Source organism: Nycticebus coucang, chromosome 10, assembly GCF_027406575.1.
Source record: "Nycticebus coucang isolate mNycCou1 chromosome 10, mNycCou1.pri, whole genome shotgun sequence".
NCBI classification, from domain to species: Eukaryota; Metazoa; Chordata; class Mammalia; order Primates; family Lorisidae; genus Nycticebus; species Nycticebus coucang.
In genome coordinates this window covers 6712501-7865933 of record NC_069789.1, presented here as the reverse complement: position 1 = coordinate 7865933, position 1153433 = coordinate 6712501, and the positions used below count along the sequence as shown (strand labels likewise).

General features: G+C 44.1%; 15 protein-coding genes, 1 long non-coding RNA gene, 2 other non-coding genes and 4 pseudogenes across 40 annotated transcripts; 8 read left to right on the top strand and 14 right to left on the bottom strand.

The window, feature by feature from the left end:
* Nucleotides 1-17702: 17702 nt before the first annotated feature.
* LOC128597557 (uncharacterized) lies at nucleotides 17703-25714 on the bottom strand. 2 transcript variants are annotated; one of them, XR_008383281.1, is made up of 4 exons: nucleotides 25348-25714; nucleotides 24426-24530; nucleotides 23354-23457; nucleotides 17703-22601 (listed from the first exon to the last, which is right to left on the bottom strand). It is a non-coding gene; the product is annotated as an uncharacterized LOC128597557 (long non-coding RNA). The 2 variants fall into 2 exon arrangements; XR_008383280.1 differs by having other exon boundaries at nucleotides 24426-25714.
* A 760-nt stretch (nucleotides 25715-26474) lies between these two features.
* Nucleotides 26475-54861, bottom strand: PSEN2 (presenilin 2). Of its 3 annotated transcripts, none has more exons than XM_053608018.1 (12): nucleotides 54767-54861; nucleotides 54087-54229; nucleotides 43507-43667; nucleotides 41656-41870; nucleotides 39109-39250; nucleotides 36483-36550; nucleotides 35502-35722; nucleotides 34785-34883; nucleotides 32183-32266; nucleotides 31724-31825; nucleotides 28503-28621; nucleotides 26475-27228 (listed from the first exon to the last, which is right to left on the bottom strand). In XM_053608018.1, exons 3-12 carry the CDS (start codon nucleotides 43645-43647, stop codon nucleotides 27073-27075), a joined length of 1347 nt encoding a protein of 448 aa, XP_053463993.1. In that variant the 5' UTR covers nucleotides 43648-43667; nucleotides 54087-54229; nucleotides 54767-54861; the 3' UTR covers nucleotides 26475-27072. The 3 variants fall into 3 exon arrangements, with proteins under 3 accessions (XP_053463993.1, XP_053463994.1, XP_053463995.1); XM_053608019.1 differs by having other exon boundaries at nucleotides 31724-31822; XM_053608020.1 differs by lacking the exon at nucleotides 43507-43667.
* A 4390-nt stretch (nucleotides 54862-59251) lies between these two features.
* LOC128595755 (60S ribosomal protein L17-like) lies at nucleotides 59252-59800 on the bottom strand (annotated as a pseudogene).
* A 47455-nt stretch (nucleotides 59801-107255) lies between these two features.
* On the bottom strand, nucleotides 107256-107943 carry LOC128595754 (phosphatidylethanolamine-binding protein 1-like; annotated as a pseudogene).
* Nucleotides 107944-185726: 77783 nt separating this feature from the next.
* Nucleotides 185727-291508, top strand: ITPKB (inositol-trisphosphate 3-kinase B). 2 transcript variants are annotated; one of them, XM_053608016.1, is made up of 8 exons: nucleotides 185727-186029; nucleotides 187331-189463; nucleotides 277060-277159; nucleotides 278473-278686; nucleotides 283179-283383; nucleotides 285388-285489; nucleotides 287257-287328; nucleotides 288261-291508. In XM_053608016.1, exons 2-8 carry the CDS (start codon nucleotides 187538-187540, stop codon nucleotides 288474-288476), a joined length of 2835 nt encoding a protein of 944 aa, XP_053463991.1. In that variant the 5' UTR covers nucleotides 185727-186029; nucleotides 187331-187537; the 3' UTR covers nucleotides 288477-291508. The 2 variants fall into 2 exon arrangements, with proteins under 2 accessions (XP_053463991.1, XP_053463992.1); XM_053608017.1 differs by lacking the exon at nucleotides 185727-186029 and adding an exon at nucleotides 186084-187204.
* LOC128597556 (60S ribosomal protein L7a-like) lies at nucleotides 214129-214985 on the bottom strand. The gene has a single exon (XM_053608021.1). The coding sequence runs from the start codon at nucleotides 214963-214965 to the stop codon at nucleotides 214165-214167; it is 801 nt and encodes a 266-aa protein (XP_053463996.1). The 5' UTR covers nucleotides 214966-214985; the 3' UTR covers nucleotides 214129-214164.
* A 25002-nt stretch (nucleotides 291509-316510) lies between the features above and the next one.
* CEP135 (centrosomal protein 135) lies at nucleotides 316511-399309 on the top strand. Of its 3 annotated transcripts, none has more exons than XM_053607155.1 (26): nucleotides 316511-316627; nucleotides 320254-320411; nucleotides 323378-323568; nucleotides 324980-325147; nucleotides 331502-331643; nucleotides 334466-334550; nucleotides 337970-338098; nucleotides 338905-339120; nucleotides 342665-342730; nucleotides 344936-345074; nucleotides 348040-348260; nucleotides 352998-353150; nucleotides 354051-354203; nucleotides 359975-360052; nucleotides 365774-365925; nucleotides 373401-373516; nucleotides 373590-373744; nucleotides 374156-374211; nucleotides 375236-375404; nucleotides 376772-376882; nucleotides 377173-377358; nucleotides 383704-383913; nucleotides 384736-384938; nucleotides 386338-386442; nucleotides 390733-390846; nucleotides 397632-399309. In XM_053607155.1, the coding sequence occupies exons 2-25, from the start codon at nucleotides 320299-320301 to the stop codon at nucleotides 390833-390835; spliced, it is 3420 nt and encodes a 1139-aa protein (XP_053463130.1). In that variant the 5' UTR covers nucleotides 316511-316627; nucleotides 320254-320298; the 3' UTR covers nucleotides 390836-390846; nucleotides 397632-399309. The 3 variants fall into 3 exon arrangements, with proteins under 3 accessions (XP_053463130.1, XP_053463131.1, XP_053463129.1); XM_053607156.1 differs by lacking the exon at nucleotides 316511-316627 and adding an exon at nucleotides 316792-316858; XM_053607154.1 differs by lacking the exon at nucleotides 316511-316627 and adding an exon at nucleotides 316959-316989.
* Nucleotides 399310-402105: 2796 nt separating this feature from the next.
* Nucleotides 402106-640343, top strand: CRACD (capping protein inhibiting regulator of actin dynamics). Of its 5 annotated transcripts, none has more exons than XM_053606051.1 (12): nucleotides 402106-402221; nucleotides 508025-508143; nucleotides 527106-527254; nucleotides 587726-587897; nucleotides 609789-609924; nucleotides 617438-617602; nucleotides 620392-620460; nucleotides 623274-623456; nucleotides 624222-626769; nucleotides 633643-633833; nucleotides 634643-634805; nucleotides 637493-640343. In XM_053606051.1, the coding sequence occupies exons 4-12, from the start codon at nucleotides 587878-587880 to the stop codon at nucleotides 637651-637653; spliced, it is 3636 nt and encodes a 1211-aa protein (XP_053462026.1). In that variant the 5' UTR covers nucleotides 402106-402221; nucleotides 508025-508143; nucleotides 527106-527254; nucleotides 587726-587877; the 3' UTR covers nucleotides 637654-640343. The 5 variants fall into 5 exon arrangements, with proteins under 5 accessions (XP_053462026.1, XP_053462028.1, XP_053462027.1 ...); XM_053606053.1 differs by having other exon boundaries at nucleotides 508025-508187; XM_053606052.1 differs by lacking the exon at nucleotides 508025-508143.
* Nucleotides 639950-683481, bottom strand: AASDH (aminoadipate-semialdehyde dehydrogenase). Of its 7 annotated transcripts, none has more exons than XM_053606057.1 (16): nucleotides 683370-683481; nucleotides 682654-682834; nucleotides 678754-679007; nucleotides 676861-676981; nucleotides 673590-673909; nucleotides 668620-668812; nucleotides 662814-663055; nucleotides 662343-662449; nucleotides 661372-661544; nucleotides 660741-660933; nucleotides 657916-658031; nucleotides 655760-656552; nucleotides 650984-651147; nucleotides 649642-649764; nucleotides 648481-648612; nucleotides 639950-643418 (listed from the first exon to the last, which is right to left on the bottom strand). In XM_053606057.1, exons 3-16 carry the CDS (start codon nucleotides 678981-678983, stop codon nucleotides 643029-643031), a joined length of 3297 nt encoding a protein of 1098 aa, XP_053462032.1. In that variant the 5' UTR covers nucleotides 678984-679007; nucleotides 682654-682834; nucleotides 683370-683481; the 3' UTR covers nucleotides 639950-643028. The 7 variants fall into 7 exon arrangements, with proteins under 7 accessions (XP_053462032.1, XP_053462033.1, XP_053462034.1 ...); XM_053606058.1 differs by having other exon boundaries at nucleotides 683277-683379; XM_053606059.1 differs by lacking the exon at nucleotides 683370-683481 and adding an exon at nucleotides 683052-683262 and having other exon boundaries at nucleotides 678754-679022.
* LOC128597989 (small nucleolar RNA SNORA2/SNORA34 family) lies at nucleotides 659609-659745 on the bottom strand. Its single transcript, XR_008383518.1, has one exon. It is a non-coding gene; the product is annotated as a small nucleolar RNA SNORA2/SNORA34 family (small nucleolar RNA).
* Nucleotides 683482-690229: 6748 nt separating the features above from the next.
* PPAT (phosphoribosyl pyrophosphate amidotransferase) lies at nucleotides 690230-721599 on the bottom strand. Its single transcript, XM_053608113.1, has 11 exons — nucleotides 721328-721599; nucleotides 702650-702716; nucleotides 700894-701100; nucleotides 698604-698716; nucleotides 698354-698499; nucleotides 697730-697802; nucleotides 696605-696756; nucleotides 695802-695929; nucleotides 694121-694342; nucleotides 692547-692667; nucleotides 690230-691136 (listed from the first exon to the last, which is right to left on the bottom strand). The coding sequence occupies exons 1-11, from the start codon at nucleotides 721453-721455 to the stop codon at nucleotides 690940-690942; spliced, it is 1554 nt and encodes a 517-aa protein (XP_053464088.1). The 5' UTR covers nucleotides 721456-721599; the 3' UTR covers nucleotides 690230-690939.
* Nucleotides 721600-721979: 380 nt separating this feature from the next.
* On the top strand, nucleotides 721980-744436 carry LOC128597616 (bifunctional phosphoribosylaminoimidazole carboxylase/phosphoribosylaminoimidazole succinocarboxamide synthetase-like). Its single transcript, XM_053608115.1, has 8 exons — nucleotides 721980-722346; nucleotides 725390-725587; nucleotides 728555-728733; nucleotides 731456-731635; nucleotides 731725-731838; nucleotides 732776-732859; nucleotides 736393-736551; nucleotides 740542-744436. Exons 1-8 carry the CDS (start codon nucleotides 722331-722333, stop codon nucleotides 740608-740610), a joined length of 999 nt encoding a protein of 332 aa, XP_053464090.1. The 5' UTR covers nucleotides 721980-722330; the 3' UTR covers nucleotides 740611-744436.
* LOC128597740 (uncharacterized) lies at nucleotides 738038-738215 on the bottom strand (annotated as a pseudogene).
* Nucleotides 744437-744698: 262 nt separating the features above from the next.
* Nucleotides 744699-786689, top strand: SRP72 (signal recognition particle 72). Its single transcript, XM_053608112.1, has 19 exons — nucleotides 744699-746154; nucleotides 748352-748472; nucleotides 750592-750715; nucleotides 753323-753466; nucleotides 753547-753658; nucleotides 756873-756904; nucleotides 758380-758504; nucleotides 758594-758651; nucleotides 764064-764195; nucleotides 765554-765682; nucleotides 768193-768265; nucleotides 769692-769756; nucleotides 772751-772846; nucleotides 773958-774061; nucleotides 774198-774275; nucleotides 775847-775984; nucleotides 780492-780529; nucleotides 784386-784545; nucleotides 785373-786689. The coding sequence occupies exons 1-19, from the start codon at nucleotides 745902-745904 to the stop codon at nucleotides 785548-785550; spliced, it is 2160 nt and encodes a 719-aa protein (XP_053464087.1). The 5' UTR covers nucleotides 744699-745901; the 3' UTR covers nucleotides 785551-786689.
* A 1409-nt stretch (nucleotides 786690-788098) lies between these two features.
* ARL9 (ADP ribosylation factor like GTPase 9) lies at nucleotides 788099-801224 on the top strand. Of its 2 annotated transcripts, XM_053608116.1 has the most exons (4): nucleotides 788099-789344; nucleotides 793141-793303; nucleotides 799394-799569; nucleotides 800933-801224. In XM_053608116.1, exons 1-4 carry the CDS (start codon nucleotides 789069-789071, stop codon nucleotides 801110-801112), a joined length of 795 nt encoding a protein of 264 aa, XP_053464091.1. In that variant the 5' UTR covers nucleotides 788099-789068; the 3' UTR covers nucleotides 801113-801224. The 2 variants fall into 2 exon arrangements, with proteins under 2 accessions (XP_053464091.1, XP_053464092.1); XM_053608117.1 differs by lacking the exon at nucleotides 793141-793303 and having other exon boundaries at nucleotides 789222-789344.
* A 4717-nt stretch (nucleotides 801225-805941) lies between these two features.
* Nucleotides 805942-807574, bottom strand: LOC128595743 (mannose-P-dolichol utilization defect 1 protein-like). The gene is made up of 4 exons (XM_053604624.1): nucleotides 807428-807574; nucleotides 806661-806790; nucleotides 806379-806511; nucleotides 805942-806101 (listed from the first exon to the last, which is right to left on the bottom strand). Exons 1-4 carry the CDS (start codon nucleotides 807572-807574, stop codon nucleotides 805942-805944), a joined length of 570 nt encoding a protein of 189 aa, XP_053460599.1.
* A 144-nt stretch (nucleotides 807575-807718) lies between these two features.
* THEGL (theg spermatid protein like) lies at nucleotides 807719-863092 on the top strand. The gene is made up of 9 exons (XM_053604623.1): nucleotides 807719-808196; nucleotides 824129-824165; nucleotides 829640-829705; nucleotides 837011-837139; nucleotides 844317-844454; nucleotides 852130-852244; nucleotides 858879-859010; nucleotides 861093-861268; nucleotides 862978-863092. The coding sequence occupies exons 1-9, from the start codon at nucleotides 807719-807721 to the stop codon at nucleotides 863090-863092; spliced, it is 1386 nt and encodes a 461-aa protein (XP_053460598.1).
* LOC128597615 (histone-lysine N-methyltransferase KMT5B-like) lies at nucleotides 810369-814973 on the bottom strand (annotated as a pseudogene).
* A 74709-nt stretch (nucleotides 863093-937801) lies between the features above and the next one.
* Nucleotides 937802-972681, bottom strand: HOPX (HOP homeobox). Of its 2 annotated transcripts, XM_053606211.1 has the most exons (4): nucleotides 972352-972681; nucleotides 953249-953363; nucleotides 952992-953148; nucleotides 937802-938604 (listed from the first exon to the last, which is right to left on the bottom strand). In XM_053606211.1, the coding sequence occupies exons 3-4, from the start codon at nucleotides 953133-953135 to the stop codon at nucleotides 938527-938529; spliced, it is 222 nt and encodes a 73-aa protein (XP_053462186.1). In that variant the 5' UTR covers nucleotides 953136-953148; nucleotides 953249-953363; nucleotides 972352-972681; the 3' UTR covers nucleotides 937802-938526. The 2 variants fall into 2 exon arrangements, with proteins under 2 accessions (XP_053462186.1, XP_053462187.1); XM_053606212.1 differs by lacking the exon at nucleotides 953249-953363.
* A 76627-nt stretch (nucleotides 972682-1049308) lies between these two features.
* SPINK2 (serine peptidase inhibitor Kazal type 2) lies at nucleotides 1049309-1053634 on the bottom strand. The gene is made up of 4 exons (XM_053607707.1): nucleotides 1053517-1053634; nucleotides 1052609-1052652; nucleotides 1050176-1050285; nucleotides 1049309-1049503 (listed from the first exon to the last, which is right to left on the bottom strand). Exons 1-4 carry the CDS (start codon nucleotides 1053569-1053571, stop codon nucleotides 1049458-1049460), a joined length of 255 nt encoding a protein of 84 aa, XP_053463682.1. The 5' UTR covers nucleotides 1053572-1053634; the 3' UTR covers nucleotides 1049309-1049457.
* A 51851-nt stretch (nucleotides 1053635-1105485) lies between these two features.
* Nucleotides 1105486-1105592, bottom strand: LOC128597792 (U6 spliceosomal RNA). Its single transcript, XR_008383351.1, has one exon. It is a non-coding gene; the product is annotated as a U6 spliceosomal RNA (small nuclear RNA).
* A 5391-nt stretch (nucleotides 1105593-1110983) lies between these two features.
* Nucleotides 1110984-1140976, top strand: REST (RE1 silencing transcription factor). Of its 5 annotated transcripts, none has more exons than XM_053607342.1 (4): nucleotides 1110984-1111288; nucleotides 1113598-1114499; nucleotides 1124695-1124778; nucleotides 1133858-1140976. In XM_053607342.1, exons 2-4 carry the CDS (start codon nucleotides 1113605-1113607, stop codon nucleotides 1136950-1136952), a joined length of 4074 nt encoding a protein of 1357 aa, XP_053463317.1. In that variant the 5' UTR covers nucleotides 1110984-1111288; nucleotides 1113598-1113604; the 3' UTR covers nucleotides 1136953-1140976. The 5 variants fall into 5 exon arrangements, with proteins under 5 accessions (XP_053463317.1, XP_053463320.1, XP_053463321.1 ...); XM_053607346.1 differs by lacking the exon at nucleotides 1110984-1111288 and adding an exon at nucleotides 1111977-1112077; XM_053607343.1 differs by lacking the exon at nucleotides 1110984-1111288 and adding an exon at nucleotides 1112221-1112272.
* Nucleotides 1140977-1153433: the final 12457 nt, after the last annotated feature.

Genomic DNA, 1153433 nt, shown 5'->3' with positions numbered 1-1153433 from the left:
TGGCGAGGTTTATTATGTTACTCAGATGGCAGTGAGAGCCTCCCTGGAGAAGATTGGTTCAAATTTCTGTTCTCTACCTTGTGGAAATCTAAAGTCGTCCTCAGGAGTTTGGTCAGTTCCCGGGAGCGGGGCCTGGGCCAAGGCAGGAAGAGGTTCACGTTCAGTCACTCTGGTCCTGAGCCTTTGAATCTGCTGATGCAACCGTCCTGTGGACCATTCACCGTCTGTGGGCTGGTCCAGCGCTGCACCCGCCCCTCCTGCGTGGAGGGGTCTACACAACATTTTCAGATCAAATATTAGACACCTCTGTTCTCAAAAGTCTTTGGCGCCCCCACCCCCTGAGGATCTTCGTAGGCTGGTTCCCCTCACAGAGGTTCAGCCTGCTTGCTTCATCCTCCCACCTCTCCTCCTCAGCCCCTCGCCTTTGAACTGCCCCCAGAACTCCAAACTCTTCCTCCTTCATTCTGTAGAGTTATTTCTATTCCTTCCACCAACCTCAGCCACCCAGACTCACCAAGCAACACAGTAGGGTGTTCTGTTCAGCAAGAACTACCTTTATTATGCACCAACTGTGGCTATAAATGGGGGTGGGGGTGCACTCTGTTAAAGTTTAGGTACAATTTCTGTCAAATTCTTGCCAAAATGACAGTTCCATTTCTCACAGAGAAAATGGTGAAAAGCAGCACCATTGTGGGTCTTATTCTGCCCAGCTAAAGGAACCTCTTTGTAAGGTAAAAGTGAGAGAAAGCTCACTATCATCTGGCAGTCTGGGACAGCTTGACTTTGTACCAAAAATTAGGAAGGAGAACCCCAAGATATCTGGGGAAGAGTTAGGTGTGCTTAAAGGAAAGACAGCACAAGCAGAATCCAATGAAGTTATAACTGCAAATGATCCCAGAGACGGAAGAGAAAAACAGACTTACCATCACATACAGCTGCAGGTGGGTGAGTGGGTCAGCAGGGCATTCCTCTTCCACACCAGCCAAGAAAAGCTCCAGCATCTTCATCTTGTGACGTTCAAGGTTGCCCTGGGTGTCATTTCCACTCCATGGCAGGGAGTGATGGATAGCCAGGCTGGAAGCAGCACACACCACTTCTGCCCACGCTCCACTGACTGAACCTCAGTTACTCGGCCACAGCCAGCTGCAGGGGAGCTGGAGAGAAGTCCCCCAGCTTGTGCCCAGGAGAGAAGGACAGCATGGACTCTGTCCATCTGATAGCAGTGTCTGCCACACACTCCCCTGGTTTCTCTTATTAAGAAGAACACTAATCAGGGTGGAAAGCTGAGGAAAAACACTCGTAAGAGCGTTGGAAGCTCCAAGTGCAGAAGGTAGTAGAAAGGTGCCTTGCCACCCCTGGACGGCTCACGCCTGCCTTGTGTACATCACGTCTATGGGGGCTGAGGGAGCTCCCACATGAGAACTTCATCCTTGAGGAAACTTCAAGAACAGAAATGCTGCTGGAAGACTCAAGAGACAGGTAATGTCTGCCTGATTTTTTTTTTTTTTTTTGAGACAGAGCCTCAAGCTGTCACCCTGGGTAGAGTGCCATGGCATCCCAGCTCACAGCGACCTCCAACTCCTGGGCTCAAGCCATTCTCCTGCCTCCGCCTCCCAAGTAGCTGGGACTACAGGCGCCTGCTACAATGCCCGGCCATTTTTTTTTTTTGGTTGCAGCCATCATTGTTGTTTGGTGGGCCCGGGCTGGATTCAAACCCGCCAGGTCAGGTGTATGTGGCTGGTGCCTTAGCTACTTGAGCCACAGGCGCCGAGTCGTCTGCCTGATTTTTAAAAGGGCTCAGAAATTGGAATCTAAAAAGTATGCACTGGTAAATTTGACATTAACATGGGATGAGCAGCTAATAAAGAAAGGATGACATGGGTGCCCTCGAATATTCAGAAGAGAAAGAATTGAGAGCCACTAAGAGCCAGCCCATGGTCCAGGCTAACTCTTTTGAAAGAGTGAGCCTTAACCGAATTCACATTCTTAGACCTAATCACCCTCCTGCAGGGTGTTTATCCTAAGGAAACAACGCAAATTACAGACAAAGTTACTTTGCACAAAAAAGATGTTCATCACAGCCTTATTTGTAAAAGCAAAAAATTAAGATACAATGTAAAGGTACAGCAGAAGGGGAATGGCTGTGTAAATTATTAACGATTGATACAATTAATTATACAGCCTGTATGATCGTTTTCAAAGTGTTTAATGAAGCAAAAAAACCAGGAAATACTGGGGGGGGGGAGCAAAACAAACATAGAACTACCGTATGATCCGGCAATCCTACTATTGGGTATATGTGTCCAAAGGAAATAAAAGCAGTATGTGTCAAAAAAGAGGTATCTGGTGTGGCGCCTGTGGCTCGAGGAGTAGGGCACCAGCCCATATACCGGGGGTGGCAGGTTCAAGCCAGGCCCTGACCAAAACTGCAAAAAAATAAAAAAAAGAGATATCTGCATGCTGACATTCACTGCTTTTCACAACAGCCAAGATACAGACTCCAGGGTCTATCGATGGATGAATGGATAAAGAAAACATGCTATGTATATACAATGGAACCCTGTTCAGCTTTCAAATAATTCTGTCACTCAAGACAACATGGCTGAGCCTGGAAGATGTTATTTAAGTGAAATGTCAGGCACAGAAAGACAAACGCTATAGATATTCCTTCCATGTGCAACCTAAAAGATCAAACTAATAAAAGCAGAGAAAAGAACGGTGGTTGCCAGGGGCTTGTGGGGTGGGCGGTAATTGGAGAGCTCTTGGTGAAAGGATACACAATTTTGGTTAGATAAGAGGAATAAGTTCAATTGCTCAGACTATATTTTAAGTCTTCTCATCACAAGAAAATGATACCTATGTGAGGTAATCCATGTTAATTAACTTGATTTAGCTATTCCTACAATGTATACGGATTTTTTGTTTGTTTTTGGTTTTTTTTTTTGAGACAGAGCCTCACTACGTTGCCCTCAGTAGAGTGCTGTGGCGTCACAGCTCACAGCAACCTCAAATTCTTGGGCTTAAGCGATTCTCTTGCCTCAGCCTCCCAAGTACCTGAGACTATAGGCACCCACCACAATACCTGGCCATTTTTTGGTTGTAGTTGTCATTGTTGTTTGGCAGCCCTGGACTGGATTCGAACCCACCAGCTCCAGTCTTTGTGGCTGGCACCCTAGCCGCTGAGCTACAAGCGCCAAGCCTGTATACATATTTTATAACATGTTGCAAATGATAAAGATATACATCTTTTGTCATTTAAAAAATTTTTAAAGAATTAAAACAAGAAAACAGGATGTAAGCAACAGAGAACATGTATGCTTTGGGATGTGAAAAATATCAGCACAGAAAAAAGATGAAGTTAACATGCTAAAATGTGAATAGTAGTTATTTCAGAATTATTGGTCATCGGTAATTTCCTTTAGGTACTTCCCTGCATTTTGCCATGGCAAGAGGGTATTGCTTTTGCAAATGGAAAAGAAACAAATAAATCTATTTTCTGGGAAAAAAAAATCACTAGGCTGATATAGCAGGACAACCCTGCACATATCTAGGCCATCTTGAAACCTAAAGGCATTCGAGAAAGTCCTTCAGCGATATGCATATATTCTGATGGATAAAATTACGCACCAACTTATAAAACCAACTTGCAGGTGGTTGATAATCCTTGAATGACCAACTCCAATCCAGAGTTTGGACTCCAGTGGCAGGATTGGATCCCTGTTGTACTTAGTATTTTTACTTGTGTTTCAGGTAAATATCTAGAGCTGGTTTTAGCTCATAGCAACCTCAGACTCCTGGGCTCAAGTGATCCTCCTGCTTTAGCATCCTAAGTAGCAGGGATTACAGGCGTGTGCCAACATACTCAGCTAATTTTACAATTTTTTTTTTATGTTGCCCAGGCTGGTCTTGAACTTCCTGCCTCATCCTCCCAAAGAGCAGGGATAATCAGCGTGAGCCACTGCAGTTGGCTGATGTTTAGTTTCCATAGCAATACACTAGGGCTATGAAAAACAGCTTTGTTACCAAAATTTCTATTGGATGTGCTGTCACAAAATAGTTTTGTTATTATACAACTGAAAATTTCTCCTCTAACCCTGCCTTTTTTCTCCTCTGAAAATTTTAGTTTTTATATCATCATTTTGAGAACGCATGACTTCCTACAAATGTAGCTATCATATTATAGGGGAGTAGACAGAACTGTGTTCAGGTTTTGAGTCTTTTAGTCCAAATGCAATGCCAGAAGGACTTGAGCAAGTCAAGAGAAAAAGGAACAGTTCCAGAAACCATGACAAATGGAAGATATTTAGAACTGAAACTGAGGTCTGTGAATGTGGGAGAAAGGGAGTGACTGAGACTGGATTGGATTTCAGTACAAGGAAGTACTTTCCTACAATGAGAGGTGACACAGTGGGCTGCAGAGCTGTGCAGGTGCTGGGGAAGGCTGGGCTCCAGAACTGGACCAACCTGAGCCTGCATCCTGATACTTTCTTGCCACGTGCCTGTGGGCAAGTTACTTAGCTCTTTTAAGCCCCAGTTTCTTCACCTGTAAAAGGAGATGTTAATGGTTTACTTCTTAGTGTTGTTACAAAAATTAAGTGAGAGGCCAGACACAGTGGCTCATGCCTCTGGGAGGCCAAGGCAGGTGAACTGCTTGAACTCAGGAGTTTGAGACCAGCCTGAGCAAGAGTGAGACCTCAGGTCTACTAAAAATAGGAAAAACAAAAACCTGGCGGGGAATAGTGGCAGGTGCCTATAGTCCCAGCTACTTGGAAGCCTGAGGCAAGAGGATCTATTGAGCCTAAGAGTTTGATGTTGCTGTGAGCTATGACGCCACGGCACTCAACCCAGGACAACAGAGTGAGACTGCCTCAAAAAATAATAATGGTAAAAATTAAATGAGATAATGTTTGCCACTTGCTTATCATAGTGCCTGGCACACAGCAAACCCTCCACAAATGTTATGTATTAGTTGCTAAGATGGTCATGGGACTGGCCTGTTTCTGGGTGTTCAAGCAGAGTGTGCATGATCACTTATGGGAGGCCCCACCTGACAGACGTCTGCACTGGGTGGATGGTGAGGATGTGCTGCAACCTGGAGTTCAAAGGCGATGCAGGCAAATCAGTCTGACAAAGGTTGGAGTAATCACAACAGGTTTCTTTATTCTGTGGCCTCACAGACCCTTAGCATATTACACAACCCCAATTTTTAAACCTCCCATCATTCTTGGCCACAGAACCCCTTCTCTTGGAACATCTTGAGGGGAGAAAATGTTTTGAACACACTTTGGAAAACACTGAATTAAATCTAAGATGCTTTCTGACTCTGACATTGAAAAAATTGTGGATTTCAAATGCAGTGATATTTATATCTTCTGTTTATTAAGCACTTACTATTAAGTCAGGCACTGAATTAAGCTCTTTAGACACTTAATATTATTGTATCATATAATTCTCACAGCAACCCTGTGACATCATATCCCTCTTTTACAGCTGAGAAAACTAAAACCTCAGAGAGGTTAAGCAAGTTGCCTAAGGACACACAGCTAACACAAGGCAGAACCAGGAATGTAAATTTACCTATTCCTCTAAGCCCTGCTCGTCTTAGCTGGCAGCCATACTTCAGCAGAGACTGCTGACTTTCTATGTATCACTGAGTTGACTCAACATAATAATAAACATCTAGGGAAAAAAAAAATGTGGGGTTAGCATTATTAAGAGGGGAATACACAGCCCAGGAGCCAGGAGACTTAGGACTTGAACCCCTGCCCTGCAACCTCAGAGCTCAAGTCCTTTCTGCTGTCCAACATTTGAGACACCTCATTCAGGCCAGGTGGATTGGAAGTTGTTGGGAGAGGTTGCGGGAACCACTGGTAACAGGAAATGAGAGATTATCTCTGAATAAATGACTGCAAGCCTTTGTTTTTCTGTTGCTAGAGATTTTCCTGACTTGTTCCAAAAATAAAATTTTTTTTAAAGGAGGCCCTAGTTTTACATCCACTTTCACCCAAGACTAGATAAAGAGGCTCCCTCTGTCCTCACCACTCTGCTGCCTGATATCCACGTGCTCCTCCAAGGTCCATGGTATGGGGGCTCCACTGGGCAACAAGGCCTACCTACACCTCCAGGTTAAACAAAGCATCTGGTCAGCAGAATTCTATGCTCATCTGCACGACACGGAGTTTGTAAAGTGCATTCGCCAGACAAGTCACCCCTTGTCGTGTGATGGGGCTCTGCCTGGGCCTCCCTTCGGACTCTGGGAAGGGAGAAGCGGGACCTGGGCTTCCACAGAGCGAGGACCTGGTTATCATCTTTGCTTCTGCCCGCAGAGCAGACGAGCACCCCGGCTGGAGGGCCCCGCGGGGGCTCGAGGCTGCCCTCGTGTGGCCACGCTGGCGCAGAGCTACCATCAGGGGAAATTCAAGCAGCAGAGGAGCGAGGGCACAACAGTGAAAGCACCAGAAAAACGCAGCAGTCCTCCAGGGAGGCAGCAGTCCTAGAAAGTTTTAGTCTCAGGACCCATTTACAATTGTAAAAATTACTGAGGACCCTAAAGACCTTTTGTTATAGGCATTGATTCTATCCTATTTAGAAATCACAGTTAAGAAATTTTTTTAAATGTTTCCTTTAAAATAACAAAACATTTCATGCCATAGCATGAACAGCATCGTCTTATGAAAACAGCTGTATTTCTGCAAAACAATAACAATTCATGAAGATATATATATATATATTTTTTTTTCTTTTTTTTTTTACATTTTGGCCATCCTCTTTAATAAACAGAATAGCTTACTAAAGAAGACTGCTGGATTCTCATGTCTGCTTCTGTATTCAATGCCTTGCAAGATCGTATGCCATGCAGCTTCTGGGCAACTCCAGTGTACACTTGTGATGGAGAATGCAAAGACAGCACAGTAGTATTTTTAGGAAATAGTTTTGACCTGACAGCCCCCAGGACCACACTTTGAGAAACACTGCTATAGAGTTGAGGCTAAGAACTAACCCTGGCTCAGGATCCTCCTCCCTCAGCTCATCCGCTCCCTAGGCAGTGCCAAGCCCAAGAGAGAAAGACCCAGGCAGGGAGGCCAATGCCCACCTGTGACCAGGTGAGGGAAAGACTAAGTTCCCACCTCCTTTCCACCCTGACTCACCCATGTCCTGGCCTAGCGGCATCCAGGTGGCCTTTGCTCCCAGGGGAGAGTTCAGTAATAATAAAGCCTTTCTAATTTTTAGAAACAGCTGGACTTTAGATGTGAGACAGAAAAACTGAGTTAAGAATATAAGCTGAGTCAGCGCTTACCCGTCAGGGATAAGATTTTCAAAACTCTCTCCAGGTTATGGGCCAGAAGAGACTGAAAAAGGAGATGAACGGAATGAGGTGCTGGCACTGGGTCTCCAGGAAGGGTCCATGGCCCCACAGTCGCCCTGTTCTGCCTTACCAGCTTCCCTTTACAGGGATGGTAGAATCCCTGATAACAGAGGGACATGCCTGCTCCTGCCTGGGACCCTGCGGGCCAGAGGCTGGCAGAGGCTCTTGTCCTACCATGATATAGGTGCTGAGGAACAGACAAGACTGCACAGAGGTCCAGGTAGAGGACTCAAGATTTCTCAAGTTGCCTGTGGTCCCAGAAAGCTACAGCCCCTAGAATGCCTCTGAAATGGGCACAGAAGCCAGAAGGGAGAGAGGAGAAACTGGGAGGGTCCTGTAGTGGGACAAGGGGCTGTGGTGTGGGTTCACTAAGGCTAGTGACCCTTGCAGTCATAACTACAGCAGACTAACAATAAACATTCCAGAAAGGAAATTAAGAAAAAAATTATTAACAATAGCTTCAGAAATAAAATTTTTAGGAATAAACTTAACCAAGGACATAAAAGACTTGTACACTGATAACTATAAAACTGCTCAAAGAAATTAAAGAAGGCACAAATTGGAAAGATGTCCTGTGTTCACAAATTGAATGACTTAAACTGTCCCTACTCAAAGTAATCCATAAATTCAATACAATCCCTATCAAAATCCCGATAACATTTTTTTGAGAAACAGAAAAAACAACTGTCCTAAAATTCGTATGGAATCTCAAAGGACTCCAAATAGTCAAAATAATTGTGAAAAAATACCAAAGTTGGAGGTCTCACACTTCCTGATTTCAAAATGTTTTATAAAGATGGGTGGCGCCTGAGGCTCAGTGGGTAGGGTGCCGGCCCCATATACTGAGGGTGGTGGGTTCAAACTCGGCCCCGGCCAAACTGCAACAAAAAAATAGCCGGGCGTTGTGGTGGGTGCCTGTAGTCCCAGCCACTCGGGAGGCTGAGGCAGGAGAATTGCATAAGCCCAGGAGCTGGAGGTTGCTGTGAGCTGTGAGCTGTGACACCAGGGCACTCTACCGAGGGCAACAAAATGAGACACTGTCTCTAAAAAAAAAAACATGTTTTACAAGGCTATAATAATCAAAATAGTGTGTTATTGCCATAAAGGCAGACATTATAGGTAAATGAAAGACCATAGAGACCCCAGAAATAAATCTTGCATATATGATCAAATGATCTTCAACAAGGGTGCCAAGACCACTCAGTGAGGGAAAGAACAGTCTTTTCAACAAATGGTGCTGGGAAAATGAAATATCCACCTGCTAAAGAATGAAGTAGGGCCCTAGATTTATGCCATATACAAAAATAACTCAAAATGGATCAAAGATCTAAACCAGCAGTTCTCAACTTATGGGTCACGACCCCTTTGTAACAATGAAAATACATCCTGCATATCAGATATTTACATTACAATTCATAAGAGTAGCAAAATTAGTTATGAAGTAGCAATGAAAACAATCTTATGGTTGGGGGGGTCACCACAATAAGAGGAAATGTATTAAAGGGTCATGGCATTAAGAGGCATTAGGAAGGTTGATCTAAACAAAAGACCCAAAACTGTAAGAGTCCAAAAAACATGGGAGAAAAGCTTCATGACGCTGGATTTGGCAATGATTTCTTGAGTATAACATCAAAAATACAGGCAACAAAGACAAAAGTAGACAAGAGTTCATCAAATTTAAAAACCATGCATCAAAGGAAATAATCTTAGTGAAAAAGCAACTTATAGAATGGGAGAAAATATTTGCAAATCATATATCTGATAAGGGGTTAACATCCAGAATATATAAAGAACTTCTATAACTCGACAATAACAACAAAATAACCCAGTTAAAAAATAAACAAATAGCGCTGGGTGAGTTGGCTCATGCCTATAATCCTAGCACTCTGGGAGGCCAAGCGGGTAGGTTGCCTGAGCTCAGGAGTTCGAGACTAGCCTGAACCAGAGGGAGACCCTGTCTCTTGAAACAGCTGAGCATTGTGGTGGGCACCTATAGTCCCAGCTACGTGGGAGGCTGAGGCAACTGAATCACTTGAGCCCAGGAGTTTGAGGTTGCTGTGAGCTATGACACCGGCACTCTACCAAGGGCGACGAAGTAAGACTCAGTCTCAAAAAGAAAAAAGGGCTTAAAGAGACATTTTGCCCCCAGGAGATATGGCCTAAAAGCACATGAACAGTTTGGCCGGGGCTGGGTTTGAACCCACCACCCTCGGTATGTGGGGCCGGCGCCCTACTCACTGAGCCACATAGTGGGCACCTGTAGTCCCAGCTGCTCGGGAGGCTGAGGCAAGAGAATCACATAAGCCCAAGAGCTGGAAGTTGCTGTGAGCCATGTGACGCCACAGCACTCTACCGAAGGCAGTAAAGTGAGACTCTGTCTCTATCAAAAAAAAAAAAAAAGCACATGAACAGATGCTTAAAATCAAATGCAAATCAAAACCACACCCATTGTAATGGTCGCTATAGAAAACAAAAACAAAAAAATCTCTCAGAAAATAGGCCAGGTGTGGTGGCTTAAGCTATAATCCTAACACTCTGGGAGGCCGAAGTGGAAGGATCACTTGAGCTCAGGAGTTTGAGATAAGCTTGAGCAAGAGCAAGACCCCTTTTCTACTCAAAATAGAAAAAATGAGCCAGACATTATGGTGGGTGTCTATAGTCCCAGTTACTCAGGAGGCCTGGGCAACAGGGTAAGACTGGTTAAAACACAACAAAACAAAACAAAAACGAAAAACAGACAATAACAAATGTTGGTGAGGATGTAGAGAAACTGGAACCCTTGTGCACTGTTGGTGGGAATGTAAAGTAGTACAGTCACTATGGAAAACAGGAATTTCTTCAAAAAATTAAAAATAAAACTACTGTATGACCTAGGAATCCCCACCTCTAGGTGTACGTCCAAATTGAAAGCAGGAATTCAAAATAATATTTGTACAACCATGTTCATGACAACATAATCCACAATAGCCGAGGAGTGGAAGCAACACAAATGCCATCGACAGATGAAAGAATAAAGAAAATGTGGTATGCATGTGTACATACAATGGAATGTTATTCAGCCTTAAAAAAGAAGGAAGTCCCAACACATGCTACCACATGGATGAACCTAACTAAAATAAGCCAGCCACAAAAAGACAAATACTGTATGATTCCACTTATATGAAGTATCTAGAGTCAAAATCATTGAATGATGGTTGTCAGGAGCTCAAGGAAAGAGAAAATGGATTTCTTTTATTTATTTTTTTTTTGAGACAGAGTCTCACTATGTCGTGCTTGGTAGAGTGCCGTAGCATCACAGCTCACAGCAACCTCAAACTCTTGGGCTTAAGCAATTCTCTTGCCTCAGCCTCCCAAGTAGCTGGGACTACAGGCGAATTTTTTTGTATTTTTTACCACAATTGGAACATTTTTTTTAAAGGAAACAAAGTAGAAATGTGACTGGTTTTATAACCAACATTTTATAATTCTCAAGTGTTTTAGCTCCATCATAATTCCAAAGGAGTTTTTAGTGTTCACATCAGAACCAAAGCAGGCAGCTAAGTGGACTTGACTTGACAGGGATGAAGCAGTGAGCATTATCTCAGCTCCAGGGGCCTTAGAAAAAGTGGAGAAGAGACAGAGGTCTCAGTAAGAACTGCTGAGCAGAACTTTGTAACTTTCTGTCCAAAGATGCAATTCTTTTCAGTTTTTCCCAGAAACAGCAGGACCTCCTTACAGCCATGAGGTAACTATAGTGCTTTATGCTACCTGTTTGGAGAAAAAGATAAGCTATATGCCAACACAGATTGTGTTCAAGAGCCACTGAGCCTGTCCACAAGGCTAAAAGAATGAACAGTATTAACCCCTAACTCATAATGCTAAAATTCCCACCATGGGGAGGGATTTGTCCACCATTTTTTGTTCACGGGATGTCTGGACCAGCATGATTCCTCTGCACTCCACCCCAAGCATGCAATGGGGTTCACTCCCCTTAGATGCGTTATTCATTTTCACCTCCATAAAAACCCCTTGACCCTGCTAATAAGAGAGGTGGATTGAGGTAGTCTGTGCCTCTCCCTCCCAGTTGACTCATCTTCTGAAATCAATCCTTTCTCCCTTGATAATTCTCATTGTCTCAGTACTTGCCTCTCTGTGTGGCAAGCAACATGAATCACCACTTGTAGCTTTGTTAACAGAAGTGCCAGTCCAGGACCACACGTGCCTCCTCCACCCTATCCCCTAGGTCCTGATATTACAAAGGCCAGGTGCTCAGGGAGAAGGAAGAAGGGGACGATTCACAAAACTGAGTTTACCAGGAATTAATTAAGATTATGTTTTCTATCAATAGGCGAAATGGAGCTTAAGTTACAGAAAAATTAAGAGCATTATTGCAGCAAACACTCTTAGTTATCTAGAGCCTTCCCTGTTCCTATTACTTCCACACCAACTGGAACTCTGACTTCAAGACGGCATCCACTCCTACCCCTTGAGACTCAGAGTTAAGTTCTGATTGGCCTAGGCCTGCCATCCCACTTCTGTATCCATTGCCAGTGATTGATTTAGGCATGGGAGTGTGACACAATTAGGCCCAATGAGATTCAGAGGAAAATCTGCCCAGGGGCTTCTAGGAATAGTTTGCATTGGTGTTCAAAAATGACACAATGTCCCTTGAGCAGGGCAGTGCCTGTGGCTCAGTGGACAGGTTCGAACCCTATACCAAGGGTGGCAGGTTCAAACCCCACCCTGGCCAAACTGCAACCAAAAAATGACACAATGGCTTACGCCTGTAATCCCAGCACTGTGGGAGGCTGAAGCGGGTGGATTGCTTGAGCTCACAATCAGTCTGAGCAAGAGTGAGATGCCATCTCTAGAAAAATAGCCAGGCATTGTGGCAGGTGCCTGTAGTCCCAGCCATTGTGTCATTTTTTAAAAAAAATAAAGGTCTTTGCTGTCTCTCACACAAAGGGTGTTGACCTCCCAGGGCCCACTCCATAAACTCTACTCTATTTCTGTTGTGTTCATTTTCTTCATTCCCTCATCACTGTGGAGCAGTGAGAACACTCCCGGGTTGTGTGGGGGCTGGCTCCCCACATGTGGCGCCCAACACAGGGCTCGCTACATCTGGCATCCAATGTGGTCTCCCTTCTGCTTTGGTGAAGGAATGCCTGAGAGGTTTTGGAAGACAAGGAACTCCCAGAAACACGTTTTTCAGCAGAGTGCAAGATATCCTGAATTTTACCATAAGCCAAAAATGACACTGGAATTTGAAAAAGAAGTCAAAGGAGAAGAGACAACCCAAGACAAGAATTGCTTGGAGAAAAATGCTCATGAAATTGAAATGAATTTCAGCTGGAGGATGGCAAGGACCATGGTTAATGTTGTTGTGACCATAATGACGATAATTACCACAGTGATTATGTTAACTGAAGATGCAGTTCATTCATGTAAAAGATTTATAGAACTCAAAAATAATCACTGTAAAAAAAATGGAAAATCATATTTCTGTACTACTATGGGAGATATCTGAACTAAAAGAAATAAAAAGAGTTAGAACTTCAAGAAGTTGAATGGGAACAAAAATTCTGCAATTTGAGATTTACCTTAAAATGAGAAGAGAAAAAATGCTTTATGAAAGAATTAAAGAAGAGTTAAGAAGGAAAAAAGAATATAGGAAAGAATTTGGAATAAAAGTAGAATTTGAACTGACCCTGAAAACACAAGACATGGAATTGAAGAGTCTCAAAAATAACGTGGATGAGATTCTTCATAGTCAAGAAAAAGACAAAGATCTGGTTCATAAATATTGCATGCTGCAAGAAGAAATTGCCATGCTAAGACTGCAAAGAGACATCATGAAAAACCAGAATGAGGAAAATAAAAGGAAATATTTTGAGGACATTGCAGTCGAAAAATAAAAGAATTAAGATCTCCAAAAGGCTGTTCAACTGAATGCAGAAACCTAACAGAAATGGTATCCCAGCTTAATGTTCTCACAGCTGAGAAAAGCTGAAGTTTACTCTGGAGAATGAAAAGCAGACCAAAGAAACATGGGAAACAGGAGTCCAAACATACTGTTCTAGACTGGCAGCTCTTTGAAATATGACATTGGAAAAGAACCTGGAGAGTCGTCGTTTCAGGTCTTGTGCTCAGTCTGAGAATGAAAAGGAAGTAAAGAAACCTATTGAGTCAAATAAAGCACTGGAAGATAATTGGAATCAAGAAAAGAAGAAAAAGAGTAAATTAGAAAAATGAGTAATTCGACTGAAGTGCCTCTTGAAAATTGCAACAAAGCTAAATGAACATGAAAATGAAGGGTCTAATGTGCATGAAGATGTAAAAACCAGACGATCTGAAAAGGATATTGAGATCAGTAAGCTAAAACATGAAACGCAGCAGAACCCAACAGAAAACGCAAGTCAATAGAAGGTGCTGGCAACTGTAATCAGGATCCTCTCCGCTAATGTTAAATGTGTTGAGTTGCATATTATTTGCTCCTACAAAACAGCCTTACGTTTGTAATATAAACTGAAAAAAAATTTTTTAAATATAAAAATGACACTGGACTAGTCTCTCTCTTTCTCTCTCTCTCCCCTCTGCCCCCTCCTTTTTCCCTTTGCACCTGGCTCGTTGTTTGGCAGGCCTGGGCTGGATTCGAACCTACCAGCTCCAGTGTATGTGGCTGGCACCCTCACCACTGAGCTATAGGTGCCGAGCCAAAATGGATTTCATTTTACAAGATGAAAAATTTAGAAATCTATGAGCATGTCAGAAAGGAAAAATGGAGAAAGGAAAAAATCAAAAATTATGTTACTGAACTGCTGGATAAACCAATCCCAGAACATCCCCCTCCCCATTCCACTTCTTTTTTTTTTGTAGAGACAGAGTCTCACTGTACGGCCCTCGGGTAGAGTGCCATGACGTCACACGGCTCACAGCAACCTCTAACTCTTGGGCTTACGCGATTCTCTTGCCTCAGCCTCCAGAGCAGCTGGGACTACAGGCGCCCACTACCCACTCCACTTCTTATGAGATACATGATGATAAACTGTTTAAACCAGATGGAGTGTACAAATTACGACTTAATCTCAATCTAACCAATGTCACCCTCCTATTAAGGCCTTCAGGTACTTGCAGCCAAAAACATCCTGCTTGTTCTGTATATTTTTCAGACCTGGATAGCTGGTGGGAAACTACGTCCCTTCTCCATTTTGCAGCATAGCCACCTGGAACCGGGAGGTCCTCAGTCCCATCAGGAACTCTCTCCGTCCCCACACACAGATGCCTCTGACCAGCTCTGCTTTTGCCATTTGTTTCGGCGCCACATTCCTCTTGGGTCTGTCATGTGCTTCTGGAAACTAAAGATTCTTTCACTGAATCAGATTCCAAGTCCTTTGAAACCTGATTCATTTCTATAACTCCACAGTGCTTGGAATACACCAAGTGTGTCGTAAGTTCCCTGGTATGAATAAATGAATTTCCTCCTGAGTTCAGAGAACATTCCCTCTGAGTCCCAAAAATTTGTCTGTGGTGACTACTGAGTCCCTCTCAGCCCCTCCACACGGCCTTCAGTGCACACACCATGGAACCTGGGACAGTCAACCAACCGCCAGGGTGGAAGGCAGGCAGAGTACGTCAGGTGCCCTGAGCCCCACTTTCCTAACAAGGGTCCTGTACTCTTTATCTGCTCCATGTTTTGTCCTGGGCCACTAAATTCACTATAGTTGTTAGCTAATAGTTTGGCCTTGTCGTAGCTTTTAAACATTGTTAAAATACCACTTGGATCACCTTTACTACTGTTCAAACCACTAGTTTAGAAATTGTTAATGTGTTTTAAACCATTCACTTTCTAACTGTGAGAAAAGGGAACTACACAAGTGAATCGACCAGATGGTCCTGGCTATTGGTAGTAGATTATATAAACCAGCTTTCTAGGCACTGAAGTCCCATACATTTTATTATATTATTCTCTTATTTTCTTTTGCTAGGAAACTGTGACCATAAGGGAATATCATATAGATATGTGTTAGGAAGATATATTTTCTTAGCCTAATGAGGTAGTAGATTAGCCTAATGAGATTAGTAGAGGGTGACATTGGCCAAACTGGGGAAGGTCCTGCTTCAATTTGGTCCCCCCAGCAGCAGAGCCGAACAAGGACTAAGTGAAGACAGCTGCTGTGTACTGGCAAGGACACCCCCAAGGGAAGCGGGTACACAAGAGAGAATCAGGCTTCCCTTATAGAGGCCAGTGGGCAAGGGAATGAACATTTATTGAATGATATTCTATCCTGCCACCAGACTTACATCTGCAAAAAAATATCACTCTAGATACTCCAGTTCATTACTGACGAATGTGAGCAGCCCAGCAGGGATCACCAACCATTTTAGAAAAAGTAGTTTTAAAAAAGGATTCAAGATAAACAGATTGTAAACAGACTCTGGAGTTCACTGGAGAAAACTGAGCTCCTACATCAAATAGAACCCTTTTTAAGAACATTAGTTTCTTAGTGAGATGTGATTGTTGATCTCCAGCAACAGTACCAGCTATGAGAAAGGAACACGTGGAGATTATGACTTCTGGGAAATTTTTTTCGAAAAAAGGGTAAGTCAAAAACTAAAATCTTGAAAGGTTAGAAGATAAATTCTAGGATACATAGTAAAAAAAACAAAGGGAGGATTGGTTAAGAGAGAACAAAGAACAATTTGAGAGACCTAACATTGGTCTTAAAAGGAATCCCCGAAATAAAAAAATAGAGCAAATAATAAGAGGAGAAAATTCCCAAGATCTGAATAAAGACACAAATATTGAGATAAGCAGGACATGAGGAATGCTGACCAGGAAGGGTGAGAGACAATCAAATCCACTCCCCTGATTTCTGTAGGCCATCTGTGAACATTCACTACTTCAGGATTGGGCTGACTTGACCGCAGGATTTAGGGGTGAGGTTACATCACACAGCACGGACATGGGCCTGCCGCTGGCTCCATCAAGTGCATGCCAAATTCCTCTCCAAGTATTATTACACAGAGCCATTCAGCTCCCCTTGCATAACCAGACACCACCACCCCCCAGCCCCACCCCGCTCAATAGAAGAAAAACCACCAAAAGGGACCTGCAGAAAAAGAAAAAAGTAGCAGGTGCATGATAATCTTATTTCCCTGAGGCAGGCTAAATGGCTCTCTACCTCTTCAATGAAGCGAAACAAGTATTTGGTACCAAGAGCAAACCCTCAGAGGGAATATGTCACTGTACACCAGGCCCTGTTGAGGGAGGAGAATGAAAGAGCAGCTCCCCACGCCCGGGTGAAAGTTCAGTTTGTGATGAGGTCGTGTTGGGGTAAACCATGGTTTGTGATGAGGCTGTTGGGGTAAACCATGGTTTGTGATGAGGCCGTGTTGGGGTAAACCATGGTTTGTGATGAGGCTGTTGGGGTAAACCATGGTTTGTGATGAGGCCGTTGGGGTAAACCATGGTTTGTGATGAGGCTGTTGGGGTAAACCATGGTTTGTGATGAGGCCGTGTTGGGGTAAACCATGGTTTGTGATGAGGCTGTTGGGGTAAACCATGGTTTGTGATGAGGCTGTTGGGGTAAACCATGGTTTGTGATGAGGCTGTTGGGGTAAACCATGGTTTGTGATGAGGCCGTTGGGGTAAACCATGGTTTGTGATGAGGCTGTTGGGGTAAACCATGGTTTGTGATGAGGCCGTGTTGGGGTAAACCATGGTTTGTGATGAGGCTGTTGGGGTAAACCATGGTTTGTGATGAGGCTGTTGGGGTAAACCATGGTTTGTGATGAGGCTGTTGGGGTAAACCATGGTTTGTGATGAGGCCATGTTGGGGTAAACCATGGTTTGTGATGAGGCCGTGTTGGGGTAAACCACCACATGGGACTCTGTGGGACTCAGGGGCTGTTCCCCCCAAGGATAAAGCTTTGGAAGACTCTTTTGCCGTTGCTTAAGAACCACCCCCTGGGAATAAGAAATGCAAGCAGGAATAAAGTGCCGATTTGCTGCAAGAGGAGAAAAAAGAATTCTGCTTTCAGTTTATCCACCTGGAAACACATGTGAAAATATATCATCTGGGTACAAGCAGCACCCCCTCCCCTTCCCCATCCTTCCTCCCCTACAGTCAAAATCCCGTTCCATCATCAAGACTGCATCTAGTCCTTTAATTTCCTGTTATGTGCCCTCCAGGGTTCACCTCTAACTTGATGCCAAGATATTTTCTTAAATAAATACAGCTCCCTTACTAAGAATAATTCTGGGGAAACTACTTAGCATTTTGGGGGTGGTAACCCGTGGAAGAGATGTGGGGTACTGGTGGGAGAGAAGAATATGTTGTAAGATACCCAAGTGGTAAAGGTAACAAGTGAGCAGAGATGGCCAGAATAGAAATACGTATTTGGAAGTCAGGTCAGGCTTGTATTTGGCTCCAGGCACTATAGCCCCAGCTACAGTGGTTTCTTTTCCCAACATAAGCAGTAGTCTAGGCAGCCGCTCTAGGAAGTCATCAAGTCCCCAGCCTCCTTGCAGATTCCTCCTTGGATATACATGCTTTGCCTGTGGCTTTCACCCTCAGGGTCACAAACTAGCTGTGACACTTCCAAGTATCACATCTGTGTCCCACTAAAGGGAAAAAAAGGCAGACCAGGACTCAGTGTGCCCCCCTGCCCTTAGAATCAGGAAAACAACTGCTCTTCCGGAAGATCCTCCCATGGACTTCTGCTTGTCTCTGACTGGGCAGAACTGAGTGTTATGGTCACTCCCCTTCAACATACCCAAGGACAGCCTGAGCACATCAGGGCTCTGTGGGTACAGAGGGACGGGTGCTGGGAAAGGGATCGTATATGTGAAGGCCACCAGAACGGACCCTGTCACACAGAGGAGCAAGCAGAGAACAGAATGGAGCCCTGAAAATCTCCTACCTTTAAGGGAAAGGTAGAAAAGAAGCTGGACGATGACTCAGGAAGGAGCAGGAGGAGGGAAGAAAAGTGGGAACCAGTTGTGAAATGAAAATAAAAGCGGGTTTAATAAGGAGACTTCACAAAGGATGGCGGCAAGGGCAGAGCAGGGAAGGGCCCCTGCAGCAGAGGGAAGCTGTGACCTTAAGATCTGCCCGCTTCCTAAGTACCAGGCAAACGGAGTTTGAATAGGGGAGTAAACACACAGGACCAAGTGAGAGGGAGGAGGGGCCAAAGAGGAGGGGCCGACCCAAATCAGGGGAGGTTTTTACCCTGGGGGACCCTTTACAGGGAGGGAATGTCTGCTGGTTCAGGCTGAGAACAGGCCAAAGTGCAGGGACCTGGGGCAAGAAAAGAAGCTTAGCCTGTTGTGTTCTGTTTGATCAGCCGTGAGAAGGATCAAGGATCAAGCTCAGCCAACCATTTAGGAGACTAAGGTGGGCATGTGGAGGCTCTGTTTCCGCCCTTTATCATTAGCAAACAAGGGGGCATCTAGGAGCCTTAACTAAGTCCTCTGGGAAAGTGATTCTTTCCAGTAAGTTTTCTTACTGGAAAGCATGGGGGAAGGGGCTTTGTTGGTTTCTGGGATCACAGGCTTAGACAAAATCCAGCATTCTCAGAATTAGGAGAGCCTGGGGTCAGGAAAGCCTACAGAACATGGCCTTTCGAAAACAAGACTGTCAATTCAATTGTCGGAATAAGTTACGGAGGAGTAGAAAATAAGAACAATTAAAAACCCTCAATGTTTTAACATGAGAACATCATTAAAAATTATTTAAAACTACTTTGGTAATTTCAAACTCACAGAAAGTTGCAGGACCAGCAAAAAGATTCCCCTCAACATTAAGTCAATCATTTACGACGTTTGTTCCGTGTGTGTGTGTGTGTGTGTGTGTGTGTTTTGTTAGTCTTTCAGATTTCAGCCCCTGCCCTCAAGTAGGCTCTGGTGTCCTTGGAGGGTGCGTATGGCTTGCTTCGTGGCCGAGGGTGAAGTGAGACGAGGTTAGGTCTGGGTGGTGAGGGTCTCCTGTGGGGGCTGCAGGCCCTGCTGGCAGAACGCACAGCCTGGTGTCTCTTGACTTGGTAGGACAGGTGCTCTTAAGGTAGCCTAGCCTCCCCTGCTCTCACTGACAGACCCTTGGTTCAGGGGACACCTTTCCCGTCTCCATAGCAGCCCCCACAGAAGGGCTGCTGGCTCTCCACTCTGGAGCTAGCCTCACCCACCCTCAGGAATGATGAGAAGCTTCATTCTGTCCTCAGGTCTCAGACAATAATCCCTGCCCACCATCCCACACCACCACTTCCCTTCAAAGGGTGATACAGGACCAGGTACTGTTGTTGAATCCGAGAAACACTGACCCCCCACCCCCAGGAAGGATCAAGTGCATGTCCCACCCAGGAAATACTGAATGCACCAATCCCTGCTGCCCTGACCCTTTAAATCTCCATCCGCTGTAGCCCATGTGTTAATTCTCTCCCAGACAGAGATTTCACCCCGCCTGCACCCAGGTGGAGAAAAGACCCCATTGACCACACAGACCCATGGCTCCGTTTTCCTTCCGTTTCATGCCTCGGAATAATCTTTCATCTTTAGGTTCTTAACCTCTCAACAACCTCCTCCTGTCCCTTTCTCTAGGGTGGCGGTGCCTTTCTCTACTCCCAGGAGAGACTCTGAGAGCAGAGTTCTCCAGGTTTGAGCAGTCAAGCCTGATACTTTCATTTAGTCAGAAAAAACTCTTCCTTGGCCTCCCTTAAGAGAAAATTAAAATGCAAAACAGGTTATTTGCAAAACAGAATCTGGGGGCTGGGTGAGGTGGCTCACAGCTGTACTCACACCTGTGAAACTGAGGCAGGTGGATTGGCTGAGCTCAGGAGTTCGAGATCAGCCTGAGCAAGAGTGAGACCCGGCCTCTAAAAACAGCTGGAGGTGGTCGTGGGTGCCTGTAGTCCCAGCTGCTTGGGAGGCTGAGGCAAGAAGATCATTTGAGCCAAGAGTGTGAGGTTGCCGTGAGCTGTGACGCCACAGCATTCTAGCCAGAGCAACCAAGCATGATTCTGTCTCAAAAGTAAATAAATAAAATAGCTAGTTCCCTTAATTCCCTGATTGGGTTTCTCTTTTTTGGTCTTTTCTGTTTTCTCCACTGTCCCTACCATTGGCAGGCGGCATTAGAAAGAGCAGAATCTTTCCATTTTTCTCGTGTTCTCCTGCAGACTCATCGGGGACTCACAGCACTTGGCGGGGATGAGTTTAGTGACGTTTTCAGGGCCGGCGGGGCTGCTCCGTCAGGTCTGCTCTGGTCTTCTGCGCCGAGGCTCCCTGCTGGTCTCCCTGCTCACACAGCCTCTCTCAGCACTGATGCACCTTCACTGGATGCAGGGTGTGGAAAGCTTCTTAATTTTGTAGTTACTAATACCAGTTTACTCATTTCAATTAATGTTGCCACTTCCTCCCTGCTATTCCCTTCAATGCTGAAATATATGTATTTTTAAAATTTGCTCTTAATATTCGAAACACCGCCTATTAATTGAGAGAAGTTATTATTATTATTATTTTTTTTTTGCAGTTTCTGGCAGGGGCTGGGTTTGAACCCACCACCTCCAGCATATGGGGCCAGCCCCCTACGCCTTTGAGCCACAGGCGCCGCTCAGTAGAGAGAAATTCTTTGTTCCACTCATTTCAGTGGGTGGCTCTGAGTGGACCTGACCGGAAGGTAGCAGCCTCCACCTGCTGTCAGGTACACCGCAGGGAGGATCTATTTATATGCATTAAGAGACAGATTTTATAAACCAGATGTCAAGGGTTTCTATACTAACTACTCTGCTTACTCCCTGCTTGAACGTGGGTGAGTCATTTAGCTCCTGTGTGCCTTAGGTTCCTGTTCTGTAAAATGGAAATATGAATAGTACCCACCTCCCAGTGTTCGAGAATTAAATGCACTAACCACATGAACTCAGCACAGACTGACACAAGGTTGGCCCTGGGTAAGAGTCTGTCAGCTTAATCTCCAGAAAGTCCACAGCCACTGCCTGGAGGCCTTCCTAAAATGCCCCATGTCCCCTCCTTACCTGATAAGGATCTTTTGCCCACCTCTAGACACATCCTGGCCAATTTCCTAAAAGCTTCCCCACAGCCCGCTGGCCATTCACTCAGAATGGACCCTTCCTTCCTTCCCACCATCATTCGAAGCTGTCTAGAAATCCAATGTCTTTCCTGAGTAGCTAAAAAGGAAGATGGCGATATACAGGCCCTTCCTTCTCAGTAGGTGACCCCAGGACCCTAGTTCCCCACTGACGCATACGAACATAAAACACATCACCAAATCACAAACTAACCTCAGGAGAGTTTCTACACTGGGTGAGTATGATGATCATCCACGCTATGCAAACTGCGTGTCATGCAGTCCACGGCAGGCCCTCTGCACACAGCTGACAGCAGGAGGGCTCAGCGTGCCCTAACTCCCTGGCCACTCTGCTGCTGATCCTCCTCCATCACCCGGCACCCTTGTTTCAACTCCAGGCTGGCAGTCTACCTGAATCCCCACTGCTGTCATCTGTCAACTCCGGGAACACATCTCTACCTTCTTTGAAGACACTGGCTTGTGCTTCATGCTATCCCTCATGACTCCGTTTTCTCATTGTTTTGGTAACTTTAACTATGTTGGTAAACCAAAAAAACACACTACAACTGCATACTCCCCCATCTCTTGAGGTGGACATGTGGCCATCTGAAAATAAAGATACTGCCCAGTCTCCCAGTCTTAGCTAGGTATGACTGTGTGACTAATGACCAATTGGATATAAGCAGAAACACTGTGTGCAACTTTGGGAGGTTTTTTTTTATTGTTCGGGATGGAGGTATTTTTAAGAGGAGAAAGTACATCCTTTTCTATCCTCCTTTCATGTTCGAATGAGTATGACTTGATGGCTGTAACCTAGCAGCCAGCTTGGGCCGTGAGGTTAAAGCCACATACTGAGGACGTTAAAGCGAGAAGACAGGCACTTGGCCCTGATACCATGAACTATCATGCCCTTTCCAAGCTGCCCATGCTTGGCAAAGTACAATAACCCATCTTGTTTAAACCACTGCTATTTGTGTTACCTACAGTTGAAACTATCCTTCCTCTCAAAGAATATAATACTTACCCCCAGGTCACACAGTAAGCAGCTGGCAGAACCAGGATCTGCATGCTGGTGGATTTAGTCCGGAGCCCATGAGGCTGCTCAGAGCAGTGGGTCTGTCCTACCTTGAGGGCCTTGTAAAGGGGACACAGCACAGACAGGAGTCAAGAGCTCCAGGCTGCAATGAGAAGCCAAGGAAACATGTGATGGAGGCATGGGAGGGGACCAAGAGGAATGCACAATTGAGGGGCATAGACGGCTTCCCTGCACAATCTGCACTCTCTCTCCAAATGTGGTGCAAGGGGCTGTTGAGGCAGGGTGGTGAGGGGGAAGCCAGCACTTGGGTTAAACTAGTTATGCGGGCTTTGCTCTAGGACTTTTTACCCAGTAGATACGCATGTTGATACCTATAACAATTCTACACTATTATAATTTTGTAGCTTTATACTATTTTAGGAGCTGGGGCATAATTTTATTTTACCCTGTTTCCCCGAAAATAAGACAGTGTCTTATTTTAAGGTGTGCTCCCAAAGATGCACTAGGTCTTATTTTCAGGGGACATCTTATCTTTCCTGTAAGTAGGTCTTATTTTCGGAGGATGTCTTATTTTCGGGAAAACGGGGTATTTATTTATTTATTTTTGAGACAGAGTCTCAAGCTATCGCCCTGGGTAGAACACTGTGGTGTCACAGCTCACAGCAACCTCCAACCCCTAGGCTTAAGCGATTCTCTTGCCTCAGCCTCTCAAACAGCTGGGACTACAGGTGCCCACCACAACACCCGGCTATTTTTTTGATTGTAGTTGTCTTGTTCCGCAGGCCTGGGCAAATTTGAGGGCCCGACCCCCCCAGCTCTGGTGTATGTGGCTGGCGCCTTAGCTGCTTGAGCTACAGGTGCCGAGCCATGGGGCATAATTTTAGATGTACATACCCTCTGCCTCTAGAATCTCAGGATCAGAAGTTCTCAGGAGAGGGCCCATCTTCTCTTTTCAACACCCAAGTTTCTCTGCTTCGATCACCTGGCAAGGCATTGGCCTGGGAAAACAAGCACCAGCCGTGAGCTCAGGAACCCATCTACCCAAGCACGGAAACTTGTCATGTCTGGAGACTGCTACAGACCAAGGGGAATAAACAGTGCTGGGACAACCGGTTACAGTTACAGATAAACAAAATGAGGTCCCTACTAAATACCATTCTAAAAAAAATTTCAGGGCAGTACCCATGACTCAACAGAGTAGGGCATCGGCCCCATATTCTGGAGGTGGCGGGTTCAAACTCAGCCCCAGCCAAAAACTGAAAAAAAAAAAAAAAAAAAAATTTTTTTTCAAATGATTTAAAGATTTAACTATGAAAATGCAAATTTAAGCTTTAAAAAAACCTCAAGAGTAGGGAAAGAAGATTCAAAGGCATAAGCCAAAAAGGCAAAAGACTGATGAATTAAAAACATCAACATTTTAAAATCACCTTGGCACAGCAAAAAGACTCTTTAAGGAGGGGAGGGAGGGAAGCCAAAATCCACCAGATATTTGCAATGCCTATAATCAATCAAAGAGTCTCATTTCTCCAAAATATATTTTTCTTCTTCTAAAATTTATTGTTTTTTAAGAAAGAGTCTCACTCTGTTACCCTGGGTAAGCGCCATGGCATCATAGCTCACAGCAACTTCAAACTCTTGGGCTCGAGCAATCCTCTTGCCTCAGCCTCCCAAGTTGCTGGGTCTACAGGTGCCAGCCACAACACCTGGGTATTTTTGGAGACAGGGTCTCGCTCTGGCTTAGGCTGGTCTCGAACCTGTGAGCTCAAGCAATCCACCCACCTCAACCTCCCAGAGTGCTAGGATTATAGGAAAGAGCCACTGCCCCCCCCACCCCAACAGCTTTCCTAACATACATACACATGAAAGTCTCCAGAATGTAATGTTTTTTAAAATTATTAAACATGTACAATATGGTACCATTTCTATAAAGTTAAAAGAATATGCCAACACAAAAAACGAAACTAACCACGGATGAGAAGGACACAAATTGACTTCAGAACCTGGGATGAGGCAACAGGATTGGGGCATCACAGACAAGACTTCAGACTTGGTTTTATTCCTGAAGAGAAATCTAGAGCAAGTATGGAAAAACAGTAACATTAGCTGATGGGTTACGTGGGGGAGACAGAGGCGTTTGCACACCGGTTCTCTGTTCTATCTCAGCATTTCTAAAGATTTGATGTTGTCTTTAAAAAATTCTCTCAGTCGGGCGGCGCCTGTGGCTCAGTGAGTAGGGCACCAGCCCCATATGCGGAGGGTGGCGGGTTCAAACCCAGCCCCGGCCAAACTGCAACAACAAAAAAAATAGCCGGGCGTTGTGGCGGGCGCCTGTAGTCCCAGCTGCTCGGGAGGCTGAGGCAAGAGAATCGCGTAAGCCCAAGAGTTAGAGGTTGCTGTGAGCCGTGTGACGCCACGGCACTCTACCGAGGGCGGTACAGTGAGACTCTGTCTCTACCAAAAAAAAAAAAAAAAAAAATTCTCTCAGTTTTCTTCTGAGTCTCCCAGCTCCTTGGGAACCTCAAGGTCTGTTTTCTCCCCACTGGCTGTTCCCTGCCTCCTCCCACATCCCTGGTTTCCCAGTCCTAGTTTCTTAGTTTAGCACTTACTCCTGGGGCCGTGCAAGTCCCTCATTTCTCCTCTCCTAAGCGTCTATGACCCACATATGGGGGCCCCCACTTCTCTTTGCACCTGAATGCAGTCCTGGCCCAGCCCTCCCTGGCCAGACTTCGACAAAGGCCTTTCAGGTTAATGAATCAAAACATTTATGGATCTCATCCTTGAAACTCCGCCCTAACACCACTCCTCTAAAGATAAACATCGCCAGAATTGCCAAATTTTATGAGCTTTTACCAGATGTTTTCCCCCTTAACCTCTTGAGAGCTTTTTACCATCAGGGACCATCTCTCGGTCTTCAATTGCTCCCTGCTTGTGGCTTTCAAGACCGAGAGGCCACCCCTCCTGCAACTCTGACTTGCATTAGTCATCAACCGGATTCCAACTGCCAGCTCTCACGCCAAACAGCCCTGGGGAAAGCAAGCTCCTGTCAGACATCAAGATACATAATTCTCATTCCTCTCCTAACAAACAACCAGGGTCTGAGCATTCATTATTCCTGGACAAGGAAACAGGGTACCACTCTCCACTCGAGATACACACCTGCGTTTCCTCAGCTGTCTGACGGCCACTCTGCACAGCCTCAGCAGGCTCAAGGCCTCAGCCTAGGGGCATCGCTGAGACTGTGACCTGGGAGTGACCACAGGGCCCAGGGTGATGGCCAGAGGGAAAGGAGAGCTTCTGAGCACAGGTTCCCAGGCACATGGGTTTCTGCTGAGTGTGGACACTTGCTGAAGGAATCTGCACTGGGAGTGTTTCTGACACTGCACGACTGAGGCCAGGGATCTGCCTGGCACCTGAAGCCTTACACCCCCAAGTACACAAACTTCGGGCACCCCTGCTCTCTGAATACCTTTGTTTAGGGAACTTTCTAGTAAAGAAATGAGTATAAGCTGGACACAGTGGCTCACGCCTGTAATCCTAGCACTCTGGGAGGCCAAGGCGTGTGGGTTGCTTGAGTTCAGTTGTTTGAGACCAACCTGAGCAAGAGAGAGAGACCTGGGTGTCATGGTGGTACCTGGAGTCCTAGTTACTCAGGAGGCTAAGGCAAGAGGATCGTTTGAGCCCAGTAGTTTGCAGTTGCTGTGAGCTATGATGATGCCATAACACTCTACCCAGGGCAATAGAGACTCAGTCCCAAAAGAAAAAAACAATGAGTGTAGAGAAGTGAGACTATTAAAAGCCTCTCTAGGGCGGCTCCTGTGGCTCAAAGGGGTAGGGCGCCGGCCCCATATGCCAGAGGTGGTGGGTTCAAACCCAGCCCTGGCCAAAAACTGCAAAACAAAAAAAGCCTCTCTCCTTCAAATAGGCAAATTCCCCCTCTTCAGGGTTCACAGCACAGTTGTCCTGAGAGTGTGGGTGAGACTCAGGGACAGGAGCCAACATTTACAAACAGACTAGATGCCAGCATTCCAACAGGACTCATCTATTTATTGATATGAACATTAAGCCACTTCCCAGCAGTGTGACTGCCTTAATGAGAACAGGACTCAGTTTCTACAGGTAATAAAATAACAATCACATCATAGACAAAGCGTTGGGAACCTTCCTTAGAGGAAATCGGCTTTCCTGCTCCAGCCAGAGCCACCGGGTGCTGAGCACGTCCCTGAGCACACACTTCTGGTCCCAGACAGACCCGCGGCTCCACGCATGGCACGCTGCCTCGGCCCAGGGGTCCAGGCCTCACGAGAGCTCGCCCACTTCTCCCTGCCCCTCCCCGCACTGCCTGACCTTCGAAGTTCATCTGGATAAACCTGCTGTGTCCCACGGGTTCCGCGAGGAGGTTTTCGCGAAGGGCCGGGCCAGAGTCTCCTGACAAAACAGCTAGCACCAAAAAGCTGGTTCTGCTTCCTCTTCACAAAGTAAACACGATACTTTTGTCTTTTCTCTTTTTTTAAGGAAAACAAAGTTTTAAAAATATATGGCACTAGAGTGTAAAATCATACAACTGCGTCCAGTTAAAATTCCCTGCAGCTTCCAGCGTCTGGCGGCCGCGGCCCTCAGATGTAGAGCTGATGGGAGGCCAAGGTGTCCATGAAAGGGCGCACCAGGTTGTCCGTGGAGAAGTAGAAGATGAGCCCGAACGTGATGGAGATGGGGAGGGCGGGCAGCGCCTTCTTGAACACAGCCAGCAGCAGGAGGGTCAGACACAAGCCCTGTAGGAAGGGGGTGAGAGGGATGAGCAAGGTGACCCCTGGGAGTGGCTGAGGGAGCAGTGAGTCACGGTCCATTCCTGGGCTCAGGAGCTTGCCTGGGGACCAGCTGGATAACAGTGCTGGCCACGCCCTTATCTTCCCAGGTCCCTCAGCAGCTCTGAAAGGTGCCCAGGGCAGATATTCTCACCCAGGGAACCCTGCTTGCTAATGCCAGGGCCAGAAAGTGACCTCCTAATCTCGGGCAGCACTGCTCTGCCAGACCTCGCTGCCTCCTAAGCTGGTTCAGTGGACCCACGGGATGGCCCCAGGGAATGTGTGTGTATACGGGAGCTAGATAGGCTCAATTGAAATGTCAGTGGGGTGGGTTCTCAGTGGCTGACACCAAGGAAAGCAAAGGTGGCAGGTGACCTGCCCCTGGGAAGCAGGCACAGGGTTGTCCATCCTGCCCTGACCCAACTGACAGGGGCAGTGGTCCAGGGTGGGGACCAGGAACCAGGGCTGCCCTATCCATGAGGATGACAGGACTCGGGTTGGACAGTGTGGGATCTACTATCCCATCCTGGACACACACATGTGGGCAGAAACAAAGTCTTCAAAACACTGGCGCGTCAACCTTAACCCTGTGCCCTGCCAGGTGACGCCAGGGTTTTCATCAAGGCGGGAGACACGGAATATGTACAGCTCAGCGACGTCCCGTCCTCTGACAGAGAAAACGCTCGAGATGAAATCATTATAAGGTGCATCTGGTCACCTTCCGTGAGTATAGGACCTCTAAAATCCACTGCTGGGGTTCCCAACACCCCACCGACCCCTGGATTCAGAACCCTGTGGAGTGTGGATGGCACAGAGGACAGGAAAACGCACAGCTCCAGGGCTAGAGACCAAGTTCTGATCACAACTCTTCTAATCACAGCTCGGCCCTCACTAGCTCAGCACCCATGGGCAAGACCCAGAAGCTATTTCCTCTGCCCTAAATCTGAGGGGACCACGGAATCTCCCAGGTATCCTGAGAATAGCCCACAGAGCTGGCAGCCGGGCCCAATGCACAGAGGCCTGTGTGCTCAGTGAGGTCAGAGCCAGGGCCCTTGGTCACCCTCCTCTGTGCTGTCCTTAGAGGCTGCCACCTGTCCAGATGGCCACCACACCTTCCAGTCAGGCCTCACGTTGCCTGTGCTACTGGGGGAAGAGAGAAGAAAAATGCAAACTCCCCAGGGATCCAGGTAGACCCTGAGGAACCACCATGGGAGCAAGCAGGAGCATCCCCAGCCACTCACGATGAGGATGGCCACAAAGCAGGCCAGTGTGGTGTTCCAGTCCCCGCTGCCCGTAGCTGCGGCCTTGCCCACCAGCACGCTGTAGAAGATGAAGTCCCCGAGGCCGAGCTTCACACCCCCTGTGTAGGGGAGAGAAGTGGACTCTGAGACACCGTAGAGGGCAGGAAGAGAAGGACAGCACCTGCCCAGCCCAGCCTACCAGGACAGACACACGGACAGGGGACAGGGACAGGCTGTCTCTGAAAAGCAGCCACCAGCAGGAAAGGGGGTGGGTGCCTTATGACCGGGGTGGAGAAAAGCTGGCTGCTCTGATACTCAGGTACAACCAAAGCTGGGCACTCAGCTGAGCAAAGAAAAGGACAAACACACGCCTACTGCCCGGGGCTGAGGGGCTGCTGTACAGCTTAGTGCCAAGTCTGAGTGATGGATATTTTTTAGGAAATTTAATTTCACTACTTTGAGGAACACATATAAATGTCAAATAGAGACCCTTTCCTGCGTAGGTAAATATGAGTGGTAAATAGAGACCCTTTCCTGCGTAGGTAAATATGAGTGGTAAATAGAGACCCTTTCCTGCATAGGTAAATAGAGACCCTTTCCTGCGTAGGTAAGTATGAGTGGTAAATAGAGACCCTTTCCTGCGTAGGTAAATATGAGTGGTAAACAGCACACCTGCTACAGACAAGTAAGCTAGAGCTTCTAAAATGCTTTCAGTTTGTTTTTAGCACAAGGCCCCTGATGCTTGTTTGTAGGATAACTATGGTTACTTGATAAACACAAACCAAAGAGTACTCCCCGCCCCCCGCTGGTGCCCCTCAAGCCCCAAGTAGTACTCTGCCCATGCTTCCCCCACCAGGACCCTCTCCATCAACACTGTCTCTCCCCTGATCCCAATTGTCCGCCTGCAGCAGGTGCCTTCCTTGGCACCCAACGAACACTCTTCAGTCCTGCCCAAAGATGGCTTTCCCACCTGGGTCCCTTTCGCTGCCACCCTGCTCCCACTGTACTGCTCTCGTCTGCCCTCTTCCCTCCCCAACTGCTCTTCCTTTTTAATCAGGACTCTCAAATAAACTCTGAAATCACCTCCAGGTCACTTTGGAAACCTAGAGGTACCAGGTCCCTGTCCCCTAACTAGAGCTCTCTGGCTGAGCCACCACACTGCCCTGAGGGGCTGCTGCAGCCCTCCTGCCACCAGCTGTCTGGACACCTGTACCCCTCTGGCTACTCCCCAGCATCCTCCACCTGCACCCTTCCCTTCCTCTGCAAGTGCCTTGGACCCCGGGCTTCTCACTGCACCCTCCCTGGCTACCACACTTCTTGGGGCCAAAGACTTTGACAACATTTATGTGCTCCTCCCCACACGGGTCTACTGGACATTTACCGAGATGTCCTGCAGCCCCTCCCAAGTGTCTGGGACCCACCCCAGGCCCAGTCCTGCCAGCCTGCCCAAGACTGCATCCCACCTCCTTTCCCAGGCCACTGCTGCCCCCTTGCTCCTCTCCCGTGGACTTCAGCAGTGACCCCTCCTGGCATCCCAGCAGAATACACTGGGAATAAAGCTGTGATTTCCTATTTACAAACTACTAATGGTTCCCCACCACCACAGGCTAAAACACGGGTTCTTTCTTCCATGAGTACAACTACCCTGCAGTCTAATGGCCCTCCTCCACTACCTACCTGAAGCCTTCAGCTCTAAGTTAAGCCTTTGCAAAGCAAATGCTGAATTTGACTTGCCTTTGTTTCCTGGCAGACTAAATCCTTGGAATTACCAAAGTAACAGGAGTGTTTTGTCATTCATGAGCCCCTTAGATCACACCTGAGTTTATGCTAAAAGATGAGATGACTCAGGGTGGGGGCTGCACCAGAAAGACCAACCACATGATTAGGGGGTGGACGCTTCAGGCCAGACCTCTGGGGGGCGGGGAGATGAAGTTCAACCAGGTGGCAAAGTCTAAGCCATCATGCCAAGGACACTGGACGCTGAGGTGGACAGGATGCTGAACGCATCATGTGTCGGGAGGGTGACGCACCCTGTTCCACCAGAGAACGCACAGAAAAGACATGGTGGGGACCCTTCCAGACCCTGCCCTGTGTGTCTCTTCATTTGGCTGGTCATGAGTTGCATTCCCCATAATAAAACTGTAATTACAGTACTGTGATCCTCCTTTCTAGCAAATGACTGAACCTGAAGGGAGCCCCAAATTTATGGCCAGTTGGTCAAAGAGTGGGTGGCCCATAGACCCTTAGAACTCGTGGCTGGTGTCTGAAAGGAGGCCAGTCTCAGGACCTGTGCCTTTACTCTGTGGGGTCTGCACTGGCTGTTGGGAGTCAACAGCAGCCCTGAGCAGCCACGCACCAGTTAGCGCTGGAACAAATGCCTTCCTTGGCCTGTCTGCAGGATGACGGCCTAGTCACCCTTCAAGACCCACCTTGGGTCCCTCTTTCCCAAACATACCTGTACCCCTCCCGCATCTCTGGAGCTCTTTATACCACCTGGCTGCTCCCACAGGGCCCTTCTGGAGGCCAGAGGCTGTTATATACCAGCACCTCTGGCACACAGTAAGCATCTGTGATCGTGTAGTGACACAACAGCTGTTTTAATTATTTAGGAAATAATATCTCAAAATGTCTCCAGTGTTGTCTCAGCTCCTTCAGTCTGCTGGTGTGGAAAGCAGCCCCCATGCTCCCCTCTCTGGTGCCTGCTGTGATTCAACCTCCAATGCCCAGCACAGAAGTTACCTCCACAGGTAACTTTCTCTGCCCCCAGGAAGCCCTGTCCCATGCTCTCCCAGAGCCCCCTTTCCTCTTCTTCCTCCAGCTTTTTTGGGGTGTGTGATTAGCATCCATTAGACTGTGAACCCCACCAGAGCCGGGCCTCAACCTGCACCACACAGGCACACACTAGCATTCAATACGTGTCTCCTAACTATGCAGGGGAGTTGGATGCAGAAGCCTTCAGAGTCGGGCAACAAGACTCCAGCTCTGGGCAGCACCTGTGGCTCAAAGGAGTAGGGTGCCGGCCCCATATACCGCAGGTGGTGGGTTCAAACCCAGCCCCGGCCAAAAACTGCAAAAAAATAAAAAGATTCCAGCTCTGCCAGCTTCTCCTTGACTTTCACAAAGACCCCTCTGATATGAAAAGGGGCCTCTCCCCTCATGTCTCCTCCACCCTCTGCCCCCACCCCTGGGCGAAGCAGACCACGTGAACATGGGCACCTTACTTTCCTCCGCTTCCTCCAGCTCCTCCCCTGGGTAGCCAGAAACAGGAGGCTCAAAGACTTCGGGATAGGAGGGCTCCCCAAAACTGTCATAGGAGTCTTCTTCTGGGTGTCCAGGAAGAGAAGATGACCGTCAGTGTCATGAGCAGAGGACAAGGGAGAGACAAAACCAGTCAGAGGGCTGCCTGGTCTCTGGGGAGGAAAGATGCAGGAAGGGCCCCCCTGAGCACTGTGCCTGACCTCAGGCTTCCCCACCTTTACCCGCCCCCTCCCCCTGCCACACCCAGTGGCAATGAGGCACAGCACTGGAGGGGTGGCGGATCCACAGTCCCACCCTCACACACTCTCCAAGATGCCCAAAGCCAGGAGAGCTGCTTTATGGATGACACTCCCCACTTCCCCTCCTGAACCTGTGTGCCCCAGAGAGCCAGGCTGATATGCTGTCAGCCCCCCGGTACTCACCCATCTCGGGGTCATAGGGGAGCTGCAGGGCTCCCTGAGAGGAGGGGTCCAGCTTGGCCATGCCCACCGTCCATACCATGGCAGCTGGGTAAAGAGAAAAGGGTCACGACTCAGATGGTGCTGATAGCGGCTGCCTGCAGGACCCGAGAGGAGGTGTTAGCTTGTGTCCCCAGAGAGCCTGCCTGGGACCCTCCATCCTGCCGGGTGTTTGTCCACAGTCCATGGTTAGGAGGCTGCGAAGGGAGGGGTCCAGGTCGGGCACAGTGCCTGCACAGTGCCCCAGCCAGCCCCTCTCACAAATAACAAAGCAAGGATAATAGTATCAGTGGATAGTTTGGTGAACTAATTATTTTTGAAACTGTTGCAGCAAGTATCACATAAAATGTAGCATCTTAACCATTTTAAAGCATACAGTAGATGTTGTGGAACAGATCTGAACTTTTCACCTTGCAAAACCGAAACTCTATAACCACTGAACAACAACTCCCCAGCTGCTGGTAACCACCATTTCACTGTTTGTCCCTATGAATTTCATGACCCTAACAGTCTCACAGGTAGAATCACACAGTATTTTATCTTCACTTACATAATGTCCTTAAGGTTCACCCATGTTACAGCATGTGTCCGAATCTCCTTTCTTTTGAAGGCTGAGTAACATTCCATTGTATGTATACCCACATTTTATCCTTTCAGCCATTGGGAGACACTTGGTGGCTATTGTGAATCGTGCTGTGACGCACACAGGTGCAAATACTGTTGGAGTCCCTCCTCTCAATTATCTCTGGCATATACCCGGGAGAGGGACTGTTGGATCACACAGTACCAAGTGAACCGTGTGTTGTTTGTCACTACTCTGTACCTCTGAGTCTCCTTCTGAATGGCCAGCAGGGACTCAGATTCAATATGTCCCCTCCAACCTGCTCCACCATGTCTTCTTGCTCTCAGAAAATGGCAACTCCATCCTTGACTGTCATTAGCTTTGACTGTCTCACAACCCATATCCCAACCATCAACAAATTGTGCCAATTCTGCTTCCAGAATGTCTCCAGAATCCGACTATATCTCACACCAGCTATTGCTTTCCCACGGCCAAACTCCCAGCCTCTCTCCCCTGGATTGGTATTCAGCCTCCAACCCCGGCTCCTTCTCCTGCTCTTGACCTCATACATTTTGTTGTCCATTCAGCAACCTGGGTGACCCTGTTAAAATGTCAAGCCAGGCTGGCCCACAATCTTCCACTGGCTTCCATCTCACTCAGAAGCCAAAGTCCTTTGCCACGGCCTGCAGGGCCTAACATGATCTGGACCTCCTTTTCCTCCCTCATTCTGCCCCAGTGACAATGGCCTCTGAGGACTCGACGAGCACGCCAGGCCCACCCCTTCCCAGGGCCCATGCACTGCTGCTGTTTCTTCTGTCTGCAATGCCACCCGCATATTTTTGGGTGGTACTCTCTTACCTAAGCCAGGTCAGTCTCTGGTCAAATATCACCTTATGATGGAGGGCACCCCTGATTACCTTTCACAAATCAGCACACCCCACTGTTCTGAAGTCCTTGCCCCTGAACTCTGCTTTATTTTTCTACAGAGCACTCACTAGCTCCCGACACTCACTTGTCTATTTCAATTCTACTTCCCCTCCAAGAGTGGAAGTTCCATCAGAGCCAGCACCTCACCTGCTCACAGGTGAACCCCCAGAGTCTCAGGCACTCATAACAGGCCTCCCAGCACGGCTTGTCTTTCTGCACGTGGTCTCTGCTCTTCCCAGGAATGCGCCTGGAGTGTGCTTTCACACTGCGGGGCCATGCTGGTGGTGACTCTCTACAAGCCGATTCTTTTTCCGCATAGAGGTTATCTAGCATGCTACTGCTGTTTCATAAACTGTCTCCCAGGATACCCTTCAGACTACAACAGGCCCAGAAATTTGGGCTCTCTACTTAAATAAGCCCTGCCATCCGCAGCTGGGAGGGCATCACAACCACAGGGCTGGGAGCTCCAGGAGGCCAGGGAGCACGTGGTCTTGTTTCCTGCAAGACCCTCCATGCCTAGCACAGTGCCTGCCACAGGGTGGGGACCTGATGCATATGTGTTGAGTTCAGATAAATCCAAATCCCTATACACTGACCTGAGGCCAAGGCAATCCCGTGTGCCTTCTTCTTAGACATGAACTTCAATCAGCCATGCTGCCGTCAAGGAAGCCCAGGAGCTCCCTGTGGCCCAGTCCTCCTCTACATAATCCCTCTCCAAAGCCCCTTCTCAGAAGCCTAGAGAGCTGAGGGGTGGCTGCAAGGCTCCATTCATGGGAATGTGGCCTGTACCCACCATGTGTCACTAGGGGACAGAGTCGGGGGGCTGCACCACATGCCCTCAGACGTCCCCTTCCTGTTCTCACTTTCACAGTTTTTCCTACGTAACAGCAAGGTGATGCCATCCTTGGTCTCTGAAGGTGGAGCCCTTCCTGGGATGACAAGGGCTGGTTCCTCCCTTTGCTTAGGAAAAGGTAGGTGCTCCCTAGTCAACTCCAAAAGCCACAGCTTAGAAGTCCCCTTGTCCCCACTACAAACTTGGTGACGCCATGGTCAGGCAGAGGCGCAGCGGCCACTCACACGAGTATATCAGGGCAGGGAATATGGGCTCGTTTCGCTCCTGGGCAGTTTCCACCAGCATTCTCAGTGGCCCTTTGGGACACAGTACAGCCACAAGATCTAGGAAAACAGAGACATCCTTGTCACGTTAAAGAAAGACATTTATCCCCAAGCAGCCCTGAAGAAGCAGCCAGTCCTCTAGCCCCAGGAGCCCCAGGGTGCAGTTCTCAGCACATGCCTTGGTGCTGGGCTAGCACCCCAAACCCCATCACAAGCCAGAGTCCACCCTGGCCAGAGCCCAGAGCAGGGCCTGAAATGGTGACTGCAAGCAAGGGAGACCGGGAGGTCGAACTAGAGAGTCCTACTTCTCAAGTTCCTTATCCTTAAAATAGAAATAGTAATACTGACAAAGGTAATCATGCCAATATCAATTAAATAGCTGCTAACATTAGGAATTATGTATAGATACTGTGCCCAAGTTTTAGAATTGTTCTCAGGAAAAAATAAGTGAACGTGTCAACTGTTTAACGGCACACACGCTCCATCGACATGTCAATAATAATGGAGAACAAAGTCTCCACTACTGGGTTTTATTTCTGTGAGGCCTCCTGTGTTTTAAAAAAGCAAACCTCTCAGGAGACCACGGGGCGTCCTCAGGAAGGAGGATGAGCACTCCAGCATGGTCCCCTTTGTGGAGTAGTGAGAAGGTGCACCCTGGACGTCACCTCCACTGCCTACCGTACACAGAGATGGCACCCAGGATGACCCAGGCGGACCACTCCGGGAGGTACTTGATGAACACCAGGGCCATGAGTGCACTGATCACGATGAGGTAGGCCTGCTGCAGCATGAGGGGCCCCTTCCAGTGGATGCACACCATGCCCACGGCCCCGAAGTTCCAGACGGTCAGCACGAGCGTGGGGTAGTCCATGGCCACGTTGTAGGTCTTGAGCACTTCCCTGCAGGACCAAGGTTGCGCCCATGGGTGGGAGACTCAGTGGAGACATGACGCCCTGACACAGTTTAACACCATTCAGTCCCAGCCCGGCCTCATTCATGAATGTGCCTTTCCCCCACTTCACTGGCCCTACAGCTAATCATTCAAAATATTTTCTAGAAGGGAAGTTTTGGTATACCTACAAGTAAAAAGACATTTTACACTTTCATTCTTTTTTTTCCTTAAATAAAAAAAAATAAAAAATATTTTCTAGAACAAGCAGGGGAATGAAGCAAAGACTCATGCCTAGCACGGCTAAGGTCAATGTGTCCTGGTATAACCTGGAAGACCCTTTGCACTTGGAAAAGGCCCTTGGGAAAGTGTCTTCTCCTCATCCCTCCAGTCTCTGTGGACCCTGGGTCAGGCTGATATTCCCAGTCAAGGGAACAAATAATCATTCCCATAAACTAGGAAGTACCCAAAAATGGGACTGTAAATTTGGAAAGGTTTCCCCCTTCATGGAGTTCAGAGAGCCTCTTCCAGGACCGCTTTGTTTTAAATCAGGAACTAGGAAGAGGCACGTGGTCCACCATAAAGCCCCATTTCTCCGTGTCAAGGCCCACGGGAGAGGAGCCCATAGGCCTGGGCCTCAGTAGAGCTGACATGAGACAGGGCTGCAGCTGGACGGCCACCCTTCCCTGCCAGTTTAGGCCCTTCACATTCACTCGTGCTGCAAGGACAGGGACCCTGGGCCCCGCTGTTGCTCACCAGCCCCCACTTACCCGAGGTAGATGTAAGTGAAAAGGAACAGCAGCATCAGGGAGGACATGACCAGCCAGCCGTGGATGAACTGGACAACAGAGACAGGACAGTCACCAGGTGTCCCCAAGCTCCCGATCACAAGGCCCCAGGTTCCCGGGACTAACATGCAAGCCCCCAAGTCTTTCCTCATTCCGCTACTTCATAACTGAAGGGAGGGAGCAGGTGGCCATCTGACGACAGCACAGAAATTCAAGGAGTTCTCTTCCAGTCCCCTGCAGTGTGTGGAGGAGAAAAGGCTCCCCCAGGTCTGCTGACACAGGCCTGTGCTCCCCTCCTCTCTACTGGTTCACTTAGAACAGACATGGGCCGGCGTCTCCCACTCGCCAGGCACTGTTCTAGGCTCTGGAAAGAAAGCCAGGAAGTCTCTGCCCTCAGCGTTGTGTTCCAGCATGCGGGGGGAGGAGGGGGGTCACAGGACACAGACACATAAGCAATCTGTCAGCAGGGAGGGTAAGGGCTACAGAGAAGACAGTGTTGGCAGGACACAGTGACAGGAGACTCGCTGTCAAGCTGTTTTAGATGGAGTGGTCAGAGCAGGCCTCTTGAGAGGACGATTTTTCAACAGAGATAACTCAGGAAGGCCCCTCCCACTCAGGGTCCACAAACAGGTTCTCAGGAAGTCTCACTCCTCTCCTGGCCAAGCCTGGGAAGGTGAAGGACAAGAGTGTGGCTAATCCTAAACTGTCCCTTAGCTGGCCATATCCCCGCCTACCAGCTTAATCCCAAGGGGTTAGTCACTCACTAGCCCAGACTCTGGGGACCTCAGTGGACACCTGGTCTACCTGGGGCAGCTTCTCCGGAGGACGAATCCATCAGTCACCAACCCAGCCTCAGTGGGGACCTGGTCTACCTGGACTGAAAACAAAGTAAAACTTCCTGGGTGTTGGCTGAGCCCCTCTGCATGGTCTCTGGGACTGGCCATCCGACACCTCCTGCCCACGGTGGTGCCAGCTTTCCACACTCCCACACTGCTTCTCCGCCGTTTTCAGGCACGCTATTTCCTCTGCTCCAAACCAGCCCTTCTATCCTGCTTCTTACCACACACAAATCTCCCCATCGCAGTGTTAAAACCCTGCCTTATTTACACAGCTAAATGTTACTTATTTTATCATTGTTTTTTACAGGCTGGGTTCAATGGTTCACACCTGTAATCCTAAAACTCTGGGGGACTAAGGTGAGTAGACTACTTGGGCTCAGGAGTGGGAGACCAGCCTGAGCAAGAGCGAGATCCTGTCTACCAGAATTGGAAAAATTAGCCAGGTGTTTCGGCAGGCACCTGTAGCCCCATCTACTCAGGACGCTGAAGCAGGAGGATCACTTGAACCCCGGAGTATGAGGTTGCTGTGAGTTAGGCTGACCCCATGGCACTCTAGCCTGGGGCAAGAGGGAGACTCAGTCTCAAAAAAAAAAAAAAGGGCAGGCGGTGCCTGTGGCTCAAAGGGTTAGGGCACCGGCCCCATATGCTGGAGATGTCAGGTTCAAACCCAGCCCCGGGCAAAAACTGCAAAAAAAAAAAAAAAAAAGGTAGAAAAATTAGCCAGGTGTGGGGCATATACTCACCAGCCTAGCTACTTGGAAAGCTGAGGGAGAAGTGGTCTTGAACCCAGGAGTTTGAGGTTGCTGTAAGCTAGGCTAATGTCACTGCATTCCAGCCAGGGTGACAGAACGAGACTCTGTCTCCATAAATAAATAAGAATTATTTTTTAGAGGCAGCGTCTCTCAATGTTGCCCATGCTAGACTCACTCCTGGGCTGAAGCAATCTTCCCACCACAGCCTCCCAGGAAGCTGAGACCACAGGCACACCTCCCTCACTGCACCATCTGTCCCATCCCTCTAGCTGGGGGACACATCTCCATCGATGAGCTCCATGAATGGCAGTCACCTGAACAAAAAGCACAGTGCCGGGCGGTGCCTGTGGCTCAAAGGGATAGGGCGCCGTCCCATGTGCTGGAGGTGGTGGGTTCAAACCCAGCCTCGGCCAAAAACCACAAAAAAAAAAAGCACAGTGCCATGCCTCCAGGTAAACATTTTTAATTAGGTGATGCCTAGCTTAATTTCCTTTTAGTATTTAGGGGTTCAACATCATCCTGAGGAGAAAGGCCCGAAATCAATGTCTAAAAGCATACGGCATCTTTAGAGACAAGACCACGGTGCCCATGATCTGGGCGGGTGGATCGGCTCTTCCATTACTCCCTAGCAGACACAGGTGGGCCCAATCCAAATGTCACCCCTCAGCATAGAAACCTCAGCATAGCATCTGTAAATCCCTGTCCAGCATGGAAACGGAAACACGAAAATAAATCTTGAGGGGAATTATGTGGGTGAGGGGAGCCTAAAATAGACCTTCAGAAAGAGAAGCGAAATAAAATAAACTTCTGAATATGAGAAGTGATGCAATGAGCATTGTGATGAGGAACTCAGCTGAGTGGGGTTCCGGGTGCGGCTAACAGATAATGGTATGAGGTCATCTGCGGTGGGGGATGGACGAGGGTGAGAAAGAGAATCAAAAAGCAGTCCATTTTGCAGAAAAAAAGGAACTCCGGTGGTTTTGTTCTATGCAGGTGGCGGAGGTGGCGGGGCCTCACCTTGTAGCAGCGGTACTTGTAGAGCGTCACCAGGAAGATGGTCATGACGACGATGACGCCGATCATGATGAGGGTGTTCAGCACGGAGTTGAGCAGGCGCTGGCCCACTGAGGGCGTGTCCTCAGTGAACGGCGTGTAGATGCTGAGGGAGGCGGCACAGGGCTGACGCTCTGGGTCCCTGCCTGCTCCCGCTCCCTAACCCCCCCCCCCCCCCCCCCCGACGCTGAGCCATTCTTGACCATGCGGGGAGGTACCTGGGCACACACACGCTGCCCACACACTGCCCTGGTGGAGCACTGCCACCGTCCCCATGAGTCATCCCTGTTTTCCCATCTGTTTCCTGGCACTGACCTGTGGCTCTCAGCCTTGTGACTGGCCCCACGCAGCAGTGGGAGTACGGGCTCAAGGACCCCCCTACTGCCCTCCTACCCCCACATGGATTAACCCTCCCCCCAGGCGCTTCTCTCTACCCATCCCCCTGCTCATTCCCCACATCCACACTCCTCCCAGGCCCCCTCCCCACCCTGAGCTACACTGGCAGCTCCTGAACTCAGGAAGCAGAGACAGGAGGCAGCTCGCTGATACCTCCCTCTTCCCAGCCGGGACTGCAATCAAACTGCTGGCTAAGTTCTGTCAAGGCTTTCTCTTGCGCTGCTCTGAATCCCCCACAGGCTACGAGCTTCCTCAGGGCTGGGGGCTTCTGGCGCTACTCCTTTCAAGAACCAAAAAAAGTTTTTGAAAATAAAGGTATATGAAAGAAAATAAAAATCACCCACAACCTTACTGCCCATGCTCAGAAGGGTAGGGTACGGGACCCTCAGCAGCCAGGAGCGGAAATGTGAGACGCGCATTTCATCTTCAGTAGGTTCAGGGGATCCGAGCAAATCATTTCTACTTCCTTTAATTGTTTTTTCTTGTAAGTGTAATAAAATTTGTAATTGTATATATTTGTAAATGAAAATCAAAGATTTTCAATGTTCAGCCCCACATTCTATGCTGAATGACATGAATGGCCAAGAATAGGCTCTTTTTTCTCAAATTAGTTTCCCTTCAGGCGTGACACTGACCCTCCTCTGTCACGTCCACAGGAGTGTGAGTTTTCATGCCGTGTGCCATTTTCATTTCATAACTAGTTCCTTTCTAGAGGCATTTACCTGTATTTTAAATATTATTTGAAAACAGGTTTTTTTTATAAACGGTTGTTATTGGCTGTGTAGCTTCACCTCAGTGAAACAAACCACATCATCACAGCATCACAGGCATCACAGGCAGCTTCTGACCTTCGTCGCTAACCTCAGTGATTCTGTGACAAGCATTACTGTACACACATGCACATGATAACCCAGAAGAACCAACGTGATGAGCCAGACATTTAAGGCTTTTAACATGTATTTCTAGATTGCTAGTGAGAAAAGAAATTATCTGTCTAAGAAAGGGAATATATTACATTTCCATTATCCCTGAAGCACAGTTGTTATTTCTTTTCCTGTTGGTGCTATTTTTTTTTTTGTTTGTAGAGACAGAGTTTCACTTTATGGTCCTTGGTAGAGTGCCGTGGCCTCACACAGCTCACAGCAACCTCCAACTCCTGGGCTTAGACAATTCTCCTGCCTCAGCCTCCCGAGCAGCTGGGACCATAGGCGCCCGCCATAGCACCCGGCTATTTTTTTGTTGCAGTTTGGCCGGGGCTGGGTTTGCACCCGCCACCCTCGGCATATGGGGCCGGCACCCTACTCACTGAGCCACAGGCGCCGCCCTGTTGGTGCTATTTTAATATTTGACAAATTGGATGTGTGCTTTATTGTGAGGTTGAACATTTCTGGATATTTACTGGCCATTTGTCTTGTTTCTAGTAAATTAATGTGTATTCTTAAAAAAAAAAAATATGCACACAAAACGAAACAGTAAGTCCCTAACTAAAAAAAAAAAAGAGGTTTAGAGAAGGTGCTGCAGCAGTGAGCTTGACCACCAGAGGAAATGAGAAGTTTGAAGTTTCCGTGCTGCTGCTGTTGCTACTGCATGTATTTCACCCAAAGAAAGGGCTTTATAAATCTTCCTAACAGGCTGGGAGCGGCCTAAGAAATCACCTCGTCCAACCACCTCGATTTACATTCAAGGGAGCAGAGATTCAAAGAGGAAATGACTTGCCCGTGGTCACAAGGGGATTGACGGCACAGCTGTGCCCAGAACTTGGCACTTCAAACCTCAGCTCCACACTGCATGGCAAGAGCCTGCTTTCTGCAGTGAGACCCCACGTGCCTGAGCACTCACCTGTGGCAGGCACTGTCCTAAGCCCCTTACTTGTATTAACTCACTCAGTTCTCCCAGGCACCCATTCCTAAACCCACAGAGAGACTGAGAGAGAGAGGGGCTAGGGATGTGCCCAGGCAGGTCCCATGGCCATGAGGAAGGACCAGGCTGTGAACTTGGCAGCTCTTCATCCCTGTTCCTACTGCCACTGGCATGGAGCTGCAGGTGCCAACAGAAGCGCCACCCCCACCCAGCCCCCACCACCGCTGTCCTGTGCCACCTCTGTCCCCTACTCACAGCTGTCCGTTCTTCTCTGTGTAGAAGCGCACGGACTTGATGGTGGCCACCACCACAATCATGCACAGAGTGACGGGCACAAACAGCATGATCACGTGCTTTGCTCCGTATTTGAGGGTCAGCTCTTCTTCCAGGCCCGGTGGCCGCCCAGGGACCCCACTGCAGACATAGCGGTCAGGGTCCTCGTCACCATCCTCCTCACCATCCTGGATTCTCTGCAGGAAGCCACATCATGAGGGTCATGGAATGCCCCCCACAGGGGACTACTGATGTTGTGTGTGAGTTTTTGGAAATGAGAAGTTTGAACATTACTTTCCAGATATAAGAATCAGTCTATGAGCTGTGGGTTAGGTGTGGGAGTGCTGGAAGTCTGAGACATTGGAAAAGTGTATGAAAACAAGAGTAGATTTAGGGCTTGGCCAACCACCAGTGAAGGGAGGGAGGCTGCACAGCCACAGGCAGGCTCAGCGCTTAACGACTAATGAATCTGGAACCATCGAAAGACCTTTCCTATTCCTAAGTACAAGGAATCAGAATGCCACCTAATTCCATCCACACAGCCATACAGACCTAGGAGGGGACAGGCCAGGTGACAGGAGGAAAACGGAAATTAAAAAATAGCTAACTAGAATAATCAGCACTCGGGAAGAGTCTCTCTTTGGGTCTGAATAAGACTCCAGTAATTTGCAGAGGAAAAAATATTATTTTGAACTTTTTGCTACATAAAACTAACATGTCAGTTTGCACCGCATCTGGGAGACGCTGACAGGCATCAGCATCTGGGAAGATAATGGGATCTGGGAAGGGGGAAGAGTGGAACGAGGAGGAAACAAGGGAGGGAAGAACATTTGCCAGACTCCAGCACAAACAAGAATTTCTGTTTCGAAATTGTGGCTAGCAGCCAAAGAACAGGCCAAATGAAACAGAAACCAAAAATGATAGTCACTTCAGTATCAGCTCTTTGCAGGGAGACCCAATCTAGACATTCAGCTGAGAAAGGAAAAGAAACTGTTCATGAATGGGAACTGAAACAATTAAAATGCACAAACCCTCCTGGAGACAAAATAAGAAACTAGCAAAAAAAAAAAAAAAAAGCTGAGCAGTGACAGAGCAGTGGCCTTGAGCTGGTGACATTTCACTTTGAGCTCCAGGGGTCACAGCTCTGTTTTCATGGAGAAAGGAGCTCAAATTTCAGCAAAGGCGATTAAGGCTGGTTGTAAGAAAATAGCCCACATGGAAAGGTCTTTAAATTCTATAATGGGCAAAACAGAGAATGGGATTCAGGCAAACGCAGATGTTGTTTTTGCCCTGATGGGAAGGGAGAGGCCACCACTAAGTGACTCTCCCAAGGGCATCCGGCTCTATGTTCCAGTCTCAGGCCCTGGGGGCTACAGAGGACAGATCACAGCGCAGCCCACCCATGCCAGCTCAAAAGTCAAACATGAATTAGGCAATCCTCTCATGGTCACCAAATCTGACCATCTGCCAAAAACCACTTCCCTTTCAGCAGCCTTTCCTCTCACCATTCTAAGTTCTGTGCTACCTGTCCAGCACTGAGGCATCCAAGTTCATTCTCCTGTGACCTGCACTAGAAGGTAAATCGCAGAAGGCGGGGTAGAGAGCACATCAGCTCACTGCCAGTCATTCTTCGCCTGTGAACACGTAGAGTCTATTATAAAGCCCTTGCAGATGCCAGATCCACCGTGGCACGTCGTCCACCCCTTTGGCTGACTCACACCTTTATTTCCCCTTCCCTCCCACATCAGGAAACGTCTGGCTTTCACCTGCGAGGTACGAGAACTCCAGGGCCCTGTGTGAAGCCTGCCCGGCTCCCCCAGTGGTGGGACCTACCCACTGGACAGCGTTCTCTCCGTCCTCCAGGCCCTGCCGGCCCTCCTGGCAGGAGCGTGGTGTGGGGCTCTCGGCTGACATCAGGGACGTCCGCTCGTCGCACACTTCTTCCTCACTGTCAGAGGCCATGAACATGAGCATGGCCCTGCCTCGCAACGTACCTAGAGAAAGGAGCACGGGGAACCTGTTCTGCTTCCTGTGAGACAATGGCAGCAGAGGGCTCAGGGGACACTGGTAGCAGCTTGAAGACCTGGACACAGGTCCTGCCCCACAGCAAACTTGTAAGGCATACATGTCGACAACTGCTTTAACGCAAGAGTCCCTCAGAGACACCACTGAGGCTGCAGCGGCCTCTCCTGGGACTGGCCTGAGGAGACTCATGCCATAGGGGGCGAAACACCTGACCAAAAAAGTGAGGGCCACTCTGAAATGTCAATGTGCTCATTCATTCAATCAACAAACATCTGACGCACACTTACTGTGTGTCAAAGATCATGCTAGCCTTGGGGATAGGAGTAAGAAACATCCAAGACCAAAACCATCCAATGTGACAAATGACTTAAGCCAGGTGTTCTACAGGAGGCGCAGAAGTATAAAGAAGGCACCGAGGTCTCAGAGATCGGGATTGTTTCCCAGAGAAGACAACATTTGAGGGAGATGCGCTCCTCTAGGCCAGAGAGAGGGCAGAGGGGCAGGAGGATGTCCCAGTGAGGGCCTCACACCATCCAGGTCAAGCTGGGTAAGGCTGTGGATGTAAGAGGGGTGTTAACGCTCCATGTTAAGGAGGTGTCCACCAGACTGAGGACAGCTATGACAGACAAGATCAGATCCTTGTTTACGAATGTCAGTCTGGTCTCTGACCAAAAATGGAAGGTGACATCCCTTCCAGACTCCTGCGGGAGTGGAGGAAGGCCTAAGGCAACATCAGGATGGATATGAATAAGGGGACAGAGCCGAGGAATGGGTGAGAGGTAAATGATAGGATCTGAGATGAGGGCTAGGACAAGGGCAGAGTCTGGGACAACAGCCAGGTGGGGACTATGAGGGGAGGGGGAAGAAAGTTTCAGGGAAACAGAACTCAATGGGTATCTAATGAATTAAAAAGGAAGAAGCTTAGCCAGGCATGGTGACTCATGCCTGCAATCCTGGCACTTTTGGAGGCCAAGGTGGGAAGACTATTTGAGGTCAGGAGGTCAAGAACAACCTGGGAAACAGAGAGAGACCCTGTCTCTACAAAAAGAAGGGAGCAGGGGCTCTTGAGGAGGTGTATGAATACCGGCTCTGATGAGTTTAGAGGTGGTGGCCAAAGCCACAAGAGCAGGTGAGACTTCCTGGGGTGGGAGCAGATATGTGAGGTGCCCTCCCAAGACTGTCCTACATGGGGTTTCTAGACAGCTACACCACCTCAAATGCAGCACAGCCCCAAATCCACACCCACAGAAGGTTTCAGGACCATGAAGAAATTCAGACAAACCCTGGAGGATCTGACTGTCCCTACCAACATCCTGGACAGAGACAGTGGATGAGTTATCAGTAGGCTAATAACTACTGATATCTCTGGGCAACCCTCCTAGACACGGAAGACCAGATCTGCTCTTTGCTGAACCTTCCCCTCCAAGTAAGCCACTCCTGGAATTTCATGAGACTTCTAAATCAAGCAGGCAGGTTCCTCCCCCCTGGCAGGGCTTGTAGCTGCCACTCTTTCTGAAGGCAGGGACTCTGGCTGTGGTCTCGAGTAATCCCACAGGACTTTAATTGCATCCCCCAATTACACACAGCCTGCCTGAACCCCTCCCAACTTGGGCCTACTACAAAAGGCTCTTCCCTCCTTTTGAGGATTTCAAACAAATAAGCTCCCCAGCCTCAAGAACCTTCTGTTCAGGACAGATAAGTGCAGGGGTAGCAACAGCAGGAGGTGAAGTTAAGAGTCAGGAGAGGGAGGGGGGAGGGTGGGTGGAGGGAGGGTAATTGGTGGGACCACATCTATGGTGCATCTTACAAGGGTACAAGTGAAACGTACTAATTGTAGACTATAAATGTCTTAACACAATAACTAAGAAAAAGCCAGGAAGGGCGGCGCCTGTGGCTCAGTCGGTAAGGCGCCGGCCCCATATATACCGAGGGTGGTGGGTTCAAACCGGGCCCCGGCTGAACTGCAACCAAAAAATAGCCGGGCGTTGTGGCAGGCACCTGTAGTCCCAGCTACTTGGGAGGCTGAGGCTAGAGAATCGCTTAAGCCCAGGAGTTGGAGGTTGCTGTGAGCTGTGTGAGGCCACGGCACTCTACCGAGGGCCATAAAAGTGAGACTCTGTCTCTACAAAAAAAAAAAAAAAAAGAAAAAGCCAGGAAGGCTATGTTAACCAGTGTGATGAAAATTTGTCAAATGGTCTATAAAACCAGTGTATGGTGAAAAAAAAAAAAGAGTCAGGAGAGACAGGGCCATGCACCCCTGGAGTTAAGGGGGGAGAGACTGTTTCAGCTGCCTATGGCCGCAGGGTAAAAAAGACATGGAATGGACTTCAAAGGTTAGGAACATGTTGCCAGGCTGAGCCCGAAGAAGGCGGGTCCTTTTGGAGAGAGGTAATCACTAAAATGAGCATGTGAGCTGGGGACGTAACATGGCCTGTCCTGAAAATACCCAGCAACAGGACATGGCTGACATACGGGGACCTGCTAGGGTGGACCACAGGGAAGGTTCTGGGTGCCTGGCTGAGGAGCCAGAGCTTAGTTCAGCAAAGGGAGGCCAGAGGAGATCTCCAGACAGGAGGGGACATGACTGAATATGTGAGCTTGACAAAAGCAGCTTGCCAGGGGACAGGCACCAGTGGCCTTCATGCCCCTTCCCTTGGGATCATCCTGGACCCCACAAGGGATATCTGCTCCTCAGTGCCCGGCCAGAGTCTACACAACAGAGTCCAGTTTGCAGAGATGCAGCCTCAATACCCAATGCATCGCCAAGTCCTGGAAACTCTCAGCTTTGGGTCCTTCATCTATGTAAACGAGAGAACCTATGAGGTGGAGATCCAGGAGAGGAAACTTGAAGGCTTGGCCTCACTAGCTAAATCCTGAGCAGCTGCGTAGACCCAAGAGTTCCCCTGCTACCTGCCCTGGCAATGGTGCGTTCACTCTTACTCAAAGACGGACACGCGGGATAAACAGCTGGCCATGTTTTTCTCAAGTTAAATTAAATATTCCATCTGAAGTAGTGCCTTAGGTGGGATATAAAACTATGGGTGGCTCTTCTAATACTCTATATTCAAGCATGTCTGTTTTGTTTGGGGTGTGAATTAACGATAATGTTACTATCTCCTGCTCTTCCCATGCCTGGGGAATATCTGTGACTTATCTCTGCAGTGACTACAGGAACAGGTCTCAGGGTGCTTGTACCTAAAATGTCACAGGCTGCCAAGGAAAGACGGCAAGTTCACCCTTAAGACTCACAATAGCCACAGTGTGGGGTCTGGAGGATGCCTCCTCTTCTAGACTCCCAAATAGCAATGCACGAGGAAAATGGATAAACAGGGAGCAAAAAATGCTACTGTAAAGGAGAAAGGAAGGAACCAGAACAGGAGGACAGAGCGGTACGGAACCCAAGATCAAGTGGGAGCAAGTTCTTCCAATTTCTATTTCTCCATTCAGTTGCCAAGAGTTAACAAGAAAGTGTTTCTGCCTCGCTGAGCTTCCCTAAGGTCTGTGACAGGAGCTCCAGGAAAAGTAAGCTTAAGGAAAGGTCCCTTCCACATGACACTGTGCTAGACAGAGACAGAAAGACACCTGGTGACCACTTGCACCATCATCCACACTCAGGGACCTCCTACCCTGTGCCCAGACCTGGTGCCTTCAGACAGAGACATCAGAAAAGAAGGTATGTTTTTTAACCTATAAAACGTAATTCATACGTGCAGCCTGTTCACCAGAAAACAACTGCTCCCTGAGCAGATGCCTTCCCTTATCCTACTTTTAAAATCTCTCCAAAGCCTCCTCTGAAGCTGTGCCCACAACAGTGTGGGATAAGATTCCAAGAAAGCAGGGACACAGGACCAAGCAGGGCATCCCAGCAAGGGTGCCATCTAATCACCACCTCTAGGCTGGTGGGGGTGACGGGACTTCGGAATTGGGGAAGGCAGAAATCCCTGAGGATCGTGGTTTCTCAAAGGTGGTCCAGGCCACTGAGGGGGTGGTGGCAGCCCCTCCAGGTACCAAACATCAGAATCCAAGGAGCTGGGTGTTACTATTCTTCACCAGTTTACAGACGAGGAAACTGAGGGTTAAAAAGCGATTGGCTCCAGGTTTCCCTGCTAGTCTGTTTCTATGCTGTTTATCACTTTTACGGATACCTGCCTGCATGTTAAAATACACATCTCGGGACTGTCCCTGAGGCTGCCCCTGCTTTATAGTCGCAGGACCAGGCCTGTGGCTCAGTAAGGACAGTGTCCTTCATCCCCCTGATCAAGGACTACTTGATCCCCGAATGGGGAGTGTGAGAGAATGAGCAGCCCTTTCTCCTGAGATTAAGTGGGGAGAAGGGGAGTGGAGGATTCTCGGACTAGCAAAGCTGCCCGGGGAGAAGGGCGCTCTCAGGCAGGTAAAGCCCAAAACCAATGCCCATGGGGGGCAGGGTGTGGGACAGCTGGGATGAGCCGGACTGACCTTACTGAAAGCAGTAAAAATCAAAAGCTTAAAGATAGTTACAACTTTTGGGCGGCACCTGTGGCTCAGTCGGTAAGGCGCCGGCCCCATATACCGAGGGTGGCGGGTTCGAACCCGGCGCCGGCTGAACTGCAACCAAAAAATAGCTGGGTGTTGTGGCGGGCACCTGTAGTCCCAGCTACTCGGGAGGCTGAGGCAAGAGAATCGCTTAAGCCCAGGAGTTGGAGGTTGCTGTGAGCTGTGTGATGCCACGGCACTCTACCAAGGGCCGTAAAGTGAGACCCTGCCTCTACAAAAAAAAAAAAAAAGATAGTTACAACTTTTGATCCTGAATGCTACTTCTCAGAATTTATCCTAAGAAAATAATCAAGTGTGTATAAAAATGGTTGAAGGTCCATATAACTACTTTAAAAAAGTGAGGAGGACTGAAATGTCTGACTCTGTACTATGATAAATTGGTCTGGTGAGGACTATTACAAGAACTCCTAAAAATCTTGAAATAGGTTACTTGCTTTTAAACTTTGTTGAGCCACTTAAAGAAAATCTGCTTATGGCACAATTTGCCTCAAATCCATTCCAAGTTGTATATTTGTTTTCCAATAAAAAAATTATAATTTATAAAAAAAAAATCTTGAAATAGGAATATTTAATAACATGGAAAAATACCTAATGGCAAATTAACAGAACATAAAACTTCATACCCTTTATCATCTGAATTTCCCTACAAAATGTATATATATAAAGGACTGCCAAGAAATGTTACAGAACATTAAAGGTGATTATCTTTGGATGGTGGGACTGTGGGTGGTTTGTATTTTCCTTATATTTGTGCATGTCTCAAGTTTCTATAATAAACATGGGCTGCGTCTGTAGTTTTTTAGGCTATTCATTTTTTAAAGGGAAATAATGAGCTTCAACATTTAGACAGACTTTCTCCTACTCCTTCCCCCTCTAACTAGCCCCCTCACCCCCACGGCCTGAAAAAACAGAAGGGACCTGATGAAGCACTTTTGCCTCTGAAAGAAGGCAGAGCGGCAGGACATGCTTTTCCTTCCCTTTTCAATTCCAAAAAGCCTGCTTTGCTGAAGCCTGACGGGGCTCTGAAATCCTTAGAGGGAAAAATCCCCACCCAGATGTGTGTAGATCAACACCCTGGCTGAATGTCTGTCCATGTCAGAGTGCCAGTGATGCCAACAACTGCCAAGGAGGAGGCTGACTCCCAGTGGGGCTGGGTCTGGGCAATTCCCCACTGCTCCTGTCAAACCCCATCAACAACGCAGCAATCGGCTCTTCCCATCTCCCTTCCCCAGCACCCCCCATTCTCTGAAGAAGTAGCAGGAAAACAAAGAGGGGGTGTCCACTGTACAGACTATGCTCTGGAAACCCTTCCCAGAAGGAAGCTCTGTGGTTGATAGCAGCTTTGGGTTAGATGCAAAAATCGAAGCAGCCTCAGCACACTCCCATTACTCAGCTGAATGGGATGAGAATGCTGAATTAGCCAAACCCTGGGAGCCTGACCCAGAGAATCTCCCCCACGGAGCTTGTGTCAGCAGCTCCTGTGATTATTATGGAAACCTGGTGACCCAATTTCCTCCACCTTCTTTTCATTTCAGAAAACTGTAAATGCAAAGGCCTTAACATGGAAGGCCAACAGAACTAGGCAAGAAATAGATTCTATTGATAAAATGCCATAGCAAACGCTAGTGTCTCATGGAAAAAGATGGACCAGAAACAAACCAGGAGCTTACCACAGACCCCCCGGGGCAGCTGAGAAGGATCTGGATCCCAGACACTTGGTTTCTTTCTCCCAGTAGGCTAAATGAACAATGCTCCCTGCTTTCAAAGAGGGCAGCGCTGAAACACGTCATTTTCTATGGTCATGTGGCCTACCCCACAGCACTGGCTTGACTCCTGGGAAATCCCAGAGTCTACCCTTGAAATAAAGAAGGGTTACTAAGGTCAGATGACAGATGACAACCCGAGAAATTCCTGCAGCTTCCCTGCCTGCCTCCCTCCCCCGGCCATGGGCACCTGTCCAGTACTGCGCCTCAGGTGACCATCCATCTGCCCACCCCCCTCAGCCCACATCGTGATACACACCACTTACTGGGTGCTTCTCCCCAGCACAGGGAGGAACCCTTTGGCGGAGCCATCTAAAACCTAGATTTACCTCCATGAGGTCTTTCCTACCCAGAGGCATCCAGGGCCTGGTAGAGTTCTCTCATTTCCTGAAACAGCCTAGGAAAAAGGCAGTTTGGGAAGAAGTGGTAGAGAGAGCCTCTAGCATGCCACCCCAAAGAAGGGCCCAGAAATTTGCTTTTTTGTTTTTTTTCAAATGAGAAGCTGCAAGCTAGTGGTTTGATTTGAACCACATACTCCTTAGCTGCATGGCCTCAGGCAATTTAATCTCATAGAGCCCATTTTCTCTTCTGTAAAAAGCAGAACAGGCATACCTTGCAAAAGTTTTGGAAAAGCTAGAAATATGGCAAGTGTCCTGCACATAGCAGGCATTCAATAAACGGTAGTTCTAAAGAAGATGAAATGGAGAAGGGGACACAGTGCGAGGTGTACTGATGCCCCTCTGGAGAAGTTACTAATCTGCTGAACCACCCCACACAGAAGCTGGCTTCAAAGGCCGGCCTCAGGGAGAGATCCAGTTTCCATCTAGCCCCAGCCGAGGGCACTCTGGTCACGTGAATGTTTTGTCAAATGAAAGGGCACTTCTGTAGGACAAGGTCAGAGCTGGCAAGAACCTGAAGGGCTATCTAGTGAGCTCCTCTTTCATAATTAAGAAAAGTGAAAGTCAGAAGGGCAAATGTAATCAGTTATGGTCCTAGAACCAAAAGCCACATCTACAACTCGGGTCTCCAAAACGCCCATCAAGGAACCCTTCCCTTCTCCCTGAGTACTTTGTGAGGGTCACACACTGAGTGGCCAGGGTTTTGGTCAGACAGGCAGCCCCACTCACACCACATGGGCTTTCTGGGAGCACACTCATATTTACAGGGCATGTACCTTTCCCACAGGCACATGTGTGCCCAGAAATGTCCCTCACCAGGTCATCTGCCACCTTAAAAACTCAGTAAATTCTGTCCCCCATGCACAACTCCCAGCCCAGGACCCACTCTGCTCTCCCTCTGCTACTTGTCCCCTGTGTGTCTGGCTCCAGTGGCGAGGTGCCCACATGTGGGCTGCGGGTGGAGACAGGGCACTGCCATTCTAGGTCAAAAGGGAGGGTGGGAAACTGTCCTATTGAGGGACTGCTAAGATACATAATGGCAAATTCAACTGCTCTCTCTATACATCCATCAAATCCAGTTTTCCAAAATACTCAATGAAGGGAAATTCTGAAAGCATAACAGTAACAGAAAAAACAGGATGCAAAAACTTCCTCTACAGCTTCCTACCTCTACTGTTTTACATGTGCACAGAGCAGTGATTTTCAACCAGTGTGCCATGGAACACTGGTGTGCTGTGAGAGGGCCATGAAAATTTTTAAAGATCATTAATTAAATTATTTTCGAAAGAATTTCAAAGCACAGTTAAGTATATTTTTATTTTTTACTCTTTTTTGATGAACATAATTTGTGTCGGGAAAGTTTAACCATAGGTTCAAGAGAGTTGGGAGATAAAAAGGTTGAAAAACACTGGCAAAGAGCAGAGCACAGGAAGGAAATGAATACTGAGAGCGGTTCTCTCTGTGTTGAAGGCTAATGGATCATTTCATAAAATGCTTCTTTTATTTTCTAGAACGAACATGTATCACCTTTATTAAAACAAAAACGCCAAGAGGTTTCTGGTTAAGGTATTCCAGAAAGGTAGGCACCCTTTACAATTTTCTTCCCCTGCTCTTGAAACTCAGAGAAGATGAATAATCAGCCCATCTTTCCAGCCAAAGGAGAGGCTATAAAACAAAGATCTTCCCCACTGACATCTGGTCTTTCCTGAGAACTGATGTGAAACCATTCTTTTCCCCAGACATTAACTTGGGGGTCAGACCATCTCCAGGTTTAAAGCCCATGACAAGTCCAGCCAGCTGGAAGTAGGGAGAACGTTCCTCCCAGCAGAGCCTGCCTTCTGCCCTGCCAGCCTTCCCCCAGCTGCAGCAGCCCAGGAACAGGTGGGAATGCTTACAGAAACACTTGCTGCCCTGTCAGTTCACAACTAAACAGTGTCCAAAAGACAAAGCAATAGCTGAAAGATAGCACATGACCTACACACACTGCTTCAGTTTCTTTGGGGAAAAAAAAAATTTTCTTGTTTTGTTTGTTTGTCAGGAAGTTGCTCATGGAGACTCCACAGAAACTCTCTAGGCAGCAGTGGAGAGACATGGGGATAGACGGTGAATGTAGGAGGGTTCCTGTGTAAAAACTTAAAAGATGGGCAGCGCCTGTGGTTCAAAGGGGTAGGGCGCTGGTCCCATATGCCGGAGGTGGCGGGTTCAAACCCAGCCCTGGCCAAAAACCACAAAAAAAAAAAAAAAAAAACAAACTTAAAAGACAAGGCAGCCCACTGGTGCTCAAAGGCACTGAGACTACGTACGTAACTGGACCAGATGCTTAAGTCCCTGAACCTCAGTTTCCCCTTCTGTAAAAGGATAACAACTACTTTAAAACCCGGGACTTTGAGAGGCTTAGGAGGGAGGATCACTTGAGACCAGGCATTCAAGACTACCCTAAGCAACACAATGAGACCCTGTCGCTACAAAAAATAGAGAAATTAGCCAGGCATGGTGACACGCACCTGTAGTCCCAGCTTGGGAGGCTGAGGCAGGAGGATTGCTTGAGCCCAGGAGTTTGAGGTTGCAGTGAGCTATGATGCCATGGCATTCCAGCCATGGCAACAGAGCGAGATGCTGTCTCAAAAAATGAAATAAAATAAAAATAGTAACTACTTTAGTGTCATTGACAATCTTAAGATAACTGTGATAACTACTGGACAAAATACATTCTGACTGTATATGAGGAACTCATAAACACGGTATGTTATGTTATTATTAACATCAATAAGTTAAAAAAAAGGCCAAGATAGGTGAGAGTCTCTCATTTAGCAAACTGGTAAGGTTATGAGCAGCCAAGGAGAGGGGAGGGGAGGCTTCCCTGTATACACTAGGCTTCCAGGCACACTGGAATGTATACACTAGGCTTCCAGGCACGAAGAGCAGCAGCCTCTGGCTAGGCCCTTCCTCATTCCTTCCTTCTCCTTCCCTCCTTTTTCAAACAGACAGCAACCAACACTAACTTCCCACACATGAACATGTCAGACTTGAGACTGGGCACCAGAGTGTTCAGGCACTTCACCACCAGAATATACAGTTTTCCCCCAAAACCAGAAACGACGTCCATCCCTCTTTGAAGCAACATTCCCACAAGCCCTCACTCCAGCCTCTGCCCTGGAACCCCAGGCCCACCACAGGCTGAGCCAGACCACCCGCCTGACCAGCCGCTGAGAATGCAGCTCTGAGCTGGGGTCAGGACCCCATGCCCTTCACCAGCTGGGCTGGTCACTGGTCCCACACAGACGCATCTAGCAGAGGGGCGGCAGCTTGTCCAAAGCCTTTAATTACTGCCAAAGGTCTTGGCTGAAGCTCTTAGAGCTCAGATGTCTACAGAAGAGACTATGGGGCCTACTTCCTAGGAGTTGGGGTGGATCTTGATCTGATTTCTTTGCCCACAGCAATGGCAGCCCAGTCTGTCGATTTTGTGTCAAACTGGTCTGCATTGTCAATAGGGGAAGCTCTCACGTTCACCAATCACACCTCACCACAGTTCAAACCTTTGATGAACTGAAGCAACATGGAAATACTTATTAAGCCAACAGACAGGGACATTTCATCTAACTAGCAAAGGGCCAACACCTGGTCCAAGAGATGGGCAGCAGAACAAGAGGTCAGGACAAGAGGGTCTCAGCTTGGCTCTGCTGCATCCTACCTGGGTGACCTTGGGCAAAGTCACTTTAGCTCTGCGGGCTCAGTTTCTTCGTCAATAAAAGTCGGGGTCCACACTAGCTTCTGTTTCCGTTTCCTTCAGCTTTAAAAGCTCGATTCTGGGTGTCTCCCCACAGCTTTAAGTGCCTGATAAAACAGCAAACACCGCCAGTAAGATAAGCACCCCCCAAACATGCCCAGGGGGGCCAGGTGCTGCAGGCCAAACGGATTGGGCGCACGTGAAGTCTCAAGCTGGAGGAAAGAACAAAGTGCCCCCGGCCACACGCCCAGAGACCCACGTGCACTGCTCCTTTAAATGCACTGGCCTCATAACAGTTCGCTCCGCGCCCCACCCCCGGCAGGGGCTCTGGCGACAGGAGGGCGCGGGGAGGGGACACGGCTGGACAGAAGGCCTGGAGACGGCGACTAGCGCCCCTCCCGCGCCCCAGGTCCTGGCCCCCACCGCTGCTTCACTCAGGACCCTCTTCTCTTGGTCCCCGCGCCGGCCGCAGAGGCCAGGAGCGCGGCGCACGCAGGGGCCGCAGCCCCAGAGCCCGGGAAGGAACAGCGGCCAGGGGCGTGCGGAGGTCAAAGCCCGGTCCCGCAGGCCGCAGTTCCACCCGAGGCCTTCCGCGCCGCGGCCCTCGAGACCCCGGCCCGCGCGCCGCAGCCCCGCCCGCTCACCTGCTCCACAGCCGCGCTCCGCACAGTTTACGCCGCTGGCGGAGCGCCCGGCCGGACCAGCGCCGGCGCAGACCCCGCCCAGACCGCGCCGGCCCCGCCCCCGCGCCGGCTCCGCCCCGTCGGCCTCGCCACGTTCCCTCGTCGCCTCCTCCAAATCTGGAGCCCCCCCAGCGCGGAAGGGCCTGGCCTGCCGCTGAATCACGCTGCGCGGAGGGCAGGATCGAGCCGACCCTGGAACCCGCATTGACCTTAGACTCTAAGGCTTAGACGGTGCAGGGAAGCAGGCCTGGCAGCAACCAGGGGGCGATAGGGCATCTGCTTCGTGAACACTCTGTTTTCGTTTTAGGTCCGCGTCCCTTCCTCCCCTCACTCTCCGATGGTTTTACTTTCATTAAGGGAGCAGTAGTGGCCTGAAATGAGCTAGTGTCAGGAGAATTTTCCTGGTCTGTTTTTTCGGGCGGTCGGGATAAACCTGAGCAGGGATGAAATTGCTACCTGACCGGGGTATTGGCAGAGGTCCTCCAACTTTTTAAACGGGGTCAGTTCATGTCCCTCAGACCGTTGGAGGGCCAGACTATAGTTTTAAAAAAAGCTATGAACAAATTCCTGTGCACACTGCACATGTCTTATTTTGAAGTAAAAAAACAAAACGGGAACAAATGCAATCACACCACCTCATGTGGCCTGCGGGCCCCTAGTTTGAGGACCCCTGGCCTAGGGGGTTGTGATTCCAGGATTTAGATTGTCAATAAGCCTGGCATTGTATGAAGAGTTTTACTTAAAAAAAAAAAAGATGAAATTCACAGAACGTAAAACGAACCATTTAGTACATTTGCAACGTTGTGCAACTACGCCTCCAGTTCCAAAACACTCCAAAATAAAAACCCCATACTCGTGGTGGTGCCCGTAGCTCAGTAGGTAGGGCGCCAGCCACATACACTGAGGCTGGCAGTTGGAACCCGGCCCGGGTCAGCTAAAACAACAATGACAATTACAACACCACCACCAAAAGATAGCCGGGCGTTGTGGCAGGAGCCTGTAGTCCCAGCTACTTGGGAGGCTGAGGCAAGAGAATCGCTTAAGTCCAAGAGTTTGAGGTTGCTGTGAGCTGTGATGCCACAGCACTCTATCCAGCGCGACAGCCTGAGACTCTTTATTAAAAAAAAAAAAAAGCTTAATGAGAAGCTTCTTTCTTCTTTTCCAGACCCTGGCAACCATCAATCTGCTTGGATTGGTGTCTGTGAATTTACCTATTTTGGATATTTCACATAAATGGAATCATACAAAGGACAGCCTTTTGGGTCTGGCTTCTTTTATTCCACGTGTTTGCATTGTTCATCTTCATTACAGCGCTTGTCAGCACTTTACTCCTTTTCATGGCTGAATAATATTCCATCCAGTGTTCATCAGTGGAGATTTGGGCTGTTTGTACCTTTTGACTTAGTGAATGATGCTGCAGTGAACATGAGCGTGTGCGTATTTGAACACCTGTTTTCATTTGGGAAGGAGCTACTAAATACCTCGGAGTTGAATTGCTGGACCATGTGGTAATGCTATGTTTATTTGAGGAGCCATCAACTTCTTTCTACAATAGTAGCTACACATTCGCACCAGCAGTGTATGAGGGTTCCAATTTCTCCACCATTTTTCATTTTCCACTTTTATTATTATAATAACCATTTTAGTGGGTCTCATTTAGAGGTACCTCATTCTGGTTTTGGTTCACACCTCCCTGAAGAGTAGTGATGCTAAGCATCCTTTTGTGTATTTGTCGGCCATTTATATATCTTCTTTTTTTTTTTTTTGAGACAGAGTCTCACTATGTCACCCTCTGTAGAGTGCTGTGCTGTCACAGCTCACAGCAACTTCAAACTCTTGGGCTTAAGCAATTATCTTGCCTCAGGCTCCCAAGTCGCTGGGACTACAGGCACCTGCCACAACACCCAGATATTGTTGTTGTTGCAGTTGTCATTGTTTTAGCTGGCCCAGGCTGGGTTCAAACCCGCCACCCTCAGTGTGTGTGGCTGGCGTCCTACCCATTGAACTGCCGGCGCCACCCAACAATTATAAAAATAATTTTCTAAAAAAAAGGAAGGACAATTGAGGGTCACAAACTTGAACTCTAACCAATGCATCTGAGCCTTTGTTACAGAATCCCTGAGAAAGGACTACTCAGCCAGTTTATTGATGTTATTATTATTTAGCTTTCAGTGTCATACTTTACTGAGAGACTGAATTTCAGCCCCTAATGTGAAGCATAATGACTCATAAATGAGTTAAGAATATAATTTTGGGGGTGGCGCCTGTGGCTCAGTCGGTAAGGCGCCGGCCCCATCTACCGAGGGTGGCAGGTTCAAACCCGGCCCCGGCCAAACTGCAACCAAAAAATAGCCGGGCGTTGTGGCGGGCGCCTGTAGTCCCAGCTACTCGGGAGGCTGAGGCAAGAGAATCGCTTAAGCCCAGGAGTTGGAGGTTGCTGTGAGCTGTATGAGGCCACCGCACTCTACCGAGGGCCATAAAGTGAGACTCTGTCTCTACAAAAAAAAAATAATATAATTTTTGAAATATAATTTTCAAAAATACGCCAGGCATGGTGGCACACACCTGTAGTCCTAGCTACTACAGGGAGGCTGAGGCAAGATGTTGCTTGTCCAAGGAGTTCAAGGCTGTATTGAGCTATGATGGTGTCAGTGCACTCTGGCCTGGGTGACAGAGGAAGATCCTATTCCTAATAAGTAAATATTTATGTTTGTCCCCAGTTCCCAGCACAAGCTCCTAAAGGCTGAAATCTCAGGAATGGTAAGAGTGATTTTGGTATGCTAATGAATAACTGATGGCTGGGGGCCCCTAACGACCTTCAGGATAGGTGCTAGTGGCTAAAAAGAGCAAGGAGTGGGCTAGGCATGGTACCTCACTCCTATAATCCTAGCACTCTGGGAGGCTGAGGAGGGTGGATCATCTGAGCTCATGAGTTCCAGACCAGCCTGAGCAAGAATGAGACCCTGTCTCTAAAAATAGTTGGGTGTTGTGGCAGGTGCCTGTTATAGATGATTAAACATCATATTTACTACAACAGCCGCCAATATCATAACTCATCTGAGGAATTACTGAGAACAAGACAGTCTCCTAGCAAGCCTGGAAATCTCTTGTGACTTGGAAGGCAAGCTACCCAGTAGCTCAGTAATCCTGGAAGAGCAAAGTTCAGTCCTGTAGTAGTGAGACTAATGTTAAACATTAAGTATTTTATGGCAGTTCCTTGATGGATTAGTGGAGAAAAATTGCATGTAGTATTTTTGGAGATCATTTCCCTTACCACCCTTGAAAATTATTTCCTTGGGCGCATACTCTGTTGGCACCAATGAGATCATTTCCCCAAGCCCTCAGCTCTGTGAGAAGTGCTCAGGGCTATCCTGCACCTACGGTTAGTCGCACCTCTTGCAGCGTGTCCTGTCAATCTGTGCCTCATTTATGTGGTCGCCACAGTCTGTAGTCCCAGCTACTTGGGAGGGAGGCTAAGGCAAAAGGATGACCTGAGCCCAAGAGTTTGAGAGTGCTGTGAGCTATGATATCACAGCACTCTACCGAGGGCAACAAAATGAGATTCTGTCTCAAAAAGAAAAGAAAAGGGGGCATCGCCTATGGCTCAAGGAGTAGGGAGCTGGCCCCATATACTGGAGGTGGTGGGTTCAAACCTGGCCCTGGCCAAAAACTGCAAAAAAAAAAAGAAAGAAAGAAAAGAAAAGGCGGCACCTGTGGCTTAAAGGAGTAGGGCTCTGGCCCCATATGCTGAAGGTGGCAGGTTCAAATCCAGCCCCAGCCAAAAACTGCAAAAAAAAAAAAAAAAGAGAGAGAGAGAGAAAAGAGCAAGGAGTTATTAGAGGATTGAAAGTTTCAGCCCTTCCTCCCTTGACTTCCCAGTTCAGTAAATCACTGCTGGCCGATAATTTAACAAATTGTGCCTATGTAATAAAAGGTCCAAAATCACCCCTAAAAGACCTAACTAACCCTATTTGGAAAGTTTCTGGGTTGGTGAACACATCAGGGTGCTGGGAGGGTGGTGTGCCTGGAGGGGCATGGATGTTCTGCGACTGCCTCATGCCCTCCCATCTTGCCCTCTGCATGTCTTTCACTGGGCTGTCTTGACTTGTATCCTTTATAATGAACTGGTAAATAGTAAGTAAAGGGCTTTCCTAAGTTCTGTTAGCCATTCTAGCAAAGTATCAAGCCTGAAAAGGGAGCTATGGAAGGAAACTCCTGATTCGTAGCTGGCTGGCCAGAAGTATGAGTGGCCCTGGACTTGTGATTGGTGTCTGAAGTGAGGGCAGTCATGTGGGACTCAGACCCGTGGGACCCGACATTAACTCCAGCATAGCATCAGAATAGACTTGAAATGTACAATGCCCAGTCAGTATCCAGAGAATCAGGTAACTGTTTCTTTTTTATTTATTTTACTGTTATTTGCATTTATTTTATGTTGCATCTTATCTATTGCATAAGTTTTTGTTTCTTCAGTTTCTTCTGGGATATCTTTTTCGTCTGTGCTACCTCTTCTTCTGGTTTGGGAACAATCTGTTCCTTTTCAGTAAGGATCATCTCAGTGTGGCAGGGGGAGCTCATGTATGGGTTAAGGCGACCATGAGCTCTGTAAGTTCAGGGACGCATCTTGGGTGCTTTGTTCACTTGGATATGCTCAATGACCGGAGAATCTACATCTAAATCCTTAGGTTCAGCATTACTCTCTGCATTTTTAAGCATATGCAGCAAAAATTCAGCACTCTTTTTGGGCCATGGACCCGGTGTCCAGCCCCACTGTTTGGCCTAGGCACACAAACCAACTCCATCATTGTAATGTTGGAATGGTACACATTGTTTCTTTAAGGTGACATCCTTCAGATACTTGGTGGCTTTTCGTATATGCATCCCCTTGATGGCCTGGGCAGTTTCACATGTGTTCTTAAAGTGAACATGAAGATTTGAGCCTCTCAACCTGCATGACTTTGTGGGGTTTTCTGGGTCAAGTGAATAGTGAACCATTTTCACAGATCACCCCAGGCCGCTTAGGGGAAAAGAGGGAACTATTTCTTGGGTTGAATAAAAACCCCACACCCTTGGCATGAGAAGTATTGGGAGGAAAAACAGTTCAGAGAAGTATTCCCTCTTTTTCTATTTCTTGGTAGAATTTGAGAAGGGTTAGTATTAATTCTTTAAAGGTTTGGTAGGATTTACCAAGTTAAAGTAATCTGATCGCGCTTTGGGGAAGGTTTTTGTTTACGGATTCAATCTCTTCACTCTGTTTCCAATCTCTTTGGAAAACATTGCGTGTTTTCTTTTTCTTCGTATGCCTTCTAATTTTTTTTGGTTAAAAACGTATAGATTTATTCAAATTTTCTATTTCTTTCCGAATCAGATTTGTCTGTTTTTGCACGTGTGTTTGTATGTGTGGTGATTTGTATGTTTTTAGGAATTTGTTCATTTCATCTGGATTATGTAATATGTTGGTATAGAGTTCTACATACAAGTTGGTGTACAGTTGTTCTGTAATATATGTATTCTTTTATAATCTTCTTTTTTCCTGTAAGGTACATGTTAATGTCATCACCTTCATTTCTGATTTTTAGGTACTTGCACCTTCAGTCTTTGTTTTCTTGGTCAGTCTAGTTAAAGATTTGTCAATTTTCTTTAACATTTATTTATTTATTCTTTGCAATTTCTGGCCAGAGCTGGGTTTGAACCCACCACCTCTGGCATATGGGGCTGGCGCCCTACTCCTTTGAACCACAGGCGCCGCCCTTTTCTTTAATTTTTTAAAATTTTATTTCAGCCATTGTACTGTTTTTTTTTTTTTTTTTGTAGAGACAGAGTCTCACTTTATGGCCCTCGGTAGAGTGCCGTGGCCTCACACAGCTCACAGCAACCTCCAACTCCTGGGCTTAAGTGATTCTCTTGCCTCAGCCTCCCGAGTAGCTGGGACTACAGGCGCCCACCACAATGCCCGGCTATTTTTTGGTTGCAGTTTGGCCGGGGCCGGGTTTGAACCCGTCACCCTCGGTATATGGGGCCGGCGCCTTACCGACTGAGCCACAGGCGCCGCCCTCAGCCATTGTACTTTTTAGCTATAGAATTTCTGTTTGATTCCTTTTTATAATTTCTGTGTCTTTGTTGATATTCTTTGTTTCTACATTTACGTTTCTCTGGGCTGTTTTTAGTTCTTTGTCCGTGGTTTCCTTTAGCTAGTTGAGTATAAGTAAGGTACTTCATTAAAGTCTTTGTCTAGCAAATCCAATGTCTGGGCTTCCTTAAGGGTGATTTCTCTCAATTTCTTTTTCCTGTGAATGGGTTATACCATTCTTTTTCTTCATATGCCTTCTAATTTTTTTTGATTAAAACCTTAACATTAGGGTGGTGCCTGTGGCTCAAAGGAGTAGGGCACCGGCCCCATATGCCAGAGGTGACGGGTTCAAACCCAGCCCTGGCCAAAAACCGCAAAAAAAAAAAAAAAAAAAAAAAAAACCTTAACATTACTCTGGAAATCAGAATCTTCCTGCTTTGTGAAGTTTGCTGTTATTGCTTACTAAGGACAGCAGTCATCTGTTTAATGGCATTTTCTTTCTTTTTTTTGGCAGTTTTTGGCCGAGGTCGGGCTTAAACCCACCACCTCTGGCATATGGGGCCAGCGCCCCACTCCTTTGAGCCACAGGCGCCACCCCTGTTTAATGGCACTTTCATACTGCTTTTGTTGACTATTATGTGTAGACACCCAAGTCTCAGTTCCATTGTCTCAGTGGTCAGCCACTGAGGTGACTTTTTCTTTAACACCTGGATGAGAACCAACCACTGGAACCAAAAAAGAAAATATACCTTTTCTGGTCTTTGCAGAGTGGGTCCTGTGAAGCGCAGCCAAGCCACTCCTCCTGTCTGCCTTGCACTTTGCCTTCCGCTTGCATGGAATGCGAAGATCAACCAAAGGTTCAAGCCTAGGGTTCCCCAACATTTTTTCTGAGCATATGTGGTCCTGGGCCCAGGCACTGCAGTTTGGATTCTCCACTATATGCAGGAGCCCTTGGAAGCCCTTATTCCCCCAAGCATCTTCCTCCTCAGAGTCCTCCTTCCTAGGCTTTTGGTCTATTTGCTGCTTAGCCCATCTGTAGTCCCTTGCCACAGATAGCTATGAGTAGCACATGTCTTTGTTTGTTTGAGACAGGGTCTCACTGTGTTGCCCAGGCTGGAGTGCATCATCACAGCTCACAGCAACCTCAAACTCCTGAGCTCAAGCAATCCTCCTGCCTCGCCCTCCCAAGTAGCTGGGACTATAGGCACACGCCACCACACCTGGATAATGTTTTCTATTTTCTGTAGAGACAGGGTCTTGCTCTTTCTTGGGCTAGTCTTGAACTTCTGACCTCAACAGATCCTCCTGTGTCAGCCTCCCAGAGTGTAAGGATTACAGTGTGAGCCACTGTGCTGGTTTTGTCTTTCTACAGATGCCACTTGGGAGCTGCTCTAGCCTGAGGGGGTGAAGCAAAGGAAGGCCTCTGCTCACATCCCTCTGGCAACTGCTAGACAGAGCAAAATATGCAACAGTTCGTATTGCCTACCGTGGCACCAGCAAGCCACACCAGGAAACTTCATCTTCTTTCCTCTGCCCCAAACTGCTGCTCTCAGAAATCCCTCAGGATGGAAGGAAAAGGGGCATCCTTCTAGTTGTCATTCTTACTGTCTAGTATATAGAGATGATGGCCAGAGCTCCAGCAGCCACCTTGGGCCATGAAGACCACAAGGATGGACAAGCCCTGAAAGGGAAGGAGCCATTATGATGATGATGATGATGGAGCCACAGCTTTTTACTACTTATCTCCTTACTTTGTTTTAGGGAGAGAAAACAATTTTTGTCTTGTTTAACCCATTGTTAAGTTGTGATTCCCCTCATACATAACTAAATAAAGCTTGCATAATAGCAAGACCCTTCTAGCCCCGTTTCCCCTGCATTATGGCATTAGGTGTTCCATCCACTCTACTGAAGACTATGCAGCTCTCTGCCTCCAGTCCTTTGCACACCGTTTCTGCAGGTTATCATGAAGGTCTATTCATTTGTCTCCCCCACTATGCAGGAACTTCTAGAACAGGAGCTATTCCTGTCTTAACCCTTCTGTCATGTTAATTTCTTCTTTTTTTTTTTTTGTAGAGACAGAGTCTCACTGTACCGCCCTCAGGTAGAGTGCCGTGGCCTCACACGGCTCACAGCAACCTCTAACGCTCGGGCTTACACGATTCTCTTGCCTCAGCCTCCCGAGTAGCTGGGACTACAGGCGCCCGCCACAACGCCTGGCTATATGTTAATTTCTTTAAGATAAGAAAGGGAGGGGTAGGGAATGGTTATTTATGGAGCCCCGATTGTATGTACTTGGTATTATAATTCTTGGAGCAACTCTAGGGAAGGAGGGCATTACTGCTCTTTTACATTTGGGGAAGTGGAGGTGAAGTTCTCACGCCAGTGCCCCGGCTGGGCTGTGGCTGAGGGATGGTTGACGCATTATTTCCCTTTGTGGTTCTCCTTCGAGGTCATCGCCCTCAGCTGCTTTTCACATGCTGGTTTGTGAGGCCTCTGTGCAGGAAGGGGTGGCCTCTGCTTCAGATTCTGTGTTCAGGGCATTGTGTTTTCTTTAGAAACCCAGCAGTTTGGGTGGCACCTGTGGCTCAGTGGGTAGGGTGCTGGCCCCATAGACCGAGGGTGGCGGGTTCAAACCCGGCCCCGGCCAAACTGCAACTAAAAAATAGCCGGGAATTGTGGTAGGTGCCTGTAGTCCCAGCTACTCAGAGGCTGAAGCAAGAGAATCACCTAAGCCCAGGAGTCAGAGGTTGCTGTGAGCTGTGTGACGCCAGGGCACTCTGCTGAGGGTGATACAGTGAGACTCTGTTTCTACAAAAAAAAAAAAAAAAGAATCCCAGCAGACAGTATGGGAGGCCTCTGGGAGCCTCATTCTCCCCATAATGGGAGGACTCACCAGCCACAACCCAAGCAGCCCAGACGTCTTGCTTATCACACAGGAAAGCAGGATGGTGGAGGGGCCGGGGGGCGTCAAGGATGGGAGTCCAGGACATTATGGCAACAGGAAGGTGTGAAATATGGTTCATCCAACATGTCCTGCCCAACTCCATTCACTGGCTCCTCCTCCTGTGGTTCCCTACTGATTGGGGGGGAGGGGAGAACGGCATATTAAAGGAGAATTGAGCAACATAGCATCTCAGCGGGTCCTGTGGAAGCCTCTGTAAGAAGTCACAGAAGGCAGACAGGCCACCCCCTGTCACCCAGGAGGAACTAAACCATTCCCTCTGACTAAGGCAGAATGGGGCATCACAGGGCTGGGGAGGACAGATGTGGCCGAGAGCAGCAGGTGCCCAGTGCACTGGCCACACCACATGCTGACCTAGGAGGTCACTCGCCCTGCATGGTGCAGCCATGACAAGCAGCACAAGGACAACTATGACTCCATCCACAGCCCCAGGGCAAGGCGGGTCCCTGCACTTCAGGAAGGCGGTGAATAAAGGCTCCTGAGGCTGTGCTGACTCCTGCAGGTCAGCACCATTCTAGGCCTTGATCTCTCAATATTGTGACGTCAGAGGACTTTTCCCAGTCTGGTTACATTTCTTGTTATAAAATCCCTGGCAAGGAGTGGTGCTTGTGGCTCAGGGAGTAGGGCACCAGCCCCAAATACTGAGGGTGGTGGGTTCAAACCTGACCCTGGCCAAACTGCAACAAAAAATAGCTGGGCGTTGAGGCAGGTGCCTGTAGTCCCAGCTATTCAGGAATCTGAGGCAAGAGCTGGAGGTTGCTGTGAACTGTGATGCCACAGCACGCTACCAAGGGCGACAAAGCGAGACTCTGTGTCTAAAAAAAAAAAAAAAATCCCTGGCAAGTTAGCAAAATTCAATCTTGCAGAAAAAAAGATATGCATCTTATCTTGGTTTTTGGCATATGGACAGATCAGTTGTTCTCCCTGAGAGCAGGATACCCTAGGATTAATTCACCTGAGCTCAGACTGATAATAGGTTACTAAATTGAGAAGTTAGAGAGGAGTGGACACCAATAATAGAAATACCAAGAAAACTGCTAATGTTTTTTTTTTTTTGTAGAGACAGAGTCTCACTTTATGGCCCTCCGTAGAGTGCAATGGCATCACACAGCTCACAGCAACCTCCAACTCCTGGGCTTCAGCGATTCTCTTGCCTCAGCCTCCAGAGTAGAAAAACCGCTAATGTTTTTAAAGGCCCATTCATTGTTGCTGAATGAACGAAACAGGTACATTCAGCAACCTCAGTTGTCCTGGATTTGGGACCTCCAGATGTCAACACTGCATGGTCAGCCCGTGACTGGGGGTTTCCTGCAGGGCCTGAGCTCTGCTCCATCCTCCTCCTTGAGTGCTCTGATTTTGATTTTCTGCAAATAAATGTAGACAAAGCCAGTCACATCACACACCTCCCACTTCACACATTACACAGACCTCTGTGCGATCTCGGGGATGCGCTATTCTCTGGGGGAAAAGCCCAGCGCACCTGTGTGCACCTGGCTGGCAGCTGCCGGTTGTGCCTGGGCCTGCTTTTCTGAGCCACTGGGAAGACTGATCCTCACCTCAAATCTCATCCTCATGATGGCCTCTGCCCTGAGTTGGGTAAACAGTAAACACATCTTTTTTCCCCAGAGATTGATTGTAGGGAACATGCTAGCTGCCTTCATGGTGGTACTGATGCAAAACTTAGCTGTCCCCCCACAGACACCCTGTAGGTTGTGGGTGAAGGTGAGGTTACACTGCGGCTACGCTGATGGGCGCACAGGAAAGTGTGCCCGGGGTCTGTGGGAGGGACACCTGGTGCTCAGAGTCCACCTGGTGCTCACAGAGGTGGTAGGTGCCAGCACCCAGGTCTGGCTTTCAAGGACAACTCCACATGTGGCCATGACAAGTGTATTTTTTCTGGTATTCAGACAACTACTTGGCCAGGACAAGTCAAATTGGACAGATTGTGGATGGAACTGAGAAACTATGGCAACAACGTCTCCAAATGTACTGGCAAGATTATGAAGCTCCTAATCACTGATGTTTGTGGAACAACCATTAGTGGAACCCTGCAGGACAGAGCACAACTCCCAGTATAACAGAACAAGCTCATGCTGAGCTCTGCTGTATGCATCAGTGGCAGCTGTGAGTCTGCTACAGCTTCTTCAGTCTCCCCACCCTGATTAGCTCTGTGTTCCTCACCTGACCTTGCCATTGAGTACCAGGGTAGGAGGCCCCAGACTAAGAAGGGTGCAAAGCTCCCTATCACCCTTAATGTCTGTGCTTAAACTCAGTGCTCCATCCTAATTCAAATCAATATCAGTCTCCTTGGCTTTCCAGCACCTCTGTACCCCAGGCTGAGTTCAAACCCGCCAGCCTCCATGCATGTGGCTGGGCGCCCTACTGCTGAGCGCCCTACTGCTGAGCCTCAGGCGCCGAGCCAGATATAAACATCTTTGTCTGGTTACAACCTTGCTATAAAGTCCCTTCCAACAAGCTAAGCCCAACCGTGCAGAACAGATGTTCATAGCGTCCCAAGTGCAGCCATGCGAGAGAGAACAGGTAGATTCTGTGATGTTAAAGATCCCCAAGCTGATTTGTTCTCTGTAGTTACTGAGAAGTACTTGAAGATAATAAACAACCTTGTTAAAAGAAGCAGTTTTTCAGTCCCGCCTCTCCCCAGAAAGTGAATGGTAGCCCGTAAGGCTTGAGACCCCTAAGAATGGCAGCCCCATCTGTGAAGGAAAGGCAGGTTTGCTGGGAAGCCCAGGATGAGTACTGGAAGTGTTTAGATGAGAACACAGAGGATGCTTCTCAATGTAAGAAGTCAAGAAGATCATTTGAATCAAGCTGTCCCCAACAGTGGATAAAAAATTTTGATAAAAGAGGCGGCGCCTGTGGCTCAGTGAGTAGGGCGCTGGCCCCATATGCTGAGGGTAGCGGGTTCAAACCCAGCCCCGGCCAAACTGCAAAAAATTTTGATAAAAGAAGAGACTACTTAAAATTCAAAGAAGAATTTGAAGCAGGAAAATTCCAGCCTTCAAAAACAACTGCAAAATCCTAGGCTGTTCCTGAACTTTTCAAAATGGTTGAAACTACTTTCTGGACATTGAAAAGGCTGCACAGTCAGTAGAGCCATGAATCATGGTAAACTTCTGTGGTTGTTTCTCGAATGCAACACTTAATAAGAAAAATGATCAAGGAACAGAAGATTCATGAAGAATTGAAATAAAATGGTATTAAATATGCTTTAAGAAATCTATATTTTAAGAAAAAAATTAAAACCTATGATCAAACAAAAAAAAAAAGAAGCAGTTTTTCATTGGTTGAGTGAATGTCATCTAGGAATGAGCAGCTTTGGGTACTTTGCATGTGAAATCTGTGGCCACTCTTGACATCTTGTCCTTTTCAACTGGGCCCCTCCTCATATTTCACCCCATGTCCTCCAAGCCCTGCTCATTCATTGGTACCTGCAGGCTGGGGGTTCTTGCTTCTTCACATCCTCCTCATCTTCATGATTTTCTGCACACAAATTCAGAAATGTCCAGTCAGACATTCAGTAGTTCCATGTCACCCCCTAGGAACACAATGGCCTCTCTAGGCACCGAGATGTAAACACCTGTGTCTGATTTCAGGATTCATTCATAGAATTATAGTGAATGTCTCATATTTTGTTTGGAAATAAGTGGCTTGGCCTATTTTTCTGACCCACCAGATAAAGTCTGCCTGATCTGGGGTATTACCATCATTGCATTGTGGAAGTAGAAAATAAATGTTTAAAATATCTTGTTTTACAGTTCACAATACACTTGTCCAGCTCTCTCCAGATTTCTACAATTGCATCATTCACCCCTCCATACAGCTCGTTTTCAAGCATAGTGAGAAAGTCCTCCAAGGAGAGAAAAACAACCGTATTCCCCTTTCCTCAAAAATCTGGGACAATCTCAGTTTTTTTCTCCAGCATATCAGAATGTTAGAAATCATCACTCCTGTTCTCACGACAAAGAAACACCGGAACAAAGGAAAAAATCCACAATTCTCACATCTGTCAGAGCATGGAGGGCAAAGGACAAATTGCTGCTGCATACCTCAGAGGTGAGGACAGGTGGGCACAGAAAACCATGAAGTGTAGCAGAGACTCAGGCCCATTTAGATACATGGACCATTTCTAGGGCAAGAAAATCTAAGGCATGTAATTTACTATTTGCTAGAATATCAGTCTCCAGAAAATTAGGCAATAAAACAAAAGGAGGTTGTGGTCGTAGGAGGGCCCACGGAGTTTTACCACCTGAAACCAAGGATGTACTCATGGTGAAGATTAGAGAAGTGTATTTATGCTTCTGGAAGTGGGAGGGGTGCTGGCAGGTATTATGAAATATACCAAGAGCATGCTGCCTTGCTGACAGGTCCTACCCTCAGAACAAAGGATGTGACTAGAGCTAATTACCTGGGGCTTTCCCAAACCCTAATAGACATGTGGGGGGAATACCAACTCTTACCCCTTTAATCTTATTTCATCCAAGGGGAACAGGTGGGGAGTAAATCCTGACTTATGAAGTTCACAGCCCAGAGACACAGGCTCCCTGAAAGACAGACTCGACCATGAGGCCAAAGAATGCCTCTTGTTCCACACCTAGCAACACATCAGTAGGGCTCCGAGAAGCCCATTTCAAATGGTATAAAAACAGAGGCTTGGTGCCAGTAGCTCAGTGGTTACAGCACCAGCCACAAACACCAGGGCTGGCTAGTTCGAGCCCGGCCCTGGCCTACTAAACAACAATTACCAAAAAAAAAAAAATAGCCGGGCATTGTGGCAGGCGTCTTCCAGAGAAGACATACAATCATTCATCATTCTGACGATGGTGAACCATAGAACTTACTATATTTCTGCTGCTGGTTGGCCAGGGAGCAGATGGTGGATTCTGAGATGTGCAGTCCCCCCCTGAGGTCCAGAATCTGCAGCTTGCTCTTTACCAGCTGGGCCCCCAGTTCCTTGTCTTTCTATGGTGTCTACTTCTGCCACTGGCCTATACCAGGGGCTGGGAGGTCCTGCCAGGCTGACCTGCGTGGCAGAAGAGGTACAGCCGGGGACCGGGGAGAAGAAACTCAAATAAATGATGGGTGAAAGACAAATGAAATAAAATAGGTTTCATCAGGACTGATAGATGACAAACCCTGCAATTGTTGTTGTTTTTTTTTTTTGAGATAGAGTCTCAACCTGTAGCCCTGGATAAAGTGCCATGGCATCATCATAGCTCACAGCAAACTCCAACTCTTTTTTTTTTTTGGCGGGGGCTAGGTTTGAACCCGCCACCTCCAGTATATGGGACCGGCGCCCTACTCCTTGAGCCACAGGAGCCGCCCAACCTCCAACTCTTGAGCTCAAGTGATCCTCTTGCCTCAGTTTTTCTATTTTTAGTACAAACAGTCTTGCTCTTGCTCAGGCTGGTCCCAAATTCATGAACTTAACCAACTACCCGCCTCGGCCTCCCAGAGTGCTAGGATTACAGTGTGAGCCACTGCGCCACCAGCCAACACTGTGATTCTTTTTTCTTTCCTGAGACAGAGCTTCAAGCTGTCACCCTAGGTAGAGTGCTGTGACGTCACAGCTCACAGCAACCTCCAACTCCTGGGTTTAAGCAATTCTCTTGTCTCAGCCTCCCAAGTAGCTGGGATTATAGGTGCCCACCACAACGCCCAGCTGTTTTTTAGTTGTAGTTGTCATTGTTGTTTGGAAGGCCCGGGCTGGATTCAAACCCACCACTCTGATGTATGGGGCTGGCGCCTTAGCCGCTTGAGCTACAGGCCCTGAGCCAACACTGTGATTCTTAACTTACTATTTAGAAAATCTTGATCACTGTTTCACAGAACTTGGCAGTTCTTCACTGTAAAAATCAGGGTCGAGCTGCCAGAGTTCAGAGCAAAGGAACAGTCTGTATTTCCACTCAGAGTAAAGTGAGGGAGGTAGAGCCAGCCTACCAGTAAGAGTCTGGGGTTGCCGTAATAAATAGACGGTGGAGGTGCCATGTCTTCCAGTTGCCCAGGCCATGCCAATACATAAGCCACATGGTCCAGGTTGAAGGTCACACTGCCGGGGACCCCCCGAGTAGGCATGGTCCAGAGTGGGGCAGCCTCATGCTGATGCCACAGTCCATCCCATTCCCAGTAAATCTAATCAGGTTTCCTATTCATTCTGTGTCTGTATGAAAACATATAGGCTGAAACAGTTTTCTTCCCCCATGGGTTTTATTTTTTTCATGGTTGTTAAGTAGTCAGCTGACCACATATTTCTTTATCATAAAAACGGATCTTAGGATGTTTCCTGAATTGAATAATGTAAAACTTCTATGATGTAAAAATGTAAATCTCTCATAACATTCTTCTCTATATCTTCTTTCAGACCTCCAAATCCATTAAAAAGTACAGAGCCGGACGCAGTGGCTCACACCTGTAATCCTAACACTTGGGAGGCCAAGGGCAGGTGGATTGCTTGAGCTCACAGGTTCGAGACCATCCTGAGCCAGAGCAAGACCTTGTCTCTAAATATAGCCAGGCATTGTGGCGGGTGCCTATAGTCCCAGCTACTTGGGAGGCTGAGGCAAGGGAATCACTTGAACCCAAGAGTTTGAGGTCACTGTGAGCTATGATACCACGGAACTCTACCAAGGGCGATATAGTGAGACTGTCTCAAAGAAAGAAAAAAAAAAAAGTACTGAGCCAAATTGAGTTTGTTTTTTTTTTTTCCAAATTGAGTTTATAATAGGAAGGGAATAAACAACTAGTTTTTCAACCTGGCTTCTGTCCTGTATACTATTCTTGCTGCATTCTACTCTATGTTGGCTCCTTTTCTCTCATGGGGACAGCCATGTGTCACTCATTACACTACCTCACCTGTGATTTCCCTGCCACCTACGGCCTTCCCCCAGATGGGGGCTGCTTTCATTTCGTGGCACTGACTCAGTTGTACACCCTCATGTTCTCTTTACCAGGTGTCAATGTGATTAAAATAGTTTATTTACACATCCTTGAATGCATGAAATGACCAGCTCTATTGGGAAAACTTGTAAATCTGATGGTAGCTTTTACAGTTTTATTCTATTTACTGCACAGAACAGGGATAAAGAGCTGTTTTATGGAACATTGCCCCATAGATCTGTGTGAGGTGACCGGACACTATCGACCTCTTGTCATGATCCACTAATAGAACGCAAGATCAAGGTCATGAGTCTGGGGTGATGAGGATCCACCGTGTCCACAGCAATGGGGTTCAGAGACACAGCAGGTGAGGCTGAGGTAAGCAGAGCAGACAGACAAGGGAGAGGTACTCCCTGGACCACCTCCTCACTTTCTTTCTTTCTTTTTTTTTTTTTTATTAAATCATAGCTGTGTACATTAATGCAATCATGGGGTACAATGTGCTGGTTTTATATACAATTTGAAATGTTTTCATCAAACTGGTTAACGTAGCCTTCACGGCATTTTCTTAGTTATTTTGTTAAGACATTTATATTCTCGGGAGGCTGAGGCAAGAGAATCGCTTAAGCCCAGGAGCTGGAGGTTGCTGTGAGCTGTGTGAGGCCACGGCACTCTACCGAGGGCCATAAAGTGAGACTCTGTCTCTACAAAAAAAAAAAAAAAAATTGAAGAAAGCAGAGAAAAATCATATGGATTTTAACTTTTCCATAATGCCAATTTCCATAGATCAATGAACATAATTAAATTTGAAGAAATCTCTCAATAAGGGGAAATGGAAGGCAAAAACACACAGTAGATACTAATGCTACCTAGTTAGTATTGGCAAAAGGGTAGAGAAGAGAGCATTCTCGTAAATGATTGACAATATGAATTGATAAACTAAAAAAAAAATTTGTAGCAGTGTGGTCGTGCCCTGTTGCCCAAGCTGGACGGCAGGAACACAGTGAGAGCTCACTGAAGTCTATGACTCCTGGGCTTCAAGCAATCCTCTACCATACCCTCCAGATTCTTTAGAATTACAGCTGAGCTCTGATAATTTTTTTTTTTTTTTTTTTTGCAAGACAGGGCAGGCGTAGCAAAATTAGAAACGTGCCATCACTTCATCCAGGAATTTCTTTAACAGGAGTACAACCTAGAAAAGTATTTACACTATTAATAATAGATGAGAAGTTTGGGGCTAGAGGACCCGGGTGAGGGTCCGTGGGAAAAAGGGAAGGCCATCCAGGGATCAAGGAAAGGCTTTATTAGAAAAGAACAGAGGGGAATCTGATGAAGAGTCAGCCCCCTCTCGCACAGTTTCAAGAGGCTTTTGTTAGTGCATTTGGAATGTGGGTGGGAGTTATGACAGGGGAAGGAAGTCATCTTTTTTCTGCAGAGTGAATGATGCTATGTCAGAGACTGATCTTAGAATTACTCCCTTCCACAGAAGTGTTCATCTTCTCACCAGGACCTTATCTCTCACGGCAGCCAGACCCAGAACAAGCAGATTTCTTGTTCTGATGGTTTCCAGGAACACTGGCCTTGATGTATTCCAGGAGTGTGCTGTGATCATGCAGTTTAGTTGCCGGTCTGCTTTCTCTAACTAGCTGTCCCCCCAAATGTCTGTGCTCTTGTCAGGGTTGGGAGGGTTTCTTCCTCTTAATAGAGATACAAAAACATTCATATGCACACATATATATGTACGTGTGTGTTTATCCCCTGAAACATGATTGGTAATAATAAACACTGGCTCAAATTTCACGTCCACTAATTTGAGAACATTAGCATAAATGATAGATCCTCCATCCTATGAAAGGTTACACGGTTGTTGAAGAGGACAAGACAGATGATGAGGCTTGGCACCTGTGGCTCAAACGGCTAAGGCGCCAGCCATATACACCTGAGCTGGCGGGTTCGAATCCAGCCCAGGCTGCCAAACAATGTTGGACGGCTGCAACCAAAAAAAAAAATAGCCGGGTGTTGTAGTGGGCGCCTGTAGTCCCAGCTACTTGGGAGGCTGAGGCAGGAGAATCGCTTGAGCTCAGGAGTTGGAGGTCACTGTGAGCTGTGATGCCACAGCACTCTACCCAGGGCGACAGCTTGAGGCTCTGTCTCAAAAAAGAAAAACAAGACAGATGATGAAAATGGTACTGGCAGTATACTATAGTTGCAGTTCTCATTTAAAACTAAGGACAACACATGCAGGAAATGCTCCTGTTTGACCTTTTTTTTTTTTCAGACAGAGCCTCGAGCTGTCATCCTGGGTAGAGTGCCGTGGCATCACAGCTCACAGAAACCTCCAAATCCTGTCCTCAAGCGTAGCTGGGACTACAGGAACCCAAGGAGCTGGGACTACAGGAACCCGCCACAACACCTGGCTATTTTTTGGTTGCAGCCGTCATTGTTGTTTGGCGGGCTTGGGCTGGATTTGAACCCACCAGCTCAGGTGTATGAGGCTGGCGCCTTAGCTGCATATTAAATAATTAAACAATAATATTATTATTATTGTTTGTTTTAATGAGGAATAGAGCCACAGAAAATTCAAGAACCAGCTTAGTCTGGTTTTCAACAGTCTATACCTTATACGATCTGAGTTCTCTCCTCTGTTGTTCTCCATTTTATGCAATTCCAGTGACAATTTTACACCAAGTGGCATGTTCTCCCACATGGTAAGCAATGAAAAACCCAAGTTGTTAATCACAAGTGCCTTCCTTTTCCATTTGGCTGCAGAGTATTGACACGGTCTTCCCTGAAAAAGACTATTATAAACACCCAGCCTCAAGAGAAACCTTTGTAAGGTCTGGGTGAGACCTATGGTCTGGGTGAGATCTATGGTCTGGGTTTCCAGAACTTCTTTTTACTCTTGGAAAAAATAATAAATTATTTCTGCTAAACATCTTTAGTATTTTAGTAATGTGAACCTTGGGAGATCCAGCAGGATTCTTCAGCATCTGATTCAAAGTTGAGGGATTGGGAATAAGGTTAAAAGAGTGTTAATAAAAGATGTGCATCATTAACAGCTTAAAAAGAACTCAGATCAGCCAAAAGTCAGAAGCCCAAGCCAGGGAAGAAACGTTGACCTTTCAGTTAACAGATGAATCAGCTTCTGTTGGAAGCAGACATTCATCCTCTATACACATTCTCTCTAGCCCTGAGCTGTGGCACCCTGGACCCTTCTGCCTTCTCCACCTACACCAGCTACAGAAAATACTGAACCCAAGACTCCTGGAGAGATACCTACAGCTGGTATATGTCATAGAAAAACAGTCAGAAATTTGGGTTGCCAGTAAAATTACAGGACGCTCATATACCACAGTCTGCAGGAAAGGCTATATTTCTTTAAGAGATTCGTGAAAATTGGCTCGGTGCCTGTAGCACAGTGGTTACAGTACGAGCCACATACACCAAGGATGGTGGGTTCGAACCCAGCCCAGGCCAGCTAAACAACTGCAACAAAAAAATAGCTGGGCATTGTGGTGGGCGCCTGTAGTTCCAGCTACCTGGGAGGCTGAGGGAAGAGAATTGCTTAAGACCAAGAATTTGAGGTTGCTGTGAGCTGTGATGCCACGACACTCTACCGAGGGTGACATAGTGAGACTCTGTCTCAAAAAAAAGAGAGAGAGAGATTAGTGAAAATTAAGGTAACATTTTTCTACTACCAAAATAAGTGAATGATGTTTTCAGATTTCTAGGAATCCTGTAGCAATGTCTGTGGATCCTGAGTTTTGCTACTGGAGGCCTCTGGAAAACACGTAGAGGACTTGGCAGGGCTCTGTGGCCTCCTCCCAGCGTGTACCCCTGTCCCGCTTCTTCTTCCCAGAAACTGCCCAGCACGGCTCCCAACTCCCTTTGCCTGAGGAGTGTGAATTCTGAGACGGTCATCACAGCTCATTTTCTTCCCAATACCCTGCTACTCACACCTGGGCTTCCCCCACTCGCCTTTTGGGTTTCTCTCTCTTCTCTTTTTATTCCCTCACAAGTTCCTATGTCTAGAATGTCCTAAAAAAATTATGCTTCACATCTTATTTTTTAAAATTTGACTTTTCCTGCTATTATAGTTTCCATTTTCAGGAGCTCAATTTGTAATTTGGTCCTGGGACAAGGCTATCAATTCCACTTGCCTTCAAACACTGTGCCGTGAATAATGTCACGCCCCACCCCCAGTCTGCTTGCCTGCTATTGGCCAGGTAGAAGGGGTGGGAGGAGAAAAACACGTCAGGGGGCGGAGCTTGTGTCAGAAGGAGGGAAATAGCCAGTCACCTTGGTAAGGGGTGTGGCTTATGTAGATGCGGCCTCTCCAGGGACTGCTGTTTTGCCACCTGTTTACATGCTATAGTACTTCCTGTGCCATGGGAACCAGGCCAGGACTGCTGCTTGAATTTGAGCTGAAATTGTGTGTGAAGGGACTAGGGGACAAAACCCCTAGAGATGTTTTGTGGGTCATGTAAAATAAAAAAGGCTTTGCCTGGAGAGAGATTAAAGATGGCGGCCAAGTAACAGCTTCCCTGCAACTGGGAACAGCGAGTCTGGGGAAACAAGACTCTAGGCATCTCTGGCTGGTGGGATCTGCCTATAATCATCCCTTTGAGGATACAGGGAGCCAGCAAGGAACTTCTGGACTCCAAGAGGAGGACAAAAACAGTGGAAAACTGGCAAGTGGTTGCGTGTGTTCGATGGACCTAATCACACCGGCAACAGTAAGTACAAATAGCAGTGAGACTGCAAACCGGAAAGGCCTTACCTGTGAACTGTTTCCGTGTTCTTGGACATTCTTGGACTTGGCACTCAGTTGAACTGCCTGGGGGAGAGCTTGAGCAGGAGTGTGGAGAACTTTGGGCATTGTCTGGGGCCCCAGACTGAGCCACTGAGCTGGGCGCAGGAAGCCATTGTGAAAGAACTGCCCCGGCAAGCTCCGCCCTCAGGGTCTCAGAGCAGGGATTGGGCGGGTCAAAGTAACCTACTGACTGAGCAGCATAAAGGAGGGGACTGAGCTGCCTTACAGCCTTAATCCTTAGGGGCAGAGTGAGATGGTTTTGGCACACTGGAGCCTTGGGCTGTTGCCCTGGGTAGAGTGCCGTGACGTCACAGCTCATAGCAACCTCCAGCTCCTGGGCTTGGCACCGCCCAGACCACCATAAGAGCTGTGCATTGACCTGCACCCACCGGGCCTCCACATTCCCTGACCAGGAACTGCGGGAGTCACGCAACCCTGCGTCCTCCCTCCTGTGTCCTCCCAGCTTCCACACTAGCCTGTTCATCTGGACAGGGACTCTGGTAGCTGCGTGCCCTTTGGAGCCCTCCCTGCCTCTGTGCAGAGCTCTTCTCCTGGCCAGAGACTGCTGGAGCCTTGGGCTCTCTGTGCCAAAGACACTGGGCGCCTGACACTCCCAGAACCATGCGCACCACCCCCAGCCCTATTGCTGGATCCGGGTGTGACACAAACCAGAGCTGCTTCCACAACCAGAACTCCCTGGCTGGGGCAGCCCCAGAGGAACTACACAGGGTCACTCCCTACAAAGATCCAGCAACAATAGAGTGATCCCACTGGGGTCTAATCTTGGAGAGACACCTCCCCAACTCTGAGGACAGCCAGAGGCAACAGTGAAAAATAATCATGAGGCAAAATCAACAGAAAAACTCTGGCAATATGAATAATCAGAGTAGATCAACTCCCCCAAGGATCAATGGGGCAGAAACAGCACGAGACCCCATGCACAAACAAATAGCTGAGATGTCAGAAATTGAATTCAGGATCTGGATAGCAAATAAGATCGAATTAGAATTCCAAAAGTTATCTCAAGAATTCAACGGATTCAAAGACCAAATGACCAAAGATTTCGACACATTGAGACAAGAAGTTGCATCCCTCAAAGATCCGAGAAACACAGTAGAATCCCTCAGTAACAGAATGGAGCAAGCAGAAGAAAGGATTTCTGACATTGAAGACAAAGCTTTTGAACGCTCCCAAACTCTCAAAGAAGAAGAGAAATGGAGAGCAAAAACAGACCACTCTCTCAGAGAGCTCTCGGATAATTTGTAGAAAACCAATATTCGTCTTATAGGGATCCCCGAAAGTGACGAAGTGGCTCCACAAGGCACAGAGTCTCTTCTCCATGAGATTATGAAGGAGAACTTTCCAGACATGCCAAGAGATTCCGAAATTCAGATAGCAGACAGTTTCAGAACTCCAGCATGACTCAACCCCAATAAGACATCCCCCAGACACATCATAATCAATTTCACTAAAGTTAATATGAAGGAGAAAATTCTGAAAGCTGCCAGACGAAAGAAAACCATTACCTACAAGGGGAAGAATATCAGAATAACTGCAGATCTCTCTGCTGAAACCTTTCAAGCTAGAAGAGGATGGTCATTGACTTTTAATCTCCTAAAACAAAATAACTTTCAACCCAGGATCCTGTACCCAGCTAAACTGAGCTTCATTTATGACGGAGAAATTAAATACTTCAACGACATTCACATGTTGAAGAAATTTGCCACAACTAAACCAGCTCTCCAGGGCATTCTTAGACCTATCCTCCATAAAGACCAGCGTAATTCTCCACCACAAAAGTAAACCCACCCACTTTGGGGAATAATAGCATTGGTAATACACACAGGTTTACCTCATTCTATGCAAGAAGGGTTACTAACATAAGGTTTCTTTTTTTTTTTTTTTGGCCGGGGCTGTGTTTGAACCCGCCACCTCCGGCATATGGGACCGGCGCCCTACCCCTTGAGCCACAGGCGCCGCCCTAACATAAGGTTTTATAGTAGCTACTGGAAGTAAAATTTATTACTTTATAGTATAAGAATGTATGGAATCACATGTCACCATTTCTTAGTACTGACTCTTCGGGGACATAAATGCAGATCACATCAACGCAAGTTGATTCTCATGTGTCAAATATGTGAATTCAACTGTTAAATTACTGGATATTTATCTTAAAATTACTGAGAGGGACCTACTGTAAATCTGACATCCTCACACTTCCCGAATCTTTCACTTTGAAAAAATCTTCCCACAAACTTAAAAGCCTAGAAGCGTTCCAAAGCAAAGGTTCCAGCAGTTTTTATTCTCAGGCTCAGTGAATTAAACGCAGGACTCTGATTCTACAGTATGGGCACAAAAAACCTGTTGCGTGGTGTACTTACTCTACCAGTCCCCTGGGTTTAGGGGCTCTATGGGGAACTGAATAAACCAGGTGAGATATGATTTGGAGCCAGTCAGTCCTGGTAATTAGTTCTGTGAAATGCTCATTTGTAGCCAGGTTTTATAAGCTTCCAATTCTACAATAAAACCAGGCTCTGAATGTCCTGCCTAGTCATGAAGTGTTTCTTGATCTGATGACCAACACTTAAAAGTTGGGAAGGACTGCCTGCAGTCTGAACACAATCTGAAGCCCTCTTTGTTGTTCAAACTCTAACTCCTACTGCTGATGAACAGAGAATACATTAATGTAGGGGAGATATATGTTTTAGCCATAACTCAAGTTGTACAACTCAATAGCCCCATTCTCTTTTATGGTTCCAAATGTACAGCTGACCTTGGGTTTGTTTTTGTTTTTTTCCTGTTAGGATTATTTAGGGACTTTTGGTTGTTTAAACTCTTTAACCCTTTCCTTGCTGTGTATGAGGAAAGCTAAAGCTGTTATCAACTTCTTTTGTTTGTTTTTTTGTTTGTTTGTTTTGTAAAGACAGAGTCTCACTTTATGGCCCTCGGTAGAGTGCCGTGGCCTCACACAGCTCACAGCAACCTCCAACTCCTGGGCTTAAGCGATTCTCTTGCCTCAGCCTCCCGAGTAGCTGGGACTACAGGCGCCTGCCACAACGCCCGGCTATTTTTTGGTTGCAGTTCAGCCGGGACCAGGTTTGAACCCGCCACCCTCGGCATATGGGGCCGGCACCTTACCGACTGAGCCACAGGCGCCGCCCTATCAACTTCTTATTCTACAGATACTAACACGGGTTTTCAGTGTTTGTTTGTTTTTATTATTATTAATTTTGCGTGATGTGAATACCCTCTCCCATCAATATTTGTATTATGGTGCTATATGTTAGTAATGATCCTTTACTATTGGGAAGGGATTTTAAAAATACTGTGATTAAACTGGGTTTCTTCCTTTGATTTTCACATTTTAAATAAAGCCACAGTCATTTATACAAAAGAAAAGTATCTGTCCCTGGGCGAATCTTTTGAGGACAGAGGTCAAAGTAAACTGCATAAGGTTTTTACATCATTTCTGTATGTATTTGATATATAGATCAATATCTGTAAAAATTTAATCTTTTATTTTCTTGGTAACTCGTGAGCATTGAGAAAGTGTTTGAAACTGTCTCATGAAGTGTATATATAATGGCGTGAAAAATTCCTTCAGAGAAATTTATGTTCCTTTCATTTTTACCAAATCGCAAATTTTCAGCATGGATGTGAAAAGCATTAAAATTATAACTTTGTGTACAAGATGAAAATAATTCACTAAATTTGCCCTTTTTTACACAAAATAAAATGTTAAAGTTAAAAAAAAGTAAACCCACCCAAAAAATTTTTGATCAAATTCCAACTTCCACAGTTGCAAAAGGATTAAAAATGTCCACCGGTCTCTCGAAAGGCTTATCAATACTCTCAATTAATGTGAATGGTTTAAATTGTCCTCTAAAGAGGCACAGGTTGGCTGACTGGATACAAAAACTCAAGCCAGATATCTGGTGCATCCAAGAATTGCATCTTACATTAAAAGACAGATATAGACTCAAGGTGAAGGGATGGTCATCTATATTCCAGGCAAATGGAAAGCAGAAAAAAGCAGGCATTGCAATCCTGTTTGCAGATGCTATAGGCTTTAAACCAACCAAAATAATTAAGGATAAGGATGGTCACTTCATATTTGTTAAAAGTAATACTCAATATGATGAGATCTCAATTATTAATATTTATGCACCCAACCACAACGCACCTCAATTTATAAGAGAAACTCTAACAGACATGAGCAACTCAATTTCCTCCACTTCCATAGTAGTTGGAGATTTTTTTTTTTTTTGTAGAGACAGAGTCTCACTGTACCGCCCTCGAGTAGAGTGCCATGGCATCACACGGCTCACAGCAACCTCTAACTCTAGGGCTTACGCAATTCTCTTGCCTCAGCCTCCCGAGCAGCTGGGACTACAGGCGCCCGCCACAATGCCCGGCTATTTTTTTGTTGCAGTTTGGCCGGGGCTGGGTTTGAACCTGCCACCCTCGGCATATGGGGCCGGCGCCCTACTCACTGAGCCACAGGTGCCACCCAGTAGTTGGAGATTTTAACACCCCTTTAGCAGTCCTGGATAGATCCTCCAAAAAGAAGCTAAGCAAAGAAATTTTAGATTTAAACTCAACCATTCAACATCTGGACTTAACAGACATCTACAGAACATTTCATCCCAAAAAAACTGAATACACATTCTTCTCATCAGCCCACGGAACATACTCCAAAATTGACCACATGCTAGGCCACAAATCTAACCTCAGCAAATTTAAAAAAATAGAAATTATTTCTTGCATCTTCTCAGACCATCATGGAATAAAAGTTGAACTAAATAACAACAGGAACCTGCATACCCATACAAAAACATGGAAGCTAAACAACCTTATGCTGAAGGATACATGGGTTATAGACGAGATTAAGAAGGAAATCACCATATTTTTGGAACAAAGCAACAATCAAGACAAGAATCACCAGAACCTCTGGGATACTGCAAAGGCAGTCCTAAGAGGGAAATTTATAGCACTGCAAGCCTTCCTCAAGAAAACGGAAAGAGAGGAAGTCAATAACTTAATGGAACATCTCAAGCAACTGGAGAAAGAAGAACACTCCAACCCCAAACCCAGCAGAAGAAAAGAAATAACCAAAATCAGAGCAGAATTAAATGAAATTGAAACAAAAGAATTATACAACAGATCAATAAATCCAAAAGCTGGTTTTTTGAAAAGATCAATAAAATAGATAAACCTTTGGCCAACCTAACCAGGAAAAAAAGAGTAAAATCTCTAATTTCATCAATCAGAAATGGTAATGATGAAATAACAACAGACCCCTCAGAAATTCAAAAAATCCTTAACGAATACTACAAGAAACTCTACTCTCAGAAATATGAAAATCTGAAAGAAATCAACCAATACCTGGAAGTATGCCACCTACCAAGACTTAGCCAGAATGAAGTAGAAATTTTGAACAGACCCATATCAAGTTCTGAAATACCATCAACTATACAAAATCTCCCTAAAAAGAAAAGCCCAGGACCAGATGGCTTTACGTCACAATTCTACCAAAAATTTAAAGAAGAACTAGTACCTATACTACACAACCTCTTCCAAAATATAGAAAAAGAAGGAATATTACCCAGCACATTCTACAAAGCAAACATCACCTTGATCCCCAAACCAGGGAAAGACCCAACAAGAAAAGAAAATTATAGACCAATATCACTAATGAATATAGATGCTAAAATACTCAATAAGATCTTAACAAACAGAATCCAACAACACATCAAAAAAATTATACACCATGACCAAGTCAGATTTATCCCAGGGTCTCAAGGCTGGTTCAATATATGTAAATCTATAAATGTAATTCAACACATAAACAAACTTAAAAATAAAGACCATATGATTCTTTCAATTGATGCAGAAAAAGCTTTTGATAATATCCAGCATCCCTTCATGAAAGAAGGCACTTAAGAAAATTGGTATAGGGCGGCGCCTGTGGCTCAAAGGGGTAGGGCGCCAGTCCCATATGCCGGAGGTGGCAGGTTCAAGCCCAGCCCTGGCCGAAAACTACAAAAAAAAAAAAAAAAATTGGTATAGAAGGCACATTTCTTAAACTAATAGAGGCCATCTACAGCAAACCCACAGCCAATATCGTATTGAATGGAGTTAAATTGAAATCATTTCTACTTAGATCAGGAACCAGGCAAGGTTGCCCATTGTCTCCATTTCTCTTTAACATTGTAATGGAAGTTTTAGCCATTGCAATTAGGGAAGAAAAGGCGATCAAGGGTATCCACATAGGGTCAGAAGAGATCAAACTTTCACTCTTCACAGATGATATGATCGTATATCTGGAAAACACTAGGGACTTTACTACAAAACTTTTAGAAGTGATCAAGGAATATAGCAATGTCTCAGGCTATAAAATCAACACCCATAAATCTGTAACCTTTATATATACCAACAATAACCAAGCCAAACAAACAGTCAAGGACTCTATTCCTTTCACAGTAGTGCCAAAGAAGATGAAATATTTGGGAGTTACCTAACAAAGGACGTGAAAGATCTCTACAAAGAGAACTATGAAACGCTAAGAAAAGAAATAGCCAAAGATGTTAACAGATGGAAAAACATACCATGCTCATGGCTGGGAAGAATCAACATTGTTAAGATGTCCAAAGCAATATATAACTTTAATGCAATTCCTATTAAAGCTCCATTGTCATGCTTTAAAGATCTTGAAAAAATAATACTTCGTTTTATATGGAATCAGAAAAAACCTCGAATAGCCAAAACATTACTGAGCAATAAAAACAAAGCAGGAGGAATCACGCTACCAGACCTGAGACTGTGCTATAAATCCATAGTAATCAAAACAGCATGGTACTGGCACAAAAGCAGAGAAGTAGATGTCTGGAACAGAATAGAGAACCAAGAGATGGATCCAGCTACTTACCGTTATTTGATCTTTGACAAGCCAATTAAAAACATTCAGTGGGGAAAAGATTCCCTATTTAACAAATGGTGCTGGGTAAACTGGCTGGCAACCTGTAGAAGACTGAAACTGGACCCACACCTTTCACCATTAACTAAGATGGACTCTCACTGGATAAAAGATTTAAACTTAAGACATGAAACTATAAAAATACTTGAAGAAAGTGCAGGGAAAACTCTTGAAGGAATCGGCCTGGGTGAATATTTTATGAGGAGGACTCCCCAGGCAATTGAAGCAGTATCAAAAATACACTACTGGGACCTGATCAAACTAAAAAGCTTCTGCACAGCCAAGAACATCGTGAGTAAAGCAAGCAGACAGCCCTCAGAATGGGAGAAAATATTTGCAGGTTATACCTCTGATAAAGGTCTAATAACCAGAATCCACAGAGAATTCAAACGTATTAACAAGAAAAGAACACGTGATTCCCATTTCAGGGTGGGCAAGGGACTTGAAGAGAAACTTCTCTAAAGAAGACCGATGCAAGATCTACAAACACATGAAAAAAAGCTCATCATCCTTAATCATCAGAGAAATGCAAATCAAAACTACTCTGAGATATCACCTAACCCCAGTAAGAGTAGCCCACATAACAAAATCCCAAAACCAGAAATGTTGGCGTGGATGTGGAGGAAAGGGCACACTTTTACACTGCTGGTGGGAATGCCCACTAATACGTTCCTTCTGGAAGGATGTTTGTAGAATACTTAGAGACCTAAAAATAGACCTGCCATTCGATCCTATAATTCCTTTACTAGGTTTATACCCAGAAGACCAAAAGTCACAATATAACAAAGACATCTGTACCAGAATGTTTATTGCAGCCCAATTCATAATTGCTAAGTCATGGAAGAAGCCCAAGTGCCCATCGACCCACGAATGGATTAATAAATTGTGATATATGTACACCATGGAATATTATGCAGCCTTAAAGGAAGATGGAGACTTCACTTTTTTCATGTTTACATGGATGGAACTGGAACATATTCTTCTTAGCAAAGTATCTCACGAATGGAAGAAAAAGTATCCAATGTACTCAGCCCTACTATGAAGCTAAATTATAGCTTTCACATGAAGACTATAACCCAACTATAGCGCAAGACTATGAGGAAAGGGCCAAGGAAGGGGAAGGGAGGGGGGAGGTTAGGGGGGAGGGAGGGTAACAGGTGGGGCCACATCTATGGTGCATCTTAGAACGGGTACAGGCGACTGCACTAATGTACATAGCTATGATTTAACAATTAAAAAAAAGGAAAAAATAAATTAATTAATTAAAAAAAAAAAAAAGGCTTTGCCTGAGAGGCAGGTACAACTATTCTCACATGGTCCGTCAGATGTCTCAAAACTGAAGTGAGCCATCCCATCGTAAGGCTTCTAGGTTTCACTCCACGTTGTCTTATTCCTGCCATTTGTCTAACACAGTAGAAGTTGTCTGAGGCTTATTTGGCTCAGAGTTCTGCAGGCTGTAAAGAAGCATGGTACCAGCACCTGAGTCTGGGAGAGTCTCAGACTCTTCCACTCATGGCAGAAGGGGAGTCGCTGTGTGCAGAAATCACAGGGCAAAGAGAAAGGAGGGATGCCAGGCTCTTCTTAACAAGCAGCTCTTCGAACTAATAGAGCAAGCACTCACAGGCTACCAGGAGAATAGCACCAATCCTGTCCCTGTGACCCAAACTTCTCCTGCCAGACCTTACTTCCAACATGAGGGATCAAATTGCAACCTGAGACTTGGTGAGAACAAACCATAGCCATGTGTTAAGACAAAAACAAAATCACTCTGTGATCATGTCTGAACATAGACAAAACATGAATATTATCCAAGCCACAGAAACGCCTATCCTGGCTAATATGAGTGGTTTGCTGCTGCTTTGCAATGGAAGCTTTTCCTTTTCTTTGTTCTTCTTCTCTTATGGATGAGAATTATTTATTTATTTATTTATTTTTGTAGAGACAGAGTCTCCTTCGGTAGAGTGCCGTGGCATCACAGCTCACAGCAACCTCCAGTTCTTGGGCTTAGGCCATTCTCTTGCCTCAGCCTCCCAAGTAACTGGGACTACAGACGCCCACCACAATGCCTGGCTATTTTTTTGTTGCAGTTTGGCCGGGGCCGGGTTTGAACCTGTCATCCTCTGTGTATGTGGTGGGCGCCCTATCCACTGAGCCACAGGCGCCATCCTAGATAAGAATTATTAAGATAGCTAATTAGGGAATTATCCCTGCTTCTTTTTTTGGCGGGGGGAGAGAGTCTCACTTTCTTGCCCCCAGTAGAGCTCTGTGGCTTCATAGCTCACAGCAACCTCTAACTCTTGGGCTCAAGTGATCCTCTTGCCTCAATTTTTTCTATTTTTAGTAGAGATGGGGTCTTGCTTTTGCTCAGCTGGTCTTGTACCCATGAACTCAAGCTATCCACCTGCCTGGGCCTCCCAGAGTGCTGGGATGACAGGTGTGAGCCACTGCACCCAGCCTATCCTTGCTTCTTGATAGCATCCAATCTACAGCAAAGCCCTGCTGCCTTAAACCCACCCCAATAACATAGTACAAGCCCTGTAGGCCCTGCAGCGCCCTCTATCCCCCATCTGCTCTTCCCCACTGCGCATTCTCTCCCACCGTAAAGGGGTAATAAACCCACTTGTTCAACTATAGGTGCATCTCTTGTGGCCTTTGGCTAGAAAGTATTCTCAGGAAAATGAGTCAAGTGATCCAGTTATAAATGCTTTGGGTCTCTCAACGAGAAGCCCAGAGCCTTCTTGCAGTCAGACATAGTTTAACACAACCCTTCTGCAGTTGCAGACCATTTAACTCAGCTTCTTTGGGTTTAGCGACTCCTGAGCAGTTGTTGTCCCATACACGTCATAAGGCCTAACAGATTTGACAAACCTAAATGGGTGACTCTGAATTGTCTGGACACCTCGGTCAGTGTGGGCCTGGGGGCAAAGTTTGCTAGGGCAACAGGGGTAGCATGCAGAGCTGCTCCTGGGAGGGCTCCACTCCCACCGCCTGCAGTGAGAAGGGAAACCAATGGAATTATGCAACATGGCACCCCAGGATTTGACAAAGCATTGGGTGAAACATAGCTAGGGAAATTAAGAGTATGAACCAAAGGGCATCTGAATGGTCGGCCAGTCTAGAATGCCTAACTGCTGAGATGAGGAATGCGAAAACATCTTCAGAAAGGAAAACACAACTTCCAAACCCCTCCTGCTGCCATGGCAACGGGAGCTCATGAATGATGCAATTGTAGAGGCAGCTGGACACTCACACACAGGAGTGTTGGGAGCTTGGGCTGGGGTAGAGGGAGGAGTGAGGGCAAGATCCCACCAGGAGGGAAATGGTAACCAGGCAAGGGAAAATGTGTGCTCATCCTGGTAACAAAAATACAGTGGGTCACAGCTGTGAGCTGCAGGAGACGGGAAAAGGGAGTGAGCATATTTTACTTGTGCAGGATGTCCTTCATCAGATATTATTAAAACACACTTCACTATCATTAATTCATTTCCCTAGCACCAAAGGTGACAAAGTGAGACTCTATAAAAAAGAAAGAAAGAGGGGCGGCGCCTGTGGCTCAGTGAGTAGGGTGCCGGCCCCATATGCCGAGGGTGGCAGGTTCAAACCCAGCCCCGGCCAAGCTGCAACAAAAAAAAAAAAAATAGCCCGGCGTTGTGGCGGGCGCCTGTAGTCCCAGCTGCTCGGGAGGCTGAGGCAAGAGAATCACCTAAGCCCAAGAGTTAGAGGTTGCTGTGAGCCATGACGTCATGACACTGGACCCAAGGGCTGTACAGTGAGACTCTGTCTCTACAAAAAAAAAAAAAAAGAAAAAAGAAAGAAAGAGAGAGAGAGAGAGAAAGGAAGGAAGGAAGGAAGGAAGGAAGGAAGGAAGGACGGACCAGGCTCATTCTCCTAAAACTAGATGAGAGGAATGGCTCTTCATTAATCTTTGCATGCTTCTAGCTGACTAGCCATGTGGCAGCGTCACTGCTGAATTTCACACACAGTCCATGTTGGGTTCTGCCACTCTTTGCCCATAACAAATGGCACCATCAACCAGATGGTGGATGAAGTAAGAAACTTAGATGTCATCCTCCATCCTTGATTTCTGTCTTTTCCCAGCCCCACCCCAGACCTGTCAACAAAGCCTGTCAATTTTCCTCTTCAAAATGCATCTTGGAGGCCCAGTGCCTGTGGCTCAAGCGGCTAAGGCGCCAGGCACATACACCGGAGCTGGCGGGTTCAAATCCAGCCCGGGCCCGCCAAGCAAAAATGACGGCTGCAACCAAAAAAAAAATAGCAGGCCCAGTGCCTGTGGCTCAAAATGCATCTTGGTCTTCCCAGTCCCTTGGCCAGTCTCTAGTCCAGTCTCTGCCATCTGTTCTCTGGCCTTCAGCCAGTTTCCTACCCTTCTCTACAGCCACATGTGGCCTCCATCTGTTACCTCCATGATCTTAAAAGACTTCATTACTTAACACTCCTACAGGGTTCCTCATCTGATCCCTTTCCTTGGGATTCCCAGTCCAGAGAGGTTTGATTCTGTAGGGATCACGGCGAACCTCCCCTTTTCCTTTTGGTTGGTTCACTGAAAGATCAACTCACAATTATAGAAGATTAATAAGAGAAAAGTTTATTTCTAAATATCATGCACATGGGGGGAACCACAAGAACGATTTCCCAAAATGTCAGTGATGGTCAGTGGCTTTTTTTTTTTCCTTAGGGACAAAGTCTCACTTTATTGCCCCTGGTAGAGTGCTGAGGCATCACAGCTCACAGCAACCTCCAACTCCTGGGCTTAGGCGATTCTCCTGCCTCAGCCTCCTGAGCAGCTAGGACTACAGGCGCCCGCCACAATGCCCAGCTACTTTTTTGTTGCCGTTTGGCCGGGGCTGAGTTTGAACCCACCACCCTCAGTATATGGGGCCAGCACCTCACTGACTGAGCCATAGGTGCTGCCAAGTCAGTGGCTTTTAAAGATGCTTTTTAGAAGGGAGGGGGGAGAGAAACTAGAAAGTATATGTGTAGCAAGTGGTTACTAAGGGGGGGAGAGTGTATATGGGTGGAAACAGATTGATTTGTAAATTAACCGGAGAGACAGATATTGTGCTTCAAATGACCTTGAAGCTAGGTCTATTAGCATGTGATAAGGAGGCCAGCACCCCCCTTCAGATTTTAGGTAGATAGTGTCTTTTTTTTTTTTTTTTTGAGACAGAGTCTCACTAAGTCACCCTCCGTAGAGTGCTGTGACGTCACTACTCACAGCAACCTCAAACTCTTTTTTTTTTTTTTTTTTTTGTAGAGACAGAGTCTCACTTTACCGCCCTTGGTAGAGTGCCATGGCATCACACGGCTCACAGCAACCTCTTAACTCTTGGGCTTACGCGATTCTCTTGCCTCAGCCTCCCGAGTAGCTGGGACTACAGGCGCCCACCACAACGCCCGGCTATTTTTTTTTTGGTTGCAGTTTGGCCGGGGCTGGGTTTGAACCCGCCACCCTCGGCATATGGGGCTGGCGCCCTACTCACTGAGCCACAGGCGCCGCCCCCAACAACCTCAAACTCTTAGGCTTAAGCAATTCTTTTGCCTCAGCCTCCCAAGTAGCTGGGACTACAGGCGCCCACCACAATGCCTAGCCATTTTTTGGTTGTATTGTCATTGTTGTTTTGGCAGGCCCAGGCTGGATTTGAACCCGCCAGCTCCAGTGTATGTGGCTGGCACCCTAGCTGCTGGGCTACAGGTGCCGAGCCGATAGAGGAAAGTCTTTGTCCAATGTTTCTTGATCATGAATAGCCTGTAATTCAAAATAATCTTTATATCAAGGAATCATATTTTGGGGTGAAATTTCCTTAGCGCCTTCAATTCCCACCTGCTGCTTCAAGCACTTCCTGCCTGGACCCTGGTCCACTTGGTCCCAGACCTCCTGACTACCCGAGAGCTATAAAGCAGGGTGACAAAGTCAGATGTCTACAGGGGCAGGACAGTTCTTGCCGCTGAGTGAGGGAAGCATTGTAGTGGACCAGTGCACCCACATACCCCCTTTCCTGCGGGATGATGTTTCTCAGACCTGGAGATTATTGCATCCCTGTGCAGGTCCACAGTGCCCACGTTTTCAGATTTTTCTTAAATCAGTAATGTGAATTAAAAAAAAAAATCACTCATGCCAATAATGCTAGCACAATATTAACTTTCATTTAAAAACACCATGTAGGCTTGGTGCCTGTAGCTCAGTCACCAGGGCATTGGCCACATACACTGGGGTTGGCAGGTTTGAACCTAGCCGGGGCCTGCCAAACAACAATAATAACAACTACAACAAAAAAATAGCCAGGTGTTGTGGTGGGCGCCTGTAGTTCCAGCTACTTGGGAGGCTGAGGCAAGAGAATCACTTAAGCCCAAGAGTTTGAGGTTGCTGTGAGTTTTGACACAACAGCACTCTACCAAGGGTGACATAGTGAGACTCTATCTCAAAAAAAAAAAGAATTATTCCCAAGATAAGAGTTTTAACTGCTAAAAGAATAAAATAAACACCAGGATTTTCCCTCTGGGCAGCTCAGAAATGCATGACTCACCTATTCTTTTCCTTTTTTCCCACCCTCTGCATCAGGAACTCTTCCTCTGATGTGGGTATGCAAAATATGTGCGGATTTTGTGTGTATGGGGGAAAGAGTTTATACAATTGGATGAATTTTAAAATTATACATATACATATTACATAGACATATGTAATTTTTACCATCACTAACGTATGTAAAGTTCATTAGTAATGTAGATTAAGTTTATTAATTAAAAATGAATCCCAATTAAAAAAAATCATACCAATATGAGCACACATATATGGGATATGTTACATAGTTATACTATATACTGTATATTGTTCAGTAATGTCTTTTCCCCATGAGGTATCTTGGATATTTTTCTGGCATTCTTTGTAACAGACGTACAATACACCATAGAATTTATTTATTCATCCATGCCCCCATGTATGGTGAACTGTTATGGTTCACCTTCAGCCCGTTTCTCTATAAAGAGCTCTTTTCCTGGGTGGCTCCTGTGGCTCAAAGGGGTAGGGCGCCAGTCCCATATGCCAGAGGTGGCAGGTTCAAACCCAGCCCCAGCCAAACACTACAAAAAAAAAAAAAAAGAGCTCTTTTCCTTGCCCCAGACTTTCCTCTGGGTGGCGCCGTTGCTTCCCTCCGAGAAGCCTTCCCCTCCAAGTCTTCTAAGACAACCAACCCCTGCATGCCATCCCTGCCTCGCTTCTCCTCCCTGAACTTGCTTTTTCTTCATAGCATTTGAAGCAACTTGAATTTGTGGTAGTTATCTGTGTCTCTTGTCTGTCTTGACCCTGAATCTTTGAGAACAGCATTATTGCCTTTTTCACTGTACTTGAAAGTATGTGTGCATATTCGTGTGTGAGCCTAGGATGATGAAAGAATGACTGTCTAATTTTCACACTTGCATAAAAATCTTTCCTAGGGGAGGCGGAGCAAGATGGCAGCCAAGTAACAGCTTCCTTGCATCTGGGCACCGTGAGTCTGGGGAGATAGGACTCCAGGCATCTCTGGCTGGTGGGAACTGCCTAGCATCACTCCTATGAGGATACAGGGAGTCAGCGAGAGACTTCTGGACCCCAAGAGGAGGACTAAAACAGTGGAAAACCGGCAAGTGGTCGCGTGTGTTCAATCCGTCTAAACCCGCCCACAACTGTAAGTTCAGTAGCAGCGAGACTGCAAACCAGAAACGCCTTACCTGTGAACTGTTTTGATGTCCTTGGACTTGGCACTGAGTTGAACTGCCCTGGGGAAGGCCTGAGCGGGAGTGCGGAGAACTTTGGCCGTTGTCTAGGGCCCCAGTCTGAGCCGCTGAGCCAGACGGAGCTAATAGTGTTTGGCGTGGGTCACACGGAACCATTGCCAGTGATCTGCCCCGGCAAGCTCCGCCCTCAGGGTAGCAGAGCTAGAAATGGCTGGGAGCTTGTAACCCAGAAACCAAGTAGCCTAAGGGTGGGATCTGAGCCGCCTTGCAGCCCTAACCCTCAGGGGCAGAGTGAGACCAGTTTTGGCACACTGGGTAATTGGATAGCCACTTCAGCAGTGATTCCAGCGAGAAAGCTGGGAAAGCTTCTGCTCAGTAAGTTTACAAGTTCAAAGTGCCTTTTAAGTGGGCTGAAGAGAGATTTAGGGTGTCTACCTGCTGGGGTTTGAGAAATCAGCAGCCTCCAGTCGTATCAGAACTGTGACTAACATCTCATACCCCAGAAGACCACGTGTTGCCCAGACAATATTCAATAACATATACGAACTGCTTTGTTTTTGGTTCTGTATTTTTTTCTTTTTTTTTTTTGTTTGGTTGTTTTTTTTTTTGTTTTTGTTTATTGTGACGTTGTTGATGTTCTTTTGTTTTTTAATTTCAATCTTTTCCATACAGATCCCTTTTTCTTTCTCAATTTTTCTAGTTTAATTATAATTTCCCATTGCTGCCTTTTTTAATAACTACAACTTCATTTTTGCTAGGGTTTCTACCCCTATCATTTGGTTTTTCACCGAATTGTATCCCCATAAAGTTTTCTGTTTGCTTGTTTTGGTTTGATTTATAGCATTTTTGTCTTTCCTCTCTACTTGGTGGAGGTGGGGTACTGTGTCTGATCAGGTTAGCAAAGAGCTGCTGACCTCAAGGGAACCACCCAACTGGGCACCAAACCCCCAGAAGGTGGGGTTTTTTAAGGTTGTGTCAAAGTACCCTACTGTACACCTATATTGCCCTGTCTCCCTCTTTCTGTACCTCTCTACTTTTTGTCAATATTCCTTATCCCCACCCCCTCTCCTTTCTCTATCTTTCTTTTTTTTTCTTATCACTTGGTCCTCCTTTCTTTCATCCCTTTTTTGCTCCTCAACCTTCTCACCCTTCTGGTCCTGTAACCCTTAGTCCACAGGCACAAGAACTTAAAGAGCAAGAGGAAGTGAAAGGAAAATTAGGGCAAGGAAACAGATAAAAGAAATCACTCATGAGGAAGAATCAGCAGAAAACTCCAGGCAACATGAAGAACCAGTCCAGAACAACCCCGCCAAGGGACCATGAGGTAGCTACTGCAGAGGATTCCACCTATACAGAAATGTTAGGAATGACAGAAAGGGAATTTAGAATACACATGTTGAAAACAATGAAAGAAATGATGGAAACAATGAAGGAAACTGCTAATAAAGTGGAAAATAACCAAAAGGAAATCCAAAAACAGAATCAAATCAGAGATGAACGATATGAAGAATATAAAAAGGATATAGCAGACCTGAAGGAAATGAAACAGTCAATCAGGGAACTTAAAGATGCAATGGAAAGTATCAGCAACAGGTTAGACCATGCAGAAGAAAGAATTTCAGAGGTAGAAGACAAAGTTTTTGAGATAACTCAGATAGTAAAAGAGGCAGAAAAGAAGAGAGAGAAAGCAGAACGTTCACTGTCAGAATTATGGGACTTTATGAAGCGTTCCAACATACGAGTTATAGGAATTCCAGAAGGGGAAGAAGAATGCCCCAGAGGAATGGAAGCCATACTAGAGAATATTATAAAAGAAAATTTCCCGAACATCACCAAAGATTCTGACGCACTGCTTTCAGAGGGATATCAGACCCCAGGTCGCCTCAACTCAAACCGAGCTTCTCCAAGACACATTGTGATGAACCTGTCCAAAGTCAAGACAAAAGAAAAGATTCTGCAAGCTGCCAGGAGTAAGCGCCAGTTGACCTACAGGGGCAAATCCATCAGAGTGACCGCAGACTTCTCTAATGAAACTTTCCAAGCAAGAAGACAATGGTCATCTACCTTTAATCTACTTAAACAGAACAATTTTCAGCCCAGAATTCTGTACCCTGCTAAGCTAAGCTTCAAAATTGACGGAGAAATCAAATCATTTACAGATATACAAACATTGAGGAAATTCGCCACAACAAGACCAGCTCTACAGGAAATACTTCAACCTGTTCGGCACACTGACCACCACAATGGATCAGCAGCAAAGTAAGAACTCAGAAATCAAAGGACAGAACCTAACCTCCACACTGATGCAAAAGATAAAACTAAGCAATGGACTCTCACCAAATAAGACGAATAGAATACTACCACACTTATCAATTATCTCCATAAATGTTAATGGCTTGAATTCCCCACTGAAGAGACATAGATTGGCTGACTGGATTAAAAAACACAAGCCATCCATTTGCTGTCTGCAAGAAACACACCTGGCTTCAAAAGACAAACTAAAGCTCCGAGTCAAGGGTTGGAAGACAATTTTTCAGGCAAATGGAATTCAGAAGAAAAGAGGAGTTGCAATCTTATTTTCAGATACATGTGGATTTAAAGCAACTAAAGTCAAAAAAGACAAAGATGGTCACTTTATATTGGTCAAGGGAAAACTACAACAAGAAGATATTTCAATTCTAAATATTTATGCACCCAATTTAAATGCTCCCAGATTCTTGAAGCAGACCTTACTCAGTCTGAGCAATATGATATCTGATAATACCATCATAACAGGGGACTTTAACACACCTCTGACAGAGTTGGACAGATCCTCTAAACAGAAATTAAACAAAGATATAAGAGATTTAAATGAGACCCCAGAACAACTAGGCTTGATAGACGCATATAGAACACTCCACCCCAAAGACAAAGAATATACATTCTTCTCATCACCCCATGGAACATTCTCCAAAATTGATCATATCCTGGGACACAAAACAAATATCAACAGAATCAAAAGAATTGAAATTTTACCTTGTATCTTCTCAGACCATAAGGCACTAAAGGTGGAACTCAACTCTAACAAAAATGCTCGACCCCACCCAAAGGCATGGAAATTAAACAATCTTCTGTTGAATAACAGATGGGTGCAGGAAGAAATAAAACAGGAAATCATTAACTTCCTTGAGCATAACAACAATGAAGACACAAGCTACCAAAACCTGTGGGATACTGCAAAAGCAGTTTTGAGAGGAAAATTCATCGCTTTAGATGCCTACATTCAAAAAACAGAAAGAGAGCACATCAACAATCTCACAAGAGATCTTATGGAATTGGAAAAAGAAGAACAATCTAAGCCTAAACTCAGTAGAAGAAAAGAAATATCCAAAATCAAATCAGAGATCAATGAAATTGAAAACAAAAGAATCATTCAGAAAATTAATGAAGCAAGGAGTTGGTTTTTTGAAAAAATAAATAAAATAGATAAACCATTGGCCCAGACTAACTAGAAATAGAAAAGTAAAATCTCTAGTAACCTCAATCAGAAACGATAAAGGGGAAATAACATCTGATCCCACAGAGATACAAGAGATCATCTCTGAATACTACCGGAAACTCTATGCCCAGAAATTTGACAATGTGAAGGAAATGGATCAATATTTGGAATCACACCCTCTCCCTAGACTTAGCCAGGAAGAAATAGAGCTCCTGAACAGACCAATTTCAAGCACTGAGATCAAAGAAACAATAAAAAAGCTTCCAACTAAAAAATGCCGTGGTCCAGATGGCTTCACTCCAGAATTCTATCAAACCTTCAAGGAAGAGCTTATTCCTGTACTGCAGAAATTATTCCAAAAAACTGAGGAAGAAGGAATCTTCCCCAACACATTCTATGAAGCAAACATCACCCTGATACCAAAGCCAGGAAAAGACCCAAACAAAAAGGAGAATTTCAGACCAATCTCACTCATGAATATAGATGGAAAAATTCTCAACAAAATCCTAGCCAATAGATTACAGCTTATCATCAAAAAAGTCATTCATCATGATCAAGTAGGCTTCATCCCAGGGATGCAAGGCTGGTTTAACATACGCAAGTCCATAAACGTTATCCACCATATTAACAGAGGCAAAAATAAAGATCACATGATCCTCTCAATAGACGCAGAAAAAGCATTTGATAAAATCCAGCATCCTTTTCTAATTAGAACACTGAAGAGTATAGGCATAGGTGGCACATTTCTAAAACTGATTGAAGCTATCTATGACAAACCCACAGCCAAGATTTTACTGAATGGAGTAAAACTGAAAGCTTTTCCTCTTAGAACTGGAACCAGACAAGGTTGTCCTCTGTCACCTTTACTATTCAACATAGTGCTGGAAGTTCTAGCCAATACAATTAGGCAAGACAAGAAAATAAAGGGAATCCAAATGGGAGCAGAGGAGGTCAAACTCTCCCTCTTTGCTGACGACATGATCTTATACTTAGAGAACCCCAAAGACTCAACCACAAGACTCCTAGAAGTCATCAAAAAATACAGTAATGTTTCAGGATGTAAAATCAATGTCCACAAGTCAGTAGCCTTTGTATACACCAATAACAGTCAAGATGAGAAGCTAATTAAGGACACAACTCCCTTCACCATAGTTTCAAAGAAAATGAAATACCTAGGAATATACCTAACGAAGGAGGTGAAGGACCTCTATAAAGAAAACTATGAACTCCTCAGAAAGGAAATAGCAGAGGATATTAACAAATGGAAGAACATACCATGCTCATGGATGGGAAGAATCAACATTGTTAAAATGTCTATACTTCCCAAAGCAATCTACCTATTCAATGCCATTCCTATCAAAGTACCTACATCGTACTTTCAAGATTTGGAAAAATGATTCTGCGTTTTGTATGGAACCGGAAAAAACCCCGTATAGCTAAGGCAGTTCTTAGTAACAAAAATAAAGCTAGGGGCATCAGCATACCGGATTTTAGTCTGTACTACAAAGCCATAGTGCTCAAGACAGCATGATACTGGCACAAAAACAGAGACATAGACACTTGGAATCGAATTGAACACCAAGAAATGAAACTAACATCTTACAACCACCTAATCTTCGATAAACCAAACAAGAACTTACCTTGGGGGAAAGACTCCCTATTCAATAAATGGTGTTGGGAGAACTGGATGTCTACATGTAAAAGACTGAAACTGGACCCACACCTTTCCCCACTCACAAAAATTGACTCAAGACGGATAAAGGACTTAAATTTAAGGCATGAAACAATAAAAATCCTCAAAGAAAGCATAGGAAAAACACTGGAAGATATTGGCCTGGGGGAAGACTTCATGAAGAAGACTGCCATGGCAATGGCAACAACAACAAAAATAAACAAATGGGACTTCATTAAACTGAAAAGCTTCTGTACAGCTAAGGAGACAATAACCAAAGCAAAGAGACAACCCACACAATGGGAAAGGATATTTGCATATTTTCAATCAGACAAAAGCTTGATAACAAGGATCTATAGAGAACTCAAATTAATCCACATGAAAAAAGCCAACAATCCCTTATATCAATGGGCAAGAGACATGAATAGAACTTTCTCTAAAGACGACAGACCAATGGCTAACAAACACATGAAAAAATGTTCATCATCTCTATATATTAGAGAAATGCAAATCAAAACATCCCTGAGATATCATCTAACCCCAGTGAGAATGGCCCACATCACAAAATCTCAAAACTGCAGATGCTGGCGTGGATGTGGAGAGAAGGGAACACTTTTACACTGCTGGTGGGACTGCAAACTAGTACAACCCTTCTGGAAGGAAGTATGGAGAAACCTCAAAGCACTCAACCTAGACCTCCCATTCGATCCTGCAATCCCATTACTGGGCATCTACCCAGAAGGAAAAAAATCCTTTTATCATAAGGACACTTGTACTAGACTATTTATTGCAGCTCAATTTACAATCACCAAAATGTGGAAAGAGCCTAAATGCCCACCAACCCAGGAATGGATTAACAAGCTGTGGTATATGTATACCATGGAATACTATTCAGCCATTAAAAAAAATGGAGACTTTACATCCTTCGTATTAACCTGGATGGAAGTGGAAGACATTATTCTTAGTAAAGCATCACAAGAATGGAGAAGCATGAATCCTATGTACTCAATCTTGATATGAGGACAATTAATGACAATTAAGGTTATGGGGGGGGGAAGCAGAAAGAGGGATGGAGGGAGGGGGGTGGGGCCTTAGTGTGTGTCACACTTTATGGGGGCAAGACACGATTGCAAGAGGGACTTTACCTAACAATTGTAATCAGTGTAACTGGCTTATTGTACCCTCAATGAATCCCCAACAATAAAAAAAACAAAAAAAGAAAGAAATCATTTGGAAAACAAAAAAAAAAATCTTTCCTAGGATTATTTTTTTTAATCTACTTGTTAGATGGATGATTGGTTTTTAAGAATATTCATTCGAAAACTGTCAAATTATTATCCTAAAATGTTACACTAATTTATACTGCTTTAGAAAATATATGAGAGGTGGTGCCTGTGGCTCAGTTAGTAGGGTGCTGGCCCCATATGCCGAGGGTGGCGGGTTCAAACCCAGCCCCAGCCAAACTGCAACAACAAAAAAATAGCCGGGCGTTGTGGTGGGCGCCTGTAGTCACAGTTGCTTGGGAGGCTGAGGCAAGAGAATCGTGTAAACCCAAGAGTTAGAGGTTGCTGTGAACCGTGTGACGTCATGGCACTCTACCCGAGGGCGGTACAGTGAGACTGTCTCTACAAAAAATATATATATATATAGAAAATATATGAGAAGACCTTTCTCCATACACTCTGACCAAAAGGATCACAATCTTTTCCCCCAATATATTTATTCATGATATCGCATTTCCTTTATCATATGAAGTAGGAAATAGTTATTTTACTTTGTTTTCGTTTGTATTTCTTTAGGTTTGAGTGAGCTATCTTTGAAGTATATTAATTACTAATATTTTGACATTTGAGACTTATCCATGCTATCACATTCTAAAAGAAGTCTCTGAAACTAAAAGGTTAACAATTCTTTCTCTCCTTGAACACTTTTAGACATGTGAATTCCATTATCTAAGATGTAAAAATAGAAATTAAAAACAGAACGTTTCCCTTGGTAATGGCCCCTTACTAATTTGCCAGTGTGTTTCTAAATGTTTTTCATGTATTATCTCACTTAATCCTCTCAGTAACTCTTTGATGTGAGTATTATCATTACCCCCATTTTACCGATCAACAAAGAGGTACAGAGTTCAAGGGCAAGGAGCACCCAGCATCATCACGTGGTCTTTATTTCTCAAGGCTCCCTCTGGACTTTCTCATTTCTGGCTCCTGCTTGAGTGACTGTGGTATAGGTGACCGGTCATGTGCATTTGGCTATGGATCTTTCAAAGTTATCTGATAGCGGGCGCCTGTAGTCCCAGCTGCTCGGGAGGCTGAGGCAAGAGAATCGCGTAAGCCCAAGAGTTAGAGGTTGCTGTGAGCCGTGTGACGCCACGGCACTCTACCGAGGGCGGTACAGTGAGACTCTGTCTCTACAAAAAAAAAAAAAAAGTTATCTGATATCGTTTTTTACAAACGAGGAGGCTGACATCAATTTAACTTCCTGGGCCCACAGTGACAAGCTCATCTTTTGAAACTAGATCTGTCTGATTACAAAGCCCCAGCTTTATAGGACATTTCCAGGATATTTCAGCTACCTAAGATAGTGCTGGGCCAAGCTTTTTCTGAAAACATGCTTGTTTTGTTGAATTGGTTTTACCAGAGCTAGAAACAGAATGGACACAGCTCAACCATAATTAGGACACTTTTCCAATGGGTGGGAGTAGTCACATGACCAGGGATAGAATGGGCTGGCCTAGGCTTACATGACTTGATCCAATCTGCTTTGAAAAATTCTGACCATGGCCAGGCGCAGTGGCTCATGCCTGTAATCCTGGCACTCTGGGAGGCTGAGGTGGGTGGACTGCTTGAGCTCACGAGTTCAAGACCAGCGTGAGCAAAAGCAAGACCCCGTCTCTACTAAAAAATAGAAAAACTGAGGCAAGAGGATCACCTGAACCCAAGAGTTGGAGGTTGCTGTGAGCTATGATGCCACAGCACTCTACCCAGGGCAACGGCTTGAGACTCTGTCTCAACAACAAAAAAAAAAAAATTAGAAAGAAAGAAAAATCCTGATCTTGGGTAAGTTTGGTGGGAAATTGGTGGGAAGTAAGCTCTTTGTGAAGTGACCATACCTGCTTAGAAATCTTAAGTACAAGAGAGACTAGCAAGAGGAAATATGGCAGGGAACAAACCTGGGAAGATTACACAGCTATGATTACACATTTGTAAATATGAAAACAATATAGGCTTTTAAAAAAGCTTTTATTTCATTATTAGTGTTATAACAGCAAAAACAAAACCAAAAAACTTTACAATTATGGCTTACTCCCTCTTTCCCCAGAATATCTTGATTTTACTATTTGGAATCAAAGGAAGCATGAGCCCTAAGTGAAATCTTACATTAGGGTGGTGCCTGTGGCTCAGTGAGTAGGGTACTGGTCTCATATACCGAAGCTGGCAGGTTCAAACCCACCCCTGGCCAAACCGCAACAAAAAATGGCTGGGTGTTCTAGTGGGTGCCTGTAGTCCCAGCTACTTGGAGGCTGAGGCAGGAGAATCGCCTAAGCCCAGGAATCAGAGGTTGCTGTGAGCTGTGATGCTATGGTATTCTACCAAGGGCGATAAAATGAGACTCTAATTACCTTATTAATTTTAAGATAAAAATAATGAAACTGTAATGGTCTAGCTTTTAAAGAAAACAAACATCATGTATAATTTTATTATCTTAGAGTGGAAACCATCTTTTCCACCATGATGCAGATCCTAAAAGCCATAAATGAAAAGACTACCAATCTTGACTACATAAAAATTAAAAATAAAGGGTGGCATCTGTGGCTCAAAGGAGTAGGGCACCGGCCCCATATGCTGGAGGTAGCGGGTTCAAACCCAGCCCTGGCCAAAAACTGCAAAAAAAAATTTTAAAAAACCCCAAAAAACTAGATGTACAGCACTGCTGTAAATATGAATGAAGGAAGGGAAAACGGATGGGGGGTAGGATTATTTGCAACATATATGGTAAATTGCTGATTGCTCTAATATACAAAAACCTTTACAATTCAATAGCAAAAATTCAAAATTAAAATCGTCTTTGGTCAATAGAGGAAATCCAAATGGATAGCAAATACTGAAATATTTAACAATTTAACAATATTTAACAATAGGAATTCAAGTTGAAACAACACTGAGGATTTTTTCACATAATAGATTAGAAAATATTGTAAAAGTTGATATTATCCGGTGTTAAATATAATTTTCCTTTCCTTTTTTTTCTTTTTTTTGCAGTTTTTGACCGGGGCTGGGTTTGAACTTGCCACCTTTGGTATATGGAGCTGGTGCCCTACTCCTTGAGCCACAGGCACCGCCAATTTTCCTTTTCAATACTGAATTTTGATGTAAGAATTATCCATAATAGTCACCTTAATTGTGACAAATGAATGTTTGCATCTTCCGTTATTAGTATCACTGAGGATTCATGGATTTTTGATTTTTCAGTATTTTACCAGCAGTTATAATTATCCTTCTTGTTGATACTCAGCTTGTCCCAAATTTGACCAGTGAGAGCTCTTTCTAGTTGACTACTGTATTCTTCTGAAATGTCCCATTAATATTTAATAGATTCCTGGGCAGCGTCTGGGGCTCAGTGGGCAGGGCACGGGCCCCATATATTGAGGGTGGCGGGTTGGAACCCAGCCCTGGCCAAACTGCAACAAAAAATAGCTGGGCATTGGGCGGTGCCTGTGGCTCAGTCGGTGAGGCGCCGGCCCCATATGCCGAGGGTGGCGGGTTCAAACCCGGCCCCGGCCAAACTGCAACAAAAAAATAGCCGGGCGTTGCGGCGGGCGCCTGTAGTCCCAGCTGCTTGGGAGGCTGAGGCAGGAGAATCGCTTAAGCCCAGGAGTTGGAGGTTGCTGTGAGCTGTGTGAGGCCACGGCACTCTACCGAGGGCCATAAAGTGAAACTCTGTCTCTACAAAAAAAAAAAAAAAAAAATAGCTGGGCATTGTGGCAGGTGCCTGTAGTCCTAGCTACTTGGGAGGCTGAGGCAAAAGAATCGCTTAAGCCCGGGAGTTGGAGGTTGCTGTGAGCTGTGACGTCACGTACTCTACCGAGGGCCACATAGTGAGACTCTGTCTCTAAAAAAGAAAAAAATACATATTTAATAGATTCTTTAATTTATGGAACATAATGTCAGCTCACTTATACTTCACCTGCCCCACCCCCACCACCCAAATCTGGAATTAGCCAATTCCCTACGAAGTTTCCATAAGTAGGAAATGGAAACCAAGGTCTGGTTTATCAGGGTGTTTTACGTTGCTGGATTGTCCTTGTTCCTAGCCCTTTCAGTAAGCACAGGTAGGAAAACAAATACACATATATAAGAATTCATGGCGGTGCCTGTGGCTCAGTGAGTAGGGCGCCAGCCCCATATGCCAAGGGTGGCGGGTTCAAACCCAGCCCTGGCCAAACTGCAAAAAAAAAATAGCCGGGCGTTGTGGCAGGCGACTGTAGTCCCAGCTGCTCGGGAGGCTGAGGCAAGAGAATCACGTTAAGCCCAAGAATTAGAGGTTGCTGTGAGCCGTGTGATGCCACGGCACCCTACCTGAGGGTGGTACAGTGAGACTCTGTCTCTACAAAAAATAAAATAAAAAAGAATTCATACCTTTTTTTAATGGAATAAGGCATAAGGGGAATAAATATATTGTAACCAAAAAAACAAAAAAAAGAATTCATACCAATATTCCCAAATCAAATGTCATAGTTTTATTCCATACTATGCATAAAAATAATTACAAATGGGTGTTACTCCTACTGATAGAACTACTAGCTAATTTTATTGTAGCATTTTTTTACCCTAGAATGTATTTTATAAGGTTACTATTTTTAAGAGTACTTAATAATCCATTTTAGAATGTGATTATGTTAAATTCTGATATAAAATTGGGCAGCGCCTGTGGCTCAGCTGGTAGGGCGCCAGCCCCATATACCGAGGGTGGTGGGTTCAAACCCAGCCTCGGCCAAACTGCAACAACAAAAAAAAATTAAAAAGAAATAAAATTAAGTTTTGTTTCTATTGTTTTCAGTGTTATACTTTGCTTGTTTTTGGTATACTTTCAAATTTTTTGAATATATAAAAATTTCACATTATTCAAAAGTTAAAAGTATATGAAAAGGGGTGGTGCCTGTGGCTCAAGGAGTAGGGCGCCGGTCCCATATGCTGGAGGTGGCAGGTTCAAACCTAGCCCCAGCCAAAAACCAAAAAAAAAAAAAAAAAAAAAAAGTATATGAAAAATATTCTCAGCAAAGTTTTACATTCATCTATCTTTTGTTCTTTGAGACAGAATCTCTGTTGCTCCAGGCTAGAGTGCTCTACTGTCTTCTTCTCTTGGCCTTCCTGAAGAGGCAGGAGTTCTTGAGCTTGAGTTTGAGACCAGCCTGAGCAACAGCAAGACACCCATCTCAGTAAAAAATAGCAAAATTAGCCAGCATTGTGACAAGGCTCTGTAGTCCCAGCTAAAAAAAAAAAGTTACAGAACAATTGTAACTTTCTCCATTGTTTTTTTTTTGTTTGTTTGTTTGTTTGGAACAGGGTCTTGCTGTGTTGCCCAGGCTGCAGTGGTGTCATTATAGCTCGCTGCAGCCTCCAACTCTTGGGCCCAAGTCATCCTTGCTAGGACTACAGGCCTGAGCCACTGCCCCTGGCTTACCTCAAAGTTAATCTCAACATAAAGACACAGTCGCCTAAGATACTTCTCACTTAAGATCATTAAAGAAAAGGCCCAAGCAAGTTGGTAATCTTAGCACTCTGGGAGGCTGAAGTGGGCCGATTGCCTGAGCTCAGGAGTTGGAGACCAGCTCCCAGCCACAGCACCGCCTGGCTCAGGGGAACTACAGGCTCGAGCCACTATGCCCCAGTCATTTCCCCTAAGCTGGTTTCAAACCCTGGGCCTCAAGTGATCCTCCTGCATCAGCCTCCTAAAGTGCTGGGATTACAGGCAAAAGCCATCGTACTTGGGCAAAAGTTACTTTTGACGGTACCTTAAGGAGGCCCAAGCTAAACTCCACTTGAAATTCACAAGCATGAACTTGAGCGCCCTGGTCCACTGCCGCTCGGTGTTGGAGCGCATCCTGACGGAGCAGCGCTCCCGGCTGCCCCCCCTGTCCTCCAGCTGGCCTCTGTCCGCGCGGATCCGGTAGGGCAGGCAGAGCCCCTGCGCGCCCTTCCCAGCTGCTTCGGCGAATTGCTGCATGCAGTCCAGGAAGGCCACCATCGCGTCGTCAAATTTGTCATCCAGGAAAGAATTCCGCCCGCCAGTACAAAACAAGGGCAGGTCGGGGTCGTCACCGGCCACGGACTTCAGATAGGAGCGGCTTCCGCAGGGGAATAGTCGGTATCTCTGAAACTCCAGCCCAATGGCAGTGGCCAGGGCCTGGAGCAGCAACGCCGTCTGTCCCCAGGCGGCGCCGATCTCGTTCCAGCCCACGGGGACGGCGGGGAGGCAGCCCAGCCTGAAGTTGTTGATGATCCCGAAGGCGCCCTCCTCTCGGATCTCAAACGCGGCCCTGAAGACGTCGGTGTCCTCCAGCCGGCGCAGCTGGGCCCGCGCGCGCTCCAGCTGGTTCTCCACGCTGCCCAGCTCGTCCAGCAGCTCCAGCTGTTGCCACTCCAGCGCGCGGCAGTCCCCGAGGTGCCGCTGCTCCTGCCGCTCCAGCTCCGCGGTCTCCGCCCGGGCCGCCTCGAGCTCCGCCACGGCCCCGGCGTGGTCCCTGTCCACCGCCTCCAGCTCCCGGGCCAGCCGCGCCTCCTCCAGCTGCAGGCCCCGCAGCTCCCTCTGCAGCGCGTCCCTGTCGTCGGTCCGCTCCCCTGTGGTCTCCAGACACCGCTGATAGTTCTGAAGGTCAGCTTCTGTGAGGGCGAGCTCCGTGTCCAGCTGCCCGAGAAGACTGTCAGTGCACTCCACACACAGGGGGTGGTCCACAACGTTCTGGCCCGACAGGATGTCAAAAATGTCCCCAGCGGCCTTCTGGACGCTACCGAGACTTTGCACAGAGCCAATCTCCCCAAGCAGGGTGAAATGGTCGGCTCTGTCCTTGGACACCCTACCACCTGCAGGATGGGGTCTGCTAGAGGCGCTGTCCTGTCGCTCGTCATTATCGGTCTCTGTCCCAGAGAAAGCACTGTCCTCCCCGCTGTTCCCTGGGTCTTCAGGGAGGTCCTCGGTCTCCCCCCTCGGGCTCAGTTGCAGGGGCTGGTGGCAGTGCTGGCAAAGGAAGCGGATGGAAGACATGGCAGATCTCACCTCCCACCCTGAATCCAAGTTTCCTCAGGCTCCCCAGTTGCTCATCATTTTATACCTTTCAAGCTCTTTCTAGAAGGGCGGGTGTTTTTAAATGCAGATCTCATTTTGTCACACTGGTACTCAAACCCTAGAGGGGCACCCTCCTCAGTTACCTGTAAACCAGCAGCTCCTCATAGACCAGTGGTTCTTCTTCAAAGGAAAATCTGATCATCTCACTTTCTTCCCTTAACACCTTCAAGGCACACCTTAAGAGTTATCTTCCTAGAACTAAAATCTGATCATGGTGAGTCCCTCCTTCAAAATGCTTAATGCTCTTGTCTTACCTGGAGATAAAGTCCAACCATCTTAACCTGACCCCAAGGCCCGGGCCATCTTTGGGGTTTCTTCTCTCTCCATTACCACTGCCCTCACCCTGGCTCCTCCACTGCCCTCTTGCTGACTGCATCTCAGTTCTACCCCTCTTGATGTTGTTTCCTCTGACTGGAACTCCCATCCTTCCCTCACCCCCTACCTGGCCAGCTCCTACTCCTCCTTCAGGACTGGTTTATTATCAAATTCACAGCAAACAGTGGATTATTGTTTTGTGCTTTTTGAACAATTGATCTGTCTCATTATCAACTGTGGGATTGCCTCTCACATAGGGCCTGCTTGACAGGTTCTGGGCCGTGTAGAATGATCTGGAAAGGGGTGGAGGGCATTGCAGTCAAGGAGTCAACTAGATGATGCTTCTGTTATTAATTCAGAGATATTTTGGAGAGGTCATTTCCTCCAGGAATCCTTCCTTTTTTTCTGTTCTTTTTTTTTTTTTTTTTTGAGACAGAGTTTCATTATGCCCTCAGTAGAGTACTGTGGCGTCACAGTTCACAGCAACCTCAAACTTAGGCTCAAGCAATTCTCTTGCCTCAGCCGCCCAAGTAGCTGGGATTACAAGCTCTCACCACAATGCCTGGCTATTTTTTGGTTGTAGTTGTCATTATTGTTTGGCAGGCCTGGGCTGGGCTCAAACCTGCTCTGGTGTATGTAGCTGGCGCCCTAGCCACTGAGCTATAGGCACCGAGCCAGGAATCCTTCCTTGACCTCCAAATTTTTGCTCTCTGCTCTTGTGACACACTAAACACCCTTTATTACACAGTAACATAATGGGCATACATGGAAAACGTATTTGTTTAATGAATGAACCAAAATAGTTTGGAGGAGTAGATTTTACCATGGGCTTGGGCAGAGGCTGAGATATGTTGCTTTGTAATTAAAAAGATTAATATACTAATCAAAACAAAGCAAATAAAATTTTTTTCAAATATGTTGATGTCCATCAGTTAACTACCCTGGTAAGCACGTATGTTAGCCAGAGATCCTTGCTCTAAAACAGAAACCTAAGAGCTTCTAACCTGTAATTATTGGCCTGAATATGAAATAACTCACCCAAGAGGACCCAATGCCTCATCCTAACCAGGAGACCACAATAAGGGTTGAAAACTCACAGAGCCCACTTCCCCTAAACCCAATAGGAAGCAGAGTACCAGCAATACCCACTGCCCTGGCAGGAGAGGCTCCTTGAGCTGGGAGCCACTCTTCAGATCCAGTGGGGAATAGCCCTGAGCTCCACGTTAAGGCCCTCAGGCTGTTACAGTACTTTGGACCACATGCTGAGGGACACGTCTCTATTGTGGAAACACACTTTCCACTGGCCACCTTTCCCTGCAGTCTTCAAACTCCATTTAACCCAAGTCACTATTGTGGTGTATGAACTCTTACCAGTATCATAGTTGAACCTCAAACCATCGGGAGGTGGGAAGACAGGAGTTTATCCCTATTTACAGTAAGGAAATGAAGATGCAGAGAAATTAAACAATTAGCTCCCAAATCTCTCTAACCCTCGCAACCTCTCTGAAATATTCCTGAATTGGTAACAGGAGCATCCTCTAGAATTTGACTTCAGAGTCTTCTACCCCTTTCCAGCTCATTCGGTATCTCCCAGAACATGTCAGGTGGGCTAAACATGAGAGGCCACCCCACAATTGATCAGGAGACAGATCAATTGTTCAAAACGCATAAACCAATAATCCCCTGTTTGCTACAAATTTAGCAATAAGGATTGCACAGTGCTGAGTGGACTGCATGGTGCCCTCTGGATATAAGCTCTGGGGTGACAATTGGAAGTCATCTTCACAGAGTCCGTCTTTCTCACCCTAACATACCTCCCCAAAGAGTTGGGGAGCAGCAGAATGAGGTTGGAACTGCCTTAAAAGTCATGGTCACTTCTAATTCCTGATTCATTAGGGATAGGGTGAGGAAGACTGGTGAAATAAATTTACTAGTAATGGTTATGCCTTATTTTATCTTATCTTATTTTATTCTATTTTTAGCTCACTGCAACCTCAAACTCCTGGGCTCAAGCCATGGCCTCCCAAGTAGCCGGGATTACAAGGCATCCACCACTATGCCCTACTGATTTTTTTCTTTTTCTCTCTTTTTTATTTTTTATTTTATATAATTTAATTCACCCAGACCTGGTATGGTCTTCCTACACATAGTCTGGGGGCACTGCCAGGCTGAGGGGCTTTCTTTTCTTTCTTTCTTTCTTTTTTTTTTCCGCAGTTTTTTCTGTTTTTTTTTTTTTTTTGGCCAGGGCTGGGTTTGAACCCACCACCTCCAGCATATGAGGCCGGTGCCCTCCTCCTTTGAGCCACAGGCGCTGCCCTACCAACTGATTTTTTTAAATTTTTTATGGAGACAGAGTCTCACTCTTGCTCAGGTTGGTCTCAGACTCTTGACCTTAAGCAATCCTCCTGCTTTAGCCTCCCAAAGTGCTAGGATTATAGGTGTGAGCCACCAGTTCCCACATATACCTTATTTTAATTACCCCTTCACTAAAACTAAATAAACACCTGGCTTTGAGTCAGGCCCTCGGGATGATGCCTGAAAGAGGCTCAGGGAACACAGAGGTGAAGAGGAGGGAATTATTTCAGACTTCAGGTTTTCCAAATGAATAGTGCCTCCAGAACACTCCAGAATCCATCTGTGCAGCCCTTCTTCAGTGGAGGAATAGATGGAGGTAGAGTGCTGCTCTCAGATGGAAAGGAAACCCTTTCTTATTTCTGGAGCTCCCTCCAATTCCAAGACCTCACTCACGAGGGTAAGGGAGGGTGGAGAGTTAGAAATCTATGGACTGGAGTAAGTTTGGGGCAGGGTTGGTGCACTGCTCTCTCTCCAGCATCTTGATGAATTATCTTGACCCTCAATTCTCTTTCTAAACTTGCTCATCTCCTTGGGCTCCTTTGCCACAAAACCCTGGGAAAGCTTTGTCTGTGCTCACTGTTTCCAGTCTCTCTCTACATTTTTTCTCTTAAACGCACTCTACGCTGGTTCTCACCTCTCCCTAGAAGCTCCTCTTATGGAGGACACAAATGCTATCATGATGATGCATTTAATCTCAGCGGAATAAGAAGCACAGTCTTCAGCTACTAGTGAGGGTGGGTAAGAAGAGACTGCCTGTGACAGTAGTCACCAGGAGAGCAGAGAGACCAGAGAGAGGATGGTTGTTGGTCAGGGGGAAAGGTCCACCTGCTTTCCCCTACTTCCTAGATAGCTGCTCATACGCGTTGGGCACACAGTCATCTCACTCAGCCTGGTAACACATGCTGGCCACTGGGGTCATGAGCTCATGCTTTGTAGGAAGGACACCACCTTGAACTTGCCACAGCAGTCTTCAGATGGGTTGCTGAGAATGGGCTCCTTATACTTCAGTGGCCTGTCCTGCTCATAAACCAGCCAGATATAGTGGTGGAGGCCTGTGCCCTTGGGAGGCCCTGAGCCCACATAATTGGAGAGGAGTGTGGTACTGCTGATGTCATTGCCCTTCATGTTGACCCCCAGAAAATGCTGCTATTCCCTGTATTTGGAATCCTTCCCACTGAGAGCATGTGGGTCTGTTAGGATCAAGGTGTAGAGTTTTCCTGGCTCAAGACCATCCCAGGTAATGCAGGTGGGTCTGTTTTAAACCTGGGTGGGTATCAGCACTTTACCCAGCTAATCCACCCCCACCGGGCGTAGGTGACCTAAAGTGGGTGCTATGGCTGCTTGTCTAGTTCCTGAAGGCTTAAGGGCCCAGACCACCTGCTGAGGTCTGCTGGCACGGCAGGGCTGAGCAGGCATGCAGCTGGGAGTACAGCAGTAGCCCCAGCACCGGCGGTGGGTGCAGTGGCAGCAGAGGCCTCCACTAGCGCTCTGCAGACTGGCCTGCAGGCCTGGCAACCACCCATATTTGAAATTTTTTATCATCCCTTTCAATATTCTTATTTTCATTGGTTTCTGTTAGTATGGAGCTATTTTTTCTTTTAGGGGCATCCTTTTACTCTAATTTTTCATGTATCTGGAGATCTTTCACTGATTCTTTCTCATTTAGAGCAAATTTTGCTTCTTATTTTTTGATTTTGTTTTGATTAGATAATGGCACACCCTAATTAATCTCTGAAACAATGGGTGGTGTTTGTGGGTAAGGCTTAACTGCACCTCATGTTATTGAGTCAGTAAATGCTGTGAAGGGCACGCAAATTGACCTAGGTGGCACGTGCCAGAAGGAGCAAGCTGGAATCCTTCTTAACCATTTTTAAATATGCAGTTTTCAATGGTAGTAAGTACAGTCACTTTCTTGTGCAACTATCACCACCAGCCACCTCCAGAATTTATTATTATTAATTCATTATTCAATTAATTAACTTTTGAGACAAAGCGATCATCCTCCCTCACCCTCCATAGTAGCTGGGACTACAGGCATGTACTACCATGCCTGGCTAGTTTTTCTGTTTTTTGTAGGGATGAGTCTCACTCTTGCTCAGGCTGGTTTTGAACTCCTGACCTCAAGTGATCCTTCCTTCCTCCAATGATAGTCATCCTAATGGGTGTGAAGTAGTATTTACTTTTACTTTTTAAACTTTTATTAAAAGCCTGGTGTCTTTTCTTTTTTTATTTTTTTTATTTATTTTTTTTGTTGTTGTAGAGACAGAGTCTTGCTGTACCGCCCTCGGTAGAGTGCCGTGGCGTCACACGGCTCACAGCAACCTCTAACTCTTGGGCTTACGCGATTCTCCTGCCTCAGCCTCCCGAGCAGCTGGGACTACAGGCGCCCGCCACAACGCCCGGCTATTTTTTTTGTTGCAGTTTGGCCGGGGCTGGGTTTGAACCTGCCACCCTCGGCATATGGGGCCGGCGCCCTACTCACTGAGCCACAGGCGCCACCCTCTTTTCTTTAAAAAAAATTTTTTTTAGCTAGGTGTGGTAACTCGTGCCTATTATCCTAGCTAGCATTTTGGGAGGCTGAAGCAGGTGGATTGCTTGAGCTCAGCAGTTTGAGACAAACCTGAACATGAGGGCGGCACCTGTGGTTCAGTGAGTAGGGCGCCAGCTCCATATATCTAGGGTGGTGGGTTTGAACTCCCACCTGACTCCAGCCAAACTGCAACAAAAATATAGCTGGGTGCTGTGGCGGGCGCCTGTAGTCCCAGCTACTCAGGAAGCTGAGGCTACGATGCCATGGCACTCTACCCAAGGTAACAGAGTGAGACTTTCTCTCTCCCTATTTTTCTTTTTGAGACAGATTCTTGCTTTGTCACCCTTGGTAGATGGGTGTGAACATCATAGGTCACAGCAGCCTCCAACTCTTGGGCTCAAGTGATCCTCTTGCCTCAGCCTCCTAAGTAGCTGGGACTATAAGGGCCCGCTACAATGCCCTGCTATGTTTTAGAGATGGGGTCTCGCTCTTGCTCAGGCTGGTCTCAAACTCCCGAGCTCAAGCAATCCACCCATCTCTGTCTCCCAGAATGCTAGGATTACAGGCATGAGCCATCATGCCCAGATGAGACATTTTCTTTTTTTTTTTTTTTGTAGAGACAGAGTCTCACTGTACCGCCCTCGGGTAGAGAGCCGTGGCGTTACACGGCTCACAGCAACCTCTTAACTCTTGGGCTTAAGCGATTCTCTTGCCTCAGCCTCCCGAGCAGCTGGGACTACAGGCGCCCGCCACAACGCCCGGCTATTTTTTGGTTGCAGTTTGGCCGGGGCTGGGTTTGAACCCGCCACCCTCGGCATATGGGGCTGGCGCCCTACTCACTGAGCCACAGGCGCCGCCCCAGATGAGACATTTTCTAAAATAATTTTTTTTATTTTAATAGATTTGAAATAAAAAAGGTACAAATAGCTTTTCTTTTTTGAGACAGAGTCTCACTTTTTTTTTTTTTTTTTTTTGTAGAGACAGTCTCACTTTATGGCCCTCGGTAGAGTGCCGTGGCCTCACACAGCTCACAGCAACCTCCAACTCCTGGGCTTAAGCGATTCTCTTGCCTCAGCCTCCAGAGTAGCTGGGACTACAGGCACCCGCCACAACACCCAGCTATTTTTTGGTTGCAGTTTGGCCGGAGCCGGGTTTGAACCCGCCACCCTCGGTATATGGGGCCGGTGCCTTACCAACTGAGCCACAGGCACTGCCCAACAGAGTCTCACTTTATCCCCCTCAGTAGAGTGCTATGGAGTCACACAGCTCACAGCAACCTCCATCTTCTGGGCTTAGGCGATTCTCTTGTGTCAGTCTCCCAAGTAGCTGGGACTACAGGCACCCACCACAACGCTCAGCTATTTTAGATTGCAGTTTGGCTGGGGCTGGGTTTGAACCCACCACCCTTGGTATATGGGGCCAGCGCCCTACTCACTGAGCCACAGGGGCCGCCCTACAAATAGCTTTTAAGAGGTACAAATAACTTTTTGATACATGGATGAATTGTATAGTGACAAAGTCAGAGCTTTTAGTGAACCCATCACCCAAATAGTGTACGTAGTTACCCAGTAGGTAGGTTTTTTTTTTTGCAGTTTTTGGCCAGGGCTGGGTTTGAACCCGCCACCTCCAGCACATGGGGCCGATGCCCTACCCCTTTGAGCCACAGGGGCCACACACCCAATAGGTAGTTTTTGATCTTTCACCCTCCTCTCACCTTTTTTCTTTCTGAGGCTCCAAATCCATTATACCAATCTACGTGACCATGTATACCCATCATTCAGCTCCTGCTTATAAGTGAGTATATGTGATATTTGTTTTTCTGTTCCTGAGATACTTCACTTAGGATTATAGCTTCCAGGGCGGTGCCTGTGGCTCAGTGAGAAGGGTACCGGCCCCATATACTGAGGGTGGTGTGTTCGAACCGGGCACCGGCCAAACTGCAATAAAAAAATAGCCGGGGTTGGCGGCGCCTGTGGCTCAGTGAGTAGGGCGCCGGCCCCATATGCCGAGGGTGGCGGGTTCAAACCCAGCCCCGGCCAAACTGCAACAACAAAAAAAAATAGCCGGGCGTTGTGGCGGGCGCCTGTAGTCCCAGCTGCTCGGGAGGCTGAGGCAAGAGAATCGCGTAAGCCCAAGAGTTAGAGGTTGCTGTGAGCCGTGTGACGCCACGGCACTCTACCCGAGGGCAGTACAGTGAGACTCTGTCTCTACAAAAAAAAAAGAAAAATAGCCGGGTGTTGTGGTGGGCGCCTGTAGTCCCAGCTACTTGGGAGACTAAAAAAAAAAAAAAAGGATTATAGTTTCCAGTTCCACCCAAGTTGCTGAAAAATACATTATTTCATTCTTTTTATGGCTGAGTAGTACTCCATGGTATGTATTATACTAGATGATGCATTTTCTTTTTTTTGCAGTTTTTTTTTTGGGAGGGACCAGGGTCAGGTTTGAACCTGCCACCTCCCGTATATGGGGCCGGCGCCCTACTCCTTTGAGCCACAGGCACTGGCCATGATGCATTTTCTTTATCCATTCATCAGATGGGCATTTAGGCTGATTCTATTCTTTGCAATTGTGAATTGTGCTGTGATAAATATATAAGTACTTTGTTTTTTTTTTGTTTGTTTGTTTGTTTGTTTTTGAGACAAGAGTCTCAAGTGTCGCCCTGGGTGGAATGCTGTGACATCACAGCTCACAGCAACCTCTAATTGGGCCTCAAGCGGTCCTCTTGCCTCCGTTTTTCTAATTTTAGTAGAGACGAGGTCTCGCTTTTGCTCAGGCTGGTCTGGAACTCGTGAGCTGAAGCTATCCACCTGCCTCCGACTCTCAGTGTGCTAGGATTACAGGCATGAGCCACTATGCCCCGCCTACCTTGGTCTTTTTTTTTTTTTTTTTTTTTTGTAGAGACAGAGTCTCACTGTACCGCCCTCAGGTAGAGTGCCGTGGCGTCACACGGCTCACAGCAACCTCTTAACTCTTGGGCTTACGCAATTCTCTTGCCTCAGCCTCCCGAGCAGCTGGGACTACAGGCGCCCGCCACAACGCCCGGCTATTTTTTGGTTGCAGTTTGGCCGGGGCTGGGTTTGAACCTGCCACCCTCGGCATATGGGGCTGGCGCCCCACTCACTGAGCCACAGGCGCCGCCCTACCTTGGTCTTTTTGATACAATGACTCACTTTCCTTTGGATAAACACCCAGTAGTGGAATTGCTGGATTGAATGGTAGGTCTACTTTTTTTAGTTGAGGAATCTCCATGTTGTTTTTCATAGAGGTTGTACTAATTTAATTCCTACCAACAGGGAATAAGTGTTCCCTTTTTACTGATTCCATGCAAACATCTATTGTTTTTTGAATTTTTAATAATGGCCATTCCGACAGGGATAAGGTAATATGTCATTGTGATTTTGATTTTCATTTCCCTGATGATTAGTGGCATTGAATGTTTTTCCATATATTTGTTGCCCATTTGTAGATCTTCTTTAGAAAAATGTCTGTTCGGGCAGCGCCTGTGGCTCAGTCGGTAGGGTGCCTGCCCCATATACCGAGGGTGGCGGGTTCAAACCCAGCCCAGGCCAAACTGCAACCAAAAAATAGCCGGGCGTTGTGGCGGGCGCCTGTAGTCCCAGCTACTCGGGAGGCTGAGGCAAGAGAATTGCTTAAGCCCAGGAGTTGGAGGTTGCTGTGACCTATGTGAGGCCACGGCACTCTACAGAAGGCCATAAAGTGAGACTCTGTCTCTACAAAAAAAAAAAGAAAGAAAAATGTCTGTTCATGTCCTTTTAATGAGGTTGTTTGTTTTTTTCTTGCTGATTTGAGTTCCTTGCATATTCTGGATAGTAGTTCTTTGTTGGACATGTAGTTTGCAAACATTTTCTACCATTCTGTTGTCTATTTACTCTGTTATTTATTTTGCTGTGCAGAAACTTTTTAGCTTAATTAAGCCTCATTTATTTATTGTTTTTGTTGTATTTGTTTTCGGGGTCTAAGTCATAAATTCTTTTCCCAGACCAACATCCAGAAGAGTTTTTCCTAGGTGTTCTTCTAGAATTTTATATGGTGTCAGGTCTTACATCCATCTTGAGTTAATTTTTGTGTATAGTAAAGAAAGGAATTTAGTTTCATTCTTCTGGATGAGGCTCTCTGATTTTTCTAGTGCCATTTGTTAAATAGGGCATCTTTTCCCCCAATGTATTTTATTTTGTCTGCTTTGTCAAAGATCAGTTGATTTTAGGTATTTGGTTTTATTTCTGGGTAATCTATTATGTTTCATTGATCTATATGTCTACATTTATACCGGAACCATACTGTTTTGGTGACTTAGCCTATAATGTAATTTGAAATCAGGGTAATATTTCCAGTTTTATTCTTTTTACTTAGGATTGCTTTGGTCATTTGGGCTCTTTTTTTTTTTTTTTGCAGTTTTTTGGCCAGGGCTGTGTTTGAACCTGCCACCTCCAGCATATGGGGCCAGTGCCCTATTCCTTTGAGCCATAGGTGCCGACTGGGCTCTTTTTTGATTCAATATGAAATTCAGGATTGTTTTTTCTACTTCTGTGAAAAAGGATGTTGATGTTTTGATGGGGATTGCAATGAATCTGTAAATCTCTTTGGGCAGTGTGGACATTTTAAAAATATTGACTCTTTCAATTCATAACCTGATTTGTTTGTGTCATCAACTATTTCTTTCATCAGTGTTTTACAGTTCTCCTTGTGACATCTTTCACCTTCTTGGCAAAGTATATTCCTAGATTTTTTTTATTTTTTTAATAAATGGCATTGAGTTCTTGATTTGATTCTCAGATTGGCTGTTACTAGTGTATAGAAATGTTACTGATTTATGTACATGAATTTTGTAACCTGGGACTTTACTGCATTTATTTATCAATTCTAGGAGTCTCTTGTAGTAGTATTTAGGGTTTTCCAGTTATAAGGTCATCTCATTGGTCCCTAGGGGTAGTTTGACCTCCTCTTTTCCTATTTGGATGCCCTTTATTTCTTTCTGTTGCCTGATTGCTAGGACTTCCACTACTATATTCAATAGAAGTAGTGAAAGTGGGCATAATTGTCTTGTTCTAGGTCTTAGGGGGAATTCTTTCTACTTATACCCAGTTAGTACGATGTTGACTGTGGGTTTATCATATATGGCTTTTATTATTTCGAAGTACGTTCCTTCTATGCCTGGGTTTCAAGGGATTATATCATAAGGAGTACTTGATTTTATCAAATACTTTTTCTGCATCTGATAAGATGATCATATGGTTTTTGTTTTTAATTCTGTTTATGTGGTGAGTCACATTTATTGATTTGCATGTGTTGAGCCATCCTTTCATCCCTGGGAGGAAACCCAATTGATCGTAGCGAATTATTTATTTGATGTGCTGTTGAATTTTGTTTGTTTATTTTGTTGAGAATTTTTGCATCAGTGTTCATGAGGGATATTGATCTGTAGTTTTCTTTCTTTGGTGTATCCTTTCCTGGAAAAGTCTGCTGTCTTTTAGTCACAATCTTCTTTCAAATCCTATTATGAGGAGCTTTACTATTCACCTGTATTTTTTATTTCTCAAAATATATATGATAGGCTTTATTGGTAACTGAATTGATAACTTCAGGTGGGTGGACAATTTGCTCAGCAAAGACATCTGCCCCTTTAGATAGTGGCTAGAGCCCTGGCTTGCAAGGGGTCCCTTTCCTCTTTCATGGCTCCTGAATACCTGTCCCAAAGCTACGTGCTTCTCTCCAGAGAACAGCCTTCCCAGATGGAATTCTTGGTGTGGAGTCTGGGTTTCTTGGATATCTCAACGGGTTACATGTTATATGTTTGCGAATTTACCGGTAGTGGCCTTAATCTCACTGACATGATGGAAGACAATACTTACTAGAACATTGTATGTATTAACACATTATAGCAGTGGATTCTAAAATCATGTTGAAATTACAATAGCACATTATAGCACATCTTTCCTCTTTTTACTGTCAGTTAGGGACCTTGAGGTGGTGCTTCCAGGGACCACCTTTGATTACTGCCTCATGGGTGGGCTCAGCGTCAGCCCTGAGTCCGTCTCCTAACCAGGGCGGGGAAGCATCTTCTCTCCCACTAGAGGGCGTTCAGCTCCTTTGTTCTGATATTTCTGTGGCAATCCAGGGAGTCCTAGTCTGTTCAGGTTCAGCTAGGACTTCTGGTTTCTAATTTTCAGCTCTCAATGTTGGTCTTGGGTATTCAGACCTGGAGACCCAGCTGAATCAAGAAACCACATATTCTACAGGGGTGCTTGGCAGGGACTCCCTCAGGAGTCAGGCTGTGAGAGTGGGTTGAAACAGAGGCCCATGCAGGTGAGAAAGAAAGAATGCCTTTCTTCTCTTCTCATTTTGAGTCCTTGACATGAAAATAAATTTTTAAAACAAAAGAAAAATAGTAGGAGGCCAAATAGAAATGTCTTCATGGGCAGCGCCTGTGGCTCAAGGAGTAGGGCGCCGGTCCCATATGCCGGAGGTGGCGGGTTCAAACCCAGCCCCGGCCAAAACCACACACACAGAAAAAAAAAAAAAAATCTATTAGAAATGTCTTCATCTACTTTGCCTTCCTCTATGGTACTTCCTAAAAAGTTGAAGATTGTATGGGAGGCAGAGGAAGCCACCATCTCTGCACCCTCAGTTGGTTGTGTGACCTTGGGCAGCATTTAGACTTTGTAAGCTTTAAGAGTCGCCAGTTACAAGAGCAGGCACCCAGGCCCCACCCTCAGAGGTTCTGAGTCAGCAGGCCCAGCACATGGCACAAGACTGTCTTTTTGGCAAACACCTCATTGACTTCTTTAATTTTTTTTTTGCAGTTTTTGGCCGGGGCTAGGTTTGAACCCACCACCTCCAGCATATGGGGCCCCAGCACCCTACTCCTTGAGCCACAAGGGCCGCCCCATCCCATTGACTTCTTAGGCACTTAGATGATCCTTAAACCACACTTTGTGAAACCTTCCATTGCATTAAGTGCCATACACTTAATCTGATAGTTCTAACTGCTCTAAATTTTACACTCTAATGAAAAGCATCCCTGTAGGAATTCTGTAAATTTTTTTTTTTTTTTTTTTTTTTTGTAGAGACAGAGTCTCACTTTATGGCCCTGGGTAGAGTGCCGTGGCCTCACACAGCTCACAGCAACCTCCAGCTCCTGGGCTTAAGAGATTCTCTTGCCTCAGCCTCCCGAGTAGCTGGGACTACAGGCGCCCGCCACAACGCCCGGCTATTTTTTGGTTGCAGTTTGGCCAGGGCCGGGTTTGAACCCACCACCCTCGGTATATGGGGCCGGCACCTTACCGACTGAGCCACAGGCGCCGCCCTGTAAATTTTTTTTTAAATTATTATTATTTTTTTTAACTAAATCATAGCTGTGTACATTAATGCAATCATGGGGTACCATGCTGTGGTTTTATATACAATTGTTTTTCTTTTTTTTTTTTTTTTTGAGACAGAGTCTCACTCTGCTACTTAGGCTAGGGTGCTGTGGCTCAGCCTTGCTCACAGCAACCTCAAACTCCTGGGCTCAAGTAATCCTCTTGCCTCAGCTTTCCAAGTAGCTGGGAGTATAGGCCCCTGCCACAATGCCTTGTTAATCTTTCTACTTTTAGCACAGAGTCTCACTCTTGCTTAGGTTGGTCTGGAATTCCTGAGATCAAGTGATCCTCCCACCTTGGCCTCTCAGAATTACAGGTGTGAGCCACTGTGCCCAGCCAGGAAATTCCATACATTTTAATATTTCATTTAGAGAATTGGCTCTTGTTTCTCTTATAATAACCAAAAGCCCCCACCTCAATTCTAACCTGTGTCTCCCATTCAGAATTCTGATGCTTTGGGGCTCCTAGTTCTGATGCTTTGGGGCTCTGCTGGGCCTGACAGACTTCCTTCTATTTTTGCTTTTTATTTTTTTTATTTTTTGCTTTTTATTTTTTGGGGGGGACAGAGTCTCACTATGTCGCCCTTGGTAGAGTGCCATGTGTCACAGCAACCTCAAACTCTTGGGCTTAAGCGATTCTCTTGCCTCAGCCTCCCAAGTAGCTGGGACTACAGGCGCCTGCCACAATGCCTGGCAATTTTCTTGTTGCAGTTGTCATTGTTGTTTTTAGCTGCCTGGGCCAGGCTCGAACTCGCCAGCCTTGGTGTATGTGGCTGGAGCTGTAACCATTGTGGTTTGGGTGCTGAACCCTTACAGACTTCTAAATTGTTTTCATTTATTACTCTTGGAAGACATCTTCCCTCCTGGGATAGAAGCCTCCAAATTACAGTCTGGCTTTGCCTCTTCTTTTTTTTTTTTTTTTTTTTTGTAGAGACAGAGTCTCACTTCATAGCCCTCGGTAGAGTGCCATGGCATCACACAGCTCACAACAACCTCCAACTCCTGGGCTTCAGCGATTCTCTTGCCTCAGCCTCCCGAGTAGCTGGGACTACAGGCGCCCACCACAATGCCCGGCTATTTTTTGGTTGCAGTTCAGTTGGGGCCGGGTTTGAACCCGCTGCCCTCGGTATATGGGGCCGGCGCCTTACCGACTGAGCCACAGGCGCCGCCCTTAATAAATAACTTTCTTATTTTTAGGACCTTTTAGGCTGGACTACATTTCCCAAGATCCCTTGTGGTTAGGACCTGAGTATGAGACATGAGCTCCTCCCCTGAGATACTCCTTTATGGGAAGACCCTCAGAGGAATCCTCTCCTCTGGGCTGTGAAGCAGCAATTGAGATCTCAGGGGCGCTTGCGCTTGGTAGCTCATGCCTGTAATCCCAGCACTTGGGATTAGACAGGTAAATTGCTGCACTTGGGCTGAGACAGGTAAATTGCTTGAGCTCATGAGTTCGAGACCAACCTGAGCAAGAGTGAGACCCCCCCGCCCCCGTCTTTAAAAAAAACAGCTGGGCACTGTGGCAGGTGCCTATGGTTCCAGCTACCTGGGAAGCTGAGGCAAGAGAATCGCTTGAACACAAAAGATTGAGGTTGCTGTGAGCTAAGATGCCACAGCACTCTACCAAGGGTGACCAAGTGAGACTCTGTCTCAAAAAAAAAAAAAAGAAAAGAAAAAAAGAGAGAGCTCGGGGCAGCAGGGCATCTTGTTAGTAGTTTCCCATCTCAGCACCTACACTCAGCAGAGGTGGGAAGATGATTTGGACACCGTTTCAGGCTGAAGAGCCTGTAGGCTTGATTTTCTGGCCTTCCTGGAAATTCTGTGAGCCGCCCATGTCCATCAATAAAATGGTTTGTGACTTAATCTTGGACTGTGGATTCTTTCATTTGCCACTAAGAATTCTGACTGAGGGCGGCGCCTATGGCTCAAGGAGTAGGGCGCCGGTCCCATATGCCGGAGGTGGCGGGTTCAAACCCAGCCCCGGCCAAAAAAAAAGAATTCTGACTGATATGTCACCTGATGGTGTGGCAGCAGCCTGTCGACTTTAGTGCTAGAAGATGAGGCATTTTGCCTGTCTAGCCAGGCAGAACAGTTCAGAAAGATTAGGAAACAGAAGGCCAAGTGCACATTAGTTCACGGTTGCAGCTGCAAAGCGTCAAGGCAACCACAGAACAGCTGGTCCTCCTGAAGCCTTGAGTGGCCATGGAGGGGGACCAAGCCCAGACAGTATGTGAGGAATGAGTGCCAACAAGGTGTTTTGCGGGGGCACAAAAGGACCTCTCTGGGGGCTGTAAGGGACAAGTGACACAGTTTTCTCAGACGCAGGTGAGGAAAGTGCTAGAAGCAACATTCAGTTTCCTGAGGTGCGGCCAGTTCCCATTTCAGTTTGGCCTGAAGGGCCTGAAGTTTCCTCCACTTGCCTCTTCCTCCCCCAGAGTCTGGGCCAGGAGCACTCAGGGAGGAGGAGCCAGAAGTGAGCTGAGCCTTGACACACAGGCCGCTTCCAGGAGCTCGTTCTCATCCTGGAACACGTTCAAGGAGATGACAGATGTGCCTTCTCCCTCAGGTCAGCTTCAGATGAAGTCATCCTTTCCCTCTGGACTCTATCAGGATTAGTCCTTGGTATTTCTGAGTCACTTGACAGTTCATAAGCACTTTGGAAACCAGAAGGAGTGTGTGAATGTCTCCGTACATGAAATTTTTATCCTGCGCCTTTACTTCTGAGTATGCTTTTGAGACACTGAACCAAGAACACTGACCACAGAATTAAATATTAAATTGAGGATTTTGAGATGTAGAGAGCATTGAAAAAAAAAGGGGGAAGTTCAGGAAGGCATAGGAATTGTAGCTGCTATAAAATCAAATCCACGTAGCTGAACACTCCCACACCCTGCAGGGATGATATTTATGAGTTTTCTTGGATCTTGTAAGTGCAAGGATGGCTCCTTTGGAAGAATGCTGGCCCCAGGAACACTTTTCCTTCCACAATATTATTGGGGAGGGGTTTTCTGATTACCATTGCCTGAAATCTACTCTTAGTCATTTTTATTCCTATGGCTTCAGACTAAAATGTCCTACTTCAAAAGCCTTTAGGAAGGTACAAGTAAGACCTTGTCAATAATTTATAATTTAATAGAAATCAATATAGAAGTACTCGATCAGATTCTTGCCAAAATCCCTTCAGCAGAACAATTTCCTGAGAAATCAGTATCAATAGTTACATTTTGACGCAGAGGAGGGATAAGGACATTAATTGATGAGGAAATTACAGTTAGGAAACACTGATCTTTTACACTGAGCCCTTAGAAAGGGAAATGGAAAGCTGTCGTGTGGTGGACCCATTCTCCCTTCCTTGATGGTATATGTGCTTTATTTATTACACTGGAGAGTTTAGCCCCAGAGAGATTCTCCTCTGGGCCTGACCCTACTAATTAAAAGTTCAAGTAGAGGGCGGCGCCTGTGGCTCAGTGAGTAGGGCGCCGGCCCCATATACCGAGGGTGGCGGGTTCAAACCCGGCCCCGGCCAAACTGCAACCAAAAAATAGCCGGGCGTTGTGGCGGGCGCCTGTAGTCCCAGCTACTCGGGAGGCTGAGGCAAGAGAATCGCTTAAGCCCAGGAGTTGGAGGTTGCTGTGAGCTGTGTGAGGCCACGGCACTCTACCGAGGGCCATAAAGTGAGACTCTGTCTCTACAAAAAAAAAAAAAAAAAAAAGTTCAAGTAGATGGGGCCTTGGTGTGTGTCACACTTTATGGGGGCAAGACATGATTGCAAGAGGAACTTTACCTAACAATTGCAATCAGTGTAACCTGGCTTATTGTACCCTCAATGAATCCCCAACAATAAAAAAAGAAGTTCAAGTAGAATTCCGATAGAAACGAGGATTACTGCCCAGTGTGCTGCAAAAACCAGTGGTCTGTGTTAATTGTGCTTTGCTGATATGACTGCAATAAATTGAAATCATTGCTGATGTGGATACAGTGAGCTCTTACGAAAGAGTAATTTCTGTTTAATGCTTGTTTTCCCAGTGCATGTTCATTTAAAGAGGAGTCACAGCTATGATTTAATAAAAAAATAAAATAAAATAAAGAGGAGTCTTTAGGCTAGGTGGTGGCTCATGACTATAATCCCGGCACTGTGGGCTCAGTCTGGAGGATCTCTTTTTTTTTTTTTTTGTAGAGACAGAGTCTCACCTTATCGCCCTCGGTAGAGTGCCGTGGCGTCACACAGCTCACAGCAACCTCCAAATCCTTGGGCTTAGGCGATTCTCCTGCCTCAGCCTCCGAGTAGCTGGGACTACAGGCGCCCGCCACAACGCCCGGCTATTTTTTTGTTGCAGTTTGGCCGGGGCTGGGTTTGAACCCGCCACCCTCAGCATATGGGGCCAGCACCCTACCCGTTGAGCCACAGGCGCCGCCAGTCTGGAGGATCTCTTGAGGTCAGAAGCTCAAGAGACCAGGCTGAGCAAAAGTGAGACCCCGTCTCTACTAAAAATAGAAAAATTAGGGTGGTGCCTGTGGCTCAAAGGAGTAGGGGGCCCGCCCTGTATGCCGGAGGTGGCTGGTTCAAACCTAGCCCCGGCCAAAAACAGCAAAAAAACAAAAGAAAGAAAAATTAGCCAGGCATCGTGGTGGGTGCCTGTAGTCCCAGCTACTTGGGAGGCTGAGACAGGATAGCTTGAGGGTACAGCAAACTATGATGATGCCACAGCTGCACTCTAGTCTGTGGAACAGAGCAAAGCTATCTCAAAAAACCAGATCTTTAAAGAAGATCTACATTGCAGCTCTGGGTCCCATCCACTAGGTATACAGGAGCAATCAGGAGACCAAGAGCTGTCCTTCCCAACCAAGACTCACCAGGTGATGTCCCCCTGTCCCCAGCCACTCAATTCACTCCCTGTGGGGAGGGTCCCTGTCCTTTCCTATTATTGAAGCAAGTTTATTGCTCTTTCACCATGGGCATTCTTGGCCGGTCTCTGTACTCCTGGAGAAAAATCTAAACATTGTTCACTTTCCTGTCTGTTCAAGACAGTCTGTTTCCCCAGAACTGGGTCTCAGAGCTTGGCAGTCCCGGGTCCTGTCTCCATGTGTCCACGAGGGATGCATTTGACAGACAGACTTTAACACACTCATCTACCCACTTTATTCCTCAGATAATTCTTGACATGGTTTAGACCCCACATAAAGCAGACTACTTGCAGGATCTTGACTCCTAAAACTAGGAGAGCCCTGGGGCAATCTGTAAAAGGACACCAATTAGTTTTCTCCCCTGCTGGCTCCATTTTAATTCCAAAATGGTCCAATACTAGTGACCCACACATTTTGTTTGTTTCTGCTTTGAGATGACCCCAGCCCTTCCTAAACCCAAGGAAACAGGATGTAGTCACTCTTCAATAATCTATGAAACACCAAGAATCCCCTACTCAACATTCTAAAAAATGATAGCAAATGTTTCAAAGTACAATTACAGCAGAAGGACAACCTGCATCCTGCTTTAGAACTAACAAAACATCCCCTTTAGCTCTTTGCTTCCTTTCCCTCCCCAAAGGAATTTGCTATTGTTTGTAAATATAGTATACCCCTATCAGCAACTTTATTTAACCACATTTCAAACGTAGCCTTTCCGAAGGGTCACAGTAGATACTCTTTAACTTTTTGGAATCCACTCCATTGAGGTAGAATTTACATACAATAAAAAATGCACTGAAGTGTGTGTGTGTGTGTGTGTGTGTGTGTGTGTGTGTGTGTGAGAGAGAGAGAGAGAGAGAGAGAGAGACAGGGTCTTATTCTATTGGTGGGCCTAGAGTGCAGAGTGGCACACTGCAATCTCAAACTCCTGGAATGAAGTGATCCTCCTTTCTTTCTTTTTTTTTTTTTTTTTGTGGAGACAGAGTCTCACTTTATCACCCTCAGTAGAGTGTAGTGGAGTCACAGCTCACAGCAACCTCTAACTCCTGGGCTTAGGCGATTCTCTTGCCTCAGCCTCACAAGTAGCTGGGACTACAGGTGCCCACCACAATGCTCGGCTATTTTTTTGTTGCAGTTTGGCCAGGGCCGGGTTTGAACCCGCCACCCTCGGTATATGGTGCTAGCGCCCTACCCACTGAGCCACGGTGCCGCCTAAGTGATCCTCCTGCCTCAGCCTCCCAAGTAGCTGGGATTTCAGGCATGTGCCACCTTATCCAGCTAATTTTTCTATCCTTTGGTAGAGAAGGAGTCTTGTTCTTGCTCAAGTTGGTCTTGAACTCCTGGCCTCAAGTAATCTTCCTGCCTTGGCCTCTCAAAGTTCTAGGATTACAGAGTGAGCCACTGTGCCTGGCTCTAAAATGCACTGTTTTGGGCGGCGCCTGTGGCTCAGTCGGTAAGGCGCCCGCCCCATATACTGAGGGTGGTGGGTTCAAACCCCGCCCCAGCTGAACTGCAACCAAAAAATAGCTGGGCGTTGTGGCGGGCGCCTGTAGTCCCAGCTATTCGGAAGGCTGAGGCAAGAGAATTGCTTAAGCCCAGGAGTTGGAGGTTGCTGTGAGCTGTGTGATGCCACGGCACTCTACCGAGGGCCATAAAGTGAGACTCTGTCTCTACAAAAAAAATAAATAAATAAAATGCACTGTTTTAAACGTACAGTTCGAGAATTTTAACACACGTATACATTTGTATAACCACTCATATTCAAGATTTAGAATGCTTCCATCATCCCCAAAACCGTGCCCCCTGGCTTTCAACCCTTGTCCCTTCCCTCCCTTAATAAACCTTTCAGTCAACTAGTGTCCTGCTGTCTGTCATTGTATTCACTTTGACAAGCTTAATTTTAATGAGAATGTACTGTAGCGAATAAAATGGAGTTAGTTCTACATGTTTTTCTTGAAACCTCACAAGAGATCTACATGAGATAATTTCAACATTAAAAACACAGTAGTTTGTATGTTTCTGAGCCACACAAAATCGAGCCCTTTGCTGATTTCCTTTATCTCATTAATGTGGTAAATTGTTTTCAATGATGGCATCAAAAATTTCTCCCTTCCTATCATCACACACAACTTCTCCGATATAGAGGTGCAATCTACCCTCCCTTCCCTTGAACCGGGAGTAACTTTTTGACTTGATTTGATTGAAAGAATGAGAAGGAAGTGATGCTTTGCAAGTTCCAGGCTCATGACTGACAAGATCTGAGAATGTCTGTTTTTGGCCTTTGGAGATTTAGCTACCATGTACATAAGATCAAGCCAGACCACTGAAGGAGGAGAGGCTGTGTTAGAGGGAAAGCTCAGCCAGCTCCCTGCTCCGTAAGCCACCCCAGACATGTAAGTGAAACCATCTTGGGCATTCCAGCCCCAGCCAAGTTCCAAGCTAAATGCAGCTATGGGAGTGACCTCAGTCTACTCAATGCAGAACAGAAGAACTTCCCAGCTGAGCCCAGCCAATCCACAGAATTGAGAGAAATCAAAAATCCTTGTTGTTTTAAGCCACTGAGCTTTGGGATTGTTTATTACATAGCAAAAAGATACCTAAAGCCATAAGGATCATTGGTGGAGGATTATGCCATCATGCAAACACTTGAAAACATCAGCGAAGGAAAAGGACATGTGGCCTCCACAGCACCATGGAACACTGTGTCTTCCCATTTGTGTGTTCCCAGATTCAGGTCATTATATCTGCTCCTCCCAAAAGAACTAAAACCCAGGGTGCATCATGACCAAGAGAAGCTTCCTTAGTGGCTCTGGGAAACTCAATGTGGGGAGCTGGCTCAAGGAGGAAAGGGGCCCCAGGTCCTCTTTCTCCCTTTTCTCTCTGTGGCTTTCAAAGGAAGAGTCTCATATAGGTGGGAAGAGTCTTAGCTGAAAAATCTGATTCTCTAAAGCAGAGGTTCTCAACTCGTGGGTCGTGACACCTTTTTTTTTTTTGTGATTTTTGGCTGGGGCTGGGTTTGAACCCGCCACCTCTGGCATATGGGACTGGCGCCCTACTCCTTGAGCCACAGGCGCCGCCCCGTGACACCTTTTTTAACAATGAAAATACATTGCAGCATTAGGAAGGTTGAGAACCACTGCAAAGAGACCCAGGATTATTTAAGAGGTTTAAGAGCTTCTTAGAGCCAAGTCTCCTTAGGAAAACCCAGATGAGAAATGATTAGGAATTCCTGTGATCAAAGGCTGTCATGGTCTGTAGCAGGCAATAGCTACTCACAAAGTGTTTGTTAAATCAATCAATTTCTGCCTGAGTTATCCGGATATTCCACAGGCTGATTAGATTTAGGGAATCTGAGACTTGTGCTAAAGTACAGGCATGAACAATTTACCTTGACAATTCCCGTATCATCATGCACACAGAGAGAGCTGTAGAAAATTTAATTTGGAGATGAATTATTTGGCCTATTGTAGACTTAGCTTTCAACTGGCATTTAACCATAGGATGGGAACAAGTTTGAGACATGCACACAAACCCATCAGCACTTGCTTTTTCTTTCCTGGAAGACCCAATCATTGTCAACCAAATCTCTGGGTAATGGAAAAAAGATCTCCTCTGGCAGCAACTTCTTTGAATTGAGGAGGACTCCTAATGGGGTATATGTAAATTATTGCTCTAAATGTTTGAATAAGCAGGTGGTAAAGGCAAAGGGACCAGTGTTTCCTGATAAATACAGGCTGTCTGCTGCTGGCAGAAGCTGTTTTAAATTGGATATGGTGAGTAACAGGAAAAAACTGTTTTGCCTGTTCCATCGGAAGTATCTACTAGTTGGTGAGCCTCTGAGAGGAAAGAGGACGGGACAGGAGGGATTTCCTGATTGGAACCAGAAAGATGTTTCTGCACCTCTAGCTTAATTTTTTAATATTTGCAGTGTTCCTAGCACATCCTCTGGGTCTTCACTGTCCTGTGCACACATTGAGGTGGGTTTCCCTAGTGTCACCTCCCAGAAAACGGAGGCAGGGAACAGATGGAGATGTGACAACCCCAGGAGTCTTCCTGAAAGAGGTCCCTGGATTGAGTGGCCAAGACAAGCAGTGCCTGGGACAGGCCAGCAGTACGTGTGGATCAGCACCAAGTGGGTGTCAAAAAGTCAGAGTTTTCACTTTCTTTTTTTTTTTTTTTTTTTTGTGTGGTTTTTGGCCAGGGCTGGGTCTGAACCTGTCACCTCTGGCATATGGGGCTGGTGCCCTACCCCTTTGAGCCACAGGTACCACCTGAGTTTTGGCTTGTGCCTTATGGAACATAAATCAAAAGGACTTGACCTTGTGCTTATGCAAGACCTCTGAGTGGTGCGTAAGCATTTAGAAATGCTTTGAGCGCTGCACATGGAAGGTGGAGCAACTTTTGTTATTAGTTCTCTCTGTAGCCAGAAAATGGCCACACCCTCTGGCATCTGAATGAGTTGGAAAAAGGCCCCAGGGTGTCCTGTGCTGGGGACACCAGGTGACTGCAGAGTCCATGCCAGCCAGGAGATCCCAGCAGGTGCAGGGCTGATGGGAAATGCGCAAGTTTGGACGGTTTTCCTGCCTAGATGGAGCATCCGGCTGAGTCACTGTTCCCTCTGCCTGGAGGTGGTAAGTCACAGGCTGTCAGCTCACTCTATCCTGTCAGCCTTTCTTTTCCCTCTCCTCGGCTCTCTTCCCTTTTCTAGGACAGAAAACTAACTGTAGCTGGATCCCATGGTACACTTACTTTAACAGGCTTTCTCTTAGAAACTTAAGGTCTGAGGGCAGCACCTGTGGCTCAGTCGGTAAGGCGCCAGCCCCATATACCAAGGGTGGCGGGTTCAAACCCAGCCCTGGCCGAACTGCAACAACAACAACAAAAACAGCCAGGTGTTGTGGCGGGCGCCTGTAGTCCCAGCTAGTTGGGAGGCTGAGACAAGAGAATCGCTTAAGCCCAGGAGTTGGAGGTTGCCGTGAGCTGTGTGATGCCACGGCACTCTACCGAGGGCCATAAAGTGAAACTCTGTCTCTACAAAAAAAAAAAAAAGAAAAGAAACTTAAGGTCTGAAAAAGAGGGTCAAATGGCAAATACCCCCCAAAGCAAAAGCCAAGTGCACTCTGCAAAACCAAGCTACTATCAAGGATCTTTAAAACAAAACAAGGAGTGGGATATAATCCAGGGTCAGGGCACTGTCTTAGCACTTTTGTAGGTTGAGAACTGATATTGATATTCTTTGTTTTTGAGACAGAGTCTCACTTTGTTGCCCTAGGTAGAATGCTGTGGCGTCACAGCTCACAGCAACCTCAAACTCTTGGGCTTAACCGATTTTCTTGTTTCAGCCTCCCAAGTAGCTGGGACTACAGGTACCTGCCACAATGCCCGGCTATTTTTTGGTTGCAATTGTCATTGCTGTTTAGTTGGCTTGGGCCAGGTTTGAACCTGGTAGCCTCAGTGTATGTGGCCGGCCACATAACCATTGTGCTACGGGCGCTGCCATTATTGATATTCTTTTTTTTTTTGGCCGGGGCTGGGTTTGAACCCACCACCTCCGGCATATGGGACCGGTGCCCTACTCCTTGAGCCACAGGCGCCGCCCCATTATTGATATTCTTAATGATAACCTTCTGATACAGTTAGATCCTCAGACATATTTTAAAAATTATTTTTGAATTTTGTCATTAGTATCTAATTTGTATGCTACTTCACATCCTTTTTGGAATGGAACAAGGTAATATAACAATATATTTTCACGTTTAGTTTGCAAGTACTTTCACATAAACACTATTTCTTTTTCTTTTTCTTTTTTTTTAGAGAGAAATGGAGTCAAAAAAAAAAAGAAGAGAGACAGAATCTCACTTTATTGCCCTTGGTAGAGTACTGTGACGTCACAGCTCACAGCAACCTCCAACTCCTGGGCTTAGGTGATTCTCTTGCTTCAGCCTCCCGAGTAGCTGGGACTACAGGCGCCTGCCACAACGCCCGGCTATTTTTTTGTTGCAGTTTGGCTGGGGCTGGGTTTGAACCCGCCACTCTTGGTATATGGGGCCGGCGCTCTACTCACTGAGCCACAGGTGCTGCCCCATACACACTATGTCTTTGGTCTTACCACAGCTTGTTGAACTTGAACAGGTCAGAGATAGCCTGCCTTCTTGGATTTGTCTGAATCTGCGAGCACAGTGCGGGGGCACAAACTACCATGCAGACAATGGCAGGGTGTATGTATCTGGCCTGGTGTGCAGACGTCTTAAAGGGTTTCCCGGGTTTTGCAGATAACTTTCTGTCGACATGGTAGGGACAGCACTTTAATCTCTGTGGCATGTAGGAACGTGGCCTCATTGGCTGGGGATATTCCTTGGATCTTTATAAAGGTGAAGTTTACCTGTAGATTCTTTTAGTCACACGATACAGAAGTCTGTTTAAGTTGGCGTAAGTAAAAAGAGGACATTTATATCAGGATGTACTTGTGTCTCCAGAAACCCAAAGGCAAAAAGGGTATGTAGCCATGTGAGGGGTTGGAACTAGAACAAACACAGGTGTCAAATGGACATTGAGTTTCTGAATCTGGAGAATGTGAGACTCTTCCATGACTCAGACCAAGGCTGGGCAGCTGACCTGCTCAGTGTGACAGCATAGCCCCAACCCAGAAAGGGCAGAGAAAGACTCAAAAGCCAGAAAATACACCCCATTATATATAAAAATACACCCCATTATATATCTGGTGTGTGATAAAGAAAGCATAACAAATGGGACAGCTTTGTCAACAAGGGTACTAATACCATTTAGACGTTCATTTTATTTAATATATGAAAATAAGATCCAAATTAATTAAAGGGTAAACATTTTAAGAAGGTATTTGTAAAAGCATGTCATGAGCACAAAAGGAAAATGCAATTTAATATTAATTAGGGCTTTAATTAAAATAAGAAAATGACGGGCGGCGCCTGTGGCTCAGTGAGCAGGGCGCCGGCCCCATATACCGAGGGTGGTGGGTTCAAACCCAGCCCCAGCCAAACTGCAACCAAAAAATAGCCGGGCGCTGTGGCAGGTGCCTATAGTCCCAGCTGCTCGGGAGGCTGAGGCAAGAGAATTGCTTAAGCCCAAGAGTTAGAGGTTGCTGTGAGCCGTGTGACGCCACGGCACTCTACTGAGGGCGGTACAGTGAGACTCTGTCTCTAAAAATAAAAAAAATAAGAGAATGACTTCTAAGCCTTGAAACTACAGAGGAAAAACATTATAAAGAAATGCTGAGGGGCGGCGCCTGTGGCTCAGTCGGTAAGGCGCCGGCCCCATATACCGAGGGTGGCGGGTTCAAACCCGGCCCCGGCCAAACTGCAACCAAAAAATAGCCGGGCGTTGTGGCGGGCGCCTGTAGTCCCAGCTGCTCTGGAGGCTGAGGCAAGAGAATCGCTTAAGCCCAGGAGTTGGAGGTTGCTGTGAGCTGTGTGAGGCCACGGCACTCTACCGAGGGCCATAAAGTGAGACTCTGTCTCTACAAAAAAAAAAAAAAAAAATGCTGAATAGGTTTGATGTTTATTGAGTGCTTTATTATAACCAGTCTCTCTTTTATGGCCCTCGGTAGAGTGTCGTGGCCTCACACAGCTCACAGCAACCTCCAACTCCTGGGCTTAAGCGATTCTCTTGCCTCAGCCTCCCGAGTAGCTGGGACTACAGGCGCTTGCCACAACGCCCGGCTATTTTTTGGTTGCAGTTTGGCCGGGGCCGGGTTTGAACCCGCCACCCTCGGTATATGGGGCCGGCACCCTACCGACTGAGCCACAGGCGCCGCCCCTTTATTCTTATTTTTAAAGCTCAGTAAGCTGAGGCATACAGATGTTAAGTAACTTGCCCAGCTCCCATGGTAAGTGGCAGAGCTCCACTTTATACCCAGGACTGGATTTCCCTAACCCTGCTCTGACTCTATGCCTTGTGGTCTCCTTTATATGAATTGAAGTAGGTTAAAAGGGGCTGGATGTGGTTGCTCAAGCCTGCAATCCTTCAGAAGGCTGAGGTGGGAAGTTCCTTGGAGGCCAGGAGCTTGAGGCCAGCCTGGGCAATACACCAAAATCCCATCTGTAAAAAAGAAACATAAGCCGAGTGTTCTGGTGTGTGCCTATAGTCCTAGCTACTTGGAAGGCTGAGGCAGAAGGATCCCTTCAGCCCAGGAGTCTGAGGCTGCCGAGAGCTATGATCGCACCACTGCACTCCAACCTGGTGACGGAGTGAGACGCTGTCTTGAAAATAAACACATTAGTAAATAAAAAGGCACAGTTCATTCAGTTTTTCATTCCACATGTACTTACTGAGCTCCCACTAAGAGACGGACATTGCATTGGGCACTGGCAATGAGAGGTTAGGCAGACACGTTCTGCCTAACTTGCCATGGTTCCTGACCTCATGGAGCTATGTGCTAGACTCCAGAAGGGATGAAACCACCAAGAAGAACATGAATGAAGAAGCAAGGTAATAGCAGATTGGAGAAGATGCCTCAAAGAAGGAAACAGGGCTGTGTGGTGAATGGTCACCAGGCATAGGCTGGAGACTGGCTGGTGGGTGAGATGTGTGGGGTGAGGGTAAAAGAGTGATCAGGGAGGACTCTTGGGTTTGGGGCTGGGCTTAATTGCAGTACCATTTACAAAGATGGGGAAGACCAGAGGAGGTACAGCTGGTTTAGGGGAAAAAATCTAGGGTTCCATCTTGACATCTGAAATTTCAATGGTCCATTAGCCATCCAAGCGAGGCTGGTGTTTTGGTGGTCCAAGTGTTGGTGGTCTAGTGGTGAGCATAGCTGCCTTCCAAGTGAGGTTATGCTATACGCAGGGCAAATATCACAAAGCATTCATCTCAGATATAGTTATAAAAATCCACTGAACTCCTAACAGATGTGTTGACAAAGGATGGAAAAAGATACTTCAGTAAAGGGAAAATATAGTAAATAAAAAAAAGATAGAAAATATTCAGTCTCGCTAGTAATCCAAGAAATGCAACTTGAAATATTGATGAGGTTGTATAGTCATTCATTGCTATCCTTAGGAATTGGTTCCAGGACCTCCCTCAGATACCAAAATCCAGAGACGCTCAAGTCCCTGATATGAAATGAGATAGTATTTGCACATAACCTAACCACATCCTCTCATAGACAGTTTAACTCATCACTACATTAATTGTAATAACCTAACACAACATAAATGCTAAGTAAATAGTCATTAAAATGTATTGTTTTAGGGAGGCGCCTGTGGCTCAAGGAGTAGGGCGCCGGTCCCATATGCCGGAGATGGCGGGTTCAAACCCAGCCCCGGCCAAAAACCACAAAAAAAAAAAAAAAAAAGTATTGTTTTAAAATTGTGTGTTTTTTTATTGTTCTATTTTGTTTGTTTGCTTGTTTTTTGGGGAATATGTGTGACAGTCTCACTCAGTCGTCCTGGGGTTGAGTGCAGTGGCATCACAGCTCACAGCACCCTCAAACTGTCAGGCTCAGGCGATCCTCTTGTCTCAGCCCATGCCCTGCTAATTTTTTTTTTTTTTCTATTTTGTAGAGACAGAGTTTTGCTTTGCTTCACCTGGTCTCAAACTTCTGAGCTCAGGCAATCCACCTGCCTTGGCCTCCCAGAGTGCTAGGATTACAGGCGGGAGCCATTGTATCCAGCCGTGTTCTATTGTTTTTAATATTTTTTCCTCAGTGTTTTCAGTCTACAGTTGGTTGAGTTTACAGATGAGAGGTCCAACTATATATTTTTAACTACTGCATTAGAAAAATATCTTGAAAATCATAACACCCAGAGGAAACCAGGGTGAAATTGTGAAATTGGTACTCTCCTACATCGATGGTGACATTGTAAAGTGCCACAAATACTTTGGAAAGTAACTTGGCAAGAGTCGTCAACATTCTTATATTCCTCGCCCCCATTTTTCACTTTGGGGATTCTATCTTAAGGAAAAGACACTGTGTGCCCATAGCATTTACCATGAGGATACTAATAGTGAAAATTCAAAACACAGTAGAGAAATGATAAAGTGTGGTCAGTCTGCTCCATTCCGATGTCCTGCAGCCTTTAAATGTTGTCAGGTTTAACTCAAGTAACTAATAGGGTGAGGGAAGGTCCAGCCTCCTGGTGGCTAAGTTGATCCCTGTGGGAGCCGAGGAGGTCAGGGAGGCCTTATCCTGTGTCAGGCCTCTCGTGCAGCCCAGGCTTAAGATGGGTCCCCACGGCCCAGGCACCTGGAGGGATGGGGTGCTGCAGCTCTTGGGATTGGTCAGGGCCTCCGAGATGCCCAGAAGGTAAGGGGGGAAAAGCCCACCTCCTGAAAGCCTGTGCCCCATTTCTACCTTATATTATGGAATTTCCAACAATAGCCTGCACTGACCTTGAGAAGACCATAGAGCCCAGTGATCCGTGCTGCTTGAAGAGGGACCTGGTCAGTTGATAGGAAGCTGTTACCCTCACAGATGACCTCACTGCATTTCTTTTGCCATCCTGCCCTCTGCCTTTTGTCTTAAAGGCACCTGAAATCACAACAAAAGTAGTTCAAGGTCATCTTCCTTTCAGTCACTCAGCAAGCTATTCAAATGGGGTGTTCTCAAAATCAAGCTGCTGCCACCAGTTACTAGGCAATTTCTATGGCAATTGCTAAAGCCGGCTTGGAATGCATTCTTCAGCCCTTAGTGGTTAGCTGGAAATCAGCAGTCTTCTTGGAGGGATACTATGCATTTTGTAAGAGCCAAATGACCTCCCAGTTTTTCCATTTGTGTAAGCAGGAGCCAGCTCAGTCCCTGCCCCCTGGAGAGCCTTTGTTAGCACAGCCTCATGACCCCTCTGAACCACTTCGGCCAAAAATTACCCAGGGAAGTAAAACTGACCAGAGAATGTGGCCAACAGCATCAGAAGAGGCTCAGAGGAATGCTCCCATCATACTGCAGAAAATCAGGGATCTGGAATCATTTTACACTCCTTCCCAGGATTCCCTCAGAGAGACTATGGAGTCCAACTCAAACAGCACTTGGGAGCCTCCCTGGACCGTGAGCTGGGCCTTGGTTGCATTGCAGGGGTGCTGCAGATGGAGCCGTTGATGGGCCAGCCTTGCCCAGGGGAGGCTGCACAGGGGCTTGCAGAGTTCAGGGTGAGAGCAGCAGAAACGGTCTTCGGCATTCTGTAGTGCCATTGGTCACCCACTCACACACACCACCATAGTTCCTGGTGGCCATATGCCTGCAGTCTCTGCCAGGCAGAATGCAATCACTGGGAACCTGGCTTAAAATACCACGGAAGTCTCGCATCACCTTATAGGAATGTCTCTGATGGGAATTTTGAATACCCGATATATTGTCTTCCTTGGTTCTCACCTCACTTAAACCCTCAACACGGGGCAGGGTACGGAGACCTCTGCAGGCTGCCAATCATTGCTTCTACACCACGGCCCCCTAAGGGGATCCGCCCCATAACTCCTAAGTGAATGCAGGGGGTTGGACCAGGTGGGGCCTCTCACTGGAAGCCGTCCAACTTGGCATGGCTGGAGCTGTGGCTTGAGAGGGGCCGATCTGATTTCTGTCTTGATTCATTCTGAATCAGGAAAAGGAGCCTTCAAAAGATAGTATCTGTCGGTTAAGACAGAGCAAGAAGTGTGGATAAAACAAGCTGCTGGAGAGAGAACAGAGCAGATGGGCAGGAAGAGTGATTGTAAGCTGGAGTGGGAGAGAGTGAGACGATAGAGAGATGCGGGAAAGACAGAATCAGTGTAGTCTGCACGGATTTCTGCTCTTTTGAAGCTGATCTCCCTGTGCTTAGATTCCCATGAAATATCTCTACGGTGATTCCCTGTTTCCTGGGAAACATGAGTGGACTCCCTTCCAAATAACCACTGCCGGGCTTTAGGACGCAGTACTCAGTCGCTCTCCTGAGTCCTTGCCACAGGCTCCTCAGGTTGCCTGCCTTATTGCATCATCTGAAGAGCCAGCGTGGGGTTCTCCTGCTTATTCCTGTTCCTCGATCCTCCCTATAGTCCACAGCAGCCAGCTAGACTGAGAGCCTGTGGCACAGCTTCAGATGCAGCCTCCCTGCTCAGATGCAGGCGGCTGTGACACTGAAAGGTCAGCACAGGAGCTCTGGATGCCCAGAGGCTCCTGAGGGTCATGCAAAAGACCTAGCCCTGGGAAGCAGGCTCTGGGAGGGCAGTGAGCCTAGGATGCTGAAGGAAGCCCCTGGCTCCCAGCCACAGGAGTGGTCAGCAGTAGGGGAGCAGAAATCTTCCTTAGAAGCCCTTTGGGATGACTACTATCCTTACTTCACTGAAGTGCAGAGCCTTTCACCCAGACAGGAGGGGCTGACACGTCCCGGGCTCCTGGAGAGAGCAGGTCCCAGGAGCATCCTCAGGGACGGCTCTGACGTGTCCTCAGACCCCCAGAGGAGCAAGCTGGTGCTTCCTGTTCACTCACTGCTGTTCTCCCTCAGGTATTTGACTACTCACTGGGCCTCTTCTGAGTTTGGAAGGCCCACAGCAGATCTTAATCCCTCACCCAACTCTGTCCTCAGCCTCCCTGTGTCTGGAGGTCTGGGTGGGCTGTTTTGCCCTGTGAATCAGAATCTGCAGAAGGATCCAGCACTTGCTGTATCTGCACTTTTTCCAAAGCTCCCCAGAGCAGGGCCAGCCCCCTCCATTCCAGATGTGGAAATAGCCCAGGGAGGTGAACTGTCTTGCGGTTGCCACTCGAACTTTCCACGTAAGATCCCCACATACATTTTTGGGTCTGATTGCTCCTGGGCACCCTGTGAGAAAAGAAATGGACAATCTGACACTTGTTTAACGCTCACTAGGGGCTGGACCCTGGGCACACCTATTTATCCACACCCCTACGGAGGTACACACATATGCGTATATAATAGAAAGCTTTTTATTGAGCAAGAGGAAGACAGAAAGGATGTGACTTAGAATTTCCATTCCTGGCTAATGGAGCAAATTTGCGTTGCTGGTTTTTATTTCCCTATTAGAATGCCCCTGCTCACCTCCCCAGGGACCTGTAACAATAGAGTTAACACGCAGAAACCTCAAGGATCCCTTGAATGGGAGGATCTCCTGAAGGGACAAACCCACACACAAGACAAAACTGGAGAAGCCCTGGTAACCTCATTAGGGCAGAGCCAGGTCTGTTTCTCAGGCCTGCATGTAATAGCTGACATATAGTAGACCTAACTAAATACTTGTCAAACAAATCAAACTCTGAGTTTTTAATGGCTTCTATTAACCCAGCTTTATTGGTGTCTTGTCTTTGTAGGTCAGCTGCCGTGATGTTCCTGGGCTCTGGAGTGAAGCCGGGTGCTGGAAGGCATGAGAAATGACTGCTCTAGAACTTTGCAGAATTATTTTCCCCTTCAACTGGCCATGATTAAACTCTCTTCCTTCTGAGCTGCAGCATTTCCCGCCTCAGCAAATGACACCTCCATCATTCAGCTGCCTAAGCCAGGGAGCCTGGGGACCCTTCCCAGACGCTGATCTCACACACTGCACCCAGCCGGTTCTATCTGAATAGGTCACCCTCATTTTTCCTTTCCTGCCTGTGGGCCTCAAGTCCTCCTCTTTGCTCCTCTCCCAAATGATTCTCCCTCCCCTTATTTCTTTGCAAAGAGAAAGTATGAGGTCAATTAAGTTCACAAACTCATCCTAGAAAAAGTGCTACATAGCTCGTTGCTACATCTAACTATGGTCACCTTCAAAGTACTCCCCTTGGGAAGCTATGTACCGATGCCAGTGTGTAGTCCCCTCCTCAAAGCAATTTTGGAACTCTTTTTCTGCAATGGCCATCTGAGATGTTGTTGTACAGCACACAAACATACAACAATAAATGTCACTTAGCAAGACACCACCACACATCAACATGAATACAGCTGTGAGACACTGATATACCAAGGTTATGAACCTTACCAAGTTGTTTGTACAGTGGTGCCAATGTAAGCCCATGGTGGCCAGGGCACTAAGTTAATTGTCAGATCTGTAGCATGACAGCTTTGATGGTCATTCCAGAAAAAGAGTTCCAAAGTTGTTTGAAGGGTGGACTAGGTGCTGCCATTGGTGTGTAGGTTCTCAAGGGGAGACTTTGAAGGTGACTGTAGGGATAGTTAGCCACGAGGTAGGTAGCAGATTTTCTAGGATGAGCTCTTGAACTTGTCAGACCTTCATATGTTGGTCTGATGGATCAGTTTCCCAGACACTAATTGGGCTAATATTCCTAATGGGTACCATCCTGAGGATTTCTGTGACCCTAAATGAGGCAAGTATGTTTCCTACTATGTAACTTCTGAGGCTACCCCGAGGCTTTTCCTCTCCATAAAGGTTACCCTTCCTCATATACTGTTGGTGGGAATGTAAATTAGAGCACCCATGATGAAGAACAGTATGGAGGTTCCTCAAAAAAATAAAAGCAGAACTACCATATGACCCAGCAGTCAAATTGCTAGGTAAATACCCAAAATAAATGAAATCAGCACATTGGAAAGATGTCTGCACTCCCTCATTTACTGCAGCTCTTCACAGTAGCCAAGATTGGGAATCAACCAAAGTGTCCACCAACCGTGAATGGATAAGGCAAATGTTGATAAAGAAAATGGAATATTATTCAGGCATGAAAAGGAATGAAATTCTGTCATTTGCAGCAACACAGATGGAACTGGAGCTCATCGTGTTAAATGAAATCGGCCAAGCACAGAATACTAATCTTGCATGTTCGCACTCATATGTGGGAACTAAATATTAGAACCCATTGATCTCATGGAGACAGAGAGTAGAATGATAGTTTCCAGGGGCTAGGAAGGGTAGTGGGGAGGGGGTATAAAGGTTAGGGTGAGGGCGGCGAATGGGTACAAAAATATAGAAGACATGCTAAACAGAATGAACAATACTTGATAGCACAACAAAGTGACTATAGTCAGCAATAAGTTATAGTATACTTTATTTTTCGTTTTTTTTGAGACAGAGTCTCACTTTGTCACCCTGGGTAGAGTTCTGTGGCATCACAGCTCACAGCAACCTTAAACTCTTGGGCTCAAAACGATTCTCTTGCCTCAGCCTCCCTTGTAGCTGAGATTATAGGTGCCCACCATAACCCCTGGCTAGTTTTTCTATTTTTAGTAGAGATGGGTCTTGCTCTTGCTCAGGTTGGTCTCCAACTCCTGAGCTCAGGCAATCCACTCGCCTCAGCCTCCCAGAGTGCTGGGATTACAGGTGTGAGCCACCATGCTTGGCCCATGTACTTTGTTAGTTTTTATTTATTTTTGAGACAGTGTCTCACTCTGTTACCCTTGGTAGAGTGCCATGGCATCATCATAGCTCATAGCAACCTCAAACTCTGGGCTCAGGTGATCTTCTTGCCTTAGCCTCCCAGGTAGCTGGGACCACAGGTGCCCGTCACAGCCTCTGGCTAGTTTTTCTATTTTTAGTAGAGATGGGGGTCTCACTCTTGCTCAGGCTGGACTCGAACTTCTGACCTCAAGTAATCCACCCACCTCAGCCTCCCAGAGTATTAGGTTACATGCGTGAACCACTGTGCACGGCCAGTAATGGTATATTTTAAAATAACTAAAAGGGCTTGGCGTCCATAGCTCAGTGGGTAGGGCGCCAACCACATACATTGGGGCTGGCAGGTTCAAACCGGGCCTGTGCTTGCTAAACAACAATGACAAGTACAACAAAAAATAGCGAGGAGTTGTGGCAGGTTCCTGTCGTCCCACCTACTTGGGAGGCTGAGGCAAAAGAATCACTTAAGCCCAAGAGTTTGAGGTTGCTGTGATGCCACGGCACTCTACTGAGGGCAACATAGTGAGACTCTGTCTCAAAAAAAATTAAAAAACGAAATAAGATAACTAATAGAATGGCACTAGAACATTCCTAACACAAAGAAATAATAAATGTCTGAGGTGCTGGATACCCCAATTACACTGATTGATTATACATTGTATGTCTATATCAAAACACCACATGTACCCTATAAAACTATATAACTATTAGGTACCCATAATAATTAAAAATAATGAAAAAAAAGGTTACCTCTTTAATTTGCATGTGCACTTGGGGGTACTAAGCTGCATTGATATAGGCCAAAAATATATTGTACATGGTTCAACCCTGTTTAGTAGAGGTTGAGGTTTGGAGCCAAAGCACCAGGTAATATCAAACTTGGGATCCTTGGGAATATTATAAATGACAAGCTTCTATTTCTCATCAAACTTCTGACATAGTTAAGAGACGCAAGAAAAGTGTTCCCTCCATTGTTGGCGGGACTGCAAACTAATACAGCCTCGTTGGAAAGAAGTATGGAAAGTTCTCAAAGAACTCAAAATAGACCTTCCATTTGATCTCATTTCTAAGGATTTACCCAGGAAAAAAATCATTTTATCATAAGGACAATTGTATTAGATTGTTTATCACAGTTCAATTTACAATCACCAACATGTGGAATCAACTCAAGTGCCCATCAACCCATGAATGGATTAATAAAGTGTGGTCAGTATATGTACGCCATGGGATACTATTCAGCTACAAGAAGATGGAGACTTTACATCTTTTTTTTTTTTTTAATTTTGGCCGGGGCTGGGTTTGAACCTGCCACCTCCAGCATATGGGACCGGCGCCCTACCCGCTGAGCCACAGGCGCCGCCCGAGACTTTACATCTTTTGCATGAACCTGGATGGAGTCGGAGAACATTCTCCATAGTAAAGTATCATAAGGATGGAAAAGCAAGTATCCAATATACTCAATACTAACTTGAAGCCAGTAGATGACCTAATTCACACCCACACAAGAGAAAAACACAATTAAACTCAAGTTGGGAGAATGGAGAAGAATGGAATGCTGTGCTCCCACCTAATGGGCACAATGTAAGGGTAGATGGCACATCTCCTGGGTGAGGGGCACAACTATAGTAGGGACCTTACCTAACAGATGCAAACTATGTACAGTGATACCTGGAATCCGAACTTAATCCATTCTAGAACCCTGTTCAGTTCCGAATTGTTCACGTTCTGAGATAATTTTTCCTCTTTAAAATAATAGAAACTGGATTAATCTGTTCCTGGGTCCCACAAATTTGAATTTCCAAAATGATGTTAACAGTAAATGCACTGGATTTTAAGGTAAAATATTAACAAATAATATTTGAATACAAATGTAAATTAATAAAATTAAAAATATAAAAACCTAAAAAACATAAAGGCCTGTTTCATCACCATTGAACACTTGGTTCAAAACATACCCCTCATTGTTCACAAACTTCTTAAATTCCTTTACAGACTTTTCTGCAGCTTCAGAATGAATACTGGCAGCCTCTCCGTGTATAATACCATTATGGATCCCAGTTCTGAAAGTTCTAGAAGCAGAACTGGCTGCCCTTACTGCCTTAAAACTCCTCCTCTGGGCACTAGTATCAAGCATGCCTTTCACTAAATCACGGGGAGGCCCTTAGCTTTTTCACAAATCATTATCTCAGAAATCACATCACCAGCCAGCTGTTCTTCATTAATTCAAACTGAGAGGAGTTTTTTCCGCCTCTTCCATATTTTCGACCTCCTAGAGGTCAGCGTAGTAACCCCTTTGGCCACATCAGCTGCTTGGATGGCTGCTTTATTTTTCAAAATCGTACAGTTGATTTAGGCGTCTATCAGCCACACATGTACCACTTTCATGCTTAGTGATCAGATCTTTCTTTTTTTTGCAGTTTTTTGGCCTGGGCTGGGTTTGAACCCAGCACCTCCCGTGTATGGGACCAGCACCCTACTCCTTTGAGCCACGGGCTCTGCTCAGGTAAGATCTTTCTTAACTGCAATTGCAGCTCTTAACAGCTTTCCTCTTACTCTTATTTTCCTCACTACACTTTTTAGGACCCATAGTGAATATACTTAGTTGTAATTACATAAAAAATAACGCAAAACAGGCACAAAAGCATAAAATTAGCAGTGAAAATCACAGGAGAAGCTTTCCCCACACTTTCCGACAAGGAACTGAACCACAAAGCGTCTGGATGGCCCGAGTGCTGGGGAAATGCACGCACAAAAATACACGTGTGGGGCATTTGGATTCCAAAGCAGCGTTTGGATTTCAGGGAAAATTTGCTCAAATTTTTCATCCGGATTCCAAGTTGTTCCGGTTCTGCGGCAGTTGGATTCTGGGGGACGATTCTGTAACCTAATGATTTGTACCTTCATATTAATCTGCAATTAAAGAGAGACGAGAAGAGGAATAAGGCGTATGGATGTCAATTGTTGCCTGTGTTACGAGCCTGGTATTAGAGAATGTGGCTTATATGGGGGGCAACCAGGTGCCCTCCTACAGTCAGCTCTGGACCAGGGCAGCCTGAGGGCTGGGAGGCTGCAGATAGCACTCTTGTAAGACGGGAAGCACAGACCAGCAGACTGGGGTTGTCTCCCCTGGAGGTGGGGGGCACAGACTCCTTTCCAAGGACATAGAGAGACCAGGGTGCTGTATGAATTGCTTTCCCTGTGCTTGGAAGGCAACACTTGGAGCATGGAATTCACTCACCAAAGTAGTGTTTCCTCTTCCTCTCTCTGCCTCTGTTCCCTGGTTATTTCCAGACCAGCCCCGAGGGTAGGCAGGTGGCCAGGCTGAAGCAGGATTAGATGCTGCTGGGTTCTCTACATGACAGCACCCAGGCCCATCATCAGCCCTGACAGCCCCATCCCTCATGCTGCTGCGAGATTTCAGGCCTTGGTCATCACCTCCCAGCTGAGTCACTCCAGTGGGCTCCTCACTGGAATCCTCCCTGAGGCCTGTTTCTCCCTGGGCACCCACCTCGCACACTCACCCAAAATGCACTTCCTGAAAACATAGATCTGGCCAGGTGATTCTGCTTCCAAAACTCTCCATCAGTTACAAAATAAAGTTTGGATTGGTGTGCCCCTGCTAGCAAAGAGCCCAGACCTTCGGTACAAGGGGATAGCGTGAAGACAGTGTGGTTTCTGGTTGTCAGGACTGAAATGTCCTTGATCTGAGTTGTCTGAAATGTAGCCCCCCAAATCGTGAAGTTCGTCTAAGTTCAAATGAAGAGTCAAGTTCAGATTGCTTAGCTCAGTATCCACCCAGAAATCCAAACGTGTAATACTTACCTTTCAATGGTGGGTATCTGCGAGGGTGGAAGCAAAGTATTTACAGTCGATGCATTTTCTGAGGCCCTTCTGTACCTTTGGGGTCCACAGCAGCAACCTCAGCTCACATTCTCTGAAGTCCTTTTTATATGGAGCAATGAGAAGAGTGAAATCTGATAACACGTTGTTACCAGCTCAGGCCCTTTTGTCTCTGGCCCCATAGGACCCCCTACTCTTTAGGATGAACAATCTCAATCTAAAGCACATTTGTGCTAGCTGCCACCATAGGTGCTCCCTGCCCATCACGTCACAGATGAGATCTGCAGCCCACAAACACAGAATTTCTGTGACATTTTCGCCCAACTGGGGGTGACTTTACCCCACACACAGTGAGGAGAAGGAGGGGACAGAGATTCCCATCTGCCTGCCTTAAACATCTCACCATCCCACACACAGTGCAAACACAGCCATGGACCGCTCTTGTCTGCCTCCCACAGAGGCTCAGTCCAGCTCTCACCAGAGCACCCTCAAGGGCCGACATTTACTCCTCACATCTTCCAGGCCCCTCAGAGCAGGGCGTCCAGAGGTCACCCTGTCCCCTGACCAGTGGAACTCAGCCTGAGAGGTGGAACTCAGCCTGAAAGGTATAAAGTAAACTGTTTTCTGATGACAGATGGATCTGGAGTAGAAAATAAAAGCAAAAAAAGAATAATGGTACTATTTATTCCAACTTTTTTCCCCCTTTATGGGAAATGTCATACATAAAACAGAAGGAAGCAAGATTTTGCCATAAAATATATTTCTCAGCATGCTCCAACAGTGGCTTGGCCGAGGCCTGATTCAGATGAACTGGACACTTAGCTGAGGATGAGAGACCCCAGTCCAGGCCTCTGGAGTTCCCTGTGACTTCTTGTGGGGATGGATGCCTAGGGTGGGACCTGGCTCCCCCAGACAGAGCAGGGGGCCAGCAGCAGCTTCCCTTATCCAAGCATGACCTGCTTATCTGCCAGGATGGGATAGGGTTGGGTATGTTCAGGGCCGTATGGCTGGAGTCAAGTAGTGGCTTCTTTTAGCAGGAATTCCCAGCAGGAAGGGATGAAACCCGCGGCACTCACCTTTGCTGGGGGTAGCATGGTTAGTTGGCCTCACCCTGGAACCCCTCCCCACAGCTGCTGAGGCTACCAGCCTGTCTTTGGACTTCCAAGCAGAGCAGCTGGGTTCGTTCTGGAGGCCTCAGGTAAGAACCTGGGGCCTAAGCAGGTGCCCCTCCTGGTATGAGAGGCAGCCCCACTGCTGTGAACTGAGGGATTGAGCTGGTTCCAAAACCCGACACCGGCTTGACTCTTCCTCTCCAGGTGGGGGAAATCAATGTCTGCTTGGGTAACTTACTAGAAAGGAGAATTGGATACGGTACAAAAAGTGACCAGCACCGTACCTGGAACGGAATAGACACTTAGTGAAAAGTAGTTCATTAGTAATAAAATGATAATTGGCTTCTTTGGCTTGGTGCCCGTAGCACGGTGGTTACAGTGCCAGCCACATACACCGAGTATAGTGGGTTCGAACCCGGCCCAGGCTGGCTAAACAATAATGACAAGTGCAACAAAAAATAGCTGCGTTCTGTGGTGGGCGCCTGTAGTCCCAGCTACTTGGGAGGCTGAGGCAGGAGAATAGCTTAAGCCCAAGAGTTTGAGATTGCTGTGAGCTATGACGCTACGGCACTCTACCGAGGGCAACATAGTGAGACTCTGTCTCAAAAAATAAAAATTGGCCTCTGCTAAAAAGTTACTTCTAAAGAGAGGCCCTTTGGGCCCGTGTGCAAGAGTCTATCCACGAGGGTCTCTGCTGTGTGAATTACAGCTGCACAATTTGCAGGGCATGGTAAAAAAATGAAAATTTAAGGACTTTTGCTCAACATGTGTAGTCACATGTCACTTAATGACAGAGATGCATTTTTAGAAATGCGTCACCAGGTGATTTCGTGAGTGACAAATAAACCTCAGGGAGCATTTATTTGTCTGTTTTTCTTTCCTTTTTTGGGGGGGCAGTTTTTGGCCGGGGCTGGGTTTGAGAACCTCAGGAAGCGTGCTCACACAAACCTGGCTGGAACAGCCCTCTACTCACCTGGGCTGCACAGCCTCGCCATGGCTCCTGGCTGCACACCTGGGCTGCCTGTTGCATGCTGAACACTGTAGGCCCCTGTAATACGGTGGTATTTGTGCATCTAAACATATCTACAAGTACAAAAGGTATAGTGAAAATACAGTATTATCTTAGGGGACTGCTGTCCTGTATGCCCCATTGACCAAAATGTCGCTTCACAGCAAATGCCTTCTTCATAATCTCTCAAGGCAGCAGCCGGGCCCACCTCTTAAGCTTTGCCAGACACCCTGGTGAGTCTTCCTCTTTGTGCCTCTAGTGCTGAGAAGGTGAGCCTTCTTTCTTCTTTCTTTCCTCCGTGACATCAGAGTTGCTTCATCACAACCTTCCCCAACATCCTTTCTTTCTCCTCAGGAGCTCTGGGTCTCACCGCCAGTTCAGCGCAGCCCTTAACCTCCTCCATCCCTACGTGTCAGGCTGCCCTGTGGAGGCCAGACTGGGGTTTGCTCTGCACTCCTATCTGGAGAAAGAGCCAGGACAGGGGAGTGAGGCAGGGGGCTACTGAAGGTGGATTTCACCAGGGCCCAGTTGCTTGGAGAACAAATTGAGTATTCTAAAGTCAGATGGAGTATTCTAAAGTCAGTAAACTGTCAGGCCCTACAATTATCTTCAAGAAAGCAAAGGCTATTGGGGGCAGGCCTGCCTTCTCAACTAACAGGCTCCAGCAGCTTTCGTTCTGGTGGCATTTTATTTTTTTTTTATTCTTTTTGACACCCTTGATAGAGTGCTGTAGCGTCATAGCTCACGGCAACCTCACACTCTTGGACTCAAGTGATCCTCTTGCCTAAACCTCCCAAGTAGCTGGGACTACAGGTGCCTGTTGTAATGCTATTTTTAGACAATAGGGGTCTCGCTGTTGCTCAGGCTGGTCTCAACTCCTGAGCTCAAGCAATCCACCCACCTTGGCCTCCCAGAGTGCCAGGATTATAGGTGTGAGCCACCACGCTGGGCCTTGTTCTGTTGGCATTTTAAAGTCTTCTCAGCTGAGCAGGGCTCTTCCCTATGTCCTTTAACATGAGCACATTGTCCTCCCTCTGCAAATTACAAATTTGATGTAATAAAAAAAAATATTCAAGCCCCAGGCCTCACCTGTCCAGGCCACACTGCAATAGCTTTTCTTCAGTTTCCACTTGGCTTGGCCTTCCCTCCTCTGTCGTCACTTTCTCTGCCCTTTGGGGTTGGAGGAAGAAGGGTCTGTTCCTGGTGCTATAACAAAATACCTTAAACTTGGTGGCTCATAAACAACAGGAATTTATTACTCATAGTCCTGGAGCCTGGGAAGCCTGAAATCAAAGCATCAAAAGATTTAATGTCTGGCAAGGGCCATTTTCTCCCTATGTCCTCATCTGATGGAAAGGACAAAGTTACCCTCTTGTGGTCTCTTTTGTGAGGGCATTAATCCCAATCAGGAGAGCTCCACCCTTACACCCTACTCACCTTGCAAAGGTCCTAATTCCTAACATCATCACTTTCAGGTTTCAGCATATGTATCTGGAGAGCGTGCTGACATTCAGACCACAGCAAAGGGGTTCTTTTATTTAGTGCCACCCTAGAGGTGGGAGTGATGGGTGCCACACATACACTCACCGCCGCAGGCAGTCGGACACCTCACTTGCCAAGGCCAAGGGCAGGTATCTGTGGCCCTCCCCTCCCAATCTCAGCTCTGTGGAACTTTCTCTACCTTAGTATATTCTCCCAGATTGCCACTAATTCTAATTTTAACCATGATTTTGTTAAATCAGTAGAGTATTTCACACTTCTGTCCCTCTGAGAAGAGCAGAAATAAGTCCATTAAAGAACTAATTCAGAATGTAAGCTCCAATTCTGGGGTGTCCACAGAGGACCACTCCCTTGACAGGCAGGGCCCTGGAGTGTTACCAAGGTAGTCCTGGATGGGAGAAGTCAAAAGAGGATAATTAACAACAAATTTGTCAAAGAGGATAATTAACAACAAATTTGATGTAATCAAAGATACTCAAAGATACCTCCACTAACAGAACTGTTTTTAAATTAATTCTTTAAGCATCTCACTTTTTCAATTTTATCCATCATAGAGACCATTTAAAAATGCTTTATTGGGGGCGGTGCCTGTGGCTCAGTCAGTAAGGCGCTGGCCCCATATACCGAGGGTGGTGGGTTCAAACCCGGCCCTAGCCAAACTGCAACCAAAAAATAGCCGGGCATTGTGGCGGGCGCCTGTAGTCCCAGCTACTCGGGAGGCTGAGGCAAGAGAATCGCTTAAGCCCAGGAGTTGGAGGTTGCTGTGAGCTATGTGAGGCCACAGCTCTCTACCGAGGGCCATAAAGTGAGACTCTGTCTCTACAAAAAAAATAAAATAAATAAAAAATAAAATGCTTTATTGAGTTTCCTGTTTTCTTAGAAAACCATGTTGACATTAACCTTTCCCACTTTTCATGACTCAGTTATCATTTTGCATAGCAGTTAATAGTCTGATATATAATGTTGGAGTGTCCAGAAGAATCACGCGTTATTTAAAGCTACTTACAGCTGCCACAATCGGTCCTTGCCTACTGTGTGTTCTGAAGCCTTATATCTACTTTTATTTCTTTCTTCCTAGATAATAAAAAATATATATATATATTTATATATATATATATTTTTTTTTTTTTGTAGAGACAGAGTCTCACTTTATGGCCCTCGGTAGAGTGCCGTGGCCTCACACAGCTCACAGCAACCTCCAAGTCTTGGGCTTAAGCGATTCTCTTGCCTCAGCCTCCCGAGTAGCTGGGACTACAGGCACCCACCACAACGCCCGGCTATTATTTTGTTGTAGTTTGGCCGGGGCCGGGTTTGAACCTGCCACCCTTGGTAATGAGGCCGGCGCCCTACAGACTGAGCCACAGGCGCCACCCTAAAGAAAATATTTTTATATGGCTAGAATAAAAGCTTTCTTTCAATTTTTAGTCTGCAGAGAATGAATAGAGCTCAAGGGAATGAAATCTGATAGAACTGTTTGTAAATTGTTGTCAGTATGACTTGGGTGAGAATCTTAGGGGCTCTCCTGTGAATGACGTTTATGATATTTACACTAGAAATTTGCTGCCCTAGGTCCTTTTCTCACTGATTTAATCATTCAACAAAATATTTATTGAGCACCTACCCATGGCCAGGGGGTTTTCAGGGCTTGGGGCCTCAATCGTGCACAAGATGACAAGCTCCTAAGTGGAGTTTGCCTGCTGATAGTTGGCTGTGGTCTGAAAGGTGAAATTGCTAAATAACTAAGTTCCAAGGCGACACAGTGTTGTGTATTTGCCTTTTGTATGTGGTTCAGAGATGTACATTTACTTTAGTAATGTAGGAGGCTACACTCATACTCCTGAGACATGGGGCACCCAAGTCCCTCTAATTCCAGCCCAATGTCTTCTGATCTTAGGTGTCTAAGACAGAGCTAGGAGTAAAGAAACCAAGTCATCTGCAGAAAACAGAATCCTCACTTTAACTGCCATCTGTGGACAGATATTTCTGAAATAAACCTCAGAGAGAAAATCTCATATTTCCCACAATGTCCTCCCTCCCTCTCGTCTTTCCCTTTATTTAACAAAATTTATTGAGCATCTACTGTGTGCCAGGCCCTTGGCTAAGTCCCGGGAATACATGTATAAAGCTAAAGACTTACCTCCTCCCCCTGGGGGCCTGACAGTGTGAACCGATTGTCAGAACCTGGTGAATACCAGGAGAAAGAGTTGCCCTCCTGCTCCAGGAGAGCCGGGACGCAGAGGAGAGAGACGTAATCCAGAATGGGAAGAGACAGAGAGCCAAGGAAGGCAGCCATCTGCCTTCTAATGTCTCAAGGCAGCAACTACAGAGAAGAAGGCCGTGGCGTTTCCAATTTTGAAAAGTGAGTAAGGATGGTTATGTCTTTCACTTGGACTGCTAACCACTGAGTCAGATCTGCCAGGTCAGAGTGTTTAGGAGAGGTGGGCAAGAACAGAGCCAGCACGGACATGGAGGAACAGACAGGGTCTCTAGAACCTGTTAAAGACACACTGCATTCATCCCTTCCTCACTTTGGACGTCTGTTTGGAAAACCATTCTAAGCCAACTCTTTTCCAGGACTCGTAACCTTCAAGAGGAGCTGCTCTGGTCATTGGGTTTGACTATTCATGACCTTGGTCCACCAGCAAGCTGGCGGGTAATCAGATACACATTTGTGCGTAGTACGCACCTGCTATGTGCTAAGCCCTGCAGGCGGATGCAGGTAAGAGCAAACGAGCCTGCAGCACTGAGCAGCTGACAGCTTATTATAAGTGATCTGGATGATCTCAAGTAAAACAAAATCCCCTAGCCGGGCGCGGAGGCTCATGACTGTAATCTTAGCGCTCTGGGAGGCCAAGGAGGGTGGATTGCTTGAACTCAGGAGTTCAAGACCAACCTGAGCAAGAGCAAGATCCCGTCCCTACTAAAAATAGAAAAAAAGTAACCGGGCATTGTGGCAGGTGCCTGTGATGCCAGGGCACTCTACCCAGGGTGATAGAGTGAGACTACTCCCCCCCCCTTTTTGCAAAGGTTTCTTCTCAAGAGCTGAAGTGTCTCTGTGTACTTGCTAGAGCATGCCGTGTCTTAATAAGCAGCTTTCTTCCTCTGTTGCTCTGGTTAAGGAAAATCGGACATGTACCCTTCCTATTTCTTCTAATGATGTTGGCAGAAAATGTGTTCAACTTGACACTCTTCCCTGTTTCTCCGAACCCCTTCCCTGAGCAATGTGACAATTTCTTACTTCCCACCTTCAGGTTCAAGGTGAGTCTGCATGATGAGAGCCAGGTCATGGCTAGAAGCCACTGCTACCTTGGATGCCAGGACTGTCTGGGCTTCCTTTGTCTCAGCAGTCATCCCTAGACATAGTGGGGCATAGCTCCTGGGAAAGGGGCTCTGGACTCACACAGATCTGGGTTCAGTTCTGCCTCTAGCACTTAACCAGCCACAACCTTGGATAGGTCACTGACCCTATTTTCTCCTCCTCTGTAAAATGGGTTGAGACAAGCCACGGAAACCAGTTCTTGACCTTTTTTTTTTTTTTTTTTTTTTTTTTTGTAGAGACAGAGTCTCACTTTATGGCCCTCGGTAGAGTGCCGTGGCCTCACATGGCTCACAGCAACCTCCAGCTCCTGGGCTTCAGTGATTCTCTTGCCTCAGCCTCCCAAGCAGCTGGGACTACAGGTGCCCGCCACAACGCCCGGCTATTTTTTGGCTGCAGTTTGGCTGGGGCTGGGTTTGAACCCGTCACCCTCGGTATATGGGGCCGGCGCCTTACCGACTGAGCCACAGGCGCAGCCCCCAGCTCTTGACCTTTTCAGGTTACAAGAGATGGAGACAAACACTGCTCACCACAGGCCGGGAGGGCTGCTGTAAAGATAAACAGGAAGTAAAGGAACACAGGGAATCAGTTCAGCATCGAGACTGTCAGACCTTAAAGAGATCCGGGAGGTTGTACAGATGTACACCTGTGCACCTGCCGTGTCTCACCTGAGTGACTTTGCCCAACATGCGACTAGTTTCCCAGGGATTCTGCAGAATCTGCAGCTGTTCCTCCCTCTGTCTCTCTTCACAAGGCTTCTCTCGCCTCTTCGCTAAGCCTCATGGCTTCTGCTTACTCATGAGTTTCCTCACTTCTCTTTTCCTGGCTGATGCTCAGCTCCAGGAGCCCCCTCCACGGGTGTCTCCTCTGCTAGTTTCCACAGGGCTGCCAAGGACAGATCAGGCTCCCAGGCCCTGTCAGAGGTGGGTCACAGATATACAGCAAGGTCACTGTGCCCAGGGAACAGCCAGGCAGCCACTTGGCACACACCCTGTCCAGTTACTGGCCATTTTCGTACATGAGGAAATAGCCCCGTAGGAAGATTAAATATTCCCTAGTGGCAGAGCAAGCATCCAACTCAGCTCTGGTACCTCTAAACCTGATTACACTCCTCTGTTCCCATTTCTGTTCACCCACGCAGCACGCCGAAGGAGGAGCAGCTTCTCCCAACTCTACTTGCTTTCAGCCCATGTCTTGATGTGACCTGTGTGGTCCCCTTCAAAAGATGCCTATAATTCATAGCACTCTGGGAGGCCAAGGTGGGAAGATCGCTTGAGCTCAGGAGGTGGAGACCAACCTGAGCAAGTGCAAAACTCTGTCTCTACTAAAAATAGAAAAATAAGCTGGGAGTTGTGGTGGGCACCTGTAGTCCCAGCTACTCAGGAGCTGAGGCAGGAAGATCACCTGAGCCTAGGAGATTGCTCTGAGCTTGGCTGAGGCTGTGGCACTGTAGCCTAGGGCAACAGAGTGAGATTGTCTCAAAAAAGAAAAGGCCCATCAATCCCCAAATAATTCTCCCACCCTAAGTCCCCTGCTGTTCCCTGATGAGTGAGACAGTGGGCACCTGGTCTCCCTAAGACCCCAGTGAGCCAGATGGGTCCTGGGAAAGGAGGGGGAGGGCCCAGGCTTAGGAAATGGGGGACCAGGAGAGGTGATCCTATGTGGCTGCAGATCAGCCAGGGCAGCCCCGGGTGCCAGTGGGGAACAAGGCACATGCAAAGTCTTCACTTTGACCTCCCATTGGGCCCCTCAATCAACAGCTGCTTGGGTTTAGGGTCCCCCAAGTAGAACACCTGGTTACACATATGTTTAGGCCGTGAGATAGAAGAGTCAAAATCAGGACTGCCCTGGAAAATCCAAGGCTGATTATGGTGTTCAGGTTGGGTGGTGTGTGGTTGGGTCAAACTTCATTTGAGAGCTCAGTCAACCACAGGTGACTGGGGGCCCAGGAAGGAGGCGGCTCCGGTGAAGAGATAAGGTGGCTTTTGTGAGAGGCACCCTCCCCAGAGCAGCAGCCCCAGCAGCTTCTCAGTTCCTGTGGTAAACTCGGCTTCACTCATGGAGATCTAGCAAGACAGGACCTGTCCCCTCCTCCTCCCCCTCTGCCACTTGTCTTCGTCCCATGTCCCACGGAAGGTCTGAATGAGCCCTGATTGGTCCTTTCTTCCAAGCTCACTGTACACATTGACTACCCAGCTATTTCTCCCACTTTGCAGGCCTTAGGGAAGCAGGAATCTTTACCAACATCACAGGACGTGTGCCCAGCCCTGAGTTAAGCCCTGTAGAAATTTAAACAAAAAAAGATGAAAATGAGAGGCACGTGGACTACTTGTGGAGGTAAAAGAGGAAAGCAGAAAATAGGGACTGAAACTCAACCTGAGCTCAGGTTCTTGTTAGGGGTTGGAAGAGCTGCCTTTTCCATCAAAGGTGCCATATGTGCTAGTGGAGACCTAGGAAGTTCCCCTGGGAGAGCAAAACCACACAGAGTTCTTGAACATTGAGACACTTAGCAATAGGGAGCAACCATGTGTTATGGAGCTACCTAAGACAGAAGACAGGGCTGTGGGGAGGTTGGCAGAGAGAAGCACTGCGGGGTGGACTAGGGACTTGGAGGCAGGAAAGAGCCACAGCCAACGCAGTGATAATGGGGACAGCCCAGAGCTGGGACTGACAGTGAGGCTTCCTCCTGCCCCAGCTCAGGATGCCACACACCTTCCTGTTACCACCTACAGCATCTCCACAATACTCAGCTCATTTGTAATTTAACATCCTGAAGCGTGGTCCTTTGATAAGTGTCTGTCCCCACCTCACTCCAAGACTGACGGGTTCATGAAGGCAGGGGCTGTATTTAGTTCATTCTCCTACATCCCCAGCACTTAGTAGCCTCTCCATAAATGGCTACTGAGTACATGACTGGAAGAAAGAGTGAACAGATAGCTGAGCAGTGGATTCTGACAAAGCCATTTTTTATTCCTTTCCAGTTTTCTTTTCTTTTTGGCCGGGGCCGGGTTTGAACCCACCACCTCTGGTATATGGGGCCAGCGCCCTACTCCTTGGGCCACAGGAGCTGCTCCTCCTTTCCAGTTTTCTAATTCCTACTTTCTTGGTGGATGACCAAGCCTTTGCATAGTCTGCTTTTCTGTTACTCTCTGATTCCAAGCATAGAGTAATATTATTACTTAAAAAAAAAAAAAAAGATTGGTATTTCTCTGAGATTTCCTTTCTTCCTTCCTTCCATCTTTCCTTCCTTACTTACTTTTCTTTCTCTTTCACTGTTTGACCATGAGAATGAAACACGGTCATCACAGGAATTTTAAAAAGTAGAAAAAGGGGCTCGGCGCCCATAGCTAAGTGAGTAGGGCGCTAGCCACATGCACTGAGGTGAGGGTTCGAACCCAGCCTGGGCCTGCTAAAATCAACGGGGACAATTGCAACCAAAAAATAGCTGGGCGTTGTGGCGGGCACCTGTAGTCTCAGCTACTTGGGAGGCTGAGGCAAGAGAATCGCTTAAGCCCAAGAGTTTGAGGTTGCTGTGAGCTGTGATGCCACAGCTGAGGGTGACATAGTGAGACTCTGTCTCAAAAAAAAAAGTATAAAAAAGGCATAACGAAACTGAAAGAAAACCACTCATGATTGCATCATGGAGAGGCTTCGATGATCAGCTTGTTGGTGTATTTTCTTCAGGACTCTGACAATTCTTAGGGCAGGGAGGGACTTCAAGGGCATCAACTAAAAGTCTCCTCAGGTTTCCATCCCAGCTGCCCCATTTCTCAAGTACACCAAGGAGCCATTCCTCTACCGGTCCCCTCACCCTCCATCCTAGGACTTTCTCAAGGTCTTGGAGATCTCCGGAAAGGCATGTCCTTCCACTTATTAATAGAAATGAGGAAATACCTTTGGACTTGAGCTTTTCACATGGAGCCTAGCAGCCATGCTTTCCTGGTGAATGGGTGTCAGGTATGTGGGTATTTGGGATTATGTTAATCTCTTACACTATTATCCTTTTCTAATTTTTCTGAATCCTCGGTTTTTGTTTTTGGTTTTTTTTTGACACTTTCAAACAGTTCAATCAGCCAGCAGCATATCACCAAAATGAGGTTTCTTCTAAATTACCTGCCTTTGGTATTTATAATTCTGGGGTTTTCAGGATGATGTTCATTCCTTCTGAGCCCCTCCTAGAATAACACTGATACTTTGGAAACCATAGAAGAATTATAGGCATGGATGAAAAGAGGTTCCATCTGCACAACCAATCTGTTAAATGGGCAATTGCAGTCCCAGAGCTCTGCTGAGAAGGATTCTGAGGCTGTCTTCAAACTCAGTGGGAAAAAGTGATGTGGCTGATTAGTGATGTCTGCTGTGGGAATGGAAATGGAATGGAGAATGGAAGCTTTTATTGACTTCTCTGAATGTAAGAGAGGAAGTATACCTTAAAGGGGCTTAATGATTTCTATGGGAAAGACAAGGTTAAATTCAAAGTCAAATAATATATGCTAACATGGGTGGTATTGTAGGAGTTCCCCTGAAGGAGTAATCAAAATGGGCTGGAAGACTTTTGGAAGAGGTGGATATGAGCTAGTCCTGAGAAGAATCTAGACAATAGCCAGGCAGGGAGGGGACAAGAGTTCTTACACCAGACTAAGAAAAGAATTTAAGGAAAGCACCACCAAGTTTCAGGGGACTGTGAAGAAACCAGCCTCTTCAATGTAAATATAAATCATTAGAATATGTGTAGCTTGGATTTATCGGATAAATTAAATCATACCTAGAACAAAGTAAAAATCCATTTAAAAGTAATGATTACTGTTTTTAAACTTGTGATATGGTTAAAAGAAGAGAGGAAAAAAACCCCAAAGAATGACACTAATCTATATAACCTGTTCTTCATAGTTAACATTTTTCATATTTGCCTCCAGCCTCTTTTTGCTTTTAAAGATATAAAATATTACAGATGAAACTTCAGTCTCTTTAATTACCTCCTCATCCATCTGCCCAGAAATAACTACTATCAGAAATTTGACATTTATCCTTCTATTTAATTTTTTTTCCCTTAGAGACAGAGTCTCACTTTGTTGCCCTCAGTAGAGTGCCGTGGTGTCACATTTCATGGTAACCTTCAGCTCTTGGGCTTAGGTGATTCTCTTGCCTCAGCCTCCCCAGTAGCTCGGACTACAGGCGCCCGCCACAACGCCTGACTATTTTGTTGTTGTTGTTGTTGTTGCAGTTTGGCCGGGCCAGGTTCAAACCTGCCACTCTCAGTATATGGGGCCGGTGCCCTACTCACTGAGCCACAGGCGCCTCTCCCTTCTATATAATTTTTCATTCCATCCTGTGTACAGACATTTCTTGACTCCTTTTTATTTCTTTATTTTAAGGAACTAATAGCAATTCTCTACTTCAAATATGCTCAAAACCCATACCCAATCTTGGCCAAGCACTTCTCTTAAGCCATCTCCTTGAGAACTTCTCAGGATCCTTTTGTCAATTTCCCAAATGTATCCTGTCCTGTCCCCCAAATACGTTGCCTCTCCTTTCTTGCAGAATAAATCTTATATATTTCTTTTTTCCCTTCCTCCAAGGCCAATGCCACATGATCTTTCCCTTTATTTGGAACTCCCTAAATTCTGGTATATTGGACCTGGTCTACATGATTGCCCATCTGTATAAGTTGAATATTCTCTGTTTTATGAAGTACTTAGGTGAATTAGAGAATAACTATTTTGAGGAGAGGCCACACATTCTCTTGTATCATAATCTGTGATACAGGCCTGGGCTTAACATAGGACCTCAACCATCACTTAATGGATGGATAAGGCCATTCCAAAGAGTTTTTCTTTTTGAGACAGAGTCACACTATCTTGCCCTCTGTAGAGGCTGTGAAATTACAGCTTACAGCAACTTCAAATTCTTGGGCTTAAGCGATTCTCTTGCCTTAGCCTCCCGAGTAGCTGGGACTAAAGGTGCCCACCACAATGCCTGGCTATTTTTTTGTTGTAGTTGCCATTGTTGTTTGGCAGGCCTGGGCTGGGTTTGAACCCACCAGTCCCGGTGTATGTGGCTGGCACCCTAGCCACTGAGCTACAGGCACCGAGCCCCTAAGAGTTTTTCTATGCCCAGTGTCAGAGACTGGTAACTGTCCCCCCTTTTCTATACCATACAAGGGATTCTAAACTTGGGATTTACAGATTTCAAAGGCTTCGTCAGTAGAGCCATATACTAATATAAGCAAATTTCTTTGTAATTTTATGTATTTTGTAATATTTTAATCATTTATAAACGTTATTCTGAGAAGAGGGTCCCTAGGCTCCATTAGACTGTCAAAGGGGTCCCTGGTGCCAAAAAGAAGTCTAAAAATCCCTGTACCCTGATATTTAGTTGGGACGTTGTTGCCAAGGGTACTTCACACTTCCCAGCCTGTTCTGACAAATGTGGTATTATGGAAATGGTGATTTTCTTGAAGTGTCCTTTCTCTCGCCATCTTTCTTCCCTGGAGGCATAATGGCTGGGGCTCCAATAGCTATCTTAGGCCTTGGGAATGGAAGCCCTAGGAGGCAGTTCTGCAAGATGGAAGACCTGGTTCCTGATACCGCAGGGATTGTACTGCGCCTGCAGTGACCACCTCCAAACTTCTTAAATAGGGGAAGGAAATAACCTTCTACTTTATTTAAGCTACTGTTACTTTGGGTTTCTCTGTTACTTGCCATCAGGCTGAAACCAAACTAATGCAACAAGCCTTTCTGAAAATAGTCTTGTTTATTTAAAGGGTTTTTCAGAAATCATCTCTCATTCTAAAGAATCATTTCCAGGGCGGCACCTGTGGCTCAGTCGGTAGGGTGCCGGCCCCATATACCGAGGGTGGCGGGTTCAAACCCGGCCCCGGCCAAACTGCAACAACAACAACAACAAAAAAATAATAGCCGGGTGTTGTGGCAGGCACCTGTAGTCCCAGCTACTTGGGAGGCTGAGGCAAGAGAATCACTCAAGCCCAAGAGTTGGAGGTTGCTGTGAGCTATGTGATGCCATGGCACTCTACCTAGGGCCATAAAGTGAAACTGTCTCTACAAAAAAAAAAAAAAAAAAAGAATCATTTCCAACCTAGATGATGGCTATTCAGGCCTAACCTTGTATCTAGTATTTTAACATAAGCAGATTGTGTGGGAACACATTTTATTCAAAGTTTTCACTTAGGATACAACTAATGAACTTGGTAACTCTAGGCAACTCTCATTTTTCAGCTACTTTTTAGTGGACTCCCCCAAAGATAGACAAAATTTCTGAGTAGCCTGGATTTATGTCCACCAGCTCTTAATTTATGGTAGTGAGTCTTTCAAAATGTATTTTCTTTTTTTTTTGAGATAGAGTGTCACTATGTCACCCTCAGTAGAGTGTCTTGGCATCACAGCTCACAGCAACCTCAAACTCTTGGGCTTAAGCAATTCTCTTGCCTGAGCCTCCCAAGTAGCTAGGAGTACAGGTGCCCACCACAACACCCAGCTATTTTTGTTGTTGTTGTTGCAGTTGTTGTTGTTGTTTTAGCTGGTCCAGGCCAGGTTCGAACCCAGCACCCTCGGTGCATGTGGTTGGCATCCTGCTGACTGAGCTATGGGTGCTGCCCCTTTCAAAATTATCTTAAGACTATCCAAAACCAAATAGTAAATATTCTTCTGACATGCTCATTATGTTATTGATAGATTCAGAATATTAATATAGGCTCGGCGCCTGTGGCTCAGTGGCTAGGGTGCCAACCACATATACCAGAGCTAGCAGGTTCGAATCCAGCCCGGGCCAACTACAGAATATTAATATATGTATAATATAATCACCAAAACCCACTTTTTAAAACAGATGCTGTGGTTATTGAAATATATAGAATAGCATCCCCTGCCCTAAAGAAATTACGATATAACATATGTCGTAAGAATGATGCAATCAACAAGTGAGACATAATTCAGGAGGAGAACTATGGTCCTTGGAGGAATTGTGGGATTATGACAAACGCAAAGAAGGAAAGATGACAATGAAGACTGGAGAACTGAAGGAAATGAGTAGACCAGCTGGCTGGACCAGAAGGCTAGCTCAAATGGTGTCTTCTCCATAAAGCTCTTCCTGACTCCTGCAGATAAAATTAATCCACCTTCCCACCTGTGTTTCCATATGGCTTTGTGATTGCTTCTAAAGCCTCACATGTGTATCACAGGAGGGTGACGATCACGACGAACCTCTCAGGGGTGGGTTTTGTCTCTCCCTCTTTTTTCTTTTGAAGACCGAGTCTCACTCTGTCACCCTGGGTAGAGTGCCTGTGGCATCATAATAGCTCACAGCAACCTCAAACTTTTGGGCTCAAGTGATCATCTTGTCTCAGCCTTCCGAGTAACTGGAAATGCAGGCACCCACTGTAATACTCAGCTAGTTTTTCTATTTTTAGTAGAAATGGGGTCTTGCTCTTGCTCAGGCTGGTCTTGAACACCTGAGCTTAAGTAATCCACCTGCCTCAGCCTCCCAGAATGCCAGGATTACCGGTGTGAACTATTGCACCGGACTGACATTCTCATTTTTACAAGCCTCACACTTAACATTCTCCAGAAACATTTCTATGTGACTTCAGTAGTTCTGATGAAGGAACATAATTTCTGACGCACGTATATATTGCATCTTTAAACAAACATCTCTACCTTATATTACATAAACAAATCATGTTTGCTGTAGAATGGTTTTAAAATACTTATAAGAAAGGCAGCTCCTGTGGTTCAAAGGATAGGTCACTGGCCCCATATGCCAGAGGTGGCAGGTTCAAACCCAGCCCCAGCCAAAAACTGCAAAACACAATCATAGACGTAAAAACTTTAAAATCTATATACTGCTTCAGTTTATCTAGCAGTTCCCAACTCATTAACAAGTTAAGATGTATAAAAGACACAGTCCAAATAAAACAGCAAACAAAATTAAAAAAAAAAATACAAGAACATAGAAAAGGAAGATCAACCCCCCGTGGTTAATCCATAGACGAGACATACCCACGACTAACAGGTATGTCCTTGTACAGTCACAAACAGGCTGCACTTTTTAAAATCTGGTCTGGAAACCTGGATCTAATTTCTCTGGGTTGGCTGCAGGATTGGTGAATACATGTAGATTTCAGAGTGTCCTTCCTCAATGTGCCCCAGAGCTGATATAAGCAGCTAGTTGGTGAATTTAGCCAACTTCTGGTGCAGGCTTTTTTTGCATCAAAGAAATGACAGAGCATTTAATGAGGCACACTAAGTCCTCACTTAATGTCATAGATGTGTTCCAGGAAACTGTGCCTTTCAGTGAAACTATAATATGTACAAAGAAAGCAATTTTACCATAGGCTTTAAACAAGAGTTGTAAACAAGAGTTAAATTCCATAGTTCTGGCCACAAAAACATGACCACAGTTACATGACTGAACATTGAAATAAATGTAAGCTACACATACATTTAGAAAATATTAATAAAAACAAGTAAGATAATTTGCCCAATTTCTGGTGAATTCAGTTACTGACAACAGCGATGGTGGCGGGTTAAGACAAGGAATTAGTGATTGCTACAAAAGGAGGATTGTAAGGAGCACCTCCTGCTACCACCCAGTTTAGAAACAAACAATAACCAATAACCATGGCTCCCGCTGAGCATTTTTGTTTATTGTTGTGCATTTGTAGGATGGTCATATACTTGATGAATTTTTTTTTTTAGAGACAGAGTCTCACTGTACCGCCCTCGGGTAGAGTGCCGTGGCGTCACTCGGCTCACAGCAACCTCCAGCTCTTGGGCTTACGCAATTCTCTTGCTTCAGCCTCCCGAGCAGCTGGGATACTTGATGAATTTTTATTTGACAATGATTTGTATTCATTCATTCATTTGGGTGGCAGGAGCCTCTCCCCAAAGCTCAGGGAACACAGCAGGAACAAGCCCTGGATAGGACGCCATCCTGTGACAGGGTGCACTCACTTGCACCCCCACTTGGTCACACTGGGACCATGGAGACATGCCGATGAACCCACTGGGCACAGCTCTGGGATGTGGGAGGAACCAGAGGAAACCCACACGGATATGGGAAGAACGCGCAAACTTCACATAGCGGCTGAAGCCGGGAACCTTTTTTTGTCTCATCAACATTACGACTAAATAACATTGAGTGAAACAACATTATCTGAGGACCTACTGAACTTGAAGGATCGTAAGTGAAGAGAATGGAAGAGACTCTCCTCAGACAGCTTAGAGAATAACTCACTGCAAGGTTCACTGGCAGCCATTTCTGAGGTTCCCTTGAGAAACATCGTGTAACTAACTACCTTTATTTTAAAAAATTATTGAGTTGAAATTCATGTAACATAAAATGAACCATTTTTAAGATAAATAATTCAGTGTATTTAGGAATTCACTCTGCTATGCAACCTCACCTCTATCTAGTCCCAAAATATTTCCAGCACTCCAAAGTAAAATTCCATGCCCATTAGGCAGCTTCTCCCAACCCCATCATGCCCAGCCCTTGGCAGCCACCAGTCTATGTTAAGTCCTTATGGACTTACCTGTTCTAAATATTTCATGTAAATGGAACCAAACAATATGTACCTTTTATGCCTGGCTTCTTGCACTTAGCATAATGCTTTCAAGTTCATCCACATTGAAGCGCGTATTATTAGTGCTTTCATTTTATGGCTGAAATAATGTATATTTCATTATGTATCTATGAAATAATGTGTTTATCCTTTCATGCACCGATGGGCATTTGGGCTGGTCCCTTTACTTTTATCAAGGCCTCTGTAAAAGAAAATAGTTACAGATCTGAAAGTGTATAGGCAGGATCTCATAGATGGGGGTAGTGGTTTATTTGGGGTCACCACGTCAGGCGATCTCACTTTCCATATGGAGGTGTCTAAGGCACCCAAGGGCCCCTGGGTCTGTAAATGGTGAGGCTCAGAAAAACACATTGTAATTATATTTCATATTTTCTTTTTTTTTAAATTTTATTTTATTTTTATTTATTTATTTTTTTTTGGCTGGGGCTGGGTTTGAACCCACCACCTCCGGCATATGGGACCGGCGCCCTACTCCTTGAGCCACAGGCGCCGCCCTATATTTCATATTTTCTTCTCAACTTTACAACTATGTGCGACAATCAGGCCAGAAAAGATTATCCCATTTCATAGGAATTCCAGAGACTGGACGTTAAATGACCTGGCTGGGAATTGTTAAGAATTAGGGCACATCCCAAGCCTTCTGACCAAATCCAACCCCTACCTCCTCTGAACGGTTATCACTGAGAGCAGCCACAGTGGAAGGCCGAGTCTCTTGGATAGGAGGGAGATTTGTGTGTCAGGAAGAAATCTAATGGTGAATTAATGGAAGCAAGCAAACAATTGCGAGCCTGTACGAGCAGGAACGAAATTCTACCCAAAGACAGAAAATATAATACTGCTTTTCCCCAAACACTGCATCATCATTGTTCTCTATTGCCCACACTCCAAAGCATTTGACCAGCAATTCAGCAATTCACATTCCATTTCTCTGGATCCTGCTTCCAAAAGATCCAAGAAGGTGGCTTCCCTGGACGTGGTGGGTGTAGGGTGGGCACAGAATGTTTGGTAGGAGAGGCGGGCAGCACAACTGCTCTTTTCTACATAGAGGTGCTTGGGCAATGTTTGCAGAATGAATGAATATGTTTCAAAGCACTTTCAAATCCTTTGTAATTTTTTCTGCTAGGCAGCTTGTTTTTTTTTGCATTGAAAATAATAGCAAAAAATAATAAAAAATAATAGCAAAAGTATCTACCAGTGGCTGCTAATCAGTAGTTCAGTGGCTGTGCCTTCCCCATCCTTAGGGAGACAGAGGAGCAGAGCTTTCTCTGCAAAGTAGGGTAGAGGCTAGACTGCTGTCACCAAGAGGCCCCAACACGCCAGTGGCTTAGAAGAAAGACGTGTCAGTCTCTCGAATGTACAGTTTCAGATGAGCTTTCTAGGCTGGTAGGAAGCCCCACTCTGCCTGGTCCTTCAGAGACCCAGGTTCTGTGCAAGTCTGTGACATTGTCATCTGCATAACAAAGCCTGGTAATTGCAAGTTCCAACTTCCTAGGTGGCAAAAGAGAACAAAAGCCCGGAGGAGGAATGCCCATTCTCATAATGCCTAGTGAAAGTTGGGCATATCACTTCTGCTCATATTCTATTGGCAAGAACTTCGTTACACGACCACATTAACTGCAACAGAGGCAGGGAAATGTCGTCTAGATTCTCAGGAAAACAGGTAGAGTCAATTTTGCTTATCTACCACCACCTATATGCTTGCGGTTTATTTTTAGCAGGTAGCAGAGAAGGCTCATGTCTACTCCCAGACAGAACGGCTTCCCTGCTTGGCTAGAATCTTTTTTTCTGGCCTGCTTACTCTGACATGGAAGAAAGTCAACTTTGAAGCCTGCAGATGAGCCCAGACTTCCCCTTGGGAAGAGGGACCCCTCAGTCTGGAAAGGTGAAGGGAGGGAAAATCACCGAAAGTGATGAAATCAAACATGCTCATGTACCATGAACACTTAGTCCACAAGGGACCATCTCCTCTGACATCTGAATGAAAAGTAAATTTAAGACAAGATGCTCAGATTCGCACTGTGGGTAATAAATGTAAAGAATTTTAGAAAAGTTTCTAAAAACACAGATTTGCCTTTCAACTTGACTTCAGGAAGGATACCAACGCCCCCTAAGTTCCACGTGTGCAGGCAGATACCCGCCCCCCCAGCCTATCCTTTCGGGTTAGGGCCTTACTGACAATTAAGGGCAGAGGAGGAGGCTGACCCAGTCTAGGCACCTGGGAGGGGCCTTGTGCCAAGCGCTGACTGCACAGAGGCAAGCTGGCCTGAGAAGAGCTGGTCTTCATTCACATCACAGCCACCTGTAACAGGAGCTCTTTCCTGCGTACTTAACACCAAGGGCGGGGCACTGTGGCTCATGTCTGTAATCCTAGCATTCTGGGAAGAGAAGGCAGGTGGGTTGCTTGAGCTCAGGAGTTGGAGACCAGCCTGAGCAAGAGTGAAACCCTGTCTCTATTAAAAAGAGAAAAATTAGGGCAGCGCCTATGGCTCAGTCGGTGAGGTGCCGGCCCTATATACCGAGGGTGGCAGGTTCAAACCCGGCCCTGGCCAAAACTGCAACCAAAAAAAAAAAAATAGCCGGGCGTTGTGGCAGATGCCTGTAGTCCCAGCTACTCGGGAGGCTGAGGCAAGAGAATTGCCTTAAGCCCAGGAGTTGGAGGTTGCTGTGAGCTGTGTGAGGCCACGGCACTCTACCGAGGGGCATAAAGTGAGACTCTGTCTCTACAAAAAAGCTGGGCGTTGTGGTGGGTGCCTGAAGTCCCAGCTACTTGGGAGGCTGAGGCAAGAAGATTGTTCAAGACCTGGTATTTGAGGTTGCTGTGAGCTATGATGCCACAGCATGCTAGCCTGGGCAACAGAGTGAGCCTCTGTCTAAAAATAAACAAACAACAACAACAAACAAACAAACAAACAAAACACCATCATCAACAACAAAAAACACCAGGAAGCTTTTTGGGGAGGAAATATTGGCAACTACTGAATGAAACCCACTGACGGCCACTTCTGTAATTCGGAGCTGTCGGGACCAAAAACCATTTTGTTTATCTCCCTACCTCTGGCAGAGCCAGGGCCCAAGGAGCCTCCTTCTCCAAGCCCAGGGGCAAGACAGCTTCATGTCTCTGTTGTGACTTTATGGACTTGCCCCAGACATCAGCACCCCTTTCAGACTTTGTGATTCCACAAGGCAAGGTCCAGATTTCTCCATTCCAGTCTCCAGAACTCCGCTGCCCAGACAGTGGAAATTTTGATTGAGTTTCTTGCAGCTTCCTGTACATCTCATCCCTAAGGAGGTGCTATGGATTATCTCAACAGTGTCAAGATGTGAAATAAATTTCCATGCAAGGAAAAGGCCAAACACACCAGGACTGGGGGCGGGGGGTGGAGTGGAGGAATAAGAGAGGAGGAGGAAGTGAAAAGTCCAAGGCTGACATATTACAGGCCAAAGAAGCATCTTTTGCTGTTTTCCGGCCCTAAGAATAAAAACTCCCTGATAGGGCCGCACTCTTCTTCCCTATTAAGGAGATGTGGTTTAGGCCGGAGGAATGACTTTTCCCAATAAACAGAGGTGGGCAGCCTTCCTTTCTCTTTCTTTTCCTTTGGGAGTCACACAGGCTCTTGTCTGTGGCCCTAGAAACCCTCCCCACCATGGCTTACACTTTGTTTAAATTACTAAAACCTTGTGGGGTTTATTGCTGTTTTTAGGGTCCAGCTGCCCCTTGTTTGGTTTTGGAAAAGACCACTTTCTTGCTGATTCATGCTGCTACTATTATACTGGGCACCAGGAGGACAGAAGGACATAAGGAGGCTGTTGGAATGAGGGGACAAAAGACTGAATCAATGAAGCAGAGACATGGGGTGAGCACACGTGTTCATCTCTGTCCTCGTATGATTAAGCACAATAGCTTGTGCGGACATAGTTGACCATTGCTTTGATAAGAAAGGGCTTTAAGAGCCTCAGTTTATCCTGTTAGACGTTGCTAATATAAGAAGACGTAGGATGGCAATAATGGGCTACTTTTGTGGTCAAATGTGTGTCCAACTGTTGGAGCTCCAACCTATTGGCTCTGTGCCCCAGGATGATCCTTTAACCTCTCCCGGCCCCAGTTTCTTCACTCGCAAACTCAGATTGAGAACACCAGGGAAGGAGGATAGTCGATGGGACGTGGTGTAACAGAGAGGGTCACTAGGGAGAAGCTGACTGGCTTCTCAGGGCCACAGTCAGATTTGCCATGAGTTGGGTTCAGTCATGCAGGCTCAAGAATCTGATGTCACACACCACAAGGGTGCTATTTTTTCAGGATTCAAATAACATTAGCCAGGCTTACAGAGACTGATGTATAAACCAGAGTGCCAAATTACTGATTCAAAGTGAGAAACCCAATCACTCAGAGGACCAGGTACACCCATCCCTAGTCAGAAACATCTGCATTGATGGGTGAATATGTGGGAAGCCTGGCTGAGAAACAAGGGGAACCAATTAATTATATCAAATGGTCTGTTATCTACTTACTCCTTTAGTCCACCTCCCCTGATGCTCCTGTTCCCCACAGTGCAGTCACATCAAGCGGCTTGCTTTCCCATGAGTGTGCCACCTTCTCTCTTTTATTTGGGCCCCCACCCAGCATCCTTTCCTTTCCTAATAATCCTTCCTAATAATGCAGAAATTTTGACGCAGGCCACATACACACACACACACACACACACACAGGCTTACATTCCTAGTTTCTGTTGTAGTCTGGACCATGGTTGGCCCAAAAACCCCATATCTCAGGTAAACCATCAATCAGGGATGATATGTGATTTCATTGACCTAGTCAGCGTAGCTTTCAGGAATCTTGCTAGTAATATGGGGCCAGAGTACTTTTCTTCTTCTGGCCTCTACAGTACGTAGATTTTCTCCTGAAATAGCTGCAGCCAACCTGCTTCAATGTAGAAAGCTGAGGATGACTCTGACACAGGAAGGCAGAGCCCAGAAAATCCTGGGAAATAGGTGTATAGTCCTGATCAAGCCAGGTCTGATTCATCTTTCATGACATTTAGCTTTGTTACCGTGGGAAGAGAAACAGGAGGAAGGAAGCCATGGAGAAGGGAGCAGGAATCTAAAACAGGAGGGAAGGCAGGGGATTCACTGCAAAGGTATCTGGGACCTCGTGTGATGGGCAGGGAGCTACAGAAGCAGGTTCAGACAGATTCAAATAGGACAGAGTCAAGACCCCCTTTCAGGAGCCATCTTTGTGGCCACTGCTGCTGTTATCATGACTGCACCCTTATTGTTGCCTCCCCCCCCCCCGAAATGCTCATCTCTGGCCCACTGGATGCTGCGGTGCCTCCACTAGGTGGTGGCTCCCATCACAGCTATAGCTAGTGGGTTCATCCTCTAACTGGCTGTGTCTTACTGTCCCTCCCTCCAGATTCAAACTTGTTGCACTTCTCCTGGCCACACAGGTGGCAGTGTCTTACCTCCTGCCTGTCCTTGGGTTCCCCCAACATGAGGGCTGTCTTGCTGCTAAGTGACCAAGATGGATTCCCATTTGGGGTTCCAGAGCCCTCACTGGGGCACAGTTGCAAGGGCCAGCCTGGAATCTTTGGTAATCTTAAACATCACTCTTCAACTTACATATACAGCCAATCCTCATTATCTGAAGTAGCTATGTGCTAGAAACCACCAAGAACACTGAATCAGCGAATATTGAATCATTGGTCCTAGGAGAAATACAGCACTAAGTTCACGTTTCATCTGCTAATCGATGTATCACCTTGTTTTTCGTATGCTTCCGTTTAGACACCTTTTATAATACCTATTCTTGTATCATATATTTCAAAATAGTTAGAAGATAGGATTTTGAATGTTCTCACCACAAAGAAATGATAAAAGTCTGAGGTGACGAATTTACTATTTATTCTGATTTGAACATTCCAATATGTATATATGTATTGAAACTCACATTGTGCCCATAAATAGGTCCGATGCTTATGTGTCAATTAAAAATGACATAAAACAGGGGTGGTACCTGTGGCTTAGTGGGCAGGGCGTAGGCCCCATATACTGAGGGTGGCGGGTTCGAACCCGGCCCCAGCCAATCTGCAACAAAAAACAGCTGGGCGTGGGTGGTGCCTGTGGCTCAAAGGAGTAGGGCACTGGCCCCTTATGCCAGAGGTGGCAGGTTCAAACCCAGCCAAAAAAAAACTGCAAAAAAAAAACAAAACAAAAAAACTATGATTTAACAATAAAAATAAAAATAAAAAATAGCCGGGCATTGTGGCCGGTGCCTGTAGTCCCAGCTACTCGGGAGGCTGAGGCAAGAGACTCACTTAAGCCCAGGAGTTGGAGGTTGCTGTGGGCTGTGACACCATGGCACAGCTCACAGCTGTGACACTCTGTCTGTATTAAAAACAAAAACGACGGGCGGCGCCAGCCCCATATGCCGAGGGTGGGGGGTTCAAATCCAGCCCCGGCCAAACTGCAACAAAAAAAAAATAGCCGGGCGTTGTGGCTGGCGCCTGTAGTCCCAGCTGCTCGGGAGGCTGAGGCAAGAGAATCGCGTAAGCCCAAGAGTAGAGTTTGCTGTGAGCCGTGTGACGCCACGGCACTCTACCCAAGGGTGGTACAGTGAGACTCTGTCTCTACAAAAAAAAAAAAAATGACATAAAACAAAACACATAAAAATAAAATATATATTGTTGATTCATTAACAGCAAACTTGTGACCGCTATAACTCATGCCTGAATGAAGCTTATCTCATGCACCATTAATAAAGCACATCACAGTCTCTTGTACACAGTAACACTACACAGCACTTTAGTGCTGTGCTTGGGGGCCATTCTAACCACAGTGATCATCAACAAAAGGTACAAAAATTAAAAAAAAAACAAACAGGGGCGGCGCCTGTGGCTCAGTCGGTAAGGCACCGGCCCCATATACTGAGGGTGACGGGTTCAAACCCGGCCCCAGCCAAACTGCAACCAAAAAATAGCCGGGCGTTGTGGCGGGTGCCTGTAGTGCCAGCTACTTGGGAGGCTGAGGCAAGAGAATCGCTTAAGCCCAGGAGTTGGAGGTTGCTGTGAGCTGTGTGAGGCCACGGCACTCTACCGAGGGTCATACAGTGAGACTCTGTCTCTACAAAAAAAAAACAAAAAACAAAAAACATAGCCCTAAAGAGACCAAGGGAAGGACACTTGGTCACCGTATGAGCACTGAAACAGGAAGGCAGCATGAGGGTCACCTTGTTTGATCCCAGCTTAGAAATGTGTAAGGAGGGTGCTTGCAAAGGACCTCCCAAATGCTGAGGATTGATTATGAGGTCACAGGGAAATCTGAGCAAGGAAGCAAATCGCAAATATGCAATCCGCGAATAATGTGGATGAACAGCATGTTGGATCTAGACAAAATTTGTGTGAAGTGATACTAATTTTTCATGTTATGTTAACTAGTTGAGAGTAGAACACTGACGTTGTAAATATGTTTATTTTTATAAAAAGCTGTCATGAAATTTAACTAATTTTCTGTGGGTTTTTTTGGAGAGAGAGTCTCACTTTGTCACCCTGGGTAGAGTTCCGTGGTGTCACAGCTCATAGTAACCTCAAACTCTTGGGTTCACGTGATTCTCTTGCCTCAGCCTCCCAAGTAGCTGGGACTACAGGTGTTCACCACAAGGCCCAGCAATTTTTGAGACGAGGTCTTGTTCTGGCTCACGCTGGTCTCAAACCTGTGAACTCAGGCAATCCATCCTCCTCGGCCTCCCAGAGTGCTAGGATTACAGGCGTGAGCCACCACGCCCGGCTTAACTCCATTTTCATAAAATAAATAAAAATTGTCATCTTTGTTTAAATAGTTTTTATCTCAAATGTTCCTATTAATTAGTTGTAACTTGGCTTTAAATTTTAATAGATCTAAATTTAAATATTTTAGGAGAAAAATAACTTTGAAAAACATGATTTTAATTTTTTATGTTTTCTTTACATTTTTGTGAAAATATATAATATTAAAATTTTGTGTCCTTAGCCGGGCGTTGTGGCGGGCGCCTGTAGTCCCAGCTGCTTGGGAGGCTGAGGCAGGAGAATCATGTAAGCCCAAGAGTTAGAGGTTGCTGTGAGCAGTGTGAGGCCACGGCACTCTACCCGAGGGCGGTACAGTGAGACTCTGTCTCTACAAAAAAAAAAAAAAAAAAAATTATGTGTCCTTTGAATGCGATTGCTTTTATTATTTAATCAGAGGTGTCCAACCTTTTTTCTTTTCTGCAGTGCATTAGAAGTATAATACTAGTTGTCTTGGGCCACACAGTAAATACACAAACACTAACAAAAGCTGATTAGCAAAAAGAAGTCCGTACTTACCTTTTGTGATATCCGACACCACAGATAAGCAAAAAAAGTCCTCACAAAACCAGCACGTGGCCTCTTGAACAACCCTGGCATTACTGTTAAAATGGAAAACAAATTATGTGAACATTTTTATAACAATAATAGAATTATTATTGTTAATGTTGCTAAAATGAAGACAAGCAAAATTGCTTTTATAGAATAAGTAATATGCTACTATGTGAATTACATATGTCTTTATTTTGTGAATCATCTAGATATTGCCAACTCATCCCCAGAAGAGCAGCTATGTCCTATGATAATAGAATTCAGATTTTTTCCTTTTTGAGACAAGATCTTATCCTGTTGCCCAGGCAGAGTGCCATGGCTCACAGCAACCTCAAACTCCTGGCTTCAAATGATCCTCCTGCCTCAGCTTCTGAGTAACTGACAGCCTGCCACAACTCCGGGCTAATTTTCTATTTTTAGTAGAGACAGGGTCTCTCTTGCTCAGGCTGGTCTTGAACTCCCGAACTTATCCTTAAGCCTCCAGAGTGCTCGGATTGCAGATGTGAGCTACCACACCTGGCCAGATGTCTTTGGTAATCTGATTTGTGCTTGTATAAAAGTCAGAGCCTCAAGCATATTTAAAAATGTTGTTGTTACAAAGATAAATTTTTTGGCTGGGCACTTTTAGTTCAGTGGTTAGAGCACTGTCCCTGTGCACCAGGTGTGGCGGGTTCAAATCTGGCTGGGGCCTGCTTACCAAAAATACCCAAAACAAACAAATAAAAAAGGGAAATATGTTAAAGTAGAAGATAGAACATATTTTATGGCACAGTTTATTGGCTTGATTTATTATTCCTTAATATGTAGATACATGTATGTGCCACTCCATTCATGCTGTTGGTGCTGGGACCCATCTACATCTCGGTGGGCCAGCTCCTGCAGAGATCAAGGGTACTCAAGGTATTTTGGAGTCTGTATTCTAGAGGAGCAGCAGCCCAGTTTAGCAGATATTCTGATAATCCCATCAAATTCCAAATTGTAGATAGTGGCAGCATCAAGTGTTTAGAAACTTTCCAATAATAGTGCTAAACATTGTCATGGTGTTGGAAAAGGCCAGGCTGGTAGCCAGGAGTGGAGGGATTAGGGAAACCCCTGGTGGCTACAACAGCCACGGTAAGAAGAGGATCGTTGGGAAGCTGATGGGGACAGAGAGTGTTCTGTTGACCAGAACATGAAATTGATACATTTTGCCTAGGGCTCTGGAGGACATGCAGCAGACTTCTCCAATGGGACTGTGTCCAGGCCCCGGGTGCCAGCACCCATTCTGTGTGGAGGGTTCCACGCAACAGGAAATGTATCTGTCCTGAGGCTCCCACCTCTGATCAGCCCTATACCAAAGCTTCTCCAGAGCATATTTATAGGAAGCTAAAGATAAAACGTGGAGCCCACCTGCTTAGGGCTTTCAAGTATTGATGTTGGGGCTGTAAATCATTTGAGTAAAGAAGCAGCATGTGTGAAGCCTCAGAGGACACAAAATACATCTAAGTTCTACTTCCAGTTTCTAGTTTTTTGTACTAACTAGCTGCACGACCTTGGACGATTCTTTAACCTTTATAGGCCTCTGTTTCCTCATCTTGAAAACAAAAGCACAGTCTTGGATGATTTTTAAGTCCCTCTTGCTTTGCAACTCTGCAATTTATCTGCCAGAGGGATTCCTTCTGTGTGTCTTGGACCACATCCAGTACTAGGATTACTTATTCCAAAAGGCAGTTGTTCCTTTGTTTGCTGGCCTCAGGGAGAACCCAGACGTTTTATGATGTTATGGGGAAACTGGGGTGGCGGGGAGTGCCTGGTGGCTGTGCCCTCTGCTCTGGCCTGAGTCATTGGTGCTGGCCCAGCCTCTTTGTTGGAGGTCATCCCACCCTTGTTATGCAGTCAGACACGCTACCTTCAGGGAAATAGTCACGAGACAATAGTTCCCTTTGACAGTCTGATGTTCTTTCAGCTATGGTAGACAGCCCTTGAACTCTAGGATGGGGTTCAGCTGGTAATTTCTTTAAATCATGACCAATTTTCTTTTTCTTTTTTTTTTTTTGTAGAGACAGAGTCTCACTTTATGGCCCTCGGTAGAGTGCCGTGGCCTCACACAGCTCACAGCAACCTCCAACTCCTGGGCTTAAGCGATTCTCTTGCCTCAGCCTCCCAAATAGCTGGGACTACAGGCGCCCGCCACAACGCCCGGCTATTTTTTGGTTGCAGTTTGGCCAGGCCGGGTTTGAACCCGCCACCCTCGGTATATGGGGCCAGCGCCTTACCGACTGAGCCACAGGCGCCGCCCATCATGACTTATTTTCATTAACTTAGTCAATAAAGATTTAAATGGGGGGCAATAATACCTACCTCATTGTATTGCTGTGAAGAGTAAACTAGTTCATATAGAACTCTGAACAGTGCCTGACATAATAAATCCCAGTAAGTGTTAGCTATTAAGCACCTACTGTTATTCTAGGCATGTGCTAGGTGCTAGAATGACTGTGGAACAAGATCAGATCCTGGAAGGGCTTTCAGAGGTCAGATGGATGTGTCCCCACAAGAGTCCAGTGTAAGAAGTAATACAACACAGGAAGAAAGTAAAGTTACGGGAATTCAGATGAGGAAGGTATCGATCCAGGGAAGGAGAGAAGAGTGGAAGGTGTCTGCAGGAGAGCAAATGCTTTTCTAATAGGTTTGGAAAAAGTTGGGTTCCATCACCTCCACCATGCCCATCAATACATGCCTTTCTCCTCCCAACTGTCACGTGGGAACCCTGGGAAGGTGTCATGTAGGCCTGATCCCAGAGGAGGGCAGGTGACCCAAGAGTGGCCACTCACAATGTACACAGCTATGATTTAATAAAATAAAATAATAATAATAAAAAAGAGTGGCCACTCAGAGGATTCTGTCTTCCTGTTGATAGTCCTCAGCTCAGGCATGAAAATGAGGCTCACACAGGGACAACTAGAAAGCTCCCAGGACTTTTTCCAAACCTATTAGAAAAGCATTCACTCTCTGGCTGGGGTCATGAGATTTAAGGATAATGTTAGGTGGAGAGAAATTAATCTTAAGTCAGAGGAAAAGCTGGGGTGTCAGGGGATAAAGAGAAAGAGCCAGACAAACAGACAGAAAGGCCAAGACATTCTCTGAACCTCTGGACCCTCTTGTGTTTGGAGCTACAACCAGCAACTTCAAGTTACGTGAACCAGTAAAGTACCCCCTTTGCTCAAACTAAGGTGCATTAGGTTTCTGGCATTTGCAACCATCAATACTGGTTTCTGTTCTACTAAATACAGAAAGTTTTAAAGAAGAGGGGCCAAGTGAGCTGGAATTTGAAGAACATGTTTACCAGGCGAAAAAGATGTATCAATCTTTGGGATTCAGGAACAAATCAGAATTCCCAGAAATTCTTGAGATTTCCTAAAAAATCATTGTTACTCTGTATTTTTATGACACAATTTGCATGTTTTTAAATAATAATGAGTGACCACAATAACAATGAATTGTGCTCCTGTGGTAAGGTTATTGTGTTTTCAGAGGTTTTCTTTTTTAAAAAAGATATCATAGGGTGGTGCCTGTGGCTCAAGGAGTAGGGTGCTGGCACCATATACTGGAGGTGGTGGGTTCGAACCTGACCCCAGGCAAAATAAAAAAGATATAATAAAAAGTATATAATTCATTGCTGTTATGAAGAAATACATGGTGCTTATAGATTACATATTGTAATAACATAAAAATAAACTGTACCTGATAAAGACATTTGATAAAAGAAAACATTAATGAAGAGAAGATTAACACACAATATATACCAAATAAAAGTCATAAATGGAAAGATACTATCACAAATGCTGAAAGTCATTATTCTCAAAATGAAGTGTTTAAACAGCTTTAATTGCCCAAGAATCTCAATCTTTCTTTCATGGCAACTATTGTGGAGGTGGAAAAATACCTTGCATTTTGTGTTGACACAGGTTGTACTAAGAACGTGTGTCCAAAAGCGTCTTCAAGCTGGGCGTTAGGGTACGTGTTGCTTCATGCAAGTTCATTTTCCTGTTGAATGATGAAACTATTTTGTCTCCTTGCCCTGATTTTGGTTTTGCCTTTGGACTTGATGTTGCTTTTGCTAGTTCAGACTTCGACAATTTCAAGTTGGAGTGTTCCATAGATACATCATCTTCCCTTTGGGTTTCTTCTTTTTGGGGATTCAGTGGGATACCCCAGGTACTCAGCAAGGCCCATCCACTCCAGCTCATGGGAAGGCTGGCATCCTGTACCCTGTACAGCTCTTGGGGTCTTCAAGGCAGCTGTCAGCCATACAGCCCTGCTCCTTGTCTTCTGAGTCTCACCTTCTGTCCAGGCCTCCCCCGGGTGACCCAACACCCACCCTCCTGGGCTTCTTCCCCCTTCCCCCTGGGAAGCTCCTCCTCTTCAGTTCCCCGCCCCACAAATTCCAGCAGCTTCAGCAGCCTGAAGCTTCTCTGAGCTCTTCCTCTCCACTCAGGAGACCGCCTCTCTGCATCTTCTCACTGTGGTCCAGAGCGTGCCCCCAAGGGTGAAGGTGGGGTCACTTGTGGGTTTTCCTCTTCTTAAGAATCACAGCCCTGTGTTGCCTGTGGTCTAATTCCTGAAAACAGTTGTCACATCTATTTTGCCCATTTGTTATAGTTGTTTAAGGCAGGAGAGGAAATTTACTATCGGTTGCTGCTGGCTAAATATGAAAGCTTACCTCCTGATTTTCATTAGAAAATTATTATATCTTTTGCTTCTTAGCAATAATTCTATATTTAAGTGTAGTCAATATTCTCCCTAAGTCTTTTTACAATGCTCTTTCTGTTCTGGAGTTTTCTTTCTTTTTTTTGAGACAGAGTCTCACTATGTCGCCCTTGGTAGAGTGCCGCAGCGTCACAGCTCACAGAAACCTCAAACTCTTGGGCTTAAGAGATTCTCTTGCCTCAGCCTCCCAAGTAATTGGGACTACAGGTGCCTGCCACAACTCCTAGCTATTTTTGGTTGTAGTTGTCATCGTTGTTTAGTAGGCCCAGGCCAGGCTCGAACCCACCAGCCTCAGTGTATGTGGCCAGTGCTCTAACCACTGAGCTATGGGCACCAAGACATACCTGCTCTGTTTGGCTTATTCTTTTGGTTATTTTTAAGCTCTTGGCAGAACAAAATTCTATGAGGAAAATTTCAATCTGGCCTCTTAGACCAGGAGTCCTTTGTCACATATTATCTGGCTCCTACACAGGAATGTAAATTCCATAAGGGCAGGGATCTTGTTTATTTGGTTTATCCCTGTGTCCTTAGATCCTAAGACAGTGCTTGGCATATTGTAGGTGCTCAGTAAACATTCGTTGGATAGATGGAGAAGTAATGCAATGTATTCAGAGGCTTTCACTATAGATCAGGCAGGGATTATGTACGTCTGGGCGGTGGAGGCAGAAATGCAAAGGAAGGGGTGGCTATGAGACACACTGGAAGGAGTAGAACTTGGAGTAGAAAGTTTGGTAACTCAGGTGGGATGAAGGACAACGAGTAAGAAGGAAAGTCCGTTCCTCAGGCTAGACCGAAAACTGCAGTGTGGAGCTTGATGAACTGGTGTTATCATTAGGGCCTTAACTGCCGGTAGAGACACCAAAGGATCAGATAACATTGGGTTTAAGTTGGAGTTGTTGGTTTAATATTACTGGGCTGCCTTAAACAGGGAAATGATGTACAGGAGAGAACAGAGCTGGGCAGAGTTGTCAGTAAAGGTGGAGGAGGCTGGGGCAATGGAGTTAAGAGAAAAGAAAAAAGGAAGAAGGGAGGGGGAAAAAGGAGAGAAGAGAATGGGGCAGGGGAGTGAGACACGGATCTGCATTGAAAGTTGGGGAGGGATCACAGGCAAAAAAATATGATTTCATGAGGCTCCAGCTCCCAGTAAACATTTCTAGAAATAACAGCTACAAAAAAGATATTCAGGTGTCATGCCAGTGCCTGATTTGACTTCTTCCATGCTCCGCCTTCTCCTCCCCACTCTGCCTCACCATCATCAAGTGTTTCCAAGATGCAAAAAGAAAATTGTCAAGGTTTAAGTTATCTCAAAATAATAATAATGTGAACTCAACTGCCTTTAGCAGCAGGAATGATTTTCTTCTCTTTTCATTCACTCAAATGCACAGTATGAGTCATCTGAGGTTCTGAACATTCAGTAGGGCTTAGGCGTTTTAATTCCCCAACCAGGAGGATGGGGGTGGGGGTAGGGAGGATGGGGTGGGAGTTGGGGTGGGGTAGACAAGCACCTGGCAGGAAATGCTGAGTGTCAGACAAAAGGCCAAGGGAAGGGCCTGGGAAGGTTTACCTTCAGTGATGACTCAGGGTCTGGAAACAAAGAAGTCAGCACAAATCGCTACTTTGAGATGACATCAGCTCTCTTCTTGGTTGGGATGAAGATCCAGGGTGAAGACACATTTCATGACCTCCCATTGTCTCCCCTCTCCCCCACCCACACCCCGTCCCCGACATCCTTGGACTTACTTTAGCGCTGGAGAGATGATTCCATTCTGAATGTCTGAGTTCAGAATAAACTCGGAGGCCACACTGACCACCACAGCCCCTGGGCAGCATCTGTCCCAGGAATCAAACATCAGAAAATTTGGCTCAGCTCCCGTAGCTCAGCGGCTAGGGTGCCAGCCACATATGCCAGGGCTGGCAGGTTTGAACCCAGCCTGGACCTGCCAAACAACAATAACAACTACAAAAAAAAAAAAAAAATAGCCAGGCGTTGTGGGGGGTGCCTGGAGTCTCAGCTACTTGGGAGGCTGAGGCAAGAGAATCGCTTAAGACCAAGAGTTTGAGGTTGCTGTGAGCTGTGATGCCACAGAACTCTACCAAGGGCAACATAGTGAGACTCTGTCTCAAAAAAAAAAAAAATAGAAAATTTGGGTTGAACTGGAGTTGCCTTGAATTCCAAGGGGATTAGTTACTGAATTCCCACTTGCAGGTCTGAGCCAGAAAGAATTCATAGGGGTTGGTCTATGAATTTTCTTTCTTTCTTTTTTTTTTTGAGACAGAGCCTCAAGCTGTCACCCTTGGTAGAGTGCTGTCGCATCACAGCTCACAGCAACCTCCAACTTCTGGGGTTCAAGTGATTCTCCTGCCTCCGCCTCCCAAGTAGCTGGGACTACAGGCGCCCGCCACAATGCCTGGCTATTTTTTGGTTGCAGCTATCATTGTTGTTTGGCAGACTCAGGCTGGATTCAAACCCACCAGCTCAGGTGTATGTGGTTGGTGCTTTAGCAGCTTAAGCTACAGGCACTGAGCTGGTCTATGAATTTTCTTTCTTTTAGAGACAGAGTCTCACTGTACCGCTGTGGGGTAGAGTGCCGTGGCGTCACCCGGTTCACAGCAAACTCCAACTCCTGGGCTTACGCGATTCTCTTGCCTCAGCCTCCCTAGTAGCTGGGACTACAGGAGCCCGCCACAACGCCCAGCTATTTTGTTGTTGTTGTTCTTGTTGCAGTTTGGCCGGGGCTGGGCTTGAACCCGCCACCCTCGGCATATGGGGCCGGCGCCCTACTCACTGAGCCACAGGCGCCGCCCCGGTCTATGAATTTTCATCCTTCTTCCTCAACTAGCTGAGACTTCAGACTAAGACTTATTGTTGATTGTCACAAAAATCGGATTATAATCACTAATGCCACCAGTGGCTCATTATTGCTAAACAAACACTAATTTTTACTGTAGCTAATCATTTTTAAAATTATGCGCTCACCAGTTTCTGCACACTTGACTAAATTAATTATGCACATTATCTCATTTATTCTTCATAATGACCCCATGAAACAAGTAATATCATTTGCATTTTATTACTAGATGAGCACATTCATCCACTGATTCATTCAGTTTGTGGTTGGCGATGTAATGTGAACACGATAGATTTTGTTGACAGCCCACCCAGATCCCTTTATGGGGCCACAGGCTCATCTCCCAGTGGCTGTCGGCAATGGTATTCACAACTGACCCCCTTTGCCAGAAAATTGCCCTCGGCCAGATGGGAGCTGGGATGTTCCTCCCCTTCCTGCCCTGCAGCCCATAGCCTTGACCGGCTGAGATGGAGGTTAAAACAAAAACAAAAACCTGGCTGTCTTCTTGCCTTAAGGTGGGACCAACTCTGTAGTGTAATTTATATTTCTGAGTTCCCTGTGACTAAAGAAACCCGGGCGGCGCCTGTGGCTCAAGGAGTAGGGCGCTGGTCCCATATGCTAGAGGTGGCGGGTTCAAACCCAGCCCTGGCCAAAAACCACAAAAAAAAAAAAGAACCCGTCTCTAGCTAAGACTGCAGCCTTTTCCTCATATCCTTTGCCTGTCCTCTCTTCCCTCCCTCACCCTCTTCTCTTGCTCATCCTCCTTCATAAATGATGTGCACCAGACCCCGTCTTAGGCTCTGTTTCTTGTGAACTCTGCCCCCAACAGTGGGGTTGTGGACTGAATACAGGCTTTAGCTCCAGGCAGACCTGAGTTCATATACATTTCTGTGGCTGTGTGATCTTGAGTAAGTCAATTAACTTGAGTCCTTGATTACAACCCAATGAGGCAGGAGTGAGTGGGGGCCACAGCACAGCCTGGTATGCTGGGCCTTGGGGTTCAAAGAATTCAAAGCAGTGAAGTGCTGTCCAGGAGAGGTGACCCTGTAGGACACAATTAACCAAGAGTTTACACCAAGTCAAGTGCAGGGCTATGTAAACTTTATATACTTTGCTGCTAAGTCTTATAACACGTAAAGGTAGCTATTGTTGTCCCCATGGTACAGATGAGGAATCTGAGGATCAGAGAAGCTAAGTGCTTTGCCCAAAGCTATACAGGACCCAAAATTATAGCTGAGCCAGGATTTGAAATGAGGCCCACCTGACTCCAAAATCCACACTGCTTTACATTGTCCAACATTGAGGATATTTCTGTCTTGTGACCTCTTAACTTGCCATGAACAATTCAGGGCATCCTAGGAGCTCAGTCAGGGCCCTTATAGAGTGCCGTGGCCTCACACAGCTCACAGCAACCTCCAACTCCTGGGCTTAAGCGATTCTCTTGCCTCAGCCTCCCGAGTAGCTGGGACTACAGGCGCCCGCCACAACGCCCGGCTAAGTCAGGGCCCTTTTATGTGAATGAACTAGTGGACGGATGGATGAAATACTTTGGGTCATGACGCAAGTAGCTGTCCTTCCAACTGCTGAGTTTTCATTTGTTTGGGGGGAAATTTGGCAGTGTATATGTGAAAGAGTACAAATTTTCTGAATGGGAACACTGTTCATCAAACTACTTGTTCTCAATAGCAATAATTTAAGCAATAACATAAACACTTCATGAATTAAATTATTCCTTAAAGTAATCTTTAGCTGCTCATTATAGCATTTCCAAAATGAGTTGTCTGCACTTAAGCAAAAGGAGACGATATTTTCTTTGCTAACCACAAAGGATTCATGGATAGTCACGGCTAAAAGACTTTGGTAGACACCCTTTCTAATGCCCTGATTTTACAAGCCAATAATCTGGCTCCAGCGAGGAATGTATATGTTTAGGTGGCTGTTTACTGATTATTCTGTCTTTTTCTATAGGCGAAACCTCATTTGTCTTTAAATGTGTCTTTATTTAACTTACTTAATCTTTCCATACCCCAGTTTCATTGCCTTTAAAATGGGAATAATCATATTACTTACCTCATGAATTAGCTGTGACAATCACATGATTAATACATAAATGACACGTGTAAAGTGTTTAGAATAATTCCTGGCATATCATAAGCACGTAACTAACGTGATTATTATTACTTAATGGCAAGTATTATAACTGGGGGCTGATGCAAATCAATTCATGGCTTAATGATATAACGGATCTCTCTTTTCTTTCTTATCTATATTTATTTTACTATGTAATATTAACTTTTAAATAGTGCTCTGGTTAGAATTACAGTTTTCTTGTTTTGCCTGAATACACACACCTGTGTCTGTATATACACATATAAATATGTCTGTAGTGGCAAGCCTCACTCGTATTGCAGATTTACTTCCACAACTTCAATAAATTGAATATTATAATAAAACAAGTCACCCAGTGCATAGAAAAGTTGTGTTTATAGTTATGTTTATAGTCACCCAATGCATAGAAAAAGTGCATAGAAAAGTTACGTTTCCAACTGCATAGAAAAGTTATGTTTGGGCGGTGCCTGTGGCTCAGCGGGTAGGGCGCCGGCCCCATATGCCGAGGGTGGAGGGTTCAAACCCAGCCCCGGCCAAACTGCAACAAAAAAATAGCCGGGCGTTGTGGTGGGCGCCTGTAGTCCCAGCTACTTGGGAGGCTGAGTCAAGAGAATCACCTAAGCCCAAGGATTTGGAGGTTGCTGTGAGCTGTGTGACGCCACGGCACTCTACTGAGGGTGATAAGGTGAGACTCTGTCTCTACAAAAAAAAAAAAAAAAAAAGAAAAGTTATGTTTATACCATACTACAGTTTATTGTGTCCAATAATAACATTATATCAAAAAAAGCAATGTAGATACCTTAATTAAAATACTTTATTGCCAAAAAATGATCATCTGAGCCTTTAGTGAGTTACGATCATTTTGCTAATAAAGAGTCTTGCTAGGCTCGGCGCCTGTAGCACAGTGGTTACGGCGCCAGCCACATGCACCAAGGCTGGTGGGTTCAAACCCGGCCCGGGCCAGCTGAACAATGACAATTGCAACAAAAAAATAGCTGGGTGTTGTGGCGGGTACCTATAGTCCCAGCTACTTGGGAGGCTGAGGCAAGAGAATCACTTAAGCTCAAGAGTTTGAGGTTGCTGTGAGCTGTGATGCCATAGTACTTTACTGAGGGTGACAGAGTGAGACTCTGACTCAAAAAAAAAAAAGAGTCTTGCCTTGATGTTGAAGACTGTTGACTGATTACTCTTGCTCAGGTGTAAGCTCCTGAAAGGTACCATTGGTGCTGGAGTATCTTTTTTTTTGCAGTTTTTGGCCCAGGCTGGGTTTGAACCCACCACCTCCGGCATAGGGGGCCGGTGTCCTACTCCTTTGAGCCACAGGCGCTGCCCAGTGTTGGAGTATCTTATTCATCTTTGAGTTCTCAGTGCTTGCACTGGAGCTCTCTAAGGGTTTGTGGCCCCACTGACCCAGTCTTGTCTCTTTGTCCCCTGATCTGTCCTCCACATTGCCTCAGAAAGCTCTTTCTAAAATGAGAATTTATTTGTGTCACTCTTCGCCTAAATCTCCTCAGTGGCTCGCTATCATTTTTAATGAAAATCCAAGCTTTTAGCATAGTAATTAAGGCACTTCACCACATTCCAGGCTCTTCTCCCCACATCACAGATGACCCCACCATCCCCTATGCATTCTGGCCACATGGACTTACAACTCCACAAACCTGCTCCTCCATGGGTCAGGGAACTTGCATAGGCTGTGCCCCTTCCTAGGAGACTCTCTTTCTTCTTTTCCTAGTAAATTCCTACTCATCCTTTATAGTCCACCGAAGTATCACCAACTCCTAGAGCCTTCCCATCTTCTCACCTAGCCAAGGTCAGTCCCACCACTGTGCTCTCTCGGTACTACGAGTGCTGTTATTCCACATATCACACTGAATAATTATTATTTTTAAGCTTTGCTCCCCCTCTAGTCTTTAAGATCTCTGAAGACAAGTACAATCCCTCTTCATTTTTTTTTTTTCTTTTTGTAGAGACAGAGTTTCACTGTACCGCCCTCGGTAGAGTGCCGTGGCATCACATGGCTCACAGCAACCTCTAACTCCTGGGCTTACGCGATTCTCTTGCCTCAGCCTCCCGAGCAGCTGGGACTACAGGCGCCCGCCACAACGCCCAGCTATTTTTTTTGTTGTAGTTTGGCCGGGGCTGGGTTTGAACCCACCACCCTCGGCATATGGGGCCGGCGCCCTACTCACTGAACCACAGGCGCCGCCCACAATCCCTCTTCATATCATTCTTTTTCCCTTCTGCCTACCTGCAGAACCCAGTAATGGTTTGATGAGTAAATGAATAGCGTTGATAATAATACTCAAAGCTCAAACAAGGATCAAACAACAGCTAAATAGGCCATGTTCGTGGACACACAGGAGAAGCTCTGTAGACACCTGAAGTGCTGACTGAGGGTGGTTTGCAAGCAGTGTAGATACCATCTCCAGTCGCTGGTGCTGCCCCTTCATTGTAGGGAAAGGAGAAATGGGAGGCACAAGAAACTTCCCCTTTCTGCTAGAGATAGCCGTCTATTCTGGGTTAGGACATTACATAGCAACCTTGTCTGAGCCTCTGTCCTTAAAGATCCAGTATGCAAACTTAACACTTCCTCCTAAAATCTTAAATGATGAAACGAGATGGACTCAAAGGCCCTCTTGGGCTCACCTGGACTTGCTGATGGAGACCATTCAGACTCAAGGCCCACGGTGTCAAAACCTCAGAGTAAAGAGTTTATGAATTTCCTGTAACTTACACGTCTTTGATGCCCTTTCTTAGCACTTATGTTTGTCCTGGAGGGTCCACCAATGGCACATAAATCCACTTGTCCAAAGAAGTGTGCTGAGACTGTGCCTTACCCCATTACCCTTGAGATTTAAAATAAGGGCAGCCTTTTCAGCTACAAACAGGCCCAGCCCCAGTGTGTGGGAGGGGATCCCTGCCAAGGGCTGTACTGAGGGCTATAGTGCAAAACCAGAGAGTCAATATTAAACTGACAGCAAACGACTTCGTTTCAGTTAAAACAAAGTCTGGACAGCATATTTCAGCCTAAGTGTTTAAGTTAGCTAAGTTTACATTTAGATATGAAAAGCAGGACACCATCTTTTTCAATTAGTTCATTGCTGTTTATAGACAATGAAAAAATGTACACATATGTAACTAGACCACTGGCTGAAATAATGGCCCTTCCATGGCTTTTGAGTCTCCACGCATAAATCAGATTTGCGACACAGACTACCCAGCTGTGCAATCTGTTGTTCAGATGGTTGGAAAAGCTGGTTCGAAACTAGGTAACTGTTTCATTGTCCACAGTAAATGGTGCATATTTGTAAGTATCTTATGCTTTGCTGCAGAAATATTTCAAATCAGTTTGGTCTTCCTTTTTGGCAGCACCACCACAATACCCTCTGGATTTGGGAAAAGCAGAAATTCCTTCTGCTGTGATCTTTATCTGAGTTGCAGACAATAACCATTCAATAAACATTACCCGGTACCTTGTCTACACCAGACATTGCAGATACCAATGAGAGTAAGGCCTCAGAGAGGAGGAGACCAAAGGCAGCAGATTACAACAGAGCGCACAGTGAGTAAAGTGTTTTGTAAATGATGAATAATAAGCTATTATAATAATGAAGTGTGCTCAGTGAGACACTTAACAAGGACTAGGGGGTGGAGCATGTCAAAAGGAACTTTCTCTTTTCCATATTGACCTAGAGTCATAACATTTACCATTTACATTTTAGACTCTGTCACTTACTAGTCGAGGTAGAGGGTAGCATGTGTGTTTAAATATAGCACTTTTTCAAGATTAAGGAATTGGCGGTGCTTGTGGCTCAAGGAGTAGGGTGCTGGTCCCATATGCCGGAGGTGGTGGGTTCAAACCCAGCCCTGGCCAAAAAAAAAAAAAAGATTAAGGAATTAATCATGAATAAATATAGGTAAGGCAAGGCATTAAGTGGCTAGGGGAGGGTGGAGTTGTCCATAAAGGTGCCATAGTTGTTGTTTCCCTTCAAGTTTCTTTAGGGAGAGAAAGTGGAAAGCTCCCTAGTGATGTAAGGCAGAAGGGGGATGCGGAGGGGATAGCACCGATGCAGGGGGTCTGGACGGGAGGAGGAGGAGGCAGTCACGGGCTGGGCCACCAGAGAAGGGTTTCAGTGTGGAAGAGGCTGCAAGAGAGGTGGGAGAGCTGGAATGATTGTAGGTGGGAAAAGAAGCGAAGAGGATGAGCAAACACACAGATGTCTAGACATGTGAGAAGGCAGCATGGCCAGAAAGAAAGCTTTGGAAGGTGAGAAATGGGTAATCAAGTTAGAGATAGAGGCTGGGTAAAATTATACAGGCCTCGAATGTCAATCTTAGCTCTCTGATGTTCACTTATGGGAGTGGAAAGGCAATAAATGATTGATACAGAGAAATAAAGACTTGTGGAGAAGGAAAGGGATTTGTCTGCATGTCTTGAGACATACAAAGGAGAGGGTGAATGGTCCCAATCGTAAGCCTGAATCATACTAGAATGGGAAAGAATAATTAATAAGACAGCAATACAGCTTTCTTTTGAAAAACAAAATGGAGTTCCTCAGGCAGGTGACTACACGAAGGAACTAGTGTTCTGGTATCTCCGCCTGTCTTGGGTTTCCTTAGCCTGAGTTGGCTCCCTGGAGTCCAAGTTAATGGGGAAAATCAAAGAGCCAGACCCAAGGTTAGTCAGGGAGCCTCCACCAAGTCCAGGGTACTCTGAGAAACCAGCCTGTAACTCTTCAGCCAATGTCTTTCTGGTCTGACTTTCCAAACTGTAGAATTCATCTCTTTCTGAAGTGTTGGGTCGGCTCTCCCACTGGAGGGTGATCCCAGACCACATAATAAATTGTCTGCTGGACCAGGCACAGTGGCTCACACCCATAATCTCAGGACTTTGGGAGGCTGAGGCAGGGGAATCACATGAGCCCAGGAGTTTGAGACACGCCTGTCTCTTAAAAAAAAGAAATTGTCTGCTTTTCCAAATCATAAGATTGCTAAGGGCCTAGCAAGCCAAGCCTGAAGATGGGTCCCTCTTATGATTAAGGCATTCTGGGTTACCAAGAACAAAGCTATACTCAGTGCAAAGAAATGCAAGTTTGTTTTAAGGATGCACTTTAGACTCTCACATAACCTAAGAGCAGACACAGATCCTTGCCAGGCTTCATAGGATCAGAATCTGGAAAGTCACCAGCAAGCGTGGTAACTCCCTGCCTTTCTCTCTCTGTGGCTTGTATTAGACACCGTGGTATCTCTGTCTCCACACGCCTGTTCTGTGCTCTCCTCTTCTAGTGGTTACTGATCCCAGGGCTGACCCCCAGCCTCTCACAGAGGCGTCTTATGTTAACCTGCCTCCCATTGCTCTGTGCAACAGGGATTCTCCTCTGCGTTATGCGGACATTGCCATCCCCGGCAACAACAAGGGAGCTCACTCAGTAGGTCTGATGCAGTGGGTGCTGGCCAGGGAAGTTCTCCGCCTATGTGGCACCATCTCCCTTGAACATCCGTGGGAGGTCATGCCTGATCTCTATTTCTACAAAGAACCTGAAGAGATTAAAAAGGAAGAGCAGGCTGCTGCTGAGAGAGCTGTGACCAGGGAAGAATTTCGTGAATGGACTGCTCCAGCTCCTGAGTTTACTGCTACTCAGCCCAAGGTTGCAGACTGGTCAGAAGGCTACAGGTGCCCTCTGTGCCTATTCAGCAGGTCCCCACTGAAATCTGGAGTGCCCAGCCTGCCACTGAAGACTGGTCTGCAGCTCCCACTGCTCAGGCCATGGAATGGGTGGGAACAACCCCTGAGGGGTCTCAAGCTGGTCTTCCACAAGCGATTAAACAAGATGGAAATAAACATCAGTTAAAAAAAAAAAGGTAATGAAAGTTAAATGACTGGTGTCTTTACAAAAAGAGGTGATTAGGACATAGACATGTACAGAAGGAAGATAATGTAATGATATGGGAGAAGATTGCCATCTGCAAGCCAAGGAGAGAGGCCTCAGAAGAAACCAACCCTGCCAGTCTTGATATCAGACTTTTAGGCTCCGGAATTATGAGAAGATAGATTTCTGTTGTTCAAGCCTACCAGTCCGTGGTACTTTCTTTTTTTTTTTTTTTTTGATTTTGGCCAGGGCTATGTTAGAACCTGCCACCTCTGGCATATGGGACCGGCGCCCTACTCCTTGAGCCACAGGCGCTGCCCCGTGGTACTTTCTTATTGCAGTCCTGGAAACTAATACTAAACTCACTTATCAGTTCTAGTTTTTTTTTTTTTTTTTTTGTGAATTCCACAGGATTTTCTGCCTAATCATATAATCTTAATAAAGATAGTTTTAATTTTTCTTTTTCAATTTGGATACCTTTTATTTCTTTTTCTTATCTAATTGCACTGGCTAGGACTTCAAGCACAGAGTTGAATAAAAATCATGAGAGAAGACATCCTAACTTTGTCCCTGATTTTGGGGGACAAGTGTCAGTACTTCATTATTAAGTGTGAAATCCACTGTAGATTTTTCACAGATGCTCTCTACCAAGTTGAGGACATTTCCTCCTAAGTTTCACAGCTTTTTTTTTTTTTTTTTTTGTAGAGACAGAGTTTCACTTTATGGCCCTCAGTAGAGTGCCGTGGCCTCACACAGCTCACAGCAACCTCTAACTCCTGGGCTTAAGCGATTCTCTTGCCTCAGCCTCCCGAGTAGCTGGGACTACAGGCGCCGGCCACAACGCCCGGCTATTTTTTGGTTGCAGTTTGGCCGGGGCCGAGTTTGAACCCGCCACCCTCGGTATATGGGGTCGGCACCTTACCGACTGAGCCACAGGTGCCGCCCCCACAGCTTTGATTTTTAAAATTCCATTTCAAACACAGGCAAATGGGGACTCTGAAAATTTAGGCAAACCTTCCTTACAATTGTAGATAAACGAGTATAGAACATGGAGAAATAGTAACAGGAATAGATTTTAGACCCAGACTACAGAGGTTCAGATAGAAGTTTCGCACTTTCCAGCTATAGGATTTGGTGGCAAATTGCTCGCTTCTTTGTAATTTAATTTCATCATTTGCAAAATGGGACTAGTAATAACACCTGTTTCATAAGGTCCTTGTGAGGATAAAAATGTATAAATGTTTATCATGTGTTTATTTATTTTTTTTTTGTAGAGAGAGAGTTTCACTTTATGGCCCTCGGTAGAGTGCCGTGGCCTCACACAGCTCACAGCAACCTCCAACTCCTGGGCCTAAGCGATTCTCTTGCCTCAGCCTCCCGAGTAGCTGGGACTACAGGCTTATCATGTGTTTAGAACAATGTCTGACACATAATAAGAACTATATAGATGGGCGGCCCCTGTGGCTCAGTCGGTAGGGCGCCGGCCCCATATGCCGAGGGTGGCGGGTTCAAGCCCGGCCCCGGCCAGACTGCAACCGAAAAATGGCCGGCGGGCGTTGTGGCGGGCGCTTGTGGTCCCAGCTGCTCGGGAGGCTGAGGCAGGAGAATCGCTTAAGCCCAGGAGTTGGAGGTTGCTGTGAGCTGCGTGAGGCCACGGCACTCTGCCGAGGGCCATAAAGTGAGACTCTGTCTCTACAAAAAAAAAAAAAAAAAAAAAGAACTATATAGAATATTTTCCTCATATCCATTTAAAATCATGGAAGAATAGATTCTGCTTCCAGAGTCAAGAAGCCCACCTTGCTGGCTTCTAGTTAGAGGTTTTTGCTTCATCTTTTCCCCATCTTCTGCTGCTCTTGATGGCACAATCAGAATTATAGACTGGTAGAATTGTCGCTTATTCCTACCTCCAGCCCAAGGTAGAAATCTCTTCTGCAGGTCATACCTGACAACTGCTTGCTGCCTTCTGAGCAAGAATTCTTCAGGCTGACTGCACATTCAGGAAGTCTGAGTCTCTCATCTAGAGAGGGCTGATAACGTCTGGCTGTGGATGGCAGGTTTCTCAGGAGTTAGGTGGCTATGTTTCTGTGCTTACTGTATGCATTGCTAGGTCCTTTATTTGCTTCCACCATGACGTCTGAAATGAGTGTCATCCTCTCCTAGAATGGTGGTCCCTCAGACATAAACTCCTGTGAATGGTTCTCCTGGGAACTGGCAGCTCCTTTTTCTTCTCACTGGGGCAGTGGTTTCCAACTGTTTTGGCACCAGTGACTGGTTTCATGGAAAACAATTTTTCCATTGACAGGGGCAGAAGAGGGCATTAGATTCTCAAAAGGAGCACAAAATCTACATCCCTCACATGCACGGTTTATAGTACGGTTCTCTCTCCTAGGAGAGTCTGATGCTGCTTCTGATCTGACAGGAGATGGACTCAGGTGAGCAGTGAGAGTGGCCATAAACACAGCTGAAGCTTCCCTTGCTCACTGCCACTCACCTCCTGCTCTGTGGCCTCGTTTCTAACAGGCCACGGACTAATACTGATCTGCTGTCTGGGAGTTGGGGACTGCAGCACTAAGGGAACTAACTTAGGGGCAAGGATAGGGCTTTTCTTCCTCAGGAACTGCTCAGATTCTGAGTCAACACCTGAGAACTCTGGGCTTTTTTTATTTAGGCCCATTGGAGGTGGGAGGAAAATTAGTTTCCTTCCCTCCATAGGATGTTTAAAAAAAAAAAATTAGAAAGGATTCAACAGTATCTGATTCCTAGAAATTCTTGGCTAAAAGATCTCTTTATTTCAAATTTAGCCTGAGTCTTTTCCTGATTGAGCAGCAGGTTGCTTTGCTCATTTAATAGTATTGTTACATAAACAACAAGAGATATTTGCTACAAGCAAAGTCAAAATTCTCATCTGAATTTTAGCTGATAGGGATATGCGGATGGATTCAGATTTTGGATTTTTAAATCTTCTGAGCCTTGAGCCTTGAAGCTGTGTTTTCTCCCTTTCCACTAAAAGCTGTAGGGAATTATGCAAACCACACTGGCTGTCCCAAGGGCTTAAATGGGATAGGATCCCCTGTCCAGCAATGTCGGTTTATGCATGCTTTTTTTTTTTTTTTTTTTTTTGCTGAGGGAGAAAGGCTCTTGAAAATTATTTCGTCTGCAGGAGACAGCCTCCAGAAGTCTACAGGAGCAAGGGAGTTTTAGACATTGCTCAGGTCTTTTGCTTCCAAAACTATACTTAAAAAAACAACTGAGAGAATTAAGTGCAAAAATTTGCAAATGTCACATTTGCTGTGTGCATTTATAGATAAATGTGCAAAGTAAAGGTTTGTTTATGCATCTAGCAATTGCTCTGCAAAACCATCTGCAGCTCATAGACCAACCAGTCTTCCAAAATACTACTGTGATGCATTTAAAACCTTCAGCTTTGCAAAGAGGTGCCCACAATGTACGTTCTTTTAATTTGCATAATTGTGTACAAGAACACAAACTTTACTTAGGATTTTAGCCTGTTTTAAAAGCTCAAATGGTCCTCTTGGTTTGTTTAAAACACACACTCAAAACTTTATTAAAAATATTTTTTCGAAAATAGTTTCATAAAGCTAGACATCAGCAAGCCTTGATCGAAGGGTGGAAAATGAATTGTGTATCTTTAAACCGCAGAAGTTAAAAGGCGTGGTTTTTTTTTTTTTTTTTGTTAGCTAACAATGGAAACTTTTTTTTTTAAGTGTTTCCCTCCCTCGGTCTTGCCAAGCAATAGAAAAAAAAAAAAAAAAAAAAAAAAAGAAAAGAAAAACTTGTTCCGCTGAGTTCAACCCCAGACAGGCTCACAACTTCCTTCCTGCCTTCCTCCCCCCCTTCACCCGCCCTGAGCCTCCGCCTTTCTACCTCCTCCCATCTCCACCCCCCCAACTTTTTTTTTTTTTTATCGTACACTGAACAAACACTGAAGTAGCCCAGAGCAGACACTGACAGGGGTAGTATCTCCACCGTCGGGAAGGCAGTGCAGGGCCGGCTTGGTGTTGCCACTGTCCGGATCGCTGGGCCCCTGCCCCAGGGGCTTCCCCCCTTTTCTGTCTCCCATAGCTTGTTGAGGAAGTCATTTCTGGGCATTCTTTTAAAGCCATCTCGTCCCTGCAAGGACCGCGTCCCTGGGTACGGAGCCTGCACAGGAGCCGGGAATCTGGGAAATTGCAGGTAAGTTGGGCGGCTTTTTCATGGCCCTCTGAACACTCCTTCCCGGCACTTTCGGCCCTGGAGCGAATCTGAGTGGTTCGGGTTCTGAAATAGCGCAGACAAGGGCTGGGGAGATGGAGAGGAGGGGGTTTGATTTTGGAGGGTGGCGTGGAGTGGCGGTGGGGACGGGAGAGAGGAGTTCTCGGCATTTCTCCAGCCCGGCTTCCGGGCCGCTAGCTCGGCGCCGCCTCCCCGGGCGCGCTCCGGGAGTCCCCAGGTTCAGGCCGCCGGCGGCTCGGCTGGCGCCGGGCGAGGCTGCCGGGGATGCGGAGAAGCCGTGCGCTCCACAGCGCTGCGGTGGGGGGCTTAGAGAGGGCTCCAGGGAGGTTTGCAGAGCCCCAGGCTGTGTGCACGTTGGGCCGCTGGCCGGCTGTGGCTATGCACGGTCCGAAGTTCTTCCGAGTGGGCGCGGGTCCCGGAGCCCGTAGGGACAGAGGCGTCCTGGGTAATAGGACCGACTGACCTGCTGCGCGCGCGCACACATACATACACATACACACACATACACACACCCCCCTCCATAGGGGGCGACGGCAGCAGGAGTGTTGAGTCTAGGTTCCGGTACAGGGACGTGCAGAGCCTCGGTCCCGGGCACGCGCAGGCGCGCCTGCACTCACAAAACACGCTTGTTTTAGGGGCAGGCGACAAGGCCAGCGCTGAAAAATGCTTCAGCGCGACCCCACCGACCGCTCAGGCCTCCGTAGGCGAGAGACACAGCTCCAAGGCTGGGGTCAGGAAGGCAAACGACCCAGATCCGGACCCAGGAGGCGGGTGGGGGATGGCAGGTCCCGCTCAGTTTCCCTCCGAGTGGGTCTCTGGGACCCAGCGAAGGTGGAGCAGGGAGACCCTGAAGCCCGGGGCTGGGGGCTGCCCCGTTTGCTCAGCCCAAGGAGACCCGTGGCGGGAGCGTCCTCTCCCTGGGAGAGGTGGGAGTTAGCCGCGCCCAGCGCACACAGACTTAGGAGCCAAGTAGTTGTAGGTTGTCTTTGCGCGTCCTCGTGGCTCCGGAGACGATTTAGAATTTGGAATTTGAAGGGATCGCAAAGCACATCACAACCTGGGGCAGGGGGTACACTTACAACCGCGCTGGCTACCTCTGAAGCCTGTGTCCTCTCTCAGCCTCGCAGTCCCTGCAGGTGAGACGTCCAAGGAGAGACTGGGTTCCCAGGGCTCCCTCTGGGGTCTGCTGGTGGCTCCCAAACCATCCCCCACCTCCGCCCTCGCCCTTTGGGGTCCTGACATTTCTCCTTGTGTCTCCACAGCGGCACAGTCGTGTATGGAGCTTTGGGCGGGGGCTGAGCCCGCGGTCTTGTCCCCCGCCCGCCGCACCAGCCATGCGGTCCCCTGGGCGCGCGGAGCCCCGGCTGCCAGGCCTCCGGGGCTGAGCCGGGAGCCGCGGGAGAAGGAGGCGCGGGCCGCGGAGCCGGCACGGGAGCCGCGGCGGCGGGCAGCGCGGCGGACCCAGTACTATGGCTGTGTACTGCTATGCGTTCAATAGCCTGGTGATCATGAATAGCGCCAACGAGGGGAAGAGCGGCGGCGGCCCCGGGCCCAGCGGCAGCGAGACGCCCCAGTCCCCCGGGAGGGCCGTGCTCAGCCCCGGCAGCGTTTTCAGTCCTGGGAGAGGAGTCTCTTTCCTCTTCCCCCCAGCCGAGTCGCTGTCCCCCGAGCACCCCCAGAGCTCCGGGGGCTGGAGGAGCAGCCGGCGCAGGCTGAATAGTAGCAGCGGCAGCGGCGGCAGCAGCGGCAGCAGTAGCAGCGTGGGCAGCCCGAGTTGGACTGGCCGCCTGCGAGGGGACGGGCAGCAGGTGGTGGCCGCCGGTACCCTCTCCCCGCCAGGGCCAGAGGAGGCCCAGAGGAAGCTGCGGATCTTGCAGCGCGAGTTACAGAACGTGCAGGTGAACCAGAAGGTTGGCATGTTCGAAGCGCACATCCAGGCTCAGAGCTCCGCCATTCGAGCGCCCCGCAGCCCGCGTCTGGGGAGGGCTCGCTCGCCCTCCCCGTGTCCCTTGCGCAGCAGCAGCCAGCCCCCTGGAAGGGTCCCCGCTCAGTGTGCCGGGAGCGAGGAACGGAGGACAAAGTCTTGGGGGGACCAATGTCCAGAGACTTCAGAGGCTGACCCTGGGAAGAGAGGAAGGCCCAGCCCCTCGCACAACAAGGAGGGAGTGGCAGCTCTCCCGGGCCGGACTGTCCCAGCAGAATCAGGGGCTCAGGATTCAGCCGTGTTGATGAGGATGGAGAAGGGTGTACCTGCCAGTTCCCCCTGTGGATCACCCACAGCTATGGAAATTGACAGAAGGGTCTCTCCTCCGGGAACTCTGAGCTGCTCAGCTCCCTCATTGGGGCTGGTTGGAGCTAGCTTAGTGGTGGCCAAAGACGTCGCAGCGAGAGCCGCATCCACTGGGCTACACCGTCCACATGATCCTGCCCTCGTTGAGCAGTCTGGGAGGGCTTGCAAGCTTGAAGATCCGCACCCCTGGGAGACCCTGGAGATGAGGCATGGCCAATTTCTGGGCAGTGAGACAAGCCCAGCCCCAGAGAGAGGTGGGCCCCGAGGAGAGCCTCTTGGGAAGATGGGGAAAGGAAATCTGTCTTGTGGCGCATGGGGCTCCAGAGTGCCTGAAGTGGTGGAAAGGCCAAAGGAGAAGACAGTTAGTGTGCAGAGCTTGGAGCCCTTTGATGCCCTGAGCTTGTCCAGGCCCCCCAGAGACTTGGGTGCAGTAAGCCCCGACAAGGTCCGAAGTGGTGCCCTTGTGGGCGGGAGCCCTCGGCAGCCCTCGGCCAGAGTGGAGGAAGGGTCTCCAACAAGGGGCTTGCTTGGCGGAAGCCGGTCAGCACAGCTGGGGACCAGGGAGGTGGAGGCGGGAATTCCTTCTGGCAGAATGCTGGAGCCTTTGCCTTGTTGGGAAGCGGCAAAAGATCTGAAAGACCCTCGGTGCTTTCCTGGGGACAGGATGGGTGCCCAGCCTGGGAGCTCCAAGGCTTGGCAGGGCCCCATGGAGCAAGCTGGTTTGGCCTGGACGCGTGGCACAGGGGTACAGTCTGAGGGGAATTGGGAAAGCCAGAGGCAGGATACAGACACCCACCCCAGTGTGGAGCTGCTGACCCCAGATCAGAAGGACAAGCCTTTTCTGAGAGAGGCCTGCAGCCCCAGCACCATACCTGCGGTCATCATTACAGAGGTGGGCGCCCAGGAGCACGTTGGTTTGGAGGAGGTACAGGGAAGCCCTCTGGGCAACTTGCCCCTGAGGAAACTGTCCTCTTCCTCGGCCTCCTCCACGGGCTTCTCCTCATCCTATGAGGACTCAGAGGAAGACATCTCCAGTGACCCTGAGCGTACCCTGGACCCCAACTCAGCCTTCCTACATACCCTGGACCAGCAGAAGCCCAGAGTGGTAAGTCTTGCCCTGAGGTTGTTCTAGAACTCATGCAGCTTTCAGTAGACCCTTGATCCCCCATGTGTCTCCTTTTTCTTTATTCAGAGTCATGAAGACTCTGAACAGGCCCCTGGGGCAGTCACAACTAATTGTCTCCAGGTGCCTTTGCTGGCTGATGGAGGTGCTGACGGTAAACTTTGTGGCTGAACAGTGAATGAGGGTCACTTCTGCTATTTCCATGTACATCTTAAAAAACAAGTTTTTAAGGTATTTCCTGTAGGTCATCACTCTTTTTGAAGATAATACTCATGAGTGCCTCCAAAACATCACTGATTAATCCCCAAAGATAGTGAACAATGCTGCTGAGTGTAGCTTTTGTCTGGTGAGGTGAAACACTTGATTCTGTGATTTATTCAGGCTGAGGAAAACTGACAAGGATGACCTTGAATTAACTTAGCCTCTGCTGATAGGCTAGGAAAATGAGTGATGTGATTCTCTGACAGGCCCTAAAACCTCCAGATGTGGTTGTGGCCCATCTACTGGGTGAGGAACCACCATGCCTCAGTGAGTTAAGTCAGGTCATTGCAATAATTTAGCACGGTCAGCATGACTAACCGCAGTTTGATTTATGAAATAAAATGAAAACCTTGTTTTGAGCTAATCAGTTTCTTTAATATCAGAATATTGCCTGCAATAGGCAATTCAGGTAGATATGCACTAGTGGCTGGTATAGGTTCACATTTCAGGTGTGTTTTCATGCAAATCTGGTTTGGTTCATCCCACTGACATCTTCTTCTGGCTATTTCTGTTACATGGTTAATCATAGTTGTAGGCTGTTTTTACTCTTAGGAGGATTAGAGTATCTTAAGAAAGGCGTAAGAGTTGGAGCTAGCTAGCACCTCTGAAAAGGTCTGGACTTTCTCTTAGCTTTTCCAGCAAGTGTGGGGAATTTCCTAGTTCAGCATGCAAAGGGTTGCTGTGCTACCTTGAGGGAAAGTGTGCATTTCATTATAGTAGGTAGCCTTCCAATTTCATCTTGAATGTCAAATACTATTTATTATACCTCAGTAACTTTCTCCACCTCAAATGAAGCCTTTTTATTTCTATGCTACATACTTCACTAAGGTATTTTGGATCACAAGGCATATTTCTCTCTAACTCCCATTTCAGAAATCACAGTCTGAATTTCTGAAGGCCAGGCATTTCTTTTCATGAAACTGCTTTTTGCTGGTGATCTGGAGGCAAATGTGTATGCAAACTCTGGCCCCAGTCTGGCATTTTGTGGCCAGCACAGGGCCCTGGGCATCTTGCACCTGTTGTCAGGCGTGGGCACACCACCTTTAGAGGGGGAACACTCCACCTGGAAGGGGAAGGTGGTCAAGGGCAGGTGGAAAATGCTTTTCTCTAAAGGTGTGGGTCCTGTTTCTCTGCCTTCCTGCCCAGCAGTTAGGGGCCTTATGAATAAGAGATGGTCCCTCATTCCATTCCTCCTAGTTGCTTTTGAAACCCTGAAGTGTAGCCAGCCTAGCCAGAGCACATTAACTTGTTCTCCAACTTTCCATTCGCCCTTTCCAGTGGTGGATTAGCAGCTAACTTCTATTGGCTGGTTATCAAAACAGTTTGTATGTCCCAGTGTTTGAAAAGGGCTCTTGTCTGGAAGAGAGTTAGAGGGAGATAAATAATGGTAGGTGATAATTTGTTTTTTCATTTGCCAGAGGGATTCCAACTGGGAAACCAGAGGGTTAAGTGGTGTTTTTAAAAGTTAGCTAACAGGTCCAGAGGTAGAAAAGAGGCTGGTCTGTTTTCCACCTTACTTCCTACCTTTAAATGGGTTTTCAGGCACCCACAGAGTAGAGCCAGGGAACTACCAGCTCCGCTGTCCGAATCATGTGAGACTGATGGGGAGAAAGAGAGAGAGGGAGGGAGAGGAGAGGAAAGAGTGTGTACGCCACCTGGAAATTATGGGATTCTAGGGACTTTGAGCTTTGGTTGAGTGCCACATGACGAGAAGTTTTCTTGTACAGATTGCTATGACGGAGTCTTATCTGTGACACCAAAACATCTGCTCATTGGGTCAAAAATCACTTGACTACCATAGGTTGTTGGTATTTTGTCTACAGAAAAATGACGTCTTCATGGACTGGGCCTTTGGCCAGCTTTTCTGTGTTGTGTAGATAAAACCCGATCTGATGCCGTCTGAGGCTCTACCACATTGAGAGAAGCAAAGAGCCTGCGTTCTCTTTTCTGGACTTTGTTGCCTCTGTCTACTCTGTGGCACAGCACAACGCTGAAGCTGCACCCTCATACGTGCTCGCACTTACACTCACATGCCCCGCTCACACTCATCCTCACACATGCTCATGCAGAGCCACAGGACTGAAATGGCACGTTCAGTGCTCAGTCACTCAGCTAGCCGTTGGTCCTCAGACCCGCTGGAATTTGTTCATGCGTCCCTACCCTCCTGAATGGAGTTAGCTTGCCTCCTGCCTGGGAATTGAGTGTGTGTGATGTGGCATCCAGGCAAGAGGTAATAGCATATCTACTTATAAAGGACCAGACACTTGAAATCTTCTTGGAAGTAGTTGTGTTACACGCCTAGTATGCAGTGGCTCAAATTCAGTCGCATTCATTCTGTAAGATCTAAACAGGACAAATGGCACTGAACAGGGATGGTTCTTGGGTTTGTTCTTTCAGACAACTAAAAATTAATCAGTTCTTCCTTATATAATTTCATATAAGAGTATCTGGGCCATTAAACACCAGGCTTAATGTACTGTATTAAAATATGAATGCATATTATTTCAAGAAATAGCCTGTATTGATTTATTCCAAAATTGTACTATCAATTATATGTACAAAAACAAAAAATGCTAAACTAGTCACTTGGGGGATGTATAAGGAAATGTGATATAAGATCTTTGGTTTCTCGATGCTTGCTATTTTTTTTTTTTTTTTTTAAGGGCTGGTAAAATTTTTTTTCTTGGCCCATTTTTGTGTGTGTGTTGACTAGTTGTCTTTTTTTTTTAAAGTCAAAAGCTAACTACTCCTACACATAGCAAAAAATTAAAACAGTTTAAAATGGTGTTACGTGGTTTTGAAAAGTATGCAAAATTTTTACTTTTGGGTAAACCAAACTAAAATTTAGAAGCCTTATAGGAGTGCTTCAAAAAAAATGCATGGGTAAACCTTTTATATGGGAAGTTCTTTTCTGGACAAGAATGTTGAAAGCTCAGATTTGTGGAGTTGGGAGTTCAGGTCACACATACTATTTTCTTCTCTCTTGAGTATGTGGATGAGCTCTTTCTGGCAAGCTGCTAAGCTTTCGGATCTGGGAGGACCCCAAGTCCTTTATGTGAGGTTCCAGGTATTACTGTGATCTGTTCAGGGATGAGGAAACTAAGACCCAGAAAGGCAAAGGGACCCAAGAACACATTCTTTCTGGCTCAGCTTTCTCCTTTTAAAATGTGCATATTCCATAAGGATGATATCCAGGGGTCTGTCTAGTTCTGAGTCTCTGTGACTATGTAATTCTGAATATCTGTGTCAAAACGTGGTGTGCGTGAGGTATACATAAAGGTGTCTGGAAGTGTAACAAGATTTCTTGGGTGTGAACCTCAGGCCCTGAGACCCAAACTAGTCGGGCACCTCTAATTTTGTGCTCTTGCTTGTGACCAGTTGACTTATCTGTCTCTTTACCAGAAGAATGGCTCTGTGTAATTTCACATTGCACAAGCATCATCCAAATAAATAATCACTGTAATCCCTAAGATTTTCATTAATAATTAGACTGGTAGAACATCCACCTGGCACATAAAAGATGCGTTCTGTTTCAAAACAAAAAAGGGAGGTTTTGGCCACTCTGATACTAAAGTTTGGAAACTGAGGCTTTGCCTGCACAACCCAAACACAGAGAAAGAAAATGATCGGTTCTCCACATTGTTAACTTTTCATGCAGATATGTAGGCTTTGCAAAAACATAGCTCAAGTCTTAACAAACTTTTAGGTTTTATAAGGAAACATATTAAATCAGTTGGTTGCTGCTTTTAGAGAAATGTATTTCAGGTGTTACCTAAGTCATTTTCGGAACTTTTGTTTTTGAGCGCTGAATGGCTACCCAGTCCACTTTTCTGATTTTGTTGGCACCTAACTGTTACATGTAGCCACAGATTAGATTAGTTCTGTGTAGCTTATTTGTATTTCTGGGAATATTGATAACATTATTTAGGCTTATTTTATTTTATCAGATTTATCTAAAGGTAGAATTTTAAAGTATTTGATGGAAAGAGTTTTATACCTTGGTAGAAAAAAAAAATCTCTGTGGACTTCAGATAATCAGCAGGTGATTTGGAATTAACTCAGGAACTTTCCTAAATTACGTTGTGGTCACACCATCAGCACAGAGGGTTCTGTGCAGTTTGTTAGGAGAGAACTTGGCATCCTGGGTTATGTACACTTTGCTCCCAACTGCAGGACAGGAAAGCCTGGCAATGATTTTTCTTTTTCTTACTAGGTAGAATTGGCACTGTGGATGAGGTATCACAAAATTGATTGCACCAAACCAATTGCAAACAAGTTGGTAATATGAAAAGTCCTTCAGGGTGCCTGTGGCCTGTTTGGAATTTTGTATGACCAATTCTCCCAAGACTGTGTGCCCTTCCTGTGACTTCATATTGGTAACTTATGGAGCCAAGTGGTGATGGTGCTTCAGGCAGTCTCACGCACCCCTTCAGATCCATGGGTCCGGTCCATCAGACTACGGAGGGCCACTTCCAAAGTCTGGAAGAATTGGCCACGCTGGTGCCATGACACACTAGTCAAACTAAACTTTAGTTCTGCCACCAACTTGGAGTCTCATCGAGGCTCCCAGACACCTCATCGTCTTTTTTACTGAGCTCCCTTCATTTGTCCCATCTTCTTGGTGAAGACAGCTGCCCTGACCCATTTTTCCAGGAGTGAATTATTTAGAAGACAGTTCAAGTCTTGACGAAAAGACAACATATGATCTCATTAGGAAGTTAGGCCTGTGTGCTTGCTGTTAAAAAATAACCAAAACTTGTCTGTAGTTTTGATAATTAACATGACCTAAATCTGGGTCTGCAAGAGGCTTTAGAGCTCATTTCCTGCAATATCCACATTTTTCAGATGAGGTAAACAAGGCCAGAAAGTATCCAGTAGAGTTAGAAGACCCACGTTGGCATTCTTTGTTTCACGTATGATTAGCAGAGAAGCTCCTTACTCACCTTTGCAGACTCGCCTCGGCTTTAAACATAGTACATGCTTTTATTTTTTTCCGTTTTTTTTTTTTTTTAAATTTTTACATATACATGTATTTATTAGGTTTCCATTTTTTTGCCTTCACAAAATTTTTGCCTTAAAATTTAATAACAACGTTTCAGACAAGGACTAGAAACAAAAACCTCATAAAGAATGAGCGAACATAAATACGTTCAGAAAAGGAATCAGATAATTGCTACATTGAAATATTAAGCAATAACAATAATGATAATAATAATGATGCAATGAAAGTAACATTCATGTTGTCAAATAAGGGTATGTCTATTATAGAAAGCTATGACTCTGAGATTCAGTATAGAGTCATCAGTTAACCTCTTATTATTTTTTTAAGTCTCAAAAAATAGACAACTGATATTTATAAATAAAAGATAATTTAAAAAAACAGATCATGCCAAATCTTATAGACAGTAGAAAAAGAAGAAATACTTCAAAATCATTCTACTTGATCTGGGTACACCCGATATTAAAACTGGAGAAAATATATTATTATAAAGGGGAAATTACAAACATATGTCACTTATAAATGAGGATGCAATATCCTAAACAACATCTTAACAAGTTGAATTAAAAATTAATGTTTAATAATGTACTGTGGCCAAAAGTGAATCTAATGTATGTGAGAATTAATCACTATTTTCTTGTTTTTTATTTTTTTTGTTTCTTTTCAAGCTTTTTAAGCATTTGTTAAAGGAATGAGTGAGTGAAAGAGTGAATGGGAGGAAGAAAATGTCTCTCCTGCATTATTTCATTACCCATGAAAGATATGTGGAAGGATCTGGAAGATGAAGAACACAGAAAGGGGAAAAAGGACAGGGAAGGCAATTTCATTGCTTATTCCCTGCCACAGGGCTAAGGGTGCTGGACTTGGGTTTTGGAGATCTGGGGTGCAATCCTAGTCTACACGTGACCCGGAAGCTCTCTGAAAAATGAGCAGAGTGGGCGTGACCTCATGGAAGGAGCATTCAGTGATGTGTTTATGAAAGTGCCTCGCACAGCACCTGGCACGTAGTAGAGGCTCAATTAATGTTAGTGGAGGTGGAGTGGGGAGGCGTAGTGAGAACTGGTGAGGCAACGTCTGTCTGGAACTTTTGGTGGGTCCCTTGGAAGAAATGCTCTGCAGCAACCCTAGGATTTTGTTTAAGTTCCACTTTTATCCCAGTACAATCTGAGAACATGATTCTGCTTCAGCAAGAAAGTCGGGAATGAAATTAATTTCTCGAAGACCAGTATTCACAGATAGCCTGTGAATTCACAGACTGTGGAACCACAACCGTTTCCTCAAGCAAATCTCATTGCCCATTTAGAATAACGCTGGCTTACCTTCCGTCTCTAGCGTAGTTGCCTTTTGTGCATTTGAAGGGTTGGTCATTACAGTAAGGCTCAGACTCAGAGACAGGAGTGAGTTGCTGGGTCAGCAGAACTGCACACTGTATACAGGCCCCAAGGCACAAGGTCAACCATGACACATATTTGCAGACTGTACAGGGAAGACCACTCTGATGTTTCTCCCTTAAAGGCAAGTCCATCTCACTTTATCTGATAAGGAATGACTTGTAATAATCATTTCATGGCTAAGCCAACACTCAGGCTTTTAACTAACTTGTCTGGAGTGTTTCTCAATAATTCCATTGAGAATTCACTGTTAGAAATTTGCTCTTTTCCCCTCCGTTGAGCCTTACTTGGGCATTTTATTGATCTGATATCATTTAATGGAAACCCATTCAGCAGAAGATCTCTCTTCAGGCCACAAGTCAATACTACAATTTTATTTCCTGAGATTTTTTTTTTGCTTCTGTTTTGCTCCAAACCATCTGTTAAATTGTATAAATAACAGAAAAGAGCTATAGACAATAAGGAAGTAGTTCATATTTACGTATGATTTAATTTGGGATAGGGGGAGGCTATATTTTCATTTTCCCCATCTCTGAGTAAGCAGACAAATGTCTCACTCAACCTTGGGTGGTGGTTGTTAATTTTCAGCTAAAGAGGATCCTCCCTTGTGAAGCTCACGGTTATCCTGTTAATCTAGCCTTTTACTTTTGTGGTAAGATACTGGGTGGAAAGGGAAAATGAAATGATACAGCATCTCAAACAAAGGCATTGAGATTATTTCTGTTGACCTGGTGACCAAGATGAGGGTTACCTAATGCAGAGATGGTATTATACATTAAGGGCAGAGGAGGGTATCTGGCCAAGAAGAACTCCTCTGGAAGGGTCAGCCATTGTTCCCATTTGTAACATTGGTCTCCAAGTGTCGAGGGAGGTGGGAATTGAGGTGCTTTTGCCTTTGGCTTTTTGGATATTGGCAGCAGTTTTCTTTCTCTACCCCTCTTCAAGAGGGTCTGGGGGGCATTCTGCCCCCTGCCCCCCATCCATTTAATCAGAATGAATAAACTGATTGTACTGTTTTCCAAGAAGAAGCTGTAATACGTTTTATATTACCGTTGCTGAATGTTTTCATACGCCACGGGGAGCGTTCAGCCTGCTGCAGGGTGGAGGAGATTTGGTTCCTTGGTGACCGGCCATCCACTCAGCTCAATCCTCAATCTCTCTTGGTATGCTGCTAGCTAGTGGGACCTGGGCAATTACAAGGGAGGTCACTGCACCCCCAGGCAGTTCCCAGCAAGTGTTTTTCCAGTTTCTCTGACATTCTTTCCAGGCTCAACTCAATTTGTTTTCATGTTCTCTATGGCAATTGATGACTGACTACATCTTAAAATGTATAATTCAGCAGGATCTACGGTTAAGTGCCTCTTCCCTGGTTGTACAGGAGCTGGTGGTTTTTTTTTTTTTCATCTTCTACTTACGCATGGATGTGTAATCTTTTCTTTTGACAAGTTAGCAATCTGAATAGTAGATTTAATAAAATATAACTCACAACTGTATGGGGAAAGGAAGCTGGCTAGCAGAGAGAGGAATTTAGGAGTATCGGAGTATCACTTCTGTAACCCTTATCTAACCTGAATCTATTAGCAGGAAGCTGAAAAGGCCTGTGTATGACAATGAGATAAACAGTCTAATCTCTTGACAATGTCAAGTGGAAAATCTAACTGCCTGCCAGTAGCTTAAGAAATGGCTAAGAGATTTGGCTAGGGACAAATAAGCCTGAGACCCAAATTGCTGAGCCAAGGGTAGGAAAATGGGTTGCTGTGTGTTAAAGCTGGGAGGTTAGAAGATCACTGTAAGCTTTGAGAAACTGCTAAAAAATCCTTACAGATACACAATTTACTCGTTTAGGGAACATTTTCTTTCTTTCTTTTTTTTTTTTTTGTAGAGACAAAGTCTCACTTTATGGCCCTCGGTAGAGTGCTGTGGCCTCGACACAGCTCACAGCAACCTCCAACTCCTGGGCTTAAGCGATTCTCTTGCCTCAGCCTCCCGAGTAGCTGGGACTACAGGCGCCCGCCACAACGCCCGGCTATTTTTGGTTGCAGTTTGGCCGGGACCGGGTTTGAACCGCCACCCTCAGTATATGGGGCCGGCACCTTACCAACTGAGCCACAGGCGCCGCCCGGGAACATTTTCAATGTGTTCTAATTGATACTTTAGTTTATAGGAGGGCCCTGGAACCCTTTCTTCTTTTCTCCTTTGTTTCTGAACCTTTCTTTTTTATCATCATCATAGTCATCAGAGCTTTAAGCCCTCATTAGTATTGAACATCTTGCCAATTCCAAGTAATTTAGGAGACTCAGGGCCTTCTGTGAGAACTTCCCTGGGCGTACCCAAGGAGTGCAATGTGCTTGAAAGACCAGTGACTCCGATTCAGTACTTGGTCTCTTGGGCTACTTTGGGCTTTGGTATCCTCATCTGTAAAGTGGGTATATTGTTAGTCTTCCTACCGCCTGTGGACTCTGTGAGTGTCAAATAAAATAGTGTATACAGAGTCATTTGGGGGGAGTGTGAATTATTTCCACATACGGTAATATTGATTATGAGTACTATGACTTTGCTTTCAAAGTTTTCCACATAGAAAATGGACCAAGGGCAAACCTTGCACTAACTCAAGGTATTCTGACCTGGTTTCTTTTTTCTTTTCTTTTCTTTTTTTTTTTTTTTTTGCATTTTTTGGCCTGGGCCGGGTTTGAACCCACCACCTCCGGTGTATGGGGCTGTCTGACCTAGTTTCTTAAAGAGAAATCACTAAGGACTATGTCAAACACAATCTTTCCATCCACAGCAGAGCCAGTGTTGGGCGTAGCAGTGGGGGACACTTGGAGATGAGTAGACATTCTGGGTAATGTCCTGGACCCGCTTTAGCTGCGGTAGGGTCTCTTCCCGTCTGAGTGACCGTCTCGGCCCTTATGAACTATGGATGGGGCCTCAGCCCGCTCTGATTTGCTCACTTCTCAGTGGGCTTGTAAATGGGAGGGACATTAGGGAAGGCTGGACTGAGGGAGGAATGGACCACAAAGCAGGGATCTGATGTTCCTGGAATTGGGCCATTAGCTCCTGAATAATTTTGGGGAGACTGCACTTCAGAGTTTGAAGATTTTTAATGGGAACATTCATTTTTTTTTTTTCCAGGACCATGTAGTGGTTGCCCTAGAAAGAGGGATTCAGAAAAGTCTTGAGTTTTTAAAGCAGATATCACATTCAGCAAATGTGGGCTAGGTCCCGACACCTCTGCCTGTTTCCTCATGGAGATGGAGCCTCCCTTAGCGCTGCCCAAACAGTAGGCATTATTACCCTTGTCCGCTGATACCTGTGCCGGAGAGAATGGCTCAATTGATGCTGTCTCTGTCCTTGGGGGTGTGCCCTTTAAGACAAAGCTGATGCCAAAAGACATAGTTGAGATTTTTGAAATTCAAGAACAAGTTGTATCGCCGTTGAACAAGCACATTCATTAAATATGAGTTAACAAAGAATGAATTGGTGTTGGCATGTGAAATGCAGAAAGCTTCTGTAGGTGTTGTGGAACAGGGAGTAAAGGAATTGGATTTGGGTAACAGCCGCTGGGGAAGGAGTCTGGGTGTAAAGGCTTTGAGGAACGTGCTACCTCCATTAGGAGTGTGAGGCTGAAATGAAAGAGTGCTCCTCTCACCTCCAGGTCTTAATTCATTGCATTGGATTCTGCACAGACCGATGCTCAGCTGAGGAAAGGTTCAGAGCTGGGATGGGTCTCACTGTTGAGGTGCTCTGGGAGGCTAGAATGGGGGCCTTAGGTTCCCCCCATCGCCTGCAAAGAGCCCTGGGGGGAGGGTAAGGTACGGAGCCCTGGTTTGGAGTCAGGGTGGTTCTGAGGTCGAGTCAAAACTCTTGGTCGGGCATCAGAGGCTCACGTCTGTAATCCTAGCACTCTGGGAGGCTAAGGTGGGTCGATTGAGCTCAGGAGCTGGTGCATGCCCTATGGTCCCAGCTGCTTGGGAAGCTGAGGCAAGAGGATTGCTCTAGCCCAAGAGTTTGAGGTTGCTGTGAGCTATGATGTGACGGCACTCTACCCAGGGTGACAGAGTGAGATTTTATCTCAACAAACAACAACAACAACAAAAATCCAAAAAACTTGGCTACCTCCTGACTATGTGACCCTGCAGAAATGACTTACTGCTTCTCAGTTTCATCATCCATGAAATGGGGCTGATAACACCGGCCTTGTGATTGTGAGCCTTACATGAGATCATGTGCAATGTGCCTCGTGCAGCGGCTGGACATACTAGATGCTCAGTGAACAGTAACTGCGTGGGCCTCAGTGGCAGCTGTGGTGTCATTCTTCAACATTTTATGCTGGACCTGCAGCCTCCACTGTCTCTTTGATTGGGTGAAATGAAGCAGGGTGCTGGAGGGAGCCTTGCTGACTTACGCACTTCTTCCACCAAAGAGAGGAAGTAGTGGGGTCTGGGAGCTCTTTGACATGGAGGTTTGTAGGAGGGACCAACCTGGAGGTTTGTGCTGAAGGAGGTTTGCCCTGCCACACACAGAAGCAAGATGCTTTAGAGGCTGGGGAGCCTGGGGCCTCAGCTGGCCAGACCCGAATCACACCCTCACTCTGTCAGACCTTGGCAACGGCTGGACTTCTCTGAGCCTCAGTTTCCCCAACTTTAACATGAGGGTGAGGACCCTCTCTCAGGGGCTGTTGTGAAGATGAAATGGAATAATGTGGCTCAGGTGCCAGGTGAGGAAGTGGCGTGGAAGGGAAACTCCCCTTCTCCCAGTTGTGAAAGGCAGTTTTTTAAGTGGGGGCTCTAACCAAGTGGCCCCCGTCACGTCATCCCATCGTCCCAAGTACAGTTAGTGGTCGAGGATGATGGCAAAATAGGCAGCAGGATTTATTTTTCCAAGGAGGTTCTGCAGTTGCAGGAGAGGCCTCACTTTGTTACCAGGGCTCAGAACTTGGAAGTTTAAAAAACAATCCCCTGTATTCAGCTGCTGGCAGTAGGTGTCGAGTTACACACTCCAGGGACCAGCCTCTTTTTACTCTGTTTTGGAGGTGGAAACTGGCTGAGGTCATCCAAGCACAGAATGCCCAGTTTTTGGGGGTGTGGGAAGCTCCATTCCTTTTCTCTCCTCTCCTCGATGGACCTTTAAGAGAGACAATGAAATATATACAACAGAGCCTCTGTACCTTGGCCACCCAAGGGACTGCAACAGACTGGTTAACATTACCGAGGTGGTTAACATAAGGAGCTAGCCTACTGTATTGCTTGGTACATGTCCGGTCTATGAAAATTACTTCAACTTGAGGGGTGGTCAGTGTAGGGAGGTGGTCAACTATGGAGGTTGTGCTGCAGGTCTTTAGCCGCACTGCTTTGCATGGCTTGGGCTATTCTTTCCAGGGAGATCTATGAACATGGGTGTGATTTATTTGGCCCTTCATCTCTTCCATCTGGTGGCCGTGCTGGGCACATGCTTAGTATTGCAGGCTCTTTCTGAGATTAAAGGGATGCTTGATTTTACTGCACACCCAGCAAGCCCCCGTTCCCCACGTGTACCTTCACAGGGACCAGGTGGCTCTGGGGTTTCTGAATCCCACAGAGCAACAGAGAGCCTGCTCCGCACGTCCCAAGTCACAAGACTGCACCTTGCCATTGTCCTCAGGGCTGGGATGGTGAAGTAGGAAGGTGAACGAAGATGGGGCGGTGGATGAAGGAAAACCCAGTTCGTTGTGTGGCTGGGCTGAGCCGAGGAGCTCCAGAACACGAGCTCACTTCTGAGTGCTGGGAGGGCCTGCGGGAGCCTGTGCAAATGGCATAGCTGGGGCTGTGTGGTGGCAAGTTCCACCTGAGTGGCACCGCCTGATGTCCCTGTAGCCCAGGGCACCCCCTGTCTGCCAAACACAGGCCATACACAGGATGTTGGATGTACGACGCTCTCCTTTCTTCTGGCTGTAATAGGGAGTGCACAGCCTGTAGCGTTGACCCTGGGTTTGTGTCTTTCCTGCCCACAGGCATTCTGGTCGGGCCTTCTCCAGCCTCCCCTCTGGGTATCTGCACAGAGCTCTGAGAGAACTGTGTCTCAGGCCTGTGCTAACTCCCCAAGCCCGTCTCTGCCCTTTGCAGGATGACGGCTGGGAGGAATGAAATCCAGAAAAAGAACTTAGCGTGTGGCAGTGTTGACCTCAGAGCTGGTCTGCTGGCCAGTGCACTGGACAGTAACTCCCTTATTGCCCCAACCTGGAAACACACAGGTTGGTAATTAGTTTTGATCTCAGGATAAAGCCATCTGGAGCAGCATCTGGGATGCTGTTTACCTTGCGGTATATTACACTGTACATGAAAAAGCAGCTGCTCTCCCCCAGGGCCCTCTTCCCCCTCATGTGGACGCTGAGAAGCTGCAGAGTCCGGCAAGCGACCATGTCCTTCCTGGCATCGTTTCCTTAGCATTCTGGATTGGCCTAGATTTACTGGCCTGTCACCACTGGTCTCAAATACCACATTCCCAGGGGAAGGCAGCTGAGTCTCCCAGATGTTGCAGTGGCAGAGATCCCTAAGGACCTCCACGGTGCCCGAAGGGAGGTGCCCTGAGTGTAGCACAGGGCAGGCTGCTGAGGGTCATGAGCCCAGCCTCTGACTGTAGCTTGGAAACACATGACACTGACTTTGGGAAGATTTTAAGAGCCTCAGAAAATAGGTCACTATGGCCCCATGAGTGGATATTGTAAAAGGGAATGTGAGTCCCGAATATAGGTTTAAACAAGTGAGTTGCATGAAGGATATGGTGGAAGGGTCCCAGCTCATCAACATTTCTTATGAAATGTACTGGAGTTATAACTGTACTACAAGTTCAGTATGAATTAGCCAGTAGTGCAGCTTTTGAAAGTGCTGAGCAGTCAGGATGCACAGTAACAATAAAACTAGTAGCGGCTATGATTTCAGAAGCATCTACTATGTACTCGGCATGTTCCCCCAGTGACTTTATTTAATTTTTGCAAGTTATGTATTATTTTTCCACCTTTTTCAGCAAGGAGCCTGAGGATCAGACAGATCAAGCTGCTAGTCCTAAGGGCACGGCTGGTCAGTGACAGGGCTGTGATTTGAACTTAGCTGTATCTCTCAAGTTCCTGCCCTGTCCTCTCTGCCACCCATTCTGTTGAACAAAGGAAGGTAGCTCTGTGCTGAGTAAGTGCTGAGTTTAGTACTGGACCTCGAGGTTTAGGAGGACTGGGGCCTAATTTTACTGGCTGTAGAAGCAGATGGGCGGAGTGATGAGGGCTCTGAACCAGAACCCTGGGAGATGGCTGACAGAATTAGGATTGGTTGTTGCCTTGGAAATACTAGACCTGGGGGAGCAGAGAGTCATAGTGGCCCTGGAGTAGTGTTTTAGTCTGCTTACAGATCAATTTTCTATTCATAGAGGTGAACTAAGAGAGGGTTTCTTTCCTTCTAGATAAATGGGCTTTTGTTTTAAAACATGGACTTAATAGATGCCGCTGCAGCAAAAGTGAGCCTCTGAAGCTGCCTTTCAGCCCTTAGGTTGGTGAAGAGGAAAAGATTAGAACTCCTAACCCTATAGGGCAAGAGCACGTTAAGCTTCTCCCTGTTGCTGCTGGTCCAGCAGGGCAGCAGAGGCAGGGAGCACCCCCAGGCTTCTGCAACTCAGCAGATCTCCCACAGGATGGAGGCAGCACTGGGGGATGCCGGGGTTGTTTCTTAGCAAGAACAGAGCTCAGATCTGGTGAGGTCTCCTCCTTCCCTACCCTTTTAAACGACATGGAAGAATCTGTCAGAGGCTTGTAATATCAGCACCTATATTGGAATTGAATGCAATCAGATTGGGTTCCTGCTTACAGACCTCATTTAAATTAGGGATCTGGGTGATGGTTTAAAGGGGCTAATGCTTTTAGCAGGTGATTGTCTGGGGGTTCCTCACCTGCAGAAGAGACAGACTGGCCCTGCAAATGTGACCTCCAGGCATGCACTGGCTTCTTGGAAAGCAGCTGAACTTTCCCAGCTCTCAGCCTTTGCCTTGCCATCCCCAGAGATTGTTGATTAAACTGTCACTTTTAGGAGGGGACATCTGTGTTGTTTCCAGGTTTGGCTATTTGGAATAACACTGCTGTGAACGTTCACATACATACTTCTGTGTGACTGTGACAAATCCCCATGAGTGCAATTGCCCTGTCGCATGGTAGCTGCACTTTAGTTTTTAAGAAACTGACGCTGCGTTCCAGGCTGGCTGCACCACATCCCCTCAGCAGCGTCCCAGTGCTCCAGTTTCTCCACATCCTCACCAGCATTTGGCATTGTTGCTCTTTTTACTTTAGCCACTCTGATAGGCATGCTAGCTCCTTGTGGTTTTCCCTTTTTTTCCCTAATGGCTCATGGCGCTGAACACCTTTTCATGTGCCTATTTGTCATCCGCTTCCATGGAATGATCTGGCTTAACAAAAAAATATTCCACAGAGGTTCTATGAACATGGACTTCTGCGTGGGCCTTGCCTCTCGGGGTTTCAGGGGAGGGTTCTTGGTCATCTGCAAGGTCCCTTACTGCCACCAGTGTTCTCTGAGTCCAAGGTAGAGTTGCACTCATGGCGAGCACCGTTAACAGGCAGGAGCTGTGGTGTGCAGGAAGGCAGGATGGAGGCCCCTACCCACACACCCCTCCCCTCCCAGCCCTGTCACTCCAGGATCCCACCTAGGCTGACTCACAGGTGCTGTATTTACGAAAAGTTGTTTACTGATCGTTGAACATGGAAATAAAAAGAAAAACAAAGCTTCACGTGTCTGCTGGCCACAGCCTCTGTGAGAGATGCCTGGGCTCTGGGTGAGGCTCCCTTTCTGCCCCTCACCTTCCCTTCGTGTCTCTGCAGCCTGGGCCGGTGCTTTGGGTTTAGTTTTGCAACAGGGTCAGTCATGTTGAAGGTTCTACAACTGTTTCTCTGTTTATATTTTAATTACATTTAATTAAACAACAGAAAGGAAAAAGTGTGTATATAGCTTAAGAACTGTGAATAACGGTGGTGACTGATGTTTTGCCTGAAAACCAGCCCTGAACTTCAACCCTTTCACCCTAGACCACTTGGGTGTTGTCCGTCTTGACTTTTTCCTCCTGTCTCAGGAGCAGGCAGCAGGAAATGGTGTTAATGGGATGTCGGCCAGTGTGAGTACCTGCTGGAGGGTTTGGTCTCCTTTGGGAAGTAGAGTAGATGTCATCTGCTTAAAAATGTATTTATGTTTCTCTTTCTGCCTAATGATGTACATGGGGCTTTGTCGTGTGTGAAATAAAGCATCCTTAGTCCTAATTTCCGTGAGTCATAAGAAATTAAAAGGCATGGTTGTTTCTTCCTTGGTATAATGAAGTATAATATTTGCAAAATCTCCTTTGGTGAATTTGTGTCAACAATCTACCACAAAGAAAGTATTGTTTTCTGTGTGGGCTTAAAGGATTTTTGGGAAATGAGCAGAGGATTTTTATATATATCCTCTGAGCCCCAGGAATGGAAATAGTCTCCAAAACACGGAGGATCACAAGCTCTCCACACAGTTCCCAAGGCCCATCACAATTGTCCAGCACATTTCAGTGGTCATTTGATTGGGCCAAAGACTGAAGATGAACAGAATCAAATGATGGTTTGGCTCAGAATATTTTTTTTGGTTTGATGTTGGTTCAGAGTTGTTAATTGATTTTTTTTTTTTTTTTAAAAACCCTTGTTACGTTCCTGATTCAAATTAAAATTTGCTATTTGTGTTTGGTTTGACTTTGAATACATAAAATGTATTAATGGCCCCTGGGAAGTAGTTCGTTCTGATTCAGGTCACTTGTCTAGATAGCATCATTGTTATAAAATTTATTTCCCATGAACTTAATATTCTTCCAGGATGGTTGTGTATTCACCTTCTGGGCTGAGAGTTACTATGAGAACTTACATTCTTCCAGGATGGCTGTGTATTGATATTCTGGGCTGAAGTTACTATGCTTGCATTTGTACTTTGCAATGAACTAGAGGCAATGCTTTATATTAAAACCAGAAGAAATTTTATTAAATAGACAGCTGCACAGACTTTGTCCTTTTGGTAGCAGGCAGAGGTTTTCTTTTGCAACTTGCAACTAGCTAGCTTTTAGGAAAAGGTGAACTAATTCTTTACTCATATAACCCACAAATATTTATTGCGTGTTATTAGGTAGGAATACATATATAAGTAAACTTTAGGAATTTCCTACCTTTTAGGAATTTGCAGCAGTTCAGTTGAGGAGGCAAGTTATAATACCTAACATGTATTATGCATCTATTATGTGGGAGGCATTGAATGAGAGGTTAAGTGACATACCTAAAATCACAGTGCTAGAAGAATCAGGATATGAACCCAGCCATTCTTTTTTTTTTTTTTTTTTCAGTTTTTGGCTGGGGCCAGGTTTGAACCCCCCATCTCCAGTATACGGGGCCGGCGCCCTACTCCTTGAGCCACAGGCGCCGCCCGAATCCAGCCATTCTTACTGTGGAACAGGGTTTCTCAGCCTTGGCCCTGTTGACATGACGGGCCACATAACTTCTTAGTGTAGGGGCTGTTCTGTGTTTCCTATGATGTGTAGCAGCTTCCCTGGCCAACAGCACCTTCCTCCAGTTGTGAAAACCAAAAAGTGTCTCCAGACACTGACAGATGCCTCCGAGGGACAAATTGCCCCGGAGAACCACTTCTCTAGAGCTTGTCCTTATAACCACTAACAGTGGTTCTCAAACTGTGGGTCGCGACCCCTTTGTAACAATGAAAATACATTGTGGCATTAGGAAGGTTGAGAACCACTGCACTAGTATCTTCCCAGGTGAGTGGGTTCAGTCGTTTACAGGATGTCCCAGAAGTTGACCCTAAAGACACAGCTCAATGTACTTTATTTACAAAATATTTATTACAAGATTTTATAAATTACTCACAAAATATTCTTTATATGTTGGCTAACTCTTTGTAAAATTTAGTATAAGTGTGTTTACTAAAGTGGTAAGTCCAGATTTCTGCTGGAAGCAGAGGACAGATGCCAACACTCTCTGGGGCTGTAGAGAAGAGAAATATTCTCAGGTAGAGTGCTATTTGAATTGAACCCACTCAGAGAAAGGGGAAAAATATTTGCAATAGGAAGACCCATTGCACAGAAGCATAAAAGCAAGGCAGCATTAAGGGATGACCTGTAGTTTGCTCACCATCGCTATTTACTTGCTTCCTCTGTTCAAGCGGTGTTCACAGCAGCTATACGATGTTATCCTTACTTCAAATCAGAAGTGTTATGTTAGTCAGGATGGGCTAGGTTATGCTGCAGTAACAAACAGCCCCACAAGCTAAAAACAACTAAGGTGCCAAGGGTGGCAGGTTCAAACCCAGCCCTGCCAAACTGCAACAACAACAACAAAATAGCTGCGTGTTGTGGCGGGCGCCTGTAGTCCCAGCTGCTCGGGAGGCTGAGGCAAGAGAATCGCGTAAGCCCAAGAGTTAGAGCTTGCTGTGAGCCGTGTGACGCCACAGCACTCTACCCGAGGGCGGTACAGTGAGACTCTGTCTCTACAAAAAAAAAAAAAAAAAACAACTAAGGTTTATTTCTTATTTATGCCACACAGCTGGTCTGGGTCAGGTCTGGGCTCTGCTGCTGTTACCCTCGCTCTGGGAGCAAGCCTGGTTACCTAGCCGAGGGAACGGGGACACAGGCATCACACCCTGACTCCTAAAGGGGCAGCCCAGAGAAATGACACTTATACTCTTCTGCCCACATTTAATTGGCCAAATGTCTCATAACCTTAATTTTAAGGGAGCAGGGAGGTAGAGTCCTAACATGTGCCCACGGGAAGAACACTGGGATACTTAGGTGACAACATTAACATCTACCACAGATATCAAAGACCCATGCCTGGCACGGTCAGGCATATACAGCTGCTCATCTCCTAAGATTCTCCTAGCTTGGGTTTAAAGAAAGCTGGCCATCTGCCAAACTCAGTGAGACACGACCAAGCAAAAAGAGAAAGGTAGGTGGCCAAGATTCCAGAAAACTTTAATTCTCTGTATAACTCAAAGAAGGTCCTTGTGGGTTGGGACTAGGTGACAGGCACTCAGTTTTAAGAGTCAGGATGTTGGGAGTAGGAGAATTTATTTAAGTAAATATAGCCTGGATGTGGTATATTGTTTTATGATGAGGGGTAGTTGATCAGGATACCAGGAGTTATCTCAACACCCAGGAAGCTTTCTTTGGCTGTTACTACCGTAAAAAGAACAGTTCGAAAGCCCGAGCCAAGTGTCAGGCAGGAGGATGGTGTCCCTTTGTGAACTCTAAATTTATGGGGCCATATCTGAGATAAAAGAGACGCCAGAAGTAGCGGCTGAGAACCTTCTGGATGATTTGAGAAAGCCCAAACAAATTCCATATAAACCAAGACACAGCCTCCTTCTTAGAAACTCATTCAGACCACGACTCTGGCGCTGGCCCTGGGGTGAGGAGATAGAGAGGGAGCCTGGCTGCTGTGGGTCTAAAATGGGATGACACCGGAAACCTGTGGGGAGGACGCAGTCCTTGTCACCCCTCGGCAGAGGGGGCACAGAGGTCTTAGAAAAACAGGAATAAAAATAGCAGTCATTCGCCACTTCCCTCACCAATAAAATATTCTTTCCAAACCTGGTCTCCACTCTATTTCTGAACTGTTTCTCACTATGGTGTGTAGGGAGCCAGGGTAAGTGAGGAAGACATTAAGTGGTGGGGGTGGGGGAGGTGAGGGCGGGGACACGGGCACCAATTCAAAGGGAGACAGGATGAGTAGCAGTCTGGGGCGTGGGGTATTCTAGAAACGTGAAGAGCCTGAAGTGGCCAGCTGGATCCAGAGTCTCCTGACCTCTGGGGTCTTGTCAGAGAGTGTGTGTGTGTAGGTGTGTTGTAGGGGGGTGTGCACACATGCACCCACAGGAGGGCTGCGAGGGAGCAGCTGGGGGAGTGTTACTGACCACCCTGTGGTTTGCTGATAGCTGCCTAAACTGCGTTGCCTGTTTTTCTTCCCTCCTGGCAGACACTGCAGGCTGCTCCAACATGTACCATGACTCTCCACACCCACAGTCTTTATTGTTATTTTCTCGCTCTGGGAGCAGCAAGGCCCACATTATCCTTCTGGAAGCTTGAGCAGGAGCAGATAATGTAACATCAGGAGAGCCCAGGCTGGGTACTGACAGATGGGCCTAATTGGGCTGCAGGCCGCAGAGTGTGGGGCCAGGGTGCTTGCTCCCTCCCTGACCACAGTCCCTCAGCACCTTTGTCCTCTCAGCTGTAAAATGGGCATGTTGCATGTGCAGAAAGGATCTGCATAGCTGCAGGCTCTGGGAACGGGCCTGAGTTAAAGATGCCTGGGGCGGGGGCAGGGGGGTCCCTTCACTCCTCTCTTGGTCGCCCACTCCCTGGGAGTAGCTGCAGACATGTGCTTACCCTCCACTTGTTCCAGGGTGAGGACTGTGCCCACAGTGACCAGGAGAGCTGGGGAGCCAGACTGCAGTGGACCTCAGAAGGGCCCCAATCCCAGCAAGAGGCTCTGGGTTGCTGGGAAGGGGGCTGCCGGATTCCAGGGAGGCTTCCCTCTCCTTGTGTGGTGGGAAGGTGGTTGAAGCTCTGCTGTTACCTTGAGCTTTGAGGTCTCCGGAAGACACAGATGCTATATATAAAACTAAGACTATTATCTCTTGCTAAGTTTCCACCCTCGCGGCCTCGCGGCTTACTGTACCCACCAGGGAGAAGATTTCCTGAGGCCCTTCTCCCTGAGCTCTGGCGCCAGGCCGAGGGACACCTTCTATGAGAAGGAAGACCTTGCCCCCAAGGAGGCCTGTTGCACAGTTGCTTAAGAAGAGGGGGGAGAACAAAGGTGTCCAGGAAAACACTCAGCCTCACCATAGTGAGCATCCCACTGTTGAGTGGGGGACCAGCATGGTACTAGTCTGCAGTGAAACCCTTCATCTGCCCCTTTTTTGTCTTTTAACATGGAGTTAGGAATAGAAATGGTGGTGAGGGGAGTGGTGCTGAGTGATGGCAGATACCCTAGTGGGTCCAGCTCAAAACCCAGAGGAGGGACAGGCAGTACTGCTGAGGAACTTCTGTTTGGCATTTGTTGCCATCAGGGCAAATGAGGAGCTCCAGATGGGTAGTTTCCACTTAAGCTTTGGTTAGCCACATTTTCCCTGGGCAGTTTTTCCAGAAGGGCCACGACTGGCATTATGGTTAGTGTAGTTCTCATTGTTTGCGACTGTCCAGCCCACTGCAGGCCATTGATCATTTTCGGCCCTTGAGCACTATTTGTCAGTAGTAACACTCTCAGTCACTGTGCAATATGCACGCACACACACACATCCAAATATTCTATAGGACCGGGTCAGGTACTTCATCGAGTTAAGAACCACTGCAAGGAATTATTTACTTTGGCAAAATATCGGGAGGATTTTAAGTTGCTGTCAAAGGATTTTAGGGGGAAGTAGGAAGGAGATGGGGGATATTAGGCCAAGAAACGTCTGATGTCAGCTTGGACACAGGGTATTGGCTTAATTATTTTAAGTGGTAAAGTTTCACTTTATCCTATGTATGATGAGCACATGATTCACTGGACACCCTCAGTTCAATGGAGAATCTTTAACATTTATTTTATTAATTGATTGATTGAGACAGAGTCTCATTCTGTCACTTTAGGTAGAGTGCTGTGGTGCCATCATAGCTCAAACTCTTGGGATCAAGCAGTCCTCTTGCCGCAGCCTCCCAAGTAGCTGGGACTACAGGTGAACACCATGATGCCCAGCTCCCAGCTAGTCTTTGTATTTTTAGTAGAGATGGGGCTCTCGCTCTTGCTAGGATTACATGTGTGAGCCACCACGCCAAAATGATTTATTTCATTTTCATTCTTTCTTCTCTCTTAATAAGCATTGTTACCTCTGGGGTGACTTCACGGGTATGTGACCAGACCAGCTGCACAGGCCCTGTGCTCAGAAGGGGCCCACCTTTGGGGCTGAATGCTGTAGTTGCTGTCTTGAAATACTTAATCATTCTCTCTTTGAGCTGGTGTTTCCTAAGTGAGGTCAACAGGACAATGAAGTGTGAGACCCTGGGCTCCAGCCCCACCTGGCTTCCCTCCACCCATCCCTGGCAACTGCTGATGGCTTGGATCCCATGAGGGGCCTGGGCAGTGAATCAGGAGGACACTGATGACACAAGCTAGGATGTAGTGGCCATCTCCACCCCAGGCTGGCAGGGCCCCAAAGTGGACAACTTGCTGGGGACAAGCCTCCAACTCACGTGGGATCCAGATACTGAGCATGTCCCCAGGCAGAGGTTGCAGGGATTTGGATACTGCCCGTCCTCTGGCGGGTCTGTGGAAACAGGAGACCTCTCTGCTCCTGGCCTGGCAGAAGAAGCAGACGCTGAGTGACCAGAGTCAGAGGGCAGGCCCCTGGTCTGCATTCACCAGAGAGCTGCTGATGCTTCAGGGAGCAAATAATTAAATAGCAAAGAAGCAGCGCTCTATTGGTTGAGAAACTGTGGAAGAAAGGAAGGAAACCGTTTGATATTTTGGTACCTTTCTTTTTTTTTCTTTTTTTTTTTGTAGACAAAAAAGAAGACAGAGTCTCACTTTATGGCCCTCGGTAGAGTGCCGTGGCCTCACACAGCTCACAGCAACCTCCAACTCCTGGGGCTTAAGCGATTCTCTTGCCTCAGCCTCCCGAGCAGCTCGGTCTACAGGCACCCACCACGACGCCCAGCTATTTTTTGGTTGCAGTTTGGCCGGTGCCGGGTTTGAACCCGGCACCCTCAGTATATGGGGCCGGCGCCTTACCGACTGAGCCACAGGCGCCGCCCGATATTTTGGTACCTTTCAAGGCTCTTGTTCCTCCTTTTTGAACAAGGGGCCTTGCATTTTTACTTTTTACTGGGCTCCAACAAATTACATCGTCCTCCCTGCTTACCTCGTTCTTACCTGCAGTTTCTGTTTAGTTTTCCCCTTCATATTTCTAGAAAGAAAAAAGACAAATTAGAAGGGATCACCATAAATACAGAAGCTTTCCTTTCCTTTCTCCCTTACTTTCTTCTGAAGGTTAGACTCACCAGCTGCTGCACCATGAGGTCTATTCCACACTCCCTGTTAGCACAGAAACTTCTAGAGGAGTCAGGGGCAGGGGAGAGACATTGGTCTGTTGCTGGGATGCAGCTGAATTTTGCGGCCAACAGGTTGTGAATCTTCCTGTTGGGAGCTGTTTCTTCATGGCACTGTGTACCCAGTTCTGGCCAGGACACTGTGGATGCTAGACAGGAACCATAAAGCAAGGTTCCAGGAAATGAGGCTCTGTGCCCATCAGCAAGCTTTATTAAGGGACTGTTTGTGAGCAGGAAGACAGCGCCTCAACAGGCAAATTAAACCTTGACCTTGGATGGGGAGATTGTCCTGTAAGACAGGGCCTGATGGAGAAAGACTTGAAGACAACCTGACCATACATGAGCTGAGTCTGTAGACCATGGGTAGGTGAGAGCTATGCCCTGCCCATTGGTCCATAGTCATGAAAGTTTCATATTTAGACAGAGTTGGGTCAGAGATCTTTCTGTGCCATCTAGTTCTTGTGGGGGCATGTTGGATGTTAGGAGCCACTGTGTCCCCCTCCCTCATCCCCAGTTGCCTCCACTCCTCCACAGCTTGTTACATAGTTTCCAAACCATCTGGACCACAATGACACCAGCTCCATACTATTTTTAAGAGCCAGCCACTTCTTGTTTACTATAAAATGCACATCAGACATTCCCAGACCCGGTGGAGACCTCAAGAGCCAGACACTGGACATCCACCTACCTCTGGGCCAGACACACCAGACAGGCAGCCCAGGGTAGGGGAGGCCAGCTCTGTTTCTGGTGTACAGGTGTGCAAGCTCAGATCTTTGTCCCTAATCTGGCAGGGGGCTGGGTGGGAGAGGAGGCAGCCCATGTGGGGTACACTCATGCTAAAAAAGTCACTCATTGTTCATCTGAAATTCAGACTTAACTGGGCATCCTATGCATTTTCTGGCAGCCTTACTCGGGAGGGCAGTTTTGTCACAGCCTTTGTGAAATGGGTGAATCCAGGAGACAGCTGGAAACTTGAGGCCTCTAGACGCCCCCTAAGGGTCTAGCTGTTTGAGACTGTGCTGCCCCTGATTTCTGTACCATCCAGAGTTGTTCTTAGGCCTGGGTGTGGCTCTTTGTACAATGGAAGTGGAAATACCAGTGCTTTGTCTTCTTCCACCACCTCTCTAGGGTCACTCCAAGGAAGGGATAGAGTGAGGGGTCCTGACCTAGGGTTGGATGGACCTGCTGGGCCTTCATCGGAAGGCTGCTCAGACTCCCTGCCTCAATAGCTAAGATGCCCACAGCTGCACGTAACCAAAACTGCAACCCAACAGGCTTCGAAAAATAAAGAAAATGTATTAATTTACCTTAATTAGTAAGTCCCAAGATAGGTAGCCTCAGCATTGGCTAGTTCATTAGTGCAGCAGAGTTACTTAAAGGCTTGTGTTTGTTGCATGGGTGTGCCCTGTCCCCACAGTGTGTTGACTTAACCCCCTTGTGGTTGGAGAATGGCTGTCACAGGTCCCAGTGTTCTGTGCGGACATGGCAATATTCCATGAAGGAAGATAAAAGGATGGCTTTTGCTGGTGTCTAGGGTTAAGGCATCTTTCTTAGAAGGCTTCTAGCAGACATGATGTCTCATTGATCAGAATGTGTCACAAGATTGTGCCTAAGTGAGCGTCGGGGATGGGAGTGCCTTATAACTATTATTGGTGTTTGGAGTAGCTCCCCAGAACACAGATTTTGCTGAGTCCCTTGGGGTGATGAAATATGTAGACACTCAAACAAAATTAGGTCCCTTGCACTGTTCCCTGCCCCATTCCACATGGGAGTTGAGGCAGTGTTGATTTTTGTTCCTTTGTTCTTTTGGTGTTTTATTTATTTGTTTATTTATTATTATTATTATTATTATTTTGGCTTGAATATTTATTATTTTTATGTACAGAAAACTCAACAGTGTATGTTTAGCCCAGTTTAGTGGCAAGTTCTTTAGCCTTTGCCTTTTCCAGCTTAGCAATGCGAGCCACTGACTTTGGACCCAGGACGTTGCCTCCCCAGTGACGGCGAATCTCATCGTATCTGTCATTGTAATTGGTCCTGATGGCTTCCACCAGCTTAGCTAGAGCTCCTTTGTCTTCCGAGTTAACCTGCGTGAAGGCCACAGTGGTGCAGGTCTTCCTATGGACCAGACGCCCCAGCCTGGCCTTCCCCTTGATAATGCAGTAAGGGACCCCCATCTTCCGACATAGGGCAGGCAGGAAGACAACCAACTCAATGGGATCCACATCATGTGCAATCACCACCAGCTGAGCCTTCTTGTTCTCCACCAACGTGGTGACAGTGTTAACCCCTGCTCTAAGGACAGGTGGTCTCTTAGTGAGGACATCTCCTTTGCCCGCAGCTTTCTTCTCAGCCCGGGCCAACAGTCGCTGCTTCTTTTCTTGCTTTGTCTCTGGTCTGTACTTGTGGGCCAGCTTAAGCAGCTGAGTAGCTGTTTGGCGGTCCAAGGCCTGGGTGAACTGATTAATGGCGGGAGGCACTTTCAGCCGCTTGTAGAGGATGGCTCTTTGCCGCTGCAACCGGATGTAGCGGGGCCATTTGACAAACCGGGTGAGGTCCCTCTTGGGCTGGATGTCCTGTCCAATGCCGAAGTTCTTCGGCCTTTTCTCGAACAGAGGATTCACTACCTTCTTGGCCTCCTGCTTCTTCACCACGGCGGGAGCCGGGGCCACCTTCTTCCCCTTGGCCTTCTTCCCTTTCGGCATCTTGAACCGCTGGAGCAGAGAGCTATTTATTATTATTATTTTGAGACAGAGTCTCACTCTGTTGCCCTGGGTAGAGTGCTGTGGGATAGCTTACAGCAAGCAATCTCAGTCTCTTAGGCTTAAGAAATCTTGCCTCAGTTTCCTGAGTAGCTGAGACTATAGGTGACTGCCACAACACCCAGCTAGTTTTTCTATTTTTAGTAGAGGTGGGGTATCACTCTTGCTCAGGCTGGTCTCTATTCCTGAGCTCAAGCTATCCACCCTCCTCGGCCTCCCTGAGTGCTAGGATTATAGGCGTGAGCCCCTGCACGTGGCCTCTTTTTGGGTTTTAATAAAAACTTAAACATTCCAAAGAAAGAAGCTAATAATAACCATGACTAAAAGAACGATTTAACTCAATCTGAGCGCACTTTGGTCTTTGATAAACTGCCTAATTTTGTTTTACATAATTGTAATCTGATCCTACCAACTTTACCTTTTTTAGCATTTGAATGTCATTTCCTATTTTCATTTTCACATGTTGATGTAGATCATCATCTTGCCTTTGTAAATGAATAATCACAGCTAACGTTTATCAACTACTCATTATGGGCCAGGCACTGTTGTGTCTTTCGTGAATTAAATATCTCATTGAACCCTCAGAGCAACCCATTGTCACATGAGGAACTGAGGCATGGAATATTGAACTGCAGTCTGATTCCTGAGTCTGAGCTTTGAACCACGATGTACTTTACATCATCCTACATCTACCTTTTCGGCAGCTTCCATTTTTTGTTGGAGTTGTTGTTGCCAAATGTAGCAGTGAGCATTTTCCTAAAAATTACTCTTTTCTTTCTCCCATTAGTTATTTCCTTCGGAAATGTTCCCCTGAGTAGTATTGCTGAATCAAAGCCCAGTACCAAGAATGACATATGGCTTGTTTTATCTTCCCACTCTATCCCTAGAAAGAGTGAACCAGTACCAGTTGTCTGTAAAGTCTAAATGCTGCCATTTCTCTAGCACCATCGTGTTTTATTTGTATTAATATTAATAGTTTGTTACTATCTAATTGTCCCTTAAAGTTTTAGCTTGTAATTCTTCAGTTTTCTTTTCTTTTCTTTTTTTTTTTTTTTGGCTGGGGCTGGGTTTGAACCCACCACCTCTGGTATATGGGGCTGGCGCCCTACTCCTTGAGCCACAGGTGCCGCCCAATTCTTTAGTTTTCAAGAGGGACTCTATGTAATAATTTCTTTGTTAGCTGGCCTTTAATTACTCCTGTGTAAACTGCCTATTTATTCTCATTGAGACACCACTGACCACACGTTGATAGCATTTTTATATAGTAAACTATCCGTTATGTTCTTTACAAGTATTTTTCCATTCCGTGTTTTCCTTTTAAAATTGTATTTTATTTTGCAACAGTATTTTTATTCAGAATTATTCTAATAGATCCCTTTTTTTTCTCTTGTGAAAAAAAAAATTTTTTTTTTTGATTGCCCTGGCCTGGAAATAGAGACCATACTTGGGGGTAATGGTTTTTTATTAATTTTTCTTACGCAACCAACCTTTGTGATGGATCCTTAAGAGGATTGAACTGTGCCTCAACTTGTGGACTGGGCTTTTTGGAACCTGCTTTTTTGAGTCCCCACATAGCAATGTGGCTGAGAACAAGTGCTTGGGTGCTAGCTGGCTGGCCACTGGCCATATCTAGCCGCCTCAGCCCCGGCCGTCTGTACACCTCAACAACAGAGTGGTGACCCACACACCCAGGCCCAGAAAGCCAGACAGAGTGGGGGCTGGAGACTTCACGGAATCCTTGTAATTAGAAATGGAAAAGACCTGTTAGCTGGTATGCTATCCTCCTCTTCCTCCCACAGGGCCCAGCCAGCTTTAGAGGGTGACATATAATTTGTTCTGTCACCTGGAGCACTCAATTGGAACTTCTCGGTCTTATCTTGTGAAATCCAAAAGTTGGACCAGATCAATGGTTTTTAACCCCTTTTGGGTCTTATGCCATTTTGGAAAGTAGTTGAAAGCTGCATACCTTTTTCCTGGAGGCACATTTCACAGACCATCTTAGCCTGTCGAGAATCCCAGCCCACAGGCTGCAGGCATAGAACCCAAGGACTTGTTGATCTAATATCCCTTTCAGCTTAGAAAACCCACATTCTAGAAAGTTTCCTGTCTAGGAACCTTGGTATGGAAATGGGCAAAAGGGAGTCTTTTATACTTATTCGGAGGAAACCACTGTCCAGTCTAAGGGTTTCACTTACTGTTTTATCATTTGTTATTTTTCAGGATTGAGTTCAAGTTTGTGATGAGCATATTTTTTTCCTTTCATCTTTCTTATTCTTTTTAAATTTTGTATTGCATGGCCGGGCGAGGTTGCTCATGCCTGTAATCCTAGCACTCTGGGAGACCAAGGCAGGTGGATTACTCAGAAGTTAGAGACCAGTCTGAACCAGAGTGAGACCCTGTCTGTATAAAAAAAAAAAAAAGCCAGGCATTGTGGCGGGCACCTGTAATCCCAGCTACTTGGGAGGCTGAGGCAAGAGAATCGCCAAAGGAAGAAAAGAAAAACAAACAAACAAAAACTTCAAACTAAGACGATTCAAAGCCAGTTGAGAGCAAAATTAAATTTTGTATTGCCTCTGACAGAAACTTTTGAAATCTTCCAGGTTTGTGGTGTGGAGATGGGCTTGCCGTGCGCTTTTGACCTTCACCTCACAGGAAGGTGTTCCTTGCAGTTTTCAGCAGCTATTAGTCTCTGCCTCCTCACTCTATGCCTCCTTTCAAAACCCTCACAGCAGTTTGGAACAAGAGAGAATGACCTGGTTGGGTCAATGTTTATGTGAGCAGATGTGCGCTTCGGAGTTGAAAGATAAGGGAAAAGTCCCTTCTGATTGCTCTATGACTGCTTTCCCAGCACTCTGGGCTTGCTTGGTTAAGAGGCTTTGCTTTAGTCCCCAGGGACTTAAGTGTTTCTAATTCCTCAAATGACCTGCTTGACAGGGAGGAAGGAATGACTCCAGCATCAAAGATCTGGAGTCCTCAAGGGTCAGGAGAATTTTGCCCGTGTACGTTGATACAGCTTGAGAAGAGATGCCTACAGTCTCCAGCTGCAGAGGGTCAGCCTGGCATCCTAGAATGGGTGGAGGTAGTCACAGATAATACTAGTCTTTTTGGTGGGAGGTTGAAGGTAGGAGTGCACAGGTGCTTTTCCGTGTTCAGATTTGATCCAGGAAGTTGACAGGGCTTGGAGCAGGAGGAATAGAATCAGAATCTTCAACTCCAGTTTTATGTTTCAGGAATCTTTTCCCTTCCCTCTGACTACCAGAATGCTTCGGGAAAATGTGGGGCAAGTGATAAAAGAATTGTGCCTAAGTATTTCACAAAATTTTATGCTGATTTTCTTCTTCTTTTTCTGTATGGAAGAGTGGTCCGAGTGTGGGGAGCCTTTGGGTCACCAACCTTCAACTTTTCTTGAGCCCTTCTGGTTCTACCATAGTTGATGATGCTATGATGATGTTCTTATTTCTTATCTATTTTGGAATTCATCTCTGAGTATTAACACTTTGGGCCAAGCAAGAGCGATGCTGTGATCTTTTTAAAAGAATGCACTTATCAGAGTACTTCTTTCAAATTCTGTTTTATGAAGAGTTTGTTCCATAGTGCAAAGGAGCTGTTGACTAGTTCATTCCTGTTCAGGATTTCAAATGAAGTTGAAAATGTATGAAGTCACAGGTTTTCTCATACCAGCTGCAGAAGTGAAAGCCTTTTTCTCTTATTTAGACTGGGCACAGCATCTCTTCATGTCCATTACTTACTGTTTAAGTAGCCAGTGATCTCTGAAGTAAGCTTGGCGGTAAAGTTAGCAGAATGATTCACTGCTTTGTTTCAAGCCACTGTAAACTCAGTTCCCCAATGTCCTTTTTATCTCCAGTGCTTTTGTCACATCTTTTTGCTCATTTCCTCAGAGTGAAAAAAGGTTGCACTCTCCAGAAAGACAATTTTCATTGCTGCCAGCTTAATTCAATTTTTAAAAATAACAATCCAGTGGAGAAACTAGTTGGGTTCTTCTTCAGCCTCATACATTTTCATCAGCACGCACAATAAGTTTTATACAGGAAATGCTCACAGTTGACCAGTTATGTTGGTTGTTGGGGTGTGGCTATCCTACAACGTTTTAAAGATAAGTCGTGTTATTACTTTCTTGGTCATGTATCATTACATTGGGGACCTATTTATTGAGTTAATAATTTGTAATTGGTATTTTATGGCATGCTAAACATTTTTCTGAAAGTGCTTGTACTATTAACATTTATACTGTTTATTAGTTTAGCAGCCCTCCCTTTTCATACTGCAAAGGTGTTGAATTCAGCTTAAGACTGAATTATTTAAAGTTCTCTGCGGTCTGAATAAATAGTGTTTAGGGCCTGACCCAGTAGTATCCTTTGCAAACTGTCTGTGGACTTGGGCACAGTGTCGTTGGAAGAAATAGAGATTTTAGTTTTATCAGCCCTTGCACGTAATAGCTGATAGTGGGACCCAAAGCTGTTACTCCTGGGGACGAAGGGGATGGGGGAAGCCTTACTTCGGGAATCTGCCCCGACGTAGTGTCCCTTTCATTTCTCCCAAAAGGCCTACACCCATTTTACAAAGGAAGAAACCCAAACTTAAACACGTCAATGCACCCAAGACGACCAGGGAGGTGGCAACAAGCAGCTGAGATTCTTTCCATAATACGGTGCAGCGGCAGCTCTCGCTCTCCGCTGCCCGAAAGGCGCCAAGCGAGCGCGCAGGACTGTATTTCAACCCCGCCGCAGCGCAGGCTGCAGAAGCCGTCGGGGGCGGCCGCCTCCCGGTCACGTGACCGCCGCCGCCGCAGAGCATGCCGGGATCCGGCGCCCCCTCCGCGGCTGCTTCCGCGCGTGGGCGGCGGCGGACGGGGCGCGCGGGAGCCGGGACTGAGAGAGAAGCCTCGGCGAGGCGAAGAGCCCTGGCAGAGCTGGCCCTCGCCCCACCACCCCGGGTGGCGCCCTCTTCTCGGCGAGCGAGTGCCGAGTGCCCGGCGGTGGGAACCCGGTCCGAGCCGAGGGCGGAAGGACCGCGACTCTGTTATCTGAGTGCCGACTGTAAACAAGTGGAGTGAGCAGCGGAGTCAGGCGGGGTCGCGCGTCCCCGGGGCCCTTGGTGCAGGCTGGTTTTGGACAGGCTGAGCACTTCACACCCAGTGGTGCTGGCAGTCGTTCTTACTAATGCTTGCAGCGGTTCTCAACCTGTGGGTCGCGACCCACAGGAACCGTATTCAAGGGTCGCCGCATTAGGAAGGTTGAGAACCACTAGTTAGGGGATGGGACTGTATGCAGTTAATTGCAAGCAATTTTTGCACGTTTTCTTATTTCATACACTCAGACATTCCTCCTTTTTTCTGTTAATTATTTTCTCTCATTTAAACATACACACTTAGCCCTTGGCAAGTGAAGTGGAATCTCGGTCCTTGTCAGACCTCAGTGTTTAAGCTGCTGGAACGCAGGGCATATTTGGTTTAGATGTTTTACTGTTAAGAAAATAAACCACCTCCTGCAGTTAGACCAGCTCGGATTTTTCCTGGATAGGGTCAGTGTAGATTATCTTTCTGAGGAAAAAATGTTTAATTAGAAAGGAATAAAATTCTAACTCCTAGATCCCTGAGGTTGGAGGGAGCTGGGGTAAGGAACAGTTCCAGATACAGGCAGTTACCAGGGTTATGAAGGAGGTAGATTATGTAGGTTTGTTCTTAAGCTGAATTTGTATGTATGTAGGAATAGGTGCATTTACCTATTACCTGTAAGTGCGAGACATGCATCATTCTGGGACTGCCTGTAAGCATGAAAATGCCAGGAGCCAATCTGGAATACAGTATCTGTTAGCTACCAGTGACTTTCCTTAAACATTCTTAATCTTAGCCACTGTCCCTGGTTTCCCAGTTCCGACTCCACTTTAGTCTTAGAAGGTTCTAGACTGCCAACGTGGAAAGTACCCTGTTAAAGGATCTTCATTATCACCTGCCCAGTAAAGAGATTGCCAGGAATTGTATTTCTTGGGTTTCTTGGAGCTGAATGATTGAATTAAATTAAATGATTGCTCGCCTGATTGAATTAAATCTAAGCTTTTACTGTGCAAGTGGAGTCAACTCCTGTCAACTCTCTAGGCCTAGTGCTGGTTGTTGCCTGCCTTTGTTAACAAAAGTCACAATGTGGCCCTAAGAAAGGTATACTAACCCAGCAGAAGGGAATACTTTTTCCATACCTCCACAATGGGTAGGGAGAGCCATCAAGGAGGCCTTTCTCTTGGCTCATTGGTAGACCTGATGCAGTTTTCTTTTCTCTTTTTGTTCCCCGGCATTTTTCTTTGGTCTTAGGCAAGCATTTCCTGCCTTTTCTGATCCCCTCTCTGTGTGTGTTAGGGGAGGAAGGAGGAGGGAGTTTTCTGATAGGGGAACCATTGGTAAGCAGGAAATGGCTATTTATTCTGCAGAATTGGTAGTGCTGATGGTGCTGATACTGGCAAGAAGTCAGAGAAGAATTCAGTCATCATGACACTGAGCTCTCAGATCACACCAGGGTGGGTTAGTGAGGGCTCCTGAAGTGTGCTCTTTTCAGGTCTAGTCAGTAACAGGCTTTAAGAAGAGTCTTTCCACCCCTCCTCCCTGCAGTACTGACAGTTTACTGAGTGAGTCTACACAGATCTGTGGAACTTAAGAAATGAGGTCCTTGAAGAAATGGAGAAAATCAAGCTTTAGAAGTAGGGCTGTTTTTAGTAAGATGCCAGCACACTCAGAGCTTAGAGGAATTCTTTTTTTTTGGTAGAGACAGAGTCTCACTTTACTGCCCTCGGTAGAGTGCCGTGGCATCACACGGCTCACAGCAACCTCCAGCTCTTGGGCTTGGGCTTACGTGATTCTCTTGCCTCAGCCTCCCGAGCAGCTGGGACTACAGGCGCCCGCCACAACGTCCGGCTATTTTTTTGTTGCAAGTTTGTCCTGGGCTGGGTTTGAACCCGCCACCCTCGGTATATGGGGCTGGCGCCCTACTCACTGAGCCACAGGCGCCACCCAGCTTAGAGGAATTCTTTTGCTGTTGTGTTGAAATGATACTTCCAAAAGCAAGACTTTTGGGCTTATATAGCAGGGAGCCTCACTGCAGCTTACAGGCTGGCGTCTGGTCAGAGTGCCAAAGAGCATTCGAAGTTCTTAGAGATGTGTTAGCCTAAAGGATCAGTGCAGATGGGACATGTGGAAATCTTATTCATGTCCGTGAAAGCCATTTTGGATTGCCTCGTCACTGGTTTTTCATTGAAGGCATCTAGTGCTCTATATAATCTAAAATCCAGAGTCAATAGGAAATTTGCAAATGTACAGGCTGTTGTATCTGGGGATCATTAGCAGGCTGTGGGTGCCTGGTTGTGCTGAGGCCCTGGGAGAGGATTGTCCTGTAGGTCACAAACCCAGATCTAGAAAAAGATACTAGCCTTGACAAGGTAGTGAATTTCTTCTGTGGTACCCAGCATCTCTTTTTGTATTCTCCTCCTCTCTTGCTTGAATTTTGTTTTGATATCTCACTCCCTTCTCACTCTGTCAGAGTGGCAGGGCTCAGAAGGTGGTGTCCTTCTGAGGACAGCTTCTGTGGAAGTTAGGCAGTGTAGCCTGTAGGGAGAAACGGGCCCTGGAGTCAGTCCCTGCCTAGCCAATCACTAATATCATTTTAGGCAAGATATTCATCTTCTGCAGAAATACTTTCTGCACTGGGTTTAGGTGGGGACTGAGTGAAGTAAGGAAAGGGCCTTGCCTATGGTAGAACCTCTGTAAGTTGGCCGCCCGAGGGATTGTAACAAACTGGTCCACATATGGGGTGGTTAACAATGTTGTGCATGTCTGATCTATAAAAATTAGGTTAACTTCAGGAGACGGTCAACATAGGTGGTCAGCTCTGGAGGTTTTATTTATGGTAAGTGGTAATTATTGTTTTAGTTTTTTTTTATCAATAATGTTGTGCTATACTAGGTGCTATGGAGAATATCCCAGTAAGAACTATTTTCAAAGAGCTGACAGTAAAGATGATATTAATTAATGTTTATTGAGTGCTTAACATGCACTGTTGTTCTAAGTTCTTTAAATGTTTTTGGTTTATTCCTCATAATAGCCTTGTGAGGTAGGTGCTACTAGTATTTATTTTGCAGATGAACTACAGAGAGGTTAAATCACTTCTCAGTGTCAGAGAAAATTCTAGCACATGGACACAGGTGGCCTGGCTGCAGTTCTGGGCTCTAGTTAATCTCCACTGCTCCAGTACACGCTGTTGTATCCAGGAATCAGACAGTGTCATTAGCAGGCTGTGGGTGCCTGGTGGTGCTGAGGCCCTCAGAGATCGTCCTCTAGATCCACAGCCTGAGCAGCTCTCTTGGTCTGATAGGACCTTCTTGCTGACATGGTAGAAACCCAGAGCTGCTTCTGTATGGGAAGTGATGAGAGTGAGAGGGCCAGAAGGCCATGGAGAGTTTAAGGAGCCCAAGGGAAACTCAAGCCATTTTTCTTGTTGCCCCTCAGTTCTTCCCTTGGTCCTTCCTAACAGTTGTTAGAGTTTCCTGATGAGGCTGCTTTGATACTGGTTTTCTACCTCTTTCTTAAGCTGCCTTACTCAGTCCTCTTAATTTTAAGCAAATAGGTGCAGAGAGGGCAGCAGCTTCAGATACAAGCAGAACAGCAGAGCTGGCCCTGTCTAGGCTGCTCCTGGAGACCCTCAGCAGATCAGTGAGTATGCAGCCAGGCCCGGAGCTGAGCTGTAGTTCAGTGACCTAGAGGGGAGAGGCTGCCCCATGTGGGCTGCTGCTTTCCATAACCTAGAGGTCGTGCCTGTCCTCTGTCTACCCTGCCCTTGGTCAGCAGCTACCTGACTTTAGAGTTGGCACATGGGGAAAGAACCTTACATTCTTCCAACCTCTGGTGACTTAGTAACACCTCATCTATATATAAGTAAATAATACCTGTCATCTAGGGCTCTGTGACTTTCCTAGAGATAGTTTAGTTGGGCCCTGCTCTGAAAATGGGGAAAGGCAAAATGAAATGTCAGGATACACACTTGCCAGTCTTACAGTTCTGAAAGATTTATCCTCCTCTAATGGGCTCAGTACATTCCTGCTCTGATTTCAGAGAGGTTTCCCATCCCCTGTGCAGTCAGCATCCCTAGCTCTGCCCCTCTGGCCTCAAAGGTCAGCTCTGTTCAGTCCAGAACTGAGCTGTAGCTGCTGTGTTAGGGATCTTAAGGAGTACGTGACCTTTCTCATCTGTCACATCAACAGAAATTTCCTGAACATCCACTCTATGCCAGGCACCAGCTAGGTGCTGTGGAAACAAAGATAAATGAAACAGAGCTCTGCCCTTAAGGAACTGTCCAATTTGGGTGATTCTCTTTGGCCCCTTGACAGTTTTACCTATGACATTTAAGGGACAGAAAACAAGATTTGAACCGGTTGGGCAGACAAATCCAAAGCTGCCTTTCATCACATAAAGCTGTTCTGCCCCTGGGGCAGTGTCCCTCCATCTGTCTGCAGACCCCGCCTCTGGGTCTGGTGGCTCAGTGCCTGTGAGCAGCCGGCTGTAATCTGTGGCCAGGGCTGTTCCAAGAGGGTTTGGCTCCTCTTGGGGACCCTTTAACACCAGATATCAGGGCACATCTGCCAGGATAGGCCAGAGAACTATGTGGCTTTCCTGGGGCAGCTCTTATTTGGAGAGTTCTGTGTTCTGTGCAGAGGAACCCAGGGAATACTCCCTCTTTTCACAAGTGCCACCTGGGCCAGGTCATCAGTGTCCTCACCAGTAAGTAATCACCTGCCTTCTCTAGCTCCCATAGTCATGGTGGGGAAAGGTGGCTTAAATGCTAATCCAAGTGTTTGGAACTACTAAGTCCCAGTTCACATGTAAGGAATGTTGGATTTCAGCTTATGCCTTGGGAGAAATGGCCAGCCACTGTTTGCAGAGTTGGAGAATCCGGCACAAAGATATTCTGCCACCCGTCAGACACTCACTGTTCCAGGGGTGATGAGAAATCTGGGTGCCTCCTTGCCAATGCCGGGCCTGTGTGTGCTCTGCGATGCTTTCTCGCCTAAAAGGGGGAAATTTTCTTTCTCATGTTTTCAGCACTGTGTATTTGTGATCTTTTCAGATTAGCTTATTGATGCAGAAAGGGGAAAGAACCTTAAGATTTCTTAAAGCTTTGCCAAACACCGCACGGTGTCCCTAACATCATGCCTTAACCACTCCTCACAACAGCTGTTATTACCTTCCTTCTTCAGACAAGGAAACAGATTCCAAAAGGTTAACCAACTTTCAACAGGCACGTAGTTGAATCAGCGGGTTTCTTCCTGGGTCTGCCAATTTTAATTCGTTGCTTGCCTATGTTTTCTGGTTCAGTGAACTATTAATATATTATATATTGCTTTCAGATAATAACACTTCCAAATAAAAACGAATCTGCTTGGTGGTTGCTTGTATGATTTACTCCCAAGAGGCTGGATGAATGAACTTCATGGTTTTGCCCTCTTGTTAGGGGCTCTATACCTGTTCTTCCTATAGGAAGCTGACATTACTGAGCATGATCTGTGCCCTGGGTTGTTTTTCTGGGAATGGGGACAGGTTATGCTAAGCCCTCTTTCCCCTAGTAGGGTGCTGCAGGAGAGACTCAGGCCTCCAGGGAGGCTTGGGCCACATCACCTCTGGGACTTCAGTGTGTGATGAGACACTCAGAAAATATTTAGAGCCCTAACTAGATATAAAGGTATTATGTTATTTTCTTTCTCATTACTAATGCTAGCTGTGAATTCTGTGAAGTAAGTCCCTCCTCTTAACATTCACTTGTCTCCAACGGAACCATGAGAAATAGCAGCTGAAAATGCTCCAATTAGCATATGGAGTCCTCGGGAAACAGAACATAAAGTGCAGGGGCCAGGCATGTGCCATTTCCTCTATAAACCTTGGCCTTGTCAGGGGTAGAAGCTGGTGTTTGAGATAGTAAACCTAAGTTGTCATCTACCTACCAGGGTTGTATGTTATAACTAACACTAGTTACCTGTGAGTATTTTCTCTGTTCCAAGCGCTGTGTTAAGATACACACACAGCTTAACAATTTTATGTATGTGTGAATGTGTGTGTGTGTGTATATATATACATATATATAGGGTGTCCATTTACTATGTTAAATTGCACATGAACTTTATGTCCACACTGTATTTCTATATAATTCTTATTTAATCTTATACCCAAACGATGAGATAGATATGAGTAGTAGTATCCTCATTTTGAGATATGGAAACTCAGGTTTAGAGGGATCAAATAATTTGTCCAAAGTCACACATCTAGTGATTGGTAGAAGCCGAGCTCTTAACCCAGTATAGTGAATTCCAGAGGTTCCCAGATAGGGGCATTAATGAGTGGGTCATGGGCCAAGCTGAGTGGTCTGGGCAAGGAGCAGGAAGGAGCTGGACAGAACGGGAATAGTGAAAGTGGGAATGAACACCGAGGGCTGGCAGCGGTCAGTCTTTTCCCTCTGCTCCACCTTTTTCTCTTCCCTTTCCTGGCCCTGTGGCCCCCTCATTCTGCTGTCCTGCCTCATGGGTTCCAGTTCTGGTTGTGGATGAGGGGATGATGTTCACAGTGGTTGGGGGCCCTGCGGTAGTTCCTTTGCTTCTCCTCCCCTTGCCTTGTGTCTCCTGTCCTTCCTTCCTTCCCCTCTCTTCCTTCTTGACATTGACCTGCTAATTCTGCCCAACTTCTGCTGCTGCTGCCCAGAGGGCAAGGTGGGGATGGGGAAGAGCCTGTCCTGGAAGGGAGATGGAAGGCTCTGCTGGCATCTCCAGGTCTGTTTAGGGGAGTGAGAAGGGAGAGAGGATGGCAGGGCAGTGCCAGGGCAGCTGGCCCTGGGTGGGAGTGTGGGAGATGCCTAGACTGCTTGCTCCATTCCTGCAGCCCAAGGTCACCTTGGCATCTGTGGAGTTCTGTGGGACTGCTGGACACTGAGCTGGAGATTCAGCTCACCCTGCCCTGGTCTTCCAGACACTAACTGCTGTGAAACCAGTGCCTGCCTCTCTTCGCCCAGTGGATTTCTGTAAAACCAAAATATGGCCCTTAGTGCTTCTATTATTTGGCCTAGCTTTTCAATCAAGGTCATTTTGACTCTTGATTTCTGTGATTTATTCTACTCACTGTCCCTCTTAGCTTTTTGAAAGCGTAAGGAAACATGAGGAAAACTTAATTTAAATAATGCCCTGCTGGCTTTTGAAGTGTGGAGCTTGGTTAAGCCAGATCAAGGTTTGCTTAACCCAGTGGTTTTCAACTGGGGGCAGTTTGGACCCCTTGGGGATGTTTGGTTATGTCTGAAGACTTTTTTTTGTGTGTGAGACAGAGCCTCAAGCTGTCACCCTGGGTAGAGTGCTGTGGCATCACAGCTCACAGCAACCTCCAAGTCCTGGGCTCAAGCGGTTCTCCTGCCTCCACCTCTCAAGTAGCTGGGACAACAGGCGCCTGCCACACCTCCCAGCTAGTTTTTGGTTGCAGCTGTCGTTGTTTGGCGGCCCCGGGCCGGATTCAAACCACCAGCTCAGGTGTATGTGGCTGGCGCCTTAGCCGCTTGAGCCACAGGCGCCGAGCCCTGAACACATTTTTGGTTGGCGCAGGGGTAAGGGCTGGGTGGAGCCCAGGGATACTGCTGCACACGCGGCTGTCCATAGGACAGAACAGCAGGATGTCAATAAGGCTGAGATTGAGATCTGCTGGTGCTTGAGCCTGAGTTTCTTCAACTGTAAAAAGAATATAACGATACCTGGATCTCTGATTTAGGAGGCTCACGTGGGCTATATTAGAGCACTTGATAAATATGAGCTCTGTGGGTGCTCAGCTCATTCATTGACGGGTTGTTATTGAGAGCACTTCCCACCAATTAATACTGCTGCTGTTCACAAAGAACTTTGTCATTGATAAAAAGGTTGACTAAGATTAGACTCAGAAAGGAACCTTGTAGAGTCCTAACAGAAGCAGTTTTTAAGGTTCTTAAGGGACCATTATCAACAGCCTCTAGGGGTGTAGTTCAAAAAGCTTCCAAACTGTTCAACCATACTTTGATGCAGATTTTCTTTCTCTTTTCCTGTAACATGGTGAAATCTGAACACATTCTCTGTGGCATTCTTCTGGTTTTGTAGCCTGCATCAAAAGAAGAGATGTGATTGGTTTGTTGAGACTTTTTCTACATGAACCCATGTAGACTTTTAGTGGTATCTGCCTTTCCCTGTAAATGCTCACAGATCACTTGTTCTGAAATAAACCTCTATGATTGCTAGTCTGAAGCTTCCAGAATCCAGTTTGGCAAAACATGAGGTGCAAATAGTTACCCAAATAGACCTGTGCCCCTTCTCATCGTACTCTGTTGTGTCTTAAAGGTTATTAGCAATGGTTCTGTGAACACACAGTTGAGTTCTTTTAGGGTCATACTTAAAGACAAAGTGTTCTGTAAGAACCCATTGTGGGTGGGGCCGTTGGATAATTTGAATTTTCTTAAAAGCATTGGCGTCAGGGTTTTGGGTAAACTCGAGTTATCCAGGAAAGGGAAAGTAAGGTACAAATCAACCTTCTGTCTGATCCATGATGTCAGCACAGACCTTTAACTTAAAAAGGCAGGACTGGCTCCTGTGAACCACAGTAGTTTTCAAACCACAGATCATGACCTTCAAATAGGGATCAGTTTAGATGGTCACAACCAACATGTTTTAATAAAATAGAATTGAGTAGAAAGAAAATATCGGAATATACTGCCCAAAGCAATGGTTAAGTGCTGTTTTGTGAAACTTCTGTTTTCATTTTTCAATCTATATGTGTGAGGAATATACTGAATGTGCTGTAAATTAGATTGCTTGCCAGTATTCTGTGTTTGGACCAGCCAGGAAAAGGAAGGGCATAGTGGAGTTTCTGCTTCTAGAAGTCCAAGGCTATCACAGCTCAGTGTCTTGTCTGTTCTGCTTCTGGGCTTCTGGGCTTCTGGCTGTCCCCATTCCCGGCAGGAACTGCTTGTAATCCTGTTTCTGAGAAAGCAGGGCCCTGTGCTGTCTGCTCACAGAGGTTGACCAGAAATGGCTGCTGTAACAGTGCTCCCTTTAAAGGCTTTTAGGTCCCTGGAGAAAAGCAGCACCCAAACCAGGACTCAGATGCCCACTTTGCCCCTGACCAGCTAAAGTGTATTACCACCAGGCAATCGGCTCGTGGGGATTTCATTTGAGGCAAGAGCCCCCAGGCCCAGAAAAAAGGCTGAAGGCCATAAACTTTGGAGCCAGACAACGAGGTTTTGTTGTCTGCTCATTGTTGGTGCTTGTTAGAAAAGGAGAAGGGAGAATGAGACCATATTCATATTCACAGAAATACTTGCACAAGTATCCTTGCTTACACTTTTATGTCTTATCTTTTTTTTTGAGTTGGTATATTTTCTAAACCTGAGTATTTATATTTGGGCATTAATGATTCTACATTTGAAGAATAAATCCCTTGAATGACATGCTACATTCAGCTTTCATTCTTGGGGCTAAGCTGGGTGGTGGTTTGGTCTGACTTTCCCTTATGGTGGCCGGCTCAACAATAGGCAGCACACTCAGTGTACAGACCAGCAGGCCCTCTGGAGCAGGACAGAGGCTGCGGGGCCCAAGTTCAGCCTCAGCTGCTCTGGGGCAGCATGGAACCCATAGTTTATGTTAGGAAGTTCAGGAGAATGGGAGTGCTTTCTTTAGAAGCTCACCCCTTTAAAAATAATTTCCACTTTACTATCTATTTAAAGGCTTTTGGACCTGTGTTTATGAAATCTCTTCCCACCATTTCATGTGACTTGGGACATAGCAGCTGGGATGATGTTCTTTTTTACTCAAATGGAAAGTTGGGTTGGGCTGGGGCCTATGGAAAACTTTGAGAAGTTTAGAAGCCAGGCAGGCAGGATTAAAAAAAAAAAAAAAAAAAAGAGAAATTCTGAGTGGCAGCCTAGTGTAATGGAAAGAGTATAAACTTTGGAGTCAGATGACTTAGAGTTGAATCCTAGCTCTGCTCTTTGGGTTATATTGCTGAATTTCTTCCATTTCCTCATTTATAAGACTTGAAAATTACAGGGTTTTGAAGGCTCAATGAAAAATAAAGATATGACACCTCATACCTGGTAGGCCCTTGATAAATATTGATTCCTTCTGGGCCTTTTATCCCTGTTTTCCCAAGGCTCTTCTTTTTCTTCACCGGCCCTTGGTAGGTAACCCATTTGGGATTTGCAGGTACCTGGGACCCAGGGGGAAGGCACTGCTGCAGACTGACTCCAGGGGACCCCTTGAGTGATCACTGAATCTGCCTTCTTGATGAGCCCCCACCGCCCCCCAACACAGAGCTGCTTTCTGAGCTCTTGCAGGTTTGTGGTTGGTTTGGGTGATTTAAAATTGAACCCATCAAATACAATGACACCATCGGGAGACATAAACAGAACATTTGGAAGCAGAGCACAGCTGTTGGGTGGCATGATGGACTGCTTGGCATTAGAGTATTATTATTTATTAGAGAAAGTTGAAATTGGTCAGAGAACAAAGTTTTCCTAAAGACATTAGTCTTGGGACTAGAAGTCTCTTTTCATTGTTCCTCCATAGAAATATTTTGCATCACTCTGTATTAGGCAAATGCACTTAGCCAAAATGCTGTTTTGCATATGTCAGGGGGGTTGGTAATGTCTGCTAATTGTAGGTTCTCCCCTTCCTGCTGTTGATTCAGGCTCAAGCCAAGATGGTCTGTGTGTTTGGGGGATTTTCTACACTTGATCTTAGCCAAAAGGCCGAGAAGCGATTGGGGGGATTTTCTGAGGCCAGTTTTAGAACGCCTGTTCACTGTGCACGCAGACCTTCCCCAGCCGGGCTTTTCCCTACTGGGCTCCTGCCTGTCTCTGAAGCCTCATGACCCAAAGCTGGGAAGAGAATGGAAGACACTGATCATCTCTATGAGTCCAGAGTTCATTTGGGGAAGAGACTATCCATCCATGTACCCAAAGAGAAGAAATAAGTTTGTGTTTAAAAAAAAATGTGGCAAAATATACATAATGAAATTCACCATTTTAGCCATTTTTAAGTGTATGGCTCAGTGACTTTACATTTATACCAGAATGTTTTCATCTTACCAATGAAACTCTGGCCCCATTAAACAATAACTTCCGGGCGGCTTCTGTGGCTCAGTCGGTAGGGCGCTGGCCCCATATACCGAGGGTGGCGGGTTCAAACCCGGCCCCGGCCAAACTGCAACCAAAAAATAGCCGGGCATTGTGGCGAGCGCCAGTAGTCCCAGCTACTCGGGAGGCTGAGGCAAGAGAATCGCTTGGGCCCAGGAGTTGGAGGTTGCTGTGAGCTCGGTGAGGCCATGGCACTCTACCAAGGGCCATAAAGTGAGACTCTGTCTCTACAAAAAAAAAACAGTAACTTCCCCATCCCCTCTCCCCCTCCTGGCAACCTTCTACTTTCTGTCTCTAAGAATCTGATGACTCTAGGTACCTCATATATGTGGAATCACAAAGTATTTTCCCTTCGTGTCTGGGACAGTCCATGTAGCATGATGTGTTCCAGGTTTATCCATTGTAGCCCATGTCAGAATTTCCTTTCCTTTTAAGGCTGAATGATGCTTCCCTGTCTGTCTCTTTCATATTTTGTTTACCCGGTGATCCGTCGATCGATGCTTGGGTTGCGTCCATCTTTTGGCTGTTATAAGAAATGAGTTTTGCCATGTGGAGATTGAAGCCTGACTTCCCTGCCTGCTTGTGAGGGGGACACATTGAACAGATGGCACTCTGTGTGAGCTGGTGAGGTGTGTGTCTGTCTGTCTGTCTCAGCTGACGTAAATAGTAGAGCCATAGAGAGTCCTGCTTTATATCTGAGGAAACTCTCCCTGCCCACTCAGCTAGTCAAAGGCTCTTGATGAAAAGGTAAACAGCAGGCGAGTGCTTGATGGAGAAGCACCACGGGGTTTCGCTGCTCTGGGCCGCCTGGCCTGCCTCAGCCTCCTGCCCCGAACCATCTGTTTACTCAGGGTGCTGCTATGGGGAAAGGACCATAGCAGGACCATGGGAGCCTGACAGCACTGGGCTGGGACCAGTCCTGTAATTTCTTGGCTGTGTGACTTTGGCTAAGTCACTTTAACCTCTGTCAGTCTCGGTCTTTGCATTTAAGAAAAGAATTTGGGGGCACATATTGCATGTAACGTATCAAAACCTGTTGGCCAGTACTTGGCTTATGGTAAGTGTTCAAAACACTGTTTCCTCCCTTCCCCATTGGATCGTAAGCATCTTGCCAGGCAGAAACCTTGTTGTTTTTACCTAGAGGACCCCTGTCCCAGGCCTGTATGGCTGCTGGTTGAATGCTTATGGACTTTGTATTGGACACTGTCTGGTAAACTAAGGCTGTTCCACACAAGGACTTTCCAAAAATGTTCTGAGCAAATAGCACCAGTGGAATAAGTGCAGAACTTCCTAAGGGGACTGCTTTGAAGAGAATATTATTTATTTGGATGGGTAAATTCTGGCTCGTTTGAAAAACAAAAACCTAATACTGGCCTCATTACTTTTTTCATCATTGCCTCTTTGTCTGTATGTGGAGAGCTTTTAAGAGATTATTGGTTGGAACTTTAAAAATAGGCCAGTTGTCAGATGTCTTGGCAAGAAAACATATTCCAATGGCTTTGGGAATTTTCATAAAGCTAAATGTCTCTCCTTGGAGAGAGCTGTTTTGATCTCTAGTTGCTGAATACCCTGAGGGGGTCAAGAGAACAACCTTGGCCCCAAGCTAGGGATTTAGAGCAATCTTGATGTCAGTAAAGTAGAGGAGAACTTAGATGTGGGGGTGGGGATGGAATGGTTGGTCATAGGAACAAAGAGCGTCTAAGTTATCCTTTCTGGGTCCTCCTGGCCTTACTCACATCCCCACTTATCTGTTTTTCGCTTGACCAATGAGAGAAGGTTATAAGGATTACTACTGGGGTTCCAAGTGCCTGGTGACTGCTCTGCCTTGGACCCAGCAGGCTGCTCCAGTGCCTCTAAGTATTGCATCAGCTCTGTGGTCTGCGCAGCCCCTGAGTAGCCTGCTAATCGTGCCGGGCCCCGCATAGCACGCCAGGGCAGCTGCCACCCAGAGCTGCTTCGCTGATGAACACCGCCTTTCTTCCCTTCTCTTCTTGACTCTCATTATTAACTAATGCTGATTATGGCAGAGGGGGATGCCTCTTCTCTTGGCTCACATAGGACCCTAAATAACTGAGACAGTCCTGGCAGACGTGGGATGTGTGTTTTCATTTTGCGCCTCCAGGAACAGCTCTGTAAAGCACTCCCTGAGGGGTGAAGTCTAATTTGTCTTGGCATTTCCAGTGTCAGCTTGGTACCTGTCACATCCAGGGGGGGCTGCATGCTCTTCTTTCCTGGAATCCTCAGAGGCTGCAGGTCTTTTTTACAATCACATCTTGAGCCTTATTTATCATTTTGTCATTTCAGAAGGACTCAGAATCATTGCTTAACCCTATCAGAAGTATGAACCCTGTCAGAAGCGCTAAGCCCAATTTTGTATTTTCTTGCCTGAGGCTTGGGCTTGAGACATGATATTGGCTTCCACTTTTGGCCTACTTTTCCTAAGGAAAACTTAGGGTGAGTGGGGGCTTTCTCCTCTTTCTTGTTAAAGATGGGGGAAAAGACTGGGCATAAAGGTGGTTCACGCCTATAATCCTAGCACTCTGGGAGGCCAAGGTAGGTGCATTGCTTGAGCTCAGGAGTTTGAGACCAGCCTGAGCAAGAGTGAGACCCTGTCTTTGCTAAAAATTGAAAAACTAGCCCGGCATAGTGGTTCACACACCTGTAGCCCCAACTACTCGAGAGGGTGAGGCAAGAGTATTGCTCAAGTCCAAGAGTCTGAGGTTGCTGTCAGCTATGATCATGCCGCAGTACTCTACCGAGGGCAACAGAGTGAGATCTGTCTCAAAAAAACAAACAAACAAAAAAAAACACAAAGAAAAAAATGGGAGAAAGGCATTGTAGAGACTCCCCTGGCTGCTTCCGGCCCTCCTGAGGTCACAGGGGTAGCTCTTTCCTGTGCTAGTTGGGGGAGCTCATTGAGGAGGCTCAGGGTGGCATCTTTTTACTTGTCTTTGTTGTCTTGAGCAGAGCACCACACTTAAATGTCCCTTTGCATATGAAGGATGACTGTGGTGCTGTCCAACTAGAGAAAGATGAGATCCCCCCTCTGCCAGGCCGGGCTGCAGGAGGGCAGGAGGGGGCTGTGTCTCCAGGTAAGTGCCCAACGTGGAGCTGGAGCTGCCATTTCAAAGAACCCCCCCAGCTGTGCTGGCCTTAAGCCAACAGATTCAGAAGCTAAAGATTTACTTTCGGAGCTCTCTCACATTCCTGAAGTGGGTGGCACCCATGGTCTCTGTGGAGGAAGCTATTCCAGGCCCAGAGGGCAAAGTCTGTTTCCCAAACTGGTGCCTGAGCTGGAGGTCAGAAACAAGGGGTCTGGATGTAAGGTGGAACTATGGAGTTGGCAAATGAGACTCCAGGCCCTGGTGTCCCCTTTTTAGGCCCACTTTTGGTGGCTCCTTAATGCATGGTATGTGAGGTTTTTGTTTTCAGCCTAGGAGCCATAGCCTCATGACTGTGAAAGATCTCTCTTGATGAGTAATTGACTGTGCTGTCTTGCATGGTTTTAAGTATTTGGCCAGCATTCTGCACTATTTCTGCCTCCTCTTTTTGACCAGAGTTTATTCTGCTCCACGCTGAACTTTTTTCAGCACAAGTGTAAATGACACTATAAAGATGACTTTTTTAAGTATTCCTTTTTGCTCACTGACTACAAATATATAGTACCAGAAACCCAAGGTAGCAGTGAGGCAGAGCGTTGGTCCAAGGTTTCATCATTCCCTGGAGGTTTTCGACTGGCATCCCAGCTGGACGCTGGCATCCCATGCTGTCCTCCAGCATGGTCAAATCCTCCTGAGTAGTAACTTTTATTTTCCCTACATGCCCTTCTAGACCTTGAGCTCTGCTCCATCCTCTCCCATCACCAGTTAAGCTAGTTGTACATGACCTTGGGGCACAGTGCCAAGTGCACATTTAACCACCCAGGACAAGCCCTAGGAAACATGGACACACACCCAAACCCACTGGGATGTCCTTTTTTTCTGATATTGTGCTTCGCTATACATTTCACAAAAGAATCCTAGCTACGCAGGAGACACATGGCTGGACGGCAGCTTTTTAGCTCTGGGTAGGTATGGAGTGCTCTGGTTGTCTTTAATGAAGTTTATGTTGTGTATGTCTGTGCTGGGGTGGAAGGTAATGACACCATGGGCTGGAGTAGGTTCAGAGGACAGAGAGAGGCAGTGAAAGAGCCTCGGGTTTTTCCGACTGAGCTAAAGGGGGCTTGGGTGGTCTGATCCTTTTGAATTTCCCCCATGTCCCCAAAGGCCGAGGGGGATCCCCAGATCTGGATTTGGCACTACCGCTGCAAAGTGCTCCCAGGGATCTGAATCCAGTAATGGTATCTCGGTGAACCCCAGGGAATTTTTCCACTTTCTTTTGAAACTCACTGGCTTCCTTTCCACTCAATACCAGACAGGCCCAGAAATGCAGTTAGGCCCACTGGGTGGCTAGGGAATTGGAGGCATTCTTGGGCTGGCCAGAGCCTCACTGTTGATTTCAAGAGCAGGTGCTTCTGTGACCTGCTGTCTGCCCACCCACCTCCATCACCCCATTATAGCCAACAAAACTGGTTTGGAGGCCTGCTGGCCCACATGGCTTTCTCTTGGAGTCTCCCTGGTAAGTCCCTTGTGTGGAGGGGTCCTATCTGCTATGCTAGATGGGCCATTCGCTTTCCTATAGCAACTTGCCCTGTTCATCTGGGGCTGGTTTCTGCAGCAACTTCTCTGCACTCCTATTCCCTGCCTCCACTGTCAGCTCTTTGCACTGCACCACATTTATCTGTCCAGAGGAGAACCTTCCCTGGTGCTGCCCTGCAGCTCCCTGCAGCACTCAGCAGCAAGCTGCTTCACTTGCCTGGCTCCAGAGCTCATGACCTGTTGGAATTTTTTTTCCTTATACAGTGTCTTGGGGCTTTTCATTAGTTAACGCCTGTGTTCATTTTGTAAACACCTGTTACATGCTAAGCATTCCAGCCCAGCAAGCCCCAGTGCCTGCCTGTCAGGAGGTGGAGGTGTCATTGGTCACAGAGACAAGCAGTCACATCACCGAGTCCTGAGGTAGAGGCTGCAGGGAGGCCTGTGAGGGTAGGGCCAGGCCCGTGTGGGCACAGACTGGGAGGGACAGCTGATGCCCAGGAGCTTGCTGGGAGCCTGCTGGCTCAGAGCTCATCTGTGAAGGCTTGGTGGAAACAGAGGCAGTCAGCAGGTCTTTGCTGTCAAGGTGGACTTCAGGGGCTGGACGGAAAGGGAAATACAATTCCAAGTTGAAAGACCTGTGTGAGCAATGGCCAAGAAACCTGAAAGAATGTGGCGGGACAGGGAGATGGTGAGTGGGCCAGCATCACCATGACGTGGGGGCAGGGCTGGGCCAGAGCAGGCTTGCATGGAGCAATGGTACTGGATATTGGGCTCAGCATTAGCTGAATTTTGAAGTGTTGAATTCTAAGGAAATTAAAATGTCCTGTGGGTGACAAGAGGGCGCGTGGAGTTTTGAAAGGGGCACCAGCAGATTCAGGTTTACAGTGGTGGCTCTAATGACAGGGACTTTGGGATGAATCTCTTCTTGTGTTGTCCCATTGAAGGGCTGATTCTTACCTGGGGCAAGTAAGGTTACCCCCTTCATCCCCCACCTTGGTTTCAATGTCTACCCAGGCTGTACAAGGGCAAAAGAATCCAGTAGTTCTTCCTGACCCATTCCACTCCACCTGTGAGTCAGCTAATTGTGGGTTCAGCATTCTGCCTGGGGCGTGCTGACCCAGGGATATGAACAGTGCAGGGTGGGACGATGGAAAGAAGGGCACAGTGGCTTCGGCAGATCTGTCCTCTGGTCCCACCTGTGTGACTCCAGGCAAGTCTTTGGAGCCCTCTGTGATTGGGTTTTTTTTTTTACCTATAAGTTAGATATGAATGACTGCCTACTTTATGGAGTGTCCATGAAGAACAAATGAAATAACATATGACGATGTCATTTTAAAAGAATAAAGCCTGAGATCTTTGCATGCATTCATCTGTCCCTTAGCTGACCTTCCCAAGGGCTGGTTCACCAGCTGGCTCTACTGTGGAAAGGACTTTCTGTGACTGACAAGAAGAGTTCTTAAAGAACCCAGTTCTGGGACAAGTGTGATTTCAGAATTCTATGTGCTGCATTTGTGAGTCCCCTTCCCTGGTTAAAGAAAGAAACAAACAAGCATTGCTTCTGTCCTCTCCTCTGTTCACTGAAAGCCTAGTGGTCCTGTGAATCCCCATGTAGGCTCAGAGAGGACAGTGGGGGCTTCAGGCTGGCGGCCCTGCTCCCTGGCTGATGCCCGTCTCCTAGCTGTCTAGGCAGGCCTGCTGGAGAGTGCCTGGGAGAGGTGAGCAAGTGCTTCTACTGCTTTGCGTTCCTTGGTGATTCTACACTTGCTTCTACATTCCCAGCTGGTAATGCTTGGGCTGTATGAAACCGGTGTGTATGAAACAGGTGGCAGTTGCAATGCTGGCTGCCCCTCTGGGGTGTGGCTTCCCATGGAGCAACATGCTGGAAAGAGGGAGGGAGAAGGTGGGTGTGGGTCTGCAGGCAGACAGACCTGTCTTGAGCAGAGCTTCTTGGGATGACACAACTCAGGGTGATCCAATCCAGTCTTAGTGCCACCCACTTTTGAGCTTGAATTGTGGCCAAATACAGCTGAACCTCCCTGTAAATACACACCTTCTCCTGAGACTGAGCCTGCCTGCCTCCCACAGCACTTACAGCTTCTTTTAGCATCCCACAGCCCCTCCCCAGTGAAGTATGAATCTCACTCCCTAAAGGGGCCCCTTCTGAAGTGGACTGTCTGACCATAACATCTTTTCTTTTCACAGCAAACCCAAGCTAATCCCAGGTGCAGCTTAGTAACAGACATAGGCATTATTTACCAAGGACCTAGTATGTGCCAGAAAATATCCTACTACAGTGAATTCTTAAAATGGCCCTGTGAGGGAGGCATTATTATCATCCTCATTTTACAGACCAGGAAAATAAGGCTCAGAGCCATTAAGTGGCTTGACCTAGGTCACACAGTGGGCAAAGTGTGCTGGAGCTAGGATTCAAAGTTCTGCTTGCTTGGCTCCAAACCTGGGCTCTACTTTGCCACCTCTCTTTTCCTTGCCAATACACCCAAGTTGCTTTGCGCATTCCCTGTTTTCAAGAGCCCTGAGTGGCCTGCTGAGTGTTGTTTACACTTACTTTCCTAGGACTTTGACCAAACATCAACCCAGTGGTTCTCACTGAGGCTGCACTTTGGAAACTCGTGGGAGCCTAAAAATGCCCTCCACTAGACTGTACTCCACATCCATTAAGTCCAGGGGACCCAGGAAAAATCCCCTGGCCTTCAGCTGATGTTTGTCCTTTGACTAGTGGAGGTGGGACAGTGGTAGCTGCCTGGCAGCCTTTAGGAGACAGAGGAATTCTTTAGCCTTCTTTAGGTGGCTTGCCTGCATTGCTGTCACGGTTTCAAGATAGCTCTCTGCTCGACTTTTTTTAATCTAATGGCATCACTCAACTTGCAAATTTGTAAGCAGCATCTGAACTCCCAGCTTGGATTTCTGAGTAACAGATGCTGGAGTAAAAGCATTTGTTTTGAAGAGGGAGGTGGGAGTATTGTCTAGGGAGTTGGAATTGTATTTGGCAGGGCTGTCAAAAAACATAACCAGCTAGTAGAACTGCGTTTGCTCCTTTTTTTCAGAGATCGGGGTAAGGAATTTAAATGTTGTTGCAGGTTGGAAAGGATGAAGCACAGACCCAAATCCATACAATCAAAAACATGCAAGTTGGGTTTTAAAATAAAAAAGATTATATTTAATTTTTATCTCAAACCTTTTACCTTGAGGGGGGTGTTTTTCTGTATGCCCAGGAAATTACAGGAATGGCATATGGCAGGCCTGGGTTGGATCTGGACTCTGGATTTATCAACTTTTCTACACTTACCAACTTTGTGCCCTTGCCAGGGTGGTTGTAAAGACTAACTTAGAGAATGGAACAAGCTCTCTCCCATAGTGCCAGGCTCTTGAGAATATACCCAATACATATTAATTCCTTTCCCTTCCTTGTATGCCCCATTTTAAAGATGAGAGTGTCTGCAATAGTAAACATGTGGGTTAACCCAAATGTAAATGAAGGAAAACCCCTGAAGAGCCAGAGGGCTGGTTCTAGGTGGGAGTGTTATTTTCACAGGCTGGGAAGAAAGGAACCATCTGGCTTTTCAGAGAAGCAGCAACAGCATCTGTGGGCTGAGAGGCACCCTCTGTTAGATCTTCTCACTAGACCACTTGACATAGTGCTGGGAGGCACGTGCTTAGTTTTTCTGACCAAGGCACTCAGCTGAAAGGCCACCAAGGGTGGCATGAATCATTTTTTGCCAACTGAAGGGAGGGCAATTTGAGCAGTGCTTCGCAAAGCCCTGCCCAGTGCAAGGACTTGACCTCAGAGGCTGACCAGTTCTTATCTGGGGACTTTTTCTTAGCAATATGAAAGAACACATCTACACAAGATGTGCGTGTTAGGGTGGGAGAGGTCTTGTATTCACCCAAGATGTCAATGAACATTTGCCCCAGCCTGTTTATCCCAAAGACAGGCTAGCTCTCTTTTACCCCGTGGGCTTCAGGGAAAGAAGGCAAGATAAATCCTTGTACTAAAAGAACGTATGTCAAATGTCTTTTAGACAAAGGGATCTTGGTCTTGCTTGCCTCTGACTTTTCTTTGGCTTGAGTTGCATCTTGACTAGGCTGAGCCCACTCTCTGAGAAGTCCCTATCACGGATGTTGGTCTGTCTGCAAATGCCCTTGTTGTAAAGACTGGGCCCTCCTTTTCCTTCCTCCCTGTACTTATTACAGCTAATCATGGTAAAGTGGGCTTTCCGCTAATCCGTGTGGCAGAACCAGCTGCTCCGGAAAAAGGACCCTAAAACATCATTCAGCATTTATCTTCTTAGGGGAAGAGTTGACACACTTCTGTTCCTCCCGCTGGTTCTTAGATGCCTTCAGGCCTTCCTACCTCCCATACTCTGCTAAAAGGGACTCAGACTCTCTTGATCTTTCAAGCCAGCAGGAATGCGAATTAAGTTTCAGGAAGCAAGGCGCTCTCTGGGGTCGCGCTTTGGGGCTTCTGGGTGCGTCCGGCCCCGCCGCCCCGCCCCTCCCCGCTGATCCCGCCTCTCCCCCACAGGCCCCGCCCCACCGAGTGAGTCACGGAAAGACGGGGCGGGGCCGCGCTCACGTGGCCGAGGACGCTGAGATCCCTGGACCCAGGGTTCTAGGGCTTACGGGTTGAGAAGTCAGCCCTGGAGCTGCATCCGAGAGCGCTGAAGAATTGTCTCGGCGTTCACAGTCCTCTGTGTTAGGCTCAGAAGCAGGTCAGAGGTGCAGATGCTGGGCCAGGGTGTCCATACCAGTAGGAAAACAGGGTCTGGAGGCTTTTTGCATCCTTTCCCATCCCGCACCCCGCGTGGCCTTCAGTTGGACTCTTACTAGGTTTTCTCCAGGGTTAGGAGTGAGCGTCTGTACACTGATGAAAAGTCAGACTCTTTCTTAACCATCTCTCCAGCAAAATATTAATTTTTTTTTTGAGACCGAGTCTCACTATATAGCCATGGGTAGGGTGCTGTGGCATCATAGCTCACAGCAACCTCAAACTCTTAGCTTGGGCAGTCCTCTTGCCTCAGCCTCCTGAGTAGCTGGGACTATATAGGCGTGCACCACGACTTTTCTATTTTTAGTAGAGGCGTGGTCTCGCTCTTGCTCAGGCTGGTCTCAAAATCTGAATCAGGCAATCCACCTGCCTGGCTTGCCCGAGTGCTAGGATTACAGGCGTCAGCCATCTGCGCCCAGGCAGCAAAATAGAATTTAAAACAATAACCTTTAAGTTTAGTTGCAGAATGTTACATGCCCATTGTAGATAATTGGGTAAATACAGGAGCTATGAAGAACTGACAATCACCTGTAGTTACCCTCTTATTTTTTTTCTAAACATTTAAAAAATTGCTTTTATTTCTGCAAAATACAATTTTAAGTATAGTCTTTGGATTGACTCAGATAAGGAAGAAAACTTCCACTCTTCTTTCTCCTTTAAACACCAGTTCAAAAGGGAAATAGAATATTGACTTAGGTTAGTCCCCACATTTCAGCTTTTTTTTTTTTTTGAGACTACCCCAATACCACAGAACTTTAGAGCCAAATAGTATTTTTGAGTTTATGTGGTTAATCCTTGTGTGTTCTGAACTGAGACTCAGAAGTGACATGGCTTTCTTGAGGTTGCCCAATTAACTGCAGAGCTGGAACCAATAGAACCCAGGTGCTCTCCCTCCAAAGTCAGGCTCCTCCCCAAACTGCAGGAGCCCTAAATATCACAGCCTACTTTTAGGTAAGAGGTTTAAAGATAACAAAAGCAGAAAAGGGAAGAGGGTAGAAGGGCAGTCTCATTAGGAAAGGGACAGTTTTCTTTGGTCTTTTGGTCCATTTCAATTCCTTTTTGCATATGGAAGCAAGATAACATTTTCTAAAATTCGAATAGATGCTATCTGCTGTTGGAAGCCAACAACCTCAAGAATATACACGGGGGAGAAGAGAACTCTGTCCGGGAGAGGCACCTAGATCTTCAGGGTATAAGTACCAATCTCAGAAAAATTTGGCCTTATGACTTCCCTGACTCCAGTGCTGACCCTAGTTTGCCTTCCCTTGTAGGACTGCCCTCTGGTCAGCCACTGTTCTCTCTTCTTCCATCGGTAGCCCTCTGCTGGGGCCTGCCCAGGGGATGCCCCTCTTTTGGGTATCCACCCTGGAAGTACCTGCGGTTCTTTTTCTGGGAGTATTAACCGACACCTCTGTTGTCACTTCCTGGGTGGCTTTACGCTCTGCACAGGAAACCTCCTTCCTGCACACATAGCAGCCTAGAATCAGTTCTGTTGTGAACATGATCGTAAAGACCTTGTGAAAACCTCACCAAATACTTAGTTCAGTCCTGGCTCCTTTTGAAATAGATAATTCATCATTTTTCTCTCTGACCAGGGCTGATGATGATGTTAATAGTGAACATTGGTGCTAGTGCTAGACACTCTACAATCTACATACTAATTTAAACTCATTTTACCAGTGAGGAAACCAATGTGGCACACATAAGCTTGTTCCATATCTCACAGGTAGAAAAATGCAGAGCCAGAATTCACACTTACTGATAGTTAGCCTGGCTCCTGAGACCACATTTCCACCTGCTAGAGATGAGACTACACAACCTCCTGCCAGGGTCTCAGCCTGGTCACCTCAGTTCCTATCCCCTGTTTTAAGTTTACATGGCAGCCTGTTTTCATTTTTTTTTTTTTTATTTTCCATGGCCATCTTTGTCTTTTTTTTTTTGCAGTTTTTGGCCTGGGCTGCGTTTGAACCCGCCACCTCCGGTACCTGGGGCCGGCCCCCTACTCCTTTGAGTCACAGGTGTCGCCCCCATCTTTGTCACTTTTTTTCAAAATACACACTTTTTAAAAAAAATTAAATCATACACACATAGATCACGTATACATTAATACATTTATGGGGTACAATGTGCTGATTTCACATAGAATTAGGAGCATTTACATTGCACTGGTTAATATATACCTTGTCTCATTTACTTAATTATTGTGTTAAGACCATCTTTGTCAATTTCACAACTAAATGTTATTTACTTATTGGCTCTTTTGTCAAATTTTTCACATGGCAACATCAGATAAATAGATGTTAGCTTCCATGTCCTGGTTTGGTGTTTGGACAAGTGTGGAGTTGTGACCAGAAGGTATATTTTAGAGTTGGACAGATTATCTGAATCTAGGTTCTGCCTTTGACTGGCAACATATTCCTTTTTAAAAACTTTTCCTTCATTTCATGTTTTTCAGAGTATTCAAGTAATACCTGTACAGACTTAATAGAACAAGTTAAATACCCCGTTTCCTCGAAAATAAGACCTACTTACAGGAAAGATAAGACGTTCCCTGAAAATAAGACCTAGCGCATCTTTGGGAGCACACCTTAAAATAAGACACTGACTTATTTTCGAGGAAACAGGGTAATACGAGTGAAATACCTGTATACATGAAATACTCCATTGCAAGATGCATAAAGATGTGGCCATTCTTCTGCCCCTTCATTCTTGGGCTTTTTTTCTTTCTTTTTTTACAGTTTTGGCCGGGGCCAGGCTCGAACCTGCCACCCCCAGTATATGGGGCCGGTGCCCTACTCCTTGAGCTATAGGCACCGCCCCATTCTTGGGCTTCTTAATCAGCATTAGGTACATTCTTCTCCTGGGTAGCTTACTCAACTTTCCCAAAGTTGTTTTCTTCTCTGTAACTCGAGGCTGATGCTCCACCTTGTGTAAGACTGAAGATGATGTATGCAGTAGGTGCCATTTAAGTGGCAGTTCTTGTTACTTAGATGGAGGGAGTGCTTGTGTGTTAGGGCTGCACTGAGTTGCATTTCTGCCATGGAAGGAGGGGTCCTCCAACTTCCCCACTCTGTTTCTCCAAGCGTCTCTGTCTTGCACCCTCTGGTACAGCCCAGCGCCCGGTGGCATTGGCAGGGGTGGTGCGGTCCAGAAGGGGCAGGGGAGCATCTCCAGCCATGTCCAGGGTAGGTCTGAGTTCCACAGGTCTGATCCTGGCCTGGGCTTGCCTGGGGTTCAGGTGAGGTTAGGGAACTGAGGAGGAAGGAGAGACTTCTTTAACCCACGCCTCCCCACTCTGGAGGAAACCTCAGGCAGCTCCACCTGTCTCTCTCCTGCACACCTCTTCCTGTCTTCTCTATCTTGACATGAAGGCCTCTCCCCAGTGCTAGTGGCATCATGCCTGGGTTGCTAATAATAGAGAAGGGTGAATCTGCCAGGCAGTGAATCAGAAGGCTGTCCCAGCTCTGCTCTTTCACCCTGATCTTGGCAAATTCTTACAGGGCTGAATTGGTAAATATCCTTGTGAGCAGAATAAGCCTTTGTGTGCTAGAACTCTTGCCGTCCCTGGGGGTAACACCCTCTTGGAAGGATCATGGGGATGCCTTTGGCTGCAAGATCTTAGGAGGACAGCATTTCAGACAGTGTGGGGCCTCCAAAACAGCCTAGGGGACAAGAAGAAGGTTTGCAGGGTTGGAGAAGGAACTGCCAAGTTGCTGAGGGGATAGAAATGAGAACCAGAGGGAGATGGTGGGAACGGTGCAAAAAGACTTTAATTTTTGCCTAAAAGGCAACACAATACAATCATACTAGTTCTTTTTGGAGGTCAAAAGCTGAAACAGGAGTGAAAGAAGAAAAGTGAAAGATCTGCAGTTTTCCTGTTATCCAAAAGCCTGCTACCCAATTCGATGACTTGTTCTTGTAACATGCTTATATAAACTTAGTTAGAAATTCCTTCAGGCAGCTCCCTAAGTCCTTTTTAAATCAAGGTGTGGTATAAGTCCATTAATGACTTAAAATAAAACACTCCCAGATTTCTGGGTTATTCTCAAGGCATTTTTGCTAGATAACGATACCCCACACTTGGGTGTTTTGTGGTTTGCAAAGCCTTTCACATCTGTTTTCTCACTTGGTTGTCATAATAACCTTGGGAGCCAGGCAGGGCATGTCTTGTTATTATCCCTGTTTTGCAGATGAGGAAGCCAAGGTTTCTAGAAGGTTGAGTGGCCTGCTCAGGGTTGCTTGGAGGAGGGGAGGATGGGGAGTGGAGTGCTGTACAGCACACTAAGATGAAACAACAGGATGGTTCCTGGGACCCAAGGTCCCTTTGAATTATTGGATTTAAAAAATACATGAATTCTTCTTTATGAGTATCATGGAGCTGTCGCTAGAGGCTTTTCTGAATTGTCATTCTTTTCGTTGTTAGAATTTGCATGTAAGATGGGAACCAAGATGGCTGACTTCCACCATGTCAGGCCCACCCTGTTTTGCACCATGCGGTTGTGGTATGAATGATCTTGCAGGGAATTGTGACTTAGAAGACTGTATACAAAAGACAGCACGCAGCAGCCAGATGTTCATTTTACTAAATGGAAAATATGACTCTGAACTGGGGCTAGCCTGACCCTCTAAGCAGGCAAATCAGTCGTTGAGAATGAGGTCTTTGCCCTTGGATTGCAGAGAATGCGGGCGTCAGGAGCCCAGGTGCAGGTGGTTTAGCTCAGTTCTTCCTGCTTCTGTGATTTGGTCTTGCTGTTGCTCCTCTGCCTGGATATTCTACAAGATTCTGCAGAAGTGGGGGCAGAATTACCTGTAAAGATCAAAAGAGTGAGTGAGAGAAGTGAGAGGTCAGGACTCAAGAAGTCTTTCTTTTTGCAGAGCTGGATCTTGGTGAGAGGAACAACCAGCATTTACATGATAGCACGGTAGAATTCCTTGTAGAGCCATTCCGTAGGATTTCCCCCCCCAGCAATCCAGAGGGTATGAGCATAGCAGTGAATAATACCCCCATTTTACAGAGGAAGTAGAAACCAAGAGGCAGGAAGGTTGAGTAATTTGCCCATAGTTCCACAGCAAGTAAATGACCAGCTGAGACTAAAGCCCAGGTCTTCTGACCCTTGCTTGGTTCGCTGTTCTTTCCAATACACCTTCCAGCCTTTCCCCCCTTCCTTCCTTTCTCCTCCCCACTGCTCCCGGGGGGCTTATGGCCATTCAACCTGCCAGTGGTAAGGGAAATGATCATGAGAATTTTTCCAGTGCTGAGAGGTTTCTGGAAAAAAATGGACCTGTATCTGTGCCCTGATCAGTGCTTAGGGCTTGGGGGTGATTGGACTGAGCCTTGATGCTCACCTCAGGACTCCAGAGAGTGCTTGTGCAGGCGTTTCCAAGTGTGACCGCTTCTTGAACGGTGCTAATGGAAAGTGGTAAGAGTTCCATTTTCCTGTTTCAAGCAAGCATTTCCCCCTTGGGGTTATATCAACCACTTCCTCTTCAGCACCCCGTAGAACATGATAAACACCACTTACAGCAGAGCATTCCCTTCTGAGGACCTCCCTGGGTTCCCTCTTCTTTGGTCTTTAAACACATGTACACTTGGTTCTGGAAGGATGGGTCTCCTTCCCCTCCAGTTTGGAGTTTTCAGAGTACTCTATAGTGGCCTTGGAAACAAAACTCATGCCAAGGTCATAGGCAGTTCTTGCCCTTGACCTTGCCAATCCTAGTCATCCTGCTCCATTGTGGAGGGAGGTTAGAATCAATGCAGTAGGAATGCAGAGTTGTTACCGATTAGGGGGAATGCTGGATCAGCCAAACAGTTGTGAGAAAACAGGAAAGTCACAGCTTCTGCAGGGCATTAAGCGTGCTAAGGAATGGCCTAGAATGTCCTCCTGAGGTGGGGATGGGGAGCAGAGCAGGACTTGGTAGGTAGGTGCTGAGGAGAAGAAGCAAATAGGGACTTTGAAGAAATCGAAAAGGTCAAGGAAGAAGTTTAAAGAGAGGTGCTGATTTTAGGTATTTAAAAATATATATTTAGACTTAAAAAATACTTGTAGTTGCTGCTTTTGAATTACAAGAACCTCTTCTAAATCTACCCCAATTTTTCTTAAGAGTCTTTAAATCCAAAGAATTCTGTCATCAGAAAATGACTGTTACGACCCCTGAATTTATGGGGTGGCAACTGAGATCAAGTGTGAAATGGAGGAGATGGGGGCCTATAGGGGCCCACAAAAACCTTCCAACGCTGTCCTCTTGCCAGGCTGTGACCAAGCTAAAAGGTGGGGTGGGGGGAGCTAAGCCACCTGTTTTGTGTTTGTGCTTAACCTTTATTCATTATTAAATAGAAAACAAAAGAGCAGGTCTCTGAGTCTGTCCAGCAGAGACCTCTTGGAAGAATAAGCCAGAGCTTCCCACAACTCTGGTGGATTTGCAGATACAAAAACGTAAATTGCAGACGAGCTTTTCATGGGTCCTACTTCGTGCAGACAGATGATAAAGCTGAGAGGCCAAGAAATGTAAATATGTAGAATATATCTACTGTATGTGGTGCGTCTGTGTGTATAGCTATACAATATCTGTGCCTGTACATCTGCATGGATACTGTATCTGGAAGGCTTCAGAAGACATATTAAAGATTTCCATACCCCTAGAGGATTTAAGAGACCAGAGGTCAAGACTCTGGGGCTGAGGTCGGGCTTTGGCTGAATTAGTCTTTGGCACCACCAATTGTCTTTAGACCAACCAAGGCCTGAAATTAGCCTTCCTTAAATCATCCTCACCCCTAAGCAAGACGGACCCTATTCTTCCACAGTGTGTCTAATTCATCCCTCTTTTAAATGGGAATCTCTGGAAGAACCCTTTATTATGTCCTTATCATAGACTTGGTGCAATTTAAGGCATGTTTATTGCTTCTCAGAAAGAAGATACTGGTGAGGAGGGGGCATCTGAGTGTGGCAGGTGGTTTTGTTTGTTTGTTATTTCTCTAATTCCTGAGATTGGGGTAGTTTGGGAGCCAAGTTCATGCTGTTTACCTGGGCCTTCTTCCTATTTGCCTGCTCAAGTTCACACCTGTTTTAGGAGCTGCCTCTGAAGATACCAAGATGCCTATACCACCTAATCAGATCTGGGATTCATTTCCTGATAACACCTCCCACCAAGGCAGGAGACAGATTTCTTCACTGCACACCTAACACAATGCTCCTGATCCACCCCCAGACCTGGCTTTCTTTTATCTGTGGCATGAACATTCCTTCCCAGTGCTATATCCTTAAGATCCTTAGCCTTTGGAAACACCTTCTTTCCCTGGGGTCTGCTTCCAGGGTAGAGTGAGAACTCGAAGGAGCTGTGCCTCTCAAACTGAAAGACAGTCACAGGCTTGGCAGCCTAATATTTGGGCCAAGATAGAGGACAGCTGCCCAGGACACACTTCCGCTTTGCCTTGGGGAGTGCTCAAGCCTTTGTTGCAAGCATGTTCATCACTTGGGGAGTGCTCAGGCCTTTGTTACAAGCAGATTTTAAGGCAAAGAGGATGAGGACTGGGCAGATACAAAGTTGGATGACGGGAAGACTCCCTGGTTTACAGAAATACCATAGATTAATGATTGGCTCTACACCTTTGAACTAGAGCGTAGGAGTGATGCTGTCCAGCATATGGCATTTTATGGCTATTTGGCATCAGTTAGTCTAGAGCCCCCATAGCAAGTGGTCTCAAGAGGTAATTAATTATTTAGTTGGCCCAGGGATGGTGATGGGGGGAGGGAGATGTGACTGCTGTCACACACTGTCACATTTTATTGCTTCTCTGGCTTTGTAATTAAAGGGGGATCAGATTCCTCAGATAAAAAGTTTCTTTTCTTTTTCAGTCTGAAGTGGAGAGTTTAATAAATAACACTTGGACAATTACTGGGGCCTCAAAATCTTCCTCGTTTTCATTCTTTCTCATCTGTCTTCTATTGATCCTTTTAGTACATAAGCCAAATTATGACGCTCCTTGCTCCAAACTCTCCAGCCTCTTTGTGTCTCACATAAAATCCAAAGTCCTGAGAACAGCCTATAGAGCATCACAGGAGCTGACCTCAGGTCATTCCGTTTTCCCCTTTGCTTATTCCCTTCCAGCCACTTTGCTCTTCCTGCTGGCCTTTGAAGCTGCCCAGCACGCCTGGCTCAAAGTCTGTGTACTTGGCTATTCCTTCTGCCTGTAATGCTCTTGTCCTCTGCCTGTTTAGGGCTCAGCCCATCGCTTGCTACAGAAAAGGCTCGTCTAAAACATTTCCTTTCTCCCTGCCCATGGCCACTCCCTGACTCTGGCCTTATTTAGCTTCACAATGTTTGTTGCTGCCCGATGCAATATTTATTTATTGGTTTGAGAGTAGACTTTGTTGTGTTTGAAGCCAAATCCCCTGCTCCTAGAACAGTGGTGCATCTGTAAACATCTGTCTGATCGTGAGTGAACACAGGCAGGAATTAGCAGCAGCATTCACTGTGTCCCTTTATTAGGCATTGTATTTGTAGCAAAGGGTACCAAGGTGAACCCCCATGGTCCCTGCTCTTATGGAGCCCACTCCTTTGATCTGCTGTTTGTGGAAGGGTTTCCACATAAGCTTCTTCTCCACTCCTGTTCCTTCTTGCAGATGCCTTTTGACAGCTCCTCTACCACAGGACCCTAGCTATCGGTCCTCAGATTGGCTCTTCACTATGTTTCTGGGCTTCTAGAGTTCCATGGCTCCTCACAGAGCACTCAGCCCATTCAAAGAACATTTTCAGGTTTTTTTGAGACAGAGTCTCACTCTGTGGACCTGGGTAGAGTGTCGTGGTGTCATCATAACTCATAGCAACCTTGAACTCTTGGGCTCAGGCGATCCTCATGCCTCGGCCTCCCAAGTAGGTGGGACCACAGGCACCCACCACAACACCTGGCTAGTATCTTTATTTTTAGTAGAGATAGGTTTCACTCTTGCTCAGGCTGGTCTGGGACTCCTGAGCCCAAGTGATCCACCCTCTTCAGCCTCCCAGAGTGCTAGGATTATAGGCATGAGCCACCGCACCCGGCCTGTTTTCAGTCTTGACCTCATGGAACCCACACATAAGGGAGAACCCCATTTCTCCCTCAAATGAAGGGATATTTTGGAGGCACCTTGTTCTCAGATCAAATAGAGGAAGAAGAACTGAAGGTGCTGGGTAAGACGTAGCAGCAGTTTTTTCATGTTACCTATTTATTTGGTGTTTTGCATTTTTTTTTTAAAGTTTTAAAGCAGACTTAAGATGCTACAGAAATTTTGAAAGAAAAAGAAAAGGGGATAGGGAGGAGAGGGGAGGGGAGATGGGTGGAGGGAGGGTGATAGGTGGGACCACACCTACGGTGCATCTTACAAGGGTACATGTGAAATTTACTAAATGGAGAATATAAATATCTTAACACAATAACTAAGAAAATACTGTGAAGGCTATGCTAACCAGTTAGATGAAAATATTTCAAATTGTATATAAAACCAGCAGATTGTACCCCATGATTGCATTAATGTACACAGCTATGATTTAATAATAAAAAGAAAAAAGAAAAAGAATGGATACCATCATAACCAAACATCTTGATCCTTTGATCATTAATTAAATGGTTAATTTATAGTCCACTATACGCAAAAAGAATTTGAGGATGCGTACAAATTTATATGTATGTAGTACAACAGAATATAATAAATAATTAACAAATAAGAGCAAAAGGTTAAATAATTTCATCATAGTATGAAGTTAATGTGCAGGAATGCATATTAATACAACCACTCAGAAATTGGTATATTTCCTCTCGGTTTTTAAAGTATGTACATTTTGGCCGGGCATAGTAGCTCACGCCTATTATCCTAACACTCTGGGAGGCCTAGGCAGGTGGATTGCTTGAGCTCAGGAATTCCAGACTAAAAAGTAGCTGGACATAGTAGTGCATGCCTGTAGTCCCAGCTACTTGGGATCACTTGAGCCCAGGAGTTTGAGGTTGCTGTGAGTTACGATGCCGTGTCACTCTAGCCAGGGGCAACGGAGTGAGACTGTATCTCAAAAAAATAAAGTATGTGTATTTTTCATAGCCTATCCTGCTTCCCCACCCTCCTTAAAATTCTAGCAGAATTTTCCATGTTTTTTTCTAATTCTTAAACAGTTCAGGACTGAAGATCAATCCCAAGGATGTCCCCATAATTTATTTAATCATTCCTCTATTGTTGGAAGTTGGGTTATTTTCAATGCTATTGTTGTTAGAAACAATGGTATAATTAACATCTTTGTGCTTGTAACCTTTTCCATATTTTAGGAGTATTTCCTTAAGTAGATTTCCAGAAGTAAAATAACTAAATGAAAGGTTGAAACATTTTTATGGCCCTGGAAACATATTCCTGGGCTGATTTCCCAAAAGGTCCTGTACCTTGGGAATGTCTCCCAGCAGCGTATTGGCCTGTGCTCCCCTTACTCTCCTCCTCACATGTGCTGGTACTTACTATTTTTCCGTGTTTTGCTAATTTAGGAGGCAAACCACATATTGTTATTTTCATTATATGTTTGTTGGATATGTATGTTGCCAGATTATTTATTGGCATTTTAGAGGTATTTCTTACCCTTTGTTTGAGTTCTTTAAATATAAAACTTATTCCTTCAACCATACTATATTTTGTAAAAATTTCCTGCAGTTTATTTGACTTTTGGTTTTGTTTGCAGATTTATTTGCTTTTGATACTAGAGGTTCTACATTTTGGATCGTTAATGCTTTTGGAAATTTATGTTATTTACATAGAGACTATAGTCCAGTCAAGGCCTTCAATGATCTTAGCGTAGCTTATTCTAGAAGCCTCAGCTTCTTTAGTCCAGAAGAACTGAAGGTGCTGGGTAAGATATAAAAAGCAGGGGCGGCGCCTGTGGCTCAGTCGGTAAGGCGCCGGGCCCCACATACCGAGGGTGGCGGGTTCAGGCCCGGCCCCGGCTGAACTGCAACCAAAAAATAGCTGGGCATGGTGGCGGGCTCCTGTCGTCCCAGCTACTCGGGAGGCTGAGGCAAGAGAATCGCTTAAGCCCAGGAGTTGGAAGTTGCTGTGAGCTGTGTGATGCCATGGCACTCTACCCGAAGGGCATAAAGTGAGACTCTGTCTCTACAAAAAAAAAAAAAAAAGATATAAAAAGCAGGCTCTTCTTTTAAAGCCTTCTTGCGGGAAGCTGCATCAGTGGTGCATAGAGCATCTTGGCACCAAGAGTACATGTCTTTTTTAACACATCCCTTTTCTGTAATGACAAAATTATTTTCAGTAAATGAATTAAGAAATTAAAAAAAAAGAATAACGATGGCCAGAAAAGAATTGCAGACAGTTAAATTTTCTATTATTGAATCTTGTGTATATGATCATGCAAATTAAAAAGAGTGGGGGGGGTGGTAATGAATTTAATTAATATTTGCTAATGACATTAGTGCTTTGGGGAAAGGGAAAACTTAACATCTTTTTATCTTTTTTTTAAATTTCAGCTTGCTTGTTCATTCTTCTTCGTTTGAAGTACTCTTTTTTTTTTGTTCATTTTCTTTCTTCTTTTTTTCAATGTTCTTCCTCTGGTGATGCTCTTTCCCGTTGCTTCCCCAGTAGCTGGGATTACAGACGCCCACCACAACGTCTGGTTGTTTTTGATGTTAGTAGAGACAGGGTCTTACTCTGGCTCACTGCTGCTCATACTGGTCTCGAACCTCTGAGCTCAGGCCATCCACCCACCTCGGCCTCCCACAGCGCTGAGACTACAGGCGTGAGCCACCACGCTCGGCCAAAACTTAACATCTTGGTTTGTAGCAGTAATGAATAAGAACATTATCTTGTGGGCGGCGCCTGTGGCTCAAGGAGTAGGGCCCCGGTCCCATATGCAGGAGGTGGCAGGTTCAAACCTAGCCCCGGCCAAAAACCACAAAAAAAAAAAAAAAGAACATTATCTTGTGTTTGTGAGTCTTCTGTAACTTCATCAGACTTCATAAAAATCCCAATTTTCTTTTCCTATTTATCATGTTCCATAGACAACCAGATTTGCCTGTCTTCCCTCATAGTAGGTAGCAGAGCACTTTTTATTCATGTTGATTTCGAAGAGTTTCTTTTCACTTGAAGTACAAACACTTGACTACCAATAGGAAAAAACTGAAATATTTAGAAAATGTGGCAGAAATTCACAAAATCCAGTTTCATCATAGATTCTAGAAATTGCAATAAGGTCCTTGTCTTTTAGTTTTTCAGGATTGATTAAATGTCTTACTGTTGAAAAAGCTTTAAAAACAAATAACTCCCAAGTGGTCTCATAGAATGATATGATGGAAGTATTCTGGGTTCCATTTCTTTTTCAGAGATAGGGTCTTCCTCTGTGCCCAAGCTAGAGTGCAGTGGTGCTATCATAGCTCACGTCAGCCTTGGACTCTTGGGCTCAGGAGAGACCTCAGCCTCTGCCCAGCTAATTTTTTGAAAAGATTTTGTAGAGACTGGATCTCTTACATTGCCTAGGGTGGTCTTGAACTCCTTGCCTCAAGTGATTCTCCTACCTCAGTGCCTCCCCAAATGCTAGGATTATGGGTGTGAGCCATGGCACCTAGCCCCACGTTCTCTTTCTTTGTTTTACAATGACTGTACTTCAGTGTTTGTTGCTGGTCTGATCTTCAACCTCTGGAGGGTGTAGTGCTGCAGGATTTGGGGAACAAGCTACCCCAAAGCCAGTTTCAGTGATAATAAATCCTGTGAAGTCGATCTTGAAATATGGGTAGCTGAGTCCCCATGTGTCAGGCCAACTGTTCACTGAAAATTTTCTGAATTAACTTCCAGGTAGAATGTAATATTTACCAAAAGGTTGGTATTAATAAGTCTATTATGTGAATTTGAACCTTACATATATTATTAAAAATCAAGAGTAACACAGTAATTGTTTAGAATTAGACAGGTTTGGGGATAGGGGTTGGAATATGTTAAATCGGAATTGCCAGTTCTAGGGCAGCACCTGTGACTCAGAGGGTAGGGTGCCTGCTCCATATTTCGAGGGTGGTGGGTTCGAACTCGACCATGGCCAAACCGCAACATCAAAAGAAGAATTGCCAGCTCTAGTGTTATTTTAAATTTTTACAGAAGTGATTAATTCTTGTTGTCTGCCTTTTGACAGACTGCTCCCCTGCTGGACTTTGGTGCTTGCTGAGCTGAGCTGAGCTGAGCTGAGATGTTGGGGTTCCCAAGTGCTTCTTGCCTTTCCCCAGGTCTGAAATACCTATACCCACTTCATACACACGCGCGCACACACACACACACACACGCATGCGCGCACGCACGCACACGCACACACGCGCGCGCACACACACGCGCGCGCACACACACGCACACGCGCGCACACACGCACACGCGCACACGCACACGCGCACACACACACACACACGCACGTTCCACGCCCTGTTCCTCTTCCTCATCTTTCAAGATTTAGCTCAAATCTCACTGTTTTCCTGAAGCTTCCTTAATTTATTCCTTTTCTCCCAAAGTAATATCTTCTGATGACTGTTAGGGTGGGAACTCATGAAGAGCCCAGAGCATGGCTGGGAAAGATTTCTCACACAAAGAGTAGGATTAAAAAGTAGTAAAAAACTTATTTTACTTTCTTGAGAAAGAAACCCAGAAAGAGAGGAAGAGAAAGAAAGAGAGAAAAATGGCACGGCCCAGAGAAGGTGGGAGGTAGGGCCAGCTGCTGAGTAAAAGCTGCTCTGGCTTTTAAAGGGTAAAAATGGCTTGTAGGGTGGGTGGGGTGGCTCACGCCTGTAATCCCGGCACTCTGGGAAGGTGAGGCGGGTGGATTGCCTGAGTTCACGGGCTCAAGACCAGCCCGAGCCAGAGCAAGACCACTGTCTGTAAAAATAGCCTGGCTTTGTGGCCTGTAGTCCCAGCTACTTGGGAGGCTGAGGCAAGAGAATTGCTTGAGCCCAAGAGTTTGAGGTTGCTGTGAGCTGTGACTCCCCAGCACTCTACCAAGGGCGACATAGTGAGACTCTGTCTCAAAAAAAAAAGTCATTTTCTTCTCTTTGCTTCAGATTGATAACGGAGTGCCTGGGAAGAGCTGTGCTGGTTTTCCTTTCCTCTGGGAGGCTGGCTTATCAGAGTCCTTGGGATGAGGTCTAGCCAGTACTGAAGCAGAGGGCTTGCACCCGTATAGGACGCTTAGGGCAAGGCTGTAGGAATGAACTGCTAGAGATAACAAGTTAGGCTTGGAGTCAAGTTGAGTCCCAGGTGCTTAATCAAAACAAAATAAAGGGCAATTGTGTTGTGAAATTTTTTTCTTTTGGAGACAGAGTCTCATTCTGTCCCCCGGGTAGAATACCATGGTGTCATAGCTCACAGCAACCTCAAACTCTTGGGCTTGAGCAAGCCTCTGGCCTCAACCTCCTGAGTAACCAGGACTAAAGGGGCATATACCATCACTCCCAGGTAGTTTTTCTAGTTTTTTTTTTAATTAATTATTTTTTTTTTTTTGAGACTGGTCTTACTATGTCGCCCTCCGTAGAGTATTGTGGTATCACAGCTCAGAGCAACTTCAAACTCTTGGGCTTAAGCAATTCTCTTGCCTCAGCCTCCCAATAGCTGGGACTACAGGCGCCTGCCACAATGCCTGGCTATTTTTTGGTTGCAGTAGTCATTATTATTTAGCAGGCCCGGGCCAGGCTCTGAACCCTCCACATTCAGTGTATGTGACTGGTGCCCTACTCACTGACCTATGGGCGCTGAACCTAGTTTTTTTACTTTTAATAAGATTGGGTCTCATCTTTGCCCAGGGTGGTCTTGAACTCATTAGCTTAAGTAAGCCACCCACCTTGACCTCCCAGAGTGCTGGGATTATAGGTATGAGTGATGGCACCCCACTGTGAGTTTTTCTCTAAAGGGGTAATTATATACTATGAGTTTATTTCTCTTATTTTCTGTTTAATAGTTTATTTTTCCTGTTAGCTAGTTTATTGACAGTTACCTATAGGCCAATCTCTTGTGCTTCTATAAAGGGCACATTTTGTACCCTCTGTTATAGTTCTTCAGGCCATGCTCATCACCTTAATGAACTGTGGGCTCCTAGGACTTGGAACTGAACCTAGAATGTAGATACAGATGCTCAGTATGGGCTATTGGATTTGAGTGGGTAAAGTGCCAGAGGAGGGAAATAGGCAGCAAGGGCCACCTGATTTGATGGACAGGAGAGATGACTGTGGCTATTGTCAGTCAAGGGTTTAAGGGGCTGGGCAAGGTAGCTGACACCTCTGTAATCCTAGCACTCTGGGAGGCTGAGGCAGGTGGATTGCTTGAGCTCAGGAGTTGGCGACCAGCCTGAGCAAGAGCGAGACCCCGTCTCTGCTAAAAATAAACAAATAGTGGTGCCTGCCTCTTGTCCCAGCTACTCGGGAGGCTGAGATGAGAGCATTGTTTAAATCGAGTTTGAGGTTGCTACAGCACTCTACCTAGGGTGACAGAGTGAGATTTTGTCTCAAAAAAGGGGGGGGGGACAAAAGGGGCTGGGGGACTGGGGCAGGAAGAGAGCACAGCAGGACAGGTTCACCCTCACTGAGCATAGACTCTTGGAGGGGAAGGCTGACCAAGGGCAGGGTGTGCTTAGAGAACAGATAGCATTGGCCTGGGAGTCAGGAGACTTGGGTTCTATCCCAGCTCATTCTCTGCTGTGTGAGATCCTGGGTAAATGTCTTGTTGTTCTTTTGAGCATTCTTTACCATAATGGCCTTGGACAGGCTGATCTGAAGTCTAGCTTTTCTTTTTCTCATGTTCAGAGTGCCACACAGTGCCTGACCCCTCTCTACTATCTGCTGGAGAAAGCAGAACCAGCTGTGTCGTGGGCAGCCTGGGGCAGTCAGAAGTGTGGGTGGCCTGATTGGGCAAGGGAGCCCAGGGTTGCCTCCCTGGGTCCTGGTTCTGGAGCACTCCTTGTCTGCCTGTCTCCCTCAGGCTGGCCCTGGTGGTAGAACCTCATGCTGAGCCTCTGAGGCTACTGCCTCTGCTTTGGGCCTCTAGGTGTGCATGAGATGTCCCTTCCAGGTTCAGAAACCCCAGCCTTAAGCTAGACTCCACAGTTTGGGCTGGGGATTTGGAACTCTCACTTTCTCAACCAGACCTTGAGTCTGGGGGGATGCCTAGCTGTTAGTTGAACATGCATTTATTTTATATTCAACCCTGGGAAAGCGGGGTGCTAGGTAGGGCCTAAAGCAGGGGTGGGGGACCTTTTCACGTTGGAAGGCCACATTAATTTAGCTGTAATCAAATAAGGCTGTATTCAGGAAACTAAAATTAGATATACTTTAAAAGTGTATAATTTTATAAAAATCTATTATATACTTAATAAAAATTTTTTTTAAAATGAAAACCGTTAGTTTTTAAGTTAACTGACCTTTTACTTTGTTGTATTGCTTTTTGTAGGAAAGGATTGGAATATTTGGTTGTAGCCTGGAGGTCAGCAGTTTCACTTGATGCTGTAGGTGGGCATCAGTCATTTGTGACCTTAGGGATGTTGTGACTTGGGTTAGGTAGCAGAAGGAAGATTTTTAGCAATAAGTGCTTAAAAAACAAGAAAGCATTTTGGGGGAGTGTTGCTGAAGGCCTGGGTATTCTGCTGCATTTTTCCATATTTCAGTTGGATGTTTCTTAGCATCAAACAATGACTTTAAAATGTCATCTATTGAGATCCCAATTAATTCCATCTATAGTTCTTTGTTAATACCAACTAGATGAGGCCGAAATGCTAAGTTGAGTGTGATGTCATGATTCTCAAAGCCAGTGATCCTTTCATTGTATTCACCAATTAATAGGTCTATGACAGTTTGTAGTTCCGTAGTATTAAGTCATTTTTCATTCACATTCTGAATCTCTATAACAGGGTGATGTGGGGGGAAAGAAGATATATCATCAAATGAGATAAAGAAATATTTTATATTTCTTCTTTAATATTTCATATTTTGAATTAAATTAGTAAATACAAATGTTAAAAAATAGATCTGTAACAGCTGCGTATTCTTCAAATGATTCATATACATCATCCTGCTCATCAGTGACCTTTGTTAACGGGGGAAAATGTTCATCTAAAATCTTCTTTTGAGGGCAGCGCCTATGGCTCAAGGAGTAGGGTGCTGGCCCCATATACCTGAGGCGGCGGGTTCAAACCCAGCCTCAGCAAAAAAAAAAAAAAAAAATTTTCCTTTTGAAAAGGTGGTACCTTTTTTTGAAATGCTTGGATTTTTGTCACATATCAGATCTAGACTTAGTTTTACTTTGCAAAGAAATATTCAAGATGTTTTGATGTGACGTGACATCACACAGAATGTTGCATTCCTATCAAATCTTTTAATAATTCACATTGCTGATTCTGTTCTTGATAGAATTTAAGTATGTGTTCTTGCAGAGATAAAATTTTGGCTACCACCTGTCCTTTTTTTTATCCTAGTGGATAGCTAATAACTTGCACCGATATCTATTGTTATTGATCTTTAATGGCAACTTTGTCATATATGCTAAATTTCCATATATTTGCTATTTATGGGGCCTGCATTTTGTTCCTTTGGACTATTTATTCCTTTCTTAATACTTGTCTGGTTTTTTTTTTTTTGAGACAGAGCCTCAAGCTGTCGCCCTGGGTAGAGTGCCGTGACATTACAGCTCACAGCAACCTCCAGCTCCTGGGCTCAAGTGATTCTCTTGCCTCAGCCTCCCAAGTAGCTCGGACTACAGGCACCTGCCACAACACCTGGCTATTTTTTGGTTGCAGTCTTCGTTGTTTGGCGGGCCTGGGTTGGATTCCAACCCGCCAGCTCAGGTGTACGTGGCTGGTGCCTAAGCCGCTTGAGCCACAGGCGCCGAGCCCACCTGTCCTGTTGATAGCCGATGCACTTTAGAAGATAGGGCAAATCCACACTAAATACCTCATTGTTCTACTTCAGCTTGTTATGAAACTGACAATGTCCTGTTGCATTTGCAAGAATATCCTTAACAATACTCACAATCCTTGCAAAGTGTCACTTAAATTAGCAGCTTTAAAAAAAAAAGCTTTATTTAGCACTGACAGTGATTTTGCTAATGCAAAATATAACAAAAAGAAATGAGAGCACCGGGATCTGTGCCATAAACCCTTCATGTTTTCCTGTGATGGAAGGTGCACCATCTGCACCTACAATCACTAAACTTACCAAATCTAGTCCACCTTCAAAATATTTATCTGGAAGGTTGTGGACGATAAACTATTGCCCGTATTCTATTTGCAAAAGTATCCAAAGTGAGTAACTCTTTATAGAAAGGAAAATCTTGTTATGACTCAAATGAAATATAAAACCTGTGCCGAGACTGTAGTATCAATTGATTCAGCCAAAGCGATTGAATAATACATCTTTTCCTTTTGCAGTATGCATGAAGTTCTTCTGTTAAGTTGAAGGCTAATTATGCTGCTGATGAGTTGTACTTCTCCTTGAAAGAGGCAGTTGTTTGTACTTTGAAATGTTATCAGGGTCACAATTTCTACATCACTGGCTGGCTTCCTTTTTTCTGTGGAGTATATATGTGACTTTATAAGGTGTTTCACTGGCATTATTTCCAGGTCCTATTGCTGCTTGAAAGAATTGTCTTTGCTTTTGCTTTTCGTCTTTTAATTTCTGCAGTACAACCTTTCATGCTTCTTACTCTAATTTAAAATATTTGTGGCCCATATGAGTGTTCTAATGCTGATGAGCCCTGAATTTCTTTAATGTTGATATTGCAATATCACAAAGCCAGCAAATCATCTTATCTTTAGCAGAAACAAGATAATCTTGTAATTCCCAATCCTCATTAAAAAATGTTTTCTTCCTTCGGGATTCTCTTGGTCTTTTTTGATGTGATGGGCTGTTAAACAGACAGAATTTAAAATACTTTCGAGCTGTATAACCATTCACAAATTCCACTTCGGACAGAAACACAGTGCACTGTTGTCAAAAGCAGAGAACAGACTGGTGTACTTGACCCTTATAAACTCTCACCAGTTACAGCTAAATCATGAGCATGGCAGCTGTCCCTCAGTTTGGTCCATATGGCTTCCTAATGTTCTAATTGTGCCAGTCAATCTGGGAAGATTATTTAATTCAGCAGTTCTCAACCTGTGGGTCGTGACCCTTTTGGGGGTCTCCTGCATATTAGATATTTACATTACTAATCATAATAGTAGCAAAATGACAGTTAGGAAGTAGCAATGAAAATAATTTTATGGGGTGGCGCCTGTGGCTCAAGGAGTAGGGCGCCAGTCCCATATGCCGGAAGTGGTGGGTTCAAACCCAGCCCCGGCCAAAAACCACAAAAAAAAAAAAAAAAAAAAGAAAATAATTTTATGGTTGGGGGTCCCCACAACATGAGGAACTGTATTAAAGGGTCACGGCGTTAGGAAGGTTGAGAGCCAATGATTCGATTGAAACCCCTTTTATTCTTTGGTATTTTAAATACATTCATTTTGAAAAAAGTGTGGAAGACAAATCTATTAATAAAAATAAAAAGATCTGTAAAATTTGGATTCAGGCAAAAAGCTTCACTTAAGAGGCTCGGCACCTGTAGCACAGTGATTACAGCACCACCCACATACGCTGAGGGTGACGGGTACAGCTAAACAACAATGACAACTGCAACAAAAAATAGCTGGGCATTGTGGCGGGCACCTGTAGCCCCAACTACTTGGGAGGCTAAGGGAAGAGAATCACTTAAGCCCAAGAGTTTGAGGTTGCTGTGAGCTGTGATGCCATCGCACTCCATCGAGGATGACATACTAAGACTTAGTGATTCTCTTCCCTTAGCCTCCCAAAAAAAAAAGCTTCATGTAATCATAATTTATGATCCTGATTCATTCAGCACTGTCCTGTCAAACCTGTGGGTGAGGGACAAAGGTCTGGGTGCTGGAACGGGGCTCTGTACACACTCTCTGCTGGGAGCCTCTGAAGTCCTTGGCCACCATACCTGTCACGAGTGATGATGCTTTGCTAAGGAGCTGCTAGGAAGCCAGATGACCTCTTGCTTCTGAGAGCAGTGAGTACTTAGAGCTTCTCCCTCTGAGTTCCTCAGACTTAGTGGGAGCCAGCAGAGCAGCACACTGATTGGGTGAGTCATGGCTGCCGTGGGCCACAGGCACTAGAGTGCCCCCTTCTCATATTGTAGCTGCCAGCATCCATTCATTGCCTTAGGGAGGACTTAGGGGCCATAGGAGACTGATGCCTTTATCTTTTAAACCTCTCCTTATCTTATGAGAAGCACTTCTGTGGTCATTTCTGTAACGTAGGCAGGCTGGTGGGGAAAAGAGTGGATGGCCAAAGGCCTTTGGGTTAACACTCAAAGCAATTGGCTGCTGCACTGTCAAGTACTCAAGCGGCCACAGTGCCCTGTGATTCCTCCCCAGCATTCAGAGTGTTGAGTTTCATTGCCAAGATGTTAGACTTCCGGGGTCACCTCAGATGCTCCCATGAGTGTCTCCTCCACCGGGCTGGGTCAGGGTTGGCAGTCCCAAATACCAGGTGTACTGGCTCCAAATTCTGTTCTAACTCATTAGAGGCAGAGGTCAGTCAGAGTCAGAGACTGTTCAACTGTGACCGAGGGATGTTCCCCTTTTCTAGCTGAGCCGATGGTGGAGTTGGCAGGGCCGGGTTGGCGTGGTTGGTTGGTTCAGAAGTCCCAGCCACGCTCGCAGTAACTACTGAGGCAGCTCTCTAATCAGAGTTGCCAACTTTGTCTTGGTATTTAATTTTACTTTTTTGGTTGCAGTTTTGGCTGGGGCCGGGTTCGAACCCACCACCCTTGGGATATGGGGCTGATGCCCTACTCACTGAGCCACAGGCGCCGCCCCATTTTACTCTTTAGATCCAGAGACCCACATTTTACCTGACATGGGGTGCATTCAGATGTCCAAGCACTTCCTCGTTTTCCTCCTTACCCTTTTTGAGATGCGGCATTGCTATGCAATTTCACCTCCATCTGCAGATAGAGAAAGTAGGTGCAAGTAGCTCAGCAAAGTTTTGTCCACGTCGATGTGGCCAGTAGACCACGGTTGGAGGGCTTTTGACCTTCCTTGGTACTTTCCTCTTTGTCTCTAAATCCAGCAGCTCAAACTCAAAGGCTGTCAGGGCCCAGGCAGGGGACATGTATTATATAATGGGGCCCAGAGTGGGAAGAGAAGACCCCTGTCTTAGGTTGCTGCTTCTCAGCTCCAGCCCATGATACTGCCTGGAATTGCAGGCCCAGTATCTGAAAGAGAAATTGGAAATGTGCATTTTTGTATGAAATCTGATTTTAAAATACTAGCAGCTAATTAAAAAAAGGAGTTATACCTAAGCAAAAAGTCTGGTGACCACTGGCTGGAACCTCTGCCCTACATCATCTGGTCACTTGTCACTGAGTGGTTTTCCTCTGGGTTCAGACTTGGGGGGAACTTCTGCTAATTGACTTGCCTGTTAAGGGAAAGGACAGAACTAAGTTTGGGGAAAGGGAAGAGGAAACAGTTTGAGGAGCTTCTGGTCCATTTGCGTCCTGGCCAGCACTATGTAAATAGGTCTGCGGCCTGCATTCCCAGGGCAAATACTTTCCATTTACCTCTTTGGTGACCTTGAATTCTGGGGCTCTTTGGCAGTTTATCGACTCGCTTCCTTTTCCGAAGATTGAAATGACGACTGCTTGAAAATATTTTCTTCGGTTGGGTTTTTCCTTGGTGACTTCACTCAGAGACAGATGTGTCCTAATAATAGCAGTGAAAATTAAGGGGAATAAATCAGCCAGCTGGTTCTGTTCCCGAGAAGTGATGGTGCAGTTCCTAAATGCGAGCTCTCCCCACAAGTCGTAGAGAGGCCAAGCCTGTGAATGAGCTGTGGTTGCTGTGAGATCCTGCAGCCCTTCCATTTGGGGGCACAGTCCTTAAAGCTGTCTCAGTTCACCCAAGCCAGCTCTCAGCCCTCATCTAGACTCACAGCTCAGAAGCCGCTCTCTAACTTCCCTCAGCTCATGCACACTGCTCAGCACCCAACAGGTGGACATCATAAAGGAGGTTTGCTCTCTTGACAGATGGTCAAAGGTGTACCCTGTCTGCATAGGCACCCCATTCCTCCAGTGTCTCTCTATTCCGGTGGTTCCGGACCACTGCCTGGAAGCCCCCTCTGGAGTCTTAATCAGAGTTCCACCATTCCAGAATAATTCTTCAGATAACCCATTCATACCTCCCCTAACTCAGTAGGGAGGAAATAAAATAAGTCTAAGAGAATCCAGGGCCTCCTGTAAGCTATTCAGGCAAGAGGGTGACCTATGAGGGGGCCAAGCTTTAAGATCCTTCAGATAGAAAGCCTCGATGGCATGTGTAGAAGTTGACACCAACTTTGCTGGAATTGAAGGAGAAGGCAGGTTGGACTTGGGGTGGAACTTAGTAGATCCCCACCTCAGTTTTGTGAAAACCCAGCCTGTCTTTAATTACCCCAAGAGCTGTTATAAAATATCTCGGTGTAGGCTCAGCGCCTGTGGCTCAAGTGGCTAAGGCTCCAGCCACATACACCTGAGCTGGCGGGTTCGAATCCAGCTCGGGCCCGCCAAAACAATGATGGCTGCAACCAAAAAATAGCTGGGTGCTGTGGCGGGTGCCTGTAGTCCCAGCTACTTGGGAGGCAGAGGCAGGAGAATCGCTTGAGCCCAGGAATTGGAGGTTGCTGCGAGCTGTGATGTCACAGTGCTCTACCCAGGGGGACGCTTGAGGCTCTGTCTCAAAAAAAAAAAAAAAAAAAAACTTGGTATAAAATAAATGTGAAATCATCGTAACCTAAAGCAAAAATCGAAGGAAACACCATGGTGAAGTCATGGGGTGTCCCTCGTCCCACTGCGTGGGAGAAGTGGCTGCTTTGGGGCACGCATACTGCCAGCTGGACCCCCCAGTCTGCCCCAGATTGGGACACAAGCCTGGGTGAGCCCCTTTGCTCCTGTTTGCTTCTCTGGATAATAGGAGGCAAGTTGCTGCCTGTTTCTCTGCGGCCCTGGGAGCCTCATGCTGCACAGGGAAAGTGCTAAGTAAGCACCCCACTGCCACTAGCAGGGCCCCAGTTGACAGAGATTCATGGGGAAGATTGATGAGTCAATCTGTTTATGAAAATCACACACGCGGTCACACATACCATCAAGATGACCCAGGGGACAGCCACGTTCTCAGAGCTGACGAGTCTTGCTCATACTTGGGGATTCACTGGTGTGCCTTTTTGGCAACCCGTTTCCTGTGCTTCCAGTGGTCTACATGTGAGCAGATGAATGACAGCTGGACTGAGACAGGGCCTCTGCCCTGAGCAGCTTCAGTCAGGACAGGGAGGCCGGGTGACTCATAGCAGAATTCAGAGCTGTGCCTGGCTCTCTGCTGCAGAAGCTTCTTTTCAGAAAGCAGCTTGGGGTTTCTGGTTCTCTCTGCAAGCCTGCATTCCTGTTTGCTGACTGTCATTTAGCCACAGGCAAATCAGTGTAATCTGTCAGAAATATGAATTGCACCAACGTATCTTGCTTGGAAATATTTTCTAAATATAGCTAAATATTTGATACTGCTTTAAGCTCTCATGTGGTATTCAAGTCCTTCCTGAAAAGTTTCCTTGTTAGAAATTCCTTAAGTGGGAGTTCCCAAAAATCTGACTTTGGAGTAGTCCAGAGTGACCCCCTTAACCAAATCTCTTACAAGCTCTTTCCGCCTGCCCAGAAGCTACTTTAAAAGGCAGTATTTAGTCCACTAATGTTCTTGGTCTAGGAGGGTAAGGGTCTTGAGCAAGCTGAAGGTTGAGGAAATCTTGACCCGTCTACTTTGTCCAGTAGTATCCTTAGGTTTTTAAATTTATAACTAGAAGATTTTTTTCCATCTCGAGGAATCTCTGAGAAAGTATAAGGGAGTATTAAAGAGCAAACAGAAGTTTGTGCGAAGGGTCAGCAGGGCTGTGCCTGTGAGAACTGGAGGAAGAGAAGATGACCTTGTAGATTCTTCAACTTTCTGCAGAAAACTTCCTTTCAGATTCCTGGCTTTTAAAATGTCATCTTGCAGCCTGGGATGAAGAATCTTGTTTCCACATGTGGCCTCTCAGCAGAGCTGCCTGTGTCTGGTTGCCTGGCTGAGTGCCCCAGGGAGCAAGCAGAGTTACTTACTTCAGACCCCAGGTCCCTGGGGGAGCCTTGGGCTAGGTGTGCTCTGCAGAAAACCCAAGAGCTGCTGGTGCCTTCTGTGCCAAACCTCCCGCTGTCTGTTCACTCCCTCTCACACCTGGCTTAAAAGTGGCTCCTGGGCATTTGGGAGTTCTGGAAAGAAGCTGTTTGGGCAAACCTCAGTTTCTGGCAGAGAATAGGACTGTCAGTTGAGGATCTACTTCCTGCTGGCTGCAGCCTTTACCCTCATGGAAAGGCGGAGTTCGGGCTAGGATTGGGCATAAGGGGAGGAGGTGGTCAGACCCTGCTGCTAACGGCTGGGGGAGCCAATGCAGACGTGCCTCCCCTGTGATTCATCATGTTCACAGGCTTTTGCCCCTGAGGGACTCAGTGACCAGACAGTACACGTGGTAGGTATGAAATACGCATCCACCTTTACTGTGTGTTCCTGTCTATACAGCAGGCACTGCACCCAGAGAATTTAAAAATGGCCCTGCGGGGTAGGCGGTATTCTCATTTTACAGATAAGGAAAAAACTTAATCAGGTTTAGCAGCTTGTCTACCACTAGCTAGGAATGACAGGACCGAAACCTGAGTTTCTCTGACTATGAAGCTACATTTTACCAATGATAAAAGGAGCAGCCTTTCAGAGTGATGAGAGCTTGGGCCCTGGAGCTAGTCTGCCTGAGTAATCGTCTATAGAACCTTGGGCAAGTTGTCTCATCTCTCTGGTTCAGTGTTCCCATCTGTAAAATGGGAACACCTCTGGGATAAGATATTCTTACCATACACAATACATAACAAAGAGGTAGCACTCTGTAATACTTACTCTACTAAGCACTGGATACATATTACTATTTCTAGAATAGCTCACGTGCAAAGGGCTTCAGTCCCCTCCCACCCAGCCTGACATCTCCAAGGACTGAGAAAGAAGGATTGAGCACCTTTAGCCCCCCAGGCCAGGGAAGCTGTGCCCAAGGAGGTATATTGGGGTAGAGGTGGGGCCAGATGTTCTTGCTGGTCCCTCTGAGAGATTGGCCCAGGAGGGACCCTGGGACATTCAGCTTTCAGAGAATCTCCATGCTAATTGCTGACCAGTGAGGGCCCTCAGTAAATTTCCACCCTCTGGAACTCAGCCTTGTTTTTTTGCATTTACCAAAGTAAAAATAAAGTCCCTAGGGAGGAGTGGACAAGCTGAAGGGAGGGAGGGGACCTGATGCATGTTGCAGGGGTGGCCCTCACTGGCTGGCCGGAGCCTGGCGCCCTTTCCCAGAGGAAAGGCTGAGCCCTGCTGTCCTGGGAGCTTTATCCAGTAGGAAGTCAGCCTGGAGAAAGGCTGCCCACCCCCCGCATGCTCTTCCCCAGCCTTCGGCCACTCCCTGTTTCCTCCTATTGTTGGTCCCCTTCTGGCCTCTGGGCCCAGCAGCCTTTGAGGCCCTGAGAGGCCCCTGGTGTGAGAGCTGGGCTAGGCCCCTGTGTTCACCAAAACATTTCCTATGCCTCTGAGCTTCCTCTCTCGCCTCGCTCTGCTAGCCCTTCATTATTTTTAGTTCTTTAGAGGATGGAATCCAGGAGCGGGGAGGGAGGGAAGAGCCAAGTTAGTGACCTTCCAACCAGAGATGAAGCATTTGCTGGGCCCTGCCGGGTGGGGATAGTCAGGAACATTTCCATTTTGGGTGAAAGACACCTTGATTCTTGGGTAACAAAAAAAGACTGGTTTGGCAAGATCGTGGGCCCCTTTGATGCCAACTCCTGTAAAGTTCTGATGAGGGTAGGACAGTGGCCCCAAAACAAAGAGTGGTTAGCAGAAGAGCAGTCTTCACTAGTGTCCCCAGCACCCTGCTCCCCAGTGCTTCCCAGCAATGGCATCTCAGATGCAGGGATTACCAGCCTGCGTGGAAAGCGGCCCTCTGAACCCTCACTTGTCATGTGAAAAGACCCTGGGGCTGGCGCCGGCCAGGCTGCCCACTGTGCTGGAGCAGTGGGGGTGTGGAGTGAACCCTGGCAGACCAGATAGGATGTTCCCCCAAGTATCAAGCATGCATCCCCATCCCCACCTGCTGTCTGGAGATGTCTCAGGAAGAATCCAGGTGGAGCAGGTGAGCAGCAAGCAGCCTGAAGCTTGGTTTCAGTGTGTTTTGTCTTCTAGGCCTAAGTGCGTGTTACTGTGTGCTGGGCCTGTGGAGTTGCCTTGTGGGCCAGGTGGGGCAGATAGAGGGTTAGGACAGATCCCAGCTCTTCAGGAGCCTTCCCATCACTGGGAGACACGGGACAGCACAGAAGCACAGAGCCCCAGGCAGATCCAGCTGCAGGAAGGATTCCGGGAATGGTGTGGGGTGGGAGTGGCCCGAGAGGCTTCAGGGAGAAGATAGGGCCAGCTTGCAGATCCTAAATTAATCAGCTGGAGGGAGAGGAAGGATGTGGATATGCAGAAGTGAGGAGGGAGAAGAGAGCTTTCCAGGCAGAGCACCTGCAGAGCGGAGACCTAGAGGTGGGACAGGTATGGGACAAACTGGCCTGCCCTGCTGGACCGGAGCAGGTGCACAAGAAAGGCCCTTCTCCCTCCTGGGGGACTCGGGGCTGCCCTTGTAGCTCTGTGCTTGCCCCTGGGCCACGCAGCTTCCCCTGACCAAGCTTCTGGATGCTGGTGGAAGAGGAGAGTGGCCATGCTGGAGGCCCCCAGCTGCCCATCTGGGTACTGCCCTTGGCCTAGAAACTGGGCCTCTAGTTGCAGCAGGAAGAAGGCAGCTGACCAGGAGGGGACATCTGGGCAGCTGCTGCAGGTTTTCTTGGCTTTGTTCAGCATGTGCCGCTGAGGAATCTGTAGAGCATGGTGATGACCCTCAGAAAGGGTCATTCAGGGCCTGATCATTGCCTGGGAAGCCACAGCCTCCAGCCCGACCAGGTCCACACACTCCAAATCCGGAGCGCAGCAGCCCTGTGGCCTGATAGGGACTGGAAGAGGACAGAACGCTCGTCCAGACACACAGAGCCAGTTCTTGCCACTTGTGCCCACAGTAGCCACAGGATCCCAGCCTGCAGGGGTCGGTGGGCACCCACCATCTGTGTTCTTCTGCCCCTGACAGTGTTGCTTCTGAAGGAAGTACTTGACCCATCCCACGGTTCTCAGTGCAATTCCTACCCTACGCCCTACGCAGGTGGGCTCTGTAAAGGACAGGTGAGAGAAGGCTCACGTCTTTGTGTGGGAACATCACCCCAGGGGCAGGGATGGGTGGGAATAAAACAAAACCTGACTCAGGTCTTTTTCTGAGAAGTATTTTGCTCTGGTTCTTAGGGGGATTTTCTTGTTCGTTAAAGAGAAAAGGCCAGACTTTTTATTTTTAGCTGGAGCTACCTGCCCTGCCAAGTCCTTGGGCTTAATTTTTACGATCCTTGGTGTCTCTTGGTTTTGAAAGCTCTTTCCCTCCACCCCTCCAAGCTCACAGCTCCTTTTTGGCAGGGGCAGTTTTTGCTTTTTGGCCCCAGCCAGGTTTCTAACCAGGGCTCCAGGAGGCTATTGAGCCAGGGGCCCCTACCTGCCTGGGCTTGCACCCAGCTCTGTGGGCCCAGCTGGGCTTTGCCAGGGGGGAATACAATGAACAAAGTTGGCCGCGGTCACAGCTCTGCAGCCTGGGAGAAGCACCAGGCTTTTCCCCAGTGAAGGAAATAATGATCACTAGGGAAACCCTAACTGCTTTTTTAGAAAGACCAAATGAAGAAGAAGGAAAAAAAAAAAAAAGCTTTTTTTCCAAACATGGAAAACTCAGTGACTTTGGCTCAGACTTTTGCAAGAGCAGAACACAAAGGCTTTGACACAGAACAAATCTTCCCCGGGCAGGGGTATCCTTCGTCCATTTTCAGTGCTTTTTGTTAAGTATGCCTTCCCTAAGTGTCGGTCTTTGAGGACGTTCTGGGAACAGACTTGGAAGGAGGGCAGGAGGGCAGGTTCAGGCTTCCCCTGTCTGAAAGGTCACTCCCTGACAAAACCCTTGCTGTTTAGGGGAGGCTATTTTGTAACTGGGGGAGAGACAGATAGCCCCAGGAGAGAGGACGAGGACCTAGTAATCCTGTTGGTGAAACAAAATCCTCAGAATTAAGTGGCACAGACCTGGCAGCCGTGTGACCTTGGGCGAGTTATTAAACCTTTCTGAACATGTTTCATCATTTACATCATGAAGGTGACTATGTCGGTGTTCTGAGAATTATATGAGATACTAGTACAGTACTTAGCAATACATCGGGCATTTAACATGTAGCTTCTTTGCATACGCACATGGGTGAACAAAGAGTCTGACAACATTGATTTTGGAGAGTTGCTGTTTTTGGAGAGTTGTAGGGCCCAGAGATTATTTCCCTTTTCTGATATTTCAAGGATTTCTCGTCATCTCTTCTTTATTAAAACAAATGGGGATTCTTTGTAATTAGCTAGAAGTAAAATTCAGCTGATCAAAGTATCTAAATAAAAAGAGATTTTTTATAAATATCTAAAAATGAAAGTCAGCTGATCAAACTATTTGACTAAAAAGAGAAGTATTAAAGGGAAAACTAGCAAATTAAGGGAATGGGTCAGATGGGAAAGGAGTTAATGGTAAGTGAATGTCCTTTATTAAAGGAAATTTGTTGAGCAATCTTACTATTCACCCCCAAAATAACCTTTGGCAGTACTTGAACAGTTCTACATATGAGAAATGGGGTTATTTGGGAAACCATTCTTTCTACTTTGTGCAACTTGATTGACCTTCTGAACCAGAAACTGTTGAGTCACCTGGGCTCTGGCTGGCTCTGACTCTTTCCCCCAGTCACAGATCTCGGGTCTGGGGAACTGCCCTTTGAGTTCTCAGAGCTGACATGAGCATCGGAGGGGAAGCTTTGTAAGCAATTAATCACACAGCATCTGATTGCCACCAACAATGATCTGGCCCACTAGAAGTGCCCAGTTGGATTCTTGCCAGTATGCTGTGCCTTGGAGGAAAAAAATTATTTCAATTTAAAAAATACACGCACAGAAGTGAAAACCAGTGAATTTATGTGTGCCTGTCTGTGATCCGGCTCTCAAAGTTACCCCAGAGGGTGGGCAGGGCATGTGTGCAGCTACTGTGCCCAGTATGCAGATGAGGGAGCTGAGGTTTGCCTACAGTCGGCAGAACAAGTGTTCATTTTATCCCCCAAACCCGAACTGTGCTCTGCTTCATTCTGCTGCCTTCTAGAAACAAAATCCTAGGATATGGCCTGTCTTTCCAGCTCAGAGATGGAGGATTTCAGAGAGAAGCCTGATGGAGGGAGAGAGGACAACTTTGAAACAGCTGTGGGCCTGGCAAAGTCAGGGAGAAGGGCAGCAGGAGGGAGGGTGGCCAGCTTGGGGTCAGCTTGGGATCGGGAGACATCCAGGAGGCCTGCTTCTCTGGAACAGCCCCACCATTACTGTGGCTTGTGGGAGGGGAGTGTCAGGGGCCCTGATAAGAAATGGAGCCAAGTCACCACCTACCTGGAAACCAAACTTTCTTCAGGGGCTTCTGACCAGGTTCCTGATGGGCAAGTGCAGCCCCTCACACACCTTTTGGGTTTGGTCTTCCTGCTTTTGGATGGTGTGAGGGTGGGCTCAGCCTGCAGGCCTGGCTGATTCTGCTGGGCTTTCAGGGACCCCCAGCAGGGCCCTTCACTTTCAGTTTGCACAGGGCCCCACGTATTATGTAGCTGACCTTGATAGTAGCTAAAATGGTTTGCAGGTGGGCTGGCCAGAGGCCTCCCACATGCCCATAGGCTGGGGTAGATATGGGGTCCTGGCTTCCTCTATTGACCCTTCCTTCCCCACCAGCCATCCTTTTCTCCCTGCTTTATGGAAGATGAAAGGAAGGCTTTGAGGTTCCACCAGTCAGCCCTTTCATTTGTTTAAGGCAGCATTTCCCTGTAGCATGACTAGGGATGCCCGACAGGGAAAACCAACCAGAGGATGGCGTCTGTCCCGGGGCCATTAACATGGAGAGGCTTGGAATTTGGTCTAGATAAACACAGGGGATCAGAGATCCTGTCCAGGCTTCTGCCCTGGGGCTCAGCCTGGGCTCTGGCAGGCCGACGCCAGATGGGCAGCGGATCATGTCTGGCCTGGGCCACTCCAAGTACAAGGCCAGAGGTGTGGATAGAAGGCCCCAGGCCTGGGGAGGCTCTGTGTGTGGGGCGAGGGTCACCCTGTGTCCCCGTGGAGGTGAGCTGCTGCCTTTGGGAGTAGACTCACATCTGCTCCTGCGATCAGCAATTTTGGGGGAAGAGGCAAAGAGGAGGAGGGAAGACAGGATGTGTCATGGCCTGAGCCTCCCAAAGTGAGGGCTTCCTACTCACGGGTGATGCAGAATCAGCTGCTGGGACAGGCTTGCTTGCTATCCCAAGAGTGCCCGCCTGGTGAAGAGGGCTGGGGTTCTCTTGTTGTAAGGTTTTTTTTTCTTCCCACTGGAAATTCCTCTCCACATTCTCTGAATATTTTAGCTCCTTCAAGTCAGGTGCTAGAGGAAAAAACTACTCAGAACACCACCAGAGGTCTCCAGGTCTCTCTGAGTTTTAAAGGCTCACATCCCCCAACTCCCACCCCTGCCCCTGCACCCCCAGCTGCATCCCCTAGCTCAGTCTGGCTATTTGTTGGATCCTTTTCTTGCACACTTACCTTAGTGACTAGTGGTCCAACTTGTCCCTGTGCAGCTGGAATTCAGCACGAGACCCTGCCTCTCACAGAGTGAGGTCAGAGCTGCCACAGGCACGGGCACAGATGTCAGCGGAAGGCCCTGGCTGCCCGCAGGTGAACCACAGGGCAAAGCCAAGGCCAGTGTTTGTTTGACCCAGGGGTGGTGTCTTCATTTACCCAGCTGGTTCTCATCCAAGCCCATATACCCAAGAGAGGACCTGAAAGACTTCATGCCTGGTCTTCAGTTGGTTTAACTGCCTGGCCTAGAATCAATGTAAAAGCCGTCTGTCCCCAGCCCACCCCAGGTCCTTTATCTGCTTGGGGGCACACTGGCTTGTGGCGCTGTTTGGGGAAGTGCTCCCAAGAACGTTACAAATGCAGAATCCTGTCCACAGAGTCTAGAAGCAATTAGGGTCTGATCCCATGCATGGGAAAGCCTAAACCTCACTCTGTCGGGTAGCTACATTGGAAATGGTGCCAGAGTGGCTCCGGAGAGGACATATTTGGGGTTTGGGGATTCTTTTCTTTCTTTTCTTTCTTTTCTTTCTTTCTTTCCTTCTTTCTTTCCTTCCTTCTTTCTTTCTTTTTCTTTCTTTCTTTCTTTCGTCTCACTCTGTCACCCTGGGTAGAGTCCTGTGGTGTCATAGCTCACAGCACCCTCAAATTTTGGGACTCCAATGATCCTCCTGCCTCAGCCTCCCAAGTAGCTGGAACTATAGGTGCCTGCCACAATACATGGCTAGTTTTTCTATTTTTTAGCTGAGATGGGGCTTTGCTTTTGCTCAGGCTGGTTTCAGACTCTTGAGCTCAAGCAATCCACCCACCTGGGCCTCCCAGAGTGCTGGGATTACAGGCGTGAGCAACCCTGCCTGGCCGTATATCGAGGTTTTAAGAGCCAGCTATGGCTTGGTGTGGTGGCTTAGGAATCTGAGACCAGCCTGAGCAAGAGCAAGACCCCGTCTCTGCTAAAAAATAGAAAAACTAACCAGGTGTTGTGGTAGGCACCTGTAGTCCCAGCTACTTGGGAGGCTGAGGCAAGAGGATCAGGGCACAGAAGGGAAGGGCTTTGAGGAGGCAGTCTGAGCCTTGGACTCTTCCTCTGTGAAATGTTGAAAATGCTCCTGTCTGTCATCAAGTTGTTGTGAAGATCAGAACAAGGCCATACTGGGCTGGTGCCTGTCACTTAGAGCTCCATAAATGGTAACAGATATTAGTGCAGACACCAGACGTTGGCATGTCTACAGCATGAGCCCTGCCATCTCCCTGAGAGATGACAAAAGCAGTGCCAGCAGCGTGCTCCCCCCTGCACTGTAACACCACAGACTCAGGAAGAACAACCAGCACATCCTTGGCGAGGCTGGGTAAGCAAGGGTCACAGTAGAGTTGTCCGTGGCTGCCTCAGACTCACATAGGAGCACCCACCTGGTGGTGCTGAGGAGCCAGTGGAGGCCTGCCACGCCTACAGAGCTGTGACACTCTGAGAAGGGTCCACGGAAGTCATCCGATGCCCTGATGACCAGTTAGCTCTGCCCTGGGCTGGTGGCCGGTGCCTTTTGCCACACCCATGTTCAAGGCCTTTGAAGGCTGCTTTTGTATTTCCCAGAAGTTCTGCTTAAGAAGTTGGAGCCCTGGGGCGGTGCATGTAGCTCAGTCGGTAGGGCACCGGCCCCATATACCGAAGGTGGCGGGTTCAAACCCAGCCCCAGCCAAACTGCAACCAAAAAAAAATAGCCGGGCGTTGTGGCGGGCGCCTGTAGTCCCAGCTACTCGGGAGGCTGAGGCAAGAGAATCGCTTGGGCCCAGGAGTTGGAGGTTGCTGTGAGCTGGGTGAGGCCACGGCACTCTACGGAGGGCCATAAAGTGAGACTCTGTCTCTACAAAAAAAAAAAAAAAAGAAGTTGGAGCCCTGGAACTGTGGTCTGATTACAGACAGAGAAGTAACAGAGGCTGCTAGTGAGAACTCGCTCTTGAGACTCTGCCCTGGGAGAGGGCCAGAGCTGAGAGTGATAAATTCCTCTGCACAGGAAGCTTTCTTGCCTTGTCACCTGTCCTCGCTGGGGGAAGAGGCCTGGAATCTGTCCGTAAGGACTGTGGCTTCCTCCAGCCATGTGCTCGGAGGGAAGACTGTCAGCCTGACCTGCTCCTGGGAGGCAGCCCCTGCCGAGAGTAGGTTTGGTTCCTGTGGTGGTCGGGGTCTCCCAGACATGGGAAGGGAATAGACTTTTCAGTAACCTCCAGTCCTTTGGTTTCTGTCTGCTCCCACGGGCTGCGGTGGGACGGTAGGGGTCCCCCTGCAGCCCTCTTTTCCCCAGCCTGGACCTGAAATGTGCTTTCTGTTTACTATTTGGCAATCACATAGGCACTGCCCGGGCACTGCTATTTTAAAACCGCAGGGAAAGCCCTGTGCACTGCTGCCAGCAGAGAGCAAAGAAGTTCCCGGTGTGACACGTGGCGCTCCCTCACAAGTGGGATATCCTCAGCCTTTGTCCAGGCGGGGCAGCCTTGGGATGGGCTGACAGACTCATGTGGGGGCCGTTTTCGTGGTGAAGAAATGGAGGAGATGTGCGGGGCCAGACAAACAGAACAAGGCCCCGTTTGCTCAGAGCTCTGTAATATGGAAAGGCTCTTGGGTCCCAAGCTGTCAGAGGACCCCACCCTGGAGCACCCCTCTCCTCTTTGGTCTCTGCAGGGAAGACCAGGAACTACAGGTTTCACAACTTCAAATGGCCCTGCTGGCATCAAGCCTTGTGTCTCAGCAGCCTGTTCCCTCCTGCCTTCCAGAGTCACAGGCCGCCACCCCTGAGCCTTGTGGGTCTTGGAGAGCTGCATCCCACCAGTGGCCCTGACCCAGCTTGAGGCTCCACAGTCTTTTATTCTTCAGGATTCACTGTGATGCCTCTGCTTAGCACCAGACAGACCATTCCCAGGGTAACTTCAGAGACACCTGTGCCCCCTCTTGGAATACAAAAGGCTAAAAACTTACACAAACACCGCAGTGGCCACATCTTCTAATGGTTTTATCTTCTGGGATAAAGGGAATCTATGTGTTATTCCCATTTTACAGATAAAGAGAATGGGGTCCCAAAGGGAATCAGGAGCCAGGCACTTGTAATCCCAGCACTGTGAAGACAGAAGGATCATTGAAGCTAGGAGTTCGAGTCCAGCCTGGACAACATGGCAAGACGCCATCTTTACAAAAAAAAATAGAAAAATAAGAGGGGCATGTTTGTGGCATACCTGCATGCCCCACCTACTCAGGAGACTGAGGCAGGAGGATCACTTGAGCCCAGGAGTTTGAGGCTATAGTGAGCTATGATGATGCCACTGCACTCTAGCCAGGGCGACAGCAAGACCTTGCTCACCACCCACACACACACCAAAAAAGACCAGGAACTTGGTGGAAGTCAGCCAGTGAGGAGGGAAGGAGCTAGGATCCAGGTTGGCCTGCCTCAGCATACCACGATCTTCTGAGTGCAGGCTTCTCCGGCAGCCATAGTTGACCTCGCCTGCCCTCTTCCTCTCTCTGGCCCTCAGGTCCCCTTTCCGACAGGTCTGGTTCCCAACTGCTCCAAGTCCGAGCACCTGGGCCTTTGCCTCACAGGACCCCAGCCTGCTGCAGTCTCCTTTTCCTGTCTCTTGAGTCTGTCCCCAAACTGCCTCTGTTGGGTGCAGCCTCTGTGAGCTCCTTTTCCCCAGCAGTGAGCAGTCTTTACATGGCCGCTGCAGGCTCCGGGGACCTGGCTCTGCTGATGCTGCTTGCCATGTGTCCACACACGCACTGCACACTGACACCTGCAGCTGGGTGTCAGTGTCCTTTTCCTGTCTCTCTAGTCTGCCTTGGAGAGGCCATTGCTGTTGGGATGAGAGAAGGTTGTTTTCCAGAGTCCTACAGTGTCCATCAGTCTCAGAAGCCTGGTGGACCACCTGTCCTCCACTGGACAGAAGAAATTTAGGCCCCGAGGGGGGTATAAAGAAGGACATTTGTGGGATCAGTTGTTCCCTAATGGGGCAGTTTCATGGGCTGGGGTGGGCACTGGATCGAGAGCACTGTGACCTTTGTCCCTCAGAGCTCTGAGCTCTGTTGCAGGGATGTGACCTGCAGGTGGTGACCAGCTGTGCACTTTTCCTCTGGACCTACCTGATGGCTTCCCCACAAGCCACTGCTCAGCTCACCTTCTGTAATTAGGCCTTTGCATTGTTGCCCGTGTTCATTGTCCGCTCGGATTGTTTGGACAGCTTGCTGGGTGCTTAGATAAAAAATACCTCCGCTGCATTAGCCTTCTTTGGTGATCTCCATCAGAAGGATCTAGGAAAAACACCCTTGTCAGTGAAGGCCCAGCCCTTTTGTCACATGGCCTCCTGGGCACTTCCCTCTCTTAAGAATAGAATTGGTCTTGGCAGTGGTGGGGCGAGGGTTTCTGGGATGGGGATAAAAATTGCCAGGTTTAGTAAGGAAGAATTCCTCTCCTTAAATAGATTTTTAACTCGAAAACCTGATGACAGAAGCAGCGAGTCTCAGCAAAGAGAGAAAAAAAAAACAAAGGAAGCTGATTTTACCTTGATTTCACCTTGGGAGCCAGCAGTGTCCACTCTCCTGTTGGGGCAGGGAGTGGACAGCCGCATGCTCAAGGCGACCCCCCTCCCCATAGGCCAGGACAACCCCCATCTCCCTCTTCTGCAGAATCTCAGGCGCTGTTCCATCCTCCCTGCTCAAGAGTCCTGTGGCTTCTGCTCCTGGTGGCTTTGTGATCAGGGATCCCCTTTCTCAGGAATGCGAAATGCTTCTCCTTCAGATTCTCGTCCCTTCCTTCAGGGTTGATGTGTTTGGGGGACACTTGATCTTCATCTCCATGGCCTCTTCTTATTAAAGTTAACTTAAGGATTTTTTTTTTTTCCTAAAGAAATGTTTCTTGCTGAGGAAGAAAACGATTTTGTGTTTGTGTTTTGAGTAGCTGTACAGAGGAGAGTTTAAATCCCAGTTTTGTCACTTAACTTCTTTGAGGCCCAGGCTGTACCAAATGGAAATAGTAATAACTGCCTTGCATGCTTGTTGGGCAAATAAGAAGATGCTTTCTACCCAAAGTCCCATTCTCCCCAAACACACACAGGCATGCACACCCACACACACACACAGAGACGGGCCTGGCTTAGTGGGAGAAACACGGAGAAGAGGCTAGAGCTGTGACCCTGAAGCTGCGGGTGGGGACACTGTCCTGGGGACTCCTTCGAAGTCTCTGCTCAAACCACTCACATGAAGAGGTGCCTCTCTCTATTTCTGGCGCCTCTATAAATAAAAGGTACGGTGACTCATTGCAGCCGTGTGCGTGATAGTGGCCCCCGCTAGCCTTCCTCGGAGGGGCCCTTGCTCCTAGGATGAGGGAAGATCCCCTGAGCATTTTGCTCAGCCTGTTTGTAAAGTGGAGCAAAGCCACTGCTGACGGAGCGCCACATGAATGATGGCGGCAAGGTCCTTGGAGCCCACCAAGGGCACCTGTGCCGGAGGCCCTTTTTGTGTTGTGGCCGTAGGCAGTGGGAACCCTTGGTTTGAATTCATCCTAACCAGAAAGCAGTGGCCGTCTTTCTAATGGTGAGCTTTTCGTTTGCTTGTTTCTAGAGCAAATCATGGAGGAAAATAAAAAACATGGTGCACTGGTCTCCCTTTGTCATGTCCTTCAAGAAGAAGTACCCCTGGATCCAACTGGCGGGACACGCAGGTAGATGCCGCTCCGCTGGACTTGCCCACAGCATGATCCACCGGGCAGATGGGCTGGTGTGGGGCCCTGGTGCCCTGCCCTGGGGTAAAAGCATCCAGAACAGGTTCTCTCCAAGACACTAGTCTGCAATTGCAGCCCCACTCGCAAGATGTGGCCTCAGCACTGCCTTGTAAATGAACACCGACACCTGCCCTCTCTCTTGCCCTCTCCAGAGCCTGTGCCTCCCACATGCTTCCCCCAAATCCCTGCCTCTCTCTGTCTCTCCCAGTCTTTTTCCTCCTCCCTTCCAATTTTACTCAACAAGACAGATAAGCCATCAGTATGTATAGCTTGCCCACCATTTATGATCCTGGACAAAGAGGCAAAGCTAACTGCTTCAAATGAGTGCCTACTGTGTGCCTGCATTGCCATGGTCTTAAGGGTTACAACATTAATAGAAACATAGTCTCTGCCCCGAAGGAGCCTGCAGCTGGTGGAAGAGGCAGGCAAGTCACCCACCCTTCCCCCACTGCAGAACCATGTGCAGGTGCCAGGTGGAAGTGACCAGCAGCTGGGTCAGGGTGCGGTCTCCCAGCTGGGCCAACAGTGACAAGGGAGGAGGAACATCTGGAGCCAAGGCCCCAGAGTCATTTGGCCTACATGTGGGGCCCTTTGGATGTAGTGTCCACCAGGGACATTTTAGTAGCTGCCCGTGGACTTGGCCTTTGTGATTTCACCAGCCCATGGGTTTTTTCCAGGCCAACACAGGGGCCCAATGTTTCTTTCATGACCCTGACCGCAGGTACAAAGGGGACATCTTTTGTAAATACCTACAAAAAGGAGCACCACCCAAGTGGGCTGAGCCTTAGGTCTCCACTTCCCAGCCCAGTTCATCCCCAACCCTGGCTCTGAATCCTGGCGCATCAGGGCTTCTCAGCTCAGGCTGAGAGATACTGTTGTTGATGGGAAGCAGGCTGATGATGGCAGTGGGGATGATAACGGGAAGACCAAGGAGCCAGGAGGTTTGGACACTTAGCTCTCTCCTGTGGCCCTGTGACCCTCTGGTGGTGAGCGCCGGTGTTCCTCCATCTTGAGTGGAGGAGTCTGCGGTCAGGGAAGTTGGGGGACTAGTCTGGGGTTGCAGTCAGTGAGTGGGGAGACTGAACTTGAACCCAGTCCCCTTAAAGTGCTTGCTCCATGGTAGAAATGTGGACATTCAGTCAGTCCCAGGCTTAGGCAGCCCCAGGGGACAGCATCCCCGGGGTGCCCAAGCACTGAGCCTTTGCCAGCTGGCCGCAGCTGGGGACACACGGCCTTTTGCACTTGCTCCATAGGGAGTTTCAAGGCAGCTGCCAATGGCAGAATCCTGAAGAAACACTGCGAGTCGGAGCAGCGCTGCCTGGACCGGCTGATGGTAGACGTGCTGAAGCCCTTCGTGCCTGCCTACCACGGGGACGTGGTGAAGGACGGGGAGCGCTACAACCAGATGGACGACCTGCTGGCCGACTTCGACTCGCCTTGTGTGATGGACTGCAAAATGGGTGTCAGGTGAGCCAGTGCCCTTACCTCCCACACGCCCGCCGCGGCACCGGCCTGGCCCGCCACACAGCAGAGAGTGCGGGGCTGCCCAGAGATGGCAGTGGTGCCAGGGTAAGCCAAGCAGGCTGTTGGACCAAGACGAGCCTGCCCCATCCCTGGGCATCTCCCCTTATGTGCAGAGAGTGCAGGGACTTTGGCTTTGCCCGTGGCAGCCCCTGCCCTTCTCTGGTGAGCTGGGATGAGTTCCTGATAGACCCAGGACAGAGGCCCTAGCTGGGTCCCAAGTCTTCCCCAGAGAGGACAGAGAAAACTGCCCTCGGGTCAGGTGGATTACTGGGCACCAAGTAGGTAGGTGGCAGGAGGGCGACTGTCTTCTGTGACCTGACAGGCTGAGACCTGAGTGGAAGTCGTTTCATTACCCCAGGGCTGAGAGTGGGATGTGAGAGAGGCTAGTAGAATATGTTGCTTTACCAAAAGGCATGTGTACCTGCCTGAGAGTACAAGAGAAGAGGGGACCCAGGCGCTAGAGAGGCCCCATCTGTGATGGGCCCTGAGGGTGGCCCTGGCCAGTGGTAGGGTGCTGTAGGGTCTGGGGGAGGCCTGTGTGAAGGACTGGCTGTAGAGCTCAGGCTCATCCTGACTCTGCCCAGAGAGACGTACCTGGAGAGGACCCAGGAGGGAAAAGGAGAAACAAGCGAGGCAAAGCCAGGCCCAGCCGCCCTGAGCTCCGGGGCCATGTTTTGGCTCCTGGGTTTTCTCATCTCTCAAGCCCTGGCCCTTCCTCCTGAGTCTCCCACACGGCCCTTTCTTCCCTGTGGAGAAGGGTTGGTGACTCTCCCTGAGGCTGTCAGCCCATGCGGTGTCCAGCGTGCTGTATTCACACCAGAAGGCCTGGTCCTGGCTGCAGATGCCCAGGCTGGATGGCCAGATGCTGGGCTCCTCCCTGTCACCCCACATGGCTCGCCATGCCCCACTTGGAGCCAAAGCCTGTGTCTGCTTTGAAGCATTTAGCCAGTTCCTTTCTTAGAAGAGGAGTGTGTGTGTGTGTGTGTGTGTGTGTGTGTGTGTGTGTGTGTGTGTGAGAGAGAGAGAGAGAGAGAGAGAGAGAGAGAGAGAGAGAGAGAAACGGGGAGAGGGAGAGACCTGGAAAGAAATGGGCCAAGCTAACCAGTTTTTCTTTCTTTCCTCCTGGCTCCTCCTGGGAGCCCTGCTGGCTGACTGTGTGCTGGCTGCTGTTACCCCCAGGGTAGGAATGGGGGGTGGAGAGGCATAGGCCCCACGGTTTGCTATTGCCCAATTTAAGGGCCTCACCATTTCTAGCCCACAGGGGTGGAGTAGAGCAGGGAGGAGACAGATCATCTATTCACCCACCATTGCTCTTTCCAAGAGTCTGATTCCTGACCCTGGAAGACCCTCCCCTGGCACCCCAGCAAGTGCCGTCTTGAGAGGAGTTGTGGCCCTTGATTCCAACCCAAACACTCGCAGGACTCGGCTTGGCTGCAGGAGAGGGGGCGTAGATTACAGCGTGAACACACGGCAAGTGTTGCACTTGGTGCTCATGCTGTGAACGTGAACAGCATGGAAGTGGGGATAACGGGAAGACTAAGGAGCTAGGAGGTTTTGGCACTTAGCTCTCTCTTGTGGCCCTGCGACCCTCTGGTGGTGAGCGCCGGTGCTCCTCCATCTTGATTTGAGGAGTCTGCGTCCCAGGAAGCACACACTTCCTGTCATTTTTTGGAAGTCGGTGGCTCCAGGGCCATCTACCTGCTCCCCAGGTTGCTGGGGCTGTTTTCCCCTGTAGTGTGGTACCCTTTTCACACCCTAGGGCTCTCAGGAGAGACTCAGAGTGACTAGCGAGGCTGGGACATGTTTAACCCAGTCCTGACAAGGGCCTGCAGGTGGAGGGAATGAAATGAGAGAGGAGTGGGTGCCTGGGGTGGGGAGAGGGATGTCTCCCCAGAGCCAGGGCCCGCTCAGCCCTATCTTCCCGGCACACTGTGCTAGACGCTTGTTTTTTCTCAGCCCCCTGGGCATGGTCCAGTTTGTGCTAGACAGTTCTGACACCCAGCAATTCGGTAACTCACGGGGGGCCACCCTGTGCAGTGGCATAGTGCATATCTGCATGAGGCCTGTGTGATAGCAAGCCAAGTCTCCAACCACAGCCCAGAGCTTCCCAAGAAGGTGGTGTGGAACCCATTGTCCACAGGGTCTCCGGTGTGCGGAGCCAGTTCCATTTGGACCGTGGACTGTGGCCTTCTCTCAGATGCATTAATCCAGCACACTTGGCCTCAGATCTCCCAAGACCATCCATCCAAGGTCACCCCCAGAGGAAGTGGGGCTGGAGTCCAGAGCCACCTCCAACACTGAGCTCCAAGGCACAAGGGGTTGAGATGTGTCCCAGACAAGTGGAAAGGCCAGTCAGCAAACCAGCATTGGCCGTGGTGGGGGAGGAAGGGTGGTGCTAAGAAGCAGGTGATGCTGGTGCTGGTAGCATCCCATCTTCAGCCAGGGGCTTCTTGGAACCCTGGTTCCACATGGACATGTGCTCATGTGGCTCTGGGAGAGTTCTTAGATGTGTGACTTGCCAGGGATAGCTGGCAGTGTCCTTCTGACATTAGGACTGGGGGTCTGAGGGGACTGGAGACTAGTTCGTGACCGAGTGACCTTGGTCTGCCACCTGTTGGCTCCCCACAGGCTGGCTGCCTTCCTGAGAGGAGTCCTCCCCTTACTGAGTCATGAGTCATCTCCCCTCCCAGGGCCCTGCATGGGATGGAGCTTTGATGTCCCTCTGGGGCAGGCAGAGCAGTGGTGGTCAGGGGCTTAGAGGTTCATCTCCCCATGTGCTTCTGGTTCCTCCCACTATGCAGCTCGCAGTCCTTATGGGCAGCTCCCCAAGCCCCTTTCCTCTCCTGCGGTGGGGTGGAGGGAGTGCACGCGTGATTCTGCCCATACTGAGGTGCAGGGGCCCTTTTTGGAGAAAGGCCCATGAGAAAAGGGATTCAGTAGTGAGGTCCGCTTCCTGTTTAGGGAGCGCTGGAGCTCTTTGCAGAAGTGTGGCCACCCGCCCTCCCGCTGCGGCGCCATCCCTCCCAGCCTCCCCAGCTGGCTGTGTGCAGATAGAGGCAGAGTGTATGTGAGCACATACCTGTATGTGTGTGCATTCATGCACACACGTATGTGCATATGTGCATGTGTGTGTGTGTGCAGGTGCGCAGCCAAAAGCTGTTGACCTCCCTTTATGGTGTCCATCACCTCTTGGAAGGTCCCAAGTTCATACTCAAAGAATTTGTGTTGTTCTTCCTGTTTCTTTCAGTGCAAATATTGGTGGATACGGTGTTTTCCAAAAACCTATCATTTTTAAGGTGTCCTGAGTTTTTGTTGAGTCTGTTCTAGGTTCCAAACCAGCTGCTTGGAGGTATAGTAGGAAGCGTGGAGCAGGTGTGGGAGACAGATGGGGAGAGTGGGGGCCCGGGTGTAGGGCAGGCGGGGCCTCTGTGGGCAGCTCCCACCCACGCAGGGGCAAAGGGAAGAAAACTTCCCCATCTTGCAACTGGCACTGCTGGTTTCTGTCTCCTGAAGGGCTGCGGGCAGGAGCTGAGCCTGGTGTGCGGGGAAAGAGGGGTAGTGTGACTCACCCCCTCCAGTGTGGAGATGGCAGTAGGGGGACAGCCCCATTGGAAGCATGGGGATGTGCGTTGTGAGGAGGGCTTGTCCCAGCAACCTAGGGTCAGCAATTCAGTCTTGGGCTGCCCAAGTCCTGTACTGTCCCTGCTCTGTCCCCTCCCCCAGTGTTGAGGTGGTCTCTACCAGGTCAGAGGGCAGAGCCGTGAGGCAGCTCAGGTGGTGGCATTTTCTTGGGCTTTCAGGGCTGGCGGCTCAGGTATGAGGGGGTGGGATGAGCCAGGAATGTCTGGCAGAGCGGGGGCTGAGGAGCCCCTGGGTTCCCTTTCCCCATCATGGGCTTCTCCATTCAGCACTGAACCCTTTCCAAGGCCTCCTTCTGCCCTGACCCTTGTCCTCAAGATTTCCCCTTTTAGGAAAGAGCCAGAGACATAGAAGGGCAGGCTCAGCCTTTGGGCTTCCTAAGAGCGGGGTAGGAAGTGGGGAGGATAGAACGACTTCTCTAGTGAGATAGGCCCTGGCTTTGGAAAGCCTCACTTTATGTAAGGGTCCCAGGCAGCCGAGGAGGACAGCAGGGCCCTGACCACGATAAGCTGCCAAGGTGGCCTGCTCCTTCTTTCTTCTGCTGGCCCCTGCGGGGCTGTGCTAGGAAGAGCCCTTGGGCTTTTTTGGGCCTTCCAGCAGGTCTTGGAATAAGCGGCTGTGATTTATCGAGGCTGCTATTTTTCTCCTCCATCTAAGAGCCAGTCTCAGCCAGAGCAGAGCATGTGGCCCCCCCCCAGATGAACATGCTTGACTTAGGGGCTGCCCTTGGGCCAGCCATGGCCTGCCGGGGAGCTGTGGCCCAGCCACGGCCTGATGTCGTCTCCTCTCCACGCAGAACCTACCTGGAGGAGGAGCTCACAAAGGCCCGGAAGAAGCCCAGCCTGCGGAAGGACATGTACCAGAAAATGATTGAGGTGGACCCGGAGGCTCCCACCGAAGAAGAGAAAGCACAGCGGGCTGTGACCAAGCCTCGGTACATGCAGTGGCGGGAGACCATCAGCTCCACAGCCACCCTGGGGTTCAGGATTGAGGGCATCAAGGTGAGCCTCAAGGTGCCTCCCAAGGTGCCTGGCTGTCTGGTCATGGACTGATGGGGGCCTCTGGCCTTACCAGTGTCCACACCCGAGGGTGTGGCTGCTCTTAAGACCCTTTAGAAGCTATAAGGGTCTCCTGGCACGGGCCCAGGTGGGGCGGCAGCCCCAGGGGCTGATGTTTGAAAATGTCAGTCTCTGGGGTATAGGCGGGATGACCACTCAGGGGACTTAGGCCTCTGGAGCAGGATGGCCTTTAGCCCTACCCAACAACCAGCCCTCTGCTGAGGGCTCAGAACCTAACTCAGACCATGTCCCACACTGAGAAGCTGGGCAGGGGCCAGCCTGCGGGACATCTGAGCAGGAGGCTGGCCCACCCTGCCCTTAGCCTGTATGGGGCAGAGGGGCCGTGAAGGCAGGTCCAGGAGGGGCGGCCCTCAGAGTCTCACCGGCCATCCTCCAGAGCAGGTGCCCGTCCCTGCAGGGTCCTTGGGTCTCCTACTCTCTGTCCAGTCTCAGCCTGCATTGTTTCTGGAGTCCAGCCGTGGAGTCAGGGTTAAGCAGCCGAGACCCGATAAGAGGCATTTAGGTATAGGCTTCTGTGGTTGCCAGCGTCTCTCTGCCCACAGTGGCTTGCGGGGAAAAATTTCACCTTCCCCTGGAACAGCTGCTTTGCACACTCTGGGCTGAGAGCACGCAAAGCCATGTGCCCCCTCCTTGCCTTTTTTTTTTTTTTTTTTATTAAATCACAGCTATGTACATTAATGCGATCCTGGAGCACCATACACTGGTTTTATAGACCATTTGACATATTTTCATCACACTGGTTAACATAGCCTTCCTGGCATTTTCTTAGTTATTGTGTTAAGACATTTATATTCTACACTTACTAAGTTTCACATGTACCTTCTAAGATGCACTGCAGGTGTGGTCCTCCTTGCCTTTTGAAACAAGGCTTCCTCTCTTCGCATCCAGCCCCGAGACTGGACACACAGGTGTGCTCCCCCTCCTAACACTCACTTCCCTTCATCTGCTTGGCACAGTCTGTCTTCCCTCCCCTGCAGGACGCGTTCCTCCTCTGTCCTCCTGCTGTAGGAGCAGCGGCAGCCCATCTTCTCAGAAAGAAGCCCCTGTCTTCACCATCACCCACCACTGCCCTGCCCTTGTCACAGAGGCCCTGGGGAAAGGCTCAGCCCGGGATCTCGCCCCTGGGCACTGCGGGCTGCCCCCTGGGCCCCAGGCTCCTGCCTTTCCTTGTGGACATGGCCACAGTGAGGCCGTCATGTTCACTAATCCTCAGCCTAGTAGCAGACGGACCTCAGTGTAGGGGCCTTTGGCAGTTACCCTTTCTTACCCTTTGTCCCCAAAGAACTAATTTCCATATAGATGAGCAGACCCTCGTGTGCTGGCACAGGGTCAGCCTGAACGGAGATAGTGCCTGGCACTGGGAGAATGCATCAGAGGGACCAGGGGGGGGCAGTATTAGAGCTCTGTTTTCAGGACACCTATAACAAGAGATCACAGATGGTAAAGGCAGTGCAGCTGAGGTCAGGGTCAGAAGCACTGCGTTCCTGTCTGTGCCGAGGGAACCAAGGGACAGGGCCCCTGGACAGTGGAGACTTTCAAGCACCATTTTCAGGGCCCTAACCCCTCTTGTGAGAAGCTGTGGCCAGCCCTCTCCCTCGGGCCCCACGGCTTGCTCTCAGGACAGGCTGTGCTCCCACAGTCTCGGCTTGTATGCCCCCGACAGCTCCAGGCCTTCCCTCCTGCCATTCGCTCTTCCTGGGATGCCATCCCCACTCTCTGCCTTCTCCTTAGTCGGGCACAGGGCAGGCTTCCCTCTGCTGTGCCCAGTTCTGTATGTGGGCACCTGACTGCCCCCACCGGCCCCGAGAGCATCTCAGGTGGCAGGACAGGGGTCACCTGCTCTGTGACCTCTAGATGGATGGGCCCAGTCCCTGCCCGCAGGTTCTCTGCTGACTGTCTTGGGTGGGGTTGCATTCTCCTTCTCAGAAAGAAGACGGCTCTGTGAACCGAGACTTCAAGAAGACCAAAACGAGGGAGCAGGTCACCGAGGCCTTCCGAGAATTCACTAAAGGAAACCATAACATCCTGGTAAGCCAGGTGCCTCCGAGAAGGTCTCTGGGCTGGGATAACTGCCCTAGTCTGAGCTAGGCCATGGCAGCAGGAGCCCCAGTGCCGGCACAGAAAGCCCTGGCCCAAACTTCTGCTTGGAAGTGAAGAAGGAAGATGCGGTTGTCCCCAGCGTTCAGTAGGTAGGCAGGGAGCTGAGTGGACACTCACTGACTTTCCCTGAGCCACCAGCCTCACAGATCCAGAAAACAAATTCCATCCCCTCAAGAGAGTGATGATTGTTAAATTCCTTTAGCACCTGCACCTTGCCAGATGTTACGCTAAATGCTTAGCAAATCCTCGTAGCAGCCTGCTGGTTGGATAGACATTCTTGTTCCCATTTTACAGATGAGGAAACTCAGATGTCAAGGACACGTAGCCACCCCCGTCTGGGACCTGGGATTCATACTCCTGTCTGCCTGACACAGTGGCCAGGCGAGCTGTGGGGTCCCTGCCCAGCATAGCCAGCAGCCCACCGACTACCCCATGCTCCCCGATGCCTTCAGGCCTGGCCGGGCCATGAGGCTGAGTGGGGAGGTGTGCACTCCTTGGCAATAACTGGCCACTCCCTCTGAGCTTGGGGTAGTAGGTAGTACAAGATTATGACAAAGTGATTTCCTTGGTGTTTGCTGCAGTGAAGCTGGCAGGCTGGGCCTGTTGCTCTGCCCACTGGGATCAGAGAACTGTTCGCCCCAGCTGAGTTAGAGTATGTTATGTCACTGCACCCCAAGTGTAAGGCACCCTTTGACAACAAGAGATTCAGGCCCACCTGTGATGTCCTGAGATGTGGACCCTGGAGCCCCCATGAGAGGCACCTTTTGAACAGGCCTGGGGTGCTGCAGAGCAAGGAAGGGTGGGCCCAAGTTAGCCTTTCCTCCAAGGAGAGTCAGTGCCAGCTGGAATTGGGAACTCTCCCTCCTCCCTTTTGGGGCCAAGGAGGCTTCTCTTGGCCCCTAGCAAGTTCCAAGGTGGTAGGCAATGGGGAATGCACCTGACTCTCCCAGAGCCCAAACCTTTGAGTTTATGGGTCACCTGCAGGGCAGGATTTCAGCCCTCAGCAGTCCCTGTCACACAGTGTGCTTCCTGTGCCTGGCCAAGAGAAGTTTATTCCTGGTCCTGAGCTGCCTGACCAGCTCTGCCAGCTGTCACTGCTGTTTAGATGGGCACTGAGAAACCACGTGCCTGTGTGTATGCTAGGCTTCCCCAGCAGCAACTGGGGGTGTGTGACACACAGAGCTGGCCCCTGGGGAAGACAGGACACCCCAGGGTCAGCACAGTTCGATCTGAGTTTGCAAGGCTCAGGAGAGACCACCAGCCGAGACATTTGTGGCTCTCTCCCACTTGGCTTATTCTGTCCTTCCAGAAGTCAAAGGCACTGAGGTTTATATTCAGGAAGAAACCATGGCAACTGGCTCTTAGGATGCTGCCTCTGGACTGCTGGCATTCAGGACAGACTGAGCCCTCACCCTTGGGGGAGGAGCCCCTAGCTCCGCTGTTCTGGAACTCTCCTTCCCTGAATCTCCTGCTCACAGGACAGTGGAGCCGAGAAAGGCTGGGATCTGGAACCCACCAGCACCACCTCCTTGAGGCCGAAGTTTCTCCACTTGTAGATAAAGGCATTGGAATAGTGATCAGGGTGTAGGGACGTCCCACTGCTATAGTCATTGACTCTAGTGAGCTGAATGGGACTTAAAATCCACACATTCCCCTTCACAGTGTTTAATAATCTTGTCATCTTTCTGTTCCCAGATTGCCTACCGGGACCGGCTGAAAGCCATTCGAACCACCCTAGAAGTTTCTCCCTTCTTTAAGTGCCACGAGGTAAATACTGGCTTTTGGCCCTCGGGCAGAAACCTGTGCCTGCCAGCATACACCTTTGCATGTGCGCACCCAGTCACACACGCACCCTCACATGCACATACACCAGCAGTCCCAGGAACAGCTAATGCCATGGGTGGGTGTGAAGCAGTGTCTCGTCCCTGGGCTCTCTGCCTAAAGCTCTTTCAGGAAAGCAGCCTCTCGAGGAACTTGCATGGAGGGAGCTTCGGCCTGAGCCCAGGAAGAAGGCTACAGGTCCAGCAGGAAAACTCGACAGGCTGCCCCTGCACTGGCAGGGTGGTGCACCTTTGTGCAAACTACACCCCCAGCCCTTCCCCAGGCTGACCTTATCTTTGGTTTGCATTCCCCCCTTGCCCCTTGGCCATGGGAATACACTTATCCCACCATATATGGTGGTCCTGATGAGACACCTGGACAGGATGGCTTTTAAGGAGGGGAAGGGACACCCAGAGGGGAGACTCTTGCCTCACACTGCCCTTTGCAGGGAGTTTGATCCAACTGTTCTCTCCCCTGGGCCCTGACCCTTGGCTCCTGCCTTTGCTCCAGCAACCTCCTCTCTGGAGGACTGAGGGCTGCTTGGCTACTGGGGAAAGTCCCCATGGTTTGGTTGTGGTCTAAGAATAGTATAGGCCAGAGGGTTCAGGCCAGAGTTGGGCAGTGAGGAGTGTCACTGCACATGCAGAAGGGTCACCATCCCAGAATCTTCCACCAGCATGGCAGAGGAATAAGAAACAGAATTGCTGGCTCTGGAGTGATCAGGGGGGCCTGGGAGGGAGGAATGGGCCTGAGCAAACCTCTCTCTTATTCCTTTAGGACACAGGCCTTCCCAAGTTGCCTTGGGCGCCAGGTTGCAGTGGTGGGGGTGGAGAGCAGAAATCTCTAGCCCACTCTTTCATTGCCCCATCCTCCTCTAGGTCATCGGCAGCTCCCTCCTCTTCATCCATGACAAGAAGGAGCAGGCCAAGGTGTGGATGATTGACTTTGGGAAGACCACGCCCCTGCCCGAGGGCCAGACCCTGCAGCATGACGTTCCCTGGCAGGAGGGGAACCGGGAGGATGGCTACCTCTCGGGGCTGAACAACCTCATCGACATCCTGACAGAAATGTCCCAGGACACCCCAGTCGCCTGAGGCCACCCTGCCCACCACCTCAGCCTTTTTGTCTCCTCCTTTGCCTCTCTTCTCTTTTTTAATTTTTCCTTCACTTCTACCTGGGCCCAAGGCCCAGAACTGACCTTCCTGAACTGCACTACAAGACACTTTGTAGAAGCCAAGAGATGAGATTTTCTAGTTTTCCTAACTTTAGGGCTTGGAGGTGGCCTTTCCATTGCTCTTTGTAAATAGAATCACCTCTCGAAGTGAAATGCCCAGACCTAGGCTTCGTGGTCTATAGAGGGTAGATGGGTTTAGAGCTGGAGGGGGAGGTCTCTGGCTGCTGAGGAGGCCCTGCCAGCAAGCCCTGCCTCTGGGAAGACCTAGGCCGCGCTGGCCCGGCGGGCTACCTATGGAGGCCTGCTGCCCCCTGGAGGCCAATGTGCTTAGCGCTGCTGCCAAGCGCTCCCTGTTTCCGCCAGGGCCTCCCAGCCAGGGTGCCAGTGCGCAGGCCAGGTGCCGGGTGCCTGGTACCTGGCCTGGAAGCCCAGCTTTCTGGTAGTTAGGGCACAAAACCACAGGGATACCACATGTCGTCCATGGCTGAAGTACCTTCCAATGAGCAGCTCCAGAGGCTTCAGAGATGTGTCCTTTCTAGGGCTGCTAAAACAAGGACCCCTGTCCATCTGGCAGGTGAGGCTAGAAACTCTTCAAGGGCTTTGAGCCAGACCCAGGAGCAGGAGAAGGCTGATGCAACCTTGGCCTTCCCAGAAGGGAGCAGGCAGGAGCTAGCTCTGTTCTCCCACCTGCAATTGCCACTGTGGTTTCAGAGGGCAAGCCGCACTCTGGGCTGCCACCTGGGGGATGGAACCTGGAGCATCTCTGGGACCCTGCCCCCAGGGGAGGATGCTCTTCTTTTGCCCCCCACCTGCCTGGTGCTGATGGGCCCACCCTACCTGCATACTGGGGGTTTCTCCTGGGACCCAGAGGCCCTGACAGATCCAGAAAGGAGTGGGTTGGAGGGGCCTGCACCAGGCAGAGGGGAGGCAGGATTCTGGCTTACTGGCATCATTTTTTAAAATATCCCCCAAACAGGTCTTCTGGCCTGAAGGGCTTAGAGCCCTGTTTCTCTAAGGCAGTGTGGAGAGCCTTCAGGGCATGTGAAGGGACCCAGGGGGTGCTCCAGGCATTCCTTACTGGGCTCCCCTGTGCTGCTTGAAGATTCATGGGGAACCGTTTTGAGCTTTATTTTAACTGAAAGCCAGTAAGGCTGTATTATTGAGAGGAATGTAAGATTCGTATGAGTTTTTAAGAGCAAATCTTCCAGATCCATGGCCAGTGGCTCTGTGCCCCCCTCCCCAGGCCCCTCAGGGCTCACCGCTCCCTTCTCTGCTATCAGGTCCAGGAGCCCAAGGAGTAGTCCTGAGGCTCTAGCTGGACACCGGGCCAGCGGGGCTGCTGCCGGGACACAGAGGGAGAAAATGTGGACCAAAGTGTGTGCGCCTGGAGGGCTCGCTGCTGTGGGGTGGGGGGGCGCCCCCAGAGTCTCTGGGGGAACTGCCCACTTGCCCACAGGACATGTATGTTTCCTTCTAGGGCTGGGTGCAGGAGTGACAGTTGGTGGGGGTGGACGGTAAGACACATGAGGATGTATAAGTACAGATTTTAAGAAAGGAAATCACTTAAACTTCCTGGCTCTTGTTGAAAATAGTGGTGAGCGCCTATGTGGGCTGACTTGCTAAAGGTCACACCCCCGCCCAAGCTGAGCACGAGAGACCTCGTGACAGCACATGATCTGGAAGGCAGGCAGGACGGGGGCGTGGGGAGCAAAGCCAGCTCCGGGTCTCCAGAGCTGTCATCCTCTTCAGGTTAGAAAGGACCCCGGTGGTCTATGTTTCAGCCATTTGCAAGGAAGGGGCAACATTAATTCAGACATGGAAATTCTATAACTATGGACTGGCCAACAGTTACCCTCATTCCCTCTACGAAAAAAGTTTGCTAAAGCAAATTAATGATACGAACAAAAATTACAGGGGAGTGGCTTAAACTGTTGTAAGAGAACAAAACTTTCCAAGCACTTTAAGCAGGCACCAGTTGCTTGCAAACAATGTGCTAATATGCAAATGATTTGTTTATTGAGGGAGGCCTATGGGGCCTCTTATTGGTTAATATTTTGCTTTGGGTTATATCATATGTGTGAAAGTGCTATACAGTGGCATCATATTAGGGTTATTCTAATACTTCGGGGGTTTTGGTTTGTTTTGTTTTTTGTATTTACCATGCTAGTTGTCCTCTTTCACGCCTACTCTGTCACTCAGAGTACCCACCCCTTTGTCCTGCCATCTGGCCTTTCCCCCTTGTCTGTGTGGGATAGATGGATCCTGGAATGGAATCTCCCCGAACCCCTGCCCTAGCTGTCTAAAGACCATGCTTGCCCAGCCCTGGTCCCCCCAGGGACTCCTTGGGTCCTGGCTCTGCAGGTGTCAGGAGGTGGCACAAACTATGCACACCTGTGCACAGGTGAGTGGGTGCTGGGCCCTCCCGCTCTGTCCTCCTGGGCTCCCTGGGGTTCTTGGTGTTGAGCACTGCTTAGCGTTCTCGGGAAGGTTTCCTCAACTGCTTTTCTCAGACTTGCCTTTAGTGTCATGTAAGTTTTTAAGTTATATTTATTTTGTCGGTTTTTAAAATTGCACAGAACACTAAGACTGAAAGGCTGGCCTCTTTCTCCTTTAGAGCTTTGACTTCATTTTGAACTTCCTTTCCCACTCGTAGAAACAGCCTGGAAGCAGCCCTGGCCCCCAGGGTGGACACTTGCCTCCTTTAGTTGTATTTAGCTTTGAGTTTCTCTGCACCTGTCAACCCTGTGTGTATATAACCCAGCCCCTTGCCAAGGGTGTTCACCCTGTCAGTGCCTTCGTTCTGGAGGAGAGGATCTCCCCTGCCAGAGAGGCCTTCCTTCCCTTCTGCACCCCTCTCCCCACGGGATCTTGGAGAAAACTGAACTGTTAGAAACCCCCTGCACCATGCCTGTCAGACAGACTGCAGTGTATAAATAAAGGCCCTGGAGACCATCACTGTGTGCCGGGTGATCCTTCTGACCCCACGTTCTTGACACATGGCTGAGGAGTGGGCTGGGGCCAGAGGCTCTGGGAGCTGGAGGATCCACATTGGGGCTTTGAAGGGAAGGAGCGTTCACGCTGGTTAACATTGTAATCTGCAAAGAATGTGAAACGCTCTTCAGAATGAACCCTACTTTCTCTGCAAGATCTTAAAATAGGGTGGCACCTGTGGCTCAGTGGGTAGGGTGCCAGCCCCATATAATGAGGGCGGCGGGTTCAAACCCAGCCCCAGCCAAACTGCAACAAAAAATAGCTGGGCGTTGTTGTGGTGGGTGTCTACAGTCCCAGCTACTTGGGAGGCTGAGGCAGGAGAATTGCCTAAGCCCAGGAGTTGGAGGTTGCTGTGAGCTGTGTGACGCCACGGCACTCTACCCAGGGCAACAAAGTGAGACTCTGTCTCTACCAAAAAAAAAAAAAAAGACCTTTAAATAGTAGTTCAGGGACAGACATCAGTTGAGAAGTGTTTCTGTCCCCCTCTCAACCTCCAAGCTTGAGAGTCTCCGGTATGGTTTCTAGAGACTTACTCTGTGCTGGGCCCCAGCTATAGGCTCACCTCTAAAATAGGTTCCTATTTTATCCAGATCAACGCCATGAACAAGGCTTTATAGTCTTTTTACAGATGAGAAAAGTGAGGCTTAGACCAAGCAGTTAATGGGTGATGTGTGAGGAGCAGGGATTTGAACTGGGTGATGTGTGAGGAGCAGGGATTTGAACTCAGAATTCGTCTGGAACTCAGTTGAGTCTTCTCAGCTCAAGGAGGGTTGAGGGGGAGGGATAGAGAGCTTGCCTGGCCTGGGCTCAGGTTCCAGACTATAAGCCCCTGACTTGGTGAGGCAGCTGCCCAGAGAAGGGCAGGTGAACTAGCAAAAGGCTGCCTGGCTGGGTGGGCCAGGGAAGACCCTGGGGAGCAGAAGCCCCTGCCACACATGGGGACTTCACTGTGGGATACTGTGGGCTTCCCTTCAGGCCTCTTGACAGCCCTGGATGCCTGAGGCTTAGCAGAACTCAAGAATTCTTTATTCGGAGGTGGGGGTGCATCCTTTCCGTGTCCCTTTGAAAAATTGCAGGATGGAAGTATAGACACTGAAAGCCACAGGGCCTTTGAACCTTCTGCCCCTTTGCCTGGGGTGCTCTCCCCAGCCTGGCACGTGTTAACTGCTCACCTCAGATGCCTGCCCCTTCACCTATGTCATGCTCCTGTCAGGGTTACTTACAGCAGCCAGCTGGGCAGGATCCCAGCAGTATCTCTGCAAGTGCAGCTTGATAGTGACCCAAATTGCCCCTGCCCTGTGCCTGAGTTGCTTCCTACCATAAGGTTTTCCTGCTGCACAGAGGCAAAGGACACTGCTCAGCTGCTGCCTAGGTAATAACTTTGAAGTCCAAGGGATCTGTTCCCCGTGGTGCAAACCTTTCATCCGCAGAAGATGAGAACAGGGGCCTACTTCTTCACAGCCACTACCCCCTGGTGACTGTAGCCTGACTGACCTTGCAGAGAGTGGTCCCCTGAGATCAAACAGCCAGGCGCCCATGACCATGGCTCCTCACACATTAGCCTTGTGTTGGTGCCCCCTCTACTAAAGCTTCTAGACTAGGTCCTGGTGGCCAGAGAACCAGAGAGAGAATCTTTCAGGTCTCTGCTCAACTGCTGCCTCATTTGGAAAAGTCTCTGAACCATCTGCTCCACCCCTGCCACCACCCCTGATCAGGTGCCAGACTGCCCCAGTCACTTTGCCATGGGCCCTGCCTCTCCTACGGCCTCATTAATATTCCAGCCACAAGACTGTGGGCTGGAATGGAGACTTGATCCTGTTGACTGCTTTTTTTCCCTGTTTGGTACTAAATGTTGCTTGGGATGCCTTTGAGCTCCCCAGGCGACTGCAGCTGGTGGGGTGCAGAGATGCCGCTGCCCAAGGCAGGAGAGGAACAGCTCCTGGCTGGGGCGGATGCTCCCTGGCCCCACGCTTCCTCTCCCCTGGTGATCACACCTTGCAGCCTCTTCGGCCATCTCTTCTCACATCTCACACTAGAACTGCATGTTCATTTTGTTCATTTTGTGGTATCCGATATTGTGAAAAGTGTGCACCGATCTTCCTTTTTTTTTTTTTTCTGCTAATCAGCTTTTGTTAGTGTTGTGTTTTTACTTCGTGATCTCAGACAACGCTGCTTCTTCCAATGTGCAGCAGAAAGAAAAAAAGTTTGGACACCCCTGCTCTAGACCTTGTCCTTACCTGTAATTGACCTGAATGGGAACTGGATAAGTACTTCTGGAAGGGATGCCTATCATTCCTTCTCCTTCTTACAGACTCCTCTGTGGCCACCGCCCACGATGGGCAGCCCTCTAGTTATTAAACACTGACCTGGGTCCATCCAGGGTCCCCCATGTAGCCGCCTCGTGCCCACACCACAGGCTGGCAGCGTTGGCTGACCACTGGACAGGCATCTCCCTCACCCAAGATATACTTAGGGGCACCCAGGCCTTCTCACTTCCCACATTCTTACTGTGGAGAAAGGGCCCAGGCTTGGTGGAGAGGCTTAGAAGAGTCGTCCTGTCCTTCACTAGGGCACATCACCCCTGGGTGAAGAAGGCTTGTCCTCCTGACTCAGTGAACGGGACTATGCAAACCTCTCTCTATGGCTGCTCACTCTTGGAAGAGGGCATCAGTGTGTGAACCAAATGTAGCTCAGGGGATCCCCACTGGCGAAAGGCCCCTCCTCCTCTTGTGGAGGCTTCCCACCTCTCTCAGGACCTGGCGTAGCCTGGGTATGCATGTGCCAACTCTTTGTGGAGAGCCAACACCCACGTTCTGCCAGCCACTGGTAAACCATTGCAGTGCACAGCTAGGAGCTGAGGACCCACAGGCTAGGGCCAGGGGTCCTCAAATTGCGGCCCGCAGGCCACATGAGGCGGTATGATTGTATTTGTTCCCATTTTGTTTTTTTACTTCAAAATAAGATAGGGGCAGTGTGCATAGGAATTTGTTCACAGTTTTTTGTTTTTTTTTTTAAACTATAGTCTGGCCCTCCAACGGGGGCAGTTCACTGTGAACTGGCCCCCGTTTAAAAAGTTTGAGGACGCCTGGCTGGGCTCACAGCGAGATGGATTGTGGCCAAAGTTCATTTATCTCTAAGCCCCTTTTTAACCTGAGGACCATGGCGGCATTCAAGTCTTGGGTAACATTGTCAGCTCTGACCCCAGGAGACTGACTTTGGCTGCTGGAATGGAAAATGGGAGACTTCCAGAACTAAGTCAGCTCACAGACAACTGGGTGAAGGTAGTCCAGGTCTCCTTGAGGAAGGAGCCTGCAACACCACTGCAAGTATGTAAGGCAGTTATTCCTGCAATGCCACCCCAGAGGGTCCTGCAGCCCTTGCCGGAGGCCCCATGCCCTGGGGAAGGGTGATGCCCTCCTTGGAGGATTCTGATGCAACCTTTGCAGATCTGTGTCAGCCAAGAGTGACTGGCTATAAACCCTCCCTTTTCTCTTTTTGAGGCATCCAGAGCTGTCAAAGTAGCCAGACCACAACCCACCCCCTTAACTCTCATTGCTCCCTGCAGAGCCAGGGCTGTGGCTACTGCGTGCCCCACCTGTGGGGCTACTGTGTGCCCCGCCCTTCCACCTGTGCCTCAGCCTGTTAGCCACAGGCAGAAGCCCATCATGGCAAAAGCCCATCATGGCAACAGCTCACTTCCCCCAGCAACAGACCTTATTGCTTCAGATGGGTGGGCAATCCAACCGCAAAATCCCACCCTGAGGTCACTTTCCAGGCTGACCAGCTGTCCCAGGACAGGCTTGTGTCCTAGAAATCCTGAGTGGTCAGTCATGGGTTGCTTTCCAGGACACTTCTGGCACCAATGGCCTTAGCCTGCCTGTGCTCCCTAGAAAGGGGACGCTGAAGCCACTGCTTGGCAGCAAGTGCGACCAACGCCTCAGTCTTTTATTTATTTATTTTTATTATTAAATCATAGCTGTGTACATTAATGCAATCATGGGGCACCATACACTGGTTTTATAGATGGTTTGACACATTTTCATCACACTGGTTAACATAGCCTTCCTGGCATGAGGAGCCTTCCAACTTCTCAGTCTTGTGGACATCTTCAGAGAGGCCAGATGAACTGCAGGGTCTGGGGCCAGTCCTCCTGGGGAGGCAGGGACAGGATGTTTGTGTCAGCTGCTGCCTGCTCTGTCCCCCTCTTGTCAGTCTTCCTGGTGGGTGTAATCTCTGGCATGGCACGGCCAGCTTCTCCAGGGACCACAGGGCCCACTGGCCTGTACATGGGCACTGCAGCCCCTTTTGGGGTCCACGTGGTGGTGGCATCAGCAATCTGGCTCCAACACCACAGGGGCAGCATAAGCCATGGCTGGTAGCTCCGGTCAGCATGTTGTATAAACAAAGTTAAGTCAGGACCTTGTCTGGCAAACACTAGCAGGACAGCACCCAGCCGGCCCCCAGCCTGCTGCCAGCCCTCCTCTCTGCCTCTTTTATGGCCTTGATTGAGGGTCTTACCCCCTTACCCAATTGGACAGGAAGCCAGGGTCACCAGGAACTTCCCCTAAACCCAACTCTGGTCTGGGGAGGGGAGAGAGCTGAAAATAAAGGAACCCCCCCCCCCCAGGGACTCCACAGGAGGCTGGCTGGGTATGCTCAGCAGTCTTGGCAACAAGAGGCTGTCTCGGGACAAGGTACCACCAAAAGAACACTCCTTGACCCAGTTTAAGGATCAGCAACTAGGAGAAGACCCCAAGAGAGGCACCAGAAGACCCAGGCCTGCTTCTGAGCAACTACGGGAAGGTCAGCACTGTGACCTCTCCTTCCCACAGCTGTTAGGACTCCAGCATCACTGGGGGTGTGTGGTCTTCACTGAAGACTGGGGAGTCACTTGGCTTAACACAGTGTTCTTCATGTTTTGGAGGACATAGACTCCTTAGATCAGTGGTTCTCAACCTTCCTAATGCCATGACCCTTTAATATAGTTCCTGTGGGTTGCAACCCACAGGTTGAGAACCGCTGCCTCAGATAATTTAGAGCAAACTGTGAACCTTCCTTCCAGAAAAATGTCCACAAGCATGTGATATTATATGCAAATTCAGGAACCCACTGACACCCCTCAGGCCCACTGGTGAATCCCCAGGTGGTGCAAGGGCCCTGACTTAAGAATCTCTGGCTGGTAATAACCCTTGTCAATAGTGCACTGTGGATAAAGGCCCCCTTCCTCTGCTCCCCTCCCTGTGTGGATGTCTCAGTACATTTGAGACCAGACAGGCCTCTGCCCCTCTTCTCCACTCTCTTAACCATCCAGCCTTCTGAACAGGTATCACCCTAGACATATAGCCCACCTGACTTTACAAATAAAGCTTTATTGGAAACGACCAGGCCCATTGCTGCTTTCTTATTGTCACAGCTGAGTTGAGTTTAGTAGTTGCCAGAGACTGGAAGGCCACAAAGCCTAAAATACGTGCTCTCTGGCCCTTTATAGAAAAATTTTGCCAACTCCTGCCTGACAATAACAGCAAAGTGATAGCATGACAGCACCACTCTGGGTGATTTCAAGGCTAAGTGGTTTAATCCTTGTAAAAATCCATTTGCTAGGTAGGAAAGCAGAGGCAGGGAGGGCAACTCTCCGGAGTTCCCACAGTTGGTAGGCAACAGACCCGGGCTTTGACCCAGAGCTGAGGGTCTCTCCACGACTCTGCGTGCCCTGTTCCCAAGCAGTCAGGGGGTCTCCTCAGCAGCACAGTTTATCCCAGTACCCAGCTGCATCACAGGTTTGTTGGGACAGCCTGTTGTCAAGCCCAGTCTGTTTTTTGATGACTATAAATCTGGCCAGGCCCTACGGGTAGGGAGGCTGAGCTCCCAACACTAAGCTCCCAAGGCCAAGTGGCAGGACCTGCTTTCCAGCCTGCCTGGGGGGATGGACGCTGGCTCTCTCTGGGCTCTCTGTGACCCTTCAGGGGAGCATAACCTTGGCACCTGCCCCACCCCAGCAGATACTGATGCAGACCTGGTTTACTTTCCAGTTCACAGGCTGGCCCAAATGCCCTCCCTGGAAAAACAGACCCTGCGTCCTAGTTTTCACACATACCCAGAATCAGTGTACGTGACATTTTTCTCAGTGCTTTACTGTGACAGCTGTGGCCCTGCCCCTGGCATTTAGCACACCACGCACAGGCCTGAAATGACAACATCAACACAGAAGTGAGAAAGAGAATGGAAAATGAGGAGTGAGAAGATGGAGCGCATGTTTTAGCAAGATGCGAGGGCTTGTGGTTCATCGTTTTTAAACAAGAAAACAGCTAGTTGATACAACAATACCATGATAGAAAGGACCAAGTGGTTTCCCTGGGCAGGCACCTGCTTTGTGATTGTAGAAGAAACTACGCATATGATCCAAAATCAATTATAGTAATAAAATCCACACCCTCAGTGCCATCCCAAGCAAATATCCGCAGAAGAGGAGAAACAAGAACAAAACTTGTTCTATAACTCATCAAGGATATATGAAGTGTCAGGAAAATAACTTCCACATTAAAGTAGGAAGGGAAACCTGAACTTTTACAGCGAGTGTGCCACTAGGGCCCACAGTGCAGCCATCAGTGAGAGTCACATGTATGTGGGATTCTGGCATGTGATAAAGGGAACTTCCAAATCAGTAGGGGAAAGTGAATGACTCAGAAGGATGCCTGGCCAGCCATTAGAAAAGAAATGCCTAGGTAATTCTCTCGCTTGGTCTGTGCACCAAAATAAATTCCAGGCAGATTAAATATTTAAATGTCAATAAATAATTTTCAGAGGAAACTCTGAGTGAATATTTGTAGTAAGAACTGGAATCAGCCTTTCTAAATATGGTTGGAATCCAAAAGATATACCAAAAAAAAAAAAAAAAAAAGAGAGAGAGAGAGAGAAACACATTAGAAATTCTTTTATTAAAAATACCTTTATTGGGCGGCGCCTGTGGCTCAGTGAGTAGGGCACCGGCCCCATATGCCGAGGGTGGCGGGTTCAAACCCAGCCCTGGCCAAACTGCAACAAAAAAAAATAGCCGGGCGTTGTGGCGGGCGCCTGTAGTCCCAGCTGCTCGGGAGGCTGAGGCAAGAGAATCGCGTAAGCCCAGGAGTTGGAGGTTGCTGTGAGCCGTGTGACGCCACGGCACTCTACCGAGGGCGGTACAGTGAGACTCTGTCTCTACAAAAAAAAAAAAAAATACCTTTATTGGGGGGCAGCGCCTGTGGCTCAAGGAGTAGGGCGCGGGTCCCATATGCCGGAGGTGGGGGGTTCAAACCTAGCCCCGGCCAAAAACCACAAAAAAAAAAAACAACAACTTTTATTGGGGCAGTGCCTGTGGCTCAAAGGGGTAGGGCGCCAGCCCCATATGCCGGAGGTGGTGGGTTCAAACCCAGCCCGGGCCAAAAACTGCAAAAAAAAAAAAAAACTTTTATTAAAAGGTACCAATTTCCCTAATATACACACTTCAATAAGAGAAAAAGTTGAGCTTAACAAATAAGGGACAAAGAACACAAAAGTAATTCATAGCAAAAATATGAAAAGTCTATGTAATTTAAAGCTCAAGTACAGGCGGCGCCTGTGGCTCAGTGAGTAGGGCGCCAGCCCCATATGCCGAGTGTGGCGGGTTCGGACCCAGCCCCTGCCAAACTGCAACCAAAAAATAGCCGGGCGTTGTGGCGGGCACCTGTAGTCCCAGCTGCTCGGGAGGCTGAGGCAAGAGAATCGCGTAAGCCCAAGAGTTAGAGGTTGCTGTGAGCCGTGTGACGCCACGGCACTCTACCCAAGGGCGGTACAGTGAGACTCTGTCTCTACAAAAAAAAAAAAAAACTCAAGTACAAATTAAAATTTGAAATCACTTTTTAGTTATTAGATTGATAAAACATTTCAAAGATAGATGTTATTTTAGCCTTGTCCACATTGGTTAATAGCCAGTCTCATTTTGCTCCTGATACCTCTGACTTGGCAATTCTTCTTTTATTAATTTATACTGTAAAAATTATGATTTTTGCATGAAGAGGATATTGCTGAATAACAGAGTTCACTAATTATCTTTGCTAACTGGATAACAAGGAGTCAAATGATTATGTTTTTAATAATTTAAAAAATACTAAAAAAAAGTAGTCAGCATTCTCCACAGCACAAATCTATAGGCAAACTTTATTATTTTTTTTGAGACAGAGCCTCAAGCTGTTGCCCTGGATAGAGTGCCCTGGCATCACAGCTCATAGCAACTTCCAAATCCTGGGCTTAAGCGATTCTCCTGTCTCTGCCTCCCAAGTAGCTGGGACTACAGGTGCCTGCCACAATGCCCAGCTATTTTTTGGTTGCAGCCATCATTGTTGTTTGGCGGGCCCGGGCTGGATTCTAACCTGCTAGCTCAGGTGTATGTGGCTGGTGCCTTAGTCGCTTGAGCCACAGGCACCAAGCCAGCAAATTTTACTTTTGCATTATACATTTCTATGTTGTTTGAGTAATTTGCAGTGACCACCATTTATTTCTTATTTTATTTTATTTTAGTATTATTATTATTTTTATTTTTGAGACAGAGTCTCACTATGTCGCCCTTGGTAGAGTGCTGTGGCGTCACAGCTCACAGCAACCTCCAACTCCTAGGCTTAAGCAATTCTCTTGCCTCAGCCTCCCAGTAGTTGGGACTACAAGTGCCCGCCACATGTCTGGCTATTTTTTGTTGCAGTTGTCATTGTTGTCTAGCTGGCCTGGGCTGGATTAGAAACCGCCAGCCTCCGTGTATGTGGCTGGCACCGTAACCACTGTGCTACCGGTGCCGAGCCTATTATTATTATTATTTTTTTTTTTTTTGAGATAAATTCTCACTCTGTTGCCCTTGGATAGAGTGTGATGGCATCATCATAGCTCACAGCAACCTCAAACTCTTGAACTCATGCAATCCTCCTGCCTCAGCTTCCTAAGTAGGCAGGATCACAGGTGCTTACGATGATGTCTGGCTACTTTTTCTATTTTTAGTAGCGACAGGGTCTCACTCTTGCTCAGGCTGGTCTCAAACTCCTGAGCTCAAGCCATCCACCTGCCTTGGCCTCCCAGAGGGCTAGGATTACAGAGCTTGGCCACTACTTATTTTTTCAAAAGACAGAAATCATTGCAAAGAATAAAGCACCCCTTCTGAGGTACACTCTCCTCTCCCCTCCTTGGCTGGGTCATGTCTGAGAGGTCAACTAAACATGAGGAAAGCAACATGAAGCCCCATGGTGAAGAGAGACTGTTCCCAGGGCACCGCCTGTGGCTCAGCAAATAGGCCACTGGCCCCATATACCGAGGGTGGCTTGTTCGAAACTGTCCCCGTCCAAACTGCAACAACAACAAAAATAGCTGGGCATTGTGGTGGGCGCCTGTAGTCCCAGGTACTCGGAGGCTGAGGCAAGAGAATCACCTAAGCCCAGGAGTTGGAGGTGGCTGTGAGCTGTGACGCCACAGCACTCTACCGAGGGTGATAAAGTGAGACTCCGTCTCTAAAATAAATAAATAAATAAATAAATAAATAAAAGTAAGAGAGAGAGAGAGACTGTTCCCAAACGAACTCAGACTTTATCCTGATTGGTTTTCAGTCCACATGGTGCTTAATTTTCCCCCCACACCTATAATAAGTTCTTGTTCCACATTAAGAAGCATGCTGCTTGTCACAGCCTCACTGGAGAAACAGATCAAATTATCCATTACAGCATAATCACTATCTTGTCAGGACCACCCTGTACGATTTTCAACTTACTGTCACCTGAGATGTGTTCTCTTGGCCAAAAAAGTAAGCCCAGGCTACCACTAAGCCCATCCAGAGGAAGGCAAAGCACAGAAGCATCCGTCAGGCACAGGAGCTTTACAGGCTGGATTTGAGACACGGTGAAGGCCACCAGGAAGTGTCATGTTTGAAAGGTGGGGTTTAAGTGGCAGACGGCCCAGGTTCCCCAGAGCGGCCCAGAGGAGAATACAGAGGGGAGAGTCCCAGTTCCACCGTCAGACGGCCAGAGTTTGAGTCTCAGCCCTCCTGCTACCATCCGTGTAACCCTGGACTAGGTCCTTAACCACTCCGGGCCTGTTGCCATCTGTAAAATGGAGACAGTAACTGAGCCCAAGGCCTGTCTCCTCTGTCATTCGAGATTGCACCCCTCCTCCAAACCCTGACCTGCCCTCCCTCCCTTGGGAACTCCAGATGTTCCCTCTGCACCCACAGTAGACGCTGAAACTTTATACCAATCCACCTGAAAACCCCACACCTGCCCTCCCAACCACACATCAAGGCCGTAGTCCCTGGAGAAGCCCACCTGGTGCCCTAAATTCCCATCCCCCCACCTCCAGCTCTGGCCCTTTTGGAGGTTCGAGCATGGGAAGGGGTGTGTATGTGAGCTGAAGAGCCAGGCACGTACCCTGAGTAACAGACTGGGACCAGGACTTGTGGACCCTCCCCGCCAGACACTGGAACTGAAATCTGACCTGGGCTAAGACCCACTGCCACTAACTGAGGACTGGTGGGGCCAGCGCCCACCTCATGCCACCACTGCCCCGGCCCATGACATATGCAAATAGCCTCCCATGTCCCGGCCACCTCCCCTGCACCTGCAACTCTCCATCACCCCAGTTGGCCACCCCGAGGTGGAGCACCTCAAGTCTGGCCATCCTCACCCTGAGACTGCAAAATGCCCCACATAGCCTGGTCATGTTGCCCGAGGCAACTGTAGGACACTGAGTGGCAGAGGCAAGGCCAGGCAGAGCCAGCAGACAGGTCCCTTGTGGGCAACAGTCCCCACACCCCAGAACTCAAGGCCTGTCTTACATTCCAGATCTCAACCTGCAACCCCTTTGCCCAATTCTTTCTTCGGAACCTCTGCCCTGCCCTCCCTTCCATTGGGACTTCAGACCTTCCTGCCACATTGTCCAGGGGCCCTAAAATTTTATACCACTCCACCTGGGAGACCCACACCTTCCCTCTCCCCACATATACTTCCCAGGCCATGGGGAAGCCTGTCTCATGCCCTGCATTCCCAACCCTTTACCTGCAGCCTGTGTTGGAGCCAGTGCAAAGTGTCTTGCTGGAGTCAAGGGAACTGAGAAAGCCAGGTCTCTGTGACCCATGGTGCTGACCCATAGCATTTAGCTTGGGACAGGAATGTGACAATAGCCACAGCAAACCCTGTTCTTTTGAGCTTTTGAGCATTTGAGGATGCTCTGGCCACATCTCCTACTGCAGACGAGAATTGGAACCTGGATTTGGGCTCAGCCTGAGGGCCATGCGCTGCAACCTGTGGGGTCCAGCACTCCTTGAGCACTGCTGCCCTTGCCCCATCACCTGACACACTGGAAATAATTGTGGCACCCCCAGGTGCCTCATGCATACCTGCAAATTTCCAGGCCCAAAGCCAGCTGCTGTGTTGGGAGACTCAGTGAGCTGAGCAGGGGGACATGTTGCCCAGGGCAACAGGAGGACACTAAGCAGCAGGGGTCTGGGGCCTGGGTGCACCAGAAGTCAGGTGCCGGCAAGCACCATACCCGGGCCTGGGAAGCCAAGGTCTGTCCTCCCCCAGAGAAGATCACAGACAGCATCTCCCTCCCCCTACTCAGACCTGGGAACCCCTGACCATCCTTGCTCCCAGTGGAACTCCAGACCTCCTCACCCCACAGATCACAGCTCCTAAAATTCTACACTGCTCCTCCTGGGAACCCCACACCTGCCCTTCAAACCCTACACTTATTGCCCCACCCCTACACTTGTCCTTCAACCCAGACCTCTCTTCCCCTAACCCATATGTCTCCCAACCCAAACCTGCCCTCTCTGACCACAGCCCTGTCTCTAATATCACACTTGCCCTCCCCAACCCCAGCCCTGTCCCCAGCCTCAGATCTGCCCAGCAATTTCAGGCCCTTAGTCTTGTGTCTCTGACAGAGGCATCTTAGGCACTGTGGCTGCAGGAAGGAGGACTGGGGCAGGGGGACCCTGCTCTCTTCATGTGGAGGCCTCCATTGGGAGGGAGGACCCTGTCCTCTGACTCCCTGGAGTCCTTCTTCACCACAGGCCCCACCTTCTTCAGCCTCTGATGTCTCATCTTGGTTTTGGGGGGATTCCTCTCCAGAATGGCTGATTTGGAGGGCCCCACCTACTAGGATTAGGGACAAGGTCAGAAAGACTATCCTTCCCTTCCCCGTTACACCTCAGCACCTCTGGCCTTGAACCCTAGATACCTGGACTGAGTCAGCTGGTATCATGCTATGAGCAGCGACCTCTGAGTCTAGATCCACTCCCAACTGCAACATTCACCCACCGTGTCACCGGAGGCATGAAGTCCTCTCTCCCTGAGACTGTGCCTTGTCTGGAAAATGCCATGGGAATCATCCCATTTTACAGGGGCTCCTGAGGACTGAGGACTCGGGGTCACACAGGTGCCATCATTGTTCTCCCCATCACTCCTTTGAGGAAGGAAGGGCCAGGCACAGACAGCCCAGGGTCCTCTTCTCCCTTGAACCTCATCAGGGCCCTGTAAGACCCACACAGCTCACTCATCTCCCTACATTCTCCAGCAACTGCACACCGCAACTCATTCTGAAAATATTATTTTACAGTTATTCACGAAAGTTCTTGGGATGCTGTGAGCATAATTTAATCATCATAGAACAATGACTTAGAGCAGATCTGCCAGCCCACCAGTCTTCTCTCTTCGGGTGGTGAGAACAGGCATGGAACATGTCATGTACATAACAAGAAAATAACTGGTAAGGGGCGGCGCCTGTGGCTCAGTCGGTAAGGCGCTGGCCCCATATCTCGAGGGTGGCGGGTTCAAACCCGGCCCCGGCCAAACTGCAACCAAAAAAAAAAAAATAGCCGGGCGTTGTGGCGGGCGCCTGTAGTCCCAGCTACTCGGGAGGCTGAGGCAAGAGAATCGCTTAAGCCCAGGAGTTGGAGGTTGCTGTGAGCTGTGTGAGGCCACAGTACTCTACCGAGGGCCATAAAGTGAGACTCTGTCTCTACAAAAAAAAAAAAAAAAAAAAGAAAATAACTGGTAAGGGTGGGGGAGAGAAGAGGAGGCAGGGACGAGGCACACCTAAAATTCAATCCTAGAAGCCCTGTTCAGGTCCAGATATAAATAATCTGTCTTCTCTGTATTCTCCTGTTACCACAGACGGTAGAGAATGCAGAGCTAAGAATGGGAAATGATTGTCACCAACAGCAAAGTTAACCTCTTAAAGTACTAAGTTAGAGTACCAGCATGGTGCTTGTTTCCTGATTGGGGTTAATGCCTCACCTAGAACTGGCTCCTGCTGGCCCCAGGCATTGTCTCAGGGCCCAGCTTTCAGGCATATCCAGGTAACAGAAGTGTCACAAATTTGAACACTACTGTCTGTAGCCAGCTCTTCCTGCCTTTCAGTGACAGACAAGGGCCACCTTATACTTCAGTATACATGTCATCAAGGAAAAAGGCAATAGGATCCCATCCTTACAGCCCAGGACAACAAATCCTCACTCCAATTGTGTACGAACAGTCAGGGAAGCAGATGGTATTCTCGCCTGTGAACAAGAGCTAAGAGTTCCTCAGGTCCCACCCTATTCTGCAAGAGACTGAACCAAGCGTCCTATGGGGAGATCTGTTCGTTCCCCTAAACGTTGTTTATGACAGTGACCTTCCCCCAGAAGCAAGGAAAATACAGGCAAACAAAGGAAATGGAGTTATCAACCAAAAACACCAGACCCAGACTTCAACTAAACAGGTTTATTAACAGTTACGTGGCTACTTACAGACATTTTTCATTGTTCTGTATTTTTAGGGGAAGGATAAGTGGGAATGGACAGTTTTGAGGTTACAGGGAAGGGAATTCCAGGTTCCGAGGGGAGTGTCTAAGAGCTACAACGAAAACTATAAATATCTACTGACGTACAGGAAGAGTGGGATGTGGACCACGAGAACATAGGTGGCTATCAGCAGTGGCTCTTGGGTTCAGAAACGATGACGAGAACACAGGGTTCACTCCCATTCAGCCCCACAGCGGATCTGAAAGAAAAATCCAAAGTCAGAGAGTTTTCACCTGGGAGGGATATAGCCCTTTCTCTACCCATTAATCTTGCGTTGAAGGGAAGCTGAGCCAAGCCCTGCAAAAAAGGGGTAAGACACAAAAAAGAGGAAAGTCTTCAGGATAAGGACCTGGGAAATTGCAGCACGTTCCTCATCTTCCACACTCTTGTGATCTCACACCCCAGTGCTCAGTGGCTGGGTTTCCCCTTTCCATCTCCTTTACTCCCTGGCCCTGACACAGCCAGGCCCGTCCATCACGAGAGTGCCCTCTCTCTGTCCTTCCTCCCTTCTTCCTTACCCTTGCACAACTGCTACTAGAAATAGGTATTATCACCGACTGCTCCCGAGTGCTGCGGGAACCAAGTGGAGGAGTCTGGGCAGAGTCCAGTTTGCTGTGCTCCAGCCTGTGTTGAGAAAATACAGAGGCATGGCATTGTCTCAGGTCATGGGAGGTAACATCTTCCCAGTCACCTGCCATGGAAGGCAGCACCGGGAACTTGTAGCAAAGGCTCTTCCTGCAGTCCCTGTCCCCATCCAAGGAGTGCACGGCCAGACAGGTTTCTTCCAGAAGCAGTGAAAGGTGATAGTAACTGCTGGGAATGGACTGCCTACTATGTACCAGGTGCTGGGTTGGGTGTTATACATACATTTCATCCTGAGGTTTTGAGGTTGGTATTATTACCTACAAAATGGGAAGGCTTACAGAGGATGAAGGACTTGCCCATGGCAGCACAGCCGGTAAGTGGCAGAGCCGGAATTGAATACCCAGGTTTGTCTTTAAGCCTCATCCTCTTCCTTTTCAGTACACTACACCTGACTTGGAGAAACTCATTATTTTTTTTTCCCATTTACTAAAGGTTATCAGGCAAATGTAACTAAGAAAGATTTTTGTGGGGTTCTTAGATAAAACAAAACTGGCGGCCTCTATTGTTTTCTGACTCATTTTTTTTGCTGAGTTACTTATTTGTTTAGTACTGGAGCTTCCACGTTTAATGGAGAAGCTGCCCTTCTTCACTCAATGGTTTCTAACAAACTGAAAGTTGCTGCAGGTGACATAGCACGTGTGCTGAAGCGTTTGCCTATGGGGATGTGCTGCCTTCTAATCGAGTTAGGGAGGATGGAACTCCTTCCTCTCCTCCTCATCTAGGGATATCCATTAGCCTAATATTTCTGGCCTTTCTCTGCAGGTCACACTCTTTTCTCCAGCACAGAAGAAACACCTCAATCTGATTTATGAGTCTAGGAAAAGAAACAGAGTGTGCGTGGCCTAGCTCCTGCCTGCTTCCTCTTAAGAGCCGGGCCGACCGTACAGCACAGCTTGCGTGTCTTTCTGACTCATTTTTATGAGCTTATCCTCCACGTGATAAGCTTTTCAGAGGTAGCTTTAATCTGGAACAGTTAGGTCTGTTACCCAGGAGGTCAGGCTGCTGAAGGCTGAGACGGCTGTGGGTACTGGTGAGGTCAACTGGATTAAACTGGATTTGAACCTGCTTGCTCCGGTGTATGTGGCTGGCGCTCCCTAGCTGCTGAGCTACAGGCTCTGAGCCTGTTTTTAATTTTTAAACGAAGGCATACTATTGATATCTAGTTCACTCTTTTTTATTTCTCTGTAGTATTCTATTGTTTAAACATTCCTCTGTTGATAGCCATAAGAAATGTATTTTGTCTTTGCTTATTGTAAGTAATTGTACAGTGCTGGTAGAGTCCAAAGTGAAGGGCAAGGGAAGTCAGAGAATCCCAGCTCCCATGTATTAAAAAACAACATAAAAACACAACAATAGAAGAAGGAATTCTGATAAGAAAAGATTTCTTTTCTGTTTCTCAATAAACCATCTTAAACAAGAAAGAAGAAAAAAACTTTCCTGAGTCAACTTTGCTTCTACAAGTTGAGGAAAAGAAATTTCCTACCAAGGGCGGCGCCTGTGGCTCAGTGAGTAGGGCGCCGGCCCCATATGCCGAGGGTGGCGGGTTCAGACCTGGCCCCGGCCAAACTGCAACAAAAAAATAGCCAGGCGCTGTGGCGGGCGCCTGTAGTCCCAGCTACTCGGGAGGCTGAGGCAAGAGAATCGCTTAAGCCCAAGAGTTAGAGGTTGCTGTGAGCCGTGTGACGCCACGGCACTCTACCCGAGGGCAGTACAGTGAGACTCTGTCTCTACAAAAAAAAAAAAAAAAGAAATTTCCTACCAAAGGAAAGAAGAGAAATGGATCTAGGTAGAATGTCATACAAAGTTATTATGAAAACCCCAAGCAGCACATTCGTGCCCTCAGCCCTGTCGCCCTGTGATGCCCTGCACCTTCCAGGACACTGCAGACCCCAACCAGCTTGATGAACCTCACCAGATTTGGCCCCTTGACCTTGGTCTTAGCATCCATAACTGTAAAATAAAAATTTCTTTTCTTTATACACTACCCAGTTTCAGGTATTCTGTTACAAGCAATAGAAAACACACTGATACAGAAAATTGGCACTGAGAAGTGGATTGTTGCTGGTAATACCTAAAAATGTGGAAATGGCTTTGGTATTAGTTAATAGATGAGCTCTAACATGAGTAATATATATGAGGTAAGTTCTATTCCTAATCAACTGCTGAAGGAAAGAAAACAATAAAGTAGGTTCTTGTGTATTAAATGGCAAAGTAACAGTTTCAATAGTTTGTATAATGCGAATAGAATATTGTCAGACATAATGTTGAGAGCTCAGTCAGGAAAGTCTGTTAAAAGTAATATAATAGCAAATAATTTTCCTTTTTGTAAAGATGAGTAAGGGGATTGTTGTACTTTATGAGTATGAGGACCTAAATACCCAGATATTCCTATTTTATTTCCGTTTCCTATTCCCGTTTTATCCACATAAAATGTTTCTGCATGTGGTGTAGGTTCTAATTTCACTATTTTAGGTAAAATCCAAGAAGTATTTTTAGGAAACTGAATTCTTTTATCTGGAGGAAAATGATTATCTATTACTCCAATATAATCTGATAGTGCAATTTGCCATTCAGTATTTAACATAAGTAAATCAGAATTTTGACTATTAGTTAGAGGAGCAACAATTTTTTCAGGATCTCTCCCTATTAATTGTCTTAAACACTGCCTTCCTTTCAAAATTATAAAGGTCATTTTTTGCATGTATGTTTTCATCCTTTTGGATGCCTTATTGTTCAAGAAGCACCATTCAACAAATGCCTTTTCTTGTACAATCAGTCCTGTTGGAGAGTGCATTAATGGAAAAACATAGATATAAAAATTATTGATTTGAGAAATTAGGTTTAATTGAGCATCTTGAATATGTTCTTCAATCCATTGTAATTCCCTTTTAGCCTCAGGAGTAGCTGTCTAGGGCTATGAAGATTAGAGACCCCTTCCAAAATGGAACAAATCAGTAAGAGAATAAGTGGGGATTCCTAAAGTTGGCCATACCCAATTAATATCACCTAATAATTTTTGAAAATCATTTAAAGTTTGAAGACAGTCTCTTCTAATCTGAACTTTTTGAGGGACAACATTTTGAGCAGTAATGCGATATCCTAGATATTCCCAAGGTTCTTGAGTTTCAACTTTATCTTTTGCTAATTGAAGACCATATTCTTTAAATTTGGAGCATGCTAATTGATATAATTCTTGTAACTTGTTAGGGAATGGATGAGCCAACAATATATCATCCATATAATGTAAACACATGCATTCTGGAAAGGATTTTCTAAGTTCTTCTAAAGGTTGATCTACAAATAATTGACACAAGGTGGGGCTATTGAGCATACCCTGAGGCAACACTTTACAATGGAATCTCCGAGTAGGTCTTTCCTTGTTTAAAGAAGGAACAGTAAAAGCAAAACATTCCGCATCCTTTAGTTGTAAATGAATATTAAAAAAGCAATCTTTTAAATCAATAATAATCATAGGGTAATGTTTTGGTATTCAAGTAGGATTAGGAATTCCAGGTTTTAAAGAACCCATTGGTTGAATGACTGCATTGATTTTTCTTAAATCTGTTAACATTCTCCATTTACCTGATTTCTTTTTAATTACAAAAATTGGAGAATTCCATGGACTGGTAGAAGGGTGAATGTGTCCAGCTTGCAATTGTTCATCAATTAACTGATGTAGCGCTTCTAATTTTACCAAAGGAAGGTGCCACTGTTCCACCCAAACAGGTTTATCCGTTTTCCACTATAAGTAAAGGGTGAAGCGCTGGGCAGAGGCCTCTAAGAAAAATCCTCTGATAATGAAGGAAGCCCCAGGCCTGTTTTATCATGGCCAATTTGAGTTATTTCAGGTTTTCTAGAAGGCCCAGACTGAGTTGGATTGTAGCACATATTAAACATATTCTTAGTAGCCTTTGAAACTGTAGGGATGGTAAGCATAGCTCTTCATTGTTGTAATAAATCTCAACCCCACAAGGTGATGGCTATAGGTGCAATATAAGAGTGGATACGAGCTGCTTGTCCTTCAGGTCCTTGACAATGTAAATCATAAGTACTTTGTTCAATATTAGTCATTGTTCCAAGCCCAACAAAAGTAGCTTTTACTCAAGCTTTTGGCCAACGCTCAGGCCACATGTGAAAAGCAATGATAGAGATATCTACTTCTGTGTCTACTAGCCCCTCAATTTGAATATTATGTTCAAATGTCACTTTACATTGAGGGCGAGCATCATTCAGGAAAGTATGCTAAATGACATGTTTTCTTGTGCTTCTAAAACCACCTTCCTTGGTAACAGGAGCTGTTTTACCTTTATGATATGGTAAAATTAATATTTGAGCCATACAATGTCCTGCAGACCATTGGATATTTTTTGTGGCTGAAGCCATTATCAAAATTTCAACTTATAATCTTCATCAATTATCCCTGGGTGTACACAAAGTCCTTTTATAGTAAAACTGCTTATTCCTAGTATTAATCCTACACTCCCTGAGGGTATGGGACCATAAACTCCAGTGGGTAATTTTTTAGGAGATTCTCCACGGTTAAGTTTAACATCTGTTAATATAGGGAGATCCAATGCTGCACTTCCTTGAATAGCATGAAATAAGTCCTGGACATGAATTTTATTAACAGAACTTAGTTCTGATTCATCTGAGGGTGAACCTGGCTGTCTCTCAGTGGGAACTGTTGAAGAAGTGAGCTCGAATTGTTTGGGTGCCTCGAGCTAGCCCCACATTGGAGTTTCCCTGGTTCTGGGTAGAAGGTAAAACATTGCTGTCTTTATCTTTAATTGAATGGTATTCATTAGTCCAGCGTCTACCTTTGCCACACGGGCAACAAATACCTGGTGGCCTAGTCTCCGTTTTAATTTCAGTTTTTCCTTTCCTATATTCCTTTCTAATGTGGCCAGGTGTTTCCACAATTATAACACTTAGGTCTCATATTACCAGTTTGTAAGGCTAACGCCAGCAAGTTAGCTTGAAAAGTGCCAGATCCAACTTTGTGACAAATGCGAATGTATTGATCAATGGTAACATTATCCTGATTTTTGAGACCTGCCATGGGCTTTTTGCAATGAACATTCGCATTTTCAAAAGCCAATTGCATGAGTAACATTTTTTTGGCATCCTCACCAGGAACAGATCTTTCAATAGCTGATTACAAGTGAGCAATAAATTCAGTGTATGGTTCATTATTGTCCTGAAAGACCTTGGTAAAAAACTGTTTATTTGTCCTTTTTCATTTAAATGCTGCCAAGCAGTATAACAAATCTCGTGGATCTGTGCCAAAAGTTCATTAGGAAAATGGCCTTGGGCTTCCATGCTTTCAAAAGGTCCAGATCCTGTTAGATGTTCATAAATAAAAGTGGGAGGATATAAAAGCCTATTGTGACAGGCTTGTTTTTTCACCTCCTCATTCCACCAGGATTTAAATTAAATATATTGTCCTGGACTTAAAGTTGTCTGATCAAGAGTATCCCAATCTACAGGAATAGGCAAATGATCTCCACAATATGATCTCAACACTCCCATAACATATGGCGAGTTAGGGCCATAAGCATGATCAGCATCTTTTAAAATTTTATTTCAATATGAATATAACCAGTTTGAACTTGTCCATCTTCAAGTGTTTCTCTTACTATTGGAAAAGCCAATGCATTATTCAAAGGAGTATTTGGAGGCTTGTGAAGGCACTGACAAGGACTCGGCATTTTGAACAATAGTAAAAGTTGCCAGATTAACAGGAAAATGGATTTTAGTAACAATACGAGGATCTGGAGGCTTTCGCCATGTTGGATAACACACCGGATAAAGAGAAGGGGCAGTGGGGACTACAGGCTCATCTTTTAGAGCAGGAAAAACTTTTTCAGGAGTTTCTGAATAGCGTTTCTCAAAGGCCTGAAAACATTGAGTTAGCATCTTTTTGATGTCTGTAATTTCTTCACTATCAGAAAAATTAGTAATAGTACAATCTGAGTCACTATCAGTCTGCTCTTTCCCTGATTCTTCCTTTATCTCAGGACTTTTCATAGGTTCATCATACAAAGGCTCCTTAACACTAGGTCCCTCTTCAGGAGGTGGAGGAGGGAGACACTCAGCATCAGAACCAGATTGTAAAGGTTCCAAAGCCATGGTTACCAAGTGATAAACAGCCCAAATATCCCTGCTTACGCATTCTCCTCTCCGATGTGCTCCTCTGAATGTTTTACTTACGTTCCTCCATACCTTTAAATTTAACTGATTTTTCTTTTCTGGAGTGAACCAATAACAGTGCTTACCCACAACCTGAAACAACCCCCATAAAGTCTTTGTTTTAAAAATAGTGCCAGTAGATTTTTAAAAAGTTTTTATTTTTATTTTTTTGTAGAGACAGAGTCTCACTGTACTGCCCTTGGGTAGAGTGCTGTGGCGTCACACGGCTCACAGCAACCTCCAGCTCTTGGGATTACGTGATTCTCTTGCCTCAGCCTCCCGAACAGCTGGGACTACAGGCGCCTGCCACAATGCCCGGCCATTTTTTTGGTTGCAGTTTGGCCGGGGCTGGGTTTGAACCTGCCACCCTCGGCATATGGGGCCAGCACCCTACTCACTGAGCCACAGGCGCCGCCCTTTTAAAAAGTTTTTAATAAAGCTACATATTGTTCTTCTAAAGATTGAGGATTCCCCATTGTTCTCTTATTCTTTTGCCGAAAGTCTCGCATACTTACAGCGTGATGAACTTCCTTTCGGTTTCAATGTACCAGACTTACCTTAAGCTGACACTCGCTCAAACAAGAAGGCAATTCTGAGGAAGCGGGCCTGTGCTGTCCTCGCAAAGAACGTCCTGCCGACTATGCCAAGATGTTGTGTGAAGGGTGCGTGAGGTGATGCCACAGAAGTTAAGTCTGCATCTGAATGTCAGAGAAATAAGGCAGGCTACCACTCTTTTTGCATGTAGCAAAAATTCTTTATTTTACCACAGCTTGTATAGGCAATATTGCATGTACACATTATTAATCAATAATCTTGTGTCTCAAACCTGTTAAAAAACAGCTGAGGGCACTGAGCCTGGTTGATTGTATTCTTTATCTTCATTTCTAGTTTCTTCAATAGCAAGGGGTCTTCAATTTTTGTTAAGGTATTTCAGCCCCTTTCATTCTCTCTTTCTTTTTTATTTCTCTCCTTTTTTCTCATTTTTGGGAGAGACTTATCTACTTTTCTCATGTCCCCCACATAAATTTCTCATATAACTGCTAAGATTATTCTAAAAATTAATGAAACAAAGCTGTTTTTTAAAAAATAAATAAATAAAATCAATAAACCATTGGCCAGATTAACTAAAAACAGAAAAGTAAAATCTCTAATAACCTCAATCAGAAATGAAAAAGGGGAAGTAAGAACAGATTTCACAGAAATTTAAGAGATTATCTCTTAATACTACAAGAAACTCTATGCCCAGAAATTTGACAATGTGAAGGAAATGGACCAACACTTGGAATTACCCACTCTCCCTAGACTTAACCAAGAAGAAATAGATCTGTTGAACAGACTAATGTCAAGCACTGAGATTGAAGAAACAAACAAACAAAAAAGCTTCCAACAACAACCAAAAACAAACAAACAACAACAACAACAAAACAAGAAACACAAACCCTGATGGCTTCACACAAGAATTCTATCAAACCTTCAAGGAGGAGCTTATACCCATACTGCAGCACCTATTCTAAAACAAAGAGAATAAATGTAATTCACCATATCAATAGAACCAAAAACAAAGACCTTATGATCCCCTAAATAGATGCATAAAAAGCATTTGATAAAATTCAGCATCCTTTTCTAACAAGAACACTTAAGACTATAGGCATAGGTGGCATACTTCTTTAACTGATTGAAGCCATCTATGACAGACCCAAAGCTAACATCATACTGAATAGAGTAAAACTAAAAGCTTTTCCACTTATAACTGGAACTGGACAAAGATGTCCTCTATCACCACTATTATTCAACATAGTACTGGAAGTTCTAGCCGATGCAATCAGGCAGGAGAAGGAAATAAAGGGCATCCAAAAGTGGGCAGAGGAGGTCAAACTCTCGCTCTTTGCCAATGATATGATCCTATACTTAGAGAACCTCAGAGACTCAACCACAAGACTCCTGGAAGTGATCAAGAAGTACAGTAACATCTCAGGGTATAAAATTAATGTCCACAAATCAGTAGCCTTTGTATATGCCAATAAAAGCCACAGTGAGAAACTAATCAAAGACACAGTTCCCTTCACAGTAGATTCAAAGAAAATGAAATACCTCAGAATATACCTAAGAAAAGAACTGAAAGAACTCTACAAAGAGAGGTATGAAACCCTAAGAAAAGAAATAGCAAATAGCTGGGCGTTGTGGCAGGCGCCTGTAGTCCCAGCTACTTGGGAGGCAGAGGCAGGACAATCGCTTAAGCCCAGGAGTTGGAGGTTGCTGTGAGCTGTGATGCCACGGCACTCTACCCAGGGCGACAGCTTGAGCCTCTGTCTCAAAAAAAAAAAAAAAATAGCAGAAGACATGAAAAAATAGAAGAGCATACCATGCTTCTGGCTGGGAAGACATAACATCATTAAAATGTCTATACTTCCCAAAGCAATCTACAGATTCAATGCTATCCCATTAAAATACCAACATCATACTTTAAAGGTTTGGACTTTTAAGTAAAAGAAAAAGCAAAAAATGGAGGGAGGGAAGAAGAAAGAAAAATAAGGATGACAGGAAAGGTAGGAAGTATGGGAAGTACTTAGATTGAGATAATTTCTTTTTCTTTTTTTCTCCTCTTTCTTTTTTTTATTGTTGGGGATTCATTGAGGGTACAATAAGCCAGGTTACACTGATTGCAATTGTTAGGTAAAGTCCCTTGCAATCATGTCTTAGATTGAGATAATTTCAAAAATACTCGTTTTAAAGTTTTCATCAGATTTGTTTCATCTGGAAAGAATTCGTGCGTGACTCTTCTGTTGTTTATCTTTGTTAGCATAAGACTTCCTCTTTGTTTTGGCATTTTGGTTTACAAGCTCATTTTCAGTGAAAGGTTATTATTATTTTTTCTATACATCTGTCTCTTTTCATTCCCTGTATCATAACTTTCACAGCTAAGAACTAAGTGTCAGCAAGGCATTTTGAGGCTCCTGTCTCGTAGTGGTATTAGAATCCTATAGGCCCAGCCAGCAGGTTCAGTTTCTGTTGTAAGACTATTTCTGTTTCTTCCTGCCTCCCTATCGGAGCAGTGCGCTCAAAGCCCTAGGACCTCAGTGGTAAGTAGCAACAGTTGTGTTTTGGTCTGTTCTACAGTCCCCTACCCCTCTGTATGCCAAGAACATGGACACTGACCTCAGGCTTTGGAGCTCAGCAGTGAGCCTGACCTCACTCTCAGTTCACCCATGGCTTTGTCCCTATTCACCTTTTTGTATTTGTTTGGAGGGGTTATTTTTACTTTTACTAATTGCTGTGCATTTGGGGAAAGGGGAAGCCACAGAGTCATCTTAACTGGAAGACTGTTGCATAGCCATTTTTCAGTGATATTAATCTACTTACTGCTACCTCTTTTCAAACAAGATGTTTGTTGTTCATTTGTAAAAGATGCTGAACGTTATCTCCTGAACTCAACTCATTAAGGCCTGAGAAAGCAGAGGAGGCACACCAAACGGACATGTCCCATCAATATATGAATGGATGCAACTCCACAACCCACAGACCATGTATACGAAGAGTAGGCACGTTTTCCAAGTGGAAGGCCTAGTCAGAAGAGAGGGAAGTAAACAGCAATAGAATGGAGCTCAGCTCCGATCGTCAAAGTCTTCAGGGTTGAAACAGAATTCTAGAATTTGACTATGTGTTTTCCATCTGTGAGCAAAGTCACTATACACAGTTTATTTCAGTTTAACTCTACTGACATGTTTACTGTGGTAGGTGCTAGAGACACAGAGCTGAGCAAAATAATCCCTGACTCAAGGAATTCACAGTAGAGGACTGCAGGGAGAGACATATAAACAACGTAATTATGTTTTGAAGGATGAATTCTGTTCGGGAGGATGAATTCCCTGCAGACCACGCGTCCTTAACGGGGATACGGCAGTGGGACAACAATTAATTGAATTGGGTGGCTGTCAGGGAAAAATACAAAGACAACGTGATACGTGCGCTGGGAGTGACGCGGTAAGCAGAGGCACAGCTCGCAGGACAAGGCTAGTCATCCACCGGCGGGGTCCGGCTGGGGCCGCGCACAAGCGACCCACGCCCTCTGCTGATTGGAAGATGCCGGCTCAGCACCCGCTGAGGGTGCAGATTTGCGGTCCGCCGCCGCCAGGGGGCACTGTAGCTTCGCGCCGTAGGGGCCGTTGCATTTCCGGGCCCGGGCCCCGCGCAGCGCTAGCGGGCCGGCTCGCCTACCCCGCGCGCAGCGCCGCGCCTCTTCCGCCGCTCCCGTTACCACGGAAACCGCGGCGCCTCCTCGGTGCCGGCCCGGATCCTCTGTCGGCGCCATTTTCAAACCTCTCACCTCCGGAGCCGGTGGCCGGGGAGAAAGAACCCGCGAGGAAGGCGCGTCCCGCGGGCCATGCGGCTGCGGAAGGAGGGAGTTGCGGCCGGAGCTGCCGGTGAGTCCCGACGCTGGGGCGGAGGGACGGAGGGGCCGGGAGGGGCCGGGAGGGGCCGGGAGGGCCGGGCCGCGGCGGCGCCTTCGCCCTCCTCTTCCGGGAGGTCCCCGCGGGCTGGGCCCGAGCGCTGCGGGAGGCCGCGAGGCCGCGGGAGGACGTGGAGCCGACCCGGGCGGGCGCGGGGACTCGCCACCAGCCCGGCCTCCCACACCGCCTCCCGCCACTCTGATGGTAAAGTTGCAAACCCCAAATTAGCCGGGGACAGCTTGAGCCTGGCTGGTAACGGGAAGTCTGCGTGAGCCCTGCAGACCAGCCTGCTGGAGACGGATGGATTCGTTAAGAAATTAAAATGCCCTCTCAGTGTAAGAATGGTAGTTCTCCTTGAGACAAAAATCCCCCCAAGAGTAGAAAGACAGTCTTTGCCCTGCAATTTTGCAAACATCCCCTCTGCCTTCCAGGCTCCGCTATTCTACGTTAAATGAGGAAAGGTTCAGAGATACCCCCCTGTGAACGGGTTTCTGTGTTGTTCGGGGGATTTGTTCGCTTTTTTAAAGCCCTTGTGATTGGAAACATACAGACTTACAGGGTGTCTTTGTAAAAATAAGATGTACTGGTTTTTAGACGTCAATTCTCCAGAGTTGTGTAGACGATGGGTAATTCCTAACGTGTATGGCATGCGGTGGGATCCCCAAACCTAACCTTTTATGTTGTTTTGCTAGCAATTTAGAGTATAGCCACAATGTTTTCAAGGAGGGTATGGGGGAGGCAAGGGTCCCTGGGTGGGGAAAGGTGAATCCATGTTTTTGTCCATCCTTAGGAGGATTGAAATCTATCTGGACTATTGTGGCCCTCGCCATGATTTATTGATTTATATTTATTTTCAGCTCCCTCCCCAAAACAGGATGTAAGAAGGTATTTTTTTCTAGGTAACCAGAATTGGTAGCAGGTAAAGAATTGGTTGCAGGCTCTGCTAGTAATACACCTGGATTTGTCAGAGGTTTTTTTTTTTTTTTTTTTTTGTAGAGACAGAGTCTCACCTTATCGCCCTCGGTAGAGTGCCGTGGCGTCACACAGCTCACAGCAACCTCCAAATCCTTGGGCCTACGCGATTCTCTTGACTCAGCCTCCCAAGTAGCTGGGACTACAGGCACCCACCACAACGCCCGGCTATTTTTTTTTTTTTTGTTGCAGTTTGGCGGGGGCTGAGTTTGAACCCGCCACCCTCGGCATATAGGGCCGGCTCCCTACTCGCTGAGCCACAGGCGCTGCCCTTGTCAGAGGTATTTCTGATGTCTGCAGGAGTGTCCCTAAAACTCCCTGTGTCAATTAAGCTCCCTTTTGTGGAAGGAACCTAGAACTTTGTGGGGAAACTACTCAGAGAAAAGGTTACCAAGAGCAGAGAGTAAGATTTGTAGCAAGGAGTAACCAAGAAGACGTATTAATTTAGACAAGATTTGGTAATTTCAGGCCACCTGGTACAGAAACCAGAGTGCTGACCTCCAATGGCTGCACACTTTCTTTGTGTTCATGTAGTTTGGAAACAGTTACTTTCTTGAGGGACCCTTTCCTCTTCTTTCAGTAGGGGTATCATCGACCTTTTCTTCCTCATAGGGGAGTTGTGAAGATCAAATTCTTACGTGTATTGACATGCATGCATTGTATGTTTTATAAATTTTAAAGAACAACGGAGATGTAAAACAAAGTTTTTATTTGGTTAAGAAATATGACTACATATAGTTGGCAAAGGTCAGAAAAGAGCAAAGTTTCTAAACAAATGGTCTTTGGATGATTCCATTTTAGGGCAGACACTTACATGGTAAAAATGCATAGATCTTAAGCATACTATTTGAAAAGCTTTCTTAAACGTACACATATATACCTGTGTAACCAGTATTACCAATCAGCATAATATTTTCATCACTCTAGGAAGTTATCTCTTTACCATTCCAGCCAATCACCACACCCAGGGCTATTGCTGTTCTAATTTCTGTCTCCATGGTTTAATTTTACCTGGTCTTGAACTCTCTATAAATGGAATCATATATGTCTGGCTTTTTTTTGCTCACATGATGTTTTTAAGATTCATCCATGTTATTGGTATTTATCAGTTTCTTCCCTTTAATCCTTCCTTATTATGTGGTGTGAGATGTTACAGTTTATCACTTTTGTTACGATGGGTTGTTTGCACTTTCAGGCTGTCAGGCATAAAACTACTGTGAGCATTCTTGCAGAGTCTTTTTGTAGATGTTTATTTTCATTTCCTTGCAAAAATGACTAGGAATAGAATTACTCAGATATAGAGGAGAAGTATTTATAAGAAACTGCCTGACTTCTTCCAAGGAGATTTTTACACTCCTGTCAGCAGTATGTGAAGATTGCTGTTGCTCCACATCTTTGCAGACATCTGGTATTGATCCTTTTAATTTTAGCTATTTCAATGTGGGCAAAGATGCACCTCATTATGGTTTTAATTTGTATTTCCCTGATAACTAATGTTAAGCATATTTTCATATGATTATTCCCATTCAGATGTCTTGTAAAGTGCCTCACGTCTTTTGCATAATTGCATTTTAGTTTTAAGAGTAATAAGAGTTCCTTTTATAGGCTTGGCGCCTGAAGCTCAAGCAGCTAAGGCGCCAGCCATATGCACCAGAGTTGGCAGGTTCAAATCCAACCCGGGCCTGCCAAACAACAATGACAACCGGAACCAAAAAATAGCTGGGCGTTGTGGTGGGGCACCTATAGTCCTGGCTACTTGGGGCAAGAGAATCGCTTGAGCCCAGGAGTGGAAGGTTGCTGTGAGCTGCGATGCCATGGCACTCTATCCACAGCGACAGCTTGAGGCTCTTTCTCAAAAAAAAAAAAAAGTTCCTTTTATAGTCCATATAAAAATCCTTTGTCAAATATCATAAGTATTTTGTCACACTCTCTGGTTTGCCTTTTGTCTTTTTTGTTGTTCATTTTAGAGAAGGTCTCCCTCTGTTCCCCATGCTAGAGTGTGATGGCATCATCATGGCTCACTGCAACCTCAACTTCTGGGCTCAGGTGATCCTTCTGCCTCCACCTCCTGTGTAGCTGGGACTACAGGCATGTGCTACATGCCTGGCTGATGTTTACATTTTTTGTAGAGAAGAGATGCACTAGCCTCAAGTGATCCTTTTTCCTTGGCCTCTCAAATTGCTAGGATTATAGGCAGGACCCTATAGGCTGCCTATAATGTCCCATGTCCAGCCTCTTTTCATATTCTTAATGGAATATGTATTTTGATGAGTAGACATTTTACATTTTGATGAAGTCCAATTTATCAAATATTTCTTTTATGATTCGTGCTTTTAAGAGAGGGCTCTCTAAGAATTCTCTGCCTTCCTCAGGCTTGAGAAAATCTTCTGCTTTCTTCTAGAAGCTTTATTTTTTTAACTTTTACATTTAGTTTTATGAAGGGATACTTATTTTAATGTAGCAGCGGGAATATTATAAGGATTGGATTTAAATCTAAATCTTCCAGAAGACTGCTCACCTAGAGAAACAAAAACTAGTTTTTTCATGTTAAAAAAATCTGCTTTTCTTACTGTGAAACAACAATAACAGCTACAATAATGTCATTATATTTCATTCTTTTCTTTTAGGACTTTAATTTGTAGAAGGGAATAAAACTGATTTTGGAAGATAGGATGACTACAGCTGTGGAAAGAAAGTATGCTCATGTTAGAAAAAGATTGGATCAGCTGGGATACCGCCACACTCTGACAGTGGAGAGTTTACCATTAGTAGAAAAACTTTTCAGGTAAAGACAAAAATACAGTTCTCAACCTATATAATCCTTAATCTGCCTACACAGTTTCTGATTGAACTTCATGCTTCGGTAGAGGAAAGAGTATATTTTTGAAAAGTCCTTAGATCATCTGCAGCTCAGCTATTCTTCCTTGGATCCTACTCCCTTGTCCGTAATCAAGGTTTCCTCATTGTATAACTCCAGCAATCACCGCTCATACCGAACTGTTCATAAACATTTCTGAAGTTTCTCTCTGACTAGGACTACAATTTTTTTGGTTTCTGATAAAGGTGACAGATACTTGTCTTAAGTTCTGTGTCTGCTTCACAGTCATGCATCATTAATGAGGGGGATACATTCTGAGAAACATGTCACTAGATGATTTTGTTAAGCGCACATCATGGAGTGTACTTACATAGAGTAGATGGTGCCCACTACTCATCTAGGTAACGTGGTATAGCCTGTGGCTGCTGGGCTGCAAACCTGTACAGATGTTACTGTACTGATTACTATAGGTAGTATAACACAATAGTAGATATTTGTGTATGTAAATATACAAAAGGTACAGTAAAAATGCAGCATAAAGAAATGAAAAATGGTGTAGCTATATAGAGTACTTAGCAGGAATGGAGCATGTAAGACAGAAAGTTACTGTGGGTGAGGCAGGGAGTGGTGAGTGAATGTGAACATCACTGTTCACTTAGGTTCCACTAAATTTATTTAAAACTTTTTTTTTTCTTGGAAGCCATGCGTGGTGTCTCATACTGTGTAATCCTAGCACTCTGGGAGGCCGAGGTGAGTGGATCTCTTGAGGTCAGGAGTTTGAGACCAGCCTGAGCGAGACCCTATCTCAAAATAGCTGGGCGTTGTGGTGGATGCCTGTAATCCGAGCTCCTTGGCAGGCTGAGGCAAGAAGATCACTTGAGCCCAAGAATTTGAGGTTTCTGTGAGCCATGATGCCACAGCCCTCTATCAAGGGTGACTGATGAGACTGTCTCGAAAAACAAACAAGAAAAGAAAATTTTTTTTTTCTTCAGTAATAAATTAGCTTACTGTAACTTTTTACTTTATAAACTTTAATTTTAACAGTTTGACTCTTGTGTAATAGCATAAACATAGCTGCACATTTTTTCTCTGTATCATTCTATAAGCTATTTTCTATATATCCTTATTCTACAAGCTTCTTTCTATTTTTAAAAATTTTTTACTCTTTACACTTTTTTGTGCAATCTAAGATACAAGCACACACATTAGTCTAGGGTTACACAGGGTCGGGATCATCAAGACATCATTATGCAGTGAGAATTTTTCAGCTCCTTTATACACACAGTCTTACCGAGCCATTGTTGTGTCTGCGGTCCATCATTGACTGAAAACATCATTTTATGTTAGTAATGGTTCGCTAATATGTTGTTGATCACTACTTCAGCTATTATATGTTACCTTGACTGAAAAGTTCTTTTTTCTTTTTCACAAGAGCTATATTGGAGTGGTTTGAGACTGGATCAGGGAGGTTGTTTAGAAAGCACTTGTAGCAGAGATACAAGCGAATGGAAAGAATGGATAAAGATGTTTTGTGGCCTTTCATGTGGCCCCCTGAGCCCTTCGTGATCTAGTTCCTGCTTCTCCTACAGCTTCATGCAGCTTCATCTCCCATGTGTTAAACCACTTGAAGCGTCCTGAATACATATGTGTGTGCCCTCACCTTTGGTCCCTGTGTGCTGCTCCATCTGCCTGTAGGGTTCCTTTCTTTTCTCTCTCTTCCCTTGCCATTGGGCCTGGTTAGTGTCTCGGTTTCTGTGTCTTCCAGGACTCTTTTACATTTGTTACTTGTTACCTTAACTACATGTCATCATTGAAACTTGTTTTTGATTCTTTTGGAATGCAAACTCCGTGAGACCAGAAACTGACTTTGTCACTCTATATGGACAGGTTGAACATACAGTGGGCACTGAAGTATTTGTTGAGTTTGTCATGTTATCGTAATTTTATGACAAACTGTCAAAAAGCTCCCTGATGGTAAGGCTTTTTTGTGTTCCCTGCTCAATAAATATTTACTGAGTAAACAGGTCTGTGGTCTTAGAGGTGAGGCACTATATCTTATTGATTGTGCTTCTAAGGCTTAGCACGTAGGAGACACTCAGATATTTGCTTAATAATCAAATCTCACAGATTCCATAGGATTAGGTGACTAATTGGACATAGGGCGTGAACAAGAGGGGAGATCCAAAGATGATTCTAACATGTATGTATTTAATAATCTTGTTTTGGGAAGTTTTTCAGGACCTCCTGATACCTTGGAAAAATTCTAATTCAAAATTTTGATCTCATTTCACATTAACATAGTCATGTGCCACTTAACAATGAGTATGCATTCTGAAAATGTGTCTTCAGGCAATTTCATCTTTGCGCAAGCATCTAGAGTGTACTTACATAACCTAGATGATATCACCTTCTACACACCTAGACAGCATGGTATAGCTTATTGCTTATAGACTACAAACCTTTACAGCCTGTTACTATATGGAATACCGTAGGCCGTTGTAACACAGTGGTAAGTGTTTTTTTTTTTTTTTTTTAATTTTTTATTATTTATTTATTTATTTTGTGTGTGTGTGTGTGTGTGTGTGGTTTTTGGCCAGGGCTGGGTTTGAACCCGGCACCTCCAGCATATGGGACCCGTGCCCTTCCCCTTTGAGCCACAGGCGCCGCCCTAGTGGTAAGTGTTTTTATACCTAAATATATGTAAACACAGAAAAGGTAACAGTGTCATGCTACAACCTTCTATCAGCTGTGAGTAATGAATAGGAATTTTTAGCTTCATTGTAATCTGATGGGGCCACCATCTTCTGTGATATTTGTTCTTGACTGAAATGTCATTCTGCACCTCGTGTCTGTATTTTAAGAATATGTTTTTAGTTACTAGAAAGTTAATGCGATGTTTCCTTGTATTTACATTTTTTGTCTTTTAATTTTAGTGACCTAGTTCATACAACAGAAAGCCTTCGACAGTCAAAATTATCTACTGTGAAAGCTGAAAAAGACAGTGCCAATTTTGATTTTGTTCTGGAACCTTATAAACTTGAAAATACAAGATTGAGTAGGGAAAATAATGAATTATACCTGGAGTTAATGAAACTGAGAGAACACTCAGAGCAACACATTAAAGGTAAATGAAAATTTGGTAATTTTTAGCATGTAAGATCTTTACCATTTTTGTTTTGTATTTAGGAAAGGCTAAGGTCTAATTTTAAAACTATTGACTAGAAAATACAGTAGCCCTTCTACTAATAGCTCCCGAAATACTGTGAATGTGGAGTGTGTTGAAGAGTTCCTGGAGAGGAAAATAAATATGTGGATGAGATTTTTAGAATTAAAATTGCTACAGAGAATATGAAATGCTGTAACTGAAGAAATGTTCTTAAAATAGCTTTTGTTTTTTTCTCTTACTGAAAATAAAAATATGAAGTAAGGTGAAAGCTTTGTATCACTCTGATTGTTTAATAGTTGGTTTTCGAGCAGAGAGGTACAATGGGATCATTTTTTCTTTTTAGACAGAGTCTCACTATGTTGCCCTTGGTAGAGTGCTGTGGCGTTACAGCTCACAGCAACCTCAAACTCTCGAGCATAAGCAATTCTCTTGCCTTAGCCTCCCAAGTAGCTGGGACTACAGACGCCCGCCACAACGCCTGGTTATTTTTTGTTGTAGTTGTCATTGTTTAGCTGGCCTGGGCCAGGTTCGAACCCGCCTGCCTCTGTGTATGTGACTGGCGCCACAACCACTGTGCTATGGGTGCCAAGCCTAGGTGGACCCTTTCAAATTGATACGACTTTTTATATTTTGTTAACTTTAAAAACATGGATTTCCTGATTTTAAAATAAAAAAGTTAAGAATAGATTTTTTTGCTAAAGAGAGTCTGGCTATGTTGCCCTGCTGGGTCTTGAACTCCCAGCTTTCAGCAATTCCCCTACCTTAGCCTCCTAAAATGCTGAGTTTATAGACATGAACTACTGTGCGTTGCCTCTAAGACTATTTTGAAGATCAATAAATCAACCTGGTACATGGTGAGACTCCATCTCTACAAAAAGTAGAAAAATTAACCAGGCATGGTGGTATGTGTCTGTAGTCCCAGCTACTTGAGAGACTGAGGCAGGATTGTTAAGGCCCAGAAGTTCAAGGTTGCAGTGAGCTATGATCATGCCACTGCATTCTAGCCTGTGTGACAGAGTAAGAGCCTGTCTTTTAAAAAATAAAATAAAGGCAGGGTATGGTAGCTCAGACCTGTAATCCTAGTACCCTGGGAGGCTGAGGTGGGTGGATTGCTTGGACTCTGGAGTTTGAGACCAGCCTGAGCAAGAGCAAGACACCGTCCCTATTAAAATAGAAAAAGTATTAGCTAAGCATTTGTAGTCCCAGCTACTGAGAAGGCTGAAGCAAGAGAAACTTTTGAGCCCAAGAGTTGGAGGTTGCTGTGAGCTATGATGATGCCAAAGCACTCTACCCAGGGCTACAGAGTGAGACTCTTTCTCAAAAATAATAAAATAAGATAAAGTAACATTTGAATCTTTTTCATTTTAAGAGTTGAAAACTACACTGAAGAAGAATACACGTGAAACAGCTGATCTCAAATTTCTAAATAACCAATATGTTCATAAACTCAAACTTTTGGAGAAAGAGAGCAAAGCTAAGAATGAAAAAATTCAACAACTTCAAGAAAAGAATTTGCAAGCTGTGGTACAAACTCCAGGTAAGTCCGTTCCTTTTGAAAACAAATTATACACATTTAACCTTTTAAAGATAACTACAGCTGTTGACTGAAAAAGGACTTTGGATTTTCATTCCCAGACATTTGAATTTGAAAAGTTTTAGCTGGGTGTGGTGGTATGTGCCTATATATAGTCTTATCTACTTAGGAGGCTGAGAGACTAAGATGGCTTGAGCACAGGAATTTGAGGTTACAATGATCTATGATCAGGCCATTGCACTCTACCTTGGGCAACAGTGAGACCATGTCTCTAAGATAGAGACAAATAGAAAGATAGGTAGATAGAAATGGATAGCTATATTCGGTAAGTTTTTGATTTATTTCTCAAGACTCAGGTAATATTTTATACTTGTGTGTAGAAACTTAGATAGTAATAGCTCTTTAGATACAAGTGGCCTAATTTTAATGCCCAAAGTTTTATTTTGCTAATCACGATTTTTAATTCTTTTTTCTGTAATAATTATCATTATTATTACTTCAGTCATAAAAGTAATTGATAATTCAAAGAATTTGGAAATCATATACTTTCTTAGTTTATCTATTTTTAGCACTAAGTAGTTGTAGAGCAAAAAAAAGGAAGCGATGGGCCCTATCCAAAGTTGGTGGTGGTTCAGCAGGTGGTGAAGGAATCTCCAATACTAGTATCAAGATCACGGAAACTTTGGGATCAAGATCATGAATGTAAGTGAGACACAGGAGGCCGTCAGATTGTGAGCCTGGATAGAGACAGGGATTAAAGAGCACAGTGAGGACCGGAAGTAATTTGATTAGAGTGAAGTTTGCAGTCAAAAGGGAGTTTCAGTGTTGAGGTTGGTACAGTGGTGATGATGACAAAGTCTAGACCACAGTCGTGTTATTGTGTGCCTGTAGCTGAGTGGAGAGGAGATTTTTGACAGCGAAGGGATTAGAACTGTGAGGTCCAGGTTAGGAGGAATCTGTGGGGTTTGAGATTGCATAGGACATGAGATGGCCACAGGGGCTGGGAGCCAAGGGCAGAAAAGGTGGTGAAAGTGGGAGGATCTCAGAAAGTAAGTAGAAGATTAAGGTAAAAAACAGAATAATCAGGTTTCCTGAGCAAATGGTGGGGCAGATTCAGGAGAGATGCAAGATGTGTAAATTATAGAATTTAGCAATTGAATGTGATAGATTTGCTAAGTAGAAGCATTCCCAGATTTCTGTTGTAAGTGGATTAGTGAGTGGATGGCGGTACTGTTTCTGAAGATAGAGAGTGTGGAAAATGGAGTGGAGTCTACTTTTGAATGTGTTGAGTATGTTATACCCACAGAATGTTCATGCTGAAACTTTCAGTAACCAGTGGAATGAGTAAATCTGTTCTCAGAAGTGTGTACCCAGATGGAGATTGCAATTTAAGAGTCACTGGAGTTTAGGGATGTGGTAGGAATTATCTAGTCAGCTTACGTAGCCTGGGAACGGAAAAGAACCAAAGCCAGACTGTAGGGAAGCTGTATTTAAGGGACTAGAAAAGAAGAAGAGAGTTTTTGAAAGAAACAGAGGGATCAAGCAGGGAGGAAAGGCCTGAGGTAAAGGAAGAAGGAAGTGGTTAGCTCTGTTGAGATGCAGAGTACAAGCTGCCCCGGAACAGCCTCTGCTCAATTCCTTCATCCTTAAAACTGGAGACAGGAGTGTACACATTTGCTGGAATTCTACCTTAGACAAAATTGTGAATTATGTTTGCTCTTCATGAGGATTTTTAATTTTTCAAGTGTTCCTCTGATCTTGGCATGATGGTTAAAAAAGTAAATTATCAATTTGAGGGAGGTTTTGTTTGTTTTTGTCTTTTGAGACCCAGTCTCACTGTGTCACTCTTGGTAGAGTGCTTCATAGCTCGCAGCAACCTCCAACTTTTGGGCTCAAGCGATCCTCTTGCCACTGTCTCCAAGTAGCTGGAACTACAGGTACCCACTATAACGCCGGGCTAGTTTTTCTATTTTTTTTTTTTTTTTTTTATTGGAAAGGGGGGCTTGCTCTTGCTCAGGCTAGTCTTAAATTCCTGAGCTCAGGCCATCCATCCGCCTCAGCCTCCCAGAATGGTAGGATTACAGGCATGAGCCACTGTACTCAGCCTATTGATGTGTTGTAGACCAAGACAATATAGTATATCTACCCATACAAAAATTTACTCCTGGTACTTAATTAACAAAAATTAAGAAAATATTCCCTGCTAATTCACATTATAGCATGGCTTTGTATTACCAAAGACATTCCCTTCTATTCTAATTTTGCTGCTTAAAATTTCAGTCATCTGATCTTTTGACATTACTAAATAATCATCTTTTTTAAAATTGATATATAATAGTTGTACATATTTTGGATGTACGTGTGATATTTTGATGGGAGCGTATATTGTTTAATGATCAAATCAGGGTAACTGAGATATCCATTACCTCAGACATGTATCCTTGTGTTGGGTACATTGCAGTTCTTCTCTCGTAGCTATTTTAAAGTATACAATGAATTGTTAACTGTAATTTTCCACCTGTACAGTCAAATAGTAGAATTTATTGCTTCTGTGTTTTTGTGCCCCTTAATCAACCTTTCTTGATCCTCTGCACTTCACTTCCCAGCTCCTAGTAACCACCAATCAACTGTCTACCTCTGTGAGATCCACTTTTTTAGCCGCCTCCTATGAGTGAGAGCAGGTGACAGTTATTTTTCACTTCCTGGCTTATTTCAGTTAACATGATGACCTCCAGTTTCATCCATGTTGCTGCAAAAAGAATTTCATTCTTTTTTATGGGTGAATAATATCCCAGTGTTCATATATACCTCATTTTTTTTTCTTTTTTTTTTTTTTTTTGGTTTTTGGCCGGGGCTGGGTTTGAACCCGCCACCTCTGGCATATGGGACCTATTCCTTGAACCACAGGCACCGCCCATACCACATTTTCTTTATACACTTATTGTTGATTCTATTTCCTGGCTATTAAGAATAGTGCTGCAATAAATATTGGGAGTGCAGCTATCTTTTAAATACCCTAATTTCCTTTCCTTTAAGATAAGAGGATATATGAGATTGCTGGTTCTACTTTTACTTTTCTCAGAAACCTCCATCCAGTTTTTCACAGTGGATGCACTACTTTACGTTCCCACCCACAGTGTACAAGTGTTCCCCTTTCTCCTAAGTGTGTATTTTTAGTGTGTATATTTTTCTCACTGCCGTAAGCTCCTTGTTTGACAGCTTTCTGCTAGTAATGATTTCTTGAGCTCATAATACCAAATACCACAAGGCACGCTCAGCTTTTCTTCTTGCCAAAGTCTCATCCTCATCTAGTGGAGGAACAGATTGAATCTCAGCAGATAGACGTGTCTTGGAGGTACTGCAGATTCCATTGCAACCCACTGCATTGAAGTGAATCCTGTAATAAAGTGAGCTGTGCACATTATTTTCTTCCCCAGTACATGTAAAAGTTATGTCTAGACTGTACTGTAGTGTGTTAACTATAATTATGTCTAGAAAATGTACAGACCTTAATTAAAAAGTGCTTTGGGGGTTTGTGTAGTGGCTCATGCTTACAATCCTAGCACTTTGGGAGGCTGAAGCAGGAGGATCTCTTGAGCCCACAAGTTTGAGGTTGTAGTGAGCTATGATGATGCCACTGTACTGTGGCGGCATGATTCATGAATCATGAATGTTCTTACTGTCCCTTTCCACCCTCCCCCCAAAAAGGCTTTATTGCTAACAAATGGTAATGATCATCTTCAGGATGTCTTCAGTAATCTTTTTGCTGGTGGAGGATTTTTGACTTGATGATGATGTTTGCTGACTGACCAGGGTGGTAGTTGCCGAAAGTTGAGGTAGCTGTGGCATTTCTTCAAGTAAGACAACAATGAAGTTCACTGCATGAATTGCCTCTTCCTTTCATGAAAGGTTTCTTTGTGTCATGTGATACTATTTGATAGCATCTTACCCACAGGAAAACTTATTTCAAAATTGGACTCAATCCTCTCCACCTCTCCCTCTGCTTTATTAACTAAGTTTCTGTAATAAGTGTCTAAGTGGTCATGTCAGCAGTGCTCACAGAATTTTTACCAGGAGTAGATTGCATCTCAAGAAACTACTTTCTTTGCTCATCCATAAGAAGCAACTTCTTTTTTTTTTTTTTTTTTTTTTTTTTTTTGGCCAGGGCTGGGTTTGAACCCGCCACCTCTGGCATATGGGACCGGCACCCTACTCCTTGAGCCACAGGCGCCGCCCAGGAAGCAACTTCTTAACCATTCAAATTTTATCATGAGATTGCTTCAATTTAATTATATCATCAGTCTGCACTTCTAATTCTGGTTCTCTTACATTTTCCACCATGTCTGCAGTGACTTCCTCCTCTGACACCCTGAACCCCTCGAAGACATCCGTGAGGCTTAGAACCAAATTCTTCCAAACTCTGATGAATCATGAATGTTCTTACTGTCTAGATGGTGAATCCTGTCCAGAAGGTTTTCAATTTACTTTGCCCAGTTCCATCAGAGGAGTCACTGTCATTGGCAGCTATAGCCTTATGAAATACATGTATTTCTTAAATAACAAGACTTGAAAGTTGAAATTATTCCTTGATCCATGCAAAGTGGATGTTGTGTTAGCAGGCATGGAAAAAAAATTCAAATCCTTGTACATGATCAATGAATAGTAATATGTTGAAAGGAATCTTTTTTTTCTGCATAGTAGGTTTTAATACTGGGCCTAAAATATTCAGTAAACCATGCTGTGGCAGATGTGTGTCATCTAGGCTTTGTTGTTCATTTATAGAGCGTAGGCAGAGTCGATTGAGCCTAAGTTTTCAGAGCCCTAGAATTTTCAGAATAGTAAGTGAGAACTGGCTTCAACTTAAAGTCACCGGCTGTGTTACCCACTTAGAAGAAAGTTAGTCTGCCCTTGGCAGCCAGGCGTTAACTTCTCTAGCTATGAAAGCCCTAGATAGTATCTTTTTCCAATAGAAGGCCGTTTCATCTACACTCGTCTGTTGTGTAGTGTAGCCACCTTCATCACTGATCCTGTCTAGATCTGGGTAACTTGCTGTAGCTTCTCCATCAGCACTTGCTGCTTCAACTTGCCCTTGTACGTTATGGGGTTGGGTTCTTCCTTTAAACCTCGTGTTCCAACCTCTACCAGCTTCCAGCTGTTCCTCTGCAGCTTTCTCACCCCTCTCAGCTTTTATACCAGCTGTTCTCAACCTGTGGATCGCGACCCCTTTTTTTTTTTTTTTGTAGTTTTTGGCCAGGGTTGGGTTTGAACCCACCACCTCTAGCATATGGGACTGGTGCTCTATCCCTTTGAGCCACAGGTGCCACCCAATCGCGACCCCTTTTTAACAATGAAAATACATTGTGGTGTTAGGACGGTTGAGAACCACTGCTTTATAGAATCCAAGAGAGGTCCTTGCTCTGGATTAGGCTTTGGTGAGGGGAATATTATGGCTGGTTTGATCTGTCCACACCCCTAAAACTTTCTCCATTGCTTTCTGATCATTTTGTGTGTTCACTGAAGTAGCACTTTTAACTTCCTTCAAGAGCTTTTCCTTTACATTCACATCTTGGCTAACTGTTCTGTGGGGAAGGCCTGGCTTATGGCCTGTCTTGGCTTTTGATATGCCTTCCTCACTAAACTTCATCATTTCAAGCTTTTGATTTCAGGAGAGAGATGTGTGACTTCTTTTCACTTAAACACTTTAGAGGCCTTTATAGGGTTGTGATTGGCCTAATTTTGGTATTGTTGTGTTTCAGAGAATAGGGAGGCCCAAGGAAAGGGAAAGAGGCAGGGGAACGGCCAGTGGAGCAGTCAGGATGTGCACAGCCTGTATCAATTAAGTTCACTGTCTTATACAGGCCAGGTTCATAGCTCTCTAAAACATTTACAATAGTAGCATCAAAGATCACCATTACAGAAATTATAATAATGAAAAACTTTGAACAATGGTGAGAATTACCAAACTATGACACAGAAACACGAGCACATGCCGTTGGAAAATGGCATGGATAGACTTGCTTCCTGCAGTTGCCACATGCCTTCACTTTGTAAAAAAAAAAAAAATGCAGCATCTGTGAAGTGCAGCAATGCCTAGCACAGTAAAATGCCGTATGGCTGTATGTACCAAGAATGCAGACATGTAAAAGTTGTTTTATAACAATGTCTTGTTGAGATTGTCAAGAATGCATTGTTTGGTTAAAGACAAGGGTGGGTATTTACATGTAAAGGAGAAAATATTTTATCGGTGTGTAATCTGAGCTAGAGACATACTTTATAACAAAACATTAACCTGGACTATCTGATTCTGAGGCATTGTTCATCTTTGTAATTTTTTAAGATGCTCACTTATTTTTTTAGGTGGCAAGAAAAGAAGCATTGCTTTTAGGCGTCAGCGTATGCAAATTGATGAACCAGTTCCTCCCTCTGAAGTCAGTTCCTATCCAGTTCCCCAGCCAGATGACCCTTACATTGCAGATCTCCTGCAAGTGGCTGATAACAGGTGCTTTAAATAAGTTTTTGTTGGCTTGTGTTAAGTGATTACTTCATTATTGGTAAGTTTCTTGATAGAACAACTTTGTCTTGTTAAATATCCAGCCTTTAGCAGAAAATTTTTCACAAGCGCTCAATAAATATTTTCTGAAAGATATACAGTGTTTTTACTTGTTTTGAAACTTTGATTTCAAATAAGTAGTATATCTGAGGTTTCCATCCATACTTGCCTTCAAATAATTTAGAAGCTCTTTCAGTAGAGTAGCTTTGAAAGCTTTGTAGCTCTTACATCTTTAAGTAAGAGTTGTCTTTTTTTAAAAAGATACAGTCTTTCTCTGTTGCCCAGGCTGGGGTGCAGTGGTGCAATCATAGCTCACTGCAGCCTTGATCCCCTAAACTTAAGCAATCCTCCTGCCTCTGGTTCACAAGTAGCTGGAACCACAGGCTACCAATTCTGGCTGTTATCTTTTCCAGAACCTGTATTACTTCACACTTCTGTCAAATGCTAGTTGGACATGAATAGATTTATAACTAGATTTGAAATTCTTGTTTCCTTCTCTAGGTTCATGTTTTCTATTTCCTTAAAATTGGAATCACATATAAATTCTATTTAATTGATGCTTCATAAAGCCGCCTAGACGGAGGGCACTGTATATAGTGAGGATGTAAAGATAGATAAATTAGTGTTGCTGCCTTTGAGAAGCTTGCCGTCCAGTAGTGTAGTTGAGACAAGAGAAATACACAAATGCCATTAAGAAAGTGGTAAGGTATTTAAAGGAGGGAGCAAGCACTAGTGACAGCCTCTGCCGTGCCAGCTGCGGAAGCATTTTGAACTGTGGAATACACTAGTGGAAACAGTTGATGCAGATAACTTTTTTTGCCCTCGGTAGGTAGAGTACTGTGGCGTCACAGCTCACAGCAACCTCAAACTCCTGGGCTTAAGCAATTCTCTTGCCTCAGCCTCCCAAGTACCTGGGACTACAGGCACCTGCCACAACATCTGGCTATTTTTATTTTTTTTACTTTATTTTATTTTGGTTTTTTTTGTTGTTGCAGCTGTCGTTGTTGTTTTAGCTGGCCCGGGCTGGGTTCAAACCCTCCAGCCTCAATGTATATGGCCAGTGCTGTACCCACTGAGCTGTGGGTGCTACCAGATAACTTTTTATTTTGTAGATTATATAGAGGATTTGGGGATTTTTTTTTAGTTTATCATCTCAGTATAATAATCTAAAAAAAAAGTTTCCAATTAGGTTCTCTTTGCTTATTCTCACAGTATATTATATACCTGTATTTATATAGTTATCTGGCCTTAACCCTGAAATACTTTGTCTTATTCTTTTGTTAAAATTATAATCTAGGACCTTTCAGACTGTTTGTTACTATTATTTAAGGAGTTAATTGGGCTGCATAATTTCTTTTGATTATCTTGTTCCCATTAGTTGACAAATGCACATTTTGTTGGCATTCAGTCCTGCATTTCTAGGAGTGCAGTTGCTTACCCACTTTTCTCCTAAACCTAGATGAGTGAAAACTTTGGTTCCGGTAATAGTAGGGACAAGCTGTATCCAGCCTCATTTATTCTCCTCCATGGAAAATGTTTCTTAAAGGCAGACCTGGTTTCAGGCTTCGTCTTTCTAGTATGAAAGTGGATTATGTCATATTTATATAGTACAAATATATTGGAATACTTGGAGAATTCCCATAGTTTGGGCAAATCTTGATTCTGTGAGAATGAACAAGTTCCAGAATGAAGAGTTTTTTTTATTATAGTTATTGGGAAAATTAGAGCATTACTGTATATTTTCCTTCTCTTTAGATTTGCAGAGTAGTCAGTTAGATAATACAAGGTTGATTAGTGTCAAGATAAACACTTAGTATTTTTTTTTTCTTTTTTTTGAGACTGAGCCTCAAGCTATTACACTGGGTAGAGTGCAGTGGCATCACAGCTCATAGCAACCTCCAACTCCTGGGCTCAAGTGGTTCTCTTGCCTCAGCCTCCCAAGTAGCCGGGACTACAGGAACCCGCCCCAACACCTGGCCAATTTTTGGTTGTAGTTGTCATTGTTGTTTGGCAGGCCCAGGTTGGATTCGAACTTGCCAGCTCAGGTGTATGTGGCTGGCGCCTTAGCCCCTTGAGCTACAGGCGCCGAGCCACAGTTTTAGTTTCTTATTTCACTTAATGTTGTGAATTTTGGACTAGACCTTCAGTTTTCTGAACTTAAGAGTTGGCGGCAATGCTTTCGAGAGTTTGTCCCTGAGGATCAAAATGAAATAGTAAGGTATTTCATTGCATAGTATTTTGAATTTCAAATTATTTACCACACAGTTTTTATCTACACTCATAAAATTGACTGTCCACAATGATGTGCTATATGTGTGTGTATATATATATATATATATATTTTAAGACATAGTCTCACTTTGTCACCCTCACTAGAGTGCTGTGGGGTCACAGCTCATAGCAACTTCAAACACTTGGGTTTAAGCAATTCTCTTGCCTCAGCCTCCCGAGGAGTTGGGACTACAGGCACCCACCACAACGCCTGGGTATTTTTGTTGTTGTTGCAGTTGTTACTGTTGTTTTAGCAGGCCCAGGCTGGGTTTGAATCCGCCAGCCTCTGTGTATGTAGTTGATGCCGTAACCACTGTGCTATGGTCGCCAAACTGATGTGCTATATTTTACATGGACTTTGGGACCCTTGGCACAGTGCCTCAGATCTTGCTGAGAAGCAGAAAGGATGGAATTTATAAAATAACCCATCTAGTTTTCTTTCACGTTATTTTGTATTTCTTAAGAAAATAACACTGGCGTTGGTTGTAAATGTGTTTCAGGATTCAAGAACTTCAACAGGAAGTCCACCAGTTACAAGAAAAGTTAGCAGCGATGGAAAATGGAGTGCTAGATTACAGCAAGCAGGTAGGATTTTAATTTACTTGCATAGGAGGGATTGAGATGGATATGCTGAAATTGCAAATAGAATTGGGTTGCATTTGATATTATTGGTACTGAGCTTGACAGCTTTTATCTTTTTTTTTAAATTCAGTTTGTTAATAAAGTTAATGACCAGTATGGCTTTAGAGCACTTAGTCCATTTCTGTCAGTAGTCTTTGAGATAAAGTATTTTTTTGTTCTGTTTTTTTTTTTTTTTTTTTTTTTTTTGTAGAGACAGAGTCTCACTGTACCGCCCTCGGGTAGAGTGCCGTGGCGTCACACCGCTCACAGCAACCTCTTTACTCTTGGGCTTACGCGATTCTCTTGCCTCAGCCTCCCAAGCAGCTGGGACTACAGGCGCCCGCCACAACGCCCGGCTATTTTTTGGTTGCAGTTTGGCCGGGGCTGGGTTTGAACCCGCCACCCTCGGCATATGGGGCTGGCGCCCTACTCACTGAGCCACAGGCGCCGCCCTTTTTGTTCTGTTTTGTCATTTTGCTTTTTTTTAGATGTATCATTTATCTTCCCAAATATGATTTTATAGTCATATTAGTATTTCCATCTCAGTAGGTATTTTATTGAAGTTTGCTTTGTTTTATAATTATATTTTTATGGTTCTTAAAGTCATATTTGGTCATTTTTGGCATAAATCTTTTCGAAAGTTACTCTTCTATGTGTTTTCTCGATAAGCACGAGTACCTCTTAAAACAGCTTTCTGAATAAATAGGAAAATTAATAGATGCAAAGTCATATAACCATAGCAAGCTCCGTTCTTTCCTACTTTGTATTGGAGTCTTGGCTGTACCGTGATGTGAGTAATGACAGGCTTTCTTTCTTAATATGCTTCCTGAAGTTTAAACCTGGTAACACATCTTTCATTTTTTGCACATAACTGCATTTTTTTTTTTTCTTGGAGTGAAGTGATCTGTGCATACAAAATATAGGTGTAACTTACCTATTGGTATAACTGTTTGTAAAATACTTTGAAGATTATTTGGACAAAAATGGAGTCCATAAAATAATAATAAATGTCAACAAAAAGCTTACTGTATAAAGAGATGGTGAAAATATCAAATATGTATAAGTTGAATGCTACTGGTATTTTTCAGTTTATAATCATACTTCTGTCACATTTTTTCCAAGTACTTTATGAACATAAACTGGCCAGTCTTTATCTTTTTTTTTTTTTTGAGACAGAGCCTCAAGCTGTCACCCTGGGTAGAGTGCTGTTGCATCATAGCTCACAGCAACCTCCAACTCCTGGGCTCAAGAGATTCTCCTGCCTACACCTCCCAAGTAGCTGGGACTACAGGCAGCTGCCACAACGCCTGACTATTTTTTGGTTGCAGCCGTCATTGTTGTTTGGTGGCCCCGGGCTGGATTTGAACCCGCCAGCTCAGATGTATGTGGCTGGCGCCTTAGCCACTTGAGCCACAGGCACCGAGCCCGATTTTTATCATTTTTATGAGGGGCCTGAGGGTTTTGGAACCAATAGCTTGACCTTTCTGATTAAAACAAACAATTTCTTGTAGTTATTACTGTTTCACTGCTGTTTTCTCCTTGCGTTGGTAGCATCACCGTCTGTCCGGGTTCACATTCTGCAGTCTTTCTATGTCTCGTTCTCTTGCCTTTGCACACCATTTACCTCACGATTCTTCTGCCTAAATACTTATTAAACTTGCTTCTTCTGTTCTACCCTACAGCACTGTTTCATTTTAGGCCTCACTTGTCTCTCTTACGTTCTTGCAGTAGGTCTCCCTGCCTCAGGTTTTTTAAACTATAAATTCATCCTTCAGTCCAGAGTTACCATCATTAGATTCCACCTAATTCTTCAGACTCATCATCAACCACTAGTCTCCTTGTACATTACTGTCCCATCATACTGAGCCATTTCTGCTGCCTCAGACATGCCATGTTGTTTTATGCTTTTGTGTCACTGCCTGGAACACCCCTCTTTCCATCTGTTTTATAGCATCATTTATAACTTAGTTGCACTTACTTATTTGGTAAAGCCTTCACTATTTCTGCATGCACACTCATACCGTGCACAGTAAAGTACTTCATTCCCTTAACTACTTTGGTGCCCTATGCTTATTTCCCTTTTTTAATTTTATCTTCGAATACCATATTAGATAACAATTATTGGTTTACTTGCTAGTTTTTCCTGTGAAGGTGTGTGTTCCCGAAAGTCAGGGACCAGATTTTTTTTTTTTTTTTTTTTTTTGTAGAGACAGAGTCTCATTGTACCACCCTCGGTAGAGTGCCGTGGCGTCACACGGCTCACAGCAACCTCCAGCTCTTGGGCTTATGTGATTCTCTTGCTTCAGCCTCCGGAGCAGCTGGGACTACAGGCGCCCGCCACAATGCCCGGCTGTTTTTTTGTTGCAGTTTGGCCGGGGCTGGGTTTGAACCCGCCACCCTCGGTATATGGGGCCGGCGCCCTACTCACTGAGCCACAGGCGCCGCCCCAGGGACCAGATTTTATTCATGGTCTAGCTCTGTGCTCAGTTGTTGAATTGACTGATTCTGTTCTCAGGTTATGTTTTGTTTTGTTTTGTTTGAGAAAGAAAACCAACACTTGAAAATGTGGGTTTTTCCAAGTTTTTGCATGTAAATTAATCAGTTCATGGTTAGTAGTGATTCTTTTTGATTGTATGTCTGTTTTCTAAATAATAGTTAATTAAATTCTCCCCACCTTTTATTCCTTTTAATGTTGAGGTTCAGTGGCAACTCACTTTTCTTAGTATCTTATATCATTCCTTTATTCCACATTTATTCCACTGAAGTAGTTCTGACTCAGTTCCAGTACTTTGGCATATATGTAATTTGCTAGCAAGTTTCTTTTTATATACACTTCGCCTAATTCTTAGATAAGGAAAAATTATATTGGAAGAAATCTATTCAATACAAATACATATTTTTTTTTTTGTAGAGACAGAGTCTCACTTTATGGCCCTCGGTAGAGTGCCGTGGCCTCACACAGCTCACAGCAACCTCCAACTCCTGGGCTTAAGCGATTCTCTTGCCTCAGCCTCCCGAGTAGCTGGGACTACAGGCGCCCGCCACAACGCCCGGCTATTTTTTGGTTGCAGTTTGGCCGGGGCCGGGTTTGAACCCTCCACCCTCGGTATATGGGGCCGGCACCCTACCGACTGAGCCACAGGTGCCACCCTATTCAATACAAATATTTACAAAAGTTGTATTGACAATACTTGTGTTGACATTTTCTGTTATTTTTGCTGTGTATATGTGCATGTTTGTGTGGGTAAAAATATGAAGGTTTATCTCTTGCATACATTGTGGTAGATAAGAAAAAAGTATATCCAAATAAATGTTTGTTCAGTGTTAATCATTTTGTTCAAAACCAGATTTTTTTAAATGGCAGCATGGCTTTATGTCCTTAGATTGAGCTAAGAGAACGAGAGATAGAACGACTGTCAGTTGCTTTGGACGGTGGTCGCTCCCCTGATGTCCTCTCTCTGGAGTCCAGAAATAAAGCCAATGAAAAACTCATTGCTCATTTAAATATTCAGGTAATGGCTTTTGTCTCTATTACACTGAGCGTGTAAAATTCTGAGTACTTATAATGGTCTATGGGTTGTAAAAGTGGCAGGGTTTGCTCACTGAGGTATTGTTTGTAATAGGAAAAATTTGATAGAGACAAAGTCTCCATTAAAGGATGATTTAAAAATATATATGAAAATCAAACACCTAACTTTTATCTACGTACATAGTGAATTCTCTTGCCATGTATTTGACCCAAGGATAAAAGAGCAGGAGAGTTCACGCAGCATGATATGTGACCTTTAGAAATTTAGATCTGTCAGAGCTGCCTGGGCAGCAAACAGAGTAGAATAAGTAAAAAATATCAATAGTAGCTCTAGCCCAGTGCTGTCCAATAGAAACATGATGAGCTACATATAATATGTATTATAATTTACATGCGTATTTTTTTCTTTGTATTGTATTTGAAATTCTGTGTATACTTTACACTTATAGCATATCTCAGTTTGAACTAACCACATTTCAAGCACTCATGAGCCACATGTGGGTCCTCATAGCTACTATATTGGACAACACAGTCTAGAATAATATTATCATCATGATGATATTTTTGTCATAGGAGTGCAACTCTGTGTTGGAAAAAAGTTCACACAAATTTCTTCCCCTTTCTGTGCTTGAAAAGTAAAGCCAGGATATGTATTTTCATTAAGCCACTAAGTTTGCAAATACAAAATAGCTGTATCTTTTAAAGCATAATTTTTTTGAAATATTATTTTGTAAGTATTTAGGATAATTTTCCAACTCACATACCTTATAAATTATAAATTCAATATAGGTTGACTTTCTTCAGCAAGCCAATAAGGACCTGGAGAAGCGTATACAAGAGCTTATGGAAAGCAAGGAAACAGTTACATCTGAGGTTGTTAATTTAAGTAACAAAAATGAAAAACTCTGCCAAGAATTAACTGAAATAGATCAGCTAGCGCAGCAGTTAGAAAGACATAAAGAAGCAGTGCTCCTGACCGCTGACCAAGAACTGGGGGAAGCAAAGGTAAGGGAACGTCCAGGTTGTGCGGAGAGCTCGTCAGTTCTCACACAGTGCCCTCAAAACCTTTTCATACCCGTATTCAGGTTTTTGGTTTATTTTTTGGATTTTCTTTGTTTGGGCAGTTCAAGATTTTCTAAACTATTGTTGGTACCCTCTAAGTGATTGCATTTGTTCTAGTTGTTTGAATATCTTTCTGAAGCACTGTTACTCTTAGGATAGATCTGCCAATTCTGTTTTTCTTCAAGATTTTCATCTCTGTCCTTTGATCTCTACACTGTGAGGGAACTTCCAAAGTTGGTTCTCTATGTCATTTCTTGCTCAAGAATCCTTTAAAGATGTTTTTAAAACTATGTACTGAAAAAAATCATTTGGTAGCTAACATTTTTCATCTTTAAGTTTAAATAGATGGAAAGGATGAAATTTCCACTCTTATAAGTACTAATCTCTTAACATCAGGTTGACTCACAATTCTTTTAACTATATCCAATAAGTTTAAGTCACCTTTCTTCTTGAAACTCCCACAAAATTTTATTCTATTGTAACTTGAATGTCTTTTTTTTTTTTCCATGAAGTCTTTTTTTTTATTAGATCATAACTGTGTACATTACTGCATTTATGGGGTACAATGTGTTGATTTGATATACCATTTGGAATGTTTACATCAAATTGGTTAACATAGCATTCACCTCACTTATTTAATTGTTGTGTTTAGACATTTATACTCTACTCTTAATATATTTATGTACCCTTCCAATATGCACAGTAGGTGAGGTCCCTCCGATGACCCTTCCCCCACCCATCTACCTCCCTCCCCTCCCCTGAAAAAAAAATACCCAATGCACTCAATACTGTTATGAAATCAATATATAATCAGGCCATGAAGTCTTAAGTGGCTTCTGTGTACGCAGCGACCAGCTCACCTATGTGAACTTTGAGAACTCAGTCAGTGGGATCCTCTTAAAGAATTTTTGCTCTCTGAGAATTATTTCTTCTTGCCCTCACTGAATGTCTTTTTTTTTTTTTTTTTGAGTGAAAGAGCTCTCTCTGTTGTACCAGCTAGAGTGCAGTAGCATCATAGCTCACAGCACCCTCAAACCCCTGGGCTCACGTGATCCTTCTGCCTCAGCCCTCAGCCTCCCAGGTACCTGGGACAACAGACACACACACCCCACCACTCCTAGCTAATAGTGGTGGAAAGAGTCTCCTGTAATATTGAAAACAAACACCAATACTAATTACTAAATTCAGTCCAGTTTCTCTTGCTCAGGCTGATCTCCAACTACTGAGCTCAAGCAGTTCTCCTACTTCAGCCTCCTGAGTGCTAGGATTACAGGCGTGAGGCATGGTGCACAGCCTTAAATGTCTTTTTGTGATCATGCGTCTGCAATAAAAAAAGCATATGAATTGAAAAAAAATTTTTTTTTTTTTTGAGAGAGAGTCTCAACTATGTCGCCCTCAGTAGAGTGCTGTGTCATAGCTCGCAGTAACCTCAAACTGTTAGACTTAAGCGATTCTCTTGCCTCAGCCTCCCAAGTAGCTGGGACTACAGGCACCCGCCACAACGCTTGGCTATTTTTTTGTTGTAGTTGGCATTGTTATTTAGCTGGGCTGGGCTGGGCTGGGTTCCAGCTCACCAGCCTCAGTGTATGTTGCCGGCGCTGTGACCACTTTGTATGGGCACTGAGCCTAAATTGAAATTTTTTATATGTAAAAATTTTCTGTGACTGTAAGTTTCAAAGCATTAACATTTTTCTTTGGATAGTATTATTACAATTATTAATAATTAAAGTTATAAATACAAATATTCATAAATATTTATTAAATTACAAAAGTAAAATTTTATTAGGAATACATCTCTTAATGAAACATAATGGGAGAAAATAGGGTCTTATTTCAAGCCTTTGGCCACTCCAACATTTCATATTATCTTTTTATGTGGTGCTCCAAAAGTTTGTTAGTATTGTGAGACACCATTGTGTCGTGAATGAGATATGCTTGCATGCTTTTTTTGAACAGTGAGAGAAAGGCAGCTGTGGAAGGGATGATGGGAATGCACAAGTCAAACGATACCAAGACCACAAGCACGTTCTTAGATTATTTTTAAGAAGCACTGTACATGGTATATGCAGATGAAAGATCCATATATTGTTCCTTAAAACTTTGTGCATATCATCGTTTTTCATAATACTTGGAACGTCTTCATGTTATCTCAGGAGTAGGTATAACCTAGTTGAAGACCATTGCTCTGTGTCACTGAATTAATTTTGTATAGTGTCATCCCCACTTATTAGTGGAATAAAAAGAAACTCTCAATATAATAAAAGCCCACAGCAAACATCCTACTCAATGGTAAAAAGCTAAAAGTGTAAAGAAGCCCACTCTTGTCATTTCTATTCAATGAAGTACTTACTGGAAGTCCTAGCCACAGCAGTTGGCAAGAAAAAGAAATAAAAGGCATGCAAATTGCAAAAAATGTGTAAAATTATCTTTTTTCACAATGACATGATCTGATATGTAGAAAACCCTAAAGATTCCACACAAATGAGAACTGATAAATGAATTCAGCGAAGCTCAGGATACAAATCAACACACAATAATTAGGTGCTTTTTTATACACTGAAATGAACGATCCAAAAATGACATTAAGAAAATAATCCCATTTACAATAGCATCAAAAAGAATAAAATACTTGCGAATAAACTTAACTGATGAAGTGAGAGCCCTGTATACTTGAAAACCCATAAAACCTTGCTGAAAGAAGTTAAAGAAGACACAAATAAATGGAAAGACATTGTGTTTCCTTAGATTGTGAGACGTAATATTATTAAGGTGTCAGTACTACCCAAGATGACCTACAGATTCAGTGCAATACTTTTCAAAATCCCAATTGCAGAAAAAAATTCCAAAATTCATATGGAATCTCAGAGGGAACCCTCGCTCGCCAAAATAGTCTTGAAAAAGTACACGATTAGTGCAGTTTTAATTCTTTGTGGTTTTAGTTTCAGTGTAACATGCCTGTGTCTCGTTCCTCTCTTTTTCCACCTCCTTTTGCATCTTCTGTGCTCATGCATACAACATACTGAACACAGCTCCTTGTTTCCCATTGGCAATGCTCAGGAGTGACAGCTTGGCTCAACAATAGATTCCTGTTGGGTATAAATTTTAGATCCTGGCATTCTGCTCTCTCAGGTGTAATATGGAGGATTCAGGTTGGTAAAAGGTGAGGAGAAAGCAAATAGGTTAGGAAAATCAGGAAGTGACAGTGCCGTAAAATATACTCAAAAAATCAAGATTCTTACAAGATTTACAAGTAGCCCTCTTCAAATGCCACAAATATGTTCGTGTAAGCATTTGAGATATTAAAAGATTAAAGGGAATTCTCAATTTTGCCTCTTCATGGAAATTGTTAGGGCTAAAGCCTCAGATCTCAACTGGGGAGAAGGAACATATGTTACTGAAAAAATTATTTTGTCTTATTTGCATTGTAACTTAGTGGTAAGTTTTCTTAGACTTTTAGGTATTTATCTAATAGGCTTTTTATTCCTAGAAAGAGATTAAAAGAAAATTCTTTGAAATGCGGGATCTTGAAGAAACAGTTGCAAAACTTGAACTGGTAAGTTGGGGTAAGAGTGGATTGCCAGCATTTTCATAAGAACATTTTTGTGCCTTATTTTGCTGCTGAGCTCCTGACAACATGTCTTGCCATTCCACATAAATGGAATTGTGTAATATGTGGCCTTTTGTGTCTGCCATCTTTCACCAAGCATAGTGTTTTCAAGGCTCAGGCGTGGTGCAGCATGCATCAGTATTCATAGTTTTTATGGCTAGATAATACTCTGCTGGATGGACATACGATTTAATATTTTTATAATTCTTTAATCTCATTACAGTAGGTTATTAAAATCAGATTGATAATTATTTGATATATTTATTAACTATTATAAAAAGTACTCATTCCAGTTTTGACAGCTTTGTTTGTTGATACCTTTTCCCTAGTCACATTACTTGTTCAGTTAGTCTTCTCATGAAAAACACATCTCAATAGGAGCCTCGCTATAGCACATAGATCTACACAAGGTCCAGCCTTTTTTCTCTCTGCCAAACATTGGAGGAATAAGGATTACCTTGGGACACATGGGACACATAGTAAGTACACAAACACTAACAAAAGCTGGTTAGCACTAAAAAGGTCTCTGCGTACTTCTTGTGATATCAGACACCACAAAAAGCAAAAGAAGTCCTCACAAAATCAGCTTGTGACCCAGGGGCTGCAGGTTGGACGTGTGTTACAGTCTGGAACTGGCAGAAAAAACGTCTTGCTGGCAGATAGAAACCGGTGGTCACCTAAAGTTTGAGAATTTTTTGAATAGCCCATTGAAAGAGTCTTCCATCAGATTGGGAAAAAAAAACACTAATACTGATTTCCAAGTTTTCTTTTACACAGTCTAGCTCCAATGTCCTGGTGATACAAGTCAATTAAAAAAGAAGCCCTTCTAATAGGCCGGCACACATGGATACTCAAATGCTTGCTGATTTTGTATGTACTTTGAACAGCATATCGCAATGGCTTCCTTTTGATTCAATTTAGCAAGTGTTTGACAGTAACTGAGTTAGCTAAATCTGCTAAATGTGCACTCTTGAGTCTCAGAAATATTATAACATTCCCTCATGGTGTCAATAAATGTAGGTGTTTTGATGATGTTTTCACTAAAACGTATGCTCCATGCAGGCAGGGATTTTTGTTGTTTGTTCACTGCTGTTTATATGCACACTAAATATTGAGTGTGATTCATGATGCTTATCTCAGAACTGTGACAAGTTTCAGTTGTGTCAGCTGGCAGTAAGATGTTGCTGTAGTTACTGTCTGACCTTTCTTATTTTTCCCAGTAATGTTAGTAATGGTGATTTTAGCACTAACATCTAGTTAGTTCTTACTATTATGGTAAATATGCTGAACACTGCAGAATACTTCACATGTGTGCCAGTGAACCCTCCGCATCCTGATCTTCTTTCCACTGTGCAGATGATGCTGAGAGAAGGACCAGTACTCACAGATACACTTAGAGTGCTGTGTCTTCCTACTGCCTTCTTCTGTTTTTTATTTATTTATTTATTTATTTATTTATTTTTTTTTTTAATTTTTTTATTAAATCATAACTGTATACAATGATATGATTATGGGGCATCATACACTTACTTCATAAACCATTTGACACATTTTTATCATAGTGGTTAACATAGCCTTTCCGGCATTATCTCAGTTACTGTGCCAAAACATTTACATTCTACATTTACCAAGTTTCGCAAATACCCCTGTAAGATGTATTTATTTATTTTTTGAAATACAGTCTCACTGCGTTGCCCAGGCTGGAGCGGCTATTCCCTGGGCTGACTGTAGTGCTTTGCAGCCTCCCAACACCTGCTTCAAGCTGTCCTCCTGTCTCTTGAGTAGCTGGAACTGTAGGCACATTACACTGTGCCGACCTCTGCCTTCTTTTTAAACATAAACTTTAAAATGTTTTATTCTACAGGTACATAACTCATTTAGAAAAAATAGGGCAATATGCTAAACAGAAGAGAATATAAGATCTAATTCACTAAAAACGTTGATGTGTGGCTCTTATGGTACTTTGTTAACTTTAGTTGAAACCATATTTTTGACCAATTTAAAGTTTTTGGACACACACATATGCACACACTGTCTCTACATACATGAATTGTTATATAAATGTGTTTACAAAGATACCTTTTTACTTCTAAGTGCTATAATATTTTATAAAGTTGTTAGAAATCTTAATTACAGGATTAAAATTGGCAGGAATTAAACTTATGCAATAAAGAAAAGGAGAGACTGAGTGAGGAACTCCTTATAAAATCAGACCTGGAAACTGTTGTTTATCAGCTTGAACAAGAAAAGCAAAGACTTAGCAAAAAAATGGAAAATTTTGCAGTTACAGGTAAGATGTAAAATGTTGATAACTTAAAAGTGATTGTGATTTTCTTTTGCTGTGTTATTTTTCTTAGGTGATCTTTCACTCTGTCAGTAAATATTTATTGAGTGCTTACTGTAAACCATATGAGGCACTTTAGATGTAGTAGAAATTTCTCTCCATGACCTTAAAAATTCTTTATATTTTGACTAGTAGTTGATATGGGGAAGCCTGCTTGAATATTTTGCAATAGAAGTACATTCATCTGTGACACAGATTGATAATTAAAACCAAAAAGAAGGCCATTCTGAAATAGTGAAAAATTGAAATCTTTTTAAGAAGACACAGTAGTTGTATCATCTTAAAATACTCACGTATACACACACAATTGAAATAGGCCAACTTTCTGCCAGGTACCAGTCCTAAATAACTTGGTTTAAAGAACAAGTGTGAATTCATTCATTTCATTTAACCAGGGCATGTGAATCACCTGTTGACTGGGCATATTAACTAGGCTTTGTTTTTGATGCTGGCATATATTCTGGTATACAAAATACACAGGGTTTCTGCTCCTACAAAGCCTTTTTTCATGCCAGGGAGACAAACTAGTAATACACAAGTGAAGAAGTTAATTTTAGATGATGAGAAGTTTAAAATAGAATGGGAAGATATGCTGAAGATTCATCGAAAGGCTTCATACAAGACCCAGCCAACTGAAGGTTTTCTAGGCAGAGGACATGGCAAGTGTAGAAGCTTGGTGCTGTCACTTTCTGTGTGTCGTGGGAAGTAGGAGTCCATTGTGCTGAATGAACAGGATATCCCTGGCCCTTCAGCATCCACATAGATAATCTGTTTGACCCATTCTCCTCTTACTAGCTGTCAACTTGAGCACCTTACATAACGTCTGTGCTTTAGTTTTCTGTGTTTAGTGGTAATGATGACACCCAAAGGTTGTTATGACAATTAAATGGGTTAATATAATATATTAACGTACTTAGAATCATATATGAAAGTTTACAGTTTTCTTCCTTTCATAGCTATCTGTGGCCTCCCATTTCAGTTTGATCCTTCCTCGGCTGCAAACAAACTCCCTTGTTTCTCCTGTCTGCATCCTTCTGCCAAATGCCCAGCCATGGATGAATTGAACCCGCTGCACTTTTACACCTGGGCAGCTAAGCACCACTTGTGTGCGTACCAGGCACATTGATAGCACTGTACATTTGATGGTGCTCAACCTCAACAGAACCCTCAGTATCATGAAAATGTTACATCATTTCTTTTAGTATTTGATCTCTCACTCTGCAGGAAACATTTCAAATGCTTTTCTTTTTTTTTTTTTTTTTTGTAGAGACAGGGTCTCACTCTACCGCCCTCTACTACAGGCCTCTACTACAATGTCTGGCTCATTTTTTCTGTTTTTAGTAGAGATGGATATCTCTTGCTCAGGCTGCTGTCAGACTCCTGAGCTCAAGGAATCCTTTTGCCTTGGCCTCCCAGAGTGCCAGGATTACAGTTGTGAGCCACCACGCCCAGCCTAGCTTCAGCATCTTAAAGTGTCATCTGTACTTGCTGTTTGTCCTCAATCACCTGTGACCCTTACTTAGCTCCTCCATCTACTCTAGTTGACTTCTCTTGGCACCTTACCAGTACAGCTGCTCTTGTTAAGGTCATCATTCATCACCATTATGCTAAATATAACGGATGCTGTTCATTCAGTACCTTAGTTGATTTCTTTTCTTTTTTTTTGAGACAGAGCCTCAAGCTGTTGCCCTGCGTAGAGTGCTGTGGCATCACAGCTCACAGCAACCTCCAACTCCTGGGCTCAAGCGATTCTCCTGCCTCTGCCTCCCAAGTAGCTGGGACTACAGGTGCCTGCCACAACGCCTGGCTATTTTTTTGGTTGCAGCCATCATTGTTTGGCGGGTCTGGGCTGGATTCAGACCCGCCAGCTCAGGTGTATGTGGCTGGCGCCTTAGCCGCTTGAGCCAAAGGTGCCAAGCCACCTTAGTTGATTTCTCAGCATTTAACACAATTATCCATTCTTTCCCACTCTCTAACTATCCTCTTCTTTCCTCACTCTTGGGAGGAATTTGCCAGTTCATCCTCCAGTTTGTTGCACAATGTCCTTTTGTAGCTTATAACCTTCTTTTTTTTTTTTTTTTTTGTAGAGACAGAGTCTCACTGTACCGCCCTCGGGTAGAGTGCCGTGGTGTCACACGGCTCACAGCAACCTCTAACTCTTGGGCTTACGCGATTCTCTTGCCTCAGCCTCCCGAGCAGCTGGGACCACAGGCGCCCACCACAATGCCTGGCTATTTGGCTTTTAACCTTCTATAATTAGAGTAACTATTTGACCTTAGTTATGCTTTTCTTATTTTAATCCTTAGCCAGTGATGGGCATATGGTAAATGTTTAATATACACCTGTTGAATGAATGAAAGAAGAGATGGGAGTGAATCAGAATAAGTCAGGAAATTATTACATGCCTCAGAGTTACAATGAGCATAAATAAATTTAGGTTGAACTGTGTAATATATGAATTGTCAGTATGCAGTTACTTTTGACTCATAAAAAATAATGATTATGCTCATTTGGAGAAAGATGACTTGTTTTGATGTCTTTATGTATATACTGTATTCAAACTAAATGTTAAATTTGTACATATTATCATTAATTTAGATATATTTTCTTTCAGAACATTTTCAGGTCCCTAGGAAGTACAACATGGTAATTTTTGCTTCCTCTTGTAGTGCTAAATAATACCCATCCTGTTACAAGACAAAACATGAGAACTTTAACTTAATTTGGACTTTGTTTCGATTTTTAATTTTGGCTTTGTTTTTTTTTTTCCTTCTTTATCTTGTAGACCATATACAAAACAGTTTTATGATTTCTAGTAGCTTTCATTCTGAAAATTATTAATATAATTTGCTTGGCTAATCAACACTACATGTACTACATTGTTTTAAGATTTAACCACTTTAATTTGCAGAAAGAGAACTAACTTTGGAAGTTGAAAGGATGAGACTAGAACATGGAATAAAACGTCGAGACAGGTCACCTTCTCGTTTAGACACGTTTCTGAAAGGTATAGAAGAAGAACGAGATTATTATAAGAAAGAGCTAGAACGACTCCAGCATGTAATACAGCGACGATCTTGCTCTATACATTACAATACACGTGAAAAAAGTTCAAGTCGAACACCAGAGAAGGTAACATCTCTTTATAAGAGTAATTGATAAGACAAGAGTGTATCTATGAATAAACTTTTCTAGTTTATTACATGAAATATAAGTTCATATTTACAAAATTCCTGATTTTGATTTCATCCATGACCTGTACTGTAGGAACATTAAGTAGGAAAACTACCTAAGAATAAAGTGTAACATACCGATACCTAGAAATTAAGGGAAGGCTGAGTACCTGTGGGAGAATTGCTTCTGGACTTCCAGAACCCAGGGCCTCATGTTGCCAGTTATGTCCTGTCTTTTTAGAATTTCCATTCTATATCGGCTGCATTTTCCCTCTTGTAGCAGCGTGGCTTTGTCCACATGACCGGTATCATGGCTTCCTATCACTTCTGTCCTTAGACCAGTCAGAAAGGTATGTCACATTCTACTGAGCAGGCATCTTCCCTATTTAATACGACATGGGAGATGGGTGAAACTGCAAGTCGTCTGGGCAGATTATTCTGTTTGTCTTCTACAACCACATCTGTAAGTTAATACTCTAAAGATGTGCACTTGGTATATGAATTTCTAATTGCATCTCCCATAGTATATATTAATTAAAGTTGACATGATTCATGAGAGATTAAAATCATGTGTCTCTATTTTAGGTCTTATTTGCCATGTTTGACAAGTATCTCATTTGAGTTCTTTATTTTCCTTTTTTTTAAGCTTTGGAGCTATGGGAGTCTTGAAGCTTACATGGCCTTAGATTATCCACACACTAGGTAAAATTGGGATTTAAGAGGGAGTCATTAAACTCAAAACATTCGATTTCAGACTTGGCTGAATTTCCCACTTCTCTCATATGTTTCTTGAAGATTCTATGTCCATTGTCCAGCAATTTTGAGTCTTCTGATTAGACTTTTGTTTTTTAACCTCATTGGCTAATGACTGTATTTTTATTTACAATTGTTATTGTAAACACTATGCCGTGTTATTTATTGTAAGTGGAATAAATTGGTGAGAAAAGGTAGTGCAACTTAATTTGTGTTACTAAGTTGTTTTAAGTTTCATATATGCTTACTATGAAAATGAATTGATCGTTTTCATTGTGTAGAAGAATCTTTTATAAAATGATTAATCAGTTTAATCAAGTATTAAATATCACTAGGTACATAATGATCTCAAATCTTCTAATCTCTCAGTTATTTGGTATAGATTCACAATTGAAAGACAAATGAGTGAGAGATATTGATATGGTGCTGATAAAATTAGAAGAGACATTTTCCCTCATTCAACTTTCTTGAAATGTTATGTTACCTGGTATGAACACTTCATTTTTTAGAGTTCAGAAAGTCAAGAGTATTCAGAGCATTTTAGAGCCCCAGTAATAAATTGTAAGCAAATGCTAGAGACAGTGAGTAAGCATGTGAGTGAAATGGTGGAGGGGGTTGTGTAAAGCAGTTGTGAGTGCTGGGAATTAGAAGGTGTATATTCCACCTAGAACTAGTTGTTTTCAACGTGTTTAGAAACACTTGTTGGCAAACAACAAGGACTTCTCTAAGACTAGATTTGATAGTAGCTGTAAGTTTTCAACCCCTGCTTTATGGCAGACGATTAGGCACAATTTCTTGGAATCGTCACAACTTAATAAAAAAGGACATTTTGAGGGCATTCTGGTAAGGAAGCATGGCTACTTGTATATCCTTGAACAAAGAACGGTCCTCTTGTATCAGGGAAGGTCATCCTCTTTGACCAAGCGTGCAGCTCCTGGAGGGATGCACGTGGAATGGTGGGAGAGGAGGAGGACACCTCCCTCCCTAGCCAGCCAGGTCAGCTGAATCAATCATGGCAATCAGTAGGGGAAGATAGCACGGCCAGGTTACTCTCACATTCAGTGGTTTTTAGCATCACTTCTCTGTTGTCTGTCTGCATTGAGAGGATACTGTCCTCTTTAGCCTTGAAAGTGCTTTGGAGGTGGAGGACTGATACAGGTTCCTACTCTACCAACTGGCTTTATGACCCTGGACAGGTTACCTAACTTTGTGGAACCTCGGTTTCTTCATTTGCAAAGTGGAGAAAGTAACTACAGCCTCTTGTGAATATTAAATGAGATACTTTGCTTTACTTTTAATTGACAAATAATAATTTTGTGTATTTTGGGGGTATGATGTGATGTTTTGATCTAAGTGTCTATTATAGAAAGATTTGGTCAAGCTAAATAACATAGCCATCACCTGACCAATTTAATTGTTTTTTGTAATGGGAATATTAAAAATACATTCTTTTAGCAAGTTTGAAATATATAATACATTATTAAATATAGTCACCTGGCAGGACAATAGACCATGAAACTTTTTACCCTTTGGTCAATGAGATCATTTGTATAAGAATCCAGTGACTAGTTCCCAGTAAGTGGTTTATTTCTTTATTGTTTGCTGGTTCAGAGTAAACCATGTGTAGGTAGAAAATTAGGTTCAGGTCAGATAGATACAGAGTGCCTGCTATGGAGGAGGCCCAGAATACAGAGAAATAGTAGCCTTCAACATGATGTGTGTGTGCGTGCCACTTAGGTGTCTTGAGAATAACAGAGTGGGAAAAGGGAGTTACTAACAGTTATACATTAGCACTAATGGAAGCAGCTACATACCAGATATATCTAGAGAAGAGTTAGAATTTTTGCTTAAGAAAGGCAGTAAATACTCAGGGAATTGATGTATTTTACCAGGTGTCATGGTAGGCACTGAAGATGATAAACAAGACCAGATGCTGGTAGAGCCTTCAGACGACCTAAATTTTAGTAGTACAGGCATACAGTAAGCATAGAATCATGTAAATAACTTTGTAATCTCGGTTATATGTGTTATTGAAGAAAGTACAGGAAAGGTTCAGCATGCTATCAGAGTATATAGAAAGAGATCTAAATTAGATTGGAGAATCTGGAAGGATTTCTTAGAGAAAGCGACATTTACGCTGAGACCTAAACAGTAATGAAAACAGACTGTCAAATCTCTCCTTTTCTAGAATCTGTACAGACCACTCACTTTCTGTAAGATATTTTATATAGATAAGGTTACTTATCTTATGGTTATTTAAACCTTGATTATGTCCTGAAACCCCAGTCTGCCTTTATCCCATAAAACATAATGCCCTTTAAGATGTTGCATATCTAATCTTCACCATTACACTTTGATTTTGCTTTTTAACTGAGAACTTAACTTTCTTCCAAGTAGCACTTGAAGAGTTCCCTATGAATATCTACCATTCATCAAATCTATATTGTCCGTGGTGTGTACATTACAGATGTATAAGCCAGGATTCTTTCTAGTGTACCAAATTATCAGATTATCTCTCCTCGGGGCTTCTACATTTAATACTTTAACATCAAGAAATTGTAGATCCTGGCTCGGCACTTGTAGCTCAGCCGGCTAAGGCGCCAGCCAGATAAACTGGAACTGGCAGGTTTGAATCCAGCTCAGGCCTGCCACACAACAATGACAACTGCAACCGAAAAACAGCCAGATGTTATGTGGGTGCCTGTAGTCCCAGCTATTTGGGAGGGATTGCTTAAGCCCAAGAGTTTGAGGTTGCTGTGAGCTATGACGCCATGGGACTCTACCCAGGGCAACAGCTTGAGACTCTGTCTCAAAAAAAAAGAAAGAAATTGTAGATCCTAAATCTACATTTATCATTTTTATTTTCCACAATAGCAGTGAAGATAGTAGATCTTTTGAATTGTAAGAATATTCTGAAATAGTAGGCATGTTCTTATTTAAATGTTGGAAGTAGTTGCTTATTCAGCAAACATCCTTAATATACACTGTATGGTAGAAATATTTACCATTTATCTGATTGTAAAAATAAACCTCATGTAGGTCTAGGGTTGGAACAGTTAGTTGGGGATTGATGTCCTTAGAAGATCCATTTTAGATTCAGTCACAGAAAACACTGGTAAATGTACTAGGCTGTTAAGTTACTTGCACTGGATATGCAGGCACACACATACTCTCCTGATCCCTTTCCTGGAGATTGTAAACTAGTGGTTCTCAGAAATTGGAGTGTCTCAGAATCACTTGACGGGCTTGAGAAAGCATAGTTTCTGGACCTACACCCAAAGTAGGTCTTGGGTGGTCTTCCTAATTTACATGTCTTACAAGTTTCCTGAACTCTCCTGATGCTTCTGGTCTGGGTGTTACATTTTAAGTACCAATAGTATGAACAATTCCAGGAGAAAGACCACTGAGCGATCTGATCAAGTATTATCACAGGCAGCTAAGTACCCCCCCCCTTTTTTTTTTTTTTTTTGAGACAGAGCCTCACCTTGTCACCCTTGGCAGAGTGCAGTGGCATCATAACTCACAGCAACCTCAAACTCTTGGGCTTAAGCAATTCTCTTGCCTCAGCCTCCCAAGTACCTGGGACTACAGGCGCCACAACAACATCCAGCTATTTTTAGAGACAGGGTCTTTCTCTGGCTCAGTCTGGTCTCAAACCCGTGCGCTCAGACAATCCACCCATCTCGGCCTCCCAGAGTGCTGGGATTACAGGCGTGAGCCATTGCTCCCAGCCCCTAAGTCCCTTCTTAGGAACTTAAAGGCTGGGAGATTTCCTCCAATACTGCCAGTATTCTTATCTATTCTGTTCTTAATTACATTAGAGGAACTTGTGTTCTTTTTCTCTGTTACCATCTTTCAGTCAGTCTCATCACCAGCATCCTTGTGACAACCATGTGGTGATAATTATAACAAATGATAACTTCTGTTTTTAATTATATTTCAGGGTGATTACAATTCAGAGATTCATATGATCACAAGAGAAAGAGATGAACTTCAGCGTATGCTAGAAAAATTTGAAAAATATATGGAGGATATACAGTCTAACGTTAAATTATTGACGGCAGAAAGAGATAATCTAAGCGTCTTATATAATGAAGTAAGAAATTTATAATTAAGCCAACAGATAATACAGAACCAGTTAACTATAATGGAACCGGTATATATCCTTCAAAATACTATAATATATGGACCTTGTGCTGTTTCTTCATGATTAGTATTAAAAGTTATCGTTTCTGCTAATACCCTGTTCCTGAAGCAGAGATTTCTCTTATTTTTTTTTCTGTATTTATTCTTCTACTTTTCTGGCCTATGTGCCAAGTCATTTAAAGGTAGTCTGCTTTTTCTAAAACTACCTGGAACGGGTCTCAGCCTCACTCTAAGCCAGGTTTATCCTTGGGATTCAGACATACTGGGACCTGTTTGCTAGAACAGTGGCTAATGTCCACTATTTTGATACATTGGTTATTAAGGACTTGGCCTCTAGAGAAAAAACTCTAGGAAAGAAGGAATCAGTAAAGCTTCCCTCTATTTACAAAATCAGTTGGTAGAGGGCAAGACGAGTCTGAATAAAGCACTGTGTCTGTCACCTAGCTTTGTTCCCTTGCCCATGAGAACATGAATTCCTACTGCTACTTTGAGCTGAAGAGAAGACATGTTGGTTAAAAAGTTGAAAAGACCTCTTTTCACTTTGAGTGTTTTTGGGATTCTGCAATGCAAATTGATCTTCTACTGGGCTTTTTTCCCTCTTGGCTTAAACTTCAACTTTCATGGATCTGCAGTTATCTGCTTATATGTCTGCTGTCTCCTTTCCAACATTTTTGTGGCTGGCACTTCCCTAGATCTTGACTTTTGATTTTATTATTGTTATTTTTTAATCATTTTACTCATTTTTGTTGGGATATGGGAAGAGAGTGAAAGTAACATGTGTTCAGTATGCCTTTTCTAACTGGGAGCATATCCAAAGTGTTTTTTATCTATATCGTCTTAATTTTTGAAGGCTCAGAAAGAATTGTCAACCCTAAGACAGGGATCTACCCTCACTACAACCTCCCATAATATTGTTAGTCTTATGGAGAAGGAAAAAGAACTTGCATTATCTGACTTAAGAAGAATTATGGCAGAAAAGGAATCTTTAAGAGACAAGTTACAAGTAAGTAATAAAATTGGCATATTTTTGAAATGTAATTTATTGAGAAAAACAGGTCTTTAAATATATTTCTTGTGAAGTTACTAAGAATGTACAACTAGATTAGGGGTTCGCAAACAGGCCAAATCCAGGCCACTTTGTTTCTGTGTGGCCTGTGAGCCAAGAATGGTTTAAGAAGAATATTTCATAGTTGATAAAGTGTTAATTAGAATACCTTGCTAATTTGTTTACATATTATTTATAACTTCTTTTTTTTTTTTTTGGCCGGGGCTGGGTTTGAACCCGCCACCTCCGGCATATGGGACCGGCGCCCTACCCGCTGAGCCACAGGCGCTGCCCATATAACTTCTTCTATAGTTGTATGACCCACATGCCTAAAATAATTACTGTCCTATTCTTTATAGAGAAAGTTTACTAACCCCCTAAACTCAATATTAAGATGCTCATGTGGAAAGATGCTATCGGCCAGGCATGGTGGCTCATGCCTATAATCCTGGCACTCTGGGAGGCCGAGGCAGGTGAATTGCTTGAGCTCACGAGTTCGAGACCAGCCTAAGCAAAAAGTGAGACCCCATCTCTACTAAAAATAGAAAAACTGAGGAAGAGGATCGCTCGAGCCCAAGAGTTGGAGGTTACTGTGAGCTGTGATGCCATGGCATTCCGGGAGTTCGAGATGGGTGAATTACTTGAGCTCAAGAGTTCGAGACCAGCCTGAGCAAGAGTTAGAGCCCCATCTCTACTAAAAATAGAAAAACTGAGACAAGAGGATCGTTTGAGCCCAAGAGTTAGAGGTTGCTGTGAGCTATGATGCCACAGCACTCTACCCAGGGCAACAGCTTTACACTGTCTCAAAAAAGAAAAGAATAAAAAATAAATAATGTCTTATTTTTAAGGGCAGCTTTGTGGAGGTGATCACTTACCATACAGTTTACTAATTCAGTGATTTTTTGCTATAGAAGCTTCTCAATTTATAGTGAAATTGTGTTCCAATAAAGCTATTGTAAGTAAAAAATGCATGTAATGTCCTGATAAGATTTGTTGAAAAATCTTAAGTTGAACCAGTTTCAGTCCAGTGCTCCTCAACTCAAAATAGGGTTACATACTGATAAACCCATTGTAAAGTTCATATAAATTGGGTACCATCTGTATATTTACAGACTTGCATAAGCATCACCACAGTTGATTTTAGAACATGTTTATCACAATAAAAAGAAACCCCGTAACTCTGTGGCCCCCAAACCCAGGCATGGTGGCTCAGGCTGCGTACCAGGAACATTCTGTGGTCTATTAGGTACTAGGACTTGCACAGTAGGAAGTGAGTGCAAGCTAGTGAAGCTTCATCTTTATTTAATGGGCCACTCCCCATCGGCTGCAGCACAGCCTGAGCCTGAGCTCTGCCTCCTGTCAGAGGTTGTCATAGGAGCACAGATTCTACGGTGAACTATGCACGTGAGGCATCTAGGTCCTGTGCTCCTTTTGAGACTCTAATGCCCCCTGGCCCTGTGGAAAAATCACCTTCCATAGGGGGACGGTGCCTCTTGCCTGTAATCCTAGCACTCCAGGAGGTCAGGGTGAGTTCAAGACCATCTTGAGCATGAGTGAGACCCTGTTTCTACCAAAAATAGAAAAGCTAGCTAGGCGTCGTGGTGGGCACCTGTAGTCCCAGCTATTTGGGAGGCTGAAGCAGGAGGATTGGAGTTTGAGTTGAGGACTTGAGTCCAGGAGTTTGAGTTGCTATAAGCTAAGTTGACACCACAGTACTCTAGCCGGGGCAACATGTCTCTGTCTCAAGGAAAAAAAGAAAAAAAATCATCTTCCATGAAACTGACCCCTGGTGCCAAAAAGGTTAGGGAACCACCATAACTCACAGTGTTACTCCCTGTTCCCCCTCAGCTCCCTCAGCCTCCTCAGCCATGGACAACCACTAATCCATATTCCATCTCTATAGATAGGCCTACTCTGGGTATGTCGTGTAAATTGAATCGTTCAATATGTGATTTTTAAATGTTTGGTTTCTTCTATTAGCATAATGTTTTCAAGATTTATCCATGAGAATTACTGCTGTGGACTTGTATACAACTTCCTTCCCCTCCCCCCGAGAGAGGGTCTCACTGTTGCCCAGGCAGTGGCAGGATCATAGCTTATTGTGGTCTCAAACTCTGGACTCAAAACAATCCTCCCACCTCCCCTCTTAAGCAGCTGGGGCTGCAGGTATATCCACCATGCCCCACTATGTAGAAATTTGTGTGTGGGTGTATGTTTTCTTTGTTCTGGCATGTATCCTACTCATGCAGTAACTGTCTGGGTCATGTGGTAAGTCTGTCTTTAACCATCAAGGCCAAACTCTTTTCCAGAGTTGGCTTTAACACACTACATTACCACCAACAGTGAATGAGAAGTCTAATTTCTCCGCCCCTGCACTGGTACTTGTTGCTGTCTTTTGTATTATATAGTAGAGTCCTTCTGGTGGATGTGCGGTAGTATCCGTGGCTTTGATTTGCATTGCCCCAGTGGCTAATGATGCTGAGCATCTTCTCATGTTCTTATTGGCCTAAAAATGGCCAATTAAATCTTATTTTGGAGATATTTCTACTCAGATTCTTTGCCAATTTTTTTTTTCTTTTTTTTTTGTAGAGACAGAGTTTCACTTTATGGCCCTCGGTAGAGTGCCATGGCATCACAGCTCACAGCAACCTCCAACTCCCGGGCTTAAGCGATTCTCTTGCCTCAGCCTCCCGAGTAGCTGGGACTACAGGCGCCCGCCACAATGCCCGGCTATTTTTTTTTGTTGCAGTTCGGCCGGAGCTGGGTTCGAACCTGCCACCCTCGGTATATGGGGCTGGTACCCTTCCGACTGAGCCACAGGTGCCGCCCTTCTTTGCCAATTTTTAAATTGGGTTATTTTTCTCATTATTACTGAGTTTTAAGAGTTTTTAAAAAATATTTTTAGGGCTGGGTGTGGTGGCTCACGCCTATAATCCCAGCACTCTGGGAGGCTGTGGCAGGTGGACTGCCTGAGCTCACAGGTTGGAGACCAGCCCGAGCCAAAGTGAGACCTTGTCTCTAAAAAATAGCTGGGCATTGTGGCAGGCACCTGTAGTCCCAGCTACTTGGAAGGCTGAAACAAGAGGATCGCTTGAGACCAAGAGTTTGAGGTTGCTGTGAGCTGTGATGCCATAGCACTCTACTGGGGGCAGCAAAGTGAGACTTTGTCCCCAAAAATATATATATATTTTTATTACAGCCCCTGATCAGATAAGTGATTTGCAGATACTTTTCTTTATTCTGTGGGTTATCATTTCACTTTCTTAATGGTGTCTTTGAAGCATAAAAGTTTCTAATTTGTATGAAGTCCAGTTTATTTTTTCTTTTGTTTTTTGTGCATTTGATGTCATATCTAGGGGCAGTAGTTTATATATTTTTATGATATAAAAAATAAATATATTAATATGTATAAAGCACATAACAGTCCTTAACATATTATAAATACTAAATATGGTTATTATAGATTTCATAGTTTACTGGCAATCAATATTATTAAATTAATGCTTTTAAAATAGGAGCTTAAATTCGGAATAAAACACTTAAGCATTATAAGAGTAGTCTTTGTGTCACAAATTTTAAGTTTTACCCCCAAAATGCAGTTTCAGAATACTTTTAATTGAAATCATTTGGAATACTACATTCTAGAAAGTGTTATAAAACAAGTATTGAAATTACCAAATGGAAAACTTCTACGCAGCTTGGCAGGTTTTAACACAAGCTACTGCCTTATCCTTTTCCATAGCTGTTGAAATGACCGAGGAATATAAAAATAGGATTTAAAAATGTAATAGTACTGAAAACAAAGAAAAAGTTAACAGTATTACTGGAATCCTTATGGGTTGTACTAGGCAGGATTTTGTGAGTTTACACCAGGTCTTTTACTTAAAAACCATACTAGTCATCTCAATCCTTAAGCCTCCTCTTTCATTTCCTATTCTACTGTCTAAGTAGTTGTCAAATCCAGATCTAACCTGTCCCTGAAACTCACCTCTCAAGTACACCAAGTCTCATCAGTGGCTACCACTTAGGTAATACTAAGCATTTATTAAGCCCTTCCCATGGGGGAGGTACTGTTCAAGGTGCTTTTCACCTGGGCTATCTCAGTAAATTTTTTTGGTAGGTACTGGTTACAGAGATGGTCTTCGAGTTACAGTGAATTTAACTAAGTTGCCCCAGGTCACATCAGCTGTGACTCACAGGGACTCTGGCTCTTGAGCTCATGTTACTTTCTCTTGAATTTATTTACTTCTTTCCATTTCCCTGCTACTATCCCATTAGGATCTTTGTTCTCTCTCCCCTGCTTTATTGTATCCGTGGCCTCTGTACTGGTCTTGCCTCTTTCAAATCTCTGTTTCACGTTGAAGTCAGTCGTCATCCTTCAAAGATACATGTGTAGATCTGATCATGTCATTTCCTATCTATAATCCATTAACTGTTTTCAAAGATGTCAGTGAATGACCCTTCTCTGTTTTGAGGCCTGGCTTCTTTTTCCCAAACTCATATTTCTTGTTCCTTACCCTACTTTTTCAAGACTCAGACCTAAGGGATTTTTTCTTGCCTCTAACTTTCTACAAAGCTATTGAAAGATCCCTTCATACCTTTCAGTCTCCTTATCTAGCTAATTTCTATTCATTGTTTAAGTCTAGTTTTAACATCATTTCTTCAGATAGGAAGTGAAGCCTCGACTCCCAGATTCCTTCTTGATACACTAGAAGTTCCTTTTCCTAGCAGAATATTCATGAATTTTATGACTCTTTTTCAAAGGTTGTCTTTTTTAGTAGGCTATAGTATCTATGAAGCCAGAGACTTTATTTATTTAATTTATTTATTTTTTGCAGTTTCTAACTGGGGCTGGGTTTGAACCCCCCACCTGTGGCATATGGGGCTGGCACCCTACTCCTTTGAGCCACAGGCACCGCCCAAGCCAGAGACTTTATTTTACTCACTTCTGTATTAACACCTTGCCTTTTGCTTGATAGGGAGTATGTGTACTCAGTACGATCTGGTACTGAGTGATTAAATGCATTTAGTATAGTGACCCTTTAAACCAAATGTATAATTCAAACATCAGATGTCTTTTGCATCTGCCCTGGAAAAACTCTCAGCACCCAGTTATATCACTTATGCCAGACTTATGTAAAATAACCAGAAAAAAGCCCTGGTATTTATAACATTGGCTAGCCTGTCCTTGAAACTGTGATCTCTTTCATGGCCATGTGGTGTTCTGTTTCCTAGGTCTTTCTGATCTTGTTTTTTCTTCCTTTGCATTCTGTTTCTCTTACACCTCCTCTTGTAAGGGTATACTCCTGAGGTTGTTGCTTAGCTTGATGGTTTTTTCCTTTTTTTGTTGTGCTAATATGGATTGATCTGTGTAAATCTTTATAAATGAATCCATACCAAACTTTGTCTTTGACTGTAATCACACATGGAGATAGTGGAAAAGATGAAAACCTATTGTGCTTTTTTTAATGAAAGTCATTATTTTTGTTAAATGAGTAATGATTTTCTTTCTAAAACATTTCTATGTTTTATAAAAAGACAAATAGATTATAATAGCACTGTGATGCCACGGCACTCTACCCTGGGTGACAGCTTGAGGCTCTGTCTCAAAGAAAAAAAAAAAAAAAAAAAAAGAATATAATAGCACTGTAGACTTCCATTGCTTACCTTGGGGATTTTGTTTTATTATCTGATAATAAATGAACATTTTGTATAAAATTCTTTTTCAGAGTGTCCAGGAAATGAGTCTTCATGGAAAGTCAGAATTAGAAAAAACTATTGAACATTTGACATGTGTTAATCATCAGGTAACTTACTAAACTGTACTTGGGATATATTGTATTGTATGAGTAACTATGTCATTTATAGCTTTAATATACTATGTTTTTTAAAATTACACAATAATCTGCCAGAAAAGCTGTATAACAGCATTTAGGAGGGTGAAGGATGATTACTTGGATTCAGATCTATCTCTGCCTCCTGTTACCTGTAAGTTATTTGACCTTTGTGTCCCTGGATTTATTTATAAAAAGAAATAGTGCTACTACTTTATAGGGTTTTTATGAAATTAAATTAGTTAATATATATGAACAACTTAGAAGAGTGTTTGTGTATTATAAGTACTTAGTAGATATTAGTTATGATTATTGTTGTTTTTCTCATATAAAAATCACATAATAGAGACAGTAAAAAGTGAAATTCACCTTCCATTCTTCCTTATTCTCCGTAGAGACACGATTTTTGATAATTTGGTATGTTTTCTGAGTCTTTTTTTCTGCGTGTGTTTCATTTTCACTAGTTTCTTTTATGGCGTCCTCACTATTTTATTTGCTTTTCTAATTTGGCTTTTCACTTCATCGTGGGTTGCATTTTTCTTTCTCTTCATGGACCTGATAATTTTAGATTGTCAGACATTGTGAATTTTACCTCCTTGGTTGCTAGATAGCTTGTATGCCTGTAGATAGTTTTGAGGTTTGTTCTGGATATATTTCAGAAGTAGCCTGATCCTTTTCCCTCTTGCTTTTAAGCTTCATAGATGGGACCAAACTAGCTTTTAATCTCACACTAATTTTATTTTACTGTGGAGATAAAACCCTTTTGATGATGCTACTTATTGCCCCATGAATTACGAGGTCTTCAAATGACTGGTGGAAAGAGGAACTTTTCCTGACCCTGCATGAACTCTTGAGTATTGTTCCCACCAATTCTTTAATGCTGCTTTCCCTGGCCTTGGTTTTCTGTGTGGAGCTCTCTCTATTTAGTTGATGACTTAACAGGTATCTCATAGATTGCTGGCGCTCTCTTGTGCAGTTCCTCTTGAGATCTGTTTCATGAACTTCAGCTGTCTTGGCCTTCTTGACTCTGGCTTGGCTTCTGAACTTAGCGAAGACCACTGGGCTCCACCTGGGTTCCCGTCCCTGTCCTGCTGCCAGGAGGGTCTCAGGGCAGTAAGCTGGAGCAATCGCAAAGTTCACGTTTCTTTCCTGAATCCTAGATACTTTTTTTTTTTTTTTTGTGAGACAGAGTCTTATTATGTTGTGTTCAGTAGAGTGCTCACAGCAACTTCAAACTCTTGGGCTTAAGTGATTCTCTTGCCTCAGCCTCCCAAATACTTGGGGCTACAGGCGCCTGCCACAATGCCTGGCTATTTTTGTTGTTGTTGTTGTAGTTATCATTGTTGTTTTTAGTAGGCCGGGGCCGGGTTCGAACCCGCCAGCCCCGGTGTATGTGGCCGGTGCCCTAACCACTGAGGTATGGGTGCCAAGCCTGAAGCATAGTTCCTTGAAAACCATTGTTTCATATATTTCATCCAGATTTTAAGTTATTTCAGTCAGGGGGGTAAATCTGATCCCTGTCACTCCAGCTCGATCAGAAGCTAAAAGCAAAAATTAATAAATTAGAAAATATATCTGAAGAATGTACTAGAAGTCATTGGAAAGAGACTAGGAGATAGAAAATAGGAAGTTAAAATATGAGAGGATAGAGTGAGAATGTGTAACCCTCTGACTACTATTTGGTTAGAATTCCAGGAGAATATAATAGAATGTGGTAGTATTTGAAGAGATACTGACTAATAATTTTCCAGATATTATGAAAACAAGAATCCTCTGATTCAAAATGCACAATGAATTCCAAAACATGTCAAATCTCAAGATAAAAAGAAAATATATATCATTTTATTGGTCATAAATAAGTTACTTATGGATACATTTACAGGATCTTTATAAAAATATTATATAACCATATAAAGACATTAAAGAAGATATAAATAAGTGAAGAAACACATCAGATTTATTAAAAAGTGACAGATATGGGCTTGGTGCCTGTAGCTCAGTGAGTAGGGCACCAGCCCCATACACTAAAGCTGGTGGGTTCAAGCCCAGCCCGGACCTGCTAAACAACAATAACAACTGCAACCAAAAAATAGCAAGGCGTTGTGGTGGGCACCTGTAGTCCCAGCTACTTAGGGAGGCTGAGGCAGACGAATTGCTTGAGCCCAGGAGTTTGAGGTTGCTGTGAGCTGTGATGCCATGGCACTCTACCAAGGGCAACATAAAGAGACTCTATCTCCACAAAAAAGTGACAGATATGATGTGTATAAAAATAACAAATTCTTCCCAAATTGATGTACACAGTTAATATTCTTCTAGCTAAAATCCCAAGAAGGTAGGGTGTGTATGTGTGTGTCTATTTGTGTGTGAAAATTGACAGTAGATCCGGAAATGTACATGGAAGCAAAGAGCTAAGAATCACATACAAACGTTAAGAAGAACACGGTGCTGGGCTTGCCCAGCCGTGTATGAAAGCTTGACAGTCATAGTGATTAAAATAGGGATTAAGAGGCTGGTATTTAATAAAACTCCAAACCCACACACAAAGGAAATTTGAACTGTGAAAGATCAGTGGGGAAAGGAATAATTATTTGATAATTGTTTCTGGGACTATTGGCTATTTATATTTCAAAAAGAAGAAATTGGATCCTACCTCAAATATGCCTTATCCCCAGATCAGTTCAAGGTTAATTGCATCCTTGAATGTTCCGGATATAATTGCATTTTTTTTTTTTTTTTTTTAAAGAAATGCACTAGAAAATGTTTTTGACCATGGAGAAATAAAAACAATAGTCATTTATACATGTATATAATTTATTATATGTGTGTCAAGTACTTTTCTCAACATTTTATATGCATCATAAAAAGTTATGGGTACATAATAGTATATTTGTAGGGTACATGTGATGTGTGATACAGGCATACAATGTCAGTTAATCTAATTGGGATGATTGGGTTGTCTGTCACTTGAGGTATTTACCATTTTTGTGTGTTAGGAACATCCTAATTCTACTCTTTAAGTTATTTTAAAGTATACCCTAACTTACTGTTGATTGTAGTGACTTTCTTGTGCTGGCAAATCTTGTGTATTCCGTCTATCTACCTTTGTTTTGTACGTTAGCATTCCTACTTTATCCCTCCTCCCTGCTACTCTCCCAGCTTCTGGTAACCATATTCTACTCTCTGTCTACATACGGCGAGATCACGAGAGATTTGTCTTTCTGTGCTTGGCTTATTTCACTTAACATAATGTTCTCTAGTTCCATCCATGTTGTTGCAAATGGCAGGATTCTGTCCTTTTATGACTATATAATATTCCACTATATATACATTATTTTATTTTCCCCATGACTATATGAAGTAAATGCTAATATTATCCTCATTTCACAAATGAGGGAACTCAGGCAGAGGGCAGAGTTGCCCAAGGTGAAACAGCTAGTAGGTGTCTGCTGCTGGAGTGTGTGCTCCTAAACAAAATCCAAACACAGATTTCCTAAAGGAAAACATGGATAAGTAGGACCTCATTGACAAAAACATCTTTGTTTATTTACTAACCGTAAATCGAAAAGATAAGCCACTGACTGAGGGAACAATTTATTTATTTATTTATTTATTTTTGTAGAGACAGAGTGTCACTGTACCGCCCTCGGGTAGAGTGCCGTGGCATCACACGGCTCACAGCAACCTCCAGCTCTTGGGCTTACGTGATTCTCTTGCCTCAGCCTCCCGAGCAGCTGGGACTACAGGCGCCCGCCACAATGCCCAGCTATTTTTTTGTTGCAATTTTTGGCCGTGGCTGGGTTTGAACCTGCCACCCCCGGTATATGGGGCCTACGCCCTGCTCACTGAGCCACAGGCGCCACCCTGAGGGAACAATTTATTACACATTTAATCCCCACTTACCAAAATAAACAGAAGATAAGAATAAACACTTTATGGAGGAAAAATTTACAAATGGTTAATAAGCATAAAAGGATGTTTTACCTCAGTGATAGGGAGATACAGAGTATGACCACAGGAAAATCATTTTACATTAGGTCATCAGAAATTAACAAGTTGTAACAAGTATTAGCAGATATGTGCGCAGCTTCTGGGAATACAAACTGGTACCTCGTTGTAGAATAACTTGGTATTAGCTAGTAAAGACATACATACCCTGTAAGCCAACAGTTCTTTTCCTAAGTATGCACCCTACATGAAGGTCAGCAAACTATGGCTCCCAGGTCTATTTTTGTAAATTTTTTATTAGAAGACAACTTTTTTCATTTGTTTATGTAAATTTGTGGATAGCTGTTTTGTGCTATAATTGAGTAGTGGTAAAAAGACAACCCATAAAGCACTCTTTTTCTTGTAGATCTTTTTCTAGAAGTTAATAAATAATTGCCTTTTTTTGTTTTGCATTGCATTTTGTTACTTAACAGGTTTTTCATTGACCCTATTGCTAAATTTTGTCAAGAACTCCAACATCTCTACTATAGGCATATATATTGGTTCCAATTTTTTTCACTTGATGAAGACCTCCCATCTTGAGCATTCTGTTCTTACTTCTTTGTTGCCATTTTAGCAATGTTTCCATAGGGAGAGGAGATAGGATATGTGGTCAGTCCACAGTTCTAACTCAAAGACTTGACATTAGTTACTGATACTTACTGTTTTGAAATTTATACATAGGTCATTATTCCATCTAGATTCTGGAACTTATTTTTGCATCTAAAATAAAGTAAAAATCTGACTTTTTTTCTCCAATGAATCTGTCCCTACTCTTATTTTAAATAGTTTATCCTTTTGCTACTTCTTTAAAATGCTGCCTTTTCTAAATACACATCTGTTCATGATGTTTACTCTTTCCACTTTCATGTGTTTGCTTGTTTGTTTCTGTGTGAAATCCTCACTGTTTTAATTAGCGTCATTATAGTTTGTTTTGATATCTTTTAAGGCAAGTCTACCTGCATTCTTTTCACCTCACATTTTTCCATTTTTTCTTAACTTTCTTTTTTCCTAAATGAAGTCAGAATCAAATATAAGCCATCTCCCTTTAAAAAAAAAAAAAAAAGGCTCTGTTAGGATTTTTTTTTTAACTAGAATTTCATTGAATCTGTGCTTATTAGAAGAAATTTTAATACATTTACAATACTACACTCCCATCCAGAAACATGATGTATATTGAGATGAAATCATGTTTCATGACCTTCAGGAAGTTTTTTTTTGTAGTTTTTGGCTGGGGCCAGGTTTGAACCTACCACCTCCAGTATATGGGGCTGGCACCCTGCTGAGCCAGAGGTGCCGCTCAGCCTTCAGGAAGATTTTACTCTCTCACATAAATCTTATGTTTGGTTACCATGATTTCTTCTCTGGTTTTTCCTCAATTCTGTACTATTTACTTACTTTTAGAAATTTCTCAAAATTTTCACTCTGCTAGTGATTTCCTTTTCTATTTTATTGCTGTTGTAGATACATTCCTTTTCTTTCCTTTATTTTTTTTTGTTTGTATCTTTAATTTCAGTGAAAGTGAGGGAGAGAGATGAATGTGTGTGCCCATTTTGACATTGAGAACCTAAACAATATGTATAACTTATAAAATGTTTTTTAAAATAATTTCCTTAGTTTTCATCCAGAAATATTATTAAAGAGTATCTAAGAAAAATAAAATTAAGATATTAAGATATATACCTATTAATTTTTTAATTTAAATTATAGCTTGAAAGTGAAAAATGTGAATTAAAGTCTAAAATGTTACTAATGAAAGACACAATAGACTCGTTAGAGAACAAATCAAAACTTCAAGCTAAAAAACTTAGCTTTGCAACGGGTGACTCATCTCATCACAAAACAGAGATGAACTCACTTAGGTAAGTTTATTGAATGTTATGTTATTTTATTTCTGGAAACATGTTTGTGGTTATGTAAAGTTTATGTGGCATTTTGGACTCGGCAACATCTCCCAAGTTGACCTTGCAGCAGAATCATCTGGGAGCTTTGAAAAGTATGGAGTATAGAAGGTTATTTCTAGAGGTTCTAATTCACTGAATAAATCTGGATAGGAATTGAGTATATATATTTTTCAAAACTTTCATATGTTAATATGATTGTAGGCAAGGTTTTGAATCTACTTCCTTTTAAAATCCTCCTTAACAGTTACTTTAGATCATTTGTATTCCATAGTAGTGGAGGATTACTGAAATTACAGAATTTTTTTTCTTGCCTCTTTTCAAGAAATGTAAAGTCTGATTATTTATCTCCTATTTTTTTTTTCTTTTTTTTTTTTTTTGTAGAGACAGAGTCTCACTGTACCACCCTCAGGTAGAGTGCCGTGGCGTCACACGGCTCACAGCAACCTCCAACTCCTGGGCTTAAGCGATTCTCTTGCCTCAGCCTCCCGAGTAGCTGGGACTACAGGCGCCCACCACAACGCCTGGCTATTTTTTTGTTGCAGTTTGGCCGGGGCTGGGTTTGAACCCGCCACCCTCGGCATATGGGGCCGGTGCCCTACTCACTGAGCCACAGGCGCCACCCTATTTATCTCCTATTTTTAACTCTTTCAGACTTAAAGAAGTTAAGAAGAAATTAACTTTTTAAAAGAAATTTTTAACCAAGGAGAGGGACACGTGTAGTGTGCTTATTAGGAAGAAAACTCTGGTGAAACTATTTAAAATGGACTTTTTAAGTATTAGAGACTGATGACAAACAGTGGAGCCCAAGGGTCTAGACTGAAACAGTGGCGAGAACTTGGAGAACCGAGGCCAGATTTAAGAAACATTTCTTACATAAAATCAAAGGCTGAGATGACTTATATGAGAGGGGAAATAAAGCAGAATATTTTACCTTAGGATACATGATTGTTGGTTAATCTTTAATCAATTTAGAACAGAGACTCAAGGAAACAAAAAGTGAACACAAAGTTAGGTTTTCTTCTGGACTGAGTAGCTACAATAAGTTTTAAAAAAATGCTGAAGGTTAGAAAAAGGGGACTGTGCTGAAGAGTCAGAAGAAATATCTCTAAATTACATTTGCACAGGAATGTTTCCAGATGTCAACTAGACATTACATTTGTGAAACTAAATTAGTTATGAAGCAGTAACTACATGAGATCAGAAAGGATTATACTAATGATGACTTCTAAAAAATGACAAAACTGAAGGGTTAGTCAAGAATGGATTGAGTATTGCGGAATAATAAGTTGGTGAAAAAGAAAACAAACTCAAGAAATACACCCAGAACTCAAAATGACCCCCCCGAATTTAAAAATTAATAAAAAAGATCTAATATAGAAAAGTAAGAATCACAAAATTATATATAGTAAAATTAAAATAATCAGCAAAAGTAAGAATCAAAGGAATAATTAGGAAAAGAGAGGCCTGAGACTGTAGTTCATAAGAGCTCCCTGATCATCAAATGACTTAAGGAAGTAAGACCAAGAATAAGATGTGTGTGGTGGATTAAAGAATAGTGTATTAGAGACTCATCTAGAATATCTCTAGTTCTGCTGTTACGCTGCTCTGATGACGATCTTGATACGTTAGACTTTAGGAAGAACCAAGATACATGCCTCTTCCCTGTGACCACCACCATTTATTTATTTATTATTTATTTATTTCAAGCTCTACATGTGCCCTCAGAAGAGAGCTAAATGCTCGAGCTTCTCTTCTTCTGGTTTGTGTTTATATTCATCTCCAAAGTACAGATGCCATGGTATATTTGTCACCCAAGATTTCTAGTCTTCCCTTTACTTTTGTGGCCATCTTACTGGATCTAGGGTTTATTTAATCCACTTTGTTTTCCCTTGAAATTTCAGCCAAAACACTTACTGTTTTTTTTTTTTCTTCCAAGAGATTTTTTTTCCAGTCTTAGAAGGCAAATTTTCTGTGTCCTCTTTTGTATAACTTAGCCTTTAGCTCCTTTGGATCTTTCTTTCCTTTCTTCTTATGTTTTTTTTCTTTTGAGACAGAATCTCACTCTGTCACTCTGGGTAGAGTGCCATGGCCTCATAGCTCACAGCAACCTCCAACTCCTGGGTTCAAATGATCCTCTTGCCTCAGGCTTCTGAGTAGCCGTGATCGCAGGCATGTACCACCTGGTTAGATTTTCTTCTTTTTTTCCTTTTTTTTTATTTTTGAGAGAGAGAGTGTGTCTCACTCTGTCCCTCTAGTTAGAGTGCTGTGATGTCAGAGCAACCTCAAACTCAGGTTTGAGCAATCCTCTTGCCTCAGCTCCCAAGTAGCTGGGACTATAGGTGTGCACCACAACACCCAGATAGTTTTTCTATTTTTAGTAGAGATGGGGTCTCACTCTTGCTCAGGTTGGTCTCAAACTCCTGAGCTCAAGCAATCCACTTGCCTCGGCCTCCGTAGTTCTAGGATTACAGGCATGAGCCACCAAGCCTGGCTGGAGTCGTCTTTCTTATCTCAATATCCTTTTCTCTTATAAACTCAATCTGCCTCTTCACTCACCTATGAGTAATTCAGTTACTGTGCCAAAAGAGGGGATTGTAAGAGGGGATTGTGAGAATTTTTCTCTCTGCCTTGCATAACCTAAGGATACTGTGTTATTTTATAACATTGTTTTACTCTGTCAAAAAAATGACTTATCTTGGGCAGTGCCTGTGGCTCAAGGAGTAGGGCGCTGGCCCCATATACCGAGGGTGGTGGGTTCGAGCCTGGCCCCGGCCAAAAACTGCAAAACAAACCCAAAAAAGACTTATCTCCTAGGAAAGTGTATCAGCCACATTCTCCGTATCATTAAGTATTGATGGAACTGTGAGCTCAAGCTACTGGGTCCAACTCCAAAGCAAAACCCAGTACAAACCGTGATTACTGACACCCTGAGGATGCAGAGCTGCATTATCCAAACTTCTTGTCACTTTCTGTATGATTAATAGAACTCTTGGGTGATCTTCAGTCATGTCAAGTTTTCTTTTTCTTGACATGAAGACATTTTAGAAACTTACACTGAGGTAGACGAGGCCTCTGTTAACTTTCCATCTACCTGATGGATCCCTCTTCTCTTTCCTTTCCTACATCAGGCATTTTTAGTCAAATTTCAGAGCCACCAAACAGGTTCACACACAATCTCTCACTGTCCAGATAAGAGAGTCTTTGGTCTTAGTCTCTTGGTATAGCATCAGAAGACATAATACGTAATCCTACTTTCAAACTACATTTGAAAGCTAAATGACTATTGTCTCCTTGACAACATTAGAGCATTTAATGAGACATTGCATGTTATACTCAAAACCAAAGCTTCATAACACTATAAAGCAACTTTTCTCTACCCAGGAAAGATGGCCTATTAGTCCCTGAGAGCATGCTAGCCAGTCTCCAAAGCCAAGGTCTGCAAACTTTTTCTATTACTACACAGTCAATATTTTAGACTGTGTGAGCTATACAGTTTCTGTCATACCTGCTCAACCTGCCATTGGAGCAATAGGAGTCATAGGCAATATATAAATGAAGGAGTGTTGTTGTATTCCAATGCAACTTTATTTATGAACAGTGAGATTTGGATTTTGTATAATTTTCATATGTCACAAGATAATAATTTTCTGTCAGAAAGTGCTTTCAATCATTTGAACAAGTAAAAACCATTTGTAGTTCTCAGGCCTTACACAAATGGGCAGCAGGCCATAGCTTGTCAACTTCTGTTCAAGATAAGTTGTTGCCAGCCCAGTTAGACTAGTAACTTTTTCTCAGTCAACCCCAGGGTAAACATCCTTAAACCTTACAAGTGCTAGTACTGAAGCTCTAAACAATGAGATTCCTAAAGATAACCAGGATCAAATAAATGCTCTCTAAGATTTTTCTGGAAATGACCCTAAACTCTAGTTAGAGTTATGATTATGCCAGTAGCTATGAATTGTTTTAGTTGGATTTGTTTAGATGTATTCAGAAACCAAATGTAACTAGTCTCCTAGTTTCCTTTGAGAAGTATTCATTTGTTAAGGGAACTGAGAACTGTTGTATGTAAGAAAAGAAGGCCCCTAGATTACTTATGACATCTAAACCTGTCTTCTGAACATCCCTAACGCTTTTTCTTAAACCAAAACAGGAAGCAGAGCCCTGAGTGAGAATAGATAAGCTCATGGACTAGAAGTGAAAGGCCAAGGGAACTAGGGCCACCAGTTACAAATCAGTGTCCATTGTGGAAGCCTAAAACAAAGTCCAGCCCTAATCCCTTTTCCCTCTCTGGCTCATCAAGAGATGGTACTGATGAGTAGCCATTCTCAATTACTGGTGGGCCATAAACACAGACTCTCGAGAAATCTCTTTTTCTTTCATAGGCCATTCAAGTTCCAAACTTACCTTCATCAGTTGGAGACTCAGTTTCGTTTTAAAACTTAAAACACTTCTTGTGAATAAAGGATCCTTTAAAACATACCACATCATGAAGGGAAATAATTATTTTGTCCTCTAAAATGAGAGCACGTGTAGGTCCATGTAAGGCAATATAACTGAGGAGCAGGAAGTTCAGACCTACCCAGTCACAGGCCTGATAAGTGGAGAGCTAGGACTGGACCTCAGTTCAGTTTTATCGCTGCTCTCGTTAGTGGAAGTCATCTCTTCCTTTGCTATGCTTATAGCACTTTCAAAACTAAGAAACTGTTCATTTTTCTTGACAACTTAGTTCTCAAAATTTCCTTTCTAAACACCATTATGAACAAATAATATGGCAGTCACTTTTTCCCAGTCAGCTTTGTACTTTAATTCTTTCATAAAGAAGAGTTTTCTTTTAATCACAAAAGTTACTTTCGGTATCTGGTATACAATCTCTGTTTCCTCTCTATACTAGAATATAAAAAGGCAAAGGAATTTTTAGGACTCACCCAGAGGCCTCTTTGTCCTTACATGTATGTCAGTCAAGGTGTTATCACCTTGCTTATGAAGTTAGATGAAAGGGCTCTTTCTACTTAGAATTTGAAGCACTGCCTTTGTGGGCCATTCTGTTTTGGAAAGGACTTTGTCTAGCTTCCTGGAAGACATTTTCCCTTCCATGTAGAAGATGTCAGTCTGCTTATACTTGATATAGAAGGTTTATGATACAGTAGACAAACATTGATAACAGGTAAGACTAGCCTAAATTTAACTTGCTTTGTGACCTTGGACAACTTACTAGTTATTTGTTTCTGTAAAATGGAGATAATAGTGGGATAACAGGTTTTTGTTTTCTTTTTTTAATAGAAAGGATCTTACTTTGTCACCCAGGCTGGAGTACAATGGTGCAATCATAGCTCATTGCAGCCTCAAACTCCTGGGCTCAAGTGATCCTCTCACCTCAGCCTCCTGAGTAGCTGGGACTGTACCACCATGGCTGGCTAATTTCTTTAATTTTTATAGAGATGGGGTCTCACTATGTCAATCAGGCTGATATCAAACTCCTGGCTTCAAGCAGTCCTCCTCCCTCAACCTCCCGGAGTGCTAGGATTAGGTGTGAGCCGCTGCACTCAGCTCAAATTGGGATAATAGTTCTAATTATGGGACTGTTCTAAGAATAAATGAGCTAATGTGTGCAGAGTACCACTCTCTGTTGTTGTATCCACAGAAGGAAAGCTTTAGCATTTAGGAGCAGTCATGTGGACCCATCAGACAGTTTTATGAAGTAAAAATTGCTTGAATCTAGTGTCTTTCTGACTTGGTTTGGTTGTACAGTCAGACCTATGCTGACTGTCCTCCCTACCCCTTGGTCATTGTTCATTTGCTATTAGAACAGTCGTGTGTTTTATATTTCAGAATACCTCAGTATTGCCAGTAAACCTTCTTTATTTCTATAGAGATGTCCCATCTTCCTCTCATGGTTTTGGAATCCAAACCTCCTTCCCAGTAGGCAATTCTAATCTAAGCTACCCTTACTATCTTCTTCCCTGTCTTATTCCCAAAAGGAACCTAATGGGAGTTCCCGATAAGTAGCCTCAGGTAAGAGCCATGTCTTTTCAGCAAGTTAAGGGCTAAAAGCATTCTGAAAACTCTAGGTAACATGAAAGCAAATTCTTGCTGTTAAAGCTACCAGGGACGTTATTTCTGAAAAATTATCTTATTGTCACTGACAGATTTATCTGAAATTATCTTTTGTTATTGACTGCCTAGGCCCCTGTGCATTCTTTCTTTTGCTCCCTGATTCCAGTCTTTAGTCTTAAATCCCCATTGCTCTACAAGCAACGCCTATGTTTCCTGCTTTAGTTGACTACTCTTCCAAAAAGTCAAAATAAAAAGCAATATTAAAAGCTCATTGGGGGGATGGTGCCTGTGGCTCAATGAGTAGAGCGCTGGCCCCATATATTAGAGGTGGCGAGTTCAAACCCAGCCCCCGTCAAAAACTACAACTACAACAAAAAAATAGCTCATTTGGGTCTCAGCGCCTGTAGCTCAGCAGCTAGGGTGCCAGCCACATATACCAGAGCTGGCTGGTTCGAACTCAACCCGGGCCTGCCAAACAACAATGGCAACTACAACTGAAAAAATAGCCGGGTGTTGTGGCAGATGCCTGTAGTCCCAGCTACTTGGGAGGCTGAGGCAAGAGAATTGCTTAAGCCCAAGAGTGGGAGGTTGCTGTGAGCTGTGATGTCACAGCACTCTACCGGGGCCCACATAGTAAGACTCTTGTCTCAAAAAAAAAACAACAAGCTCATTGGTCAGGATGGTTGGGATTTATGGGTAATCCTTTGAAGTGCTGGCCATGCTGTAAGAGTAGAACTTTCCCTTCGTCTCCACTTTTAGAAATAGATTTTAAGGGAAAGGGGGTTGATATTACGAAACTGAGAAGAACTTTAAAACTACCAAGAAGCCTTTAGAAAAGAGTACACAATTACTTTGGTTTTTATACTATATTATTAAGAAGATGGAATCATTTGGGGAAAAAATGGTAGACAGCAAGAAATAATGATATATAATATAATGCCCATGATTACACTGGAAGAGCTTTAAAATGAGAAATAAAAGAAACCTAAAAAATAATTTAAAAAATTTTTAATACTTATTGTTTTAAAAACATTATTTCTTTGGGCCGGGTGTGACAGCTCACGCCTATAATCCTAGCACTGTGGTAGGTCGAGGCAGATGGATTGCCTGAGCTCACAGGTTTGAGACCAGCATGAGCTAGAGCAAGACCCCAAGCTCTAAAACTAGTGAGGTGTTGTGGCAGGTGCCTGTAGTCCCAGCTACTTGGGAGGCTGAGGCAAGAGAATTACTTGAGCTCAAGAGTTTGAGGTTGCTGTGAGCTGTGACACTGGTATTCTACCAAGGGTGACAAAGTAAAACTCTGTCTCAAAAATAAAATAAAATAAATATTTCTTTGAGAGGTAAAGAATGCCATTTGTTTTTGTCCACTGATTCTTCAGGATAGTAAATGAGCAGCTACAGCGGTCACTTGATGACTGTCAGCACCGACTTTCCATAAAAAGAAGTGAACTTGAATCAGCCCATGCACAAATTAAAATGCTGGAAGAAAATCTAGGTGAGTGTTTTAAAATTTTCTTTTTGCTAACGTTCATTTATGTTTTCTAACAAGTATTTCTTTTCATTTATAGATAAACTAAACCTTAAGATGACTTCACAGGATGAGGAGGCTCATGTAATGAAAAAGACCATTGGTGTTATTGATAAAGAAAAAGACTTTCTTCAGGAGACTGTGGATGAGAAGACAGAAAAGATTGCAGATTTGCAGGAAAACCTAGCTAATAAAGTAAGTGATTGTTAAATACTATTTTCAGCATCTGAACAGAAAAAGATTATTTTCTGTTTCAAATATGCAGTTCTTATCACTCACATACAAGTTCCTAAAACTCAGGGCCATGTCTTTCAATATGTTTAAATTTAATTTTATTCCAGTAATTTAAATCTTCAAAATGTAATTTTATCTATTCTTAGAGCATGATTTTATGAGATCTCATTAAAGCAGACCATTTGGGGTGGGTAGAAGCATGCAGAGTGATGTACAGTTGTGTCTTAGATGTACATTTACTTGGAGATTTCTTTTATGACAAAATTTATGTAATTGAACTATATATCTCACTATATAAATGTGATAAATTATAAAAATTTAGACCTTTATGTGTGAATGGTTCAGAATCATATATCTTTATATTTCCTATAGGAAAAGGCTATTGCTCAGATGACAGTAACAGTCTCAGAGTGTGAATTAAGTATAAAGTAAGTAAAGAATGAAATGGTCTCTGGCTTTATTAGAAGCTTTTATCTATTTAGTGCAATCCTGCAATAGGAAAATTTCTTTTTTTACTTTCTCCTTTTTCAAAAATGGCAGCAAAGTTTTCTCACTCTCCCATTTGAAAATATATTACCTTCTTTAGCCTTCTCCCTTTTCTGTCATCAACATTGAAACTCATATGTCTCATTAACTATTCTTCTACGTAGCTATCTGGTCTTTATTTTCATTGTAATTACCCTGTTCAAGCACTAAGCATCAGAATATAGATTACCTTCATAGCCAATCTTGAATTTGTTCTCCATCTCAACCTGTTTTAAACATCATTACAAAATTTTATATTTTATATCTAGTCTCCAGAAAGATTGTAAGCCATTTCAAGATGTAAGTCACTTCTATTCCTTTTACATACCCCTAGTTTTTATGTACTAGTGGAGGTTGTAAATACTTTGTAAATATTTGCCAGTTGGCTATTAGGTACTTCACTCTTAAAACTTAAAAATTTTTTCTTTATTTACTTAGCTTTTGGAATGTACACTTTATTTATTTTTTTTTTGAGACAGAGTCTCACTTATTAACCCTTGGTAGAGTGCTGTGTTGTCACAGCTCACAGCAACCTCCAAATCCTTGGGCTTAGGCAGTGCTCTTGCCTCAGCCTCCCGAGTAGCTGGGACTACAGGCACCCTCCATAACGCTTGGCTATTTTTTTGTTGCAGTTAGGCCAGGGCTGGGTTTGAGCCCACCACCCTAGGTATATGGGGCCAGCACCCTACTCACTGAGCCCACAGGTGCTGCCCTGGAATATACACTTTTTTATGACTTCATTTGCATATAATAATTGGTAGAGATCTTTACCTAATTAATATTTAATGCAATAGTTATAATTTCTTGTATTTCTAATATAGCTTGCATTTTAAGTATACTTAGACTTCAGTAGTTTTTTTTTTTAAATGAACTATACTTTTCCAAAAAGCTTTTTTTCTTATTATTTCTACATCACTCTTACAACAGCCAACTCAAGGAAACAGTGAGTAATCGAGAACGTGAGATAAACAGCCTCCTGCGCCAGCTGGATGCTGCTCGCAAAGAACTTGATGAAGTAGGAAAAGCGAGAGAAATAGCTTTTAAAGAAAACAGAAGATTACAAGATGATTTGGCTACAATGTCGAGAGAAAACCAGGTCTGAACACAATAATTCCTATTCTTTCTTTGCTACGTACTAAAGGTCTAAATTTTTTCTAAAATTTAATGATATGCAGGGCAGCGCCTATAGCTCAATCAGCAAGGACGCCGGCCCCATACACCTAGGGTGGGGGGTTCAAACTCGGCCCAGGCCTGCTAAGTAACAGTGACAACTGCAACCAAAAATAATAATAATAATAAAATTTGGGTGTCACCTGTGGCTCAAAGGGGTAGGGCGCTGGCCCCATATGCCGGAGGTGGTGAGTTCAAGCCCAGCCTCAGCCAAAAACTGCAAAAAAAAAAAAATTTAATGATACGCATTTATAAGCAAAATAAATAATTTTTTAAGGAGGATGGTATTTATTGGGGGTATTAAAAATGTAGTTTAGAGTTCTGCTATAAACACAGTGTGTCTAATGGGTACAAGCATAGTCTTCTCACTATTTTGACCTTTGTTGCAAGGAAAACTAAAGCTAGGAGCATGGAAATCTCTATGGCAAAAACCATTGCCATTCTATTGGATAAGGCCCTCAGCAGTCTCCCAGGGCAGTTTTTGTGTTTAAAAGACACGTGATGGAGTATAATTATTTGTGTTACTTCCATTGGCTTACAGATAACATCTGTAAAATAGATGAATACATATTTTAGAATGACAAATATTGAAAGGTACTGGTTTTATTTGTATGGATTTATTAAAGGATTATATCAAGACAACCAGTGATTTTCCTGTTTTAAATATTTTATGTTTTTAAAAAACTAAATAAAATAATACTTCAGCATTGTTCCGTATAAAGTATATTGCTCTTATATGAATTTCTTTTAAATGCCAACCCCTGACCTAGCTATCCTTTCATATAAATGCCCAGATATATGGTCAGAACTATTGTGGGAGATGTGTGGTAAGATTTGGTGAAAAAGTCAAGATCAAGCTCAGGGCCTGTAGCACAGTGTACGGTGCCAGACACATGCACCGAGGCTGGAGAGTTCGAACCCTGCCTGGGCCAGCTAAACAACAATGACAACTGCAACAAAAAAATAACCGGGCGTTGTATCAGGTGCCTGTAGTCTTAGGCACTTGGGAGGCTGAGGCAAGAGAATTGCTTAAGCCCAAGAGTAGGAGTTTGCCGTGAGCTATGACGCAACAGTACTCTACCGAGGGCAACATAGTGAGACTCTGTCTCAAAAAACAATAAAAAAAAGTCAATATCAGCCAGGAAAAATATATGAAATAATCCTTAGAAACAGTTTTTTCCTCTTTTCGTACTCTCTCATATTCCCTAATTCCAAGAGAGCTATTTAAATATCAATAGAATCTATTTGGTGCTGTGTTCATTTTAGATTTGTCTTTAATTTTCTAATTTATAGGAAATCTCATTGGAATTGGAAACAGCAGTACAAGAAAAAGAAGATATGAAGAATAGAGTTCACAGTTACATAACTGAGGTGTCACGATGGGAAAGCTTAATGGCTACCAAGGTGAAAAAACATTAAGTTGGACTTCAGAGTGATTTTTTTTTTTAAACTTGTTCATGTTTGTTTATTGTTTCCACTATTAGATATCAAGCATTTGAGAATGGAGATCCTGCCTACTGTCTTTATATTTCTCCATAGATCTTAATATAGTACCTGCACAGATAGCTTATGCTTCATAAAGTAGAATAGAATTCCTGGGGGTGCGTGTGTGTGTGCGCGTGTGTATTTATGATTGAGTGTTCCAGTGAGTGACAGTTACTAATTTAGAAACAATTTTGTTATGCTCAAACCAGGAAAAAGAAAATCAAGATTTGTTAGACAGATTTCAGATGCTTCATAACCGTGCAGAAGACTGGGAGGTGAAAGCCCATCAGGCTGAGGGAGAAAGCAGCTCCGTCCGACTGGAACTTCTTTCTATTGACACAGAGAGGAGACACCTTCGAGAGAGAGTGGAGCTATTAGAAAAAGAAATTCAAGAGGTAATAAATTCACTTGTCTGTAAAGATATTATTTACTAAAACAAAACATTCAGAGATACTTTATTGACAAGAGATTGTAAGCATTCATAAAATCAAGTTCAGTGGTAATGTTTTTGTCATTCTGGTAATTTGCTTAGGAGGCCCATTACCTTTTCTTTTACCATTTTAAAGTGTACAGTGCTATACCCTTAAGTACATTCCCAATGGTGTGTAGCTATTGTCACCCTCTGTCTCCAGTGCTTGTCATCTTCTTGGGAAACTCCACACCCATTAAACACTAACTCTTTGTTCTCCCCGACCCTGTCCCCTGGCAACCACCGTACTTTGTGTCTTTATGAATTTGACTTACTTTAGGTACCTCACGTAAGTGGAATCGTTTAATATTTGTCCTTTGGTGACTGGCTTGTTTCACTCAGCCTTAATGTTCACTTCCTCAGTGTTCGTCCATGCTGGTGTGTGGGTCAGAATTTCATTCTTTTTAGGGCTGAATAACAATTCACTGTGTGCATGTACCACATTTTGTTTATCCATTCATGTCAGTGGATATTTGGTTTGTTTCTACCTCTGGCTATTGAGAATAATGCTGCTTTGGGGCGGCGCCTGTGGCTCAGTCGGTGGGGCGCCAGCCCCATATACCGAGGGTGGCGGGTTCAAGCCCGGCCCCGGCCAAACTGCAACCAAAAAATAGCCAGGCGTTGTGGCGGGCGCCTGTAGTCCCAGCTACTCGGGAGGCTGAGGCAAGAGAATCACTTAAGCCCAGGAGTTGGAGGTTGCTGTGAGCTGTGTGAGGCCACGGCACTCTACCGAGGGCCATAAAGTAGACTCTGTCTCTACAAAAAAAAAAAAAAGAATAATGCTGCTTTGAACACGGGTATGCAGGTATCTCTTCAAGTCATGGCTTTCACTTTTGTGTGTATGCTCAGAAGTGGAATTTCTAAATCACATGATCATTCTGTTTCATTTTTTGAGAAACAGCCATTTCGTTTTCCACAGGGACTGCATCAATTTATATTTCCACCAGTAAGCAATACACAAGGGTTTTAGCTTCTTCATATACTTGCCAACATTTATAATTTTTTCCTTCTTTTTTGTTTTTTGTTTTTAATACATACTAGCCATCTTAATGGAGGAGAAGAGATATCTCATTGTGATTCTGATTTACATTTTCGTTATGATTAGTGATGCTGAGCATCTTTTCATTGTTCATTGACTATTTGTATATCTTCTTTAGAGATATGCCTTTTTTTTTTTTTTTTTTCTTTTGAGAGATATGCCTTTTATTCATAACTTTGTTTTTGTTTCTTGTTGAGACAGGGTCTTGCTCTGTTGCCTAGGCTAGAGCACAGTGGAGTAGTGGAGTCATCATAGCTCACAGCAACTTCAAATTCCTGGGCTTAAGTGATCCTTCTGCCTAAGCCTCCTAAGTAGCTAATTTATTTTTTAAAAGATGGGGTCTTGCTGGGCGGTGCCTGTGGCTCAAGGAGTAGGGCGCTGGCCCCTTATACCGGGGGTGGCAGGTTCAAGCCTGTCCCTGGCCAAAACGGCAAAAAAAAGAAGATGGGGCCTTGATGTGTTGCTCAGGATGATCTGGGACTCCTGACTTCAAGAAACCCTCCCATCCTGGCCTCACAAAGTGCTAGAATTATTGGAATGAGCCACCACACCCAGGCCTTTTGTTCCTTTTTAATCAGTTGTTTTTCATTGTTGTGGAGTTGTAGGAGTTCTTTATATATTCTGGAGATTAATACCTTATTAACTATGTGATTTGCAAGTATTTTCTGCCATCTTATGGGTTGCCTTTTCACTCTGGTGGAATACTAATTTGTTGTATAAGTTTTTAATTTTTTTGAAGTCTAATTTATTTTTTCTTTTGTTGCATATACTTAGATGTCATATCCAATAAATCATTGCTAAATCCAGTGTCAAGAAGCTTTTCCCCCATGTTTTCTTCTAAGAGATGTATAGCTTTAGCTCTTATGTTCAAATTTTTGATCCATTTTGGGTCAATTTTTACAAATAGCATAAAGTAAGGGTCCACCATCATTTTTTGCTTGTGGATTTAAATAAGCTTTTGTCATAAAGATTGTCTTTTAAAAATCTTGTAATAAAATTTTGAGTTTAGTAAAAATTAGGAACCCTGGGTTAGACTGACACAGAATAGGCAGCCAGTTGTTTTGTTTGTTTTTTTTTTTTTTGGTATAGTTCTATAATCTTGATCTTTTAGGAGAAAGTATTGACTTCGTAGTAGACAGAATTATGGTCTTCAGAAAGGTACTTTTACATGCTAACGCCCAGTATCTTATTTGGAAATAGTGTCTTTGCAGGTAGAATCAAGTTAAAATGAGTTCATAATGGGTTAAGTTGAACACTAAGTCAGTGACTGATATCCTTACAAAAGGAGAGACATTTGGACACAAGACACAGGAGAATACCACGTGAAGATGGAGGCAGGGGTTGGAGTGATGTGTCTACAAGTCGAGGAACACCAAGAGTTACCAGTAGTCACCAGAAACCAGGAGAAAGGCCTGGGACAAATTCTGCTTCAGGAACCAAACACGCCAACACCTGAAGTTCTAGCCTTCAGAATTATGAGGGAATAAGCTTGTTATTTAAGCCACCCAATTTGTGACAGTTTGTTACAGCAATGTTAGGAAACTAATAGATTTTGGTACTAGAAAGTGGATCGCTCCAGTTACAAACATCTAAAAACACAAAACTGGCTTTGGGACTGGTTAATGGGTAGAGACTGGAAGAGTTTTGAGGTGCTTGATTGAAAAAGCCCCATTTCTCAATTTATTATCGCCAAGATGTGGAAACAACCTAAACGCCCATCAACCCAGGAATGGATTAACAAACTGTAATATATGTACTATATGGAATGCTGTCTAGGCATTAAAAAGATGGAGACTTTGCATCTTTTGTATTAACCTGGATGGAATTGAAACACATTCTTCTTAGCAAAGTATCACAAAAATGGAAAAGCAAATATCCAATGTACTCAATATTAATATGCAGCCAGTAGATGATCTAATTTATGCCCATATAGGAGAAAAACTTAATTCAATTCAAGTTGTGGGGAGGGGCGATAAGGGAGAGGGGTGGGGGTTGGGCGTGCTCCCACTTAATCGGCACAATGTAAAGGTATTGGCACATCTCTTAGGTGTGGGACACAACTTATAAGGGGGACCTTATGTAAACATACAAAGTATTGTAACCTAGTTGTTTGTACCCTCATGTTAACCGGACATAAAAAAAGAAAAAGGAGGGCGGTGCCTGTGGCTCAGTGAGTAGGGCGCCGGCCCCATATGCCAAGGGTGGCGGGTTCAAACCCAGCCCCGGCCAAACTGCAACAAAAAAATAGCCGGGCATTGTGGCGGGCGCCTGTAGTCCCAGCTGCTCGGGAGGCTGAGGCAAGAGAATCGCGTAAGCCCAGGAGTTGGAGGTTGCTGTGAGCTGAATGACACCACGGCACTCTACCAAGGGCCATAAAGTGAGACTCTGTCTCTACAAAAAAAAAAAGGAAAGAAAAAGCCCCACTTACCTTGAAGAGATATGTGGTATAAACATGGGCATTAAAGGCAGTTGTGAGGACTTAGAAAAAAAGAGAGGAGAGCTATGGAAGAAACTTGGGTCCTTTATAGCATACATATATCGTCATGAATGGAGTTTTGCCAGAAATAAAAATATTTCTTCCAGTGAGGTGTCAGATGAAATTGAGGAACATGTGTTGGATGCTAGAGGAAAGATAACACTTGTTAAAAAGGGATAATGAACTTGGCTAAATGTCTACATGGTTATGGTTTATTGTCAAGAAGAAGGAACTTGTAAGTGATGAACGTGGACATTCAGCTGAGGAGATTTCCAAGTATGGAGGCTGGTTTCTCCTCGTTGCTTTTAGTAAAATGTGAGAGGAAAGAGAGAAATTGATAAAGTAATTGCTAAGGAACCAGCCTACCCCCTGGTAGGAATATTGGAATGGAGTGAATTTATTTTGTGCATGGGAATGACATGAATTGGGGGGGAGGGGACCAGAGGGTAGAGGTAGAAATGTGTCCATGATTTTAGAAAATCCTCAGCCTCACATGCCCTGGAGATAGGGCCAAGAGTGTGGGTAGCAACCTCCTGGGGAAGAGATTAGGTATGTGACTCACGAGTTCAGCCAGTAGTTGTCTCAGTCAGCAACCCACCATCAGCTGACAGAAGAAGTTGGACTTCTGGGGCCCTGCTAGCAGAAAGCAGGCCATAGAAGCACGTGGCTACAAACATGTTCATCTTCACAAGGGTAGTGCAGAGTCCAGCAGGGCTGCAGGGCATCTCTGAGGCTTACGGCACAGCTGCTGCCACCACAAGCCCAGAGGGCCAAGGCCCAAGGGATGAGGCCTCCTTGGTTCCAGAGGGCAGAGCCACCAGCCCTGAGAGCCCAGAGCGTGAGGCTGTAGCTGAACGTTGAAATCCAGTGGAGCCAGCCTGGTGAGCCCAGAGGACAGCATTGAGCCACAGACTGGTCCTAGGCCTTAGAAGCTATTGTAATTTGGCCTGTTTGCTTGCAAACTTACTTTGGACTAATATAATAACTCTTTTATTCCTTACATTTTCTTTGCTTTCAGAATGGGACTGTCTAGTCTATGCCTGTCCTGCCATTATATTCTGGAAGCAGATAACTTGTTTTCTAGTGCTAAGGTGTATAGATAAAGAGGAATTTTGTCCCAAGGGGTACTATACTCAGAGTCTCACTCATACCTGTTTCACATGATGCTTAGGTGAGATCTTTGGACTTAGACTTGGTGCTAGAATATTGGAATGGAGTGAATTTATTTTGTGCATGAATGGGGGTGGGGACCAGAGGGTAGAGGTAGAAATGTGTCCACCACAAAGATATATTGAAATCCTAACCCCCAATACCTGTGAATGTGATCTTACTTGGAAAGAGGGTCTTTGCAGGTGTGATCAAGTTAAGATGAGGCCATGCTGTGTTAAGGCAAGCCATAACCTTGTGAATAAATGGTGTCCTTAAAAGATTTGGAGGGAAATTTGGACACAGAAGATACAAGAAAGAGCTGTGTAAAGATGGAGATGGAGATTGGAGTGATGAACACCGTGGACTACCAGTAACCAACAGAAGATAGGGGAGCGGTGGGACAGATCCTCTCTCAGAACCTTCAGAAGAAGCCAACTCTCCCAACACCTGAATTTTGAACTTCTGTCCTTCAGAACTGAAGGAATAGATTTCTATTGGTTTAAGCACCCCAGTTTGTCTTAATTTGTTATGACAACCTTAAGAAGCCAATACACGGGAGGCTGAGGCAAGAGAATCGCTTAAGCCCAGGAGTTGGAGGTTGCTGTGAGCTGTGTGAGGCCACGGCACTCTACCGAGGGCCATAAAGTGACACTCTGTCTCTACAAAAAAAAAAAAAAAAGAAGCCAATACACTACCTGGACAAGTTTTTTCTGTTAAGAAAAGTATACTATTTAAAGGAATGCTTTTCAGCCTTCAAATGAGTTTCTCAGAAACTGTTCTTTAATTCTTTTGTTCTTTGTCATTGTTCATGTTCCTAATGTAATATATGAAATTATGTTTATTATGTTTGGGGAACTTTATTAATATTTAGAAAATTCAAATATTTACTTCTGTGTAACTGTTTAAATGTATTAAAGTTCACAGCACAATATTTGACTTTTAATGTTGATTGCTTTCAGTAGTCTTAAAATAATTTCATTTTTCAAGTATGAAATTCTTTCTAAAATCTAGTAGAATTTATGTCACTTTTCATTGATCAAATTGTGAAAATTTTCAAATGTAGATTATTCCAGGAGAAAAATCTTTATCAGTTTTTCAAATTTTGCTCATTATTTCAGCATTATTAAAATTTTATAAAGTTTTATAGTATTAACTTAAATTTAAATATGACTTCAGGTATTTAGCTTCAAAATAAACCCCATTTTTGAAGCTTAGAATTTAACTGAAGATAGTTGGGGAATGGTAAGATATTTGTTACTTTTTCTTGAGAAGGCATTATTATCATTAAGAGAATTTATAAAAGAAAAACTTAATATAACTTCAAAAATCCCTCATATTCACCATACCCTGACACAATAATTCTTGTCTTTGTATCTTCCAAATATATACTTGAGGTACGTAATTACCATGAGTAGTAATTACATACAATTTCTCTTGTTAAGTATTAAAGAGGCCATTTTTAAATAGCAGGCAACCTCCTGAGTATTTAAACAATGCAGAAATTGGCTCTCAGAGTTCTCTGAAGTGAGCTTGTGGATGCAAAGATGCAAGCGCTTAAAATTATTGGCTTATGTTAACTTTTTACCTGTTGCTTTTTCTTTTTTCAGCACATAAATGCTCATCATGCTTATGAGTCTCAGATCTCATCAATGGCAAAAGCTATGTCTAGATTAGAAGAAGAGCTGAGACGTCAAGAAGACGACAAAGCAGCAGTTTTAAATGATATGTCTTCTCTGAGAGAACTTTGCATTAAGCTTGATTCAGGCAAAGATATTATGACCCAACAATTGAATTCTAAAAACCTGGAGTTTGAGAGGGTAAGAGCAAAAGAGAGGTTATCTTGGCACATGGTTTTATGGAGCCCTACTCAGCTGTTTTACTTTACCACTCACTATCCAGTAGATTTCTTCCCCTTTGAAGCAGTTACCTTTGACTACAAGATTTTCACAACTGTATTTGACCACTAGATTCTTTGTGAAGATTTCCCTGGCAATCATGGTAATGAAATTAGGTGGTGTTTTGAAACAGATGAGTATTGGGAGATGCTGAATTTTCTAGTTGTAGATTGGAACATATCCCACTACATTCTTTCTCTGTTTAAAAGTTAAGATTGAATGCTTTCTCGATGGAATATTTTTCCTAATGAAGATCTCAAGGTGTTGAAGTCTTAAACAATTAGCTAGAACCTTTTATTCTCAGACCTCGGCATTTCTTAGGCAACCTAATAGGTGTTTTCAAACATGAGTGTTTGCAGTTTTCACTCATCTGCTAGTATCTTCATTTTCAGGTGCTGAGAAGCTGCAATAGTGGCCTGTGTAGCCAGAATAATTAAGTGATAAATCAGAGGGCCTTATTGCCTAATAGTGGCTACATTTTAGGATCTTGACAAGTTAGCATAACTGAAAACTGTTTGAGTATTGGAGTGGATCTTATGACCAAGTAAGATGTTTTTAAAAGTAACAGAGATTGTTTTGAAAATAAAATGTTTTTCCTATAGTTAAATGTTTTAAAATCTTTAACCAGTACTCAAAATGAAATAACTGATAGGTGAATAGCTCTGCAGAGTATTGTCAGATAAATAATTTTTCAGAGTAAGTCTAAAATTGCACTGAAGTAATCTTACTTTGTTTTTCCTGTAGGCTGTAGTGGAATTAGAAAATGTAAAATCAGAAACAGACCTGTTGAAAAAACAATTGTCAAATGAGAGACAAACTGTTAAAAACCTCGAATCATTGTTGGCTACAAATAGAGATAAAGAATTTCATTCTCATTTAACTTCCCACGAGAAGGATACAGAAATTCAGCTACTTAAAGAGAAGTTAACCCTTTCAGAAAGCAAATTGTAAGTGTTATACGTCAACCTATGTGAGGAAAATAGCTTGTCAAAAATAACTGTTCAGTTTTTTTTGAGGAGGGAGAAAGGTATAGAGGGTCTGAAAGGTTGGCACAGAACTTTTGCCTTAATGCATCGGCTGCTTTAGGGAATTCGGGGGAATGGCTCAAGAGAGACGTCATGTTTGGAGATGCAGATTTGTTTATCTTCATAGAGGTAGTGCAGTGGGAGTGACAGAAGAGCAACCGTTAGGAAAGTGCCTGAATTTGAGGAAAGAATAGAGTCAGTGAAGAAAAAAACATCTCAGGATGGGAAGAGGCAGCTGTGTCTCATGCTGTAGACTGGGAAAAAGACTTAGAAAAGGCCAGGAGATTTGACCCTCGTAATTTGATTGAGGAAGGATATTGGCTGTTTACCTTTTTTTGGAATGGAGAGGTTTGGGGATGTTTGTTAGAAAGGGGGAGGAATCCCGGAGTAAATACTACAGGTAGAAGAATATGCTTTTAAAAGGAATGAAAAATACTTCTCTTTCTGGCTCAGTGCCCGTAGCATAGTGGTTACTGCGTCAGCCACATACATCAAGGGTGGCAGGTTCGAATCCGGCCCATGCCAGCTAAACAACAATGACAACTGCAACAACAACAATAAAAAAATAGCCGGGCCTTGTGGCGGGCACCTGTAGTCCCAGCTCCTTGGGAGGCTGAGGCAAGAAAATCGCTTAAGCCCAAGAGTAGTAGGTTGCTGTGAGCTGTGATGCCATGGCACTCTACCCAGGGCGACATAGTGAGACTCTGGCTAAAAAAAAAAAAAAAAAAAATTTCTGTTTCTGAGACAAGAGTCAAGATGAGCTAATGAAGATACTTTCTAGGTCATGTCTTCTACAAATTTGTAGCCCCCGTATCACTGGACTACCTAACACATACTAGAATAGAAATTCAGTAAATGTTAAGTTAACCAGATGATAAAAATAAACTTCACGATAGAAGCTCTGGAAGTTTAGAGAATTATCATTATAAGATCTTGATTTTTCTTTTTCTATCCTTAAGTGTCACCCCCATTTCTATTGATAAAAAATCTATAGCACTTGACTCCACAAAACAGACCTTTTTTTTGTGTGTGTGTGTGTAGAGACAGAGTCTTACTTTATCACCCTCGATAGAGTGCCATGGTGTCACACAGCTCACAGCAATCTCCAACTCTTGTTAGGCAATTCTCTCGCCTTAGCTTCCCGAGTAGCTGGGACTACAGGCGCCCGCCACAATGCCCAGCTATTTTTTTGTTGCAGTTTGGCCAGGGCCAGGTTTGAACCCACCACCCTTGGTATAAGGGGCCAGTGCCCAATGCAGCCACAGGTGCTACCCAAACAGACCTTTTTTATATCTTTCTTTGATTTTAAATTTCTTTTCAGAACTAGTCAAAACCGGGAAAATACCATGCTGCGATCTAAAGTGGCACAGTTAGAAACAGATTATGATGCTCTGAAAAGACAGATTGCAACTGAAAGATACGAACGGTAAGAAAAAAGTTTTAGCATTGGACAGTGTTTTTATGTATTTCCTATTTTATTCCAAAAAGGATTTAGTATGGCTTACAAATAACAAAAACTTTTTTTAGGTTATATACAAATTTCTTTGGTAATTCTTCTGTCTAATAAGGCAAGAAGTATTGTGGAAGATGATGTTCCTGCAGTATATGAAATAGCAAGTAGTGTATAAATATTTCTTATGTCATTGCACAAGGCAAACTTAGGGCATTATTTCAAAGGATATACATAAGGGGTCAGCAGCAATCCCTGTAAGAGCTCCCAAATGTACAGTCCTAGTAAGAAGCTCTAAATACACATCCTGTGATGTTAGTGACCAGATGACAAACAATATGCTGGACACTATGTACACATCAGATTAATTCTATCAACAATCGATTATTGTGTAACACCAAGGTCACACAAATAGTAAATGGCAGAGCTAAGACTAAAATCCAGGCAGGTCTAATTCTGAAGCCTGTGGTCTTAACCTGTACAGTACTTTCCCTACAGTTTAGTAATGTTTATACTTTTACAAACAGGAATAAGATCTGCTTTAATAATTAAAATTGAAGTCTAATTTTCAAATCAATTGCTGAATTACTTTCATTACTCTTTCATTACTATATTAATACCACAGGCATAGGCTTTCTAGTGATTTTTTTTTTTTTCCCACATAGTAGGTAGTGGTCAAAATGCTTATTAGGTCATTTGTCAATTTTTGAGTTCTATTCTTACCCATTGACATCAAAACTTCTTTTTTAGGCCAGGCACAGTGGCTCACGCCTGTAATCCTAGCACTCTGGGAGGCCAAGATGGGTGGATCGCCTGAGCATGCATGTGAGACCCCATCTCTACTAAAAATAGAAAAACTAGCAAGATTGGCGGCGCCTGTGGCTCAAGGGGTAGGGCGCCGGTCCCATATGCCGGAGGTGGCGGGTTCAAACCCAGCCCTGGCCAAAAAAAAAAACCAAAAAAAAAAAGAAAAACTAGCAAGACATTGTGACAGGCACCTGTGGTCTTAGCTACTTGGGAGGCTGACGCAAGAGGGTCACTCAAGCCCAAGAGTTGTGATGAGCTGTGATGCCATGACACTCTATCCAGGGTAACAGAGTCAAACTCTATCTCAAAAAAAAAGAGATGAGTTTCATTTTATTGCTCAGGCTGGCCTCAGACTTCCTGGATTCAGATGTTCTTCTACCTCAGTTTCCCCAGTATCTGGAACTATAGGCATGTACTACCATGCTCAGCCTTTTTTTTTTTTTTTTTAAGCAAAAGACAAGGTCACACTCTTGCCTGGGCTAGAATGTAGTGGCATCATGATAGTTCACGGTAACCTCAAGCTCCTGAGCTCAAGCCATCCTCCTGGCTCAGTCTCCTGAGTAACTGGGACTACAGGCAGCCACCAGAATGCCCAGCTTGTTGTTATTGTTGTTGTTTTGTTTTGTTTTGTTTTGTTTTAAGGAGACTCCCTGTCTTGCCCAGGCTGGAGTGCAGTGGTTAGTCACAGGTGCTCTCAGGGCACACTGCAGCCTCCACTTCCTGGCCTCAAGCTATCCTCTCAATCCTCTCGTGTCAGCCTCCTGAGTAACCGGGACTGCAGGCACACCCCCTGTGCCCGGCTTAAGTCACAACTTTTGAGTAATGTGCTGTTTGAGGTATAGAGGGAGCCTTAGCTTGTAGCAATGACATGAAAGCTGTGTTGTTAAGTTTTTGTAATTTAGAAGATTTAGTTTCTGAATGTACTATACATATACAATGATTTCTATTTCTTAATCCTAAATTCTCTGCAAACCTAAATGAAGCTCTCTGTTGACCAGGAGGTTATAGCACGACCCACCCCCTTACTCTCTTCCATTTTTCCTTGCCCCTGACCCTAAAAGAAAGCTTGAGCCTCATAACCGTATCTTTTTTCACCTTACCATCATTGGTAAGGTGGTAATGCACCACCATTAAGTGGTGCATTCTCATAGAGGCAATATTACCACTGCCCAGGGGGGAAAAGAAAATTAGTCATTAGGGGCAGAGGAGGAGGAGGAGAAAAGAAATCTTAGGAAAGTAGAAGGTATTACAATGATGAATGAGCCTCCAGAGGGCTACAGAACATGAACAGTGTATCTGTATGTTAAAATGTCATGGGGTTGGGGAGAAAGTCTACAAAAGTTTTCTTGAGAGAGTAATGATGAAAAAAGATTGACAAATACAGAACTAGGTAGAAGTCCTGAATACTGACTGAAGAACTCAAGATTCGAATAGCCTGCAAAGGAGAGGGCAGCCCCAGGCACAGGAAGGAAGCCTGAGAAAGAAAATAGATTCTTACACTTCTGGCATTTGGGAGTTTTGCGGCAGGAAGAAGGAAAAGGGCTGATTTGTGTGCAAGAAGAAATGGAAATGGAAGGGGCAGAGAAGGGAGCCAATCAGCTTGAAACTCAGTACTCAGAAGGGGCAAGTATGGCCCTAGGGCTGAAGTGAGAAGGTGGTCAAGTGCAAACAGAGCACGATCACCCCTTATACAGAAGTTTTGACGGCTGTCTTTGAATTGATGGGAAAGAGGTGAATGTTATATACGTAAAAGCAAAAGGAAGGTTGCCACGCAACGGTGATCTGATAGGCTAGAACACCAAAGAATCAGCTGAGTATATTTAGTATTTCCATCCTTCTGTATTCAGCTCAGGATAAAGGTAAAAAGAGCCTGTTGTTATGGGATGTGTCTCTGCACAATAGTTCAGATATTGTTATTTTCATTATAGGCCAGAATACCAGTTGAAGAAGGCACTCGAATGAGTAACTGACTCAGGGGACCCCGCATAATGAGGGAGTCAGCCACGTATATAGACATTTAAAAACAGCTTATAACTGCAGGGATAGAGATGAGTGTGGGGTTTCATGGGCACACTGGAGGGTGGAACCTACCCAAGTCTGGAATCAGTAAGGAAAGTTAGTTTAGGGTGTGTTGGGCAGCTGTGGTGGGATATCCAGTAGACACTTTGAGGTGGTATGGACCGTAAAACAGAACCAAAGATGGAGATTTGGGAGAGTAGTTAGGTTATAAAAGCATAGGATAAGAGAACGCAAACCTAGCCCTGGGCAATATAGACGGCAGCAGAGGATCCAGTAAAAGAACTAAGAAAGGTGGGTAGAAAGAACCGGACCATCTAGGTAGAAAGAGAACCGGACATGCGGACATGATAGTCACACGAGCCAAGAGTGGTCGCCAGCGCAGAGCACGGGGGAGGTCAGTAAGGTATGGGTTTGTCTGCTGGTGTGTGAGCTTTTAAGTTTTTTGGTTTTGGGTTTTTTTTTTTTTTTTTTGAGACAGAATCTCACTCTGCTGCTGTGAGTAGAGTGCTGTGTCGTCGTCATAGCTCACAGCCACCTCAACCTCAATCTCTTAGACTCAGTAGCTGGGACCACAGGTGCCCACCACAGTGCCCGCTAGTCTGTTTTTCGTAGTGACGGGGTCTCCCTCTTGCTTAGGCTGGTCTCAAACTCCTGAGCTCAAGCAATCCACTGCCTCAGTCTCCCAGAGTGCTAGGACTGCAGGTGTGAGCTACTGTGCTTGGCCATAGCTTTTTTTTATTTTTAAGTATAAAGAAAATTAAAATTGGGCGGCGCCTGTGGCTCAGTCGGTAAGGCGCCGGCCCCATATGCCGAGGGTGGCGGGTTTGAACCCGGCCCCGGCCAAACTGCAACCAAAAAATAGCCGGGCGTTGTGGCGGGCGCCTGTAGTCCCAGCTGCTCGGGAGGCTGAGGCAAGAGAATCGCTTCAGCCCAGGAGTTGGAGGTTGCTGTGAGCTGTGTGAAGACACGGCACTCTACCGAGGGCCATAAAGTGAGACTCTGTCTCTACAAAAAAAAAAAAAAAAAAAAAAAAAAAGAAAATTAAAATTATCTGTAAACAGGTTCTACTTTCCATAGTCACTGTTACCATTTTTAGGCTTAACATCTAGTCATGTGTTTTTATGTGTGTCTGTGTATCCTACTTTTTCTCCAAAATATTGTGAGCATTTTGCTTCCAAAATATTATTTTAACAACCACCTACCATTCAGACATGATTATACCATAATTGATTGTGAACTATCTGTTATAATGCATATTCTTTTAATTGAGATCTTTTATTCACTCCTTAAATATCATACAAAGACATAGAATTTATATTTCATAGAAATATTAATTTAGTAGAAATTATTAATTAACTAATAGCACCTTATAATTATGTATCCCTTTTGAGTTTTCATGGTGAGTACGTATAATCTCTCTCGTTTGATCTCTACTGACAGAGAACGAGCAATCCAGGAGATGCGTCGGCACGGTCTTTCTACATCACCCCTTAGTTCCACTCTGAGGTCTCCTGAACGTTCTCCTGAACATTTAAATATGTAATTATCAGAAAGGTATGTAGGCAGCATCAAGGACAGGCAAGACTAACCTGTGGTTGTAAAAATTCAGAGAATTAGTTTTCTGTGTTGGGGAAGGGAGATTTCCTGGAAAGGGGCGGTTGTAAAAACTCACTAAACTGGCATTTATAGTCCCTGAGTTTAAAAAGGGAAGACATCAAAATGAAACATTAAATGGCAGTGATATATCACAGGGTAAGTATTTGAGGAAGTAACAAGGGGACAAATATCAGGTGGTGGGAATGTTGTAGACAAGGGCATAGAAAGTGAAAAGGTAGGTTACGGGAAATAATAAGGGAGGAAGGTTTAGAAGTTAGAGTGGGATATACAGAATATATGGACAGTGAGGTTAAATTAGAGATTGTAGACGTTATTCTGTAAGTCAGTGGAAGCCATTGAAGGTCAGTCTTTCTGTGTACAGGATGGGTACAAGGAGGGGTTAAGATGAAAAAAACACTTTGGGTAGATGAGCTTCACAAGTGTGTTTGAGCCCTATTGGAAAGGGTGGAGAGGTGGAGAGAGACTAGAGGTGGAGATACAATCAGTGCTGGATGTTTAATAGTAAATTACGATGTTTATACTTAAAAATGCCATGTCATAGTTGTATAGCTCAATTAATTTTCAAATTGGACACACCTATGTAAAGCAAGACCACAAAACAAGCCAGGCAAGATTGTGTGAACCTATCATCCCAGTTACATGGGAGGCTGAGGTGGGAGGATCACTTGAGCCCAGGAGTTCGAATCCAGCCTCAGCAACATAGCAAGGCCCTGTCATCTCAAGAAAGAAAGAAATAGGCCGGGCGGAGCCTGTGGCTCAGTCGGTAAGGCGCCAGCCCCATATACCGAGGGTGGAGGGTTCAAACCCGGCCCCGGCCAAACTGCAACCAAAAAACAGCTGGGCGTTGTGGCGAGCGCCTGTAGTCCCAGGTGCTTGGGAGGCTGAGGCAAGAGAATCGCTTAAGCCCAGGAGTTGGAGGTTGCGGTGAGCTGTGTGAGGCCACGGCACTCTACCGAGGGCCATAAAGTGAGACTCTGTCTCTACAAGAAAAAAGAAAAAAGAAAGCAATAGGCCAGGTGTGGTAGCTCCTGCCTACAATCCAAGCACTCTGGGAGGCCAATGTGGGAGGATCCCCTGAGCTCAGTAGTTCAAGACCAACCTTAGCAAGAGCAAGACCCTGTCTCTACTAAAAATAAAAAAAAAAATAGGTGGGAATTGTGACAGGTGGCTGTAGTCCCAGCTACTCTGGAGGGGGAGAGAGAAGAATCATTTGAACCCAGGAGTTTGAGCTTACAGTGAGTTAGGCTGATGCCATGGCACTCCTGTCTGGGTGACAGAGCAAAACTCTGCCTCAAAAAAAAAAAAAAAAAAAAAATGAAGAAACACATTATCTCTCTTGGGCTCCCTTCTGGTTAAAAGGGTTCTCTCATCTGGTCTAAAAGTAATCTGTGCTAAAGCATAGATTCTTCTTGCTTGCTTTTGGGCGTTTTATAAATGACATAATGCGTTTCTGGCTTCTCTTTCTCAGCAGTCCATCTGTGAGACTCATCCATACTGTTGTATGCACTTGTGGGTTGCTGGGTCTTGTTTAGTGGAGTGCCATTATGTGAGCTTGCCACAGCCTACTTACTCATTCCACTGTTGTTGGGCACTGGGGAGTTTACAGTCTGGGCCAGTACAAATAGGGCTGTGGCTGTGCACTTAAGAGTGAGAGTGCTGGGTCACTGGATATGCATATATTCAAGCTCTAGCAGATACAGCAGAACTGGTTTCCAAAGTATTGTAAAGAATTAGGACACATTCAGCTAAGGAAGGGGCAGAGGGACGGGCTGACACACTGGAAATGGGAATGAAGCATGAGTCAGACCCGGTGTTTGACAGGGACTGACCGAAAAACACACATTCATTTACAGAAATAGCTGTGTCAGACCTTTTTTTTTTTTTGAGATAAGAGTTTTACTATGTCACCCTCGGTAGAGTACGGTGGCATCACAGCTCACAGGAACCTCCAACTCTTGGGCTTAAACGATTCTCTTGCCTCAGCCTCCCAAGTAGCTGGGAGTACAGGCGCCTGCCACAATGCCCGGCTATTTTTTGTTGCAGTTGTCATTGTTGGTTAGCTGGCCTGGGCCGGGTTCGAACCCGTCAACATTTCCTTGATAACTTAGTTCTCATTATGAATATTAGTGAGATGCTATTATTTAACATATGATGCTCCCTTGTTCTGATTGCTGTGCTATTGCTTTTGTGTTCGTGTGATTAAAACATTTATTTTCCTCTTTGGTTTTGAGGACCACTTCTCAGTGCTCACTGCTCTCACTGTGTCTTCACAACTACTAAGTTGCTGTGTAATTTTGAATGCAATCAGGTGGTAGTTCACTTCATGACAGCGTGACACAGACATTTTCTCATGCTTGCTTCACAGCTGCAGTTTAGAGTAGGGGTTGGCAAATGAGAGTCTGTGCCACAAATCCATCCCACTGCCTATTTTTGCTAATTAAGCTTTTTGGAGCACAGCCACAGCCATTTGTTAAAATTGTAAGCCTGCTTTTCTGCCATGGCGGAGTTGAGTAGCTGTGACGAACTCTGTGGCCTGTAAATCTAAAATGTTTACTTCTCGCCTTTCCATATCATGTAGCCTCTGAAAAACTCAACTGTATACCCATGAGAAAGTAAGAGTGAAAGATAATTCCTTGTTTTTATGAAAATAAGCTTGACCTCGTAGAGTCCCTAAAGGGATATTAGGCCTCCCAGACTGCACTTGAGGAACCACTGACACCGAACGTAGTAGACGCAGCAATCCCTAAAGTGGTGATGAATTGGAAAACTTTTGATTACCATAAAATATGAGTTTTGCCATCTTAACTATTTAATTTTACAATTCATTGGCATTAGTTACATTCACAGTGTTGTGTGACCATCACCAGTATTTCTAAAAGCTTTTCATCTCTCAGACAAAAACTCTGTACCCATTAAAGAATAACTCTTCCCTCCCCCAATCTCACCTTCCCAACCGTGGCAACTTCTAATGTGCTTTTCTGTTTCTATGAATTTGCCTAGTCTAGATTTTCTTTCTTTCTTTCTTTTTTTTTTTTGAGACAGTCTCACTATGTCGCCCTGGGTAGAGTGCTCTGGCGTCACAGCTCACAGCAACCTCAAACTCTTAGACTTAAGCGATTCTCTTGCCTCATCCTCCCAAGTAGCTGGGACTACAGGCGCCCACCACAACGCCCAGCTATTTTTTTTGTTGTTGTTGCAGTTGTCATTATTGTTTAGCAGGCCCAGGCCAGGTTCAAACCTGCCAGCTCCCATGTATGTGGCTGGCGCCCTAACCACTGGGCTACAGGTGCCAAGCCTAGATTTTCATGTAAGTGAAATCATGCATTATTTGTCTTTTTATTTCTGTTTTGTTTCACTTAGAGGACATTTTAGGTTCATTCATTTAGGAGGGTGCACCACATTCTTTTATCCTTTTCATCATTTGAAGATACCTAGTTTGTTTATGAATAATGTTGCTATAAACATGGACATTCAAGTATCTGTTTTAGTCCTTGTTTACAAACCTTTTGGTATATACCTAACAATAGAATTAATGGGCTATATGGTCCTTTTGTTTACTTATTTTGAGGAACTGCCAAACTTGTTCCACTTTACATCTTCACCAGCGGTGTAGAAGGGTTCCAGTTCTCCACATCCTGCCCACATTCATCATTTTCCATTTTTTAAGTTATAACCATTTTAGTACATAAGAATTAGGAAGCTTTTATAACCATTAACAGATTCACAATTTGGCTTCGCCTGTGCTCAGTGGTTAGGGTGCCAGCCACATATACCAGGGCTGGTGTGTGTGAACTTGACCTGGGCCTGCTAAACAACAACAACAACAACAAAAAATTAGCTGGGCATTGTGGTGGGCACCTGTAGTCCCAGCTACTTGGGAGGCTGAGGCAAGAGAATCACTTGAGCCCAAGAGTTAGATGTTGCTATGAGCTGTGATACCATGGCATTCTACTGAGGGCGATATGGTGAGAATCTGTCTCAAAATAAATAAGTAAATCACAATTTGTGATTTTGTAATAATTTACAATTAGTTTTTTTCTTTTTTGTGGAGATAAGAGTTTCACTTATGGCCCTCGGTAGAGTGCTGTGGCGTCACACAGCTCACAGCAACCTCCAACTCCTGGGCTCAGGCGATTCTCTTGCCTCAGTCTCCTGAGTAGCTGGGACTACAGGTGCCTGCCACAAGGCCTGGTTGTCTTTTTTTTTGTTGTTGTTGCAATTTGGCCGCGGTGGGTTTGAACCCACCACCCTCGATACATGGAGCCGGTGCCCTACCGACTGAGCCACAGGCTCTGCCCTTACAATTAGTTTTGAAAGTATCCTAATGATATTATTTTGTCATCCATTTTTAAAATTTCACCATAACTAATATTAAGGGATTTTTCCCATAAGTACTCAGAAAAGAACTGCACAGGTATGAAATAGCTTCTCAGATTGCTAATTGAGAGAGATTACTAATTGCTTCTTTAACTGTATTTTAACAATCAGACACTGTATATAATCCAATTTTTGTTCTTTTTTGACTATTTCGTCTAATACATGGTATTGAGTATTTTCCTGTCCTCACATACCACACACACTTCGGACTCTATAATTGAATTAAGTCCTGTCTCTCCACGTGAAGACAGTGTTAGATCCCACAGATTAAAGAGTGTGGTCCTCTCCCACATGCACACACTTCAGACGCCCATCAAAACCCTAGGTTGTGATCTGGGCTTCTCAGCTATCAGCTTCCCACAGCCCCATCTTTGGGCTCCACTACTTTGGTAAAGCGGCTCACAAAGGTCAGGAAACTCCTTCAGTTTACCTGTTTATTACAAAGGCTCTTACAAACGATAAACGGTACAGATGAACTGACAGATAGGAGAGAAGCATTGGGGAGGGCAAAGCTTCTGTGCTCTCTCTGGCTATACCACCCTCCCTGCATCTCCAAGTGTTGATCCATCCAGAAGCTGTTTGAGCCCAGTCTTTTTTGAGTTTTGTGGAGGCATCATTAAGTAGGCATGAATGAGAAAATCATTGACCATTGGTGATCAGCTCGACTTTCAGTTCCTCACCTCTCCCTGGAGGTTGAGATGTGGGACCAAAATCCCAAACCGCCATGATTATGTCTTGGTCTTTCTAGGGACCATACCGGATCCTGTTGCGGAGCCCCCAGCTGCCAGTCATATACTTAGCATACAAAAGGCACTCTTTTATCACTGTGGAGATCTGAGGAGCTGTGGGCCAGGAACCAGGAGCAGAGACCAAGTATATGCAATCGTGCATCGCTTAGAGATGGACATACATTCTGAGAAGGACGTTATTAGGCATTTCTCCATGCAAACAGCGTTGAGTGTACTCACACAAACCTAGGGGCGGTCCAGCCTGCTAACCCCTGCATTGTGTTGTGTGGCCTATTGGGACACAACGGTATTTGTGCATCTAGGCATAGAAACAGTACAGTAAAAACATGATAGAAAAGATTGAAAATGGTATGCCTGTACAGGACATTCACCATGAATAGAGCTTGCAGAAGTCGCTCTTGCAAATGTAAAGGCCTACCATGGTACTATACACTAGTGTAGACTTTATAAACACTGTACACTTAGACTACACTAAATTTAAATTTTTTTCAATAATGTGAGTTAATACCTTATTGTAACTTTTTCACTGTATAAACTTCAATTTTATTTTAACTTTTGACTTTTATTTATTTATTTTAAGACAGTCTTACTATGTTGCCCTTGGTAGAGTGCCGTGGTGTCATAGTTCACTGCAACCTCAAACTGTTGGGCTTAAGCAACTGTCTTGCCTCAGCCTCCCAAGTAGCTGAGACTACAGGCGCCCGCCACAACGCCCGGCTATTTTTTTGTTGTTGTAGTTGTCATTGTTGTTTGGCAAGCCTGGGCCGGGTTCGAACCCTGATATATGTTGCCGGCACCCTAATGCTGAGCTACAGGCACCAAGCCTTAACTTTTGGCTTTTATAATAGCACTTAGCTTAAACAAACATCGCATATCTGTACAGAAATGTTTTTTTCTGCATATCTTCCTATAAGCTGTATTTATTTTTTAATTTTTCATAAATTTTTTGAGCATTTTTGTTAAAAATGAAGACACACACACATTAGTCCAGGCTTACACAGGGTCAGGAGCGTCATTATCACCGTCTTCTACCTTCATGTCTTGTCCCACTGAAAGGTCTTCAGAGGCAGTAACACACATGGAGCTGTCATCTCTGTGATAACAGCGCCTCTTCTGGAACACCTCCTGGGGGACCTGCCTGAAGCTGTTTTGTAGTATATGTGTATATATACGATATATATAGATACAGAGAGAGAGTATACTAAAATAATGATAAAAATGTATCAGATGGTAACTAGGAATTTTTCAGTTTCATTATCTCATGAGACCACTGTCATACATGTGGTTCATCATTTACCAAAACATCCTTATGCAGCACACGACTATATTTCTTATATCACGATATCACATGTGCTTACTGAGAAGACATAAAATACAGATGTATAAATAAGGAAACCAGAATCACCTTTAAAAAAATATAGAACAGTACTTCTGAACTTCAAGAAGTATAATAGTACTTCATAAGTATAACGATTTGGGGCACAAGTTTTATTAGAGACTATAATTACATTTAAAACTGAATTTCAGTTTTTAACGAATATATTGAATAACTATGATTTTTCTCTTAACCCACTTTCCCCCCTCCCTGCTTTTCAGAATAATGGTTTTCAATGAGTTCCTGTATGGATTTTTAAAAGAACAGAACAGTAGTGAAATATTTGAAGTACTTGTTCCTGAAAATCATGAACATTCACACAAATTCTACCTCCGTCAACTTTTATATAAATCAGTGAATATTTATGTTAAAAGGTTTGGTTTAAAAGGACTATATGTGTATATTTTCATATATATGTGACAAAACAAAATATATATTAAATAGTGCTTAACTGATGTTATATTTTTATTATTTCTGACTTAAATTCCTCCTCAATGTGTGTTTATACTGTGAATTAATATAATGTATTGATAATACTTATTTTTCAATTTTCATGTCTGGGTTTATAATGCCTATCTTAATGTAGTCACAAAGAATTGTCAACTTGATGCTATGTTGTCTAGCTTAACTTTTTTTTCTTAAAATTATTCATAGATTTACTATTATCAAGGGGAATATATTTACATCTAGTCTTACTATAATAGAGGTCTTCATAAAATAATGATTGCCATATATAATTTGTTATTGCCAACTAAAAGAACAAAGATGGGAAAGGTACGTTACATACAATATTATTTTGGCCATCACATAGACTCGTCACGTAATGCATTTTGAAATCAAACTAAAAGGTATGTTTAGAGTTTTGTATAATAATAGAACAGAAGTTTGGAACATTTTTTCAGTAAATAAAATTCCTCAGTGTATTAATTTAAAATTCAGGAGTCGGAAAGTATATGGAAGTAAATATAGTAAAACATTTTATTAAAATTCCAACCTACATTCAGTTTCAGTGTTTTGCTTTTAAACCTGTATGTTGTAATTTACCAGTCTTCCAGAACACTGTGTAAACACTGAACGATGGCAAATGAATTGAAAAGTTTTTTATAATTAATTTTCAAAGTTGTAATTTTTAAAAATGTAGTATGTACATATATTACTAAAACAACAGAAGCAAAAAAATGGAATGTCAGATATAGAAACTAATCCTGTTTGAATCATACACATTTGAAGACAGTCCTGGTCTTAATAGATTTTATTATGATTGAAAAAGAACTTAACATAGGAAAGTGAAAGACCAACTACTTATGTTTTGTTTCCTCTGTGGTTTAATAAAGTAGAGCGTGTGTGTACCTGGGGTGGGCAGTGCTCTTTTTCTAAAACTAATATGCCTTATTATGTCCTTTGTGATAATTTGGTGTGTATTTGGTTATGGGCTGGCTTTTCCACCATCTTTATAATGTTATGTATCCCATCTCCTTTGTGTGAATTCACTTATCATCACAATAGACAAGAGAAGTAGGACTATTGGCAGTACCATATGGAAAAAAATATTTTAATAAATATATGTAAATAAAAAATATTTGTCCCTACCTTTTCCCCTAAAGCAACAGCAAGGCATATTTTTTTTAGATATTTTATTTTTAATGTTTCTATAATTTAAGAATATATAGCTTGCCCTAATTGTTATTTTCATAAATACGATACAGTTTTTTAAAAATTAGTTTTATCTTAAAATACTGAATGTTCTGACCCTTTATAAATGTTTTTAACTGTTTTAAATAATTTTAAATTATGGAGCTTGACATAGATATGCCAATAAACTTTACAATCAATTTATTTTCTCTCTTAAAATAGTTCATTTATAGTTTTGTGTTAGCAATATTCTAAATTCTAAAAGTGGTTTTTTTTTTTTTTTTTAAATTCTAAAAGTGAATAAAAATTTACTGAAGTCAAACTTTATCATGGTAGGATATGCAGATATCACTGAACTTAGGTGCCAGGCACTTTTTTTTTTTTTCAAACCGGCTTTTATTTACAGTTCAAAATATAAGAAATGAAGTCACAGTTTCTGTTAATCCATCCACAAAATGTTTATGTATGTGCATGTGAGAGAGAGAGAAAGAGAGAGAGAGAGAGATAAATGGATCTGTACTTCTCACTTGCAAATACTTTTATTGAGCACTTGCTCCCATTAGACTATGCCACCTGCTGCCTTTACTGCAATTTATTGCCCCTCAGATCTCCGGCTCTCCTTCCCAATTCTTAGAAGATTTGAGCAGATCGCTTAATATCTTTCTACTATTAGTTCTGTCATCAGTCTTTTTATGTCAGTATCTTAGGCCATACCTGCACATTGTACTTACCTGGAGAATTTTAATGAAAAACTGGTAACTGAACCCCTACACCAGATCAAATAAATCAGAATTTCTGCAATGTGGTCTTATTTTTTTAACAGACATAATAATTGTACATATAGTAATGTAATATGTATAATGTATAGTGATTAGAGTATGGTTACCATGTTCATTATCTCAAACATCATTTCTTTGTATTGGGAAGATTCCTTATCTTCCTCCTGGCTATTTAAAACTATCATCATCCTGCCATGGCATAGAACAGTAGAACTTATTCCTCCTAACTAGGTGCAATTCTTATGTCCTTTAACAAATCTCTCCCTATCCCCCGTCCCCCTACCCTCGCCAGACTCTGGTGTCCCGTTCTACTTTTCACTTTGGTGAGATTAACTTTTCTTAGCTTCCACATATGAGTGAGAACTGCAGCATTTCACTTTCTGTTCCTGGCTTATTTCACTTAACATAATGTCCTCCAGTTCCATCCATGTTGCTGAGAATGACAGGATATTGTTTTCCTTAGGTCCTCTAGATAATTCTAATGTGCAGGCAGGATTAACAATGGTGACTTAAGAGTGCTGACCCACCAAATTGCTTTCCTGACTCACTAATGGAAATCAACCTGTAGTTTTGAAGAAAACTACATGGGATAGATCTTGTCGTGGCCTTTGAAATCTCAATTTCTACCATCCTATTAACCCCTTTTTCTAAGTTACTATACATACAACAACAATTCTTCAACTCCTCTAGAATCCTAGACCATTGAAATTATCACCTGTTTCATCATGCTCACTTTCTTTAGCATCTTCTGAACATGCCCTAAATTCTTGTCCCTCTAAACTGAAAACTCAAATCTTATTTATAACCAGTTACCCAAGCTATGCTGCATCTGTACCTAAGTCATTTTTGCTCTGTTGGCTTGCTTCTACTTGCATACACACCATACATGCCTCCCACTTTTAATCCCCCATTTGAAAAATCCTCCTAGGGAGGCCGGGCATGGTGGCTCACACCCGTAATCCTAGCACTTTGGGAGGCCAAGGTAGGCAGATCTCCTGAGCTCATGAGTTTGAGACCAGCCTGAGCTCCAGTTACTCAGGAGCCTGAGGCAAGAGGATCACTTGAACCCAAGAGTTTGAGGTTGCTGTGAGCTATGATGCCACAGCACTCTACTGAGGGTGACAAAGACTGTCTCAAAAAATAAAATTTCCTATTTAATGATAAGTAATATTATTACTCAATAATACTGAATTGATTCTGGCATCTCTTCATGAACAGTGAACCAAAAACAGCACAGACTGATTTCCAATAGTTGCAGTGACACAGTCATAGCAAAAAAATAGCACCTCTCAGTGTTTTTTTCTCCCACCAAAGAAAAAGATTAACATTTGTTTTCCTGAAAATATAAAAATCAGTATTCAATTTCATATGGCTGGGGACAATATGCTCAATGTCAACGTCACTCTGTTCAGATGTACAACCACTCAGCAATGCAATTCTAGCCTTTTTATGTCTGGGTGGCATTTTTCAACTTGTCTGACTCCAAGGAGTCCCAAACCCAGTTCTTTTTCTTTTCTTTTTTTTTTTTGTAGAGACAGAGTCTCACTTTGTTGTCCTTGATAGAGTGCTGTAGCATCACAGCTCACAGCAACCTCCAGCTCCTGGGCTTGGGCGATTCTCCTGCCTCAGCCTCCCGAGTAGCTGAGACTACAGGTGCCCTCCACAACGCCCGGCTATCTCTTGGTTGCAGTTTGGCCGGGGCCGGATTCGAACCCACCACCCTCGGTATATGGGGCCGGCGCCCTGCTCACTAAACCCCAGGCGCCGCCCATCCAAACCCAGTTGTTCTGGTTGGGACTCTGGGATGAAACTCCCTCCAGGGTCCCCGTCACTCCCGTTAGTCTATGGCTCAGGCAAGTAACGGGAACCCTCTTTGGATCTGGCGGAGTCGTGCCTGATGGTTCCAGGCTCTTGTCCCCTGCGGGACGCGCGCGTCCACTATGACAAGCCCAGACTCCACGCGCTCAGCCCCCCCGGTGTCGTCCCCTGCGGTGGTGGGGAGCGCAGTGACGGGCCCCGCGCCCTCCCCGGGCCGCTCCTGCTTTCCCGGCACCCCCAGGGAGGGGAGCCGGCCAACGCGCGCCGTTCCCGGGGGCCCGAGAGGGAGGCCGGCGCCTCGTGCCCGGAGGTCCCGGGGCGAAGCCGGGCGGGGCGGCGGCGGGGTCCGAGCGCCCGAGGCGCGGGCGGAGCATGTGACCAGGCGGCGCGGGCCGGGCGCGCAGTGCCGCGCGGCGGCGGCGGCCGGGAGAGCAATGGAGGCTGCGGCCGCCTGAGGGGCGGGTGCGCTGCTGGGGCTGCTGCCGGGGCTGCTGCGCGCTGTGCCGCCGCGTCCGCGTCCGCCCGGGACCGCTCGTCGCCCGCCAGCTGCTGTGCCAGCCGGGGCGCCGGGGGCGACCTCAGGTGAGCGTCTCGTCGGCCCGCGGCCGGAGCCAGACAATGGGGACCGCGGGCGGGCTTCTCTCAGCCACTCGCGCCTCTCCGGACCGGGCCCCCGCCGCGCCCGGGGACCCCGATCTTGCCCCAGGGGTGTGGGGTCGGCGCGCGGTGGGTGGACTGTGGGGCGGTGTCCCCGCGAGCAGGGCGCGGACCTCCCCAGGAAGGGTCCCCGCGAGCGAACCTGCGCACGGGCTGCGCTCCGGGAACTTGCCAGAAGCGTGGGACCTTCTCTCGGCTCCGGGTCGCGGGGTCCCCGGCTGCGACGGGAGCTCGGGCGCTGACCCGGCTCAAATCTCTCCCCCGCCCGCGGGCTGCATCGCTTTGTTTAACCTCTGCCAAACCGTTTCTCACAAACTCCTGTGGCCCCAATTCTGATGAGCCACCAGTTTGATGGCTGAGGCGAGACAAAGGTTTCCCCTGTTTACCAAGGGCCGGAGCCGGGAGTCTACTGCACGCTGCCAGGGCGTGCAACGTGCTTTCCTTATCTGCTCCTAGGGGTTGGTGCGATGGTTTTCCTGGTCCTGTAACCGTCCTTTCTTGCAAACTCTGTAGTGGCAAGATGCACCTCCTTAACCCTATGGATATAGTGGGTGGGGTACGGCTTTTTTCTTTTTTTTTTTTTTTGTGATTATCAGTAAACAGAAGGGCAGACGCTTAAATTTCCATTAGACGGTCTCAGAATAGAGGTATCATAATCATTTTCTGAATTCTGTACCTAAAGAGAGAATATGTATTTAAAAGACATTGGTCCAGTGGAGGGGGAGGGTGCAAAACATAGTGACTACGACCATGTGTTGTGAAATTTTAATATGGTTTTAGGAATAATGGCCGGGAAACTGAGCCAGGGTAGGTGAGGGAGTGTTTGTGCGTGTGCATGCCTGCGTGTGTGGGTGGGGGGTGCTGTGATGGTGGTGGGCAGGGAGTGGTTAGAATACAAAGGATATGGCAGTTTTAGAAAAAGGTTCTTAGTAAATACCCTGTGGCAAATTTTCATGGCATTGAGTTGGCAGTGAAATCAATGTTCCCCTGTAAAAATCACCTATGGGAGTTGTGAAATTATACTATATAAAAATGGCTTACAGTTATTTGGCATTGTTCGGCACTCAGGAATCTGAAAACAGCAATCAATTTTGAGTAATTTTTTAAAAAGTCAACAAAGGGAAGGCTACCTTCACTACTTACCTCCTTTATTCTTTGGGAAAACAGAATCCTTGGTCCACAGAGGCCAGAGACAATGCCTGTTAGAAGACATTTTCAAAGGTAGCTTTTTCAAAAGAAACATTTTGAAAAATGCATTTTTATAAGAGTGCAGGAGGGATTGCTTCAACTCAGAAATGTGCGGTGATAAATTCATGCTACGGGATGGCTCCTTCTTGCTAGTCATTATTCGAAACGTGTTTTATTCTAAAGCTTAGTTGTACAATCACCTGTAACAAAGTCAGAAACTTTAAAGACTTAGCAGGACTTACAGAGCACTGAATTTGGAGGCCAGAAGGTAATACAATTAACGCTGACTTGACAGACTTAGGCAGTTGGCATGAAAAACAAAAGCTACCACCTAGTTCTTCATAAACTAGAAAGCACTATCGCGAATGTAAGTGATTATTATTGCTAGACGAGGAAGCTATGTTTGACAGTTTTCTCCTACACAAGTTTAGAACAATTAATTCAAATTATTCTTTGTAATTCGCATTTCTAATATGGCACCAGGTAGGTGTTCAGTAAGAAGTAGTGGAGAGAATGAATGGTGAAAAAAATACACAAGTGGATAAAATGTGTACAGTTGGAATCTGTTTACCTCTTTTTAGCTTAGCCAAGACTTACTAAAGGCCTACTGTGTTCCAAGAACGGCACAAAGTATTCCCACATAGTTTGTGAAAGCTGGGCGACCTTCCTTTTTTTGATCATAGTTGATGTATGTTTCTTTGAAGAATGGGGTCCCTTGGGTGGTTTTATTGAGTAGCACAATAGAACCCTTCACCTGTTCTCTGTGGATATGCTTTCTTACAATAGCCTGCGGGGAGGCAGGGCAGATACTATCATTCCCGTTTTGTAGGTGAGGAAATCCAGACACAGTGAGATTAAATGACTTGCCAACTCCTTGCCACTAAAGCAGCAATGCCAGGGGCAGAAGCTGGATCTCACACCTAGAGCTTTCTCTCTGTATCAAACCATCTTCTTCACTAAGATACACTGCACCCCCCACAGAATCACATGAGTTAGACCTCCTGATAACCTCTTCCTTTGGGTAACTTTTATGTAATGACAGTTATACTTTACAACCTAGTACTTACTGAAGTGTTTAGATGTACAAGTTCTGGAGCCAGCTGTCTTAATTTGAACCCTTACTTTACCAGTTAGTTACTCACTCTGCATCCTTGCCAAGTGATTTAATCTAAGCCTCAGTTTCCTCATCTGTAAAATGGGGGAAGTAATACTGCTTACTTTGTAGGATTTCTTTGGGGATCAAAAGGGAATGTATATGTGCTTAGGGCAAAGTCTAGCACAAACCAAGCCCTCAGTTAACGTTTATTCTCATCATTATAATGTAAAGCAGTGGCTTTTAAACTTTTGTTTTTGCGCAGTAACAGATGCTTTTTGCATTGCTACTCAGTATATAGTCACATTATAAATATAGGTAATTAAACAAACATGAAGTAATGCTTAGACTTCCTATGTACCATGCGCTCTTCCATTTTTTATTCTATCTTACTTTGAAAAATACTGGTTGAGGGCTCCGTGCCTGTGGCTCAAGCAGCTAAGGCGCCAGCCACATACACCTGAGCTGGCGAGTTGGAATCCAGCCCGGGCCTGCCAAACAACAATGATGGCTGCAACCAAAATATAGCCAGGCGTTGTGGCAGGTGCCTGTAGTCCCAGCTACTTGGGAGGCAGAGGCAGGAGAATCGCTTGAGCCCAGGAGTTTGGAGGTTGCTGTGAGCTATGATGCTACAGCACTCTACCCAGGGTGACAGCTTGAGGCTCTGTCTCAAAAAAAAAAAAAAAAAAAAAAAAATTGCTGGTTGAGATCCACTAAATGATTCCACATTCCATTAATGTAGCAGGACCTACAGTTCAGAAAGCACTAATGTAAAGGAAAATCAGGTTAAATTTGTTGTTGAATCTTTATATTTTCCTTCACACGGTCTACAACATCAGTTGGAATTTGAATTATTAAATTACACTTAAAGATAGGTTCTTAAGCTTTTTCTTGTAATTATGTTCATGTATTGAGTATTTATGGTCAGGGTACTGTGCTAAGCAGTCTGTTGCTATGTTATCTAATTTAGTTCTCACAACAGGAGTGTTAGTAGGCCTTGTGTTTCCATTTGATAATTGAAATTAAGACTCAAAAGAGGTTTTTATTAACTTGCTCAAGGTCCTGAAGTTAGAGGGGGATGATGAATCAAGGATTCAAGCTTGAGTTCTCTTTGACCTAAAGCCTGTCTGCCCTTTTATCCCCCACACTTTGTTCTACTGTCCCCACACCGTGATTTCTGAAGATAATTCATTCCTTCTCTAACATACATTTAAATGCTGATATAGCGAATTTGCCTATTATGGTATATCTTTTGTCATTTCTTTTGAAGAGACTCATTTGCCGCCAATTTTTAACTTAGTAAAGAAGCATACTGGGTAGACCAGTAATTCATTCTGGCTTTAGCTAGTCTTTGATGTAAATGTTTTGGAATAGCTTCTTAGGTTTTTGTGATAGAGTCAATTAATTGGTCATTTTTATTGAGCACCCAAAGGTTTACTGTGTCTTCCGAAGAGACATGAAATAGCTGTGTAACTATAAAAAGGCTTCATTACGAATGAATGCCAGCTTTTGTTTAAGCATAAAATGAAGAATTAAGAGCTACAAAGAGCACTTTATACTATATTGATTGGTCACAAAATCACAAGGCGGAAAAGTATTTATTTTGTAAAGTACTCGAAAGAAATCACCACTAACTGTCCTATTTTTTTTTTTTTGTATTTCATTTCTTTACAGATATTTCCTGTGTTTTTAGTAATATTTTTAGGACTTCTCTTTAAAAAATATTGTCAAGAATTAAAGAGTTTTTAAGGAACCATACTTTATAAATAGTATATAGAAAACACGAATACTAATTTTATATATTTATTTATTTTTTATTAAATCGTAGCTGTGTACATTAATGCAATCATGGGGTACAATGTGCTGGTTTTATATACAATTTGAAATATTTTCATCAAACTGGTTAACATAGCCTTCATGGCATTTTCTTATTTATTGTGTTGAGACATTTATATTCTACATTTAGTAAATTTCACTTGTACCCTTGTAAGATGCAGTGTAGGTGTGGTCCCACCAATTACTCTCCCTCCACCCATCTTCTTCCCCCCCCTTCCCCTTTCCCTATATTCTTGGGCTATAATACTAATATTAAATGACACTGGAAAGACAAATTTCACTAATTTTTTCCACACTTACTTTATAGATTAAAACTTGTATAGTGTCTAGTTTGTATTGTAGGAGTGTAGGAGTGTAGTTGATAAATCAGATGATTAACACAACACGTGCCTAAAGATATATAAGTGTGCTTCTGCATTTGTGTTACAGCTTTAGATATTTCTCTGTGCATGGAGCTTTAAAATTGTAACCACGTATCTAGTCAGTTTACTTGTTGAATTAAGGTTAGTCTTTTCAAAGTTGATAATTTTAAATTCAGAATTTGTATAGATCGTGATAAATATATTAGGCAGAGAATAGCAGTATCCTGGTTTACTTAGGTGCTTTGAAAACCCTTATGTTTCTGTCCACCAGTTATCATTTTCCATTAAGATTAAATGTAAATTAGTATAGATATAGTTTCATTTATTTTTTATTATTTTTATTTTTTTTTTTTGAGACAGAGTCTCACTGTGTCGCCCTCGGTACAGTGCTGTGGCGTCACAGCAACCTCAAACTCTTGGGCTTAAGTAATTCTCTTGCCTCAGCCTCCCAAGTGGCTCATTTGTTTTTTGAACATCATATTTCAATCTTTAGGTTGGCCCTCCAAAACATAAAAAAAAAATTATTTGCAGTTAATGACATTGTGTACTATTGTAGCTAGCCTGTGTTTTATGCTTATTTTATTAATTTTGTCTAACATTTGACCTTTACTTTTTGATAGTTTTTGTGAGCATCAGGAAATGTTCCAGCTATTGAATGGTCACTGTAATTTATATATGCAGGCAGATACGAAACTCAGTTATCTTTACATTTTGTGCCCCTCTTATTCTTGATGTGAAAATTTGTAGAGATAAGAAGAGTAAAATCGATTTAGAGGAATCATCATTATTCCAAACCCTGTTGCCAAAGCCCAAAGCCATTTCCCTTCTCCGGCGAGGGCCATTGCTGATATTCTTAGGGAAGCTTGTGACAGATCCAGCAGGGCCCTTAAGACACTGCTGGCGAATTCCAGCCTGCCCTAAATTAGCACATTCAGAGGTTTCATCATTTTTAAAACTTCTTCATACAGGAAGAATGACTTTTTCTCTCCCACAGTGTCATTGTGACAGGCAGGGGGCTTTCCTGGCTGTATCTATGAAGCAGCTGGCCCTGATGTTTGTGATGGGTTAACTGTCTTCTGGAGTTAATGAGGTCAGGGTCACAGGTTCCGTTCTTGGGAAGTCCCTTTAGCTTTGCTTTGTTCTGCGAGCTCATATTGTACTCTTAACCCAGGCTGGCCATCTGGTGAAGGCAGATCATCCATCACAAAGGGACTAATAAGCAAGACTGTAGGAGCAGCATCGCGAATCTTTCTCAGTAATTAGAGAAACAATTCCAAAAGCACGCACACATTTGTGTTTTGTAGCATTATTTTAATGTGTGGAAGCTAACGTGGTTATCAAATGTTATTTCCTTGTTATTCCTGTAGAACTTTAACACTGTGTTTTCTAGTTAGGATTTTGGAGATGTCTCATTCAGTAGTTACGCTGTCGTTAATATTCTTAACCTCCTTTGAGGTTTGTAGGATGGCAAACCCCCTATCCCTTACCCAATTCCACTGAAATTAAAAATATGTAAGTTAAAAAAAAGCAAAACACCATTTAAAATGAGAATAGACAGAATTTCCAGGGAAGAACTTTAGTTTTTCTATGTATACCTTGATCTGCAAATCTGTCATTCTCTTTATTAAAATAACTTCCAGTGTTGAAGGAAATGTAAGAGATCATCTAGACCCGTGCTGTCCCATATGGTCCAGCTGGTCCCATGTGCCAGTGGAAATTGAGATGTGCTACCAATTTAAAATACATCCCACATTTCAGGCTCTTGGTATGAAAAGAGAATGTAAATGGTGTCATTAATAATTTTGCGATGTTGATTGCATGTTGAAATAATACTGTTTTGGCTATGGTGGATCGAATAAGACCGGAAAATTAATTTTATCCATTTCTTTTTGCTTTTTAAAATGTGTCCGCTGGAAAATTTATAATTACATAGTTGGCTCACATTTGTGGCTTGCGTTCTATTTCTGTTGGGCGGTGCTGATGTAGACCAACCCCTCATTTTACTGAAGAGGAGGCTCAAGTTCACAGGTTTAAGCGACTGAGCTGAGTTCTTTCCATTGCCTGCAATCTCTCCCTACTAATAGGTGAGGTGCTCAGAAGATGGGAACCACTAGAGGCCCATTTAGTGCGTGGCAATTGTGTCTTGCAAGATGACATTGGGTCTAAGAAAGATAAAAACAAACAAAATGATTACATTTTTTGTTATGAGGGGTGTGGGTATGTGCATGCATTATGCAAGTTGTGTGTGAGACACACACACACTGCATGGAGGGTTTTGTTTTATTTATAATGTTGGTATTTAGGCTCATTTTACCTTCCTATAGAGGTCGAAGGCACTGCAGCTTTATTTTCTTCTGAAAACTGCGTTGAAATATTAGATATCAGGCTCGGCATCCGTAGCTCAGTGAGTAGGGCGGCGGCCACAATCACCAAGGCTGGAGGGTTCGAGTCTGGACAAGGCTTGCTAAACAACATTGAGAACTGCCACAAAAAAATAGCCGGGCATTGTGGCAGGTGCCTGTCGTCCCAACTACGCGGGAGGCTGAGGCAAGAGAATCGCTTAAGCCCAAGAGTTTGAGGTTTCTGTGAGCTGTGATGCCACAGCACTCTACTGAGGGTGACAGAGTGAGACGCTGTCTCAAAAAAAAAAAAAAAAAGAAAAGAAAAGAAATTAATATTAGACATCAACAAAAATTAGATATCAACAGTTACAGCTGTGCAAGAAATATTTCTTATTCCCAAGAGGATTTCAGGTAGTTTTCAGTGAACCTTGATGGACAAAGCAGCAAGGCTTTTTGGCTGAAATGGTTTGGGAGGAGGAGAGCTGTTCACCTGTGTTCTGAAGAGAGCGCTTGTGAGCTGTGTGACTTTTCACGGCTGTTCCTGATGTTCTGATCTTGGAAGAAATAGTCAGGGTTGGCCCGTGCAGAAAATGTGGCCCCAGGATGTGGGCTTCCTGTCAGTTTTGTGAACATAATGGTCTTTAGTTGGCAGAGACAAGGTGGAAAACCTCATCCCAAATTTGTCGTTTTGTTATTCTCAGTTGAGATTTTTTTCTTTATTGACATAAGCAGCTCGGGTGTGACTGTACTGATTAATATCTTAAAGATGTTTACTGTTTGCAGCTCCAGATCTAGACTTTCTTTCTGGCCCATGCAGAGAGTTCTGTGTCACTGTCAGTGACCTAGTGACAATGTGTGAACAACAATTTTGTCGGGCAACCTCTGCTATTTCAAGTAATCTCATCACCTGTAACATTTGCTATTAATGTTTATGAATTTATCCTTTTTTTTTTTTTGTAGCGAGAGAGTCTCACTTTATTGCCCTTGGTAGAGTGTCGTGGCAGCACAGCTCACAGCAACCTCCAGCTCCTGGGCTTAGGTGATTCTCTTGCCTCAGCCTCCCCAGTAGCTGGGACTACAGGTGCCCACCACGACACCTGGCTATTTTTTGTTGCAGTTTGGCCGGGGCTCGGTTTGAACCCGCCACCCTCGGTATATGGGGTTGGCGCCCTACTCTCTGTGCCACAGGTGCTGCCCGAATTTATCCTTTTAGAAGGACTAGTGTGAGAAGTTGAAGGAAGATAGGTGATTACTTCCAGAATAGTGGCATATAGAAATATTTCTGATTATCATTTTTCTATGCTTTAAACATTTTAAAAAATTATTATTATTTTTAGAGATTTTTTTTGCTCTATTGCCTAGAGTGCAGTGTCTTCATCACTGTAACCTTGAACTCCTGGGCTCAAGTGATCCTCCTGCCTCAGCCTCCCAACTATCTGGGACTACTGGTTGCACCACCATGCCCAGCCCCTTTTTTTTTTTTTTTGGTAGAGGTAAGGTCTAAAGTTGCTCAGGCTATTCTTGTACTCCTGGCCTTATGCAGTCCTCTCGCCTCAGCCTCCTAAAGTGCTGGGATAACAGGTACGAGCCACTGCACCTGGCTCAATGCTTTTTTTTTTTTTTTGTCTCTTACAAATAACCTGGGTATAGAGCAGTGATTTTCAACTGGTGTGTGGCAAGAAGATCTTAGGTATGCTGTGAAAAGTTTTAAAGATCATTAATTAAGCAATTTTTTTTCTCTTTTGTTTTCTTTGATCAACATTATTTAAGTTGCTGTGGAAGTTTAACTATAGGCTCAAGTGTGCCGTGAGATTAAAAAAAAGGTTGAAAACCACTAGCACAGAGGAAGAAAACAAGATAGCAATCTCTGAATAGTTACCTTTGAACAGGCAAAATAAGTAACTATGTCCTGTGCTGCAAAGCTTAATGAAAAGCACTTCTTCCTTCTAGTTCCATCTGGCCAAAAGTTGTAAACCTATTTTATCTCATGTCAACAGACACGTAAGGCATATGCCCCGCGTACTGGGTGTCAGGAGCATAGCATGAAAAGAACAGTGGTTGTACTGATGAGCCCACAGTATTTACAACTTTCATAGTGGTTTCTAACTTGAGGGGTGAAAATGTATCATTTTCACATTGTTGTAGAGCAAATGCATTATGATTTATGGTACACAATTCAGAAGCTCATTTCATGTCCTGTTGTGTTTAATGACATCTCCCCCTTAACAGATTTTTTCCCGCCTTGGTTCCTGGATCAGCCGGTGGGGACGCTGGGACTTACACGGAATATGGAGGGATGGCACATGTCCCTAGGATGCCCTTCTGTCCCTCCTGCTGCACTGTAGAGTTTGTGCCAGGCAGTGTGGAGTTGCTACCAGAGAAAAAATAAAGAAGTCACAGTCTAGTGAAGAAGAAAGATGAGGTCAAATGTAAAGTGAACTGTGATGGAAGGTCAGAGGGCCAGGAGACCACAGAGGAAGGAGTATTCTGGTGAGAGAGCCCAGGATATGAAGGATCAGCAGGAAGCTTGAAGGAAGAGTAGAAATTTAGCAGATGGAGAGGGGCTGGAGAGGAATTCCTGAGCATGAAAGCAATGATGTGGTGGGGTGGCTGGAACACTGGGCATGGCATTGGAAAGGGGGAGCTGACAAGCCTAGAAAAGTGGGGCAGGAAAAATTTGGAGAGATTTGAAAGGCTGAAGAGTGCTGCATTGGACTGAATGCTTTTGTTCCCCCCCCCAATTCATATATTGAAACCCTAATCTCCAAGGCGATGGCAGTAGGAGGTGGCGTCTTTGGGAGGTGATTATAATGATCCTGAGGGTGGAGCCCTTGTGACTGGGATTCGTGCCCTTATAAATGGCTAGAGAGCCAGGCACAGTGGGTGCAGTGGCTCAGACCTGTAATCCCAGCACTCTTGGAGGCCAAGGCAGGTGGATTGCTTGAGCTCAGGAGTTCAAGACCAGCCTGAGCAAGAGTGAGCCCCATCTCTAAAAAAACCGCCAAGCATTGTGGTGGGCGTCTATAGTCCTAGCTACTCGGGAGGCTGAGGCAAGAGGATCACTGAAGCCCAAGTGTTGGAGGTTGCTGTGAGCTATGATGCCACAGCACTCTACTGAAGGCAACAAAGTGAGATTATGTCTCGAAAAAAATAAAATAAAAGGGCGGCGCCTGTGGCTCAGTGAGTGGGGCGCTGGCCTCATATACTGAGGGTGGTCGGTTCAAACCTAGCCCCAACCAAACTGCAATAAAGAAATGGCTGGACGTTGTGGCGGGCACCTGTGGTTCCAGCTACTCGGGAGGCTGAGGCAAGAGAACCGCCTAAACTCAGGAGTTGGAGGTTGCTATGAGCTGTGATGCCATCACTCTACCGAGGGTAATAAAGTGAGATTCTGTCTAAAAAAAAAAAAGGCCAGAGAGAGACTCTTCACCCTCCTCCCATGTGGGACCCAGTGAAAAGTCATATTTGTAAACTTGGAAGCAGGCTTTTACCAAATCTACTGACACCTTCATCTTGGGCTTCCCAGCCTCCAGATCGTGAGAAATTAATTGCTATTGTTATAAGCCACCCAGTCCATGGTATTTTGTTACAGCAGCTCCAATGGGCTAACATAAGTGCTGACCGTTTTTATTTTATTTAGTTAACTTATTTATTTTTGAGACAGACTCTCACTATGTCACCCTCAGTAGAGTGCTGTGTCACACTACTGAGGCAACCTCAAACCCTTGGGCTTAAGCGATTCTCTTGCCTCAACCTCCTAAGTAGCTGGGACTACAGGCGCCCACCACAATGCCCAGCTATTTTTTTGTTGCAGTTGTCAATGTTGATTTTAGCAGGCTCTGGCTGGGTTTGAACCCACCAGCCTTGGTGTATGTGGCCGACGCCCTACCCACTGAGCTACGGGCTTCACCAGCTGACCGTTTTTAGGTCAAGGGGCATTGCCAGACGCAGGGGGTGGCAGCATCTCACCTACTTGGAAGAAGGACCAGGAGTTAAGGGGGTTCAAAGTGCCATCTTTGCCTCTGATTAGCCTAGTGACCTTGGGCAAGTCACTCCACTCCTCTGGGCCTCACATATCTCATGTGTAAGGTGAAAGAGTAGGGCAAGAGTGGTCCCATCGGCTACTAAACAGATGCAGTAGTCACCAGGCTGCACTGTGCCAGGCACTGTTGAGGGTGCTGGGGTGCAGACACGGTCCCTGCACCGGGGGAAGGGCATTCTGGTGGGAAAGACAATAAAAAGTAATAAATTGTGCATTTCTTACGTGAACATACAATGTACCATCAGACAGCGGTAAGTGCTATACTCCATAAAGGAAGTAAAGCTGGGTTGAGTTGGTAGAAAGTGGTATTGTTCTGGATGAGTAGCCCAGAGGGCTTTGAGTAAAATAGAAGAAACCCCGGGACTATTTGGAATCTCTTCCAGATCCACAGTCCCGGGTCTAATGAAGTGAAAAGTGATGGGAGTTCAATGTCTTCAATGTTGATTAAAATCAGTTTCCGCAGAGAAACTGATTGCAGCTTTGTTAGTTCCACAGACATGGTTGTTGATGGGCGGAATCTTTTCCAAACTCTATCTTGTACATAGCCTGACCACGTGTAGCATCATCGTGTTTTAGAAAACAGTTTTTTCAGTGTTGTAAAGAAATGTCACTTAGGGTTGACAGTTTGGGTCCTGCCTCTTTTCCTCGGCATGTTATTCATTGCAGTTTTTGAGGCCATGGGAGGACGCTGACACTTAACCACCCTACTTCAAGGCAGTTGTTCAATATATCCAATAACTCTTCTGAGTTATTTTAATATAAATTAAAATTAAATGGGAGCTCTGGGACAGACCTGTTTTAATTACAATTGGAATGCATCTTAGGAGACCATTCTGCTTCTCTTAACAGTGTCATTAAGATTTCTTTAAAGGAATCATTAATAAGCCTGGTTTATCCTGAGGTCATATGGTTTGGTTAATAGATGATTCTTATTCCAATCAAGTGAAAGGCTAAAGAATACAAGCATTCATTTTTGGCTCTAAATGCTTTCCTTGGTGATGTGAACTTGTAGGGCAGTCATCATCACAAGGATGCTTAAGACTGGTATGTTCTTTGTATTCAGAGTGATTATGTTGGGCGAGATGGATTTACCATTGATTGTGGGTCATTCACATGGAGTTTTAAATTGATTTCCTAGATTGGGGAGGCTCTACTTTTCGAGGTACATGTAGTGTAAAATATGATCTCTGACCTACCCCTGACATGGAATCCGGGCTGTGTTGCTTTGTTTCCTGGGATAGTAGTTCACAGCCAGGGAAACTAGCCCTGCCTGAATTATTTATTCCATCGTCTCCTTAAACTGTTACAAGGAGTTGTTCTAGAACGGAGCGCCTTACAAATTTGAGGCTTGCAAGTATATTTCTGTTCTTTCTTCATTTTCCTTTTTACTGAAGATAGAAACACCTCCTGGTCTTTGGTTCAGCCTGCTGTTGTTTACAATCCCTGCTCTAGATTTCCTCATTCTGCCAGTTCCTCTTGTAATGTGACTTATCTTTTTAAAATTAAATTCTCATTGTAATTCCCTTGTGCATTTTTCTTGCCTAGAATGTTTACTTATTTCCTATAGGACATACAAGAGAAAGGAAGGAAGGAATGGAAGGAAGGGAAGAGGAAAAGAAGAAAGGAAGTTCTGTCTGCACACTGTCTTAACCAGCCATGTTAGTTTGCTTTGCATATTATATCTGAATTTCTTGTGTTCTTTTTCTTTCAAGTGTTAACTTTTTTGTTGTTGCAAAATATGTCTAACACAAAACTTACCATTTTAACCTTTTTTGGGAGATAGTCTCTTACTCTGTTGCCCAGGCTAGAGTGCAGTGGGGTCATCATAGCTCACTGCAGCCTTGAACTCTTGGCCTAAAGCAATCCTTCTGCTTCAAGTTCATGAGCAGCTAGGACCACAGGCTTACACCACCATACCTGGTGTTTTGGGGCGGAGAGGGGGTAGAGAAAGGATCTTGCTGTTTCCCGGGCTGGTCTCCAACTCCTGGTCTCAAATGATCCTTCTGCTTCCCAAAGTGCTAGGATTATAGGTGTGAGCCACCACAGCCGGCCTTTAACTGTTTTTAAGTTTACAGTTACATTGGCATTAAGTACATTTGCCGTTTCGAGTACTGGTCACCACTGTTAATTTCTAGAACTTATTCATCATCCCAACTCGAAATTCTCTTTCCGTATGAAACCCTAAGTCCCCATTCGGCTTTCCATCTCTATGAAGTTGCCTGTTCTAGATACTTATATCTGTGGGATCATGGGGAATTTGACTTTTTGTGTCTTATTTCACGTCACATCTTTTTAAGGTTTGCTCACGTTACAGCCTGTTTTAGGCCTTTCTTCCTTTTTATGAAAGAATTAGATTCCATTGTATGTATACAACACATTTTTAAAGTCTGTTTATCTGTTGATAGAGGTTTGGGTTGTTTCCACAGTAGGGGATTGTGGATAATGGTGCACTAACATTGGTGTACAAGGATCTGAGTCCTGCTCTTGGAAAGCAGGACTTTCCAAAAGTCTTTTGGCTTTGTATGCAGGAGTGGAATTGCAGGATCAAATGGTAATTTTGTGTGTAACATTTTGAGGACCTGTCACTGTTTTCCACACCAACTGCTGTTTCCCCTTCCCACCAGCAGTGCACACTGGTTCTCCATGTCTTCATCGATACTGGTTATTATTCGTCTTTTAATAACGGTCATCCTAATGGATGCAAAGCGATATCTCATTTTGATTTTGGTTTTGATTTGCTCTTCCCTGATGACTAAATGATACTGGAATTTTGTTCTTCTGTGGGTCCTTGGTCTTGGGGATTTGAAGAATGACCCACGGACCACAGATCAGTGGTAAGATAGGACTTTTATTAGAAGTTAGAAAGGAATACAGAAAAGCACAGAGCTTCTGGGAGGGGGAAAGAACTGGAGATCTCCCTCCCTGGAATCTCCACGTGGGCTCTTTTTTATAGGGGTCTTAAGTCTAGAGGATTACACATGGCTGGCAGTTGGTCCTTTACAGTCTGGGTCCTTGAGAAGGGATTAGGGTGTGTGCTCCTACCCAAGGTGGAATCATCCAAAAAACCATCATAGGCTGCTTTGTTCATGATCTTATCAGAGCCCACAGGGTGTGTCCCGAAGAAGGCGGTCTGTGCCTGGAAATGGGGGTCTGACTTCTGAGCTCACCTGGGCCTAGAGAATGGGGGGCTCCCTGGCTAGCCCTGAGTGGTGGAATCCTGTATCATAAGGATTTTGAGTGTCTTATCGTGTGCTTACTGGCCATCTGTGTATCTTCTTTAAATAAATGTCTGTTCAAGTACTTCATCCATTTTTGAATTGGATTATTTATTTCTTGTTGTTGAGTTATAGGACTTTTTTTTTGAGACAGAGCCTCACTTTGTTACTCCAGGCTAGAGTGTCAGCCTTGCTCACAGCAACCTCAAACTCCTGGGTTCATCTGATCCTTCTGCCTCAGCCTCCTGAGTAGCTGGGAGTACAGATGTGTACCTCAATGCTTGGCTCATTTTTCTATTTTTAGTAGAGACAGGGGTCTTGCTCTTGCTCGGGCTGGTCTCACACTCCTGAGCCCAAGCGATCCTCCCACCTCAACTTCCTAGAGTGCTAGGATTGCAAGCATGAGCCACCACACCCGGCCCTGAATTGTAGGAATTTTTAATGTATTCTGAATATTAGTCCTTTTCCAGATACATGATATGTGAATATTTTCCCCCATTCTATGGGTTATCTTTTCATTCTCTGGAGAGGGTTCACTTGTTTTCCTAACTAGAATCTTTAGTTATACATAAATGTGAAAAGGGATTGATATAAAAAGCAAGCAGCAGATAGAAACTTAGCTGTTCAAGTAGATGGTAATATTGCGTCTGTTTGATGGGGGCTCCCAGAGAAGACGAGGGAGTAAAGCCTTTGAGCCACAGTCTGGATTTGAGACCTTGAGAGTCAATAGGTCTCCACCCGGGAAGCCGGTGGGACGTGCGCATGCTGAGAAGAGAAAAGCTACCCACTGGTTCCGTGAGTCACCAGCTATACTTTTACTCTGCTTATTTCTTTTGGGGGCAGGAGTATGTGTCACAATTCCATCTACAAGATGTCTTTCTTTTTTTTTTTTTTTTTGTTGCAGTTTTTGGCCGGGGTCAGGTTTGAACCCACCACCTCTGGCACATGGGGTTTTGGCCAGGGTCAGGTTTAAACCCACCACCTCTGGCACATGGGGCCGGCGCCCTACTCCTTGAGCCACAGGCACCACCCCTACAAGATGTTTTTTATTAAAAAACACGTGTTCTATTTACAACTGGTATATCCTAATTCTTCCAGAAATTTGTCCTTTTCACTGTAATTGTCACTGTTTGATTATAACCTGAAGTTGAGGTAGTATTCTTAGAGATTTTACTGTCTAAAGGAAGAAAATTGCCTTTATTACTGTCCCCAAACTTGTGCTTAGGAAAATGGGAAGGAAACACCAATGTATACTTACTGGCACTAATGTATACTTACTGGCTCTCTCCCTCTGACAAAAGACAACTTTGCAGGAATATGTGAAGCTGAGGAAGGAAGCAAAAAAATCACAATACCAATTTTCAGGAAGTCATTTTTCCAAAGTGATAGATGGAGAAACAGTAAAAGGAAAACAGCATACAGTTTTAGTGATGCCCTGTCTTTAATTCTGGTAAGTAAAATCACAAGGAAACAGAACAGAATTCTCCAGGCAAACGAGGGTTAAGGAGATTAGAAATTGCAATGTTTTCCTGACGTTTCTGTAGAGGCACAAAGATGGGAGCTGGAAAGCTAAACAATAGAGTTATATCTTTCTTTTTTTCTTTTTTTGGAGACAGAGAGTCTGTCACTCAGGCTAGCCATGGCATCAGCCTAGCTGACAGCAACCTCAAACTTCTGGGCTCAAGTGATTCTCCTGTGTTAGCCTCCCAAGCGGCTGGGACACAGGTGCCTGACACAACACCCACATAATTTTTCTATTTTTAGTACAGATGGTGTCTCCTCTTGCTTAGGTTGGTCTTGAACTCCGGAGCTCAAGCACCTCCTGCCTCGACCTCCCAGAGTGCTGAGATTACAGGTGTGACCACCTACAGTTATATCTTTGATTAGAGGTACACAGAAGAACCCATTTTTTTTGCGTGTGTGCATGAAACCACCTCCAAGTGTAGTGAACTGTAGAATTAATGTGGGGGGTGAATAGGTTGATATCAAAGTAGGGATAGCGCCATTAATCAGACACTCTTTCTGCTCCCAGACTGGTGTGGGTGCCCCCTCAGCTCTCAAGAATGGATAAATTTCATGATCCAGGTATTGCACGAATAGATTCAACCAGTGTAGAATTTCTTTTTCTTTTTTTGCAGTTTTTTTGGCTGGGGCTGGGTTTGAACCCACCACCTCCAGCATATGGGTCGGTGCCCTACCCTTTTAAGCCACAGGTGCCGCCCCAGTGTAGAATTTCTTTTTTGGCATTTTTGTCTTCTTATATGAGAATAAGAGTTGTTCTCAGATGTAGTCAAATCCTCATTTTCTCTTAGTGAAATAATATGGTAATATCATAAAACTGCTTTGCTGGAATAATTTTCTGATTAATGAAATTTTTTTTTTTTTGAGACAGAGTTTTACTCCGTCGCCCACTGCAGAGTGCTGTGGTGTCACAGCTCACAGCAACCTCCAGCTCTTGGGCTTAGGCGATTCTCTTGCCTCAGCCTCCCAGTAGCTGGGCACATCCCACAATGCCCGGCTATTTTTTTTTGTTGCTGTTGTTGCAGTTTGGCTGGGGCTGGGTTTGAACCCGCCACGCTCGGTATATGGGGCTGGCACCCGACTCACTGAGCCACAGGTGCTGCCCTAATGAATGGGCATGAATTAATGTGTATGAATCTATGTATGTATATGACTTTGTTTTTATGTAATCTTAAATTTGTAAGTAGTTTCCCAAAATACAGTATTTGTATTTGATTGGTTAGAGAGCCAGTACCTTTGAAAAGGTAATAAGGAAGCGAGTATTTCCTCAGAGGATATTTCAGACTTTTTCTGCACCAAATAATATTTCAGAATAAAATAAATGACCCATATTTGTACTTGACCCCACATCAAAGAGTCTTGCAGTATTTTGGGGTTCCTTCTGTAAGCTACTATGACTATGTTAGCATATGTCCTAGAGAGCTAAGAAAAATTTAATATAAATTTTGTAACACCTACCATCCTTGCAGTAAGAGAAGAAATAAATAAAGGCTTTCCCTTTTTTAAGAGATTCAAACATTTAGACCCCTAGTCTTAGCAGATCTTATTTCATCCTCCATTTCTAAATATTTTTGCACTGTTTAAGGCAGCGGTTCTCAACCTGTGGGTCACGACCCCTTTGTAACAATGAAAATACATCCAGGCATTAGGAAGGTTAAGAATCACTGGTTTAAAGAATAGAAACAATGTATCTAGACAACCCGGATTTAGTATGGATAATGTGAGCTCACAAGACTCACGTCCACCCACAAGTTCACTGTCGGCTTCTTTTTTTTTTTTGTAGAGACAGAGTCTCACTGTACCGCCCTCGGGTAGAGTGCCGTGGCGTCACACGGCTCACAGCAACCTCTAACTCTTGGGCTTATGCGATTCTCTTGCCTCAGCCTCCCGAGCAGCTGGGACTACAGGTGCCCGCCACAACGCCCGGCTACACTGTCGGCTTCTTGCAGCAAACTCTTCAAACTAGAATTTCCCTCTCTGACCAAGGTCTTTCTGACTTTCAGATCCATCATATGCTCACTGAGATAGTCTTTCTTTTTATTTTATTATGATTTTTTCCCTCTTTTTAACCCCATTTTGTCCGTTTTCCTTAATATGTCAGATTCCTGTTTTTACCATACTCATCACAGGCTCCATGAGCAAATATGTCAATATTTATCAGGTCTCTCTTTCCTAACACACTCTTCTCTTTTTTTTTTTTTAGCTTAATTTTCATTAAATCATAACGGTATACATTTATTGGGTACAATGTGATGATTTGATATACAATGAGGAATACTTAAATCAAACTAATTAACATAACCATCACCTCACTTACTTAGTTTTTCTGGTAAGAGATTTATTTTATTTTATTTTTATTATTATTATTTTTGAGACAGAGTTTCCAGCTGTCACCCTGGGTAGAGTGCTGTGGCATCACAGCTCACAGCAACCTCCAAATCCTGGGCTCAAGCAATTCTCCTGCCTCAGCCTCCAAGTAGCTGGGACTACAGGCGCCCGCCACAGTGACCGGCTATTTTTTGGTTGCAGCTGTCCTTGTTGTTTGGCGGGCCTGGGCTGGATTCGAACCCGCCAGCTCAGGTGTATGTGGCTGGCGCCTTAGCTGCTTGAGCCACAGGCACTGAGCCTAATTAAATTATTTTTGAAAGAAGTTCAAAGCACAATAAGTATATTCTTTCTGTTACTGTTTCTTAAATGTAAGTGTGTTGCAGAAGTTTAACTATAGGTTCAAGTGTGCTGTGAGATGAAGAGCGTTGAAAAACGCTGGTTTATCTATTCATCTGATGACAGATGATTGGGTTGTTTCTCCCTTCTGGCTGTTGTGAATGGTGCTCCAGCCAGTTTCGAAGGTGCCCCAGGATGCTGTACACTGCAGGGCAGAGGCTGTGGTTCTCCACCAACACCCCATGGCAGCCGCTGCAGTTGGTTAGTTTTGCCTATCCCAGCAAGCGATAAGAAATCTGAAAACCATGTTATTATTTCTATTTTTAAGTTTTCTTCGGAGCACTCATAAAGGCTCTCTATGAGGAGTTTTCACCGTAGTTTGGATTCAGAAGCTTATCTGAAATCTTAATTGCAGTTCTTGTTTCTTCAAGTCGGGGAAGAGAGGCAGCTGGGGGAATAGTGGTGGCGACTCTCCCTAGTACAGTGGTTTGTTCTGCTGTGGCCCTACCTGTCTGCCACAAACCCCCTCCTTCCCTATCCCATCACACCCCACACATGAAGTGCAGAGAAGGTGTCCCACTGCTCCACACACTGAAGAAGCTAAACGCGTAGTGTGTTGACTTACAGCAGGAAGGGAATAAATGACCGAGCACCAGGAGTCGGTGGATAGAGAAGCGACTGGAAAACCAGCATAGACAAGAAGGGAGATAGTTACAGGAGAAAGGAGGGAAGAGGAAGTGGCTGAAGACAACGAGTCAAGATGAGAGTCAGATCATTCTAAAGAAACGTAACTTGGTTTAATTTAAGTTAGATTTAGCTGCAGTGATGCAGATGGGAAGTTATAAAATAGAACACGGATTGCCTGGATCCCAAGATTATATAAGATCCTTGCATTTTCAGGAAAAAAAAATGGAAGTTTTCATCCAGAAGCTTCCATTTCTTATAGGCTATTAGAGTGGAAAATGGGAATCGGAAACAAATATGTTTTTAAAAGTTTAGATAAATGATTTTTCTACAGAGGAAAACCAGAAATGGGTGACAGAAAAGATGAGAGAGGATGAATTTCATGGGGAAGGAGTTACCCTAGTATGACTCTGTGCTGAGGAATCTGGCCTGTCCAAAACTGCCTTATAATATCTCAGATTTCCATCATTCGGTTCACTTCCTTGGATCTGCCCACCTGTCTCTATAGAGTTCCTCTTAAAAATCTACTTCTTTGCCTGGAAAGAGTAACCTGTTATTAGCATGGATTAATACATTTAATTAACATTAATCAGCGGATAGAAAAACAGGTCCTGATTCTGCTACACATCACATGACGAGGTGAGTTCTCTCGACCTTGTTTATCAGATCAGATGGTTGGATTGGATTCCCTCATTCATTCAGAAATATTTATTGAGCACCTACTGTGTGCCAGAGATCACTTCAGAACCTGGAGACCTCTTGCTCTCATGGAGCTCACATTCTCATGTATGTGGGAGGAGGCAGACAGTCAACAAATGAATAAGGTAAGTAGTATTTCAGGCCATGGCTCAGACTTGGGGAAAAAAGGCAGAGAAGACAGAGGGAAGATGGGGGTGGGAAGGTGGTGGTGAAGGTGTCTTTAGATAGAGGTGGTCAAGGACGTTCGAGCAAAGAAGGAAGTGGAAGAGAAGCTGATGTCTGAGCAGAGACCCGGAGGAAGGGGAAGAACAAGCAGTCATGTGGTTCCCTGGAAGAAGAGCATTTCAGAGGGAGGCGTCGCAGGTGCGGTGGGCCCGAGGCAGGGCCTGCCTGCCAGGTCTAAGCAACAGCAAGGATTGCTGCCACCCGGGCTGAGGGGAGGACGGGCAGGATCAGACTCCGCAGGGCTGTCAGGGCCTCTGGGAGGACTTTGGCTTTTAGTTCAGATGAAACAGGAAGACTTTGAAAGCTTTTAAGGATCAAAGTGCCGTGATGTGACTTATATAATATTTTCAAAGGATCACTGTAGCATTGAGAATAGACTTTAGGGGAATAAACCTAAGAGCAGGTGACCCTTTCCTTAGAAGGCTATTGGAGGCTTGGACCCGGGCGACAGTGATGGAGGAGCATAAGATCCTGGGCACAATTTTGAGTAGAACCAATAGGATTTGCTTGAAGTGTTGAGGGAAGTGAGGGTATGAGAAGGAATCAAGGAGGATCTCGAGGTTTTTGCCCCTGACCGAGGTGGTAAGATTTTGTGTGGGGAGTTTGCTTTTGGACAGTTTAAGATGCTGTAATGGGCTGAATGGTGATCCCCAAAATTCCTGTCTACCTGGAACTTTAGAATATAGCCTTATTTGGAAATAGGGTCTTTTCAGATATAATTAGTTAAGGATCTTTAGATAAAATCATCCTGGATTGAGGCTGGGCCCTAACTCCAATGACTGGTGTCTTTTGAAGGAGGAGAAGGGGACACAGGGACACATAAAGGAGAAAGAAGGCCGTGTCAAGACAGAGGTAGGAACTGGAGTTGTGCTGCCCACGGGCTAGGAAGGCCGGGAGCTGCGGGAAGCTGGAAGAGGCCGGGAAGGAATGTCCCCTGGACCTCTGGGGTGTCCAGTCTTTTTTTTCGTCTGCCAAACATTGGAAGAGTAAGAGTTGTCTTTGGCCACACATTAAATATACAAACACTGGCGGCACCTGTGGCTCAAAGGAGTAGGGCGCCAGCCCTATATACTGGAGTTGGCGGGTTCAAACCTGGCCCCTGCCAAAAACTACAAAATAAAATAAAATAAAATAAAATAAATAAAGAAAGAAATGTACAAACATTAATGAAAGCTGACTAGCAAAGTTCTTTTCATGATATCTGGCACCACTGATAAGGAAAAAAGTCCTCACAAAATCAGCATGCAGCCCCCGGGGAGTTGGAGGAAATGGGGCTCTCCTGATCCTTCCTTGATTCTGGCCTTCAGAGAGAGTCAGTTTCTGTTATTTTATAGCCACCCATTTTGAGGTCAGTTGTCATCGCAGCCCCGAGAGACTCTACAGATGCCTGTTAGACATGAAGGTGGAGATGTTGAAATGACATTAGTTTGGATTTTAGGGAAGAGACCCAGGCCAGGGGTACAGAGCTGAGAGTCGTTAGTGTTAAGTGGTGCTTGAAGCACTGAATGAGGATGACATCCTCAGGGAGGGTGTCGGGAGCAGGTCCTCGGACCCAGTGCCAGGGCTCTCCTGGTGGGAGAGGTGGGAAGGTGACAGGATCTAGGGAGGAGCAGCTGGTGAGCTCCGACTGGTGGAAGTCTGGGAGAAAACCCTGAATCTTTCTCCCATTCTTTTTTTGGTTTTGTTTTAGTTTTTGAGACAAGAGTCTCACTCTGTCACCCTGGGTAGAGTGCCATGGCATCATCATAGCTCACAGCAACCCCAAACTCCTGGGCTCAAGTGATCCTTCTGCCGTAGCCTCCCAAGTAGCTGAGACAGTATGCCCAGCAATTTTCCTATTTTTAGTAGAGATGGGGTCTCACTTTTGCTCAGGCTGGTCTTGAACTCCTGAGTTCAAACAATCCTCCCGCCATGGCCTTCCAGAGGGCTAGGATTACAGTCATGAGCCACCGCACCTGACCCTTTCTCCCTTTCTGAGTGTCAAGGAGAAAAATGAGATAATTGCATTAGACACTTTCAACTCTTAACACGTTCAGTTACCTTTTGTTCTGAATGCCTTTCAGATGACTTACACCCAGAGAACATTTTATATCAGAGGAAGAAAAGATAGGGAAGACCCTTTATCCTGTTGAAGAATGAGTCGTGGAAGCTGCCAGGATGTTCTTAGGGGAGCAAAAAAGCTGGCCTTCTCATCCCTTACTCCATAAGAGAAAATATACCCAGGAGGAATTAGGGTCAGTTAGAGAGAGAGACTGTTTCAAATGGTCCTAGCAAGGTGGGACTTCTTAGAAGGGGCTTACTCAAGTGGTAATGTGTGTATGGGCTTAGCTTACAGTTCTGGGTACATGTGTACAGGGGATGAGCAACTTCTGTAATTACTATTAATTGATAGCTATTTTCTAATCTTAAACTTCCATTTTACAAATAAGGAAATGGGAGCGTTAGGTGTTCAGGATGGAGCAGCGATTCCTTCAAGCCGCATAAAAAGAAATATCAAGGAAAAGTCCTTAGCTTGACACTTAAGGCCTCTATTTCCCTCTTCCCACGGAATTTCCATCCCGCCCTGCTCACCCAGCGCTGTTGGTGTGACCTGCACTCGGGAGTGGCCAGCCCTCTCCTCTGTGCTCACTGTAGGTCCCTGTCGCTTCTGTGACTTTCAGGTGTGTTCTGTGCCTGCAACCCCTTCCACTTCCTCTGTCCCTGTCCAGATCTCTGCCCCGGCCCCTGCCCCTTTTCACGGCTCTCCCACCACCACCCAGGAATTCTTTGCTGACCATTTTAGCCACAGTGCTCTCTTCCTCTTTGAAATTCCCCAGGGTGGCTCTCAGGACACTATGTGGGTCCAGCCGCTGCTGAAACACTTTGTGCCCCATCAGTGCCCTTCCCTCTCCTGCAGACTCTCCCTGCCTGGGCTGCAGAGAGGATCCCGTTGGGTATATCGTGAGGGTGGCAACCAGGGCTGGGGTGGGGCATGTGTGTTTGCGTGTATGTGTCCACAGGCAGGTCCTCGAGTGAAGCAGAGAACTGTCCTTTTTACCTAGCAGCTGTCCAGGCGGAGCCCTCCAACACCCTGGTGTCTGGCATAGCCTATTTGACATTTTACCGTCATTTATTACCTTGCTGTAAAAAAGAACTTGTAAGGCTTTTAAAGGCGGATCCTTCTCAGAATATTATCTGAACTAGAATAGCTAGTGTAATAGATCTATTTGTACTGGCAACGTTTAAGAATCAAATAACTGACTTGGATTGGTTAGACTTTCATTCTCCCTAAGGTTTTTGCACTAGGACAAACTTACCATAACTTAGGGAAAGTGCAGGTTGATTCCTTGCTCATAATAGTGTGATGGGGCTGCAGTAACCAGCATCTTTTCACATAGATGCTTTTTTGTTTGAAGGGAGAAAGGCATCAGTTTCCCAGGGTGAGGGTAACTGATGGTCCGTCTTCTTGTTTTCACTTTTGCTATTCTGTCTGAAATTGGATTTACCTTGTCCGTGGAAGATGTAGGGTGTTTTCTTCTACCTTGATGTGTTGTGGTGTTAACAATTACTGTTAGCACAGGTTGTAAATGGTCTTCGTACATTCATTTGGAAACATTTCCCATTCTTTGGACCATCTTCTCTTTTTCTGGATAGTGAACTTGAAGCACAAAAATTTAAAATTGTGACATGGTCCAATGTTACCTATTTTTTCTTTTGTCATGTGTGCTTTGTGTCATATTTAAGAAACCCCTCCCTAATACATGGTCCTGAAGACTTATGCCTGCATTTTATTCTAAGAGCTTTGTAGTTTTAGCTCTTATATTTAGGAATTAGATTCATTTTGAGGCATTTTTGTATCTGGTATAAGGTCGGGCTCCAACCTTGTTCTTTTGTATATAGAGGTGCAGTTGTCCCAGCACCATTTGTTGAAAAGTCTGTTGTTTTCCCATTGAGTTGTCTTGACCCCTGCGTTGAAAATGAACCTGTTGGGCAGCACCTGTGGCTCAGGGGGTAGGGCACCGGCCCCATATACCAAGGGTGGTGGGTTCGAACACGGCCCAGCCAAACTGCAGCAAAAAAGTAGCTGGGTGTTGTGGCGGGTGCCTGTAATCCCAGCTACTCGGGAGGCTGAGGCAAGAGAATCATCTAAGCCCAAGACCTAGAGGTTGCTGTGAGCTGTGAGGCCACGGCTGTGAGGCCATGGCTACCGAGGGTGATAAAGTGAAACTCTGTCTCTAAAAAAAAAAAAGAAAGAAAGAAAATCAACCTGTCATGAATGTGGGGGTTTGTTTCTGAGCTGTCGATTGTATTCCATTGATCTATGTGTCTGTCTTATGCCAGTGCCATGCTGTCTTGGTTCATGTGATTCTCCCAGACTTTTACTATTTACATCACAGAGTGAGGGGGGTTTCAGTTGTAGACCTGGCAATTCTCTCTTACTGGGATGGGTTATAAAGCCCGTGGTAGCTTCCTCTTCCCCTAAGCGGCCTGAGGTGATCTGTGAAAATGGTTCGCTATTCACTTGACCCAGAAAACCCCACAAAGTCATGCAAGTCAAGAGGCTCAAATCTTCGCGTTCACTTTAAGAACACATGTGAAACTGCCCAGGCCATCAAGAGGATGCATATACGAAAAGCCACCAAGTATCTGAAGGATGTCACCTTAAAGAAACAATGTGTACCATTCCAAAGTTACAATGATGGAGTTGGTAGGTGTGCCCAGGCCAAACAGTGGGGCTGGACACAGGGTCGGTGGCCCAAAAAGAGTGCTGAATTTTTGCTGCATATGCTTAAAAATGCAGAGAGTAATGCTGAACTTAAGGGTTTCTCTGGTCATTAAGCATATCCAAGTGAACAAAGCACCCACGATGCGACCCCGAACTTACAGAGTTAACTTACCTTAACCCATCCATGAGCTCCCCCTGCCACACTGAGATGATCCTTACTGAAAAGGAACAGATTGTTCCCAAACCAGAAGAGGAGATAGCACAGAAGAAAAAGAAATCCCAGAAGAAACTGAAGAAACAAAAACTTACGGCACGGGAATAGATGCAACATAAAATAAATGCAAATAACAGTAAAAAGTAAATAAATAAATAAAGCCAGTGGTAGAGGCACCAAATACACACAGATGAAATTACCCTTGAAAATCCTTAGGAAGGTGCCATGTTGGAGATCAAGTGCCATTTGCATCGGGGCAACAGAGTCAGTTTTTTATCCCAGTTCTTTTTTTTTTTGGAGACAGAGTCTTACTATGTCACCCTTGATAGAGTGCTGTGGTGTCACAGCTCACAGCAACCTTAAACTCTTGGGCTTAAGCGATTCTCTTGCCTCAGCCTCCCAAGTAGCTGGGACCACGGGCGCCCGCCACAACACCTGGCTACTTTTTGCTGCAGTTGTCATTGCTGTTTAGCTGGCCTGGGCCCGGTTCGAACCCGCCAGCCTGGGTGCATGTGGTCGGCGCCCTACCCACTGAGCTACGGGCACTGCCTACCTAGTTGTTCTTTTAGTGAGCGCCAGCTGAAGGAGTTGGCCTGCATTTAGAGACCCTACTATATGAAATACGTGGGCGTACTTTACACAGCAGAATTTGAGCACACTTAGAAAATGGGCAAAGCAGGCAGTGTAAATTCCCTTCCCCAAGCCCTCCCTGTGCCTGCGCTGGAGGCGTTACTCATCTCATCCAGTCTCTCTGTCTCCCCTTCGCCTCCTGCTTCTTGCGCCTTCCCTTCTTTTCCCCCTTCCTCTTCTCGCCCCGGTCTCCTTTCTCTTTCCTCTTCTCTTTCTTCCGTTTTCCCTTCTCCTTCTGTCTTTATTTCAGCCTCCCTCTTACCTCCTGGTACATTTTACTGCGTTTCTGTATGTTCAGCTGTGATAGGATTTCTTCTTATAATTCCACACAGATATTTAAATTTCATGATTAGGGAAAAAACGCCCAGAAGATCTCCTTAAGATAGAAGTGTTTTTCGGGCGGTGCCTGTGGCTCAGTCGGTAGGGCGCCAGCCCCATATACCCAGGGTGGCGGGTTCAAACCCAGCCCCGGCCAAACTGCAACAAAAAAATAGCCGGGTGTTGTGACGGGCGCCTGTAGTCCCAGCTACTCGGGAGGCTGAGGCAAGAGAATCGCTTAAGCCCAGGAGTTTGAGGTTGCTGTGAGCTGTGTGAGGCCACGGCACTCTACCGAGGGCCATAAAGTGAGACTCTGTCTCTACAAAAAAAAAAAAGATAGAAGTGTTTTTCTCCAAATTCCTATGTGGAAGTCCTAAGCCCCGGTACCTCACAATGTGACCTGTTTGGAAATAGGACTTTTAAAGAGGTCATTAAGACACAAAGGTCATACAGTGGCCCAATCCCGGATCACTTGTGTCCCCATAAGGAGAGGAGATTTAGACACAGACACGCTTAGAGGGAAGATGGCTGGAGGCGCAGAAGTCAAGCCCAGGAGAGGGGCCTCTGAAAACCCCAAACCTGCCGATGCCTTGACCTCCGACTTCCAGCCTCCAGAACTGGGAGGCCACTCATTTCTGTTGTTGAAGCCACTCTGGCTATGGGACTCTGTTCCTGCAGCTCTCATTAACTCATACAGGGCTGTTCGTGAAAAAAAAATAAGGCCGAAGCACATCGACGTGGGATAATTCAGCCCTGTGTTCTTTTCACTCAGGTCTCTCTTTCCTTCTCGTTCACTGTATATTACAGAATTGCAAAATTGGTTTTCAGGGTTAAAATCTTAATAAGCACCATTTGTGAATGAGTTTACCCTTCCACATCAATATCCATGTTGAACCTCAAAATTGCTCTGTGATGTGACATGGTATTAAGATTCGTATTTTAGGCTTGGCGCCTGTGGCTCAAGTGGCTAAGGCGCCCCCCATATACACCTGAGCTGGTGGGTTCGAATCCAATCCGGGCCTGCCAAACAACAATGACGGCTACAACCAAAAAAAAAAAAAAAAAGTAGCGGGGCACTGTGGCAGGCGCCTGTAGTTCCAGATGCTTGGGAGGCGGAGGCAGGAGAATCGCTTGAGCCCAGGAGTTGGAGGTTGCTGTGAGTTGTGATGCCACAGCACTCTACCCAGGGTGACAGCTTGAGGCTCTGTCTCAAAATAAAAAAAAAAAAGATTCTTATTTTATAGATGCTGCTGGGCCTTTCTGTAAATCCTGTCTGCCTCTTTGCCTGCTGCCTCCTTTTCTTTTCTAAATTCTTTTAGTACTTTGCTTCCTTAGCACCCAGCATCTCCCCACCACGGTGCCCAGCCATACTGTGCTGTGATTGCATCGGTGTGGAGTTTCCCTCACCAGACTAGCCGTCCTGGGAGGGGACGTCCGTGTCCAGCGCGAGTAAGGATGTTTGTTTGATGAATGAATAAGATTATACAGCTAATAACTTGAACTTAGGCTTTCTAACATTTAAATTTACTCGTTTCTTACCTTTATAATGCTACTACTTTTTTTACAATTTCAGATTAATATAAGGGTGCAAAAGTTTAGGTTACATTTTTTTTTTCATTTCTGAGGTAGAGTTCAAGTTGCAGTTGACCCCTTCACCCACGGGGCCTGCTCCAAGGGGCCTGCTGAACACCCTCACCTTGTGCACAGGTGAGATCTGGCCAATCACCCTCCCTCCTCCCCCCTTCCCTCTCCCTCTTACCTCTCCTCCTCACTAGCCTACACTTGTGTTTTTCTTTCCTGTGGGCATGTAATTGTTTACATATTGGTTTCATATTAGTGTTGAGTACATTGGATGCTTGTTTTTCCATTCTTGCACTACTTTACCAAGAGGAATGTGTTTCAGCTCCATCCAGGTAAACACAAAAGATGTAAAGTCTCCATCTTTTCTAGCTGAATGGTACTCCATGGTCTGCACGTACCAGAGTTTGTTAATCCATTCATGGGTTGATGGGCACTTGTGTTGCTTTCACATGTTGGCAATTGTGAACTGAGCTGCAATAATCATTCTAGTGCAAATGATTTTTTTTTTCCTTTTGGGTAGATAACTGGTAATGGGATTACAGGATCAAATGGAAGGTCTACTTTTAGTTCTTTGGGGATTCTCTATACTTCTTTCCATAGATGTTGTATTCGTTTGCAATCCCACCTGCAGTTATCATGCTACTTCTTAATAATTCATCTGCATTAATCTGCATTATCTGTCATTAATGGATATTATCTCCAAGTATAAGAGCATGCTAGTGGGATCTGCTCCCTGCATTGTGCTATAGAGGCCCCCTTCACTTTTGGACAATGTGATATATATGCATACATGAATGTGCATGCACGCGCGCGTGTGTGTGTGTGTGTGTGTGTTTTTAATGGACTCACATCTTGACTTTCTACCTTGAAAAACCTTTTATATCTCAGGAACTTCTTTTTTTTAAATGATGGAGTTGTTTTCTTTTTATTTTTTTATTATTTATTATTTACTTTTTTTAGAGACAGAGTCTCACTTTATGGCCCTCGCTAGAGTGCCGTGGCCTCACACAGCTCACAGCAACCTCCAGCTCTTGGGCTTGGGCTTAAGCGATTCTCTTGCCTCAGCCTCCCTAGTAGCTGGGCCTACAGGCGCCCGCCACAACACCCAGCTATTTTTTTTTTTTTTTGAGACAGAGTCTCACTTTATCGCCCTCAGTAGAGTGCTATGGTGTCACACAGTTCACAGCAACCTCCAACTCCTGGGCTTAGGTGATTCTCCTGCCTCAGCCTCCCAAGTAGTTGGGACTACAGGCGCCCACCACAACGCCCGGCTATTTTATGTTGCAGTTTGGCCGGGGCTGGGTTTGAACCCACCACCCTCCGTATATGGAGCCGGCACCCTACTCACTGAGCCACAGGCACCGCCCGCGCCCAGCTATTTTTTGTTGCAGTTTGGCCAGGGCTGGGTTTGAACCCGCCACCCATGGTATATGGGGCCGGCGCCCTACTCACTGAGCCACAGGCGCCGGCCTCAGGAACTTCTTATTAGAGATTGTGATGCAAACAGATTTCTTCTTCTTTCTGGAAGAAGACTTTGTTTCCTGAACAGACTTTGTTTCTGGAACAGCCCACCTGTTCCCTGTGCTGAGTGTTTCTTGCTCTGTGCTCTGGACCATCAGTGCCTTCTGAGCGTCCCCTCTACCCCCTGGTAGAGGTGTGGATTAGACAATATTTATGATAGCAAATGAACTTACAGCTGCATGCAGATAATGTGTGTACCCTGATCATAATTGTTTTATTCCTTCTTTTCAAATAGACTTGGTGGGTATTAGGTATTAGGTCCTGGGGATATGAAGGTGAATAAGAAAGGTTTCTGCTCTTATGGAGCATACAGTTTATCAGAGAATAGTCATGGAAACAAGTAAATTCTGCTACAGCCAGCTTACTCTACTGCTGCGCTAGAGTACAGACTGCTGTGAGACCTTAAGAGCTCAGCAGGTGCTCTGCCTGTGGGGATTTGGGGAAGGCATCATATTTGAGCTTGGTTTTAAAGGAGAACAGGAATTTACCAGATGAAAAGTGGGAGAGGAATAAACAAAGGCCCCAAACCATGAAAAGGTTGGGTCTCTGCCTTGGCGCCTTGTAGTTCAGTGGTTAGGGTGCCGGCCACATACACCGAGGCTGGCAGGTTTGAATCCAGCCCAGGCCTGCTAAACAACAATGATAACTACAACAACAAAAAAATAGCTGAGCATTGTAGCGGGCGCCTGTAGTCCCAGCTACTTGGGATGCTGAGGCAAGAGAATCGCTTAAGCCCAAGAGTGAGAGGTTGCTGTGAGCTGTGACACCACAGCACTCTACCAAGAGCGATATAGTGAGACTCTGTCTCAAAAAATAAAACAAAGAAAGAAAAGAAAACGTCTGGTCTCCAAATGAATGTGTATATTCTAAAATACTGAAAAGAAATAACCCCACATTGATAGTTGGTGCTGTATGGCTATTGAATTGTGGATAGTTATTTTCTTTTTCAGAATTTCCTTTATTTGTTAAAAATTATTTTTAATTAAGATAAATAATTAAGATAAATTTAATTAATTAATTTTGAGATAGTCTCACTATGTTGCCCTTGGTAGAGTGCTGTGGCATCACAGCTCACAGCAACATCCAATTCTTGAGCTTAAGCGATTCTCTTGCCTTAGCCTCCTGAGTAGCTGAGACTACAGGCACCCACCACAATGCCTGGCTGTTTTTTTGTTGTAGTTGTCATTGTTGTTCAGCAGGCCCTAACTGGGTTTGAACCCACCACCCTTGGTGTATGTGGCTGGCACTGTAACCACTGTGCTACAGGTGCCGAGCCCTAGAATTTCCTTTAAATATTGTTGCCTTGTTGATTTGATTAGTCAATAATTGTGACTGTTGAATCATAACTTTAAAGTGAATTAATTTATTTTTTATTGCCTGTATTTGTAGTTAATTTAACATCCAGATTAAAACATTATTGACCAGTTTACGAAATTGTTACCAGATTTTTAGGAAAAGGTGCAGAACGGTCCCTTTTCATAAACATTTGGTCCTTTTTTTCATAAACAGACCTCAAGTCTTCCTTTTCACTTGAGTTTTCATCAACTGAGCCTCTTATCTGGGAGGCCAGGATAGACCTGGCAGGGGTTACTCTTTGCTGAAATATATGGAGAAAGGGTGTCTTTTAGCCTAGTTGAGCAGAGGGAGTTTAATCCCGTATGAAGTTAGTGGCGTGCACTGAGCCAAGGACGCAGCACAAGAGGGTGGCTGGGAGGGGCCGGGAGAGCCTGGATTATTTATCAAACTGGAATTATAAGGGAACTCCCAGAGGGCACTGCACATTCAGAGAATGGAGCAAGAAACACCCAGCACAGGAAGTTGGGCTATTCAGGAAATGAAGCCTGCAAGTGCTTGGCTCATGGTGGAAGGTGCCTCATGTGGTGTCCTGTGTTTCTTGCCAGGGTATGGAGACCATTTAAAGGCACCATGCTGGCCAAGACACCAGGCTCTGGAGGTTTTCCCAAAACAACTTTAGAGTGAGGCTGAATAGGCTTTTCAGTTCTCTGTGTATACTGGAGGTCATGACTGACTCTAAAGGTATATGTGTGAAGATGTCTGCTCTGTGACTTTATTTATGGAAGGATTTAGTTCCTGTTTGAATCATCATGCTGTATGTTTTCCCTCCAAAGAATGTTTTTCTTTATATTTTTTGCCCCGCAATTATTTATTTCATCTGGGTCAATATCCATATTTATTTTTAACCCCCCCCCCCCATCATTTTTTCCTTTAATCCTCTTTCTCTTTTCTGGAAATGTAAAAACGTCAGTGTAAACTGTGCAATAGCAGACTTGTCTTTTTCCCAACAAGGAAAGACCAGTGTAGGTTTACCACTTGTCCAGTGTAATCATTGGCATGATCAGAAAAGTGTGAGCACTTGAGGGGAACATATGTGACAAGATAAGGAAATGTTAACCTAGAGCGACAGTGCTAAGCTTACATCTAGAAGCTACAAAGTTAGTAGCTTACCATTTGTGTTACTTGCTGAGCATTTTCTATATTTAAATACCCTTCAGAACAAGGTTAAAAGAAATGGTAGTAAATGACAGGGAAATATTATTTAAAATGGCAGCATTTGCTTGTCTCTGGAAATGTAATCATGCAGTTCTGGCTCATAAAATGCTATTATTTCCCCCCAGAGATAGTTTAAACAATTCTAAATTTGATGTCTATAAATCATCTTATAATATTGGTAGGCAACCAAGCTCACAGCTTAGATACTAAATTGCAGCTGATTTTTACTTGTCGTAAGGGTGTCTTAGGGTATTAGTCCAAAGATCAGATGTTACTGTGCCAGGAAGTCCTACATAATTTTTTATTTTTTTTACAGTGCTATTAAGAGTATACACAGGGCTGTGTCGGTGATTAAGAATTCTTGTTTTTTTTTTTTTTTTTTTATTGTTGGGGATTCATTGAGGGTACAATAAGCCAGTTACACTGATTACAATTGTTAGGTAAAGTCCCTCTTGCAATCATGTCTTGCCCCCATAAAGTGTGACACACACCAAGGCCCCACCTCCCTCCCTCCGTCCCTCTTTCTGCTTTTCCTCCCCCCCCATAACCTTAATTGTCATTAATTGTCCTCATATCAAAATTGAGTACATAGGATTCATGATTCTCCATTCTTGTGATGCTTTACTAAGAATAATGTCTTCCACGTCCATCCAGGTTAATACGAAGGATGTAAAGTCTCCATTTTTTTAAATAGCTGAATAGTATTCCATGGTATACATATACCACAGCTTGTTAATCCATTCCTGGGTTGGTGGGCATTTAGGCTGTTTCCACATTTTGGCGATTGTAAAATGAGCTGCAATAAACAGTCTAGTACAAGTGTCCTTATGATAAAAGGATTTTTTTCCTTCTGGGTAGATACCCAGTAATGGGATTGCAGGATCAAATGGGAGGTCTAGCTTGAGTGCTTTGAGGTTTCTCCATTCTTCCTTCCAGAAAGGTTGTACTAGTTTGCAGTCCCACCAGCAGTGTAAAAGTGTTCCCTTCTCTCCACATCCACGCCAGCATCTGCAGTTTTGAGATTTTGTGATGTGGGCCATTCTCACTGGGGTTAGATGATATCTCAGGGTTGTTTTGATTTGCATTTCTCTAATATATAGAGATGATGAACATTTTTTCATGTGTTTGTTAGCCGTTCGTCTGTCATCTTTAGAGAAGGTTCTCTGTTGCCCAGGCTGGGGTCTTTTTTTTTTTTTTTTTTTTTGTAGAGACAGAGTCTCACTGTACTGCCTTCGGTAGAGTGCCATGACATCACACGGCTCACAGCAACCTCTAACTCTTGGGCTTACGCGATTCTCTTGCCTCAGCCTCCCAAGCAGCTGGGACTACAGGCGCCCACCATAACACCGGCTATTTTTTTGTTGTAGTTTGGCCAGGGCTGGGTTTGAACCTGCCACCCTCGGCATATGGGGCCGGCGCCCTACTCACTGAGCCACAGGCGCCGCCCCTTTAGAGTAGGTTCTATTCATGTCTCTTGCCCATTGATATATGGGATTGTTGGCTTTTTTCATGTGGATTAATTTGAGTTCTCTATAGATCCTAGTTATCAAGCTTTTGTCTGATTGAAAATTTGCAAATATCCTTTCCCATTGTGAAGGTTGTCTCTTGTGATTAAGAATTCTTGTTTTGTTTGTCAGATAGTCTCTGATTATAACCTCAAGAATGGCTCCCTCTTTTATAGGACCTACTTGAACTGGAGTATTGTACATGTTGTAGTAAATTGTAGTAGCTTGCCAACTCATTAGGAAGGTCAGGTTTCTAGAAGATAGAGTTACAAAATAAAGGCTCCTCTCCCATCAACACTTGGTTTTCGTGGCAAAGTCATGGTGACAAGACCTAAAATATTTATTACTTTTAAAGATACCCACCTTTTCATGACCAGCAGCCAGAATACCTGACCCTTACTAAGGCAGGTAACAACTCCTTTTCCTCTTAAAAACAAAATTCCTGAAATGTGACATTTCTCAAGTTGTAGAGGATGTGTTCACTCATTTTCTCTCTTATCCCATTTGTAACCTTGGCTCAAATGAAGCACCTGTGTGGCTGTCTCTAGATTAAACACTTTCATATCAGCAACACTTTGCAGGTTGTACTACCTTGCTTAAGACCCACCTGGATGTTCTATGGAGAATGTGTCACGAATAGTTTTATTTTTAACAATCTGTATTGCATAACACCCAGAAAGGCAAAGATCTCTTGAGGTAGAACACTTAAGAAAAATGGCTAATTCATTTTCTGAAAAAAGCATTTTTTTATTCGCTTTATTCATTCACTTCTAGGAGGTACATATTTAATATTTGTGGTTGATAATGATGACATCATGAAAAGTTAAACAATAGATTAAAGCAGTGGTATAAGAGATGTTGCAGGACACTACAAGTAAAGTTAATGCTGCAGAATTATAAAGCAAAAATGTCATTGTAGGCTAGATTGGTAAGGGAAGGCTTCAAGAAGGCTGTGGGATTCATCCATTCATTTATCAAATGTCTGTTGAGAGCTAAGTTTCTGGAACCTCTGTGTATATTGGGCATGGGGCAGTACAGAAGACAGGCCAGGTCTTTGCTCTCAAAGTGCTTATATTCTGCAGTGTGAACAAAATGATACAAAGAAAAAAATCCATTTAACAAGAAATACCTGATAATATGCCTGCAGAGCATTAATATAGGGTGCTGTGTAGAGTGCCTTGAGAGGATATCTTGTTAGTCACTGAAGGCTGCTTTGAAAAGGTGAGTATTAAGCCAAGATCTGAACAATAAGAAGGAAGCAGCTGTGCAGTGATCTGGACAGTTCCCGTTGAAAGGAGCTCAACAGGTCAAGGAACAAAAAGGTGAGATTAGAAAGATGGGTGGGGTTGGGGGAAGGCAAGATGGTGGAAGGAGACAATCAGGGAATGTACAGATGCAGTAGAAAGAATCAAGAATAGGTTAGACAATGGAGAAGAAAGAATCTCAGAGGTAGAGAATAAAGTTTTCAGGTTAACCCAGATAGTTAAAGAGGCTAAAAAGAAGAGAGAGAAAGCAGAACAGGTGCTTAGAGAACTATGAGACTCCATGAAACATTCAAACATACAAATTGTAAGGATTCCTGAAGGGGAAGAAGATTGCCCCAAGGGAATGGAAGCCCTACTGGCGGCTGTTCTCATGAAAACGTTCCAAGTTTTACTAAAGACCCCGACACACTCCTTTCAGATGGATATCAAACCCCAGAACATCTCAACTCAAACAGAGCCTCTCCAAGACGCATTGTAATGAAGATGTCCAAAATCAAGATGAAAGAAAAAAATTCTGCAAGCAGCCAGGAGTAAGCACCAACTGACCTACAGAGGCAGAGCCATTAGGACGACAGCAGACTTTTCAACTGAAACTTTCCAAAACAGAAGAGAATGGTCATCCACCTTCAACATTCTTAAAACAATTTTCAGCTCAGAGTTCTGTATTGTGCTAAACTAAGCTTCAAAATTGATGGCGAAATCAAATTTTTTGCAGATATACAAGCACTGAGGAAATTCACCACAAGACCAGCTTTACAGGAAATACTTAGGCCTATTCTCAACACTGACCACCACAATGGACCATCAGCAAAGTAAACACCCAGAAGCAAAACGTCAAAACTTATCTTCCATAATGGTGCCACGGATAAAAGTATGCAACAAACTTTCACAAAATAAGATGAATAGAACTCCACCACACTTATCAATTCTCTGAATAAATGTTAGTGGACCGAATTCACCGCTGAAGAGGCACAGTCTGTCTGACTGAATAAAAAAAAGCACAAGCTATCCATATGCTGTCTCCAGGAGACACACCTACCTGTGAAGGACAAATCAAGACTAAGGGTTGAGGTATGGGAAACAGTATTTCAAGTAAATGGAAATCAGAAGAAAGGAGGAGTTGCAATCTTATTTTCAAATACAAGCAGATTTAAAGCATCTAAAGTTAAGAAAGACAAAGATGGACACTTTATATAGGTCAAAGGAATAATACAAAAAGAAGACATTTCAATTTTAAATATTTATGGACCCAACTTAAATGTTCTTAGATTTATGAAACAGACTTTGATGAGTCTGAGCAATATGATATCCTATAACATAATAATAGTCAGGGACTTTAACACCTCTCTGACAGAACTGAACAGATGCTTTAAACAAACTAAACAAAGATACAAAGGACTTAAATGTGAAACTAGAATTTTAATAGATTTATATTTAAATCTATTTTAGATTTAATAGACATATACAGAACACATCATCCCAAAGCTAAGGAATACACACATTTTTCGTCAGCCCATGGTATATACTCCAAAATTGACCACATCCAAGGATACAGATCAAATCAGCAAATTAATTTTGTGTCAGCAAAATTAATAGAACAGAAATCATACCTGTATCTTCTCAGACTACAAGGCAATAAAGGTGGAACTCAACTTCAACAAAAAATGTTCATCCCCACACAAAGACGTGGAAATTAAACAACCTTATGCTGAATGATAGTTGGATTCAGGAAGAGATAAAAGAGGAAATAATTAAATTCCTCAAATATAACTACAGTGAAGACACAAGTTACCCAAACCTGTGGGATACAGCAAAAGCAATCTTAAGAGGGAAGTATATCGCATTGGATGCCTAAATTCGAAAAACAGAAAGAAAGCACATCAACAAACTCATGAACAGTCTTATGGAATTGAAAAAGCACAACAATCTAATCCCAAACCCAGCAGAAGAAAAGAAATGACCAAGATTAAATCAGAGATTAATGAAAGTGAAAGCAAAGGAATCATCCAGAAAATTAATGATACAAAAAATTGGTTTTTCAACATAATAATAAACCTTAATCCATAAACCTTTGGCTAGATTAACTAGAAACAGAAAAAGTAAAATCTCTGAAAAACCTCAATTAGAAACAATGAAGGGGAAATAACAACAGATTCCGCAGAGATATAAGAGATCATCTCTGAGTACTACAAGAAACTCTATGCCCAGAAATTTGACAATGTGGAGGAAATAGATCAATACCTGGAATCACACCCTCTTCCTAGACTTAATCAAGAAGAAATAGATCTCTTGAACTGACCAATTTCAAGAAATGAGATCAAAGAAACAATAAAAAATCTCCCAACAAAACAAATGCCCTGGTCCAGATGGTTCTTACCAGAATTACATCAAACCTTCAAAGAGGAGCTTATACCCATACTGCAGAAATTATTCCAAAAAATTAAAAAGGAAGGAATCTTCCCCAACTCGTACTATGAAGCAAACATCACCCTGATACCAAAACCAGGAAAAGACCCAACTAAAAGGGAGAATTTCAGACCAGTTTCACTAATGAATATGGATGTGAAAATTCTGAATAAAATCCTGTTATTAGATTATAGCTACACATCGAAAAAATCATTCATCATGATCAAGTAGATTTCATCCCAGAGATGCAAGGCTGGTTTAACATACTGAAGTCTATAAATGTAATCCACCATATCGACAGAAGCAAAAGCAAAGACCATATGATCTTCTCAATAGATGCAGAAAAAGCATTCAACAAAATTCAGCATCCTTTTCTAATTAGAACACTTAAGAATATAGGGATAGGTGGCACATTTCTTTCTTTTTAAGAAAAATTTTAAAAAATTTTTAATTCCCTTGGAAACCCACCTACATTTTTTTGACATAACAGATAGGCTCCATTTAAAATAGGAAAACACTTCAAGTTATTTTTTTATTTGTTAGATTTTTGTAAATATACCTTGGCTTACTGTAAATTTTCTTAAAATCGGTTATTGGTTCAAAACATGTTTACTGGAAAACCACAAGAACCTACAAGTGAATCCATTCAACAGGAAGAAAAGAGGATCAAGATGTTAGGTAAATGCATTATTAGAGTACCAAGAAACATGTGAGATGTACGGTAAGACAAAACTCCACTTCACCCTACAAGGCCAGTAAAATTCTGCTATCACGAATAATAAAACAATTACATAGTTCACAAGTTACGGGACAAAATTGGGTTGAAAAGTCGAGAACCACATTTAGCTGAGGATCTTTGTTTTCATCTCACCTCTTTTCCTCCTCTTCCTTTTTTTTTTGAATTCTTAACATGATTTTCCTGTAAGAGGACATGGAAAGAACTTTACCTGGGTTCTGTTATTTAAGATTATGTCCTGGTATTTCTGCGAGAAAACTGGGCTAGATTTCTAAAATCTAATTTAACATTCTATAATAATACTTATGGCAAAATTTACATTTATCTTCTTATTTTGGCTGCTTGCCTTTTAGAATATTAATGCTGTTGTTAATAATAGTGTTGGGGTCAGCTCCAGCCAGCTCGGAGACAGAACAAGGCTGTCTCATGAGATGATGGGGCATGTGTTTTGATTTATAAAGACAGCTGAATTATCACTGCCCTTTCTTTTTTATTTTATTAAGTCTTTTGCATATAGATCATAAATACATTTATGCCAATTTCAGTGTGTTGATTATTTGTACAAATTGGAGTGTTTACATCATACTAATCAATATAGCTTTCACCTCATTTACCCAATTATAACATTAGGACACTTGTGCTCTACGCATGATAGATCCAACTTATACTTGCAAAGTGCTCCATAGTTATGGTACCCCTACTATCACCTACTATTACTCTCACCCCCTCCCTATCCCTCTCCCTCCCCTTCCCTCCTTCATCTTGGGCTAAAATTGTGTTTCATTTTTCATATGCAAGTGTGATTTATTGTAAATTGGTTTCACAGTAGTATTGACTACACTGGATTTTTTTTTTTCTATTCCTGAGATACTTTACTGAGAAGAATATTTTCCAGTTCCATCCATGTAAACATGATGGTAAAAGAGGTAAAGTCTCCATTTTTTTTTTACTGCTGCATAGTATTCCATGGTATACATATACCACAATTTATTAGTCCAATTGATGGACACTTGGGCTTCTTCCATGACTTGGCTATTATGAATTGAGCTGCAATGAACAATCTGGTGCAAATATCTTTATTGCCAAATGATTTTTGGTCCTTTGGATATACACCTAGAAGAGGAATTGCAGGATCAAACGGCAGGTCTACATTTACATCCCTGAGAGTTCTCCAAACTTCCTTCCAAAAGGAACATACAAGCTTGCATTCCCACCAGCAGTGCACTGCCCTTTCTTAGTAAAATATACTAAATATCTGTCACAGAGGCGTTTTTACAAATTTAATTAATTTTTTTATTTTTATGAATGCTTATTCAGGGTAGAGACCTAACCTGAGAATAGTCTGATTAGAACTGTAAGTTGTATGTGGAGGTTATTGTCATTTGGATTCTCCCGGGAAGTGTCAAGGTGAGTTTTGGTTATGACAAATAAATTCATCAAAGGTTAGGTGAATAGATTGCATATAAAATGGCCTTAAGTATTCAAAGGGAGATATTTTGGCCTGGATTAACATTTAAACCATTTTGGGCATAATCTTCATTGTAGGTGGAGTATGATTGAGGTATATGCATGTTGCCGTGTGACTCCACAGTTTGGCGCCATGTGTGTGAATGTGGGTGATCTGGGGCCAGTTGTATATGGGTACTTGGGGTGAACAAGTCATATTTTTGGTCTCTTCTCCACAAACATTCTTTTCTAGGTGACAAAGACGAGACTAAATTTCAGGAGGTGCCTTAAGAGTAGTAATAAAAGGTGGGCAGCACCTGTGGCTCAGTCAGTAAGGCGCCGGCCCCATATACTGAGGGTGGCGGGTTCAAACCCGGCCCTGGCCAAACTGCAACCAAAAAATAGCCGGGCGTTGTGGTGGGCGCCTGTAGTCCCAGCTGCTCGGGAGGCTGAGGCAAGAGAATCGCTTAAGCCCAGGAGTTGGAGGTTGCTGTGAGCTGTGTGAGGCCACGGCACTCTACGGAGGGCCATAAAGTGAGACTCTGTCTCTACAAAAAAAAAAAAAAAAAAAAAAGAGTAGTAATAAAAGGTGAGAAGAGGCAGGGACAGTCTGAGAGGTGTGCTTTGCACGTCACTAAATATTTCCCTTCTGTTGGATATTACTCCACCAGGAGTCCTAAAAAAAAAAAATTAGTAGAATTTTTATTTTAAAGTTTATTTATCTGTATCCTACGAAAGCCCAAGGCTCCCCCCGACACTCCCCCTTTTTTTATTTTGAAGTGGAAATTATTTCACATCTGTGTTGGTGTGGTGGTTGGGAAAGTGCCTGGACTTAGAGCCAAGAGAAATGGGTTCTTGTCCAAGCTGTGCTGCTGAGTAGCTGTGTGGCCTCCAAGCCCCTCTACCAGGGAGTTTTGAGTCCACATCAGGATCCTCCTCTGGATTAGAGGTTGCCAAACTTTTCCTGCGGTGGGCCAGAGAGTAAATAATTTACGCTTCCCAGGCCACATACAAATCTCTCTTGAATTTCTACTTTAGTTTTGTTTGTTTTATTTTTATTTTTTTGGAGACAGAGTCTCATTATATGTCTCCCTCAGTAGAGTGCTGTGTTGGGCTTAAGCGAATCTCTTGCCTCGGCCTCCCAACTAGCTACAGGTGCCCACCACAAAGCCTGGCTGTTTTTTTGTTGTAGTTGTCCTTGTTTGGCAGGCCCCAGTGGGTTCGAACCCACTAGCCCCCGTGTATGTGGCTGGTGTCCTAGCCGTTGAGCTATAGGCGCTGCCCTAGTTTTATTTGTTTTAATCCTTTAAAGATGTAAAGCTGCTGGGCCATACAAGAACAAGTTGTGGGCTGGACTTGCCCCCTTGCCTTCCTTTGCTGATTGCCAGTTGACATGCATGATAGAAAATGCGGGGGAAAAAATTAAAAAAGGAGTTTCAACTGATGATTTTTACATATAGGACTCTGATATATTTTCTAAAAAACACTAGGCTAAAGAATAGATTTCACCATCAAGGGTTTTCTGTTTTTTTTTTTTTTTCATTTATTTTTTATTTTTATTTTATTTTTTTGTGGTTTTTGGCCAGGGCTGGGTTTTGAACCCACCACCTCCGGAATATGGGACCAGCGCCCTACTCCTTGAGCCACAGGCGCCACCCCATTTATTTTTAATATTATGTATTTACTCATAAAATAGTCTCATAACATATGAATTTTCCTCAGTGTTAAATTTCCTTTGCTCCTGAATCCTCCTCTTTGGTTCTCTGTGCATATTATTGTGCACCATTCGCAGCACTCCCTGGATTTCTTATTCCTGGAGAAGCAAACAGATCAGAGGAATGGCTCTCTGCGCAGGTGCGGCCGTGACCTTTGAAAGGGAACTGGCCATTTTATTGCCCTTGGAGGGGGATTCCTCCCCTTCCCTCTCTGTGCAGACAGGAGCCACCTTGGGCTTGGGAAGGCGGTAGGGAATAGAGACCCACATCCCTCCCTTCTGATGGTGTTGAATCCTGTTCCCTCCCACTAGCTGAAGAGTTAGTTCCCTGAGCCCATCTTGGACCGCAGTGACATTTTGGTTTTCTGGAGGACAAGGCCCAGAAGAGGGTGCTATGGCCTGAGTACCCGGGATTGGCCCACTCTCCCTCCACCAATTCCCCCCTCCAGTCCACTCACAACCTTTTTTTCTCCTTTTGCCAGGACTACGTGATGGTGTGGGCGGCCAGGGACTGTCCAGCTGCATCCCTTTCCCAGCACTGCCCAATGATCTTGCTTTCACCTTTTCTCCCCTTGGCTGTGGCCTGGAGCAGGTGAATGAGTCTGGCCCCCCCCAGTGCCCTTATGACCGATTTGGGGGCTTGTATCCCAGGACCATTATGAGCCACTGCCCTCTCTGCTCAAGCAGGCACTTTCAAAAACGAAACCTGCCTGGGTGGTGCCTGTGGCTCAAAGGGGTAGGGTGCTGGCCAAAATTGCAGGAAAAAAATGGAAACCTGCTCCCACAGCTGTGCTTTGTCACCTTTTATTTATTTCTCTAACGCAGTTCAGTTATGGGGTACTAGCCTCGCCATGTCTCTCTCTCCCACTTTTCTCTTTCCTAAGGGGTGCTGGTGATTTTGGCATTGAAAAATGGGACAGCCACTTTTTTGCATCCTTTCCTAACTGAATGGCTTTCTTGTTTTTATTTTTTTTTTGTAGTTTTTGCTGGGGCTGGGTTTGAACCTTCCACCTCTGGCATATGGGGCCGGCGTCCTACTCCTTTGAGCCACAGGCCCCTCCCTGAATGGCTTTCTTGTAGTCGCTGTTGGCCGTTGACACATGGAAATGCTTCGTCCTGTGGTTTCTTGGACCCTTCTCATATGTCCCTGGGCCCCTTCTGTGGGATCGCTTCTGTGGCTGGCTCTCTGCCTTCCCCTTTAGCGTTACCATTTCCCTGGATTCTTTCCAAAGCCCCCCTCTTCCATATGCTCTCTTTAACGGGTTCATTCATTCCCGAGGTGTTAACTGTTACCTCTATGCGCTGGTTGCCAAATGTGCCTCTCCGTCCCAGTGTCTCATCCTAAATGTCACGCTCTTTCCTCTAGATGCCCTCTGTCCATTACAGTTCTAGTTGGATGCCCTGCAGAAAACACCAAATTCACTGCACACAAAACTGGCCTCAGTCCCTGCTCCCTAAAACCTGAAGCCCCTCATTTGTTCTTCATCGCAGTTACCCAAGTCACCTAAGCCATAAACATGACCATCCTAGACGTGTCATTTCTTCTCTGTATCTGCCCTTCTCCCGTCTGCCACCACGTCACTCCCCGTGGACGTGGCCCCATATCTCCCCTCTCCACTATGTCTTTTTCTAGTTTTGCCCTCCTTAGGGCCTCTTTCCTTCTGCCATATCTAGAATTCAAACCTGTTACCATTTCCCACTCTTTAAATTCTTTGATGGCCACCCAGCTCTTCCAGAATGAAGTCCAGACTCGTGTGTGTGGCTCATGCCTCTGTGTGACCTGGCTACTGCACCTGTCCAGGCCCTATTTTGACATTCTTTATCCACTTTTGCTCCACATTCTTGGAGTTCCTGGAGCAGCTCGTGCTGTCCCTGGTCGCCGTGCCTTCCCTCATGCTGTTCCTCTGTCCTGGCCAATGCACATGAACTTCAAAATCAGCTCAGATTTGCTCCCGTGCACTGTGTATTCCTCTCTTACCACTTGCACTGAAGTTGTTTGCTTAGTTTACTGTAGTTTTGTCTTCCTCATGGACCATGCACTCCTTCAAGACAGAGGAATCTTGTTTATTCCTTGTGAATCCCAAAGTCTGCCCCTCTCTTAACCCAGTACCCATTCTATGGATAAAGAAAATAAAAGTTAAAGAAGCTAAGCACCTTGCTCACTATCACACAGCTAGTAAAGTAGGGATTTTGTCAGTATTCACACACACTGGCATTATATCCAGAATGAAACATGAACTTGCAGTAATTATAAATTAAGGAGGGCGGCGCCTGTGGCTCAGTCGGTAAGGCGCCGGCCCCATATACCGAGGGTGGCGGGTTCAAACCCAGCCCCGGCCAAACTGCAACAACAAAAAGAAATAGCCAGGCATTGTGGCAGGCGCCTGTAGTCCCAGCTACTCGGGAGGCTGAGGCAAGAGAATCGCTTAAGCCCAGGAGTTGGAGGTTGCTGTGAGCTGTGTGACGCCACAGCACTCTACCGAGGGCCATAAAGTGAGACTCTGTCTCTACAAAAAAAAAAATAAAATAAAATAAAATAAATTAAGGAGATACTCCCTTTTACCAAGATTATCATGTGCCTTTAGAGGCAGAAGAAAGAACGATGGATTTAGTATCAGAGATGAGTTAAAGCATTGCCTTAGTCATTTCTGGCTAACCTGATTCATGCTAAGGTTCTCACTGCCTCTTGAGCCTTTCCCTTCTTTAAAAATGGACATAATAATAATAATCCTAGCTGGGCATTATGGCGGGCACCTGTGATCCCAGCTATTCGGAAGGCTGAGACAGGAGGATCTCTCCAGCCAAAGAGTTTGAGGTTGCTGTGAGCTAAGATGCCATGGCACTCTACCAAGGGTGGCAAAATGAATTAATATAATAATAATATATTAATAATATTATATTTAAATTATATATTATTTAATTTTATATATTAATTAATCATAGTATTAATTTTTATATTGTTAATATAAGTATATTGTTATAAAACTATAACATTAATATTATATTTAGAATATTAATAAAAATATAATAATAATAACAGTAATTGGATAAACCATCCATTGCATGTGAAAGTACCTTGTAAAGGCTATCCAGGTATGACTTACTACTTAGTTTTTCATTTGAGTTTCCCTACGTGAACACACCTCAGAGACCAGATTCTGGCACATTGTTTTAGTTTTTTTCCCAGTATCAGACCTCATTTACTTCACTAACAAATTAGAAATATTTTACTTGAGGTTTGAGGAGTAAATGAATTAATTATTTGATGTCATCAGCAAAGTGTGCAGCATGTCGAATGCTCTCTGAGAGTCTAGAGAACAAATTTACACGCTTTGTGAAGGTCTGACCTTAATGTGAATGAGAACTTCACACTCCAGGTAAACTGGGTCACTTTCTAAGTGAAAGGACTTGTTCTGCTGCAGTCACGGGACTCCTGTGCTTCTCTTGGGCTGGACTCGCGATGCTGTCCTCTGCCCTGCTGCTCCTACGCTGCTTTTGTTACCTGTGGGTTCACTTTGCAGATTTGTTTTTGTCTGAGGCCTATCACTTGTGGTGATACAATGTCTAGTGCTGGGTGGCTGCCTGTGGCATTGCTTCCTGTGGGGAACCTAGCTAGTGTGTGTGCAGGAATCATTTGGACAAAGTAGTGTTGGTCAAGGTATCATGGGGTTTTTATGGTCTGCAACACTGGATCCCCAACTGAATTGTTTCCTACCTGGAAAGAGGAGGCTTTAGTTCATGGATTGGTAGAGTTTTTAGTTTCCATATTAATTCCTATGTGAGTTGTATTTAGCTTAACCTACACTAATTTTGATCCAGGGGCCTCGTGACGCATATATAACTCACATGTGTCTTAACCTGTCTTGTCCTGAAAAAACACTGTGGCTCCAAGGAAAAAATATTTTTTCTAGTGTGGCAGTCAATGCATTTAATCTATCATGAGTCTGTCTAGAAAGTTCTTAATGAGGAGTATTACACTGACTACATATCTTCACCTTAAATCTGCAATTTAAAATAGCTTCAGGCCAGGTATGGTGACTCACTCCTATAATCCCAACACTCTGGGAGGCTGAGATGGGAGAATGGCTTGAGGCCTGGGGTCAGAGACCAGCCTGGGCAACACTGCCAGAGCCCATCTCTACAAAAATAACAAAATACTTAGCTGGGTATAGTGGCACAAGCCTGTAGTACCAGCCACTTGAGGGGCAGAGGCAAGAAGATTGATTGAGCCCAGGGGTTTGAGGCTACAGTGAGCTATGGCTGTGCCATTGCACTTCCTCCTGGGCAACAGAGCAAGACTCTGTACCACCCCCCCAAAAAGATGGGTCTCAGCGCCCATAGTTCTGTGGTTAGGGCACCAGCCACATACACCCAGGTAGGTGAATTCAAACCCGGCCCGGGCCTGCTAAACAACAATGACAACTAGAACGAAAAAATAGCCAGGTGTTGTGGCAGGCACCTGCAGTTCCAGCTACTTGTGGAACTAAGGCAAGAGAATTGCTTAAGCCCAAGAATTAGAGGTTGCTGTGAGCTGTGATGCCACGGCACTCTACCCAGGGCGACATAGGGAGACTCTGTCTCAAAAAAAAAATCTATATATGGTTTTGTTTGCTTAACAGAAATGTATTGAGGGGCATCTGTGGGTCAGAAACTGCTCCTGGTTAGGGGAAAGAGTGGGTAATGAGAAGCACAAACATACCCTGCCTTCCTTAATCATGTGGCTCAATATGAAAGGTCATGTGAAGGTCATGAACGGGAAGTTCAGGGCTTAGGGGAGCTGGAATGGATGTGGAGGGTTTGTCTCCCTTGTCTAGGAATCAACTTACACTTAGTTACCCACATGGTGGTTGTTAGTCCAGCTGGATGTAAGGCTGGGGTCCCAGGATGAGCACCTGCCAAGCTGGCCCAATAACTGTCCTGCCCCAGGATTTTTGAAATGGAACAGAGGCAGGAAGGCCAAAACGTTGCTGGGTGTCTAAACATTAATGTGAAAATGTGCGATAGTTCATGATAGGCCCCGGAGGGCCAAGACAGTGGCAGAAGAAGCCACAGAAGAGGAATTGGGGGGGATGACTCCTCCAGTACTCAGAGGTTTGGATACTGGAGAGGGAGGAAAGTTCTGGCAGTGACTGCATTTCCTGTTAGAGTTCTTTCCGAGATCCAGCCGTGGCACCCAGAATCTTTACAATAAATTTCCCTTTTTTTTTTTTTTGTTTAAGCTAGTTTGGGTTGGATTTGCGTTACTTCACCCAGGAGCAGTCTTGTCTAATATACATGCATAACATGGGAACTAAACCTAAATTAAGGGATCAGATTATCCCCTTGCAATGTACTTTGATGTGGTGTTAGAATTGTTGGTTAGATTCCCAGGATAGCCCATAAATGACCATTTAACCCCTGCTATCACTGGAATTGATTGCTATTGCTCCTTAGAAGGGATTCATTCATTCATACTGACGGCCTGCTACGTTGGAGGGGTTATGAGAGGCTCTGGGAAGGTAAAAGCGGTTATCACACCACGCTGAGCCATTGGGAGCTTTTGGTGACATTGCCACGGCTCATTTGTTTCCTTCTAGTTTAGGTTACATTAAGGTTAAGTAGAGGTGGGCTCGTCTGGGGAGCTAATGTCCATCTGAATGACATTGTTCTATTATAAATGCATGTCCTAATTGGTAGAGAGAATTTGTGTCCTTTTGGCTGTAGTAGTTCCTCAATGCAACGAATATTTATTGAATGTCTTTTATGTATCAGAAACTGTCCCAAGCTTTGGAAAGAAAGATAGCAAAAGGGCTCTGCTGTCATGAAGCTGAAATATTAGTGGGGAGAGAGGAATATGAGTAAAAAATAGTAACAAATAAATGAACACGTTTAGTAGGTGATAGGTGTCGTGGGCAAAAGGACGGGGGAGGAGGGTGACAGGTGGGAGGGAAGAGGGACTAGAGGTCAGGGGAGGTGTCACTGAGGAGGGAACTTTTCAGCTGACATGCACCCCACCCAGGGAACATGTCTCTCCCAGCTCTGAGGTACAGGATACCTGTGAGTCTTGGGCCCTGACGAATAATCTCTTTGCTTATGGAAGTCAGTGTGGCAGAGACACGCACTGTCCCCATACAGTGGCCATTAGCTACAAGTGACTCTTGAGCTCTAAATGAGGCTGGTCCAAACCAAACGGTTTGTAAGTGTAAAATATGTGATGGATTTCAAAAAAGAATGTACAAATTCTCAATATTTTTTCTATTAATTACATAATGACTTGATAATATTTTGAATACATTGGTTATAAAAAATGTGTTATTAAAATAAATTTTACTGGTTTCTTTTAACCTTTGTCACGTGACTACTAGAAAATTCAAATGACTTATGTGGGCTTGTGTATGTTTCTATCAGACTAGACAGTGTAGATAGAGGTAAATTGCCAGGTTTTTGGCATTTTACTGATGTGGGTTTGTGTATTAGGTCTGCTGCGAGTTGGATTTTTGTTGTAGACTCTGTGCTTGTTTTTCTTTGGCAGTTTATTTGGTTTTCCTTAATCCTTTCTCATTGACCAAACGGGGCTAATACCACCGGGTAGGGTTGTTCTGAGGATTCAGTCCTAGGTGGTGAAGTGCCCACTGTGTGCCAGGAGCTGGAGGGTCATGCTAGCTTGTGATTAACAAATGGTGGTTCCCTTTCCCTGCTTCCTGATATGACATAAGTTGGTCCTGCCTCCTGTGCGTACTTGGGAATGTGTTTGGAACTCAGAGAGGAGCCGTGTTGAGGAATTGCTGTGACAGGTTCATTTTCAGTTTTCACAAAGTGTTCTGAGATCTGTATTAGATGATAACAATGATTATTCCCATTTTACAATGAAGAGCTTACATTAGACACAGTGGCCCTTTGGCGTTCCCTGGACACATGGAGCTTGGCCTCATGTTTCCCGCATTCTAGCTGTCTTCCTTCCCCTAAATGCTGTCATCTTCCTCCCCAAGGTAGGGAAGTCCTTCCAATAGAAGCTTAAATGGGAATTCTGGGGACAGGTTCTATTAGAGATCTTCAGTGCCAAAGTGATGCCTTATCTTCTGAATGTTTTTCAAACTCTTGTTCTGCAAAAGTGACAATGTCAGAATCCTTAAGAATCCCGAAGACCTTGTTATGCTTCAAAAGATTATGTAACTGGCTGCTGGCACAAGGCCCTTTTAGATAGTGATTGGTTGGAAGAAAATGCTGAAGCCTTTTATTTTGGCAGAAACACAAAGCCCTTTCCTGCCCAGGTGGCCTGTTTCCCTGTCAGTAATACATGCACCGGGGCTGGCAGTTCCTGGACTTCAAACTGGGACACTGGCCGTCTTGATAATTTGGTTTGAATAAGGAAACTTTAAAGTGATATTACTCGGAGGACTGAACATGGCTTCTGGTTAGGATAGACACCAGACATTGCATAGGACGGAAGGTTCTCTTAAATTTATTGCATGTTATATTTATTGAGTCCAATGTTATAAAAAATGATTTTGCTTTCTTAAATAGCTGAGGGATTTAAAAATTGTAATTGAAAGAAAACTATTCTAAATACGATGGAAATTGGATTGGTTTACCCGTATCTTTTCTCCCAATAATTGTTTCTTTTGAATCTTTGCTATCCCAAGAAGCTTAGCTGCCACCCCTAATAAGTCAGAGTGATGTTTGTACTTTCTGCTTCTTAGGCTTTGAGTTGGAAATATAGACACAGGAAAATATGGAAGGACTTTTCTAAAATGATTTATATATATTTATGTACGCATTACATAATTTCATGTATATTCATTTTATACATTTAAAAGAATTATCTATAAGAAATCTTTTTTAAATTTTAGAATAGTTTTATTTTCATTTTATTTTATTTAGTTAATTTATTTATTTTTGAGACAGAGTCTCACTGTGTCACCCTTGGTAGAGTGCTGTGGTGTCATAGCTCACAGCAACCTCAAACACTTGGGCTTAAGCGTTTCTCTTGTCTCAGCCTCCCAAGTAGCTGGGACCACAGGCGCCCACCTATTTTTTTGTTGTTGTTGTCATTGTTGTTCAGCAAGCCTGGGTTGGGTTTGAACCCACTAGCCCCGGTGCATGTGGCCGGTGCCCTAACCACTGAGCTAAGGGCACCGAGCCTCATTTTATTTTACTTTATTTATTTATTTCTTTGAGACAGAGTTTTATATGTCACTCTCGGTAGAGTGCTGTGGCGTCACAGCTCACAGCAACCTCAAACTCTTGGGCTTAAGTGATTCTCTTGCCTTAGCCTCCCAAGTAGCTGGGACTATAGGTGCCCACCACAACACCCGGCTATTTTTTGTTACTGTTGTTGTCGTTTAGCTGGCCCAGGCCAGGTTCGAACCCTCCACTCTCAGTGTACGTGGCTGACGCTATAACCACAGTGCTGCGAGCGCTGAGCCCTCAATTTTTTTTTTTTAATTTCAGATTAATATATGGGTACAGTCAGTAAGGTTACATCATTTGTGTTTGTTAGGTAGGGTTCAAGTTGAGCCTTTCACCTGGGAGGTGTTTCGTATACCCCTACATTATGCCCATTAGGTGAGAGCTTCAGAAATATACAAACTACATTTCTTGTTTGTACTAAAGCAAAGAAACATAATTGATTTTGTCAATTCTTGTTTTTTAAAAAATTGTAAAATATTTTCAAATTGATAGAGACATTGTTACCTATGCACTCGCCATCTAAATTTAAGAATTATTAACTCTTGGGTGGCACCTGTGGCTCAGTGAGTAGGGCGCTGGCCCCATATGCCGAGGGTGGCGGGTTCAAACCCAGCCCCGGCCAAACTGCAACAAAAAAATAGCCGGGTGTTGTGGCGGGCGCCTGTAGTCCCAGCTACTCGGGAGGCTGAGGCGAGAGAATCGTGTAAGCCCAAGAGTTAGGGGTTGCTGTGAGCCATGTGACGTCATAGCACCCTACCCGAGGGCGGTACAGTGAGACTCTGTCTCTACAAAAACAAACAAACAAAAAAAGAATTATTAACTCTTGGGTGGCGCCTGTGGCTCAGTGAGTAGGGCGCTGTTCCCATATACCAAGGGTGGTGGGTTCAAACCCGGCTCCGGCCGAACTGCAACAACAACAACAAAATTATTAACTCTTTGTGATATTTGCATCTGAAATTTCTCTTAAGTATAAAGAGTAGATCATTTCAGATGTAAAGTCCCTTTGGTATTTCTCAGCAATGCATTCACATCCCTTCCTTTCTTGCAGTAACTACTATTTTAACGGTTTATCCTTTTCATTTATTTTAAAACTACTTTACATGTATGTAATCATAAAATATAATGTGCAGTTAAAGAATTATGTAAATAATATCACACTCGTATATCCTTCTGCATCTTGTGTATGTGTGAGAGTTGAGTTTGGTCCTGATCAAATTGTTCTGTAAAGTAGTTGTTCCAATGTATTCATGTCCCAGAAAAATAGGAGAGTTATAGTGTATCTGCATCTTCATTCAGTGTTGACAGATTTCTCAATTTTTGCCAATATAGTTAGTACACATATAAAATGGCATTTCATAGTTTTAATCTGTGTTTTCTGATCAACAATAAGTGAGCATTTTAGGATGATTAATCTGTTTAGTTTCCTCTCCTGAGAAACGCCAAGTCGTCATCATTGCCCAGTTGGATTCCGTTGTGTTTTTTGTCTTTTTCTTTCCAAGTTCAAGGCCTTTCTCTCCATCTCCTTTTTTGTCTTTTAGCTTTGTCTTTACTCAGAAAGAAGTTAACAGACTTAACCAATTCCTTTTATGATTTGTACTCTTTATTTTATTTTAGAAAAATGGCATCAAGATGTAGCTAGATAGAGAAGAATTTTTTTATTAAATCATAGCTGTGTACATTAATGCAATCAATAATTTTTATATTTAGATAGAAAAAGATTTTGTCTGGGCATGGTGGCTCATACCTATAATCGTAGCACTTGGGAAGCTGAAGCGGGTCGGTTGCTTGAGCCCAAGAGTTCAAGGTTATGATGCGCTGTGATTGCTGCAAAGATACATTTTTGTGTGAAGTGCACAAAAATATAGGGACTGTTTGCAATTGTTAATATAAAACAGAGTTGTTAAGGAGGCCTCAGTCAGAAGGTGACATTTGAGCAGAGACCTGAAGGAACTGAGGGGGTAGCATGTGGTTATCAGAGGAAAGAGTGCCCCAGGCAGCTTGTGGGAGGCTCTGAGGTGGGATTGTGCCCTGCATGTTCAAAGAGCAGCAAGACCAGTGTAGCCGGAGTGGAGAAAGCTGGGGGAAGAGCCGTAGAGGGTAAGGTGCCTAGTCCCTCATGCAAAGCCTAGTAGGCCATTGCAAAGATGTTGGCTTTTACCTCAGACAGATGGAGCGTCACTGGAGAATTCTGACAGAAGAGTGATATAATCTGACTTACAGGGTCACTATGACATCTGTTGACAGTGGTAGTGGGGGCAGAGAGCGTGGGTAGGAGGCTCTTGCTCGTCCATTGGAGATATGATGGGGTTAGTTGTGGACTGGTAAGAAGTGGTTACATTTTAAATATGTTTTATTGTTATCAGAGATAGAACCAACAGGATTTGATGATGGATTGGATGTGAAAGGGGAGAGAAAAGGGAAAATTGAAGGGTGACACCAGAGTTTTCTGTCTGAGCCATTGCGAGGAAGAAGTTGCTGTTTGTTGAGGTGAGGGAGATTGCAGAAGGAGCAGCTTTGGAGGGAAAGATTAAAGGTGATGTTTTGGGCATAGTACGATTAAAATGTCTTTTACACATTTGAGGAGAGATGTGGAAAAGTCAGAGGAATCTATAAGGCTGAAGTTAAAGGGAAAGATCTGGCTGGAAATATACATCTGCACCAGCCTGCAGTTGGCACTTAAAGATGGGAGATTGGAGGAAGGTACCCAGAGAGGGAGGTTCTTTGACTGTGGGACTAATCCTTGGAGTGCTTCAATGTTTGGACTCAGCAGGGGTGTCCAGCCTTTTATTTTTCTCTGACCCACATAGAAAGCATAAGAATTGTCTTGGGCCACACATTAAATACACAAATACTAACAAAGGCTGATTAGGAAAAAAAAAAAAAAAGGCCCGGGCATGCTTTTCGTGATATGACACCACAGATAAGCTAAAAAAATCCTCACAAGGGCGGCACCTGTGGCTCAGTCGGTAAGGCGCCGGCCCTATATACCCAGGGTGGCGGGTTCAAACCCGGCCCTGGCTGAACTGCAACCAAAAAATAGTTGGGCGTTGTGGCGGGCACCTGAAGTCCCAGATACTCGGGAGGCTGAGGCAAGAGAATCTCTTAAGCCCAGGAGTTGGAGGTTGCTGTGAGCTGTGTGATGCCATGGCACTCTACTGAGGGCCATAAAGTGAGACTCTGTCTCTACAAAAAAAAAAAAAAAATCCTCACAAAATCAGCATTCGGCCCTCAGGCTGCAGGTTGGACACCCCTGGTTTAGAGACTTTGGGACATGAACAGGACTCAGCCTAGATGGAGGAAAAAGCCTGCAGTGAAGTACTGGAGATGAAGTTCTGGAGCCAAAAGATAGAAGTATTTCAAGAACAGAGTAAAAGACTCCCTCTTCAGACACTGCTGAGAGGTCAAGCATGAGGACTGAGAATTGACCTTTGGATATCGGCGTGAAGGTCATTGGTGACAGTGACAAGAGCAGTGCAATGGGACGATGGGGGCCAAAGACAGATTGGACTCAGTTTGAAGAAGAATAGAATTGGGGCTCCTGTGTTTGTGGCGGTTTTGCAGTAAGTCGGCTGCTGCTGTTTGGGATACGACTGTGGCTGGTACTGCGGTATGCTAGCCATGGAGCATTCCGGGCCCAGCGAAGTGACAGGCTCAGACGCCTCGGGATCGGACCCGCAGCTGGCAGTCACCATGGGCTTCACGGGGTTCGGAAAAAAAGCTCGCACTTTTGACTTGGAAGCAATGTTTGAACAAACTCGAAGAACAGCTGTGGAAAGAAGTCGTAAAACACTGGCGGAACCAGTATTTGGAAGGCTGGGCCAGAGGTGGCTTTCAGAGCTGTATACAACACTGACTGTTGACCCAGACGGTATAAAAAATTGAGACGTACAGTGAATGTGGCTGCTGCTGTTGAATCCCTGCTTTAATGAGTTGTAACAGACATTTATGAAAGCCCCGATTTCCAGACTGGTTTGATACCAGTTGGTTGGCAATTCTAGGTACCACCTAAGGTTCTTCAGAAGAGCCTGAACTCTTCTGTTTTCTTTGGATCTGATTTAGATCATTTTAATACAATAGAAGGGGTAAATGTAACTTGATAGAGCAGAAGGGGATAGGAATCAGACAGACAGGACTCCTGGAAAAATTTAGTTTGAATCAATGTTGTTATGTACCTAATTCTCATTGGTTTTAAAATGATAAATTACTAGCAATATCTAATATTTGGACAAGGAACTTATCACAAAATATTTTTGGTCTTCAGAAGAAAAACTTTTTTTTGGTATGGTGAAAAGCTACATATAGTGTGTGTGTGTGTGTGTGTATATATATATATATATATATATATTTTTTTTTTTTTTGCAGTTTTTGGCCGGGGCTGGGTTTGAACCCGCCACCTTTGGTATATGGGGCCGGCGCCCTACTCTTTTGAGCCACAGGCACAGCCCTGAAAAACTACATATAGTATTTTTTTAAAAAAAAAAACATTATTATGGCAAATTTCAAGCATAGTAGTATAGTAACAGGCTATAATGTGCCTATCACTCAGATTTAACTACTGTAACAATTTATGGCTAGTATTATTTCCCTTCCTTCACTCTGGGAGGCTGAGGTGGGTGGATTGCTTGAGCTCACAGGTTTGAGACCAGCCTGAGCAAGAGCAAAAGAGTGAGATCCCATCTCTACTAAAAATAGAAAAATCTGAGGCCAGAGGATCACTTGTGCCCAGGAGGTTGCTGTGAGCTATGACACCATGTCACTGTACCCAGGGCGACAGCTTGAGACTCTGTCCCTCCCCCCAAAAGTTGAAAATTCTAGACTGAGCGTGGTGGTTCACACTTGTAATCCCAGCACTGTGGGAGGCCGAGGCAGATGGATTGCTTGAGCTAATGAGTTGGAGACCAGCCTGGGCAAGAACCAGACTTTCTTTCTAAAAATAGCCAGGCATTGTGGTAGGATCCTGTAGTCCCAGCTACTTGGAAGTCTGAGGCAAGAGGATCTTTTGAGCCCAAGAGTTTGAGGTTGATGTGAGCTTTGACACCAAAGCACTCTACCAGGGGTAAGAAAGTGAGATTCTGTCTCAAAAAAAAATAAAAAACCTGAAAGTTCTGATAATGGCCATTATTTATCTTGTGATTCATATTGGTGTCTTTTCAATGACATCATACTTGAGGAAAGTAAAGTAAGACTTTGACCTTTGACCCTTTTTAATAGCAAGTTTGTATGTGAGTAAAAAACTATTATGGTTGCTAAATGTTTTAGTAAAAAGGATGAATTACTATAAATCCTTAATAAAATATTCCTTGTGAAATGTCTGGAAATTAAAAAAAAAAAAAGAATAGAATTGGGGACAAGTAGAGACAACTTTTCTTGAGTTTTGCTGTAATGTGGAACAGAGAAATGAGACAGAAACTATAGCAGGGAAATGGAGTCAAGCGTTCTTTTAAAGATGGGAAACGTGGCGTGTTTATTTACTCCCATATATGCAGATGGCTGCTTGAGTAAGGAAATTGAGGATGCAGGAGAAAGGAGTTGCTGGAGCCTTGCCCATGAGTGGATAAGAGAGGATGGGGTCTGGGGCACAAGCTGGGGGTTCACCCTGGGCAAGGAAATGCAGCTGCCATCCATAGGAACAGGAGAGAAGGCAGCTGGCAAAAACTTGGGAAAGTTCTCTTCTGAGTTCCTGCCTTTCATCAGCTGAGAGTGAGATTAGAGGAGGCCCCGTGGGAGGTTTGGAATAAGAGGGTGAGGCACCGAATCCATGTCTGGGGCAATGGAAGACTAGATAGTGTGGGAGTTTTTTAGGATTGTCCTCACCCAGCAAGGGCCCTGCTGCCTGAGTTTAGTGACTATGGATTGAAAGTGGAACCTGCCAGTCGAGTGTGTTTATCTAGCCATGTTCAAAAGCACTGGTACGGTGGTGTACAAGGTGAGGATCAGGGTTAGCTCGGCTTACTGTTTTGATGGTTGAATAGATGAATGAAGAGAGAGGCTAGGGAGGTGAAGGCGTGTGCAGGGAATTGATTATGATGATGGGCCATGGATCTAAGCTGGCCAAGAACAAATTTGAAGACTAAAAATAGTGAGTGATGGTGAAAAGGGATGGGAGTCAATGGCCTGTAGGTCCGGTGGGGTCAAGGCATTGTTAGTTGGAGATCTTGGAGGGAAGAAAGGTAAGGTAGGCAGAGAACAGGAGAGAAAGATTGCTATTGTTGATCATTTTGGAGAAGTGGCATTTTCATTTTTGATCTGGTTTCTACTTTGGCACATCTTTTTTTTTTTTATTGTTGGGGATTCATTGAGGGTACAATAAGCCAGTTACACTGATTACAATTGTTAGGTAAAGTCCCTCTTGCAATCATGTCTTGCCCCCATAAAGTGTGACACACACTAAGGCCCACCCCCCTCCCTCCATCCCTCTTTCTGCTTCCCCCCCATAACCTTAATTGTCATTAATTGTCCTCGTATCAAGATTGAGTACATAGGATTCATGCTTCTCCATTCTTGTGATGCTTTACTAAGAATAATGTCTTCCACTTCCATCCAGGTTAATACGAAGGATGTAAAGTCTCCATTTTTTTTAATGGCTGAATAGTATTCCATGGTATACATATACCACAGCTTGTTAATCCATTCCTGGGTTGGTGGGCATTTAGGCTCTTTCCACATTACTTTGGCACATCTTTGAAAGAATTATCTCTCTGGCCTGTCCCTCCCCTCTGCTTGTTAATAGTCCATAAATCAACACTTACGTTTCTGTGGAGGAAACCTAGAGTGGAAAAAACCATTTGGTATGTATGTCTAGTTTTCCAAAAACAAAAGTTGTTTGTCAAACAATAAATACTTTGCTGGGTTTTGCCGGTGCATTCAAATATTTTTCTAAATGTTCTTTGGCAAATCCAATGAACTTAAATTTTCTAATTTGAAGTTCTGGTGCTTTAAGCAGACTGGACAAACGTTTTAGTGCAGCACAAGGAGAGAGCTTGGTAAAGTTACTTTGAAATTGAAATCAAATCAGGTGCCTAAAGCATAATGTAAAAACAAGGAAGACTTTAGGTTTTCTGGTACATTAGAGTGATAGATTCTGGTATGAACAGGTTAAAATATCAGCCTTAGGCTCGGCGCCTGTAGCACAGTGTTTATGGTGCCAGCCATGTACACCGAGGCTGGCGGCTTCGAATCCAGCCGGGCCAGCTAAACAACAATGACAACTGCAACAAAGAATAACAGGATGTTGTGACAGGTGCCTGTAGTTTCCCCTACTGGGAGGCTGAGGCAAGGGAATCGCGTAAGCCCAGGAGTTGGAGGTTGCTGTGAGCTGTGACGCACTGCACTTTACCCAGGGCAACATAGTGAGATTCTGTCTAAAAAAAAAAACTGCCTTAATTTTTTGTGTTTTTACATATGAAATTTTTTAAGTTTTAGATTTTCACATATGATGACAGGTAAGTTTGATGTTAATTATACATGCATATATTTATACTACTTTGGTGAAAAGTTAAGTATTATGGTCTTGGGTAATTCTGCAAAGTGTGATAAATTAAAAAGCAAATTTAATTACTTAACTTTTTCTGACCTACCCTATAAGAATAATTTTAATTGTCACAGATTTAAAGCACTATTGCTTCATTTTTAATAACTGATATAATTACCACTTCTTCCACTTACTAATAACGAGAACAAGTAAGGTATCAACAGGATAATTCCCAGGGATCAACACCCTGTTTCCCAGGAGACTTTCACATTTGAACTTGACGCTGCCACCAATATCTATTTTTAACCACGATAAACAGCATGAGCTTCTTTCTAAATCCCGTCCTGTTAATTATATTAGAAACAGCATTTGTCAGGGGCCCTCAAACTTTTTAAACAGAGGGCCAGTTCACTGTCCCTCAGACCGTTGGAGGGCCGGACTATAGTTTAAAAGAAAAACAAAACTATGAACAAATTCCTATGCACACTGCACATATCTTATTTTGAAGTAAAAAAACAAAATGGAAACAAATACAATCACACCACCTCATGTGGCCCGCAAGCTGTAGTTTGAGGACCCCTGGTTCAGTGGCTATTCATTGAGGGGCGGGGGAGGTTTAGATCACTTGAAGGTACTGGTAATTGTGGGCTTCTGTCTGAATCATCAAAGTCTGTTTTGAGAGCTTGGACTGTCATCTTTTCAGAGTATTGTAGGTATCTTATGATTCCCACACAAGATTTTGGGCAAGCTGGACTTTCATCTACCCACCAGTGACTACCTTATTCCAGTAGCATGTTGGGGGACCAGAATCTGATGTTAATACTTGATGTTGCCTCTGGCTCCTTTATTTTTTCACATGAAGGTGGATCTAATAAATACTTGTTCTTTTGGGACATGCTTTGATAATGTACTCACCTGCCTTTGGCATAGGTTGGCCAAAACCACAACTTCCCAAAGTTAAAAATAGACGTGTCTATGGCTTTTGGGAACAGTGTCCTTCAGCCCCTCACACTGGGGCATTTTAAGCTCTTGGCACCTTGACTGTTCTGAAATGGCCAGTTTCCATGATTCCCAGTATCTTTTCATGGTTTTTCCCTAACGAGACCTGGCTCTCTTTTCCATGACTTACAGAAAGGAGGCCCTGTGTGGGTTAGCAGACGTTGAGACGTCCGTGGGCCAAGCCAAGAGTTAAATTTGTCACTCACTGGGCTAAATGAAGTGAGCACCACCTTGGAAGTGGGACAGACTGGGCAACTGTACATTGCACAGTGCTGTGTGTATTGTTATGGACTAACCTGAAACTGTGGAGTTTCTGAAAGGCAGAGACTATTGAAATAATACTCCAAAGGAATCATTTGTGTGTCTTTTCTGGCACTAGATACTGGCTCTTGAAACCAGTTGTGTGTTGTTTTTCCAACCAGATTATTTCTAGGAAATGGATGAATTTTTGTTGAAAGATGTTGAAAATTATTGTAATTTTAGCACTCTTGGGAGGCCCAGTTGCGTGGATTGCTTGAGTTTAGGAGTTTGAGACCAACCTGAGCAAGATGGAGGCTCCATCTCCAAAAATAGCCAGGCATTGTGGCAGGTACCTATAGTGTCCCAGCTACTTGGAAGGCTGAGGCAAGAGGATTGCTTGAACCCAACAGTTTGAGGTTACTATGAACTATGACGCCACAGCACTTTACCCACAGAGACTAAGACTCTCTCTCTCTCAAAAAAAAAAAAGGTGTTGAAAATTAATTTGAACATCAGAAAGAAACTTCTTGAATAGCATACTTGGCTAAATTTAATATTCGATTTACTCCATTTTAAGCAGCTCTAGATACTCATTGTGTCTAGGTCAACAAAAATGTTTGACATTTTAATGACAGTAAGTAAACAGTTACACAATTAGAAGAGTTAACAATTTCATATTATCGTAGTAAATCAATAATTTTATTACCTCCTTCCATAAACTTGTCCGTAGAGAGATTTATGGCTCCCCTAATGTTGAAGGCTGAATGGCATTCCCTGCCAACATTCATGTGTTGGAATTTTAAACTCCAGAACCTCTGAATCTTGACTGTATTTGTAGATGAGGTATTTACAGAGGTAACTAAGTGGGATTATTGGGGTGGAGTCCCAATCCAATGTGACTGGTGCCCTTACAAAAGGAGGAAATTTGGACACAAACATGCAGAGTGCAGACTGAGGGAGGGGATGGCCTTCTGCAACCCAATGAAAGAGGCCTCGGAAGAAACCAGCTCTGCTACACCTTGATCTTGGACTTGTGGTTCCCAGAGCTGTGAGGAAGTGAATGGTGTGAGGTGCCCAGCCTGTGGTTCTTAGTCACAAAGGCCTTGGCACATGAATCAAGTGTGAGCAAGAGAACTAAACACATGAGTGTTTTAGGTAAGTAAGTAAACACAAATTTTAAAACCTCAATTTGGATTACATATGATCTGCATGGGGAAATCCAGGGCTTAGCCCCTGTGTTGCCCGTGCCAGAGCCCCAGTTGTTAGGAGGGTAGAAGGGAGTACAGTGGGAAACTGTGAGATGTTAGACCTGGAAAGGCCCTTAGATGGATGTCTTTGCTGAGATGATTCATCAAGGGTCAGGAGGTTCGTCACATTCGTTTCACACCCAGAGCCTACATCTCTTACGTTGTGGTTCAAGGCAGGGTCCAACCCTCAAGACTATATTTATATATAGTTAGGTCCTGTTGTTTTGGCAAACTTGGTTTAGAAAAACAACCTTTCTCCCTCCCTCCCTCTTGTCTTTTTTGTTGTTGGTATGAATATTTTCGCGATACAGAAAGCCGCAATGAATAACATAATAATTACCTGTATACCCATCACCAGTTTTAAGTTATAAAATATTTTAAATCGAGTTAAATGCCTTCTCTTGTCACATTTCTCTACTACTGTGACTACTGTCTTGAATATGGCACTTAGGATCCCACGTACTTCTTTGTACTTTGATTAAAAATGAATGTATTGGGTGGCTCCTGTGGCTCAAAGGAGTAGGGCGCTGGCCCCATATGCCGGAGGTGGCGGGTTCAAACCCAGCCCCGGCCAAAAACTGCAAAAAAAAAAAGAATGTATTACTAAGCAGAGTGTGGTATGATCGTGCGCATATTAAATCTTTTATAAAATGTACTGTCAGATGTATCCATCTCAGCTTTTATTTCACTGACTTGTTTATGAGATTTATCTTGTTGCTAAATATATTGTACTCTTTCGACTGCTGTCTAGTTTTTCATTTTATGAATATACTAGATTTATTTAATCTCTTGCTGATATTTAGGCTGTTTCTAGCTTGGTCTACTAAAAACTGATGCAGCTATGAATATTCTTATGGCTGTTTCCTTATGCATATGTGTTAACTGGGGTACGTATTTGTGGGTGGAATTGCTAAATCACGGAGAGCGTACTTTTCCAGTCTTTCCAAATACTGCCAGATTTTCCTGTAAAGTGGTTGTACCAATTAACACCCCCACTTAATAGAATGAGTTCCTGGTGTTCCGTGAGCTTGCCAGCATGATGCTTTGTCTGTCTGAACGTGTTTCAGTTTTTTGGTTATGAATGACTAGCTGCAAATGTACACTTTCGTGTAAGATCATTTATTAAGGTCTCTCTCCCCTACTAGCCCGTAATCCCTAGGAAGTCAGGGACAGAGGCCAGTTTTGCTCACCATCCTACCTCTAGCTTTTAAGGGCACCTGAACTCAGTAGCTATTTGTGGAACGAGTGAATGAATATGCGAATAAATGGTCAGTCTTTACAAAGTCCATCTTACCTCATTCCCTGGAGGCAGAATGTCTCTGCCCAATTGGACTTGCCTATTTCCTTCTCAGCCTTGCACTATGCGTGTTCTTCAGGAAAAGGACGGTACCAGATAGCCTGTGCTAAAGACTTACAGTCATGGCTCAAGGATATGGCAAAGGGATGGGTAGGACCGGAGAGAACAAAGAAGAGGGTTATACACTGGGAGGAGCAGATCAGTGTCCCCTAAGCAGATAGCCTCAGAAGGGGTCATTTGGACTCGCTCTGAGGTTTCCAGTATAGCCAGCTGGCTGGCTGCACTCTGCATCTAAGATCGGGCCTGTGGTAGGATCGGCCACTTCTAGCCTAGCAGCAGGGATTATTCATTGAGAGGGAAAATCCTCTGAATACATTTTAGGTAGGCCTTTCCTTTTCAGATTCAGGTTTACAGAACTCAAAGTGAGGGCACAGTCTGAGAATAAGAAGCAGTTTTTGTTCCCAGTTGAAATGATTACTTTTACTTACGTGAGACAAATGTGGGTTCTGTTTTTTTTTTTGTTTGTTTGTTTGTTTTGAGGCAGAGTCTCACTCTGTTGCCCTGTATAGAGTACCGTGGCATTGTCTTAGCTCCCTGCAACCTTAAACTCTATGCTCAGATGATCCTCCTGCCTCAGCCTCCCAAGTAGCTGCAACTATAGGCGCCTGCCACCATGCCTGGCAAATTTTTCTATTTTTAGTAGAAACGGGTTCTTGCTCTTGCTCAGGCTGGTCTGGAACTCCTGAGCTCAAGCAATTGGTGTGAGCCACCGTGCCTAGCTACAAATGTGGGTTCTGTCTATGCAAATCTTTTGGTTACATCAATCCATAAAGAATAATGGCATTTCCAGCACAGTTGAAGCAGTGACATTTTGTCTTTTGTAATCCCAACTTTGCCTACGATGGAAGAAAGGAGGAGGCTTTTGGATGGCGCCTGTGGCTCAAAGGGGTAGGGCGCTGGCCCCATATGCCAGAGGTGGCAGGTTCAAACCCAGCCCCAGCCAAAAACTGCAAAAAAAAAAGAAAGAAAGAAAAGAGGAGGCTTTTTTTTTTTTTTTTTTTTACCTTTTTTTGTGGGCATATCCATAATACTTAAAACATTACATAGCCACAATTCTTTTATGTTATTTTAAATTAACTATCAAAAAAAATTATCTTTGGATTGTCCACTTAACAAACGTGTTTTCTTTTTTTTTGTGTGTGTTTTTTCGGCCGGGGCTGGGTTTGAACCCGCCACCTCCGGCGTATGGGACTGGCGCCCTACTCCTTGAGCCACAGGCGCCGCCCAACAAATGTGTTTTCAAGAGGGATGATAATGAATTGTCACATTTTCTGTGCAGCTTTGGCATCTTTATCTTAGGTAGGGAGTTAAGAATTTCTTCTGCAGGTTGTCACTTTGCCTTGGGAACTGAGGGTGCTCAGTGGGGTCCTGCTTCATGCCCTCTGCTTTCCCTGAAAGCAAAGAGCAACTATGATGTTGCAAGAATGTGGAACAGGAATGTTAAAGCTAATTCAATAAAACCGCCTGCCCCCAAATAAGTAAAATTCTTTTGCTGTAAACTACAAGACATTTGCCTGTAGCATATTATTTAAACTTTCAAATGACTCTTTATGGTAATTAAGAGTATCCAGTTATTTCCATTTTTCGGTAAAAATAACTGTGACTCCATGAGGCTGAGTTGTTTGACCTGCAAAGCACAAATTCAAATCTGTTCTCATTTTTATTTATTTTTATTTTTTATTTTTTGAGACAGAGCCTCAAGCCGTCGCCCTGGAGTGCCCGTGGCATCACAGCCCATAGCAAACTCCAACTCCTGGGCTCAAGTGATTCTCCTGCCTCCACTTCCTAAGTAGCTGGAACTACAGGCGCCCGCCACAATGCCCAACTGTTTTTTGGTTGCAGCCGTCATTGTTGTTTGGCGGGTCTGGGCTGGATTCGAACCCGCCAGCTCAGGTGTATGTGGCTGGCGCCTTAGCCGCTTGAGCCACAGGCGCCAAGCCCTGTTCTCATTTTTAAAGAAATAAAATGGGCTAATCTATAATTAGAGGACCTATCACATGGTTGTACCAAGGCTAGAGGAGGTTTTATAATTGAGTTTACAGGTTTAGAACTTGCCTCTTATCTGATCCCCTTTTTTTTTTTTCCAGTTTTTGGCCAGGGCTGGGTTTGAACCTGCCACCTCCGGTATATGGGGCCGGCGCCCTCCTACTCCTTGAGCCACAGGCGCTGCCCTCTGATGCCTTTCAATGTAGCAGAGCCATGCTGTCTTTTTCCAGGTAGAGACAGCATTTTTTTCCAGCCTCTACTAGCTTTGTTTTCCTTCCAAATTTGGAGTGTACAGGTGAGCTGGAACCTGACTAACTGGAATATGATTAGTTTGAATCTGCGGAATATCTATGATGTTTGTGGGGTATTTATCCATCACCCCACTTCCTTCTTGCTGCTCTGCAAATCCCTTCTTGTAAAATTTAATTGCCACTTTCTGAGCTCTGGGTTGGGTAGGTGGCCTTTGGCAAAGTTGTGAAATAGATGGTTTGTTCCTTGTGCCTCTAAGTAATTCTTTTTCCTACTTCCTTCAGAATTCTTCTTCCAGGCTCAAAATCCTATTCCTATTAAAACCTGCATTCTGGGAAGTGGCTGGAGGTGTGCTGAAGTTACGGTGTTATATCTTCATCTCCTGTGTGAGGACTTTCAGACCCAGAGGAAAAGCACATACAGCATTTTTCTGGGCAGTATCCTTCCCTGGTTCCCAGTCAGCACCCCAGAGGAGGCAAACTGCACTTGGAAGTCCCTGGTCTTTTTAAAACTCTTCATAATCTTATTTGTTCCCGGACCACACATCTGCAAGCTAAGTCCTCTCTGCCCCTTTAGGCTCCTGCATGAGTTGATAAAGGGCCCCAGGGATCCTCTGAATTACAAACCGTAAACACGGAAAGAGCACAGTTAAGAGGAGACATGAAGTTCAAGTCTCAAGAGTGGATCCTACTCCAAAGACTTATAAAACAAAACTCTGGAGACCACTAGTGTTTAAAACACTCATCCTTAATGAAGGAGGTTTTTACTTTTTCTTGGTCTTGTCTCACTGCCAATCCAAGCAGTATATTTGGAAAGTTCCAAGGCTGGCAGGACTGATGTATTCCTATCTGCAATCCCATTCCGTGTTAGCTGTGTGGAAGTTTTCTCAGCACCCATAAGAAGCTGTTTGATAGTCAGAGCAGGTCACATAGCTCCCTACAGCAAATAGCTCGCTAGCTTGTCTGAGCGCTGTGAGGGAAATCATTATTCCTTTTTTTCCCTTTTATCTTGGTTCCTCTGTAATAGCTTGGTCTTTCATAATCAGATCTCATTTGGGTTATACAAAAACATGAGACTATTTAATGAACATCACTGAGCTGTGATAATTGGGGTGGAAAAGCACAAATATATTTACTAGGACAGCACAAGGCATAGCTCAGGACTCTCCATTTTCATGCTAAGGCTTGCGGCTTCTGATAATAGTGCCTTAGGTGGCAAAGACTTGCCGGCTGTGCGCACACCATATCCCAGAGGCCGTAGACACAACATCAGAAGAGCTTTGGTGTTTATGTTGCAGTCACACTGGCTAGGATCACATCTTTGGTCAGCCACTTTCTCTGTGACCTTGAAGAGGTTATTTGCCCCTTAGTGCCTCCATTTTCCTCCTCTGTATAATGGGGGCAGTGACACTACCTATGTTAAAGGGGTATTGTGTTTATGTTGCACTCAGAACAGTGTTCGGCACATACATGCTTAGTAAATTTTAGCTATGATTGTTCTCTATTCCATATTTTCATTTTTCTCTCTCTTTTTAAATACAGAGTCTCACTCTGTCACCCTGGGTAGAGCACCCTGGCATCATTTTAGCTTATAGCAACCTCAAACTCCTGGGCTTAAATGATCTTCCTGCCTTAGCCTCCTTGAGTAGCTGGGACTACAGGCAAGTGCTACCATGCCTGGCTAATTTTCTGTTTTTAGTAGAGAGGGAGTCACAAGCTTGCTCAAGCTGGTCTTGAACTCCTGAATTCAAATGATCCTCCTGCCTTGACCTCCCACAGTGCTAGAATTACAGGCATGGGCCACCACGCTCAGCCAGTTTTCTGTCTTAACATTTCTTTAGTTTTTGGACCTCCCAGTGCCACCCCAGTGCTGGCAGTGCCATTGGTCTTTTTAGGGCTAGCACTCGAGTGGAAATGAGGTGTCCTTTTTTTGGAGTTTGGAAGTTAGAGACTTCTCTTCAGGTTACTAAACCCAGATGTTTATTTCCCTTAGGGAATGTGGACACACTTGGCTGAGAGGGAGATTTACTGCTGGGAGGCAGGCAGAGAATGTTTTGATTCAGATGAAAAGATGTTGCAGGGTGCAGGGCTGGCACGTTTATGTATGAATCCTTTTATACACAGACAGGTACCTGCATTTATGTCTAAGTGGAGCGTCTCACATTAGGCCCTTGCCAGCTGTTTACAATATTTTCAGTGCTACTGAACAAAATCAATTGTCACATCAACATTTTGTTTGTAGATCCTAGACTTTGCTAGATCTGAGGGTGTGAGGGCGTCCTATTGCCTTGGAGGACCTGATTTTTGAAGCTTTCAGAGGGAAAAGCCCTTTTTTTAAAAAAAATTATTACTATTTTTTATTTTTGGGGGTTCATTGAGGGTACAACAAACCAGATTACACTAATTGCATTTGTTAGGCAAAGTCCCTCTTGCAATCTGTCTTGCCCCTAAAAGGTGTGGTGCACACCAAAGCCCCATCACCCCCCTTCCCTTTCTCTGCTCTTCCTTTCTCGACCCCTCCCTCCTCTTTCTCTCTCTGCTCTCCCCTTCCCCCACCCCCACCGTGACCTTAATTGTCATTAATTGTCCTCATATCAAAATTGAGTACATAGGATTCATGCTTCTCCATTCTTGTGATGCTTTACTAAGAATAATGTCTTCCACTTCCATCCAGGTTAATACAAAGGATGTAAAGTCTCCATTTTTTTTTTTTTTGTGGATTTTTGGCCGGGGCTGGGTTTGTACCCGCCACCTCCGGCATATGGGACCGGCGCCCTACTCCTTGAGCCACAGGCGCTGTCCTCCATTTTTTTTTTTTTTGTAGAGACAGAGTCTCACTTTATGGCCCTCGGTAGAGTGCCGTGGCCTCACCCAGCTCACAGCAACCTCCAGCTCCTGGGCTTAAGCGATTCTCCTGCCTCAGCCTCCCGAGTAGCTGGGACTACAGGCGCCCGCCACAACACCCCGCTATTTTTTGGTTGCAGTTTGGCCAGGGCTGGGTTTGAAGCCGCCACCCTCGGTATATGGGGCCGGCGCCCTACCGACTGAGCCACCCAAGTCTCCATTTTTTTAATAGCTGAACAGTATTCCATGGTATACATATACCACAGCTTGTTAATCCATTCCTGGGTTGGTGGGCATTTAGGCTGTTTCCACATTTTGGCGATTGTAAATTGAGCTGCAATAAACAGTCTAGTGCAAGTGTCCTTATGATAAAAGGATTTTTTTTTCCTTCTGGGTAGATGCCCAGTAATAGGATTGCAGGATCAAATGGGAGGTCTAGGGGAAAAGCCCTTTTTGACATATTTGTTTTAGATGGAGTAACTAATTAATTCAGTGTCTAATTAACCCAGAGTAGTTACTTTTGGTTAAACTAACTAGTGAGTTACCTGCCTGCCTTCTGCCTTTTTTCAAGGGAACAAAATACTATTTTTACAGTTGAGAAATGGCATTAATACAATCCTGTATGTGAATACCCCTGGTATGATTTTTTTTTTTTTTTTGTAGAGACAGAGTCTCACTTTACCGCCCTTGGTAGAGTGCTGTGGCGTCACACAGCTCACAGCAACCTCCAGCTCTTGGGCTTATGTGATTCTCTTGCCTCAGCCTCCCGAGCAGCTGGGACTACAGGCGCCCACCACAACGCCCGGCTATTTTTTTGTTGTTGTTGTTGCAGTTCGGCCGGGGCTGGGTTTGAACCCACCACCCTCGGTATATGGGGCTGGCGCCCTACTCACTAAGCCGCAGGCGCCGCCCACCCCTTGTATGATTGATATATTATGAGGGACACAGCTCCCTTCTCTGCTATTTTTGCCAAAATTTTTTTCCAAAATGCATAAGCCCAAGCATGAGAAAATACCAGAGAAATTTGAATTGAGAATACACAAAATACAAATAATTGGCTAGTATTTATTCAACACATCAAGGTCATAAAGATAAGGTATGCTGGGGCATCTGTTACAGATCTGAGGTGACCAAGGAGCTGTAACAACTAAATGCAGTGTGGGATACCAAATTGGACCCTGGAACAGAAAAGGGTTATTTAGGGGGAAAACCAGTGAAATTTGAATAAGGGCTGTAGTGTATAGTTAATAGTATTGTAACGAATGTTTGAGGTTACTGTGAGCTGTGATGCTATGGTACTTTACCAAGGGTGACATAGTGAGCCTGTATCAAAAAAAAAAATGTATTTTGTGTAGGATCAATTTGGAATGTGTTTTTCGTAAGTAACTAAAAATTCAGCAGTGGCTTGAGCAATAAGGACTTGTGTTTTTCACACATAAAATGTCTAGGGTATTCAGCCCATAGCTGGTCTGGTGGCCCAATGAAATCATCAAGGATTCTGGGTCTTTCTGTTTCTTCATCCATCTTGTGGTCCTGGTTGTCACGCTTGTCAGTAGGTGCCCATTATATTTCTGGGGATTATCTCCACATTTCAAGGAAGAAGAAGGGGAAGAAAGGCAAAGGGATGAAGGAGGATGCCAGAAAAATCTGGGCCCTTTAAAAAACTTACCCAGAAGTTACTCCAGTGACTTCTGCTTTCATTCCATTGGCTAGAAACGGGTCGTGGAGATGCATAGCTGCAAGGGAGTCTGGGAAGGTAAGGAGGAAGCTTTTCAGCATTGATCCCTAGGAAGACATGGACTACGTAGACTTACTTTGTGAATGACTTTTGGGTGGACAAACTATAAAATAAATTTTAGGAAACAGGTTTTTTCTTAATTTTTTTCCTTTTAAAATAACTTCTGGAGTACTGTGTCAAACTAAAGGGCAAGATTCATTAGAGATGCATAGAGACCAATCTAGTCAGTTGCTACCATTATTTAAAGAATGAAATAGGATAAAACAGAAAAGCACAGATTGTATCACAGTGCATCTCATTTGGCCAAGGCATATATTTTGTACAACACTTGTTTCACGTATATATTTATATTTATATGTAGTGTATATGTACTGTGTCATAATGCAAAATATTTTTCACCTGTGCATTATAGTCAAAAACTTTGAAAACCGTTGTTCTGGAGAATCATTTGCTTTACAATGATTTATTATTTTAGACAATTGAGGGGCTATGTGGGGAACTTGTAAGAGAGGAAATAAAACATGTAAATATTTATAGCCCAGGAAGAAAGCCAAATGTGCTATGAATGATACCAGGAAAGTACTGGGAAAGGTGAATGGAGTTTGATTTATAGTAATTCTGATGGGAATAGGGGGTGGGTTGAGAGAGGTTTGGAAAGGACTTTGAAGCTAGTAACATTTAAACTGAGCCTTAAAAGATCAGAGGGTCCTATTTTTTTGTCTGTCGCTAGAAGATGCTAAGACATTGTTCTACCTGTAGTAAGCTGTTGCACCCATCTCATAGCCCTGAGTTACCTCCCAATGAGATGGTTGTAAAATAGTGGTTCTCAAACTTCCTAATGCCGTGACCGTTTAATACAGTCCCTCATGGTTTGGTGACCCCCAACCATAAAATTATTTTTGTTGCTACTTCATAACTGTAATTTTGCTACTGTTATGAATCGTAATGTAAATATCTGATAGGCAGGAGACCCCCAAAGGGGTCTCAACCACAGGTTGAGAACTGCTGTTGTAGAACTATAAAACTTAAAGTAGCTCATGCCTGTAATTCTAGCACTCTGGAAGGCTGAGGTACATGGATTGGTTGAGCTCAGGAGTTCAAGACCAGCCTGAGCAAGAGCGAGACCCTGTCTCTACTAAAAATAGAAAAAATAGCCTTGCTGTTGTGGCAGGCGCCTGTAGTCCCAGCTACTCAGGAGGCTGAGGCAAGAGGATGCTTGAGCCCAAGAGTTTGAGGTTGCTGTGAGCTATGATGCCATGGCACTCTACCCAGGGCCACAGAGTAAGACTCCGTCTCAACAAACACACATCCTGTATTTCACTCTAGACCTATTAATTTTGCCTTTTTTAAAAATGACTTTATTTTCTAAATCCCAGGATATCACGATAACTTTGGGATAAAAAGTCCAGGTCTCAGTTTCCTTCTTTGCAAAATGGAGATAATAACTGCTGCCCTTAACTCAAAAAATGGGATTGTGTATGTGCTCCTAAGGGCACAGCTAATATAGAAATGTAAGGTCAATGTTGCTGATGAAATGAAATGAAATTCCTGGAAAACACAGAGTGCTCCTAGACTCATAGTCTTAGTGTTAGAAGTTGTTTCAGAGATGATGTCTCCACCTTTACCCCATGTACACAGAGGAAATGGAGATTCAAAGAGGTTCCAGTAAAGAAGTCTAAGCCAGGAACCCACCCAGACCACTGACTTCCCAGGCCCTTGCTGCTGTTTACTACTCTAGTTTGTTTGTTTGTTTGTTTGTTTGTTTTGAGATAAGAGCCTCACTCTGATCCTCCTGCCTCAGTCTCCCGAGTAGCTGGTACTACAGACGCCCGCCACAACACCCTGCTAGTTGTTTTTATTTTTAGTAGAGATGGGCTCTTGGCTCTTGCTCAGGCTGCTCTAGAACTCCTGAGTTCAGGCAATCCACCCTCCTCGGCCTTGCAGAATGCTAGGATTACCAGAGTGAGCAACCTCTGGGGCCCCTAATTTGTAATTTTAAGAGGGATGAGGAGGTAAGAACCAGGGAGAATGCTATTTCAGGACCTCTTACTCTTGCTAGATAGAAAATTATTTCTGCAAATCCTTTGGTGGTAGTGCAGCAGTGTTAATTGTTTCCTCCACCACTGCCCTGTTGGGTCAGCATTCTGTGCTTCACAAACTGGGTCCTACAGTCGTTAGAATTCTGAGGTTACTGCTGAGGATACGGTGACCCATTTTCAGAATCAAAAAGATCAGCTAATCCGTCTCCTTGGCAGTCAGTGTTGGGTGTTTGTCTCTGCTTGCTTTCCTCCGCTGCACTCTTAAATAATTGCTTTACCTTGCAAGCTTTGTTATCTCCTGTGTGTGGTGGGGAAGGTGAGAATAAACTGAACCGGCCCCATGCTATAAAATATAAGTCTTCTTTCTTGGGTTTGTTTTTTCAGTTTATTTTGTCTGGTTCTACGGGTGACACAACTTCTCTTTGACTCAGAAAAGGTAGCGGTGAAGTCTGGTTTGGGAGTGGCACTGGGGAAAAGGAACATTTGTAAGAAAAAAAATAAATGGAACAGATTTTATCCAGAGCCTAGACATGACAGGGCCTTGACACAATCCATGCAAGCATTATTATCTTCATTCTTATGAGGTAGATGTTACTGTGTTCATTTTACAAGGTCAGAGTAAGTAGTGGAGCTGTAATTCAATCCCACGTCCTTCCAGTTCCACTTTGTACCGCACCATGGTGATTATATAGGACATTAGAGTGGGATCTGGCCTCCATAGTCGATTTCTTAAAAGGACCGGATGGTCACAGGCTTTGATGCACCAATTTCAGTTCTCCTAACAAGTTTGTTAAATCTGTGCCCTATCTTTTTTTAGCCTCCTTATTGGAAGTAACCTTATGCATGTAAAAAATATGCACCACAGCATATTCCAAGCAACTGAATTTTTTTTTTTTTTTTTTTTGCAGTTTTTGGCCAGGGCTGAGGGCTGAGTTTGAACCCGCCAACTCTGGCATATGGGGCCGGCGCCCTACTCCTTGAGCCACAGGTGCCGCCGCGACTGAATTTTTTTATTTTCAAATTGTTTTTTCCATAACAAACCTTGAGGATATTATGCTAAGTGAATTAAGCCAGTCCCAGAGAGACAAATACTGGATGATTCCACTTATATCTTACTTAGAGTGGTCAAAATCATGGAGACAGACAGTAGAATGGTGGTTGCCAGGGGCTGGGAGGGGGAAATGGGGAGTTACTGTTTAATGGGTATAGGGTGTTAGTTTTGCAAGCTGAAAAGAGTTATAGGGATAAGTGATGAGGATGGTTGTACTGTTTTATTAATGCATTTAATACTACTGAACTGTGTAGTTGAAAATGGTTAGGATGGTAAATTTTATATTGTGTATTTTAACACTAAAAATGGGGAATATAGTTTTTCTTTTTTTTGAGAGACAGAGTCTCACTCTGCAACCCTCAGTAGGGTGCGGTGGCGTCACAGCTCACAGCAACCTCCAACTCTTGGGCTTAGGTGATTCTCTTGCCTCAGCCTCCCAAGTAGCTGGGACCACAGGCGCCCGCCACAACGCCTGGCTATGTTTTTCTTGCAGTTTGGCCGGGGCTGGGTTTGAACCAGTATATGGGGCCAGCGCCCTACTCACTGAGCCACAGGCGTTGCCCGGGAATATTGTTTTGCTTGGGGGGGGCATTGGTGTGCTCCCAGTGAATGGGCACAATGGAAGGGTAGGTAGCACACCTTCTGGGTGTGGGACACAGCTACAAGAAGGACCTTACCTAACAAGTGTAAAGATGGTGACCTAATAGTTTGTACCTTCATAGTTAATCTAAAATTTAAAAAAAAATTGTTTTCCATAAAGATAGCAATACATTACGAATATTGAAACTTCTACAACAAAACTCATCCTCGCTATCATTCATTTCTATTCAACTGACAGACTTTTTTTTTTTTTTTTTTGAGACAGAGCCTCAAGCTGTCGCCCTGGGTAGAGTGCCGTGGCATCACAGCTCACAGCAACCTCCAACTCCTGGGCTTAAGCGATTCTCCTGCCTCTGCCTCCCAAGTAGCTGGGACTATAGGCGCCTGCCACAATGCCCAGCTATTTTTTGGTTGCAGCTGTCATTGTTGTTTGGCGGGCCTGGGCTGGATTCGAACCCACCAGCTCAGGTGCATGTGGCTGGCGCCTTAGCCGCTTGAGCCACAGGCACTGAGCCAACCGATTGACTTTTATCATGAATGACTGTGAGGACACGTGTAGTGCATTGAGAGAAGATCCTTCAGCCATAAGCTAATCATCAGCTGAACCAGAGGGACCTGGAGATCGTCTGGCCCACTGGCCCAATTTTGTGTGATTCAAATGAACTGTTTCCTTGTCTTACAGGCTCTGGTTCTTTTGTTGGTCCATCGTTCACTTGGGAGCACTCACTGAGTACTGTCCTTCCTGCATGCTGCTAGGTACGGGGGCTGGATCCTAAAGACACGTGCTTTCACTCCAGGTGCTGACACATCTACGGGCACAACCATGCTCACGTGCTGCTAAATGCAGCGCAGTTTAGTAAGGGGCGTCCTAGAGGTGTAAACTGTCAGAGCTTTGAGGACACGTAGTTACTCTGCCTAAATATTGCCATCCTTTGTTGTAGTGAATGGTTAGGAAACTGGGGGTCTGTTTTGTTTTTGCTCTTGGATACTTAAAATGTTTGAAGTGGGCAGCAGGCGGTCACTTAATGTCAATGGGTAAAGAAAGCAAGAGCGCAGTTCCCCGTCAGCGCCATCGTATTTTAATCAGGTTCTTTCATAGAGCAACAATAATGTACATATAATTGTACATAATCAGAGAGAAGTGCTCAGTTTCTATTTATTCTGCCATGAATTTTTTTACTCAGATCAACAAAATGCTCCCTATATGGGCCATCCATTGAGAGATGAAAATTCATTTTAAAAACATGTAGAAAAACACAGCCAGCATCTTGAGTTTTTGCCATATGGCCAGAATTATAGTAAGTTTTCTGGAGGAGTCATTGTCATTTACAGAGTAGCATTTACGGAGGGCTTTCCCTGTGCCAGCCACTTCCCTATGTCATCTAATTCTCAAATGACTGTAATAATTGTTGAGAACTTAGACCAGTGGTTTTCAACTGGGGTGCTGTGCCACCCTAGTGTGCTGGGAGAGGATCTTACGTACGCTCTGAAAAATTTTGAAGATCATTAATTAAATTATTTTGAAGGAATTTCAAAGCAAGTAAGTATACTCTTTTTTTTTGAGACAGAGTCTCACTCTGTCTCCCTGGTAGAGTGCTGTGGCATCATAGTTCCCAGCGACCTCAAACTCTTGGGCTCAGGTGATCCTCCTGCCTCAGCCTCCCGAGTAGCTGGGACTGCATGAGTCCACCACAACACCTGTCTAGTTTTTCTATTTTTAGTAGAGATGGGGTCTCACCCTTACTCAGGCTGGTCTTAGACCTGGAATCCTAGTACATTTTTTTTTTTTAATCTACATAATTTAAGTGTGCTGTGAGATAAAAAAGGTTGACAAACATGGACTTAGATCAATAAAAGGTTTTGGGAGGAGGAATTATTTCATCAATGACACTGTTTTGAATTGCCATTGCATGATGGTAATAAAAAGCACACTAAGGTTTAGTCAGTTTATTTATATTTTATTTTATTTATTATTATTATTTTTTTGAGACAGAGTCTAACTTTGTCATCCTCAGTAGAATGCTGTGGTGTCGCAGCTCACAGCAACCTTCAGCTCTCGGGCTTAGGTGATTCTCCTGCTTCAGCCTCTGGAGTAGCTGGGACTACAGGCGTCCACTAATTTTTTTGTTGTTGTTGCAGTTTGGCCACGGCCAGATTTGAACCTGCCACCCTCAGTATATGGGGCTGGCGCCCTACTCGCTAAGCCATAGGTGCCGCCCAGTTTATTTATATTTCAAATTCCCTGTAGACATCATATCCTCTTATTGGCCACACCCACGGCAGAATGCTTCCACTGCTCTGCCCTTGATACATCCATGCTTAAAGTCTTGAGTCATTAGTACTTTTATTTCTCCTTCATTCTGCTGCCCTGCACTTGATATGTCATTGATTAGAATCTTGAGTCATTGCTTTTTTTTAACTTCTCCTTTGTATTTCCACTTATCAGTTTATATTGATAAATATGCATTATGCATCATCTGTAGGTGGGTCCTGACCTGTTCCTGGGTTCAGTTAACTCCCCTGCCTCTGCCTTCTGCTGCTGCCTTCCTTCCCAGGCCTCAGTTGTATCGTACTTTTAACAAACCCTCACCTTAAGGAGCAGGAGGTTTTTCTTCTTTATTATGCTTTAGCTTTAATATATTGGAAACATTTCAGTAGTAGAAACAGTTTGTAGTGACTCATTGAACTTGATTTGCATTTTCCAGCCCTGCTTACTGTGGTGTGACCTGGTATACACTGATAAATGTCAGCGAGGTGATATCACGTGAGGACAGGATGCACTTCCAAGTGAATTGATTCACTAAAGGGCAGCTGGGGTGGCTTCTGGCTATTTTGCATCTTGGTCCCTTTTTTGTCAATTAATATGAAGGAACAAAATGTTTCTTCAAGCTGTTAATAAGCATAGATGTGTCACAGCCAAGTGCCACATCCATCAAGTTTTAGGGAATTTGGGATGGTATTAAAGTGTTTAACAGTTATCAAAGTGAGACTGTTTTTATATGAAATTTTCAATGGCAGTAGAGTGTAAATCACAGATTTTTTAAAAAATATGATCAGCTGTTAAATGTTAAGAGCTGACCTTTGTAGAATGCAAAGCACTGTTCTGAGTACTTTACGTGGATCTGCTGAGGGAGTGTATCAGTCAGCTCAGCTGCTGTAACGAAACACCATAGATGGGATGGCTCAAACAACAGACATCTATTTCTTAACAGTTCTGGATGCAGGGGAGTCTGAGATCAAGGTACTGACCTATTTAGTTCTTGGTAAGGGATCTCTTCCTTGCTTGCAAAGGGCTGTCTTCTCAAGGCTGAGAGGGAATGATCTATCTTCCTCTTACTATAAAGTCCCTCATAACCTTATCTAACCCTAATTGTCTCCCAACAGTCCTATCTCCAAATACAGTCTGTCAGTTGAAGGTTAGGGCTTCAGCCTGTCAATTTTGAGGGGGACACAGTTCCATCCATAGCAAAATAGGTACTCTTGATATTCCCATTTTATAGAGGAGGAAAACAGAGGCATACAAACATGAAACTGTTTCTCCTATCATTCAGCTAGAAGGTGGCAGAGCTGGGATTCCAGTCTGGGATTCTACTCTGCCTCCAGAGACCACAGTATTAACCACTACTCTCTACATGGTACTTATAAGGATCCTTGGATATCAACAAGTTCTAGAGGCACTGGAACCTAGCATGTGTTCAGTAAATGGCATTTGAAATAAAATCAATTATATATAAATTCAGAATCTGAACAATCACGTATCCTAACAAGACTTTTTATGTACCAGTAACCAATAGGGATTCCTTACTTTAAAACATTTTTTTTAATGATGGAAATTTTCAACCATAAACAAAAATAGAGAGGATAATACATGTATAATGAAGCTTTGTGAATCCACGACCCAGATTTGGCAGTTATCAGCACTTGACCGATCTTGGTTCATCTCTGTTCCTCCACTATCACCCTGGGGAATATTTTAAAGCAAATTCCAACATCATACTATTTTATTTGTAAATTTTTTTTTTTCTTTTGTAGAGACAGAGTCTCACTGTACCGCCCTCGGGTAGAGTGCTGTGGTGTCACACGGCTCACAGCAACCTCCAACTCTTAGGCTTAGGCGATTCTCTTGCCTCAGCCTCCCGAGCAGCTGGGACTACAGGCACCTGCCACAACACCCAGCTATTTTTGTTGTTGTTATAGTTTGGCCAGGGCTGGGTTTGAACCCGCCACCCTTGGCATATGGGGCTGGCGCCCTACTCACTGAGCCACAGGTGCCGCCCTTATTTGTAAATTTTTTGATAGGTATCTTATCATAAAAGGACTCTAATAAAAATGCAATCACAGTTGTATTATCACATCTAAAGATTAATAATAACTTCTTAATACCTAATATCTAGTAAGCATTTCAATTTTCTTGTTTCACAAATGTCTTTTACAGTCTAGTATTCCTGTCTCATGAGGGGAGGAGGAAGGCCTTGGCTGTTTAAAGTCTTATTTCTGAAGTTTCTAGCCGAGATCAGGTTCGAACTTGCCACCTCTGGCATGTGGGGTCCGCGCCCTACGGAAAGGAAGTTTGGGAAGAACCACATTATGAGACCTTAATGGGATTTCATAAAGGTGGTTCAGAATAGCCTGTCAATTTTTGTTGGGTGAATGAAAAAGAGGGAAGGATAGTCCTGCATCATGGACCTAAATTGTATATAAAGGCATTTATTCCTGAGAATTGGAAAACCCATCTTCTAGCCCTTTTGCAATACTTAATCCACAGGCACGAGAGCAAGAGGAAGTGAAAGGAAAATTAGGGCAAGGAAACAGATAAAAGAAATCACTCATGAGGAAGAATGAGCAGAAAACTCCAGGCAACATGAAGAACCAGTCCAGAACAACCCGCCAAGGGACCATGAGGTAGCTACTGCAGAGGATTCCACCTATAAAGAAATGTTAGGAATGACAGAAAGGGAATTTAGAATACACATGTTGAAAACAATGAAAGAAATGATGGAAACAATGAAGGAAATTGCTAATAAAGTGGAAAATAACCAAAAGGAAATTCAAAAACAGAATCAAATAAGAGATGAACGATATGAAGAATATAAAAAGGATATAGCAGAGCTGAAGGAACTGAAACAGTCAATTAGGGAACTTAAAGATGCAATGGAAAATATCAGCAACAGGTTAGACCATGCAGAAGAAAGAATTTCAGAGGTAGAAGACAAAGTTTTTGAGATAACTCAGATAGTAAAAGAGGCAGAAAAGAAGAGAGAGAAAGCAGAACGTTCACTGTCAGAATTATGGAACTTTATGAAGCGTTCCAACATACGAGTTATAGGAATTCCAGAAGGGGAAGAAGAATGCCCCAGAGGAATGGAAGCCATACTAGAGAATATTATAAAAGAAAATTTCCCAAACATCACCAAAGATTCTGACACACTGCTTTCAGAGGGCTATCGGACCCCAGGTCGCCTCAACTCTAACCGAGCTTCTCCAAGACACATTGTGATGAACCTGTCCAAAGTCAAGACAAAAGAAAAGATTCTGCAAGCTGCCAAGAGTAAGCGCCAGTTGACCTACAGGGGCAAATCCATCAGAGTGACCGCAGACTTCTCTAATGAAACTTTCCAAGCAAGAAGACAATGGTCATCTACCTTTATTCTACTTAAACAGAACAATTTCCAGCCCAGAATTCTGTACCCTGCTAAGCTAAGCTTCAAAATTGACAAAGAAATCAAATCATTTACGGATATACAAACATTGAGGAAATTCGCCACAACAAGACCAGCTCTACAGGAAATACTTCAACCTGTTCTGCACACTGACCACCACAATGGATCAACAGCAAAGTAAGAACTCAGAAATCAAAGGACAGAACCTAACCTCCACACTGATGCAAAAGATAAAACTAAGCAATGGACTCTCACCAAATAAGACGAATAGAATAATACCACACTTATCAATTATCTCCATAAATGTTAATGGCTTGAATTCCCCACTGAAGAGACATAGATTGGCTGACTGGATTAAAAAACACAAGCCATCCATTTGCTGTCTGCAAGAAACACACCTGGCTTCAAAAGACAAATTAAAGCTCCAAGTCAAGGGTTGGAAGACAATTTTTCAGGCAAATGGAATTCAGAAGAAAAGAGGAGTTGCAATCTTATTTTCAGATACATGTGGATTTAAAGCAACTAAAGTCAAAAAAGACAAAGATGGTCACTTTATATTGGTCAAGGGAAAAATACAACAAGAAGACATTTCAATTCTAAATATTTATGCACCCAATTTAAATGCTCCCAGATTCTTGAAACAGACCTTACTCAGTCTGAGCAATATGATATCTGATAATACCATCATAACAGGGGACCTTAACATTCCTCTTACAGAGCTGGACAGATCCTCTAAACAGAAATTAAACAAGGATATAAGAGATTTAAATGAGACCCTAGAACAACTGTGCTTGACAGACGCATATAGAACACTCCATCCCAAAGATAAAGAATATACATTCTTCTCATCACCCCATGGAACATTCTCCAAAATTGATCATATCCTGGGACACAAAACAAATATCAACAGAATCAAAAGAATTGAAATTTTACCTTGTATCTTCTCAGACCATAAGGCACTAAAGGTGGAACTCAACTCTAACAAAAATGCTCGACCCCACCCAAAGGCATGGAAATTAAACAATCTTCTGTTGAATAACAGATGGGTGCAGGAAGAAATAAAACAGGAAATCATTAACTTCCTTGAGCATAACAACAATGAAGACACAAGCTACCAAAACCTGTGGGATACTGCAAAAGCAGTTTTGAGAGGAAAATTCATCGCTTTAGATGCCTACATTCAAAAAACAGAAAGAGAGCACATCAACAATCTCACAAGAGATCTTATGGAATTGGAAAAAGAAGAACAATCTAAGCCTAAACTCAGTAGAAGAAAAGAAATATCCAAAATCAAATCAGAGATCAATGAAATTGAAAACAAAAGACTCATTCAGAAAATTAATGAAACAAGGAGTTGGTTTTTTGAAAAAATAAATAAAATAGATAAACCATTGGCCAGACTAACGAGGAATAGAAAAGTAAAATCTCTAGTAACCTCAATCAGAAATGATAAAGGGGAAATAACAACTGATCCCACAGAGATACAAGAGATCATCTCTGAATACTACCAGAAACTCTATGCCCAGAAATTTGACAATGTGAAAGAAATGGATCAATATTTGGAATCACACCCTCTCCCTAGACTCAGCCAGGAAGAAATAGAGCTCCTGAACAGACCAATTTCAAGCACTGAGATCAAAGAAACAATGAAAAATCTTCCAACCAAAAAATGCCCTGGTCCAGATGGCTTCACTCCAGAATTCTATCAAACCTTCAAGGAAGAGCTTATTCCTGCACTGCAGAAATTATTCCAAAAAATTGAGGAAGAAGGAATCTTCCCCAACACATTCTATGAAGCAAACATCACCCTGATACCAAAACCAGGAAAAGACCCAACCAAAAAGGAGAATTTCAGACCAATCTCACTCATGAATATAGATGCAAAAATTCTCAACAAAATCCTAGCCAATAGATTACAGCTTATCATCAAAAAAGTCATTCATCATGATCAAGTAGGCTTCATCCCAGGGATGCAAGGCTGGTTTAACATATGCAAGTCTATAAACGTTATCCACCATATTAACAGAGGTGAAAATAAAGATCACATGATCCTCTCAATAGACGCAGAAAAAGCATTTGATAAAATCCAGCATCCTTTTCTAATTAGAACACTGAAGAGTATATGCATAGGTGGCACATTTCTAAAACTGATTGAAGCTATCTATGACAAACCCACAGCCAATATTTTACTGAATGGAGTAAAACTGAAAGCTTTTCCTCTTAGAACTGGAACCAGACAAGGTTGTCCTCTGTCACCTTTACTATTCAACATAGTGCTGGAAGTTCTAGCCAATACAATTAGGCAAGACAAGGAAATAAAGGGAATCCAAATGGGAACAGAGGAGGTCAAACTCTCCCTCTTTGCTGACGACATGATCTTATACTTAGAGAACCCCAAAGACTCAACCACAAGACTCCTAGAAGTCATCAAAAAATACAGTAATGTTTCAGGATATAAAATCAATGTTACAAGTCAGTAGCCTTTGTGTACCAATAACAGTCAAGATGAGAAGCTAATTAAGGACACAACTCCCTTCACCATAGTTTCAAAGAAAATGAAATACCTAGGAATATACCTAACGAAGGAGGTGAAGGACCTCTATAAAGAAAACTATGAAATCCTCAGAAAGGAAATAGCAGAGGATATTAACAAATGGAAAAACATACCATGCTCATGGATGGGAAGAATCAACATTGTTAAAATGTCTATACTTCCCAAAGCAATCTACCTATTCAATGCCATTCCTATCAAAATACCAACATCATACTTTCAAGATTTGGAAAAAATGATTCTGCGTTTTGTATGGAACCGGAAAAAACCCCATATAGCTAAGGCAGTTCTTTGTAACAAAAATAAAGCTGGGGGCATCAGCATACCAGATTTTAATCTGTACTACAAAGCCATAGTGCTCAAGACAGCATGGTACTGGCACAAAAACAGAGACATAGACACTTGGAATCGAATTGACAACCAAGAAATGAAACTAACATTTTACAACCACCTAATCTTTGATAAACCAAACAAGAACATACCTTGGGGGAAAGACTCTCTATTCAACAAATGGTGTTGGGAGAACTGGTTGTCTACATGTAAAAGACTGAAACTGGACCCACACCTTTCTCCACTCACAAAAATTGATTCAAGATGGATAAAGGACTTAAATTTAGGGCATGAAACAATAAAAATCCTCCAAGAAAGCATAGGAAAAACACTGGAAGATATTGGCCTGGGGAAAGACTTCATGAAGCAGACTGCCATGGCAATTGCAACAACAACAAAAATAAACAAATGGGACTTCATTAAACTGAAAAGCTTCTGTACAGCTAAGGAGACAATAACCACAGCAAAGAGACAACCTACACAATGGGAAAGGATATTTGCATATTTTCAATCAGACAAAAGCTTGATAACTAGGATCTATAGAGAACTCAAATTAATCCACATGAGAAAAGCCAACAATCCCATATATCAATGGGCAAGAGACATGAATAGAACTTTCTCTAAAGACGACAGACAAATGGCTAACAAACACATGAAAAAATGTTCATCATCTCTATATATTAGAGAAATGCAAATCAAAACAACCCTGAGATATCATCTAACCCCAGTGAGAATGACCCACATCACATAATCTCAAAACTGCAGATGCTGGCGTGGATGTGGAGAGAAGGGAACACTTTTACACTGCTGGTGGGACTGCAAACTAGTACAACCTTTCTGGAAGGAAGTATGGAGAAACCTCAAAGTGCTCAAGCTAGACCGCCCATTTGATCCTGCAATCCCATTACTGGGCATCTACCCAGAAGGAAAGAAATCCTTTTATCATAAGGACACTTGTACTAGACTGTTTATTGCAGCTCAAATTACAATCGCCAAAATGTGGAAACAGCCTAAATGCCCACCAACCCAGGAATGGATTAACAAGCTGTGGTATATGTACACCATGGAATACTATTCAGCCATTAAAAAAATGGAGACTTCCTCCTGGATGGACGTGGAAGACATTATTCTTAGTAAAGCATCACAAGAATGGAGAAGCATGAATCCTGTGTACTCAATTTTGATATGAGGACAATTAATGACAATTATGGTTATGGGGGGGGAAACAAAGAGGGAAGGAGGGAGGGGGTGGGGCCTTGGTGTGTGTCACAGTTTATGGGGACAAGACATGATTGCAAGAGGGACTTTACCTAACAATTGCAATCAGTGTAACCTGGCTTATTGTACCCTCAATGAATCCCCAACAATAAAAAAAAAAAAAGTTAAAAAAAAAATATTCCTGTCTCATAAAAATTTTTGAACTGTTGTTCTGTTTAAATCGGATCCAAGTAATTTTTTTACATCATATTTGGTTGATAAGTTTTTTTTTTTTTTTTTTGTAGAGACAGAGTCTCACTTTATGGCCCTCGGTAGAGTGCCGTGGCCTCACACAGCTCACAGCAACCTCCAACTCCAGGGCTCAAGCGATTCTCTTGCCTCAGCCTCCCGAGTAGCTGGGACTACAGGCACCCGCCACAATGCCTGGCTATTTTTTGGTTGCAGTTTGGCCAGGGCCGGGCTTGAACCCGTCACCCTTGGTATATGGGGCCGGCGCCTTACAGACTGAGCCACAGGCGCCGCCCGGTTGATAAGTTTCTTAATTCTCTTTTATCCATAAACGTTTCTTCTTTTTTTCTCTTAGCACTTATTGAAGAAACATGGCGATTTGTCTGTAGGATTTTCTGTGTCATCTTTCCTCACCTTTGGGTTTCTTTCTTCTCCTCCCCTCCCCTCCCCTTTTCTTTTTTATTTTGAGACACAGTCTCACTCATGTCGCCCTGGATAGAGTGCTGTGGCATCATCACAGCTCACAGCAATCTCAAACTCTTAACCTCAAGCAATCCTCTTGCCTCAGCTTCCCAAGTAGCTGGGACTACAGGTGCCTGCTGTGATGCCCGGTTAGTTTTTCTATTTTTAGTAGAGATGGGGTCTTGTTTTTGCTTAGGCTGGTCTCAAACTCTCAAGCTCCAGCAATCCATCTGCCTTGGCCTACCAGAGTACTGGGATTACAGGTATGAGCCACTGTGCCTGACTCTTTGGGTTGCTTTTCATTTCTGTAAAGCTTAGGAGAGGATTGTAGAGCAATTGTGGGCTGTAAAATGTTAAAATGTCCCTAAGTGGAACCACTGTCCACTGGGAAGCAGAGAAGAACAGTGCCCTGCTTGGCAACCCCAGTGTTCTGTGTGCTGACCTCTTTTTGTGCTTTCTAAACCTCAAATATTTATCAAATGATGCTGAGAGAATAGTTAATGATATGCTCTGATTCTTTGAAAATTGGTAAGTTCACAGGTATTCTGTAAAATTAATCTCCATTAACAAGGTCATTATTTAACTAAAATATGCAATTCTATGCTCATTGTAAAATCTAGGCTTGGGGAATGGAACCTTTGGTAATAAGGACTGTGTTGAGTGGTACTTTGACACCATGTGACTATCTTAGTCACCATGTAAAAATCACTTTCCACCCACGGATTCTTTTACATCCATTGATGATTCTTAAAAACTGAGCCTGGCATATCTGTAAGATAGCAATCTTATGATCCTAGATGTGCTCCAGCCCTGCTATTTTAAATATAAGGAGGCTGGAGATCAATCAGAGTTTGGATAAAACTTGCAGAACCAAGAAAAGAATCTGAGGTTTGCTGGGTTTTTGAAGTTGTTTGTTTTGTATTCTCATGAAAAAGAATTGGTTTATCCCTCCTACTATGGTTTGAATATTGGTATTCCCTCCAAGATGTATAGCTTAAAACTGAATCCCCAGGGCAACAGCATTGAGAGGTGGGGGCTTTGGGGAGGTGTTTATGGAGTTTGGGAGGCAGAGCCCCCATGACTAGGTGAGGTGCTACTATAAAAGTGCTTGAGGGGGGAATTAGCTCTGTATTGCCTTTCACCTTCTGTTATGTGAGGACACAGCGTTCCTCCCCTCCAGAGTATGCAGCCAACAGGAAGATTCTTACCAGATGCTGACACCTTGGTCTTGGACTACCCAGCCTCCAGAACCATGAGAAAATGGTGGGCTTCTATTTTTTTTTTTTTTGGTGGGCTTCTATTTTTTATAAATTACTCCACCTCAGGTATTCTGTTAGAACAGCACAAAACAGACAAAGATGCCACCATTTATATTTCAGGCTAAGTTGGAACATATTGAGAAAAAGACCTTCCTATAAAAAGAATGGCGTGTAGAGTGAAGGGAAGAGGTCTTTTATTTATTTTTTTTAAAGCACAAGAGCTCCTACGAGAGGGAACCTGAGTTGTCTATTTTCAAAAAGAACAAATTTTTTGTTCCTGAAATTAAGTTTTCTACAATTCCTGTTTCTCTCTTCTCCTACCCTAATATTTAGCATGAAAGAGGGCCCAATGTTTTGGAGGCAGAGGCCAAAGACAGTGTTTGTGAAAAGAATAGATACAGAACGTTTCTGTAGAACACATTATTCTTAGTGAAGCATCACAGGAATGGAGAAGTATGACTCCTATGTATTCAATTTTGATATGAGGACAATTAATGACAATTAATGACACAGTGGGGTATGGGGGAAGGGGAGACCAGACAGAACTTTTCTGCCTGTGGTTGGGAGCTTTTGGACAACACCTGTTATCTTAGGATCTCATAAAATAGATTTCGTTATGTGGGTGTGTGCGGCTAGCTTTCTGCGTGGCTGTCATAGGTCATTGTCAGTTGTTACAGAGCCACGTGCAGTCTTCAGGATCGATGGTGGCTGTCTGCAGAGACCCTGTTATTCAGCACACCTCTGTGACCTTCAATCTGGGAAGCCTCATTAAATCTCAGCCTCGCTCCAGAGAGCCTAAGCCAGCTCCGCCGTGGCATACGGGGAGGCTGCCTGTCGGCTTTGTTTGCACAAAGGGACACTTCAATGATTACATCGTCCTTAGTGTCACAATGGGTGGAAGAGGGAACTATCATTCTCTTTTCTCTAGTGTTTTATTTTTGTGGGAGAAATTGATTGATGTATAGGTAGCCACTAGAATTTGAGCAAAATAAAATGGGAGTCGTCCCTTTGTCCTTTCTTCACGGTATGTCCCAGGGTGTGGGCAAGTGGGTACGCGTGTGTGCGCACGTGCACGAGAACTGCAAGTTAAAATAATGCTGTAAAAATATAGGCCTATTAAAATGTCAGTGAACCTGGGAAGATTATAACCCAAATGGCCTAGATTGAGAGCCTGTACAATAATAGATGACTTTACTGTGTTGCTTTTCGTATTGTGTAGTCTGCAAAGCCTGACTTACAGACCTCCGAAAACGCAGATCAAGAGCTTTTATGCTGATGAAACACTATGGAGAGGTCCTGTGTCTCTTTTTATCGCAGGCATATTTCCAAACTTTTTTCTTTTCTGCCACACATTGGAAGAAGAGTTGTCTTGGGCCACACATTAAGTACACAAACACCGAGGAAAGCTAATGAGGGGAGAAAAGGTCCTATCCACCACCACAGATGAGCAAAAAAGTCCAGCACCTCTGGGAACAATCCTTAGTCACTGCCGCTCGCGAAATTCTTTAGCCTGGTGCCTAGTCTAAGAATTCATTTGTTTGCCGGCAAGATCCTTCCTTCTGTTGTTGTGGATTATTCTGGACAAGGGTGATCGGACAGTTTTCTGATATTTTGAGATACAACCAAACTAGAAAGGTAGTTAGGAAGGTGCCTCAGTTTTGATGTTTATGAAGTGGATGAATAAGTAATAGTTTCAATGAGATACAAATAAAAATATTCCTTAAGAAATTTCTGGACCTCCCACCTAACATGTTCTCTTCCACATTTGAAAAAAAAAAAAAAATCCAAGGGCCATATTCTGTGATAACTGGAAAAGCATTGAAGATATTTAAATAAGTGATAAACTTAGCTATGCTGACTAATGTTTGGGTCAATAAGAAAATATATTTCTGAGATAAAATTTCTTGCACTAGTATTTCTTCTTCAGTAGCCACGGTGGCACGTCAAAACGTAGTTATTTTGGGGATCTGTTTAAAATAAACTAGGGCAGAGCACAGTGGCTCATGCCTGTAATCCTAGCATCCTGGGACACCAATGTGGGTGGATTGCTTGAGCTCAGGAGTTTAAGACCAGCCTGAGCAAGAGCGAGACCCCCCCGCCCCAATCTCTTAAAAACAAAACAAAACAAAATTAAAAAAACTAACAGTGCTGCTGAGTTATTTTACCTATTTATAAAACTTTTTAATTTTCATCAGGTGATGTTCTGATTGGTTCTGAGGAATGAAAGACGAGAGGCTTAGGACCTTATGTGAACTGTCTTCTTTGTTGTATGGATTTAGGTATTTGGTATATGCGGGTTTGCTATAACTGCAAATTCAGGCCTCTCTGACTCTCTATGAACTGTTAACTTCCTCCTTGATTCGTTGCACCGTGGGGCTGCTGCCACCGGGTGGATGTTGGGGCCAGGGTAATGTCTAGTGCCTGGTCTAACCCAGAAGGCATCTCAGCAATAGGGTGGTTTATAAGCTTTGATTGAACTTACTGTGGGTCTGGCACTGTCCTAGGCTCTGGGGGGCAGAGTGGGGCAGGAAGATGAGTAAGCTCTCTCCCCGTCTTGGAGAGAGCTTGCAGAGCAGTGTGGGAGGCAGATACAAAACGAATGAAGTGATAGAATTATGCCTATATTGCTCCAGAAGCACAGAGCAAAAACACGGGACTAATGCTGAGTATATGGAGGGTGTCCTGAAGGGAACTTCTATCTGAGCTGTAACTTGAAGGACAACTGTGTTAGTTGAAAGTGAAAATAGTCTTGCAAATAAGTGATTCCAAGAGAACATAATTTACTTAGGCTGATCAATAGGTATATTTTTCTTTTTGGCCAGGGCTGGGTTTGAACCCGCTACCTCTGGTATATGGGGCCGGCGCCCTACTCCTTTGAGCCACAGGCGCCACCCAGGTATGTTTTTCTATAAAACTACAACCGTAACAACAAATCTAAAAATTCTAAGTCTCCATTTAGTATTAATAACAATAACAATTAATACAATGCATGTAGAAAAATTATTTAGAGTGAGGTTTGAAAGAATTAAATATCTGTAAGTTGGTCAAAGATCTGTAACAAACTGGTCAGCATATGGGATGCCCAGCGTAAGGAACTAGGCCTGCTGAACTGATAAGTACGTTTCTGGTCCGTGAAAATTAGATCAACTTAAGGAGGTGGTCAATGTAGGGAGGGGGTCAACTATGGAGGTTCTACTGTATATTTAATTATCTTCCAGTTAATTCCCAGTTATCAAAGAATTCTTATTCTAATCTTGGTTAAATATCATCTTAAGATCACCCTAAATCTTTTAAGATAAAACTCAATTCATCCGCAATTCCCTATCCCTTTATATCTATTTTTTTTTTATTTTTTTAAATAAAAGTTTTGCTTTTATTTAAAATAAAATGCATGTATACAGTCTTTAAACCATGAATTATATTAGACAATGCTGTTAACCCACTCTCCCTGGCACTCTTTTGGGCTTTGTGAGCTGGGCACTTTCTGACGAGCAGCAACACAGGCTGTGACAGCACAGCAGACTAGAGCAAGGCCAGGCCAGGTGTCACAATTAAGGACCTTGTGGCAAATCATGGCCATAATTAAGTCATTCTTAATTTAGCAGATATTAATGTACATTAATTCTATCTTTAAAGGTATTTAATTTCTTTCTATTTTATCCATCTGTGTGTATGAATATCTACCTACCATCATCTCTTATATCATCTGTCAGAATTAAGGACTTCGGGCGGCACCTGTGGCTCAAAGGAGTAGGGCGCCGGCCCCATATGCTGGAGGTGGCTGCGGGTTCAAACCCAGCCCCCAGCCCCGGCCAAAAACTGCAGAAAAAAAAAGAAAGAATTAAGGACTTCCAGGAAGCTTGGAATTAAAAGAATAAGTCACTGCACTCCAGCTTATACACCTCATTTGATTTTCTCATCTACAGCTGGTTTTTTTAAAATTTATTTATTATTAAATCATAGCTGAGTACATTAATGTGATCATGGCGCACCATACACTGGTTTTATATACCATTTGACATATTTGCATCACACTGGTTAACATAGCCTTCCTGGCATTTTCTTAGTTATTGTGTTAAGACATTTATATTCTACGTTTACGAAGTTTCACATGTACCCTTGTGAGATGCACTGTAGGTGTGGTCCCACGAATCACCCTCCCCCTACGCATCCTCTCCTCTTCCCTCCCATTCTCTCCCTTTCCCCTTACCCCATATTCTTAGGTTATAATTGGGTTATAGCTTTCCCCCTGAAAGCTATAAATTAGTTTCATAGTAGGACTGAGTACATTGGATACTTTTTCTTCCATTCTTGAGATACTTTACTAAGAAGAATATGTTCCAGCTCCATCCATGTAAACATGAAAGAGGTAAAGTCTCCATTTTTCTTTAAGGCTGCATAATATTCCATGGTGTACATATACCACAATTTACTAATCCATTCGTGGATCGATGGGCACTTAGGCTTCTTCCATGACTTAGCAATTATGAATTGGGCTGCAGTAAACATTGTGGTACAAATATCTTTGTTATAATGTGATTTTTGGTCTTCTGGGTATATACCTAGTAGAGGAATTATAGGATTGAATGGCAGGTCTATTTTTAGATCTCTAAGTGTTCTCCATACATCTTTCCAAAAGGAACGTGGTTGTTGTTTAATGCTCAATAATCGCACAGTTTTTTCCTGTTTCTCCACCTGAGACAAATTGGCTTCCCACCACCTACACTTGGCATTTCCTTCTACTGTACCCCACGAAGCTGCCTTCACCAGGGCACTATCTCCTTGTTCATTTCTTTCCTTTTCTCTCTTTTTCTACCCTCCTGTCACCTGCCTTAGCCTTTATTTTGAGGAAAGGCCAGAGAGTGGGCATTTGTCACTTCTCAAGGTTCATTTCTTTATATGTAAAATGGAGATAGGAACCCTTCTCTGGTTCCCCCAGGCATGCTTGTTTTTTGTTTTATTTTTTTTGACACAGAGTCTCACTAGACTGGATAGAGTACTGTGGCATCACAGCTCACAGCAACCTCAAACTCCTGGGCTTAAGGTATTCTCTTGCCTTAGCCTCCCAAGTAGCTGGGACTACAGGTGCCCGCTACAATGCCTGGCTATTTTTTGGTTGTAGTTGTCGTCGTCATTTGGCAGGCTAAGGCTGGGTTCGAGCCCGCCAGCTCTGGTGTATATGGCTGGTGCCCTAGCCACTGGGCTACAGGCGGCGAGCCTGGGCATGCTTGTTTTAAAGATGAATAAAACATGATAGTGAATGAAAAATGCTTTGTGAATCATAAAACAGCACATATATGAAACGTAGTATTATTATACCTTTGTGTCAGTTCTCTGGCATTAATTTAGACCAATATATTACCATTAATGTAAATTCTTAAGTATGGTAATGGGAAGAAACATTTCATCTCCCAATTGGTGTGATCTAGGCTTTGGAGTCTGGCAGACTTAGTCTACATCATTTAACCTCTCTGAGGCTCAGTTCCCTTATCTCACATAGGCACTGTAATAGCCATGTTTCAAGAGACTTTAAGTGGGGGTTTACTGGTTGTCAACATCTTCCAGGAAAGTTCAGTAAAATAGTGATCATGTGATGGTCCTAATAACCGCACTGTCAGGTGCACCAGCTGGGGGATGCTCTGACCCTGGCATTTAGTGACATCCACAATTCAGGGGTATTTCTAAAACTCGGATCCACTCACAAGCCACTCAGGAGGGTCTGCATCGGGTTTGATTTTGGAATCTGGATCTGTCAATGGATCGTCACTGTCTCTGATGGAGATCAGATCCAACATGGACTTTTGGAAGTATTCATGTTGCAAATAGATTGTAATTCCCAGGACTTACCTTCTTTCCTGACCTTCCTCATTCATGTCTAGAGGGTTAAAGCCTATGTTTTTTTCTTCAAGACTCAGTTTATTCATGAAATATTGCTTTTATTTGCCTTGTCTCTTCCGAGTGGCTATACAAACTCTCACACTCCCTAATATTCCACTTTATATTGTTCAGTAATGGTTTCAGTTTAAATCAAACATGCCAGAAGCTTCTAGGAGCAGATACTTTCTTCCCAGAAGACCCAGAATAAGACTGGACAATTATTAGTCCTAGTGGGCACTAACTAAATGCATATTTCTTTAAGTTATTGGGTACTTTGCTGAGATTTCTTTTTCTCCCTCTCCCCTTCTAAGCAATTAGTGAATAAATATAAATTTGAGCATCTAAAATAAATATATTCTTTAGTGCTACTGAGCTATTGGTGGCAAGTCAAAGGGCTTCTTTGAGGCCAAGAGGAGTCAACTGCCGTTGGGTCTGGACAGCAGAGAGCTCTAGTATCTGAGCTATTTTGCTGCAGCAAACAATACAGCAGAAAGCTGGAGGTCTGATTGTCCTTGTAGCTGGCACTCTTCTGCTGAGTCACTATTGCAGAACCCTATTGCATTGGCTGGATTCCGTTTCCAAGGTTTCCTTACATCTGCAGTGTGAAAAACCTATTTTCCATTGGAAATTTATCATTTAGAAACAAGAGCCATCAGTGATGGTACAAATTACATTTTATTCTTTGTGTTAAGTACACAGAATAGACTAGTGATTTATAGACATGAAAACCCCAAAGGACAATGTGTAGTGTGTTTAAAGTAGTAAGTTTTATTATTTTAATATTTCTTTAAAGGAAGCACATACTTGGTGTTGTCAATGTTTTGATTTTAGTTATTCTACAGAGAAGTAAGATGGCATTTTGACTTTAGATTTATCTTCTACATATAACCCTCCTTCATGAATCAATCATCGCCCCACCAATATTTGTTAAGCACAGATATAAGTGTGTAAGAGAAAATATAATTCAATTCAACACATTTGCTGAGCATTCATTCTGTGTCAAACCCTATGATGCGGGTGGAAAAGATACAACATTTAACAAGAATTGATGCTCTGTCTCATTGAATTTACAATCTTCAGGAAAAAACAAACAGTAAACACGCAGTTACAGAGGTGATCCAGATTAAACATATGTAAAAATTAAGCTGACCTGGTCGAGACGGAGATAAATAGGACATAGCCCTTTCTCTCAAGGAGTTTATAATTTGAATATTGAAAGAGACACATATTTACGATTTACTAGAATGTCAGATAGAATCAATACTCCAGAAGTGGTACAAAAATATCAGTACTTCGGAACAGTGATTAGAAAATGACTAATCAGGACCTCAGGAATGGTGAGAGACTTCATGAATAAGGAATCAGTCTAGCTCACACCTGTAATCGTAGCAGCCTGGGAGGCCAAGGTGGGAGGATTGCTTGAGCTCGGAGTTGGAGACTAGCCTGAGCAACAGTGAGACCCTGTCTCTATCTAAAACAGAAAAATTATCTGGGTGTTGGGTTGTGGGCCTGTAGCCCCAGCTACTCAGGAGGCTGAGGCAGGAGGATTGCTTGAGCCCAGGAGTTTTGGGTTTCTGTGAGTGACCTATAATGATGCCACTTTAGCTGGAGTAACAGAGAGAGGGGCTCTGTCTCAAAAAATAAAATAAATAAATACAATTCGAAAAGAAATCAGCACAAAAGGGTAGACATTTTGACAGTCAAATAAAAGAAGGACAAATGAAGGAAGGAAAGGCAGTTAATTAGCTGGTGATGCTAATTAGTCATCCCCTTCATCCATTCTTGTTAATTGTAGAGTTTAAAATATGTTGATATTATCAGCTGCATTGTCGATCAATCTGGAGAGTGAGGATGGTGGCTTGGACCCAAGGCCAAGAGGGAGCATACAGCATTCCTGCCTCCCGCTCAGTCTCACGTGTCTACCCTCTTGGAGGGGGAATGGCTGGAGAACTGCACGCCGAGCTCCAGAAGAGGCGGCACTCTTGCTTTTAGGCGAACAACTCTTGCTGAGAGAAGAGGCAAGCTGGGTCATACAGGGGCACTGACCTCCCCAGCCAGACTCTGTCTCCTGTGAGGAGTGAAGAAAATGGAGGTAGTTTTCTCCCCACTATTTTCCTAAGAGAGCAGAACCATGGGCAGAAGTTCTCATATGATAGCCAAAGCTAGAAATTTGGGGCGAAGAACAGAAGAAATCCCACTACCGTAGGTAAGAGATGAACAACTGTGATGGTAATTGTGTGATACAGGCTGAGAATTCTGCATAGACCAGATACTAGGGGAATGGTCCAGGAAGGCTGATTACCTGGAGAGGTAGAACTTGACCTGTGTCTGTGATTCAGATGGAAAGAACAGACTGATTCTTGCTTTTCTTTTCTGAATAGCACGCAGGGCATCAATAGGAAACAAGCTAAGTTACATGGGGTATTTTATTTTATTTTTTGTTTTTTTGAGACAGAGTCTCACTCTGCTGCTCTGAGTAGAGTGCTGTGGTGTCATCATAGCTCACAGCCACCTCAACCTCTTGAGCTAAAGCAATCCTCCTACCTCAGCCTTCCAAGTAGCAGGGACTACAGGTGCCTGATGCAACACTGGGCTAGTTTTTCTATTTTTGGTAGAGATGGGGTCTCCCTCTTGCTCAGGCTGGTCTCCTCAGCTCAAGCAATCCACCTGCTCGGCCTCCCAGAATGCTAGAATAACAGGCGTGAGCCACCGCGCCCGGCACAAGTTACGTGTTTTTGCTACAAGCCATGTGACAACTCAGGCAGTTTCTTGCACTAGCCTATTATTGGACAAAGAAAGACAGGTTGACTTGGGGAGCTCCAAAACAGTTCCAGGTAAGGGGCTAGTCCGGGTGACATGAAAAGGGACAAGGAAATGTCAAATGTCCATTTTCAGCGCTTTCTCCACCCTCCAGTTAGTGTGCACCAGTCTGGTGAATCTGCTGTATTGGTCCCTGACCTTTCACTTCCACCTGTGTTTTCTGTAGAGGGAAATGGGTATCTTATTTTAAGAACTTCATGGACAGTTGCCAAACCATGAAGACAGGACTTCTCACCCTCTTTTAAAAGGTTGTTGTTAGATGGATTAGGAATGAGGAAATGTGAAGTTGCAGGTTGAAGGAACAATGAACAATTCAATGCATAGGAGGCAACTTACTGATGAGCTTTGACACTTGAATAGTCCTCACCTGTACTCTGCTATCTCAGGGAAGTGATCAGGAAACAGTTCCCACCTTTAATATCAAGATTTCATCCTCTAGTGTGTTTCTGCTCTGTTGAAGCCCATCCTACCCACACCCCAGGCAGTTGTCATGTCACTGTAAATTATGCGTAATATTATCTTATTTCATGTGATTGGAAATAAACAATATGTGTTTATTTTTTTGATCTGGCTTTTTTCACTCAGCACAGTGATTTTGGTATTTATCCAGGTCGTTTTGCTTATCAATAGTGTGTTCCTTTTAATTGTTACCTCTTTCTTCCTGAGTGAGCTATTGTACCTTATGCAATTTGTTCAATTTATTAATATTCCTCTGTTATCTATCTTTTAATGTTGTTAAGATCCACAGTCTATTGTAGAGACAGAATCTCACTTCATTGGCCTGGGTAGAGTGCCGTGGCCTCACACAGCTCACAGCAACCTCCAACTCCTGGGCTTAGGCGATTCTCCTGCCTCAAAATTCTCCTATTAATGGGAATTTATAATGTTTCCAGTTTTGGACTATTAAAAGTTGCTGTGAACATTCATATACAAGTCTTTGTGTGGATATATATTTTTATTTCTCATGGATAAATAACTCACAATTGCCCAGCATCAATTGGCATATATACATGGGTCTATTTCTGGTTTCTCATTCTGTTTCAGTCATGTATAAATCTATTTTTACACCAATACCACATTCTCCTAACTAGTGTCGCTTTATAGTAAGTCTTGAAAAATACCAGGTTAAGTCTTCCAACTTTGTTCTTTTTCAAAATTATTTTGGCTATTGTAGGTCCTTTGCAATTCTCTATAAATCTTAGAATGAGTTCCTCATTTCTACAAAGAAGGTTTACAGAGATTTTGGGTTTTGATTAGGGTTACATTGAATCACCAGATCAATTTGGAGAGAATTGGCATGTTAATAAAAACGAGTCTTCTGATCCATGAGTGTGATTGCTGTGTAGTTTACAGTTTTCAGTGTATATTCACACATCTTCTTTTTCCCCAAGTATTTAATACTTTTTAAATGTTTGTTAATGGTATTGTTTTTAAAATCTAATATCCAATTCTTGATTGCTAGTATATAGAAACACAATTTATTTTGCTATATTGATCTTAAATTTTGTAATGTTGCTCAATGCTTACTTCATTAGTTCTGGAAGATTTTTTTATACATTCCTTAGGATTTTCTACTAATTTAATTATGTCATCCACAAATAAAGGTAATTTTACTACTTCCTTTTCAAATTCTATGCCATTTCTTTTTCCTTTTCTATTGTGTTGGCTAATTCATTATAGTGTTGAGTAGAATTGAGAGCAGATGTTGGATTTTATTAAATAATTTATATTTATTAAAATGACCAATGACCATATTTCTGTTTTAGTCTGTTGATATGCTGAATAACTGATTGATGTTTGAATGTTAAAGCAACCTTGTCTTCCTGAAATGAACTCCTCTTGGACTTTGGAGTAACCCTTTTATATATTACTAGATTTTATTTGATAACTTTTTTATTAAGCATTTTTGTGTCTGTATTAATGAAGGAGAATGTTTTATAGTTTTCAAAACTTTGGTTTTGGTGTCAGGGTATGCTGGCCTTATAGAATAATTGAGGAGTATTCTTTCATCTTTTGTTTTCTGAAAGAGTTGTGTGGAGTTAGCATTATTTCCTCCTTAGATAATAGGTGATCTTTTTTCAGTTGTCTCTAAGGTAGGCACTTTCTCCTCTTTTAGCTAAGTATTTAATTCCATGTTTCCCTCTGAGCACTGCTCGTGATTCTTTCTTGGTTTTACAGATTACTTAGATGTCTGTTTTTGGTTCCAGATAGTGGGATATGGTCCAGATACTAACTGACTTCACTGTGGTCAGAGAACATGCGCTGTATACTTTCAGTCCTTTAGCATTTATTTGGATTTCCTTTTGTGGTCAGTTGGAAGGCATGTGCTCTGTTTCTCCTTTGTTGGGTTGAAGTTCCTATAAATGTCAATGAAGCTAGTTTGTCGGTAGTGTTGTACATACAGCTCTTGTATATTTTTATTGATTTTCTGTCTACTTGTTCTACTGATGCTGAAAGAGGCATTGAAATCTCCAATTTGTCTATTTTTTCCTTCTGATTGTGTAAGTTTTTGCTTTCTGTGTTTTAAAGCTCTGTTATATCATTATGAAATGGGCCTCTTTATCCGTGGTAATATTTATGGTTCTGAATTTTACATTGTATGGTATTAATATAGCCATCCAGATTTCGTTTGGTTAATGTTATTATGGTACATTTTTCTTCATTCTTTTCCTTTAAATCTATTTTTTCTTTATGTTTGAAGTGGTTTCATTCTTTCTTTATATAACCTGAAAATCTCTTCTGTTTTATTTGGAATATTTTTTTTATTGATATAGGTAGGTATAAGTCTGTTGTCTTTTTTTGTTTGTTTGTTTTTCCTCATTTATTTATTGTCTTCTTTTGGCAAGATCAAGTCTTTTTTTATGATTTTAATTTTCCGCACTACTGGCTTATTAATTATATATATTTTGTGGTAGCTCTAGAATTTTCAGTGTACATCCTTAACTTATCATATTCCATATGCCTGAGCTCAGGAGTTTGAGACCAGATTGAGCAAGAAAAAGACCTTGTCTCTACTACAAAAAGTAGAAAAAGTAGAAAACTAGTGGGGCATGGTGGTGGGCATCTGTAGTCCCAGCTACTTGGGAGGCTGAAGCAAGAGGATCTCTTGAGGTCAAGAGTTTGAGATTGCCATGAGCTGTGACACCTCAGCACTCTACCCAGGATGGCAGAGTAAGACTCTGTCTCAAAGAAAAAAGAAAAGAAAAAGAAAAAATTAAAATAAGAGTATGGATTTAAAGAACGTTGTCATTTCAGATATTCTGATCTTCTGGATTTAAGGGTGGGGATAATGGAGTGGGTAAGGCCCTTGTCTGCACTGTACATCAGTGGAAAACCTTTGCATCAAGATGGCCTGAGCTCACTAAGCCTTTGCTTTGTATATACCTTTCAGAGGAGTGGACATTCTAGCCTAGGTTAATAAGGTGGTCATGACCCCTTGCTGTCCGACATTGGCTTTGGTTACTCTCTCTGAAATTATGATCTAAGGTTTAAATCATTGATTCAGGAGATAGATGGGTTGATAAAGGAATGCTATTAAATCACACACACTTCAGTTCTCTGATTCTAAATTCAATTTATCTGCTAACTATCCTGCATCACGTGACTATAGTCTAACTCCCCGTTTCTAAAAGAGCAGTTTATCATCTTCTGTCACAAGAGTCTAAAACATGAGATTTGTGAAAAGGTTTGATGACCGTACCTAAGTCTGGAAGAAAATGCCTCTTCTAACTTCAAAGCTTTTAACCTTTCAAAGCTTTTTCAGAAAACTGAAAATAACTTATCCCTCTTTTAATCTACAGACAAAACATATTTGATGATTCCTGTTTTCCATCTTTTCCTGAAGATATCTTCTATTCTCTCAGTAGCTTTCAAAAAGCTCTGATTAATAGAGTCCCCAATAGTAAGAATAACTTTAGTAGGTTTCATAATTGGCCCAGTGTGTAAAATCATTCTTCTGATGAAAGGCCTACTGATGAAAAAGTGCTAAGGAAGTTGTTAAGGGAGTCTGTATCATCAGTGGGTCCAAATGAAACTAGGAAAGTCATTTTGGAGTTCGTTTTCATCAAAAAGTCCTTCTGTATACTCAACTACAACTGTCTTTTAAGTTTAAAAAACTCTTTTCCTAGCTTGGCACCTGTGGTTCAAGCGGCTGAGGCGCCAGCCACATACACCTGAGCTGGCAGGTTCGAATCCAGCCCGGGCCCACCAAACAACAATGACAGCTGCAACCAAAAAATAGCCGGGCGTTGTGGCGGGCGCCTGTAGTCCCAGCTACTTGGGAGACAGAGGCAGGAGAATCACTTGAGCCCAGGAGTTGGAGGTTGCTGTGAGCTATGATGCAACAGCACTCTACCCAGGGTGACATAGTGAGGCTCTGTCTCAAAAAACAACAACAAAAAACTCTTTTCCTTAGGTTACTGGACTTGTGACATTTGATATTTAATAATTATCCTATGTCATAATATTAATGTCATACCTCCAAAACTTTCTGCGAAGCAAAACCCCACCTTGCTTTACCTTTTTCTCTTCTGAGTCCGGCAACTGGTAGTGTGTGCCTCCCCCCCATTGTCGGTCCTTGGGCTTAACTTTCTCCTGTATCCCCAGAGGCAAGGATGCAGAGAAAAGACTCTTTAAACTTGGTAACTGGAAAGCTAAGTGTGTGGTTCCTTTGTTTTTGAAGAGTTAAGGAAAGAAAGAGTAGCTTCTGAAAGGAATGCTACTCGGTTTACTTTCTGTATCCTGGCCTCTGAATCTCAGGCCCAGCTCTGAAGGAAGGCTTAGCGATGACCCAGTGACAGTGTGAGAGGAGAAAAGCTTCAGTACGGGGAGATGACCTTTGTCTATGGTGAGGGTAGGACATAACTCTATGTTCCTGCGAATATACTACAGGTGAAAATCCTTACTTAAGAGACAAAAATACTGTTTATTTTTGCATTCTTCCTTTTTTTCACACAAATATAACTATATATTTATATAAATGAAAGGGAAAAGAGTTCATAACCTTGCCCCACATATTTAACCTTTGTTTTTTTTCCTGTTCCCTTTCGGTGCTTGCCAACCTGCATAATGATTTTGAAATCAACATTATAACATAAATACAGTTTGGCAGTCAGGCTTTTTAAGTCGGCCTCACACAGTACAAATAAGTCTTCAGGCTCGGCGCCTGTGGCTCAAGTGGCTAAGGAGCCAGCCACATGCACCTGAGCTGGCGGGTTCGAATCCAGCCTGGGCCTGCCAAACAACAATGACGGCTGCAACCAAAAAATAGCCGGGCTTTGTGGCGGGCACCTGTCGTCTCAGCTACTTGGGAGGCGGAGGCAGGAGAATCGCTTGAGCCCAGGAGTTGGAGGTTGCTGTGAGCTGTGATGCCACAGCACTCTACCCAGAGTGACAGCTTGAGGCTCTGTCTCAAAAAATAAATAAATAAATAAATAAACATTATTAAAAAAAAGTCTTCAACAGAACCTTTTCTAGATTATCAAACTTGTTTAGTCTCCCTCGCCATGTGTTTTTGGGTAAGTTTGGTTACTAGAGGACAGGATCTTCTCTGTTCCCTATTTTAACGTCTTTTCACGAGGACAGAATCTTCTGTTCCCTATTTTAACGTCTTTTAACATGTTGTGGCTCAGCTGTCTTCCCCTTTATGTCTGTGTCTACAGAGATTCTCCAAGGCTCAAGTTCACTGACAGCTGGCAGAGCTCGACACCTGTCCAGCATGGTTGCTGCTCACCGACTTGCTTTTTTGATCTCCAGCCTTTGCTGGGATCATAGCAGAGGCTGAAAATGATTCGGAAAGGGTTTGGGGAGGAGACGCTGGGTAACGAATCCTGCTTGGTTATTAACACGCTTTTTTTTGGAATCCCTTGCGCCTTCTGCTGTGTGTTGTCTTTGGCTGTTTGAGTTTGTTTTGCTGTTTTAATATTCTCATTTTCTGAAGCATGCATACCTACATCAATAAAAATGAGAAAAATCTTTCCATAAAAAGTGTGCTTGAGGATCTGTCGAGCTTGTGACATGATAAAACGGCTTTGTAACACTCCTTTGGAAGCTTCATTAGATTTATTCACCGAACCAGCATGTTGGCTAATATACGTGACAAAGTATGTCCTGTCTCGGGTTTTAGTAACAAGGGGATAGATAGCATCAGGCTCCCGAGTTTTATTTCGTGCAATGGTTGTTTCTGTGACCACTGGAGTCTTTGAAGCGCAGCTGCAACTGAAGATGACACTTCTCCAAATGCAAAAGTCCCACACCGATGTTGCCTTTTGCCATCTTCATATTTCTTTTTTTCTGTAGAGACAGAGTCTCACTTTATGGCCCTCGGTAGAGTGCCTTGGCCTCACACAGCTCACAGCAACCTCCAACTCCTGGGCTTAAGCGATTCTCCTGCCTCAGCCTCCCGAGCAGCTGGGACTACAGGCGCCCGCCACAACGCCCAGCTATTTTTTGGTAGTTTGGCCGGGGCCGGGTTTGAACCCGCCACCCTCGGTATATGGGGCCGGTGCCCTACCGACTGAGCCACAGGCGCCACCCCATCTTCATATTTCATTCCATCTTCAGTTCATACAAGAGCAGCAAGCACTGGGGCTCTCTCTCTTTATGGCTAAATAGTATTCCGTGGTATACATATACAGCAGTTTATTAATCCATTCGTGAGTTGACAGGCACTTGGGTTGATTTCACATCTTGGTGATTGTGAATTGAGCTGCAATTAACATTCTAGTGCAAATGCCCTTACGGTGATATGATTTTTTTTCTCCTGAGTAGATACCTAGTAATGGGATTGTGGGAGCCAATGGAAAGTCTATTTTGATTTCTTTGAAGTTCTCCAGACTTCTTTCCAAAGAGGCTGTATTACTTTGCAATTCCACCAACAGTGTAAGTGTTCCCCTCTCTCTACATCCATGCCGGCATCTGCAGCTTTGGGACTTTGTGATGTGGGCCAGTCTCACTGGGCTTAGATGATATGTCAGCCTGGTTTTGATTTGCATTTCTCTGGTAATTAGGGACCATGAGCATTTTTTCATGTGTTTGTTGGCCCTTTGTCTGTCTTCTGTGGCGAAGGTTCTGTTCATCTCTTGCCCAGTGATAAAGGGGATTGTTTGCTTCTTTTGTTGACTAATTTGAGTTCTCTATGGATTCTGATTATCTGTCCTTTGTCAGATACATAACATGAAAATATCTTTTCCCATTCTGAAGGTTGTCTGCAAAAGCTGTGATTTTTGTTCAAAGTATAGTATAGTGAAATTGGCTCCGTAGAACTTTTGTCATGTATAAAACTAGATTTTCGTAGCTAGTCTAAATTTTCATGGCTACATGTAATTCCTTCAAACGGGCTGTGTGTGGGTGGCCGTCTCAAGCTCGTTGGTCTCCTTGAGATTGCTGTGATGTTATCACATGCATTCTTGCTGCCAGTCATGTTAATCTCTTGACATTGGGCTTCAGCATAAATGTTTTCCCAGTTCAAATTATTATTTATTTATTTTTGAGACAGAGCCTCACTATGTCACCCTCGGTAGAGTGCTGTGGCATCACAGCTCACAGCAACCTCCAACTTTTGGGCTTAAGCAATTCTCTTGCCTCAGCCTCCCAAGTAGCTGGGACTACAGGCACCTGCCACAACACCCAGCTATTTTTTTGTTGCAGTTGTCATTGCTGATTTTAGCTGGCCCGGGCTGGGTTTGAACCCCACAGCCTTGGTGTATGTGGCTGGCACCCTACCCACTGAGTGACGGGCACGGCCTCAGTTTAAATCATTTTAAAAAGACTTCTGCCTTTGAATTTTAAATGATTGAAAATTCAGTCTCCCCACATTCATTGAAGGACTGAAAAATGTTACATGATTGTTTGTGATTCCGTTAGAAATGATGAATTGTTAGGTAGCCAGCAGTATTTATCAAGCCTCACTTGTAAAGAACCACATTAAATGCTTTGGGGACTTAAGAGAGAAAACCCTCAAGAAGTCTGGATTCTAAAGCATGTATTGAAAAATAGAGAACAATCCAAGCAATACTTGGAAGCAGAGCTCAGTGGTTAAATTCGCAAGCTCCAGAGGCAGGCTGAATGGATTTAGATCCCCATTTGTTAGTGTTGTGATGTTGGGTAAGTCATTACACTTTAGTCTGTGCACAGATAAAGTGGAGGAAATGGTAAGGAAATTTAAATAAGATAAAACATGTATATGTGGTCAACGCAGTATCTGGCAGCTATAACCATAAGACCTAGAAAACATAAGCAGTTATTCTTAATTATTTTTATTTTATTTTTATTCACTTATTTATTTTGAGACAGAGCACTGTAGAGTGCATGGTATCATAGCTTTCAGCTACCTCAAACTCTTGGGGTCAAGAGATTCTGCCTTAGCCTTCCAAGTAGCTGAGACTACAATTTCCCACCACAACGTGTCAAGATGAGGTCTCAATGTTCCTCAGGCCGGTCTCGGACTCCTGAGCTCAAGCAGTCCACCTGCCTTGGCCTCCCTGAGTGCTAGGATTATAGGTATGAGCCACCACACCTGGCTTGTTTTTAATAATTTTTAAATTATGAAATACTGTATGTATTCAGAAATATGCACGAATTATATGTGGACATTGAACAGTGATAAAATGAGCATTCCTGGAACCTCTATTCTGGTGGCGAGAACTGAAATACTTCCAGTAACCAGAATCCACGCCCACCCACCCCTTCCCTATTATAACTTCTTCCCCCACTGTCTTAACTCTTGTGATGTGATAATAATTTCCTTACTTTTCTTAGTTTTACCACTAAATGCTACAAGTTTATACTTTACTAAATGGCTTTATCTTCTTTCATGCAACATCGTATGTGAAATTCATTCATTTTCATTGCCATATAGTATTTCACTATATAAATATGTGAACAATGTCTTGGTCTGTTCTGCTATTGATGGACATCTAAGGTATTCCTAGGTTTTGATTCTTATAAAAATATTAAAAGTTCGGTACTTCCATGAAAATCCTGCTGCTCATATTCAAGAGATTCTCCAGGGTGCAACTGCCAAGTCATGGGGACTGTGGATCTCCAATTTTATTGGACAGTGCCGAACAGTTTTCCAAACAGTTTTCACTCTCACCAGCTCTGTAGGTGGGTTTCTATTCATATCCCGACCAGTACTTGGTATTGGTCAGACTTTAAATGGTTACCAAACTAATACAGAGCTGTATTATTGTAACTGTTCTTTTTTATAGTTTCAAACGTACAGAAAAGTTGCAAGTACAATAACAAATAGTCCTTTTTTCTCGAACCACTTGACAGTAAATTGATGACATGATTCCCAAATATTGCGGAATAGTTTTTATTTTCTCCAAATGAGGACATTCTCCTATATATTCAGACTGCAGCCAACCAAAGCAGGACGCTTACTTTATTACTTTGCTACCATTGAATCTACAGACCTCATACAAGTTGTGCTAATTGTCTGTGTCATGGCCTTCTGAGCAAAGGGCTCTGGTCCAGGCTGCTTGCTGTGTTTAGTTACTCTCTGGTCTCCCATCTAGATCATTCCTTTGTCTTTCCTGGACTTCTTGACACTTTGGCAGATCACACACCAGTTATTCTGTTGACTTTCTCTTGATTTATGATCGGTGTTTCCTTATGATTAGATTCAAGTTAGGAATCTTTCCAGCAGCATCACAGAAGATGATCTGTGTTCTTGCTGCGTCTTTCCGGATGGCAGGTGATTTTGGTTCATCTCATTAGTGACACTGTTAACTCTGAATACTTGATTAAGGTGGCGATGGTTGAGTGTTGCCACTTTACTCTTTTTTTTATTTTTGTTTTAGTATTTTTGGTCATTGAGAGCCACATCAAACTGGCTTCTGTCTTTTTAACGTGTCACCTTTTTCTTCTAGTACTTCTTTACTTTCTGGCACCAAAAGAAAGGGCCGGATGCACGTTCTAAGCCATCCTCCCAGCGGAGTGCCCTCCTCACCTAGAGGGGCACCCAGACTCACTGCTTATTCACTTCTTTCCCCTGGATTTTATCCCTGTCTTTCCAGTTGCCAATCTGGCATTTCTAATTGGATATATTATAGGCACCTTACATTTTATTTGTTCAAAATGGAATTCCTGACTTTATCCATTTAGTGGATTCCTCCTCCAGCCATCTCTATCTCATTAAATTGCCTCTCCACCCTCGCCCTGCATGTCAGGCCAGAAACTTCCATGTCGGCCCCTACTTATTCTTTCTGCTCTTGCCACTGTGCCAGCTTCAGTCTGCCAGCAGATTTTATGCACTTCACCTCCAAGATCGCCAGCGGTCTTCGCACTTCTCTTCTGACCCTCTTGGCCCACCTTCCCTGCCCCTCACACATTTCCAGAAGCCTCTTCCTGGGTCTGCCGGCTTCCATTCTCACTTCACCCAGTCCATTTCCACACATCTGTTGTCAGTGGAAACCAGAGCACGTGACTTCCTTGCTTTAAACTCTGCAGGGCCTTCTCATTCCTCTCAAAATAAAGGTCCCAGCCTGTAAACTTCACGCGACCCGACTCTGCTTTGCTCCTCAGCCTCCTTGTGTTCCTCTTGCTCTTGCTGAAATGTAGACAGCAGGAGGAACACTCCCTTTTTTCATTCCCGAGACATGCTGGCCCCTTTCCTCCCACAGAGCTTCACCTGAACAGGTGTCCTGTTGCTCTGTCACACAGCTTCATTCTTACCCTTCAAGTCTCGCCTTAACTGCCCACTTGGGTGGGCCTGCCCTGATTACCCCAGTTAGGCTCTTCTCACTCCAGACCTCGCTACGCTGTCAAAAGTCAATTTCTTTTCTTCCCAATGCTTAACGTGACGTGCAGGCACATTAAGGGCCACGTCCTTGTGTGTTGCCGTATTTCCCCAGTAGACTCTGAATTCATGAGAAAATAGCAACTTGGCCTAGCTTGAGCTGCACGCTGGCTGACTGTTAGAGAAACAGCGGTTTAGTACTTAATGTCACCAGGACTGAATGTAGTGCAATTGCTTAAAAGAGGAATTGCACCTTCTTTGAGGGATGGAGAAGATTAAGTGTGATTGTTGATGTAAAAAATAAAATGATTTTATAGGCTAATTTTAAAAAAACTATGAAAAGGTGATATAGGAAAAACAATTAATGAGAATCTATTAAAGAACCATGATGAAATCTGCGTGATGAATTCTCTTAGATTTAAAATGAAGAATAGTTTGTTTTGCAAAAGCTATTGAGCTTAGGAGAGCGGCTTTTGAAAGTCAGTCTCCTGACTTCCATTTTCCATTTTGTGAATTGTGGCTCCCTAGGAAGGTGGAAATGTGGAATGGAAAATTGAGCTGAGCTCAGCAGAGAGGCTTATCATTGTCTAGAAGATTCTATCAGGGGACACAGTTGCTAGATAAAGGAAGAAAAAAGCAGCGATAAAAGAATAGGAATCCTGACTCTTTTCTTTTCTTTTTTTTTGAGACAGTCTCAAGCCGGTGCCCTTGGTAGAGTGCTGTGGCGTCACAGCTCACAGAAACCTCCAACTCTGAGGCTTAAGCGATTCTCTTGCCTCAGCCTCCCAAGTAGCTGGGACTACAGATGCCTGCCACAACCCCCAGCTATTCTTTTTGTTGTTGTTGTTGTTGTTGCAGTTGTCATTGTTGTTTTAGCTGGACGGGGTCGGGTTGGAGCCTGTCACCCTCAGTGTATGTGTGTTACCTATCTAAGAGATATTTTAACAGACTAGATCTGTTGTTTAAGGCATCTGTTTTGGAGATTATGGATTTTTACCTATTGATTTGTTTTAATTCATGCATAATAAATGTGCATATGATAATATAATACATTCATAAAATTTGTAAAGATCAAATAAGTATACTTGGGCTATCCATCGTCTTAAATATTTGTATTTTCTTTATGCTGGAACCATTCATAGTCTTCTCGGTATTTAAAATGTACGACAGATTATTGTAAACTATACTCACCTAGTTTACCTACTGATTTTTTTTGTTTTTGTTGCAATTCTCATTGCTGTTTTAGCTGGCTGGGGCCAGGTTTGAACCCGTCACCCGCAGTATATGGGGCCAGCGCCCTACCCACTGAGCCACAGGTGCCACTCTACCTACTGATCTTTAAATAATTTTCAAAACTAATTTTTTGAATTAAAAACACATTTTAATATAATAATAATAGCTGGTTTTTTTTTTTTTTTGGAGACAGAGTCTCACTTTGTTGCCCTTGGTAGAGTGTTGTGGCGTCATAGCTCACAGCAACCTCCAACTCTTGGGCTCAGGTGATCCCTTTGCCTTAGCCTCCCAAGCAGCTAGGACTACAGGTGCCTGCCACAACACCCTGCTATTTTTAGAGACCAGCTCTCACTCTATCTCAGACTGGTCTCAAACTCGTTAGTTCAGGCAATCCACCCACCTTGGCCTCCCAGAATGCTAGTACCCGGCCTAATAATAGCTGTTTTAGTTAGCTGTCCTATGGTAATAAATAGCCAGTGGCTTGCAAGAACTGAGGTTGTTTCTCGGCCACATTATGTGTCTCTGGCAGACTGGCATTGAATCTACTACCGCTCCTGTGTCTCTTTACCCAGGACCCAGGTGAAGGAGTGGCCCCATTCCGTACCTTATGTGTTCATGACCAAGATAAAGAGAGAGTCAGCAGAAACGTGCATTGGCAAGTCACACGGCTAACCCTGTTTCAGTGGATTAGGATAAATAATCTTCCCACAGGATCTTATAAACCATGTAGAACCAATGTGGCTATCAGGGGATATCCTGGGGATACTTGAGGCGCCAGGTGTGTCCCCTGAGTTTTTGGAGTGAGTGGTACAAAGTCCTGCATCGGCAGCCATTCGCTGAATGCTAATTATTTGCCAGGCATTGTTTTAAGCACTTTACAAATATTAACTTATAGAACCCCCACAACTATCCTATTTGATAGTATTATTACTACTCCCATTTTACAGATGAAGAAATTGAGGCCCAGGTTTACACAGACAGTAAATGACAGAGCCAGATTTCAAGCCTGGGTTTCTGAGGCTCTGGGAATGGGCATAAATTGTTGGTTGAAACATTTTCGTGTGTGCTTTTGGCTGAGAGCAATGATGCATAACAATTGCTAGTAAATTGTATTAGTAGTTAGTCTTCTGGGCATAGTATATTTTTGAGGAACTAAAGTTTGAAAGTCTGACAAGTCACAAAGTACTTCCCAAAACAAAAGTTGGTCCTGTGATAAGTAGATGGACTGATCCATTGGTCGCTGTGGACCTGAGAATTTTTCTCCATTCAAATTTGCCTCTGATCATCAGCACTCTGACTTGGAAACCTATGGAAAGAAATAGATTTTGGTTCAAATATTTATTGAGTTAATACTTTTTGCCTCAAACTTCAGTTTTCTTTCCTTTTTCTTGAGACAGTTTCATTATGTTGCCCCCAGTAGAGTGCCCTGGCGTCCAGCTCGCAGCAACCTCCAACTCTTGGGCTTAAGCAATTCTCTTGCCTCAACCTCCCAAGCAACTGACTACAGGCACCCATCACAACACACAGCTATTTTTGTTGTTGTTGTTTTTGTTGTTGTAGTTGTCATTGTTGTTTAGCAGGCACGGGCTGGGTTTGAACCCACCAGCCCTGGTGAATGTGGCTGGTGCCCTACCCTACCCACTGAGCTATGGACGCTGAGCCCAAACTTCAGTTTTCTTGATTTCCTTAGTCTTCTGGAAATGCTGTCACTTTAAAACCTCCCTCATTCCCTTAAAAACACATCTCAATGCTCCTCCTCCTGAGAAGCTTTGCTTGGCACCCCAGCTGAGTCTGCTGTGTGTCCTGGAACAGACTCTGGGCTCTGTTTAATTCTCTGAATAATGAGAATCAAAATATATACAGCAGAGAGTGGTAATGAAGCTTCAATAACTTTTTTGTTTTGGAAGTGCTTTGTGACTGGGCAGGTTTTCTGCAGAAATGGTAGGATGTGGTTAATCTTTACAACATTCTTCCTAACTTCTTCTCTGGCCCTCCGTTCCTCTCTTCCAGGCCTTCATTTAACAGGTCTGCTCTCAGAGCACCTGCTGTTAGGGATGGCCCTGCCGTGCTCAGGGGTGTGGACTCTGAGAGCAGACTGCCAGAGTTTAAATCCCTGCTTTAACACGTAGAAGAGGTGTATTATCTTCTATTTAACCTCCCTCTGCCTCAGTTTTCTAATATGTAAAGTGGAAATTGTGATAGTACTCTATCTCTTTGGTGAGGATTACATGAATTAATATACCTAATCATCTTAGAATGCTGCTTGGTACACATTATTAGTATTACCCCCTGAATATATGCTCTCCATACAGCAGAGTTGTTATTTTTAATTTTTAATTTTTTTTTTTTGAGATAGTCTTACGGTGTCACCCTCGGTAGAGTGTTGTGGTGTCACAGCTCACAGCAACCTCAAACTCTTGGGTTTAAGCTATTCTCTTGCCTCAGCCTCCCAAGTAGCTGGGATTACAGGTGCCCACCACAACACCAGGTTATTTTTGTTGCGGTTGTCATTGTTGTTCAGCTGTCCCTGGCTGGATTTGAACCTGCCAGCCTCAATGCATGTGACTGGTGCTGTAACCACTGTGCTACCGGTGCTGAGCCTAATTTTTAAATGTTTTGTAGAGATGTGTATTGTCCACACTGGATTTGAACTTCTGGCCTCAAACAATCCTCCTGTCTTGGCCTCTCCAAGTGTGAACCACAGCACTGGGCTGTTACTAAGACACAATGAAACAAAAAGCATGTGGTATCAGTTACAGTTATTTATTATGGATGTTTGCAGGGCGGTACCTACTGTTCCAACTCAGGATGAAAATGCTCAGTTTGAAAACTTTTCTTTTAAAAATCAGAACTAGTTTCCCAAGGCCTTGTATGTCTCCTTCCTGCTGCCAAGAACGGTAGGACTAATTTTGCCTTTCTTTTTTTGTTTTGAGACAGACTCTTGCTCTGTTGTCTGGGCTGGAATGCAGTGGCGTCATCATAGCTCACTACAGCCTCGAGTTCCTGGACTCTAGCAATCCTCCTGCCTCAGCCTCCAGAGTGGCTCTCTTTTCATGGTGACTGCCTGGAGCCCCAAGTCAAACTCGAAGTTCATTTATGGGTGCATGTTTCTGTGTCTTAAATTGCTACTCTCACTCTTTTACACGTGTGCTTGCTGAAAGCCACTCAAACGTATGCACACGAGTGCGTTCTTAGAATCTAAAAGCACCGCCTATATTGAGGCCTCCAGATCTGGTTGCTGATACTAATAGGAAGAATCTCTTTCCCGCAGATCAAGCAGAAATACCAACGCTCTTTTTCTTTCCATTGCGCCTGTGGTTCCTACAGTATCTCCGTTCTTTTAAATATTTGAACCATGCTTGTGTCAACTTTCTGAAAATGAGCAGCCTGGGTTCTGTACTTTCAGTTTGCTGAAAGAGTGCTTTTGCCTGAAAGTCTCTTGGCACTTACAGAAATCCTATAAATAAATTAATTTTTTTGGTAACTTTCCCAAAGGAAAGAATAAAGATCATCCAGTCAGTTCTTGGCTTCTGGGGGAAAGATAGCTCTAGATCCTGTTTTTACTTTGCCTGTTGCTCTCAAAATAGGCCATTTCCGAGGAGCTGTGATCAGAGTATTTTGTAGAAGACGATAAATCTCTGCCTAAGACTCATAAATTGCCTCCCTGATATTTGTTTTAGGGGAAAATAATGCCTCCTCTTTATGGCCACTGTCATGTACACGGTGATACGTCACCAGAGAGCAGAGAAGGTGTATCACAGGTGATAGTAAACGACCACATCCGTCAGGGCCATGCTGCTGAGCTGACACGGCCATCTATCAGCTCTTCAGGGAGGCTGGCTGGACCCCATGCCGGCCTGGCGGTGAGAGATAGAGACAGATTTCAGGACAGATCTTAGAGTACAGCTTCTTTTTCAGCATTTTGGGGTGAACTTCAGAGAAATGTGAGCTTACATCCTTGCTCCCTGGAGCCTTTTAAATTCTCTTTTCTCCTTTCTTGCTTCCTCTAGTGACAAAAATGCAACTCATTCCTCATCTCAAGCCCGAAGGCACTTTTCTCTGTGGGGCATTGCCCGACTGCCCTGTGCAGAAGCAGTCGCTTGTTGTGTGTTACTCGATAGCTGTTGTAACCTTCTAGAGTTGTGATGAGAGCTCACCCTTCTGGGGAAGAGTCCCTTCTCAGTGCTTATAAAGTTATCATGAAAGGGAAGGAAAAGTTATCATTTGTATTCATGAAGGGGAAGAACATTCCAGCACTGACTGCCATCTCTCTAGTGCGTTTTTAATGTTTCTTGGGAGAAGAACTCTCTCTCTTTTTATGGACAAATAAAAATTGTACATATTTATGGAGAGGGTCTTTTTAGTGAAGTTATGCAAAATACAACCACATAGTTGCACTGTCCAAATGCTGTGGTCATCAGTGCTAATCCCAGTAGCATTGACCACCTAGGACCTGCTGGGCATGGTGCGACGTAGTACCTGTAGTCCTATTTTTGACTTTATTATTTTATTTAATTTATTTTTGTTGTGTGTTACTTTACCAACTTTATTTTGTTGTGTCTCACTATGTTCTCTTGGGTAGACTTGCCATGGAATCATCGTAGCTCACAGCAACCTCAAACTCTTGGACTTGAGCAATCCTCTTGCCTTAGCCTCCTGAGTAGCTGGGACTATAGGCACCCAGCTAGTTTTTTTCTAGTATTAGTAGAGATGAGGACTCGCTCTTGCTTAGGCTGGTCTTGAACTCCAGATTTCAAGCAATCCACAGCCTTGGCCTCCCAGAGTGCTAGGATTATAGGCGGGAGCCACTGTGCCTGGCCTTATTCTTGACTTTAAATATTAAAAATAACTTTCATTAGAATTTTCCTTTTTATAAAAATTAATGCAGATGTATCTGTAGTAAAAAGCTGTCATACTAGAAAATCCTAGATAAGTCAGTCCCATATTTTGAGAGCAGGCAATTTTTTTTTTTAGCAGAGTCTCACTTTATCGCCCTTGGTAGAGTGCTGTGGCATTACAGTTCACGGCAATCTCCAGCTCTTGGGCTTAGGCGATTCTCTTGCCTCAGCCTCCCAAGTAGCTGGGATAGGCATCCACCACATCACCCAGCTATATTGTTGTTGTTGTTGCAGTTTGGCTGGGCCGGATTCGAACCTGCCACCCTCGGTATATAGGGCCGGTGCCCTACCCACTTACAGGCTCCGCCCCAATCACTCATATTTTGATATTTTAATATTCTATCTTTTGAGAAGGGAAAGGTTTTATGCTTGTTGCTACCTGCTTTTTAAGGCAAGGTACTTAGCAAAGTTCATATTAATGGTAATGGGCTGTCATCCACCTTCCACAGAGACAAACGCTATGCGGCAGATTGTTAAGGGCACCAAACAAAGGGACTGTATACTTGACAGGCTGTAGTGGTGTAGGCAGAAATGAGACCAGGAGAGGTTCAGGCCAAGTTTAATGAAAGGGGATTGAGACCCCAGGGCAAAGATGGTGGCTGCTGTGAGGATGGTTGGAGACTTGTTTCTATACTGAATGAAGGGGGAGGAAGGTTCCACAGGTTGCTGAAGGTTTTGGTGGGCTGGGGTCTTTCCGGTGGAACTCTTAAGGCAGGGCCATGTATGGCTGAGAGCGGGTGGAGGAAGGGTTTAGGCCCCTAACCGTACTGAGTGCAGGTTTGACTTCTGCTTTTAGCCTTAACAACCTTTGGCAAGCTGCTTAAACCTTGGCAGCGTCGGTTTCTTAATCAGTAAGATAAAGATAGTCATGCCTGCCTTCCCAGGAGCTGTGCAAATGAAATGATGTGACATGTATGTACACACCTGTTATGTCCTGAGCGCTGAGCGGTTCATCTCCGCCTGCCGTCCAGCGTCCTGCTGTGCTCCTGGTCCCTGTGCTCCTGCTGTTTGAACCTCCTGCATTTCATCAAATAGGCTGGGATGCCTTCTGCATATTTTCTCCTTCTCTTTCATCTTGAACTTGCTCACCAGTGCAGGAGGAAGATGTAAAAAAAGATAAACTACTCCAGGCAAAGCCTCTGTCTGGTAATTCTGAATATAGTAAAAAAAAAAAAAAAAAAAAAGAACTACAGAAATATTCCTTTTCCTAAATAAGATCTGTAGTTTTTTTAAAAAAAAAAACCATTAATGCTTTTAAAGAAAATAACTAACTGAAAGGTATTCATTATTTCTGGTAATTGTAATAACTAGTTCTCAGCCTCTGAGCTATAGGGATAACTCAGCATGAGATGTTTGTTTTTATAGGAAGATCACTTAATGAAAGTGATTCTATCAGGAGAGACTAAAATAGCATTTTGCTTTTGCATAAATTTGCATGTTTAGGCAATGTGTAAAATGAAGAGGGATTGTGGAAAGAAAAATCTTTTTCTGTTTTCTCCCTTCCTTCCTTCCATCTTTTTCTTCTTCCTTTTTTTTATTTTTTGAGACAGAGCCTCAAGCTATTGCCCTAGGTAGAGTGCTGTGACGTCACAGCTCACAGCAGCCTCCAACTCCTGGGCTCAAGCGATTCTCCTGCCTCCGCCTCCCAAGTAGCTGGGATGACAGGTGTCCACCAGAATGCCCAGCTATTTTTTGGTTGCAGCTGTCGTTGTTTGGCGGGCCGGGGCTGGATTTGAACCCGCCAGCTCAGGTATATGTGGCTGGTGCCTTAGCCGCTTGAGCCATAGACGCTGAGCCTTTTTCTTTTTTTTTTTTTTTTTTGAGATAGAGTCTCACTCTGTTGCCCTGGGTAGAGTGCCGTGGTGTCATCATAGCTTACAGGAATCTCAAACTCTTGGGCTCAAGTAATCCTCTTGCCTCAGCCTCCCCAGTAGCTGGGATACAGGTACCCACCACAATGCCCAGCTAACATTTTTTTCTATTTTCTTTCACTTTTTCTATTTTCTTCTGGTGTTTAGAAATGGAAAAGAAAAAGAACAAACAGAATGATATAATTTGGGGTCTGAGAATGATCTTGTTACACATGTCCACCAGACCATTCGTGTTTCTGGCAAGTGAAATCTCTTTTTAAACTATTACTATCCAGTTTGTGTTTTGGCACCCTTCTCCTTCTGCATTCTTTTAGCTCATATTAACCACAGCTTCACCCGGCCAGGTGAGACTACAAACACCACTTCGTTGAAAAGTACAATTTTGTTTGGACCAGAGTTGGATAGATTTTATTTATAGGCTTGGATTTTTTTAATTGAATCATATAGATTTTCCTCTCACAATTCTTCCTCTTTCATGATGTCCTTTGGAACAAGTACATGGTTAAGAGCCAATGCAAATACACATGCACTGTTCACTTCGAGCCCACTTAATACAACTTGACTTTCCACTCAGGATGTGTTCATCAACACCTGCTGTGTCTGAGGTATGGTACTGTTCTTTTGATGGCGAGAGACAACAAAGACCCTCCCTGTCACTGGGTTTGAAATCTATTAATAGTTAACAATTTAGAAATGATGATTACGGGCGGCGCCTGTGGCTCAAAGGAGTAGGGCCCCGGCCCCATATACCGGAGGTGGTGGGTTCAAACCCAGCCCCAGCCAAAAACTGCAAAAAAAAAAAAAAAAAAAAAAAAAGAAAAGAAATAATGATTACTTTTATAAAGCTCCATTTAATTTGTTGGTCTTAGAAGGGTGCTCTACCTTAGAGATGGGAATTGGAAAACTTTTTTTTTGTACAACATTAGGCTTTTAGATCACAGTGGACCTTGGTAGAAGTACTCAGCTTCGCTGTTGTAGAGTAAAAAGAGTATAGATACCACTTTCATGAGTGGGCTTGGCGGCCTTCAATAAAATTTTATTTGCAAAAACAGACTGTGGGCAAGATTTGACCAAGGGGTGGTAATTGGTGGCTCCTGCTCTGGGGGATATAGTCTTTATCCCTAGGCTTATTATTATTATTAATTTTTTTTTGCAGTTTTTGGCCAGGGCTGGGTTTGAACCTGCCACCTCCAGCATATGGGGCCAGTGCCCTACTCCTTTGAGCCACAGGTGCCACTCCCTACCCCCCAAGCTTTTCCACTGTCCCTTTCAGCCTTCTGAGAGCTTCAGGAGCCTCTTCTCTGTGCCAGGTAGAAGCAGAGAATGACTTCTCTAGAAGCCCCACGCTGAGATAAAGATCATCCCATGACTTTGAGCAAGACATTTAATCTCTGACAGTGACTTAATTTTAAAGCTATGAATATTGATACATGATATTTTTCCTCATCCAACATAGATATTGTGAAGAGTAATGAGATAGTTTATGTACAGCATTTTGATTTGCTCAGCTGAATTTTTTAAAATTTCACATTAATAGGGTGGCACCTGTGGCTCAGTGAGTAGGGCGCCGGCCCCATATGCCAAGGGTGGCGGGTTCAAACCCAGCCCTGGCCAAACTGCAACAAAAAAATAGCCGGGCGCCTGTAGTTCCAGCTACTCGGGAGGTTGAGGCAAGAGAATCGCTTAAGCCAGGAGCTGGAGGTTGCTGTGAGCTGTGTGATGCCATGACACTCTACCAAGGGCCATAAAGTGAGACTCTGTCTCTACAAAAAAAAAAAAAAAATTTCACATTAATAAGAGGGTACCAACAATTAGATTACATTGTTTGCATTTTTTAGATAAAGTCCAAGTTTTAGTTGAGCCTTCCCCCAGGAGGTGTGCCATATACCCTTACATTGTACCCATTGAATATCACTTTTTAATGTTAAATTGATGCTTGCTTTTAACCATCTCAAAGAAATAAACCAGTCTATCCCTTGTTCATATAGGAGTCCCTTTATGTTAATAAAGTAGCAAAGTATAGCTACTTTGATTGCTATACTTTATTTTTATTTTTATTTGTAGTTTTTGGCCAGGGCTGGGTTTGAACCCAGCACTTCCGGCATATGGGGCTGGCACTCTACTCCCTTCAGCCACAGGTGCTGCCCGCTATACTTTATTTTTATAAAGCACTTTCAAAAATTCATGTTATATTAAATTTTCTAATGGGACCAAGCAACTTTGAAAATTTTATTTCTTATTACAATGGGGAAAATCCATATAGTTTAGGAATACTGCAGTATACACCTCCTGAATTGCAATCACAAATCCACAGTTTCTTCCTGTTATATAGATTTTCTAATTATAATTTTTTTTTTTTGAGACAGAGTCTTACTTTGTTGCCCTAGGTAGAGTAAGTGGCATCATCACAGCTCATGGCAACCTCAAACTCTTGGGCTCAAGCGATCCTCGTGCCTCAGCCTTCCAAGTAGCTGGGACTACGGGCACCTGCCACAACACTCAGCTATTTTTCCTATTTTTAGTAGAGACAGAGTCTCGCTCTTTATCAGGCTTGTCTTACTCAGGCTAATCTTGAACTCCCAAGCCCAAAGCAGTCCATCCTCCTTGGCCTCCCAAAGTGCTAGGATTACAGGTGCGAGCCACGGAGCCTGGCCTATAAAAATTCTTTGCATGCATCTCGTGGGGGTTCTATAAAAATAGGAAGCGTCAAACATTTATTTTTGGATATAAAGAGGAAAATTTTTAATTTGCTCAAAAAATTATACACAGAAATAAAAAAGACTGAACTACTGACATAGGCATCAACATGGAAGACTCTCAGAAGCATTAGGTGGATGCAAGAAGCCGGGTGCAGGAGGCCGCAGACGGGGGCTCATTTCTATGAAATGTGGGAAAGGGCAAAACCATAGACAGAGAAATCAGGTTGGTGGTTGCCAGGGCTTGGGGACAGAGGAGGAGATTGCTACAAAAGGAGAATGAGGGACCTTTCTGAGTGACAGCAGTGTTCTATACTTGATCGTGATGTGGTCACATGACTGTGCCCATCTATGTGGAAACCTGTTCCGGGCAAATTCTACTGCATGTAAATTATAGCTCATTAAACCCGATCGAAACTGCTACAAACAGTTTCTCAGGCAAAGAAAAATGGAGAATAGGCCTAAAAGGTTCTTACAAATTCTTCAGCTTAACTTGTGAATGTAGCTGGGCTCAGAGAACTCAAATGTGTTGATTCTCCAAGGCAGACCCAGCGGGAACCTGGGGCGGCAAAGCCGACCTCTGAAATCAGGTGGGAGGGAAGAGAAACTATCTGGGCAGCTGGAATGTCCTGACCCAGGTGGCAGTTTCTGCCCATTCTTTGCAGACTCCGAGAAGCTCTGGTTTCACTGTGTTACAGAAGTTGAGGTGCATTGTATCACTTCTTGCCATATTCAGGCTGATCCATGTCTTTACCTCCAAAGGTGTGAAAAACTGAAAAGTGCAGATTGCAGACTCGTGGTCACGTTTCTGCTTTCAGGAGTGTCTTGTGGGCTAGTCATTTAAAGGAAGTCCTCTGAGAGCCAGGCTCTGCTGGGCACTGACGCAGCAGCAGGGACATCCCTGCACGTGTGGAGCGCCCTCTGCAGGAAGGCTGGCCGCCCACGCTGGGTGCCTGCTGTCTGCTGACTCTTAATCCAGACGACCACTGATTATGGGTAATGATTATCGTCATTCGCATATAAAGGTGAGAAAACTAAAGCCCTGAGAATAAAGTAACTTAATTCCCAAGACACACAGTAGGTAGCAGAACCTGGGTTGGAACCCAGCTGGTCAGACCATGCTCTCTGCATGCCTCTGAGCAGTGTACAGGTAACTGGAAAGGGTGTACTCACGAGGGTTCCAGAATCTCAGTACCAGAAGCTTTAGAGAATAACTTTATTTATTGGTTGCCTTCCATAGAGTGCCATGGAGTCATAGCTCATAGCAACCTCAAACTCTTGGGCTCAAGAGATCCTTTTGTCTCAGCTTTCCCAGTAGTTGGGACGACAGGTGCCCACTACCATGCCTGGCTACTTTTTTTGTTTTTAGAGTCAGACTCTTGGGCTTGCTCAGGCTGGTCTTGAACTCCTGAGCTCAAGCGATCCACCTGCCTTGGCCTCCCAGAGTGCATGAACCACTGCGCCCAGCCTCAGAGAATAACTTTAAATAAAGCTATCCAGTTTGTGTAGAAACAGATAAAAGGTCAAATAACATTAATAGAAAATTTCCCAAAAAGAAAGAAATACTAATTAACATACATGTAGAAAAATGTTTACAATCAAAGAAATTGTAGTGAGCCTTAGCAATCTTTATTCCTTTTAAACTCCTTTTCCACATCTATGATAATATCATTAGGAAGTAATCCAAACTATGGAAAAAGTTAGGTGTAAAATTCGGCCTGTTTTATGCTTTCTCCCCTCCTCATCTGTCAGTTGCTTATAATACAGAATCACTTAGTGCCCTACCATTTTAACCCATTGTTGATCGGCAATTTTATGCAGAAACTATTCACGTTACTGGGTGACTCATAACAAGTCAGCAATGTGTTAAGTGCTTTGGATGTATACGCAGAAGTGAGATTGCTGAATCTGTATCTGATTTTTATGTTAAGAAAATCAGGATCCTTGCCCTCTCAGAGGCTAAGATGGGTAGATTGAGTTCAGGAGTTGGAAACCAGTCTGAGCAAGAGCAAAACCCCGTCTCTACTAAAAATAGTAAAACTAGTTAGGTGTAGTGGTGGGTGCTTGTAATCCCAGCTACTCGGGAGGCTGAGGCAAGAGGATCACTTGAGCCAAAGAATTTGAAGTTGCTGTAAGCTATGGTGCCGCAGCACTCTAGCCTGGGCAATAGAATGAAACTCTTGTCTCAAAAAAAAGGAAACAAAGGGTTGAGGTTATACATCTATATATATAGATACACACGTATACATGATTATGCATGTATGTATACATGGTTGTATACGTAAAGCGGCGGTTCTCAACCTGTGAGTTGCAACCCACAGGAACTGTATTAAAGGGCTGTGACATTAGGAAGGTTGAGAACCACTGACGTAAAGGATCCCTGGAAAGACACATCCTCTCCTGCCTGCCTTTATGTCCAGAGGATTCAGGAACTCAGAAAGACTTTGGATTCCTTTCATGCTATTGCAGTGGTGTTACGGACGCATAGGCACAAGCTAGCCCGAGAACCTGGTGACTGTTTATCACAGTTTCCATAGGAAAAGGCCATCAGCATTTCAGCAACAGGCTTTACAAAGCAATATATAAAATAAATCACATTTTTAAAAGGTTACGGACTATCTATGTTGATAGGGCTCAAAATAAAGGCATGACTGAAACCGGTAAGATTCATCAGAGGCTAGGGCATTCATCTGTCAGTGGAAATCTGTTCTCACTTCCAAAGAACAAACAAATGAATAGGGGGTGAGTTGTTTTCTTTGTGGTTTAGTTGGGGAAGATTTTCTACTGTATTCTCACATCTCAGCAAAGAAGAGCAGGGTAGAGTTGATTCAAGAAGTACTTTACAAGATAAAAAGAGTTAGAGGGCGGCGCCTGTGGCTCAAAGGAGTAGGGCGCTGGCCCCATATGCCAGAGGTGGAGGGTTCAAACCCAGCCCTGGCTAAAAACTGCAAAAAAAAAAAAAAAAAAAAAAAAAAGAGTTAGAAAGAGATAGGGAAATAAAAATAGGAGAATAGAAATTTCAGGAGAGGCTTCAAGAAGGTTACAGGTTTCAGGGACTATTGTCTTAGCATCATGTCTGGAGGATAAATAATATTAATCATCTGGTCGGGAAGCTTGGGTTCCCAGCCTCAGCTCAGGCAATACCCTGTTTCCCCGAAAATAAGACAGTGTCTTATTTTAAGGGTGCTCCCAAAGACGCGCTAGGTCTTATTTTCAGGGGACGTCTTATCTTTCCTGTAAGTAGGTCTTATTTTCAGAGTATGTCTTATTTTCGGGGAAACAGGGTAGTACTCTGGAAAGAAAAGGCTCATTAGAGTCTGCCAGAGTTCTATCCGTGCCTGGTGAGCAGTTCACGACACAACCCCATACAAGTCCGCCTACACTTTCATGCCTGAACCCCAGATTTTCCTTTAAGAATAACAGAAATTAACAGCCGTTCATTCCCCAGTGTCAGAGAGATGCAGTTTATTTCCCAAGATGTGTGTGTGAACAGCTGCCCTTGGGAAGGTGGAAGTACAGACGCAGATGGGTTTGCTGATCTGTAATTCACACAAGCAGCGGAGGCATTTGTCTGTGTGCTACTTTACAGGGAAGAATCAACAGTTCAGCTCACGGCGCTCAGGTTCTGTTCGTACTTTCGCTGAGCAGTGAAACAAAACCCCCTCCTTTTCCCTTCTTCCTCTTCCTCCTCCACCCTCCATAAGGGAATGACCCTTCTGATGCCACCATCACAAATGCAGAAGACCTCCGTTTCTTGCTTTGCCACTCCCTGCCTATCTCTGGTTTGACTGCGAGCGATAGTTCTTTTAGAAGCCACTTAGCACTGAAGGGTGGCTACTGGGAAGAGCGCAGGCAATGTTAAGTGGAAGGTCAAGGGAAAACAAGGGTAAGGGAGGCTTCGAGTTCTAGATATCATGCTGGATATTTGTGGGAGAGCAAGGGCGTGGGTTTGTCCACAGTAGACAAGTTGTGACGGGGCTGGTAGGGTATAGAAAAAGCTTGGATAGGTAAAGTGGGGCCGGGTCGTGGGGTGGGAAAATAAGCCTCAGACATTTATTCTGTGAATAATGAGGAATCATTATGTGTTTAATAGAAAGGAAGTCACTTAATTTGAGCAGAATTTGCTGCATTAATCTGGCAGTAACGTTTAAGGTACAACAGAGGCAGGTGACCTGAATAATAGGGTATTTAGCAAGTCAGGCCTGAGTAATTGAGAGCCTAGATTAGGCGACAGGGTAACAGATGACATAGACATCCAGAGAAGGAAACAAATAAGATTTTTCAAAAACTAGCCGGGCGTGGAGAATGACAGAATGAAAAAGTGGAATGACAGGTGTTTGTCTCAGAAAAACTACAGTGTCATTATGGCTGACAAGGAATATATTTGCCTTGCTTTGGAGATTTCTAAGTGGAGAAGAAGAGTACATAGAGGCTAAAAGAAACCAGGAAGCACAGTATCAGGGACACTAAAGGGACAGAAAATTTCTGGTATCCAAATAGCAGTATCCTGTGTCAGGGCTGTGGATGGGAGAATGAGGGCTGTTGAGACAGATAAAAATTGAGCATTTGGGTTTGACTCTTCTTTGGGCTTCAGAGGTAAAAGTCACTTTCAAAAGTGCAATTTGAGGGGCAGCACCTGTGGCTCAGTGAGTAGGACGCTGACCCCATATGTCGAGGGTGGCGGGTTCAAACCCAGCCCCGGCCAAACTGCAACAGAAAAATAGCCGGGCGTTGTGGCGGGCGCCTGTAGTCCCAGCTGCTCGGGAGGCTGAGGCAAGAGAATCACGTAAGCCCAAGAGCTGGAGGTTGCTGTGAGCCGTGTGACGCCACGGCACTCTACCGAGGGCAGTAAAGTGAGACTCTGTCTCTACCAAAAAAAAAAAGTGCAATTTGAGCTGGGTGTGGTGGCTCACGTCTATAATCCCAGCCCTCTGGGAGGCCGAGGTGGTTGAGTTGTTTGGCTCAGTTCAAGACCAGCCTGAACAAGAGCAAGACCCCCGTTTCTACCAAAATAGAAAAACTAGCCCGGAGTGAGGGTGGGTGCCTGTAGTTTTAAGCTACTTGGGAGACTGAGGCAAGAGGATTGCTTGAGCCAAAAAATACGGATTTGCTATGAGTTATAACGCTATGACACTCTACCCAGCGGCGACAAAGTAAGGCTCTGTCTCTTAAAAAAAATAAGTGCAATTTGAATAGAATCATGAAATCAGGAGTGATTTAGGGGGTTAAGGAGCGAACAGTGCTGAGATGATGGAGATAACAGATACGGACCATTTGCCTCTGAAGTTTAGCAGCAAAAGGAAGACGAGAAACAAAAATGAATGGTAAGCTCACAGGCTGCCAAAACTTGTAGTTGGCACATGTTCTCAGCAGTAAGTAGGAGCTAAACGATGTGTCCCCCCCCCCCCCCCCCCCCCCCCCGTCTTGAAGTGTAAAGGCCCTTGAAACTAAGCCTGGGGGAGCACAGCAGGGAGTGGGACGGGGAGGGGAGGAATAAGAACTTACCTACTGAGTACAGCGTTTCCCGTCCTGGTGACAGGCACACTAACAGCTCTGACCGCGGCATTACACAGTTCGTCCATGGAACAGAAACACACTCGTAGCCCTTTAATATTTTAATAAAAATCAAAAGAAAATGTAAAATTCTAAAAAGCTCGTAGCATGGCTAAAATGTTTTCTGTGAAGAGAAATAGTAGAAAATTGTAAGATCTGGGGGCGATGGTGGGGAGCATTGACCTCCGAGCTGGCTCCTGTGGGTGAGGCGTCTGTGAAGATGCTTCCATGTGCCAAGGGCTGTAGAGTTTCCACCCTTATAGCTGCAACTGCACAGCTTTAAAATTTTTTTTCCATTTCAGTTCATTATGAGGGTATGTGTGGTTAGGTGACGGTGGTGGTGTTTGTAAGGTGGAATGTGAGTTGTTTTGAGTGCTTCTCCCAGGTCTGCATGGTACTGGTCAGGTGGGAACTTACCTATCACCTTCCCCCCACCCCCTTGAATTTCACTGGGTTTTTCTCTCAGTGTGGGCCTGTAGATGTTAATCTGCTAGTTTCAACATAGTATTGGGTACATGAGATGCTTGATTTTCCATTCTTGATACTTAGGAGAATTTCTCCAAATCCATCCAGGTAAACACAGATGTAAGGCCTCCATCTTTTTATGATTGAGCAGAACTCTACACTACCCGTATACCACCCTTTATTAATCCATTCACGAGTTGATGGCACCTGGGCTGTTGGCACATGTTGGAGATTGTGAATTGAGCTGCTATAAACATTTGAGCGTGACTGTTCTTACGCTAAAATGGTTCTTTCTCCCCTGGGCAGATACCTAGTAATGGGATTGCAGGGTCAAATTGGAAGGTCTACTCTTAGCTCTTTGAGGATTCTCCTTATTTTTCCCAAAAGGGCTGTATTAATTAGCAATCCACCAACAGTGTGTAAGTGTTCCCCTCTCTCCCCACCCCTGCCGGCATCTGCAGCTTTGGGACTTGGTGATGTGGGCCATTCTCACAGGGTTATGGAGATATCTCAGACAGAATCTCCAACCACACAGCTTTAAGTTGATCTTTTACACGTTCTCAGAAGCTCTGTTGGGTAAGAGGCTGGGCAGATGGGAGGTGGAGGAGCGGCACTTCTGTTCTCTGCCTGCTGTTGCACCAAAGTCAAGGAGAAGGGGAAGGAGGTCATTTTTTCAACCTCACAATATAATTTGCTATCTAGCAAAGGCTGGGATATGGGTCTCCTGGCCTGAAGTCCAGATCATTCCTGCTGTACCCTGCTGTCAGGTTGGGGGCCTTACAGGAGGAAAAAGAGGAGTATCACTGTTCAGGTCCTGCTGTCCACCGAGAGCCACCAGAACTGGGGCCACTGCTTCTTCTGCCAGACGCTGTTGAGAACCAGTGAGGAGACGAGCTCAAAGTGACAGTGATGGATCTGTCTGCAACACAAAAGCTGTCCTGATAGAAACCTATCCCAGCCAGCAGCCCCATTACTGTCTCTGGGCAGAGTAATTCAGCTATAGTTTCTCTGTTACAATCTGTTATCAAGTGCCAGTTCACAGGCATCGTGACTTTCAGAAGTAAACAAATCCTGGAGATGTGGTCCTAATACCTGATCTTGCTGACTGTTGGACCGAATGTTTGAAATACAAGCAACTTACTCATGAGCACTCATTTTTTTAGAGTGACCCTGCAGACAGCAGGGGCTTCAAAACCTCCTATTTGAGCCATGGACGATTGAAAAAGTCCGCTGTGCAACTTATTCACAGGAGTTTACCTTTGAGTCCCTGAAGGATCACGTTACTCTTCCTCCCCCTCCTCTGCCTCCTTAGTCTGGGGTTCCAAACATATATGGCCTCATTTCTGCTGGTCTTTTTCTTGTATTTGAAAAAATGTCCAGCTATATTCATTCTTGAATTACAGACATACTGTTAACATTTCCAAATGTTCTGTAAAGTTCTCCCCGAGAATATGAGAAAGGAAATGAGTAGAGATGGGACAGTGGTTCCGAACCTAAGTGTTCAGCAGGGAACAAGTTGTAAATTGCTACCTCAACAGAAACTGGGCTTCCTGCAACTAGTTTAGTTTAGCTAACACCTAGCTACTAGTCCTGAAATTTGGATTATGCGTCATCAGGATTATTTTGTCTAAATGGGAAGAATTTTAAGAAAAGGTAACTAGATTTCGGACTTGAAACCAGACATAGAAATACAGTCCAACCTCATTCGTGGATTCTGTATTTGCCAATTTGCCTACTTGCTAAAATTTATTTGTAACGATTGGTAAAAATTTATTTGCTTTCAGTTCTTTTGTATGTATACTGAGAAGTAGAATTGCTGGATCATATGGTAATTTTATTTGAGGAACTGCCAGACTGTTTTTTTGCAGCAGTTGTACCATTTTTCATTCCCATCAACAGTGTTCCAGTTTCTCCACGACCTCACCAACACTTGTTACTTTCTGTAGTTTTGATAATAGCTATTCGAGTGGGTGTGATGTGGTAACTCGTAGTTTTGATTTGCATTTTCCAAACGATTAGTGATGTTGAGGAACCTCCCATGTGCTAATCGGCATTTGTCTATCTTGTTAGTAGACACAAGTCCTTCGTCCGTAAAATTTAGTTGTCTTTTTGTTACGGAGTTGTGGAAGTCACACTAGAATGCCCCAATACCAGCCAACATCAAATTTTTTAAAGCATACTTCTTTATTTTAAAATTTGTATGTAAAAAAATTTTTAGGAACACTTGCTACTTGCCCATATTTATGGAGTGCATGTGATATTTTGATATCAGCCTACAATGTGCAGTGATCAAATCTGGGTAATTGGGCTTATCTATCAACTCAAACATTTTAAATCAGTTCTTTGTATTTAGATCATTCAGGTTTCCTCTTCTTGCTATTTTGAAATATACATAAATTAATTATAACTGTCCTGTTGTGCTACCAAACACTAAAATGTATTCCTTCCATCTAACTATATTTTTGAACTCAACCCCACTTCCTACTTTCCTCTATGTCCTCTGGAAAATACCATGTTCCTCGCTACTTCCACAAGACCAATTTCTTAGCTCCCACATGGCAGCAAGAACATGGGGTATCTGTCCTTCTGTGCCTGGCTTATTTCATTTAACAAAATGTCTTTCGTTTCCATCCATGCTGCTACAAATGATGTAATTTTATTTTTTGTGCCTAAATAATATTCCATTATGTCTGTATAACACATAGGTCATAGTAAGTCTTTCATCTATTTGGCTTTGATTTTTGTATAGAGTGAGACAGTAGGGGTCTAGTTTTATCCTTCTGCATATGGATATCCAGTCTTCTCAGCACCATCATGGAAGAGACTGTCTTTTCCCCAGTGCATGTTCTTGATCCCTTTGTTGAAAATGAGTTAGCTGTAAAAGTGTGGATATATTTCTGGGTTTTTTATTCCGTTGGTCTGTGTCTCTGTTTTTGTTTTTTGTTTTTTTTTGGCCAGGGCTGGGTTCGAACCCACCACCTCCGGCATATGGGACTGGCGCCCTACTCCTTGAGCCACAGGCGCCGCCTGTGTCTCTGTTTTTATGTCAGTGTCATGCTGTTTTAGTTACATTAGCTTTGTACTATACAGCTTTGTAGTATGTTGACCCCCCAAGGGGCTGTAACGAATTGGTCAACATACGGAAGTGGTCAACATAAGGAACTTCTCTCGAGTATATGTGGTGCATGTCTGGTCTATGAAAATTAGGTCAACTTAAGGAGGTGGTTAGTGCAGGGAGGTGGGCAGCTACAGAGGTTCTACTATACTTTGAAGATAGGGATTGTGATGCCTCCGGCTTTATTTTATTTTATTTTTGCTGAGGATCACTTTGGCTATTTGGAGATCTTTAGCAATGCCATATGAATTTTAGGATTTTTTTTTTTCAATTTCTGTGAAGAATATCATTGGCATTTTGATAGGGATTGCAATGAATCTGTAGATAACTTTGGGTGATATGGGTGTGGATTTATTTTTTTATTATTTTTTTAAATTCTTCATTCAATCATAACTATATGTATGATTAGCATACAATGTGCTGATTTGAGATACAGTGTGGAATGCTTACATCATAACCAGCTCCTCGCTTACTTATTTGTTGTGGTAAGACATTCATACTCTATTCTTAATAGTTTAGAAATGTAGCCTTGCATTAGGCACATTAGGTTGTATTTTAACAAGGTTAATTCTTTCACTCTGTGTGTATGGAATAGCTTTTATTTTTTCGTGTCTTCTTAAATCTTCCATCAGCGTTTTATAGTTTGATTGTAAAAATCTTTCACTTCTTTGGTTAAGCTTATTCCTAGGTATCTTATTTTGTGTGTGGATATTATAAATGAGATTTCTTTCTTCATTTCTTTTTCATATTGCTCACTGTTGGCATATAGAAATGCTACTGATTTTTTTTTGTTGCTGTTGATTTTGTATCATGCAACTTACGAATTTGTTCACAAGTTATGGCAGTTTTTGGCAGCATCCTTAGATTTTTCTAAATATAAGATAATGTCGTCTGCAAATACAGACAGTTTGACTTCTTCCTTTCCCATTTGGATGTCCTTTATTTCTTTCTCTTGTCTAATTGCTCTGGCGAGGACTTCCAGTACTATGTTGAATAGAAGTGATGAAAGTGAGCATCATTATTTTGTTCCAGATTTCAGAAGCGAGACTTTCAATTTTCCCCCATTCATTATGATGCTATCTGTGAGACTATCTTATACGTCCTTTATTGTTTTGAGGTATGTCCTTTCTATACCTAGTTTGATGAGGGTTTTTATCTTGAAAGGATGTTCAATTTCACTGCATGCCTTTTTTTGCATCTATTGAAATGATCATTTGATTTTTGTCCTTGATTCTGTTAATGTGATGTATCACATCACGTGTCAACCTTGTGTGTCTGGGATAAATCCCATTTGGTCGTGGTGAATCATCTTTTCCATGTGTGTTTTTTCTTTCTTTTTTTTTTTGCAGTTTTATGGCCGGAGCTGGGTTTGAACCAGCCACCTCCGGCATATGGGGCCAGCGCCCTACTCCTTTGAGCCATAGGCACCGCCTTTTCCATGTGTTGTTGAAGTGAGTGTGATAGTATTTTGTTGATGGTTTTTGTATCTGTGTTCATTGGGGAGATGGGCCTATAGTTTTCTTTTTCTGCTGTGTACTTATCTAGTCAGGGTGTCAGGGTAATGCTAACTTCATAGAATGCCTTTGGAAGTATTCCCTCCTCTTTAATTTTTTGGAATCGTTTGAGTAGCATTGGTACTAGTTCTTCTTTAAATGTTTGGTAGAATTCAGCAGTGAAGCCATCAGGTCCTGGGCTTTTCAGTGATGGAAGACCTTTTATTATTCCTTCTATCTTTTTTTTTTTTTTTTTTTTGTAGAGACAGAGTCTCACTGTACCGCCCTCGGGTAGAGTGCCGTGGCGTCACACGGCTCACAGCAACCTCTAAGTTTTGGGCTTACGCGATTCTCTTGCCTCAGCTTCCCGAGCAGCTGGGACTACAGGCGCCCGCCACAACGCCCGGCTATTTTCTTTTTTTTTTTTTTTTTTTTTTTTTTTTTTTTTTTTTGTAGAGACAGAGTCTCACTTTATGGCCCTCGGTAGAGTGCCGTGGCCTCACACAGCTCACAGCAACCTCCAACTCCTGGGCTTACGCGATTCTCTTGCCTCAGCCTCCCGAGTAGCTGGGACTACAGGCGCCCGCCACAACGCCCGGCTATTTTTTTGTTGCAGTTCGGCCAGGGCCGGGTTTGAACCCGCCACCCTCGGTATATGGGGCCGGCGCCCTACTCACTGAGCCACAGGCGCCGCCCCCCGGCTATTTTCTTTGTTGCAGTTTAGCCGGGGCTGGGTTTGAACCCGCCACTCTCGGCATATGGGGCCGGCGCCCTACTCACTGAGCCACAGGCGCCGCCCTATTCCTTCTATCTTATTACTTGTTATTTATCTGTTCAGGTTTTCTATTTCTTCTTGGTTCAATTTTGGCAGATTGTATGTCTTGAATTTTAACCATTTCTTCTGGGTTTTCCACTTTATTGGCTTATTGTTATTCATAATAGTCTCTAGTAATTGTTTTTCTCTGCCACTAAATAGCCATTTTATGATGTTCTCAGCAGTTTTACCCTGTGCTGCTTAAAAAATTAGAAGGGAAAATGGTACAACATGTCTGATTTGTCTCAATTTTATTTTCCTTCTCCCCCAAATCTTAGCCTATCATGTCCTGTCTGCTTTGGTAGCCCTTCAATACCTTCAAACAATTTTGAAAAATAATTTTTGTCCAGTTTTTTTTCTGATTGTATTCAATGGGAAGTTTATCTGATAATAAGCTGGCTCCTCATATCCAAAACAGGATCTTTCTCTAAGCCCATGCAAGCCAGCCCCTCATAAGAGCCTCATGACCATTGCCATCCTGAGATCTGGAGCGATTTCTTCTGTAACATTGCCCCAGAAGGTTGTCTTGTTTCACTGGATTTTGCACAGGGCTTAGTTGAATCTGGAGTTCTTAGACATTTTCCATCTCAATTCCACTTAACATCTATAGTCGTTATGTTGTGGTTTTCATTTGGGTAGATTTAAAGGGATCGTGCACACCTACCCACAGGGACCTCATTAACCTCCTTAACTCTGTGATTTGTATTTCAGTAAAAATGTGCTTTCACTGGGAAATAACCTAATGATTACTGCCTTTATGTGTCAGCTAAATTGAATTTGTGTCTTCTAGCTTCTTGAATTTTGGCTAAACTACATGAAGAATGCATGCGAGAATTCTGGAGGTAGAATATGGAAGTCTCAATATTCAGACATGTAATTCTTTTAGTCTCCTCAAAGGGAGAACAATGTATAATAAATGCTTTAAAGACCTATAATAAATTTTGGCTAAGCAATGCAAACTTAATATTACCTAAACCTAATTGGAAGTCTCAGGGGGAAAAAAGTCTTTGGCACGGACTTTTGCCAGGGAATGGAAAAGAGATTCATTTTAAAGGCTTCCAAGGAGAGGATTGAAGACATAAACTTCTTCATGTTTTGTTTTTTTCTCAACAGTTCACAAGAGCAGTGATTCCCGGGCTGTCTCAGCAACGTACCCTGTCTTCTGACACACTTAGCTCGGAAGGGGAATTTTCCTTTTTACAAGAAGAAAATTTTGGTGGAGAGTTATCCAACCACAAAAGGCCTTCTGGCTATTAAGATAGGTAAGTCATTTATATAGAGGATGGAGAGGGAAGGTAGCATGCGGGAAAAGTACTAAAGAGTATTTCATTTATTGTGAGTGGGACTCTAGAAATGACTAGTGTGTATTTCACTAACTACCAAGTTAAATGATCCTTGATTCATGATCTTCTAATTCTAGATTTAATTCTCAGCTCTTCTTACCGGCTGAGTCAACTTGGACAAGTCACTTAAATTCTCTGAACCATAGTTCTTTTTTTGCATAAGAAAAAGCTTTGTAATTCAGAGAATGGGAGGGGGCAAGGAACATAAAAATAAAGTTACCATTGTTTACTGTTTTGTCGCTGTTGTAAAAAGTGAATGTGCATCTTGTGGTGCTTCTGGACCATAGAGCCTGGTACTGTGGGTGTGGGGACTTTGTCTTCTGAATTTTGAGAGTGGGAGGCATTCCACCTGCTTTCCCTGTACAAATAACATAATACCATTCTCTGGCTGCAGATATCTGCCACTTACTTTTTATAAATTGAGGGGAAGGATGGAAGTTAAAGATAAGATTAAAGGCAAGAAAATAATTATCTCCTCGTTATTAATAACATTACATGTTATGACAACTACCATTAATACAAACTACCCCTTAGTGTTACAGTTAAGAATTAGACATTATTTCATTAAATTCATACACCAAACCTTATAAAGTTGGTATTACATGGTATTAAATGTCACTTACCATGACATTTCTCCTTAGCTGATGGGACCCCCCCCCACCATGGAGTCACTTAAATTTTAAGTGGCTCTCAACCTTCCTAATGCCATGACACTTTAATACAGTTCCTCATGTTGTTGTGACCCCCCCAACCATAAAATTATTTTCATTGCTACTTCATAACTGTAATTTTTGCTACTATTATGAATCATAATGTAAATATTTGGTATTAGGCAACCCCTGTGAAATCACAGGTTGAGAACTGCTGACTTAAAAGAAGATAAAAACCACTTGGGTTTATATAATCTGAGAAATCTTACTAGATGTTGGGAATTTTAAGGCTTTGATTTTTTTCTAAATTTATTTTACAATGTACATGTACAGCTTGTATAATAATAAGGTGCTTAGCTTGGTACCCATAGCTCAGTGGTTAGGGCACCAGCCACATACACCAGGGCTGGCGGGTTTGAACCTGGCCCAGACCTGCTAAACAACAGTGACAACTTCAACAAAAAAATAGCTGGGCATTGTGGTGGGCGCCTGTAGTCCCAGCTACTTGGGAAGCTGAGGCAAGAGAATTGCTTAAGCCCAAGAATTTGAGGTTGCTGTGAGCTGTGACATAACAGCACTCTACAGAAGGCTACATAGTGAGACAGTCTCAATAATAATAATAATATTAATAATAATAATGATGTGATTATTTAAAAAGGAGTAACAGATTTTTGGAAAATTCTTAGTGACGCATCAGTGAACCAAGTACAGTTTGATGTTTGTTCCCATCAGTGAACTAAGCAGGTGCAAAACCCTGCCCTGTGGAGCTCCCTGTGCTAGCACCGAGGGAGACACGGCCAAGAGCACCTTACTGGGATAGGAGAAGCGTGGTAGAAAGAAAAGGTCGGGCAGAGTGAGGGGGTTGGCAGTGCTGGGTGGGGTGGGAGCCCGATTTGCAGTGTCACCTCCCACGGCCGGAGGAGGGACTTGGTCCTGGGCGTGTTCCAAGTGGGGGAGGCAGCTTTGCAAAGGCCCTGAGGAGGGACCAGAACTGAGGTGTTCTGGGCGCAGCAGAAGGTCAGGGTGCTGGAGCAGAGTGAGTGGGAAGGAAGGAGAGTAGTGGAAGGGAGTTTGGAGAGGCTGTGGCAGGTTCAAAGGAAATCAGGACATTTCCTTGGTTTAGAAGTGTAAGGAAAGTTTCCTTCCTGTCTGCTTGTCTACCTGATTTATTCTAAATGTGTTTCCTCTGCAGTTAAAACATACCACCCCCCCACGCAGAATAATACCTAGACCCCAGCTGGGATGGAGCTGATGGGGCTGCCCTTGCCCCAGGTGGGAGCTGCAGACACAGGCACTGCAGTCTTTGTCCATATTGCTTCCTCCAAGATAGCCCAACTTTGACACTCCATCCCAGCATTCCTGTCGAAGGGAAAACAGGGGCCCCCCTCCACAAGCCACTTCCCATTTCGCATTTCATCCCATAGGCTGACAAACAGGGAAAACAGATACTTTTCTCCTCTTCAAGGAATCTTCCCAGAAAACTAATACTGTCACTGCTGTGCTGTGTAGAACATCCTATGACAGAACCACATGGGTTTTATTCTCATACAACATAGAGGGGGGAAAAAAAAAATATATATATATATATACATGGCTGTCTGAATCTATTGGCTTACTGCAATAAAATTAGGGGATTTTGACAGCATTTAATATATTTTGCTTTCCTATTATATTTAAAGATTCCCTCTATATATGAAGCTGTCTGGCCATTAAGAGTCTGAATCAGCCCTAGAGACTTATTTTAGGCACAGGCTTGAGAGATGCCTTGAGAAAAGGAAGGATACACCAAAAGAGAGCAGAACACTTTCCTACGCCTTATGGGGACGTGTGATGAAGAGTGACATCTCTGGGCTAGGCCAAAGGTGGGTGATGTGACCCAAGGCAGTAGTGACCCAATCCAGTGCATCCTGGATGGAAGTGCTCAAAGTGTTAAGTCCAGGAGGGGAGACAAAGCCTTTGTAGGAAATAATGTGCTAAGATCAAAACCAGAGAGATTAGAGACATATAAAGACATAGAGCCTGAGACAAAGTGAGGGGGTCAGACGGTGGGTTGGGCAGGGCTGTTGGTGCCATGTGGGGGTGTGAAGGGGAAGGTGTTGGGTGAGCTCTGGCAGCCACCACCTGCTTTTCTTCGTCAAACCTTCAGCCACGCTGTTGGTACATCTTTAGTAATTTCCCTTCTTTTTACCTCTGTTCTAAATGTGTTTTTATCCCCCTTAAGCTTCTGGCTTTCTCTTTATACTAACAGCAGGTGGCTTTCGAAGCATATGTTCTTCTTAGCATAAAGAAGAAGAAATATTTAAAAGCTGCCTCTCTTCTAAAGGGCCTCCTGTTCTCTCTGTTAAAATTGATTTCCTTTGATCCTGAAAGTCTGTGGAAATGGCAAGGCCTTCATTTTCTTCTACCCAATTAAAATGACCCATAGTCTTTGTCTGATGTCTCCACCCCTCAGTGCCACTCCCCAGGACACAGCTGGTCACCACGCAGGTCTGGCTGGGTTTTGCAGTCTGGTAAGCACAGGCTGGCGCACTTGACCCTGAGTTCCCTGGCTGGCACCTCGTAACTGCAGATAAGTAGCTGCCGTTCTTGCTACCCCTGCAGCTGTTGACTGTGCAATTAGACCACAGGGGTCAGGCCCGTCAGGGGTTGCTGGTTTGAATTACTTCCCTGCTCAAAACATTCAGGGAAACATGAGGCTTTTTCCAAGAAAGCCCAAAAGGTGACAAATATTTATAGACCTTCGAGACCTGTTAAATCCCTCTTATCACTATGGAATGGGAACAAAATCCTTGTTTACTGGGAGTGGCAGATTGTTGAACAATGAGAAGTAATGAGTCCTTTGAGTCTAACACACTTTAAAAATATCCGGGTGAAATTCATATAGCATAAAATTGCCCATTTGAAAGTGAAAGATTCAGTGGCATTTACGTCATTCACAGTCTTGTACAACCATCACCTCTGTCTCATTGGAAAACATCTTCACCCCCTCAAAATAAAACTCTGTTCCCCGGGTGGTGCCTGTGGTTCAAAGGAGTAGGGCGCCGGCCCCATATTCTGGAGGTGGCGGGTTCAAACCCAGCCCTGGCCAAAAACCGCAAAAAAAACAAACAAAAAACTCTGTTCCCCTTAAGGAATTACTCCCCGATTTCTCTCTCCCTCAGTCGCTAGCAACTACCAGCTTCCTTTCTGTCTATTCTAGGTATTTTGGGTTTCCTATTCTAGGTATTTTTTATAAATGGAATCACGTCACATGTGCTCTTGGTGAAATAGCGGTCTCCAGCATTTTTGGCACAAGGGGCCTGTTTCAGGGAAGACAATTTTTTTCACTGGGGTGGAGGGGGCAAAGGACATCTGACAGGAGGCAGAGAGCAGACAGTGATGGGAGCTGTGGGAGTGGCTGTACACACAGATGGAGCTTCACTTGCCGGCCAGCCCACTCACGGCTGTGCAGCCCAGTCCCTAACAGACCATGGACAGATACCGGTCCATAGCTTGGGAGCTGGGCACCACAATGGTTAAAAAAAAAAAAAAAAACCACTTATTTTTCATTACAAATCAGTTACCTTTTCAGGATTCTCTTATCATTATGCCGGTAGAGCTGGGGTACTATAGGAGTGTGAACAACTTTCTAATTAGGACCTTCAAGAAGAAAATGAAACGCTTTCAGGAAGTTGCTGGTGAGCTTCTCCTCATGAGACAAACAGAAGTTTCGAGTTAAGTTACTCACTCTGCAAGGATGTGGAGAATTCTACTTTGCCGACTTCTGTCCTGGGGCTTGATCTCCTTGGACACCTTCCCCCCAGCCCTGACTTACGTCATTGTTCTAGTGGTCTGAACTCCCGTTTATCCCATCATCCAGATGAACCCGTAATTGATATTTTGGCATCGGGATAGCTAGAGATTATATTGCGGGCCTAAGCATAGTCTCTCCCAGGGGGAGTTAAGTGATACCGGCCATTGAAGATGAAAATTTGAGGAATACTTTACACTGTCCTCTCTGGGGGAGGCTGGTCACGCCCGTCCCTCCTCCCTTCTCTCCTTGGTGAAATAGAGGCAGCTCGGGGATGCAGACAGCAGAGCCTTGAAATGAGATTCCTCTCTCCATCTGCCAGACGTAACCCTAGATGAGGGGCAAAGATGAAACTGGCAGAGAAATGGGAAACTGGATGACAAATGAGGTTGTGAGGGGACCAAAATACTAGTTAAGTTCTTTGATGGTGGCAAAAGAGCCTCCAGGGCTAATAACGCAGGACCAAGGAATTAGCTGGGAGTAGTGCTGCTGGTTCAGCAGATGCGACCTCTACATTCTCTTTTCTGTGAACATCTTGGGAGGGTCGTCTTATGAACATGTGCTGTGGGACCACAGGCGAATACAGGACAGACGATGAGTTATCTCCAACAAATGGTGACGGTTACTGTGTACCGCGTGAGGTGCTGCGGAGCACTGAATCCCCAACTATCTGAAAATACCACCTTTAGAATAACTAATGAGTGTGACATCAAACAGCAGAGAGATGGGACAGGAAAAGTGTTTTTTCTGTGGATTCCTTTTCTCCTTTCTCCATCCCTCCCACCCTCTTTTTTTCTCTTCCTCTCTCTCTCCCTCCATTAACATGTATGGAGATTGTTATGTGCCCGACCCTGCTGAGGGCTAAGGATATGAAAGAAGGCCCTGCAGGCCCCTCCTTCCTGTCACCTCCCTGCTGTGTCATGCTCTCCAGCTATTAACACAGAACCGTCAGCAGCTGTGTCTTGTCTGTCTCTCACGCTAGGAGGCAGCTTCTAAAGGCCAGAGTCCTCCTCGCCTTTGAGACGTAGGGTCAGGCATTGCCCTAGCACAAGCGTGGGGCGTTGCAGTGGGAACTGAATTTCACCGAGTTGCATTCAGGTGTGTAAACAGATCACCGGATAAAATGTGGTGAGTGATATTTGAGAGACTTTTGCACAGAGTGCTGGGGAGCCCCAGGGGCAGAGCAGACAACTGCCAAAGGGAGCCCCAGGCTTCCCAGAGGTGTCACTGGAGCTATCTTGAAAGAAGAGAAGGTGTTTGCCAGACAAACAAGGGGGCACAATCTCCAGAAGTCACACTTATGTGGACACATTTCTTGGGAGGGGACCTTTGATCCTCTAAATCCTGCCCTTCCCTGACTTTAATGTAACTGTAGAAAATAACTGCTTCATTAGCCAGTAGTCAGGAGTCATCTCTTCCAGAAAGTGATAGCCTTAGTTCTTGTAGGCACAAAAGCCAAACACGAAACCCCCAAACACTTAAAAAAAAAAAAAAAAGGGCGGCGCCTGTGGCTCAAAGGAGTAGGGCCAGCCCCATGTACCGGAGGTGGTGGGTTCAAACCCGGCCCCGGCCAAAAACTGCAAAAAATAAAAAAGAATTAATTCCTTATTCCTAAACTGTCTTTTTAAATCTTCTTTTTCCTTATTAAAATAAATAAGTTTGTGTTTCTTTTTCCAAATTGGCTCAGGTGAAGCCAATTTTTTTCACTTCCATGATCCTGTCACCTGGGCTCCCATCCCTCAGTGGTTAGGGCACCAGCCGCATGCTCCGGGGCTGGTAGGTTCGAACCTGGCCTGGGGCTGCTAAACAACAACAAAATAGCTGAGTGTTGTGGAGGGCGCCTGTAGTCACAGCTATGAGGGAGACTGAAGCAAGAGAATTGCTTGAGCCCAAGAGTTTGAGGTTGCTGTGAGCTGTGACGCCATGGCACTCTACCAAGGGTGACAAAGTGAGACTCTGTCTCAATTAAAAAAAAAAAAAAGGAAGAAGTGGGCATCTTTGGGAAGCTATTTTTCTACCTCCCCCAGGAGATCTGTTCTGCAGCATCACTGCCAGCTGTTGGGGAAATTCATCTCCGTTCTTGGAGGGAGGCCTGTGTGGCACACTGCAGCCACCACTGGGGATGTTATTTCAAAGAGAAGGTGAATTCTGAGTTGTAGAACAGCACAAATTAACACCTGATCTAGACCATGGATGACCTATAATACGAACTCTTGGTGCTGATAATTATAAAGAACGCTAAAGGCCTTCTTGCACGCTAATCTACTAAAACTCCCTTCTCTCGTGGCGGGCGCCTGTAGTCCCAGCTACTCGGGAGGCTGAGGCAAGAGAATCGCTTAAGCCCAGGAGTTGGAGGTTGCTGTGAGCTGTGTGAAGCCACGGCACTCTACCGAGGGCCATAAAGTGAGACTCTGTCTCTACAAAAAAAAAAAAAAACAAAAAACAAACTCCCTTCTCTCGGTCCAGATGTTTAGCACGTGTTTTTACGATGCATCAGACCATTGTGGCTAGAACTGCCAGGTAGGATTTTTTTTCTGTCTGTTTTTCTAGAACTATTAGACTATATATAAATGTGAATGTACTATGGGTTAAAATAAGAGCAGAACTTATCCTTTTGTGGTAAGTTTAAGAAAATATACTGAGCTGTGTTTCAGATTCTAAGCACGTCATGCCCATTCCCCACTAGATTTCAGTTAACATCTCTCCAACCCTGGAGTCACTGAGTAGCGCGTGCGTGGTAGAGGGTTAAATGCAATATGCTATGTAAGGAGCTCAACAATGGGAAGATTTGGGGGAAGAGATGGATCATGAAGAAAAGCAGAAAAAGGACTTTAGAGGTGACAAGAATGCAGAATGAGGGATGGAGAAACGATTCAAGTCTAATGTCAGTCATGAAAATTTCATTTAAAAAGGCCTTGTGGTGTGGGGGTTAGGGAGTGGGGGGCGATAACGTACATTGTCCTGAACAGCAGAAACCAGGTTATCTAAGGACGATATTTGATCTTAAGAAGCAGAATGAGAAGACCCTTTCCCCATGTCAAAAATGTGAAGTTTTCCTGCACAATTCAAGCATGAAAGATCTTAGAAATTTCAAACAGGTTAGTGATACGACATTAAAGAGGAACGGCATAAGGTTGATTAATGTCAGCCTCCCCCACCCAAGACGGACACCACTACAGCATAAGACTGAGTTCTCCCAGGGTAGGGACGGTGTCTGATTCATCACGGGGTCCCCAGCCTTAGTATTTTGGCGTCTTGCTGTAATGTTTGTTGAGCACCAAGTAAAAAGACTGCAGTTGCCGCCTTCCTGCGTATCACCCCACTGATTCCCTTGAAGAAGGCTATTTAAGGGAAATTGGCAAAAGAAAAGGTGTGTGAGAAAAGAAAAATGAAAAGTATGATAGGAAGTAGACTGTTGGGATTTTTCAAAGGATGTGTCTAGAGATCTTCTTTTCCAAACTGTTCATTTTGCTACAGCATATAATTTCCCCCCCTCCAAAAAAATATGTAGGATGATCAGAGAATAACAAAAATGCATTGAGGCTGAGATGTTGATCTTAAGTGATGACCAAATTGCAAATTGTCACTTGTTCTAATAAATAATCTCAGGACTTGCCAATAGTCCAGTTGGCATAGACTACATCAAAGAAGGCTTATAGGCTACTACGTTTTATTTAGAAGATTGGGAAAACGAGTTCCTATTTTTTACCTTCTGATACTGGGGCGTTCTCTATTCTGCCTCTGTTGAGATTATAAATTGCTGAGGACAGACTATGATTTACGCTTCTTTTTCTGTCCTGTGTTTGCATAGGGCAATCGTTACATATTGTGGGCTTTGTGGCTGCTCAGTAAGTAGATAACTTGGATTAAATAGAAAACTGTATCAATATGAGCCCTGTAAAAGTCAGCGTGGGCAGGTATAAAATAATTAGGAGCACATTCTCATACACACTGATACATGTATCCATCTGTTTACAAATATTCTACAATCAGATGGGTAGATTGTAAAGGGTATAGTCACAGGAAATAGTTGTAGTATATGGTGGCAGTAAAGAAAACATGTGACTTATTTCAGCCCATTCCAACAAAGGGCATTTGTAAGTCAGCCCCAGAAAATTGCTTGCCAAAGCAATACTGTGCCATTCACAGCAATGTGACGGTGGTAACAAAGAAAAGAAAGAGTAGAAAGCTTCAAAATATCCAGTTCTTCAATGATGATGGGATGTAAGGTCAGTAATACACGAGTAATTAAGAAGCGGCTAAGAGAGACACATAAAGCAATCATAACTGAATAAGGAGCCATCAATCTTATAGCTTATGTTTCAGAGGTAGCTAAAATAAAAAGTAAGAACTATAGTGTTATGATCCCCACAAAATTCATATGTTAAAGCCTTAGTGCCTGCAGTGATAGTATTAGGAGGTGGAACCTTCGGGAAATGACTAGGTCTTGAGGGTAGAGCCCTCGTGTGTGGGATTACTGCTCTTATGAAAGGGGTCCCAGTGAGCTAGCTCACCCCTTCTACCGTTCGAGGACATGGCTAGAGGCTCAGTGAACCAGAAAGCAGGACCTTCACCAGACACCGAATCTGCTGGAGCCTTGATCTTGGACTCCCCAGCCTCTAGAACTGAGAGAAATAACTATACCGTTATTTCTAATCCATCCAGTTTATGGTATTTTGTTATAGCAGCCCGAGCGGACTGAGACACAAGGAAAATAGAGATAGTTCTGTGGAAGTAGATTGACCCCTCTAGTAGTTGGACTTGGCCAGATCCGTTCAAGAGTAGGAGCGCAAAGCTTATGAAATTGGATTGGTCTGGCCAAGTCCAAATGGAGAGATGACACTTATGCTGAGACTGTGTTAGCTGTCATAGCAATAAGTTTGATAATATACTCATACATACAGGTATATATATTTTTTGAGGCAGAGTCTTGCTCTGTTGCCCCAGCTAGAGTGCTGTGGCATCATCATAGCTCACAGCAACCTCCAGCTCCTGGGCTCAAGCCATTCTTCAGCCTCAGCCTCCTCAGTAGCTTGGACTACAGTCATGTGCCAATCTGCCCCACTAATTTTTTCTGTTTTTTAGTAGAGATAGGGTTTTGCTTTTGCTCAGGTTGGTCTTGAACTCTGATCTGAAGCAATCCTCCCTCCTCGGCGTCCCAGAGTGCTAGGATTACAGGCATGAGCCACTGAGTCAGCCTACATTTGCTAATGTTAAGAAAGGGATGAAAGGGTGGCCCCTGTGGCTCAGTCGGTGGGGCGCCGGCCCCATGTGCGGAGGGTGGCGGGTTCGAGCCCGGCCCCGGCCAAACTGCAACCAAAAAATAGCCAGGCGTTGTGGCAGGCACCTGTAGTCCCAGCTACTCGGGAGGCTGAGGCAAGAGAATCACTTGGGCCCAGGAGTTGGAGGTTGCTGTGAGCTGTGTGAGGCCACGGCACTCTACCGAGGGCCATAAAGTGAGACTCTATCTCTACAAAAAAAAAAAAAAAAAAAAAGAAAGGGATGAAAATAATAAATTTAAGATGTTTTAAAGGAAGATATTTTTGTTATTGTTGATAAATAGCATAAAAATAAATAGTTTGAACTTTTCTACTTGAGATTTTTCATGGGTGATGTGAGTCCTTTAAAAGAATAAGACCTTGCTCGGCGCCTGTGGCTCAAGCAGCTAAGGCGCCAGCCACCCACATCTGAGCTGGCCGGGCCCACCAAATAACAATGAGGGCTGCAACCAAAAAATAGCTGGGTGTTGTGGGAGGCGCCTGTAGTCCCAACTACCTGGGAGGCGGAGGCAGGAGAATCGCTTGAGCCCAGGAGTTGGAGGTTGCTGTGAGCTGTGATGTCACAGTACTCTACCCAGGGCGACAGCTTGAGGCTCTGTCTCAAAAAAGAAAAAGAATAAGACCTTGAAATAGAACAGGTCAAGAAAAACGTATTTTGAGTTTAAGGCAATACTTCCCACTGCGAGGTATAAGTAGGGAGGACATAGAGCTTGTCTAATACAACCACTGTTCCAGAATGTGGGAATTTTAAGATGTAGTGGGGAGGGTAGTCAAAACATGACTGTTCGTATGTAGGGAAAGGGTGCACAAATGCTTCTTGGCAAGATGTTGTAAGAAACAGGTGAGCTTTTGATCTCTTTTTGCAGAGATCAGAAGCTTAAAGCTTATGGGAATGTTGAGAAATGAATGCTTCACAAATGTGGTTAGCTCTAGAAAAACCATAAGGTTTTGGGACAATTTAGGTGATTACTCATATCGAGTAGAATGATGATGCCAAGGAATCCCATGAGTGTAAGCCCGAAAAGCACGTGGTTTAATTTTCCTAAAGAAGCAACTTAAAATGGAAATGCATTATAACCGGCCATGAGAGAGGAGAAGAAATGACCTTATATAAATTTAAATGTCCAAAAATTATTTTTGAACCTTTATACTGATAAACATTTTAAAGTTTACCAATCCAGGATATTTTTTCCTAATAAACTCTGTGAGAATGCATATCTATGGAGAATTTTGAGTTTGTGGAAAAATAATGCAGGAACAATAGGAAACATTATTATCCTGTTTTATAAACCTGTTCTTTGATCCTAAGACTATTTTGAGAAATTACACCATAGTAACAGAAATCTTTGAAGTTAGAGATCATTTTGAAATAGAATAGATAAAATGTGAGAAAGTTATAGATTGAGCAAGATATGTTTTTCTTCTGCATAGTTTGGGGATTCAGTAGTTTCATTCAGCATAATGAATGATTCTGTTAATACTCTGTTGATAAAAAGCCAAGTGTCCCTGAACTAACCCTACCTTTTGTTTTCAGGTTTGAGAAATAGAGTCAATTTCTCCCTCAGGACAAGGGTCAGCAATTTGATGGAGACTGTAATTCAGTGAATGTGCAGGTTTTATAGACCGTGAAAAACAACAATAATTTCAGTGTTTTATTACTGGTATTGCTTTATTTCCATCTCTCCCATTTCATTACATATTATGAGCATCAACATGACAAAAGGTAATGTTCTTTCTTTCACTGAAGTGGACGACCGTGGACAGAGTTGATAATCTAAGTGTGGGGCACTCCTCTCCCCATGTCATAAGCCTCGTGCTCATAGATTTGCATGCTGTACTTTTTATTTCAGTGACATTTGACAAAGCCACGGCCATGGAGGAAATTAAACTTACAAAGAACGTCCACAATGAGGTTGTGAGTGCTGATGTTTCAGGTATGGTACGTAGAGGTGCCTCTGAGTTGCTAATTACAGAGACAGAAGCCATCTTTTCTCTTATTATTTTCAGAGTGCAGGAATGCCTGGATTTACCCCTAGCTAACTTGTAAAATAACTTCCCCTGTCTAGGGCTCAGTGAAACACCGGGATAAAAGCCAAGCAAAGACAGCTAAACAGATGCCCCCACTCTCCACAGTAAACTCCTGGGGGAGCTCTTAGGCTCACTGGCCCTGAGTGACTCACTTTACATATATTTCCATCACGCTTGATTATCTAATTTCCCATCTCTCAAGCACAAGAAGCAATAAATTAGGAAGAAAAAGCAATCGTGAGAATCAGACTCATGGAGCTGATAAGAAATAACAGTTGAAATATGCAAAGGGGCAGAGAACTTACTTTATTTTATTTTTATTCATTTATTTATTTTTTTGAGGCAGAGTTTCACTCTGTTGCCCTGGGTAGGGTGCCATGGCATGATCATAGCTCACAGCAACCTCAAACTCTTGGGCTCAAATGACCCTCTGTCCTCAACCTCCCAAGCAGTTGGGACTACAGGTGCCACATGCCCGGCTATTTTCTTTTAGAGATGGGGTCTTGCTCTTGCTCAGCCTGGTCTCGAACTTCTGAGCTCAAGCAATCCACCTACCTTGGCCTCCCAGAATGCTCGGATTACAAGCGCGAGTCACCGCACCCAGCCAGAAAACTTACTTTAAAATAGGCACTGAAATGTTTTAAGGCAGAAGAGCCATTGAGAGGGGCAGACTGTCCTGTATATTTCAGTTTCTTCTTAAGACATCATTTTATTGCATCTGAGGTTAACAGTAATGGCTTCAACACATCAAATAAAATACTGTTCAATGTATCATGTGTTATAGAAAAATTTCCATACAAGATGGTTTCATTTTAAAAAATTTTGAAACTAACAGGGATATTATTCAGTTAAGCTGCTTTTTTTGATAATATCAGATAAATAAGAATTAGCATAGTAGATTGCATTTTATAGGTCCTAAAATACCCCCGTTTTTATTAGGAGTGATTAATACATTTTGATATTAAATTCCTATCTCATTTTTTTCCCCCCTGTAAAATTTCTTCCAGTGACTTACAGGAAAACAGGCCGTGATTGGATTTACTTCACCTTTCTTGGCAGAGATTAAAAATGAGATATGTATGCTAGTCCTTTCTCGCTGGTTATATCCTGTGTGTGATGTATTTTTACCTTATTTATCCACAGCAGGGTTTCTGTCACTAAAAACAATAAGTAGATGGAAAATTGCTTATTTAGATCTTATATATGTTTCCCTTTGTGAAAGTAGACCTCAAAATTTGGATAAAGGATAGTTAGGGAAGACATTTTGCATTATACTAACATTAAACTTTAACTTCCTCCTCTCCCTCTGACCCCCACCTCACCAGCACACACTCTCGAGCCAGTATATGACTTTCCATGTTTGTGAAAGCCTGGCTCTGCTGTCACTTTCTGTGACTCAGACCACAGAGCTTTTACCACATTTCTGGGGAGGTTACAAAGTCTACGTCACCTCCCATTTCCTTATTGTGTAGGGTCATTTTTTTAGGGAATGTGTTTTATTTTTCTTGGTTATATGACTTCTTTGACTATGTAATTTCTTATCTTTCCTTATTAGAAACCAAAGATTTACTTTGCTGTGTGACTTATCTGCATAGTCCTACTTATTTATGGGCATAAAGAGTTGATTTTTTTTGTTTGTTTGTTTTTTGGCCAGGGCTAGGTTTGAACCTGCCACCTCCGGCATGTGGGACCGGCGCCCTACTCCTTGAGCCACAGGCGCCGCCCAAGAGTTGATTTTTCAAATATTTCTTGTTTAAATCACAAGTAAACCAGATTTCATTTTTGGAAATTAAAAACACGTAATAACCTGGCTTATTGTACCCTCAATGAATCCCCAACAATAAAAACAAAACAAAACAAAACAAAAAAAAAACCCGTGTGTGTTTGTAGGGGAAGAAAGAAAGAGAATAGTAATATACCTGCCATACATCTTAAGCTATCATTTCTTTGAAACACAAGAAGTTGTGTAGTCCATTGACCATGAACCTCAAAAAGAAGAGAGGGGAGGGCACTTTCTCCTGAGGAAATTGGATTAATGTAGGTCCTTGACATGAGAAGTTGGCTCTAGGCTCGGTGCCTGTAGCTCAGCGTCTAGGGCACCAGCCACATGCACCAGAGCTGGCAGGTTCAAATCCAGCCCAGCCCGCCAAACAACAACGACAACTACAACCAAAAAATAGCCAGGCGTTGTGGCAGGCGCTTGTAGTCCCAGCTAATTGGGAGACTGAAGCAACAGAATCACTTAAGCCCAAGAGTTTGAGGTTGCTGTGAGCTGTGATGCCATGGCTCTCTACCGAGGGTGACATAGTGAGACTCAGTCTCAAAAGAAAAAAAAAAGTGAACTCTAGCATTTAACAGGGGAAGAAGCAGACCCAAAATGATCCTGTTCCTCCCACTGAATCATACAGCAAGAAATTTCTACCTATCTGTTGCTTAGTGTTTAATATAGAAGTAGGAGGAAACAGAAAAAAAATCAATCAGAAAGTAGGCCCTAAACTACTTAGCACCTGTGAAGAGACAGAAGCATAAAACCTTCCAAACAAGCTCTTCTTCTCTATTTTTGAGAGTTTTTTAATACCTACTGTGTGCCAGGCACTATGTTCTATGTTACTCCACGAGTCTTGTTTTTCATAAGCATCATGGCTGTGTTTCTTTAGTGTCTGGAAGATACAAACAGAAAATGTGTCTCTCCTTTATGCTGACTTAAAAACAAAAAAGCAATGAAAGATTTGTGCCTGGGTGGTGCCCGTGGCTCAGTGGGTAAGGCACTGGCATATATACAGAGGGTTGCGGGTTCGAACCCGGTCCCAGCCAAACTGCAACAACAACAAAAAATAGCCGGGTGTTGTGGTGGGTACCTGTAGTCCCAGCTATTCAGGAGGCTGAGGCAAGAGAATTGCCTAAGCCCAGGAGTTGGAGGTTGCTGTGAGCTGTGACGCTACGGCACTCTACCACATGTGATAAAGTGAGACTCTATCTCAGAAAATAAAAAGAGAAAGAAAGAAAGATTTGTGCCCTTAAAGTTTAAGGGAAAAATAAATGGTATAGAAAAAATGAAACCCAATTCTTAACTTAGTGTACTAGTTTTTGTTTTGGCAATGGGTGGTTCGGATTTAGTAAAATCTGAGCAGCCGTAGATTGCCTAGTGTTCGGTGGGAAATATCCTAGGTTTTTCATTCATTATTCACTTCCTTATATTTTATCCATGTCTGGGTTTTTATTTGTGGTTTAGGAGGCTCTTCACTTCCTCCAGAATGGAGGGGGGTTTGGAGGAAATTCAGCCCTGCAGCTTGACGCGTTATAGGCAAGACCACTTCTAAAGAAGGCTGTGTCCAGTCACAGGTGCTTCTTCTAAGATGATCAAGAAAAACAGCCAGTGTGAGGCCGAGTCCACAAAAGTACTATCCAGGGAGCAAACAAAGAAGAAAAACTGAGATTTTTGTGGCAAGTATTGTGCAAAACAGGCCAGCAAGCTCTAACTTGCAAATCTTTGCCTGTGCAGATATTTTCATTCCAATAAGCATATTTTTCATGCTTTTAGCTGTAAATTAATTTAGATGTGTGAAAGTGGATTGGTTAGAGAGAATCTACTATTGCTTTATGCCTTAGTTTGAAGTCTAAGCAGTGCCTCATTTCCTAAGAACATCTCTGGTTTCCTTCCAGAAAGAAGTTTTATCTTCTCTGGCCTTCTGAGAACAGATTTTAACATCACCGAAAGTTAATGTAAACTTCTAACTTTTAGAATTCCAAGTTGAGGATAGTATCTCTTACACTGCCCTGACACAGACATATTCTTTTGTTCCTATTATTATTTGGGAATAAAAATGGGTTTTACTTTTGTATTTCCTTTCAAAGACTAAAAACTTTAAAACATTCCATCTGTTTTTACCAAATTCATTACGGTAAGACAAGTTTCACTTCTATCTTGGTGATTACCGGGGCTTCTCTTTTAGTCTCCTAGATGCAATATTTCTTGCAAGTTCTCCCTCTCTCTGTGGTATAGCGTTCAAGTAGCCAGTCTCTAGAGAGCCCTGGTCCATTATCTTACACTGTTGATAAATAGAATTAATTTATTCTCTCTGGCTTTTTAATTAAACTAGAACTTCATTTTTGTAAAATATGAAATAGTGCAACACAATGAAATCTTCATTACTCATCAGTTAGGAACCCAGAAACTGAGCCAGATTAGAAAGAGAAGGAATAGATAGGTCTAACAATCCTCTCCCCCAACATCACCTCGTACAAGCATATGGGGAGCATAGGTCCCTCTAAACTGGTCTGTAAGTCGCCGTGTGATAAAAGTCACCCACAAGGTTTTGAATGCATTGACACTCACTTCACTGATAGTTTAAGAAACAACCTTCAACTGTGTCCTCATCCGATTTTGGTGCCAAGAATAAGAGGTTGTCATGTTATAACATTTATATATTCTACTACCTTCCAGAATTTTAAATACAGAATTAATGGGAAATAAAGAATGCATCGTGATTTTTTTTTAAAAGAGACTTTATTTTTTAAAGCAGTTATAAGCTTTTTTTTTTTTTTAGAGACAGAGTCTTATTATCGCACCCTCTGTAGAGTGCTATGTGGTCACAGCTCACAGCAACATCCAGCTCTTGGGCTTAGGCGATTCTCTTGAATCAACCTCCCAAGTAGCTGGGACAACAGGTGCCCGCCACAATGCCCAGCTATTTTTTTGTTGCAGTTTGGCTGGGCCAGGTTTGACCCGCCACACTTGGTATATGGGGCTGGTGCCCTACCCACTGAGCCACAGGCACCACCCAGTTTTTGAGACTAAGTCTCCCTCTGCCACTTTGGGTAGAGTGCCTTCTTGTCATTATAGCTCACAGGAACCTCAAACTCTTGGGCTTGAGCAATCTTCCTCTCTCAGCCTCCCGAGTAACGGGGAATATAGGCATATGCCGTGATACCTGGCTAGTTTTTCTATGTTTAGAAGAGATGAGGTCTTGCTCTTGTTCTGGCTGGTCTCGAACTCCTGACTGAGCTCCAGCAGTTCACCCACCTCAGCCTCCCAGAGTGCTAGGATTTCAGGCGTGCGCTACCATGTCTGGCCTTTTTAAGAGCAGTTTTAGGTTTATAGCAAAATTAAGCAGAAAGTATAAAGAATTCTCATATACCTCTTTCCCACATAGTTCAGTAGTTTAAATTTTAAAGTTCACTTTAAGAAAATAACAGCTTATTGACACATAAAGCACATACCATAAATTTCGTCTTTTTAAAGTATACAATTCAGTATTTTAGTATTTTCACAGAGTTGTGCAGTCATCATCACTATCTTATTTTAGAATTAAAATTTACTTTGAAATGACGAAATTGAAATATCATTTAGGGCAGTAGTCCCCAACCTTTTCCATGTTTTTTTTTTTTTTTTGTAGAGACAGAGTTTCACTTTATGGCCCTGGGTAGAGTGCCGTGGCATCACACAGCTCACAGCAACCTCCAACTCCTGGGCTTAAGCGATTCTCCTGCCTCAGTCTCCCGAGTAGCTGGGACTACAGGCACCCACCACAACGCCCGGCTATTTTTTTGTTGCAGTTTGGCCGGGGCCGGGTTTGAACCCACCACCCTCGGCATATGGGGCCGGTGCCCTGCTCACTGAGCCACAGGCGCGGCCTGTTTTGTTTTGTTTTTTGAGACAGAGTCTCACTTTGTCACCCTCTGTAGAGTGTTGTGGCATGACAGCTCACAGCAACCCCAGCTCTTGGGCTTAGGCGATTCCCTAGTAGCTGGGACTACAGGCGTCCGCCACAATGCCCTGGGTTTTTTTTTTTTTTTTTTGGCAGTTTGGCTGGGCCAGTTTTGAACCCACCACCCTCAGTATATGGGGCCGGCGCCCTACTCACTGAGCCACAGGCGCCGCCCTTCCCATGGGTTTTGTGGAAGACAGTTTTTCAATCACTGAGGACAAGGATTATATTCTCATAAGGAATGCACAACCTAGCTCCCTCATATGAGTTTATAGTAGGGGTCATGCCTCTGACCCTCCTGCTGTGGGGCCCAGTTCCTAACAGGCCTTGGAACTGGGGATTGGGGACCAAAAATTTAGGCAGTTTAATAAAAAGGGGAAGAAAATACTCATTCCTAAAAGTCAACATTCAAATCAAACCCTTGTCATTGTCGTGTGTGCATTTTTATTTTAGCTTTTCTTAACATCCAGATATTTTTATACAGACTAGGAATGTTGTATGTCATGATTTAAAAAACTTTTAATCATAAGATGGCTTTGTCTCTTTAAGGCTGCTCATAGGTGCTGAGGTGTGCTTGACACTTACTGCTGTGTGTACACATGAAATTATTCAAGGGAAGAAAATAACTTCATGGCTACATATGCTGTGCTGTGATGCTTTCCATTACACTATCTCTCTTTGTACGTGAACTTTCCAGAGTACTGTTAAAGGTGTAGAATTTTATTTTTTAGTAGTTGATAGATGTCTTTTAATCCTGCATGCTAATTAAAACAGTAAAAGCTTAATGAATTGATAAAGATGATACATCTTTAGATGACGCTGCCCCCTAAACGAAGGGCAGACTTGGCACTAGGCATATTGGGGGCATTGTAGGGAGACTGAACAGTGAGCATTAAAGTGAACAGCAAGAGAAATGGAAAATGAGACAATGGATAAGAAATATAGGGGGCGGCGCCTGTGGTTCAATGGGTAGGGTGCCGGACCCATATAACAAGGGTGGCGGGTTCAAACCTGGCCCCAGCCAAACTGCAACAACAACAACAAAAATGGCTGGGCGTTGTGGCGGGCTCCTGTAGTCCCAGCTACTTGGGAGGCTGAGGCAGGAGAATCACCTAAGCCCAGGAGTTGGAGGTTGCTGTGAGCTGTGTGAGGCCACGGCACTCTACCAAGGGCAATAAGGTGAGACTCTGTCTCTACAAAAAAAAAAGAGAAAGAAATAACAGAATTTTCACACAAGAAAATATGAAAAGGGGGCGGCGCCTGTGGCTCAAAGGGGTAGGGCGCCAGCCCCATGTACCAGAGGTGACGGGTTCAAACCCAGCCAAAAACTGCAAAAAAATAAAAAAGAAAATACGAAAACATGCTCAGGGGATGGGAATGAAAGCATTTTTTTTCAAGAATCAGATTAGGTGATGGAGGGTAAATGGTGGGACCACACCTATGGCAAGGGAATCGCCTAAGCCCAAGAGCTGAAGGTTGCTGTGAGGTGTGGCCACGGCACTCTACCAAGGGCGAGAAAATGACTCTGTCTCTTAAAAAAATAAAAAATAAAATGAAGGAAAGGTGTCCCCTTTGGGTAGATGCAGGCCCATGACATAAAGGCTTGGAGGGGGACATGGCCCTATGGTGGGGACATGTCCCGGCACTTGATGAGTGCCAGGCTAGCTAGATTCTGCCCACCTCCCTCACTCTTGGCCCAGTGGCCTTATGCAGGGAACAGCCTGAATGATTTTACACAGTTGCCTTGTCTAGGGCACACCCTGGTTGGTCCGTTGCCGTGGAGTGGCCAGATTGCTAGCAAGAATGTCCTCTCTGCTAATAGTTCCCACATGACAATCCAGATTCTTTGATTTGGGGTCCCTGAGTATCTAAGGCTTCTCTGGTTTTCATTCTAGGTTGTAACTTCTGGCCCTTTTTATTGGTTATTTTTGCTTAACATTCCTTTTCCTGTGATTGAACATTGTCTGTTATTGGGTTGTGATGTTTATCTGCCTGGCTTTGCTCAGTGAGTTTCTTTACTTGCGGCAGACAGGTTCATCGGACTCCCTTCTGTCTTTCTGTTCTAAGTTGTCTTCGTCCATTTTATGCTGTTATAACAGAATATCAGAGACTGGATAACTTACAAGGAAAAGAAAAATATTTAAGGCAGGCTAGGAGAATGTTTCTATGATTTTTATTTGGAAACATCCTTTTTCTTGTCCATATTGCTTTGTTCCTGACCAAGAATCGCATCTTTTTTTTTTTTTGAGACAGAGTCTCATTGTTGCCCTCTATAGAGTGCTGTGTCATCATAGCTCACAGCAACCTCAAACTCCTGGGCTCAAGCGATTCTTTTGCCTCAGCCTCCAGATAGCTGGGACTACAGGCGCCCACCACAATGCCCGGCTAGTTTTAGAGACGGGTCTTGCTCTGGCTCAGGCTGGTCTGGAACCCGTAAACTCAGGCAATCCACTGCCTCGGCCTCCCAGAGTGCTAGGATTACAGGCATGAGCCACCGCGCCCAGCCAAGAATCGCATCTTTAAGTTAGTGCAAATTAATATGTACCTGTTTTACCAGTTAGGCTATAAATTTAGCCATGAAGAACAGAGATCCGTAATAACAGGAGCATAAATAAGACAAATTTATTTCTCTCTCTTATAAAAGCTCAAGAATAGACACTTCACAGGCAATATGATGGTCTCTTCCATAAGACGTCGGGGTCCTAAGTTCCTTGTCCATGTGGTCCATGTTGGCTTGCTCAGGGCAGCAGGATAGAAGAAGGCCATAAAAACGGTAAATTCCCTGCTTTAAGTACACTTCCTGGAGTTGTCTGTACCCCACTAGCCCGAAGTTGGCCATGAACTTCAGAGCAGTTAACCAGTTACCCAGCTTCAAAGCATGGAGTTTTCCATCACTGAGGAAAGAGATACTGGATACTGAGGACAGCTGTTAGTCTCTGCCACACTTACCTTTGAGAACATATTCTGCCCACCACATTTTGAACCCAGAGCATTAAATGGCATATGCCATAATCAGCTTATTAAGAAGCTAAACAGAAAAATCTAAATTTAATTGCAAATGGCTTCCAATTCACCAGTTGATTTTAATCATTTTGTAGTGGCTGCCTGTGACACTTCAAGAAGGATTGGGAGGACTATATTTGCAGTGAGCAGGAAAAGAATTACATGATCAATAAGTGATATCAAGCCTGGGCACTGGCTGGGAGAATAATGTCACGTAATTGCTATCCTTAGTCTTAATTCAGAGAACAACTCTTGGAAAGTCATAGATTTTAGTGTAGGTAGTACTGATAGAGATGTTTACTTAAACACACACACACACACACTTTCTCTTAAGGTTACACTGATTGCATTTGTTAGATAACGTCCCTCTTATAATTGTGTCCTGCCCCCAAGAAGTGTGCCCTACACTATGACCCATCCTCCTCCCTCTCCCCGCTCTCTCATTTTTCTACCCCACCCCTTGTATTAGCTCATCTCCTGCCTTCATATCAGAATTGAGTACATTGGATTCTTGCTTCTCCATTCTTGTGATGCTTTACTAAGAAATGTGTTCCACCTCCATCCAGGTTAATACCAAAAATGTAAGGTCTCCATCTTTTTTAATGTCTGAGAAGTATTTGATGGTATATATGTACCATAGCTTGTTAATCCATTGCTGGATTGATGGGCATTTAGACTGTTTCTACATTTTGGCGATTGTAAATTGAGCTGTGATAAACAGTCTAGTGCAGATGTCCTTATGATAAAAGGATTTTTTTCCTTCTGGGTAGATGCCTAGTAATGGGATTGCAGAATCAAATGGGAGGTCTAATTTGAGTTCTTTGAGGATTCTCCATACTTCCTTTCAAAAAGGTTGTATTAGTTTGCAGTCCCACCAGCAGGGTAAAAGTGTTCTCTCCACATCCATGCCAGCATCTGCAGCTTTGAGACTTTGTGATGTGGGCTGTTCTCTCCCAGGTGATATCTGGGTTTTGATATGTTTTCATATCACATAGTTTTCATATGGTTATTAGCCATTCGTCTGCCTTCTTTAGAGAGGGTTCTGTTCTTGTCTCCTGCCCAGTAATATATAGGATTGTTGGGTCTTTTTTGTTGATTAATTTGAGTTTTCTAGAGATCCTAGTTATGAAGCTTTTGTCTGATTCATAATATGCAAATATCTTTTCCCATTCTGAAGATTGTCTGTTTGCTTTGGTTGCTGTTACCTTAGCTGTACAGAAGCTTTTCAGTTTAAGTCCCATTTATTGTTTTTTGTTGTTATTGCAATTGCTACGGAAGTCTCTTCATAAAATGTGTCCCTAGGCTGATATCTTCAAGTGTTTTCCCCACACTGTCTTAGAGGATTTTTATTGTTTCATGCCTTAGCTTTGAATCTTTTATCCATCTTGAGTCAATTTTTTTAAGTGGTGAGAGGTGTGAGTCCAGTTTCAGTCTTTTACATGTGGTTATCCAGTTCTCTCAACACCATTTATTGAATAGGGGTTCTTTTCCCCAATGTAGGTTCTTGTTTGGTTTATCAAATATCAGGTGGCTGTAAGATGTTAGTTTTATCTCATGTTTTTCTATTTGGTTCAAAATGTCAGTGTCTCTGTTTTTGTGCCAATACCATGCTGTTTTGGTCACTATGGCCTTGTAGTATAGCTGAAAGTCTGGGAGGGTGATACTCCTTGGTTTTTATTACTAAGAATTGTCTTGGCTATCTGGGCTTTTTTCTGGTTCCATACAAAATGAAGAATCCTTTTTTCTAAGTCTTGAAAGTCTAATGATGGTATTTTAATGGGGATTACATTGAATCTGTAGATTGCTTTGGGAAGTATAGACATTTTCATAATGTTGATTTTTCCCAGCCATGAGCATGGTATGTTCTTCCATTTGTTAATATCTTTGGTTATTTCTTTTCTTAGGGTTTCATAATTTTCTTTGTAGAGGGCCTTCACCTCTTTTGTTATGTATATTCCTAGGTATTTCATTTTTTTGGAGCTATTGTGAAGAGAATTGTGTCTTTGATTAGCTTCCCAGCTGTTAGTGGCATAAAAGCTACTGATTTGTGAACATTGATTTTATATCCTGAGACATTGCTGTATTTTTTTGATCACTTCCAGGAGTCTTGTGAGTAAGCCTTTGGGGTTCTCTAAGTATAAAAAGATCATATCATCAGCAAAGAGTGAGGGTTTGACCTCCTCTGCCCCCATTTGGATGCCCTTTATTTTCTTCTCTTGCCTGATTGTATTGGCTAGAACTTCCAGCATTATGTTGAATAGTAGTGTTGATAGAGGACAGCCTTGTCTTGTTCTAGTTCTGAGTGGAAAAGCTTTCAGTTTTACTGCACTCAGTGTAATGTTAGCTGTGGGTTTGTCATAGATGGCTTTAATCAGCTTAAGAAATGTGCCACCTATATTCTTAACTGTTCTAATTAGAAAAAAAGGATGCTGAATTTTATCAAATGCGTTTTTTTGCACCTATTGAGAGGATCATATGATCTTTATTTTTGCTTCTGTTGACATGGTGAATTTCATTTATGGGCTTGAGTATATTAAAACAGCCTTGCATCCCTGGGATGAAAGCTACTTGATTACAATGAAGAATTTTTTTTTTTTTTTTTTGCAGTTTTTGACCATGGCTGGGTTTGAACATGCCCCCTTCAGTGTATGGGGCTGGTGCCCTACTCCACGGGTGCCACCTAATGAGTGATTTTTTTAGTTTGTAGCTGTAATATATTGGCAAGGATTTTACTGAGAATTTTTGTATTTATATTTATTAATGAAATTGGTCTGAAGTTCTTCTTTTTACTTGTGTCTTATCCTGGTTTTGGTATCAGGGTGATGTTTGCGTCATAGAATGTCTTGGGAAAGATTCCTTTCTAATTGATTTTTTGCAATAATTTCTGCAGTATGGGTATAAGCTCTTCTTTGAAGGTTTGAGAGAATTCTGGTGTGAAGCCGTCTGGACCAGGGCAGCTTTTCATTGGGAGTCTTTTTTTTTTTTAAGACAGAGTCTCACCCTCAGTAGAGTGCTGTAGCATCACAAAGTGTAGCCACCTCCAAATCATGGGCTTAAGCAATTCTGTTGCCTTGACCTCCCAAGTAGCTGGGACTAGAGGTGCCTGCCATGATGCCTGGCTAGTTTTCTTTCTTTCTTTTTTTTTTTTTTTTTTTGTTTGTTTGCAGTTTTTGGCTGGGGCTGGGTTTGAACCTGCCACCTCTGGTATATGGGGCCAGCGCCCTACTCCTTTGAGCCATAGGCGCTGCCCTGCGTATTTTTTTTTTTTTTTGCAGTTATTATTATTGTTTAGCTGGCCCAGGCAGGGTTCGAACCTGCCAGCCTCGGTGTATGTGGCTGGCACTGTAACCACTGTGCTACAGGCGCTGAGCCTAGTGGGAGACTTTTTTTATTGTTTGGTTTATCTCAATTATTGAAATTAGTCTGTTCAAGAGATCTGTTTCTATCAGTGTAACCTGGCTTATTGTACCCTCAATGAATCCTAACAATAAAAAAAAAAAAAAAAAGAGGTCTGTTTCTTCTTAGTTCAGTCTAGGGAGAAGTTGTGATTCCAGGTATTGATCCATTTCCCCTACATTGTCAAATTTCTGGGAATAGAGTTTCTTGTATTACTCAGAGATAATCTCTAGTATCTCCATGGCATCTGCTGTTATTTCCTTTTTATTGTTTCTGATTGAGGTTATTAGAGATTTTACTTTTCTGTTTCTAGTTAATATGGTCAAACGTTTATTGATTTTATTTATTTATTTATTTTTCAAAAGACAACTTTTTGTTTTGTTAACTTTCTGAATGATGTTTTTGTTTTCAATTTCATTAATCTCTGCTCAATTCTAGTAAAAATGTTCATCCCCACACAAAGACATGGAAATTAAACAACCTTATGCTGAATGATAGTTGGGTTCAGGAAGAGATAAAAGAGGAAATCATGAAATTTCTCAAACATAACAAAAATGAAGACACAAGTTACCAAAATCTGTAGGATACAGCAGTCTTAAGAGGGAAATTTATCACATTAGACACCGTTCTACAACCAGACAGAAGCACATCAACAAGCTCATGAACCATCTTATGGAGTTGGAAAAAGCAGAACAATCTAATCTCAATCCCAGCAAAAGAAGAGATGTTTAGTTTTTATCCCAGAGATTTATTACACTTCCACAAAGCAAGGCTTTAAACGGGGGAATGGGAGTGGGGTTGAGGGATGGGTGCTTTGTATATAATGCAGGTATCACTAACTAGTGGAAAGGAAGGTTACGTTGAATGAGCATTTGAAATAAATTTTTAGGGCTGGACACGGCGGTTCATGCCTGTAATCTTAGCACTGTCAGAGGCTGGTGAGCCAGGAATTTAAGACAACCTTGTCTTTAAAGAAAACAATAACAAAAAAAGCTGAGCATGGTGGCCATAGCCATGTAAATCCTATCAGGGAGCCTGAGGCAGGAAGATAGCTTGAACCCAAGAGTTCGAGGCTGCATTGAGCTATGATCATACCACTGTTGCTCTGGGCACAAAACCCTGACTCTAAAATCAAAGACAAAAAAGAGAAAGTCACCTTATGTGGTCAGATTCTTTAAGGGAAGAAAGGGTGAGAAACAGATTGGGAAGGATCATGTGATTTTCTCCTTGCTCTAGATGTCTTATCTTAGTCTACTGAGGCTATGATAACAAAGTATCATACAATGGTTAGCTTATAAACAAAAGATAAGGGTTTCTTACAGTTCTGGAGGCTGGGAAGTCCAAGATCAAGGTGCTGGCAATGGGTCTGGTGAGGGCCCTCTTCTCCATAAATGGCTGTCTTCTTGCTGTCACCTCACATGGTCTCTCGCTGCTCTCTCTCTCTTTTTTTTTTCTGAGACAGAGTTTCATTATGTTACCCTTAGTAGAGTGCTATGGCATCATAGCTCACAGCAACCTCAAACTCTTGGGCTTAAATGATTCTCTTGCCTCAGCCCCCCAAGTAGCTGGGACTACAGGTGTCTGCCACAATGCCTGGCTATTTTTTGATTGTAGTTGTCATTGTTTATCAGGCTGGGGTCAGGCTCAAACCCGCCAGCCTCAGTGGCTGGCGCCCTACTCACTGAGCTACGGGGGCCGAGCCTTTCAGCTCTCTTTTGTAAGGGCACTAATCTCATACTTGAGGGTGCCATCCTCATGACCTAATCATCTGCCCAAGGCTACACCTCCTAATAACAACACTCTGGGGGTTAGGACTTCAGTACGTGAATTTTGGGGGAACATAAAACATTGAGGCCATTTTGCTTGTGTATATGAATGAATTGGTAGTTTGTCATACTGTGTTGAAGTGCCCTGATTTGCTTTATCTGTCTTTGTTTCTTGTCTCTTTGGATGGATTATTCTGAGCTCTTGAGAAACAAGTGTAAAGCCGTCACCTCTCTGAATCCCTAACAGTTTCCAGCCCAATGTCTCCCACACAGAGAGAGCACAGTAGATGTTTGCTGATTGCTTGATTGAAACCATGCTTGGTGATCTAGCTAGCATTTTCTTTTTAATTCAAGGAGTTTGCTCACTACGTAAGTGTTACTATCCTCAATCTTTCGGATGCTGAGGTTGAAGGCCACTTAGAGAATTGTATCTTTCTTTGGTGGTTATAAATGCATTATTGATTAGTAACAGAACTGACCAGGATAAATGGCAATGGAGGATTTTCTTTCTCCCTTGTACCTTGTGTCATTTTCACAGGAGAAGTGAAGGGCGATTCCCAAGCCTCCCAGAAGAGTTGCATGATTAATAACTGCTGGATAAATTAATATACTCTTACAGATGGGAGCAAGACGAGGGCCCAGATCTGGCAGTCCTGATCTTGCTTCCCTTGTTCTGCCCGCCAGCAGGGAGTCACTCTTGGTCTTGGTCCAGGTCCCAGCTCCTCCCTTGCTCCTCTGTAACTGCGGGTGAGGCATGGCAACCTTGCCGGCCCTCCTTTTTCTATTGTAAAAGAGGGCTGGATGGCCACCAGATGCTGTCCCTCAACTTCTGGACAGAAGACCTTCTGGAAAGACAAAGCATTGTTGTTGCAGGAAGTGGGCTCTTTACATGATAACTAACTCAACTTCCTCTCTCCCCCAACTAGATTTCTTGTTGAGGTAAGTAATGAGGAGTGGGTTTCTGAATCTTTTTTTTTTTTTTGGCTTTCGGTTTCTTTTTTGTATGTAGTATGTCTGGCCTTGTAAATGTGGTGAATAAATTCTCTAATTATAACCCTTTTCAACAGCTCTGTAATTTAATTGTAATTCACTCTGAGCATCTTTTTAAGACAATGACGCTTATTAAAGCTGCAGCTGTTCCAATCTCATCTGCAAAATTGACAGAAATCAGTTGGAATCGTAGTTACAGAAACTGTGGGGGCTTCCGATATATTCAGGACCAAATATAGGGATGTACCCCGTGGGCGTGTGAAGGAGGGGGGGCACACGTGTGACTGCTTTTGGTAGCCTGGTTTTAAAAATGTGCAGTGTAGTATTTGGAGAGAAGCATCACTTAAAATTGATGTTTGTATAAATATGAAAATTATTCAGGAGTGGAAAATGTTTTGGATTTATTTACTGCAGGAGGTTAAGCTATGATAGACTTCCTTGACATTCAGAAGTGGTCCCTCTGTTAACCTGAACTTGGGTCCTCGTGGCCTTGGCTGGGGGTTGTCAGAGGCTCATCCCTCATCAGATGTTGTGCTGGTCTCCTAGGGATGTTCTGAGAAAGCTCCATAATCCCGCAGCTTAAATGACAGAAATTGATTGTCTCCCGACTCTGGAGGCCTGGAAGGGCTGGCTTCTCTCAGGTTCTGCTCCGTGGTATCTCCGGGCTTCTGGTAGCCTTAGGTGTCCCTGTCCTTACAGGATGTTCTCCCAGTGTCTTCACATTGACCTTCTCACCTGTGTCTCTGTGACCAGATTTCCCCTCTTTACTAGGACGCCGGCCATATTGGATTGGGATCCCCTCTAATGATCCCATTTTAACTTGATCACCTCTAGAAAGACTCTGTCTCCAACTAATATCACATTCTGAGATTCTAGGAGTTAGAACGCCAATGCATCCTTTTTGGAGGGACACAATTTAACCCATAACTGATTCTATTTGAATAGGAAGGGATTTTCGTCTTACAAATAATTTGTGTCTCAAAAGGCTTTTGGATGATTATAGGAAGAATTTTAAAAGAATTATTTATTTCATGATGACATTGTTTCTCTCCTTTATTTTGGGCAATAGCACAATAAATCTATCATCGTTCCTGATATTTGGCCAAGTAGTTGTAGTAGAGCCTGGTCTCTTTTTTGACCTTCATTGCCCCAATTACAGATTATTGTATGTGAGGGGTTATGAAAGGGCCAATAACAGGGCACCTCAGAACTTTCTAACTGAAGGTGAAGAACATGAGTCTCTCCTTACCCCCTGTTTTCTTCTTCCCCCACTTTTACACCCTGTTGCAAGAGAGAGTTTGAGTATAATTCAGCATGATGCTCTTAGCAATAGGAAATTCTTTCATTTGAGGGCTCAGGTGGGTCAGATCACAGTTTGTTATGAAAACAAATTTGAAAACAGCATCTAAAATTAAGGAAATATGGCTACTTCCCTTAGAGAAAATAGGTCCTTTATTTCTGATGGTGACGGAAGAAAGGGCTTTTTGCTTGGTTCCCTGCCAGTGTGGATGGGTGCCCAGTTATCCTCTGCAGCCTGGAGCCCCCTGCCCGTGGCCAGCTTCCTGCTGGCGAACGTGTTGTTTGTATTGTTATAGGAAACCGGGCTGTTTTGTGAATAAAACAAATGCATGTTTGTGTCCCAAAAAAATTAAAATTAAGGAAGTAAAATGGAAGGAAGTAAAGGAGGTAACTCCATGTGATGTGAATAATGACTGAATATTAGGAGAACAAGCCCTGCTCCAAGTTCTGCAGTCAACTCGCTGGTCTCGGAGAAGGACACTCGCCTTTCTGTTCACCAGCCGCTCAGTGTGGGCACTGGGTCGTTAGCTAGTCTCTCTCTCAGATGCCTCCTAGCTTACCGTCCCGTAATTCCAGGGTTGCTTCTGCATAAGAGGAGACAGATCGTAATGATTTAGGTCAGTGCTGAAATGTTAAGTGTTTGGTAAAAAATTGTAAAATGTGGTGGGTGAGAGAGAGATTTAACATAATCTATGAAAACATGGATGGCCAGCCGGTGCCTTCAGGCTTATGGTGTAGTAACACCAACAGAAGGTAATGTGAGGAAACTAACTGCGGATACTGGCTTGAAAGACAAGAAAGGAGGCCGGGCACAGTGGCTCATGCCTGTGAGCCTAGCACTCTGGGAGGCTGAGGCAGGAGGGACTCCTTCAGCTCAAGAGTTGGAAACTAGCCTGAGCAAGAGTGAGACCCCGTTTCTACTAAAAATAGAAAAACTAGCTGGGCGTTATGGTGGGCACCTGTAGTCTCAGCTACTTGGGAGGCCGAGGAGGATGGACTGCCTTGAGCTTGGGGGTTAGAGATCAGCCTGAGCAAGACAAGCCTGATAAAGACCGAGACTCTATCTCTACTAAAAATAGGAAAACTAGCTGAGTGTTGTGACGGGTGCCTGTAGTCCCAGCTACTTGGGAGGCTGAGGCACGAGGATCCCTTGAGCCCAAGACTTTGAAGTTGCTGCAGCTATTACAATGCCACAGTACTCTACTTAGGGCAACAGAGTGAGACTCTTGTCTCAAAAAAGAAAAAAAAAATACAAAAACTAGAATTTGACACTTAATTTAGCAACCACAGTTTATTGTAAATTATATTAAACATAATTAAATGTTAAAATGTGTAATCCAGACATTAATTGCTTTTGGTGGAAGATTATAACTGTCAGATTCTTGTGCTGAGCCTAGAAGGCTAAAGAGACTTTGGTCAAGTACGAGGGAAGTAGGAGGAGAGTCAGGGGCCGATCTCCCTGTGAAGGGCAGCTCATGTGTGGTGGAGAGGGAAGGAGGGGAGGTCAGACCGGGGTGGACGGCAGGTTGAGGAGCCTCTGGAAAGGCACATTGAGGCTGTGGAGCTAATCACGAGGACAGTAGGGAACATCCGATGGCATTTTATGCAGCTGAGTGGAAAGTGAGTTGTGATAGAAGGATGATGACCTGAAACCCAGGAGTTCAAGGTTCCTGTTTCAAGCCTGCTGTTTATTAACTATGAGACTTTGGAGTCATCACATAAAATCCTTGAGCCTAAGTTTTCTTATCTGTCGGGTGGCAAGTACATTTCACAGAGATGTCATGGAGATAAAATGAGAAAAACCATTGTGGGATATGTATGGAAAGTCACACATAAGGTTATCTGCAAATGTAAGAACTCACAATGATACCAGGACAGTGGTGAGGTAGGAAGATTATGCTTGTAGGCATAAGCAAAATAAATTGTGATAGGATAAACAAAACAGAGGAGACAGGTTGTTTCAGTAGCACATTGCTAGGTTTTAAAATTAAATGTTTATGTCCCTCTGAAATTCATTTGCTGGAACTTAATCTCAAGATAGCATTAGAAGGTGGGGCCTTTGAGAGATGTTTGGGTCGGGAGGGCTCTGCCTTCCGGAATGGGATTCACGAATGGCTGGAGGCCTTTTGCCGTTCCATCCCTTCCATCATTTGAGGATACGGGATTTGTTCCTCTTTTGCCCTCTGCTATGTGCGAGAGCAGCGAGAAAGCACGACCCCTGAGGAGCAAGGCCCTCACTAGACACTGAAGGTTCTGGCAACTTGATCTTGGACTTCCAAGACTTTAGAGCTGTAAGAAAGAAATTTTTATTTTTTTTTTGCAGTTTCTGGCCAGGGCTGGGTTTGAACCCACCACCTCTGGCATATGGGGCCGGCGCCCTACTCCTTTGAGCCACAGGCACTGCCCATAAATTTCTGTTGTTAATAAATTACCCAGTCAATGGTATTTTGTTTTAGCAGCCCAAATGGACGATAGTACTGTGAATGAATGGAAGGGTGCTATGTGTGGATGGCCAATTGAGAAATAACGCAATAGGCCGGGCATGGTGGTGCACTCCTGTAATTCCAGCACTCTGAGGCGGGTGGATTGCTTGAGCTTAGTAGTTCAAGACCAGCCTGAGCAAAAGGGAGACCCTTTTCAACTAAAAACAGAAAAACTAGCCAGAGTCCCAGCTACTTGGGAGGCTGAGGCAAGAGGATTATTTGAGCCCAAGAGTTTGAGGTTGCTGTGAGCTATGATGCCAAAAAAAAAAAAAAAAAAAAAAAAAAATAGAGAGATAACTCAACATAATTTTTAAAATCTACAATGAAATTGGCTCGGCGCCTATACTCAAGGGGCTAAGGCACCAGCCACATACACCAGAGCTGGTGGGTTTGAATCCAGCCCAGGCCTGCCAAACAACAGTGACAACTACAACCATGAAACAGCCGGGCATTGTGGTGGGCGCCTGTAGTCCCAGCTACTTGGGAGGCTGAGGCAAGAGGATTGCTCAAGCCCAAGAGTTTGAGATTGCTGTGAACTGGGATGCCACAAGAAAAAAGAAAGGTGACTTCAGTGGGGCCACATGGTGCTGAGTCTTCGCTTGTGTGTGAAGCATGGTTTCTAATGTGGCACTCCTGCAGGGAGTGAAGGACACCACCTCTGACACAGGGCCGCCTCCTGGTTGGCCTCTTATCATTCCTTGAAACTGAGGAGAAATGAGATTATGGAGGCTGAAGTTTCTCAGCAGAACAGAATTGAGTGAGGCTGGAGCAGGTGGAGGGAAATGGGAAAGACGCCCAGGTCTTCTGCTTTTGAGAAAGATTTCACATTCCCCACTGTTTTACATTGTATTTTCTGTACTTCAGTATCCTGAGGAAAAAAAGGTTTTTAAGAAAAGTTGCCTTCCATGAGGGAAAAAATAGAGGCATCTTTGGGCAAGACCCTTATTTTTAATAAATTGATTCAGATTCTCCAGACATATACCAGTGCTACGTACCCAGCACTGTGGGGAACCAGCATCATCCCATTGGTCCCTCCCCGTGGCCTTGTGAGGGCCGTGTCATTGTGCTCCATTTACAGATGTGGAAACTGACCTTTAGCGTAAGACGTCCACATCTACTCTCACCCAAGAAGGAGAAAAAGCACCATTGAAATCTCCCTTTCTGGTACTTGCAACCTCCCCTTTCCTCCTGCCACAGTCCTTTGCGCTCTTCCTTTCCAACTTGGGCCTGGCAGAACGGCTCCTGCAAAGAAGGGTGGAGAGAAGAAGGGCCAGTCTGTCACCAACAAGGTGGTGACTCAAGAATACACCATAGACATTCACAAGTGCCTCCATGGAGGGGGCTTCAAGAAGCGTGCCCCTCGGGCGCTCAGAGAGATCCGGAAATTTGCCATGAAAAAGACGGGACTCCAGAAGTGTGCATTGATGCCAGGCTCAACAAAGCCATCTGGCCAAAGGCATAAGGAATGTCCCATACCGTATCCGTGTGCAGTTGTCCAGAAAATGTAAGGAAGATGAGGATTCACCAAACAAGCTCTATACTTTGGTTACCTAAGGACCTGTTACCACTTTAAAAATCTACAGACAGGCAGTGCAGATGAGAACTAACTAGTGATCGGCAAACACATCAAATAAAGTTATAAAACCAAAAAAAAAAATAAACTCTCACTTCCCTCCAAGTTTAGCCAAAATGAGCAGTGGCCTAAATGTCACCTAAATGTGTTTAATAAGCAGTACTGAACCTGGAGTGAATTCAGGTCATCTTTTCACCTTAAAAAAAAAAAGGGGTCCCGGGCGGTGCCTGTGGCTCAGTCGGTAAGGCGCCGGCCCCATATACTGAGGGTGGCGGGTTCAAACCCGGCCTCGGCTGAACTGCAACCAAAAAATAGCCGGGTGTTGTGGCAGGCGCCTGTAGTCCCAGCTACTTGGGAGGCTGAGGCAAGAGAATCGCTTAAGCCCAGGAGTTGGAGGTTGCTGTGAGCTGTGTGATGCCATGGCACTCTACCGAGGGCCATAAAGTGAGACTCTGTCTCTACAAAAAAAAAAAAAAAAAAAGGGGGTCCCAATCTAGAAATAGGATGCATATTGTCAAGTTAAATAAAACTTTATAAAGACAAAATCAGCCACCATCAGAGTTGAGTGGCATTTAGCTAAAAATCTCCTAGGACTCTGCTCCACCCCGCTCTAGGCACCTGTCTGCCACCACTAGACTAACATACAAGGCTTTATCTTACAATTACCTGAAAATGTAGAGACTTTGGGAATAGGAAAACTTTAAAAAGTACAATCAGACGTCGGCTCTATTGAAGTTTGTGTGTGAAATGAATCAGACGAAAGTCGTGAGAAATTATTAAACCTATGACAAGTTTTTTCATCGGACTTTAAAAAGGCAATTAAACTCCAGATATTTTAATTTCATTTATTTTTTTTTTTATTCCTCTCTCTTAGATGCTGTAGGCACATACTCGGCACTGAGCATAAAGTGCTGTAAGACATCATATTCGTTTATTAAATATGTAGACCTTCCTCATTTCAGAAGGCACATGGAACGGTTTATAATAAATGACATCATTTCCTACCTCATAAAGTGGAGAGATGGGTGAGAACTGTACCCTGCTAGACAGTACCCTGCCCAAAGGGCGTGGCACAGGGAGGCCTCCGGACACACCCTGGGGCTGGGAGAGTGGGGTACCTCCATAGATACTCCCTGGAGGAACAAACACACAAACCCATCTTCACAGTTGTGTTTTTTTATTTTATTTATTTATTTTTTTATTGTTGGGGATTCATTGAGGGTACAAGAAACCAGGTCATAGGACAGCACCTGTGGCTCAAGGAGTAGGGCACCGGCCCCACATGCCAGAGGTGGTGGGTTCAAACCCAGGCCCAGGCCAAAAACTGCAAAGAAAAAAAAAAAAAAGAAACTAGGTTATACTGATTGCATTTGTTAGGTAAAGTTCCTCTTACAATCGTGTCTTGCCCCTAAAAGGTGTGGTACACACCAAGGCCCCTACCCTCCCTCCTTCCCTCTCTCTGCTCTTCCTTCCTCCCCCCCCTCCTTTCTCTCTCTGCGTTGTGTTTGTTTTAAGTTTCTCCCTGAGCACCTCTTTCTTGTTCCTTGCAGGGTTCCTCTTCTGTTTAGCCAGTTGCATGCCTGATCTTCTGAAAGCAGATTATCAGGTTTGTCTTCTGTGACTTCGGGTCATTCCTTTACATTTCAAGAACTTATTCCTACATACAGGTCTGGGTAACCGTGTTGCACCCCCAAGAGTTCCGTTCCGGCAGCTGTGATTAAGTCCCTGTGCACATCCACCCTGCTTCCGAGACATCCTGCCACGCTGTCAGCATGATGGGGAGCCTCATTGTGGCTGCTGCAGGGGTTATAAGCAGGAGGGGAGCTCAGATCTTTCAGTCAGCTGTTCGGCCTACAAACTCCAAGTTTAAGATTGTTGCTATTTTCTTCCATGTATCTGGTCCACACGTGGAAAAGGACAGATGATAGACCAAAGTGCTTAAAAAATTTTCCTGCCCTCTATAACACTTTAGTCCAGCATGGCCTGTGTGCTTTCTGGGTCCATGAACCCTCTGGATGGATTTCTGCTCATTACAACCCAAAGGCTTTGACTACAACAAATATTCCAAGCACAGGTTTATGCATCTTTTTATGTGACCATCAATCAAGGATTTAATTCTTGAAGATCAACTTTATTTTCTGAAATTCTATTTAATTGAGTCTTTCTAAAGTTTTCTATGCTTGCTCAGTTAATATGGAATGGATGAAAGGAACCAAGATAAACTATCCCTTCCAATTCCTCTGCCTCTGATTTCATGGAGAGACTTTCATTGGCCTTGGAAACCAGCATTTCTCTTATTCATTCAGGAAGTTATGAATATGTAACTAGCAACTGCTGTGTCCAGGCATGGTTTATAGGTGCTAGGAACGTAACGATAAATATGGCGTGGACCTTGCCCTCTAGGAGCTTGTGCATTAGCTGGGGAGAATGACAAACAAACTTGTGGCCACAGTATAGTGAATGCTGTTTACATATAACAGCACGTGCCATGGAAACACAGGTGCGGCACCTGATCAGCCTTCCATAGAGCTCTGGGAGACAGTCAAGGAAGGCTTCTTGGAGGAGGTGATACCTGAAATGAGTAGGGGTTGGCCAGAGGAAGAAGCCAGGGAGGGTGTTCTGTGTTCCTGGCCTCGTATGAACAAAACAGGAAGGCGGAAGAGAGTCCAGTTCTTTCCTGCCAAAATGTAAAGTGAGTTTTGTTCCCCTAAATTAATCTCCTGGAATAAAAAGAATGGCCTTTATAGTTAGGTTTTAAAAAATCAGTCATATTACAGGGCACTTTGTGAATTACTTTATTTGGAACCACAAAGTAAACACAGTAGCCTGAAACTAACCCTGTCCCTGAGAGTGTGCGTACGCAGGTCCTGGCCCTGTCCCTGAGAGTGTGCGCACGCAGGTCCTGGCCCTGTCCCTGAGAGTGTGCGCACGCAGGTCCTGGCCCTGTCCCTGAGAGTGTGCGCACGCAGGTCCTGGCCCTGTCCCTGAGAGTGTGCGCGTGCAGGTCCTGGCCCTGTCCCTGAGAGTGTGCGCACGCAGGTCCTGGCCCTGTCCCTGAGAGTGTGCGCACGCAGGTCCTGGCCCTGGCCATGAGAGTGTGCGCACGCAGGTCCTGGCCCTGGCCCTGGCCCTGAGAGTGTGCGCACGCAGGTCCTGGCCCTGGCCCTGAGAGTGTGCGCACGCAGGTCCTAACCCTGTCCCTGAGAGTGTGCGTACGCAGGTCATTCGAAAAGGAGACAAAGCAATCCAATATGGGTTTCGTAAGTATTTGGGGTAGGGGATGACATCACAGTTGGGAATCTTGGATCATCATTGCCAATAAGCCTTTTAAAGATCACTTGAAATACAATTAGTGGTTACATTGTGGAGATCATGAGTATACACCCACAGGATGAACGGAAAAATAAAACTGTCTCTATTTTAAGCAAATGGATATTTGTGGCTAGAGATAAAATTTCCAGTGATAGCATCATATACGGATGGAGAAAAAAATTCCATTTTCAAGATAGTAGAAAGTAACTTCAAGATAGTGAAGCTATTTTCACTTCCTTCTCCTTTTTCAAATCCCCTAAATAATAGAGAACGAGAAACAGACGTGCAGGCTTCGCTCCGCTGATGCTAAGAGACATGCGTAAGTCTCAACTAGGATTTGTGGAGACTGAACAATGGCGTGGATCTGGAGAGAGAGTATGAAGGTCAAGCCCAAGTTCATGCATGGATGAGCACCCAAAGAAGCCCTGAAAAGCCCAGAAATAAAAGACCACAGGAGGGCCAGGCGCTGTAGCTTACACCTATAATCCTAGCTGGGTTGCTTGAGCTCAGGAGTTCAGGACCAGCCTGAATAAGAGCGAGACCCATTTCTCCTAAAAATAGAAAAGCTAGCCAGGTGTTGTGGTGGGTACCTACTATACTATGGTCCTAGCTACTTGGGAGGCTGAGACAAGAGGATCAATTGAGCCCAAGAGTTTGAGGTTGCTGTGAGGTATGACGCCACAATACTCTACCTGGGTTAACAGAGTGAGACTCTGTTTAAAAAAAAATAAAAGTGAAAAGGAAACCACAGGAGATAGGGGCAGTGGGAGGCAAGGGTAGGGATTTCAGGAGGAGATTCGTCCAAGGAGTGCTCGGATCCCAGTCTCCATGGCCGTTCCACACAGTCAGGGACCCAGGCTACCTCTGCCACTGAATAAGACCAGAAGTCCATTCTTTGGAAAAATGCAACCAGAGGACCACACCAGACTCTGAGATACCAGTAACGGGGAGGAAAAGAGTGAGGATCCCTAGGCAAAAACGAGGCGGTAAGTGTGAGTTTGCACACTTAAACAGTGAAGATGAGCCACCTGGCTCAGTGGTGCAGGCTGGAGGCTCTGCCCCTAGAACACGTGGACAGCCGAGAAAAACCTCCAGGTGCTGATACTTGAGAATCCTGAATATGGAGAAGCCCTGATGTCCCCCACTCTGCCTTTCTACTTTTTACTAAAAGAACTCTCCCAAGTGCTGGTAAATAACGTGGCTGCCTGGATGGTCTGTGTATCCCAGGCTCCCTACAGCAAGATGTGATCACTAACTAAACTCTTCCCAGTTTAGTGGCTCAAAGTGTTAGAGCGCCGGCCTCATACGCCAGAGGTGGTGGGTTCAAACCCAGCCCTGCCCCCCCCCCCAAAAAAAGAAAGAAAGAAACATGTTTGTCCTTGCCTTTCTTTTGCTCCCTAGTGCAGTGTTTTTCAACTGCTTTTATCTCATGGCACACTTGAACCTCTAGTTAAATTTTCATGGCAGACTTAGATTATGTTGATCAAAAAAGAATAGACGGCACCCATAGCTCAGTGGTTATGGCCCCAGCCACATACACCGAGGCTGGCAGGTTCGAACTCAGCCAGGGGCAGCTAAAACAACAATGACAACTGCAACAACAACAACAACAAAATAGCTGGGCATTGTGGTGGCCGCCTGTAGTCCCAGCTACTTGGGAGGCTGAGGCAAGAGAATTGCTTAAGCCCAAGAGTTTGAGGTTGCTGTGAGCTGTGACTCCACAGCACTCTACTCAGGGTGACATAGTGAGACTCTGTGTCAAAAAAATAAAAAAGAAAAAGAGAATTTACTTACTGTGCTTTAAAATCCTTTCGAAAATTACTTAATGATCTTTAAAAAAATTGGTGGCACATCTAAGATCTCATAGCATACCACTGGCCCGGAGGATGGAGAATGGACAAGGTACTGGTGAGGCAACCTCAACTCCACGGGCAAGAACAAGGCCTTCAGGAGACGGCAGAGCCACTAACCTGGAAGAGCAGCACCTCTGTGTCCTGCCCCACTCACACTCAACGGTTTACGGAAGGTTAAAAGAGCAAGAAATTAACTCCTAACCTGAGTGAACCACTGTATTTGGGGGCCGCTTTGTTACAGCAACTTAGCCTATAAATTAACTTATACGCTATATTAAAAAGAAAACAAAACACACCAGTTTATATCATGTACTAGCTTCAAATCAGATTTTGTTTTTTGGGTTGGGGGGATGCTCTGTCACCCAGTATAGAGTGCAGTGGTGTCATCGAAGTTCACTGCAACCTCAAATTTCAGGACTCTAACCGTCCTCCTGTCTCAGCCTCCAGAGTAGCTGAAACAACAGTCCCACTCTGTTGCCCTGCTGATTTTTTTTCGCTGTTTGTAGAGATGGGGTCTCACCCTTTCTTAGGCAGGTCTTGAACTCCTAAATTACCTTATTGCTAAAGTTCAGGTAGTATACACCAGGATGGCCTGCAGGAATGCTCCCACCATGCCCTCCCAGAGAGCCATGATCGTAGGTAGGAGCCACCATGGTTGGTCCAAATCAGATTTTCCGTGCTTCATTATTAAATAGGAATTGACAAGCAGAATCACTAGGCTTTTATGAAAGCCCCCAGCATGAAAGGCAGAAACCGGAGTGAAGAAACAGGAAAAGGGAACTCAAAGGAATGAGAAGAAAAGCAAGGAACAGAAGAAAACTTCAAAGAAAATCTAGCTGAATTCTCAGATAAGAGGAGTGCATGCGTGAAAAAAGCGTAGGATGCTGTCAAGAAAGAGCTCTTGCAATTAATCATTTAAGAAGCAGATTGCTCATTAGAAGGATTGGGAGTTGATGTGGGAGAAACTTCCTAGAAAGTAAAATAAAAAGACAAAAGGATTGGCAGTGGCGGCTTGGCGCCTGTAGCACAGTGGTTATGGCCTTGGACACATACACCGAGGCTGGCAGGTTCAATCTGCAGACCCAATGTTTATATAGGTTTTTGATATATATATGTTTTTCTTTATCTTTTTTTTTTTTTTTTTACCTTATTGCTAAAGTTCAGGTAGTATACACCAGGATGGCTATAATGATTTGTAAAATTCACAAATACTGTGTATTCTTTAGTTAATGGTCACTTCTTTTAAACCCTCAATTGCTGTTCTAACCCTTCCTGGGACTTCCACCTCACCTTACAGTCCAGCAACTAAGGAGTTAATTGTTCAAATTCCCCCTCCCCCCAAAATGGGCCTCCAGGACCCTATCCCTATCCTTTGAGTTCCCTTTCCCCGTTTCTTCACTCCCTGTCCTGCTCTCTTTGTTAAAGTTTTGAATATACCCCTCACTCACAGATTATGAAGGCTGAACTCATTTCCCTGGTACTTAGTAACTGTGTCACGATCCTATACTGTCCCTCCCAACGTAATTGAGTTCCTTTTGCTTCAAGCAGTCTTTTTTTTTTTTGAGACAGTCTCACTATGTCACCCTCGGTAGAGTGCCCTGGTTCACAGCAGCCTGAAACTCTTGGGCTTAAGCCATTCTGTTGCCTCAGCCTCCTTATTAGCTGGGACTACAGGCACCTGCCACAAGGCCCAGCTTTTTTTTTTTTTTTTTTTTTGTTGCTGCAGTTGTCATTGTCTAGCTGGCCTGGGCTGGGTTTGAACCCACTAGCCTCCGTGCATGTGGCTGGCGCTGTAACCACTGTGCTACAGTCCCGGAGCCTGCATCAGGCAGTCTTAATTACCCACTGCTCCCTGACTCCCTGCCTTTTCTCACCTTTATTTCTTTGTGCTCATTACTCAGAAAGACTTTTCCTTGATTTCGGAGCATCCCACATTTCATTCATTCCCACATTCATTCATCCCACATTTCAGTTCATTTCCCCTTTTACCAGAAAGCCCTCTTCATCTAGAAATGATCATTCATTCCCTCCTTGAAATAACCACCCCTTCTTAGGGGACGTACCAGTTTCTATATATTAGGGTAGGGGCAGGGAACCTTTTCATGTTGGAAGGCCCCATTAATTTAGCTTTAATCACATAAGACTAAATTCAGGAAACTTCAATTAGATATACTTAAACATGTACATTATTTTATAAAAATCTATATACTTAATTGCAAAAAATGAACACTGTTAATTTTAAAGTTAACCTTTTAAAGACCTTGTTGTGTCTGCTCTTTGTTGGACACCGTTTTAGTATTTGGTTGCAGTAGGGAGGTCTGCAGTTGCACTTGATACTCTAGATGGGTATCAGTCATCTGTGACCTTCAGGGAATCTTGATTGGGTTCGGTGGGAGAATGTGGATTCACAGCAATAAGTGGTTGAAAAGAAAGCAAGCATTTTTCAGGCATATTGCTGAGGCTGTGTTTTCCCATAATTCAATTGGCTCTTTCTTAGCTTCAGACAATGACTTAAATGTCATCTACTGAAAGCTCAGTCAATTCCATCTGTAGTTCTTAGCTGACTTGGTGATATCAACTAGGTAAAACTGAAATGCTAATTTGGGTGTGATGTCATGGCTTGCACAGTCAGCGAACCTTTCATTGAATTCTCCAGTTAATAGGCGTATAACAGCTGTGTATTCTTCGAATGATTGGCATTTATTATCCTGCTCAGCAATGGCCTTTGCTAACTGGGGAAAATGTACATCTGAAATTTCCTCTTGAAGAAGAATTATTTTGAAAAAAGATAGCCTTGTTTGAAATACTTGTGTTTTTGGCCACAGGTCTTACATAGACTTGCAAAGAAATATTCTGGTCATTTTGATTTGACATGTTATCACACAGAAATGCTGCATACCTATAGAAATCTTCAATAATTGACATTGTTGATTCTGTTCTCCATAAAATTTAACTATCTATTCTTGCAGAGACAGAATTTTGGCTAGCACCTGTCCCTGCGATAGCTAATATACTGTAGAATGATATGGCAAATCCTCACTGATTGCTTCATCATTCAACATTAGCATGTTACAAAACTGACGATGCCACATTATATTTGCACAGATGTAGTTAACAATACTTATAACTTACAATAACTAAGAAAATGTGGCGAAGGCTATGTTAACCAATTTGATGAAAATATTTCAAATGGTATATAAAACCAGCACATTGTACCTCATGATTGTACACAGCTATGATTTAATAAAAAAAATACTTATAACTTATTGCAAAGTATCACTTAAAATGGTAGATTTAACACAGAGACTTTTCTGATGCAAGGTACAATGAAAAGAAATGATCTTTTGTGGCAACTTGGATGGAACTGGAAACCATTTTTTTTTTATTGTTGGGGATTCATTTTTCTTTTTTAGGATAAAGTCAGATTTTATTTTATTTTATTTTTTTAATTAATTTATTTTTATTGTTAAATCATAGCTGTGTACATTAGTGCAATCAGGGGGTACAATGTGCGGGTTTCATATACAAGCTGAAATATATTCTCATCAAACTGTTCAATGTAGCCTTCATGGCATGTTCTTAGTTACTGTATGTAGGCATTTGTATTCTGCATGTAGTAAGTTTCACCTGTATTATTGTTGGGGATTCATTGAGGGTACAATAAGCCAGGTTGGAAACCATTTTTCTAAGTGATATATGACAAGAATGGAGAAACAAACACATGTGCTCAATATCAAATTGGAACCAATGGAGCAACTCTTAAGTGCACATATGGAAATAAATCTCAATGATAGATAAATTCACAGCTTTTGGGTACAGTGCACACTATCTTGGGTGACAGTTATGGGCACAGTTATAACTTTGACTCAATTTGCACACTGTTTTTGTACTAATTGCAAATATTGTAAATATGTTTACATATTTATGTAAACAAAATATGGGCAGTCTCTAAAATCATGAAATTTTAAAAAATCATATGAAAATATAAACAAATGAGAGCATCTGGATCTGTTAATATTCTTTTTTAATCTCTGTGATAAACCCTTCATGTTCTCCTGTCATGGAAGGTGCATCATCTATACATACACTCCCTAAATTTACCAAATTCAGTTTAACTTCATGACATTTATCTTGAAAGTTGTTGAAGTATCTATTCCTTGTATTTGTTCTCAAGAGTGTCCAAAGTGAGCAATTCTTCATAGCAAAGACAATCTGTTATGACCCGAAGGAATTATAAAACCTGCACCATCAGCATATCAGTTGATTCATCCAAAGCAATCAAATACTTTGATTTGTATTTTCTTTTTTTTCCATAAAAATACAAATTAGGGTGAAATGTATTTGCAAATATGCTGCAATAGATACAAACCCAAGCCATGTGGTTCCCATAACAATTCCCAGCACATTTTGCAAACTCAAGTAGGGGGAGAAGGGAACCCCCTTTCGTTGAGGCCCTGTCAGTGGGGTAGGCATGGAGTTTGCCATTTCAGTTCATTAACTTTTATCCCATAATGCTTTAAGAAACAGGCATTATTCTTCTTTTAGAGATGAGGCAGGCAGCTAAGATTCAGAGGGGTAATGTAACTTACTCAAGGTCACATAGCCACTTAGCAGCTGAGTCAAATATAAATCAAGATTTGTCTAAGTCAATAGCCAATGCAGCATGCTGTCTTCAAACTTAAACCAAACACACACTCTCTCTTTAGGTGTGCCCTCCTTTATCCCAAAGGTAAGCTCTTCATCTAGCAACTTCAAATGTGTGGAAGTGAGTATGGAGTTGCACAGATTTATTCAAACTGCCTCCTGACAAAAGGCATTAAGTCATTCAACAATGGTTCCTGAGTGTCTTCAATGTATCAGGTGCTGGTTCATGAAGCTGAAGAGCTACAGTCTTGCCCTAAAGAGGTTCTAAGTCCAGCAGGGAAGAGTAAGAGGAATTTGAAGGCAATACCGGGCATACAATAGATCTGAGCTAAAATGCAGGTAGGCCCTAAAGACAGGAAACTAAAGACAAGGAAACTTGAGGCAGTTAAAGAAGGCTTCTTGGGGGCAGCGCCTGTGGCTCAAGCAGCAGGGTGCCGGTCCCATATGCTGGAGGTAGCGGGTTCAAACCCAGCCCCGGCCAAAAAAAAAGCCACAAAAAAAAAAAAAAAGAAGGCTTCTTGGCCATAGGGGTTCATACCTATAATCCTAGCATACGTAGGACAAGGCAGGAGGACCGCTTGAGCTCATGAATTCAAGACCAGCCTGAGTAGAAGTGAGACTCCTCTCTGCTAAAAATAGAAAAACTAGCCAGGCGATGTGGCAGGTGCCTGTAGTCTCAGCTACTTGGCAGGCTGAGACAGGAGGATTGCTCAAGCCCAAGAGTTTGAGGTTGCTGTAAACTATGACGCCACTGCACTCTACCAAGGGCAACAGAGTGCAACTCTAACAACAACAATGTATAAAAAGAGCCAGACCAAGAGCATCTTTGCTTGATAAATGTGTGTTGCAAGAATGAGTGAGTGGGTGGATGGACGGATGGATGAACAGACAGAGAAACCAAGCAGGTGAGTCCTGGGATGAATGAAGTCATGCTGCAGTGCCCAGTCCCTAGTGTGCTCGACACAAGAAAGGGGGTGGGGGGGACGGACGTAGCGTCGAAAGCCAAGATTCTTCAGCCTCACTTCCATCTGAACGCGTGTTGAACCAGCCCTCTGGACGGGAGGGGGCCGCTGGGGGGCGACCAAGAGCCCATCCGTTTTCCCTTTAAGGCCAGGCGGAAGGCTGGAGAATGAAGTGTCTTTGTGTCGGCGGGATAGAAACAGGTTTGCCCCTTTAAGAGGGCGGAGTCGCCGGAGTGGCGGCGGCTTCGAACGCAGTCTGGGGCTTTGCTGTAGCCTCCAGACGACCCTTCTTGGATCCCCGCTGGGGTCGCAGAAAAGCCTCCCTTGACCTTGTTCCTGGAGCACCGTTGCCTGGAGTCCAACCCTAACACCAGGGCCAAGTCCGAGGCCCTGGCGACTCCGGTCCGTCGGGCCAACTTACCGGCCGGAACCTACCCGCCGTTGCCATGGTAATGCCGCGCTCACCGCGGGGACCCGTGGGGCCGCCGGGTACCGGAGCCTGCGGGAGGACTCGGGGTTCCAGCCTCTCACTGGCGCGAGCAGCAGGGCCGGGGCCTGGGTGGGAGCTCGGTGGAGCCAGGAAACCTGGGCTTTAGTCAAGGTTGGTCATGGACGCGCCGGAGACACGGGGAAAGCATTCTCTAACCCCGGTTTCCCTCTTGTTCTGTATTTTCTTTTTGAAATATTATGTGAAGTCGTTCTGTTAAATTGGTGGCTAATTCATGCTGCCGATCACTTATGGTTCTCCCTGAAAGAGGTATTTGTTTGTACTTTGAAATGTTATCAAGGTCTGAGCATCCTACAGTGTCCACAATACATTCTTTTAACAGTTTCTGCACCACTGAATGGCTTCCCTTTTCCCCCAAGTATATGAGTTGCTTCAATGACACCATTTTTTTAATTGCTGCTTGAAAGAATCATCTTTGCTTTTGCTCTTCATCTTTTAATTTCTGCAATACGACTTCTCATGCCTTTCCCTCTAATTTAAAGTATTTCTGGCCCTTATGAGTATCATGATACTGGTGAGCAATGAATTTCTTCAGTATTGATAGTGCAGTATCACAAAGCAAGCAAATTATCTTATCTTTAGCAGAAACAAGATAATACTGCAATTCTCAGTCCTCGTTTAAAACATCTGTTTTCTTCCTTCAGCGTTCTCTTTGACATGATGGGTCATTAAACACATAGAATTAAAAATATTGTCAAGTTATGCAGCTATTCAGAAATTCCACTTGGAACAGAAACACAGTGTACCATTGTCAAAAGCTGATAACAGACTGGAGTCCTAGAACCCAGAAACTCTCTCCAACCAGCCCTCTGCGCTGGTGGTGCCAGTCAGGCAGGCGAGGTTCAAATTAAATCATAAGCATAGCAACCACCAATTTAGCCTTTATGGCTTACTAATGTTCTAATTGTGTTGGTCAATCTGGGAGGATGATTTTGTTGAAACTTATTTTGTTCTTTGGCATTTTAAATACATTCATTTAAAAAATAAAAATATAAAAGACAAAAAATGTGTTAATAAAAATAAAAGGATTTGTTCTGTAAAATTTGGATTCAGTTAAAGGCTACATATGGCTTTATGGTCGGTCGCAGGTTCCCATCTCTGTACTAGATATATTAGTATTTTTTATAAAATATTTCTCATAGTGGATAGGCAGTAAATAATTGTTGAGTGTATGCAAATAATGAAGCTAAATTAAATTACTCTCAACCCATTATTATTGTTACATAGTTGCTAGTAATTATAGGATAAGCTCAGACTTTCTGAAACTCTCCAGGGCTCCAATGCCTATTTTATATTTCATCAATGCCAAAAAAACGAAATAAAACAACCACCAAAGCCAAACAAATGCAAAAATATTTACTGATTAGTCTGAACTAAAGCTTTTGGTACTTCCGGTTGTGGTTTGGTCATCTCTCTTTAACGTAGAGTGACAGCAGTCATTTTCCATTTTCTTCACTGATTTTAATTTAATGAATCTTCCAGAAATGCTAGACCTGACTTTTTCTAAGGACTATTGTACTGTTTGCTTCACTTAAATGAAGCTTCTATTGTAACCCTGGTGGCCGGAATGAGTCATTGCTTTGGCTGAGATGAAGTGTTTTTTGAAGTCAGATATAAGAGCAGAGCACGGAAGGGTACCCTGGTACCTGTAACATCTCTGTTTTTAATTTCAGATTAATACAAAGGCACAAACCATTAGGTTACAGTGTTAGCATTTGTTGGGTAAGGTCCGTGTTGTAGCTGTGCCCAGGAGGTGTGCCATACACTCTTACATGTGCCCATTAGGTGGGGGCACACCAGTTCCCTCCTCCTCCTTCCTCTCCCTTCCTCCCTCCCTCCTACTCAATTAAATTGAGTTTTTCTCTTGTGTGGGCATGAATTAGTTCATCTCCTGGCTTCACATTAGTATTGAATACATTGGACACTTGCTTTTCCATTCTTGTGACATGTTACTAAAGAAAAGGTTCTCCACCTCCATCCAGGTTAATACAAAAAATGTAAAGTCTCCACTTTTTATACATACCACAGTTTATTAATCCTTTCATGGGTTTATGGGCACTTGGATGATTCCATGTCTTCGTGATTGTAAATTGAGCTGCAAAAATAATCTAGTGCAAATGTCCTTATGATAAAATGATTTTTTTTTTCTTCTGGGTATTGTAATATCTCCTAACACTCCTATTGCCCTTTTATACAAATGAAATAACAATCAGACTTCTACTGTTTGGTTAAAGAGGCAAATAATTTGCACTCAAGGTCAATGGTATATATAAACAGATTTTATTTTCCTAGGAAACATCTAATGGCTCCCCCTCCAATTTTAAATGAGATTCAGGGAAAACATGGGCTATCCTATGTCCTATGCCTTGGTGTATTTTTCCAGGAAGCAACGTCTCGCAGTTTCCCTGGGTAGATACTGATGGAGAGGCAGAAGGCGGGAGGCATTGGCCAAGGCCTGCAGGGTACATGGGCTGTGATTTCCAGCCTAGCCTGCAGCCTGAGCACTCAGCTGGATCTCATGCTCTGCAGTTAAGTTCTCGGTACTTCTTTATTTTGTCAGATATGGGGGATAGGAAACTTCTTGAGATACCATTTTTCTATCCTCCGAAACTAAAAAATGCTGAAGGGAACTAAAGTATCTCATCTCTTTCCTCTCACCTCCCTTTCTCCTTGAAATCTTTTAATGAAAAGGTCATATATGTAAATGAAGTTAGTTGACACGTGTTGGAGCTTCGGGGTCCGGAGAGAGCAGGCACAGTGACATGGAGGGCAGTTACTGCTTCACGTTTCTCAGAGTAACTGTCGGGCAGAATCCTGGGCTGGATATCCGTTTTCTCCTTACTGGAATTAGAATTATGTCAGGAGCCAACCCAACGGTACCCGTACCAAACCGGAGTCATTCTGGGGGAGTTTTCACCCCCCTGAGCTCCTCATGTGGCACCTGCATACTCCCACAGGGCGGTGTCTGGACTGGGATCATTTACCCGAGGGAACAATCTCCTGTGTTTGATTGCAAACTTTAGGCTTCAGTCAGCCCAAAAGGTAAGTGGGAAGAAAAGGGCCTGAACTTGCCCTCTGCAATTGGGCAGGTGGGGTGGGGGGACCGGGCACTCGTGGCTACCCTAGTGACATCAGAGTCTGGCTCCCAGCTTCCTGCCCCTGGGGCAAGTGGTTTTCTACAACAGTGTACCCTATACTGCTGGTGGTGACTAGGTGCTAGTATCAGTACTAGTGCTGGTGTACGTAAGTACCAGTACTACGTACTCCAAAAAGTTGGAGTACATTCCTCGTTGGCCCTCTGTAAGTCATTCTCTCCTACCTGCATTTTAATATGCTTTGTTGCATTATCACCAGTGCAGGGAGTCACATACAGTCCACTCTTTGTGCTCTGTGGCCACCTCTGTCATGGGGGTTGTGGGAGGAGCAAGGCCCACACCACTGTGGCAGGAGGCCCTTAGCTCGTCAGCCGAGAGCTGGGGCCTGGGTGTCCACAGTGTCATTGAAAGCCCTTGAACGTCTCTTGCTCCATCAGTCTATACGGAGAAGCATCATTCTGATTGTCCTCTCTGGCCCTGGCTTTATTTTCTGTGTTAGGAGCAACTGATGATATATTACCTAGTTTCCAGCTGTGTGATCTGGCAGTTTGTTGAGTGACAGCTGATGGTAACTCGGAATCTAAAGAAAAGTCCATTTTGGCGTTCAGAGTATGTACAGGATCTTTCCTTTCCTCTCTCACTGTTGTCGGCAACTTTCCCATTAACAGGCAGGAGAGGAAAGAGATTCCTCCTGTGAAGCCTGGGAGGGGATTTTATATGAGAAGACTTATACAGCATGCCACAGTATTCATCAAGATAACCAATACGGCAGAGTGGTCGCTGCAAGGCTGAGGATTCTGTTTGGCACCTCTGAGAAAATGAATAAACCATCAAAAAAAAGAAAATGAATAAACCATCACATCAGCTCCAGAGTGTAGGGCCGTGGGGTCCCATTAGAGACAATTTAGTTTGTTATCCTCGTACAGGCTCCTTACAGACAAACCAGGAAGCTTATTTGTTTCCCACAGAGGGTTCAGGAGCATTGCAAAGGATGGCCTGGTGTAGTTTGTTTCTAAGAACTTTCATTCAAGTGATCCAGAAATATTTCTGCAAATTACTCCTGTCCTGGGTCACAGCTTATGTCTTACTGAGACAAAAATGTACAGTTGAGGGACTCAGCGTTGATTATATGTGGAGGACTCTGTTTTAAACTTTAACCGTTTAATCTGCTCACTGAGCCCAGCTGGAGTGTATTTATTCAGTGCTGACTTAGTTCCTACCATAATTAGGTGGGTCATTACAGGGTTCAAGGAAACAGAGTACAAACCGTGCTCTGTTGAGGCTTGCAGTCTGCTTGGAGAGAGAACAAGCAGAGACTTAAAAAAAAATATGTGATGCAATTAAGAGAACACATTATTATTATTATTTTTGAGACAGTTTTACTGTGTTGCCCTCGGTAGAGTGCCGCGGCGTCACAGCTCACAGCAACCTCAAACTCTTGAGTGTAAGTGATTCTTTTGCCTCAGCCTCCCAAGTAGCTGGGATTACAGGCGCCCGCCACAGTGCTCGGCTATTTTTGGGTTGCAGTTGTCGTTGTTTAGCTGGTCCGGGCTGGGCTTGAACCCTATTCACTGAGCTATGGGCACCAAGCCAAGACAACACATTATTTAAAGACATTATATTTTACCAAAATACCAGCCGCCTACCTTTGCAGTTATCTTTCAGAGGCTTCCAGAGTTTCCCATCTCCACGAAGACCTTTTGGATCATTTTGAAGGGAGGAGGGTACTTTTCTGGTTATATCTATTTGCGTTTTACCCAGTGGCCTTGTAATATACTTGCAGAGTTTCTGGCTCTCCTAGAAAAAAGGAAAGTGCTTTGTCTCATGGTTCTTTGAATTCTAATATTATTTATTTATTATTGATTTATTTTTTAGAGACATAGTCTCATTTTGTCGCTGTCGGTAGAGTGTCTTGGCATCACAGCTCACAGCAACCTCAAACTCTTGGGCTCAAGCGATCCTCTTGCCTCAGGCTCCCGAGTTGCTTGGACTACAGGTGCCCACCACAACACCCGGCTATTTTTAGAGATAGGGGTCTCGCTCTGGCTCAGGATGATCTCTGGCCTGTGAGCTCAGGCATCTACCCACTCGGCCTCCTAGAGTGCTAGGATTAGAGGTGTGAGCCACCATGCCCAGCTGAACTCTAATTTTAAATTGTATGTGTGTGCCTGTAGCACAGTGGTTACAGTGCCAGCCACATACACCCAGGGTGGCTGTTCAAACCCGGCTGGGCCAGGTAAACTACAATGACAACTGCAATAAAAAAAAATAGCTGGAGGTTGTGGTGGGCACCTGTAGCCTCAGCTACTTGCGAGGCTGAGGGAAGAGAATCGCTTAAGCCCAAGAGTTTGAGGTTGCTGTGAGCTGTGATGCCATAGCACTCTACCGAGGACAACATACTGAGACTCTGTCTCAAAAAAAAAAAAAAAAAGAAAATTGTATGTGTTTGTAGACATCTTGAAGGAGGGTCAGTATTATCTTCTCTCTGTCCAGAATACTATCACTTACCAGTGAAATTTAATATGTCCTGGGATTGGGGTGAAACAGGATAAAAAAAGCCTAATTTACATCTTACAAGTAAATTTGAATTACCTGAAAACTATCTAAAAGTCTTTTACTTTCCTCCTCATTATATATTCCCTAAATTTCTTTTTCCTATTTTAATTTCGTATCCTACCCCTTTTCTATCTTTTCCTCTTACTTATATCTCTTTTCTCTTTTTTTGTAACAGCCAAGAAATGTGTATTAAACAGATTCCTTAGCCCTAGCTAGCACTATAGCAGCTAATTTTTGTTGTTGTTGCAGTTTTTGGTCGGGGCCGGGTTTGAACCCATCACCTCTGGCATATGGGGCCGGCACCCTACTCTTTGAGCCACAGGCACCACCCAGCTAATATTTTCTGAGTGCTTATTTACATGCTGGACATTCTGCTAGATGCCTATATGCAGTATCTGATTTAATCTTTGCAAGGCAATAGCTGTGTATCATTATTATTCTTGTTTTACATACAAGAGAACCGAAACCTTTAAAAGGTTATGGAACTTACCCGGAGTTTCATAGCTAGTAAGAGGATTGAGACTCAAACCCAACTCACATGTCTGTCTCCAGAGCTTGCAGAGTACCTGATGTGATCGTGTCTCCAGGACACACTCTGGGGTGCTGCAGAATGGTTAAGAGCGTGGCGTTTGGGGTTGGCCAGACTTGGTTTGAATCTCACCCCTGCTGGTGATTTACTGTGTAATATCAGGCAAATTATTTCACCTCATTTTGAGCCTCTGCTTCCTCATCTATGACATGGGGAAAACAATACCTCCAAGACTTGGTTGTGAGACATTACACTTAAAATAGAAAGCCTGGCATGTGACTAAAGTTGAATAGAGTTGACTAGTGTTACTACATAATGAGAAAAACAGCATTTGCTCCCTCTGCAACCAAGTTCACGTACTTGTAAACATATTTTGAAATATGTTTAACTGTCCTCGGTATCCATTCGGAATGTTTCTCTAATGAATGTCTCTAAAGATTTCTTGAATCCATTCCTGTCTGTATGCTGTGCCACTTCTGGGAGTTAATGACAAGTTCTATAGTTTCCCACCTAACGTGCAAAGGAGCATGGTACCATGCATCCACTGACTGGTTCTCAAATAGTCTCCTTCCACCTTTCACCTAATACTTGGGTGCTACTCAGATACTGTGTTGTGTTTGTTTGTTTTGTGAGACAGAGTCTCACTGTGTCACCCTTAGTAGAGTGCTGTGGCATCATAGCTCACAGCAACCCCCAACTCTTGGGCTCAAGTGATTCTCTCTCTCTTTTTTTTTTTTTTTATTAAATCATAGCTGTGTACATTAATGCAATCATGGGGTGCAATGTGCTGGTTTTATACATAATTTGAAATGTTTTCATCAAACTGGTTAACATAGCCTTCACAGCATTTTCTTAGTTACTGTGTTAAGACATTTATATTCTACACTTAGTAAATTTCACATGTACCCTTGTAAGATGCACCATAGGTGTGGTCCCACCAATTATTCTCCCTCCACCCATCCTCCCCCCTCACCTCCCATCCCTCTCCCCTTTGCTCATATTCTTCGGCTATAATTGGGTTATAGCTTTCATAAGAAAGCTATAAATTGGTTTCATAGTAAGACTGAGTACATTGGATACTGCTGCAGCCTCCCAAGTTGCTGAGACTATAGGTGCCTGCGACAACACGCAGCTATCGTTAGAGATTAGGGGTCTTGCTCTTGCTCAGGCTGGTCTCAAACTCCTGAGCTCAGGCAATCCTCCTGTCTCAGCCTCCCAGGATGCTGGGATTACAGATGTGAGCCACCGTGCCCGGACTGCATAGATGCTTTGGATTTTGAGCAGCTGCCTGGTCAGGTGCCTGGACGTCAGGCTCCAAGTTTGGAGCCTGGTTTCTTTACTCACTTGGCATCTAACGGTCCTCAGCCAGCTTAACTTCTCTAGTCTAATACAGAAATCAAGTGGTGGCTTCACCGTAACTCTTGATTCTTACAATTGCTATTTGAAAGGCACTCAAAAATATCAAGTGGTGCAGTTCAGTCGAAATGTATCTGGTGTGTGCAGATTTGATTTCCTTTAACCCAGACAGGAATTTTATATCAGGGGTAAAGCATATGCAAAAAGCGTGATATCCCCCTTAAAGTTATGCCCCAGATTATGAATTCTGGGGTTACTCTCAAAACCAAACTCAGCAGCCACTAAGGTTGAACGAAGCCCAGTAAAGCTTTCTTCTTTTCTGAATAAGGCAGTGGAAGATTGTGCTCAACTCCGATAGAGTTTTGGTACTTGAGAAGCAAAATGATCAAAGCCAAAGCCCACACCTGTGGCCACATGGGGGCTTCCCCATGATGAGCTAACCAAGGAACAGAAACTCAGGCCCGGTTTACAGTTGGTTCTGCACATGAGATGGCGCTGGCACTACCCAAAAGCTGTAAGGTGGTGGCCTAATTCTGAAATGCCCGGAAGGACAGTGGTGAAGGAAGATCCCCCAGGGGCCAGTGCATCTGGTTGCTCATTTTATTTGGAAGGAGCAATGGCCAGCAGTGTGAGTCTGTATGGATTCGTAGGCCAGATTGTCGGGGATGATGGGTGACGAGGATGGCTGGGGAAGTGTATGTGGATAGACCTCTGTGAATAGGCAAAGAATATCTAGGTATTTGAATACTCACCAAGGACTTCCTGGCTGTTCCCGTTCTATATCAGTATCCAATATATGCCACTGTTCCTGCCATTGCCGGGGTTCACGGGTCCAGGAATCAAGGGGTGGAGGTGGGAGTGGCTCCTTCACCACTACAACTAGTGACCTGCTAGGAAAATTTTTGTTTCCCAGCCTTAGAGTGTGCTTATCTAGAGATATTAGCCAAGAGAGGATGCTGCCACCAAGAGACACAACAGGGATGGCCTTAAACTGGAAGTTGAGGCTGTGACCTAGCCCCTGTGGGCTCCTTGTTCTTCTCCGTCAGCAGGCAAAGAAAGGGGTTTCTGTCCTGGCTGGGGAGATAGGTCCTGATTACCAAGGGAGAACTGGGCTGCTCCCACATAAGGCAGGTAAGGAAGAGCGTGCCTGGGAAACAGAAGATCCTTTTGGACATTTTTTTGGATGTCCCTGTCCTGTGATCAAAGGCAATGGGCAACCACAGCAACCCAGGGGAGGCCAGCTAATGGCCCAGATTTCCCAGGAATGAGGGTTGGTTATTCTGCCAACCAAACAACCACAACCAGCTCAGGAACATAGAATGGTTAGTGGAAGGAGTGAGTTTTAAAGCCCAGTATGACCATGTGACCTGTTGCAGCAACAAGAACTCTTCATAGTTTTGAATATTTCTTCCTTATTTTGTTATGAAGATGTTTGTATATATATTAACTGAATATTTTTGTTGGCTGCTTCTCCTGTCCCCGTATCATCGAGCATAAGATATGACAGTAATAGTTACCTTTGTATCTCAGCGTTTAAGTTACGGGACATCCAAGGGGACGTGGGAGTATTACCCAAGGACTTCCCCTTCTCTTCCGGAGAATGGGTTAGTGTGTTTTCCGGTGTAGGTGGGATAATTCTATCACATTAGCAAAAGTGTGACTTCTTTGGGATTGACTTTAGTTGGGGGTCAAATATAGTTTTAAGGACACATGGATGGGTGCCAAGTTGACAAAGGGTGGAGTGAGATGAACTTTTGGCTGTGTCAACTTGGCTAGGCCCTAGTTCCCAGTTATTTAGTCCAACTCTAATGTGGTTTAATTGCACTGCTGCTGTGAAGGTATTTTATAGATGCAATAAACTAGAGTTGACTCTAAGTAAGGTAGATTATTCAAGATAATCTATATGTGAGCCTGGTTAGATAAATTGAAAGGTTTTAAAAGCAGGGTGGAGGCTTTGCTGAGAGACGAAATTCCACCAGTGGCAGCAGCTTCAGTCCATGCCTGTGAATTCTAGCCTGTTCTTTCTACTTGCCTTACAGATTTCAATCTTGCTTAGCCAGCCCCCACCTGGTGTGAGCCAGTTCCTTGCGCTGTACTATATATAACAAACATTGTGTGTATGTCCCCAAAAATGTATACACATTTTAAGAGATTTATTTATGTATGTGTATTAGTTTTTGACATTGAACTGAAGGTACCATTATTGGTCAAGTGTACTTGGATTATGCTACGCACATCCATTTTACCTACAATTCATATGTATTTTGGAAATGACTGATTTTACTTCCAGGAAGATCGCATAAAGGCAGGGCATGGTGGCTCACAGCCTCTGGAAGGCCGAGGTGGGTGGATTGGTAGAGGAGTTCAAGACCAGCCTGAGCAAGAGTGAGACCCTGTGTCTACTAAAAATAGAGAAACATTAACTTGAAATAAACTATGCAGTATTAAAAAAAAAATGGAGACTTTACCTCTTTTATGTTTACATGGATGGAGCTGGAAAATATTCTTAGTAAAGTATCTCAGGAATGGAAAAAAAATCCAATGTACTCAGTACTACTGTGAAACCAATTTATAATCACTCACACTTGCATATGAAAAATGAAACACAACTATAGCCTAGGATGAAGGAAGGAAGGGGAGGGAAAGGGAGGGGAATGGAGGGATAGAGGGAGGGTTAGTAGGGGGACCACCCCTGTGGAGCATATTGCAAGTACAAGTTGGATCTATCAGGTGTAGAACACAAATGTCTTAACGCTGTAATTGGGTAAATGAGGTGAAGGCTATGTTGATTAGTAGGAGTAAGCACTCCAATGTGTACAAATAATCAACACATTGTATTGTGTATAAATGTATTCGTGATCTATGTACAAATGACTTGATAAAAAAATATTAACATGCTAGCATCTTGGAAAAAAATAAAAAATATAAACAGCTAGTCACAGGGGTGGGCGCTGTAGTCCCAGCTTCCTGGGAAACTGAGGCAAGAGGATCACTTGAGCCCAAGAATTTGAGGTTGCTGTGAGCTATGATGATGCCATAGCACTCAACCCAGGGTGACAGAGTGAGATTCTGTCTCAAAAAAAAAAGAAACCATTGCTTTAAATGTGTATACATATTTTTGGCACCACCGGTCTGTATAAGAAATATCTGTGTGTCTCTCTCCTGCTGGTTCTGCTCCTCTGACTGAAGCCCCTGTAATGTTCTTGAAGGTTTTGTTTCACTCATCCTTGCTGCCAGCCCGGCTGAGCACCGACCCTGCAGGTGTTGGGTGATTTGGCGTGTCCAGCCTTATTAGAGGTGTCCTTTGCCGAGGTCTTTTGCTACTGCATTAAATATGCAAGGCCGGGCAGCAAGTGCTCCCCTGCTGGTATTTTCTACTCAGAGTCACTCGCTGATTCTCAGCACCCTCTGAAATTCAAGTGGCAGAAGCTGGCAGTGAAGGGAACCAGCACCCACACATCTTCCCATACGTGGGAGAGATGTGGTCAAACAGGGAGGTGTCACATTAAAACTCATCACTGCCTCTGTAAAAGGGGGTCTGACAAAACAGCAGAAAACTCAGAAATTGATACGGATTATAAAGATGGGAGGAAGATCAGGAAACAGCCATAGAGTTGTTATTTTAATTACTAGGTCCTTGCCCAACCCAGGTAGGGACAAGCCTATTTCAGGAAATGCTGTCAGCTGTGCTATAAAGTAACATGTGTGCTGCTGAAGATCTGTGTACGCTGCAAAATCATGAAATGAAAACCACAGGGCTTATGGGAAAGCAGGAATGTACCCCCCAAAGCCATCAGAGATATATTAAAAACGGACAGGAATGTAATAGATAATGCGGCATGGTTTTACACCTGTCAAACGGTTAAGAAATACAGAACATTGAATAAATTTAGCACTTTACCTTAAAAACATCCTGGAGTTGGCCTGTGGACAGGGGCATCAGGAGAGTAGCCACATGTGCCCTGTTGTGAGGTAGAGGAAGGAGGGTCTTCTGAAATTCAGCAGAAACCTGTAACCCACTTGTGCAGGCTCGTCCTATGACGTGAGCAGCAAACAGGTATCCAGAAGAGAATTGGGGTTACGCCTCTGTGTGTTTTGTCTTTATATAGCAGAAAATGGCACCTGATTTCTGCTGTATAAAGATTGTACACATCTTTACAAAACGTATCAATTTTTAATTTTTCCACTGCTTTGTCAGACCCCCTTTTACATGTTTCACAGTTTACAGGAGAAAACAATGTTTAGAAAGTAACAGAGGCAGCAAGGAGTTTGGCCACATCTCTCCCACAGACGGGAGGATGTGTGGGTGCTGGTTCCCTTCACTGCCAGCTTCCCATGTTTCTGGTGGATGAGACAGCAGTTATCAATCATTTGGACCAAATGTGCATTTTCAGAATGAGTCTGATGGAAGACAGACTGTACAGCTTGGAGAGATGACCGGCCCTTATCTGTACTTTGAAGATCCCTAAAGTTCTTTCTAAGTTTAGCACAAATTCGTTTGTTGGCACAGCTTAGCAGGAGTATTGATGTTTTCCCCCAGATACGCCATTTGATTACAAAGTACTGTCACGGACTCAGTAAGGATATGAATATACCTTCATAGAATTTGAAAAATTCAGATTTCTGAAACACATCTGGCCCTCGGGGAGTAGGGAATGGTAGTCGAGCCTCTGCTTGGTGTCACGCATCATTTGCAGGTGCAAATGAGGCATGGCCCTTGGGATTCCGGGGAACTGGAGGTCTGGGGGGGCTGCCTCGGGCTTTGCAGCCCTGTATTAGATGTCTGTACGATGCACAAGCAGAGAACAGAGGAGGGAGTCATTTACTTAGCCGGCTTTCTAGGGAATGTGACACCTGCACTGTGTCCGGGTGGAGTGATTAGAAGTTTACTGGGCAAAGGGGAAAGGCATTCCAGGTGAAGGATGTGTGTAAATGTGCAAAGGCAGATTTGCAAAACAGCAGATCTAGGGTGACAACTATTAACACAACATGGTGTTTTGGTTTGCTACGACAGACCTGGTGGCTTAAACAACACAAAGTTATTGCCTCATGGTTCTGGAGGCAGAAGTCCAAGATCAAGGTGCAAACAGCACTGTTCTTCTGAGACCTTCTGCTTGGCTTGTAGATGGCCATCTGCTCCTGTGTCCTTGTGGTCTTCTGTCTCCGTGTGGCTGTGACTCCATCGCCTCCTCTTAGTAGGGCATCTGTCATATTGGATTGGGGCCCACCTTGATGACCTTTTGTAACCTTAGCTACCTTTTAAAGACCCTATCTCCAAATAGTCTCATTGTGAGGTATAGGGCATTAAGACTAAACATGAATTTGGGGGCCCAGGTCGGCCCATAGCACATGGCATGGCCACAGAGAAGAACAAGCAGAGCGCATGGAAACCAGGGGAAGGTGTGATAAATCACAGGGTGAGGACATGTGAAAAGCTTCAGGGACCTATGTCTTAAAGAACGAAAAGAATTTCATCGCACAGAGAAGGAAGTAAATCCAAGGTTTAGGCCTGCTCTAGAGGTTGCAACACATATCACAGCCCATGCACCCAAACGCCCAGGACCTGGTCTTCCCTGACAGGGCTGGTCACCATGTTCTCTGCGTCTGACCCCTGATTTGCGCAAGCCACGGTCTCTGCAGGCCATGGGGCCTCCCACCTTTTGTTCCAGGGATCCCTTCCCCTTCTAAAAGAGTCATGATCCTGTCTCTTCGTTTTTGAGTCAGCACAGCAGCAAATATCCTCCTACCTCCATGCTGCCCCAGAAAATGAGAAGGCTCTTCCTTCTTTCCCCTCAGCACTGGACAAGCTGCCGTGCTCTCTTCCCCTGGCCCTCCCTCTGCAAATAAAGTCTTAGTCCACTTTGCTATGGCCTGGCACTGGGGAGCACGGCCCATCTGACACACTGCCACCTCCTCTGCTGTAACTGAAATGTACCAGGGCAATGGGGTCCAGTGAGACGGGGGCAGCCACCAAGTACCTGTGCCCCATAGTGTATGTTTACTAATCTTTCCTAACTTAACAGTTTTTTCTCAAAAGTATTCAGATGTTCCAGAGCTAAGAAAAGCATTGCAAAATTCCCTTAAATTAGTAAACTTATAGGATTCAAACAATTTCTGTATACCATGTCCTGATGTATGCTGTTCACGTACATCCTTGAAATCAAAAGTTGTTAACCATTTGAAACCCAAAACGTTTCAGTCACCTCACTCAAGTTTCCTAAGTAGTGTGTTCTGGAGTTAAGAGGAGAGACGTGTGTGTGTGTGTGTGAGTGTGTGAAATATATGGTACCTAAAGAAAATAAAAAGTGAGATCCATCTCTATTAAGTAGAAAAACAAGGGTGCATTGTGGCAGGTGTCTGGGGAGGCTGAGGCAAGGGGATTTCTTGAGCCCAGGAGTTGAGGTTGCTGTGAACTATGATGCCAGCACTCTATGGAGGATGACAAAATCAGACTCTGTCTTAAAAGAGGAAGGGAGGGAAAAGAAGGAGAGGAAAGGGAGGAAAGGAAGAAAAGAAAGAAGGAAGGAAGCAGGGAGGGAGGGAGAGAGGAGGGAAGGAAAGAGGAAGGGAGTGAGGGAGAGGTAAGTTAGTTTCCTAGACTGTATTCAGAGGAACCCTAGTTATGGTGGTTGTCAAGAAAGTCAAGTTTCCATGGCCAGATAAGACTTCCAAGGCCAAACAAGCTTAGGAAGCACGACATCTCTGTGCTTTTGGAAAACAGAACGAATAGCAACATATTAAAAGACTGTAAACCTATTTGAAGGTTCTACAGTAAAGAAACACATTGAACTTTATTTTACCTGGATTCTCAGATTTAGTGGCCTTGACAACCTAACACACAGAGCACATTCTGAGAAACTCCAGACCAAGACTCCATGTTAGTAATGCTTAACATGAACCACCATGGGACATTTGGGTGTCTCAAGTGGAAGTATATTATGGATGCTTTTATCATTGTCGGTTTAGAAATGAAAATGTAAGAATTGCATCCTTGTGACAAATGGAAAATGAATCAGATTTGCTTGACTGGCCCAGCGATTTTTAATTTTTAGAATCTCCTTTATAAACTAGTCATTATGATGATGCAGGCATCAGATGGCATGCAATTATACCCATGAAATAATGGATAATGAACACTTTTTAAATGAAAAAAAAAAAAAAGCCCTGAAGTAATTATTGGACGATGAAAATAAATTAATTCGGTACTTAAAAAATGAAAATTACCGTGACGCCTGAAGCAGTATGTATAGGTTTTTTTATGTGGAAAATTACAACAGAAAAATGCTGAAATATTAAGAAAATGTGGTCTCCACTGCTTTTCCTCCTATAAATTCAGTCTTATAGCTAAGGATGGTAAATTTCGAGCGAGGCTGGTAAGCAGATGTTTCCTAGCTGGTAGATGATGGGGTCAGGATTTGGGCCAAGTGCTTCTTGTCCCTGGGGCCCATCCTCTTAACCTCTAAGCAGAACTGTAGCCAGAAGAAAAAACCAAACTCAGTAGTAATATTTCACTTTCTCCTTGCTCCCTCTCCCAGTTCTCCTGCTACCCAACAAAAGAAAATTGTATAAGATTCTAAAATGCCATCTTAAATACTCTAATGTTGGCAGACACTTTGCTAGACTCTACTTCTATACAGCAGTTAAAAGCATTGCTGAAGTGCTGGGTTTTACTACCTTGTTAAAATCGCATCACTCCTTTAGGCCCCATCTGTGTACCACAAAAATATTCCCACACGCAGTTTGGTTTTTTATTTGCCCAGAAAATCGCTGTGACTGATGACCATGCACTTAATTCGGTTTCTTCTGTGGAGACAGACTGCTCATATAGCCCCCAACATCATAACATTGATCATAAGACAGTTTATTTAAGGAATATTAAAAGACATAGCTCAAGTTTTCATAATGGTCATGTGACATACAACTGTAAACATTGCATCACTTGCTTTTTTGATATGAGAGATCTTATATTTGAAACCATAACTTGGGGGGGAAAATAAGAGCATTACTTCTTTGCTACGTTTAAAATTTCATTTCCTATTTTGTCACTTAAGTTTTGCTGTGTACATGTAGGGTGGGTCTCAATGTGATCACTGAAGACTTTTCATAAAGTTAATACTAGAAAATGAATCAAGTGCTACAGTCAATAACAAAATAATCATTCAAGAGACTCTCACCTTTCATTTAATATGTAAAGCTATTTCTGAAAAGAAGTATATTATTAATTTTGGAAGTCAGAAATGGGGGCATTATTTTTCATCACTGCAATGTCACCAGATGCTAAGACTTTGGAGCCGACTTCTAACGAAAACTTAAGTGTTCTGAGTCTTCTTCCGAGGAGAAATTGATGTTTGTGGGACTCACAATGGTTTTTCACTCCCAGTGAGAAGAAATGGTTGTTGGATGGAGAGTCTGGTGAGGTTTTTCTGTACTTTTGCCTTCCTGATAATAACCAGGGCATTCCTGGAGCAGAATTCCACGTGATTCAGGAGGAGTGTACCTGTTGACGGTGGACTTTGTCACGTCTTCCAGGATGGCGCGTGTGTACTTGTGCCCATAAATGTTCAGCACGGAGGGGCAGGCGCTTGTTTTACAAGCGGTCCTCAGCCGCCTGGCTTCAGAAATGGATCACCCGAAGGTTGTTCCATGTGTGAAGCCCCGTCAGTTCTCAGAGTCAAGGCTTCCACAACCTGGCTTACTCTCCAAGGTGGTCCTTTTTTTTTTTTTTTAAATCCCTGTGTTTGGATTCAGTTCCTTCCAGATTCCATTTACTTTGCGTCTCCCCCCACAACAAAAGGACCAATGCAACAAGTACTTCATACAGTGGCTGCCACCACCATTCAGAGCTCCAGTGAGCATCGCCAAAGCCACCTTGACTCTGGGGCAGTGATCATCCCCCTCCCCCAGCCCAATTAATAAATTCTAACATAATACGCAGTTCTCTGCTTAGTTTAAAAGCTAGATCTGTGGACCCAGGCAGGGGTCATGATAATCATGTTTGGTATTTTTAGAATTTGGTCAAACCGCCGAATAAGTGGCTCTTTAAGCTTCTTAAAGAAAAGAGAAAGATCTGAGCAGATGCTTCGCCTGGGAGAGGGCGATTTACACTTTTCCAAGGTAGGAATGGAGTGGTGTCACTTTTGCTCAGGCTGGTCTCCAAGCAATCCACCCGCCTCCGCCTCCCAGAGTGCTAGGATGACAGGCGTGAGCCACCACGCCCGGCCTATATAAACTTGTTTTAAACACCTGTCTGACTTATGTTTTTCTCAGCTTCTTCCACAGGGAAGGGCATTGGCCATCTGCTTTGTTCAAGAAAGCAGACGCCACCTCCGAGTAGCATGTGCGAAAGGGGTGCTGTGCCAGCAGCAGTAGAGCTTGGAGCCTCTTCCTGTTCTCCCAGATGTTTCTTGGGACCCCTGGGGACAGAGGAGTCCTGGCTGGTGCCTCAGCGCTGCTCACAGGCTCCACCTGGGCGGCCCTGACCTGCCCGACCCAGGCCTTGGCCGCTCCTGCGGGCGGCGCTGCCCTTTGCCCCGGCTCCCCGGCAGCAGCACTCAGCTGTAATTTGCTCCTAGGCTCAGACTGCAGCGTGTGTGTGTCTTGTAATCCACAGACAAGAAGAAGGGAGGCAAATTCCAGCCTTTCAAGAAGTTGTTTGGCAAAAGGAAAGAGAAAGACACGTCGCTGCCCCGGGAGGAGTCAGGGGGGAAGAAGAGTTCCTGTCCCCTGAGGGTCAGCAATGGGACCTGCTCTTCGGATGAGGAGATGCTGGAGGAGGATCTAAGGTAACAATGCAGGCTGGGTTTTCACATCTTTGGGGGAGTCCCAGGGGAGGAATGGGCCCCCAAAGGAGGGAGGTGCGCAGGTGGAGAAGTCGCCTTGGAGAGGCAGGAACAGTCTGCCCTGGTCTCCTGGCGTGCGTGGGGATTGGGCACACGTGTGGCTGCCGTCGCTTAGGGTAGGAGGTCTGGTCTCCTGGAGTGCACAGGGATTGGGCACGTGTGTCGCTGCCATCGCTTGGGGTAGGAAGCCTGGTCTCCTGGCGTGCACAGGGATTGGGCACGTGTGTCGCTGCCGTAGCTTGGGGTAGGAGGCCTGGTCTCCTGGCGTGCACAGGGATTGGGCACGTGTGTTGCTGCCGTAGCTTGGGGTAGGAGGCCTGGTCTCCTGGCGTGCACAGGGATTGGGCACGTGTGTCTCTGCTGTCGCCTGGGGTAGAAGGCAGCACCTCGCGGGCTCAGCTCACCAGGATCCCTCAGATTAAACAAAACCGCCTTCCCATGTGCTGTTGCTTCACGAGGACCCAGCTTGGGCACAGGGGTCACTCTTCACACCCCTCTGCATCTGGAGCCCGTCTGTGTTGGAGTGTTTGGCTCCTGCCCGGTTTTCTTTCCCTTTTCCCTCCATACTCCTCCTCCCACTCTCCTCCCTTCTGTCCCCTCTCACAGAGCCCCAAGTCTAACTGCCCTGGTTCTCACCTGAGCTCTGGGAATTGAAGTCAGAGTCAGAGATGGTTAAACTGATACTAGAAATCAGCTCTGCTGAGAAGCCTTTTTGGACATCCCAATCCGATTGATTTGCTCTTGTGTTCCCCTGGTGTCGTGTGCCTGGTTCCAGCAAGGAACGTGTCACTTTCTATGGAAATTACTGATTTTCTTGTCTGCCTTTCTTGCTTGACTGTGAGTTCCACGAAGTCAGGGACTAGGTTTTATCTAGCCTCTTGTTAGCTGCTCAAACAACAAAAAAATGTGTCCTATGAAGGCCTGGCACCGTGTATGTTAAATTGAAGGAATAGAAGGTATGATTTTTATCTGCGACATTCTTACTATGTTTCAGGGACAAAGGCAAAAACATCCTCTGTCTGTGTGTTAGTAAATTCTAATAGACACTATTGTTCCCCTATTATAAAACCCTCAGAAAATCAGTGCACATTAACCTTGCCCTTGTTCACCAACAGCATTTGTCAGTCCTAATACTGACTCTTATTTGCAGGCCAGTATTTTCTACCCTGTAGGATTAATAAAAGCTTTGAATTTGGCCAGTCACTTTGCATTGACTCACACCTGTAATCCTCCACTGTGGAAGGCCCAGGTGGGTGGATCGCTAGAGCTCAGGAGTTGAGACCAGCTGAGCAAGAGCAAGACCCCGTTTCTACTAGAAATAGGAAAACTAGCCGGGTATTATGGTGGGTGCCTGTAGTCTCAGCTACTCAGGAGGCTGAGGCAGGCGGATCACTTGAGCCCAAGAGTCTGAGGTTGCTGTGAGCTACAGTGATGCCACAGCACTCTACCCAGGGTGGTAGAGTGAGACTCTGTCTCAAAGGGAAAAAAAAGTATTGAATTTAACCAAAAGGTGATCACAGCTAGCGCTAACCCAACTGCTGAAATGTGGGTACTGATGTACAGAGGGTTCCAAAGAAATGTAATGTATACACATTTTGTTTATTTATTTTTAAATAAAAATTGAGACAGAGTCTCACTTTGTTGCCCACCCATAGAGTGCTATGGCATCACAGCTCACAGTAACATCAAACTCGGGTTCAAGCGGTTCTCTTGCCTCAACCTCCCAAGTAGCTGGGACTACAGGTGCCCACCACAATGCCCGGCTATTTTTTGTTGCAGTTGTCATGTTGGTTACCTGGTCTGGGTCAGGTTTGAACCTGCCAGCCTCAGTGTATGTGGCTGGCACCATAACCACTGTTCTATGGGCACCGAGCCTGCATATGCCTGCATATACATTTTTTTTTTTAAGAGACAGAGTCTCATTTTGTTGCCCTTGGTAAAGTGCTGTGACATCACAGCTCACAGCAATCTCCAACTCCTGGGCTTATGCCATTCTCTTGCCTCAGCCTCCTGAGTGGCTGGGACCACAGGTGCCCACCCACAATGCCCAGCTTTTTTTTGTTGCAGTTTGGTGGGGGCAGAGTTCGAACCCGCCACCCTTGGTATATGGGGCCGGTGCCCTACCCACTGAGACACAGGCGCTGCCCAGAGCCTGTATACACTAAAACACAAAACTCAAAATTCCATTAACATGATCTTGGCTAGAAGTTCAAAAGAAGCAGATTTCAGCCCAAGGGGAAATTCCCTAATTACTAAAAATGGGAGACTGGCCGTGTATCTGCCGGACTATTGAAGGTGGGATTTCTGCACTGGGTGAGAACTTTAGCTTTAAAGGGGCTAAACTTCAACAAGCTGTCAAAGAATCTATAATTCTAGGAATATTTGCATGGCCAAGAATAGCTCCTTATTGATCTGGTCCTCTACCTGAAATTTTCCATTTCCTCTGGGCTTTTAAAGCATTCCATTCTTTCTCTATGTTAGAAGCCTTTATCTCTCCTAGGCTGCTGCTTTTAAATCATACATTCCTTGGGAAAAGCAAAGCTGAAAGATGGTAAGTTTTTAACAATTGAATGTGACTTCTTTTCTTTTTTTTTTTTTTTTTTGCAGTTTTTGGCCAGGGCTGGGTTTGAACCCACTACCTCTGGCTTATGGGGCCGGCGCTCTACTCCGTTGAGCCACAGGTGCCGCCGTGACTTCTTTTCTTAATTAAACATGATAGGGTACCCCGAAGGCCGTCATACATAGGAAAAATTAACAAACTTGTATGATATTTTATTCTTCTTATGTTTATATATTAACACATAGACAAATATTTTATAAATATTTTATAAAATTTTGTAATTGATATTTTATAAATAAAGACATATTTAGCTACCATTTCCCATTTTTCCTATGTACAGTGACAATTAAGTTCATGAACTTGCGACATGTGCTTATGTTGGCAGCCCTGTACAGACAACTCGGTAAGGTTTCATAACCTCCGTACATCAGTGTCTCACGGCTGTGTTCATGTCAACATGTGTCTTGCCAAGTCGTTATTATTGTTGCCTGTTTTTGTGTGCTGTTGGGAGAACATCAGAGCTTGAATTAGAACAAGGAACATTAAATTGCTTTTTAAACTTGGCAAGAGTGGAGATAAAATGAGGAACATGTTAGTCCAAGTTTATGGGGATAATGCCATGAAGAAAACAGCAGTGTACAAATGGGTTCAATGTTTGTGTGAGGGGAGAGAAAGTGTCTTTGATGAAGAGAAGTCAGAGCAGTCAGCAATGAGCAGAACTGATGAAAATATTACAGAAATTCGTCGAATTGTGCATCAAAATCATCAGCTAACTGTGAAAGGCACAGCAGACCAAGTAAACGTTGGCAGAGAAACAGGGAGGAAAATCTTAACTGACAATCTCAGCATGAGAAAGGTGTGTGCAAAAAGGATCTTCCTGGTGAATAAAAGCAAAGGAGAGTTGAAGAAAAGATGATCTTTTAGGCCCTGTTATCTCTGGTGATGAAACATGGGTGTACCAACATAACCCTGAAACGGATTATCAAAGTGCACAATGGAAATCAGCCAATTCTCCACCACCAAAAATGTTCTGTCAGTCCAGTCAAGAGTCAAAAGACGTTGCTAACCTTTTTTTGATATCAGAAGGATTGTTCATTATGAATTTGTAACAACTGGGCAAACACTTAACCAAGTTTACTATTTGGAAGTGCTGAAAAGACTGCGTGAAAAAGTTGGACAAAAACCACGTAAACTTTTTGCCAACAACTCATGGTTCTTGTGGCTCACCCAGCACTATGAGGGAGGTTTTAGCAAGCAAACAAATAACTCTATTGGAGCACTCTCCCAATCCACCTGATCTGATACACAGTGACTTTTTTTTTCACCCAAAGGTAAAAGAAATATTGAAAGGAAGACATTTTGATGACATTCAGGACATCAAGGGTAATACGATGACAGCTCTCATGGTCATTCCAGAAAAAGAGTTCCAAAATTACTTTGAACGGTGGACTAGGCAATGGCATTGGATTATCACCTCCTAAGGGAAGTACTTTGACGGTGACCATTGTGATATTCAGCAGTGAGTTATGTAGCACTTTTTCTAGGGTGAGTTCATGAACTGAATTGTCAGACCATATATGTATATGACAACCTTTGGGACACACTGTAATATTATCTCCAAAAGTGTGTTAAACAGGTGTTACATTTAAAAAGGGGGAGACAGTTATTTTGGAAAATAGATTTGGGAAATTCTGGGCAAAAATAAATAGGAGTCTTTATGTGGGACTTGACAAATTTTTTGCTATGCTAGTGTGTCCTGTGAATTTCTAAGAAGGGGGAGGTATTATGGAGCATTTTCAAGATTCCTTGGACCACAGACCCTGTTTTTACTGAGAACACAGAACGGAGTGCCATAATGCTACCACTAATGGAACTTAACCATGCTGTGTTTTGCATAGGGCAAGTCATGTAATATTTAAAGGTCTTTAAAATTGACCTTATTATTCCAGCTCAAAGATGAGAAAACTTAAGGCTAGAGAATGGCCTAAGATGAGAAGTTGCCCAGCATTCGGCCTCTCAGGGAGGCTGCAGACTCACAGAGGAGTTAGTCGCTTGGCCCTGAGATGTCATATGGTGTCTGGGTCACCAGGTCAGCTGTCTCCCTACCTGTAGCTGCCCGAGTGAGGCTCTGCTACTTAACTGGGACTCCACTTTCCTGCTTCCAGTTTCTGCTAACTACCTGGTATTTATTACGTCATGCACATCTACTGCACATTATATTAAGTGCCAGCTGTAAGCAGGGTGAGACACGAAATGAGCTCATCTGGGACTAGCACAGTCAGGAAAGGGTTCAGGAATGAGGAGGCCTTGAGCTTGCTTCAAACAATGGGCCGGACTTGAAGTACCTGAGAGGCAAGGCATGAACCTGTCAGCTAATGGCAGGAGCAGAAACTTTCATGCGAGGGTGAATGTGGCACTTGGAACAGAAGGGAAATTTCCAATTCTGTGAGGCCAGTATTATCCTTTTCTTAAAACTAGGCAAAAAAATCATAAGAAAAAACTCCACAGACCAATATCCCTTATGACTATAGACACAAAAATCTTCAACAAAACTAACAAACTGAATCCAGCAATATATATGCCATGACCAAGTGGAATCTATCCCAGAAGTGTGAGATTGGTTTAACAATATTTTGTTAATATATTTTATTATACCAAAAATAAATTGGTATAATATGCCATATTAATAGAATAAAGGACAAACCACGTGATTATCGCAACAGATGGAGAAAAACCGTTTGACAAGATCCAACACCTATTCATGATTTAAAAAGAAAAACCACTCAAAACTAGGAATAGTGGGAAACTCCTTCACCTTGATAAAGGGCATCAGAAAAATCCACAGCTAATGTCATAGTTGATGGTGAAAGAATGAGAGTGTTCCCTTTAAGATCAGGAAGGAAGCAAGGATGTCTTCTCTCATCCCTTCCATTCATCACTTTACTGTATAGGCACTGGCATTACATGTTGCTAATTGCATTGTAGGTTATGTCTGGGACAATTAGAAAAGAAAAAAATGGGCGGCGTCTGTGGCTCAGTGGGTAGGGCGCTAGCCCCACATGCCAGAGGTGGCAGGTTCAAACCCGGCCCTGGCCAGAAACTGAAAAAAAAAAGAAAGAAAAGAAAAAACTGAGAGGCATTAAGCTTGGAAAGGAAGACGTAAAACTCTGCAGTTGCCATGATCTGATATTGAAAGTCCTAATGAATATACATAGACACATAAATAAACAAGGTTGAGGGCAGTGCCTGTGGTTCAGTGAGTAGGGCGCCGGCCCCATATACCGAGGGTGGCGGGTTCGAACCTGGCCTCTGCCAAACTGCAACAAAAAAATAGCCGGGCATTGTGGCGGGCGCCTGTAGTCCCAGCTACTTGGGAGGCTGAGGCAAGAGAATCGCTTAAGCCCAGGAGTTGGAGGTTGCTGTGAGCTGTGATGCCACGGCACTTTTCTGAGGGTGATAAAGTGAGACTGTCTCTACGAAAAATAAATAAATAAAAATAAAATAAACAAGGTTGAGCAAGGTTGCAGGATAAAAGATTGAAGTTCGGGGGAGTTTTTTTTTTTTTTTTTGAGACAAAGCCTCAAGCTGTCGCCCTAGGTAGAGTGCTGTGGCATTATAGCTCACAGCAACCTCCAACTGGGTTCAAGCGATTCTCCTGCCTCCACCTCCCAAGTAGCTGGGACTACAGGCGCTCACCACAACGCCCGGCTTTTTATTTACTTATTTATTTTTTGGTTGCAGCCATCATTGTTGTTTGGCAGGCCCAGCCTGGATTCGAACCTGCCAGCTCAGGTGTATGTGGCGCCTTAGCCGCTTGAGCCACAGGCGCCAAGCCAAGTTCAGGGGAGTTTTTAAGACAGGGTCTTGCTCTATTTCCCAGGCTAGAGTACTGTGGTATCATCTTAGCTCACTACAACCTCAAATTCCTGGGCTCATGAAGTCTTCCTGCCCTGCCTCAGCCTCCTGACTAGCTAGGATTACATGCATGCACCATCATGCCTGGCTAATTTTTTAAAAAATTTTTTGTAGAGATGGGGTCTCATTGTATTGATCAGGTTGGTCTCGAATTCCTGATCCCAAGCAATCCTTCCACCTTGGTTTCCCAAAGTGCTAGGATTATAGATAGGAGCCATCATGCTTGGCTGAGACTAAAGTCTTTGTTATTCCAAATGTATTTCTGTACACTAGCAATGAAGGATCTGAAAATGAATTCAAGAGGACAGTTCCGTTTACAGTAGCAACAAAAACAATAAAATACTTAGGAATAAATTTAACCAAAGAAATACAAAACTTGTATGCTAAACATGATAAATTATCATTGAAAGAAATTATGGATCTACACAGTTGGAAAGACATCCAACATTAGAAAACATAGTATTGTTTTTTTTTTTTTTTTGAGACAGAGACTTAAGCCGTTGCCCTGGGTAGAGTGCCGTGGCGTCACAGCTCACAGCATCTTCCAACTCCTGGCCTTAAGCGATTCTCTTCCCTCAGCCTCCCAAGTAGCTGGGACTATAGGCGCTTGCCACAATGCCTGGCTACTTTTTGGTTGTAGTTGTTACTGTTGTTTCGCAGACCCAGGCTGGATTTGAACCCTCCAGCTCTGGTGTATGTGGCTGGTGCCTTAGCCGCTTGATGTATAGGCACCAAGCCAGAAAATATAATATTGTTAAGATGGCAATAATTTTCAAAGTGACCTACAGATTCAATGCAATCCCTATCAAAATTCCAGCTGTCTTTTTTCCTTCAGAAATTAGCCAATAAGCCAGGCACAGTGGCTCACGTCTATGGTCCTAGCACTCTGGGAGGCCAAGATGGGCAGATCACCTGAGCTCAGGAGTCCAAGACCAGCCTGAGCAAGAGTGAGACCCTGTCTCTACTAAAAATAGAAAAACTAGCCGGGCATTGTGGCTGGCGCCTATAGTTCCAGATACTCAGGAGGCTAAGGCAAGAGAATTTCTTGAGCCCAAAAGTTTGAGGTTGCTGTGAGCCATGATGCCATAGCACTTTCTACTCAGGGCAACAGAGTGAGACTCTGTCTCAAAAAAAAAAAAAAAAAAAACAATTGGCAAGTAAGTTATTCCTGAAATGCAAGGGACCCAGTGTAGCCAAAAGAATCTTGAAAAAGAAAAACAGAGTTGGAGGACTCACACTCCCATTACAAAGCTACAGTAATCTAAACTGTGGTACTAGTATGAGAATAAATTACATAGATCAGTGGGTAACGGATTGATTTCTTAATAAATGGTGCTGGAACTATGGGATAGACACATGTAAAAAATAATACCCCTTCCTTATACCATACACAAAAATTAATTGAAAATGGATCACAGACCTAAACATAAGAAATAAAATCATAAAACTCTTTAAAAAAACCCCAAAGGATTACATTTCTGTGACTTTAATTAGGTAGTGGTTTCTTAGATACCAAAAAGCACGAGTGACAAAATTAAATTTTTTATGGCAGGTGCGGTGGCCCGTGCCTGTAATCTCACCACTTTGGGAGGTGGAGCAGGGAGGATCACTTCAGGCCAGGAGTTCAAGACCAGCCTGAAAAACAAAGCCAGACTCCATCTCTATTAAAAAAAAGAATTAGCCAGTGGTGACGGGCCCCTCTGTTTCCAGCAGATTGGGAGGTTGCAGCAGGAGGATCGGTTGAGCCCAGGAGTTAGAAGTTGCAGTGAGCTGTGATGACACCACTGCACTCTAGCCAGGGTGATATAGCGAGACTGTGTCTCAAAAAGAAAAAAAAAAATCATGCTACAAATTATACCATCAAGAAAGTTTAAAAAAAAAAAATCCTCCGAATGGAAGAAAACATTTGCAGATCGTGTGTCTAATAAGAGGCTTGAATCCAGAATAGGAAAACAAAACAAAATAAAAAACTCTTGTGTCGCATGAGAGATCCACCCCCTGTGACACCTTCAACACTTTCAACTTTCAACACGATATTTAGAGGGGAAGAATATTCAAACCGTGAGAGGGAGGATATGTAGAAATTGGAATCCTTATACATCGCTGGTGGAAATGTAAAATCAAAGGTTTAGAGTAATTTTTAGCCCTCAACCCGCCCCTTCACTTTATAGATGGGGAAACTGAGGCTCCAAGACTTGACAGTGCTGCTGGTGTTAGATATGTGACTGGAGCCCCGGCCTGCTGATTTTGCACGGGGCAGTCCTTTGGTCTGGAGCAGCCATCCCCCATGCCCTTCACCTATTAACTCCTTTTGTCCTTGAGGTTTTTTTTTTTAGCAGTTTTGGCCAGGGCTGGGCTTAAACCTGCCACCCCCAGTATACGGGGCTGGCGCCCTACTCCTTGAGCCACAGGCGCCACCCAGTGCTTGAGTTTTCTGCATAAATGGACCTTTCTCAGGGGAGCAAGCTTTCTCTGATCCCTTCCAGCCCTGCCCCTGACATTGTTCTCCAACTTCCTTTCCCTCTCACAGGGAAGCCCTATGGCTCTCCACTCATGTTCCTAGCCCGTGGCCCTGTGCCACCTCGCAAGCATTCAGTAATTGTTCATTTCATGGATGCATAAATAGTGCTCTTTTTACCAGACTGACTCTTCCCACTGTACAAGTCCATGTTCATCTAATTTGTCCTCCAGTTTCCCACCATGGTAAAGAGTATCTCCGTTTCTGTGACTTACGGAAAAGGGAGATTACATGGTTGATGTCATGACACAAATTGTCACTGTAAAATTGCAGTGAAGCTGAGGCTCCCTGGTTACCAGTGTGTGCCTTAAGTTGCCTGGCTTTGCTGCTTCTCAGAAACAAACCTATTTTACCTGATCATTTATCCCCAGTCCTTAGGTACCTGGGATGTACTGAAGTTGTACAGGGAATAGAAACAAGGTACAAAACCCCATGAATGAAATTTATGGACTAAGGAAGAGAATTGATTAATAGAGCAGAGTTGAATAAGTCTAGGGGAAGAGAAGGTTGATGTGTCAGTGAGAGCACATCTTAGAGGTACACTGAGTGGGGAAGGCGGCAGGTCAGGAGCTGACCTTGACCTCTTTGTCACACCAGGTGTTTTCACTCATGAGCTGTTTGTATGACCTTAACCAAGCCAGCCCCTTCATGTGTTGTGGATATGCTGTCTCCCGGGGTTATTAGAAGGGCAAACAAAAATATGCATGTGGCATTACACTATCTGCAATGAACACTTTACAAATGCAGGGTGACATTATTATTGAGATAAAAGGAATGTTGATGACTAGCGTTCTTTTTCCAGAGCAAATTGATTCAGATGACAGCTAGAGAGTTTTATGAAAAGACCTTTCTCCACGTGGGGAAATGGAGGAATGGATGGATAGTATGGGGGGTCCCTACAGAGCTTTCGGGCAGGTAAGGAGGTTGCTCCTCCTCTGTGATGGAGACACAGGACTGAGCCTAGGGCCTGGAGTACATGACCCTCTGACTTCCACTTCTAAGAGTTTATATTTTAAGATTCCAAACTTGTCCTCCTCTTCCTTGAACTTGTACGACATATCCTGTTTCTATTGTAATTAATGGGTAATTTGGTACCATATATTTTCTTAGAATACCAGAGTCTGGAATGAGCCTCTCAGATGTCACACAAATTATAATCTGATTCCAGTCTTTTCCAGCAACCCTAGTTTGTTTGATGAGGATATTTAATTGCTCTTTCACATTTCATTTGAATGAGACTCACGAATCTGTTTAGGAAGAAAACTGCTGATCAATGGCAATTGCTCCTGTTGTCATGGAAACAAGCTGAAATGGGACCGTAATTATATTGCCTTATTCCTGAAGTGAATCCCTAATCATTGCCATAGTAATTACCCAATATCTATGGTCCCAAATTACATAATGCTTGTCCAAAAAAGACAAAGGATGAGGAGCAGGAGGGCTGGCCTGAGGCACGCATTCTCTGTGCAGCTGCATACTGCCCTCCTTTTTTGGATGGGGAGAATTTCCCTCTGTAAGCTCTCACACCAAGGTTAGACGATGTCAATGGGTCTTATTATGTGCCCAGTGCTTAGAATCTTGGCTGGAAGGCTATATCAGGTAGCGTGGTTTCATTTGTAACAGAAAGTACAACTTGTAGTGTCTTCAACAGTAATGCAATACATTGCCTGGTGTTCTAGAAAGTCTGGAGGACTTTCCAAGTTGCAAGGTCAGGGAAGTGGCCCAGCAACATCCTGCGGATCCAGTCTGAGTTCCTTCTCCTCCACATCCTCAGGGATTGAGCCCTGGTCCTCCTGCTGGTCGCTTGTAGACATAAGAACTGCCACGGTCCCAAGTGTCATTACACAGCCAGCAAAGAACAGGGCCAGAAAGAGGACTGTCCCTGTCTTGTGTCACTTTTTGTGAATGAGGTGAAGTTTCCCAGAAACACTTCTCCTGAGCAAACTGTCCCTTGCTTTTCTCCATCCCTTTCATGTTGACCCCAGGCTGCAGACAGTCCCTCAAGAAAACAGATATTGAAATGGCGACGCTCTTCTCGAAGCCTGGCTGCTCGCCTTAGCACTGAGTGCCTTTAGGGTGAGGCACGGAGTTGCATGACTGCAGGGCTAACTTAGCTTGCTCTGCTTTCCCCTTCCCTACTTCTGTCTGTGCTTTGGACTTCCAATGCCTGGAGCTCCAGGTCACAGGCCCATCATGTACCCTCTGATCTCCACAACTTCTCCAAATAACTCATGGGCATAGAGCACCAGGCCTGGCCCTGGGCATTCAGGACGGTGGGGTGTGGCATCCTTTGCTCTCAGGCAGCAGCACATGCTACCAAGAAGGAAAGGTGGCCTCCTGGGGAGGACGCTCAAAACAGCAGAGGGCTATGCAAACGGGCTGGACTGGAAAGGAGAATCAAGACACAGGTCCAAAAGTATGGTGTGGTTGTCATTTTTGGTCATTTAGATATCACCATCCAGTCCCCCTTTTAAGTGGCACCCCAATCCCTTTTCAGGGAATCACCTTAACAATATGCAAAGCACTTTTAAAATTTTTTTTAATTTTTAATTTCAGTGTGCTTCATTCTTCTTTGTTTGAAGTAGTCCTTTTTTGTTGATTTTCTTCTTCCTCTGGCGGTGCTGGCTGTTTTTGATGTTGTTAGTAGAGACGGGGTCTTACTCTGGCTCACTGCTGCTCATATGGGTCTTGAACCTCTGAGCTCAGGCAATCCACCCGCCTTGGCCTCCCACAGCGCTGGGACTACAGGTGTGAGCCACCACACCCGACCGCAAAGCACTTTTATTTTGCCTGGCTATGTGCTCTGATAGGACATAGAGCCTGCTTCCTGTGACATAAGCCAAAAGAACCAGGTCCTCCAGTTCGCCTCCCCATCCAGGCTGGCTAGTTAGACTTTATCTCCTAGGCCCCTTTCTTGGCAGGTGAGTCAAAGACATAAGGCACACAACTCCAAGAGTAGCTGTAACTGGTCCTTTCTTCGGTGTAGCAGCTGCTGTGGTCCCTTGTCCCCAGGCCTCCCAAGCTCTCCTAACTCGTGTTTTCTAAGCCTGCACTCTAGCTGCTTTGGTTCTGTGAGTTCCCACTATGCCAGTGGGACATTTTCTTTTGGTCGAGTGAAACCAAGTCAGTTTCTGTTGCTTGCAGCTAAGAACTGAGACTGACACAAGTAGACGACAGAGAGAAAGTTGGGAATAAAAGGTGGGAAGCAAAGCCTAGAACAATGTTTTTCAACCTTTTTTATCTCATGGCACACTTGAACCTACAGTTAAACTTCCATGGCACACTTAAATATGTTGATCCAGAAAAGAGTAAAGAAAAGAACACCCTAGCCGGGTGTTGTGGTAGGCGCCTGTAGTCCCATCTACTTTGGGAGTCTGAGGCAAGAGAATTGCTTAAGCCAAAGAGCTGGAGGTTGCTATGAGCTGTGATGCCATGGCACTCTACCCAGGGCGACAGCTTGAGACTATGTTTCAAAAAGAAAAAAAGAAAGGAATATACTTAGTGTGCTTTGAACTTCTTTCAAAAATACTTTAATTAATGCTCTTAAAATTTTTCTCTGCACACCTAAGATCCTTTCACATGCACATGGGTTGAAAATCACTAGCTGAGACCAGTTCTCTGATTTAAGATAAGAGGAAGGTCCAGAGAAAACCTTGAGAGATGCTGAATAGCTTCCCGACTTGCCTGCCCATTGGCTTCTCAGAGCTTTCCACAATGACTTCCTGAAAACCTACCCATGGTCTGAAAATACTCTCCCTTCCATCCACATATTTGCATCATGTTTCCCATTCTCATGGTGACCTCACTGTAGCAAACCCATCTGATAACCTACCTTGCCCTGTGGTATCAATCACCTACTCATCTATTGAAAAATTTTGCTTACTAATTTTAGCATAGAAAGCACTGTGGGAGAAGCACAGGTAATAGATGCCACCCCTGCCCTCACGTCACCATGGTGCTGGGCTGGAGATAAGATTACACCACTGTCGTTGGTATAATCACATTTGTGTGGCACTTTACAATATGCAAAGCACTTTTATTTTCCCTCTCATGGAAGGTTGGGTCACAGTAACTGTGACATAAAGAGCATGAGACGTGTTCAGAGGACTTTCAGAGGGATGGAACGGGAGCGGGAAAGGGTATGTGGGATGGAGAGGATGTGAGCTGGACCATGAAAGATGGGTAGGACCCAGACTGAGACACTGGTGTTGAGTGTCCATGAAGAGCAAGGGCCTGAGCAGGAGTAGAGCCCAGGGAGGGCATTCGGGGAACACTCTCATGAGCGTTGTAAATAGGGGGACATGTGATGATAAAGGTAACACTTACCTAAGTGCTTACATTATTCTAGGTGCTTTATAGGTCATAGCTCATTTAATCCTAGCAAAAGCTCAGCAAAGTAGGCCCTGTTATCACCCCCATTATAAAGTTAAGGAAACTGAGGCATATCCATATGTTTAGGAAATTTGCTATAACTAAACCAACTCTCCAGGAAGTACTCAGACCTATTCTTCATAATGACCAGCGGGATGGCCCACCACCAAAGTAAACTCACCCAGAATTTAAAGCACAAAACTAGTCCCCACAGTGGTGAAAAGGTTAAAAATATGTACTGGACCTCTGAAGAACAAGATGACCAAAACGCTACTATACCTATCAGTTCTCTCAATTAATGCGAATGGCTTAAACTCTCATCTAAAGAGGCACAGGTTAGCTGACTGGATATGAAACTCAGGCCAGGTATCTGTTGCCTCCAAGAGATACACTTTATCTTAATGGATAAAGCAAGATTCAGTGTGAAGGGATGGAAAACAGTAATCCAGACAAACGGAAGTCAGAAAAAGCAGGGGTTACAATATTATTTGCAGATACAATTGGATTTAAACCAACAAATGTAAGGAAAGACAAGGACCGACACTACATATCTGTCAAGGGAAGTACTCAACATGAAGAGATTTTAATAATTTACATTTATGTGCCCTACCTGAATTCTCTTTGATTTATAAAAAACAAACCCTAACTGATGTGAACAATATGATATCTTCCTGCACCATAATAGTTGGAGATTTTTTTTTCCAGACAGTCTCACTATGTCACCCTGGGTAGAGTGCTGTGACATCATAGCTCACAGCAACCTCAAACTCTTGGGTTTAAGTGATTCTCTTGCCTCAGCCTCCCAAGTAGCTGGGACTACAGACACCCACCACAATGCCCAGCCATTTTTTGGTTGTAGTTGTCATTGTTGTTTGGCAGCCCTGGGCTGGATTCCAACCCACCAGCTCTGGTGTATGTGGCCAATGCCCTAGCCACTAAGCTACAGGAGCCAATACTTGGAGATTTTAACACCACTTTGGCAGTTGTGGATAGATCCTCCAAGAAGAAACTAAACAAAGAAATAATGGACTGAAACTTGACCCTAGAACAAATGGACTTAACAGACATATACAGAACATTTCATCCTAAGAAAACTGAATGCAAATTATTCTCAGCAGCTCATTGATCATCCTCCAAAATTGATCATATCTTGGGACACAAGTCTCACCTCAACAAATTTAAAAGAATAGAAATTATTGCTTGTATTTTCTTGGACCATCATGGAATAAAAGTTGAACTCAACAACAACAGAAAGCTTCATACTCTTTTTTTTTTTTTATAGAGACAGAGTCTCACTTTATGGCCCTCGGTAGAGTGCCGTAGCCTCACACAGCTCACAGCAACCTCCAACTCCTGGGCTTAAGCGATTCTCTTGCCTCAGCCTCCCGAGTAGCTGGGACTACAGGTGCCCGCCACAACGCCCGGCTATTTTTTGGTTGCAGTTTGGCCAGGGCCGGGTTTGAACCCGCCACCCTCGGTATATGGGGCCAGCACCTTACCGACTGAGCCACAGGCGCCGCCCGAAAGCTTCATACTCTATTAAATAAAGTCATGGAAACCAAATAACTTTATGCAGAATGATAACTGGGTCAAAGATGAGATTAAGAAGGAAATCATCAGATTTCTGGAACAAAATGATAATGAAGACACAAACTATCAAAGCCTGTGGGATACTACAAAAGTAGTATATATAACATTAGAAGCCTTCATCAAGAAAACAGAAAGAGAGCAAGTTAGCAATCTAATGGACCAACTCAAGCAACTGGAAAAGGAAGAACAATCCAACTCTAAACCTAGCAGAATAAAAGAAATAACCAAAATTAGAGCATAATTAAATAAAATTGAAAACAAAATAATCATTCAGAAGATCAACAAAACAAAAAGTTATTTGGAAAGATTAATAAAATTGATAAACCATTGGCTAGCCCAACCAGAAACAGAAAAGTAAGATCTCTAATAAATTTAATCAGAAATGATAAAGGGGAAATAACAACAGATACTGCCGAACTGCAACAAAAAAATAGCTGGGCGTTGTGGTGGGCGCCGGTAGTCCCAGCGACTCCAGAGGCTGAAGCAAGAGAATCCTTAAGCCCAGGAGTTGGAGGTTGCTGTGAGCTGTGTGATGCCATGGCACTCTACCGAGGGCCATAAAGTGAGACTCTGTCTAAACAAACAAAAAAACAACCAGAAGAGTAGCTTCAATCTGTTCTATCAAGTTCAGTGCCTTTGGAAACATAACCACAGGAGTCAGATGAGAGAGACAAGACTGAAAGCTAGTGTCTTGAGGCTAATTAGAAGCTCCTAATTAGATGTTTGGAAGCCCAGCCTTTTTGCCGGTAACAATAATATCATAGCAACAACAACAACAAAGCCAGGTCAGAAATACAGAAATGAGACGTATACTATACCATGCTCCCTTCTGTCCACAGGAGACCTGACTGCCTCCTAGGGCCCCAGGAGCTTCTGCTATTTAGACCACCAAGTTCAAAGGGACCATTTTCCTGGCCTCCATGTGTCAGGGCTGTGGTTCTTCACTGGGCATAACTGTTCCTCCAAGAAGTGTTCTGAACTTCCCACCTGATCCCATCTTCCTGTCTTTATCTAGAGTTGGCTTTCACCACATGTGCTTTGCCTTTGACTTTAAATCTTGTTTAAATTAAAATGACTGTATTGCCGACCGTACAGTTAGAGGTTAAAAACCCCTGGGATTTTAGAGGTCTTTATACATCTCTTCTTGCCGTAAGGAAAGTTCCCCACAGCATGTCCTTTTTCTTTCATTTGAGCTGAGTCTGAGGCCAAGTTGCAGCACTGAGACTCAGAGGGCCCCTCTTAGTTCACTTTTAACAAAAGGAAAGGGGGAGAGTGGAGCTGACCTGCTCCACAAGCAACTGTGAAAGATCTTTAAATGTCGGGGCAGCGCCTGTGGCTCAAAGCAGTAGGGTGCTGACTCCATACCCCGGAGGTGGCAGGTTCAAACCCAGCACCGGCCAAAACTGCAAAAAAAAAAAAAAAGAAAAAGAAAAGATCTTTAAATGTCATGAACGAGGAAGTCCAGGAGAACTCTACTAAGGTACAATTTGTGGTGAATTCCCCCCCCCCCCCCCCCCCGCCAAATCATGTAATTTGTAGTTCCCGGCTGGCTAAGGACAATGATTCCACCAAGTTCTTTGTTCATTAGAACATAGTTTCAAGCTGAGAGCGCCACACGTGGGCTATTCAGTTTCAATTCCAACCCTACCTCATATGCTGGAACTTTTGGCAATGTTTTTAACCCACTTTTTGTCTCAGCTTCTCCTTCCGAGAAAAGGACATAGTCCACATTGTAGAGTTGTCTGGAGCTGGAACTGGTAACCACGATTATTAAAAATTTAACATTATACACGTTGCCAAGGACTTAATGTTAATTTGCGTTATGTAAATGGAAAGATCTATCAGAGAGTAAATGTTCATTCATGGAGCCAATAATTTCTCCTTTGCTGTTTTTTCTTAGCTTTAAAATGAAAGAAAAACCAAATAAAATGGTACAGATGTTTTTGGTCACTTGGAAAAGTAATCATTTTAAGAACAATGGCTTTATCACCAAGAATCTCCTAAAAATGCTGGGTGCAGTGGCTCACGCCTGTAATCCTAACACTCTGGGAGGCTGAGGCGGATGGATTGTTAAGCTCAGGAGGTCAAGACCAACCTGAGCAAGAGCGAGACCCCATGTCCACTAAAAATAGCCAGGTGTTGTGGCAGGCACCTGTAGTCCCAGCTTACTTGGAGGCTGAGGCAAGAGGATCTCTTAAGCCAAACAGTTTGAAGTTGCTGTGAACTGTGGTGTCACAATACTCTACCCAGACTGTCTCCAAGAAAAGAGAAAAAAAAGCTCACACCTAGTAAAACTACTAAAAACCAAAGATAAGGAGATACATTTTTTTCATCAGCTACAAATAAAAGACAAATCATGTGTCTTTTTTTTTTTTTTTGAGAGACAGAGTCTTACTATATCACCCTCCATAGAGAGCTGTGGCATCACAGCTCACAGCAACCTCAAACTCTTGGGCTAACCGATTCTCTTGCCTCAGCCTCCCAGTAGCTGGGACTACAGGTCCTGCCACAATGCCTGGCTATTTTTTTTGTTATTGTTGTCATTGTTGTTTAGCAGGCCTGGGCCAGGTTAAAACCCAGGAGCCCCAAGGCATGTGGCTGGTGCCCTAACCTCTGTCCTATGGGCGCGGAGCCAGACCATGTGTCTTTTCAAAGAAGTAGTAAGGCAAGTCTATCTGCAACAATTCTATAGCGAATATCATACTTAATGGTAACATATTGAATGAGTTTTCCATGAATTAGGGAATATTACAAGGCCTACTATCACCATTTTTATTTAACCCTGTATGAAAACTCTAGCTAATTCAGTGGGAGGGGAGGAAGAAAAAAGGAAAAGAAAAAAGAAACGTGAGATTGAAAAGGAAGAAAAAAAATTATCTTTTTTGCAGACAACCTGATTGTATGCCTAGAAAATCCAAAAGAATCAGCAGTCATATTAGTATAATAGTAATAATAAATTTAGCAAAGTCTCAGATTACAAAATCAGTACATAAAAATTAGTTGTATGCTTATATTCCAACACCAAAAAATGAGAAAATAAAAATTTTAACCTATACAATTTACAGTAAATTCAGAAATACTAAATATGTAGGAATAAATTTATCAAAATATGTGCAAGACTGCTATACAGAAAACTACAAAATGTTGAGAAATTTAAAATGATTGAAAAACATGAGGAGTTATGCAAATTAAGAGATTCAATATTGTAACCCTAAATTTATCTGTAGATCCAACGTCATCCCATAAGTAATCTCAGGAGTGCACTAGGGATTGTGTGTGTGTGAATTTATGTAGAAATGCAGAGATAAGAATAGCCCCCCCCCAAAAAAAATACCCAAAAACCAAAGCTGGAAAAACTTAAACTACTAGATATCGAGACTTAAAAAACGACAGTAATTAACACAGTGTGGATTTATTGTTGTAAAAACAGATAAGCAGGGGCCAGAAACACATTCATATACAGTCAATGTATGACAGATTATTCACTGCCTTTGAACCTTAGTTTCCTTGCATTAAAGAGGCTTTAAAATTGGGTGGCGCCCGTAGCTCAGTGGGTAAGGCACTGGCCACATACACTGAGGCTGGTGGGTTCGAATCCGGCCTGGGCCAGCTAAAACAACAATGACAACTGCAACAAAAAAATAGCTGAGGCAAGAGAATCGCTTAAGCTCAAGAGTTTGAAGTTGCTGTGAGCTGTGACGCCACAGTGCTCTACAGAGGGCAACATCGTGAGATTCTGTCTCAAAAAAAAAAAGTACACCACATAAGGTTTAAATATTATCTATAAAAAGGATTTAGATATTATCTTAAAGAGGTTAGTACATGTGCAAGGTATATCAAAAATGCTACCCCCAAAATTTAGCTAGAATTAACGTTACCATTGTGACTACCACTATTTTATAATTATTACAACTACGATTATTACTATTTGTTTTCTCTCTTTTTCAATATAATCATCTGGCAGTGGGTGATGAGTAGATATCAATTCAAGGACCATTTGGGCAACACAGATGAACGGGAGAGTGTCGATTCTTAGCCTACATGGAAAAAATAATGGGAGCAGGGCTGTGAACTTCAGTAGTCAGAATGACTTTGAAATTGGAGTGGAACTTAGCCTAGCGCTGGTCTGTTCTGTACACACAACTGTGAGAAATTAGTAAACATTTATCAAGCAACTAAAATGGACACGTTTGTGGGCTTGTTTGTGTTTATATGAATATTTGAGAACCTGTACATATATATAAGCCCTTTGCAAAAACAGCATAGAAATGAAGTCATGTACATCTTCTCTCTTCTGAATCCTAACTAGGAGTCTGAAAGAAGAGAAGTTTAGACAGAGAATATTAAATGGTTTGATTTTGTTCATTTTGAGAGAAAAGTATATACCTGGTGACATTTTTAGGTGAACCCAGATCAGTTTGTAATGTAGGTCTCAAATTCTCTGAGAACAGGAAGATAATGCCATGGTTAATTTCCCTTTATATTTCCTAAAACAATACTCATATTTCATAAGTGAGTTGCTCTTATATGGTGTCCTGTGTTATTTAGCTGAAGGGTTACCTGTTATTCTGGCTGTTTACTATCTTCCACTGTCCTGTATTCCAGCCCACGTGGCTTTTGTATCCCGTCTCCCTCTCCCATATCCTTTGTCACTCGTGGGACGCAACCCTCTAAGACCTTCTGCACTTTAAAAACAGATCAAGTAGGGTGGCGCCTGTGGCTCAAAGGGGTAGGGCGCTGGTCCCATATGCCAGAAGTAGCAGGTTCAAACCCAGCCCCTACCAAAAACTGCAAAAAAAAAAAGAAAGAAAAAAAGATCAAGTAGGATAATTTTGAAGTATTTCTTTTTCTATTGTCTATAAAGATTTCGCACGATCTGTTGTTTGAAATTATCTTTTACTTTTATTTATAAATATTAGTTGTCTATTTTTTGAGACTTAAAAAAATAAGAAGTTAACTGATGACTCCATACTGAATCTCAGTAGGATGATTTTGAAGTATTTCTTCTTTTTCTATTGTCTATAAAGATTTCGCATGATCTGTTGTTTGAAATTATCTTTTACTTTTATTTATAAATATTAGTTGTCTATTTTTTGAGACTTAAAAAAAATAAGAAGTTAACTGATGACTCCATACTGAATCTCAGAGTCAAAGCATTCTATAATAGACATCCTCTTTATTTGACAACGTGAATATTACTTTCTTTGCATCATTATTATTATTATTGCTTAATATTTCGATGTAGCAGTTGTCTGATTCCTTTTCTAATTGTATTTATGTTCATTCGTTCTTTACGAGGTTTTTGTTTCTAGTCCTTATCTTAAACATTGTTATTGTTATTAAATTTTAAGCCTTTTTAATTTTGTGAAGGCAAAAAAAATGGAAACCTAATAAATACATGTATATGTAAAAGTTAAAAAAATATATAAAAACACCTTGACCAGGGCGGCGCCTGTGGCTGAGAGGATAGGGCGCCAGCCCCATATACCAGAGGTGGAGGGTTCAAACCCAGCCCCAGCCAAAAAAACAAAACAACTGCAAAAACACTTTGACTAGCTGGCATGAGCTTGTATTCCGCAGATACTGAGTTCAGTTTCTTACTCTGCCACGGCAATTTGGGTAACATTAGGTAAGGTTATTTACCTCCAAGTTTCCTCTGTAACAAGGTAGCGGTGATGAGGATTAAACGAGGTAACGAAAGTAAAACTCCCCACAGAGTGTCTTCATCAAGATAAGGGCTGGTGGCTACAATAATAATTTGTATTGCCTAAGATCACACAGCCAGGAGGCTCACACCCAAGTTTTCTGTTTTCAAACTTCATACCCTTTTTACCATGTTGCCTGTAATTTGGTGAATGAGAGGATATGTTTTGGTAACGTCTTCTCAGCGAGGTCTAGACTTGGACAGATAACAGGAGCAGCTGCCCTGGGACTCTGCCCGCTGTATCCAAGCACCTGCCCCCCACGCTGGCTGTTCTCTCCTGGGTTCTGATCACTGAGTTCTCTCCAGTTGAAACCCCTTTCTGGGAGGGGGAAGGGAGAAGTGGTGGTCTCAGCCCTCAGCTCTCGACCTGCCCCTCCTGCTGCCACCTGTGAAGAGCTGGTGGCCTTATTCCCAGAGATAAGTTAGTTTCCGAGATCAAGTAAGAAACATTTACCTTCTGCTGCTTCCTGCTTTTGCATTCACTTTGCTCACACCTCACCGCCTGGTGGAATCAGACTTCCCTGAAGTCTAAACTTCCCAACTGAGAAACGTGTTTTGTTAGGTACCAGCCACTTTTAAGGTGTTGGGTGTACACGAAGCTTGTCAAGATGGCCCTAACTCAGATTTCTCTCCCTTTCTCCGAACTTCTAAAGCATTTTTAGTCCCTATCAACAATTCTAGGACACTTTAAAAGCCTTTGTTTCGGATGTGTGTAGCTTTCTTCCAGTTTGGCTGTATTTTAAAGCGAGATGCTCTTGGCCTCTTCTAGATTTGTGTGTTACTTAATCAGTGCTGGTTGGTGAGACTTATAAGACTTACAAGCTGATAGTGACAGCTCAGCTGGAGAAAGGCTGCTGCAAGGGAACGTTCTCCTGTGCCTTCTGTTCTGGGTCCTATACAAATACATAACTATCTTGAGGTCCCTCCATAAGAGGCTTGGAACTGGGAACCAGGGGTGTGTACGAGGCATGCTCCCCTATTCCTGTGGGCCCCTTCTGTCTACCCAGCTTCTTGGCTGACCACCCCCCACCTGCAGAAAGGGACGCATTGCTGGAAGTGCTTGCTGAATGAGACAGGGAATGTGGGTGGAGTCCCTCTGTCAATAAGAGCAGACAGCTGAATTGCCAAAAGAAATTTTATCATCCTAATAAATGAAGCACATGATTTGCATTCCAGGTCCTTCAACTATTCTATGGGAACCCGGGCGTTTTCTCATGACAGTATTTTTATCCCTGATGGGGGAGCAGAAAGTGAGCAGACAGTTCAAGCAATGTCACAGGACAGCATCCTGGGCAAAGTCAAAACTCTTCAGGTAAGACAGCTGGAGACTGGAAGGTCAGAGCCGTAGGAGGGGGACCGGACCAATCCCTAGTTTTGACCTTGAGCAATGCACTAGGGGTCACTCTTAATGAGAATTTTTGCTTTCTTGAAACTGACTCAGTTCTCTGGAAGCTTCCTGTCCACCTGTGAGAGGTACGTTGTCTCCATTACCCATCTGCGTGACACACCCTCTCCTTTTTCCTCAAATTGTTCCCTCGTTTATGACTGAACATGAGAACAAACAGTTCCCCAAGGGAAGCTACAGGACTTGAAGAGAGTTTTCAGACCATTAAGCATTACTCAGAGTCCCTGAGTCAGGGCTGGCTGTCAACTGACAGTACACACTGGGGGTCATTTCCTTCCCACGTCCCCATAATCGGACGGTGAATGGTGACACTCTATTTTTCTGCTGTTTGTAAACCTGGGTTCCCCGAGTCACCTTGTCTCAGAGGACCACAAAACTCTTAAAGCTGTCTCCTGTTCTCTCCTGCAAGACTGGGGCACTTTTCCTACCTAATATTGACTCCAGTAAGTCCTTAACAATGAAAATATAGTAAATAATTCTTCCCCCGATGTGGTTGAAATAACAGGGTATCAGCCGGGCACAGTGGCCGGCACCTGTAATCCCGGCTACTCAGGAGGCTGAGGTGGGAGAATAGCTTGAGCCCAGCAGTGTGAAACCAGATTAACCTGGGCTATGTAGTGAGACCCTGTCTTGAAAAAAAAAAGAAAATATGCAATCCAGGAAAAGCAAGAAGAGCCAAGACCCCTGGGGTCTGCCTCTTTGGGTCTGACCAGTTGGGGGCCGGCATTCTCTCACGCAAGAGCCATGCCCAGGCAAGCACCTCTGGGAGGCCCTTTAGGTTGCCGGTTTCCATCCGTCTGTAAGTTGGTAACCACGAAGGATTAAATGAAAGAAAGAATGAGCAGAAAGAAAAAAGGAGCAGCTGGCCTCAGTAGCTACTGAGTCGATGAAGCGTTGTACTCAAAAGAAAAATCTCTATCTTCTTGAGATGTTTTTGTTTCTGTGTATTCTGTGATGTTTTGTGGAAATGTGTTTGGTCACATATTCCACACACCCTCAGCTGAAAGTACCATATGGTAAATGGGGAAGTAGCCGACACCCTGGCACCACGCCCACCTCGTCTAGCTGCTGACGCCACTGCCCCAGGCCACGGCCTTGCCCTCAGAGCCCACCCAGCTATGTTCTTCCAGTCCCAATGGCTCCACTCTGGGTTCTGTCTGACTGTACTTGGAATCCTTTTTATAGACACAGAAGGAAAAGTGAGCTGTCATTTCTCGGCTGGAGAAGAGAGGAGGATGGAGATGGCCAAAGAACGCTTTGACCCTCCTCCTTTTCCAATCTTTTTGATTCCTGGAATATTATTTCTAGAAGTTCTCAACCCCTCGCCCAACATATCCTCTTTCTAGGGGGGAATAATTTACAGATTTCAGTCCACCTAAGAGCTGTCCTTTATGAGAGCTTTCTAGGAGTCCTTTAAATTTTAGATAATAACTTGTCTTAAATGATATCTGCTCTGAAATATCACAGCACATGTCATTGCCACTCTTAAGAAATAGATTTAGGGTTGCAAAAATATATATAATTTTGCAGTGTTAGATTTATAGAAACTTAATAAAAATATGTGAGTGCCTGGTATTTCTGCTAATAGTAAGACAGGATTTTCAAGAGTCTAATCAAGTAATTACTAAAATGCCAAACAACTAACTTCCTTGAGGCGACCATTCTATAAACACAAGAACTAAAATGGGAATAAAGCAGTAACTAATTTGTGTGCTCTCTTTTTGGCAATATCTACTCATGTGAGGTCTGCCTAATTTTGCTTCTGCTGCATGGAGTCACAAGCTTCCTTTCAGCTTTACAGTTATGTTTTTGAAAATAAAAGAAGGCTTTGTTTGCTCTTCAAGGAGGGAAGCGGGGACCATTAGCCTAGAAAATGTGATTTTTGGAGTGACCTAAGATGTAACCGTATCACCCCCAAAAGACTGTGCTTTATTTTTCAGTCGACTAAGCAGTATGTTCTTGGTAAGTCAGAACTAGCAGTGACTTTATTAACTTGCATGAAAGCTTTGCATTTTCCCATGACAACGTTATGCTGGTATAGATGTTTAGTAAGCAGCCTATGAGACCGCCCCCTTGTAGACGCCAGCATGGAATGAGAGAGTTGAATTGTGTCAAAGGCATGTATGTTTCTATGTCTGGAACTGTCTTTATGTATGTATGTTTATTTTTAAAAAGAGAGTTGTAAGGGGTAACGCTTAGTTGACAGAACATTCATGGGTAAGCGGACTATCCACCATTATGGCTAGCCACCAAAAGCCACCGTGCTTTTGAAATGAGATTTCTACTGGAATGCCATAAAAACAACAACAACAACAACAACAAAAAAACATGTTTCTCTGCAGTTTAGGAAAACTCCCAGCCCTTGGAGCCCCTGGAGTCCCGCAGAGCCAGTGTAATGAGTACATTTGGAAAGGTTGCCCTCTGGTGTTCACACCTGGACATCTCACTGAGAACCGTCCTGAATTGCACCACCGAGTTGGGAATAACTGAATACACCATCTATCTATCAGCCTCCCCTTTCCTGAATTAGTGAATCTACCACCTGCTGCAATTTCCGAGGCAAAATATTGACGCTTTCAAATGAAAAGTTACATATTTTTTTCTGAGTATAAAAATAATAACGCGTGCATAGTGACAACAAATTTTTTAATATGCAGGACAGTTACAAGGACAGAATCAACCGGGGTGTCCTGTTGAGGACCCCGAACGTAACAAGTCAGGTTGCTCCCTGGCTGGTAGGTGAATCTCATTTGAATGAGTGAGGGAACACGGCGAAATAAAAAGCTGCCACCACCTGGCAGTGTGGCCTTGACGAAGCCATTTAAACTGACACTCTCCCCTCCTGAAGAGTAAGGGGGACGCATGTGGTAGGTGATCTCAAGGGCTCCTTCAGTTCTTAACATTGCCCTCTCTATAGAGTCACTGTTGACCACCGTAGCCCCGAATGGCCTCATAAGTTTTGCACCTCACTGCATTTGGGCTACAATGACCTTGACATGACCTACAGCTGGGAGACCTTGGATTAGGGAGGGTGCCTGTTGGTTTGAGGTCAGACCAGCCTGTTGAGGTGTGTACTAACGGATGGCAAAACTCAGGGCTCCCACAGTCTATGCCTGCAGGTAATCGTTAGACTTACTCCACACCTGCATCAGGTAATGCTTATTAGTCTCTGTGTCAGGGGGGAAAATCTCCCTGCACTGTGGCTAATGTCTCCTGCTCAGCTGGATTTCACTTTACAATGTCAAAACCCTACATGTGAGGATTTTTGACACCCAATGCAGCTGTCAAGGTCAAAAGAATTCACGCCTGCTCTTAGCCACTTCTTCCTAGAGCGAATGTCTTTCCATCTATATGTTTTTTTCTTTTTTAAAAAAAATTCGTTTCGATGATGAAAGTATCTTTCAGTAGTTTGCTCAAGAAGACAGCAACTTTATTTTTATTTCCGCTTTGCTCTTACGTAGTCTGAAGAAGGGCTGTGAAAAATCTGGGAAATGTAGACATTGTCAGTGAGAGAGCCACAGAATATGATGAGTGTGGCATCCACAGCCCGGGACCGAGCCGTATAAATATGGATGTGCATTCCTGTGACATCGTTCTCCCGCATTCCTTATTACAACAAAAATGGTCCCATTTGAATGAGTAAAATATAGTTCCTTTTAGTGCACATTCCAGACTTAACAGTAACTCTATTCATAGAGACCAGCAACATGGCGTGTCAGTACAGGCACGAGTTTCCCCTCACCCCTCTGGTTATAATTGCAGTGGATATAAAGAAAGAAACCCCAGATTTTTTTTTTTTTTTTTTAATAAAAGTGGTAGTTTCTCTCTGAAAACTTAAGGGCCCACTCATGTTAACCGTCAGGCTGGTTGCAGTGGTTCACAGCTGTAATCCTAACACTCTGAGAGGCTGAGACCTCTCAGAGGATTGCCTGAGCTCAGGAGTTTGAGACCAGCCTGAGCAAGAGCAAGACCCTGTCTTTACTAAAAATAGAAAAACTAGCCTGGTGTTATGATGGGTGCTTATAAGTCCCAGCTACTTGGGAAGCTGAGGCAAGAGGATTGCTTGAACCCAAGAATTTGAGGTTGCTGTGAGCTGTGACGCCGGCACTCTACCCAGGGCAACAACTTGAGGCTCTGTCTCCAAAAAAAAAAAAAAAAAAGAAAGAAAACAGTGGGGTTTTCAGTGATTGCTTATATCATAGTTCCTTTCATGACAATGACTGAATAGTGAAGAGAATTAAAGTAACAAAAGCCACATTTATCCACATATTCAATTCCCAGGACTCCTGAGATTGCCAGATAGGTTTTAGCAGTAACCTTTTAACTGTCCATAAATTGCACAAAATGTCATAAGGGCACAGGCTCCTTTGAGTTCAGCTGAAGAAAGCTTCTTAGGAGGAACCTCAGGGAGAGCCAGTAGGTGCAAGGCCTTGTCCCCAGAGGCCCTGTCCTTGAGTGCCTGAGGATCAGTCATGAGCCTTTGGACGCTGAGTCCTACTCTGGCCCTGGTTCGCAGGGCATGTCTGTGGACAGGCCTTTGTCTAGAGAGAGACCTAGCCCTACTCCTAACCATGCTGCCATCCCCCCTCACCCAAGTTCCCTGGACACCAGCCAGAGTTTATTTTCTCTGGGGCCTGTGGTTGGACTTTGTTAGGAGAGCTTTCAAGTCACCTTTTTTTTTTTATCTTTTGAGACAGAGTCACACTTTGTTGCCCGCCATAGAGTGCTGTGGCATCACAGCTCACAGCAACCTCAAACTTTTGGGATCAAGTGATCCTCTTGCCTCAGCCTCCTGAGTAGGCACAGGAGCCCACCACAATGCCCAGCTAGTTTTACTATTTTTAGTAGAGATGGTGTTACTCTTGCTCAGACTGGTTTTGAACTCCTGAGCTCAGGAGATCCACCCATCTTGACCTCTCAGAGTGCTAGGATTACAGGCCTGAACCACTGTGCCATCCATGTCCTCCCCCAGCTGGTGTCATTGCCGGAGGCCCACAGCTCTTCCTGGGCCCCCTCCTTCCTCATCCCTGGGCATTTCCTATGTCCCCTGCACCTTCCACTCAGTTTGCCTCTTTTCTTTAATCCTCTACTTAATTTCTTGATATTACTCTTTCAATTTCCCGGTTTTGCCCTAGGTACCTATCTTATTTTTTTCTGTTTTTATTCCATCTGTTTTTTTTTTTCTTTCCACATTTTCTTTTTTTTTCCATTTGTAGTCACAAGTCACCCCATCTTTGGACTTTATTTTAATCGAGACTGTGATTACATTTTTCCAGATTCGTTTTTGTTGCTTAAGCATCAGGATGGACCAACATCAGTATTCTATAAAGAGCCTGAATGAAATAAAATATCAGCATGTCCATTCTTTTTTTTTTTTCTGATTGTGGCAAAAATCCAAGGTAAATGGTCTTAGAGCATTAAGCCATGTAGGAAGTTCATTGGGGAATTACCCTTTCCATTGTTAGCAAAAGAAATGCCCTCTGTAATCTGGGAGCATTAGTAAAGGGCAGGCCTCATCAACAGGTCTCAGAGCCAGGGGATTCAGAACAATTTCCAGCGCTTGGCTAACACTCCTGGAGAAGCCTAGCCTGGGAGCACACAGGAGCTATTCCTGCTCTTCTGCCCAGATTCCCACCCCTCTTTCCCTGAGGCTGCAGATGACTTGCCCTGTGACCTTGTTCCCCCACGTCTTGTCTGGCTGGCTCCATCCACCTGCTGTTCTCCCGGTGCCTGCTGTCTGGTGTGCTTAGACTAGAGAACTGCTGCTTCCTGCTGGACTTGTTTTTAGAAGACACTCTTCTGCAGCCTTCTCCCCGCAACCCCTTTAGGCTGCCGAAGCTGTACTTCCCTGGCTGAACTCCAGCTTGTGATGGCTCCTTCCCCGTGGGGCCGGGGAAGCCAGGCTCCGGCTGAAACACCAGCAGACCCCATAGATGCCCTTGCCTTGCTCTGTGCCTGACTTGGCATGCTGGGGTCCCCAGGGGCAGGTGGGGGCTGCTCGGCTCATCTCCATCCTGTCTCTTCAGTCTCACTGCCCACACTGTAAGGCTGGGGGGAGCTGGGCCAGGGGGTGGATTTGGTGCGGTGGACTTAAAAGGGAGAGGCAGCATTTCCCTGAAGGGATTCTTCCGCCTGGGAACTGGAGTGAGGTGTTCAGAATGCAGCTTTGTTTCTTCATTTATGCCCCTGCAAGAAGGAAGTATAACATCAAATGCATGAGAACCAGTGGAGTGTGATGAAAAGAACACTGAACATGATTTTAGAGGACCTGAGTTCAGATTCCTTTTGGGCCACTCATGCTTTTTATAAATTTGGGTCAGTCACCTCTCCCCACTGGACCTCTGACTTTTTTTGCAAAGTGAGGGCTTTGGAGTAGGTGATTGCTGAGGCTCTTTGCAGCACTGTGTGGTTCAGTATTAGCCAGATTAAAGAGAAATTTCAGAGAATGCATTTTTTGAGACATACAGTAACTATGAAACCCAAGATCAAGAGCAGTGGTTCTCAGCTGGGGCAGTTTTACCCTCTGCCCACAGGGGACATGGGACGACCTTTGGAGACTTTTCTTTCTTTTTTAATCTGGCATTTCTCTAATTCTGAATACTATTTATCTTCTAATTTCTGCCCTAGTTTCCCCTCCCTTATCCTCTCCTCTTAACTACCACCCACCACTAATCAGTCCCTCTTGGCCCTTTTTGCCAGTTGGTTCCTTTGGTCCCCTGTTTCATTATTGGACAGCTGCAGCAAGGCAAAGAGAAATCTGGATTATGTCCCTCCATTACATGATTTCAGCATTAATTATGGACAGATTTGGTGGTTCTGGGACCTTCTTCACTTTGGTAGTGACCCAGTGTGGCAGAACCCAATGTTCTGATGTGGGGTCTCAAGCTAAGACTGGTGAGGAAGGTTGTGGAAGTATAAATACTCAAGGGAAATGTGTCCAAAACCGGCTAGAGTTCCCTTATTGCACTAACCGTAGGATCTTGATTTTCCCCCAAGGGGTCCTACATTTCATGCAACTATTTTCTATATATATATCTTTTGTACTTTCAAAGCACTTTTCATATAAATAAATGTACATAGGTTAATTAAAAAAAAAAAAAACTGTTGTAACATACATCCCAACATTTGGTTCAGGAGAAATGTGGTCTCTGTACCCACTAGAAAATGTCGACATCTCCATCAAAGAAGTGGCTGGACAAAAGAACTCATGGCTTGAAGGTGGGAAGAAAAAGAAAAGAAGGTGTTAAACAAATCAAGTTCTTACAGGCCGGCATTGTGGCTTCCTGGCCTGGTGCTGAGTGTAGAATTCAGCCGTGCACAGAGCATGCCTCAGTGCTTCCTAGATATGCTGGGGAACCTGGTTGTGGTGGCTGTGAACTGCTTCACTGCTCCAGAACGTCTTCCTTCTGTTTCTCTCCAGCAACAGTTGGGCAAGAATATCAAGTTCAGGCAGCGGCTACCCAGCATCATTCCCATGAAGAAGGCAGGCAGTGCAGAGGCTAACTTAGAAGAGGATCTGTTTCCCACCAGTCCTATGGAGATTGTGACTCAGCAAGACATTGTCCTCTCAGAGGCTGAGAACAAAGTAAGTCTCCTCGGGGAATGGCTTGATTGTGAATGAGCCAGGACAGGCTGTTGGGGTCTGCAGAGGGGGATAGAGTGGGAGAAGGCCCGAGGCACTTCCTGGGCAGGTGTCCTGACCAGAGACAACAGGAAGAAGGGAAGGAACAGGACACAAACCCCCGTCCGTGCTCTTCCCAGGTCTTCCACTCACCCTTCACGGCTTCTGCCCACCTCTTCTGAGAAGCCTTCCCTGGCCTCACCCCAAGCCGTATTTTCTCCTGTGTGCTTTCACTGTATACCTTTGCCGCTGTCCACAAATCCATACCTCATCCCTCTGCCCGGGTGACAGCTTTCTCTCCACCTCAGAGTTTCTTGAGGACAAACTGGATCTTCCACACTATGTCTCCCCAGAACTTAGCTACTGGCTGCTTTGTGGCCCTGAATAAGTATTTGTCAAATGGGGTTTATTTAAAGGGAAATGGGAAAAGAAAGCAGTAAGGGGTCACTGAGACCAAACACATTAAACAGGCCGGCTTGGAGAGAACTTAGCTGGAAATAAAGTCCCAAGCCAGCACCGCCCCATCTAAGTTTGGTCCCTTGGTACTTTAAAGGAAAAGCTTTGAAGGCTGGCATGCTGGCTCATGCCTGTAATCCTAGCACTCTGGGAGGGCAAAGTGGGTGGATCCCTTGAGCTCAGGAGTTGGAGACCAGCCTGAGCAAAACTGAGACCCTGTCTCTACAAAAAATAGAAAAACTATCCATGTGTTGTGGTGGGTGCCTGTAGTCTCAGCTACCTGGGAAGCTCAGACAGGAGGACCAATTGAACCCAAGAGTTTGAGGTTACTATGAGCTGTGATGCCATCACGAACTCTACCAGAGCAACAGAGTGAGACTCTGTCTCAAAAAAAAAAAAAAAAAAAAAAAGGAAAAAAAGAAACACTTTGAGCATATCCTAAAGAGAGTTCTTCCAAAGCAGCAAAAAGGATGTCCTTAGACCTCTTAAGGAAAAAGGTGCAAAAACCTAGTAGCTAGAGTCAGGAACTCTCTAGGGGAGGCCCTTGGGGCTTTCAATTTCAAAACAGACAAGCATTCTCTTGGCTTTGCCTATCAAGTACCTGAAAGTTTGTTGAGTGTTACTAAAATGGATGCTGCAGAAGAAATCCTGTGTTATCAGCCAATATGTCATAAAAGTAGTAAGAAAGATAAGCAAGGCTCACCAAGGGTGTTCAGGCCTGTAATCCTAGCACTTTGGGAGGCGGAGGCCAGGAGTTTGAAACAAGCCTGAGCAAGACTAGGACCCTGTCTCTACAAAAAGAGACAAAAATTAGCCAGGCATGGTGGCAGGTGCCTGTAGTCCCAGCTACTCAGGAGGTGGAGGCGAGATGATCACTTGACCCCAAGAGCATGAAGTTGCTGTGAACTATGATGAAGCTTTTGCACTCTAACCTGTCTCAAAAACGGAAAGAAAAAAAAAAAGAAAGGAAAGGAAGAAAGAGGGGAGGGGGGAAGGAAAGGGGAGGAGAAGGGAGGGGAGGGAAAGGCAGTTTGCAGAGGAAAGTGAGGCAGAGAAGGATGGTCATCCCTGCTACTCACCTCTCCCTGGCTCTGGCTCTGGCTCTGGTGACTCCTGACACCCACATGTCCACAACCTTTGTGTGGTGGGTGGAGCAGGATGGGGCCCATCTTTCCCAGCAGGTCTAAAATTGCCCTCCACAACCTCTTAGGTGCTAGGCAGCAGCAACAGCCAGTGCCTCGGTGCAGGGATTTCCTGAGGACTGAAGCAGGTGTCTTGGCTGTGACTGATGCTCTCACAGTGCAGGCATGTGGCCTGGGGAAGAAGGCTTGTTTTTTCAGCAGGAGCACCTCTGGTGCCCGGCAGGGGGCCTGCCGGGCACAGTTTACATCTTCACACAACAAACACATCAACAAATATGTAAAATGAATCGCCTCAGGTCAAGGAGAGTACTAGTAAAACAGGGGAATGGGAAAGTGGGTAAATTGGTGGGGCAGAGGATTGTGGCCGACCTGGTGGAGGTGAGGGGCAGGCAGAGTGAGGTGTGGGGCCAACCAGGAAAGAGTGAATTCTCTTTCGAAGGTAATAGGTGGCCTCTGAGTAACTTCAAACAGCAGTGGCAGGATCTGCTTTGTGTTTTCCAAAGATCCTTCTGTGTATGTGGTGTGGAGAATGGACTGAAGTGGGGCAAGCTCACTGGTCACTCTGGAAGGGAAGATAAGACCCTTTTATAAAAATGGTGGTACAGGATGCAGGTATAGCAACCACCAGGGGTGCGTCGACCCTGCTGGTGTTCAGGCCCAGGACACTGATCAATCCTCGGCTATTTTCTCCTTCCTTCCTGTATTTTTTCGACACTCCTTAGCTTTCACCTTCTCAGTCCAGCCCTTGGCGTGTGGCATCAATGGGCCTGCTTTTCTTCTCATCCACTGCCAATGGGGGAAAGATCTGCTAGGCCAAGGGCAGGAACAACCCACAAAGCCGGAGGGGAGGCGGGTGTTGATCACCTTGGCTTCTCCCAGACAGTGGAGAAAAGCCTCAAGGATGGAGGTCAGGGACCGCCTAGCTGGGACACCTGGAACTTAGGGAAGAGGATGGTGCACCCTCTATGCCCTAGGTAGTCCTTGTGGACTCTGGACATTAGCAAAGTGCCCACCGTGACTCCTCCTGGCTCTCTGAGGCCAGCTGCACCTGTGTGAAGGAAGGGACAGGCCTGTCCAGACACAGACAGGATCTGGTTATTTGCCCAGAACTTCCTGTGCTGGCCTTTGACTTGAGTGCTCTCTCTACTATTTCAGTCCAGTGATATGCCAAGTTCCCTGAGTCCTCTGAATCTGCCTGGAGCTGCAAGTGAGATGGAAGAGAAGGTAATACGATTGAACTGACTGACAGCTTCCTTACCTTAATGTCCTTTTCTTTCTTTCTTTCTTCTTCTTCTTCTTATTAATATTTGCAATTTGCTCATTTTCTGTTTATAAACATCGCCTTCATATATTATTTGAAATTCCTTCAAAATCCAAGCCAGGGTAGATGTTGCAAGGCAGGGCAACTGCCAGAACTGCCCCCTATTCTGAAAAACAGCCACACTCCTAGTCAGGAGTCCTCAAACTTCTAAAATGGGCCAATTCACTGTCCCTCAGACCGTTGGAGGGCCAGACTATAGTTTAAAAAAAAAAAACTGAACAAATTCCTATGCACACTGCACATATCTTATTTTGAAGTAAAAAAACAAAACGGGAACAAATACAATCACACCGCCTCTTGTGGCCCGTGGCCGCAGTTTGAGGACCCCTGCTCCTGTGTTTGGGGTCTTGGGAGTTGTCATGTCCTTCAAGGCACTGTTAATCCATTGAAAAAGGGATTCCAGAATACCTGTACCCAAGTCTCTAAGGAAAAGAATCCTTACACTGGTGGCGCCTGTAGCTGGGTAGGGTGCCAGCTATACATTGAGGCTGGCGAGTTTGAATCCAACCTGGACCAGCTAAAACAATGACAACTGCAAAAAAACAAACAAACAAAAAAAATAGGTAGGCATTGTGGCAGGTGCCGGTGGTCCCAGCTACTTGGGAGGCTGAAGCAAGAGAATAGGTTAAGCCCAAGAGTTTGAAGTTGCTATGAGCTATGATACCAGCTGTGATACACTCTACCCTGGGTGACAGCTTGAGACTCTGTCTCCAAAAAAAAAAATCCTTATACTTAAAGATGCAAAACCCAAAAACCTTAGCATTATTCTACTTTCATGTTTTTTTTTTTTTTTTTTAGAGCCTAAAGCTGTTGCCCTGGGTAGAGTGCCTTGGCATCACAGCTCACAGCAACCTCCAACTCCGGGGCTCAAGCGATTCTCTTGCCTCAGCCTCCCAAGTAGCTGGGACTACAGGCGCCCACCACAATGCCCGGCTATTTTTTGTTGCAGCCGTCATTGTTGTTTGGCAGGCCCGGGCTGGATTCGAACCCACCAGCTCAGGTGTATGTGGCCGGTGCCTTAGCCGCTTGAGCCACAGGCGCCGAGCCTACTTTTTTTTTTTTTTTTTTAAAAACTCTTCTGCGTCCTTTTAAACCCGGGACTTCACTTGCAGGAGTCTAGGAAACCCCGTGGAGACTCTTCCCCTGTGTCCCTTTTTTGTAGGAGCTGATGTACTCAGATGAAGACTTTGCATCTGCACCGGGGACCAGGCATCTCCCCAAGGTCCTGCAGACCATGCAGGCAGCAGGGGGTGGCTCATGACAGTGCCAGGCCCATATGGAGAAACTGGAAACTGCAAAGCACTTAAATCTCAGCTTCAAGTACTTATCTGCGTCTTTAGTCTTTCACATTTGGCTCTGACTAGATGGAAATTAATGTTTAATTCATTTCTTTTCAACAATAGCTCAGAATTTGATACCTATACCGATAACCATAAATAAATGAAAGCTAGCAGGCAAAAGGCTGGAATTATTTTTCTGTGCTTCTGGTCACAAATTAATATGCACTGGGCACCCATTTTGCTCTGGGCGCTAACTCAGTCTTTTATCTTTTGTGCATAAATCCAAAAGGTAATTTTCGAAAGCAGGCCCTTCGGGCAAAACCTCATCAACTCTCATATTTACAGCAAGAACACAGTCAAACAGAGGGCAGAGCTGGGGCCAGAGGCACCTAGAGCTGGGGACAGCCTCTGCCACGCTTTGCATTGTGTAACCCAGCACTGTTTGCTAATTCTCTGTGGCTACCTGCCTGGCTTCCTACCAGCTGATTAAATGTAGCTTCTGGGTCCAGGCTGGGCCATGCTCTCCCTGACCTTTCTAAATCTGTATAATTCATCAGAGCTCATGGTTTCCTAGAGATTACATCTGTATTCCAGAGCTGTGGGCCATTCTGCAGTTCATCCTTTGAGCAAATGGACTTGCCCTTGTGGCAGAATTTTGTCACTCCCTTTTACACCAGGGTCTTCTTCCTTTTTGCTCCTGGTGCCCTGAGTACTGTGTGACTTTGGAGTAATTGTGCCAAAACATTTTTGCTGATCAGGAATTTCACGCCCTAGGCGTAGTTATACTTTATCGGTCCTTCCTTCCATACTTATTGAGTGCTGAGCAAATGAGATTTGCTACTTGGGCATAAATGGACCCATAGAAAGAAGAAAAACACATTCTCTGCCTCCGGGGACTAAAATCCTCTGTAGAAGCTGAGACATGTATGCCCAGTGAGGCTTAGAGGTGTTCTAGTCCACGGATAAGCAAGCTACTATTTTAGGTTTTGTGACCGTAATGTTGCAACTATACAACTATGTGACTTTTCTTTGTGCTACTCTTCCTTTATAGCACAAAAGCAACCAAAGACAATGGGGATGGCTGTGTGCTGGTAAAACTCTATTTTCCAAAACAGGCAACTGGCAGGATTCGGCCTCCTGGCTATGTTTGGCTGACCCCTGAGTTACTCTGCCCCCATATTGTTCAGTGTAGGAGTATCAGTCTCTGAAAGCTCAACACACATGGTCATAGGTGGAACCAGTAGTCAGCATCCTGTCTTTTGACAACAAACCTGTGCTCAGGTTCACCATCCTGCAGAGTCCCTCTGCAAGCCAGCGTTCCTCGGGCCAGGCTGGGCAAGGCAAGGCGTGGACTCAAATCGAGCGCTCCCACTTAGGGATTCTCTTCAGGCTGTCTTCCAATCCAGACTAACGTTCTAGTTTAATCTCCCCGATAGGTCGCTCCAGTTAAACCGTCTCGGCCAAAAAGGCACTTCTCTTCTGCTGGCACCATCGAAAGTGTCAACCTAGATGCCATCCCCCTGGCCATCGCTCGCCTGGACAACAGTGCTGCCAAGCACAAACTGTCCGTTAAGCCAAAAAACCAGAGGGTGTCAAAGAAGCACAGGCGGCTTGCCCAGGTGCGTGGAGCCTGCGCGGGCTGCCCAGGCGGTGCCCTTGCTGGCTGGGCACTCACTGCCAAGTGGCTGGTGTTGGGGTAGAGCTGGGTAAGGATCTAGGTGTTACCCCATCGGGAACCTGAGTGTGTGGCAGTATTGAAGGACAGGCAAGCCTGTTTTCTTTCCATTGCCCTTTCTGATATGAGGCTGATGGACCTCAGAGGGGGAGGTTGCCTCTGGAGGGACTCTAGATGCATTAGGTTACAAAGGTAATGGGCCGCTCTCCTCCGTTGTGGCTTAGCCAAAGAACTCCCAGCTTGGTGAGTGTGGGCCTCTAAGTCTTAAGCTTCACTGGGTGTGGATGGAGTCCAGATCTCCATTTTGCTTTTTTTGTGTGTATGTGTGTGTTTTTTAGCCAGGGCTGGGTTTGAACCCACCACCTCCGGCATATGGGACCAGCGCCTTACTCCTTGAGCCACAGGCGCCACCCTCCATTTTGCTTTTCTTAATGCTGGACTATTGTTCATTCATATTACGAAAAAGGGTTTTGGAAAGACAGAAATGGAGCTGGAGAGTGAATCAGAGATGAAGGTCCTCCATTCCCACATTTGAGACCCTTCCCTTGTGTGACCGATGCCTGAGTTTACCTATATCTGTACTTGAGAACACCTGCTTCCCAAGTGCTCTTTTGCCTGCAGAGGGCCCCAGAGCTTGTGAATAGGAAGAGTAAGAAGAGCTGTCTGCGGAAAGGGGAAAGGCTAATTCTGTTTCCCTTCCCAATGACAGGACCGACGGAATGAGCAAGCTGACCTGGAGAGTCAGCTCTCCCTGGACCAGAACGGACTCCTGGGAGACGACAAGCAAACCGGGTATGAGGAGGAACCAGAGTCCCTGGATTCTGAAGAAGAGAAAAGACGCCAGGAAGACTATTGGCGGGAACTGGAGGCCAAGTGCAGGCGGCAAAAGGCAGAAGCCGCCCAGAAGAGACGCCTGGAAGAGGAGAGGCTGCAGGCGCTGGAGAGGAAGCTCTGGGAGGAGAACAGGAGGCAGGAGCTCTTGGAGGAGGAGGGCGAGGAAGAGGAGGGCGAGGGGGAGACGCTGCAGTTAGAAGAGGAGGAGGGGCCGCGGGAAGAGCAGGGGCGGAGCCTGGAAGCGCAAGGTTGGCCGGAGCCCGAGAGGAGGGCGCTGCAGGAGCGCGAGCGCCTGGAGGCCGAGGCCCAGCGATTCGAGGACAGGCCAAGGCAGCGGGAAGAGGAGGAGGAAAGAAAACGCGCAGAGGAGCTCGGAAGGCAGGAGGCGGTGGCGGCGAGGCTCGGGGAAGAGCTGAACAAGCTGGAGGAGATGGAGGCGCGGAGGCGGCCGGAGGAGGAGGTGCCCAGGGAGGCGGCGCGGAGCCCTGAGGAGGGCGGACGGGTCGAGCTGGACGACACAAGGGGCCCGCCGAGCCCTCTTCAGATTGACCTCGAAGAGAAGCCAGAGGAACAAGAGAACCCAGATCCCCAAAGGCAAAGAGAAAGCGCCGAAGAGCCAAGTATTTGCGAGGAGCAGAACCCAGAGACCGATCCCGCAGGAGAGACGCAGGGAAAGAGGGAGGATTTTCCCGGGGACCGGTGCCTTGTGCTTGAGGAGGAGAGAGAAGAAGCGAAAAAAGAACCTCCCCAGAAAGGCGAGGCCTTGGCAGAAGAATCGCAGCTGGCGCCAGTGGAGAAAAAAGAACCTGCAGGTGCCGAAAAAGAGCGGCTGCTGGAGGAACAGAGGTGGCAGGAAGTGGACGAGAGGCAGACCATGCCCAGGCCCTACACGTTCCAGGTGTCCTCGGGAGGGAAACAGATTCTCTTCCCCAAAGTCAACCTCAGCCCCGTGACGCCTGCGAAGGACGCGGGACTGGCCCCTGGTCCCCAGGAGCCCAAGGCTGCCAAGTCCGGCCCAACCTCCCACGCCCTGCCCTCGGCCCTGAGCATCCCCCACACGGCCATCCTGGTCACCGGAGCGCAGCTCTGCGGCCCGGCCGTCAACCTGAGCCAGATCAAGGACACGGCGTGCAAGTCCCTGCTGGGCCTGTCGGAAGAAAAGAGGCACGTGGACGCCTCGGCCGTGGAGCAGCCGCCCCGAGCGCCCAGCGACGCCCGGGCAGGCGGCGGGAAGCCCAGGCCTGCCCCCGAGGCCCCCAGCAGCGTGGCCGCGCTGGCCGAGTGGGCTTCCATTCGGTCCCGGATCCTGAAAAATACAGAGGGTGACCCGCGCAGCGACAGAGACCAGGCGAGGCCCGGGGACGAGCCCGCCGCCAGGGGCCGCTGCGATTCCTGGGGGAACCCACGCAAGACGCCGCCCCCGAACGCCAAGTTCTCCATTATGCCTGCCTGGCAGAAGTTCTCCGACGACGCCTCGGAGACCTCCAGACAGAGCACGGAAGCTGAGAGCCTGAGGAACAGACCCTCGGTGGGACCCGGGGAGGAGGCTGCGCCCCCGCCCGCGCCCGCCGGCGCCCCGGGCCCGCGGAGGAGCCCCGAGAAGCCGGAGGTGCTGCGGAACCCAGCGGACACCACCGACGGCTGCAAATTTGCCAAAGACCTTCCGTCCTTCCTCGTCCCGAGCCTTGCTTACCCTGCCCAGAAAGCAGTGGCCCACGCAGAGCCCACGAGCATGTCGGACAGCGACACCACCCAGGGGACAGCAAAGCCAGAGCCCGCGATGCCAGGTGGGGAGGAAAAGGCCTCACCTTTTGGAATAAAATTGAGAAGGACCAACTACTCCCTGCGCTTCCACTGCGACCAGCAGGCGGAACAGAAGAAGAAGAAGAGGCCCAGCGGCGCGGGAGGCGGTGGGGAGGGGGGCCCCGCGGCCCCGGGGAGCGCCCCAGGGGACACGGAGACAGACGGGGTGGCTCTCCAGCGGGGTCCCCCCCTTCCGCAGGCCGCGTCCACGCGGAGGGACTCTGCGGAGAGCGCCTCTCCCCCTGTGGCCCAGCCTAGGGCCGCGGCCCCCGAGCCCGACAAGGCGGCGAGCAGAGCGCAGTTGGCACAGAAGCCGGCGCTGGCACCCAAGCCCGCCGGTCAGACCCCACCGCCGTCCCCACTCTCCAAACTGAGCAGGCCCTACCTGGTGGAACTGCTGGCTCGCCGCGGGGGGAAGCCCGCCCCGGAGCCCAGCGAGCCACCCAAGGACGGCCCCCAGAGCAGTGACCCCCGGCCACCTTCGCCCCTTCCTGCCGAGGAAAGGAAGGGTCAGAAGAGGGACGAGGAGGAACAAGTGGCGGAGAGGAAACCTGGGTTCCCACCTCTGCCTGCTCCCGAGCAAGAGAAGCCATCCGGAACACCAGACGCTACGAGGAAAGGTACGTGGCTGCAGGACGGGAGCTGCTGCCTCTGTCCAGCTCATGGTCTAGGTCACTGCTAGACCGGAAGTGCACAAAGCCAGCGGCAGCAGTGGAGCTGGTCTTGGGCACACCTTCATTAATCAGAGGCCACTTTGCCATTTCTGAACGACTCATGAGACTCTTTTCTTTTTGCCCATTCTTTAAGATTTTGGAAATGCTTACCGACCCTGCATTTCACACCTGGCAGTGATACAAGTAATGAGTTACAGACAAGTAACAAGTTAAAGGTGCTGACAATTAGACGAATGCATTTTTGATTGACAATGAAAATGAACATACAGTCCTAATTAAAGAACATAATATTAATCATTTTCAAGGACCATGCCACGGAGATAAAACTGGAGTTTCCGTAGGAGCACCCTGGCGCCAGGTTAGGGGATGTTAGGACCCTTTCTCTGGGTAATTGATACTCTCTCAGTTCTATGTAAAATGCTCTAAATGCAGCCTCCCCACCAGATTGCCCCTGCAGAGCGCCCTCAAAGACATTTTGGAGTGACCCTTACATTTGGCTGAGGCTGCACTAAATGCAGCATTTGAGGGACCAGTTACACTAGCTTTTGTGCCCCCAGAGAACCTTCATCTACATACTTTTTCTTTTATGTTTTGCAGAGAATAGTAAGTAAAATATGAGTCATAGCCCAAAAGTCACTCACATTTCTCAGAAATTCTCTGGGGTTTTTTTAAGGAGGGATCTTTTTTTCTCTTTTAAGTGTTTTAGATTTTAGGCTTGGCGCCCATAGCACAGTGGTTATAGTGCCAGCCACATACACCAAGGCAGGCAGGTTGGACTCAGGCCTGCTAAACAACAATAACAAGTGCAACAAAAAATAGCCGGGCGTTGTGGCGGGCGCCTGTAGTCTCAGCTACTTGGGAGGCTCAGGCAAGAGAATCGCTTAAGCCCGAGAATTTGAGATTGCTGTGAGCTGTACCTAGGGCAGTACTCTACCGAGGGCAATAAAGTGAGACTCTGTTTCTAAAAAATAAATAAATGTTTAGGTTTTGGGTGATTTTTGCAGAGAAAAGAGCTATTTCCTGAGGAGTATTGGTCTGGTTACTCATTTTTAGGAAAGACCCCTGTCGTCCTTTTTAAATAGTTCCGTTGCCTGGCTTGGTTTCCTGGGTGGATGTGTTGGTCAGCAGCTTCTGGCCATTTCACTGATTTCTGTTTGTTATGCTGGATCCGGAACCCGTTTTTTTAGTTTTGGTGTTTGCAAAGTCCCTCCCACAGCCTAGCCTGCTCCTTACCTCACCTAATCTTTCCCCAAATTTCTTTGGAAATTTGCAGTCCTCTTGATCATTACAACTTTCATCCCTCAAACTATTACTGCTCCTGTTTTTCTTTCCTACACCCCGTGGTCAGATTCTGGGCTGTCAGACTCTGCTAACAGAATTTTTCTTGATTTGATAAAGCGTGAAAGTTAAGGGCCCTGTGCCTTGGGAGTGGCCACCCCCATTCCCTGGGTTGCTGTCCTGCTTGCTGCCCGGAGCCAGGGCTGTCCAAATTCGTTTGAACACCCCATCAGGATGAAAGCGTCAAGCACGAACCTCCAGTTTACTTGTTGAGCGTGTACACGTGGCACCATCAGTGACTAAAACCCTGGGACACCACCCACAGTGACAGTGAAGTTCATTGGAACAGCAGTGGCTCTAAGTTGCCATTGCAAATCATGGGGCTACCTTGTATTTTCTTTGGCCAACTGCTTGTCAGATCTGATTTCCTCCTAAAGTGGCAGGCAAAGAGCTTGTCAGCTCTGCTCCTTTTTAAGTTTGGATTAGTAGTAGTATATTAAATCTGTAGTTTGTTTGTGGGGCTTTCTTTATACCATTTGTCCATTTTATGAGGAATCATTTAGTTGACAGGAGATGTGTTTCATAAACTCACCAAACTGCAGAACCTCCCAATTTGCTAAAAGCAAGAACAGGTGGGAACAAGATTGCCAATCCCTTCGTAACCCTGACAGTGTCCCTGGCAGTTCTTTAAACAATATCATTTGTTATACATGGCCTTCAGATATATGGGACTTGAGCAAGGGAGTCAGTGTCAGTCTAGGTGTGAAATATTAGAAAAGCTTGATTGCATTTTTGTGTTCAGATTTTACAAAGGTAAATAGAAATTCTAATCTTTTTTGAGACGGAGTCTCACTTTGTTACCCTCAGTGAAGTGCTATGGCATTATAGCTCACAGCAACCTCCAACTCTTGGGCTCAAGTGATCCTCTTGCCTCAGCCTCCCGAGTAGCTGGGACTACAGGCACCTGCCACAATGCCTGGGTATTTTTAGAGACAGGGTCTCACTCTTGCTCAGGCTGGTCTCAAACCTGTGAACTCAGGACTATTCACCCACCTTGGCCTCCTAAAGAGAAATTCTAGTCTTTTCTTTCTTTTTTTTTTTTTTTTTTTTTGAGATAGTCTCACCCTGTCAGCCTGGGTAGAATGCCGTGGTGTCACCATAGCTCACAGCAACCTCAGACTCTTGGGCTCAAGTGATCCTCTCGCCTCAGCCTCCCAGGTAGCTGAGACTATAGGCACCCACCAGAGTGCTGGCTAGTTTTTCTATTTTAAGTAGAGACAAGGTCTTTTCCTCAGGCTGGTCTTGAACTCTCCTGATCTCAAGTGATCCACCTGCCTCAGCCTCCCAGAGTGGTAGGGTTATAGGTGTGAGCCACAGTGCCCAGCCAAATCTTTTCTTTTTTTGCACAAGTGAATTACCTTGCATTTTCCCAGTACACATTCAGTTTTGTGGACCACTGCTTTGCAGAGAGGTCTGCATTCTCAAGGCTGAGGCCAGCCAGGACCAGTGTGTGTGTAGGCTTGGAGGGCCTTGACTCTGAACCTACCTAGTGGGAGTTTATAACTCCAAGTGTTTGTGCTATAGACATCTTCTCTACAGATAACACCTCATTGTGAAATTCCTACCTACTTATCGTGGGTGGAACAGACAGGTGACGAAGTGCCCCTTTCTCTAAGCAGTGTCCTTTGGGAGTAGTAAGCAGAACCCTATCATCCCAGGAGGTACTTGCTTGTCTCCCCAGAGCTTGAGGAAGGGACCTCAAGTGATTCTCCTGTCCACTGAACTTAGAACGAGAGAGGATAAGTTTAAATTGCCACAAAATACATATTTAAGTAGGAATTTTGAACTCAACTAAAAAGGTTACGTGAGGAGCAAAGGGCAGGTCTTTGAACCCCTTGACAGATTGAGGGATTGTCTGTGTTTCAACAATAGTCACACTTTGTGCTTCACCGTTTACAGGGTACTTTTATAGACCCACAGCACACCTGTAGGTAGGTAGTCTTAGCTCCATTGTACAGACGTGAACACCAGTATCTGAAAAGTTGGGTGACTTGCCTGTCCCCCACGGTGGTGACGCCAGCACGTGGAGGCGTACTTGTCGAGGTTAAATAATCTTCCTGTTACCCTGCAGCTACCCCTGGGAATTCTTACCATTTGTAGAATGCTGTGAGCCTTTGAAGACACTTACATTTTTTGTTGTTGAGTTGTAGTTCTTTATACCTTGTCAGTTACTTTTTGACTATAAAAATTCCTCACCTCGGGGCGGCGCCTGTGGCTCAAGGAGTAGGGAGCCGGTCCCATATGCCGGAGGTGGCGGGTTCAAACCCAGCCCCTGCCAAAAACCACACACACAAAAAAAGGGTAGTGCCTGTGGCTCATTGAGTAGGGTGCTGGTCCCATATACTGAGGGTGGTGAGTTCAAACCCAACCCTGGCCAAACTGCAACAATAAAAAAAATTTAAAAAATAAAAAAATAAAAATTCCTCACCTCAATTTCAGTAAGAATATAGCCTCGTGTTCATAATTAATAGTCCCCTCCAGTGTAATAATGAAAACTTTTCAAATTAAAGTGTTTCTCATTTCTCATGTTAGCCTTCTCAGGGCTCAAATGCCTACGGTGGGGATGTGCGGGTGACAGAGCTCTCTGTCCTCCCAGCCCAGAGATGGGCTTGGGTCAGTAGTGAAGGCAGAGAGAACAGTGAGACATTTTGCCTCTCACTGAGCTGGATGTCCAGTGCTGTGGGTCACTTCTGTGGGTTCCTCAGACCCCTGGCTGCCCCCTGGGCTCTTCCTTCTTTCTTGTAACTCCCTTACTGCCATTGGGGCCACCTCCAGGGTGCCCTCTCCCTCCCATCTGGCCCCCCTCTGCATCCTTTGTAGCCCCCACCCCTTCTTTGCCCTAAGGAACTGGGAAGGCAGTGTCCTCCCAGCATAAGCTCCCTTCAACTTCCAGTAATCCTTTGCCAGCTGCTGTCTTCATCTTTTGGCTTTCCTGGTGTGAGTAGAACCCCCAGATCTGTTCCCCACAGATGGCCGGCGGAGGACACAGGTCAGACTGTCTCAGTGAGACGTCTCAGGGACCCTTTGGCGTAGTCTCCTTTCCTCCCCTGTTTGGGGAGGGAGTCATGGGCACCTACCATACTCCAACAACATAATCTCTATTCAAACTCGAGTTTGAAAGAAATAAAACACTGGCCAGAGATTTTTCTGTTTTTTTCCCATGGAAAGCATTTGTCTTTAATTTTTTGTTTGTTATTTTAGGAAATAAATGGCAGAGTCTGAGTTGCCCCATCATGGAGTGTAAAGTGTGGTCCAGTTTCAAAGCTCCTGTACTCCTTGGTTGCCTTACGTTGAGGTGGGGGATCCTCCCACCTCTTCACAAAATAATGGCAATAAACTTCCTCCGTGATCCCCAAACAGCCTTTGCAGGGTGGCAGATACCACTGGCCTCCCCTTGAGGGGGACTGGGCTCTGTATTAACTGGATCTCAGTTCCCCCTTAATGATCTCTTCGTCACGTCTGATGCTTCTAAAAGAGCCTCCTTTGTCACTGAATTCCAGTGAGCCAAAGTCTGGCCAGTGGACATTTCCTCTCATAGCCATTTAAGCAAAGACCATCTTCTTTGTCAGTGGTACTGTTGGTCTCTGATGTTCTCTGGGCAGCTCTGGGGGACAAACAATTTAATTCTCTCATTTTTAATAAATGTCCAGAGAGGCCCTGTGTGTCTGTGTGTTTGGGGTAAAACATCATGAGATGAAAGGGCCCATAGGGCCAGCTGCCCCCAGCTGCTCTGACTCTGGCTCTGGCTCTGAAACACACTGAAGGGTCCCAGCACTGCTTCCATCTGGCCTCCCCTCTCTCCCCAGAGATCTTTTCTCAAATCGCTTTGGTCAGTTATAAATTTAGTCCATCATACTTTAAAGGCACTTTGATTCTTGGGATCCCACCAGTCAAAGCCGCTGGCAGGAAACTGGCCATCCCAAGCAAGTTCAGTTTGAATGTTTAGTCCAGATGTCTCCTTTGTATAATAGCTTTTTAAATGGAAATCATTAGATCAGTCTGGTGTTTAAAAGTTTTATAAAGAAGTGTTACAGGGCCCTGGAGTAAAAAACAGGAACTTCCTAAAGTTCTAGTGTATGTAAAGTTTCTCAGCAAAGCAAAATGTTTGAGGCGATGAATTATTTTTGATTTTTCTAGTTAACGAAAGATTAACCGAAAACTCCTTTAAATTTTAGTTTTATGTTTGAATCCCTCTTTAATGTGTCAGTTTTCGTTCTCGTGCTAGCTCGTAATGGAATTTTTATTTGAGGTTTAGGGATATTGCAATGCCCAAGGCTCATTGTAAGTGTCAATGCTTTGTACGGTATTATAGATCTAAAAGACACAGAAAAAGCAGCAGAATCACACATCCCCCTTTTGGCATGAATTCCTAATTAGAACTTGTTTAGTCTTTCCTCACGTCCTCGAGAGGCTTCTGTGCCTATGGACTACCAAAGTGGAAACTACTGCTGGGTTTCAAAAACGAGACTCTAGTGATCACTTTTCCTTTGAGATAGTAAATGATCAGGACCAGAATGATAATCTCTGAATGTGCATAATTTTTACTTGACGGGGGAAAAGGGGACCATTATCTGATAGGCATGACTAATAATGCCAGGTTGCTTTTGTAGGGTGATTACTATACACCAAGAACTTTTCTAAATGTTCCCAGACCCAAGTTTCCATGGCACCTTGATCAAGCACGTGCCATTATCACCTCCACTTCATAGATTAGAAAACTAAGGCTGAGAGAGGTTAAGTAGCTTTTCTAAGATTGGGGATGATCAAACCCCGGTCTGCTCAGTTTCAAAGCCCAATGGTCACCCCCTGATACCAGCCGCAGTGAGGTGTTTACCTGCATTGCACAGGTGAGGCAGTCAACCTTAAGAAAAGCGCAGACCAGAAGTCAGAAGCAGACCAGTCTAGCTTCAGCTTCTGTACCAACGGCTGAGTGACCCTGGGCATAGCAGTTGATGGCTGTGGACCCCCCCTCCTCACATCTGTCAGATTAGTAGCGTTTCCCCTTTGGTCCTCAGAGCCTCACTATCCTCAGTAGCCTCATTAGGCAGAGCAGCCCCTCCACTTTCAAACATGGGGGTTCTACATAGGATGTTGCCTGGGGGGAAGATAAAAGGTTCCATTGCTAAAAATCCATTTCATGAAAGCAATGAATTTTAAAACAGAACAGTGAACCAAATAACTATTTGGATCCCGTCTAGACCTGAGATTTCATGGCACTGGAGATTTTATTTTTTTCTTACGGAGTAGAGTAACTTCTTTCATATCTAGGGACAAGAAATGCCCCTGTTTTTGTGTCTGTCAAAGATGTTACCTCCCCACCCAGCAGAGTCACTCAGGCGTCAGCACAGAGTTTAGGGAGAGATAGTTGAATATTTCACAGGTTTGTTTGTCGATATGCCACAAGTTTCGGGGGCACAGAACTGACATAGGTGAGCGGCTGATTTCACTGTTATCTGCTTCTGTCCTTTTCCGGCCCCTCAGAGAAGCCCATACTTCAGAGCAGGCACTCTGTAGATGGCTCCAAGCTTCCAGAGAAAGCAGAAACGGCACAGCCACTGTGGATCACGTTAGCACTGCAGAAGCAAAAGGGATTCCGGGAGCAGCAGGCCACGAGGGAGGAGAGGAAGCAGGCCCGAGAGGCCAAGCAGGCCGAGAAGCTTTCCAAGGAAAACGTGAGCAGCCTGTTCTTCCCTTTACTCTCAGCTTCCTGCGTGTGGCTCTCTTTTAGGTCACAAAGACTCAAAAAACAAAACAAAAGGCTAGCTGGGGTTGGCAGGGAATACTTAGAAAGGCTAGAGCAAGGGCGGCGCCTGTGGCTCAGTGAGTAGGGCACTGGCCCCATATGCCGAGGGTGGCAGGTTCAAACCTGGCCCTGGCCAAACTGCAACAACAACAACAAAAATAAATAAAGTAAAATAAAATAAAAATAAAGAAAGGCTAGAGCAGCAAGTAAATTGAATACCATTAAGCCAGGTAAGCATTTTCTGTGTGAAATTTGATTTGGTTATGGTCATAGGAATTTGGCAAAACTCATCCCATATTTATAGCAGTGATATATAGCAATTATAAGAAAAATAGGAAAATGAGGGCGGCGCCTGTGGCTCAAGGAGTAGGGCACCAGTCCCATATGCTGGAGGTGGCGGGTTCAAACCCAGCCCCAGCCAAAAAAAAAAAAAAAAAAATAGGAAAATGATTTTGCGTGTTGAGTCGAGAGGAAATTAAGAGCCTCGTCCTGTGGCCTGGTTTCCTAGTCAATTTCATGAGGTTCTTCTGGGAAAGTAACATTCCCTTCTCAGCACATGGCACTTACCTGCTCCCTGGGTGGGGGTCTGGGGTGAGCACAAGCGACTTGCAAGTATAGTCCAGCCCTGCCTTGGGGAGCGGAGGTCGGGCTGGCAGGCAGAAGCCCTGTGGCCCGCAAGGCCAGGCTTTCTGTGTCTTCTGTCGAAAACGCACTTTCCTGTCTTCTCTGCCCACTCAGGTTGCTGTCAGCCCGCAGCCTGGGAGCGGCTGTGTCACCAGAGCAGGCTCCCTGCACAAGCCCACCGCTCAGCCAGAGGAAAAGAGGCCCGAGACTGCAGTGTCAAGGCTTGAGCGCAGAGAACAGCTGAAAAAGGCCAACACTCTTCCCACGTCTGTGACAGGTACAGAGCAGGTCCCTTCCTGTTTGCCTGTAGTTCCTGGTGTCTTGCGTCGAACCAGTCCAACACCTGAGACATTTCAGAGCACAGCTACCTCATGAGCTTATTCTTAAACCGACATTGATAAAGCTCACATGATAGAGACCACCAAGAACCTGCCCACCTAGCCAGTGCTGTGATGGTCCATGTTCAAAAATCAGCCCTTCAGGGCTGGGAACAGTGGCTCACACCTGTATTCTTAGGACTCTGGGAGGTCAAGGCAGGTAGCTCGCCTGAGCTCAGGAGTTCAAGACCAGCCTGAGCAAGAGCAAGACCACCCATCTCTACTAAAAATAGAAAAATTAGCCAGGCGTTGTGGCAGGTGCCTGGAGTCCGAGCTACATAGGAGACTGAGGCAAGGATGGCGTGAGTCCAAGAGTTTGAGGTTGCTGTGATGCCATCACACTTGACCCAGAGCAACAGGGTGAGACTCTGTCTCAAAAACCAAAACAAAATAAAAAAAAAAACCAAATCAGCCTTTCTAGTAGAGCGAACTCTAGTTTGTAGCATTTTTCCATTTCCCATGGCGTAAATACTCCTTCCATGGCTAATTTGAAGCCAACAATGTGATGTCAACTGGCTCACTAAATTCATGAGATTTTTTTTTTTTTTTTTTTTTTCTTTTTTGGCCGGGGCTGGGTTTGAACCCACCACCTCTGGCATATGGGACCGGCGCCCTACTCCTTGAGCCACAGGCGCCGCCCCAATTCATGAGCTTTTAACAAGGCAGCAGGAGCTGTCTCCAGCACGCCTCTGCCTGTGTTCTGACAAACTTAGGTTCATTAACTTACTGCAGCAGGGAAGGCAGGGACCAGAAGAACCTTCTAAGCCAAGGTAGAGATAAGATTTTCATAAGATTTGGGGGGAAGGGTGAAGTTTAGGTAAAATTTAAGTGGAGCAGCACTTCGATAAGCTGAGAGCAAAGCAAAGATGTACATAAGGGGGTTGACATCCAGCTTGAGCCAGTGTGGTCCTGTTTCCTTGAAATTACAAAGTGAAGATTAACGTGTGACATTTGAGGTGATGGATATCCCAGTTACTCTGATTTGATCATTTGCATTATATACATATCATATACATGTTTCAAAATATAACATATACCCCCCAAATATGTACAGATTTGATATGTGGTTATTACAAAAGTTTTGTGAGAGGGCGGCGCCTGTGGCTTATGTGTTTACTCTTTAACTAATTTGTAAATACTGTTTCTTGATGCCAAAAACCCCAAACTGCCCCCCGCCCCGGCCAGCTCCACTGTTTATTGATCCCTGACAACAGCGACTGTGTGTGTGTGTAACATTATCCTTTAATTAACAGCTTGAGAAATAACAAATCTATAGCACAAGTCACACAATCCACTGCTGGTTTCTTGAGGCCTCTTGTGAACAGCAGCCTGCCACAGTGCCACATTGCTACAGAATGTTTTGACAGAGAGAGGCTCCGTTTAGAATGAAAACACAGTAGGAGCCTATTAATTAGGAAGTTTGGCTAATTCTGGACTAGGCTAAAAATTTGTTAAGCAGGCCTTTTCTCCCCATAAACACTATTGAAGAAAATATGAGCTTTGGGGGGTCATTTTGGAGGCAGGAGCTAGCAGACCTAGATAGGTTCTAGATCTGTGCGTGTTTCTGATTAGCTGTGTGACACAGGACAAGTCGCTGTTTTTGCTCTGGGCCTCAGATGTTTTCAGCTGGAAAGTGGGCTAGATAAGCTGTGTTGGAGAGTCTACTCTGAGTTGGTCTCCAGCTTTTAAAAGCTCCTATTTGCACACATCTAGTTGGTCAATGAATCCCAGATCTTTCTTTAGAAAAAAATAGTTTTTCTATTTTTAATAGAGATTGATAGTTTTGCTATTTTTGGTAGAGTTAGAGTCTCGCTCTTGCTCAGCTGGTCTTGACCGAATGACCTCAGGCATCTACCTGCCTCGGCTTCCCAGAGTACTAGGATTACAGATGTGAGCTTCTGTGCCCAGCCTGGGTTTTCCTTTTTGAATCATATTAATGATAAATCAAAATGTAGTTGAGATGGGGGTGTTAGGGAGAAAGGTTATAAAATTTCAGTTAGATAAGATGAGTTTAAGTTTAAGAGATCTATTGTACAACATGATGACTGTCTTTAATACAAATGTATTATATTGTTGAAAAACACCGAACAGGCGTGGCGCCTGTGGCTCAAGCGGCTAAGGTGCCAGCCACATATACCTGAGCTGGAGGGTTTGAATCTAGCCTGGGCCTGCCAAACAACAATGATGGCTGTGACCAAAAAATAGCCGGGCCTTGTGGTGGACGTCTGTAGTCGCAGCTACTTGGGAGGCGGAGGCAGGAGAATCGCTAAAGCACAGAAGTTGGAGGTTGCTGTGAGCTGTGATGCCACAGCACTCTACCCAGGGCAACAGCTTGAGGCTCTGTCTCAAAAAAAAAAAAAAAAAAGAAAAAGAGAAACACCGAATATGGATTTTACATGTTCTCACCGCAAAAATAACTTTGTGATATAATGCAAATGTTAATTTGCTAGATTTAGCCATTTCACAATGCTTATGTATTTCAAAGCATCATGTTGAACATAATATGTAACAATTTTACATATTTAAAAAAAATTTTTTAAATGTGGTTCTGACTCCTTTCTCCTTTTCCTTCAAAAACAAAATCCAGTGGAGATCTCCGATTCAGCTCCCCCGTCGCCGCTGGTGAAGGAAGTCACCAAGAGGTTCTCCACCCCAGATGCTGCCCCTGTGTCAACAGAACCAGCCTGGCTGGCTTTGGCCAAAAGGAAAGCAAAAGCCTGGAGCGACTGCCCACAGATTATTAAGTAAAGAGCAACTTTTACCCATGCCTGACGCCAGCTACTGGCTCCTCTTCTCTTGCCCTTTTTATTTATTTATTTTTTATATGAGGTCCAGAAACCAAGCTAGGGAAAAGAAGCATGTTTTATAGGCTCTACAATAATGTTCAGAAACGGAACTGGTGGTGTTCATTGTAAAGAGTGTTTGCACAACCTTCGGTGCTGGTGCCTTGAGCTCCTCCTAGTTCTTAAGAGAAAATTCCATCCAAGGGACCCCACGAAGCAAAATCTGGAAACTAAGATCTCTTCATGAACCTGCCACGCCCATTTCCTGGCCCTCCCGTACACTCACATGCTGTTCAGAACAGACTTTTGCCAATCTTTGTAATGGTTTTTTGATTCTCTGATGTCTTTTGTTCAAAATATTTACCCCACCGTATGTCTGGGGATGTTTATCCTTTCTGCAATAATGGTGAAAGGATCATGTGTAGATAAAAACAAGAGCACCCATTCCCCTTCTCCTCAATGCAGTAAATACTTGGCTCCCAATTCTGTGCTCATGTCTGTTTTCATGAATTTTCCCCACCCCGAAGACATATCCATTCACACTGTACCATGCACGCTGTGGGTCCAGTGTGAGGCCCCATTATACAAATACCCTCCTTAAGGACATGTGAGATATTTGGCCTGGTTGATTCCTGGGGAACATTTGTATTATATTTAATATGGCAAATAAAGGAAATTCTTTATCAGAGCTACAAGTTCTCTGCCTGTCTCTGAAAATCCCCATCTAGTGCAGTGATTCTTCAGGCCTACTGAATCAGGATGGGGCAGAAATGTGTAATATATTCTGGCAAAAATTCTTCAGATGAACCTGATATATCCCAAAGGTTAAGAACCTTGGAAAACAATGATTCTGGTGTCATTTAATTTTTCAGACTCTGAAAGGAAGGCTCACTCACCCAAAAACCAAGCAAAACAGGAAAAGTAATACACCAACCCCCTAAATCGCCCATGTATTACAAGAAACGACAGGCTATTGACATTACATGTTCTGAAAATTTCTTTTGGTCTTTAGAGAAAATTAACAGGAAGCAAAGATTTGGAATCTCTGTCCTAAGGACTTCCTGCAGAAAGCTTTTTATTATAATTGGAAGTCGAATGTTCAGCACTAATTTGTAATTTAGTGCATTCACCTTGCTACCTTTAAAAAAAAAAAATCTTGGTCTTAGTGGCCTTGTGATTATCAGACACATGTTCATACAAAGAAGGGACCTGACGGTTGAAAAGCCACATATATTCACTTTTATTTAAATGTGCTTTACATGAAACACAGACATACCAGAAAACCCACATTCATTGCTTGTACTAACTTTATATTTCATAGTATTGGTATATTCCCCTTTTCTTAGCTTCTCACTCCAAAGTATAGGTACAAATTATTTGCCTGGTGCAGAGAATTACATCCATTTTCCTCTCCTACAAAAACGTTCCGTTTGTACCTATCATTACTTTTATGCTCACTATATGCAATCTGCTGTTATTCTATCATATACCTTAAAGAATGACAGCAAAGTTATTTACCATATAAAACCATTTTCTTCTACAATGCTCAGCCTCACTGTAGCAGCTGGCATGTGCGGTCAAGTTGGATAATTGTACTTTGCAAGTTGGATTTAATATTATACATACTGGACCTTCAGACTGTTAGCAATTAATGTCACTTTTTTATTGCTTTTAGTAAGCAATATTCCACTGCACGTTTTGCATACTGATGTTCATTTCTAAATCCAATATGTAGGCATTTGCTGTTTCCAATGATTTCCTCACTAATGTAACACTTTTTAATGGGAATCTTTCCACCTAAAGCCCTGGAATTACAGTGCTACAGGAATTCTTCTGAACTGACTTTTTTTTTCATCCCGACAGCTCTGGACAGTATCACAGTCATGACAGGGAACAGGTGAAGAAATAAGCTCATTAACAGAGAACGGTAGATGAGTCACCTCTACTGGCTCAGATACCCCTGAGCCCATGCAAGGTGGGAGAGATAACCTCAGTTCTGTATTTCCCATCAAAGTCTTTAAAAGAAGAGTACATTGAAGAAAAGGCAGTCACGGTACTTACATGAGTAACTTAACATTTCATTTAAAAAATCACCTCAAATTTGCACTAAATACTGGTGAAGTGTTATTTTGCTTTTGTTGTGTTGCAGTCTTCCGAGCAACAAACTATGGGGAAATTCTGTTAAAACATGAAAAGTTTAAGACTTAAAAAAAAAATGATTCCCATGTTAAATACTCAAGTTTTTTTTTTTTTCTTTTTTAATTTAAACATACATTTCTCCTGGCCAGGTTATAGATGATTAACCTCTATTCATAGACTATATATAAAACTTAGAGGGTTTTGTTTACTTTTTTAATTTTTCAAGTGCAATTGTTTCTTACACGAACATTAATTACTATTAATCATTTTGGCCAGTTGTCTGCAAATGTTTAGTGTGTATTGTCTCTTCCTGTGATGTTTAGTTTGCTTATTTTATAGCAGAAACATTAGTTAACTGTCCTGCAATATTTTTACCAACAATAAAATTAAGTAGACTTAATGAAAATATGTTATTGTGATTTTAATATTATTTTGAGGTCTTAGTTGTATAAAGTTTTAATGTAAAATGTCCATTATTGAAGGGAAAAGGTCTTTCAATAAAAAATACCCACAAGATCTTTGGCACTGATGGGCTTTGATTTTGATGACCATCTACAGACGATCTCATGGTAGTATTTATTTACATAGCTTTTGTTAAATAATAAGTTCAGGGTGTTGAGTAGGGCACTGGCCCCATATACTGAGGGTGGCAGGTTCAAAGGCCCCCGCCAAACTGCAACAAAAAAATGGCCAGGCGTTGTGGCGGGTGCCTGTAGTCCCAGCTGCTCGGGAGGCTGAGGCAAGAGAATCGCCTAAGCCCAAGTTAGGGTTGCTATGAGGTTGCTGTGAGCTGCGATGCCACAGCACTCTACCACAAGAGACAAAGTGAGACTCTGTCTCTAAAAAAAAAAAGTTCAGGGTGTTTTATATGGTACTTTATTTCTCTCTAGATATTTTTAGAGAAAAATAAAGACTAGGGGCAATAAAATGTTTATCTCAGTCCTGAATTGAACGGTTAGAGCCTCAGATAAAATGATCCTACAGCCTCCTTACAACTAGAGCGTGGGCCACAGACCAGCAGCACCAGCCCACTGAGAGTGGGAGAAGTGAAGCTGACTGCCACACACCGCACACCCAGAGCCAACCAGGGTGAAGTGAGCGAGGCAACAGAAGCTCTGGCCTCGGCTGCCAAAAGGACAGGGTATTACTGATCTCTTCCTTTGGTTTCAGGCACCAGGATAGCTTGAGAACTCTTATCTCAGCCCTGATGGTGAATATGTACACTAAGACTTGAAAAGCACTGATCTAAAAGGTGGAAGATCATCTTTTAGGTGAAAGGTCATTCTTTTAGGCCAGCCAAGAACCTAAATCCCTTGTGTTGGGGGGAATGGTCCAATTCATGCTTTTATTGGGAGGCACCACCTACCTCCCACCACAGATGGAATGCCTGCTACATGCTTCATTATACTCTTGGGGGCATACAACCTGTCTCACTTTGATTTGGAAAAGACTGAATTGGGAGCAGCTGGTCAAAAGATGGGGTAACTGTAAGGCAGTCTGATGGTGATGCTGTTGATGGGAAACAGTGTTAATGGTGTTAGTCGTAAGTTGAGCATTTAAAACTTAAAGGGCAGTGACTGTGTTTTCTCCTGCTTGGTGAAGAATTACAAAGAAGACTTGAATTCTATGGCCAGGAACAATGAATGCCACATGCCAACTTGAAATTACACTCTGTGTATGTGTGTGTTTTGTTTTTGTTCTACATTGGTACTTCTGTTCATTTAAAAATACCAAATAAGGAACCTAATAAAGATAGCCTACCTTTGAAAATCTTTTGCCATGAATCTAGGTTTAAATGAGTGAATGATATAACAAGACCAAGTTTTTGACCAGGCATGGTGGCTCAGGCCCATAATTCTAGCACTGAGAGGCCAAGACAGGAAGATCATTTGAGGTCAAGGGTTTGAGACCAGCCTGAGCAACAAGACCTCGTTTCTAGAAAAATTAGGGTGGCGCCTGTGGCTCAAAGGAGTGGGGAGCTGGCCCCATATGCCGGAGGTGGTGGGTTCAAACCCAGCCCCGGCCAAAAACTGCAAAAAACAAACAAAAAGAAAAATTAGCTGGGCATGGTACTGTGCACCTAAGAGACTGAGATAGGAGGATCATGCAAGCTCAGGAGTTTAAGGTTACTGTGAGCTCTTGTGATGCCACTGGACACTAGGCAGACCGTGTTTCCAAAAAAAAAAAAAAAAAAAAACACTTAAGTTTTTAACCCAAGTATATTTTGATCCTTTTTTACCTCCACAGAGGTCTTTAAAAATGAACGAATAAAATTAGCCTAATATATTACCCAGGTTTCTCCAGAGAAACATAAAGGAGAGATTTTACACACACACACACACAGTGCCAAAAAATGTATACATATTTTAAGAAAGAAAAAAAGTGCATTAAATTTGTAATACTCAAAAGTCACATTTTGACTTTTGCAATTACAAGAGGTGCTCAACGTGACTTGTATTCATCTTTTGTTAACCAGAAGAACCTCCTCAGTTGACCTAATTTTCACAGACTGGACGTGCACCACATGTATCAGTACGGTAGGCTAGTCCCTCATATTCACCACCTTCATAAGCTGACCAGTTTGTTACAGTCCCTTGAATGGTCAACTTACAAAGGTTCTACTGTGATATACCTAATGTTTTGCCAGCTATCTGGGCATCCCTTAACCCAGTCAAGTTGGCACATAAAATCAATAATCACATCTAATTAAAGAAAATGCTACGAAATAATAATTGATCTGTTCTCTAACTCCTAAAAGCTTTCGTTCTGACAGGAAGTAAACTATGGTTGTTCTCCAATAAGGTCTAGACAAGTTTCAGTTTCTTAATCAAAGAATGATCTTTAATATAGAATAAGACTATCCACCTCCTCTATAATGATAATATTTTCTTTTTGTTTGAGACAGAGTCTCAAGCTGTTGCCCTGGGTGGAGTGCAGTTGCATCACAGCTCACAGCAACCTCCAACTCTTGGGCTCAAGCAATCTTCTTGCCTCAGTTTTTCTATTTTTCTTTCTTTTTTTTTTTTAGTAGAGATAGGGTCTCACTTTTGCTCAAGCTGGTCTCGAACTCGTGAGCTCAAGCTAGCCACCTGCCTCAGCCTCCCAGAATGCTAGGATTATAGGCATGAGCCACTGCACCCGGCCTATGGTAAAATATTTTCAACCATCTCACAGATAAACACTAATAAGGATTGTACCTGATTATTTTTTATTGCCACCTAATAAATCCAGACAATAAATATAATTATTTCTACATCCAATAATGAGCATGGATTCCCAGACCACAGGAGAAGAGAAGACCTCTCCAGGAAGTTCATACACACTTTGCAGCTGTCCACTCTGAGAATCCAGGATCCATAATTTCCCATCTGTAGATGCTGCTGCCAGCAATATTTCATTGCTATGATCTTGGTTATAGAAAACAAATGGTGTTGCATATACCTGTGAAGTAGTTTCAAATTTCCACTGGAGGTGACCTTTCTTGTCACAACAGTAGATAAAGCAATCATGGGAACCAAAAAATATGTCTTGCTCTGATGCTGAGACACATGGGGATGAAAAGATTGGTCCACCGGTGGAGAATCGCCAAACCTATAAAGAGTAATAAAATAAAAAAACCACTTATTCATCTAATTGCTGCAGTCCTCCCTTAATGCACTATGAGGTTCCTAATACAAAGCTAAGAGATGTAGACTATTTAAATGGTAACTACAGGGCGGCGCCTGTGGCTCAGTCGATAAGGCGCCGGCCCCATATACGGAGGGTGGCGGGTTCAAACCCCGCCCCGGCCAAATTGCAACCAAAAAATAGCCGGGCGTTGTGGCGGGTGCCTGTAGTCCCAGCTACTCGGGAGGCTGAGGCAAGAGAATCGCTTAAGCCCAGGAGTTGGAGGTTGCTGTGATCTGTGTGAGGCCACGGCACTCTACCAAGGGCCATAAAGTGAGACTCTGTCTCTACAAAAAAAAAAAAAATAAATGGTAACTACACACAGAGAAAATGGCTTTTCCTGAAAAGTAGTGCCTCCTACTAGACCTCTGTCCCAGTGGCAGAATCCAAGACAAAATACACTGGCATGTTATTATTGCATGATTCATTGCTAGGCATAACATTATGAGCTACAACTAATCTTGAACCCCATTCAAGAGCATGTATCTCATTAAAAACTATCTCTATTCTCCAATAAAGATCAGAGAAGAACAAAAGAAGAGATAAGAAAACCTATACAAAGGATCAAGGAAACAAAAGCTGTTTATTTGTGTACGTAAACAGTAGGATGCCAGCTGGACTACCTAAGGAAGAAAGAAAGAAGACCTAATGAACAAAATCAGAAATGAAGAAGGGACATTCTACATGAACAACTACACAAATAAACTGGGAAGTCTGGAGGAAATGGACAAATTCCTGGACACATACAACCTACCAACACAGAATCAGGAAAATGCAGAAAACCTGAACAGACGGGTAATGAATTATGAGATTGAATCAGTAATAAAAATCTTCAATCCAAAGACAGCGGGGATGGGAGGGCTTTGCTGCTGAATTCCACCAAACATTCAAAGAAGAACTAAGGCCAATTCTCCTCAAACTACTCCACAAAATTGAAATGGAGAGATTTTTCCCTAATTCACTCTATGAGGCCAGCATGAGCTTGATACCAAAAACAGACAAGGATGTAACAAAAAAGAAAACTACAGGCCAATACCCCAATGAATACAGATGCAAAAATCCTCAACAAAATAATAGCAAACCAAATCCAAGTGCCTAAAACACCATGATTTAGTGGGATTTATCCCAGGGATGCAAGGATGGCTCAACATAAAGCGTGAAAGTGATTAATCACATTAACAGAATGCAGAAAAAAATCGTATTTTGTAATTATTTTTAAAAAATTCTGGCTTGGCACCTGTAGCTAAGCAGGTGAGGGCACTGGCCACATACACCGGGGTGAGGGTTCAAACCCGGCCCAGGCCTGCCAAACAATGACAACTACAAAAAAAAAAAAAAAAATAGCCGGGTGTTATGTAGTAGTCCCAGCTACTTGGGAGGCTGAGGCAAGAGAATTGCTTAAGCCCAAGAGTTTGAGATTACTGTGAGCTGTGACACCCTAGCACTCTAGCCAGGGCAAAATAGTGAGACTTTGTCTCAAAAAAAAAGTAAAATAAAATAAATTCTTTTAGAGACAGGATCTCACTCTCCCATCCAAGCTAGAGTACAGTGGCACAATTATATCTCACTGCAACATCAAACTCCAAGGGCTCCAGTGATCCTCCTGCCTCAATATCCCAAGTAGCTAGGACTATAGGTACACACCACCATGCCTGATTAATTTTTAGAATTGTTGTAAAGATGGGGTCTCACTATGTTGGCCAGGCTTGTCTCAAACTCCTAACCTCAAGTGACTCTCCCATCTCAGTTTTCTAATCATGTATCTTACCATATTTTTTCTTTTCTTTATTTATTTAAAAAAAAATTTTTTTTTGAGACAGTCTTACTTTGTTGCCCTTGGTAGAGTGCCGTGACGTGACAGCTTACAGCAACCTCCAACTCTTGGGCTTATGCAATTCTCCTGCCTCAGCCTCCCAAGTAGCTGGGACTACAGGTGCCCGCCACAACGCCTGGATATTTTTTGTTGCAGTTTGGCTGGGGCCGGGTTTGAACCCGCCACCCTCGGTATGTGGGGCCGGCACCCTACTCACTGAGCCACGGGTGCCATGCCTTACCATATTTTTTCATGATAAAAACTCTCAACAATCTAGGCATTGAAAGAACATATCTCACATAAGGCAGGACATATATGACACAAATCAAACTGAACAGGGAAAAGCTGAAAGTCTTTCCTCTAAGAAATGGAAAAAGGGAAGGATGCCTACTTTCACTACTCCTATTCAATACAGAACTGGCTATCCTAGCCAGAGCAATCTGGCAAGAGAAAGAAATAAAAGGAATAAAGAAAAGTCAAATCATCCTTCTTTGCAGATGACATTATCTTATATCTAGAAAAACCAATAAATTCTTAGGTATGATAAATATATCCAAAGTTGCAGGACACAAAACCAACATACCAAAATTAGTAGCATTTCTATACGACAATGATGACCTAGCTGAGAAAGAAATCAAAAAAGGCAATCCCATTTACGATAGATACAAAAACAAAACTAAAACAAACCTCCAACCAAACAAAAGGAAACACTGTAACTCTAAGAATAAATTTAGCTAAAGAGGTGAAAGACCTCTACAAAGAAAACTACAAAATACTGAACACTGCTGATAAAAGAAGCTGAAGAGGATGGAAACAAGTGGAAGGCATTCCACGCTCATGTTTTAAAGGCATGAAGTGTTAAAATGACCATACTACCAAAGCAATCTGCAAATTTAATGCAATCCCTATCAAAGTTATTTTTCACAGAAATAGAAATTCAAATTCATTCAAAATTCGTACCAAAAAAGAATTCAAATAGCCAAAGAAATTCTAAGCAAGAAAAAAAATGAAGCTGAACATCACTGTGGGATATCAAAATATACTTCAAAGCTGGCTGGATGCATGGCTCATGCCTGTAATCCCAGCACTCTGGGAGGCTGAGGTGGTGGACTGCCTGAGCTTATAGATTCCAGACCAGCCTGAGCTAGAGCGAGACCCCACCCCTAAAAATAGCCAGGCATTGTGGTGGGTGCCTGTAGTCCCAGCTACTTGGCAGTCTGAGGTAAAAGAATCACTTCAGCCCAAAAGTTTCAGGTTGCTGTGAGCTATTAGACCATGGCACTCTACCACGGGTGAAAAAGTGAGACTCTGTCTCAAAAAAAAAAAAAAAAAAAACCTGTATGTATACACACATACACACACACCCCACAAAGCTATAGTAAGCAAAACAGCATGGTGTTGGTAGGAAAGCAGATACATAGACCAATGGAAAAGAACAGAGAACCTAGAAATAAACTCACATATTTACAGCTGATTTTTGACAAAGGTGCCAAAAGCATATATTGGGAAAAGGATACCCTCTTCAATAAACGGTGCTAGCAAAACTGATTATCTATATGCAAAAGCATGACTAGACCCCTCTCTCTCACCATATGCAAAAATCAACTCAAGATGGACTACAGACTTAAACATAAGACCCAAAACTAAAGAACTACTGGAAAAAGACACAGGAATAACACTTCGGGACATGGTTTAAGCAAAGACTTTATGGCTAAGACCTTAAAAGCTCAGGCAACAAACAAAAATGGACAGATGAGACTATCTTAAACTAAAAAGCGTGAATGGACAGTCTGACAAGTGACTAACATCTCAAATATACAAGGAATGCAAACTCAACAGTAAAAAACAAACATAATTCCATTAAGAAGTGGACAAAAAAAAATAGTGGACATTTCTCAAAAAAAGATACACAAGTGGCCAACAGGTGAAAAAAGCTTAACTTCACTAATCATCAGGGAAAGGCAAACCAAAACCACAAGGAAAAAGCACCATGTTAGTTAGAACGACCATTATTAAAACAACGGATACTGTATCTCCCAGGTTTATGGAATTACTATTCACATATCAAAGATAGGCAATCAACTGTCCATTGATGGAGGAATGAAGAAAATGGTATACTATTGAGCCATAAAAAAAAGTTAAACATGTCATTTGCAGCAACATGGATAGGACTGGAGGTCATGTGTTAAGTGAAATAAGCCAGGCACAGAAAGACAAATATCCATGTCCTCATTCAGATATGGGAACTGAAAAAGTTGATCTCACAGAGGTAAAGAATAGAATTATAGATACTAGAAGCTGGGAAGGGTTTGGGGGTAGAAGTGGGATCAAGATAGGATAGTTAATGGGTAGAAATATACAGTTAAACAAAAGTTCTAACATTCAATAGCAGAACAGGATAATTACAATTAAAAATAATTTATTTCATATTTCAAAATAGCTACAAGGGAGAACTTGAAATTATGCCAACACATAGAAATGGTAAATACTTCAGGTGACAGACACCCTGAACACCCTAACTTGATCATTACATACTCTGAGTGTAACAAAAGATCACCTAATGCATAAATATGTAGAAATATTTGTATAAATTGAAAAGCAGGGACTTCTTTGAACTTTCTCAATAGAAGTTATAATAAAATTTGCTAAAAACCATATAGTAAATTTTCAAAAATAGAGGGAGATGACAAAAGAAGGATAATAATGTTTCAGTGGAAATTTTTTAATCCTACTATATTATCATTTCAAAATTAAGAAACCCATATCTTGTTAATTAAAATACAATGTTTAGGCTGGGGACAGTGACTCATGCCTGTAATCCAAGCACTCTGGGAGACTGAGACAGGTGTATTGCTGGAGTTCAGGAGTTTGAGACCAGTCTAAGCAAGAGTGAGACTCTGTCCCTAAAAAAAAAAAAAAAAAAAAACAAACAAATAAACTAGCCAGGCAGTGTGGTGGTCGTCTGTAGTCCCAGCTACTTGGAAGGCTGAGGCAAGAGGATCACTTGAGCCCAGGAGTTTGAGGTGGCTGTGAGATATCACGCCACAGCACTCTACCACAGGTTAACAAGTGTGACTCTATAAATAAATAAATATAATGTTTAAAATTTTACTTCAATTGTCATCATCTACCATGCCTTTGACAGAGATGTATAATAAAACTAGAAATTTTTACCTGTTCTCCCAAGTGAGTAAAGCAGAGTAAATTCCCATCAACACAGCCAATGCAAATATATTGTAAGCAACACTGCGGAGAAGAGAAGAGTGGCTTTCCACAGGAATGTTTCCAAATTATGTTCCCAGTAGCCTGTCACGGGCAAAAAGAAATTCACAGCATTTGAAATTATTCCAGTAATTGATTATCCTTTATAAAACAAACCCATAAGTTTCTCTGAGGCAGAACTAAAATATCAGAAAATACTGACATAAATGAAGCTAGCTAATACATATATGAGTTCATGAACTCATCCTAGAAAAAGGTGCCACATACCTATTGGATGAATATTACTAGTCACCTTTAAAGTACTTCCCTTGGGAAGCTACGCACCATTGCCAGCACCAAGTCCACCCTTCAAAGCAATTCTGGGACTCTTTTTCTGGAATGACCATTGGAGCTATCACCATAGGGCACACAAAAAAACTCAACAGTGATGAATGCCACTCAGCGAGACACTACCACGCACTGACGTGAACACAGATGTGAGACGCTGATACACCAAGGTTATAAAACCTTATCAAGTTGTCTGTACAGTGCTTTCAACATAAAAACTCAGTGGCAAGTTTGTGAACTTAACTGTAGACCTTCTACAACAATAGTTCTGATGGTCATTTCAGATAAAAGTTCCAAAATCGCTTTGAAAGGTGGACTAGGCACTGGCATTGGTGCATAGCTTCCCAAGGGAAGTACTTCAAAGGTGACAGTAGTGACATTCAGCAGTGAGGTGTGTAGTGCTTTTTCCAGGATGAGTTCATGAAGTTAACTGTCAGACCTCATATATACAGCTATAAAATGAATCAGTGCTATTTATGAAAACTAGGAGAAAAACCTGCAATAAACCAGGAAAGAAATAACTAGCACCGAAAATCTATCCTCATGATGAACACGAAGATCTTAGTATGAAAAAATTCTGCCAATTTAAAATATAGACGAAAGACATACACACTTAGATTCTGTCATCTTTCCGGGTTTCATACCAATCATTTTTAATGAATTCTAGTTCAGTGATATGTGGACTATAATTAACCGAAACTACTCAAACTTTCAGAATTCAAAGCAAAATTCTAAAAGAAATTTAAAAAAATAAGATAAGATCAATACATATTATTCCTCACGTACAGGATTTACAGCCAGTAAAAGTCCTCCCAGTGTAGCACAGTACAGATGATGGGGGTTCAGGCTCAGACAAGGAGAAGAAAAGACAGTTCCTCCACATTTTAACTTCCAAACACATGTCTTACTCTGAAAATAAGAAAGCAAATTATTTTGCTTTTGCTTGTGATTGTATGTGTGTACATATACACACGAGATCATTCTGAATATACAACTTGGTAATCATGCTTTGCTCACTTACTGTGTAAAACTATTACAATACAATTTTGATGTATAATATCCCATATGAACATAAATAATTTATCTTTGTCATTGAAAATTTTTTTGTAACTAATTTCTTGGAAATAGACATCTTGGTGCAAATATTTGTCCATGTTTCTAATTATTTTGCCAAGATAGATTCTTAGAAAAAGAATTTTACTGGATTAAAGGATATGAACTTGCTCCATATAGCCAAACTGTTTTCCTTAGAGGCTTCACCAGTTATAACTTCAACCCACTATTACCAGCATTTACTGTCACTGTAATTAAATCTTTTCTAATCGAACATCATTTGTGTTTCCATCTGATAGTTTTAAATTTTCACTCCTGTGACTTAAATATTAAAGGCGTGAAATATTTCTACACATTTTCTGGCCATTTCTTTTTGGGGGTCCTGTGTGTTTATGTCCCTTGTTTATTTTCCTATCCGGACCTTTATATCTGTTATTAATTTGTATTTGCTTTTTATTTTCATTTACAATAAATATAAATGAATTTTAACTTTTTCACTTTTCATTACAATGTTTTCTCAGCGTGCTTCTTTAAATTTTGTTAATTTTTTTGTTTGTTTTCAGTTTTTTGGCCAGGGCTGGGTTTGAACCCACCACCTCCAGTATATGGAGCCGGCACCCTACTCCTTGAGCCACAGGCACCGCCCTAAATTTTGTTAATTCTTAATAGAAAATTTTTTGCTTTTATGTAACGAGTTCTTAAAATATCAGATATCCTCCTTTATGATTTTTTCCAATTGTCAAGATGCTAATTCTAAGTTCTTTACATTTCAAAACTCTGAACAGAAAACTTATTTGTGGTAAATTTAGTAAATAAGTTCAAAATGTCTTAAGATATTAAGACTTAATAAATGCTTTATTCTTCCCAGATCACAATGCTAATCTTGGGAAATAGTTACCACCTGTTCCCAGGCTCCACAGCACCTGACAGTTTCTTGCTCTTCTGTGTTTATGGTGTTAGATCAATGGTTCTCAACCTTCCTAATGCCGCGAGCCTTTAATACAGTTCTGTGCCCACAGGTTGAGAACCCACAGGTTGAGAACCACTGTGTTAGACGGACGAGGTGAATTCTTACATAAATATCTAAAGCATATGCATGCTGGTCATGAGAGCCAATGTACAGGAGTCCTGTGGTTGGATCCACTGTTGCCGAGCTTTTGACAGCATCTTCCGTAGTGAACATCCAGTACTTTTCTCCAGTACTACTTTTTAGAACATAAACTAATCCATCATAACAGCCTGTAGGGAAAGAAAATATGAAAGATGAGATTTAGATTTGTCACTTGAAAATAATTCTTTAGCCAAAATCATGACGATTTATATTCAGGGCTATTCACGTGTATATAGGTTCTATGTTCTGCTCATTTGATTTAAATTTCAGTAATGGGATGTAAATTTAAATTACCGCTCATGTGATGTAAATTTCAGTAATGTGTGCCTTATTTTTTAAAGTCCTTCACTACTGAGAAAATAATAACATACTGTGGTAGAGAGCTTTAACATGTCTGGTTTCAAATCTCATTATGTCCATCACTGGACAGATTACCTAGCATTGCTGAGCCTCTAATTATTTTTCTGCAGAACAAGGATTTATCTAGTTCAAAGGTTATTGCAATAATTCAGATAATGTAGATAAATGCCCAGTGTAAGAAGATGTTCACTGAGCACTTACTATGTGCCAGGTGCTACTCTAACATTTTACATTTATTAACTCATTTAATTCTCACAGTGAAGCACTATTACAACCACATTTTATAGATGACAAAATTGAAGCATAGATTATGTTACTAGGGCAAAATCACACAGCTAATATGTGGCAGAACCAACATTTGCATCTAAGAAGTCAAGTGCTAGAGCCTATGCTCTAAACAACTACAGTTAACTGCTTCTCCCAAATCCCTGCTACAGATGAGAAGATAGGGCAGCAGTCCCTGACCTCGGGGTAGTCTAAATAACCTAGCTGGAAACAGAGGTGGTAAAAATCTGCAGAGTGAAGGTCACTCAAGTTCCCTGAAAAGCATATAAATCAGAGGAAGCAGAATTGGGGGACAGCCATCTATAGCGATTTCATTGCCCCCCCACTTTACAGACGAAGCCAATGCTGTGGCCACTGCTGCTCACTTGAGGCTCAATTCCCAACATATTTTTTGTGCTCTCATTTTTTTTTTTTGGAAGTTACTACTTAGTAGCAAGAGAGTAGTGGCCTGCTTAGAGGGGCAAAGGGAAATGTCCTACATAGTAGAACATCCCAGAACTCAGCTGGGTATAGATTTCTTTCAGTTCAGTTCAATTCCAAAAGAAAATGCAGAAGAAAATCCTTGTGGCCTTGGGTTACACAAAGATTCCTTAGCTATGACACCAAAAGCCTGACCCATTAAAAAAAAAACCAACCAGATAAAATGGACTTCATCAAAATTAAGAATTCCTCTTCAAAAGATACTCTGTTAAAAGAATGAAGAAACAAACCACAGACTGGGAGAAAACTTGCAAAACACGTATCTAATAAAGGACCTGTCTTTAGAATACGTAATCACTCAAAACTCAACAGAAAACAATCATAACAATGAAAAATGGGCAAAAGAATATAGTATAAAGGTCTTACCACAATAGACAAATAAGTGTGATGATGGTTATGTTAACCAGTCTGACTGAAGCATTCTACGTTAGATATCAAATCAGCATTTTGTACCCCATAATTATACAGTTATGATTAAAAAAAAATTAAAAAATAAATACTTTAAAAAATATACTTGCTTTTATGGGTTATATCTATTCTATTGCTATCTTTTCCATTACATATGTGTTATATGCCTCATAACACACTAGTTATAGAAATATAAAAATAGCATGTTGTATATAATTCTTCAAAACTGTGGGCAGAACAGCACTGTGACTTTCATATATGAAATTGTGTTTGAATGCAGGGTTTAAACATGTTTTGTACACTGTAGTATGTGTTGATAAAATGCACAATAAAATCAAAACATCCTTCTTTCAGGAAGAAATAAACCTTAAACAAAAAATGGGCAAAAGGGCTCAGTGCCGGTAGCTCAGTGCATAGGGTGCTGGCCATATAAACTGAGGCAGGTGGGTTCGAACCTGGCCCGGGCCTGCTAAAACAACAATGACAACTGCAAGAAAAAAAAAAAATAGCCAGGCATTGTGGCAGGCACCTGTAGTCCCAGCTACTTGAGAGGCTGAGGCAAAAGAATCTCTTAAGCCCAAGAGTTAGCGGTTACTGTGAGCTGTGACGCCACAGCACTCTACTGTGGGTGATACACACTTCATAAAAGATACATAGGGCTGAGTGCAGTGGCTCACACCTGTAATCCTAGCTCTCTGGGAGGCCAAGGCAGGTGGGTTGCTTGAGCTCAGGAGTTTGAAACCAGCCTGAGTAAAAGAGATACCCCATCTCTACTAAAAAATAGAAAAAACTGAGGCAATAAGATCGCTTGAGCCCAAGAACTTGAGGTTGCTATGAGCTATAAAGTCATAGCACTCTAGTGAGGGTGCCAGAGTAAAACTCTGTCTCAAACAAGAAAACAAAAAAATGATAGAAAATGAGCTTCTGAAAAGATGCTCAATATCATTAGTCACCAGAGAAGAGCAAATTAAAACTATACACTCCATGATTATTTGAATGATTAAACTGACAATGTCAAGTCTTAGTGAGGATGAGGAACAATCAGACCTCTCACAAACTGAAGGTGGGGCTGGGCACAGTGGCTCATGGCTGTGGGAGGCTGAGGTGAGTTGACAGCTTGAGCTCAGGAGTTCGAGACCAGCCTGAGCAAGTGCAAGACCCTGTCTCTACTAAAAATAGAAAAAATTAGCCCAGTGTTACAGCATTTGTCTGTAGTCCCAGCTATTTGGGCGGCTGAGGCAAGAGGATCGCTTGAGCCCAAGAGTTTGAGGCTGCCGTGATGACGATGCCATGATAATGGCGTGGCACTCTACCCAGAGCAACAGAATGATACTCTGTCTCAACAAAAGAAAATAAAACAGAACACACAAATTGATGGTGGTAACAAAAAAGTGGTTCAGTACCTTTGACAAACAATTTGGCAGTTCCTTATACATTTAAAGCTACACTTAACAACCAGACAATCCAGCAGCCCCTCCCCACCCTGTACTGACCCAACTGAAATTAAAACTCAGGTTTACACAATCACAGATGTTTATACACGTCTTATTCACAATTAACAAAACCAGAAACAACCCAAATGTGAACGGATAAGCAAACTGGGTGCATCCACACAACAGAATACTCAACAACAAAAAGAAACTAGGTTCTGACGCACACCACAATCTCCACCATTATCTACACACACCACAGTATGAACGAATCTCCACCATTAAGGTAAGTAAAAGAAACCAGTCTCGAGGGCTACGTACTACATAATTTTATTTGTATGATATCCTGGAAAAGGCAAGACTAGAGGGACAGAAACCCATCAGTGGCTTGGTAGCAGTATGGACAGGGATAAGACTCCCAAGCAGCACGGAAATATTTTGGGGTAGTGGACTTTTGATTGTGGTAGCATTTACATGCTGTATATATTTGCCAAAATTCAGAGACTATATACTAAAAAGGATGAGTTTTACTGTATATTAAATACTATCTTAATAAAAAGTTTTTTGTAAGTTCTGAGGGACCATCATGGGCCACAGGCCTTGTCTAGACATTCGGGGTACAAACAGGAATCTCAATGAGCTGAGTTTCATGGACGGGAACTAGTAGAGAACTGGTGACCAGATCTTTCACCTGTACAACTGAAAGTTTCCTGTAGTATAATTTTCAAAACGCAGATGTTTAAAGAGAAGAATCAAATTCAGATTCAGGTGAACCCCAGCTAGGATAGCACAAGGAGGGAAATACATTCCCTAACACCTAGCCTGCAAAGTTCTGATGAAGATCACATGAGCATATACAGTGAAACCTACTATAGTTGGGAGAGTAAAACCAGAGTGGTAGTCAGAGATACTACACCCAGGACACCCAAGAAGTCGAAGTCACCCACACCTTAAAGAAACAGCAGCTGGAGGCAGTTATCACTGAGGTACCACTGGATGCACAAGCCATTATCTCACTTAATTCCCCCAAAAGCTCCATGATAATTCTGATGGTTTTGGAGCCTAACTTCCATCCTCTTGAGTCTGGATTGAACTGAGTGATGCAGTTCAAATGAACAGAATAAAACAAAAACAATGGCACAGCATTTAGGAGACTAGCTCCTAAAAAGAACTGGGTTCCTCTTTACTTGCGCTCTTTGGGCCCCTTCACTCTGAGGAAAGTTAGCTGCCTTGCTGTGAGGGCATTCAAGCATTCTACAGGGAGGTTTGTGTGGAAAGAACTGAGACTTCTGCCAAGAGCCGGCAAAGAACTGAGGCTTTCTGCTTGTAGCCATGTGACTGTGCCATCTCAGAAAAACACTATCCAGACCATGTCAAGCTTTCACTGGCTACAGGCACATGAGACCCTGAGCCAGAACTGCCATCTAAATGCTCCTAAATTCTTCACCATGAGATTATATATGTTGCTATCGATTGTTAGGTTTTGGGATCCTTTGTGATGCAACATGTTTTATTATTTTTCCCATTTTACCCAAAAGAAAAATAAAAGTTCTGAGAGGTTCAGCAACTTGCCAAATGTCACAGAGCTCAGAACAGCTATAGAACTAGGTTCCAATCCAAGGCCCACACTGTTAATCAGCACATGGTTAACTATTATTTTCGGACAGGAACCAAAATCCACCATAAACAGATTTTTTTTTTAATTTAACTTGGTCTTATCAGCATTATTATATAGCAATTCAATTTAACTCTGCAAACCTCAAATTCAAAAACTTACCCACTATAATAAAGTTTCCACACTTAGATACACATGCTGAAGATTCAATTCGATCTCCCAAAATCTGTTCCCATTTCACTTTCCCTGAGTAAAGGTCAACTGCCTTCATTCTGTGAGAATGGGAACCAACGTACACAGTCGCAGAGGACTTATCAGAAGCTGGTATCACAACTAGTGGTGAAGCGTCTACACATTTGCCTGTGTCCGACCTCCACCGCACGCATAACTCTGTTTTCTCAGGCTCTGCCACAGGTTTCCCCTTTTCAGAAACTTCTGCAACAAAGAATAGGTCTTTTGACTTCCTGACAAGAGCTGGAGGATTTAAGCTTTTCGAATTTTGACTGTTTGTCTGTAAAATTAAATCAGAAGAACAGACGGAAGGGCAGTTTCCTAACTTAGTTAAAGACATAGTAGGGTCCACAGACAAAACCTGATTCCCCCTGCTGAGCACAAAGGCCTTAATCTCACTGTCGCAATTTAAAGGTATGGCAGATTTCTGATGCAGAGATTTGCCACCAGCTTCCTCTTGATTAATGTCGCTGAGTTTCCTTTTTGTGGTACAACTCTTGCTGAGTGTCAGATCTTCATCTGGAAACACGGTTTGAAGGATGTGATTGTAAATTTCTAAAAGGGAACTGCTGAGAATCATTTCCAGAAGCCCGGGTACGGATACACCAATAAGTTTTTCAATCTCATTGAGGAGTCGTATGGACTTTAAGGAATCGCCACCACTATTTAAGAAGAATGACTCATCAGGAACCTTCAAAAGATCTTCAGAGAGACTCAGAATAGACTACAGATGAGAGAAGAGAGAAGTACATTGACATAAAGGTAACTTAGGAGATGACAGTGACTACATTCATGATGCAAGAAACATAAAATGAATATTTTTAATAATAAAATAAAGTTTCACATCATTTTCTTTACATTAAAGGAGACCATCACTATACTACAAATTTTGTCATAAACTCAAAAACTGAAAATATACAGTAAAACCTCCATAGTCGACCCCCTTGCTACATTGACCACCTTCTTAAGTTGATCTGATTTTTATAAACTCAGCATGCACATGTCCACAGCAGTACAGTGGGCCCAGTTCCTCATGTTGACCACCCCCATGTGTTGACTGTTTTTTTGTTTTGTTCTTTTTTTTGAGACAGAGTTTTACTATGTCACCCTCGGTAGAGTGCTGTGGCATCACAACTCACAGCAACCTCAAACTCTTGAGCTTAAGCTAATTCTCTTGCCTCAGCCTCCCAAACAGCTGGGAGTATGGGCAACTGCCACAATGCCCAGCTATCTTTTGTTGCAATTGTCATTGTTGTTTTAGCGGGCCTGGGCCGGGTTCGAACCCACCAGGTTTAGTCTGTGTTTGGCACCCTACCCACTGAGCTACAGGTGCCACCCAAGACTTATATATATGTTAAAAAATAAATTATCTTAAGCAGAAACACTCGTTGTTACTGAAAGTTCTTTTGGAATAATGAGGTAAGCCCTAACTATAACAGAGAAAAGATTGTGGCAGATAAGACCTGGGTATGATTTCAGCTCTAACCAGGTGTTAGGTATATTCCACTGCCTCTCTTAGAGAAACAGTTTTGTCAAGACAGGTTTGTCTACTTGTATATGACTGCCTCACTTCCAACATATTTCTTTGTGGGGAAAGTAATCTAATCTTATAGGAGAGAATCTAACTCTTCTTTTTAATAAAAATTGAATAAATGAAGCTATAATATCTGAAAGGCAATAAAATTCTTAGAAAATTCTACCTGACTTTATTTTACCTGATATTAGGATATCATTCCCTAAAGACATAAGATGACCTCTTTATAATAATAAATTTGTATTTAAAAAATTGTACCTGGCTTGGCACCCATAAACAGTGGTTTCAGCATCAGCCACATACACCGGGGCTGGCGGGTTCGAACTCAGCCCAGGCCAACTAAACAACAATGATAATTGCAACAAAAAATAGCCGGTCATTATGGTGAGTGCCTGTAGTCCCAGCTACTTGGGAGACTGAAGCAAGAGAATTGCTTAAGTCCAAGAGTTGGAGGTTGCTGTGAGCTGTGACGCCACAGCACTCTACTGAGGGTAACGTAGTGAAATTCTGTCTCAAAAATAAATAAAATAAAAATAAAAATAAAAAGTTGTACCTTCCAGAAATACTGTAATTTTTCCCAAAGTTCCTCTTTTCCGTTGAGCTTATACTCAGACTTCAAGTGTATGTAGTTCAAATATAACTTGTTTAACTCAGAAACATCAATCTTGCCTTAATATAAGAGAGAAATAACAAATGTCTCAAGATAACATTTTTAAATTTCACCTCAAAGCCTTTACATATTCCTGGATCACATTTTTCACTGTAAAGCTTAGACGTCCTATAGAACAGAACAAAGAGTTTGTCATACATAATCAATTCTGAACAAAGTAGTTTGATGCTACCAAGGATGCAGAATAACAGGTAAGAAAATAGAAAAGTAGGAGCTAATGTTTGTCTAATTTAAAAGCTAAAGAAATAGTTCTGTTAACTGAGGAATTACTACTTTTTATTTTTTTTTTTTTTATTTTTTTTTGCTTTTTTTGTTTTTTTTGTAGAGACAGAGTCTCACTTTATGGCCCTCGGTAGAGTGCCATGGCATCACACAGCTCACAGCAACCTCCAACTCCTGGGCTTAAGCGATTCTCTTGCCTCAGCCTCCCAAGTAGCTGGGACTACAGGCGCCCGCCACAACGTCCGGCTATTTTTTGGTTGCAGTTCAGCCGGGGCCGGGTTTGAACCCGCCACCCTCGGTATATGGGGCCGGCGCCTTACCAACTTGAGCCACAAGCGCCGCCCGGAATTACTACTTTTTAAAGTATATGTTAAATAAAAATGGAATTGGGAAGACAATATAATATGATCATTAAGAGCCTTTTTTTCATACTGTATAATCATCTTTTTATTTTGGGTGAAAACCCACAGTAATTTTGGGGTGGCTGTAATTAAGATTTAACAGCATTACAATTTAAGGAATAACTCAAATATCCTCTTGAGATAAATATAATAATATTTATGTAGTCAAATGCTCTGGCACTGATGAGATAAATATAATATTTTATAGATATTTTGGAACCCCAGTATTAAGAATACAAATAAATACTAACCACATCTATCATCAATGACTCATACTGTTTCTTTCTACTTTTTGTGTGTGTGTGAGACAGAGTGTCACTATTTTGCCATTGGTCGAGTGCGATAGGGTCACAGCTCATAGCAACTGCAAACTCTTGGGCTTAAGTGATTCTCTTGCCTAAGTCTCCCGATTGGCTGGGACTACAGGTGCCCGCCACAACGCCTGGCTATTATTTTTGTTGCAGTTGTCATTGTTGTTGTTTTTTTTCTTAGAGACAGAGTCTCGCTTTGTTGCCCTCAGTAGAGTACTGTGCTGTCACAACTCACAGCAAACTCCAACTCTTGGGCTTAAGCGATTCTCTTGCCTCAGCCTCCAGAGTAGCTGGGACTACAGGCGCCTGCTACAACACCTGGCTATTTTTTTGTTGCAGTTTGGCCAGGGCCGGGTTCGAACCCGCCACCCTCGGTATATGGGGCCGGTGCCCTACTCACTGAACCACAGGCGCTGCCCCATCATTGTTGTTGTTTTTTATTTATTTACTTATTTTTGTTGTTGCAATTTGGCTGGGGCAAGGTTCCAACCCACCACCCTCTATATGGGGCTGGTGCCCCACTCACTGAGCCACAGGCGCCGCCCTGTCATTGTTTTTAGCTGGTCTGGGCCAGGTTTGAACCCCGCCAACTGTGGTGTATGTGGCTGGCGCCCTACTCACTGAGTTACAGGCACTCGGCCATACTGTTTCTTTTTAATGAATTGACCATTACATTTCCAAAGTTCTGAAATGGCCAACAGATCATAAAAAGATAATTTTTTAGGGTCCTGCCTGAAACCAGCAGCTTCAGCAAACTGCTGGCCTTGATTCAGGGCCAACTAAGAGCCTATATTTTGAAGTCAAACAGTTCTAGACAGAATTGCAATTCTGCTACCGTGATGGCTAATTTTATGTGTTAACTTGAGTGGGCTATGGTGACAGATTAAACATTGTCTCTAGCTGTGTTTGTGAGAATGCCTCTGGATGAGGTTAGTATGTGAACAGACAGAGTCAGTAAAGTAGATTGGCCTCCCCAAAGTAGTTGTGATCATCCAGTATGCTGAATATCTGAATAGAAAAAAAGGCAAAGAAACGAAGAATCTGCCCTCTTTCCCACTTTTCCTCCTCATTGCTTACACTGTGACATCTCATCTCATCTTCTTCCGCCCTTGAACTAGGATTTACAGCATCACTTCCCCTGGTTCTCAGGCCTTAGGACTCAGGCTTAACCACACCTTCACTACACCACAGCTTTCCTGGGTCTCCAGGCTGCAGACGGCAGATCACTGAATTTCATGATCTCCATAATCACATGAACTAACCCCTCCTTTTTACATATCTCTATCCATGTGTATTTGTTCTGTTTCTCTGGAGAACCCTACCTACTATAACTACTACCTAGCAAAGTGATTTTGGGATAATTACTTAGCTTTTTTTTTGAGTTAGGGATCTCACTATTGTCGCCTCCACTGGAGTGCAGTGGCTATTCACAGGTGTGCTCACAGCATCCTGCAGTCTCGAACTCCTGTCCTCAAGACATCCTTCTACATCGCTCCCTGCGTAGCTGGTACTACAGGTACTACAGTGTACTAACGTTAAGTTAATGACTTAACTTCTGGAAGCTTTATTTTCCTCATCTGTAAATGGAAGTAATACCGCCTACCAACATGATTTTCTGAAGATGAAAGGAATTAATTATGCAAAGATTTAATAGAAAGTCTATCATAAGAAATGTTAGTATCATTTATAATAAAGATATATGTGACCATTAACTAGTTAGGGATACAATTAGCATTATTTGGCAATGAAACATATCTGCTATAAATTATTTTACCATGAGATGTAAATGGCAGTACATCAATCAATACAAGTTCATCTGGGATCGCGTGACTTGGAAGATGTTTCTGCAGTTCTTTAAAGACGTAATCCTTTACTAAACTGTCTTTGGACACAATGAAGAGAAGCAATTTTTCCTGTTTATACCATGTAACTGCACAAGATTCCACTTGCTGAAGCTCTTCAGCAACCTGTAAGAGAGATTATCCCAGTTCGCCAATGAGGACATTTAAAAACAAGCTTCTAAACACTCTTTTTTAATGTGTGAAATCAAAATAGTTGAATTAAATTTTGAAATATACTCGAGTTTTTTAAAAATTTGTTTGGTACTATTACTATTATTAGCACATAGTGCTCTTAATATTTTTCAAAAATAACAGGTCTTAAAGTAAAATAAGCCATTTATTTTCACAGGTATCAGAATCCATTTGTCACTTATTTAAGGAATAACCATCTCTTTATTCTGGAACTAAGAAGCACAGTGAATTATTCATACCTGTTATCGTAATTCATCACTAACATAAAAATCTCAGGTGTAAATAATGAAGAACCCTAGCACAAAAAATTGGTGGTGGTTGCTTCTAATACAGACACGAGTTAATAGATATTTAAGATTTATATTGTTCTACCTGTTGCACAAGTTCAATGTTAAGACGTTTGCCATGACGTTTGATCTGACTGTCTTTTCGTCCCAAGAAAAATATCTCTCCATCTTTCACAGTCACAAAGTCTCCTGTGGCTCGCATTGTGCCAAGAGGTACGGTCACTTCATCATCAAGAAAACACACTCTGCTTCTGCCACCTTCCCAAGACAGAAACATCGATGTCATAAAAACCATGAGAAATATATTCAAAATCATCAAATCAACAACATCTCTAAAAGTTGATACTATGCTTCAAAATTTGAATATCTGTATTAAAAGGGTAGCTCACTTTTACACATTATCTGATAAAATTAGATACAATAACCTCAATAACTAAGCCAAGGGATAAGATAAAATTTATTTCTAAAAATATATGAGATTTAAAAAATTCTTAGAATACTGATTAAATATAACCTTGGCTGTAAGTATAAATATATAAAGGTGTAAGTTACAGTTTCTAAATATTTTTATTAGAGTATTAGACATCGTTAGTTGAATTAACTGTGGTAACTTATTCAATGCTTCATGACTACCAGACCGAGATTAAAAATTATCAATTGGACATAGTGGCCCAGGCCTATAATCCCAGCACTTTGGTAGGCTGAGGCAGAAGGATCACTTGGGGCCAGTGGTTTGAGGTCACCCTGGGCAACACAGTGAGACCCCATCTCTTAAAATATTTTTAAAAATTAGCAAGGTATTGTGGCATATGCCTGTAGTCCTAGTAACTTGGGAGGCTGAAGCAGGAGGACTACTTGAGCCCTTGAGTTGAAGTAACCTGACTGGGACCACTTTACTGCTGCCTGAGGGACACAGACTCTATCTCTAAAAAAAAAAAAAAAAAATTCTTATCACTGAATAGCATACTAGTCATAAGAAAAGCAGAAAAACAACAAAATTAACATATCAGATTTCTTTTTTAAACAAAAATTATCCTCAATGAATAAAAAGACAACCTAAAAATACTTGGCCATTGCCTTCTTGAATTGTGCAACCGTTAGTATCTCTGACTTCAACTACTGTTCCATGCAGTGGAAATCCCAGTGGTACAGGCATTTCACATCTACAAAAAACACAACCCAAAGCAAAAATGTTTAATTCGAAAAGAGTATTTCCTAATGTATTTAAATCACACTATAAAGAAAAAAAAAAGTTTGTTATGATTCAAAGCCAAGAGGAAAAGATTAGATGGAAAGGTTATCGTGTATATTATCCATTTTTGTTCAGTTACAAAAAATTCTAGCAAGATCTCAGCACCAGCTGTAATAAGAAAGGTTTTGGATCCCAACTTAAAATATACATACTAGGTAAAACAGTTTTTCTAAAATTATTAGCCCAGTGCCTATCAAAAACACTGTTAGTATTACGATCCTGGAAATACATAGTTTCTCTTCTTTCTTTTTAGTATACAGAATTGAAACTCTTACTTCAAAGTAGAGTTAAGAATCTTCTCTGGAATTCTATAAAAGGTCGCCCAACTTGATACTTCCGTGATTCCATAAACATTAAATATGTGTGTTTTATTGCCTTCTCCTCTCCAGCTTTTGAGAACAGTCAATGATGGAAATGCTTCGCCACCAAGAGCTAATACTCGAAGGGAAGTATTGGCTGATAAAACACTTGATTTGATAAGCTGAGCTCCAAATCTTCTAAGCAATGTTGGTGTTGCCTATAGATACATTAAAAATAATCTCTTTCTTTTCACTTCTTTAAAAAGGTAAACACTGTAATGATTAGTTCAAAACCCACATAAAAATTAAGACTATGTAAAAAAAAAATTAAGACTATGTTTATTCATTTATTTATTTTTTTTTTTTTTGCAGAGACAGAATCTCACTTTATGGCCCTTGGTAAAGTGCCGTGGCATCACAGCTCACAGCAACCTTCAACTCCTGGGCTTAAGCGATTCTCTTGCCTCAGCCTCCCGAGTAGCTGGGACTACATGTGCCCGCCACCACGCCTGGCTATTTTTTGGTTGCAGTTCAGCCGGGGCCGGGTTTGAACCCGCCACCCTTGGTATATGGGGCCGGCGCCTTACCGATTGAGCCACAGGCGCCGCCCTATTTTTTTTTTTTTTGAAGTTTTTGGCCAGGGCTGGGTTTGAACCAGCCACCTCCAGCATATGGGGCCGGCGCCCTACCCCTTTGAGCCACAGGTGCTGCCCCTAAGACTATGTTTATTAAATGGCAAATCACATCTGAAAAACTGAAGCAGCATTAGCTTATTAATGTGGGTATCATTTATGCTTTAGAAGAAAGCTTAAGCAAAAACATTAATTATGTTTTATTACACAGTTTACACAAAAGGGCCTAAAGATAAAAAGGACAAAATCTAGAAAGTCAATTTACATTTCCTTTCCCATTTGCTCTATGTAGAAAAAGTATATTAAAGGGTTAAAAAATGTGTCTAGGGGCTCAGTGGGTAGGGCGCCAGACCCATATACCAAGGGTGGCGTGTTCAAACCCAGCCCCGGCCACACTGCAAAACAAAAAAGTAGCCGGGCGTTGTGGTGGGTGCCTGTAGTCCCAGCTATTCAGGAGGCTGAAGCAAGAGAATAGCCTAAGCCCAGGAGTTGGAGGTTGCTGTGAGCTGTGCTGCCACAGCACTCTACCGAGGGTGATAAAGTGAGACTCTGTCTCACAAAAAAAAAAAAAAAAATGTGTCTCAGGGTGTGACGGCTCACGCTGTAATCTCCTGGCACTCTAGGAGGCCATGGCAGGTACAGTGCTTGAGCTCAGCCTGAGCATAAGTGAGACCCGTCTCTATTAAAAGTAGAAAAATGGAGGCAAGAAGATTGCTTGAGCCCAAGAGTTTGAGGTTGCTGATGATGATGCCATGGTACTCAATCCAGGGGGACAGCTTGAGACTCTGTCTCAAAAAACAAACAAAAAAAATCTGGGTGGCGCCTGTGGCTCAAGGAGTAGGGCGCCGGCCCCATATACCGAGGTGGTGGGTTCAAACCCGGCCCTGGCCAAAATCTGCAAAAAAAAAAGTGTCTAAGCGAAGAAATACAAATAAAGATTTTTAGCAACAGCATTATTGAGATGTAATTTTACCCTATTTTAAGCGTACAATTTAACACAAGTTTTGATATACGTATATGCCATTAAACCATCACCACAGCCAAATAATGAATGTATCTATCTCAGTCTTACAAAATTTACACAGACCGGGTAATTTATAAACAACAGAAATGTACCGTTCATAGTTCTGGAAACTAAGACATCCAAAATCAAGGTGCTAGCAGCTCCAGTGTCTGCTGAGGGCTCTGAGGGCTTCATAGATGGCACCTTCTTGCTGTGTCCTCACATGGTGAAAGGAACAATAAGCAGTCTCAGGCCTCTTTTCTTTTTTTGGTGGTGGTGGTGGGGTCTCATTGTTTCCCAGGCTGGTCTTGTGCTCTTGGGCTCTGCGCCTCAGCCTCCACAGCAGCTGGGATTCCAGGCAGACACTACTGTGCCCCCAGCTCTTAGGCTTCTTTTTTAAGGGCACTAAATCCTATTCACAAAGGCCCAACCTCAAGACCAACCCATGTACTAAAGGTCCCACACTTTAATACCAACACACTGGGGATTAGGTTCCAACCTATGATTTCTGGAGGAACATAAGCATCAGACCATGCCAACGTCTATCACCCTTAATCACCTGTGCACCACTGCAATTCTTCCTCCAACTGGACTCCGACAACCACTAAAGTATTTTCTGTCACTACAGACCAGCTGGTATGGTCAATGATTTCATTTAATAAATTACATATATAATTCTAATTGGAAATTGTATATTCCATTTGCATAAATGGAATCATACATGTACTCTGTTTTGACCTGGCTTCTTTTAGTCAAGATAATAGATGCAATTCTATGCTGTTGTGTAGTTTACTCCTTTTTATTGTTGTACAGTATTGTATTTTGTGGATCAAGACTGGCTTTGCATTTCCATATAAAACTTAGGAACAAGTTATCACTGCAAAAGAAGTCTACTGGGCTTTTACTAGGGACTATATTCAACTTGGAGAGAACTGCGATCTTAACTATTAAAACTTCCAATCCATAAACACAAAATGCCTCTCTATTTAGGTCTTTAATTTCTATCAACAATTATAGTCTTCAGTATACAAGTCTTGCTCTTCTTTAAGTTGATTCCTATTTTATAATTTTGAGTGCTATAAATATTATTTTAGTTTTGCTGTTAGATTTTTCTTTTTTTTTTTTTTTTGTACAGACAGAATATCACTTTATTACCCTTGGTAGAGTGCCGTGGCCTCACACAGCTCACAGCAACCTCCAACTCCTGGGCCCAAGTGATTCTCCTGCCTCAGCCTCCCAAGTAGCTGGGACCACAGGCGCCCGCCACAACGCCTGGCTATTTTTTGGTTACAGTTTGGCCAGGGCCAGGTTTGAACCCGTCACCCTCGGCATATGGGGCCGGCGCCCTACCGACTGAGCCCCAGGCGCCGCCCATGCTGTTAGATTTTTCTTTAATAAAAAGGAACACACACATACATAGTACCTACATAGAAATACATAAACACATCTATACATATATATGGCTAGGTGCACTGACTCCCACCTGTAATCCCAAAACTGTGGGAAGCCACGGTGGGAGAATCACTTCCACCCATAAGTTCAGGACCAGCCTGCACAACACAGCCTTACATAACACAGTGAGACCCTGCCTTAAAAAAAAAAAAAAAAATTAGCCAGACATGCTGGCATACCCCTATCATCTACTTACTGGGGAAGCTGAGTAGGATGACCACTTGAGCCTAGGGGTTTGAGGTTACTGTAAACCATGATCCTAAGTGGCAGAGAAAGATCCTAGGAGTCTCTTAAAAAAAAATGCATGTTCTTTAAGACTGACTTGCTATGGCTCATCCTGTGTCTATGCAGCGCAGCAGCAGCCAATCCGTGATTAGACAGAGTGTCCACACACATGGATTTGATGTGGTTAGGGAAGAAGGTCATTCAAAGTTCAGGTCATTCTCATGTCTGGTTCAACTTTTACTTTCATCTTCTTCTTCTTTTTTTTTTTTTTTTTTTTAGAGACAGAGTCTCACTGTGTCTCCCTTGGTAGAGTGCCGTGGTGTCACAGCTCATAGCAACCTCCAGCTCTTGGGCTTAGGTGATTGTCTTGCCTCAGCCTCCCGAGTAGCTGGGACTACAGGAGCCCACCACAACACCTGGCTATTTTTTTGTTGCAGTTTGGCTGGGGCTGGGTTTGAACCTGCCACCCTCGGTATATGAGGCCGGTGCCCTACTGAGCCACAGGTGCCCACCCACATCAAGAGTTTTGTCATAAAGAAAATCCTTTATGTCAAATGAAGGTGAAAATGGTCCTGGCTCTCCATTTTCACGAAGGCAAGTTTCAAATGTGCCTAATATCAGGTGTTAAGGATAATTTCAACTTTGAACTCAACAAATAAATCCACATATCTATGAATATTTAGCAAGATAAAACACAAAAAGACTTTTCAGATACTCATAAACTGAAATGGTAAGTTTTATCAAAACAATGAAAACTAATAATTAAGATGCACACACGCACCCAAGTGTGCACACACATACTGCCATTCTCTGAATGTCTGTGTTCCCCAAAATTCATAGGCTGAAGTCCTACTTGGGATGGAAAACTCACAGCCTTCTTATTTCCAGATTGCTCTTTTTTAAGCACCAAAGGAGAAAAGAAAAACTTCATCTTCTCTACTGCACCCCCCATCCTTTTTTTAAAATGAGACAGAGTCACTCTGTAGCCCTGGGTAGAGTGCACAGCATCATAGCTCATAGTAACCTCAAACTCTTGGGCTCCAGGGATCTTGACTCAGCCTCCCGAGGAGCTAGGACTAGAAGCATCCGCCACTACTGGTTACTTTTTCTATTTTTAGTAGAGATGGTATCTTGCTTTTGGTCAGGCTGGTCTCAAACTCCTGAGTTCAAGTCATCCACCTGCCCTGGCCTCCCAGAGTGCTAGGATTACAGGCATGAGCTACCGTACCCAGCCCTGTTGCACCCTTTTTAATAAAAGGATTTGTTCTATACAATTTGGATTCAGTTAAAAGGCTGCACTTAAGCATCTAGAAGGCCGCCTGGGATTTTAATGCTGCTAGTCCCCACTGGTATGAGAGGCAATTAGGTCACGCAGGCAAAGCCTTCATTAATGAGATCAGTGCCCTACAAATGAGGCCTGGGAAGACCCCTGACGACTCCTGCCATGAGAGGACACAGTGAAAAGACAGCAGCTCGTCAATCACTGAGAACTCAGGCCTTCACCAGGTGTCAAACTGGCCGATGGCTTAGTCTTGACTTCCCATCACTGAGAAGGCCTTCACCAGGCATCAAACCGGCCGACAGCTTAGTCTTGACTTCCCACCTCCAGAACCGTGAGAAATAAATTGTTGTTTATAAGTCACCCAGTTTGTGGTGTTTTGGTATGGCAGACCAAACAGACTAAGACATACACACCACCCCCAACCCAAGGAGCTGTTATATTCTCTCATTTAATTCTTCAACTATTTGAGATGAATATTATTTCCATTTACAGGTAAAATTTGAGGCTCACAGCAGTTAAACACCTAACTACACATCCATATCTCATGATATGCAAATATTTTTGCCAATTCTCTCTAGTATCTCTACTTACAATGTGATATATATTAAGGCTCAAGTCCCATTCATAGATTTTCAGATACACATTTTTAAAATTTATTAAAAGGTCAAATTTAAAAAAAAATTTGTTTCTGTAGGAGAATGTAAAATATACTGATGTCAAAATCAGAAAATCTATGTTCTTAAAACTCAATTATGGTTTAATTTACTTACACTAGCTTTTAGTGAGAACCACAATACACATAAATTTTAAAACAGAAGAGACAGCATATCATAACAGATCTGCGTCAAAGTGAAGTTACTCTAGTTATTACAGTATGCAAAAAATACATGGCAAAACAATTACCTAGTTAGAATTAGCTGATTATTTTTTATTTTCTTTTTTCCCCATGAGGAGAGAAGAGATAGGAGAACTCTGTCTAAAGGATAAGGTATTTTCCCCACTAGAACAGTGAGAATATAGACCCAGTTGTATTTTTCATTTTCAAGTCACCAAAAATGTGACACATGAGGAAACAGGTAATGGTAGTTAATCCAATGTAAAGACCTACAGGAATACAAAATATTCTCGACAACATTTAAAATACTGAATAAAGAAAAACAAAACATTTCATTTGCTCCTAAAATGTACCTGCAACACAGTCACTCTGTGATGGGAAAAGAGAACGGCAGCTAATTTTGATGGGAGCGCCTTGACAACAGTTGGTACAATAAGTAGAGTGGCACCACTCGATAAAGCAACAAATATTTCCACAATGGAAGGATCGAAGGTCAGAGGGGAAGCCAGAAATAAAATATCTTCTTGTGTGATGTCAAAAAGTATCCTGAGGCAAAACAGAAGGTAGTTACGAGAAACATCAAACATTTGGCAAACATCTATTCTAAAGAAGGGTTTAGAATGCCAGGACAATGGCATCTGCCACAACACCCAGCAAATCTTTTATTTTTAGTAGAGAAGGGAGTTTCACTCTTGTTCAGGGTGGCCTCCAACCTCTGAACTCAAGTGATCCTCCTGCCTCAGTCTCCCAAAGTGCTAGGATTATAGGCAAGAGCCACTGCTCCCAAACTATACTTCTCTTTTAGATTAACCAAAACATTGCTATCAATTCAGGAAAACGATCTTTACAAAGAATAAAAGCCATTTAAAACAATAACCACTTTTTACCAGACAACCTTTATCATCTATGATGACTTTCTGATGTGTCAATTTGTTTGGACTGACTGAACTACAGTCCCCAGAATTCCCCCTCTGACATGTTTTCTATTAAGGTGGGAGAGAAAGGATATTCTCTTGACCTATCACACTCGTCCTCCAAGCAGTAATTCAATCAAACCCCAAAGGCCTAAATGGGTTGGCTGGATTTACTTGGAAGGCCTTTAAAAGAGGGTTGAAAGATAGTCCCAGCTACTGGGGAGGCTGAGGCAAAAGAATTGCCTAAGCCCAGGAGATGGAGGTTGCTGTGAGCTGTGATGCCACCGCACTCTACCAAGGGTGATAAAGTGAGACTCTGTCTCTAAAAAAAAAAAAAAAAAAGAGGGTTGAGAGATCCACATAGCAGCCGGGTCTGCAGTAATCTTCCTTCTCCCTGGACCTGATTTTGCTTGTGGACAATCTCATGCCCACAGGGTTCCAGCCTGCTCATAATCACCCCTTCCTGTTGTATGGGCTTTAAGGCAGCCCCACAATGTGCAAGTCAATTGCTTGTCATAAATCCCTGATTCATCCTCCTGCATCTGCTCTTCTAGTAGAATGCTTATTGTGTCAGACTTATTCGGTGATGCTAAATGGAGACCTCTAACTCCCATTTCCCACTATATGGCATTTTTATGTCAGTTTGAGAACAAAAAGCAAAACAAGAATGCGTATGATGGTGAGCATATTACAGAGCTCAGATAGTCAGCATTCAGCTTTCAGTTTGAACACACAACCCACTGCATCTAAAAACGAGGATTACCTTACCAAAGACCCCAGGGAAAACTGCATTTTTATTTCTAGATTCAATGAAGAGTGGACAGCCACGTAAAAAGATGATTGGAAAAAAAGAGACTGTACTAATAGTAATTGGCTGAGTGGGGAAATCCAGCAGTTAAAAAAAAATTTTTTTTTTTTTTGAGACAGTCTTGCTCTGTTACCTGAACTAGAGTACAACCTCAATCCCCTGGGCTCAAGCAACTCCCCTGCCTCAGCCTCCCAAGTAGCTGGGACTATGGGCACATACACCAAACCCAGCTAATTTTTTTGTAGAGAGGGGGCTGGTCTCCTTTCTCAGGCTGGTCTCAAGCAATTCCCCTGCCTTGGCATCCCAGAGTGCCAGGATTACAGGTGTGAGCCACTGTGCCCAGCCTGTTTAAGTTCTTGATCTCTCTGTGCAGCATCCTTCCTCCTGGGTATAGGGCAGACCTTTCTGGAATAAGAGTCTTACCATCTACTTTCAGGCCAGGTAGGTCAGAGAATTTCTTTATGGCAAGCTCCTACACAGAAAGGGAGGGGGAGGTTAGAGAGATATTTCTAAGTTTTATGACTGGCTTTAGGGGAGAAGTGTTCTGGTTTCTATGACTTTCCTCTAGGAAAAAGGATTCTAGTTTCAGTGGGCTGCCTTGGGGTGAAGGAAGCAGGAAAAAAAGAGTGCAGGAAAAGGTCAGAAAAGAGACTTTGTGCTAAGGCCTTTCCAATGTCCTTCAGTTTGAAGCACTCCACATAGTAAAGGGCATACTTTGGGATATCAATTGCTGAGTCCAACAAAGGCTACACTCAAACTTAAATTTTTTTTTTAACATTTATTTATTTGTTTACTTTTTGGCCGAGGCCAGGTTTGAACCCACCACCTCTGGTATACGGGGCCAGTGCCCTACTCCTTGAGACACAGGCGCCGCCCTCAAACTTAAAATTTTAAGGGAATTGTTCTTTGCATATATTGTGTGATTTCCTAAACACACATTTAGGGGAGAACAAACTTTCTAACAGGCTTTCAACAAAGCATAACCCTGAACATAATTCTCAGTGTCTCCATTGTATGAACAAACATGGGCAATGTTATACATGCTCCAAGGCATTTAATTTCGAGAAAGCAGCTTAAGATGCATTCAATATAAGAAAAGTGAAGAAAAGAGAAGAGACAGATCTTAAAGGACTAAAAATGATGGAATGAAGCAAATGTTTGAACGTGCTACTTGTGACTCAGTGCTGGGTACCTAGGGGATTGTTTCTCATTTTCCCTACCACCGTAGGAAGCAGGTACGGTTACATTAGGACCCACCAGGAACCCCAGCGTTGGTATGAAGATTACTTTAAGCTAAAGACATTTGAGAGTCAACAGATGTAGAAAGAAATCTTCTTGGAGCTTCTTTTATTTGGCCAAAAGCAGAAACTTCTGGGGAGTGAGGCTTCTAAAAACCTTCTCTTCATTCAGAGTGTTTCAACTCCCAGGAAGACACAGAGTAAACCTCCCAGGAAACCACTCTCTGAGAAGAGTTTTATGGCCATTGAAGAACAAAGAAAGACCATTACACCTCAGTTGTTATCACAAACTTCCTTATCTCCTGTTTTCATTGAAAACCCATTTGTCTTATCTAAAAAAAAATCAACTTGTTCTTCCTATAGTAGAAGTCTTTTCTCCCAACATTTCTCCTTCTAAATTAGGTATGTTAATTCTCTAACTTTAGTTACACCTACTTGCATAGGAATAAACTTTTTCTCCTATTAATCTGTCTTTTTTGCCAGTTTAATTAGAAGCATCCAGTTACGAGCCTCTGATGCACCCCTCTTTAAATAGAGAAAACTGAAATTCAGGGAGGTTAAATAACCTGTGCAAAGACATAAACATCGACTAAGTCTTAGCTATTTAAAAAATAGCTATCATTATCCAATCTTTAAAATTAAAACCCCAAATTGAAAGATCTGTCTAGACTAGACTCCAAAATCTCAATAAATCAGACTTAGCCCTTTGCTGTCTGAGGACTGTCACACTCTTTGGAGGCAGCATTGCCTCTTATAAGCAAAGAAAACTCAGTGTTGTGCTATTGTTAGCAGATTATTCGGGTAATATTTGGAGAGCAAACAACAGAAATAAGATTGTTCTAAATTGTGCCTGAGATTTGGTACTCCTTAGCTTAAGTCTAAAACAAGTAGAAAATTTAACATTACTGCTTTAATTTCTAGATTGTATATCTTTCTTTTTTTTTTAAATCTTTATTTATTTGTTTATTTATTTTTTAGAGACAGAGTTTCACTGTCACCCTCGGTAGAGTGCTGTCGCGTCACAGCTCACAGCAACCTCCAACTCCTGTGCTCAGGTGATTCTGTTGCCTCAGCCTTCCGAGTAGCTGGGACTATAGGTTCCTGCCACAATGCCCGGCTATTTTTTGTTGCAGTTTGGCCGGGGACGGGTTTGAACCCACCAGCCTCGGTATATGGGGCCGGTGCTCTACTCACTGAGCCACAGGCGCCGCCCCCTGTTTTTTTTTTTTTGAGACAGAGTCTCATTATGTTGCTATAGGCAAAAACCCAATATGTCTTTGTCCCTGCCATTCTGAGAGTGAGCTAGTAATGAATCTTATTTGGCACAGTCTAGGAGAATGAGCTAGTAATGAATCTTATTTGGCACAGTCTAGGAGAAATGGGGTCAGAACTCCATTACAGCCTTTGGCCTGGACATGTTGGAAGTAAAAAATTCCATGATCAGAAGCTGGCCCAGGAGGCTGGGGGCATGCAAACATGTCAACAGTATGTCTTAGGAATCTCTGGGGGGTGGTGGTCTTTTAAGATTAAATTACTGCCTCCAGATGGCTTGGGGCCTAACAGGGCGGGTAAACAATCAACCCTTTCCCCCACAGGGGTTAACTGCTGATGGCATGTTTTTCCATGATTACTATTTTAGGTATAATAGAAAATTTAAAAGAATGTTTATCAGTTAGATTAACAGTGTGCACGTGCAGCACTGGCTATATAAGCTGGGAAGAATTATAAAGACGTTTGCTACTTGCCGTCATAGAACTTGTAGCCACTCTTGGTTCTTCAATTGCAGGTCTATACTCTGCATCACCGATCACGCATAAGGGACTTCACACAACAGTCGCCCTGGGTAGAGTGCCATAGCGTCACAGCTCACAGCAACCTCAAACTCTCAGGCTTAAGTGGTTCTCTTACCTCAGCCTCCCAAGTAGCTGGGACTACAGGTGCCCACCACAACACCCGGCTATTTTCTTGTTGCAGTTGTCATTGTGGTTTAGTTCAAACCCGCCAGGCTCGGTGCACGTGGCTGGCACTGTAACCACTGTGCTACGGGCACCGAGCCTCCAAGAGTGAATTTAACGCAATGAAAATCCCTTAATAGCTCCCTATCATCTACTGGACTAAATGCCTGGCCGCCTTCTATTTCCTCAGCCCTGCCCTGAACACTTCCTAGCAGTACCAATAGACTCTTTTCTCCCATACCCCAGCTGGTACTTATGCCAGGAAAAGAACTAAAGTTCAAATAGAGCTAAAACAAGAGACTCAAATGCTTAGCACTATCATTTTAGTAACTAGAGTTAAAAACACGCATCTTAAAACTTTTCTTCCTTGAAAATTCAAGTTCGAAGGATTAAAAGATTGGAACTTACCGGAAATGCTGGATATTTGGTACTATACAGTCGTGAGGCACTCTGACGACCTTCGGCACTCCTGTAGTCCCGGAGGTATGGAGAACATAGGCTAAGCAATGCTTCAGCCTCACGTCCATGTGTTCTTCCGCTTTTTCTTCATTGCAGTCCTCGGAACTTACGCTGTCTTTTATCGTTTCTTTTTCATAGCGCTCTTTTCTATCACTTAGCATCAAGTTCACCTCACCATTTTCCCACTGAAGTGTGAAGAGTACTAGGTCATTATGTTCAACTGTAAATGTATCATAGTTCAATAATGTTTCATAGGAAGACCTGAATTTCTATGTCAGATGGAGAACAAAGTTTACAATATTAATAATTAAAAGATACTCTTTTTTATACAGAAGTAATATGAAATACAGTTGCCCCTCCAATATCCCAGTATCCATGGGGTATTGATTACAGGACCCCTACGAACACCCAAATTTGAGGATGCTCAAGTTTCTCACGTATGATACAGGATTTGCATATGATCTATGCATATCTTTCCATATACTTTAAATCATCTCTACATTACTTATACCCAATACAAAATGTTATGTGGTTGTTATACTATGTATTTTCTTACATTATTTGTTATGGTTATGTTGTTATTTATTATTGTTATTTTCTTCCGGGTATTTTCACTCCACAGGTGGTTGAACGCTTGGATGGGGAACCCTCAGATACAGAGAGCTAACTCTATTTACTCATTTACTTATTCAATGTGGATTTTTTGGTGGTGGGTGGAGGAGGGGGAAGCACTTGCTATGTTTCCAGGGATAAAATGATAAATGACAAATCTTCAAGAATAAAATATTGTCCTTACTCTTGAACTCACTTTCAAAATGAAAAGATATATAAAAACACACAATTGAAATGCAATGTGGTAAATGTGATAAAGAAGTATGCTTGAAATATGGGAAGAGAGGAAACTGAACTTAACTCTGCCTAGAAGGTCAGCGATCACTTCATGGGCAGTACTGGCATTAGTAAGTAGAGATTCTCCAAATAATGAAAATGGGCACTTTAGGCAAACAGCCAACATGTGAGTATCCAATCTGAGAAAGCTCATACTGTGAAGAACATTGAACACTCTAGTAAGGTACAAAAGTGTGGAGAGGGACAATGGGAGTTATGCTGTTGATAGATGAGATGAGATGCAAATCTTTAGCAACTCTGTACACGCAGCACTAGTGGGCTCAGACCTTACCCTATAAGTAGATTCTATCACCTTCCAGCTGAATATGGAAACAGCCTAGATTAGGCTGTACTCTACCAAAGACAGAATGATAAATGAGACTCTGTTATGAGCCATTTAACTAATCTTTTGCAAGAATTCAGATATGCTACGTGGGCCTGAACTACTCTGTTGTAACAGGAGTGGTCAGAAAGAGCGAGTGAAGAATCGGTAAGGCATGGTGACTTTGTAAGTGAGTCTAAGAAGATTGCTGGGTTTTTGACTCAGATGATTTGTGGATGGAATGAATTAATGCAAAAGTAAGTGTGGATAAAGAGATGCTAGATTCAGTCTGCACATATTGAAAGTGAGGTTCCTTTGAATACACTTTTTAAGCTGATTTAAAACCAGCTTAATGAAATATAACTTAGGTTTTCACATTAAAGAAATCAATATAAATAGCAAGAGAAAAAAGTCACAGCCCAGGAGCCTGTAGTGTTTTCTCTTTTTGTATTTATTGTATGTGTTTATATCAGGAGGGGAGATATGGTGTGGCCTGTAATGCTTAAAAAACTGAAGGCCTACATATTCTTTTTTTTTTTTTTTTTTTTGCAGTTTTTGGCCAGGGCTGGGTTTGAACCCACCATCTCCAGCATATGGGACCGGCACCCTACTCCTTTGAGCCGCAGGAGCCACCCCAGGCCTACATATTCTTAAGATTTAGTTCAAAATCATCTTCAGCCATTAAAATTTTACTATACGTACTAGGCTACATTTACTTCACTTAGAACAATGTCTTACCACTTACAACAACACTAAGTGGACCATATAAGCTCAGGAGTATTAACCTCTTCTCTCCAAATACATTATAAGCAGCTGGAAGGCTCACATATGAGTTCCTCCCTCCCCAACCACCCTGTCCCTAGTGTGGGGTTTCTCAACTTCAACAACACTGACATTATGGACCAGATAATTCTTAGTGGGGTGCTGTCTTACACACTGTAGGATTTTTACCAGCTTCCTTGGCCACGACCCACTAGATGCCAGTAGCAACCCACTTCTACCATTACAATAAAGAATATCTCTAGACATTGCCAAATGTCTCCAGAAAAGCAAAACTGTCCCCAGTTGTGAACCACTGCTCTAGTGGATGCTGGGTATATGAGAGATACTCAATAAATATCTGCTAATTGCTCCTATGTTAAATGAAGAAAGATCACTTACATCTATCATGAAAATCACAGAATAGGGAGCAAGAGACTTTCTACAGGATTTTGCTATGTGCTCACTTCTTACTATAAATATACCTTGATATAGATAATTAATACTAATGCTCAGCCACTTCTTTTGTAAAATTTTCACCAAGGTTGTTAAGAAAAATAAATGTGGCAGGCACCCGTAGCTCAGTAGGTAAGGGAGCCAGCCACATACACTGAGGCTGGTGGGTTCAAACCCAGCTCGGGCCTGCTAAAACAACAATGACAACTGCAACAAAAAACAAACAAAAAAATAGCCGGGCATTGTGGCCTGTAGTCCCAGCTACTTGGAAGGCTGAGGCAAGAGAATCGTTTCAGCCCAAGAGTTTGAGGTTGCTGTGAGCTGTGATGCTACGGTACTCTACCAAGGGCGACATAGTGAGACTCTGTCTCAAAAAAAAACTTTTTTTTCTACCACGGGAAATAGTTTAAAAAAAGAAATTCAAAACCATACATAACACATTATTATAAGACTAATAGATATGTTTACGCCACAGAATGGTGGTTCTTAACGAAATGTGGGGGGTAGAGTGTATGTCCGGGGACATTTGGCTATGTCTGGAGACGGCTTTGGTTGTCACAACTAGGAGGTGCTACTGACATCTAATAAGTGGAGGCCAAAGATAATGCTAAACATCCTATAATGTACAGGACACTCCTCACAATAGTTTCTCAGCTCTAAATGTCAACAGTGCTGAGACCCAGAAACGCTGCCAGATTTAGCAAATTAGACTTCAAGATGAGAATAAGAGGGAACTCTTCAATTGAAAGATAAATGTAATACACAAGAAAAGCCAATTTAAACACCCAAACTTACATTAATTTGCTTTTTTTCAACAAGGATATACTTTAGGTTACATTTTTTCATAAAATAAGTTGATAGTGATGATGGTAAATCTGGATCAATAGGAGCATAAGCAGCAGGGACTTGGAGAATTCTAAAGAAACAAGCACAGAATCAGCATAAAATGCCTGTTGAAAATGATCTTCCTTTATGCATTTCTATTTCTCTATGCACTTTACTGTTTGTCAAAAATTTCCAATTTTTTTTTTTTTTTGTAGAGACAGAGTCTCACTTTATCGCCCTTGGTAGAGTGTCGTGGCATCACAGCTGACAGCAACCTCCAGCTCCTGGGCTTAGGTGATTCTCTTGCCTCAGTCTCCGGAGTAGCTGGGACTACAGGCACCCGCCACAACGCCTGGCTATTTTTTGTTGCAGTTTGGCCGGGCCGGGTTTGAACCCGCCACCCTCGGTATATGGGGTCGGCACCCTACTCACTGAGCCACAGGTGCCGCCCAATGTTTCACTGACACAGATCTGGTTATAAATATTGTTATTTTATCTTGCTCTTAATGAATATTTAAGTATTTACAATATTAAATTCGTATGACTCACTATAGAGAATTATAAGATTTTTTAAAGTTAATGTAGTATAGTATGATACACTTGCTTAACTGGTCACTACTAAAATACAAAACAGGTAGCAGAGTCTAATTTTTCATCTGCCTATGTAAAATAACACAAAATAAGCCAAACATCCCCACGCAACTTTCAGGGTATGGAGATTCATAAAAGACCTATTTCACCAAAAAATAAACCAGGATATACTAAGGGGAAAAAAAACTTCGAAGTTGTTTTTTATGTAATGATACGTGTATGAACAAGATAAAAGATCACTTATTCATTTTAAATATTTTGAGGTCCACTGTGGGGACATTACATCTTTACATGTAGGAAATTCTCAATAAATGTTTGTCAATGAATAAAAATAAATTTTTGAACATCTTCTTTATGCTTATAAATTCATCGACTAAGACACAAAGGATATGTCGGCTACTCTAATCCTTTGGGAGCTTCTATTTACTGTAGAACCCTAGAACAGCAATTGCTGCTTGAGGATAATATTCTAGAAAAACTTAAATGACAGAACATTTTGTAAGGATTTGTTGGAAGTTATCTTCCCACTCATATTTCACTTTTTGTGAACCATTATCCAAAACTCTTCTTCGTTCATTTAACGAACACCTGAGTACCTAAGATTTCAGTCTAAGGATGGGGCTGAGGTTTAGGAGGAGATACTCATGTTATTTATGGAAATCTCTATTTTCTTTGATCTAACAACAAACAAACTTTTATAAATTGTTACAACTGTTTTCCTTTAACAGACAAATGACACTCTTACATTTTGGAGATATTTAAATGCTCTATTAATAAAAATTTCTAGTCTCTCCTAAGTTCAGAAAAATTATATATATATATTTTTTTGAGACACAGTCTTACTATGTCACCCTCGGTAGAGTGCCATGGCATCACAGGTCACAGTAACCTCAAACTCTTGGGCTTAAGCAATTCTCTTGCCTCAGTCTCCCAAGTAGCTGGGACTACAGGTGCCCGCCATGACACCCGGCTATTTTTTGTTGCAGTTGTCATTGTTGTTTAGCTGGCCCGGCTGGGTTCGAACCTGCCAGCCTTGGTGTATGTGGCTGGCGCTGTAATCACTATGCTATGGCAGCAAGTCCAGCATAATTAATTTAAATACTTAAAAATACCACTAGGGGAAATGTGAACTCTTTCAGCCTCTCTCAAATTAAGCAAACAACAGAAAAATCTAATAGTAAACAAAACAGTGACTTGCAATATATTCTATTTATTAAAAAACTATAAATTAGCTTAAAGTAGTATCAAATTTATAGTTCCAAAAAATATTACCCTAAAATCCAAGAGGGTAAATTAATTCCAGGCTGGCAGTAGAGACCAATTTCTCGAATTCCTTCAAAGTCACAGTGTGACAGAAGAAAATTTGATAATCCCGAAGCAACAGTAACCACAGTCTTGTAGGTACAATAAAGTGGAGGCTGGTTGTTACATTCATCAAAACACACAGCTACTTTATCCGAATACAGAGAGGCAGCCTGATGCACCAATTCCTGAAGAGTCATTTCACTGAAGTTTATCTAAACAACCTGTAACAGAGAACTCTATAAATATACAGAAATGTTAGGGGGAAAGGGCGTTATAGGGACCTTAGTGGAGGGAGAAACTTCTCTATAACCATTCCTCACAAAAGTAATTATATCAAAGACACATAAATAAAGACTCTTTAGCTGGCCTTTGTGGCGGGTACCTGTAGTCCCAGCTACCCGGGAGGCTGAGGCAAGAGAATCGCCTAAACCCAGGAGTTGGAGGTTGCTGTGAGCTGTGACGCCACAGCATTCTACCAAGGGCGATAAAGTGAGACTCGGTCTCTACAAAAAAATAAAAAAATAAAAAAGACTGAGTTTGTGCAGTATCTACAGTAACTTTACTAAGAACAATGATGTTGAAAACTAATTTGACCCTAATGCTGGGTTAGGGCTTGGAAAAAATCTGGGCGAGGTGTGGTATACATAGAAGAAAATGAAACAGGAATAAATGTAGACATCTCTGTCAATTGACCACAGTGTGAAAAAGAGGAGACATCTTTTTCCATCTCTGAAAAAAGAAGAGAAGCAATACATAAAAAATTAACCAATACAATCAAATTTATTTATTTATAGAGTTAATAAAGATTTATTAAGAGCAAGAAGGTGAGCTGCCACTGAAAATGGAAAATGGGAACAGTCTAGAAAACCAAAATTAAAGTTCGGCGTGGTGGCCCAGGCCTATAATTTCAGCTACTCCAGAGGCTGATGTAGGTTAGCCTGAAGCCAGGAGTTCAGACTGGGCAAACAATAAATTTAAATGAACTCACTGGCAGCTCACGTAATCAGCAGTCTCTAAAAAAGTTTCTTAAAAAATTACCCATGCTGGCTTGGCACCCATAACTCAGTGAGTAGGGCGCCCACCACAACACCCAGCTATTTTTTTGTGGCAGTTGTCATTGTTGTTTAGTAGGCACGGGCCAGGTTCCAACCCACCAACCTTGGTGTATGTGGCCGGCACCCTAACCACTGAGTAATGGGCGCCGAGCCAGTTCATTTAAATTTGAACTCTAAACTCTAAACCTATTTTATTTTTTTTGTTTGTTCGTTTTTTGCAGTTTTTGGCCAGGGCTGGGTTCGAACCCACCACCTCTGGCATATGGGGCTGGCGCCCTACTCCTTTGAGCCACAGGCACTGTCCCTGGACTCTAAATATAGTATTACAACATAATCAACAATTATATCAATACAATGTAGATTTCTTTTTTCTTTTTGAGACAGAGCCTCAAGATGTCGCCCTGGGTAGAGTGCTGTGGCATCACAGCTCACAGCAACCTCCAACTCCTAGGCTCAAGCTATTCTCCTGTCTCCACCTCCCAAGTAGCTAGGACTACAGGCACCTGCCACAATGCCCTGCTATTTTTTTTTTTTTTTTTTTGGTTGCAACCATCATAGTTGTTTGGCGGGGCTAGGCTGGATTCGAACCCTCCAGCTCAGGTGTATGTGGCTGGTGCCTTAGCCGCTTGAGCCACAATGTAGATTTCTTAATGTAAATTATATTAAAAATTTTGAAAAATCAATTTTTCATCAAAGAAATATTAAAGATCAATGGAAAATTAAAAAAACTCACACCTGTTAGGTTTTTTTTGGGGGACAGAGTCTCACTTTGTCACCCTTGGTAGAGTGCCATGGCATCATAGCAGCAACCTCAAACTCTTGAGCTCAAGTGATTCTCTTGCCTCCGTCTCTGGAATAGCTAGGACTACAAGTGCCTGCCACATCACCTGGCTATTTTTAGATGTAAAGTCTCGCTGTGGCTCAGGCTGGTCTGGAATCTGTGAGCTCAGGCAATCCACTGGTCTCCGCCTCCCAGAGTGCTGGGATTACAGGCATGAGCCGCTGCACCAGGCCCTATAGGCTACTTGATAAATCTTATTTGCTTTGAAATATGGAAAATTGGGTTCAGGGAGGAGGAAAACAAATCTCCTTTACCTATTTTAATTATTCAAGTTTTTGTTTATACTTATTTGAACAGATTTACTTACTGATTCAAAATAAAATTAACTTCCATCCATGCCATTTAATATCAATTAGAAAAAGCAAAATGTTAATAGAGTAAAATGAGCCTATAGCCACTGTGATTTCTTCATATAAAATTTAAAAATACAGGCTCGGCACCTGTGGCTCAAGCAGCTAAGGCGCCAGCCACATACATCTGAGCTGTGGGTTCGCATTCAGCCCGGGCCTGCCAAACAATGACGGCTACAACCAAAAAATGGCCAGGCGTCTGTACTCCCAGCTACTTGGGAGGCTGAGGCAAGAGAATCGGGTAAGCCCAGGAGTTGGAGGTTGCTGTGAGCTGTGATGCCACAGCACTCTACCCAGGGCGACAGCTTGAGGCTCTGTCTCAAAAAAAAAAAAAAAAAAAAAAAAAATTAAAAATACAGTCAAGCAAGGTGGATCATGCCTGTAGTCCTAGCACTCTGGGAGGTTGAGCCAGAAGGATTGCTTGAGGTCAGGAATTGGGAGACCAGTCTAAACAACAGCGAGATCCCATCTCTACTAAAAATAAAAAAATGAGCTGTACATTGAGCTCCCAGCTACTTGAGAGGCTAAGACAGGTGGATGGCCTGAACCCAGGAGCTTGAGGATGGCACTCTAGACTGGGTAACAGAGAAAGACTTTGTCTAAAAAAAAAAAAAAAAAAATTCTGAATGCAGGAACTCATGCCTGTAATCCTAGCACTCTGGGAGGCCTAGGCAGGTGGATCACCTGAGCAAGACCCTTGCTCTACTAAAAATAGAAAAACTGGGGGCTTTGTGCTGGGCGCCTGTAGTCCTAGCTACTCAGGAGGCTAAGGCAAAAGGATCACTTGAGCTCAAGAGTTTGAGGTTGGTGTGAGCTATGATGATGCCACAGCACTCTACCTAGGGTCTCAACCCTGTCTCAAAACAAATAAACAAAAATAACAAAGTACAAAATAACTCCAGTACTTGTATTTATTTCTAGGAATTGTTTCTGTAAGTATTTTTTGTGATGCACAGATACAATTTTTAAGCTTTCCTCAGGCACACAAATGATCATCATATAAAGGTAAGGAAGAGCATATAATAAAATGATTGACAATGAGTTTATTTTGCAACATATTGTTAGTGACAAAAGGTACTTTCTGCTACCCTCTCCTGCACGTGAGTACCAAATTACACTATGGAAAGCACTAATGTAGTACACTGAGGCATTTTAACAAATGTTTATACAGAAAAGATGCTTTTGTTCCTTGAATGCAAAAACAAGTATAGCAGTTGATTTTTCCATAGAACAATTTGATCAGTATACATATTACAGCTGAAGCAAGGCGCAGGACTTTAAAATGAATTAAATCTGTAAAGAACATGCCATTTTTTTTTTTTTTTTTGTAGAGACAGAGTCTCACTTTATGGCCCTCGGTAGAGTGCCGTGGCCTCACACAGCTCACAGCAACCTCCAACTCCTGGGCTTAAGCGATTCTCTTGCCTCAGCCTCCCGAGTAGCTGGGACTACAGGCGCCCGCCACAACGCCCGGCTATTTTTTGGTTGCAGTTTGGCCGGGCCGGGCCGGGTTTGAACCCGCCACCCTCGGTATATGGGGCCGGCGCCCTATCGACTGAGCCACAGGCGCCGCCCAAGAACATGCCATTTTTACATTTTTATGACAAATTACCACACTCACCACACATCTATACCATAACTACGACGTTTTTCAACTTTTAATCTCCAGTTTCCCAGTGGTTGCTACAGAGAAGGCAAACCCATCCTTGTTATCTCGGGTTTTCATTTTCATTCATGTAGTCCCAAATGTGTTCCCTCCAGTAGAGAATACTGTATCTATTGGATGCCCAGACATTTGAGACCTTATAAAGAAAAACAAAAAAGAAAAGCAAAGTCTGGCAAGCAGATTCGATATGTAATGTGATCATTAAGTTTAAGATATTTGCTACTTTACAACGGGAGAAGCTGCCATTTAGTCACCAGAGATCTTAAGCGTGTCAACAAATTCTACTGCCTTTAAGGAGTCTCCCTAGGTTACTAGCTACTTTAACGATAACTAAATCCACCTGCTTAACTTACATTATACAACTTCGTTTAATAACGGTGTACGCTATAGCTTCCAAACATTCTTGGAAAACACACTACGAAGTGGGCGGAGCAGGTCACTTCCACTTGAACCAAGGGGCAGAAGGTCTGAGGCAGGTGATCCACATTTCTCACAAGCCAGAGTTCACCTGCACCACACCAGCCCGCCACGCCCGGTAACTCAAACCCGAAGCCAGTGGTTCTGAAAGATGAGCAAACCTGTGCCGAAGGAGCCTCAGAAAACCTCGCGGTACTTCGCCTCCCTCACACAGACACCCCACCAGACACCGCGTCCCGAGATAACTCACTCACCAGGTCTCGCGGAGGAGAGCCCTTTCCCCCAAGCGCGTCTGGAAGCCGTAAAGCTGCCTCGCAGCGCGGCTCACGGGTAAATCTTCCGCGTCGCTCCGTGATGTCACGCGAGCGACGGCAGGCAGGTAGCGTCACTGCCCCGCCCCCTCCCGAAGCCGTGGGTCTTATTTAAATGAAGCCGAGCTGGACGCTTATTCTTTTTTTTTTTTTTTTTTATTTGGCCGGGGCTGGGTTTGAACCCGCCACCTCCGGCATATGGGACCGGCGCCCTACCCGCTGAGCCACAGGCGCCGCCTGGACGCTTATTCTTTGACCTTGTCTGCTCTGGTGTTCCTTGGGCGCACACGGTATTGGATAGGCTTCGCAAAGACTGTGGAGCGCACCATCTTGGAGCCGCATCCTTTTATACGTGAGAAAATTCTCGGGCAAGGTTCTTTTTAAAAAAATTAAATCATGGCCGGCGCCTGTGGCTCAAAGGAATAGGGCGCTGGCCCCATATGCCCTGGCCAAAAACTGCAAAAATAATAATTAAATCATGGGAGATTTCGCGAATTGTTTTTTCCAAGTCAACTTATCCAGCTTTATTTTCTCTCTCTTTTTTTTTTTTTAGAGATGGAGTCTCGCTTTATGGCCCTCGGTAGAGTGCTGTGGCGTCACAGCTCACAGCAACCTCCAACTCCTGGGCTTAAGCGATTCTCTTGCCTCAGCCTCCCGGGTACGTGGGACTACAAGCGCCCACCACAAGGCCCGGCTAGTGTGTTTGTTTGTTTGGTTGGGGGGTTTTTTAGGTTTTTTTTTTTTGCAGTTTGGCCGGGGCCGAGTTCGAACCCGCCACCCTCGGTATATGGGACCTGCGCCCTACCAACTGAGCCACAGGCGCCGCCCTATCCAGCTTTATTAAAGACATTTATAAACAATCATGGTATTTCGGGCAGGACATGGGCAGTCTTTAACAATATACAGCTTTCAAACTCTTCTTCAGTGATCTACCAAGATCACAAAGCCAATATAAAACCCAAGGAACTCTTCATCTGAACAGGGAAAGTTTAGAGCGACGGTTGACATTTCGCGTTGCTGTAGTGTGTTATGACAACTTTTCACAAGCTGACCCAGACTTTCAGGAAATGAAGTGAAAATGGCAAAAGTTATCCGAAAACCCATAATCTACAAATAGAACTGCTGCATGCCATCTTAGTGGTGTCACTTGAAAGTTCAGATTACTTGACATACTGGTGAGCAATTGTTGGGGGTCAGGTCTCAAGAAGTGTCTTAGGTTTGAGTTAAGACTATGCGGAAGGCAATGAAGGAGAGTAAGACACACAAAACAAATTAGTTTCTCCACCACAAGGCGTTTTTTGCCAAGGTGGTTGTGTGTCAACCTAGGGAATCCCTCCTCCTGAGGGCCAAGAGAAAGTCTTTCAAACTAGAAGAGACAGGTGTTTTCCTCATGTCAATTCAACTCTGGACACATTCTATTAGTGACAGATGCCCCAAATAATGTTCGGTGTGCTAACAACACAGTTAAGAAAAAAATTAAAACAAAATTATGCAATTTCATTAAACTTGGTAAAAAAAAATAGTATTTCAAACTATACAGTCACCAAAAGTACACAGTTATCAAAAATGCACACACTTCCCTTGGTATCTCCAGCACCTGCAGCTTTCTGTGCCTTGTCTGTTTTGGCATCTCCATTTTCTGCAGGGTCATTCCCCTCCTTGCCAGTGTCAGCTTTTCCCCCTTTCCCTTTCTTCCTTCTTTGCAGAGAACTTTTTAGGCTTGGACTGTGGCTTTGGAGGAGCAGGATTATCAGACAACCTTGCAGATCTCTGAAGTTGTCCTTTGCCTTCGCTTTATCTCCTTAAGCATCCCCTTCAGCTGAAGGGGTGGAACCTAGGACTGAACAAGGGGATGCAGTGACCCGTGGGCTTAGCTTGGTCCAAGGGTCATTCTCACCTTGTTTAGAAGGTTAAGATTCTTGGATTTTTTTTCTTGTTTTTTAATTTCAGATTAGTGAGAGTACATACAATTAGGTTACATAGTTTGCTTCTGTAAATTTTGAATTTTGAACCGTTCTCTTCATAAATTGGGGATAAAAATATCACCTAGGGCTGATGTGAAGGAAGATGAAATCATTGTGAAATAAGTTATTGGCATTCAACCAATGACATTTTCTGAAAACCTGCCCAAGATGGCTAGGGACCGTAAGTGACTGCAGCCGCCAAGCCTGAAGAGGAAGTCTCTGTCATAAAACTGACATTGGGGGGCGGCGCCTGTGGCTCAGTGAGTGGGGCGCCGGCCCCACATGCCGAGGGTGGTGGGTTCAAACCCAGCCCCGGCCAAACTGCAACAAAAAAATAGCCGGGCGTTGTGGCGGGCGCCTGTAGTCCCAGCTACTCGAGAGGCTGAGGCAAGAGAATTGCTTAAGCCCAGGAGCTGGAGGTTGCTGTGAGCTGTGTGAGGCCACGGCACTCTACCAAGGGCCATAAAGTGAGACTCTGTCTCTACAAAAAAAAAAAAAACTGACATTGGGAAAGAAATTGAAGCAATAACTAAGGAATTCAATAGGGCTTGACAGTGGTGTTTAATAGGACCTGTAAAGAAAATAAAATGGACCTGTGGTGGAGAGTGGCAACCTATGTGCCTGCATAGAAGTCTGGGTTTCCAGCAGAACTGTTATGTTGGAGACATGTAAGTTATTACAGTAAGTGTCAAGAGCAGTAATACTGGTGTTTCTAAGCTACTTGTGGTAGAAGCAGAAAAGAAACAATCAGGTTTTTTGTTTTGTTTTGGTTTTGGCAAGAGAAGGGGGCTGCAAAGGCAGCTCAGCATGAATACAATATAGGATGCTCTCCCGGCCTTAGTTGTTGGTGACATAACTGTAGTTCTCATACAAGTGAAAAGTATCTCCCCTTGCCTACTGTACTTTTCCACCAGTATGTACCACAAATTATTTAAACTCACATGGCCATTACTCTTTTGTTATGGCAGAGTGGCGAACATACATCTTGTCTTTGTCTTATATTTTGGGATGACACCATCATCTTCCCGGCTAACAACCTCACCACTTTGTTACCCTCCTGTATCCAACTAGACCCTGTGTCCTTTAGTCCCCTAGCTCTAGGCAAGGGGTGTCCAACCTTTTGGCTTCTCTGAGGCACACTGGAACAAGAGTTATCTTAAATATATATTAAATACACAAGTACTAATGGAAGCTGATGAGCATAAAAAAATCCATGCATCGTTTTCATGATGTCTGCTGCCAGATAAGCGAAAAAGTCCTCATATAATAATCCTAATTCTGTAATGGCCTGTTCCGATGTCCAGGTTTCAAGTTTGTGATTACTAATGTAGAAAATATACGCATCTGAAGTTGTGTTTGAGAAACTAATGCATCAATATCTGGCTCACTAGAAGTAACTGCAATTCTCAGTGAGTTCTAAAGGTATTCATATTTAGGTTCTACTTTTTTTTTTTGAGACAGAGTCTGCCTCTGTTGCTCCAGGTTAAGAGTACAGTGGCGTCAACCTAGCTCATAGCAACTCAAACTTGAGTTGAAATGATGCTCCTGCCTCAGCTTCCTGAGGAGCTGAGACTATAGGTGCCCACAACGCCCAACTAGTTTTTCTATTTTTAGTAGACAGGGTCTTGCACTTGCTCAGGCTGGTCTCAAACTCCTGTGCTCAAGCAGTCCACCCACCTTGGCCTCTCAGAGTGCTAGGATTATAGGTGTGAGCTGCCATGCTTGGCCTAATTTTACCCTTCACTCACAAATGTACGTGCTGCCAAAAAAGCAATGACATGAATTGTGAAACGAGTATTGAATCCCCCAAATCAGTGTTCTTCTGTAATACAGACATCCAACTAGTCCTATCTCTGTCACCCTGGTGGGGCTTGGGAGGCAGGGTAAACTTTAATTCCGGCTGCTGCTTTTGCCATGAGTAACTGAGATCTTTACCTTTGATCCATGAATCTCACATTTATTGCCATAAAATAACAGGCTACCTTATTAGCATTTAAAGAGGTTACAATCCCAGATCTTCCTGGATAGTGAAAAATCCTTATAGCACCAGCAATAGTTGCATTATTTCTAAATCTGACTTCTTATACTAAATATGAACTATTTTCACGGCAGAGATTGATATCTGATAAGATTTTGATATTTGGCCCCTCCATTCTCATGTTGAAATCTGATTATGTAGTATTGGGAGGTGGGGCCTGGCGGGAGGTGTTTGAGTCATGGGGAAGGGTCTTACCTAGATTTCCAGCCTGTTGGTCTGCCCTACACATTCTAGAGAATTCTAAGACTGCAACATAGAAACCCCACTTTTGAGTTTCCACTCTGCTGATCTGTGGAATTCAAACTCAAGATTGCAACATCAGCTCTTACCTGAGTTTCCAGTCTGCTGGCCTGCCCTAAAAATTTCTGACTCAGCCCTCACGTGAGCCAACTTGTAAAACGAATCAATCAATCTTTCTTTTTCCAAAGATTTATGTCCTATTGGTTCTGTTCCTCTGGAGAAGACTAATTTAATAGCCCCACTCTCTGGCAAACAGCTTGAATTTTCTCATCCCTCTCCATTCTTCTTTTATAGTCGCTAGTCAAAATGCCAAACCACAATAAGCCCAACTATCAGTTTTCTGTCTTTTCCTGAACTGCTGAACGCAGAGTCAATCCCACAGTGCTCCATCATCCCAGCTGTGGTACAAAGCTGCAGAACCGAACCTTGTTTTGGAGTAGGGTTATGAATTTTCAAAGTCAGTTTTGAGTATTTTTTTTTTAAGGAAACAAATGTTGAGAAATGAAAGACGAGCAATAAAACGAGTAGAATGTGCCGGTGAATGTGTGGGTCACGGGGAAGGATTGACATGAGGGCTGACAAGTCAGAAATCTTCCATGCTCCCCCGAGTCATCCTGCCTTCCCTGCTAACCTTTGGGTATTGACTACCTTTTCCCAGTCTCCCTACTTTTTCCTTTTCCAACTATATGAAGTTGGAAACAGCTTCTTTCACTTCGTAATTTAGTTTCCCCCACGTCACTTCATGGTTTGACAGCTCAATTCTTCTCAGCCCCGAATAATATTCTATTGTGTGTACGTCCCATAGTGTATTTGTCCATTTACCTAATTGTTTACTTAGCATTGCATTTCTCATTACTTTATTTCGTCCCTCCTACTCAATCAGCACTTTTGCCAAGTTCATAAGAGAAGGCCTGGATCAGAGAAATAGGATCTATCAGATTAGCTGGTGCCAAGTACGGAGCTTGGAAGTTCTCCTCTGACCATTATACATCAACTAAAAAAGTCACTATTAAAAAAAAAAAGTACACACATAATCCTATTATTACATATATTTACCACACAGACATCACAAAGAAGTCACAAAAAAGTAGGTTTAGTTTAGTTCACAAGATAGATCCTGTGAAAACACATTTCATCTTCTCTGTAGTTTACAATACTTATATAAATTTAAAGTAGTTAAATATTTGAGATTAAATTGGTTAAAAAAAACTGTAATTGAATTCAGACCTCAGAAAGTTGTGAAAATGAAAGGCCATGATGGAGAAATATTAAGAAATTTGCAGAATTACCAAACTGTCACAGTATTACTTTTCATTACAAAAGCATCTCAATAGAACAAATAAAAACTATGGAAAACACAAAAGTAAAATCAACGATTTTGGTTTAGTACTTTCCCTGAGTCTCTTGTTTGTAAAAAATCAAATGTTAAGTAAGGCTAGTTCAAAATGGACCCACATCGGTCTCACCTCCTCTACGCTGCCATGGGGAACACCTTTAAGAAAAGAGGCTACAGTGCTAAGTGGTCCCAGGGCTTTATTCAGATGCCACTTTGCCTGTGTTACTGCCACAGGGTTGTCTGACCCACTGCTGCACGTGGCCTTAAAGAGCTGTTAAGATTTTATCTTGACCTGCCAAAATAATAGAGGCGGCTAAAAATGAAGACAAACAATTTCAATCATTAATAAATATTAAATTTTGAAATGGATCTGGACACTATATACATCAAAACGTGATAACATAACACAGAAACACACTTTTATGTTATAAAAATCTTACAAACACAGGGGCTCGGCGGGGGTGGGGGCAAGTCACCTTCAACTTCTAAATCGTGGATGTTTTTACAAAAAAATAAAAAAAATGATTGCGATCCTAATAATACAAAATAGAAAGAAGTGATTATCAGCTGATGCTTGGATATGGGCAATCCGATTCCACAAAGGTCGCTGCCTCCTTGATCCTTGAACAAAATTGGCTCCTACTGTGTTCCTACTTGATTCCCTCAATTGGCTGCGAGCGTATGTGTGTGGACACGCGGACACGCATGCACATATATGTACGTACTCGCAAGTGATCAAGCACATTGTTTTTAAAAGTACGTAATAATTAGTGAAAGTAAGAATAACAGGTTTGTTTGAACCTAAAAATTTGTTTTTTATTTTGAATGTACTAGGTTACTTCCTGAGCTTAAACTATCAGGGCACTAAGTATTATGGACCACGCTTTTTAGTCAAATCTAAGAAAAACTTTTCCAGATAGATTGTTACTATTATTCTTGGGGTATCTCAAAGAACGATGGCAAAGACCCACCGAACTCTTTGTCTCCTCCATCATAATGAAATCATGATTGCAAACTAGTTTCAAAAAGGTTGATAATCATCAGCTGTTGAAAAGCTAATCATCATGTACTATCTTAAAATATGGGGGCAAAATGATGGCTCTAACCACCAAAGTATGAAACTCATTCACATTCCTAATACTTAATAAAAGTACGCCATTGCACAGGTAGGGAAACTGAGGCATAAAAGATCTTATTTTACATGTATATATATTTTTCTTTTTTTTTGTAGAGACAGAGTCTCACTTTATGGCCCTCGGTAGAGTGCCGTGGCCTCACACAGCTCACAGCAACCTCCAACTCCTGGGCTTAAGGCGATTCTCTTGCCTCAGCCTCCCGAGTAGCTGGGACTACAGGTGCCCGCCACAACGCCCGGCTAGTATATATATTTTTCTTAAAGTTTTGTTTAAGGATAGTCAGTGAAGCCAAGGTCATAACTATAGCCAGAATGGTAGAGGGTAAACACCATGTGTAATGGATTCAAACCTCACACGAAATGTCATCTTTAAGTCACTTGTCCTGTCTGCATCACACCTCCGGTCTTAAGCCTAACCTCTCGCAAATCCTTCAAAGCACAGACATGGCAAATGATAGTTACTACTTGCCTTTTTGGACCAGGTACAAAAGGCTAGCCAATGCTTGTATAAAAAAGAAATACCTTGCCTAGAATGACATTTTTGGGGGAGGAAAAAAAAAAAAAGAAGAATACCACCTATTGTTATATTATATACAATTAGCAATTGTTACAATTAATTAGTTCAAATATAGCACTTTGGTACCCTCTTCAAAAAAAAAAAATCATAAAAAATACAAAGGTAAAACATAAGCATTGGCATTTTATATTGTACCAACAAAGTAACAGTAACAGAGAAGGTACAACCACTGTAACTTCTTGACCAATTCTGTATCTTGAAATGACCTATCTGCCCCTAACAGCTACCATTCTAACTCCACAGGGTATTTTCCAGTGAGACACGCTGTACAATGACCATTCTTTTCAAAACATTCCACACCATTCCCGTTTTCCTGAATCACAGTATCTCGCTTTTCCACTTTCTGTTTTGTAAATTTTATCCCTTCTTGTACAGATGAAACCAGTCCTTCTACTGACAGATACACGACACTGTTTGCTCCTATAGGGGGTAAGAGGGAAAAACAAAACGGTATCAGAGTTCCTGTAGAGAGGAAGAAATGCTTCAATACAGAACAGTTACAAACAATAATTTAAGCCAGAAAAAAATTTCTCCTTTCGACGTTCTTAAAAAAAAAAAAAAAAATTTTAAAAACAGAAAATAAAACAAAAATCAATGAAACTCAAAGCCTAAGCATCAAATGTAGAAAGAATTTAGAAGTGTTCAGAAGTAATTTTCTTGATGCTGAAACCAGGAAGACCTGAGCTCAAATTTAAGCTTAAGGTCACTTACTTGACCGAAGAGTATTTTTGCATTTTTAAGACGAGGAAACTCCTCATTAGTATAGTGTTGAGTATTTAAAAAAAAAAAGAAGGGAGAAACACTGCCTAATTGTAGAGTTTTTGTGATATTATTATGATAATATACATAATATACACAGCAGGTTGATATTCAAAATATTTAACCAGTAAGGCACAGGAATGACCAGTTAAAAAAACGACAGTCATAAACAACTAGAATAAAAGTACCAAAGTACAATGGCTGTATTTCACATAATAGTTACATAGTTCATACATTGCCTGATTTTAAAAAGATGTCTCCTCCAAGATAACCTAGATCTCTAAGCTGAGAAACCAAGAAGGGGGGTGTGTAGGATAAACTTACCTATTGGATACAACGAATACCCTTCTGGTGATGGGCACACCAAGAGCCCATTATACAATGTATCCATGTAACAAGGACACTTGTATCTCCTTAACACATTAACTGTCATGTGAGTTGTATTTAACTTATATGGGGCCTCCATCGCTTCTTGGCCTTTAGGCTAAGATCAAGTGTATGTGATGCCTTAGGAAGTATATATAAGAACTCATGCATCTCTTGATCTATCTTTGACCAATGGGACACTGTTCCCAAGGAAAAATTTGTTTTCTAGCATGGCAGTCAATGTGTTAATTAATATTCTGAAGTAAAAACAACAAAGAAACTTGGGCGGTGCCTGTGGCTCAATGAGTAGGGCACCAGCCCCATGTATCAAGGGTGGCGGGTTCAAACTCGACCCTGGCCAAACTGCAAACAAACAAATAGCCGGGCGTTGTGGCCGGCGCCTGTAGTCCCAGCTACTCAGGAAGCTGAGGCAAGAGAATCGCGTAAGCCCAAGAGCTGGAAGTTGCTGTGAGCTGTGATGCCACAGCACTCTACTGAGGGCTACAAAGTAAGACTTTGTCTCCTAAAAAAACAAAAACAAAACCAAAAAAACAACAAAGAAACCAAAAACTGTTTTTTTCTTGGGATCTGACTTTTGGGAGGCTCTTATTGGCTTGCACAGTTCCCTCTACCTGAAAACCTTTTCTTCCTGACAAGCTCTGGATTTTCTCTTGTAACAAAGTTTATAGAAATTTTAATGCTTACCTAGATATTCTGCAAGGTGATCAAATTCTGGTTTATTAGCAATAAGCTCTTCTTTTGTGGGAATGTTTATTCCCATGAAGCAGGGATACCGAATTGGTGGTGAGGCTACTCGAATGTGTACCTTGGAAAGAAATCATTTCACACATTCTTTATAAGAATAAGCAGGCAAAATTCTTTTTCTCCTTGAGTAAATAAATGCAATACAAAACAACAACAAATTGGTAATAAAGTAAAATATGGAATTTGTTTCATTAATTAATAAATGAAAAAGAAGCCAAGAAAATCGTATAGTAAACACAGAACTATTGTATTCAGTCAAAACTACTCAGAGAATTAATTCATTACCAAGGAATCGTTCTTGGGGCAGCTCTGCTCCAAACTCCAGAATGTCCTAGACAAAAATCTCAAAATATCAGCCACTTGTAAAGGATTCTTTCTACAGAGCTACTGACTATTTTATTGTTGCCTTTTAATGAGGAATTTTCTCTCTCCACATTGCCTACTTCTATCTCATTTAATGACTTTCTGTTCCTAGCACCTCTTTCACTTTCCCTTGTAACACCTGAATGGTTCTTTTGTCTATGTTTTATCATTTTCAAAAGAAAAGTACAGTTCATCAGGATATAACAAATAACTTACTATTTATAGAGCTATTTTTATCTACTATGATTTTCTGCCTTCTGTCAGGTAGATTCCTTCATTATAACTGGTGTTCACATTTACTTTTTTTTTTTTTAGACAGAATCTCACTGTGTCACCCTCGGTAGAGTGCTGTGGCATCACAGCTCACAGCAACCTCAAACTCTTGGGTTCAAGCGATTCTCTTGCCTCAGCCTCCCAGGTAGCTGGGACTACCGGCGCCTGCCAGAACACCCGGCTATTTTTTTGTTGCAGTTGTCATTGTTGCTTAGCTGGCCTGGCCTGGTCTGGTTCAAACCCACCAGCCTTGGTGTATGTGGCTGGCGCCATAATCACTGTGCTATGGGCACGGAGCATTGCATTTACTTTTTGAAATTCCTTCATACAAAGGATTACCCCATGTTGTGCACTCTTCATAATTACAGTTCCCAACAGCTACATGATATTTCATCACGCTGATGGATCAATTTACTAAACTATTCTCCTATAGGTAGATACGTAAGTCTTCATTTTTGCCTATCCCTCTTCATTATTGTAACAGATGTTGAATCTACTTTTACCTTTATGTATTACATAATTTTCATAAAATTTCAAAGAATAAGATGCTCATAATCCTGACTAGTCATTAAAAAGCCTGAAAAATCATAACCACTTATTTTTGAAACTTTGTAAATTACAGAAATTTTAAGCTTTTTTACTGAACTTTTTAACCTATTAAAGATTAAATTCAATACGCAGTATACGTGTAAAGCATAGGCGTAGCTATTACATGTTTCTCCAAGTTGCTACAGTTATTTCTAAACTGATAGGAAAATGTTAATTTGTTGTATGGAACTATCCATTTTGATTCACTATACTCAACTGCATTTTTAGGCTAGCAGCATGTTGTTCGTTAATCATTGATGTTCTTAGGATATATTTTGAATATTAGTTACCTCTTTTGCACCAGATTCTTTGAGCAATTTTATTATAGGTGAGATGGTATTGCCCCTCACAATGGAATCATCTACGAGAACAATTCTTTTGCCTTTAAAGTTGTCCGACAATACTCCAAATTTTTTTGCAACACCAAGTTGTCTTAATCTCATGTTTGGCTGAATGAAGGTTCTTCCTACGTATCGGTTTTTACACAGCACCTCCACATATGGAAGTCCACACTGGTAAAGAAGACATAAAAGGACAATGAACAGCGGTATCAGACTAGCCCAGGCTCCTATTTTCTCTAGATTGGGTTGCCACTATAATATGTAAGTAACACTTCACAATGTGGTTGTGATTATGGGCTCTCCATCATCAGATTCTAATTTTCCTTTACTATTTAAACTGTGGGAAGGCAAAAAGAAAAACCACTAAAAGTAACATACTTGGTGAAAAAGACAATTCATTTTTGCTCGAAATTGTAATGACTTTTTCTTAAACAATTCTTATTATTCCTCTATCTTGGAAGAGAATAATAAGCATATAAAGACAGGACAGAAGATAAAACACGGTCCAAAGATTCACATATTTAAAAATTATTGGCATAAAGGAGATGATTTTTAGGGAGAGGAGGTAATGCATCCATTTCTCAAATACTATTTCTAAACTATCCACAGTAGGGAATATTGGACATTACATATGCATACCCAAGGATCACAAAGTTATACAATATACCTAGTAATGAAAAATAAAATTTAGCTTAGTACTAAGAACATGACGCTAAAGGAACACGAACAGCTCAATTATTAACTATACTCAGTAGGCAGCAAACACACCAGTGACTTATGAGAATACTTCAAGAAGTAGGTCTTAATAATAAATAAATAGTAACCACGAAATTCTATACAGTTGACCTTGGCACAATATGGGTTTGAACTACACTGGTGGACTGTTCTGCCTCTGCCGTCCCCAAGACAGCAAGACTAATGCCTCCTCTTCCTCCTCCTCAGCCTACTCCACGTGAAGACAACAACCGGGATGGAGGCCTCTGTGATAATCCACTTCCGCTTAATGATAGTCCACTTCCGCTTAATGATAATCCACTTCCGCTTAATGATAGTCCACTTCCGCTTAATGATAATCCACTTCCGCTTAATGATAGTCCACTTCCGCTTAATGATAATCTACTTCCGCTTAATGAATAGTAAATATATTTTCTCTTCCTTATGGTTTTCTTGATAACATTTTCTCTTCCCTAGCTTAATTTACTGCGAAAATACAGTATATTAATACATATGACATACAAAACATGACTATTTATGTTATCAGTAGGGCTTCCAGTCAACAGTAGACTATTAGTAATTTAGTTTTGGGAGAGTCAAAATTTATACGTAGATTTGACTGGGGATGGAATGGGTCTAACCCCTGGTGTTCAGAATCAACTTTATACTCATGATGGTATCTTGTTAACAAGAGGGCCAATCTCATGGTCTTGGGTGAACCTTTCCGTGATCTTCACTAAAGTAACGCCATTGAATAAAAAGGCTGGAAAGTGAATACTGCTTGCAAAAGAATTAACATTAACCCCCAAACCTTCCTTCATCTTACAACCAGTTGATGAGTTTCTCTTTATAAGCGAGGTGTTCTTATTCCACAGCTAGCAGAGCAATTTACTGCATGTTAATTAAGGGAACATACCTTTCCTGCAAAGCCGAGAGCAGCAGGTGTCGCGGATTCTGGAACAGTGCTAACCAGATCTGCATCCACAGGAGCTTCCATCGCCAGCTGCTGGCCACAACGATATCTCACTGTATATACCATTTGGTCTGGTATGTTTGGAAAAGGAAATAGATTAGTTTTACTTAGCATAATATAATATTGCTATTCTAAAAAAATAGTGCTAGAAATCTATATACTGCTATAAAAAGAAAAATATATATAAAAATATTCAAATGGAAATACACAAATTAGGGAATGCACGTGGTTTTTTAAAAAATTGACATTAATATAGATCTGAAAATCATAATCCTTACTTCTATAAGAAAAACAAAATCCAAGAATTGAAAGAAAAGGAAAAATGGGCTTGGTGCCTACTGGCACCCGTAGCTCAGTGGTTAGAGCGCCGCCAGCCACATACACTGAGGCAGGCAGGTTCAAACCTGGCCGGGGCCTGCCAAACAATGATGACAACTACAATAAAAAAATAGCCTGGCTTGTGGCAGGTGCCTGTAATCCCAGCTACTTGGGAGGCTGAGGCAAGAGAATCAAGAGTTTGAGGTTGCTGTGAGCTGTGATGCCACAGCACTCCACCAAAGGGGTGACATGAGACTCCGTCTCAAACAAACAAAAAAAAGCAAGAATGGAAAGGAAAAATAGTGACCTTGTGGGCTTAGTTCTCGATCCACATGTTTTACTATGTGTCTAAGAGCCAAGAATTGCCATGTTTCAATGTGATATTTACATAATTCATGTGAACAGCCAAAGAAAAAATATTTACATACCTTCAAAGATACTATCTGGTCTTGCAAAATAAACATATTCAAAGATACAAAAAGCAACTGGGTTTCCTTCAGACCTTGAAACAATATCAAGAGTTCGAACATTATGTCTGGATATTTCCACAATCTCTCCAGGCAAGACTTCACGATAATATCTTGGGAAATAAAGAAGGCTTTAATAAACTAGTTCTTAAGGTTGATGATAATAACAATTATAACACACACAAAAAGTCCCTTCCCTTACAGAAAAAAGTTGATTCATTTAATATAAAATCTGGAGATGGCCTTAAAAAAGGCAACATACCTCAAGCAGTAATTTCTGTACATCTTTTTGTTATTACTAAGTTATAATACAGAATTAAAAAAAATAAGAGTTCATAGCCCAGCGTTGTAGCAGGTGCCTGTTGTCCCGGCTACTTGGGAGGCTGAGGCAAGAGAATCACTTAAGCCCAAGAGTTTGAGGTTGCTGTGAGCAGTGATACGACAACACTCTACTGAGAGTGACATAGTGAGACTCTGCCTCAAAAAAAAAAAAAAAAAGAACTCCAAAGTTTTACAGAGTTTTGAAAGAATAAAGGCTAAAGAAAAAAACAAACAAAAAACTAAAGAAAAAACGTTTATCCTGGCCTAAGTTTTTCTATTGTAACTCTTCCTTGTTGAGGAAGTTCTTCCTTTCTAAAATAAGTGGTATTTTGAAAGGATGCCAGTTTCAGAATTAGAAGATATTACTAGAACATTACTAGATATTATTAGAATTAGAAGGTATTACTAGAACACTAAAGCTAAATTCAGTGCAACTGCTGAACAAAATGTTCACAAGAGAATCCATTTATAGGCTGGCCATGACGTTTCACGCCTATAACTCTCGCATTTTGGGAAGCTGAGGTGAAAAGACTGAGCACAGCAGTTGGAGGCTACTGCAGTGCCCTGTGATCACCCCACTGCACTGCAGCCTGGGCAACACAGTAAGACCCTGTCTCAAAAACAACCGAAAAAGAAGAAAATGCATTCATAAAGATTTTCTTACAGACACCGAGATATCAGAAAGAAATCTTTCATGTAAATATCAAAAGACAAATTTCTTATCAATGTGGGAAAAGATAATGTGCCAAATGAGGTCAGACTTACCTTGCACCAATAGATAAAAAGCTACAGGATTCTGAAGACACCACCCATCCTTCTGTTTCTGATGTTTTTTTCTCTGTAAATCACAAGATAATCGATTCAGTTAATGGATTCAAGAAATTTTAAAAGGGTAAGTTCAACAAAATACATAATATATAAATAAACCTCGTAGACCAGCTGAGTTTTTTCTCAGCTATTTCTATTTGAAGCCATTTCTATGACTTTAAGAGCATACAGATCCTCATCTGAAAAGAAATGGTCCTCCAAAATTGCTTCTAACATTATGATTTCATGGATTGAATAGGACATCTTGACAAACCAAAAAGAAATCACTTTAATCATACTACAGAAACGAAAAGGCTGGGCAAAGTATCTGAGTAAGCAATCCACTCAGGAAAGAAAAATACAAATGTCCATTAAGCACATTAAAGTGACTCACCCTGAAAGAACTGTACTTTAAAAACTAAGGAAAGAAAATACAAAAACGAAGAATGCCATTTTTTTCTTTTTTAACTATCCCCTTCTCACCTACAAGTTTCCTACACCTCAAGACTTCAGGGCTTGCCAGCAGGAGGGCAATAACTCTGAAAAACATTATAAAACTATATTCCCTCTGAAGTTCATTACCTTTGTGTTTTATATCAGATACTGGAATAAGACGACCAATGCATAGGGGCCGATTTCCATAAGGATCTCGTACTGCATAAATAACATCTCTGTGCATTATAAGCAGGGAGTATGCTGTGGGTGCTTCCTTCATTAAGTTTTTAATCCTGAAATAAATCAAATAATTGAATGAATAACTTCAGTCACAAATACATGCAAGGCAAAGTTCTCATTCACCAGAGCCACCAGGTTAGTCTAGTTTTACAATTACCTTGCTACCCAGTCTGGAGTATCATCTTGTTCCTGAGGAGGGGTGTATGCTAGTAACTGGGTGATCATTTCACTATCAGAGCTTGTTGATAGGCCAACACCATGTCGCAGAAGCTGTATAGAAAAAACAAGTTTAATAATCAGAGGGGCAGCTCCACTTCAGCCATCACCCAACAGCCCACTGTAATGGAAAGAAAGGAAGCAGGTATTCAGTGAATGCTCAGTTATGAAAACATCTCACTAGAGGTGTGTGTGTGTGCTAATAACAGAGCTCCACTGCTAGAAGCAATGGGAAATCTCTTGACGGTTTTCAAGCAGGGAAGAAAGAGCTTTTGTGGATACACGGAAAAGCTGTTGACGACTAAACTCAAAGGCATGTAGACCTCAAGTAGGGAGAGGGAGCATGATGATTTGGTTTGTTGTTCCCACCCTCAACATTCTTTTATTATTATTATTTGACACAGAGCCTCAAGCTGTCGCCCTGGGTAGAGTGCCATGGCATCACAGCTCACAGCAACCTCCAACTCCTGGGCTCAAGCGAGTCTACTGCCTCCGCCTCCCAAGTAGCTGGGACTATAAGCACCTGCCACATGCCTGGCTATTTTTTGGTTGCAGCTGTCATTGTTGTTTGGTGGGCCCGTGCTGGATTTGAATCCGCCAGCTTAGGTGTATGTGGCTGGCACCTTAGCTGCTTGAGCCACAGGCACCGAGCCCACCCTTGACATTCTTGACAAAAAAGATATATTGTCACTATGTGAGGACGTTCAAGCTGGGTTTGCTGGTGGTAGTGACAGTGCCTGCCCATCCTCACTGATCATTACTGAAGAAAGAAAGGAATTTTATTGATTTATTACATATAGAATAGGTAATAAATATTGCCTGAGTTTACTCTACAGGATAACGACCCCACAGACACACACAGAACGAGTCTAAATGGACACAACAGAACACTGTCAGTGGGCAGCTCCATGTGTAGAGATGAGGTCTACCATCTGGGTAAAGGGCCATGTTTGGAAACAATGAATTACTGGTTTTCTGTAAGTTGAAGTTTTTAGGAATGTTTACTTAATACACTTTTGTAATGGCCTGAATTTTAAAAATGAACTTTACAGTTTCTCCTTTGGGTACAGAAAAGTACATTATCATCATTATAATACCATAGCCTAAGAAGAGGGCAGGGCAAAGCTCTGGGAAATGCCTTAAGTTAAAATTGAAAATAGAAGTACATGCGTGAAAGAGAGGAGTGGGGTCTCGGTTATTTTTGACCCACCAGTTTATCACTATTCAACTTCTACAACCGTTCATCCTCCGTGAACACCTGGGTCCATAATGCTAAAAGGGTGCTGGTGTATGTGTGTAACTATCCTGATACTAAACATCTCCTGGCTCTGAGGTTACAAAATCCAAATCATTGGAAACTCATAAACTGAAGAAATTTAGTATTAATGAATGAATGTCATCAATGGATAAAAAAGAAGCTACCAAGAACATGAAAACACCAAGTAGTTTAAACAAAAAGATGAAACAACACATTAGACATCACTGGTACAAGAAGCTCCAAACAGCACTCTGTGAACAAAGAGTTAGGCAGACACTTTGTCCCTTCTCTTAGACTCTGTTACACTTCCCTGTACTTGGTTCTAATTCATTTTTTCTCATCTTCAAATTTATACTCCATTTCCTTCTTTTGCTCCTGTGTGATATTGTGATATACAAGAAATACTTACGCTGGTTTCCCCCCTGGTCTTTCAGAGCACATAGCTACTAAAACTTTTAGAAATTCCAAAATGATTAAGTATCTTTCTGTATGCTAATGAGATGACTAGTGGCCAGCATCAGGATGCCAGCTGGTTGCCAAGGGAATCAATCACGTGATTAGAGGACTGACTGGTCAGCTTCATGCCTGGACCTCTGGGGAGAGGAGAAGGGCTAAGGCTGAGTTGATCACCCCCACGGCCAGTGATTTGATCACTTGTACTTGCCCCTTAACGAAGCAACCCCCAGAATCAATTCCCCCAAATCTCTACTCTAGAGCACTACATTCAAAAGGGAAGCATTTAAAAATGCAGATGCTCATTCCTGCCCCCAACTCTGGGGTGAAAGCCTAGAGTCCAGAATTATAACAAATACTCCAAATAATTCTGGGGTGATTGTTTATTGCAGTTAAGTGACAGGTAGCAACAATTAGAGATTATGAAGAAAAGAAAGAAAATGCCCTTTGCCAGGACCCTCTCATTCTTTAACTGATTCTAACCACAGAAAAAGGCTATAAATTAAAAAGAAAAACTTACCTTTTTCCTTAATCGAGCAGCGTTTACCAATTCACCATTATGTGCCACCGCAATTTTCCCATGAAGCGTTTCAACAACAAAGGGCTGACAATTTTCTAATTCGCATTTTCCTGTAGTGGCGTACCTCGTATGTCCAATTCCAAGATTCGAAACATATAATTTCTTCAAATTATCTCCAGTAAAAACGTGATTTACAAGACCCATGCCCTTGAGAAACCAAAATAAAAATGCATCTCAGTAAAAAAACAGAGACTGCTACTGCCAGTGGGTAATAAAAACCTCTCTGCTTGGGCAACCCAAATTAAAGGATGCAGTTCACGTAATTTCTCTGTGCTTTAGAATTCTGATCTTAAAAAAGCAAAACCAATGAGACCTAATCTAATTATAAAAGTTGGAAAGAACTTGCTTAAAAAAGAATTTTTTGAAGGTAAAATTCACAAAACATAAAATGAACAATTTTTTTTTTGCAGTTTCTGGCAGGGGCCGAGTTTGAACCCACCACCTCCAGTATATGGGGCCGGCAACCTACTCCTTGAGCCACAGGTGCTACTGGAACAATCTTAAACGTGAATAATTTAGTGACATTTAGTACACTCACAATGTTGAAGCATTTGCATTTCGTTCTGTTCTTTTTTTCCTTTTTATAGACATAGGGTCTCCCTTTGTTGCCCAGGACAGAGTATAGTGGCATCATCATAGCTCACTGCAACCTTAAACTGCGAGGCTCAAGAGATTCTCCTGCCTCAGCCTGCTGAATAGCTGGTACTCCAGGCATGCGTAACCATGAACATCTAATTTTTAAAAAAATTTTGTAAAGACAGGGTCTCACTGTGTTGCATAAGCTGGTCAAAGATAATTCTCATTAAGACAATAACAGATATACTGAGCAATAAAATTCGTCAAATACAAACTAAAACTTCCATTAAAAAACTCAAAGCATCTTGAAGTATTTAAAGAAATAACCTATTTGAGTGAGTTAGTCTTAGGCAGCAAACTATCACGGCGAAAGAAATACATCTTAAATTTGACGAGTGTTAGAATAAAAAATTAAAAATGGCTCATCTAAAGAACTTTACTTCTAATTGCAAATTATTTATTAGACTTCTCCCCCTATATATTTGTGACCATATGGTTACTCTTATCTTTTGAAAAAATGTATTTTGTTATATTTAGCTATTATTATCTTTATCAGCAACAGTCTTTTTTTTTTGAGACAAAGTCTCACTCTGTGCTCTAGGTAGAGTACCATGGCATCATCCTAGCTCAAACTCTTGGGCTCAAGCGATCCCATCACCTCAGCCTCCCAAATAACTGGGACAACAGGTACCCATCACCACAGCTGGCTAGTTTTTCTATTTTTAGTAGAGATAGGGTCTCACTCTTGCTCAGGCTAGTCTCAAACTCCGGCTCAGGCAATCCACCTGCCTCAGCCTCCCAGAATGCTAGGATATCATTAACATTTTTTTTTTTTTTTTTTTTTTGTAGAGACAGAGTCTCACTTTATGGCCCTCGGTAGAGTGCTGTGGCCTCACACAGCTCACAGCACCCTCCAAGTCCTGGCCTTCAGCGATTCTCTTGCCTCAGCCTCCCGGGTAGCTGGAACTACAGGCGCCCGCCACAATGCCCAGCTATTTTTTGGTTGCAGTTCAGCCGGGGCCGGGTTTGAACCCGCCACCCTTGGTATATGGGGCCGGCGCCTTACGGACTGAGCCACAGGCGCCACCCATCATTAACATTTTTTAATGTTCAAATTTACCTTGTGCGTTTTGAATGTTGGCACTGAACTCCCATCACTGGTCACAATACCAGCACTCTCTTGACCTCTGTGAATAGAAAAAGACACTAACTGTTAAATCTGCCCAACTGATATGCTTCTTAAAGAATGTTACTGAGCATACCTTTCTCAACAAGCATCCATCAACCAGCCTGACAACATGCTACGGGCTGCTGGTATAGCACCACTTCTACTGATGACGGAGACGGTGATGACTAGCAATAGCAGCAGGTGCCACTCTAACTAGATGACACTGGCATCTAATTCTAACTGAGGGGCCAGGCACAGTCCTAAGCATTTTACATGAATGATTTAATTTGGCTTCCATGGCAATCCCATGAAGTATGTACTATGATTACCTATTTTACAAAAGGTCCACTTTCTGGTGTGTGTGTGTGTTTTTTTTTGGTAAAATGAGCATGGGATCTCACAATCCCATTACTAGATATCTACTCAGAAGAAAAAAATCATTTTACCTCAAGGATATTTGCACTAGGATGTTTATTGCAGTTCAATTCACAATTGCCAAGGAGTGGAATCAACCCAAGTGACCATCAATCCATGAATGGATTAATGAACTACAGTGTATGTACACCATGGAACACCATTCAGTCATAAAGACAGATGGAGACCTACATCTTTGTATTTCCTTGGATGGAGCTGAAGAATATTCTTCTTAGAAAAGGATCACAAGAATGGCAAAGCAAGTAGCCAATGTACTCAATACTAATATGAAGCCAATTAGAAGTAAGTGAAAAGAAGTAAGTGAACTTGCCCAATGTTACACAGACAGCAGGTGATACAGACCAGAATTTTGTGCTTCTAATCCCTAAACTGTGGCCTCAAAATAAGGTTTCAACAGGATGAGTACTGACCAGATGTATAGTACTGCTTTAGAAATGAAATTCTCTGCAAGTCCAGTGGCCGAAACTGCCTATTGTAACCCCAAACCAGTTTTACCTGCAGCTGCTGAGATAACTTGCTCCAATTCTAGTACCAATTTTGCCCCCCACAGCTGCCCACCAACTGGAGCTTTATTAACATCACTGAACTTTCTCTTAGGATTTCACGTGGTTCTTTAATAAACACCCCTTCTCTATTCTTAGAACGGAGATCACCTAGGCTGCATGTATGCCTCGAACTGCAATTCTTTCTTCCAGAATAAAATGTTAAATTTAGAGATTTGGCTCTACATTTTTATTTTGACTTCCACAGTATGTGTATATATTAATACATACAAATCTCTAAATGTAATAGGGGGAAATGCTTTTCTTATCAGATAAAAACAAATGCTGCTACTAAAAACCCTCTGCTGACCAGGCACCCTTTCCCATGTTTGTGTCTTATTTCCTGCAATAGTATTTTAAAGTGATGAAACAGACAAAAAAAGCCAAAACATAGACCGGAGCTAGAGCATCCTAAGACTTAGAGGATCTACACCACTGTACAGTATCAACTCCGATAAAATACAGGTTCCAATTGCTCATTTTTAATAGTTCTGAATAAGTGATATAAAGACTAGATGTTTATGGAAAAATTTTTGTTCCAAAGAATATTGGAAATTGGGTTGAAATAAAAAGTAAACCTCTTCTATGTGTATGTAGATTTTAGTAATTGCTACTATATTGATTTATTTGGTAAAAAAGAATCTTTCAAGCGGCACCTATAGCCTAGTTGGTAGGGCGCCAGCCACATACACGGAGGGTGGCAGGTTCGAACCTGACCCGAACCAGCTAAAACAACAAAGACAACTGCAACAACAACAACAACAACAACAAATAGCTGGGCGTTGTGGCGGGCACCTGTAGTCTCAGGTACTTGGGAGACTGAGGCAAGAGAGTCGCTTAAGCCCAAGAGTTACAGGTTGCTGTGAGCTGTGATGCCACAGCACTCTATTGTCTAGAGCAACAGCTTGAGACTGTCTCAAAAAAAAATGTTTTTCAAAAGTATAGACTGTAATTGTTTAGGCATTTAAAAACAATATTAAACATATCTACAAAGTAAAAATCTAGAAAAAAATATGATTTTAGTCAATGCATTAAATACTATGCTAAAAAGTAGATACGCATAGTACTATACAGTTTATGAGACTAAATAGGGATTTAGGATGTCTTGCAGTTAGTGAACTGCTGTGATCCCCCCGCCCACCCAGACAGAGTCCCACTATGAGACCCTCAGTAGAGTGCTGTGGCACCACAGCTTATAGCAACCTCAAACTCTTGATCTTAAGGGATTCTCTTGCCTCAGCCTCCCAAGTACCTGGGACTATAGGCACCTGCCACAACGCCCAACTATTTTTTTTGTTGTTGTTGCAGTTGTCGTCGTTTTAGCTGGCCCTATGGCCAGCACCGTAACCACTTGGTGATTCACGACAGAGAAAAAACATGTTAACATTAGCTATAAACCTCAGTGCAAAATGAACCCCTGCCACGTATTTCCAAAAATCAATAATCATTCGGTAATAAGAAAACAAATACAAAAATGTAGTTTTCTTTTCCTATTGTTCCAAAGGTAATTTTTCCTTAAAGCTGGAAAGAAAAAGAGTAGAAATCATTTAAGTCCAGGCTTCTTTAACCAACAAATCCTGCTTATTTGGCAGTTTCTCAAGTTACTCCTTCATGCAGCTTGAACCAGTTAAAGCAGATCTTTTTAGCTCTGCAGAGCTTATTGACAACCAGCCCTTCTGGTTTCCTAGGAAACAAACCTCAGCTGGAAAGAGTGAATCATTTCCAGGTCACTTTGAACGTGGAGCGTGGAGCAGGAAAGCACTGGTCTGAGGAGGTGGTTAAAGCTCTGCTATGTGTCTGGGCAGAAAAAAATATACAAAAACAACTATATGGAACCCTGAGAAATAAAGGAATATTTATTTACATTGCTAAAAGGCTGCAATCATTAGGAGTCCACAGAGACTGGAAACAGTGCCGGGCAAAGTATAAAAATCTCAAATATGAATATACAACAGTTAAATATGCCCACAACTCTGGACACAGCTCTAAAACTATGAAGTTCTTTCATGATGTGGATGCAATCTTGCAGAATGAACGTGCTACACCATTCCCAGGGGAAGATGCAAACGGCAGGTCCCAGGCAATGCTGAGCCCAAGCACAGCCCCAGAGACCGCTGAAGGTAAAAAGAAAAAGTATCATTCTTTTGTTTTTCTTTGTTTTACAGTTTTACAAACTGTAAGAGTACAGGCCTTCCGAGTCCATATGATAAATATAGCCTGAAATATCAAGGTTAAGAAAAATCAACAGGTCATGTATTTTGCACAAGAATTTTTTTTTAAAAAGAAGTTAAACACCACTACTTTTTAAATCTGTAACATATAGATAGGGCAATTAAAATGCATTTACCAACCTCATGTCTGATAAGCTTTTGAAACATGGATTGGGTTCTGGAAATAACTGAAGTGGTCATTTTATAAAAGTAGCAAAAAAGAGGGGAAAATACACAGAAAACACTGCTCAACTGGTATTTTCTCACAGCTTCAAATAAGACAAAACTTTCTCCTCTATCTTAAAGTCCCCTTCTCCTAAATTTATAATTAAAAGCACAAAAATACGAAGAACTGCTAAACGCTATTTCATTATTTGCTTGGAAGAATAGCTTCATTTTTAACAATGCAGTTTTTAAAAAGACATAGTTAATAGGTAAATGATCTGAAATGAAATGATTTAGATATTAGAAGACATTCAACGTGTGGTGGTGTTAAGCCCAACACTATTTACCTAGATTTTGCTTATGGTGGAAGCTGCAAGCTTTACCAGGCAAAAGGGGGAAAAATTTAATGGCAATAATGAGATTTTTCCCATAGTCAAAGTCTCACAGATGCTATTTTTTTTTCTTTTTTGGCCGGGGCTAGGTTTGAACCAGCCATCTCCGGCATATGGGACCAGCGCCCTACTCCTTGAGCCATAGGCACCACCCCATGAAGGGGAGTGAGTTTCTTTTTTTTTTTTTCTTTTTGCAGTTTTTGGCTGGGGCTGGGTTTGAACCTACCACCTCTGGCATATGGGGCTGGCACCCTACCCCTTTGAGCCACAGGCACTGCCCCACAGATGCTATTTTTAAGAAGAAATTGTTCAATTCCATTCAAGTATCTGTAGCAAAGCACTAAGCTACCCACATGGAGTGATGTGAAATCTCAAAACGGAGGAACCATAAATAAATGTAAAATAAAACTCAAGAAAATGGTACTAACAAAAGTACCAATGCCAAAGAGGGTTAAGAGTCACAGATTACAACTGGTTAGCTTGAGTTAGCTGGTTTTCATGTTTACAGCTCTATATATCATTTGGTTAGAAAAACAAAAAGACCCTTTGCATTTCTACACCAAACTTCTATACCAAATTATGAGAAAGCCAGTCACTGCCAAGTTAAGCAGCAATTTCATTATTTTATTTAGTTAATCACCCTGCACATCTATATATTTATATATATATATATATAAATAAATAAATACACCCCTGGACAAAGAGCCAGACCAGACCAAGAGAGAGCATTTTTCCCCCAACTTGAGTTTTTTCTCTCTGCCAGGAGCTTTGATGTTTTTGAATTCTTTCCTGTAAAATAAATCTTGTCTTACTACTGATCTGTAGTCCGTGGATTCATTCTTCGAATCACCAAGACCAAGAACTTACTGAAGACAAAATTCTGGAATCACTAGCACTCTTTGTTTAATTTCTGTTTAGAGGATCTGTCCAGCTCTGAGAGAGGGGTAGTAAAGTCCCCTGTTATCATGGTGCTATAGGATATCATACTGCTTAGACTAAGTAAGGTCTGTTTCAAGAATCTGTGAGCATTTAAATTGGGTGCATAAATATTTAGAACTGAAATGTCTTCTTGTTGTATTTTTCCTTTGACCAATATGAAGTGACCATCGTTGTCTGTTTTGACTTCAGCTGCTTTAAATCCACATGTATCTGAGGGCAGTGCCTGTGGCTCAGTGAGTAGGACGCCGGCCCCATATGCCGAGGGTGGCGGGTTCAAACCCAGCCCCGGCCAAACTGCAACAAAAAAATAGCCGGGCATTGTGGCGGGCGCCTGTAGTCCTAGCTGCTCGGGAGGCTGAGGCAGGAGAATCACGTAAGCCCAAGAGTTAGAGGTTGCTGTGAGCCGTGTGATGCCACGGCACTCTACCCGAGGGCGGTACAGTGAGACTCTGTCTCTACCAAAAAAAAAAAAAATCCACATGTATCTGAAAATAAGATTGCAACCCCTCTTATCTTCTGAATTCCGTTTGCCTGAAAAATTGACTCCCAACCCTTAACTCTTAGTTTTAATTTGTCTTTTGACGTGAGGAGTGTTTCCTACAGACAGCAAATAGATGGCTTGTGTTTTTTAATCCAATCAGCCAATCTAGGCCTCTTTAGTGGGGAATTCGAGACACTGACATTTATTGAGATAACTGATAAGAGTGGGAGCGTTCTGTTCATCTTATTTTGTGAAAGTCCATTGTTTAGTTTTGTCTTTTGCATCATTGTGGAAGCTAGGTTCTGTCCTTTAATTTCTGGGTGTTTACTTTGCTGAAAGTCCATTGTGATGGTCAGTGTGTAGAACAGATTGAAGTATTTCCTGTAAAGCTAGTCTTGTCGTGGCAAATTTCCTCAATGTTTGCATATCAGTAAAAGATTTGATTTCTCCGTCAATTTTAAAGCTTAGCTTAGCAGGATATGGAATTCTGGACTGGAAATTGTTCTGTTTAAGTAGATTAAAGGTAGCTGACCATTGTCTTCTGGCTTGAAAAGTTTCATTAGAGAAGTCTGCGGTCACTCTGATGGATTCACCCCTTTAGGTCAGTTGGCACTTCCTCCTGGCAGCTTAAAAAATCTTTTGCTTTGACTTTAGATAGATTCATCACAATGTGTCTTAGAGAAGCTCTATTTGAGTTGAGGTGACCAGGGGACTGATATCCCTCTGAAAGGAGTATGTCAGAATCTTTGGTGATATTTGGGAAATTTTCATTTATAATATTCTCTAGAATGGCTTCCATTCCCCTGGGGCATTCTTCTTCCCCTTCTAGGATACCTATAACTCATATGTTTGAACACTTTCATAGAGTCCCATAATTCTGTCAGTGAACATTCTGCTTTCTCTCTTTTCTTTTTTGTAGAGACAGAGTCTCACTTTATGGCCCTTGGTAGAGTGCCATGGCATCACACAGCTCACAGCAACCTCCAACTCCTGGGCCTAAGCGATTCTCTTGCCTCAGCCTCCCGAGTAGCTGGGACTACAGGCGCCCGCCACAACGCCCAGCTATTTTTTGGTTGCAGTTTGGCCAGGGCCGGGTTTGAACCTGCCACCCTCGGTATATGGGGCCGGCACCTTACCGACTGAGCCACAGGCGCCACCCTGCTTTCTCTCTTTTCTTTTCTGCCTCTTTAACTATCTGAGTTAGCTCAAGAGCTTTGTCCTCTACCTCCTACATTCTTTCTTCTGCACGGTCTAATCTGTTGCTGATACTTTCTATTGCATCTTTAAGTTCCCTAATTGACTGCTTCAGTTCCTTCAGCTCCACTATATCCTTTCTATATTCTTCATATCGTTCATCTCTTATTTGATTCTGTTTTTGGATTTCCTTTTGGTAGTTTTCCACTTTATCAGCAGTTTCCTTCATTGTCTTCATCATCTGTATTTTAAATTCCCTTTCTGTCATTTCTAACATTTCTTTATAGGTGAAATCCTTTGCAGTAGCTACCTTGCAGTCCCCTGAAGGGGTTGCTCTGGACTGGTATTTCATGTTGCCAGGATTTTTCTGCTGATTCTTCTTTATGAGTATTTTCTTGTATCTGTTTCCTTGCCCTAATTTTCCTTTCACTTCCTCTTGCTCTTTAAATTTCTGTGCCTCTGGCCTAAAGTTTTAATGAGTCCTTTTGGTACAGGACCAGAAGGATGAGAAGATTGAAGAGCAAGAAGGGAAAAAGATTTTAAAAAGAAAGAAAAAAGAGAGAGAAGAAGGGGTGAGTAAAAGGAAATATTGAGAAAAAGGAAAAAGGCACCAAAAGAAGGAGACAGGAATAATATATGTATATAATAGGGTACTTTGACCCAACCTTAAAAATCTCCAACCTCTGGGGTTGCTGGGTTGGGTGGTTCCCTTGAGGTCAGCAGCTCTTTGCCAGCCTGATCACACAAAGTACCCTACCTCCACCAGGTAGAGAGGAAAGACAAAAATACTATAAATCAAACCGAAACAAACAAAAACCCTTACAAGATAAATTTAGGGGAAAACAAATAAACAAATAATAGGGGCAGAAACACTAGCAAAAATGAAGTTCTAATTGTTAAAGAAGGCAAAAATGGAAGATTGTATTTAAATTATGAGAGTGGCAGGTTCAAACCTGGCCCCAGCCAAACTGGAACAAAAAAATAGCCGGGCATTGTGACAGGCGCCTGTGGTCCCAGCTACTTGGGAGACTGAGGCAAGAGAATCGCTTAAGCCCAAGAGCTGGGAACTGTGATCCCATGGCACTCTACCAAGAGCAACAAAGTGAGACTCTAGTTAGAAAAAAACAAAACAAAACAAAACAAAAACACTCCAAATTGTGAACCTTGGCTAAGCAAGGTTCATAGTTATCACTGGGATCTTTCCTAGCATGGCTGCCTGCTTATCCAGTATGCCAAAACCGGTCTCACTCTATGCCCGTGAGGGCCAAGGCTATAATCTGCCAAACACTTAGATCCCCGCTCTTCCTCAGCATCTCAGTCCCTGCCTGTGGGGAGCTCAGTCACCAGATTATTCGCACAAAGTCTCCTGGCTGATCCCCATGCTGTGACCAACAAGTGCAGCTCCCCCACAGAGTCCCTGCAGGCAGCCCAAGGCTGAATGATATTAGCTCAGTTCCTGCTCAGCGGCTCAGTTCCGGGAGGGGGTGGAGGGAGCAGACAATGTCCAAAGTCGTCCGCACACCAGCCTAAGATCTCCCAAGGAAGTTCAATCAAGTTCCCAAGTCCACAAAAACCAAAACAGCCAACAGGTAAGGCCTTTCCTGCTTGCAGTCAATTTAAGCATCATCTCTTTCCCTCCCCACCCAATGCAGGTGTCACTATGTCAGCTGTGGAAACCTCTAATAATTCAACTTTTGTACCAACAGGAGCAAATGAAGGAGAAAAACACTGGACCATGCCATAAGTCAGGGCTCTAATAGACACCTGGTCTGAAAAAAGCATCCAACAACTAGAGGGAACAGTGAGAAATAAAAAGGTATTTGAGCAAACTGCTGCCAAGCTTCAGAAATTTGGAATAGAGAGAGACTGGAAACAGTGCCAAACAAAGTACAAAAACCGAAAACATGAATACAAGATTGTCAGAGAACAGCTCAAGACCTAGGTATGACTAAGAGTATGAAATTTTTTAGGGAGTTGGATGCTATTCTGGGACCCAACACGACAGAAAAATCACAAAAACAGGATGGAGAACAAGTCACAGAATCGGAAGAGACCCAGACAGGTAGGAAGGTGAAGGAAAGTAATCTTAAATTGTGGTACTTCATACAGGTTGAGTATTGTTTGTCTAGCTTTATTGCCTGGACCAGAGTGCAGTGGCATGATCATAGCTCCCTGTAACCTCAAAATCCTGCAGTGGAGAGATCTTCCTGTCTCAGTCTTCAGAGATGCTGGGACTACAAGTGCCACCATACCCAGATCCCAGATAATTGCCTTGGCCTCCCAAAGTGCTAGGACTGCAGGCATGAGCCTCTGCACCCAGCCCACTTTTGGATATTCTGATCTAGTGGGTTGGAGTCAGTTCAGGAACCTGTATTCTCAGATGTTCTAGCACTGAAAATCATATCTAGGTTCTCATGCTCAAAACAACAGAGAGTTGAAGAAAGCAAACACACATAAGCTCCAATTTGGTTCCATTCAGGGAAGAAAAATTAGCTAAGTTTAATAAATTATCACTGAAAAACTCCTGACTAGGCCAGGCATGGTGGCTCATGCCTATAATCCCAGCACTTTGGGAGGCCAGGGCAGGTGGATCTTCTGAGCTCAAGAGTTTGAGACCAGCCTGAGCAAGAACGAGATGTCTCTAAAAACTAGCCATCATCATGGCAGGCGCCTGTAGTCTCAGCTACTTGGGAGGCTGAGGCAAGAGAATCACTTGAACCCAAGAATTACAGGTTGCTGTGAGCTGTGACGCCATGGCATTCAACCCCAGGGCACAGAGTGAGACTCTGTCTCACAAAAACAAAACAACAAAAAAAACCCTCATGACTAATGGAACATGAAAGAAAATAATCACTGCAAAGAATCACACAGCTCTCAGGCTACTTCTGTTACATTAAGTAAAAAGAAATGGTCCACGAAAATTGAATTCATTACTTCTTTGGATCTTATTTTTCTACCTGATGTGAAGGACAGGCAAGAAAGGATAAAAGGAATCAGTAAGTTACCAGAGAAAGGACTCTCCCAAAAGAGAAATGTATGTTTGACAACCTTAGCATTTTCCTGTCTTTGAGCAGAAGAGAGAAGCGAAATTGACTGAATTCATATTCAGTATTCTGCCATGTATGAGTCGGAAGACCTCACTATCTTGGTAGTGACTTTCTGTCAAGTCACTGCTTTCTACCATAGGACAGTCACAGGGAACCTTGCTCGGGGGACTTAAACAGGCATATTTGCCTACGCACAGAAGTAAATATATCCTGTTAAAGGAGGTCACTCTGAACTTCAGCCGAAAAATGACAAGTGAAATAGCATGTTGTTCTTCTACAATTAATCCTAGAACTACCTATTTTCCTTTAGAAAATTGAAAGTTTCATGATCCCTGAAATTTTAAAAATTAGCAATGGGATGACCAGCAGGGGGCATTAAAATATCTATTGTTACTATCTCAAAAGCTATACCAAGAATTCTATTTTCTCTAATTTATATAATTCTTTCAATAGCCCCCAAATTAGAAATAATTTCAAGCATGGAATATTTAAACACTTCTGTATATTTTGCATGTGATTTGCATAATCTTAACAGTAAAATTATTACATAAATTAATGCACTTACGTCATTTGAAACACCAAGTGCTTTGAGAACTTTTTTCATTTTAACCCAATAGAAGATCTAGATAGAGAATAGATTGCTAAAATTTCAGAAAACACAAGAATTATAAATGTAAAAAAAGAAAGCTCAGATGTACATAAGCTGCTAAACTTTAATACAACTAACTTATTAATTATCAAGGCAGGATTTTTCTAATTCATAACATTGATAACATTTCAAAAAATGTTCTAAGAAGCTGCAGCATAATAAATATATCTGGTCTTGTTCCCATATTCTTGGCACAGGGCATCAAAACCCTTTGGAATTTCCAGGGAGAGACGCATCTTCGTTGTGTTACTGAGGCCACTCAAGGTGGCCAGGTAGCTCCAGGACAGGAGCAGTCACCAGATTAGAGAGTTGCAATACTGAATCAGCCTGACCTTGAGAGAGGGGAGCGGGATTGGAGGTTGACTTCCGACTTTCATGCCAACAAAATCTCCAGCCTATGAGTTTCCTAGTTGGTAGTACGTCCTGCTCCACATGCAAAGGTCATGGCAGTTCAGTGCAATGCGGTTCTTAGTTCCTCTGTAACTTCCCCCAAGTATCACTGCATTAACCTCTCCACTTGACCTGCCTACACTTTATTTCCCTTTCCAATTCTTACACCCTAGCAACACTTCCTTCCTGAGAATTTACTATCATCAAATTCACCCCATTGAAGTATAGGCTGTGGTTTTTAGTGTCCTCACAGAGTCACATAACAATCACCCCCCCACCCAAGCCCCCATATCCATTAGTAGTCAACTGCTCGGTCACATCTCTGCAGTCCCTAACAGCTACCTAACTCTTTTATGGATTTGCCTATTTTGGGACATTTCATATTAATAGTATCACACAATATGTGGTTTCTTTTACTCAGTAGAAGGTTCTCAAGATTCATTCATGTTCTAACATGTACCAATACTTCATTCCTTTCTATGGCTAAATAACATTCCATCTTATGGATATACTCTGTTTTTTTTATTCATCAGTTGATGGACATGTGGGTTGTTTCCACTTTTGGGCTCTTAGGAATGTTGCTTTGAACAATCTGGTGCAAGTTTTAATTTTTTTCCCATTTTATCCATTTTTAAGTGTACAGCTCAGTAGCATTATGTACATTCACACTGTTAAGCAACCATCACCCCTCTCTGCCTTTGTAACTTTTTCCGTCATCCCAAACTGAAACTTCTGCACCCTGTAAACAGCAGTTCCCCATTCCCCCTCTCCCTAGCTTGTGGTACCCACTGTGAACTTGACTACTCTAGGCACCTCAAGGAAATGGAATCATACCATGTTCATCTGTGGCTTATTCCACTTAGCATGGCATCTTCAAGGTTCACCCATTTTACAGCATATATCAGAATTTTGTTCCTTTTTTTTTGTAGAGACAGAGTCTCTCGGTAGAGTGCCATAGCGTCACAGCTCACAGCAACCTCCAGCTCTTGGGCTTAGGCGATTCTCCTGCCTCAGCCTCCAGAGCAGCTGGGACTACAGGCACCCACCACAACTCCCGGCTATTTTTTTGTTGCAGTTTGGCCGGGGCCGGATTTGAACCTGCTACCCTGGGAATATGGGGCCAGTGCCCCACTCACTGAGCCACAGGCGCTGCCCAGAATTTTGTTCCTTTTTAAGGCTGAATAATATTACATTCTGTGTATTATCACATTTTATCTATTCATTTGTTGATTGTCATTGCATTATTTCCACTTTTGGCTACTATGAATACTGCTGCTCTGAACAGGGATATAAAAACATCTGTTTAAGTCTGTGTTTTTCTGTTTTTTTTGTTTTTGTTTTTTTTTGAGTATATACCCAGAAATGGAATTGTTGGATTGTATGGTAATTTATGTTTAATTGTTTAAGGAACCGCCATACTGGTTTTCCACAGTATACATTTTTATGTGAATATGTTTTTAGTTCTTTTGGGTATATACCTAGGAGTGGAATTGCATGGTTATACACATAGGGCATCTCTACTCAAAACTTTTGAGGTACTATTTGTTTTCCATAGTTGACTGCACTATTTATTTATTTATTTTGCAGTTTTTGGCCAGGGCTGGGTTTGAACACTCCACCCTTGGTATATGGGGCCGGTGCCCTACTCCTTTGAGCCACAGGCTCCGCCCAGTTGACTTCACTATTTTACATTACAACCAGCATCTTTTAAAAATCATATCAGGTAACAGTGACTTAGTTAACCACACTTTCAAATTTCCAAAAGGTACCAGGCTAGTTGGGAGGCTGAAGTAAGAGGACTGTTTGAGCCCAAGAATCTGAGACCTGCCTGGGCAACATAATGAAACCCAGTCACTTAAAAATTTTTTTCCATAAGACCTGCAGTATTATTCAGAATTAAAACCTAGTAGAATTTAAATTAGAATAGCTCCTCCTCTGTTACACATCACTTGTCAAGCCCACTTACTGGCTAATTCCAGCTTTGGCTGGAGTTTTCATAAGATATCCCCCAGCAATATCATTCTATCTCTTTTTCTTATCTTTTTTTTTTTGTAGAGACAGAGTTTCACTTTATGGCCCTCGGTGGAGTGCCGTGGCCTCACACAGCTCATAGCAACCTCCAACTCCTGGGCTTAAGCAATTCTCCTGCCTCAGCCTCCCAAGTAGCTGGGACTACAGGTGCCTGCCACAACACCCGGCTATTTTTTTGTTGCAGTTCAGCCGGGGCTGGGTTTGAACCCACCACCCTCGGTATATGGGGCTGGCGCCTTACCGACTGAGCTACAGGCGCCGCCCTTTCTTATCTTTTATATATAAGGAATTTTTAAGTTTTTCCTGGACAGGTGAAGAATCCCTAGTTTTTTATTTTTTACTTAACCACTATACTAATGAGGAAGAATCTCTACTTTCCTTCAAAAGTCCAGAATAATAATCTATGCTAGCATACTGTTTTGTTGAATAAACCAGATACAGTTGATCTTCATTATGCACAAATTCCATATTTGTGAATTTGCCTATTCACTAAAATGTATCTACAACAGCAAAATTATCACTTCAGGGGTTTTCAGGGTCCTTCACAGAGCAGCAAAAATTTCTCCATATGTACTGCAAAAAGAATCATTCTTAGTTACAATGAGGATCAAATGATAATAGACAGAGGAGCTCTTTGTCAAGCACTAAAATGTAACAAAGATGTTACCAGACTGGGTCTGAAAGTGCTATCACACCCCCAAGCACAGTACACTGCCTTGTAAACTTTAAAACAGAATACTTCTAGGATTTTAAAGGAGGTAAATCCGACAAGGCCATTTTAAAATTTAGTTACAGATTGCAAATGTTCTTGAGTTTAAGAATACACTTCTATAAGCAGAAACAGAGCTTGAAAAAAAAAAAATTATAGTTTCGATGCTAGAATCCAGCCCTACTAGTTTTTCAGCATAACCTTGCACTGCAAAAGTAGTTTAGAGTTTTATAAACATCAAGTCTAAATTGCTACTCTGGCAGAGGCAGACTCCATGAGCATTGCTTCAGAAGAGGTGGATGACCCCACAACAAAGTATCACTGAGTCAGGTACAAGGTCTAGATCGTGGAATTTTAAATGTTATTTTGATATTTTAAGTAGTTACAGTTAAGATCTCTATTGTGTGTTACTCGCTTCCTTCTTACACCAGAGTGGGTATTCCTACTTCTTAGTAAAAGAACTTAAGTAAACACTTGGGACTCCCCATAAATATCCAATGTAAATCATCCATTGATGAAAAGCAGTTAAATTATTCTCACTAATATTGGGGAGTAGACTGCCTTATAATTTTTAGAACATATTGTTTGAAGAAGGTATAAACATTTTTTTGATCCTCATATTGAAATTATTATAATTCTCAGTGCTTTATGTCAATCCAGATATTTGAAGCAAAAGATACTTAAATACGAGTTATCTATATTTGAATAATCGTATTTTAGAAGATGCTAAAAGTCAATTAAAGATCCTAACAGTGGGCAACACAGAGGCTATAAACGTTCCTCTTAGCAAGAAAAAAATCCTCTAAAAAAAAAATCCTGGCCAGGAAAAAAAAAAATCCTGGCCAGGCACTGTGGCTTATACCCGTAATCCCAGTAGTTTGGGAGGCCAATGCTGGCATGGATCACTTGAAACCAGGAGTTCACGACTACCCCAGGCAACATAAGACCCCATCTCCACAAAAAATTAAAAAATTAGCAGAGTGTGTTAGTCTGTACCTGTACTCCACTGAGGTAGAAGGATAGACCAAGCCTAGATATTGAGCTATGACTGTATGTTTCAGTACTCAAAGAAAAAAGAAAAAGGAAAAAGAAAATCCTAACACAATTGTATGTCAAAATGACCCCAGAAAAATTAGCAAATACGATCTAATTTAAGTCAAGAGCTTCAACTTTTTCTAAACCTTATACCAAAACCTTAATTCTTCAACTCATTATCTGTACAATCGCTTAAATGTTTTTACTTCAGTACACTTGAATGCTTGAGAATACTAAGGTATTTCAAATGATGTCATGTAACGATTCTTTTCCTATGTTTTTGTTTTAAGAATTATTTGAAGGTCATACCCAAATCCAAGGAACTGTGAGCCTCAAGAGTAAAGCAGATGAAGATGGTAAGAGCCACAAAAATGTGAAAAACTTTTATAGCTTTTTTCTGATAACAGAGATATGTATTCTTGTCCTTGATAAATTAGACTAAATATATTATTTATGAATCGTGTGAAAGCAAGGAATGCTGAGAAATAGCTTATTTAGAGTAAGGAACACAAACTTTCCTAGAGTTAGATAACTATACAGTTTTCATAGATCTTTAAATCATACTTCATAGTGATTGTTACTAGAAGACAGATGTAAAAAGAAAGAAAAAACTACAAATTAATAAGCCTGAATTTTGGTTTTCTCCAAAGGTATCATTCTGGACTCACTGAATTTGAGCAGTGGACCTTAAAATACTTATCTAGTCCAACAGATGAGAAAATATACTCAGAAATAAAGAGACTCACCCAATATTAAACTGGTGTTACTGGGACAGCTCAGACTAGATTTTAGGTTGTATATTAAGGAAATCTTCCCAATATTGACCAGAATAACAAAGCAGTGGTACTTTGAGATGGGGCTGGGGGGCCCCAAACGGGTAAATTCTGCTTTATATAAAAAGCAAAGTTCTAAAAGATATTTATAAATGGGAGAATTGAATGCATTTATGACTTTAAATTGCCACTCACTGATTATAAAAGTAACTACATTAAGTCTTTCAAAATCAAAGACTGGAACAATTTGCAGGGACAGTTTTTAAAATAAAGTCTCTTCTTCAAACCAGAAGTCGTTTGGCTTAGATATAGCTATAGAATAAGGGGGAATATGCACTCAAAGAATATTACATATTTGGTCATTTTCACTAAAAGATGAAAATCAAAATAATAAAAATAAATACCCCAGCCTTAATTTGGCAGCCCAAATCAAGTTCCTTGACAAATGCACTACTGTTCATTGTCCACAATAGTAAATGAACATAACTGGTAATTAATTCCCTAGAGGTTTGTCTGAGATTGTATCTCTTTGTCACAAGTGCTTTTCTAGTGATACTGTTAACTACTGTTTGCAGAGCCACTGTCTATATCTCTTAAGAAAACTGTTGCTGAGATCATTACAAATCAGTTTCCTCAAAGCATAATAACAGAACCAAAGGATGCTACACAATGTTTCTGCAGACAGGAGACCCAACTTCCTCAGGTAAATCTTATAAATGTTTAGAAGAGGTATGAAAATGTTTTATCATTTGTAAAGTTCGATTCCCAGCCTAAGGAAAAGATAATTGCCTGAAGGGAAGGGCATGCTCACCTTCTCACTAATCATGGAAAGGATAATTAGCTGATTGATGAGATAAACTTATGAAATTTTAATTATCCTAATTAGTGGCACCATCTACGTCAAATACTGTATGTTCAGGCCATTCTAGTCTCCATTGAAAAGATGAAAATGTTTGATTTAGGAGGGTCTAGTTTGTTCACAGCTCTACAAACCACTGTACTAATGTTTTTAAAACCAAAATAACGTTTAGTGATTATATGAATTTGGCCCAAACAACATCCACAAACACACACACACAGCTAAGAGGACTAGTTAAACATTGAAAATATCCCCCACAGAAAGCAGAACCATGGAATAAATCTGCAAATAGTCGGAACTACCAGAAAGAGGCAGTACTTCTGAATGAACCCATCTGGATTAGGTATCCAGTGCAGGACTGTTTAGTAATTAATACTTCCATTGTTTTTACATGAAACATAAATTATCTCTGGGATTAATTTTTTTAGATCAGATTCTACTTAAGACCAAAAAAGAGATCCAAAGACAAAGCACAAGTGATCAGACTTTATCTTACAGATTTCATGTTTTAAAAAGATAAGATCAAGCCAGGGGCGGGGGCTCACGCCTGTAATCCTAGCACTTTGGGAGGCCGAGATGGGTGGGTTGCTTAAACTCAGGAGTTCGAGACCCAGCCTGAGCAAGAGCGAGATCCCATTTATAAAAATAGCCGGGCTTTGTGACTGGCGCCTGTAGTCCCAGCTACTTGGCAGGCTGAGACCTGAGAATCGCTTGAGCCTCAGAGTTTGAGGTTGCTGTGAGCTATGAGGCCAGGACACTCTACCCAGGGCGACAAAGTGAGACTCTGTCTCAAAAAAAAAAAAAGATAAGATCTATTTTCTTTCTTTTTTTTTGTTTTATAGAGATGGGATTATTGCTATGTTGCCAAGGCTGGTCTCAAACTCCTACCCTCCTACCACCTTGACCTCTCAAAGACAATGTCAATACCAGTCTCCTAACAGAGACCTGTTTGGTCACAGGAACTCTACCTCCACACAATCACTTCTTTATTGCCCTTATCTTATATTATCTAATCTCATAATTCTTTCAAAGAATAGCAACTGTAGAAAATGGGCACCTGTAACTAAGAATCAAATTCATTTTTAAAAAACACAGAACGGGGAAAATACACCATAACCATATATACCAAGTATTTGTCTTCAACTGAGTACTAGAATTCCAGTTAATGCCACCATCTGACTAATAAATAAATAAATTTTAAAATCAGCCCCTTTTTCTTTAGGCATACAAATGGGGATAAAAGAGAACTTTGTGAGAAATTGTAGCTAAAAAAGTAAATACAGGTAAGAAAAAAATTCAAGGTCAGTTCATGTATTTCCCACAGACTATCAGGCAGCTCTAAAGCTCCCTACATTCTCCATTATATCGCCATGACATAATACCCAAAATTACTTCTAAGAATGTTATAAACTAATTTTACTCAGAACTACCACATAATCAAAGTTTAATTTCTCCTTCGATTATGTATTTAATCCTTTCGATAAATGTTTTCTAAAACAAGAAATCCATTATGGTCAACCTACAATTATTCAACATCAGTTATTTAAGTTAAAGGTATTCTTTGTGATTAATCCCAGATTCTCAGTTACTCTCAACTCCTTAAGTAAGCAAGGAGTGCACAAAATGTGGAACTAAAATTCAAGTTTTTGGGACCCTGAAAACAGCAGAAAGGCAGTTCACTTAAGTTTAGTTGGAAGAAGGCTAATTCTCTGGAGTGCATTTATATATGTTTCACCCAAATTGCTGATAAGCATTACGGCCAAGTTTCTCAACTGTTGTGTAAGTTGTTGCTCTTGTGTTGCCTTAAGGAAACTGCAATGTTTTCCGTGATCGTATCAAACCAGGGTTTGTATATTTTACCCCAATGGAATAATTTACATCAACTTCCAGTTAGGTCCATTAGCAAGAAAAAGACCATGGAAGCCAAGTTTTGTTCTTGTTTTTTTTTTTTTAGCCCCAAGGGATCTTCCTGTTTTTCCAAAATCAATGTGTATGTTGACATACAGACGTTACTCTCCTAACCCCTTTTTAAAGAAGGGAGTTAATTTTTCGCATCTTGCTATCAACGTTTTCATTCATTATGTAAAACGTTCACTAATGAAGCTTCTCCAGATTCACTATTTCCTGTGGTTGATTTTCACTGAATTTACACGAGATTTACTACCAGCAGATCCTCTGAACACCAACTAGTCCTGTCTCCCTGGATCTGAAGTCTAGGATCCCCAAGTGCCCATACTTGTAAATGCTTTCAAACCCACGATCTATCTACTCAATAGCTCTGCCTTTGCAAACAAAAGCTTGTGGTGGTTGGAGGCCCCGCGCGAAAACCATAAGGGGTTGCAGGACTTTTATGTACGACCTGGACCCGCCGCCACCTCACACAAGCCTATCACAAGAGCAGCCCCAGGCTCCGAGAGATTAGAAAGGGTTTGCAGTCCGGGAGGAGCCCTGACCCAGCTAGACTAAGATCACCAGAGCCTTGCAAACTGGCCAGACTCAAGAAGGTTGCAAAGACCCTGAGGGGGGGAGAGAGAGAACCCCTTTAAGGGCATTAGAGTTTGTAAGAGGGGTGGGGCAGGCCAAAATCCCCGAAACCAACGTGCCCCTAGCGCACGCCTTGGCATCCCTTGGATGTCATGGGCAGACACTGGTTCAGGTAGAGGGGTCGATCCTCCTGGCCCCTGCGCACGAAACCGCTAACTCCACGACCGCGGGAAGCGGCTTGGGGAGATGCAGAAGCACACAGCCCGCCACCCCCACCCCTCACCCTGTTGCTCACCGGTGCTGCAGCCCCACGAGTCCCAGAGTGATCACATGCGGCACATCTAGCTGCGTGGGCCATTCTCCTGAGGCGATACACCCAAACACGCCACATTCCTCCCGGATCCCCAATTCCTCCAGCTCCATGTCGCTGCCGAAAGCACGTGGAGGGACCTGCTGCCGCTGCCGAGGTCCAGGCACCAACCAGCAGCCAGCTCGGCCCGTAAGTCTCAGAAGCTCGCGCGAGCCGCTTCCTTCCCGGCTACTAGAGGCCTTAGCTACTGCGGCGGCGCGTGGTTCCGCTGGGTGGGCGTGACTAACCTGCCCGTCCGCGACACCCGGCCCCGCCCCCGAAGAACCAACCAATGAACAAGGGTGAAGGGGGAGGCTCTGCAGCTGAAGGGAGGAGTCACGGATCCTGTGGGGGTGGAGCCAATCCTCCCTAGGAGGTGTCCAGAAAGCTAATTTTTCTGCACGTGGGAATCTCCGTTATTTCCCAGCCCTCTAGAACAGAGGTGATGACAATAACGGAACCAAGGTATTTATCTATGAAAGGATGTAAGCTTGATATGCTTCTCTCTGCATACTTCCCCCCGGCAGACACGACTTGGTACACTCCAACCTATAAGCTGCTCTCGTCCCCTAGAAGGAGCCCGGGTCGGTGAGTTTCTGCAGAGTGGGGAGGGGCCGCCAGCGCGCGCCACTTTCCCCTCTCCAGGAATTACACCCGCGCTGGGCGGCCCGGGGGCGGGGTCGAGTCGCTGCGCCTGCGCGGCGGGAAGCCTCACGGCCCGCGCTCTCTTTGGGAGTGCGCTCTGCTGTGGGTTGGTAGCGACCCTCAGGTTAGGCTGCCATCGCGGCGTCGGATTAGAGCGGCGCGGGGCTCAGTGGCCCCGCCAGGGGGCGTGTGTGTGTGTAGATCGCGCCTCCCTTCCCCGCCCCGTTAACCTCTGACCTCTCTTCTTTTCTAGATTTCTGCTTTTTTTCCGGGCGGGAACGCTGCCCGCAGCCTACTCGGAGTAATGGCGACAGCCCAGGGTGAGTAACAGGAACCTGGGCCTCCGGGGAGTCCCCTGAAATTCTTGCCACTTCGGGAGTTCGCGGGGTTTGGCGCGTACCTTGAGGGCCCCGGCGCGGTGCTCGCCCTCCCAGCAGCTGCGCCTCCAGGCCGCTGGACGGGCGCACACGTGGCCTCAGGCCGGGTAAGATGTGCGCTGGACACTGCGCCGCGGGGCCTCCGGGAACTTAACTGAACCGCCCAGAACTGCCTTGTGGGTGGAGAAAGGGAGCGAGACGAGGGAAATGAGTACGAGATTCAGCCAGTGGTCGGAGGGTGCCTGGAAGTAGTATTTGTAATAAGTAGCTGTTGCAAAACACGAGAAAATCTAGTGTTCACTTTTCAACCCAGAGTCATGCTTTTCTCCATAGGTTAATAACCCCGCGGGTTTGTTTTTGTTTTTTAGGAAGTTAATAGTTGAAGCCTCTGAAAAAGCTATCTACGTTTTGTATGGTTTTATCTTATTTTATTAGGTAGTCTTTGATGCTGGAGATGGCATTGAAGAACTGTAAAATCTTTAGCTAAAAAAGAAAGTTTACGTGGTTGCATAATCATTATTTCCCCAAATGGTCAAATCCTCCGGAAAGATCATTCTTGCCATTTGTGCTGGTCAAACACAGGTTTGTTCCACACACCTAATTTCTAAATATATAGTGAACTAAATCACTTACATTGGCTGGTCAGTGCATTCTTTTCCACCTTAAAAAAAACTGAATTTAGATCAAAAAGTTGTAGACTCAGCCAAGATCCCTTTGATTCTGAGTTAACATCTATGTAAAATGAAGGCACTGGACCAGAATTTTTCCTGCATCTGTAAACTAGTAGACTCTCTGAAATGTTAACCCTTCCATTTCTTCTGTCTTATATACTATTGCCAGTTAATTTTTCTAAAATGTCACTTTTTTTTTTTTTTTTTTTTCCTGGAGACAGCCTGACTCTGTCAACCCTTGGTAGAGTGTTATGGCATCGTAGCTCACAGCAACTTCAAACTCTTGGGCTCAAGCGATTCTCATGCCTCAGCTTCCCCAGTAGTTGGGACTACAGGCATCTGCCACAATGCCTGGCTATTTTTACAGATGAGTTCTGCCTCTGGCTCAGTTGGTCTTGAACCTTTGACCTCAGGCAATCCACCTGCCTTGGCCTCCCAGAGTGCTAGGATTCCAGGCTAGACCACAACCAGCCCTCAAAATGTCACTTTCTGGTTTCTAAGGGGCACTTCCTTACCCAGAAGTGTTCAGGACAGGCACTGACTTAGACCTTTAATCTTGGCACTTTGGGAGGCTGAGGCAGGAGGATCCTGTGAGGCCAGGAGTTCAAGACAATCCTGTTGCAACATGATAAGACTCCCTGAGTAGAGTGCTGTGGTATGATAGCTCACAGCACTCTCAAACTCTTGGGCTCAAGAGTTCCTCTTGCCTCAGTCTTCCAAGTAGCTGGGATTGTAGGCGCCACCTCAGCATCTGGCTACTTTTCCTATTTTTAGTAGAGACAGGCAAGGTGTTGCTTAGGTTGATCTGGAACTCCTGAATTCAAGCGATCCACCCACTTTGGCCTCCCAGAATGCTGGGGTTACAGATGTGAGCCTCTGTGCCCATCTCTACCCCATCTCTACTAAAAAAAAAATTAGCTGAGTGTGATGGTGGGCATCTATAGTCTCAGCTACTCAGGAGGCTGAGGCAAGAGGATGACTTGAACTGAAGAGTTTGAGGTTGCTGTGAGCTCTGATTTCACAGCACTCTAGCATGGGACAAGAGAGAGTAAGACTCCGTCTCAGGGGAAAAAAAATCCTCCATGCTATCTTTGCCTCTTCAGCCCTAACTTTGATTTTGTTTTTTCTATTATAAACTCTTAGCTATGTTCCAGCCAGGTTAATTCACCAAGGTTTGTTCTTCATTGCATACATATTTTATGTAGGCTGTTTTTTCTAGAACACTGCTGGCTAAATGTGAACATGTTTTCTAGGAGGCAAATTTTTAAGAGTGAAAAACAAAAATAGGTGAAATAAGTTTAGAATATTTTATTTAGTTTGGTATATCCAAAATATTAATACTTCAATGGATAGTCTAAAATCTTAAGATATTATATTATTTTTATTATACTGTCTTTGTTAGTATCAGCTTCCCTCAGACTCGGGTCCTTCTGAGAGTAAGAGCAAGGTCTCTTTTACTGGTATATCTCCAGTACCTAGCACATGGATCCACTCAAAAAATGCTGATTTTGAGAATAAGTCAGTGTTCTGGGAGGATGACGGGTAATGTCTCACTCTGGAAATTGTAAGCCCTGAAACTTTATTATTTTTGATCTCCATCTAAATTGTTCTTTCTAGTGACCAAGGTCTACTTTTCTTTACGTCTTGTGACTAGTATCAAAATTGGATTTCTTTGTACTTGGTTCCTTGTATTTCCTACAACTGTTAGTGAAGAGAAAGGGCTAATGGGGGTCAAGGGCAGGATTAAGAAATAGGGATGCTTCCAAATGAGCTAAGTTAAGTGGTTGGATGTGCCTTCTCTTGCATGTTAACTTAAGATCAAGAAACCTATCTGGCTCAACTTCCCCATTTTGCCTGCCATGGACAGCAAAATTCAGAAAAAGAGCATTTTTTACCCCCCAAAAGCTAGTAGTTTAGCTAATGCACTGTTAGTGTATATATGAAAATACTAGTATGGTTACATTAGTATTAATGTATCTTAATTTTGATTCAGTTCTGCCATGAAAGTGTCAGGCTGATAATGAAAAAAAGCATTAGTATTTGATATTGGAAGACTTAGGAATTGGGGTAGCTTTCATTTCCTAACGAAATAAACACAACCTTTTTTATTCCTAGCTGATAAATATTTATATTTACATAATTATAATTCTTCATAAAATTATATGAATCAAATGTAATAAGGTCGTATGTCAATAATTTTTATGAAGATGATTATTGGATCACTGTTTACTGATTCATCATTCTAGGTGATTTAGTCTGTAATATTGAAGAAATTTCTTACTAATATCAGATATATTTCCATTTTATTTCCACAGTATTGAACATTGGTAAAAAGCTGTATGAAGGTAAAACAAAAGAAGTCTATGAATTGTTGGACAGTCCAGGAAGAGTCCTCCTGCAGTCCAAGGACCAGATTACAGCAGGCAATGCAGCTAGAAAGAATCACCTGGAAGGAAAAGCTGCAATTTCAAATAAAATTACCTGTTGTATTTTTCAGTTGTTACAAGAGGCAGGTAAGTGGTTCCTTTATAGTCCCCTTTCCCTTCTTTCTTCACAAACAGTGATTTCCTTCATGGGACGTTAGCATTAATTTAGATTAACAACTTGTTTGGGGATTTTTCACAAGCTAAGTCAAGTCAAACCAGACACTCTTAAACCTTCACTATGACACTTTACTTGGTTTGGAATTTGTAGGATCATTTAATTGCAAGGAATCTTAACGGTTTCCTATCATCTTTTTTTTTTTTCTTTTTTGAGACTTTAGAGTGCAGTGGCTCAGTCATAGCTCACAGCAATCTGAAACTCCTGGGCTCAAGTGATCCTCCTGTCTCAGTCTCCTGAGTAGCTGGGGCTACCAGGTGTTTATCACCATGCCAAGCTAATTTTTCCAGTTTTTATAGAGAGGGGTTTCACTGTGTTGCTGAGGCTGGTCCTCAAACTCCTAGGCTCAAGCAGTCCTCCAGCTGCAGCCTCCTACTAAAGTGCTAGGATTAAGCCACTTCCCATTAAGTCTGTATCTGATGCATGTATTCTCCACACAGTTTCCCTCCAAAGCCATCTTCAGTCTGAAAGAACTGTGAAGGAAACCCATTTTGGCATTAAGCAGCTTTAACTGATGAACTGAAATTTATTCTCTGTAATTCCAAGCAATTATTCTTGGTTCTGCCTCTTGGAGACAGTATAGCATTTCAAATCTCTCTGCCATTTGAAACCCCTGAAAAGTATCAGAAGGCAGCAGCAACCCTACCCTCTCATCCTGTCATTCCTCAAGTGAGAGATTGGAACTAGACCAAAAGGTCTCCAGAGTTCCCTCCTGCTCGAAACAGAAGCCTGGTACCATGTGGCACTCTTGCCTGTAGTTTCAGCTGCTGGGGGCTGGGAGCTGAGATGGGAGAATTACTTGAACCTGGAGTTTTGAGTTTGAGCTCAAGTCCAGCCTAGACAACATAGTGAAACTCTTACCTCTTAAAAAAAAAAAAAAAAAAACTGAAATGAAGACTCAATTTTTGAAAGAGAAATCTATTCTGAAGACCAAATTAAGATCAGAGTACTAGGCGGGGTGCAGTGGTACACGCCTATAATCATAGTACTCTGGGAGGCCGAGGCTGGAGGATCGTTTGAGGCCAACTGGAGCAAGAGGGAAACCCGGTTTCTAGGCAGGAAATTAGAGACAGATTCTGTCTCACTCAATTAATCAATCAATCAAAATGTTAGCAGTAAGAAAATTAGTTTTTGTGTACCCTTTGTTACACAAAGCTTTGACATTATACGTACACTTTTAAGTAATAGATAAAGTTCCAAGTTTTTATTTGCTTTTTCAATAAAGCACTGTTTGGTACACTTTCTCTGATGTTACAACAAGCGAGTTAGGAGTGAGTCTAACCTTCCCTTTTGAAAGCCCTGTGCTGGGGAGAATGGGCACCTTTTGGTCACCTTCAATGAAGTACTTCAATAATTATCTTTAAACTGCTTGGCACTTACCATAGCTAAGGCCTAAGACTATAATAGGTTCATGGGAAATGGTGAAAGATGTTTTCTGGGTTTTATATGTAGTACTGTGAATCTAAGGAAGGCCTAGGCAGCGTGTGAGTATATTTGTTTATGCATTCAACTGTGGACAGACATTAGTTTCTCCCCCTTTGGCTATTGTAAATAATGCTGCTGTGAACACTGGGATACAGGTATCTGTTTAAAGTCCCTGCTTTCATTTCTTTTGGGTATAAATCTAGAAGTGAAATTGCTAGATCACGGTCCATTTTAACTATTACTAAAGGTGTCTGTTTTCCGCGGCCACCACATAAAATAGTTTCCGTCTCAAACATCACGAGTCAGCTCTTCACCTTTGTAACAGTCTGAGTAAGAGCAGGGAGAGGAAGGACAAATGACTTTCTTTGTTCTCGTCAGCAGTGGCCATTATTTTCCTGCTTCTGCCTGTTGAGGGCTTTTTTCAAGGATTGTTTACTTCAGGCTTTCAGAGAAAAAAACTTAAGAATTGAGGGTTATTTCTGTTTGTTTTTTTTTTAATAAAGAGACAGTCTCACTTTGTTGCCCTCAGTAAAGTGCTGTGGTGTCACAGCTCCCAGCAACCTCAAACTCCTGGGCTTAGGTGATTCCCTTGCCTCAGCCTCCCCAGTAGCTGGGACTTTAGGTGCCCGCCACAACGCCCAGCTATTTTTGTTGTTGTTGTTGCAGTCTGGCCGGGGCTGGGTTTGAAGCCACCACTTTTGGTATACGGGGCCGGTGCCGTACTCACTGAGCCACAGGCGCCTCCCTGAGGGTTATTTCTGATTGTGATAAGTAGATGCATATTCTACAAGGCACATGTAATGCTGAACTTTAGAATATGAGATTCCTGCAATCAAATTGGGTTATAGCTAATTTAGTGCCACTTGGATAAGTTATGTGCCTTGTGCAAAGTTAAATGCTCAGTGGCAGGGGAGGAACTCAATATTTAATGAAGGAATGAATGGTAAAGTCTCTGAAACCTAGATTTTCAGGTCTAATATGTACTTTGCATGTAACTTTATGAAATATTTTTTTAAATATGCAGCAGAAAGTTGTTTTCCTACTTCACCTTTTTAAATAAAATTTCAGTGCTTTTTTTTTTTTTATCAGATTAATATGAGGTTACAAATAATTAGGTTACATTGTTTGCAGTTGTTAAGTAAAGCTTCTGTTGTGGTTGTGTCCTCCACCCAGGAGGTGTGCTATGTACCCTTACATGGTGCCCATGAGGAGGGAGCACACCTACCCGCCGCCCCCTTCCGTGATTCTCTTGCCTCAGCCTCCCAAGTAGCTGGGACTGCGGATGCCCACCACAATCTCTTTCCTCCTCCCCCCAGCTTGAATTGAATTGAGTTTTTCTCCTGTGTGGGCATGTATTTGTTGGTCTACTGGCTTCATATTAGTATTGATTACATTGGATAACTTGCTTTTCTCTTTCCCTGCCTTTTCTTGAAACTTATGTCATCAATATGTAGGTATCAAAACTGCTTTCTCCAAGAAATATGGGGAGACAGCTTTCATTGCACCCCAGTGTGAAATGATTCCAATTGAATGGGTTTGCAGAAGAATAGCAACTGGTTCTTTTCTCAAAAGAAATCCTGGTGTTAAGGAAGGGTATAAGTTTTGCCCACCCAAAGTGGAAATGTTTTTCAAGGTAATTATTTTATACTTCTGTTTTATATTTTACTGTACTGTAGCAGCAAACTTATAAGCGCAAACGATTTAAACATTGTTAAAGCTTTTGAAATGGCAGATGTCATTCAGAAATTTGTCAGTAGTATATACTTTCATTAGTAATGATGAATCTGATTTTTAAAGAAAACATCTGAAAAACCTACTTTGAAGATACATGACTAACAAGATGAATAAAGTATACCATTATTAGGACAAAGAGAATAGTAACATTTAATTCAAAAATTTTTTAAATTTACTGTTGAGGCCAGGTGGCTCACGTCTGTAATCATAGTACTCTGGGAGGCCAAGGCAGGTGGATTGCCTGAGCTCAGGAGTTCAAGACCAGCCTGAGCAAGAGTAAGAACCCAGTCTTTTTTTCTTTCTTTTTTTTTTTTCTGAGACAGAGTCCCACTATGTCACCCTTGGTACAGTGCCATGGCTTCATGGCTTACAGAAACCTCAAACTCTTGGGCTTACGTGATTCTCTTGCTTCAGCCTCCCAAGTAGCTGGGACTGCAGATGCCCACCATGATGCCCACCTATTTTTTTGTTGTAGTTGTCATTGTTTAACAGGCCAGGACTAGGTTCAAACCTGCCAGCTCTGGCATATATGGCTGGCACCCTAACCGCTGAGCTACCACCCATGAGCCAGGAGCCCAGTCTTGTTTGCTTTCTAAAAATAGAAAAACTACTGGGCCTTGTGGCGGGTTCTTGTAATCCCAGCTGCTCCAGAGACTGAGGCAAGAGGATCACTTGAGCCCACGAGTGTAAGGTTGTTGTGAGCTATGACGCCACAGCATTCTACCCAGGGTGACAGAGTAAGACTCTGTCTTAAAAAGAATAAATAAAGGCTCGGCGCCTGTGGCTCAAGTGGCTAAGGCAGCCACATACACCTGAGCTGGCAGGTTTGAATCCAGCCCGGCCCCATCAAACAACAATGATGGCTGCAACCAACAACTAGCCTGGGTGTTGTGGCGGGCGTCTGTAGTCCCAGCTACTTGGGAGGCAGAGGCAGGAGAATTGCTTGGGCTTAGGAGTTGGAGGTTGCTGTGAGCTATGATGAGACGGCACTCTACCCAAGGTGACAGCTTGAGGCTCTGTAAGAAAAAATAAATAAGTAAGTAAAGAAATAAATAATTTGCTGTTGGAGTCCTTTTTTTTTTTTTTTTTTTTTTTTGAGACAGAGTCTCTTTCTGTCAACCTTGGTAGAGTGCCATGATGTCACAGCTCGCAGCAACCTCAAACCTTAAGCAATTCTCTTGCCTTAGCCTCCCAAGTAGCTGGGACTACATACAGGTGCCTGCCACAATGGCTGGCTTTTGTTGTTGTTGTTGTTGTAGTAGTTGTTCTTTAGCAGCCCTGGGCTGGCTTCGAACCCGCCAGTCCCGGTGTATGTGGCCGGCCCCCTAACCACTGAGCTACAGACCCCAAGCCGATTGAAATCCTTTTACATTAAGGGAGAATTGTCAATATCTCTTGCAAGTGGAAATATAAAATATATAACAAATGATACAGTAATCACTGGTTATGAATTTCTTTGGGCTTTATTTATTCAGACTACTTTGTCTTGATTAATGCTGTTAAATATAGATCTGCTTGGGGATAAGTGTCAGTGTTGAATTTTTAATTAGCGCATAGCTTGTACATATTATGATTATAATTACAAATCCAGAATCTATACACAAAAAGTCATGAGATCCTGCTTAAAATAAAATGAAACTATTTTTTTACTAATCTCTTTACTCTGTGTGGTCTCTTCGATTACCAAATAATGTTCCTAAAGAACGGTGGTTACGGCCCTGGTCACATGCACCGAGGCTGGTGGGTTCGAAACCGGCCCAGGCCAGCTAAGCAACAAGGACAACTGCAACAACAAAATAGCCAGCATTGTGCTACTTGGGAGGCCGGGGCAAGAGAATCGCTTTAGCCCAGAAATTTGAGGTTGCTGTGAACTGTGACACTACAGCACTCTACTAAGGGTGACATAGTGAAACTCTGTCTCAAAAAGACTTGAAGTTCTTATCAAAAATGAGTCAGGAGGTTAAGAGAACTGCATTTAGAAAGATTTGATTGATTAAAAATGTGTCCTGGCCTTCCTATCATGTCCAGTGACTTTTTTTTTTTTTTTTTGAGAGTCTCACTTTTTCACCCTCAGTAGAGTACCATCATGTCACAGCTCACAGCAACCTCAAACTCTGGAGCTCAAGTGATTCCCTTGCCTTCACCTCCTGAGTAATTGGTACTACAGGCACCCACCACAACGCCTGCCTATTTTTAGAGACAGGGTCTCGCTTTTGCTCAGGTTGGTCTTGAACTTGTAAGTTAAAGCAGTCTACCCACCTCTGCCTCCTAGAGTGCTAGGATTACAGGCGTGAGCTACCACACCCAGCTATATGACTGATGATTCTCAAGGAAAAATAAAAAGCATAAACTTAAATTGTGTTTAAATTGGTTTATGCAGGGCACGTTTCTCTAAAATACTTTATAACCTAGAATAAGTTACTCAGTTTGAATTTTAGAACAGCTACTAAAAGTAGGCAGATTATAAATAATTGCTTTGAATTAAAGAGTAGTATAAACAAAAATATTTTTGAGAAAATGAATATTTTTGAGGAATTTATGCTCAAGGAGAAAAGGACTATTTTCTGAAAAGTTAAAAAATGTTAGATTAAGTTAATTGTTTTACTCTACTTTATTCACAGGACGATGCCAATAATGACCCCCAGTGGTCTGAAGAACAGCTAATTGCTGCTAAGTTTTGCTTTGCTGGACTTGTCATAGGCCAGACTGAAGTGGATATCATGAGTCACGCTACACAGGCTATCTTTGAAATACTGGAGAAATCCTGGTCGCCCCAGAACTGTACACTGGTTGATATGAAGGTACAGATAACAAGATTTGAAAGTAAAGATTATTATATTTTTGGAGTATAGTTTTTAAAAATTTTTCTATGGTGATACACTGTTTCTAGATTGAATTTGGTGTTGATGTAACCACCAAAGAGATTGTTCTTGCTGATGTTATTGATAATGATTCCTGGAGACTCTGGCCATCAGGAGATCGAAGCCAACAGAAAGACAAACAGGTAGGTAATGCTTCAAGGTTTTTATTGTTAGTGAGATCAGGCTTAGCTAGAGGAGAGAGGAGAGTAAAAGAAAGGCTATTGTTATTTCTTATGATATCAACTTGATTTTTCTGCCCCATATAATCTGTAGGAACTGATTTGCTGATTGCTATTTAATTTTAAAGATAAGTGAATAATACTTAACATTTGTAATGCAAATTTCTCGTTTATTACATTAATAGACTCAAAACAATAATAGACAAAGTAGTAGACTTGTTTCATCTTAAGATAAGTATCCTACAATTAGTAAAGGGTAGATCTAGGACTGTATGCCAAGTCTTTCCAATCTGATCAGGCTGTTTCCTCTGAAAAACAAAATTAGGACAAGATCCTCTCTCTCTCTCTCTCTCTCTCTCTCTCTCTATATATATATATATATATATATATTTTATTTTTTTTATTTTTTTTTGAGGCAGAGTTTCACTTTGTTGCCTTCGGTAGAGTGCCTGGCATCATGGCTCACAGCAACCTCAAACTCTTGGGCTAAAGTGATTCTCTTGCCTCAGTCTACCAAGTAGCTGGGACTACAGGTGACTGCCACAATGCCCAACTATTTTTTTTGTTGTTGTTGTTTTTTAAGAGACATGGTCTCACTCTTGCTTGGGCTGATCTCGAACCTGTGAGCTCAGGCAATCCACCTACCTCAGCCTCCCAGAGCTCAGGGCGGTTAATTATGGTTATTAATATGGAAAGCACTCAGTATTAAGTAGAAGTAAAAGTATCCTTCACTATTGAACTTTTTCTAGTTTAATTCTGGAAATAGATTTATAGACTAAGTTACATTTTCAGAATATCCCTCGCTATGCAGACTCTTCATATTCCCTACCCAAAACTCAGAAACCAGCAAGTTTCAGATAAAAAGAGATACGTGTTTTCTAAACTTTGTCTTATTTTCTAGTCTTACCGGGACCTCAAAGAAGTAACCCCTGAAGGGCTCCAAATGGTGAAGAAGAACTTTGAGTGGGTTGCAGAAAGAGTAGAGGTAAACCTTTCCGCAGTAAGCCTGGATCACATTATGTGTTTTTCTTCTAAGAAAATCTTACTTCAAAAAATGTGGGAGAATGTAGTGCTTGTTTTTCCAGGGACTTTGAGAGGAACAATTTTAGGAAATGTCTCAGCTGGGCTGTCCTTACTGGTGTGCGGGAACTCCTTGCTGTTAAGCTGGCCAGCACACTCCTTGCAGATCTGGAATCCTGTCTTGTCCTTCCCCTGGAGGAGAATCCTTACATTTCCTACCTGCCTCCACTGCTGCTCTGGATCCATTGTCAAGGGATAGGTGGAACTCCATGTAACTTTTAAGTTCTGTGGAAGGTGAATGGGGTTGGTGGTTATGCAAGGGTCATCATTATGATTTAGAACATTATTGTCATAGGAACATACATTTTAAGTTCCAAGCAATTTACCTTACAAAGTTTGGTAACCTGTTTTCTAGTTTGGCTGATTATTCCTTAAAGCCTCCATTAAACAAAATGTACTAAAGGTCTTAGGATAAAATTTTTTTACTATTTCATGAATATTAAAATGTTGTCTTTATCCCTGCTTTTTATTATATCAAGCACAATTTTTCTGATTAAAAATTATATTCTTTTGGACATAATTATGAAGACTACTTTCTGGCTGGGTGAGGTAGCTCACGCCTATAATCCTAGCACTCTAGGAGGCTGAGGCAGGATGACCACTTGTGCTTGGGAGTTTGAAGCCAGCCTGAGCAAGACCCTTTTTCTACAAATAAAATTAGCTGGACGTTGTGACAGATGCCTGTAGTCTCTACTCAGGAGACTGAGACAGGAGGATTGTTTGAGCCTAAGAGTTTGAGGTTGCTGTAAGGTAGGCCAACACCACTGCACTTTAGCCTGGGGCAACAAAATGAGACTCTGGGGGAAAAAATAAAATGAAGACTACTTTCCCTCTTTGTCAAGAGTTTTTGTTTTAATAGATCCTGTATCATTTTTTTCAGTTTGTCTCTGTCTTAAATTTGGTATGTTAAAATATTCTGTCCCAATGTAATTTTCCTACACACTATAGCTCTGTAAAATGATTGTTCTTATGATACTCATGCCTAGGATTATCCATTTTTGTCGTTATGTTCTTTTTCACATCCATGTTTTTCTTCTCCAGTTGCTTTTGACACCAGAAAGTCAGTGCAGGGTTGTAGTATTGATGGGCTCTACATCTGATCTCGGTCACTGTGAGAAAATCAAGAAGGCCTGTGGAAGCTTTGGCATTCCGTGTGAACTTCGGATAACATCTGCCCATAAAGGGCCAGATGAAACTCTGAGGATTAAATCTGAATATGAAGGTAAACATCAAATAACGAGAGCACTTCAGGTATTTCTGATTTTGCCAGAAGACTATAGAGTTACGAGAATTTCTGGCATATTTACCTTAGAAGCCCTAGAGCATTGTTTGTAACTTATTACAATAGAAAATAGGTCCCCTACCAGTTACGGGAGGCCTGAGATTGAAACAGCAGATCCTCCTGGGTGTGATTAATGACCATCCTTTTGTGGGAGGCAGTCAGGTATGAAGTCTAAAGAGTTTTAGAATATAGTGCATAAAAAAATAACAAGATAGCATTGATCTAACATACTAGGGTCTGGGGTTCACAACCAAATGTTTCTCAGCTGCGGAAAGTGTTGATTAAGTGAGTATTCCCTCTAAAGAAAATTGCTGTGGAAGCATAATTATTAATTTTTGGGTGGGGGTGAGTCTCAGACCCCTTTGATAAGCTAATGAAAGCTAAAACTCTTTCTTCAGAATAATGCAAATAGTGAAAATTTTAGATTCTAGGTTATAAATCTCTGCTTTACAATACAAGAGGATAATTTATAAATTTATCAAAAAAAGAGATGTTTAAGAAATACGATTTTTTTTTTTTTTTTTGTAGAGACAGAGTTTCACTTTATGGCCCTAAGTAGAGTGCCATGGCATCACATAGCTCACAGCAACCTCCAACTCCTGGGCTTAAGCGATTCTCCTGCCTCAGCCTCCCAAGTTGCTGGGACTACAGGTACCCGCCACAACACCTGGCTATCTTTTTGTTGCAGTTCGGCCAGGGCCGGGTTTGAACCCACTACCCTCGGTATATGGGGCCAGCACCTTACCGACTGAGCCACAGGTGTCACCCTTAAGAAATATGATTTAAAAAATTATATCAAGGGGTCTTGGCCAGCCACAGTGGCTCATGCCTATAAACCTAGCACTTTTTGAGTCTGAGGCAGGAGGATTGCTTGAGGCCAAGAGTTCAAGACTAGTCTGGGCAACATAGTAAGACCTTGTTTCTACAAAAAATTTAAAAACTAGCTGTGGATAGCATGTGCCTTTAGCCCAAGGTAATTGGGAGGCTAAGGCAGGAGGGTTACTTGAGCCCAGGAGTTTGGGGCTGAAGTAGGCTGTGATCACACCACTGCACTCCAGCTTAGGTGACAGATAAAAACACTGTCTCAAATACACATACACATATATGTACAAACATGTATCAAGGGGTCTTAAAAAATTTGGTTTCTATATTAGTAACCTTAACCTTCAACTCTTTATTTTGAGAAGTGCCCTTAAACCTCTAGCCTCTATTAACTAGTCTAGTTAAAACTGAGTCTCCCTACACCCTGGTGATGTACTATTCAGCAGGAAAGATACCTATTCAGTTGGTGTCATTTTTCATTCAGGTGAGCAGTAAAAGGAGAAGCCTATGAGCCTAATACCTTGACATTATCACCTTTCTTTAATGCTATAGATCTCAGAGGTAGCCACACCTGTTTTGGCTTCTTTATTGCTTGACTTATAGTAAGTGGCAGCGTGAACATATTTTGAACATATTATGTTAAGATAGTGTCTTATATATGCTTTCTCTAGAGAAGACTACTTCGGGAATTAACACATACAGGCCTTGGCTCGGCACCTGTAGCTCAGTGGTTAGGATGCCAGCCACATACAGTGAGGCTGGCAGGTTGGAACTTGGCCTGGGCCTGTTAAACAACAATGACAACTTCAACAAAAAATTAGCCAGGCATTGTGGCAGGTGCCTAAAGTCCCTGCTACTTGGGAGGCTGAGGCAGGAGAATCGCTTAAGCCTAAGAGTTTGAGATGGCTGTGAGCAGTGATGCCACAGCACTCTACCAAGAGTATTATAGTGAGACTTTGTCTCCCCCCACCCCCCCCAAAAGACATGTAGGCCTTTAAAAAAATTAAAAGCTGAGTTTGGGAGGCTGAGGTGGGTGGATTGCTTGAGCTCAGGAATTTGAAACCAGCCTAAGCAAGAGCAAGACCCCATCTCTACTAAAAATAGAAAAATACAAAAACAGAAAAACTAGCTGGGCATCGCAGTGGATGCTATAATCCCAGCTACTTGGAAGGCTGAAGTAAGAAGATTGCTTGAGCCCAAGAGTTTAAGGTTGCTGTGAGCTATGATGTGAGGGCACTCTTCCCAGGCCAAAGGAGTCAGACTGGGTCTTAAACATAAATAACCTGTCTTTAAATCTCTTTTGAATATTTAACATAAACTTGTGATTTCCCTAGGGGATGGAATTCCTACTGTGTTTGTGGCAGTGGCAGGCAGGAGCAATGGTTTGGGACCAGTGCTGTCTGGGAACACTGCATATCCAGTTATCAACTGTCCTCCCCTCACTGTGGACTGGGGAGCTCAGGATGTGTGGTCTTCTCTCCGACTACCCAGTGGTAAGTCACTAAGACACTACATTTTTTAAAACAATTTTGTTAACAAAAATTTTAAACATACACAACAGGGGAGAGAATAGCATAGTGAAATCTCACGTACTCCTTCCCCAGCTTCAGCAATTAAAATCTTATTGCATCTATGGCCTCCTCTTGCTGGATATTTTAAAGCAGATCTTAGACATAGTATTTTATACTTTACATATTTTTAAAATATTTATTTCAAAGCGACAAGAACTCTAATTTTTCAGTCATAATCATGATACATATTTGCATCCAAGAAAAATTAGTAGTAACTGCAATTTCTTAAAATCATCTAATTTTTAATTGGTGTTTAAGTTTTCTAAATTGTTTTTATAGTTGCTTTGTTCAAATCTGAATCTGCCACAGTCCTTACATTGCATTTAGTTGATATGTCTCTTTAGTTTTTTGTGTTTAATCTCTAATAGTCCACCCTCCTTTTTTTCCTTTTGTTTTTCCTGTGGGATTTTCTACATTTTGGATTTGGCTGATTACACGTCTATGTGATGGGAAACAATATTCTTCTATCCCTTATGTTTTCTATAAACTGAAGGTGAGATCTGTAATAAGATCAGGTTCAGATTTTTTTCCCAAAAAAATGATGGTATTGAGTTTTGTTTTGTTTTTTTTTAAGTAAATGTAATTATTACTTTTGTGGGGAAAATAAAATTTTATTTTTAAAAATTGGAGATCAAAATAAATAACATTTAAGTGATATCGATTGGCTGGATCTCAGAGAATAACAATATTATGGTCTGTTCATCATAGTCCAAAATATGATCTGACCTTCTGCAGGTTATGAGGGTCCATATTGGTTCAGTAGGAGTTGACTGGCTTATTATTAAAACCCTAAGGGTGGCGCCTGTGGCTCAGTCGGTAAGGCGCCGGCCCCATGTACCAAGGGTGGCGGGTTCAAACCCGGCCCCCGGCCAAACTGCAACCAAAAAATAGCTGGGCTTTGTGGCGGGCGCCTGTAGTCCCAGCTACTCGGGAGGCTGAGGCAAGAGAATCGCTTAAGCCCAGGAGTTGGAGGTTGCTGTGAGCTGTGTGACGCCACGGCACTCTACCGAGGGCCATAAAATGAGACTCTGTCTCTACAAAAATAAAAAAAAAAAAAACCCTAAACTTTTCTCACAGTTATATCTGCTCTTGGTATGTGTCAAGTACATTAAGTACTTGAGCCGCCTGACCTGGTCCAGTATGGACTGGCCTCTCTCTAGGCTTACTACCCTGCTTTACCTTAGGATGTCTTTCCATCATTTCAGAGATGCAGTTTGGCTTTCCGTAGTCTTGGATCTCCTGTTTCCTGGGTCCCATGTCTTCCCCTTTCTTGGTTTACTTCTTATTTTGCTACAGCACATTCTTTGTTAACTTCCTGAGAAGTGTATGAAAGGTAAACTTTGAGACCTTGTATATTTAAAAATGTTGTTATTGAAGGCCCATACTTGATGGTTTAAGAAGAGAATCCTAGGTTTATTTCCCCCAGGGGAGTTGCAATACCAGGTGGATGCATGGAGTGGATAAAGCAATCTCCTATGTCAAAAAGTTCATTTAATATCTTGACCTTTGATAGAGGATGTATCAGATATTATACTAGTTAAGAACAGATACTAAACTTGATATTAGCCAAAAGGTCAAGAAGTGATGAAACTTTTAGAATCTTTATCTGTCCTCGTTGTTTTGTTTTTTTTCCTTTGAGGCAGAGTCTCACTTTGTCACCCTCAGTAGATCTCACTTGGTCACCCTATGATGCTATGAGGCATCATAGCTTACCTCAAACTCTTGGACTCAAGCTGATTTTCTTTTTCTTTAGTCAGAGCCTCAAGCTATCACTCACGGCAACCTCCAACTCCTGGGCTTAAGGGATTCTCTTGCCTTATCTTCCAAGTACCTGGTACTACAGGCACCTGCCACAACACCCGGCTGTTTTTTGGTTGTAGTTGTCATTGTTGTTTGGCAGCTCCAGGCTGGATTCGAACTGCCAGCTCTGGTGAATGTGGCTGGCGCCTTAGCTGCTTGAGCTACAGGCGCCGAGCCTTGGACTCAAGCTATTCTCTCACCTCAGCCTCCCAAGTAACTGAGACTACAGGCTCCCGCCACAATGCCTGTCTATTTTTAAAGACAGGGTCTTGCTCTTACTCAGGCAGGTCTCAAACCTGTGAGCTTAGGCAATCTACCCGTCTCGGCCTCCTGGAGTGCTAAGAATACAGGCATGAACCACCGTGCCCCGCCCTGACCTCATTGTTCTTAAAAATGTGACTTGATGGCTCAGTGCCTGTAGTTCAACAGCTAGGGTGCCAGCCACATGCACCAAGGCTGGCAGGTTCGAACCTGGCTCAGGGCCTGCTGAACAACAATGACAATTACAACAAAATATAGCCGGACATTGTGGCAGGTGCCTGTCGTCCCAGCTACTTGGGAGGCTGAGGCAAGAGAATCTCTTAAGCCCAAGAGTTTGAGGTTGCTTTGAGCTGTGATGCCATAGCACTCTTCCAAGGGCAACATAATGAGACTCTGTCTCAAAAAATAAAAAGAGTGACTTGATGGTTCTGTTTTCTTTTTCTTTTTCTTTTTTTGAGACAGGGTTTCACTATGTTGCCCTTGATAGAGTGCAGTTTGACATCATAGCTCACAGCAACTTCATATTCCAGGGCTCAAGTGATTCTCTGGTCTTAGCCTTACGAATAGCCAGGATGATAGGCACCTGCCATAACGCCCAACTATTGCTTTTAGATATTGTCTCCTTGTACAGGCTTGTCTCAAACTCTTGAGCTCAGATAATCTACCCATCTCAGCTTCCCAAATGCTGGGCCTACTGAATCTGTTTTCATCATGGACTTTCAGTGGGCTCTTTTAATCTGGAGCTCTGATTCCTTGGTCCTGGGGAATTCTCTTGAATTTCTCTCTTCTTTCATTTTTGCATTTATTCAAATTTGAACCTCCTTAAACTCATGGTATTTTTTTCCTCTTGTTGCTATACTTTCTGGGATATTTCCAAGAGCTCTTTTTTCTTCTCTGGATTGTTTTTCCCTATATTATCCTTTTCTTGTTTAATGTTTGTAATATCTTTTTCTGAGATTATTATAGTCTGTTTCATATCAGTCCCTTTCCTCAGCTCTTTAACAACTGGACTGGACAGTGGGCTGGAATCAGTGGTTCAGGAGGCTGAGATGAGAGGATCGCTTGAGGCCAGGAATTCAAAGCTAGCCTGGGTGACATAGTGAGACCTCATCTCTACAAAAATTTAAAAAATAGCCAGGTGTGGTGGCAGGCACTGTAGGTTGAAATGCTGAGGCAAGAGGATCACTTGAGCCCAGGAGTTTGAGATTTCACTGAACTATGATCACGATACTGCACTCTAAGTCTGGCAACATTATATTCTCTATATTTAAAAAAAAAAAAAAATGGTGCCCTGTCAAAAGCCAGTTGCAAACTTTGTGCACGTGGGTAGGGCTTGTCAAAATTGAGCTCCACTATGGGGTGATCTAGTAGGGTGGTTCTTGAAAAGACCCCTCATGTCAGTGTCTAGAATTACAGAATTGCACAGAAAACTTTGTGCCTCAATCTCCTGGCTGGGTGAATAAACCTATCAGCATGCTGGAAGCTCAGTAGGGGAAGCTGGGGTCTCAGTATACGTGTATAAAATTAATTCCCTATTTTCACTGTGGCTTTCTTTGCTTCACCTGTGCTAGATATCCCCATTCCGCAGTCCAGAGAAGCTTGGAGTAAAGGCTGTTTTACCTTCAGAGAAATTAAAAACTCTGCTTCATGTTTGAAAGGGGCAATTGCCCAGGTGGATGAGAGTAATGAACTCCTTCCACAGATACTGCGGAGGCAGGAATAATGTAGTTAACTTTTTATTTTCTTTGTATGGCTCACTGGACTGCTCTGAGTATAAAGTGGTTTTTAAGGTTGTATTTTCATTATTAACTGACAGCTCAATTTTCTGTCTTTTTCTTTCTGAATCAATAGGTCTGGGTTGTTCAACCATACTTTCTCCAGAGGGATCAGCTCAGTTTGCTGCTCAGATATTTGGATTAAACAACCACTTGGTGTGGTGCAAGCTGCGAGCAAGCATGTTGAACACATGGATTTCCTTGAAGCTAGCTGACAAGAAAGTCAGGGAACACGATATGTAAGAAAGGATGGCATTGTGTTTTTTAGGGAAAAGCTGCAAATTTCTAGTTTAGCTTTAGAAGAAACTCAAGTAAAATGAAAAGATAATTTTTAATCAGAAAACAAAATGTATTCACAAATAAATGCTTCTGTAGATTAATGTATTGGTAGTCTTATTGCATATTTATATTTCTTTATCGGTAGTGAGGTTACTATAAGCATATTTTTAATTACTCTTTTATATACCATATAGTCATAGGTAGATCAGCAAATATATTTTATAAATGCAAATAATCAGGCACCTGTAGTCCTAGTCCCTCCCGAGCCTCCCTTGGGAGGTTGAGGTAAGAAAGATCACTGGAACCCAAGAGTTTAAGGCTGCTGTGAGCTATGACATCAAGGTACTCTAACCAGGGCACAGAGTTAAATAGATAAATAAATAAATGCTAGTAATGTCCTGTTATAAAGCTCTAAACCTATTACTTAACCTTTATCTCAAGTCATTAAATTTTAGGAAGTTAAATAGTTACCTTTTAGGTGGTAAGAGCCATGCAGTCCTCTGATTTCATGGTTTTAAATCCTAAGGGTATGATGGTTTTATTTGCAGTCATTATCTCTGAAAATGATGTGTATTTACATGTATCTGTAGCTATAAATATGTTTTGTTTTTATTTATTTTTTAAGGAAAATTGAGTTAGGTGCTGGGGGTAGAGGTTACACATGAAATAAGATGAAGGGACACTGTAGTAGCCATAGAGGGTGGTCTTTTCTAAAACCTCTCCAGGGTATTAGTTTCCCAGGGATAAAAGTCAAGTCATGGACCTCCGCCATCCCAAATAAAATACGTAAATCTCAGTTGGCCATGCAACTTGGAATGGTGGGTGCCTCTTCGGATCATAAACTTTTTAGTTCTGGTAATTTAGCCACAGCAACAATCACCAGTCTAACGTCAGTTTCAGAAATTGGAATCTTCCCCAATCACTAACTATAATTAGTTTCTTTTCCAATATAGATCTAGGCAGTGGACCTAGCAAGATTCACTTCTACACATACAGGAGCACCTAATACTGAGAGGTCAAATATGTGTTATTTGAATCTTACCTAACCTATGACTTGTTCTGGATTGATCCCATTGCAGTGTTTTTTTCTTTGCTATATTCATCAAGTACAAAATTTTAGGCGGGTAACCTATGAAGCAAATTGATAACCCTTGCTAACTTCTCTAATCCTTTTCGCTCTTTTATTTAGTTGGCTCACTCCTTTTCTCCTTCTCAGAAGTCCCATCTGTACTGTGGCTAGCTTATATTTCTTGCCAGTTCACAAAACCAATACCAACTATTATGCCAGTGAGTTCATATAACAACATGCAAAATCTATGGTGAGTGCAGTGGGTCCATCTGTAATCCTAGCACTCTGGGAGGTTGAGGTGGGAGGATCCCCTTGAGCTCAGAGTTCAAGACCAGCTTGAGCAAGAACAAGACCCTGTATCTACTTAAAAGAGAAAAATTAGCCAGGCATGGTGCCAGGCATCTGTAATCTCAGCTACTTGGGAGACAACAGCAGATGGATTGCTCGAACTCAGGAGTTTGAGGTTGCTGTGAGCTACTCCGATGCCACAGCACTCTGGCCTAGGCAACAGAGTGAGACTCAAAAAAAAAAAAAAAAAAACAGAAAATGGTCACTTTTAATGGTGTTTTTGCATTCAGTTTTCTACATCTCAATTGCTTGGGGTGGAGTTGTTAATCTTATATTGTGGTAAAGTGAAAAGAATGGAATGGAAAGTGAAATATTTTGTCAAACACATTACTCTGAGCATCAGCTCTTATTTGTAAAATGGAGCTAAATAATACTGCCTGTCTCACAGAGTTGATGATGTGATAATCTAAGATAACTGTACATGGAAGATTCTCAGAAATCATAAATGGACAAGTCTATTAACAAGTAAAAATGAGTTTTGAGTACTTACAGGGTGTAACTAACTTTAATTTTCAACTTAACTGGGCTAAGGCATTTCCAGATAGCTGGTAAAACATGATCTGCATATTTCTTGGTGTGTCTGTCAGGGTATTTGTAGAAATGAAAACTTTGAGTCAATAGATTGAATATAGAAGGTTGCCCGCCCCAGTGCAGGTGGGAAGTATCAGGCCACTGGGGGCTTGAATAGAATGAAAAATAGAAGAGTGAATTGCTGGGGCATCCATCTCCTCCTGCCCTTACACATTGGTGCTCTGGTTCTAAGGCCTTCCGAATGAGACTGGAAATTACACTATTGGCTCCCCTGCTTTTCAGGCCTTCAGGTTTGGACTGGAACTACACCACCTGGGCCTTCAGTTTGCAGAAGGCTGATCATAGGACTTCTCAGCCTCCATTTTGCTGAGCCAATTCCTTGTAATAATCTCTATATCCTATTGGTTCTGTTTCTCTAGAGAACCCTAATACAATCTACTATGTATGTTTAAGATCCTGGGAGTGCAGTAATGAACAAAAGTCAGTTTTTGCCCTCAACAAGTCTGGGAGTATTCTAGGGCCAATTTCAAAACATTAGGTCTTAGGATGGAATATATCTGATAAGAGTACTGTGAATATAAAAAGTAGGAGGTACTATCAGATACCTATCTAAAGAACAAGTCTATATTAGGAGTGAAAAGGAGGGACTCTTTACTCCTCACAATCTAAACTCAATCTTAAGTTAATCGTCCTTAATTTTCTCTGTAATTTATCATCATCATAGTATGTATTTCTTTATTGCCTATCCCAACTAGAAAATAAACTCCATGAGTATGCTGGGCTGTCTTCTTTGTTTTCAGTTGTATCCCTAACCACTAGTGTAATGCCTGATGCAGGCATATGCAAGACACTCAAATTGCCAAGTGAATGAAAGTGCAAATTCCCAGAGGGATGGGGACACAGGACTACACATAATGATAGAGAACTATAGCTTACCTGGGGAGTAAAGAATGAGTAACAGGATACCTGTAGGAGTTGGGGAGGTGGCTGCAGAAGCCAGATCACAAAAGACATGGCTGCTAGGCCTAGTTTGGGTTTTAGCATGAGGATGGGAGAGGCATCAGATACATGCTTTAAATGATCAGTCTGGTATTTGTCTATCATATGAGGATATAGCTGAAATGTGCCATATGTGAAATAGCAGGCCATCACCAGACATGGAATGTCGGTGCCTGATCGTGGATTTTCCAGCCTTCACAATTTGGGAAATTTGTTGTTTATGAAAAACAAAAACCACTCCAGTTTGAAAGACACCTATTTCAGAAATGGCAAAATAAATCCATGTATTTATATATTGTTTGCCACAAAACTCCATTAAAATGACAGAATAAATGGAAACAGCTCTTCATAGAAATTCTGTGGAACTTCTAGAAGGTACGAAGTATAGGGGATCAGACTGAAATAGAAACTAAAATTGCCAATCACAATATAAGGTTAATATTCTGAGAAGTACTAAGGCAGTGGCTTCTAATTTGGGGGGTTGGTGGTGGTGGTAGATATAAACACTTAGAGAATCAGATGGAATTTATAAAACTTCTCAGAAAAAAACAATCTAGGGTATAAACATTTGGGGTATACTAAATGTCATCTGGAACTCCCACTATTAAAAACTGAGACAATTCTGGCTTGGTGCCCATAGCTCAGTGGGTAGGGTGCCAGCCACATACACCAGGGTTGGTGGGTTGAAACCTGGCCTAGTCCTGCTAAACAATGACAACTACAACAATAACAAAACTAGCCAGGCATTGTGGCAGGCACCTGTAATCCCAGCTACTTGGAAAGCTGAGCAAGAGAATCGCTTAAACCCATGAGTTACAGGTTGCCGGGAGTTGTGACGCCAGGACACTCTATGGAGGGTGACATAGTAAGACTATAAAAAAAAAAACAGACAATTCCACATTCAGTGAAAGTCCAAGGCTTTTCACATGATTTTTACTAGAAGTTCAAGCCACCTTTTACACTGGCTTTGCAATATACTATATCCACCAGATGTGCAACGTGGCAGGTACCACAGAACATAACCAGGAACTAGGTATAGTTTCTGCCCTCAAGGAACTAACAGATTAGGTGAGAATAATGAAGCAAAAACTCATTCAGTTACAAAAGCTGAGTTCCAACTATGTGCCAGGCAGTGTGTGAGGTAAATATGGTCTCTGGCCTCACAGAATTACAGTCCATATAGTGTGAGACAGGCCTCAAATCATCATCAGTGCTCAGCAGTGGAGCCCTTTAGAAGAGTGTATCAGAAAATTGTTCACTCTGCAAGATCAAAGTTTTCCTTAAAGAACTTTTAACCTAGAACCAGAAATGGCAGAAACATGGAAGGATGGCAAAGAATTAGCTAGGTTCCTGGGGGAAGAGAGAAAGTGGTAGGAATTGCAAAATTCATGCAGAGTAATCTTAAATAAAATATTGTTGTCACATCAAATATACCCCAACGTATCCACGCCCTTTTTACATTCAGCACATCTTAAGTCTTTAAAGTCTTATAGGAACCCTAAACTCCCACGTCTATGTATTGGGCGTTTCCTATGTGCCAAATGCATGAATTAACGTATCTTACATCACAGTACATATACACCATCCCTATTTTAAGACAGGAAAACAGTTTCCAAGTAGCTAAATAACTTGTTCACTGTTGGGTATCTACCAAGTCACAGGGCCTAGAACCGAATCTGGGTATTTTCATCCCGTTACTCTTCCAGCCTTCCAGCCAACTGTTTCTGAACTCGAGCCAAAAGGGCAGCCAAGGGGTTTTCCACAAACATGATTTGCAACGCGTCACTCCTCTTCTTCTTTACCTTTCCTCTGGTTTGTTTCTCTGGCTGAACGTCCTCCCCCACATAAGGCAGAACCAACCCCAGCTTCTCCTAATCATCTTTCAAGATCCCTTTCCATGCCAATTCCTAATTAAAGTATATTCTCAAGCACCAATGAGAAGCCATGCTTCTCCGACTCTCCTTCAAATGACTCCCTACGGTTTCTACTTGGTGTTCTTTTATCTCCCACACACTGTCGCCCAACCCGGCATCCTGGAAACAGGACACTGACTCGATCGTAGCAGTTGTCTGGAACACAAGCTGCTTTGAGCCGAAACTGGTGAATCTCTTCTTATCCCCCTCCCCAAATCCGATGCTTCTTTTCTCCAGAATTCCAAGTCAGGTGTTATCGACTTTACCGATGCAAATTTTCAGCCACGAAAGCGGAAAATGACGGTCTCCGACACCGTCTCACGGACGAAGACACCCGCGACCCCGCGATGCCTAGCAACCGCCAGCTTCCTCCTCCGCTTGGCTGACTCAGACATCTTCTTCCGGGGCAGAGGTCGCCCCCGCCCCGCCCCTCACACCAAGATGGCGAGCAGCGGCAGCGGGGGGGTTTCGGTACCTGCGCTGTGGAGTGAAGTGAACCGCTATGGCCAGAACGGCGACTTCACGCGCGCTCTCAAGACCGTCAACAAGAGTAAGCGACCGGGAGGGCCCGGGCGGGCGGGAGGATGCGGCCTGATGCCTGAGCGCGCGGTCACCTCCGCTGGACACGGGCGGGGGAGACCCCTGCTGCCTTCTCCCCTCCCGGCTCTGGCCAGAACGCCGGGCGGGCGCTTGTCACAGCCCAGCCATTCCACCGGGCCGGCGCGGGGGCCGGGGTTGGTTAGAGCCACGTGTACTTCCTTCTCTACCCCGCACGGGAAATGAGGGAGGGATTTAAAGAGACAGCAGCTCCCGGAGCCTCTTCCAAACTGTTCTCTTATTTGCCTCCTTCTCTGCTCCCTTATGTCGCAAATATCCCAAATTGCCTCCTTTCCTTCTTCCTTTTCAGCTCAGAGTTCAAGACTGTTGTTGAGGGAGCTTGTGCTTTGGGGCCGAAGTAGGGGGAGTCACTTGCTTGGGACACGTAGTTTAGAAGCTAGTGCTGACTGGGTGGAAGGAAGGGCTGGATCTGGATGTTGGGCCTGTCATTCCGCAGACAGAATCTCTTCAGTGTTATTAAGCCAGGAGGGGAAGCATCAACATTTGAAATAATGTCAGAAGAGAAGTGTAGCAGGTTTTTATTTTTATTTTACTATTATTATTATTATTATTTTTAATTTTTTTTTTTTTGTAGAGACAGAGTCTCACTGTACCGCCCTCGGGTAGAGTGCCGTGGCGTCACACGGCTCACAGCAACCTCTAACTCTTGGGCTTACGCGATTCTCTTGCCTCAGCCTCCCGAGCAGCTGGGACTACAGGCGCCCGCCACAACGCCCGGCTATTTTTTGGTTGCAGTTTGGCCGGGGCTGGGTCCGAACCCGCCACCCTCGGCATATGGGGCCGGCGCCCTACTCACTGAGCCACAGGCGCCGCCCTGTTATTATTATTTTGATTCCGTAAGGGGTAATTTCAAGTTTTACTGTCTTTGGCGTCAGGTTCAACTCCTATTTCTTTATCCTGTACTACAGTTATCCTCCTATAGCTGTAGCATGGCCATGTTGTTTATTTTTCTTGGTCGTGCTCAATTCTTGACTGAAGATAACAGCCGGTATATGTTAGATTTGGAAATGTCATTAGCAAGACAGGGTTTAGCCATTTCAAAGCAGTAGTAACATAAAAGATACGTTAGTAACATACAAACCTATATAAATCTCAACAACCTAATGCTGTGTTAATGTGAAAAGTAGTGATTGTGCACACGGTGTGCTTTTGATGGCTTTAGACATTGAGGAAAATAGCTACTAATTAGAATTTCTTGATTTCTAGATTTGTTTGAATTAACTTTAGCCCTTGGCTAGGCCTCCAGTACTTTGTATTTAGTAGCAGTATAGTATTTTGCAAGTATTCTTTAATTAGCAAAGGTTGTCAATTTGTTTATAAATACGTATATTTCCTTAAGTGGTAGAAATTACTTTGGTTCTTAGACTGAGAATTGAACTTCTGTAGTTGCTCAATCTTGGTCCTTTTGACACTGAACAGCTGTTAGCATTGACTGTTGGACACCAGAGTTCTTCTTCTACACGTCTCTCTGGTCATCTTAGGTGAAAAGGGAATGGTTGAATGGTTTTTTTGGAAACATTGCCAACAAGATAAATTGCCTTTGCATTGTACTTTATAGATCATAAGTTTTTTCCAAAATATTCTCATTTTATGTTCTTGATAACCTTGTTAAATAGGTAATGCTTTCACATTCATTCTGTAGCTCAGAAAACTAAGATTTGGCTGTTAAATGATTTGCCTAAGACCTCAAGGCAGTTAGTGGCAAGCTTGCACTAAACCGAAGTCATTTGCTTCCAAATTCTGCATGAACTACGTTCTTTCTCTACAAAGTAATGAAATATATGGGATATAGCTTGCACCCAAAGATGGAAAAGCTGGACAAAGAGCCTTGTTCTTGCTTATGTATTTCACTGCACTTTTTTGTTACATACATTTGGGAATCTTTATCTCATTGAAAATATAATCTTACAGCTTTCCTTATCGTCACTTCTTAAGTTAAAAGTAATGATAAGTTTTATTTATTATTGCTGTTACTGTTTTGACCAATTCTCGAGCCTTGACCAATTCTCAAACAATTACTTAACTGCAATAAAACTGGAAATGTACCTCCCAGAGATGGGTTGGGAAATTTTAGTAAAATGTGAAAAGGAAATGGCTTTAAAAATGACTTTCCTAAAATTGTTCTCTAGTACTACAGATTAACAAAGATGATGTAACTGCCCTGCACTGTAAAGTGGTATGCCTTATTCAGAATGGAAGTTTCAAGGAAGCCTTGAATGTCATCAATACTCACACCAAGGTGTTAGCCAAGTAAGTGATTCAGTTGTTTATGCAGTTATTAGAAACACTTTACCTTGGGTGGTGCCTGTGGCTCAAGGAGTAGGGTGCCGGGCCCATATACCAGAGGTGGTGGGTTCAATCCCAGCCCCAGCTGGAAAAAAAAAAAAATTCTCTAGAAACACTTTACCACAGCTTTAACCTCCTCCATATTTTTTCCACACTATTCACTGATTTTTTGACCTTTTTTCTTCTTGTTTATTTTTTTCTTTTGCTTGCCAACAGTGTTTCTGAAATGAAAAGAAGACTAGTAACTTTTCTTCTTTTTAGCCTTAGGGAGCCTTTGTTCACCTGTTTTCTCTTTGAACTTGAGGAGGTAAATCATAGTGGGCTGTGGGGTACAGATCTACCAAGAGTTCTTAGAGGAGACAGGGAGAAGAACTCAGTAGAAATTTAATTTTAAAAAAAAAGAGGGCATTGGGCGGCGCCTGTGGCTCAAAGGGGTAGGGCGCCGGCCCCATATGCCGGAGGTGGCAGGTTCAAACCCAGCCCTGGCCAAAAACAAACAAAAAAAAAAAAGAGGGTAGAATATGTGGAATAGGGAAATATAAGTTTGTAGCATATAAATGTCTAAGTTGATATAGGCTCTAGATCTTTCCTTTAACAGTCTTTAGAATATGTGGTAGTTTGGGTATTTTGGGGTTTTTTCTTTTTGAGATAGAGTCTCACTATGTAACCCTTGGTGGAGTGAGACATAGAGTGAGCGCAAGACATTGAGGTTGCTCAAACTCTTGGGCTCAAGCAGTTCTCTTGCCGCAGCCTCCCAAGTAGCTGGGACTACAGGTGCCTGCCACAACAACCAGCTATTTTTGTTGTTGCTGTTTTAACTGACCCAGGTCCGGGTTGTTTTAACTGGCCCGGGCCTGAGTTTGAACCCACCAGCCTTGCTGTATGTGACTGGCACTGTAATCACTGTCTACCAGCACTGAGCTGTTCTTTTTTTTTTTTATTCCCCTTTTGTTTTTTATTTTTTGAGACAGAGTCTCAAGCCCTGGGTAGAGTGACCTGGAGTCACAGCTCATAGCAACCCCAAAGTCTTGGACTTACGCAATTCTTTTGCCTCAGCCTCACAAGTAGTTGGGACTACAGGTACCTGCCACAACACCCGGCTATTTTTTGGTCGGAATTGTCATTGCTTGCGTATATCTGCCTGTGCTTGTAAAAACAAACAGTAGAAAAGGAAACAATGAATAAAAATAGTCACATAAGGGGTAAGTAGGAACAACTTAGATTTGGATAGCAGTGGGAATAAAGGCTTCTTAGCGTGTATCTTTTTTCTTAATTTAAGCCATATAAATTATTATAAATTAAAAAGCAATAATATAATTTTAAACATTATTAAAAATAAAAGAGAAATAGAGAATACTGGTTTCTCTTATTAAGTATATTTATGGTAAAATTCAGTATTTTGAATTTTGGCCGTTTTGTGAGATAAGGGAAATTAAAAAAAAATTTGTTAATGAGCCTTGGATAAGGGTATTTACACTAACGGGTGGTTTTTTTTTTTAGGTAAGTAAATAAAGGATTTTGTCATTTGTTTTGATAAATATGTTTCCTTATGGATTATGATTAAAACATTAAAATGAGATATCACACTAATGTATGAATTAAGTATGTATGTAATAGTGCTTTTGTAGTTCTATATTTACAAGTTTCATTACAAGTACTGTGCTGTTTTAAGACTTCTAGTTATTTCTTCTTTGCTAATCATACATTTCTTAAGACAAAGAAGTATTATGGCTTATTATTTTATTAATTATTTTACTAATAGACTTAAGAAACTTCTAAAATAACCCACTGTCTTTCTACCTAAGACAATTACTTAGCTGACTCATGGTTTCCTTCTTAAATTCGTGTTTCAAAAGGCCAGTAATTCTAAAAATATCCATGAAAGCAAGAGGGCTACAGAAGTGGGTATAATATATTCTGCTGCTTATGAGCTGTCTGATTTTTGGACAAGTCACTAATCTCTATCAGTTTTCTCATCTGTTGTTATGGAGATGAAATAAATTAATATATCAAGTGCTCAGAGCAATGTCTGGCATATGCATGATTAGATAATAACCACATGTTGGATTTCTTCCTTCCTCAGTAACTCGCTCTCCTTTGAGAAGGCATATTGTGAGTACAGGCTGAACAGAATTGAGAATGCCTTGAAGACCATAGAAAGTGCCAGTCAGCCAACAGACAAGCTGAAGGAGCTCTATGGACAAGTGGTAATTACTGCTTTAACATACCTGGTAACAGTCGTTCTGAATGGGCATGACTATACTTCATCCTGATGCTCCCCCAGACTAGCCACCAAATCGTTCTTGAGGTTTGAACATTTCCTCTTGATCGTCATAGTTGCAAGTATCATGTTCTACGAATAAACGACTTCCTCAAGGCAATTAGAAAATTAAAATGGAAGAAATACTATGAAATTTGGACATTTTAGTTAGGAAGATGAAGGCCAGTGAACTGAGGCATTTATACATATTTGAAATAGTGTTTCTTTCTAGTATTTAATGAGTATTTTATTTCAAGTATAAAATAAAGGAAATCGTGGTGGATAAGAATTCGGGTGACTTTAGGTAGTTCATGAAATTGTGAAAATATTTTATTCTAAAAGGATTTCGAGACCATGAAATTAAGCCTAATATAAAATAGGACGAGTAATGAGGACAGAAATATGTGTATTAGAACTAACTGATATTTTATCAAGTTAGGGCAAATAATATATTGAAGATGTTGTTCCCAATAGATAGTATAAATTTATTTTTATTTTATTTATTTATTTTTTTGGGACAGAGTCTTACTATGTCACCCTCGGTAGAGTGCCATGGCGTCACAGCTCACAGCAACCTCAAACTCTTGGACTTAAGCAATTTTCTTGCCTCAGCCTCCCAAGTAGCTGGGCGTACAGGCACCTGCCACAACACCCAGCTATTTTTTTGTTACAGTTGTCATTATTGTTTAGCTGGCCAGGGCCAAGTTCAAGCCTGCCAGCCTTGGTATATGTGGCCAGAGCTGTAACCACTGTGCTATGGCTGCCAAGCCAGGTAGTATAAATTTAATAGTACAAATGGATTGAAGAAAGATTTAGGTGAATGGATGGATTATATAAGTCTATATTTAAAGAACTATTAAGATAAACTGGGTTAGTTTAGGGAAAATTCCAGCATTTTCAGTTTGATGAAGGTCCCCATGTCTGTCATAGACCTTTGACCTAGAGGGGCAGTTACTGTTCCTTGAGGACAGCATGAATGAAATAAACACGAATTATGTTGTATCTACTTGAGATAAAAATAATATGAAGATTATATGTAATGAACTATGAAATAAGTCTTTGCTAACATTTAATTTTGTTGCAAGACATGATTGCAAGAGGGACTTTACCTAACAATTGCAATCAGTGTAACTGTCTTATTGTACCCTCAATGAATCCCCAACAATAAAAAAAAAAAAAAAAAAAAAAAAAAAAAAAAAAAAAAAACATTTAATTTTGTTTCTGTTTACTGGGGCTTAGCAATCATTTTGTGTTGTGGAAAAGTCTTTCTTTTTCAGTGCAGGTTTAGGTAATAGCATTGAATTCTACACAAAGGTTTTGTTTTACAACTGTTTAAAGAAAATGGCTTTTCTAAACTGAATCATGCCTACAAATCTGCAATTTAGTACAGATTCATTCTAAGTAACTTTTTGAAAGTTTCATAAAATGGCTCGGCGCCTGTGGCTCACGCGGCTAAGGCGCCAGCCACGTACACCTGAGCTGGCGGGTTCAAATCTAGCCCGGGCCCGCCAAACAACAATGACGGCTGCAATCAAAAAATAGCCGGGCCTTGTGGCAGGCGCCTGTAGTCCCAGCTGCTTGGGAGGCGAAGGCAAGAGAATTGCTTGAGTCCAGGAGTTGGAGGTTGCTGTTAGCTGTGATGCAACGGCACTCTACCCAGGGCGACAGAAAAAAGAAAGTTTCATAAAGTGAATTTAAAATTACGGACCGGGCATTGTAGCTGATACCTGTAATCTCAGCTCTTTGGGAGGGAGAGGCAGGAGGATAGTTTGAGACCAGGAGTTTGTGATCAGCCTGGGCAACATCTTTCTCTACCAAAAAATTAAAAAATTAGCCAGACATGGTAGTGTGCACCTTGTAGTCCCAGCTATTTGAGAGGCTGAAAGGAAAGAATTGATCTAGGCTATGGTGAGCTATGACTGGTCACTGTACTCTAGCCTGGACAAAAGAACAAGACTCTGTCTCTTTTTGTTTATTTGTTTGTTTTTTGAGATAAAGTCTCACTTTGTCACTTTAGTTCTTAGAAAGCCATGGCAGGGCGGCGCCTGTGGCTCAGTGAGTAGGGCGCCGGCCCCATATGCCGAGGGTGGCGGGATCAAACCCAGCCCTGGCCAAACTGCAACAACAACAACAAAAAAAAGAAAGCCATGGCATTGTAGCGCATAGCAACCTCAGACTCCTGGGTTTGAGCAATCCTCTTGCCTTAGCCTCCTGAGTAACTAGGACTATACGTGCTCACCACAGTGCTCCATTAGTTTTTTTATTTTTAGTAAAGACAAGGTCTTGCTCTTGGTCAGTCTGGTCTTTAACTCCTGAGCTCAGGCAATCCACCTGGCTTCCCAGAGTGTTAGGGTTACAGGCATGAGCCACCATGCCCAGCCAAGACACTTTCTCTTAAAAAAAAACAAACAAAAACTTAAATAATAAACAATTATCTGTGTTATGCTGTGTTAAGATTCCTACGTATTGATTCCAAAAGGATTTTTATGTTGTTAAAGACAGAATGCTGTATTTATTTCTGATTTTTTATATCTATTTTCTATTTGTCCTTCAGTTGTACCGTTTGGAGCGCTATGATGAATGCTTAGCTGTGTATAGAGATCTTGTCCGAAACTCCCAAGATGATTATGATGAGGAGAGGAAAACAAACCTTTCAGCAGTTGTTGCAGCTCAAAGCAATTGGGAGAAAGTGGTTCCAGTGAGTATCCTTGTGTACCAGTGTAGCCCTGATATAATACTCCTGTCTAGGGTTTGACTGGTGTTTTATTCTGTCACTAGGAGAACTTGGGCCTCCAAGAAGGCACACATGAATTGTGCTACAATGCCGCATGTGCACTGATAGGACAAGGCCAGCTCAGCCAGGCAATGAAAATCCTGCAGAAAGCTGAAGGTTGGAAGTTTGTTAAAATTATCTGTAAATATAATGTGCATATAACTTGGCAGAGTATCTTCAAAACTTGCATTTGACTTTTATGAAATTATTAAATGGAAGTTATGGGTGCAGTGGGAATTTCTCAAAGTTTGTGTACTCCTTCTCTTTTTGACCATATCTGTCCTATGTTTTTGTCTAACCCCTAAGCCAGTCTGCTTGTCCGTGTTCAACCACACAAGACCTTAAAGTATTCTTTAACCTTTTGTATCTGACTGCACACTTGAACCTATTCAACTTCCTTTATACACTTAAATTATGTTGATCTAAAAAAGAATAAAGGAAATATGCTTTTAAACTTCTTTCTTTCTTTTTTTTTTTTTTTTTTTTTGAGACAATGTCTCACTATGTCACCCTCAGTAGAATGCCTTGGTGTTACAGCTCACAGCAACCTCAGACTCTTGGGCCAAAGCAATTCCCTTTGATTCTCTTGCCTCAGCCTCCCAACTAGCTGGGACTATTAAACTTCTTTCAAAAATAATTTAATTAATGATCTTCAAAAAATTTTGAGGCATACTTAAGAAATCAGGGGTCCTCAAACTTTTTAAAAAGAGGGCCAGTTCACTGTCCCTCACACCTTTGGAGGGCCGGATATAGTTTAAAAAAAAAAAACAAACTAGGAACTAATTCCTATGCACACTGCACACATCTTATTTTGAAGTAAAAAAACAAAACGGGAACAAATACAATCACACCGCCTCATACGGCCTGTGGGCCGCAGCACTTTGAGGACCCCTGCTTAAGATCCTCTCACAGCACACTGGTTGAAAACTACTGCCTTAAATTTAAAATTTTGAGAAATAGGCTTTTGAACAAGTTACTATGAATGTTACATGTAAATTGAGTAAATTAGCATCAGGTATTTATAATAGCATGTGGCATGGAATATAAGCATTTTGTAAATATTTGTTATCATTATTACTGTTAAACAGATACTCAAGTAAGTAATATGGTATGCCCATCACATACTACATTTAAGTATACATATCACCATTCAAACATAACTGTTTCTGTACATAATATTCACATACTTTTTTTTTTTAACTTTTTTTTGAGACAGAGTCTTACTATGTTACTCTCAGTAGAGTGCTGTGGCATCACAGCTCACAGCAACCTCAAACTCTTGGGCTTAAGCGATTCTGTTGCCTCAGCCTCCCGAGTAGCTGGGACTACACGTGCCTGCCACAATGCCCGGCTATATTATTTTTTTTTTTCCTTCATTATAGTTGTCATTGTTTAGCAGGCCTGGGCCGGGCTCTAACCCACCAACCCTGGTGTATGTAGCCACAACCCCTGAGCTATGGACTTAGCTGGTGCCATAACCACTGAGCTACGGACACTGAGCCAATATTCACATGCTTTTAGGCTTTTAATTAAGAAAAAAAAATTATGTGAGAACTTATGTCTGATCTTAACTCCTGAAACACTTAGCCTTTTCTTCTGCGTACATTTTCCCTGAAGCTATGAGAGTGACGTTGTAGGGACTGCAGTGAAGGGTGAGAAGGAAGAAAAGGTGAAACAAGGTCTGTTTTGCTGTTTTAACATTGAAGGTTAAAAGAAAAGTAAGATTTTTCTGTTAAATATTAAAGGTTAAAGTAAGAGCAAAGGTAAAATAGCATCTTGAGGGGAAAAATTTGTTTAAGAATTATGATTTCACATGACTGCAGTGGCTCAAATGTAGCACGTTGGGAAGTTGAGGCAGGAGGATTTCTTGAGGCCAGAATGAGCAATGTAGCAAAACCCTGTTTTCTACAAAATATTAAAAAAAAAATTAAATAGCTGGATATGATGATGTATTCTTACACTCCCAGCTAATCAGGAGGATTGCTGGGGTTTGAGGTTGCAGTAAGCTATGATGATGCCACTGCACTGTAGCTCAGGCAACAGAGTGAGATCCTGTCTCAAAAAAAAATGTATAATACAATAGAACCTCTGTAGTTGACCACCTCCTTAAGTAGACCTGATTCTTGTAGACCAGGCATGTACCACGTGCATTCATCAGTACAGTAGGCCTAGTTCTTTATGTTGACCACCTCCGTGTGATGACGAATTTGTTATAGTCTTTGGGTAGTCACCTTAAGGAAGGTTCTACTGTATTACGATTTCTTGATCATATTCAGTGAAGAACATTCTCATACATTTCAGATTTGAGTATAGAAGACTTCGCAGTGAAAAGCTTGGTGATGTGTAGCAGATTTTATTTTTATTTATTTTAGAGACAGAGTCTCAGTTTATTGCTCTCGGTAGAGTGCTGTGGCATCATAGCTCGTGGCATCATAGCTCACAGCAACCTCCAACTCCTGGACTTAGGCGATTCTCTTGCCTCAGCCTCCTGAATAGCTGGGACTACAGGCTACTTTTTGTTGTTTTTGCAGTTTGGCTGGGGCCGGGTTTGAATCCTCCACCCTTGGGCTGGCGCCCTACCCACTGATCCACAGGCACCACCCATGTATAGCAAATTTTAGAATTTGCATACCTTTTGATCCAATAATTTCATTTCTAGAAATTTATTTTAAGGAAAAAATTAGATAAATTTACATATGTATCTGCATGAAAGTTAATTGAAGGGCTGTTCATAAGATCAAAAATTTAGAAACACCGTGAGTTTCTGTGCTGTTAAATTGGCTAAATTTTACTATAATTACAAAGATTACCATGCAGTCATTAAAACCAATAACATAAAAAGTAATGTTATAATGTGGATTTGTATTTATTGTAACATAAACATATTCCACAGTATATTAAAGGGAGTAGGAATGTTTCAAAATATTATATGTACAAAGTCACACTTTCATTTTTAAATGAAGCTGTGCATTTACATAAAAAAAATGATAGCAACGTTTATCTCTGGATGGCAAGATTACTTATTTTTATACTTTTCTATGATTGATTTTTTGCAGTCAACATTTATTGCATTTATATATTTCTAAATGTCCTTTAAATTTTTTTAGCGTGGAGTCTACAAAATGAAAGAGCAGTGCCAAAGAGCTGGAACAATCAGAGACTAATGATATTTATAAGATGTATTTAATACTAATGTAAATTTCAGATTTGCTTGTTATTGTGATTATCTTGAAATCTTTTGCCTCGGAAATTAGTTCTTGCTCTTTGGAATGGTGAAAGAAATGGGATTTACCTAGCAATAACTACTTTTAAAACAGTTTTTCTTCTTTAGATCTTTGCCGCCATTCATTATCAGAAGACTGTGTAAGTATTCTGCTATTATTAATCCTAAATTTTACACTTCTGACTAATATAAATTAGTAGGAAGCTGCATTGTAGTATTTACCGATTTTGTGATATAGATGGTTGATTCATTAAATAGGAATCACACTAGAAACCACTCTATCAATTATTTGATAAAGTATGTTAGGATGAGAAATCATAATACAAAAAATGTCTGCATACTTTAAGCATTTGATTTTAAATTTATGTAATATAAATTAATTCTCCTGTTTTAGGATATAGGACTGAGATCTTAGAGTGTGAAACTGCTCATAGGAATTCCATGCATATTTCTTACATAATGCACACATAATTCAACGTTCCTGATTTCCACATTTTTTGTAAAGTGCAACAATATCTTAAAGATGGTAAACATTTTCATTAAAGAGTCCTTATTAATGTTAACTTTTTTACCAATCTCTTAACTATTTTTTAAGTTCACAACTAAAAGAATTTAACCTTTATCAAATCTTTTTAGGCATTCAACATTATTTACATTTAGACAAGGCTCTTTTCACATTTGTTTCTTACTTTAATTCTTAAGTTGTACCATGTTCTCATCGATCCTGACTGGCATAGTAGGTTTGGAAACAACACATCTGACTCCTGTCAGCACTTACTCACCAGGCAAGAGCTAGAGTGCTGAGTTGGTAAAAGAGAGTCATCTGGTTTTGAGTGTTCATTGTACCTGAGCATCAGTTAACCTTTCCCGAAGGAAAGGAGAATGTGGATTAATCTGGAGCATCAACTTAGAGAGCTATCACTTTAATTACAGAATTAATTTATAGGATTACTTCAAATACAGAATTAGTTCCAGCTTTTATTTTTAATTTAATTTAATTTTTTTATTGTTTGAGATTTATTGAGGGTACAAAGAATTAGGTTATACTGATTATATTTGTTAGATAAGGTCCTTGTTATAACTGTGTCCCACCCACAAGAGGTGTGCCAAACATGGTGACCCCCATCCCCCTCTCTCCTCCCCTCTCCCCACTACCTCTTTAGTTCCAGCTTTTGAAGTGTTTTGAACAGTGTTAATTAGAACTTCATAATCTTTGTATTGGGGTTATAGTAGAATAGAGAGAAAGCATTTGTTAAATGTGTTTTTATAAGAAAATTATGTTCCCAGAATTTAGGGGTATCATAGTAAAAAGTTAAACCTGCATGCTGTATTTTTACATTTTTTTTTTTATTCTTGGGCTTGAGAGGATAATAATCAATAAATGGTATTCCTGAGCTGCTTGTCATGTTCTTGCAAGATGTTTTTGTCAGTCACTTAAGCTTCTCTCTTTTGATGGCAGTTCCTAAATTTCAAAGAACTGACTCTAAGGGAAAATTCTTATGAAATTATATGTCTTCTTTTAGGATTGTATGTCTTTCAAATGCTCAGATTGTTTGGTAAATATATGAGTCAATTTGGAAAATGTATAGAAAAAAATAGTATTTCTTCTACTTAGGATGGGACTGAGGAAGACCCACAGGCGGAGCTGGCCATCATTCACGGTCAGATGGCCTATATTCTGCAGCTTCAGGGTCGTACAGAGGAGGCTTTGCAGCTTTACAATCAGATAATAAAACTAAAGTGAGTAATTAAAAGGAAATGTCTTTTATAGGGGATAGGGTTTCTTTTTAAAGGTTTGTTTCATTTTGACTGTTTCTTTCTGTACACAGGCCGACAGATGTGGGATTACTAGCTGTAATTGCAAATAACATCATTACCATTAACAAGGTATGGAATATTTGTGGCTTTCCTACATATATATCTTACCCTGAAAGCTGATTCCCCCAGCTCTGCTCTAGGGCAGGATAAGTGTTCTTTTTAACACGGTATGAAAAGTCCATTGTAACAAAATCAGAATGGAATGGAGAGTATTTTGCTTTTATAATGACAATGATTCCGCAAGGTATATTCAAGTAATAAAACTTCTTTTAAAGTATAAGATCATGGTCTTTAAACTCTTCCCCTTTTCCCAGTTTATAGTAATCTGGAAAATCTTTCTGTATTAGAGATATAAAACATTGGGACTTTTAAACTTTGCATATGTATTATGTATTATACATGATTTCTTCATCTACTGAGTCTGAATGCAAGTTTTCTTTGTATAATTTTTTTCTCTTGAGTTCTGTTTTTTTAGGGGATATGGACAAGTATTCTTTTTCTTCCACCCCATGTAAAATATGAGTACGTATGTAGGCAGTGTGTAATCTGATTACACACCATTTAGAGCACTGTTTTAATGGAAAAACATTCCAAGTTCAGATTTAAAATCCAAGTCCACAGAAAATAAAAGTAACATTTGATTCTCTTGCTATGCCATGTGTCATCGTATTTCTCCCTCACAGTAATCTTTTTAGGTGGCAGTCCTTGTCTCCACTTTACATGAGTATAATCTGAGGCTGAAAGGAGTTCAGTAATTTGAAGAAGGTCCTAGACAGTAAGAGGTAGAACTTGGATTCAGTTTTTGTTTTGTTTTTTTGCAGTTTTTGGCCATGGCCGGGTTTGAACCCGCCATCTCTGGCACATGGAGCTGGTGCCCTACTCCTTTGAGCCACAGGCGCTGCCCAACTTGGATTCAGTTTTTAGTTTCAACTCCAAAGCTTGCCCTTCTACTTCTTTGTGGCATCTCTCCTTAGAGTAGAAATGTAGAGAATAATGTAAAGTAATTGCAGTAGTAATTGTGAGATGTTGCAAGCCATCTGAGTGGTTCAGATTTCCAAACATTGATGCTGGCATTTCAGTTTTGGCGGCAATATATACTTTCCTATGTTTATGAATTTTGAAATCCTTATCAGTGCAGATTCTTTTTATCTGACATATATAATTATGAGGAAGAGAGTGTGAGAAATATTAAATATATCAATCTAAATATAATTTATACATTGAACTTTCTTTAGTCAATAGGTGTTTATTTCTTACTTTAAATAGTACTAGATGTAGTATGCAGTGCAAAAGAAATATGAAGCATGGTCTTAATCAGTACATAGTCTTAAATCTGATTCTGGTGGAGAAAATGTTGTCTATGTTTAAATTCTTGTCTGTATAATTTATGACTGTAGCTTTTTTTTTTTATTAAATCATAACTGTATACAATGATATGATTATGGGGCATCATACACTCACTTCATAAACCATTTGACACATTTTTATCACAGTGGTTAACATAGCCTTTCCGGCGTTATCTCAGTTACTGTGCCAAAACATTTACATTCTACATTTACCAAGTTTCGCAAATACCCCTGTAATATGCACCACAGGTGTGATCCCACCGATTCCCCTCCCTCTACCCACCCCCCCCTTTCCCACTTCCCCCTATTGTTAAGTTGTAGCTGGGTTATAGCTTTCATGTGAGAGTCCCAAATTAGTTTCATAGTAGGGTTGTGTACATTGGGTATTTTTTCTTCCATTCTTGGGATACTTTACTAAGAAGAATATGTTCCAGCTCCATCCATGTAAACATGAAAGAGGTAAAGTCTCCATCTTTCTTTAAGGCTGCATAGTATTCCATGGTATACATATACCACAATTTATTAATCCATTCGTGGATCGATGGGCACTTGGGCTTTTTCCATGACTTAGCTATTATGAATTGGGCTGCAATAAACATTCTGGTACAAATATCTTTGTTATGTTGTGATTTTTGGTCTTCTGGGTATATGCCCAGCAGAGGAATTACAGGATTGAATGGCAGATCTATTTTTAGATCTCTGAGTGTTCTCCATATATCTTTCCAGAAGGAATGTATTAATTTGCATTCCCACCAGCAGTGCAGAAGTGTTCCCTTTTCTCCGCATCCACGCCAACATCTCTGGTCTTGAGATTTTGTGATATAGGCTAGTCTCATTGGAGTTAGATGATATCTCAAAGTAGTTTTGATTTGCATTTCTCTGATGATTAAAGATGATGAGCATTTTTTCATATGTCTGAAGGCCGTGCGCCTGTCTTCTTCAGAGAAGTTTCTCTTCAAATCCCTTGCCCAGCCTGCGATGGGATCCCTTGTTTTTTTCTTGCTGATGCGTTTGAGTTCTCTGTGGATTCTGGTTATTAAACCTTTGTCAGAGTTTTGACTGTAGCTTTTGGTAAAAGGAAAGGTCTGTGGGTTGGCAAGTCTGAGCTGACTCTTGAGGGAAGGATATGGTTTGAAATTTAAGCAACAGCATAAGCAAATATACATATGAAGAAATATTTCTGATTTGTAGTGGGAAAGTGAGAAAACAGAAGAGGATACATGCCAGGTAGTTAAAAAAAAATAGGTCAGATTGAAGACCTCGGAAATCAAGTTTTTATTCTTTATTTTATTTTTAGAGATGAGGCCTTGTAATGTTGCTCAGGCCAGAATGCAGTGGCTTGATTGTAGCTCGCTGCAGTCTTAAACTCCTGGGCTCATGCGAATTTCCTACCTCAGCCTTCTGAGCAGCTGGGACTACAAGCATGTGCCACCATGCCTGGTTACTATTTTTAACTTTTCATTTTTTGTAGAGATGGGGTCTCACCATGTGAACCCAGGCTGGTCTTGAACTGCTGGCTTCAAGAGGTCCTCTTGCCTTGGCCTCCCAAAGTGCTGGGATTACAGGCAGGAGCCATGGGGCCTGACAAGTTTTTGAATAATAAAATGCCATAACAAAGTTTAAGAGAAGTCTAGCAGTGGCATCCGGGATGAAGTATTAAAATAGTGACACAAGAAAAACAACTAGAAACTATGGTTTCTTTAGGATTGATTTATACAGAAGGTAGTTTCTTGTTATATATTAAAATGGTTTCAAATTGGTTTGGAGCTCAACACTGAGAAAAAGTAGAATTTATTTTATATATCTTCTTTGCTTTCTGTTAGTCTTTAAACTAGTAGAAGATTGTTTAAAAAGCACAGTGTTTTATATATTTGCGAGTAAATATATTGTTTTACCAAGCACTTATTTGTAAATAAGTATGTTGCTTTAGAAAGCTATAATATTGTGGGCATAACCCTGAGTGCTCAGTTTGTCTTTCTTAGGATGCAATCAATGTGACTTAGTTGTCTTCCTTTCTTGAGAGGTATGTGACTTTCTGTAATTGTTAATGAGACTTTCTTTAGGCAGTTAACACTGTTTCTCCCATATAGAAATTTCAGAAAATGAACATCGTGGCTCAGAGCCCCATAGCACAGTGGTTACGGCACCAGCCACATACACCGAGGTTGGTGGGTTCAAACCCCGCCTGGGTCTGCTAGACAATGACAACTGCAACAAAAAATAGCCAGGCTTTGTGGTGGGCGCCTGTAGTCCCAGCTACTTGGGAGGCTGAGGCAAGAGAATCACTTAAGTCCAAGTTTGAGGTTGCTGTGAGCTGTGACACCACAGCACTCAACTGAGGGTGACACAGTGAGAGACTCTGTCTCAAAAATTAAAAAAGAAAGGGAAAAAAAATTAGCATCATTATGCTTCTGCTTAGTCCAGAAGAAGGGCCATGGTCTTCTAAAAAAATAGATATGTTAAAAAAAAACAACTAGATAAGTTCCTAAAAATAAGTTCAAAAGTAGTGTGAATGTACTTCTGAGGTTTGTTTAATGATTTGCTTGAATAGTGACTAGACATACCTTGTTTCCTTGAGCATTGCTTAATTGCACTTCACAGAGAGTGCGCTTTTTACATCCTGAAGGTTACATACGAAGACCACCCCTCATTCAGCTTATCTCTCAGTGCCATTTAGCATGTGCTCATTTAGTGTCTGTGCCAGCGTTTTTTATTATAGCAATGAGATGTTTTTATTTATTTATTTATTTTATTATTTTATTTTTTTTGTAGAGACAGAGTCTCACTTTGTCACCTTAGGTAGAGTGCCATGGTATCACACTGCTCACAGCAACCTCCATCTCCTGGGCTTAAGCGATTCTCTTGCCTCAGCCTCCCAAGTAGCTGGGATCACAGGCGCCCGCCACAACGCCTGTCTATTTTTTTGTTGCAATTTGGCCAGGGCGGGTTTGAACCTGCCACCCTTGGTATACGGGGCCGGTGTCCTACCAACTGAGCCACAGGCGCCGCCCAATGAGATATTTTTAAATGAAGGTATCTACATTGTTGTCTTTAAGACATAATGTTCTTGCACACTTAATAGAGTACAGTATATTGTAAACATAACTTCTATGTGCCCTGGAAAAACAAACAGTTTGTATGACTCCTTTTATTGCAGTATTTGCTTTACTGCGATGGTCTAGAACTGAACCTGAAATATATCTGAGGTTTGCCTGCATTTCAAAGAGGAGCATGAGTTACTTTCCTCATTTATCTAAATGCTAGAGGGCATAGTTTGTAGAAATTGTAAAATTGGGTATCTTTATAGTCATAATACATGGTAAGATTTGTGCTACTCATATCCTTATTATTTCCTTCAAAAAGCTCAAAACAAGCACTATTGAGAAGATAAAAATTTTAATTTACTTTCAAAGCATCTCACTTTTAAGCCTTTTCATACCTCTAGGTATAGGAAGCCTCCTTTGGGGAGACTTTAAAGGATTAGTGCTAGATTATGGGACAGATAATGTTCACTGGTAGATTTGAATTGTAGAGATTTTGTTTACTTCTGTGAACCAAGAGCCCAATACAGGTATATGTGTGCTTAGGTGCCCTAATCAGATAGATATATTCAAGTTCTCTTGTCTTTATATAAAATTACTAATGAAAGAAGAATAAGGCCTTGGAGTGTTAAAAGAATTGAAATCAGGGCGGCACCTGTGGCTCAAAGGGGTAGGGTGCCAGCCCCATATGCTGGAGGTGGCAGGTTCAAATGCAGACCTGGCCAAAAATTGCAAAAAAAAAAAAAAGAAAGAATTGAAATTTGAGACTCTGGCCTGGTGCCCATAGCTCAGTGGTTAGGGTGCCGGCCACAGCACCAGGGCAGATGGGTTCAAACCTGGCTCCAGCCTGCTAAATAACAATGACAACAATAACAAAAAAATAGTTGGCATTGTGGCTGGAGCCTGTAGTCCCAGCTGCTTGGGAGGCTGAGGCAAGAGAATCGCTTAAGCCCAAAAGTTAGAGGTTGCTGTGAGTTGTGATGCCACAGTACTCTACAGAGGGTGACATAGACTCTGTCTCAAAAAAAAAAAAAAAAAAAAAGGAAAAGAAATCTGAGACTCTGTTTAATGGTGGATGAACTTTTCTTTGTCAGGACCAAAATGTCTTTGACTCCAAGAAGAAGGTGAAGTTAACCAATGCGGAAGGAGTAGAGTTTAAGCTTTCCAAGAAACAACTACAGGCTATAGAATTTAACAAAGCTTTACTTGCAATGTACACAAACCAGGTAGGTAATAGACCTCTGGTGTCCTGGCTAAGCCTTCTGTTATGATACGATATATGAGGGATAATAGGTTATTAGTTCAATCTACTTATAATATATTTTGTCTTAACCTCATAAATATATTTTTTTCTTTCTTCAGAATGCTGTATATCATAGATTTTATTTACTAAATAAGTAATTTGCCCAATTCTTTGTAAGGATGTGTAGTTGTGGGCTTTTAAGAGGAAGAAAATAGTATTCATTTATTTAAATGAGACAGTTTTCCCATTACCTTATTTTTGATCTCTCTGAATTAAGATAGAAACATCAAAGATGCCAACCATGATTATATATGTAAGATTCGTCTTTCATTTTAGTTGTGTGTAGTCACTGAAGTTATAAATGTTCAGGAGGTCAATTCTGACTCTACACGGTGTCCCGAGAGTTGCCATAGTTAGGGAAAATTACAACAACACATATCTTGTAATGTGTTCACCATGAGTGGGAGAGAAGACTTAATAGGTAAGTAGAAAGAGGTGGCCAGCATGCAGAGAATATCCTGTAAATATTTTATAAAATTTTGTAATGGTCCAGGTGCATTGGCTCATGCCTGTAATCCTAGCACTCTGGGAGGCCGAGGCGGGTGGATCGCCTGAGCTCAGGAGTTCGAGACCAGCCTGAGTTAGAGCGAGACCCCATCTCTAAAAATAGCCCAGCCTTGTGGCGGGCGCCTGTAGTCCCAGCAACTTTGGAGGCTGAGGCAAGGGAATTGCTTGAGCCCAAGAGTTGGAAGTTGCTGTGAGCTATGACACCACAGAACTCTACCAACGGTGACAAAGTGAGACTCTGTCTCAAAAAAAAAAAAAAATACTGTAATTAATATTTTGTAAATAAAGATACTTTTAGCTGCAATTTCCCATTTTTTCCTGGGTATAGTGACTTTTAAGGCACTCCATACTATGCATTCTGGTAAATTCCGATTTCATACTCTTTTAGAGCAGAAGTCTTAGTGGGAGAGTAAAAGGCCGCTATGTTTTTATTACTTGGAATTGTTCTCAGTACTTTAGCAAGAAATACATATTTTGTTATCTTGGAAGGAAATGCTAATAATGCTGGAATTAGGCATCCAGGTGAAGTTTAGAACTTACCCTTTCCTAAAAGTATTTGTTTTTAGAACTCAGATTAAATTCAGTAAATGGAAATTACTTTCTTAGAGGAAAAATTTGAAAATAGATACTTGAAACTATTCTTTCATTCTGGGCAGTTCATCAGTGACTATTTTGTTTCAGTGGATTTTTCCCATCCTTTTCGTTTTTTGTCATTTAGCATTTAATTTCATTAACCAACTTATTTTTGTTGGGGGCTTGGGGTGCATCTTGTAGGCAGAACAATGCCGCAAAATATCTGCCAGTTTACAGTCCCAAAGTCCTGAACGTCTCCTGCCTGTGTTAATCCAAGCTGCCCAGCTCTGCCGTGAAAAACAGCATACAAAAGCAATCGAGCTGCTTCAGGTAAAGGAATTACTTGAACGAAGTATCAGGCATTTGCTCTGTTGTTTCATTTTCATTTTGCTGTGATAACCTACAAGCATGTCAATTTGATGGGTAAACTAATAGGCTGTGTACCACTAGACGAATTCCATTGTCACTGTAGTTGATTCTTAGGTTATAGCTTTGTTTTGTATAAATTTGCATAATGTAGTATTTCTCATAAACCCTGAAAAATGCTTTTTCATTTGGAGTTCTGTTTAATATGAGTTAGGGATTTGTTTTAGGGCTATAATACAAGAACTGCTTTTTAAATAATCTGATCTCTAGCCGAGCATTGTGGTGGGCACCTGTAGTCCCATCTACTTGGGAGGCTGAGGCAAGAGAATCGCTTAAGTCCAAGAGTTTGAGGTTGCTGTGAGCTGTGACTCCACGGCACTCTACCCAGGGTGACATAGTGAGACTCTGTCTCAAAAAAAATAATAAATAAATAAATAATCTAATCTCTAGTGAGTCCCAGTCCGAAACCTCAAACAATAGCGGAGATACTGCCTTCATTTTTATCGGCCTCTGAACCTAGTATTCTATTACATGTTTGAATTTCCTGAGTGTGGACTGGATTGGACCATCCTGAGAGGCAAAGTTGCCTAGTAGGGACATTCAGTCAGGAGACATCATTTGAGTGTCTTCTTTTAAAAAAAAAAAAAATGTATTTAGTCATCTTTATCATAGTTGGTCCTCTGTGTCCACAGGTTTTACATCCAAGGATGCTACCAACCATGTATCAAACAAAATATTCGGGAAAAAGTAGATAGTTGTATCTGCATTGAACATATACAGACTTGGTTTTTGTTATCATTATTCCCTGTATAATATAACAAATGTTTATATAGCATTTATCAGGTCATTAACTAAAAAAAATAAGGTTATTATATCTCAAACAAGAGGCAGTACAGTTAATCTAAGTATGTGCCTGAACCATTGACATAGTTTGGCCACCTTACATAGTAGCTTGTTTATGCCAGCAGCAAAGAAGCCTGGAGAGCGAATGGCAATTAAATTGCCAAAGACATTTTCCACACCTTGTCAAGAATTGAACCTTTTTCCTTGCAAGAAATGGTCCAAAGTCTAGAAGAAATGGCAGTCAGTTGTTACAAGGTCTGATGAATATAGTAGATGACAGAGGATTTCCAAGTCCAGCTTCTATAGTTTGAGCAGCATTGTTTGTATTTCATGTGTTCGAGTGTTGTCTTGCAAGAGGATTGGCCTGTCTCTGTTAACCATCTCGGTTGCTTCATCATAAGCATCTTCATCATTTCATCCAGTTGGTTGCAGTAGACATCCCCTGTAATCTATTAGCAGTATTTCATGAAGCTGTAGTGGGTAGTACCAGCACTGGACCGCTGTGCAGATACCAATAGCTTTTTTTGATTTATATTTAGTTTTGGACTATGTTTCAGCACATCTTATTTGTTTAACCATTGTGCCAAATGCTTGTGTCAAAAATGATCCATTTTTCATCACATAAGGTGTGAAATAATTAGCCTTTATATCATAACAGCCAAGAAAGGCAAGCACTGAGATGATTTCTCTTCTATACTCATTTGACTCGTGCAGAACCCATCTATCCAGCTTCTTTACTTTGCTAATTTGTTTCAACTGGTCCAGTATTGGTATAGTAACATCAAACTTTACTACCAATTTATGCCCAGCTTGAGATGGATTCGCTTCCACTACCACTTTGGGCTCATCGTTATCCACCTTGGCCTCAGATCACTATGTAGGTCATTTTCAAGATTAATATAACCAGAACAGAATTCAAACTGTCAACATACCATGGGTTCATTAGCCACATCCTTCCCAAACAACTTTGTTGATATTTTGCTGCATTGGTTCCATGATGGGACTCATACTCAAAAATAACATGAATTTTTTACTTATCCATGGTCTCACAAAAATTGCTCTGAAAAAAATTTGAAAGATAATCATAAGCCAAAATGTATTTGTGTTTGAAAGAATGGGGAAGTACCTTCACAATTAAAAAAAAATTTTAAAAAGTACCGAAGTGAAATGTCAGAGAGATCACCTATCAAACTTAATTCTTAAGAAAATCAGACATTTCATACTTAATAACTTAATGCATTGTATTAGATATTATAGATAATATAGACACTTAAGTGTATGGACTATAATGGTTATCTGCAAATACTACAACATTTTATATGAGGGACTTGAGCATTTGACCTGGGAGGGGTTTCTGGAACCAGTTACCCCACAGATACTGAGGGACAATGTATTTCTCTGTTGGTGACTCCCAGGACACTTGACATTATTGCATTTACTTTCAGAGTATACCGTAAAGCCAAGTGGGTGTTGAATAAAATTTTCCCATAAGATTTTGACCCCAAACCACAAGTTAAATAATTTAAAACTAGATTTGAAGTTTTTTGTAGCTGAGATAAATAATTGTAATGTGTACAGTTCGTTATATAAATTGAATGTGATTTTATTTTCTTCAACCAAAAACCTTTTAGGAATTTTCTGATCAGCGTCCAGAAAATGCAGCTGAAATTAAGCTGACCATGGCACAGTTGAAAATTTCTCAAGGTATTGGTGATGATTTTCATCATGATAATAGTATTACTTTATATCACAAGAATGGAAAAGCAGGTATCCAATGTAGTCGATACTAATATGAAACAAGTAGATGAACAAATACACACCCACACAAGAGAAAAATACAAACTCAAGTAGAAGGGAGGAGAGAGAGGGGAGGAAGGAGGGGGTTTGGTGTGCTCCCACCTGACAGGCAAAATGTAAGGGTATACGGCACACCTCCTGGGGGAGGGGCACAACTATAACTGGGACTTTACCTAACAAGGTAAACAATGTAACCTAATCATCTGTATCCTCATGAATCTGAAATTAAAAAAAAAATTAATATAAACATAACAGTTGGAATGATTCTTAAGTTATAAACCAGTAGTTATCAACCTTCCTAATGCTGTGATCCTTTAATACAGTTCCTCATGTTGTGGTGACCTCCAACCATAAAATCAAGTAGCAACAAAAATAATTTTATGGTTGGGGGTCACCACAACATGAGGAACTGTATTAAAAGGTTGTGTCATTAGGAAGGTTGAAAACCACTATTATAAACTATGTGACATTAAATTTTTTGTGTAATGGTAAAGTATAATAATTAATGCTTTATACATAAAGCTATATTGTATGATCTTTAACATATTTAGTACTAAGTAGTTGGTCCTTTTCTTGGGTTATTCCTAAATTGTTAGAATGATTCTCAATCTGTACCTTGAAAGTCAGTATAAGCAAAGGATTTCCCTGTTCCAAAAGATCACACTACTTAAATTTCCTGAGTAAGTGACATGTAGAAATGCTTATGTCTATCACTTGGTAACACTTGCATGAAATAAGAAAGAGATGACTTTACAGCTTTTCAGAATGTCTTATTTTAATTAATTTTTTTTTTAGTGGTAGCTGCTTGTGAACTTTTCAGAATGTTTCAGCTTGCCCCTTTATCTTAACTTCATTTATACTGTGCCACCTGTATTTTTAAAGTGGGGGGGAAGGTAATAGTATTTAATGAGAATTGATGTTTGCAGTGCGTAGAAAATCAGAATTTTAACACCACAGCAAAATTTCCATTGTACTCGTGTATAGTAACGTGTTTCAAGGCCTTTAGGGAAAGACTGCCACCTTCAAGCTATAGTCCAAAAAAGATGAAATAGAAGTCACTGGACTGAGAGTTGGGAGTCCTCTGGTAGCAGCTCTGCCAGTGACTTTCTTTGTGAGCTTAAGCAAGATCTATTGTTTCTTTAGAACTCAAATTTCCTTATCTGTGCAATGAACAGAGTCCACCATCCTCAAAATGCCAAAAGCTGTGTATTTAGAGATGCTAGGAAACATTACTCATGATCACTTTCCTCAGGAAAAACAGTGGGGAGAAATGAATAAAATTTTAACTATGTCTTTGTCAATGTGATTCTGATTTTGTTTTTAATCTCTTAAGGTAATATTTCTAAAGCATGTCTAATACTGAGAAGCATAGAAGAGTTAAAGCATAAACCAGGCATGGTGAGTTCATAACTAAAGCATGAGAAGACTGGAATTAAAAGTTCACGTGTATGTCTAATGTTCCTTTGTATTCCCTTTAATTTCTACTTCCTTATGTCTTCATAAGGTAGGAATAGTAGTTGGTAACGGTTATCTGGCCTAAATTTTATTTTATTCTGTGTTCTGCTTTGTATTGATTTTATTATTCAGTCACATGTGCCAGGCACGATCTGTCAATGAACGGCTCAAAGAATCTCAGACTTAATATTGGGAATTTCTCAGCCTAATCTGTTTTATCAGGTCATCAGTGTGATCTGAGTTAAAATAATTTAGTAATAGTGGCCAACAAATTTAGTTTTTAGTTCTCTGATTACTCAAATATCAGAGGTTTAGATCACTAATCTAGCTGTGGAGGCGTGTTTCCTAGCAGAGACTAATTCCTTAGTGGTAGGACGTGTGTCTGTTGAACAGGGACTGGCTCACTCATGTTTGTATCCTCTAACACAGCTTATTTACTCTGGGCACTTAATAAATATCTAATAATGTGGTAGTGCTTTTTCTTTTGAGATTTATATTTTAAGGATTATACTATAATTGCTTTACCTAAGAATCAAATACAATACAGAGTGGCCGTAAAGTTCATGTGCACTTTCGGTTTGCACACTGTGGTAAATTGCACATAAACTATGGCCACCCTGCCATATGGCTGAAAATAAATGTTTTTAATATTTAACACCTGGCTACCGTTTACCTTTTAAGGAGCTTAGGCATTTCATCTACGTTGTTGAATTTGTTTTTCAACAAATATTATAGAAGTTTTTCATAATATTTCCTTATTTTTTTTTTAATATTTATAGAAACTCGCTCATTCCTGATATTGATTTTAACAGTCTGGCCAAAGGTTTATCAGTTCTACTAATTTTTCTCAAAGATTCAGCTTTTCGTCTGTTTCCTTTCTGTCCTCATACCCCTTTGCTTCTCATCCTCTTCCTCCTCCCACCAGCGAGGTCAGCTCCTTGCTGCCCGTCCCTCAGCCTCACTGGCCGCCTTCCTATTGGTCAGCTCCTTGCTGCCTGTCCCTCAGCCTCACTAGGCCGCCTTCCTACTGGTCAGCTCCTTGCTGCCCGTCCCTCAGCCTCACTGGCCGCCTTCCTACTGGTCAGCTCCTTGCTGCCTGTCCCTCAGCCTCACTAGGCCGCCTTCCTACTGGTCAGCTCCTTGCTGCCTGTCCCTCAGCATCACTGGCCGCCTTCCTACTGGTCAGCTCCTTGCTGCCTGTCCCTCAGCCTCACTAGGCCGCCTTCCTACTGGTCAGCTCCTTGCTGCCTGTCCCTCAGCCTCACTGGCCGCCTTCCTACTGGTCAGCTCCTTGCTGCCCGTCCCTCAGCCTCACTAGGCCGCCTTCCTACTGGTCAGCTCCTTGCTGCCTGTCCCTCAGCCTCACTAGGCCGCCTTCCTACTGGTCAGCTCCTTGCTGCCCGTCCCTCAGCCTCACTGGCCGCCTTCCTACTGGTCAGCTCCTTGCTGCCTGTCCCTCAGCCTCACTAGGCCGCCTTCCTACTGGTCAGCTCCTTGCTGCCTGTCCCTCAGCCTCACTGGCCGCCTTCCTACTGGTCAGCTCCTTGCTGCCCGTCCCTCAGCCTCACTAGGCCGCCTTCCTACTGGTCAGCTCCTTGCTGCCTGTCCCTCAGCCTCACTAGGCCGCCTTCCTACTGGTCAGCTCCTTGCTGCCCGTCCCTCAGCCTCACTGGCCGCCTTCCTACTGGTCAGCTCCTTGCTGCCTGTCCCTCAGCCTCACTAGGCCGCCTTCCTACTGGTCAGCTCCTTGCTGCCTGTCCCTCAGCCTCACTGGCCGCCTTCCTACTGGTCAGCTCCTTGCTGCCTGTCCCTCAGCCTCACTAGGCCGCCTTCCTACTGGTCAGCTCCTTGCTGCCTGTCCCTCAGCCTCACTGGCCGCCTTCCTACTGGTCAGCTCCTTGCTGCCTGTCCCTCAGCCTCACTAGGCCGCCTTCCTACTGGTCAGCTCCTTGCTGCCTGTCCCTCAGCCTCACTGGCCACCTTCCTACTGGCTGATGCAGCTCAGGCCACATGGACTCATGGCGGGCGCTCAGCCATACTGCTTGCTACATGCTTCACTGATCGTGTGCTTGAACGTCCAGCAGTATAAAGACATGTTTCTTTTTTTTTTTTTTTTTTTTGTAGAGACAGAGTCTCACTGTACCGCCCTCGGGTAGAGTGCCGTGGCGTCACACGGCTCACAGCAACCTCTAACTCCTGGGCTTCCGCGATTCTCTTGCCTCAGCCTCCCTAGTAGCTGGGACTACAGGCGCCCGCCACAACGCCCGGCTATTTTTTTTTTTGTTGTTGTTGTTGTTGCAGTTTGACCGGGGCTGGGTTTGAACCCGCCACCCTCGGCATATGGGGCCGGCGCCCTACTCGCTGAGCCACAGGCGCCGCCCTAAAGACATGTTTCTAAACACTTACTCTCGGCTTCTGTACTTACCAAATAATTTGTAAACTGGCACTACTTTAGAGGAAAGGTGTATATGTCTTCATATTTGGAAAACACTGTCCATGGTATTTCTTTTTTTTTTTTTTTTTTTTGAAATAGAGTCTCAAGCTGTCACCCTAGATAGAGTGCTATGGTGTCACAGCTCACAGTAACCTCCAACCCAGGCTCAAGCAATCCTCTTGCCTCAGTTGTTTTCTATTTTTAGTAGAGACAGGGTCTCACTTTTGCTTGGGCTGGTCTCAAACCTGTGAGCTCAAGCAATACACTTTCCTCAGCCTCCCAGAGTGCTAGGATTGCAGGCGTGAGCCACTGCACCTGGCCTGTTCATCTGTTTCAAAGAATAAAACTATTATGGTCTCCAAAGAAAGTAATTTTTATGATAAATTAGATACTGGCAGAGAGCCTAGCAATCATTATTGGCTATTTAATGTTCTTCATTTTCAAAATAGCATGGTGAGTGAAGGTGAAATGTTACTGATGGGTTTTTATCTTTGGCCGGATAGGTGTCTGCATTAGTGACGATGTACAGCCATGAGGAAGACATTGACAGTGCCATTGAGGTCTTCACACAAGCTATCCAGTGGTATCAGAACCATCAGGTAAATAAATGGAGTAAAATGTTATGAGGACATGTTTTTACATAAAAATTAAAAGCTGCAGTAATAAACTCAATTTCAGATAACTGAAGTATTGCAAGTCACTGTTTTAAAAACAGAATGTTGTTAGACTATCAAATTCATTTTTTTCAGTACACCACATTCAAATAAAGTTACTAGAAATAAGGAATAATGGTAAAATGGGAAGAAAAACTTCTTTATTGTATGTGTACATGCAGCTATATGTGTCATCTCAAGAAATAAGAATGGTAGTAGTACACGATTGCGTATACCAGGGCTCATCTCAAATGCCTGGAGAGCCCAGGATGGTAACAATTAGTGGAACAATAGTACTTGGAAAAATTATTTATCGTGTTTTTTATTTATTTTTTTTTTTTTGAGACAGAGTCTCACTATGTCGTCCTCGGTAGAGTACTGTAGCGTCACAGCTCACAGCAACCTCAAACTCTTGGGCTTAAGTGATTTTCTTGCCTCAACTCCCAAGTAGCTCAGACAATAGGCACCCTACACAACACCTGGCTATTTTATTTTGTTGTAGTTGTCATTGTTGTTTAGTAGGCCTGGGCTGGGTTTGAACCCACCAGCCCTAGTGTATGTGGCTGGTTGCCCTAACTACTGAGCTTCGGGCACCGAGCCATATCATGTTCTATTTTATAGGCGCTGCTTCACCTTTTCCAATATAGATCTGGATCTGCATAGGCAGTATCCAGCCTACAAATGCACACACACACAGGTGGCCTTTACACTGTTAGTACTATTAGTATTGGAGGGACATCAGTGTTCTGGGAAGTATTTTGTTAAATTAATGTTTGAATAACCGTGGTGGCATATCTTTTAAGATTTGATGATAAGGGAATGTTTCCAATTGTAGATAATCTAAATACAGATGGGTTGTGTTTCACATTCCTAAATTGGTGATTACTTACACTGATTTGTCTGTCCAGCTCCTTATTATACGTGTGATTTTTGTCCTAGGCATTTAAGATAAGGAATTTAATGGATAGGACCATTTTTTAAATGTCTAATGAATATAACTTTATTGACTTGCTAATTATTTAACTTAAAACATTTTTATCTTTTTATTAAACTGTAGCCTAAATCTCCTGCTCATTTGTCCTTGATAAGAGAAGCTGCAAACTTCAAACTCAAATATGGGCGAAAAAAGGAGGCAATTAGTGACCTAGAACAGCTGTGGAAGTAAGTTCTGAAAGGTGGAGATGTATCAGGGCACATGTTATTGCTGCTACTTAATATGAGGGCACTATTTTCTTTGTTCATGTTACTTTCTTCAGCTTTCTAAAGCATTCAATAACTTTCTTATTTCTTCTTTTAGACAAAATCCAAAGGATATTCATACCCTGGCGCAGCTTATTTCTGCTTACTCACTTGTAGATCCAGAGAAAGCCAAAGCGTATCCTTTTGATGTTTGTTCCAGACAGTTCTCCAGTAGCATAATATAGCTCTTCCAGGCCCACATTTTGACCAGGGCTTTTTTGGTTGTAAATTTCAACAAGAAAACCCCGCTTTTAACTAGTAAAAGTAAAAACAAAAATAAGAATGTTTTGATCAATGTGATTGAAAGGATGTATTGATCAATGTGATCATTGTGATTGAAAAATGCAGTGATAGATCCAACTTGGGGTATAGTTTGATCCAGAAGAAAAAATGTCAGCAGGTTACAGCCTATATTCCTCAAGGTTCAAGCCAAGCAAAAGGAAGGGCATATTTTATGTGGGTAGATGTGCATGATTCTGAAATGCTATTATGATGAAACTATTTAGTTCACAAGCCCATCTCAAACAGTTACTATTGATAAGAGGATTCAGGGCCCTGAGTGATCAAGCTTGGATCATATATGCTCCTCTAACCAGGGTGTGTTCCAAAAACTGAGACGAGGTGGTAGAAGCTAAGCAGTCTCAAGTCAAAGCCTTTGTAGTGAACAAGCCTGTTTAACAAGCTTGGTAGTTGTTTTGGGATAGAGTTTCCTTTATGCCACCATTTTGGACTACACCTCTGAGTTAAGGAATAGATGACTGAATCATGACCCCTCAGGTTCTTTCAGAATACTGTATATGCTAGATAATTGATAAGACTTGCTGATTTGTTGTATAGATTTTAGAACATTTTTTGCTTTTGTTGAAGGGTATCAATAAAAGACAGAGTAGGGCTGGGCACAGGGGCTCACACCTGTAATCCTAGCCCTCTGGGAGCCTGAAGCAGGAGGATCTCTTGAGCTCAGGAGTTTGAGACCAACCTGAGCAAAAGTGAGACCTCATCTCTACTAATAGTAGAAAAATAAGCCAGTGTCATAGCAGACACCTGTAGTCCCAGCTGCTTGGGAGGTTGAAGCAGGAGGATCGCTTGAACCAGGAGCTTGAGGTTGCTGTGAACTGGACTGATGGCATGGCAGTGTAGCTTGGGGCAATAGAGTGAAACTCTTGACACAAAAAAACACGTTTTTTTCTATTGGCATAGATATATTGGCACATGTATGTGTGTATAAAAAAATATTGGGCGGCGCCTGTGGCTCAGTCGGTAGGGCGCCGGCCCCATATACCGAGAGTGGCGGATTCAAACCCGGCCCTGGCTGAACTGCAACCAAAAAATAGCTGGGCGTTGTGGCGGGCGCCTGTAGTCCCAGCTACTGGGGAGGCTGAGGCAAGAGAATCGCTTAAGCCCAGGAGTTGGAGGTTGCTGTGAGCTGTGTGATGCCACGGCACTGTACCGAGGGCCATAAAGTGAGACTCTGTCTCTACAAAAAAAAAAAAAAAATAACACAGAGAATATTCTTTTTTTGGGGGGGGAGGAGACAGTCTCACTCTGTCACCCTGGGTTGAGTTCTGTGGTGTCATAGCTCATAGCAGCCTCAAGCTCCTGGGTTCAGGCGATTCTCCTGCCTCTCTACAAAAAAAAAAAAAAAAAATTAATGTGTGTTTGTGTGTATATGTATACATAGTGTTCCTGAACTCCATTCTATCCCAGTCTTAGTAAACACTTGCCCTCATCGGATAGTATGTCTCTAAAAGTAGATGTCGAGGCTCTTGAAAATTCTCCTGGTGCTACCTACATCCGGAAGAAGGGTGGAAAAGTTACTGGAGATAGTCAACCAAAGGAGCAAGGGTAATGTTTTTCATTGAAACATTCTCTCATGGTGATTTTACTTATTTATCTTAATTTTTGAATTATTATGGGTACAAAGTACCTGTATTTATAGAGTACTTGTGATATTATGATATAGGTATACAATATGTATTAAATCAAGATATTTGGGCTATTCATCACCTCAGGCATTTATCATTTATGTCAGGAACATTCCAGTTCCACTCTTTGAGTTAATTTAAGGTGTATCTTAACATTACTGATCATAGTCACTTGGTTGTGCTGTCAACTATTATTCATTCCATCTATATTTTTGTATCCATCACCTATCCCCATTTATCCCCATTACCCTTCCCAGCCTCTGGTATCCATCACTCTATTTATCTTTTTCCATGAGATCAATTGTTTTAATATTTAGTTTTCATATATGAGGGAAAACATGCCAAATTTCACTTTCTGTGCTTGGCTTATTTCACTTAACATAATGTTCTCCAGTTCCATCCATATTGTGCAAATGGCAGGATTTAGTTCTTACAATGGTATGGCTATATCATATTTTGTTACACATGTACTACAATTTCTTTATCCACTCATCCATTGATGGACACTTAGGTTGATTCCAAATCTTGGCTACTGTGAATGGTGCTGCAGTAAATGTGAGAGTGCAGAGATCCTTTCAATATTCTGATTTCCCTTTCTAAAGCTGAATTAAAATTATATAAAAAATTGAGAATACATTCTTATAAAAATCCCCTGTAGGGCAGCACCCATAGCTTAGTGGGTAGGGCCCAGCCACATACACTGAGGCTGGTGGGTTCAAACCTGGCCTGGGTCAGGTAAAACAACAATGACAACTACAACAACAACAACAAAATTGCCGGGCGTTGTGGCAGGCACCTGAGGTCCCAGATACTTGGGATGCTGAGGCAAGAGAATTGCTTAAGCCCAAGAGTTTGAGGTTGCTGTGAGCTGTGATGCTACAGCACTCTACCCAGGGTGACAGCTTGAGACTCTGTCTCAAAAAGAAAAAAAAAATCCCCTATGAATAAACTTTTAGTGCTCTTTGCTCTTTTTCCCTTCTCTTCCACTGTACCCAGCTCTTGGTCCTCTTTTCCCCTTTTCTTCCAGCCCCAAATTAACCTCCGGTATTAATCCTTCTAGGTCTTTTTCTTTGCATTTACACACACACAAGTGATTTACAAATACTTTCCTTAGATTGGTTTATTTTTTGTTTTTTTTAACAGAAAGGGGATTATATTGTACTTACTGTTTTCCAGCTTGCTTTTATTTAGTAAGTCTTAGAGATCTTCTGTGTATTAAATGTAGTCTTATTTCGTCCTTTTTATGCACTATATTCCATAGGCTGGATGTGCCCTAGTTTACCTGTGAGTTACTAATGTATATTTAGTACATCATTTAGTATTTCTGAATCAAAGTTCAGGTGATTTATTTTGCTGATTTGGAGAAAAGGTTAACCAGCTTCATTTATTGAAGAAGTCAAATTCTGATTCTTATTCTTCTATGTTTCCGTCTTAAAGAAACAGTTGGCAGAGCCCTACAGTAAAATGTTTAAGATTCTGGGCAGCGCCTGTGGTTCAGTGGGTAGGGTGCTGGCCCCATATACAGAGGGTGGCAGGTTCAAACCTGGCCCCGGCCAAAGTGCAATTAAGAAAATAGCTGGACCTTATGGTGGGCGCCTGTAGTCCCAGCTACTCGAGAGGCTGAGGCAGGAGAATCACCTAAGCCCAGGAGTTGGAGGTTGCTGTGAGTTTGTGACACCACGGCACTCTACTGAGGGCGATAAAGCGAGACTCTGTCTCTAAAAAAATAAATAAATAAATTTTAAGATTCTAATTTTGACTAAGAATGAATAGACCATGGAAGAGACAAAGCACTCTCTCAGTTTTATAACTTCACTCTTTTCTCCTTTTTTGAAATGCCTTTTGAAATCTAAATGTTTCCTGACTTAAAAAATATTAAAAAATTGGGCGGCGCCTGTGGCTCAGTTGGTAAGGTGCCGGCCCCATGTACCGAGGGTGGCAGGTTCAAACCCGGCCCCGGGCAAACTGCAACCAAAAAATAGCTGGGCGTTGTGGCGGCCGCCTGTAGTCCCAGCTACTCGGGGGGCTGAGGCAAGAGAATCGCTTAAGCCCAGGAGTTGGAGGTTGCTGTGAGCTGTGTGAGGCCACGGCACTCTACCGAGGGCCATAAAGTGAGACTCTGTCTCTACAAAAAGAAATTAAAAAATTTAAAAACATCAGCAACTAATACATGATTGATCTCCTCCACTGTAAACTATCTGGTAAAAAGCATTGTCATCCTCATAATAACTTGAAGAAACTTTAATAAAGAAGTAGAGTTTCAAAGATGTTACATTATTCCAAATTCCATTTCATCATATGATTACAACTTCAAACCTTATCAGGAACCCCAAAATAAAATAAATTTCAGCCAGGTCTTAAATGGATTCTCAAATATACCCATTGAAATATTTTCAGCATATTTTTTTCTCCACAAAAATAAGGTTGGGTAACTATTAAGAACACATATAGTCTTCTCTAATTCCTTAATCTTTTCTCTCCTTTTCCTTAGACAGTCTTTAAGATCTACATTGACTTTTTTTTTTTTTTTTTGTGATTTCTTTTTTTGTCCGGGGCTGGGTTTGAACCCGCCACCTCTGGCATATGGGACCGGCGTCCTACTCCTTGAGCCACAGGCACTGCCCAGATCTACATTGACTTTTAAGTGTTGAAATTGCGGCACAGAGTTCAGGCATTTATTTTATCCTAACATTTTAGTTTGTTTTGAAGATACATTATGTGATAGGTTTATGCTAGATCTTGACCGGAAAATAAGCCATGGTCCTTGCTCTCAATGGAACTTAAATCCAGCAGAAGGAAATAAATTTAAACAGTAGTTGCAATAAAGGTTGCAGGATACAGAGGAATATACTAGAGGGAGTATCACTTATTCTTAAGTTACTGGGAGGTTTCAAAAGGCTTCATGGAGAAGGTAATTGTGTTGACTCTAAGGAAGATGAAGAGGATGAGGTAGGCAAAGGGTGAGCAAAGGCAGAGAAGAAATTACAGAGAACCTTTGGTAAATTGTAGGTATGGCTGTGGAGTGTGATTTGTAGGGAGATAATTTAGAGGACTATTGCAAAATCTGGTTAAGAGATGAAACACTGGGCGGCACCTGTGGCTCAGTGAGTAGGGCGCCGGCCCCATATACCGAGGGTGGTGGGTTCAAACCCGGCCCCGGCCAAACTGCAACCAAAAAAATAGCCGGGCGTTGTGGCGGGCGCCTGTAGTCCCAGCTACTTGGGAGGCTGAGGCAAGAGAATCGCTTAAGCCCAGGAGTTGGAGGTTGCTGTGAGCTGTGTGACGCCACGGCACTCTACCGAGGGCCATAAAGTGAGACTCTGTCTCTACAAAAAAAACAAAAAAAAAAAAAAAAAAGAGATGAAACACTAAAATAAGATACCGTACACTGAATTCTTTTCTTCAGGATATCTTGAAAGAACTTTTACAATTGAATGACTCACAGAATGAACTTTTGGCAGAAGTTGTTGCCGTCTCATCTTTTTAGTTCATTGTTTCATAGTTCTTATAGAGCAGTGGTTCTCAACCTTCCTGATGCCACGAACCTTTATTACAGTTCCCTGTGGGTGGTGACCCACAGCTTGAGAACTGCTGTGACAGAGGGATGTCGTGATTGAGTATACACAGAGATACAGAGGGATGTCGTGATTGAGTATACACAGAGATACAGAGGGATGTCGTGATTGAGTATACACAGAGATACAGAGGGATGTCGTGATTGAGTATACACAGAGATACAGAGGGATGTCGTGATTGAGTATACACAGAGATACATTTTTTATGTCTTCCTCTTCTCACATAGCTTTCAGAATGCTTAATTAGGTAGCAGTGTTTTCTTGATTTCTTATGCCCTTCTCAGTACCTTTTTGTCAGTATACTTAATATAGGTTTTAATTATTTAAAAGAAAATTAATAAATTGAAAAGATATAAAAGTTTTCCTCTCACCCCTGCCTACCTGCTCCTTCTTGGGGTCATAACCAATCTGACTTGTTTTGCATCGCTTTCCAGAGATGTTGTTTGTTTGTATTTTACCTATACATGTTCTTCTGAGTAAGTTTATTCTCTAAAGCCTTGCCAAACTTAGGGTAGTTTACCAAAGTATTGTAGATTTTCTTGTTTGTGCAGATTACTTACCTTTTTACGTAGACTTAATGTGTGTCACTTAATTTTTTTCAATGTAATTTGTATCTGTTTTCTGAAAATAGTTGTCATCTCTCTTTTGTAAACTTACCTTCCAAAAATTATAGTATCTGAAGCTTGATTGACTTTAACCTGAATTAAAATCCCAGCAGTTTGTTTGCTTTGAGGAGCTGGTTCCAAATTTAAATACCTTTATAATAAACTGCCCAACTCACTCTTTCACACATAAAAATGCTCTATAAATATTTTCTCACAAAGATAATAATAGTTTTCCTTCTCTTTGTAGGCAGGGAGATTTAAAAAAGAAGAAGAAGAAAAAGAAGGGTAAGGCTTTTTAAAAAAAATCCTCAGATTTCTTTCTATAAGGGAAATCTTTGGGTATAAATATACTATTTCCTCTTTTTGTATCTTTGAGCACTGATTTTGTCTTGACTGTAGTTAACATTCATTACTTTAAAGAGCGTACTTGTCAAGTTTGAGTGCCTAACTTCAGTTTGTTGCTCCAGTTCTTGTTACTCTGTGACTGTGGACACGTTATTTAACATAACCTGCCTCCATTTTTCATCTGTGAAATGGAATATGGTAGAATAGACCTTAGATGATTAAAGGAGATAACATGCAATGAAACTCTTAGAATGATATCTGGTACCTGGTAAGCCCTTCCACATTAGAATGTTCTGGCAGCAAATATCATAAAACTCCATCGAACTGATTTTAAAAAATTGACTACAGGAAGTTCCCAGGTTATGAACAAGATAGCTTCTGTCACTTTGTTCTTACATTGAATTCGGATTTAAGTTGGAACAATTACATTTACCTATTACCTGTAATAGCCTCTGACTTTAAGTGCGAATCATACATCAGTTGGATGTTTATAACTCAGGCACTGCCTGTACTTATAAAACTGGCGATCTAGAGAATATTGGCGTCAAGATTGGTTGATCCAGTATTTGTATCTCTTTGTTCTGTTGTCCACAAAACTGAATCCTGTTAGAGTCAAAGGTGTTTATAGGAAACAGGGCCAAAAATCTGTCATTTATATCCAATGGGACAAAAAGGACCTCTCCAGACTTGGCAAGCCTTTCTCATAAATCTGATTAGGCCAACATAGGTCAGTGTTCAGCCCTAAATCATTAACCAGGGGGATACCATGCATTGGCTTGACTAGGACTGGGTTTTAAATCTTCACCAAGAGTGGATGAGATTACTATGCCTTGGGCTTCACCTACTCAGAAGTGCCCTGGAGCCATCTACCTGTTCCTGAGTTTTGGGGGAGTCTGTAGTATAAATCAACACTTTTTTTTATTTTGCCCACTACCATCTTAGGATACAGGTTTCCCAAGTCTTAGCTAAATTTATTACCACTCCATTTGTTTTCCCACCAAAATTTTATTGATAATATCTTTTGTCCAGCTGGGCACATCGGCTTATGTTTATAATCCCAACACTTTGGGAGGCTGAGGCAGGAGGATCACTTGAGGCCAACAGTTCAATAGCCTAGGCAATAGTGAGACCTTGTCTCTACAGAAAATATAGAAAAAATTAGCTGGGTGTTGTGGCACACATCTGTAGTCCCAGCTCCTGGGTGGCTGAGGCAGGAGGAGTGCTTTAGATGAGGAGTTTGAGGTTACAGTAAGCTATGTTGATGCCTCTACACTTTAACCCAGGCAGCAGAGCAAGACCCTATCTAAAAACAAAAAATAACTTGTCTCCCATTCTTCATCCATTCTATCCACTATCTTTAACTATCTTACAGTTCTTTGTCATAGTACTTGGAAATTGGTAAAAATTCAGTGTTTGTTTTACGTATTGGTAATACTACAAGAAACTAGCTGGTAACTGTAGGAAGTAATAACCTTCAGTTTTACTTTTCTATTTTTGTGGTTCCCAGATAAGCAATTTTTAAAACTTGCAAGTCATGTATGTTTATTCTAAAAACAAAACAAAACAAAAAAAGGTAATTGATGTTTATTATTGTAGAATGGTATAAACTGTGGAAAATTCCCTATTGCAAATTTATGCTCCCAAAGATGATTACTTCACTGTTTTTTGTATACAGAAACATATACATAATTATACACTTGCATGCTTAGTCAGGGTATTTTATTTTAATCCTTTAGAATGAATTGTGAAGGACATTTTTACAGATTATTAACTGTAGATATACTTCACTTTTTAACCTGATTATATAGCTTATTATAATGTGGGTATAGTATGATTGATTTAGTCATTCTCATTGATAGACATTTAAGTTGTTTTGATATTTTAAAAAATAACACAGAGAGGGCGGCGCCTGTGGCTCAGTCGGTAAGGCGCTGGCCCGATATACCGAGGGTGGCGGGTTCAAACCTGGCCCTGGCTGAACTGCAACCAAAAAATAGCTGGGCGTTGTGGCGGGCGCCTGTAGTCCCAGCTACTGGGGAGGCTGAGGCAAGAGAATCGCTTAAGCCCAGGAGTTGGAGGTTGCTGTGAGCTGTGTGATGCCACGGCACTGTACCGAGGGCCATAAAGTGAGACTCTGTCTCTACAAAAAAATAAAATAAAATAACACAGAGAATATTCTTTTTTTTTGGGGGGGGAGACAGTCTCACTCTGTCACCCTGGGTTGAGTTCTGTGGTGTCATAGCTCATAGCAGCCTCAAGCTCCTGGGTTCAGGCGATTCTCCTGCCTCAGCCTCCCAAGTAGCTTGGACTACAGATGTGCGCCATAACACCCAGCTAATTTTTTCTACATTTTTTTTGTAGAGACAGGGTCTTGCTCTTGGTCAAGGTGGTCTTGAACTCCTTAATTCAGGCGATGTACCCACCTTGGCCTCCCAAAGGGCTAGGTTTACAGGCATAAGAGAGAACATTTTTAATATTTTCTGTCTTAAGGGCATCTGTAGGACAAATTTCTAGAAGTCTATAAATTTTGACTGGTACTACCAAATTAAATCATTTCCCATGCCAGGTGTGGTGGCTCATACCTGTAGTCCTAGCAATTTGGGAGATTGAGGCGGGAGGATCACTTGAAGTCAGGAGTTCAAGACCAGCCTGGGCAATACAGCGAGAGCAACATCTCTGCCAAAAAGAACAATGCTCTCCATAAATGCCGTATACATTTCTGCCAGTAGTGTTTGAGTGTTTTTAACCATTTCACCAACACTGGGTATTACTGATAGAATTTTTTTTATGCTTCTCATTTTTAATTGGTGAGGTTGAACTAATTCAGCTGACTAATAACTTCTATTTCTCTTGGCATACTCTTAACTGTGCCTATTTTTTCTTTGAGTGATTTACAGGTTGACTAGCAAGAATTCTTTCTGTATTAAGTATTTTAATCCACTCAGTGTTACTCAGTATGTACATTTTTAAATTTTTAGAAATAAATCTTTTGGCCGGGCACAGTAGCTCATGCTTGTAATCCTAGCACTCTGGGAGGCCGAGGCGGGCATATCACTTGAGCTCACATGTTCAAGACCAGCCTGAGCAAAAGTGAGACCCCATCTCTAAAATAACCAGTTATTGTGGTGGGCTTCTGTGGTCCCAGCTACTTGGGAGGCTGAGGCAAGAGGATCAAAGCTAAGAAGTTGGAAGTTGCTGTGAGCTATGATGCCACAGCATTCTACCAAGGGTGACAGAGTGAGACTCTGCCTAAAAAATAAAAAGATAAAAAGAAAGAAATCTTTAAAAAAATTTTTATAGAGTTATATCTGTGAGATTTCCTTTATGTCCTCTGAATTTTATGTCATGCCTGGAAATAAGACTTTTCCCTTGCTAGGTTGCACAAAACTTTCTCAGATTTAGTAATATTTCAGTCATATATATGTGTGTGTGTGTATTTTTTTTTTTTTTTTTTTGAGACAGAGTCTCACTCTGTCACCCTGGGTTGAGTACTGTGGTGTCACAGCTCACAGCAACCTCCACCTCCTGGGGTTAGGCGATTCTCTTGCCACAGCCTCCCGAATAGCTGGGACTACAGGTGCCTGCCATAACGCTCGGCTATTTTTTGTTGCAGTTTGGCCGAGGTCAGGTTCGAACCCACCACCCTCGGTATATGGGGCCGGCACCCTACCCACTGAGCCAGGCACTGCCCAATATTTCAGTTATATTGTTGTTTATTCCCAGGCTTGATACATTGTTAAACAGATTATCTTGAATATATTATGGAAACATCTTTTCTTTATCAATTATTGTATAGGAAAACTGCCTAAGAATTATGACCCAAAGGTTACCCCAGATCCAGAAAGATGGTTACCAATGCGGGAACGTTCTTACTACAGAGGAAGAAAGAAGGGTAAAAAGAAGGATCAGATAGGGAAAGGGACCCAGGGAGCAACTGCAGGAGCTTCATCTGAACTGTAAGTTATTGCTGCAAGGTTTAGCTCACTTGGAACGCAGCTGTTTGTTTCAGAAATCAGCTCAAGGCTATTAGCGAGAATCTGTTAATATATGTTAAATATGAAAGGTATAGTGATGTATCTTTCATAAATGTTTGCAATATGCTCTATAAAGGAAAGAAAATATATTTCTGATTTGATTATATTCTGTTGTAAATACTTAAAACTATTTGATTGTATTGTAAAAACTAAAAGAAAAACTAGTTTCAGAAGGAAATTAAATACACTGAGTCATTTAACTAAATAAGTATTCTAGATAAACAGAAGAATTATAAGTCATTTTAAAATGTTTAGTTAGCTCAGTGCCTATAGCTCAAGTAGCTAAAGTGCCAGCCACATACACCAGAGCTGGCGGGTTCGAATCCAGCCCAGGCCTGCCAAACAACAGTGGCAACTACAACCAAAAAATAGCTGGGCATTGGGGTGGGTGCCTATAGTCCCAGCTACTTGGAAGGCAGAGGCAAAAGAATGGCTTAAGCCCAGGAGTTGGAGGTTGCTGTGAGCTGTGATGCCACGGCGCCCTACCCAAGGTGACAGCTTAAGGCTCTGTCTCAAAAAATAAATAAATAAATAAAATAAAATAAAATGTTTTATTTTCTAATCTTTCTAAAAGTTGGCATGTACCATATACCACTTTTAATTGTAAAAAAGTAAAAATTGTATTTGAAAGAAAATGTGTGGGAAAGTGTTAGGAGTGATAAGTAAAATCCATGTACATACTTTTTTTATAGGCTTTTCCTTTGTCAAACATACAAATGACCAAAACTTATCTGATTTGACAATTTTAGGGATGCCAGTAAAACTGTGAGCAGTCCACCCACTTCCCCAAGACCTGGCAGTGCAGCAACAGTATCTGCCTCTGCAAGTAACATCATACCCCCAAGACACCAGAAACCTGCAGGGGCTCCAGCAACAAAAAAGAAACAGCAACAGAAAAAGAAGAAAGGTGGAAAAGGTGGCTGGTGATTAGAACATTCTTCTTGTGGGCTGTTTTGAAACTAGTCTCAGAGACACTAGGAACATAATAAAGGTAACACAGCTGGAAGCACAGAACTACCCCCTCTTCTCTCTCCATATTTTCATAAAATAATTTCTTGTGCATCAAATAGGACATCTTTCTTAAACTCTGCCTACTGAGATTTGGCCTATTTGTACTGCCCAGCTTTCAACAGGTTATGAGTACTAAAAATAATTGGGCATTTGTCTACCTTGGTATCTATTGCATCCTTTGTGTATTGATTTGATGCTTGTTCAGTTTTGCAAACAAGGCTTGTTATCCAAAGCGTCCCAAGATTTAAACAGAATCTACTTCCATTGTTTCAACTAGTCTGAAAATACTTATTCCTATTTACGTTCCACTATAAATTATGTCTTAGGAGGCCTTTGGAGACTGAAAGTGGAATCTTCTGAGCATTCCGAAATATCCACTTAGAAATACCGTGTGACAGAAAGGGACCTTTATTAATACCTGGTGTTCTTCACTTCATTAAATGAGTGGCCACAAGAAAAATAAGTTTCTTAAATCCTTTTGACCATAAAATCTGTCATGTGATACTGGAATATGAGATAATTTTCTTGTTTATATATGGCTCCTTTGTGCCCCTGATCATTTTCAGATCCCGTAACATGCTGATTTAGCACTATGAAAGGCCTCAAGGAAACTATGTCAATGTTGCAAGAAACTGCCTCTTAGATCCGGTGTTCTGAGGTCAGATGGGATTTATTTGGACTGTGAAAACATGAGCAAAGACTTCTTACATAGAGAGGAAATAGTACCCGAGTTCCATATCACAGAGTATTAAAATCTTATGGGATGTTTGGCCCATTTCATAGATACTCTTTATAGTTATGGATTATGACCATTCATTACCTTTCTCAAAGTAATTGAGCATTTTGCGGTCAATTTGTGGTGTAAATGTTGCTGTTGTCTCTCCTTGCTTACCAGCCATTTTCACATTGAACAGCTATGAGACAGACACATCAGGATGCCTACCCCTGTTCGTATTCAGTCGGTGCTGCCCAAGGTATCATTTAATTTAGACTTATGAGTATTTCCTTGTGATCATATTACTCCATCTTTGTTAATAAAGTGCTGCTATGTTTGACTCTGAACCTATCTATTGAAACTTCTTCAAAATTTTTAAAAAAGCTTCCCCCTTTACAAGGCAAGAAATGAACAGAAAGGTGTTGCCTTTCTATTTAGCATAATTGGAATCTGCAGCGGCATATGCACAAGAGATCTTTTAAAAATAAGAATGATTTATTATGGCATAATACTTATTTTGAGCTCTACAGAGAACAGTCTTTTGGTAAGAGTAACAGATATTTATTCCTTCTGAATATATACCCCATAGGAATATATTTACTATTTCTGTTTACTAATAGGAATAATTGTTAGTAAATTTGTTATTTGGGATTCCATTCAATTTCTGTGGTGAGGGATGATCATTTTTTAGTTTAACCAAGCAACAAAATCTTGGCAAAAACTATCCATTGTTGAAAATTTTGAACCAAGGCACAACAGAAAACAATAGAGAACAACTTATAGTTCTCTATCTGGTCATTGTTACCTGGAACCATTGGTATTAGTCATTAATAAGCAACCAACTGAAACTTCAAATAAATGAGTTATAATTGTCAAATCAAGTATAAAGACATTAACTTTCTAAATTATTTCCTCTTTTTGACAATTCTTTAACAGTGACATATATTTTGTATGTATATATGTGTGTGTGTATGTATACATTTATAAAAACCAGTATTGATAACATCCATTCACTGTGGTTCATTTTAAAATAAAAATATTGTAGCAGTAAATATCGATGAAGGTATTTTGGGTGTTAGGATTTTATGAGGACTTCCTGGTTAGTGAATCTAAGAATTTTAAGCCAACTCTCTAAAATTGTGTGTCCTATCCCTTCTAACACAGCCACAAAACTAATCTAGTGGGATTGAGAGAAACCAGGTAAGTCTCCACAGAAAATTCATCATGTTGTTACTAAGGGCAGCATTTTCAACACTACTGGGAAGAGCTAACCTTAAAAACTATTGCATCGCGGGCACGATGGCTCACGCCTGTAATCCCAGCACTGTGGGAGGCTGAGGAGGGAGAATTGCTTGAGCTCAGGAGTTCAGACCCCTGAGTGACAGTGAGACCCCGACTCATGAAAAAAATGGAAAAACCCAGCCAGGCGCCACAGCGAGCGCCTGTAATCCCAGCGGCTTCCTGAGGCTGAGGCAGTGGGGTGCCCGCCCGAGTCTGAGGTTGTGGTGAGCTACCACGCCCACTGCACTCTGCTCAGGGGCATAGGGTGGGACCCTGTCTCAACAACAACAACAAAAAAAACCAAAAGTATCGCATCACTCAGGCTTTCTGGAACCTGCCATTCATTCATTGTTCCTTGCAAATCTATTTTAAACAGATTTGATAAAGGATCTGTTTATTAAAAAGTAATTGGGTTAAATTATGATCTTAACTAAAAAGTTAAGCTTAACAAGATAATAAAAAGAACGGTACAGATGCTTCTCAACTAGTGTAAGAAATATTACAGGGGGTGGCGCCTGTGGCTCAAGGAGTAGGGTGCCGACCTCATGTACCAGAGATGGGTTCAAACCCAGCCCGGCCAAAAACTGCAAAAAAAAAAAAAAAAAGAAAGAAAAGAAATATTATACCACCTTTGAAAAGCTCTTGGAGGTGCCTCATTTGCTACATATTAGATCATTACAGGTGACCAGCCTGTTTTGTTTAGTTTGGGTTTTAACACCTGGCATTACTGGCAGCTATGATTTTATCAGTCTGATTACTCTCCAAAGAATTTTTTTTTCTCTCCAAGGAATTTTTTAAAAAGGAAATACGACAAATTCTAAACAACCTATCCCATCCATGTTCTTTAATTTATCCTTAACCAGCAATCCTGGGTAGCAGCCTCAGACACTCCTAGTGGAGCTTACACGGGACAGACAGGAGGAGTGTACATGACCTTTCTTTCCAGGCTCACGGTTGCAAGCTGGAGGAAGGCAGGAAATTTGGGGGTGTTCAGGGTTCTGGCGTTCCAAGGAATCTGCAGGTCGGCGACACATCGGTTGAGCTGGCTCCGGATTGAAGCCAGAGAGGTCAGACTCTAAGATCGCTCGACACGCGGTCTGCGTGGAAAACGATTCAGCTACACACTGCCTGGCCCGACAGAATGTCGCTACCCTGTCGCGCGCCCTTTAGCAGGAGACGCCTAGGAGCGCTTTTCCTACCGAGGTGATCAGCTTTCCGAGGCAAACGCTCCAGGACTCCTCGGGTTCAGAGCCGGCTGCTCCGCCGGGGAGACGCGGGCCGCCGTCCGTGCGCGTCAGGCCGGCGGTGACCGCGGGGGCCGTGTACGCCACGCGGCTCTACGTCCCCAGCGCGTCGCCGCGGGAGCCACACCGGCTGGACCCAGGGCTGCGCTCTAGCGCGCGGGCGCGCGGGGGAGGAAAGAGACAGCAACTGCGGGATGGAGAGGGGCAAAGTGAAGAAGAAGGAGAAGGGCAAGGAGACCGAGAAGGAGAAAATTAGGGGGAAAGCAAAGGACGAGAAAAGGAAGGCGTCGGGGGAGCTGATTAAGGGGAAAGAGAAAGGGAAGGAGGAGAAGGGTAAGAAAAAAGAGGAGAAAGAGAAACGGAGTCGAGAGAAAAGGGAGGAGGCAAAGAAAGAGCAGGAACCACCCCAGTGCAAAAAAGAGGAAGAGACGAGCATCAGCGCCTTGACGGAGACCCAGCTCCATCCTCCGGTAGGCGGCGGGGCCCCGAGGCCGCTGGGTGGCGGGCCCGAGCGCCGGCTCTGTGACGTCCGCGGCCGGCCGCGCGCACCCTCGGATCGCCCTGTGCCCAGCCCGGAGCCGCCCGGAGCCGCGCGTCGCCACCCCTTCCCGACCCCTGCGCACTCTCGCCCCGGCCCTGTTCGTGTCCTAACCCTCCAGACGCCAGTGCCGGGGACGAGGGATCTCAGCGGGAACGGCCTTTGCCTGCGCTCAACCGCAGAGCATAAGCTCCCTGATGACACTTAGAAACCAGCCCCCAACCCTCCCCTTCTTTGTTAGAAGGGGCCGCGTTCCTGAATTTACGCAAGATGTGTTTTTTAATTTAATTTTTTATTTCAAATTGATATGAGGGTACAAATGTTTAGTTTCACTGTTTTTGTTTCTAAGGTAAAGGTGAAGCTGTAGCTGAGCCCTTCACCGGGGGTGTGTGCTGTACACCCTTCCATTGCACATAGGGGAGAACTTGCCAACCACTCTCCCTTCTCCCCTCGTCCTCCCTTCCCCCCTCACTACAATATATTTGTGTTTTTCTTTACTGTGGGCATGTAGTTGTTTATATATTGCTTTCATGTTATTGTTGAGTATTTTGGATACTTAACTTCCTTTTCCTTTCTTGTGATAATTTACTAAGAAGAATGTGCTTCACCTCCATGTAAAGTCTCCATCTTTTTTATGGCTGAGTAATACTCCATGGTATATATGTATCACAGTTTGTTAATCCATTCATGAGCGGATGGGCACTAATTTGCTTCCAGTCTTAGCGATTGTGAATTGAGCTGCAATAAACATTCTAGTGCAAATGTCCCTGTGATTATGCAGGATGTGTTTTCAGGCTCTCTGGCTCCTTTCCACCAATGCTGTGGTCGGCATTGTTTTCAGACCACCAGTGCCCAGACGGGGCAATATTTGGGCCAGCTTGACGGCCTCTATGCGCCCAGAGTTCCTGGGCCAGCTGGAAGGCCTCTGTGCGCCCAGAGTTCCTGGGCCAGATGGAGGGCCTCTGTGCGCCCGGAGTTCCTGGGCCAGCTTGACGGCCTCTGTGCTCCTAGAGTTCCTGGGACAGCTCGAGGGTCTCTGTGCTCCTAGAGTTCCTAGGCCAGCTGGATGGCCTCTGTGCTCCTACAGTTCCTGAGCCAGCTCGACGGCCTTTGTGCGCCCAGAGTTCCTGAGCCAGCTTGACACGGAACTGCCTTCTGGTTCTAAACAATTTGAGTGATTAATAGATTTGATCTCTGTTAAAAGGCGGATTACATATGTGGCTAGAGGAATAACTTTTGACAAAAAACAGTGGTATTGAGTGTTTGAACTCTTGATTTACGATAATCTCAGCTTTTCTTTCTTTTTGTTTTGGGGGAGAGCGTGCAGTCTCAAGCTGTGGCCCTGGGTAGAGTGCCCTGACGTCACAGCCCACAGCAATCTCAAACTCTTGGGTTCAAGCGATTCTCTTGCCTCAGCCTCCCAAGCAGCTGGGACTACAGGCGCCCACCCCAATGCCTGGCTATTTTTTTGTTGCAATTGTCATTTTCATTTAGCTGGCCCTGGCCAGGTTCTAACCCACCACCATTATGTGGCTGGCACCATAATCACTGTGCTATGGGTGCCGAGCCAATCTCAGCTTTTCTTAGGAAATGATAAACACAAGGAAGGATGTGTTTTAGAGTAAAAATATAAACCAAATGTAAAGCATGGGTGAGTGCAGAATTTCTAGGTGAGATGGGGTTAGGGACAGCAATATGTTTGGATAGGGAGTGGGGAATTGTTTTTAACACAGTATTTCATAGGATCTCAGATGGCATTATTTCAGGTACCACTAACAAAGGAAAGATATGCTGCCAATCAAAATATGGCTCGTGTGATTGTAAAATCACTGATTTCAGTGATTTCAGAGATGTGAAAGTATGGAAACAAATATGCATCTTAGAATTAATGAAATGTAGGGCTGTACTGTTGCTCATTTACCATTTTCATTAAAATGTGCACCGTGGAAGCCACATTTCTGAACACTTCAAACCTTCTGTTTTTCTTTTTTTTGAGACAGGCTAGAGTTGCCCAGGCTAGAGTTCCATGACGGCATAGCTCACAGCAACCTCAAACTCTTAGGCTCAAGTGATTCTCTTGCCACAGCTTCCCAAGCAGCTGGGGTGCCTGCCATAATGCCTGGCTATTTTTTTAGAGCCAAGGTTTCACTCTTGGCTTAGGCCGGTCTCGAACTCCTTAGCTCAAGCAATCCACCTGCCTTGGCCTCTCAGAGTGCGAGGATTATAGCCATGAACTACCATGCCTGGCCTGGTCTTCCCTTCTTGTCCTTCAATCATTTGCCATAAAATTTTTAAGGCCGATATGTTAGTAGAATACTTCTTTCGAAGCTCACTTTCACTTCGTCAGGTTTTAGCATCAGGTTTTAAACCAAGTAGTCATTGGTGACTGGAACCAGTTTAACAATTTCTGTAACCTCAGCCTTTTCACTTAATCATGATACTTATATTAAAAGTATAAGAGGGGTGCCTGGCCCTAAGATCTTATAAAATCTAGTTGTTCAATGGTGAAGAGAAGAGACATTAATAATAATATGACATCTTAGATTAGTGTTTTTTCAACCTTTTTCTATCTCAGGGCACACTCTAACCTGTAGTTAAACTTCCATGGCACATTTAAATTATGCCGACCCAAAAAAGAGTTAAAAAGAGAATATACTGGGTGGCACCTGTGGTTCAGTGCGTAGGGCGCCAACCCCATATACTGAGGGTGGTGGGTTCAAACCCGGCCCCAGCCAAACTGCAACAAAAAATAGCCGAGCGTTGTGGTGGGTGCCTATGGTCCCAGCTACTGGGGAGGCAAGAGAATCTCCTAAGCCCAGGAGTTGGAGGTTGCTGTGAGCTGTGATGGCACAGCACTCTACCAAGGGCAATAAAGTGAGACTCTGTCTCTACAAAAAAAAAAAAAAAGAGAGAGAGAGAATATACTTAACTGTACTTTGAACTTCATTTAAAAATAATTAATGATTTTTTTGTTTGTTTGTTTTTGAGACAGAGTCTATGTCGCCCTCAGTAGAGTGCCATAGCGTCACAACTCACAGCAACCTCAAACTCTTGGGCTTAAGCGATTCTCTTACCTCAGCCTCTCAAGTAGCTGGGACTACAGGCACCTGCCACAATGCCCAGCTATATTTTTTTTGTTGCAGTTGTCATTGTTGTTTAGCTGGCCTAGGCTGGGTTCCAACCCGCCACCTTGGTGCATGTAGCCGGTGCCATAACCACTGTGCTACCGGTGCCGAGCCTAATTAATGATCTTTAAAAGTTTTTGTGGCACACCTAAGATTCTCTCATGGCTCACAAGTTGAAAATCACTGCTTTAGATTCTTAAGTGCTGAGTGACGCTATCTACATGCATGCACCATGGAGGTCCCAAGACCCTGAGCAACACACTGAATGCTGGTGCAATCTCCAATGGCCATAAACTCAAAAAGCAAAACAAAGTCCGAAAATTAGCCCTATGATCTATGGCTTCTCCTATAAATACTGATTTGATTGACTAGGAATTGGAGGATGGAGAAGGAATATGAAATTAATATCCCGTAACTCACGGGTAATTAGAAAATATTAACTGATTGGTATAGTTTGTTCTAGACTTATGAAATTGTGTTCACAATTTCAAGAATGTTATTGGACTCCAGCAGGCCAAGAATGTTATTGAACTCCAGCAGGAGCCAGTAAAACAAGACCCTGAGAGTAAAGGTTTACTTATTGGTTTATCTTTCATTTCACAGGAGAAAAATAAGCAGATCCTAGTGCTGGGCCTGGATGGAGCAGGAAAAACCAGTGTCCTCCACTCTCTAGCCTCAAACAGAGTCCAGCACAGTGAGGCACCCACCCAAGGTTTCAATGCAGTTTGTATCAACATCGAAGACAGTCAGATGGAGTTCCTAGAGAGTAAGCGCTTCCTAGTTATAAGGCAGCCACGTTTCATTATATAGTAAACCATCATGATGTTATCAGTATTGGGTCCTTGTGGAAAATCATGCTGGATCAGATTTTCCTAGACTTTTAGAACGTGTGTGTAGTTTAATACAAGGATGTACTATGGGGTGGGGAGCGTGTTACGGTTTTTTATTTGCTCCTTGTGGCAGTGGTGATAAAGGGAATTTAGAGGAAGGCTTTTGCATCCCTCCTATAATCTCCCGTAATCAGTCTCCTTTCTGTACTATTGCAGATAAACACGCAGCATAAGTACTAGTCCTGGTATTATAGATGAGTCTCAAATCTCTTCTAACAGGAGGGCAGTCCAGAAGCCCCTACTGAATAGCGATTCTGGAGTTACCACCTGTCTAACTGTGGCTGAAACCCAAAGTTGTCCTTTAGTCTTCTCTTTACCCTCTGTCCTTGCATGACTTCATTCATCCTCAAGGCATTAAATACCATCTATGTGCTATTGACTCCCAAATGTATCTATTGAACCCAAACATATCCAAATGTCTCCTTATAGCTCCGCCTCAATTTCTAATTGGCCTCTCAAACCTAACATGATTCAAACAAAATATTTATTTTTTCCCATATCTGTTCCTTTCCTATAATACTCTGGTCAATAAATGGCTCCACAACCATCAAATTGCTCAAGCCAGAGAACTAAAAGTCCCTCTTGATTCCTCCTCCTGTCCCCACCTCCAGTCAACAAGTAAGACACTGAATTTTTCCATCTCCAAAGCCTATCTTGGATCCTTTTCCACGGCTCCCATGTGAGTCAGAAACACCATCATTTCTTACTTAAATTATCGCAGTCACCTTTTTATCTTCCACCCATTTGTGAAGAGAAATACTCTAACACTATATTTAAGCCCATCATTTGCAAACTTAAAACTCTTCAATGGAGATCTCATGCTTGGGATAAAATCCAGAGTCTTTGTGATGGCCCAGAAGTCCCTTCCTAAACTCCCTCCTCTTCAACCTCCTCATGGAATTCCAGACATACTGTACTCCTTCCTTCCTTTCTTGCTTCTGTCAGGGGCCTTCTGGGGTGTGCCTCCCATAGGAAATACTTTTTACTACCCCCGCCCTGCCCTGCCCTGGATGACTTGCTCCTCAACGTACTCATATTAGCTTAAATGGCCCTGTCAACTAATTCTTTCTAAATATGTTCCCCCATTCTTCTTCTTTTTAAAAAAAAAAAACAGAGTCTCACTTTGTCACCCTCAGTAGAGTGCTGTAGCGTCACAGCTCACAGCAACCTCCAGCTCTTGGGCTTAACTGATTCTCTTGCCTCAGCATCCTGAGTAGCTGGGACTACAGGCGCCCGCCACAATGTCCAGCTATTTTTTTGTTGCAGTTTGGCCGGGGCCGGGTTTGAACCCTGCACCCTCCATATATGGTCCATCACTCTACTCACTGAGCCACAGGCGCCACCCGTTCCCCCATTCTTCTCCATTTGCTTCCTCCATAAAGTTTTTAATGACATTCACTTTTTAATTTTTACTTATGAGCTGCCTGCCCAACTAGACAGGAGCCTTTGCCATGCTTGTTTTATTCAACAATGACTGCCAAGTAGTACATATTCAACAAAAATGAATTAACTGCCAACTGTGTTCCAGATTTGTGTCACAATCCTCAATACCTTGAAGAAGAATAGCTGTTTAAGCTTGCAACTTATTAGATTTAAAATATTTTTATCTGTACAGTGGCTAGATTTTAGCCATCAAGTTAGGTAAATTTTCTTAATGCCGCAAGGAAGGGCTTCTAAGGAGTCTTTTTTGAGGACACAGCGTCCAGTGGTGTTCAGTGATGTCCCTGGTGTCTATATTGGGTAGTGTGTATATTGTAACACATGGGGAGTGTTTGGGGGATAGGGAGGAGATGGAAGACAAAGTTTTATTGTAAAAGCCTATTTATAGAAATAATAATATATAACTTTGATTATATCTCTCCAACATTCTATAGACCATTTTAATATTTTAAAAAATTCTTATGGCTGGGGCGGCACTTGTGGCTCAGTGAGCAGGGCACTGGCCCCATATACCGAGGGTAGTGGGTTCAAAACCAGCCCCGGCCAAAAACTGCAAAAAAAAAAAAAAACAAAAAAACCCAGGCATTGTGGCGGGCACCTGTAGTCCCAGCTACTCAGGAGGCTGAGGCAAGAGAATCGCCTAAGCCCAGGAGTTGAAGGTTGCTGTGAGCTGTGATGCCATAGCACTCTACCAAGGGAGATAAAGTGAGACTCTGTCTCTACAAAAAAAAGAAAAAAAATTCTTATGGCTTATGCACTAAAAATCAGTGGTAAAAATGAATGGGGAGACTTCAATTTATGTCATAATAGCTTTGAAGAGCCTTTCTCCTTGAACACTGCAAGAGCCTGTTTAAAACCCTTTGTTGCCCTTGGTAAAGTGCCATGACATCATAGCTCATAGCAATTTCAAACTCTTAGGCTCATGTGATGCTCTTGTCCCAGCCTCCTGAGTAGTGGGGACTATAAGTGCCCGCCACAATGTCTGGCTATTTTTAGAGACAGGGTCTCACTCTTGCTCAGGCTGGTCTCAAACTCCTGAGCTCAAGTGATCCGCCTGCCTGGGCCTCCCAGATGGCTGGGATTACAGGCATCAGCCACCTCGCCTGACATAAAAATCTATTTTTTAAAGCATTGATGAACCTGTAGGAAGTAAGGAAGATCTTCAAGGCTGCCTGCTGTACTATTTCCACCCTCTCCCTAACAACCCCACTAAAGAAAGAAAATAAAACAACTTATGAGTTGAAAGTAGAGTGGCAGCCATTATAGGTAAGCAAAGACAAAAGTGGTAACTTCTTGAGACATATACCAATATTCATATTCAATATTCTGCATGGGCCTGGGACAAAATAGGAAGTCTCAGTAGCTGAGACTTTCGCATGAAGCTAGAGCCCCTGGGAGGAGGCTAACATGCTCCCAAATCAGTAGCTCCCCCAGATTCTAATTCTGAAGCAAAGAACCCCCAAATTGGTCCCCAAGTAGTCCTATAAATCAAGATCGGTTATATTTTAGTTTACAATAAAAAATTACCCAAAGGTAAGAAAATAAGTCGCAGTGAGTGAGAATCACCAGAAACAATTAACAGGAAATGTATATTTCAAGGTTTTCATATATTAGACTCAAATACAGTATCACATGCAGAATATAATATACCTATGTTTGAAATATTAAAAGTAATAAAAAGTGTAAGTAATGAAAGATGGAATCATAAAACAAACTCAGAAATGACCAGGTATCATTTTTTTAAATGAAGATATAATTATTATAATAAAAACCGAACAATAGATTAAGTTTGACCCATCTAGAAATTAAATCAGTGAGTTAGTACATAAATATGAAAAATGTACCCCAGATTTTAGAACAGATAGAAAAATACATGGAAACTCTGAAAGCAAGTTTAAGATACAAGTAATATAGAATGAGAGAGTCTAACATCTGTCTAATAGGTATTCCAAAAGGAAAAATAGAACAGAGCATAATATTTGGTAGCTGCTGAGAACTTCCTAGAACTAATGATAGAACATGAATTAACATATACAGGAAGGTGTGTGTGTGTGTGTGATTTATCTTTTAATTTCTATGAAATAGATGATATCTTATATCTAGACATGTTGAAGTATAAAACTATAGAACACAAAGAAGAAGAAAAAAAAAAAAACACCTTAAAAAGACCCAAAGAAAAAAGATGAGTAAAGGGATGTCAGTTCACCTGATAACAATTTTCTCAATTATAACAAAGTCATCTAGAAGACAGTAGAATGTATCTTCAATTTGATAAGAGAAAATGGTGGGCAAGAAAATTTGCAAACTTATTGGCAAATCGTTAAGATAAAAGCATTAGTAGGAAAAGAGGTTTCAACTGACCCAGAAGATATACAGCAAATATTTTTTTACCAAATATACAGCTAAGAATATAGTCTCAAAATATAAGAAGTTAAAAATGAAGAAAGAAGAAAAGAAAGGAAGGAAAAAGAGGGGATTGAATTGTAGGGAGAAATGGACAGATCCACCATTGGAGTGAGTGATTTCAACAGGTCTTTGTTAATCATTGAGAGGATAGAGCAGAAAAAATTCAGCAAAGATATGCAAAATTTGAACACAATTAACTACTTTGATATAATTGACAATATAAAATTCTACATCCAGGCTTGGCACCTGTAGCTCAGCGGCTAAGGTGCCAGCCACATATTCCAAAGCTGGTGGGTTCGAACCCAGCCTGGGCCTGCCAAACAACAATAACAACTATAACCAAAAAATAGCCGGGCGTTGTAGCAGGTGCCTGTAGTCCCAGCTACTTGGGAGGCTGAGGCAAGAGAATCACTTAAGCCCAAAAGTTTGAGGTTGCTGTGAGCTGTGATGCCATGGCACTCTACTGAGGGCAACATAGTGAAACTCTGTCTCAAGGAAAAAAAAAATTTCTATATCCAAAGCTAAGAAACACATTCTTCTTAAATATTCATGAAACATTTACCAAAATCCACTGCATACTGGGCAATAAAGCAAGTCTTAACAAATTCCAAAGAGCATAATATGAACCATGTTCTCTGACTATATTGCAGTTAAATAGAGTGCTGTGGTGTCATAGTTCACAGCAATTCTCTTGCCTCAGCCTCCCAAGTAGCTGGGACTACAGGAACCTGCCACAATGCTTGGCTATTTTTAGAGACGGAGTCTTGCTCTGACTCAGGCTGGTCTTAAACCTGTGAGCTTAGGCAGTTCACCTGCTTCAGCCTCCCAAGTGATTTTATTTTTTATTTTTATTTGAGTGCTGTGATGTCATAGCTCATAGCAACCTCAATCTCTTGGGCTCAGGCAGTCCTCTTGCCTCAGCCTCCCAAGTAGCTGGGACTACAGGTGCCCACCACAATGCCCAGATAGTTTTTCCAGCTACTTGGGAAACTAAGGCAGGAGGATTGCTTGAGCCCTAGAGTTTGGGGTTGCAGTGAGCTCTGATCACACCACTGCAATCTAGGCGGGGTGACAGAGTGAGACCTCATCTCTAGAAAAGAAAATTAATTACATCTCTATAATCACCAACATATGGTAATATACTTTTATAAAAGGTACCATTTTTCAATATCAATAAAGATATAGTTTATATGGAAATAAATCTAACAAAAGACATGCCTGTCTCTGAAGAAAAGTTGTAGATGTCATTGAAAAACACTGAAAGAAGACCTAAAAAAATGGAGACATTATACAGTTCTCATGGGTAGGTAGACATTACATCAAAAAGATATTAATTCGCCCCAAATTGATGTTTAGCTACAATTCAATTCCAATAAAATTTTTAAAAAGTGATAAACTGCATCAAAAGATTTCATAGAACATTAAAGATGTGAAGAAAGCCAAGACACATGAGGTAATAAATAAGAAAGGCAGGACGGCGCCTGTGGCTCAGTGAGTAGGGCGCTGGCCCCCATATGCAGAGGGTGGCGGGTTCAAACCCAGCCCTGGCCAAACTGCAACAAAAAAAATAGCCGGGTGTTGTGGCGGGCACCTGTAGTCCCAGCTGCTTGGGAGGCTGAGGCAAGGGAATCACGTAAGCCCAAGAGTTAGAGGTTGCTGTGAGCTGTGTGACCTCATAACACTCTACCCGAGGGCGGTACAGTGAGACTCTGTCTCTACAAAAAAGAAAAGAAAGGCAGGCTTGTCCTGTCAAATACCAGATATTGTTATAAAGCTACAAAATTAAGGTTATGTGTTGTTGGCACAAGGAGGAACAAAATTACCACCAGAATAGACGAGAGAGTCCACTGGGAAAAAGAGAGACTATTCAATACAAGGTGAAGGGAAATACGGAAGGGCAATGAAATTGGTTTTCAGTCTCCTGCATAAACAAATGTGTGCGTGGATTTCCTCTGGTCCCTTTTAGAATCAGATACACTCTCACGTGGTGGTGTTTTTTTTTTTATCAGAACACCTGTCCAATGTTCAGAGATTTAGATGTGCCCTGCCTACTCCCTCCATGGACACTTCTGTGATTTTTCTTCTTTTTTTTTGTCTTCTCCCTTTACTATTCTCTGTAGTTGGTGGCAGTGAACCTTTCCGTTCCTACTGGGAAATGTACCTGTCCAAAGGTTTGTTGCTGATCTTTGTGGTGGATTCAGCAGATCATAACCGATTACCTGAAGCGAAGAAATACCTTCATCGACTAATTGGAGCAAACCCCATTCTTCCTCTGGTTGTGTTTGCTAACAAACAGGTAAAAATATGTGCAAATATAAATTGTGCTAATAGTATCTCTATTAATACCAAATACTTGTGTATTAATACAAGTCTACTTTTGATAGCACAATATGCTATATTGAACAATATATTGAGCAATATGCTATATGTTCAGTTTATATTTATTAGATCGCCTGGATTACAAACTTCTTCAGGGTAGAGACTATTATTCTTCTTCGTGTTCCTTGTAATACCTCGTATCCTGCCTTCCTCCTAGTAAGAATTTAACAGCTATGTGTTGAACTTCATTAAATAAATATATATGGTATACATATGGGTTGTTTTTTGTACTCCTTTTTTTTTTGAGACTGAGTCACACTCTGCTGCCCAGGCTAAAGTGCTGTGGCATCAGCCTAGCTCACAGCAACCTCAAAGTCCTGAGCTCAAGTGATTTTGCCTCAGCCTCCTGAGTAGCTGGGACTACATTCACCCACCACAAGGGCTGGCTGATTTTTCTATTTTTAGTAGAGAAGGGGTCTTGCCCTTGTTCAGGCTAGTCTCATACTCCTGAGCTCAAGCAACCCACCCACCTTGGCCTCCCAGAGTGGTAGGATTATAGCCATGAGCCACTACACCCAGGCAATCCACTTTTTTCTGTCCAGTAGAAATAATAAGCAGAAAAGAAAACTCACCTGGACAAAAATCAGCTAATCAGATTTTGTTATTAAATATAACAGAATATAAATAATTTATCCTGTTTAAAATGATGTTGGAAAATTTAATGGAAAATGGAAAAACAAAATGACAAACAGATTAACTGCACCGTTTAGAAAATAAAGGTATTGCATTGGCTTATCTTTATTCCAGAAAATACTTTTTTGAGAACTCATAAATGCTAGCATAATTCTAATGAAAATACTTTTGTTCAAACATTGTCTGGGGTCATAATAATGGGTCACAATATCATTTTTATAAAAATGGTGGAGTCAGGCCAGGTACAGTGGCTCACACCTATAATCTTGGCACTTTGGGAGACAGAGGCAGGAGGATCGCTTGAGGTCAGGAGATCAAAACCAGCCTGAGCAACACAGTGAGATGTTGCCCATCTCTACAAAAAATAGAAAAATTAGCCAGCTGTTGTGATGTGCATCTGTAGTCCCAGCTACTTGGGAGGCTGAGGCAGGAGGATCACTTGAGCCCAAGAGCTTGAGGGTGCAGTGAGCTGTTATCCCCTTACCCTCCTGCCCTGGCAACACAGCAAGATGTTTTCTTGCCCCTCCCCCAAATAATAATAAACAAATAAAAATGTAAATGGTGGGGTCACTGAGAGCAATGAGTAAGAGTACAAAAGGATTTCAAAGTAATCAACTTTTTCCTATTCTTTTTCCATCTGGGTGAAGGATCTTGAAACAGCCTATCACATTACAGATATCCATGAAGCTCTGGCATTATCTGATGTGGGAAATAACAGGAAGATGTTCTTGTTTGGAACCCACTTGACTAAGAACGGCTCAGAGATACCCTCCACCATGCAAGATGCCAAAGACTTGATCGCACAGCTGGCTGCAGACGTGCAGTGACCAGGAACAGGCCGACTGTGCAGCTCTTGATGGAAATGTCATTAGGGAGTGTTGAGTGGCAGGCTTAAAGCCAAAGACTTCAGCTTTCAAATAAAAAATAAGCCATTTCCTATTTCCTGTATGCATGGCATATATACCATCCGCTCTCCGTATGTGTGGGCTTCTACATCCACAGATTCAAGAACTGTGGCTCAAAAATATTTGAAAACAAAAACCAGTTGAAAAATGACAATAAAAAACACAGATTTTTAAAATGCAGTATAATAGCCATTTACACAGCATTTACGTTGCATTAGGTATTATAAGTAACCTGGAGATGATTTAAAGTGTACAGGAGGTTGTGTGTAAGTTACATGCAAATACTAAGCCATTTCACGGAAGAGACTTAAGCATCTTTAGCTAGAGGGAGTCAGTCCCTGAGGACCAAGAGACAGCTGTACAAATATAATGCTAATTTAAGACTGTCTCTTTATATAGATTTTTAACTTTGCAAATATTTGTAAAACAATGTGTTATGGAGAATTGAGATTTTTAATCAACAGAAGTAAGATGAGCATCAGCAATCCCTTACCCACTTAACGATTTTTCAATGATGTGAAATGTATATGAAAATATTTTAATTAGTCTCCTCTTTTCAAGTAAAAATCCAGGTATCTTTCCTTATGTAGATCTGTTTAACCTTGTAGTAAAGAAATATCAGGATAGAACAATGGAGAAAATAAAAATGAACAGCATTCAGAATGAATTAGGAAAATCTTCTCTTCTAAGAGCCTGTTAGACTATGTAAGGGATATTGTGAGGATTGTTTTTTAAGTTCTTAACATTTTGCTTTTATATGTAGATAAGCTTTCTTTACTAGAAATATTTTGTTAAGAGTGTTAACTATGGGGCGGCGCCTGTGGCTGGGCGGCGCCTGTGGCTCAAGGAGTAGGGCGCCGGTCCCATATGCCAGAGGTGGTGGGTTCAAACCCAGCCCTGGCCAAAAACCAAAAAAAAAAAAAAAGAGTGTTAACTATGTTAACCTACACACACTGTGTAAATATAACTTTTTTTTTGTGATTTTTGGCCAGGGCTGGGTTTGAACCTGCCACCTCTGGCATATGGGACCGGCACCCTACTCACTGAGCCACAAGTGCATAGTGCCTTTCCTTAAAAAGTTTTGGAGGGGCTGGGCATGGATGGGGACTCATGCCTGTAATCCCAGCCTTTTAGGAGGCTCAGTAGGGAGCATCGCTTGAGGTCAGGAGTTCAAGACCACCTTGGACAACCTAACAAGACCCCATTTGTACAAAAAAGAATTTGGAAAGAGGGGGTTTTTCTATAAATCCTTTATCTTAAAATTCGGAATCTGTATTGAAATAAAAATCCAAATATGGTGAAAATGGTTAACCCCTGTCAATGTTAGCTCATAGCTGTCTCCATCAAATTTTAGGTCAAATTGGAACCAAATTAAACTTAACGCATGCATGTGCAAAATGATCATTGCCCTCTGAGAGATGAGACAGTGCCGTACGCACCTCTCACAGTCAGTGCTGCAGGGTTATGTTCAATGGTATTCTGTCACAACAGCCACTTGGGTGTCTAATGTCACACCTGTAGAGGGTGGACCACACAATGATTCAGGGTTATCAGAAACCCTGGATTTCAGCCTTTGCCTCAAGGATTACAGGGAATGAAGCTCTGGACAAATTCCCTAACTATCTTGGTCTTCTCCCTGTAAAAGGATGAATTTGGATGCAGTCTACTTTCAGTTCTGAGCTCACACCATGTGCTATCTCTGATGTTTTCCAAGGTGGTCAGGGCAAACGTAAGTTCCTGGATGCCTATTTCAAAGGTGATCCTAAAAGCTTTCAGGATGGGCAGCCATGAAACCTCTGTTTTTCCTTGCTTTCCTGCAGTGCATTTTGAGTGCCAACATGGCAGCCATTGCCTGAGGCTGGGCACGAATAAAGCAGGATCCTCTACTTGAGATGCTCTCAGGCTAATGACGGAGGTTCATGTCACAGGCATTTCTAATGGAAATGGCACTCAGCCAGGACAGTCTGACATATCATCAAAGAGGCTGCCTGGTTGGTAGTCCTCCCAACAGACCTCATGGAGAACTTGCCACAATCTGATGTCTGTTCCCAGCCTTCTGAGCCTAGAACTTGTAGGTTCAGTTAGTACATTAAGAGTGGATCTGTCTTTTCATTTATTCATTTGGTGAACATTTATTTAAGCAACTATCTTCCAGAAAACATGCCAGAGCTCTTTCAGTTAAAAATAATAGGAATTCAACTCATATTTGTGTCAAAAAAGGCATTTTATTTTTTTTTTAGCTTATCATACTGGGAAATGTAGGTATTTCAAGGGTTCAAGGGTTCAAAGATAATAAAACTGTCTCTGCATGTCTGGTCCTGCTAACCCCTGCTCAGCTTCATTCTCACTCTCTCCTCAAAAGTAGCAAGACGGTTGTGGTCAATAACACCCCTGTAACGTTTTTATAGTTTATGATCCTGGAGTAGGATGGCACTTTCTCTTTGGGCAGCCCTATAGCAAGTCTCATGGAGGGACACTAATTGGCTCTGTGGGGATCATCGTGTACATTCATTCCCTAAACCGTCTCTGTGGCTGGATTAGTCAGACGTGGAGTGGGAGGTAGGATTAGCCCCCTTAGACCATATGGAATGAGTAGCCCACAGAAGAACAGTCTGCCTTCAAAAAAAAAAAATAGCAAGGAATTCTATGCAGAAAAAAGAAATAATGACAGATATTCACAGTGCTTAGTACTGAGAATAAACCGATGATCAAGACAGAAAATGTCTCTGTCTTTAACGAACTTTATGTTCCAGCAAATGACTTGTATGTGGAAGTAAGGAGCTGAAGTAGACAATAAAGATTGGAACTGTTTTTAAAATTAATGTGGACTGGAATTACCTCTCTGAGTGGGTAATATTGAAGCTGATTCCTAAAAGATTGAAAAGAGCCAGTGTACAAAGAGTGGGGAGAAGTGAGCCCCAGGCAGTGGGAACAGGTGTAAGAAAAGGCCAGAATGGGTCAGAGCTTAGATAAGTTAGAAAACAAGTTAGAATTAATGAGCAGGAAGGCTGGTATATAGAGTGAGAGTGGAATGGCCCAAAGTAGATCAAAAAGAAAGAAAAAGGGGAGAGAGAGGGAGGAGAGGGAGAGAAAGGAAGGGCAGGGCAGGGAAGGGAACATAGGGGAAGAGAAGAGGAGAGAGAAGGGCCAGATCCTGGGGCACCTTATAGTGCAACGCTTGGTGTTTTTCTGAAATGGTTTTGAGTGTCATGACTGAAGTGTGCAAAGGTAGAAAACAGAAGTTCCATCAGTTGGGAGGCCATTGCCAAATCCACGGATGACGGACTGGACTGGAATGGTGATAGAATGGAAAGAAAAGGATGGAGGAAAGACATGTATTCACAGAATTAGCTAGAATCACGGATTCATAGGAGGTGGGGGTGAGGGAAAGAGAATCAAGACTGATTCCTAAATTTCTCCCGGGAAAGACATTAGATTCATGAGGTTGATGTACAAACTCAGAGTGACAATATGTAACGGTGACATTGCTATGATCTGAATGTGTTGGAAATGTAATCCCCAGGGCATCAGTGCTGGGCAGTGGGACCTAATAGGAGGTGATCGGATCATGAAGGTAAAACCCTCATAAATGGATTCATGTCATTTTAGTAGGAGTGGATTAGTTAATGGGAGAGCGAGTTGTTACAAAGAGAGGCCAGACCCTCTTTTCCAGGTTTTGCATATGCTTTCTTGCTTTCCCACCACATTACAACACAGATAGCAGAAAGCCCCTTACCAGATGCCGCTCCCATGCTCTTGGACTTCTGCCATTGACTCTCCTCCTATAGAGAGAGTAGCCCTTCCTTTAAACTGACATTTGGGGGATATTTGAAGGTATTTTATTTAGTGAAGGACAATTTTGGCTGATTACAGGGCCATCCAGCCTCTTTAAGGTCAATTTATAATTTGTTTTTTAGGTTCTTCAGGTTGAGTTATCTGATAACTTTATTTCTTCTTTTTCCAAGTTATGGGGGAAACTTGAAAAAATTCTTGAATCACTGCACACGTCTATATCAAAGTAAGTCCGAGGAAGATTTCTGGATTCATATATGCATGAGTGAGAATGAACTTCTAAGTTCCATTCTGGACAACATCAATCCAAATTGTTTCTCTTTTAACTTTTCTTTGCATCTGTGAGACAGAGTATATCCAAGGAGTACCCAGTAATGTGCAAAGGGGATACTTGAGTATACTGTATAGTTTAACAGATGACTTCTTCCTTGACATATCACTGGAAGTCCACTGCGTCTGTACTCCTGCCCTGCACTGCACTGCCAGACCTTGACCATGACCAAGTGCATCCCTCAGGAACTGAGAGAGGCCCAGGCCACTTACATTTTAAAAGTCTCTTTCAAATTTTAAAGTCTCTTTTCTCTTTTAATGAGAAAAACCAGAGGTGCGTATATCAAAAACAGGGTTACACAAATTGTGGTATAGGCTGGGCACCATGGCTTACGCCTGTAATCCTTTCAGCAGCCAGGTGGGAGGAGCCCTTGAACTCATTAGAGAGCAGCCTCAGCAAGAGGGAGACTCGGACGTCTCTACTAAAAATAGAAAAATTTCCTGGGCATTGTGGCAGGTGCCCGTAGTCCCAGCTACTCCAGAGGCTGAGGCAGGGGTTTCAGGTTGCTGTGAGCTGGGCTGGTGCCACTGGCACTCTAGCCTGGGCAACTGAATGAGATTGTCTCAAAAAAAAAAAAAAAAAGACTACGGTATATTGTATTTAAAAGATATTACAGTTGATCAACCTCTCAATGTCCTCCAGCTTCCCAAGGCCTGAGTTCCCAGAAGCCAAACAGCCTGCTCTTGGGTGAATCATCCGTACCTTTTACAGTCTGTGCTCTATAGTGCATGATCAGGAAGCAGATGGTGACTGTCTGGAGCATCAGGAACAGGGCTTCACCCCAAGAGCTGCAGAGTCAAGAGTTAGAAGGACTAAAGGTGGGCCTGGAAAGAGCCAGCAAACGCCTCCATAGCCCATCTATCTAGGGACACAATTCTCTGGTTACTTTGTCCTCCATAGCCCTACTTTATTCTGGATCCTGGGCATTCTTAAGATGCTCACTTCCTCATCACCAACTAGATTTCTAAAAGGGCTAAGCTTTCTTGCCCCTTTTACCTCCCTCACTTAAGCTCCCATTAGAGTCGTGGGCACATACCCTTAGGGATAAAGGGTGGGCCCCCTCACCTGAATGAGAAGTTGTCGGTGATACTGTAGACCATGGTCCCAGTCAATGCCACTAATTCCAGCATTACTGACTGGAGACTCAGCCCTTCAGCACTCTTGGCTCCCAGGATTTTAAAAACCTGGGGAAGCTTTACTGGGGAAAGGATGAGAAGGGCAGGATTGAGGAGCCTCCATTCCTTGGGGATACAACAACAGCTATAAAAGCATGTTAACCCATTTTCAGTTAAGGGACCCATAAAGTTCACGGCCCCCATCCCAACAGCAGGAAAGAAAGATACATACCCAGAAGTGACCCAGCCACAATGCCCAGCCCTAGGCCTTTGCTGAGGAGAATCTTGAGACAGGGGACTGAGAAGAGAAAAAGGGTTAAGCAGAGACGAAATCCTCTGAAATCCAGACCAGGACATGAAGTCTGCTATGGACTTGCCCCTAATCCCCACCTCTCTGGAAGGTGGTGAGGGGAGGGATAAATTGGTCCTTCATTTACCATTAGGACTAGGATACTTCCTTTTTTTTAGAGACAGTTGCTTTATCATCCTCCTCCGTAGTAGAATGCTCCATGGCATGAAAAAAAAAATAAAAAAATAAAAAAAATATTACAGTTAATATCAGTTAATATGAACAGTTGTACTGTTCATAAGATAATTATAGGCTTTTAAAAATAATGATTTATAGCACACTTCAGTGGGTGGAGTACCCTATAACAAGACACACGTTGTAAATGAATCTTTTAATTCTGTCTGTGTTTATTTGCCATTGTACATAGAACTTCATGTGACGATCAAGTAAAAAAATCTAACTTGGAGACTCTTCTTTAGTGTGAAGCTTGTGCCAGATGTCACAGTGTGTTGCTCTGCCCGCACAACTGTCATTGATTGCTGTGCGTTTACTAGAAACCGATGGAAATCAGTCTCCGTGGTTGAGGGCCTTGCAATACTACCAACCTCAACATTCCTTCCTAAAATAACAATAATAATAATAATAATCCACTCCTGGCGTGACTAGGGGAGAGAGGCGCGTATGGAGAACCTCTGAAACCCAGCAGAGACCTGGCTCTGCCGCCTAGACTGGAAGGTGACACCTGCCACTCGGTACATGGAGACGTGGCGCCCTTGACCCGGGGACAGGGCAGGCTCCTGCCCCGTGTCCGCTCCTCTGGCGCCCGCGGCCCCCCACGCCCGCGGAGAACCGCGCATCCCCTCGGCAACCGGACGACGCGCAGAGAGGGGGCTGGGGCGGGGGGCGCGGAGGCTCCGGCGAGCCGGACCCGGCCCCTGCCCCACCGCGCTGGACGCCCGCAGCGCCCCGCCCGCCCGCCCGCCCGCAAGGAGGTGGCAGGAATGGAGAACCGGGATTTTTCAAGCTCATCCGCGCTGTCGGAAGAGACAGATGAGCCGGACACGACGGAATTCTCCGCGAGCTCCGAAGTCTTACCGAAGCCCCCGGTTGTCAAGGTTCGAAACGTGGCTGAGGAGCTCGGAGAGTCCGAGGAGGAATCGGAGAAGCCGGAGAAGGCGGAGGGGCAGGACTGGAGAGACTTGGACCAGGGCGATGAGTCCAGCGAGCCCCCCAAGTCCCAGGGCCCCTTCGAGCCCCGCGTCCACTACTACGAGGCCTCCGAGCCTCCCCGGCACCACGAGCCCCAGGAGCCTCGCGCACCCCACAAGTCCCGCAGGGTCCAGAAGCCCCACCAACCCCAGCAGCCCCGTAAGTCCCGCGACCCGGAGGAGGACGAGCTGCTCCCCAAAGCCACGCTGACCTTCTCCCCGTCTCTCATCACCAGGGCCCCGCCAGGGCTTGGGCGGTGTTCCCTGCCCGGTAGGTGTCCCCCACCCTGTCCCCTCTTCCGCACTAACCCTACCCCATCTGGAACTGAGGGGTCCCCAGGGAAATGTCTGCAGGCAAGAACCTGGTGTTTCAAAGGAACTTAAATCTGTGCCATTTATCTGCTTGCTTCCAAGTCCTCTCTCCTTGCTCTTTGAGCAACTGCACGGGGAAATCAACATGCTAATGAGGAGAGAAACTGAATCTCCTTACTTCCTTCACTGCCATCTGATGACCCCCAGCTGTCTTGATGACCTGTTACCTCCTTTCTCCTGTTAATAATGGGTGAATTATCCTTGCTTCTAGTAAAGGCCTCCACCTATATGTTGGATTCTGTTCATGTAACTTCTTTTTCTTTGAGGCAGAGTCTCACTATGTCACCCTCAGTAGAGTGCCAGGGCATCACAGCTCACAGCAACCTCAAACTCTTGGGCTTAAGCGATTCTCTTGCCTCAGCCTCCTGAATAGCTAGGACTACAGGTGCCTGCCACAACACGGGCTATTTTTTGGTTGTAGTTGTCATTGTCATTTAGCAGGCCTGTGCTGGGCTCCAACCGGCCTTGGTATATGTGGCTGGCACCCTACTCAACTGAACTATGGGCACTGAGCCCATGTAACTTCTTCTAATATTTTTATTTTCTTTTTGGAGACAAGGTCTTCCTTTTTTGCTCAGGCTGTGCAGTACAGTGGCATATTTATAGCTCACTGCAGCTTTCAGTTCCTGGGCTCAGGAGATCCTTCCACCCAGCCTTCTGAGTAGCTGGGACTGTAGGTGTGCACCACCATGCCCAGATAATTTTTCTTTTCTTTTTTTTTTTTGTAGAGATGAGTTCTCACTATGTTGTCCATGTGCGATCTGACTTCTTTAAGCTCTCTGCTTCTAAAATTAGCTTCTCTCTCCTGTATCACTGTATTCCTCTCTCTAGTAGATCATTTCAAGGGCACACAAACATGCACGCTAATTCCTATTTCAAAAAACCCTAAAAAACCCCTCACTTCCTTTAATACCATTATCCTTCTAGGTACCCTATTTCTCTGCTTTGCTTTAGAAGAAAAATGAGTTGTTAGTGAGTCATTATCTCCATGCACTCTTTTCTCCATTCTCTTGAGAACCACTTAAAATTAAGCTTTCATACCTACTGAGCTGAAGTTGCATTTGCTGATGTCACAATGACCCCTGTGCCTTGTCAAATTCAATGGCTAATTCTTCAGCCTCATCTTACTCATTTGATACCTTCACACCTTACTTCTTAAAAAGTCTTAACCTGGCTTCCAGGATACCACTGCCTCATTGATTGTTCCTAACTCAGTTTCCTTTGCTAAATCTTCCTCTTCCCAGCCTTTAGGTTGAAGTGAGTGATGGCTTAGTCTGCTCAGATCTTCTTGAAATTTCCTTATTCCCTGGGTGTTGTCATCAGTTCCATAGTTTTAATGACATTCTGGTAACTTCCTGAATTATCTCTGCGCTCAATTTCTCCCCTGAACTCCAGAGTTTTAAAACTAGTTGTCTATTTTGTGTATCTGTCTGAACATCTGTTAAGTATGTGAAACTTAATGTGTTCACACTGAACTCTTTCTTCCAAACCCAAACTTGTTTTTCTCTTGTTCTCTGTTTCAGCAAATGCTGCCACTATTTATTTATCCAGGTTCCAAAAAACCTTGGAATCATTTTCGACACCTGTTTTCTCTTATACCTTGCCTCTAAACCATTAGTAAATTTTAACTTTTATCCAGATCCTAACTATGACCATTTCTTAATACCTGTAGCTTTGCTCAGGCCTATAATCCTAGCACTCTGGTGGGGCTGAAGTGGGTGGATCACCTGAGCTCAAGAATTCCCAAACAGCCTGAGCAAGAATGACAGCCCATCTCTACTAAAATAGAAAAACTAGCTGGACACTGTAGCAGGTGCCTGTAGTCCCAGTTACTTGGGAGGCTAAGGCAAAAGGATAGCTTGAGCACAAGAGTTCGAGGTTTCTGTGAGCTAGGAAGCCAGGGCACTCTCCCAAAGGTGTCAAAGTGAGACTCTGTCTCAAAAAAATAAAAAATAAAAAATACCTATAGCAGTGGTTCTCAACCTTCCTAATGCCATGGCCCTTTAATTTTAATATAGTTCCTGTGGGTCACGACCCACAGGTTGAGAACTACTGACCTATAGCTTCATCATCTTTGTAAGGCACTGTCATTTCTAGCCTGGTCCACCATAGTAGCCTCCAATTGGGCTGCCACTGCCACTCTTGAGTTGTTCCTCAATTCATTGCACCATACAATGGTCACAGGAATCCCTCAGACCATAAACAGCATGCAGGTCTCCTGCTCTAACCAGAATGAGATCTTATCTCATGTAGTATGTAATCTTAAGCCCTCCAAAGGCCTACAGGAGCCCTTCACTGACCCAATCTTGAACTTTATCTGATGGGTCCCTGACCTCATAGTTCCACCATTCTCTTGTAACTTCTGCTCTCCATCCACATGGGCATCCTTGTTCCCACCTTCGGATAATTTCACTTGTTTTTCCCTCTGTCAGGATCATCTTCCCTCAAATATTTGTCACCTCCTACTAAGGGTGTACCAAAAAGAACATTTTTAGCCTATTCATTTTCTTTAAGATACTTATCTGACTGTATTATGTTTCAATTTGTTTGCTTGTTTACATTAAGTTCCATGATAGTGGAATGTTTCTCTTTCATCCTCAGTGTCCCAAACAGTCCCTGGAACAAGTTAGAACTTAATAATTATTGTTGAATAAAGGATATGTTCATTTGACCCCTGTGTAAACCATTCCAATGGTTTCTTCTCTATCCTTAGCATGGCGAAGAAACTTTAAAGAGTTAATACTCATAAAGCATTTAGAACAGATTATGGTACATAGTAAGTTCTCAGTAGATATTAGCTCATAGTAATAGTAGTGTTAGTAGTATCTTATTTGGCCTCTGGGCAGCATTTAACACAAGTCACTACTCCCTTCCCAGTGCCTCTGTGACACCACAGCCTCCTGGTTCATCACCTCCCTGTTTGCTCCTTCTCAGGTTCATTTGCTGAGCCCTCCCTGCATTCACGAATTTTATCAGGCTCCATTCTGACCCTTTTTCTCTTTATTTACACATTTTCCACACTCATGACTTCAAACAGCATTTCTATGCTGCCACCTCTTGAATTTTTATTTTCTGTTCTATTCTCTCTTTTGAGTCCGACACTTGAATATTCAGCTGCCTAGTTTGAGACCAAAGTCTTGACTTTTCTTCCAACCTTGTTCATCCCTCATTCTTTCCCATCTAAGAAAACTGTATCTGGCTGGGTGTGGTGGCTCATACTCATAATCCTGGTACTCCAAGAGGCTGAGGTAGGAGGATCATTTGAACCCAAGAGTTTGAGACCAGCCTGGGCAATGCAGTGAGACCTTGTCTCTATAAAAAAATGAAAAATCTAGGGCAGTGCCTGTGGCTCAAAGGAGTAGGGCGCCAGACCCATATACCGCAGGTGGTGGGTTCAAACCCGGCCCTGGCCAAAAACTGGAAAAAAAGAAAGAAAGAAAGAAAGAAATATCTAGTCAGTATGGTGGTGTGTGCCTGTAGTTGTACCTACTTGACAGGCTGAGGTGGGAGGACTGCTTGAGCCCACAAGTTTGAGGATGTTGTGAGCTGTGGTTGTGCCACTGCACTCCAGCCTAGGTGACAGAGAGACCATGCCTCTTAAGAAAAAAAGAAAGAAAGAAAACTGCTTCCAGTTATTCAAGCTAAAGAAAATCTGGCTGGGTGCAGTGTGGTTGCTCATGGTGGTAACCCTAGCATTTTGAAAAGCTGAGGAGGGAGGATTGCTTGAGGTCAGGAGGTAAGTAGCCTGAACAACATAGCAAGACTCTATCTCTACAAAAAAAGAAAAGAAAGGAAAGGAAAGGAAAGGGAAAAATGGAAGGGAAAAAGGGAAAGGGAAAGGGAAAGAAAAGGAAAGGAAGAAAGAAAGAAAAAGAAAAATTAGCTGGGTTTGGTGTTACACACTTATAGTTGTTTTGAGCCTAGGAGTTTGAGGTTGCATTTAGCTATGGAGACACCACTGCAGTCTAGCCTTGGCAGCAAAGCAAGACCTTATCTCCAAAAAAAAAGAAAACAACAAAAAAAAAACCTTCCAGTCTGATTCTTCATCTCACCCTCAAATGCAACACACCAATGAAAGTTCTGTTATTTTATCTTAAGAACATTTCCCGAATCCATTTCTGCTGCTAACACTGTCACTCCACTTGTGCTCATTTCTCACCTGCATTTCTTTTTTTTCCCCTGTTGCACTGCATTATTAGAATTTAACAATCAACAGTGAATGACTGACTCTTCATTTTCTGTTCACTTTGAACGTTAACTAATAAGACTAGAATAGGACACCAGTATTGCTTTACCATTACAGGGGTTACACCTGGCCTCTGACTCCCAACAGCAACAGATTCAGGAATTCATGGCAGTAACATTCACCATCATGGGAGACACCATCCCTTGTCTTCAGGATTTTCTGTAGGGGAAGGGAGCATCCAGTGTTGGGCTGAGAACATCTGAAAGTGGAGAGAAGAGCCTAAAATAACCAGTTATCTCAGAGGTCCCTACGTGCTAAGAAGTCTCACTGGACATTGAAAGTGCCAGCATAGGCATACTTTGGGAATCATCAAACCAAACTTTACATCTGCTTCTCTCAGAGATAAGTCAGCCTGAAGGCTCGTGCATTAGTGGCAACTACAAACTCACATCACCCAGAAAAACAGTGGCAATTAGTATGGTTCCAGTCCTTGAAAGCGCTGCAAACATGAAGTGTTTTCCTTTGCCCATTTAGATTTTCTTCTCTTTATTTTCTCTTTGCTTATTCTGCATTCTCTTTTTCCAGTTTCCATGAGATCTTGCCCCCACAAACAATGCTTTCTCAAAGCTTGCTTCTTTCTCCTTTTCATCTTTCTTTCTACTTTATGCAGTAGCTACTATACAACATGTCACTATATGGCAACATTCAAAATGCTCCTCTATCACAATTCTCAGTCTAGTGGCACTCTACCAAGGGCAACATAGTGAGACTCTGTCTGAAAAATACCTATATATGGTTATTAAATCTCCCTTACTTACTTGCATTGTTCTTTTTCCTGAGTGGCACCTGCATCAGTGTTAGAGCTGACAGATTGTCTGAAATTTTACTGCTGTCACCTAACTTTTTAAGCCTATTTAAACGTTTATCTGTTTCTCTGAGTCCAAATTTGCTATTAACAACAGGAGCAGGCGCAGGTAGTCCCACTCTGGATTTAAAAGCACAGGTTCCCCATCTTGCACAAGTGTAACACTTGCAGAAGTCATCGTTTTCTCAAAATACCCCATCTCCATAGTAACAAGAAATTTCTTCTACAGATTCAATATCTTTTAGAGCCTTCACACATGCTGTATCTCGACCAGTTGACACAAACTTACAATTAGGTCTGTAATTATGGTTTATAAACGCAGCAGGACCAAGCCAGAGTTGGGCACAGTTTTTCCTGTGGAATACATGACACTGAGTTGTTTTCTCCATGTCTAAGCAAGTTCTCTTCAACTCCTGAAAGTTTGGCAATACAATCCACCACTAATTCTATTTTGTCATTTAGTTTCCACTCTCTTGTTGCAACTATTTTGGCTCCATTTTGTTCCGATGAGTATCTATTACACGGCAATATTTCAAGTCCACCTGCAAATATCCACAAGTAATACATGTATGTTCCTTGAATAATTTCTCCAGCATTTTGTTCTTGTTGAGTAAACAGTGTGGCGCCCATTCGCCATAAATCAAATATGTGAAGGCTTTCTCCAACTGTTCATCTTTCTTAAAACATTCAATTACTTCTTTTAGTTCTTGCCGTCCTTTAATAGGCTGAAATCTCACAGGGTTGTTGAGAGGAAAATGTCAGATTGTGAAAACTGCCTCTAACTTCTCGAAGGAAAAGTGCTAGTATTCATTTTATGTGTTTCAAAACCTAAATAGGGATCAAGAACCAAACTGGTTGCCGCGTCACCATTTTCACAGAGTTCACTGGTGGACATTCTAGAAGATGGTACATAACGATCCTCCAGATCCTGAATTATCACTGCATACGCTTGACCTCCACTCCACCGCTTTCCGCCAACCTTAGAGCGTCCTGCCCCGTGTGCTGTAATTCTGACTGATTCTGCTGACGGTCGTTAGACAACTTGCCTCCATTTCCCCTGCCATTCACCACCATGTTCTTGGATTCTCCCAACCACTTCGCGCCCACAGACAGGCCGGGAACCCGCCTCAGGCGCACTTAGCCGCTGTCTTCTAATCGCTCAGAAAATTTTGACCTTCTCTCCTTCACCTCACGCGCGGCCGCGGGGTCTAATAAGCATCCGCGGGCTTCAGCGCGGTACCACCTTGTTGCCCGGGCGTCCTCACCTCATGGTCGCGAAGCCTCGCTGGCCGCATCGCAGACACGTCGCTGCCCAGGGTGAGCCGCTTCGACACCGCCCGGGATGGGTGGAAGGATACGAAAAGGAGTTCCACGGCGACCGACGGCGGAGGGACACCACGTCCGCGGCCCGACGCCCGGCCGGCCTTGCGGCTTCCGTAGGGTTCTGTGGAGGGAGAAGGAGAAGCGCGAAAGGGCAATGAATTCTCCACTGGGTGATCCCAACGGCGGAGGTGTTGTAGGAAACGGAGGACCAATGGAGAGGAAGAATCACCCGACACAACCGTGCTTCAAAGAGGAAGGGCTTTATTTCAGCTGGCGGAGCAGTAGCGAAACTGCAGTCCAAAATGTCCGACCTGCTCCCCAGCCTGCTCCCTCCCTGCCCTTTTATAGGTTTTACGGAAAGGCAGACAAAGGAATTATTATACTGTCCCTCCTTGGAGGTTTCAAAGCACGGGCAGGGATTTACGGTAAAGTTTCCGGAAGTTAATCTTTTACAAAGAAGCTGTGAGGAGGGCTGAGTCATGAGCAACCCTTGCGGAGATATAAACAAAACGCTGGTAACTCCATTTCAGATTAAGACATAATACTACAGGGTTTTCTGTAAAACCCTGTAGTATTCCTCCCTTAGAGGAACAAAAAGAACGATTTGTGAGCGAAGGAGTGGTTGCCATGGCTTCACCTAGTGGCTAGTCAGTCTCTCACCTGCGTTTCTACATTGGCTTTCTGAGTGGTCCGTCTGCTTCTCTTGTGCCTCCTGCAGTCCTTTGGTTATTGCAAAACCAATGTCTTTCCCTCAAAGTCCTTCCTGAGGATTCCCATTGCTCTTAGAACAATCCCAGTGTTTTGCAGGACTTCTGTCCTAGAGCTTCCTGGGCTCTCCGAACTCATCCCTACCCTACTCCCTCTCCCTCCTGGGCTCTCTGAACTCATCCCTACCCTACTCCCTCTCCCTCCTGCTCTCTCTGGTAAGCCAGTCACACTGGCCTTTCTGCCCCTCCAAAGGCCAGTTCCTACACCTACCCTGCTTCAGAATCTGGATTTGTGGTTCCTTCTGCCTGAGATGCTAGGATCCTCTAGTTTTTCCAGGATCATCTAGTGGCTAATTCCTATCATCAGCCAGTGTTTTTAAGAGGTGGGAAAGCTCATTTTTTGGAGGGCTTTCCCTGTCTGTGGGGCACACGGTAGCCTTCGGGAAGTATCTTGATGTTGACAGTCTAAGAAGGTTCCAGACTCTGCTTTAGAAAACAATACTTTAAAGGTGCTCAATTCATCCTTGTCAATTACAGTAAGTTATTTTCATTCCCTTAGTAACCTCAGTAAACACTAGGTATATTTATACGTGTATTTGCATAAAATAGTTACACATTAGGCATTCAGTCAGTATATCACCATGCCTCTGCTCCATCATTGAAGATTCTTTCATCCAGCAAACATTTATTGAGCATTTACTAAGGCACTGTTCTGTGTCCTATGGGGTGCAAAGATGACTAAGACATGGCAGGTTGCATGCAAATTTTAGAGTAGATTCTATCATTCTGTTGTCTTATAGCAGTATCATGACTGTCATTGTTGAACTTTATTAAGAACTTATATGTTCAGGGAGTTGGCATTGAGCTGTGGACAAGACAGACATGGTGTCCAGCCAGGTTTAGTGGCTCACATGTGTAATCCTAATACTCTGAGAGGCCAAAGTGGGTGGATTGCCTGAATTCAGGAGTTCAAAACCAGCCTGAGCAAGATAGAAATAGAAAAAGTAGCCAGGAGTTGTGACAGGTGCCTGTAGTTTCAGCTACTTGGGAGGCTGAGGCAAGAGGATTGCTAGAGCCCAGGAGTTTGAGGTTGCTGTTAGCTATGATGCCACAGCACTCTAGCAAGGGCAACAGAGTGAGACTCTGTCTCAAAACAAATAAAACAAAAGCCCTCAAAATTGGGTGGCGCCCGTGGCTCAAGGAGTAGGGTGCCGGTCCCACATGCCGGAGGTGGCAGGTTCAAACCTAGCCCCGGCCAAAAACCAAAAAAAAAAAAAACACAAACAAACAAAAACAAAAAACCCAAAATCAAAACAAACAAACAAAAAAATGGCTATAGGGACTCTCACATGGAACCCATCCTTGAAGCCAAGTGTCTAGAGGCTGAACTTGTCCATAACAATAGCACATCAGTAGCAAACAAGGTAAAGTGGACTGGAGTATCCTACAGGACAATTTCTTCATTTTCTGAGTTAAATGGCAATGATAACCTGTAATAGAAGAAAGACTAAGGAAAAATAGAGACCCAAAGTACTAATTAAAGCTATTTACCTAAAATAGGCTGAGATAGAGACGATTTGGTCTCAAGTACACGTGACCCAGAGTATTTAATCTGGGTTTATGAGGGATTAGGGAAATAATTTAAAAGTAACAGGCTGTCAGGTATATATGAGGGTTGGGATGGGGATCATACTGTGTGAGAATTTTTTTGAGACCAGGTCTTGCTGTATTGCCCAGCCTAGTGTGTAGGCATCATCTTAGCTCACTGCAACTTCAGAATCCTCACTCAGGCATATGCCGCCATGGCTAGCTAATTTTGAAATTTTTTGTAGATACATGGTCTTACTATGTTGCCCAGGCTTATCTCAAACTCCTGACTTCAAGCAACCATCTCACCTCAGCCTCCAAAAGTGCTAGGATTATAGGCATGAGCCACTGCAACTTGCTAGGTTTTTTTTAAAATTTAAAACTTTTTTGAAATGTGTTGAGACATTCACATGGTTCATAAACTGACACAGTATAAAGAGACATACAAGGAAATGTCTCGCTTTCACCCAGTCCCTTCCTTCTCACCTTTTACAGGTAACTACTAGTTTCTATGTATCTCTATATACATGCAAGAAAATACTATAAAGCATGCTTGTTTCCCCCCTTTCTTATTCAAAGGGTTGCACGCTGTATATTGTTATTTACTCTTTTTTTCCACTGGAAAATATATCTTTCCATATAAGCACATATAGTGTTTCCTCATTTATTTTTTTTTAAAAAGCAGATGGATTTTGTTCCATTGTTGTTTTATTTTTATTATTTTGAGACAGAGTTTCACTCTGTCAGCCTGTGTAGAGTACTGTGACATCATAGCTCACAGCAACCTCAAACTTCTGGGCTCAAATGATCTTCTTGCCTCAGCCTCCCAAGTAGCTATGAATACAGGCACCCACCACAACGCCCAGCTAGTTTTTCTATTTTTAGTAGAGATAAGTTTTTACTCTTGCTCAGGTTGATCTAGTAACTCCTTAGCTCCGGCAATCCACCCACCTTAGCCTCCCAGAGTGCGGGATTATAGGTGTGATCCACTGTGCCCAACCAAGTTCCATTGTTTAAACCTTCAGGTTACTTCCAGGATCTTGCTATTATTAACACTGCTATGCTAGAGGCACATGTCATTTGGTACACATGCAGGTATATCTGTAGAATAAATTCCCAGAAGTGAGATTGCTGGAGGGTAAATTCATTTGTATTTTTGATTTAGCAAAATTGCCCCTCATAGGAATTGATGTATTTTGTGCGCCTGACAGCAAGTGGAAGTGTCCCCAGAATCTCATTATTGCAGTGTGTACTTAAGCTTTTGGCTTTTTGAAAATCTGATCTAGTTTGTCGATTAAGTTTTAATTTACATTTCTCCATTTACAAGTAACATTGAACATCTTTTTGGATATACATTTTCATGTCCTTTGCCTATTTCTCTTGTGGCTTGATATGTTTTTTCCTTATTTCTGTGGAGATTAGTCCTTTATATGGGATATGTATGAGATACTGTTTTCAGTTTGTTGATAGTTTTTTGTCTTGGCTTATTTTTGTTACACCATAAAAATTTTTTATAGTAAAATTAATCGATAATATGGCTTTATATTAAGTTATATAATTAGGAAGGCCTTTCTGGGTTATGGGAGGATTTTCTTTCAGAGTATTTTTCAAAAAAAAAAATTAAATCTTTGATTCGTTTGGTGTTTACTCTGATGGTTGGTGTGAGTTACAACTCCAGCACTCTTAGTGGAAGCCTGGTTGCCTGTGTCATCTTTACACAGATGAAATCAGGTGAAAATGAACATGAAAAATAGATCTTAAAATAGAGGGGGAAAAAGTCACCAAAGAACAGACTTAGAGGTGTGAGGGGAGGCACAGTTCACCACTTTGCCTTAATAGTTAGTTTGGGTACATGTTATTTTTGAGCACTAGTTTGAATTGAAATCTCACATCTGTTTGACCAGATGGAGGGACTTGTCCTTTTTCTGTCTCTGTCGTCTCAACCTCAAGCAAATCCCTGTCCTGCTCTCTCATCTCTTCCTCAAATGACCCTGAACTAGGGCAGTGGGGCGCAGGCTAGGGAGCTGTGCCGAGAAGGAAGAATGGGAAGTAGTGACAGATCAGAGAGCTTGGTGTGCCATATCAAATGTCCTAATGTTCATTCATATAGTCACATCCAATATCTGATTGGACTGCCCAGTGGTGTACCTAAAAGCCTTAAAAGTATGGGTCTTATTGAAGTATTTTAAAGAGTACCTTCCAACACAGAGCAAAACATCCTAAAATATTCTTGAGGCATTTCTCTTCCCAAGTCCCTGTCATCGTGACAGCTAGTCCTCAAAAATATCTTCCTTATTTCTCTCAAGCTCCAGCCTACCTTTCTTTCATCCAGTCCGGTCCCCACAGATCAGCCCCAGATCTGTTCTGTTCTTCTGAGAAGTGCCTTTTCTTTGTAGGCCATCTATACCCACTTCTGTACTCAAACATGGACTTTTTAGAAGACAGGGCAGGGTGGCGCCTGTGGCTCAAGGAGTAGGGCGCCGGTCCCATATGCCGGAGGTGGCGGGTTCAAACCTAGCCGCGGCCAAAAAAAAAAAAAAAAGAAGGCAGGGCAGAGAGCAAGGTGGAGGATTGTTTCAGTTCCCTCCTTAAGGTCTTGTAGAATGGCGTATTAATACTTCTACAAGCAACGGGGAATCCGCTTTCCGCCAGCAGGTGGCAGTCCTTCCGCAGATGACTTGGAGCGCGCGCTCCACGCGTTGGCTGCAGCTGCCAGGTTTGTGTGCCGCAGATTTAAACGCAAACGCTGGAAGGGAGTAGTGGAACCATAATGCTGTGATTTATTTATCTGTAGAGGGAGATTGATTATCTTGCTCAAAATCCATCAGGGGCTTCCTCCTATTGCTCTTAATAAAAGCAGAATTCTTCCAGGGCTCATGGTGATCTGGTCCACCCACAATCCTCCCTCTGTCCTTTCCTCGCTCCCTTCCCTGCAGCCACCCTGACCTGTCTTGCTGATTCTGCCTCAGGCCCTCCCTCTCTCCTTTCCCTTTCTCCTCGCAGATCATCGCATATGTGGCACTTTCTGGTCTTTCTACTGTTCAACTGCCATCTTCTCTGAGAGGCTCTTCTTGGTCTGCTTTTCCTAAAGTAGGCGCCCCCTTCCTTCTGCCTTACCAGCTACAGAAGGCGGATTTATTTTTCTCCTAGCTTTTACCAGTGTCCGAAGTTACTTGCTTGCTTAGGGTTTATTTTCATACCTGGATGGTAAGCTGCGTGATGGTAGGGCAGGGACTTTAACGCTCTTGACCCTTCTCTAGTTCAAAGCTTAAAAATAAAGTCACTTTTTAGATTGACTCGATAGTTACTGAGCTTCTACGTGTTTAACATAATCTGGTTTTCTCTTTAAGACAACCCCTTTGAAGTAAGAACTGTTTGTGTCCCATTTTTGTAGACAAGGAATCTGAGCCTCAGTACTTTGTCCCCATGGATGTAGTGGTGGGACCGGCATTCAAAGCCAAATCAGTTGATCCAAAGCCTAGGAATGCCTGCAATGAATAGACAGGTTGGGCCAGATTGTCCTCAAATGGGAGTACTGCCGTTACTTTCTATGGAAGAGGGAGCTGGGGAATATTTTGGGAACAGGGAGTGATATTGGAGTTGGGCTACAGGAAAATCTGCCAAGAAGGATGGATTGGACATGTAAAATAGTCTCCCCTGGCTCCAAAGACATTTGAATATTTGGACATTGCTGTGCTCACGTCATGGCTCCAGACACATACGCTTAGTAAAGAGGAGGCTACATGCTGTTGGAAAGAGCATTGACCTAGGAGGCAAGAAACTTGAATTTACATCTTTTTCTTTTCTAGTGAAATGAGGTGTTCAGACTGGCCAATGACTACGAGAGCCCCTAGTGTTGACTGTTTTTTATTTTATTTATTATTATTATTTTTGAGACAGAGTCTCACTTTGTCACCCTTAATACTACTGCTTAATTGGACAGAACAAGATTTTGCAGAACTGTGATTACCACATATTCTAGAATATAAGGAAATTAAAACAAACTGGTTTTGCGAATATGAATATATAAATTTCTAGAGATTAAAGCTCAAATACACAAGGATTTATTTATAATTGTACTTTAAAAATTAAAATTAAATATTAACATATTAAACTAAAAATAACATTAAAATAAATGACAAAAGGTAGAAAGTATTTCTTATTCCAAAAGTCATATTTCATGGAAAAGAGTATTATTTAATTTTTTTCACATGCATATTTTACATCACTAGGCGTCACTTTTTGAATAATTTAACACATTTTTCAGGATACATCATTTTTATCTCTAAGGTATTTGGCATAGAAAACTGAAAAGATCTTTTTTACTTATGGAAATTTTCAAACATACACAAAATAGAGACTATCATAAAAAATCTCCACCTATCCATTACTTACTTTCAATAATTAACATTTTTTAAATCTTGTTTTGTCTAGGCATTTCTCCCCCAACTCATTTTTGGGGCATCCTATAGGAAAACTTTGTTTCAAAGAAAATAGTTGATACCATGTCACTGTATTCATAAATACATCAGTATGCCTATCTAATTACTAAAGATATAAGAAAAATCCCATGATCATTATGCCATAATTGAACAAAATTTATAATTTATTCTTTAAAATCATGTAATGCCCACTAAATGCTTGAGATTACCTGATTATTTCAAAAATGTATTTTAACAGTTGATTTATTTGAATTAGCACTGAAACAAGCGCCAGACATTGCTGTTGGGACTGATGGCTTGAAGGAAATCAAAATATTTCTCTCCAAAATATTGAGGACTGTAAGTTAAAAAACACTGCAAATGCAGGAGAATACTCTGCCTCAGCCTCTGTGTGGCTCACAGTGGGACATAAATCCTGCCTGACTAGACAGAGCACTTGCTTACAGGCCCAGAGAAGGCACCAGCAGGCACCAGACGAAGCTGGGAACTGATTTTTCTATCTTTCCCACATTTTCCTGCCTTTTTAAAAGACTGGAACTTCTCTCTCTTTGTCTTGCAGCTGTAAGATTTATGGCTTTTTGTTAAGTACTGTTTAAGCTAAGCCTCCAGGTCACAGCCTTGAGAAAGAAATACTTTGGAACTGAGCCCTCTCCCGGTGACAAGTACAGCTCACGTTAATAAACTTGTGGGTGTTTTTCTTTTAATCTGACTTTTGTTTTCAGAAGGGTGTCTCAACTAAGAGCCTAAAAAGGGAAAGAAAACAAATTACGTTTTCTCCCCTCCAGTCTCTTCTGTCTCTGTTATTCTTTATCACTAAACTTTATTCGCTCTTCCTTTATGAAACACCATTATTTATCAGAAAAATTGGGTAAAACATGTCATATTCTGAGTTTGATTCATTCTTTGTGATGTCTTTAACGTGTTTCTCTAAATTTGTTATTTCTTGGCAATCACAGTTATAGATTAAGAGGTTTTCCTAGGTTCAGGATGAATTATTTGGGCTAAGACTCTTTGGTAGGTGCTACTGGGCATCGCACTCTGAGCAGGGCGCCCAGTGTCTGCCTCTCCCACTTGCAGGGAGTCTAAGATTGATGAGTGGAATTAGGTGAGGTCAGCCTTATTCTCCCCGCCCCCATTTTAAAGTTCTCCATCACCTTTTCACCTAATGTTTTTCACCACCTTTGCTCATTGCCTAAATTCCATTTTTTGTCAAGAATAAGATAGGTCCCCTTTGAACCTGTGTTTGATGCAGTCACTGGAAATTATATTACAAGCCATTAGAACCAACTCATGTGCCCATTCCCCTCACAACCCATTAAAACACACACACACACACACACGCACAAAGGCCCATTCATGTAATGTAAGATTAGGGAAAAAATTTCATCATGTAGGTCTGCTTTTTATCTTTACAATAAATGAAGATTGTATAGTTGAGTAAATAACAAAACTAGAGTTTGAGCCATGTCTGTCTGATACCTACTTTCCTTTACCCAAAGCATTCCAAAGGGTAGAAAATGTTATTTCAGAACTCTCAGATGGGATTAAAAACTCTTCCAGCGGAGGCTGTGTGTGGAATAATCCATCATTCTGTGGCCTATTATCGCATGCTTTTGGATACTTCGGCTATTTTCCCACATTAAAACAACAAACTTCTAAATATTATTTTCTTCAATTTTGGACATTCAGATTTATCCAGTTTCTCACTATTAAAGACACCATAAAGAACTTTCTGTGCATAAATCTTTGCCCACAATTGGAATTATTTCTTTAGGCTACATTTCTAGAAATACAATAGAATTGGATTAAGGAATATAAACATTACTGACTCACACATACTGCCAAATTCTTGTCTATTTAATTTTTTTATACCTTTGTGTTTTTCTTATTAATCTGTGCTTTACACTCTTCAAATATTAAAACTATTAAGGCTTTAGCATATTTGTTATCAAACATTTCTCTAACTTTTTTTCTTCTTTGTTATAATTTCTGACACTCAGTAGTTTTAAGTATTTTAACCTATTTATGTTGGCCTCTGTGTGTTTGTCACCTTTAATTCTAAAAGGGTTAAAATCCAGTGATCCAGTAGATAGTCTCTTATATTTTGTCTCTATTTCAATTAAAAGATATTTAACTCCTTGATTTACATGTGGTTTATTTTGGTACATAGTATGACATACTTAATTTGGCCATTTCTCCAAATAGTTATTTTTCTTTTTCTTTCTTTCTTTCTTTCTTTCTTTCTTTCTTTCTTTCTTTCTTTCTTTCTTTCTTTCTTTCTTTCTTTCTTTCTTTCTTTCTTTCTTTCTTTCTTTCTTTCTTTTTCTTTCTTTCTTTCTTTCTTTTTTTTTTTTTGAGACAGAGACTCACTCTGTTGCCCTTGGTAGAGTGCCATGGTGTCACAGCTCACAACAACCTCAAACTCTTGGGCTTAAGCAATTCTCCTGCGTCAACCTCCCAAGTAGCTGGGACTATAGGCACCTGCCACAACGCTGGCTGTTTTTTTGTTGCAGTTGTCATTGTTGTTTAGCTGGCCTGGGCCAGGTTTGAACCTGCCAGCCCCGGTGTATGTGGCCAGCACCCTAACCACTGAGCAACAGGTGCCAAACCCAAATAGTTATTTTTCCTACCCACTTTCTCTTTTGATTTCTGATGTTATCTATATCATATCTTTGATTTCTATTGAATCTAATTTTTGCTTTTACTTTTATTTCTTTTTAGCAACTCCTGCTTCCTGTAAGGACTTTGTAAAGAAATGGTAAGACTGTAACTATAGTACTGTTCTCACAGACCTAAACTAGTTGCCCAGGCAAGCTGTATGGGGCTGACTTATTTTGGGGGGGGGGGGAACGTTTGAAGTAAAAGTCTATCATGAGATTTTTGAGAAAGGGATTCTTTGCTTTCTTTTGTCATAGGCCTTTTTCTAATCACAATTCCTGTGGGGAAAGGAATGACAGGAGGTAAATTAAGACATGAATTGGGGCTAAGCTCCTGTGGCTCAAGCGACTGGGGCACTAGCCACATACACCTGAGCTGGTGGGTTCGAATCCAGCCCGGGCCTGCCAAACAGCAGTGATGATGGCTGCAACAAAAAAAGAGCCAGGCGTTGTGGTGGGCACCTGTAGTCCCAGCTACTTGGGAGGCAGAGGCAGGAGAATCACTTGAGCCCAGGAGTTGGAGGTTGTTGTGAGCTGTGATGCCACAGCACTCTACCCAGGGCGAGAGCTTGAGGCTCTGTCTCAAAAAAAAAAAAAAAAAAAAAAAAGACATGAATCAGGAAAGAAGATTGAGATGAAGGACAGCACTTACATTCACTTAGTTTTCCACTTGTTTGCTAGACACTAGGTTTGTTGTATACTAGACCTGTACCTTTAAAGGACCTGGGATTCTGCACTGACAATCTCAGATTTTTTGAAGCTCCAAATCAATATGTCCCTCTCCCCCCTTGCCTCTAATTCAAGTGCAGTAGCTAATGAAATTTCAAGAAAGTGCCCTCTGTGGAAAAAAAAAGAAAGGAAATTATGTGTATGTGAGCACATGCAGTGAACAGATAAATGCCTCCCCAAAATAGATGCTCACCCTTGGTTTGTCTGAGATGTAGTTAGGAGAGGAAACAGAATTACTAATCTGAAAATTCAAGATCTAAAATGCTCCAGAATCTGAAGCTCTTTGAGCAATGTCATGATACCACATGTGGAGGATTCCACACATGAGAACTTAACACTAATTTTGTTTCATGCATAGAAGTATTTAAAATATTTCATAAACTTACCTTCAGGCTATATGTAATAAGATGTATATAAAACATAAATGAATTTCATGTTTAGACTTGGGTCCCATCCCTAAGATACCTTGCCATGAATATGTAAATATTCCCGAATCCAAAAATATCCAAAATCTGAAACACTTCTGGCTCCAATCATTGTGAATAAAGGATGCACGTCCTTCAGAGTCACTGAAGAAATACCAAGGGTTCAGATCAGTGCTTTATGTAGGTTAGAAGTCAATAATACCAGATTTTGTTTCTATGCACTTTTAAAATAAGCTGCTAAAAACCATTCACATTTATTGTTGTTTAACCATTTACATGTATGATTATTAGACTTATTTTGTATTTACTATGCTTTCCAGCTGTTTTTTCTCTCATCTTTCATGCAGTGACTATTACTATCCTGTTTTTGTGTAATGCTTTGTAGTTTGTAACATTTTCTCACTAGAATTCTGGCAAGTGAATAGGAGGGAAATATAAATTATATTTTACTGAGAGAAAATGAAATTCATAGAAGTTATGTTGCTTTCCCAAAGTTGTTTGGTAGCTGAGCAGTAGAGCAGGCAAAATTAATATTTACTCAATATTACCAAGTATCCACTCAAAATACCACATTACTTCAAATAAATAATGTACACTGAGTGAGCAAACTCTCTTTTGGCTAGAAAGTGAAAATCGTTTATAGTTGGTAACTTAAACCATTTTTTATTGTTATTTCTTACTGCTTTTCTTTTTGTTTCTGTTTGATCAGTTAATTTGGAGTCAATTCTATGAGGAAATTGTGTTATCTCTATTATCAACCCGTGTATCCACCAAAAACTTCTTTTTGTCTTATACAAATGTACTATGACTAATTAGTTATGAAAGAAAATATTTTCTGACTGTAAGCAAAATGGCAAATGTAAAAGAGCATTCTCGTTGAAAGAGGGAATTATTAGATTGTCCCATCGTAGAGACCAGAAATTGTTTCCATAATTGTCGGTATATTAACACATGTTTAATGGTGTGCACCTAAAGGAAGGCTTTCAAGTGCTTTCTTCGCTATTGACAAACTATGGGAAATTAATTAGCAATGAAGACACGGGCTGGGCAATGTCATTCTCCTTTAAAAAATTGGCTTCAAGAGTGAAAACCCTTTAATTACCTTCTTTTGTATCTGAACAGGAGCACAAAACACTGTGAGGTAATGCAGTTCCCAAGAGAGACGGGAAAGTGTGTTAAGAATTAGAGATGTAGGTTGGAGATGTAGCAATGGAGATGAAATGTATTAAAAGGGAATGAAAAGGTGAGGCGTCAGTCAGACCTTAATACAGAATGAGCAAATGCTAATGAGCTTACTTGCAGCTGGAACAACCCAATTTAAGCATCTAGGAAGCTGTCAATAGTCTGCATAAAATAATACATTTAATAAAAAGCCCATTGTTTTGCTGGTGAAGAAAAGGCAGCCTGGGAAATCTTGGTTGGGGTGATGATGGAAGTGAGAAGCTAACTTGCTTTAAAAGGTCAATCTAGATATAATGAGATGTGCTGTCCGCAACTATGGCTTTCCTGCTTTCCACCGAGCCACCTGCTCTGGAAAGGTGGTGCCAGCTCTCGTGAGGCTCGCACTGTACCTGCATGGCAAAGCTATTCTTTTGTTGGGTAAGAGTGTAGATTTTCTTTCTGTCACTGGGCAGTATTTTCATTGATTCTAGATGAACATGGCCAGGCATGGCTGGGGTGAGGGGTCGCATCTTATCAGATGTACAGCAGCTCCCAAACTTTTCACCAGTGAGGAATCTTTTTGTTATTTCTTTCCACTGCCAAAATCTTGTGTCTTTAAAGACTTTTTTCTTGGGTGGTGCCTGTGGCTCAAAGGAGTAGGGCACTGGCCCCATATACCAGAGGTGGCGGGTTCAAAGCCGGCCCTGGTCAAAAACTGCAAAAAAAAAGAAAGAAAGTCCATCACATATTGTCTGACACAGTGAGTGTTCAATAAATGGCAATTGTTATAAAAAAAAAAAAAAAGACTTTTTTCTTGTTCACTAAACAAACACTGCTTAATTTTTTAAAAAAATCAGACACAAGAGTTAATGAAACTATATATAATACATATATTTACTTTATTTCATTTGTTGTATTTCTGCCCTAAGTTGAAGGCAAGCATTTTTGTCTGTCTTTTTCACCCATGTACCTCTAGCCCAAGAACACTACTTGGTTTAGACTAAATGCTGAATAAATATTTATTGAAAGAATGAACTAAAACTCTGAGAGTTAAGTAACACTCAAGTGTAAGAAAAGGCACTTCATGCTAAAATAATAAAAACCAGAATCTCCGAGGTTAGTGCTGGACTAATAATCTCAGATGAGAAGACTTGTGGAACCAAGCAGCCCAGGCCCCCAGGACTGATTGCAGAACTCTGTAGCACAGCCAGGACGAGGCCGTGAGTGGAATAAGTGATTCCTAGATGCTGAGGGGCAATGCGAGTGAACTAACTGCACTGTGGATGCAGAACGTGGATGCCCACATTCTGTGAACAGGCAACCTTGGGAGTTGCTGACTGTAGCTCCCTCCTGGCCTCCTCCTGCTTTCTAAGAGAGCTTCGTGGTGCAACGATCACCACTCCTTCAGGGCAGCCATTTGTTCACATCATGGCTTGCATGCGGTGAGTCAGGGACAGAATCCCACCTGACGCCAGGGCCAGGGTTTATTCTAACAGAGCTGGGAGCCTGTTAAAGAGCTCAGGCAAGTGTTAGCGAGAATGGTCTCCTACCACCCCCTCTTTGTTCATTGGAAGCTTCCCTTGATTAATTCTCCTGGCCTCTTGCCTCACCCTTTAATTAAACTCCTAGGGGGCAGAAAGGACGTCTGTTTGACAGGTTTGGGAGTGATCCCTTGGGGTCCTTTCTTTTGGGGAGCTACCTCTCTACGGTGATCTGTGAGAGGCGCACATCCTTGTGATCTGCTGTCTGTCACCTATGTCACATGGCAAGCTTGGCCCTCTGCAGAAGGAGACCTGCAGATTTGGGTTTATGTTCAATTCAGAGGGGTTAGGGATTCCAGCTATGCTCTTCAGTGTCATTTTGTCAGTGATAGAGATGGCAGTTTTATTCCGTTTGTCTCACTCTGTGCCTATTTTTTCAGTTGGTCTCTAATGGCGATGGGCAACCAAGTACATAATCATAACACAAGCGCCGGGCGTGGTGGCTCACGCCTGTAATCTCAGCACTGTGGGAGGCTGAGGAGGGAGAATCACTTGAGCTCAGGAGTTCAAGACTCGCCTGAGTGACAGTGAGACCCCGACTCGTGAAAAAAATGGAAAAACCCAGCCGGGTGCCACGGGGAGTGCCTGTAATCCCAGCGGCTTCTGGAGGCTGAGGCAGCGGGGTGCCCGCAGCCCGAGTCTGAGGTTGTGGTGAGCTACCACGCCCACTGCACTCTGCTCAGGGGCATAGGGTGGGACCTTGTCTCAACAACAACAACAAAAAAGTCATAACACAAGCTACAGTAATATAGATGGTGCATTAGTCTGCATTGCATAGGCAATGCTGCAGTAACAAACAAAACACAGAGCTCTCAATGACTTTACACAATGAACGTTTATTTCTGCCTGCTATCATGGTCTTGGGTGAGCTGGTTGCTCTCCTCTCCCTCATAGCTCTGCCATGCAGGATGTGTGGCTTTCAGGGTCACAGCCACTGGGGAAGGGGGAGATGGAGGAGGCATACAGGTCTTCGGTGCATTGCTCTGGCAGTGATGCCTACTATGGCTGCTGAAGTTAGAGGTGACTCGTCACTGGCCCCAAACAACTGCAAAGGAGGCTGGGAAATGTAGGGGACCCACAGACACCCAGAGAACACAAACTCTTTCTACTACAGATGGATTAAGGGGTGGTGCCTGTGGCTCAAGGAATAGGGCGCCGGTCCCATATGCCGGAGGTGGTGGGTTCAAACCCAGCCCCGGCCAAAAACCACAAAAAAAAAAGAAAATACAGATGGATTAAGAATCATCAGGTAAAGTTCGCAGGAGCGGAGTTGGGCAAAAGAGGGTGAAGTGGTACCAAAAGTATATGTTGTCTGTTTCATAGTTTTGCCAAAGCCAGACATTCAGTCAGAAATTTACCTGTACAGTCTCTTTGTAGTCCAGTGCCACCAAGCCATCCACAGGTTACGTTTGTATACCAAGTGAGGGTTATTCCCATTAACAAGTATGCATTTTACCAAGGTCTTCTAGAGATAATATACTCATCATTTTGTTACATACTTTTTGTTTTATTTTATTATGTACTATAGTAGAGATTCTAGCAGTGAGAATTTTAGGACCACGATATTCGTAGATGCTTTGACCCTTTCAGTACTCTTCAGTTCACATCAAATATGGAATTTTTCCCCCCACAAATGGGATTTGTTTGAGTAGGAGTCATATGATGTGACCATATTTCTTAAGCATGCTCTTCGAATTAATCAGCTGGTGTATCTGTTAGTTCTTTTTCTAGGAAGAGACTCCACGATCTTTCTAGGCCCAAAAACCAGTGGGGAACTCCAGATAGGTAAGGCAATCTCACGTGGTCTTGTTTGTGACGACTGTGTCCATGACACCAAATAGGTAAGTGTTGTTCTTACCTGCCCATTCTCACTGCATCCCAGGTTTATTCATCCACCTCTGCTCATCTGGATCCACTAAACCAGGCATCCTCAGACTTTTTAAATAGGGGGCCAATTCACTGTCCCTCAGACTGTTGGAGGACCAGACTACAATTTAAAAAAAAACTATGAACAAATTCCTATGCACACTGCACATATCTTATTTTGAAGTAAAAAACAAAATGGGAACAAATACAATTCACACCGCTTCATGTGGCCCGTGGGCCACAGTTTGAGGACGCCTGCACTAATCCATATGGTCACCTCACTAGAGTCAACGCATAGAAGGCTAACCCTTAGTTGGTGGTTCTCAAATTTGTCTTCACATTGGAGTCATCTGGGGAGCTTTAATAGTGACTGATACCCATGTCCTATCCTCCAAAATGCTGATTTAATTGATCTGAGGTGCAGCCTACTCTGGGAGTTAAAACTCCTTGGATGATTCTAATAGACAGGTTTGAAAACCACTACCTTAGGGTTTGATGCCACACTCCTCTGAAATTTTTGTGTGCATTCTCCAGGTCCCATTTTTGTGTCTATATCTCTAAGGCTGCTGGCTCCTGCTGAATCTAAGCCCCTGCCTACAGCACACCTGTCCTCTGGGACTTCAGTAGGCCAGACCCTCAGTCCTTCCACACTTGGTCACAGGACTCCCTTTTTCTTCTTTGGCTCCTGAGTAAAGTTTGAATTTTTTTCCCTTATATAGCCTATTGCTTTAGAGCAAAACAGACTTTATTATTTTAGAGCAGTTTGGGGCTTTCAGAAAATACGGAGTTCCCATATTTACTACCTCATCCCCTGGTTTCCTCTATTATTAACATCTTGAGGTATTGTGGTACAGTTGTTACAATTGATGAGCCCATATCAACTGTACATCATTATTACAGTGTACTAAAGTTCATAATTTACATTAGGATTCATTTTTCTCTGTGTTACCATCTGTGGGTTTTGATACATGTGCGTAATGTCATGTATCCATTGTTATGGTATAACACGGGCTAGTTTCATTGTCCTAAAAATGACCTGTGCTCTACCTCTTCCTTCCCTTCCCTCTTTTCCTGTTCTCCAAACTCTTGGCAACAACTGATCTATTTACTTCTCTATAGTTCTGCGTTTTCCAGAACGTCACGGAGTTGGAACTGTAGTGTATGTAGTCTTTTAAGATTGGCTTCCTTCGCGTAGTAATATGCATTTAAGGTTCCCCTTTGTCTTTTCATGTCTTGATAACTCATTCCTTTTCAATATTACGTTTCATTGATATGAGTAATATTATGTTGTATGGATATACCACAGTTTATTTACCCATTCACTTATTGAAAGGCATCATGGTTGCTTTCAATATTTGGCAACTATAAATAAAGTTACTGTAAACATTCATTTACAGATTTTTGAGTAGACATAGTTTTTAACTTATTGTGGTAAATTTAAACTAGGTGTGCAGTTGCCGGATCATATGGTAAGAGTATATTGAACTTTGTAAGAAACTACTGAACTGTATGCCAAGATGTTGGTATCATTTTGCGTTCACACCAGCAATGAACAAGAGTTCCTGTTGCTCTGCACCCTTATTAGCATTTGGCTTTGTCAATGTTTTAGATTTTAGCCACTCAAATAAGTGTGCAGTGGTATTTTCATCGTTTTAATTTGCAATTAGCTAATGAAATGATGATGAGCATATTTGCTTATTTGTATGTTTTCTTTGGTGAGCTGTTTGTTCAGATCTTTTGCCCATTTTTAAATTGGGCTATTTGTTTTTGTTGAGTGTTAAGTGTTCTTGGTATATTTTGGATACCAGTTCTTCATCAGGATGGTATAAATGAATGAATCCTTCATTTCCTTTGTGAATATTTTCCCCCAGTCTGTGGCTTGTCTTTGTTCTCTTAGCAATAGTGTCTTTTCCTGAGCAAAAGTTTTAATTATTTATCTATTTATTTATTATTTATTTATTTTTATTGTGTGGGATTAATTGAGGGTACAAAGAATTAGGTTACACTGATTGCATTTGTTAGGTAAAGTCCCTCTTATAATTGTTCCTGCCCCCAAGAGCTGTGCCACACACTGTACCCTCCTCCCCCACTCTCCTCCCTCTCACTGCTCCCTCATTCTCCTACCCCACCCCTTGTATTAGCTCATCTACTACCTTCATATTAGAATTGAGTATAGTAGATTCTTGCTTCTCCATTCTTGTGATGCTTTAATAAGAAGAATGTGTTCCTAGCCGGGCGTTGTGGCGGGCGCCTGTAGTCCCAGCTACTTGGGAGGCTGAGGCAGGAGAATCGCCTGGGCCCTGGAGTTGGAGGTTGCTGTGAGCTGTGTGACGCCATGGCACTCTACCGGGGGCCATAAAGTGAGACTCTGTCTCTACAAAAAAAAAAAAAAAAAAAAAAAAAAGAAGAATGTGTTCCACCTCCATCCAGGTTAATACCAAAGATATAGTCTTCATCTTTTTTAATGGCTGAATAGTATTCCATGGTATACATACACTACAGCTTGTTAATCCAGTCCTGTGTTGGTGGGCATTTAGGTTATTTCCACACTTTTTTGTTTTTGAGAGTCTCACTATGTCACCCTCAGTAGAGTGCTGTAGCATCACAGCTCACAGCAACCTCAAACTCTTGGGCTTAAACGGTTCTCTTGCCTCAGCCTCCCAAGTAGCTGGGACTACAGGCACCTGCCACAATGCCCAGCTATTTTTTCTCATTGTTGTTGTTGTCATTGTTGTTTAGCAGGCTCAGGCTGGGTTTGAACCCACCAGCCCTGGTGCATGTGGCCACAGCCCTAACCACTGAGCTATGGGTGCCAAGCCTGTTTCCACATTTTGATGATTGTAAGTTGAGCTGCAATAAACAGTCTAGTACAAAAAAGTTTTAATTAAGTTATCATTTTTTAAAATGTATTGTCCTTCTGATGTTGTATCTAAAAACTCATTGCCAAACCCAAAGTCACCTGAATTTCCGTCTATGTGTTTTTCTACAAAGCTCTTAAAACTTTTATGGTTTTGCCTTTTACATTTAGGTCTATGATACATTTTGTGTTGATATTTGTAAAAGGTGTCTACATTCTTATTTTAGCACTCTCTGTTTAAAAGACTACCCTATAGTTTCTGGGTTGGATTGCCTTTGATCCTTTGACTGTGTTCTTGTGGGTCTGTTTCTAGCACCTGTATTCTGTCCCACCAATCTGTCTGTTCTTTCACCATCACCACATTGCCTTGATTATGGCAGCTTTATAATAGGTCTTGAAGTAACGTAGTGCTAGTCCTCTGACTTTGTTCTTCTTTAATATCATATTGACTATTCTCAGTCTTTTGCCTGTCCCTATAAACTACAGAATAAGTTTGTCAATATCCATGAAATAACATGCTGGGGTTTTTATTGAGATTGGATCGAATCTATAAACCAAATTGGGAAGAACTAGTATCTTTTTTTTTTGCAGTTTTTGGCCAGGGCTGGGTTTGAACCCGCCACCTCCGGCATATGTGGCGGGTGCCCTACTCCTTTGAGCCACAGGTGCCGCCCAAGAACTGATATCTTAATATTGAATCTTCCTAACCATGAATATTGAGTATCTCCCCATTTATTTAGATCTTCTCAAACCTCTTCCTTTCATCAGAGTTTTGTAGTATTCTTTGTATAGGCCTGGTACATATTTTGTTAGACTTGCACTTACGCATTTAATTTTTTTCAGTGCTAAAATAAATGGTGTTGTGTTTTCTATTTCAAATTCTAATTGTTCATTGTTGGCATACAAGAAATCAATAGACTTTTGTATATTAATGTTGTATCCTGTAGCTCTGCTATAATCTAAAAACTGAATTTTAAAAGGCTTGTTTTTAAACATTAAACACATATTATGTATTAAATTCTCTCTTTTTCATGGATAGGAACACACATATATATTGATGGGAGATACACATTGCTAATAGATATGTTAATGAATATTGTTAGAACTGTCAAAATCTTAGAATACGCCTCTCACCCTATTGGAAACCAGTAGAAAAAATAAAGGAATTATTTGATTAGGGAGTAGAGCTTAGAAAAATTAAGTAACTTATGCAAGTTCACCCAGTTTGCAGGTGATCAAAACTTGGATTTAAATCTATGTCTATTGCCCACAAAGCCCATTTCTTTCCATTATATCACCCTGACTCTTTCAGGAAGGCACGATCCCTTTGATGGCAAGGAATGCTAGACGCAATAAGATTGGTTTGGAGCTATTACAATAGAATATTGAAGGCTAAGACAATGGGCCTAAGGGTTGGGAAAAGGATGAGTATCAAGATATAGGTAGACAGGACCCGATGAATTATATGAGTCTGAGGGAGGAGTCACATGTGATTTCTAGGTTTCTGTCTTTAGAAATAAGGTGAAAATGCTATTACAACTGTAAAAGAAAATACAAGATGGGAGATGTGTTTGGGAGGAAGATATACTAGGTAAAGTTTGATGCTTTTGAGACATTCAGTCAGTATCTGGAAATACAGATTCAGCACTCAGGAGAATACATGAAAATAATTAGAGATACTTATTTGGAAATCATCTGTTTTTAGTAATATTAAAAAACTGTTGATTATGTTGGAACTCTGGAGCACATGCCTGTTTAAGTTATGAAAGAAATGCTACCTGAAAAAAAAAAAAAAACAGAGAAAGATTTGGTAAGAGAGAATCAGGAGTGGGAGGGTCTCAAAAGCCAATGAAGAAAAATTATTAAAAGAAAAATAGATTCTTTAAGGAAATCTTCAAAGAATTTGTGGTTGGCTAGACTAGCAGAGAAAGACGGAAGACTGATTTCTATGTCGTGAACATAAAGCAGTTTAAAGAGGTGAAAGCTAGATAAATATTTGTTACAATTAGGAGAGAGTGTAAGAATTTCAGAACAATAAAAGTCTGCCAATGGATGGATAAAAGCTGTTTTGCGTTTTCTAACTCTAGAAATCTGAAAGAGTCTAGAGATTCAGCTGTATGGAATCAGGTGGCTGAATGCTGAACTCCCAAGAATTCTTCTGGTTTTATTACTCTAGAATTCTACAGGTAATTGTGAGGGTGTTAGACACTTGGTTCTATTTTATGGACCCATCAAACAGGTACAGTATGCCTAAGGGTCCTGTACTCTGGGGGAAGTTCTAGGTATGGACCATAGAAGATTAAGGTTATTACCTTGATATTGTTAGTCATGGAATTGCTAAGTATGGGTAATTTTCAAAATACTGGCACAGTAATGAATTATCTATATAATAGGCTGACGATCTTTGCATCTAGATTTTTCTTGACTGTAAAGTCTCTATTTCTCATCCCATTGATCCTTTTCTTCTATCTTCTACTGAGCCAAATCTCCTGTTTTTTGTTTTTTTTTTTAACATCATTCCCAATATTTTTAGTGCATACCATATGTTTTCTGTTTTTATGGCCAAAATTTGTAAGTGCCTGATAATCTCATGAGGGTTTGGTTCCCAGAAGCCATCAAGGCATCATCATCTGATTGTTGCATCTAAAGTAACTTTTGCTCTGAGTTTGCTTTGTTTTTGAATGTCAAACTCATCACACCTGCTCCCTAATCCCTTAACCCTCCTGGCCTCTCTTCACCTGAACTTTTGTATTTAGCCCCATCCAAAAACATTTTTTCATTCTTTTTGTTATTACCACTGACAATCACCTGGCTGAATCCTATTGTCCCTTATTTTTTCAGTTTTCATTGTTTTTTGATGTCTAAGTTATATTTAGTACTTTTTGATACATTTGATGCATCTTGACTTTCATTCCGGGGTGCTCTCCCCGCCCCGCTCTGCTTTGGGAGCATAACTTGTCTTCCCCACGGTGGCTCCCCCTCCTCTGGTCGTTACCATTTCTCTTCTCCCTGTGGTCATCCTCTCCTCTCTGATACTTCTGCTGCAAGTCACTAGCAGGTGAATCTCCAATTTTCACGTTTCTTCATTCATCAGACCATTACTGAGCATCTCTTCTATACAGCATGAAACTACGCAAGGGAATATTTTCAAAAGACTAAAAGATGGTCTGAAAGAATCTGTCCACTGGGGAGAGAGGCACTCTGGATAAAATGGTGGAGGTCTTGTAAGCCACAGGAAGAATGTGGGACTTTCTTCAGAAGTCAATGGAAACCTTTGAAGTGACCTGAACAAAGGGGTAACTTGCTCAGATTTGCATTTAGAAAGACCATTGGCAGTGGCGTAGAGAAGGGAGTGGACACGATGGGAGTATGGACAAGTAGCAAGGGGGCTGAGGACAAACGGACAGATTTAAGACAATATTAGGAGATGAAATCAGTAGCAGGTAGGGATATTAATGCTTTAATATTTCTCATAATGACTCTGGCTAATGTTTATGGAGCAAAGAAAGATTGTTTCCAACAATATAAGCAAAGCTGAAAAAAAGAAAACCTGGGGCCTTTTAAAGGGATAAGCCCAGTTAGTTGGCAAATTAAATTATGTGCACAGTTGGTTACTGAGATACTTTTTTCTTACTCCTCAGCTTCAGGGCCTTCTTCTGTCCTCCTGTCCACTCCAGCAATGTTACTTACCACCTCTCAGTAGAACTTTCTGCTTCTACCCTAACTTTCCAGGCCAAGACCTGATCATTCCCAGTTCCTACTGTTACCCCAACAGGGAACATGCTGAATTCCTGGCAGTCTGTGCTTTTACTTTTTTCCACGAAGCCTTTTCAGGTTAATCCTGTACTGATTTCTCCTTTTTTGTCCATCCTGCACAGTTATCATACCTATTTCACGGGGTTTCTGAGACAAAATGAACTGATGACTTTAAAGCACGTAGCACAGTGCCTGGCACCTGGGAAGTGCGCCATAGAGATAGCTATTAATACTATTCTGGAACTGTTTTACCTTCTGACCACTTGGTACAGGCTTCACCCAAGATGGGAGCACAGTGTAGTTGGCACACACCCATTTTATGCCAACCTGGGTAAAAAAATTACAGTGTTTATTTAATGGCAGAAAAAGAGCTATCTCTAAGAAGTTCATCTTTGGTCACTATATTTTAATACAATACACAAAACAATCTTCTTGTATTCTTATTGTAACTTCCATAAATAGTTTATCCATTTCTGATGCCCGGAAATTGTGAAATTCCGTATTAGAAATAGTTCTTGAAGTAAAATCAGCATAGAAGCTGACAAGGGCTTTTTCTTAGATTTTCATTGGCAGTGAATTTCTTACTCTTTTATTTTTATGCTTCTTAACAGAAAACTATTTTGGGGAAATCAAGATCCCATTCGCCCTATTTCCTTGGGTGCTTTGAAGGCTCTGCTGACCAGAAGGCTGGAGGACCTCGCCCAACACAAAAAAGTCTCCCCCCATTATGTTCCTAACAGGTTAGTGTTTGCGTGTTATCAGGTTACTTTATCAGGAGTCCTTAGGGAAAATGAACAGAGAACCTAGCCCTTTGATACAAATGCCACTAATTGTCCAATCTGTAGTCAAAAATTCATTTCAGATTATGAATTCTATATCTGTTTCCAATCTGATGCTATAGACAAACTTTTCCAGAGCAAAATCTAATATTTCACTATTGCAGTCCTGTGGTTTAGGATTCTTCTGTAGTTAGGAAAACACTTCAAGATCTCTTTAAGGAATTCTACAGAAGTCATTCATTTTTTAAGTTAAGATCTCTAATTCGGGGATTAAAGAAATTTTAGAAGTCGAAGGGCTATCAGAAATCAGGTCTTCAGACTCCCACAGAGAACGGGCCACTCTCTTCTTCCCTAACTTCTCCTCACCTCACTTCAGTTACACAACCTGCACTGGCTTCCCAACTGGCTCCCACCTGGCTCCCACCTGGCTCCCCATATGCCTCCCACCTGGCTCCTCACCTGGCTCCGACCTTACTCCCCAGCTGGCTCCCACCTGGCTCCCACCTGGCTCCCAGCCTGGTCCCCACCTGGCTCCCTTCTGGCTCCTCACCTGGCTCCCACCTGGCTCCCCACATGGCTCCAACCTACCTGGCTCCCACCTGGCTCCCCACCTGGCTCCCACCTGGCTCCTACCTACCTAGCTCCCACCTGGCTCCCACTTACCTGGCTCCCACCTGGCTCCCCACCCTGCCCTCTGAATCTCCCTCGTGGGTTCCTCTTTCATTGTCAGTGTTGTGCTGTGTCTTGTCCTCGTCTTCTTTTCCTTCCTGATCTGAACTCTCTCCGTAGGGGTAAGGTTGTCCCCTCATGTGGATTTTGCTCTCCTCTTTGTGGTGATGACCTCTGTGTCTTCATCTCTAGCATACACCTCTCTCCTTTCCCCTGTGGGATGGTGCTGCAGGAACTTCTAAGTTAACATGTTTGAAACAGAACTACTTTTATTTTTTTTTTGAGCTAGAGTCTTACTTGGTCTCCCAGACTAGTGTGCAGTGATGTCATGATAACTCACTGCAGCCTCAAACTCCTGGGCTCAACCCATCCTCCTGCCTCAGCCTTGTGAGTAGCGGGGACAACAGGCACCATGCCCTGCTTATTTTTCTAGTTTTTGTATCTACCTGGTGCTAGTCTTGCTTAGACTGTTCTCAAACTCCCGGCTTCAAGCAATCATCCTGCCTCAGCCTAGATATTTTTAAATCTAATTTTGGTTGAATTGGATTATTTGCTTCAGCATGATATTTACAGGCTATGTTGTTGGTATACTTGTTCGCTTTTAAAACTTTATTCAAGAACACAAATCAAACAAATTCCTTGATGGAGATGACCTCATTTGCATGAACAAGAAAATCCCAGTTGTACATTTTTCATTTCATTTTCCTTCTAGAAAATATATGAATGATCCCTGCATGGTCAGTGACTTATATCATTATGTTTGGTGATGTGATGCTGTTAAATCTGATTCAGCAAATGTGATAGATGTTGCAGGGTATCTTAGTCTGTTTAGTGTTGTTATAACAGAATACCCAGGGCTGGGTAATTTATAGGGGACAGGGTTATATTAGCTCACCACTCTTCAGGCTGGGAAGTGCAAAAGCATGGTGCCACGAGCTCGGTTTCTGGTCAGGGCTTTTTGTGCTGTATGTTAATACATGAGAGGAAGTCAGCAGGGGAGCAGACGTGTGGGAAGAGGCAAAACTGGAGGAGCAGCCTGGCTTTAGAACAATCTGCTCGCTCAGTGAGAGACTAATCCAGTCTCAGAGAATGAGGACTCACTTGGGACAGTTCAGCCTCCAAACCAGATCCTACCATGCTAGGGATCAAATTTCAACACGAGTTTTGTTGGGGACAAACAAACAATATCCAAACCATAGCACAGGGGGCAAAGCCAAGTAAGACATAATTATTACTTTTAAGGGGTCTATTATCTCTTACAGTGACATACAAGGTAAATTAATAAATAAGAAGGCTGGCTTGGTACCTGTGGCTCAAGCGGCTAAGGCGCCAGCCACATACACCTGAGCTGGTGGGTTCGAATCCAGCCTGGGCTGCTAAACAACAATGACGGCTGCAACCAAAAAATAGCCAGGCATTGTGGCAGGTGCCTGTAGTCCCAGCTACTTGGGAGGCTGAGGCAGAAGAATCACTTTAGCCCAGGAGTTGGAGGTTGCTGTGAGCTGTGATGCCATGGCACGCTACTCAGGGTGACAGCTTGAGGCTCTGTCTCAAAAAAAAAAATAATAATAAATAAAAATAAATACATAAATAAGAAGGCCACTGTTCTTTTGTAATTCAAAAAAAGAAGATATTTACTCGGGAAGGACTGAGAGGGAGAAAAAAAAAAAAGCTGAATCTTCCCTATCCTTAGTCTGTCTTCCTAAAAGTATCCTAAAATTTCTTCCAGAAAACATTGTGCATATGTTTGCATATATGTATCATTTGCCTTTTTTTTTAAAAGCTTCAGTGTGCCTGTTTGTGTATGTGGTTTCCTTCTGGTAAAATCCCCGATGTTAACTCTTCTTAAGACACAGTCCCCAGGGCGGCGCCTGGGGGACTCAGGCGAGTGGCTGAGTGAGTAGGGCGCAGGCCCCATATGCCGAGGGTGGCGGGTTCAAACCCAACCCCGGCCAAACTGCAACAAAAAAATAGCCGGGCGTTGTGGCGGGCGCCTGTAGTCCCAGCTGCTTGGGAGGCTGAGGCAAGAGAATCGCGTAAGCCCAAAAGCTGGAGGTTGCTGTGAGCTGTGTGACGTCATGGCACTCTACCTGAGGGCGGTATAGTGAGACTCTGTCTCTACCAAAAAAAAAAAGATACATTCCCCAAACTCGAGCTATTAATACGCTGCTTCTGCAAGTAGCCCTAACTCTGTGTACCACTGAATTATTTATAAAGTACCTATACTTAAAGGGACGTGTGCCTCATATAACTCTTAAAATACCACCCACCCCTTTCTTCTGAATTCATTCAAGTGCCATCCATGATAAAACCCCCCGAATAGTCTCCATGGTGGACGTGCATCATATCTGCTTCATGTTATTTTATTTTGTTTTATTTCATACTATTTTAGACTTTGGTATTTTGTTTCTATTTAACATGCTCAATCTTTTCATTAACTTCTTGAACATATGGAACATTGTTACAATAACTGTTTTATATATTCGTATCTACTAATTTTGTAACAGGTCACATCTGGTTCTGTTTCTGATGACTAATATTGATGGGTCATAACTTATTGCTTCGTTGCATACCTCCTAATTTTTTTCTTTTTTTTTTTGAGAGAAAGTCTCACTATGTCGCCCTCGGTAGAGTGCCGTAGCATCACAGCTCACAGCAACCTCAAACTCTTGGGCTTAAGCGATTCTCTTGCCTCAGCCTCCATGTAGCTGGGAGTACAGGCGCCTGCCACAACCTCCAGCTACTTTTTGTTGCAGTTGTCATTGTTGTTTTAGCTGGCCTGGGCTGGGTTCGAACCCACCAGCCTGGTGTATGTGGCTGGCACCATAACCACTGTGCTATGGGCACCAAGCTCATACATCATAATTTTCCATTTGGTGCCAGACACTGTGAATTTGACCTTCCTGGGTTCTGGATGGTTTTATATTCCTATACATATCCATGAGCATTATTCTGGGACTTAGTTACATTTATTTCTAAGCAGTTTGATCCTTTGAAGCTTTAAATGAAAAATAAACAGCTTTATTGAGGTTAATTAGCATACTACAAAATTCATTTATTTAAAGTGTACAATTCAGTGTTTTGTAGTATATTCATGGGATTGTGTAACCATCACCAAATCTAATTTTAGAACATTTCTGTCCCACCTCAAAGAGACATTGAACCCATTAGCAGTCAATTCTCCATTAAATTCTCACCCACGCCTTAAGCAACCAGTTCTCTTCTTTCTGTCTCTACAGATTTGCTTGTTCTGGGCATTTTATATAAATGGAATCAGTCCGTTATGACTTTCTTTTCTTTAGCACAGTGTTTTCCGGATTTATTGTGTTGTAGTGCGTATCAGTCCTTCACTGCTTTTTATGGCTATATAATGTTTGATTATACGGCTTTGCCACATTTCATTTACCCATTCATCATTTGTTGGACATTGGGTGGCTTCTACTTTTTGGTAACAAATAACGCTGCTTTGATCATCTGGGCACAAGCCTTTGTATGGATGTATATTTTTATTTCTCTTGGAGAGAGATGAGTAGGAGTCGAATTGCTGTTTCATATAGTCAGTCTACGTTTAAGCTTTTGGGGAACTACCAGATTGTTTTCCAAAGTGTTATCATTTTACAGTCCCACCAACGATGGCTGAGGGTTCCAGCTTCTTGACATCCTTACCAACACTAATTACTGTCCATCTTTTTGATTATAGCCATCTGAGTGTGTGTGAAGTGTTAGTCACTGTGGTTTTAATCTCGGCCGTAATGACTTTTGAGGCCCAGCACTTTTCATGTGCTTCCTGGCATTTGAATACCTTCTGTGGAGACTTATCTGTTCACCCAGTTTTGAGCCTTGCTTTAAGTTAAAAAATAAATGGTACTGGATTCTGTGAATGGGAAGTTGAATAAGAAAAAATAATGGTACTAGAGATGTCTTTAGTTTAGAGATAGCCCCAATCCCTGTTACTACATCATGTCTGGAAGTGGAGGTCTCTTTCTACGTGTTTTAATTCACCAAAGTAATTTACTTCTAAAAGAATACTATTTATATTTCTGGCACCCTCCCTCTGTCACCCACTGCCTGGGCCTTTATCCTTCACCCTGTTCTCCAGGCACACTTTGCCTTTGCTTAATCTCTTCTTCGTATCCACTGTGGGTCCCCTTACCTGAGTCTAATCTCTCTAGAGTGACCAGTTCAAAATCAACTCTTCCTTCTGTGTCCCCAATTCCTAAACGGAGCTGCCATTTCCTGCCTAATCCCAGGTAAGTGTTGGAGGTTTCCTGCCTGTGTGCGCTGGGCTGTGTGTGGGGGTGGGAATGGCTGAGTGTGGTAGTATGGAAAGGCCTCAAGCCTGGGTGGTCACAAGCAAGGGGGAGACGGGCTCAAACGTAGCCCAGGAGGAGGCAGATCCCTACCTGTAAACATCCTTTTTTTTTTTTTTTTTTGTAGAGACAGAGTCTCACTTTATGGCCCTCGATAGAGTGCCGTGGCCTCACACAGCTCACAGCAACCTCCAATTCCTGGGCTTAAGGCGATTCTCTTGCCTCAGCCTCCCGAGTAGCTGGGACTACAGGCGCCCGCCACAACGCCCGGCTATTTTTTTTTTTTTTGGTTGCAGTTTAGCAGGGGCTGGGTTTGAACCCGCCACCCTCGGTATATGGGGCCGGCGCCTTACTGACTGAACCACAGGTGCCGCCCTACCTGTAAACATCCTAAAGGAAGAGAGGCTCTTTGGAAAATAACAGGATGGAGGTTGCTGTGAGCTGTGATGGCACAGCACTCTACTGAGGGCGGAAAAAAAAAAAAAAGGGTGGTGCCTGTGGCTCAGTGGGTAGGGCGCTGGCCCCATATACCAAGGGTGACAGGTTTGAACGCGGCCCCAGCCAGCTAAAACAGCAGTGGCAACTGCAACAAAAATAGCCGGGCGTTGTGGTGGGCGCCTGTAATCCCAGGTACTCGGGAGGCTGAGGCAAGAGAATCGCTTAAGCCCAAGAGTTGGAGGTTGCTGTGAGCTGTGACGCCACAGCACTGTACTGAGGGTGACAAAAAAGAAAAAAAAAAAAGGGAAAATAATAGGAGCTGAAGTGGAACTGCAGTCTGACGTCACACCAGGTCTGCAGACCTCCAGCTCACTTCCTAGCCCACTGATAATATATTTTGATAAGGAAAGTTTGAGGGGCACGGGTGATAAGAAGAACAGTGTTATTACTTATCTTAAATAAAATCTTAGTTAACAAGCCCCATTGATGATTAAATAATCTGTGCAACCAATCAAGTAGAATTTATTCCTAAACTCCAGAGTTTTCTAATGCAAAGTATCAATATATTATAATACATTGTATAAACTAAAAATATAGTAAAACATTTTGAATTACATGGATAGATGCTCAAGGAAATATTTAAGCCACACTTTTTCTCTTTATATAAATATAAATTTTGGTCTACTTAGAAGATACAATAATTAGAACAGTTAGCCAGGCATGGTGTGTGCACCTGTAGTCCCAGCTACTTGGGGGCTGAGGCAGGTGGGTTGCTTGAACCCAGGAGTATGAGGTTGCAGTGAGCTAGGCTGATGCCATGGCATTCTCCCCTGGGAGAAAGTAAGACCCTGTCTTTATTTAAAAAAAAAAAAAAGAAAGAAAGAAGGAAAAGGAAAGAAAAGACGTAATTTTTTCAGAACGTTATCTCTTTGGAGTAGAATAAGAGATGCCAGTTGAAAACTTGATGGCTGATGGCTGGCACCCATACTCAGTGGTCAGAGTTCCACCCACATACACCGGGAGAGGCGGGTTCAAACCCAGCCCCGGCCTGCTAAACAATAGTGACAACTATAACAAAAAGCCATGCATTGTGGCAGGCGCCTATCGTCCCATCTACTTGGGAGGCTGAGGCAAGAGAATTGCTTAAGTCCAAGAGTTTGAAGTTGCTGTGACCTGTGATACCACAGCACTCTACCAAGGGTGATACTGTGAGACTTTGTCTCCAAAAAAAAATAAATAAGTAAAACCTAAAAAACAACTTGATGGTTGAAACATCACCCTTTCTTTCTTTCTTTCTTTCTTTTTTTCTTGAGACACAGTCTAGAGTGCTGCAGTGTAATGGCTCACAGCAACCTCAAACTCTTGGCCTTAAGCGATTCTCTTGTCTCAGTCTCCCAAGTAGCCGGGACTACAGGTGCCCACCACAATGCCCAGCTTTTTTGTTGTTGTAGTTATCATTGTTGTTTAGCAGGACCCTGCTGGGTTTAAACCCGCCAGCCCCAGTGTATGTGGTGGGCGCTCTAACCTCTGAGCTACGGGCACCAAGCCAGAAACATCACTATTTCTAAAGGAATTAGTTTCTCCTCGTACAGAAAATAGCTCCAGCCATAAAGAGCAAACTGTCGTAGCTGTTCCCTAGGCCTGGAGATCCATGTTGGGAAACCCTATAATTTGAATTCATGCTTGTTTCACTCACTTCTTTTCTCTCCTACAACTCGCAGGGCTCAATATTGCTACAGCTGTGGCAGAGAGTCTGCCATTTGGACGATCCCTCCTTCTGTGTTGTTTACCCAGCCCTCCAAAAGGATCGAGAGGCTGTCACAGCCCAATAGATTCAAAAGCCAGGATCTACTAAATAGGTAGAGGAGATCTCCGTAAATTCTGATCTAATTTGGTTAAATGTCACAGAGATGTTTTTCTAAGTTTAGTGTGTGCAGTGTTGGTGAGTATACTTGTGTTCCAAAGCATCAGGTAAAAAAAGTCAAATATTTGTAACAATTGTAGGCAATCAGAAGATCATCCTTAGTCCTTACATTTGACTTAAATTATGGTAAAGCTAAAATTCACACTGTTGTCAACCAACTGAAAGGAAATCTGCAAATAAAACGTCACGGGCTTTCGTAATTTGCAGAAGAACTTGATGTTCTCTTATGTCTCTGTGACTTTGTAAATGCTTTTCCTTTATGAATAAATTATATAGGTAAAGATGTCTTGACATCTTTACCTATATAATTTATTCATATATATAATTTACTCATATATATTTATATATATTTATTCTCCTACCTGATTTAAAAGACGACTACATAATGCACTAGTTATAAATTTACACTGATGGGTATAAAATGGATTCTAAAAAGCACAAAGCATGAAGAGGAGCTGTAGCTATGTAGAAGTAACGTTATTGCATGCTATAGTAACTAATGGTATTAATCAGAACTACATTATTGTAAAATATACAGGGCAATAGCTAAGGTAACATTGAATATAGTAAAAGAACAACAAGGGAATTAAAATGGTATACAAGAAAATATCTGACACAAAAGAAGAAAGGAATGGAGGAATAGAGGAACAAAAAAGATGTAACAGAAAACAAATAGCAAAACAGCACAAAATAGCAAAATATCACCTTATCCGTAATTACATGCAAATTACTGAACATTCCGATCAAAAGGCAGGAATTGACAGAAACGATGAAAAAACATGTACTCAACTGTATACTGTTTGTAAGACATATGCTTTGGATCCAAAGAAACAAATAGGTTGAAAGGGAAAGGATGGAAAAAGATATACCCTATAAATCAATTTAAAAAGGGCTGGAGTGCCTATACTGATATCAGGCAATATAGACTTTAAAATGAACATTTATTTTTATTTTTTTAAGAAAAAAATTGAGACAGTCTTACTATGTCACCCTCGGTAGAGTGCTGTGGCGTCACAGCTCACAGCAACCTCAAACTCTTGGGCTTAAGTGATGAAACTCTTGCCTTAGTCTCCCATGTAGCTGGACTATAGGTGCCCACCACAATGCCCTGCTATTTTTTGGTTGTAGTTATCATTGTTGTTTGGCAGGCCCGGTCTGGGTTTGAACCCGCCAGCCTCAGTGTATGTGGCTGGCACCCTAGCTGCTGAGCTACAGGCGCTGAGCCTCTATATTTTATTTTATTATATTTTACTTTATGTTTTGAGGCATAGTCTCGCTCTGCCAACACAGCTAGAGTGCAGTGGTATCATCATAGCTCACTATGACCTCAAACTCCTGGCCTCAAGTGATCCTCCCTCTTTGGCCTTCTGAGTAGTTGGTACTATAGGGAATGTGTGCTATCATTCCCATCTAATTTTTCTATTTTTTGTAAAGACAGGGTCTCACTTCTTGCTCCTCTGATCTCAATCTCCTGACCTCAAGTGATACTTCTGCTATTTATTTTCGATATGTTCTTTTTTTTTTTTTTTTTGTAGAGACAGAGTCTCACTTTATGGTCCTTGGTAGAGTGCCGTGGCCTCACACGGCTCACAGCAACCTCCAACTCCTGGGCTTAAGCGATTCTCTTGCCTCAGCCTCCCAAGTAGCTGGGACTACAGGCGCCTGCCACAACGCCCGGCTATTTTTTTGTTGCAGTTTGGCCGGGGCCGGGTTTGAACCCGCCACCCTCGCTGTATGGGGCCGGCACCTTACCGACTGAGCCGCAGGCACCGCCCGGCTATTTTCGATATGTTCTATCTTTTTTGTCCCTCTATTCCTCCATTCCTTGTTTTCTTTTGTGTCAGATATTTTCTTGTATACCATTTTAATTCCCTTTTTAAAAAAATTTTTGTGACAGAGTCTCAAGCTGTCACCCTGTGTAGAGTAATGTAGCATCATAGCTCACAGCAACCTCCAACTCTTTGGCTCAAGCAATCCTCTTGCCTTAGTTTTTCTATTTTTAGTAGAAACGGGGTCTCGGTTTTTGCTCAGGCTGGTCTCAAACTCTCGAGCTCAGGCAATCCATCCACCTCAGCCTCCTAGAGTGCTAGGATTACAGGCGTGAGCCACTGCACCCGATCTTCATTCCCTTGTTATTTACTTTACTATGTTTAATAATTTCCTGCAAAGAATAGCTCCCAGAGTGCTAAGATTACAGGCCTGAGCCACCACATGTGGCCAACTTTAAGACAAACATTGATACTTGAGAAAGAGAAGGACATTTTATATGATAAAAGTTTTAATCCATTAAAAAGCTATAACAGTTGTAAATATACTTGCACCGATAGTCCCAGCTACTGGAAGGCTGAGGCAAGAGGGTCACTTGCCAAAGTGACAGAGCCCCAAAATATACACAGCAATAACCTAATGGAATTAAAGAAAGAAATAGACAATTCAACAATAATAGTTGAACACTTTAATACCTCACTTTCGGTAAAGAGTAGAATAACAAGCAGAAGATCAACAGGAACACAGAAGCCTGAACAACACCACACACCAGGTGTAATCCGCACACCTCCACAGGACACTCCTCTCAGCAGCTGTGGCATGCGCGTTCTTCTCCAGTCCACAAGGAGCGTGCTCTAGGATGGACCAGTAACGAGCTCAATACACTTAAAAGGATTAAATGCATTACAAATCAGTTCTCTGATCACAGTGGAATAAAATCAGAAAGCAATAGCAGAAGGAAATTTGGAAGTTCAAAAATATATGAATTTAAATATACTCCTAAACAACCAATAGATCAAAGAAGGAATCAGTTTCATATGAATAAAAGTGCAAACATGCCAGAACTTATGAGATGCAATGTAAAGTAGTGTTTAGTGTGAAATTTGTAACTGTGAATGCCTATATTAAAAAGGATCTCAAATCACAACTTCACCTTTCAAAGCTAACTAACTTGAAACAAGCAGAAGGAAGAAAATAATAAATATTAAAGTGGAAACAAATGAAATAGAGATTAAACACTGAGAAAGTCAACAAACCCCAAAAGTGAGTTCTTTGAAAAGATCAACAAAATTGACAAACTTTTGACTAGTAATCAAGACAAAAAAAAAGAGAAGACTCGGGCGGCGCCTGTGGCTCAGTGAGCAGGGCGCCGGCCCCATATACCAAGGGTGGCGGGTTCAAGCCCAGTCCCGGACAAACTGCAACAAAAAAATAGCCAGGCGTTGTGCGGGCGCCTGTAGTCCCAGCTACTCGGGAGGCTGAGGCAGGAGAATCGCCTAAGCCCAGGAGTTGGAGGTTGCTGTGAGCTGTGTGATGCCACGGCACTCTACCGAGGGCAATAAAGAGAAACTCTGTCTCTACAAAAAAAAAAAGAGAAGACTCAAATAACAAAAAGAAAGAGGGAACTTTCTAAGGGGTTACTTACAAAAGAGAGCTAATTACTACTAACCTTATAAAAATAAAAAGGATTATAAGAGTTTACTGTGAACAATTAATTATAAGGCCAATAAATTAGCTAACATCGATGAAATGGACAAATTTGAAACTACTGAAATTGACTCAGGAAAAAAATAGAAAATCACAACAGACATAAAACAAAGAGATTGAATTAATGATTTAAAAATTTCCCACACAGCTACTCGGGAGGCTGAGGCGAGAGAATCGCCTAAGCCCAGGAGTTGGAGGTTGCTGTGAGCTGTGACGCCACCGCACTCTACCTAGGGCAATAAAGTGAGACTCTGTCTCTAAAAAAAAAAAAAAATTTCCCACGAAGACTAGCTCAGGACCAGATGGCTTTACTAGTGAATTCTATGAACTGTTTAGAAAATTAACATCAATCTTTTAGAAAACAGGATACTTTCCAACCCATTCTTTGAAGTTTGTATTCCCCTGATACCAAAACTTAAAAAAAGGCATCACGAGAAAACTACAAACCAATATGTCTTAGGAATATACAAGCAAAGCTCCACACCTAAATACCATACTTTTAAACCAAATATAAACATACATGTAACAATTCACACCAAAATGCTGCAAGCCAAATCTAACAAAATATAAAAATAATTATACACCACGATCAGTTGGCTTTGTTTCAGGAATACATTGGCTTCAAAATTCTAAAATCAATGTAGTGCACCAGATTAACAGAATGATTAAAAAACAAAAACTACACGATCATCTCAATAAACTCAGAAAAAACATTTGACAAAATTCCACACACTTCCATGATAAAAGTGCTTAACAAACTGGGCATAAAAGGTATATACAAGAAACTCATTAACATAATTAATTGTGAAAGACTGAATGCTTCCCCTTTGATGTCAGGAATGAGACAAGGTTGTCAGCCCTTACTATTTCTATTCAACATCAAACTGGAGACTCCAGCCAGGAAAATAGTAAGCAAAAAAAAAAAAAAAAAAGCCAGCCAGATTGGAAAGGAAGAAGTAAAACTATCTCTGTTCACAAATGACAAATGACATCTTGTATGTCAAAACTCTTTTTTTTTAGACAGAGTCTCACTTTGTTGCCCTTGTTAGAGTGCTGTCGCATCATAGCTCACAACACCCTCAAACTCTTGGGCTCAAGTGATCCTCTTGCCTTAGCCTCCCAAGCAGCTGTGACTGTAGGCGCCTGCCACAATGCCCAGCTATTATTAGAGATGGGGTTTCACTGTTTCTCAGACTGGTCTGAACTCCTGAGGTCAGGTGATCCACTTGCCTCACCCTCCAGCCTACTAGGAGTATGTAGAAAATCTTAAGGAATCCACATAAAAACTATTAGAGCTATTAAATTGAGTTCAGAAAAGTGCGGAATCCAAGATCAATTAAAAAAAATAAAACTAATTGTGTATCTAATCCACTAGCAATGAACTATCTGAAAATGAAATTAAGAAAAAAATTCCATTTGCAGTAGCATCAGAAAGAACACAATTAGATCCACGATGGAATATTGTCAAATCTTGAGAAGGAAGGAAATTTAGGCCTGGCGAGGTGGCTCAGGCCTGTAATCCTAACACTCTGGGAGGCCCAGGTGGGTGGATCACCTGAGCTCAGGACTTTGTAAGAGTGAGCCCCCTTCTCTAAAAATAGTAGCTGGGATTGTAGCAGGCGGCTGTAGTTCCAGCTACTGGGAGACTGAGGGAACAGGATCACTTGAGCCCAGGAGTTTGAGGTTGCTGTGAGCTATGAGGCCATGGCACTCTACCCTGGGTGACAGAGTGAGACTCTGTCTCAATAAATAAATAAATAAAAATAACTCAATGGGAGAAAATTCTGACACATTCTATAGTATGGATGAACTTTAAGGACATTATGGTAAGTGAAATAAACTAGTCACAAAAAAGGCAAATACTGTATGATTCCATTTATATGAGGTACCAATTGTAGACAAATTTGCAGAGACACAGGGGTAGTGGGTTCAAACTCAGCCCCAGCCAAAAACTGCCAAAAAAAAAAAAAAATTTGCAGAGACAGGAAGTAGGATGGTGGTTACCGGGGACCATAGAAGTGGGAAATGAGGAGGTTAATAGGTATAGTTTTCGTGATGAAAATAGTTTCTAGAGATTGGTTGCACAATAATGTGAATGCGCTCAATGCTACCGTGCTGTATTCTTTAAAATGCTTAAGATGATTAATTTACTGGTTAATTTTATGTTCTGTGTGTTTTACCACAATTAAAAACATTCAAAGAACACAATTGCCAGAACAACAACAGGGACTGAAATAGAACCTAGATTTTGCTTTAAATGGAAATATCCCTGTATGCACACTCACAGCCATTTTCAGTAACTTAACTGGAAAACACGATTTTGTCATATTGACTGACACGTGGGCTTATAATATTTCTGTATACTTCCACTTAAATAAATTTTTAAAAATAAAAAAAAATATTCAAAGAACAAATGATTTAGCAATTAACAAAAGAAGGATAGTCCTTCCGCACACTGAAAACTACAAATTGTTCAAAGGAATTGAAGATTTCCATAAGTGAAAAAATGTTTCCTGATCATTGACCAGAAGCTTTAATATGGTTAGGATGGCAATTCTCCCCAAATTGATATACAGACTCAATACAATCTCTGTTAAAATTCCAGGGGCCGGGCGGCGCCAGTGGCTCAGTCGGTAAGGCGCCGGCCCCATATACCGAGGGTGGCGGGTTCGAACTCGGCCCCGGCCAAACTGCAACCAGAAAATAGACGGGCGTTGTGGCGGGCGCCTGTAGTCCCAGCTGCTCGGGAGGCTGAGGCAAGAGAATCACTTAAGCCCAGGAGTTGGAGGTTGCTGTGAGCTGTGTGAGGCCACGGCACTCTACGAGGGCCACAAAGTGAAACTCTGTCTCTACAAAAAAAAAAAAAAAAATATTCCAGGGGCCTTTTTTGATAGAAATTGACAAGATGTTTCTAAAATTCATATAGGAATGCAAAGGACTTAGAATAGCCAATACATTCTTGAATAAGAACAAAGAAGACACACTTTCTGATTTAAAAACGTATTAAAAAGATGTAATGATTGAGACGGTGTGTTACTGGCATAAAAATAGACATTTCAGAGTAAAGTATGGTGAAAGGACAGCTCTCTCTGGATTCACTCTCATTTCCTCAATGTTTCAAATCAGAAATGAATGGATAAACAGAACACGGCAAATCTACTCAACGGAATATTATTTGGCTATAAAAGGAATAAAATACTGATACATGAGTCTTCCAAACATGCCAAGTGAAGGAAATCAGACACGAAAGCATGCATATTTACATAATTCCATTTATTTGAAATTTCCATTGGGCACATTCACTGGGACTGAGTGTAGCTTCCTGGTTTCCGGGGTTGAGGAGCCGAAGTGATGGGGAGTGACTGCTAACAGATACGGAGTGTCCTTTGGGTTAATGAAAATATTCTGAAATTAGATAGTGGTGATGACTGCACCACTTCGTGAGTATGCCAGCAACCACTGAATTGTGTACTTAGAAAGGGTAAATTTATGGTTTGTTAATTATATCAAACAAACAAAGGAACAAAAACTACCTCTGGAAGGTAATGGTATATTTATTTGAGAAACACTTCCCCTATTAGGTTTGTTGACTGGTTAGTAGATTTTTAATTAGGGAAGGAAAATAGCCTATGAAACCAGGCCGAAGGGCTGGGAGCTATGACCAGTACTATCTCAAATTGCACTGTGGAGGAGTGGCATAGAACAGCCCCCGTTTATTGTTAGAAATTGATTGGAAATACTATTTCAAGGATTTAATATGAGGTTTTGGCAGGTCACAAGCCACCCATGGATCATAAAATCAATTCCCGTTTTTTCTTGGTAAATGAAATTAAAAAATCAGAATACATCATGGAGGGTGAACATCGTTTCATGATAATTTCGTTTCAAATACACAGACACACATTTACCTATACTGTATCACAATATAAAATGAACTTCTTACTGTGGAGCATAGAAAAAAAAAACTTTGAGAAACACCCATCTGGCAGAAAGAGCACTAATGATTGTGGTGAAAGATGTTCCTAAGATAGAAACAGTATGTATAATGGATTGGAAGTTGATCATAGCGATAAGAAATCCAGCTGTTGTTTCTTCATCCAGCGGTGATGATGGCTCACGTTTCCATTTGCATACAGGCCCTTCAGTGGTCAGACTGGAAGACAGTATCTCCGATTCTCTGACCCTTCTCCCCGGCTAGTACGACTCTCCATAGCCAAAGGCACACATCCAAACTATCTTCCTCCAAAAAGCGTAAGTGGGCCCACGTGAAAGAAACAGTTCCTGATTGACCTTGAAACGTGCTACCCTCTTATTTCCAGGTGTATGTTGTCTTTTTCTTCCTGTTTATTTTTCTCTCATCAAATGAACTTTTCTGATTCCCTCTCCTCTCTGCCTGGTATATCAGTCAGGATTGGGTCAGGACTGGGAAGTCCAAGATTAAGATGCTGACAGGTTCTGTTCTTGGTGAAGTCCCATTTCCTGGCTTGCAGAGGGCCACCATCTTGCCGTATACGCACATGGTCTCTTCTCAGATAGTAAGAGAGAGAGAGAAAAGGAGAGAGAGAGCTCTCATATCTCTTTCTTATAAGGACACTATCCCATTATGGGGCTCCAGCCTCATGCCCTCATCTAAAGCTAATCACCTCTCAAGGCCCCATTTCCTAACACCGTCACACTGGGAGATAGGGCTTCAGCATATGAATTTTGGGGGGACACTATGAGTGATATGAGGGATTCACTACAGGGATCAGCCCTGAAGCAACTGTGGGAGCTGGTGGAGCCTATAGAAGCCTGTTATGGCAGCAGGGACTTGCACCTGGTTATAGATGTGGGCGCCAGATCAGCAGTCTCCTAGGAGGCGTCTACATCAGAAGCTGTGATGGAGGAAGATCTGATTCTAATGGTAAGGAAGGACACAAGCATTTAGTCCAGAGTAGCATCTGTGTACGGTACGTAGGCTGGGATGACTTAAAGGCTAGATTCATCTGGGAATATGGCCCAGACCTCTCTAGGCAGTGCAGCTATGTTCTGAGAAAGAGTATCCTAAGAAGGGGTGTCTCAGTGGAAGCTGCATGGTTTTCTGAGGCTTGGCCTCAGAAGTCACGTGACGTTAATGAAGTTATACCCTGTTGATTGATGCCATTATAGGTCTGGCAAGATTCAAGGGGGTGGGGATCCAAACCCTACCTCTCGATGAGAGAATTGTCGAAGAATTTGTAGGCACTTCCGAAAAACTACCACACCCAGTGATGTGAGTCTTTTCAGTATCCTAGAGCATGGTTTTTATTTGCAGGCAAGACAGTATGCTCTTGATTTAAATAACTAGTAGGCCCATTTAAAAATTTTTGAATTTATTTTTTATTTTTATTTTTTATTTTTTTTTTTTGTAGAGACAGAGTCTCACTGTACCGCCCTCGGGTAGAGTGCCGTGGCGTCACACGGCTCACAGCAACCTCTTAACTCTTGGGCTTACGCGATTCTCCTGCCTCAGCCTCCCGAGCAGCTGGGACTACAGGCGCAAAATTTTTGAATTTAAAAATCAATTTTTCTTAGGCTTTTAAGTTTGGCTTGTGAGTTTTATTGTTTTATTCATATTATAATTCTGGCAGTTTTTAATAATTGGTTTTAAGAGTCTTGAGAAATTTTGGTTTGGTTTCCAAACTTACACAATTAAGTACCTTCAAACACTTTAAACTATAGTTGATCCTTGAACAGCATGGGTTTAAGCTGTGCAGACCCACTTACACATGGATGTCTTCTGCCTCTGCCACCCTGGGACAACAAGAGTAACCACCCCTTCCTCCTCCTCAGCCTACCCCACATGAAGGCAGGATGAAGACCTTTATGTTGATCTGCTTCAACTTAATCAATAATAAATATGTTTTTCTTCCTTATGGTTTTCTTAATAACATTTTCTTTTCTCTAGCTTACTTTATTGTAAGAATACAGCATAAAATACATATAACATGCAAAATATGAGTTAATTGACTATGTTGTCAGTAAGGCTTCTGGTCAATAATAGGCTTAGTAGTTAAGTTTTAGGGGAGTCAAAAGTTGTACATGAGGGTGGCACCTGTAGCTCAGTGAGTAGGGTGCCAGCCACATACACTGAGGCTGGTGGTTCGAACCCAGCCCGGGCCAGCTAAACAACATCGACAACTACAATAAAAAAAAATAGCCAGGCGTTGTGGCAGGCGCCTATAGGCCCAGCTACTTGGGAGGCTGAGGCAGGAGAATCGCTTGAGCCCAGGAATTGGAGGTTGCTGTGAGCTGTCACACCACAGCACTCTACGGAGGGTGACATAGTGAGACTCTGTCTCAAAAAAAAAAAGAAAAGAAAAGAAATCTGAGACTCTGTTTAATGGTGGATGTTGTATATGTGATGTAGAGATTGAAGTTTTGTTTTTGTTTTTTTCCCACAAGGATATTCCGTTTTTCTAGCACCATTAAGATGACTTTCTTATTTCTCTTGAATTACCTTGGGTCCATTTCTGGACTCCCAATTTTGTTCTAATTATTCACATATCCAACATCAGTATCATACTTTCTTGATTACTATAGTTTTATGATAAGGCTTAAAATAAGATAGTGTAAGTCCTCCAATTTTGTTCTCCATTTTTCAATTTATTTTTTGCTGTTTTAGGTCTTTTGCAGTTTCACATAAATTTTAGAATCAGCCTATTAGTTTCTATAAAAATGTCTCTTGGGATTTTGATTAGGATTTCACTGAATATGTGAAATCGTTTAAGAAGAATCGATATCTTAATAATTAATAGTAAGGCTTTTAATCTATAACTACTTTCTATCTCCACTCCTTTTAGGTCATCTTTAAGTCTCTCAGCAATGGTATGAAGTTTTTAATGAAGAGTTCTTGGTTATCTTTTAAAAAAATTTTTGGTTTGATGCTATCATGAATGATATTTTTCTTTTATTTTCAAGATATTCGTTGACAGTATAATGATTTGATGATTTTGCCAAATTCATCTAATAGTTCTCACAGTCTGTTAATTTTTTGTAGACACTTGGATTTTCTAAATACAAAATCATGTTATCTGTGAGTGAAATTTTTCTTTCCAAACTGTATGCCTTTTATTTGCTTTTTCTTGGTTTATTGCATTGGTTAGGAGTCTAGTTCATTGGATATAGAAGTGGTGACCACAGGAGAGTTTTTGCCTTGTTCTTAATTTTAGTGAAGCAATGTTCAATGTTTCTTCATTATACATGAGTTAGCTACAGGTTTTGCCCTTTATCAAGTTGAGAAAGTTCTCTTCTACTCTTAATTTTCCCAGAGGATATTATTAATTATACATATGCAATTTCTATTTTTTTTTTTTTTTGAGACAGAATCTCATTATGGTCACTCTTAGAGTGCTGTGGTGTCACAGCTCACTGCAACCTCAAACTCCTGGGCTTAAGTGATTCTCTTGCCTCAGCCTCCCAAGTAGCTGGGACTATAGGTGCCCACAACAACACCCGGCTATCTTTTTTGTTGTTGTTGTCATTGTTGTTTACCAGGCCTGGGCTGGGTTTTAGCCGGCCAGCCCCCATGTATGTGGCCAGCGCCCTAATCACTGAGCTCCAGGTGTCAAGCCTATATATATGCAATTTTTATTATTATAAATTTTTTACAATATATTCTTTCTTTGGGGGGGACTATCCATCACCTCAAGTATTTATCATTTCTATGCGTTAGGAATGTTCCAATTCACTGTTTTAGTTATTTTGAAAGTATGCCCCCTAGCTTATTGTTGATTATAGGCACTTTGTTCTGCTATCAAATATTGTTCATTCTATGTGACTACCTAACTATGCTTTTGTACCCACTAACCGTCTCCACTTTATCCCTCCTCCCTGTTACCTGGCCCTGCATCTGGTAACCATCATTCAACTCTCTGTCTCCGTCAGATCAATTGCTTTTATATTTAGCTCCCACACATGAGTGAGACTATGTGAAATTTATATTTCTGCACTTGACTTATTTCACTTAACATAATGTCCTTTATTGTCTTCAGTTTGAAAAATTCCCACCATGTGCTTATTATGTTGGCAGCCCCGTACAAAACAACTTGTAAGGTTTCCTAGCCTTAATATATCAGTGTCTCATAACTGTGTTTGTGTCGACAGGGGCAGTGTCTTACTGGGTGGCATTCATTTTTCTTGCTGCAACAGCTCTGATGGTCATTCCAGGAAAAGAGTTCCCAAATTGCTTTGAGGGTAGACTAGGTACTGGGGTCGGTGCATAGCTTCCCAAAGGGAGCACTTTGAAAGTATTCATGGTGATATTCAGCAATGAGGTAGGTAGCACTTTTTCTAGGATGAGTTTCTGAACTTAATTATCAGACCTTGTATACTGAATTCCCTTCTTTTGGATATACATGTAGCAGTGGGATGGCTGTACCACATGGTAGTTCTAGTTTTAGTTTTTGAGGAACCTCCATACAAATCCCCTTCCTCATTTCCAATGACCTTCCTATCTCTTTGTAATCGATGAGTGCACATAAAGTTTCTCATAGTATTTTATTATCTTTCTGAATGCTCTAACATTCGTAATAATGTCCCTTTTATTACTATGTGTTAATTTTTTTCCTCTTTTTTTGTTGATCAGTTTTTTTAGGGGTTTAATTAGTTTTATCAATCTTTTCAAAGAAACAACTTTTGGCTTCATTGATTTTTTTCAATTTTTTTTTTTTTTTTTTTTTTATTGTTGGGGATTCATTGAGGGTACAATAAGCCAGGTAATTTTTTTCAATTGTTTGAAAGTATTTTCTTACCCTTTAGTATTTTACAATTCACCCATGTAACAAAAACACATGTACCCTCTTAATATTCTGAAATTAAAAAAAATAAAAGAATTTGGGTTTGAACCCACCACCTCCGGCATATGGGGCTGGCGCCCTACCCTTTGAACCACAGGCGCTGCCCTCTTTGCCATTTTTTATAGAGTGGGTCTTTCAGCTTTTGTTTCTCTGAAAATTTCTTTATTTTATCTTCATTTTTTGAAGGGTTTTTAAATAGTACATAAAATTTGAAGTTGATAGCACTTTCAGATCTCTGTCTTTTCAGTGTTCTGGGCCTCCACTGTTTCTGACGAGATGTCAGTCAAAGTTATTGTTTTTAGCCAATATTTAATATGACTCTTTCCTCTGGCTACTTTAGGATGTTTATTGCATCCCACCCTATTTTTCTTTGTATTTATCCTGCTGTAACTTTCTCAGGGCATTTCTGCTTCCTTGTGTCTCTGCACGCATTGCTCTCAGGGTAATTTCAGGCTGGGATAATACTTCTTCTCCAGTGATAAGATGTGATCTTTCTTCCTTGGCTATGAAGAATGCCTCACCCCTTCTAATCTAGTTTCAGATGAATTTACAAGCGTCCTCTCCCAGCTCTAAGCTCTTTTGTCTCTGTTCTCATACTTTCTTCCCTTCCACCTTCCTTCCTTCATCCTCCCTATCTTTCCTTCTCCCTTTACTTGTTAAAATCTGATCTTTCCGGGTGGCGCCTGTGGCTCAGTTGGTAAGGCGCAGGCCCCATATACCGAGGGTGGCGGGTTCAAACCCGGCCCCGGCCAAACTGCAACCAAAAAATAGCCGGGCGTTGTGGCGGGCGCCTGTAGTCCCAGCTACTCGGGAGGCTGAGGCAAGAGAATCGCTTAAGCCCAGGAGTTGGAGGTTGCTGTGAGCTGTGTCGAGGCCACAGCACTCTACCGAGGGCCATAAAGTGAGACTCTGTCTCTACGAAAAAAAAAAAAAAGTGAGACTCTGTCTCTACAAAAAAAAAAAAATCTGATCTTTCCAACAAGGTTCAATCTAATGTCTCTTTATCCCCGAAAGGAGAATCTTCCTGAATTCTCCCACCCCTCCTCTGACATCTCTCAAAACTTTATCTCCTCTTAAGGGTATCAAATAATCTGAATTATTTGCCTATAGTTATGTCATAATTAAGAAATATTTGTTTAAGGAATTGAACTTGTGAATTATTTTATTTCCTTTTAGCTCATAAGCCTTAATTGAAGGCAATGATCGTCAGATATTTCTTTGAGTTTCCAAGTGCCTGATAGGACACAAAGCTTTATTCATAGAAAATGATTATAATGCATTAGTACTTTATGGGGTTGTACAGGCAGGGAGGACTTTCAGTTTCTCTGTTAGAGAAATAGAAACAAAAATGATACCCCAGGTCAGGGTTAGGGTTAGGGTTGAGTTCCAATAAGTTACATAGCAGACCATGTAATTTGGACAGATTGCCACCAGGAAGGTAGTGAGGCCTGAGCTGGGCATCTCGTGGAAGAATGTGGTTCTCCTTCTCTACTTCTTGTCATCGGTTTCTTTTCCTTATAGATGCCAATTAGAAGACAGCCACTTGCATTCCACTTCAGCAGGGTGATTTGTGATAATACAAGTCCCAATTTCCAAAGGGCAAAAATAATTAAGAACAAAGCAGAGTCTGCCCCTTACAGTGTTCTGAGGCAGGGCTGAGCCTTCCCTCTCCCTTGAGTTTATTAGTCCACAAATCAGCGTTTTTCCTTTATCTTTGAGTCAGTATATACCATTCTGCTATTTCCTCTGCATCGTTAGTTTAACAAGGTGGTTCTCAACCTTTCTAAAGCCGCGGCCCTTTAATACAGTTCCTGTGGGTCGTGACCCACAGGTTAAGAACTGCTGGTTTAACGGTTAAAGGTCCTGAGAAGCTGGGTCGGAATCCATTCAATCCAGTTTAAGAAAGATGAAAGCTGATCCTCTAAGTTATGATCACAGGTGATTGCAAGATTGTCAACCTTTCTGCTGGATTGCTGAGAAGTCCGATCATAATCAGACTTGAGTAATCTTGAACTGGGTAGTGTTTATTATTTGGTACTTACAAGTACTGTTTTATTTTTCTCCCTTAGATTGAAACCAAGATTTCGATTTCTACCCTGGGTGCTATTGCAAGTCCAAGAATTATAGACCTTGCCCACCCAAGGATGAAGATAGAGGGTCTGTGTTATGAAAGAGAGAAAAGTGAACTGCCCATCCGTCCTGTAAGCCATTGCTGCCTTGGTACCCTTCAGCTCACTCTCCAGGGCTACCTGGGGTGCTGTTCTGACTCTGTAGGACATAGCCCAAGGTCATTAGGAAAGAGAATCTTGAAAGAGTGGACTATGGCAGGAAGGAAGACCTACGTGATATGGAGAGAGGCAGAGGAGTAAAAGGCCATGAGTGTGGGTGTCCAAATGCCAGCCTTGCCACCACTACCTCTGTGACATTGGGACAACCCTCCCAAGCCATATTCACTCAACAAGTATTTACACTCCCACTGTGTGCCAGGCACTGATCCCAGTGAACAATATGGATCTCCATGCTAACCAAGGGAGACAAACAATAAATGAGTAAATAGATAAGATAATGTCAGATAGCGGCAAGTGCTATGAAGAACGTAAAATAGGACATAAGTGCCTATGGGGGGAGGAAGGGGGAAGAAGCTACTTTGCGTATGGTGGTCAGGGGAGCCTTATCTAAGGAAGGAATATTGGAGCTGAAACTCAAATGATGAGGAGTCAGCCAAGTGAAGCTCTAGGATATTCCAATAAAGGGTAGATCACAAGCCAAGGTAGGAAAGTCGAGATGAGCCTGAAGTTGGATGGAGCCAGGTGAGCAGGGAATTGTGGAGAAGGCAGTTCCCCCTGGGAGGTCTTTGTGGAAGGCCTGGCGCTCAGCACAGAGCTCGCACCTCCAAGGTAGTGGCATTTCCTCCATAATTGTAGTGCCAGCCTGTGTGCTCTGTTGCAGTGGACTTTTAATAAATATTTCATGATCATATTGCCCAAGGAGGTGGAGACAGTTTTACCCTCTCTCTGGGCATTTGAGAATTGGATTTGGAGCTTTATCAGGGAAGAAAACCATTCTGGGAATCAAGCCTTGGAGGAGTGTTTGCTAAAGTAACCTGTCTTGTGACTCTTGGGCAAATGACTTAATTCTCAGTCTTTTGGTATGTAAAATGGACTGAATTATAGGCATCTTTCCCTAGGATTGTTTGAGGTTTAGAAAAAAAAAAAAAATGAAAGAAAGTCTTTAGGAAAAAAACATTGCCAAAAATCAAACTTGTAGAACCCAAACCAAGTCTGTGCCAGTGAGATGCAGAACAGGGTCAGGGCTGCTGGGTGGTGTGATCCTCCCTCCTTGTTCCTTTGGACCCATAAAGCAATGCAATAAAAAGGCAGTCTGGATAAATACATGGAGACTGACCCCTTCTGGTCTTAAACCCTGGGTAAGACCACCCAGAGTCAGTCACTTTTCAGATAAGATCCAAAGGGATCAGTCAGTCGGCGTATTAGTGTATTTATTGAACACCGGTTATGTGCTTTGGCAAATAAGCCTTTCCCCTCCAGCAACTTATATTCTAATGGGAAGAAGCAGGCAATAAATGAAGAGATATATGAGCAAATTTAGAAGTTGATGAGTGGAAGGAAATTTGAGGAAGATTAGGTAAGTACTGTAGAAGAGGGTAATTAGAAAGGCTGATCTATCTCAGCAGGTCAGGGAAGACTTCCCTGAGGTTGCGATGTTTGAGTTTAGAGACTTCAATGAGGAAGAAGCAGCAAGCCAAGACGAGAAAAGAGGTTTTCAAGCAGATGTACTAGCAAGTGCAAAGGTCCCGAGGCAGAAGGAGCTGGTCAATGTGGGGAGGGGAGGCAGGTGAGGGCAGAGGGGCAGAGCAGCTCTCAGACCATTAGGACCTTGTAGATCACAGGAAGTAATTTTCTTAGCAAAATGGGAAGCAACAGGAAGGACTTAAACCCTGGGGTGACACGACCAGACTTAGGTCGTGTCAGAAAGCACTTACCTTATGGAGTTGTTATGATGATTAAGTGGGACTGACATGGGTAACTCACATGGAACTGTGTGGCTCATGCAGCACACTCAGGAAAGGTTCATTCTCTCCCCCAGTAACTGTCATGCGAAGGATTTGTGCTCAGGCGCAAGAATGGAAGCGGGGAGCACAGGCAGGAGTCTGTGGCAGCAATCAAGGAGGGAGAAAGGATCCTGATTCAAGTAGGCCATAGCTGCAGAGATGGGGGACGTGGTGAAATTTGGGATATATTTTGTGTCTATTTCCACTGTAGGTGGCCCCAGCTGCCATGCAAGCCACACCTGGCCCCCGAACAGTGGCTCTAGCTGAGCCCAAGCCTGTTCACCAGGATTATTTACCTGCCCGTTGTGTCCAGTGGCCAGTGTCTTATGCTGCTGCCCATTCAAAGATCTCACCCAGAATTCTGGAACTAGCTAATCCAAGTGCAAGGTACGTCAATGTAAGGGTAAACTAAGATGAGAAGGACTGGGGTGCCAGGGAGAGGGGGGAAATTGACCAAATGAAAGAAGTTGTGGAAATACAAAAAATGCAAAAGCATCTCACAAGTTACATCTATTATGACAAATCTATGGTGTGTGCATGTGTGTGTGTATGCACACACACACATGCACATATAACTACTGTTAGAAGTTTAGTCGACTAGGTACTGAAACTTAGATCCAGGAGACAGCTCTAAAAGTATGGATATAGAATTATTTACCTAGTATATAATATTAAATGAAACAAGTTATAAAACAGAGCCTGAAGTGTGTTACAATGTGCATAAGAAAAAATACTTCAGAGCCATATATTTGTTTGCATATGCCTATAGCATCTCAAAAAGTTGACAAGGAGCTGGTAACAATGGTTACCTCAGAGGGCTTAGGGAACTAGGATAGGTGGAAAACTTATTTTTTACTAATTAGGCTTTTGTATTTTTTCAATGTTTAATATCAGGTACATGTATAACCCATTTCAAATAAGAAAATACAATTAACAAAGAAGAAATTGCCTCCCTTTCCTATTTATAGTTTGGAGGACCTTTTAATCTGCTTGAACCTCAATTTGTTTTGTTATCTTCAAGGAATAAACATCTGATCCCCCCCCTTTTAAGCATCATCAGGAGGCTCAAGCAGCTGTGGCTCAAGCAGCTAAGACGCCAACCACATACACCTGAGCTGGCAGGTTTGAATCCGGCCCAGGCCCGCCAAACAACAATGACAGCTACAACCACAAAATAGCTGGATGTTGTGGCAGGTGCCTCTAGTCCCAGCTACTTGGGAGGCAGAGGCAGGAGAATCGCTTGAGCCCAGGAGTTGGAGGTTGCTGTGAGCTGTGATGCCACAACACTCTACCCAGGGCGACAGCTTGAGGCTCTGTCTCAAACAACAATAAAAAATAAAATAAAATAAGCATCACCAGGAAAAAGTAGGAGAAGCAGAAAAAGTTGTCCAAGTCTCGAGCTCAGGGAAAAGGAAATTTGCTGGTTATCTTACAGTAACATATTTTTAAATGCTATCATGTGTTCATCCTTTTTTAAAAAAATAAAGTTCATCATTAGATGAAATGAAGCTCATTCTCTGTTCATTGAAGGAAAGAGTACAGCCAAGTGCTTTATCAAGGTTGTATCCTGTTGAGAAAGTTATTAATATTATTTAGTGGTAAGATGCTGAAGGTGGTAAACTTCAAAATTTTCATATTTTTTTTTTCCAGAGAACTCTCTGGCTTGTTTTTTTTTTTTTTTTATTGCAATTTTGGCTGAGGCCAGACTTGAACCCGCCACCCCTGGTATATGAGGCCAGCGCCCTACTCCTTGAGCCACAGGCACTGCTCGACTTGTTTTAACATTGCCAAATTATGTTATGATAAACGACCCATGTGGGACACAAATCTAAGTCCGTCCAATTCACATTCAAGTTCACAACTGAGGAACTTCCAGAATGTACTTTCTGAGGAAAGAGAAAAAGTCTCTGGAATCTGACAGATGTGCCGACCTGGATTTGACCATAGATCATTCGTGTAACTTCCCTGGGCCTTTGTCTCCCCTGGTCATGAAAATCCAAGTGGGACACTATCCCGGGGCAACATGTGCGTGAGGAGTATTGTTTCCCTTTCCTGTTGGGCTTATTTCAGGTTGATTTCTCTTCTCCCCACTCCAGGGCTCCTGCGCATATTGTATTTTACGATCCAGAGGTCTTTAAAGTCAAGCCAGCTGCCTTGAAAGCACAGTGTTCTCAGAGGATTCGGGAGTTGTCAGAACCCCGAGTACGTTAAATAGAGACGCACCCTTAGACCCTAGTTACGGATCAAGAACACGTAACTCAAGATGACTGCGTTCCCGGCTCTGGTACCGTCACTTTATATTCTACCCACTTAAAAAGAGAGAGGGAGAGAGAGCGAGCTCTCTCCAGGAAGCACCACCATGATCATCCAATAGAAATTGCTGCTGTTACCTGTCATTGTATTTTTAGTAAGCTTTGGGACTCCAGCTTGCAATAAAAGAGAAAATGAGAGCCTGTCTTTGTGTCCTTCCTATTTCCCCACAAGCTTCTTGACTACTCATCGCTGTGGCTGACCTGAAGGAGCGCTGTCTTTTTTTTTTTTTCCTTCTTTTTTTTTTTCTTTTCCTCCCCGGTTGAGTTCTGCATCCCCCAGTAGCCAATCCTGCCCCGGTCCTTTCTCCAGGGAGCCTTGGGAATTGAAATAGTCTTTGTGTTACTTTGCCAGCCTCCCTCATTACTAGAAAAAAACACTGATATGGAGAAGCCTTTTGGAGAAGTCAAAATACTTTTTATAAACTATGGTTGAAATTTAGGGAGCAGGTCACCACTCCACCAAATGTTCCCTCATGCTCAGAGCCACTTACCATGAGTGACAGAAACAGCAGGTGCGGAAGCATTATGACTCTGTCAAACTGCACCTGCCCAGAGTTTTAATTTTATTGATTTTATTCTTTCCTTGGATCAGAATATTACAAATTTAACTATCATGGTATATGTATAGATTTGCACGAAAATGAACTTATTTGAAAGCCAGTGTTACAGATGAATGAGTCCTGTCTTTAAGGCCTTTGAGTTACAGAGAGGCAATACCACTTTTTGTAGGGTTTTGTTATTACTGTTGTTTTTCTTTCTTTTTTTCTTTGTTGTTATTCTGAAGACAGTCTCACTCTGTCGCTCTGGCTAGAGTGCGGTGGCATCATCATAGCTTACTACAACCTCAAACTCCTGGGCTCCAATGAGCCTCCTGCCTCAGCCTCCTGAATAGCCAGGACTACAGGTGTGTACCACCACACCAGGTTAATTTTTCCAATTTTTGTAGAGATGGGCTCTTGCTTTTGCTCAAGCTGGTCTTGAACTCTTGACCTCAATCAATCCTCCCTCCTTGGCCTCCCAAAGTGCTGGGATTACGGGTATGGACCACCCCACTATGCCTACATAGTGGTTTTGAACTTGAGTTTCGGAATCAGACAGACCTGGGGTTGTATTCATAGATCACCTACCAGGTATATGATCTTAAACAAACTTTCTAACTTCCTGTGCCTTGGTTTCTTTATGTATAAAGTAGGTTCCTGCTGCCTTTTAAAGATTAGATGAGAACATGTATATAGTCTACGGCCATACCACCCTGAACGTGCCCGACCTCGTCTGATCTCGGAAGCTAAGCAGGGTCGGGCCTGGTTAGTACTTGGATGGGAGAACATGTATATAAAAAAGTATGAATTTGAAACAAATATTGTTTAAAAATTTCACTGTTTGCCTTCTAAGTGGGGTGCAGCATAAGTCATGTCAGTAGGAAAAGTATGATTTGATTCTTACATTCAATGAATATGTGTTGAGTGTCATTCCTTTGCCAGGCCCTGTGCAAGGCACTGGGGTACCACAGGAAGCCAAACAGATACAGGCTGTGCTCTCACGGACCCATTTTTAGCTTAGTGGGAGAGATGGATTGAATTCAATCATTCATCAATAAATATAAAATTGGGCGGCGCCTGTGGCTCAGTGAGTAGGGCGCCGGCCCCATATGCCGAGGGTGGCAGGTTCAAACCCAGCCCCGGCTAAACTGCAACAAAAAAATAGCCGGGTGTTGTGGCGGGCGCCTGTAGTCCCAGCTGCTCAGGAGGCTGAGGCAAGAGAATCGCGTAAGCCCAAGAGTTAGAGGTTTCCGTGAGCCGTGTGACGCCATGGCACTCTACCTGAGGGTGGTACAGTGAGACTCTGTCTCTACAAAAAAAAAAAATAATAAATAAATATAAAATTATAGCAGCAGCAAGTGCTAGGAAATGCTGTCGTGAAATAACAGAATAGAGAATTTTGATGCCTTCAAATGCATTGGGTAGGTAAGGTAAGGGATGGCTTCTTTAATGAGGGAATAATTGAGTGGGAATGTCAAAATTAAGTAAGGCTAATTAACCAAAGAGGGGACAGGAAGGCATTCCAGGCCGTGGGAACATGTGTTTAGTGGACATTTTTAAATTTTTTTGGACCACCCTGCATTAATTGCTCCTCCTCCTTGTAACAACTCCCAACTTTCCTTTGAGGAATTATTTTCTCTTCATTGTTTAAAGCTTTTTAAATTTTTATTATTTATTATTTATTTTTTGCAGTTTTTGGCCAGGGCTGGGTTTGAACCTGCCACCTCTGGCATATGGGGCCGGTGCCCTACTCCTTTGGGCCACAGTAACTGCCCTTTATTTTATTTTTTGAGAAGGAGTCTCACCCTGTTGCCTGAATGCAGTGGCATCAGCCTAGCTCACAGAAACCTCAAACTCCTGGAGACCCTAAGCCCAGGAGTTGGAGGTTGCTGTGAGCTGTGTGATGCCACAGTACTCTGCTGAGGACAATAAAGTAAGACTCTATCTCTATTTAAAAAAAAAAAGAAAAAAAAATAGGACTTGAGGTCCACGCCTTTTGGGGACAAGATACAATTATAAGAGGGACTTTACTAAAAATGCAATCAGTATAACATGGTTTCTTGTACCCTCAATGAATCCCCAACAATAAAAAAAAATTGGAAGAGAGATTAAAGATGGCGGCCGAGTAACAGCTTCCCTGCATCTGGGAACAGCGAGTCTGGGGAGACAAGACTCCAGGCATCTCTGCCCCGTGGGATCTGCCTATAATCATCCCTTTGAGGATACAGGGAGCCAGCAAGGGTCTTCTGGACCCCAAGAGGAGGACAAAACAGTGGAAAACTGGCAAGTGGTTGCGTGTATTTGATCGACCTAATCACGCCAGCAACCGTAAGTACAAGCACCAGTGAGACTGCAAACCGGAAAGGCCTTACCTGTGAACTGTTTCGGTGTTCTTGGACTTGGCACTCAGTTGAACTGCCTTGGGGAGAGCTTGAGCAGGACTGTGGAGAACTTTGGGCATTGTCTGGGGCCCCAGACTGAGCCACTGAGCTGGGTGCAGGAAGCCATTGTGAAAGAACTGCCCTGGCAAGCTCCTCCCTCAGGGTCTCAGGTCAAGGACAGGGTGGGTCAAAGTAACCTACTGACTGAGCAGCCTAAAGGCAGGGGCTGAGCTGCCTTACAGCCTTAATCCTTAGGGGCAGAGTGAGACGGTTTTGGCACACTGGAGCCTTGGGCTGTTGCCCTGGGTAGAGTGCCGTGATGTCACAGCTCATAGCAACCTCAAACTCCTGGGCTTGGCACCACCCAGACCTCCATAAGAGCTGTGCAGCAACCCCCGACCGGTGACCCGCACCCACCAGGCCTCCACATTCCCTGACCAGGAACTGCGGGAGCCACACAACCCTGCATCCTCCCTCCTGTGTCCTCCCAGCTTCCACACTAGCCCATTCATCTGGACAGGGACCCTGGTAGCTGCGTGCCCTTTGGAGCCCTCCCTGCCTCTGTGCAGAGCTCTTCTCCTGGCCAGAGACTGCTGGAGCCTTGGGCTCTCTGTGCCAAAGTCACTGGGTGCCTGGCACTCCCAGAACCGTGCGCACCACCCCCAGCCCTGTTGCTGGATCCAGGTGTGTCACAAACCAGAGCTGCTTCCACAACCAGAACTCCCTAGCTGGAGCAGCCCCAGAGGAACTACACAGGGTCACTCCCTACAAAGATCCAGCAACAATAGAGTGATCCCGCTGGGGTCTAATCTTGGAGAGACACCTCCCCAACTCTGAGGACAGCCAGAGACAACCGTGAAAAACAATGAGGTGAAATCAACAGAAAAACTCTGGCAATATGAATAATCAGAGTAGATCAACTCCCCCAAGGATCAATGGGGCAGAAACAGCACAAGACCCCATGCCCAAACAAATAGCTGAGATGTCAGAAATTGAATTCAGGATCTGGATAGCAAATAAGATCAAATTAGAATTCCAAAAGTTATCTCAAGAATTCAATGGATTCAAAGACCAAATGACCAAAGAATTCGACACATTGAGACAAGAAGTTGCATCCCTCAAAGATCTGAGAAACACAGTAGAATCCCTCAGTAACAGAATGGAGCAAGCAGAAGAAAGGATTTCTGACATTGAAGACAAAGCTTTTGAACGTTCCCAAACCCTCAAAGAAGAAGAGAAATGGAGAGCAAAAATAGACGACTCTCTCAGAGAGCTCTTGGATAATTTGAAGAAAACTAATATTCGTCTTATATGGATCCCCGAAAGTGATGAAGTGGCTTCACAAGGCACAGAGTCTCTTCTCCATGAGATTATGAAGGAGAACTTTCCAGACATGCCAAGAGATTCCGAAATTCAGATAGCAGACAGTTTCAGAACTCCAGCACGACTCAACCCAAATAAGACATCCCCCAGACACATCGTAATCAATTTCACTAAAGTTAATATGAAGGAGAAAATTCTGAAAGCTGCCAGAGGAAAGAAAACCATTACCTACAGGGGAAGAATATCAGAATAACTGCAGATCTCTCTGCTGAAACCTTTCAAGCTAGAAGAGGATGGTCATCAACTTTTAATCTCCTAAAACAAAATAACTTTCAACCCAGGATCCTGTACCCAGCTAAACTGAGCTTCATTTATGACGGAGAAATTAAATACTTCAACGACATTCACATGTTGAAGAAATTTGCCACAACTAAACCAGCTCTCCAGGACATTCTTAGACCTATCCTCCATAAAGACCAGAATAATTCTCCACCACAAAAGTAAACCCACCCAAAAATTTTTTGATCAAATTCCAACTTCCACAGTCACAAAAGGATTAAAAATGTCCACCGGTCTCTCAAAAGGCTTATCAATACTCTCAATTAATGTGAATGGTTTAAATTGTCCTCTAATGAGGCATAGGTTGGCGGACTGGATACAAAAACTCAAGCCAGATATCTGCTGCATACAAGAATCGCATCTTACATTAAAAGACAGATATAGACTCAAGGTGAAGGGATGGTCATCTATATTCCACGCAAATGGAAAGCAGAAAAAAGCAGGCGTTGCAATCCTGTTCACAGACGCAATAGGCTTTAAACCACAAAAATACTTAAGGATAAGGATGGACACTTCATATTTGTTGAAGGTAATACTCAATATGATGAGATCTCAATTATTAATATTTATGCACCCAACCACAACGCACCTCAATTTATAAGAGAAACTCTAATGGACATGAGCAACTCGATTTCCTCCACTTCCATAGTAGTTGGAGATTTCAACACCCCTTTAGCAGTCCTGGATAGATCCTCCAAAAAGAAGCTAAGCAAAGAAATTTTAGATTTAAATTCAACCATTCAACATCTGGACTTAACAGACATCTACAGAACATTTCATCGCAATAAAATTGAATACACATTCTTCTCATCAGCCCACGGAACATGCTCCAAAATCGACCACATCCTAGGCCACAAATCTAACCTCAGCAAATTAAAAAAAAAAATAGACATTATTCCTTGCATCTTCTCAGACCATCATGGAATAAAAGTTGAACTAAATAACAACAGGAACCTGCATACCCATACAAAAACATGGAAACTAGGGTGGCCCCTGTGGCTCAAGGAGTAGGGCGCTGGTCCCATATGCCGGAGGTGGTGGGTTCAAACCTAGCCCTGGCCAAAAAAAAAGAAGAAGAAGAAAAAACATGGAAACTAAACAACCTTATGCTGAAGGATACATGGGTTATAGACGAGATTAAGAAGGAAATCACCATATTTTTGGAACAAAACAACAATCAAGACACGAATAATCAGAACCTCTGGGATACTGCAAAGGCAGTCCTAAGAGGGAAATTTATAGCACTGCAAGCCTTACTCAAGAAAACAGAAAGAGAGGAAGTCAATAACTTAATGAAACATCTCAAGCAACTGGAGAAAGAAGAACACTTCAACCCCAAACGCAGCAGAAGAAAAGAAATAACCAAAATCAGAGCAGAATTAAATGAAATTGAAAACAAAAGAATTATACAACAGATCAATAAATCCAAAAGCTGGTTTTTTGAAAAGATTCAATAAAATAGATAAACCATTGGCCAACCTAACCAGGAAAAAAAGAGTAAAATCTCTAATTTCATCAGTCAGAAATGGTAATGATGAAATAACAACAGACCCCTCAGAAATTCAAAAAATCCTTAACAAATACTACAAGAAACTCTACTCTTGCAAATATGAAAATCTGAAAGAAATCGAACAATACCTGGAAGCACACCACCTATCAAGACTTAGCCAGAACGAAGTGGAAATGTTGAACAGGCCTATATAAAATCTCAACTATACAAAATCTCCCTAAAAAGAAAAGCCCAGGACCAGATGGCTTTATGTCAGAATTCTACCAAACATTTAAAGAAGAACTAGTACCTATACTACTAAACCTCTTCCAAAATATAGAAAAAGAAGGAATATTACCCAACACATTCTATGAAGCAAACATCACCTTGATCCCCAAACCAGGGAAAGACCCAACAAGAAAAGAAAATTATAGACCAATATCACTAATGAATATAGATGCTAAAATACTCAATAAGATCCTAACAAACAGAATCCAACAACACATCAAAAAAATTATACACCATGACCAAGTGGGATTTGTCCCAGGGTCTCAACGCTGGTTCAATATACGTAAATCTATAAATGTAATTCAACACATAAACAAACTTAAAAATAAAGACCATGTGATTCTTTCAATTGATGCAGAAAAAGCTTTTGATAATATCCAGCATTCCTTCATGATCAGAACACTTAAGAAAACTGGTATAGAAGGGACATTTCTTAAACTAATAGAGGCCATCTACAGCAAACCCACAGCCAATATCGTATTGAATGGAGTTAAATTGAAATCATTTCCACTTAGATCAGGAACCAGGCAAGGTTGCCCATTGTCTCCATTGCTCTTTAACATTGTAATGGAAGTTTTAGCCATTGCAATTAGGGAAGAAAAGGCCATCAAGGGTATCCACATAGGGTCAGAAAAGATCAAACTTTCACTCTTCACAGATGATATGATCGTATATCTGGAAAACACTAGGGATTCTACTACAAAACTTTTAGAAGTGATTAAGGAATATAGCAATGTCTCAGGCTACAAAATCAACACCCATAAATCTGTAGCCTTTATATATACCAACAATAACCGAGCCGAACAAACAGTCAAGGACTCTATTCCTTTCACAGTAGTGCCAAAGAAGATGAAATATTTGGGAGTATACCTAACAAAGGACGTGAAAGATCTCTACAAAGAGAACTATGAAACTCTAAGAAAAGAAATAGCTGAAGATGTTAACAGATGGAAAAACATACCATGCTCATGGCTGGGAAGAATCAACATTGTTAAGATGTCCATACTGCCCAAAGCAATATTTAATTTTAATGCAATTCCTATTAAAGCTCCATTGTCATACTTTAAAGATCTTGAAAAAATAATACTTCGTTTGATATGGAATCAGAAAAAAACCTCGAATAGCCAAAACATTACTGAGCAATAAAAACAAAGCAGGAGGAATCACACAACCAGACCTGAGACTGTACTATAAATCCATAGTGATCAAAACGGCGTGGTACTGGCACAAAAACAGAGAAGTAGATGTCTGGAACAGAATAGAGAACCAAGAGATGGATCCAGCTACTTACCGTTATTTGATCTTTGACAAGCCAATTAAAAACATTCAATGGGGAAAAGATTCCCTATTTAACAAATGGTGCTGGGTAAATTGGCTGGCAACCTGTAGAAGATTGAAACTGGACCCACACCTTTCACCATTAACTAAGATAGACTCTCACTGGATAAAAGATTTAAACTTAAGACATGAAACTATAAAAATACTTGAAGAAAGTGCAGGGAAAACTCTTGAAGGAATCGGCCTGGGTGAATATTTTATGAGGAGTACTCCCCAGGCAATTGAAGCAGTATCAAAAATACACTACTGGGACCTGATCAAACTAAAAAGCTTCTGCACAGCCAAGAACATAGTGAGTAAAGCAAGCAGACATCCCTCAGAATGGGAGAAAATATTTGCAGGTTATACCTCCGATAAAGGTCTAATAACCAGAATCCACAGAGAACTCAAAAACGTATTAACAAGAAAAGAACCCCATCTCAGGGTGGGCAAGGGACTTGAAGAGAAACTTCTCTAAAGAAGACCGACGCAAGATCTACAAACACATGAAAAAAAGCTCATCATCCTTAATCATCAGAGAAATGCAAATCAAAACTACTCTGAGATATCACCTAACTCCAGTAAGAGTAGCCCACATAACAAAATCCCAAAACCAGAAATGTTGGCGTGGATGTGGAGGAAAGGGCACACTTTTACACTGCTGGTGGGAATGCCCACTAATATGTCCCTTCTGGAAGGATGTTTGGAGAATACTTAGAGACCTAAAAATAGACCTGCCATTCGATCCTATAATTCCTTTACTAGGTTTATACCCAGAAGACCAAAAATCACAATATAACAAAGACATCTGTACCAGAATGTTTATTGCAGCCCAATTCACAATTGCTAAGTCATGGAAGAAGCCCAAGTGCCCATCGATCCATGAATGGACTAGCAAATTGTGGTACATGTATACCATGGAATACTATGCAGCCTTAAAGAAAGATGGAGACTTTACCTCTTTCATGTTTACATGGATGGAGCTGGAACATATTCTTCTTAGCAAAGTATCTCAGGAATGGAAGAAAAAGTATCCAATGTACTCAGCCCTACTATGAAGCTAAATTATAGCTTTCACATGAAGACTATAACCCAACTATAGCACTATGGGGAAAGGGCCAAGGAAGGGGAAGGGAGTGGGGAGGTTTTGGTGGAGGGAGGGTAATGGGTGGGGCCACATCTATGGTGCATCTTAGAATGGGTACAGGCGATTGCACTAATGTACACAGCTATGATTTAACAATAAAAAAAAAAGAAAAAAGAAAAGAAAAAAAATTAAAAAAAAAAAAAAACTTGAGGGAGCAAGTCTGTCCCTTTTTCCCTTCTGCAATCTGAAGACTGAAGAAGACAGAGTCTTGGAACTCTGCCATGCCTTGGTCTTGGACTTCCCAGCCTCCAGAACAGTGAGAAATAAATTTTTCTTCTTTGTAAGTTAAGTAGTCTGTGGTATTTCATAACAGCAACCCAAACAGGCTGAGACAGAATTTGGGACTGGAGTAGAGGGCTGCTGTAACAAATAGTTAAAAATGTGGAAGCAGGGCCGGTGTCTGTGGCTCAGTGAGTAGGGCACCGTCCCTCTATATGGGGTGAGGTGGCGAGTTCAAACCTGGCCCCAGCCAAAAAAAGAAAAAAAAACCTGAAAAAAAAAGCGGAAGCAGCTTTGGAACTAAGCAATGGGCAGAGGCTGGAAGTGGTTAGAGGAGCAGGCCAGAAAAAGGGTAGATTGCCATGAATGCAGAATTAAGGGTGGTTCTGCTGAGGGCTCAGGAGAAGAGGAGTGATCTAGAGAGAGCCTCAGTCTTCTTAGAGATTATTTAAGTAGTCATGAAGAGAATGTTGGTAGAAATACGGACAGTCACCACCATTCTGAGGAGATCTCAGAGGGAAATGAGGAACAAGGTATTGGAAATTGGAGTAAAGGTCATCTTTCTTATAAAGTGGCAAAGGCTGGGGGTGGTGGCTCACACCTCACACCTACAATCCCAGCTAGTTGGGAGGCTGAGGTGAGAGGATTACTTAAGGCCAGGAGTTTGAGACCAGCTTGGACAACATAGTGAGACTGTCTCTTAAGAAAAAAGAAAAAAATAGCCAGGCATTGTAGCGGGCGCCTGTAGTCCCAGCTACTTGGGAGGCTGAGGCAAGAGAATCACTTAAGCCCAGGAGTTGGAGGTTGCTGTGAGCTGTGTGATGCCACGGCACTCTACCCAGGGCCATAAAGTGAGACTCTGTCTCTACAAAAAAAAAAAACAAAACAAAACAGGGCGGCGCCTGTGGCTCAGTCGGTAGGACGCCGGCCCCATATACCGAGGGTGGCAGGTTCAAACCCAGCCCCAGCCAAACTGCAACCAAAAAATAGCCGGGCATTGTGGTGGGTGCCTGTAGTCCCAGCTACTCGGGAGGCTGAGGCAAGAGAATTGCTTAAGCTCAGGAGTTGGAGGTTGCTGTGAGCTGTGTGAGGCCACGGCACTCTACCGAGGGCCATAGGATGAGACTCTGTCTCTACAAAAATAAAAAAAAAAAACAGTGTTAGGGCTCAGAAACTGATACCCCAAAATATGGCAACATGTTGAACTGAAAAGAAAGTCTAGAGGTCCCTCCAACCTCCCCTGTACCCCCACCCTTGCCTTGTCTCCCAAAGAACACGATAAAGCTATTCTCTGAAGTTTCTTTAGCTGCCTAAAGTCTGGAGCTACCAAAGAAAACAATTGCTTCTGGTCCCTTTCCTGAGTTTTCATTCACTGACTGACACTGGAAGAAGGAAGACTATAAAGTCTGTCAACACACCTGGACGGAGTTTTGTCACAAACCATTGTCCATTCTGTGCACCCAATAGACCTTGTCCCAGACCCTGTTCTGCAAATCCATTGCATTCTCTCTAGTAATCATGTATTGCCCCTCAACAGAATTCCTCTTCTGCCTCCTGCCCTTACCTGTTTTGGCAGGAGGGACCCAAACCCCTCTTCTTTCTGTAACCTCAAGACAGTACATAGGCTTCTGCACCCTGTCACCTTCTTCATTCCAGAGGCTCCATGTCACGTAAAACTAGGATCAAATAAATTTATATGCCTTTTGCCAACTAATCTTCCTTTTTTGAAACGATTTTTAATTGAACCTTCAGAAAAGGGGAAATATTTTGTTTCGCCCCTGCAACTGGTGATCAGCAGACTGAAGGTCAACCTGGGACTGGAGTCGGGCAGGGGCGTGGTTCTGCCAATGGTTGGCTGATTCCCACAGGGGTGTGGGCGTAGCCTTTGTTTAGGTCTGCTGAAGGAGCTAGTAGACACTTCTCTACCAGTTAGGTGTTTTAAGCCCCCATCAACTCATGGGAGCCAGCCCCCAGCAGACCTGAACTTGAGTGACCACTGTTTGCCCAGGAAGAACCTGCATGAGTTGAGGCAGAGGAGTGCCCTGGTCATTGGAAGGCCAAACCTCCCAGCTCATCTACCTACCTACCCCTCCTTCCTGAGGGGCTGTCTGAGGAGGTGCTGGCCCACGGCCCTGCTTAGCAGCAGAGACCCCGTCACAGGCAGTAAGGAGAGGAAGCCTGAAGGCACATGCTCTTTCACAGTTCATGTTGATTTTTCTTTCCTATCCAGGGGGACTTGTTAGATGGAAAAACCGCCCTACCCACCCGCAGCACGCTGCTGCCTGCCTGCCTGCTGTCTCCTGCCAAGGCGTGGTCTGCTAGGACCGCAGGATGCTGAGCAGTGGAGCAGGAGGGCAAGACAGGGCAGGTGCCAAGCTGGGTACAGGAAAGGGGGCTCCCCTGTGGGTGGGGGCGCAGAAAGCAGAGCTCAAATTTAACGTCACCCCTGGGGCACAATGGCGGGGGTGGGGAGCAGCCGCTCTGTGGGAAGGGCCGGGGTGGCTATGACTCAGGCAGCTGGCCATCACAGAGACCCAGGGAGGGTCTCAACTCTTTCTGAGTAATGATCTAAGCAGACAGGAATGTTCTGGGGCTTGGATAGTTTGAAAGCATCCACAAGCCTGGCTTTAAGAAACCTAAAACATGGCCTGAGTCAAGGAACCATTTTAAGTTCCATCTTCCCTGGAATTGTTATTACCAAGTGGTTGACCATTGGTGGAGAAGGAAAACCATACAAGTGACTGTATTTTGTGGTTTCAAATGTTCAGGGAGGCAGTGTAGACACGTGACGAGAAGTACACATTCTGGAATGGGAACAGTAGGAGTTAAGCCCTGGACCTACCACTTACTAGCTCTGTGACTTTGGATAAATTTACCAACCTCTCTGGGCCTCAATTGCCTCACCTGTCAAATGGATGTAAGAATTAGTTCTGTCAAATGCTGGCTCCCCAAACATCTCCTCATTGCTTATAGACAAGGCAAAGCTGAGCGTGTAACTTATAGGGCTGTGGCAGCTCTGTGCCTTGACAGAGTCTAGTAGCATCTAGCAAAGGGGAGGGCAGTGTGGGATGTTAATGGAGTTTTAGGAGATCTGGTCCAAGGCTGGTCTTTCAACAGGAGAGCTTCCATAGAATTAGGCAAGGGATTGGAAGACTCTGTAAGGAGAGGATTTCCACGGGAGACTTGGCAGGTTGATGAGACTGGTGGAGTTCTTTAGGATAATTGCTATGAAAGTTATTGCAAACTCATCATCTCCAGCAAGTTTTCTGCAGCCATTTAACTAAAGGCAGTGGAAAGCGTAGGCGTAAGCCATGTTCACGTTCACAGCTACACTGTGTCGTTGTAGACAGTTCAGGTCCAAGTTCTCTGAAGTTACTTCCAGCATTCTTGAGGAGATTAAGACAATGGGTGAAATGCTTCTGGGTATAAACACAAGCTAGACGCACAATGATTGTTACTGTTAGTATTATTTTTCCATTAAAGCCCTATGTCTCTTGACAAGTTTGCTAACTCATAAAATTCCACCTCCAGAATTGTTTCCCCACCACCTAGGACTTTGTCTCTTTTTGAAATGCAAACATAGGTACCTCCTTAAACCTTGTCAGGCATTGACACCTCACCATGGGGTTGTTTATAAAATCCCAAATGGGGAACCTGGGAGCTTAGAATATAAACTACTAACCGCTTAGAGAGAAGAGCCTTTTACATCTTTAAGCTATTCTGGAAGGCCCTAGCTTATGCCCAATTCCATATAAGACAAAGGGACAGCAGGGCCAGGGCCAGAACTCCCAAATTCCTCCCTCCTGATGCAATGGGGCAGGCTGTTCTGATTTGTTGAGATCCTGTTGAGAGAGGATGCCCAAGAAGGGTGAGGTCCAGGAGAGCAGGTCTTCTCAAGGAGACCACAAGGATTCACCTGCAGGGTCCTCTCCATCGTGACTCAGCTCTTGGGAATTTGTAAACTTAACTTCCTGGAACTTAGAAATTTCCATTTCTGTGAAATCCTGTAGTTCTGTGGGGGGCTGGAACAGCATCTCCTGCTTAATTCAAACTGGCCAATGAAAACCGTACCAATGGGGTGGCGCCTGTAAGCTCAAAGGAGTAGGGCACCAGCCCCATATACCAGAGGTGGTGGTGAGTTGAAACCCAGCCCCAGCCAAAAACTGCAAAAAAAAAAAAAAAGAAAAGAAAAGAAAATGGTACCTATGGGTTGGAACTTTTCGACTGGAAATAAAAAGGGAAAGACCAAGCCAGTCGGGGAGTGTGGCCATTTGGAATTCTTCTATGCCCTAAGCTCCCAGCTGGTGAATAAAGCCCTTCCTCCTATAAACGTGGTGTTTGAGTGCTCTTTCTCTCCGTTGGGCCTCGTCTTACTGTAACACCGTTACCTCCTCCGTGTTTGTTTCTGAAGTCACACACTCCCAAAGAATCACCTTTGGCTGGGGGTGGGGAGAGTAATAAACTTTCTCAATTTACCCCCAAAGTACCTGCAATCAGTACTTCTGATCTCTCTGATTGTTTTTCTTTTTTTTTTTTTTGAGACAGAGTCTCAAGCTGTCGTCCTGGGTAGAGTGCTGTGGCATCACAGCTCACAGCAATCTCCAACTCCTGGGCTAAGCGACTCTCTTGCCTCAGCCTCCCAAGTACCTGGGACTACAGGTGCCCACCAGAATGCCCAGTTATTTTTGGTTGTAGTTGTCATTGTTGTTTGGCAGGGCTGGGCTGGGTTCCAACCCACCAGCTCTGGTGTATGTGGCTGGCATCCTAACCGCTGAACTACAGGCACCGAACTCTTCTGATCTCTTCTGCAGGTTTCTGGACTATGCCAGCAGGCTCCAGGAGATCTCAATCCTGCCTGCACCTTGGAGTGAATGGGGGAGCTTTAAAAACATACCTATGGCCCACCTCTGCAACCCTCCAACATGTAACCCTTTGAAGCCAGAAAAGTGGCCTACAAGTTGGAGTCTGAGAAGCTGGCCTGAAGCAGGACAGCCGACCCAGGCTGGTCAGCCTTTCCCCCGCACCTTTTGTGATTATCTAGTTAAGGTTTCACCATGACTGTGAGGACGTTTATCTCAGGAGACTTGAGGAAGTCGTCACACAGACAGCAGGTGTTGTGATATGGGTAGAGGTTACTTTGATGATATGATATTTTCTTTGATCGTATTCTTAGACATTTTGTTAAAGTAAATATTGCCTTTCTATTGTTTAAACATTTTGCATTGTTGAATGAAGACTATATTTTGATGTTATGTCCTATCAGATTACGTTCACATGTTCTCGGCTTCCTTGTGCTACCTTATAAAGATTATTAGAGTTGTAATGAGGCAGAATAGAGGCTACTCTCGCCATTCTCCAGATTGCTGCCGTTCTGACAATAAAGTTTGATGGGCCTAATTCCTGTCTTTGCATGGGGCTGACAATGACAGGTGGCTGAACTGTCTTTGACCAGTAATACCTTGACCAAATGAATCAAAATCTCAAGGTGAGGTCCAGGCATCTCACCTCAGGGAGGCTCATTTTCAAAAGCTGCCCTGTGGGCGCCTGTGGCTCAAAGGAGTAGGGCTCCGGCCCTGTATGCCGGAGGTGGTGGGTTCAAACCCAGCCCCAGCCAAAAACTGCAAATAATAATAATAATAATAAATTAAAAAAAGAAAGCTGCCCAGGTGATTCTAATGTGCTGCCAAGACCTGCTGCCTAGAGCAGTGCTGCCCAAACTTCAGCTCCATGAGAATCACTCACAGGACTTGTTACAACATAGGTTCTGGGGCTCTCTGATTTAGTAGGTCTGGGCTTGAGAATAGGCATTTCTGAGTAGCACCTGTGGCTCAGTGGGAAGGGTGCCAGCCCCATATACTGAGGGTGGCGGGTTCGAACCTGGCCCTGGCCAAACTGCAACAAAAAATAGCTGGGCATTGTGACAGGTGCCTATAGTCCCAGCTACTTGGGAGGCTGAGGCAAGAGAATCGCCCAAGCCTAAGAGCTGGAAGTTGCTGTGAGCTGTGACGTTACAGAACTCTACAGAGGGCAACAAAGTGAGACTCCGTCTCTAAAAAAAAAAAAAATAGGGAGAGAGAGAATGATCATTTCTTTTCTGTTCTTTCTGGCTTTTTAAAACAAACCCTTGCATCAAGGGCTGAGTTTCATTTATTATTATTTTTATTTATTTATTTTTTGAGACAGAGTCTTGCTCTGTCACCATAGGTAGAGTGCCAGGGCATCACAGCTCACAGCAACCTCAAACTCCTGGATTCAAGGGATCTTCTTGCCTCAGCCTCCCCAGTAGCTGGGCCTACAGGTGCCTGCCACAATGCCCTGCTAGTTTTTCTCTTTGCAGCAGAGATGGGGTCTTGCTCTTGCTCAGGCAATCCCCCTGCCTAGGTCTCCCAGAACTCTGGGATTACCAGCGTGAACCCTTGCACCCAGCCAAGGGCCAGCTTTCAATAGATGTGCAGCAAGGGAGCAGCTCTGCTACGTGTGAAATCCTGACCTGGAAGCCAGTTGTCCACAAACGGTTTAGCCCCAGGTTTGCCTGACAGGTGAGGGGGTGGCCACCTTTCCGGCTGCAGCCTGAGAGTGAAGAGCTTTTCTCAGGAGCTCCTGTGGATGCTGAGGCTGTGTATTACTTTGCCATCACAAAGCTCCCCAGACCGCGTGGCTCACCCAGGAGACATTCATTATCTCACAGGTCTGGAGGAGCCTGGAAGTCTAAGACGAAGGTGTCGGCAGGACTGTTTTCCTCCTACGTCTTCCTCCTTGGCAATCTCTGTATCTTTATATCTCTTTTTCTCTGTGCTTTCATCTCTGTCCAGATTTTCTCCTCTTAGGAGGATGTCAGTCCTGTTGACGAAGCCCCACCCTAATGACCTCATTTTAACTTAATCACTTCTTTAAAAGCTCTATCTCCAAATACAGTCACATTCTGAGGTACTATTGCAGGAAGACAAGGCCCTGTGGAGAGAATGAACTAAACACTGTGTTCAAAGGAGGCAGGGAAGGACTTTATTCCAGGAGTGACAGCAGACCCAGAGTCCCACAGTGGCCACGCCCCCCAACTGGCTCAGTCTTCTCCTTTTTGTTTGAGACAGAGTTTCACTTTGTCCCCCTCGGTAGAGTGCTGTGACATCACAGCTCACAGCAACCTCCAGCTCTTGAGCTTAGGTGATTTTCTTGCCTCAGCCTCCCAAGTAGCTGGGACCACAGGTGCCCCACAACACCTGGCTATTTTTGTTGTTGTTGTTGTTGTTGTTGTTGCAGTTTGGCTGGGGCTGGGTTTGAACCTGCCACGCTCCATATATGGGGCCAGCGCCTTACTCACTAAGCCACAGGTGCGCCCAGTCTTCTCCTTTTTATCTCCAGTCAAAAGCTCCAGCCCACAGGTATCTTTCTCACTGGTCAGTTTGAATCAAGCTGGAGAAGTGGACGGGGCTTTTACAGAAGCCAAAGCAAGTATTAGTTTCCAGGTCCCAGGAAGTGAAGTTTCTACAAATTCTAAGAGCTGAGTCACCACGGGAGGACCTCGCAGGTGTATCCTTGGGGTCTCCTTGAGAAGACCTCTGTTCTCCTCTTAGACCTTACTTTTTCTTTCTTTCTTTTTTTTTTTTTTTGCAGTTTTTGGTCAGGGCTGGGTTTGAACCTGCCACCTCTGGCATATGGGGCCGGCGCCCCACCCCTTTGAGCCACAGGCGCCGCCCTAGACCTTACTTTTTCTGGGTATCCTCTCTCAGTAGTAGGGGTTGGTGTTTGAAGGAGCTTAGGAAATTTTACCCCTACATATGACTCTTTGGTATAAAGAGTGTTGTGAATTAGAGGCCCTTGGAGATTAACAAGCGGTGGAATGGGCTTTCTCTCCAGCTGAGTATAAAACCAGACCCATCAGCTAGAGTGGCCGCCTTCCTGAAGGTCAAGAGTGTGATCACACCAGCCCACATCATTTTAAATATAACACCTGTCTCTCAAGTTAATTTAATTTGTAAGTCAATCTGTTTCCCACCTCCATTCATTCTCCCAAGTATCTAATCGTCCTCCCCATAACCATTTATTATTCCTAAACAGAATTACCTAGATTTCTTATCTCATCCTCCTCTCTGAAATGAGGGCATATACATTTATGGTCCTTACTGGGGTATTAGGTAATCACTCTGTGATTCTTCTTGGGTGCAGAGTAGATAAATCCAGGGTGAAACCTCCTTAAATTAGTTGCTATTGTCCAGCTCTTTGGGTGTCATGTTGAAGAAGAGAAAACCCCAAACTTAGGTTGCAAAAGAGATTTTTAGTGAGGTGCAGCTTAAACAGTCACATACCAATGGGGGGAGGTCAGGGACTGATCCTACTGAAGGTTTTTTGTTGTTGTTGTTGGTTGTTTGTTTAAACAGAACAACAGAACATACAAAAACAAACCATCAGTGTGGTCAACCTCTGCATTCTATTTAAAGTAGCAAGAATTCAAAGCACTGTGATATAAGTATATTAAGCTTAGCTGTAGAAGGAAGTGACTTGTAAACTCATCTATTGCTGCCTAGCACCTATGTGCTCCTTTAGCTTGCAAACAGTACCTTCTTTGTTCTTTTTTTTTGAGACGGAGTCTCACTATGTCGCTCTCATAGAGTGCTGTGGCGTCACAGCTCACAGCAACCTCCAACTCTTGGGCTTAAGCGATTCTCTGGCTTCAGCCTCCCAAGTAGATGGAACTACAGGCACCAGCCACAGTGCCACGCTATTTTTTTGTTGCAGTTGTTTAGCTGGCCAGGGCTGGGTTTGAACCCTGGATGTATGTGGCTGGCGCCGTAACCAGTATGCTACGGGCGCTGAGCCACCCTCTTTGTTCTTAATGTCAGGAGAACCAGAAATGTTTGAAGACTTCTGAAATTCTCTAAGCTTAGTGTTTATTACATTGTTGTTCCAATGTTTGCTGTTACTGTAATTAGAAAGATTTTATAAATCCTATAAAAGTACCATTCAAATGACAATGTTGCTAAAACTAGGTCTGAAAAATGGAACCACAAATCAAAAAGTCCATAATAAAAGTTGGCTGTAATAAAATGAAAAGAATAAAGCAAATTCATACTATGCTATTAACTTAGGAGGCAGTCCTATGGGAAAAATTAGAAATAGTATTAAAAAAGGAAAAGCAACATTAAAGTAAAAATGTGCTCCAATAGTTACAGATTTTTATACTCCAGGAATGCATTCCTCATACTTTTTATTTTTTCTTCAGGAAAATGAGTCTTGAATTACGACAGATCTTCAGAAACTTGTTCCTTAGTAAAATATGACCCTCTGTATTGGAGGCTGAACAAAAGCTAGACACCATTTAGTTCACAAGCAAAGAATCAAACTGTAACTCACTGTCAATTGTTTATGTGAAGAGCTAGAACTTAAACAAATATCTCATAGGGATGTAGGGCAATTTATCCTGCAAAGTCACAGCAATCTAAGTTAATTCATCTTTAAACATTATGGCAAGATAAGAGTTGATGAGTGTGTGGACTCTGCTCATACACTGAAACTACCATAGGCCTATGAAGTAATGTTCACCAAAAACAATTCAAATTCAAAATAATAATAGGCTGGGCATGGCAGCTCACGCCTGTAATCCTAGCACTCTGGGAGGCTGAGGAGGATCAATTGCCTGAGCTCACAGGTTTGAGACCAGCCTGAGCCAGGATTCACTCTGGATTGTCCATGCTGTGGGTGTAGACCAAGGTTTTCCAACCTTTTTGGTGCAGGCACACTTGAACCTGCAGTTAAACTTCCCCAGCATACTTAAATTACGTGGATCAAAAAAAAAAAAAAAAGTTAAAGATATACACTTACAGTGCTTTGAACTTCTTTCAAAAATAATTTAATTTAATTAGGCTCTGCGCCTGTGGCTCAAGCGGCTAAGGCGCCAGCCACATACACCTGAGCTGGCGGGTTCAAATCCAGCCCCGGTCCACCAAACAACAATGACGGCTGCAACCAAAAAATAGCCAGGCATTGTGGTGGGCACCTGTAGTCCCAGCTACGTGGGAGGCGAAGGCAGGAGAATCGGTTGAGCCCAGGAGTTGGAGGTTGCTGTGAGCTGTGATGCCACAGCACTCTACCCAGGGTGACAGCTTGAGGCTCTGTCTCAAAAAAAAAAAAATAATAATAAAATAAATAATAATAATAATTTAATTAAAGATCTTAAAAATTTTTCGCAGAACACCTAAGATCTTCTCATGGCACAGCAGGGTGCCTGCTGCTACACACTGGTTGAAAATTACTATTTCAGACAAATCACTAAGGACATGTACCTGCCATTACAGTATCATACAGAGCAGTTCCAGGGCCCTAAGAATCCCCTGTGCTCTGTCTATTCTTCTCACCCTCCGTCCTACTCCTACTCCTACAACCACAGATGCTTTTACTGTCTCTGTAGTTTTGTCTTTTCCCAAGTATCACAGTTAGAGCCTTGAAGTGTGTAGCTGTGTCAGGCTGGTTTCTTTCACCTGTAATCACATTTAAGGTTCCTCCATGTCTGTTCATGCCTTGATAGCTCATTTCTTTTTAGCATTGAGTAATGTGCTAAAGGATTGGTTTTTGTTTTGTTTTGTTTGAGACAGGAGTCTTGCTATGTTGCCCAGACTAGAGTCAAACTCCTGGACTCACATGATTCTCCTGCCTCAGCCTCCCTAGTAGCTGGGACTACAGTTGTGTGCCACCATACCTGGCTGCAAGGGATTGGTATCTTTGTTCCATGTTACAGATAAAGAAATAGGCACAGGCAGGATAAAGAACTCACCCAGGTAGTTTGTACAGGTCCGTCTGATTCCAGTCTGAATTCTTTTTTTTTTTTTTAAGAGAAGGATAGTATTCTTTTGCCCAAGCTGGAGTGCCATGGCCTCATCATGGCTCACTGTATGTAGCCCCAGGCTCCTGGGCTACGGTGATCTCAATGTCTTGACTTCTTAAAGTGCTGGGATTGTAGGTATGACTCACCACGCCCCACCCAGAGTCTGAATTCTTAAACATTTTAGCCCTGAGAAAAAAATAAACAAAAACAAACTGATGCCCATGATTTTATATACAACAGAAATACAGTATATTAATCAGATTCTCATTTTCTCTGTAATTGTTTCATGATTAATACATGTGTAAAAGTAAATTAGAGCCAGGTGTGGTGGCTCACACCTGTAATCCTAGAGCTCTGGGAGGCTGAGCTGGGAGGATCCTTGAACGCTGGAGTTCAAGACCAGCCTGAGGAAAAATGAGACCCTATCTCTATTAAAAACAGAAAATTAGCGAGGCGAAATGGTGGGCAACTGTAGTCCCAGCTCCTAGAGAGGCTGAAGCAGGAGGACCACTGGAACCCAGAAGTTTGAGGCTGCAGTGAGCTAGGCTGATACACTGAACTCTGGCCTGGGAACAGAGAAAAGCCCTGTCTCAAAACAAACAAACATAAAAAGAACATAGGCTGGTCCAAGGGCAGTGGTCTAATGGATCACAACCAGTTACAGATTCCTTTATTCCTTCTCCACTAACACTGCTTCATTGAGTAGCCTTAAAACCAAACTCTCTCTCTGTACACACACACATAGATATATATAGGAATGTGGTGGCCAGGGTTGGAGGTGAAAGGGAGGGACACACCGTCAGGAGCAGCACAGGTGAATAGGAAGGGCACAGAGGATTTTAGGGCAGTGACACAGTGGACAGGGGTCTTGCTATGCTGCCCAGACTGGAGTCAAACTCCTGGACTTACTTCACTCTGTAGGACACTGTAATGGTGGATACGTGTCATTATACATTTGTCTAACCCCCTAGAATGTGCAGAGCAAAGAGTGGACCCCAAAGTAAACTATGGACATTAGTTAATAAGGATGTACCAATATTGGCTCATCAGTTGCTTAGCAATTGAAACACACCCATGTGAGATGTTAACAGAGAAAACTGGGAGTAGGGGCAGGAGGTTACATGTGGGAGCTCCAGGCTGTTGCTCCGTTTTTCTATAAACCTAAAAGTGCTGAAAAGAAAAAAGAAAGCCCATAAATTTAAAAAAGATAAATTGGTGGAAAGGAGTCAGCTACCTAAAACATTATTTGGGAAATCTTGACTCATCCAACATAAATCAGGATAAAACATGAACCTTTATTTTGCATAAAGGTGCATTGTTTATATTTTGCAATAAGGAGTAAGAAACACACGAGAGCAATAAAAAAAGTTGCCAAAATAAGCGCTGGTCGACTGTCACGAACATTAACTCCAGCTGTTCAGAGGCATCAATTTCACTCTTTATAGGAAAAGTTCCAAACCGCCCTCAGTTTATTTATTCAGTAAACACTGTATCTTAGCAATTCTTACCGCAGGATTCACCACATCAACGTATGTGAAGGTGCTTAACAAAGTGCTTTATTGTTAGTATCTCACTGAGCAGCAATAATTTATTTAACTCTGTCCTGAGAACACGCAGATTTTGTTCAGGCAGAGCAGCAGTCTTTAACCCCCCTCCCCGCTGGGGACATCGGGCCAGTGTGGAGAATTCAAGCCAGCTCTCCACAGACTGCAATCTCTTGGTGGAGGGAGAGTGGATACGGAGAGGGCACCTTCATCTTCCTCCCAGGGTGATTTGCTGCCCTTTGTCCTGAATCTTGGTAGCTCAGCTCTGCAGCTCAGCTCACATTTTGACCTTGAGACCTAGCCCACCCAGGTGGTGGAAAAACAGCCTCACATCTTTCTGGGGTTCCAGGAGCCTGCCAGGTGCCAAGATGCTGAGTATGAGTGTGTGGCTGGGTGGGGCGAGTGAGAGAAAGTCTTCCAGGGCCCTGATCTGCAAAGGTTGCTGCTCAGACCTGTCCTCTCTCTCCAGAGGTTCCCTTTGAGCCCTCCAGCTTTCTGCTGCTTTTCTGCCCTGACTGGGATGTGGGAGTCTTTAGCGAGTCTCCTTTGATCCTTTCCACCTGGATGCAGCCTTTCTTTTTCTTCTGAGACAGAGTTTCACTCTGTCACCCAGACTAGAGTGCCATGGTGTCATAGCTCACAGTAACTTCAATCTCCTGGGTTCAAGCAATCGTCTTTTCTGAGCCTCTCCAGTAGCTGGGACTACAGGTGGCTGCCACAAGTGCCCAGTTAGTTTTTCTATTTTTATTAGAGACAGGGTCTCACTCTTGCTCAAGCTGCTCTTGAACTCCTGAGCTCAAGCAGCCTACCTGCCTCGGCTTCCCAGAGTGCTGGGATTACAGGTGTGAGCCACTGAACCGGGCCGTTTTCTGTCTGGGGGTTTCTTTCCTTAGTAAGGACTGTGTGGCAAAACCAGATAGGATCCTTTCTGCTCCTAGAACCCGTGACCTCTCATTTTTCCCTCTTTACTTCCACCTATGGAAAGCTTTTCCCAGAAAGGGGATGGCACAGATTCTTTTTCTTTACTCTCCTGTGTAGCTCCCCACCCCTAGGATTCCCTCCGCGCTCAAGTTTTTCAACCCAGGAGAAAAACCACTTTCTTTGTGTTTTCTCCCCAGAGGCAATAAGGCTGAAGCCTCCTGATACAGAAGGAATGAAAAGGAGCATTACAGGGAGAAAAAGAAAGAAGTCTGTGTTTCTTTTTTCTTTTCTTTCTTTTTCTTTTTCTTTTTGAGACAGAGTCTCACTATGTTGCCCTTGATAGAGTGCCCTGGAGTCACAGCTCACAGCAATCTCAAACTCCTGGGCTTAAGTGATTCTCTTGCCTCAGCCTCCGAAGTAGCTGGGACCACAGGCACCTGCCAGCCTCAGTGTATGTGGCTGGCACTGTAATCACTGTGCTATGGGTGCTGACCCCTGAAGGTTTATCTTAAAATATAAATTTGATGATGCCCTTAGATTACCTTAGATTCCTCAGCAGAGAGCAAACTGAAGGAAGGATAAGGTAATAGGGACAGGTAAGTTTTGATGGATGATGGTGAAGATGGGGAAGAGGCCACAGTCTCCCAGCAGTCACTGGGATGACCAATGGAAAATGCAGGGCTATCAGGAACCAGTCCAGAAGTTTGTGTCTTGGTCCAAGGCAGGCTCTACTTCTGCGGAAAGGAGGTTGTGTGAGCTCATGGATTTTCTTTTTCTTTTCTTTCTTACTTCTCTCTCTCTTTTTTTTTTTTTTTGAGACAGAGTCTCAAGCTGTCGCCCTGGGTAGAGTGCTATGGTGTCACAGCTCACAGCAACCTCAAACTCGGGCTTATTTGGTTCTCTTGCCTCAGCCTCCCAAGTAGCTGGGACTACAGGCGCCTGCCACAACGCCTGGCTACTTTTTGGTTGCAGTTGTCATTGTTGTTTTAGCAGGCCTGGACCGGGTTTGAACCCACCACCCTTGGTGTATGTGAGCTATAGGCACCGTCACTTTTCTCTCTCTTTTCCCTTCCCTTCCCTTTCCTTGACAGAGTCTCACTCTGCTGCCCAGGCTAAAGTGCCTTGGAATCAGCCTAGCAAACAGCAGCCACAAACTCCTGAGCTCAAGTGATCCTCCTGCCTCAGCTTCCCAGAGTGTTAGGACTATAAGCTTGAGCCACAGAACATAGCCTCTTTGTTCCTTTTAGAAACAGGGTCTCCTTCTGTTGCCCAGACTATGATCATAGCAAGATACTAGCTCACTGCTGGGCTCAAGCGATCCTCCTGCCTCAGCCTCCTGAGCAGCTGGGACTACAGGCACATACCACCATTCCTGGATAATTTTTTTTCTTATTTTTTGAGAGACAAGGATCTCTTGACTTCATACCACCTTCCTGCCTCAGCTTCCTAAAGTGCTGGGATTACAGGTGGGAGGCACCGCACCAGGCCTAACATTTTTTTGTGAGCCATCTGAAGACAGCCTTAGTCAGTCTCCACTCAGCTGAGCAGGGAGCCCACAGGGGCAATATCGAGCTCCCAGGGTTTCCACTGCTTGTTGGCTGCAGTCCCAGCACCAGATGGGTGGCTCTCCATGGGGAGGTACCACGCTGATGTAGAAGGAGACAGACAGTAAGCTCTGTGCTCCAGCCTGAACCTGGTCAAGGCCCTTGCCTCCTTCCTTCTAAAGTTTCCATTCCTCTAGCATTTCCTATTTAAAGAGAGAATGACATGTCATCTTAACCTCACACCCTGACCTTAGCAAGCTATTTGGGTGCCCAGGCTTTTGATGCTTGCTAAGAGTGGAAAGCACAAGGTTGGGGTGACAGTCTTCTCCTCTCCACTGCCTGCTGAAATGGCTCTGGGGTGTGTCCTGATCTCAAAACGTGGTGAAAACCAGTGAAGGAGGCTCCCACTGGACATTTCACCACAGAGCAAACTTAAACTCTTCTGGCTCTTAGCGAGGAAGTCCAAGACCATCTCAGACCCCACCTGAACTTGAGTTTGATCCTTCACTGGAGCTCGATGCTACAGGGGCCTGCAGACTTGGGCAGCAGGCTACGGTCTGAGGCAGGACTACATGGCTCCCAGGACTCCACTTTCATGCTGATGCCGGAGCAGGGTGGAGGCCTCATTCCCCCCTGTACCCAGGCCCTGTGTCTGCCACTGCACAGCCATTTGTCACTGCACTGAAAGGAAACTGCATTTATCCACACTTGTGACATTTGGGTCTACCTTACTAAACTTTTTTTTTTTTTTTTTAAACAGAGGAAGACCTCATTCAAAATGAATTGAATAAGGGAAAGAGATTAAACTCAACTCCAGTGGAAACAAAAGTTGGGAGGAGTGAAGGAGAGGGGTTTTAGGCAGTGAAGTGAGCTATTGGAAAAATACTGGAGAGGATTAGGGACCAGTGAGTTTGGTCAATGCCCTTAAGCCATCTGAGTTTGCTAATTGACACTTAAGAAAGTTAGGTTCCTATGTTCCCACACAGAATGGGAGGTAGGGACTTTATCATTCTTACTTTTGGAAGGGACGGCTCCCTGGAAAAAGGCTGCTCTGGCTCATAGAAGATTCGCACCTCCAAGGGGCAAAGGAAGAATTCACAGTTCCAAGTTTTCTAAACCAAATGCTCTAAATACCTTACTCAACTTTTAAATATCCCCAAAGGAGCGTCAAGGTTTAAAATCAAAGAAACAAAACTACTTTTATTAAATGACCCAGAAGATCCTAATTCTTTGCCTTTGCTTTTCTTATTGCTCCCCTCCCCCAACACATGAAGGAGAACAGATGACAAAAGAACAGAAAGGGAAGGGAAGGGCTCCTTCAGATGGGCTCACCAGATGCTATGGGCTTTTATGGAATAAGTATTTGAAGCAGGACTGGACAGCAGAGTGGATTCCTTATGAGAAAAGATGAAAGGAATGATAGTGTTGGCCAGCACAGGAATACCAAAGGTCCTCTCTTCCCTCTGGCTAGCTGCTCAGCTCCTCAGAGCAAAACAGGCCTCTGTCTGAGATTTGAGTTAGACCTGACCTTGCTCTGGCTCCCCCCCACCCAGTGTAAGGCAAGTTCCCCAATGATCACCTTTGTTTAGAGCCAACTAAACCTATAAACAGGACCTCTTGAGTTGCTGCTATTGTTGGGGAACTTTCTTGCCTTCAGAGATGGTCTGTGACTCATTTACCAAGTGCAGGGTCTCAAACCATTGGTGGGGTTTTTGCTCATTAACCACTGCTCTCAATTTTTGGTACAAATGGAACAACCCAGGTCAAAAAGGGAAAATTACAACAAATGTAGTTGAAGAACCTAAGTGGATTTTATTGGCTATGTGAGAATTGACAAAATGAGCATTCAGGTGGGCGTGACTGAACTGTTGGTTTTTGACAGGTGGGAACAAGGACATAGCACAATGAGAAAGAGGCCTGGTTGACATCAGGTTACTGCAGGTCACTTTTCCTGTAAGGGTTAAAGTGGAGGGAACTGTCCTTATTACGGGGCTTGGGTGGGCTGGGCTCTTTCTGACTAGTTGTCTGTGAATCTCTTGTTTTGTTTTTTTTTTTGGAAAAGGTCTGTTAGGGGACTTAACCTGCGTCACTTAGCAGTAAAACGTCAAATAGCCTAATTTAAAAATGGGCAAATGATTTGAACAGGCATTTCTCCAAAGAAGATGTAAAAATGGCCAGGAAGCACGTGAAAGGATGCTCTGCATCACTGGTCATTAGAGAAATGCAAATTCAACACAGTGAATGCTACTTCCACACCCACTAGGTTGGCTATAATTAAAAAAAAAACAAAAAACGGAAAATAACAAAAGTTGGCAAGGATATGGGAACATTCAAATTCTTTTACACTTGTGGTAGGAATATAAAATGGTGCAGCCACTGTGCAAAACAGTTTGGCATTTCCTCCAAAATTTAAATATAGCATTACCACATGACTCAGAAAACTGAAAATATTTGCAAAAAGATCTTGTATACAAATGTGTATAGCAGTGTACCTCCTAATAGCCCCAAAGTGGAAAAATGTCCATCAAACATTTGTGAACAGATGAACACAAACATCTGTTGAACAGATAAAATGTGGTAAAGCCATTCAATAGAATGTTATTCAGCCACAAAGAGGGAGGAAGCAGTGATATGTGCTAAAATACAGATGAACCTTGACACCATTACATGATATGAACAAAGCCTGATGTGAGACCACATAGTGTATGAATTCCCTTTATATGAAATGTCCAGATGAGGCAAATTCACCGAGGCAGAAAATAGATCAGTGGTTGCTGGGGACCTAGGGGACCTGGGTAAGCAGATTGACTGCTAATAGGCACAGGGTTTATTTGGGGGGTTGTCTTAGTTTGGGTTGCTATGACAACATCCCATAATCTGGCGGAGTTACACAGCAAATGTTTATTTCTCACAGTTTTGGAGCTTGGGAAGTCCAAGATCAAAGTACTGGCAGATCTTGTGAAGGTTCTCAGATTACTATATCCTCTCATGATAGTGAGCTTTGTGCCTCTTCTTAAAAGGGCACTAATCCCATTTTTGAGGGCTCCACCTTTATGACCTAATCCTCTCCCAAAGGCCCCACCTCCTAACACCATCCCCTGGGCAGTTAGAATTTCACATATGAATTTTCAGAGGACACAAACCGTATCATGGTGATGGAAATGTTCCGGAATTATATAGTAGTGAAGGCTATACCACATAATAAATACATAAAGAACCACCAAATCACACTTTAAAATGTCGAGTTTTATGTTATGTAAATTATATCTCCATTGAAATTTAAAAAAAATTACTCTTAGCAGTACAGCAAGTATTCATTGAGTATTCAGTAGTCTGCTCAGTGTACTACCAAATCTGGGTTCTGGAATCTAGAACAGAATAGTTGAGAATCTAGTTCTCAGCTTCATCTGTGTAGTAAAAGCATCTGGGAGAGCCAAGAGCCAGGTACAGGGGCTCACACCTATAATCCTAGCACTCTGGGAGGCTGAGGTGGGTCAATTGCCTGAAAAGGGAACTCCTGGTTTGAGATTATCCTGTACTGGAGGAACCCTCACAGCCTTCCCTGGCTTCCCTATGCCCAGACCACAGGGTCCACGCACTCTAGGCCTGAAGGTCATTATTCCTTGTTACAACTATCTTAAGGGCTGCTCATAATAGTCTGGTGCTGAAATTGCAATTGAGGCCCGATTTCACTAGAAAGACTCTTTGTTACAATGACATTGGAACCTCTGGGATAAGCAGAAATTGGTGGCTTACTGACATTCCTTCCCAACTACATAATAACATGGGGGTCCTGGTGGGGTTCCCATCAGTGCCACAGGTACACAAGATGATGATGACAGGGGTCCGACAAAGGTATTTATGACTGAATAGGTGGCTCCCGTATCAATCAGAAAAAATTTGCTTACCAGCCACATCGAGGGTTCCCCAGGGTTCCCCATGTGTGATGTGGAGGAGATGAGTGGCAGCCAGTGAGGGACCCTGCCACGTTAGGCCTGGTCATTTATGACCATAGCCACCAGGGTCTGGACTCCTTCTCAGCCTTCCTGTGATTAAGGGATACTCCGTGCCCAATAACCAGGATGTCCCCATTTGGGAAAGAGCCACCACTGCCTCATGGATTTTCCCTCCTCACCTTTGGCCCTTCTGGGGCTGGCGTGACACACTCTCTAAAAGTGTCCAGGTTTCCCGTGAGGGTGGCAGGTCTTTCTACCATCCCCAGGGTACCTTGGAGCCAGTGTCTAGGGAAGACATTGCTACAAAAGCTACCCCCAGTAATCTAGCATTATGGCACTTTCCTGTATCACATATCCTGGTTGTTGGGGACAGTGGCCACTGTCAGTAGCTGGGACATGTCTGGGGGCCCAAGGCCAACTTCTGGAGTTTCCTAAGGGTTATCACAGTCAGAGGTGTCAAGGGTGTATTAATCACTATTTCTGCCTCAGCGGATCTGGGTCCATGTTGTATAACTTTTGACAGCTTCAGTGATTAAATACTGCTGGGTTTTCCTCCTTTCCCTGAACCACCTCTGTTAATTTGGAAAATTTGAGCGGTTTTACCTGAATAGCTTCCATGTCCTTATAAAAGATAGTAGCATGTGGTTGCAGAGATGGGATCCCCTTTGACCCAGTTGGTGACTCCACCCTGCACCCCCTCAAACTGTTTGATTTCTAGATAGGAGTCTTCACTAGGGCATGGAGTTGGTCCCATTATACCTGACCAGCTGCCCAAATCCTGTTTCTCTCATCTACAAATATCAATGTGGGAGCAAGACACACACATCATTCCAGGTCAAATAAAGACAATAGCCAGGTATTCACTTTCCTCTGTGAATTTCCCAGGGTCAGCAGAGAAATTCCCTAAGTTTTCTTTACACATCTTGAGATCACCCTTTGAAAATAGAACATGAACCCTTACAGGCTGTCCTGTGGGTCCTGATACCCCCCTGCAAAGAACACATAGAAGGGAAACAGAAAGGGGGCTAAAGAGAAGGGGTGGGGTCCTATGCTGGGGGTGCGGAGCCTCCTCTGGGGCTGAGCGACAGCCACAGTCCTAATCACTGCCTCAAAGTCTCGGGCCTGTTCCAAGGCAAAGAGGCATTCAGATCTCTCCCCGTCCCCTTAGGCCAACACTTTTCCACACAAGGTTCACAATATTTGGCTTTATCCCTCAGGCCCCACCAGCAGGAAGTATCAGGACCCGCGTTGTCCTGAAGCTTTCTTCTTAGGTTTAATCCTAGGAGTTTCATACTGTTGGCTCTTATCATTTAAGTCTTCAATTCACTGTGAGTGAATTTTTGTGTATGGTATTAAAATGTCAGTGTCCAGTGACAATAGCCCACATCACGAAGTCCCAAAGCTACAGACGCTGTCACGGTTGTGGAGAGAAGGGAAAACTTTTACTCCGTTGGTGGGACTGCAAACTCATACGGCCTCCTGGGGAAGAAGTATGGAGAATCCTCAAAGAACTCAAACTAGACCTTTCCTTAGATCCTGCAATCCCATTATTAGGCATCTACCCACAACAACAACAAAATTATTTTATCATAAGGCTATTTTCACTAGCTGGCTTATCACAGCTCAATTTATAATCGCCAAGATGAGGAAGCAATCTACATGCCCATCAACACATGAATGGATTCCTGAACTCTGGTATTTGTGTATCATGGAACACCATTCCATCATAAAAAAGATGGTGGACTTACATCTTTTGCATTAACCTAGATGGAGTTGAAATACATTCTTCTTAGTAAAGTGTGGCAAGAATGGAAAGGCATGTATGCAGTGAACTCAATACTAACAGGAAGCTAGTAGATGAGCTAAAACACAGCCACACAAGAGAAAACTCACGTTAGGGGGGAGAGAGAGGAGAAAGGAGGGGACAGGTGTGTTCCCAGTGAATGGGCACAATGTAAGGGCATACGGCACAGCTCCTGGGTGTCGGACACAACTACAACAGGGATTTTACCTAACAAATGCAAACATTGTAACTTAACTATACCCTTATATTAATTGGAAATAAAAATAAAACTGAAAACTGACCCTGCTGAAACCATGTGAACTGTGGGAGTTAACAAGCCCTGAACCAGGTTCCATGAGGAGCAGAGATGAGTGGGAGGGCACAGACTCAACTTTTGGTTGTAGGGGGTTCATGGGACAAAGCAGCACAGGTCCCAGAGCAAGACAGACCTGCTACACACGCTGCCACTGGAGGGTTTCCTGCCTAAGCCTCTAGCTCTGACCTCACAGAGGTCTGTGCAGGCTTGAAGGAGAGCGGTGAGCTCACAATGAGCAGTGGTCAGGACTGGCTGCAGAGCGAACGGACACATGAGCCAGCAAATACAGGTGGAAGCAATGGCTGTTAGCTGCCCTCCAAGTTTCCACACTCTCCTTTTCCTTAAGGAAAGAACCCTCACCTTTTTAGGGTAGTAAATTGCCCAGGGAAAACATCCCCCAGCTTTTCTTGCCTCTCGGTGTGGATAATGGAAAAACTTCTGGTCAGTGAGATTAGAAAGAAATTGTTCTAAGCTCCTGGCAAGGCTAATAACAAAAAACTATGTCAGCTGAAACGTGAGCCCTTTCCCTTTGAGGCTATGTGGAAAGCAGATGTGACATCTAGAGCTCCAGCAAGCATTTTAGACCCTGAGCCCCCTAAAGGATATAAGCCACTCAATAGCAAGATGATATGAATGGAGAAGTCTGGATCCCTTATGAATAAGGAGCAGCCAAACTACCACTGAATGAAACGTCACACTTGACAGAGAAATAAACTTCTCTGTCTTCTCTGTTGGTTCAGGCCTGGTCATTTTGAGTTTTGTTCCCAGTAAGTTGACAAAACTCATCTTTATATTTGTCAAACCAGGAAGCCACCATTCCTAGGGACACATCTATCTTTGTCTGACCCTTACATCCCAGAGAGAAACACTGAGCTCAAGCTTGGCCTCTGCTGCTCCAGCCGAGCAGCCAGGAAGGGCCCTGAAGATTTTCCCTTCCCAGGGTCCTGCTGAAAAGCTCCATCTCTCTGAAGGTGCGGTAGGCCGTCGCCAAAAATGCCTGCTGGTTTAGCTGGGATTTCTCTCACCAGTTTGTGTGTGTCTCTCTCTGAGTGTTAGGTCATGGGACAAAGGTTTCTGTGCTTTGTGCTCTGGGGCTTCTCCTGGCCTACAGCAGGGACAGGGAGGTCTCACATAACTGCATAACTGGATGGCTGAGCAGGAGGGCCAGGGAGGGGCCTCTGCTCACATCAGACACCTGCAAGGGGCTGCTGAGTTTGCTCTGGGGGTCAAGAGGCCTTGGTTTCAGCCCTGCTGGGTGACCCTGGGCACATTTCCTCACTCCTTCACCCTGAACAAAACCACCCTTGGTTGGTCTCTGCTCTGCATCAGGCGCTGAGCCCATGTATACAGGGGCAGAGATGAAAGGTCCTAAGGTCACTGAGCTGGCCTCTAATGGGACAGAGGGAGAAACAAACTTCACACACCATGGGGACCAGCACTGCCTGACCCTGGGTGGCAGGAGATGTGAGGGCTGCCTGGCCCAGCCGGGAGCTTGGGGGCTCCCCCAGGAGCAGGAACTCCCACCAACTCACCCCTTCTGGGCCTCTTGTGGTTGAGGCAGGGTTCAGACACAGGAAGAGCAGGTCCATTCACCAGCCAGCTGTGCCGCAGCCCTTGGGAGACGCCTCTACAACCACCCTTGGGGGAGGCTCAGGTCTTTGTCCTCATGTGTTACTTAGTGAACGCCCCTCACTGGGTGCTCGCTACCTACCTCCCGGGCTGCTTTCTACGCCCACTCCATGTATTAGCTCCGTAATCCTCACCACAGCCTATGGGGTAGCTGAGGTCTCAGCCCCATTTTATAGGTGGGGACCGTGAGGCCCAGAAGAGTTAAAGGAGCCACAGCACAGAACTGCTGTGTGTCAGACCTGGACGCAGTCTCGGGGCTGGTGTGTTGCTGAGCCTGTGTCCTCCACACTGCACACGCCACAGCCATGTCCCTTCTCAGATGGGAAGTGGGATTCACAGACATCAGGCAAGGGGCAGAACCCACTGCAGACCCAGATCTGGGGAGGCCTCGGAATCTAACCCAACAAAGGCCTCTGTCCCAGTTCTGGGTCTCTGTGGGGATTCTGAAGTGACTGGGAGTGGACCAGAAGTGTCCCTCTGTCCTCACCTCTGTTGGGAACATCTCAAAGCCTTTGGAGCCCACATTCCTGCTTTGGTCAGGATTGCCAGGCAGGTCAGTGCCCCACCAAGCCTGCCAAACACTGTCCCATGTGAACACATGGATGTCAGCATTCACTGTCCCCTGCGGGGGAGGCTCTGCTCCTCTGCCTTAGTTCCTGCCTTCAGCCAGAACGTCACAGGCAGAGGGAGGTGTGCCAAAAGCTATTCTGAACAATCGGGGTTTTCTTACAAATTCAGAGCAAATGAAAAATTCACCTCATGGAGGAGTGGGCAGGGTGGGTGGGGGAGGGGCAGGGCCCTGGGTCACCCTGAGGGGCAGGTAGGTAGCCATAGTGAGCTCAGCACTCGGGTGGACGAGGCCATGCTGTAGCTCACCAAGATCCTGCTGGAGCCCTGGGCCTCGGATCTCCCCCTGATGCCGCTGCAGGGCTTAGAGCCCGGTGGCAGCCTCCCTGCACCCAGGGGAGAACCACGTCGTCACGCCAAACTTGTCCTTCGTGAACAAGGCACAACAGGCTGAGGGCCCCTCTTTCATCCTAGGCTTTCATCCTAGGTCTGATGATTTTCACTTAAAATTTTTTAATTTAAGTACACTTGACGTGAAGATACAACTTACATTCTTTTTGCCACATGGTAAACACACCCTGTATCCAGCACCCAGATCAGGAAACAGATTCTCAGGACCCCAGAGTCTCCTGGAGACCCATCTGATGTCTAGTCTCTCCCCAAAGGGAGCCCACACCCTGACTTCTACTAGCACAAGCCTAATTTCGCCTGATGCTGTACTTAAACTCTTCCTTATCTGGCTTCCTCAGCTCCATATGGTCCAGGTGCTGCCTCATCTGTCACACTTTGCTCGTCCCTTCGCACATTTCCATACATCACGCCGCGGTGAGGACACAGGGCAGTAGACTGACCCTGCTACTGTGCACATTTCCGTTCCGTCCAGTCTGGGGCTCTGATCCACAGGGCTGCTGAGAACACCCAGGCACCTTCCTTTCTGGGGGCACCCTTAGGACTTTCTGTTGGGTGTGTCCCGAAAAGTGAGACTCCTGGGCTGTGCGGCATGCGTTGTTATTGCCAAACACCTTCTCAAAGTGGTCCCATCAATTGAAAGTGCTACTTGCAATTGCCCTACACCCCTGCCTTTGTTTTCCAACAATACTTTTAGTAAATTTTACAACCTTATCCGTTTTCATTCTGATAAAACTCACATAACATAAAATCTCCACCTTTGCACCTTTTACGGGTATAGTTCACTGGTGTCAAGTCCGTTCCCACTGTGATGTCACCACCATTTATCTACACAACTCATCTTGTAAAACTGAAACTCTGTCCTCAATAAACAGACTCCCCAATTCCTACCTCTCCCCCTGGCAACCACCTGTCTACTTCCTTTCTCCATGAATTTGACTTCTCTGGGTACCTTACGTAAATGCCATTAGACACGATTTACCTTTTGAGCCTGGCTTAGCACAGTGTCCCTGAGGTTCAGCCATGTGGTCGCGTGCGTCAGAATCTCCTTCCTTTTTGAAGTTGAATAAGCATTTCATTGTGTGTACAGACCCGTTTGGTTGACCCACTCCTCACTGATGAACCCTTGAGTTGCTTCCACCTTTCGGCGATTATGAATAATGCTGCCATGAACATGGGTGAAATGATACTGCTTTGAGATTGTACTTTCAATATACTCAGATGTGGGGTTGCTGGATCACGTGGTAATCCTGTTTGAGTCTGTGGAACCACCATACTGTTTCCCAGAGTGGTGACACCGTTGTCCTTTCCCTCCACCAGTGCACAGGAGTTCCAGTTTCTCCACATCTGCACCAGCACTTCCTGTTTTCTGTGGTTGTTTGGATAGTAGCCATCCTACAGAGGTTTTTCCTGGTGGTTTTGCTTCACGGTACTCTGATGATGAGCGCTGTTGCGCATTTTTTCATGAGCATGTTGGCCATATGCGTATCACCTTTTCAGAAAAATCTATTCAAGTCCTTTGGCTGTTGTTTAATTGGGTAATTTGTTTTATTGTTGTCAACATAGAGGGATTCTCTAGGTAGTCTAGATGTGAACCCTTTATCAGGTATATGAAGTACAGGTATTTTCTCCCATTCCATAGGTTGCCTTTGATCTCTTGCACCCTGTGATTCTCAGAGATTTTAGATTCTTTCTTTTCTTTTTCTTTTTCAGACATAGTCTTACTTTGTCATCCTGAGTACAGTGCCATGGTATCATAGTCACAGCAACCTGAATCTCTTGGACTCAAGTGATCCTCTTCCCTCAGTTCCCGAGTAGCTGGGACTACAGGCGACAGCCACAATGCCCAGTTACTTGTAGAGATAGTATCTTGCTCTCACTTAGGCTGGTCTTGAACTCCTGAGCTCAAGCAATCCAGCCACCTTGGCCTCCCAGAGTGCCAGAATTAGAGGAGTGAGCCGCTGCACCTGGCCCAGCTTTTAGATTTTGATGTGGTCCTATTTACCTACTTTAAATATGTAACCTGTGCGTTTGGTATTATAGGCAAAAAATCAATGCCAAATCCATCGTCCTGAAGCTTTCCTCCTATGGTTTTTTCCAGGAGTTTCATAGTTATAGCCCTTAACATTTAAGTCCTCAAATCACTATGAGTTAATTCTTGTGTATGGTTTCATGTCAGGATCCATCTTCAGTCCCCTGTATGTGGATGTCCAGTGATCCCAGTACCATTCGCTGAAGAGACTGTCCTCTCCCCTCTGGGCACTCACAGCACCCTTGTAAAAATCATTTAACCATCCAGGAGCAGCTTTATTTCTGGGCTCAGTGTCCTCATCCATTGCTCTCTAAGTCTGCCCGGGCCAGTACCGCCCTGCTTTGAACTCAGGAGCTTGTAATGAGCTTTGAAAACAGGAAGTATAAGACCCCCAAGTTTATACTTTTTCAAGATTGTTTTATTTGGGGTCCCTTGAGATTCCATATATCTGAACCGTCCCCAAATTTGCTTTGGTGGTTATACTTATGTGGAATCATAAGCGTTTTCTACGTATGAGATCATGTCATTTGCAAACCGATCACTTTACGCCTTCCTTTTCAATTTGAGTGCCTTTTATTTCATTCTCTTACCTAATTTGTCTTTCAGTTATTAGTGTCTCCAGATTACCTGTCCAAAACATCCACTCGTAATAGCCTTCTTCTATATGTTAGTCTCTTAAATCAAGCACAAGACAAAAATAGTGCTAGGCTTTATCACTGTCCACATATTTGCCTTTACCAGACATCTTTATTTCTTCTTTGAGCGCTGAGTTCCTGTCTAGCATCCTTTCTTTTCAACCAGAAGAACTCCTTCCAATGTAGGGCAGGGCTGCTGGTACTCAACTTTTGGATATCTGACAAATGTCTTATTTTCGTCCTCATTTTTGAGGCACAGTTTCTTGAATATTGGACTCTTGGTGACAGACCATTTTAATTTCTCCCATGACTTTGAACATTTCAGCCCATTGATATCTGGACTCCAAGGTTTTTAATGACAAATTCTTATATCAATCATGTAGAGAAAATGACGATGAGAGTCATCTTCCTAGCAGCTCACTAGATATTAACAAGGAAGCTTACTGTGTATCACACACCTCAGAATATTTCTGTATAGTATCATGATGGCAGCTGTTTGTAACATCCTTCCAACACTAATTCAAATTTATTGTTTTTCTTTTTTTTTTCTTTTAACTAATTCAAATTTAAAGAAAAAGAAATGGAATAGTTCCCATGGAGACATGATGAGGGCTCTAAAAACCTAAAGTTATTATAGATTTTCAAACTCTAAGTGAGAAGGCCATGGAAATTTTGTACAGGTTTTAATTTCTAATAAATCAAATATCAATCTCTATAACCCATGCTCTTTTTTACAGGGTTTAAAAAAGTTTTTGCACCCATATCAGGAAAAAAACCCCACCATGTGTTATCCCAGCCCTGATTGGTTCATTTCTCTGTGCCTCTGACCTCATAGAGAGCCATTGAGGCTAAAACCTATATAAGCCCCTGTCTGGGCCTGGGTCTTTGGTCGTTACAGCCCAGGAAGCTTCTTTCGGTGACCTGCGGACTTGACCTCAGATAGCGTGTTTCCTTGATCGTAGCTCTCAGTTATCCCAGTGAGTAGTTTAGCATAGTGTAGATATTATTCTTAGCATAGTGTTATTTGTTTTGTTAGCGTAAGTTCACGTATTATTTTGATCCTAGTTAGCTTTCATTACTAGTGTTAGTCTATTTAGTGCCCCAGTTAGTATAGTTTGTTAGTGTTTTTTAGCATAGTATTAGTTGTTGTTGTTGATTATTTAGTGTAGCTTATCTAGCATAGCGGTAGAGCAGTCAGGCTCCCCCATGGCGCCTTGGATGGCCTTCGTGTCTCTGGACAAGGAGGTCCTCCAGGACTATAAGTTCTTTAAGACCATCGGTGTGGGCAACTTCGCTAAGGTGAAGCTGGCCCGGCACCGTCCAACTGGGACCAAGGTGGCGGTGAAGATCATCAACAAACGCCGTGCTATTAGCCTCAGGCCTCTGTCTGTGGAGCCTGACATCATGAAGACACTGGACCACCCCAACATCATTAAGCTTCTGGAGGTCATAGATGGTAAGAAGAATATGTACTTAATAATGGAACTTGCAGCTGGTGGTAACCTGTATGAGAGAATATATAAAGGTGGCCGGATGGAGGAGGGGGAGGCCCGAGCCGTATTCTTGCAGCTCTTGAACGCCATGGAGTACCTTCACCAAAAGGGCATCGTGCACAGGGACCTGAAGCTGGGGAACATTCTGTTCTATTCACAAAACAATGTGAAACTAGCTGACTTTGGCATGGCCGAAACCTTCACGGAAGGTAAGACCTTCGCAAACTTTTGTGGGACCGCCCCTTATTTAGCCCCGGAACTTTTCCTGCGGGAGATCTACAAGGGACCAGAGGCAGAAATCTGGAGCCTTGGGGTCATCCTCTATGTAATGGCGACCGGGGATTTCCCATTTAAGGGATGGAACCGAAAAGAACTACAAAAAAAGGTCATAAGAGGCACCTATGCCATACCTGCTTTCCTTACCCCCGAATTAAAAGCCTTTATCCAAAGGATCTTAAACCCTGACCCCAGCAAGAGGCCCACCATCCGTCAGATGATAGAAGACCCCTGGATCCAGTCTGGCCGTGATGGCATGAGGCTGCACATGGCAGACACAGACACCACACCGGAGGCTGCCACCCCACCCGAGGCCGCCACCCCGCCAATTCCCGGTCCCAGTTGTGTCCCCCAGCCTGGCCCCGTGTCCTCTCCCTTCCCAATCACCAGCTGCCTTAGGGGAGGCCCAGGAAGAGACCCCGCAGTGGAGGGAATTCCCAGACCAGACTCCCCCATCCCGGCTGAGCAGGTAGTGGAGGACGACACCACTGAAGAGGGCTGGGGATGCCAGAGGTCCGCTAGGAGGATTTTGAACTTCATCTGCAAAAGGGTTTTCCTCCCACTGGCCAGAAAGTTCCGCCGCACGAACAAGGTGGTGCCAGTAACTGACCGGGAGACCTGAGGCCGAGACCATGAGGCCAAGCCACGCTTCCTTTTATTTCAATAAAGAAATTGAACTTGTATCTTTTGCTGTGTGTACATTATGGTGTCAAGGTGAGCAGGTGTGCGTGCAATGGAGACACAAAGTTAACACACCCATCCCTGCAGGCAGATGCAGCATGCTGTCACTCAAGTCGCCTCTGAAAAGCTGACCTCACAGAAGTAGTTTGTGACATGGTGGGTGGGGGTGAGTGAGGGTGGGTGAGGGGTGGGGGCGGCAAAGGGAGGTATTTGGGGTGTAGGGGGTTGGTCACAGAGAACAAAGTTTCAGATAGGAAGAAACCCTGACATCCATTGCACAGCAGAGTGACCAGGTTAAGGAGAATGTAGGTCACATTTCAAAATACCTGAGAGTCCACTTTAAATGTCTCCTTGGAGAGCAAGGAGGCCCTGAGCTCCCAGGATCCTGAAACAGGGTGTGGGAGGTCAGCCAGGCGTGGGCTCCCAGCTTGGGGGTGGGGGGGCCAGACAAGCAGCCTGAGGCTGGCAGAGGCCTTCTAGCCACAGTGGACTGAGCTGAAGCACAGCCCGCACACCCCCCTCCCCCTGACCAGGCGGAACAACCATTGAGCCTGGACCATGACTCCTGGACACTTGTCCCCCCACTGCCCTTCTCTGCCTTTTCTTCCACCGTTGTGCGTGGCAGGGCGCGAGGCTTCTACGTCATCTCCCTCCTGCGTCCGAATCAGTATAAATCTCACTCCAGAAAGCTGAGTCCTGGGTATTTTGCTGTTTGGGGTCCTCCCTGCACAGCTGGGGCTGTGCACACCCTGGTGCAGGCAGCCTGGAGCAGAGTAGCATTTGGAGTTAATGAGAAACACTCAAAGGGAAGGGGCCGTGAGGGAACTACCACGGTCACCCTACAGCCACACAGAAGTCTCTGGGCCATGTGCAGGGCACAGAGGCGCACACCATGCCCGGCCTCCCCATGCTGGTGTCACCTGGACAACATCTTCACAAGGAACAATGGGGACTTGAGGTCCTGCTGGCTGTGTTGATTATCCCGAGGAGGATAACAAAAGCCCTGTGAGCCGAACTGTTTAGGGAGTCAGAGAGGGACCTGGCTCTGGTCCCCAAAGTGCCCAAGGGAATCACTTGTCCTCCCGTGTTTTTGACTGAATAGTGTAACCTCATGTGTGATGTGGAGGAGATGAGTGGGAGCCAGTGAGGGACCCTGCCACGTCATTTATGGCATTTATGGCATTTATGACCATGGCCACCAGGGTCTGGACTCCTTCTCAGCCTTCCTGTGATTAAGGGATACTCCGTGCGCAATAACCAGGATGTCCACATTTGGGACAGGGCCACCACTGCTTCATGGCTTTTCCCTCCTCACCTTTGGCCCTTCTGGGGCTGGCGTGACACACTCTCTAAAAGTGTTCAGGTTTCCCGTGAGGGTAGCAGGTCTTTCCATCATCCCCAGGGCACCTTGGAGTGAGTGTCTAGGGGAGACAGTGCTACAAAAGCTTTCTCCAATAATCTGGCATTATGGCACTTTCCTGTGTCACATATCCTGGTTGTTGGGGGACAGTGGAGGCCACTGACAGTAGCTGGGACATGTCTGGGGGCGCAAGGCCAACTTCTGGAGTTTCCTATGGGTTATCACAGTCAGAGGTGTCAAGGGTGTATTAATCACTATTTCTGCCTCGGCTGATTTGGGTCCATGTTGTATAACTTTTGACAGCTTCAGTGAATAAATACTGCTGGGCTTTCCTCCTTTCCCTGAACCACCTCTGTTAATTTGGAAAATTTGAGCGGTTTTACCTGAATAGCTTCCATGTCCTTATGAAAGATAGTAGCATGTGGTTGCAGAGATGGGATCCCCTTTGACCCAGTTGGTGACTCCACCCTGCACCCCCTCAAACTGTTTGATTTCTAGATAGGAGTCTTCACTAGGGCATGGAGTTGGTCCCATTATACCTGACCAGCTGCCCAAATCCTGTTTCTCTCATCTACAAATATCAATGTGGGAGCAAGACACACACATCATTCCAGGTCAAATAAAGACAATAGCCAGGTATTCACTTTCCTCTGTGAATTTCCCAGGGTCAGCAGAGAAATTCCCTAAGTTTTCTTTACACATCTTGAGATCACCCTTTGAAAATAGAACATAAACCCTTACAGGCTGTCCTGTGGGTCCTGATACCCCCCTGCAAAGAACACATAGAAGGGAAACAGAAAGGGGGCTAAAGAGAAGGGGTGGGGTCCTATGCTGGGGGTGCTGAGCCTCCTCTGGGGCTGAGCGACAGCCACAGTCCTAATCACTGCCTCAAAGTCTCGGGCCTGTTCCAAGGCAAAGAGGCATTCAGATCTCTCCCTGTCCCCTTAGGCCAACACTTTTCCACACAAGGTTCATAATATTTGGTTTTATCCCTCAGGCCCCACCAGCAGGAAGTATCAGGACCCGCGTTGTCCTGAAGCTTTCTTCTTAGGTTTAATCCTAGGAGTTTCATACTGTTGGCTCTTATCATTTAAGTCTTCAATTCACTGTGAGTTAATTTTTGTGTATGGTATTAAAATGTCAGTGTCCAGTGACAATAGCCCACATCACAAAGTCCCAAAGCTACAGACGCTGTCACGGATGTGGAGAGAAGGGAAAACTTTTACTCCGTTGGTGGGACTGCAAACTCATACGGCCTCCTGGGGAAGAAGTATGGAGAATCCTCAAAGAACTCAAACTAGACCTTTCCTCAGATCCTGCAATCCCATTATTAGGCATCTACCCACAACAACAACAAAATTATTTTATCATAAGGCTATTTTCACTAGCTGGCTTATCACAGCTCAATTTATAATCGCCAAGATGAGGAAGCAATCTACATGCCCATCAACACATGAATGGATTCCTGAACTCTGGTATTTGTGTATCATGGAACAGCATTCCATCATAAAAAAGATGGTGGACTTACATCGTTTGCATTAACCTAGATGGAGTTGAAATACGTTCTTCTTTGTTAAGTGTGGCAAGAATGGGAAAGCATGTATGCAGTGAACTCAATACTAACAGGAAGCTAGTAGATGAGCTAAAACACAGCCACACAAGAGAAAACTCAAGTTAGGGGGCAGAGAGAGGAAAAAGGAGGGGACAGGTGTGTTCCCAGTGAATGGGCACAATGTAAGGGCATACGGCACAGCTCCTCAGTGTCGGACACAACTACAACAGGGATTTTACCTAACAAATGCAAACATTGTAACTTAACTATACCCTTATATTAATTGGAAATAAAAATAAAACTGAAAACTGACCCTGCTGAAACCATGTGAACTGTGGGAGTTAACAAGCCCTGAACCAGGTTCCATGAGGAGCAGAGATGAGTGGGAGGGCACAGACTCAACTTTTGGTTGTAGGGGGTTCATGGGACAAAGCAGCACAGGTCCCAGAGCAAGACAGACCTGCTACCCACCCTGCCACTGGAGGCTTTCCTGCCTAAGCCTCTAGCGCTGACCTCACAGAGGTCTGTGCAGGCTTGAAGGAGAGCGGTGAGCTCACAATGAGCAGTGGTCAGGACTGGCTGCAGAGCGAACGGACACATGAGCCAGCAAATACAGGTGGCAGCAATGGCTGTTAGCTGCCCTCCAAGTTTCCACACTCCCCTCTTCCTTGAGGAAGGAACCCTCACTTTTTTAGGCTAGTATATTGCCCAGGGAAAACATCCCCAGCTTTTCTTGCCTCTAGGTGTGGATAATGGAAAAACTTCTGGTCAGTGAGATTAGAAAGAAATTATTCTAAGCTCCTGGCAAGGCTAATAACAAAAAACTATGTCAGCTGAAAAGTGAGCCCTTTCCCTTTGAGGCTATGTGGAAAGCAGATATGACAGCTGGAGCTCCAGCAAGCATTTTAGACCCTGAGCCCCCTGAAGGATATAAGCCACTCAATAGCATGACGATATGAAAGGAGAAGTCTGGATCCCTTATGAATAAGGAGCAGCGAAACTATCCCCGAATGAAACGTCACACATGACAGAGAAATAAACTTCTCTGTCTTCTCTGTTGGTTAAGGCCCGGTCATTTTGGGTTTTGTTCCCACTAAGTTGACAGAACTCATCTTTATATTTGTCCAATCAGGAAGCCACCGTTCCTAGGGACACATCTATCTTTTTCTGACCCTTACATACCAGAGAGGAACACTGAGCTCAAGCTTGGCCTCTGCTGCTCCAGCCGAGCAGCCAGGAAGGGCCCTGAAGATTCTCCCTTCCCAGGGTCCTGCTGAAAAGCTCCGTCTCTCAGAAGGTGCGGTAGGCTGTCACCAAAAATGCCTGCTGGCCTAGCTGGGATTTCTCTCACCAGTTTGTGTGTGTCACTCTCTGAGTGTCAGGTCATGGGACAAAGGTGTCTGTGCTTTGTTCTGTAGGGCTTCTCCTGGCCTACAGCAGGGACAGGGAGGTCTCACATAACTGCATAACTGGGTGGCTGAGCAGCAGGGCCAGGGAGGGGCCTCTGCTCACATCAGACACCTGCAAGGGGCTGCTGAGTTTGCTCTGGGGGTCAAGAGGCCTTGGTTTCAGCCCTGCTGGGTGACCCTGGGCACATTTCCTCACTCCTTCACCCTGAACAAAACCACCCTTGGTTGGTCTCTGCTCTGCATCAGGCGCTGAGCCCATGTATACAGGGGCAGAGAAGAAAGGTCCTAAGGTCACTGAGCTGGCCTCTAATGGGACAGAGGGAGAAACAAACTTCACACACCATGGGGGCCAGCACTGCCTGACCCTGGGTGGCAGGAGATGTGAGGGCTGCCTGGCCCAGCCGGGAGCTTGGGGGCTCCCCCAGGAGCAGGAACTCCCACCAACTCACCCCTTCTGGGCCTCTTGCGGTTGAGGCAGGGTTCAGACACAGGAAGAGCAGGTCCATTCACCAGCCAGCTGTGCCGCAGCCCTTGGGAGACGCCTCTACAACCACCCTTGGGGGAGGCCCAGGTCTTTGTCCTCATGTGTTACTTAGTGAACGCCCCTCACTGGGTGCTCGCTACCTACCTCCCGGGCTGCTTTCTACGCCCACTCCATGTATTAGCTCCGTAATCCTCACCACAGCCTATGGGGTAGCTGAGGTCTCAGCCCCATTTTATAGGTGGGGACCGTGAGGCCCAGAAGAGTTAAAGGAGCCACAGCACAGAACTGCTGTGTGTCAGACCTGGACGCAGTCTCGGGGCTGGTGTGTTGCTGAGCCTGTGTCCTCCACACTGCACACGCCACAGCCATGTCCCTTCTCAGATGGGAAGTGGGATTCACAGACATCAGGCAAGGGGCAGAACCCACTGCAGACCCAGATCTGGGGAGGCCTCGGAATCTAACCCAACAAAGGCCTCTGTCCCAGTTCTGGGTCTCTGTGGGGATTCTGAAGTGACTTGGAGTGAACCAGAAGTGTCCCTCTGTCCTCACCTCTGTTGGGAACATCTCAAAGCCTTTGGAGCCCACATTCCTGCTTGGTCTGGACAGCCAGGCAGGTCAGTGCCCCACCAAGCCTGCCAAACACTGTCCCATGTGAACACATGGATGTCAGCATCCACTGTCCCCTGCGGGGGAGGCTCTGCTCCTCTGCCTGAGTTCCTGCCTTCAGCCAGAACGTCACAGGCAGAGGGAGGTGTGCCAAAAGCTATTCTGAACAATCGGGGTTTTCTTACAAATTCAGAGCAAGTGAAAAATTCACCTCATGTTAGGAGTGGGCAGGGTGGGTGGGGGAGGGGCTGGGCCCTGGGTCACCCTGAGGGGCAGGTAGGTAGCCATAGTGAGCTCAGCACTCGGGTGGACGAGGCCATGCTGTAGCTCACCAGGATCCTGCTGGAGCCCTGGGCCTCGGATCTCCCCCTGATGCCGCTGCAGGGCTTAGAGCCCGGTGGCAGCCTCCCTGCACCCAGGGGAGAACCACGTGGTCACCCCAAACTTGTCCTTCGTGAACAAGGCACAACAGGCTGAGGGCCCCTCTTTCATCCTAGGCTTTCATCCTAGGTCTGACGATTTTCACTTAAAAATTTTTAATTTAAGTATACTTGACGTGAACATACAACTTACATTCTTTTTGCCACATAGTAAACACACCCTGTATCCAGCATCCAGATCAGGAAACAGATTCTCAGGACCCCAGAGTCTCCTGGAGACCCATCTGATGTCTAGTCTCTCCCCAAAGGGAGCCCCCACCCTGACTGCTACTAGCACAAGCCTAATTTCGCCTGATGCTGTAGTTAAATTCTTCCTTATCTGGCTTCCTCAGCTCCATATGGTCCAGGCGCTGCCTCATCTGTCACACTTTGCTCGTCCCTTCGCACATTTCCATACATCACGCCGCGGTGAGGACACAGGGCAGTAGACTGACCCTGCTACTGTGCACATTTCCGTTCCGTCCAGTCTGGGGCTCTGATCCACAGGGCTGCTGAGAACACCCAGGCACCTTCCTTTCTGGGGGCACCCTTAGGACTTTCTGTTGGGCGTGTCCCGAAAAGTGAGACTCCTGGGCCGTGCGGCATGCGTTGTTATTGCAAACACCTTCTCAAAGTGGTCCCATCAATTGAAAGTGCTACTTGCAATTGCCCTACACCCCTGCCTTTGTTTTCCAACAATACTTTTAGTAAATTTTACAACCTTATTCGTTTTCATTCTGATAAAACTCACATAACATAAAATCTCCACCTTTGCACCTTTTACGGGTATAGTTCACTGGTGTCAAGTACGTTCCCACTGTGATGTCACCACCATTTATCTACACAACTCATCTTGTAAAACTGAAACTCTGTCCTCAATAAACAGACTCCCCAATTCCTACCTCTCCCCCTGGCAACCACCTGTCTACTTCCTTTCTCCATGAATTTGACTTCTCTGGGTACCTTACATAAATGCCATTAGACACGATTTACCTTTTGAGCCTGGCTTAGCACAGTGTCCCTGAGGTTCAGCCATGTGGTCGCGTGTGTCAGAATCTCCTTCCTTTTTGAAGTTGAATAAGCATTTCACTGTATGTACAGACCCGTTTGGTTTACCCACTCCTCACTGATGAACACTTGAGTTGCTTCCACCTTTCAGCGATTATGAATAATGCTGCCATGAACATGGGTGAAATGATACTGCTTTGAGATTGTACTTTCAATATACTCAGATGTGGGGTTGCTGGATCACGTGGTAATCCTGTTTGAATCTTTGTGGAACCACCACCATACTGTTTCCCAGAGTGGTGACACCGTTGTACTTTCCCTCCACCAGTGCACAGGAGTTCCAGTTTCTCCACATCTGCACCAGCACTTTCTGTTTTCTGTGGTTGTTTGGATAGTAGCCATCCTACAGAGGTTTTTCCTGGTGGTTTTGCTTCACGGTACTCTGATGATGAGCGCTGTTGCGCATTTTTTCATGAGCATGTTGGCCATATGTGTATCACCTTTTCAGAAAAATCTATTCAAGTCCTTTGGCTGTTGTTTAATTGGGTAATTTGTTTTATTGTTGTCAACATAGAGGGATTCTCTAGGTATTCTAGATGTGAACCCTTTATCAGGTTATGAAGTACAGGTATTTTCTCCCATTCTATAGGTTGCCTTTGATCTCTTGCACCCTGTGATTCTCAGAGATTTTAGATTCTTTCTTTTCTTTTTCTTTTTCAGACATAGTCTTACTTTGTCATCCTGAGTACAGTGCCATGGTATCATAGTCACAGCAACCTGAATCTCTTGGACTCAAGTGATCCTCTTCCCTCAGTTCCCGAGTAGCTGGGACTACAGGCGACAGCCACAATGCCCAGTTACTTGTAGAGATAGTATCTTGCTCTCACTTAGGCTGGTCTTGAACTCCTGAGCTCAAGCAATCCAGCCACCTTGGCCTCCCAGAGTGCCAGAATTAGAGGTGTGAGCCGCTGCACCTGGCCCAGCTTTTAGATTTTGATGTGGTCCTATTTACCTACTTTAAATATGTAACCTGTGCGTTTGGTATTATAGGCAAAAAATCAATGCCAAATCCATCGTCCTGAAGCTTTCCTCCTATGGTTTTTTCCAGGAGTTTCATAGTTATAGCCCTTAACATTTAAGTCCTCAAATCACTATGAGTTAATTCTTGTGTATGGTTTCATGTCAGGATCCATCTTCAGTCCCCTGTATGTGGATGTCCAGTGATCCCAGTACCATTCGCTGAAGAGACTGTCCTCTCCCCACTGGGCACTCACAGCACCTTTGTAAAAATCATTTAACCATCCAGGAGCAGCTTTATTTCTGGGCTCAGTGTTCTTATCCATTGCTCTCTAACTCTGCCTGTGCCAGTACCGCCCTGCTTTGAACTCAGGAGCTTGTAATGAGCTTTGAAAACAGGAAGTATAAGACCCCCAAGTTTATACTTTTTCAAGATTGTTTTATTTGGGGTCCCTTGAGATTCCATATATCTGAACCGTCCCCAAATTTGCTTTGGTGGTTATACTTATGTGGAATCATAAGCGTTTTCTACGTATGAGATTATGTCATTTGCAAACCGATCACTTTACGCCTTCCTTTTCAATTTGAGTGCCTTTTATTTCATTCTCTTACCTAATTTGTCTTTCAGTTATTAGTGTCTCCAGATTACCTGTCCAAAACATCCACTCGTAATAGCCTTTTTTGATATGTTAGTCTCTTAAATCAAGCACAAGACAAAAATAGTGCTAGGCTTTATCACTGTCCACGTATTTGCCTTTACCAGACATCTTTATTTCTTCTTCGAGTGCTGAGTTCCTGTCTAGCATCCTTTCTTTCCTTTTTTTTTTTTTTTTTTTATTGTTGGGGATTCATTGAGGGTACAATAAGCCAGTTACACTGATTACAATTGTTAGGTAAAGTCCCTCTTGCAATCATGTCTTGCCCCCATAAAGTGTGACACCCACTAAGGCCCCACCCCCCTCCCTCCTTCCCTCTTTCTGCTTCCCCCCCCAATAACCTTAATTGTCATTAATTGTCCTCATATCAAGATTGAGTACATAGGATTCATGCTTCTCCATTCTTGTGATGCTTTACTAAGAATAATGTCTTCCACTTCCATCCAGGTTAATATGAAGGATGTAAAGTCTCCATTTTTTTTTAATGGCTGAATAGTATTCCATGGTATACATATACCACAGCTTGTTAATCCATTCCTGGGTTGGTGGGCATTTAGGCTGTTTCTACATTTTGGCAATTGTAAATTGAGCTGCAATAAACAGTCTAGTACAAGTGTCCTTATGTTAAAAGGATTTTTTTCCTTTTGGGTAGATGCCCAGTAATGGGATTGCAGGATCAAATGGGATGTCTAGCTTGAGGGCTTTGAGCTTTCTCCATACTTCCTTCCAGAAAGGTTGTCCTAGAAGTCATCAAAAAATACAGTAATGTTTCAGGATATAAAATCAATGTCCACAAGTCAGTAGCCTTTGTATACACCAATAACAGTCAAGATGAGAAGCTAATTAAGGACACAACTCCCTTCACCATAGTTTCAAAGAAAATGAAATACCTAGGAATGTACCTAACGAAGGAGGTGAAGGACCTCTATAAAGAAAATTATGAAATCCTCATAAAGGAAATAGCAGAGGATATTAACAAATGGAAGAACATACCATGGTCATGGATGGGAAGAATCAACATTGTTAAAATGTCTATACTTCCCAAAGCAATTTACCTGTTCAATGCCATTCCTATCAAAGTACCTACATCGTACTTTCAAGATTTGGAAAAAATGATTCTGCGTTTTGTATGGAACGGGAAAAAACCCCGTATAGCTAAGGCAGTTCTTAGTAATAAAAATAAAGCTGGGAGCATCAGCATACCAGATTTTAGTCTGTACTACAAAGCCATAGTGGTCAAGACAGCATGGTACTGGCACAAAAACAGAGACATAGACACTTGGAATCGAATTGAACACCAAGAAATGAAACTAACATTTTACAACCACCTAATCTTCGATAAACCAAACAAGAACTTACCTTGGGGGAAAGACTCCCTATTCAATAAATGGTGTTGGGAGAACTGGATGTCTACATGTAAAAGACTGAAACTGGACCCACACCTTTCCCCACTCACAAAAATTGATTCAAGATGGATAAAGGACTTAAATTTAAGGCATGAAACAATAAAAATCCTCCAAGAAAGCATAGGAAAAACACTGGAAGATATTGGCCTGGGGGAAGACTTCATGAAGAAGACTGCCATGGCAATGGCAACAACAAAAAAATAAACAAATGGGACTTCATTAAACTGAAAAGCTTCTGTACAGCTAAGGAGACAATAACCAAAGCAAAGAGACAACCTACACAATGGGAAAGGATATTTGCATATTTTCAATCAGACAAAAGCTTGATACCTAGGATCTATAGAGAACTCAAATTAATCCACATGAAAAAAGCCAACAATCCCGTATATCAATGCGCAAGAGACATGAATAGAACTTTCTCTAAAGATGACAGGCGAATGGCTAACAAACACATGAAAAAATGTTCATCATCTCTATATATTAGAGAAATGCAAATCAAAACAACCCTGAGATATCATCTAACCCCAGTGAGAATGGCCCACATCACAAAACCTAAAAACTGCAGATGCTGGCGTGGATGTGGAGAGAAGGGAACACTTTTACACTGCCGGTGGGACTGCAAAATAGCATCCTTTCTTTTCAACCAGAAGAACTCCTTCCAATGTAGGGCAGGGCTGCTGGTACTCAACTTTTGGATATCTGACAAATGTCTTATTTTCGTCCTCATTTGAACATTTCAGCCCATTGATATCTGGACTCCAAGGTTTTTGATGACAAATTCTTATATCAATCATGTAGAGAAAATGACGATGAGAGTCATCTTCCTAGCAGCTCACTAGATATTAACAAGGAAGCTTACTGTGTATCACACACCTCAGAATATTTCTGTATAGTATCATGATGGCAGCTGTTTGTAACATCCTTCCAACACTAATTCAAATTTATTGTTTTTCTTTTAACTAATTCAAATTTAAAGAAAAAGAAATGGAATACTTCCCATAGAGACATGATGAGGGCTCTAAAAACCTAAAGTTATTATAGATTTTCAAACTCTAAGTGAGAAGGCCATGGAAATTTTGTACAGGTTTTAATTTCCAATAAATCAAATATCAATCTCTATAACCCATGCGCTTTTTTACATGGTTTAAAAATGTTTTTGCACCCATATCAGGAAAAAAACCCCACCATGTGTTATCCCAGCCCTGATTGGTTCATTTCTCTGTGCCTCTGACCTCATAGAGAGCCATTGAGGCTAAAACCTATATAAGCCCCTGTCTGGGCCTGGGTCTTTGGTCGTTACAGCCCAGGAAGCTTCTTTCGGTGACCTGCGGACTTGACCTCAGATAGCGTGTTTCCTTGATCGTAGCTCTCAGTTATCCCAGTGAGTAGTTTAGCATAGTGTAGATATTATTCTTAGCATAGTGTTATTTGTTTTGTTAGCATAAGTTCACATATTATTTTGATCCTAGTTAGCTTTCATTACTAGTGTTAGTCTATTTAGTGCCCCAGTTAGTATAGTTTGTTAGTGTTTTTTAGCATAGTATTAGTTGTTGTTGTTGATTATTTAGTGTAGCTTATCTAGCATAGCGGTAGAGCAGTCAGGCTCCCCCATGGCGCCTTGGATGGCCTTCGTGTCTCTGGACAAGGAGGTCCTCCAGGACTATAAGTTCTTTAAGACCATCGGTGTGGGCAACTTCGCTAAGGTGAAGCTGGCCCGGCACCGTCCAACTGGGACCAAGGTGGCGGTGAAGATCATCAACAAACGCCGTGCTATTAGCCTCAGGCCTCTGTCTGTGGAGCCTGACATCATGAAGACACTGGACCACCCCAACATCATTAAGCTTCTGGAGGTCATAGATGGTAAGAAGAATATGTACTTAATAATGGAACTTGCAGCTGGTGGTAACCTGTATGAGAGAATAGATAAAGGTGGCCGGATGGAGGAGGGGGAGGCCCGAGCCATATTCTTGCAGCTCTTGAAAGCCATGGAGTACCTTCACCAAAAGGGCATCGTGCACAGGGACCTGAAGCTGGGGAACATTCTGTTCGATTCACAAAACAATGTGAAACTAGCTGACTTTGGCATGGCCGAAACCTTCACGGAAGGTAAGACCTTCGCAAACTTTTGTGGGACCGCCCCTTATTTAGCCCCGGAACTTTTCCTGCGGAAGATCTACAAGGGACCAGAGGCAGAAATCTGGAGCCTTGGGGTCATCCTCTATGTATTGGCGACCGGGGATTTCCCATTTAAGGGATGGAACCAAAAAGAACTACAAAAAAAGGTCATAAGAGGCACCTATGCCATACCTGCTTTCCTTACCCCCGAATTAAAAGCCTTTATCCAAAGGATCTTAAACCCTGACCCCAGCAAGAGGCCCACCGTCCGCCAGATGATAGAAGACCCCTGGATCCAGTCTGGCCGTGATGGCATGAGGCTGCACATGGCAGACACAGACACCACACCGGAGGCTGCCACCCCACCGGAGACCGACACCCCACCGGACGCTGCCACCCCACCCGAGGCCGCCACCCCACCAATTCCCGGTCCCAGTTGTGTCCCCCAGCCTGGCCCCGTGTCCTCTCCCTTCCCAATCACCAGCTGCCTTAGGGGAGGCCCCGGAAGAGACCCCGCAGTGGAGGGAATTCCCAGACCAGACTCCCCCATCCCGGCTGAGCAGGTAGTGGAGGACGACACCACTGAAGAGGGCTGGGGATGCCAGAGGTCCGCTAGGAGGATTTTGAACTTCATCGGCAAAAGGGTTTTCCTCCCACTGGCCAGAAAGGTCCGCCGCAGGAACAAGGTGGTGCCAGTAACCGACAGAGAGACCTGAGGCCGAGACCAGGAGGCCAAGCCACGCTTCCTCCTTTTATTTCAATAAAGAAATTGAACTTGTATCTTTTGCTGTGTGTACATTATGGGGTCAAGGTGAGCAGGTGTGCGTGCAATGGAGACACAAAGTTAACACACCCATCCCTGCAGGCAGATGCAGCATGCTGTCACTCAAGTCGCCTCTGAAAAGCTGACCTCACAGAAGTAGTTTGTGACATGGTGGGTAGGGGTGAGTGAGGGTGGGTGAGGGGTGGGGGGTGGCACAGGGAGGTATTTGGGGGTGTAGGGGGTTGGTCACAGAGAACAAAGTTTCAGATAGGAAGAAACCCTGACATCCATTGCACAGCGGAGTGACCAGGTTAAGGAGAATGTAGGGCACATTTCAAAATACCTGAGAGTCCACTTCAAATGTCTCCTTGGAGAGCAAGGAGGCCCTGAGCTCCCAGGATCCTGAAACAAGGTGTGGGAGGTCAGCCAGGCGTGGGCTCCCAGCTTGGGGGTGGGGGGAGCCAGACAAGCAGCCTGAGGCTGGCAGAGGCCTTCTAGCCACAGTGGACAGAGCTGAAGCACAGCCTGGACACCCCCTGCCCCCTGACCAGGCAGAACAACCATTGAGCCTGGACCATGACTCCTGGACACTTGTCCCCCCACTGCCCTTCTCTGCCTTTTCTTCCACGGTTGTGCGTGGCAGGGCGCGAGGCTTCTACGTCATCTCCCTCCTGCGTCCGAATCAGTATAAATCTCACTCCAGAAAGCTGAGTCCTGGGTATTTTGCTGTTTGGGGTCCTCCCTGCACAGCTGGGGCTGTGCACACCCTGGTGCAGGCAGCCTGGAGCAGAGTAGCATTTGGAGTTAATGAGAAACACTCAAAGGGAAGGGGCCGTGAGGGAACTACCACGGTCACCCTACAGCCACACAGAAGTCTCTGGGCCATGTGCAGGGCACAGAGGCGCACACCATGCCCGGCCTCCCCATGCTGGTGTCACCTGGACAACATCTTCACAAGGAACAATGGGGACTTGAGGTCCCGAGGAGGATAACAAAGTCCTGTGAGCCGAACTGTTTAGGGAGTCAGAGAGGGACCTGGCTGTGCTCCCCAAAGTGCCCTAGGGAATCACTTGTCCTCCTGTGTTTTTGACTGAATAGTGTAACCTCATGTGTGATGTGGAGGAGATGAATGGGAGCCAGTGAGGGACCCTGCCACGTCATTTATGGCATTTATGGCATTTATGACCATGGCCACCAGGGTCTGGACTCCTTCTCAGCCTTCCTGTGATTTAAGGGATACTCCGTGCGCAATAACCAGGATGTCCCCATTTGGGACAGGGCCACCACTGCTTCATGGCTTTTCCCTCCTCACCTTTGGCTCTTCTGGGGCTGGCGTGACACACTCTCTAAAAGTGTTCAGGTTTCCCGCGAGGGTAGCAGGTCTTTCCATCATCCCCAGGGCACCTTGGAGTGAGTGTCTAGGGGAGACAGTGTTACAAAAGTTCTCCAATAATCTGGCATTATGGCACTTTCCTGTGTCACATATCATGGTTGTTGGGGGACAGTGGAGGCCACTGACAGTAGCTGGGACATGTCTGGGGGCGCAAGGCCAACTTCTGGAGTTTCCTATGGGTTATCACAGTCAGAGGTGTCAAGGGTGTATTAATCACTATTTCTGCCTCGGCTGATTTGGGTCCATGTTGTATAACTTTTGACAGCTTCAGTGAATAAATGCTGCTGGGCTTTCCTCCTTTCCCTGAACCACCTCTGTTAATTTGGAAAATTTGAGCGGTTTTACCTGAATAGCTTCCATGTCCTTATAAAAGATAGTAGCATGTGGTTGCAGAGATGGGATCCCCTTTGACCCAGTTGGTGACTCCACCCTGCACCCCCTCAAACTGTTTGATTTCTAGATAGGAGTTTTCACTAGGGCATGGAGTTGGTCCCATTATACCTGACCAGCTGCCCAAATCCTGTTTCTCTCATCTACAAATATCAATGTGGGAGCAAGACACACACATCATTCCAGGTCAAATAAAGACAATAGCCAGGTATTCACTTTCCTCTGTGAATTTCCCAGGGTCAGCAGAGAAATTCCCTAAGTTTTCTTTACACATCTTGAGATCACCCTTTGAAAATAGAACATGAACCCTTACAGGCTGTCCTGTGGGTCCTGATACCCCCCTGCAAAGAACACATAGAAGGGAAACAGAAAGGGGGCTAAAGAGAAGGGGTGGGGTCCTATGCTGGGGGTGCGGAGCCTCCTCTGGGGCTGAGCGACAGCCACAGTCCTAATCACTGCCTCAAAGTCTCGGGCCTGTTCCAAGGCAAAGAGGCATTCAGATCTCTCCCTGTCCCCTTAGGCCAACACTTTTCCACACAAGGTTCACAATATTTGGCTTTATCCCTCAGGCCCCACCAGCAGGAAGTATCAGGACCCGCGTTGTCCTGAAGCTTTCTTCTTAGGTTTAATCCTAGGAGTTTCATACTGTTGGCTCTTATCATTTAAGTCTTCAATTCACTGTGAGTTAATTTTTGTGTATGGTATTAAAATGTCAGTGTCCAGTGACAATAGCCCACATCACAAAGTCCCAAAGCTACAGACGCTGTCACGGATGTGGAGAGAAGGGAAAACTTTTACTCCGTTGGTGGGACTGCAAACTCATACGGCCTCCTGGGGAAGAAGTATGGAGAATCCTCAAAGAACTCAAACTAGACCTTTCCTCAGATCCTGCAATCCCATTATTAGGCATCTACCCACAACAACAACAAAATTATTTTATCATAAGGCTATTTTCACTAGCTGGCTTATCACAGCTCAATTTATAATCGCCAAGATGAGGAAGCAATCTACATGCCCATCAACACATGAATGGATTCCTGAACTCTGGTATTTGTGTATCATGGAACACCATTCCATCATAAAAAAGATGGTGGACTTACATCGTTTGCATTAACCTAGATGGAGTTGAAATACATTCTTCTTAGTAAAGTGTGGCAAGAATGGAAAGGCATGTATGCAGTGAACTCAATACTAACAGGAAGCTAGTAGATGAGCTAAAACACAGCCACACAAGAGAAAACTCACGTTAGGGGGGAGAGAGAGGAGAAAGGAGGGGACAGGTGTGTTCCCAGTGAATGGGCACAATGTAAGGGCATACGGCACAGCTCCTGGGTGTCGGACACAACTACAACAGGGATTTTACCTAACAAATGCAAACATGGTAACTTAACTATACCCTTATATTAATTGGAAATAAAAATAAAACTGAACACTGACCCTGCTGAAACCATGTGAACTGTGGGAGTTAACAAGCCCTGAACCAGGTTCCATGAGGAGCAGAGATGAGTGGGAGGGCACAGACTCAACTTTTGGTTGTAGGAGGTTCATGGGACAAAGCAGCACAGGTCCCAGAGCAAGACAGACCTGCTACACACCCTGCCACTGGAGGCTTTCCTGCCTAAGCCTCTAGCGCTGACCTCACAGAGGTCTGTGCAGGCTTGAAGGAGAGCGGTGAGCTCACAATGAGCAGTGGTCAGGACTGGCTGCAGAGCGAACGGACACATGAGCCAGCAAATACAGGTGGCAGCAATGGCTGTTAGCTGCCCTCCAAGTTTCCACACTCCCCTCTTCCTTAAGGAAGGAACCCTCAGTTTTTTAGGCTAGTAAACTGCCCAGGGAAAACATCCCCAGCTTTTCTTGCCTCTAGGTGTGGATAATGGAAAAACTTCTGGTCAGTGAGATTAGAAAGAAATTATTCTAAGCTTCTGGCAAGGCTAATAACAAAAAACTATGTCAGCTGAAACGTGAGCCCTTTTCCTTTGAGGCTATGTGGAAAGCAGATGTGACAGCTGGAGCTCCAGCAAGCATTTTAGACCCTGAGGCCCCTAAAGGATGTAAGCCACTCCATAGCATGACGATATGAAAGGACAAGTCTGGATGCCTTATGAATAAGGAGCAGCCAAACTACCCCCGAATGAAACGTCACACGTGACAGAGAAATAAACTTCTCTGTCTTCTCTGTTGGTTCAGGCCCAGTCATTTTGGGTTTTGTTCCCAGTAAGTTGACAGAACTCATCTTTATATTTGTCCAATCAGGAAGCTACCATTCCTAGGGACACATCTATCTTCTTCTGACCCTTACATACCAGAGAGGAACACTGAGCTCAAGCTTGGCCTCTGCTGCTCCAGCCGAGCAGCCAGGAGGGCCCTGCAGAATCTCCCTTCCCAGGGTCCTGCTGAAAAGCTCCATCTCTCTGAAGGTGCGGTAGGCTGTCACCAAAAATGCCTGCTGGTTTAGCTGGGATTTCTCTCACCAGTTTGTGTGTCTCTCTCTCTGAGTGTCAGGTCATGGGACAAAGGTTTCTGTGCTTTGTGCTCTGGGGCTTCTCCTGGCCTACAGCAGGGACAGGGAGGTCTCACATAACTGCATAACTGGATGGCTGAGCAGGAGGGCCAGGGAGGGGCCTCTGCTCACATCAGACACCTGCAAGGGGCTGCTGAGTTTGCTCTGGGGGTCAAGAGGCCTTGGTTTCAGCCCTGCTGGGTGACCCTGGGCACATTTCCTCACTCCTTCACCCTGAACAAAACCACCCTTGGTTGGTCTCTGCTCTGCATCAGACACTGAGCCCATGTATACAGGGGCAGAGATGAAAGGTCCTAAGGTCACTGAGCTGGCCTCTAATGGGACAGAGGGAGAAACAAACTTCACACACCATGGGGACCAGCACTGCCTGACCCTGGGTGGCAGGAGATGTGAGGGCTGCCTGGCCCAGTCGGGAGCTTGGGGGCTCCCCCAGGAGCTGGAACTCCCACCAACTCACCCCTTCTGGGCCTCTTGTGGTTGAGGCAGGGTTCAGACACAGGAATAGCAGGTCCATTCACCAGCCAGCTGTGCCCCAGCCCTTGGGAGACGCCTGTACAACCACCCTTGGGGGAGGCCCAGGTCTTTGTCCTCATGTGTTACTCAGTGAACGCCCCTCACTGGGTGCTCGCTACCTCCCAGGCTGCTTTCTACGCCCACTCCATGTATTAGCTCCGTAATCCTCACCACAGCCTATGGGGTAGCTGAGGTCTCAGCCCCATTTTATAGGTGGGGACCATGAGGCCCAGAAGAATTAAAGGAGCCACAGCACAGATCTGCTGTGTGTCAGACCTGGACGCAGTCTCGGGGCTGGTGTGTTGCTGAGCCTGTGTCCTCCACACTGCACACGCCACAGCCATGTCCCTTCTCAGATGGGAAGTGGGATTCACAGACATCAGGCAAGGGGTAGAACCCACTGCAGACCCAGATCTGGGGAGGCCTCGGAATCTAACCCAACAAAGGCCTCTGTCCCAGTTCTGGGTCTCTGTGGGGATTCTGAAGTGACTGGGAGTGGACCAGAAGTGTCCCTCTGTCCTCACCTCTGTTGGGAACATCTCAAAGCCTTTGGAGCCCACCTTCTTGCTTTGGTCAGGATTGCCAGGCAGGTTAGTGCCCCACCAAGCCTGCCAAACACTGTCCCATGTGAACACATGGATGTCAGCATCCACTGTCCCCTGAGGGGGAGGCTCTGCTCCTCTGCCTCAGTTCCTGCCTTCAGCCAGAACGTCACAGGCAGAGGGAGGTGTGCCAAAAGCTATTCTGAACAATCGGGGTTTTCTTACAAATTCAGAGCAAATGAAAAATTCACCTCATGGAAGGAGTGGGCAGGGTGGGTGGGGGAGAGGCAGGGCCCTGGCTCACCCTGAGGGGCAGGTAGGTAGCCATAGTGAGCTCAGTACTCGGGTGGACGAGGCCATGCTGTAGCTCACCGGGATCCTGCTGGAGCCCTGGGCCTTGGCTCTCCCCCTGATGCTGCTGCAGGGCTTAGAGCCCGGTGGTAGCCTCCCTGCACCCAGGGGAGAACCACGTGGTCACCCCAAACTTGTCCTTCGTGAACAAGGCACAACAGGCTGAGGGTCCCTCTTTCATCCTAGGCTTTCATCCTAGGTCTGATGATTTTCACTTAAAAATTTTTAATTGAAGTACACTTGACGTGAAGATACAACTTACATTCTTTTTGCCACATGGTAAACACACCCTGTATCCAGCACCCAGATCAGGAAACAGATTCTCAGGACCCCAGAGTCTCCTGGAGACCCATCTGATGTCTAGTCTCTCCCCAAAGGGAGCCCGCACCCTGACTTCTACTAGCACAAGCCTAATTTCCCCTGATGCTGTACTTAAACTCTTCCTTATCTGGCTTCCTCAGCTCCATATGGTCCAGGCGCTGCCTCATCTGTCACACTTTGCTCGTCCCTTCGCACATTTCCATACATCAAGCCGCGGTGAGGACACAGACGCTGCTACTGTGCACATTTCCGTTCCGTCCAGTCTGGGGCTCTGATCCACAGGGCTGCTGAGAACACCCAGGCACCTTCCTTTCTGGGGGCACCCTTAGGACTTTCTGTTGGGCGTGTCCCGAAAAGTGAGACTCCTGGGCCGTGCGGCATGCGTTGTTATTGCCAAACACCTTCTCAAAGTGGTCCCATCAATTGAAAGCGCTACTTGCAATTGCCCTACACCCCTGCCTTTGTTTTCCAACAATACTTTTAGTAAATTTTACAACCTTATCGTTTTCATTCTGATAAAACTCACATAACATAAAATCTCCACCTTTGCACCTTTTACGGGTATAGTTCACTGGTGTCAAGTCCGTTCCCACTGTGATGTCACCACCATTTATCTACACAACTCATCTTGTAAAACTGAAACTCTGTCCTCAATAAACAGACTCCCCAATTCCTACCTCTCCCCCTGGCAACCACCTGTCTACTTCCTTTCTCCATGAATTTTCCTTCTCTGGGTACCTTACATAAATGCCATTAGACACGATTTACCTTTTGAGCCTGGCTTAGCACAGTGTCCCTGAGGTTCAGCCATGTGGTCGCGTGTGTCAGAATCTCCTTCCTTTTTGAAGTTGAATAAGTATTTCACTGTATGTACAGACCCGTTTGGTTGACCCACTCCTCACTGATGAACACTTGAGTTGCTTCCACCTTTCAGCGATTATGAATAATGCTGCCATGAACATGGGTGAAATGATACTGCTTTGAGATTGTACTTTCAATATACTCAGATGTGGGGTTGCTGGATCACGTGGTAATCCTGTTTGACTCTTTGTGGAACCACCATACTGTTTCCCAGAGTGGTGACACCGTTGTACTTTCCCTCCACCAGTACACAGGAGTTCCAGTTTCTCCACATCTGCACCAGCACTTCCTGTTTTCTGTGGTTGTTTGGATAGTAGCCATCCTACAGAGGTTTTTCCTGGTGGTTTTGCTTCACAGTACTCTGATGATGAGTGCTGTTGCGCATTTTTTCATGAGCATGTTGGCCATATGTGTATCACCTTTTCAGAAAAATCTATTCAAGTCCTTTGGCTGTTGTTTAATTGGGTAATTTGTTTTATTGTTGTCAACATAGAGAGATTCTCTAGGTATTCTAGATGTGAACCCTTTATCAGGTTATGAAGTACAGGTATTTTCTCCCATTCCATAGGTTGCCTTTGATCTCTTGCACCCTGTGATTCTCAGAGATTTTAGATTCTTTCTTTTCTTTTTCTTTTTCAGACATAGTCTTACTTTGTCATCCTGAGTACAGTGTCATGGTATCATAGTCACAGCAACCTGAATCTCTTGGACTCAAGTGATCCTCTTCCCTCAGTTCCCGAGTAGCTGGGACTACAGGCGACAGCCACAATGCCCAGTTACTTGTAGAGATAGTATCTTGCTCTCACTTAGGCTGGTCTTGAACTCCTGAGCTCAAGCAATCCAGCCCCCTTGGCCTCCCAGAGTGCCAGAATTAGAGGGGTGAGCCGCTGCACCTGGCCCAGCTTTTAGATTTTGATGTGGTCCTATTTACCTACTTTAAATATGTAACCTGTGCGTTTGGTATTATAGGCAAAAAAATCAATGCCAAATCCATCGTCCTGAAGCTTTCCTCCTATGGTTTTTTCCAGGAGTTTCATAGTCATAGCCCTTAACATTTAAGTCCTCAATTCACTATGAGTTAATTCTTGTGTATGGTTTCATGTCAGGATCCATCTTCAGTCCCTTGTATGTGGATGTCCAGTGATCCCAGTACCATTCGCTGAAGAGACTGTCCTCTCCCCACTGGGCACTCACAGCACCCTTGTAAAATCATTTAACCATCCAGGAGCAGCTTTATTTCTGGGCTCAGTGTTCTCCTCCATTGCTCTCTAAGTCTGCCCGGGCCAGTACCGCCCTGCTTTGAACTCAGGAGCTTGTAATGAGCTTTGAAAACAGGAAGTATAAGACCCCCAAGTTTATACTTTTTCAAGATTGTTTTATTTGGGGTCCCTTGAGATTCCATATATCTGAACCGTCCCCAAATTTGCTTTGGTGGTTATACTTATGTGGAATCATAAGCGTTTTCTACGTATGAGATCATGTCATTTGCAAACCGATCACTTTATGCCTTCCTTTTCAATTTGAGTGCCTTTTATTTCATTCTCTTACCTAATTTGTCTTTCAGTTATTAGTGTCTCCAGATTACCTGTCCAAAACATCCACTCGTAATAGCCTTTTTCGATACATTAGTCTCTTAAATCAAGCACAAGACAAAAATAGTACTAGGCTTTATCACTGTCCACGTATTTGCCTTTACCAGGCATCTTTATTTCTTCTTGGAGTGCTGAGTTCCTGTCTAGCATCCTTTCTTTTCAACCAGAAGAACTCCTTCCAATGTAGGGCAGGGCTGCTGGTACTCAACTTTTGGATATCTGACAAATGTCTTATTTTTGTCCTCATTTGAGGCACAGTTTCTTGAATATTGGACTCTTGGTGACAGACCATTTTAATTTCTCCCATGACTTTGAACATTTCAGCCCATTGATATCTGGACTCCAAGGTTTTTGATGACAAATTCTTATATCAATCATGTAGAGAAAATGACGATGAGAGTCATCTTCCTAGCAGCTCACTAGATATTAACAGGGAACCTTATTGTGTATCACACACCTCAGAATATTTCTGTATAGTATCATGATGGCAGCTATTTGCAACATCCTTCCAACACTAATTCAAATTTATTGTTTTTCTTTGTTTTTTCTTTTAACTAATTCAAATTTAAAGAAAAAGAAATGAAATACTTCCCATAGAGACATGATGAGGTCTCTAAAAACCTAAAGTTATTGTAGATTTTCAAACTCTAAGTGAGAAGGCCATGGAAATGTTGTACAGGTTTTAATTTCTAATAAATCTAATATCAATCTCTATAACCCATGTTCTTTTTTACATGGGTTAAAAATGTTTTTGCACCCATATCAGGAAAAAACCCCACCATGTGTTATCCTAGCCCTGATTGGTTCATTTCTCTGTGCCTCTGACCTCATAGAGAGCCATTGAGGCTAAAACCTATATAAGCCCCTGTCTGGGCCTGGGTCTTTGGTCGTTACAGCCCAGGAAGCTTCTTTCGGTGACCTGCGGACTTGACCTCAGATAGCGTGTTTCCTTGATCGTAGCTCTCAGTTATCCCAGTGAGTAGTTTAGCATAGTGTAGATATTATTCTTAGCATAGTGTTATTTGTTTTGTTAGCATAAGTTCACATATTATTTTGATCCTAGTTAGCTTTCATTAGTAGTGTTAGTCTATTTAGTGCCCCAGTTAGTATAGTTTGTTAGTGTTTTTTAGCATAGTATTAGTTGTTGTTGTTGATTATTTAGTGTAGCTTATCTAGCATAGCGGTAGAGCAGTCAGGCTCCCCCATGGCGCCTTGGATGGCCTTCGTGTCTCTGGACAAGGAGGTCCTCCAGGACTATAAGTTCTTTAAGACCATCGGTGTGGGCAGCTTCGCTAAGGTGAAGCTGGCCCGGCACCGTCCAACTGGGACCAAGGTGGCGGTGAAGATCATCAACAAACGCCGTGCTATTAGCCTCAGGCCTCTGTCTGTGGAGCCTGACATCATGAAGACACTGGACCACCCCAACATCATTAAGCTTCTGGAGGTCATAGATGGTAAGAAGAATATGTACTTAATAATGGAACTTGCAGCTGGTGGTAACCTGTATGAGAGAATACATAAAGGTGGCCGGATGGAGGAGGGGGAGGCCCGAGCCGTATTCTTGCAGCTCTTGAAAGCCATGGAGTACCTTCACCAAAAGGGCATCGTGCACAGGGACCTGAAGCTGGGGAACATTCTGTTCGATTCACAAAACGATGTGAAACTAGCTGACTTTGGCATGGCCGAAACCTTCACGGAAGGTAAGACCTTCGCAAACTTTTGTGGGACCGCCCCTTATTTAGCCCCGGAACTTTTCCTGCGGAAGATCTACAAGGGACCAGAGGCAGAAATCTGGAGCCTTGGGGTCATCCTCTATGTAATGGCGACTGGGGATTTCCCATTTAAGGGATGTAACCGAAAAAAACTAGAAAAATCGGTCATAAGAGGCACCTATGCCACACCTGCTTTCCTTACCCCCGAATTAAAAGCCTTTATCCAAAGGATCTTAAACCCTGACCCCAGGAAGAGGCCCACCGTCCGCCAGATGATAGAAGACCCCTGGATCCAGTCTGGCCCTGATGGCATGAGGCTGCACATGGCAGATACAGACACCACACCGGAGGCTGCCACCCCACCGGAGACCGACACCCCACCCGAGGCTGCCACCCCACTGGAGACCGACACCCCACCCGATGCTGCCACCCCACTGGAGGCCGCCACCCCACCCGAGGCCGCCACCCCACCAATTCCCGGTCCCAGTTGTGTCCCCCAGCCTGGCCCTGTGTCCTCTCCCGTCCCCATCACCAGCTGCCTTAGGGGAGGCCCAGGAAGAGACCCCACAGTGGAGGGAATTCCCAGACCAGACGACTCCCTCCCAGCTGAGCAGGTATTAGAGGACGACACCACTGAAGAGGGCCAGGGATGCCAGAGGTCCGCTAGGAGGATTTTGAACTTCATCTGCAAAAGGGTTTTCCTCCCACTGGCCAGAAAGGTCCGCCGCAGGAACAAGGTGGTGCCAGTAACCGACCGGGAGACCTGAGGCCGAGACCAGGAGGCCAAACCACGCTTCCTCCTTTTTTTATTTCAATAAAGAAATTGAACTTGTATCTTTTGCTGTGTGTACATTATGGGGTCAAGGTGAGCAGGTGTGCGTGGAATGGAGACACAAAGTTAACACACCCATCCCTGCAGGCAGATGCAGCATGCTGTCACTCAAGTCGCCTCTGAAAAGCTGACCTCATAGAAATAGTTTGTGACATGGTGGGTGGGGGTGAGTGAGGGGTGGGGGGCGGCACAGGGAGGGATTGGGGTGTAGGGGGTTGGTCACAGAGAACAAAGTTTCAGATAGGAAGAAACCCTGACATCCATTGCACAGCAGAGTGACCAGGTTAAGGAGAATGTAGGGCACATTTCAAAACACCTGAGAGTCCACTTCAAATGTCTCCTTGGAGAGCAAGGAGGCCCTGAGCTCCCAGGATCCTGAAACAGGGTGTGGAAGGTCAGCCAGGCGTGGGCTCCCAGCTTGGGGGTGGGGGAAGCCAGACAAGCAGCCTGAGGCTGGCAGAGGCCTTCTAGCCACAGTGGACTGAGCTGAAGCACAGTTGAGCGGAGCAACCATTGAGCGGAACAACCATTGAGCCTGGACCATGACTCCTGGACACTTGTCCCCCCACTGCCCTTCTCTGCCTTTTCTTCCATGGTTGTGCGTGGCAGGGCGCGAGGCTTCTACGTCATCTCCCTCCTGCGTCTTCCGAATCAGTATAAATACATCTCACTCCAGAAAGCTGAGTCCTGGGTATTTTGCTGTTTGGGGTCCTCCCTGCACAGCTGGGGCTGTGCACACCCTGGTGCAGGCAGCCTGGAGCTGAGTAGCATTTGGAGTTAATGAGAAACACTCAAAGGAAAGGGGCCTTGAGGGAACTACCACGGTCACCCAACAGCCACACGGGAATCTCTGGGCCTTGTGCAGGGCAGAGACACGCACACTGTGCCCGGCCTCCCCATGCTGGTGTCACCTGGACAACATCTTCACAAGGAACAATGGGGACTTGAGGTCCTGCTGGCTGTGTTGATTATCCCGAGGAGGATAACAAAGTCCTGTGAGCCGAACTGTTTAGGGAGTCAGAGAGGGACCTGGCTGTGGTCCCCAAAGTGCCCTAGGGAATCACTTGTCCAGCTGTGTTTTCACAGAATAGTGTAACACTTGAATTTTCCTCTGTGATTGTCTCTCCTTTTCATAATAGGAGGACAGGCCAGTCCCTCTGAAAGGTGTGGGCCCTTGGTCCCCCCACACATGCCTCTGTGTTCAATCTTTTCTTTGGAAAAACACATTTCCATGTTCATAGCCTTTTTTTAACCTCTTTTTTATTTTTTCAAATCCGTATATTGAATCAACTTTGAAAAACCATCTTAGATGGCATTACACATATATTCCCTCACTAGGGGCACATGTCATGCCTTTTTCACAACATATCCTCCTCCTTGGTTCACCCCATATGCAGAACCACGTGTATCCAGATTTCCAGACTTTCCATCACCTGTAACTTTGAAGTGCAGTGAAAACCCTAGAAAAGGACATTCTGACATTCTGATTTGTCCTTTAGAGAAATAGCTACATGAATTAGCATGGATTTGTAATAAAGGAACTTAGAAAATTAGCCTAGGCCCAGGAGATATTAGCCTCCATAAAGATACATTTGCTAAAAGAAATCAAGGATGCAGTTGGAAGCTTATGTCCGATCCTTTGCTTTCTTTAAAAATGGGTGGCGCCTGTGGCTCAGTGAGTAGGGCACCGGCCCCATATACCGAGGGTGGCAGGTTCAAACCCATCCCCAGCTGAACTGCAACCAAAAATAGCCGGGCGTTGTGGCGGGCGCCTGTAGTCCCAGCTGCTCGGGAATCTGAGGCAGGAGAATCGCTGAAGCCCAAGAGCTAGAGGTTGCTGTGAGTCCTGTGACATCATGGCACTCTACTGAAGGCAGTAAAGTAAGACTGTGTCTCTACAAAAAAAAAAATGAAGATAATGAAAAATGGAGACTTTACATCCTTTGTATTAACCTGGATGGAAGTGGAAGACATTATTCTTAGTAAAGAATCACAAGAATGGAGAAGCATGAATCCTATGTACTCAATTTTGATATGAGGACAATTAAGGTCATGGTGGGGGTGGGGGAAGGGGAGAGCAAAGAGGAAAAGAGGGAGGGGTGGGGAAAGGAAGAGCAGAGAGAGGGAAGGAGGGAGGGGGTGGGGCCTTGGTTTGTGCCACACCTTTGGGGGGTAAGACACGATTGCAAGAGGGACTTTGCCTAACAAGTGCCATCAGTGTAACTTGGTTTATTGTACCCTTAATGAATCCCCAACAACAACAAAAACCCCAAAAACCAAAAAAATGAAGATAATGCTAATCACTTCTGTCTTCTGTTAACTGAGTTGTTGGAACCTAATATTCCGACTTAGCACAAATAAGGCTAAGGAGCTGAGGGCAAGATTTTGATATGACTCAAAGAGGATCTATATATCAAATCAACTGCTGGGGGAAATGCATAAACTTGAAATTATTTGGGGTTATCTGTGGAATCAAGCTATATGTATATTCCTGTAACCCATGGTTGATAAATCCATTTGTTCAACAAATATTTATTGAGCACCTATGATACGCTTGGACTCAGGTATGTGGAATTTTAGGAAGACAGCAGTGAATGTGAAATAGACACGGTCTTCCTAAGGCTTTCTGTTTACTTTTAAAGATGGTCATTTGGGGCGGCGCCTGTGGCTCAAGGAGTAGGGCGCCGGTCCCATATGCCAGAGGTGGTGGGTTCAAACCCAGCCCCGGCCAATAACCAAATAAATAAATAAATAAAGATGGTCATTCAATGATTAATTACACAAACATTTTGTTACAACTTTGGTAAGTGATGAAAAGAGAACATTTTGAGAATTTAGTGTCTTCATGCAATAGAAGATAATTCAAAGTGGCTAGAGAGATAGGAGAAGGGCCATCTCTGTATTTTTCTAGGATAGCATACTATACGCCCCTCACTAGCAGTGTATAGAGAAACCTGCAGACATTGTATCTGTTTTATTTATATTTATCCAATTTATTATTTTGTGACCTAAGAAATCAGGTATTCACACTAGGAATACCTACAAAATTAAACACATGAGCATCTTTGTCAAGACATACAACTCAGATGACCTGGCTGCTCTCACCCAACCAATGACACCAGAAATAGTCCTAATTATTACAAATCACGCAAAGATGAATCCAGTGTTTTACCCCAACTTCCAGTCAGGAGACCTAAAAATGAGCCATTTTTTCCAACCCTCTAACTTAGCCATTCCAGTTGCTGAGGAGACAGTCCAGTGGGGAGTCCCCTGGGGATGCTCCCCCACCCCAACCTGAACTGACACTGGGGTGGGGAAGCCCCTAAACCTAGCTGAGAAGTACTGTTTCCACCTTCCCTTCCCCCTCCAAGTTAGCAAAACAATAATGGCCAAACCCAGCCGAGTCAGAATTAGTGCGGCCGAAAAACAAACACAGAGGCTTGCCCAGGAAAGACCCAACACAGTGACACAAATGTCTCACTATCTAGAGGACAGCTTTTGCAGTTAGAGGGTAGGGCAACTGGGAAGCCTGGGAAAAGAGTTGAGCCCAAGTTAACCAGAGAAGCTGTGAAATACACAGAGGTTTGTAATTTACCTTCCACTTCCCAGGGATAGGGGAGGGAGAAGAGAGTGCTTCTGCCAGTTTAAGGATCCAACACAGAGAAATGACAATCAGCCATAAAGACAAGGCTGCTAAGCCTCCTTCAACCGACAGAAGAAGGTGACCTCCTACAACACACATCCCTCAGCCGTCTTTCCTTACTGGAGCTAGACGTGTTCCCTGGAATCAGCAGGAAACCCCGGGTTTCAGCGCCATGATGGTAAGTCCCTCTGAAGTTGGCTGTCCCCTATTCTTGCCTCCCAGTGCCAAGAATGAGCCCAGCCTCACTGATGATCTCAAATATGAAGTCATCCCAATAGCTTCATTTATTACAGAGCAAAAGCACACACACCATTCTGAAATCGACCCCAAAGGGACCTAATAACAGTTCCAGACTTTATATTATTTTACAAGGCTACAGTTGCCAAAATAGCATGGTACTGGTATAAAAGTGGAGACCAATGGGCGGCGCCGGTGGCTCAGTGAGTAGGGCGCTGGCCCCATATACTGAGGGTGGCGGGTTCCTCCTGAGGGAGGAAGCTTTGAATTAAAACATGGAGTTTGCCAGTTTTCTACTGGAACAGGTTCAGGAAGGCCTCCCAAACACTCACAGGCCAAAAGCATATGGATGGAAAAATGAAAAGAAAAGACAAAAAAAAACAAACAGGTTCCTATAAAGTTCAGAGAAAGAAAGAGACTGTTCAAATCAGGAGATGCCTCATCTACATTTAAAAGGGGGGACCAGGCACAGCGGCTTACCCCTGTAAGCCTAGCATCCTGGAACACTGAGGCAGGAGGACTGCTTGAGGTCAGGAGTTTGAGACCAGCCTGCACAAGAAAGAGACATTCCTCAACACCTATCCACAGATAAAAGTAGATAAATCAGCCAATGGGTGGCAGGTGCTTATAGTCACACCTATTCAGAAGGCTTAAGCAGGAGGTTGCAGGACACCACACTGTGGCCCGGGTGACAGAGGGAGACTGTCAAAAAACAAAAGCCTCATTTGGGACTGCTCCCCAAATGGCAGGCAGGTTGAGGAGCCTAGAGGCAGAGAACCTTGTCCAGAGTAGAGAGTGTGACTGTTTCCAAATATGTCTGCCGCCCATGGGGGATCTGCAGTGGCCAGAAGCGGAGCCACGGAGATCACTGTGTTTCTGTCCACAGAGATGTCTGGGATAATTGCTCGCTATCAAGCAGAAGAACTAGGAAGCAAATGAAAAATGTCAGATTCTTCAGCCATTTATTAAAAACATTCACCTGGGGCGGTGCCTGTGGCTCAGTGAGTAGGGCGCTGGCCCCATATACTGAGGGTGGTGGGTTCAAACCCAGCCCCGGTCAAACTGCAACAACAACAACAAAAAATAGCCGGGCGTTGTAGCGGGCGCCTGTAGTCCCAGCTGCTCGGGAGGCTGAGGCAAGAGAATCATGTAAGCCCAAGAGCTGGAGGTTGCTGTGAGCTGTGTGATGCCATGGCACTCTACCGAAGGCAGTAAAGTTAGACTCTGTCTCTACAAAAAAAAAAAAAAAATTCACCTGTTCTAATCCACAACCAATAATGAAAACAAATCGTGCACGTTCCTTAGGGTGCTTTTGTCTGCTAGGGACTGAAGACCCAGCTGAAAGCGGCTTGTGCGTTTTCTAGTTCTGTGTAACGGAAGCAGTTGAATCCAGGTTTGATGAATTCAACAGCCTTGCTAGGCCAGCGCTCTCAGTCTTTTCCAGAATTCTCTTCTCTTTCTCCGCATAGTCTCAAGATGACTGCTGCAGTTCCAGGCATCCCATCCCACATGACGTCGTCCAAACACAGGAAGGAGAAGCCTTGGCTTCCCTTGCAGGCATTCCTCGTTTTATTTTATCAGGGAGGAAAAGCCTTTTCCCAGACACTCCCTGGCTGTCTTCCCCTCATCTCTCATTGTCTGAAGTTGGCCCAGACGCCCCCTCCGTTCCTGTAACTGGTAAAGATAATCAGCCTTCAGAACTGGCCCATAGTGAGAGCTTATTAAATACTTGTTGAATGAATGAATGGTGAATTGAATTACCATGGTTGGCTTACACCAATTACAGCCCACTTCCTAGAGCCCATTTTCTTAGACCACATTGTTGCTTAATAGCTGGAAAAAAATTGGCATTTTCTTATCAAGGAAGGAGAAAGAAATGGCTACTGGGCAGACGGTCAATGGTGTATGCCACATTATGCTACTTATTTTTTAAGCAGGCAAGGAAAGAAACCCTATAAAAAAGACTTAATGTTTTCTAATGATTACTTTGTAAAAACAAAAGTGGGAGTTTAAACAAATTGTTCATGCAAGAGGTACCTCATTAGCGGGCAAGTTACAATATTCTAAAGAGAAACAGCCCTTTTGTTTTCTGCTCCAGCTTAGACATCAGTTCCTTCAGAATATGACCCTGACCAGGCCCAGCTGAACCAGGTACCTTTTCTGTGTGTCGTCACATGCTGTCCCCTTCCCTGTGGCTACAGCACTCGCCACGCGGGATTATGCTCACCTGCTCCTTCTCTCCTGTGGAAGAAGCTGTAATGAAGACAATTTAATGAAGGGGACTAGTTTCGAAGAAGGTTAAAGGAAACCAGCAGGGGATAGCAAAGCACTGGGGCTAACAGCAGTTGCCACCTCTAAGCTGGCAGTGGATCAGGTGGAGGAAGATGTTTCTGAAAGCTGGACTGACCTGTGACTGCGGAGAAGGCTGCCTGCCAGAAGTGGTGGCCTTGAGTGAAAGAACACAGCCACTGTCAAACCGTAGTCAAAGTCAAGGATTCCTAAACACTACAACTTAATCAACTTAATCAAGATAGGAGTTTATTTCTCTCCAAAGGTACCTTCCAGGACAGGAATCCAGGGCTGGTATGCTCACCTGATGGTGTTGAGTTTGTTAGTAGATATTATCTCTGCTGAAAAGTATTTCCAATTCTCCGTCCTCTGGAAATAAGGGAGGGCTGTACTTCTCTGCCTCCTTGGGATTAGAGATGGTCGTGCCACTTGCCCCAGCTAAAGAACTGTGCGTGCGCAAGATGTGTATTGCAGAAGTATTTTGTTGCCAGTACTAGGCTCGCGTGCCCTCCCTTCCTTCCTTCCTTCCTTCCTTCCTTCCTTCCTTCCTTCCTTCATTTCACTCAGAGTCTCACTTTATCACCCTGGGTAGAGTGCCATGGCATCATCACAGCTCACAGCAACCTCAAACTCCTGGACTTAAGCAAACCTCTTGCCTCAGCCTCCTGAGTAGCTGGGACTACAGGTGCCCACCATGGTACCCAGCTAGTTTTTTTCTATTTTTAGTGGAGATGGGGTCTTGCTCTTGCTCAGGCTGGTTTCAAACTCCTGAGCTCAAGCAGTCCACCTGCCTCGGCTTCCCAGAGTGCTGTGATTATGGATGTGAGCCACCTTGCCCGGCTGTCTCTCTCTCTCCTTTCCCCTCCCACTGAAATTTGTGGAAGCGCAGTGATAGGAGGGGCACCCAAATCTGCAGAAGATTTGTTGGAGTGAGAAGTAAACCATCGCTTTGACGCCACTGAAATTGGAGGTTGTTTGCAACTAAACCTGGTATTTCCTGATAATACAGAGGCACCGACTCTTTCCACATGGCTGCTGTTGGTTGCTAAGACTTTGCTGTCACCCACACGATCTAGGCAGGCTCGTTGTGATGGCTGCAGTCTAGCTCACAAGAAGTGGAGGGAGAAACAAAAGAGCACACTTACTTTTTCTAGGGACATGACCCAGAAGCAGCACAGCCCATACCACATCTAGGTCTAGTTACCCATTGCTACAGAACAAATGATCCCAAAGTTTAGTGCATCGAAACAGCAAATGTTTACTAAGTCAAATCATTTTGGAAGCAGCTTAGCTGAGTGGTTGTAGCTAAGGGATTATCTGCAGGCCCTACAGGGGCTGGAAGATAAACTTGTGAGCTCAAACACATCATTGTGGGCAGACCCACCTCTTCCCCTGTGGAGGTCGGGAGGCCTCAGCGGCTTGCCATGGTGGGCCTCTCTGTGGGACTGCCCAACGTGGCAGCTGGCTCCCCCCAGAGCAAGTAATAAGGATGGGAAAAAAGGGAGGAGGAGGAGAGAGAAGGTGTCATGTCTTTTAGACACTCAGAAGTGACCAAGAATCCTGTCTACTGTATTGTTAGTTACACAGACCATCCCCGGTACAGTGTGGCAAGGGGAACATGCAAAGGCGACCAGGAGGCAGAGATTGTTGAAGGCATCTGGGAGGCTAGCTACAAAGCTAATTATAAGGTAAACAAGAAAACTTAGCTTGTAGATGGGCAGCCATCTGCCAAATAAAGCTACAGAAAGATGGGGGGAATGGCTGGCAGACAACCAAATTCTCCAGCTCACTTCCCCTGACCCCAGATCCCATGAACACACATGTGCACCCTCCTTCTCCTCCATGAACACATGTGCTGTGCCCTGGAAAGAAACTGCACTTCTGGATGACCGTTCCCACACCCCTGAGGACTCTCAGTCTTATAGGGTCACTATCTCCAGAAATTTGCATTCTTCATTCCCAAGCAACGCCCATTTCCCATATTTTATAATTTACTTTAAAGCCTTTTAAAGTAGGAGTGGAAAGAGGGACCTTCTGTCTAGAAAAAGGAAGGAAAAAAATCCTTCTGCACTGCTGATCTGGAAGACTAAGGGTGATTCATATGAACTACGAGTTATCACCGCATTTGAGTAGTTGGATGGGTTATGTAAATTGAGATTCAAATCACCGTTTCTTATATTTTGGAAGTTTAGTTGGCAAACTCTTCTAAGAGGCCACATTAACGTTTATAGGATTCTCATACAGCAGCGTGCAGATATTTGTAATATTACGACTGGTATGGGCCAAAGGGAAAGCAGAGGGCCTCCAGGAACCCGCCTCATTCCTCTAACTGTATAGCGCTCACTGGCACAGCACGAGGCTTTGTAAAACCGAAACTATCCTATTCTCTTACTTTGCCGATATAAGCAGTGGCTGACGTCCCAGATCCTCGCCTGACTTTTGTCCACCCCGCCACCTCTTAGCACTTTCATCCTGGAAAAAGAATGCAAAGTTTCACAGAATTTGTATTATTGCCAGTTCCTTTGGCACCGAGTTCAGGCAAGGATACATTTCAAACAGTTGATGTGAGGCTTTTCAATAAACTTAGTGGATGGTAGAATATGTGGAACCAGAATTTACACATGAAGAGGGCAAGGGTTGAAGGAGAGGAGCAGAATGTCCCCAAGGAGGTGACAAAGTCTTGCCTACTACACTCATGCATTTGCTTCTAAGAAATGTGTAACCTTGAGGTCCATAAATTACTTATCAGAGGTCATCTTTTCCTTTAATGTGCAAAATTCATTTTTTCTCTAGTCCTCATTGACAGAAAAATCTGGTGCTCTGCCCACTTATTTCCAAGGTCTACCAGCCTGTGTATTCTGGTAGACCTTGGAAATAAGTGGGCAGAGCACCAGATTTTTACCTCTTCCCATGAATTTCTGATTCCTCTGGGTTCTTAGCTACTTTTGGGGCCGGCACTCCTCCTTTCCTGCCCTTGTTTCTTCCTTCCTTCACCTCAGCATTAATCAGGGCTCTCTTCTATTACAAATAATACATACCAAGAAAGGAATTCCCTAGTTCACAGAGCCAGGAAGGCTGAAGAAGCTTGAAGGGAGAGTGGAAATCGGGGCTTCAGGGCTCTCTCTCTCTCATTCCCATCACTGCCTGGCCCCATTCTCTCCCTTTATAGAGTAGCCTTCTTCAAGGTGGCTGAGCAGGTGCTGCCCACAGCCCCAGGCCTCCATTCTCACAACTTTCTCTATAAAAGGATAATAAGGAACTATCCCTTCAGGTCCAATTGGGAAAATTCTGGCAAAGGACTGAGTGGCCCAGCTTAGGTCAAGAGCCCATTGGTGGGTTTAGTCCCTGTTTGCAAAGGGGGGGCGTCGCATTGTGACTGGCGGCCTGGGTCTAAGTGTCATAGGGTGCGGAAGCTGGGCACTGAGGTTAACTTCCCTACCAGCTCTACAGGAGGTGGGAGCAGTGCCCCCCATGCAAAGGTGTTGTTAAATTCATGCTAGTTTATTGTGTGCAGCCAGGGAGCTCTTGCTTTACCCCATTTCTTTCTAGACCTTTGAGTCCCCAGCACTCATTAAGAAGTTTTCCTAAATAGGAAAGCCAATGTCTTCCTTAGGGAGAATCCTCCTATCCTCCCGGAGCCACAGTTCAAACTGCAGCTGGTTTTTAAAATGGTTAAGTTTCTTCCCGATGTCTATGTGAACAGAAAGCCTGTCTTCCTGCTGTGTAGACACCACAATACTAAGCCGAACAAGCAGCAGTTCCCTCCGGGTGTGGGATCGCAGGTCTTCTCTGTGGGTTTCATTCGTTTTATTGTTTCATTCTTTTTGCTTATCTGTCTTTCTCCAATGAACAGATGAAACTGGTTCAAGGCAGGAGAGGAGGAAAGAACACAGCATGCTGCCTGTGTGCCTTTTATCAAGAATGCGGCTCTTGGTCTTTTCCTTGTCCCGACAAGGGGGCCCGCTCACTGTCTACAGGGAACGTGTCTTGCTCTGTAAACCTATATCTTGCTTTAACTCTGTGAATCTGCCTTTATCTTTTTCAATAAACTTTATTTAAAAAAAAGAAAGAGAGAGAGAAAAGAAATGTGAAAACCTTCCCCAAAACCTTGGACTCAAGTCTTCAACCTGCTGTCATTGGCCAGACTGTATCGCTGACCATCGTAGCTTCTGGGGAAGATGGAAAGGGGTGTATTTCATTTTTTTCAGACCTTACAGTCTCGCTAGAGAAAGGGGGCAACAGAAAAAGGGCTTGGGAATGATTATCAGTCCCCCTGACCCACAGCATCTGCACCTGTAGAACTTGGACGCAGGTGAAGACAGAACAACCTTGGCAGTGCTCCTCAGTCAAGGGCGAGTATCATGGCTTTGCCGTATGACCTTGGGTGTTCAGAAGAGACTCCTGTAATAAATCTCAGAGCTCTAGGTTCTTCTTATGACTTACCTCGTGTCATCATTAGCACTTTGTAGCATTAGTAATTATTGTTACTATTTACAAAGTGCTTTATTTAATGTAGTAGAATATGGCTAGCTTTGTTTCACGGCTGAAAAAAGCAAACTAAAGATATTACTTTTGGTAACAAATTTGCATTGAAAACAATACTGAATCTCCAGTCTCTCCCATCCCACGCCATACAAAGACCCTAGACTGTGGGCACAGGAAGTGATCCTTTGGCCATAATTGGTACTTCTGAGCTAAGGGCACACTCTCTGCCCACCTCGTTAACTATTCTTGTCCTAGATTACTTTTTTTTGTTTTTGTTTTTGAGACAGGGTCTCATTCTGTCACCCTGGCTAGAGTGCAGCAGCATCATCACAGCTCACAGCAGCCTCCAACTCCGGGCTTAAACGATCCTCCTGCCTCAGCTTCCTGCATAGCTGGGACTACAGACCCACCCACCCAGCTAATTTTTCTATTTTTTAGTAGAGAAGTGCTCTCGTTTTTGCTCAGTCTGGTCTTGAATTCCTGAGCGCAAGGGATCCTCCTGCCTTGGCCCCCCAAAATACTAGGTTTATGGGTGTGAGCCAATATATCCGGTGCCTAGATCATTTATGAATCATGTCTCTGGTGTGCTGGGAAGACCTGAGCCTCACACCTGTCTTAGCATCCCTCTCATTGCCTGACATGGGCTCGGCCTGGGTCTGCTTTGCTCACCATTGTATTAGCAGTAGCTTTTTCCTGCCTGCCCATTAGCCAGTATCTATGAAAGTGTTTTGAAAGGTGCAAAATGCTCTCTATTTGTAAGTATTTATCAGATATACTCAGTTCTGCCTCTTCCTCTCCTTCATCCTTTTTTCCCAGAAAGTGAAGCCAGCATCCAGCCACAGTGATGACAGATGTTCAGACCAGCCCCCATCAGGCTGCAGAGGATTGTGCCAGATGCAAGGCTGCTCTGTTCAGACCCTGCAGGCCTCACTGTAGACTTGTTTACAGAACAAATGTTTCAAGGTAGAGGAAAAGGACGCTTGCCCAAGGATGTTTTAATGGGATCCTATAAACATCTATAATCTAAATAATTGTTAGTGTTTGTACTTTGCAGATCTTTTTTAAAAGTCACTGGAAAGACTGTGCCTGCGCTGTGGTTAGGAGTTTAGAGGTGTACACCAGCATCACTCCAGGCTGGATTCCAGACACGGTGAATACAACCATCTTTGAGCAGCGGTTCTCATCTTCACTTTATTCCTCACCAACTGGACCCTAACTTTGCTCAAGGCAGCCATACACCCAATTACAAAGGCTCACATTCCCAGACTTCCTTGCAGTTAGGAATGCCCACGTGCCCCACCCTGGCCAATGAGATGTAGGGGAAAGTGACTAGGTTTCCAGGAAACCTTTTTAAAGTGAAAGTGTTAGCAGGCATTTGCCCATTGTCTTCTCTCTTTCTCTCTCTCAGTCTGCTCTTTCTCTCTCTCTCTCTTTTTTTTTTTTTTTTTTGCTTGAACTGCAACTCATTGTACAGGTATCCAGGTTGTATCCATGATCACATAGCTGTGTGCTGAAGCTAGCAACGTGGAAAGACAAAATGACCCCAGCTCCTTGACAACATCAGGGAGGCACTCGAACAACCCTGGGTTACCTACCCATCACTGATGTAGAAACAATCACTTAAACAAACAAAAAAAGCCTGTATTTTAATCCATTGCAATCCAGTTACTATTTCATGCAATAAACACGATCTTAAGTGATAGTCTGTTAAGATGGTGTCTTAGTGTGTTTGGCTGCTGTAACAAAATGTCTTAGAGCAGCGGTTCTCAACCTGTGGGTCTCGACCCATAGGAACTGTATTAAAGGCGGTATTAGGAAGGTTGAGAACCACTGCTGTAGAGTAATTTATTATATAAACAACACCAGTGTATTGATCACAGTTTTGGAGTCTGGTAAGTCCAAAATCAAGGTCCAGCAGATTTTGGCGCGCCCTCAACCTAGTTGGGCCCATTCCTCATAGATGGAACTTTCTATGTATCCTCAGATAGCAAAAGGGGCAAACAAGCTTCCTCAGGCCTCTTTTTATAAGGGTGCTAATCCTATTCCTGAGGGTTGAGCTCTCATGACCTAATTACTTCCCAAAGGCCCCACCTCCTGATACTATTGTGTTGGGGACTAAGTGTCAACATATGAATCTGGGGGGATACATTCAGACCACTGCAGACATTTAATGTGTTACAGTAAAAGTGCTATAGCAAATGCCTGCAAATTAAGTGCAGAATTTGTTAGAAAAATGCTGTTCAATCTTCCATGTGCATACAAACCATTTGGTGGCCTTGTTAAAACGTAGATTCTGACTGGGATTGAGAATCTAAACTTCTCACAGGCTTGAAGCTAATGCTGATGAGGCTGGTCATGGATCACATGTTGTGGACCACAATGGCTTGGGGAATGACCACTTTCTGGTCAATTCTACTACATAGCAGCTGGTCTGTTTCTCTTTGATATGTTCATTATTGAGTTAAAAAATCTTCAGGGAACTCAGTGCATTTTCAACAAAAAGTTAAAGTTTTATTTAGAATATCATCTGAGAGCCAAAAATCAGTTCAGTTTATTTAGCAGAATACATTTAACCAATTGCATTTAAATAAGGTAAGTTTGAGGATGTTGGTGGATTTTTTTTCTTAGTTTACTTGCTTTTTTGCCAGTTGGAATTTCTGTCATCTAGCCTAACTGGGTTCTATTCAAGTTTTGCAGCTATGAGCCAAAGAACTGCTTTATGAAATTTGAAATGACTCAAATACCCATCTGTGTTCTCACTCACCATCATTGTATTACATGAAAGAGGAAAAGGACCTAGGGAAGGAGATTCATAAGGAAATGCTCTCCCCTCTCCATCAGACTGTCCTTCCAACAAAGGCCTGGATTGCTCAGAAATGAATCATGAGAATAAATTGTTTACTGGGAGGTGATGGTCAGAAGCAAACTCAGATGATTTTTAGACCTTCTTTCATCATGACCAAAAGAGAAATTCAAGCCACAACCCTCTTCCAGCCAAGACATCACTTTACACAGAAATTGCTCATAGCTTCCTATTGTTACTTTCTTTCCTGGTTATATGTACATTAAAAAAATATCACGTTGTGTTAAATAGCAGGACAGCTAACAACAGAACAACGATTCTACACTGGAAAACCACAGCAGCTTGGTTAAACTGAAGGAACAGGAGATGGTCCTCATGGGTCCACGCTGTAGCTGTACGCCATCTCTTTAGTCTGTGACGGACCTGCACTCTGAGGGCAGGCCTTCTGAGCGCCGCCACTGGGCCAGCCGCTGCTTAAACCATTTCTGGAAGAGAGAAATGGCAAAAATAATTGTCACATACTGAAAAACTGAAATGTTCATTCACCCTTCCTCCCTCCCTCCTTCCCACCTTCCTTTCTTCCTTCCTTCCTTCATCTCACTCTGTCACCCTGGGTAGAGTACCACAGCATCACGATAGCTCACAAAGTTTTGGGCTCAAATGATCCTCTTGCCTCAGCTTCCCAAGGAGCTGGGACTATAGGCACCTGCCACAAAGCCTGGCTAATTTTTCTATTTTTGGCGGAGACGGATCTTGTGCTTGCTCAGGCTGGTCTCAAATGCCAGAGCTCGAAGGATCCTTCTGCCTTGGCCTCCCAGAGTGCTAGGATGACAGGCATGAGCCACTGCACCTGGCCTTCCTTTTCTTTCTAAAAGGTCCTGCCTCTGTGGCACAAGTAGAAAGGAGGGAAGAAAGGAATGTGTCCAGGGAGATGGTCTTGTGATGCTAACCTTTCCTGCCTCAGGACCTTTGCACATTCTATTTCCAATATTTAGAATATCCATCTATCTGCATTCTTTATCTGATGATCTCCCTCTCAGATTAAACAGAACCTTCTCAATGAAGCCTTCCCTGACCACTCTATCTAAAGTGGGTGCCCCACTTTATCTCCTGACTCTTGAATTTAGTGTTTTGTTAGCTTGACAGAACTTTTAACATCTGTCACAATTTACTTGTGTATTTACATGTTTTGAATCTATGTTCCCTGATAGATTGTAAGATCCATGAAAGTACAGACTGTATTCATCTTATGACTATTGTATCCTTAGCATCAGGATTTAAGAGCTGGAGCTCAATCAATGCTTGTTGAATGAATAAAAGAAATTAAAGCATCTTCTTAATTTCCCAGATAGCTGACTCTGGCTGTCACATTTCATCAGTGCAGGCTTGTCTTGCCCTGGGCCTTGCTCATTGCACTTGGTCAGACTTTGCTGAATTAAAAGAATGGATAACTGAGAACTGGACGAACACAGAGCACTTCTTGGGGACGCAGCCAGCCCAATCTCTCCTGCTTCAGGGCCACGGAGCAGTGAGAGAATACAAGGTAGACCTGCCAGTTGACTCGGAATCTCTCAGCTCTATGTGACCCGAATATTCACACCTTATAAGTGTGCTTTAAAGGTCTTTCTCCCCTTGTGGTTCTTGCCCTTTCTTCTGACCCTAGGCTTATGCTGAATTCCCTATCAGCTTTCTAGATCTCTGCAGAGATGAGATCTCCCCTTGTATGATCCTAGAGTCGGTCCTATTCATTCTGAGCATCTGGGCAGCCACGGGCCATGCTAAGTGGGAAGCACTCCAGACATTTCCCACTGTACCATGTCCATCAGCACATCCCAGGTCTGCTGGGATGTGACCATGTATTTGGGGAAGGCCCCAGATGAGATGCTTGTGGACGTGGTACTGTGGGAGTGTTTTCTTTCTTTTTTTTTTTTTTGTAGAGACAGAGTCTCACTGTACCACCCTCGGGTAGAGTGCCGTGGCGTCACATGGCTCACAGCAACCTCTAACTCTTGGACTTACGTGATTCTCTTGCCTCAGCCTCCAGAGCAGCTGGGACTACAGGCGCCTGCCACAAGGCCCGGCTATTTTTTTTTTGTTGTTGTTGTTGCAGTTTGGCTGGGGCTGGGTTTGAACCCGCCACCCTCGGCATATGGGGCCAGTGCCCTACTCACTGAGCCACAGGCGCCACCCCCTAAAGTGTTTTCTATGTTATAACATAGTGTGATGCACGCTCCGTAAGGCAGTGGCTGCCTTTATTATGCTACTGAGGGCTGGATCCAAGATGGCAGCCGAGTAACAGCCTCCCTGCAACAGGGCACAGTGAGACTGGGGAGAGAAGACTCCAGGCATCTCTGGCTGGTGGGATCTGCCTCTAATCATCCCTTTGAGGTTACAGAGATTCAGCAAGGGACTTCTGGACCCCAAGAGGAGGACAAAAACAAAGGAAAACTGGAAAGTGGTTGCATGTGTCCGATTGCTGGCAGCCATAAGTACAAGCAGCAATGAGACTGCAAACCAGAAAGGCCTTACCTATGAACTGTTTCAGCATTTTTGGACTTGGCACTCAGTTGAACTGCCTTTGGGGAGAGCTTGAGCAGGAGTGCAGAGAACTTTGGGCATTGTCTAGGGCCCCAGACTGAGCCGATGAGCCGGATGGAGCTAATAGTGTTTGGCTATGAGCCGCAGGGAGCCACTGTGAGAGAACTGCCCCGGCAAGCTCCACCTTCAGGGTCGCAGAGGAAAGATGGGCCAGAGCTAGTAACCTAGTAACTGAGCTGCCTTATAGCCTTAACCCTCAGGGGCAGAGTGAGACCGGTTTTGGCACACTGGAGCCTTGGGCTGTTGCCCTGGGTAGAGTGCCATGGCATCACAGCTCATAGCAACCTCAAACTCCTGGGCTTGGCTCCGCCTGGACCTCCATAAGAGCTGTGCCATGACCCCAACCCACAACCTGCGCCCGCTGGGCCTCTGCACACCCTGACCAGGAACTGTGGGAGACGTGCAACCCTGCCATCCTCCCTCCTGTACCCTCCTTGCCTCCACACCGGCCCGTTTGTCTGGCCAGGGACTCTGGTAGCCGTGTGCCCTTGGGAGCCCTCCCTGCCTCTGTGTAGAGCCCTTCTCCTGGCCAGAGACTGCTGGAGCCTTGGGCTCTCTGTGCCAAAGTCACTGGGCACCAGGCACTCCCAGAACCATGCTCACCACCTCCCGCCCTGTTGCTGGATCTGGGTGTGTCACACTCCGGAGCTGCTTCCACAACCAGAACTCCCTGGCTGGGGCAGCCCAAGAGGAACTACACAGGGTCACTCCCGACACAGATCCAGCAACAATAGAGTGATCCCACTGGGGTCTAATCTTAGAGAAACACCTCCCCAACTCTGAGGATAGCCAGAGGCAATGGTGAAAAACAATCATGAGGCGAAATCAACAGAAAAACTCTGGCAATATGAATAGTCAGAGTAGACCAACTCCCCCAAGGATCAATGGGGCAGACACAGCACAAGATCCCATGCACAAACAAATAGCTGAGATTTCAGAAATCGAATTCAGAATCTGGATAGCAAATAAGATTGAATTAGAATTCCAAGCAGTAACCCAAAAGATATCTCAAGATTTCAACGAATTCAAAGACCAAATGACCAAAGATTTTGACACGTTGAGACAAGAAGTTGCAGCCTTCAAAGATCTGAGAAACACAGTAGAATCCCTCAGTAACAGAATGGAGCAAACAGAAGAAAGGATTTCTGACATTGAAGACAAAGCTTTGAACGCTCCCAAACTCTCAAAGAGGAAGAGAAATGGAGGGCAAAAACAGATCACTCTCTCAGAGAGCTCTGGGATAATTCGGAGAAAATCAATATTCATCTTATAGGGATCCCCGAAAGCGATGAAGTGGCTTCACAAGGCACAGAGTCTCTTCTCCATGAGATTATGAAGAAGAACTTTCCAGACATGCCAAGAGATTCTGAAATTCAGATAGCAGACAGTTTCAGAACTCCAGCACAACTCAACCCAAATACAACAACCCCCAGACACATCATAATCAATTTCACTAAAGTTAATATGAAGGAGAAAATGCTGAAAGCAGCCAGACAAAAGAAAACCATCACCTACAAGGGCAAAAATATTAGAATAACTGCAGATCTCTCTGCTGAAACCAACCTTTCAAGCTAGAAGAGGATGGTCACTGACTTTTAATCTCCTAGAACAAAATAACTTTCAACCCAGGATCCTGTACCCAGCTAAACTGAGTTTCATTTATGACGGAGAAATTAAATACTTTAATGACATTCACATGTTAAAGAAATTTGCCATAACTAAACCAGCTCTGCAGGATATTCTCAGACCTATCTTCCATAAAGACTAGCGTAATCCTCCACCACAAAAGTAAACCCACCCAGAAAATTTGACCATATTCCAACTTCCACAGTTGCAAAAGGATTAAAAATGTCCACCGGACTCTCGAAAGGCTTATCAATATTCTCAATTAATGTGAATGGTTTAAGTTGTCCTCTAAAGAGGCACAGGTTGGCTGACTGGCTACAAAAACTCAAGCCAGATATCTGCTGCATACAAGAATCACATCTTACATTAAAAGACAAATACAGACTCAAGGTGAAGGTATGGTCATCTATACTGCAGGCAAATGGAAAGCAGAAAAAAGCAGGCATTGTAATCCTGTTTGCAGATGCAATAGGCTTTAAACCAACCGAAATAAGGAAGGATAAGGATGGACACTTCATATTTGTTAAAGGTAATACTCAATATGATGATATTTCAATTATTAATATTTATGCACCCAACCTTAATGCACCCCAATTTATAAGAGAAACTCTAACAGACATGAGCAACTTGATTTCCTCCAGTTCCATAGTAGTTGGAGATTTTAACACCCCTTTATCAGTGCTGGATAGATCCTCGAAAAAGAAGCTAAGCAAAGAAATTTTAGATTTAAACTTAACCATTCAACATCTGGACTTAACAGACATCTACAGAACATTTCATCCCAAAAAAACCAAATGCACATTCTTCTCATCAGCCCATGGAACATATTCCAAAAATCAACCACATCCTAGGCCACAAATCTAACCTCAGCAAATTAAAAAGAAAAGAAATTATTCCTTGCATCTTCTCAGACCATCATGGAATAAAAGTTGAACTCAATAACAACAGGAACCTGCATACCCATACAAAAACATGGAAGCTAAACAACCATATGCTGAAGGATAGATGGGTTATAGACTCAATTAAGAAGGAAATCACCAAATTTTTGGAACAAAACAACAATCAAGACACGAGTTACCAGAACCACTGGGATACTGCAAAGGCAGTCCTAAGAGGGAAATTTATAGCACTGCAAGCCTTCCTCAAGAAAACGGAAAGAGAGAAAATTAACAACTTGATGGGACATCTCAAGCAACTGGAGAAGGAAGGACACGCCGACCCCAAACCCAGCAGAAGAAAAGAAATAACCAAAATCAGAGCAAAATTAAATGAAATTGAAAACAAAAGAATTATACAACAGATCAATAAATCCAAAAGTTGGTTTTTTGAAAAGATCAATAAAATAGATAAACCTTTGGCCAACCTAACTAGAAAAAAGAGTAAAATCTCTAATTCAATCAATCAGAAATGGTAATGATGAAATAACAACAGACCCTCAAAAATTAAAAAAATCTTTAATGAATACTACAAGAAACTCTACTCTCAGAAATATGAAAATCTGAAAGAAATCAACCAATACCTGGAAGTACGCCACCTACCAAGACTTAGCCAGAATGAAGTGGAAATGTTGAACAGGCCCATATCAAGTTCTGAAATAGCATCAACTATACAAAATCTCCCTAAAAAGAAAAGCCCAGGACCAGATGGCTTTACGTTAGAATTCTACCAAACCTTTAAAGAAGAACTAGTACCTATATTACTAAACCTCTTCCAAAATATAGAAAAAGAAGAAATATTACCCAGCACATTCTACAAAGCAAACATCACCTTGATGCCTAAACCAGGGAAAGACCCAACAAGAAAAGAAAATTATAGACCGATATCACTAATGAATATTGATGCTAAAATATTCAATAAGATCCTAACAAACAGAATCCAACAACACATGAAAAAAATTATACACCACGACCAAGTGGGATTTATCCCAGGGTCTCAAGGCTGGTTCAATATACGTACATCTATAAATGTAATTCAGCACATAAACAAACTAAAAAATAAGGACCATATGATTATTTCAATTGATGCAGAAAAAGCTTTTGATAATATCCAGCATCCCTTCATGATCAGAACACTTTAAGAAAATTGGTATAGAAGGGACGTTTCTTAAACTAATAGAGGCCATCAGCAAACCCACAGCCAATATCGTATTGAATGGAGTTCAGCTGAAATCATTTCCACTTAGATCAGGAACCAGGCAAGGTTGCCCATTGTCTCCATTGCTCTTTAACATTGTAATGGAAGTTTTAGCCATTGCAATTAGGGAAGAAAAGGCGTTCAAGGGTATCCACATAGGGTCAGAAGAGATCAAACTTTCACTCTTCGCAGATGATACGATTGTATATCTGGAAAACACTAGGGATTCTACTACAAAACTTTTAGAAGTGATCAAGGAATACAGCAATGTCTCAGGCTACAAAATCAACACCCATAAATCTGTAGCCTTTATATATACCAACAATAACCGAGCCGAACAAACAGTCAAGGACTCTATTCCTTTCACAGTAGTGCCAAAGAAGATGAAATATTTGGGAGTATACCTAACAAAGGATGTGAAAGATCTCTACAAAGAGAACTATGAAACTTTAAGAAAAGAAATAGCTGAAGATGTTAACAAATGGAAAAACATACCATGCTCATGGCTGGGAAGAATCAACATTGTTAAGATGTCTATACTACCCAAAGCAATATATAATTTTAATGCAATTCCTATTAAAGCTCCATTGTCATATTTGAAAGATCTTGAAAAAATAATACTTCATTTTATATGGAATCAGAAAAAGCCTTGAATAGCCGAAACATTATTCAGCAATAAAAACACAGCAGGAGGAATCACACTACCAGACCCGAGACTGTACTATAAATCAATAGTGATCAAAACAGCATGGTACTGGCACAAAAACAGAGAAGTAGATGTCTGGAACAGAATAGAGAACCAAGAGATGGATCCAGCTACTTACCGTTATTTGATCTTTGACAAGCCAATTAAAAACATTCAGTGGGGGGTGGCGCCTGTGGCTCAACGGGTAGGGCGCCGGTCCCATATGCCGGAGGTGGCGGGTTCAAGCCCAGCCCCAGCCAAAAAAAAAAAAAAAAAAAAAACATTCAGTGGGGAAAAGATTCCCTATTTAACAAATGGTGCTGGGTGAACTGGCTGGCAACTTGTAGAAGATTGAAACTAGACCCGCACCTTTCACCATTAACTAAGATAGACTCTCACTGGATAAAAGATTTAAACTTAAGACATAAAACTATAAAAATACTTGAAGAAAGTGCAGGGAAAACTCTTGAAGGAATCGGCCTGGGTAAATATTTTATTAGGAGGACTTTCCAGGCAATTGAAGCAGTATCAAAAATACAAACTAAACAGCTTCTACACAGCCAAGAACATAGTAAGTAAAGCAAAAAGACAGCCCTCAGAATGGGAGAAAATATTTGTAGGTTATACCTCCAATAAAAGTCTGATAACCAGAATACACAGAGAACTCAAACATATTAGCAAGAAAAGAACACATGATCCCATCTCAGGGTGGGCGAGGGAGTTGAAGAGAAACTTCTCTAAAGAAGACCGATGCAAGATCTACAAACGCATGAAAAAAAGCTCATCATCCTTAATCATCAGAGAAATGCAAATCAAAACTACTCTGAGATATCACCTAACCCCAGTAAGAGAAGCCCACATAATAAAATCCCAAAACCAGAGATGTTGGCATGGATGTGGAGGAAAGGGCACACTTCTACACTGCTGGTGGGAATGCCTACTAATACATTCCTTCTGGAAGGATGTTTGGAGAATACTTAGAGACCTAAAAATAGACCTGCCATTCGATCCTATAATTCCTTTACTAGGTTTATACCCAGAAGACCAAAAGCCACACTATAACAAAGACATCTGTACCAGAATGTTTATTGCAGCCCAATTCATAATTGCTAAGTCATGGAAGAAGCCCAAGTGCCCACTGACCACAAGCACGAATGGACTAGCAAATTGTGGTACATGTATACCATGGAATATTATGCAGCCTTAAAGAAAGATGGAGACTTTACCTCTTTCATGTTTACATGGATGGAGCTGGAACATATTCTTCTTAGCAAAGTATCTCAGGAATGGAAGAAAAAGTATCCAATGTACTCAGCCCTACTATGAAGCTAAATTATAGCTTTCACATGAAGGCTATAACCCAACTATAGCACAAGACTATGAGGAAAGGGCCAAGGAAAGGGGAAGGGAGGGGAGAGGTTAGGGGGGTGGGAGGGTAATGGGTGGGGCCACATCTATGGTGCATCTTAGAATGGGTACAGGCGAAACTTACTAAAGGCAGAATACAAATGTCTACATACAATAACTAAGAAAATGCCATGAAGGCTACGTTGAACCGTTTGATGAGAATATTTCAGATTGTATATGAAACCAGCACATTGTACCCCTTGATTGCACTAATGTACACAGCTATGATTTAACAATAAAAAAAATAAATAAATATTATGCTACTGAGCTGTGGAGGGACTCCTCAAAGAGATTGGGATTCCCCATGCTGGAAAATAGTGCTGGGGCCTGGACCAGGTTGATGAGGAGGAAGCTGTGTCTTAAAAGAGAGACTAGTGAGGAAACAGAAGCCGTGAGCATCACCCCACTCAGTGGAGCATGTGTAGACAGCTCACGGGCAGTCAGCACCCCAAGCTCTGTTATCCCCCGTGCTTCCCAGCCTGTCACAAGTCATGGGGTACACCAAGAATGATGATAGTTGTGTGTCACACTGGTACACACAGGCCTGCTGCTTGGGTAGGTGACCACAGGGGGCTCTGCCAACAGGAAGCTCTGTTGTAACTAGTGGGGTGCGAGAACCCCAGGAAGTTCCTAAAATAGAGCGCTAGTCAGCTCATCTAAATAAAGAAGTAAGCTTAGAGGGTCTCTACTGTCCCTTTTAGGTTTTCATTCACCTACTCCGGGGTAAGGTGACAAAGCCACAGAGAGGAAGCAGAAAGAACACAGCCGTGAGACAGCAGACCTGGGAGGTGCTGATGGAGATCGTAAGGTGGGAAACGTCTGGAGTGCTCCCCACCTAGCATGGCCGGTGGCTGCCCAGATGCTCAGAATGAATAGGACCAGCTCTAGGACCGTGCAAGGGGCGATCTCATCTCTCCAGAGATCTAGGAAGCTTGTAGGGAATTCCACATAAGCCCAGGGTCAGAAGAAGGGACAAGAACCACAGGGAGAGAAGGACCTTTAAAGAGCAAGCCCTGAACTGGGTAGTGTGGTGGCTCACGCCTGCAATCCTAGCACTCTGGGAGACGGAGGCAAGTGGATTGCTTGAGCTCGGAGTTTGAGACCGGTCTGAGCAAGAGTGAGACCCTGTCTCTACTAATAATAGACAGACTAGGCAGGCACTGTGGTCGGCGCCAGTAGTCCTGGCTACTGGGGAGGCTGAGGCAAGAGGATCGCCTGAGCCCAAGAGGTTGCTGTGACAATGCCACGGCACTCTACCCAGGGTAACAGAGTGGGACTCTGTCTCAAACAAAAAAAAGAAAGAAGGACGGCACCTATGGCTCAAAGGAGTAGGGCGCCAGCCCTATATGCCGGAGGTGGTAGGTTCAAACCCAGCCCCAGCCAAAAACTGAAAAAAAAAAAAAAAACAAGAAGAAGGGGGTGGTGCCTGTGGTTCGAGGAGTAGGGCGCCAGTCCCATATGCTGGAGGTGGCAGGTTCAAACCTAGCCCCAGCCAAAAACCAAAAAAAAAAAAAAAAAAAAACAAGAAGAAGAAGTGAGGCAGCATGCCTCCAACTCACTCTACCTGTATAGCACAGTTCACTGAAGGGCCTTATACAGTTCTCGAGACCAGCTGTTTTATGCTCCTTTATACTGTGGGGTAGCAGCAGAAAAAAGTAATCTAAAGCCAGGGCCCCAGAAGAGGGTGAGGGCAGCCTTCTCTTTGGGATCCTGGGGATCACTAACTTAAGGAGAAGAGAGAGCTCATGTAATGCTGGTGGCTTCAACCAAAATTCTACTGTGAACGGTGGGCACATTTTCTCCTGTAACTCTGTGTGTGTGTGTGTGTGTGTGTGTGTGTGTGTGTGTGTGTGTGTGTGTGTGTGTGTGTGTGTGTTTTAACTCTGGATTACGATACGAGAGCAGCAAGGCTCCAGCTCCGTTAATGAGGTAGCTCTGTGGAGGATTGCAAGGCTACATGATCTGATTAAATAGGATTTCGTTACTAAAGCTGAATTAATGGAGCGTTTTAAAGACTGACTAATTAAAATCTGGAAGAGGAAAATCTCACTTTCTTCAGCATGCCTATAAGACAAAATGATTGCTCTGGCCTCATTCAAAAGAGCCACCTATGTCTTTACACTAAGTAACGCAGGAGAATATTGATGAACCGTTACCGAAAATAACTTCAGCGGGGACCACACTTGTGGCTTTGTGAGTTGGCATCCACAGGCTTAACACACCAGGCCCCAGCTTGGGGGCACTTGGGGAATGGGAGGAAGTTGGAGAAAAGCTCAACTGTTTTCTAAAGATACATATTTTAGGTCATACATACGTATATAAAAATAGATACATTTAGCAATCCAGTTGCTGTCCAACAAAAACCATTAAATACCTGGCTTGCTTTCTTTCCCTTTACAGCTGACCTTCATCTCATCTCACTCACGTCCATGCTAATCTTCCACCTGGCTTTCTCCTTCTCTTTGTTTCTGTCATCCCTTGCTCGCTTACAAATGAGTGCCCTCATTACCCAGGTCCATTGATGGAGATTTATTTACTCTGCATGAACAGATGACAATTATACACTGTGACAAGGGGGAGGTTGGGGCAAAAGAACATTGTCCTCATCCTTTTCTCTAGTAACTAACATTTCATTCTTTTCAGAGAGGGACCTTTAGAGGTCTTTATTCCGCTGATAAAACACCCAACAACTAAAACCCCTGGGTTCTGGGAATAAGCCCAGGACATCAAGAGGAGACAAAAATACTGGAAATCTCTCTAAGAACCAATGCCAGCTGCACTGTTTGAGTTGTGAGTGTGCATGTATGTGTGTAATAATAGAAAACATCAGATCATCCCAACCTCCCAGAGGGGCTGGCAGAAGAGCTTTCCCAGCCCTTTCTAACACTGACTGCAAAAGAAAGAAAGGCACAAAGGTTGGGATTCTGGAAGATTCCATCTAATTTACATGTAGGAGATATTTAGATTACCATCATGAGAAAAACGCACATTCTAGGATCTGGTAAATGCAACATAACAAGTCATTTCAATTAGATCACCCTTCCCTTCACTCTGAATTCTTAGGGCTGTCCTCCTGCCCACCCCTGCAGCGAATGTTGCAGTTACGAAGAGCTCAGCAAAGCTCCTCCTCAGAGCGTGTTTCAACTTCCCCGTTCCTATAGCCCCTGCCAAAGTATCAGCAGTGTGAATCAGTTCTAGTAACTATCTCATGAGAACATCTCATGCTTATTTTTCTTTTACTGAAGTATTAACTTGTTCTGGGAAAAATTAAGAATCTGATTCTATTTCTAGAGGTGGGTGATGTTAGGGTACGATGAGGATTTGGGTATATAATTTTTGTTGTTGTTGTTTTCTCATGGAAAGGGACAGCCCTAGTAAAGAACAGACATAGGGGAAGTGCTAATACCTGGACACTGCTTATAGATGGGCCCAGAAGGCCTTGGCCTCCATGGAGTTATTTAAATGGTCCCTACAAGATCTGACATAAATACTAACAGTTTGATTAATGCCTACAAGTTCATCATTGGGCGTGATAGCTCCAGAAGACATTTTTCTTAGAAGATACTTCAAAATGTGTGTGTGTGTGTGTGTGTGTGTGTATATATAAACGTCTTTTGAGAAGGTTAGAGAAGAACCATTCTCGCGGGTGGTACCTGTGGCTCAAAGGAGTAGGGCGCCGGCCCCATATGCTGGAGGTAGCAGGTTCAAACCCAGCCCCAGCCAAAAACCACAAAAAAAAAAAAGAAAAAGAACAATTCTCTCTCATCAGTGAGCACAGAGGTGGGGTGATGGGAAGTGGAAAGGAAGAAAAGTTGAAAGATATGACCCAGTCCAGTAAGGGTGGGCAGGCAGCCTCTGCCACCTAGGATGCAACTTTCCCTGAACCTGCTAAATTTTGCCTCTGTCTGAATTCTGGGGTTCCAGAAGCTTCCCTGGAGGTCTAGGCAGGAAGGCAGAGGGGCAAGCCAAGCTGCAGTAGCTCTGAGGGAGAAGAAGGTGTTAGCCCCACGGCAGGAAGAGGAGGCCAGGGCCCTGCTCTAGGGCTGACTCACCCCATGCCTACCTATTTGGGGTCTGGGTCTACCACTTGAGGATGGCAGAAGAGGGGAAACAAGAGAAGTGCCCCCAAAGAGCAGATGATTAGGGTTGGCCAACCCTAATCACAGAAAAAAGAGGTACCCCATCTGTCTTTCTGCCCATAAGCAGATTTCATTTCAATTCTTGAATACCCAAGCGAATCTTGAGAGTTTGAACACAGCCCTGAATGACTGTCAGTGAATGCTCGGATTTTTTTCCAGAAAGCAGTAGCACAAAGTGAGTCTTCAGTCCTTCCCTCCCACCTCATCTAGCTGTTTCCATCTCTCCTCTGTGGAGACGGCATAGCATGGTGGTTAAGAGTGTAGGCTTTGGAGCTGGACCACTGGGGCTCAAATCCTAGCCCTGCTGTTGTCTAGTTGCTGTTTGGGGCAAGGTATTTAACCTTCCTGGGCCTCAGTTCTCTCATCTGTACAACTGGCTTATGTATAGTACCTACCTTCACAGAGTTGTTGTGACAAATAAGTGATTTAATACTTGGAGAGTTCTTGGAACAATACCTGGCAAGTATTACGCTTACAAAGGTCAACAAAATTATTCTGCTATAAAGGTGGGATGATTGATGGTAACTTGCTCTGGTTGAATCAGAGGCTGAGAAGGGATTCGACCCCTCCTTAGTGCTGCTGTAACCATGATATTTCACAGCCTTGTTTTTAAAAGACATATTGTCTCTGTGATCACTCCTCTTTTCTAAATATAGCGTGGGATTTTAAATGATAAAAACTCCAGCAGGCTGCCCCCTCCGGTTCTAAGAAACATGAGCTATTAGACTTGGGTTACAGTAAATCACCTCCCTTTAAGTTTTGGTTCTGGTTAGCCGGTTGCTAAGAACAGATATGCCTGCCTTTTTACTTGACCTATGAATGAGAGGATTATCCAGGGACAAGTTCTCCAAAGTGTCACTGGCTTAATTAATAAAAATAATTTTGATTTAAGGTCTAGGTTCTTGGTCCTGGGATCCCCTGGAGCACCATTATGAGCTTTTAAAAGCCAGCAAGAGGACAAAGTTCCCATGCTGTGGTCTATAAAATGGGAAGAATAAGAATGTTTCTGCAGGCTCGGCGCCTGTAGTTTAGCGGGTAGGGAGCCAGCCACCTACACCAGAGGTGGAGGGTTCGAACCCTGCCTGGGCCTGCCAAACAACAATGACAACTACAACAAGAAAATAGCCAGACATTGTAGTGGGCGCCTGTAGTCTCAGCTACTCGGGAGGCTGAGGCAAGAGAATCTCTTAAGCCGTAGACTTTGAGGTTGCTGTGAGCTGTGATGCCACAGCTTTCTATGGAGGGCCACATAATGAGTGCCCTATCTGTCTTTCTGCCCATAACGGGATTTCATTTCAATTCTTGAATACCAAGCGAATCTTGAGACTCTGTCTCAAAAAGAAAAAAAAAGAATGTCTCTGCAATAGTGTTGAAATTAGAAGTGTGGAGTATTTTGGGTTTCCCTGAAGAGATGCTAGATCAGTTCCCAGTTGTTTATCACACATAATAAATTCTTTCTCCCAAAAAAGGGGAAAATTAAAGTCAGAGTTTAAACAGGGTTAAAGAAAAGGCTCCACACTGCACCTACGATTATTAACTATGGGGCGGCGCCTGTGGCTCAAGGAATAGGGGCCGGCCTCATATACTGGAGTTGGCGGGTTCAAACCTGCCCCCAGCCAAAAACTGCAAAACAACAACAACAACAAAAAACTATGGGCAGAGTTGTATTCTCTACCCTAGCAATTTGGAGCATAATACAAGAGATTAAAAAAATAAGATAAATAAATTAATGCACTTGTGGGGGACGGGGGGAGCATCTGCTGCTGTTCCCTTCAGCTGTTATGTGAGATATCTATCTTCTTGGAAAACTTCGGGAAAAAGGTCTTAGAACTGGGAAATTTCAAAAAAAACTGGACCAGATCTGCCGGGCTTCGTGTAGCTAAGGAGCAGCCGAGCGGGGCGCCGCTGGCCATCTGACAACTCCCTCCCTCCCGGCCTCAGTCTCCTCGGCCACCAAACCCGAGGGCTGTGGCTGCTGGTCGCTAAGGTCCCCTCCGGCTCTGACACCCCTGACGGGAACAGATCAGGGCAAAGATGACACTAAGCCTGGGCAGGCGAGAGCCGGCGAGTGACGCCGTCCCCAGCCCGGGCTGGGGGGCAGGGGAAAGCGAGGAGAAGGCAGGGGACAGCCGGGGGGGCCCGAGGACTGGGGGGTCCAGGGGGCTGGGGGGCCGGGGAGTCCAGGGGGCCGGGGGGCCGGGGGGCCGGGCGGCCGCGCAGGGGCTGCTCTCCGGGCCGCGCGCAGGGGCCCAAGCCCCCAGGATGTACCCGGCCCGGGGCTCACCTGCGTCTCCTCCTCCGACAGGCCGGCCTCGGCGGCGATCAGGCACAGCGTGGTGGGGTCCGGGTGCTTGTCCACCTTGCTGAAGTTGTACTCCAGGATCTCCAGCTGGTCCTGCGTGGGGCCGCTCGCGGGCTCGGCCGACATGGTCCCGGCGCGGCTGCCGGGGGAGAAGCGGGGCGGTGAGCGCGGGGCGGCGGGGCGCGGAGGGCCCAGGGCGGCCTCGGTCCCCCGCGGTCCCCGCTCCCCGCTGCGCCTACCGAGCGGCTGCGCCCTCCAGCCTCCCGGGTTCCCCGAGACTCTGAACGGCAACTTCAGCTGCGGGTCCGGGATGGTGTCCGGAAAGATGACTGTGCAAGCTCCCCGCCCTCGGATCTAAGGAACGGGCAGAGGAAGAGCAGCTGACTGACGCTTCCTCCTCCGAGGGGAGCTCCTCTGGGGACCGAATTTCGTGGGTTCCCCTCCAACCCCTCCGTGTCCGCGTAGGTGACTCTACAGTGGGTTGGCTCTTTGGGGTCCTCGCCAAGGAGGCTGCACACCCCCCACTTACGCCAAAGAAATTGCTCATGAGACAGAAGTGGCTTCTCAAATGGGGGTGTCATTCTTTTTTTTTTTTTTTAAGACAGAGCCTCACTTTGTTACCAAGGCTACAGTGCCATGGTGTCAGCCTAAGTCATAGTAACCTCAAACTAGAGAGCTCAAACGATCCTCCTGCCTCAGCCTCCGGAGTAGCTGGGACTACAGGTGCCTGCCACAACGGCTATTTTTTCTATTTTTAATAGAGACAGGTTCTGGGCGGCACCTGTGGCTCAAAGGAGTAGGGCGCCGGCCCCATATGCCAGAGGTGGCGGGTTCAAACCCAGTCTTGGCCAAAAACTGCAAAAAAAAAAAATAGATACAGGTTCTCACTCTTGCTGAGGCTGGTCTCCAACTCCTGCCCTCAAGGGATCCTCTACCCTTGGCCTCCCAGGGGACTGGGGTTATAGCTGTAAGCCACTCTGCTGGCCTGGAGAGATGTCACTTTTAAGGTCTTTCCATTTTACAGAGATAGAGAAATTACTTACGGCTAGAAACTGAGCCCCAGGAGAAATTTTTATGCAGAGGGTTCCTGTGGGCCCCTCTACACTCCCTAACCTCCTCCTTCAACCCTCACCCCCCCTTTTTCTCCAGAAAGCCTTGAGTCCCCTATCCCAGAGTATCCCCCATATTTGAGGAAAAGCCCACTTCAAGATGGGGCCAAAACCCAATTGAGGGGGATCCATGTCAACTGTCTTTTTTTTTTTTTTTTTGCAGTTTCTGGCCAGGGCTGGGTTTGAACCCTCCACTTCTGGCATATGGGGCCTGCGCCCTACTCCTTTGAGCCACAGGCACTGCCCCCATGTCAACTGTCTTTTTTTTTTTTTTTTTAATTAAATCACAGCTGTGTACATTAATGTGATCATGGGGCACCATACCCTGGTTTCATAGACCATTTGACACATTTTCATCACACTGGCTAACACAGCCTTCCTAGCATTTTTGTCTTTTTTTTTATTTTTTAATTTCAGCTTGCTTGTTCATTCTTCTTCATTTGAAGTACTCTTTTCTTTTGTTGTTGTTCATTTTCTTCTTCTTCTGGCGATGCTCTTTCCTGTTGCCTCCCCAGTAGCTGGGATTACAGACGCCCACCACAATGTCTGGCTGTCTTCGATGTTAGTAGAGACGGGGTCTTATTCTGGCTCACTGCTGCTCATACTGGTCTCGAACCTCTGAGCTCGGGCAATCCACCTGCCTCGGCCTCCCACAGCACTGGGACTACAGGCGTGAGCCACCACGCCTGGCCAGCTGTCTTCTAAAGTCTCAGGCTTCCCCTGTGGCTAGACTGAATTTTTTTTTTTTTTTTGTAGAGACAGAGTCTCACTGTACTGCCCTTGGTAGAGTGCCGTGGCGTCACACAGCTCACAGCAACCTCTAACTCTTGGGCTTATGCGATTCTCTTGCCTCAGCCTCCCGAGCAGCTGGGACTACAGGCGCCCACCACAACGCCCGGCTAGCTAGACTGAATTTAAAGTCAGGAAAATGGCTCCACTCTTTGAAGACTTGAAGACTCCTGCATCTGGTACTTTAGAGTCAAACATGGCCCTAGCAAATCTGGGGCAACATGCTTCCTGCTGGTTTTCTCTACAGCCACACAGCTTCTGAACTGGAGCAAAGACAATGGGTAGACGTTTCCCCACAATTTAAGTTGCATCGAGATACACAGAAAATTAACATCTTCAAGATCTTTGTGGATTTGGTGCAGACCTGTCAGGACTTGACTGTTGCTGACAGTAAAAGACAAGCTCAAGTGTGGGAGTCACGTTGGTTTGTTGTTTTAACAAACAGTTGCAAAACCATCCAGCACCATCCTGAGTAGGTTTTGTTGTGGTTTGTGTCTGGGGCTGAGCCACACTCCATGATCTGTCTGCATAATGTATGGGTCACTGCTACAACCTTTTCTACTGTGACCTGCATCTTCTTCCTAAATAAGTGTCTTTAGCTGTCCTGTAGGGCCCCTTGAAGGGACTTTCAAGGAAGATGAGAAGTTCTATTGTGAGAGAGTCTTGGGCTCAAATCACTTGCCAAGTCACCGGGAAATCCCTTGTTTCTTGGGGAGTCTATTCTCCCCCAACTAAAAACCTGTAGCAGTGATTCCCATTATAGCGCTGGAGCAGGAGGGAGTAGCCAGGTCAGAAACTCCTCGCCTGCTTGCCCACATCCCCCTTCCTCTGACACAGCATTTCAGAACTGGAAGGAAGAACCTGGAAATTACCCCTGCAGTCCGCTCCTATAACGGCCCAGGAGAAGAAGGCAGAGGAAGACTCGCAGTGCCAATCAACCTTGCCCACGTAGTGCTCAGTACCCTGAAATGGAAAGCCTCAGCTTTGGTTTCAGTCCTGCTAAACCCTTCTCCACAGACCAGTCTGTTTTTAATTCAGTAGGAAAAAACAGGAGAACAACAGTCTAAATGCAGGCAAAGGCTTATTGCCACTTTGAATGAGGATGGACTGTCCTTCTGGGACACCAGTTCCAGCCAAAGCCACCCACTGAAACCACCCACTGCTCCTCACTCTGCCTGAGAGAGCACAGGAGCGGGGAGATTGCTGCCTTCGATTTTATTTCTTGCCCGAGAAAGGTTCCGTCTAACTCTGGCTCGTCCTTGCTGCTTCTTTGTAGAATCCTCAGGTGTTCAGAAATACTAGATTTCTAAACTGGACCGACATTCAAGGGCTGTGAGCTTCTCTTTTGGTTATTTACTTCCTGTTATGTAACTCCAGGACAGCTACTGTTCTTACATTTACTCCAGTGTATTTTATTTTATTAGATTTCTCTGGCTTCCTGTTATAGGGCTTTGTAGGAGGGTTTTGTGGAGCAGTTTCTGTTCATTTTAAAGGATTCCTTAGTTTAGTTGGCTGAGGGCCATTGGACTTGGTTGGCTATTAAAGAGTCTTGTGGGAGGACCATTAAAAGCACCTACTTCTGCAAGGTACACCAAACAAACTTGATTTCTAGAAATGAGGGTGAAAGATATACTATAGTCACTTGTATCTGTTTGGCTGGGTGCAGGGGCTCATGCCTGTAATCCTAGCACTCTGGGAGGCTAAGGTGGGAGGATCGCTTGAACTCAGGAGCTTGAGACCAACCTGAGCAGGAGTGAGACCCTGTCTCTATTAAAAGTAGAAAAACTAGTAAAAATAGAAAATTTAACTGGTCGTTGTGGTGGGTGCTCATAGTCCCAGGTACTTAGGAGGCTGAGGCAGGAGGATCACTTGAGCCCAGGAGTTTGAGTTGCTGTGAGATGGGCAGAGGCCATGGCACTTTGGCCCAGGAGACAGTCAGACTATGTCTCTTTAAAAAAAAAAATGTGTCTGTTATTTCTCCACAAAACTCTCAGCCCTTTGGTTGATAAATGGTTGCTGCTGCTTTGTTCTCTCTCTCTCTCCCACTCTGTCTCTCTCTCTGGAACTGTATAAATCAAACTGCCTTGGTAATCTCGGCCTTACAAAGGTTCTCAACTGTTTTCTTATTGGAAAGTTTCTCTGAAGGTAGTCTAAACAATTTCAGATAAAAAGAACTAAAAATATGTTAAAGCTTCTTAAACTTTAATCTTAGCACAAGTGTTGCAATTGTGGTTATTCATATCTTATAAAACATTCAAGGAATCATTTGTCCTGCGGTTGTAGTTTTCTTTCATGGTGCCGGAAGATATTGCATAAGCATTTTCAAGAAGTTAAATGCAAACTGTTGGCTTTTTTCTAAATTAATTCCGGTGCCTGGGTTGACTGTGTCGATCTGATAAGATTTACTTTTGCACCTCAATCCTGTACTCATTGATTTCTAAAGAATCTGTGGGCATAGGGTGGCGCCTGTGGCTCAGTGAGTAGGGCGCCGGCCCCATATGCTGAGAGTGGCGGGTTCAAACCCAGCCCCGGCCAAACTGCAACAAAAAAATAGCCGGGCGTTGTGGCGGGCGCCTGTAGTCCCAGCTGCTTGGGAGGCTGAGGCAAGAGAATCGCGTAAGCCCAAGAGTTAGAGGTTGCTGTGAGCCGTGTGACGCCACGGCACTCTACCGAGGGCGGTACAGTGAGACTCTGTCTCTACAAAAAAAAAAAAAAAATCTGTGGGCATATACCAGTTCACAGAAGTGCTATAAACCAGGAACATTTGGTTACTGTTTGGTAACCAAAAATTGCTTTGGGCTCATATATGCCAGCTCCTCCTTCCCCTCCCAGCCACTCCGACCTCTTTGTAGTGCCACTAATACCACATATCAAACCAAGTGAGAAAGGTTATTAGTGAACCTGGCTTATTGTACCCTCAATGAATCCCCAACAATAAAAAATAAAAAATAAAAAAAAAGGTTATTAGTGGTAGATGCTCCCCATAAACCCAGAGTCTCGCAATGAGTTGGCTGAAAGGGAAACAAGCGGGTGGATTATAGTTTAGAGTCTTCCTCCCGTATCTTCAGCCTGCGTTTCTTTTATGTTCACTATGAACTTCTGGAAGCAATGGGCTTTTGAAACATTTTGTATTTTCCTAAGTGAGAAAAGTATGCGTGGCCATTTCCCAAGAGAAGTGTTGGGTCTTTGTAAGAGGCTGAGGTCTTCCCCTTCATGGCTTACTGAACTACTCTGGAGCTGGTAGGAGGGAGGATCACCCAAGCTGTCAGTGCCTCTCAGAAACTGACAAAGTGGGAGCGGAATATTGATCTACCTCTCCAGGCTTTCCTTCCGGAGGTGCTAGGGCTGGTGAGGAAGGGATAAAGTGAGAAAGAGAGGGAGGAAGAGAGGGAGAGGGAGATAGGGAACAGAGATGGGGAGGAGAGAGAATAAATGAATTGTGCTTTTAAATATAAAACTTGTCGTTAGTGTCCTTAAGCTAAGATTGTGGTTCTCAAGAAGCTTGGATGGGCCTCAGAATCACCTGCGGCAATGTCTAAACCCACCAGAAACCTCCTGAATCAGAAATGCATTTTAGGAACCCAACCTGGGAGTAACACAGGAAGTATTCAGCTCTTAAAAGATTTGCAATTTAATCATTAAAATCAACTATAAATGTTAAGACACTTTTTATGCCTTACGCCTGTTCTGATACTGTATATCATCTTAACATTTGAGTAGATGGTAAGTCGAAGTCATTTTAAAGAAATAAGCTTTTCAAAGCATGTATTGGAGTGAACAATTTAAACATCAAGCTAATACTCTTTTTCATATATGGTTAAAGAAAAGGGGAAATGCTTTTAAAATAGTAAATTAGTAAAAATAAAGCAGATTCTATGCTTTCAAAAATTCAGAAATGAAATCCTTTAAAAAGTCTTTCAGAGGTTGGGCGTGGTGGCTCATGCCTATAATCCTAGTACTCTGGGGAGCCGAGGTGGGTGGATTGCTTGAACTCACGGGTTCGAGACCAGCCTGAGCAAAAAGCAAAACCCTCATCTCTACTAAAAATAGAAAAACTGAGGCAAGAGGATCACTTGAGCCCACAAGTTGGAAGTTGCTGTCAGCTATGACGCCATGGCATTCTACCCAGGGCAACAGCTTGAGACTGTATCTCAAAAAAAAAAAAAAAAACTTTCAGAAAAATGTACTTTTGTGTTGAGATCAGAGTTTAGGAAAGCAGACCATTAAAAGGAAAACTTCTTCCATGTCATCACACACATCTCAAGTAATTAACTTAGAAGCCAAAAATTACAGTGAAAAAGATTGGGCAACCTTGACTTTGTCCTCTAATACCTCAAATTTCTCAGTGAGGGAAATGCGTAAAGTTTGAGCTAATCCTTTACGCAGGCAACATTTAATAGAACTTAAAACTGAACATTAGGGTGGCACCCGTGGCTCAAAGGAGTAGGGCGCCAACCCCAGATGCTGGAGGTGGCAGGTTCAAACCCAGCCCCGACCTAAAACTGAACATTAGACTCTGAATACACCTTGTACACATCTGTCCTTGCTGTCTTCAGGGAAACAAGATTCCAACCCTAATCAGGCAATCCTTTTTAAAGTGCTATACTGATTCCAACTTGACAACGCTGGAGGAAAATCCAATAAAATGTTAAAAGTGGTTATATCTAGTGTGTGACAATGAATGACCTAAAAAGTTTGCTTCTTTATATTTTTCAGCCTTTTCAAAATTTCTGCAATAACTATTTATTACTTTGAAATTAATTTTTTTTCTTATAAGAACATATCCTTGATCACACCAGCAGTCCTCCTCACCTGAAGTTTTATTCAATTACTGGTATCCAGTAACACTTTTGGGAAAAGTATGGGCTTTGTTTCCCAAGTCTACTTAGAAGATTAGGGAAAACGTTTTTCATTTTCCACGCAAACATCATTAAGGTATCAAAGGATCTACATAATGCACGTGTAAGTTATGAAGCATACGTTAAGCAAACACTGGTGAACCCACCCGGTTTAAGAATTAAAGCTTTACTAAGACTGTGGAATGGGCCTGTATTTCTTTCCTTATGCTGTCCTCTTGCTGAGCTGTCCCCAGAAGAAACTGCTATTCTGAATTTTGTATTCGTCAATCCTCGCTTTTCAAATTAGTTCCATCACATATGTCTGGGTCCCTAAAGGAATGTATTTTTTAAAGTTTTGCTCTTGAGTTGGATAAAAGGGGTATCATACTGTGTAATTCTCCAATGAGTTGTTTTATTCATTGACACTGTTTCTGAGTTTCATCCGTGTTCTGCGTTCAGAGAAGTTCATTCACTTGCAACGCTGTTTCTGTGCTCTCAGCACACTACCATTTATGGAGACACCTTTCCCTACCGGTGGAGATCTATGTTGCTTCCAGTCTTTTGCTATTGAGAACATTGCTTCTCTGAGTATTCTGCACATGTCTTCTGAGCCCCCATCGGGGGTTTCTCTAGGGTGCCTAGTAGGGGTAGCACGCTGGCTTATTGGGTGTGGGGCTGTTTCGCTTGACAACATAATAGCTTGTTTTCCAGAGTTGTTGAACAAAACCACCAGCAGCGTGTAGCACTCCTTTTGTTCGACATCCTCATCAACACTTGGGTTGTTCAACTCAGTTTTTGCCAGGGAGGATGGGTATGTTAGCCATTTGGTCCCTCCCCTTTGTCTAAGGTGCATCTCAGGTTGTCTGAGATACTATGACTCATGAATGATGTTGTTAACTGTGAAAAATAAAGAAAAAGCCAGAGCTACCAAGCATTTTCCTCTCCTCCTCATCCTTCTACCCAAGGCACCAGAAAGAAGGGAGTAGGTGAGATTTTGTTTTGTATTTCCTGAACCAGCCACCAAGTGGTGCTGTCAGACAAGCACAGCTTAGTTACAGCCAGAGCTCTTGACTGCTGGAAAGAGAGGCAAACAGAAATAAGGAGCTTTTGAGTATATAGCATTAGTCATAGAAGGAATGTTTATATACTTATAGTGGATAAATGATATGTAGGGATACCATTTTATTCCTCATTAATAAATTAAAATACTAAACTGGTATAGAGTAATAAAAAGAGCACTGGGCAAGGAATCAGAGTTGGATTTCAATTTTAACTCCTACACTTAATAGTCACATGACCATGACGGCATCATTTAACCTATTTGTTTGTTTATTTTGAGACAGAGTCTCACTATGTCACCCTCAGTACGGTGCCGTGGCATCATAGCTCACAGCAACCTCAAACTCTTGGGCTTAAGCGATTCTCTTGTGTCAGCCTCCTGAGTAGCTGGGACTACAGGTGCCTGCCACACTGCCCAGCTATTTTTTTGTTGCAGTTGTCATCGTTGTTTAGCAGACCTGGGCTGGGCTCCAATCTGCCAGCCTTGGTGTATGTGGCCAGTGCCCTACTCACTGAGCTATGGGCACTGAGCCCATTTAATTGATTTGAAACTTAGTTCTTCTCTCTGTAAAATGTGGCTAAGAATCTCCTTCCTTGCCTATTTACTCCAGTTGTGAACCATTTTAGCAAAGCATAAAATGGCATACACATTCCCAGAAGTGTTATGTAGAGGAATGGACACCATGCTTGCAAAGGACTTGCTGATTCTTATCCCATTAAAAGGAAATGCTGAGAACAGGACAGTCTTCTGGCAAGCCTAGGGACGTTTTGTGACTTGGGGACATCAATGCTTAGTACTTCTTCCTGGGGGTTGTGGGGAAAGAACATGTGAGGAAAGAGCACGTGGCAGTCCTTACGCATTCAGTCCTCCTATGTAATCACCTGAACTCTCCACACCTGTTGTGTATAACCTTAATAAATATCCATTGCGGAGGGGGCTCTGGGCTACCCTGCACTTAAGGTTAGCCCGCCTCCCACAAGCTCATACTTCTAATCCACGTTATTCCTGGTTCCTTTCTGCAGTGACCGAGACCATGCCTTAGGGGTCGAGACAGTGTTATACTTTTCTTAATCCAGAAAAGTGAAGGTTTTGGACCGGATGGCTTCTGAAACCATTGCTCTTCTAAAATACTGACCATCTGGGCTGGGCGCAGTGGCTCATGCCTGTAATCTTAGCACTTTGGGAGGCCAAGAAGGGTAGATTTCTTGAGCTCAAGAGTTTGAGACCAGCCTGAACAAGAGTTTGAGACCCTGTCTCTAAAAAAAATAGCTGGGCCTGTGGTGGGCACCTGTAGTCCCAGCTACTCAGGAGGCTGAGGCAAGAGAATCACCTGAGCCCAAGAGTTTGAGGTTGCTATGAGTTATGACACCAGGGCACTCTACGGAGGGCAACAAAGTGAGACTCTGTCTCAAAAAATAAATAAATAAATAAATATGCTATCAGGGTGACTTGATTTAAAATAATCATGTTCTTCCTCATTAACAGTTTACTGATATCATTGACCTAAGAAAAGTGAGTAGAGAGGTCTATTCTGGGCTCTGTCCCTGATTTCCTGAACACTTTGTACCTAGTTTCTACTTCAAAGGACAACTGAAGAGGCTGTGAAACATTTTAAACCAGGGTACTATTTAATATTCAGCCTGTCAAATTAATGTGACCATATAGTATCTCATCCTAGAACACTTAAGAGTATAAGGTGTGCTATTAATAATGATACCAGGACAGCAGTCATACAAGCCTCCCAGGCAAACTTGGACATCTGGTCCCTCTATTGAATATAAATGTTAAATTTTCTCACTTAGATATGGGACAGTAAAAACGCTCCTGTTGAACTTAGTCATCTCTAGTGCTGGATTAGCAAGATGTTAGGTCTTTTAGGATCTTAGAGGACAGAACAACATATACCTAACCACAGTGATGAAGAGGAGGCTGTTTTTCACTCTTTAAGAAAGCTCTGGGGTGACAGGTAAGAGAATACACTACAGCTTCAAATTTCCTGACCTGGGGCGGGGGGTGGGGGAGGGTGTTTGTTTTGTTTTGTTTTTGCAGTTTGAATATGTAGGGTAGAAATTTGTCTGGTAGGATGAATAATGCTTGGGTATTATTAGCAGCTCCACCTGCTTTGGGTATTGTTAGTATGGTTGTGCCAACGCTTAGTAAATGTGAATATCCATTACATCTCAAATAGAGTCCAGTCCTATGATCAAATATAAACAGAGGAACAAACACAGTTTGTCCTAGAGATTTCTATGGGGCCCAGCCACGTGCTCAGGGCTTTTCAAACCAGATAATACAGAAGGGGTCAGATTTGTGGAGCAAATTGAATTATCAGATCTAGACTTTGAAAATGCCTGATACCCTAATACTGCGTACTCCAATAAATGGGACAAGCAGATTTCTGCTAAGAGGAGAAAAGTCTCCATATTTTAGGAAGAGAATCATTAAACCTAAAGAGAAATTTGCATCACTAAGCTTGAAAACAAATAAACCGATCAACCTTCTAAATAGTTTGTGGGGAGAAAATGGCCTGCATAAGTCAAAATGGCAACTAATAAATACTCCTTTTGTGTTTTAGAGTGTGTTATTAATTTTTGATTTCCCACTTAACTTTCTAATTACATTTTGTTTAGGAGAACATTAGTTAAATTAGTTAGAGTTAGAGCCATAGAACACAGAATAGGGAGATATATTTGCTGCATGGATGAGAAAACTTGCTTAAAAACCTAAATGCCAACGATTGAAATCAGTGTGGTTTTAAAAACTCTCATACAGATAAGCCACACACAGATAATACAGAATCAAGTAGATAAAATTGTCATAATGTTTTATAGACATCCAATCACTTTAGAATGTTAAAATTTTCTGGCTAAAAATGTTCTCACTCCCAGTGGTTTTAATTCTGGAGACGTGATATCATGGTTGATTTTTTTGAAGAGATTTGCTGGGTCTATAATATTTTTGCCTGAGCCCAAATTACGTAAGGAGATACATTAGTTAGTACCCGAGTGGCATTGCACGTCTGATCAGATTTCAGGGCTGCCCAATCATACACCTTTCTGCAGGCCATTGTACCCCCCAAGCAGGCATAGCTTCCTCAGGTTAGTTGTGTGTTTTGGAAAGAGTCCCTGAGAGAATGGGATTATCTCTCTGTCTACATATACATTAGTTGGTTATTGTTTTTATAGTCCAGCTACGATTCTCATTTTATGACTACAATCAGGTGATGGATAAAATGATAGACAGCTGGTGGTGCCTTGCAGAACTCCAGATTACACCAAAGTCCAACCACCCAAGTTCCTTGTTGCTGTGCTACTCAGGTATATGGCCCTTATTTTTCCCCTACTTGAGTTGTTTTTATGAACAGGTGTTCATCTAATGGGATGAACAGGATGTGCAGCTATAACCAGCTCATTAATATCACAAAATAATTGGAGAGGACAAATACCATAGAAGGCCCAGCTTTGGGGGTAAACTATGGACCTACAGAGGATCACTTCCTGAGCTTCGGACATAATGTTGCAGAAAGAAATGGGGTGGAGCTTCAGAAGACCCAGATTTTCCTTCCAGCTCCATCTCTAGTTAATTTGGACACCTCACTTGCTTTGGAACTCCATTTCTTCATCTACTAGGGAAGCTCTTATCCTGCCCCACCTACCTCACGGTGTTGTCATGGGGTTCAGTGAGATGGATTACGTTTATGAATGGCACTATAAATTATAAACTCTATATAAATATAAGGTATTAAGGTTCTAATCCTGCTTTCCTAATGACTCAGGATATGATATTGAGCAACCAAATGACATCATGTTTTGCGATCATTAAAACGGCCAAACATTTTAGAAACTCTACTCAACCTCGTGAGTAATAACATTTCTTAGGATAATTCACTTGTTTTGTCCAGGTAATTAACATTTCCGGAATTCATGAGGCCAAGTTTAAGACAATGATACTGAAAAGGGGAGATCACTGAAGATTATGGTCTTTAAGTTGCAGAAAATTATTTCAGTCACTCTGTCTCTTCTTAAAGTTATCCTAAGGAACCTGGAGAAACCTCCAAATGTTTGACATACTAGCTCCAAACTTGTGATGTCAAGTCTCCATTTATCACAGGTCAATATTTCGTATCGTTAAAGAAAATGGAGGCCATCTAACCCACCTCTTGCTCTTCCCCATCTCCACCAAGCAGAGCTAAAGGGTGGAACATATATAAGGGGGATTTATTATAGCATCTTCGTGAGACTCGGAGGCAGGACAGATGGCCAATACTAGAGGACTCAATTAGTAAAAGGTGGATAAAATTAACAGACTATTGAAAAGGTACTAGAAATATCATCAACAATGTAGGTAGCTCTTAAAAATAGAGTATTGAGTGAAAAGAATGAGGAGGAAGAGGAAAACCAGGAGAAACAGAAAGAGATCTGACCGGAATTAACAACTACACTAACTCAGCACAAGCCTAGAGACCAAAAAAAAGCTTTAAAAGTTAAAAGACTGACAGACTGCCCCATCTTTCAGAGCTTGCCTGTGTAATGCTTTCCAATCTAGTATTTTGTGTGTGTGAGGAGGGACTATGTCACAGCTCCCTTAAAGTTCTTCATGCCGCAGCCACACCCATCCCTAGCTGTGGATTTTCATTCAAAGGACAAGGGGAGTAGCTGGTGGTTGACCTCTGTGACCTCCCTGCATACTTTTCAATGCCATCACTCAGTAGCTTTGTAGCCTTCTGTTGTCCAAGCTAACCAACATCAAGTCCTTTTGCTGCTCCTTGAAGATCTGCTTTTCCTGTGGTTTCGTCATCCAGGAGCCCTGTTGAGCTGGTTCCAAGGACTCTCCTCCCTTGTAGACAGTAGAAGCCTGAGCCAGGTTTGCTAATCAAAGCGAGAGGCGGCCTCCTTCCCTTTCAAAGTGGATGCTTCCTTCCCTCCCACTTCATAAATCCCGGTTCTAGCCATCTCTGAGGGGTGCCTGTCCACTTCCCAGGAAGAACGTAAAGAATACAAAATTAAATGATAGCCGCTTCCAGTATTCGTGATAGAATCGAAGTTTTTTGTGAAGCAGATTTCACTTTTGGGTACCAGCAAACTAAAAATCTGGAAAGGGTTGAAGGGACGTAAGTGCTGAGGAAGCTTGTTTATGTAAATTTCCTTAGGGAGAAGCTACACAGGAAGGAAATGAAAACAGGTCAACAAAGACCAGACTGTCTAAGGCACATCTGTCATGATCTTGAGAATTCCAGGAAATTTCCATCACAGGCCCCCCAGATAAAATGGCCAGAATGACAGCCATTAGTTTTCTGCCCAGTTTACACGCCGAGAGATTTGAACTGATCAATGTCTGCCTTGGGTCTGTTTGTTTTAAACACACAAGGGCAGAGCAGTTTGTTTGTGAAAGATCTGGCAGGATTTTCATGTTTGGTCACATTTTAGCGGAACTACCAGAAACAAATTACAAGAAATTATGTAGGGATGGGTAAAAATTAACTGCTCTACTTTTTTTTTTTTTTTTTGCAGCTTTTGGCCGGGGCTGGGTTTGAACCCACCACCTCCTCCGGCGTATGGGGCCAGTGCTCTACCCCTTTGAGCCACAGGCACTGCCCTCACTGCTCTACTTTTAATAGAGCTTCCACTGGTACCCAGACATGGCTAAGAGCTTATAAGAGCCTGAAGCAAATATCAGACAAATTCCCCGGATCCCAACATTTAGTGTACTGAACTTTCTGGTGAGCCAGGACATCCAATACACCAGTTCTCAGTCGGGGCAGCGTGGATACAATGCTTCCCATGGTGACCTTCAGGGAGAATAAGAGACTTGGCACAGGCCAGGGGAGACCTGAGATTCCAAGCAAATTGCTTTACTCTCTTCTACCTTCATGAATTGCATTCATAGGTGGCCATATAGTTTAGGTATTTTTGCTCAGACCAGGTATTTTTGAGAGTAAAAGGATATGCTATTAATAATCCCACCAGGACAACTATCTTTCTGGCTCTCTCCCACCTCAAAATTCCATTAAAGGTAAGAAAATAGGACCCAGGTTCCCAACACCAGACCTGTACTCTGTTCCCCAGGCTGCACTGTCTTCTGGCAGGACTTGTCCACACTGGAGTTCTGGGGAAGATCATTCAGCATGTTCCTAAAAGATAGATGTTGGCACTTGCCCAGCACATGAAAAGGACAGCCTGCACCTGCTCGGTCCAAATCCCAAACCACAAGTGTGTTCAGAATCCACAGTGCTGAAATGCCAAATCCACACCAGGCCCCTAGAGGGCAGGGGTGGCCGGTGGGCAGGCCCAGGAAGACAGCAGAGGCACGCACCCTGATGAGCCCCAGGTTACAGCATCAGGCTTGTCTGCGCCTCTGTCAAGCCTGTGTGCTCCACTGGCCAGTGATGCCCAGGTGAGATGGCAAGATGGGTGTGGTCAGGACAGGCAAGGGGCTGTCTGGGGATCTTCAGGTGTTGGTTATTAAGGGGGTGGTTGAGTGTTGTTGTTGTTGTTGTTTGAGACAGTCTCACTCTGCTGCCCAGGCTAGAGTGCCCTGACATCTACCATAGCTCACAGCAACCTCAAACTCCTGGGCTCAAGCAATCCTTCTAGTTCAACGTCCTGAGTAGCTGGGACTATTGGTGCCTGCCACGGTACCCCGCTAGTTTTTTCCCCCTATTTGTACATATTTATTTATTTATTTATTGGAGGCAGAGTCTCATTTTGTCACCCTTTATAGAGTGCCATAGTGTCACAGCTCACAGCAACCTCAAACTCTTGGGCTCAACTGACTCTCTTGCTTCAGCTTTCCAAGTAGCTGGGGCTACAGGTGCCCGCCATGATGCTTGGCTATTTTTTTTTTTTTTAGAGACAGGGATACCATTTTAAATCTTCATTAATAAATTAAAATATTAAATTGGTACAGAGTAATAGAAAGAGCACTGGGCAAGGACTCAGAGTTGGATTTCAATTTTAACTCCTGCACTTAATAGTCACATGACCTTGGAGGCATCATTTAATTTCTTTGTTTATTTGTTTTGAAATAGAGTCTCACTATGTGGCCCTCAGTACAGTGCTGTGGCATCACAGCTCACAGCAACCTCAAACTCTTGGGCTTAAGCGATTCTCTTGCGTCAGCCTCCCAAGCAGCTGGGACTACAGGAACCTGCTACAACACCCAGCTATTTTTTTTGAGAGATAGAGTCTTGCTCTGGTTCAGGCTGGTCTCAAAACTCTGGGCTCCAGCAATCCACCCACCTTGGCCTCCCAGAGTGCTAGGATTCCAGGCGTGAGCCACCTCCGGGGCCTGTGGGTGAGTGCTTTGTAAATCGCTCTGGGCTGCAGGCCACCCTTCTGTTGCTGATCTCACCTGTCAGACTTGTCTACTGTCCATATTTAGTGCACTTTTTATTTTATTTTATTTTTTTGTAGAGACAGAGTCTCACTTTATGGCCCTCGGTAGAGTGCCGTGGCCTCACACAGCTCACAGCAACCTCCAACTCCTGGGCCCAAGCGATTCTCTTGCCTCAGCCTCCCGAGCAGCTGGGACTACAGGCGCCCGCCACAACGCCCGGCTATTTTTTGGTTGCAGTTTGGCCGGGGCCGGGTTTGAACCCGCCACCCTCGGTATATGGGGCTGGGGTCTTACCGACTGAGCCACAGGCACCGCCCTTAGTGCACATTTTAAAAGTCTGAGGAAGCCATCAGCACCATCCAAAAATTACCCTGGGCTTTATAACACAGCCTTAAGAAAATGTCCCGAGTGACCCTTTAAAGTAAGCCGTTCACACGGAGAGAATTCGGAAATAAAGGTGAAGGGGAAATGCTTCAAGTCATCCGAGGAAGGAAGAAATTCTGTCGCTTATACAAACCTGTTTTATATCAGCTGTGCAAACCCTGTCATTTGCTTTCAAACTCTGAATGGCGGGAAGAACCATTTGGCTTCCAGTGGCCACCCTGGGTAAACCAGTGTTGGCTGCCACCCCGATGCCAGCAGCCTAATCCTTTCCCCAGAGCTGGAGTCCTGAGTCCGGGGGCTCAGGACAAAGCTCACCTTCAACCTCTCCTCCCCACTGCTATTCTCACTTAAGTGGCCTTCAGATGCCCTGGGCTCCCGCCACCTGCAGACCCTGCATTACATACTGCCACGCCCCTCTTCAGAGGCGGGGCCAGAACCACAGGCAGCTCCCACTTTCTGTCAAGAGCTGCTCTTACAAGGGTACATGTGAAACTTAGTAAATGTGGAATGTAAATGTCTTAGCACAATAACTAAGAAAATGCCAGGAAGGCTATGTTAACCAGAGTGATGAAAATGTGTCAAACGGTCTATGAAACCAGTGTATGGTGCCCCATGATCGCATTAATGTTCACAGCCATGATTTAATAAAAAAAAAAAAAAAAAAAAAAAGAGCTGCTCTTGGCTCGGCACCTGTGGCTCAAGCGGCTGAGGCAGAATTTCTTGACATTTTGTCTCAATGTAGTAAACTTAAGGCAGCTCTCCATTTTTCAGAAAGAGAAATGAAATGCGGCTACTTCTGATGACTACAAATGCATTTAACAAAGATGAGACAAATTCAGGAAAAGAAATCTATGAGGGCCCACAAGGTGGTTGCCTACTGTAGGTGATTTGAAGAATTCTGCTGAAAATCTACAATCTTGATATATTTGCCCCTTGCAAGTCGCCTGGAATTCTGATCACAGGAATCATATGTTTTGCTTACAACTTTGATTCTCCCGATTGCCCCACTTTAAAATTCAAATGGTAATCACATTCATATAATAGTTCAAAGAACTCTCAGATATGCTGTCTTTCTGGAAGCTGTTTAATATGCCAGGGAGGGGACAAAACTCATTAAACAACTATGGTCTATTAACACATAACTTCAATTCGTTTTCCAGAGATGGGCAAACCAGGGTCTTGAGAGAATGAGACCCCAGACATGACACATTTGGATTGTAGAGGAGATAGGAACCATCCCCAAACACGGCCCACTGGCCCCGTGCTCCCACCTGACCCTCACACAGGCACCTGCACCCACACAAGTGCCGAGGAGGACGTAAGGGACAGATGGGAAGGACAGGAATCATAAGGACAATCTTCACCCACTCATGCCTCTGCCTGGGCCTGACCTGGAAATCCTAATTAAAAGACCCTGCATGCCAAATAGACTCCTGATGCTGAGAACTCCTGCTATTTCCTGAAAGAACAACTTGGCTGTCTCCCAGAGCAGAGCGCCTAGGGTGTCCACTGAGATTTCTTTTCAGTAATGATAATCCTCTTGCTTATGCCAGACATTAGGTAGGGAACAAAAGGAAGCTTTAGTTTTGAAACATTCCTTTTCACCAGTTAGCACGATCCTTAAGCACCTTTGGGGCCCTGACTAATTCTTCCAGCTTGCTGTCCCTGAGCGGGTCTGGCTCCAAGAATTTGCCTGAGGGGCTGCCTACCCTGTCCAGTTGGAGCTGAAGATGGATTTGAGGACCCAGAAGCAGCCTCTTGCTCCTCCCTCTGAGATTCTAACGCTGTACTCCCCAGGCTTCCCCGCCTCACCCTGCTGGGACTTGGTGGCTGGGTGCCCAGAGGCCATCCCCACCCTCTGTCTGCACTATCTGTCCTTATCTGTCATGTGAAGGGTTTGGGTTTCACTAGTTTTCATCCCTAGCTACACAATAGAGTTGCCTGGGGACTTTGAAAACACAGGCCAGGGTTATACACCCAGGGATTCTGATTTAACTGGTATGGGGTGGGGCCCGATACTGATACAGAACTTAAAAGTTCTCCGGGTCAGACAGTCGTGATGTTAGATGATCTCTGGGGGGCCTTCCAGTTCTATAAAAGTCTATGATCTTGTCTGGTCCTTGTACATGATTTATTAAATTTAATTTTTCCCCCAAATGATCATCTTTTATTTTCAGTCTGTTACACAGGCTGGTTTTTGGAAACGCTTTCAATTATAAAAAAGAATTATATTGTCAAAGTATTATTTGCTGGGGTATAATTATCATATAATACTGCATGTTTGAAGTGTACACTCTGATAAATTTTCACATATAAGAAACTGTCACCACAGTCACAATAGTGAACATATCTATCACCCTAAATAGGTCCCTGTACCCCTTAAAAAGTCCCCCCAAAACTCTGCTCCCCTGCCCCCTTCCCTAAGCAACCAGTAATCTGCCTTCTTTTACTACAGATTAGTTTATATTTTCATTTTATATGAACAGAATCATTCTGTATGTTCTATTTTTTTTTTTTTTGGCCTGGTTTCTTGCTAGTTATACCCTGGACTTTAGATTTTGAGCTCTTTAAGAAAGAGGTTCACCTTTTATTTCTTTTCTCTTCCTCCCAGCTCTCAACTTGTCTTTGCTGAGAGTAACCCTGGTAATCCTTATTTGCTTTGATTGAAATAGGACCTTTATAAACGTATAACTGGGCTTCAGTGTGGTGGTCAAGAAAGTGGCTGCCAGGTGAAGGGTTTTAACTCCCCATAGCCTCCCTGGAGTTTCCTCCATCAGCAGCTTCAACCCAGTTAAAAAATAATGCATAAACTTACACTGGAGTCTTAAGTTAGGAGCTGTGGGTTTCCAGGAGTCTAGAGAAAGACCTGAAAAAGGTCCTGGGCTTCCACCAGATTCTTGACCAGAGGGATGAACTATGGAATTAGTGGCATGCTCTATTCCTTACAATATCCAACATGCGTTTTGTGAATATGTCATCGGATTCTTCATTCTCGACTCTCTGCTCTTCCTTTCTCCTCCCTCCGGCCTCCCCACACCTTTGTCTTGTTCTCTGCCCACCCTGGTCATACTCAACCCTATTGGTCTGAGACAGAGCCCTGAGTGCTATGTCTTTCATTCCTCGTCTCTTAAAGACCTTCTCATCTAAGCTGGGTGGTCTGCTGGACTTTTTCAATGACTTTTATTGCACCTTAGTTAGCCGTGCACCCCGAATCCTGGTACACCATCATGCTCCAATATCACAAACCTGCATTTCCTCAGAACCACAGAGCTTGGGATTCCTTTTCATTTAAACAAGATCAATGTTTTCATTGTTATAAATAAGTATTATGAGAACCAGAAGAAATAATCAATAGCAAATTCGAAATCGAGTCACTTCTGCTCAATCCAGACATGCCTCCCTCCTCCCCTACATCAAGCACAAAGCATATTTTTAAATGATATTATGCCTGGGTTTAAAAGCCTGAGGTGTAGAATCACAATAATCAGTTTCTAAGTGGTAAAAATAATAGTCATCTGGCACAAGAGCTGGTTTCAAAGTGTCTTTCAGAAATAGCAGAGAATAAGAAAAATATCTCATCTGTGGCCAAAAGACCAGCAAGGATGATTCTTTGCTCAAAATTCACCTCCACCCCACGCGTGTTTGCAAACACCCGGCAGCGTTTTCTCGCTCCCTGCTGGGGATAAGCCTTTTATTTTTACCCTCCCTTTCACCTTTACCTCTTTCCAACAGAAGAGCAAATAAAGTAAGTAGCTACAGCATTTTGGTCTAGTTTCTACCCAAGTTCATTCCTCTGCATTAAAGGCAAACCTCTGAACGGTACTTACGTAGAGGAGGCAGGGCAAGCTCTGGGTTGGGAAGCTGCGTTTGCTGATGCCAGCTTGCTTAAATACCAGGCTGGCTGACGCAGGCTGCCGATAGCACGCCTGTGAGTGCACGCTCAAGCAAGGACCTGAAAAACCTGCAGCGTGGGCAAGAGGAGACTGAGAGTTTGCCGAGGTCACATCTCTCCTGGTTATTCAGGTTTGATATTCAGGCGGGGACTTCTGAGAGTCTCATGGAACTTTCCCGTCACTACCCTCTCGTCTCTGTCCTCTTTCTGAGCCACGTGAGATTCTCCTCTAAGATGGGATGAGAGAGAAGTGGCTGAGACAAGAAGGGGGAAGCTCAACAGGACCTTGGACCCTTTCACCAGCTTCCTTTTTTTGAATGGGCTTCCAGGGAGAGGTTGCCTCATTGCAAAGCGCAGGTCTGGTGCGGTTGATTTCACAGCTCTGCTGGCTGGATGCCAAACGCAGAGCCTGGACCACTGCCCAATTAATGAAAAGTTGTTTTCTTTCAGGCACAGAATGTTCAAATAAATGAGGGTGCAGGAGGGAGATTCAGGCCAGGATGATACAATTTTAGGTCTCCTTCAAAAGCTATTTTTGTTTCTTTCCCTCCGGTACTTCCCTCTGGTCTCCTCCTCCCCTTTCCTTGTGAATGACATTCCTAAAGATTCCCCAAAGGCACGTAAATAAAAACCCAGTGTGCGAGCAAGCCCGTGGGAAGGTGCACACCCAGTGTGTGAGAGTTCAGTGGCTCGTGTGACCATCCGTGGAAATGTCTCCAAAGGCGAGGGTGTGTGTGTGGGTGTGAGCACCGGCTAGTGGGTATTTATCTTGATTTTATTTGATAAAATAGATACAGGGTTTAATAGTCTGTTGCGGCACGCTAAACACATTAAGTGAGCATGATTTTTGAGGGGATGAAAAAAGGGAGGTGGGGGTTTTGGTGAGCTCACTCAGGGGACTATCTGTGCGTGTTACCAGTGTGCACCCCAGATCCACGCACCCCGTCGTTTTCACTTCGCTGGAGAAAGAAAAAGTTCTCTGAGGTCTCTTGGGAACAATGGCCAGATGGGAAAGAGCAGCGATCATTCAGGATATTTCCTTCTCTCTCAGGACAGGGAGGAGTGGCTATAAAACGTGCATGGGAGAAAGAGGGGACGGGACTAGGTTAATCCAACCCTGGTTACCAGAGGAATTCTTTTGTCTCCCTCCTAATTCATTGCCTCACTTCTGACTGTTCTATGGCCAAATCTGGATTCTTGCCCTCCTGGATTTCTTGAATGCAGGACTGTGTCTTGTTCATCCTTCGACACCCACAGGGCCTGGCACAGATTATTCTGACTGTGACAAGGGGGATGAAGCCGAATCTAGAGAGATTGCGCACCAGGCTCTGTGTGTGGGAAACACTTTGCAGAGGGTTTGTTTGCGTATTTAATCTTCAGCTCTGTGAGTTCATTTCTTATTATTTTTGTTTGACAGATGAGGAAACTGAGACATAGAAAAATTAAATAACTTTTCCAAGGTCACAGTAGGTGGTGGAGATAGAATTTGAATCCAGTTCTGATTCCAGAGTCAGGGTTTACACTCGGGACTGATGTATACCAATGCTTAGAAAGTTGCCTAAGAGTCTTTTCACATGTCCTCACTGGTTTACTTACCGTCTGTCTTCCAGGACGAGATTCCCATGCCCTGGTGACCTCATCTGCCTTCTCCACCCTTGCACCCCCAGCACCCAGCATAGTGCTTGGCACACAGTAGATGCCCAACAAATAGGTGCTATTTGTTCGATTTGTAAATTCCTTTGGAGGTTTGTACAAACCAACAGACTCAGAGGTCCTGACATCAGGAGGCTCCTCTCGCTTTGGTTCAGACACATTCCTTTTGCTCTTGCATAATGTATCAGCCTCAAGTGTATCTCTTTATCCAGAGTATCATGGAAATGAAACTAAAAGTGGCTGGAACCATGGGGCAGTTTTCGTATCGCTTAACCCTGCAGGTGTACAGTTTCACGTTGCTCAGGGGTGAATGATGTCACCAAGAACCCTGGCTTTTTCTGTCTTTCGTTGTGTAGCCTGCAGTGTGACAGAATTATCTCCCCCAGTGGTGAGATGGTTGCATTACGTCCTTAAACATGCAAGGAGAGGTAGGAAGGGGCATAGCTTTCTCCTAAGAAGAAAATCTTTCCAAAAGCCATAAACAAACTTCCACTTGTGTCTCCTTGCTAAACCTGGCAAAGCCATTGGCTAAATGCATGATTTATGAAGAGAAAGGAATGGTGCTGATTATAGTTCATCTCCTGGGCCCAAGGAAAGGATCCACCTTCCCCAGACAAATTGCTCTGTTATCTAAACAAAAATCAGGATCCTCCTAACAGGGAAAAAGCAGAAAACTGCTATCATCATTTCTGCCAATCCAAGAAATTCTAAAGTCCGACAGCGTAAACTACTTTAGCGCTTGGGCGCTGGTCAAGGCCATGGCAATTGGGTCTCACTATATCAGTTCTCTTGTAATGTGATTTTTATTTTTAAAAAATGAGAAAATCTTGCTTTGGCTTTCAACAAAATTATAACTTCTTTTTTTTTAGAGATGGAATCTCATTTTGTCACCTCGGTAGAGTGCTGTGGCATCACAGCTTACAGCAACCTCTAGTTCTTGGGCTTAGGCCATTCTTTGCCTCAGCCTCCTGAGTAGCTGGGACCACAGGCACCCGCCACAACGCCCGACTATTTTTTGTTGCAGTTTGGCCAGGGCCGGCCTTGAACCCGCTACCCTCGGCATATGGGGCCGGCACCCTACTCACTGAGCCACAGGCGCCACCCACATAACTATTTTAATAGCACACACATAAGGAAAGCAGCTGGCCATAGGCATTTTTGTTTTTCTGCAGGTTTAGATCCTAGTTCTTTATATCATCATTGATTCCCAGGGACTGGTACACAACTTGTCAGCCTCTTGTCTTCTCCTGTGTCAGATGGGATGGCTGATGCTGTTGATTTCTTAGAAACGTCAGGTCCAACATTGCAACTAATTATTATAGTAAAGATGGCACGGGCGGCGCCTGTGGCTCAGTGAGTAGGGCACCGACCCCATATGCCGAGGGTGACGGGTTCAAACCGAGCCGTGGCCAAACTGCAACAAAAAATAGCCGGGCGTTGTGGCGGGCACCTGTGGTCCCAGCTACTGGGGAGGCTGAGACAAGAAAATCACCTAAGCCCAGGAGCTGGAGGTTGCTGTGAGGGCAGCTCTACCAAGGGCGATAAAGTGAGACTCTGTCTCTACAAAAAAAAAAAAAAAAAAAGATGGCAAAACAGTCTGTAAGGATTTAGACTTCTCTCTTGCTCCTCCTCTGGTCTGTTATTTTTCAGTGGAATTCCATAATACCACGTGTTTCCTTCTGTGTCTGTCTGAGAGCTCAGCTACTGCCGGGGGATCTCCTACAGCTGAGACAGTAACTCTCACGCAGCTCTTTTTATCTGGGTTATTAACAAACTTCAAATTAACACTTGCAAGTCGGTAATTGCTTTCCTTCTATTTGCTGTGCTACACCCTTCCCTTGCTGTGGGCTTTGGGAACTCTTTTCTTCATTGTCCCAGATCAAGAGAATTAGGAGGAAGTTTGAGGTGGAGAGATGTCCCTCCACAAGGGAGAGACAACGCCTGGGAGATGTGGCTGCCAGTAAGTGTTTGCTGAGTGACGGGCAGGAGGGGGAAAGGAAAGAGTGGGCGTCTCGGCCAGGCAGACTCGCATGAAATCCCACCACTTCTGCTTATCCACGGAAACTGAGGAAACTTAGGTAACTTCTCTCAGCCTCGGTTTCCTCATCTGTGAAGTAGGGATAATGATACCTACCTTAGATATCTGTTGTAAAGACTACAGATAATACATGAAAAGCCCTTTGCACAACGCCTAGAACACAGTACATGCTCAGGAAGTGGTAGCTATTGCTGACAGTTACAACCAGAAGCCAGATGTTTGTATCCGTAGTCGTCTTTGTGGAGTCCATGCAGAAGAGTCAAACCTAACACCTACAGTTGCTACGGCAAACAGGGGCATTGGTGGAATGACACAGAACCACAGTGGGACAGGCATTCTCTTCCTGCCAGCAGCTGGAGATTATTGAAGCACAGAGAGCTGATCTGTGAATAGGGAGTGTGAACTGAGCAGTGGCACAAAGGGATGGAGAAGCCATTCGTCGGAGAACAGAAATTTACCAAGGACATTTCAGTCAATTCTCAGTGAAGCATATAAATGTCCCAAGGGCCCAGCTCTGGGTAGCAGCGAATGAGGAAGAACAGCCCGAGAACAGAGGAGACTGGCTGAAAGTTCTGCCCCCCGTGGTGTGAACTTACAGAGAGACTTAGCGCTCTGCAGATGCAGAGAGCCCTTCCTAGCCCAGCCTGGCATAGAAGAGTGTCTGCAGGTGGCAGAGGCCTGGACACAGAAGAGACCGCCAGCTGGCAGAGGATGCAGATGTTTCCCTTGGTTCCTCCCAGCAGCGGATGTCTCAAGTTCACGGCAATGAGGGAATGGAAGTTATAACATCATCACACTCTGTATTCATTGTCACTTGCTGTGGACATAGTAATGATTAAGTCATCCTTTCGGTGAAAGGATGCCCAGGAGGCAGCATGGTGACATTCTCAGGAGGGGCGGGGGTGGCACCTCACCCATGGTGATATTCTCAGAACTGGGGAAGGGCACCTGTCCCTTCCTTGAGTGATGGGGAGGTGCTGCAGGCTGGGGCCACCCGACCTGAGTGTAATTCCCTAGCTCACAGCATGAGGGAAGAGTCCCCACACCCACTATTGAAATTTCAGGGACTTGCAGAAAGCAGAGGGCGGGGAAGTGGGGAAATAATAGCAAAATCCTCTGGTCAAAAGCCTGCTTGACTAAGCATCAGACCCAGGGACTGCCCTGTGCAGAGTCCCCAATCCCCAAGTTCTGTCTATTTAAGACTCTTGATCTCTGTGAATAATTTTACTTGGAGACAGAGAAGGAAAGGAAGATAACAAAAACATGAAATTTAAAGACAACACCCCCCCACACACAAAAAGAATGTATGCTTGACATCATGGAGAAAGAACGGGTTAAAAATTATTTGGAATAAAATTACAGATCAGCTCCAGGGACAGAGGAGTTTTGATTTAAATTGTAGACCCTTCCTCCCCCCTCTACCCCAAGGGTACCAAAGTTTGTGGGGACTCACAGCGACTTGAGAAGCTCACATCTCCTCCAGGCCTCAGGAAGTCAAACCAGACGCTGTCTCCAAGGTCCTTTCTGTGTCACTCTCATGCCCTCCACAGGGCAAGTGGCAGGGGCAACGTCCATGGGGAGAAGGCTCCCCCCAAGTGGGCCTGAGAGAAAGCTTCAATGCCAGGTTCATCTTTCCCTACTGTTCTACCATCCAAACACCCTGCTTCCACACCCCCAACTTCTCCCCTAACAGCCTGGCCCTCTCCTGGGACTCCTCTGCCTCCTAGGGTGACACCTGCACGGGGTGTGCACAGGCGGTGGGACTCCACTGCAGCTACAGCCCTTGGCCCGCATTTGCCCTGTGCCGGGATTTCTCCTGCAGGACTGGGAGACAGAGGTCCTGAAAGAGCAAACCTCAGAATGGGGAGGGAGGAAAGGAGGAAAAAAAGAACCCTAGATCATTCTTGAAAAGGGCTAACGGTTCTGATTTCTGCTTTTAACAAGAATATGCCAGGGTCAGATTTTATTACTTTATTGAGTGCAAATTCTGCTCTGCACATTTCAGCAACATCCAGCCTCCTCCATGGCCCCATCTAGGGTTTCTGCAAATGGGCAGGCCCTGGCAGTGCTGTGGGTGATAATTTCAGGTCACTCGTAGGGCGTCTCCTATTGTGGCTACATCGATGGCGGTGCCCACTCTTGCATTGGTTTTCACCTCTGGAGAGTCAGCTCCCGAACTAGTCTTTCCAATGGGTTTGGAAAAACCTGCAAGAGGACCCAATGTCCGGGGTTGATCTTATGGAGCTGATGCCTTTGACTTTGCTGTCTGACCCAGAGGGAAATTGAATCCACTGTGCTACCCACAGGGCACCGTCTGCCTCAGAACCAATGTCAGGTGGATAACAATTTGGGCTGGTGTTAGGTTTCAGAGAAAAGGCTTTGGAGGTAGTCTGGACCTGGTTCAAACCTTTTTCCTTTTCTTTTTTTTCAACTGGGGCTGGGTTTGAACCCACCACCTCTGGTATATGGGTCCGGCGCCCTACTCCTTGAGCCACAGGCACCACCTAAGGTGACTGACTTGCCTGGTTTTCTCAGAACTATCCTGCAAATCCTCCATCCCAGAAAACCTCTCAGTCCCAGCTGGGATGGCTGGCCACCGTGTTCTAGCTCTCTCACTTCCTAGCCTGTAATTTAACTTCTTTGAGCCTTAGTTTCATCAGAAGTGAAATGAGAATAATGCTAATGGCCCCATCTAGTATTAGAGGACTAGGGTTGACACACATCCAAAGGTTGTTCAGGAATAAAATAGAAGATCAATTGGTGATAAAGCCTTGTCTTTCTGTTTCTGTTCCAGGAAGGAATAGATGGCTCCTCCCCAGTGTGTTTTGACTTTTCCAAGTGTGGGTGTGAGGACAGTGCTTGAGGATTCTGGAACATGCTTCAGAAAGCCCTGGCTAATGCAAAAGAGTGGATTAAGGGCTTTCCCAGCCCTATGATTATCTGATAAAGTATAAATGGCAGGAACAGCTGCCTGTTTGCAGAAGTCACTTTCAGCGGCCACCACATGGGAGTCACAAATAAGGGATTATGAAGCTTTTTCTTTGCAGTTTCTCTGGGGTCCTTCAGCTATTGTCTGCGGAGATTCTTAACTAATAGCCATGTTCTGAATGACTGTTTTCCAGTAACTACTGTTCCATGGCTAAAAAAGGAAACAAAGTCAATGTTTTCTAAGGACGCCCCCGGAAAGCATTTGCAGTGTGCAAGGGTGAATTTCACAGGCATCTTAATTCCTCGCAGTAAAGGCTGTGGGCTGTCTTGGAGACCAGAAGCCGCAGGCAAGAACTCTCTTAACAAAAGGGAGACTGGGGGATTATTTATGCAAATACCCTGATAGAAGGAGGCCTAATCAAAGTCACCACAGCATAAAAGCTGCAGGCAGATTGGGGAGTATGTGGAACATGAGCGCATCAAAGGGATCCAAGCTTTTTCTGAACGGAAAGAAATAAGTGGGGGATGTGGTCTTCATAATTGAGCGGAGCTATATCAAAGCTCTATGCCAAGGGCTGGGGGTTATTCAAAGTGACGACACCTTTACCATCCTGGTCCTCCCACCCTCATCACGAACGAAGTAAGAAGCACTAGAATTAGTGCCAGATTCTGATCGCAAATAGAAGTCTTCCAAAGTTGGAAAATTCAACATGCAAGACTATGGCACGAGAGATAATGAACCTGTTCTTGTCCCTGGCAGTTAATGACACAATTTTGCATAATTAGAGTACCAATGGGGGGTGGGGGTACTTACCAATCTGGAATTTATATAAACATTAGCGTGATTAGTGGTTTCAACTCCTAAAGTGCCCCTCTGGCCTTCACATTCTAACTTGGTGATGGGCCAGAGTACCGAGGGGACCAGCACTGACAGCATTTAGTGGCGCACAGAATTGCCCACCAGACTCTGGGGAAATCGGCAAAGAAGATGTTTCTAGTTTACCAAATCGTCATTTTTTCTTATGCTTTCCTAAAGAAAATTTAATTCTTGAGATAGTTAATTTAAAGCTCAAAAATTAAAGTTTTTTAGTTTAAAAAAGTTAAATTTTTGACATTTAAAAGTTTTTTAAACTAAAGATCTAGTTTACCAGATCATCATTTTTTCTTATGCTTTCCTAAAGAAAATTAAATTCTTGAGATAGTTAATTTAAAGCCCACCCTTTCCTAAAGAAAATTAAATTCTTGAGATAATTTAAAGCTCAGAAACTTTAATTATCAGGATAACACATTAATGTATATCCACTGTCAATTGCTGCCTCACAAATCATCCCAAAAATTAGGGCTTAAATGAACAGTAGTCACTTTGTTCCCATTCCCAGTTTCTGTGGGTCAGGAATTCAGAGAGGGCTCAGTGGGAAGATTCTGGTTTGGAGTTTCTCAAGTGGTTGTCAGAAGACAGACGCTGAAGCCAGAGCAGCCCAGGGGCTGGAACAGCTGCAGTCTTGCTGGGCGTTTCCCCTCTCACTTGGTCTCAAGTCTCTCCACAGCTGCAGTCTTGCTGGGCATTTCCCTTCTAACTTTGTCTCAAGTCTCTCCACGTGTCCTCTCCGTAAGAGGGAAATTGAGCTTCCTCACAATATGGCAGCCCCCAGGCAGTTAAATGCTCCAGTGAAAACATTCCAGCTCCCAAGGCAGCAGCTGCATCAACTTTTATAATTTGGCCTCAGAAGTCATGTAACATCATTTCTACCACAATTCTGTTGATTATAATCTGAGTCACAAGGTAACCTAGTTCCAAGGGGAGGGGAGTTATATTACTTCTTAATAGAGAAATGGAAGGATGATGTGAGATGAGAGATATTTTTGTGACCAACTTTGGAAAATACAGTATGCTGATAACCACAACATTTTAAGGGAATACTGTTATTTACATGCTGAGAAAATAATATATGAACCCCAATAAATCTCTAAATTAGTAGAGTATCGAAAAACCTGTGTTAATTGCCTTCAATCCTTTCTTCTCCTTGTCTGATTCAGTAGAACAGAACAATTGGGTGTGATGTGCTGTACTAGTTTCCTGGGGCTGGTAACAAAGAACCACAAACTGAGTGACTTAAGCAACAGACATTTATTGCCTCACCGTTTAGAGATTTGCAGCATGAGATCAGGGCATCATCGGGGCTTATTCTTTCTGAGAGCTGTGAAAGAAAAACTATTCCATGCTTCTCCCCTAACTGCTGCTGGTTTGCTGGCAATATTTAGCATTCTTTGTTTCTTAAAATCATCACTTTTATCTGTGCTCTGATCTTCACAAGGTGCATTCCCTGAGTGTGCATCTGTGCCCCAATGTCCCCTTTTTATAAGGACACTGGTCACATTGTATTAAGTCACCTCGTTTAATTACATCTACAATGACCATACTTACAAATAATACCACATTCTGAGGCACTAATGTTTTAGGACTTCAACATGCAAATTTTAATGGGATGTGATTTAACTCCTATGTCTCTTATTGTCTGAAGAAATAAGCTTCTTTTGATACATTTTCTGAGAATACGATTACAAGAGTAAGGCCCAATCTCAGGTAAGATTTCCAAATTTTACATCTTCTCCTTTTCATGGCCTTCGCCACTCTAACCTCCTAAACACCCTCTTTAAATTTTAAGTGAAAGTTTTCATTTAGGGGCAGCGCCTATGGCTTAGTGAGTAGGGCGCTGGCCCCATACACCTAGGGTGGTGGGTTCAAACCCGGCCCCAGCCAAACTGCAACAACAAAATAGCCGGGCGTTGTGGTGGGCACCTATAGTCCCAGCTACTCGGGAGGCTGAGGCAAGAGAATCGCCTAAGCCCAAGAGCTAGAGGTTGCTGTGAACTGTGATGCCACAGCACCCTACTGAGGGTGACAGAGTAAGACTCTGTCTCTAAAATAAGTAAATAAATAAATAAATACATATTTTCAGTAAGGGTATTGTCATCGGAATATTTTAGGATTAATAAAAAATGTCCTTTTTATTAACATGTAATTATCATTTGGTTATGGGGCCTCATTTCCTCCCAAATTTTCTATAACCCTAAAGCCCCTAGTTATATAACTTCAAATTGTGTAGGATTTTTCAAGACTTTATTTTCCTTGTAACCTGGGGCTTACCAGTGTGTAGCAACCTAGTTTAGAAGAGAGGCTTAAAGAGCAATTTATTGATTTGGGGGATCTGAGAATGTTCTCTGTTGATTTATTTCCTTTTGAATGTTTTGAGTGTGTGTGTTGGGGGAAGACAGATACATCCAGCTGCCTCATTCGGGAAGCCACACATCTTGGGTTTTCCTGCCCCAGCACTTACCTTGAACTTGATGTTTTCAAAATCCTATTCAATCGTTAAATAGCTAGCTCTCAGCATTATCTTTGTGAGTCATGAGAATTCTTGCCATTTTCAGTAAAAGAGATGGAAGCAGAAAGGGCCAAGATGACCCACACAGGTGATGTAACAAATCAGAAACAACCAGAGTGACCACTATCCTATGAACTTGTCCTGTGCAGACCTAGGGACAGGCTCTCATGCCACAGGCCTTTCTCCTTCTCCCAACAGCTAAACACCCACGTTCCCTTCTGCTCTGTTGCCTTTGGAAGAGCAGCAGAAAGGCAGGAGTTAGCAGATGCCCAGCACGCGAGGACAGTACCTACAGATATCCACTGGGGAAGCCTTTTTCTCAGTGTTTGTAACCTCCCTCCTCTGACATTCTAAGGAATCTTAAGAGCTACCATTGTGATATGAAACCTGAGTCAGCAGGTAGATGTCTTAGTACAATCTTCTTTGTACTACAGGGCGATGAGATCTGGCAAATTCAGGTCACAAGAACAATAATGAGAAAGAAGAAGACGTTCCTTCTAGTCCTAAAACACGGCAATCTTCTTGATCACAGTATATTACAATAAACTTCCTGAAATTCTTTAGTCTAAAAGCAACGTCCCTTCATTGTAGGCAGGTGCTACAGGAAAGAATGCTGGACATCTGTGTGACTGCCTCCCAGGAAGGCTGGGATGTACCATAACACCCACTGGGATTTGCAAAGTTCTCATTTTTTCCCTGGTGATAAAAGATGGTGTGAAACAGGCTGGTCCTATACATGAGTGAAGGGAATTCAATAGCATGGAAATTATCTAATTTAAAGTGCCCCCCTAGACAGCATTTTACTCTTAGGCAGGCTGTTGAAGCAAAAATCATCCTCCAAAGCACATTCCTGTCCTAACATCAAGGGAATCTTTCCCTGCTTTTTTCTTTAGTCGTCACTTTGAAGCTATGATTGACTTTCAGCTCAGCAGAAGCAAGGCTTGCGTGTTTCACGTTGATTATGTAACACTCATGTTACATAGAAGGGGTCTCTGGGACCTCTTCTACAAAGACTCTAAACATATAGGCAGAAACCTCATGACTCAGTCATCTCCCAATGACCTCAATTCCTAGGCTGGGCAGGATGGCTCATACCTGTAATCTTAGCACTCTGGGAGGCTCAGGTGGGTGGATTGCTTCAGCTCAGGAGTTCAAAACCAGCCTGAAGAGTGAGACCTCCATGTCTAAAAATATCCAGTGATTGTGGTGGGTACCTGTAGTCCCAGCTACTTGGGAGGCTGAGACAAGAAGATTGCTTGAGTCCAAAAATTTGAGGTTGCGGCCAGGTGTGGTGGCTCATGCCTGTAGTCCCAGCACTGTGGGAGGCCAAGGCTGGTGGATTGCCTGAGCTCAGAGGTTGGAGACCAGTATGAGCAGCAGTGAGCCAGAGTAAGATCCCGTCTCTACTAACATCAAAGACAGCCAGACCTGGTGGGCGTCTGTAATCCCAGCTACTGGGGAGGCAACAGGAAAGAGAATCACCAAAGGAAGAATAAAAAAAAAAAAGAAGAAAATGAACAACAACAACAAAAAAGTACTTCAAATGAAGAAGAATGAACAAGCAAGCTGAAATTAAAAAAAAAAAAAAGAATTTGAGGTTGCTGTGAGCTGTAATGCCACAGCAATTTACCCAGGGTGACACTCTACCTAAAAAAAGACCTCACCTCCTGATACCATCCCACTGGGATTAGAATTTCAGCAGACGAATTGGGGGTGGGGAGATACAAACATTCAGTGCTTGGCAAAAACATCTATATAACTTCTATTATTTATCTATATCTCAACAATTATGTTTTTAGGGCTTTTTTTTACTATAAGCTACTTTAAATATTTTTTAAATAGTAAGATATATATTTAAAAATCAATGTAATATTCAACCCTAAGAACAGCCTTAAAGGTCTTTGCTTTGTCTGCAGGTTGACCAGAAAATACTGACCAAAGATAATCAGTTCTGGTCTTTGGCTGGGACACATCTATCTCACCACACTGCAAATTAAGATATTGAAAACTTTCTGAATGAATTGTTTAAAGCCACTGCCCTGAGCCTGCTGGAGAACCTTCCACAGCCACCTCACTCCACCCTCCCCTGAGACCACTCTCTTGAACCTCCTCCCCAGGATCCAGTGAACAAAGCTGGGCTTGACCAGCGACTGTTCTCATAGATTGGCGCTTTGGCCATTCAGGTTGTATTTTAAATCCCTCTTAGAACTTTTTGGCCACATTGTTTTTTTTTTTTGCCTCCTGTTAGTAGAAACAATAGCTTTGTGCTTATTAATATAAGTTCTGAGTAGTGGTCAAGAAAACAGGCTCTGGCTGGGCATGGTGGCTCATGCCTGTAATCCTAGCACTCTGGGAGGCCAAGGTGGGTGGATCACATGAGCTTAGGAGTTCGAGACCAGCCTGAGCAAGAGTGAGACCCCTATCTCTACTAAAAAAGAAAATAGAAAAAAGTAGCTGGGTGCTGTGGCTCACACCTATAGTCCCAGCTACTTGGGAGGCTGAGGCTAGGCAGGGGTCCTCAAACTGCGGCAGCGTGATTGTATTTGTTCTCGTTTTTTTTTTTTGAGACAGAGCCTCAAGCTGTCGCCCTGGGTAGAGTGTTGTCGCATCACAGCTCACAGCAACCTCCAACTCCTGGGCTCAAGCGATTCTCCTGCCTCCGCCTCCCAAGTAGCTGGGACTACAGGCGCCCGCCACAACGCCCAGCTATTTTTTGGTTGTAGCCGTCATTGTTGTTTGGTGGCCAGGGCTGGATTCGAAACCTACAGCTCAGGTGTATGTGGCTGGCGTCTTAGCCGCTTGAGCCACAGGCACCAAGCCACCCGTTTTGTTTTTTTACTTCAAAATAAGATAAGTGCAGGGTGCATAGGAATTTGTTTAGTTTTTTTTTAAACTATAGTCCGGCCCTCCAATGGTCTGAGGGACAGTGAACTGGCCCCCTGTTTAAAAAGTTTGAGGACCCCTGGGCTAGAGGATCACTTGAGTCCAGGAGTTTGAGGTTGCTGTGAGCGAGCCCGACTCCCCGGAACTCTAGCTTGGGGCAACAGAGTGAGACTCTATTTCAAACCAGCCTGAGCAAAAGTGAGACCCCCGTCTCTACTAAAACTAGAAAAACGGAGGCAAGAGGATCGCTTGAGCCCGAGTTGGAGGTTGCTGTGAGCTATGATGCCATAGCACTCTACCCTGGGCGACAGCTTGAGACTCTGTCTCAAAAAACAAACAAACAAAATACAAAACAAAAAGAAATAACCCACTCTCTGTGGCTGCCCCCTCCACCATGCGCCCGCAACAATAAAAAAAAAAATAAGAAAACAGGCTCTGCGGCTGAACCAGTTCAGCCTCACTTGACCAAGTGAGGCTGAACTGGTGAGTCCTGTATCTCACCTGTGGCCTTGGTGAGTCCTGTATCTTCAGTACGCCTCCTTTCCTCCTCAGAGCTGGAGGTAAACCTGTATCAGCCTACAGGATTGCTAGGAGAATACGAGAGGGACTTTGTGCACAGCAGCCAGAGCAGGGCGGGTCCTCCGCCCAGCCACAGGACTGAGCATGCGCCGTGGGACTGAGCATGCGCCACGGGACTGAGCATGCGCCACGAGACTGAACATGCGCTACGTGCCAGGCACGGTACCCAAAGCCTTGGGCTGGTGGTGTCAACCCCCAAGTGCCCCATCAAAAAGATACAATCATTCCTATTTTGAGGAGAATGAATCTCAGAGAAATGAAGAGCTGCACCCAAAGTTACCGTGCTAGTGACAGAGCAGAGGTAAACTGTCTCCCGACCCAGAGTCCATGCTTCCCCCGGGTCTTAGACTCTTCTCCAGTGGAGGCCAGGCCTGTGCAGTGAAAAGGAAAGAGCAGATGGCAAGCGGTTGACAGACTCCCAGAGGAGGGCAGCTGACGGGGCTCCCTCTGCCTCTCCTCCCGTCACTCAAGCTGTCCCCTCCCCTCGCTCCCAGGCCTGGTCTCCAGCCACCTCGGGTCTGCTCTGTGGATGCCTCTGACAACCCTGCCATTCCATCCGTGCCTGTGCTAGCGCTCCACTCCACGTTCTCATGACATCATGTCGAGAGCATTTCCAAAGCCTCTTCACCAGTCTCCCAGCCCCTGGGCCTTGGTCATCCCTCCTGCAAGCCGCCTCATCGTCCCTGAAGAAACTGTTGCCCTCTCATGATTTCACCCTTCAAAACCTCCAGTGATTACTCAGAGTCTCCCGGGCACAGGGCAACTTTTTAGACTGACATTCAAGCTCCTTCATTTGATTCCAAACTTGGTTTCTAAAGTGCTTTCCCGGGACTCCCCAGCAAGGATGCGATGACTTAGTCAGGTTTGCTTCCTCATTATCTCTCTCTCTCTCTCTTTTTTTAAGACAGAGTCTCACTCTGTCACCCTGGGTAGAGTACTGTGGCATCAGAACTCACAGGGTGAGTTTCTAGGTGACTTTGGGGACACCCTGTGTAGATACACCAGTAGAACCTCTGTGAATTGAACACCCGAGGGACTGTCACAAATTGGTTGACACAGGGAGGTGGTCAACGGTAAGGAACTAGGCCCACTGTTCTGATCTATCTTTTGTGCATCTCTGTCTTAAAGGTAAGGAAAAAGGAAAAAGAAAAAACGGTAAGTGGATGGTCAGATCAGTAGCACAACACCCCTCACCCAGTTCCCTGCTTGCTGGAGCACCTGGCCCTTTCTACAGAATGAAAAATTCTAGCTATTCACATTTTGAGCTCCCTTGAGGTCAGGGCCTATATATGGGACTTGATTTGGTCCAACTGAGCTGCAAAGTCTGCTGCTGAGTGTCTTATGGGACTGGATTTAACTGTAGTGACACGTGATGCCTGGAACATCTGAAGACACCTGGTTAGTGCGAGGGTGCCAGGATGGGTACACAGAGAAAGCCAGAGCCCAGAGATGGAAAATACCCGGATCTTGCTAACATCACTGACCCAAACTTTTAAGATCAGACTGGGTCCAGACTTACCGCTATGCAAAATAATGTATCCTTATTGTTTACTTTTTTTCAATCAATGCAGGAGCAGACAGCTTTATTTAGTCAGTCATTGTTAGAAAGCCTTCTTTAAACAAAATAAATATATTACAAGTATAATACATAATTAAAGATTTCGTTCACTATTCCATGTTCTTCCAAATAGATAGCTAAAGATTTGGTATCACAGGTTTTATGTTGAGTATTCACAATTCAACAGCAAGTAGAAAGTGGGGTCAAGGAAGGGGATTAAATATCACAACTGCAATGAGTATTTGAAATCCTTGGTTTTAGATGAGAGGGCGGGGGTAAACAAAAAGGGTGACAGAGCAAAGTGCTACAAGGAGCAGGAGTCCAGTTTGCATGAAGATTTTTCCTTAATAAATAAATTCAGAAACCATCGCCTTCTTATCCCCGGAGCCAGTGACAATGTATTTGTCATTCACAGAGATGTCACAGCTAAGCACCAATGAGGATTCTTTGGGCTGGAATATACTGGCGTATTCTTGTTGTTTAATTACTTTTGTTTAGATATTCTGTCACTTGCAGCCAAAGGCTTGATAGCATTCTAAGCTGCAATGGTCTAGCTTTTTAGGCAACCCTGGTCAAAACAAATGCATGTCCCCCTTGTTAGCAGGCCCCATTTTCTCATTTGAAAGGGTGCGGTGACCAATCAGTGGAAGATGATGCAGCTGGGGAGCCTGAATTTGAAACCTGGCTTTACCTTATGACCTTGGGCAAATTATTCAACTTCTCTGTACCTCGGCTGCTTCCTCCATTACAAGAGAAAAACAGTCAACCTACTTCACAGGACTGTCCTGAGGATTAGATGGGCTGATGCTGTAACATTTTTAGACAGTGTTTGGCCTGCACTATAATAATCCTCCAGCTTTATTATCATCTTCCCCAGGAGGACATCCCACTGCAAGTGTCCAAAGCAATTTGCTGTCATGTTTTTTACCCACATTGTCCTTTGCTGAGCCCTCCTGGAAATAGCCGAAATGTGGGGCAGACATGGCCTACCAAGCCTCCTGCTAGCCTGTGTATCACCAGATCATCAGCCTGGTGTCTGATGACTGGCAAGTCACAAACATTTTGTCTGGAGACGACTGTGTAAGACCTCAAATTCCCTCCACTGCCCCAGTCTGTGGGTACCCATCACCCCATGCTCTGAGACAGAGGCAGCCAGACCCCTCTGAGTTGGTTTTCTCACAGACCCCTGGGGTGTGCCCTCCAGTTAGACCTTGAACCTGAGTGTGCCCCTCATAAATCCTGGAGAACAGAACAGGGACAATCCACAGATCCTACATCACTACTATTTTGGACTTTGCTAACTGCCATTTCTACTCCTCTCTGGTTTTTCTGGCTGGGCCAGGAATCTCTTCTTGTCATCTCTTGGGAGAATCCTTTTCCCCCACCGCAGATTGCACATGGCTTGTCTGTCCACCATCCCCAGGGACTGCAGAGGCTGTCCCGGCTTCTTCCATCTCGTCAAACTGTGCCAGCTCTCGGCTAATTCATCTTATCTGGGGTGCCCTTGGCAGCTTCAACAATATCTTGGTCCAAGTTATTTAATCCTTACAAAAATCTCACGTGGTGCATGTTTTTATTCCAAACCAGACTCCTCGAGGCTTTTTTCCCCTTTCCTTTAGAGAGCAATGGCAAAAGGAAGCAGGGCAAAAATATTTCACGTTCTCTGCAGTATTGATGCAAGTGGCCGAGGCCTGTCTGCCGTTGCCTCAGCTGTGGGTCCCAATGGAGAGAGAGCAGAGATCCTGCAGGAGTCCCCCTGAAACTTGAGAGCTTGGCTTTTGAAGGAAAACTAACCAACTGATACTTCTCTGGAGAGAAGAGTCTGGTTCTGACTTCTAACTAATGATCTAATCTGGAATTGGAAGAGAGAGAAGAAGAAGGTTCTAGAAATTCACTGCCTTAAAAACATGCTTCCTAGTTTGAAATCTTTGGCCTCATGTATGAGGCCAAAGCAGCATAATACTTAGCTCTCTTCAGGTTAAGATGCTGTCTTGAGGAGTTCATTATCAAATCTTGAGACATGTACACTGGCAACAACCAGGGCTGGACGGCTGGGCCTGTCGGAGGAGCCCTGTGGATGGGGGCCGGAAGGTGGGAGCTGCAGGGGCCTCTGCGCGTGGGGCTGGGTCCTCCATGTCTGCCTGGGCTGCCAGGCTCAGGCAAAAGCTCCTCTCACTTCTCACATTGTACTCAGTGCCAGCCTGGGAGGCCTGGAGAGAGGTCGGGGCCCAGCTACTGTGCTAACCAGAGCAGGACAAGTGACAAACGCTGTTCTGTCCCTTTGTTCTGCCTTTCAGGAAGATTTTTAAACAGCAACAACACCAAAAGAAAAACTCCCCAAAAACTCACTTTTTATTTTCAAGCACACCCTGTTCGTTCACAAGAAAGAAAAGAAGCTGGCAGAGCAGCCTTTGCTCATAAAGTCTCTATTCAGCTCTCTCTCTGTTTGTTTTTAGCTCGGGGTTCAACTAACTCCTTCCCCGCAGAGCACAGACTGGCGGAGAAGGTGAGTCCATGCCGAGAACAGTACAAAGGTCTGCTCTGGCTGTCCTGCAGATTCCAGAAAGCAACAGAGAGCCACAGTCTTTCTGGATGAGTGGCACGGAGCATAGTGGAGATTTTGTTCCCTGTTTTGTCCTTTGGATTGGAGCTTCCCACATGGGGCTGGCCAGGAGCACCCCCCTGCCTGCCTGTGTACATCCCCTCTGAAAGGGGCTTCCTTGTGGGGGGCCAGGGGTGGAAGCGGCGTCTTCCTCAGCACGGCCTGAACAGGCTCTTTCAGGAGTCTTGTATCGGAGCGATTCTTGCCTCAGCAGGAGACACAAAACTGTGGGTTCATAGTCTCCTCTTCCCTCTCGCATCCCACTTGCAGTTCACTAGCTTAGCTTGCCAGCTCCACATCCCAGATTGATTCAGGACCTGATTCAGCCAGCGCTCAACCAGAAAAACAGCCAGCAGGAAATACACATTCAGAGAGCCATCGCAAGAAACTGGCCTACACTACTGTGAGGCTGGCTGGGTGACTTGGAAAGTCCATCCATCGGGCAGGTGCAGGAAGGGCAGGCTGCCAGGAGGGTGGGCTGCCATGAGCGAAGGAGTGAAGGACGAAAATGCTGTCCACGGTCAGAATTCCTTCTTCCTCACGGAAGCTCAGCCCCTTCGTGCCTTTCAACTGATTACACCAGGCCCGCCCTGGATCTAGGCTAATCTCCCTTCCTGAAAGTCAGCTGATTAGGAACTTGAATGGCATCCACCAAATAACTCCATAGCAACACCCAGATTAGTGTTGGTTGAATATCTGGGGACTGTAGCCTAGCAGAGGAACCTATTGTCACAACACCCAGCCTTGGCTCCCTCCTCTGTAGCCACCCACTCCTTGGCCGAAGCCAGCGTATTTCTCCTCCGAATTAATTGCTTTAGCCTCTTTTCCAGTTTCATGCTTCTCCTCCCATCCTCCTCCCCCAACTATTTCCATCAGAACAACGGGAGCGATCCAGTGTCAGCTGAGTGTGCACAATTGCTCTATTGCTTGAAGCCCTCGTGGTGGGCAGAATAACAGTTCCCCAGAGATGTCCACACCCTAATCCCTAGCCCTGTGGATAGGTTACCCTCTGTGGAAAAGGGCTTTTGCTGATATGCTTAGGGTATGGGCTTTGAGATGAGGATGTGCCCTGGAATACTCAGGTGGACTCAATCTAATCACAGTAAGACAGGAAGATGGAAGTGTGGGTCAGAGAGATGTGAGGTGAGGACTAGACCCTCCATTGTTGGCTTTGAAAATAGAGGAAGGGAGCCATAAGCTGACTGCAAGGAAAAGGGGACCTCAGCTGCACAGTCTCATGGCACCAAAGTCACGGCTCCAAGTCTCATGGCCCAAAGTGACCAATGAGCAGAGAACCAGGTTCTCCCTGAGAGCATCTGGGGAGGAGCAAAGCTCAGCCCTACCAGTAACTTTATTGCAGCCTGCCAAGGCCTGTGCTGGACTTCAGACCAAAAGGCAGCACATTTGTGTTCTTTGAGCCACAAACTTCTTGGCAATTTGTTGTGGTTGCATTAGGAAATGCATGCAGGCTGAGCACGGTGGCTGAGCACCTGTCACCCTAGCACTCTGGGAGGCCAAGGCGGGGAGGACTGCTGGAGCTCAGGAGTTCAAGGCCAGCCTGAGCAAGAGTGAGACTCCCTGACTCTATCAAAAGTAGAAAAAAAGTAGCTGGGCATGATGGCAGGCACCTATAGTCCCAGCTACTTGGGAGGCTGAGGCAGGAGAATATCCAGAAGGATCCAACTTGAACCCAGAAGTTTGAGGTTGCCGTGAGCTATGATGACACCAGTCTGTCAGGAGATAGACTGAGTCTCTGAGAAAAAAAAGGAAGGCAGGCAGACAATGTGTGCCCTCCAGGGACTTCCCACTGTAGCCAGAGTAAAGTGAAGCTCCTCAGAATCTACCCTGCTTCTTCTGACTTCCCTTTCGACCACCTCCTTACTCACCCCTGCTCCATTCTCCAGCACCAACTGCAGTGCCTGGACTACAGCAAAGCTAGTGAGGAGTCCTCGCCTTGAGATGACAAAGCCTCAGTATTCAAAATAAATGACATTTTAACATAATGGCAAAATTAATGAAAAAAAATCATGCAAAATGTAAAAATTTGAAAGAAAGACAAGGTCCAACACTGCACTTGCTCAACTCAACTCCTCTGCCCCCTCACCTCCTCTGCCTCCCTCCCTAATCACAGCCCTGACCCTTGTTAGTCTCAAACTCCCAGCAACACTACAACGGCTGTGCTTTTCTGGTTAATTTTGCCCCAGTTATCTGTTCCTCCCTCATTTGCTTCTGTCTTTGCTCGTATGTCACCTTTTTCATGAGTCTTCTCTGACTCTTTCTTTAAAATCTCAATAATCCCCGCCCTGGCTTGGGACCCATAGCACAGTGGTTACAGAACCAGCCACATCACTGAGGCTGGAGGGTTCAAACCCACCTGGGCCAGCTAAACAACAAAGATGAAGAGAATACGAACATTTGAATGATCTCTTAAAACATATTGCCAAATGCCTTTTCTAAAAGTTATAGTTAAAATGTATAAAGCCTTACAGCTAGACCTCTTTTGTAGAAAAAAAAATTTATAAAGCCACTGTCTATAAGTGAGATGCTAGTTTCTTGAAATCCTGGCCAATGTTCATGTCATTTTCTGAAAATTTTTATTCACTTATTAGGTATAAGTGATTTTAAAAATCATGCCTTTATGAATACAATTTTTTCCCCTATTTGTTCCATGATTATATTTGTACTTTTTTTTATTATTTTATCTTTGTCCTTTAGCTGTTAGTCATTTGAAATCTTTGTGTTTTTCTTTCCTATTTGTATGGACTCCTTGAATTAAAAATAGTAAATCCTTATTTTATATTTGTTGGATATTTCCCAATCTTTTTTTTTTTTTTTTTTGGAGACAGAGTTTTAGTATGTCGCCCTCAGTAGAATGCTGTGGCATCTAATTGCTCTTGGGCTTAAGCAATTCTCTTGCCTCAGCATCCCAAGTAGCTGGGACTACGGTCACCTGCCACAATGCCCACCTATTTTCTTATTGCAGTTGTCATTGTTATTTAGCAGGCCCTGACTGGTTATTGGGGCAGCCTCAGTGTATGTGACTGGTGCTGTAACCATTGTGCTACAGGCGTGAGCCCCCAATCTATTATTTATTTATTTATTTATTGTAGAGACAGAGTCTCACTGTACCGCCCTCGGGTAGAGTGCCGTGGCCTCACACGGCTCACAGCAACCTCCATCTGTTGGGCTTAAGCGATTCTCCTGCCTCAGCCTCCCGAGCAGCTGGGACTACAGGCGTTATTTATTTATTTTTAATTTTTAATTTATTTTATTTTAGAGGGGTGGTGGTCTCACTGTGTTGCCCAGGCTGGGCCCCAACTTCTGGGCTCAAGCCATCCTCCTGCCTCCGCCTCCCAAACAACTGGGACTACAGCTGTGCTGCCACCCAAGTTCCTTCCATTGTTGAAGTGTTTTAAATTTTTGAGACAAAGTCTCACTCTGTTGCCCTGAGTAGAGTGCTCTACCATCACAGCTCACAGCAACCTCAAACTCTTGGGCTTAAGCAATTCTCTTTCCTCAGCCTTCTGAGTAACTGGAACTAGAATTGCCTGCCACTATGCCCAGCTAGTTTTTCTATTTTTAGTAGAGATGGGTCTCAAACTCGTGAACTCAAGCAATCTACCACCTTGGCCTCCCAGAGTGCATTCCTCAGTTTTCAGGAGGTGGCAGGGTCCCATGTGGCAACTTTTTTAGGTGGATGAATATATTCGAGGGTGGAAAAGTGAGGTGGTTTTGGGGGAATAACAGTTGTGATCAGGCAGGGGGAAAGATGGAACCAGGTGTGGCAGCAGCAAAGGCCTCGGGGCTCAGAAGCTGGAGGACCCTTAGAGTTATCCTGAGTTGAGGCAAGGGGACCAGGCCTTACTCTTCCACATAGAAGGATCATTTTTACAAGCCGTCTCCAAGAAGGGGACATAGTCTTAAGTGAGGCAGCCCCTTTTAGTCCTCAAGGAACAACCAGAGGTGGGATCCTTCTTTGTTAAAGAGCCCAGCAGCTGGAGGGAATGAGTGCTCAGTCCTAGAGGGTAGGAACAGGGCAGGTTCCAGAGTCACCCAGCAGTGCAGCCGCTGGCCTTTCTTTTTTCTTTTTTCTTTCAGTTTTTGGCCAGGGCTGGGTTTGAACCTGCCACCTCTGGTATATGGGGCCGGTGCCCTACTCCTTTGAGCCACAGGAGCCTCCCCCACCCCCACCCCCCAATACCCCCATCCCCTATCTTCCCCTACCCCCCAACTCCAGCCTTTTAGCTTTCTTTGTGCCCTCTGGCCTCTTGAACTCTTTTCACTCTTCAGGACACAAAATCTGCACCCATTCTGGAAGGGTGGCCTGGCTTTTTCATATACTTTTTAATTTATTGTGTTTGCTCTGAGGACTGGAATTTTAAAGCTCCAAAACTGAGCCTCCTTTGTTGTGTGTATTTTACTGTGTCATCCCTTCCCTGAAACCACAGGATGAAATGCCTCGCTGCCTCAGAGTGGGGCAGATAAAGGGTAACAGAAAATACCAGAATGAAGGTCCAGTATATTACCCTGCTACATCTGGACAACAATACACACGGTGTGAACGTTCTGCACACCCAAAGTGAAGCTCCGTGGGCAGTGAAGAGCAGACAAGACAGAGAGTCTCCAAGGGTCCCCAAATCCCCCCTCACTAGAGGAACACTGGAGTCCCCAGGGGCTGAGATGGGAAGGATCAGTGCAGCCTTTACATTCAGCAAAAGGAAGCATGGATTTATTTATATTTGTATAACATCAAAGGGGAGGAGGGAGGGTGACTGGCAAGTTCTCACCTAAAGTGCACAATTTGAGGGTGCTCACGCTCCCTGGGGGAAGGGCTCAACTACGACTTGAACTTTACCTTAGAAATGAAAACAACGTAACCTAAACATTTGTACCCTCACATCTATCTGAAATTTAAAATAATTGTAATACTTACTATATACCAATAACAAAAGACAAACACAAGTCACGTTGAGCACCTCTTGTAATTGCAGAAGTCAAAAAGTATTACAAATTTAATACAGTTTTTTTTTTCCTTTTTAAAAATGTGTATACATTTTTTTTTGGTACTCTCATGTACTAAATGCCATTGACTTGTACACTTTACAATAGTTAAAATGGGCAGGTGCTGTGGCTCACGCCTGTAATCCCTGCACGCTGAGAGGCTGAGGTGGGTGGATTGGTTGAGTTTAGGACCTCGAGACCAGCCAGAACAAGAGGGAGACCCTGTCTCTACTAAAAATAGAAAAACTAGCCGGGCTTTGTGGTAGGCATCTGTAGTCCCAGCTACTAAGGAGGCTGAGGCAGGAGGATCCTTGCTTGAACCCAACAGTTTGAGGTTGCTGTGATCTATGATGACACCGTAGTAGAGTCAGCACTCTACTCAGGGTGACAGAAAGATACTTTGTCTCAAAAAAAAAATAATAATAAAAAAATAGGGCAGCACCTGTGGCTCAGTGGGTAGGGCCCCATATACCGAGGGTGGCAGGTTCAAACCCAGCCCCAGGCAAACTGCAACAAAAAAATAGCCAGGTGGTGTGGTGGGTGCTTGTAGTCCCAGCTACTCTGGAGGCTGAGGCAGGAGAATCACCTAAGCCCAAGAGCTGGAGGTTGCTGTGAGCTGTGATGCCACAGCACTCTACTGAGGGCCATAAAGTAAGACTCTGTCTCTATAAAAAAAAATAATAATAATATAAAAAATAAAATGGTGAATATGGTAGGTAGTAAAAGGTAAATTTTATGTTTTGCGTATTTTGTCCAGCGTACACTCACCCACCTAAAGCTGTTCAAAAGAAAAAAAAAGCAAAGAAAAAGGAAAGCGGGCACAGAATGTTCCTTTATTGTACAAGTGCTCTCCCGCCAGCTGCTCATTTCCCAGGTCCACCCCCTCACCCCGACTCCTGTCCCGGCTTCTCCCCTGGTCCCGGGCCTGGCTGCTCCTCTGGGGAAGGGATTCGTGCCTCACATCCACAGGTGTCAACTAGACGGCCTCTATGGTTCCTTCCAGCTCTGAGAGTCTCTGATTTTGTGATTCATATGCAGGACAGCCCTTCCCCGTCTTCCTTCTTCAGGCTCTCCTACAAAAGACCAGCACAAACGAGAAGGAACAAGGAGTCGGGAATCAGCTGGATCCATGGTCAAGTCCCTACGTGGCCAGCACAGTGCTGTGTGACGTCGGTCCTGTTTGGAGGCTACTGAGACTCTGAGCTTCCAGCTTCTCCCTCTGTAAAGAAGTTGTGACTGCCCCTGTCCCAGGATTAGCGATGGAGAGTGGAATGGGCGCTGGGGGAGAGCTAAGTACATGTTTCTAAGCGTTGCTCTATTGTTAGAGAAACTCTGAACCCCTTACCAAGAAATAATTGCTATTTAACCACCTCTGATTTGGTGGGATCAAAATTTATAAATGCACTTACTGAAGCTCAGAAATGTCTAGGCCCAGTAAGAGACTTATATGATGTCTGAATTAGCTGGGAGGCATGCTTCTGCAAAGTTAGGTAACACCCAAATAATAATTAAACTTTATCTGCGTTAACCAGATCTGCCTCAGATTAGCGCTGAAATGAGGGCATAATGGTATGTAAAAATCAAAGCCACACAATCGCAGCATCTTATTAGGATGGGAAAGCAACAGGATTGCAGCACTACTGCCTTCTGCACCGGGAGCCAAGCCCGGGACAGCCTCTCCGGGAAATCTGCTCTAACGTAAGCCAGCAAGATACCAAACGGGAATTTTAACATCTGTAAAATCCAAGATGTACCATAAGTGGGAGGGGCAATGTGCCATCCTGGTACTGCCGCTTATCCCGGGGGCTCTGCAAACCCCTCGAGGCCTTCACTTGTACTTGAGCAATAGGTTTTCCGATCTCCAAACCTTTCCTTACCTGACACTGACTGATAACACGCCACAGTCTGCTCTCAGGAAAGTTAGTGCTTGCTAGACTTTTCATGAGCTCTTGTCTTAGTTTGAGTTCAAAAGCAGAGTCTGTGAGAGGCCCTTGGTGTGGACAGCTGACTGCTGAGGGATCACCTGTAGCCAGAGTGGGGAACCCAGGAGAGTGATACGGAAAAAAGATGCGTTAAAAAAAGAGAGAGAGAGAGGTGGAGAAGAAAAGCAACTGAGGATTCCCTTCTTATCAAAGACCAAGCCCTGGAACTGAAGATGAAATCACAGGGTTTCTGCCTCTGCAGAGCTCGCCGGCTGGTGGAGATGGTGGGGGACATCGGCTTAGAACAGCTGAATGTAAACGAGATGTGAAAAGTGCTATGAGATGGTGCTGCTGTTATTTAGGATGAGAAATAACTGGAAAATAAGCCGATTTGGGCAGGACAGGAGGAGGAAAGGACAGTGGTGATGAGTTACAGTTTGGTCATTTTGAGCTCTGCGGGGTGTCCGAGAAGCACCTACGGCCTGGTCACTCAGAGTCCTGGGCTGGAGACACAGGCCTCGGCTCAGTAGAGGTGACGAAGGGCTCAGTAAGTCTGAGACTGTGTGAGGTGAGAAGAAACGAGAAACAAAGACAGTGGTGTGGAGGACACCAAGCCTTGAATAGGGTGTGTGATGAAAAGTCACCTCAGGGACGGGGACAGAGGAGCGACTCAGACACTTGGAACAAAGCCAGAGGAAACTATCAACTGCGTGGTGGCGATTTCTTCTTGTTCACAGTGTGTGCAGTCTACACAGGAAAGCATCCTGCTCATAGCTGTGGCTTGGCTATACAAACAGACAGACGGCTGTCACAGAAAGAAGCGGGCACTTCCAGGGGGCGCGCGCTTGCATGCTGCGGGGAGGCTGCTGCTGCAGGCCGGGAGCCACATGTGCCCAGACTGCTGTGTACCTGATACTGGAAACACTGGGGCAGCCTCAGCCATCCCGGCCCAGAGGCCCCAGAGGATGCCCCTCCCTAGGGGCCTCCCCGACTTCCACCTGGCTGTCTGGGAGCGGGACCTATGCCCTCAACCCAGTTCCCAAGTTCCTACTTAAGTACCCAGTTATGTTTGTGTGACATATTTCTTCTAAACACAGTGGTTCAAAACAACCCACATTTATCATCTGCGCGGTTTCTGGAGTCAGGAATCTAGTAATGGCCTAGCTGGAAACTCAGTTTCAGGTCATTTCATGAGGCTATAATGCAGTGACTTTCAGCCCGTGTGCCGTGAGGGGATCTCAGGTGTACCATGACAATTTTTAAAGTTCATTTATTAAATTTTTTTTGAAAGAAGTTCAAAACACAGTATTGAATATATTCTCTTTTTTAAACCACATAATTTAAATGTGCTATGAGATTTTTAAAAGGCTGAAAAACACTGCTGTAATCTAATTTTCAGCCGAGGCAGGATGCATTTCCAACTCACCTGGTGGATGTCTGGAGGCTTCAGTTTCTCACGGGCTTTTAGACTGAGGGCCTCAATTCCTTGCAGGCTGCCAGCCACAGGCCACCAGCCAGAGGCCACCCGTAGGTCCCGTCAGTTCCTTGCCATATGGGCCTCTCAGCGGGCAGCCTGCTTCAGCAGAGCCTGCGGAATGCTGTGCTAGCAAGAGTGAGGTCACAACCTTTTGTAACCTAATCACAGAAGGGACACCCCGTCATCAGTGTTGAATTCTATGAGTTATAGGGTGCAGTGGCTCACGCCTGTAATCCTATCCCTCTGAGAGGCTAACATGGAGGATCCCTTGAGCTAAGGAATTTAAGACTAGCAGCCTGAGCAAGAGCAAGACCCTGTCTCTACTAAAAATAGAAAAACTATCTAATAGCCAGGCATTGTCATGGGCAGCTGTAGTCCCAGCTACACAGGAGGAGGCTGGGGCAGAAGGATCACTTGAACTCAAGAGTTTGAGGCTGCTGTGAGCTAGGCTGACTCCTTTGCACTCTAATGAGGGCAACAGAGTGTGAGACTCTGGTTTCAAAACAGAACAAAACAAAACAGTCACCAGGTCCAGTGCACACTCAAGGGGTGTGGATCACACAAGGGTGTGAGTGCCGAGAGGTGGAATCATTGGGGCCATTTTAAGAGTCTGCCTGTCACAACCCACAAAGACCTCCCAGGCTTTCCCCAAACTTAAGATCTGCTTGGCTGAAGATAGTTCTTCTGACAGTCATCATCACCATCTTGGTGGAATCAAGGAGGAAAAATCTCATGACTTTTCATTTTCCTGTACTAATAGAAGCTAATTCTTATCTAGTGCTATAGTCATGCTGGGCTTTGCATGAACTTTCTAGAAGCTTTACAAATATTCCTTCATTTAATCCTCACAACATCCTTCTGAAGTAGATCCTTTTAACTCATTTTACAGACAAAGCAATGAGCCACAGAGAGGTAAATATCTTGCCAAAGGTAACACAGTAATTAAGTGGTTGAGGTGGGATTTGAGATCCAAACATTTGGTTCAGAATTCCTACTTTAAACCATTATGCTACTCAATAACCCAAATAGAAGCTAGGATGAGATGTTGTCTAGTCTGACTCTGTGTGACATTGAAAACAAAACATTATAGCCGGGCCTTGTGGGGGAGGGGAGGACGCCTATAGTCCCAGCTACTTGGGAGGCTGAGGTAAGAGAATCGCTTAAGCCCAAGAGTTTGAGGTTCCTGTGAGCTGTGACGTCACAGCACTCTACTGAGGACAACATAGTGAGACTCTGTCTCAAAACAAAAACAAAAAAACCTTAAAAACATAGTTGAGCAACCAAAACAGAATTCCAACATTTAATTAGCAATTAGCATTAAAAGAGATTCCATCCACCCTACAGCAATACATTTTGGATCTCAGAGCCGTTCTTTTGCCAGCTCCCCTCTACAAATGGGTTCCTGAAACCCAGCCCAGATTATCTTTCATTTTCTCTTTTCCCTACTTCTCTCTTAGCGCCTATAGGTTGCCTTTGTCTTCTGGCTTTATTTTGTAGAATTCTGTCCATTTAACACATTGCCTAAATTTTTTTTACACAAAAAGGTGATCCTGGAATGGATCCGAACAACAATTAAGAATTTTAACTCTTTTCCTCCTAACTCCCTGGCCTAGCTTCTGTCTCCCTATTTCATTTTTTTTTTTTTTTTTTTTTTGGAGAGACAGAGTCTCACTTTGTGGCCCTCGGTAAAGTGCTGTGGCATCACAGCTCACAGCAACCTCCAACTCCTGGGCTTAAGCGATTCTCTTGCCTCAGCCTCCCAAGTAGCTGGGACTACAGGCGCCCGCCCCCTATTTCTGTTTCATAAGAAACACATAGAAGGGGAGGCACCTGTGGCTCAAAGAGTAGGGCGCCAGCCCCATATACCGGGGGTGGTGGGTTCAAGCCCGGCCCCAGCCAAAACTGCAAAAAAAAAAGTAAAAGAAAAAGAAAGAAACACGTAGAGCCAGCAAAGACAGAATTCTCTTTAGAGAGTAGGGCAGAGGGCAAAACTTAGCAAATAAAAAGAAATTAATTTCTCTTTAGCTGGGGAGGGTGGGGGTGAGAAAGGACGGTAGACTGGGGCCACATGAGCTAATAACCCTTGTCTTGGTCACATGCCTGGAGACGCATGACTGGTGGCCGAGCAGGGCAGGGCTGTCCCGACGGAACCGAGGGCCTGGGGCGTGGCAGGGCAGCTCTCCTCGCCAGTCTAGCTGGTCCAGGTGTTTCCTTTGGGGCAGTGGGTGGAGGTAGAGAGTGGTGGAGAGCCAGCTGGGGTGAGGTGCTTCCAGCTCTCCAAGCCCCACTGCCAACAAGACAGACTCGGGGTCCACACTTGGCTCTCAAGCCTGAGTCTCTCCCAGGAAGCTTGCGAGAGCTGATTCAGGACAGATCCAGTAGCCACTCTTCAGTTTCTCTCATGGTGAAACAAGGGGACAGACTCTGAAATCCTGGCTGCAATAGCCGCCTCAGCAAAGGCGCCCTTATCCAATATCCATTCCCACTGCCAACGCTTTGTTCATAATGTCCACCCTGAGCCACTTCACCTGCAGAGCCACCCCCCTTCCTGTCTCTCTCCATCTCCATCCACTCCACGTGCCGCTGCCAGTTTAATCTTCCCAAATCCCAGCCTGCTCACACCACTTCCCCCTCACAGGTTCTCAGATGCTCCCCTTTCCCTGTGAGATCCTCGCCTGCACCTTAAGAGCTCTCCTTCTAGACCAGCGCTTCTCAACCTGTGGGTTGCCACCCACAGGAACTCAAAGGGTCACGGCATTAGGATGGTTGAGAACCACTGTTCTAGGCACATATTGTGTGAGGTGCCTAAAACTAGTGACTCACTTTGCCAAGCTCCCTCCACTCTTCTGCCCCAGGGCCTCTTATTTTTTCCATCCCCCCACCTCTAAAAGCTCCCATTTTCCTCAGATCCCCTCCATCTGCCAAAATCAAACACCATCTGAGAAGGGCATCTCCAGATAATGGCAGCCGAGTACGATTTTCCCCTCTTGCCTTTCCTTACATTCATTTGATCCTCTCGGTCTTGCTCATTTTTCTTATACTATCATCTATCCACAAACACCCCCCCCCTTTATTAGAAAATATGTTCTCTGAGACAAGAAATGTTTTCTTGCTCAACTTCAAATTTCCTGCGGTGACCAGCCAAGAGCCATGAACTTGTGGGTATTAAAATTTCAATAGTATAGTTGATTTGAAATGAAGTTTGTAGGACTGGGGTTGCTCTTGTCCTAATTTATCATCTGTTTTACCCATTTCACATTTGGGGCTGAATGGAGTTGGGGGGTGGCACAAGACACACCTTTGAAGAAAGAGGCATGAGATGAAGCCTGAGAGGTCTGGGTGATCAAGAGCACATGCATTCCACGGTGTGGTCTCACCGAAGCCCGTGAACAGGCAGTCTTGGGTGTTCCTTAGTGGTTACACCTTTAACCAGTCTGACCCTCATGCTTTTCAACTCTATCACCTACACCGTTAGAGGGAATGTGGCACAGGCATGTCAAACAGGAGAGGCAGTCACACCGACTCAAGTCAACAAGTATCCCTCCAGCAACCCACGATGAGCCGGGCACTCTGCTGGGTGCTGAGGATGAACGAGACAGACACAGCACGGCCACCTCTGAAATATCATTCCAGAAGAGAAGGTACCGGTTATTGACGGTGCCCCAGCCCAGCCCTGGACCAAGTGCCTTACACGCATTAACCTCCTATTATCCTCACAACAATTCTTAGCATCACCCCAAGTTATCTCAGAGAGGAAAAACAGAGTCTTAAAGAAGTTAAGTCTTCTAGGGCAGGGCCTGTGGCTCAGTGAGTAGGGAGCCAGCCCCATATATCAAGGTTGGTGGGTTCAAACCCAGCCCCGGCCAAACTGCAAACAAAAAAATAGCCGGACATTGTGGCCAGCGCCTGTAGTCCCAGCTACTGGGGAGGCTGAGGCAAGAGAATGCTTAAGCCCAGGAGTTGCAGGTTGCTGTGAGCCGTGTGATGCCACAGCACTCTACCGAGGGCCATAAAGTGAGACTCTGTATCCACAAAAACAAACAAACAAACAAACAAAAGAACAAGTTTTCTGCCCTGGATTAGCAGGTGGTGGAGATAGAGTGAACCCAGGGTTGTGTGGCTTGAGTTCATTGTTCGAAGCACTAACTCTGTGTCCTCAACATGCTTGTTTCTTCTGCTCAGGATAAATTCTTGCTGCCTTTGTTCTTCGAGTCTTACAAAGTGGCTTTGGGTGAAGGTGGGTATGACATAAACAATTTTGTCTTCCTTTGTCCTGGAGATTCCACCCGTGCAGAGAGTAATCTATCCCTGCATTCTCCCACATGCCTTCACCTGCCCTACTCACAGACCAAAACAGCCTGCGGGCAGAGGCAGGGACTGATGGCTCACATATCTCAGGCACCCCTCCCGCTCTGCCCTAATACTCTATTTGTTTTGTTTGGTTTTGAGACAGAATCTCACTATGTCACCCTCAGAAGAGTGCCGTGGTGTCACAGCTCACTGCAACCTCAAACTGTCGGGCTTAAGAGATTCTCTTGCCTCAGCCTCCCAAGTAGCAGGGGCTGCAGGCGCCCGCCAAAACACCCAGCTATTTTTTGTTGCAGTTGTTTAGCTGGCCCGGGCCAGGTTCGAACCTACCACCTTTGGTGTATGTGGCTGGCACCGTAACCACTGTGCTACAGGAGCCGAGCCACTCTATATGTGTTTTTTTTGTAAAAAAAAAAAAATTTTATTAAGTCATTTGTACATAGATCATGAATACATGTATGCCATTATGGGATTCAATGTGTTGATTATTTGTACACATTGGAGTGCTTACGTCCCACTAATTAACATAGCTTTCACCTCATTTACCCAATTACAGTGTTAAGACATTTGTGTTCTACACCTGATAGATCCAACTTGTGCTTGCAATATGCTCCATAGGTGTGGTCCCCCTAGTAACCCTCCCTCTATTGGCCCACCGCCCTCCCTTCCTCTCCCCCTCCCCTTCCCTCCTTCCTCCTGGGCTATAGTTGTGATTCATCTTTCATCTGCACTCTATGGGTTTTGACCCACATTCACAGCACCAGTGTTGACAATAGCCAAAATGTGGAAGCAAGTCAAGTGTCCAGTGACAGATGAATAGACGAAAATAAAATGTGCATAAAATGGAATATTATTCAGCCCTTAAAAAGAAGGAAATCCGATACAAATTGGAAGTGACCCAGCAGTGCCTAAGCGCAGGTTCATGTGGAAGTAAATCTCAGTGAAAATTGATCTGGGGGGCAGGAAGAGGAGGGGCTGGCTGAATGCACACCTCCTGGGTACAGTGTGCACCATCTGGGCAATGGTACAGTTATGTGTATAACTTTGACTAACACTGTACAAAAACAGATTATGTAAACAAAACATCTGGCTTGGTGCCTATAGCTCAAGCGACTAAGGCACCAGCCACATACACCAGAGCTGGTGGGTTCGTATCCAGCCTGGGTCTGCCAAACAAGAATGACAACTACAACCAAAAAATAGCCGGGAGTTGTGGTGGGGGCCTGTAGTCCCAGCTACTTGGGAGGTGGAGGCAGGAGAATCACTTAAGCCCAGGAATTAGAGGTTGCTGTCAGCTGTGACACCATCACACTCTACCCAGGGCAACAGCTTCAGGCTCCGTCTCAAAAATAAAATAAAATAAAAAATCTGGGGCGGCGCCTGTGGCTCAGTGAGTAGGGCGCCGGCCCCATATGCCGAGGGTGGCGGGTTCAAACCCAGCCCCGGCCAAACTGCAACAAAAAGTAGACGGGCGTTGTGGCGGGCGCCTGTAGTCCCAGCTGCTCGGGAGGCTGAGGCAAGAGAATTGCGTCGGCCCAAGAGTTAGAGGTTGCTGTGAGCCGTGTGACGCCACAGCACTCTACCCGAGGGCAGTATAGTGAGACTCTGTCTCTACAAAAAAAAATAAATAAATAATCTGTACACACTCACATTCTGAAATGTAAAAAAACAGGTAGAACCCCTGCCAGATGCTACAACATGAATGAACTTGGCAGACGTTGGGTCCAGTGAAATAAGTCAGTTGCAAAGGGACAATATTGTATGATTGTGCTTATGTTCGGGGCCTAGAGAAGTCAAGTTCAAAGAGACAGAAAGCAAATTCTGGCTGCCAGGGCTGGGGGCAGGAGGGATGAGAGCTCCTGTTTGGTGGGGTGTGATGTTTTAGTTGAGAAGGTGAAAAAGAAGATGGTTGAACAACAATATGAATGTACGTAAGGCCCCTGAACCCCACACTTTAAAAAATGGTAAAAGGGTGAATTTTATGTTATAAATGTTTTACCACATTGAAAAAAATTCAATTTTTTAGTTTATGGAAGTGGAGATTGAGTCTCAAGGTGAAGTGGCTTCTCCAAGGTCACTTAAAGTGGGTAGCACCATTGGGGCTGGAACCCAGGGCTTTTTGGCCATCAGGCTGCGACTTCCTCATTAAAAGATGGTTTCTCCTGGCCGGGCGTGGTGCCTCACGCCTATAGTCCCAGCGCTGTGGGAGGCCGAGGCGGGTGGATTGCCTGAGCTCAGAGGCTAGAGACCAGTATGAGCAGGAGAGAGCCAGAGCAAAACCCCGTCTCTACCAACACCAAAAAAAGCTGGGCATTGTGGCGGGCATCTGTAATCCCAGCTACTTGGGAGCCAAGGGAAGAAAAGAAAAAAAGAAAATTCAAACGAAGAAGAATGAACAAGCAAGCTGAAATTGAAAGAAAAATTAAAAAAAGGCCCAGTGCCTGTGGCCCACATACACCTGAGCTGGCAGGTTCAAATCCAACCCCTGGCCCACCAAACAATAATGACGGCTGCAACCAAAAAATAGCCGGGTGTTGTGGCAGGCGCCTGTAATCCCAGCTACTTGGGAGGCGGAGGCAGGAGAATTGCTTGAGCCCAGGAGTTGGAGGTTGCTGTGAGCTATGATGCCACGGCACTCAACCCAGGGCGACAGCTTGAGGCTCTGTCTCAAAAAAAAAAAAAGACAGTTTCTCATTCACAGGGTGAGGGGTCCAGAGGACACCCCAGGGGAACTCTTGGAATCATCAGTCTCTTGAGTCAAGAAACATCTCCATAGTCTGTGGCCTTCCTGTCTTCGTTCCACTTTCCCCTCCTCTCTCCCTGCACTGATGCTCCTGTTGATCAAACCAGGCCAGGAGGCCCGGTGGCCAGGCCCTGGGGAAGAACATGTAGGGAGAAGGGGCTTTGGTGAAAATGGCATGTGTGGAGGAGAGATTTTCTGTTTTCCCAACTCTCTTGGCTTTCAACTGTTGGGATCTCATCCAAGGTGGAATTTCCGGCACTGAGCTGGCTCCCACTGCAGTTTTGTTTTTCCATGTGCATCTCTCCTGAGCTTGCTGGCTGTCCCCCATGGACGCTCCTGCTGCCGTCCTCCTGGGGCTCTGCCTGCAGGCTTGAACAGTGCCTCATTATGGGTGAAGCGTGCCCTGGCGAGCATGGAGGCATGTCCTGTCCCACCCGAGCGAGGGCACACCCTTGAGAAACAGGTTGTTTCACCAACTGCAAAACTTCTGCTCCTTCAGCGTGCTCAGTGTACCGGAGGAGTGGCCTCAGAGAGAGCCAAGAGAGGCCTTTGTCCAGTGTGGTCTGTAGATCCTGATGGACAGAAGGCTCCATTAGGGTAGGAAAGCAGACACAGGGGTTGGGAGTTTGAAAACTATTCCAATAGCTGAGACGAACCTTCTGCAACTCAGCCAGGTAGTGCCCTGCAGGGAAACCCTTTTTTTTCAGTGTTTATTGAGCTGCCACCCTGGACAGACACGCTAAGAGCTGGGGCTGTGCACTGAATGAGAGAAACAGACCCTCCTGGAGCTGACAGCCTGGTCAGTTAGGAAGCAGGTACTCAGCAAGAAAGCAATACATAGACAAGAACCTTACAGACTGTGAAGAGAACTAGAGAGGGAAGAGACAGTGGGAGGAGGGCAGGTGAGGGGTCTGGAGGGAGAGGGGTGGGGCTGCTACCTTAGATAGATAATGAGGCAAGAGAAGGACACACAGGGACAATGAATCCATGCTGAGACTCCGATGATCCTAAGACGTCAAATACAGTAGAACCTCTGCGAGTTGACCATCCCAGGGACTATGACAAACTGGCCAACATACGGAGGCGATCAGCATAAGGAAGTAGGCCTGCTGTACTGATAAGTACATGTGGTGCATGTCCGGTCTATGAAAACCAGGTCAACTTAAGGAGGTGGTCAGTGGAGGGAGGGTCTACTGTATATGAAGAACCAGCAAAGGCTGAGGACAGAGAGGGGCCGGCATGTGAGGGAATGGATGGGGGGTACCAGCATGGCTGAGCACAAGAAGTGAGGGAGAGGAAAGTCAGAGCAGGGACATGCGGGCCTGGTGCACGACAATGAGGTGTGGGGCTTTTATTCTGAAGGCAGCATGAAGCCAGCAAAGGCTTAAGCATGAAGGAAATGATTCTGAGCAGACCTCACCTCCTTGGCTGAGACCTCCCAGCTCATTTGTCTGACCACTCAACTCCCCATATTACAAGGCCCCGGTTTTATAATACATAAACCCTTTTCTACCTTCCTTCTAAAGGATAGGCATTGAGCCATCAGAAATTCCAGAGCCCCAATGGCCCAGTTAAATGGACGCTTGTAAGTTTGCGTCCCTTTGCCTGTGTTAGGTGTTGGAACTCAGCATCCAAAGCCTCCTCGTGTCTGAGGCCTGACAAAGCAGAAGAGAAACTTGAGAGGTTGTCACCAAATCTCACTACATCTGGAATAAAGATCAGGCCAGCATTCAGATTCTCTTTCCCGCCTCCTCCCACCAAAGAACGAAAGTTAAGCAACAGCCATTCAACTGGTGAGTGACACATGCATCAGAAATCTACCCATTTACCAAAGCGACAATTAACCCTAACTAAGGCTCACCCATCCGTTCTCTATTACCCCACCCCCATCTACAAAGAAAACCCAACTCCCTCCCTGTAACTCCCAAAGATAGAAACTATTTCAAAAGAGCCCGTTTATGAAGTAACCACATGTGTTCCCTCCCTCCTTACACAGGACTGGGCCACTGGGCAGAGCAAACAGGTTGACAGGTTGAAAGGATGTAGGGAGGTATCTGTCCCCGCGGGAAAGGTGCCGTTCTGGCCTCTTCTCCATCTCAGTAAAGGATTGTCTGTCCGTGGTCATTTAAAGGATTCCTACCTTCCTGCTCTAATTCTTTTCTCCCATTTGTTCCACAAATATTACTTGGACAGTTAGTATATGTCGTGCAAAGATTTCCCATATAGTTCTTTCCTGGAGCAACAAAGGGGAAAGAGCGTGAATTGTGACGCTGCAAGGTCTCAGTCCTGAGTTCAAGAAATTTTACTTGCCTGGAGCAAATGATTTTCCTCCCCAAAACTTTGGTGTCTGTTTTGGCAACTTATAGCCCCTGAGCATCAGCTGTGATCATGAATAATAAAATGCTTCAAAATGACTGCTGTTTTTCTGAGGTGATTGCATTGGTTTTTCCGTGGGTCTGCTGGTGATCGTGAACGGCCTAGAGCCAGGGGAAGCTGGTGGAGGTCAAGAGTCACTTGTGCCTGCCCCATCCCGCACCCTTTGAGCAACTCTGCCGATGTGGTCCTACCGTCATAAATTTGGAAAAAACGTTTTAACAGCAATTTTTTTTAATTTCGGATTAATATGAAGGTGCAAACGATTATGTTACAATGTTTGCATTTGTTAGGTAAAGTTTCTGTTGTAGTTGTGTCCGGCACCTGGGAGGTGTGCCATATACCTCGGTATTGTGCCCATTAGGTGGGAGCACACTAATCCCTCTCCCTCCTTTTCTTCCTCCCAGCTTGAATTAAATTGAGTTTTTCTCTTATGCGGCATATATTAATTCATTTACTTCGTATTACTGTTCAGTACATTGGATAGTTGCTTTTCCATTCTTGTGATACTTTACTAAAGAGAATGTTCTCTAACCCTACTCAGGTTAATACAAAAGATGTAAAGTCTCCATCTTTTTGACTGTTTTTTTTTTTTTTTTTTTGTAGTTTTTGGCCAGGGCCGGGTTTGAACTCACCACGTCTGGTATATGGGGCTGGCACCCTACTCCTTGAGCCACAGGCACTGCCCCCATCTTTTTGATGACTGAATATTATTCCATGGTATGTTTATTCATCCATTCCTGGGGTGATGGGCACTTGGGTTGTTTCCACATCTTGATGATTGTCACTATAAACAATCTAGTGCAACTGTCCTTATGATAAAATGATTTTTTTTTCTTCTGCATAGAGGCCTAGTAATGGGATTGTGGGATGAAATGGATGGTCTATTTTGAGTTCTTTGATTCTCCATATTTCTTTCCAAAGAGGCTGTCTTAGTTTGCAGTCCCACCAACAGTGTAAAAGTGTTCCCCTCTTTCCACATCCACGCCAGCATCTGCAGCTTTGATATGGGAGTTAGGTGGTATCTCAGGGTGGTTTTGATTTGCATTTCTCTGATGATCAGGGATGATGAGCATTTTGTTAGCCATTTGTCTTTCTTCCTCAGAGAAGGTTCTGTTTATAGCTCTTGCTCTATTTTTGTTGATTAATTTGAGTTCTCTGTACTTTCTAGTTACCAACCCTTCGTCAGACTTGTAACACACAAATATCTTTTCCCATTCTGAAGGCTGTCTGTTTGCCTTAATTGCTGTGCCCTTAGCTTTTAACAGCAATTTTTAAGATCACCACGTCTTTCCCCTCTGATGATTTTACCATCAGTCTTGAGTAGTGATAAGTGGGTGGGTGGTAGGCATTTTTGGTATCTGGCTGAGAAGTTGATTTGGAGACACACGAAGTTTGAATTGAGTGGCTTATCTTTATCATTTAGTGGCTTGCGGTCACTCATGTGTTTAGTTAGGTTATTACCAGTGCTCCTGGTATGGGAATGGCTTCCAGGAATCTTCCTAACCCTGCCAGGCGAACTCATCTGGTGTCATAGCATGATGGTGCCAGGCGAGGGCCAAATTGTAGTCACAACATGTCTCATGAGAGCTGGCCCTGGAAATATATGGAAGTGATTGAGGACAAACAAGGTTTGAAAGGTATGGAGCCAAAAGTTAGCCCTGAGAAAATTTGTCCAAACATCAGATGTGTACAGTTGTAAGTGGAAAGTTCCATTCTCATTGACACATTGTTAAAAATAGACATTTGCTCCTCTCAGAAATACGCTTGATAATCTGGTGTACACAATTATTAACACAAAATATACAATTTTTATTTTTTGTTGGTAATCTCACAAAATAGGATTGATCACAATTCCTGCACAAACACATGCTTCAGATCGTATCACCTCTTGGCACACTGATGCTCTTGTGCCGTTGGTTGATGAAAAGGCTTTGCCACAGACACAGCAAAATGGCCTGAAGAAGCAAATGTTCACGTGTCAAAACTCCTACACGTATTCATTAATAAATCGATCTAAGTAATATGTAAGTAATTTGATTACACAATTGTATAGCTCAATTTAAAAAGCAACTTAAGGGCCCTAGCTCAGTGAGTAGGGCACTAGCCACATACACCAAGGCTGGCTGGGTCTTCTGAAAAGCAACTTAAAATTTCTCTTCTGTTGGGCGGTACCTATGGTTCAGTGGGTAGGGCACCAGCTCCATATACCAAGGGTGGCAGGTTCAAACCCGGCCCTGACCAAAATGCAAACAAAAAATAGCTGGGCGTTGTGGCAGGTGCCTGTAATCCCAGCTACTCAGAAGGCTGAGACAAGAGAATCGCCTAAGCCCAGGAGTTGGAGGTTGCTGTGAGCTGTGACGCCACCGCACTCTACCAAGGGTGACAAAGTGAGACTCTGTCTCTAAAAAAAAAATTTTTTTTAAATTTCTCTTCTGTATACCTGAATTTCAGATTAATGGTTTCTTTTTCTTTACTTTCTTTCTTTCTTTCTTTCTTTTTTTGAGACCAGATCTCATTCTGTCACCCAGAATAGATTGCTGTGGCATCATCATAGCTCACTACAAAATCAAAGTCCCGCGCTCAAGTGATCTTCCTACCTCAGCCTCTTGAGTAGCTGGGATTACAGGCACCCACCACCAAACCCAACTAATTTTTCTATTTTTAAACTATTTCTTTTTTTTTTGGCTGGGGCTGGGTTTGAACCCACCACCCAATTTTTCTATTTTTTTAAATGTTTTTTCATTGCTTTAATTCAAGCTCTAACATTCTCATGATGGCAAACAAAAACAGGAAACAACAATAATGAACTCCACTCAGCAAGACATCGCCACATGTTGATAGGAACACAATGCTGAGACACTGATATACCAAGGCTATGAAGCCTTTTTGTTTGTACAGTATGCCAATATAAGCAGCTGGTGGCAAGTTCGCAAACTTAATTGTCAGAACTTATATGAATACTGGGTGGGGAGGCACATAACTCAGCCCACAGCAATTGCTAATAAGAACAGTTACTGCTACTACTTGGAAAAATTTAACAACTGAAAAGCCCAAATACAAATATGTATGTAGGCTGCACGGTTTTTTTTGTGCCGCAGGGTCTAATGTGGCCCATCCTGGCACTAGCAGTTCAGAACAATCCATCAACACATTAATAGATGTGAAACACTCTGCAGGGTGCACAGGGAGCGTCCCTCCACATGGCTGGTATCATTACTGTCACGTTGCAGATACAGGGTCTGTGTGTGTCCCACAGACATGAAGCAATGTCTTCCGTGCCCAGAGGAACAGTACTCGAGCAGCACCAGAGACAGCTGCCTGCCTAGGACAGAGACCTTCCTGGCCTTTGAGGAGCCCACGGGCCTCACGCTGGCCTCGGTAGCACTCATGCTGGCTGGGCTAGTGGTGCTGGTCCTTGGGGTGTTTCTGAAGCACCGGGACACACCAGTGGTCAGGGCCAACAACAGAGCTCTCAGCTACATGCTCCTCACCTCTCTGGCCCTCTGTGCCCGCTCTGCTTTACTCTTCATTGGCCGTCCCACCGCTGCCACTTGCTTCCTCCGCCAGACCACCTTTGCCATTGTGTTCACTGTGGCTGTCTCCTCCATCCTGGCAAAGACCCTCACTGTGGTCCTGGCCTTCAGGATCACCAGACCAGGGGACAGGGTCCAGATGTGCCTGGGACCCAACGCCTCCACCTTGGTGGTCCTTGTTGCCTCCTTAGTGCAGGTTGTTCTCTGTGGGGTCTGGATGGGCACCTCCCCACCTTTCCCAGATAGGGACACAGTCTCAGAACCCAGCCACATTGTCATCCAGTGCCAGGAGGGCTTGGCATCGCTTTTTCCTGTGTGCTGGGCTACTTGGGCCTCCTCGCTGCATTCAGTTTTTCTGTGGCCTTCCTGGCCAGGGGTCTGCCCCATGCCTTTAATGAGACTAAGTTCCTCACTTTCAGCATGCTGCTCTTTTGCAGCGTCTGGACAACCTTCCTGCCCCTGTACCACAGCGCGCGGGGCAAGTCCACAGTGGCTGTAGAGATCTTCTCTATCCTGGCCTCCACCGCAGGGCTGCTGGGCAGCATCTTTATCCCCAAGTGCTATATCATCCTATTAAAACCAGAGTGGAATACCCCAGGCTGGTTGAGGCGAGGACCTGGGATTAGTGGGAAAGACAGAGCAAGGAGCTCCAGAGCTTCCTGAAGACATTTGGGCCATTGATTTGCGTTCATTGTTTCCAGGCCCTTGCAAGGCCGGCAGTGGCGCGGCGGGGGCAGGCTGGCGCTGCGACAGCATCGCCCACCCCGGGGCAGCTTCAAACACCCGCGCCCGGACGGGTTCCAGCGCCCTGGAGGCGGCACCCAATTTTTCTATTTTTAATAGAGATGGAGCCTTGCTTTGCTCACGCTGGTTTCAAACTCCGGAGCTCAATCGATCCTCCCAGCTTGTCACCCCAGAGTATTAGGATTACAGGCGTGAGCCACTGTGCCTGGCCATAATTTCAGATGAATTTTTAGAATTATCAATCATATAAAAATTACCTTAAAAATATATAAAGACGTGTTGAACAGTTCATGAAAAAAAAGGATGGTCTTTTAAAAACATTTGATACATTTATAATATTTCCCAGCATTTTTACATTTGAAAATTATTATGATGGGTGGCGCCTGTGGCTCAGTGGGTAGGGCACCAGCCCCATATGCCCAGGGTGGCAGGTTCAAACCCAGCCCCGGCCAAACTGCAACAAAATGTAGCCCAGTGTTGTGGCGGGCACCTGTGGTCCCAGCTACTCGGGAAGCTGAGGCAAGAGAATCGCCTAAGCTCAGGAGTTGGAGGTTGCTGTGAGTAGTGTGATGCCATGGCACTCGATTGAGAGTGATAAAGTGAGACTGTCTCTACAAAAAAAAAAAGGAGGGCGGCACCTGTGGCTCAAAGGAGTAGGGCGCCGGCCCCATATGCCAGAAATGGTGGGTTCAAACCCAGCCCCGGCCAAAAACCACACACACACACAAAAGAAAATTATTATGATTTCTTTACTCATTCCAAATGAATATGTATTTAAATAAATAATGAATAATCAATATTGTTTATTTATATATGCTTAATTTTATATTCTTTTTCTTAAGGATGACCCCCAAATTATTTAAGCCTCAGGTCCATCAAAGCCTGGGTCCCCTCCTGTATTCAGTGCAAAACTCAGCTTCTCCCCTTCATTTTTCTGTGAAGGTGAGTCCAGTGTCCTGGCTGACTGGCTGCTTGACCCCCCACCAAGAGCTCAAAAGCCAATACAAGAAGCCGAGAATCCCAGAAATTCTTCTTTTTTTTCTTTTTATTTTTTTATTAAACCATAGCTGTGTACATTAGTATGATCGTGGGGCACCATACACTTCGTTCATAGATCGTTTGACGCATTTTCATCACATTAGTTAACACAGCTTTTGTAGCATTTTCTTAGTTATTTTGCTAAGACCTTTATATTCCACATTTACAGAAATTCTGAAATTCTTCTTAAAAGGTTCCGGGCAGTTAAGATTAGGGAAAGATGGAGAAAGAGAGAGAGAGAGAGAGAGAAAGAAAGAAAGGGCGGGCGGGAGCTGCAGAGATCACCAAGGCAATGTCTGCCAGGAGAAAAGTTACACACAGAGCCAGCTCACAGTGAAAACGCTAAAAGATTGTTTACACATCTCAGCCCTGAGTATTATTTCAGGGAGTAATAATTAACCACAGGGAAATATCTCAGTGGCGGTGACTGGTATTGTCCACTAAAATCCATATCCTCTGTTTCCATAGATCTAGACTGTAAGCCAGGCACAGACATGCCCCTGACACTGGCTGTGGTCATGACTACTTGGCCAATGGAATGTGAGCTGGACGGATGTGTGTGACTTGTGTCCGGCTTGCTTTTAAAAACAAATTGCTGCCTTTATCGATACTGGGACAAAAAAGTAAAGAAGAAAAAAAGAAAAGAAAACGTGCCTCCTTGAACTTTCTCCCTTCTCCCTCCCTACATGCTGGAAAATCGCAGGTCTTTTATTTTTGAGACAGAGTCTCACTATGTCACCCTCAGTAGAGTGCGGTGGCGTCACAGCTCACAGCAACCTCAGACTCTTGGGCTTAAGGGATTCTCTTGCCTCAGCCTCCCAAGTAGCTGGAACTACAGGCACCCACCACAATGCCCAGCTATTTTTTTGTTGTTGTTGTCATTGTTTAGCAGGCCCAGGCCAGGTTTGAACCCGCCAGCCCTGGTGTATGTGGCCAGTGCCCTAACCACTGAGCTACAAGCACTGAGCCAAAGTGAGGGGCCTTAACTTCAAACATCAGATGAGAACAATGCACTGAAGTTCCCAGACTTCTCAGTTCAGAGCACCGCAATGTCTCAGTAACTTTATCACAGTGCTCCTACACCAAAGAAAATACCCAATAATTCTGTTTATTAGTAATTTTGTCTAAAAAAACTAATAAGTCTGTAAGTCCAGCAACTTAGTGTCAAGAACTATGAAGGGTCTGAGATTTTATCCTCCTCATAAGCTAGTAAGTTAGCCTGCCAGGCTTTTATGGATGCTGGCAGAAGACCCAGGATCCTGGGTCAGAGCTGAAGGAATTTATTACTCATGGCAGGCGTGATCGTGTTATCGCTGGCTCCGGTTTCTGTGTCCTATTTCCTATGGCGCTGTGTGAAGAAGGCTGTGTGCCACCTGCTCACAACCCACACCCTGAGCTGTGCTGTAGGAGGCACAATCTGAATCTCAGGTGACGGAGCTTTGGAAATATAAATCTTTTAATGTTTTGTTTTGTGTTTTTTTTTGCAGTTTTTGGCCGGGGCTGGGTTTGAACCCGCCACCTCTGGCATATGGGGCCAGCAACCTACTCCTTTGAGCCACAGGCCCTAATAGCCATTTTAGTAGATGTGCAGTGACATCTCATTGTGGTCTTGATGGGCATCTCCAAAGAGATTATGATCCAACAAGGCAAATAAAGTCAGGGCCTTGAAGAGATTTCTGCCCTGCCATGGGCACATCAACGTTATTCACAGTAGGCGCCATATAGACACAACCAAAATGTCAGTGGTTGTTAGGAAATGTGATACATATACGTACGCATGTGTCTACATAAACATATATGTGTAGGATATTATTCAGCCATTATAAAGTAAGGAAGTGTTGCCATTTGCAATGGTAAAAAATATGTGTGAATCATATGTCTGATAATGGATCAATAAATGAAAGATGAGAGAAACTTATACAACTTGATAGAAAAAAAAAATCCCCAAATAAACCAGTTCAAAAGTGGGAGTTTAACCTGAATAGACATTTCTCAAAAGACATATAAATGGCCAACAGGTATGTGAAAAGGAATTTGCCCTCACTAATCTTCAGGGAAGTGCCCAGCCAAACCACAGTGAGATGTCCCTTCACACCTGTTAGAATGGCTATTATCGGAACAATGAAAGATAGCAGGCGGTGGCAAAAATGTGGAGAAGAGGGACCCATCATACACTGTTGTTGGGGTACAGCCATTAAGAAAAACAATGTGAAGTTTTCTCAAAAAATTAAAAATAAAACTGCATTATGATCCAATCATCTCACTTCTGGGCATAAACCCAAGGGAAATAAAATCAGAGTCTTGAAGAGATTTCTGCACTGCCACAGGCATTTCGACATTAGTCACAAGAACCACAATGTGGAAACAACCAAAATGTCAGTGATTGTTAGGAAATGTGGTATATATATATATGTAGACTATTATTCGGCCATTAAAAAGTAAAGAAATCTTGCCATTGGGGACAACATAGATGAACTTGGAGGACATTCTGCTAAGTGGAATGAGCCAGGCACAGAATGGCAAATATTGCATGTTCTCACTTATATGTGAAATCTAACACAGTCAAGCTTCCAGAAACAGAGAATAAACGGGTGGTTGCCAGGGGCTGTGGGGATGGGGCGTGGGAGATGTTAGTCAAAGGTACAAAGTTTCAGTTATGCAAGGTGATCAAGTTCTGGAGATCTAATGCACAACAAGGTGACTACAGGTCCAACATTGTATTGTGTACTTAAAATTTGCCAAGAGATCTCAAGTGTTCTCACAAAGAAAAGCCACCTGTGGCTCAAAGGAGTAGGGCGCTGGCCCCATATGCCAGAGGTGGTGGGTTCAAACCCAGACCCAGCCAAAAAAGAAAAAAAAAACTGCAAAAAATAAAAATAAATAAGAAAGAAAAATGCTAACTATGTGAGATGATGGACATTTTAATGAGCTCGATTATGATGAATATTTCACAATGTATATGCATAGCAAATCATCAAGTTGGATACCTTAAACAGGCACAATGTTTAATTGTCAGCTATATCTCAATAAAGCCGGGAATAAAATCAGGTGAAACCCCCACCACCACCCCCAGCGCGCCCATGGTCTCATACAAAAGTGGTTGATGAGCAGTATTGGCAAGGATATAGGAAATACCCATGCACTCTTATTAAGCGTATACATTGCTACAAATTTGACAGGAAATACTTTGTTAATGTGCACAACATTTTTAATAGGCATACCTTTGACAGCAATTAAACTTTTGAGAATTTCGGGCAGTGCCTGTGGCTCAAAGGAGTAGGGCGCTGGCCCCATATGCCAGAGGTGGTGGGTTCAAACCCAAACCCAGCCAAAAACTGCAAAAAAAAAAAAAAAAAAAAGATAAGATAAAATAAACTTCTGAGATTTTAATCCCAATGACTTCTCTTTTTCCCCTTCCTTCCTTCTTTTCTTTCTCTCCTTCATTTTCACTTTCTGCCTTTCCTTCCTTTTTCGTTGCTTCTGTCTTTCCTTCTATCTCTCTGTTTGCTTTTTTCTTTCTTTCCTTCTTTCTTTCATTTATTTTATTTTATTTTTTGAGACAGAATCTCACTTTATTGCCCTGGATAGAGTACCATGGCCTCACAGCTCACAGCAACCTTATCCTCTCGGGCTCAAATGATCCCCTTGCCTCAGCCTCCCCAGAAGCTGGGACTACAGGCACCGGCCACAACACCGGACTCTTTTTAGAGACAGAGGTCTCGGTCAGACTCAGGCTGGTCTCGAACTCAGCTCAGACGATCCACCCGCCTCAGCCTCCCAGAGTGCCGCGCCAGCCTGGCTTTCTGGCTTCCATCTCTCTAAGAGTTCAGAAGCATGTCTGTTAAGATGTTCACTCCTGCATGATCTATAATAATGAAACACTGGAAATAATCTGAATGTCCATCAATAGGGGGTTGATTAAAAAATATATACTACATCCGTACACTGCAAATAGACCATGTGTCTCTAAATTCTCTGACATGGAGGACTAAAGATGGATAATAGAATCACTAAGCTAATGATTCTCTAGTCACGGGGCTGGCCTTTCATGAAGTTGGTGGTTGCCTGGTAACATTTAAGACTCAGAGAAGCTCCTGCCCACCTTCTTCAGAGCACCACTCCCACTCCCACCTAACATGCTTCCACACAGCCCTTGGGTTGGTCTTTGCTGCCTGTGCTCCACCACCCCCACTCCAGTGCACTGCAGTACAGTGCCCATGGCAGTGAGCAATGATCGCCAACTTTAACATAAAGGTGTTGGGTGCTTTGCTTTCACAGGAGTTGAGAGGCAGCGTGAGCATGGCAGCAGCCAGCATTGTAGTAGAAATCTGAAAGCTAATGTGTGCTGAGAACCTTCTGAGATTAAAAGAACCCCTCCTAGGGCGGTGCCTGTGGCTCAAAGGAGTAGGACACTGGCCCCATATGCCGGAGGTGGTGGGTTCAAAAGTTGCTTATGGTCAAAGGGAATCTTGACAATTTTTTAAATCATCCAGAAAATACTGTATATGTAGAGTCACATAGAGAAATGTATTCCTTTTGTTTTTTAGAGACAGAGTCTCACTTTGTTGCCCTCGGTAGAGTGCTGTGGCATCACAACTCACAGCAACCTCCAACTCCTGGGCTTAGGCAATTCTCTTGCCTCAGCCTCCTGAGTAGCTGGGACTACAGGCACCTGCCACAATGCCCGGCTATTTTTTGTTGCAGTTTGGCCGGGGCCAGGTTCGAACTCGCCACCCTAAGTATATGGGGCCAGCGCCCCACTCACTGAGCCACAGGCGCCACCCCACCCCTTTTTTTAAGGTTAGTCAAGTGAAGCGCTGGGAGTGGAGAAGGAACAGATATATTCTTTTATGCTAATAAGCATGCTCTATAATAATGAAACACTGGAAATAATCTAAATGCTAATATGTGTGTGTAAATGTAAAACATAGTCCTTACATACATAATGAAAATTACATAGGCGGTGCCTGTGGCTCAAGGAGTAGGGTGCCCGGTCCCATATGCCGGAGGTGGCGGGTTCAAACCCAGCCCCGGCCAAAAACCACAAAAAAAAAAGAAAAAAGAAAATTACATATAAAAAAGAGGCATTCATAAAAGAGGGAAAAGTAGAAAAAGTGACTGAGCGCAGTGGCTCACGCCTGTAACCCCAGCACTCTGGGAGGCCAAGGCAGGCAGATTGCCTGAGCTCACAGGTTCAAGACCAGCCTAAGCCAGAACAAGACCACCGTCTAAAAGTAGCCAGGCATTGTGGTAGGTGCCTATAGTCCCAGCTACTCGGGAGGCTGAGGCAAAAGAATCACTTGAGCCCAGGAATCTGAGGTTGCTGTGAGCTATGATGCCACAAAACTCTACCTAGGGTAACAAAGTGAGACTGTGTCTCAAAAAAAACGTAGAAAAGAACAAGTGTTGTTGAATTCATATAAGCTGATTGTGTATATCATATAACACCTATTATACTTAACATAATTTAATACTTTCAACAATACTGAAGGGTGATCACTAGTAGCCTTATTTTATAGAAAAATAACTGAGGCTCAGAAAGGTTTACTGACTTTCCTGAACTCAGAGCAGTGAGAGTCAAAGAAGGAGCTTGAACCCAGGCTTGCCTGGCTCCAATGTCAGTTTTTCCACTTCACCACAAGGCCGCCCTTCCTAACCTGCTCCAATAAGACTTGGGAGGCATCCTCCACTTATGAACTTCATGACTTTGCCCCAAATTGGCCCCAGCCTTGCCACATGAATATTTAATATGCTTTTAAATTACATGTAACAAATAACACCATGGTGTCCTTTATAGGGAGATAGAGTGAAAAATAGCCTCTCCAACAAACTCAAATTCACATATCACCTCAAATTTAGCATTTACACAGTAAAACACTTTTTGTCATTCCTTTGATTTCATTATTTCTTAGCACTTGCTTTCCATCCAAAATCAATCTGAGTGGACTTTAGGCTCAAATATAAATCCCAGAGACTGGGTTAGGGGCAGAAAACATGCTGACCTTTACCCCTGTGGAACAGGAGAGCTGAAATCTGGACTCTGAATAAATTTGGAATGTTAAAAAAACTACCCTGTCCACAAATAATGACCTCAAGAAACTTTTCCCACTGGCTGGGGAAGTAGATTCCACAACTTGTTTTGTGTCTGAGATCTTGGATGTTAAAAAAAATATTACTCATGAGGAATCAAACCCAAAGACTTGGGGTAACTTCACACCTATGAGGTACAACGCGCACTAGCCCGTGAAGGGCTCACTTAGAGCTTTGACTCAAACTGCACAAAAGCAATCTATGTAATCAAAATGTTTGGACCCCAGTAATATTGCAAAAAATTTTTTCTTTTTGTTTATTCTGAAAATTTTAAGAAAAAAGCACAAATACAAATTATATTCTTGCCTTCTTCCCTCTTGGCCTGTTTTACTAGTCTTCTATTTGACAGAATCCACTTGCATTTCCCCAGTCGACCAGCCACCAGGCAGCTGGGGAGTCCCAGCCGCTTCCCCCGTGTGCCCTGTACCCCAGTGTGAGAGCCCTGGCTGCAGCAGTCCAGCCCAGCCTCTGTGGAGCTGTGGCTTTGGCCTTGAAGTAGAAGTGACTGTTAGGAGGGAAAGCCTGGGGTGGAGGCCAGGGGCTAACCGCCAAGGTTTGGCTTTCGGTGATAAGGTGGGGATGGCTTCTCTGCAAAGACCCATGTTTCACTTGCTGGGAGCCTGTTAAGGGCTGAATCCAAGTGCTTTCCCCTCCCAACGTAGTTATTATTTATTTGGGGCCCAGCTTCCTGCGGTGGCAGTTTCTGTTAGACCAGTTTATTTAAAAAGTCACTGTGAATAAATACCAGAGCAAAGGAAGATATTAAAACTCTGGCTCTTAAAAAAAAAAAAAAAAAAAAAAGTGTTGTTTTTACATAACTTGAATTTTAGTTCCCACTCTTCAGAATAAAGAGTGCCTGTTGGCTGAGAAGGGGTTTTGCAGCAGGAGGAGCTGGAGACTCTGGTGTTGTAGGCATTTGATAGTAAATGCCCTGGGCTTCAAAGAAAGAAAATACAGGAGGATTGTACCTTTTGTTATGTCCCACCTATGTTCCTGAAAAGTTATATGAAAACATTTTTAATTGATTCCAAAGTGCCACAGGTGAGCTGAAGGACTCTTACCAGAACGCTTTTTAAATTGAGGCCCCCTTGGTGTGTGTCACACTTTATGGGGGCAAGACATGATTGCAGGAGGGACTTTACCTAACAATTGCAATCGGTGTAGCCTGGCTTATTGTACCCTCAATGAATCCCCCCCCCAAAAAAAAATAAACAAATAAATAAATAAATAAATTGAGGCCCCTGCAGGGCTGGGACTAGAGTGAGCCTAGTAAGGGGATGCCCAAACAGTCCCTAATAAGGACAAATGATCTTTTAATGCAATATTCTAACAAATCAAAATGAATTAAAAAAGTCCACATGAACAAATGATCAACTTTTTTAGGACAGATTTTTTTTTTTTTTTTTGCCTCTCCCTCATTCTTTTTTGGAAGTTTCAAGTACCTGCAATTGCTTTAAGTAGGGTAAGGCCACTTCTTCACTGAGTGAGAGATGGAGAGAAACTTGCACTTAACAATTCCCATGATGCCCTCACCTACCACCTCCTACTAAAAATGCCCTGATGCCCTTGGCTGTTCCTTGAGTAAATACTGTAATGGCAGCCTGTATGTTCAATGACGGCAGATTTTTTTTTTTTTTTTTTTTTGTGCTTTTTGGCTGAGGCTGGGTTTGAACCCGCCACCTCTGGCATATGGGACCGGCGCCCTACTCCTTGAGATACAGGCGCCGCCCCCGCAGATTTTTTTTAATGGTATGTTCTTAATATCTCTATTAGACTTTCCTGCTTTATATTTTTGTTTTTTTACTTTCCTGGTTTAATTTTAAAGCCTCTATGAGATAATGAGGAAAGAGAAATAAATCTTATACTTCTTAGCGATCCTCAGAAAGCAGCAGTCAGCTACGGAAGAACTCCTCTAAAGAGAAGAACAAATTTTATACTGAGCTGAAATAACCTTGAAAAACAGAAGAAAGGGCGGCGCCTGTGGCTCAGTGAGTAAGGCACCGGCCCCATATGCCGAGGGTGGTGGGTTCAAGCCCAGCCCCGGCCAAACTGCAACAAAAAAATAGCCGGGCGTTGTGGCGGGCGCCTGTAGTCCCAGCTGCTCGGGAGGCTGAAGCAAGAGAATCGCCTAAGCCCAAGAGTTAGAGATTGCTGTGAGCTGTGTGATGCCACGGCACTCTACCGAGGGTGATAAAGTGAGACTCTGTCTCTACAAAAAAAAAAAAAAAGAAAAACAGAAGAAAAAAAGACTCTGTAACTGAGAACAATACCCTGGTTTCTAACATGTGTAGCCATAACTATGTAGCTGATACTGAATTGAATTTTTAAAAAAGGTACAAAAGAGTTTGGAAAAAAACTGTTCCCAGAACTCAGCATCTCACCCCTTGAGGCACCTGAGTTCTCCCTGGCAATTAAAGTTTCCTCCCTATATATTGCTGTATGTGTCTGTCTGTTTTAATTGCCGTTTTCCTGCAACAACAGAGTTCCAAAGTTGATTGCGGCCTGCACAGACATATAGGCTGGATGACTGTGACAAGGTTGGCAGGAGCCTAGTTAACACCGGAAACAGGAGAATTGTTTTCAGTTGATTTCTGGTTTGAACATGATGATAAAGGCAGTATTTCTCATCATTTCTTCCTCGAAATCAGCCAAAAGCAACGAAATAATCAATCAAGAGAAAATTCCTTTTCCTAAAAAGTTAAGTATTACCATCTATGTCTCCTAAAACTCGTACGTTGAAACACTAGTCTCCACAGCAATACTATTAGGAGGTGAGGCCTTTGTGGGAGGGGTGACCAGGTCATGAGGGCAGAACCTTCATAAATGGGATTAGTTTTCTTACAAAATAGGGCCAATGGAGGGCGCTCACCTCTTCCACTCTGTTTGGACACAGCAAGATGACACCATCTATGACCCAGAAAGTGCGTTGTCACCTGACACCAAATCTGATGGCACCCTGATCTTGGACTTCTCAGCTCCAAATTTCTGTTGTCTATTTGCTACTCGATTTTTCATATTTTGATATAGAAGCCGGCATGGACTAAGGTGGCAGGAGAGCTAAAACCCCAGGTCCCCAGTTAGTTGGAAGAGTGGCCACAAGCAGCTCAGATCAAGCAAGGGGAGTGTGAGAGAAGGCTGAGGAAAGACCCCGCAGTGGGAGGATCTGGTGGCTCTGCATGTGCAAGTGTGTGGGTGTACACACACACACACACGGAGTGTGTAAAGGGATTTTAGAATTCCTACGACCTATAGTAATCGCTCTTTGCTATGATGTATATCTTACATACACTGTAAACTAAATGCATTGGCCTAGGCCTTTTCTGTGAGAGATGACAATTTAGGAGGCTCCCCTACCAAATTCACATTGCAAATTATATTAACCTAAGCCCTCGATTAGTTTGCCTTGTCACTGGAAATGTCTGGAAAATGTGCATTCGCTTCTGAAATCTATCCTAGTTGTCCTCTGCCTCCTTAGCAGTGATTGATTCATCCTAAAGCCAGCCTCGACCACCATATGTCCCTTGCCCTGGAGGTTCCTAAAAATACCCTCTCTCCGGTGGCTACCACTCCTCATTGTCTGCTAATCCCAACCAGACACAGACCTTTCCCTTATTTCCACAGAGTACCAGCTAAAATATTTAACAGGCCAGGCCTGGTGGCTCACTCCTGTAATCCTAGCACTCTGGCAGGCCAAGCGGGTGGATTGCTTGAGCTTGGACGTTCGAGACCAGCCTGAGCAAGAGCAAGACCCAAGATCTATTTTTAGATCTCTACTAAAAGTAGAAAAACTACACAGGTGTGGAAGTGGACACCTATAGTCTCAGCTACTTGGGAGGCTGAGGCAGGAGGATTGTTCGAACCCAGGAGTTTCAGGTAACTGTGGACTAGGCTGAAGCCATGGAACTCTAGCCCGGGCAACAGAGTGAGACTGTGTCTCAAAAAAAATGTTTCACGACATTCTAGACACTGCCAATTAACATAAGGGAATTGTAACACAGGCGTAGACACTTGACAGGTAGGTCTAAGACTTTCCACAGGAGCCCCTTGTGCAACACAGTTTAGCTTAAACCTCAGCCTGCAATCAGATAGTGAGGCTGCTAGCCTTCACTTCTCCCCTGACCTCACGACTGAGTCTCTGGGGACGTCTTCAACTTCTCACCTAAGAGTTCAGGCTCTACTGGAGGGGAAGGAGTCGCCCACTCACATCAGGGTAGGGCCTCTTTCAGCAGCCGCATTTCACATTCCAGGACCCACCTGATCCCAGAGTGATGGACAGCAGAGCATAGATGTCCCAGCCCTGACCAGCACGGCTAACTGAGCCCCAGCTAGGCAAATGGTTTCTCAAGAGGCCCAGGTGATTTGGCATTTGAGAATCATAATTCAGCACCAGGTCAGGCACAGAAAACCCAATCTAGGTTATTTTTTAGAATCTCCTTTAATGGATGGCACCTGTGGCTCAGTGAGCAGGGCACCTGCCCCATATACCAAGGGTGGCAGGTTCAAAGGCGGACCCGGCCAAACTGCAACCAAAAAAAAAAAAAAATAGTCAGGTGTTGTGGCCGCCGCCTGTAGTCCCAGCTACTCGGAAGGCTGAGGCAAGAGAATCGCCTAAGCCCAAGAGCTGAAGTTTGCTGTGAGGTGAAGCCACGGCACTCTATGGAGGGCAACAGTGAGACTATGTCTCTAAAAAAATAATAAAAATAGAATCTCCTTTAATTCAAACCTTCCAGCTATTTTAAGGGTCTTATGCCCTCATCTCTAATGAGTAACCATTTGCACAGTAATTCATGTGCATACGTTTACCAAAAATAAGAAATAATATATTGTCTATACCTTACACATAGTTTAGCTCCATGACTCATGTATATCAAACTCCTTCGCTCTAGAACAGTGGTTCTCAACCTTCCTAAGGCCACAATGTATTTTTATTGTTACAAAGGGGTCGCAACCCACAGGTTGAGAACCGCTACTCTAGAACAATGTGTAGTAGCCGGTCTCTGAAGACAGCGCCGATTGAACAATGCCTCCTGGAGTTAAATGCTTGCATAGCCTCTCACAGAATCTGGGCTAACCTCATGCCTCACTTATCCAATAGAATATGACAAAAATGGCATTCATGGTACTAATTCTAGCTCTAAGCCTAAAGAAGTTTTCCACTTTTTGTAGGGTGGTGTCATTATAGCTCACAGCAACCTCAAATTCCTGGGCTCAAGAGATCCTCCTCTCTAAGCCTTCCGAGTCTCTGGAACTACTGGAGAATAGCACCCGTCACATCCAGCTAATTTTTTCTCTATTTTAGTAGAGACAGGGTCTTGCTCTTGCTCAGACTAGTCTTTTACTCCTGATACCAAACAGTCCTCCCACCTCAGCCTCCCAGAGTACTAGGATTACTGGTGTGAGCCACCACACTTGGCCTGGCCTCCACTTTTGAACTCTTAGGAGTCCTAAACTGATAGGGAAGAAGTCAGGCTACCCTGCAAAGAGACTGTAGAAAGGGCAAGGTCACAGAGCGAGCTCCCAGCCTTGCAGCAATCCTGCCCAAGGCTCCATACACGGGAACTAATACCACCTTGAAGGTCCTAGCCAGGCTACCATCTGGCTGCAGCCACTGTGTCTTCAGTGGATTATTCTGTAACTATAGATAGTGGAAACAGAGTATGTTGTCCCATATGAAATCCACAGAAAAAAAGGCTAGTCTACCCTGCAGGTGAACTTTCTACCTCTCATTTCTTTTTTTTTTTTTTTTTTTTGTAGAGACAGAGTCTCACTGTACCGCCCCCGGGTAGGATGCCGTGGCGTCACATGGCTCACAACAACCTCTAACTCTTGGGCTTACGTGATTCTCTTGCCTCAGCCTCCTGAGCAGCTGGGACTACAGGCGCCCGCCACAACGCCCGGCTATTTTTTTGTTGCAGTTTGGCCAGGGCTGGGTTTGAACCCGCCACCCTCGGTATATGGGGCCGGCGCCCGACTCACTGAGCCACAGGCGCCGCCCTCTACCTCTCATTTCTTATCTGCTTAAAGTTGTAAAATTATACTTTCTCCCTTTTGGTACTTCCAAATAAGTTAGGACTAGTTTATAATGAAGGTTCAAGTCAAAGTACCATCACTTTTCTAATACCCTTAGCAGTTCAAAGACTTCTCAGGAGAGTTTAGTCCTGAAATTAGGGCAACAGGAGACCTATTTCCTCCTTTCATGTACAACTCCCAGGGTCATGGCCTTTTCCATTACAGAAAGCCAGTTACTTAAAGTAAATAACCTAGTTAGGAAAGAGCATGCGTTGCATTCATAGTTTTGCTAATATCAAAAAAGAAAGAATGAAAAGAAAGCACACGCAGAGAGACACACAGTTTATTAAGCTACAGATACGAGTATGGAATAAGATGCAAAGGTAGTAAAATGAAGTTCATTCTACACCAAGATTTAAGTTAAAATTGTATTCTAATCTGACATGGCATTTGGTAAAAGGAAGATTATATCGACTGCTGCCTAAGGGAAATAATCACTGGGTCCATAGTTACATCGTGTGGCTTTTGTGTCTAAAATGCATTCTTGCAAAATAGAGGAAAATGATAGTATTTCATCTCCACTTACCCCCAAAACACATGCATATTCCATTCCTAATTCCCCAAAAGCAACAGCGAGGGTATATCATCTGTTGCTGACAAATTGTCTTCTGCCAATTAGCTTATTGTTTTCATCCCTGGGCCTATTGGTCTTCATAATGGCCTTTTACTTCTGGCCCGCAGTCCACAAGGCCTACAGGAAGAAAATGTATATCTGCTCATTCAGTCCTCGAGTCCTTCAACAAATATTCAACGAGGATCTACTCTACAACAGGTAATCTTCAAAATACTGAAAACAGAGTAAAAACTCAATTCCAGCTGTCCGACCACTGCTGCAATAATTATAGAGCATTTTGTAAGTTACAAGGTGTACGCACACACCTTATCTCCTCTGATGTACTATTGGTTACCAAACACTGAAGACTCCCAAAGAAGATGAAGCTATTTCCGCCCATCCACCTGTAGGTTGGTAGGATTTATTTTCGTGACTTCAGCACCATTTAATGGTGGCTTTTATGGCCTCAAATTATCTCAAATGTAAAGAATGATAGTGACAAAAAAAAATTGAAAAAGAATGATAGTGACATCTCTGCAAACAAGGAGGCCCATGAGAAGTTTCTTATCAATAAGGCACAAATGCAGGTGATGACGCCATCGCAGAAACACCGCTTGTAAATAATACAGTGCCCTTGAGAACGAAGTGCACCTCTCAGTAATAGAAATGATGCGAGCTGACACAGATAAGTGATGACTAGTGTATTAGGGCAAGGGCTTTATAAATCCCTACTTAGGTCATATTATATGGGTGCAATATAGGGGGAAAAAAAACCCTATACTTATATGCGTCCTTTTGTAGTTCCTGAATACTTCTCAGAAGGTTCATTACAAAGTGGCCAGTTTTATACTCCATGCCTTAGGACAAGGTGCAAACTTCCTTAGGTAGACCTACTAAATTATTGAATTAGCCCAGGCGAATGATAATACTAAGTCTTTTATTAGTACCAAGAAAGGTATTTCGAATACATGGCAATATTTTCTAAAAATAGGTGAGTTCTAGAAGCACCAGTGCTAAAAAAAGAAAAAAAAAAAACCCCAAATATTGAAAGGATGATGTGAATTTTGCAAATTTAAAATGTGGGCATTTTTGTGGACATTGGCATTATATTTATGCTGAAATGTTGTTTATTTTCATATGTGAAAAATAACATGAGGACATGTGCTCTGGGGAGCCACGTGGTGGTGGTCATTTGAAACGTGTTACTCAAAGGCTGGACCTAGGGGCCAAGAAATTTAAGGTCTACTTTTGTTTTTCAGTCCAGAGTGGGGTTACTAACTGCGGAGAGCTATTCATTTTAGAGATGATGGAAAAATGGTGCAAAAGAAAATAAGAAGGCCCTGTTTCCCTCTGACTTCAAAGAACCCCGTAGACATAACTTCATTCATCTAAGAAAACAGTTCTGCTAATCATATTATACATATTATATGTAATTATATTATTACATGTAATACACTAATTTCTTAGCTGCCTGTTTTATGGGAAGAGAGTTCAGGACTTGGAAGAAGAATTGTGCAAAAGTGGAGAAACCAGAAAGAGACTCTTAGATCTTGTGGCTCTTTGGCTTAGATTATACCCTTCTTGTAACTTGAGACACATTTTCCTACTGGTCTAACTAGTTCAGTGTTTGTGAGCTCCATCCTGGAAACACATCTCTTTTTTGTCTCTCCTGGTTCTCAGGTCATGACTCACTCTCAATTTTCTTTCTACTTCAATGGTCTTTTTTCAGTCCTAATTTTGCAGGTGTTGGTCCCTCCTTGGTCCTTTTTTGCTCTCCTGATACTATTCATTTCCCCTGGGTAAATTTTCCTTTGCTGTGTCTTCACCCACTAATCATACGCAGAGGAGTTTCAACTCTTAATCTCTAAGAATTCCAAACCTACATTTCCAACTGCCTACTGGTTGTTTCCAAATAGATGTTCCCTAAGTACGTACCTTGAGTTCAGCATGTCGAAGGATGAGCTTCTCATCTTCCTCTGAAATCTCTTCTTCATCTTTCACCTACCTCAATGGTTGCAGCCATCTACACAAATGTTCAGACTAGAAAACTGAGAATCAGCCAAAATTCCTTTCTCTCCCTCAGACCTTATAGCCAGGCAATCAAATCCTGGCCATAAGTCCTAGAAATCCTTCTCAGATCTACATTTGGTTTTCTATTCTTACCAGTGTTACCATATTTTATTCAAATTTTAATCACTTCTCTAGTGGAAAAAACACCAGCTTCCTTTACTGGTCTCCCAGACTTCAGACATAGCTCCTGGCCACCCACTCACCCACCACAATGCCCCTCACAGGAGGCATGGCCTAGCTGTCAGGACTGAAAAGCAACTTGAGGGTGAAGAGAGGAGAGACAAGAGCTTAACTGAACAAGAAAGCCCTGCTGGGGCTCGGTGCCTGTAGCTAAGCCACTAGGGCACCGGGCACATACACCGGAGCTGGTGGGTTCGAATCCAGCCTGGGCCTGCCAAACAACAATGACAACTACTGCTCCGGCCCGCGGGGAATTCAACGGGGACCTGGGAAACAAAGGGGTCAGTCGAATGAGGGGACAAGAGACACGAAAGAATGAGAGCAAGTCAAGAGTCTGATCAGGCTCCGTCGAGTTTATTTTTCAGCTGGACTTATAAGCACACAAACGAGGAAGTAACTAAGGGTTGTTCCTAGCAGGGCGGGGAGGGGGCTAGTTTCTGGAAAATTACTAGGAGAAGGACCCTAAGGCGGGGGGTGCATTTTTGAGGAGATATGCAAGGGGAAAGTACCGTTGCTGTTTACGGTTGAATTCCTGAATAGTTTGCTCGTAAAATCAAGATAGTAAGGGGCATTTTTGTGAGATGTTTTGGCTCCCGGCAAACTACAACCAAAAAATAGCGGGTGTTGTGGCAGGCACCTGTAGTCCCAGCTACTTGGGAGGCTGAGGCTGAGGCAAGAGAATTGCTTAAGCCCAAGAGTTGGAGGTTGCTGTGAGCTGTGACACCATGGCACTCTACCCAGACGACATAGTGAGACTGTCTCAAAAAAAAAAAAAAAAAGAAAAGAAAGAAAGCCTTATTGGCAAAAATTAGAAAAGTTTTGTTTCTTGCATAACCGAGTATGAGTATTGAAATTCGTTCAGGCTATCCTAGTTTACCTGTTCACGTGACTATCTACCCAATACAGCATAAACTCCTCAAGTAGGGACATCTTTTCACCTCTGACTCCCCTGTGGAGTCTTAATATGTGTTCACCGGATTCATCCACTAGACGCCCATCCAAGCACAATGACGTATCCAATGTTGACAAACACCGTAGGTGTTTACCCAGGGCTTTGTATGTGTTTTGGACAGAGAAAAGGACACAGTGGAGGCAGCTTGTGGAAAATCCCGGTAGACACTTTTGCTACTGGAAATTGTAAGGTTGTAAGCCACGGAGAACTTTTTTCAGGGCTGAGGAATCGTGGAAGATCCAACTCAAAATAAATCCAGGCATTTTTTGCCTCAAAGCCAGTTTTAGTCTAGGTGGATTTCATCTTTGCCTCCATGGAGCGATTTCAGAAACCCAACCAGCTCCCTGCAAATGCCCTCCCTCTGCTGCTGTTGGGTCATCCCTGGTATTGCACTGTCGAGACTCTCTCCAGTTCTCTGATCTTAGATTTTATTCCTTGGTGACATGGAGACACAATTAAGAACATTGAGTTTCCAACAGCCTCTTTCGTTCGTTGGCTTCAGACAAGGTCTCACTCTGTTGCCCTGACTAGAGTGCAGTGATGTCATCATAGCTCACTGCAACTCCTGGACTCAAGTGATCCTCCTGCCTCAGCCTCCTGAGTAGCTGAGACTACAGATGTAGTATACAGATGTATACTACCATGGCTGGCTAATTTTTTCTATTTTTGGTAGAGATGGAGTTTTGTTATTGCTCAGGCTGGTCTCAGACTCCTGACCTCAAGCGATTCTCTGACCTTGGCCTCCCAAAGTGGTAGGATTACAGGCGTGAGCTGCCACTCCTGGCCTCTGTCAGCCTTCTATCTCTTGGGCTGACCAAAAGGGGTGAGTAATTCTTAAAATAAGAGATAGTTGGCTTGGCTCCCGTAGCTCAGTGAGTAGGGCTCCAGCTACGTACACTGAAGCTGGCGGGTTAGAGCCCAGCTCGGGCCAGCTAAAACAATAATGACAACTACAACCAAAAAATAGCTGGCCATTGTGGTGGGTGCCTGTAGTCCCAGCTACTTGGGAGGCTGAGGCAAGAGAATCACTTAAGCCCAACAGTCTGAGGTTGCTGTGAGCTGTGACACCATGACACTCTACCCAGGGCGACATAGTGAGACTCTAAAAAAGAGAGATAGTTGGATGGAGAGGTAGAGACTAGAAGATACCTGGAAGATGGGAAAGGAGCTTCCCAAGTAGAGAAAAGACTGAACAGAGAAGCCCGGAGTACAGATTATTTGTGGACTTGGCTTAGATTACATTTGCAAGAACGGGATCTGGATCTGGGTGGATTGGAGAAAGAGAACAGAGGTGTTTCCCCTTCTCTGCTCCCTCACACTGGTCATTGGCCCCTTGCAGTCATCTTGGCCTGTGTAGCACCAGTTTTCTATGTTGGATGAATTGGTGTTTTTCTAAGAAGGAAGACACCTGAGCTGGACCACAGCCAAAGGAAACCCCAGGGCAGACACCCACTCACCAAATTGCTTCCTGGGCTTGTGATGCAGAGATCTTGCAATTATTAGACTATAATTCATACAAGTTGACTTGAAGAAATTAGACACACAAATCCAATTTCCAGGAGCGATGAGCTAAGATGAATTTGTTGGAGCCCAGTAGATGGTGTGGGGGCAAGCATCTTGGTGGTTTGGGTTTTCTGATGAGAAGGCGCTGCTGAATTACAATCCATTAAAGCAGGAAGTAGCTCTCATTCCCCAAAGTGAGATAGCAGTGACAGATTTGGCAAAGCTATGACAGGCAGAATCTGAAGGTATGTCTGCGAATTTTCTAAAAATATTGACTGCTGAGCAGCCCATTCTTCTCATTTACCTGGGTCTTCTCAAGCAGTCTGAAGAGGATTTGTTCTTTCAAAGTTTATCTTCACTGTACTTTTCTTTTTTTTTGGGCCCGGGCTGGGTTTGAACCCGCCACCTCCAGTATATGGGGCTGGCACCCTATCCCTTTGAGCCACAGGTGCTGCCCTATACTTCTTTTCAAGATAGTAAGTGACATACTTGCTTAACTTAAAAAAAAGTATAGCAGGGCAGCGCCTGTGGCTTAAGGAGTAGGGCGCCGGTCCCATATGCCGGAGGTGGTGGGTTCAAACCGGGCCCCAGCCAAAAAACCAAAAAAAAAAAAAGAAAAAAAAAAAAAAGTATAGCAATTGTATTAGTCAATTCAAGCTGCTATAACAAACCATAAATCGAGCAGCTTATAAGCAACAGAAATTTATTTCTCATAGTTATTGAGGCTGGGAATTCCAAGTTGAAGGTGCCATCAGGTTCAACATGTGGTGAGGGCTGCCCTCTGGTTCATAGATGGTAGTAGCTGGGGCATTCTTGCCACATCTGCACGTAGTAGAAGGGCTAGCTAGCTCTGTGGGATCCCTTTTATAAGGGCACTAATTTCATTTGTGAGAGCTCTGCCCTCATGCTCTAATCATCTACTAAAGGCCCCACTTCCTCATAATACTATCACTTGGGGGGTGGTTAGGATTTCAACATATGAATTTCAAAAATAAACAGACATTCAGACCATAGCAATTACTGATTGCACTTTAGGGTTTGGAAACTTAGACCACAAAATGGAATAAAGTCAGGAAGAGATTTAAGAGATGGGCCAAGGGCAGAGGCTCACGCCTGTAATCCCAGCACTCTGTGAAGCAGAGGTGGGTGGACTGCTTGAGCTCAGGAGTTTGAGACCAGCCTGAGCTAGACCAAGACCCTGTCCCTACTTAAAAAAAAATTAAAATTAAAAATTAAAAAAAATTTTTAAAAATTATAAATATTAGCCAGGTGTTGAAGTGGGTACCTGCATAGTCCCAGCTACCGCGGAGGCTGAGGCAGGAGGATCACTTGAATGGAGGAGTTTGAGGTTGGTGTGAGCTAGGCTGATGCTAACCTTGAGAACAAAGTGAAAGAAGTGGAGGAGGAGGTGGCGGAGGGGAAAAATGGGGAGGAGGAGGAAGAAGAAGAAGAAGAAGTTGTTCACTCTGTATCCTATTAATAAACTAAAATAAAGAGAAGAAACTTCTGGTAAAAAAAAAAAGAAAGAAAGAGAGAGAGGGAGGGAGGAAGGAAGGAAGGAGGAAGGAAGGAAGGAAGGAAGGAAGGAAGGAAGGAAGGAAGGAAGGAAGGAAGGAAGGAAGGAAGGAAGGAAGGAAGGATTTAAGAGGCGGAACCTGGGCGGCGCCTGTGGCTCAAGGAGTAGGGTGCCGGTCCCATATGCCAGAGGTGGTGGGTTCAAACCTAGGCCCGGCAAAAAAAAAAGAGGCGGAACCTCTTACTTCCTGCTGCTTCTTCCTCTTTCATCTTCACCCTTTCTGCCAGGAGCCCCTCCAGCTTCTCTCGGTGGCCTGGTGAAATGAGCTCTGTGCCAAGAACCAAGGAAATGCTTGTTGATTCGAGTTTCATCTCTGTGTAGGGTTAGCAGGATTTTAATGTTGGAGCTTGAAAAGTGGGAGGTACCTGTGCCCCTGGGGTTTCCTTTCCAGCTGTCATGGGGGAGAAACTGGGTGCAGTGGAATGTCCCTTCACTGCACTCAAGAGACACAACTATAGGCCCAAGAATAAATAGGTGTGCAAGAGTAAATCCAATAATGTCTAGACCAAAAAAAAGAATTTAAAAATTTAAAAATAAAAAAGAAGAGGAAGAGACAAAAGGTCTCCCTCTCAGTCTCCACCAGGTGAGGACACAGTGGGAAGGTGCCTTTTGTGAGGAAGCCGGCCCTTGTCAGACACTGAATCTTCCAGCACCTTGATCTTGGACTTCTGAGCCCCCTAGAACAAGTTTCTGTTGTTGAAGAAACCAAGTCTATATTCTGTTATAGCCGCTCGAACTAAGACTTCCCCCTTTTCCTTACTACTAAAACCTTTATTTTACTGCAAATGTCAATACATTCAGTTAAAAAGAGTACTTTTTCCAGCCTCCTATAGGAATAGAAATGGGCAGGTGACAAAATTTTGGCCAAAGCCATGGATGCAGAGGCTGTTGAGTAGGACATCACCAAAGCTCCTGACAAGGGAGCAAGGGCTCAACTGACAGGCCCCCAATCCTTCCCCCTTTTTACTTATGCATATGAGACACAAAACAGAGCTCCATCTGCCACCAGGGTGTGTGTATATTCGCGGGCACATCCCAGTCACATCCGAGGGGGTGCAGCAGGCACCGGGAGCAGGTGGCTGGCGCGGAGTCGGCAAAACAAATTTTCAAAAAGAGAAGGGCTCTGTGCAAACTGTGGGTGCAAATGTGTTCTGAAATGGGTGTTTCTAAAACTCAACTCTCTGCACCTTATGTCCAAGAGAAAAAGGGGAAGGGGAGGCCGGGGGAGACAAAGAACCAGTGTAAAAGTTATTATCACTAATTATAGGAAACTCTGCAAGGAAACGTGAAAAAAAATTCATCTTGCGGCAGCGCCTGTGGCTCAACAGAGTAGGGCGCCGGCCCCATATGCCGGAGGTGGTGGGTTCAAACCCAGCCCCGGCCAAAAACTGCAAAAAAAAAAATTCATCTTGCATCGGAAAACACAGCTCTCCTAACCTCAAATCTTCCCATCCTGCTGGGTCTGGCTTCCCTCCTGGGAGCTCCGGAATGCCCAGAAGTGAGCCCACACTGTTCTGTGGATGACTAAGAGGCGAATTCTCTGTTCCTACTACTGGTCCCTGAGGATGTGAGCACCAATCCTGGGCTGTCCTGCAGGAAAGATGTGGGCTGCTGGCCAGTCCTTCTATCTGAGACCAAACACTGCGTTCCCTCTCCAGATCCCCTGTCCTGGGCTCAGGCCCCACCCAGCTGCAGGACCTTGATCCGTCTTTACACAGCTGTCCCCTTTGATGTTGCTTTTGGGACTCAGTGGACCTAACTTCCTGTTTAGCTTCTGTGCTCCATGGGGGAAGATTGCTGGCTGCCTTTTCCCTCTAAGCAGAGATAATTCTGCTTAGAGAACAAAAATAAACATTACGTAATGTCTCCATGTTGCAGGAGAGGTTTTTGACTGAAGAGCCTTGTGCTGGGAAGCCTATGAGAGGATGAGGAAGGCTGTCACATCCGTGACCCCTAAGGAGCCACGCTTCCTCCTGTGGTCCCGTCCCCGGAATATCAGTGGCTCAGGGACTGCTTTAATCAGTAGAATGAGGCGGAAGGGGTCGCTTTGTCAGTGTGGGGCCTAAGACCTCCCGCTTGGGGGCTTCCAGCACAGATGGCTCCCCCGAGGGGTAAGGGGGACAATGACTTCCCTGAGACCACCAAGCCACACGGGAGCCCACGTTGAGTCTGCAGTGATTTGTCATAAAACAGTAGAGAACCGGCTCAGAGCCTGTGGCTCAAGCGGCTAAGGCGCCAGCCACATACACCTGAGTTGGTGGGTTCGAATCCAGCCCGGGCCCGCCAAACAGTGACAGCTGCAACCAAAAAATAGCCGGGCATTGTGACGGGCACCTGTAGTCCCAGCTATGTGGGAGGCGGAGGCAGGAGAATCGCTTGAGCCCAGGAGTTGGAGGTTGCTGTGAGCTGTGATGCCACAGCACTGTACCCAGGGTGACAGCTTGAGGCTCTGTCTCAAAAAAAAAAAAAAAGTAGAGAGCTAAAATATAGAGCCATACTGCTTTGTACTTAGGGCTTGGGGATGGAAAGATTTAGGGAGGGGGTAGTATTTCTTCACACAGGGAAGGAAAGTGGTTAATTGACAGATGTCGTCCAATCGCGCTTATGGGAATGCACGACGCTCCAGAACATCCTATAACACTACCAACTTCCTGCACGGCCTTTCTCCTCCTCCTCCTCCTTTTCAAGGGCCAGTCCCTGGATCTACCTTGTGCTTCTTCCCACTATGTGGATTTTTCTGTAATGCACCATCCACCTTCATCTCTGGGTGTTAAAATCCCTCCAGTTTTTCTGAACCGTCGTAAAGGATATAACCATTTTGACAGTTTTCCGTGAGCTCCCCAGCCCCAATGAGAGCTGCTCCTTTCCTCTGAACTCCATTCCTGTAACAATTCTAGAGTGGAAACTTGATGTGGCCATTAGTCATTTGGGAACATCGTTTCTGGGATTGTATTGAACTAATATATAAATGTACCTTGATTTAGTTGTGGTTTATTTCTTGTTTTCCTGAATCAGATTGTAGCTTATCAAGGACAGAAACGTGTGTGCTGTTGACTCAATAGAAAGTCAGTAAGTACGTGTTGGTGGGTGTTGATTTCAACTGTATCTATCAGTTCTTTCCAAACTAAGAGACCATTAGTTATGTTTTCTTTTATTTATGTATTTAAGACAGAGTCTCACTTTGTTGCCCTCATTAGAGTGCTGTGGGATCACAGCTCACAGCAACCTCCAGCTCTTGGGCTTAGGTGATTTCTCCTGCCTCAGCCTCCTGAGTAGCTGGGACTACAGGCACCCGCCACAATGCCCGGCTATTTTTTTGTTGCAGTTTGACTGGGGCTGGGTTCAAACCCACCACCCTCGGTATATGGGGCCAACACCCTACTCACTGAGCCACAGGCGCTGCCCTATGTTTTCTTTTTCTTTTATTATTATTATTTTTTTTTTTTTGCAGTTTTTGGCCAGGGCTGGGTTTGAACCCACCACCTCCAGCATATGGGGCCGGTGCCCTACTTCTTTGAGCCACAGGCACCGCCCTATGTTTTCTTTTTAAAATGTTCATTTCCAAATAGCCAGGCATTGTGGCAGGCGCCTGTAGTCCCAGCTGCTCAGTAGGCTGAGGCAAGAGAATCGCTTAAGCCCAGGAGTTGGAGGTTGCTGTGAGCTGTGTGATGCCACGGCACTCTACTGAGGGCCATAAAGTGAGACTCTGTCTCTACAAAAAAAAAAAAAAATGTTCATTTCCTCTCAACGATTCCCCTACAATTAAAAAAAAAAGTCCATTTCTTGTCAATACAGCTGACCAGTTTTATAATTTTGCCCAAGATGGACAGGGCTCCCAGGCACTAGGACCTTCAGTGGTAAAACCAAGAAAGTCTCATGCAAGTGGGACGCATTGGTAATGCGTGGGTCACAAGGTCACAAGGTCATTGCCACATCCCACCCACATGGTGCCCCACCTAGGGTTTCAAACAGCAGAGCAGTTGCCCAATCCTATTTTCACATAAATTACTCCTGCACCCTATAAAGTCCAAACAGGGAGCCTCCTAAAACAAGTTTCACTACCATTTAAATTTGATAGAAAGTTTTTGAAAACCACTTGTGGTAATTACATATTATGGTAATGGAAGTTGTTTTCTTAGCAGCAGCTATGAAAGGAAAGGATAAAAACTTACTGGCGGTCCTCCAGCGTGATTCCAAGAGGAGAAGCTCTATGTGACAAGCAGATACCACCCAGCCCCCGGCAGTCCGCTGTATTCCATCCCGCAGCCAAGAAAGTCCAGGACTTTACCCTCCCTTCCTTAGACAGTTTGCTACATACCATGGAAACTTATTTCCCGTGTGTGTGTGTGTGTGTATGTGTGTGTGTGTCTGTGTTTCAATTACCATTTGTCCTTTTTTTTTTTGAGACAGAGTCTTGCTATGTCGCCCTGGGTAGAGTGCTTTGACATCACAGCTCACAGCAACCTCAAACACTTGGGCTTAAGCGATTCTCTTGTCTCAACTTCCCAAGTAGCTGGGACTACAGGCACCCGCCACAATGCCCGGCTATTTTTTTGTTGCAGTTGTCATTGTTGTTTAGCAGGCCTGGGCCGAGTTCAAACCCACCAGCCACGGTGTATGTGGCTGGCACCCTAACCACTGAGCTACCGGCACTGAGCCATTTGTCCTCGTTCTTTTTTTTTTGAGACAGAGCCTCAAGCTGTCGCCCTGGGTAGAGTGCTGTGGCATCCCAGCTCACACAACCTCCAACTCCTGGGCTTAAGCGAGTTTCCTGTCTCTGCTTCCCAAGTAGCTGGGACTACAGGCACCTGCCACAACGCCCAGCTATTTTTTGGTTGCGGCCGTCATTGTTTGGCGGGCCCTGGGCTGTATTCGAACCCACCAGCTCAGGTATATGTGGCTGGCGCCTTAGCCGCTTGAGCCACAGGCTCCGAGCCTGTCCTTGTTCTTAATTTCATTTTAATATGAGGGTAGAAACTATTAGGTTACATTGTTTGCATTGGTTATGTAAAGTCCAAGATGTAGTTGAGTCTTTCACCCAGGAAGGAGAATGTAGTATATGGTCCTAAAATGTTGTCCTCTGCTTTGAGAAGCTCACAGTACTGGGAGGTAGAGAGTGACATAAAGAAACACATTTCCATTGAAAATTTATTTCTTAACCAGGCGCAGTGACTCACACCTGTAATCCTAGCTCTCTGGGAGGCTGAGACAGGTAGATTGCTTGAGCTCAGGAGTTTGAGACCTGCTTGAGCAAGATCGAGATTACCATCTCTACTAAAAGGAGGAAAACTGGGTGGCGCCCGTGGCTCAGTGGGTAGGGCGCCGGCCCCTATACTGAGGGTGGTGGGTTTGAATCCGGCCCTGGCCAAACTGCAACAAAAAAATAGCTGGGTGTTGTGGCGGGCGCCTGTAGTCCCAGCTACTTGGGAGTCTGAGGCAAGAGAATCACCTAAGCCCAGGAGTTGGAGGTTGCTGTGAGCTGTGACACCACAGCACTATACTGAGGGCAATAAAGTGAGACTCTGTCTCTAAAAAATAATAATAATAATAAAATAAAAGGAGGAAAACTAGCCAGGCATTGGGTGGCAAGTAATCCCAGCTAATTGGGATTAGCTACTAGGTAAGCGGAGGCAAGAGAGTCACCGAAGTCCAGGAGTTGGAGGTTGCTGTGAGTTATGACACTACAGCACTCTACTGAGGGCAATAAACTGAGACTCTCTCTCTAAAAAAAATAATAACAAAATAAAATTAAAGGAGGAAAACTGGGTGGCACCTGTGGCTCAAAGGAGTAGGGCGCCAGCCCCATATGCCAGATGTGGAGGGTTCAAACCCAGCCCCAGCCAAAAACTGCAAAAAAAAAGGAAAAAAAAAAAAAAGAAAAGGAGGAAAACTAGCCAGGCATTATGGTGAGTCCCTATAATCCCAGCTAATTGAAGAGGATCGCTTGAGCCCAAGAGTTTGAGGTTGCTGTGCCATAGCATTCTACCCAGGGTGACAAGGTAAGACTGTGTCTCGAAGAAAGAAAAAAAAAAAGAAAACTTATTTCTTTTTGTGCCACTAACTCGTTTCTTTATTTGTCACTTTTTTTTTTTTTGTGGAGACAGAGTCTCACTTTATGGCCCTCGGTAGAGTGCCGTGGCGTCACACGGCTCACAGCAACCTCCAACTCCTGGGCTTAGGCGATTCTCTTGCCTCAGCCTCCCGAGCAGCTGGGACTACAGGCGCCCGCCACAACGCCCGGCTATTTTTTGGTTGCAGTTCAGCCGGGGCTGGGTTTGAACCTGCCACCCTCGGTATATGGGGCCTGCGCCTTACCGACTGAGCCACAGGCGCCTAATGCTTTGAGTTTTTCAAAGCCAAAGGCAACATTTTATACAACATTTTAAAAACATACATCATGTGCCAGACAGTGTTCTCTGCTTTTAGCAAATGTTAATTCATTTAATTCTCATATGACCTTTATCAGATAGGTGTCATCATTATTCTCATTTTACAGATGGGAAACTGAGGCAAGTGGCCAAGCTAGTAAGTGGTGGAGTTGGAATTTTTTTTTTTTTTTTTGAGACTGAGTCTTCCTATGTTGCCCTCGGTAGAGTGCTGTGGTGTCACAGCTCACAGCAACCTCTAATTCTTGGGCTTAAGCGATTCTCTTGCCTCAGCCTCCCAGGCACCCGCCACAATGCCCAACTATTTTTTTGTTGTAGTTGTCATTGTTTGGCAGGCCCAGGCCGGGTTGGAACCTGCCAGCCCCAGTGCATGTGGCCGGCGCCCTAATCACCGAGGTACAGGCACCTAGCCCTGGAGTTGGAATTTGAATTCAGGCAATTTGGCTCCAGAATGTGTTTTAGTCAATACCAAATCCTATCTTATCCTCACTTATAGTATCCACAGCACTTAGCTTCGTCCTTGTATGAAAGAGATACTGACTGAACAGATATTTATTAAGGAATAAACAAGTGAATGATTCCCATTTGTACAACAATCATGTTCTAGAATCTTGTTGGTGAATTCTCATTCAAAGCATTCCATCATGTTTTTAAAACATGCAGGAAACCATGCCTGAGATGATGCATCTGGATTTGGGGGTCAGAAACTGTGGCACAGTTCCCATAAGGCTATCAATTCCATCAATATCTGCAAGGAACTTATTAAAAATACAAATTGTCACTGGGAACAGTGGCACGCAGCTGTAGTCCCAGCTATTTGAGCAGGAGGATGGGTCCAGGAATTCCAGGCTGCAGTGTGCTGTGCTGGCTGGGCGTCCGCACTAAGTTGGTATCAGTATGATGACCTCTAGAAAGCAGAGGCTCACCAGGTTGGAAACGAAGGAGGTAAAATCTCCTGTGCTGATCAGAAGTGGGATTGTACCTGTGAATAGCCACTGCCCTCCACCCTGGGCAACATAGTGAGAGCTCCACCTGAAAGAGAGAGGGAGGGAGGAGAGAGGAAGGAAGGGAGGGAAGGAGAGAGGGAAGGAAGAAGGAAAGAGAAGAATGGAAGGAAAGAAAGGTAGAGAAGGATAGAAGGAAGGAAAGGAAGATGGAGGAAAGAAGGAAGGAGGGAGGGAGGGGGGGGGGGAAGCAAAGGAAATCACAGACTCCCCAGTGCTGAGATTCAGGCTGGAGCCATCTCCCCTGGCGAGAGAGATATATATATATATTTATTTATTTATTTTATTATTATTTTTTTTTACAAAGCATAGAGCTGCCTGGCTTTCCAGCCCACACCTGCTGCCTTCCTCTGAGGGGAGGCACCAGGTCACTGCATCCAGAGGGGCCCAGAAGAGGAGGAGGTGCCACCTCCACAGCAGCACTGCACCTGGTGGCCCAGCGGCAGGGCGGGGTGTGGGCCCAGGGGCTGTGGGACCGACGCCCCGACTCACCTGCTGCCTGCCCAGCTTGTCCCCACGGTGCTGGACGATTGGTGCCGCAGAACCTGCAGGTCACTGCGGGCCAGGAGGAGTTTGACTGCCTCCACGTGCTCCACCCCTCAGAACAGCATCTTTGTCCCCCGTTTCTCCATTGTCATCCACCCTTCTCTGAGAACGTGCAGCGAGGGTCTCCCACAATGGACCAGCACGGCCCAGATGCGCCCACCCATCCTCCTGGTGAGCGCCAAGCGGGACCCCCCGAGTCTGGCCTGACACCCTGAGGCGCTTCAATGGACCAGCCCGGCCCAGATGCGCCCATCCATCCTCCAGGTGAGTGCCAAGCGGGACCCCTGAGTCTGGCCTGACACCCTGAGGTGCTTCAATGGACCAGCATGGCCCAGATGCGCCCACCCATCCTCCTGGTGAGCACCAACTGGGACCCGAGAGTCTGGCCTGACACCCTGAGGTGCTTCAAGGAGCCAGGCTGGGCAGACCCACTGGCCTGCATCCTGCCCCGGGATGGCCAGGAGAAAGTGTTGGTGGACACTGTCCCGGCTGCGCTCAATCCAAACTCAGCAGGCCTGGCAGTCGGTTTGGAGGCTGCCCCTGTGACCCTACCAGCTTTGCCTTGAGGCCTTGTCTGTCCCCAGCTGTGCCTTAACTACTAACTCTCGGACTCTTGCTGGTTGGTGGTGATGGCGGGGGCTCCCCGAATGCCTTTTTCTCCTTAAGGAAGGCTGCAGGGAAAGGGCTTTGGGCCCTACCCAACTCTGCTTGGGAAGATCAGGTGTTCTTCTGTGGTGCTCCACTGGACCCTCCTCAAGGTGCCAGCCGCTGCCCCTTCCCCTTTCCCTTGCTGGCAGCTCACCCAGGGAGTGTTGCTTGCCAGGGGAGGGGCCCTCACTGTTCTGGGAATCACAACCCCTGCCCCAAGATGCTCTCTCCCGTCCCCAAGGATGGATCCTCAGGCACAGGAAAGACCAATGTGCTCTAACCTGTCCATAGCCCAGGCCTTCTGCGCCACTGACTGACTCAGCCCCCTGCTCCTGGGGGCCCTTCCTACTCACGCCTCTGCGCCCCCATCCACATCAACAGAACCTACTGTCTTCGTTGACAGAGGGGCAAGAATACAATTGATTATGGCTTTGTGGCTGTAACTACTGCTGTTATTTACTAGAACTTTGTTCCTATTCAAGGTGCTTTCTGTATTGGACCAGCTTTAGCTGCCACTCTCTCAAAAGGACTTCTTTCTATCAAATTTCCAGAGACAGGGTCTCACTCTGTTGCCTAGGCTGGAGTGCAATGATTCAACCAGAGACAGGGTCTCACTGTCGCCTAGGCTGGAGTGCTATGATTCAATCATAGCTGACTGCAACCTGGGACCTCTGGGCGCGGCAGCCCTCCCACTCTGGCCTCCTAAAGTGCAGGATTATAGGTGTAAGTTCACTGTGACCAGCCAAGACTTCTTTCTTCTTTCTCTCTGTATGATTTTTCGCTCTGCTTCTCTATCGGGGACAGTATATAGACTGACTTTAGGGGCAGGAAAAGAACAAATTCCAGGCGGATCTTTAAGCAACACCTGAGTACCTGGAAGTCCCCTGCAATGCTCATTCCTGCACATAGACTGCACTGTTATTTTCCAGGTGGCTTTATCAAACGTCCCTTGGCAGTAGCTCCTCAACGTTTTTCTATTTAACAAATTCACGCTGCTACGGGGTGGGAGGCCTTCACTTGACTTGGGGTTAGGAGACAATCTGTGTGCAAGTCTCCATGAATGAGCTATTTGGAGATCCATTTAGAAATGCCTAAAAATAGGGCGGCGCCTGTGGCTCAAGGAGTAGGGTGCCAGTCCCATATGCCAGAGGTGGTGGGTTCAAACCTAGCCCCGGCCAAAATCCAAAAAAAAAAAAAAAAAAAAAAGAAATGCCTGAAAATATTCCACTATTTTAAAGTAAATGTTCCTAAAAATATTATTTTGTAGGTCAGCCACCCTGATTTCGTATTTCTGTCATTAAAATAGAGTTAGACAAAAAAAAATAGAGTTAGACAGAGAATCTAGGGTGAAATTGTGATGTAGAGGCTTGGCGCCTGTGGCTCAAGCGGCTAAGGCGCCAGCCACATACACCTGAGCTGGTGGGTTCGAATCCAGCCCGGGCCTGCCAAACAACAATGTCAGCTGCAACCAAAAAATAGCCAGGCATTGTGGTGGGTGCCTGTAATCCTTGGGAGGCGGAGGCAGAAGAATCGCTTGAGCCCAGGAGTTGGAGGTTGCTGTGAGCTGTGATGTCACAGCACTCCAGCCAGGGCAACAGCTTGAGGCTCTGTCTCAAAAAAAGAAAGAAAGAAAGAAATTGTGATGTAGAGCAAGCTTGAGTTAATATCTGCCTCTTTACACCCTTATCATCCATCCGCAGGTTTCTAGAACCCTAATTAAAAAGATATGATATCATCAACTCACTCAGATGACACTGCTCAGGTAGGGAGGGATACCACATAGGCCTCAGCTCAGAGGCCAAGGTTGATTGGCCTGTACAGGCTGCCTGTAGTGCTGTGTTGAAGGTTCTAGAGCTAGGTCCAGACTCCGTAAAAAGCGAGCTGTCACAGCACGCCACAGACTGGTAGTGTGGCTGGGGATCTGCCTAGATGCTCCATCTCTGTACGGAACTCATCTTTCTATAGGAAATATGCCTATTAAAAGAAGAATGTGAAGTTGACAACCATTTATTGAAAGGCTGATAATAAACAGAAGTTCTGACGTTGGTTAAAGGTCAGTGGATGTGTATTCTGTGGGAGTCAAAGAAGGTGGAAGGAATATCAGTTCCCAGGGAGAGAAACAGTTTGAAAGGGTGCAGAGGATTGCTAATTACGCCTTACTACCTACTATTTTCTAGCCACAATATTAACTCAAAGTTCCATGGTGATGTGATTTATTTTGTTCCTAATAACGGTTTCTCTTTATTAATCCCACGCCTTCCTATGCCTCATGTTATACGCCTTGGTCAGTTGCTCATTTCACTCTCCTTTGTGTATGATGTCAACCAAGAGGCCTGAGAAGTGGGCTTGTGGGCACAGACAGTACCCCATGTTCCTACAGGATCCAGCTCACCCTTGATGCTCAACAAATAATAAATCACCCAGGGACTGATTTATTAGAGCCCGGATTTTTTTCCCAATAGGGTCCAAATGAGAAGCTTCTCACCCAGCATCAATGAGAACCCCAGATCCTTTCAGTGTCTTGTTTTTTATGTCCTCAGTGGAAAACAGGAGCCACCAAACCTCCCGACACAAAGGCTTCATTGATCACCACCGATTCCACGTACTTTCATTAGCATTTATCCAGTGTATGCAAACCACACCACCCTAAAAACTATGTAGCAAATGCTCCTTTTGAGAGATTTTTCTGCCTGGCTTAGACTTACTGCAACTTACGTAAATATATGGGTTGGGAAGACAGCTTTTCCTAATAAATTACCCAAAGGCAAACAAAGGAATCCTTCCCCTTCCCCAAAGATCTTCAAACCACATTGAAAACCAGAGTCATCCGTCTCACAAATACTCATTGCCAATCTGACAGGCATTGCCAATCTGACAGGCATGGTGGCCTCTGACAGTCCCTGAATGGTAAATGCTTCTACAGTGCTGCCCTGCCCTTCTTTTTCAGAAAGGAATTCATAGTCCAGCTCGCTAGCAAGATTCTGGCCCTTCCACTCTACCCACATCAGTATCACTAGCCAGCAGCCTCATCCGTGTGGCCAGGCTGTCACTAGCACTGAAGCTCAGTCATTCAGTGGTTTTTATTTTGTTTTTTTATAGTCTCACTATCTCACCCTCCATAGGGTGTATGGTGTCACAGCTCACAGCAACCTCAAATTCGTGGGCTTAAGAGATTTTCTTGCCTTAGCCTCCCAAGTAGCTGGGACCACAACACCCAGCTATTTTTTTGTTGCAGTTGTCATTGTTGTTTAGCAGGCCTGGGCCGGTTCAAACCCACCAGCCTCAGTGTTTGTGGCCAGGGCCCTAACCACTGAGCTATGGGCACTGAGCCCATTCAGTAGTTTTTTTTTGTTTTTTGTTTTTGTTTTTTTTGTAGAGACAGAGTCTCACTTTATGGCCCTCGGTAGAGTACCATGGCATCACACAGCTCACAGCAACCTCCAACTCCTGGGCTTAAGCGATTCTCTTGCCTCAGCCTCCCGAGTAGCTGGGACTACAGGCGCCCGCCACAACACCCAGCTATTTTTTGGTTGCAGTTCAGCAGGGGCCAGGTTTGAACCTGCCACCCTCGGTATATGGGGCTGGCGCCTTACCAACTGAGCCACAGGCGCCGCCCCATTCAGTAGTTTTTAATATCAGCTTTAGTCAGTATAGTGGAGTTTTCATTTTAGTAGTATAGGTCATTAAAGTGGGAGTTGAGGGCCAGGCAAACTAGCTCACACCTGTAATCCCAGCACTGTGGGAGGCCGAAGCAGGTGGATTGCTTGAGCTCACAGGTTCGAAACCAACCTGCATCAGAGAAAGACCCTGTCCCTAAAAATAGCCAGGCCTTGTGGTGGGCACCTGTAATCCCACCTACTCGGGAGGCTGAGGCCAGAGACTCGCTTGAGCCCAAGAGTTTGAGGTTGCTGTGAGCTGTGATGCCACAGCACTCTAACCAGGGCAACAAGTGAGACTCTGTCTCAAAAAAAAGGTGGGAGTTGAAAGTCAAACCATTTCAAATCCTGGGCAAAAACATGCATGAAAGTGCTTTAAAAAGAATAAAAGAGGGTGGTGGTAATAGCTCACATCTGTAGTCCAAACTACTCAGGAGGCTGAGGTGGAAGGATCAATTGAGCCCAGGAGTTCCGGGAGTCAGAGTAGAGTGCAGTGAGCTATGATCATACCACTGCACTCTAGCTCCAGCCTGGGCAACAAAAAGAGAGCCTGTCTCACAAAAATAAATAAATAAATAAAAGTATAACAGTCTTTGTACTCTGTACAGGCAAGCAAATATTGAATCTTACATGCATTGCCTTCAGTGATCCATAGGGCAGAAGCTGTAGCCACAGTGACAGGCTGTGACCAGAGGGGGCTTGTGAGGCAGACAAGATAGAGAAGAAAGATGGGAAGCTTCCTCCTAACTTGCCACCCGCAGAGAAGCATCCCTCTCTGTATGGATCACTGCATGGACTCCGGGGCAGCTCTGGGCAGCTAAGCTCCAACCCTCCCCTGGCAGCTTTTCGATCCCCAGATTTTCCAGTCACAATAGAAGAGGGTTTCCCTAACCCCCATCCAGAGGGCAAAATTGTTTCTGCCTTTATTCTCCATAGACAGGGTGCCTTCAAGAATCAAAGCACAAGGCTTCACAGGCCGTTTACAAGTGCAACATGACTCTCCCAAGGTCAGTCACCACGAATCGGACACACCACTGCCTGAGCTGCCCGCAGCTGTTCCCGGGGAGCCACTGCCCTCTTGTGTCTCAACGCTGGTCAGGAATTAGTCCGTGACAGGGAAGCATTTTTGGCAATTATCAAAGATTTTTGGCAATTACAAAAGATTATTGGGCGGCGCTTGTGGCTAAAAGGAGTAGGGCGCCAGCCCCATATGCCAGAGGTGGCAGGTTCAAACCCAGCCCCGGCCAAAAACTGCAAAAAATAAATAAATAAAAATAAATAAAAGATTATTGGTAGGCTATTTCTGGCTTCTGGATTTGTTGGTTTAAATAAGATTTCCTTCATCTCATACCTTTTAAAATCATAATCTTTCTTCCTCCTCCCAACCCTGATTTTTTAAAAGATGTATTTTATTATAACTAGCAAAATCCTGTATACTCTTTGAAGAAAATTTGAGTACAATTAATTTTGTTACTATATGTATTTCCTCCTATGATATGCTTTCTTTCTACATAAAGAAGTCTAGTTTTATTTGGGGATGGAAAAAGCCACAAGAGGGCAGCCCTGTGGCTCAAAGGAGTAAGGCGCCAGCCCCATATGCCGGAGGTGGTGGGTTCAAACCCAGCCCCCGCCAAAAACTGCAAAAAAAAAAAAAAGAAAAGAAAGAAAGAAAAAGAAAAAGCCACACAAAATATGAAACCTACTTTTCTCATAAATGTTACGTAAATATAATCCTCTGCATAATAAGAAAATCAACTTTTGAATATCCTAGAGTACTAAGAAACAGAGCTGTCTTTTTCTCTTAAACAATATAAAATATTAGGGGCGGTGCCCATAGCTCAGTGGGTAGGGCGCCGGCCACAGGCCACATACACGGAAGCTGGCAGGTTCGAACCCAGCCCGGGCCAGCTAAAAACAACAATGACAACTGCAACAACAACAACAACAAAAATAGCTGGGCATTGTGGTGGGCGCCTATAGTCCCAGCTACCTGGGAAGCTGAGGCAAGAGAATTGCTTAAGCCCAAGAGTTTGAGGTTGCTGTGAGCTATGACAGCACAGCACTCTACCCAGTCTCAAAAAATAAATAAATAAAATAATAATAAAATATTGAAGATAGCACTTTAGATCATAGAACCCTGTAAAATTTGCCTATAATTTCAGGGTTAGGGACTAGGAATACTGTAATGAATGCAACTATAGGCACCAAATTAAATACTTTCTTATCTTCAAAACAGAAAAATAAAACTCCCTGCTCTAAAAATGGAATGTGGGAATGAGATAATTTGGCAGTCTAAAAAATCCCACTATTGGCAACTGCTTTCAACTGTGATTGATTTTCTAAATATTATGAGGATCTGGTGCTCCCCCTCACGGTGGAGAATACAGAAGCAGAGGCTTAGATCTGGTGTTATCAGAAAAGCCAACACGTTCCCCGAGGTTCCTTTTCCCCTGGCTCTTACGTGTTTTGTGTCCTTTGGATATTTATGCAGAACAGTGTAAATATGATTGTATAATGTCAAAGAGCAACTGAGGGGAAAGCTAGAATGGGGTGGAAGTTTAATGTAGCTGAAGGTACTTTGTCCGATCCTTTATTTTCTTTGAAGACCTGTGACTAAGAGAAGACATTTCGGTATGGGTCATAATTTGATCCTGACTAGAGTTTTGGAGACAGACAGAGGCCTGGAACAGAGTTCTCAATCTTTCTGATCCTGAGATCACATTAATCCTGCAGCAAGAAAATCCCACAAAACACCTACTTCCTGCTTATGTTACCAAAACTCATCATTTGTTCACAAAGTCACATCAGAAGAATGGGAACAAGTGCTTACGGAGAAGGAAAGGGAAGTTTATACTACGCTGGCAAAGGAGGAAAGATGGAGGACTGCTGTCTTAAAACACAAAATTTCCTGCTTCTGAGCAGAAGCACAGAGCTTATGTTTTGTTTTGTTTTGTTTTTTATGCAGTTTTTGACCAGGGCTGGGTTTGAACCCACCACCTCCAGCATATGGGGCCGGTGCCCTACCTCTTTGAGCCACAGGCACTGCCACAGAGCTTTTAAAGGTTCTAATTCATCCCATAATCCCATTTTGGGCTAAAATAATCTTGTGGCCTCTGCCCAGATTCATCCCCTCTTTGGCTAAGACCTGAGGCAGGGATGCAGGTTTCAGATCCCAAAAAGAGTGGAGGCCATTTTTTTAGGCCATTCTCTCTGTAACATTTATCATGTTAAAAAACTGAGTGTGAGTATTTTGCCATTTTCAACACAAAAATAATGGGAATTATGTGACTTCCTAGTTTAAACAACCCAGTTACTAGCAATTGCAAATAGCTATCATAATGTCTACCTTCAAAATAATGCCATATAAATTTAACTTTGCCCAAAATTTCTATTGAGCATTAAATTAATTATAACACTCAAGTTCTCTGATCCTTGTTATTACATTGTAACATGTAATGCACAAAGCCTGTTTCCTCCTCTGGGTGGCGGGGGAGGGTGCTTGAAATAACAGTGGTCACTATTCCAGTGGTTTCCATGTGCCAGGCAGCTTCCTCACAATATCGTGGTGAGCTCATTTTCAGATGAGAAAACTGAAGAGTTGGAATCAGAATGAACCCAGATCAGGGGACCTCAAAAGGCCAAGTTCTCCAGGCCCCTCTCACCTCTTTATCTCACCATTTCCTGGTGCTGGAAGATACTTAAACCCAGGAGTTATGAAAACATTATCCTGGAAAATATTATCACTCTAAACTAATTTCTGGTCACTTTTTTTTTTTTTTTTGTAGAGACAGAGTCTACTTTATGGCCCTCGGTAGAGTGCCGTGGCCTCACACAGCTCACAGCAACCTCCAACTCCTGGGCTTAAGCTATTCTCTTGCCTCAGCCTCCCGAGTAGCTGGAACTACAGGCGCCCGCCACAACGCCCGGCTATTTTTGTTGTTGTTGCAGTTCAGCTGGGGCTGGGCTTGAACCCGCCACCCTCGATATATGGGGCCGGCGCCCTACCGACTGAGCCACAGGCACCGCCCCATTTCTGGTCACTTTTTTTTCTCTTCAACATGAATTTTATTGTGTACAGAAAACAGTGCATACTGGCATGAGGCTCTGCCACATCTTCACATTGTTTACATTTTTCCTCCTATGGTTTTTCTCATGTTTATTAAGACTGAGGACCACTGAAAACCTTTGCCCCATTATTGACATTTGGAAGATTTCTCCCCAATTATGGTCACTTTTAATGCTGTTATAAAATGTTTATTCCTTATGCCATATCAAACTCTTAACAGGATATCTCAACCTCAGCCTATGGACTTTTTTTTTTTAGATAGAGTCTCACTTTGTCACCCTAGGTAGAGTGCCATGGCATCATAACCCACAGCAACCTCAAACTGTTGGGTTCAAGTGATCCTCTTGCCTCAGCCTCCCAAGTGGCTGGGACTACAGGTGCCTACCACAACACCTGGCTACATCACTCTACTCAGGATGACAGCTTGAGGCTTTGTCTCAAAAAAAAAAAAAGAAAAGAAAAAATAGCTGCATGTCCCACTGGGTGCCTATAGTCCCAGCCATTCAAGAGGGTGAGGCAACAGGATTAGTCAAACCCAAGAGTTTGAGGTTGCTGTGAGCTATGATGCCACCACACTCTACCTAGGGTGACAGAGTGAGACTCAAAAAGAATTAAAAAAAAAAAGAATGGAGGTAAAATTTTGCCTTCCCTGCACGGGGAGTGGCACTTTCAACAGAGAACAGTAGTAATTGAATTTAATGCTGATTTTATTCCAACTAAAGAAAGTGGTGCCCAAGTCGTGGGCAATAAGCTTAACTCAAAGGACAAAAAAGCCAAGAAACAAGCATTCTGGTTTGTTTGTTTTTTTAAATCATTCTTCACTACACATGGCTTTCTGCCACATCTCCTCTCAGAAAAGGTGACTTGGAAAATCTCGTGCAGAGAAGCATAGGAAATGAGAAAAGGGGAAAGTGAAATGGATCTAGCAGGCCGAGGAAGGTGGTGTCGTCATCGTCCTTTCTGCAAATGCTCGTCAGCAGGGTTCATTCCGGATGATTTTAATATCATGGCCATCTTCCCTGCAAATTGAACAGCCAAACACAATCACAACCTATAATATGGGAACTGTCTGTGTTAAAAAAAAAAAAACATGTCATTATATACTAGATCAGGGGTGGCGCCTGTGGGTCAGGGAGTAGGGCACCGGCCCCACACACTGCGGGTGGTAGGTTCGAACCAGGCCCCGGCCAAAAACTGCAACAACAACAACAACAAAATATATATACATACATACACACTAGATCAATGGTTCTCAACCTGTGGGTTGCGACCCACAGAAACTATATTAAAGGGCCACAGCATTAGGAAGGTTGAGAACCACTGCACTAGATGGAAACAGAGCCTCAGGCTGTTGCCCTGGGTAGAGTGCTGTGGCATCACAGCTCACAGCAACCTCCAACTTCTGGGTTCAAGCGACTCTCCTGCTTCCGCCTCCCAAGTAGCTGGGACTACAGGTGCCTGCCACAATGCCCAGCTATTTTTTGTTGCAGTTGTCATTGTTGTTTAGCTGGGCCAGCCGGATTTGAACTCGCCAGCCTTGGTGTATGTGGCTGGTGCCGTAACCACTGTGCTACAGGCGCTGAGCCTTATGTCACATTTAATTCTTACATCTGAGGAGTCATTACCTTCTAAGCAATCAAAATTCAAGAGAACAAAACTTAGCTAATGTACAGCTCTAAAATCATGTTTACCTGATTTTCATGCACAGAGTACATTCGTTGGGATAAGTGGACATGTCACTGCCACACACAGGGTTAAAGTCCCGAGGACATCCTGGTAATTTATACTGAGCACAGTTTGGCTGGAAAAGATAAAGGGAGAGAGAAATTAGAGAATGACGGAGACACACTTTTTACAAAATAGCTAAAGGGGGAAACTGCCCCAAATCTCCTTTGATTTCCTATGCATCCCACAAAAATATTTCCATTTTCCATAAAAAAATGATTTTTCTAACACAAAAATTGGATGTTGATGCAATGGTTCAATACATACTATGTAAAAAAAAAAAAATCATTCTCATTTTCTAAAAAGTCAAACCCAAGAAAACTGGGTCATCTGACCAAAAAAGTATTATTAGGCACCCAGACAGTGCTGAAGGTTGAGCATCTGGTAACAACAGACATCGTGCCTGACCACAGGCGTGCAATGTACTGGGGCAAACGGGAAGTTACACTTCGGTGCCCTACTCAGGTAGTAAAAAGCCCCAGGTCTGAGGTCAGACTGCTTAAACTGAAACCATAGTTCCACCACTTCCATGTGACCTTGGCCGAGGAGGCAGTAGTGATACCAACTTCAGAGCACTGTGGAAGATGAAATGAGTTATTACATACAGAGCATGTACAACAGTGCATGGCATATAGGTATCTGAGCATTTACTGGCTGGCAGTGAGGATGGTGTAGTCCAGGTTAAATTACAAAAGCACACAAGTACACACGCATATCTGCATTGGACAAAGGGAACAGGGTGGGAAGACTTTCTCGAAGGGGTGGGAAGACTTTCTCGAAGGGATCTACTCAGAGCTGAATGTTCAATGTTACTTAACCCACTGAGGTCCTCATATGTCAAATAACATCTACCAGTCTGACAAAGTCATTGTGAGAATCGAGAGACTGGACATGGAGACAATGGCCAGACCATACATAAAACAAATCTCTGACCAACAACCTGCAGCAACTTGCCCATGAAACCAAGCCGTTATTTAGAATAACCAGCCCAGGAAGCCAACTTGCTATAAGAAATACTTACAAGAAGTCAGATTGCTATCTCTAAGAGCAGTCTAAGAAGCCAAATAATAGACCCTTCAACAATCAGCCCCAAATGACCAGGTCTTGATTAATAACTGAGAGTGTCCCTAATTTTGTCTTCAATTCCAACTTAGAACCAACGAGACAAAGCCAAATGTGCACCCCACCTGGGAACCAATTAGCCCACCTGCCACTCCCCAGGGCCACAGCCTCCAATCAGGATACACTTGAAGCCTTCCCTTTTTTTCACTATAAATCTTTCCCACTCCTCTATCTTTGAGTCTCTACCAAAATGCAAGTGATAGTAGTGACTCCTTTGCCGTAGCAAGCTGAATAGTCTTTGCTTGTTCTCATTTGCTTGGCCTTTGTTTACATCCACAGAATTTAGAATAATTCGCTAAACTGTGGCAACAACCTAAATGGCCACCACCTCAGGAATGGATTAACAAGCTGGGGTGTATGTATACCATGGAATACTATTCAGCCACTAAAAAAGATGGAGACTTTACATCTGTTGTATTAACCTGGATGGAGCTGAAACACATTCTTCTTAGTAAAGCATCATAAGAATGGAGAAGCAAGAATCCAATGTACTCAATTCTGATATGAGGACAATCGATGACCTAGTACGCGGTGTGGGGTGGGGCAAGGGGGGAGCAGAGAGAGGAAAGGTGGGAGTGGATGGGGTGGGGGGTCACACTGTGTGACACACCTCTTGGAGGCAGGACATAATTACAAGAGAGACTTTACCTAACAAATGCCATCAGTGTAACCTGGTTCTCTGTACCCTCAGTGAATCCCCAACAATAAATAATAATAATAATAATAATAATTTGATAAGGTACATAAAATGTCTCCTACAGGTCATGACTATTAAGCCATTGACCTTTTGAATCACTAAAGTAAATATAAAAGCAAACAAAGCCCAAGGCCTAAAAAACTGAGTGATTTTGGGCGGCCCCTGTGGCTCAGTGAGTAGGGCTCCAGGCCCCATATACCGAGAGTGGCGGGTTCAAACCCTGCCCTGTCCAAACTGCAACAACAAAAAGATAGCCAGGTGTTGTGCCAGGCGCCTGTAGTCCCAGCTAGTCGGGAGGCTGAGGCAAGAGAATCGCCTAAGCCAAGAGCTGGAGGTTGCTGTGAGCTGTGACGCCACAGCACTCTACCGAGGGCGACAAACTAAGACTCTGTATCAAAAAATACTGAGCAATTTTTAACTAAAAAGCACACTTTTGTGTATGCCAAAAGGCCTAAGAACCTGGTTTTAAGGCAATCAACACTTTCAAAAGTGGCAGGTCATATCTGAACATCAGCCCCCACCCTAAGGGTTTGGGTCTTCCCTGTCTTAGTAAAAACAATCCAAGTGGTTTCCCACTTACTGTTCTGTATCCTGAAGCATCTTCCCACTCAGAGTCCAAAGAGGCTGCAGGAAAGAAACACATCTTACAATATGTGATTAAGGTGAATGATTGTTGTTAAGGGTTTTGTAAATCCATTTGGGGATCTCTCCTTTGAGGCTCAGCTTCTTTCAACCGCCCCCACAAAAAGGTTACTCCCTGCTTTATGGCAACTCTCCTAACAAGCCCACAGAAAGAACATTGGGTTCTGCTCCCACTCGGTTTGAGAAAGGATTTTGAAGCTGGGGGAACAAAGATTTCCAAAGTAACTCTTAAAAGTTAGTGATAATTTTTTCCTCTGAGGTTCCGGGTAATAAATACAAAACTTAATATTAGGTGTTAGCTTTTTAGGTCCATTTTGTTTGTTTGTTTTTATTTTTTGCAGTTTTTGGCCGGGGCTGGGTTTGAACCCGCCACCTCCAGCCTACGGGGCGGGCGCCCTACTGCTTTGAGCCACGGGTGCCGCCCTTTTTTAGGTCCATTTTAAGACAGGTGTGAAGTCTGCTTTCTCATGAGCGTTCACAATTCCTAAGTCCTGTAAGTCTCCTGGGAGGTTCAGTAGGGCGGCCTGGTCCGTAAAACCCAACTCCTGATCTTGGGCACCAGAAAATCTACTTTCAAAGACAAAGAGCAGACAGCAGGGTGCGGCTGTAAAGGAGCTGGCGGTGAAGCCTGAGCAAGAACTAAAGCGGGTCGCTGGCCCCGCCAGGCCCCCCGGGGTCCTCCCGCCCCTGCCCCGTGCGCGGCGGCCGCCGCAGGGGGGCCGGGTAACCGCCAGTAACGGGTGCACAGGGACGGTCCCCGGGCAGGGGCAGCCGCTGGCCAGACGCCCTCTCCGGCGCTTCCTCGCGGGTCTTCGCCCACCAGGCCCACTTGGGAGCGAGAGTTACCTACGAAGACCTCGGTCAGGAGCAACAGCACCAAGCGCAGCGCCGCGATCGCCATCCGGGGACTCGCAGGGGGCACTCCGGGCCCCGCGTCGAGACACCCGCCGGGCTGCGTGGGGGAGGGGCGGCACGTGGCCGGCGGGGGCGGGGAGAGGAGGTGGGGGCGGGGCTCTGGGGCGGAGACTGGGGCTTTGGGGGGCGGGACTGGGAGTGTGGTGGGCGGGGCTGGGGTTGGAGAGGGCGGGGCTGGGTTGGAGGGGGCGGGGCTGGGAGTATGGTGGGCGGGGCGGGGCGGAGGAGGGAGGGCAGGCAGGGGGAAGTGGCGGGAATCACTGGGAATTACAGAGAAGGAGAAGGCAGGAGCGGAAAAAGGGAGCCCCGGGAAGGAGGAAGGGGCATTGGGAAGAAAGGGGCCAAAGGAGGGAGAGGATGGGGAGCGGTTGCTACCCCACGGCCTCCCCTCCCTGCCAAGATGGGAGTGGGTGGCCAAGGGGAAGACCTCGCCCTCCGCGGAGCCCTTGCGGAGCCCTCGAAGGCTCCGTCAATCAACCTCTGTTTCCTAGTATTTACGGTCTCTTCCAGGCAGTGTTTTGGCCCTTAAGGTACAGCCCAGACCTTGACAAAGAAGGTCCCTGCTCTCAGGGAACTTTATTTCATCTAATATATATTTTTACTTTTTTTTAATTGACTCATAATAATGGCTCATATTTATGGGGTGCAAGGTGCAGCGATCCAACCAGGATAGTTAACACATGCAGCCCCTCCAACATTTATCATTGCTTTGTGTTGGGAACGTTCAAAGTCCTCTCGTCAAGCTTTCTGAAAATGCATGGTAAGGTTTTGCTAACTTTAGTCTCCCTGCAGGGCTGTGCAATGGGTTCCTCCTGCCCATCCGAGTGTGACTCTGTGCCCTTTAACTAGCCTCTCCCCACTCACCGCTTATCTACTCACTACTTCTGAGTGAGAACGTGAAGTATTCCCCTTTCTGTTCCCTGGCTTATTTTACTTAACAATGTCCTCTAGGCTTAGCCATGTGCCAGGCATAAACAAATGCAAACATCCAGAGGCGGGAGCCACCTCAGTGAAGGAAGTCCCCTGTGCCTGGAGGCCAGGGCGAAGGAGGTGGCTGGGGCACAGAGGTGGTCACCAGCCAAGATCATGTGTGGCCCTGTAGGCCATGATAAGGGATGCGGATTTCTTCTGGTTGCAGTGGAAGGCTGGCAGGGGATTTTAAGCAAAGAAATGCCCTGATCTGCTTAATGTTTTGATAGATTGTATGAAGAATGAGCAGTAGATTGGAAAGAGTGGAAAGAAGGGAGAGAAATTAGGTGGGATTTTGCAGCAATCCATGCAAGAGATGATGGGGACTGATTCACGTTGGTTGGGAAGGGACTGGTGAGAAGTGGTCAGATTCAGGATTTACCCAGAGGCAGACCCAACAGGGGTAAAGAATCAAGGATGCTTCTTGTGATTTTTGTCCTATCAGCCAAATGGATTATAGTGTCATTTCTATGATGAAAAACATTTGGAGAGGACGCCCTGTAGACATCCCGGCGGGCGTGGGGAGAAGGCAGATGGAATTACAAATAGGGAAGTCTTCAGCATATCCACGCACTGCATGCACAGGGACAGATGAGGAGATGGAGAAGTCTGAGAAGGAGGAAAAAAGAAAAAGTGAGAGAGTCAGGAACCCCAGGGAAGAAAGCGCCACAGCCGCGTCAACTGCTGCAGGAGACTGAGAGCTAAGAAGACTGACCTCGGGGCAGCGCCTGTGGCTCAAAGGAGTAGGGCACCAGCCCCATACGCTGGAGGTGGCAGGTTCAAACCCAGCCCCGGCCAAAAAAAAAAAGACTGACCTCTTCAGTCCTCAGGAGAGGTTTAGAGAAGAGAAATGCTTTGGCCTTGGGCGGCGCCTGTGGCTCAAGGGGTAGGGCGCCGGTCCCATATGCTGGAGGTGCTGGGTTCAAACCCAGCCCCAGCCAAAAACCAAAAAAAAAAAAAAAAAAGAGAAAAGAAATGCTTTGGCCAAAGAGATGCAGCCAAGTGAATACATTAGCAGATCTGTTTGTTTTTTTTTTCTGCTTCTTATGATTATGTGTCAAATATTGATTCTTTGACATACTCCACTCAGGGTCTAGTCTGGGAATCCCAAAGCTCACTAGGTATCTCACCAGAGAGAATTTGATTTAAGGAATTGGCTAAGCCAGTGTTAGAGAACAGTAAAAAAGCAGAAGAGAATGAAGTAACAGCATCTGGAGGAAGCAGATACTATTCCTAGATCTCAGGGAACAAAAGGAATAGGGTGGAATTATCAAAACCCAGAAAATTCAGAGGACAGGCCCCAGAAAGCCCGGACTGGGACCTCTGGGAAGGGGGTGCTGCCCACCTGTGCTGGTGATGGGAGTGTGTGGAAATGCTTCCTGAAAGAAACAGCCAGCGGGCGAGAGCAAGTCCCTTCTCCCGCCGGCTGCCCCCATGTCCCCCTCACGCCAACTCTACTCTGCAGCCAGCAAAGCAGAAGTGAGATCTGCAGGGTCCTGGCCCCTGAAGCAGGGTGTGGAAGAGTGGTTCTGGAGCTCATGCAGAGTAAGTACATTATTCTAGTGACTGCCATGGCACCACACCCCACTCCTCCACCTGATGAGCCACAAGTACTGCAACGAGAAGGCAATGTGCAGTTTTTATTTTGTTTTGTTTCAGACAGAAGTCTTGCTCTCTCGCCTGGCTAGAGTGCAAGGACGTCATCATAGCTTACTGCAGCCTCGCACTGCTGACCTCAAGCCGTCTTCCCACCTCAGCCTCCCAAAGGGCCAGAGTCACAGGCGTGAGCCACCTCGCTCAACCCAGTGCGAAGCTTTAAACTCCACCTGCTGCCACACATGGCTTGTTTCTGGCAGAGGCAGGAGAATCCTTGAGCCCAGGAGTTGGAGGTTGCTGTGAGCTATGATACCATGGCACTACCCAGAGTAACAGCTTGAGGCTCTGTCTCAAAAAAAAAAAAAGAGAGTCTGGGCGGCGCCTGTGGCTCAGTGAGTAGGGCGCCGACCCCATATACCGAGGGTGGTGGGTTCAAACCCAGCCCCAGCCAAACTGCAACAAAAAAATAGCCGGGCGTTGTGGTGGGCGCCTGTAGTCCCAGCTACTCGGGAGGCTGAGGCAAGAGAATCATGTAAGCCCAAGAGCTAGAGGTTGCTGTGAGCCGTGTAACGCCACAGCACTCTACCAAGGGCGGTAAAATGAGACTCTGTCTCTACAAAAAAAAAAAAAAAGAGAGTCTGAGTTTGTTGTGAGCTATGACACCATAGCACTCTACCCAGGGCAACAGAGTGAGACTCTTGTCTCAAAAAAAAAAAGAAAAAAAAAAAAGGCCAGGTGCAGTGGCTCACACCTGTAATCCTAGCACTCTGGGAGACAGAGGCAGGTGGATTGCTTGAGCTCACAAGTTCAAGACCAGGCTGAGCAAAAGCAAGACCCCTGCTCTACTAAAAATAGAAAAACTGAAACAAGGGATCACTTAAGCCCAAATTGGAGGTTGCTATGAGCTGTGATGCCATAGCACTCTACCCAAGAGGACAGCTTGAAACTCTGGCTTAAAAAAAAAAAAAAAAAAGCCGGGCGGCGCCTGTGGCTCAGTCGGTAAGGCGCCGGCCCCATATACCGAGGGTGGCGGGTTCAAACCTGGCCCCGCCTGAACTGCAACCAAAAAAAATAGCTGGGCGTTGTGGCGGGCAACTGTAGTCCCAGCTACTCGGGAGGCTGAGGCAAGAGAATCACTTAAGCCCAGGAGTTGGAGGTTGCTGTGAGCTGTGTGATGCCATGGCACTCTACCGAGGGCCATAAAGTGAGACTCTGTCTCTACAAAAAAAACAATGAAAAAAAAAGCCTCGTACTCATGAAGATAGATCTGTTATAATTGACGTGCATGCGTTCAGCTGCCTTTATGTTATTTTGTTTCAGACAGTGACTATTACGTACCTTAGAAATATTTTATGCCCTGGGGCTGTTCACATAGTTGTCTCAGCACTTGTCTGCCAAGAACAAGGGTCAACAAGCATTTTCTATAAAGGGCCAGATAGTAAGTACTTTAGGTCCTGCAATCTCAGAACTAGGCAACTCCTCCTTGTAGTGCAAAGCAAACATAGGTCGACAGATGGACATGGTTATATGCCAACAAAACTTTACAAAAATTGGCGGGAGGCCATATTTAGATTATTGGCCATATTTTACTGGCCCCTGCCAAACATACCACACAAATATGGCAGTGCTGACCGTCAACATGTTTGTTAGAGAGTAAAACCAGCTATGAAAGATCTGTTTAGTGGTTAATCCTTGTGGTTTTATTTTTAGTCCTTACTTGAGTATTCACTGCTGCTTAGGTCACCGCAGCTCAAAATGAATAAAAATTTGGAAAAGGGCGGCATCTGTGGCTCAAGGAGTAGGGCGCCAGTCCCATATGCCGGAGGTGGCAGGTTCAAACCTAGCCCCGGCCAAAAACCAAAATAAATAAATAAATAAATAAATTTGGAAAAGAGTCTAGGCATAGACACAATTTCAAATATTTTAGTCCTATTATCGGGTCTCATTATCTAAAATGTAAAGTTTAAAATGAACTCAGGTGGCAGCACCTGTGGCTCAGTGGGTAGAGCGCCAGCCCCATATACCGAGGGTGGCAGGTTCGAACCCGGCCCCAGCCAAACTGCAACAATAACAAAAAAAAAAAAAAAAAAAAAATAGCCAGGCATGTGGTGGGCACCTGTAGTCCCAACTATTGAGAGGCTGAGACAAGAGAATAGCCTAAGCCCAGGAGCTGAAGGTTGCTGTGAGCTGTGATGTTACCGCACTCTACCAAGGGCAATAAAGTGAGACTTTGTCTCTAAAAAAAAAAAAAAAGGGGCAGCGCCTGTGGCTCAGTCAGTAAGGCGCCGGCCCCATATGCCGAGGGTGGCGGGTTCAAACCCAGCCCCGGCCAAAACTGCAACCAAAAAATAGCCGGGCGTTGTGGCGGGCGCCTGTGGTCCCAGCTACTCGGGAGGCTGAGGCAAGAGAATCGCTTAAGCCCAGGAGTTGGAGGTTGCTGTGAGCTGTGCGAGGCCACAGCACTCTACCGAGGGCCATAAAGTGAGACTCTGTCTCTACAAAAAAAAAAAAAAGACAAGGCTAAAGTAAAGAGGATCACTTGAGTCCAGGAGTTAAAGGTAGTAGTGAGCTCTGATTGCTCCACCGCACTCTAGCCTGACCCACAGAGCAAGACCCTGTCTCAAAACAAAACACAACACAACACAACCCAAGCCTAATTCCACGTGGTTTTCCTTTCCATTGAGCTCTGTTATGTAGATAGTAACTTTACCCTCTGAAACAAACATAATTAGAAATCTACAGGCTGGGTGCAGTGGCTCACACCTGTAATCCCAGCCCTAGGAGGCCGAAGCAGGGGGATTGCCTGAGCTCACAGGTTCAAGACCAACCTAAGCCAGAGGGAGACCTCTCTAAAAAGAGCCAGGCATTATAGCTGGTGCCTGTAGTCCCAGCTACTTGGGAGGCTGAAGCAAGAGAATCTCTTGAGCCCAAGAGATTGAGGTTGCTGTGAGCTATGATACCACAGCACTCTACCACTGGGCAGCAAAGTGTGACTCTGTCTCAAAAAGAAAAAAGAAATCTACTGTATTCAATCAAGTTTAGTAACCCAACAAATGTGCTTCCTATTGTCTCTGGCATCAAGTTCAAACTTTAAGAAAAAGTATCCATATATGTCTTTTTTTTTTCTTTTGAGGCAGAATCTTACTCTGTTCCCCCAAATTAGAGTGCAGTGGGGTCATAGCTCAAGCAACCTCCAACTCCTGGGCTCAAGTCTTGCTTCAGCCTCCTGAGCAGTTGGGACTAAAGGCGCCCACCACCACGCCTGACTAGTTTTTCTATTTTTAGTAGAGATGGGGTCTCACCCTTCAGCAGGCTGGTCTCAAACTCCTGAGCTCAAGCAATCCACCTGCCTCAGCTTCCCAGAATGCTAAGGATAATAGGCGTGAGTCACTGCACCAGGTTTTTTATTATTTTTTTATTTTTTAGATAGAATCTCACTCTGTTGTCCAAGCTAAAGTGCTGTGGTATCATCCAAACTCATGGCAACCACAGATTCCTGGGTTCAGAGATCCACAACACGCAGCTTTTTTGCTGCAGTTTGGCCAGAGCCAGGTTCGAACCCGCCACCCTTGGTATATGGTGCCGGCGCCCTACTCACTGAGCCACAGGCACCGCCCAGAGATCCTCTTGCCTCAGCCTCCTGAGTAGCTGGGACTACAGGCCCCACCACAACATCTGGCTAATTTTTTTTGTTTTTAGTAGAAACGCGGTCTCACTCTTGATCAACCTGGTCTTGAACTCCTGAGCTCAAGCAGTCCTTCCACCTCAGCCTCCCAGAGTACAAGGATTATAGACGTGAACCACTGCACCCAGCCCATCTGTATCTTTTCAAAGTCATGCTAGTGTATTGTCTAAGAAGCCAGCATGGAAGTGATCTGATTCTGGCAGAAATTTTATTTTATTTATTTTATTTTATTTTATTTTATTTTATTGACAGAGCCTCAAGCTGTTGCCCTGGGTAGAGTGCTGTGGCATCACAGCTTACAGCAACTTCCAACTCCTGGGCTCAAGCGATTCTCCTGTCTCTGCCTCCCAAGTAGCTAGGCCTACAGGCACCTACCACAACAACCGGCTATTTTTTGGTTGTAGCTGTCACTGTTGTTTGGTGTGCCCAGACTGGATTCAAACCTGCCAGCTCAGGTGTATGTGGCTGGCACCCTAGCCGCTTGAGCCACAGGCGCCTTAGCCAGAAATGATTTTATTTAACATATTTACTATCAATAGGATCTAGAATCTATAAAGTTAGATGTTAACTTGTAGGAAATAAGCCTCAGATGATTTTGTGAGGTAGAGAAGACATTTACACAAGTCACCATTTTATTGTTCTGTGGATATTAAACAGTACTGATGGCGACCACTGATAAACTGAATAACCATTACATGCATCACAGTGCTGGGCAAGCCCTGGCCGAATAAGCCTATATGCCACCATCCGCAGTTGTTTATTCATGTACAAGCCTTTTTCTTTTTTTTTGAGACAGAGTCTCACCTTGTCACCCTCAGTAGAGTGCTGTGGTGTCACAACTCACAGCAACCTCAAACTCCTGGGCTTAAGTGATTCTTTTGCCTCAGCCTCTCAAGTAGCTGGGACTGCAGGCACCAGCCACAATGCCTGGCTATTTTTTTGTTGCAGTTGTCATTGTTGTTTGGCAGGTCTGGGCTGGATTCAAACCTGCCAGCTCTGATGCATGTGACCTGCACCCTAGCCACTGAGTTACGGGCGCAGAACCAAAGACTTTTGTTATGGATAAAGTTAAGACACTCCCAGGGCCATGGTAGGTAAGACGCTCCAAGATCCATGGTGCCAGGACAGCCTCCCAGGAAGATGGGAAGCTGGAAGGCTGAGGACAGGGGCCTGGGGCAGCAACTCACAAACTTCCTGTGTTCTGGGAGGATCGGATTATTCTGCCACATCTCAGATCCGCTGCGGGGCACCTGCCTGCGTGGCCTCTGTGAAGCAGCACTACACTCTGCTCCCTCATGGCTCCAACACTGATATCTGTGGCCCCTTCCTCCCCCACCCCAACTCCAGAATACTGACTAACTATAAAGTTAGTTTAGAATCAAAATGCTGGTTTGATGCCAGTAGCACCATGGTTATGGCGCCAGCCACATACACCGAGGGTGGCGGGTTTGAACCTAGCTGGGGCCAGCTAAACAACTGAAACAAAAAATAGCCGGGCGTTGTGGTGGGCACCTGTAGTCCCAGCTACTTGGGAGGCTGAGGCAAGAGAATTGCTTAAGCCCAAGTGTTCGAGGTTGCTGTGAGCTGTGATGCCACAGCACTCTACTGAGGGCAACATAGTGAAACTCTGTCTCAAAAAAGAAAAAAGAAAGAAAGAAAGAAAAAGAATGCTTTGAAGATATAAGCACTTCAGGATAGAGGGACATCGTGTAACTTCGTAGCTGACAATGAAGAGTCTGTTTAATGCTTACTATGCTGATTAACAATATTGCTGATGTTTGCTTTTACTGTGAAAAGAGGAGATAGCCTCACTGTTGTCTGGAATTGCTGGCTTTTCTATAAATAAAAGTAGAGGGTTGATCTCTGGTCTGCTTCTCCGTTGATTTGCTTGGATGACAGGCAGACAGACTCCTTGGTCCGGCAACAGTGTCATATTTCATTTTTCAGCCTTACCCAACATTCATTCTTTTTCCTGCAGACTTAGACCCTCTAGTCTCCCTATTGTACTTCCTTTGCTGGTTCTCTCACGATGAGTTAAATAAGAAGAGAAAATATAGGGCAGTTTGCCTAGCAGAAGGAAGAAGGGGTATTTTTGAGTTGGGGAGATGAGCACGTTGAGCCCAATGTGCCGCTTTAGAGAACTCCAGGGTACTCAATGTGGCTACAGTAGCGCTTCTCAGACTTTGAGGGGTGTGTGTGTGAACTGCCTGCATTCAGTACGTCTCGGTAAGCCCTAAGATTCTGCCTGTCTACAAGCTTCCAGGCGGAGCTGATGCTGCTGGTCCATGGACCACGCTTCGAGCAGTAAGGGCCTGGGCTGGAGCACAGGTGTCCAAGTGTGAGGATGGGAAAGGAGAGGACCTTGAAGCTGTCTCTATAGAACAGGCTCTACAAGAAGAATAATCATTTTTCACAGTCCAAGTCAAACAAAAAGATTCCCAAGCTTGGGGAATCTTTTGAAATAATATATGAACTCCAACCACATTTCAGTATGCTCACAGCTTTCAGTCATTTCCTGAAAACTCTTGGGTTTTCCGTTGGCCGGTGGAGCTGAACTCTACTTGGCGTCTACTGCCATCTAGTGGAAGTACATGGGCACAACTAGCGCCTCTTTCATTAGCACTTGAGTTTTCAAAGGGCTCTTCTTAACGTTCTCAGTAACCTATGAAATAAATATTGATATTACAGTGTGCTGTAATTTGTTTTAAAATATTAATAGTAGGGCGGCGCCTATGGCTCAGTCGGTAAGGCGCCGGCCCCATATGCCGAGGGTGGCGGGTTCAAACCCGGCCCCGGCCAAACTGCAACAAAAAAATAGCTGGGTGTTGTGGCGGGCGCCTGTAGTCCCAGCTACTGGGGAGGCTGAGGCAAGAGAATTGCTTTTGAAATAATAAGCCCAGGAGTTGGAGGTTGCTGTGAGCTGTGTGAGGCCACCGCACTCTACCGAGGGCCATAAAGTGAGACTCCGTCTCTACAAAAAAAAAAAAAAAATTATTTGGGTATGGTGGCGGGTGCCTATAGTCCCAGCTACTCAGGAGGCTAAGGCTTCAAGAAGGATCACTTGAACCCAGGAGTCTGAGGTTGCCATGAGTTTGGCTGATGTCACAGCACTCCAGCCTGGACAACAAAATGAGACTGTCTCAAAAAAAAAGAAAAGAGAGAGAGAGAGGGAAAGAGTCTCTGATGAAACTTGGGGCTGGGAGAGTAGTGGCCTGCGAAGGTCCCTGGGAACTGGGACAATGAGTTGTTGGGGAAGCTAGAGACACTTCCAACCGCCTTAGCTCTTAGGAGGCTTTTCAGCTGGGCCTAAAAACTAAATTGACACCTGCCAGCTTAACAAGAGAAGCATGGGGGTCTAAAGAAGAGACCCGAAGAATTGGCCAAAGCAAGATGCTTCCTTCTAGACTTTGTAGACAAAGAGGAATACGTTTGAGAAGGAATGACAGGAGCCCATTTTCTAGAACTGCCTCTGGGAGACACATGGAGGGTGTGAAACAGGTGGAAGGCGAGGGTCACTTTGTGAAGGATGTTTATTTAGGCCAGAATTTCAGGTCTCTGGTGGTAAGGGCTGTTTCCTCGCTCCAGGAGAGGAGGTCCCTCCCAGAGGAGTCTGCTGCTTGCTGTGTGCAAGAGACAGGTCAGCTTATTCTTTCTAAAACTACAATTTCTCCAATGTCTTAAGTCTAAATAATCAATATACCAGTCTGGCATATTTTGGGATGGCACATCCTTGCTTCATCAGTATCAATGCAAAACAGTCAATAGCCACAAGCTAAGAGACCAAAAAGGGCCCAGCTGGGCTCTCAATTAAGAGGCTACTGACTAATGTAATGAATACAGTTTTTGTGAATAATGGACGCTGAAAGCAGATTTCATAATGTGGGGAGTGGGGAGTAGAGCTACTCTTTTTTCTTTCTTTCCTTCTTTCTTTTTAGAAAAAGAACAGTAGCTAAGGCTGATGTCAGGGGCGAATGGCAAAAAAGTGGAGCGGGGATGGCTGATTTGGTTTGGATTGGCAGGGCTGAGACAGGAGGCTAGAGAGTTAGGCAGAAAGGAAAGGGTAAGAGGGAGAAATTGACCCAGAGAATGTGGGCAGCTTCTTCCCTCCTCAATGTACAATCGTGTTTACTGAATGTCCTCTCTGTGGCAGCTCCAGAAATAAATAGGACACGGCCTGGAGCTTCAAGGGTTGAACAGTCTGACCACTGAGGGACCTTTGTGCCTCTCCTGTGGAAATCTGAGTGGAGGCAATGAAATGGACATGGTTGGTGATGAGCCATCGTTTCTGTATGAGGCCTCATTTGGGAAAGACACACATACACGTGGTCTCCTGTCTTCCTCATAATTTCGTTTATAAACATTCTTTATTTCTCCATCACTAGAGTTCCATTTTTAGGCTAAAATTCCAGAAGCAATGGCACCATTAGCAACTTAGGGCAGAATGGAGTGATCACGACAGGTCCTTGAAGAAATGTTGTGCATCATGAGGCCCCTTCGGGGTGGTGAAGGGCTAAGGCATAGAGAAGACAGTTGACATTAAGGTACAATCATAGATGGAGAACAAACACAAAAAATCCGGCCTCTTGGAAAATTCTATATCTGGTAGCAAGGGGAGGAGGACGGCCCGTCTTCTAGGGGGAGCATGCGTAGGTTGTAGGGTACAGCTGCAGTGCGCAGGGCCCAAGAGAGGGAGGTGTGGGTGTTGGTGTGAAAGACTTCCAGAAATTTCATCCTCCCCTATCTTCTCTCAGCCCACAAGCAGAGAAAGGAGAATTCAAGTAATTTAAGCCCCACCCAGTCTATCCTTCTGAATAGTCTCTGAAGTCCATTAAATTGCTCTGAAGATTCTCAGAAGAGTTGAAGGCCAAACCTTCAGGGCTCTGCTCCTTAAATCAGCCCACCTCAGTGGCTCCGTAAGTATTGTCTCTCTGTGTTTCATTCATATGCAAATATCCAAAAACTCAGCAAAGAATTGCCCCCAGGGGCTCATAATGAAAGTGATCATCTCCCTTGCAGCTCTACAGAATCAGACACTTGGAAATTCAGTAATATCCTAGCAATCTGGCCTCCTGAGGGCTCAGCCATCTCTAGCCCTGGGCCCTCTGCCCTCCTCTGTGGGGTCTTCTCTTTCTTCCCTGCCTCTTCATCCCCCGGGCATTCTGGATCACCTTGAAGACCCAAATAGAAACGACCATTCCAGTTATTTCCTGCAAGGATGAATGTTTATAAATGCAGAGGTGGATGGATGATTCAAAATATGACCATCTTCATTTTGGTCCGGTCCATCTAAGAAGCCAGCCACTTTCCCAATTCAACAGTTGTCTGGGCAAGCACCTCACTAAAATGTTTTTTTGTTTTTGTTTTTTTTTTTTGTAGGGCCACTTTATGGCCCTCAGTAGAGTGCCATGGCATCACACAGCTCACAGCAACCTCTAACTCCTGGGCTTAAGCGATTCTCTTGCCTCAGCCTCCCGAGTAGCTGGGACTACAGGCGCCCGCCACAACGCCCAGCTATTTTTTTGTTGCAGTTCAGCCCGGGCCAGGTTTGAACCCGCCGCCCTCGGTATATGGGGCCAGCGACCTACCGACTAAACCACAGGCGCCGCCCCACTAAAATGGTTTTATAAAACTTTCCAACAACAGCAACAATAAAAAATTAGCCAGATATTGGCTTGGTGCTTGTCGCTAAGCGGCTAGAGCGCCAGCCACATACACTGGAGCTGGCAGGTTCAAATCCAGCCTGGGCCCACCAAACAACAATGACAACTACAACAAAAAATAGCTGGGTGTTGTGGCAGGGGCCTGTAGTCCCAGCTACTTGGGAGGCGGAGGCAAGAGAATTGCTTAAGCCCAGGAGTTGGAGGTTGCTGTGAGCTGTGATGCTATAGTACTCTACTGAGGGCAACATAGTAAGACTCTATCTCGAAAAAAAAATTCAGGAACTAGTTTCTTCCAGGGATGTCAACAAACCCACACGGCCTAAGCTGTTCATTGGTGTGGTGTCTTTACACTAGCCATTAGTCTCAGAAAAGCAGCTGATAGAAACACAAGGACCCGGGCAGCGCCTGTGGCTCAGTGAGCAGGGCGCCAGCCCCATATGCCGAGGGTGGTGGGTTCAAACCCAGCCCCCCCGAACTGCAACAAAAAAATAGCCGGGCGTTGTGGCGGGCGCCTGTAATCCCAGCTGCTCGGGAGGCTGAGGCAAGAAAATCACATAAGCCCAAGAGCTGGAGGTTGCTGTGAGTCGTGTGACACCAAGGCACTCTACTGAGGGCAGTAAAGTGAGACTCTGTCTCTACAAAAAAAAAAGAAACACAAGGACCCGGGCAGTGCCTGTGGCTCAGTGGGTAAGGCACCGGCCCCATATACCGAGGGTGGTGGGTTCAAACCCGGCTCTGGCCAAACTGCAACCAAAAATAGCCGGGCGTTGTGGCGGGCGCCTGTAGTCCCAGCTACTCTGGAGGCTGAGGCAAGAGAATCACTTAAGCCCAAGAGTTTGAGGTTGCTGTGAGCTGTGATGCCACGGCACTCTACCGAGCGTGATGAAGTGAAACTCTGTGTCTACCAAAAAAAAATAAAAAATAAAAAAAGTCATAAAAAAAAAAAGAGAAAGAAACACAAGGAACTAAAGAATGAGAAGAAAACTTCTCTATAGGACTTTCATCCACAAGATCCAGAACTAAGAGAGTTTAAGACAAAAGAATTAGCTGAAGCCTTTCATCTCACTGAAGCAGGATTTCCTACGCTTGAGGAGCAAGATCCTGACACCAAGCTGTCTGCAAAGCTTTACTGTGCAGTTAGTGAGAGCATCAGCTGCCCCCGGCCATCTGAGATGAAACAAAGAGGCTGTGCAAAAAACACTAATACCTTTGTTAAGAAACGGACGTCATGGGCGGCGCCTGTGGCTCAGTGAGTAGGGAGCCAACCCCATATACCGAGGGTGGCGGGTTCAAACCCACCCCCGGCCCAACTGCAACAAAAAATAACCAGGCATTATGGCAGGTGCCTGTAGTCCCAGCTACTCGGGAGGCTGAGGCAAGAGAATCGCCTAAGCCACAGCACTCTACCAAGGGCCATAAAGTGAGACTCTGTCTCAAAAAAAAAAAGAAACGATGTCAGCGGTCAACTCCCCCCTTCCAGCAGCAGAATCAAACCCTGATCCTCCAGCCCCCACTTCCTCCCCTCCATCGTTGTCTTCTGGTTAACATGGGCCTCCCTCCCTGCCTCAGCAGTGCCCCTCCCAGCCAGCAAGACACTGATGCAACATTAGGTGAATGGTAACATTGAATATTCTTTTTTTTTCTTTGTTTTATTCTTACATTGAATATTCTTTTTTTTTTTTTTTTTGTAGAGACAGAGTCTCACTTTATGGCCCTTGGTAGAGTGCCGTGGCCTCACCCAGCTCACAGCAACCTCCAACTCCTGGGCTTAAGCGATTCTCTTGCCTCAGCCTCCCCAGTAGCTGGGACTACAGACGCCCGCCACAATGCCTGGCTATTTTTTGGTTGCAGTTTGGCCGGGGCCGGGAACATTGAATATTCTTTTACATAATTTCTCCTATCTCCTGTCTAAATGTTTTATCTAAGTTTGTTTTTATGTTCTGTTTATTTGCATTAAGAGCACAATGGTGGGCGGCACCTGTGGCTCAAGGAGTAGGGCGCCGGTCCCATATGTCGGAGGTGGAGGGTTCAAACCCAGCCCCGGCCAAAAACCACAAAAAAAAAAAAAAAAAGAGCACAATGGTTTCTGAAACTTAGTATTACAGTTTAGAGATAGCAACAGTAATAACGGTATTACCTTGTTAGTCCCAGCTACTCGGGAGGCTGAGGCAAGAGAATCGCCTAAGCCCAGGAGTTGGAGGTTGCTGTGAGCTGTGTGAGGCCATGGCACTCTACCGAGGGCCATAAAGTGAAACTCTGTCTCTACAAAAAAAAAAAAAAAAAAAATAGCCAGGCGTTGTGGCGGGCGCCTGTAGTCCCAGCTACTTGGGAGGCTGAGGCAAGAGAATCGCTTAAGCCCAGGAGTTGGAGGTTGCTGTGAGCTGTGTGAGGCCACAGCACTCTACCGAGGGCCATAAAGTGAAACTCTGTCTCTACAAAAAAATAAAAATAAAAATAACAGTATTACCCTGTATTATTACTACTACACATGAACCATTATAGTATTGTTATTACTGTTATTACTGTATACGTGCTATTCATCAGAGATCCCTGTTACATGCAAATACAACCTAAAGTAGTCCTTAGGAACATCCGGTTCTCATCCAAGAACTGCCGTATTTAGGAAGAGAGGAGGGAAGGGCAAAAAGAAGGATTTTTTTTTTTTTTTTGAGACAAGCCTCAAGCTGTCGCCTGGGTAGAGTGCTGTGGCATCACAGCTCACAGCAACTTCCAACTCTTGGGCTCAAGCGATTCTCCTGCCTCAGCCTCCCAAGTAGCTGGGACTACAGGCGTCCGCCACAAGCCAGATATTTTTGGTTGCAGCCATCATTGTTGTTTGGAGGGCCGGGCTGGATTCGAACCTGCCAGCTCAGGTGTATGTGGCTGGTGCCTTAGCCACTTGAGCCACAGCACCGAGCCCAAAAAGAAGGATTTAAGGTCGGAGGCCAGAGCAGCCGAGAGGACTGGTGAAATGGCTACATCTTCCACATTTTTCTGTTTTTCCATGGTAGGCAGATATTTTTTTCATGTGGAAAAATATAGTATAGATTAAAAAGTTAAAAAAAAAAAAAAAAAACAGGGCGGCACCTGTGGCTCAGTCGGTAAGGCGCCGGCCCCATATACCGAGGGTCACGGGTTCAACCCCGGCCCCGGCTGAACTGCAACCAAAAATAGCCGGGCGTTGTGGCGGGCGCCTGTAGTCCCAGCTACTCGGGAGGCTGAGGCAAGAGAATCGCGTAAGCCCAGGAGTTGGAGGTTGCTGTGAGCCGTGTGATGCCACGGCACTCTACGAGGGCCATAAAGTGAGACTCTGTCTCTAAAAAAAAAAAAAAAAAAAAAAAAAAACAGTAAAAGGTCAGAAATTCACCATGCAGCAAAAAAACCCAAGGCCTCAATATGAAAAACATGAAAACATATTTTCACAAATGGATAAAACTGAAGAAGTCAAGCAAAGGGTTGCTGTGAAGTACCAGATCCTTGGAGCAAATGGGAATTGTCAATACAGCAAATAGAGAAAGGAAAGTTAATCCTTGGAAAAAAGAAAGCCTATAAGCTTGTGATACACATTTTAATGGAAAATAGTTAGGCTGGGCATGGTGACTCGGGCCTGTAATCCCAGCACTCTGGGAGGCCGAGGCGATGGATTGCCTGAGGTCACAGGTTCGAGACCAGCCTGAGCCAGAGCGAGACCCTGTCTCTAAAAATAGCCAGGCTTTATGGTGGGTGCCTGTAATCCCAGCTACTTGGGAGGCTGAAGCAAGAGAATTGCTTAAGCCCAAGAGTTTGAGGTTGCTGTGAGCTGTGATGCCACGACACTCTACCCAGGGTAACAAAGTGAGACTCTGTCTCAAAAAAAAAAGTTGTAGCATCCTATTATGGTGTTAGGGCCCACAATTAAAGATGCTCCGGGGAGCCATTTGTACGTACAGAGAGCTACTTTCTGTGTACCCTGAGTTCTGTGAAGTGCCTTTCCTAGCCTTTTGACTTTGACAAAAAATAAGAAATATACTTCACATAGCAACTAATGTACATGCACTCACACATGCATGAGTAGACGTTTTCTAAAACCAGTACTTACTCGGATTAGGTGCCATGGTGTCACAACTCCGGCAACCTCAAAGTCTTGGGCTCAAGAGATTCTCTTGCCTCCCAAGTAGTTGGGACTACAGGTGTCTACCACAATGGCTGGCTATTTTTAGACGAGGTCTTGCTCTTGTTCAGGCTGGTCTTAAATCTGCGAGCTTAGCCCATCCACCCACCTTGGCCTCCCAGAGTGTTAGGATTACAGAAGTGAACCACTGCACCCACCACATTAGCTAGGTTTTATCAGAAGTGCCTGTAGTCCCAGTTAGCTGGGAGGCTGAGGCAGGAGGATCTCTTGAGCTCAGAAGTCTGAGGTTGCTGTGACCTAGGCTGATACCACAGCACTCTAGCACGGGCTGGGCAACAGAGTGAAACTCTGCAAAAAAAAACCCAAAAATTAAAATAAAAGAAAACAGTATATCTATAACATAAATTCCTAAAAGTGAAATTTCTCAGTCAAGAGGTTTATAATTTTTTTATTTGCTTGAGAAAAAGCCGAAACAAGGTTTACAATTTGATCTGTTATCAAAGTACCCTTTGTTGAGATTCCACAGAGAGTACACCAATTTACAGGGAATTTTAGCACAGATGTTCCTTTATTTTTTTGGTACTGTGTGCAATTTCTATGAGAGAGCAAATTTGAAATTGACCCGAGAAGATTCTTTTCTTTTCTTTTTTTTTTTTTTGAGACAGAGCCTCAAACTGTCGTCCTGGGTAGAGTGCTGTGACATCACAGCTCATAGCAACCTCCAACTCCTGGGCTTAAGCGATTCTCCTGCCTCCACCTCCCAGGTAGCTGGGACTACAGGCGCCCGCCACAGTGCCCGGCCATTTTTTGGTTGCAGTTTGGCCGGGGCTGGGTTTGAACCCACCACCCTCAGCACATGGGGCAGGCGCACATGGGGCAGGCGCCCTGCTCACTGAGCCACAGGCGCCGCCCCTCGGGCTGGATTCTAACCCGCCAGCTCAGGTGCATGTGGCTGGCGCCTTAGCTGCTTGAGCCACAGGCACCAACCCAAGAAGATTCTAAAGTGGCTTTTCCAAAACCAGTATACTCATGATTGCAAAATATAGAATTCTGAGAGTTCAAAAACCTTACCTCATACATGAGGCTGGAATTTTAGTTTAATTCTTGTGTGGTACTTAGAGCGTTGGTTCTCCCACTCTGAAATCTTGCTATTTGGCTTAATTTTTCATTTTAATGATGTGCCTATTTCCAGCTCTACTGTAAACGACAGAGAACAAAACTCAGGAAGGTGGTGAAAAGACATTTTCCTTGCCCAAGGAAGAAGGAAAATTATTTTCCAGTCTTAAATTGACTGCCAAAATTATTCTTTCAATTGCTCCCTTAATCAGTCAGCTTCATTTTTTTCCCATGGAGGCCAGAGCAGCCAGACCATCACAGTCAGAATTGAGGTGGGAACTTGATTGCTCCTACAGACATTTGGTTTGGAAAAGTTTCTTTCTTTTTCTTTTCTTTTTTTTTTTTTTTTTTTTGTAGAGACAGAGTCTCACTGTACCTCCCTCGGGTAGAATGCCATGACGTCACACAGCTCACAGCAACCTCTCACTCTTGGGCTTACGCAATTCTCTTGCCTCAGCCTCCCAAGCAGCTGGGACTACAGGCGCCCGCCACAACGCCCGGCTATTTTTTTGTTGCAGTTTGGCCAGGGCTGGGTTTGAACCCGCCACCCTTGGCATATGGGGCCGGCGCCTGGGTCCCTGAGTTACTACCTGGAGGAGAGATCTCCCACCAGGAACATCAGCTTAGACTATATTGGGAGTGAGAAATAAGCTTTTTTGTATTAAACTACTATGGCTCATTGCCCGTACCTCAGTGGTTAGGGCGCTGGCAACATACACCGAAGCTGGTGGGTTCGAACCCAGCTGGGCCTGCTAAACAACAATGACAACTGCAATAAAAAAAAATGGCCAGGTGTTGTGGCAGGTGCCTATAGTCCCAGCTACTTGGGAGGCCGAGGCAAGAGAATTGCTTAAGCCCAGGAGTTTGAGGTTGCTGTGAGCTGTGATGCCACAGCACTCTACTGAGGGTGACAGAGTGAGACTCTGTCTCAAAATAAATAAATAAACTACTGAGATTGGCATGTGAGCAGGAGTGTCATCTGTTACAGCAGCTATCATTACCGATGCAACCTCTAACACAAATGCCATCTCCTAGTCCTCAAACGTCTGTGTATCAGTCCCTTCCCTCTCTCTCTCCCTCTCTTCTTCCCTTTTCCTCCTTCTCTTCTTTCTTCCTTTGCTCTTTCTTTCCTTCCTATCCCAGAACTAATGGGACATCTAATACATTCCTTCCAGGCATTGTGGATCTTTTTTTTTTATTGTTGGGGATTCATTGAGGGTACAATAAGCCAGGTTACACTGATTGCAATTGTTAGGTAGAGTCCCTCTTGCAATCATGTCTTGTCCCCATAAAATGTGACACACACCAAGGCCCCACCCCACCCCTTCTGTCCCTCTTTCTGCTTCCCCCCCCCATAACCTTAATTGTCATTAATTGTCTTCATAGCAAGGCATTGTGGATCTTGATTGAATGAAGCAGACAAACCTTTGCCCTTATGAACCTCACATTATAATGGGGCAGACAGTCACTCCTACAATCTTATTGGGAGGATCCCCTGAGCTCAGGAGTTCGAGACCATCTAAGCAAGAGCAACACCTCATCTCTGCTAAAAATAGAAAAATTAGCCAGGTGTGTTGGTGCCTATAGTCCCAGCTACTTGTGAGGCTGAGGCAGGAGGATCCCTGGGCCCAGGAGTTTGAGATAGCAGCCTGATGCCAATGGCACCCCAGCCTAGGCTAGTGAGAGTCTGTCTCAAAAATAAAATGAGGGTGATAGGAAATAAATAAATAGATAGTATGATGTCAAACACTGATAGTTGGGTGGCACCTGTGGCTCAGTGAGTAGGGCGCAGGCCCCATATGCCAAGGGTGGTGGGTTCAAGCCCAGCCCTGGCCAAACTGCAACAAAAAAAAAATAGCTGGGCGTTGTGGTGGGCGCCTGTAGTCCCAGCTGCTTGGGAGGCTGAGGCAGGAGAATCCCGTAAGCCCAAGAGCTGGAGGTTGCTGTGAGCCGTGTGACGCCACGGCACTCTACCCGAGGGCGGTACAGTGAGACTCTGTCTCTACAAAAAAAAAAAACACTGATAATTGCAGAGGTCACTTACTATCCGTGGGGGATTGGTTCCAGGGTCCCCCAAAGATATCAAAATCCAGGGAGGCTTAAGTCCCTTATATCATGTATAAAATGGTGTTGTGTTTGCATATAATTTACATACATCTTCCTGCATACTTTAAATCTCTACTTACACCACATACTACCTACTACAAGGTAAATTCTATATAAATAGTTGGTATGCTGTATTGCTTAGGGAATACAAGAAAAAAAGGTCGTACACGTTCAGTACGGATGCAAACATCCATTTCCTCCCAGATATTTTTATCTAAAGCTGTTTGAATCCATGGATGCAGAATCTGCAGATACAGAAGACAGACTATAGTTAGGGGAGAAATAAAGAAAAATAAATTGAGTTAGAGAGTGACAGGGAGACTCTTTTAGCTGAGGGAGTTAGGAAAGAGATTTCTGAAGAGGCAAATGTCCAGAAACCAGAATGATATAAAGAAACTAATCATACGAAGATGGGAAGGGACAAAGAGCCACCAATCCTTTCTGTAAAAGCAGTGGTATGGACGGGTGCAATGGCTCAAGCCTGTCATCCTTGCCCGCTGAGAGGCCAAGGCAGGTGTATCGCCTGAGCTCAGTGGTTCAAGACCAGCCTGAGCCAGAGCAAGATCCCCATCTCTAAAACCAGCCAGGTGTTGTGGTAGGCACTTGTAGTTCCAGCTACTTGGGAGGGTGAGACAAGAGGATCGCTTGAGCCCAAGAGTTTGGGGTTGCTGTGAACTATGATGCTACAGCACTCTACCGAGGGTGACAAAGAAAAACTCTGTCTCAAAATAAAAATAAAAATAAAAGGAGTGATCTATAAAAGAAAACACATAACAGCAGTACCAACAAACAAAACCAATTAAATGAATCAATTTAGTCAAAGATGAGTCAAAGAGAAAGCTGAAACTCAAACCCCAGATCGACCTCTTCCTGACCTGACTTTGCTCTCATCTGGGAATCTTCGGCACTGTGGATGAGCTATTCCTTCTTTTTTTGGCTGACTTGTATTCATATTTCCCAGTCCTTCAAATAGAACTTTGCCTGTTTAGTCAGGAAACTCAATAAATATAGTAATATGTCTGGCTCTGTCCTTAAACATTTATAAACTCTATTTAAAACTCTAAATGAACATAACTGTGGGAACTCCAGCAGATTACTTACCCTCTCCAGTCCTTGATTTCCTCATCTCTACCGCCAAGACAGACCTGGTCACTAAGTTACTTCAAAGGTTTGTTCTGATGAGCAGATGAGGTCATACACATACCTACTTGTACAGAGTAATTGCTAAGGAAACCTTTTAAACTTAAATTAGCCAGCTCAGCGCAAGCGGCTAAGGCGCCAGCCATATACACCTGAACTAGCGGGTTTGAATCCAGCCTGGGACCGCCAAACAACAATGACAGCTACAACCAAAAAATAGCTGGGCATAGTGGTGGGCGCCCGTCGTCCCAGCTACTTGGGGGGCGGAGGCAGGAGAATCGCTTGGGCCTAGGAGTTAGAGGTTGCTATGAGCTGTGATGCCACACCACTCTACTCAAAATAAATAAATAAACTTAAATTCGCCTTAGAAAAATTAGCAGGAAAAAAAAATTAGCTGGGCATGGTGGCAGGCACCTGTAATCTCAGCCACTTGGGAGGCTGAGGCAAGAGGATCACTGGAGCCCAGAAGTTCAAGACCAGCCTGAGCAAGAGAGACACCCTCTCTCTAAAAATAGCCGGGCATTGTGGCAGGCACCTATCGACCTAGCTATTCAGGAGGCTGAGGCAAGAGGATCATTTGAGCCCAAGAGTTTGAGGTTGTTGTGAGCTATGACGCTAGGGCACTCTACCCAGGATGACACAGTGAAACTATGTTTCAAAAAGCAGAAAGCCAGAGCTATTGCAACTTCAGGCAAAAAGAAGAAGAAAAAAGACAAGGTTAAATTAACCTGCTGCACTCCATTCAGAGCTCAAATCTATTAAATACCTGAGTCCACATAGTTGAAAAACCAAGATACTTCTGCCTTCTTTTTTTTTTTTTTTTTTTTTTTTTTTATTTTTGGCCGGGGCTGGCTTGAACCCACCACCTCCGGCATATGGGACCGGCGCCCTACCCGTTGAGCCACAGGCGCCGCCCTATACTTCTGCCTTCTTTGGGGGCAAACTTCATTCCAACTTGAAGACAGAGAAGAATCTTCCCCCAAGCTTCGTAGTAGGTGGTGGCCGTGAGCCGGCTGGCTCTGGTGTGTAGGAGGCTTTTTGTCTGGAGCATGTTCAGGAGCAGCTGATCTGAGATAGGGATCTGGATCTCTGAGCAAGGTCATCTCCCCGCTTCTGTCCAGGGCACCAGGCACGTAGAACTATGGGCCATGGTTTGGGATATCCAGTTGTGGGCCATAGCTGGCATATTTTTAAAAATTGTACTGAAGTATAACATAAAAGCAGAGAAGTACACACATCAGAAGGGTACCGCTCAAAAACACTTTTACAGAATAAGTGCTCCCATGCAGGTGGCCTGATGCAAAGAAATAGAATATTCCCAGAATCTCAGAAATCTTCCTCATAAGCTCTGCCTGTTACTACCTCCCTCCAAAGCTAACCACTACCCTAATGTCTAGCACTAGAGATAAATTTTGCCTTTTTGGAACTGCATATAACTAAGACCATATGGTATGTATTTTTTGTATTTGACTTTTTTTGCTCAGCATCAGATTTGCAAAATGTATCCATGTTGTGTGTAGTGATAGTTCTCATCATTGTAGAATATTTGATATGAATGGACTGGGATTTATCCCTTCTACTTAGTAGAATTATGGCCATTATAGATAGTGTTGTAAAATAAAAACCATTTTATCATGTATGTAGACTCTATTTGAAAGGAGTAGTGTGGGGCCACTGAAGTCTCTGCTTAAAGAAAAAAAAAAAAAAAACTTTGGGAATGCCTCATCTCAGCTCCAAAGAGGACCGAGACTTTAGCTAAAAAGACTGGATTTGGGGTAAATTGTGGGTTGCCTATATATAGGCATATTTATTTATATATATTTATAAATATATATTTATAAATATATATTTATTACATATATATTTATATATGTATTTTTTTTTTTTTTTTTGGAGACAGAGCTTCAAGCTGTCGCCCTGGGTAGAGTGCCATGGCATCACAGCTCACAGCAACCTCCAACTCCTGGGCTTATGTGATTCTCCTGCCTCTGTCTCCCAAGTAGCTGGGACTACAGGCGCCGGTCACAACGCCCGGCTATTTTTTGGTTGCACCCGTCATTGTTGTTTGGTGGGCCCGGGCTGGATTCGAACCCCCCAGCTCAGGTGTATGTGGCTGGCGCCTTAGCCACTTGAGCCACAGGCACCGAGCCTGAGTTGCACATATCTTTGACCTGGGCGGAGGAGACTCTAAGTACTTCGAATTGGATCCCCAATGTGTGGACTCCACTGACAGTTGGGCTTCCTCATAACATGGTGGCTCAGCGCTCCAAGCATGAGTGTTCCCAGGAACAAGGTAGAAGCTGCATGGCTTTTTCTCCCTTAACTTCGATAGTCACACAGCACCACTGCTACAGGATTGTGTCAAATGAGTCATAAGCCTACGCACAGTGACGAAGATCAGTCTGGGAGTGCGTGCAAGATGAGAGAAATGGTTGTAGTCATCTTGGAAAAAATGCAAACATCCCGTTTCCATGACCGTTCTTGGATATTTTTCATGACCATTTGTTAGGTATATACCTTAGAGTACAATTTCTGGGGCAAAGTGTAAGTGTATGCTAAGCTTCAGTAGACAATGCCCAGTAGTTTTTCAAGCACTTGTGTCAATATTCATTCCCATAAATAATGTATGAAAGTTCCAATTGCTCCACGGCCTTGGTAACAACCGATACATTGTTTCTTTCATTTTAGTCATTTGGTTGTACGTATACTGTTATTATGTTTACATTTGCCCTCTGACTAATGAAGTTGAGAATGTCTACTATTTGTTTTTTATTTATTTTTTTAGAGTCTCACTTTGTTGCCCTTGGTAGAGTGCTGTGCATCACAGCTCACAGCAACCTCCAGCTCTTGGGTTTAGACGATTCTCTTGCCTCAGCCTCCTGAGTAGCTGGGATGACAGGTGCCCGCCACAACACCCGGCTATTTTTTTGTTGCCGTTCGGCTGGGGCTGGGTTCAAACCCACCATCCTCAGTATATGGGGCTGGCGCCCTACTCACTGAGCCACAGGCGCCGCCCCAAATGTCTATTATTTGAATATCTTCTGTGGTGTGTCTGTCCGTGGGACCAGAATATCTTTTTTTTTTTTTTTGTAGAGACATTGTCTCACTTTTTATGGCCCTTGGTAGAGTGCCGTGGCCTCACACAGCTCACAGCAACCTCCAGCTCCTGGGCTTAAACGATTCTCTTGCCTCAGCCTCCCAAGTAGCTGGGACTATAGGTGTCCGCCACAACGCCCGGCTATTTTTTTGTTGCAGTTTGGCCGGGGCTGGGTTTGAACCCGCCACCCTCGGTATATGGGGCCGGTGCCTTACCGACTGAGCCACAGGTGCCGCCCGGGGACCAGAATATCTTTAAAAATGGAAGAAAACATCAGAGTACATCATACATAGCAGGAGGAGGTATTTTCTCCTAAAACTTAGTTTTATATTTACCTATTAACAGGTAATTTATATTTACCCTATTAATATAGTTTATCTTTTTTTTCATTTTGATACTGAAAATGTTGCTCTATGTTGCCCTCAGTAGAGTGCTGTGACATCATAGCTCACAACAACCTCAAACTCCTGGGCTCAAGCGATTCTCTTGCCTCAGCCTCCCAAGTAGCTGGGACTACAGGCGCCGCCACAACACCCGGCTAATTTTAGAGACGGGGTCTTGCTGTTGCTCAGGCTGGTCTTGAACCTGTGAGCTCAGGCAATTCACCCACCTCAACCTCCCAGAGTGCTAGGATTACAGGCATGAGCCACCACACCCGATCTAATATAGTTTATCTTATTATTTATTTATTTAGTTAGTTAGTTATTTTGAGATAGGATCTCACTCTTTCATCCAGACTGGAGAGGCCCAATCATGGCTCACTACAGCTTCAAACCTCTAGACTTGAGAGATCCTTCAGCCTCAGTCTCCTGGGTAGCTGGGACTACAAGTGCATTCCAGCCACCATGCCTGGCTAATTCCTTTTTTTTTTTTTTTTTTTTTTTTTTGAGACAGACTGTTACTCTGTCACTCAGGCTAGGGTACTGTGGCATCAGCTTAGCCCATAACAACCTCAAACTCCTGGGTTCAAGTGATCCTTCTACCTCAGCCTTCCAAATAGCTGGGACTACAGGCACTTGCCACAACATCCAGCTAATTTTTCTATTTTTAGTAGAGACAGGGTGTCACTTTGCTCAGGCTACTCTCAAACTTCTGAGCTTAAATGATCCTCCTGCCTCAGTCTCCCAGAGTGCTAATATTACTGCATTGGGCTATGACTGGCTATTAATTTAACATTTTTTCTGTAGAGGTGGTGTCTTGGTATGTTGCCCAGGCTGGTCTTTTTTTTTTTTTTTTTTTTGTAGAGACAGAGTCTCACTTTACTGCCCTGGTAGAGTGCCGTGGCGTCATACGGCTCACAGCAACATCCAGCTCCTGGGCTTACGTGATTCTCCTGCCTCAGCCTCCCGAGCAGCTGGGACTACAGGCGCCCGCCACAACACCCGGCTATTTTTTGGTTGCAGTTTGGCCGGGGCTGGGTTTGAACCCACCACTCTCGGTATATGGGGCCAGCGCCCTACTCACTGAGCCACAGGCGCCGCCCTGCCCAGGCTGGTCTTGAACATCTGGGCTCAAGCGATCTTCCTGCCTTAGCCTCCCAAAGTGCTAGAATTATAAGCAAGAGCCACCATACCCACCCTACCGATATATTTTACATATGAGTTTTAGTTTCGTCTGTTGCAGAAGACAATGTGGTATACTGCCCAGGTTACCCCCTCAGGACTAAGGCACACACTTCCTAGCTCCTGAGACTGTCGCCTGCTGACTGACTACTCAGAATTGAGGTGCTCCTGGACACTGCCCATTGGTCTGGCAGAGCTGAATTTACACAGGGTGAAAATGCCTTCCCGAGGACATCCCACATCTCACGACGGTCAATTTGGAGGGTACATACAAAGGAAAATCCCTCCTAGGGTGGAAAACTTGTCCCAATTTGCCTGGGACTTTCCTGACTTTAAAACTGAAAGTCCTGGGCGGCGTCTGTGGCTCAGTCGGTAGGGCGCCGGCCCCATATACCGAGGGTGACGGGTTCAAACCCGGCCCCGGCCAAACTACAACCAAAAAATAGCCAGGAGTTGTGGCGGGCTCCTGTAGTCCCAGCTACTCGGGAAGCTGAGGCAGGAGAATCACCTAAGCCCAGGAGTTGGAGGTTGCTGTGAGCTGTGTGACGCCACAGCACTCTGCCGAGGGCTTTTTTCTGTCTCCACCAAAAAAAAGAAACCCTGAAAGTCCTGGCTCAGCGCCTGTGGCTCAAGCTGCTAAGGCGCCAGCCACATACACCTGAGCTGGTGGGTTTGAATCCAACCCCGGCCCACCAAACAACAATGACGGCTGCAACCAAAATATAGCCAGGCATTGTGGTGGGCGCCTGTAGTCCCAGCTACTTGGGAGGTGGAGGCAGGAGAATCGCTTGAGTCCAGGAGTTGGAGGTTGCTGTGAGCTGTGATGTTACAGCACTCTACCCAAGGTGACAGCTTGAGGCTCTGTCTCAAAAAAAAACAAAAAAACCCTGAAAGTCCTGCCAGGCGCGGTGGTGTGTGCCTGTAGCCCCAGCTATTAGGGAGGCTGAGATAGGAGGATCTCTTGAGTCCAGGAGTTCTGGGTTGTAGTGCCCTGTGCCGACTGGGTGTCCGCACTAAGTTTGGTATCAATATGGTGACCTCCCGGGAGCAGGAGGCCATCAAGTTGCAGGGTAAACTGGCCAGGTCGGAAATGGAACAGGTCAAAGCTCCTGTGCTGATCAGTAGTGGGATTTCACCTGTGAATAGCCACTGCACTCCAGCCTGGGCAACATAGTGATACCCTGTCTCTAAATAAAAATAAATAAATAAATGAATAAATAAATCTCAATGTCCAGGCCAGGCATGGTGTCTCACACTGGTAATATAGAACTCCCAAGGCCCGAGGATAGCTTGAGCTCAGGAGTTTGAGACCAGCTTATCTCTAATAAAAATAGAAAAATTAGAGGTCCAGTTCAGTCGCTCACACCTATAATCCTAGCGCCCTAGGAGGCCGAAGCAGGTGGATACCTTGAGCTCATGAGTTCAAGACCAGCCTAAGCAAAAAAGCGAGACCCAGTTTCTACTGGAAAAACTGAGGCAAGAGGATCACTTGAGCCCAACAGTTGGAGATACCTGTGAGCTATGATGCCGCGGCACTGTACCCAGGGCAACAGCTTGAGACTCTGTCTCAAGAAACAAACAAACAAAAAAAATAGAAATAGGGCAGTGCCTGTGGCTCAAAGGAGTAGGGCACTGGCCCCATATGCCAGAGGTAGTGGGTTCAAACCCAGCCCCAGCCAGAAACTGCAAAAAAAAAATAATAATAAAAATAGAAATAGGGGCAGCGCCTGTGGCTCAGTCGGTAAGGCGCCGGCCCCATATACCGAGGGTGGCAGGTTCAAATCTGGCCCCGGCCAAACTGCAACCAAAAAATAGCCAGGCATTGTGGCAGGCGCCTGTAGTCCCAGCTACTGGGGAGGCTGAAGCAAGAGAATCACTTAAGCCCAGGAGTTGGAGGTTGCTGTGAGCTGTGTGAGGCCATGGCACTCTACCGAGGCCCATAAAGTAAGACTCTGTCTCTACAAAAAAAAAAAAAGAAAAATTAGCCAGGTGTCATGGCGGGTGCCTGTAGTCCCAGCTACTAGGGAGGCTGAGGCAAGAGGATCACTTGAGCCCAGGAGTTTGAGGTTGCTGTGAGCTGTGATGATGCCATAGCACTCTACCCAGGGTGGCAGAGTGAGTGTCTCAAAAAAAAAAAAAAAGAAAGAAACAGAGGGTGGTGCCTGTGGCTCAACAGAGTAGGGCGCCAGCCCCATAACCCAGAGGTGGCGGGTTCAAAACCAGCCCTGGGGGCGGCGCCTGTGGCCCCATATGCCGAAGGTGGTGGGTTCAAACCCGGCCCTGGCTGAACTGCAACCAAAAAATAGCTGGGCGTTGTGGCAGGAGCCTGTAGTCCCAGCTACTCGGGAGGCTGAGGCAAGGGAATCGCTTAAGCCCAGGAGTTGGAGGTTGCTGTGAACTGTGTGATGCCATGGCACTCTACCGAGGGCCATAAAGTGAAACTCTGTCTCTACAAAAAAAAAAAAAAAAAAAAACAGCCCTGGCCAAAAACTGCCAAAAAAACAAACAAACAAACAAAAAAAAAAAACCAGAATAATTACAGTGTGCTGTGTGGTCAGATGATTTTGCCCAAACACAGGCTACTGTGCACCTTCTGAGCATGTTTACAGTAGGCTAGGTGTATTAAATGCATCTTCACCTTACGGTGGCTTTATCAGGATATAATCCCATCAGAAGTTGAGGAGAATCTATACATGTTTCTCGTTATTTTAAGTCACTAAGCTTTGAAGCATTTTTCATGCAAAAGTAGAGAACTAATAATAAAGTTTTGTCTTCCTCCTGACTCCTGAGACAAGCACTAAAGAAACACTAGGCTTGGGCGGTGCCTGTGGCTCAAAGGGGTAGGGCGCTGGCCCCATATGCCAGAGGTGGCGGGTTCAAGCCCGGCCCCGGCCAAAAACTGCAAAAAAGAAAAAAAAAAAAAAAGAAACACTAGGCCCTAGCCTGGGTTCTTTGGTGAATTGTTTGTTTGAATGACAAACACATGAAGACTGTAAAAGACTCAAACAATGCAGAGGTACAGAGAGCAAACGAGAAAAGTCCTCCGTACCCCTGTCCACCCTCCTTGGCTCTGTGCTCCTGCCCTGGTAGGAGATGTCGACGTGTCTCTGTGTCATTTTAGCCTCTTTTCTGTAGTCCGGGTACCTATTTGCTTCTTCCCTTTAATTCCTTTAGTACCTTGTATATTTTTCTAGCATATATTTCACTGTATTTTATCGTAATGGTTTCCTTCAGGCCAACTTCATGGGTGTGCAATGTATACGTGAGGACTTGTATTTGAAGAACCTTGTGCCTGATTCAGTGCTCCATTGTCACCATCTTGAATTTTTTTTATTTATTTATATAGTTTCTTTCCTTCTTTCCTTCCTTCCTTCCATTTTTCAAACTCTTGGGCTCAAGTGATTCTCTTGCCTCAGCCTCCCAAGCATCTGGGACTACAGGCACCTGTCACAACGCCCGGCTATTTTTGGAGATGGGATCTTGCTCTAGCTCCGGCTGGTCTTGAACCTTTGAGCTCAGGCAATCCACCTGCCTCAGCCTCCCAGAGAGCTGGGATTACAGATGTGAGCTACCGTGCCCGGCCTCTTTTCCTTTCTTATTTTTCTTTTCTCCTTTTTTTTTTTTTTTTTTGAGACAGAATCTCACTCTGTCACCCTGGGTAGAGTACCGTGGCATCATAGGTCACAGCAACCTCAAACTCTTCAGCTGAAGGATCCTCTTGCCTCCCAAGTAGCTGGGACTATAAGTGCCTGCCACAATGCCCTGCTATTTTTTTAGAGTTAGGGGTCTTTCTCTTGCTCAGGCTGGTCTTGAACTCCCAAACTCAAGCAATCCTCCTGCCTCAGCCTCCCAGAGTGCTGGGATCACCGCTCCAGCCTGCATTTTCATTCATACTGCACCTGGTTTTCAGATTTCTGCTCTGTCCCAAAATTATAAAGGCAGGGACCCAGAGCAAGGATCCTTTTTTTTTTTTTCTTTTTCTTTTGGCCGGGGCCGGGTTTGAACCCACCACCTCCGGTATATGGGGCCTGCGCCCTACTCCTTTGAGCCACAGGCGCCAACCGAGGGCAAGGGTCCTATCACGGACACCTTTGAATTCCCCACAGCACGTGGGAATGTCCTCCGTAAATGTTTGTTAATGTGAAGGGAAAACTCCTTATCTCCAAAAGCCTTTTTTTTCTTATTCTCCTTTTGTCTTGTTTTGTGAAGCAAGATGCAGATATCTTTAGTGACGATCAGCAAACAGAAGAATCCAGAAGTATTATTCTGGTTGGGTCCCATTTTCCTTCCAATTTCTACATGTTACTCGGAGCTTCATTTGTTCCATGCAAGAAAGAAAGGAAGACTACTGCTCTCTGTCTCTCATTTAGAGGGGTCTAGAAACACATTCTCAAGAAGCAACAATTTCAGCCCCTTGCAGCCTATGAGCTCCATGTTTCAACAAAATTTGTACTCAAAGAAGGATTGTGAGCCACGGACAAAGCAGTGCATGTTGTTAGGCAAGTGATAGGAGCCAGTGAATGTACAACGGGGCATGTAACTGCGATATTTTAAACTTGTTGTCTGTTTATACTTTGGCCTCTGATTCTTCTGGATATTTTCAGGTGTTCAAAGTTCCTTGAATTTCAGTCATGAAAAAATTTAGCATGATGTCTTGGAAAAAAATATTATTGTTCTGGTTAACCTTATTAGAAGGGCTTATTTAAAATCAAATTTCCTCTTCTTAGGCTTAGGAACTTAAAAAAAAAAAAAAGTAAAAATATTTTATAAAATTAGCCGGGCGTTGTGGCGGGCGCCTGTAGTCCCAGCTACTCGGGAGGCTGAGGCAAGAGAATCGCGTAAGCCCGAGAGTTAGAGGTTGCTGTGAGCCGTGTGACACCACGGCACTCTACCCGAGGGCGGTACAGTGAGACTCTGTCTCTACAAAAAAAAAAAGAAAAAAAAATATTTTATAAAATAAAATCCTGGGCGGCACCTGTGGCTCAAGGAGTAGGGCGCCTGTCCCATATGCCAGAGGTGGTGAGTTCAAACCCAGCCCTGGCTAAAAACAAACAAAAAAATAAAAATAAATAATAATAATAAATAAATAAACAAAATAAAATCCTCTGGGCGGTGCCTGTGGCTTAGTAGGTAGGGTGCCAGACCCATATACTGGGGCTGGCGGGTTCAAACTCAGCCTCAGCCAAACTGCAACAAAAAAATAGCCAGGTGTTGTGGTGGGCGCCTGTAGTCCCAGCTACGGGAGGCTGAGGCAAAAGAATCACCTAAGCCCAGAAATTGGAGGTTGCTGTGAGCTGTGACGCCACAGTACTCTACCAAGGGCAATAAAGGGAAACTCTGTCTCTAAAAATAATAATAATAAAAATAAAATAAAATCCTCTACGCTTTGCGCCTGTGGCTCAAGCAGCTAAGGCGCCAGCCACATACACCTGAGCTGGCAGGTTCAAATCCAGCCCGGGCCTGCCAAACAACAATGACGGCTGCAACCAAAAAAAAAAAAAAAAAGAAATAGCCTGGTGGTGGCACCTATAATCTCAGCTACCTGGGAGGCAGAGGCAGGAGAATCGCTTGAGCCCCGAGTTGGAAGTTGCTGTGAGCTGTAATGCTACGGCACTCTACCCAGGGTGACAGCTTAAGGCTGTCTCAAAAAATAAAAATAAAAAATAAATAAAATCCTCTACATTTCCTAATTTATATTTGAAGGTAGTTCAGGCCTTTTTTAAAGCCATGCCCCTAAAAAATTAAAGAACATTTCCCTGAATTGTTATATTACTTCTTAAAGTTTTATATGCTTTTAAGAACGTATTTTGTCCAGGCACAGTGGTTCATGCCTATAATCTCAGCAATTTGGAAGGTCAAGGCTAGAGGATCATTGAGGCCTCAATGAGTGCTGTGGCATTACAGGTGCCTGCCACCCGGCTATTTTTTTTGGTTGCAGTCGTCATTGCCCTGGTATCACAGCAACCTCACAGCAACCTCAAACTCTTTGAGTTCAAGTGATCCTCTGAAGACCTAAAAGACCTCCCAAGTAGGGCGGTGCCTGTAGCTCAGTGGGTAGTGCGCCACATACACCAAGCCTTACAGCTCAGCCTAGGCCAGCTAAAACAACAATGACAACAGCAACAAAAAAATAACTGGGCATTGAGGTGGGCACCTGTAATCCCCGCTACTTGGGAGGCTGAGGCAAAATAACCTGAGCCCTGGGTGGTGCCTATAGCTCAAAGTGGGGCACTGGCCCCATATACCAGAGGTGGCGGGTTCAGACCCAGCCCCGGCCAAAAACTTCAAAAAAAAAAAAAAAAAAAAATGGCGGGGCCTGTGGAGTTTGAGGTTGCTGTAAGCCAGGCTGACACCACAGCCTAAGCATCAGAGGGAGACTGTCTCAAAAAAAAAAAAGAAAATGGGAGTTGCTAAATGCTAAGATACAATGATCTCAGTTTTGGGGATCTGTACATATGTTACCAAAAAAGAAAGATAAGTATATGTGCTAAAATATACATATATAAAATACCAAAAAAAATGGAGACCATTTGAATTTGGTGTCTATTTCCCAAATTTTTTTTTTTTTTTTTTTTTTTTTTGTAGAGACAGAGTCTCACTTTATGGCCCTCGGTAGAGTGCCGTGGCCTCACACAGCTCACAGCAACCTCCAACTCCTGGGCTTAAGCGATTCTCTTGCCTCAGCCTCCCGAGTAGCTGGGACTACAGGCGCCCGCCACAACGCCCGGCTATTTTTATTTTTTGTTGCAGTTTGGCCGGGTCTGGGTTTGAACCCGCCACCCTCGGCATATGGGGCCGGCGCCTTACCGACTGAGCCACAGGCGCCGCCCGTATTTCCCAAATATTGAGGAATAAAATTGGGGGCTTAATTCTCAGGGACCATCAAAACATCTGGTCTATCAGATTTTATGGCCACCGGAGAGGAATTTTTCCTGATGGCTTGGAGCCAATCCTGACAAAAATAATTGGCAGGGTGGTAATTAATACAAGATTTCTGCCTTCCCACCTCCATGGTGAAGTTTCTCCGTTACCTGAAGCAATGCTTTGCACGTAGAAGGTGCTGCCTCACTATTGCTGCAAGCCAGCAGGAAAGAATGTATGAACTTACTGAGGAATGGAAAACAGATGTGGCCACTTCGGAAATGTAATCAAACAGTGTTTGAGGTACTGAGGGGTGGTGTGTTTGCAAACCAGGAAATACTCAACCCCAGGAAGCAGATGCTGGTGTGCTTTGGGGGAAAACATCTTTTTTTCACAGACAGCCCTGGGGTTTTATTTTTACCTCGGTGACTATCAAAATTTTTAATCTAAGGCATTTATCTCCAAAATGACCTTCTGAGTGACGGGCTCCATTGACAGCAAGCTGGGTTTGGGATAATTGCCTTTGATGTCTGTTCTGCAGTCTTTCTCCCTGCCTGACCCCTGTCACTGTCAATTACCCTGGGAGGCTGCCCCCAACAATGGGGACGATTGGCTCAGTAACAGCCTCCAGCCCCGCAGGATCAGCGGTGCCAAGGGCTGCAGGCAAAGCTGCAGGCTACGGAACTCCAAGGTTGGTTCACGCTGACATCTATGCTTTTCCATTCTACTACGTTCACCCACAGAGACACGGTTTTAGGAGCATTTCCAGCTCAGATCTCGGGGGACCCGCAGCTGTCTCTGCTGTGGACAGAGTGATTCCTCCATTGCAAGGCTGCAGTGGGGCAGTCAGGAGACAGTAAGGAGAAGAAATCCTAACTGAAGCAACGGTGCTGCCCTCGTGCCTGTACTCTGTAAGCCATTTCCACTTTTCCCACCCAGCAATCTTTCTTTTCTTTCTTTCTTTTTTTTTTTTTTTTGCAGTTTTTGGCCGGGGCTGGGTCTGAACCCACCACCTCCAGCATATGGGGCCAGCGCCCTACTCCTTTGAGCCACAGGTGCCACCCCTTCTTTTTTTTTTTGAGACAAAGTTTCACTATGTCACCCTCCGTAGAGTGCTATGGCATCACAGCTCACAGCAACCTCAGACTCTCAGGCTTAAGCAATTCTCTTGCCTCAGTTTCCCAGTAGCTGGGACTACAGGTGCCTGCCACAATGCCCAGCTATTTTTTTTTTTGATTGTTCTTTTGAATTTACGGCAGTTATGACTTCTGCGCAAAAACCTCTAGAATCCCTGAAGTTTTCCCAAGTTCTTTTACCTATTTTATTTTATTTTTTTGAGACAGAGTCTCACTTTGTTGCCCAGCGGTAGAGTACCCTGGTGTCATAGCTCATAGCAACATCTAACTCTTGGGCTCAAGCAATTCTCTTCCCTCAGCCTCCCAAGTAGCTGGGACTACAGGCGCCCACCACAGCGCCTAGCTATTTTTTGGTTGTAGTTGTCATTGTTGTTTGGCAGGCCCAGGCTGGATTAGAATGCACCAGCTTCAGTGCATGTGGCTGGCCCCCTATCCCCTGAGCTACAGGTGCTGAGCCAAGGACAGCTATTCTTTTTTTTTTTTTTTAGAGACAGAGTCTCACTTTATGGCCCTCGGTATAGTGCCGTGGCATCACACAGCTCACAGCAACCTCCAACTCTTGGGCTTAAGCTATTCTCTTGCCTCAGCCTCCCGAGTAGCTAGGACTACAGGTGCCCGCCACAACGCCCGGCTATTTTTTGGTTGCAGTTCAGCCGGGGTCGGGTTTGAACCCGCCACCCTCGGTATGTGGGGCCGGCGCCTTACCGATTGAGCCACAGGCGCCGCCCAGGACAGCTATTCTTCTATGCAAAGAATCTGAACACAATCTATCTTAAACCAGAACTTGCTGAAGGTTTTACAGTGGGGGAAACAGTGATGGGTTTTAAACAGGAGGGACTTAAGATTTATTATCACTCCTTTGGGTGAGCAAGTTAAATTTTAGTATCAGAGTTATCTCCATCTCCCTGTCTCCCTCCCTCCCTCCATTTGCAGTCAAGTGCAAATGGAGAAATTTCAACAAGCATAGACAGGAAATATAGTCTGTCTTTGCTTTAAATATATGATCTCAGAGCTATAAACTCCTAGGCCTTCAAGTTTTACAGAATCTGAGAAAAATTCTTTAAGGAAGTTTTCTGGATTCTATTAATGTAATAAACTTACAACCTCTCATCTCTGATTAATTCCGAGTTTCAAGTTCATTGTAAAATGCAGTATATCTGGGCGGCGCCTGTGGCTCAGTCGGTAAGGTGCCGGCCCCATATACCGAGGGTGGCGGGTTCAAACCCAGCTCCGGCCAAACTGCAACCAAAAAATAGCTGGGCATTGTGGCGGGCGCCTGTAGTCCCAGCAACTCGGGAAGCTGAGGCAAGAGAATCGCTTAAGCCCAGGAGTTGGAGGTTGCTGTGAGCTGTGTGAGGCCACGGCACTCTACCGAGGGCCATAAAGTGAAACTCTGTCTCTACAAAAAAAAAAAAATGCAGTATATCCTTATAGGATTATCAAGAGACATGTTTCCCAAACCCTTCCTGGGCCAAGCAAGTCTTCTGGGTTTCCATAACCTCAATGCATGTTCAAATCACAACACATTACCTTAACTTTCTTTAACTATTTTCTTACTTACACTGCCTTGGAAATGATAATGATAAAGCTAAAGCTAACCTGTGAGCACTTACTATGTGCCAGGCATGTTCATAATATAAACACTTTTATGGGGCGGCGCCTGTGGCTCAGTGAGTAGGGCGCCGGCCCCATATGCCGAGGGTGGTGGGTTCAAACCCAGCCCCAGCCAAACTGCAACAAAAAAAATAGCCGGGCGTTGTGGCGGGTGCCTGTAGTCCCAGCTGCAGTGGAGGCTGAGGCAAGAGAATCACGTAAGCCCAAGAGTAGAGGTTGCTGTGAGCTGTGTGACGCCATGGCACTCTTGTGGTGCCTACCACAATCCCTGGCTATTTTTTTTTTTTTTTTTTTTTTTTGAGACAGAGCCTCAAGCTGTCACCCTGGGTAGAGTGCTGTGGCATCACAGCTCACAGCAACCTTCAACTCCTGGGCTCAAGCGATTCTCCTGCCTCCACCTCCCAAGTAGCTGGGATTACAGGTGCCCGCCACAACGCCCGGCTATTTTTTGGTTGCAGCTGTCATTGTTGTTTGGTGGGCCCGGTCTGGATTCGAACCCGCCAGCTCAGGTGTATGTGGCTGGTGCCTTAGCTGCTTGAGCCATAGGCACCAAGCCATCCCTGGCTTTTTTTTTTTCTTTTTTTGTCAAGACAGAGTTCTACCCTATGCCCTGAGCAGAGGGCAATGGCATCGTAGCTCACTGCAACCTCAGACTCCGGCTGCGGGCATCCTGCTGCCTCAGCCTCCGAAGCCGCTGGGATTACAGGTGCTCGCTGCGGCGCCCAGCTGGGTTTTTCCATTTTTTTCCATGAGTCGGGGTCTCACTCTTGCTCAGACAAGCCTCGAACTCCTGAGCTCAAGCGATCCTCCCTCCTCAGCCTCCCACAGTGCTGGGATTACAGGCGTGAGCCACCGTGCCCGGCTATCCCTGGCTATTTTTTATTGCAGTTGTCATTATTGTTTAGCTGGCCCAGGCTGGATTCAAACCCACCAGCCTTGGTGTGTGTGGCTGGTGCCATAACCGCTGTGCTACAGGTGCCAAGCCCACATGACTATTTTTTAAATGTGAGGGTCTCACTCTTGTTCAGGCTGGTCTCAATCCTGTGAGCTCAGGCAATCCACCCTCCTTGGTCTCTCAGAGTGCTAGGATTATAGGTGTGAGCCCCTGCACCCAGCCTTCTAGCCCCATTTTAAAGATGAAGAAACTGGGGCTTAGGGTGGCGCCCGCAGCTCAGTGGGTACGGTGCCGGCCACATACACCAAGGGTGGTGGGTTTGAACCCGGACCCAGGCTAGCTAAACAACAATGACTAGTGCAAGAACAACAACAACAAAAAATAGCCGGGTGCTGTGGCAGGTGCCTGTAGGCCCAGCTACTTGGGAGGCTGAGGCAAGAGAATCTCTTAAGCCCTAGAGTTTGAGGTTACTGTGAGCTGTGACACCACGCACTCTACTGAGGGTGACATGGTGAGACTCTGTCTCAAAAAAAAAAAAAGAGAAAGAAACTGGGGCTTAGAGTTACAGTAATTATTACCCAGGGTCATAGACCAGATTAGTGAGAGAGCTAGGATTTGAGCCCAAGCAGTCTGCTTTAGAGCCCATACCATTGCTTGAGCAGAAGTTTCCTCAGGCACTTCTCTCAACACTTCTTTTTTATTTTATTTTATTTTATTTATTTATTTATTTATTTTTCCTGCCTCTGCCTCCCAAGTAGCTGGGATTACAGGTGTCTGCCATAATGGCCAGCTATTTTTTGGTTGCAGCAGTCATGGTTGTTTGGTGGGCCTGGGCTGGATTCCAACCTACCAGCTCAGGTGTATGTGGCTGGCGCCATAGGCGCCAACCTATGGAACATTTCCTTCTTCTTTATTTTTTCATTTATTTTTTTTTTATAGAGACAGAGTCTCACTTTGTCACCCTTGGTATAGAACCACAGGTATAGCTCACAGCAGCCTCCAACTCCAGGGCCTAGGCAATTCTCTTGCCTCAGCCTCCCGAGTAGCTGGGACTACAGGCATCTGCCACAGTGCCCGGCTGTTTTTTTTGTTGAGGTTTGGCGGGGGCCGGGTTTGAACCTGCCACCTTTGGTATATGGGGCTGGCACCTTACCCATTGAGCCACAGGCACCGCCCATCTCAACACTTCTTAAACACAGCACAGTATGGTGTGTCATACTGTAAGATCTGTAGGCATCTGATCTTGTCGGATATCACATTTGGTAAAATCATCAGGATTTTACCAGGAATGTCATAAATGTTTACAGAGTCTAAATCTCTTCCAGAAGCCTCAGAGGCATCTAGAGTCTATGTTTTCTATTTGCAATGTTTCCACACCCTGAACTTCCATTTATCCTTCAACTTATTCAAATCCCACTTGGCACGTGTGTGAGTCACTCTACACAAATGATCTTTTCTAGGTCACTACTATTTTCCAAATCTAACATATGCATTCTGGTTCTTTTTTTTTTTTTTTTTTTGAGACAGAGCCTGAAGCTGTTGTCCTGGGTAGAGTGCTGTGGCATCACAGCTCACAGCAACCTCCAACTCCTGGGCTTAAGCAATTCTCCTGCCTCCACCTCCCAAGTAGCTGGGACTATAGGCGCCCACCACAACACCCGGCTATTTTTTGGTTGTAGCCATCATTGTTGTTTGGCGGGCCCGGGCTGGATTAGAACCCGCAGCTCAGGTGTATGTGGCAGGCGCCTTAGCTGCTTGAGCCACAGTCACCGGGCCTGCATTCTGGTTCTTATTGAACTCCACCTCTGAGCAGGTTTGACACAGGTTAGCACTCTTGGCTCCTCTGACACTACGCTGTTTTTTCTCTGATGTCTCTGTCATCTGTTTCCTTTGTTTCCTCCTCATCTTCCATAGGTGTCTAATATTAGAGATCCTGCTTGATATTGAATCAAGTAAACTATTTTTTTTTTTTATGAGACAGAGCCTCAAGCTGTCCCCCTGGGTAGAGTGCTGTGGCATCACAGCTCACAGCAACCTCCAACTCCTGGGCTTAAGCGATTCTCTTGCCTCAGCCTCTCAAGTAGCTGGGACTACAGGTGCCCGCCACAAGGCCCAGCTATTTTTTGGTTGTAGTTGTCATTGTTGTTTGGCAGGCCCTGGCTGGATTTGAACCCGCCAACTCTGGTGTATGTGGCTGGCACCTTAGCTGCTTGAGCTACAGGTGCCAAGCCTGAAATAGGTAAAGTATTCTGCATCTGTCTTCTGTCTTCACCCATCCTTTTCTATGCTCCTTCACCCTCTTCATTTATCCTCATGACTTTAAATCCTTTGTTTGTTTTTTGAGACAGAGCCTCACTCTATCACCCTGGGTAGAGTGCCATGGCATCATCACAGCTCAAAGCAACCTCAAACTCTTGGGCTCAAGTGATTCTCTTGCCTCAGACTCCCAAGTAGCTGGGACTACAGGTGCCTGCCACTACACCCAGCTATTTTTAGAGACGAGCTCTCTCTTGGCTTTGGCTCAGGCTGGTCTTGAACCTATGAGCTCAGGCAATCCACCCACCTTGGCCTGCAGCGTGCTAGGATTACAGGGATGAGCCACTGAGCTTGGCCTAGGAATAGAGATTTATAAAATCTGCTGGAAAAAAAGACATGCTGAAATAAACTTGCTAGATTAGGGAGGAAACTAGTTAGTATCCTATAGGGCAATAAGATTAGAGCCATTTGGGGCATCTTTTCTTTTTTTTTTTGTAGAGACAGAGTCTCACTGTACCACCTTCGGGTAGAGTGCCATGAGGTCACATGGCTCACAGCAACCTCTAACTCTTGGGCTTACGCGATTCTCTTGCCTCCGCCTCCCAAGCAGCTGGGACTACAGGTGCTCGCCACAACGCCCGGCTATTTTTTTGTTGCTTGACCGGGGCTGGGTTTGAACCCGCCACCCTCGGTATATGGGGCCAACGCCCTGCTCACTGAGCCATAGGCGCCACCCTGGGGCATCTTTTCTTTCTTTTTTTTTTTTTTGTAGAGACAGAGTCTCACTGTACCGCCCGGTAGAGTGCCATAACATCACGGGACTCACAGCAACCTCCAGCTCTTGGACTTAGATGATTCTCTTGTCTCAGCCTCCTGAGCAGCTGGGACTACAGGCGCCCGCCACAACGCCTGGCTATTTTTTTGTTGCAGTTTGGTTGGGGCTGGGTTTGAACCCGCCACCCTCGGTATATGGGGCCAACACCCTGTTCACTGAGCCACAGGCACCGCCCAGGGGCATCTTTTCTACTGGAGAGAAGTCATTTCCATCTCTACCAGATACACATCTGCAAGTTCACATGTAACTCCACAGAGTCTGGGCCTAAGCAACAGCAAAGAGCATAGCAGAAATGGTCATCTCCCTGGACAATTAAATCATCCCTGGGGGGGCCTGTCATACACAACTCAAGTGTGACATTGAAAACGTGCAGTCCTGGGCGGCGCCTGTGGCTCAGTGAGTAGGGCGCCGGCCCCATATGCCGAGGGTGGCGGGTTCAAACCCAGCCCCGGCCAAACTGCAACCAAAAAATAGCCGGGCGTTGTGGCGGGCGCCTGTAGTCCCAGCTGCTCGGGAGGCTGAGGCAAGAGAATCGCGTAAGCCCAAGAGTTAGAGGTTGCTGTGAGCTGTGTGACGCCACGGCACTCTACCCGAGGGCGGTACAGTGAGACTCTGTCTCTACAAAAAAAAAAAAAAAAAAAAGAAAACGTGCAGTCCTGTTTTTTTGCCTCATCTCCATGTTTTGGATAATGTTTAACAAGTGTCAAAATCTTTACACACTTTTCTCCTGTGCACACGGTTCATAATGGACAGAGCTGGGATTTGACTTCGATGCTCAGGCTCCTTCCTCTCTACTCTGCTGACACATAATCTTATATTTGGGAGGGCGCCATCGAGATTTTTCTAGGGCTGACAACTGAGTACCCCTCTCTGGGACCAAGCTCTTCTAGAATTTGGAAGTTTGAGCCTTCTTTCTAGATTTCCTCTAAGTCACTTCTCCTGTTGACTTTTCTGCTGTCAGTGAGTTTTCTGTCCCCAGAGGCCAGGCAAATGTTCTGCCTTCATATCCTTCCCTTGCCAGTTTACCCAATGTAGTGTTTTTGCTTTTGTTGTTTTGGAAACCGGCTCTTGCTTTTTGCCCAGACTGGCCTCAAACTCCTGGGCTCGAGCTGTCTTCCTGCCTCAGGCTCCCTGGTAGCCGGGGCTACAGGCGTAAACCACCACACCCAGCCTGTGTTTTCTTTCATGGTGTTTATCTTTATTTACATGTCCAGTCTCCTGAAATAGATAGTAGGCCTCTCAAAAGATTTCCTTTCTTACTACTTTCTACAGTTACAGCTCTTGAATACGCTTTACAATGCTCGGTTATGGTTAGTGACTAATGATACCATATTTAGGTGTCAAAATGAAAGCAAAAGAAGTAAAGCCAGGCAGGGTGGCCTGTAGTCACATAAACTCAAGAGCGTGGGGTGGAACAGGAGTTGAGGCCGCATTGGGTCTTTGAATAACCACTGTACTCCTGGGCAACATTTCAAGACCCCTGTCTGTCGGGGGGGGGGGGGGGGGAAACAGAAAAAGAAAGAAAAAAAAATAAAGCAGAGACAAAGGAAAGGAAAATAATGTAGAAAACGTAATGGACAGAAGGAACAGGATTTGTATTGGTAGACTGAGGCCATACTCAGCTCCAAGGAGAATTCCCAAGAGTGTGAATTCCATTCCAGTGATGCGGCCTACAGGAATGAGTTGTTGTTTCATAAGCAAATTATTCATTCATTTACTTATTCAATGATATATATTGAGTGCCTGCTATGTGTTAATCACGGAGGTAAGTCAGATGTAGGCCTGCCCCTCATAAAGTTTATAGTGTAGTGGGAAAGATGTACTAACTGCACAAAGAGAATTAAATTACAATTGTAAAATTATGTTTAAATTTAAAAGTTGACATTAAAAATATTCCTATAGGGCGGTGCCTGTGGCTCAAGGAGTAGGATGCTGGCCCCATATACCAGAGGTGGCGGGTTCAAACCTGGCCCTGGCCAAAATAAAAAAAAAAAAAAAAACTGCGGGCGGCGCCTGTGGCTCAGTCGGTAAGGCGCCGGCCCCATATACCGAGGGTGGCAGGTTCAAACCCGGCTCCGGCTGAACTGCAACCAAAAAAAATAGCTGGGCGTTGTGGCGGGCGCCTGTAGTCCCAGCTACTCGGGAGGCTGAGGCAAGAGAATCACTTAAGCCCAGGAGTTGGAGGTTGCTGTGAGCTGGGTGATGCCATGGCACTCTACCGAGGGCCATAAAGTGAGACTCTGTCTCTAAAAAAAAAAAAACTGCAAATAAAAATAAAAATATTCCTATAATATGCCTGACTAGTACTCGTCTCAAAAAAAAAAGATTTTAGTTTTCAGATCATACATTTCTTTTTTTTTTTTTTTTGTAGAGACAGAGTCTCACTTTATGGCCCTCAGTAGAGTGCCGTGGCCTCACCCAGCTCACAGCAACCTCCAACTCCTGGGCCTAAGCGATTCTCTTGCCTCAGCCTCCCGAGCAGCTGGGACTACAGGCGCCCGCCACAACGCCCGGCTATTTCAGATCATACATTTCTTAAATATTTGATATTTTCTACAATTTTACTTCTGATTAGTTGTGAATCATTCACAAAAACTTTACAGAGAGAAATCTGTCATACTTTAGCATTTGAACTTTTATTTATAGAAACTAACAGAATTAAGTAAGTTATAAAACTATCCTAAAATAATGACAGCCAATTATTGGATTAAAATTTCTCCTGGGTAGGGCGGTGCCTGTGGCTTAAGGGGTAGGGCGCGGGTCCCATATGCCGGAGGTGGCGGGTTCAAACCCAGCCCCGGCCAAAAAAAAAAAAAAAAAAAATTTCTCCTGGGTATAAAGGACCCTTCCCGCACACTTACTATTATCTTTAGTTGACACATAATAATTATACCTATTTACAGGGCACAGTATGATGTTTTAATACAATGTGCAAGGATCCAGTCAGAGTCATTAGTATATCTATCAGCTCAAGCATTTATCATTTGTGTTCAGCCAAAATCCATACTTCTAGATATTTGAAAATATACAGGGTGGCGCCTGTGGCTCAGTCAGTAAGGCGCCGGCCCCATATACCGAGGGTGGCGGGTTCAAACCCAGCCCCGGCTGAACTGCAACCAAAAAATAGCCAGGCGTTGTGGCGGGTGCCTGTAGTCCCAGCTACTTGGGAGGCTGAGGCAAGAGAATCGCTTAAGCCCAGGAGTTGGAGGTTGCTGTGAGCTGTGTGAGGCCATGGCACTCTACTGAGGGCCATAAAGTGAGACTCTGTCTCTACACACAAAAAGAAAGAAAATATACAATAGGGCGGCGCCTGTGGCTCAGTGGATAGGGCGCCGGCCCCATATACGGAGGGTAGCAGGTTCAAACCCGACCCCTGCCAAACTGCAAACAAAAATATAGCTGGGCATTATGGCGGGCACCTATAGTCCCAGCTACTCAGGAGGCTGAGGCAAGAGAATCGCCTAAGCCCAGGAGTTGGAGGTTGTTGTGATCTGTGTGACCCCACGGCACTCTACGAAGAGTTAGTGAGAGTCTGTCTCTACAAAAAAAAAAAAAAAAAAATCACTAATTATAGTCTCCTTATAGTGCTAGAGAACCCTAGAACTTGTCCCTCTTATCTACTACCTAGCTGTACTTTTGTATCCATTAACCAGTCTTTGGCTATACCCTGCCAGCCACCCTTCCTCACCTCTAGCAACCACCAGTTTATTTTCTTTTATGTTTTTTTTTTTTTTTTTGAGACAGAGTCTCATTTGGTTGCCCTGGGTAGAATGCTGTGGCGTCCTAGATCATAGCAACCTTGAACTCTTGGGTTCAAGAGATCCCCTTGCCACTGCCTCGTGATTAGCTGGGACTATAGGTATCCACCACAATGCCTGGATAATTTTTCTATTTTTGATAGAGAAGGGGTCTCACTCTTGTTCAGGCTGGTCTCAAACTCCTAAGCTCAAGCAATCCACCTGCCTCAGCCTCCCAGAGTGCTAGAATTACAGTTGTGAGCCACCAGACCCAGCTATTTTCTATACTTTTATGGGATCAACATTTTTAGCTTCTGCATGTGAGTGGGAGTGCTTGGCTTATTTCCCATAAGGATCCATTTTATTGGACTTCCAGTTCGAGATGACTTTAACTTAGTAGGAGACCAATTTTCAGTGATTATTCTGTAACTGGATGACATCTGACCACGGGCCAAATGAGTCAGGGGGAAGATCAGGTGGGAATCTCAGCTTTCTAACATTCTTTTTTTTTTTTTTTTTGTAGAGACAGAGTCTCACTTTATGGCCCTCGGTAGAGTGCCATCGCCTCTCACAGCTCACAGCAACCTCCAACTCCTGGGCTTAAGCGATTCTCTTGCCTCAGCCTCCCGAGCAGCTGGGACTACAGGCGCCCGCCACAACGCCCGGCTATTTTTTGGTTGCAATTTGGCCGGGGCCGGGTTTGAACCCACCACCCTCAGTATATGGGGCCGGCGCCTTACCGACTGAGCCACAGGCGCCGCCCCAGCTTTCTAACATTCTTAAAAGGTCATTGGGACAGTTTCCCGCCCTCGCCGCGCCCCTCTAGATACAACTCTGTATCTGAGGCTTGTTTAGTGGATTTTCCCCAGAGCAGCTGTCTCCCCCAATAAGCCTATGTGGACCCAAACACTGTAGGTGCCCCTTTAATGAGTCTTGTTGGCTGACTTGCATCCTTTCTGTATCCTAGAAATGCACTGTCATCTTTCTATTGCCTCACCAAATTGTAAGGTTCTTTTTTTTTTTTTTTGTAGAGACAGAATCTCACTGTACGGCCCTGGGTAGAGTGCCGTGGCGTCACACGGCTCACAGCAACCTCTAACTCTTGGGCTTACAGCGATTCTCTTGCCTCAGCCTCCCGAGTAGCTGGGACTACAGGCGCCCGCCACAACGCCCGGCTATTTTTTTGTTGCAGTTTGGCCGGGGCCGGGTTTGAACCCGCCACCCTTGGCATATGGGGCCGGCGCCCTACTCACTGAGCCACAGGCGCCGCCCTGTAATGTTTTTTTGTTTGATTCCTGCTCTATTACCTGGGCTAGAGTGTGGTCTTGTCAGCATATCTCACTGTAATCTCCAACTGCTGGGCTCAAGTAATCCCCCTTCCTCAGTCTCCCAAGTAGCTAGGACAACAGACGCATGCCACCATGCCCAGCTGTTTTGTATTTTTTGTAGAGGTGGGGTCTGCCTGTGTTGCTCAGGCTGGTCTTGAATTCCTGGCCCCAAGGAATCCTCTTGCCTCAGCCTCCTGAAGTACTAGGAATACAGGAGTGAGTCACCTTTCCTGGACCTGTGAGCTTCTTTTTCTCCCTAAGGCCTGTCAAGGAATTAGTCATTTGTCCACAAATATTTATTTGAATGCCTGTTCTGTGCCAGACACTGTGCTGGGATTGCAATGGTGACTAAAACACTAGAAAATGGCATTATGGAATGTACTGTCTAGTGGAGGAGCCCGTTACTAAATAAATACACAAGTAGCCTATTAATTAAAATAGAGTTTATTTTAATAAACTAAATTCAAATATTGATTGCTACCAGAACATAAGCATTTTACCAGGACTTGATTTAATTCAGATGAAGGCTTATTTCATTCAAGCTGACTCCTCTAGAATAACAACAAATTGCTGGAGCAGATGTGTCCGTGTTGGCATGGGGGGAAGGGTAGTGGGTGCTGAACCCTCCCGCAGCTGGAACAGCACATGGAAGTAGCTGGAAGCTGGAAAGGGCCAGTGTAGTGAGCTGGTGGGAGAGGAGAGGTCAGGTGGGGCAGCTGCTGGAACGTTGCCTTCAAGGAAACTTGGGGATTTTAGCAGAGGCATGATGTGATCAGATCATCAGATTTCCATTTTTAAAAGGTGACTTGTTTTTAGGCTGCTGGAATGTAGCGCAGCGGGAATGGGCACAGGAGGATTAGTTAGGCTCTGAGAGATAATGGTGGCTTGATAGGTGCATAGGGCATGAATGATGAACTTCAGAATCAAACTGGAGGGTGGAAGGGCTGGAAAGTCCCCAGAAACCCCCTCTCGGTTAACTAGGAAGCTGAGTCCCAGTGGCACCACAACGGCTCAATGTTTTATAGCTCATTCATAGCACAACAAGGGCTAAAAACCACTTGTGCCTTTTCTTTCTCTTCTCTTTCTTTCTTTTAATAGACAATTTGCTTTTGTACATTTTTCTTTTCCTTTTTTCTTTCGGAGACAGAGCCTCAAGCTGTCACCCTGGGTAGAGTGCCATGGCATCACAGATCACAGCAACCTCCAACTCCGAGCTCAAGCGATTCTCCTGCCTCCGCCTCCCAAGTAGCTGGGACTAGGCGCCCGCCACAACGGCCGGCTATTCCTTGGTTGCACCCGTCATTGTTGTTTGGCGGCCCGGGCTGGATTCGAACCCACCAGCTCAGGTGTATGTGGCTAGTGCCTTAGCTGCTTGAGCCACAGGCGCCGAGCCTCTTTTTTTTCTTTCTTTAAAATATTTGGGATTCGGGGGCGGCGCCTGTGGCTCAAGGAGTAGGGCGCCGGTCCCATATGCTGGAGGTGGTGGGTTCAAACCTAGCCCTGGCCAAAAACCAAAAAAAAAAATTTGGGATTCGGGTGGCGCCTGTGCCTCAGTGGGTAGGGCACCGGCCGCATACACTGAGTGTGGCCAGTTCGAACCTGACCTCATCCAAACTACAACAACAACAACAAAAATAGCCAGGTGTGGGCGGCGCCTGTGGCTCAAGGAGTAGGGCGCCCATCCCATATGCCGGAGGTGGCGGGTTCAAACCCAGCCCCGGCCAAAAACCACAAAAAAAAAAAAAAAAAAATTGCCAGGTGTTGTGGTGAGTGCCTGTAGTTCCAGCTACTTGGGAGGCTGAGGCAAGTGAATCGCCTAAGCACAGGAGCTGGAGGTTGCTGTGATCTGTGACACCCCAGCACTCTACTGAGGATGACAAAGTCAGACTCTGTCTCTAAATAAATAAATAAATAAATAAAAATATTTGGGATTCATTGAGGGCACAAAGAATTAGGTTTCACTGATTGCATTTGTTAGTTAAAGTCCCTCTTATAATTATTTATCTTTTCTCCTTTTTATTGTATTTTATTTTGGGGGGCGGGGAGAAGGTTCAGTGGTAAGGCTAGAAAGGTGAGTCGCCACTGGATGTACCTTTTCTCTTTTAATAGATAATTTGCTTTTGTACATTTTTAGTCTAAGGTATAAGGGTGCCCTTCACCCAGGAAGTGTGTATTATACCTGTTAAATGTGAATATACACATCCCCTCCTCTCCCTCCCACCTACTGATTTCCATTAAGTTTTATTTCTTTTCTTTTTTTTTTTTTTGCAGTTTTTTTTGGCCAGGGCTGGGTTTGAACCCACCACCTCCGGCATATGGGGTCAGCGCCCTACCCCTTTGAGCCACAGGCACTGCCCTTAAGTTTTATTTTGATATGTGCACTTAAGGGTTGATCGACTAGCTTCAATTTAGCAGGGAAGACAGATGGTGTTTGTTTTTCCATTCTTGTGATACTTCCCTTAGAAGAATGATCTCCAGTTCCACCCAGATTGTCACAAGAGATACTAGATCACCTTTTTCTTAATGGCTGAGTAGCACTCCAGGGCACATGTACATCATATTTTATTAATCCACTCATGTATTGATTTGCATCTTTTTTTCATGGACCTTGACCTGTAACTCAGCTAGTTTTTGCATTTTATTTATTTATTTATTTATTTTTTGAGACAGAGCCTCAAGCTTTCGCCCTGGGTAGAGTGCTGTAGCATCACAGCTTACAGCAACCTCCAACTCCTGGGCTTAAGTGAGTCTCCTGCCTCCACCTCCCAAGTCGCTGGGACTACAGGCACCCACCACAACGCCCGGCTATTTTTTGGTTGCAGGTGTCATTGTTGTTTGGCAGGCCTGGGCTGGATTCGAACCCAACAGCTCAGGTGTATGTGGCTGGCGCCTTTGCCACTTCAGCCACAGGCGCTGAGCCTAGTTTTTGCATTTTAAAAAAAGCAGTGCTGGCCAGGCCCAGTGGCTCACACCTGTAGTCCCAACACTCTTGCGAGGCCAAGGCAAGAGTATAACTTGAGCTCAGGAGTTGAGACCAACCTGAGCAAGAGCGAGACCCCCATATTTTGTATTTTTTTTTGCAGTTTTTGGCTGGGGCTGGGTTTGAACCCACCACCTCCAGCATATGGGGCCGGCACCCTACTCCTTTGAGCCACAGGTGCCGCTTGTATTTTTTTTTTTTTTTTTTCAGTTTTTGGCCAGGGTTCTTTACTTAGTATTCTCTACTAAAAATAAAAAAACTTAGCCAGGTGTTGTGACAGGTGCCTGTAGTCCCAGCTACTTAGGAGTCTGAGGCAAGAGAATTGCTTGAGTTGGAGGTTTCTGTGAGCTGTGATGCCATCACACTCTACCAAGCATGACAAAGTGATGCCCCATTTTTTTCTTCTTGTCAGCATTGAAGGTGAAGAAATTATTATTTGTTTTATTGCCTTAGAATACAGAAAGAAGGGCGGTGCCTGTGGCTCAGTCGGTAAGGCGCTGGCCCCATATACCGAGGGTGGCGGGTTTAAACCTGGCCCCGGCCAAACTGCAACCAAAAAATAGCCGGGCGTTGTGGCGGGCGCCTGTAGTCCCAGCTACTCGGGAGGCTGAGGCAAGAGAATCGCTCAAGCCCAGGAGTTGGAGGTTGCTGTGAGCTGTGTGAGGCCACGGCACTCTACAGAGGGCCATAAAGTGAGACTCTGTCTCTACAAAAAAAAAAAAAAAGAATACAGAAAGAAAAGATACTGGCTTATAGTTGCTAAAACACTGATAGGGAAGGTGGTGAGTGGTGCGGTGACACTATTAATTTTCTTTTTTTTTTTTTTTGTAGAGACAGAGTCTCACTTTATGGCCTTGGGTAGAGTGCCATGGCCTCACACAGCTCACAGCAACCTCCAACTCCTGGGCTTAAGCGATTCTCTTGCCTCAGCCTCCCGAGTAGCTGGGACTACAGGCGCCCGCCACAATGCCCAGCTATTTTTTGGTTGCAGTTCAGCCGGGGACGGGATTTGAACCCACCACCCTCGGTATATGGGGCCGGCGCCTTACTGACTGAGCCACAAGCACCGCCCGACACTATTAATTTTCAATCTGAAATCTCTGGGTCTTGGAGGCTGGTGCTGGGTAGTTAAAGGAATTAGCCTTGAAGCTCAGGTTCTTTCTCAGCACAGCTGGTGGAGGCCTTCTTTAGAGATGTGCTCAAGAAAAAATTCATATAGCACGCTCAATCCCTCTACTGCAGGTAGATACAACATTTTTATTTATTTATTTTTTTGAATGGGTGTGGTGGCTCCCGCCTGTAATCCCAGTATTCTGGGAAGCCGAGGCAGGTGGATTGCTTGAGCTCAGGAGTTTGAGACTAGCTTGAGCACAGGTAAGACCCTGTCTCTACTAAAAATAGAAAAACTGCCTCGGTGCCTGTGGCTCAAGCAGCTAAGGCGCCAGCCACATACACCTGAGCTGGTGGGTTCGAATCCAGCCCGGGCCCGCCAAACAACAATGATGGCTACAACCAAAAAATAGCCGGGTGTTGTGGCAGGTGCCTGTAGTCCCAGCTACTTGGGAGGCTGAGGCAGGAGAATCCCTTGAGCCCAGGAGTTGGAGGTTGCTGTGAGCTGTGGTGCCACAGCACTCTACCCAGGGCGAAAGCTTGAGGCTCTGTCTCAAAAAATAAAAATAGAAAAAGGGCGGTGCCTGTGGCTCAAGGAGTAGGGCCCCAGTCCCATATGCCGGAGGTGGCGGGTTCAAACCCAGCCCCGGCCAAAAAAAAAATAGAAAAACTAGTCTGGCATTGTGCTAGGCCCCAGTAGTCCCAGCTACTGAGAAGGCTGAGGCAAGAGGATCACTTGAGCCCAGGAGTTTGAGGACACTGTGGGCTAAGAGGCCATGGCACTCTACTGAGGGTGAGAGACTCTGTCTCAAAAAATAAAAATCATTTAGGTTGGGAGCCGTGGCTCACACCTATAATCCTAGCACTCTGGGAGGCTGAATTGTGTAGATTGCTTTAGCTCAGGAGTTTGACACCAGCCCGAACAAGAGTGAGACCCCCATCTCCAAAACATAAAAAAATTGTTTTTGTTTTTTTTTGGGGGAGGGCAGGTTGGGGATTGGAGACATAGTATCACTCTCTCGCCCAGGCTCAAGTGCCATGGACTCAGCTTACCTCATAGCAACTTAAACTCCTGGACTCAAGTGATCCTCCTGACTCAGCCTCCGAGTAGCTGGGACCACAGGTGCCCACCACAACACCCGGCTATTTTTTTGTTGCAGTTTGGCCAGGGCCGGATTTGAACCCACCACCCTCAGTATATGGGACTGGTGTCCAACTCACTGAGCCACAGGCGCCACCCTTCCTTCTTTTTTTTTTTTTTTTTTTTTATTGTTGGGGATTCATTGAGGGTACAATAAGCCAGGTTACATTGATTGCAAATTGTTAGGCAAATTCCCTCTTGCAATCATGTCTTGCTTCCTTCCTTTTTTTTGAGACCGAGTCTCACTCCATTGCCTGGGCTACAGTGCCATGACCTCAGTTTAGCTCACTTGCAGTCTGAAACTGCAAGTTCAGGGCAGGCTGTGCTGGCTCATGCCTGTAATTCCAGCACTCCGTGAGGCTGAGGCAGGTGGATTGCCTGAGCTCACAGGTTTGAGACCAGCCTGAGCAGAAGGAGATCCCATCTCTAAAAATAGCTGGGCATTGTGGCAGGCACCTGTAGTTCCAGCTATTCGGGAGGCTGAGGCAGGAGGATTGCTTGAGACCAAGAATTTGAGGTTGCTTTGAGCTATGACACCATAGCACTCTACTGAGGGTGACAAAGTGAGACTCTATCTCAAAAAACAAACAAAAAAACCTGATTCAATCAATCCTCCTGCCTCAACCTCCTGAGTAGTTGGGATGACAGGCTCCTGCCACAACACCCAGCTTATTTTTCTATTTTTAGTAGAGGCGGAGTCTCCCTCTTGCTCAGGCTGGTCTCACACGCCTGAGCTCAAGGGATCCCCCTGCCTCAGCCCCCCAGTGTGCTAGGACTACAGGCACCCACCACGACACCTGGCTAAAATTCATCCTTTTAAAAGTTGTCCAGTTTTACAAATTTTGAAAAATGTATACAGTTGTGTAGCCATAACCATAGTTGAGATGTAAATCATTTACAATCACCTGCAAAATTCCTTTGTTCCCCTTGGTAGTCAATTCTCTTCCTTCATGTCCAGCCCCTAGGAACCACTGATCTGATTTACGTTTCCATAGCTTGGCTTTCCCAAAAGCCAAGGGCAAGTGAATCACAAAGTGAGTGACTGTTGGTGTCTGTTCCTTTAACTTTTGAGATTCATCTATGTAGTCGCACATCTTAGTAATCACTTCCTTTTTATTGCTATCAAAGTGGTCCAGATTACACTACTGTAGCACAAAAATTATTTTGAGCAGAAGACTTCTGAGTTCCTGAAATCTCTTATCTTTCTGAAAGTAAAGCTTCCCCAAGGAAACAATTGTCACAGATCCCTTCCCTGGGAGCAACCAGTAGAGACCGACTCTTATCACCACAGAAGAGAAGTCTCCACACCACACCTAAAAGTCTTGCTTACAAAACGGTCCTATCTCTCATCTGTTCTGAGGGCTCATTTATCTTTCAAAAGAGTCATTCCTTTTCCCATCAGGGCTCTTTGTATCCATCCCCCTTCTCTCTTTAGGTAGTTAGTTGGCAAGGTGCACCCGTGGCTCGGGCCTATAATCCTAGCACTCTGGGAGTGGACTGCTTGAGCTCAGGTGTTCAAGACCAGCCTGAGCAAGAGGGAGACCTGGTTTCTACTAAAACGAAAAAAAGAAAAAAAAACCTCACTAGGCATGTTGCAGAAACCTGTGGTCTCAGCTACTCGAGAGGATGACGCAGGAGGATCACTTGGAGCCAGGAGTTTGAGGTTGCTGTGAGCTATGACATCACATAACTCTAGCCTGGGACAACAGAGTGCGATAATGTCTCAAAATGTAAAACATAAGGGCTGGGCATGGTGGCTCATGCCTGCAATCCTAGCACTTTGAGAGGGTGAGGTGGATGGATTGCCCTGAGATTACAGGTTTGAGACAAGACTGAGCCAGAGCGAGACCTTGTCTCTAAAAATAGCTGAGTGTTGTGGTGGGCATCTGTAGTCCCAGCTACTTGGGAGGCTGAGGCAAGAGAATCTCTTAAGCCCAAGAATTTGAGGTTGATGTGAGCTAGGATACTACAGCACTCTACTGAGGGCGACAAAGTGAGACTCTGTCTCTAAAAAAAAAAAAAAAAAAGTGTACTTCTCACAGCACTTGGTTGCACACACCGGGGCTTTTATCTCTCTCTGGGAAGAAGGGAAATGCTCCCACAAGTTGTCTTCTGAGTCAAGTCCCCATTCCCCTTAGTTGATGATTAATTAGCTTTCTAGGTTAAAATCTCAATGTTGGGTCTTGAGTGCTTTAAATACCATGGAAGACGACAAGGACCTCCCCAGTAAGAAGGTAATTAACCTCAATGTGAAAAACAGTTAAAAGGAAATGTGGATCTGAAGAGTCCCTTATCTCTAGTATACACTGTCTCAGGAGCCATTGAACAAAGTGACCCATCAGGTCCAGGGGAGGAAAAGATGTTTTGGGAAATGGAGGCTCTTGGGGCCAGAGAACAGCAGAAGGAAGTCTGGAGAAAAAGTTTGAGAGAGATGGAAAGCGCACTGGGCTGGCTGGAAACCTGAGCCCTGGATCCCACCACCATCTGGGCCCTAAGTGGTTGTGCAAACTGGGAAGTAGGATGCTTGCAGGCCTGTCTCCTTTCATCTATAAAACAAGAGCCTGTGCTTCTGACATCTCTTGCAGTTGTGACAGTTTTTGGTCTACATATCACCTGGAGGACGAATTTTGGAAAGAAGGAAAGGAGAACGGCCAGAGAAAAAAGAGGGGCAGGACCACGCAGGTGTGGGCTGTGCAGCTTGTACTTCAGCACATCACATGACAAACAGAGACGGTCCAACAGACTGTTAGTGACGGCTGCGGAGGACCCAGCCACAGACTGACGTATGAAGCTAGAGGTCTGCCAGGAACACAATATGCACAAGAGCAGCCAGGGAGATTTTCTTTTTTTGGCCAGGGCTGGGTTTGAACCCGCCACCTCTGGCATATGGGGCCGGCACCCTACCCACTTGACCACAGGTGCCGCCCGCCAGGGAGATTTTCTTTTTTTTTTTTGGCTCAATCTTTAAAATATGGAACGCTTCACGAATTTGCGTGTCATCCTTGCGCAGGGGCCATGCTAATCTTCTCTGTATGGTTCCAATTTTAGTATATGTGCTGCCAAAGCGAGCACCCGCCAGGGATATTTTCAACAGGAGGGTAGAGGACAGGAACCACGGAGACAGGTGCATTTATTAATTAATTCAACAGATAGATGGGCCATTTGTTCAATGGCCCCTGAGACTGTCTGTATATTAGAGGTACAGGGACTCTTCAGATCCACATTTTCTTAACCTGGAAGCCCCTTTTTCACAGTGAGATTCGTTACCTTCTCACCAGGAGGTCCTTGTCGTCTTCCATGGTATTTAAAGCACTCAAGATGCAACGTAGAGATTTTAACCTACAAAGCTAATTAATCATCAATAAGGGGAATGGGGACTTGACTCAGAAGACAACTTCTGGGAGCCTTTCCCTTCTTCCCAGAGAGAGGTAAAAGCCCCCAGCGGGGGTGTGCGCCCAAGTGCCCTGAGAAGTATACTCTTCTACCTATTTTCTTTACCATGTCCTCCTCACCTGACTGAGAAGGGCCTGGAGATAGAAACTGTGTTGTGGTGTGGCGCCCGTGGCTCCGTGAGTCGAGCGCCGGCCCCATATACCGAGGGTGGCGGGTTCGAACCCGGCCCCGGCCAAACTGCAACAAAAAAATAGCCGGGCGTTGTGGCGGGCGCCTGTAGTCCCAGCTGCTCGGGAGGCTGAGGCAGGAGAATCGCCTAAGCCCAGGAGCTGGAGGTTGCTGTGAGCTGTGTGACACCATAGCACTCTACCAAGGGCAATAAAGTAAAACTGTCACTACAAAAAAAAAAAAGAAAGAAAGAAAGAAAGAAAAAGAAAAAAGAAACTGTGTTATGTGTTCTCACCGCGTCGATATGGAGAGATTCAAGGAGACAGGCTCCCATTTAGCATAAGGGAAGCCTGTGATGGGTACTGCACTGGGGCACCGATATGCATACAGAGAGAGTCCCCACTCTGAGAGATTGTGATATCAAGTCAGGATATTGTAACCAATCATTTAACAGATACTTTTTTTTTTTTTGTCGCCCTCACTAGAGTGTCATGGCGTCACAGCTCACAGCAACCTCCAGCTCTTGGGCTAGGGTGATTCTCTTGCCTCAGCCTCCCCAGGCGCCCGCCACAACACCCAGCTATTTTTGTTGCAGTTGCCACTGCTGTTTTACCTGGCCAGGGCCGGGTTTGAACCCATCACCCTCAGTAGAAGGGGCCGGCGCCCTACCCACTGAGCCACAGGCACCACCCAACAGATATTTTTTGAGTAACTACCAAGTTATAGGTGGTGGGGATAAAGACAAATTTTCCTGCCCTGCTTGAAGGACGATAAACAACAAATAAGGTAAATAAATAAAGCACCTAGCATCTTAGTTAGAGATAAATCCTGGAGACAAAGCAGGGAAGGGCAAGAGAATCTGGTGGAAAGGGGTGAGAGCCATAATTTTATTTTATTTATTTATTTATTGTGGTCAGGGTTGGGTTTGAACTCACCACCTCCAGTTTCAGAATAGGGTTATAGAGAAAGCAAATAATATATATTTTTTAATTTTTATTAATTTTTTTTGAGACAGAGTCTCACTTTATGGCCCTTGGTAGAATGCTGTGGCATCACAGCTCACAGCAACCTCAAACTCTTAGGCTTAAGTGATTCTCTTGCCTCAGCCTCCCAAATAGCTGGGAGTACAGGCGTCTGCCACAATGCCCGGCTATTTTTTGTTGCAGTTGCCATTATTGTTTAGCTGTCCTGGGCCCGGTTCGAACCCACCACCCTTGGTGTATGTGGCTGGTGCCCTCACCACTGTGCCACAGGCACTGAGCCACAAACAGTATTTTATTATTTATTTATTTATTTATTTATTTTTGAGACAGAGCCTCAAGCAAGCTATCGCCCTGGGTAGAGTGCAGTGGGATCACAGCTCACAACAACTCAACTCCTGGGCTCAAGTGATTCTCCTGCCTCTGCCTCCCAAGTAGCTGGGACTACAGGTGCCTGCCACAACACCCAGCTATTTTTTGGTTGCAGCCGTCATTGTTGTTTGGCGAGCCCGGGCTGGATTCGAACCCACAAGCTCAGGGGTATGTGGCTGGCGCCTTAGCTGCTTGAGCCATGGGCGCCGAGCCACAAACAGTATTTTAAATAGTGGTTTTTTTTGTTTGTTTGTTTTAGAGACAGAGTCTCACTTTATGGCCCTCGGTAGAGTGCTGTGGCCTCACACAGCTCACAGCAACCTCCAACTCCTGGGCTTAAGCGATTCTCCTGCCTCAGCCTCCCGAGTAGCTAGCTGGGACTACAGGCGCCCGCCACAACACCCGGCTATTTTTTGGTTGCAGTTTGGCCGGGGCAGGGTTTGAACCGGCCACCCTCGGTATATGGGGCCGGCGCCTTACCTACTGAGCCATAGGCGCCGCCCTAAATATTGTTTTAAGTTCACTTTTTTTTTTTTTTTTTTTTTGTGGTTTTTGGCCAGGGCTGGGTTTGAACCACCACCTCCAGCATATGGGGCCGGCGCCCTATTCCTTGAGCCACAGGCGACGCCCTAAATTCACTTTTTAACCAATGTGAAATAAAGATTATGTCCATTTAGAGAGCACAAATTTCAGAGTCAGACTTCAATCCGTGCAGGATCAGTTACTTTGTGAGGAAATGGCTGGGGGCAGAAGCCTGATCGGTACTAGAAATTCCCAAGCTTTAGTTCTTCAGGGACCAATGTCTTCTCTTTGGCTGGTGACAACAGAGAATAGAACACAGAAATCTTTCAACATCAGGATGGAGATGATGTACACTAATTTTTAATCAAGCAAACCTTGAGTCAGATATAATATTGAAAGCAAATTATTGAACTTCAGCGTAACATTAATGTGGGTTTAGTCAAATTAAGTTCTTTTTTTTTTTTAAGAAATAAAAGGAACATGGTTAGGAACGAGAAGCACATGGAAGCTCAAAAACAATATTTTACAAAACCTTTGAAATAAATCTCTAGAGAAAAACATGATTAAGAACATATGATAATTAAAATATAAAAAACGGATGAGTTTAATATGTAGAAAAGAACTCATATAAGAAAAGCAGAACTCATTCACATTTGAAAGTCTTTCTCTTGCAGAAGATCTTAAAGTTTGGGATGTAGTAAAGTAAAACACAGCCTTTCAATTAAGAATTCAAGTACACAGCAGCAGCTTCTCCCACCAGGAAATTTTCTATTGATTTGTAATTTGGCCTTGAATTTGACCTGTGGCCTTCATGTCATGATAATTTGGGTCACTCTGAATATGCCCTCCCTTGAACAAGGGCCTTTGCTAATTTTAAATGAATGCAGCTGCCCATTTGCATTCTGCTATTTGCATCACAATATGTGGGAGTAAATTTGCAATTAATAAAACATTTCCAGTAAGCCGTCAGACTGAGTAAAGGAAGGACATTTATTTAAGTTTAAAAGCGGATATTTCATTTTTCCTTTTTGAAGACATAAAGGGGAAAGAAAACAGTTCATGTCTTTGAGAACCTTGGTAGAGGCCAGAATTGTACCCTGGGCTATAGTCTCTAAGCCATGCAACTTCAAATTAGATTTTAGTTTAAAAGACAAAAAAGTAAAATAAATACAAAAAAGTTTATACCAGGATTAAAAAAGTTGGACAGCCTGCCTTCCATCTTTCCTTCTTTTCTCTCTCTTTGGTTCAGTGAAAGCAGATCCTTTCCAAGTTTGATTCCCCAGGAGGGCTTGCATTTGAAACTACCTCCTTGAAAACTTTGGTGGTTGAGCATCTTAGGGCCTTCATTCCATCTTCCATAGGAGGCCGCCTTAACTAGTAATATATTGCCCCGTTATAGGGAACCAGAGGTTCCATGTGTGTGAGGTTCCACACGTGTATACCAGCAAAGCGAAGAATTGGGAAGGCCTGTCCTAAGAGAAAAGAGAGAATGAACTTGAAAGAGAAGAAGGAGAAGGAGGAGCCTGAGGAGGAGTCAGAATGTCTTACTTCTTTGGGTTATTATTATTATTATTATTATTATTATTTTGAGACAAGGTCTCACTCTGTGGCCTTGGGCAGAGTGCGGTGGAGTCATTATAGCTCACAGCCATCTCAAACTTGTGGGCTCTAGGAATCGTCTTGCCTCAGCCTCCTGAGTAGCTGAGACTACAGGTGCCTGGGACAACGCCCGGCTAGTTTTTCTATGTTTAGGTCAGAAGGGGGTCTCGCTCTCGCTCAGGCTGGTCTCAAACTCGTCTGAGCTCAAGCATTTCACCCACTGGGCCTCCCAGAATGCTAGGATTACAGGCGTGAGCCACCGCGCCCCGGCCTACTTGCGGGAAGTTCCTGCCTCCACTTTCCACCTGTTGAAATTCTCCATGTTTTTCAAGGCCAGAATGAAAAATCATCTACCGTGAGAAGTTTCTAGATCCTCTTAGGATCCATCTCAGCAAGACCCAAAAGCACTTTGCTGCCACCTCTATTGTATTACTAGTAATAGATCTAGATGGTGTTAGGCGGGACCCTGAATGCCACACTAGGGGGTAAATTAAGCTTTAGTTTGTAGTCGATGGGGAGCCATTAAGTTTCTGAGCACTGTTTTGGGAAGGTATCATCAAAGGTTGACTGAAAAGGCGGTTTAGGTGAGAACCCCAGGGAGGGAGCGCGTGGAATTACCCTTTCTCTCTTTGTATATTATTATGTGCCAGTCTATCCCGCTGTACAGACTTGGAAGCCACGTTAGTCTCGGGACACACCGTGTTCCCACGCAGCCTCCAAGCCCTCACCACTCCCTTTACTCTCTGCAATCTGGGGGTAATTCTTCCCCTGAAATTCTGCTTTTCAGGCTCAGCAATGGACCTGCTACCCGCCACGTCTAGAAATCGGTCCCTTTAGTTCTCATTAACAGTTCTGAGTCCATAACCTCCTGTTCCAAACTTAGTCTTTCCACAGCTCACAAACTAATTTCACTTCCCCTGCTTGCAGTTTGACATTAGGAAGGCATTTTGATTGTAGAAGCTTAAGAAGAAGCTTAATTAGTTAAGGGTAGCCATGGAGGAGAAGACTCGAAGAGATTCTGCAAGGCATTTTCGAGAGCTATGGGCTAGAGAGACCAGTGACTCTAGTTCCAAAGAGAGCGGTCAAAGCCTGCCTGCAGATTTTTCTTTGAACAGCTCTATTCTCATGCAAGCATGCCAGGGCTGGGGGTAACTTTTGTTGTTTTGTTTATAAAAGAAATCTAGAAAGGGAGTGGGGCCCGCCTCTTTTCTGACCCGAGGGCTGTCGGGCTGGGCGGCGAGATCCCGGGCAGCTCCCCCTCGGCGCGCCCGGGAGTCCCGCGGTAGCCCAGGGCACTTCCCCAGCTTCTCCGAGGGGCGGGGCGCGCCCAGCGGCCACGCGCGCGGGCGGTGGAGGGGGCGTGTCCCGCGGGCGCGCGCGGGCGGTGGAGGGGGCGTGTCCCGCGGGCGGCGGCGGCGGCGCGGGCCGGGTGCGCGGCGCTGCGTCCTGTGCTGGAATGTGCGGCTCCCGCGAGCTCGCGGCGCAGCAGCAGAGCGAGCGCCGCCGAGGCCCCGGGCCCCAGATCCTGGCGGCGGCCCGGACGGCTGGGTGAGGGCCGGTGGCCTGAGCACCCTCGGCAGTCGCACTCCTGGGCCTTCGCGGGCCTCCACGGCCCCTGCGCCCAACTTTTCCACCCTCCCCCTTTCCTCCCCTGCAACTCCAGCAACAAAGAAAAGTAGTCGGAGAAGGAGCGGCGACGCCGGGTGGCCCGCCCCACCTCGCCGAGGAAGGCGGGTAGGCGCGGAGCGGGGCTGGGGGTTCGATCGGGGTGGGGGAGGGCCGGCCGGGCGGCCGCGGCGGCGGGAGGGGGAGGGCGCGGAAGGACGCGGAGCGAGGCGCTGTCCAGGGCTGATTTGCAGATACTGCGGCTCCGGCGGCGGCCGCCGCGCCGGGCGGGGGCGGGTGGCCGAGCGGGATCGGGTTACACCGCCGCGGCCCAGGGGCTGGGCCGGGGGCGTTCGTGGGGAGCGGCGCGTCGCCGGGACCCCCCTCCCCAGATGAGGCCGGGCCGCCGCCTCTGCGCGGGCCCGGACGACACTCCTAAGTCCGCTTCCTCTGAGGCCGAAGCGCGGAGCTGCTCGGGGCCCTAGTCCTGAAAGTTCCTCCTCTTCCTCCTTCTGCCCCCAGGTCCCACCGCAGCCCCGCGCCGGCCCCCGGCCCTCCCGGCCCCCTCCCCCCCGGCCTCTCCCTCTCTCCGGAAGGCGCCGTTGAGTGCGGCCGGGCGGGTTGAGTCAGCCCCGGGGCCCCGGCGGTTCCGCCGGCGGGGCTGGACAGCGATTTCTGCGCTCCGGCCGCGCCGGCGCCGACGTCCCCGCGCCCGGCCGCCCCACTGCGCTAGCTGGCGGGACTGGGGCGCGCGTCCGGCCGGGCGCCGCAGGGGAGTGAAGTTCGCAAACTTCCGGGGCGCGGGGGCGGCGGCCGGCCCGCGTGGGGGCTGCCTGCGGCGCTCCGGGCCCGACTCCTCCGAGGGCGCCCGTGCAGCCTCCCGGCCCTCGGCGGAGGGGCCCGGACGCCGGCTACGCGGTAACTTTCCGCCCCGTCCCCAGACTTGTGCCCCCGGGCCGGGGTGGGGGCTGCCTGGACTCGGGGAAGACTCGGTCCGGCCCAACGGCTCCCCGGGTTTGGCCACTTCCCCCGTTTTGGTGCTGGGGGAGCAGAGGAAAAGCTTGAAGACCAGGGTTGAGGCAACTCCCGAGAGTTGGTGTGTTGCTGTGTGCGGTGAGCGGGCCGAGCCGAGAGGAAGCGAGAGCTCCCGAGTTTGCAAAGAGCTGCTTTGTGTTTGGTATTTTGAGAAAATGGCCGAATGCCTATTTCAGTTAGGAATGCCGCGCCGAGGTAGGCGCTGGTGGCAGCCGCACACAGGAATTCGTGAGCACGTTGGGCTTTCGGGCTGCGCTGGGAAGGTCTTCCGGACAAATGTTAACATTCCTTTAGGGGTGGTAGGATTTGGGGAGGGGGAGTAGAAAAGTCGACGATGGGGTAAACTACCCAGTTGTTGGGCTGTGGAGCTCCAGGAGAGCTTTCCGTGCTCTGTGATGGCATTTGATTCCAACTTTTGTTGGTACTTAGAACTAAACCGGGTTGGTGTTTTTACACTTGGGTAAAAGGGATTACTTTCGCATTTTATCCTTTTACTACTTGTCACTTATTTTGCTTTTTCTGATTTGCAAGAGAGCACTTCGTTTGAGAATAGCACCTTTTCGGTGGTTGGGAAGTTAACGTGGCTAAGACCATTGAAAAAGCCCAGCTTGTTTTCCAAGAAGGTGATCTCGTAATGGCTTCCACTAGGCAAGTAGGCCAGATCAGGCACAATGCAAGGAAACTGCTGATGGTCGAGTTGGGTGGTACGATTATTTTATTAGGGGGCTTGAGGAAAATTCTTTATTTTTACTTGTGTAAAGTTTTGAGCAAACCAAAACTTCCTTTTCACAGGAAAAGGCATCCATAATATTCAATATTATTTTTTTCTCTTAAATTGGTAGTGAAAAAAGAGAGACCAAGTTGTACTTTTTCAACAGTAGTTTTTTTCTTTTGAAGTTAGTGGAGTTTGTATGAAATTCAGTTCAGTTGAATGAACAATTCTTACAGGCTTCTACTGTCCAGGCATTTTTGGGTACTGAATAATGGGCAGGCTTGTGGATTTCTGGGTTTTCTGATTCAGACTGTTGAACTGATGAAGGGGAGGAGGTGTTGGACTACTCATGTATTTAGCTTTAAAAATTGTAATTAACCTTAAAAATGAAGGTTGCTTTTTCCGCCCCCCCCAGAACAATTAAAAGTTCTGCCTGCCTGCAACAGACGTAGTTCATGAATGAGTTGTCAAACAATTGGCAGAATTTTTTCTAGGGATAGTAGAAATTTTTGTTGGTGACTGCAGTAAAGAGAATGGGAATTAACAAAAATGTTTTAAAGAGTTGTCACTAGTAGTTAATAAAGCTTATTGAATTTTAAAGGTGGTACTGAGAAGTTTTTTCTTAAGTTATGAAGAATTATAATGTTGTGTTTAAACTGGTGCTCTTGTGTTTTGTTTTTTCAAAATTCAGTACAGTTATGGCCACCCAGGTAATGGGGCAGTCTTCTGGCGGAGCAGGGCTGTTCACTGGTAACAGCGGCATCAGCATGGCGTTGCCTAACGACATGTATGACTTACATGACCTCTCCAAGGCTGAGCTGGCCGCACCTCAGCTTATCATGCTGGCAAATGTGGCTTTAACTGGGGAAGTAAATGGCAGCTGCTGTGATTACCTGGTTGGTGAAGAAAGACAGATGGCAGAGCTGATGCCTGTTGGGGATAACAACTTTTCAGATAGCGATGGAGAAGGACTCGAGGAGTCTTCTGAAATAAAAGGCGAACACAATGGACTGGAAAACATGGAACTGAGAAATTTGGAGCTCAGTGTTGTAGAACCTCAGCCGGTATTTGAGGCATCACCTGCCCCAGAAGTTTACAGCTCAAATAAAGATCTTCCTCCAGAAACACCTGGAGCAGAGGACAAATGCAAGAATTTGAAGACCAAACCCTTCCGCTGTAAGCCGTGCCAGTATGAAGCAGAATCTGAAGAACAGTTTGTCCATCACATCAGAATACACAGTGCCAAGAAATTTTTTGTTGAAGAAAGTGCGGAGAAGCAAGCAAAAGCCAGGGAATCTGGCTCTTCCACTTCAGAAGAGGGCGATTTCTCCAAGGGCCCCATTCGCTGTGACCGCTGTGGCTACAATACCAATCGTTACGATCACTATACTGCACACCTGAAGCACCACACCAGAGCTGGGGATAACGAGCGAGTCTACAAGTGCATCATTTGTACATATACAACAGTTAGTGAGTATCACTGGAGGAAACACTTGAGAAACCATTTTCCAAGGAAAGTATACACGTGTGGGAAATGCAACTATTTTTCAGACAGAAAAAACAATTATGTTCAGCATGTTAGAACTCATACAGGTAAGAAAAGCTTTCTTACCCTTAAGTTCACTCTCATCTCTCATTGTTAATTGAGTGGTGCTTGACAAAAAGGGCTCGGAGTTCAGATCCAGGTTCCATTATTTGCTGTGTTTATGACCTTGGACAAGTTACTTAACTTTGTTGAACCTTCTCCATGGAGTAACTGTGTAGGATTGGAGGAGGAGTAAGTGAATTAACATATATAAAGTGCTTAGTGTTGTTTGAAATGAATAGCCAAGAGCCATCTAATCAATGCTCTTTTTTTTTTTTTCCCGGAGATAAGAGTTTCACTCTGTTGCCCTGATTTGAGTGCTATAGTGTCATAGCTCACAGCAACCTCAAAGTCTTTTTTTAATGGTTGCAGCCATCATTGTTTGGCGGGCCCAGGCTGGATTCAAACCTGCCAACTCAGGTGTATGTGGCTGGCACCTAATCCACTTGAGCCACAGGAGCCGAGCCCTCAAACTCTTGAGTTGAAGTGATCCCCTTGATTCAGCTTCCTGAGCAGTTGGGACTACAGGTGCCCATCACTAGCCTGAGTAATTTTTTTTTTTTATTTTTGAGACAGAGTTTCACTTTGTTTCCTTCAGTAGAGTGCCATGGTGTCACTTACAGCTTACAGCAACCTCAAGCTCTTGGGTTCAAGCGATTCTCTTGCCTCAGCCTCTCCAGTAGCTGGGACTACAGACGCTCGCCACAAAACCTTGCTTTTTTTTTTTTTGAGACAGAGTCTTACTATGTCGCCCTCGGTAGAGTGCTATGGCATCACAGCTCACAGTAACCTTAAACTCTTGGGCTTAAGTGATTCTCTTGCCTCAGTCTACCAAGGATCTAGGACTATGGGCACCCACTACAACGCCTGGCTATTTTTTTTTTTGGTTGTAGTTGTCATTGTTGTTTGGCAGGCCCGGGCTGGATTTAAACCTGCCAGCTCTGGTGTATGTGGCTGGTGCCCTAGCTGCTGAGCTATAGGCGCCAAGCCCACCCTTCTATTTTTTTTTTTTTTTTTGTAGAGACAGAGTCTCACTGTATCACCCTCGGGTAGAGTGCCGTGGCGTCACACGGCTCACAGCAACCTCCAACTCCTGGGCTTACGCGATTCTCCTGCCTCAGCCTCCCGAGCAGCTGGGACTACAGGCGCTCGCCACAATGCCCGGCTATTTCCCCGTTGCAGTTTGGCCGGGGCCGGGCCTGAACCCGCCACCCTCGGCATATGGGGCCAGCGCCCTACTCACTGAGCCACAGGCGCCGCCCCCACCCTTCTATTTTTAAAGATGGGGTCTTGCTCTGGCTCAGGCTGGTCTTGAACCTGTGAGCTCAGGCAATACACCTGCCTTGGCTTCCCAGAGTGCCAGGATTACAGGTGTGAGCCACCGTGCTGGGCCAGCCCAACTAATTTTTCTAGTAGAGACGGGGTACGGGGTCTCACTCTTGCTCAGGCTGGTCTTGAACTCCTGAGCTCAAACAGTTCACCTGCCTCGGCCTCCCAGACTGCTAGGGTTACAGTGGGAACCACCACACTCTGCCTACCAATGCTCTTGTAAAGTACATATCCTACCAGCTTGAGATAGACCATTTCACTAAATTAGATTGCTTTTTTTTTTTTTTTTTTTGTAGAGACAGAGTCTCACTTTATGGCCCTCAGTAGAGTGCCGTGGCCTCACACAGCTCACAGCAACCTCCAACTCCTGGGCTTCAGCAATTCTCTTGCCTCAGCCTCCCAAGTAGCTGGGACTACAGGCACCCGCCACAACGCCCGGCTATTTTTTGGTTGCAGTTTGGCCGGGGCCGGGTTTGAACCCGCCACCCTCAGCATATGGGGCTGGCGCCCTACCAACTGAGCCACAGGCGCTGCCCTGAAGCTGTTTTCTTAAGAAAGCTGTTTTCTTTTTTTTTTTTTTTTTTTTAATTTGGCCGGGGCTGGGTTTGAACCCGCCACCTCCGGCATATGGGACCGGCGCCCTACCCGCTGAGCCACAGGCGCCGCCCGAAAGCTGTTTTCTTAAGAAAGTGGAAAAAGGAACTGTTTTTCAGACAGGAAACAACGTTCAGCCTGTTTGAATGCATGCACCTTGCTAGAACTTTCTTAAAAATATGAAAAATTTTAAACATTGCAGAAATGAAGAGAATGCCACAATGTGTAATATAATACTCTTCACCTGGGCGGCGCCTGTGGTTCAGTGAGTAGGGCACTGGCCCCATATACCAAGGGTGGTGGGTTCAAACCCGACCCCAGCCAAACTACAACAAAAAAATGGCTGGGTGTTGTGGCGGGTGCCTGTAGTCCCAGCTACTCGGGAAGCTGAGGGGAGAGAATTACCTAAGCCCAGGAGTTGGAGGTTGCTGTGAGCTGTGATGCCACGGCACTCTACCCAGGGTGATAAAGGGAGACTCTATCTCTAAAAAAAAAAAAAAAGTGAAACTCACAGGTGAAATTCCATTGTAAGAACTATCTCTAGATCATGACCAATGGTTTATGTGTCGAATGCTTTTAAAATCTAGTCCAGTAAAATAATTTGCAGTCCCTTTGGAATTTGTTGTAACCTGTGATTGTCTGCATGTTTTGAAACTATTTGATTTCAGAAATAAATTTCACACATTCCAAAAGTACACAGCATAGGAAACAAAGTTACATTAATTGTTAGACAAACTGTTAGACTGGAGCTAATTTCACCTACAATTTTTATTATTTATTTATTTTGACAGAATCTTGCCTTGTAACCTGGGCTAGAGTGCAGTGTCTTCATCATAGCTCACTGCAACCTGAATTTCCTGAGGTCAAGCCTTCTGAGTAGCTCAGACTGCATACCTGGCTAATTTCTCTTTATATGTGGAAATGGAGTCTTGCTCTTGATCAGGCTGATCTTGAACTCTGGGCCTCAAGTGATCCTCTAGCCTCAGCCTCTCAAAATGCTAGGATTAGAGGAGTGAGCCATCTGCCTGGCCTTCACCTACAAATTCCTTTTTTTTTTCTTTTTTAGAGACAGAGTCTCAGTTTGTCCCCCTCAGTAGAGTGCTGTGTCATCACAGCTCACAGCAATCTCCAGCTCTTGGGCTTAGGCGATTCTCTTGCCTCAGCCTCCCAAGTAGCTGGGACCACAGGCGCCCGCCACAATGCCTGCGTATTTTTTGTTGCAGTTTGGCTGGGTCCGGGTTTGAACCCGCCACCCTTGGTATATGGGGCCAACGTCCTACTGATTGAGCCACAGGTACCACCCTTACAAATTCCATTTTTTTTTTTTTGTTTTTTGTTTTTTGTTTTTGAGACAAGAGTTTTACTTTGTCACCCTCAGTAGAATTCCATGGTGTCATAGCTCACAGCAACCTCAAAATTCTGGGCTCAAGTGATTCTCTTGCCTCAGCCTCACAAGTAGCTGGGACTACAAGCACCTGCCACAATGCCTGGCTGTTTTCAGAGACGGGGTCTCGCTCTTGCTCAGGCTGGTCTTGAACTCCTGTGCTTGAGCAGTTCACCAGCCTCGGCCTCCCAGAGAGCAAGGATTACAGGCGTGAGCCACTGCGCCCAGCCTTCACCTACTTATTCTTTTTATTTGTTTATTTATTTATTTTATTTTTTTGGTTTTTGGCCGGGGCTAGGTTTGAACCCGCCACCTCCGGCATATGGGACCGGCACCCTATTCCTTGAGCCATAGGCGCCGCCCGTATTCTTAAAACAAATCCCAGATATGGGTGGCGCCTGTGGCTCAAGGAGTAGGGCGCTGGTCCCATATGCCAGAGGTGGTGGGTTCAAACCTAGCCCTGCCAAAACCACAAAAAAAACAAATCCCAGATATTATATATACTTCACCCATAAATAAGTAGTACCTATTTTTTTTTTTTTGAGGCAAAGCCTTAGAGTTGGGGGTATGTGACTGGTGGCATAACCACTGTGCTATGGATGCTGAGCCTTCTTTTTTTTGTTTTGTTTTATTAAATCTTTGTACATTAATGCAATAATGGAGTACAATGTGCTGGTTTTATTCTTTTTCTTTTGTTTATTACATTTTTTTTTTTTTTTGCAGTTTTTGGCCAGGGCTAGATTTGACCTGCCACCTCCAGCATATGGGGCCAGCACCCTACTCCTTGAGCCATAGGGGCCGCCCTCTTTTTCTTTTCTTTTTTTTTTTTTTTTTTTTTTTTTTTTTGTAGAGACAGAGTCTCACTTTATGGCCCTCGGTAGAGTGCTATGGCCTCACACAGCTCACAGCAACCTCCAACTCCTGGGCTTAAGCGATTCTCTTGCCTCAGCCTCCCGAGTAGCTGGGACTACGGGCACCCGCCACAACGCTCGGCCATTTTTTGGTTGCAGTTTGGCCGGGGCTGGGCTTGAACCCGCCACCCTCGGCATATGGGGCTGGCGCCCTACTGACTGAGCCACAGGCGCCGCCCCTCTTTTTCTTTTCTTAAGATGGAGTCTAACTTTTTCACCCTGGGTAGAGTGCTGTGGTATCATAGCTTACACCAACCTCAAACTCTTTGGCTCAAGCAATCCTTTTGCCTCAGCCTCTTTAGTAGCTGGAACTACAGGCACCTGCCACAATGCATGGCTATTTTTAGAGAAGGGAGTCTTGCTCTAGCTCAGGCTGGCCTTGACTCATGAGTTCAGGTAATCCACTTACCTTGGCCTCCCAGAGTGATGGGATTATAGGCGTGAGCCACCCAGCCCAGCAGTACTACATACTCTATTTATTTATTTATTTTGAAACAGTCTTATAGCTCACAACAACCTCCAACTCTTGGGCTCAAGCAATCATCTTGCCTAAGTTTTTTTCTATTTTTGGTAGAGATGGGTGCCTCGCTTTTGCTCAGGCTGGTCTCGAACTCCTGAGCTCAAGCTATCCACCTTGGCCTCCCAGGGCGCTAGGATTTACAGGCCTGAGCCACCCCTCAGGCCTACATACTCTTTTTTTAACAGTTGTTCTAAAACCTTAGGCCGTAACTTAAAATCATCAGTAGTGTATATCATTTAGGTAGCAACTGTGACACGTGGTAAAGCTTGTGACTTACGTGAGCACCCTGATGGCCACCTCCCTCCCTGTATTGATGGCGTCTTTGAGTTGACCTAATTTTCATAGGCTGGACGGGCACCACTTGTATGTATTAGTACAGTAGGCTTAGATCCTTATGTTGACCACTTCCATATATGTTGACCGTTTGTTACAGCCCCGTGGGTGGTCAACTTAGAGAGCTTCTACTGTGTGTGCAGTTGGCCTTCTGTATCCATGGGTTCCACATGTTCAGATTCAGCCAACCAGGGATCCAAAAACAAAAAAGGATGATTGCCTCTGTACTGAACAGGAACAAATATTTTTCTTGTCATCATTCCCTAAACAATACAGTATATCAACTCTTTGCATAACATTACATTGTATTATATATTATAAATAAAGTATATGGGAGGGTTTGAGAGGGTTTGTGTAGGATATATATGCAAGGAGATCCTGGAACCAATTCCCAAGTAGTCTACCATGGGACGACTGTGGACTCACAGCCACCGTGCAAGTCAGCATACAGAATTTGTACTAGTCCCCCAGTGTCTTTGTCTTATTAGATTTGTTTTTTTAGAGGCCCTGTGTGGTGGCTCATGGATGTAATCCCAGTACTTGGGAGGCTGAGGCGGGTGGATTGCTCCCAGGTTTGAGGCCAGCCTGAGCCAGAGCAAGACCTCCACTCTAAATAGCCGGGTGGTGTGGTGGGTGCCTGTAGTCCCAGCTACTTGGGAGGCTGAGGCACGAGAATTGCTTACTTCAGGAGTTTGAGGTATGATGCCAAGGCACTCTACGGAGGGTGACAAAGTGAGACACACACACACATATATATATGTGCAATTTTTTTTTTTTTTTTTTTTTTTTTTGTAGAGACAGAGTCTCACTTTATGGCCCTCGGCAGAGTGCCATGGCCTCACACAGCTCACAGCAACCTCCAACTCCTGGGCTTAAGCGATTCTCTTGCCTCAGCCTCCCAAGTAGCTGGGACTACAGGCACCCGCCACAACGCCCGGCTATTTTTTGGTTGCAGTTTGGCCGGGGCCGGGTCTGAACCCGTCACCCTCAGTATATGGGGCCGGTGCCTTCCTGACTGAGCCACAGGCGCCGCCCTATGTGCAATTTTTTTAAGATATGAGGTCTCTGCCTGTTTCCCAGGTTGGTCTTGAACTCCTGGGCTCAAACAGTCCTGCTTCAGCCTGCCGTGTAGCTGGGATGCCTGGCTGGTTCAGGTGTATGTCTCAGAACTGTTGGGTTGCTGAACAACATAATAGTTTTCTCAAGAAACTAAGAATGTTTTTAATAGTAAATTTAAATTCATCGATTTGAAGAACATTTTTAGAAGGAACAATGGAAACTGGAGGGAACAGGGCAAATTTCACTGTTGCTATGTATTTTTGATTTTTATGTAAAGTTTGGTTTTTTTTTTGCCAGGTGTGGTGGCACTGTGGGAGGCTGAGGCAGGAGGATTGCTTGAGCTCAGGGGTTTGAGACTTGCCAGAGTGAGAGTGAGACCCCAACTCATAAAAAAACGTGAAAAACCCAGCCAGGTATCGTGACGAGTAGCTTCCGGAGTCTGAGACAGGTGAATCCCTTGAGCTTAGAAGTTCAAGACCAGCCTGAGCAAAAAGCAAGACCCCTGTTTCTACTAAAAATAAAATTAGCTGAGCATTGTGTTAGGCGCCTATGCTCCCAGATACTTGGGAGGCTGAATTTGAGGTTGCTGTGAGCTGGGATGCCATGGTACTCAACCCAGGGCAATGGAATAAGAGTCTTGTCTCAAAAAAAAAAAAAAAAAAAAAGAAGAAGAAGAAAAAAAATTTTTAGAGTGGTTTATTTTTATCTTAGTTAAGAAACTAATTTTTAATGGCCATTTTTTTTGTTTGTTTTTATTAAATCATAGCTGTGTCATTAATGTAATCATGGGGTACAAATGTGCTGGTTTATTTATGATTAGAAAGGTTTTCATCAAACTGGTTAAAATGGCCAGGTTTTATGTATGTAGCTATCATACATTATTCCTCTCTTTTAAGGTTTATATATAATATTTTATTTCCTTTCTTGTTTCTTTGCTACTTGTTCCAGGATAAAGCTGATATTAACACAATAAGGTTATTATTACATAGCTAACATTAGTTGTATCTCACTTTGTATTTTCTTTTTTTTATAATTAGAAACAATTTCACTCAGTTGTCTCAGCTAGAGTGCTGTGGTGTCATTGTAGCTCACTGTAACCTCAACTCCTGGGCTGAAATGATGTTGCTCTCAACCTCCTGATTTCTCCTGCCTCAGCTTCTGCAGCAGCTGGGCTGAGATGACACCATGGCACCCTACCCAGGGTGGCAGAGTGAGACTCTGTCTCAAAAACAAACAAACAAATTAAAGTTCAGATATCTCGTTATACTACAAGATAACTGAATTCACCTCCGGTGGGGGAACCGGAGATTACTTTTATTCAAATTGGCCTCTTAAATTTTGTGGTTTTGCGTTTTAACCAGAGGTCAAATTCTAATTTTTTTTTTTTTTTAGTATTTTTTTTTTTGTCTTTTTTTTTTTTTTTTTTTGTAGAGACAGAGTCTCACTGTACCGCCCTCAGGTAGAGTGCCGTGGCCTCACACAGCTCACAGCAACCTCCAACTCCTGGGCTGAAGCGATTCTCTTGCCTCAGCCTCCCGAGTAGCTGGGACTACAGGCGCCCGCCACAACGCCCGGCTATTTTTTTGTTGCAGTTTGGCCGGGGCTGGGTTTGAACCCGCCACCCTCGGCATATGGGGCCGGCGCCCTACTCACTGAGCCACAGGCGCCGCCCAGTCAAATTCTAATTTAAAAGAAAACACTTTTGCTTGTAAGTATAACCGAAAAATTAGTGCATGGTGTTCTATAACACCTTTACTGAGATAAATTTATATGCTATGTGATTCATTGTAGATTGGCCTGATATTGACATTTCATATAAAAGGAATCATAATAGGAGTAGGGCACTGGCCCCATATACCAGAGGTGGCGGGTTCATAACCTGGCCTGGGCCAAAAATAAATAAATAAATAAAATAAAATAAAATTCTTTTTTTCTTTTTTTTTTTTGAGACAGTCTCACTTTGTCACCCCTGGTAGAGTGCTGTGGTGTCATAGATCACAGGAACCTCAGACTCTAGGGCTCAAGTGATCCTCTTGCTTCAGTTTTTCATTTTGAGTAGAAATGGGGTTTCACTCCTGCTGAGGCTGGTCTCGAACTCGTGAGCTCAATCTATCCACCTGCTTTAGCCTCCAAGAGTGGTAGGCCTACAGGCGTGAGCCGCTGTGCCAGACCCATACTTTTGATTACTATCATGTTTTCAGAGTTCATGTATAGTGTCATATGCCCAGTACTTGTTTTCCTTTTATTGCCAGAAATAATCTCTTGAATGGATATGTAACATTTTGTTTATATATTCAATAGTTCATGGATGTTTGGATTCTATTGACTTTTTAGCTATTATGAATAATGGCTGCTATGAACATTCATGTTTAAGTTTTTTTATTTTATTTTATTATTATTTTTTATTAAATCATAGCTGTGTACATTGATATGATCATGGGGCATCATGTTTAAGTTTTTATGTGGATGTATGTTAATTTCTGTTGGGTATGTACCTTAGAAGTGGAATTGCAGGACTGTATGGTAACTGTTTTTACTTAACATTTAACTTTTGGATAACTGTCAAACTGTTTTCCAAATTGCTTATGCCATTTTACAATCCCAGCAAGGTATGATTATTCCAATTTCTCCACATATTCACTCACCGGTACTGTCAATGTCCTGATTACAGCCATCCTAGTGGGGATGAAGTCTTCATCTCATTGTGGTTTTGATTTGTATTTCCCTTGTGGCTAATGATAATGTGCATCTTTTCATGTGTGTATTGTCTATTTGCATATCTTTTTTTTAACTGAAGTATATTAACATTTTTAAACAAGATTTCTTCTAGGTCACAAGGTAGACATTCTATTGCAATCAACTCTTTACAACTAATCCCTAGATAACAGCTAATTATAGCAGAGTTACTAGGAACACAGTTCTTACTCATTTTCATTTTTTTAATATCTTTTCCCATTTTATTAGACAAATGTGTTGCTGTATCTTCTTGTGCAGGCAAAATTAATAGTTGCTGTTTATTGAGGGCTTTACTGTGTGCTAGGCACAGTGTTAAATGCTCTGCATATATTATCTAATTTAAATTATCACAAGTATAGGAAATGAAGGTCCTGTTATTTTTATAGATGAGAAAAGTGGGTGTTTAAGTAACTTTCCCAAGGTCATAATTATTTTGTGTGCAGAGATTGTGTGAAAATAAATTGTCTACCTTTTGTTAAAACCTATTTTGTGGTTGACAATCCATGTCTGAAAATAATATGTCCTGCCTTTGAGTCGTAAATTCTGTAATACTAAATCACGGGCCTTTCATCTTTGCTTCAGTTGTTCTTAGTTCCTACAGCTTTTATTTATTTATTTATTTATTTATTTTTGAGACAGAGTCTCACTATGTTGCCTTGGGTAGCGTGCTGTGGCGTGACAGCTCACAGCAACCTCAAACTCTTGGGCTTAAGTGATTCTCTTGTCTCAGCCTCCCAAGTAGCTGGGACTACAGGCATCCGCCACAACACCTGGCTATATTTTTTGTTGTCATTGTTGTTTAGCAGGCCTAGGCCGGGTTCGAATCCACCAGCCCCAGTGTATGTGGCCCACACCCTAACTACTGAGCTATGGGTGCTGAGCCAAGCTTTTATAATTTAATACTTGATGACCTATTTTATAAGTGGTATATCTACTGCTTGAATTTTTGGCTTAAAGCAACAATATTCTCCCTCAAAGGGTTGTTGCTTTAAGCTAACAATTTCAAATGGTAGATTTTCATTTACAAGGATCAAAAAATTATCCAAACAATAGCATCAGAAAGTTTGGGTAGATTTTTTTCTTTTTAATTGCAGTTTGGCCAGGGCCGGGTTTGAACTCACCACTCTCGGTATATGGGGCCAGTGCCCTACTCACTGAGCCATAGGCACCGCCCAGGTTTGGGTAGATTTTTAACATATGATAATCTACCTTTTTGTTAGAATAGGAAAAACATCCTTTTTAAAAAGTGCTCAGTACTGCATGTTGTTACTTTATTAGTGAGAATTGTATTTGGCTTATTTTGTTACATTTAAATACTATTCATTATAATTTTGCAGGAGAACGCCCATATAAATGTGAACTTTGTCCTTACTCAAGTTCTCAGAAGACTCATCTAACTAGACATATGCGTACTCATTCAGGTTGGTAAGACATGGAACTTCTCTACCATTTTCAATAAATGACCACTATAAGGAAGTTCATTTTTATTTTTAATACAATTTAGAAATTAGAATTAAAAAAAAAATCAGTGTTCTGTCAATGTGGAGCTGTATTTAATCAGGATTCCTAACAGGGAATCCATAGGTAGAACTCCTAAAAATGAGTATGAATTTGCATGTGTAGTTCTGGGGGGAGGACCCTTAATTTTCTTTAGATGTTTAAAGAGTTCCATGACTCCAGTAAATTACTAATGTAGACCAAGACTGGCTCATCCTCTCTGAGCAGCCCTGTCGTCTCTCACATTCCCCCCAATACTGAGTTTCAGGGTGTGCTTGCCTGGTATCAGGGATTCTTTCTTCTCTCTTTTTTTTTTTGTAGAGACAGAGTCTCACTGTACCGCCCTCGGGTAGAGTGCCGTGGCGTCACATGGCTCACAGCAACCTCTAACTCTTGGGCTTATGTGATTCTCTTGCCTCAGCCTCCCAAGCAGCTGGGACTACAGGCGCCCGCCACAACGCCCGGCTATTTTTTTTGTTGCAGTTTGGCCAGGGCTGGGTTTGAACCCGCCACCCTCGGCATATGGGGCCGGCACCCTACTCACTGAGCTACAGGCGCCGCCCCTCTCTCTCTCTTTTTTTTTTTTTTGTAGAGACAGAGTTTCATTTTATGGCCCTCGGTAGAGTGCTGTGGTGGCACACAGCTCATAGCAACCTCCAGCTCCTGGGCTTAGACGATTCTCTTGCCTCAGCCTTCCGAGTAGCTGGGACTACAGACACCTGCCACAACGCCCAGCTATTTTTTTGTTGCAGTTTTGGCCGGTCCCGGGTTTGAACCCGCCACCCTAGGTATATAGGGCTGGCGCCCTGCCCCAGTGAGTCACAGGCGTCGCCCCAGGGATTCTTTCTTAGTGCCTCAGTTTCTAAAATTTGCGTTTGTTCTGTTTTGAGAATTGATAGGTATAGAAGCTTAACTTAAAAACGAAAATGGTAGATAATCCAGGATACCAATTTATTAACCTGTAATAAAAGTGCAGGACTAATAAGAAGTGAGAGATTTAGTCACTGAATCAGTCATGAGCACCACTTAGAACTGGTCTTCATTAACAAGGTGTAGTAAGCCGCCAAGGAAAAAGTAAATGTAGCAAGTAAATGTTAGCATTGGTGATCTCGGAGAGAAGGTTATTTCATTTTTGCTTTGCTTGACCCTTGGTGAACTACCAGAATACTTTCCTTCCAGATTTAGAATATGTGCCCTTGTAGGGAAAGTACGGTAAAGTCTTGCTGTTTACAAAAGTCTTCGTAGACCCATCTCCCTTAAATTAATAATTACCTTAGATCTGTGTTGTCTGGTTGGGTAGCCACTAGCCACATGTGGCTACTGAGCTTATGAAACAGCTAGTTTGAATTGAGGCTTGTAAAATATATACATGCTGGATTTCAAACAATATGAAGAATATAAAATACCTGTTTTTGATGTTGATTATGTGTTACAATTACTGAATATGTTGGTCTAAACAAGTAATAAAATTTTACCTGTTCCTTTTTTACTTTCATAATGTGAATACTAGAATTAAAATTCATACATGTGATTTACCTTATATTTCTATTGGACCTTGCTGCCTTAAGCCGGTAGTGAGAGTGAGACTGGATTATATTACAGATGCTGATGGATTTGAGCAGCTGTGAGTGTCTTACATTATGCTGGCCAGCTTTTCTTTTTTTTTTTTTCTTTATTTTATTTATTTATTTATTTTTTATTATTTTTTTTTTTTATAGAGACAGAGTCTCACTGTACCGCCCTCGGGTAGAGTGCCGTGGCTCACAGCAACCTCCAACTCCTGGGCTGAAGCGATTCTCTTGCCTCAGCCTCCCGAGTAGCTGGGACTACAGGCGCCAGCCACAACGCCCGGCTATTGCTGGCCAGCTTTTCTTGACCCTCTGTGCTGGTCATGTACTTTGTTCCTTGTAAATCTCCTTAGCTATTGAGTTGTGCCAGTTTACTAGAAACCGGGTTTTATTACTTTTTATTACTTTTGGGAGATTCCTGGTTTCATTCTCCGAGGGTACATGGATGCAGACTCAGGCATTGTAGAGCGTAGACATCTTGCCTATTGGTACCTATACTAGACATTTAAGAGCCACGTGAATTAAACTCACTTGAGTCTTCGTAACTACTTTATTTTATTATTTATTTTTTTTTGAGACATAGTCTCACTTTCTTGCTCCTGGTAGAATGCTGTGGTGTCTATATAGTCACAGCAACCTCAGACTCCTGGGCTTAAGCGATTCCTTTGCCTCAGCCTCCCAAGTAGCTGGGATTACAGGCACCTGCTACAACGCCCGGCTGTTTTTTAGAGATAGGGTTTCTCTGGCTCAGACTGGTCTTGAACTCCTGAGCTCAGGCAATCCACTTGCCTCGGCCTCCCAGAGTGCTGGGATTATAGGTGTGAGCCACTGCACCTGGCCTTCATAACTATTTTAGACTGTGTCAGTTCTATTATCCCCACTTTTTACAGATGGGGAATCTAAGGCATGGAAAACATAGGGCCTTTTTCATGTAGAATGTGCCCTTTTTTGCTGTGTATACTTGCTTTCTCATGGTGTCTTTTAGCTTTTCTTTTGTTCCTTGTATTACTTGTAAACTGGAAGTTAAATGGTGTGCCTCATTTAAAGTTGCATCTGGTTAACCCATTGGTAATAATTTTGGGTCACTGGATGAGAATGACCATTCAAGTATGAATTGTTTTTTTTTAAAGACAGAGTCTCACTTTGCCACCCTGGGTAGAGTGCTGTGATATCACAGCTCACAGCAATCTCCAACTTTTGGGCTTAGGCGATTCTCTTGCCTCAGCCTCTCGAGTAGCTAGGGCTTACAAGCGCCCGCCACAATGCCTGGCTACTTTTTCGTTGCAGTTTGGCTGGGGCCGGGTTTAATGATGTTCTGTTTCTTTTTTTTCCTTTGTAGTTTTTAGCCAGGGCTGGGTAACCCGCCACCTCCAGTATATGGGGCCGGCGCCCTACTCCTTGAGGCACAGGCGCCGCCCAGGGGCCGCGTTTAAACCCACTACCCTCAGTATATGGTACTGGCACCCTACTCACTGAGCCACAGGTGCTGCCCCTCAAGTATGAATTCTTTCATTGAATCAATAGTTCCTTGCCTTGTCACTGTTTAAGTGTTTATGGTGTTTTATACCATTTGATAGTCTTTGCCTGAAATAATTTTATTTAGATTTTCTAAATGTCTTTGAGTTTTGTTTATTATAAAGATGTTTCAGCAGTTGATATTATAGTACACCAAATATATATATATTTTTTGACCGGGGCTGGATTTGAACCCACCACCTCCGGTTTATGGGGCCAGAGCCCTTCTCCTTTGAGCCACAGGTGCTGCCCAAGTGCAGCCAATATTTTAACAGCTTTTAATAACTAGTAGTAGCTACTATTTATTATATGCATGCTAGGAACTGATAAATAGGTGTTTGTTATCTCTATACCTAGTACTGGGAAGGTACTGAATCCTAGTTAGATGAGAACACTGGCTCAGAGAGGGTAACCCCTTTAATAAGGTTAATAGTCATTCCTTAGAAGTGGAAGACCCGGGATTTTTCTTCAGACTCTTCCGCCTTCTGGCATTTATCAATGGTGTTAGATATGATGGTTCAGAAGGTGGCTCAGGTAAAAAGGCCGCAGCATAATGAAAGTGCAACTACACTGTTGAGAGAGCAGAACACGCAGTCATTCTTTTGTTGGATTGTAACAGTTTGTGAGTCACAAACAGGAAATGAAAATGGTTAGTCTGTTTTGTGTATGCGTATTTCAGCAGATCCTATATTTGAATACTTTTAACAGAGGTTGCTGATAATATTGGCAATAAAATGAGGCTAAGTTAGGTCAAATCGGATAGTCTGTTAGACTGGATTGTGTGGAGTGACTATTTTGGTGTCTTTGTGGTCTGGGGTTTGTATTTACAGGTCACCTTGGACATTTTGACTTCTTCTGTGAATGTATTTTGGGGAAGAGATGTGTGAACTTCGTCTGTTTTATTTCTGGAAGTGATTAGACTCTGTTGAGTTAATACATTTTAGAAAAAGTGACAAATTTGGTAAAACTATTACTCATTTACTTGGACTATTTTATTCATAGGATGAGTCTATTTATTTATTTTTGAGACAAAATCTCACTGTCACCTTGAGTGGAGTACTGTGGCGTCATAGCTCACAGCAACCTCAAACTCTTGGACTCAAGCATTCCTCTTGCCTCAGCCTCCCGAGTAGCTGGGACTGTAGACACAATGCCCAGCTATTTTTTAGAAATGGGATCTTGCTGTTGCTCAGGCTGGTCTCGAACTTGTGAGCTCAGGCAATCCACCTGCCTCAGTTTCCCGGAGTGCTAGGATTACAGGTGTGAGCCACCGTGCCCGGCCCCATAGGATGTCGTCTACAGCCAAATAAGAGGAATGAGAATATTGGTTTCGTAAAACAGAAAATTGCTTACCCTACTACTAGGGTAGTATAGACACTGCCCTAGCTTGGCATTACTCTCCATTTCATTAGTATTTCTATCTTTCTTTCCTTCTTTCTTTTCTTTTTAGAGACAGAGTCTCATTTTGTCACCCTTGGTAGAGTACTGTGGCACCACAGCTCACAGCAACCTACAGCCCAAGTAGCTGGGACTACAGGTGCCTGCCACAACGCCCGGCTGTTTTTTGTTAGTTTGGCCAGGGCCGGGTTAGAACTGGCCACTCTCGGTATATGGGGCCAGCGCCCTACTCACTGAGCCACAGGTGCCGCCCATCATTAGTATTTCTTCTGAATAGTAGGGTATCTTCTCTTGTAGTCCTAGAGACAGTGACATTATCCTGACCTCTCATTTTACAACTGTTAGTGGAAATGTACTTGCCAGTATATTTTTGTATATATCACACTGGCCAGTTGCCCTGTCCTGCTAACATAGGGATTGATTTAGCATGTTTTCCCATGAATGCTTTTGTTACAGGGAACTAACAGCTTGCCAAGTTTCACATCCATTTATTATGCTTTTTAAGATGGAAAAAATGTTTATTATTATTTTTCAGCTATATGCTTAGTTTCCACATACTATTTGGTGATTATTATTGGGGGACGGTTTAGCTGGGATTATATGAAAGATGTTAGTGTTCAAGAGTTTTTCATGAAATCTAGAATAAGTTTTTTTTTTTTTTTTCTTTGCAGTTTTTGGCTGGGGCTGCGTTTGAACCCACCACCTCTGGTATATGGGGCCAGCGCCCTACTCCTTTGAGCTACAGGTGCCGCCCACTAGAACAAGTTTTTAAATAGTATTTTTTTATTATTATTATTTTATTTTTCTGAGAGTCTCACTCTGTTGCCCTGGGTAAAGTGCCATGGCCTCACAGCTCACAGCAACCTCCAACTCCTGGGCTTAAGCGACTCTCCTGTTTCTGCCTCCCAAGTAGCTGGGACTACAGGCGCCCGCCACAACGCCTGGCTATTTTTTTTTTTTTTGGTTGCAGCCATCATTGTTGTTTGATGGGCCCAGGCTGGATTTGAACCTGCCAGCTCAGGTGTATGTGGCTGGCGCCTTAGCCACTTAAGCCACAGGCGCCGAGCCTTAAATAGTATTTTATTATTATTATTATTTTATTTTTCTGAGACAGAGTCTCACTCTATTGCCTGCCCTGGATAGAGTGTCGTGGCATCATAGCTCACCTTTTGATTTGGCTTACACATAGAAATTGTTTTTGGGCTGCTCGGGAGGCTGAGGTAAGAGAATTGCGTAAACCCAAGAGTTAGAGGTTGCTGTGAGCTGTGTGACGCCACGGCACTCTACCCGAGGGCGGTACAGTGAGACTCGGTCTCTACAAAAAAAAAAAACAAAAACAAAATTGTTTTTGGGGTGACGCGTGTGGCTCAAAGGAGTAGGGCGCCAGCCCCATATGCTGGAGGTGGTGGGTTCAAACCCAGCCCTGGCAAAAAATTAAAAAAACAAAACAAAACAAAAACCAGAAATTGTTTTTGGAAGAATGAAAATAGGCAGCTGGCACATGTATAAAGACGAGAACTTTAGGTAGAACTGGAAAAGGAACCATTCGTACAGGGCAAGATCTGTGGTCAGCTAGGTACTAATCAATTAGAAAATAGTAATACAAGAGGGCTGTCCAGAAAGTATCTACCCTGTAATACGAAAAATAGAGACATGTGACCGGGTGCGAAAATAGAAAATGTCTGTAGCCTCCTCTCCCTGTTTCTTAGGTAGAGGCTCAGACCTGGTTGGTGCTCCCTGCTTAGAGCTCCTCATTCCCTAGTGGCTATAAAATGGTGATACTTTAATTATATTTTTTTATTAGTGTAAATGTTTTCATAAACAGATAAATCCCATCAGCTCTTTGTTTACACAGAGTAGAGTGTATATACTCTGGAAGGACAGAATAAATATTTGAATCTTCTCTTTTATTTATCCACACTTCAAGTCACCAGTTGGTTCCAAAAGTAAGTGATTATAGATAACGCCATGTTGTGTGCTTGTTCTCTGCTTAGTGTTAAGCACTTGTCATGGATTAGATTATTCATAGCTCATAACTCTGAAAGAGTCTTTTCTATATAAAGAAATTGAGCCTTAGAGAGGTTTCAATACCTTGCTCAATGTCTCAGAGTAAGCAAGGTACAGAGCCCATATTTTTTCTCCCCGTGATACTCTAGAACAAGTTCTTAGCCCCTGTGCCACGTGTCTTTTTCTGCTGTCTATGTATGTTAAATCACTCACTGGAAGGGACAGTGTCAAGTCAGGTATAGAGGAATGTAGCATGCTATGGAACCTCTTTGTTCATTGAATCCGTCAGTGAACCGACATGGGAAATAAGTGTCAATTAGCGGTGTGTCCAATCTGACGTGTTTGGATAAAGTTTTTGTTTTTGTGATTGAGTGTTTTATCACCATTTTCTAATCATGTAAAACTTAACATCTACATGGTTTTGCTTAACCTCTGAGTTCTGCTTTAAGAAAAAAATTTAGAAGATTTGATATGAATTTGAGAATGTTTGAGAGATGAATTTTCATAAATGTCAATTTCCATTTTTCTACTATGCATTCCATTGGACCAGTTGGGTATGGATCCCATTTGGTAATATTTACTAGAGTGTGATCTAGCTGGGTATGTATTCAGGTAGAATGTGGTATCACTCTTATGCCTTCAGTTTTAAGGGGGTGGAGGTGGTTCTGGTTTTGTATGCATCTGTTATGACTTTGCTTATTTTACGTACCATATCTATTTGTATGCCAGTTTTCATTTACCTAATTTCTTTGCCCATTTTATAGAAAAGGTAGGGGAAAAGTAATGGCCCTACCTTATTTTTAATTTAAAAAAGCAATTCTGGCACTGGAAGAATTTGCTGAGTGAAACTTGAGCAAATTTGACTCCCTTGGCTGAGTGAGCTCTTGCCATGATGAAAAAAGGGTTAAGTTTTAAGAAAAAGCCTTTGCTCCCTTTGCTCCCTCGGGCTGAGGCAGTTTTAAGACTTTTGCACTTAGGATCAGAGTATAATCCAGAGTGAAAGATAACCTCTTTTTCAAGATTTAAAAGTATGGACATTTTGTATTCTATTCCACTATACATTTATTTTAACTAAACATAAAGAATTTAAAAATTGATTAGTTTCCCTTAGTAACTCTGCACCAAAAGTAACATCCAGAGGCCATCTGAACTTTGCCCATAATTGCACACTTTTTGATGAATCTCTATTCCTTTTCATTATTTATTGAGACTAGTCTCACTCTGTTGCCTGGACTAGAGTACCAGGGTGTCAGCAGAGCTCACAGCAACCTTAAACTCCTGAGTTCAAGTGATCTTCCTATCTCAGCCTTCTGAGTAGTTGGGACTACAGGTGCCGGACATCATGCCTGGCTAGTTTTTCTACTTTTAGTCGGCACCTGCCACTTGCTCTGCTTAGGCTGGGCTCTGATTCTTGTGCTCAAGCAATCCTCTGGCCTCCACCTTTCAGAGTGCTAGGATTACAGGTGTGAACCACTGCACCTGGCCTATATTTATTTATTTATTTACTTTTTTCTTTTTTTTTTGAGACAGAGCCTCAAGCTATTGCCCTGGGTAGGGTGTGCTGTGGCATCACAGCTCACAGCAACCTCCAACTCCTGGGCCCAAGCAAGTCTCCTGTCTCCGCCTCCCATGTAGCTGGGACTGCAGGCACCTGCCACAACGCCCGGCTATTTTTTGGTTGCAGCCATCATTGTTGTTTGGCAGGCCTGGGCTGGATTCGAACCGGCCAGCTCAGGTGTATGTGGCTGGTGCCTTAGCTGCTTGAGCCACAGGCACCAAGCCTATTTATTTACTTTTTTGAGAGAGGGTCTTGCTCTGTCACCTGGGCTAGAGTGCAGTGGCATCCTCATAGCTCTCTGCGACCTCCAACTCCTGGCTCAAGTGGTCCTTCTGCCTCAGCTTCCTGAGTAACTGGTACTACTCAGGCACCACTAGGCGCAGCTAATTTTCTCTGGTGTTTTTTTCTTTCTTTTTTTTGGGGGGGGAGCTCAACAGGGTTTCTGTGTTGTTGTGCTTAGGCTTGTCTCAACTCTTGGCCTCAAGTGATTCTCCTGCCTCAGCCATGTGAGGTGCTAAGATTGTAGGTGTGAGCCAGTGTACTGTAAATTGGTAAACTTTTTTTTTTTTTATATAGTTTTTTTTTTTTGTAGAGACAGAGTCTCACTTTATGGCCCTCTGTAGAGTGCCGTGGCCTCACACAGCTCACAGCAACCTCCAACTCCTGGGCTCAAGCGATTCTCCTGCCTCAGCCTCCCGAGTAGCTGGGACTACAGGCAATTGATAAACTTTTTGAAGATGATGGTTGACTGAGATAATTATTCTTTTGATTGGTCTGAGAATCAGTGTCATGGAATTGAGAAATAGTAATACAAATAAATATGGTCAACGTAAGGTGCATGAAACAGTCTTTTCAATAAATAGTCTTTGTGGTTATTTTACATGTACAATTCCTTATATTTTAATCTTGAGTTTGTTTTAATCGATTTCTTCTCTGGCACCTTTGATTTCCCTTTAGGTGAGAAGCCGTTTAAATGTGACCAGTGCAGTTACGTGGCTTCTAATCAACATGAAGTAACTCGCCATGCAAGACAGGTTCACAATGGGCCTAAACCTCTTAACTGCCCACACTGTGACTATAAAACAGCAGACAGAAGCAACTTCAAAAAACATGTAGAGCTCCATGTTAACCCGCGGCAGTTCAATTGCCCTGTATGCGACTATGCAGCTTCCAAGAAGTGTAATCTACAGTATCATTTCAAATCTAAGCATCCTACTTGTCCTAATAAAACAATGGATGTGTCAAAAGTGAAACTAAAGAAAACCAAAAAGCGAGAGGCTGACTTGCCTGATAACAACACTACCAATGAAAAACCAGAAACAGAGCAGACAAAAATAAAGGGGGATGTGGCTGGAAAGAAAAATGAGAAGTCTGTAAAAGTGGAGAAAAGAGATGTTTCAAAAGAGAAAAAGCCTGGTAGTAGCGTCTCAATGACCCAAGTGACTACCAGGACTCGCAAATCAGCAACAGAAATTAAAGAGATGGATGTACCTACAGGAAGGAATTCAGAAAAGTTCTTTAAGTCCAAGAAAAGCAAAAGGAAGATGGAAGCTGAAGCCGAGTCCTTGCGTGATGCTGTGAACAATGAGGAGCCTGTGACAAGGAAGAAAAAGAAGGTAGAAAGAGAATCCAGAAGTCAGGAAGGGCCGAAGGGTGACACCAAAGTGGAGGAGAGTAGAAAGCAGAATGCCTGCGTGAAAAAAAGTACAAAGAAGAAAACCCTGAAAAATAAGTCAAGTAAAAGAAGCAGCAAGCCTGCTCAGAAGGTGCCTGCTCAGAAGGGACCTGCTCAGAAGGAGCCTGCTCAGATGGTGCCAGCCCAGATGGGGTCTGCCCAGAAGGGAACTTCTCCTATGGAGGTTGTTCAGAAGGAACCTGCTCAGATGGCACCTGCCAAGATGGAGGTTGTTCAGAGGGAGCCTGCTCAGAAGGGGTCTGCTCAGAAGGAGCCTCCTCAGAAGGGACCTGCTCAGAAGGAGCCTGCTCAGATGGTGCCAGCCCAGATGGGGTCTGCCCAGAAGGAGCCTGCTCAGAAGGGAACTTCTCCTATGGAGGTTGTTCAGAAGGAGCCTGCTCAGATGGCACCTGCCCAGATGGAGGTTGTTCAGAAGGAGCCTGCTCAGATGGCACCTGCCCAGATGGAGGTTGTTCAGAAGGAGCCTGCTCAGATGGCACCTGCCCAGATGGAGGTTGTTCAGAAGGAGTCTGCTCAGATGGTGCCTGCCCAGATGGAATCTGCTCAGATGGGGCCTGCTCAGATAGGGTCTGCTCAGAAGAGTTCTGTTCAGATGGGCCCTGCTCAGATGGGGCCTCCTCAGATGGAAGTTGTTCAGAAGGGGCCTCCTCAGATGGGGTCTGCTCAGATGGAAGTTGTTCAGAAGGAGCCTGCTCAGAAGGGGTCTGTTCAGAAGAGTTCTGCTCAGATGGGGTCTGCTCAAACGGGGTCTCAGATGGGATCATCTGCTCAGAAGGGGCCTCAGATGGAACCTGCTCAGAAGAGTTCTGCTCAGATGGAGCCTACTCAGAAGGGGCTTCCTCAGATGGGGTCTGCTCAGATGGAAGTTGTTCAGAAGGAGCCTGCTCAGAAGGGGTCTGTTCAGAAGAGTTCTGCTCAGATGGGGTCTGCTCAAACGGGGTCTCAGATGGGATCATCTGCTCAGAAGGGACCTCAGATGGAACCTGCTCAGAAGAGTTCTGCTCAGATGGAGCCTACTCAGAAGGGGCCTCCTCAGATGGGGTCTGCTCAGATGGAAGTTGTTCAGAAGGAGCCTGCTCAGAAGAGTTCTGCTCAGATGGATCCTGCTCAGATGGGGTCTGCTCAAAAGGGGTCTCAGATGGGATCATCTGCTCAGAAGGGGCCTCAGATGGAGCCTGCTCAGAAGAAGAGTTCTGTTCACATGGAGCCTGCTCAGAAGGGGCCTCAGATGGAGCCTGCTCAGAAGAGTTCTTTTCAGATGGAGCCTGCTCGGAAGAGTTCTGTTCAGATGGGGTCTGCTCAGGTGGAGCCTGCTCCTCTGGAGGTTGTTCAGATGGAAACGACTCCAATGGGGCTGCCTCCTCCCATGGACGTTCAGAAGGAGCCTGCTCAGCTGGGGCCTGCCCCCATGGAAGTGGTTCAGAAGAGGCCTCGGATGGAGCTGCCTCCTCCCATAGAGCCTCCTTTTCACATGGAACTAATTCCCAAAAAGTCTCCTCTCCGAAAAGATAAAAAGGAAAAGTCTAACGTGCAGAGTGAAATGGCAGAAACGGCACGGAAGGAGCTAGTCCTTATTGAAGTTGGCTTAGTGCCTGTGAAGGATAGCCGACTTCTAAAGGAAAGTGCGAGGACACAGGGTGTCTCCCCACCGTCACCAGTGCTGCCAAAGGAAAGCTTACAAGAAGAGGCATCAAAAGACCAGAAGTTGCTCTCTGAAAGTGAAGGGGATAAAGAAGCCCCTCTTCAGAGAGCAGGGGCAGAAGAGGCAGGTGCCAGCCCAGCTGGTCATGCTGCTTCTATCGAGGAATCCGCCAGTGTTTCATCCTCTGGACAAAACCAGAATATGCCAGAGGGTGAAACTTTAGATGGTAAATATCAGACTGACACTATTCCTTGTGAAATGAAAGTGGACACTGATCAGAACCCAACAGAGAATCCCCCTGACAAAGACTCAGTAGTTGAAGACCCAGTTTCACCGTTGCTCCCTGCCCCACCAATGGAAGAAAGTGAAGCAGTGTCCAAAACTATTCTGACATCACCTCCTATTGCCACGGCAGTAAATGAGTCTCAGGAAATCGATGAGGACGAAGGCATACACAGTCACGATGGAAGCGACCTAAGTGACAACATGTCGGAGGGTAGTGACGATTCAGGGTTGCATGGGGCTCGGCCAGCTCCACAGGAAACCAGTAGGAAAAATGCAAAGGGAGCCTTGGCAGTCAAAGCATCCAAGGGAGATTTTGTTTGTATCTTCTGTGATCGTTCTTTCAGAAAGGAGAAGGATTTCAGCAAGCACCTCAATCGCCATTTGGTTAATGTGTACTATCTGGAAAAAGCAGCTCAAGGACAGGAGTAATGGACCTTTGGATAAGGTTTCAGTTTAGTGTGTAAGGCCTATTACATTTTATATATCCATTTATAATAGCAGATAGCTTTTTAAGATTGCTTTAATTAGTGTCCAATGTTGATTTTTAAGTGCATTCTTTTCCTTAGGACTATATATATATGTGTGTGTATATATATATATATACGTACGTATATACATACATATATATATACCTGTTGATTGTTGCATACATTTAAGCAAATCCAAGGGAGTAGTGTACTAAACCAGCAGACACCTAAATCTGTTAGCTTATGTGTTGAATTGATTGGAAACGGCCAACACAGTCTAGTAGCGTCCTGTTGCTTTGTCCAGCTACAGATTGTCAGTTTTTTCTCCATGTCTATCTTCCCATTTTACTTTAGTTTATTTTTAGTTCCTTGTTTAGCTCTATAAAAATTGGCTCACTTAATAGCAAATTACTTGAAGAATTTGCCTGCTTTATATAAAGTTAGCACTTTAAGCCTTTTTTTTTTTTTAGAGATGAGAAGACATTTAAATTGAAGAGAAATTCTCCCAACAATGGACATTCTATCAGTCCAGGTATTTACTTCCTGAGTTTTGATCAATATTTCTAATTTGTGTATGTTTATTGTCATAAAAACAGTGATTTTGGTGTGTGGGTTTTTTTTTTTTTTTTTTGGTGCTTTAATGGCTTAAGATGTTGCACATTGCTTTGTTTTTTTTTTTTAACCTATGCAGTTAAATATTTTCTAGAAATAGCATTTGTGTTGAACAGTAACACTTTATACATATATGCATGTTTATTTTGGCCTCTCTGGAGGGATACTTTTAGGTTTGTTTGCAAAAAAGCAGTTTTCTTTTTCTTCGCTGCATTTGTCTTTTTTGCAGAATAATAGTGTGTGCAAGTTTGTGAGCAAATGAAACATGCAGATTCAATCCTTTGATTTTGATTTTCACATATTGTATCTATGCCAGAATCTGTATTTCATTTAAGTTATTTATTTTGAATGGATGTAGTAAATTTATAGCTCTCAGTTTTGATTTTGTAGCAAAGTAACCACTAGGCTCCATATTGAACAAATTTTTATCTCAAACACCAACTATAGAGTGTTAAAACAGATCTTGGGAGAAAACCTTTTCTCATAGATGGTTGGTGTCCATTACAGCTACTTAAACTGAATAAAGAACTGTTAAGTGGTGGAAATTGCAGACCTGGAATCAGGATACATAATTTATTCCTTCAAGTTTTTACAGAATATCACTTGGGAGATTCCAAAGCCATAGCTATTACACAGCAAACTTAGAGGTAGTAAGAGTGCTGGCGGACCAGCTGCAGTTTCCTGTAAGTACAGTGAAAAGGCTGGTGAAACTTAAGTACAGTCCAGATTTTTAAAAAATCATACTTTCTCAGGGATCTCCACAACTAGTTGGGTGTCCTGGGTGTCACTGGGACAGCCTCTTTCGACAGGTGAGGCCTCAAACGAATTATAGCTATTCTGGTGTTCTATGGGGCACTTTGTAGGAAAAAGGGCATGTACTCCAAAACTTTTTTTTCTAGGTTCTTTGGCCAGTTGCCAAAGAGTATGAAAGAATCCAGCATAGGATTTTTCTTAGTGATAGTAGTTATTCAGGGCAGTAAAATAAATTATAATCCCAAGAGGGAATCTGGAATTCTGACCTCCCATAGTCTATGTTGATATAACCACTTTATGTTTCATTTCCTTTTTTTTAATCTGGTGATCTCTTTGAGGTAGGTACAACATGAAAGGTTATAACGAAAAGTGTTGATGATGCGTGGTGAAAAACTCATAAAAATCTAAGAAAAGTCTGAGTTGAAAGTCGTTTGGACTTGGAATTTGGGAGGCCAAAGATTTAAGAAAGCAGATTCTCTCAAGACAGGAGTAAGTTGTGTGATGATGGTGCGTGCTTTGTGTGCGTGAATGGGAACTTGTTAATGTTGAGTTCTGGGCTCCGACAATCATTGTCAACAAAAGATCAAGCTGCAAATATTTATGTTTTAAAACTTAAATTATAAAGCTAGCTAAATCTTTCTGACAACTAGTTTAATGTTCGTGGCTACATTTTACCTAAGTTACAGTTTACATTAGATAGAAAAAGATTCATCTTAAGCATAGATTGGATATTGAGAATCCAGCTGGGGAAGAGGTTTTTGTGGATTCCTTCATACTGCAAAAGGAAAAAAAATTGCCTTCCGAGGAATTGAACTAGTTTCTAATCTAGTCTTTAAGATTAGAATGCTAAATACAAAAATATGAAGGAAATTAAACCCCGTATTGTTAAAATGATCTGTAAAAGCATTGTTACTGGAAATTGATTGGGACTTGAGGCCTTTCTTCTGGGAAATAAGGACTTGATTGTCAGGCCTGTATTCGGTTCTGAACCTTATTGCATGTATTTGTACTTATTAAAAATTGTTTCAATGAAAAATATATTAGCAATATGAACTTTGGTCATTTGGAAGTTCTTCCATTTGAAAAATGTTATTTGCATGGAACTTTTTTTTTTTTCTTTTTTTTTTTTTGTAGAGACAGAGTCTCACTGTACCGCCCTCGGGTAGAGTGCCGTGGCGTCACACGGCTCACAGCAAACTCCAACTCCTGGGCTTACGTGATTCTCTTGCCTCAGCCTCCCGAGCAGCTGGGACTACAGGCGCCTGCCACAACGCCCGGCTATTGCATGGAACTCTTTGAATCTTATTTTTACTTTTTAGTCCCCTCTCGCCACTGGATAGAATTGAAGGTAGAATTTTCCCTTTTGATAAAGGAACAAAAAAAAAAAAATGAACATGTATTTGTAAATTGATGTTTAGTAAGTAGTGATAAACTTGAAGTGCTAGAGTACAGTATAAGCCTTAATCCTAGGTTGTCTTATGAAAATGAATCTTTTAACTATCTTTTGAATCTATAATCACATGGGTTTTCAAGATATTTTAAGTTATATTATATTTTTTCTTCTTTTTTTCAGAGCTGCTTATTTTGGGGATACTTTTTTTTTTTTTTTGTAGAGACAGAGTCTCACTTTATGGCCCTCGGTAGAGTGCCGTGGCCTCACACAGCTCACAGCAACCTCCAACTCCTGGGCCTAAGTGATTCTCCTGCCTCAGCCTCCCGAGTAGCTGGGACTACAGGCGTGGGGATACTTTTTTATTGAGGTGTCAATTTACAAGGGGCTACATTTTCTTTCTTTCTTTTTTTTTTTGATAAGGCTTCTTATAACTATGGCTGGATGTTTTGCTTTAGTCTTCCAAGAAGGGCCATTTTATTTTTTTAAGAGTCACTTCTAAAGTCATGTGGCTATTTTGCATATGAGTGCTGATACAAATTAAAACCCACGTAGACCTCATTGCCTGTAACTGCTCATTGCATGAATGTTGACAATGGAAGGAATATCTTAACAGTGATATACTGTCAATTCTGGACGGAAAAGCTGGGGAAGAAATTTACTTTTCTTCTTTTTTGCATAAGTCAGAAAAACATACAGTTAGTCTGCCGACTTTCCTTGTTGACCTCAGCAGATGAAGTGAGTTGATAGTGTTAATTCAGATTGAAGAAATTGTCTGAATCTTGGTTTGTGTAGATTTACAATCTACATGCAATATTAACAAATCAGATAGCTATGCCTGTCCCACGTGTGTACATAGGCTCCCTCCCACCCCCTTCCACACCCATTAGTTACTGTACTTTGTAAACTGGCGTTGAAACATTACAATGTTTGTTGCACCAATTTATAAACTTATACAGTGCAATACGTGTTATTTTTCTGAGGCAAACCAAAGGTAAATCTCTCAAGGTTCTTGCTGCCTTCTTTAGCAGCATTTGATGGATCTTTTATACATTTGTATTAGATGAAAATAAAGCAGACTGCAAATCCTGTTTTAAAAAAATTTAAACCATGTACCAAGTTTTGGTCCAAATTATGTAGGATAAGTTAAACTTAAATTGCATTCTATTAACCAACATGAGTGTATTTCTGTAAGAATAGTTATGTTGAAATAAAGTTTTGAAAAGCATGATGCCTTTGTTTGTTATTGGTATATCAAGAACCAAGGAAGCCCAATTTATTTTGTTAGAATTGCAAGAGTATTCATACTTTCAAGATGATTGCCTGCCCACTTGAGGTAGAAAGGTCACAGCGATCTTTGTCGTTTGGGGTAGCAATCTCCTGAGTACTTGTAAACATACCCAGGTTTTTGGGAGGTGGAGGGAGGGGACAACCTGGGCAATTCATAGAAGTTTTCAAATGGTAAATACTTCCCAACCACAAGTCCCCTTAATAATTTTAATGTGTGTATTCTTTTTATTTAGCGGCAGAGTCTTTGTTGTCCTCTGTAGAGTGCTGTTGCATCACAGCTCACAGCAACCTCCAGCTCTTGGGCTTAGGCGATTCTCTTGCCTCAGCCTCCCAAGTAGCTGGGAGAACAGACGCTCACCACAATGCCTAGCTATTTTTTGTTGCAGTTTGGCCGGGGGCTGGGTTTGAACCCACCACCCTCGGTATATGGGGCTGGTGCCCTACTTACTGAGCCACAGGCACTGCCCTGTGTATGCCTTCTTAGTAGTAGGCCTGGGTTTAGTAAATTTTAGTTCATAATTGGAGGAAGATATGTTGAAGGGAAGATAAGATGAGTTACAATGAATGTACACTGAATGCCTGGCACTATTTAAGATATTTATTGTATTTAATGCAGCTCTAGGAAGAAAATGAAACCCAAGAGAAAGTGTTAAATCTAAAACATGTTAGTAAGTCACTGCTTCCTTTTTTAATGGAAACATACAGAACACAAAGCTGATGCTTTTGGGGGCAGTTTAGAGAAGGGAGAGTGAATTGAGAAATCTCCGGTTATGCAAAGCATCAAAGCAACGCAATGGGATTTTATCTTGATGCACCATTGATCCAGAAGACCCGGATCACCAAAGAAGGGATGTTTATTATTTCACGGTCTCCTCCCTCCTGCAAGCCTCCTTATCCAGCAATAAAACAAAGTAAATTTCTTTTTCTTTCTTTTTTTTTTTTTTTTTTGAGACAGTGTCTCACCCTGTCACCCTGCAGAGAATGCCGTGGCATCATCATAGCTCACAGTGACCTCAAATTCTTGGGCTCAAATAATCCTCTTGCCTCAGCCTCCCAAATAGCTGGGAGTACAGCAGCCCAGCTAGTTTTTCTATTTTTATTTTATTTACTTACGTATTTATTTATTTTGAGACAGAGTTTCACTTTGTTGCTCTTGGTGGAGTGCTATGGTGTCATGGCTCACAGGAACCTCAAACTCTTGGGCTCAAGAATTCCTCTTGGTTCAGTTTTTCATTTTCAGTAGAGACAGGATCTCACTCTTGCTCAGGCTGGCCTTGAACTTGTGAGCTCAAGCAGCCCACCTCCCTCAGCCTCCCAAAGTGCTAGGATTATAGGCAAGAGCCACCGCGCCCAGCCTATTTTTAGTAGAGATGGGGCCTCTTGCTCAGGCTGGTCCAGAACTCCTGAGCTCAATCAATCTACCTGCCTCATCCTTCCAGATTTTTGCCATTATAGATGTGAGCTACTGTGTCCAGCCTTTTCTGAGAAAGGGTCTTGCTCTGTCATTCAGGCTGGAGTGTGGTGGCGTTATCAAGCTCACTGTAGCCTCTCAACTCCTGAGCTCAAGGGATCTTCCTGCCTTAGTCTTTCAAGCAGGTAGGACTACAGGTACATGCAACCACACTCAGCTAATCTTTTAAATTTTTTGTAGAGATGGAGGGGTCCTTGCTATGGCCCCAGGCTGATCTTGAACTCTTGGCTTCAAGCTATCCTCCCACTTTGGCTTCCCTAAGTGCTAGGATTACAAGCATGAGTTACAGGAGTCACCTTGCCTGACCTCTAAGAATTTATTTTATTGGCATGGTAGAAACAATGGCAAGAAACATGAAAGTTTCTACCTGGCCTGGGATATGGGAGGCATTTATTTTGAATATGTAAATGTTATTGACAATCTGATTTGGTATATTACCTTTAGTGCCTAAAAGAATTGTCAAAATTCTCCAGTCCCCTGCCACTTCTTCCCCAGAACTATATATACCCTGTTGGGTTTTTTATACATATTATACATTTCACTCTTGACCTATTGAACCATCTTTTGTTTCTCCTGGAGGGTCTCAATCAGGAGTTGACCCTAGGTAGAGTTAACAGTGTAGTAAGATGAGCACCTCATTACAGCTCTCATCTTCATTTTCTTTTTCTTTTCTTTTTTTTTTTTTGTAGAGACAGAGTCTCACTGTACCGCCCTCAGGTAGAGTGCCGCGACGTCACACTGCTCACAGCGACCTCTAACTCTTGGGCTTAGGCGATTCTCTTGCCTCAGCCTCCCAAGTAGCTGGGACTACAGGCGCCCACCACAACGCCCGCCCGGCTATTTTTTTGTTGCAGTTTGGCCGGGGCTGGGTTTGAACCCGCCACCCTCGGCATATGGGGCCGGCGCCCTACTCACTGAGCCACAGAATCCGCCCCATCTTCATTTTCTTAAAGGCAGATTGAGGAAAGTGCTAAGAACCATGTGCTAACATTTGCTACTTAAGTAGTTAGTTTGGGTGTTAAGAAATAAGCCTCTAGATGGGCGGCGCCTGTGGCTCAAGGAGTAGGGCGCCGGTCCCATATGCTGGAGGTGGGGGGTTCAAACCCAGCCCCAGCCAATAAACCACACACACAAAAAAGAAATAAGCCCTTAGAAAGCATTTGATACGTGCTGTATTAAGTGATGTGTGGGCCCTGGAGTCAGGAGCCAGGTTCATGATGGGCTTCTCTTTTTTACTATTACAAATGAGCAGATTTTTATTTTTATTTTGCAGTTTTTGGCCATGGCCGGGTTTGAACCCACCACCTCTGGTATAAGGGGCCAGCGCCCTACTCCTTGAGCCACAGGTGCCACCCAGGATTATTATTTATTTATTTATTCATTATTTGTTTTCATGTTTGTTTGTTTAATTTTATTTTTTTTTTTAGAGACAGAGTCTTAATCCGTCACCCTCAGTAGAGTGCCGTGGCATCACACAGCTCACAGCAACCTCCAACTCCCAGGCCCAGGTGATTCTCCTGCCTCAGCCTCCTGAGTAGCTGGGAATACAGGTGCCCACCACAATGCCCAGCTATTTTTTTTTGTTGCAGTTTGGCCGGGGCTGGGTTTGAACCTACCACCCTCGGTATATGGGGCTGGCGCCCCACTCACTGAGCCACAGGCGCCGCCCTAATTTATTTTTTTGTTAAGCAGGCCTAGGCTCAGTTTGAACCCACCACCCCAGTGCACAGGGCCAACAGAGCAAACCGTTTTAACGTTACTAAACCTGTTTCTATAGCGTGTGTGTGAGATTGTCCTAGATTCCAACTACAGGCAGTCCTCATGTTACAAACATGCGACTTAGTACAACTTGCACTTACAAATGGAGGCTATTACAGTAAATCCCTGAGTTACAAATGTCTGACTAGTGTATGACTCACATTTACAAATGGAGACTATTACAGGTAACAGGTAAATGTACCTGTTCCTTACATACAAATTCAATGTAAGACCAAACCTACAGAACCTGTCTCAACCTGTGGACTGCCTGTAATTAAGATGCAGTGGTAGGGCCCAGGCGATGGCTCACGCCTGTCATCCCAGCACTCTGGGAGGCCTAGGTGGGTGGATTGCCTGAGCTCAGGAGTTCAAGACTGGCCTGAACAAGACTGAGACTCCATTTCGTTTTTTTTTTTTTTTTTTGTAGAGACAGAGTCTTACTTTATGGCCCTTGGTAGAGTGCCGTGGCCTCACACAGCTCACAGCAACCTCCACCTCCTGGGCTTAAGCGATTCTTTTGCCTCAGCCTCCCGAGTAGCTGGGACTACAGGCGCCCACCACAATGCCCAGCTATTTTTTTGGTTGCAGTTAAGCCGGGGCCGGGTTTGAACCCGCCACCCTTGGTATATGGGGCCGGCGCCTTACCGACTGAGCCACAGGTGCCGCCCTAGACTGAGACTCCATTTCTACTAAAGAAAAAAGAAAGAAAAGAAAAAAAACTAGCAGGGCCATAGTGGCACATGCCTTTAGTCTCAGCTATTTGGGAGGCTGAGACAAGAGGTTTACTTGAATCCAAGAGTTTGCGGTTGCTGTGAGCTATGATGATGCCACAACACTCTGCCAAGGGCACAGAGTGAGACTGTGTCAAAAATAGCCAGGGTGGTGCCTGTGGCTCAAGGAGTAGGGCGCCGGTCCCATATGCCAGAGGTGGCGGGTTCAAACCCAGCCTCGGCCAAAAATCACACACACACACACAAAAAATAGCCAGGCATTGTGCCAGGTGCCTGTAGTCCCAGCTATTTGGGAGGCTAAGGTAAGAGAATCGCTTAAGCCCAAGAGTTTGAGGTTGTTGTGGGCTATGACGCCACGGCACTCTACCGAGGGCAACATACTAAGACTGTGTCTCAAAAAAAAAGAAAAATAAATAATAGAAAAATTAGACGTTGTGGTGGGCACGTGTAGTCCCAGGTATGTGGGAGGCTGAGGCAAGAGGATTGCTGAAGCCGAAGAGTTTGAGGTTCAGCTGTGAGCTGTGATGATGCCACAGCACTGTACCCAGGGTGACAGAGTGTGACTCTTGTCTCAAAAAAAAAAAAAAGTCCTTGATTCTTGGGCCCAGTGACCATGTTCTGCTTTAGACTTTGCTATTTGTCCCATTTGATCCACTTAACTAAAATATCATAAATTAGAGACAGTTGCAGCAGGCTCATGACCCCTGTCCCAGAGGGGGCAGAGAGTAGTGGAAACGGAGCAGACTGTCATTCTAGAGAGGAGGAAGTGGTGAAAGCAACAAATGTCCTGGAGACAGGTTTCTGTCCACTTGGTGTCTGGTGAACACTGATGTTTTGTTTTGCAGTTTTTGGCTGGGCCGGGTTTGAACCCACCACCTCTGGTATCTGGAGCTGGCATCCTATTCTTTGCGCCGCCCGACACTGATGTATTGTGCTTAATCTATAAATTTTATAAAATGGAAGGTTTGCTGGGCGCTGTGCCTGTAGTCCCTGCTACTTGGGAAGCTGAGGCAAGAAAATTGCTTGAGCCCAAGAATTTGAGGTTGCTGTGCGTTATGACACCACATGACTCGACCCACGGTGACCAAGTGAGACTGTCTCAAGAAATCAAATCAAATGATAAATAAAATAAAATAGAATAAAATGTTCTCTTGGTGCAGTAGTAGTCACAGGTATGTTCCCCTTTCATTCCCTGCACGCAGGCAAGGGCACCCTCTCCCTTTAAACTCTGCCCTGAACGGGCTGGAGTTCTGTCTCTGGTCAGCAGCTGGCTTCCAGGCAGGCCGGCGTAGGTGAATCAATCCTGTTTACCTATTTTTTTTTTTTTTTCACCTTGATGATAGTTTTCACATTAACTGGTAGAGATGGTTTAAATAGTTGCTTTTTGGGTTTCAACACTATTAAGTCTCCAGTACCGCAGTGTAAGGTTCTGGTAAATCACTGACTTGAATACTGGCTTAGAAACAAAGGGACCTCCTCTATGACTCACCCGGCTCTTCGCCTCCCATCCTGGCGCCTGGGCCCACTGTGCTCTGGTAGGACTGGAGTGGGCTCGGAGAGGGGAGGAAGAGCGATCAAGAAGTGCTTGGCAGATAGCCAGTGCGAAAAGGCATTCTGAGATTACTTCCAAACACACGTCACCCCATCTCTTTCTCTGGTCGTGGAGTCAGGGAAAAGAGTTGTGTATAGAGCTGCAGAACTTTCCGCTTGGATTCTGCCTCAAACTATTGTCTTCTTTTCCTCGTTGGAGAACAATAGATACCATTTTGAGATGATAAGGATCCTCCATTTCTGTGTTCTCTTTACCTTTTCCACTGTGGGGACTTCCAAGGTAGGTGATTTCCTGAGATAGCTTTCTGCTGGTCTAATTGTTGTTGGGGGAGTGTGTGTGTGGAAGACAGCCTAGAAATTTACCAACTTACCGTAAATTTACCATACATACAAATAGTCAAAAGCCAAATACTCCTAGAACAGTGTTTTCCAACCTTCTTTAATCTCAGGGCACACTTGAACCTATAGTTAAACTTCCACAGCAGACTTAAATTATGTTGATTTTAAAAAAAGTAGAAAAAAGAATATGCTTACTATGCTTTGAACTTCTTTGGAAAATAATGATCTTTAAACATTTTCTCGGCACACTTAAGATCCTCTCGCGGCACACCAGTTGAAAATCACTGTTCAGGGGACATCTGATGAAATCAAAAGTCCACAACCTTCTATCCTTAGTCATATAGCAGCTATGTTTAGTAAAATTAGCCTTAAATTTCCTGTTTGATACTTTGTATAGGTCTAGAACAGATAGCAGGTTACATTGTATTTAGTTTTCTTCAAGGTGATCAATACAATTGAAACATTAGGGAAGTTGAAATGGCCACAAGTTCTTGGCAGCCCTTCAATCACTTGAGTCTGTGCTGCCCTTGTGACTTCCTTTGACCAATGAGATAGGGCAGAGGTGGCAGTGCCTGCCTTTGAACTTCACAGTGGCCTTGCAGCCACTTTTCTCTGGCCTTCTCTTTCTGAACTCTTGTCACCTTGAGAACAAGCCTGAACTAGTCCACTTGAGGCCGAGGCCCAAAGTGGAGTGACCCAGCCACAGCCGTCTCAGCCGGAGTTCCCATGAGGTCAGCTTTCCTGGACACTGTCTCCAAAAGCACGTCCCCAAAGACCAGAAGCGCCACGGATCTGGGCCCAGATGAGATTGTAAACTGAGGAATGTGAGCAAGTAAACGCTTGGTTAAAGTCAGCAAGTGCTGAGGCAGTTTGCTCAGCAATAGATGTGACACACCTCATCATGTCCTCGGGTCTAGTTAATAAAAAAGAAGCGTTTTCAATTAACAAATGAGCAACTGTACCTAGAAGTGACTTGCCCCATGCCCAACAGGGGAGTTAGTGGGTTAGTGGGACAGTCACACATTGTTCTCCTTTGTTGAACAGTCTCTTGTCCAAGTCCCCATGCTGAAAATTTTTAACACATTTCTCAGAATTGGCTTTACATAAAGCTTTATTTATGTACTGAAAAAGCTAGTGTTAACAATAAAATACATCTTTATCTGGTATTTTATTTATTTATTTTTTTTTGTAGAGACAGAGTCTCACTTTATGGCCCTCAGTAGAGTGCCGTGGCATCACACAGCTCACAGCAACCTCCAACTTCTGGGCTTAAGCGATTCTCTTGCCTCAGCCTCCCGAGTAGCTGGGACTACAGGTGCCCGCCACAATGCCTGGCTATTTTTTGGTTGCAGTTCGGCCGGGGCCGGGTTTGAACCTGCCACCCTCAGTATATGGGGCTGGCACCTTACCGACTGAGCCACAGGCACCGCCCTTTTATCTTATTTTAAAGGAAAGCAGCCCTTATTTCTCTAATTTGCCTTCCTGTAGAAATTTCAGCATAGAGTTTAAAGTAAAAGCGAAAAAAGATACATCAGTTTAGGCCAGATGCTAAATGCTGCAAAGAACTGGCTAAAATAGAATAGAACGCTTTTCACTGGGCAACCAGAGACGCTTTTAGTGAAAGATGTAACAGGAATAGGAAGTGTGATGAATGCTACACAAGTAAGGAAAAGGCCATTTAAATAAGTTCAGGGACAAATTAATAATAGCGTTTTTTGAAGCTATTTGATATGCTGTTGGGAGGGACCAGCAGCCCTTGCAATTCAAATCTCACTAGTAGGGCGCCGACCCCATATACCGAGGGTGGCGGGTTCAAACCTGGCCCCGGCCTAACTGCAACAACAACAACAAAAGTAGCCTGGCGTTGTGGTGGGTGCCTGTAGTCCCAACTACTTGGGATGTTGAAGCAAGAGAATCGCCTAAGCCCAGAAGTTGGAGGTTGCTGTGAGCTGTGATGCCATGGCATTCTCCCCAGGGTGACATAGTGAGACTCTGTCTCTAAAAAAAAAAAAAAAAAGAGAAAAGCTCACTAGTAGGACTAAGATTAAAAGTTATAGTCTCTTTTCTGTAGTAGCTTAGTGGTCTAATTCTTTGGGTGTTTTGTGTTCCAAATTTCCCATGTATTTATTTATTTATTTAGACAGCGTTTCAGTATGTCACCCTCATTAGACATACTGAGCCTTCCAACTCTTGGGCTTAAGCGATTATCTTGCCTCAGCCTCCCAAGTAGCTGGGACTATAGGCACCTGCCATAATGCCTGGCTATTTTTTGTTGCACTTGTCATTGCTGTTTAGCTGGCCTGGGCTGGGTTCGAACCTGCCAGCCTCGATGTATGTGGCTGGCGCCATAACCACTGTGCTATGGGCGTCGAGCCTTTTTATTTATTTTTTTGAGACAGAGTCTCACTTTGTTACCTTGGGTAGAGTGCTGTAGCATCACAGCTCACAGCAACCTCCAACTCTTGGGCTCAAGTGATTCTCTTGCCTCAGCCTCCCGAGTGGGGTGGGACTACTGGCACCCACCACAATGCCCGGCTATTTTTTTTTGTAGAGACAGAGTTTCACTTTATAGCCCTCAGTGGAGTGCCGTGGCGTCACACAGCTCACAGCTACCTCCAACTCCTGGGCCTAGGCGATTCTCCTGCCTCAGCCTCCTGAGTAGCTGGGACTACAGGCGCCCGCCACAACGTCCGGCTATTTTTTTGTTGCAGGTTGGCCGGGGCCGGGTTTGAACTCGCCACCCTCGGTATATGGGGCCGGCGCCCTGCTCACTGAGCCACAGGCGCCGCCCTGCCCGGCTATTTTTTAGAGGTGGGGTCTTGCTCTGGCTCAGGCTGGTCTCAAATCTATGAGCTCAGGCAATCCACCCGCCTCAGCCTCCCAGAGTGCTAGGATTACAGGTGTGAGCTATCGCGCCTGGCTCTAATTTACTATTTTATATTGATTAGAATTGTGGTCAGGATCTTCACTTACGCTGTGATCTGTCCGTGGTACTTGGCAAGCTCAACAGCGATGTGAAAGCTTGTGAGCCAGCCTGGAAAGCAGTCAATTAAAGCGACCCGAGGTGGTGATACAGCATGGAGGTCACACTGGGCCCCTTGTTAGGTTTGGGCAGTGTTGCTGAAGACGGGCAGGCTGCTGCACGTCACCCATACACAGAGACACACAGCTCTGACAGAGATGCTCGAGGGATAACTGTTTATCGTAGGATCGAAATGGAAGCCAGAAATATAACTAAGTGGTCGTTACCCAGAATTTTCAAGGGCATGGCGCCACTACTTTGGGTGGTCTTCAAAGTGGATTTCCTTTCCAAGGTTGGAAAATGCTCGCCTTAGGCACCAGCAGTCCCAGCTACTCAGGTGGCCGAGACAAAGGATCACTTGAGCCCAGGAGTTGGAGGTTGCTTTGAGCTGTGATGCCAGAGCACTCTACAGGGGGTGACAAAGTGAGACTCTGTATCAAAAAAAAAAAATTCTTTTCTGGTCTTAGACTTACGATGGCTTTTACTACATGGAAGGGGGTATTGTGCAGTGGTTAAAAACATGGGTGCTCTTTGTTCAATGTAAGCATTTCACATCCTTGTATATCGAAGCAGTACCCTGAACCCCATAAATGCTTCAATGTACAAAGCTATGATTTAATAAAAAATAATTAATTGAAAAAAACCAAAAACATGGGTGCTAGCTCGGTGCCCATAGTGCCCACAGTACAGTGGTTACGGTGCCAGCTACATAGATCCAGGCTGGCGGGTTCAAACCTGGCCTGCTCCAGCTAAAAAACGACAAATGCAACACCAAAAAAAAAAAAGGGTGCCAATGAAACTGTCCTGTATCTGGTTATGGTGGTCAATAAACATAGACATGTTAGAATCCACAGAATTGTACATCAAAGGTCTGTTTTACTGTATAGTATAATTAAAATACCACATGGGTCTGGGAGACAGACTGCCTGGGTGTTGATCATGGTCCACTCTTACTAGCTGGTGCTCCTGGGCAAGTTACTAATGCTCCCATCTCCTCTTCTGTACATGCAGGAGTAATGGTACTTCTCACATGAGACTATTGTAAGGATGTGGTTAGTGTAAACATTTTCCTGCTCTTTGTATGTGCTATGTAAGGGGTAGCTACTATATATACATTTTTTTCGAGACAGAGTCCCACTTTGTCACCCTGGGTAGAGTGCTGTGGCATCATAGCTCACAGCAACCTCTAACTCCTGGGCTCAAATGATTCTCTTGTCTCAGCCTCCCAAGTAGCTGGGACTACAGGTGCCCCCCACAACATCTGGCAACTTGAGACAAGGTCTCGCTCTGGCTCAGGCTGGTCTTGAACCTGTGAGGTCAGGCTATCCACCCGCCTCGGCCTCCCAAGTGCTGGGATTACAGGCATGAGCCACCTCACCCGGCCTTGCCTGCTGTTTTCTAGGGACTTACTGAAAGGTTAGAAAGGACCTTGGCAATCTTTCATTTCCTAAATCATCTGACGTGTGATGACATGTTCCCTCACATGTGTGGCTTTTGCTTTTTTTTTTGTTTTTGGTGACCTCAGTTTTCTCATATTTACAACTACTGGCCTGAGAGGCTGACCGTGTCCCTACTTAGGCATCAGACCTATTATTGCATCTACCGATGAGAATGTTCGGACCAACTAAATTCTTCCACTATGTAGACAGCACAGAGGGTAAATTCTGAGAATTATTTGGGAAGTAAAAGGAAGCTTTTGAAAACAGGAACCTGAGAGTTCAAGCAGTGGGTGTTTGGAGGAGGATCTAGATATACTTAGGAGTGTTCAGATACCGAATCTCTTGTATTAAGTTGGAGATAATGATGCTCTTTGACACGAAGGGAAAAGGTAAGGCTTCATTCGAATATGATGTTAAAATCGTAACCTTGAACCGTTCCTTTCTTAGGGGCATTACTAAGCAGATGACATGAAGAGGTGCTATCCAATTCACAGGGGTCTGTATTCTTGTTTTTAACGTTTAAGCATTACTCTTTGACAGTCGAGAGAAAACAATCCCCCCGGGAGGAGGAAAGCAGCCAAGAGAAAATGGAACAGCCTAAGAAAGAATGGAAATGATTCTATTGCTCCGTGATGCTGAGCCAAGTGGGAGGGGAGCCAGGGTAGAGATCAGAGGCTGTCTACGGAACAGCCTGCCTCAGCTTGTGTGCTGGGTGTTGCTCAGGGGAGCAGTGGCGACTCTGTCACGGCTGACACCGCTGGAGCACCACATTAGTCATCCGCAGGCAACCAGCGCCGCTCTCCATTTTGCAAGAAGTGTCTGATCAAGAGACGCAGGCATACAAGATTACATCTCTACTCCACTTCTCCTTGGTTGTCATGGGAAGTGAGTGTCGCCACAAATACAGAGATCTGGTCTCTGGGGAACGGCACAGTAAAGCCCCATTGATTGGCAGAGCTTGGCACTAGTTGATTAAAAAATGCAAAATGGGGGCGGCGCCTGTGGCTCAGTCGGTAGGGCACCGGCCCCATATACCGAGGGTGGTGGGTTCAAACCCAGCCCCAGCCAAATTGCGACCAAAAAAAAATAGCCGGGCGTTGTGGCGGGCGCCTGTAGTCCCAGCTACTCGGGAGGCTGAGGCAAGAGAATCGCCTAAGCCCAGGAGTTGGAGGTTGCTGTGAGCTGTGTGACGCCATGGCACTCTACCGAGGGCCATAAAGTGAGACTCTGTCTCTACAAAAAAAAAAAAAAAATGCAAAATGTGTTGAAACTTCAGTTTGTCTCAATCACTTTGAAGAAGATGCTGTTATTTTAGAGGGGGGGAAAAAAGCAGACATAGGCAGGGCATCACCTGTGGATCAAAGGAGTAGGGCCCTGGCCCCATATCCTGGAGGTGGCGGGTTCAAATCCAACGCTGGCCAAAAACTGCAAAAAAAAAAAAAAAAAGAAAAGAAAAGCCTATCACCTAGCAGCCCCCAAATGCTTTGATGGCACATCCTTTACTTCTTTTGAGTATGAAAGAGGTGGCATGCTTAACCCCACGAAGCTGCAGAGTCAGGCAGACCATGGAGTATAAACTTGCATAGTTGTTTTCTAGACATTTAAAACCACCTCTTTGTTCTATGGAAGTGAGATGGTTGTCCTGACACTTTGCCATTAATTTCTTCTTGAAAGGACCTCAGACTTCTGCATCCTGCCTTAGTGTAAATGCAGTTTTGGCAGGGGCTGGGTTCGAACTGGCCACCCCTGGTTTATGGGCCGGCGCCATACTCCTTGAGCCACAGGCACCACCCCTTGCCTTAGTATAAATAGTTGCTGATTCAGGAGATGTCCTCGTAAAGAGCTCCATGGATTGAGAAGTGCTGTCATTGTGCCCTGTAACATTTTGGTCAGCAACAGACCCAACATCCAACAGTGATCCTGAAAGACTCTAATGGAGCTGAAAAACTATGGCCTAGCGATTTGTTATACAGTTGCCTACAGAATTCAATATAGGAATAGGCCAGATAGGATTTTGGCAACAGGCACTGCACAGCCTAGTTGTGCCGTGGGCTATGCCCTCCAGGTCTGTGTAAGTGCACTCGGTG

What these genes read in the sequence shown, in the direction of transcription:
- PSEN2 (XM_053608018.1), bottom strand. Translation starts at nt 43,647, where the DNA reads ATGCTCATGTTCATGGCCTCTGACAGTGAGGAAGAAGTGTGCGACGAG. An exon ending in GGGTGCCATCTCTGTGTACG is followed by an intron (nt 34,884 to 35,501) that starts GTAGGCAGTGGA and finishes CTGTTTTCCTAG; the next exon opens with ATCTTGTGGCTGTACTGTGT. An exon ending in GCTTTGTGGCCATCCTCATC is followed by an intron (nt 27,229 to 28,502) that starts GTGAGTGGCTGG and finishes CCCTTCCTACAG; the next exon opens with GGCTTGTGTCTGACCCTCCT.
- ITPKB (XM_053608016.1), top strand. Translation starts at nt 187,538, where the DNA reads ATGGCTGTGTACTGCTATGCGTTCAATAGCCTGGTGATCATGAATAGC. An exon ending in ACCAGCAGAAGCCCAGAGTG is followed by an intron (nt 189,464 to 277,059) that starts GTAAGTCTTGCC and finishes GCTTGTTTCTAG; the next exon opens with AGCAAATCATGGAGGAAAAT. An exon ending in CCTTCTTTAAGTGCCACGAG is followed by an intron (nt 287,329 to 288,260) that starts GTAAATACTGGC and finishes ATCCTCCTCTAG; the next exon opens with GTCATCGGCAGCTCCCTCCT.
- LOC128597556 (XM_053608021.1), bottom strand. Translation starts at nt 214,965, where the DNA reads ATGCCGAAAGGGAAGAAGGCCAAGGGGAAGAAGGTGGCCCCGGCTCCC.
- CEP135 (XM_053607155.1), top strand. Translation starts at nt 320,299, where the DNA reads ATGACTACAGCTGTGGAAAGAAAGTATGCTCATGTTAGAAAAAGATTG. An exon ending in AGCTGTGGTACAAACTCCAG is followed by an intron (nt 325,148 to 331,501) that starts GTAAGTCCGTTC and finishes TTATTTTTTTAG; the next exon opens with GTGGCAAGAAAAGAAGCATT. An exon ending in TTGCTCATTTAAATATTCAG is followed by an intron (nt 338,099 to 338,904) that starts GTAATGGCTTTT and finishes AATTCAATATAG; the next exon opens with GTTGACTTTCTTCAGCAAGC.
- CRACD (XM_053606052.1), top strand. Translation starts at nt 587,878, where the DNA reads ATGCTGGAGGAGGATCTAAG. An exon ending in TCTCAGAGGCTGAGAACAAA is followed by an intron (nt 617,603 to 620,391) that starts GTAAGTCTCCTC and finishes CTACTATTTCAG; the next exon opens with TCCAGTGATATGCCAAGTTC. An exon ending in AGAAGCTTTCCAAGGAAAAC is followed by an intron (nt 633,834 to 634,642) that starts GTGAGCAGCCTG and finishes CTGCCCACTCAG; the next exon opens with GTTGCTGTCAGCCCGCAGCC.
- AASDH (XM_053606057.1), bottom strand. Translation starts at nt 678,983, where the DNA reads ATGACTCTTCAGGAATTGGTGCATCAGGCTGCCTCTCTGTATTCGGAT. An exon ending in TGGAAACTTTATTATAGTGG is followed by an intron (nt 651,148 to 655,759) that starts GTAAGTTTTTGA and finishes CTTTCCCTACAG; the next exon opens with GCTGTTATGATGGATTAGTT. An exon ending in CATATGCTTTAGATATTTAT is followed by an intron (nt 649,765 to 650,983) that starts GTAAGAATTCAC and finishes TCTTATTTTCAG; the next exon opens with AGTAAGACATGTGTTTGGAA.
- PPAT (XM_053608113.1), bottom strand. Translation starts at nt 721,455, where the DNA reads ATGGAGCTGGAGGAATTGGGGATCCGGGAGGAATGTGGCGTGTTTGGG. An exon ending in CTCGTGGGGCTGCAGCACCG is followed by an intron (nt 702,717 to 721,327) that starts GTGAGCAACAGG and finishes TTCTATTCACAG; the next exon opens with AGGTCAAGAGAGTGCTGGTA. An exon ending in TTTTTATCTATTGGTGCAAG is followed by an intron (nt 696,757 to 697,729) that starts GTAAGTCTGACC and finishes TTATTTCCCAAG; the next exon opens with ATATTATCGTGAAGTCTTGC.
- LOC128597616 (XM_053608115.1), top strand. An exon ending in TCAGTTGTTACAAGAGGCAG is followed by an intron (nt 725,588 to 728,554) that starts GTAAGTGGTTCC and finishes ATCAATATGTAG; the next exon opens with GTATCAAAACTGCTTTCTCC. An exon ending in GCCAACAGAAAGACAAACAG is followed by an intron (nt 731,839 to 732,775) that starts GTAGGTAATGCT and finishes CTTATTTTCTAG; the next exon opens with TCTTACCGGGACCTCAAAGA.
- SRP72 (XM_053608112.1), top strand. Translation starts at nt 745,902, where the DNA reads ATGACGGTCTCCGACACCGTCTCACGGACGAAGACACCCGCGACCCCG. An exon ending in ATTGGGAGAAAGTGGTTCCA is followed by an intron (nt 753,467 to 753,546) that starts GTGAGTATCCTT and finishes TTCTGTCACTAG; the next exon opens with GAGAACTTGGGCCTCCAAGA. An exon ending in ATTCATTATCAGAAGACTGT is followed by an intron (nt 756,905 to 758,379) that starts GTAAGTATTCTG and finishes TCTTCTACTTAG; the next exon opens with GATGGGACTGAGGAAGACCC.
- ARL9 (XM_053608116.1), top strand. Translation starts at nt 789,069, where the DNA reads ATGGAGAGGGGCAAAGTGAAGAAGAAGGAGAAGGGCAAGGAGACCGAG. An exon ending in AGACCCAGCTCCATCCTCCG is followed by an intron (nt 789,345 to 793,140) that starts GTAGGCGGCGGG and finishes TTCATTTCACAG; the next exon opens with GAGAAAAATAAGCAGATCCT. An exon ending in TTGTGTTTGCTAACAAACAG is followed by an intron (nt 799,570 to 800,932) that starts GTAAAAATATGT and finishes ATCTGGGTGAAG; the next exon opens with GATCTTGAAACAGCCTATCA.
- LOC128595743 (XM_053604624.1), bottom strand. Translation starts at nt 807,574, where the DNA reads ATGCGCGGTTCTCCGCGGGCGTGGGGGGCCGCGGGCGCCAGAGGAGCG. An exon ending in TGTGGCTGGGTCACTTCTGG is followed by an intron (nt 806,512 to 806,660) that starts GTATGTATCTTT and finishes TCCTTTCCCCAG; the next exon opens with TAAAGCTTCCCCAGGTTTTT. An exon ending in ACCGACAACTTCTCATTCAG is followed by an intron (nt 806,102 to 806,378) that starts GTGAGGGGGCCC and finishes TTGACTCTGCAG; the next exon opens with CTCTTGGGGTGAAGCCCTGT.
- THEGL (XM_053604623.1), top strand. Translation starts at nt 807,719, where the DNA reads ATGGAGAACCGGGATTTTTCAAGCTCATCCGCGCTGTCGGAAGAGACA. An exon ending in TGGGCGGTGTTCCCTGCCCG is followed by an intron (nt 808,197 to 824,128) that starts GTAGGTGTCCCC and finishes ATTTCTTTTTAG; the next exon opens with CAACTCCTGCTTCCTGTAAG. An exon ending in GTGAACTGCCCATCCGTCCT is followed by an intron (nt 859,011 to 861,092) that starts GTAAGCCATTGC and finishes TTTCCACTGTAG; the next exon opens with GTGGCCCCAGCTGCCATGCA.
- HOPX (XM_053606211.1), bottom strand. Translation starts at nt 953,135, where the DNA reads ATGTCGGCCGAGCCCGCGAGCGGCCCCACGCAGGACCAGCTGGAGATC. An exon ending in TGTCGGAGGAGGAGACGCAG is followed by an intron (nt 938,605 to 952,991) that starts GTGAGCCCCGGG and finishes TCTCTCTTCCAG; the next exon opens with AAATGGTTTAAGCAGCGGCT.
- SPINK2 (XM_053607707.1), bottom strand. Translation starts at nt 1,053,571, where the DNA reads ATGGCGATCGCGGCGCTGCGCTTGGTGCTGTTGCTCCTGACCGAGGTC. An exon ending in CCTGACCGAGGTCTTCGTAG is followed by an intron (nt 1,052,653 to 1,053,516) that starts GTAACTCTCGCT and finishes TCTTTCCTGCAG; the next exon opens with CCTCTTTGGACTCTGAGTGG. An exon ending in ATGCTTCAGGATACAGAACA is followed by an intron (nt 1,050,286 to 1,052,608) that starts GTAAGTGGGAAA and finishes TATCTTTTCCAG; the next exon opens with CCAAACTGTGCTCAGTATAA.
- REST (XM_053607342.1), top strand. Translation starts at nt 1,113,605, where the DNA reads ATGGCCACCCAGGTAATGGGGCAGTCTTCTGGCGGAGCAGGGCTGTTC. An exon ending in GCATGTTAGAACTCATACAG is followed by an intron (nt 1,114,500 to 1,124,694) that starts GTAAGAAAAGCT and finishes ATAATTTTGCAG; the next exon opens with GAGAACGCCCATATAAATGT. An exon ending in ACATATGCGTACTCATTCAG is followed by an intron (nt 1,124,779 to 1,133,857) that starts GTTGGTAAGACA and finishes ATTTCCCTTTAG; the next exon opens with GTGAGAAGCCGTTTAAATGT.